The 1,135,049-nt window shown below is 40.2% G+C and overlaps 3 protein-coding genes, 1 long non-coding RNA gene, 1 other non-coding gene and 2 pseudogenes across 16 annotated transcripts; 3 read left to right on the top strand and 4 right to left on the bottom strand.

Annotated features, from left to right (window-relative positions):
• Positions 1-7,323: 7,323 nt before the first annotated feature.
• SELENOS (selenoprotein S) lies at positions 7,324-16,401 on the bottom strand. Of its 2 annotated transcripts, XM_086364904.1 has the most exons (7): positions 16,261-16,401; positions 15,489-15,623; positions 13,337-13,443; positions 9,944-10,033; positions 9,764-9,842; positions 8,878-8,984; positions 7,324-7,942 (listed from the first exon to the last, which is right to left on the bottom strand). In XM_086364904.1, exons 1-6 carry the CDS (start codon positions 16,334-16,336, stop codon positions 8,923-8,925), a joined length of 549 nt encoding a protein of 182 aa, XP_086221030.1. In that variant the 5' UTR covers positions 16,337-16,401; the 3' UTR covers positions 7,324-7,942; positions 8,878-8,922. The 2 variants fall into 2 exon arrangements, with proteins under 2 accessions (XP_086221030.1, XP_086221029.1); XM_086364903.1 differs by lacking the exon at positions 8,878-8,984.
• An 84-nt stretch (positions 16,402-16,485) lies between these two features.
• Positions 16,486-22,851, top strand: LOC147349830 (uncharacterized). Its single transcript, XR_015150169.1, has 2 exons — positions 16,486-20,635; positions 22,535-22,851. It is a non-coding gene; the product is annotated as an uncharacterized LOC147349830 (long non-coding RNA).
• Positions 22,852-27,204: 4,353 nt separating this feature from the next.
• On the top strand, positions 27,205-27,811 carry LOC147349831 (SKA complex subunit 2 pseudogene; annotated as a pseudogene). Its single transcript, XR_015150208.1, has one exon. The product of XR_015150208.1 is annotated as an SKA complex subunit 2 pseudogene (transcript).
• A 36,743-nt stretch (positions 27,812-64,554) lies between these two features.
• GABRG3 (gamma-aminobutyric acid type A receptor subunit gamma3) lies at positions 64,555-893,261 on the bottom strand. Of its 2 annotated transcripts, XM_086364905.1 has the most exons (10): positions 892,895-893,261; positions 884,430-884,578; positions 825,540-825,607; positions 344,215-344,435; positions 341,718-341,800; positions 222,497-222,634; positions 83,788-83,940; positions 76,066-76,262; positions 75,297-75,356; positions 64,555-67,306 (listed from the first exon to the last, which is right to left on the bottom strand). In XM_086364905.1, exons 1-10 carry the CDS (start codon positions 892,945-892,947, stop codon positions 67,025-67,027), a joined length of 1,404 nt encoding a protein of 467 aa, XP_086221031.1. In that variant the 5' UTR covers positions 892,948-893,261; the 3' UTR covers positions 64,555-67,024. The 2 variants fall into 2 exon arrangements, with proteins under 2 accessions (XP_086221031.1, XP_086221032.1); XM_086364906.1 differs by lacking the exons at positions 64,555-67,306; positions 75,297-75,356; positions 76,066-76,262; positions 83,788-83,940 and adding an exon at positions 189,774-190,491 and having other exon boundaries at positions 892,895-893,097.
• LOC147349833 (U6 spliceosomal RNA) lies at positions 448,671-448,777 on the bottom strand. The gene has a single exon (XR_015150798.1). It is a non-coding gene; the product is annotated as a U6 spliceosomal RNA (small nuclear RNA).
• LOC147349834 (small ribosomal subunit protein eS1 pseudogene) lies at positions 817,474-817,979 on the top strand (annotated as a pseudogene).
• A 38,819-nt stretch (positions 893,262-932,080) lies between the features above and the next one.
• Positions 932,081-1,024,444, bottom strand: GABRA5 (gamma-aminobutyric acid type A receptor subunit alpha5). 9 transcript variants are annotated; one of them, XM_086365399.1, is made up of 11 exons: positions 1,024,062-1,024,177; positions 1,022,397-1,022,455; positions 1,021,871-1,022,030; positions 1,008,543-1,008,664; positions 1,007,684-1,007,751; positions 1,007,371-1,007,591; positions 961,833-961,915; positions 943,550-943,693; positions 941,044-941,196; positions 938,249-938,460; positions 932,081-933,360 (listed from the first exon to the last, which is right to left on the bottom strand). In XM_086365399.1, exons 3-11 carry the CDS (start codon positions 1,021,954-1,021,956, stop codon positions 933,061-933,063), a joined length of 1,389 nt encoding a protein of 462 aa, XP_086221525.1. In that variant the 5' UTR covers positions 1,021,957-1,022,030; positions 1,022,397-1,022,455; positions 1,024,062-1,024,177; the 3' UTR covers positions 932,081-933,060. The 9 variants fall into 9 exon arrangements, with proteins under 9 accessions (XP_086221525.1, XP_086221522.1, XP_086221523.1 ...); XM_086365396.1 differs by lacking the exon at positions 1,024,062-1,024,177 and adding an exon at positions 1,023,796-1,024,059; XM_086365397.1 differs by lacking the exon at positions 1,024,062-1,024,177 and adding an exon at positions 1,023,523-1,023,670.
• Between the last annotated feature and the right edge of the window lie 110,605 nt (positions 1,024,445-1,135,049).

A 1,135,049-nucleotide genomic window follows, 5' to 3' on the forward strand; every position in this document is an offset into this window, starting at 1 on the left:
GGTGTCAATTTTAACTTCTTTTAATTTCTAATTATGTTGATTTGAGCCCTCTCCCTTTATTTTCTTTATGAGTCTTCCTAAATGTTTATCAGTTTTGTTTGTTTTCAAATAACCTGGTCTCACTTTCATTGATTTTTTCTATCTTTTTTTGGTCATTTCTATTTATTTCTGGTCTGATCTTTATGCTTTCTTCTTCTAACTTGGAGTTTTGTTTATTCATCTTTCTAGTTGCTTAAGTGTAAGATTAGGTTGTTTGTGATTTTTCTTGTTTCCAGAGTTAAGATTACATTGCTATAAACTTTCCTCTTAGAACTGCTTTTGCCACATCCCATAAGCTTGGATCATTATACTTTTATTTTCATTTGTCTCTAGGTACTTTTTATTTCCTCTTTCTTTGACTCATTGGTTGTTTAATCGTATTGTTTAGCCTTCACATGTTTGTGTGGTTTTTTTTTTCTTGTAGTTTAATCTTGTGGTTGGAAAAGTCGCTTGGTGGGATTTCAATTTTCTTAAATTTACTGACACTAGCTTTGTGCTCAGCATGTGGTCAATTCTGGAGACTGTTCTATGTGCATTTGAGAAGTATGTGCATTCTGCTGCTTTTGGACAGAATGCTTTATAAGTATCAATTAGTCTATCTAGTCTAACCTTGATAGAATTTCTTAGGCAGGTGGATAAGGAGTCCACAGGCCCAGTCATGTAGTCGTACATATCCTAGAATTTATGGCTGTTTCGAATTTACGGCCATTCACCCACATCAGAAATAGGAGCTAGGGAGCTGGTTAATTTGTAACATTGGAGTCATAGGAAAAAGTTACTGGATGTTGTCAGGTGACCGGCCTTTGTCACAAGATCTAAGGGAGACAAACTGACCTAATGAATCTTATGCCAAAACTATTTGTAGTATAACAGGTCAAAAGGTATATAGAACATCTTAAAAGCTGTATGTGGGTCTCTTCCTACCCTTCTGGTGTCTGGGCTAGAAGCTGTCCCTATACTTCCTGACTTTTACTAAAGCTTTACACTCCTGCAAAGACCTGAGCAACTGTTCCTTTGGTCCCAGAGAGAATTTTTTCCTTGGAAGACTACAGACCCATACCCAACACAGAATGTGGTAGAACAATGTGCCATTTAAGGCTTGCACTTCCTTATTGATTTTCTGTCTAGATGATCTGTCCATTGACGAAAAGTAGGATGTTTAAGTTCCCACTATTACTGTCTTACTGTTGATTTCTCCTTTTACGGCTTAGTATTTGCCTTATATTTTGGGGTGCTTTTATGTTGGGTGCATATATTGATTGATATATCATCTTCTTGGATTGATTTCTTGATCATTATATAGTGTCTTTGTTTATCTCTTGTAACATCTTCATTCTAGTATATTTTATCTGAGTATTGCTATTCCAGCTTTCTTGGGATTTCCATTTGCATGGAATGCCTTTTTCCTTCCCTCACTTTCAGTCTGTATCTGTCCCTAGATCTAAAGTGGGTCTCTTGTAGATAGCACATATGTGGGTCTTGTTTTTGCATCCATGCAGCCAGTCTATGTCTTTTGGTTGGAGCCTTTAATTCACTTACATTTAAGGTAATTTTCAGTGTGTGTTCCTACTGTCATTTTCTTATTTGGATTTGTTTTTATAGGTCTTTTTCCCTTCCTTTTTCACTCTGTTCTCTTGTGATTTGATGATTTAGTGTTGTGTTTGAAATCATTTTTCTCTATGTAACTTTCAGACTTTTGATTTGCAGTGACCATGAGGATTTGGTATAGCGGACTATATGTAAATAAGATTGTTTTAAGTTGCTGGTTGTTTAACTTCAAATGTTTTCCAATATCCTGTATTTGTGCTCTCCTCACACTGCTAGTTTTGATATCTGTATGAGATGATTTCCTGCCTTTATGTTTGCCTCGGTGTGATCACTGGTGAAGGCAAACATAAAGGCAGGAAATCATCTCATACAGATATCAGAACTAGCAGTGTGATGGGGAGAAGGCGACGGCACCCCACTCCAGTACTCTCGCCTGGAAAATCCCAGACGGAGGAGCCTGGTGGGCTGCAGTCCATGGGGTCACTAAGAGTTGGACATGACTGAGCAACTTCATTTTCACTTTTCACTTTCATGCTTTGGAGAAGGAAATGGCAACCCACTCCAGTGTTCTTGCCTGGAGAATCCTAGGGACGGAGGAGCCTGGTGGGCTGCCATCTATGGGGTTGCACAGAGTCGGACATGCCTGACGTGACTTAGCAGCAGCAGCAGCAGCAATGTGAGGGGAACCACGATGGTGTGATCACTCACCTAGAGCCAGACCACCTGGAATGTGAAGTCAAGTGGGCCTTAGGAAGCATCACCACGAACAAAGCTAATGGAGGTGATGAAATTCCAGCTGAACTATTTCAAATCCTAAAAGTTGATGCTGTTAAAGTGCTGCACTCAGTATGCCAGCAAATTTGGAAAACTCAGTAGTGGCCACAGGACTGGAAAAGCTCAGTTTTCATTCCAATCCCAAAGAAAGGCAATGCCAAAGAATGTTCAAATTACCACACAACTGTACTCATCTCACACACTAGCAAAGTAATGCTCAAAGTTCTCCAAGCAAGGTTTTAACAGTACATGAACCAAGAACTTCCAGATGGTCAGCTGGATTTAGAAAAGGCAGTGGAGATTCCTTAAAAAACTGGAAATAGAACTGCCTTATGATCCAGCAATCCCACTGCTGGGCATACATACTGAGGAAACCAGAATTGAAAGAGACACATGTACCCCAATGTTCATTGCAGCACTGTTTATAATAGCCAGGACATGGAAGCAACCTAGATGTCCATCAGCAGATGAATGGATAAGAAAGCTGTGGTACATATACACAATGGAGTATTACTCAGCCATTAAAAATAATACATTTGAATCAGTTCTGATGAGGTGGATGAAACTGGAGCCTATTATACAGAGTGAAGCAAGCCAGAAAGAAAAACACCAATACAGTATACTAACGCATATATATGGAATTTAGAAAGATGGTAACAATAACCCTGTATACGAGACAGCCAGAGACTGTTGACGAATACAATATTGTAAAGTTAAAATATAAAATAAAATTAAAAAAAAAAAAGGCAGAGGAACCAGAGATCAAATTGCCAACATCTGTTTGATCATAGAAAAAGCAAAAGAGTTCCAGAAAAACTTCTCTTCTATTGACTACGCTAAAGCCTTTGACTGTGTGGATCACACACACATCACACACATCAAATTTTCTGTGGAAAATTCTTAAAGAGATGGGAACACCAAACCACCTTAACTGCCTCCTGAGAAACCTGTATGCAGGTCAAGAGGCAACAGTTAGAACTGAACATGGAACTGATCCAAATTGGGAAAGGAATATGTCAAGGCTGTATATGGTCACCCTGCTTATTTAACTTATATGCAGAGTACATGATGTGAATTGCCGGGCTGGACGAAGCACAAGCTGGAATCAAGATTGAGGGGAGAAATATTAATAACCTCAGATATGCAGATGACACCACCCTTATGGCAGAAAGCAAAAAGGGACTAAAGAGCCTCTTGGTGAAAGTTAAAGAGGAGAGTTAAAAAACTGGCTTAATACTCAACATTCAGGAAACTAACATCATGGCATCCAGTCCCATCACTTCATGGCAAATAGATGGGGAAACAGTGACAAGACTTTTATTTTCTTGGACTCCAAAACCACTGCAGATGGTGACTGCAGCCCTGAAACTAAGACACCTATTCCTTGGAAGAAAAGCCATGACCAACCTAGACAGCGTATTAAAAAGCAGAGACATTACTTTGTCAACAAAGGTCCGCCTAGTCAAGGCTATCGTTTTTCTAGTAGTCATGTATGGATGTGAAAGCTGAACCATAAAGAAAGCTGAGCGCTTAAGAATTGATGCTTTTGAACTGTGGTGTTGCAATCTGTTTTGGACTGTTGAAGACTCTTGAGAGTCCCTTGAACTGCAAGGAAATCAAAGCAGTCAATCCTAAAGGAAATCAGTCCTGAATATCCATTGGAAGGACTGAGGCTGAAGCTGAATCTCCAATACTTTGGCCATGTGATGTGAAGAGCTGACTCACTAGAAAATATCCTGATGCTGGGAAAGATTGAAGGCAGGAGAAGGGGACGACAGAGGATGAAATGGTTGGATGCCATCACTGACTCAATGGACATGAGTTTGAGCAAGGTCCAAGAGTTGGTGATAGATAGGGAAGCCTGGCATGCTGCAGTCCATAGGGTCACAAGGAGTCAGACATAACTGAACTGAACTGAGCAGTGAGCCTTTCCACTTGTAAGTTTCTTATTCCTAGCTGTCCCCTGCCTCTGCTCCAAACCCTCCAAAACTAGCAGATTGGAGATCTTGGCCCAGCCTCTTATGCGGTCACTCCTTTTCCCCTAAGTTCTGGTGCACACTAGACTCTCGGTGCCCTCCAAGAGTAGAATTTCTGTTTCCCTCAGTCCTGTGGAATCCCTGAGACACAGCATGCTGACCTTCAAAGTCAGATTCTCTGGAAGCTCCTGCTTCCATTGCCAGATCCCCAGGCTGAGAATCCTGATGTGGGATTCAGACCTTTCACTCTAGTGGGAGAACTTCTATGGTACAACTGTTTTCCAGTTGTGGGTTACCCACCCTTTGGGTATGGGATTTATCGCAACTGCACCCCTCGTATCATTTTGTGGCTTGTCTTTGCATGTAGGTTATCTTTTTTGGTAGGTTCCAGCATTAATCATGGCTGTTCAGCAGTTAGTTGGTATTTTGTTTTTTTTTGTTAAGAAGGAATGAACTCTTGTCCTTCTACCCCACCATCCTTTGCTGTCTTCAGTCATTTATTTTTGTATTAACAACTGTGTGATGTTCATCTCCCTCCAACAGATAGAATGGCCCATGAGGGCAGGACATATTTCTGTGCTGTTTATCATATCTTCTTCAGTGCCAGACTGGTATGACTGAGACTTTAGTTTTCCAGAGCACATCATTTCCCAAGTTCTTCTGATACACAGTATTTGAATTGGGGTACGCTATGCTGACATTTTGTTTCAAGCTACAAACACCAATTTGCCTAATCACTCCATCAGACATTTGTGGTTTCTGCAAGGACTACTCACATTGATTACCTTTTTGCCTTTTGTAACTTCAATATCAGCATTTAGAGCTCAGAAAGTTGAGGAAAAGCAGCAGAAGATTGACAAGAAAGGTAGGAAAACACCAGACAAGTGCAGAGCCCCAGAATTTGAGAATAGTTTTTCAAGGAGTGTACAATTACTGCAAATGATGAAAGCCAAGAATGATCCATCAGATACATGTCACCTTGAAGAGCTTTAGTGAACCAAATATAACAGCAAATGGAGGAAGAGAAATTGGAAAGAGTATAGGAAATTATTCAATAAGACTAGAAGTGCTGGGCAGGGTTGGCACAGGAGAGAAGATGAGCTGTCTTGGGAGTAAAGACCCAGAGTGTGGTGTTTCAGAAGGCAAGAGAAGGGAAAACTGCAAGAAGGGCCAATTGCTGGCAGGTCAAATAAGATGAAACGAAAAACTCCACTGAAGTGTGAAACGGGATGATCCAGGAAGAGCATCTGCAGCATTAAGCAGAGGGTGGGCAGAAACAGATGATGAATGGAGACAACTCAAAGCTCGTTCCATAGCAAAGAGCACCAGCCGGAATCAGGGTTCTGTGAATGTGATGTGGCTTTGTGCTTATATTATGATAAAGACTTGACATATTTGAGAAGCAGCTAACAGAAACAGCACAGGGGAGAACAGGAAGATAGGTAAGAGTGGTCCTCGAGGAGGGTGTAGTTCCTCTTTCCAACAGAAGCAGTTGCCTTTGGCCAAGGCCACAACTCTAGGCACCAGAAAGTTTCAACTGAAGGTTTGTGTGTCTTTTGTCCACTTACTAACGTTACTCCATGATCAGGATGGACTGGGTTATGCATCATTTAAATACACGACTACTGCCATCAGTTCCAAGTTGCAGCCCCCCCACTGCAGCATGAGGCAGTGTTCTGCCTGGTTCAGCTATCTTCTGACCCATCCCTTCTTCCCCATGGGCCTCAGATTCTGCACCACTTCTTTCAAGAGGAGCACAGGACCCATCTCCTCTGGCAACTTCAGTCCACCCTTCTGAAATATTTACTGCTCTTGACTTGTAGCACACAACACTTGATAAGTACTCACTTTGCCACATGGTAGCTGTCTCATTAGATACATCAAGCTTGGTTTTCTATGACCCTGGCTGTACAGTCTTTGGCTATCAGGAACACAAGGACAAAACAGACTACAGTGATCAGGGTCTTGCACCAGTTGACCCTCTAAGCTACAGTTTCTAAAAACCAAGGTTAACTAGAAGTACCTACCTCACGGGACTGTAGTGAGGATTAACTATAAATGTATGTGCTCGGCACACAGCAAGTGCTCTTCAAACTCTATTACACAAGTTAGTTTCCTTCCCTCTTCTATTATCTCCCGATCAATTACTCACATGGCACCACCTCTCCACCACCAGTCATACTGCCAGATGCAAGGTGGGTATATACAACTCAGCGTTTCTTCCTATGTGTTTCTTCCTTTCTTCCTTAATTTATAGGGGAAAAAAGGAGGTTTGAGGGAAAAGTCACAGCTAATAGTATACTGAAACATGCCTTCTATTTCTAAAATGAACAGTTGATAGCTGCTTAACTAGGTATTTTCAACTACAGGAAAATAGTTTAAAGGAAGAACTCTTAAAAGTTCATTTATATCCTACAGGGAATCAATCTCTCTGGACATAAATTAACAGACCTAGATGAAATATTTTAACCCAGTCTAAAACTTTCCATTATTCTTTCTCATCATCTTGACATGAAGCAGGGATCAACAAATTACAGGTGGCAGGACAAATCTAGCCCGTAAGATAAATATTTTTAAATGTATTTAATAATTCTTTAAAAATTAAAAAAATATAGACTGTGCCGCCTGTCAAGCCTAAAATCTTTACTACCTGGCCCTTTATAACATACTTCACAGAGACTCTGCATAAGGACTTAAGAAATGAGTGTGAGACAGAGGACTCACAGGGCTTCCAAAAACCCCAATGACCCCTGAGGTACTTACAGGCAAGATGTTTCTTTGCCCTATTAATGCAGAAACTCAACTCCAAGTGTCCGGTTTTGTGGATAAACCCCCAGGAGCCCTCCAGCTCTGAAAACCACTGCAGCTGTCCCACTTTTCATGCTCACTGAGGTGAGCAATAATGAGAAGAGAAAGTAAATTTTATTAACGGGAGGTTATGAATGATAAAAAGCTGTATTATGTTAGACAAATTCAAGTGCATAAAGAAATTTCTTTAAATTTAATAAAGATACTGAAAATGTTCTTTTTTTTTTTTTAATATTTACAGTCTCTCTTTTTTTAAACAGTTCTGTACATATAAATTTACAGAACAACCCCATCAACTGTCTGCATCAGTAATCCTTGCTGGTGGGCTCACCATTTACAAGGAAGACATCATTCAACGCAAGCTGTCACAGAGACTGTCCTACCAGCCAGGACCTCTTAACTTGAAGGATCATTGCCAGGTCTCTTTTACCAAGATCACCAATCACCTGGAAGCCCTTAGCTACCAACTAACAAAGACCTGTGAAATCAATGAACAGTGACGGCTTCAGTGCAGCGTGACTAACTGCAATACTGCCTAGTGGCCATGTCCACACCCTATGCTGCCTTCAACCCTTGAAGTCATCAGTGTAGTTAAGAACAGAAAGAAAGCCCCTCCCCCTGGCTAATCACTGTGAAAAGCGTGCGTAAGACAATTGAGTTGAGGGTTAAGGATTCATCTTGCTAATGTCAAAAGTGACACTAACAAGATTCTTAGCCTCATCCACCAGATGAGGGTCCTCTGCGTCCAGGTCTCCAGGAACAGGTTCCACCACCTTCACCAGACAAAGGATTGTAACCTGTGATGAGATAAAGGAAGCAAAACAGTGTTGGAAACATTTCACATCAAACAGAGGACCGTAAGCCTGATATGCAAAGCACTGCAGAGATACAATCTCATAAACTCTCATAAACATTTTCAGAAAACTTTAAGCAACCACATGACCAAAAAAACTTTATAATGTGACTGCATTATATTGCATTGTATATACTAATCTGACTTTCTATAATGTGATTGCAGTCTGAACTGACTTGAATAAAACAAGCCATTCAGCTTCTGTTTTAACTATCAAAACATGAAAATCTCCACCAAATACACAAAAAATCTGCCCCCAAAGCCTCTCAAGATGGCTAAATTTAAGTATATAAAGGTTTCTAACTGTAGTCCTTAATAAGACGAGTACATTCAAGTAAGAACTGCTCAAGTTACAGAAAATAAATTATAAAAATCAAAACCGAATGGAACTTGTGGTTGCTTTCACCAGTAAGAACTGGGAAATCCACATGCCCCAGCCGCCACACTCATCCTTGCCCACTCATTAACTTCCTAAAGTTAATAGACATTTGGCGACCATTCTGCTCAGGCTCTAGAGTCAGCAAGACCTTAAATGAGGTGGTTTTGTTCCTTACTGTAGAATCTTTGGTCACCAACTCCCTGTGCCTCAGGTTCTTTAAGGCCTATAAAGACAGGCCATTCGAAGCCCCCAGCTCTGGATTGCTAGCAATGTTAGAGGCATGCACACAGCACACCATACATTCCATTTTCTACAATCGTCCCCTGAATACTACCACTTGTTGCTCTGCATAATGGCCTTAGAAGATTATTTCTTGCTGAAGCAAGAAAAAGATTTAAAAAAGCATTTTCTTTTCAGACATACCACTCCCCTATACAAGCCAGCTCTGAGTTCCTAACACAAAGGAAGAGATCAGAACCCAGCCTTTAAGGGCAACCCACCTTGTGTCCTGGCTTCAGAGAGCTCGCAGGCTTCACAGACTCCCCTCAGTCGTCTAAGAGGTTGGCCACACCTCTGCCTCTGTGGCACCTAGCCAGAGAAAACCCCTCTTCCCAGATAGAAAAAAGTATCTTCAGCCTAGAACTGGTTTCTTCCCAAATCATTCTAATGCTTTTGCCCTCCCCTCTCTCCAGATGGAGGAGGAACTCCTGGCACATCACAAAGGGTTATTTATTTTCAGTTGTGTGGGAGTCCCATCTTCCCAAAAGTATGTGAAAGTCCTCAAGGATGGGATGGTACACACTGCTATGGTACCACCTAGAGTGCTTGGGGGTACTGCACAAAGAAGGTCTCTTAATGAATATCTATCTGTTCATGCCTCCTTGAAGGAGTTATTTGTAAGAAACAAGGCAGCTCTGGCTGGAAAGGCCAAAACCCGTGTCCTAGGCCCCTTGACCCACTCATATGCAAAACAGGCAAACTACTCCTTGCCTCACTTAACTTACCCCTTACAGGACTGTGGGATCAAGTGAAAAACACTAAAATACAACTGCAACCATCCCAATTATTTCCCGAGAGCCTCGAGTGACCTCCTTTTTCACTGCTTATCAAATGCTAACTTTTGTGAGGCCAAGGAGGTCAGAGGCCTCCTGGAAAAAGGACATGCACCCACGTCCTTGCTGGAGGGTCAGCGGCAATAAAGGGTTCAGCAGGCTGGTCATTTCTAGCCGCTGAAGGCTGTTTTACATCTGTTTCTTTTATTTAATCTTCATAACCTATACTTAGGAATTAGTCTCAGTTTATAGGCAATGAATCAAGAAAAGAGAATCCTGTTTCAGGTAAATTTAGCCAATTATTGTTCAGAATGCTTTAATGTTTCATACTTACCTCCTCCTCGCAAAGGCTTTCTGTCAGATTTTCGTTTTGGGATGACTGATGAAGTAGAAGGCCCAGGACTGTCTTCTTCCTGCTTGAACATATACAGCCTTAAGAATCTAGTTAAGACATTCTACTCCAGGAATCTTCACCTACTTGAACATAAGTCCACTAGGTTGAAGGCTACATCACCTGAGGCTTTCTTGTATTTCCTTTATAACTTTTTCCTTCTTGCATGCTATCCCACATTTCAATCTTCTGTCTCCTTTTTTCTTCTTCAAGCTGAGGAAGAATCGCACATGATACAAAATGAATTCATAAGCTGTCATCCTTCTCAAAGAAAATATACTTTTGATAATCTGTAATTTAAATGTTCTTCAAAGTTTCACCTGCACTTTCTTCAGTTAATAAAGTAGCTGTCATCTAGTGGTGTGTGAGTTTAATTCAGATACAGAATCCTTTGCTTTTCCATACTATTAAGGAAAGCAAAAAGTGTCACAGAAGAAAGAATACAGATTCTTCTTTTAAACTAGACATTTCTGGTCATGTTGAAGAACACTGACTTGAAAAGGGTCGGTGTGGCTGGCAGGTGTGCTTTGCTGCTATTTGGTTGTGTCACCTGAGGAAAGTTACTTAACCCTTCAACTTGGAAGGCTGTGAGGAACCAATGAGAGCAAATTTGAGAATTCTCTGCAAGTAAGGTACTATGGGAGCATAAGAGAAAACTAATCTCAGTAGAAAACTATGTCCAACAATGAGCACCTGAGAAACCTTGAGCAGTGAACAGGAGGGAAATACAGCGCCCGAAGTCTTCACCTTTGCTTCCCACTCCTTGAACAACTGGGTACTGCAACTCACGAGTGCACAAAGGTCACTAACTCTCTCAGTTCCTGATGCAATCCAAACCCAAGCTTCAGTTCATTCTGGTTCCGATTAAACTGCGATGCCACAAAGATATGCAAGAGGATGCCTTAGAAAGCACATATCCAGAAATTTCTCAATGGTTCAGGGTCCATCACTGCTAAACCCAAATGCCTGTCCCTTCATGCCTTCACTGTCAGCAAGTACAGGAGGTTAAGGAAGAAACTGCTTCTTAATCTGAAAGCTGTTTTATGTTTATAGCCAACATGGAAAACACCAGAATGGTACATCAGTGACAAATTCTGAGACCACATACAAGAGAGCTGACTGAACTATGAGACAGGAAGACTGTTACTTTTCTTAAGTATACAGAACCACGTTGACTACACTAAAGTCTGTGACTGTGCAGATCACAAACTGGAAAATTCTTAAAGAGACGGGAATACCAGACCACCTTACCTGCGTCCTGTAAAGCCTGTATGCAGGTCAAGAAAGATAGAATCAGACATAAACAATGGTCTGGTCCAAAACTGGGACAGGAGTACATCAAGGAGATACGTCACCCCGCTTATTTAATTTCTATGCAAAGTACATCATGGGAAATGCTAGGCTGAATAAGCACAAGCTGGAATCAAGATTGCCAGGAGAAATATCAATAACCTCATATATGCAGATAACACCACCCTAATGGCAGAAAGCATCAAGAGCCTCTTGATGAAGGTGAAAGAGGACAGTGAAAAAGCTGGCTTAAAACTTAACACTGAAAAACGAAGATCATGGCATCCAGTCCCATCACTTCATGGCAAACAGATGGGAAAACAATGGAAACAGTAATAGACCGTATTTTCGTGGGCTCCGAAAACACTGTGGACAGTGACTGTATCCATGAAATGAAAAGATGCTTGCTCCCTGAAAGAAAAGCTTTGACCAACCTAGCCAGTGTATTTCAGAGCAGAGAGATTCCTTTGCCAACAAAGGTCCATAATCAAAGCTATGCTTTTTCCAGCAGTCATGTACGGATGTGAGTTGGACAATAAAATTGGCTGAGTAGCAAAGAATAGATGCTTTCAAACTGTGGTGCTGGAGAAGACTCTTCTGAGTCCTGTGGACAGCAAGGAGAACAAACCAGTCAATCCTAAAGGTAATCAGTCCTGAATATTCATTGGAAGGACTGATGCTGAAGCTGAAGCTCCAATACTTTGGCCACCTGATGCGAAGAACTGACTCACTGGAAAAGACTCTGATGCTGGGAAAGATTGAAGGTAGGAGGAAACGGACGACAGAGGATGAGATGGTTGGATGGCATCACTGACTCAACAGACATGAGTTTGAGCAAACTCCCAGAGATGGTGAAGGACAGGGAAGCCTGGCGTGCTGCAGTCCATGGGGCCGCAAAGAGCCAGACACACGACTGAGAGACTGAACAAACAATACAGAACCACAACTTTAAAACTCAACACAGCCTTCTATCCTTTCTCCAATTTTAGGAGGCTCACATTACAGTTTTTAAAAACAATCTTTTAAAAGCTTTTCCCCCCAGCTACATCAGCAAACTGGGTAAATGATCAGGCTGTTTTACTAACGCAAAAAAGTCAGACCCTCAAGTCATTAATTTTGACACGTAGCAGGAACTGAACTTACTCTTGGGCTCTAGAAACAAAACAATTAAATATTTCTTAAAAACTTTAAAACACTTGCTAAAGTTTTTTTTAGAAACAAACAAAAAATAAAACTGCTTAAATATAGCATCTATGTGTATTATGCTGCCATTTCTATGGAAAAATGATATAAGCATGCGTTTATATATGAATAAAATATTTCTGGAAAAATACCTAAAATACTTCGCTCTGTCCTTTCACTCTGGGCTCCAGCCACGATGTGGATACCAACCATGCACTAATGACCATGCAGAAAACAAAAGCCACCAGCGGTGGCAGAAAGGCATTCCTTTCTGGAAATACCAGAGACACAGGCAAGACCAGCAGGAAGACCAACTTCTCTGGTTTCCTTATAAGGGGATAAAGAGGGGCCCAGAAACATCTGTAATAAAACCAGAAAGCGGAGCCTACACTTAGTTGCTTCAGTTACACAGACTGGGGCCAACACAGTAAGTGTGACTTCACGCCTGTGAAGAGCAGCACAACCCACCTGGCTGCTCAGGTCACTTCAACAGTAGCCCCTGGTTCTTCCTCCCCATCACCTCCAGAACTGCCCATCACTCCCACAACCAAACCATGTGTTTAACAAAAGTCTTTCAGAACTCCATCTTCTGCTCTCCATCTCTACCCTAGGTGGAGTCCATTGCCACCCTCCCCTGGCTCTTCTTTAATCCACTGAAGAGTGGCCCCACCAAGTCAGGTCCTGTGAGATGCAAAGCTTGAAACCAACCATGAAGCAAGATGCTGAATGTGTGTTCTGTGTCTGGTGGTACGGCTCCTGCACATAGCACACGGTTTTATGGGCAAAATACTGCTATAAGGGAACCACTTAAAAGTAAAAACATAAATACAAGAGTATTTAAGAGTAATTATTTAAGAGCATTTCACCCCTGAACATTAAGAAATTACACAAGTAAAACATGCTGAGCAATACTTAGCTAAGTGGAAATGATTCAGCCTAAAACTGTTCCCTTTACCCACCATAATGTGAGTGCATGCACACACATACACACTTTTACCAACTAAACCTCAAATATCATGTACTCAAATTAAAACCAGTACATACCTGTCTTAATTTCTCTTTATGCTTTTCAACTTGTGCATTTAATTCTTCTTGCATTTTCAAACGAGCAGCTGCTAAAGCCTCCTGTCGTTTAACAACAATATCAGGTTCTGAAAAGGCAGAAAAAAATTGGAATAAAGCACTTTGTAAAATATAAAATGGAAACTCTTGAGATCTATATTAGAAGTGTACAGAAATCAAACAATACAAAAACCTTTTTTAACATGAGTAAGTCTATCCTTCTGCATGTATTTAATTACTGCCTAAAGGGGAAGGAGACTATCACATAGCCTCAGTTCAGAGTCCTTGTTAAAATACTTACAGCATCAGAAATCTCTGTTCACAACAGATTTCTGGGCTCTCTGAGCAATCCCAATTCAGAGAATCTGGCCTGGGCCCTATGATTCAAATATAAGTGGTGCGGCAGCCACAGCGAAATTTGATTTCACATCCAGGATACCTCCTAACTCCCAGCCTCTAGACTGACCAGAATTATAGAAATAACCAAGGGAAAGCAAGTTTTCTGATCATTAGCTATCACCTAATTAGTCTAGATATATACCAGAAAAAGGGAAAGGTATTTAGGTATTCTATTCTTGTTTCTACAGAAAAGAAAAATTCTGCCAACTAGCGTTAATAGAAATGACCGCCCCAGATATTTATTTTTATCTGGTTTATACAACAAAGCAAATTACCCAAAAACACAATCAAGTTTTCTGTTTTATGCAGACCACTGTGTTTAAGGAGCACTAAGGGGAACTACACAGTAGTGTGACTAATTTTCTAAACAAAGAAACAAACTACAACTACTATGTTCACACCAGCACCATCCAAAGGATATGGGATCACCATTACCTACAGACAGTAAAAAGCAATGGAAAAAAGGTCATTTAACTGAATGCACGTACAACAGAACACAAAATAGGTATGGCTGGGTGGGTGTGGGTTTGTGTGGTGGCAGAGACGAACAGAGCTTTACTTTTAAAAATGAAACTATAGTTCTACTTTATAGAAATGTGAATTGTAACAACATTTGAAATTGCTGTTTTATTCTTAGAAAAAAAGAAATTATGTGTGGATTTTTTAAACCTAATTTTCCTAACAAAATTGTACAACACAAAGTACACCTTTCACTGCACATTTACTTTGTGCAACGCTTCCTTAAAACAAACTCTTCTGAGACGCCCATCCCATTATATTATAAATCCACTCCTCAGCTGTCAGCAGATCACAGTGACAGCAACGGCTGTACCAGGTGACTGAAGCTGTTCTCTAACCTCACCCACGTCACATTATCCCACAACTTAAGCAAGATTTACAATTGTACTTTGTTTTTTGGGATATACAGCCAACAACCAAAAATACTGAGATGATGGAAGGACCACAGGGTTTCATGGGAGAGGAGAGTAAAGGAATTTTTTAGGTCCTTCTGCTAATGACTACTATTATGTTATGATGTTTGTTTCTTCCCCAGCTTCATAACTGTGGTGACTCGGATCACTGACGATTAGCATTTATTTAATTATACTACTATTATCAAAATACTGAACATTTCTTTTGACTATGTTCTCAGAAACTGTAACTTCTAACAAGTTAAAAGGCTGTTTTAGAGGGAATGAGTTTTTTAAACAGCCATGTGTAAATCTGCCATCAGGTCTGATGAGTAAGTTTTGAAAAGCAGAATGCAGTGGATGTGAGGAACTAAGGCTGAGTTTCCTGTCACTCACTAGGGTTCTAGAGATAACTGAGAGTTAGTAGGCACACCCATAAGTATGCAGAAGCTTTGACGTTTTCATTTTACTCTCTCCTGTAAATAAAGAATGATGCAAGCAGAGGGTGTTCTACACATCATTAAGCAGGTTTTTCACCCCATCAAAAACTCTGAAATTAAAAAAAAACACACTACTGCAATTCACCAAAATCAACTTCAGTTTACCTCCCACACGGATTAGACTGATACCTCTTACTCGTAACAATAGACTAACTTATAAATACTACAATAAGTACGGGTAAAGCCACGCCTTCAGTCCTCTTCCCTGGAAAATCCCATGGACAGAGGAGCTTGGCAGGCTACAGTCCATGGCCCCAAAGACTCGGACACAACTGAGTGTACACGCGCGCACATGCTCATACACACAAACACACACATACTAACCCAGAGCAGCGGCAGCTTGATCTAAGTGCCTCTGCCTCAAGGCCCTCAACCGGGTGGAAAGCTTCTGAAACACCACGTAGAGAAGGATGCAGCTGAAGACGATGTACCAGCCGTAAGTGGCCAGCAGGGAGCCCACTGAAAAAAATAAAAGTTTTCAAGAAACTAAAAATGACACTTCCACCGAGCTTTCCTAGCGGAAGACTTCCTAAGAAGGTAGTTAAAGCAGCGAGAAGTACAATCCAGGGATCCCTTAGAAGGTGCTTCTCAGCCCTCTGGGGAATCGGAGGGGCAACCCCGGGGCAGGCGGGGCACGTCAGCCGGGTTTTGAAGGATGACGGAGTGTGTCCGAATCAGGAAGGGAAGGGCTTTAACGATCCAGGCAACGTACGGAAAAGGGTAGCCGCGGGGGGCTGGCACAGGGCAGAGTTTGGGGGCGTGCGCAAGGGCGCGGTGGTGGGGGAAGCGCGGCTTGGCGGCAAACGTCAAGGACCCTGTGAGCCCAGTAAACCGCGACCCGGAAGGGCTTGAACCGCCTGTGTCGCGCGAGATAAAGGACTCGGGCAAACAAGGGCCGACAGCAAAGCCCAGGGAAGCCGGGCTCCGGGCGAGCCTCCGCGCGCGCCTTCGGCCCACCGCCCAGGCCTGCTGGTACCGGCCGCGTCTGGCCTCCGGCCGGCCCAGCCCACAGCGCCGTGGAGAACTACTCACTGAACATGGCGACGAGCCGGCGATGAGGACGCGGCCCCGCGGCCCGCGGCGCGCGCCCACTCACCCGTGACGTGAAGGAAACGCAGCCCCTCGGTCTCGAGGGTGGGCCGCGCGGACAGCTGATCCCCGTCCCGCTCCATGGCGACGCAGCCCCGGCCAGACCCGCGCCGCACACGCCCGCCGAGTCAGCGCCGGCCTTCGCCTTCCGGCAGGCCCCTAGTACACGTGGCGCCCGGGGCCGGGTTTCCGGCCTCCCGGCCAATCGGGTGGCTAACCGGCCCGGACGCCTGGAAACGCCTCGAGGGCGTGGCCGAGGCGGGCTGAGCCCTCCGGGGCGGCACCGGGAGCCCGAGGGGCGCCTTACACCCTGCGCCGCGTCGGATATTTACTCTCGTACTGATTGGACACCGAGGTCTCAAGACGTTACCTTGGGCAAATAGGATTTGCGTCCACTCCCGTGCTCGCTGGCACCTTAAGCAACTGGGACTTCGCAGATTGGCAACTCCCTGCTGTTGCGGGTTCCAGCGTACCCCTTCCGCTGCCTCTGTTACCTTTCAGAGTTGGGAAAGTCCCCGCTAACCCCCCGCCGTTCTCTCCTCCAGAATCAAAACCTCTTGGGAAAGAATTAGCGTTAACAATGGCTCCAACACGCCTTGAATCAATAATTACTAAGTATTATACGACATTACAATTACTTATAACAATGTTTTGTCTTTTCTCTGCCTGCGATGCCCTCCTCCACACCCTTCCACCCCTCTCTTGGAGCCCTACCTTAAGCACCCTCTATGGAATTTGACCTTGAGCGTATTTTGGAGGAGGATTTAAAGTGAAAATACTCCGCTGTGTCTCAAAAGAAGGGTTGAGGATTAGGAAGAGAATAATGAGCAGATAATGACTGATTCAGAGTGCTCTGCCACCTTGGTGAGCACAGACAAGAGCCTGGGGTATCCTTGGGGGATTCCACCGCTGGTTTCACTAGCAGTTTCTCAAAAGACTCACAGAACGACAATTTCAGGCTTGTGTCAGAAAACAGGAGAAGAGAAATGGGCTTCTGGAGAAAATTGGGAAATTGAGGACTCTGGATTTTATCAATTAAGACTGTGAAGACCCATTGATTTGCCTTTAGAAGTGTAGGGGAAGCCCACTGATTGAAACTGCCAACCCTGGCCAGGCACCATAGCAACAATTTTCATGAGTTGTTTTATGACCGGAGATCCTGGTAAAGAACATGGAACTAAGAAGTCATCACCAACGGGAAGAGTTTGGGAAACGTCAAAAGGAGACACCATGTGTACGACTACCTCCCAGAATCGTTGTCGCTGCCATCCATCTTGCTGAGCAATGAGAGTGCAACCAGGAAGGGCTCTGAATCAGAATGCTTGGCCAAAGACAACCTGGAAATGAATCCCATCTGCCTGTTCAGTTCAGTTCAGTCACTCAGTCATCTCCGACTCTTTGTGACCCCATGGATTGCAGCACGCCAGACCTCCCTGTCCATCACCAATTCCTGGAGTTTATTCAAACTCTTGTCCGTAGATTAGGTGAGGCCATCCAACCATCTCATCCTCTGTTGTCCTCTTCTGCTCCCACCTTCAATCTTTCCCAGCATCAGGGTCTTTTCAAACAACTAAGTTCTTCACATCATGTGGCCAAAGTATTGGAGAGTTAGCTTCAGCATCAGTCCTTCCAATGAATATTCAGGACTGATTTGCTTTAGGATGGTCTGGTTGGATCTCCTTGCTGTCCAAGGGACTCTCAAGAGTTTTCTTCAACACCACAGTTCAAAAGCCTTAATTCTTCAGTGCTCAGCTTTCTTTATAGTCCAACTCTCACATCCATACATGACTACTGGAAAAACCATAACTTTGGCTAGACAGACCTTTGTTGGCAAAGTAATGTCTCTGCTTTTTAATACGCTGTCTAGGTTGGTCATAACTTTTATTCCAAGGAGCAAGCATCTTTTAACTTCATGGCTGCAGTCACCATCTGCAGTGATTTTGGAGCCCCCCCAAAATAAAGTCACTGTTTCCACTGTTTCCCCATCTATTTGCTGTGAAGTGATGGAACCAGATGCCGTGATCTTAGTTTTCTGAATGTTGAGTTTTAAGACAACATGTTCACTCTCCTCTTTTATTTTCATAAAGAGGCTCTTTAGTTCTTTGTTGCTTTCTGCCATAAGTGTGGTATCATCTGCATATCTGAGGTTATTGATATTTCTCCTGGCGATCTTGATTCCAGCTTGTGTTTCATCCAGCCCGACATTTCACATGATGTACCCTACATATAAGTTAAATAAGCAGGGTAACAACATACAGCCTTTACATAGTCCTTTCCCGATTTGGAACCCTTCTGTTGTTCCATGTTCAGTTCTAACTGTTGCTTCTTGACCTGCATACTGATTTTTTAGGAGCCAGGTCAGGCAGTCTGGTATTCCCATCTCTTGAAGAATTTTCCATAGTTTGTTGTGATCTACACAGTCAAAGGCTTTGGCATAGTCATAAAGCAGAAGTAGATGTTTTTCTGGAACTCTCTTGCTTTTTCAATGATCCAAAGGATGTCAGCAATTTGATCTCTGGTTCCTCTGCCTTTTCTAAATCCAGCTTGAACATCTGGACGTTCATGGTTCATGTACTGTTGAAGTCTGGTTTGGAGAATTTTGAGCATTACTTTGCTAGTGTGTGAGATGAGTGCAATTGTGCAGTAGTTTGAGCATTCTTTGGCATTGCCTTTCTTTGGGGTTGAAATGGAAACTGATCTCTTCCAGTCTTGTGGCCACTGCTGAGTTTTCCAAATTTGCTGGCATATTGAGTACAACAGTTTCACAACATCATCTTTAGGATTTGAAATAGCTCAACTGGAATTCCATCACCTCCACTAGCTTTGTTCATAGTGATGCTTCCTTCCGAAGGTCCACTTGACTTTGCATTCCAGGATGTCTGGCTCTAGGTGAGCGATCACACCATCATGATTATCTGGGTCTTGAAGATCTTTTTTTGTATAGTTCTTCTTATATAATTCTTGCCACATCTTCTTAGTATCTTCTGCTTCTGTTAGATCCATAATCCACAATCCATAATGATATGTTCCCTTGGTAGCTCTAATTTTCTTGAAGAGATCTCTAGTATTTCCCATTCTATTGTTTTTCTCTATTTCTTTGCACTGATCACTGAGGAGGGCTTTCTTCTTTCTCCTTGCTATTCTTTGGAACTCTGCATTCCAGTGGGTATATCTTTCCTTTTCTCCTTTGCCTTTCACTTCTCTTATTTTCTCAGCTATTTATAAGGCCTCCTCAGACCACCATTTTGCCTTTTTTGCATTTCTTTTTCTTGGGGATGGTCTTGATCACTGCTTCCTCTACAATGTCACTAACCTCCATCCATAGTTCTTCTGACACTCTATCAGATCAAATCCATTGAATCTATTTGTCATTTCCTCTGTATTATTGCAAGGGGTATAATTTAGGTCATAGGTTCTCTTATTTGCTAGCCTTTAATGACACATTCACAGGATGGATTGAAGCATTCCCTACCAGGACATAGAGAGCTGCAGAAGTCTGTAAAGCTCTGCTAAAGGAAATAGTGCCTACCTTTGGGCTGCCTTGATCACTTCAGAGGGACAATGGGCCCTCATTTACAGCCATGATATCCCAGAACCTGGCCATATGCTTAGGAATGAAATATCACCTCCACACATCATGGCAGCCTCAAGCCTCAGGGAAGGTATGCTGTGCTTAGTCACTCAGTCATGTCCAACTCTTTGCGACCCCATGGACTGTAGTCCTTCAGGCTCCTCTGTCCATAGGGATTCTCCAGGCAAGAATACTGGAGTGGGTTGCCATGCCCTCCTCTCAGGGAAGGTGAAGAGAGCCAACCAGACTCTTAAAAGGGCTATGGCTGCATTATGTCAAGAAACACGTAATAAATGGACCCATATCCTACCAATAGCCCTCATGAGGGTACAGGCAGCCCCTAAATGGCCACTATTAAGCCCTTATGAAATGATATATAGACGTCCATTCTTAACTTCTGATTTTTTTTTTTTTTTAATGAGGACACCAATGAACTCCTAAAACATGCAATTGACCTGGGAAGGTTTCAACAAGAACTGTGATATGGATAAAGGTCTTCCTAGACCACAGGAGGACTTAAACAAACCCCAAGTAGAGCTGGGGGACCAAGTATTAGTAAAGACCTGGCAAGAGAAAGGGAGTCCAAGCCAGATGTCTGAGAATTGGACAGGGCCATATCAAGTTGTCCTAGTAACCTCAACTGCTGTAAAAGTGAAGGGTCTATCTGCCTGGGTCCACAATTCTAGAATAAAACCCTATGGCCTTACAGGAGGGAGAGATGGGGACTGGGACTCTAAAAGCAGAGGACAACTATTCCTGTGAACCTGTTGAAGACTGCTGTTCACGTGGAACACCATCAAATCTCCCTCAGGTAAGTCAATGCATCTTATGATGTTTCTCCTCTTTCTTATCATGCCTTCCTGCACAGCTATTAACTTCTCCCTTAATGATGCATATATGCTTGAAAACCACACTGCTTCTTGACTCAGTGTAACTGCCCCTTGCTGAATCTGCATTAGCAGCAGAAGTTGGGGATATGTCCAACCTATCCCAGGGTATCATTGGCCCACCATTCCAGCCCAGCTACATGCTGTCACCCAGTGTACCCCATCTGGTCATCGCATGGCCTTTTGGGTAAAAGGGGAGAAAAACTTCATGCCTTGGTATCAGCAACAGCTGTTTTTATTTACTCCCATGATAACATCTGCAATCCCACTCAGGCCCTTATTTTCTCTCTTGACTGACATTCCCCAAGTGACCTTCCCTGTCTGTCTTAAAAGTGACTCCCCAACAGGGGTGTCTGTGGGAAATCTGGACAACTCACAATGTGGGATAACCTTCAGTGTCAGAACTGATGGAGAAAACTGGGATCTAGGAATTGCTCTAGGGTATTATGATTTAGCCCAAAGCCTGGGGATTAGAAGTTCTGGCAGAACTGACATGCTATACCTATCCATGAGCATGAGGCTCTCCTCAGTTGCCATTAACCAGTCTCAAAAAGCCATGTTTTGTTCTGGACAACCAAAAACCACACCTGATCATTCTAATTTCTAAATCAGACAGGTAACTCTGACCCCTGTCATTCCCTTGTAGGGGTCCCCACAGCTGAAAACATAACCCTATGGTGGGAACCTAAACAAAATACTCTCTACCTTGAGGACAGATCCCAGGATGCCTCACAACACTTGAACCCCTTCCTAAATGCCCTCACTGCTGTGGTTTTGCAGCAAGTATTGTGATGGTCTCCTCCCAGCTGCTAAAGGACTGCCCTTGTTCTAGTTGTAAGGCAGATGGAAACCCTGTCCCTCTTTGGTAAGGTTGTTTTGTTGCCCAGCTTGAATCCAGTCATAGTGTCTACTTCATATGTGGGGATAAAGCTTGTTTATCCCTGCCACCTTTTTGGACAGGAGCTTGCCCTCTGGGGTGTGTTGTACATGCTGTACATAGATCTGGCCTGGAATAATACCTCCTTGCCTCCACCACTATTACCCACTAGAGGTTATGTCATGCAGTGGTACTTAGCCCCCTTTTTTGGCATTAGGGCTGACTTCTGGTTTGACAGGAGCTGCCACTGAGGGAACTGCTCTATATAAATTTCAGCAGCTTTCTACCAACACTGCTGTGTCCATAGAAAAAGCTACAAGGACCCTCCAACATCTACAATCCTGGTTAGGGTCCCTAGCCACAATGGTCCTACAAAATCTTTGGACTCTGGATTTACTGACTGCAGGGCAGAGTGGCACTTGTCTCTATCTAAAGGAAGAATGCTGTTTTTATTATAACCAGTCTGGGTGGGTCCAAGAAGATATCAAGGGGCTTTTGGAACAGGCCACAGAAATCTTGGATATAAACTCAACAGGTGTATGGAGTTCTCCTTCTTTCCCTTCTTGGCTCCTGCCATTTCTGGGTCCAGCGATAACTATCTTATTAGGACTCCTATTGAGCCCCTGTATACTCCAACTCCTTACAAAGTTTATCTCCCAACAGGTTCCAACAGTTCCAAACCAAACTGATGTTACTACAAGGGTTTCAGATACAGAACACCTCAACTTAGATCAGGTAGAGAGAGACTTCTGCTCTGCTAGGCAGGTCTATGCCCATGCACAGCAGGAAAAATTTACAGAAGAAAGAGACCTCTGCCCCAATTCCCAAGAAGTATCTTGAGTTTGAAGTCTCTCAGGGGGGAGTTGTTAGGGGAAGCACGCTGACTGAAACCGCCCATCCTGGCCAGGCACCATAGTAACCACTTGCATGGATTGTCTTTTGACAGGAGGTCCTGGTAAGGAACATGGAACTAATAAGCCACCACCAACTGGAGGAGTTGGGGAAAAGTCAAAAGGAGACACCACATGTCTGACCACTTCCCAGAATCTTTGTTGCTGGCATCCGTCTTGGCTGAGCAATGAATGCACCACCAGGAAGGACTCTTGAGTCAGAATGATTGGCCAAAGACAACCTGGAGATGGATCCCATCACCATAAACCCAAAACTGCAAGCCACGTGGCAGAGCAGTTCTCCTGGGTTCCCTTACCCTGCTGCTCTCCACCTGGGTGCCAATTCCAATAAAGTCTCTTCCTTCTATCAGCACATTTCTCCTCAGACAATTCTTTTCTGGTGAGACAACGGCCCACTTTTGGGGCCCTGGAGGGGGTCTCCCTTAATACAACAGAAGTAGGAATTTTATTCCCCCTGTCCTTGCTGTTTCTCCTCTTATTGAAGCAGGACATAGATGGTCTTCAGGCTTGACATTTACAACTGGCCCCCTGTTCATACTTTTGCCTTACCCAGAAGAATAACCATCATGGGAGAGTGGGGGGTCTGGATACTAAGTTCTTTTATAGAGCAGAGAAGGAGAGGAGTTGAGGAAGTAAAGACCTTATCTTGCAAATATCTCCTGAAATGGCCAACCTTAGGGAGGGAAAGTTTTAATCTCTCACAGGCAGAGAAAGCCACAATGAATGAAAACTAACCAAGTTGATAATATGGATCACAACCTTGTGTAACTCAATGAAACTGTGAGCTGGGCCATGTAGGACAGCCATGTAGACAGATGGGTCATGGTAGAGAGTTCTGACAAAACGTGGTCCACTGGAGAAGGGAATGGCAAACCACTTCAGCATTCTTGCTTTGAGAACCCCATGAACAGTATGAAATGACAAAAAGATATGACACTGAAAGATGAACTCCCCAGGTCAGTAGGTGCCCAATATGCTACTGGAGAAGAGTGGAGAAACAGCTCCAGAAGAAATGAAGAGGCTGAGCCAAAGTGGAAACAGTGCCCAGATGTGAAGGTGTCTGGTGGTGAAAGTAAAGTCCAATGCTGTAAAGAAAAATATTGCATAGGATCCTGGAATGTTAGGTCCATGAATCAAGGTAAATTGGAAGTGGTCAAACAGGAGATGGCAAAAGTGAAGATTGCCATTTTAGGAATCAGTGAACTAAAATGGACCAAAATAGGTGAATTTAATTGAGATAACCATTATATCTATTGCTGGGAGCAAGAATACCTTATAAGAAATGGGGTAGCCCTCATTGTCAACAAAAGAATCTGAGATGCAGTTATTTGGGTGCAATTTCAAAAACAACAGAATGATCTCATTTCATTTCCAAGGCAAATCAGTCAATGTCAAAGTAATCCAAGTCTATGCCTCAGTCATGAATGCCGAAGAAGCTGAAGTTGAATGGTTCTATGAAGACCTATAAGACTTTCTAGAACTAACACGCACACACACAAAAAAAGATGTCCTTTTCATCGTAGAGTACTGGAATGCAAAAGTAGGAAGTTAAGAGATAACTGGCGTACAGGCAAATTTGGCCTTGGAGTAAAAAATGAAGCAGGGCAAAGGCTAACAGAGTTTTGGCAAAAGAACGCACTGGTCATAGCAAACACCCTCTTCCAACAACACAAGAGATGACTCAACACAGAGACACCACCAGATGGTCATTATCTAAATCAGATTGATTTTATTCTTTACAGCCAAAGATGGAAAAGCTCTATACAGTTAGCAAAAACATGACCGGGAACTAGCTGTGGCACAGATCATGAACTCCTTAATGCAAAATTCAGACTTAGATTGAAGAAAGTAGGGGAACCACTAGACCATTCAGGTATGACCTAAATCAAATTCCTTACGATTATAAAGTGGAAGTGAGAAATAGATTCAAGGGATTAGATATGATAGACAGAGTGCCTGAAGAACTATGGACAGAGGTGAGTGACATTGTACAGGAGGTGGTGATCTAAACCATCTCCAAGAAAAAGAAATGCCAAAAGGCAAAATGGTTGTCTGAAGAGGCCTCACAAATAGCTGAGAAAAGAGAAGAAGCCAAAGGCAAAGGGGAAAAGGAAAGATATACCCATTGGAATGCAGGGTTCCAAAGAATAGCAAGGAGAGATAAAAAAGCCTTCCTAAGTGAACAATGCAAGGAAACAGAGGAAAATAATAAAATGGGAAAGACCAGAAATCTCTTCAAGAAAATCAGAGATACCAAGGGAACATTTCATGCAAAGATGGGCACAATAAAGGACAAAAACAGTATGGATCTAACAGAAACAGAAGATACTAAGAAGACGTGGCAAGAATACACAGAACTATACAAAAAAGATCTTAGCGATCCAAATAACTATGATGGTGTGATCACTCACCTAGAGCCAGACATTCTGCTATGCAAAGTCAAGTGGGCCTTAGGGACATCACTATGAACAAAGCTAGTGGAGGTGATGGAATTGCAGTGGAGCTATTTCAAATCCTAAAAGATGATGCTGTGAATGTGCTGCACTCAATATGCCAGCAAATTTGGAAGACTCAGCAGTGGCGACAGGACTGGAAAAGGTCAGTTTTCATTCCAGTCCCAAAGAAAGGCAATGCCAAAGAATGTTCAAACTACCACACAATTGCACCCATTTCACATGCTAGCAAGGTAATAACTCAAAATACTTCAAACTAGGCTTTAATAGTGTGTGAACTGAGAACTTCCAGATGTTCAAGCTGGATTTAGAAAAGGCAGAGGAACCAGAGATCAAATTGCCAACATCCGTTGGATCATAGAAAAAGCTAGAGAATTACAGAAAAACTTCTGCTTCACTGACTATGATAAAACCTTTGACTGTGTAGATCATAACAAACTGTGAAAAACTGAATACCAGACCACCTTACCTGCCTCCTGAGAAACCTGTATGCAGGTCAAGAAGAGACAGAACTGGACATGGAACAATGGACTGGTTCCAAACTGGGAAAAGAGACATCAAGGCTGTATATTATCACCCTGTTTATTTAATTTATATGAAGAGCACATCATGTGAAATGCCAGGCTGGATGAAGCACAAGCTGGAATCAAGATTTATGGAAGAAATATCAATTACCTCAGATATGCAGATGCCACCACCCTTATGGCAGAAAGTGAAAAGGGATTAAAGAGCCTCTTGATGAAAGTGAAAGAGTTGAGTGAAAAAACCAACTTAAAACTCAACATTCAAAAAAGCTAAGATCATGGCATCCAATCCCATCACTTCATGGCCAATAGATATAGGAACAATGGAAACAGTGACAGACTTTATTTTCTTGGGCTCCAAAATCACTGTGAATGGTAACTGCAGCTATGAAATTAAAAGACGCTTACTCCTTGGAAGAAAAGCTATGACAAATGTAGACAGTGTATTAAAAAGTAGAGACATCACTTTGCTGAAAAAAGTCCACATAGTCAAAGCTATGGTTTTTCCAGTAGTCGTGTATAGATGTGAGTCTTAAACCATAAAGAAGACTGGGTGCTGAAGAACTGATTCTTTCTAACTGCGGGGCTGGATAGACTCTTGAGAGTCCTTTGGACTGCAAGGAGATCAAACCAGTCAATCCTAAAGGAAATTAACCCTGAATATTCATTGGAAGGGCTGATGCCGAAGGTCCAATACTTTGACCACATGATGAAAAGAGCCGACTCATTGGAAAAGACCCTGATGGGTTGACACTGGTTTAGATGGTTGGATGCTCACTGACTCAATGGACATGAGTTTGAGCAAGCCTCAGGAGATTGAGAAGGACAGGGAAACTTGGCATGCTGCAGTCCATGGGTTCACAAAGAGTCATACATGACTGAGCAACTGAACAAAAACACGCAGGGGGCAGGGATCCCGGAGGCAGGCCATTGGGGATGGGTTGTTGATAACTTACTGTGAATGGTGCAGGTATCCATGGTCTCTGAAGGAGAAAATTTTACTCTGAGACCAAAAGACAAGATCTCAGTCGATCAGAGCTTTGTGTAACAAAGTTTTATTTAAAGTGACAGGACAGAGAAAGCTTCTGACATAGATATCAGAAGTGGGTAAAAGAGTACCCACCTCACTGTTTCATGCAGAGCATTATATACTTTTCAACAGCTGCTGAGGATAGATAAGAATACCTCGAGGTTGTAAGAGTTCCACTGGGCCCTTTCCCAAGGCTTATATCCTGAGATAGCTTCAGTACAAGATTGCTGCTGCTAAGTCACTTCAGTCGTTTCCGACTCTGTGTGACCCCATAGACAGCAGCCCACCAGGCTCCCCCCTCCCTGGGATTCTCCAGGCAAGAACACTGGAGTGGGTTGCCATTTCCTTCTCCAATGCATGAAAGTGAAAAGTGAAAGTGAAGTCACTCAGTCGTGTCTGACTCTTAGTAATCCCATGGACTGCAGCCTACCAGGCTCCTCCATCCGTGGGATTTTGCAGGCAAGAGTACTGGAGTGGGGTGCCATTGCCTTCTCCACAAGATTAACCAGAAGGAATCCTGAAGGAAGTGTTCCAGGCAACGCTTTTCTGCATAAGATACATTGTTTTAAGAAACAGATTCACAGGCGAGATTTGTTACAATTATAATCATTAACATAGAGTCTAAGAAAAGTATTTCCATGAGTAAGCTTTGTTCTGTGTATTCATTTGCTCCTAAAGAAAGGCCAGGTCTGAACTATTCAACATGGAGGCGGAGGTCGGTAAGCTGGAACTAATGTTCCAGAAAGCCGACTCTGATCTGGACTATATTCAGTACAGGCCGGAATATGAAATCAAGACTAATTATCCTGATTCAGCAGGCAAGAAAAATCCAGTTACACTTTTAAAGGAATTGTCAGCAATAAAGTCTCGATATCAAACTTTGCCTGTTCGCTTTAAACCAATTGCTGTGGAGCGGAAAGAGACTGAGAGCCGCATTTGTGCTACTTTCAGTAAGCCTATGACCTTGATACAAGAACTGCAGAAGGAAACAGACCTGGAGCTGTTACTGCTGACTGAAGAAGAGAAAACTGCGGCAGAGCAATTAAGAGCTCACATGTCAAACTTATGAGGAAGAAATGGACTTGCAAAAACGAACTCTAATGGGGAAGAAATCAATCCCAGAAATTTAGGAAGACGTCTTGTCAACATTGATGACTATTGGTCGGGAGATGAAAAGGAGATTTGGCTTGGGTGACTGGTTAGTGATGCCTTCCACAGGAGAGGGGGATACGAGAGAAGGGTAGATATTGTATTAATAAAATTTAGCCAAAGGGGCAGAATGGAAATAAAGAGATTTTAAAAATATATGGACACATGCTTAATAATTTCAGGCAAGGAAGTCCCAACACCATTTTGTGTCTGGTTTTGTATAACTGGGATAACATAGATGTCCTAACTGACCTATTGCAAAATAATATTATGTACTATCAGTCAGTCAGATGTGAATGAACATGCTTGGGAAATTAAAAGTTAGAATAATATTTGTACTATATTATACATATGTAAATAGGCTTCCTTGGTGGCTCAGATGGTAAAGTGTCTGCCTGCAATGCGGGAGACCCGGGTTTGATCCCTGGGTAGGGAAGATCCTCTGGAGAAGGAAATGGCAACCCACTCCAGTACTATTGCCTGGAAAATTCCATGGACGGAGGAGCCTGGTAGGCTGCAGTCCATGGGGTTGCTAAGAGTTGGACACGACTGAGCGACTTCACTTTCACTTTCATACATATGTAAATAATTTTATTGTTGAAAATTCTGATCGCACATGTGGTCACATTATTGGTGAGACTGCTAATATGTGACTTAACAGTCTCCCACAATACCTAACTTAGTAGAAAGCTGGCTTTTCTGTGACAGCTTCACTTTTATTTTTGTCCTATTCCTTCTGCCTGCCAATGTTGAGCATGAGCTCTGCTTTCTAATGCTGTTTCAGATTGTCCCTGTCATATTTCAGGGACCTGAAGTATACCTTTGTTCTCCTCTAGTCTGTATTACTGTACTTGTTCAGTTCATTCTGCTGTAAATCTCTATATATGAACCTTCAAGTTGTGAACGTTTGAAGACGTAAACGTGTGTTTTCCCCTCAAATCACATAAGTTAGCTCTGTTTGAGGAGGCACTGTTGGGTTTTGAGGCACAGGCCCCGAATGTTGGATGGTACATGAAGGTTGCAGCAGCCATTCAGAATGTAATCCAGTGCTACCATGGCATCTATGATGAGAAAAAAAGAGCTACCACTCAGACATTACTGGATTGTTCTTTCAAGAAGGTAGACAGAATTGAATCCAGCAAGGAGCCAGAACCTGTGCCATTGGCTGCAGGTATGGAATCACAGCTTGCCCTCTGTCTCCTGTTGCTGATGACCCTCCAGTTCTACCATCTCCCAACCCCCATCCCTCTGCAGTCAGTAACTCTTCTTGTTCACTCAATGCCAGCCCCTGTTGTTCTGTACTACTGTGCTTTTCAAGATACTGTACTTTCAGATTAAAAATGTTTTATTTCTTTGAAAAAAAAAAAGAAAGGCCAATTCCTGGGCAAGATACATTGTTGCACAAGGCTTAAGGAAAGCATGAGCGAGAATGTTCGCCTCCTCCTTAAAGGGCCTTGGACTGCCTGCCTAAGTGTTAATGTCTTCAGGTAGAGGGGCAGGGTTCCCTGAGACAGGTCATTATGTATGATTATAACAAAAGTGGGCTTCCCTGTGGCTCAGATAGTAAAGAATCTGCCTGCAATGCAGGAGACTGGAGAAGGAAATGGCAACCCACTCCAGTATTCTTGCCTAGAGAATCCTGTGGACAGAGGAGCCTGGGGGCTGCTGTCCATAGGGTCGCACAGAGTCGGACACAACTGAAACGACTTAGCATGCAAGCAGGCATGGGGTTTGATCACTGGGTCAGGAAGATCCCCTGGAGAAGGGAATGGCAACCCACTCCTGTATTTTTGCCTGAAGAATTACATGGACAGAGGAGGCTGGTGGGCTACAGTCCATGGGGTAGCAAAGAGTTGGACACAACTGAGCGACTAACACACTCACATAATAACAAAAGCAATAAAAAGCAAAGGTTATAGTCATATAGATTCATAATGGAGTCAAAATTGGCCCTTCCCTGCAACAACTACAGAGGCAGGGGATGCCAGACCATAATAAATCTTGCTATCCCTCACACATAAAATCCACCTCGACTAAGGGGTGCATCCCCACCCAGGGGATGGCCCTAAGATAAATTAACCAGTAGGAGTCAAAGTAAGATGACTGGCCAAGAAGAAGACAAAGACCCAAAAGACTGTCCTCTTACAAAGAGTTTAAAATTCCCAAACACACGACTCTAGCAACTGCTTGCCCATGCGTCTTTCCACACGTACTCTGCTTTTCTAATACTTTCTTTGCTCTATAGCTTCCGACTCCTTGTCTGAATTTTTTCTTACAAAGAAACAAAGTCCCTAGGCAAAGACTAGGGACTTAGATTCTACACACTGACCCCTGTGTTCTAGAAGTTAGGATTCCTGGTTTCCACCCAGGCAACCAGTCAGGGAACTAAGTTTGATTCCCAGTTTTGATTCCCAGTCAGGGAACTAAGTTCTCATTTTCAGCTGCTGCTTACTATAAGCTACTGCTGTGTGAATCCAAAGTTATTATCTGTAAAAGATGATGAACTCTTTGCTTTGAAATGAATTCTCACTTAGTCTGGCATCTTGCAGGAACTCAATGTGTTAAAATTGAATGACTTCTTGGGATTACAGATGCAATACTTGGCTTAACATATACTCGTATGTAAATACCAATGAACCACTCAGGATGACTAGCTCTAGCTGGTTTTTGGTTATACTCTGGACACTAGTTACACTGTACTGGGGGGTCACTGTTCATGGAAGCAGCTGGTTATGATTTCTCTTTCAGGGAATTAGTGTTCTGAACATTGATCTGGCACAACAGCTTCAGTCAATGTTTGGGAGTGCCCACTAAAAATTTATTCATAACCTGAAAGTTGAGAATTATGTTTTATTCAGTGGGAATTTTTAGAACATCAAGCCCATGAGGCAGCATCTCAAGTGTCCCTGAGAGAACTGCTCTGAGGAGATGAAGAAGAAGCTAGGATGCATAGGATATAGGAGTTGGTGACAAAGGGCAGGACAACAAACGATTCTGGTTAATTATACAAAACCAGATATCCCAAGTTAAGGAATTTAGTGCCTTTCTATATATGGGAAGGTGCAAGAGTCTGGGCTCACTGAAAGCCTTCCTCTGATAGGCATCTCATCTGTGTGGGGCCAATATTGCGTGTTTTCACATCCTGAGGAAACTCAGGGCTGACCTTAGGGAGTGGCTGCAGTCTGACGGCTGCTAGAAGGCAGGTATTCTTTGCTTCCTTCCTGAGTTCCCAGATGATTCACCAGCTCACTAGCACACCTTTGGTGGTGGCTGCTTGGCTGCAACCACTGATGACTGTGACACTGTTTACTGATATGGCAGGCAGTATTTATCAAGAGCAGTTTATTTTTATATATTAACTTAATGGTTAAGATTACTGGTGGCTCAGGTTAGCTAAGCGGACAGTCTTGGGCTTCCCTGGTTGCTCAGTGGTGAGGAATCCACCCGCCAATGCAGGAGACAAGGGTTTGATCCCTCATCCAGGAGGATCCCACATGCTTCAGAGCAGCTAAACCCATGCACCACAATTGAGCCTGTGCTCTGGAATCTGGGAGCTGCCACTGCAGAAGCCTGCTAGCCTGATAGCCTGTGCTCTAACTAGAGAGCAGACCCGGCTTGCCACAACTAGAGAAAAGCCCATGCAGCAGGAAAGATCCAACACAGCCAAAAATTAATAAATTAAATTAAAGGAAAACAGTCTTTATCAGACAGTTCCCTGCCTTAGTAAGAGGTGTCAGATAAAGATGTGGAAGCTTCAAGAATGTTTCAGTGAATATCATTTCTGAGTTCATGGTGTAGTTCAGGAATTAAGATACTTGGAGTAGGTATGGAGAAAGATCCCACATTGCAAAGATTTGCTGTTGCTGGCCTTCATAGTAAGTCAATGAGTCATCAATGAATTAAGACAACTTGCATATCATAAAAGTGTCAAAATGCTGCATCTGGTTAAACAGAAGAAAAGAGACTGCTTTATTAGTCTTGTTTACCCACCTTGCCCTGTAATGTTTGCAATCACGAAGATGGAATAAATTTGTAACATTTAGTTTCTATTATATAAACAAAAGTAGTGAACAATGCTTGTCACTCAAGACTTTGTGATATAGAATAGAAATGAGCACAAGAGTCAGGAAAATAATGTACAATTAAACATTTACAAGAACAAAGCGTCTCATATACTATTGTGAACTGCAGTGTATTTGTATGTATACATACATATGTATACATGTATAGTGATAAAGACTATATTCAACAGAAATTTAAGAAACTGATTTCAGAGCATGGGTGATTTGTTTTCAGTTCCTAATATGTTGCTATTCTTATGGTCTCACTGATAGAGGTTCCTCATTCTTCTTGGCTAGGCGTATATGTTACCTTTGTCCTGTTAATCAGTATATCATCTCACCTAGCTTGTCCAGAACCATAAAGTTATTTCAGCAAACATTGCGCTCAATATAACTGCTCAGGTGTTATTAACAAAAACAGAACAAAGGTAGTATCCAGGATTCCCATCCGGTCACTGACAATGGTAAAGTAAATGATTGGCCCTAATCCATCACTCCTTGCAACAATACCCTTGCCATAGTCTCAAGGTGGGAGGAATGTATTTCCCCATACTTTGACTTTGAACTTGGTCAGACTGCTTGTTTTGGTTAATGCCAAGTAGGCAAAAGTAATAACGTGTCAGTTTTGAGTGTAGGTCTTAAGAAGCCTCTGCTGCTGCTGCTAAGTTGCTTGACTTGGCATGTCATGTCCGACTCTGTGCGACACCAGAGAGACGGCAGACCACCAGGCTCCCCGGTCCCTGGGATTCTCCAGGCACGAGTACTGGGGTGGGTTACCATTTCCTTCTCCAATGCATGAAAGTGAAAAGTCAAAGTGAAGTCGCTCAGTCGTGTCCGACTCTTAGCGACCCCATGGATTGCAGCCTACCAGGCTCCTTCGTCCATGGGATTTTCCAGCCAAGAGTACTGGAGTGGGGTGCCATTGCCTTCTCCGAAAAAGCCTCTACTCTTTCCTTTTTGTGCCTTTGCCTGGTTGTCCAGGAAAATGGAGAAAAATATGTAAAGCTGAACCACAATAATTAATCCATAGATGTGAAGTGAAAAACAGAGCCAGCTATAAGAGAAAATGGTGACTGTTGCTTAAAATAAGTTTTGGAATGGTTTGTTATGCAGCATTTAAAAAAATTATTAAAGTATAATTGATTTATAATAATGTGTTAATTTCTACTGTACATCAAAATCGCTTTATATATAGATATATGATATATATAGGCATATATATAGGCTTCCCTGGTAACTCAGCTGGTAAAGAATCTGCCTGTAATGTGGGAGATCCCAGTTTTATTCCTGGAATGGGAAGATCCCCTGGAGAAGGGATAGGCTATCCACTCCAGTATTCTTGAGCTTCCCTGGTGGCTCAGATGGTAAAGAATCCACCTGCAATGTGGGACACCTGGGTTTGATCCCTGGGTTGGGAAGATGCCCTGGAGGAGTGTGTGGCAACCCATTCCAGTATTCTGGCCTGGAGAATCCCCATGGACAGAAAAGACCAGAGGACTACAGTCCATGGGGTTGCAAAGATTCAGACATGAATGAGCAACTAAAAACAACACAGCATGTATTATATATTATGTAATACATTATATTATATTATATATAATTATATATTTAAATATAATTATATTATATATAATTATATATATAATACAATATATTATATATAATATAATATATAACATATTATAGATTATATAATAAATATAATTATTATTTTATATAATTTATTTATATAATAAACAATATATTGTATTATAATATATATAATTTATAATATAATATATTATAATATATAATTTATATTATAATATATTACATTTAATATATAATATAATATTATAATATATAATATAACATATAATATAATATATAATATAATAATTATATATAATAATATATAATGTTCATTTGAAGGACTACTGCTGAAGCTGATATTCCAATACTTTGGCCACCTGATGCAAAGAACTGACTCATTGGAAAAGACCCTGATGCTGGGAAAGATTGAAGGTGGGAGGAGAAGGGGATGATAGAGGATGGGATGGTTGGATGGCATCACCAACTCAATGGACATGAGTTTGAGTAAAGTCTGCTGCTGCTGCTGCTAGTAAGTCGCTTTAGTTGTGCCTGACTCTGTGCAACCCCATAGACAGCAGCCCAACAGGCTCCCCCGTCCCTGGGATTCTCCAGTCAAGAACACTGGAGTGGGTTGCTATTTCCTTCTCCAATGCATGAAAGTGAAAAGTGAAAGGGAAGTCACTCAGTCGTGTCTGACTCTAGTGACCCCATGGACTGTAGCCTACCAGACTCCTCCGTCCATGGGATTTTCCAGGAAAAAGTACTGGAGTGGAGTGCCATTGCCTTCTCCTGAGTAAACTCTAGGAGTTGATGATGGACAGGGAAGCCTGGCATGCTTTAGTCCATGGGGTCACAAAGAGCCCGACACGACTGAGTGACTAAACTGAGCACTGACTGATATATATATATATATATATATATGTGTGTGTGTGTGTGTGTGTGTGTGTGTATATACACACACATTGTTCTTTTCCATATGATTTATTACAAGATATAGAGTATAGTTTCTTGTGTAGGACCTTGTTGTTTATCCATTCTCTGTATAATAGTTTGCACCTGCTAATTCCAAACTCCCAATACAACCCCTCTTCAACCCCTACCCCCTTGCTGACCACAAGGGGGTCTCTATATCTGTCAGTCTGCTTGTGTTTCATAGATAAGTTCATTTGTATCATATTTTAGATTGCACATCTAAGTGACGTCATATGGCATTTGTATTTCCCTTCATGACTTACTTCAACTAGTATGATAATGTCTAGATCCATCCATTTTGCTGAAAATAGCATTTTTCATTCTCCTTTATGGCTGAGTAGTAGTCCATTGTGTATACATACCACATATCCATTCATCTGTTGATAGACATTTAGGTTGTTTCCATGTCTTGGCTATTGTAAATAGTGCTACTATGAAGATTATTGTGGCAGTAGCTGATAAATTGTGAAATCTCAGCTTTTCACAAAAGTGTATGCAGCAAAACAGGACTAAAGGAGTTGGTAGCTAAGGAGATTGCAGAGATGGCAATCAAACAATAGTGTTTCTCAGACTTGAATAATACAAAGATCTCTGTTTAAATGACATTCTTGTAGACCCCCAAGTGTGGCCTTTAAAATATGTTAAATATGCACATAGGTAAAACTAGATATGAGTGCAATTGTCTGGTGTGGTTAGCACATGCTTTAGTTATATCCTTCTTGGGAAGTGGGGTGAGAATTGACCTTTTCCAGTCCTATGACCACTGCTGGGTCTTCAAGATTTGCTGACATATCAAAAACAATACCCTGATGGCATCATCCTTTAGAATGTTGAATAGCTCTATTGGGATTCCATTGCATCCACAAGCTTTATTAACAGCAATGTGACTGACTTTAGTAATCCAGTTCATTAAGATATTTTTTGTATAGTTCTTCAGTGTATTCTTTCTACCTCTTTTTGATCTCTTCAGCATCTACTAGGTCTCTACCATTTCTGTTCTTTATTGTGTCCATCTTTGGATGAAATGCTCCCTTGATATTTCCAATTTTCCTAAAGAGAAGTTATTTCCTGAAGAAGAAGAAAAAGAAGCCATAACAAACCTAGACAGTGTTTGGAAAGGCAGAGACATTACTCTGCTGACAAAGGTCCATACAGTCAAGGCTATGGTCTTCCCAGTGAGTCACATACAGTTGTGAGAGCTAGACTGTAAAGAAGGCAGAATGCTAAAGAATTGATGTGTTTGAACTGTGGTGCTGAAGAAGATTCCTGAAAGTTCCTTGGACAGCAAGAAGATCAAACCAGTCAATCTTAAGGGAAATTAACCCTGAATACTCATCTGAAGGACTGATGCTGAAGACGAAACTCCAGTATTTTGGTCATCTGCTGCAAACAGCCAACTCAACAGAAAATTCCCTGATGCTGGGAAAGATTTAGGGCAGAAGGAGAAGATTGAGGTTGTCAGAGGATGAGATGGTTGGATGGCATCACCCATGTAAAGGACTTGAACTTGGGCAAACTTCAGGAGATAGTGAGGGACAGGGAGGCCTGGAATGCTGCTTTCTACGGGGTCGCAAAGGGTCGGACATGACCAGGTGACTGAACAACAACAAAAATAGATATATATCTCTTAAATTCATATTCTTACACCCTCAGAACAAGGGCATTTACTGATTACATACAAATACATACATATTCAAATCAACATTTTAATATAGTTCCACAGAAGCTAAGTTCTTTTGAGTGTTGCATGACTGTGTCACTGGTATAAAAGTTTCTGCTATAACTTGATACAAGTTATCCTGAGTGAACCCCATGTTATGAAAAATTGCACACTGAAAATATTGGACTTCTGGGAAAAAAATGGCTTCAAGTAGCGCTAATTTTTCTGGTCCCAAGATACACAAATGGAGGTTGAGCTCTGAGCATAGAAGCCCTCACTTTCCTCTCATCAAATTTTTGCTAAATTTTCACTTGGGACAAGGGTACAAATAATGTTACAAGTTTCTTTTTTTACCCTTTTTTCTCACTAGCCCTTAAATTTTTAAGCCTGTGTCATTAAATTGTTTGATGCCAAAGCAATCCTATTCAGCCCACATTAACTCAGGAAATGACATTGAAGTCTCATGTTATTGTTAAGTGCTGCACAACAGCCAAACCCAGAACCCAAAGGAAGGTACTCTTTTGAGGTAAGGAACGTGATCAAAAAAAAGTTAACTGCAACCAACTTGTTATTTATGAGGCTATTGATCAGAGTTCCGGAGTTCCACTCAGTGAGGTGGCTCACAAAGGATGGGAGGAGGAAGCCTCTTGAAAATTGCAGAGAGAGTGTCTCTGGGTCCTAAATGTAGGAAAAAAAAAATGCCAGAATAATTTTCAATGTCCTATCAGAAGCAGAAACAACAAGTGAACTTGCATTACCAGGAAGGCTGTATGGAGGTAGAAAAGTCCTTACTAGCACATGTCATGAAAAATGTGGGAGCTAAATTCTAATCCAGCTCGGGAAGAATTAGATCCTAAGACGTCCCCACCCGTAGTCCTTCAGTTCTGACTTATGTTCATGTAGCAAAATCCTAATCTCAAAGGGAAACTTGGTGAGGGGATAGATAGAACCTGAATTGCAGACACCAAAGACGTTATCTTTTTCTGAAATTAACTGTAAAATTTATAATCCCATCTATTATATATTTGTTTTACTTCCTGGGTGCCTAAATATCCCAAGAATTCATTTTATAAAGCATCAAGGGCTAATAAGAACTAGGCGGAAGGCAAGGGTGTTTAGATTAAGAATACACGTACTGGGGAGACTTTAAAGATGGTGGAGTAAGACATGGAGATTACCTTCCTCCCCACACATACATCAAAAACACACCTGCATGTGGAACAACTCCTACAGAACACCTTCTGAACTCTGGCAGAAGAGCTCAGACTTCCAAAAAGGCAAGCTAATCTCCACAGAACTAAGCAGGGCAAAAGATAAAAGAAAAAAAAGGAGACAAAGGAATTGGGACAAGAAACTGCACCTTGGGGAGGGAGCTATGAAGGAGGAAAAGTTTCCACACACTTGGAAACCTCCTCATAGGCAGGGATGGGGGAAGTTTTGGAACCTCAGAGGGGAATACAGCAGCAGATAGTAAGACAAAACAGAATTCACCACAGAGATGTTTGCTGACCAGCACTTCCCAGCTGGAAACACTTGTTTGCATGCCTGCCACAGCGACAGGAAGAAGACTGGGTGCCAAGTCTCAGGTTTCCCAGGGAGATGACTGGGGTTGACTGCTGCGAAGATACTCTAATATGCCTAATCCTGTACATCTGAGGAGTTCAGGGGAAAGTCTCGGCCTGCCAGGGAAGCAAGAGATCATCGTCTTCTTGTCTGGGCAGGTATCAGATGCCAAAGGGTGGTCTACCAGCAGAGGTGGGGCCAAAACCAAAGCAGAGTGCCAGGGGCTGTGTGACCAAAGAAGAGGAAGGGAATTCATTCCCACAATGGCAGGTGCAGTGGATTAAATCCCCGCAACTAACTTGAAACTGGACTTTGGGGGCAATTGCGGACTTTGGAAGCAAGGACAAGCTGGAGTAAGGTCAGATCTGAGTAGGAGTAGACCCTACAGTGCCCACAGCAGGCCCAGAGATCTTTCTAGAAATGTTAGAGGGGTTTCTGGGTAGGCAGATCGACTTGGGCTCACTGTGTGGTGAGAACAACTGACACCATAGGATAATATTCCTCTTAAAGTAAAAAGTGTTAGTTGATCAGTCATGTCTGACTCTTTGTGACCCTGGACCCCACCAGGTTCGTCTGTCCATGGAATTTTCCAGGCAAGAATACTGGAATGGGTAGCCATTCCATTCTCCAGGGGATCTTCCCAACCCAGGGATGGAACCTGGGTCACCTGCATCTCTTGCATTGCAGAGGGATTCTTTACCATCTGGGTTACCAGGGAAGTCCATATTCTTCTTAATACCACTATATATATATATATATATATATATATATATATATATATATAATAGAACAAAATGAAAAAGCATATTTTTCTTTAATATAAAAATGTTTTCTTTCATTTTGTTCTATTGTTCCTTTTTATTAATCCTTAATTTTTATTTTTATTTACTTTTTCCTTTCTTAATTATTTTAATTTTAAATACATTCACTTCCCCCTATTTGTACAACATCCTTTCATTGTATTCTATTTTCCTCATGTCTTTGGTTTTGTATTTTTGCTACTCTAGACTTTAGAATCTGTTTTCATTTATGGGTTTGTTTCCTGGCTTGATTGCTCTCTTCTTTTTTGGTTCTTCTCATTATCCTTTCTTTTTTTTCTTTTTGTGAGTGTGAGTTTGTGAGTTTCTTTTTAGGTTCCCATCAGATTAAAATTGCTTTTACCATTAGTCAAGTTTTGGAAAATGCTATGGACAGAGGACAGAGAAGGCAATGGCACCCCACTCCAGTACTCTTGCCTGGAAAATCCCATGGACTGAGGAGCCTGGTAGGCTGCAGTCCATGGGGTCGCTAAGAGTCGGACACGACTGAGCGACTTCACTTTCACTTTCACTTTCATGCATTGGAGAAGGAAATGGCAACCCACTCCAGTATTCTTGCCTGGAGAATCCCCATGGACAGAGGAGACTGGCAAGCTACAGTCCATAGGGTCACAGAGACTCAGACATGACTGAAACGACTTAGCACACACACACAGAGGAAATAAAAAATGGACAATTAATAATGAACAATATAATTGAAATAAAAAATACAATGGTGGTGGTTTAGTTGCTAAGTTGTGTCCAACTCTTGCGATCCCATGGGTTGTAGTCTGCCAGGCTTTTCCGCCCATGGGATTTTCCAGGCAAGAATACTGGAGTGGGTTGCCATTTCCTCCTCCAGGGGATCTTCTTGACCCAGGGATTGAACCCTGGTCTCCTGAACTGCAGACAGATTCTTTACCAACTGAGCTACTAGAGAAAAAATACAATAGAGGTAATCAATAACAGAATAACTGAGGTGGAAGAATGGATAAATGAGCTGAAAGGTAGAATGGTGTAAATTACTGAAGCAGAGCAGAATAAAGAAAAAAGAATGAAAAGAAATGAGGACAGTCTCAGAGAACTCTGGGACAATAATAAGCACACCAACATTCATATTATAGGGGTCTCAGAAAAAAAAAAAAAGAGAGAAAAAGAAAGGGTATGAGAAAACACTTGAGGAGATTGTATTCAAAAAATTCCCTAACACGAGAAAGGAAATAGCCACCCAAGTCCAGGAAGCCCAGAGAGTCCATGTAGGATAAATCCAAAAACAGACACACAAAGACATATATTAATCAAACTAATGAAAATTAAACACAAAGAATAAACATTAAAAGCAAGAGAAAAAGAATAAGTATCATCCTCATAAGGGAATCATCATAAGGTTAACAACTGATCTTTCAGCAGAAACTCTGAAGACTAGAAGGGAGTGTCAGGATATATGTAAAGGGATAAAACAAGGAAAAAAAAAAAAACAAAAAAACCCTATAATCAAGCTTACTCTACCCAGTGAGAATCTCATTCAGACTGATGGAGAAATCAAAAACTTTACAGATAATCAAGAGTTAAGAGAATTCAGCACCACAAAACCAGCTCTACAACAAATGCTAAAGGAACTTCTCTAGATAAGAAGCATAAGAGAAAGAAAAGGCCTACCAAAACAAACCCAAATCAATAAAGTAAATGGTAATAGGATCATATATACCAAAATTACCTTTAAACATAAATAGTTTAAATGCTCTATCCAGAAGAAAAAGTATGCCTGAGTAGGTACAAAAAGATCCCTGTATATGCTGTCTATAAGACACTCACTTCAGACCTAGGAGCACATACAAACTGAAAATAATACATTTTTCCCCCAAGTACACATGGAACATTCTCCAGGATAGATCACATTGTGGGTCACAAATCAAGTCTTGGTAAATTTAAGAAAACTGAAATTGTATCAAACTTTTTGTCTCACTACAAAGCTATAACATTAGATATCAATTACAGGAAAAAAATCTGTAAAAGACAGAAACACGTGTAGGCTAAACAATACACATCTAAATAGCAAAGAGGACACTGAATAAATCAAAGAAGAAATTAAAAAAAATCTAGAAACAAATGACAATGAAAATATGACAACTCAAAACCTATGGGATGCAGTTAGAAGTAGTGTTAAGAGGAAAGTTTATAACAGTACAAGCTTACTTCAAGTAATGAGAAAAACATCAAATTAAAAATCAACCAACATTAAACCAATCAACGTTACAAATCTAACTAACATTACACTTAAAGCAACTAGAAAAACAACAAGAAAACCTAAACATCAGTAGAAGGAAAGAAATCATATAGATCAGGACAGAAATAAATGAAAAAGAAATGAGAGAAACAATAGCAAAGATCAATAAAACTAAAAATTGGTTCTTTGAGAAAATAAAATTGACATACCATTAACCTGGAGAAGGCAATGGCACCCCACTCGGGTACTCTTGCTTGGAAAATCCCATGGATGGAGGAGCTACTGGTAGGCTGCAGTCCATGGGGTCGCTAGGAGTTGGACGTGACTGAGCAACTTCACTTTCACTTTTCACTTTCATGCACTGGAGAAGGAAATGGCAATCCACTCCAGTGTTGTTGCCTGGAGAATCCCAGGGACGGGGGAGCCTAGTGGGCTGCTGTTTATGGGGTTGCACACAGAGTCGGACATGACTGAAGTGACTTAGCGGTAGCAGCAGTACCGTTACCCAGACTCATCAAAAGAAAGGAGAAGGGACAAATCAACAAAATTAGAAACAAAAAAGAAGGACAATGCAGAAATGCAAATTATCATAAGAGACTATTATGAGCAATTATATGACAATAAAATAGACAACCTGGGGAAAAAATGGATAAATCCTCTGTAAAGTACAACTTTATAAGATTGAAAGAAGAAGAAGTAGAAAATATGAACAAATTGTGAGAGTTGGACTATAAAGAAAGCTCAGGGCCGAAGAATTGATGTTTTTGAATTGTGGTGTTGAAGAAGACCCTTCAGAGTCCCTTGGACTGCAAGGAGATCCAGCCAGTCCATCTTAAAGGAGATCTGTTCTGGGTGTTCATTGGAAGAACTAATGTTGAAGCTGAAACTCCAATACTTTGGCTACTTTATGCAAAAAGCTGCTCATTTGAAAAGACCCTGATTCTGGAAAAGATTGAGGGCAGGAGGAGAAGAGGATGACAGAGGATGAGATGGTTGGATGGCATCAGCGACTCAATGGACATGACTTTGGGTAAACTCTGGGAGTTGGACAGGGAGATGGACAGGGAGGCCTGGCATGCTGCAGTTCATGGGGTTGCAAAGAGTAAGACATGACTGAGCGACTGAACTAAACTGAACTGAATCACAAATGCTGAAACTGACACTGTGATCAAAAATCTTCCAACAAACATAAGCCCAGGACCAGATGTCTTCACAGGAGATTATCAAAAGTTCAAGAAGAATTAGCACTATCCTGCTCAAACTATTCTTAAAATTTAGAGAGGGAGGAAAACACTCAAACTCTTTCTCTGATGCCTCCATCACCCTGATACCAAAACTAGACAAAGATATCACAAAAATAAAATTTTGAGTTAATGTCACTGATGAGTGTAGAGGCAAAATTCCTCAACAAAGTTCTAGAAAACAGAATCCAACAACACATTAAAAGAATTATATACATCATCAAGTGGGGTTTATCCCACTGATTTAAGGATTCTTCAATATATGCAAATCAATTTGATATATCATGTTAGCAAATTGAAAGAGAAAAACATGATCATCTCAATAGATGTAGATAAAACTTTTGACAAAATTCAAACCTCATTCATGATAAAAATTTTCCAGAAGATCGGCATAGACAGAAACTACCTCAACATAATAAAGGTCATATATGACAAACTAACAGCAAACATTATTCTCAATGTTGAAAAGCTGAAAGTATTTCCTGTAAGATCAGGAACAAGACAATAGTGCCCACTCTCATAACTATTATTCAACACAGTTCTGGAAATTCTAACTATGGGATTCAGAGAAGAAAAGGAAATAAAAGGAATTCAGATTGGAGAATAAATAAAATATTCATTGTTTGCAGATAACATAATACTATAGCTTCGGTTCAGTTCAGTTTGGACTGCAGCATGCCAGGCTTCCCTGTTCACCACCAGCTACAGGAGCTTGCTCAAGCTCATGTCCATCGAGTCAGTGATGCCATCCAACCATCTCATCCTCTGTCATCCCCTTCTCCTCCTGTCTTCAATCTTTCCCAGCTTCAGGGTCTTTTTCAATGAATCAGTTCTTTGCATCAGGTGGCCAAAGTATTGGGGCTTCAGCTTCAGCATCAGTCCTTCCAATGAACACTCAGGACTGATCTCCTTTAGGATTGCCTGGTTTGATCTCTTTGCAGTCCAAGGGACTCTCAAGAGTCTTCTGCAACACCACAGTTCAAAAGGATCAGTTCTTCAATGCTCAGTCTTATTTATGGTCCAACTCTCACATCCATACACGGCTACTGGAAAAACCATAGCCTTGACTAGACAGACCTTTGTCAACAAAGTAATGTCTCTACTTGTTAATATGCTGTCTAGGTTGGTCATAGCTTTTCTTCCAAGGAGTAAGCATCTTTTAATTTCATGGCTGCAGTCACCATCTGCAGTGATTTTGGAGCCCCCCAAAGTAAAACCTCTCACTGTTCCATTGTTTCCCCATCTATTTGCCATGAAGTGATGCGACTGGATGCCATGATGTTAGTTTTCTTAATGTTGAGTATTAAGCCAGCTTTTTCACTCTCCTCTTTCACTTTCTTCGAGAAGCTCTTTAGTTCCTCTTCCCTTTCTGCCATAAAGGTGGTGTCATCTGCATATATGAGGTTATCGGTATTTCTCCCAGAAATCTTGCTTCCTGGCATTTGGCAGGATGTACTCTGCATATAAGTTAAATAGGCAAGGTGACAATATACAGCTTTTTGAATTACGCCTTTCTCAATTTGGAATCAGTCAATTGTTCCAAGTCCAGTTCTAACTTGGCTTCTTTACCTGCATACAGATTCCCCAGGAGGAAGTTAGGTAAGGCAGTCTGGTATTCCCATCTCTTTAAGAATTTTCCACAGTTTGCTGTGATCCACACAGGTGAAGGATTTGGCATAGTTAATAAAGCAGAAGTAGATGTTCCTCTGGACCTCTCTTCCTTTTTCTGTGATTCATCGGATGTTGGAAATTTAATCTCTAGTTCCTCTTCCTTTTCTAAATCCAGCTTGAAGATCTGGAAGTTCTTGGTTCACATACTGTTGAAGCCTCACTTGGAGAATTTTGAGCATTACTTTGCTAGCATGTGAGATGAGTGCAATTGTGAGATAGTTTGAGCATTCCTTGCCATTGCCTTTCTTTGGGACTGGAATGAAAACTGACCTTTTCCAGTCTTGTGGCCATTGTTGAGTTTTCAAAATTTGCTGGCATATTGAGTGCAACACTTTCACAGCATCATCTTCTAGGATTTGAAATAGCTCCACTGGAATTCCATCACCTCCACTAGCTTTGTTTGTAATGATGCTTTCTAAGGCCCACTTGACTTCACATTCCAGGATGTCTGGTTCTAGGTGAGTGATCACACCATCATGGTTGTCTGGGTCATGAAGATCTTTTTTGTATAGATTTTTTGTGTATTCTTGCCACCTCTTCTTAATGTCTCTGCTTCCTTTAGGTCCATAGTATTTCTGTCCTTTTTTGTGCACCTCTTTGCATGAAATGTTCCCTTGGTATCTTTAATTTTCTTGAAGAGATCTCTAGTCTTCCCCATTCTATTGTTTTCTCCTATTTCTTTGCGTTGATCACTGAGGAAGTCTTTCTTATCTCTCCTTGCTCTTCATTGGAACTCTGCATTCAGATGGGTATATCTTTCCTTTTTTCATTTGTCTTTAGCTTTAGAAAACCCTACAACACCACCAAAGGCTATAAGAGCTAATCAATGAAAGTAGTAAAGTTATAGGATATAAAACACACACCAGTGACACACTGAATCATTCCATGAAGAAACTTGTGTAGGCAGTGTTCCTCGTGTAGTGAATATACATAATTAGTACCTGGTTAAGACTAAGAGTTCTCTTAGAAGGGTATTAGCAAAGAGTTGCTGGCAGTATGTTTCTTTCTCACTTGTCATAGAGTGATATTGCTGCAGTGAATAGAAAACATGCAAACAGGGTTTTTCAGGCAGCTTTGAAACTTCACATACCCAGCTTTCACAGGAAGAAAATACTGCTTTTGCCATCAGGCCCCAGTTTTTAAGGTGACAAACAGCACATGCTCTGCAGCTTTCAACCAGCTAAACACTTGCCTTATCCACACTGATCTTTAAGGAAGAATCTTGTATGTGCCGAGTGTTCTGCATCTGGTGAATGCATATCTGTTGTTACCTGTTAGGCTTAGCTGTTCTTTCAGAGAGCTTCTTAACACAGAGTTGCAAGAACTCAGTTTCTTTCTAAACTAAAAAATTACTTGTCTGAAAACATAGCTGAAGAGAATAGAACACAATAAACCAGAGTGCTTTTCAGACAGCTTTGAAGCCCCAATTGCATAACTTCAAGGGGGAAAAGCAGTTTCTGAGAAGCAAGAACACACACCTGAGAAACACTGATCCATTCCATGAATAAATTTGTGTGTACACAGTGTTCTGCATGTGGTGAATGCAAACCAGGGTTAGTACCCAGTAGGCCAAGGTGTTCTCTTACAGAGCTAATTGCGAGGAATTGTAAGAACCTCGTTTATTTCTAAAAACTCACTTGTCCAACAAGAGACTATGCCGCTGAATAGAACACAGGCAGCTCAAGTGTTTTTCTGCAGCTTTGAGCCTGCAACTACCTAGCTTTCACCAGGGTGAAATACCGGTATGCCAGTAGGCCCCAATTTCCTAGGTGACAAACAGCATCTTTTCTGCAGTTTTTGACTAGCAAAAATACATATGTGAGACACATTGAATACTTTCACGAAGAAACTTGTATACACAGAGTGTTTTGCATGTGGTGAATGCATACCAGAGTTAGTATCTTCTGGGCCTAGGTATTCTCTTAGAGAACTACCAGCAAGGAATTGCAAACACCCTTCTAAACACTCACTTGTTTAATGAGACACTGTTGTAGTGAATATAACACAAGCAACCAGAGTTGCTTTGATGCTGCAACTACATAGATTTCACAGAAGGAAATACTCCTTGTACCAGCAGGCTCCAGTTTAAAAGGTAAAAAACAGAATCTTTCCTTGCAGTTTCAAACCAGTGAAAGCAATCACCCAAGACACACTGAACCTTTCCATTAAAAATCTTGAGTGTGCAGAATGCTCTGTGTGTGATGAATACATAGGTTATTACCTTGGTACCTTGTTCTATATGAGGGCTCCAAGCAAGGAACTACAAACACCATGAAAGTGAAAGTGAAGTCGCTCAGTTATGTCCGACTCTTTGCGACCCCATGGATTGTAGCCTACCAGGCGCCTCTGTCCATGGAATTTTCCAGGCAAGAATACTGGAGTGGGTTGCCATTTCCTTCTCCAGGGGATCTTCCCAACCCAGGGATCAAACCCAGGTTTCCTTCATTGTAGGCAGATGCTTTACCATCTGAGCCACCAGAGAAGCCCGTATTTCTTCCTAAAAACTCACTTGCTGAAACAGAGACATTGCTGCAATGAATGAACACAAGCAACCAAAGTGTTTTTCAGGCAACTTAGAGGCCACAAATTTCTAGCTTTCACAATGGAAAAATACTGCTTTTGACAGTAGCTTTCAATTATGAAGTATTTGAAAGGATACACAGTATCCTTTCTGTGAATGCATACCTGGAAGCATTACTTGAATGCACACCTGATGCACCTAGTAAGGTCTAGGTGTTCTCTTAGACATCTACATGCAAAGAATCGCAAGCATCCAGTTTTTTTTTTTTTTTTCCCCTAAAAACTCACTTGTTCAATGAGAGACATCACTGCAGTGAATAAGACACAAACAGCCAGAGAGTATTTCAGGCAGCAAAGGGGCCACAGTTACCTATCTTTCACAGGGCAGCGTCTTTCCCTGACGTTTCCAAGTAAAAACAAACACCTGACACGCAGTGAATCCTTCCATGAAAAAACTCGTGTTCACTAACGGTTTTGCATACGGCAAATGCGTACTGAGCTAGTGCCTAATAAGGCATAGGTGTTTCTCTTAGAGAGTTACTAGCAAGGCATTGCAAATACCCTGTTTATTCTGAAAACTCACTTGTCCACAGACAGAAATTGCTGTAGTGAATAGAACAAAGGCAGCCAGTGTGTTTCTCAGGCAACTTAGAGGCCACAACTGTATACCAGAGGGGAAGATATTGCTTTTATCAATTGGCCCCAATTGCCAAGGAGACAAACAGCATCTTTCCTTGCAAATTCCAACAAGTAAAAACACAAACCTGAAGACACACTGAGACTTTCCATGAAGAAAACTGTACACACGGAGTATTCTGCATGAGATGTGTGCGTATCCGATATAGGACTGAGTTAGACCTAGGTGTTCTTTCAGAGGGCTACTAGCAAGGAGTTTCTACTTAAAAACTCACTTGTCCATGAAAAGTTATTGATGCAGTGAATTGAACACAAGCAACCAAAGTGTTTTTCAGACACTTTTAGAGAGTGCAGCTAATCTAGCTTTTTCAGAGGAAAAATATTTCTCAAAGTCCAATTTCCAAAGTGACAAACATGATCTCTCTGGTTCTTTATACCAGGAAAAACACACACCTGGAAAACACAGAACACATCCATGAAGAAAACGTGCAGAAAATGTTCCACATGCGGTGAATATATAACTGAGATAGTAGTTAGTTAGTGTTGGGCCTAAATGTTCTCTAGGAGAGCTAGTAGCAAAGAGCTGTGAGCACCCTGAGATGTTTCTAAAAACTCACTTGACCTACAATAGATATGCTGCAGTGAATAGAATAAAGCAATCAGAGTGTTTTTCAGGCATCTTAGAGGTTGCAACTAATTAGCATTCACATGGGAAAAATATTGCTTTTGACATAAGGATCATATTTCCAAACAGGTTCTCTCGTGGAAGGTTGCAGTGTGCTTCTAAGTATGTGTTATACAACTGCCTGCAAAGGGCAGGGAAACCTGCTAGGTGTGAGCCTGGAAAGTCCGTTCTTATCATGAATTGCAGTGTGTTCTCACTTGGCACGCTGATGGAGGGCAGCCTGAAAGCCGCCTGGAAAAAGCATTGAACTTCTTTTCTGCTAGTCATTGCTGCAACATCTTTGGTCAAACCATCTCGTTTTCTGAGAGAAACTGGCTGGTGGAACCTACTTGCCTAGGAGCTCAGCTCACAGCACAGTTCCACCTATTCAGGAAAAACCAACCATCATGGACTCAGTACCACCAGAGCACTCCCATGAAATAAGTTTTCTGGTACATTCCTGGTACATCTTCAGTGTGCTCTAGGGGTGTTCTTCAAATGCTTGGAAAGGGCAGGGGAAACTTGTAGGTGTGAACCTGGAAAGTTGTTGGTTTTTTTTTTTTTCGCTACTTGAACTGTGTGTGCACTCAGAACATGAAGGGATGGCAGCACAAAGCTGCCTGAAACACCATTAGATTTCTTTATGCTTTTTCTGCAACATATTTGGTCAAACAACTGCGTTTCCTGAGAGAGACTGGCTGGTGGTATCTACTTGCCTAGGAGCTCAGCATGCAGTACATAGTCACCTAGTCAGGGTAACCTAATCACAGGGTACTCAGTACTCCCAGAGCACTCTCCCCAAACTAGTTTTCCCATAAAAACGTGCAGTGTGCTCTGTGTGTGTTCTTCAACTTCTCGGAAAAGGCAGATAAAACAGCTTGAAGTGAAGCTGGAAATTTGATCCTTTTGGCAAATTGCAGTGTTTTTGCCGTATGAATGCAAAAGCATGACAGCCAGAAAGTTGCCTGGAAAAACAATTGGATTTCTTTCCTGCTAGTCATAGCCACAACCTCCTTGGTCAAACAGCTGCATTTTTTCTGAGAAAATTATGGCTATATACAAGAAACCGACAGCTCACATTATTCTCAATGGTGAAAATCTGAAAGCATTTCCTCTAAGAACAGGAACAAGACAAGGGTACCCACTCTTGCTTCTGTTATTCAACACAGTCTTGGAAGTTTTAGCTACAGAAATCAGAAAAGACAAAGATATAACAGGAATCCAGATTGGAAAGGAAGAAGTAAAGCTTTCACTATTTGCAGATGACGTGATACTGTATATGCAAAACCCTAATGATACTATCAGAAAATTATTAGACCTAAGCAGTGAATTTCATATATTTGCAGGATACAAAATAAATGCACAGAAGTAACTTATATTCCTATACACTAACAAGGAAACATCAAAAGAGAAATTTAGGAATCAATCCCACTTACCATTGAAACAAAAACAATAAAATACATAGGAATAAACCTACAGACACAAAAGAGCTGTATACAGAAAACTACAAGACAGTGATGAAATAAACCAAAGAAGACATAAACATATGGAGAGATATTCCACGCTCCTGGGTTTGAAGAATCAATATTGTGAAAATGGCTATACTACCAAATGCAATCTACAGACTCAACGTAATCCCTATCAAATTATCAAAGGCATTTTTTCACAGAACTAGAGCAATACATTTCAGAATTTGTATGGAAACACAAAAGATTCTGAATAGCCAAAACAATCTAGAAAAAGAAGACTGGAGCTAGAGTAGGAATCAACTTTCTTGTGTTCAGACTATACTACAGAAGTGGCACAAAATCAGAAATATAAACCAATGGAACAAATTATAAAGCCCAGAGATAAACCCACATACGTACAGTCAACTTATCTTTGACAAAGGAGGCAAGAATATACAATAGGGCAAAGATAGCATCTTCAGTAATGGTGATGAGAGAACTACAACTATGTGTAAAAGGATGAAATTAGGACACTTCCTAACACCATACACAAACATAAACTCAAAATGGATTAAAGACTGAAATATAAGACCAGAAACTATAAAACTCTTAGAGGAAAACATAGACAGAACACTTGATGACATAAATCAAAGCAAGATCCTCTTTGACCCATCTCCTTGAATAATGGAAATAAATACAAATATAAAGGAGTGGGACCTAATTAAACTTAAAAGCTTTTGCACAGCAGAAGAGACTATAACCAAGGTGAAAAGAAAGCTCTCAGAATGGGAGGACCCAAACCCATGTTCATCAAGTCGGTGATGCCATCCAGCCATCTCATCTTCTGTCATCCCCTTCTCCTCCTGCCCCCAATCCCTCCCAGCATCAGAGTCTTTTCCAATGAGTCAACTCTTCACATGAGGTGGCCAAAGTATTGGCATTTCAGCTTTAGCATCATTCCTTCCAAAGAACACCCAGGACTGATCTCCTTTAGAATGGACAGGTTGGATCTCCTTGCAGTCCGAGGGAGTCTCAGGAGTCTTCTCCAACACCACAGTTCAAAAGCATCAGTTCTTCAGTCCTCACCTTTCTTCACAGTCCAACTCTCACATCCATACATGACCACTGGAAAAACCATAGCCTTGACTAGACGGACCTTTGTTGGCAAAGTAATGTCTCTGCTTTTGAATATGCTATCTAGTTCGGTCATAACTTTTCTTCCAAGGAGTGTCTTTTAATTCATGGCTGCAGTCACCATCTGCAGTGATTTTGGAGCCCAAAAAAATAAAGTCTGACACTGTTTCCACTGTTTCCCCATCTATTTCCCATGAAGTGATGGGACCAGATGCCATGATCTTAGTTTTCTGAATGTTGAGCTTTAAGCCAACTTTTTCACTCTCCTCTTTCACTTTCATCAACAGGGTTTTTGGTTCCTCTTCACTTTCTGCCTTAAGGGTGGTGTTGACTGCATACCTGAAGTTATTGATAGTTCTACTGGCAATCTTGATTCCAGCTTGTGCTTCTTCCAGCCCAGTGTTTCTCATGATGTACTCTGCATAGAAGTTAAATAAGCAGGGTGACAACATACAGCCTTGATGTACTCCTTTTCCTATTTGGAACCAGTCTGTTGTTCCATGTCCAATTCTAACTGTTGCTTCCTGACCTGCATATAAGTTTCTCAAGAGGCAGGTCAGGTGGTCTGGTATTCCCATCTCTTTCAGAATTTTCCACAGTCAAAGGCTTTGGCATAGTCAATAAACAGAAATAGATGTTTTTCTGGCACCCTCTTGCTTTTCTGATGATCCAGAGGATGTTGGCAATTTGGTCTCTGGTTTCTCTGCCTTTTCTAAAACCTTAGGAAACCAAAATTGAAAAAAGACATGTGTACCCCATTGTTCATTGAAGCACTGTTTACAATAGCTAGGACATGGAAGCAACCTAGATCCATCGACAGATGAATGGATAAAGAAGTTGTGGTACATACATAAATCTAATACTGCCAAGTCACTTCAGTCGTGTCCGACTCTGTGCGACCCCATAGACGGCAGCCCACCTGGCTCCCCCGTCCCTGGGATTCTCCAGGCAACAACACTGGAGTCGGTTGCCATTTCCTTCTCCAATGCATGAAAGTGAAAAGTGAAAAGGAAGTCGCTCGATCGTGTCCAACTCTTAGCGACCCCATGAACTGCAGCCCACCAGGCTCCTCCATCCATGGGATTTTCCAGGCAAGAGTACTGGAGTGGGGTGCCATCGCCTTCTCCGAAAACTACTCATTCATAAAAAGGAATGCATTTGAGTCAGTTTTAATGAGGTGGATGAACCTAGAGCCTATTAGCCTCCAATTAAAATAAATAAATTTATTAAAAAAAGTGAACTAAACAAAGAAAAAAATATTAATGAACATATGAATAATGTAGAAAGCTGGTACTGATGAACCTATTTGAGGGCAACAATGGAGATACAGACACAGAGAACAGAATTTTGGATATGGGCAGGGGCAAAGGAGAGGGTGAGACAAATACAGAGAGTTGTATGGAAGCATATATGTTACCATATGTAAAATAGTTAGCCAATGGATATTTGCTGTATGATTCAGGAACTCAAATTGTGGCTTAACACCTAGAACGATGAGAAAAGGTGGGAGGTGGGAGTGAGGTTCAAGAGGGTAGGGACAGATGTATGCTGCTGCTGCTGCTAAGTCACTTCAGTTGTGTCTGACTCTGTGCGACCCCAGAGATGGCAGCCCACCAGGCTCCCCATCCCTGGGATTCTCCAGGCAAGAACACTGGAGTGGGTTGCCATTTCCTTCTCCAATGCATGAAAGTGAAAAGTGAAAGTGAAGTTGCTCAGTGGTGTCCAACTTCTAGAGACCCCACAGACTGCAGCCTACCAGGCTCCTCTGTCCATGGGATTTGCCAGGCAAGAGTACTGGAGTGGGTTGCCATTGACTTCTCCAGGACAGATGTATACCTATGGTTAATTCATGTTGATGTATGGCAGAAATGAAATCAATATTTTAAAGCAATTATCCTTCAATTAAAAATAAATAAACTTATTTAAAAAATCATTTAGGCAGGATAGATTAATATTATGACAGAAAGCACAGAGTTTACCAAGTTTAGAGATGAACCAAAACGTTTTACTGACCCTTCCTTACATATCCAATTATTATTCTGGGCTCCTAGAAGATGAGCAAGGTAAACAAGACTGCTTATTCCCTGATTTCCATATCCCCCTCTGATTTTAGACCCTAATGTCATTTTATGTCCCAAGGGAATTTTAAAAATTCTAGCCAGAATGAAATAGATCTAGAAATTCTGATTATTTTTCTTTCCTCTGGACACAGTCAGTCTGGTGAATAGCTTCTTTTCTCTGGGAAAGACTTTGAGGAAGAATCACAGTATAGACTGGTAGCCATAATGCAGGGATCCTTTCAATGAAATATGATTAACAAAGGTACTCTTACTCTAGTTTAAAAGAGTCCTTTATGCTTACATGTGCTACTACTCCCTGCTGCTGCTGCTACTGCTAAGTCACTTCAGTCATGTCTGACTCTGTGTGACCCCATAGACGGCAGCCCACCAGGCTCCCCCATCCCTGGGATTCTCCAGGCAAAAACACTGGAGTGGGTTGCCATGTCCTTCTCTAATGCATGAAAGTGAATAGTGAAAGGGAAGTCACTCGGTTGTGTCCAACTCTTATCGACCCCTGGACTGCAGCCCACCAGGCTCCTCTGTCCATGCAATTTTCCAGGCAAGAGTACTGGAGTGGGGTGCCATCGCTAGTCCTTCCCAAGTTATATATACCAAGCATAGCCTTCATAGATTTTGCATCTGTGTCATTGATACAGACCTCAGGATCAATTGTTCATTGTCTCAGATGCTGTGCATCAAATTGCTTTGATTTACCTACCATTACTAGGGCTTAGATATTCAGGCTGGTTTTAGAAAAGGCAGAGGAACCAGAGATCAAATTGCCAACATCCACTGGATCATAGAAAAAGCAAGAGAGTTCCAGAAAAACATCTATTTCTGCTTTATGGACTATGCCAAAGCCTTTGACTGTGTGGATCACAATATACTGTATAAAATTCTGAAAGAGATGGGAATACCAGACCACCTGACCTGCCTCTTGAGAAACCTGTATGCAGGTCAGGAAGCAGCAGTTAGAACTGGACATGGAACGACAGACTGGTTCCAAATAGGAAAAGGAGTACGTCAAGGCTGTATATTGTCACCCTGCTTATTTAACTTCTACGCAGAGTACATCATGAGAAACGCTGGGCTGGAAGAAGCACAAACTGGAATCAAGATTGCTGGGAGAACTATCAATAACCTCAGGTACGCAGATGACACCACCCTTAAGGCAGAAAGTGAAGAGGAACTAAAAAGCCTGTTGATGAAAGTGAAAGAGGAGAGTGAACAAGTTGGCTTAAAACTCAACACTCAGAAAACTAAGATCATGGTATCTGGTCCCATCACTTCATGAGAAATAGATAGGGAAACAGTGGAAACAGTGTCAGACATTTTTTTTGGGCTCCAAAATCACTGCAGATGGTGACTGCAGCCATGAAATTGAAAGACGCTTACTCCTTGGAAGGAAAGTTATGACAAACCTAGATAGCATATTCAAAAGCAGAGACAATACTTTGCCAACAAAAGTCCATCTAGTCAAGGTCATGGTTTTTCCAGTAGTCATGTATGGATGTGAGAGTTGGACTGTGAAGAAAGCTGAGGGCCGAAGAATTGATGCTTTTGAACTGTGGTGTTGGAGAAGACTCTTGAGAGTCCCTTGGACAGCAAGAAGATCCAATCAGTCCATCCTAAAGGAGACCAGTCCTAGGTGTTCATTGGAAGGACTGATGCTAAAGCTGAAACTGCAATACTTTGGCCACCTCATGCAAAGGGTTGACTCATTGGAAGGGACCCTGATACTGGGAAGGATTGGCAGCAGGAGGAAAAGGGGATGACAGAGGATGAGATGGCTGGATGGCCTCACTGACTCGATGGACATGGGTTTGGGTACATTCTGGGAGTTGGTGATGGACAGGGAGGCCTGGCGTGCTGCGATTCATGGGGTCTCAAGAAGTTGGATACAACTGAGCAACTGAATTGATACTGAACTGACTAGGGCTTATCATGGTCATTGAATCCACTGTCTCTGTAGGTTAAGTCAAGCCATCTGATCTTGCTACTCCAAGAGTTCACGGTGGCATCTTCAACCATCGTTTACTGTGAACATCCATGGATGCTGGAACTGTTTCCCTGGTGCCTTTCTAAGTATCTAGGTCAGGGAGTTATCCCTGAGTATTCCTACTTATGGCTAGATTATGAGTGGATTAATTGCACATGATGAATCTACTCCAAAATTTCCACCTCTTAAAAACTTGGGCTTTTTCCTTTATAGTATATGAGGAAAGTGCCAGCATTTCAATGTCTTTGGCTGAAGGCCACTGTGAATCCAGATTTCAAGTCATTTTACTGAAATAGTTTCACTGTAAGGCTTTAAAATGAATTGTTGGTACTGTTTAATCCCCTCATTTATAAAGACAGTCAGTCCAGTGTTATAACTGGTCCTTTCTGGTTCTAATGTCCTTAACATAACTCACAGGCAGGCTTCACAGACTCCTGCCAACTACAAATATTCAAGATGCTGCGGTCTCTCAAGCGTGTCTGCAACCTCCCTGGGTAATAGAACTTGAGGTTCTCCTGGGCTGTGCTTGGATGTCACTTTGTTTTGGGCCTGAGACAATGAGAAGAGCATCCTCTGAGACTCAACTGACCCAGGAGGAGCCACTGAACAGCTTTTAGAAAACAAAAGCTAGTCTGGTGTCGGGTAGGAGATTCAAACATGCCACTCCAAATCTCAGGGTCCTAAATCATGACAATGTGAAGGATTTCCTTTTGATAGCTTACAGTAAATGGTGTCAGATTCATAATCTTCAAAGGAGAAAATTTTGCTTCAGAACCAATGATGCTGCTTCAGTCACTCAGAGCTTCTTGAGGCCTAAGTTTTATTAAAGTGAGAAGGGACAGAGAAATCTTCTGACAGACATCAGAAGGGGGCAGAAAGAGTGCCCCTCTTGCTGGTCGCTAGTCATTTATACTTTTTCAATTGGTTACTAACAATAGATAAAAGAATGTCTCAAGGTTGTAAAGGTCTTTCCAGACTGGCTCCCTCAACATATATCTTAAGATAACAAGGTTAGCGGGGAGGAATGGGTTCCTGTTAAGGAGAGACATGTCCTCAAGCAAGATCCATTGTTGTTATATAATCATTAGCACAGAGCTTAATGAGAAACATACCCTTGAACAAGATGCATTGTTTTGTTGTGTAATCATTAGCTCTGGGCTTCAGGACAGTTAGTCTTAGGCAAAATAGATTGTTGCCGTGGCAACTCAGAGCTTAAGAAAAAACGTCTTATGTGGCTAAGGCAAAGCCATGTAGAAAAAAAATGTTTGTCTCTTCCTCCTCCTCCTTGAGGGTTCTGGACTCCTTATCAACCTACTTAAGAATTGACTCTCTCACTTTCCTTATAATTTCCACTCTGCAACCAGTACAGAGTCTGGTAATAAAATCTGTTCTTACTTTCAGTTCAGTTCAGTCGCTCAGTCCTGTCTGATTCTTTGCGACCCCATGAATTGCAGCACGCCAGGCCTCCCTGTCCATCACCAACTCCTGGAGTTCACTCAAACTCACGTCCATCAAGTTGGTGATACCATCCAGCCATCCCATCCTTTGTCATCCCCTTCTCCTCCTGCACCCAATCCCTCCCAGCATCAGAGTCTTTTCCAATGAGTCAACCCTTCGCATGAGGTTGTCAAAGTACTGGAGTTTCAGCTTTAGCATCATTCCTTCCAAAGAACACCCAGGGCTGATCTCCCTTAGAATGGACAGGTTGGATCTCCTTGCAGTCCGAGGGACTCTCAGGAGTCTTCTCCAACACCACAGTTCAAAAGCATCAATGCTTCGGCCCTCAGCTTTCTTCACAGTCCAACTCTCACATCCATACATGACCACTGGAAAAACCATGACCTTGACTAGATGAACCTTTGTTGGCAAAGTAATGTCTCTGCTTTTGAATATGCTATCTAGGTTGGTCATAACTTTCCTTCCAAGGAGCAAGAGTTTTTTTAATTTCATGGCTGCAGTCGCCATCTGCAGTGATTTTGGAGCCCCCAAAAATAAAGTCTGACACTGTTTCCACTGTTTCCCCATCTATTTTCCATGAAGTGATGGGACGAGATGCCATGATCTTAGTTTTCTGAATGTTGAGCTTTAAGCCAACTTTTTCACTCTCGTCTTTCACTTTCATCAAGAGGTTTTTTAGTTCCTCTTCACTTTCTGCCATAAGTCAAGTAATCAAGTGAGAGGACATTGTGTATATTACTTTTGAGCTGAGAACAACTGTGATTGATTTCTGTGGATCCCTACTAAACACTACTGACCTCATTGTACCATTTTAGCACATTCTTTAGATGCCCTTTTATTTTTCTTAAATTTTATTTAAAATTATTAGTATTTTAACATATATACTAATCTATTATCTTTCAAATTCTTTTCCCATTTAGGTTATTACAGAATATTGTGCAGAGTTCCTTGTGCTATACAGCAGGTTCTTGTTGGTTATCAATTTTAAATATAGTAGTGTGTCCATATCAAATACAAACTCCCACTCTTTCCCTTCACTCCACCCTTCTCCCTGCTAACCATAAGTTCATTCTCTATGAGTCTTTGCTTTATAAATAAGTTCACTTATATTTTTTTAGATTCCACATGTAAGTGATAACACATGATTATTTGTCTTTGTCTGGCTTACTTCACTTAGTTGGCTTACTACTTTTTGTTGATGTTATTTAGTTGCTAAATTGTGTCCGACTCTTTTGTGACCCCCTTGGATTGTAGTCTGCCAGGCTCCTCTGTCCATGGGATTTCTCAGGCAAGTGTACTGGAGTCGGTTGCCATCTCCATCTCCACAGGATCTTCCCAACTCAGGAACTGAATCCACTATCTTCTGCATTGTAGGCGAATTCTTTACCACTGAGCCACCAGGAAAGCCCATAATAATCTCTAGGTCCATCCATATTGCTGCAAATGGCATTAGTTTTTTCTTTTTAATGCTTGACTAATATTCTATTGCATATATGTACCACATCTTTATCCATTCACCTGTTGATGAACATTTAGGTTGCTGCCATCTCTTGGTTATTGCAAACCGTGCTGCAATGAACATTGGGGTGCATGTATCCTTTTGATGCATGTTTTTCTACAGATATTTGCCCAGGAGTGCGATTGCTGGATCATGTGAAACTATTTTATTTTCTCAAGGAACTTACATACTGTTCTCCATAGTGGTTGTACCAATTTACATTCCCCATGCCCTTTTGAAAAAAAATATTCCTTTCCAAAGAAAAACATGCTTAAATTAATTAAAAAGTAAATTTTGGCCTTAGTAAAAAAAAAGTTCTTAGAAATTCACTCCATAATGTCCAAGTTTTCAAGACACTAGCTGCAGAGTGTAACACTTAAGCACAGAAATTCTGAAGTACATAAAGTCATATTTCCAGCCCTTGAACTCTTTCCACATTTTCCCAGGTCTTTAACATTGGGAAAGCCTAAACTTTCTTATCAGTATAAAGGTGATAACAACAGTACCTCCTTCACGGAGTACTAGAAGGACTGAATGATTCATCGTGTGCAAAGTTCTTAGCACATAGTCCTGCATAAAAGACAGCTGTGATTGTAATCTATCTATGAAGAGGCCTGTAGAACTGGTCACAGACCAGGGACAACTTGATGATTCTGGTAAGAGGGAGAGATTAATGAAAATGAAATGTTCACCATCATTCAAACATAGATTGAAGTAATCCAGAAGTAATTTCTGGAAATACCAAACTATATACTTCTGACGCATCCAGCTGACATCTGAAAACCTTATGTCAGGTTCAGAAGCCTGTGCTAAGTCTTGGAGAAGAAGTGGAAGCTGGCAGAGGCAGAAGAAAATGTCTCATAGCTGGCCCCGCTCCATTCCGTCAGTGGAGCACCCATCTAGGAGCAGGCTGGGCTGTCTTACTGAAGTCATAATAGGTGAGCTAGGAGACCTGATGCTTGTTTTCAGTAAAATGTGTTCAGTTCAAGTTGACCAAAGTGGAGTGTAAAGTCTGTCTGTCCTCAATGGTGGCCATTGGTTTATGATCATGTTTACTAAGCTAGGCTTTTACTTTAGTTTGGGGCTGCAGCCCTTTCTCACAGAGTGGCTATTCAGACTTTAAGAGTAATCAGTTCTCCCTTTCACATTCATGGATAGTGGAGGGTCAGAAACTCAGAACCCTGCTCATAGTATTTAATCACACCTGAGCTGTAGGTGAGGCCCTGGAGACTGACACTTGCCTCCTTGCTTGGCCAGAGTGGGATTTCAAGCTCTCCATGGGCAGGGGTGGGTGTGTTGTTTGGGCTTGTAGGGGAGTCTCTGTTTCTGGGCTTCATCAAGAGTGGAGAAGGGCACATGCTTTGAACATAAGTCACTTGTAACCTCCCCCCTCTTTCTTAACATTTGCAGAATCTGCCTCTGGGTAGTGTTAGCAGAAGGGTGAGCCTCCGAGAGGGGCAGTTGATGTTACACTCCCGCCGGTGGGAAGGCCCCCACCATGTGGACCTGAAAGCCCATGCCTTTTCCCAGCCTCCTGTTTGGCCATTCAAAACAAGAAAGATACCTACTCTTGGCTCAAATATTTCTGACAACATGTGCATTTATTTGTATTAGAAGTACAAACATAGGAATCCAAATACAAATACAGAGGGCAGCCTAGCCCACCCCGAGCAGGGCACAGTGGGACCAGACTGGCGAAGCAAGGTGTAGTGCCTCCCATGTCTCAGTGCTGCCCGCGTTGCCAAGGCACATTGGACACAAGTGTGCCCACTTTTCTCTAGGAAATCACGAGCCGCACAGCTAACAGAGAGTCACATCCTTGACAGAGAGGAGGAGGATGGCAGGACCTCGGACCCAGAGCCAGAGCCTTCAGGCCCTCGTGGGATGACAGTAGAGCAGGGGCTGTTGGATGCCACTTGATGAAGGCAGGGACCCTGGTTTGGCCCTCAACCCACTTGCCTGGAAAGGGACCAGAGCACACATTTGTCCAGGGCAGGTCACCTCTCAGGACCAGCTCTCTACACTGAGCCTCTACACTGAGTGCTCAATGCAGATTCCAAGAAACCCTCACATTCTGCAATCCTTCTCCTCTCTCCCACTTGGAGGAGATGAATCCACAGGCAGGAAGGATTCCATCCATGCAGAGAGCAGATATGCAAATCTTCTCTGCCTTTCTGCCTGGAGCATCTCCTAGGGCACCTGACGGTTTTCCTTTATACACATGTTTCAAAAAGAGACGACTACATATTATGATTAACTCTTACATGTGGCACAGTTCACACTAAACCTGGTACTTTCTCACAATATACATGAAATCTGTGTCCTAAACAAGTGTTACAGAGGCTATTTGCCACCTATATCTTGAAGAACTACTTTTGGCTTATCAGTTAAAATAGACCACTATGCACAAATGACCAAGAAGTAACTTAAGTGTGCCCTAGTGAAAATGTGATGGTCTGCTTTCAGTAAAAGGCAGCCTCATTTGGACTTCAAAACAATTTCTGATCAGTTATTTAAGCTTGATTTTCTTTTTAAAGAAAAAATGTGGCCCCACGTTTTCAGGAAATAAAAAGATAGTTCTATCTGTTTCTTTCTTTTTTTTCCATAAAAAGAAAAAGCTTGAGAAGCTAATATGCTTTCATTAGGAAACTGTGCTCCTTTCTACTTGTTTCAACTATGTTTAGGGTGGTAGGTAGAGTAATACACACGCTAATAAGTTGTTCCAGTTTTACCACTGTACATAAGGATATAAACACACACGTCACTGCATGTAAACACAAGATGGCCCCTTACTCCTCATAAAACAATCCAGGCCTAATCCCTGAAAATTGTTGCTCTTTGTCAACTTTCCCCAGAGAATTCATTCATGAGGAATGAATCTCTCACTTAGTTCAGGAGCTGCTTATAAGGAAAAACATGTCATGTAGTTGCACAAACATATGCTTGTAAACATTGTTCACTAGCACAAAATTAATCATTTTGAAGGTCAAGAATGATCGAAAGTTTCCTTTTAAGTGTTTTCATAGAATTTGTCTAAACAGCTAATATAATAATAAATACCGTAAATTTCATGAATATGTTTTACTTGTGTCTATTTCTATCCAAAAGTAAAAATCTCAAGATATATTAGAAAGAGTCAAAGGTTAGACCCAAATTATATAATAAGAAGCATATTGATTGTCCGTTGGGGCTAACAGAAATCTGAAGTGTACATAGAAGCATTCATTTTAGGGAAAAATGATAGATAGTTCTTAGCCAATTTAAATGTTAACTTCTTGAAAAGGAATAAAAAACACCAAGCACCATAAAAACAACAAAAACCAAACCAAGACAAAATAAGAAACAAAAACACAAATCCACAAGCCACCAAAAAGCAATTAGGTGGAATATTCGCCTAAGGAATAATTTCAAATTCTGATTGAGGCAAGGTAGACAAACAGGACCTCTGGGACAAAGTACAGTTCTGGAAATGTTTCTAGGAAAGCAAATATTTGAACTGTGTATTTAATATTTAAACTGAAATAAAACTTTTTTATTTTCTCTTTTCAAGTTCTAATTTTGTTTTAGTTTGGAAAAGAAATTGAACTTTCATGTTGCATGAATAGTTAAGCTCTAGGATGCATACATGTATGCTCAGCAGTGTCCGACTCTTTGTGACCCATGGACTGTAGCCCACCAGGCTCCTCTGTCCATGGACTTCTCCAGGCAAGAATACTGGAGTGGGTTGACATTTCCTTCTCCAGGGGGATCTTCCTGATCCAGAGATCAAACCTATGTCTCTTGTGTCTCCTGCATTGACAGGCAGATTCTTTACAACTGTGAAACCCAGGAAGCCCCAAAGCACTAGTAAGCGTGTGTGTGTGTGTGTGTGTGTGTGTGTGTGTTCAGTCATGTCTGACTCTTTGTGACTCATGAACTGTAGCCCACCAGGTTCCTCTGTCCATGGAAATTTCCAGGCAAGAACACTGGAGTGGGTTGCCATTTCCTTCTCCAGAGGATCTTCCTGACCCCAAGGTCAAACTCATATCTCTTGCATCTCCTGCATTGGCTAGTGGGTTCCTTACCACAAGCACCACCTCAGAAGCCCAGCACTAGTGTGGAACCTGGAAAAGGATACATAGATGATGATGATAATGATGATGATGATGATGGTGGTGGTGGAGGTGGTGGTGGTGGTGATGGTTATGACAGTAGTGATGATGATGATGATAATGGCAATGCAGCATAATTTACTTCTAAAATCCTGTCATATTCAGCTGCCAACTTAAAAATTTGGTCAGCAAATTAAATAAGCTTTCTGTCAATATATATCATTTAATTTCATTGAAAGTCACTTCAGAATGAAGTTTTTTTTTTTTTTCTTTAAACTCGCTGTAGCTTCCAGGGTCACCCTGCCCTAACCAGTGTGTGAAATCGGTAAACGGGGCAAGTTAGCTGAGTGGTGGATGCATTGACTGGAACTGCCACAGCTAGTTAGGGTGATGAGGTGTTCTAATCTCAACAAAGTGACTGAAGTGCTTCTCTGTGTATTGAGTGGCTTTCACCTGTCAATTGACAAAGCTGACACCCTAAATCCTTCCTTTTGTAAACAGCCAATGAAAACAAAATCTGCTGTAGTAAACAAGAACCAAATTAAAGTGCTCATCATTTGTTCCTGAAAATCAGTCTGGCACTGAGTTCTGCTTTTTAATGGAAAATAAGAGCTTTAATACTTTTTGTGGAAAAGTGGTTATTGGGAAAAAGAAAGAATCTCAAAGAGCTGGAAAAGGAGAAAATATAACAGCCACCTTCTCAGTCTGGGGGATTTCATTATTGGCAATCAATCTTCACTGTACTTTCCAACCTGCACAGTTTAAACTGTTCAGCAGTTAGAGACCACCCTTCCCTGCAGAAACCACTATCATCCTCACATTGTAGAACAGTCCACTGGGCTGAGAAAATGTTGCGTTGGGCTTATAAATGCCAAAAAAAAAAAAAAACCCCAAAAAACAAAACAAACCCCAAGGTGGTAGAGGTAGGTGATGACCTGATTAATTCAAGAAAAACAACTTTACATTTCCCTCTCATTACCTGAATGGCACATTCAAATATGTTGCTTTATGTGTGAGTGTACATGGGCGTTGTGTGCATGTTCCTGTGTTATATCTACCTAATTGTTTTCTAGCTCATGTTTCTGTATAATACAATTTTAAAAACTGGCTTAGTTAACTCAAAACATTGAAGACTTGTTAGTAAATGTACTACTCTCTTAGGACTGATATGCTGCTGCTGCTAAGTCGCTTCTGTTGTGTCCGACTCTGTGTGACCCCATAGACAGCAGCCAACCAGGCTCCCCGTCCCTGGGATTCTCCAGGCAAGAACATTGGAGTGGGTTGCCATTTCCTTCTCCAATGCGTGAAAGTGAAGTCGTTCAGTTGTGTCCGACTCTAAGCAACCCCATGGATTGCAGCCTACCAGGCTCCTCCATCCATGGGATTTTCCAGGCACGAGTACTCGAGTGGGGTGCCATTGCCTTCTCCGTAGGACTGATATAAACCAGTCTAAACTTTGGTTTTTCTGTGAGCAGAGCAATGAGATTTAAGATGTTTCATTGACAACATTAAAAACGAAAGCATCATTTAACTAGACATTTTGAAAAGAAAGTAGGAAACATTCTCTTTTGATCTAAATAGAACTGCTGCTGAGTCGCTTCAGTCGTGTCCGACTCTGTGCGACCCCATAGACGGCAGCCCACCAGGCTCCTCCGTCCATGGGATTTTCCAGGAAGGAGTACTGGAGTGGGGTCCCATTGCCTTCTCTGTAAATAGAACTAGGCTAGGTTTATATCCTGGAATTGCTAAGTTTTAATCAGAAGAAATTGTAAAAGAAGGAGTGAGAATGTCTAATGGCTGCTCTTCAAAGATTACCAGATATTTTATTTTAAAAGCCAAAGTTTTATTTTCCATAGATATGACTGGCTAAGTTGTTTACCTATTATCTCAACTCTTATTTCTGTCTTTTACGGTGTTTTATCCCCATAATCATAGAAATCTGCTTTTACAGTAAAAGGTAAGTTAACAAAGAATTTGAGAAGGGGTCGTTTAGCCTGAACTTTTACTTTTGGTCTTTGGATATGATTATACACTGTGGCAGTACTGTTAAGTTGCGTGAATCTGAAGGTTTTCTACAGGCAAATTTGAGGGGAAAAATGTATAGATTACACACTACCTCAGTTTTGGGAAATTTGAAGAGGACTTCAACAGAAAATTTTGAGTTTCACATTACAGTGTGTTTACTATCTAATTCTTTCTTTCTTATTTACAGACATCTTTCTGAATATTTTTAAATGTGATGGTGTTCTGAAGTCTAATAGTAAATATTTCAGCGTGCATTTGCATCAGATTATCCTTATCTCGTCACTCACATTTTGTCTTTTTACAGAAATTGAGGATGAAATTTCATATGTATATAAATTTCAGAACACATCAGACAGTAGCAAGATCGTGGAGAGAATTAAAAATGTTTGTATTTTGAGAGCACTGGTTTGGTATAGCAAGTATAATGGCCTGGAGACTAGTTAGAGTCCTTAAAGTCTTCAAAGGAAACCACAGAAAGTTTTCAGTTATTGGCAGCCAAGATAAATGGATAAAAATGAGGTTTGTATTTGTTTTGAGTCGTAGCCCTTTTAATAAAGAATGCCCTGTTGTGGCAAGTATCCATGAATGCAAAATAGGGTTATCAATTACCATTCTTGTTTCCAGAGTGTGATATTTTGCAGAGGAACAAAAAAATCTGTCTATACCTTTTTACTACAGCAAGCTGTGACCAGGTAAAAAGACTTGGTGTGAAGGTTCTAAGTGAACACTCACATTCTATCTCAAGCGCAAATTGCACTGACTCTTAGATTGGCCCCGATTTCTCATATGTAGCCTGAAAATGCTTTGTCATAAAGGAAAGGCATTGCTTCAATTAAAGAGTCCACAAAAATTTAGTTTTTAATTGATTTGATAATATAATTAAGGATAAAACTGTTGGGCACATAAAGAAATCTTGTCTTCACCATTCATAAATGATAAGTAAAATCTGGCATGAGATATATATGATCACAGGACATGAAAAATCTACATGATATATGTAATTTAAGATTTATGTGTTATTTTAAGGCATATGCTGGGTAAATTAGGGACAGTATTGACTGGGTCCAGAGTAAGTTATAGCTATATTGTCCTTCTCAGTCATGTATGTGACAGTCTGTGTTCTGGCCTGTGGTATTCAGACTTTGCAGAAACTGAAACTTTCTAAGATCCGAAGATGCATTTTGCTCTAATTCCATTGGTGTTAAATTTCTTTTTTCTCTGTCCAGCCTAGATGCAGCTTAATAGAGACAGTCACAGTTGTAAGTATGAGGTATGGTGGTCAGAAATTAGAATTTTTTGTCAAAATGTGGAACAGTCATTTCCTTAATTTAGCATTTCTAAAAGTGAGGAGCACAGTAGCACTTTTGAAATGCAGGTCACTCAACTTCCCTACAGCTGCCATCTAGCCACCAAATATCACTCCCCATTCTACATGCAAAGCAATCTGGGTGGAGCTGTAAGGATGTAGTATCTGTGAACAGTCTTGCACAATGCTCACCATACATACCCTACTAACCAAGCATACTGGTGAAAGAGAGTCCTTCAGTTAAAGAGTGATACAGTCCCTTCACACTATCCCAGTGCTCATCCTCTTCCTTCTTCCATAAAGTAAACTCATACCTACTTAAAAGCATGCCCCTGAGCTCTGCACCTGTGTGAGGTACATACCAATTTCCTTTATTGAAGACTGAAATGGTTTATCTGGGGAGCTGGGATCAATAAGGAGAACTTAAATGGGCAAGCTGCAGAGAAGCAGGCATTGGTGTGTTCTCAGGGAACGCTTTTGTTCTTCTTAGTAAGATCCCGTAGTGGATAGATGTGCAGAAATCCAGTTTAGGCTCTGTGATCTGTTACACTCTCTTGAGGTGAATGTTCTGTTTCATGGAAAAGGAACCATAAACCAGTGTGTTTAGATCAGCAGAATGACTGATACTGGGAGGGAGAGATTGGTTGGATTCAGAAAACACAGATGATCCTATACTTAAAATTTCATAAGAGTTGCCAATGATGCTCAATTATTGAATGGCCTTGAAATAAGAGGCCTCAGTAAAAAATTTTTAAGGTAAAGTTGGACTTAATATATATGCGATAAAAATGTTTTTAAGTTATTTTTCTGCCAAGAATTTCACTGAAAAATTCAGCTCCTTCCAGAACTTTTTAAAAAAAGAAATAATGAATTGAAATTTTCATATTGCTATAAAGTTGAGAATTGTGTTTGTAGAAGAACCTTGGGATGCTCTCCCTGGGTGTTTAGTTCCTCTGGTGGGATGTGGTCAGGGCACCTCCAGAACCCCTCCCTGCTGTTGAGTGAGTGGGAGGTTGATGCCTGAGAGATAGGACGAGACTGCTAGTAGGTACAAGTCTCCAATAGCACAGAAATTTCTGTTGGGCTAATAGATTCAACCTGTTTCTCCACAAATACTTACTGTTTTTTGTGTTTTAAATTGGACTTTCAAAATAAAAACCAATTGGTTTGTGGCCTATGTAATAAGTATCAAATCAAAAGGCATGGAAGGAGTTGACAGGAAGTAACTCAATGTCTCACATTATATAGACTTTTCCTTGAAAATCGGGTGATAAAGATCAATATATTTGCATTCACTTGATGTTCATAAAAATTGACTCATCTAATTTCAACTCTTCTGGTCTCTTCCATTCCCGTGTCTTCTGTGTCTGGTCTGCATTCATTAAATTGTATGAATTAGCACTTTTATATACTTTTCCTGCATAATGTTTTACCTTTTTTTCTGAATAATAATAGTATGCACAATACATAATTAAAATAAAATTATATGGTTTCCAATAAAACAAATTCAATTTTCTATGTGATAAAGATGAGAAGCAGAGTTAGTACCAAAATTTTAATAATGGCAAAGCATCTGTTAAACTAATGGTAAGACTTTTTTCCCCCCTATCTATGGTGGACAGCTTCTGAAGAGTCTTGTGAAGTACATACTAGCATCCAGTTATAACAAAGAACTAATATCAATAAGCAAGTTTTCTTTGTGTTATAAAAATATCAAAAGAGTAATAATTTCAAGGTTTCTTTTCCTTTAGCATCTTGCTACCTATCCTTATTCGAAAATATAAAATAATTTTTTTCATCAAAATATATCATTGATGATAGCCATGACCCATTGTTTTGCATCTAAAATTGATTTGACTTAAAAGTTAATATTCACTAAGAAAAATTTGTAAAAATTCTATCTACATTTCTTTCACACTCTGGAAAACAATTTCAAAACCAAAGCTTGTGAATGCTATATACCTTTCTTTGCAAGGTAAAGATAATCATTGAACCTATAATAGAGTATACTCTGGGGTTGCCTCTTGGTCTAGTAAAACACAATTCTTAGGATAAAATGTTGAACTTATGATGTTCAGAGATAGTAAACCTCTTTGACTTCAGCAACATGAGAATTTTGAAAATCAGACTGTTTCCTCAACTGAACACTTGTGGATGAAACAGATATAACCTTTCCAAACTTAGGGTGAGGTTATTAGATAAAAGTACACCAACCAGTGAAGGTGGTGACAGAGCAAAGAGGCCACAGAGAGAGGAACTGGGTGGTAACTTACTGCAGTTCACACTTGAACTCAGGCTGCCGGTGGCTGACGTCAGCATGAGTGTCTCAGTCAACAGCGACTCTGTGCAGCTGGGCGCCAGTGCTGCCGAGGGCCCAAGTAAAAATACAGAAAGGGTGGAGTCTGAGAGAGCTTCTCAGATATTTGCTTGTACGTTTCACAGATTTCTTCACAAAAGAAAATTGGGAACTGCTTCCAGTATCCAAAACACATTTATAAATATCACCAAGCTACAGATTCAGCAAAGGATTAGCAAGAAGATCACTTTAACACTCAGTTAACTTGTGTGTGCACACGCATATATCTGTGGGTTTGAAATACGTAATAGAAATATCTGCCACATATTCCTACACTGCTCAAAAGTGATGTATTTCAGATAAACTGAGCAGTGTCTTTTCTTGCTACTCCAGTTAGTCACTACTGGTCTGGGGACGATGAAAGTTTAGAGGAGAGTCTAATGCTCTTCACTTATCACCTGGAAGAAGAGTTAGAGATAGAGGTATCCCACCCAATAAACCAAGTTGAAGAGCAGGAATGATGTAGGGAAAAAGACCCGTGAGTATGAGTCCAGTTCCAAGATGTCTATGTGAATATGTCCTTTTCTCCAAGATCCTGATTTGCATTCTTCATAGCAGCAGAAGAAACTCTGACAGTCTTTGCCATCCAAACACTCATAGACACAGGTATCTTCTAATTCCTGCCAGTACACGGAATTGTTTAGAGTAACTGTTACAGGTGGTGGTGGCCTCATGTCAAGGAGAGAATAGTTCTGCAGACAACAAGAACAACACAAAAATCATCATGAAATGCATCAAGGACAGCTCGAGATGAATCAAGCAATAAGCATAGATTATGCCTGTCCACAATAATACTGTGCCCCATGCCTGCTCCCCCATCCCTGCTGTGGAGAGTTCAATCTCTGCAAATCTAATGGAAAAACAAAACACTAGAGTTCAGTTTTCAAAACTTGTGTTTCTCAGATGACTGATAAGGGAGATTCAGCATTTTTTCAAATGTGTACTAGACATTTCAAGTCCCTGTTCTGCCTACTTCTTTGCTGATTTGGAGCATATATGCACACACATTATATACAATTCTTCAAATGTTAAACAATACTTATATAAACTTGTGGAGAAATAGATTTCTTTTCTTTCTAATTAGCAGACAGTAAAAAAGCTATGGTGTGTAGGAACGATAAGAGAGAATCTTCTTGTTCCACGTAGTTCAGGTTAAAAAATGAGCTTTCAGTGTGTGAACACCAGACATTGCTTGTCATCTCTTGACAGTCAAAACTTGTATACAATTGGAATGTTTTGTTTTCTACTTCACAAGCTCTCTTCCTGATGTGGATAAGTCAATATTTGGGCAGATAAGGGGAGGGGATGACTTACAGTCACTCATAAATGAGAGGAATCATTCTTAACCTTGAGTAATGGCTTCAAATAGACTTATCAATTCTTCAGGCAGTTGAAGAACTCTCCCATACAACTAAAACTGTGTACTAAATTGAAGTTTTTGGAGAGGATCAGTTCAGTTCAGTTCAGTCACTCATTCACTCAGTCAGGTCCAACTCTTGCAACCCCATGGACTACAGCACACCAGGCTTCCCTGTCCATTTATAGAGGACAAATTTCTAAGTTTGACTGAATAACATATGAAAACTAAAAACCATGGTTGTCTTTCTGTTCTAATTTTATTTATGCTGCAGGAACTGAGGATCTGAGGTGTCAAAGGGAACTGTATGTGTCAGTGGAGGCTGAAATCAAGGGAGAGGGATGCACACAAGTCCTTTGCTTAATGCTGGAAGAGAGGTCTTTCAGAATTCATCATGAATACTATATATATATTTATTATATATATTATTACATATATTTTATTAATACATATATTATATAATATATATAAAATAATATCATATATATTATGTATATATACATACACAATATTGTACATTGTATAGACAATATATAATATTGTAATATATTGATTAAAATAATTAATTACAATTATTAATATAATATACAATAAATTATATTGTATACTATACTGTCTACATAGTATATTATATAATATACAACAATTAATTGCAATTTATTAATTATAATATTGTAAAATTGTGATATTATAATTATTGCAATATTGTAATATTATTGTACTATTGTAATATATTATTGTATATATTATTGTAATATATAAAATATTGTATATGTATATAATATATATGATATAATTATGTATAATACATGATATATATCATTATATAATATACATATATATAATATAATATATTACATTAGCAAGAAGAGATAAGAAAGCCTTCTTCAGCAATCAATGCAAAGAAATAGAGGAAAACAACAGAATGGGAAAGACTAGAGATCTCTTCAAGAAAATCAGAGATAACAAAGGAACATTTCATGCAAAGATGGGCTTGATAAAGGACAGAAATGGTATGGACCTAACAGAAGCAGAAGATATTAAGAAGAGATGGCACGAATACACAGAAGAACTGTACAAAAAATATCTTCATGACCCAGATAATCACGATGGTGTGATCACTGACCTAGAGCCAGACATCCTGGAATGTGAGTCAAGTGGGCCTTAGAAAGCATCACTACAAACAAAGCTAGTGGAGGTGATAGAATTCCAGTTGAGCTATTCCAAATCCTGAAAGATGATGCTGTGAAAGTGCTGCACTCAATACGCCAGCAAATTTGGAAAGCTCAGCAGTGGCCACAGGACTGGAAAAGGTCAGTTTTCATTCCAATCCCAAAGAAAGGCAATGCCAAAGAATGCTCAAACTACGGCACAATTGCACTCATCTCACATGCTAGTAAAGTAATGCTCAAAATTCTCCAAGCCAGGCTTCAGCAATATGTGAACCGTGAACTTCCAGATGTTCAAGCTGGTTTTAGAAAAGGTAGAGAAACCAGAGATCAAATTGCCAACATCCGCTGGATCATGGAAAAAGCAAGAGAGTTTCAGAAAAGCATTTATTTTTGCTTTATTGACTTTGCCAAAGCCTTTGACTGTGTGGATCACAATAAACTGTGGAAAATTCTGAAAGAGATGGGAATACCAGACCACCTGATCTGCCTCTTGAGAAATTTGTATGCAGGTCAGGAAGCAACAGTTAGAACTGGACATGGAACAACAGACTGGTTCCAAATAGGAAAAGGAGTACATCAAGGCTGTATATTGTCACCCTGTTTATTTAACTTATATGCAGAATACATCATGAGAAATGCTGGACTGGAAGAAACACAAGCTGGAATCAAGATTGCCGGGAGAAATATCAATCACCTCAGATATGCAGATGACACCACCCTTAAGGCAGAAAGTGAAGAGGAACTAAAAAGCCTCTTGATGAAAGTGAAAGTGGAGAGTGAAAAAGTTGGCTTAGAGCTCAACATTCAGAAAACGAAGATCATGGCATCTGGTCTCATCACTTCATGGGAAATAGATGGGGAAACAGTGGAAACAGTGTCAGACTTTATTTTTCTGGGCTCCAAAATCACTGCAGATGGTGACTGCAGCCATGAAATTAAAAGATGTTTACTCCTTGGAAGGAAAGTTATGACCAACCTAGATAGCATATTCAAAAGCAGAGACATTACTTTGCCAACAAATGTTCGTCTTGTCAAGGCTATGGTTTTTCCTGTGGTCATGTATGGACGTGAGAGTTGGACTGTGAAGAAGGCTGAGTGCTGAAAAATTGATGCTTTTGACCTGTGGTGTTGGAGAAGACTCTTGAGAGTCCCTTGGACTGCAAGGAGATCCAACCAGTCCATTCTGAAGGAGATCAGCCCTGGGATTTCTTTGGAAGGAATGATGCTAAAGCTAAAACTCCAGTACTTTGGCCACCTCATGTGAAGAGTTGACTCATTGGAAAAGACTCTGATGCTGGGAGGGATTGGGGGCAGGAGGAGCAGGGGACCACAGAGGATAAGATGGCAGGATGGCATCAGTGACTCAATGGACGTGAGTCTGAGTGAACTCCGGGAGTTGTTTCTGGACAGGGAGGCCTGGCGTGCTGCAATTCATGGGGTCACAAAACTCGGACACGACTGAGTGACTGATCTGATCTGATCTGATCTGATAGTACTATAAATACAATATCAATAATAATAATAATATAATAACAATAATATAATATAATACCAATAAATAAATAAGAAACATATCATATAATAATAAATATATTATATATAATATACACATATAATAAATAAATGATAAATATATAATATAATAATTAATATATTATATGTATAATATATCATATTATATATAATTCTATATTCTATATTCTATTATATATCATAATATATACTATATGCATATAATTATATAAATTATATATTATATATAATAAATGTATGTTTATATATATCATATAAATATAAATATTATATATCAAATATGTAATATATTATCATTATATATTTTATATATTATATATATAATAAAATATAGTATTATATGATGTATATAATATACTATATATAATCTACAATATAACATACATACAATATTATATATAATATATTTAATATGTATATTATATATTAATATATTAGATATATTATATAATCATATTATATATGTTATATAATATATAATAATATATACTATATATACATATACAATATGTATATTGTATATATATACAATGTATATATTGCATACATATATACATGTATACATGTATAATAATATACAATATGTATATATTATGATATAAATGATATAATCTGTTTCATGTAATATATATAATATACATTATTATATAATCTGTATAGTTACATAATATATAATATACAATATTATTATATAATATATAACATGTATAATAATATATATATAAAATGTATATCAATTGTATTATATTATACCTTAATATATTATTTATATTATAATATATATTGTTTACACATATTAATTGATATCTATTATATATTATAATGGTGAAGGCAATGGCACCCCACTCCAGTACTCTCGCCTGGAGAATCCCATGGATGGAGGAGCCTGGTGGGCCGCAGTCCATGGGGTTGCTAAGAGTCGGACACCCTCAGTCGTGTCTGACTCTTAGCGATCCCACTTTCACTTTTCACTTTCATACATTGGAGAAGGAAATGGCAACCCACTCCAGTGTTCTTGCCTGGAGAATCCCGGGGACGGTGGAGCCTGGTGGGCTGCCGTCATATATATTATATATTTATATAAAACTAAAACCCATAATTACAAGGAAATATGGCACCTTTTTCCTTCTACTTCTGGATATTACATTGATTGGATATTTTTCTAGCTCTGTGGTAGAGGATTCAGTTTCACTACTGGTAGCCTTTGGGGCATGCTTTTAATTGGGAAATGTCTGTGTGAGGACTAACCTAAATCAAGATGCTCTGGGCCAATAGCCAGTCAGGGGGCCATGGTGCAGCTGCCTACTTTCTTCTACAATTCTAGGCAATCGGAAGAAATAAAAACCTTGGTGTTCCTCAGGTTCTAGTGTAGGTGCATGTTCTCCAGGTTAATGGTTCTTAAACCTGAGTGGGTGTAAATTTCACCTGGAAGTTTGCTGAGAAAAGCAAATTCCTGACTTTGCTCTGGTTCATTTGACGAATTTGGTTTTTTTTTTTTTTTTATAATTTCCAATTAGAAAAATCTGCTTTTATTAAATAACAATTGTACATGTGTTTTGACGGTGTTCAGTCAGATTTTCATCCTTTTATTTCTTCAACCTTTTTAACTGTGCAGTGTCACACAAAGATGCCCAGCCATTACAAGCAGGCAGGACCAACATGAGGAGCTGACTCAAAATGGGCATCAGAAATCTCTGCAGGGATGGAGACAGCTCACTAGAGATTAAAAGGATGCCCAACAAGGTAACATGCTAAAAAGCGTATGATTTCTGAGGACAAGAGAGAACTATATACCTCACTTCTTCATTTAGAGAACTAAAATCCATGATCACTGAAACAAATAATAAGAGATCTCTAGTTATATCTTTATAGCTCACTGTTGTAAAATGACATATTACAATATAGAAATAAAACTTATAATGTTAAGAACTGTAAATAGCCATATGTTAAATTGTTTAAGTACTTCTTTAAATTCAGTCCCCCCCCCATTTGTCAAGATAATTTCAACTATGCCCCAAATAGAGATTTTAATTAATGAATCTCCAGGGTCATCTTCAGCCCAGCTAGTCCCTGCCTGACTCACACCTGTTTTGCTTCTTTGTATAATGCAGTTCCTTGACTTCTTCAGAACCACTGCACTTCCTGGGCAGCAAGTACTACTGCATACTCAGAGTGGACTAGCCTTGTATTTTATGGGTTAGGTTAACTGAGGCACAGAACAGTTTGGACGACTTACCCCCAAAGCAACATATGACCCTCAGGGGGCCAGCTCCTGTCCCTGGTTAGTGAGAGGCTGTTCATCTCTGCTTTTCCTTTTTGAGGAGAGTGGCCCCTTAACTAACCTAACACTAGATATTTCAGAATAGAACTGAAGACATTATCATCCAACAGTTGAAAAACCCGTTTTTTTTTTTTTTTTTGTCTTCTGAACTCCTGTTGAAGACTCTCTGATTATGTCATGCTAGCTGGCCTGGCACCCCACTCCAGTACTCTTGCCTGGAAAATCTCATGGACGGAGGAGCCTGGTAGGCTGCAGTCCCTGGGGTCGCGCAGAGTCAGACACGACTGAGCGACTTCCCTTTCACTTTTCACTTTCATGCATTGGAGAAGGAAATGGCAACCCACTCCAGTGTTCTTGCCTGGAGAATCCCAGGGACGGGGGAGCCTGGTGGGCTGCCATCTATGGGGTCGCACAGAGTCGGACACGACTGAAGCGGCTCAGCAGCAGCAGCAGCATCAACTGGCCTGGAGCCCTTTCTGTGAATTGTTTTTGTATGTATTTCTTTAGGGTCATTACATTTTCCAGCTTAAAAATTTCTTCCAGTTTTGTGGCTATTTTTTTTCCTCTATGTTAAACATTCTTTATTACTTTTGACTGTATCATTTCTATACTGAAGATGTCAATATTTCTTCCTCCACTCTTAGCCCCCTGGTTGTGTGTGGTAATGTATTTTCTGGGCCTCAGACTATTTGTTCTGACTTGTCTCTGTTATTTAGCATCCTCTACTTCCACCCCTTCCCATTACCTTTCAGTCTGTTGCTATTTGGCAGCATTTGCTGGCAAAATCTATATCCACTGTGGCTTCCCGCAACTAGAAAAATGGCTTCACTTCTGTCAGAACTATAATGATACATACTTGCAGAGTATAGATAATTATACAATCTCCTGATGAAATTGACTGAAATGAACTGAACATAAGATGCTGATTAGCAGCTAGAAAACCACTTATCATGTACGGGTGGGCATAAAACATTCAGTGCAATTTGTGACTTCTTATGTACAAAGGGATAAAAATAATTAAAGTAAAAGTTGTCATATGGTAAAAGTGGTAGCTCACAATCAGTGATTTAAAGACATGTTTCTCAATTTTTCAATAGAGTCTTACATTAAGCTATATACTAAAAATTCAGGTAACACTAATAATTAAATACAACAATTTTTTAAATTGTGAAGATTCAGTCAATACTTATAGGACTTTACTTTTCCACATCTCAGTGTCCTTGTCAGTAGAGTGGGTTTTTGTGAAGATAGAATGAGTTGATAAATGAAAGTACTTAGAATATGTTGCCAAACAGAGTTAGCACTCAAAAGAAAGTCAGGGAGAGCTATGTCATTCTGAAGATAGGAAAGAACTTCCAAGCAGGACACAAGAGGCCGATACCACAAAAGGAAATGCTGATAGATTTGACAACAGGAGATTGAAGACACTGCATGTGGAAAAAAGCTCAAGAAATTGCAGTGACAGCATTATTAATGAAATCTGAAATAAAAACTACATACAAAACCAGACTAATATCCCTAATATATTCTATATGTGATTATATAAATTTTACATTGTATAAATGCAATAAATATAACTGGCAGATAGCATGCTACTTTAAAAAACTTAAAGGATAAAAATGTTATCAAAATTGTACAAAAACTTTTATAAAAATTAATGGACAGAAAAAGCAATTCACAGGAATATGTGAAAATCAAAAACAATTAAAAATATATTAAGCTTTATCAATAATCAAAGCAATGCCAATAGGAATAGTTTGTAGGAGTTGTTTGTATATTCAACTATTCAGCTAAATGCAGGGAGAGTGACCCATATTGAGCAGTGAGTGACTCACACTGCTAACAAAACTGGTGGAATGTGATTTGGAAAAAAACATGCAATTCTTTGACCCAGGCATTCTGCTTCTAGGAATTAATACTAAGAAAATAGTCACAAGTATGTATAAAACTGTAGTGATAAAAATATGTTCAAAAGTGAAAAGTTGTGGATTAGCCCAGTGTCCAGCCAAGATCATCTGTGCATGCATCAATCATGAACATATGATGCAATCATCAAAATGATCCTACAAATTAATATTTTGACCAAGAAGTGCATTCAGAACATAATTTTGAGTTACAGAAATATGTATGCTATACACTAATCCCTGAGTAGAAGTGATTTTTTTCCCTTCATTTTCCAAATTTTCTAAGTTGAACATTTCTTTGTAAATACATTTTTTTAAGGGAGTACATGCATTACTCTTTGGTCTTCAATAGATGCATTTGTAAACAACAATATTTTTCAATTGTAGTTTACACAACGTTCTCAGAAATATTTACACTTGCAATGCTATACGTACAGACGGTGCTTGTAGGCTTATCCTTTCATGAATCCATCTTGAGGAATCTGCATGTAGTAACTACAAGGAAAGCAGAAAAAGCCATTGAAAACTGCCATGGAATCTGTATTACAGAACACTCTGATAATGAATAATCTTTAAGATGTGATTACATCAGTCCATGCCACTGGTAGGTGAAGCTGAAGACTGCTTGACAGTCACATTCATATCTTCTGAATACCTATCTTGTTTTTAAAAAGCCTTATTAAATTAACTATTTATATCATGTATAAAATCCTTATGAATAAGAATCATTTACCTCAAAATATTCTTCTACTACCTTCTGAGAAAATCTTTTTTTTAAATTTTTTTTTGCATTTTTTTCTTTTTTAAAAAATTTATTTATTTTAATTAGAGGCTAATTACTTTACAATATTGTATTGGTTTTGCCATACATCAACATGAATCCACCACGGGTGTACACGTGTTCCCAATCCTGAACCCCCCTCCCACCTCCCTCCCCATACCATCCCTCTGGGTCATCCCAGTGCACCAGCCCCAAGCACCCTGTATCCTGCATCAAACCTGGACTGGCAATTCGTTTCTTATATGATATTATACATGTTTCAATGCCATTCTCCCAAATCATCCCCCACCTCCCTCTCCCACAGAGTCCAAAAGACTGTTCTATACATCTGTGTCTCTTTTGCTGTCTCGCATACAGGGTTATCATTACCATCTTTCTAAATTCCATATATATGCGGAGAAAATCCTTGCTACTGGAACTCACCGATGTTTTTTTCTTAGTGGTAGGTGGTTTTCTGCAACTTGAATAGTAGTTGAGGGTAGCATACTCCATCAGAGCAGCAAAGACAAATAAGAAGCACACAGTCACGAAAAGGTCCATGGCAGTCACATAGGACACCCGGGGCAAGGAGTTCCTGGCTATGGTGCTGAGTGTGGTCATGGTCAGCACCGTGGTGATGCCTGCACGGGAGACACACGGCAAGCTGTAAGAGACGCCAGACAGAATCCCTCCATTCCACACGCTGCTTTATTTTTATGTGAATCCTCCTTCTTGGCATTGCGTAAACGTAATAATACTTTTCATTGTAATGTACATATAATATTATAAGCAACATTTCCATAATACATTTTATTATAGTCTTCACAATATTAAAATATATGAATTAAGTTGATATCATCCCATTTATTCAGTAATTTTTGTATTGTTTGACATTTTTTTAAAATATATTTTTAATGAAAGTGAGATTTGCAGTCCCCTATACTTTGTCTGTTCCTCATCTCACACTTTTCTTCTGGCCAGGTAAACTAGTTCCTGTCTTACTTCTCCTTTTGTATACAATTTGTAAACTCACCTTTTTTTGAAGACTCAGCAGAAACACCACTTTTTCTGAGGCAAATCACTTTATAGTACTCCAGGCAGAGCTGATAATACACACATCTTCACTATTCCTATACATTCTACGTGCCTCATTTTTTGCATGGTCACAGAGAGTTGCTTATGTCTTTGTGGTCTGCCTCCCTGCATAGAATGTGTGATCTTTAAAAGCAAAACTATATCTTGCTCATCCTTTCTTGCCCAGTACATAGCACCATGTCTAGCATTCTAACTATTTCAGTAAATGCTTTTTATGAGTGCATTGATTCATTGGTTAATTAGTTAACTAATCACAGTATTAATCTGACTTTATTTCATATATGTTGGCCAACACTAAAGATTTAATCAAAGACTGTGGAGCAAATTTAAGAGATGTATATGTGATAGAAAGATCAGGTAGACATGACAGATGAATGCACATTAGTTCCTATCTTTACAGTAGTATCACAGCTCTTGTTTAGTGCCTCCCTGGTCTGTCAATCAGCAAGAAATTGTAGAATAAGTCAAATAGAACAGCATGCACAGCATGGTCAGGTGTACATGATATTGAACTAGAAGTCAAAGCCTTCAGCCTTGCTCTGGGCCTTCTCAACATTTGGTCAGATAAAGCCACTTACCCTCTTTGAATCAGTTTCTTTAATCAGTACAGTGAAAACAGAATGTCAGGCTGTCCTTATTGCAGGTGGGAAAGTTGTGATACATTTTGTAAAAATGCATTGTAAATTTGAAAAGTATACACTGATGGCAGGTAAATTTTTATGAAAAATATAGATTTTGTAATAAATGTTCAATTTAACATTTTCAAAATGTGGTGACCATGTTATGTCTAAAGAATTTGTAGGTAGGGCTTCCCTGGTGGCTCAGATGGTAAAGTGTCTGCCCGCAATGTGGGAGACCCGGGTTTGATCCCTGGGTTGGGAAGATCTCCTGGAGAAGGAAACGACAGCCCACTCCAGTATCCTTGCCTGGAAAATCCCATGAACAGAGGACGCTGGTAGTCTACAGTCCACGAGCTTGCAACAGTCAGACACAACTGAGCAACTTCACTTTGACTTTCATTTTCAAGAAATTTGCGTATTTTTACTAAATTTCTTCAAAAAATTTTAAAGTTGATTCTTCTTCTCTTTTCATTTCGGAGTACCAGTTGAAGTTGTGTTATACATCTCTATATAGCCCCACAGATCACTGAGGCTCTGTTCAGTTTAGTTCACTTCAGTTCAGTCGCTCAGACATGTCCGACTCTTTGTGACCCCATGAACTGCAACATGCCAGGCCTCCCTGTCCATCACCAACTCCCAGAGTTCACTCAAACCCATGTCCATCAAGTTGGTGATGCCATCCAACCATCTCATCCTCTGTCGTCCCCTTCTCCTCCTGTCCTCAATCTTTCCCAGCATCAGGGTCTTTTCAAATGAGTCAGCTCTTCACATCAGGTGGCCAAAGTACTGGAGTTTCAGCTTCAACATCAGTCCTTCCAATGAACACCCAGGACTGATCTCCTTTAGCATGGACTGATTGGATCTCCTTGCAGTCCAAGGGACTCTCTAGAGTCTTCTCCAACACCACAGTTCAAAAGCATCAATTCTTCGGAGCTCAGATTTCTTTATAGTCCAACTCTCACATCCATACATGACCACTGGAAAAACCATAGCCTTGACTAGATGGAACTTTGTTGACAATGTAATGTCTCTGTTTTTTAGTATGCTGTCTAGGTTGGTCATAACTTTGCTTCCAAGGAACTTTCAATCTGCTCTTAAGCTCATTTACTGATTATTTTCAATTTGACTATTATACATCTTATTCTAGAACTTCATTTTTAAGAAAGGTATTTGTTGATATTATCCATCTTGTCATTCACTAACATTGTATTTTCTTTTAAATCCTTGAACACCGTTATAATAGCTGCTTTAAAGCCCATATCTGCTGATTCAACATCAAAGTTGCATTTTAATGTTGACTTTTTTTCTTGATCATGGCTCACAATTATCTGCTTCTTAGAAAGCCTAGTAATTTTTTACTGTATATACAATATTGTAGATGATACATGATGGACTATGTAATTTTTTTAAAAGAATGTTGAATTCTTCCTTGTAATAAATAGTTGATTTACTGGTGGTTTTGCTTGATTTGTCATGGCATGATTTGTTTCATTTAGGGGAAGTCTAGAGAATTGCTTTATTAAGCAGAGCCCTTCAGGTGTCTCAATTAAATATGCTAGTGTTGAGATTTCTCCACTCTTCTGGTCAGCAAATCTATTACCTGCAAGAATGATATATTTTTAGTATCCCTGTCCTCTTAACACCATGATGGCTACTCTTCGATAGGACTTGCATAGTTTCAAGTTGTGCAGAAATATTACTCTGTTTTGAAGCTGATCTTTAAAGTTATACTCACTATGACCTCTGAGTTTGTCATTGTGAGGTCAGAACTTGAAGAATAGTTGCTAAATTTATGTTATGCCTTTGTCAGCTGATTTATCATGTATTTTATATAAGAATGCAAAACCAATACTGGGCAGAGGGGTCAGTTCAGTTCAGTTCACTCAGTAGTGTCCAACTCTTTACAGCCCCAAGGACGGCAGCACGCCAGGCTTCCCTGTCCATCACCAATTTCCAGAGCTTTTTCAAACTCATGCTCATTGAGTTGGTGATGCCATCCATCCATTTCATCCTCTGTCACCCCCTTCTCCTCCTGCCTTCAATCTTTCCCAGCATCAGGGTACTTTCCAATGAGTCACCTCTTTGCATCAGGTGGCCAAAGTAGGAGCTTCAGCTTCAGCATCAGTCCTTCCAATGAATATTCAGGACTGATTTACTTTAGGATTGACTGGTTTGATCTCCTTGCAGTCCAAGGGACTCTCAAGAGTGTTCTCCAACACCACAGTTCAAAAGCATAAATTTCTTGGAGCTCAACTTTCTTTTTGGTACAACTCTCACATCCATACATGACTTCTGGAAAAACCATAGCTTTGACTAGACGGACCTTTCTTGGTTAAGTAATGTCTCTGCTTTTTAATATGCTGTCTCAGTTGGTCATAGCTTTTCTTCCAAGGAACAAGTGTCTTTTAATTTCATGGCTGCAGTTACCATCTGTAGTGATTTTGGAGCCCAAGAAAAGAAAGTCTATCACTGTTTCCATTGTTTCCCCATCTATTTGCAATGAAGTGATGGAACCCAATGCCATGATCTTCTTTTTTTGAATGCTGCATTTATTTTTTTTTTAATTGAAATATAATTGATTCACAGTGTTCTTTAGTTTCAGGTATACACCAAAATGATTCAGTTACACATATTATTTTCAGATTCTTTCCCTTATAGGTTATTACAGAATACTGAGTAGAGTTCCCTGTGCTATACAGTAGGACTTTGTTGCTTTTCTGATTTATATATAGGAGTGTATCTATTAATCTAATATCCCTAATTTATCCCTCTCCCTCTTTCCTCTTTGGGAACCATAAGTTTGTTTTCTATGTCTTTGGGTCTGTCCGTTTTGTAAATAAGTTCATTTATATCATTTTTTAAGATTTCACATATGTGATATCATATGTATTTGTCTTTCTCTGACTTTGTTCACTTAGTATGATCATCTTTAGGTCTATCCATGTCGCTGCAAATGGCATTATTTCACTCCTTTTAATGTTGAGTAATATTTCATTGTATACATGTACCACATCTTCTTTATTCATGCTTTCATTTCTTGGCTATTGTAAATAGTATTGCAATGAATATTGGTTTCTTTTTTTTTTTTTAAGAATAAATTCTTAATATCATCAAATATCCAGTGATGTTTAAATTTCCAGTTGCCTTACACACCTCTTTTTTTTTTTTTTCCCTTGTTAATTTTCTGTTTAGTTGATCTATCCATAGGTGTGAGTGGGGTATTAAAGTCTCCCACTATTATTGTGTTATTGTTAATTTCTCCTTTCATACTTGTTAGCATTTGTCTTACATACTGCGGTGCTCCCATGTTGGGTGCATATATATTTATAATTGTTATATCTTCTTCTTGGATTGATCCTTTGATCATTATGTAGTGACCTTCTTTGTCTCTTTTCACAGCCTTTGTTTTAAAGTCTAATTTATCTGATACGAGTATTGTGACTCCTGCTTTCTTTTAGTCCCTATTTGCATGGAAAAGCTTTTTCCAGCCCTTCACTTTCAGTCTGTATGTGTCCCCTGTTTTGAGGTGGGTCTCTTGTAGACAACATATGTAGGGGTCTTGTTTTTGTATCCATTCAGCCAGTCTTTGTCTTTTGGTTGGGGCATTCAACCCATTTACGTTTAAGGTAATTACTGATAAGTATGATCCCGTTGCCATTTATTTTATTGAGTTTATACACCATTTTTGTGTTTCCTGTCTACAGAATATCCTTTAGTATTTGTTGGAGAGCTGGTGTGGTGGTGCAGAATTCTCTCAGCTTTTGCTTGTCTGAAAAGCTTTTGATTTCTCCTTCATACTTGAATGAGATCCTTGCTGGGTACGATAATCTGGGCTGTAGGTTATTTTCTTTCATCATTTTAAGGATGTCTTGCCATTCCCTCCTGGCTTGAAGAGTTTCTATTGAAAGATCAGCTGTTATCCTTATGGGAATTCCCTTGTGTGTTATTTGTTGTTTTTCCCTTGCTGCTTTTAATATTTGTTCTTTGTGTTTGATCTTTGTTAATTTGATTAATATGTGTCTTGGGGTGTTTCTCCTTGGGTTTATCCTGTTTGGGACTCTCTGGGTTTCTTGGACTTGGGTGATTATTTCCTTCCCCATTTTAGGGAAGTTTTCAACTATTATCTCCTCAAATATTTCTCATGGTCTTTCTTTTTGTCTTCTTCTTCTGGAACCCCTATGATTCGAATGTTGTAGCGTTTAATATTGTCCTGGAGGTCTCTGAGATTGTCCTCATTTCTTTTAATTCGTTTTTCTTTTATCCTCTCTGATTCATTTATTTCTACCATTCTATCTTCTAATTCACTAATCCTATCTTCTGCCTCTGTTATTCTACTATTTGTTGCCTCCAGAGTGTTTTTAATTTCATTTATTGCATTATTCATTATATATTGACTCTTTTTTATTTCTTCTAGGTCCTTGTTAAACCTTTCTTGCATCTTCTCAATCCTTGTCTCCAGGCTATTTATCTGTGATTCCATTTTAATTTCAAGATTTTGGATCAATTTCACCATCATTATTTGGAATTCTTTATCAGGTAGATTCCCTATCTCTTCCTCTTTTGTTTGGTTTGGTGGGCATTTATCCTGTTCCTTTATCTGCTGGGTATTCCTCTGTCTCTTCATCTTGTTTAAATTGCTGAGTTTGGGAGTCCTTTCTGTATTCTGGCAGTTTGTGGAGTTCTCTTTATTGTGGCGTTTCCTCGCTGTGTGTGGGTATGTAGAGGTGGCTTGTCAAGGTTTCCTGGTTAGGGAAGCTTGTGTCGGTGTTCTGGTGGGTGGAGCTGTATTTCTTCTCTTTGTTCAGTCGCGCTCCTTTCGAAGAGTTGGGTTGCTTTTCTGGGTGCCTGATGTCCTCTGCCGGCATTCAGAAGTTGTTTTGTGGAATTTACTCGACGTTTAAATGCTCTTTTGATGAATTTGTGGGGGAGAAAGTGTTTTCCCCGTCCTACTCCTCCGCCATCTTGGCGCCTCCCCCTGAATGCTGCATTTAAAGCCAGCTTTTTCACTCTTCTCTTTCACTTTCATCAAGAGGCTCTTTAGTTCTTCTTTGCTTTCTGCCATGCTACTGCTAAGTTGCTTCAGTCGTGTCTGACTCTGTGCGACCCCATAGATGGCAGCCCACTAGTCTCCCCTGTCCCTGGGATTCTCCAGGCAAGAACACTGGAGTGGGTTGCCATTTCCTTCTCCAATGCATGAACGTGAAAAGTGAAAGTGAAGTAGCTCAGTCGTATCCAACTCTTCACAACCCCATGGACTGCAGCCTACCAGGCTCCTCCGTCCATGGGATTTTCCATGCAAAAGTACTGGAGTGGGGTGCCATCGCCTTCTCTGACATAAGGGTGGTGTTGTCTGCATATCTGAGGCTATTGACGTTTCTCCTGGCAATCTTGATTCCAGCTTGTGCTTCATCCAACCTGGCATTTCACATGATGTACTCTGCATAGAAGTTAAATAAGCAGGGTGACAATATACAGCCTTAACATACTCTTTTCCCAATTTGCAATCAGTCCTTTGTTCCATGTCTGGTTCTAACTGTTTCTTCTTGACCTGCATACAGATTTCTCAGGAGGCAGGTAAGGTGGTCTGGTATTCTCATCTTTTCCACAGGACAGAGGATATTTCCACAGGACAGAGGATATTAAAGGCTAATTTACCTTGTTCAAAAAGTACTGTGCTGTTAAACAAACAAGAATTAAAAAACCAACAGAAGTGGTGCAATGTAATATACAAGATTTTGCAGGTTTTTTTTTTTTTTGTATTGAGGTAGCTTGATTTCCAAAAGAAATTGTGAGAGTGCTGGTGGAAAGAACTATATATCATACATTATTAGCAAATAAAAATATAGAAAGTTAGGCAAAATTCCCACCATAAAGAAAAACTGATATAAAACATGCACTACAATTCTAAAACCATTGAAATTTAATGTTTTATTAACAGAACTTTGGGTATCAGAGAAAAATTTATGAAAAGACTTTGAGCATTAATGTGTAAATTATAACTGAAAAGAATAATCATTTTCTTGTTTGCTGGTAAATTTGCTCTAGCCAAGCAGTACTTCTTTTATTGAAAGACTGTTTTACTGATTTGGTCACCAATCCTCAAAGATTCTATTTCCATACACTGTTCTATTTCCATTCACTGACATAATGAGACTTTTGAGTGTGGCAGGTTTCAGAACATGACTACATTTTTAATGACATCATCCGTAGAGCACAGTACAGAATGATGCAATTGATTTATTTTGAATACCTGACTTCAACTTAAGTGGTACACAGGGAATTCTATTGTCAGGAAGAAAAATCTAACTTGTCTACTTAAAAATAAATAAAATAATCAAGTAGCCCTCAAATTAGATCAGTTACATTTGAACTTTTTCATTGAAAGTATTTTTATGAATATAGTTCTATATTAAAATTACAAAAAATGGTAGGAGACTTTTTTGAAACTCACCTAATGCTGTTCTTGCTGGTGTAGCATCTTTTTTGATCCAGAATGATACCCAGGACAAAACCACAGTCAGTATACAAGGAATATATGTTTGAATAGTGAAGTATCCCATTCTTCTACTCAATTCAAAATATATAGTCATGACAACATAGTCACCTGTAATGAAGTATTGCCAAAATTAACCAACTTTCTTGTGTTAAAATAATTCAAGGAAATAATTTATAACTTATTTTGTTAAATGAATGACTTGATAAAAGTATTCAAGTACAGCATTTATCAACTTGGAGAAAGAGTCAGAATTCTGGGGCTCTGAAACTTAATTTTTATTATATCCATGGCTGCATGAAGTATTTTACTATAAAAGACACAAAAAAAAATACACATTACTTGATATGTGTGATAGATGTGCACATTTATTCTATGCCATTATTCTACACCATTTATTCAGGCCATTACTCAATGAGCTATTATCACTTCTGTCTAGCTGTATGTTACATGTTTAAAACCAAGAATAAGAAAAAACTCATCCCTCAAGTAACTCTATTCTCAGTTTGCTTTTTCAATAGTAACAGACTTATACATAAACTTTTATATCTAAACTTCAGTAACAAATTTATATTTCCATTTTTGTAGTATGAATTTAAGCTTATCAATCACTTACTATAATGTTTTGCATAATATTTTTATATTTATTTTATCCTTTCATGATTACTCAGAAAACAAACAGAATAAATCATTTTATGGACACTACTTCCTCTTTACTAAAGCAAAGCCACACATAAACGAGTTGGGATTAATAGAGATGTTACTGGAAATCTCATAAGATTCCATGAGGGACTGGGAGAGTGTGCATGCCTAATACGTTGTTTATTTTATTCCAAAGTCGCCTCTACCCATGTCTTTTCTAGGTGATCTTTTGCAGAACTGTGTCTCTCTCCTTCCTTCCATTTGACCTCCATCCTTCAACTTGCTGGATTCAACCTTCTGGCACCTGAAATTCACGATGACCAGAAATGAGCCTCTATCACACCAATACCTTCTCTTAGCTTAGGTCCTCCTTTCATTTATCCAAGGTGGGAATCTAGACAACCATTTCTGATTCATTTTCCCTTCTTCAACTTCTCTATTTCCTCTAATTCCTCTTCCTACCTGGCCCATGTACTATTTACCAAAGCCCCTGGCTTGTCTCATAACAACCTTCAGTACTCTGGATCATTCTGCGTCCTGTCACCAAAAGGATCTTTCCAGAACACAGCATCTTGTTTCTCCTGTACAACTGTCAAAACTTTATGATGGAGAGAATAAGATGGTGGAGCAGTAGGTGGACATGGAGTGCATCTCTCTCCATGGATACATCAGGAATACACCTTCAGACACAGAAGCATGTGCAGAACACCAGCTGAGAGTGGGCAGGAGCTCCTGACCAGTGGAAAAGAATATATAGAACCACATAAAACTCTGTAGAATGAAAGAAGTAGGGAAAAAAAGAGAAGCATTAGTAGCACTGGACCTGCCTCTGGCAGGCGGGGGAACTGAGCAGGGGTTTGACCTCCACACTGGGGCAACTGTTTGGGACAGAGGAGAGATAGTTGAGGCTGAGAGTGAAGCAGCTGATCTGTGACAGTCTAAACGGAATAATAATCACACAGAAAATCCTTGCCACAGCCATACATACCCCAGTCAGGGACATGGGTCCCTTAGAAGGCACAGCAGCTGGGGGCTGGAGTGCAGGGATTGTGGAGGAATCCAGGATGAGGTCTGTGGTTGATGGTGGGGAGATGGCCCTAGGGGACATGCGGGAGGAGATTGTGGTAGGAAATGCCTGTGGAGGAAAGCTAGGCAGCCTTGGAGGCAAGGTGATACTGCTGCGTGTAGGGATGGGGCCATCACTTTAGCCTCTCTCTCCCACAGGCCAGCACCAGCAGCTGAACAACAGAGAGGCTGGCCCTTCAAGCACCTGGCAGTGCTGAGCAACAGAGAAGGACCCAAGTCAGGGGAGCCCTCTAAAGGCCTGAATGGGTGGGGCAATGGAGGAGGTCTCACCGAAGATCACCAGCTACCAGAGGCTGGAAAAAGACTCTGATAGGGCCATAGCTCCTGTAGTTGAGGCAGTCTGTGTCCCTGCACACTTGGTGCCGCTGTGCCACCTTCATGCTCAGTCCTCACTGGGGCAGAGCTGCCACAGACTAGAAAAAGCCCTAATAAAACCATGTCTCCTGTGACAATAGACATTAGTGCTCCTGCATAGCCAGTGTTCCTGTGATCCAAGCAACTGCGCCACCTCCATGCACGATCCCTACTGGGAAAGAACTGCCAGAAGCTAGAAAGAGTCCTGTATCTATGCAAACGGGGTCACTTTGGTCACATCAAACTCTTTAAGACCCTGTGGACTGTGGTCTGCAGGCTTTTCTGCCTAGGAGATTCTCCTGGCAGGAATACTGGAGTGGGTTGCCATACCCTTCTAGAGCACGATACTTCCTGCTGCCAGCTCCCTTGAGTACCTGGTGCTGCCAGGGCCCCTGTGACCTAAGCAGCTGTACCACCTCCACAGCTGGCCCTCACTGGCGCAGAACCAAGTCCTCCAGGGCATCCTCATGAGCAAACCCGTCTGGATGACCCACATCCAGAGGTAGAGATAAAGCTACAGTTGAAACCCAGGGGCAGTGTGGCTAAGGAAGAATACCCAAAACCTTCCCACCCACTGTACAAACTAGATTAAATCCACACAATCAACTAGGAAGACTGTGTTTATGGAATATTTAAAAGGACAACGAGAGTTCTCACAAAAGAAAATGTACTAGTTCTGACACCTGTGGACATTGAAGGCAAGAACACACAGGAAGAGTACCAGATTAGAGTCTGAGCAGATCCCACAGCAGGTCCAGACACCAGCCCAGTGTTGAACGGCATCCTAGGGAGGTGAGGTGGACTGTGACTCCTGGTGAGGGAATGGATGCTGACAGCAGAGACTCAAGAGAACATTTCTTATCTTTTGACTTGTTCTGTAGTTGCTTCTGGATGTCCCCCCCATCCCCTTTCACTCTGTTGTTGTAGTTGATGGTTTTTACCAGCACTATTAAATCTATTTAAACTTTAGAGAATTTTTAAAATATAAATTTATTTATTTTAATTGGAGGTTAATTACTTTACAATATTGTATTGGTTTTGCCATACATCAACATGAATCCACCACAAGTATACACGTGTTCCCCATCCTGAACACCCCTCCCTCCTCCCTCCCCATACCATCCCTCTGGGTGGTCAATAGCCAGGACAAGGAAGAAACCCAGAGAATTTTTTAAAATTGCACTTTTTATTTCTATTATATACTGCCTCTGTATTGGCCTTTTGCAGTTCTGTGGGGTTTTCCTTTTTTTTTTTTTTTTTACTTCTTGTTATCTCTTTTTAAAAAATTTATTGTTATTTTTTCTACATTTATTCCTTTGTTTGTTTTTCCTACTGTTCTTTTCCCATTGTAGTTAATCTTTATTGTATATAAATCCTCTTTATCTACTTCTGCTTAACTTTGCATTTATATTCTTTGTTTCTTTTTCTCACCATATATGTCAGTTTATTTTGTTTTTGTTGTTTTATTCCCCAGTTGGCACCTTGCTTTAGTTCTGTTTTCCAGTTTGCACTTTAGTTAGTTTTAATCTTAATTGGTGGATATAATTTTTGATTTCCTTTGTTTGCAAGGTCAATCTATTATACTTTATCTTTTTTGGACTTTTGGTTTTGCTTCTGGGTGTACATATATGTGTGTATATTCCATTATTTTAGTTATTATTTACCTGATTTTGTAATTGCCATTTATCTGGGATGCACCTTTTGTTTCTCACTTTTGTGTGTTTGTTTTAATACCATTTAATGCCATAACAAACCACCTGTGAATCTCTGTTCCTGGCCAGAGCCCAGGCCCTGAGACTTTGGAGTGGGTGCACTGACTTCAAGTCCCTAGATTACCAGAGAACTCCTAACCCTAGGGAATATCAAATATTGAGAACACCAACAAAGGCAACCATTTGTGTGAAAGACCTGGCACCACCCAACTGCCAGTAGCACCCTGTGCAGGATGCCTCATTCAAACAAAAAATAAGACAAAAATACAAACCCAATCATCAGCAGACAGGATTACCACCTCACTCAGCCATGCCCATCAGAGGGGAAAAAACTCACCTCCTCCAACAGGAACACAAGCATAAGTCACAGCCTACTTGAAATTTACACAAACCACTGGACCAACCTAATGGGGGCAGAAACCAAAAGGAAGAAAGAATTCAACCTCAAAGCCTGGGAAAAGGAGGCCTCAAACACAATAAGTTAAAAATAAATAAATAAATAATGAAAAGTAGAGAAATAATGTGTAAATGAAAGAACAATCTAGAAACATATAAGTCCAAATAAACAAAGAGGAAATAGGCAGACTACCTGAAAAAGAATTCAGAATAATGATAGTAAAGATGAGCCAAAACTTCAAAAAATAAAATGGAGAAAATGCAAGTATCAATTAACAAAGACCTATTGAAATAAAAGAATAAACATACAGAGACAAACAGCACAATTACTGAAATTAAAAATACTCTTGAAGGAATCACTAGTAGAATACCTGAGGCAGAAGAATGGAAAAGTAAGCTGGATGATAGAATGGTGGAAATAACTCCTGAAGAGCAGAGTAAAGTAAAAAGAATGAAGACTATCAGTTAGTCTCAAAGAGGATAGTTTCAGAGACCTCTGGGACAATATTAAATGCATCAACAATCAAATTATAGGGGTCCCAGTAGAAGAAGAGAAAAAGAAAGGGTATGAGAAAATTTTTGAAGAGATTATAGTTGAAAATTTCCCCAAATTGGGAAAGGAAATAGTCAATCAAGTCCAAGGAGCATAAAGTATTCCATACAGGATAAACCCAAGGAGAAACACACCAAGACACATACTAATCAAAGCAACAAAGATTAAACACAAAGAAAGAATACTAAAAACAGCAAGAGAAAAACAACAAGTAACATACATAGGAAACCCCATACATTTAACAGCTAATCTGCTGGCAGAAACTCTTCAGGCCAGAAGGGAATGTCAGGATATATTTAAAGTACTGAATGGGAAAAAAATCTGTAACCAAGATTATTCTACCTGGTAAAAATCTCATTCAAAATTGATGGAGAAATCAAAAGCTTTACAGACAGGCAAAAGTTAAGAGAATTTAGTACCACAAAATCAGCTTTACAACAAATGTTAAAGGGACTTATATAGTCAGGAAATACAAGAGAAGAAAAAGATCTACAAAAATAAACCCCAAACAATTAAGAAAATGGCAATAGGAACATATATATCAATAATTACTTTAAATGTAAATGGATTAAATTCTCCATCCAAAAGAGACAAAATGGTTGAATGGATACAAAAACAAAACCCACATGTATACTGTCTATAAGAAACCCACTTCAGACCTAAAGACACATATAGACTGCAAATGAGAGGATGGAAAGATATATTCCACTCAAATGGAAATCAAAAGAATGCTGGAGTAGCAATCCTCATATCATAAAAAATAGATCTTAAAATAAAATAAAATATATTACAAGAGATAAGGAAGGATACTACATAATGATCAAGGGATCAATCCAAGAGGAAGACATAGGAATAGATGTTGTAAATATCTATGCACCCAACATAGGAGCACCTCAATACATAAGACAAACACTAACAGACAAAAAAGGAGAAATTGACAGTAACGCAATAATAGTAGGAGACTTTAACATCCCACTTACACCAATGGTCAGATTATCAAAAAGAAAATTAAAAAGGAAACACAATCTTAAATGACACATTAGAACAGATGGATCTTATTGATGTCTTCAGGGCATTCCATTCAAATGCAGAAGAATGCACTTTTTTTTCAAGTGCACATGGAACATTCTCCAGGACAGACCACATCTTGGGTCACAAATCAAACCTCAGTAAATTTAAGAAAATTGAAATCATATAAAGCATCTTTTATGACCACAAAACTAGATATCAATTACAAGCAAATAACTATAAAAAACACAGACTCATAGAGATAAACAATATGTTTCTAAATAATGAGCAGGTTACTGAAGAAATCAAAAGGGAAATAAAAAAAAGTCTTAGAAACAAATGACAATGAAAATAAAACAATTCAAAACCTATGGGATGTAGCAAAAGCTGTTCTAAGAGGGAAGTTTATAGCAATACAATCTTACCTAAAGAAACAAGAAAATCATTGAATAGAAAATCTAACTTTACACTAAAACAACTGGAAAAGAAGAAGAAGAACAACAAAAACCCCAAAATCAGTAGAAGGAAAGATATCATAAGGATCGGAACAGAAATAAATGAAAATGAAATGAACGAAACAATAGTAAAGATTAATAAAACTAAAAGCTGGTTCTTTGAGAAGATAAACAAAATTGACAAACCTTTAGCCAGACTCATCAAGAAAAAAGAGAGAGAAGAACCAAATCAAAAAAATTAGAAATGAAAAAGGAGAGGTTACAACAGATAGTGCAGAAATATAAAGGATTATAAAAAACTATTATAAGCAACTATATGGAAATAAAATGGACAACCTGAAAGAAATGGGCAGATTCCTAGAAAAGTTCAATTTTCTAAGACTGAACCAGGAAGAAAGAAATTATGAACAACTCAATTACAAGCAGTGAAATTGAAACTGTGATCAAAATTCTCCCCCAAAACAAAAGCCCAGGGCCAGATGGCTTCACAGGTGAATTCTCTCAAACATTTAGAGAAAACCTAATGCCTAGCCTTCTAAAACTCTTTCAAAAAATTGCAGAGGAAGGAACACTTCCAGACCCATTCTAAGAGGCCACGATCACCCTGATACCAAAACCAGGCAAAGACAACACAATAAATGGAAATTACAGGCCAATATCACTGATGAATATAGATGCAAAAATCCTCAACAAAATTCTAGCAAACAGAATTCAACAAACATTGAAAAGCTCGTACACCATGATCAAATTGGGTTTATTCCATAGATGCAAAGATTCTTCAATATATCCAAATCAGTGTGATACACCATATTAACAAATTGAAAGATTAAACCATATTGCAATCTCAATAGATGCAGAAAAAGCCTTTGACAAAATTCAGCACATACTTATGATTAAAATTTAAAAGAAAAAAAAAAGAGGGCCTAGAAGGAACCTACCTCAAAATAGTAAAGGCCATATATGATAAACCCACAGTTTATCCTGCTGGGGAACAAGACAAGGGTGTCCACTCTCACCACTATTATTCAATGTAGTTTTGGAAGTCCTAGCTACAGCAATCAGAGAAGAAAAAGAAATAAAAGGAATCCAGACCAGAAAAGAAGTAAAGTAGTCACTGTTTGCAGATGACATGATACTATACATAGAAAACCCTAAAGATACTATCAGAAGATTACTAGAACTCATCAGTGAATTTAGCAGTCACAGAATACAAACCAATACACAGAAATCATTTGCATTCCCATATACTAACAATGAAAAATCAGAAAGAGAAATTAAGGAATCAATCCCATTCACCATTGCAACTATAAGAATAAAATAGCTAGGGATAAACCTACATAAGGAGACAAAAGAATGGTATGTAAAAAATTATAAGACACTGATGAAAGAAATAGAAGATGACATAAACAGATGGAGAGATATTTCACGTTCCTATGCAAGAAGGATCAATATGTGAAAATGATTATAAAATGTGAAAATGACTATACTGCCAAATGCAATCTGCAGATTCAATGCAATTCCTATCAAATTACCAATGGTATTTTTCACAGAACTAGAACAAAAAATTTCTCAATTCATATAGAAACACAAAAGACCCTGAATAACCAAAGCAGTCTTGGGAAAGAAGAATGGAGCTTGAGGAATCAATCTTCCTGACTTCAGATTATACTACAAAACTACAGTCATCAAGACAGAATGGTCCTGGCACAAAAACAGAAATATAGACCAATGGAACAAGATAAAAATCCCAAAAATAAACCCATGCATCTATGGGTACCTTATTTTTCACAGAGGAATCAAGAATATACAATGGGGCAAAGATAGCCTCTTCAATATGTGGTGCTGGTAAAACTGGACAGCTACATGCAAAAGAATGAAATTAGAACAGTTCCTAACACCATATATGAAGATAAAGTCAGAATAGATTACAGACCTAAATGTAAGACCAAAAACTATAAAACTCTAGAGGAAAACATAGGTGGAACATTCTCTGAGATAAATCACAGCCAGGTCCTCTACGACCCACCTCCCAGAGAAATGGAAATAAAAATGAAAATAAACAAATGGAACCTAATTAAACTTAAAAGCTTTTGGACAATGAAGGAAACTATAAGCAAGATGAAGAGGCAGCCTTCAGAATGGGAGGAAATAATAGCAAATGAAACAACTGACAAAGAATTAATCTCTAAAATATAGAAGCAGCTCATGTAGCTCAATATTGGTAAAATAAACAACTCAATCAGTAAGTGGGCCAAAGAAACTAAACAGACACTTCTCCAAAGAAGACATACAGATGGCTAACAGACACATGAAAAGATGCTCAATATAGTTCATTATCAGAAAAATACAAACCAAATTACAATGAGATATCACCCCACACCAAACAGAATGACCAACATCAAAAAGTCTACAAACAATAAATGCTGGAGAGGGTGTGGGAAAAGCGAACCCTCTTGGAGTGTTGGTTAAAATGTAAAATGATACAGACACTATGGAGATTCCTTAAAAAACTAGGACTAAAACCACCATATGACCCAACAATCCTACTACTAGGCATATACCTGAGGAAATATAAATTGAAAAAGATACATGTCCCCCAATGTTCACTGCAGCACAATTTACAACAGCTAGAACATGGAAGCCACCTAGATGTCCATTGGCAGATGAATGGATAAAGAAGCTGTGGTACATATATACAATGAAATATTACTCAGCCACAAAAGGGATGCATTTGAGTCTACATTATAATGAGGTGGATGAATGGATAGCCTATTATACAGAGTGAAGTAAATCAGAAAGAGAAAGATAAATATCATGTATTAACACATATATTTGGAAACTAGAAAGATTGTACCAATGCATTTATCTGCAGGGCAGCAATGGAGAAACAGACGTAGAGAACAGACTTATGGACATGGGGCAGGGGGAGGAAGGAGAGGGTAAATGTATGGAGAGAGTAACATAGAAACTTACATTACCATAAGTAAAATAGATAGCCAATGGAAATTTGCTGTATGACTCAGGGAACTCAAAAAGGGGCTTTGTAACAACCTAGAGTGGTGGGATGGGAGGGGGTTGGGAGGGACGTTTAAGAAGGAGGGGACATATGTATACCTATGATTGATTTATGTTGATATTTGGTAGAAAACAACAAATTTCTGTTAAGCAATTATCCTTTGATTCAAAAAATAAATAAATAAAGAAAATTTTAAAAAAGGGAAAAATACTTTATTATGGTCTTTCTGGGGCCCAGGGTAAGCTACCCCAAAATATGCCTCAATGGCATAGTGATTACTTTGAATTAAAGTTACTTAAGAAATGACCAATGCAAGAGATATCTACTCTGACCCTCCTATTTGTCTACAGAAGTAGGAAAACAATCTCTCATGTGAAAGGTGTACTCCCCACGTCTAGAGGTAGGTCATCCTTATTGCCAGGAAGCCTGTATAAACAAACCTTTTCCCTTCTTTAATTGATTTCTCACTAATTAAGTACTCAAAACCCAAGTTCTTTATCCTATTAATTCCTCACAGATGTATTGTTCTTTTTGGTCTAAAAAGTATAAAAGCTACATTTTGGGCACTTCCCATTTTTATGAGACCTCCTTGTGTATGAATCAAATTTTGTTTCTTTTTCTCTTGTTAATCTGCATAATGTCAATTTTATCATTAATATTAGTCCAGCCATAATAACTCAAGACGGGTGGAGGGTGGGGGGAATTTCCCCCTCTCCAACAGTCTGCATCATTCTGAATGAAATGCCCCCTTGACCCTATATTCTTTGCACTTCCCCAGGTCCTCAGATGTGCCAAGATCCTTCCCCAGTGGTTGCTACATATCTTCTTTTCTGCGTAGGATGTGCTTCCTTTCACCTGCATCCAAATAGTTCACACTCAACTTTGAAGCTCAGCTTAGAAATCATTTAGTCCAGGAAGCACTCTCTAATTGTTTCTAACAACTGTGACTAATTTATTTCTATAATTCTAATAAAATATTAGACTCAAAACCAATAAACTAGTTGAGTTTTAGAATATATGCCTTGTTTATCAATGTTACTTGATAAGCAATCAGCTGGTACTTGTTTAAAAAAAAAGATCTTCATGGTTGCAGAGTCAGACACGATCAAGCGATTGAACACCACATGTGCAGTTTCTCAGATAAGGCCAGGTCCATCCCTAGTTATATTTGTCATTCGTTCTAGGACTGGTGACTGAAAAAGAAATGTTTCTTCTATGAAAAAAGTCCCAAAGTCCCATTTTTACTTAAAATATTCACAAGCAGACTATATGAAGCCCATGTAAAATTATGCCTTTCAACAAATTAGAATATTTTTTGCAAAATATGGTGTTCTGTTGTAGCAATACTCAGGATGGCCAATAGAAACATCAATTTGGAGATTATTTCCCAAGAAACATTAAACATTTTTAGCAAATTAGTATTTCAGTACAAAGGAAGGAGAATGATTACCCTGAAGCAATAAAAAACACAAACATATTTTTCTAAGTAATATGAAGGTCAAGTTATATCATTTCCTGGGGAAATATTATTATTTATGTGTGACATTTAAAGGTCTATTAATATTTACATAAAATTTCAATAAAAACTGAGCAGAAAATAGAAAAGCAAAACATAATAAAACACCCTACCAGTTATGAACACAATCTCAGTGGAATATTCCACATGTTGAATAATTTCTTCAACCACCATTGTAATTTCCTCAGTGAGGAAAACAGAGGGACAACTCCAGAGCAGATTCATTTTAACAAATTCATCTAACTTGCACCAACCTGAGGTGAACAGATTCCGCATAGCCTGTGTTCAGAATACCCCTTTGCCTAACTCATGAGTCTGCCTGAACGTCCCACTGTTAGATGTGAAAGTGAGAAGGGGGTGTCAGGGCCACATTCTGGGGCTTGGTTCTATAACTCAGTTGGCTCTTGGTGAGGTTCTGGGACACAACCTAAAAAGTGGTTCCAGAGAACCCCTGGTTCTCTGTTTCCAGCTTCCACGGGGAACAAACATCTGGAGAAGCAGTAGCAGGAGGAATTGTGGGTTCCAGCTTCACTGTCTCAGACAGGAAGACCAATACAAAGCCAATGTGCCAATCACCCCAAATTGGAAGGAAGAGGGCATAGGGCTCTCATTTTCAGAAATACCATGTTTCTGTACATAATTTATTTGTCTAGGCTTAAGTTAAAACATATCTTCATAGGAGGCAAACCATTTCCTTATTTCTGAAAACATGTGCCTATTAAGTTTCTCAGGTATTCCCAGGTAGCTCACTGGTAATGAATTCACCTGCCAATGTAAGAGACACAGGAGACATGGGTTCAATCCCTAGGTTGGGAAGATCCCCTGGAGGAGAAAATGGCAACCCACTCCAGTATTCTCACCTGGACAATCCCATGGGCAGAGGAGCATAGTGGGGTAAGTCCATAGGGTTTCAAAGAGTCGGACACGACTGAGTGATTGAACACCACACGTGCAGTTTCTCAGATAAGGCCAGGTGCATTCCTAGTTATATTTGTCATTAGTTCTAGGACTGGTGACTGAAAAAGAAATGTTTATTCTATGTGCTTCCCCTCTGCAAGTGTTCACATACCTGCACACATGCATGTTATGAACACACAGACACATACTCAGGGACCTGGCAAGCTCCAACTTGAGTATGAAGTCTCCTCTCCAAGTACATGCTTTTTTAGAGGTCTTAATTCCTTCTCTGAGGTGTTTTAGCTGTTTACTCTGATAATTGTGCAGCCTCCCTAATACAATTCATGAACTAAATTGCAGAGATTTTGTTTTATTGTGATTCAGTTCAGTTCAGTCGCTCATTCGGGTCTGACTCTTTGCGACCCCATGAATTGCAGCACACCAGGCCTCCCTGTCCATCACCAACTCCCGGAGTTCACTCAGGCTCATGTCCATCAAGTCGGTGATGCCATCCAGCCATCTCGTCCTCTGTCATCCCCTTTTCCTCTTGCCCCCAATCCCTCCCAGCATCAGAGTCTTTTCCAATGAGTCAACTCTTCAGACGAGGTGGCCAAAGTACTGGAGTTTCAGCTTTAGTTCTTTCTAAATCAGACACTTGAGTTTCCAATTAACTTTTATGACAGATAACAGGGTTCAGTGATTCTAGAATCCTTAAAGGTCATCAGAGTCTGCCATGAAATGCGCCTGATGCCCATTTCCCAGGGGAAGATAGAATGGAAAAAGTTGGAGAGGGAGTGAGAAATTTCTCTGATTTATCAAGATAGACAAGTCATCTTGGGTCAGTGGAACTGTAAGAAGAATTTACCTTTTGCTAATTGCTCATTTTTGTGACTTTTTTCCGAGCCAAGGTAAGGAAAAGTTATACTGAAGACTTTTTCGGAGAGCAGGTGAATTGTTACTTTTTAGGACAACAGCATAGAACAGCCTGTTGATATTACTTATACAATAAAAGTTTGTTAAGCTAGTACTGTGTTCCATGAGATATAAAGATTAGCAACATACAGAATGTTCCCTGAAGATTAAACACTAGCTATATCTTACATAATTTTCACTGTTCCCAGAGAATACTATTATAAATCATTATTTACTCAATGTCATGGATATCTTCATTTCTTTATTTCTCCTCAAGACACCAAAAACATACCTGGCAGACATACCCTAAAATGACTTCCAATTAGTCACACACTTGTATGACTCTCTCCTCTTGAGAACCTGGGTAGAACATGTGATTTGGTTTTAGCATGGATTTTGTAGATCTGTTAATTTCAGGTTTGATCCAAAGAAAGATTATTGTGGGTGGGCCTGACTTAATCAGAAGAAAATCCTTAAAAGAACTGAGTCTTTCATGATGAAAAATTCTTCTAGTCTTGAAGAAGTGAGCTGCCATCAGCTCTACAGTTACAAACAATGAATTCTTCCAACAGCCTAATGAGTTTAGAAGTAAATTTTTCCCCAGTCAAGATTGCAGATGAAAGTTAAGCTCAGGCTCAATCACAGCCTTATGAGAGCCTAGACAAAGGACTGAGATAAGCCACACCCATACTTCTTGCAGAAACTGTTGAATTATGTTGATTTTGTCTTAAGCCACAAAATTGCTGGTAATATGTTACAAAGAAATGGAAAAATAAAGGAGAATAACATCAGCACAGTGGCCAAACCAAAGGTCCCTTAAACATGTTGCTCCCTCCAGTTCAGTTCAGTTCAGTTCAGTCGCTCAGTCATGTCTGACTCTTTGCAACCCCATGGACTGCAGCATGCCAGGCCTCCCTGTCCATCACCAACTTCCAGAGTTTACCCAAACTCATGTCCACTGAGTCAGTGATGCCATCCAACCATCTCATCCTCTGTTGTCCCTTCTCCTCCTGCCCTCAATCTTTCCCAGCATCAGTGTCTTTTCAAATGAGTCAGCTCTTTTCATGAGGTGGCCAAAATATTGGAGTTTCAGCCTCAACATCAGTCCTTCCAGTGAACAACCAGGACTGATCTCCTCTAGAATGGACTGGTTGGATCTCCTTGCAGTCCAAGGGACTCTCAAGAGTCTTCTCCAACACCATAGTTCAAAAGTATCAATTCTTCAGTGCCCAGCTTTCTTCACAGTCCAACTCACACATCCATACACGACCACTGGAAAAACCATAGCCTTGACTAGACAGACCTTTTTGGGCAAAGTAATGTCTCTGCTTTTTAATACAGTGTCTAGGTTGGTCATAACTTTCCTTCCAAGGAGTAAGCATCTTTTAATTTCATGGCTGCAGTCACCATCTGCAGTGATTTTGGACCCCCTCAAAATAAAGTCAGCCACTGTTTCCACTGTTTCCCCATCTATTTCCCATGAAGTGATGGGACCAGATGCCACGATCTTCGTTTTCTGAATGTTGAGCTCTAAGCTGTAAGCTCAACTTTTTCACTCTTCTCTTTCACTTTCATCAAATGGCTCTTTAGTTCTTCTTCACTTTCTGCCATAAGGTTGGTGTCATCTGCATATCTGAGGTTATTGATCTTTCTCCCGGCAATCTTGATTCCAGCTTGTGCTTCATTTAGCCCAGAGTTTCTCATGATGTACCCTGCATAGAAGTTAAATAAGCAGGGTGACAATATATAGTCTTGGTGTACTCCTTTTCCTATTGGGAACCAGTCTATTGTTCCATGTCCAGTTCTAACTGTTGCTTCCTGACCTGCATAGATTTCTCAAGATGCAGGTCAGGTGGTCTGGTATTCCCATCTCTTGCATTTATCCATGGATAAAAGTGCCTTTGTGGGAGATGTGGGATTCAGCTAGGAGACTGTGAAAAAATGATGCTGTTGAAGAATAAAGAGAGACCCACTGAGAAAACAGATTTATACCCAGATGACTGACTCATTGCAGTCACAGCTACAGACCTAGAAACAACTCTGATTGTATTAGAATTCAGCTACAGTCCTGTTTGACTTTGGTTCTGTCAGCAACACCATATGCCTAGGAACCTATGAGGAGTCACACCCACTGTGTGTTGGCTATTAGGTATACAGAACCCAGCGGTGGGCCATGAAGTGGTCCATGAATCAGCTCCTGCCCTTCTTAGCTGTGGTCAGGGAGCTTCTGAAAACACTGATTTAAACAATCACCTACAGATGAGATAGACTTTGTGGGAATCCAGGAGTCTAGTGAAAAAGTTTCACTATTAGAGCAAATAAATCAAGATTAGACTTTACCCACATCACCTCTTCCCCCAAGGCAGTACAGCTCTGAGCCAAGAGATTTTCCTCACGTGTGATTTCTCCCACAGAAGGAACTGAAAGCACAAAAGTGAATGCCTGTTTTCCCTGGTGTGAGAGATGCTGCTAATGACACCCACTTTTCTCTTCCCTCACCCAGAGCACTGAATCCTGAGTGGCAACCTGAGGGGTGGTGAGCACTTAGAGCTTGTAATGGACCTTAACAAAGGACAAAGATTCTATCAAGTGCTCCAGGGATTCAATCAGAAGGTGTGCCCACAAGTTACTGAGGGCGCCTCACCTGTGGATTTCCCCAAATGGCCTATAGGCACTTCTAGGACTCTACATGTGATATCCCCCCTGCAACCTGCAGCTAGCTCCCTGTGTATGCTCCCAACAGTGGCAAGAGCAAGCTTTAGGAGATGGATAGTGGGTGCACTGCAGAAAGCTGGCTCACATCCAGGCCTGAGATAAACCACAAACATTCTTTTTTTCAAATTCATTTTTCAAACAATTTTAATCAGTATTTTCTGGCCTTCTCCTGTTTTTTATTTTTTAATTGAAGTATGTTTTATGCACAGTATTATATGTTACAGGTAACAATTTAATGGTTCACAATTTTTAAGGATTTTTTAAAGGTTATAAATATTCCATTTATAGATATTGGCTAAATACTCTGTATTGTACAATAAATATATCCGTATACCTAATAGTTTGTAACTCTTACCTCCTACTTTTAATTGCTCCTCCCAGCTTCCCTCTCCCTATTGGTAACCAGTAGTTTGTTCTCTGGATCTAGGAGTCTGCTTCTTTTCTGTTATATTCACTAGTTCATGTAGTTTTTAGATTCCACATATAAGTGATACAATATTTTTCCACATATAAGTGATACAGTATTTTTATTTCTCTGTCTGATTCATTTCAATTAGCATTATTCCCTCCAAGCCCATCCATGTTGCAGCTAGTGGCAAATTTTCATCCTTTTTAATTGCTGAGTAGTATACCATTCTGTGTATGTGCCTCTGTGTGTGTGTGTGTGTGTGTGTGTGTGTGTGTGTGTATAAAAGAGGTGAGGTATGGATACTTCTTTATCAGTGCATCTTTTGATGGACACCTAGGTTGCATACATATCTTGGCAACTGTAAATAATGCTGCTATGAACACTGGGATGCATGTATATTTCAAATTAGTGTGTTCAGGGTTTTTGGGGTGGAATTGACTGGGTCCTATGGTAGTTCCAGTTTTAAATTTTTTGAGAAAACTCCATACCATTTTCCACACTGGTTGTACCAATTTACATTCTCCAAAACAGCATACAGTGTTCCCTTTTCTTTACATCCTTGCCAACATTTGTTCTTTGTGTTCTTTTTGATAATGGCCTTTCTGACAGGTGTGAGGTGATATCTCTCACTGTGGTTTTGATTTACATTTCCCTGATGACTAGGGATGCTGAGCATGTTTTTTAGTTCAGTTCAGTTCAGTTGATCAGGCGTGTCTGACTCTTTGTGACCCCGTGGACTGCAGCATGCCAGGCCTCCCTGTCTATCACCAACTCCCAGAGTTTACCCAAACTCATGTCCATTGAGTTGCTGATGCCATCCAGTCACCTCATTCTCTGTCATCCCCTTCTCCTCCTGACTTCAATCTTTCCCAGTATCAGGGTCTTTTCAAGTGAGTCAGTTTTTGCATCAGGTAGCCAAAGTATTGGAGTTTCAGCTTAAAAATCATTCCTTCCAATGAATATTCAGGACTGATTTGCTTTAGGATGGACTGGTTGAATCTCCTTGCAGTCTCAAGAGTCTTTTCCAACACCATAATTCATCAGTGGAATATTACTCAGCCATTAAAAGTAAGGCATTTGAGTCAGTTCTGATGAGATGGATGAACCTAAAACCTATTATACAGAGTGAAGTGAGTCAGAAAGAGAAAAATAAATACCATATTCTGACACATATATACAGAATCTGGAAGAATGGTACTGAAGAACTTATTTACAGGGCAGCAATGGAGAAAACAGACATAGAGAATAGACTTATGGACATAGGGAGAGGGGAAGAGAGGGTGAGATGTATGGAAAGAGTAACATGGAACTTACATTACCATGTGTAAAACAGATAGCCAATGGGAATTTGCTGTATGGCTCAGGAAACTCAAACAGGGTCTCTGTATCAACCTAGAGGGGTGGGATGGGGAGGGAGATGGGAGGGAGGTTCAAAAGGGCGGGGATATTTGTATACCTATGGGTGATTCATGTGAGGTTTGGCAGAAAACAACAAAATTCTGTAAAGCAATTATCCTTCAATAAAAAAATAAATAATTGAAAAAAAAAGAAGAAGAAGAAGAAAAAACTGTGTGGAAACACAAAAGACCCTGAATAGCCAAAACAATCTTGAGAAAGAACAGACCTAATGGAATACATTTTCCTGACTTCAGGCTGTTATAAGCATCTAGAGTAATGAAAATTGCATGGTACTGTCACAAAAATAGACATATAGATCAAATGTTAAATTTTAAAATGAAGATTAAGAGATTTCTGTCTGTGTTTATATGGATGTGTGTATATCTAGGTATGTATGTGATAAACATCATATATTCTATCTCTAAATGGCATGAACAAAATTAATTTATAAATATGTTCTATTTAATTTGCCTAAAGAAATTAAGAACTTATATAAGTTCTCTAAAATATAAAAAACTAACCCAAATAAATATCAGGTTCATGAGATCTAGAAAAAATGCACTATTAAATTATTATTTGGGAAATTGGTTTTAGATGGAGGGGTAGAAGTATCTGTGTTCATCTCCTACTGTGAGAACAGAAAAAGAGCAACTAGCTATTGAAGAATCATTAACAGGAAGACACTAGAACCACCAAAACAGATACCCCATATCCAAAGGAGAAGCCACAACCAGATGGTAGGAGGGGTGCAATAATTATAAAATCAAATCCCATACTCTCCGAGTGGGTGACCACAAAAGTGGAGAACACTAATACCAAATAATTCCTCTCCTTGTTGTGAAGGTTCTTAGCCCCATGTCAGGTTTCCCAGCTTGGAAATCCAGCATAGGGACTGGGAATCCCCAGGGAATCTGACTTTGCAGGCCAGTGGGATTTGATTGCAGGACTTCAAAAGGACTGGGAGAAACAGAGACTCTATTCTTGGATGACACAAAAAAATCTTACTTGTACCAAGAACCAAAGGAAGGAGCAGTGACCCCACAGGAGACAGAACCAGACCTAACTGCTAGTGTTGGATGGTCTCCTGGGGAGGCATGGGTCATCAGTGGCCTGTCTCAGGGAAGGGGGCTTTGGCAGCAGCAGTCTTGAGAAGTACTTCTTGGCATAAGATCTCTTGAAGGTCACCACTAGCCCTACCATAGAGCCTGTAGACTCCAGGGCTGGGTCACCTCAGGCCAAACAGGTAATAGAGAGGGAACTCAGCCCCACCCATTAGTCCCATCCAATTTGACCCCAATTGGATCAAAATTTTACTGAGCATGAATATACCTACCAGAGTAAGACCCAGGATTTCCCACCACCAGTTACTCCCATCTTAGAAGGCAGATATAAAAAGCAAGATGAAATGCCATAGCTTCTAGAATGGAAGCCACATCACAGAAGTTTAATCAATAGGAAACAGAAAAGGGTTATGTCCAAGACAAAGGGACAATATAAACCTCTGAAAGACAACTAAATGAAGAGGAGATAGTCAACCTTCCAGAAAAAGAATATAGAATAATGATAGTGAAGATGATCCATGATATCAGGAAAAGAATGGAGAAGATGCAAGACAGGTTTACCAAAAACCTAGAAGAACCAAAGAACAAACAGAAAGAGATGAGCAATACACTAGAAAGAATGAATAGTAGAAAAACTGAGGCAGAAGAATGAATAAGGGACCTGGAAGACAACATGGTAGAAATCACTGCTGCAAGAGAAAATATAGAAAAAAAGAATGGAAAAAATGAAGTAAGAGACCTCTGAGACAACATTAAATGCACCAACATTCTCATTATAGGAGTCTCATAAGAAGAGAGAGTGAACTACCTGAGAAAACATTTGAAAGGATAGCAGGCTGAAAACTTCCCCAAAATGGGAAATAGTCAACCGTATTCAGGAAGTGCAGAGTCCCAGGCAGGAAAAACCCAAGGAAGAACATAGTGAGACATATAGTAATCAAACTGACAAAAATTGAAGAAAGAGATAAAATATTAAAAGCAACAAGGGAAAAAAAAGCAATAACATGCAAGGGAACTCCCGTAAGGTTATCAGCTGATTTCTCAAAGAAACTCAACAAGCCAGACGGGAATGGCACGATATATTTAAAGTGATGAAAGGGAAGAACCTACAACCCAGTAGGACTCTTGTTGAGATTTATGATGAAATCAAAAGCTTTACAAACAAGTAAAAGTTAAGAGAATTCAGCATCACCAAACCAGTTCTATAACATGTGCTAAAGGAACTTCTCTAGACAGGAAAGACAAGAAAAGGAAAAGACCTATACAAAATAACCCAAAACAATTAAGAAAACAGTAATATGATTATACATTTAAGGTATTGATAATTACCTTAAATGTAACTGGATTAAGTGCATCAACCAAAAGACATAGACTGGCTGGGCAGATGAAAACATGTATGTGCATGCATATCCACTTACCCCATCACTCTACTTAACCCCTCAAACTGTATGTAATTATTTTATATTGTTAGGTTAATCATATTTCCATTATGGCTTGCACTTGTAATTATCTTTTGATTTCATTCTGGCTATTGATTGTGAAAACTGATAAATAACTTTTACTATTGTGATTATGTAACTATTAATCACTTACAAATGTGAGAGTTTGACCATAAATAAAGAATGCTGAGCACTGAAGAGTTGATGCTTTCCAACTGTGGTGCTGGAGAAAACTCTTGAGATTCCCTTGGACAGCAAGGAGATCAAACCAGTCAATTCTGAAGGAAATCAACCCAGAATATTCATCAGAAGGACTGATGCTGAAGCTGAAACTCCAGTACTTGACAGTGAAAGTGACAGGTGCTCAGTCGTGTCTGACTCTGTGATCCCACGGATTATACAGTCCATGGAATTCTCCAGGCCAGAATACTGGAGTGGGTAGCCTTTCCCTTCTCCAGTCAGTCTTCCCAACCCAGGGATGGAACTGGAGTCTCCTGCATTGCAGGTGGATTCTTTACCAACTGAGCTATCAGGAAAGCCCTCCAATATTTTGTGGACCTGATAAGCCAACTCATTGGAAAAGACCCTGATTCTGGGAAAGATTGGAGGCAAGAGTAGAGGGGCACAACAGAAGTTGAGATGATTGGATGTCGCCACTAATTCAATGAACATGAGTTTGAGCAAACTATGGGACATAGTGAAGGACAGTGAAGCCTGGCATGCTGCTGTTCATGGGGTCTCAAAAAGACAGACACGACCTAGTGACTGAAGTAAACCGATCATGATTGGTCATCAGAAAATAATGAAATTTTATATCACTAAACCTACCATTTAATAGAAAAAAACTTGTAAGCACTTTTTAAAATCCAGAAGCACATTAGAATTATCTTGGAAAATTTTGAAATACCCAAATGCCCAGGTATTGTTTTTTCCTCCAAAGAATCTTTGACATTTTAATTTCTCATTTTGATACTGATTTCTCATTCAAATTCTTTCTTATCTGCAATCACCCTCTGTGTTTTTTCAGTCTTTTAACTTTATTGAAGATTTCAATAGCTTAGTCAGAGATGTCTCTTAGAAATTGTCACTTTGCACTTGAAAATACGTGGGTTATTTTCAAATATCATTTCATATTGATTTCTAACATAATTCCACAGTGATAAGAGATTAGACTCTGTATGATTTCAATACCTTTAGACCATGAAATTTTTGAGCATTGTTTTATGTCTCTGGATATGTTCCAATATCTCCAGATTTATAGTCTATGAAAACCTCAATAGAATTTGTATCCCACTGTTGTGTGAAAATTATCTGAATCTGAATCTTAACTAGGTCAAATTTTTTTGACCTTAACAAACAAACAAACAAACAAAATTATCTGAATCTGAATCTTAACTAGGTCAAAGTGTTTTTCAGGTCTACGATATCCTTCTAGTTTTCTGTTTATTCATTCTATTAAAATTTGAGAGAATGATATTGAAACTCCAAATAAAAAAATCTCTATTTATGTACTTAAAAATAATTATATTATATAGTGGAGCTATATGTAACTTTGTCCTGTATTTTCCAAGTCTACTGTAGGTGTGTTATCATACTCTCATAATTTAAAAAATAAAAAAAATATTTGATGTTAAAGTGAGTTGATGTTTGTTGGTTTAACTAGCATATATATATCTTTAGAGTCGTTTGCACTACATATAACACTTTTATTGTTCCTATTCAAATAAGATCTTATTATCTTTGTTATAAAATTTTCAGCAAGAAGTATTTGGTATGATGATATTTTGATAAGTAAATTAAATGCAAATGAGGTAAAGTTTTTAGGTGAATTATTTAAGAATATCATGATTTATGATATGTCAACTTAAAATTATCTGCTCCAAATTCTTTTGTAACTTGAAACTTTAGAGTTTTGCTAAAGTTAAATAGAAAAATGTATTGAATTTCTAGCTCATTTCCAAAAAGATAAAATTTTGAACCATTAATTACTGAACACAGGCTTCCTTGTGGAGAGAAACTAAAGATATTTGGAACTATTAATAAAATGTTTGATGTCACACTGATAAATTTTCTGTAAAAATGTACATATGTTTAGAAATTATAAATAGTATCTATATGTTTGCCTGATGCTGAAGTTCCAATAATTTGGCCACCCGATGTGAACAGCTGACTCACTGGAAAAGACCCTGATGCTGGGAAAGATTGAGGGCAAGAAGAGGAGGCAACAGAAGATGTGATAGTTAGACGGCATCACTGACTCAATGGAGTTGAATTTGAGCAAACTCCAGGAGATGGTAAAGAATAGGGAAGCTGGTGTGCTGCAGTTCATGAGGTCACAAAGAGTTGGACATGACTTAGCAACTGAACAGCAACAATAATGTGTTTGCCAATCTAAAAAATGCTAGTGTAAAAACAGTTCATAATTGCTTACTTTGTAACTTTCACAAGAAAGTAAGATTTTCAAAGATTAAGAAATCTACATTATGTAATTAAAACTGCTAAAAGTAATAAAAATAAAATAATAAGGAACACATCTTAGTATGCAGGGAAAAAAAGAGAGAGAGAGAGAGAGAGAGAGATCTAAGAATGGTAATGCATTTTGCTAAAAGAAAGTAATTTTGTCCTAAAGAGATACTAAGAAAAAGCGGGGGTGAGGGGGTGGGAAGGATGGGGCAAACATAAGGCAAAATCTGAAGTTAAAATAAGAAAGGCATAAAAGATTTATGAAAAAGCAACCTGAAAAAAGAATTTTATGCATGGTCAGAATTGGCTAAATTTAGAGTATATTTAATTAAGTAAATAAATTTTAGTAATAAAATTAATTAAGTAAATAGTTTAGTAATAAAATAAAAAATAAAATTTTAAAAAATAAAAATTTTAGTAATAAAATTAAGTAAATAAATTTTAGTAATAAAAATTTTAGTATTACTCTAAAACTAGAGTAATAAACTCTAGTTTAGCAAAACTAGAGTTTGGTCTTCTCTCACCCTTAAGAGAACAAAGTTTTCTTAGGATATTGATCTGTTTCTGATAGCAGATTTTGAAGTTCTTTACCTTTTAGGTAACCTGTTGTAAATTTGTGTATTTGCCTTTGAAATCTTTTACTATCACTTTGGTTAAGTGAAAAGTATTTTTTCACAATGACCTTGATCTTATTTGACCAGTGTCTAAAATTCTCAAACTGTCCCAAGTCAGACTCTAAACGAAGTTCTTTTGACTTCTAACTAACTTCAAGGTGCTTCAGAGGACTTCTGAAACATCTCAAAGGGACATTCAACTGATTAGGCTTATTTGGTATGTTAAATTACATGGGAAGCATTATCAAATGAGTGATGATAAGCATTCTCAGGCTATGTTGCATGGTAAATGTTATTATTATAAATGTTCTAAAAGTAATTTGAAGTCCCTAAAATCTGGATATATCCTGATATAATGTTATGATTCCAATTCTTGTATGTTGCAGAAATAATCAAATTTCTTTGTTAATTTCATTGTTATCAGATCTTTAACCATTCAATTTTAGGTTTTTATCATTTATAGCGTGATTATTTTGTTCTGCAGCATTTACAAAAATTAATATCTTCAAGAATTTCACAAAATGATTTTTTGACAAATATAGGTTCCTGCTACCTTTTAGATTACACCACTGAGCTTGATAAGAAATTACAGAACTCTAGCGGAAAACTTGTTGGTTTTATAAACTGCTAATTAAAGATAAATTTCAACAAGAATTAGTTACATAGGATTTAGTGAATTGATGAATATGACTCAACATATTCATACATTTTTTTTGTTCAAAATATTACTGGCTTTTTAGTCTTGTTTTCCACTTGTGAGAAAACCTTTCCCTTTAAGCCAGCTATCACATGCAGCAATTTGACGAAGCACAACTTTGTAAACAAAGAGAAAACATTTGTCTTTTCTGCTCTACCTCCAGAATTTGCAAAGTCTTAGTGAATATTCTTGTTTTTGTGGAAATATTATTATATAACATTAATACGAATTTGTTCTCCTCATAAAAAGGACAAAATTGGGAACATTGGTTATATTATCAAGGTTTTGACTGTAAACACATATATGAAAGAAACATCCGTAGACTCACATATGACTAGGTGAATTTAAAGAACCAAGGTGGACAATATACTGCCAAAAATCCCTTTGGAAAAATGCCCTGATTACTGCTTACAGGGTTTCCATCAGCCTTACTATGTGAGTAAGGAAAGCCATTTCCTGGCAGATGCAAGAACCTCACAATATTTTGAGGACCTCAAGAAAAGAAGGAGTCACCTAAATCTGAAGGTATTGCAGGGAAAATCTGATCATAAGTCCTTGGCACTGAGAGGTCTTGAGTGGTCTCTTAAATATTCTGAGATTCTTTATGAAAAGTTCCAGGTTTGCCAACTTAAAAGAAATTATCAATTGCTCTTCTTGTTGCTGCTGCTACTGCTAAGTCACTTCAGTCGTGTTCAACTCTGTGCGACCCCATAGATGGCAGCCCACCAGGCTCCCCCATTCCTGGGATTCTCCAGGCAAGAACACTGGAGTGGGTTGCCATTTCTTTCTCCAATGCATAAAAGTGAAAAGTGAAAGTGAAGTCGTTCAGTCATGTCTGACTCTTAGTGACCCCATGGACTGCAGCCTACCAGGCTCCTCCGTCCATGGAATTTTCCAGGCAAGAGTACTGGCGTGGGGTGCCATTGTCTTCTCTGGCTCTTCTTGTTACAGTTGTGTAAATAATCAAGCTAAGTTTATTGAAATCAGAGTTGAACGAGAACCAATTCTACACAATCATTACTAGAAAATAGAACAAAAGTAAACTTTCTCAAATCATTATATGAGATCAGATTTACCAATAACAAAAATCAGAAAACTAGGGAGAGAAGAGAAGTTCATTTATCTATTAACTCAGCTGCATAATTTTCTCTAGTAAAATATAGGCTAGACTTATATTTAGGATTTCCCTGGTGGCTCAGATGGTAAAGCGTCTGCCTACAGTGCAGGAGACCCGGGTTTGATCCTTGGGTTGGGAAGATCTCCTGGAGAAGGAAATGGCAGCCCTTTCCAGACCCCTGTTTGGAAAATTCCAATGGACAGAGTAGCCTGGTAGGCTACAGTCCATGGGGTCCCAAAGAGTCGGACATGACTGAGCAACTTCACTTTCAGTTCAGTTCAGTTCAGTCACTCAGTCATATCCGACTCTTTGTGACCCCATGAATTGCAGCATACCAGGCCTCCCTGTCCATCACCAACTCCCAGAATTCACTCAAACTCACGTCCATCGAGTAGGTGATGCCATCCAGCCATCTTATCCTCTGTCGTCCCTTTCGCCTCCTGCCCCCAATCCCTCCCAGCATCAGAGTCTTTTCCAATGAGTCAACTCTTCACATGAGGTGGCCAAAGTACTGGAGTTTCAGCTTTAGCATCATTCCTTCCAAAGAACACCCAGGACTGATCTCCTCTAGAATGGACAGGTTGGATCTCCTTGCAGTCCAAGGGACTCTCAAGAGTCTTCTCCAATACTACAGTTCAAAAGCATCAATTCTTTTGTGCTCAGCTTTCTTCACAGTCCAACTTTCACATCCATACATGACTACTGGAAAAACCATAGCTTTGACTAGATGGACCTTTGTTGGCAAAGTAATGTCTCTGCTTTTGAATACGCTATCTAGGTTGGTCATAACTTTCCTTCCAAGGAGTAAGCGTCTTTTAATTTCATGGCTGCAGTCACCATCTGCAGTGATTTTGGAGCCCAGAAAAATAAAGTCTGACACTGTTTCCACTGTTTCCCCATCTATTTCCCATGAAGTGATGGGCTTTAGACTTATATTTAACAAGAATTACTGACTCAGTGGAGAAGGCGATGGCACCCCACTGCAGTACTCTTGCCTGGAAAATCCCATGGACGGAGGAGCCTGGTAGGCTGCAGTCCATGGGGTCGCTGAGAGTCGGACAGGACTGAGCGACTTCACTTTCACTTTTCACTTTCATGCATTGGAGAAGGAAATTGCAACCCACTCCAGTGTTCTTACCTGGAGAATCCGGGGAGCCTTTTGGGAGGCTGTCTATGGGGTCACACAGAGTCAGACACGACTGAAGCGACTTAGCAGCAGCAGTGATTCGAGTTTGTGATTCATCATGCATTTTGTATGATGTCCTCTGCATTTAAGTTCAATTTATAGCCTTGTTGTATTCCTTTCCCAATTCTGAACCAGTCAGTTATTTCATGTCCGGTTCTAACTGTTGCATCTTGACCTGCATACAGATATCTCAGGAGACAGGTAAGGTGGTCTGGTACCCCTCATTTCTTTAAGAATTTTCCACAATTTGTTGTGATTCCCACAGTCAAAGGCTTTAGCATACTCAATGAAGCCAAAGTAGGTGTTTTTCTGGAACTCCTTTGCTTTCTCCATGATACAATGAATGTTGACAATTTGATCTTTGATTTCTCTGCCTTTTATAAACCCAGCTTGTACATCTGGAAGTTTTTTGTTCATGTACTGCTGAAGACCAGTTTGAAGGATTTTAAGCAAAACTTTGCTAGCAGTAGTCTGTTATAATTTCAAGATATATACTATAAAACATAAAGGGAACTGCTAAAACAAATCAAAACATTTTATCTAAAAACTTAGCAGTGAAGATAAAATGGAATCACAAAATATATTCAAGGAGCAGATAAAATAAGAAAAAAAAAGTGAACAAAAACATATTCGACAAACACAACAAAAGAGTAGGATGATAAATTTAAAAATAAACATGTCAACAATCACACTAAAGGTAAGTGGTTTAAATACACCAATTTGTCAGCTTGGATAAATAAGCAAGACCCAACTATAGGCTGCCTACAAGAAACACTAAATATAAAGAAAAATAGGTTAAAAGTAAAAGAAAAATGTATACTATGCTGGTACTGATCAAAGAAAGATCAAGTTATTATATAATATCAGACAAAGTAGATTTTAAAACAAAAACATATTACTAGAAATAAATAGGCTTATTTAATAAGAAATAACATGTCAGTTCCAAAAAGAAGCAGTCATATTAAATGTGTATGGGCCTAATAAAAGAGCTTTGAAATATAGAAGGTATAAACAAATAGATTTTTGCTAGAAGAAATGGCTGAATCTATAATTATGATCAGGGATTTCAGTACTACTCTCTCAATAAATGCTTGAACATGCAGACAGAAAATAAGTAGGTATAAAAGATCTGAACAGTACTACCAACCAGCGTGACCTGATTCACATTTATATAACACTCCTCTCTATGTCAATAGAATATACATACTTTCCAAATATACATAAGCCATTTGCCAAAATGGATTATATTATGAACACTGAGGTGAGTTTGGGGGCTTCCCTGGTAACTCAGCTGGTAAAGAATCCACCTGCAATGTAGGATACTCCAGTTCTACTCCTGGGTTGGGAAGATCTACTGGTGAAGGGATAGGCTATCCACTCCAGTATTCTTGGGCTTCCCTGGTGACTTAGATGGTAGAGACTCCATTTGAAATGTGGGAGATATTGGTTCGATCCCTGGGCTAGGAAGATCCCCTGGAGAAGGGAATAGCTGCCCACTCCATAAGGCCTGGAGAATTCCATGGACTGTATAGTCCATGGGGTTACAAAGGGTTGGACACAATAACTTTCACACACATACATAAGGTGAGTTTTAATAAATTTAAATGAGTTCAAGTCATAAAAAGTAAGTTCTATTCTCAAATGAAATTAAATTAAAAGTCAGTAACAGAGAGATTTTGGCCAAGATGGCAGAGTAGAGAGACACTGAATTCATCTTTCACAGACACATTGAATTTACAACTATTTACAGAGCAAATATTAGTGAGAAAGACCAGAACCTACCAGGAAAATCTCCTAACAACTAAAAATCTAAAGAAGTAACCACAATGAGACAGATAGGAAGGGTGGATATAGGTGTATACTTAAGATCTACATGCCATATGAGTGATCCTTGAACAGGAGAATATTATAATTGCAGAGGTTCTCCCCAAGAAATCAGGAGTTTGGACACATTAGGTTCCCAAGTCCAAGGTTTCCTCATTGAGGAAAAAAAAAGGCCTTGGGATGATTGGAGTTGATAGCCAACAGGTCTTATTTTGGGGAGACAAAGATAGTAGTGAGAAATAGAGTCTCCACTCTTAAAGGACACACAGAAAACCTCCCAAGGACCCAGGACAGAAGTATTTATTTGAAAGGCATCTGGGTCAGGCTCACTTGCTTATCTTGGAAAACCTCCTGGTAATGTGAGAGAATGCAATGGAGCTCACTCTGGGGACATAGACACTGATGACAGCCATTCTGGACCTTATTCTACCATACAGACACTAATGCTAGATCTTCCCTCTAGGTCATTAGCCTCAGTACCCAGCCTCACTCCTGCCCACCAGCCTGTCAGCAGTACTACTGGAATGCCTCAGGCCAATGAATACCTTGACAGGGACACAGGCCCACTCACCAGTAGGCTGGTGGCCTTAAGACCCCTTGAGCCCACATAGCCTAGGAACTTTCCCAACAAAACTGTTTTGGCACTAGAAACAGAAATTCCAGGGCCCTTCAGATAGACATTCTGCACCTACCATCATTTCCACCTATCATCAGCTTTTTCCAGCCATGGGACCCACTGGGTCCTGGCTCCACCAATAAGCAGTACCAGATCTGGGACTCCTTGGGCTCCTAGGCCAGCCACTCTGGGATATGGCCCCATGCACCAGCAGGCCAGAACCAGCTTTGGGATACCACAGAACCCATAGCCAGCCATGTCAAGGACTGGCCACATCCACAGGCAGGTGGACACTAGATCTGGGAATCCCAAACCACACACTCTATAATTTGCCTTTGATTATGAGTGAGCCAGCACTAACTCCAAGACTTCCCAGTTTTTGAAGCCAGCAGCCTCATGACATGGCCCTGACAGCTCTTGGACAGCTGTCTCTGAATAAGATAGGGCCTGGTAATCAAACCAAGCAGGGGTCAGCTAGGCCTACCAATCTACCCACAGTAGTCAGCACAATAAAACAAAAGGATGCACACAGCCAACATATATAATAACCCCTAGATCACATACTTCAGGTGTCCAGAGGGGACCTCTCCCATAAAAGGCCACTACTCAAAGGTCAGAAAATATGACTAACCTACCACATATAAGGAAATAAAAACAGCAAATTAGGAAAAAGTAAGTTACAAATAAATATGTTTCAAATGAAGGAATAAGATAAAAAACTAGAAGAATTAAGTGAAGTGGAGATGGGCAATTTACCCAGTAAAGAGAAAGAGTTCAAAGTAATAATCATAAACATTCTCAAATAAATTAAGAGAATATTGAATGAACAGAGTAAGAAGTTAGATGTTTTTAGAGTTAGAAAATATAAAGAATAACGAGAGATGAATATAATAATAAATGAAATAAAAACACCCTAGAAAGAATTAACAATAGGTTAGATGATGCTGAGGAACAAGTCAGGGAGCTGGAAGATAGAGTAGTATAAATAATGTAAGCTGAACAGAAAAAAAGAAAAAAAAATGAAAAGAAATGAGAATAGTTTAAGAGACTTCTGAGATGACATTGAGTACTAACATTCACGTCATAGGGGTCCCAGAAGGAGAAGAGAGAGAGATCATATTTGAAGACATAAGAGCTAAAAATTTCCACAACCTGGGTCAGGAAACAGACGTCTAGGACCAGTAGCATAGTGAGTTCCAAATAGGATCATCTCAAAGAGGACCAAGCCAAGACACATTGTAATTAAAATGGCAAAAGTGAATGATGGAGAAAATTAAAAGGAATAGAGGAAAAGCAACAAGTTATGTAAAAGGGAACTCCCATAAGGCTATTAGCTGACTTTTAAGCAAAATTGTTCACCAAAAAGAAGAAGCATGCTATATTTTAAGTGATGAAAGGAGAAAACTACAAAGCTACAAAAGAATTATGCTCCATCGAGTAAGGCTTTCATTCAAATTTGATGGAGAGATTGTAAGCATTGCAGAGAATAAAAAGCTAAGAATTCAGCACCACCAAAACAGCTTTATAAGAAATGTTACAGGGCATTCTATAAGCAAAAAACAAACAGTGAGAAATATGAAGGCAAATATAAAGTAGTTAAATCACCCATATATAAAGCTATTAGGAAGGTTAAGAGACAAGCATAGTAAAATCCTTTATACTCACAATTAATATGTAAAATATTATGATAAAAAAGTAACTGGGGGTAGAATAAAAATTCAATGTTGTTGGCGGATTCATTTTGATATATGGCAAAACTAATACAATATTGTGAAGTTTAAAAATAAAATAAAATTTAAAAAAATAAAAGGAAAAGGAACTGGAAATTAAAAAAAAAACACAATTCATTCAAAGTTAAAATATGAACATCCTAAAATAATCATGCTTATATACAGATTGCTGTATATAAGCCTCATAGTAATCATGAATCAGAAATCTATAACAGATTCACAGAGAAAAGAGAGAAAAAATTCAAACATAAAGCTAAAGACACTAAAGGAACCAGAGCAAAAGAAGAATAAAAGAGTGAAAAAATTACCCCCAAATCCCCAAACAATGGAAAAAATGGCAATAAATACACACCTACCAATAATTACTTAAAGTATAAACATTAAATACTCCAATCAAAAGACATAGAATAACTGAACAAATACAAATGCAAAACCTTTATATGTGCTGCCTACAAGAAAATCACTGCAGATCTATTAATAAAGAAACAAAGTAAAGGGATGGAAAAAACACTCCATGTAAATGCAAATTAAAGAAAGTTGGAGTAGCAACACTTTTATCACACAAAATATACACTAAAACAAAGACTGTCACAAGAGACAAAAAAGAGCATTGAGATCAACACAAGGGATCAATCCAAGAAGAAGATGTAACAATTTTAAGTATATATTCACCTAACGTGCTTAATCACTCAGTCATTTCCAACTTTTTGTGACTGATTGGACTGTAGCCTGTCAGGCTCCTGTGTCCATGGGATGTTTCAGGTAAGAATACTGGAGTGGGTTGCCATTTCTTCCTCATTGGCCAACCTAAATACATGATGCATATATTAACAGACATAAAGGAAGACATTAACAGTAACACATAAGAGTAGCAGAATAAATGAAAAAGAATGCAAAAAATTCAGGATAGTCTCAGAGACCTCTGGGACAATATTAAATGCACCAACTTTTGCATTTTCTGGGTCCCAGAAGAATAAAAGAAAAAATATGAGAAAAATTTTGAAGAGATTATAGCCAAAAATTTCCTTAATATGGGAAAGGAAATAGTTAAACAAGTGCAAAAAGCACAGAGAGTCCCATACATGTTAAACCAAGGAAAACACAGCAAGACATACAATCAGACTAACAAAGATTAAACACAAAGAAAGAATATTAAAAGCAACAAGTAACATATAGGAAAACCCATACAATTAACAGCTGATCTTTCAGCAGAAACTGCAGGCTAGAAGGGAATGGCAGGATATATTTAAAGTACTGAAAGAAAGAAAATCTACAGCCAAATAATCTACTTGGCAAGGATCTCATTCAAATTAGATGCAGAAATAAAAAGCTTTACAAACAAAAGTTAAGAGGATTTAGCACCACCAAACCACCTTTAAAACAAATGTCAAAGGGACTTCTATAGGCAGGAAATAAAAGAGGAGGAAAAGAACCACAAAAACAAACCTAAAGCAATTAGGAAAATGCAAATAGGAGGTGATCCTAAGATGGTGGAGGAATAGTACAGGGAGAACACTTTCTCCCCCACAAATTCATCAAAAGAACATTTGAACGCTGAGTAAATTCCACAAAACAACTTCTGAATGCTGGCAGAGGACATCAGGCACCCAGAAAAAAAGCCCATTGTCTTTGAAAGGAGGTAGGAAAAAATATAAAAGACAAAAAGAGAGACAAAAGAGGTAGGGACGGAGCTCCATCCCGGGAAGGGAGTCTTAAAAAAGAGAAGTTTCCAAACACCAGGAAACACTCTCACTGCTGAGTCTGTGGCGAGCCTTGGAAGCACAGAGGGCAACATAACCGGGAGGAAAAATAAGTAAATAATTAAAACCCACAGATTACGTGCCCAGCGGTAACTCCCCCAGCGGAGAAGCAGCGCAGATGCCTGCATTCTCCACTAGCAAGCGGGGGCTGGGCAGGGAGGTGCGGGCTGCATTGCTTAGTGTAAGGATGGGGCCTGAATGCCCCTAGGGCAATCTGAGGGAACTAACTTGGGCTAGCAAACCAGACTGTGGGATAGCTACCACATGAAAAGCCCTAACCTAAGACACCGCCAGACCTGCTCACAGAACAAAGGACTGAGCAGAGCTAGCCGGCTGCAGACCATCCCCCTCTGGTGACAGGCAGCCAGAGCCGGAAAGGGACAATCGCGGCCCCCGAGAGGCATTATCTACCAAACTGCAAGCAGACTTCATTGCTAACTAAGACTTCTTGGGATTCTGGATGGTCAACATTTGCCTGAGAAGGTGAGCCAGTTGTACACCCAGGAAACCGAGTGGCAGGGACGCGGGAGGCAATAAGTTGCAGGGATCGTGGTCACTTGCCAAACACCTGGTCATCTGAGCTGCTCGGACCTGGGAAGGGCACACAACGCAGGTCCAACCGAGTCTGCGCCTCTGAGGACTACCTGAGTACCTGAACCTGAGTGGCTTAGATCTAGGAAGTGCACACAACCCAGGGCCAGCCTCAGACAGTTCCCAGCAGAGCAACCTAGAGCCTAAGCAGTTTGTAGACAGGCAAAATGCACATGCTGTGAGTGGGGGCAAACCCAGTGTGGCCAAGTCACTGCGAGCACACACCAGTGTTATCTGTTGGCAGAGTCCCTCCCTCCCCACAGCACGACTGAACAAGTGAGCCTAAAAAAGTATCCGCCACCACCTCCTTGTGTCAGGGCAGAAATTAGACACTAGAGACAAGCAAACAGAAGAAGCTAAAACAGAGGGAACCTCCTTGGACATGACAGGTGCAACAGATTAAAACCCTGTAGTTAGTACCGAATACATAGGAAGTGGCCCATAGGTCTTGAGAAATATAAAGCAGATCAAGGAACTATCTGAAACTGAACTGACCCCACACTGGCCACAACCACACCAGAGAAAGTCCTAGATATATTTTTACTATCATTCTTTTTTTTTTAATTAAAAAAAATTTTAAGTCCTCTGTTGCTCCTTTAATTTTCATTTTTATAACCTACTATTAGTTTGCAAAAAAAGAGAGAGAGAAACTATTTTTTTAAAGCAAACTTCATATATATATATATATATATTATAATTTTTGTGACTTTTTTCCCTTTAATATTGTATTTTTGAAAATCCAACCTCTACTCTAGATTTTTAATCTTTGCTTTTGGTATTTGTTATCAATTTTGTACCTTTAAGAACCCAATCTTCAGTACCCATTTTTACTTGGGAGCGAGATTACTGGTTTGATTGCTCTCTCCCGCTTTGGACTCTCCTTTTTCTCCATCAGGTCACCTCTATCTCCTCCCTCCCCCTTCTCTTCTCTACCCAACTCTGTGAATCTCTTTGTGTGTTCTGGACGGTGGAGAACACTTAGGGAACTGATTACTGGTTGGATCTGTCTCTCTCCTTTTGATTCCCCCCTTTATCCTCCTGGCCACCTCTGTCTCCTTCCTTCCTCTTCTCTTCTCTGTGTAACTCCGTGAACATCTCGGAGTGGTCCAGATTGTGGAGTGCACACAAGGAAGTGATTACTGGCTAGCTTGCTCCTTCCTCTTTTGATTCTACCTCATCTCATCTGGGTCACCTCTTTCTCCCTCTTCCCTCTTCTCTTCTCCATGTAACTCTGTGAACCTCTCTGGGTGTCCCTCACTGTGGAGAAACTTTTCATCTTTAACCTAGATGTTTTATCAACAGTGCTATATAGATGGAGAAGTCTTGAGGCTACTGTAAAAATAAGAGTAAAAACCAGAAACAGGAGGCTTAAGTCCAAATCCTGAGAACACCAGAAAACTCCTGACTCCAAGGAACATTAATCGACAGGAGCTCATCAAACGCCTCCAAACCTACACTGAAACCAAGCACCACCCAAGGGCCAACAAGTTCCAGAGCAAGACATACCACACAAATTCTCCAGCAACACAGGAACCCAGCCCTGAGCTTCAATATACAGGCTGCCCAAAGTTACTCCAAATCCATAGACATCTCATAACTCATTACTGGACACTTCAGTGCACTCCAGAGAGAAGAAATCCAGCTGCACCCACCAGAACACCAACACAAGCTTCCCTAACCAGGAAACCTTGACAAGCCACCTGTGCAACTCCACCCACAGCGAGGAAACTCCACAATAAAGAGAACTCCACAAACTGCCAGAATACAGAAAGGCCACCACAAACACAGCAATATAAACAAGATGAAGAGACAGAGGAATGCCCAGGAGGTAAAGGAACAGGATAAATGCCCACCAAACCAAACAAAAGAGGAAGAGATAGGGAATCTACCTGATAAAGAATTCTGAAGAATGACAGTGAAAATGATCCAAAATCTTGAAAACAAAATGGAATCACAGATAAATAGCCTGGAGACAAGGATTGAGAAGATGCAAGAAAGGTTTAACAAGGACATATAATAAATAAAAAAGAGTCAATATATAATGAATAATGCAATAAATGAGATCAAAAACATTCTGGAGGGAACAAATAGTAGAATAATGGAGGCAGAAGATAGGATTAGTGAGGTAGAAGATAGAATGGTAGAAATAAATGAATCAGAGAGGAAAAAAGAAAAACGAATTAAAAGAAACGAGGACAGTCTCAGAGATCTCTGGGACAATGTTAAATGCCCCAACATTCAAATCATAGGGGTCCCAGTAGAAGAAGACAAAAAGAAAGACCATGAGAAAATGCTTGAGGAGATAATAGTTGAACTTAAATAACTTCCTTAAAATAGGGAAAGGAATAATCACCCAAGTCAGAAACCCAGAGAGTCCCAAACAGGATAAACCCAAGGCAAAACACCCCAAGACACATATTAATCAAATTAACAAAGATCAAACACAAAGAACAAATATTAAAAGCAGCAAGGGAAAAACAACAAATAACACACAAGGGGATTCCCATAAGGATGACAGCTGATCTTTCAATAGAAACTCTCCAAGCCAGGAGGGAATGGCAGGACATACTTAAAGTGATGAAAGAAAATAACCTACAGCCCAGATTACTGTACCCAGCAAGGATCTCATTCAAATATGAAGGAGAAATCAAAAGCTTTACAGACAAGCAAAAGCTGAGAGAATTCAGCACCACCAAACCAGCTCTCCAACAAATGCTAAAGGATCTTCTCTAGACGGGAAACACAAAAGGGGTGTATAAACTCGAACCCAAAACAATAAAGTAAATGGCAATGGGATCATACTTATCAATAATTACCTTAAAAGTAAATGGGCTGAATGCCCCAACCAAAAGATAAAGACTGGCTGAATGGATACATAAACAAGACCCCTATATATGTTGTCTACAAGAGACCCACCTCAAAACAAGGGACACATAGAGACTGAAAGTGAAGGGCTGAAAAAAGATATTCCACACAAATAGAGACCAAAAGAAAGCAGGAGTAGCAATACTCATATCAGAAAAAATAGACTTTAAAACAAAGGCTTTGAAAAGAGACAAAGAAGGACACTACATAATGATCAAAGGATCAATCCCAGAAGAAGATATAACAATTATAAATATATATGCACCCAACATAGGAGCACCACAAAGTGTAAGACAAATGCTAACAAATATGAAAGGGGAAATTAACAATAACACAATAATAATTAATAATATTATTAATTAATAATAATTAATAATAACACAATAATAACAATAACACAATGATAATAATAATAAAAATAGTGGGAGACTTTAATACCCCACTCACACCTCTGGATTGATCAGCTAAACAGAAAATTAACAAAGAAACACAAACTTTAAATGATACAATAGACCAGTTAGACCTAATTGATATCTATAGGATATTTCACCCCTAAACAATGAATTTCACCTTTTTCTCAAGTGCACACGGAACCTTCCCCAGGATAGATCACATCTTGGGACATAAATCTAGCTTAGGTAAATCCAAAAAAATTGAAATCATTCCAAGCATCTTTTCTGACTGCAATGCAGTAAGATTAGATCTCAATTATGGGAGAAGGCAATGGCACCCCACTCCAGTACTCTTGCCTGAAAAATCCCATGGATGGAGGAGCCTGGTAGGCTGTAGTCCATTGGGTCACTAAGAGTTGGACACGACTGAGCAACTTCACTTTCACTTTTCAATTTCATGCATTGGAGAAGGAAATGGCAACCCACTCCAGTGTTCTTGCCTGGAGAATCCCAGGGACGGGGGAGCCTGGTGGGCTTCCATCTATGGGGTCGCACAGAGTCAAACACGACTGAAGCGACTTAGCAGCAGCAGCAGCAACAGGAGAAAAGCTACTAAAAATTCCAACATATGGAGGCTGAAAAACACTCTGCTGAATAACCAACAAATCACAGAAGAAATAAAAAAAGAAATCAAAATATGCATAGAAATGAATGAAAATGAAAACAAAACAACCCCAAACCTGTGGAACACTGTAAAAGCAGTGGTAAGGGGAAGGTTCATAGCAATACAGGCATACCTCAAGGAACAAGAAAAAAGTTAAATAAATAAGTTAACTCTACACCTAAAGCAACTAGAAAAGGAAGAAATGAAGAACCCCAGGGTTAGTAGAAGGAAAGAAATCTTAAAAATTAGGGCAGAAATAAATGCAAAAGAAACAAAAGAGACCATAGCAAAAATCAACAAAGCCAAAAGCTGGTTCTTTGAGAGGATAAATAAAATTGACAAACCATTAGCCAGACTCATCAAGAAACAAAAGGAGAAAAATCAAATCAATAAAATTAGAAATGAAAATGGAGAGCTCACAAGAGACAACACAGAAATACAAAGGATCATAGGAGACTACTATCAGCAATTATATGCCAATAAAATGGACAACTTGGAAGAAATGGACAAATTCTTAGAAAAGTACAACTTTCCAAAAGTGAAGCAGGAAGAAATAGAAAATCTTAACAGACCCATCACAAGCAAGGAAATTGAAACAGTAATCTGAAATCTTCCAGCAAACAAAAGCCCAGGTCCAGATGGCTTCACAGCTGAATTCTACCAAAAATTTAGAGAAGAGCTAATACCTATCCTACTCAAACTCTTCCAGAAAACTGCAGAGGAAAGTAAACTTCCAAACTCATTCTATGAGGCCACCATCACCCTAATACCAAAACCTGACAAAGATGCCACAAAAAAAGAAAACTACAGGCCAATATCACTGATGAACATAGATGCAAAAATCCTTAACAAAATTCTAGGAGTCAGAATCCAACAACACATTAAAAAGATCATACATCATGACCAAGTGGGCTTTATCCCAGGGATGCAAGGATTCTTCAATATCCACAAATCAATCAATGTAATACACCACATTAACACATTGAAAAGTAAAAGCCATATGATTATCTCAATAGATGCAGAGAAAGCTTTTGACAAAATTCAACCTCCATTTATGATAAAAAAAACTCTCCAGAAAGCAGGAATAGAGGGAACATACCTCAACATAATAAAGGCTATATATGACAAACCCACAGCAAACATTATCCTCAATGGTGAAAAATTGAAAGCATTTCCCCTGAAGTCAGAACAAGACAAGGGCGCCCACTTTCACCACTACTATTCAACATAGTTTTGGAATTTTGGCCACAGCAATCAAAGCAGAAAAAGAAATAAAAGGAATCCAAATTGGAAAAGAAAAAGTAAAACTCTCACTGTTTGCAGATGACATGATCCTCTACACAGAAAATCCTAAAGACTCCACCAGAAAATTACTAGAGATAATCAATGAATATAGTAAAGTTGCAGGATATAAAATCAACACACAGAAATCCCTTGCATTCCTATACACTAATAATGAGAAAATAGAGAAATTAAGGGAACAATTCCATTCACCATTGCAACGAAAAGAATAAAATACTTAGAAATGTATCAACCTAAAGAAACTAAAGACCTATATATAGAAAACTATAAAACACTGGTGAAAGAAATCAAAGAGGACACTAATAGATGGAGAAATATACCGTGTTCATGGATCAGAAGAATCAATATATTGAAAATGAGTATACTACCCAAAGCAATCTATAGATTCAATGCTATCCCTATCAAATTACCAACGGTATGTTTCACAGAGCTAGAACAAATAATTTCACAATTTGTATGGAAATACAAAATACCTCGAATAGCCAAAGCAATCTTGAGAAAGAAGAATGGAACTGGAGGAATCAACCTGCCTGACTTCAGGCTCTAATACAAAGCCACAGTCATCAAGATAGTATGGTACTGGCACAAAGACAGAAATATAGATCAATGGAACAAAATAGAAAGCCCAGAGATAAATCCGCACACCTCAGTTCAGTCAGTTCAATCTCTCAGTCATGTCCGACTCTTTGTGACCCCATGAACTGCAGCACACCGGGCCTCCCTGTCCATCACCAGCTCCCGGAGTTCACCCAAACTCATGCCCATCAAGTCGGTGACACCATCCAGCCATCTCATCCTCTGTTGTCCCCATCTCCTCCTGCCCCCAATTCCTCCCAGCATCAGAGTTTTTTCCAAAGAGTTAACTCTTCTCATGAGATGGCCAAAGTACTGGAGTTTCAGCTTTAGCATCAGTCCTTCCAAAGAACACCCAGAACTGATCTCCTTTAGGATGGACTGGTTGGATCTCCTTGCAGTCCAAGGGACTCTCAAGAGTCTTCTCCAACACCACAGTTCAAAAGCATCAATTCTTCAGAGCTCAGCTTTCTTCACAGTCCAACTTTCACATCTATACATGACCACTGGAAAAACCATAGCCTTGACCAGCAGACCTTTGTTGGCAAAGTAATGTCTCTGCTTTTGAATATGCTATCTATGTTGGTCATAACTTTCCTTCCAAGGAGTAAGCGTCTTTTAATTTCATGACTGCAATCACCATCTGCAGTGATTTTGGAGCCCAGAAAAATAAAGTCTGACACTGTTTCCACTGTTTCCCCATCTATTTCCTGTGAAGTGATGGGACCAGATGCCATGATGTTAGTTTTTTGAATGTTGAGCTTTAAGCCAACTTTTTCACTCTCCACTTTCACTTTCATCAAGAAGCTTTTTAGTTCCTCTTCACTTTCTGCCTTAAGAGTGGTGTCATCTGCATATCTGAGGTTATTGATATTTCTCCCAGCAATCTTGATTCCAGTTTGTGCTTCTTCCAGTCCAGCGTTTCTCATGATGTACTCTGCATAGAAGTTAAATAAGCAGGGTGACAATATACAGCCTTGATGTACTCCTTTTCCTATTTGGAACCAGTCTGTTGTTCTATGTCCATTTCTAACTGTTGCTCCTGACCTGCATATAGGTTTCTCAAGAGGCAGGTCAGGGGGTCTGGTATTCCCATCTCTTTCAGAATTTTCCACAGTTTATTGTGATCCACACAGTCAAAGGCTTTGGCATATTCAATAAAGCAGAAATATATGTTTTTCTGAAATTCTCTTGCTTTTTCGATGATCCAGCAGATGTTAGCAAATTGATCTCTGGTTCCTCTGCTTTTCTAAAACTAGCTTGAACATCTGGAAGTTCATGCACCTATGGACGCCTTATCTTTGACAAAGGAAGCAAGAATATACAATGGAGAAGACAATCTCTTTAACAATTTGTGCTGGGAAAACTGGTCAACCACTTGTAAAAGAGTGAAACTAGAACACTTTCTAACACCATACACAAAAATAAACTCAAAATGGATTAAATATCTAAATGTAAGACCAGAAACTATAAAACTGCTAGAGGAGAACATACTCTCCAACATACATCACAGCAGGATCCTCTATGACCCACCTCCTAGAATATTGGAAATAAAAGCAAAAATAAACAAATGGGGCCTAATTAAAATTAAAAGCTTCTGCAGCCTTCAGAATGGGAGAAAATAATAGCAAATGAAGCAACTGACAAAGAATTAATCTCAAAAATATACAAGCAACTCCTGGAGCTCAATTCCAGAAAAATAAATGACCCAATCAAAAAATGGGCCAAAGAACTAAACAGACATTTCTCCAAAAAAGACATACAGATGGCTAACAAACACATGAAAAGATGCTCGACATCACTCACTATCAGAGGAATGCAAATCAAAACCACAATGAGGTACCATTTCATGCCAGTCAGAATGGGTGCTATCCAAAAGTTTACAAACAATAAATGCTGGAGAGGGTGTGGAGAAAAGGGAACCCTCTTACACTGTTGGTGGGAATGCAAACTAGTACAGCCACTATGGAGAATAGTGTGGAGATTCCTTCAAAAACTGCAAGTAGAACTGCCATATGACCCAGGAATCCCACTGCTGGGCATACACACCGAGGAAACCAGAATTGAAAGAGACACGTGTACCCCAATGTTCATCGCAGCACTGTTTATAATAGCCAAGATATGGAAGCCACCTAGATGTCCATCAGCAGATGAATGGATAAGAAAGCTATGGTACATATACACAATGGAGTATTACTCAGCCATTAAAAAGAATACATTTGAATCAGTTCTAATGAGGTGGATGAAACTGGAGCCTATTATACATAGTGAAGTAAGCCAGAAAGAAAAATACCAATACTGTATACTAACGCATATATATGGAATTTAGAAAGATGGCAACAATAACCCTGTATGCGAGACTGCAAAAGAGACACAGATGTATAGAACAGTGTTTTGGTCTCTGTGGGAGAGGGAGAGGGTGGGATGATTTGGGAGAATGGCATTGAAACATGTATAATATCATATGTGAAATGAATCGCCAGACCAGGCTCGATGCATGATACAGGATGCTCGGGGCCAGTGCACTGGGATGACCCAGAGGGATGGTACAGGGAGGGGGTTCAGGATGGGGAACACGTGTACACCCGTGGCAGATTCATGTTGATGTAAGGCAAAACCAATACAATATTGTAAAGTAATTAGCCTCCAATTAAAATAAATAATTTTATATTAAAAAATATAAAAAATGAAAAAAAAAAAGAAAATGCAAATAGGAACATACATATCGATAATTACTTTAAATGTAAATGGAGTAAACACTCCAAACAAAAGACATAGACTGGTTAAATGGAGACACACAAAAAAGACCCATATATTTTTCTGTCACAAGACACCCACTTCAGACCCAGAGACACAAACAGACTGAAAGTGAGAGGATGGGAAAAAATATTTCACACAAATGAAAATCAAAAGAACACAGGAATGACATTTCTTATATCAGACAAAACAGACCTTAAAATAAAGAATATTACAAGAGATAAAGATGGATACTACATAATGATCAAGAGAAAGCAATCTGAGAAGAAGATATAACGATTGTAAATATATATATGGACAATGTAGGAGCACCTCAATGCATAAGGCAAACACTAACAGACATAAAAGGGAAAATGAGCAGCAACACAATAATATTAGGGAACTTTAACAAAGAGGTGGTCTGTCCTGAAGAATGTTCCATGTGCCACCTGAGAAGAATATGAATTCTTCTGCATTTGAATGAAATGCCCAGAAGATGTGAATTAGATTCATCTAATATATCACTTAAGGTTTGCGTTTCTTTATTAATTTTCTGTTTTGATGATTTGTCCATCAGTACTAGTGAGTTGTTAAAGTTTATATTTTCATAATAACTTTAAATTGAGCAAAATATAGAAAAATTTTGAATCACTATGTTGTACACTTGAGTCTAATATAATATTTTAAATTGACTATACCTTAATAAAGGAGAAGGCAATGGCACCCCACTCCAGTACTCTTGCCTGGAAAATCCATGGATGGAGGAGCCTGGTGGGCTACAGTCCATGTGGTCGCTAGGAGTCAGACACGACTGAGCGACTTCACTTTCACTTTTCTCTTTCATGCATTGGAGAAGGAAATGGCAACCCACTCCAGTGTTCTTGCCTGGAGAATCCCAGGGACGGCGGAGCCTGGTGGGCTGCCGTCTCTGGGGTCGCACAGAGTTGGACATGACTGAAGCGACTTAGCAGCAGCAGCAGCAACATACCTTAATAAAAATGGATTGGATATTTCTGCTTCTGGGAAAATATAGTCAGTATATCTTTTCCAGTGTGCCCAATAAATACAACTAAAACTCCTGAAAATTATATATAAAACATAAACTTAAAATTTTGTAAAACATGAGAAGAAGATAGAGTAGGTGAAGACAAAGGATATCATGGAAAAACACAAAGGTGAGTGATCTGGGTTTTTTTCAATTTAAACTATTTTTATTTTATTTTATTTTTTATGCATTCAAGACTATATGACTTTATTTACTTATTTTATTTTTTTAAATTTATTTATTTTAATTGGATGTTAATTACTTTACAATATTGTATTGGCTTCGCCATACATCAACATGAATCCACCACAGGTATACATGTGTTCCCCATCCTGAACCCCCCTTTTTCCTCCCTCCCTGTACCATCCCTCTGGGTTGTCCCAGCGCACCAGCCCCAAGCATCCAGTATCATGCATCGAACCTGGACTGGTGATTCGTCTCACATATGATATTATACATGTTTCAATGCCATTCTCCCAAATCATCCCACCCTCACCCCCTCCCACAGAGTCCAAAAGACTGTCCCATACATCTGTAAACTATTTTTAATATGGGAATATAGGAGACAACTCTTGAGAATATCTTGGACAACAAGAGATCAAAGCAGTCAATGCTAATGGAAATCAATCCTGACATTCATTGGAAGGATTGATGATGAAGCTGAAGCTCTAATGCTTTGGCCACCTGATTCAAAGGGCTGACTCACTGGAAAAGACCCTGATGTGGGGAAAGATTGAAGGCAGGAAGAGAATGGGGGTGACAGAGGGTGAGATGGTTGGATAGCATCACCGACTGAATGGACATAAGTTTGAGAAAACTCCAGGAGACAGTGAAAGACAAGGAAGCCTGGTGTACTGGAGTCCATGGGGTCACAAAGAGTTGCACACGACTTAGCAATTGAACAACAACAGCAGCAGCCAATTGACAATATTATAATAGTTTCAGGTGGACTGTAAAAGGACTTAGCCATGCATATCCATGTATCCATTCTCATCCAAATTCCTCTTCCATCAAAGCTGCCACATAAAATTGATCAGAATTACCTGTGTTATAGAGTAGGGTCTTGTTGGTTGCCAAGTTTAAATATAGCAGACTGTTCATGTTGCTTCCCAAACTCCCTCGTTACCTCTTTCTCCCATTCTTCCCCACTGGCAACCTTATATGAGTTCATTCTCTATAAGTCTATGAGTCTCTAAGTAAGTCTATGAGTCTGTTTATGTTTCACTGTTGTTGTTGTTGTTCTCAGGAGACAGATAAGGTGGTCTGGTATTCCCAACTCTTTAAGAATTTCCCAGTTTGTTGTGATACACAGAGTCAAAGTATTTTAAGTAGTCAATGAAAGAGTAGATGTTTTTATGGAATCCCTTGCTTTTTCTATGATCCAGTGGATGTTTGGAACTTGATTTATTGTTTCTTTAGAAAACCCTCAGTCAGTCACTGTGGAAACCACTGGGGATCTAACCTTTCTTATACCAGCAGGCTTGAGTGGTTTCCTAGACTTCCAGGCCTTGACTCACTATATGGAGGCACCCCAACCCATCCACTGTGGGAGTTACAGAGAACATCAAGTAAGGAGTCAGAACTTTTACCCCTTCAGGGTAGTTGCAAGCTCCTCCACCCATGTGGTGCCAGTGGAGACCATGTGTAGAGCCTTGACTCCTATTCCTATCCTGATAAATGGGCACTACTCTTGCTCAATGCTTTCAGGAGTAACAAGGAGGCAATCCTCATTAGGTGCCAAAAGAGGCCAAGCAGAGAATCTGGGCTTATATTCTCACCTTGCAGTAATGAACTGATATCAACCTATAACCCTATTAAGTTAGGTGTCAGAAGAAGTTAGGTGTCAGCTAAAACAGAAATTTAAATAGGATTCTGTCCCATAACATCATACCATGTTCAGATTTAAACTGAAAATCATTTCCCAAAACAAGGGATATCTCAAACTGAAAAGTCAATCAATACATGATAACATCAAAATAGCAGACATATTAGATTTATTTATAAAGCAACCATTGTAAAATTGTTTAAATGAATAATTATGAACATATAGAAACAAGCAAAAAATGGAAATCCACACCAAAGAATGAACAGATATAAATAAGAACTAAATGCAAATTTTTATAACTAAGCCCAACAACTAAAATGAAAAGATCAGTGATTGAGCTTGACTTCAGAAGGGAGATGACAGATAAGTAATTAGTTAATTGGGTGATAAAGAAGAGGAATTTTTCAATCTGAACTAGTACTGAAAAATAAAAGTAAATAGAGCCTTAACAATTTGTGTGATTATAACAAAAGGTCTAGTTGAAACTAGATCTAGTGGGAAAAGAAGTTCTAGAGGTCTATAATTTTGTAGTTACTTAAAAGAGAAAAGAGAAAATTAAATATCTAACTAGCATCCATATAACCTAGTACTTGCACTCTTACTAATTACTCCAGAGAAATAGAGAAATGGAAATGTATGTTCACACAAAACTTGTACAGCTCTGCTTACAATAGCTTTATTTGTAATAGTCAAAGTCTTCAATATTTTATTTCCTTAAATGGATGAATAGTTAAAGTATTTACTTAGTAATAATACTATTGTATACTCAGAAAATTGGATGAATCAATAGAGAATTATACTGAATTTTAAAAAATCCAGAGTTTAATTTTGTATTATTTCACTTATATAGCATTCTTGGTAAAATAGAAATGGTAAAATAGAGAGCAGATTAATGGCTGCCAAAGAATTTGGAAGGAGTGAGAGTGGGAAGGAAATAGCATAGACAAAAAAGGGCAACGTGGAAATCTTGACTATAGTACCAAACTGTGATACACTTGTATTTTCAAAACATTACCATATCATTAAATTAGTGAAGAGTACTTAAGATCTCTATATTATTGCTTGCAATTGCATTTCAGTTAATCAGTTCAGTTTGGTTGCTTAGTTGTGCCTGACTCTTTGCGACCCCATGGACTGCAGCATGCCAGGCTTCCCTGTCCTTCACCAACTCCCAGAGTTTACTCAAACTCATGCCCATCAATTCGGTGATGCCATCCAACCATCTCATCCTCTGTCATCCCTTCTCCTCCTGCCTTCAATCTTTCCCAGCATCAGGGTTTTTCCATTGAGTTAGTTCTTCGTATCAGGTGGCCAAAATACTGGAGTTTCAGCTTCAGCATCAGTGCTTGCAATGAATATTCAGGATTGATTTCCTTTAGAATGGACTGGTAGCATCTCTTTTCAGTAAAAGGGACTCTCAAGAGTATTCTCCAACACCACATTTCAAAAGCATCAATTCTTCAGCACTCAGCTACCTTTTGAGTCCAACTCTCACATCCACACATGACTACTGTAAAAACCATAGCTTTGACTACAAGACCTTTGTTGGCAAATTAAAGTCCCTGCTTTTTAATATGCTGTCTATGTTAGTCATAGCTTTTCTTCCAAGCAGCAAGTGACTTTTAATTTCATGGCTGCAGTTACCATCTGCAGTGATTTTGCAGCCCCAAAATACAAAGTCTGTTACTGTTTTCATTATGATAGGACTGGATGCCATGATCTTCATTTTCTGAATGTTGAGTTTTAAGCCAGCTTTTTCACTCTCCACTTTCACTTTCATCAACAGGCTCTTTAGTTCTTCTTCACTTTCTGCCATAAGGGTGGTGTCATCTGCATATCTGAGGTTATTGATATTTCTCCCGGCAATCTTGATTCCAGCTTGTGCTTCATCCAGCCCGGTATTTCACAGGATGTACTCTGTATATAAGTCAAATAAGCAGGGTGACAATATACAGCCTTGACATACTCCTTTTCATTTTTGGAACCAGTCTGTTGTTCCATGTCCAGTTCTAACTGTTTCTTGACCTGCATACACATTTCTCAGGAGGCAGACCAGGTGGTCTGGTATTCCCACCTCTTTAAGAATTTCCCACAGTTTCTTGTGATCCACACAATCAAAGACTTTGGCATAGTCAATAAAACAGAAATAGATGCTTTTCTTGAACTCTCTTGCTTTTTTGATGATCCAGTGGATGTTGGCAATTTGATCACTCATTCGTCTGCCTTTTCTAAATCCAGCTTGAACATCTGGAAGTTCATGGTTCACTGTATAATTGTAAGGGATTTGATTTAGGTCATACCTGAATGGTCTAGTGGTTTTCCCTGCTTTCTTCAATTTAAGTCTGAATTTGGCAATAAGGAGTTCATGATCTGAGCCACAGTAAGTTCCCAGTCCTGTTTTGACTGTATAGAGTTTCTCCATCTTCAGCTTCAAAGAATATAATCAATCTGATTTTGGCATTGACCATCTGGTGATGTCCATGTGTAGAGTGTTCTCTTGTGTTGTTGGAAGAGGGTATTTGCTATGATCAGTGCATTCTCTTGTCAAAACTCTTTCAGGCTTTGTCCTGCTTCATTTTGTACTCCAAGGCCAAATTCATGTGTCACTCCAGGTATCTCTTGACTTCCTACTTTTGCATTCCAGTCCCCTACAATGAAAAAGACATCTTTTTCTGGGTGTTAGTTCTAGAAGATCTTGTAGGTCTTCATAGAACCGTTCAACTTCAGCTTCTTCAGCATTACTGGTTGGGGCATAGACTTGGATTACTGTAATATTAAATGGTTTCAAGATGATGGAGTAGAAGGACGTGGGCTCATCCTCTCCTGAAAGAACTCCCAAATTAAAACTCACTGCTGAAGAACGATTGACAGGAGAATGTTGGGTGCCAGTAAAAAAAATATACCCCACATCCAAGGGCAAAGGAGCGACCCCAGAAAGATGGCAGGAGGGGAAAAATTACATTTAGAATCAACCCCATACCCACCAGAGACGCTTAGAGGACTCAAACAAAATCTTTTGTGCACCAGAAGACCTCACAGAGACTGAGGAAGACCCATCTTTGAATGTTTGAGTGTGGAGGTATGGGTAATGAGTGGCCTGCCACAGGGGCAGGGGCTCTGGGTGCAGCAGACCTGGGTGTGGCATAAGCCCTCTTGGAGGAGGTTGCCTTTAACCCACCATAGAGCCACCAGAACTTAAACAGGACTGAGGAAACAGACTCTTGGAGGGCACAAACAGAACCTTGAGTGCACCAGGACGCAGGAGAAAGGAGCAGTGACCCCATAGGAGATGGACCCAGATTTGCTTGTGAGTGTCCAGGTCTCCGGCAGAGGCATGGGTCAGCGGTGACCTGCTGCAGGTTCAGGGGCACTGAGTGTGGCAGTTCACGTATAGAACCTTTTAAAGGAGATCACCATTTTCTTCATCATGTCCACCATAGTTTGGTCTTAGGTAAAACAACAGGGAGGGGACACAGCCCCACCCATCAACAGAAAATTGGATTAAAGATATACTGAGCATGGCCAAAGCTAGTGGAGGTGATGGCATTCTAGTTGAGCTATTTCAAATCCTGACAGATGATGCTGTGAAAGTGCTGCACTCAATATGCCAGCAAATTTGGAAAACTCAGCAGTGGACACAGGACTGGAAAAGGTCAGTTTGCATTCCAATCCGAAAGAAAGGCAATGCCAAAGAATGCTCTAACGACCGCACAATTGCACTCATCTCACATGCTAGTAAAGTAATGCTCAAAATTCCCCAAGCCAGGCTTCAGCAATTCGTGAACTGTGAACTTCCATATGTTCAAGCTGGTCTTAGAAAAGGCAGAGGAACCAGAGATCAAATTGCCAACATTCGCTGGATCATAGAAAAGCAAGAGAGTTCCAGAAAAACATCGATTTCTGCTTTATTGAATATGCCAAAGCCTTTGACTGTGTGGATCACAATAAACTGTGGAAAATTCTGAAAGAGATGGGAGTACTAGACCACCTGACCTGCCTCTTGAGAAACCTGTATGCAGGTCAGGAAGCAACAGTTAGAACTGGACATGGAACAACAGACTGGTTCCAAATAGGAAAAGGAGTACGTCAAGGCTGTATATTGTCACCCTGCTTATTTAACTTCTATGCAGAGTACATCATGAGAAACGCTGGGCTGGAAGAAGCACAGTCTGGAATCAAGATTGCTGGGAAAAGCATAAATCACCTGAGATATGCAGATGACACCACCCTTAAGGCAGAAAGTGAAGAGGAACTAAAAAGCCTCTTGATGAAAGTAAAAGAAGAGAGTGAAAAAGTTGGCTTAAAGCTCAACATTCAGAAAACGAAGATCATGGCATCTGGTCCCATCACTTCATGGGAAATAGATGGGGAAACAGTGTCAGACTTTATTTTTTTTTTTGGGGGGGGGGCTCCAAAATCACTGCAGATGGTGACTGCAGCCATGAAATTAAAAGACGCTTACTCCTTGGAAGGAAAGTTATGACCAAACTAGATAGCATATTGAAAAGCAGAGACATTACTTTGCCAACAAAGGTCCATCTAGTCAAGGCTATGGTTTTTCCAGTGGTCATGTATGGATGTGAGATTTGGACTGTGAAGAAAGCTGAGCACTGAAGAATTGATGCTTTTGAACTGTGGTGTTGGAGAAGCCTCTTGAGAGTCCCTTGGACTGCAAGGAGATCCAACCAGTCCATTCTGAAGGAGATCAGCCCTGGGATTTCTTTGGAAAGAATGATGCTAGGGCTGAAACTCCAATATTTTGGCCACCTCATGTGAAGGGTTGACTCATTGGAAAAGACCCTGATGCTGGGAGGGATTGGGGGCAGGAGGAGAAGGGGACGACAGAGGATGAGATGGCTGAATGGCATCACCAACTCGATGGACGTGAGTTTGGGTTACCTCTGGGAGTTGGTGATGGACAGGGAGGTCTGGTGTGCTGCAGTTCATGAGGTCACAGGGAGTCAGACACAACTGAGTGACTGAACTGACTGACTGTACTGAAAAGCACCTTAAAATCAAAGAATAAATAAAAATATAAATTAGTATTTTTCACTAAAAGAAAATATTATTGAGTGTAAAATTGAATGAAATTGAACTTAGTAAAAATTATCAATGATTCTGAGTTAGTTGTGACAAATTTGATTGGCTTAATTTACCTAAGCTATCCAATTTTTATTGAATAAAGTCATGTACTCTCCCTACTTTGAGCTTGGTCTTTATTTTAGAGTACTCTGTTTTTAGTAATTGTGTCATCAGTTCTGTATTGCCTTCCTAGTTGTTAGTTGTCTTGTGGATGTATGTGTGCTCAGTTGCTCAGTCATTTCCCACTCTTTGTGACCCTTCGGACTGTAGCCCACCAGGCTCCTCTGTCTATGAAAATTTCCAGGCAAGAACCTGTATCTCTTATGTCTCCTGCATCGGCAGGTGGATTCTTTACTACTGTGCCACCTGGGAAGCATAAAGCCAATGTCTCTGAATGTTTCAGTGTGGGTATACAAGACTCAGGCTTCGCTGGTAGCTCAGTTTGTAAAGAATCCACCTGAAATACAGGAGACCTCAGTTTGATTCCTGGGTCAGGATAATCCCCTGGAGAAGGGGTAGGCTACCCACTTCAGTATTCTTGGACTTCCCTTGTGGTTCAGATGGTACAGAATCCACATGCAATGCAGGAGACCAGGGTTCAATCCCTGGATCAGGAAGATCCCTTGGAGGAAAGCATGGCAACCCACTTCAGTATTCTTGCCTGGAGAATCCCATGGACAGAGGGGCCTGGTGGGCTATAGTCTATGAGGTTGCACATAGTCGGACATGACTCAAGAGACTAAGCAACAGCAGCATAAAAGATTCACAGGTAATAAAACAAGTGTCATCTTCTAAAAGTTGGCATTTTCTCAACTATCACTCTCTATTCTTTTACATGTTCTTGACTATATTGTAGTAAATCAAAGAAATAACTAAAATTAAAAGTCCTAGCTTATCCTCAGGTGTTCAAAGATGCCTTCACATTAGTAATCCAAACACAATTTGGGCACAGCTATAAATGCCTGAAGAACACAGATGAGGAATGTTAAGCTAGGATAGTCCATATTTTACTTTGCACAAAACCTGTTCAAATCTTGTGTCTTAAGGCTTTGGAATTTTTCACATCTGAAGGAATCTCTTTAAAATCAGTGTAAGAGATGAACTGTCGGTTAGGAAGCCTGCTTCAAATAGGAAACAGAAGAATGAGCCTCTTTGGGGGTAGAACACATTACATGTGCAGTGAAGGTTTAGAATGGCTTTGAGTTGACTGATTTTGAAACTCTAAAAAGCATCCTCAAGGAGTAGTCTCATAAATTGCAGGAGGCAAGATGGCAAAGTAGAAGGATGTGATATGACTCCTTTCATACACACCAAAATCACAACTGCTGAGCAACCACCAACAAAAAACATTGGAAGCTACCAAAAAAGATACCCAACACTCAAAGAAAGAAAAAGCCAGAAGCTACAGTGAGATGGTAGGAGGGATGTAACCCCAGTAAAATCAAATCTCATACATGCTGGGTGGGCAACCCACAAACTAGAGAGCAATTATACCATGGTATTTGTTCCACAGGAGTGAAAGTTATGAGTAACACATCAGGCTTCCCATCCTTGAGGCTTGGCAATGGGGAGAAGAGCCCCTATAGAGTGTGACTTTGAAGGGCAGTAAGTCTTGATCACAGGAATTCCACAGGTCTGACAGAAACAGAAACTCCACTCTTGGAGGGCACACAAGATCTCATGCCACCAGAACCCAGGGAAAAAAGCAGTGACCTCATAAGAGACTGAGCCAGACTTAAGTGCTAGTGTTGGAGGGTATACTGTAGAGGCAGGGGTTGTGTCTGTGGCTCATTGTGGAGATAGGGACATTGATAATAGCAGTTCTGGTGAGTGCTCATTGATGTGGACCCTCTAGGAGAGTGTGGGTTTTTTCACCAGGACCTGATTCCACCCCAACAGTGTATAGGCTCCAGTGCTGGTTCATTCCAAATCAAAAAACAAACAGGGTGGGAACACAGTCCCACCTATCAGCAGACACACTGCTTAAAATCCCCCGAATAAAGAGTGGACTGGTAAACACACCCCCTGACAAGGCCCTGCCCACCAGAGGGACAAACTCCAGCTCCACCCACTAGTGGGCAGCTACAATTTCCTCTAACCAGGAAACCCACACAAGCCACTTAGAGCCTCATCCACCAGAGGGTAGAGAAGACGCCTGCAGAAAGAAATCACAATCACAGAAATTTAGAGAAAATGAGAGAGCAAAATAATATGTCTCAGAGGAAGGAACAAAATAAAACTCTACAAGGACAACTAAGTGAAGTGGAGATAGGTAATCTACTTGAAAAAGAATTTGGAGTAATGATAGTAAAGATGATTTAAGATCTCAGGGAAAAATTAGAGGCACAGACTGAGATGATACAAGAAATGTTTAACAAAGCCCTAGAGAATTAAAGAACAAACAGAGGTAAATAATACAATAACTAAAAAAAAAATACATTGAAAGGGATCAATAGCAAAATAACTGAGGGAAAAGAATAGATAATTGATCTGGAAAACAGAATGGTGAAAATCAATGCCATCATATACATATATATATAGTAAAAATATAGTAGTCCCCACATCAAACCTTCAAGTTATGAACTTTCAAAAATATGAGCACGTGTTCCATCAATATCATGAATGAGTGAATTGTAGCTTTTCCTCTGTCTCCTATTGCTGACAATCCTTCAGCTTTACCATCTCCCACCTCCAGTCAATATCTCTTCTGCATGTTCACTCATTGCCACCCCTGTGTGCCAGCTAGTGTACTGTACTATTGTATTTTTCAAGGTACTGCACTGGAAGATAAAAAATGTTTTCTTTATTTTTTGTGTTCATTTGTTTTTAGTACTATCTGTGTGAAAAGTATTATAAACCTATTGCAGTGCAGTACTATATAGCCAACTGCGTTAGGTACCTAAGCTAACTTTGTTGGACTTAAAAATAAATTGCATGGACTTACAAGCTCACTTTCAGAAGGGAACTCATTCAGATGGAAGGGATTTACTGCAAAGAAAAATATAATGAAATAAAATGTGGACTGTCTAAGAGAACCCTGGGAAAACATTAAACCCACAAACATTTGTGTTCTAGGGGTTCCTGAAAGAGAAGACAGAGAGAAAGGTCTTGAGAAAATATTTAAAGAGATAACAGCTGAAAAATTCTCTAACGTGTGAAAGCAAATAGTCACTGAAACTAGGAAGTTCAGAGAATCCCAGGCAGGATAAACCCAAGTAAGAACACACAAAGACACATAGCAATAGAATAAATAAAAATTGAAGCTACAGAAACATTACTGAAAGCAATAAGGAAAAATGCCACATAACAGACAAGGGAATCCTCCGGAGGTTATTCGCTAATTTCTCAGCAGAAACTCCACAGTTCTGAAAGGAGTGGCATTATATATTCAAAGTGATGAAAAGAAGAAGAATCTACAACCAGGAATACTCTAACCTGCATGGTTCTCATTCAAATTTGACAGAGAAATCAAATTATTATAGACAAGCAAAAACTTAAAGAATCTAGCACCACCAGACTAACTTTGCAACAAATGCTAAAGGAATGTCAACAGAAGAGGGAAAAAAGGCCACAACTGAAAACAAGAAAGTTATGAATGGAAAGAGTCACTGGTAAAGGCAAACTTACAGTAAAAGTATGAAATAATCTACATATAAATATGATATCAAACTCAGCAATTCTGAGAAAAAGGAGGACACAAATGTAGGATCTTGGGAAAGCATTTGAAATATAAAAAACCATCCACTTAATCTTGTTTACATACAGACTGCTATATGAAGACCTCATGATAACCACAAACTGAAACTGTACAATAGATACACACATACAAAGAAGAAGGAATCCAAATATAACAGTAAAATTAGTTATCAAATCACAAAAGAAAAGAAAAGAGAAAGGGAAGAAAAACCACCAACAAAACAAATTCAGCACAATTAATAAAATGGCAAAAGAACACATATATTGATAATTACCCATACAAATGGATTAAATATTTCAACCAAAAAACATAGACTGGCTGCATGGATACAAAAGCAAGGCTCATATATTTGCTGTCTGCAAGAGATACACTTCAGATCTTTGGACACATAGACTGAAAACACATGGGAAAATGTGTCCCACACAAGTGAAAATCAAAAGAAAGCTTGAGTAGCAATACTCATATCAGACAAAATACACTTTAAATAAAGACTGTTACAAAAGAAAAGAGGCAGAATACTTAATGATCAGGGATCAATCCAAAAAGAGATAAAACAACTGCAAATATATATGTACCCAACATAAAGCACCTCAATTTACAAGGTAAATGCTGACATCCATTAAAGGAGAATTTGACAGTAACATAATAACAGTGGGAAAATATAAGATCCCACTTTATCTATGGAGAGATGAAAGAAAGATGTCATATCATTCAGTCAGAAAATCAGTAAGGAAATACAGACCTTAAAAGATGCATTAGACCAGATGAACTTAATATTTATAAAGCACTCCACCCAAAAGCAGAATACTCATTCCTCTCAAGTGCATATGGAACTTTCTCCAGGACTGATCATATGCTGGGCCACAAAGAAAGCCTCAAAATAAAAGAAATTTGAAATCATATCAAGCATCTTTCTGTAAACAACACTATCATGTTAGAAACTAACTACAAGGAAAAGAAATGTAAAAGGTACAAACACATGGAGGCTAAACAACATGCGACTAATGAAGCAATGAACCACCGAAAAAATCAAGGAGGAAATAAAAAATTACCTAGAGATAAATGAAAACAAAAATACAATTACCCAAAACTTATGGATGCAGCAAAAGCAGTTGTAAGAGGGAAAATTATACCAGTACAATCTTACCTCATTTCACCAGGAAAATCTGAAGTAAAAAGCCTAACATTACAACAAAACATCTAGAGAGAGACCAAAAAAAAAAAAAAAAAAAAGCAAAGCACTCACAGTTAGTGGAAGGAAGGAAATCATAATGAAAAGGGCAGAAAGCAATGAAATAGAGACAAAGCAAGCAATAGAAAAGATCAATAAAACTAAAAGCTAGTTCTTTGAAAAGATAAACAAAATTGATAAAGTTTTAGCCAGATTCATAAGAAAAAAAAAAAAGTGAGAGGTCTCAAATCAAAAATATTCAAAATGAAAAAGGAGAAGTTACAACAGACACCACAAAAATACAAAAAGATCATAAGAGACTACTACATCTAACCATATGTCAATAAAATGGACAACATAGAAGAAATGAACAAATTTTTAGAAGGGTACAATCTTCAAAGACTGAACCAGGAAGAAATAGAAACTAAGAGCAGACCAATCAAAAGTACTGAAATTGAAACTGTGATTAATATCTTCCAAGAAACAAAAGTTCAGGAGGAGATGATTTCACAGGCAAAGTCTATCAAATATTTAAAGAAGAGTTAACATCTATCCTTCTGAAATTATTCCAAAAATACTCAGAGAAAGGAGCATACCCAAATTCATTTTATGAGGTCAGCATCACTCTGTTACCAAAATTAAACAAAGAGACCTAAGGAAAAAAACCTGTGAAAATTACAGGCCAATATCACTGATGAACATAGACATAAAAATCCTCAACAAAATGCTAGCAAACCAGATCCAATAATACATTTAAAAGATTATATAACATGACCAAGTGTGATTTATCCCAAGGATGTAAGAATTTTTCAAAATCCACAAATCAGTCACTGTGATACACTGTATCAATGTTGAAAAATAAAAGCCTTATGATCATCTCAATAGATACAGAAAAAGGTTTTGACAAAATTCAGCACCCATTTATGATAAAAACTCTCCAGAAAGTGGGCATAGAGGGAACTTATGCCCTTGAGGAGCAAGACAAGGATGTCCACTCACACTACTTTTATTTAACATAGTTTGGGAAGTCCTAAACACAGCAAACAGAGAAGAAAAAGAAGTAAACCAAATCAAAATGAAAAAGAAGTTTTAAAATCATCACTGTTTGCAGATGACTTGATACTATACATAGAAAATTCTAAAAATGCTATCAGAAAAATACTAGAGCTCATCAATGAATTTAGTAAATTTGCTGGATAAAATATTAATACATAGAAGTCTGCTGCATCTCTTACACTAACAACAAATATTCAGAAAGAGAAGTCCAAGAAAAAATATCATTTACTATTATTTCAAAAAGAATAAAATACCTAGAAACAAACCTATCAAAGGAGACAAAAAACCTGTACTCTGAAAACTATAAGATGCTGAGGAAAGAAATCAAAGATGACAAAAGCAGATGGAAAGCTATACCATGCTTTTAAATTGGAAGCATCAATTATTGTCAAAATGACTATACTACACAGGCAATCTACAGATTCAGCACAATCTCTATCAAATTACCAATGGTGTTTCTCAGACAAGTAGAACGAAATATCCTAAAATTTGTATGGAGAAACAAAGATCTTGAATAGCCAGAGCAATCTTGAAAAAGAAAAATGGAGCTTGAGAGAGGAATATTGCTCCCTTACTTCAGACTATACTACAAAGCTAGAATCAATCAAAATATGGTGCTGAGACAAAAACAGAACTATAGGTCAATGGAACAGCATTGAACACCCAGAAATAATCCCATACTACCAGGTTTAATTAATCTATGACAAAGGAAGCAAGGCTATGCAATGCAGAAGACATTCTCTTCGATAAATGGTATTTGGAAAACTAAAGTTACATGTAAAAATCAAAACATTATTTAATACCATACATAAAAAGAAGCTCAAAAATGGATTATAAATGTAAATGTAAGACTGGAAAGTATGAAACTCTTAATGGAAAATATAGGCAGAATGCTCTTTGATGTAAATTGCAGCAAAATCACTTTCTATTTATTTCCTAGAGTAAAGAAAATAAGAACAAAAATAAACAAATGGTGCCTAATTATTTTCAAGAGCTTTGTATAACAAAGAAAACCATAAAAAAATAAGAAAAGGGCACACTGAATGGGAGAAAATATTTAAATTCACAAACTCACAGGGCTTAATATCCAAAAAGCAAATAACCTGATCAAAAAATTGGCAGAAGAATAAATCACCATTCTCTAGAAAAGATATATAGATGGCCAAGAAGTATATGAAAAAAAATGTTCAATATCATTTTTTGAGCAAATAAAAAAACTGCAAATAAATCACAATGGGATGTCACCCCACACCAGTCAAAATGGCCTTGTCAAAAAATCTGCTGGAGAGAGTGTACAGAAAAGGTAACCCTCCTACACTGTTGGTGGGAATGTAAATTGGTATAGCCTCAATGGATAAGAGAATTTAGATTGCTTAAAAAACTAAAATTACAGCTACCATATAATACTGCAATCCCAATCCTGGGCATATATCCAGAGAAAACATGGTTCAGAAGGATACATGCACCTCTGTGTTCCTTGAAGCACTGTTTATAATCACCAACCTAAACGTCCATCTACAGAGAAATGGATAAAGAAGATGTGGTACATATATGCAATGGAATATTACTAATAGTCATTAAACAGAATGAAATATTGTCTTTTGCAACAACATGGATGGACTTGGAGATTATACTAGTTGAAATATCTCAGACAGATAAAGAGAAATATCATATGATATTGTTTATATGCAGAATCTAAAAAAAAAAAAAATACAAATGAACTTATGTACAAAATAGAAACAGACCAAAGGGCTTAGAAAATGAGTTTGGGATTGACATGTAAACTCCATTTTATTTAAAATAGACAACCAGCAAGAACTTACTGTATAGCACAGGGAGTTCTGCACAATACTCTGTAATAACCTAAACTGGAAAATAATTTGAAAAAGGATAGATATATGCATATGTATAACTGAATCACTTTATTGTACACCTGAAACTAACACAACATTGTTAAACAACTGTACTCTAATATGAACTTTTTTTTTTTTTTTTTTAAACAGAGGAGTAGCCTCTCTGTTGCTAAATCTCTGCAAGGAAAATTTCAGGTAGGTTTCTGAGGCATGCTTTGACAGAGAGAATCTCTGCTCCCAGCACAATATTGTGATTAATGTCTGTTCTCTAGGAACAAACCTACTAATCTGCTTCTACCACCCATGTCAAATTTAGAAATGGAATAGGTTCTTTTTTGATCAGATAGTCTCCAGGCTAAATCTAAGGTCATATTTCACATTTTCATTCTCCCTTATTCTCCCAGTCGTTGTCTCATCCATTCTCCCTTATTATAAGATTAATATATTAATTTTTTACTAAAATTTTCTGATAATAACAGAGGATGCCTGAAAATTATGAAAAATAATGGACATTTAGTGATATTTTTAACAAAGATTATCATATTACATGTGGTACCATAGATTTTGCAGTCCACTTCCCTAACTTGCTTTTTCATAATGTTCATGGGGTTCTCAAGGCAAGAATACTGAAGTGGTTTGCCATTCTCTTCTCCAGTGAAAAGGCAAAAAGATATAACACTGAAAAATAAGCTCTGCAGGTCAGTAGATGTCCAATATATTACTGGGAAAGTGCATAGAAATAGCTACAGAAAGAATGAAGCAGCTGACCCAAAGTAGAAGTGATGCCCAGTTGTGAGTGTGTCTTGTGGTGAAGTCCGATGCTGTAAAGAACACTACTGCATAAGAACCTGGAACATGAGGTCCATGAATAAAGATAAACTACATGTGATCAAACAGGAGATGGCAAGAGTGAACATTAAAATTTTAGCAATCAGTGAACTAAAATGGACAGAAATGGGTGAATTTAATTTAGATTCTGTGGCAAGGATCCCTTAGAAGGAATGGAGCTCTCATTGTCAACAAAAGAGTTCAAAATGCAGTACTTAGTTGCAATCTCAAAATGACAGAATGATCTCAGTTCATTTCCAAGGCAAATCATTCAACATCACAGCAATCCAAGTCTATGCCCCAACCACTAACGCTGAAGAAAATGAAGTTGAATGATTCTGTGAAGACCTACAAGACCTCCTAGAACCAAAACAAAACAAAAGAAAAAAAAAAAAAAAAAACACTTTTTTTCATCATAGGGGCCTGGAATGCAAAAGTAGGAAGTCAAGAGATACCTGGAGAAAAAGGCAAGCTTGACCTTGAAATACAAAATGAAGCAGGGCAAAGGCTAACAGAGCTTTGCCAAGAGAACAAATTGGTCATAGAAAACACCCTCTTCCAACACAATAGATGACTCTACACATGGGCATCGCTAGATGGTTAATACTGAAATCTTATTATAGTCTTTGCAGCTGAAGGTGGATAAGCTCTATACAGTCAGCAAAAACAAGACCTTGAGCTGACTGTGGTTCAAATCATCAGCTCTTTATTGCAAAATTCAGACTCAAACTGAAGAAATTAGGGAAATTGGGCTACTATTGGGCTTTCGTGGTGGTCCGATGGTAAAGAATCCACCTGTAATGCAAAAGACCTGGGTTTGATCCCTGGGCTGGGAAGATCCCCTGGAGGAGGACATGGCAAGCCACTCCAGTATTCTTGCCTGGAGAATCCCCCATGGACAGAGGATTCTGGTGGGTGACAGTGCTTGGGGTCACAAAGAGTTGGACATGACTGAACGACTAAGCACAGTACAGTACAGGGGAAACCACTAGGTCATTTAGGTATGAGTCAAATCAAATCCCTTATGATTATACAGTGGAAGTGACAAATAGATTCAAAGAACTAGATCTGGTAGAGAGAGTGCCTGAAGAACGTGGGTGAAGGTTTGTGACATTGTACAGGAGGTCATGATCAAAACAATCTTCAAGGGGAAAAAATGCAAGAAGGTGGAGTGGTTGTCTGAGGATACCTTACAAATAACTGAGAAAAGAAGAGAAGCAAAAAGCAAAGGAGAAAGGGAAAGATATACCCCACTGAGTGCAGAGCTTCAGAGAAGAGCAAAGAGAGATAAGAAAGCCTTGTTAAGTGTACAGTGCAATGAAACAGAGGAAAACAATAGAATGAGAAAGACTAGAGATCTCTTTAAGAAAATTGGAGATACCAGTAGAACATTTCATGAAAGATGGACACAATAAAGGACAAAAATGGCAAGGACCTAACAGAAGCAGAAGAGATTAAGAGGTGGCAAGAATACACAGAAGAACTGTACAAAAAGGTCTTAGTGACCCAGATAACCACAATGGTGTGGTCACTCACCTAGAGCCAGACATCCTGGAGTGTGAAGTCAAGTGGGCCTTAGGAAGCATTGCTATGAACAAAGCTGGTGGAGGTGATGGAATTCCAGCTGAGCTATTTCACATTCAAAAGATGATACTGTTAAAGTGCTGTACTCAATATGCTAGTAAATTTGGAAAACTCAGCAGTGGCCACAGGATTGGAAATGGTCAGTTTTCATTTCAATCCCAAAGAAATGCAATAGCAAAGAATGTTCAAACTACCATTCAGTTTCAATAATTTCAAATGCTAGCAAGATTATGCTCAACATCCTTCAAGCTTGACTTCAGTAGTACACAAACTGAAATCAGTAGTCCAATTTGTGTACTACCGATTTAGAAATTTAGTGCATTTCTAAATCGATGCACTCGATTTAGAAAAGGCAGAGTAACCAGAGATCAAATTACCAACATCTGCTGGATCATAGAAAAAGCAAGAGAGTTCCAAGAAAACATCTTCTGCTTCATTGGCTATGCTAAATCCTTTGACTGTGTGTATCACAAAAAACTGTGGAATATTCTTGAAGAAGTGGAAATACCACACCACCTTACTTGTCTCATGAGAAACCTCTATGCAGGACAAGTTAAGCAATAGTTAGAACTGGGCATGGAACAATGGACTGGTTCAAAATTGGGAAAGGAGTATATCAAGACTGTACATTGTCACCCTGCTCATTTAAATTATATGCAGAGTATATCACATGAAATGCTGGGCTGGATGACTCATAAGCTGGAATCAAGACTCCCGGGAGAAATATCAACAACCTCAGATATGCATATTATACCACTCTAATGGCAGAAAGTGAAGAGGAACTAAAGAGCCTCTTGATGAGTGTGAAAGAGGAGAGTGAAAAAGTGAATGTTAAAACTCAACATTCAAGAAACGAAGATCATGGCATCCATTCCCATCACTTCATGGCAAATAGATGGGGGAAAAGTGGAAAGTGTCAGATTTCACTTTCTTGGCCTCCAAACTCGCTGAAGACAGTGACTGCAGTCACAAAATTTAAAAAATGCTTGCTCTTTGGAAGAAAAGCTGTGGAAAACCTAGATGTTGTATTAAAAAGCAGAGACATCACTTTGTTGACAAAATCTTTATAGTCAAAGCTATGGGCTTTCCAGTAGTCATGTATGGATCTGAGAGTTGGACCACAAAGAAGACTGAGGGCTGAATTAATGTTTCAGAAATGTGCTGCTGGAGAAGACCTTTGAGAGTCCCTTGGACAGCAAGGAGATCAAACCAGTCAATCCTAATGGAAATCAACCCTGAATATTCATTGGATGGACTGATACTTAAGATGAAGCTCCAATACTTCGTCCACCTGATGTGAAGAACTGACTTATTGGAAAAGCACTGATGTTGGGAAAGATTGAGGGCAAGAAGGAGAAGGGAATGACAGAGGATGAGATGACTGGATGGCATCACTGAATCAATGGCATGTGTTTGAGCAAACTCAGGGAGATAGTGAAGAACATGGAACCCTGGCATGCTGCAGTTCATGCGGTCACAAAGAGTCAAACATGACTTAGTGACTGAACAACAATAAAAACCCTAATTTGATATTAGAGTGAACATATATGAAATAAAAATAAGTGAGATCGTGGAGTAAGGTAGGTAGATTTTTAGGATTTCAAGTTGAAAGATGAGCCTTAACAGATAAGGCAGGTTTTAGGGAGTAGAAATTTTAAGAGCTCCTTTATTCAGTGCACATTATGTTATGTCTGTGCTGGCCCTGAACTTCTGTACATAGATCTATCCCTGTCCCTTCCCTGCCTTACTCTGTGCCTCATGGATGCTGACAGCCGTGGCTATATCACCAGCTCCTCGGTGACTGGATTAAATGTTGCTAATGGGAAAGGTATGTGGCAGAGCAGAGAATGGAAGAAACTAAGGTATTTTCCCCCTTCTTGTCTATTTTGGCCTGTTTCTCAGGGATGTAGAACCCACTAGCTTCTATAAGGCTGCTATGAATTGGACTTTCAAGAAACTACTCACAAACTCCCTTCTTAGTTCCACTAACCTGGGGGTATAGGGTCTTCCATCCTTACCCATCTCTGGGTTGTTTCACTATCCCAAATTTATCTTCTTTGTCCTTCAATCATTGTCTCACCAATTCCCTGAATTTATCTCCATCTTTTGTTTTTGTATTTACTACTTGATAAGTTCAAGTCAGCTGATATTTAAGGCATATTTCTCATACAGAAAGAAGTATGCTTGCTTCTCTAAGTTTATATCTTCTGTGAGTATTTGCACTGTGTTTTCCAGACACTGGACCCTCTTTCAGTAGTAGAGACATACTGTGTTCCATTCAACAGCCTGGCAGCTTAGAGTCACCTTCTTCTCATCAAATTTTGCCTGTTGAGTACCACATTGCCTGTTGAGTACCACCCTTTGCCTGTTGAGTACCACATTGTCCTTTAGTTCTCAGTTTCAAGTTTGCCTTCCTGATCAATGGGTCTAGGTCATGCTCTCCTGTTCCTGTCTGCTTACAGAGAATTGTGACCATTTGACCTCTATTCATCACAGTTGTGATTTCATACTTCTCTGTGACACTGCTGATTAATATCTATCTTTCCTACAAGACTATAAACTCCATGAGAGCTGGACTTGTGCTTCTGTCACTCACTATTTCATTCCCAATACTTAGCAAGAGACATTAGTCATAGCAGATGATTACTAGAGACACCAGCCAATAAAAGAATAAAATTCCAGTTGCTGTTTTAAACTAAAGCCAAATGGACTAGTATGTTAAGTAAAATATTGCAAAGGAAGGGATTTCAGTGAGCTCTCTCTTTGGGTCATATTTTAAGCACCTGCCAACTTTCTGATGAGCTTTATAGGCTCAAATACAATAGTTTTTATTCCCTGTGCTTATCAGAATGACTGATAAGCATATTTTCTCATCCATCATTAGAATTCCTATTTTGTACAGAAGCAATACAGTGCAGTATTTAAAAGCACAGCTATAGAAACTGTACTGTCTGGGTTTCAGCCCAGCTGGTTCATTTTTTTGTGTGCTCATCTTCCTCATCTGTGAAACAGATTGCCAACAATACTGGCAATGGCAATAGGATTAACTAAGTTAATAAATGTAAATCCCTCAGAACAAGGGCTACCAGAAGGAGGCTGTCAGCACATGTCAGCTGTGTTTTAAAGTATGGGGTTCGAGATGGCAGAGTAGAAAAATGTGTACTCATCTCCTCCCATGAGAGCACCAAAATTGCAACTAGCTGTTGAACAACCATTGATAGGAGGGCTTTGGAACCCACCAAAAAAAGATAACCTACGTCCAAATACAAGGAAAAAGCCACATGAGATGGTAGGAAGTGCAGTCAGGATAAAATCAAATCCTATTTCTGCTGGGTGGGTGACCCACAACCCATACAAGAATATCAAAGAAATTCTCCTACTATTGTGAAAGTTCTGAGTCCCATGTCTGGCTTCCCAGCCTAGGGATCTGGCATAGGGATTGGGAATTCCCAGGAAATCTGATTTTGAAGGCCAATGGGATTTGATTACAAGAATTCTGTAAGACTTTGGGAAACAGAGACTCCACTCTTGGAGGGCACAAACTAAATTTTGTGTGCACCAAGACCCAGGGGAAATAATCATTGACCCCATAGAAGACTGAATCAGATCTACCCACTAGTGTTGGAGGCTTTCCTGTGGTGACATGTGTCTGCAGAGGTTCGCCATAAGGGTAGGTGCACTAGTAGCAGAATTCTGGAATTGCCTTGGCATAAGCCCTCTTAGAAGTCACCATTAACCCTACCATAGAGCCGGTAGACCCCAGGGCTAAGTGGCATCAGGCCAAACAACTAAGAGGGAGGGAGTGTAACCCCACCCATCAGCAGACAATTGGATTAAAGTTTTACTGACCACAGCCCTGCTCACTAGAGGGAGACCCAGTTTTCCCCACTACCAGTCCCTCCCATCAGGAAAGTTACACAAGCATCTTAGCCTCCTTCATCAGAGGGGCTGACAGAAGAAGCAAGAAGATCCTGCAGTGACTAAACTGAAAACCATATCACAGAAAGTTAATCAGAAGGATAAAGCAGAGAGTTATGTCCCAGATGAAGGGATAAGATAAACATCAGAAAATCAACTAATTGAAGTGGAGATAGTCAACCTTCCAGAAAATAATTCAGAATAATGATAGTGAAGATGGTTCAGGATCAGGATCTCAGAAAAAGAATGGAGAAGATGCAAGAAATATTTACCAAAGACCTAGAAGAACTAAAGAACAGACAAACAAAGATGAATAAAACACTAGAAGGAATCAATAGCAGAATAACTGAGGCAGAAAAATGAGTAAGTGGTCTGGAAGACAGAATGGTGGAAATTATTGCTGCAAAACAGAATATAGAAAAAAAGAATGAAAAAAGTGAAGACAGCCTAAGAGACCTCTGAGACAACATTAAACACACCAACAGTTTCATTATATGGGCCCCAGAAGAAGAACAGAGAGAGAAAGGACCTGAGAAAATATTTGAAGAGATAATAGATGGAAACTTCCCTAAAGGGGAAAGGAAATACTCAACCATGTCCAGAAAGCACTGAGAGTCCCAGACAGGATAATCCCAAGGAGGAGCACAAGGAGACATACAGTAATCAAACCACAGAAAACTGAAGACAAAGATAAGATACTAAAAGTAACAAGGAGAAAAGGACAAATAACATGCAAGGTAACTCCCATAATGTTATAAGCTGACTTCTCAGAAGAAGCTCTACAAGCCAGAAGGAATAGCATAATATATTTAAAGTGATGAAAAGGGAAGAACCTGAAACCAAGAATACTATACCCAACAAGAACCTCATTCAGATTTGATGGTAAATCAAAAGATTTCAAGACAGGCAAACGTCAGGAGAATTCAACACCACCTAACCAGCTTTATAATAAATGCTAAAGGAACTTCCCTAGGAAGGAAACACAAGAGAAGGGAAAGACCTAAACAAAATAAACACAGAACAATTAAGAAAATGGTCCAGGATCACGCATATTAATAATTATCTTAAATGTAAATGGATTAAATGTGCCTGGAAGACACAGACTTGATGGACAGATGAAAACATGTGCATGTATGTACTTCCACATACCACATCACTCTACTTAACCCTCCAAACTTTATGTAAATATTTCATATTTACTTATTACATTTTCATAGTAGCATTTTTTATCATAGCTCCAAGTTGGAAACAACCCAAATACCTCTCAACTGATGAATTAAGAAAATACTGTATATTCATACTGTGAAATAGAAATCAATAACATAACCATAAAAATGAATGAAATACTGTGATTCATTCTGCCACAACATGGATGAACCTTGAAAACTTTGTGCTAAGCAAAAGAAGTCAGACACAAAAGACCACATTTTGTATGAGTCCATTTACGTGTAATGTCTGGAATAAGCGACTCATAGAGACAGAGGTAGGTTAGTGGGTTACAGAGAGCGGATGGAGGGGGGAATGTGTGTAGCTACTAATGGTTAGAGAACTTCTTTTGGGGGTGATGGAAATATTCTAGAATTTTACATGATAATGGTTACACAACTTTGTGAATATACAAAAAACTAAAAACAACCCACTAAATTGTATACATTAAAAGGGTGAATTTTAAAGAGTATGCATACTTATAACAATCACTTTACTGTACAACAGGAACTGATGATATTGTGAATCAGCTATAGTTCAACACAATTTTTTTAAAAATAAAAGGGTGAATTTTGTGGTAAAAACACTGGACTATATGATGAAATTTATTTTTTATCTAGTTTTTTTTTTTTTTTTTTTTTTTTTACAGAGAAGGCAATGGCACCCCACTCCAGTACTCTTGCCTGGAAAATCCCATGGACGGAGGAGCCTGGTAGGCTGCAGTCCATGCGGTCGCTAAGAGTCAGATACGACTGAGCGACTTCACCTTCACTTTTCACTTTCATGAATTGGAGAAGTAAATGGCAACCCACTCCAGTATTCTTGCTTGGAGAATCCCAGGGATGGGGGAGCCTGGTGGGCTGCTGTCTATGGGGTCACACAGAGTCAGACATGACTGAAGTGACTTAGCAGCAGTTTTTTTTTTTTTAATCAAAAAATGGTGTTTATTTTTTTATTTTTTAAAAATTATTATTATTATTTTTTACTTTACAATATTGTATTGGATTTGGCATACATCAACATGCATCTACCACAGGTGTACACGTGTTTATAATATTAATTAGTAGGCAAGTCATGTGAAAATGGAAAATGAAAATTGTAAAGCTTTCTTCTTTCAGATATGATGTATGCTTCCAAGGTGAAAGCATTATATTGGCCTTGCTGTTGCTAAGTTGCTTCAGTCGTGTCTGACTCTGTGTGACCCCACAGATGGCAGCCTACCAGGCTCCCAATCCCTGGGATTCTCCAGGCAAGAACACTGGAGTGGGTTGCCATTTCCTTCTCCAATGCGTGAAAGTGAAAAGTGAAATTGAAGTTGCTCAGTCGTGTCTGACTCTTGGTAACCCCATGGACTGCAGGCCACCAGACTCCTCCGTCCATGGGATTCTCCAGGGAAGAGTACTGGAGTGGGTTGGCCTTAGATTTCTCTAAAACAGCAGTCAATGCGAGAAGACAATAGAACTATGTCTACAAATTTCTGAAGGAAAGAAACGGTGACTCAGGCAAGATACAATTAAAGAATAAAGGCATTAGTAGACATTCTGAAACATGAAAAAAATCAGGGAATACAACATTCATTGATCTTTCATGGAAGAAATAACTTTAAAATAAAATCCACCCAATTAAGTATTGGCTCAAATTAAGAGCTCAAGGAGTAAGGGAATATTACCTGGAAGCCTGGAAACCATTGAAACCACTTTAACATAGAACAAATGCAAAACAACTTTGGAAAATACCATACAAGTATATACACTAAAATTTACAGAATCTAACAGTGTAAAAAAATCACAATGTATGTAATAAGTAGCCATGTATGATATCAAAGAGAGAATACATTCAAATAATACTGTCTCTGAGAAAGAGAAACAGTCTCTCACATCTGGGACCTGACCTAGCACTACTGGCCAAAGCTCTTTACTGCTGGGTATTGACTTGACACTAACAGATAAGGCAGGAGGAGAAGGGTACGACAGAGGATGAGATGGCTGGATGGCATCACCGACTCCATGGACGTGAGTCTCAGTGAACTCTGGGAGTTGGTGATGGACAGGGAGGCCTGGCGTGCTGCGATTCATGGGGTCGCGAAGAGTCGGACACGACTGAGCGACTGAACTGAACTGAACTGAACAGATAGGCATGTGGCAGCAACCAAAATCAGAGCCACACTCTACTCCCAAGATCTGTTCCTTGATCTCCCTGTACTAAGATGCCCCATGGTTCTCACAGTGTGTGTTCTCCCTCACTGCAACAAGTAATAATCCCAACTTGTTCAGCTGTTGGTGCATCTCTGACTATCTCCAGCTCGAGGATATGGCCACCAACTCATCTATAGTGTCAAGACTTTTAATTCTATCTAAAATTGGACCATATAGCAAATAATTATTCTAACTGTAAAGTCTATAAAGGTTTTCTTAACTTTAGGGGAACCTTTAGGAAGTAACATATTTGTTAATGAAAAAACATCTTTTTGAAGTTGTAATTTATGTGTTTCCTCTTTAATTTCCTTTATTCTATTAGAATCTAGGAACATAAATACACTTATTAACTTTGAAAATAGCATTGATAATATAAAATTGTTATAAAACACATGTACATTTCTATGTTTTCTCTACATCCTCACCAACACCTATTATTTATTGTCTTCTTGTTAATAGTCATTCTGATGGATGTGAGGTTTTGACTTGCATTTCCCTGATCATTAGTGATGATGAGGTGTATTTCCACGTACCTGTTGGGTATCTGTAAGTCTATTTTGGAAAAATGTCTATTCAGACCCTCTGCTCTTTTTTAAAAAAATCTTTTTGACAAAAAAATTCCAGCTTTATTGAAATATGATTGACATAGGACATAGTAAGTTGAAGGTGTACATGTGTTGATTGATATATGTGTACATTATAAAATGATTATCACTTTAGCTTGAACCAAAAGTATCATCATGCAACATAATTGCCATTTGTTTTTTCTTTTTAAGATCTACTGTTTCAGGTTTATAATATAGTGTTAACTATAATCACCACGCTGTACATAAGATCCCCAGCACTATTCATCTTACAAACATAAATCTGCATCCTTTGACCCAGACAAATTTTACGTCATTGAAATTAACCTTTTTTAATTGGAGGATAATGGCTTTATAATTCTGTGTTAATTTCTGCGGTACAACATGAATCAGCTATAAGTATACATATAACCTCTTTCTCTTAAGCCTCCCCCCACTCCCTCATCCCACCCTTCTAAGTCATCACAGAGCACCTAAATGAGCTCCCTGTTTTACACAGTAGCTTCACATGGTAGCGGATACATGTCAATACTCTCTCACTTCATCCAAATCTCTTCTCCTGCTGTGTCCACAAGTCTGTTCTCTATGTCTGTGCCTCTATTCCTGCCCTGCAAATAGGTTTGTCAGTACCATTTCTCTAGATTCCATATATATGTGTTAATTACATGGTATTTGTTTTACTCTTTCTGACTTACTTTGCTCTGTATTACAGATTCTAGGTTCATCCACCTCACTAGAACTTACTCAATTTCATTCCTTTCTATAACTAATAATCCATTCCACAACTTCTTTATCTATTCCCCTGAAGATGAGCATATAGCTTCTTTCAAGCAGCTTATGCAGCTCATTATCTGGAAAACAAACTACCCAATTATAAAATGGGCAGAAGACCTAAACAGACACTTCTCCAATGAAGACATACAGATGGCTAAGAAGCACAAAAAAAAGATGCTAAACATCACTCATTATTCAGTTCAGTTCAGTTCAGTCACTCAGTCCTGTCTGACACTTTGTGACCCCATGAACTGCAGCACGCCAGGCCTCCCTGTCCATCACCAACTCCCGGAGTTCACTCAGACTCACATCCATCGAGTCAGTGATGCCATCCAGCCATCTCATCCTCTGTCGTCCCCTTTTCCTCCTGCCCCCAATCCCTCCCAGCATTAGAGTCTTTTCCAATGAGTCAACTCTTCGCATGAGGTGGCCAAAGTACTGGAGTTTCAGCTTCAGATTCATTCCTTCCAAAGAAATCCCAGGGCTGATCTCCTTCAGAATGGACTGGTTGGGTCTCCTTGCAGTCCAAGGGACTCTCAAGAGGCTTCTCCAACACCACAGTTCAAAAGCATCAATTCTTCGGCACTCAGCCTTCTTCACAGTCCAACTCTCACATCCATACATGACCACTGGAAAAACCATAGCCTTGACTAGACAGACCTTTGTTGGCAAAGTAATGTCTCTGCTTTTCAATATTCTATCTAGGTTGGTCATAACTTTTCTTCCAAGGAGTAAGCGCCTTTTAATTTCATGGCTGCAGTCACCATCTGCAGTGATTTTGGAGCCCAAAAAGATAAAGTCTGACACTGCTTCCACTGTTTCTCCATCTGTTTCCCATGAAGTGATGGGACAGGATGCCATGATCTTCATTTTCTGAATGTTGAGCTTTAAGCCAACTTTTTCACTCTCCTCTTTCACTTTCATCAAGAGGCTCTTTAGTTCCTCTTCACTTTCTGCCATAAGGGTGGTGTCATCTGCATATCTTAGGTTATTGATATTTCTATTGGCAATCTTGATTCCAGCTTGTGTTTCTTCCAGCCCAGCGTTTCTCATGACATACTCTGCATATAAATTAAATAAGCAGGGTGATAATATACAGCCTTGACATACTCTTTTGCCTATTTGGAACCAGTCTGTTGTTCCATGTCCAGTTCTAACTCTTGCTTCCTGACCTGCATACACATTTCTCAAGAGGCAGGTCAGGTGGTTTGGTATTCCCATCTCTTTCAGAATTTTCCACAGTTTATTGTGATCCACACAGTCAAAGGCTTTAGCATAGTCAATAAAGCAGAAATAGATGTTTTTCTGGAACTCTCTTGCTTTTTCCATGATCCAGCAGATGTTGGCAATTTGATCTCTAGTTCCTCTGCCTTTTCTAAAACCAGCTTGAACATCAGGAAGTTCATGGTTCACATATTGCTGAAGCCTGGCTTGAAGAATTTTGAGCATTACTTTATTAGCATCACTCATTATTAGAGAAATGCAAATCAAAACTACAGCAAAGTATCATCTGACTCTGGTCAGGATGCAATCATTAAAAAATCTGCAAACAATAAATCCTGGAGAAGGTGTGGAGAAAAGGAAAGGGAACCCTGTTTCACTGTGGGTGAGGTTCCATATTTATAGTTTTATATTTAACTATTTAAACCATTTTGAGTTTATTTTTGTGAATAGTGTCAGAGAGTGGTCCAGTTAGAATCTTTTGTGTACAGCTGTCCAAATTTCCTAACATCATTTGTTGAAGATACTGTCTTTTCCCTAATGTATATTCTTGTGTCCTTTATCACGGATTAATTGTCATATAAGGCAGTTAACGTCTGGGCTCTCTTATCTGTTTCACTGCCAGAACTGTACTGTTTTGATGACTGTTGCTTTGTAGAATACTTTGAAATTGGGAGTTCAATACCTCCAGCTTTGTTCTTCTTCCTCAGGACTGTTTTGACTCTTTAGGGTCCTTGTGTTTCCATATAAATGTGAGAAGCATTTGTTTGAGTATGGGTGCTTTGATAGGGACTTCACTGAATCTGTAGATCACCTTGGGTGATACAGTGTTTCTAACAACATTAAATCTTTCACTCCATGAACACATTCTATTTTTCTATCTGCTCCATTTTGAATTTCTTTCATCAGAATTGTTACAGAGCAGGCCCCTATAAAACCTTCCAAGAATAAACTCTCAGCCATATCCTCCACTTGCCTTTTGTCTGTAGAAAAAACCACAAAACTTTGAATAAAGAATAAACTTAATCAGAAGAGTGAAAAAATGCAGAAAGAAAGGAAAACAGTCAAGCAAGACAAAATACTACTACTTTATCCATTAAACAAAGTCAAGGACTTTAATTCTTCCTTGAGGACTAGAGATAATATTCTGAGCCATGTCCTTTGAGATGGATTATAGATATGGAAACTACCACCAGGTGGAATAAATTAACTGTTTGCTGCCCAAAGTGCATAGACTCCAGACTGTTTGGAAACAAAAAGTTGATGATGCTGACTCCCCATTACCTCATCACAATTGACTATGCCAAAGCCTTTGACTATGTGGATCCCAATAAACTGTGGAAAATTCTGAAAGAGATGGGAATACCAGACCACCTGACCTCCCTCTTGAGAAACCTACATGCAGGTCAGGAAGCAACAGTTAGAACTGGACATCGAACAACAGACTGGTTCCAAATAGGAAAAGGAGTACGTCAAGGCTGTATATTGTCACCCTGCTTATTTAACTTCTATGCAGAGTACATCATGAGAAACGCTGGGCTGGAAGAAACACAAGCTGGAATCAAGATTGCCAATAGAAATATCAATAACCTAAGATATGCAGATGACACCACCCTTATGGCAGAAAGTGAAGAGGAACTAAAAAGCCTCTTGATGAAAGTGAAAGAAGAGAGTGAAAAAGTTGGCTTAAAGCTCAACATTCAGAAAACGAAGATCATGGCATCTGGTCCCATCACTTCATGGGAAATAGATGGAGAAACTGTGTCAGACTTTATTTTGGGGGGCTCCAAAATCACTGCAGATGGTGACTGCAGCCATGAAATTAAAAGGCACTTACTCCTTGGAAGAAAAGTTATGACCAACCTAGATAGAATATTGAAAAGCAGAGACATTACTTTGCCAACAAAGGTCTGTCTAGTCACAGCTATGGTTTTTCCAGTGGTCTTGTATGGATGTGAGAGTTGGACTGTGATGAAAGTTGAGCACTGAAGAATTGGTGCTTTTGAACTGTGGTGTTAAGAGAAGACTCTTGAGAGTCCCATGGACTGCAAGGAGATCCAACCAGTCCATTCTAAAGGTGATCAGTCCTGGGTGTTCATTGGAAGGAATGATGCTAAAGCTGAAACTCCAATACTTTGGCCACTTCATGCAAAGAGTTGACTCATTGGAAAAGACTCTGATGCTGGGAGGGATTGGGGGCAGGAGGAAAAGGGGATGACAGAGGATGAGATGGATAGATGGCATCACTGACTTGATGGACGTGAGTCTGAGTGAACTCCGGAGTTGGTGATGGACAGGGAGGCCTGGAGTGCTGTGATTCATGGGGTCGCAAAGAGTCGAACACAACTGAGTGACTGAACAGAACTGAACTGAATGCAAACAGAAGTATATCCATAAGCTAATCATGCCTACACTTTGAACCATTACTATAAAACTCCTCACTACATCCTCCAGGTTGGGAGCCACACTTTTGACAGCATTGGCTTGCTGAGGACCCCTTTGCCTGACAAAGCAATAAAGTTATTTGAGACTTCCCTGGTGGCTCAGACGGTAAAGCGTCTGTCTACAATGCGGGAGACCTGGGTTTGATCCCTAGGTTGGGAAGTTCCCTGGAGAAGTAAAAAGCAACCCACTCCAGTATTCTTGCCTAGAAAATCCCATAGACAGAGGAGCCTCGTGTCCATGGGGTCACAAAGAGTCAGACACGACTGAGTGACTTCACTTTCACTTTCACCCAAAATTCTGTTTTCAAGATTTAATCCAGTACCAGTGTATGGAGGCCAGGTTTCAGCATCAGTATCTTACATTTCTGAGTACAGTTCTCTTAAACTGTCCTGATCTCATTTTTTATTTTTTTCTATTTGGCTTCAGTAATTTCCACTACAGGCTTCCCTTGTGGTTCAGCTGGTAAAGAATCTGCCTGCAATGTGGGAGACCTGGCTTCAATCCCTGGGTTGGGAAGATCCCCTGGAGAAGGGAAAGGCTACCCGCTTCAGTATTCTGGCCTGGAGAATTCCACGGACTGTATAGTCCATGGGATAGCACGACTGAGCCACTACTATTCTGACTTTCAGCTCCCTGACCGGTTTCTCTGCACCATATAACCTACTGTTGATTCCTTGTTGTGTGTTTTTTAAGTTTCCAGTTACAGTGTTCTTCATCTCTGTTTGATTCTTTATAGTTTATTTTCGTTAAAAACTTAAAAATTCTCACTTTTTTAATTGAATATTCTCCCGATTACTTTGAGGATCTTTACAGTTATTACCTTGAACTCTTTATTGGGTCGATTGCCTAGCTTTAATTTACTTAATTATACTTCTGGTATTTTATCTTGGTCTGGTAGGTATGGTTGACCTCTTGTCTGTTTGGTTGCCAGGACCTGCCTTGTGCAGGGACTGCCAGTCACTGGTGAGTGGGGCTGGGTCCCAAGGCCACTAGTTGTGCAGCTCTGTGGGGTCCCAGGGTAAGTAGTGGCCCACTAAGGAGTAGAGCCATATATTGTGTATGCAGTGTGATCCCAGAGGTCCCAAATCAAATGTCAGTCTATTGCTGGGCAGGACTGGTTCATGAAACAGCTGGCTGTGGGTTCCAGTCTATACCAAAACTTGTTTCTGCATTGTGGTGAGTGGGGATGGCTCATGGGGCAGCTGACTAAGGAATCCAAGGTGTCTCAGAGCTGTTGTTAGCCTTCTGGTGGTCCTAGACTTTGTAAGTCTGGATCTTCAGAGCCCAGGGCTAGTGCTGGCCCACTAGTGGGCAGAGCTAGATCCTGAAAACTCTGGTTGCAAAGCACTTATGGTCCTACAGCTGGTGTTGGCACACTGCGGAGGGGGGCCAGCTTCTGACACAGCTGGCTGAGGGGCTCACGGTGTCACATTGCTGGTGGTGGCCTGCTGGTAAATGGACTGGATTCTCATGTGGCTGGCTGTGGTGGTCCTCTGTACTTTTGTCTACTTTTGAGGGTGTTTTCAATCAACAGCAAATCTATTACATGAAAAAGAATATATCTTATGTTAAAAAACTTAAAAAACACATTTAGCATGATATTAACATTTGATGGAGGAAGATTTATTCTTTTATATGTTTTTCCTGCTATTTTAAAGTTTTCAAAAATAGTAATATTTTAAAATATATGGAATATGCATAAATAATTTAGAATGAAAAGAAAAACTTTTCAGAGATGAAAGCAAAACCATTATTATGATTTTGTTAAATTTGATTCCACTTCACAATTACATCCCAACAAGCACATCAAAGGTCATATCAGATTTCATACAATTATTTCCCCAAACATTCTATTCTAAGCATTTTCCTTGTTAAAAATAACTAATTCTTTTGCAGTCTTCCTATTCATTACAAATTACCCCTCTTCTTTAAACCATTGAATGGTTTATGAATTGAAGGCACAGATTGATAATGGCACTTCAAATAGCAGATGCAATGCCAAAGGCCACCCTTTATATGGAAAAGTAAATGCACAGATGTATTTTCGCCAGTGGTTCTTTCACTTATACAAAGAAATGATATAAACATCAGTCTTAAATAAATAGCTGTTCCCTTTCAGTCAGACAAATGTCTTTATAAAACAAACAATATCAGTCTGTTCAATCCAGGTATTACTTTGAAGATTAATTCCCTAGAAAACATCCTGGCCTTCAGTATAATAAAAATGGAAAGAAGAAAAAGAAACTCTGTACCAGGAAGGGAGTGGGAGGGGCATCTTAGTACAGCAGTTCTGTCTACTCCAGTCTCACCTTCCCTCATCAAATGAGATCCAACTTGCACCATAAGATTAACCACCCAGTGATATTCTAGGAATCAGCAGCACTACATTCACACCCTCAAAGTCTTTTGAAGGGAGATTTAGAACAAAACCAAAGCATGGTTTTTACTCCTTTTATCTGTAGTTTTATTACAGAAGAAATAAAAAGCTTTTGAAATGTATACTATCATTTTACTTATGACAGTAAGGATCGGGAGCTATGGTGAATTCTTAGCCAAGTTTGTCTATTTGATTCCCCAAACTGAGGGCTTGCTAGTTTTGGGGCACAAGGGGGGCCTCCCCCAAATGTGCCTCAACTGTTTACTTTGAATTAAAATAAGAAATGGTCAACACGAAAGGACACTCTGATCCTCCTTTCTGTCTCTCTGAAAGCAGCAAACCAACCTCTGACATGAAAGTTGCCCGTCCTGCATTGGGGACAGAAAGACACCTTTACCACCAAAGATAGGAAATTCTAGCTGAAAATCCTAAATAAATTAACCTTGTTATTTCTTTCATTTACCCAAGCCCCAAACTCTGTTTAGATACCTTACCAATTAAACACTCAAAACCTGTTTCTTTGTCTGATAAATTACTCAAAAATTTATAATTTCTTTGTCTAAAAAATATAAAAGCTGCCTATTTCAGTTACTTCTTAAGTTCCATTTCTATGAGACCTCCATGAGCATGAATTAAAATTTGTGTTTTTTTTTTGGGGGGGGGTGTCAATTTTATTATTAGTTCAGCCACAAGAACTCAGGGGAGGTGGAAGGTGAAATTTCTCCCTCCCTGATACTAGCTTTTCTTTTTTTTTTTTTTAATTTCAGCATAATCAGTCCTGGCAAATGAGAAAGTCATGACGTTGTGATTCTAAAGTCCAAACCTCTAAAGCTATTTATTGATAAAGGCTTTTGTTACAAAGAATCAGTAAATTATTCCAACATGATTTGATAATGAAGTTTGATGAACAAAATTGTAATAGGGAGGAACAAGTCTTATTCTATACAATGTGTTTCTTTACTTAATCTTTGTATTCTACTGTCTTGGCTACAAATTAATTACTAAAGGGATGCTGCCCATAAGCTTAAAGTATGCATAATGGCCCATCACTGGGAACCCTGTTTGCCTTGCCTGAATGTTAAGGTAAAATACCTTTGTTGAGCTCACAGGAAACATCCTAATCTAGCCCACCTACTGCGAAAAAGAAGGAATTAACACATTCTCTCTGGGGTCTGGCTGAAAACAGGAAATATTTGCAACAATTTATGACCTCTTTATTTTACTTCTTCACCTTCCCCCTCTTTCTTTTATAAAGGAAACTAGAACGCAGACCCCCAGCAAGATTATCCTTTAACATCAGTCTGCCATCTTCTTGGTTTTCTGGCTTTTTAGCTAAAGTCACTCTTCCTTGCCCCAGTACCTCATTACCTGATTTATTGGTCTATCTTACAGTGTGCAGTACAAGCTTGGACTCAGTAACAAAATTGCACAAGTCATAAGAGATAGTTTAAAAAAAATCATAAAGAAGGAAATATGATAGCATTGGTATCTAGGGGTAATGGAGAAGAAAATTTTAAAGTATGTAAATTTCCAATACTGACATGCATCTGAAATAGAAAGTGTTAGTTGCTCAGTTGTGTCTGACTCTGCGACTCAGTGGACCACTGCCCTCCAGGCTCCTCTGTCCATGGAATTCTCCAGGCATAAATACTGGAGTGGGTAGCCAGTCCCATCTCCAGGGGATCTTCCAGACCCAGGGATAGAACCTGGGTCTCCAGTATTGTAGCTGGATTCTTTACCATCTGGGCCAGCAGGGAAGCCATGCTTTTGAAATAAGAAGACAGGAAATAAAACAGTAACTTCTGTTAGTTGCTCAGCTGTGTCTGACTCTTTGCAATCCCATGGACTGTAGCCTGCCAGGCTCATCTGCCCACATGGGATTCTCCAGGTAAGAATACTGAAGTGGGTTGCCATTCCCTTCTCCGGGGGATCTTCCCAACCCAGGGATCAATCCTACATCTTTTTTATCTCCTGCATTGGCAGGCGGCTTCTTTACTATCTGAGCCACCAGGGAAGCCTACAACTTCTAAGTGTCATTGTCATTATTACCTCAGGGTAAGCTTTTCTTCTGGAGAAGGCAATGGCAACCCAGTCTTGCCTGGAAAATCCCATGGACAGAGGAGCCTGGTAGGCTGCAGTCCATGGGGTTGCTAAGAGTTGGACACAACTGAGTGACTTTACTTTCACTTTTCACTTTCATGCATTGGAGAAGGAAATGGCAACCCACTCCAGTATTCGTGTCTGGAGAATCCCAGGGACGGGGGAGCCTGGTGGGCTGCTGTCTATGGAGTCACACAGAGTTGGACATGATTGAAGCGACTTAGCAGCAGCAGCAAGCTTATCCTCAGACTGTTTGTCTTATTAAATTATGTTTCCCTCCTTAGGAAGAGTAATCAGGTTGACTAAGTAATAATTTGTATGCATTTTAAGAAGATTGGTGCCGGGTCAACAAGGAATCAGTCACATGGGCTACAGTGAGAAGCTCGTGTCATTCAGAGCAGAGTAGTCCTGAGGTCACATGGATTTTCCAAGTAGATCATTTGGGCAAAGGAGTACAGCAAAGGGGGTACTGCCAAGAACACTCCTGCTGTAGTAACTGTATAATGTTTTGATTAAGTTGAATAAGTCTCCTCTTGTTTAAAAGCAAATCAAAAGAAGTGGAAGAACTCAACTTAAAGAGGCCTGACTCCGACCTCAGACCTCTTCAATGGCAACTAAGACAAGTATAAGGATGAGCCAAAGGCACTATGAAGAGATGACAGGGAAGGGGGATAGGTGAAGAGCTGGAAGTGGCACTGCAGCAAGCACTCTCATTCTCCTCTCTCAGTGAATCGTGGAGAGGACAGTGGAAGTGGAAGAAACATCCAAAGAACAAGGTTACTGTCTAGAGAACATTGGTATCTATAAGAAACTTCTTGCACTGAAGTGTCTTCTGTGGAAACCAGGAGAAATAGAACCAACAGAAAGTATATCATTGGATGAATGGAAATGTTGTCCAGGTTGTCTAACTGATGGCTTACTGGGCTAATAACATCTCATCACATTATAAAAGAAGATTGGCAGTGGCAGGCAACAATTTAGTTATTTAGAGAAATAGGCCTGAATTTCCCAGATTCTATCTTAAGCCAGAACATGGACGTTAAACCAAAATCTTCAAGTGAGTAGGATGCTTTATCTTCTGAATGGACTCTTTGTAACACCATGGACTGTAGCCTGCCAGGCTTCTCAGTTATGAAAGTCTCCAGGCAAGAATACTGGAGTGGGTTGCCACACACCCTTCTCCAGGGGACCTTCCCAATCCACATTGCAGGTGGATTCTTTACCATCTGAACCACCAGGAAAGCCCAAGAATACTGGAGTGGGTAGCCTATCTCTTCTCCAGGGGATCTTCCCAACCCAGGAATTGAACCAGGGTGTCCTGCATTGCAGGCGAATTCTTTACCAGCTGAGGTACCAGGGAAGCCCCCTCTTATTACTGTATCACCTTAATATTCTCTTGCTAGTATTCCTAATATAACAACTAAATGTCAGTAAAGTAAAATATAAATGTTTTTGACTTGTTTGCCAATCAAATTATTGGTTGTTTTCTTTTCCAAACATTGGTATAACTATCAAATGCTTTCTTTGAACCAATTAATTTGCTAGATCCCTGGGAAACAAATAGGTCAATCTATAGGGGAGCACACATAATATTAATGCTAGATAATAATTACTGGCTTCTTTCAAGATTATTTAATCCTCAGAAGATTCTTATCTGTGAGGTAGGCATTCATATTGTCCTCCCGTTTTATAGAAGAGAACACTGAGTCTCAGAAAAGTAAGATCACTGTCCAAGATAAAAACACAATTTGTAAGTTTAGGCTTGGAATTTAAACCTGGACAGAATGGCTGCAAAGTTCTGTTCTCAACTGTGGGTCATATTTCTTCTTTGATTATAATCAGCATACAATGCAGTGTGATAAATGCTACCCTGGGGCAAGGTCAGGGCATGATGGAAGTAAATGGCTGCCCTACTTAACCTAGTCTTTGAGAGAGTGAAATATGGTTCCTGGCTGAAAGATGGCAGTGCTTAAGAACTATGAAAGTTAACCAGGTTGGTGTGGAGAGAACAGGGAGGAGTGTGGTAGGAAGTAATTTTTAGGTTGCAGACAGAAACCAGTTTTCCAGGTGGCTTTGGCATAAGACTGGAAGAGTTGTTTGACTTTTATCCCCTGCAGGTCTCTCCTAGCACTTTCTATAGAGATGCACTCCATAGGAGATTGAGGCTATCCCAGGATGTCTTGCCAATGATTTTTACAAATAAGGATATTTTTAAGACTCAGGTTTGCCATCTGTATAATGGGAATAAGAGCATAACTATCATATTTTTAAAATGAATTTATTTTGATTGGAGGCTAATTACTTAACAGTATTGTGGTGTTTTGTTTTGTTTTTTGCCATACATTGACATGAATCAGCTGCAGCTGTACATGTGACCCCTGTCCCCAAACCCCTCTCACCTCCCTCCCCATCTCATCCCTCTGGGTTGTCCCAGTGCACCAGCTTTGAGTGCCCTGTTTCATACATCAAACTTGGACTGGTCATCTATTTCAAATATGGTAATATACATGCTTCAGTGCTGTTCTCTCAAATCAGCCCACCCTTGCCTTCTCCCACAGAATTCAAAAGTCTGTTTTTTATATCTGTGACTTTTTTGCTCTCTTGTATATAGGGTCATTGTTACTATCTTTCTAAATTCCATATATATGCGTTAATATACTGTATTGGTGTTTTTCTTTCTGACTTCACTCTGTATAATAGGCTCCAGTTTCATCCACCTCATTAGAACTGACTCAGATGCATTCTTTTTATAGCTGAGTAATATTCCATTGTGTATATGTACCACAAATTTCTTATCCATTTGTCTGCTGATGGACATCTAGGTTGCTTCCATGTCCTAGCTATTGTAAACAGTGCTGTGTTGAACATTGGGGTACACATATCTCTTTCAATTCTGGTTTCCTAGGTGTGTATTCATACCACTGGGATTGCTGGGTCATATGACAGTTATATTTGCAGTTTTTCAAGGAATCTCCACACTGTTCTCCATAGTGGCTGTACTAAGTTGCATTCCCCTCAACAGTGTAAGAGGGTTCCCTTCTGTCCACACCCTCTCCAGCCTTTATTTGTAGATGTTTTGATAGGAGTCATTCTGACTGGCGTGAGATGGTACCTCATTGTGGTTTCGACTTGCATTTCTCTAATAATGAGTGATGTTGAGCATCTTTTTATGTGTTTGTTAGCCATCTGTATGTCTTCTTTGGAGAAATGTCTGTTTAGTTCTTTGGCCCATTTTTTGATTGGGTCATTTATTTTTCTGGTATTGAGCTGCATGAGCTTCTTGTATATTTTTGAGATTAATTCTTTGTCTGTTGCTTCATTTGTTATTATTTTCTCTCATTCTGAAGGTTGTCTTTTCACCTTGCTTATAGTTTCCTTCATTGTGCAAAAGCTTTTAATTTTAATTAGGCCTCATTTGTTTATTTTTGCTTTTTTCCCCATTACTCTGGGAGATGGGTCATAGAGGATATTGCTGTGATTTATGTCCGACAGTGTTCTGCATATGTTTTCCTCTAGGAGTTTTATAGTTCCTGGTCTTACATTTAGATCTTTAATCCATTTTGAGTTTATTTTTATGTATGGTGTTAGAATATGTTCTAGTTTCATTCTTTTACACATAGTTGACCATTTTTCCCAACACCACTTGTTGAGGAGACTGTCTTTTTTCCATTGTATATTTTTGCCTCCTTTGTCAAAGATAAGGTGTCCATAGGAATGTGAATTTTATCTCTGAACTTTCTATTTTGTTCCATTGATCTGTATTTCTGTCTATGTGCCAGTACCGTCCTGTCTTGATGACTATAGTTTTGTAGTATAGTCCACAGTCAGGCAGATTGATTCCTCTAGTTCCATTGTTCTCTCTCAAGATTTCTTTGGCTATTTGAGGTTTTTTTTGTGCTTCCATACAAATTGTGAAATTATTTGTTCTAGTCCTGTGAAAAATACCATTGGTAGCTTGATAGGGATTGCACTGAATCTATAGATTGCTTTGGGTAGTATACTCACTTTCACTGTATTGAATCTTCCAATCCATGAACATGGTATATTTCTCCATCTGTTTGTGTCATCTTTGATTTCTTTCATCAGTATTTTATAGTTTTCTATATATAGGTCTTTTGTTTCTTTAGGTAAATTTATTCCTAAGTATTTTATTCTTTTTGTTGCAGTGGTGAATGGGATTGTTTCCTTTTCTTTCTGTTTTCTCATTGTTAGTGTATAGGAATGCAAGAGATTTCTGTGTATTAATTTTATATCCTGCAACTTTACTATATTCATTGATAAACTGTAGTGATTTTCTGGTGGTGTCTTTAGGGTTTTCAATGTAGAGGATCATGTCATCTGCAAACAATGAGAGTTTTACTTTTTGTTTTCCAATCTGGATTCCTTTTCTTTCTTTTCCTTCTCTGATTGCTGTGGCTAAAACATCCAAAACTTTGTTGAATAGTGGTGAGAGTGGGTACCCTTGTCTCATTCCTGACTTTAGAGGAAAATGCTTTCAATTTTTCGCCCTTGAGGATAATGTTTGCTGTGGGTTTGTCATATATGGCTTTTATTATGCTGAGGTATGTTCTTTCCATACCTGCTTTCTGGAGAGTTTTTGTCATAAATGGGTGCTGAATTTTGTCAAAGGCTCTCTCTGCATCTATTTACATAATCATATGGTTTTTATCTTTCAATTTGTTAATGTGGTATATCACATTGATTGATTTGTGAATATTGAAGAATCCTTGCATCTCTGGAGTAAAGCCCACTTGATCATGATGTACAATCTTTTTAATATGTTGTTGGATTCTGTTTGCTAGAATTTTGTTAAGGATTTTTGCATCTATGTTCATCAGTGATATTGGCCTGTAGTTTTCTTTGTGTGTGTGTGGCATCTTTGATTTTGGTATCAAGGTAATGGTGGCCTCATAGAATGAGTTTGGGAGTTTATCTTCCTCTGCAATTTTCTGGAAGAGTTTGAGTAGGATAGGTGTTAGCTCTTCTCTAAATTTTTGGTAGAATTCACCTGTGAAGCCATCTGGTCCTGGGCTTTTGTTTGTTTGAAGATTTTTTATTATAGTTTCAATTTCTGTGTTTGTGATGGGTCTGTTAAGATTTTATATTTCTTCCTGGTCCAGATTTGGAAAGTTATTCTTTTCTAAGAATTCATCTATTTCTTCCAAGTTATCTATTTTATTGGCATACAGTTGCTGATAGTAGTCTCTATGATCCTTTGTGTTTCTGTGTTGTCTGTTGTGATTTCTCCATTTTCATTTCTAATTTTGTTGACTTGATTCTTCTCCCTTTTTTTTCTTGATGAGTCTGGCTAGTGGTTTGTCTATTTTATTTATCTTCTCAAAGAACCAACTTTTAGTTTTGTTGCCTTTTGCTATAGTCTCCTTTGTTTCTTTTTCATGTATTTCTTCTCTGATTTTTAGGATTTCTTTCCCTCTACTAACTTTGAGATTCTTCATTTCTTCTTTTTCTAGTTGCTTTAGGTGCAGAGTTAGGTTATTTATTTGATGTTTCTCTTGTTTCTTGAGGTAGGCTTGTATTGCTATGAACCTTCCCCTTAGGACTGCTTTTACTGAGTCCAGTAGGTTTTGGGTTGTTGTGTTTTCATTTTCATTTGTTTCTATGTATATTTTTGTTTCCTTTTTGATTTTTTCCATGATCTGTTGGTTATTCAAAGTGTGTTATTTAGCTTCTATATGTTTGTATTTTTAATAGTTTTTTTTTTTTTTCCTGTAGTTGACAGCTAATCTTACTGCATTGTGATCAGAAAAGATGCTTGAAATGATTTCATTTTTTAAAAAATTTACCAAGGCTAGATTTATGGCCCAGGATGTGATCTATCCTGAAGAAGGTTCCGTGTGTACTTGAGAAAAAAGTGAAATTCATTGCTTTGGGGTGAAATGTCCTATAGATATCAATTAGGTCTAACTGGTCTATTGTATCATTTAGACTTGTGTTTCCTTGTTAATTATCTATTTGGTTTATATACATAGGTGTGAGTGTGGTATTAAAGTCTCCCACTATTATTGTGTTACTGTTAATTTCCCCTTTCATGCTTGTTAGCATTTGCCTTATGTATTGAGGTGCTCCTATGTTGGGTGCGTATGTATTTATAATTGTTGTTTCTTCTGCTTGGATTGATCCTTTGATCATTATGTAGTGTCTTTCTTTGTCTCTTTTCATGGTCTTTATTACAAAGTCTATTTTATCTGATGTGAGTATTTCTACTCCTGCTTTCTTTTGGTCTCCATTTGCATGAAATATCTTTTTCCAGTCCTTCACTTTCAGCCTGTATGTGTACCTTGGTTTGAGGTGGGTCTGTTGTAGACAGCATATATAGGGGTCTTGTTTTTGTATCCATTCAGCCTGTCTTTGTCTTTTGGTTGGGACATTCAACCCATTTACATTGAAGGTAATTATTGATAACTGTGATCCCATTGCCATTTACTTTGTTGTTTGGGGTTCGATTTAAAAAAAATCAATTTATTTAATTGGAGGCTAAATTACTTTACAATATTGTGGTGGTTTTTGCCATACGTTGACATGAATCAGCCATGGGTGTACATGTGTCCCTCATCCTGAACCCCCCTCCCACCTCCTTCCTCATCCCATCCCTCAGGATTGTCCAAGTGCACTGGCTTTGAGTACCCTATTTCATGCATTGAACTTGGACTGGTGATCTATTTCACATATGGTAATATACATGTTTCAATGCTATAAACCTTTTTTATGTTTCCTATCTAGAGTGGACCCTTTTGCATTTGTTGAAGAGTTGGTTTGGTGGTGCTGAATTCTCTCAGCTTTTGCTTGTCTATGAAGCTTTTGATTTCTCCTTCATATCTGAATGAGATCCTTGCTGGGTACAGTAATCTTGGTTGTGGGTTTTTCTCTGTCATTACTTTAAGTATGTCCTACCATTCCCTTCTGGCCTGAAGAGTTTCTATTGAAAGATCAGCTGTTATCCTTATGTGGATCCCTTTGTGTGTTAGTTACTGCTTTTCCTCAGCTGCTTTTAATATTTGCTGTTTGTGTTTGATCTTTGATAGTTTGATTAATATGTGCCATGGGGTGTTTTGCCTTGGATTTATCCTGTTTGGGACTCTCTGGATTTCTTGGACTTGGGTGGCTATTTCCTTCCCCATTTTAAGGAAGCTTTCAACTATTATCTCCTCAAGTATATTTTCATGCTCTTTCTTTTTGTCTTCTTCTGGGACACCTATGATTTGAATGTTGGGGCATTTAACATTGTCCCAGAGGTCTCTGAGGTTGTCCTCATTTCTTTTAATTCTTTTTTCTTTTTTCCTCTTTGCTTCATTTACTTCCACCATTCTTTCTTCCACCTCACTTATCCTCCCTTCTGCCTGTTATTCTACTGTTGGTTCCCTCCAGAGTGCTTTTGATCTCAGTTATTGCATTATTCATTATTGATTGATTCTTTTTTATTTCTTCTAGGTCTTTGTTAAACATTTTTTGCATCTTCTCAATCCTTCTCTCTAGTCTGTTTATCTGCAAGTCCATTTTGTTTTCAATTTTTGGATCATCGTTAGTATCATTATTCTGAATTCTTTTTCAGGAAGACCCCCTATCATCTTCTCTTTGGTTTGGTTTGGTGGATATTTATCATGTTCCTTTACCTGCTGAATATTTCCCTGCATTTTCATTTTGTTTACATTGCTGTGTTTGAGGTGCCCTTTCTGTAGGCTGGAAGTTTGTGTTTTTTCTTTATTGTGCAGCCTACTCCCTGTGGGTGGGATTGGACTAGTGGCTTGTCAAGGTTTCCCGGTTGGGGGTGATTATGCCTGTATTCTTGTGGTTGGAGCTGGATTTCTTCTCTCTGGTGTGTCCAGTAGTGAGTTTTGGGGTGTCTATGGGTTTGCCATGGCTTTTGGCAGCCTGTCATTTAGTGCTCAGAGTTGTGTTTCTGCTTTGCTGGAGAATTAGTGTGGTATGTCTTGCACTGGCATTTGTTGGCTCTTGGGTGGAGTTTGGTTTCAGTGTAGATATGGAGACTTTGGGGTGAGCTCTTGTCTACTAATGTTTCCTGGAGTCAGGAGTTCTCTGATGTTCTCAAATTTTGGAGTTAAGTCTCCTCCCTCTGACTTTTGGTCCTTCTCTTACATATCCTCAAGACTTCTCCATCCATACAGCACAGATGATAAAACATCTAGGTTAATGGTGAAACAATTCTCCACAGCAAGGGACACCCAGAGAGATTCACAGAGTTACATAGAAAAGAGAAGAGGGAGGAGGGAGATAGAGGTGACCAGGAGGAGAAGAGGGGGAGTCAAAAGGGGAGGGATCAGTCTAACCAGTAATCAATTCCCTAAGTACTCTCCATAGCCTGGAACACCCAGAGAGAGGAGGAGAAGAGGGGAGTCAAAAGGGGTGAGAGCAATCAAGCCAGTTATTACATCCCTAAGTGAAAAGGATACTGAAGATTAGATTCTTAAAGGTACAGAATTGATAACAAATGTCAAAAAGCAGAGATTAAAAATCTAGAATAGAGGTTAGACTATAAAAAATACAAAACAAAATCAATCACAAAAAAAAATATATATGAAATTTACTTTAAAAATAGGGTCTTCTTTGCAAGGTAATAGTAGGGTATAAAAATGAAAATTAAAGGAGTAATAACTTAAAAGTTAAAAAAATTAAAAAGTGATAACAGTAAAAAAAAATTATATATATATATATGCATTTCTCTGGAGCTGTTGTAGGCAGTGTGGGGTCAGTTCAGTTACAGATAGTTCCTTATTCCAGCTTGTACTTGTTCTCAAGGTCTATAGGCCTCCTCCAATGCTTAATCAATATTAACTGCAGGGTTTTAATCTGTTGCACCTGTCACTTTCAGAGCAGTTCCCTCTTGTTTATTTTGGCTTCCTCTTTTTGCAAGTCTAATTTCCTCCCTGACACGGGGAGAGGGGGACAAAGGTGGTTACTAATTTAGGCTCACTTGTTCAGTTGTGCTGTGTAGAGGGAGGGACACTGCAAACAAATAAAAGTTAACTAGCATTTGAAACATGGAAATATACTATAGCATTCCTTGCCAGAGCTCTAAATTTCAATAATAACATAATTATTTTTATAGAATATCACACTGCAAACAAATATCACTTTGGCACTGGAGAGTGCCCAAAGTGTATGGACCACACTGGGTTTTCCACAGCCCAAGGTGGCATGTGCTTCCTGGGTCCACACTGTTCAGGCTCCAGAGTGCTCTGCAAGGGCACTATCCCAAGTGGGCCCTGGGTTTCATGCACTTCCCAGGTCTAAGCCGCTCAGGTTCTTGGGTGCTCCATACAGGCACAGACCTGGCTGGGCGTGTGTTTTGTGCCCTTCCCAGGCCCGAGCAGCTCAGGCGACCAGGTGCTTGGCGAGCGCACTGTCCCAGGTGAGCTGTTCATCTTATTCATCTCCCTGGTCCCGGCTGCTCAGTTTCCCAGGTGTTCAACAAGAACACTGTCTTAGGTGTGCCATGTGTCTCTGGGGAGCTGATCTCAGGCTGCAACCCTACTGGCAGTGTCAATTGTCCAGGATCCCAGGAAGATGTGATTAGCAACTCGGAGCCTGCTCACAGTTTGGTGGAAGATGCCATCTCTGGGGCTGAGATTGCAGCAGCCTCTTGCCTTCCAGCTCTGGCTGTTGCATGCCTGCCTGTCTGCCTCCAGCAGGGAGGGGTTTATATGCAGCCTTTGGTATTCCTTTGGTATTCCTCAATCCTTTGTTCTGTGAGTGCACCAGGCTGCATGTTAGAGCCTTTCATGGGAAAGTTCTTTTTTTTTTTTTTTAAATTCCATTTCTCTCTTTGGAGATCCCAAGGTTTGGGTTATTATCTCATGTTAGCTCCCTCATATTGTTCTCAGGGCATTCAAGGCATTCAAGACCTTACCCTAAGGTCTGATGATGCAGCCTACACCTCCCTGCCCAGCCCCCACTCGCTGGTAGCGGTCGTGAGCTTCTGGGCTAATTCTCCATTGGCAGTTGAGGTTAGGCACATATTCTGTGTTTTGTTTTCCCCAGTTACGTTGCCCTCTGAGATTCCAAAACTCCCCACAGACCCGCCTGTGAACGGGGTTCCTAATGTGTGGAAACTTCTCCTCCTTCACGACTCCTTCCCCAGGACAGGTCTCCATACCTAAATCTTTTCTCTCTCTGTCTTTTGCATTTTGTTCTACCTCCTTTTGAAGAGAATGGGCTGCCTTTCTGGGTACCTGGTGTCCTTTGCCAGCATTCAGAAGTTGTTTTGTGGAAGTTGCTCAACATTCAAATGATTTTTGAGGAATTAGTGGGGGAGAAAGTGGCCTCCCCATCCCATTCCTCCGCCACCTTGGAACTGCACTTGAGCATAACTATTTTAAAAGGTAGATGATATTGTCAGAGAAGGCAATGGCACCCCACTCCAGTACTCTTGCCTGGAAAATCCCATGGACGGAGGAGCCTGGAAGGCTGCAGTCCATGTGGTCGCCAAGAGTCAGACACGACTGAGGGACTTCACTTTCACTTTTCACTTTCATGCATTGGAGAAGGAAATGGCAACCCACTCCAGTGTTCTTGCCTGGAGAATCCCAGGGACGGGGGAGCCTGGTGGGCTGCTGTCTATGGGGTTGAACAGAGTCGGACCCGACTGAAGCGACTTAGTAGCAGCAGATGATATTGTAAAGTAATTAAAATAAATAAATTAAAATACATAAATTTATATTAAAAAATAAATAAAATCACACACACACAAATAAAAGGTAGATGATATAGTAGCATCAAAGAAGCATATAAAACAATAAAAGTTAACTAGCATTTGAAACATGGAAATATACTATAGCATTCCTTGCCAGAGCTCTAAATTTCAATAACATAATTATTTTTAAAGAATATAATATAGTTTAAAATGATCATACTCTCTTATACCAGTGTACAAATTGAAGATTTTTCTTCTGATCAAATAATTAAAAGAAATATTGTAACTCCATAGTGGGAAAAAAAGGATATATAATATCATTCATGCAAGGGAATATACCAAAAAAATGAAACCTAACCTAACACTGGTTTAGATAAAGTAAAATGTTCTGAAAACTGAAAGTTAGCTACAAAAAGTAAATGGAAGAGCCACTAGTCTCACAGTGGGAGGGTCTAAAGTCAGCTGCAGCACATATTGTGTATGTTGCTGTGGTTCTTCTGATTGTGTCCACTGTTGGATAATAGAGGTAGTGGCACACAGCCTACCTTCCTCAAAGTGCAAGATGAGCAGCAAATGAAAAACTATACTTAACGTAGGATATTTAAAAATACCACTGTCACTGTATACTAAATACTAGAATTTGTTCAGGTCTCATGGAAAGACAGGTCTCATGAAAGACAGCAAAACTCTTTGCTTTGAAAGAGTTATTAATTAAATCCGATACATAAAAAAAGAAAGTCAGATGTGATTTGTATCATATGATTTCAATTTTCTTAGCAGATGAGCAGTTCATTCAACCAAGCAGTGGCTTTTCCCTATTTCCTCTCTGAATTAGAGGAGGATGACTCATAATCAGTTTGAAAGACTTTTCACTCAATCTTGTGGACAATGACACTGTCACTATTTTTAAAGTTCTGATTCTAAAAGTCAGATGGATTTATTACTCACATTTCACTTGGACAAATATGACAAAAAGTCAAGAAGAACTCACTTTAAGAGTCGCCAGTCAAGGTTTGATGCATGATACTGGATGCTTGGGGCTGGTGCACTGAGACGACCCAGAGGGATGGTACGGGGAGGGAGGAGGGAGGGGGGTTCAGGATGGGGAACACGTGTATACCTGTGGCGGATTCATGTTGATGTATGGCAAAACCAATACAATATTGTAAAGTAATTAACCTCCAATTAAAATAAATAAATTTATATTAAAAAAGTTTCTTCTTTTGGAGCAATTTTAAATATATACATTCCTTTTTGCATTCAAGATATAAATCTCAAAAATTTTACTCTGTAGAAGCACGTCTCATTGAATAAAATTCTAACAGCCAACTTAATGGGTCATTTATTAAATAAAAGCCAATGTGCAAATTTCACAGTTCTCCCTCACAAGGAGCATATAAAGGCAATAATAATAGATAATGTATATATGTATATATATACACACACATATATATATTTAATTGGCAATTATGTGCTTTACGTGTTCATTCACTTAAATTCACAACAGCCATATAAAGGAGAAGGTAATGTCCTTTATTGGTGGATTACAGAAGTTGATCAAGGACAGCTAGCAGGTGAGTGGTGCCAAAGCAGTAAGACCTAGACGGTGTGACTCTAGTGCTCTTAATCTCTACTCACTGTTCACCACGAGCACTAACAGAGAAAACACTTTTTAAAAATCGGTTGGAACATGAACAACTTATTAAACACAGACCATATATAAAACTTCATATACAGAATACTTTGCTTATAGTTTAGAGAATTACTTACAGAACTTGGCTAAACGTAAAGCTTAAATAAACTTTAAAAGTGTTAGATATTCACATCAAGCTGTGTGGCTTTTGCCATAGTCATGGAAAAACAGCTTTTTCCCATGATTACTTTGACTATAACAAATTTATTCTCTGAGAGGGGTTGTTTGGGTCTTTGTAATAAAATAGGTACTGGCTCAAAGTATAGTGGGTCTAAAGTGGGATATGCTGTGTCACTAACACACCTGTTTTCAAAGACTTACTATGAATAAAAAATGTAAAATATTTCATTAATAATTTTTATGTTCATTGGGTGTTGAAATACTACTTTTTATTTATGAGTGAATTCAGTATTTCATTAAAATTAATTTTACCTCTTTAAAAAATACAAATAAAATAAAAGAGGCACCAAGGAAAAGCTTCTAGTTAGGTTAATTATGGATCTAGGCTACCAATGATCTCTTCAGGTCAGGAGACTTTTGCTAGAACTGCCTATACTACAGAACCACTTCTAAGTATGCTCTAGGCATGCCCTAAGCTTGTCCTAAGTATGTCCTTTGCAGAGTGTATTTCATGTACTTGGCTCAGTTTCACAAAGCTTGCTATAGATGTCTTCATTCTTAGGATAAAAAAAATGCTGTGTGTCCTATCCAAGTAATTTTAGACAATTGGACCAAGGTTCAAATGGACTGCATGGGTAGCCTTGGTATGGCAAAGAAATAGACTAGCATGCAAATTTCTTAGAGGTTTTATACAAGAGACAGAAGAAACTTGTTATAGTGATCACAAAATCATCTCTCTTTCTCTCTTCTCAATTTTCTCCATTGTCTTTGGTTTCTATGATTTCTGGTGAGGAGTCAGATGTCTGTGTTAATTTTGTTCCTGTGAAAGTAATATGTGTGTGTGTGTGTGTGTGTGTGTGTATTTCTTAAGATGTTAAAAGACATACTTTCTGCCTTCAGTCTTTAGAAGTTCAAAGGTTTTCTTTGGAGTTCACAAGTATTCTTAAGTGTGTGATTTCATGTTTTCAGTTATCTAGGGTAATTTTAAGACATTATTTATTCAGATATTGCATCTAACCAATTCTCTATAATTCCAATTTCAATTTTTTTCTTTATCAATTACATTTATATTAGAAATGTATGCCATATTTCATATAATTTTTGCCCTCAACATATTTATTGTTTTGTCTCTAATTTTTCTTGTTTTGATTATTTTCTATCTAATCACTTTGTGGTTAGTCATATTTTTTCTTTAACCTACTTTTATATAACAAATTACTTTTATTAGATGCAACTTTTGTATATTTTTAATTGGAGGATAATTGCTTTACAATGTTATGCTTGTTTCTGCTATACAACACGAACCAGCTATAAGTATACATATATCCCCTGCCATTTGAGCTTCCTTCCCACCCTCATCCAACCCCTCTAGGTCATCAAAGAGCACCACGTTGAGCTCCCTCTGTTATACAGGAGCTTCCCATCAGCTATATATCTTACTTATAGTAGTGTATATATGCAACGGTACTCTCAATTCATCACAACCTCTCCTTTCCCTGCTGTGACCACACGTCCTTTTTCTATGTCTGTGTCTTTATTTCTGTTCTACAAAATAGGTTCATCGTACCATTTTTCTACATGGCATTTCTGGGTCATATGAGAGTTTTGTTTCTAGTTTCCAAAGGAATCGCCATACTGTTCTCCATACTGGTTGTATCAGTGTATATTCTCACCAACAGTAAAAGAGGGCTTCCTTTCCTCTACATCTTCTCCAGCATTTATTTTTTGTAGTTTCTGATGATAGCCATTCTGATCAGTGTGAGGTGGTGCTTCATTGTAGATTTGATTTGCATTTCTCTAATAATGAGTGATGTTGATCATCTTTTCCTGTATTTGTTGGCCATCCTATGTCTTTGGAGAAATGTTTGCTTAGGTCTTTCAACCATTTTTTGATTGAGTTGTTTGTTTTCCTAATATTGAGCTGCATGAGCTTTATGTATATTTTGGATATTATCCTTTGTCAGTTGCTTCATTTGCAATTATTAGCTCCCATACTGAGGGTTGTCTCTTCATGTTGTTTATGGTTTCCTTTGCTCTTCAAAAGGCTTTAGGATTAAATAAGTCCCATGTGTTTTACTTTTGTTTTTATTTCCATTAAGCTATGAGGTGGGTCAAAAAGACCTTGTTGTGATTTATGTTGAAGAGCGTTCTGCCAATGTTTTCCTCTAAGGGTTTTATATAGATGGCTCTTTGCCGCATGGACTATAGAGTCCATGGAATTCTCCAGGTCAGAATACTGGAGTGGGTAGCCTTTCCCTTCTCCAGGGGATCTTCCCAACCAAAGGATCGAACTCAGGTCTCCCATATTGCAGGCCTATTCTTTATCAACTGAGTCACAAGGTAAGCCCATAGATGGCCTTACATTTAGGTTTTTAATCTGTTTTGAATATTTCTGTGTATGGTGTTAGAAAGTGTTCTAATTCCATTCTTTTATATGCAGCAATCTACTTATTGAGGAGACTGTCTTTTCATCATATAATTTTCTGCCTGAGTAATCTGTCCATTGATTAAGTGAAATGTTAGTGTCCCCACTCTTATTGTGTTGCTGTCAGTTTCCCCTTCTGTGGCTGTTAGCATTTGTTTTATATATTGAGGTGCTCCTTTGTTGCTTGCATAATATTTACAATTGTTATGTCTTTTTCTTGGATTCATCTCTTGATCATTATATAGTGTCCATCCTTGTCTCTCTTAATATTCCTTATTTTAAATTCTATTTTATCTAATAAGAGTATTGCTACCTCGGTTTTCTTTTGATTTCAATTTGCATGGAATATGATCTTCTATCCCTTCACTTTCAGTTTCTATGTCTCCCTAGGTCTGAAGTGGGTCTATTAGAGACCACATTTAGCCAGTTTTGGTCTTTTGGTTGGAGCATAATATCCATTTACATTTAAGATGATTATAAATATGTATGTTCCTATTACCATTTTCTTAATTGTTTTTGGTTTGTTTTTGTAAGTCTTTTTATTCTCTTGTTTTACCTGCCTAGAGAATTTCCTTTAGGATTTGTTGTATAGCTGGTTTGGTGGTGCTGAATTCCCATAAATTCTCTTGAAATATCTTTAAAGCTCTTGATTTCTCTGTTGAATCTGAAAGGGATCCTTCCTTGGTAATCTTGGTTGTAGGTTTTTTCCTCTTTCATTACTTTGAATATTTACCATTCTTTTCTGGCATGCAGAGTTTCGGCTAAAAGATAAGCTGTCAGTCTTGTGCAGATCCTCTTGTATGTTATTTGTTGCTTTCCCCTTGCTTTTAATATTTTTTTCTCCGTGTTTAATATTTCTCTAGGGTTTCTCCTGTATGAGATTCTGTACTTCCTGAACTTGGTTATTTTCTTTCCCATGTTAGGAAACCTTTCAACTATAATCTCTTCGAATATTTTCTCAGACTCTCCTCATTTTCTTCTTCTGGGATCCTCCTAATTCAAATGTTGATGCATTTGATATTGCCCCAGAGGTCTCTGAGACTGTCCCCAATTCTTTTCATTCATTTTTCTTTATTCTATTCCTTAGCAGTTATTTCCACCATTCTGTCTTGTAGCTCACTTAACTATTCTTCTGCCCCAGTGTATTCTTCTATTGATTCTTCCTAGAGTAGTTTCAATTTCAGTTATTGTGTGAATCATCATTGTTTGCTTATTCTATAATTGTTCTAGACAATTATTAAATGTTTCTTGCCTTTTTCCCAATTTTATTTTCAAGATTTTGAATAATTTTTATTATCATTACTCTGAATTCATTTTCAGATATATTACCTACTTACTCTTTATTTATTTGGTCTTGTAGGTTTTTGTCTTGCTTTTTCATCCTAATGGGGGCTTCCCTGGTGGCTTAGATGGTAAAGAATCTGCCTGCAATGCTGGAGACACTTTTTCAATCCCTGGGTTGAGAAGTTCCCCTGCAGAAGGGAAAGGCAACTCACTCCAGTATTCTTGCCTGAAGAATTCCATGAACACAGGAGCCTGGAAGGCTATAGTCCATGGGATTGCAAAGAGTTGGATATGAATGAGCAACTAATACTTCGTGTCATCCTAATGATAATTTTCTTTTTATTTTGTCTAGCTTACTGTGTTTGAGGTCTCTCTTTTTCTCAGGTTGCAGAGTTGTTTATCTTGTTTCTGGTTTCTGCCCTCATTGAGTGAAGTTGGTCTAGTTTCTTGTGAAAGTTTCATGGTAGGAGGGATTGGTTCCTGGGTTCTGGTGGGTGGACCTGAATTTTTTCCCACTGATGGGTAGGGACATGTCAGAGGTGTAATGTGGGGTATCTATGGGCTTAGTATGACTTTATTAGGCTTGTTTGCTAATGGTAGGGTTTGTGTACCTGTCTTGCTTGTGGTTTGGCATAGGAGTCTGGCACTGTGTGCTCCAGGCAGTTGGGTGGAATCAAGACATTGATTTTGATGGTGTAATGGGAGCTGTCACCAATTAATATTCCCAGGGGCCAAGACTTACTGACTGTCCACTGTCTTGGACTTGTTCTCACCCTAGAGCCTCAGGCCTGATCTTTGGTCTGGGAACAAAGACAGCACAAATCATTCATCACAGCAATAAAGGGGAATTGTTTTAAAAAAAGGAAAACAAAACAACAACAAAAGAAAAAAGACTTAAAGAAGACAAATGATAAATGTAAAATCAAACAAAGAGAAACAAGAACAAAGGAATACACACACACACACAAGAAGTCAAAACAGAAGCAAAGAAAGCAAAGTACAAGACAGCAACTAACCAAGCAAAAGAAGTAAAAAAAAGAAATCCACAAATTAAAAACAAAAAAGAAGAATCAAACAGGAAAAACAAAACAAAACAAAAAAACTGGGGCAGAGTGCCAACTGAAAAATAAAGCAAAGAAAATTAAAACATGAAAATGGTAAGAAAAAAAAGAACAACAGAGAATCAAAGTTAAAACTATATTTAAAAGATCTATATACACTTTAGTCATAGTCAACAGAAGAATCCAAAATGCAGTTCTTGGGTGCAATCTCAAAAATGACAGAATGATCTCTGTTTGTTTCCAAGGCAAACCATTCAGTATCACAGTAATCCAAGTCTATACCCCAATCAGTAAAGGTGAAGAAGCTGAAGTTGAATGGTTCTATGAGGACCTACAAGACCTTCTAGAACTAACACCCAAAAAAGATGTCCTTTTCATCATAGGGGACTGGAATGCAAAAGTAGGAAGTCAAGAGATACCTGGAATAACAGAGAAGATTGGCCTTGGAATACAAAATGAAGCAGGGCAAAGGCTAACAGAGTTTTGCCAAGAGAATGCACTGGTAATAGCAAACACACTCTTCCAATGACACAAGAGAAGCCTCTACATCTGGACATTACCAGATGTTCAATACCAAAATCAGATTGATCACATTCTTTGCAGTCAAAGATGGAGAAGCTCTGACAGTTCAGTACAGTTCAGTTCAGTCACTCAGTTATGTCCAACTCTTTGTGACCCCGTGGACTGCAGCAAGCCAGGCCTCCCTGTCCATCACCAACTCCCGGAGTTTACACAAACTCATGTCCATTGACTCAGTGATGTCATCCAACCATCTCATCCTCGGTCGTCCCCTTCTCCTCCTGCCTTTAATCTTTCCCAGCATCAGGGTCCTTTCCAATAAGTCAGTCTTTGCATGACGTGGCCAAAGTACTGGAGTTTCAGCTTCAACATCAGTCCTTTCAAGGAACACTCCTTTACGATGGACTGGTTGGATCTCCTTTCAGTCAAAGGTACTCTCAAAAGTCTGACAGTGGGCAAAAACAAGAACAGAAGCTGACTGTGGCACAGATCATGAACTTCTCATGAACTCCTTGTTGCCAAATTCAGACTTAAATTGAAGAAAGTGGGGAAAACCACCAGAACATTCAGGTATGACCTAAATCAAATACCTTATGATTATACAGTGGAAGGGACAAATAGATTCAAGGGATTAGATGTGATAGACAAAGTGCCTGAAGAACTATGGACAGAGGTGAGTGACATTGTACAGGAGGCAGTGGTCAAGACCATCCCCAAGAAAAAGAAATGCAAAAGTGAAAAATGGTTGCCTGAGGAGGCCTTACAAACAGCTGAGAAAAGAAGAGGAGTGAAAGGCAAAGGAGAAAAGGAAAGATATACTCATTTGGATGCAGACTTTCAAAGACTAGCAAGGAGAGATAAGGAAGCCTTTCTCAGCGATGAATGCAAAGAAATAGAGGAAAACAATAGAATGGGAAAGACTTAGAGATCTCATAAAGAAGATTAGACACACCAAGGGAACATTTCATGCAAAGATGGGCACAATAAAGGACAGAAATGGTATGGAATTAACAGAAGCAAAAGATATTAAGAAGAGGTGGCAAAAATACACAGGAACTATACAGAAAAAAAAAAAAGAAAAAAAGATTTTCACGACCCAGATAACCACTCTGGTGTGATCACTCACCTAGAATGTGATCACATTTCAGTATCACTTATCCTGGAATGTGAAATCAAGTGGGCCTTAGGAAGCATTATGACAAACAAAGCTAGTGGTGGTGATGGAATTCCAGTGGAGCTATTTCAAATTCTAAACGATGATTCTATTAAAGTGCTGCACTCACTATGCCAGCAAATTTGGAAAACTCAGCAGTGTCCACAGGACTGTAAAAGGTCAGTTTTCATTCCAATCCCAAAGAAAGGCAATGGCAAGGAATGTTCAAACTACTGCACAATTGCACTCATCGCACATGCTAGCAAAGTAATGCTCAAAATTCTCCAAGCCAGGGTTCAAAAGTATGTGCTCTGTGAACTTCCAGATGTCCAAGCTGGATTTAGAAAAGATAGAGGAACCAAAGGTCAAATTGCCAACATCTGTTGGATCATTGAAAAAAACAAGAGAGTTCCAGAAAAACATCTATTTCTGTTTTATTGACTATGCCAAAGCCTTTGACTATATGGGTCACAACAAATTGAGGAAAATTCTTCAAGAGAAGAGAACACCAGACCACCTTACCTGCCTCCTTAGAAGTCTGTATGCAAGTCAAGAAGCAACAGTTAGAACTGGAAGAACAGACTGGTTCCAAATCGGGAAAGGAGTACATCAAGGTTGTGTATTGTCACCTGGCTTATTTAATCTATATGCAGAGTACATCCTGTGAAATGCTGGGCTAGATGAAGTGCAAGCTGGAGTCAAGATTGCCAGAAGAAATACCAATAACCTCAGATATGCAGATGACACCATCCTTATAGCAGAAAGCGAAGAAGAACTAAAGAGCCTCTTACTAAAAGTGAAAGGAGAGAGTGAAAAAGCTGGGTTAAAACTTAACATTCAGAAAAGTAAGACCATGGCATCTGGCCCCATCACTTCATGGCAAATAGATGGGGAAATAATAGAAATAGTGACAGACTTTATTTTGGGGGCTCCAGAATTACTGGAGATGGTGACTGCAGCCATGAAATTAAAAGACTTTTCCTCCTTGGAAGAAAAGCTATGACCAACCCAGAGAGCACATTAAAAAGCCAAGACATTACTTTGCCAACAATTGTCCTTCTAATCAAAGATATAGTTTTTCCATTAGTCAATTATGGATGTGGGAGTTGGATTATAAAGAAAGAATTGATGCTTTTGAACTGTGGTGGTGGTGGAGAAGACTTTTGAGAGCTCCTTGGACTGCAAGGAGATCAAACCAGTCAATTCTAAAGGAAATCAGTCCTGAATATTCATTGGAAGGACTGATGCTGAAGCTGAAACCCCAATACTTTGGCCACCTGATGCAAGGAACTGACTCATTGGAAAAGACTCTGATGCTGGGAAAGACTGAAGGCAGGAGAAGAAGGGGATGACAGAGAATGAGATGGTTGGATGGCATCACCGACTCTATGAACATGAAGTTGAGCAAGCTCCAGAAGTTGGTGATGAATAGGGATGCCTGACGTGCTGCAGTCCATGGGGTCACAAAGAGTCAGACATGACTGTGAGACTGAACTGAACTGATATATATTTTAAAAGCAAAGAAAAAAGTGAAAAAGGAATGAAAGAAAACCAGAAAAGCCCAGAACAACAGAAAACCCAATAAAAGCAGAAGTATATGAAAAATAGGACCTGTGACTAAAAGTATCCCAAAAGATTAAATAATAATAACAAAACAACAACCATAACAACAGAGAATAAAGAAATAAGAAAACCAAAAAAGAAAACAGAACCAAAAATATAGTGAGTCAAAGCATAAAAAAAAATAATAAATGTTTTCCCAGGGTCTCAGCTCTCAGTGTCCTTGTTCCCACCATGAGCCACAGTCTACCTGTGCCTGCTCAGAGGCCCTTCAATGCTGGGTGGGGGCTGGGTTCTGGACTGGTTGTAGGCTCTGTGAGGGCACCTGGTGCTGCTCCCTCATTTGCTTACCCTCAATGTCCATAGGTATCAGAAGTAGAGAGTTTTCTTTTGTGGGGACACTCATTGTATTTTTTGTTTGTTTGTTTTGGAACTTTGGGCAGTTTTTATTTTCTGTAAATCTATCTAGGTTACAAAGCACTAATAACAGGGAAAGTCAGTACAGAATCATAGCCAGGCTGCAACTGGTTAAAGTGTGCATTTGTGTATCTAGCAGTGTGTGCACATTAAAATTATAAAAAGCCAGTTACTTACATTTACAGTTATTATCTGTTTCACATGAAAACCAGTTGACCTCTGCATGTGGGCTACTCACAAGAGTCTGCTTCTGAGGCGGCCCTGGAGGACTTGGGTCTGCTCCAGTGGGGACAGGGTGTGGAGATGGCATAACTGCTTAAATCTGGGGAACACCCATGGGGCAAGGTGAGCAGGGAAGTCAATGGCCACGGGTGCAGGAGATATTACCCTACTGGGAGCCTTTTCTTGTCTCCAGTGTCAGGCACTCAATGTGCAGTGTTGACTAGTCCTTCCGATGGCAGCTGATGGCATGTGGGGAGAGGGAGGCTACAGGGTGGTTCCACTCCCTGCATGTGACTCAACAGTAGTGCCCTGGTTCCATGGCAGTCTAGTTTTCCTCCAAAGGCATTCCATCTTGCATATTTCCTCCCTCCTCTTCCTGCAGGCTGTCTTCCCACAGCTGGTAGCAGTGCTCTTTTTGGGATTGCTTTCCAATTCATAGGCTCCATCTCCCAGGACCATGCACAACAATGAGAATGCATCCCAGGCCAGGGTATGTTGGGCATGTACATGGATTGTGTGGTTCTCACTTCATCCAGACTCACAGATCAACTGCTTCATTCTCTTTTGACAGCCTCAAGTGCTTCCCTTCTTCACCCCAGGGTGCAAATCAGGTGCTGCTTTCTCTCCTCCTTCCACTTAGTTACATGTGGATCTATATAGTCCTTTCTGGTGATCAGGTCTCCTGGTAATGTTCAGCCAGTGTTCTGTGAGTATTGTTGCAAGTAGAGATGTATTTCTGATGCAGCCATGGAGCCACATCCACCTACTCCTCAACCTTCTTGGAACTCCCCTATCTTTTGTATTTGTAATTAAAATTCCTGAAGACGGTATGATGGTGGTGGTGGCGTAGTTGCTAAGTTGTGTCCAACTCTTGCGGCCCCATGGCCAGACTTCTCTGTTCTTGGGATTCTCCAGGCAAGAATATTGGAGTGGGTGACCATTTCCTTCTCCAGGGGATCTTCCCAATCCAGGAATTGAACCTGGGTCTCCTGCGTTGCAGCCATATTCTTTACTGACTGAGCTATGAGGGGAGACAGTATGAAGACTGAGGTACAAGGGAAGTTATGAGGGAAGACGGTATGGAGGTTCCTTAAACAATTAGCAATAAAACCAACATATGACCCAGCAATCCCACTCCTAGGCATATACCCTGAGGAAACCAAAATTTAAAAAGACACATGTATCCCATTGTTCATTGCAGCACTATTTACAATAGCTAGAACATGGAAGCAACCTAGATGTCCATCGACAGAGGAATGGATGAAATTGTGGTACATATACACAGTAGAATATTGCTCAGCCATTAAAATGAAGGCATTTGAGTCAGTCCTGGTCAGATGGATGAACCTAGAACCTATTACACAGACTGAAGTGAGTCAGAAAGAGAAAGATAAATATCATATTCTAACACATATATATGGAATCTAGAAGAATGGTACTGAAGAACTTATTTACAGGGCACCAACGGAGAAACAGACATAGAGAATAGACTTATGGACAAGGGGAAAGGGGAGGAGAGGGTGAGCTGTATGAAAAGAGTAACATGGAAATTTGCATTACCATATGTAAAATAGATAGCCAACAGGAATTTTCTATATGGCTCAGGAAACTCAAACAGGGTCTCTGTATCAACTTAAAAGGTGGGATGGGGAGAGAGATGGGAAGGAGTTTCAAAAAGGAGGGGATATATGTATACCTATGGCTGATTCATGTTGAGGTTTGACAGAAAAGAGCAAAATTCTGTAAAGCAATTATCCTTCCATAAAAAATAAATGAAAAACAAAGATAATAAATGTGAGGTGTTTTGAGCAAAAAAATTTTTTTGATATTAAAAAAAATCTATTGAAAAATTTTTTAAAGTTGTTTTCTGGTGACATTATCTATATTTTCATTTATTATTTTTTCTCTTCTCTTAAAAATATTAGTTATTTTCATACTAAAGTCTTTGATGGTTAACTCCAGTGTCTTAATGACCTGTAGAACTGTGTCAATACCCTATTATTTTTCCAATGGGTTTTGCTTATTTGACAATGGTGCACACTTTGTGATGAAAATACTATGTTTTTTAAAAATCATATTTCAAAGACAATTCACTCTTTTTCTTTTTGATCAACAAGTTTGGGGCTAATCACTTCAATATCATGGATTAGGGTAACTCAAGGAAAGCCCCTTGATGAAAGTGAAAGAGAGTGAAAAAGTTGGCTTAAAGCTCAACATTCAGGAAACTAAGATCATGGCATCTGGTTCCATCACTTCATGGGAAATAGATGGGGAAACAGTGGGAACAGTGTCAGACTTTATTTTTTGGGGCTCCAAAATCACTGCAGGTGGTGATTGAAGCCATGAATTTAAAAGAGGCTTACTCCTTGGACGGAAAGTTATGACCAACCTAGATAGCATATTCAAAAGTAGAGACATTACTCTGCCAACAAAGGTCCATCTAGTCAAGGCTGTGGTTTTTCCAGTAGTCATGTATGGATGTGAGAATTGGAGTGTGAAGAAAGCTGAGCACTGAAGAATTGATGCTTTTGAACTGTGGTGTTGGAGAAGACTCTTGACAGTCCCTTGGACTGCAAGGAGATCCAACCAATCTATTCTAAAGGAGATCAGTCCTGGGTGTTCTTTGGAAGGAATGATGCTAAAGCTGAAACTCCAAAACTTTGGCCACCTCATGCAAAGAGTTGACTCATTGGAAAAGACTCTGTTGCTGGGAGGGATTGGGGGCAGGAGGAGAAGGGGACGACAGAGGATGAGATGGCTGGATGGCATCACCGACTTGATGGGCATGAGTTTGGGTGAACTCCGGGAGTTGGTGATGGACAGGGAGGCCTGGCGTGCTGCAATTCATTGGATCACAAAGAGTCAGACACGACTGAGCAACTGAACTGAACTGGCAGTTTCAAGAAGTATTGGTAAGTTATGTAGACTATTCCTTGATTGTGAATTTCTGATGTTTTCTTATTTATTAGTCTGAGGATATTTGATTTTGGGAGGAAGACATCAGAGGTGCAATCCCATTTTCATCACATTATATCAAGAATATGTATCACCAACATTGTAGGACTGTTAATGTTTATCTCCATCTCCTGGTTGAAGATGTATCTGTCCTATGTCTGTTCTGTAAAATTACCTTCTGCCTTCCATTTTACTCTGTATTCATTGGAAAGAAGTCATTAAAAGTAGCCCACACTTGAGGAGTAGAAGAATAATGCCTGGGCATTAATATCTGCATAAATTACTTGGAATTCTTATGCACAGAAAATTTGTCCTTTCTCCTATTTATTTATTTAATCACATTTGTATAGTGGAGATGCATGCATATGTATTTTATGTGGGTTATAATAACATACTTTATTATAAAATAATTAGATTAAATAAATAAGATAAATTAAATAATAAAAATAAATTATCTTGCTCAAATTTTTCAACTTTGATAATTGCAATGTCTTTTAGTTGGCTCATATGTCCCTTTGACATACCACCATCGTTTTGTTTGTATGTGTGTGTTAGCATTTTCTTTCTTCCTTGCACTACAAGATGCTACAGGCTTATCTATATTTCTTGCCTCAGTCCTACAAATAGCTATTTATTCAATGATTTTTGGTTCTTTTTATTGGAGAATGGTATTGAAAACCAATATTTGAATCATTGATGCTGGGCTATCTGCTTTTAGGAATTCTCAGCTGACTGAGCAAGGAAATAGATGCATATATACTAACTTGTGCATATACACATATCTATAAATATTTGGTTTCTTTTAAATGAATAAAACTTATAAAAAACCCAGATCATATATCTTGCCACTGATATATTTTGAATAATTCCAAAATATACTTTTCTTGAATTCCCTGCAGGTTTATACTCAGTGAAGGTATTGATATACACATTTAAAATGGTCAGAATAATAGTCTAGTAGAGGTATTTCTTGTTATACTTTGTGGATTTGATAGGTAGATAGATAGACAGATGATAGAAAGATGAAAGATTTAAAATTTCCAATTTTCAATATGCAACATGGCTTTTGGCTATTACAAAGGAAAGGCCTTCTGTAATCATCTTTGGGGGAATAGTGGAGGAAGGCAGGAAGACTATACAAAGACTGTTCAAGAGCATCAGTAACCTAAACAATACATAACATTATTGAGACAGCCAGAAGTCATAACAGAAGATTATTTTTCACTGGATGTGATCCTACAGGAATGTGATTTTTATTCCATACATTAGATACAGTCTGGTCTGCCTCACCCAGCATGCCAAAATTTGGTATCATTAGAATTGTGGAATCCAGAATCCTTGGTGCCTCCCTGAGAGATTCTGATCCAAAAGGTTTGAGATGAGGTCCAGGAGTCTCAATTTCTTACTAGCTCCCAAGTGAAGTCGCTCAGTCATGTCTGACTTTTTGTGACCCCATGGACTGTAGCCTATCAGGTTCCTCTGTCCATGGGATTTTCCAGGCAAAAGTGCTGGAGTGGATTGCCATTTCCTTCTCCAGGGGATCTTCCTGACCAAGGAATCGAACCCGGGTCTCCTGCATTGTGGGCAGAAGCTTTGCCATCTGAGCCACCAAGGAAGCCACTAGCTCCCAAGTGATACCAAAGCTGCCAGTCAGCAGGCCACCCACATGCTCAGAAGCACTGGCCTGTGCCCTGTACTGTTCACAGTAAATGCAAGAGGTCCTCTTGGGAGAGGACTTTGATCTTGAATGCCACTAGAGAATCCAAGTATGAAGAGCGTATTCAGGATAAAGAGAAAGTCTTACTTCAAAATGCACCTGAAACACTAACCCTCATGGTGTGTGATATTTTCTAGGTTACTGTTATGGGTTGAAATGCATGGGGTCGAGGAGGCTCTACTGGGTCCCAGCTGAGGCTAGTATCTTCTCAGAGCTTTTGTTTGTCCCAGGCCCCAAACTTTGAGCCAGAGTTAGCAATGATAGCCAAATTCATGATCCTCTTGAATATATCTATCTGTTAAGGATGTATAAGGCCAACCAGATATCAAGATCTCACCCTCACCAACTGGTCCCACTGATTAATGTGAAGCAGGGTCTGCAGCACATATTCTGCCTGTGCCGGGTGTGTTTTTGCCGGTACGAAAGGTCACTTCCATCCACCAGGGCCTGAGGCTCCTCAGATACTTGAAATGAAACAAGAAGGGCTGCTTGATGAGGTCATGGAACACCTGGAAGAGTGTCCCTTCTTGCTGCCCCAGCTGAACAAGCATGGGAAACTGCTAGACTACCTTTGGCCTCCCAGGTAGTCAAGGTTCAGTTGCAATCATAAGGCCACTCTTGGTTTTTTAAAGTTTTATTTTATTTTTTAAAATATTGGAGTTTTAACACCCAGTACTACAGAGTGTCACCTTAATTGGAAATGCAGTCATTGCAGATGTAATCAGTGAAGTCAAACTAAGGTAGGGTGAGCCCTAATCCAATATGACTGGTGTCTTTATACAAAAGGTGAAATTTGGACACCGACACGGACACAGAAAGAATGCTATCTGTAAGCCAAGAAGAGAGGTCCAGGTCAGATATTTGCTTCAAGGTGTTCAACCTGGTGGCACTTGAATTTGGGCTCCCAGCCTATGTTCATCGCAGCACTGTTTATAATAGCCAGGACATGGAAGCAACCTAGATGTCCATCAGCAGATGAATGGATAAGAAAGCTGTGGTACATATACACAATGGAGTATTACTCAGCCATTAAAAAGAATACATTTGAATCAGTTCTAATGAGGTGGATGAAACTGGAGCCTATTATACAGAGTGAAGTAAGCCAGAAGGAAAAACACCAATACAGTATACTAACGCATATATATGGAATTTAGAAAGATGGTAACGATAACCCTGTATACGAGACAGCAAAAGAGACACTGACGTATAGAACAGTCTTATGGACTTTGTGGGAGTGGGAGAGGGTGGGAAGATTTGGGAGAATGGCATTGAAACATGTAAAATATCATGTATGAAACGAGATGCCAGTCCAGGTTCAATGCACGATACTGGATGCTTGGGGCTAGTGCACTGGGACGACCCAGAGGGATGGTATGGGGAGGGAGGAGGGAGGAGGGTTCAGGATGGGGAACACATGTATACCTGTGGTGGATTCATTTTGATATTTGGCAAAACTAATACAATTATGTAAAGTTTAAAAATAAAATAAAATTAATTAAAAAAAAAGAAAAAAATACATAAAGCAAGAGAAAAATTAAAAAAAAAAAAAAACTGAGAATAAATTTCTGTTGTTTAGCCATCTGGTTTGTGGGACTGTTTGGGCCGCCCCAGGAAACCCATGCAGTCACTCATGCTGTTGAACGGTATTTATGAATTTTAAATATATAGACATATTCATTATATTATGTAAAAGTCTGATATTGATATAAATAATACTTTTATATATTTCCCAGCAGAGAAAAGTAGAACCAGTTAAATAAAAGTGGTTTCCCAGGGTCACATCCAAAGGAGGTAAGGGTTCAGTTCAGTTCAGTCGCTCAGTCATGTCTGATTTTTGCGACCCCATGAATCGCAGCACACCAGGACTCCCTGTCCATCATCAACTCCCGGAGTTCACTCAAACTCACGTCCGTCGAGTCAGTGAGGCCATCCAGCCATCTCATCCTCTGTCGTCCTCTTTTCCTCCTGCCCCCAATCCCTCCCAGCATCAGAGTCTTTTCCAATGAGTCAACTCTTCGCATGAGGTGGCCAAAGTTTTGGAGTTTCAGCTTTAGCATCATTCCTTCCAAAGAACACCCAGGGCTGATCTCCTTTAGAATGGACTGGTTGGATCTCCTTGCAGTCCAAGGGACTGTCAAGAGTCTTCTCCAACACCACAATTCAAAAGCATCAATTCTTTGGCGCTCAACTTTCTTCACAGTCCAACTCTCACATCCATACATGACTACTGGAAAAACCATAGCCTTGACTAGACAGACCTTTGATGGCAAAGTAATGTCTCTGCTTTTGAATATGCTATCTAGTTTGGTCATAACTTTCCTTCCAAGGAGTAAGCCTCTTTTAATTTCATGGCTGCAGTCACCATCTGCAGTGATTTTGGAGCCCAGAAAAATAAAGTCTGACACTGTTTCCACTGCTTCCCCATCTATTTCCCATGAAGTGAGGGGACCAGACACCATGATCTTAGTTTTCTGAATGTTGAGCTTTAAGCCAACTTTTTCACTCTCCACTTTCACTTTCATCAAGAGGCCTTTTAGTTCCTCTTCACTTTCTGCCATAAGGGTGGTGTCATCTGCATATCTGAGGTTATTGATCTTTCTCCTGGCAATCTTGATTCCAGCTTGTGCTTCTTCCAGCCCAGCGTTTCTCATGATGTATTCTGCATATAAGTTAAAGAAGCAGGGTGACAGTATACAGCCTTGACGTACTCCTTTTCCTATTTGGAACCAGTCTGTTGTTAGATGTCCAGTTCTAACTGTTGCTTCCTGACCTGCATATAGGTTTCTCAAGAGGCAGGTCAGGTGGTCTGGTATTCCCATCTCTTTCAGAATTTCCTGATGAAAATTCTTACACAGACTCTGTGATGACGGTGTGAGGTGGAAATGAAGATAGTCCATCTCAAAGTACCTGGTGTTGGCATATATCTAGAGATTAGACACCTTGCCTCATGCTTCTCAAGTTTTTCAATGCTTTTCTATTTCACAAATAAGTTCCATAGTAGATTTATATTTGTTTAAAAACATGAAATAATAATATCTAACCTCTTTAAATAATAATATATACCCCCTTTTAAAAACTTGGAGTAATAATATCTCACAATGATTTGTGAGAGCCAGCAAGAAAGATAACACATCAATTGCTTTAATATCCTTGGGAAAAAAGGAGTACATATTATTGACATCATTAGATTGAGTTATGGAGAAGGCAATGGCAACCCACTCCAGTACTCTTGCCTGAAAAGTCCCATGGATGGAGAAGCCTGGTAGGCTGCAGTCTATGGGGTTGCAAAGAGTCAGACACGACTGAGTGACTTCACTTTCACTCTTTACTTTCATGCATTGGAGAAGGCAATGGCAACCTACTCCAGTGTTCTCGCCTGGAGAATCCTGCGGATGGAGGAGCCTGGTAGGCTGCCATCTATGGGGTCGCACAGAGTCGGACACGACTGAAGAGACTTAGCAGCAGCAGCAGATTGAGTTAGGAAATTGAAAACAAGGAATAACACTTGTTTATGTGTATACCTGTGGTGGATTCATGTTGATGTATGGCAAAACCAATACAATATTGTAATTAACCTCCAATTAAAATAAATGAATAAAAAGAAAAAAGCAAATAATTATATTAAAAAAAAAGAAAAGAAAGTTATTTAACAAGGATCTTCTTAAATGCCATCAGAATGCTGTGGATGACCTTTCACATTGTGAAATGCTATAAAGCACAGTTGTGTTTTATGAATACTTATCAAATAGTCTTAAATGTTGACACCTAATTCATGTTGGATATGACAAAAAAAAAACACATATAGAACAACATATAGACATGTGTGTAGGCATGTCATGACTTTGAGCTCTTTGTGGGCTCCAGTCCCACTCTACCCATCTCACTCTATCTTGAGTCCACAGCAATGGACTCAATTTCTATGTATTAGAAATAATCTCATTCATTCCTGATGCACCTTCCTGAAAGCCTTAATTGTCACCAGAGGCTAAGTTTTCTCTGCAAAATTGATTTTGGCTAAATGAATAAATGAATGGCTATAATAAAAATGCTTTGTTTACTTAAAAAGAATTATGAAGAAGCTTATCAACAAGGCAAAGTTGAACATTTGCCATGATGTTACTTTAGGATTTTAAGGGGATTATAGAACCTCTTTTTCAGATCCATTAGTTCTGGACATGAATCCTATTAACTTTGAGTTTCTACAGAAAGAAGACTATGATAACTTGGAATTCCCTAAGTGTGCTATCAGATCAGATCTCTGAAAACTGAAATGATATTTGTGAGGCCACTCTAAAGATTTTATATAGATGGAGGCTAAGAATGATATGAGGAAGCATATTGAATGATGTGTAACCCATTTGAATTATGTTGGTCTTAAAGAGTATAAAAGCCAAACATTTTTTTTATCAGTAGATTAACTCCTGTAAGAATAGGGACTTGTCTTGTTTTCATACGTAGAGATATTAAAACATAAAAAGTGATCACCAAATAAAGAAATCTCAAAAAGAGTTTATTTTTATGTTATTTATTTTGTAGAAACACATTCTACTAATAAAACCATTCCTTGATTAACATAATCCAGATTATGTCAATAATCAACAACCACCAGCTTGTGAGAATTGTTTTGTAGTTAATGCCCATCAATGGCTGGCAGTGAATGTAAAGACTATTAATTTGTAAGCATATAAATTGGACTTTTTAATGATCCAAAAGGATGTTTTCTTTACAAATGCAGTAATACAAAGACTGACGATGGTTGTAAAGCTTTTAAAAATTGTTGTTGTTGTTGTTCAGTCATAAGTCATGTCCAACTCTTCACAACCTGCTTATAGACTGCAGCATTCCAGGCTTCCTTGTCCTTCACCAAATCCTGGAGTTTGCTCAAATTCTTGTCCATTGTGTCAATGATGCCATCCCACCATTTTTCCTCTGTTGCCCCCTTCTCTTCCTGCCCTCAATCCTTCCCAGCATCAGGGTCTTTTCCAATGAGTCAGATCTTCATATCAGGTGGCCAAAGAATTGGAGCTACAGCTTCAGCATCAGTCCTTCCAATGAATATTCAGGGTGATTTTCTTCAGGATTGAGTGGTTTGCTTTCCTTGCATCCCAAGGGACTCTCAAGACTCTTCCAGCACCACAGTTCAAAAGCATCAATTCTTTGGTGCTCAGCCTTCTTTGTGGTCCAAGTCTCACATCCGTACACGACTACTGGAAAAGACATATTATACAGATTATACAGACCTTTGTTGGCAAAGTGATTTCTCTGCCTTTTAATATGTTGTTTAGGTTTGTCATGGCTTTTGTTACAAGTAACAAGAGTCTTTTAATTATTAATTTTTTATGGGCCATAATATTGGTAAAAATAAATAAACTAATTTGAAAAAAAATAATTTCCATAATAAAATGTATTGCTGCTGCTGCTGCTGCTGCTAAGTCGCTTCAGTTGTATCCAACTCTGTGCGACCCCATAGATGGCAGCCCACCAGGCTCCTCCGTCCATGGGATTTTCCAGGCAAGAGTACTGGAGTGGGTTGCCATTGCCTTTTCCAATAAAATGTATTACGAGAAATAAATTTGAAAAATTCTCTGTGGCAGAATGAAATTCTTTTCCTCTATTAGGATACATGTGGAATTTATGTATAAATATTTTACTTAAATCAAATATAGACTTAATTATTGACTAGTATGCTAATTTTGTAAGGCTATTTTTTTTTTTTTTGCATTTTATCCTCAGCTATGACTGAAATACTCAATATGCCTTCTAAATCCATAAAACAGTATTATCATTCATAAATGAAATGCTCAGAGTGATGTTTTATAGACTAATAATGCCATTGTTGATATTCCATGAAATAAATATTTTCTGGTAAAAGAAATTTGAGGAGTGCTGTTTTAAACACAGATTTATTCAACACAATTCTTTCTTGTGTTTAGGGACACTGGATATCTTCAGGAGTGTGCCATATGCATGTTTTCTATTGACTGCTGTGATTAGGAGACAGTTCTGCTAACACCAACTTTGGTACCTCATTAGGATACTGTGACCTGCAGAAGTAGAGAAATGCTAAGAATCCTGATCATTGTGATTTCTTCCATAGGGTGCCAGAATGGAGCCCTCCTCCTTTCTGTGCTTCTGCAGCAATTGTTGGGACACATTTATATTGATATCTCAGTAAATTCTAATTCCTTGTCTTCTGTGCTGTAGTCTGGAAGCTCTCTAGGGTCAAGAAGTGTCCAACACATTCTAACTTTTCCATGAAACATTTTTTGCAACTAAATGAATTAATAGATAATTGAATCTAAGAATCAGTTCAGTTCAGTTGCTTAGTCGTGTCTGACTCTTTGTGACCCCATGGACGGCAGCACGCCAGGTCTCCATCACCAACTCCCGGAGTTTACTGAAACTCATATCCTGCAAGATTCCATGAATCTCTCTGGAAATGCAGGTGCAGTCTATTACCTGTATTTCCTTAAGGCAAAAAATATTCACAGGGTTGAAACAATGAAGGGAGGGATCCAGATTCAGGCAGGCATTATTATAAAACCTGCTTTATCTAGGTCTGTTCTGACAGGTCTCACTCTCTGGGTATTCCTGGCTTTAAGGACCCTGTTAGCATGATTCTATGACATACTAATGATATCAACTTATTCAGCTCCATTTTGGAGATGGTTGATGAACCTACTAATTGTTGTTGTTCAGTCACTCAGTCATGTCCAGCTTTTTGCAACCTCATGGACTGCAGCATGCCAGGTTTCCCTGTCCTTCACCATCTCCTGGAGCTTGCTTGAACTCATGTCCATTGAGTCGGTGATGCCATCCAACACTCTCATCCTGTCATCCCCTTCTCCTCCTGCCTTCAATCTTTCCCAGCATCAGGGGCTTTTGTAATGAGTCAGCTCTTTGCATCAGGTGGCCAAAGTACTGGAGCTTCAGCTTCAGCATCAGTCTTTCCAATGATTCAGGATTGATTTCCTTTAGATTGACTGGTTTGATCTCTTTGCAGCCAAGGGACTCTCAAGAGTCTTCTCAAATACCACAGTTCAAAAACATCAATTCTTCGGTGCTTAGCCTTCTTTTTGGGCCAACTCTCACATTCATACATGACTAATGGAAAAACCACAGCTTTGACTATATGAATCTTTGTTGGCAAAGTAATGTCTCTGCTTTTTAACATGCCATCTAGGTTTTCCATAGCTTTTTTTCCAAGGAGCAAGCATCTTTTAATTTCATGACTGCAGTCACCATCTGCAGTGATTTTGGAGGCCAAAAGAATAAAGTCTGTCACTGTTTCCATTATCTCCCCATCTATTGGCCATGAAATGATGAGATAAGATGCCATGATCTTAGTTTTTTTAATGTTAAAATTTAAGCCACCCTTTTCACTGTCCTCTTTCACCTTCATCAGGAGGCTCTTTAATTTCTCTTCACTTTCTGCCATAAGGGTGGTGTGGTGTCATCTGCATACCTGAGGTTATTGATATTTGTCCTAGCAATCTTTATTCCAGCTTGTGCTTCACCCAGCCCAGCATTTCGCATGATGTATTCTGCATGTAAGTTAAAAGAGCAGGACAAGAACCTACTAGACTTGTAGTCATATTTACCATTTTGCAACCCCTTCATGAGTCAGAGCTTTGTTGTGATGAATGGGTTGCATAACTAAATGAAACCATGAGCCATGACATGCAAGATCACCTAAGAACGGGTCATAGTAAAGATTCCTGACAAAATATGGTCCACTGGAGGAGGTAATGGCAACCAACTCCGGTCTTCTTGTCTGGAGAACCCTATGTACAGTATGAAAAGGCAAAAATATATGACACTGGAAGATGAGCCTCCCAGGTTGGAAGGTGTCCAATATACTACTGGGGAAGAGTAGAGGGCTGCTGCTGCTAAGTTGCTTCAGTCGTGTCTGACTCTGTGTGACCCCATAGATGGTAGTCCACCAGGCTCCGCCATCCCTGGGATTCTCCAGGCAAGAACACTGGAGTGGGTTGCCATTTCCTTCTCCAATGCATGAAAGTGAAAGTGAAGTCTCTCAGTTGGGTCTGACTCTTCACGACTTCATGGACTGCAGCCTACAAGGCTTCTCCATCCATGGGATTTTCCAGGCAAGAGTACTGGAGTGGGTTGCCAGTGCCTTCTCCCGAGTAGAGGGCAATTACTATTAATAATAGCACCAAAAAGAATGAAGCGTATGGGCCAAAGTGAAAATGACATGCAATTTGGATATATCTGGTGGTGATATTAATGTCCAATGATGAAAGAACAGTATTGTATAGGAATCTGAAATGTTAGTTCCATGAATCAAAGTAAATTCGATGTGGTCAAGCAGAACATGACAGGATTGAACATCGACATCTTAGGAATCAGTGAACTTAAACGGATGGGCCTGGGTGAATTTAATTCAGATGACTGTTATACCTACCACAGCAGGCAAGAAAACCTTAGAAGAAATGGAGTAGCCCTCATAATCAATAAAAGAGCCTGAAATGCAATACTTGGGGGCAACCTCAAAAATGATAGCATGATCTTAATCATTTCCAAAGCAAACCATTCCATATCACAGTAATCCAAGTCTATGCCCAAAACACTGATGCAAAAGAAGCTGAGGTTGATCAGTTCTATGTAGACCTACAACACCTTATAGAAGTAACACCAAAAAAGATATCCTTTTCATCGTAGAGGATTGGAATGTGAAAGTAGGAAGTCAAAAGATACCTGGAATAACAGGCAAGTTTGGCCTTGGAATACAAAATGAAGCAGGGCAAAGGTGAACAGTTTGGGCAAGATAACACACTGGTCATAGCAAACATCCTTTTCAACAACCCAAGAAATGAATCTACACATGGGTATCTCCAGATGCTCAATATCAAAATCAGACTGATTATGTTCTTTGCAGCCAAAGATGGAGAAGCTCTATACAGTCAGTAACATCAAGATCTGGAGCTGACAGTGGCTTAGATCACTAGCTCCTTATTGTAAAATTCAGGCTTAAGTTGAAGAAACTATGGAAAACCATTATGCCATACAGGTATGACCTAAATCAAAACCCTTATAACTATACAGTGGAGATGATGAACAGACTCAAGATTAGATCTGGAAGACACAGTGCCTAAAGAACTATAAACTGAGGTTCATAACAATATAGAGGAGCCAGTGGTCAAAACTATTCCTAAGAAGAAGAAATGCAAGAAGGCAAAGTGGTCATCTGATGAGGCTTTACAAATAGCTGAGGGAAGAAGACAAGTGAAAGGCAAGGGAGAAAGGGAAAGATATAATCAATGGAATGCAGACTTCCAGAGAATAGTAAGGAGAAATAAAGCCTTCTCAAATAAACAATGCAAAGAAATAGAGGAAAACAGTAGAATGGGAAGACTAGAGACCTTTTCAAAGAAACTGGAGATATCAAGGGAACGTTTTACACAAGCTTGGGCATGATAAAGGACAGAAACAGTAGGGAACTAACTGAAGCAGAAGAGATTAAGAAGAGGTGGCAGAATACACAGATCTATGCAAGAAAGGTTTTAATGACTCAGATAACCATGACTGTGTAATCACTCACCCAGAGCTGGATATCCTGGAGTGTAAAGTCACATGGGCCTTAGGAAGCATTACAATGAACAAAACTAGTTGAGGTGATGGAATTCCAACTAAGCTATTTAAAATCCTAAAAGATGATGTTGTTAAGTGGGGCACTCATTGTGCTGGCCAATTTTGAAAACTCAGCAGTGGCCACAGGATTGGAAAATGTCAGTTTTCATTCCAATCTCAAAGAAGGGCAATGCCAAAGAATACTCAAACTACTGTACAATTGTGCTCATTACACATGCTAGCAAGATCATGCTCAAAATCCTTCAAGCTAGACTTCAGTAGTACATGAACCAAGAACTTTCAGAAGTACAAACTGGGTTTGGAAGAGACAGAAAAACCAGAGATCAAATTGCCAAAATCCATTGGGTCATGGAGAAAGCAAGGGAGTCCCCCTAAAAAACATCTACTTTGGCTTCACTGACTATGCTAAAGAGTAGGATTATGTTGATCCCAACAAACTGGAAAATTCTTAAAGAGATGGGAATAGCAGGCCACATTACCTGTCTACTGAGAAATCTATATGTGGGTCAAGAACCAGAAGTAGAACCTGACATGGAACAAGTGACTGATGCAAAATTGGGAAAGGAGTACAAAAGGGCTGTATATTGTCACTCTGCTTATCTACTTTATATGCAGAGTATGTCATGTGAAATGCCAGGCTGGATGAATCACAAGCTGGAATCAAGATTGCCAAGGAGAAATATCAAAAGCCTCAGATGTGCCACTTTAATGGCCAAAACTGAAGAGGAACTAAAGAGCTTCTTAATGATGGTAAAAGAAGAGAGTAGAAAAACTGGCTTAAAACTCAGCATTCAAAAAACTAAGATCATGGTATCCAGTCCTCTCACTTCATAGCAAATACAAGGGGAAAAAATGTGAGCAGTAGCATATTCTTTTCTTGGGCTCCAAAATAACTGGGAATAATACTGCAATGAAATTAAAAGATGCTTGTTCCTTGGAAGGAAAGTTATGACCAACCTAGACACCATATTAAAAAGCAGAGACATCACTTTGTAGACAAAGGTCCATATAGTCAAAGCTATGGTTTTCCCCACAGGGTTCCCTGGTGGCTCCAATTGTAAAGATTCTGCCTGCAATGCAGAAGACCTGGGTTTGATTCCTGGCTCAGGAAGATCCCCTGGAGAAGGGAATGGCAACCCACTCCAGTATTCTTGCCTGGATAACTCCATGGACAGAGAAGCCAGGCAGGCTACAGTCCATAGGGTCCCAAAGAGTTGGACATGACTGAGCAACTAACAGACATGTGATTTTTTCAGTAGTTACGTATGGATGTGATAGTAGGACCATAAAGAAGGATGAGTGCCAAAGAATTGATGGTTTCAAATTGTGGTGTTAGGGAAGACTCTTGAGGCTTCCTTGGGCTGCAAGGAGATCAGATAAGTCAATCCTAAAGGAAATCAACCCTGAATATTCATTAGAAGGTCTGTTTATGAAGCTGAAGCTCCAGTACTTTGGCCACTTGATGAGAAAAGCCAACTCACTGGAAAAGACTCTTACGCTGGGAAAGATTGAAAGGGAAGTGGCAGAGAAGGAGATGGATAGATAGCATCACCTACTCAATGGATATGAATTTTAGCACAGTCTGGGAGATAATGGTGGATAGAGGAGCCTGGTGTGCTGCAGTCCATGGGGTTGCAAAGAGTCAGACATGACTTAGAGATTGAAAGACAACAACCTAAATAAGAATTTTCCTCCAGAATCTGGTACAAATACCATGATTCTCTCCAACTTGTGCCCAATATTATTTTACTTATCTGCTCACATATTGTTCCAAAGGCCTTAGTTCTTTCCCTTTTTGCTTTTGAAATCTGTTTAACCCATATACCGTACCACTTACAAGACTTGTTCATTTGACTGACAGAAAGTCTTTTAAATATATTACTTTCTTTCTCTTCCCATTGCCTCTTTCTGATTCAAATCTCATGATTTCTTATATCATCCCTCCTAAATGATCTCCTTAACTCAAATACTTTTGTCTCCAGTTCATTTAGGAGTGTATCAGCAGGAGTCAAGCCCCATATATGTACTTCATATAAATCAGTTAATGACATGGACAATGTCCCCTACATGGAATAAGACCAAAACATAAATGCAATAAATACATACAGTTATATGGTAGATAAGATCAGCTTGTGAATGTTGAGAGTGCTAATAAAGTAGTCAGGATAGGAATCAATGAGACGATATTTCCTGAGACTAGATTTTTTAAAAAAGCATGATGCAGTTTGTCAGGCAGAAACCCCGAGGAAGGGTGTCTATTGCACAGATAGAAAATAGCTTGTCCAAAACCATACAGTGAGACCATGATTGGTAAGGTTGGAGCAGAGTCAGAGAGAAGGTGGTGGGTGACTTGTGGGGAACCATCATGGGCTAGATCATGTAGAGCTGGATAGTGCATTGTAAAGACTCTGGCATTTGCCCTAAGCAGAAGGCGGGGTTGGGGGGGGGGTGGTCATGGAAGGTTCTGAGCAGAGAAATGTCAACTTCAGTAATGAAGAATAATCTTTTGATGTACTGTAGGTGGTCAAAGCTCAGAGAAGCAATGGCACCCCAATCCAGTACTCTTGCCTGGAAAATCCCATGGACGGAGGAGCCTGGTAGGCTCCAGTCCATGGGGTCACTAAGAGTCAGACACGACTGAGTGACTTCACTTTCACTTTTCACTTTCATGGCATTGGAGAAGGAAATGGCAACCCAGTCCAGTATTCTTGCCTGGAGAATCCCAGGGACAGAGGAGCCTGGTGGGCTGCTGTCTATAGGGTCGCACAGAGTCGGACACGACTGAAGCAACTTAGCAGTAGCAGTAGCAGTAGCAGCAGGTGGTCAAACTAGAACCAAAGGGACAAATTAGGAGATTAATGTTATAATTGAGGTAAGAGTTTATGGTGACTCAGATCAGTAAAACTGGCAGAAAATCATCACATATAAAATACAGTCAAGGAGGCGGTCCTAAGATGGTGGAGGAATAGGACGGGGAGACCACTTTCTCCCCCAAAAATTCATCAAAAGAACATTTGAGTGCTGAGTAAATTCCACAAAACAACTTCTGAATGTCGGCAGAGGACATTAGGCACCCAGAAAAGCAGCCATTGTCTTCGAAAGGAGGTAGGAAAAAATATAAAAGACAAAAAAAGAGACAAAAGAGGTAGGGATGGAGCTCTGTCCCAGGAAGGGAGTCTTAAAAAGAGAGAAGTTTCCAAACACAGACTCACTACCGAGTCTGTGGCGAGCCTTGGAAGCACAGAGGACAACATAACAGGGAGGAAAAATAAATAAATAATTAAAACCCACAGATTACCAGCCCAATGGTAACTCCCCCAGCGGAGAAGCAGCGCAGACACCTGCACCTGCCACTAGCAAGCAGGGGCTGGGCGGGGAGGTGTAGGCTGCATTGCTTAGAGTAAGGATCGGGCCTGAATGCCCCGAGGGCAATCTGAGGGAACTAACTTGGGCTAGCAAACCAGACTGTGGGATAGCTACCACGCGAAAAGCCCTAACCTAAGACACTGCCAGGCCTGCGCACAGAACAAAGGACTGAACAGAACTAGCCGGCTGCAGAACATCCCCCTTCGGTGACAGGCAGCCAGAGCCGGAAGGGGGAAATCGCAGCCCCAGAGAGACATTATCTACCAAACTGCAAGCAGGCTTCTTTGCTAACTAAGACTTCTTGGGATTTTGGACGGTCAACATCCACCTGAGAAGGTGCACCGGTTGTACACCCAGAAAACCGAGTGGCAGGGACAGGGGAGGTGGTAAGTCGCAATGACCGCGCTTGCCAAACACCTCATCACCTGAGCTGCTCGGACCTGGGAAGGGCACAAAAAGCAGGCCCAACCGAGTCTGTGCCTCTGAGGACTACCCGAGTGCCTGAACCTGAGCAGCTTAGACCTGGGAGGTGCATGCAACCCAGGGCCGGCCTTGGATGGTTCCCGGTGGAGCAACCTACAACCTAGAGCCTGAGCAGTGTGGGCATGGAGGACACACGTGCTGTGAGCAGGGGTAGGCCCAGTGTGGTGGAGACACTGCGAGCACACACTGGTGTTATTTGTTTGCAGCATCCCTCCCTCCCCACAGTGTGACTGAACAAGTGAGCCTAAAAATGTGTCCTCCACCGCCCCCCTTGTGTCAGGGCGGAAATCAGACACTGAAGAAACCAGCGAACAGAATCTAAAACAGTGGGAACCACCTTGGAAGTGACAGGTGCAATAGAATAAAACCCTGTAGTTAGTACCGACTACATAGGAAGGGGCCTATAAATATTGAGAAATATAAGCCAAAATTGAACTGACCCCACACTGCCCACAACAACATCAGAGAAAGTCCTAGATATATTTTTACTATTTTTATGATTAAAAAAATTTTTTTTAAGTCCCCTGTTACTCCTTTAATTTTCATTTTTATAACCTACTATTACTTTGCAAAAAAAAAGACCCTATTTTTTTAAAGCAGACTTCATATATATATATATACACACACATATTTTATAATTTTTGTGACTTTTTTTTTCTTCTTTTCTTTAATATTGTATTTTTGAAAATCCAACCTTTACTCTAGATTTTTAATCTTTGTTTTTTGGTATTTGTTTTCAATTTTGTACCTTTAAGAACCCAATCTTCAGCACCCATTTTTACTTGGGAGCGAGATTACTGGCTTGATTGCTCTCTCCCCCTTTGGACTCTCCTTTTTCTCCACCAGGTCACCTCTGTCTCCTCCCTCCCCCTTCTCTTCTCTACCCAACTCCGTGAATCTCTTTGTGTGTTCCGGATGGTGGACAACACTTAGGGAACTGATTACTGGCTGGATCTGTCTCTCTCCTTTTGACTCCCCCCTTTTATCCTCCTGGCCACCTCTGCCTCCTTCCTCCATCTTCTCTTCTTTGTATAATTCTGTGAACATCTCTGAGCAGTCCAGACTATGGAGTGCACATAAGGAAGTGATTACTGGCTAGCTTGCTCTCTCCTCTTTTGATTCCACCTCATCTCATTTGAGTCACCTCTAACTCCCTCCTTCCTCTTCTCTACTCTATGTAACTCTGTGAACCTCTCTGGGTGTCCCTCACTGTGGAGAAACTTTTCATCTTTAACCTAGATGTTTTATCAACAGTGCTGTATAGAAGAAGTCTTGAGACTACTGTAAAAATAAGACAGAAAACCAGAAACAGGAGGCTTAAGTTCAAATCCTGAGAACACCAGAGAACTCCTGACTCCAGTGAACATTAATCGACAGGAGCTCGTCAAACGACTCCATACCTACACTGAAACCAAGCACCACCCAAGGGCCAACAAGTTCCAGAGCAAGACATACCACACAAATTCTCCAGCAACACAGGAACCCAGCCCTGAGCTTCAATATACAGGCTGCCCAAGGTTACTCCCAAACCACTGACATCTCATAACTCATTACTGGACACTTCATTGCACTCCAGAGAGAAGAAATCCAGCTGCACCCACCAGAACACCGACACAAGCTTCCCTAACCAAGAAACCTTGACAAGCCACCCATACAACCCCACCCACAGTGAGGAAACTCCACAATAAAGAGAACTCCACAAACTGCCAGAATATAGAAAGGCCACCCCAAACTCAGCAATATAAACAAGATAAAGAGACAGAGGAATACCCAGCAGGTAAAGGAACAGGATAAATGACCCCCAAACCAAACAAAAGAGGAAGAAATCAGGAATCTATCTGATAAAGAATTCTGAATAATGATAGTGAAAATGATCCAAAATCTTGAAATCAAAATGGAATCACAGATAAATAGCCTGGAGACAAGGATTGAGAAGATGCAAGAAAGGTTTAACAAGGACCTAGAAGAAGTAAAAAAGAGTCAATATATATTGAATAATGCAACAAATGAGATCAAAAACACTCTGGAGGCAACAAATAGAATAACAGAAGCAGAAGATAGGATTAGTGAAGTAGAAGATAAAATTGTAGAAATTAATGAATCAGAGAGGAAAAAAGAAAAATGAATTAAAAGAAATGAGGACACTCTCAGAGATCTCCAGGACAATATTAAATGCCACAACATTCAAATCATAGGAGTCCCAGAAAAAGAAGACAAAAAGAAAGACCATGAGAAAATACTTGAAGAGATAATAGTTGAAAACTTCCCTAAAATGGGGAAGGAAATAATCACCCAAGTCCAAGAAACCCAGAGAGTCCCAAACAGGATAAACCCAAGGCACATATTAATCAAATTAACAAAGATCAAACACAAAGAACAAATATTAAAAGCAGCAAGGGAAAAAACACAAATAACACACAAGCAGATTCCCATAAGGATAACAGCTGATCTTTCAACAGAAACTCTTCAGGCCAGGAGGGAATGGCAAGACATACTTAAAGTGATGAAAGAAAATAACCTACAGCCCAGATTACTGTACCCAGCAAAGATCTCATTCAAATATGAAGGAGACAGACCAGCAAAAGTTGAGCGAATTCAGCACCACCAAACCAGCTGTCCAACAAATGCTAAAGGATCTTCTCTAGACAGGAAACACAAAAATGGTGTAAAAACTCAAGCCCAACACAATAAAGTAAATGGCAACGGGATCATACTTATCAATAATTACCTTAAACGTAAATGGGCTGAATGCCCAACCAAAAGACAAAGACTAGCTGAATGGATACAAAAACAAGACCCCTACATATGTTGTCTACAAGAGACCCACCTCAAAACAGGGGACACATACAGACTGAAAGTGAAGGGCTGGAAAAAGATATTCCATGCAAATAGAGACCAAAAGAAAGTAGGGGTAGCAATACTCATATCAGATCAAATAGACTTTAAAACAAAGGCTTTGAAAAGAGACAAAGAAGGACACTACATAATGATCAAAGGATCAATCCAAAAAGAAGAGATAACAATTATAAATATATATACACCCAACATAGGAGCACGGCAATATGTAAGGCAAATGCTAACAAGTATGAAAGGGGACATTAACAATAACACAATAATAGTGGGAGACTTTAATACCCCACTCACACCTATGGATAGATCAACTAAACAGAAAATTAACAAGGAAACACAAACTTTAAATGATACAATAGACCAGTTAGACATAATTGATATCTATAGGACATTTCACCCCAAAACATTGAATTTCACCTTTTTCTCAAGCGCACACAGAACCTTCTCCAGGATAGATCACATCCTGGGCCATAAATCTAGCCTTGGTAAATTAAAAAAAAAACTGAAATCATTCCAAACATCTTTTCTGACCACAATGCAGTAAGATTAGATCTCAGTTACAGGAGAAAAACTGTAAAAAGTTTCAACATATGGAGGCTGAACCATACGCTGCTGAATAACCAACAAATCAAAGAAGAAATCAAAAGAGAAATCACAATATGCATAGAAACGAATTAAAATGAAAACACAACAACCCAAAACCTGTGGGACACAGTAAAAGCAGTGCTAAGGGGAAAGTTCATAGCAATATAGGCATACCTCAAGAAACAAGAAAAAAGTCAAATAAATAACCTAGCTCTAAACCTAAAGCAACTATAAAAGGAAGAAATGAAGAACCCCAGGGTTAGTAGAAGGAAAGAAATCTTAAAAATTAGGGCAGAAATAAATGCAAAAGAAACAAAAGAGACCATAGCAAAAATCAACAAAGCCAAAAGCTGGTTCTTTGAAAGGATGAATAAAATTGACAAACCATTAGCCAGACTTATCAAGAAACAAAGGGAGAAAAATCAAATCAATAAAATTAGAAATGAAATGGGGAAATCACAACAGAAAACACAGAAATACAAAGGATCATAAGAGACTACTATCAGCAATTATATGCCAATAAAATGGACAATGTAGAAGAAATGGACAAATTCTTAGTAAAGTATAACTTTCGAAAACTGAACCAGGAAGAAATAGAAAATCTTAACAGACCCATCACAAGCACAGAAATTGAAACTGTAATCAGAAATCTTCCAGCAAACAAAAGCCCAGGTCCAGATGGCTTCACAGCTGAATTCTACCAAAAATTTAGAGAAAAGCTAACACCTATCCTACTCAAAATCTTCCAGAAAACTGCAGAGGAAAGTCAACTTCCAAACTCATTCTATGAGGCCACCATCACCCTAATACCAAAACCTGACAAAGATGCCACAAAAAAAGAAAACTACAGGCCAATATCACTGATGAACATAGATGCAAAAATCCTTAACAAAATTCTAGCAATCAGAATCCAACAACACATTAAAAAGATCATACACCATGACCAAGTGGGCTTTATCCCAGGGATTCAAGGATTCTTCAGTCACAGGGATGCAAGGATTCTTGTGAATCAATCAATGTAATACACCAGATTAACAAATTGAAAAATAAAAGCCATATGATTATCTCAATAGAGGCAGAGAGAGCGTTTGACAAAATTCAACACCCATTTATGATAAAAACTCTCCAGAAAACAGGAATAGAAGGAACATACCTCAACATAATAAAAGCTATATATGACAAACCCACAGCAAACATTTTCATAAATGGTAAGAAATTGAAAGCATTTCCTCTAAAGTCAGGAACAAGACAAGGGTGCCCACTTTCACCACTACTATTCAACATAGTTTTGGAAGTTTTGGCCACAGCAATCAAAGCATAAAAAGAAATAAAAGGAATCCAAATAGAAAAGAAGAAGTAAAACTCTCATTGTTTGTAGATGACATGATCCTTTACATAGAAAACCCTAAAGACTCCACCAGAAAACTACTAGAACTAATAAATGAATATAGTAAAGTTGCAGGATATAAAATCAACACACAGAAATCCCTTGCATTCCTATACACTAATAATGAGAAAATAGAGAAATTAAGGAAACAATTCCATTCACCATTGCAATGGAAAGAATAAAATACTTAGGAATATATCAACCTAAATAAACTAAAGACCTATATATAGAAAACTATAAAACACTGGTGAAAGAAATCAAAAAGGACACTAATAGATGGAGAAATATACCGTGCTCATGGATCAGAAGAATCAGTATAGTGAAAATGAATATACTTCCCAAAGCAATCTATAGATTGAATGCAATCCCTATCAAGCTACCAATGGTATTTTTCACAGAGCTAGAACAAATAATTTCACAATTTGTATGGAAATACAAAATAACCTAGAATATCCAAAGCAATCTTGAGAAAGAAGAATGGAACTGGAGGAGTCAACCTGCCTGACTTCAGGCTCTACTACAAAGCCACAGTTATCAAGACAGTATGGTACTGGCACAAAGACAGAAATATAGATCAATGGAACAAAATACAAAGCCCAGAGATAAGTCCACGCACCTACGGACACCTTATCTTTGACAAAGGATTCAAGAATATACAATGGATTAAAGACAATCTCTTTAACAAGTGGTGCTGGGAAAACTGGTCAATCACTTGTAAAAGAATGAAACTAGAACACTTTCTAACACCATACACAAAAATAAACTCAAAATGGATTAAAGATCTAAATGTAAGACCAGAAACTATAAAACTCCTAGAGGAGAACATAGGCAAAACACTCTCCGACATAAATCACAGCAGGATCCTCTATGACCCACCTCCCAGAATATTGGAAATAAAAGCAAAAATAAACAAATGGGACCTAATTAAAATTAAAAGCTTCTGCACAACAAAGGAAACTATAGGCAAGGTGAAAATACAGCCTTCAGAATGGGCCAAAATAATAGCAAATGAAGTAACTGACAAACAGCTAATCTCAAAAATATGCAAGCACTCCTGCAGCTCAATTCCAGAAAAATATATGACCCAATCAAAAAATGGGCCAAAGAACTAAGTAGACACTTCTCCAAAGAAGACATACAGATGGCTAACAAACACATGAAAAGATGCTCAACATCACTCATTATCAGAGAAATGAAAAAAAAAAGAAAGAAAGAAAGAAAATCAAAACCACTATGAGATACTATTTCACGCCAGTTAGAATGGCTGCAATCCAAAAGTCTACAAGCAATAAATGTTGGAGAGGGTGTGGAGAAAAGGGAACCCTCCTACACTGTTGGTGGGAATGCAAACTAGTACAGCCATTATGGAGAACAGTGTGGAGATTCCTTAACAAACTGGAAGTAAAACTGCCTTATGACCCAGCAATCCCACTGCTGGGCATACACACTGAGGAAACCAGAACTGAAAGAGACACATGTGTCCCAATGTTCATTGCAGCACTGTTTATAATAGCCAGGACATGGAAGCAACCTAGATGTCCATCAGCAGATGAATGGATAAGAAAGCAGTGGTCCATATACACAATGGAGTATTACTCAGCCATTATAAAGGATACATTTGAATCAGTTCTAATGAGGTGGATGAAACTGGAGCTTATTATACATAGTGAAGTAAGCCAGAAAGAAAAACACCAATACAGTATACTAATGCATATATATGGAATTTAGAAAGATGGTAATGATAACACTATATGCGAGACAGCAAAAGAGACACAGATGTATCGAACAGTCTTCTGGACTCTGTGGGAGAGGGCCGAGGGTGGGATGATTTGGGAGAATGGCATTCAAACGTGTATAATATCATATAAGAAACGAATCGCCAGTCCGGGTTTGATGCAGGATACAGGAAGCTTAGGGCTGGTGCACTGGGATGACCCAGAGGGATGGTACATGGAAAGAGGTGGGAGAGGGGTTCAGGATGGGGAACACATGTACAGCCGTTGAGGATTCATGTTGATGTATGGCAAAACCAATACAATATTGCAAAGTAATTAGCCTCCAACTAAAATAAATAAATCTAAAATTTTAAAAAAATGTTAAGCAAAAAACATAAAATAAAATAAAAGAGAAAAAAATACAGTCAACAGCATTTTCTGATACATTAGTTATGAAATGTAAGAAAAAGAGGTGAGTTAATGATGACCTTGAGGGTTTTGGATTAACCACATCACTGATGGGGGAGCCACCATCTGACAGGGGAAGACTACATGGGAAATACTTAATGGTACTGATTTGGGACATGTAAAGAACAAGCAATTGGATCCACAAGGCTGGAATTTCTGAGATATTTGATCTAGGGCTGCATATGTAATTTTGTGTGTTAACACTGTGGAAGTATAGATGGGACTCAGGGGGAAGTGAGTATAGATAGAAAACAGAGACCTGGGGCACTTCTAAAGGACTATAATGTGGAGAAAGCAAGGGCACAACATAAAAATGCAAAGAGACAGCAGCAGGAGAATATTCAAGAGAGGAATCCTAGGAGACAAGAGAAGGGAAAAAAGAGAGAAAGATGAATAATGGTGAGAGAAGCATTTTAGAAGTCTCTGGCAGGTGCTGAGAACAGTGCTGGTTAAGAAGTTTAGAATGAAAGCCCACTGAGGTAGGCTTAAGTATAAGCCCTGGAGTCAGTGAGACTACACAATTCTTTAGAAGGATTTGCTTCAAAGGGCACAAATAGGACAGTAGCATGTGGAGGAAGCAGAATGGGAATAACATTGTGTTGGGCATCTGTTGCCCCTTCAAATCTTCCTTCTACTATTTCTACCAGCTTTATGCATAACATGCTGGGCTGCCTGGACCACACTGGATGTTTTTCAAGCTTCAGCTTCTGGTTGAGTTTGACAACTGTGGGGAAGGAACAGATACTGTGAGGAGAGAGAGGTTGTGGCATTTATTCTTAGCTTACCTGCCTCAGGGCTGCAGGTTGGATGGATATTCTGCCAAAGCAACAAATGCTGAAATCCTTTCATGAAAAATTCCAGTAACCACTCTCTCTTCTTCTTCCTTCAGTCATGAAGTGGTAACTGTTCCTCAGTATCACTAATTCAAGATTACAGCAATATGCCTATATATTCCTATTGCTGTTGTAACAAATAACCACTAGTGGTTTAAAGCAGCAAAAATTATTGGGTTTATAGTTCTTTAGAAGTCTGGCATGTAGTTTGCTTGGCTAAAATCAGTAGGATTGTGTTCCTTTCCAGAAGCTCTAGAATGCATCTTCTTGCTCTTTACATCTTCTAAATCCACCTACGTTACTTGGCTGGTGCCCCGGTTACACCAACTTCAAAGCAAGCAGCTTTGTAACTCTCTATGCTTTTCTTCGGGAGTTGTATCTCTGTCTGACTCTCTTCTGCCAACCTCGTCACACTGGGCCCTAATCTAGGATGCATCTCCATCTGAAAGTCAGCTGGGAAGAAACCTTAATTCCATCTGCAACCTTCATGCCGTTTACCATGTAACACATGTATTCACAGATTTGTGGGATTAAACATAGACCTTTTTGGAAGCTGTTAGTCTTCCTGCCATAATGTCTTATTGAAATATATGCTAAGATCTGCCAGCAGCAAATCGGAGAAGGCAATGGCACCCCACTCCAGTACTCTTGCCTGGAAAATCCCATGGGCAGAGGTGCCTGGTAGGCTGCAGTCCGTGGGGTCCCGAAGAGTCGGAAACGACTGAGCGACTTCACTTTCACTTTTCACTTTTATGCATTGGAGAAGGACATGGCAACCCACTCCAGTGTTCTTGCCTAGAGAATCCCAGGGATGGGGGAGCCGGGTAGGTTGCCATCTATAGGGTCGCACAGAGTCGGACATGATTGAAGCGACTTAGCAGCAGCAGCAGCAGCCAGCAGCAAATAGCTCCTTCCTTTTATTAAATTCTTCCTAGTTACCCACTTTGCATGTGTCCTTTGTTGCCTACTGGAGACCCAACTGGAATAAACTTTGTTTTTTTTTTTCTTTCACTTTTTGTGAAACAGCAGCTTGTTTTTTAAGTTTTAGAGATAATGACACTGTAGAGAGTAAAAATGTGGCAGAAGAGAGAGGGAGATATATTGGAGTAATCCCTTGTGTAGGGTAGAAGGAGCAAGACCTAGTGTACATATGGATAAGCAATGGGTGTTCATCTGCAATACCCTGCATGAACAGGTAAGCAAATATGTTGGATGTTATCTGATTGCTTTAACATTTTAGGGAGAATTAGTGGCAAGATCACCAGTGGAAAATCAGAAAGAAGGTAGAGATATCAGAGGTTGAAACTAAGAGCAAAATAGGAACTAGCCATCAAGGAGTGCAGGAGAATAAATAGACTAGAGTTTGCATTTTAATTGAAGTGGTATTACACCTAAGGGAGGAAAATTTTGCTTTTGGAGGGAGATGAAAAATCTTGGATACCATATGTAGCCCTCCAAAAGGCCATGGAACATAAAAAGCTATGTCAGAATATCTGTAGTATTAATATTCCAAGGGACATAATAATGAAAAAATGTTTAAAAATATACAATGAATAAAATATAATGAGTAAAGTTTGAAAAACTTTGGACTAGCAAAATACAATATGATTACCTTAAGGCTCACTTGAAATTCATGGCCAAGGACTTAAATTGAGATAGGTCATGGAAGTGGTATGTTTCTATTTATTTATTTTTTGCCCCATAATGCTGTTTGGGCCCAAGTGTAGAGTGGGCAGAGAGCAGGATTAACTAGGGTTGTGTTTCATGCAAGAGAAAGGGGAAAGAGAACTGAAGGACTGTGCAAAAGAGGGACCATAAGTGACTGATCAAGGACCTTCCAGCAGGAAATAAGACTTAGGACATTCTGAGCTATTGCAGACAGGCATGGGAGGAAGTGGTGCCTCTCTGGAGCCCACTCACTCTTATCTTCAAAACAGCTTCTGATTTGTTGAAGAAAAGTGAGTTTGATTTTTAATGTAAATTTACTTATTTACAATACACTTTTGGCTTATTTTCTAAAGGATACACAGTGAAAATATTTAACATGACATGAAGTTTCATATATAAACAGGAACAATATCTAAGAACAGATGGAGAACATTCTTCTATCATGCCAACACATTCTTGATTTCATGGGAAGACTCTGTTTGCCGTGAGTGGGTAAAAGAATTTTGGGGAGATACTAATTTTCTATTCATAAAAAAGTCCCAATTTCTTCTGTCTTCCAAGCAATTGAGTTCAATATAATTTCTATTTGTAATGTTCATATATAATTCCTAATTTACTCAATAAACTTTCATGTCTAGCATGTTTTTCTAGTGAGACTGAAAGCTCCTATCTGTCGTGAATGTTTTTCATACTTTTTTTTTTTAACCCATAATAGCACACAAAAAAATCAGACTACTACCTCAACTCTATGACTCTCTCCATTTGCACCTTCCTTGTGTTAGTATTGTCTTACAGCCAGCTTTCTCCCCATAACTAAGTTCTGTGTGTATTTGTAGCGCAGGCGGCTGCGACCAGCGCACTAAGCATGGCAGAGAGGAGCTACCCCACATCCGAGGTCAGGGGCAGAAGCCAGGAGGACTCCATGCCCGAAGGGCAGCGGCCAAGAGGAGTTACCCCACGTCCGAGGTCAGGGGCAGCAGCTGAGAGTGCCAGGCTGCAATGGTGCAGGAACTGCCAAGAAGAGCTACCCAAATCCGAGGTCAGGGATGGCAGCCGAGAGGAGCTACCCCACGTCCAAGGTCAGGGCCAGCGGCTGGGAGGTGCTACCCCATACCCGAGGCCAGGGGCAGCATCCGGGAGAAGCAACCCCACGCCTGAGGCCAGGGGCGGCAGCAGGGAGGACCAACCCCATGTCCAAGGAGCGGTGGCTGCGTGGGCACAGGAGGGCGTAGAGGAGCTATCCCACGTTGAAGGTTAGGAAGGGTGGCGGTGAGGAGATACCCCTCGTCCAAGGTAAGGAGGAGCGGCTGGCTTTGCTGGAGCAGCCGTGAAGAGATACCCCACGCCCAAGGTAAGAGAAACCCAAGTAGGATGGTAGGTGTTGCAAGAGGGCATCAGAGGGCAGACACACTGAAACCATACTCACAGGAAACTAGTCAATTTAATCACACTAGGACACAGCCTTGTCTAACTCAAGGAAACTAAGCCATGCCCCTGGGGCAACCCAAGACGGGCGGGTCATGGTGGAGAGGTCTGACAGAATGTGGTCCACTGGAGAAGGGAATGGCAAATCACTTAGTATTATTGCCTTGAGAACCCCATGAACGGTATGAAAAGGCAAATAATAGGATACTGAAAGAGGAACTCCCCAGGTCAGTAGGTGTCCAACATGCTACTGGAGATCAGTGGAGAAATAACTCCAGAAAGAATGAAGGGATGGAGCCGAAGCAAAAACAATACCCAGCTGTGGATGTGACTGGTGGTAGAAGCAAGGTCCAATGCTGTAAAGAGCAATATTGCATAGGAACTTGGAATGTCAGGTCCATGAATCAAGGCAAATTGGAAGTGGTCAAACAAGAGATGGCAAGAGTGAACGTCGACATTCTAGGAATCAGCAAACTAAAATGGACTGGAATGGGCGAATTTAACTCAGATTACCATTATATCTACTACTGCGGGCAGGAATCCCTCAGAAGAAATGGAGTAGCCATCATGGTCAACAAAAGAGTGTGAAATGCAGTACTTGGATGCAATCTCAAAAACGACAGAATGATCTCTGTTCATTTCCAAGGCAAACCATTTAATATCACAGTAATCCAAGCCTATGCCTTAACCAGTAACGCTGAAGAAGCTGAAGCTGAACGGTTCTATGAAGACCTACAAGACCTTTTAGAACTAACACCCCAAAAAGATGTCCTTTTCATCATAGGGGACTAGAATGCAAAAGTAGGAAATCAAGAAACACCTGGAGTAACAGGCAAATTTGGCCTTGGAATACAGAATGAAGCAGGGCAAAGACTAATAGAGTTTTACCAAGAAAATGCACTGGTCATAGCAAACACCCTCTTCCAACAACACAAGAGAAGACTCTACACATGGACATCACCAGATGGTCAACACTGAAATCAGATTGATTTTATACTTTGCAGCCAAAGATGGAGAAGCTCTATACACTCAACAAAAACAAGACCAGGAGCTGACTGTGGCTCAGATCATGAACTCCTTATTACCAAATTCAGACTTATATTGAAGAAAGTAGGGAAAACCACTAGACCATTCAGGTGTGACCTAAATTAAATCCCTTATGATTATACAGTGGAAGTGAGAAATAGATTTAAGGGCCTAGATCTGATAGATAGAGTGCCTGATGAACTATGGAATGTGGCTTGTGACATTGTACAGGAGACAGGGGTCAAGACCATCCCCATGGAAAAGAAATGCAAAAAAGCAAAATGGCTGTATGGGGAGGCCTTAAAAATAGCTGTGAAAAGAAGAGAAGCAAAAAGCAAAAGAAAAAGGAAAGATATAAGCATCTGAATACAGAGTTCCAAAGAATAGCAAGAAGAGATAAGAAAGCCTTCCTCAGCGATCAATGCAAAGAAATAGAGGAAAACAACAGAATGGGAAAGACAAGAGATCTCTTCAAGAAAATTAGAGATACCAAGAGAACATTTCATGCAAAGATGAGCTCGATAAAGGACAGAAATGGACCTAAAAGAAGATATTAAGAAGAGATGGCAAGAATACACAGAAGAACTGTACAAAAAAGATCTTCATGACCCAGATATTCACGATGGTGTTATCACTGACCTAGAGCCAGACATCCTGGAATGTGAAGTCAAGTGGGCCTTAGAAAGCATCCCTACAAACAAAGCTAGTGGAGGTCATGGAATCCCAGTTGAGCTATTTCAAATCCTGAAAGATGATGCTGTGAAAGTGCTGCACTCAATATGCCAGCAAATTTGGAAAACTCAACAGTGGCCACAGGACTGGGAAAGGTCAGTTTTCATTCCAATCCCAAAGAAAGGCAATGCCAAAGAATGCTGAAATTACCGCACAATTGCACTCATCTCACACACTAGTAAAGTAATGCTCAAAATTCTCCAAGCCAGGCTTCAGCAATACATGAACCCTGAACTTCCTGATGTTCAAGCTGATTTTAGAAAAGGCAGAGGAGCCAGAGATCAAATAGCCAACATCCACTGGATCATGGAAAAAGCAAAAGAGTTCCAGAAAAACATCTATTTCTGCTTTCTTGACTATGCCAAAGCCTTTGACTGTGTGGATCACAAGAAACTGTGGAAAATTCTGAAAGAGATGGGAGTACCAGACCATCTGACCTGCCTCTTGAGAAATCTGTATGCAGGTCAGGAAGCAACAGTGAGAACTGGACATGGAACAACAGACTGTTTCCAAATAAGAAAAGGAGTACGTCAAGGCTGTATATTGTCACCCTGCTTATTTAACTTATAAGAAGAGTACATCATGAGAAACACTGGAGTGGAGGAAACACCAGCTGGAATCAAGATTGCTGGGAGAAATATCAATCACCTCAGATATGCAGATGACACCACCCTTATAGCAGAAAGTGAAGAGGAACTAAAAAGCCTCTTGATGAAAGTGAAAGTGGAGAGTGAAAAAGTTGGCTTACAGCTCAACATTCAGAAAACGAAGATCATGGCATCTGGTCCCATCACTTCATGGCAAATAGATGGGCAAACAGTGGAAACAGTGTCAGACTTTATTTTTTGGGGCTCCAAAATCACTGCAGATGGTGACTGCAGCCATGAAATTAAAAGACGCTTACTCCTTGGAAGGAAAGTTATGACCAACCTGGATAGCATATTCAAAAGCAGAGACATTACTTTGCCAACAAAGGTCCGTCTAGTCAAGGCTATGGTTTTTCCTGTGGTCATGTATGGATGTGAGAGTTGGACTGTGAAGAAGGCTGAGCGCCGAAGAATTGATGCTTTTGACCTGTGGTGTTGGAGAAGACTCTTGAGAGTCCCTTGGTCTGCAAGGAGATCCAAGCAGTCCATTCTGAAGGAGATCAGCCCTGGGATTTCTTTGGAAGGAATGATGCTAAAGCTGAAACTCCAGTACTTTGGCCACCTTATGCGAAGAGTTGACTCATTGGAAAAGACTCTGATGCTGTGAGGGATTGGGGCCAGGAGGAGCAGGGACGACAGACGATGAGATGGCTGGATGGCATCACTGACTCGATGAGTCACATGAGTCTGAGTGAACTCCGGGAGTTGTTTCTGGACATGGAGGCCTGGCGTGGTGGGATTCATGGGGTCGCAAAGAGTCAGACATGACTGTGTGACTGAACTGAACTGAACTGATAGCCAGTTAACAAACAGTGCTGTGATAGTCTCAGGCGTATGGCACAGGTACTTAGCCATACATATACAGGTATCCATTCTCCCCCAAACTCCACTTCTATCCAGGTTCCCACCTAACATTTAGCAGAATTCTATGTGCTATACAGTAGGTTCTTGTTGATTATTTATTTTAAATATAGCAGTGATCTTATTGCATATTTTAAAACCAGTTGTGTTCAACCTACCTTCACATTTCCTTTTGTTTAATATCATTTTGCCCAGAATACCAGGAAAGAAAGAACAGCATTAATACTTGGCATTTAAATACTAGAACAATCATCCCATTTAGTTACCTTCCATTGGGCTGCCACAAAGATCTGCTGGTTTATTATAAACTCTCAGAATGTAATTATATTATTAATGTAAGTGACTCAAATTTGGGTAAATGCTTCCCCAAACATTCCCCATTATATGCTGTCTCCATGATTTATTTAATGATTATGACCTTTCATTCTTTTAACCTTATCAACATTTAATATTTAAACGCAGATGTCATTTTTCACCTTTACCACCATGACATCTGTGGAGAAGTTTTGCTTTTGTCTGTTGATTAGATAGTTTTTAAGACCTTTCTTCATGTGAAATGCAGTAAGCCTTCCAAAGCAACAGGTTCCACATACTTAGATTTAACCAACTGTGGACTGACAATATTTGAAACAATTTTTTTTCAGAAAGTTAGGAAAAACAAACTTGAATTTGACACGCATGAAAAGGACACTTGAATATTGAAAAACATGGGCACCAACACTCTACACAGCTGAACATCTACATATAAGTTGAAAATACACATATAAATGGAAAATTCACATATAATTTGAAAATCTGCATATAAATCGGTCACTCAGTCATGTCTGACTCTTTGTGACTCCATGAACTGCAGCACGCCATGCTTCACGGTCCATCAGCTACTCCTGGAGCTTGCTCAAACTCATGTCCAAAGAGTCCGTGATGTCATGCAACCATCTCATACTCTGTCATCCCCTTCTCCTCCTGCCTTGAATCCTGCCCAGCATCAGGGTCTTTTCCAATGAGTCAGTTCTTTGTATCAGGTAGCCAGAGTATTAGGGCTTCAGCATCAGTCCTTCCAATGAACATTCAGGACTGATTTCCCTCAGGATGGACTGGTTTGATCTCCTTGCAGTCCAAGGGACTCGCAAGAAAGAGTCCTCTCCAACATCACGGTTCAAAACCTTTAATTCTTTGGGTCTCAGCTTGCTTTATGGTCCAACTCTCACATGCATACAGGACTACTGGCAAAATTATAGCCTTGACTAGATGGACCTTTGTTGGCAAAGTAATGTCTTTGCTTTTTATATGCTGTCTAGGTTGGTCATTGCTTTTCTTTCAAGGAGCAAGTGTCTTTTGATTTCGTGGCTACAGTCACAGTCTGCAGTGATTTTGGAGCCCAAGAAAATAGTTTGTCACTGTTTCCATTGTTTCTGCATCTATTTGTCATGAAGTGATGGGAACAGATGCCATGATCTTCAGTTTTTGAATATTGAGTTTTAAGCCAGCTTTTTCACTTTCATCAAAAGACTCTTTAGTTCCTCTTTGCTTTTTGCCATAAGAGTGGTGTCATCTGCATATCTGAGGTTATTGATATTTCTCCCGGCAATCTTGATTCCAGCATGTGCTTCATCCAGCCCAGCATTTTGCATGATGTACTCTGCATAGAAGTTAAATAAGCAGTAAAACAATATGCAGCCTTGTTGTACTCCTTTCCCAATTTGGAACCAGTCCATTATTCCATGTCCAGTTCTAACTATTGCATCTTGACCTGCATACATATTTCTCAGGAGGCAAGTAAGGTGGTCTGGGATTTCCATCTATGAAGAATTTTCCACAGTTTGTTGCGATCCACACAGCCAAAGGCTTTAGTGTAGTCAATGAAACAGCAGTAGATGTTTTTCTGGAATTCTCTTGCTTTTTCTATGATCCAACAGATGTTGGCAATTTGATCTCTGGTTCCTCTGCCTTTTCTAAATCCAGCTTGAACATTTGGAAGTTCTCGGTTCACATACTGTTGAAGCCTAGTTTGGAGAATTTTGAGCATTACTTTGTTAGCATATGAGATGACTGCAATCGTGTGGTAGTTTGAGCATTCTTTGGCATTGACTTTCTTTGGGATTGGAATGAAAACGGACATTTTGCAGTTCTGTGGCCACTGCTGAGTTTTCCTAATTTGCTGGCATATTGAGTGCAGCACTTTAACAGCCTCATCTTTTAGGATTTGAAATAAGTCAGCTGGAATTCCATCACTTCCACTAGCTTTGGTCCTAGTGATGCTTCCTAAGATCCACTTGACCTCGCAACCAAGATGTCTGGCTCTAGGTGAGTGATCACACAATCATGGTTATCTGGGGCATTAACATCTTTTTTGTGTAGTTCTTCTGTTTATTCTTGCCACCTCTTATTAATATGCTCTGCTTCTGTTAGGTCCATACATTTTCTGTCTTTTACTGTGCCCCTCTTTGCATGAAATGTTCTCTTGGTGTCTCTAATTTTCTTGAAGAGATCTCTAGTCTTTCCCATTCTATTGTTTTCATCTATTTCTTTGCATTGATCACTGAGGAAGGCTTTCTTATCTTTCCATACTATTCTGCACATTCAGATGGATATATCTTTCCTTTTCTCCTTTGCCTTTTGCTTCTCTTCTTTTCTCAGATATTTGTAAGACCTCCTCAGTCAACGATTCTGCATTTTTGCCTTTTTTTTTTTCTTGGGGATGATCTTGATTATTGTCTTCTGTACAATGTCATGAACCTCAGTCCATAGTTCTTCAGGCACTCTATCACATCTAATCCCTTGAATCCATTTTTTGCTTCCACTGTTCAATCATAAGGAATTTGATTTAGGTCATACCTGAATGGTCTAGTGCTTTTCTCTACTTTCTTCAATTTAAGCCTGCATTTGGCAATGAGGAGTTCATTATCTGAGCCCCAGTCAGCTCCTGGTCTTGTTTTTGCTGACTGTATAGAGCTTCTCCAACTTTGGCTGCAAAGAATATAATCAATCTAATTTCAGTATTGACCATCTGGTGATGTCCATGTGTAGAGTCTTCTCTTGTGTTGTTGGAAGAGGGTGTTTTCTATGACCAGTGCATTCTCTTGGCAAAACTGTTAGCCTTTGCCTTGCTTAATTTTGTACTCCAAGGCCACACTTGTCTGTTACTCCAGGTATCTCTTTACTACCTTCCTATGCATTCCACTTTCTTATGATGAAAAGAACATCTTTTTATGGTGTTATTTCTAGAAGATCTTGTAGGTCATCATCGAATTGTTCAACTTCAGCTTCTTCGGCATTAGTGGTAGGGGCATAGACTTGGATTACTGTGATATTGAATGGTTTTCTTGGAAATAAACAGAGATCATTCATCGTTTTTGAGATTACACCCAAGTACTGCATTCTGGCCTGTTTTATTGACTATGAGGGCTACTCCATTTCTTCTAAGGGATTGACAGCCCACAGTTGGTCTTCTGAATTAAATTCTCCCATTCACATCCATTTTAGTTCACTGACTCCTAAAATATCAATGTTCACTCTTCCCCTCTTCTGTTTGACCACATCTAATTTACCCTGATTCACAGAGCAAACATTCCAGTTCTATGCAATAATGTTCTTTACAGCATCAGACTTTGCTTTTATCACCAATCATATCCATAACTGGGTGTTGTTTTTTCTTTGGCTGAGCCTCTTCATATTTCCTGAGCTAGTTCTCTGCTCTTCTCTAGTTGCATATTGGGCACCTACCAATCTGGAGAGTTCATCTTTCAGTGTCAAATCTTTTTGCCTTTTCATACGGTTCATGGGGTTCTCAAGGCAGGAATACTGAAGTATTCCTTCAAAAGTAAGTCCTTCAAAAAGACTTATACCAGCACCACCCTGCTGCTAGGGTTCTGCCAGGATTGTGTTCAGTGTCCCTGACCCCACAATAGGCCCTGCCTCTGCCAGAGACTCCTGGACACTCACAGGCAAGTCTGGCTTACTCTCTTGTGGTGTCACTGCTCCTTTCTCCCGGGTCCTGGTTGCACAAAATTTTGTTTGTGCCCTCCGAGAATCTGTTTCCTCACACCTGTGGAAATTCTGTAATCAAATCCCACAGGTCTTTGAAGTCAAGTTCCTGAGGGTTCTCCATCCCGTTCTCAGATCCCCAGGTTGGGGAATTTGTTGTGGGCCCTAGAACTTTCGCAGCAGTGTGAGAACTTCTTTGATATAATTGTTATCCAGCTTGTGGCTCTATACCCAGTGGCTGTATGGTGGGGCTAATGGTGACCTCCTCCATGAGGATTTATGTGACAGTGCCTCCCAGGTTTGTTGCAGCCAGAGTCCCTGTGCCTGAGACAGCCACTGCTGAGCCATGCCTCCACAGGATACACTCAAACACTCAAAGGCAGATCTGGTTCAATCTCTTGTGGAGTCTGTGGATCCTGGTGCCCACAAGGTTTTAATGTAAATGGTCCTCAATATGTGTAGTTCTCTAATTTTTTCATATCCAAGGTTCTGCATACAGGGATTCAGCCAACTGGGGTTGCATAGTACTGTAGTATTTACTACAGAAAAAAAATCAAAATTTCAGTGAACTTGTACAGTTTAAACTGAGTTGCTTAAGGGTCAATTGTATTTGAATAATATTTACATTGTATTCACAACTATTTACATAGCATTTACAATATATTAGGTATTATAAGTAATTTAGAGATGATTTAAAATATATAGAAGGATGTATGTTAAATGCAGGCATTAGGCCATTTTATGTAGTGGGGTTGAGCATCTGGTATATTGATACCTTTAGGGATGTGGGAATCAATCCCCATGGATACAAAGTAGCAACTTCAGTTATCTATTTTAGAATTCTATCAAAAAATTCAGACTGTTCTTAAAATTAATAGAGCTCTTCAATGAATTTAGTAGTTTCAGGTTACAAAATTAACACCCAGAAATCTGTTGCATTTCTATACACTAACAAAAGATCAGAAAGAGAAATTCAAGAAACAATTCCATTTATCATCTCATTAAAAAGAATAAAATACCTCAAAATAAACCTGTCCAGGAGACAAAGGGGGCTTTCCCAGTGGCTCAGCGGTAAAGAACTCTGTCTGCAACACAGGAGATCCAGGTGTGATCCCTGGGTCAGGAAGATCCCCTGGAGAAGGGAATGGCTACCCACTCCAGTAATTTTGCCTGGAGAATTTCATGGACCAGAGGAGCCTGGCAGGCTACAGTCCATGGGGTACAAAAGAGTTGAACACTACTGATTGGCTATCACACACACACAAGATGACAAAAGAACTGTACTCTGAAAACTATAAGAGCCTGATGAAAGAAATAGAAGAAGACATAAGCAAATGGTAAGATATATCATGTTCTTGGATCAGAAGAATCAATATTGTCAAAATGACTATACTACCCAAGGTGATCTACAGATTCATTGCAATCCCTATCTAATTTGCAATGGCATTTTTTCACAGAGCTAGAACAAAAAAATCTTAAAATTTGTATGGAGAAACAAAAGACCCTGAATAGCCAAAACAATCTTGAGAACCAGACATTGTGAAATTCCTAGAGGAAAACATAGGCAGAACATTCTCTGAAATAAATCTCAGCAATATATTTTTCAATCTATTATTCCCAGAATAATGGAAATAAAAACAAAAGTAAACAGTTGGGTCCTACTTAAACTCAAAGGGCTTCCCTTATGGCTCAGCTGGTAAAGAATTTGCCTGCAATGTGGGATAACTGAGTTCAATCCCTGGGTTGGGAAGATCCCCTGGAGAAGGCAAAGGCTACCCACTCCAGTATTCTGGCGTGGAGAATTCCATGGACTGTACAGTCCATGGGGTCACAAATAGTTGGACATGACTGACATGACTGAATGACTTCCTTTTTTTTTAAACTCAAAAGCTTTTGCACAGTGAAAAAACCAAACAAAAGGAAAAGACAACTCACAGAATGGCAGAAATTAATTGCAAATGGGGTGAGCAACAAGGAATTAATCTCTAAAATTTACAACAGCTCATGACACTTAACAGTATCAAAACAATCAACCCAATAAAAAATAGGGCAGAAGACTTAAATAGAAATTTCACCAAAGAAAGCATACAGATGGTCAAGAGGCACATGCAAAGATGTTCAACATCTCTAATTATTACAGAAATGCAAATAAAAACTACAATGAGATATCACCTCACACCAGTCAAAAATGGCTATCATCAAAAAACCCACAAGCAATAAATACTGGAGAGGGTGTGGAGAGAAGGGACCCCTCCTACACTGTTGATGAGAATGTAAATTGATACAGTCGATATGGAGAACAGATGGAAGTTCCATAAAAACAAACAAACAAACAAACTAAAAATAGAGCTATCATATGACCCTGCAATTCCACTCCTGGGCATATATCCAGAGAAGGACATGTTCCAAAAGGATGCATGCACCCCAATGCAGCACTATTTATAAGAGCCAAGACATGGAATTCTATTTTAGAATTCTTTTAGGTTACTTCTTTTAGGAAGTAACCTAAAAGCCTGTCAACAGAAGAATGGACAAATAAGATCTGGTACATATAGGCAATGAATATTAGCCATTAAAAAGAATGAAAGAATGTCATTTGCAGCAACATGGAAGGACCTAGAGACTGTCATATGGAGTGAAGTCAGACAGAGAAGGAGAAATATCATGCAACATCCCTTGTATGTGGAATCTAAAAAGAAATGATATAATGAACTTATACTTACAAAAGAGGAAAAGACTCACAGATATAGAGAATGAACTTATAGTTGCTGGGGGGAAAGATGGGGGAAAGGGATAGAGAGTTAGGAATGGGAATGTACACACTGTTATATTTAAAATGGATAACAAACAAGGGCCTACTGTATAGCACATGGACCTCTTCTCAGTGTTATGTGGCAGACTGTACAGGAGAGGAGTTTGGGGAAGAATGGATTCATGTATATTTATGAATGAGTCTCTTTGCTGCTCACCTCAAACTATTAGAACATTGTCAATTGGCTATACCCTAATACAAAATAACAAGTTAAAAAAACTCAGACTGTTCTTTAAGGATATTTACTCAGTTCAGTTCAGTTCAGTTTCTCAATCGTGTCCAACTCTTTGCGACCCCAGGAATCACAGAATGCCAGGCCTCCCTGTCCATCACCAACTACTGGAGTTTACTCCAAGTCATGTCCATCGAGTCAGTGATGCCATCCAGCCATCTCATCCTCTGTCGTCCCCTTCTCTTCCTGCTCCCAATACCTCCCAGCATCAGGGTCTTTTCCAATGAGTCAACTCTTCACATGAGGTGGCCAAAGTATTGGAGTTTCAGCTTTAGCATCAGTCTTTCCACTGAACATCCAGGACTGATCTCCTTTAGAACGGACTGGTTGGATCTCCTTGCAATCCAAGGGACTCTCAAGAGTCTTCTCCAGCACCACAGTTCAAAAGCATCAGTTCTTCAGCACTCAACTTTTTTCACAGTCCAACTCTTACATCCATAAGTGTTGTGAGAGGGCATCAGAGGGCAGACACACTGAAACCATAATCACAGAAAACTAGCCAATCTGATCACATGGACCACAGCCTTGTCTAACTCAATTAAACTAAGCCATGCCATGTGGGGCCACCCAAGACGGATGGGTCATGGTGGAGAGGTCTGACACAATGTCATCAATGGGAGAGGGAATGGCAAACCACTTCAGTATTCTTGCCTTGAGAACCCCATGAACAGTAGGAACAGGCAAAATGTTAGGATACTGAAAGAGGAACTCCCCAGGAAGTGCCCAATATGCTACTGGAGATCAGTGGAGAAATAACTCCAGAAAGAATGAAGGGATGGAGCCAAAGCAAAAACAATACCCAGTTGTGGATGTGCCTGGTGATAGAAGCAAGGTCCAATGCTGTAAAAAGCAATATTGCATAGGAACTTGGAATGTCAGGTCCATGAATCAAGGCAAATTGGAAGTGGTCAAACAGGAGATGGCAAGAGTGAATGTCAACATTCTAGGAATCAGCAAACTAAAATGGATGAATTTAACTCAGATGACCATTATATCTACTGGTGGGCAGAAATCCCTTAGAAGAAATGGAGTAGCCACCATGGTCAACAAAAGAGTGTGAAATGCAGTACTTGGATGCAATCTCAAAAACGACAGAATGATCTCTGTTCGTTTCCAAGGCAAACCATTCAATATCACAGTAATCCAAGCCTATGCTCCAACCAGTAATGCTGAAGAAGCTGAAGTTGAACGGTTCTATGAAGACCCACAAGACCTTTTAGAACTAACACCCAAAAAAGATGTCCTTTTCATCATAGGGGCCTGGAATGCAAAAGTAGGAAATCAAGAAACACCTGGAGTAACAGGCAAATTTGGCCTTGGAGTACAGAATGAAGCACGGCAAAGGCTAATAGAGTTTTGGCAAGAGAATGCACTGGTCATAGCAAACACCCTCTTCCAACAACACAAGAGAAGACTCTACACATGGACATCACCAGATGGTCAACACTGAAATCAGATTGATTATATACTTTGCAGCCAAAGATGGAGAAGCTCTATACAGTCAGGAAAAAGAAGACCAGGAGCTGACTGTGGCTCAGATCATGAGCTCCTTATTGCCAAATTCAGACTTAAATTGAAGAAAGTGGGGAAAACCACTAGACCATTTAGGTATGACCTAAATTAAATCCCTTATGATTATACAGTGGAAGCGAAAAATAGATTTAATGGACTAGCTCTGATAGACAGAGTGCCTGATGAACTGAAGATATTTACTACTAATTATTAAAATTCACATCTTAATCTAGTTATATGAAGCAAATTATTATGGTGTTTTAAAAGTCAATAAATTATTTATATTAGCAAATAACTAGATCAGAAGAAAAACTGACTTGAAACCAATCTACTCCCCAAATCCTGTTAGAAAAAAATGAATTGCAAAATAGTGAACCATAGATCCTTATTTGGGAATTACCAGAAAACAAATAATAAACATCCATAAAACAAAAAAATATATTTAAAGACATTAATAGGTGAAGCATCTCTTTCATCTAAATACATGTGTTATAATATGCATATAATGTTCACTTAAAATGAAATTGGTGGATAATTATTGGGCTCAATATTTTGAAAAAAGACACAAAGTTTGAAGGAAAGGAAGAAGCTAGAAACTGAAATTCAAAGGACATTTCACATCAGCTTTTTGTTTTGTATATTATCTATAATATCTCATGTTCATCATGTATGTGGAAAGCTGTAGAACTCTTACCATTAGTGAAATTGGTTTATATAAATCTGGTCAGTGATGAGAGGATTTATGGACATAATGCCAACATGGTCTCAATTTAAAAGTATAAGACAATTCTAATCACCCTTTCCCCATTGCAATTAAAACATTGAACATTTTTGACTTTTAGATCAGCTGTTTTGCCTCAAATATCACTTAGGAATCATGGCTGCCTGAGTATAATTAGCTAAAACACACACAGGAAGGAATTCTACATGAAAGGTATGCCTTAGGCATCAAGGGAAAAAGTCAGAGGTTTTTTTTTTTTTTTGAGAATTACACTTCTTTAAGTTATCTCTTACCTGCTGATGTTTGCACAATTTCCGTGGTGTTTCTGAGGCCCATGAAATCAAACTGATAAAGCCGCCAGGATTTCTGATCAGCTGCCTCAACTGAGTTTTTTCTCCATCTATAAATCATTTCTTCTTTGGGGTAGCCATCTAAAAATGCAAAACAAATATTAGTGCTTGAAGACATAGGATTGTAACACATCAAAGTCAAAATTATAATTCTGATCACTTAATAGGAGTTGACATTTTAGTCCATATTTAATCATTAACTTTTCCTCATATGCATAGAAACTCCAAAAATGAATGGGAAGTGGCTACTTAACCCAGAAGATTTTTGCTGCACATCTTCACGATCAACAAAATGTGAACAACCACATGCCATGTCTGTGTGAACATAGAATATATCTCTCAGTGTGGAAGGCTTGGTTGTAGTTGACATTCAAAGTATAGACCTTATCTAACTTCCTGGCTCACTCTCACCAGACCTTCAAAACTTTTCCAGAGCTGAGTCTGTCTAGATCTCAGGAAAGACAAATTTACTTTTTTATTATAAACTTTATTATATATATATATAGCTTTTATTATTTATTACATATTTACATTTATTATTATTATTGAAGCATAGTTGATGTACAATATTATGTAATTTGTTGTTGTTGTTCAGTGGCCAAGTTTTGTCCAACTGTTTGCGACCCCATGGACTGCAGCATGCCAAGCTTCCCTGTCCATCACCAACTCCCAGAGCTTGCTCAAACTCATGTCCATCAAGTCGGTGATGCCATTCAACCATCTCATCCTGTGTCAAACCTTTCTCCTCCTGCTTTCAATCTTTCCCAGCATCAGGGTCTTTTCCAAGGAATCAGTTCTTCACATCAGGTGGACAAATTACTGGAGTTTCAGCTTCAGCATCAGTCCTTCCAATGAATATTCAGGACTGATTTCCTTTAGGATGGACTGGTTGGATCTCCCTGCAGTCCAAGGGACTCCCAAGAATCTTTTCCAACACCACAGTTCAAAAGCATCAATTCTTCGGCACTCAGCTTTCTTTAGAGTCCAACTCTCACATCCATACATGACTACTGGAAAAACTATAGCTTTGACTAGATAGACCTTTGTTTGCCAGGTAATGTCTCTGCTTTTTAATATGCTGTCTCAGTTGGTCATAGCTTTCCTTCCAAGGAGCAAGCATCTTTTAATTTCGTGGCTGCAGTGACCTTGCTCTTGCTCCTCTTGCACCAAATGCATTCATTTTCTCACTGTTGAGAATAATGTTTGCTGTGGATTTGTTGTATACGGCCTTTATTATGTTGAGGTATGTTCCTTCTATGCCTACTTTATGGAGAGTCTTTATCATTAACCAGTGTTGAATTTTGTTAAAGCTTTTTCTGCATCTGTTGAGAAGATCATATGTTTTTTTGTCTTTCAACTTATTAATATGGTCTATCACATCGGTTGATTTACGTATACTGAAGAGTCCTTGCATCACTGGGATAACTCCCACTTGATCTTGATGTATGATCCTTTTAATGTGTTGTTGGATTCTGTTTGGTAGAATTTTGTTGAGGATGTTTGCATCTATGTTTATGGGTGATATTGGCCTGCATTTTCTTTATTGTGATATTTTTATCTGGTTTTTGTATTAGGGTAATGGTGGCCTCATAGAATGGGATTGAGAGTTTTCCATCTTCTGCAATTTTCTGGAAGGGTTTGAGCAGGATAGGTGTTAACTCATCTCTAACTTTTAGAAGAATTCACCTGTGACGTCAGCTATCACTGGGCTTTTGTTTGTCAGAAGATTTTTTATTACAGCTCTGACTTCTGTGCTTGTGATTAATTTGCTGAGTTCAGTTGCTCAGTCGTGCCTGACTCTTTGCAACCCCATGGACTGCAACATGCCAGGCTTCCCTGTCCATCAAACTCATGTCCATCGAGTTGGTGACGCCGTCTAAGCATTTCATCCTCTGTCATTCCCTTCTCCTCCTTCCTTCAATCTTCCCCAGCATCAGGGTCTTTTCCAATGAGTCAGTTATTTACATGAGGTTGCATAAGTATTGGAGCTCCAGCTTCAGCATCAGTCCTTCCAATGAATATTCAGAACTGATTTCCTTTAGGATTGACAAGTTTGATCTCCTTGCAGTCTAAGGAACACTGAAGAGTCTTCTCCAACACCACCACAGTTCAAAAGCATCAATTCTTCAGTGCTCAGCTTTCTTTATGGTCCAACTCTCACATCCATACATGACTACTGGAAAAACCATAGCTTTGACTAGATAGACTTGTCACAAAGTACTGTCTCTGCTTTTTATTATGCTGTCTAGGCTGGTCATAGCTTTTATTCCAAGGAGCATGCATCTTTTAATTTAGTGGCTACAGTCCCCATCTGCTGTGATTTTGGATCCCAAGAGAATAAAGTCTGTCACTGTTTCCATTGGTTCCCCATCTATTTGCCATGAAATGATGGGAACGGATGCCATGATCTTAGTTTTTTAAATGTTGAGTTTTAAGCCACCTTTTTCACTCTCCTTTTTCACTTTAATCAGGAGGCTCTTAAGTTTCTGTTCACTTTCTGCCATAAGGGTGGTGTCGCCTGCATATCTGAGGTTATTGATATTTCTCCCAGCAATTTTGATTCCAGCTTGTGCTTCATCCAGCCCGGCATTTCACATAATGTGCTCTGCATATAAGTTAAATAAGCAGGATAATAATATACAGCCTTCAGTCACTCAGTTGTGTCTGACTCTTTGCGACCCCATGGACTGCAAAAACAACAACAACAACAACAACAAAAACTTTTTTGTATAATTCTTCTGTTTATTCTTGGCACCTCTTCTTAATATATTCTGCTTCTGTTAGGTCCATAACATTTCTGTCCTTTTTTATGCCTGTCTTTGCATGAAATGTTCCCTTGGTATCTCTAATTTTCTTGAAGAGATCTCTAGTCTTTCCCATTCTATTGTTTTCCTCTATTTCTTTGTGTTGATCACTGAGGAAGGCTTCTTATCTCTCCTTGCTATTCTTTGGAACTCTGCATTCAAATAGGTATACCTTTCCTTTTCTCTTTTGCCTTTCACTCCTCTTCTTTTCTCAGCTATTTGTAAGGCCTCCTCAGGCAACCATTTTGCCCTTTTGCATTTTTTTCTTGGGGATAGTCTTAATCACTGCCTTATGTACAATGTCACAAATCTCTGTCCATAGCTCTTCAGGCACTATATCAGATCTAATCCCTGTAATCTATTTGTCACCTCCACTGTATAATCGTAAGGTATTTGACTTAGCTCATACCTGAGTGGTCTAGTGGTTTTCCCTACTTTCTTCAATATAAGTCTGAATTTGGCAATAAGGAGTTCGTGATCTGAGCCACAGTCAGCTCCTGTTCTTCTTTTTGCTGACTGTATAGAACTTCTCCATCTTTAGCTGCAAAGAATCTAATCAATCTGATTTTGGTATTGACCATCTGGTGATGCCATGTGTAGGGTCATCTTTTGTGTTGTTGGAAGAGGGTGTTTGCTATGACCAGAGTGTTCTCTTGGCAAAATACTGTTGGCCTTTGCCCTGCTTCATTTCGTACTCCAAGGCCAAACTTGACTGTTACTCCAGGTATCTCTTGACTTCCTACTTCTGCATTCCAGTCCCCTATGATGAAAAGGACATTTTTTTGGGGTGTTAGTTCTAGAAGGTCTTGTAAGTCTTCATGGAACCATTCAACTTCAGCTTCTTTGGCATTATTGTTTGATGCATAGACTTGGATAACTCTGATATTGAATGGTTTGCCTTGGAAATGAACAGAGATCATGCTGTCATTTTGGTCAATGCATCCAAGTACTGCATTTTGGACTCTTTTGTTGACTGTGAGGGTTATTCCATTTCTTCTAAGGGATTCTTGTCTACAGTAGTAGATATAATGGTCATCTGAATTAAATTTGCCTGTTCCAGTCCTTTAGTTCACTTATTCCTAAATAGTCAGTGTTCACTCTTGTCATCTCCTGTTTTACCACTTCCAATTTACCTTGATTCATGGACGTAACATTCCTGGTTTCTATGCAATATTGTTCTTTATAGCATTGGACTTTACTTCCATCACCAGTCACATCCACAGCTGGGCGCTGTTTTGGCTTTGACTCCATCTCTTCATTCTTTTTGGAGTTATTTATCCACTCTTCTCCAGTAACATATTGGGCACCTACCAACCTAGTGAGTTCATCTTTCATTTTCATACCTTTTTGCCTTTTCATACTGTTCACGGTGCTCTGAGAGCAAGAATGCTGAAGTGGTTTGCCATTCCCTTCTCCAGTGGACCATGTTTTGTCAAAACTCTCCACTTTGACCCATCCATCTTGGGTGGCCCTATGTGGCATGGCTCATAGTTTCTTTGAGTTAGACAAGGCTGTGGTCCATGTGATCAGTTTGATTAGTTTTCTGTGATTGTGGTTTTCATTCTGTCTGCCCTCTGATGGATAAGGATAAGAGACTTATGGAAGCTTCCTGATGGGAGAGAATTACTTTGGGGCAAACTAGGTCTTGTTTTGATGGGTGTGGCCATGATCAGTAAATCTTTAATCCAATTTTGTGTTCCCTCCCTTTTTTTGGCCTGAACCAAACTATGGTACGGATACTGAAGCTAATGGTAACCTCCTTCATAAGGACTTGTTCAGGCATCCTTGTATTCAGTGCCTCTGACCCTGTAGCAGGCCACTCTATCCCTGCCTCCACCAGAGACTCCTGGACACTCATCGACAAGTCTGACTCAGTCTCTGTGGAGATACTGTTCCTTTCTCCTGGCTCCCAGTGCACACAAGGTTTTGTTTGTGCCCTCCAAGAGTCTGTTTCACCAGTCCTGTGGAAGTTCTGTAATCAGGTCCCCCTGGCCTCCAAGATCAAAGGGGTTTTCAGTCCCTTTTGAGTACCATCTACAAAATTTAAGTTTCACATGCTCATGTAAAATATGAAAGTAATCTGCATCTTATGTTATAGCTGTAAAAAGAAATTTGGAAAATACTACAGTTGTTACTATGCTAAATTGCTTCACTTTCAACAGTTCAGAGAACAAAGTATGAACAAATGTACTCATTTTAAAAACTAATCACCCTAATGTGGGCCTGGAGAACAGAAAGAGACATGAATGAACTCACTGAGATGGGGAAAATACAGATTCTCTATCTTGTTTTTGGTGATGATTGCATGTAGGTTACAAATGTGAAAATGTTTGCATTTTAGAGCACCTAAATTATGATCTCAAAAGAAATTCAACTCTGTCTTTTTAGGTCATGGACAGGGAAACATGGCCACTAACTTACATCTTACCAGATATTTCTCAATATAGCTCTCATTTCATCTTTTATCATCTAGAATCAATGTCTTATACTAAACTGATGTTGACCAAAACACACACAAAAAAGCTCTAATTTTAACTACATTTAATAATTAAAAGGCTATTTTTGCTAAGTTATTTATAAATGTTATAGTTTAATATGAAATGAAATTTCTGTTTAAGAGTTTTACAAATCTTTCAGAAGAATATTTTATTGATTTCTTTTGGAATTTCAAGTCCAAAAGAAATATATAAAATATATAAACAGTCAGTTTGGAAAACAAGATATAATCTAAAAGACAATTCCAAGATACAGGCTTGGTTTGTGGAAAAATTAACTTTGTTACCTTACTCTACACTCTTTAGCATTGTGTGACTTTGACTACATATAGCTAGTATCTTCATCATGCCAGATTTCAAAATATTCAATGAACTTATATAAACTTTAGGAAAGAATTTGTAACATGAGCTTGTGAAATGTCAAACTAATTATAAAAAGAGCATATCCCCCAAATCCGAATAGGTATGTCTAGAACTTCACACTCTATATGCCTGCCACTATTGATACCTCTGAAATATTTATTTCTCTCTGCTCTAAAAGTTTGTTCAAGTAATTTTGTATTTGAGGCTTACTATCCCAGGAATGTTCATGGCCATATACATATATATATATATACATATACACACACACATATATATATATATATATGTATTTAAAGCTTTCCTAACAGCTTTTTAAAATATTTTCCAAAATCAGGGTTGAATACTGAATCAATTCTGTAAAATACTGCTGAAAATCCTCTTATGAAAATGCATACCAAGGAGTACAACATGGCTGTTTTTTGTCACCCTGTTTATTTAACTTATACACAGAGGGCATCTTGGGAAATGCCAGGCTGAATGAGTTACAAACTGGGATCAAGTTTGCCTGGGGAAATATCAACAACCTCAGATGCAGATGATACAATGGCAGAACATGAAGAGGAACAAAGAACCTCATGATGAGGGTAAAGGAGAAGAGTAAATAAGCCAGATTAAAACTTGATATTAAAAAAAACTAAGATTATGGCATCCAGTCCCATCACTTCAGCAAGTAGATGGGGAAAATGTGGAAACATTGACTGATTTCCTCTTCTTGGGTTCTAAAATCAATGTGGATGGTAACTGCAGCCTTGAAATTAGAAGATGATTGCTTCTTGGCAGGAAAGCTATGACAAACATAGACAGTGTGTTAAAAAGCAAATATATCACTTTGCCAACAAAGTTCCATATTGTCAAGGCTATGGTCTTTCCAGTAGTCATGTACAAATGTGAGAGCTGGACCATAAAGAAGGCAGAGTACCAAAGAATTGATGCCTTCAGACTGTGATGCTGGATAAGACTCTTGAGATTCCCTTGGACAGCAAGAAGATCAAACCAGACACTCTTAAAGGAAATCAACCTTGAATATTCATTGGAAGTACTGATGTCAAAGCTGAAACTCCAATAATTTGGCTACCTGATGCAAACACCCAACTCATTGCAAAAGACCTTTATGTTGGGAAAGATTGAAGGCAGAAGGAAAAAAGGGCAAAAGAGGATGAGATGATTGGATGGCATCACTGATTCAATGGGCATTAATTTGGGCAAACTCTGGGAGATGGTGTGGGACAGGGAAGCCTGACATGCTGAAACCCAGGGGTCACAAAGGGTCAGACACAAGTTGGTGACTGAACAACAACAAATATTTTCTATAAACATATTTAAATATTTACATTTAAATTAACCATACTCTTCTGAAGATGCATGCATTAACTTGAAAGAACAAAAGTAGTTGGAGTTTCAGAGGGCATGTGAATTTGGGAGGAAAATTTCAGTAATTTTCTTAGCCATTCAGTCCTCTTCCTATGCCTCTTCTTCCTGTTAATTACAACCACCACTACTTTCACTATCTTCTTCTTCTTTACCATAGTAATCATCATTATCACTATCACCACCACCATTAATATCATCATCATCACCACCACCATCATCATCATATTGCTTTCTGTAATGAGGCACCAGGCAATATTTCAAGACTTTCAATGTGCTAAGTCTCACAACAATCCTGGTGGCATAGGTATTGCTGTCTCCATCTTACAGATGAGAAAGTTGAAGCACAGAGATTCTGAGTCATGTACCTATGACAGAGCCAGAATAAAAACTTAGATTTTCTGACTTTAGGATCTCTATCTTCTCACTTATTGCACTACACTGTAGTTGCTATCATGGAGACCTATACATAGAGGTTCTTCTAAAATCCTTGGAAGGGCACCGTAACTGTTTTTGAGTAATACTGAATGACTAGAGAAAGCCTCCCATTCCCAATTGTTTCCTCTCTGTTGGCATTTTTTATATATTTGACATACTGAAATTGAAAATTTTATATTATTAATCCCATTAGTCATTTCATATTTATTTTGTATTTATGTTTAATCATTCCTTAAAGCATACCCAGATAAATACTTTCAAATTTTAAATCTAATTATTTTATAGTTTTATTATATATTTCAATTAATAGTCATTTTGAAATTATTTTGGTCAAGGGTTTTCTACTTGATTGTCACATTTCTATGCAATCAGTGTGTGTGTGTGCATGAGTGTGTGATGTTAATGTATACTACATGATGTCAACTTTTTTTTTTCCTCTTTCCTTTTCTTTTCATTGATTTTCTGTTGAGCTAGAATTAATGTAAAATAACTTATCTTCTTTCCACAGCTGTTCCATCTTCTCATCACTCTTACAAATTTTTTTTCCTTACAAATTTTAAAATATGTGTTTCACATAATTTTCAGGAGTTTTGTATTTAGTAGGAGAAATAAGGTAAAGATATCAACTATATCTTCCCAGAAACAAAAGTCTCCAATTCATAAGTGCTTTTAAAGTGTATTATCTCATTTGAAAATATTTGAAAATTTCCAGAGATATTTATGTTATTAAATGTTCCCTTCACTTATTTTTTATTGAGTTATAGTTGACTTACAATATTGTATTAATTTTAGGTGTACAACATTGTGACTCAAAATTTTTATAGATTATACTTAAAGTTATTTATAATAATGGGTATGTTCTCTGTGCAGTACAATATATCCTAGAACCTTATTTATTTTATATATAATAGTCTGTTTCTCTTAATCCCATATACCTATCTTGTCCCTCCTTCCCCCCTCCCCATTGGTAACTATTACTTAGTTCTGAATATCTATTAGTCTATATTTTTGTTGTTGTTTTATAAGTTCATTTACTTTATTTTTTAGATTCTACATGTAACTTATGTTTGTCTTACTCTGACATATTTCACTAAGCATAATACATATTGTTGCAACTTTCAAAATTTCATTCTTTTGTATGACTAAGATTCCATTGTGAGTGTGTATGTATACATGTGTGTGTGTGTGGGTGTGTGTATATATGTATATATATACATATATATATATATATATATATATAATTTTCCTTCTCCATTCATTTGTTCATGAAAACTTAGGTTACTTTCATATTTTGGCTACTGTGAATAAAGCTGTCACAAACATTAGGGTTCATGTGTATTTTTGAATTAGAGTTTTCATTATCTTTGAATATAGGCCCAGGAGTGGAAGTTCTGCATCATAGGAAACTATTTTTTAGTTTTTGAGTAAACTCCATAATCTTCTTTAAGTGGGTATACCAATTAATATTCTCACAAACAGTGTACAAGGGATCCCTTTTCTCCCCACACTAGCCAACATTTGATATGTGTCTTCTATTTAATGATAGTCATACTGATGTGTATGAGGTTTCTTACTGCAGTTTTGATTTGCACATCTCTGATGATTAACTATGTTGAATATCTTCTCATGAGACTTTTGCCATCTCTATGTAGCTTCTTTAGCATCTCTATATAGCATCTGTATAGCTTCTTTGGAAAAATGCCTATTCATGTCTATTGCCCTTTTTAAAAATCACAGTGTATGTTTTCTGACATTATATGAGCTATTTATATTTTTGGATATTAATCCCTTATCTCCCAAGTCATATCACTTAAAACTAAGTTCTCCCATTCAGTAGACTGTCTTTTCGTTTTGTTAATAGTTTCCTTTTCTGTGAAAATCTTTATAGTTTTATTAGTTCCAACTTGTTTATTTTTTGCTCTTGCTTTATTTGCCTTAGGGGATAGATTTAAAAAGTATTGCTGCATTTTTTGTCAAAAAGTATCTTGCCTGTATTTTCTCCTAGGAGTTTTAAGATCTCCCATCTTGCATTTGCATCTATATTCCAGTTTGAGTTTATTTTTGTATGTGGTAGGATAAAATATTGTAACTTCATTTTTCCCATGTAGCTTTCCTGGTCTCCCAGCACTATTTATTGAAGAGACTGTCTTTTCCAAAATATATTATTGCTTCTTTTGTTATTGATTAATTGATCATAAGTGCATGCGTGTATTTCTGGGCTCTCTATTCTGTTCCATTAATCTCTGTATCAGTTTTTGTGCCAATACCATGCTGGTTTGATTACTGCAGCTTCATAATATAGTCTGAAGTCAGGGTCCATGATACCTCCAGCTCAATTCTAATTTCTCAAGAATGCTTTGGCTATCCAAGATCTTTTGCATTTCCATACAATTTTCAAAATGATTTTTTCCAGTTCTGTGAAAAATGCCATTGGTATTTTGATAGGGATTGCATTTAATCTGTAGATTACCTTGGATAGTATGGTCATATCAAAATATTAATTCTTTTATTCATCAACCGAGTTAATTTTCCATATTTTTGTGTTACCTTCATTTTTTTTTTTACTAATGTCTCATAATTTTTGGAGTGTGTATGTGTGCTCAGTCACTTCAGTCATGTCCAACTTTTTGTGACCCTCTGGACTGCAGCCTTCCAGGCTCCTCTGTCCATGGGATTCTCCAGGTAAGAATACTGGAGTGGGTTGCCATTCCGTACTCCAGAGGATTTTCCCTATTCAGAGATCAAACCTATGTCTCCTGCATTGCAGACAGCTTCTTTATCCACTGAGCCACCTGGGAAGCCAAATTTTTGAAGTGAGGGTCATTTACTTCTTAAGTTAGGTCAATTCCTAAGTATTTTAATCTTTCTTATGCAATTGTCAATGGGATTTCTTTTCAAACTTCTCTTTCTTAGAGTTCATTGTTAATGTATAGAAATACAACAGATTTCTGTGTATTAATTTTTTATCCTGCAACTTTACCAAATTCAGTGATAGTAGTAGTTCTTTGGTGCTGTATTTAGTGTTTCTATGTATAGTATCATATCATTTGCAAACAGTGACAGTTTCTGCAAACAGTGATAGTTTTACTTCTTTCTTTTGCATTTTTGTGCCTTTTATTTCTTTTGCTTGTCTGATTGCTATGGCAAGAACTTCCAACAGCATATTGTATACAAGTGGTGAAAGTAAGACTCTTTATCTTCTTCCTGATCTTAGAGAAAATACTTTAAGCTTTTCACTGTTGAATATCATGTTTTAGCTGTGGGGCTATCATATATGGTTTTTATATGTTGAGGTAGATTTCCTCATACCTTTTAAACCATAAATTAATGTTGAATTTTGTCAAAAGTTTTTCAGTATTTATTGACATGATCACTTGTTAATGTGGTGTATCACATTAATTGATTTGTTGATAATGAACCATCATTGCATCCCTGGGATAAATGTCATTTGATCACAGTGTCAGACCAGATCAGTCGCTCAGTCGTGTCTGACTCTTTGCAACCCCATGAATCGCAGCACGCCAGGCCACCCTGTCCATCACCAACTCCCGAAGTTCACTCAGACTCACGTCCATCGAGTCAGTGATGCCATCCAGCCATCTCATCCTCTGTTGTCCCCTTCTCCTCTTGCCCCCAATCCCTCCCAGCATCAGAGTCTTTTCCAATGAGTCAACTCTTCGCATGAGGTGGCCAAAGTCCTGGAGTTTCAGCTTTAGCATCATTCCTTCCAAAGAAATCCCAGGGCTGATCTCCTTCAGAATGGACTGGTTGGATCTCCTTGCAGTCCAAGGGACTCTCAAGAGTCTTCTCCAACACCACAGTTCAAAAGCATCAATTCTTCGGCGCTCAGCCTTCTTCACAGTCCAACTCTCACATCCATACATGACCACAGGAAAAACCATAGCCTTGACTAGACAAATCTTTGTTGGCAAAGTAAGGTCTCTGCTTTTGTGTAGGGTCCTTTAAATGTATTGCTGGATTTAGTTTGCTATTATTTTATTGAGGATTTTCACATCTATGTTCATCAGTGATAATGACCTATAATCTTTTTTTTTTTTTTTGGTATTGTCTGCTTTTGATTTCAGGGTGATGCTGGCCTCCTACGTTAAGTTTGTGAGCTGTCCTTCCTCTGCAAATTTTTGTAAGTTTCAGAAGGATATGTGTAAACTCTTCTCTAAATATTTGGTAATATTGACCTGGAAATCCATGTGGTCCTGGATTTTTGTTTGTTGGGAGTTTTTAAATTACTGATTCAATCTCATTGACTGGTCTGTTCACACATTTTATTTCTTGTTGGTTCTTTCTTCAGAGATTGTAGATTGTTAAGAATTTGTTAATTTCTTCCAGGTTAGAGTATAGTTGTTTGGAATAGTCTCTTATGATCTTTGGTACTTCTGTGATGTTGGTTGTAACTTCTTTTTCATTTCCGATTTTATTGATCTTGGCCCTTTTTTCTCTTGATGAGTCTGGCTAAACGATTTTTTCCCTCAACCTTTTCAAAGAGCCAACACGTAGTTTCATTAATCTTTTCTATTTTTGTAGTTTCTATTTTTTAATTTTTATGATTTCATACTTTCACTGACTTTGGGTTTTGCTTCTTTTTCTAGTTCCTTTACATGTTAGCTTAGGTTGTTTATTTGAGATTTTTCTCCACCCCCTCCCCCACCCCAGGTAAGCTTGTATCACTATAAAATCCCCTCTTAGAATTGCTTTTGCTGCATCCCGTAAGTTTTTGGTAGCTGTGGGTTTTTTTTGTTTGCTTTGGTGTTTTTTTTTTTTTTTTTTAAATTTAATTTCATTTTTAAACTTTACATAATTGTGTTAGTTTTGCCAAATATATTCCATGATCCACTGGTTGCTTGGTACCATATTGTTCAGACTGTACATCTTCGTACATCTTTGTGTTTGTTTCAGGTTTTGTTTCTATAGTTGATTTCTAGTCTCATTCAGTTCAGTTCAGTTCAGTTGTTCAGTCATGTCCGACTTTTTGCAACCCCATGAATTGCAGCACGCCAGGCCTCCCTGTCCATCACCATCTCCCCGAGTTCACTCAAACTCACTTCCATTGAGTCGGTGATGCCATCCAGCCATCTCATCCTCTGTCATCCCCTTTCCTCCTGCCCCCAATCCCTCCCAGCATCAGAGTCTTTTCCAATGGGTCAACTCTTCACATGAGGTGGCCAAAGTACTGGAGTTTCAGCTTTAGCATCATTCCTTCCAAAGAAATCCCAGGGCTGATCTCCTTTAGAATGGACTGGTTGGATCTCCTTGGAGTCCAAGGGATTCTCAAGAGTTTTCTCCAACACCACAGTTCAAAAGCATCAATTCTTCGATGCTCAGCTTTCTTCACAGTCCAACTCTCACATCCATACATGACTACTGGAAAAACCATAGCCTTGACTAGACGGACATTTGTTGGCAAAGTAATGTCTCTGCTTTTGAATATGCTATCTAGGTTGTTCATAACTTTTCTTCCAATAAGTAAGCATCTTTTAATTTCATGGCTGCAGTCACCATCTGCAGTGATTTTGGAGCCCCCCAAAATAAAGCCTGACACTGTTTCCACTGTTTCCCCATCTATTTCCCATGAAGTGATGGGACCAGATGCCATGATCTTCATTTTCTGAATGTTGTGCTTTAAGCCAACTTTTTCACTCTCCTCCTTCACTTTCATCAAGAGGCTTTTTAGTTCCTCTTCACTTTCTGCCATAAGGGTGGTGTCATCTGCATATCTGAGGTTATTGATATTTCTCCTGGCAATCTTGATTCCAGCCTGTGCTTCTTCCAGCCCAGCGTTTCTCATGATGTACTCTGCATAGAAATTAAATAAGCTAGGTGACAGTATAAAGCCTTGACGTACTCCTTTTCCTATTTGGAACCAGTCTCCATAGCTCAGGATTAAGCAAGTTTCTAGATGGCATGAGGAACTCTGTAATGTTTTTTTCTTTACTCAAGACAGTTTAAAAATTATTGAAGCATGCAACTTATCATGAAAAAGTCACGCCAAAATAGTTTTTGTTTGTGTTTGTCTAATATGGAAAGGAGAAGGCAATGGCACCCCACTCCAGTACTCTTGCCTGGAAAATTCCATGGATGGAGGAGCCTGGTAGGCTGCAGTCCATGGGGTCGCTAAGAGTCGGACACGACTGAGCAACTTCACTTTCACTTTTCACTTTCATGCATTGGAGAAGGAAATGGCAGCCCACTCCAGTGATCTTGCCTGGAGAACCCCAGGGACAGGGGAGCCTGTTAGGCTGCCGTCTATGGGGTCACACAGAGTCAGACACGACTGAAGTGACTTAGCATAGCATAGCATAATATGGAAAAGTTGAAACTAAAAATAAGTCAAATTAAACAGTGCATTTGAGAAAATTGTGGGCAAATTATTAGCGATGGTAATTTTTTTTTAATTAAAAAAAATTTTTTAAGTTATGATAATATTATAATATATATATATTATATATATAATATATAATATTATAATACCTGAATTTATCCAATAGTATTAATAATATTCAAATACTCACACTTATTCAATACTATTATAATACCTAAATTTGCCCAAATGTTAGTTCAGTTAGTAAGTTCAAATATTCTTGGATATAGCTGCAATTTCAGAGGTATGGTCACTGGGTAATCATAATAATGGCACATGGTCTAATTCCACAGAATGGACCTACATTCAGTGATTTTTGACTTCCTGTGATTCAACCAGTCATAATTACATTTCTCTCACGCCCTGTAAGTCAGAAACAGCCAATTAGAAAAACTCTGGGGAAAAAAACTCAAAAATAACCATGAAATTGCAAAGGACTTTCCAGAGAGCAACATTCAAATTATCACCATGACTTTTCAAACTTTACTATGCTAACTGTAATTTGTTTTCTAATTTCTTTTTGGAGGATGACATCTTTCATTTGACAAATCTTTTTGAAGGGGTTTTACCGTCCTTTTGGAAAGCTCCCATGTTGTCACCTGTGTCACATGACATAATCTGTCCTTGCCTCACAGCTCATCACATGTGCTCACATTGATGTTCCAGGGACTCACAGCAGATACGAGGATGTGAGACTGGGTCAAAAGGAGAGCAGCCACTACTGTATGGTGGCTGGCTCTGGGAGAATGGCATTTTCTGAAAGAAAACAGTCCCCTTTCATATTTTTATATTGATACATTTCCAGTGGTCATCCCATATTACACCTAAAAATTCTTGAGACACAGAGTAAGGAACAAGAGCTTTTGAGATTCATGGATGTGTGCTGGGTGGAGGGGTATGATTGACCAGAAGGAAAAAAAAATCTTATAAGAGAAGCCATGATGGAGAGAGTATGGGGAGGATGTTGTGGACATTGGGACCAGAAGGGAGGGGCAGAAATATTGTAGAAATAGGAGAGTCAAAGAGAACTGAGGTCCTGGGGAGGCAACACTTGCTGCTCCCTCCTTTTGATTCACTCTCCCATGCCTGAGAGCCACATGAATCAAGAGATCCTCTAAAAGAATGTGTGCAGTCTAAATGCTCATCAATGCATCCTTTGCTGTAGTTTACATGTAACAATTTGCATCAATTTAGCTCACATAGAAATAATCTCTGAAAAAAACAAATACCCTATGATCACTCTTATATGTTGAACCTGAAAAACAATACAAAACAAAGCAAGGTCATAGATATAAAGAAACAATTGGTGGCTGCCATAGGCGGAGGGCAAAGTGTAGGACAAATGGGTGAAGGGGGTCAAAAGGCAAAAATAAAAAAAAATAACTTCCAATAGATAAGCTTGGATTATTTTTCTTTCGGTGATTTGGAGGCGGGGGGCGGGGCGGGGGGGGAGGCGGGGAGGGGCCGGTAAGAGGCATAGGAAGAGAGTGAGTCCTGTTCAGTGCACACTGACTCCCATGAGAGGCACATTACATTGCCACAGAATCTCTGATGTTGATTGCTTCTCAGCAAGATAATGAGATGGAGTTTGCATTTTCTCAAATCACGAGACAACTGTGGAACATTGCTCAAGAGAATAAGCATGTGAATGGGGATACAATCTTAGGGGAAAAGGACTGCATTCCCAACAACCAACGCTGTATTAAATTAAACTATTTCCATTTCAATCACGGAGAGAATTGGTTAGAAAAATGCATGTGACTGTCAAAAATACTATTATTAAATGGTCGTGCAGTGCTTTCCTACAAATTGTAGTAAACACAAACAGCATGAATGTCAATGTGATTCAGAAACATGAGGCATGATCAAATTATGAGCCATTTAGTTGCAGTTGAAGAATAAGAGAGACGTTTCTACTAAAAGTTGCCTTCCAGTGGACTGGTCACGATCTGCATTTGTTTGCCCTGAGAATGACACCTGGGTTGGGCAGACATTTTGGGTGCCTCAGGCCAGTGTCCAATATGTATCAGCAAAGAACTGTGATAAAATACCCATGCTCTTGGAATTCATTGGTTTTCCAATGTCCCATTGGCTTGATGGATGGTGGAAATGACTTTTTGAAAACGCAGGTGCAGTGCCAGGTAGGTGGCAATACTTTTCAGGATAAATGCAAGGTTCTCCAGGAGGTTGCATATAGTTTGAATCATCATCCAGTAGATGGTGGTATTTCTCTGATGGTAAGTTTACAGCTTCAGAAATCAAGAGATGGAGATGGGAATGGTACTATCATTATTATCCTTAGTGACCCACTAGTGAAATTTTTGCTTCTAGTTCTCATGACTTATATTCTGCAGGTCTAAAGATTTATCTTCCACAGGAGAGACCTATGATTCCATTGAACTGGAGGTTTAGATGGCCATCCAGCCACTTTGGTTTTCCATACTTCTGAATCATCAGGCAAGGAAGGAAATTACTGGCTGGAGTAATTGATTCTGACTGCTGAGGAGAAAGTGGATGACATCACTCCACAGTGGAGTTAAGGAAGTGTATGACTGGAATACAAGAGTATTCTGGATCCTCTAGGACATCTCAGTATTACCATGCTCTTTGGTGGAGGTTAATGAAAAACAGTCCAACACTAGCAGGGCTACTAATGGCTCAGTACTTTGTGAGAGAAGCTTTGGGTCACTCCACCAACTAAAGAATGATAACTATCTTAGATATTTGCTAAAGTCAAAGGGAATATGTAATAGAAGAAGGTCATTATATATATCAGCAATGAATACTATTACAATAAAGAAGGCTGTAATTGTCTTGAGTATTCTTCCTTATTTTCTTATATGTTTCTGTAGCAAATATTTTTCTCTTATTCTCTAAAAGATAACATAAGATATATTGACTTTATATCACAGTATTAAAGTATTAGTAACTTTACAGTATTTCAGTTGCTGTTCAGTTGCTCAGTCATGTACTACTCTTTGAGAGTGCATGGACTATAGTTTCCCAAGCTTCCCTGTCCTTTAGTATCTCCCAGAGTGTGCTCAAACTCATGTCCATTGATTGATGATGCCATCCAACCATCTTATCCTCCTGTCACCCCTTGTCCTCCTGCTCACAACCTAAGTTGTTCTTGCTCAGTTGTACCCAACTCTTTGAGACTGCATGGACTGCAGCACACCAGGATTTGCTGTCATTCACTATCTCCCAGAGTTTGCTCAAACTCATGTCCCTTGAGTCAATTATGCCATCCAACCATCTCATTCTCTGTTGCCCCCTTCTCCTCCTGCCCTCAATCTTTCCCAGTATCAAGAGCTTTACCAGTGAGTCACCTCTTTGCATCAGGTGGCCAAAGTATTGAAGCTTCAGCATCAGTCCTTCCAATGAATATTCAGGGTTGATTTCCTTTAGGATTGATTAGTTTGATCTCCTGGCAGCCCAAGGGACTCTCAGAGTCTTCTCTAGCACCACAATCTGAAAGCATCAATTCTTCAGGGCTCAGTCTTCTTTAGATTACAATTCCCACATCCATACATGATTACTGGAAAAATGATAGCTTTGACTATATGGACATTTGTTGGTAAACTGATGATAAACTGATGACTGCTTTTTAAAGTGAAAGCGAAAGTGAAGTCGCTCAGTCATGCCCGACTTTTAGTGACCTCATGGACTGCAGCCTACCGGGCTCCTCCATCCATGGGATTTTCCAGGCAAAAGTACTGGAGTGGGTTGCCATTGCTTTCTGCTTTTTAAAACACAGTCTATTTGTCATACCTTTCCTTACAACGAGTAAGCATCTTTTAATTTTGTGGCTGCAGTCATAGTCTGCAGTGAGTTTTTGAGCCCAAGAAAATAAAATCCCTCACTTCTTCCACTTTTTTCCCATCTATTGGCCACGAAGTGATGGGTCCTGTTGCCATGATCTTAGTTTTCTGTATGTTGAGTATTACATCAGCATTCTCACTCTCTTTCATCTTCATCAAGAGGCTCTTTAGTTTCTCTTCTCTTTCTGCCATTAGAATGGTATAATCTGCATGTTCACATTGTTGATATTTCTCCTGGCAATCTTGATTCCAGCTTGTCATTCATCCAACCTGACATTTCACTTGATGTACTCTGCATACACAATGTAAATGTATGTATATTGATATACTTTGACAACCTGATGTGAGGAACTGACTCACTGGAAAGACCTTGATGCTGGGAAAGATTGAAGGCAGGAGAAGAAGGGCATGACAGAGGATGAGATGGTTGGATGTTATCACTGACTCAATGCACATGAGTTTGAGAAAACTCCAGGAGTTAGTCAGTTCAGTTCAGTTGCTCAGTCATGTCTGACTCTTTGCGACCCCATGAATTGCAGCATGCCAGGCCTCCCTGTCCATCACCAACTCCTGGAGTTCACTCAAACTCATGTCCATCGAGGCGGTGATGCCATCCAGCCATCTCATCCTCTGTCATCCCCTTCTCCTCCTGCCCCCAATCCCTCCCAGCATCAGAGTCTTTTCCAATGAGGCAACTCTTTGCATGAGGTGGCCAAAGTACTGGAGTTTCAGCCTCAGCATCTGTCCTTCCAATGAACACCCAGGACTCATCTCCTTTAGAATGGACTGGTTGGATCTCCTTGCAGTCCAAGGGACTCTCAAGAGTCTTCTCCAACACCACAGTTCAAAGGCATCAATTTTTTGGTGCTCAGCCTTCTTCACAGTCCAGCTCTCACATCCATACATGACTACTGGAAAAACCATAGCCTTGACTAGACAGACATTTGTTGGCAAAGTAATGTCTCTGCTTTTGAATATGCTATCCAGGTTGGTCATAACTTTCCTTCCAAGGAGTAAGTGTCTTTTAATCTCGGGCTGCAGTCACCATCTGCAGTGATTTTGGAGCCCAGAAAAATAAAGCCTGACACTGTTTCCACTGTTTCCCCATCTATTTCCCATAAAGTGATGGGACTAGATGCCATGATCTTAGTTTTCTAAGTGTTGAGCTTTAAGCCAACTTTTTCACTCTCCACTTTCACTTTCATCAAGAGGCTTTTTAGTTCCTCTTCACTTTCTGCCATAAGGGTGGTGTCATCTGCATATCTGAGGTTATTGATATTTCTCCCGGCAATCTTGATTCCAGCGTGTGTTTCTTCCAGTCCAGCGTTTCACATGATGTACTCTGCATAGTAGTTAAATAAGCAGGGTGACAATATACAGCCTTGATGTATTCCTTTTCCATTTGGAACCAGTCTGATGTTCCATGTCCAGTTCTAACTGTTGCTTCTTGACCTGCATATAGGTTTCTCAAGAGGCAGGTCAGGTGGTTTGGTACTCCCATCTCTTGAAGAATTTTCCACAGTTTATTGTGATCCACACAGTCAAAGGCTTTGGCATAGTCAATAAAGCAGGAACAGATGTTTTTCTGGAACTCTGTTGCTTTTTCCATGATCCAGTGGATGTTGGCAATTTGATCTCTGGTTCCTCTGCCTTTTCAAAAATCAGCTTGAACATCTGGAGGTTCACAGTTTACATATTGCTGAAGCCTGGCTTGGAGAATTTTGAGCTTTACTTTACTAGCGTGTGAGATGATTGCAATTACGCAGTAGTTTGAGCATTCTTTGGCATTGCCTTTCTTTGGGATTGGAATGAAAACTGACTTTTACAGTCCTGTGGCCACTGCTGAGTTTTCCAAATTTGCTGGCATATTGAGTGCAACACTTTCACAGCATCATCTTTCAGGATTTTAGTAGTGATGGGCAAAGAAGCCTGGTGTGCTGCAGTCCATGGGGTCGCATACAGTTGGACACGACTGAGTGACTGAAGTGTACTGAAGTGAACTCTGCATATAAGTTAAATAAGCAGGTTGACTATATGCAACCTTGACATACTCCTTTCCCAGTTTTGAACCAGTCCATTGTTCCATGTCTGATTCTAACTGTTGCTTCTTCACCCACAGAGAGGTTTCTTAGGAGGCAGGTAAGGTGGTCTGGTATTCCCATCTCTTAAAGAATTTTCCACAGTTTGTTATGATCCAACGGCCAACAGCTTTAGCATAGTCAATGAAGCACAGGTAGATGTTTTTCTGAAATTCCCTTGCTTTTTCTAAGATCCAACTAATGTTGGAAATTTGAAATCTGATTCCTTTGCATTTCTGTAAATCCAGCTTGTACATCTGGAAATTTGAGTTCAATACTGCTAAGCCCAGCTTGAAGGATTTTGAGCATAAACTTGCTAGCATGTGAAATGAGTGCAACTGTGTGGTAGTTTGAACATTCTTTGACATTGCCTTTCTTTGGGATTGGAATGAAAACTGACCTTTTCCATTTCTGTGGTCACTGCTGTATTTTCCAAATTTCTTGACTATTGAGTACAGCACCTTAAAAGCATCATCTTTTAGGATTTGAAATAGCTTAACTGGAATTTCATCACCTCCATTAATTTTGTTTGTAGTAATGCTTCCAAAGGCCCACTTGATTTCACACTGCAGGATGTATGACTCTAAGTGAGGGACCACATCATCTTCGTTAAAGAAAGAAAGAAATTAGAAAGAAAGTGAAGTTGCTCAGTCGTGTCTGACTCTTTGTGACCCCATGGACTGTAGCCTACCAGGCTTCTCCATCCATGGGATTTTCTAGGCAAGAATACTGAAATTGGTTGCCATTTCCTTCTCCAGGGGGATCTTCCCAACCTAGGGATTGAACCCAGGTCTTGTGCACTGTAGGCAGATGCTTTACCATCTGAGCCACCAGGGAAGTCTCATCTTGGTTATCTGGGTCATTAAAACCTGTTTTTTTTCCAAATTCTTCTGTGTATTCTTGCCACATCTTCTTAATTTCATCTGCTTCTGTTAGTTCCTTGCTGTTTCTGTTCTTTATTGCACCTATCTTTGCATAAAATATTGCCTTGGTATCTACAGTTTTCTTGAAGAGATCTCTAGTCTTTCCCATTATATTGTTTTCCTCTGTTTTTCTGCATTGTCCACTTATCTCTCCTTGTTTTTCTCCAGAATTCTGCATTCACCTGAGTATATCATTCTCTTTCTTCTTTGCCTTTTGCTGGTTTTCTGAGGATCCTTATAAATAGCTGAGAAAAGAAGATAAGTGAACCCACTACTGGGCATATGACACACATACCACAATGTTCACGACAGCACTATTATCAATAGGTACAACATGGAAGCAACCTGTTCATAGATGCCCATTGACAGATGAATGGATAAAGAAGCTGTGGTACGTATAAACAATGGAATATTACTTAGCCATGAAAAGGAATGCTTTGAATCAGTTCTAATGAGGTGTGTGATCCTAGAGCTTGTTATGCAGAGTGAAGTAAGTTAAGTGAGAAAGAGACAAATGAATATAGTATATTTACATATATATACATATATGGCATATATGTGTGTGTATATATATAATATATATTTATTTATATATAACTATATATATATGTAAATATATATAAATGCTGTTGCTAAGTCACTTCAGTCGTGTCTGACTCTGTGCGACCCCATAGACTGCAGCACACCAGGCTCCCCCGTCCCTGGGATTCTCTAGGCAAGAACACTGGAGTGGGTTGCCATTTCCTTCTCCAATGCATGAAAGTGAAAAGTGAAAGTGAAGTCGCTCAGTCGTGTCCGACTCTTAGCGACCCCATGGACTGCAGCCCACCAAGCTCCTCTGTCCATGGGATTTTCCAGGCAAGAGTACTGGAGTGGGGTGCCATTGCCTTTTCCATATATATACATTTTGTTGCTAAGTCAGTTCAGTCATGTCTGACTCTGTGTGACCTCATAGATGGCAGCCCACCAGGCTCCCCCCATCCCTAGGATTCTCCAGGCAAGAACACTGGAGTAGGCTGCCATTTCCTTCTCCAATGCATGAAAGTGAAAAGTGAAAGGGAAGTCGCTCAGTCATGTCCAACTCTTCGCGACCCCATGGACTGCAGCCTACCAGCCTCCTCCGTCCATGGGATTTTCCAGGCAAGAGTACTGGAGTGGGGTGCCATTGCCTTATATATACATATACATATATATACATATGTATATTTATATATAGCTTCTCTGGTCGCTCAGATGATAAAGGATCTGTCTGAAATGTGGGAGATCCAGGCTCTATCCCTGGGTCAGGAAGAGTACATCATGCGAAATTCCAGGCTAGATGAACCTCAAGCTGGAATCAAGCCTGCCAGAAGAAATATTGTTAACCTCAGATATGCAGATGACACTACCCTAATGGCAGAAAGTGAAGAGGAACTAAAGAGCCTGTTGATGAAGGTGAAAGAGGGGCGTGAAAAAGAAGGCTTAAAACTCAACATTCAAAAAACTAAGATCATGGCATCCAGTCCCATCACTTCGTGGCAAATAGATAGGGAAACAATGGAAACAGTGACAAATTTTATTTTCTTAGCCTCCTAAATCACTCTGGATAGTGACTGCAGCCATGAAATAAAAGACACTTTCTCCTTGGAAGGAAAGAGTGGGATGAACCAAGACAGTAGCTGGGATATATATACACTGAGAAGTGTAAAATAGCCAGTGGGAAGTTGCTGTACAACACAGGGAGCCCAGCCTGGTACCCTGAGATGAAGTAGATGGGTGGGATGGGAGGAGGGGAGGAATGCTCAAGAGGGTGGTGGTATATGTATAACTATGTCTGATTGGTGTTTTGTATGGCAGAAACCAGCATAACATTGTAAAGCAATTTTCCTCCATATAAAAAATAAATTTAAAACAAAACTAAAGAAGTGTCATGCATATATACAGTAGAATATTACTCAGCCATAAAAAGGAATGAATGTGAATCAGTTGAACAGAGGTGGGTGAACCTAGAGCCTGTTACACAGACTGAAGTAAGTCAGAAATGCAAAACAAATATTGTATATTAACACACACACACATATAGAATCTATAAAAATGGTACTGATGAATCTATTTGTATGTAGCAATAGAGGCACAGGTGTAGAAAATGGACTTGTGAACACAGTGTAGTAAGGAGAGGATTGGACAAATTGAGAGAGTAGCTACAGTCCATAGGGTCACAACGAGTCAAACATGACTGAGCAACTAACATATATATACACTATCATGTGTAAAACAGATAGCTAGTGGGATTTTGCTGTATAACACAGGGAACTCAGCCCTGTGCTCTGTGATGACCTAGAGGATGAGATGGGGAAGGCAGGCTCAAGGAGGGCATATAGGTATAATTATAGATGAACCATGTTGTTGTTATTGCAAAAACTAGCACAACACTGTAAAGCAAATATCCTCCAATTAAAATTAAATTAAAAAGAGAAAGTGACATGGGAGAGGAAGTCAAAAAATACCTAGAGATACATGAAAATGAAACTATGGTGATTCAAACCTATGGGATGCAGCAAAGGCAGTTGTAAGATGGAAGTGTATAGCAATACAATCTTACCTCAGTAAACAAGAAAAATCCCAAATAAACAACTTAAACTTATACCTTAAGCAACCAGAGAAAGAAGAATAAATGAAACCCAAAGTTAGCAGAAATAAGGAATTCATAATGATCAAATCAGAAATAAATGAAATAGAGACAAAGCAAACAATAGAAGGCCACAAAACACATTGACTTTGCTTGGTATGAGGTTTCAGCCATCACCATGAATGGCATTTGGAAGAACTTTTTCCCATTCATGATTTTCATGGATCTGAGAAGGTAGAAGAGGAGTCCAAAGAGGTCATCAGCAACTTAGTGACTCAGCGAGAGGTTGGATCTGTCCATTAGATTATCCAGGCAAGAATACTGGAGTGGGTTGCTATTTCTTCCTCCAGGGGATTTTCCAGATCCAGGAATCCAACCCAAGTCTCCTGCATCTCCTGCACTGGTAGGCAGATTCTTTGCCACTGAGCCACCAGGGAAGCCTCCTACTAATACCATTACTTTTATGAATTAGGATTTCAACATATGAGTTTAATGGGACACAAATACCCAGACCATAGCACAGCTTTAGCAAGTATAATGTGAATTTTATAATAATACAACGGGATTGCAAATCCTTAATCCACATTAACTGGAATGGAAAACACTCTGGCAGTTCCTCAACAGGTTTAACAGACAGACTATATGACCCAACAATTTCAATCTTAGCTATATACAAAAGTGAAATGAAAACATGTCTATGAAAAGTTTTGTATATAAATTCTTATAGCAGCCTTATTTATGATAGGATAAAAACTGTGCTGGGAAATGTACATCAGCTGATAAATGGATTTTAAAAATGTGTTATATCTGTACAATGGAACATCATTTAGCAATGGAATGAAGTGCAGAAATGAAATACACATGGACAAATCCTGAAAACACACTAAGTAAAAGAAGCCAATCACAACAATACCATATATCAAGTAAATTCATTCATGTGAAATGTCCAGAAGAGGAAAATTTATAGAGATGTAAATAGTACTTGTTTTGTATTAATATTTTTTCAAGAGTTGAGGGGCTGGGGGTATTGGAGAGTAATTGCTGATAAACTGGGGTTTGGGGATGATGAAATTTTTCTAAAACTGATTGAGGTGATGGTTGCATAGTTCTGTGATGATGATAAGCATTACTGAATTACTCATATTAAAAGAGTGTGTCATATGGCACACCAATTATATCTAAATAAAACTATTATAAACAAATAAATTATAAGATACATGTGGGAAAATGTAATTGAAATGAAAAGATACAGCAGAAAACAGGAAAAGATCAATCCTAAATAATGAAACTATCAGCCACAAATTAAGGCTTAGCTTATCTTTAATACATTTAAGAAGGCAGATAATAAGAGTAACAGTTTTGGTAAAGTACTGGAAGTTATATACACAAAAAATGATAGGACTAAGAAACATAAATTCAAAATTAACAACTCAGTGGATAGGTTCAATGGACGATCGAATATGGTTGAATAATGCAATACTGAACTGGACCATAGCTCAGAAAAAGTTTCCAGAATTAACCACTGAGAACCAAGGGTGATAGGACTAAAAAGTAATAGGAGCAGCACTGAATCTAACATGCATGTATTTGGGATTCAAGAAAGAAAACACAAGGATGGGAAAGAAGCAATACTTGAAATAAGAAGGTTAAGAATTTTCTAACACTATAGAAATGTTTAAAACCATAGATTAAGGAAGTTATAAAAGTAATATTGATAGATAAATATGAAAGCCACATATAGATATATCATAACACAGCTGTTTAAAACAAACGACAAAGTCCCAAAATCAGTTAGAGAAAATGATTCTTGCAAAGCAGCAGCAACTAGATTGGCAATTGACTTCTTAACAGAAAAATGAAATCAAAATACAGTTGTATAAAATCTTCAAAGAGATGGGAGAAATTATCTTTAAACTTAGAACTCTATGCCAAGCAAAGTATCCTACAAAAAATGAAGTAGAGATACTTTCAGGCAAACAAAAACCAAGAAAATTTATCATCAGTGTATCTGAAAGTGAAAGAGAAGAGTGAAAAAGTTGGCTTAAAGCTCAACATTCAGAAAACGAAGATCATGGCATCTGGTCCCATCACTTCATGGCAAATAGATGGGAAACAGTGGAAACAGTGTCAGACTTTATCTTTTTGGACTCCAAAATCACTGCAGATGGTGACTGCAGCCATGAGATTAAAAGACACTTATTCCTTGGAAGGAAAGTTATGACCAACCTAGATAGCATATTGTAAAACAAAGATATCACTTTGCCAACAAAGGTCCATTTAGTCAAGGCTATGGTTTTTCCAGTGGTCATGTATGGATGCAAGAGTTGGACTGTGAAGAAAGCTGAGCGCCGAATAATTGATGCTTTTGAACTGTGGTGTTGGAGAAGACTCTTGAGAGTCCCTTGGACTGCAAGGAGATCCAACCAGTCCATTCTAAAGGAGATCAGCCCTGGGTGTTCATTGGAAGGAATGATGCTAAAGCTGAAACTCCAGTACTTTGGCCACCTCATGTGAAGAGTTGCCTCATTGCAAAAGACTCTGAATGTGGGAGGGATTGGGGGCAGGAGAAGGGGACGACAGGGGATGAGATGGCTGGATGGCATCACTGACTCGATGGACATGAGTTTGAGTGAACTCCGGGAGTCAGTGATGGACAGGGAGGCCTGGTGTGCTGCGATTCATGGGGTCGCAAAGAGTCGGACATGACTGAGCGACTGAACTGAACTGAGACTGAAACTATCTTAGAGGGACACATTAAAATGCAGTGAGAAATGAAATCAGGAAAAAGGGTAAATACGTTGGTAACACTGACATAATAATAATGCACTATGGTAATTGAAATGTATATAGAATTAAAGTGTGCAAACAAAATACCATATAAAGTGAAGAAGAATAAATGAGGTTAAAGTGTTCTGAAGTCATTTCTGTTATCTGGAAAAATTGAAAGCACACCAAGTGTTATCAGTTGTGTTTTCCTCTTTGTGGTAAGAACTCTAAGGATTACACTCAACAAATTATATATATATATATATATATATATATATATATATATGTGTGTGTGTGTGTGTGTGTGTGTGTGTGTGTTAAAAGTGTAATAAGAGAGTATGGGGGTTTCCCTCGTAGCTCAATCAGAGACCTGGGTTCGATTCCTGAGTCGGGAAGATCCTCTGGTGAAGGAAATGGCAGTGAAGAATGTTTCTATTTAGGCTTCAGTTCAGTTCAGTTCAGTCGCTCAGTCGTGTCCGACTCTTTGCGATCCCATGAATCGCCACACGCCAGGCCTCCCTGTCCATCACCAGCTCCCAGAGTTCACTCAGACTCAAGTCCATCGAGTCAGTGATGCCATCCAGCCATCTCATCCTCTGTTGGCCCCTTCTTCTCCTTCCCCCAATCCCTCCCAGCATCAGAGTCTTTTCCAATGAGTCAACTCTTTGCACGAGGTGGCCAAAGTACTGGAGTTTCAGCTTTAGCATCATTCCTTCCAAAGAAATCCCAGGGCTGATCTCCTTCAGAATGGACTGGTTGGATCTCCTTGCAGTCCAAAGGCCCATCTAGTCAAGGCTATGGTTCTTCCAGTGGTCATGCATGGATGTGAGAGTTGGGCTGTGAAGAAAGCTGAGCACCAAAGAATTGATGCTTTTGAACTGTGGTGTTGGAGAAGACTCTTGAGAGTCTCTTGGACTGCAAGGAAGTCCAACCAGTCCATTCTAAAGGAGATCAGTCCTGGGTGTTCTTTGGAAGGACTGATGCTGAGGCTGAAACTCCAGAACTTTGGCCACCTGATGCGAAGAGCTGACTCATTTGAAAAGACCCTGATGCTGGAAAAGATTGAGGGCAGGAGGAGAAAGGGATGACAGAGGATGAGATGGTTGGATGACATCACTGACTCAATGGACATGAATTTGGGCTAGCTCTGTGAGTTGGTGATGGAGAGGGAGGACTGGCCTGCTGCAGTCCATGGGGTCACAAAAAGTCACACATGACTGAGAGACTAACTGAACTGAGCTAAAGTTAAATTGCTTACTCTGTTTCATCCATTCCTTTCTATGAAAGACACAATAAAGACTTATACTATCCCAACATAGTTTTGGAAATCTTAGCCACGGAAATCAGAGAAGAAAAAGAAATAAAAGAAATCCAGCTTGGAAATGGAGAAGGCAATAGCAATCCACTCCAGTACTCTTGCCTGGAAAATCCAATGGACGGAGGAGCCTGGTAGGCTGCAGTCCATGGGGTCGCTAAGAGTCGGACACGACTGAGCAACTTCACTTTCACTTTTCACTTTCCTGCATTGGAGAGGGAAATGGCAACTCACTCCAGTGTTCTTGCCTGGAGAATCCCAGGGACGGGGGAACCTGGTGGGCTGCCATCTATGGGGTCGCACAGAATTGGACACGACTGAAGTGACTTAGCAGCAGCAGCAGCAGCTTGGAAAAGAAGTAAAACTCACACTTTTTGCAGGTGACATGATTGTCTACATCAGTTCAGTTCAGTCACTCAGTTGTGTCCGACTCTTTGCTACCCCATGAACTGCAGCACTCCAGGCCTCCCTGTCCATCACCAGCTCCTGGAGTTTACTCAAACTCATGTCCATCGAGTTGGTGATGCCATCCAGCCATCTTATCCTCTGTTGGCCCCTTCTCCTCCTCCTCCCAATCCCTCCCAGCATCAGGGTCTTTTCCAATGAGTCAACTCTTCGCATGAGGTGGCCAAAGTACTGGAGTTTCAGCTTTAGCATCAGTCCTTCCAGTGAACACCCAGGACTGATCTCCTTTAGAATGGACTGGTTGGATCTCCAACCAGTTGCAGTCCAAGGGACTCTCAAGAGTCTTCTCCAACACCACAGTTCAAAAGCATCAATTCTTCAGCACTCAGCTTTCTTCACAGTCCAACTCTCACATCCATACATGACTACTGGAAAAACCACAGCCTTGACTAGATGGACCTTTGTTGGCAAAGTATTGTCTGCTTTTCAATATGCTGTCTAGGTTGGTCATAACTTTCCTTCCAAGGAGTAAGCGTCTTTTAATTTCATGGCTGCAATCACCATCTGCAGTGATTTTGGAGCCCCAGAAAATAATGTCTGACACTGTTTCCACTCTTTCCCCATCTACTTGCCATGAAGTGATGGGACCACATGCCATGATTTTCAGAAACACTCACTGAAAGAAGTATACACATTGTTCTTACTAAATAAAGACTTGAAAACCTGTTTTAAGTATCCTCAAAGAATTAAAGGAAAAAATGAACAAAGAACTAAAAAATCATGGAAGTTGTTTATGAACAAAATGAGAATCTAGAGATAGAAATTGTAAAATAGAACCAAAGGAAATCTGGAGTTAAAAACTATAGTAACTATTTGAAAAATTCACTAGAGCAGATTCTATCAGGCAAAAATATCAGTAAATATGAAAACATGTCATTTGAAATGATGGAGTCTGAGGAGCAGGAAAAAAGTAAAGTAAAGTGGGCAGAGTATATAAGGAACCTATGGAAAACTATGAAATCAACCAATACAAGCATTTAGAGAATCTCAGAAGGATAAGGGAATAAAAGAAAAGATTAGAGAAGTTATTTGAAGAAACAATGGATGAAAACTTCTCAAATTTGAGCAAAGACATGGGTATACAAGTAGCAGACAAGCAATGAAGTAGGATAAATCATGGATACCCACATGGAGACACATAATCAAACTGTTGAAATCCAAATACAGAGGGAGAATCTTGAAAGTATCAAGGTTTACATCAATAAGGAACATTCTTTTGTCCACTTATTTTCCTGTGAAATGTGAAAAAATTTATTTCATTCTTGGATTCTATAAATGTTATGACTGCATATTATTGTAGAGTTCAGGTTTGCAGAAGGGCCCAAATAGATAGCCCTAGAGGAACACTGAAGACATTTATAGAGATCATCTACTCAAAGAAAATTTCTTCTAATTGTTTATTTTAAAAGTCTTATTTCCCTACAAACTCTATGGTCTCTTCCCTTTCCATTATTCTCCTCATCTCTCTGTATCTATCACTCTCTCTGTGACTTCAGTTTTTATTTTCTGATGCTAATTCTCTCTTTCATTAGTATTGCATTTTTCTCCATATTCTGTAAGTTTTTCAATTTCATTTATCAGATCACAGTGTTGTCTAATTACTAGTCTATCCGTTTGTTGTCTAATTACTAGCCTTTCCCTTCTCCAGGGGATCTTTCCAACACAGGGGTTGAACCAAGGTCTCCTGCATTGCAGGTGGATTCTTTACCAGCTGAGTCACAAGAAAAGCCCAAGAATATTGGAGTGGGTAGCCTATCTGCTCTCCAGCAGATCTTCTCAACCCAGGAACTGTACTGGGGTGTCCTGCATTGCAGGTGGATTCTTTACCAGCTGAGCTATCAGGGAAGCTCTAGTCTATCCATTTAATGAATCTTAATTCTTGAAAGTTTAGCATTCAAATATTTAACTCTACAGAGTTACTATATATATTATCTTCTACTTCTTTAGGGACATATCAGGTACTTGAGTCTCTCTGAGATTAATGATCTAATTATTAATTTTCTAAGGTTTTTCTATTTTGTGCCCCAACTCTGTTCTCATGGAGTGCATGATATCCAGTTGGTGTGCTTTCCAGACTTTGCTAAGACTCCACTGTTATTCAGCACACTTTACTGCAGATCCTTGTTTTCATAGTGTTCAACTGTGGTACCATGCTACTAGAAAACTACTAGAGCTCATTAATGAATTTGGCAAAGTTGCAGGATACAAAATCAATACATTGAAATCTTGCACTTCTATATGCTAACAATGAAAGATCAGAAAGGGAAATTTAAAGAAAAAAATCCATTTATGTAGCATCAAAAAGAATAAAATACCTAGGAATAAACCTACCTAAAGAGATAAAAGACATGCACTCTGAAAAATTTAAGACACTGATAAAATAAAATGAAGACAACACAAGCAGATGAAAAGTTACACCATGTTCTTGAGTTAGTAGAATGAATATTGTCAAAATGACTTACTACTCAAGGTAATCTACAAATTCAATGTAATCCTAGTGATACATGTATGTATATACCAGAATCACTTTGGTGTACACCTGAAAATCACACAACATTGATAGTTACCTATACTCCAGTATAAAATAAAAAAAATGAAAAAAGAAACACTTCCTGGATTTTCTGTGATATTAGAAACTTATTCTTTTATGTTTTTGTAATGCTGGTGGGATTATGGAATAGAAGAGAAGTAAATGCTATCCCAAGTCAGTCATTTTGAATTAAAAATATCATTATTTTATTCAAACTATTGCTATTTTCTCTAACCTCAGTCTGAATCTCCAAAAATGCAAGGAAAATCCCTTATTATTCATCATCCCTTGACTGTTCTGACTCAAGTTAAAAATATATATTTCTTATGATCAATTTATCTAAGAGAAATGAAATATAGACTTGACAGATTACACAAGAATGCTTCTTTTTTAAAAAAGTGAAAGTTGCTCAGTTGTGTCCAACTCTTTGCGACCCCATGGACTATATAGTCCATGGAATTCTCCAGGACAATATACTGGAGTGGGTAGCTTTTCCCATCTCCAGGGGATCTACTTTCTCTAACCTAGGTCTGAATCTCCAAAAATGCAAGGAAGAGCCCTTATTATTCAGCATTCCTTGACTGTTCTGACTCAAGTTAAAAACATATACTCCTTATGATCAATTTATCTAGGAGAAATGAAATATAGGCTTGAAAGATTACACAAGAATGTTTATAATAACCTTTTAATAACAATAAAAATAAAATGAGAAACAACCCAAATGCACATTAATGAGAAGGGAAAATAAAATTTGTTTTTTCATTGCAGTATTATTCATGCAACACAGTAATACTCATGAAAAAATTTCAGATAAGATGGAATAGGTATATTCAAGCATAGTCCTATTTCTAATCATAACTAAAAACCCTGGTAATAAGTATAAACCAACTCTCAAAAGACTAAAAGCTGAAGAAAGAGGTTAGAATGGCTAAGAAATTTAATACTTCAAGAGATGACTAGGTAGTGAGTTTCAGGTATTTTGAATTTATATTTCTTATATGTGCTGGCCTGGGAAATTGAGCAACCTGTAACTTGAAAATGCCAGTGACACAGATACACACATATGCACACATGTGTCTATGTTCACAAGTGCATGGGGACACACACACACAACATATGGTCCCTACTTGAAATAAAGAAGAGGATGGCCCCTTTGGGCTACACCATCCCTACTCCAGATGAACAGCATGAAAGAAACTGTGCTCTTAATCTTCCCCAATAGGTGCTGTAGGGATTGTGGGGTAAAGCACTGTAAAATTCATCAACTCTTCACCATCGTGAGCACAAGCAGTGTTCTTTCCACTCCTCACTTGAGTCTGTGGAGACTGAGAGATAAAGACCTGTCATTCATCCCCACCACGCATGAAGTAAATAACACAAAATGTTGGCTTTCCAACTCTTCCACCTAAAGAGAAGATAAAGTAAAAAATACATTACATCTATGTATTAAGTCCAAGACACACAACCAAAATGGTGCATAATGAAAACAACCAGAATTAACAGAGAAAGTTTTAAGAGTAAACTAGAATATGGAAAATGTCATTATAAATGTCCTTGGGTAGTACAAAGCAGGACAAGCTAGAATAGTGCTGAATACAATTTGAAAATAAAATTAACATTCAAATTACATCCCACAAATGTGAGCCAGAATGGGCATCTGGAAATGAACTGATTTATTTGTTTTTGCTGAAACAATAGATTTAAATAAGTACAGAAATCTCATAATTTCATACTCAAACTGTCTAGAATACAATCTGAAAATACTAATTATATCAAAAACAGTGAAATCACAATTCAAATGAGAAAAGACAATCAAAAGATATAAATACCAAGAAAACATATGTGGTGAACTTCTTTAACAAAGATTTTAAAGCAGGGATTTAAAATGCGTTTTAAACATATGGGAAAATAGGAAGTCTTGGTATATAGACAATATAAAAGAACTAAATGAAAATTGTAGAAATAAAAGCTGCAGTAATTAGAATAAAACATTTAATCAATGGGCTCAAGAATGAAATAGAGATGACAGAAGAAAAAAATAAGTGGATTTGAAGATAGAAGAATAAAAAATTTCAAATCTGAACAAAAAAAGAATAAAATCAATTGTAAAAATAAGAACAGATCCTCAGAGACCTGTGAGATATAAAAAGAGAGCTAATATTTATGTTATAGAAGTTCCAGAATGGGAGAAATAAAGTGTGGTGTGTAAAAAGTTTTGAAAACATAATGGATGAAAAATTCCCAATATTGGTGAAAATGTAAACTTCCAGACTAAAGAAACTAAGAAATCCTCCCCAAAATATACATCCCCCAAATCCATATGGCCTTCCCTGGTAGCTTAGACAGTAAAGAATCTGCCTGTGATGCAGGAGGCCCGGGCTCGATCCCCAGTTCAGGAAGATTCCCTGGAGAAGTGAACGGCTACCCACTCCAGTATTCTCACCTGGAGAAGTCCATGGAAAGAGGAGCCTGGCAGGCTACAGGCTATGTGGTCGCAAAGAGTCAGACATGACTGAGCGACTAACGAAATCCATATGCAAACACATCATGATTAAATTTCTGAGATTTTTAAAAAATAGAACAAAGACATTTAAAAAAACCTCAAGAGCAGTCAAAAAGACATGGAGCACTGCTACAGAGGAAAAACTATTCAGATGGCAACATATTTTTCATCAGAAATCACAGAGGTCAAAAGGAAATGGCACAAAATTTGCCACATGATTAAAGAAGACTGTCAACCCAGAATTCTATATCTACAAAATATATTGCTCAGGAATCAAAATTAGAAGGACATTCTTGGATGAAGGAAAACTAGGAAGACTTGTTGCTATCAGATACACCCTAAAAGAAGAGCTTATGGTTGCCTGGGGTAGGAGGGGAGGGATATTTAGGGACTTTGGGATGAACATATACACACTGCTACATTTAAAATGGATAACCAACAAGGATATACTATACAGCACATGGACTTCTGCTCACTGTTACATGGAAGCCTGCATGGGAGGGGAGTTTGGAGGAGAATCAGTCCATGCAGTCACTCAGTTGTGTCTGACTGTTTGCGACCCCATGGACTGCAGCACGCCAGGCCTCCCTGTCCATCGCCAATTTTCAGAGCTTGCTCAAACTCATGTCCATCAAGTTGGTAATGGCATCCAACCATCTCATCCTATGTATGCCCCCTTCTCCTCCTGCCCTCAATCTCTCCCAGCATCAGGGTCTTTTCCAATGAGTCAGTTCTTCACATCAGGTGGCCAAAGAATTGGAGCTTCGGCTTCAGCATCAGTTCTTCCAATGAATATTCAAGACTGATATCCTTTAGGATTGACTGGTCTGATTTTCTTGCAGTCCAAGAGATTCTCAAGAGTCTTCTCCAACACCACAGTTCAAAAGCATCAATTCTTCAGCACTCAGCTCCTTATGGTCCAACTCTCACATCCATACATGACCAGTGGAGGAGAATGGATATATGTATATGTATGGTTGAGTCCCTTTGCTGTTCACCTGAAACTCTCACATATTGTTAATTGGCTATACCCAAATGCAAAATAAAAAAGGTTTTAAAAAATAAATAAAATAAAAATGGGAAATTTCTTTTAAAAAAAGAATTGCTAAAGGAACTTATTTAAACAGAAGGAAATGACGACAGAAGGAAACATGGAACATCATGATTTATTATAACATACTATTTTTCTCTGAAGTTTTAAAAAATTTTTTGATGGTTGAATAAAAAATAACTCTTCTGATGTAGATCTCAAAGCTTAGAGTAGATATAAATGATGTAAAACAATTATATCATAAAAGGGAGAGGTGTAAATAAAGGAATTAAGAACTTGAACTTGTAAGGGTTCTACAATTCACGTAGCAAAATGTTGACATTAGTGAACTCTGATAAGTTAAATATGTAGACTATAATTCCCAGAACATTCACTAACGCTATATAATTCTGATCAGGATCCCAAGAAGATAAAAAGAGATATTTAAAAATCTTACACATACAGGGAATGAACTACATGAGATAAGACAATTTTGAAAAAGAATAATAAAGTTAGAGGAATGCATACTACCTAATTTAAAAATATAATGAATATTTATAGATATAATGATAAGTATAGTGTGGAATTAGCATAAAGATAAACACAGATCAATTAAACAAAATGGAAAGGGCAGAAACAGATTTAGACAAGTTTAGCCAACTAATTTTTGGCAAACATGCAAAAATAATTCAAAAGAGAATTGACAGTTATTTCAGCTCACCATGTTAAAACAGGCCAAATTGAACCTTACACCATATAGAATGCAAATATAAAATCAAATGAATCATAGATGAAAATGCAAAACACAAGTATAATAATTTTAGAAAATATCATCTGAAAACTTAACTGATCTAGGACTAATGGGAGAGATCTAAGATTTGACACAAAATCAAGATCCATTAAAGAAAAAGTTGGTAAATTGAATTTCATAAAACTAAAAATGTTCAGCTCAGTGAAAAACACTTAACAGAAGAACAATGTAAACCACATACTGTGAGGAAATATTTACAAATGACATATTTAAGAAATTAAACATCTATTAAAAATATGCAAAGACTTTTCAAAATTCAATACTAACACAAAAACAGAAAAATTAGAAAATGGGTAAACAGTTCACCAAAGAAGCTACACAGGTGGTGAAAAGCACTGAAAATATCTTCAACATTATTAGTCAATAGGCAAATTCAAGTTAAAGCAGAATGACTAAAAAATTTTAAATGCTGGTGCCCATTATGCTACTGGAGAACAGTAGGGAAATAAGAATGAAGAGATGGAGCCAAAGTGAAAACAATGCCCAGTTGTGGATGTGACTGGTGATGGAAGCAAAGTCCAGTGGAACTTGGAATGTTAGGTCCACGAATCAAGGTAAATTGGAAATTGTCAAACAGGCAATTGGCGAGAGTGAACATCGATATTTTAAGAATCAGTGGAGTAAAATGGACTGAGATGGGTGAATTTAATTCAAATGACCATTATATCTACTATTGTGGGTAAGAATCCTTTAGAAAAATGAAGAAGCCCTCATAGTCAACAAAAGAGTACAAAATACAGTAGATGGGTGCAATCTCAAAAATGATAGAATGATCTCTGTTCATTTCCAAGGCAAACTATTCAATATCACAGTGATCCAACCCTATGCGCCCACCACTAAGGCCTAAGAAGCTGAAGTTGAACGATTCTATGATGACCTACAAGACCTAGAAATAACACACAAAAAGTGTCCTTTTCATCATAGGGGGCATAGGAGATTGCTATGGAAGTAGAGGAAATTAAGAGATACCTGGAGTAACAGGCAAGTTTGGCCTTGGAGTACAAAATGAAGCAGGGCAAAGGCTAACTGAGTTTTGCCAAGAGAACATATTGGTCATAGCAAACAACCTCTTCCAACAACACATGAGAGGACTTTGCACATGGACATCACCAGATGGTCAATACCGAAATCAGAGTGGTTATATTCTTTGCAGCCAAAGATGGAGAAGCTCTATACAGTCAGCAAAAACAAGACTGGGAGCTGACTGTGGCTCAGATCATGAACTTCTTATTGACAAATTCAGGCTTAAACTGAAGAAAGTAGGGAAAACCACTAGACCATTCAGATATGACCTAAATAAAATCTCTTATGATTATACAGTGGAAGTGACAAATAGATTCCAGGGATTAGATCTGATAGAGTCGCTACAGAACTGTGGACAGAGGTTTCATGACTTTGTAAAGGCCAAGGTCAAGACGATTCCCACAAACACAAATGCGAAAAGGCAAAATGGTTATCTGAGGAGGACTTACAAATAACTGAGAAAAGAATACAAGCTAAAGGCAAAGGAGAAAAGGAAAGATAACATCCATCTGAATGCAGAGTTTCAAAGAATAGCAAGGAGAGATAAGAAAGGCTTCCTCAGTGATCAGTGCAAAGAAATAGAGGAAAACAATAGAATGGGAAAGACTAGAGATCTCTTCAAGAAAATTGGAGATACCAAGGTAAATTTTCATGCAAAAATGCGGCCCCCCCCCCGCCAAAAAAAAAAAAAAAAAAAAGACAGAAACGGTATGGACCTAACAGAAGCAGAAGATATTAAGAAGAGGTGGTAAAAATACACAGAAGAACTGTACAAAATGACCCAGATAACCATGAGGGTGTGATCATTCACCTAGAGCCAGATCCTGGAGGGTGAAGTCAGGTGGACCTTAGAAAGCATCACTATGAACAAAGCTAGTAGAGGTGATGGGATTCCAGCTAAGGTATGTCAAGTTCTAAAAGATGATGCTGTGAAAGTGCTGCACTCAGTATGCCAGCAAATTTGGAAAACTCAGCAGTGGCCAAAGGAATGGAAAAGTCAGCTTTCATTCCAATCCCAAAGAAAGGCAATGAAAGGATGTTCAAAATACCACACAATTGCACTCATCTCACACGCTATCAAAGTAATGTTCAAAATTCTCCAAGCCAGGCTTCAACAGTACATGAACTGTGACTTATCAGATGTCCACGCTGGAGTTAGAAAGGGCAGAGAAACCAGAGATCAAGTTGCTAACAAACATCAAAAAAGCAAGAGAGTCTCAGTAAAACATCTACTTATGCTTTATTGACTATGCCAAAGCCCTTGACTGTGTGGATCACAACAAAGTGTGGAAAATTCTTAAAGAGATGCGAGTACCAGGACACCTTACCTGCCTCCTGAGAAATCTGTATGCATGTCAAGAATCAACAGTTAGAACTGGACATGGAACAACTGACTGGTTCCAAATTGGGAAAACGAGTATATCAAGGGTGGATATTGACACCCTGCTTATTTAACTTATATTCAGTGTACATTATGTGAAGTGCCAGGCTGGATGAAGCACAAACTGGAATCAAGATTGATGGGAGAAATATCAATAACCTCAGATATGCAGATGACACCACCCTTATGGCAGAAAGCAAAGAAGAACTAAAGAGCCTTTTGATGAAAGTGAAAGAGGAGAGCGAACAAGTTGGCTTAAAACTCAACATTAGGAAAACTAAGATCATGGCATCCAGTTCCAGCACTTCATGGCAAATAGATAATGGAAACATTGCAAGACTATATTTTTGGGCTCCAAAATCACTGCAGATGATTACTGCAGCCATGAAATTGAAAGATGCTTACTCATTTGAAGAAAATCTATGACAAACCTAAGCAGCATATTAAAAAGCAGAGACATTACTTTGCCAACAAAGGTCCTTCTAGTCAAACTAGGTTTTTCCGGTAGTCAATTATGGATGTGAGTGTTGGACCAGAAAAAAAGCTAAGCACCAAAGAATTGATGAATTTGAAATGTGGTATTGGAGAAGACTCTTGAGAGTCCCTTAGACTGCAAGGAGATCAAACCAGTTAATCCTCAATGAAATCTGTCCTGAATACTCATTGGAAGGACTGATGCTGAATGAAGAATTGACTCATTGGATAAGACCCTAATGTTGGGAAAGGTTGATGGCAGGAGGGGAAGAGTACAGCAGAGAATGAGATGGCATCACTGACTTGATGGACACGAGTTTGACCAAGCTCTGGGTGTTGGTGATGGACAGGGTAGCCTGGTGTGCTGCAGTTCATGGGGTCACAAAGTATTAGACACGACTGAGTGACTGAACTTAATTGAAGATAGGGAAAAATGGAAATAGTGACAGAATTTATTTTCTTGGGCTCCAAAATCACTGTGGATGGTGACTGCAGCCATGATATTAGGATACTTGCTCCTTGAAAGAAAAGCCATACAAACCTTGACAGTGTATTAAAAAGCAGAGTTATTACTTTTCTGACAAAGGTTCATATAGTTAAAGCTATGGTTTTTTCAGTAGTCATGTACAGATGTGAGAGTTGGGCCAAAGAGAAGGCTGAGTGTCAATGAATTGATGCTTTAAACTGTGGTGTTGGATAAGACTCTTAGACTCCCTTGGACTTCAAGGAGAACAAACTAGTCAATCCTAAAGGAAATCAACACTGAATATTCATTGGAAGGACTGATGCTGAAACTCCAATACTTTGGCCACCTGATGTGAAGAGTCAACTCATTGGAAAAGACCCTTGTGCTGGGAAAGATTGAAGGTAGGAGGACAAAGGAACGACAGAGGATGAGATGGTTGGATGGCATCACTGACTCAATGGATGACATTGGTTTGAATGAAAAAGACAGTTCAACAAGTTTACATCTGCTATGGTTCTATTTACATAACATTTTTGGATTAGAAAAACAACTATGGAGAACACATTAGTGGTTGTGATTCATTAGATTTGAGTAGAATTCAGTTGCTGAACAACAAGTCGTGTTCAACTCTTTGTGACTCCGTGGACTGCAGTATGCCAGGCTTCCCTGTCCTTCACTGTCTTCCAGAGTTTGCTTAAACTCATGCCCACTGAGTCGGTGATGCCATCCAACCAACTCATCCTCTGTCATCCCCTCTTCTCCTGCCTTCAATCTTTCCCAGCATCAGAGTCTTTTCCAAGAAGTCAGTTCTTTGCATCAGGTAGCCAAAATATTGGAGCTTCAGCATCAGTCTTTCCAATGAATATTGAGAGTTGATTTCCTTTAGGATTGACTGCTTTGATCTTCTTGCTGTCCAATGGATTCTTAAGTGTCTTCTCCAGCACCACAGTTTGAAAGTATCCATTCTTCAGTTCTCAGCCTTCTTTATGGTCCATCTCTCACATCCATACATGACTACTGGTAAAACCATAGCTTTGACTATATGGACTTTTGTCAGAAAAGTAATGTCTCTGCTTTATAATATGTTGTCTAGGTTTGCCATAGTTTTTCTTCCAAGGAGAGAGCATCTTGTAATTTCATGGCTGCAGTTATTGTCCACATTGATTTTTGGAGCCCAAGAAAATAAAGTCTGTCACTGTTTCCATTTTTCCTCCATCTATTTGCCATGAAGTGATGGGACGAATTTTCTGATTTCTGAGTAATGATTTTCTTTTTTTGAATGTTGAGTTTCAAATCAGCTTTTTTCTCTCTTCTCTTTCACCTTCATCAATAAGTCTTTTAGTTTCTCTTCACTTTCTGCCATAAAAGCTTGCTGATATTTCTTGCGACAATCTTGATTCCAGCTTGTGACTCATCCAGTCTGGCATTTCACATAGTGTGTTCTGCATATAAGTTAAATAAGCAGGGTGACAATATACAGCCTTGATGTACTCCTTTCCCAATTTTTAACCAGTTAGTTCTTCCACGTCTGGTTCTAACTTTTGCTTCTTGTCCTGCATACATGATTCTCAGAAGGCAGGTAAGGTAGTCTGGTATTCCCACATCTTTAAGAATTTTCCACAGTTGTCATCCACACAGTCAAAAGCTTTAGTGTAGTCAATAAAGCAGAGGTAGATGTGTTTCTGGAATTCTTTTGCTTTTTCTATGATCCAGTGAATTTGGCAATTTGATCTCCGGTTCCTCTGGCTTTCCTAAATCCAGCTTGTATATATGGAAGTTCTCACTTCATGTACTGTTGAAGCCTAACTTGAAGGATTTTGATCATTACCTTGCTATCATGTGAAATGAACACAATTATATGGCAGTTTGAACATGCTTGGCCTTGCCCTTCATTATATATATATACATACATATATATATATACATATATATATATATATATATATATATATATATATATATATATATAAAACTTCTGCATCATGATTAGTAAAGGTTACATAAACTTAGCAACATGATAAATTTCCATAGATACATGCAGTACATATAAAACTGGTACTATCCAAATAAAACTCAAAGCTTAATTAATATTTTATATTTATGTTAATTTTCTTGCTCTGGTGATATTATATTAGGAGATATTGGGTAAAGAGTATACAAGTTTTTTCTGTACTATATCTGAAGTTTCATAAGGGAAAATTATTTAGAAAGTAGAAAGAACTTTAACTAGAAAAACCACTTATACAAGCAATAACATGGAAGAAATTTTAGCTGTTAAAAGTTACCAGATACAAACACACACATGCATATACACTTATATGTACATGTACACACAACTGCATACTCTATGATTCCGTTTTTCTGAAATCCAAGAAAAAAACAAAAGAAATCTGTGGTAGCAAAGTGTCTTTGTGAGGAGTTTTGTTAATTCTTCTCCAAAAAAGCAATGATGAAAGTGAGAATGTTCTCAAAAATTGTGATTTTAAGTAACTAAATGTTGGCTGAAGGACACAAAGAAATGAGAATAATTTATTTAATAAAAGCTATTGGGCTAGATATAAATAATGTCAATCTGTGTCATTTTAGCCAGGTACTGTTTCAGCCACCCCCAGATTCATGTATTGGATCCATGCCTGGAAGGATAGGGTGTTTCATGTATACTGGCAGTTTCATTGCACAGCCACACAGGGCTATTTTATTTGGTGCATAGCATGAAAGAATCTCATTAAGATACCAAAATCCCATGGCAAAATTGAGGGGCATTGGCAAAACAATAGAAATTTTAGTAGCAAATAAAAGGCTAACAATGATATTAGTTGTTAATATTAATTAGTGATATTAGTTGAGGAAAGTTACCGACCAACCAGAAATCAAACACATAGATCCATCCAAAGAAGGCCTTGTTAAGATTTCCCATATCCTGCATGCACTCAGAAGAGATTGTTGAGGCCCTCTGTGGCTCAGATGGTAAAAAATCTGCCTGCAATGCAGGAGACCCAGGTTCGATCCCTGGGTTATGAGGATCCCCTGGAGAAGAGAATGTCTACCCACTCCAGTATTCATGCACAGAGAATTCCATAGAGAAGCCTGGTGGGCTACAGTCCATGGGGTCCCAAAGAGTCAGACATGACTGAGCTACTATCACTTTCTGGACCCAAAAGCATCCGACTGAACATAGGTCAAACTTGTTAGGTTTCTCAGCTTTACAGCAAAGTGTGGAAACATAACTCACTCAAGGGTTTTAAACACAACCTCTGAGTAATCAATTGTCCTCACTTAGTTACTGATCCATTGAAAACATTTTGGAGTCAGACATAATTTTTTTTTTTTTAAAGAAAAACATCAGACACCTTTTCTGTGAGGCTAACAGATACTACAGAAATAGTCCAGGTAAATCAATAAACAAAAATCTGCAACAATAGGTATTGTTGTATGAGAATACAGATTTGCTCTAATATGTAAATGTCCAGTTTCAACAAAAATTATGAGACATTAGAAGAAACAGGAAACTATGACTCATAAGAAGGAAAGATCATCAATAGAAATTCTCATTGAGGGGGTACAGATGTTTAACCAGCAGACAAAGGCTACAAAGATGATATTATAAATCTGTTCAAAGAAGTAATGGAAAACTGTTTAAAGAATCAAAGTATAATAATAATTAACCAATTAGAGACAACAAATACATAATGAACTTTTAATATTTGAAATGACAATAAATGAAAAAAATTTTCTAGAGGGAATTCGTAGTGGATTTGAATTGACAGAGGAAAGAACTAGTGAACTTAAAGAAAGATCAAGAAACACTATTTACTCTAGAAACACTAGAAAAAAAAATAATGAAGAAAAATAAGATCCTAACAGACTTGTGGGACATCAATTAGCACTCCAACATACCTGTACTCATAGTGCCAGGAGAGAGGAGAGATAAAGGAATAGGAAATCTATTTGGAAAAATAATTGTGAAAACTTCCAAATTTTGATGCATACAATCTGCATGTCCAATAAGCTCAACAAACTCCAAGTAGAGTAAACACAAAGAGATCCATACCCACAAACATGATAGTAAAATTCTTAAAACTCAAAGACAACAGTAATTTTTAGTGACAGAAATCATAAGGCTATTGCTTTAGCATTGTGAGGAATTTGAATGTAAAATTGTTTTATTTTCTTTTATTTTCTAATTTTATTTTATTTTTAAACTTTACATATTTGTATTAGTTTTGCCAAATATCAAAATGAATCCACCACAGGTATACATGTGTTTTAAAATGCAAGCTTTATTATTCAGATTGATGATACTAACAGAAGAGGAATCAATTGACCTTGAAAAGACAGTTCCCAAGAAGAGGGGGTATGCCATACCACAGGGGGCCACACAGAAGCACCAGAGTTAATCAGAAAGCAGGGGAAAAGGGGGGATCTGTGAGCAAGAGTCTTTATTGTGTCTTCCATAGAAAGGAATGGATGAAACAGAGTAAGCAATTTAACTTTAGCTCAGTTCAGTTAGTCTCCCAGTCATGTGCGACTTTTTGTGACCCCATGGACTGCAGCAGGCCAGTCCTCCCTGTCCATCACCAACTCACAGAGCTAGCCCAAACTCATGTCCATTGAGTCGGTGATGCCATAGAACCATCTCATTCTCTGTTATCCTCTTCTCCTCCTGACCTTCATCTATCCCAGCATCAGGGTCTTTTCCAATCAGTCAGTTCTTCATTCAGCATCAGTCTTTCCAATGAAAATTCAAGACTGATTCCCTTTAGGATTGACTGGTTGGATCCCCTTGCAGTCCAAGGGACTCTCAAGAGTCTTCTCCAACACCACAGTTCAAAAGCATCAGTTCTTCGGTGCTCAGCTTTCTTTATATCCCAACTCTCACATCTACAATTGACTACTGGAAAAACCATAGCTTTGACTAGTCAGACCTTTCTTGGCAAAATAATGTCTCTGCTTTTTAATACATTGTCTAGGTTGGTCATAGATTTTCTTTCAAGGAGCAAGTGTCTTTTGATTTCATGGCTGCCCAAAAACGTAGTCTCTCACTGTTTCCAATGTTTCCCCATCTATTTGCCATGAAATGATGGGACTGGATGCCATGATCTTAGTTTTTGAATGTTGAGTTTTAAACCAACATTTTTACTCTCCTCTTTCACTTGTATCAAGAGGTTCTTTAGTTCTTCTTCGCTTTCTGCCATAAGGATGGTGTCATCTGCTTATCTGAGTTTATTGATATTTCTCCCACCAATCTTGATTCCAGCTTGTGCCTCATCCAGGCTGGCATATTGCATGATGTACCCTGCATTCAAGTTAAATAAACAGGGTGACAATACACAGCCTTGATGTACTCCTTTCCCAATTTGGAACCAACTTTTCTTCCAAGTCCAGTTCTTACTGTTGTTTCTTGACCTGCATATAGATTTCTCAGGAGGTAGGTAAGGTGTTCTGGTATTCCCATCTGGAAGAATTTTCCACAGTTTGTTGTGATCCATATACAGTCAAAGGCTTTGGCATAGTCAATAAAGCAAAAGTAGATGTTTTTCTGGAACTCTCTTGCTTTTTCTATTATCCATCAGATGTTGGCAATTTGATCTCTTCTTCCTCTACCTTCTCTAAATCCAGCTTCAATATCTGGAAGTTCTCAGTTCATGTACAATTGAAGCCTGACTTGGAGAATTTTGAGCATTACTTTGCTGGCATGTGAGATGAGTGCAATTGTGCAGTATTTTAAACATTCTTTGGCATTGTCTTTCTTTGGGATTGGGATGAAGGCTAACTTTTCCAGTCCTGTGGCCATTGCTGAGTTGTCCTAATTTGTTGGCATAGTGAGTGCATCACTTTAACAGCATGATCTTTTAGGATTTGAAACAGTTCAACTGAAATTCCATCACCTCCATAGCTTTTGTTCATAGTGATGCATCCTATGGCCCATTTGATTTACTTCTTCAGGTTCTATGCTTTTTAGAACTGGATGAATGGGACTACTTAGAAACATAAGGAGCACACACATGCACATAAACATATTCATACATGCATAGGGACACAAAGCAAAACACTTCTCCTAATACAAACACAATGGTTTGCTCTTTCTGCAGAAGGCATTCAGAGAAGGCCTACTTCATCCAATTCCTTTCTTTTCAGCCCATAATCCACTCTCCAATCTGTTCACAATTAACTTAGGTTTCTTTACACACCAACTCCAGAAAATAAAGGAGTCTGATTACATCTTTTCCAATGAGATAAACTCTTTTTTTCTAAAATAAGTTGAATTGCTGCCATAGCTTAAATGTTAGTACTCTGATCGTTTATAATGATTTAAATATATCAATAGTCAAGTCATTAGACAAATAAACTACAGGCTCAGAATGTGGGTCAGAAATAACTACACTTGAGCTTTAAATGGAGAAGGCAATGGCAACCCACTCCAGTACTCTTGCCTGGAAAATCCCATGGATGGAGGAGCCTAGTGGGCTGCCGTCTATGGGGTCTCACAGAGTCAGACATGACTGAAGTGACTTAGCAGCAGCAGCAGCAGCAGCAGAGCTTTAAACATGCACTCCATATTAGGTGACTTACCTAACTGCAAAACTGTGAAGTTTCCAAAGATTCACACCTGACTCATATACTTATAATAAAAGTGTTCTCATCTATCCCAAGTAAGGTTTACTTCATTAGCAAGAAGTTCTCTCACTGGGTCACTTTGTTATTGCTGAAGATGCAACTATAAATTAATTACCATTGGTCACTTCTAAAAGATATTAAAGTCCTCATTATCTAACAGAGGATCTAGGAAAACTAGTCAAATCCAACCACACTATCTTTGGGCCTTCTGTAGCCCAGAGGAGGAACTAAGGAGGATATCAGAAGTTTTGGGGAAGGCTGGGAAGCAACAGATCATCAGTTGTGTGAAATGAAGTAGAAGAATACCAGCTAATTTTCCTACCTCATAAGTTTTTCCTGAGGCTTATGCTGATATCATAGATATAACAGTCTTTTTTTTTTTAAGGAAAGATATCATGCATGGCATAAGAGTTTACCACTTAGCAACTATTTGGGGACAATTTACTCAATCATCTGTAAAGTTAAAGGGTACACTAAGTGGTTTCCAAAGCCCCTTTCCTAATTACTTACATCTGTCAAGAATGTTTAAATTAACTGATGTTGAAATTCTCCACATCTTGTTCTAGTAGAAACATCTTCAAAAGGTATTTTGAAATGAATACAGGCCAACTAAACTTTGTCTAAATGAGACATACAAAATGAGTACTAGATGTTATTTCAAAAATTCCGTTGGTTACAAACAGCCATGTGCACCTGAGGCACCATCAGTGATGTGTCACATGGACGGTGTCAGTCATTTGGCACTCACAGCTCCAGTCTGCATCCCACAGCACCTCCTACAAGTCTTCCTCCAACTGCCAGTGACAGGAACTTAGCCAGTGATGGATGGAGTTGAAGGATAAACTCCTAGCTTCCTTATTCCCAGTCAAGATAACCTTGAGGTGTGTTACACCCTAGGCACCACAGTGGCTCTACACACAACTTTGAATGGCTGCCTGACTTCTGTACCCCTGCCAATATTTCATGACATCTCCCTCCAAATCGTCTAATGTACCATTTGTTACAGGCTTTGCTGCTGAGCAAACCCACCTGAAAGAGAAGAGTGAAAAAGCTAGCTTGAAACTCAACATTTAAAAAATAACTAATATCATGGCATCCAGTACCATCATTTCATTGCAAATAGAAGTGGGAAAATTGGAAGCAGTGACAGATTGTATGGTACATATACACAATGGAGTATTACTCAGCCATTTAAAATAATACATTTGAATCAGTTCTAATGAGGTGGATGAAACTGGAGCCTATTATACAGAGTGAAGTAAGCCAGAAAGAAAAACACCAGTACAGTATACTAACGCATCTATATGGAATTTAGAAAGATAGTAACAATAACCCTGTATACGAGACAGCAAAAGAGACACTGATGTATAGAACAGTCTTTTGGACTCTGTGGGAGAGGGAGAGGGAGAGGGTGGGATGATTTGGGAGAATGGCATTGAAACATGTATAATATCATATATGAAATGAGTCACCAGTCCAGGTTCGATGCATGATACTGGATGCTTGGGGCTGGTGCACTGGGACAACCCAGAGGGATGGTATGGGGAGGAGGTGGGAGGAGGGTTCAGGATGGGGAACACATGTATACCTGTGGTGGATTCATTTTGATATATGGCAAAACCAATACAATATTGTAAAGTTAAAAAATAAAATAATATAAAATCACTATGGAATGCAGCCTTGACATAAAAAGACAATTGCTCCTTGAAAGGAAAGCTATGACAAACCTAGGCAGCATATTTTAAAAGCAGAGATATCACTTTGTGGACAAAGGTCCATATAGTCAAAACTATGGTTTTTCCAGTAGTCATGTACAGATGTGAGCGAAGTGAAAAAAGTGAAAATGTTAGTTTCTCAGTTGTGAAAATTCCAGGAGATAATGAAGGATAGGGGGGCCGGGCATGCTGCAGCCCATGGAATCACAAAGAGTTGGATACAACTTAGCAGCTGAGTAACAACAACAAACCCACCTTGAGACAATGGAAGTCCACAGACATACAACCAAGTTGTATGTGTAAAATATTTGTTTATAAATAAAAGAAGCAAACTTGAACATAAGCAAAATATAAGATGGATACTTAGATTTCAAAAGGAAATATATTAATAGAAAATTCTGGGAAACATCAGGTTGAACTCTTTTTGACAAAAATAATTTAAATGTTATTTATGAAATCCAAAGAATACAAGAAGCCTTGGTCATCCCATCTGAAATGAAAAAAGAAATAACAAAATAAAGAAACATGAAGAATATATTTTATAGTGACACATTAATTTGCATTTGCAGCTTGCCTCCTGCACATAATCATTGAAAATCATTTAACTTTAACTGTAAAGGGTATTCTTGTGTTGTGATTTGGATTATTAAGTAGCTGTCATCAACATCATTACCACAAGTATATGGTCTGATGAGAATATCTTTTCTCACAAAATATTCTCTATTAGCAGTTTTAGAAAGTGGAACTTGGTGCACTGGCCATAACAGCTAGTTAATATGGGGCAATCACAAACTATGCAGAAAAATGAAAGCACCTGCCTCACTTCAAAGCTCAACAGCAGAAACAACTGTGCTGCTACTGCTGCTGCTAAGTCGTTTCAGTCGTGTCCGACTCTGTGTGACCCCATAGACGGCAGCCCACCAGGTCCCCCGTCCCTGGGATTCTCCAGCCAAGAACACTGGAGTGGGTTGCCATTTCCTTCTCCAATGCATGCAAGTGAAAAGTGAAAGTGAAGTCCCTCAGTTGTGCCCAACTCTTAGCGACCCCATGGACTGCAGCCTACCAGGCTTCTCCGTCCATGGGATTTTCCAGGCAAGAATACTGGAGTGGGGTGCCATTGCTGGTTTGTTTTTTCTTTTTCATTACCTTAACTTCCTGATTGAGAAAGAACTTCAGGAGAGCAATGAGTGTCACAGCTGTGTTGTGCAGCACCACTGGCAAATTGTCAGTGTTGATAAAATTCATGGATTTGCACCCATTTTTTGGCTGCTAGAATAGCAACTAATATTTTTCCAGTAGCCACTGGTAACACTTCCACACACAAGAAACCAATGTTTGCTATATTAAATACAGCAGGAAAGTAATGTGCCAGAGTTGTTGCTTCATTTTGCCATTCTTATTTACCTTCCAAACAATTAAAATTCAATGAAAAAAAAATTCAATGTGGCTTTGTGTCATTGAAGTGCAGCTGATGAGGTAAAGATCATTCAACTGCTTTAAACAAGCAACTAACAAAGCAGGAGATACCTGGTCCTCCTCTGAGGTGGCCTTCTGGGATTTCAAGGGTGAAAAACCAGTCCATGTCATAATGCCTGAAGTGTGCTGGACCAAGCAACATGGGTGGTCCCAGACTTGGTGACTAAGATCTCAAGAGAAGTGGCAGAAACACTTTGCAAAGCAATCTGGAGATTATCCAAACATGTAGGATATTGGCCACTATAGATCATCTGATGTTGACTGCAAAAAGAAAGCAAGAAAAAGCTGCAAACTGCTTTCTCCAAGCTATTGTTTGAATAGCATAAGTGGCTAGCTGGCCATGTGGTTAGCAAATTTTTCCTGGAGATGTATACATTGCATTCTTCTCTTTACATTTCCCTATATTCAGCTATGCTATGCTAAGTCACTTCAGTCGTGTCCGACTCTGTGCGACCCCATGGACTGCAGCCTACCAGGCTCCTCCATCCATGGGATTTTCCAGGCAAGAGTACTGGAGTGGGGTGCCATTGCCTTCAGCTAAGTGCCCCCAGTGCAGTTCTTATGGCTCTCAAAGTAGAAAGATGATGCAAGATCACCCAGGCAAATACTTTAGTTAACAGAGGAGAAGACTGAGGACCTTGAATGATAAGTGACTATTTCACTGTTTAGTTCCACTTAAGCAATAAGTGGCCATTGACTTCCATTAAAGGCTTCTTTTAAAAGAATGGCTTTGCTTTTTTAAGAGCTGAAGTTTTTTAGCATTTCTTTTTTATTTAAAAAAATTTTTTTTTTTATTTTTTAGCTTTACAATATTGTATTGGTTTTGCCATATAGCAACATGAATCTGCCACAGGTATACATGTATTCCCCATCCTGAACCCTCCTCCCTCCTCCCTCCCCATACCATCCCTCTGGGTCATTCCAGTGCACCAGCCCCAAGCATCCAGTATCGTGCATTGAACCTGGACTGGTGACTCGATTCATATGATATTATACATGTTTCAATGCCATTCTCCCCAATCATCCCACCCTCTCCCTCTCCCACAGAGTCCAAAAGACTGTTCTATACATCAGTTTTAATTGGTTGGGATGTGCTGAAGTAGTATGCAATCAGCATATAATGGATATTATTAGGTTTCCAGCATGGGCCTCACATGCTTATCTTAAGAGTAAGAAGGCAGAAGGAACACCCCACCATTGGCCTCCATGTGACTCAAGAACAGGACTGGGGAGACTTTGTCAATACCCACATCTGAAAGGTTTTCTTTTACACCATTACTTCATAGCAGGAGGATCTGTGTTCAAGTACTGAAGATATTCCTAGAATCTCATGCAATTGAATAGCTGAATCATTTTGTGTTGAGGCAGCTGTATACTAGCAGTGTCTACATATTTGTTCCATCATCATTCCCAACAGATCTTAGAGGTCAGGCAATTTTCCCAGTTATGCTTCTAATGTCCATTAACTGAAAGGTCCTATAAATGACACCTCGCCTGGGGTATCTCTTTTTGTATTCTTTTCATAGGGACAGAGAAGAGGGACAAAGTAGATGGTTAAATAGGTAATCCCACTAGGGGATCATAGTTAAAGGGAAAAGTATGGGAAACTCCTGTAAGTTAGTGATCACTCAAGAAAGCAGGTTTGCTTACCCATGAAACCAAGCAGGCTAGCGTAGCAACAAAACCATGTAAATGGGCAAAATACAGTTGTGAGCCTATGACAATGCTATTGCAATAGGGTGTGGACCCAATATATGTTAGGAACAGAAGAGCAATGGCCCCTGAATGGCTCATTCAACTATTATGCAATCTCACAGTTAGGTGTTTGCAACAGAGCAGGGAAAAGAGATGAGATTCAATATGTAGAAGCATTTATCCTATTGTATCAAGAGTAAAAGGAGTCAGAGGACTACCACCTTTTGGTACAGTGTCTGACAGAAAACCCAACCGGCTGCCTAGACAAAAGAGCTTAAACAAAATTCAAGAGATAAAACAAAAACCAACTGAGTATCCATCAGAGTTTATAGAAAGGATTTATCAAGCTTATAGGCACAACACAGATTCAGACTTTGAGGTCCTGAGAATGTAAGGATGATAAATATGACCTCCATCAGGCAAAGTGCCCCAGAGATTAGACAATTATAGAAACCAAATGGTGTATTTGAAATGAATCCTTCTCAATTAGTAGATGCTCTTTTTAAAGTATTCAATAGCAGGGAACAATGACAGAAGCAAGGAAATGGGAAAGGGAAAGCAGTATTGAAACCAGAAAGGGGAACCAGAAAGCTCTTCTGGTAGCAGCATTGAAAGCAAGTAACCTAAAGGAGGGCTTCCCAGGTGGCTCAGTGGTAAAGAATCTGCCTGCCAGTGCAGGAGATGCAAGAGATGTGGGTTTGACCCCTGGGTTGGGAAGATCCCCTAGAGAAGGAAACAGCAACCCAGTCCACTATTCTTGCCTGGAAAATCCCATGGACAGAGAAGCCTGGTAGGCTACACAGTCCATGGGTTTGCAAAGAGTCGGACATGACTGAACAACTGACCATGCATACAATAAAAGTATAAGACAAGCCCCCAAACAAAAAAACAATGTGGAATGAGACCCATATCCTGCCCAGTGAGTTCAACAAGTTAATGATTCCTAGGACATGCTTCTGTATGCATGTCAAAAGTCAAGTCTTAGAAAATGTAAATAATTTATTATTTGACTCTTGCATACATATTTAAGATCATTTCAAGATGCCGGGCTCCTTCAACTTTGAATTTCATCAGTAGAGACCTTAGGTCACCAAATACTAAGTTTTCCCTTCATGCTGGCTTTGTCAGTGTCCCTCCTTCCTTCTATTCCCTTACTGCCTTTCCTCTGTTGCCTGGGAAAAATGCACAACCTAAAAGTTTAGAATAATGTTTTATTCAGTAGACAAACTGAGGACTTAAATCTGGGAGGCAGCTTCTCAGGTAGCCCTGAGGGACTGCTCCGAAGAGGTAAGGGAAAAGTCAAGATTACAGAGGAGTTTTGTGAAAAAACCCAAAAAACAGGTGCTCAGAGCAACCAAAGATTAATGTTAATTAAAGAGAAATTGGACATTCAGGTTAATGAGTTTAACATTTTTCTATGCATGGGAAGATGCAACAGTCTGGACTTACTGAAATAATTCCTTTGATACATAACTGTGGACTTAAAAAGTATTCACAAACTAAAAGTTGAGAGTTCTGTTTCACTCGGTGGGAATTTTTAGGGCTTCAAGCATGGGGTCGCTAAGCGTCGGACACGACTGAGCAACTTCACTTTCATTTTTCACTTTCATGCATTGGAGAAGGAAATGGCAACCCACTCCATTGTTCTTGCCTGGAGAATCCCAGGGATGGGGTAGCCTGGTAGGTTGCTGTCTTTGGAGTTGCACAGAGTCGGACATGACTGAAGTGACTTAGCAGCAGCAGCAGCAAGCCTGGGAGACAGCATCTCAAGCAACCCTGAGAGAAGTGCTCTGAGGAGGCGGGGGTGAGGAGAGGAGCCAGGTTAGATAGAGATTTTGCAACAAAGGGCAGGTAGTCTGACCATCAAAAGGTTATTTGTTAATTAAAGAAAACCAGATAACCCAAATTGAGGAATTTAGTGCTTTTCTAAGTGTGGAGAAGGAAATGGCAATCCACTCCAGTACTGTTGCCTGGAAAATCCCATGGACAGAGGAGCCTGGTAGGCTACAGTCCATGGGGTCGCAAAGAGTCGGACACGACTGAGTGACTTCATGTTCACGTTCGTTCTAAGTGTGGGAAGTTGCAAGAGTCTGGGCTCACTGAAATGGTTCCTTTGATATGCACCTCAGCTGTCTGGGTCCAGTATCCCATTTTCACACTCAGAGTTTCCTTTTTTCAGGGCTCACCTTAGGGAGTGGCTGCAGTCTAATGGCTGCTAGCTGGCAGTATTCTTTCTTCCTGAGTTCCCTCAGGGCTCACCAGCTCACACTGTGGTGACTGCAGTTGCTGATGATTGTGTCATCCTTGTTTGCTGATATGGCAAGAAATATTCCATTTCTCACATATTTTCCGCTTCTCACATTTCTTCTATCTTGTTTTTCTTCATCCTGAATCCCCTTAGGGTACATCGCTGGAGCTACTGACTTGATGGCTGCAACACCCTCTGTTTACTGAAGTGATAGGTGACACTTTTCATCCACATCTCCCATACCCTTCAAGTCTCCATTTACTCAGCGTCTGCTACTCAGTCTCCCAGACTCCTAAGCAGGTGTATACGTTCCTTCTCCAGAGCTTCTGTTCCTCATTTTAAGTAACTGAGGGGGTAAGTGCCAGCTTTAGAGGGTGCCTGAGTTTGACCCTCTGTGATGTGGGGTGAGTAATTCTACACTCCTGTGCTTTGGTATCCTATCAAACTGGAGGTGATGATAACAGAACGGATCCATATGTGCCGTGAGTGGTAAACGAGACAATGGTACAGCACGAGGGCACTGTCTGTTATCAACATGTAACTGTTTTCTGAGAGAGACAGTGGGTACTATGAGGTCACTCCCACGTCTCTTTTCTTATTCTTCATACGGCAACATTTTTGACCAGCTACCCTGGCATGTCGTGTGTGGTGTGTGTGTGTGTGTGGTGTGTGTGTGTGTGTGTGTGTCCAGGCACTTTGGCCCTTATACCCCCATCAGGTTTTCTAGTAGTAAGCCTCAGAAATGAGTTTGCAACCTACACCAAAGTGTTTGTACTGGTCTCCATTCCTTGAAAATCATGAGATAGTCATCGACTTTTGATCTTATTCCACAATAAGAGTTAAATGAAGAAAAGAAAGAGTACTTCTCTCTAAGACCTAAAGCTGAATGACCAATTCCATCTCTGGTCAGGGCCTCATGAGGTGGTAATGATCCCCACCTAGAAGTACCTGGATGCAAGGAAGGGAGGGGAGAAAGGACAGCACGCTCAGAAAATGGATACACAGAGACATCTAAGAGCAGGACCCACAGTTTTCCTGATCTCTTTCCATTTCTTCTATGAAAACTTTCCTTATTACAATGGATCTGATTCTCCTTTCCTACATCTGGAATCTGTTTACCACAGAAGACAAGGGCAACCCATGAAGGTTAGCCAGTGAGGACAGTGATTGAGGACCAGTAATTAGTTGACTAACATTTAAATAATAAACAAGTCACATACAGTTTAGAAAGGTTGTCACATATGTTGTGTATGAAATGATTTTGCTGTAATATTTACAAACACTCGCCCCATATTTGAAGCATTTTAAAGGTTTTTTTTGAAAGTACAGCTTCTTCCCAATTCTCTGTCTCTCTCTCCCTCTCTCTGTTTCTCTTTCTGCCTGTCTCTCCCTCCCTCCCTCCATTCTGTACACTCTCTCCTGACCAGCTTATTTCTCTCTCTCTTTATCTCTCTTTCTGCATCCTCTTCATACATGAGTGGCAGCTGCAGGTGTGGATTTGCAGAGATATGCCATGCATAGAAACAGCAAGGGTCAAATTAGTAAGGACAAGGAAACAAGGTTCTTTTCTGGCAGATTACAGGTTTTAGCAGCCATGCAGGTAATAGACAGATGCAGGAGAAGTCTTGTGATAAGGTGAAGAAAAGGTTATTGCTGCAGAGATAAGCCAAGAACTCGTGCCCTAGGAGCTGTGTGAAGATCAGGCTGTGCACAGATACACCTTTACCTTGAGAACAGGGCTGGGAGAAAGACCTGGAAAGACTGAGCCATTTTCCCAAGGCAGACAGTTAAAGCAGAATAAGATAGCTCTATAACACAGGTGGCATAAATTTACAAGACCTGTCCCTAGTACATGGAACTCAACGAGACTGAGGCCATATGAAGGATTTAGTCCTACAAAACACCCTGGAATTTTAGGGGATACATTTTTATCTTGCTCCCAAGATTTTTCTGCATATTATGCAGGAAAATGATATGGGGTTGGAAATCCGAAATCATAGACTCCTGGCACAGCTATAGCTCAGCTGACTGCATGAACCTATCATATAACCCTGTCTGTATCCACAGCCATTTCCTCTTCTACAGCCTATGGCTCTTCCTCCTCTGTTATTCCCCAATTTTAAAGGACTGCATACCCTTTATTTTAGCTGTAAAAATAATTTATATCTAATTGTAATGTTTCTACATTACAGAAATGGTATGGACCTAACAGAAGCAGAAGATATTAAGAAGAGGTGGCAAGAATACACAGAAGAACTATACAAAAAAGATCTTCATAACCCAGATAATCATGATGGTGTGCTCACTCACACTCACCTAAAGCCAGACATCCTGGAATGTGAAGTCAAGTGGGTCTTAGGAAGCATCAGTATGAACAAAGCTAGTGGAGGTGATAGAATTCCAGTTGAGCTATTTCAAATCCTGAAAGATGATGCTGTGAAAGTGCTTCACTCAATATGCCAGCAAATTTGGAAAACTCAGCAGTGGCCACAGGACTGGGAAAGGTCAGTTTTCATCCCAATCCCAAAGAAAGGCAATGCCAAAGAATGCTCAAACTATCGCACAATTGCATTCACCTCACACACTAGTAAAGTAAAGCTCAAAATTCTCCAAGCCAGGCTTCAGCAATATGTGAAACCATGAACTTCCAGATGTTCAGGCTGGTTTTAGAAAAGGCAGAGGAACTAGAGATCAAATTGCCAACATCTGCTGGATCATGGAAAAAGGAAGAGAGTTCCAAAAAACCATCTCTTTCTGCTTTATTGACTATGCCAAAGCCTTTGACTGTGTGGATCACAATAAACTGTGGAAAATTCTGAAAGAGATGGGAATACCAGACCACCCGACCTGCCTCTTGAGAAACCTATATGCGGGTCATGAAGCAACAGTTAGGACTGGACATGGAACAACAGACTGGTTCCAAATAGGAAAAGGTGTACGTCAAGGCTGCATATTGTCACCCTGCTTCTTTAACTTCTATGCAGAGTACATCATGAGAAATGCTGGGCTGTAGGAAGCACATCCTGGAATCAAGATTGCCGGGAGAAATATCAATAAACTTATATGCAGATGACACCACTCTTATGGCAGAAAGTGAAGAAGAACTAAAGAGCCTCTTGATGAAAGTGAAAGAGAAGAGTAAAAAAGTTGGCTTAAAGCTCAACATTCAGAAAACTAAGATCATGGCATCCGGTCCCATCACTTCATGGGAAATAGATGGGAAACAGTGTCTGACTTTATTTTTTGGAGCTCCAAAATCACTGCAGATGGTGACTGCAGCCACGAAATTAAAAGACGCTTACTCCTTGGAAGGAAAGTTATGACCAACCTAGACAGCATATTAAAAATCAGAGACATTACTTTGCCAACAAAGGTCCGTCTAGTCAAGACTATGGTTTTTCCAGTGGTCATGTATGGATGTGAGAGTTGGACTGTGAAGAAAGCTGAGCACTGAAGAATTGATGTTTTTGAATGTGGTGTTGGAGAAGACTCTTGAGAGTTCCTTGGACTGCAAGGAGATCCAACCAGTCCATCCTAAATGAGATCAGTCCTGGGTGTTCATTGGAAGAACTGAGGCTGAAGCTGAAACTCCAATACTTTGGCCACCTGATGCGAAGAGTTGACTCATTTGAAAAGATCCTGATGCTGGGAAGATTGAGGGCAAGAGGAGAAGGGGATGACAGAGGATGAGATGGTTGGATGGCATCACCAAGTCAATGGACATGGGTTTGGGTAAACTCCAGGAGTTGGTGTGGACAAGGAGGCCTGTGGTGTTGTGGTTCATGGGGTTGCAAAGAGTCGGACATGAATGAGCGACTGAACTGAACTGAAATATTCCTATGGTTGTCTTTGGGCTCTGATACCTAAACCTGAAAGGAGCTTTACGTCCTGCTTTCCCAGGACTGGCAGAGGGAAAGGAGGTCATTACATGCTCCTGTTTCCCTTTTCTCTTCCTGTTCTCTGACTCTACCAAAACTGCCTTCAAGAGGAGACTTCTTCCATCTAGGCCTACAAAACTCAAGTCTGGTTATTAGCAAATCAGTATACAAATGGAATATTTTCCTTTATTTTATGCTTTCTTTCATAGCAGAGTATACTTTGGCATGTGACCTGGCTCTGCACCTCCAACAGAATATGTGACTTGGACAAGTTGGGCAGTTTCTGAGCCTCTGAGTTTTTATTTTTAATAAGAGTAAGAATTCCATTCTCAAAACGTTTTGCAGACAGCCTTCATAGGAATAACAAATTACAGAGAGAAAAATAGCTATATAGCAAATAAATCTGGTGATCTGTCTTAACAAGTAATCAAAGTGAACCTCACTAGCTAGTGACAGGGGTACCATGTGCCCCCACATGAGGCACAGCTGACTGCGGTGCTCCTGCCCAAATGCATGACACAACTCTAACCACAAATAAACAGCACACAGATCCCAGTGGAGGGAGGTTCTGTAAAATTGCTGGTGTGCCCGTTACAGCAATGCCACTTTCTTAAGAAGGCTGAAGAACCAGCCCAGATTAAAGGAGACCAAAATGACAGAAAAGGAAAGCACGGCTTGTTGTTTTAGACTGGGTCTTGGACTAGGAGGAGGAAGGGTTAGTGTGTTTATGTATGTGTGTTCTTTAGCTGTAAATGTCATTCTGGACAACTGATGAAATTTAAGTAAGGCTTGTAGATTAGATAGTAGTAATGTATCAATACAATGCCCTTATTGTTATAAATTTACTCTGATTATATAAAAGTATATCTTGGTTTTTAGGAAATACATGTTAATTTATTTAGGAGTGAAAGGCAATATATCTGTAACTAGATCTCAAATGGATCAGCTAAACAAAACAAAACTGTGTGCTTGTAGAAAGAGAGAATAATTAAGTAAATGTGGTAAAACTTTAAAATTTGGGGAATGTGAGTGAAGGGTATATAAAAATTATTTTTCCTATCCTTGAAACTTTCCTGTAATCCTGAAATTATTTCAAAATAAAAAGGCAAAAATATGATAAAGCATATGAAAAATTTTAATTTGGCAGTGTAGCAATACTACATACTATATTTCATGCTACTTACATTACTATGTTGTGGTTACCTTCCAGTAGGTTGGTAAACAGTCTGGAAATGGGCTACATGGTCATGGTGTAGCCAAGTTATAAAGTTATAAAGAAGGTCTTTTTCTCTACAATCCATTCTAAGCAAATCATACTTCAAGGAATCTGGCAAAAACTAGTCCTGTGAATGGCTACACTCTCCTCCCCTCCATTGCTGTCTGCTGATGCTGCTGCTAAGTTGCTTCAGTCGTGTCCAACTCTGTGCAACCCCATAGAAGGCAGCCCACCAGGCTCCCCTGCCCCTGGGATCCTCCAGGCAAGAGTACTGGAGTGGATTGCCATTTCCTTCTCCAATGCATGAAAGTGAAAAGTGAAAGTGAAGTCACTCATTTGTGTCTGACTCCTAGCGACCCCATGGACTGCAGCCTACCAGGCTCTTCTGTCCATGGGATTTGCCAGGCAAGAGTACTGGAGTGGGGTGCCATTGCCATTGCTGTCTGGGAACTTCTAAAGAGACCATTCTTAGGGTCAGTATAGAACTGTGTACTCATCTACTCACAACAGGGATGCTTGTGTACCTTTCTCTTAGCTCAGCCTCTCCAGGCCTCTCCAGTGGTACTTGGACAGTATCTCCGTGGACAGCCACATCACGAGATGCCACACCTGTCAGTTCCTCCAAGCACACTTTTCCCTCATGACTGGAGCACTTTGTAGGGGTGTGAAAGTTGCCACCCTAAGATGTCTCCACCATTTGGATTATTTTAAACTGAATGCAATCAAGTCCTGAAACACTCAGGAAGAATCTAGGAGCTTCCTCCCTCTGATCTCTTAGAGATTAGAGTCCACTCTGTATCCCATTGTCTCTGCTGACACGGCAAACATTTATTTACCAAACATTTGGTTTTTAATCTGTATCTGAATTGTCTCCTTTCCCTTCAAAGTCGTGAACCTCTACCCAACATCCTCTTTTGTCTTTAGCTGAATTAAGGTGAAGATTTTAGCCATTTTGGGAGTTCCTCAGTTTTCCTGCATCTCATCCATGGATACAAGTTATTAAACTTTGTTCAATTTTCTCCTTATAATCTGTCATTTGAATTCTTAGATGAACCAGAAGAAGCTGGAAGGACAGAGCAACATTTCTTCCTCCCAGACAACCTCTTGTCCAGGCAACATCAATATGCAAACTTTGGCCTCCTCAGGACATACAGAAGTACAATTTGCCCTAGGAGATCATATAAATACCCAAAGGGGCATATCCACACAGTACCTGCATATAATTGAGCTGTCTGCCATACAAGTTGAATTAACTAGAGACAACACCACATGCCTTTAATTGGAGGCTGTCTATTTCATTTTTCTCTTGGAATGTAAAACCACAAAAAGCTTTTAATAATGAAAACTTGATGTAATAACAGAAACCCAGGTTTTTCAATGTTTCCTGAGGTTCCCCTGAGCATGGTTTTCATGCACAATATATGTCCACACCAAGGTGCCTGTGCTTATGCGGTGACCATTCTGTCACTACTCCTCTCTTTTTAGTACAGACATTAGTTACTTGCTCTTCTAAAGAAAGGTTGCTTTGGTCATTTAAATCCAACACATGTAACCCATCAGATCCCACAGCTGCATGCCCAAACAGAAAGGCTCCAGAGGACAGGCTGAACATCAGGCTGGCTCATGTGGTAAGTCTTCCTGAGAGGTGTTCTGTCATCATGGCAGCCTTACTGGCCCCCCTCTCCATTTTCTTTCATCTGAAACCTCACAGGTTGTTCAGCTCCTTCCATTTAAGTCTTGGTCAGAGATTCAGTAGCTTACATGCCTTAAAAGAACTAATGATAGCTCACATATTGTAACTGGTTTGGTTGTTGGCTTGGTCTATAAACGGCAAAGAGGGGTAGAGTAAATGTCCCTTCAATATGGGAAATCCATGGAGACAGCGAAAATATAATGCTTCATTTATCAGTTGGGGGGTTACGTCAGACAGAGAGGGAGGTTGCCGCTGACCATGTGCTTGTCCTCAAAAGATACAGTCCCTTCTGTGTGGCCAGGCTCTAACTGATGTATCCAGCAAAAAGAGGCATTCTGCTGCCGCAGGGAGAGGCAGGTGTATGCTGTCCTCACCATGGCACAGAGGCGGCTGCCCTCTAAAGAATGACAGACACTGACCAGGACCTCTGCCAGAACCAACTCAAGTCTTCAGACTGTTTAGAATCAAAGCCAAATCCCAGAGGGTGAGAAAATGGTGTAAAAATGACCTTACTTCTGATGTGCAGAGCGCTGCCCCTCTCTAGGCTTTCATGAAATGTCATTATGGCTCCCTTACCAAAGGCTTCCCTTTGGTCTCAATCCTCACTCCATCCTGTGCTCACAGTACTGTTACAGGAGCCCTCATTGACTAAAAAAGTACACATTAGCACCACCCCAAGTTTCCAACCCTTCTTCCTTACTCTCATGACCTACTTCAGGTTTGCAAACACAGCTTGCTTTTTTGTCCCTTTTTTTCTAGAGTAAGTGCCATAACCTACTTCTCTCCTAGCATGGATATCTCTGCTTTTATTCTAAAGCTTCTTCAAAGTACCATTCTCACTGTATCTTAAGTATCTGCAATCATTCGCAAAGATAGTCACTAGAGGCTTCTGAAACATCTAGAAGGACACTGCCTCTGTGGGGACCTTCTGTGAATAAAGTCACAATTCTGGTTGCCTTTGGCCATCTTTGTCTGACCCAGTTTCCTCCCCTGACTGGAACATCTGCTCCCTCAGAGCCAGTGTCCATAAGGAAAATGGTCCTTCCCAGGCCCCATACTAGGCACTGGTTTTTGGATCAGCTGATATAGACAAATAGTCATAGGCCTTAAGAGCAAAGGATGAGTAGGATCTCTGAGTGGCCATCGCTACCTCACAGACCTGCCTGAAATAAAGGAAACTATGCAGTGATACTCAGAATAAGAATCTAGGTCCCTTAGTTTAGAGAACATTATCCCAATTTAACTATATTTGTAGTCTTTTTTGTTAGACAGAACTAGCTTCCTTAATCCTTAAAGTCACTCCATGACTGGGGCAAAGGTCCTCCAGCCAATGACCTGAAAATTTGCCCCATCTCGCCCAGCCCTGTAGCTGTAGCACTCATCTCCAGGTCTTCACAGAGGTCCTACTTCCCTAACTCTCACGTCAGTTCACTTGTCACCCCTCAAAAAGGGCTCCCCTGACTACCAAGCCTTGCATACTCCCACAAGGCATTACCTAATTTTCTTCAGAGTATCTATCTTTTCCTGAAATTTTAATTTTTCTAAATCAGTTTTCTTCTTTCTTTGTCTCATTTCTGGCAGTCTGCCGCCCCTTCCTAGAAGGCTGTGATGGTGAGATCCAGTTCTGTATCAGCCACATTCACCTCAGTTCACCCCTTATTGAGAACCTTGATAGAAGCATCAGTTCAGTTCAATTCAGTTGCTCACTCGTGTCCGACTCTTTGTGACCCCATGGACTGCAGAATGCCAGGCTTCCCTGAGCTTGCTCAAACTCATGACTATCGAGTCAGTGATGTCATCCAGCCATCCCATCCTCTGTCATCCTCTTCTCCTCCTGAATTCAATCTTTCCCAGCATCAGGGTCTTTTCCAAGTAGTCAGTTCTTTGCATCAGGTGGTGAAAGTATTGGAGCTTCAGCTTCAGCATCGGTCCTTCCAATGATTACTCAGGACTGATTTCCTTGAGGATTGACTGGTTAGATCTCCTTGCAGTCCAAGGGACTCTCAAGAGTCTTCTCCAACTTCACAGTTCTAAAGCATCAATTCTTCAGCTCTTAGCCTTCTTTATGGTCCACCTCTCAAATCCATCCAGGGCTGCGTTTTGCATGATGTACTCTGCATATAAGTTAAATATGCAGGATGTCAGTATACAGCCTTGATATACTCCTTTTCCAATTTGGAACCAGTCCTGTTACATGTCCAGTTATAACTGTCGCTTCTTGACCTGGATACAGATTTCTCAGAAGGCAGGTGAAGTGGTCTGGTATTCCCATCTCTCGAAGAATATTCCACAGTTTTTTGTGATACACACAGTCAAAGGCTTTATTTCTGGGGGTTCCAAAACCACTGTAGATGGTGACTGCAGCCATGGAATTAAAAGATGCTTGCTCCTTGGAAGAAAAACTGTGACTAACCTAGACAGCATATTAAAAAGCAGAGACATTACTTTGCCATCAAAGGTCCATCTAGTCAAAGCTATGGACCATAAAGAGGGCTGAGCATGGAAGAATTGATGCTTTTGAACTGTGGTGTTGAAGAAGACTCTTGAGAGCCCCTTGGACAGCAAGGAGATCAAACCAGTCAATCCTAAAGGAAATCAGTCCTGAATATTCATTGGAAGGACTGATGCTGAAGCTGAAGCTCTAGTACTTTGGCCACCTGATATGAAGAACCGACTTACTGGAAAAGACCGTGATCCTGGGAAAGATAGAAGACTGGAGGAGAAGAGGACAACAGAGGATGAGATGGTTGGATGGCATCACCGACTCGATGCACATGAGTTTGAGCAAGCTCCAGGAGTCCATGGGATTGCAGAGTTGGACCCGACAGAGTAACTGAACTTGCATGAAATGTTCCCTTGGTATCTCTAGTTTTCTTGAAGAGATCTCTAGTCTTTCCTATTCTATTGTTTTCCTCTATTTCTTCACATTGATCACTGAGGAGGGCTTTCTTATCTCTCCTTGCTATTCTTTTGAACTCTGCATCTAGATGGGTGTATTTTTCCTTTTCTCCTTTGCCTTTTGCTTCTCTTTTTTTCTCAGCTATTTGTAAGGCCTCCCCAGACAACTATTTTGCCTTTTTGCATCTTACTGGGGATAGATGAATAGCTAGCACTTAACACTTGTGTGCTGAGTGAGTGTATCCAGGTCTTTCACATTCTCTTAGCACAGTAGACACACTGCTGCTCCATCCCAAAGCCCTTCAGAATGGATGCACAGGATGCCCAGCTGCTGAGAATGTCAGTTCATGGCTGCACCTTGCACTGAGAATCACCCGCAGTTGCAGAGAGTGGCTTGCCTTAGTTATGCCCCCTCCTTGGGGACCCCATAGCCAATGACCTCCATATCAGCCAGTACTGATATGGATATATAAAGATTTGGCTCTGTTGCTGCAACTTTGGACACTTCTTGCAGCCATGAAATTAAAAGACACTTACTCCTTGGAAGGAAAGTTATGACCAACCTAAATAGCATATTCAAAAGCAGAGACATTACTTTGCCAACAAAGGTTCTTCTAGTCAAGGCTATGGTTTTTCCTGTGGTCATGTATGGATGTGAGAGTTGGACTGTGAAGAAGGCTGAGCGCGGAAGAATTGATGCTTTTGAAAACTCTCAGAAGGTGTTGGAGAAGGCTTTTGAAGATTTCTCAGAAGGCAGGTAAAGTGGTCTGGTATTCCCATCTCTCGAAGAATATTCAACAGTTATTGGAGAAGACTCTTGAGAGTCCCTTGGACTGCAAGGAGATCCAAGCAGTCCATTCTGAAGGAGATCAGCCCTGGGATTTCTGTGGAAGAAATGATGCTAAAGCTGAAACTCCAGTACTTTGGCCACTTCATGGGAAGAGTTGACTCATTGGAAAAGACTCTGATGCTGGGAGGGATTGGGGACAGGAGGAGAAGGGGACGACAGAGGATGAGATGGCTGGATGGCATCACCGACTCGATGGACATGAGTCTGGGTGAACTCCGGGAGTTGGTGATGGACAGGGAGGCCTGGTGTGCCATGATTCATGGGGTTGCAAAGAGTCGGACACGAATGAGCGACTGAACTGAACTGAAGGGCTGTCCCAGCTCCAGAGCTCCCATTGGCAAACACAGTATGAGTCAGGTTTTCTCTTTACTAAGAGACCAAATTGCCAACATCCGCTGGATCATAGAAAAAGCAGGAGAGTTCCAGAAAAACATCTATTTCCGTTTTATTGACTATGCCAAAGCCTTTGACTGTGTGGATCACAATAAACTGAGGAAAATTCTGAAAAACATAGGAATACCAGAGCACCTGACCTGCCTCTTGAGAAATCTGTATACAGGTCAGGAAGCAACAGTTAGAACTGGATATGGAACAACAGACTGGTTTCAAATAGGAAAAGGAGTACGTCAAGGCTGTATATTGTCACCCTGCTTATTTAACTTCTATGCAGAGTACATCATGAGAAACGCTGGGCTGGAAGAAGCACACGCTGGAATCAAGATTGCCGGGAGAAATATCAATAACTTCAGACATGCAGATGACACCACCCTTGTGGCAGAAAGTGAAGAGGAACTAAAAAGCTTCTTGATGAAAGTGAAAGAGGAGAGTGAAAAAGTTGGCTTAAAGTTCAACATTCAGAAAATGAAGATCATGGCATCTAGTCCCATCACTTCATGGGAAATAGATGGGGAAAGAGTGTCAGACACTATTTTTTGGGCTCCAAAATCACTGCAGATGGTGACTTCAGCCATGAAATTAAGAGACAGTTACTCCTTGGAAGGAAAGTTATGACCAACCTAGATAGTATATTGAAAAGCAGAGACATTACTTTGCCAAAAAGGTTTGTCTAGTCAAGGCTATGGTTTTTCCCGTGGCCATATACGGATGTGAGAGTTGGACTGTGAAGAAAGCTGAGTGCCAAAGAATTGATGCTTTTGAACTGTGGTGTTGGAGAAGACTCTTGAGAGTCCCTTGGACTGCAAGGAGATCCAATCAGTCCATTCTGAAGGAGATCAGCCCTGGGATTTCTTTGGAAGGAATGATGCTAAAGCTGAAACTCCAGTACTTTGGCCACTTCATGGGAAGAGTTGACTCATTGGAAAAGACTCTGATGCTGGGAGGGATTAGGGACAGGAGGAGAAGGGGATGACAGAGGATAAGATGGCTGGATGGCGTCACTGACTCGATGGACGTGAGTCTGAGTGAACTCCGGGAGTTGGTGATGGACAGGGAGGCCTGGTGTGCTGCGATTCATGGGGTCGCAAGGAGTTGGAAATGACTGAACTACTGAACTGAACTGAATCCTTCCTCAATTCTTTAAGGGCTAACAGAGTCGGACAGAACTGAAGTGACTTAGCAACAGCAGCAGCAGCTGGGAGCACTCCTCATTTGCATTTTGCTTGGAACTCCCCAGCTCTGCCTATTTTCAGGGAACTTTATGTAACTCAACTCTGTCCCTTTAGCTATACACTCTTTTTGCTTCGATTTTTGATCCTGTTAAGTTCCCTTTATTATTTTTTTTTTATCCTAGTTTTAAGCTTTGGGTGATATCTTGTGCTTGGCTCAACCTGGAATCCTGGACAGGGCTTTGTGGTGGAAGGGACCAGACTTCCTCCACATTTTCACCCCTAAATATATAGAAATCTTATCAAAGTATATACCAGGAGAAATTCAATGCACTCCTGCTCATTTCATCTTGTAAGAAGAGAAGATCCCTTCATGCTAAATGGAAATGTGAAGGAGGTCTGAAATGTGGAAATGTAGTCTTCTCCCATTAGTGGACACAGCCTTTGATGGTGGCCAGAAAGGTTTAAATAAAAAACTGAGGAGAACAAAAATTTTAATGAATTATATACCAGTTTATAAGTCCTTAAAACTGGAGTTGTTGCCAGTGTTTCTATATCTGTAGCAATATACAATTTCACATTATTTTCATAAGCTGAAGTTTGTGCTTGCTTGCTAACTTGCTTCAGTCATGTCCAACTCTTTGTGACTCTATGGACTGTAGTCTGGCAGACTCCTCTGTCCAAAGTATTCTCCAGGGAAGAATGCTGGAGTGGGTTGCATGCCTTCCTCCAGGGTATCTTTCTAACCCAGGGATCAAACCAGTGTCTCCTGCATTGGCAGGTGGGTTCTTTACCACTAGCATCACCTGGGAAGCCCCCCAGAATAATTTATTGCTTTACTCTTATGTACTTTCTAGTCCCTGGAAACACAGGAGAGTATTATTTTTGGCAGTTTAACAACTTCTGACACATGATTATTTTGGAGAGATGCTTGTTTGAAACACCAATGCATGCCTGCTAAGTCATGTCCGACTCTTTGTGACTCTGTGGACTGTAGCCCACCAGGCTCCTCTGTCCATGGGTTTCTCCCTAAGCAAGAATACTGGAGGGGGTTGCCAATCCCTCTTCTGGGGATCTTTCTTATCCAGGGATAAAACCCACATCTCTTAAGGCTCCTGAATTTTTACCATTTTGTCTTTACCACTGGTACCACCTGGCCCCAAAATACCAATATCTGCTCTCAAGTCTTAAATACAATGGTTAGCCCAAGCTAATTGAAGCAGCAACAATGACCTGGAGCAGAACATGGATGTTGGAATCAATAAAAGGCATCTAGCTGAATGTCAAGGCATACAGAGCAATGCCCTGTTGGTAAAACTTCCATTTCCTATCGCATGGTGAAATCACACAAAAGGAAACGTGTTCACCATGTGTCTGCTTTTCATACTTTAAAACACCAGATATAAAATGCTACCTCAAGGAGCTCATAATGTACACTGAAAAATAAAACCACAAAAAATGTTAATGATTAAAATAGGCATTAACCAGTTTTTACTACTGTCTTTGCCAGAAACCAGTCCTTTGAAAACCTCTATTTTTACAGAGCTTCCCTGGCACCTTTTACAGAATTATAAGATTACAACATTTTAAAATATTCATTCTTGACTTCTTCCAGAGAATACCTTGACAAACTGATTCAAACTTAAACATAATCTTTGAAAGTGAAAGTTGCTCAGTCGTGTCTGACTCTTTGTGACCCCATGGCCTATACAGTCCATGAAATTCTCCAGGTCAGTGTTTAAATTAATGACTGAATGTCATGCAAACATGTTTGCATGTGCAAACATTCTCTCTTGATGGAATTCACTATCTAGATTTTACATTTTAACTAATTTTGTCATTGAAGTGAAACTAACTCTTGGGTGTTCCTGATAAAGAACAAGACAGAAGGTGATGGTAAAAGATGTTTTGCCACTTTTGCTCCTGCACTTCATAGTATTCCATATGTACATTTAATTGAGCCAATCTGAACTCCTGAAAGACAGTCAATAGCATCGAGGAGCATGCAATCTAACACTAAACACACGTGAGCAAAAAAGTAAATCATTTTTGTGTGATTACCAATTGTAGTCAGATCAGATCAGAGATCAGATCAGTCGCTCAGTCGTGTCCGACTCTTTGTGACCCCATGAATCGCAGCACGCCAGGCCTCCCTGTCCATCACCAACTCCCGGAGTTCACCCAGACTCAAGTCCATCGAGTCAGTGATGCCATCCAGCCATCTCATCCTCTGTCGTCCCCTTCTCCTCCTGCCCCAAATCCCTCCCGGCATCACAGTCTTTTCCAATGAGTCAACTCTTCCCATGAAGTGGCCAAAGTACTGGAGTTTCAGCTTTAGCATCATTCCTTCCAAAGAAATCCCAGGGCTGATCTTCAGAATGGACTGGTTGGATCTCCTTGCAGTCCAAGGGACTCTCAAGAGTCTTCTCCAACACCACAGTTCAAAAGCATCAATTCTTCAGCCCTCAGCCTTCTTCACAGTCCAGCTCTCACATCCATACATGACCACAGAAAAAACCATAGCCTTGACTAGACGAACCTTTGTGGCAAAGTAATGTCTCTGCTTTTGAATATGCTATCTAGGTTGGTCATAACTTTCCTTCCAAGGAGTAAGTGTCTTTTAGGCTGCAATCACCATCTGCAGTGATTTTGGAGCCCAGAAAAATAAAGTCTGACACTGTTTCCACTGTTTCCCCATCTATTTCCCATGAAGTGGTGGGACCAGATGCCATGATCTTTGTTTTCTGTATGTTGAGCTTTAAGCCAACTTTTTCACTCTTCACTTTCACTTTCATCAAGAGGCTTTTGAGTTTCTCTTCACTTTCTGCCATTAGGGTGGTGTCATCTGCATATCTGAGGTGATTGATATTTCTCCCGGCAATCTTGATTCCAGCTTGTGTTTTTTCCGGTCCAGCGTTTCTCATGATGTACTCTGCATATAAGTTAAATATACAGGGTGACAATATACAGCCTTGACGTACTCCTTTTCCTATTTGGAACCAGTCTGTTGTTCCATGTCCAGTTCTAACTGTTGCTTCCTGACCTGCATACAAATTTCTCAAGAGGCAGATCAGGTGTTCTGGTGTTTCCATCTCTTTCAGAATTTTCCACAGTTGATCGTGATCCACACAATCAAAGGCTTTGGCATGGTCAAGAAAGCAGAAATAGATGTTTTTCAGGAACTCTCTTGCTTTTTCCATGATCCAGCAGATGTTGGCAATTTGATCTCTGGTTCCTCTGCCTTTTCTAAAACCAGCTTGACATCAGGAAGTTCACGGTTCACATATTTCTGAAGCCTGGCTTGGAGAATTTTGAGCATTACTTTACTAGTGTGTGAGATGAGTGCAAAAGTGCGGTAATTTGAGCATTATTTGGCATTGCCTTTCTTTGGGATTGGAATGAAAACGGACCTTTTCCAGTCCTGTGGCCACTGCTGAGTTTTCCAAATTCGCTGGCATATTGACTGCAGCACTTTCACAGCATCATCTTTCAGGATTTGGAATAGCTCAACTAGAATTCCATTACCTCCACTAGCTTTGTTCATAGTGATGCTTCCTAAGACCCACTTGACTTCACATTCCAGGATGTCAGTGATCACACCATCGTGATTATCTGGGTCATGAAGATCTTTTTTGTACAGTTCTTCTGTGTATTCTTGCCATCTCTTCTTAATATCTTCTGCTTCTGTTAGGTCCATACCATTTCTGTTCTTTATCGAGCTCATCTTTGCACGAACTATTCCTTTGGTATCTCTGATTTTCTTGAAGAGATCCCTAGTCTTTCCCATTCTGTTGTTTTCCTCTATTTCTTTGCATTGATCACTGAGGAAGGCTTTCTTACCTCTTCTTGCTATTCTTTGGAACTCTGCATTCAGATGTTTATATCTTTCTTTTCTCCTTTGTTTTTTGCTTCTCTTCTTTTCACAGCTATTTGTAAGACCTCCCCAGACAGCCATTTTGCTTTTTTGCATTTCTTTTCTATGGGAATGGTCTTGATCCCTGTCCCCTGTACAATGTCACGAACCGCATTCCATAGTTCATCAGGCACTCTATCTATCAGATCTAGGCCCTTAAATCTATTTCTCACTTCCACTGTATAATCATAAGGGATTTGATTTAGGTCATACCTGAATGGTCTAGTGGTTTTCCCTACTTTCTTCAATTTCAGTCTGAATTTGGCAATAAGGAGTTCATGGTCTGAGCCACAGTCAGCTCCTGGTCTTGTTTTTGCTGCCTGTATAGAGCTTCTCCATCTTTGGCTGCAAAGAATATAATCAATCTGATTTCAGTGATGACCATCTGGTGATGTCCATGTGTAGAGTCTTGTCTTGTGTTGTTGGAAGAGGGTGTTTGTTGTGACCAGTGCATTTTCTTGGCAAAACTCTATTAGTCTTTGCCCTGCTTCATTCCGTATTCCAAGGCCAAATTTGCCTGTTGCTTCAGGTGTTTCTTGACTTCCTACTTTTGCATTCCAGTCCCCTATAATGAAAAGGACATCTTTTTTGTGTGTTAGTTCTAAAAGGTCTTGTAGGTCTTCATAGAACCGTTTAACTTCAGCTTCTTTAGCGTTACTGGTTGGGGCATAGACTTGGATTACTGTGATATTGAATGGTTTGCCTTGGAAACAAACAGAGATCATTCTGTCGTTTTTGAGATTGCATCCAAGTACTGCATTTCGGACTCTTTTGTTGACCATGATGGCTACTCCATTTCTTCTGAGGGAGTCCTGCCCGCAGTAGTAGATATAATGGTCATCTGAGTTAAATTCACCCATTCCAGTCCATTTTAGTTTGCTGATTCCTAGAACGTCGACGTTCACTCTTGCCATCTCTTTTTTGACCACTTCCAAATTGCCTTGATTTATGGACCTGACATTCCAGGTTCCTATGCAATATTTCTCTTTACAGTCGGACCTTGCTTCTATCACCAGTCACATCCACACCTGGGTATTGTTCTTGCTTTGGCTCCATCCCTTCATTCTTTCTGGAGTTATTTCTCCACTGATCTCCAGTAGCATATTGGGCATCTACTGACCTGGGGAGTTTTTCTTTCAGTATCCTATCATTTTGCTTTTTCATAGTGTTTATGGGGTTCTCAGGGCAAAAATACTGAAGTGGTTTGCCCTTCCCTTCTCCAGTGGATCACATTCTGTCAAATCTCTCCACTATGACCCTCCCGTGTTGGGTTGCCCCAGGGGCATGGCTTAGTTTCATTGAGTTAGACAAGGCTGTGGTCCTAGTGTGATTAGATTGACTAATTTTCTGTGAGTATGGTTTCAATGTGTTTGCCCTCTGATGCCCTCTTGCAACACCTACTGTCTTACTTGGGTTTCTCTTACCTTGGGCCTGGGGTATCTCTTCAAAGCTGTTCCAGCAAAGCACAGCCAGTAATCATCATTAAATAGGAAGACTCCAAAGCTAAGAAAATTATCTAAATGTGTGTGTGTGTATGTGTGTGTAAAATACACATGTGTATGTTAATTTTTTAACCTGACATTTTCTCAAAAGTAAATAAAACGGGGGTTGGAATATCCTCAAAGGGGCTACTGAACATCATCAGCTAAATAAACCCTAATATGTTGATGCAGGATTACAGTCATCTTGGAAATGTTGAAATAACAGATTGAATGTGAAATTTTATAATTTGAGTTAATTGACACATCATCTTCTGTTAGCTGATAGCTGCTCTGCTGCTAAGTCACTTCAGTCGTGTCCGACTCTGTGTGACCCCATAGACGGCAGCCCACCAGGCTCCCCTGTCCCTGGGATTCTCCAGGCAAGAACACTGGAGTGGGTTGCCATTTCCTTCTCCAATGCATGAAAGTGAAAAGTGAAAGTGAAGTAGCTCAGTCGTGCCCGACTGTTAGTGACCCTATGGACTGCAGTCCACCAGGCTCCTTCATCCATGGGATTTTCCAGGCAAGAGTACTGGAGTGGGGTGCCATTGCCTTCTCCGAGCTGATACCTAGTTTCAGAAATCTGACACAAAGCAAGCAACATCTATTTCTGCTTTATTGACTATGCCAAAGCCTTTGACTGTGTGGATCACAATAAACTGTGGGAAATTCTGAAAGAGATGGGAATACCAGACCACCTGACCTGCCTCTTGAGCAACCTATATGCAGGTCAGGAAGCAACAGTTAGAACTGGACATGGAAAAACAGACTGGTTCCAAATAGGAAAAGGAGTACGTCAAGGCTGTATATTGTCACCCTGCTTATTTAACTTATATGCAGAGTACATCATGAGAAATGCTGGGCTGGAGGAAGCACAAGCTGGAATCAAGATTGCCAGGAGAAATATCAATAACCTCAGATATGCAGATGACACCACCCTAACGGCAGAAAGTGTAGAGGAACTAAAAAGCCTCTTGATGAAAGTGAAAGAGGAGAGTGAAAAAGTTGGCTTAAAGCTCAACATTCAGAAAACCAAGATCATGGCACCTAGTCCCATCACTTCATGGGAAATAGATGGGGAAACAGTGGAAACAGTGTCAGACTTTATTTTTTTGGGCTCGAGTCACTGCAGAGGGTGAAATTAAAAGACGTGTATTCCTTGGAAGGAAAGTTATGACCAACCTAGATGGCATATTCAAAAGCAGAGACATTACATTGTCAACAAAGGTCCATCTAGTCAAGACTATGGTTTGTCCAGTGGTCATATATGGATGTGAGAGTTGGACTGTGAAGAAAGCTGAGGGCCCAAGAATTGATGCTTTTGAACTGTGGTGTTGGAGAACACTCTTGAGCATCCCTTGGACTGCAAGGAGATCCAACCAGTCCATTCTAAAGGAGATCAGTCCTGGGATTTCTTTGGAAAGAATGATGCTAAAGCTGAAACTCCAGTACTTTGGCCACCTCATGCGAAGAGTTGACTCATTGGAAAAGACTCTGATGCTGGGAAGGATTGGGGGCAGGAGGAGAAGGGAACGACAGAGGATGGGATAGATGGCTGGATGGCATCACCGAGTCAATGGATGTGATTTGAGTGAACTCCAGGAGTTGGTGATGGACAGGGAGGCCTGGTGTGCTGTGATCCATGGGGTCACAAAGAGTCAGACACAACTGAGCGACTGAACTGAACTGAAGTTACATTTATGTAAGAACAGACTAGCCCAGAATATCTGCCCTCACTTGCATCCATGCAGTCTGTTGGCCCTTCATGCTCATAAAAGGCTAGTCTCTCCCCTGGGAGAAGAGGTCCGCTTGTCTTCTCCTGCATGAGAGTTTGTGAGGGTAAAAGCAGACCACACATCTCAGTCTTCTGGTGGTTGCTAAATTCAATGTCTTAGATGTTGAGCTGGGAAGTAATGTTCTTCCCTCTGTCTTTTCCTCCAGAATAGAGAGATGTTTGGGGAGAGCACCTACCCAGTCCCCAGTTTCAGTGCATTAGCATCATCCTGAGAAGTTATTTCGGAAAACTAACACATTGCATTGGCCCTTTCCTGCCTATAGGGCACCACTTTGGTGAGCAGACGTCAGCACCTAAGACCCAGAAAGGGGCTGTCCCCAGAGGAGGTGAGGATCCCTGGGGAAGCTCTCTTCAAGTGCCCTGCTAGATGATGCTACAATTCCAGGCGTTCTGCTGAACCTGCTAGCCCAACATGTTACATAACATATTGCTTCAGAGCTCTGGAGCCCTAGTCAAGGAGAAGACCTTGCTCTCTGGCACGGTCTGGGAGAGGCCACAGTCACAACAGACCACAGGTATTGACTTGCTGTTTGCTTGGCACTGGTGCTACAGCATTTACAAAGCTAACTATTTCACCCTGGCCAGGTCCCACTGAGATGATAAATAACATCTTTTCCCCTCAGTTGAGTCACTCCTAGAACAAGTAGTACAAGCTCATGCTGCTAAGGAGAGGTGGAGCTTAGCTCTCAATACAGAAGCTGGACTCCAGGGTTGTCCAGCTGGCCACAAAGCATCCTCTGGAAGTATGGAGGGTACCCTTTCACAATGAGGGAGGGAGCATTCCACACACTCTTCTGGGAGCCAAAGACAAGTGGGCTCCTCATCCCAGGAGCAGCAGGAGTTGAAGCAAACTCTTTAACACTGAAGGCATCATCTCTACAGCAGGGGTATCTCCTTTTGGCAGAAAGGGTCTGTCCTTTGTGTGATAGCTGCAGAGGGAGCTGTGCATGGGCAAGAAAGATGCAGCAGCCCTCTGGCACACCCACAGGCAGAGCAGAGAAGTCCTCCTCCAGGACACACATCTGGCCTGGACAGATGGCCACAAGCTGTCTACTAGAATTACTCTCCACTGGCACTTCATGTTAATAAAATCTTTTGGTACATTCTCACTGAAGCAAGCACACATTCTGAGGAGGAATTTTCCCAAATAAATATTTTCCAACTGGAGTAGTTTAACATCAATGCAAAGGAATGCTAGGTCTTTTTGCCCCGGGGCTCTGACACAAGCCCAGATCATGTTCCATCAGAAACAGTTTCTGCAGATCCTCCCTTCTATTTCTTTTTGAAATTGCATCCCCCAGGCTGCCTGAGGCAAAGCAACAAGTTTAAATCTAGTCTGTATTCACCCCCATAGTCATCAGAAAGACGTGCCTGTACTGCCACAGCTATCTCAGTGCTGCCTCCTGTCACCTCCTCTCCAAGGTCAGGAGGGTTTGGTGAGCCCCCGAGTATCTGCTCCCCTTGGGTACCACTTCTGACACAGTGAACTGTAGTCAGGGCATGCCCAGGTCCCACTGCCTCAGGCAGAGTGGCAGGTTCCCCCACCCTCAGACCCTAGAACAGAGTGGCACCCAAAAACTGGTAAACTGAGGAACAAAGTAAATAAGCTACAACACCTTCATCTAAAAAGCAGAAGAAAAACACATATGAGAACTTTTGTATTAGAACTAAATCAGAGAGCCTGAAGGTTTTAGAAAGATATTCAGATAACCTTAGTATAGCCTTCCTGGTTTACATTAGCCTCTGCTTTGAATCTTACCAGAAAAAAAAAAAAAAAAAAAAAGCCTAGATGGCAGTTTAATATAAATATGGATAATAATATGAGAAATCATTTAATAAATGTTCAAAAAATGCAACATATCATTTTCCTATACAGAAAAGTTTACAAAACATTTAGTTGGGAATGCTTATATGTAGTATATCTAGCCATAAAGACAGCCTTTTATTTTATATTGTACTGTAATACTATGTTTTTAACCATGGGGATGGGATAGGCCACAAATGTTTGTTTCCTCAGCTTCAAAGGAAAATTTATAGTATTCTGGCTAATATATAGTTGCTTTGCTTACCCTAGCTTTTGTTTTGTAATTAATTTGATTTCTTATAAAATAAAGAACTAAATAAATAACTCTCTTCTCATTAAATCAAAATTTAACTACAGGCCTCTGTGGAAAATATTAAAAGCCTAATTAAAATTGAACATACTGCAAAAAAATGGCCAAGAGGGAGTTATAACAATGAAAAGGAAGACGTTTTGTTTACAATTTCACAACATTTTAGACACAGCAGCTCTGACTGTGAGGGCTGGCTCGCTGGGAGACTGGGCACGTACCTGCCCATGTGTCTGGGGCACCTGTGTGAACTGCTGTTCAGCCTGAGCTGTCCTGGAAGGGAGGGACCTTGTGTCCACCCCTCTACCCAGTGTACCTCTCTGCTGCTTCCTCTCCAAACATCTGTGTTCACAAAGAGCGTGCAGTGCCTCTTACCCACCAGAAGCTGTAACTGCAGCTCTTGGATCTAAGAAGGTTTGTGCCCTCCCAAGGAGTAGCTCCAGTGCAAGACCCTCTGACCAGGACCTCTGAGAAGTGGCCTTCTGCACAGCATAACTATAAACTCATAAGCTCCCAGACATTGCTGCAACCAGAGTCGCCTACATTTCTATGTACTTCAAGAGAAAAATAAAATATTTCAAAAAACCTTCTTAAAAAATTGCACATTTCATCCATAGCAGGCTCTTGACGAATGAGTTTGAATATAGAATAAATAATATTTATGCAGTACTTTTTATTTGCATTCTTTAAATGTTCACCCACCATCTTATTTATCACAAATCCTGTGCTCCAACACCTCTTCTCTAGATCTGTATGCCTCAGGATAGTTCAGGGTTCAGCTTCCCACTTGAGGGACATTGAGGGTCTATCTCCTCTTATCTCACCCTCAGGACTTATTGTTTGCTTTGCTACCATGATATCATATCAGCATTTGGATGATCTGCATAACTTTGTGAACCAATATTTTCCAAAGGACCAATGCATGATGTTCAAAATCAAGCATGGGTAAAGGGTATATTTCAAGTACAATACAGACCAATGAAGTAACAGGCAGCAGAGTATGAATAGTTCATTGATACCCTATCAGTTTACATTACGTCTAAATTCTAAGAAATTACTACTTGTTAAATTTTATGTGACATCAAAGGAGAATATCCATGATTATCTGAAAAGTCTAATAAAATATTTTGAACTACAGATCTGAACTACAGATCTGACTCTGGCTTGATTTTCTTCAACTATATTTACATACTACAAAATATTGAATGCAGAAGCAGATATTAAAATCATCTGCCTTTCATTAAGCCAGGCATTATAAAGGTCTGCAAAAATGTAAAGTGGTGTCACTAAATTCTCACAAAATCCTTGAGTTTTGAATAATTTTGTTGTTGTTCAGTCTGTAAGTCATGTCCAACTCTTTATAACCCCATGGACTGCAGCATGCCAGGCTCCCCTGTCTTTCACCATCTTCTGGAGCTTGCTCATATTCATGTCCATTGAGTCAAAATGATGCCATCCAACCATTTTATCCTCTGTTGCCCCCTTCTCCTTTTGCCCTCAATCTTTCCCAGCATCAGGGTCTCTTCAAATGAGTCAGCTCTTCACATCAGGTGGCCAATGTACTGGAGCTTCAGCTTCAGCATCAGTCATTCCAATGAATATTAAGGACTGATTTCCTTTAGGATTGACTGGTTGGATCTCCTTGTAGTCCAAGGGACTCTCAAGAGTCTTCTCCAGCACCACAGTTCAAAAGCATCAATTCTTCCACACTCAGCTTTCTTTAAGGTCCAACTCTCACATCCATACATGTCTACTGGAAAAACCATAGCTTTGACTATACAGGCCTTTGCTGACAAAGGAATGTCCCTGCTTTTTAGTACACTGTATAGGTTTGCAGCCATGAAATTAAAAGATGCTTACTCCTTGGAAGGAAAGTTATGACCAACCTAGATAGCATATTCAAAAGCAGAGACATTACTTTGCCAACAAAGGTCCGTCTAGTTAAGGCTATGGTTTTTCCTGTGGTCATGTATGGATGTGAGAGTTGGACTGTGAAGAAAGCTGAGCGCCGAAGAATTGATGCTTTTGAACTGTGGTGTTGGAGAAGACTCCTGAGAGTCCCTTGGACTGCAAGGAGATCCAACCAGTCCATCCTAAAGGAGATCAGCCCTGGGTGTTCTTTGGAAGGAATGATGCTGAAGCTGAAACTCCAATATTTTGATCACCTCATGCAAAGAGTTGACTCATTTGAAAAGACCCTGATGCTGGGAGGGATTGAGGGGCAGGAGGAGAAGGGGATAACAGAGGATGAGATGGCTGGATGGCATCACCAACTCGATGGACATGCGTTTGAGTGAACTCTGGGAGTTGGTGATGGACAGGGAGGCCTGGCATGCTACGATTCATGGGGTTGCAAAGAGTCAGACACGACTGAGTGACTGAACTGAACTGAGCTGATAGGTTTGTTATAGTTTTTCTTCCAAGGAGCAAGCGTCTTTTACTTTCATGGCAGCAGTCACTGTCTGCAGTGATTTTGGAGCCCAAGAAAATGAAGTCTCTTACTGTTTCCACTTTCCCCCCATCCGTTTGCCATTCAGTCTTGGAACCAAATACCATGATCTTCATTTTCTGAATGTTGAATGTTAAGCCAGCTTTTTAATGCACCTCTTTCAACTTCATCAAGATGCTCTTTAGTTCCTCTTTACTTTCTGCCATTAATGTGGTGTCATCTGCATCTGATGTTGTTGATGTTTCTCCCAGCAATCTTTATTCCAGCTTGTGACTCACCCAGCCCGGCATTTCACATTATGTATTCTGCATATAAGTTAAATAAGCAAAGTGACAATATACAGTCTTGACATATTATTTTCCCAATTTTGAGCCAGTCCATTGTTCCATGTTTGGTTCTAACTGCTGCTTTTTCTCCTGCATACAGGTTTCTCAGGTGACAGGTAAGGTGGTATGGTATCCCCATCCCTTTAATAATTTTCCACAGTTTGTTGTGATTCACATAGTCAAAGGCTTTAGCATCGTCAGTGAAGTGGAAGTAGATTTTTTTTGGAATCCTCTTGCTTTTCTGTGATCCAGTGAGTGCTGGCAATTTGACCCCTGGATCCTCTGCCTTTTCTAAGTCCAGCTTGTACCTCTAGAAGTACTAAGTTCATGTACCGCTGAAGCCTACAGAAATGGGACAACCAGGGTGCCAGATGTATTGTCAGGCTACCCGGAACAGCTGAAGGGCATGTTCCTACTAGTCAGGCCTGACAAAACGTGGTCCATTGGAGAAGGGGATGGAAAACCACTTTGGTATTCTTGCCTTGAGAATTCCATGAACGCAATGAAAAGAACTATCATATGACCCAGCAATCCCACTACTGGGCACATTCCCACAATTGAAAACATAACTGAAAGAGAAACATGTACCCCAATATTCATTGCAAAACTATTTATAGTAGTCAGGACAAGGAACCTAGATATTCATTAATAGATGAATGGATAAAGAAGATATGATACATATATGCAATGGAATATTTCTCAGCCATAAAAAGAAATGAAATTGAGTCAGTTGAAGTGATGCAGATTAACATAGAGCATGTTATACAGAATGAAGGTCAGAAAGAGAAAAATGAATATTGTATATTAAGACATATATATATATATATATACACATACATATATGAAATCTAGAAAAATGGTACTGATGAACCTATTTTCAGCGCATGATTAGAGGTGCAGACATGGAGAACAGGCTTGCTGACACAGTAGGGGAGACTGAATTGAGAGAGTAGCATTGGCATATCTACACTACCATGTGTGAAAGAGATACTTAGTGGGAAGCTGCTGTATAGCACAGGGAGATCAGCTTCAGTGCCCTGTGATGACACAGAGGAGTGGAATGGTAAAGTGGGAGGGAGGCTCAAGAAGGAAGGGATATTTTATACATATGCTTGATCCATGATGTTATACAGCACAAACTAACACAACTTTGTAAAGCAATTATATTCCAATAAAAAACATAAAGCTTAAAAAAAAATCAACTGTGCCCCATGTTCTTCTTTTATAGAATAGCAGAATTTATTTAACATATCTCAGATTATGGAATATTGGCATTGGTTAAACTCATATGTGAGAAAAGTGGAAATGGACATGGTTTTTTATAACAACGATCCTTTATTTCTTTAAGATAAAGTCCAACAATTACTATTTTTCAGTAAATGAACATTCCAGGGTTTCTGGTGTGTTCTGCGGCAATTTTTAAAACATCCTTGTTTGCAAGCTAAGTTTATACACAGATGTCCAAGAAAATGTAAATTTAGTTTGAGGACAAGAAGGATTGAGGGAGCAAGTTGTTCCTTTCAGATATCCTGCCTAATAGTTAGTCCTCAATAAATAGTGAAGATATGAATAACTAAACGATGAAGCACAGTGGGAGCAGATTTATTTCTGGAGTCTCTGACTGGAAGAATGAAAATCACAGATAGAGTTGTGGAGAGGTCAAGTTTGGTTGCACGCTGAGACTTCCCTCCTCCCCCTGCTCTTTCCTCACTCCCCACTCTCCAGTTAGGGGTGCCTTTTCAAATTCTCACAGAAATAAAAAGTGAAATATATCTTTTATTACGTAATTGCCAAATTCATTATGGTTAATACTGTTTATAAATCACTGGAGTTCTTAAAAAAACACAGCTGTATCAAACTATGAGTCACATGCCATAAAAATCACCCTTTAAGAACAAACAAGTCAGTGGTGGTTTTTAATATATTCAAAAATTGATTACCAATGCATTGGTTATCAATATCTAATTCCAGAACATTTTTTCACTCCAAGAAACCCTCTCTATGCCTTTTATAGCTATCACGACTCATTCTTTCCTAATCCCAGCCTGTGGCATCCACTAATATATTTTTGTCTCTATAAATTTGTCATATAAGTGAAATCATACAAATATTTGTCCTTTTGCTTCTAGTTTCTTTCATTTAGTAAAATGCTTCCAAGTTTTATCCATATTGTAGTGTACCTCCAATAGTCCATATCTTTTTATTGCTGAATAATATTCCACTGTGTAGATATACCACATCTGTTCTATATATATTTATCAGTTTGTGGACATTTGAGGGTTCCCCCCCCATTTTTGTATACTATGGGCAATGCTGCTATGAGTATTCATGTGAAAGTTTTTGCATGAATGTATATTTTAATTTCTCTTGGGTATGGAAATGATGAATCAACGTTGACTGAATGTTCAGCTATTTGAGGGACTGCCAAACTGTTTTGCAAAATAGATGCACCATTTTACCTTCCCACCAGCAATGTACAAGGGTTCTAAATTCTCCATATCATAGCCAACAATTGTTATGATTTTTTTTTGTGTGTGTGTGTGTGATATATCCATTCTGGTGGGAGCAAGATGGTATCTCATCATGGCTTTGATTTGCAGTTTCCTAGTACTCTTGCCTGGAAAATTCCATGGGCAGAGGAGCCTGGTAGGCTGCAGTCACGGGGTCGTGAAGAGTCGGACATGACTGAGCAACTTCATTTCACTTCAATGATATTAAGTATGATTTCCTGTACTGATTGTGTATTTGTATATCTTCTCTGGAGTAATGTCTATTATGATTCTTTGAGCATCTTTAATTGACAATTTTGTCTTTTTATTGTTCAGTTGTACATATGCAGGCTCCTATTCTCATGATCTCTTTCCTTTACACACAGGAGAACAGATTACAGAGTGAGGTTCACTAAGTAACTCCCAGCTGGTATCAGATTTTGAGACACAGGAGACTCCTATTTGTAGGAGACAAATATATTACAACTCACAATGAACACTAATGGAGACAGACCTTTCCCTATTGAATATGAAACCCTGAACACCCTGAGTTTTCCTGGCACAGTACAGTTTAGTTCTGTTTTTCTCTCATAATTATCAATAGTGCTCTTTCCCTCTCAAAACTTCTCATTAGAACAGATCACATAACATGCAAGAGCTACTTGCATCATCAAAAGCTCATTTAAAAAATTCAGTAATGAGAAATCAACCTTCCTGACTCTAAACTATACTATAAAGCTACAGTAATTAAGTTAGAATGGTACTGGCACAAAAACAGAAATATACATCGAGGGAACAAGACAGAAAGCCCAGAGATAAATCCACGTATCTATGGACACCTCATCTTTGATAAAGGAGGACCGAATATACTATGGAGAAAAGATAACCTCTTCAATAATTGGTGCTGGGATAACAGGAGAACTAATTATAAAAGAATGAAGTTAGAAGAGTTCCTAACAGGATACACAAAAATAAGCTCAAAAAGGATTTAAGACTTAAATGTAAGGTCAGAATCTATAAAACTCCTATAGGAAAACAGGCAGAATACACTTTTACATAAATCACAGCAAGATCGTCTTTGACTCATGTCCTACAGTAATGGAAATAAAAACAAAAGTAAACAATTGGGACCTAATTAAATGTAAAAATTTTTACACAACAAAGTAAACTATAAACAGGATGTAAAGAGAACCCTTTTAGAATGGGAGAAAATAATCTCAAGTGAAAGTGAAAAGTGATATTCACTAAGTTGTGTCTGATGTTTTTCGAGCCTATGGACTGTAGCCTGCTAAGCTCCTCTCCATGGAATTCTCCAGGCAAGAATACTGGAGTAGGTAGACATTCCCTTCTCCAGGGGATCTTCCCAATCTGGGGGTTGAACCCAGGTCTCCTGCACTGTAGGCAGATTCTTTACTGTCTGAGCCACCAGGGAAGCCCAATTGCAACTGAAATGTTATTCACTCAGTCATGTCCTACTCTATGTGACCCCGTGGACTGTAGCCCACCAGACTCCTCCACCCATGGGATTTTCCAGGCAAGAATATTGGAGGGGATTGCCATTTCCTTCTCCAACTGCAAGTAAAGCTAAAGTATGCAAGCAGCTCATATAGCTCAATATAAGAAAAACAAACAAAGAATGGGCAGAAGACCTAAATAGACATTTCTTCAAAGAAGACATAGAGATGGTCAATAAACATGAAAAGATGCTCAACATCACACATTGTTAGAGAAATGCAAATCAAAACTACCATAAGGTATCACCACACAGTGGTAAGATTGGCCATGATCAAAAAATCTACAAAGAATGTATACTGGAGAGGATATGGAGAAAAGTGAATCCTCTTACACTGTTAGGTTGGGGGAATGTAAATTGATACAGCCACTATAGAGAACAGTATGGAGATTCCTTAAAATCTAGGAATAAAACTACCATATGACCCAGCAATCCCAATACTGGGCATATACCCTGAGAAAACCATAATTGAAAAAGACACATATACTTTAATGTTCACTGAAGCACTATTTACAATAGCCAGGGCATGGAAGCAATCTAGATGTGCATCGACAGATAAATGGATAAAGAAGAAGTGGTACATATATACAATGGAATATTACTCAGCCATAAAAAAGGAATGAAGGTGAGTCAGTTGAACTGAGGTGGATGAACCTAGAGCCTGATATAAAGAATGAAGTAAGTCAGAAAGAGGAAAACAAATGCATATATTAATGCCTATATATGGAATCTAGAAAAATTGTACTGATGAACCTATTTGCAAGGCAGGAATGGAGACACAGATATAGAAAGCAGATGTGGCCACAGTGTGGGAAGGAGAGGGTGGGATGAATTGAGAGAGTAGCATTGAAACATATACATTACCATATGTAAAATAGATAGCTAGTGGAAAGTTGCTTTATAAAATGGAACTCAATCAGGTGCTCTGTGACAACCTACAGGATTAAGATGAGTGGGGATGGAGGTTCAAGAGGGAGGGGATAAATGTATACTATGGCTGATTACATTGTTGTATAGCAGAAACCAACACAGTATTGCAAAGAAATGATCATCCAATTAAAAGTGAATTTTATTGAAAGATCAGCTGTTATCCTTATGGGAATTCCCTTGTGTGTTATTTGTTGTTTTTCCCTTGCTGCTTTTAATATTTGTTCTTTGTGTTTGATCTTTGTTAATTTGATTAATAAGCTTCTGCACAACAAAGGCAACTATTAGCAAGGTGAAAAGACAGCCTTCAGAATGGGAGAAAAATAATAGCAAATGAAGCAACTGACAAACAACTAATCTCAAAAATATACAAGCAACTCCTACACCTCAATTCCAGAAAAATAAATGACCCAATCAAAAAATGGGCCAAAGAACTAAATAGACATTTCTCCAAAGAAGACATACAGATGGCTAACAAACACATGAAAAGATGCTCAACATCACTCACTATCAGAGAAATGCAGATCAAAACCACTATGAGGTACCATTTCATGCCAGTCAGAATGGCTGCAATCCAAAAGTCTACAAGCAATAAATGCTGGAGAGGGTGTGGAGAAAAGGGAACCCTCTTACACTGTTGGTGGGAATGCAAACTAGTACAGCCACTATGGAGAACAGTGTGGAGATTCCTTAAAAAACTGGAAATAGAACTGCCTTATGATCCAGCAATCCCACTGCTGGGCATACACACCGAGGAAACCAGAAGGGAAAGAGACACGTGTACCCCAATGTCCATCGCAGCACTGTTTATAACAGCCAGGACATGGAAGCAACCTAGATGTCCATCAGCAGATGAATGGATAAGAAAGCAGTGGTACATATACACAATGGAGTATTACTCAGCCATTAAAAAGAATATATTTGAATCAGTTCTAATGAGGTGGATGAAACTGGAGCCTATTATACAGAGTGAAGTAAGCCAGAAAGAAAAACACCAATACAGTATGCTAACACATATACATGGAATTTAGAAAGATGGTAACAATAACCCTGTATATGAGACAGCAAAAGAGACACTGATGTATAGATCAGTCTTATGGACTCTGTGGGAGAGGGAGAGGGTGGGGAGATTTGGGAGAATGGCATTGAAACATGTATAAGATCATGTATGAAATGAGTCGCTGGTCCAGGTTCGATGCACGATACTGGATGCTTGGGGCTGGTGCACTGGGACGACCCAGAAGGATGGTATGGGGAGGGAGGAGGGAGGAGGGTTCAGGATGGGGAACACATGTATACCTGTGGCGGATTCACTTCGATATTTGGCAAAACCAATACAATATTATAAAGTTTAAAAAAAAAAGGAAAAAAAGTGAATTTTAAAAATAAGCATATGAAAAAATATTTATATGTCATCACAGAAGTAGAAATCAAGACTATGAAACACACATCTAAAATGGCCAAAATCTGGAACACTGGCAACACCAAATGCTGTAAGGATGTGAAACAACAGGAACACTCATTCATTGTTGTTTAGAACGCAAAAGAGTACAACCACTTTCAAAGACAGTTTGACAGTTTATTGCAAAATTAAAATTTTTCTTACCATATGATCCAGCAACCAGGATCCTTGGTATTACTCAAAAGAGTTGAACACTTGGGTTCACCTAAATGCCTGTACACAGTTATTTATGACAACTTTATTTATAACCACCAGAATTTGGAAGCAATCAAGATGTCCTTCATTAGGGGACTGAATAAAGAAGCTATGGTATAGTTAGAAAATGGACTGATATTCAGTTCTAAAGAGCAATAAGCTATTGAGAGTGTAAATAGCCTTGGTAGGGAGGCCAGAGGGCCCCAAGTGGCAGGAAGAGATAAACTGCAAGTGGCAGACCTTTTTTTTTTCTTTTCTCTTCTCACCCTGTGTTGTCATGGTGACACCTTGTTCCCCCTGAACTTAACTATCTCAAACCTTGAGAAAATTAATGTGTTTTTCTTATGGAAATGTTTTTGTAAGCTATGTTAATGAACTATGTATTTGATGGGAAATCTTTCTTCAAGATTCATGTCAATTGTTTGACAGGATGACACCTTGCGCCAATGCTATCTCAAAATGCATGTTGTGAGTGAGGTGCCTGGTGCAACTCTCTCAGTTTGGAGGTGTTTCCTTTCTCTAATTAGCAGCTTGCTAATAGGTATATAACTCCTTGCAAAAAACTAGCAAGAGGGCACTTTCTGTCTCCTTCTGATGTCTATGTGAGAAGCTTTCACTATCTCATTTATACTTACTTTGCTACACAAAAAGCTCTGTGTGATTAAGCCTCGTCACTGGCCCTGGATTAAATGCTTCTCCTCTGGAGGCCACAAATCCTGGCATCATTCACAACTCATAGCAGCAACCTTTCATTTTAGGGGCTTGCCCAGGAGTCTTCAGGACAAGGTAAGGACACTCGGAGCTCTAGTTCTTTGTTTTCTTATTAAACATGTTTTCTGCTTTACTTTACTAACTCTACAGTGTGCCTGTGTGTGTGTGATTGATTAAAAATGTGAGACGCATAAAGGTGCGAAGCAATAGCTGCATCCTAATCTGCGGTTCCATGATGACCTCATATTATGGCAGAAACCCTTTCAGGGGATTATACTGGCCTGCTAAAGTTGAGAGGCACCAGATGTCTCCTCTGGGGGGAGCAGCCAGAGACGGATGAAGCATGTGGACCAAACTCTCCTTTCCCAGTCAAACTTTCCTGGTCTTGTTGACCATTTTGTAACTGCTTGGTAGTTGAAACCACTAACCTCATCTGTTGGATCACAGGTTTTCAAGGGATTTGTGATCCATGCTGTTACTATGTACTTTTACGTATACCCCAAGTTTGGAAGAGCCTAGCCTTGCTAGGCAGAGAAGGCAATGGCACACCACTCCAGTACTCTTGCCTGGAAAATTCCATGGACGGAGGAGCCTGGTAGGCTGCAGTCCATGGGGTTGTGAAGAGTCAGACACGACTGAACGACTTCACTTTCACTTTTCATTTTCATGCATTGGAGAACGAAATGACAACCCACTCCAGTGTTCTTGCCTGCAGAATCCTGGGGACGGTGGAGCCTGGTGGGCTGCCATCTCTGGGGTCACACAGAGTCAGACACGACTGAAACAACTTAGCAGCAGCAGCAGCAGCAGCAGCAGCAGTAGCAGTAGCAGCCTTGCTAGGAGCAGAAAGTTTCAAGAGCACGTTCAGGAGCGAGATCGGGTTCTAGCTCCAGGAATGTCTCTCAGGCTAGAGGTCGCTGCCTGCCTTTTGGCTGCCTGCCTCTGAGGGCAGCAACCTGAAAGTACATCTTTGTCATGGCTGTGCCTCGGATCTATGTGGATAGAAGCACTGCTGGTGACCATGAGGTTTGTAAGGACACAGATCAGGAATCCCAGGATCTAGTCAGACTGCAAGTGCAATGGGCTTCTTCCTCTGGTAATGCAAGCTCTTAGTGGACCAGAGGAGCTCTCCAGTGGCTTCTGTCTCAACTCCTTAGATGTTCTTTCTGTGAAATCTGTGGGAATAAACTGGAAGGATTGCCTCTAATAGCTTAAGGACAAAAATCACTTTTCCCTTGCTGGTCAGCCCTTCATCACCTTTTTTACTACCACATATACTGGTGCAGTGACACTCAGAAGGAACATCTTGGGTTTTATATTCATCCCTCTATGACTCACCACTTCTGCTGTTGTCAGGACTGTACTCAGGAATGTGCATAGACACGTGGAAGATGGATGGTTCTTCCCCTAGTGGTCTTAGCTTGGGAGGCATCCCAGAAGGCTACTCTATTGCACTCTGGGTAGCATCAGAGGAGAAGCAGAAATCAGACAAAGGTTTTAATGGTAAAGAGCCGAACATCAATCTGGGATGCCATCAGGTCTACCCCTGGTGCATCTCCACCCTGCCTTGGTGGTAGAACCTAGAGGGACGAGTAAGCTGCCTGCATCAGTAAGGGACAGACTAAGTCTGACCAGGAAGGGAAAGCTTTGGTGGAAAGTCTGTCTCCACCCCCATCTAGAGCAGGGAAGAATGCCTCCAGTAGAAAAGAGCACTGGACACTGCTTTTTTCTCTTACAGATGGAGGCTGGCAGTTCCAGAACCACCTCTTTAAAATGTATTTTGAGAAATTGGGATAAGTTCAATCCCCAGAGCTTAACTTTACTTAGAGATATAATATATCCTGGAACAGATGCTAACTCCTGACTCAAAAACTTGAGTTTGGGGAAAAGCTGTTGCCTATGGAGACAAAATGGCTTGGTGATGAATTAGCAAAAAATGGGAGGGTGAGATAGCCTCCTTCCCTACTGGGAATCAGACAGTTCCAACACCAGAGTCAGACTTGGACTATATCACGGCTTAAGGAAGATAGGATTATAACCACTTTGTCAGGACTCAAGCAGGTGCACGTTAAGACTTTTACTATGCCAAACTGGCAAACATGAAACAAGAATAGAAGGAAGCTCCTGGTAAATTCCTAGACAGACTACAGGAGGCCCTTCACAGATTCACTGAGATTGATCCCAAAAATGTGAAGGGAGGAATGAACTTAAACGATAGATTTCTCAATCAACTCCAAATATCCACCATAAGCTATTAAAACAGGCATATGGACCAAATTAGTCTTAGATAACCTGTTGCAGGCGCGGGCGGCTGTGACCGGTGCATTTAGCGTGGGCGGCTGCCCCACGTCCGAGGTCAGGGGCAGAAGCTGGGAGGACCCCATGCCCGAGAGGAGGCGGCCAAGAGAAGTTACTCCATGTCTGAGGTCAGGGGCAGCGGACGAGAATGCCAGGCTGCGATGGTGCAGGAACGGCCGAGAGGAGCTACCCCACGTCCGAGGCTAGGGGCAGTGGCCGGGAGGACCAACCCACCTCCAAGGAGCGGTGGCTGCGCGGGCGCAAGAGGGACTAGAGGAGCTATTCCATGTTCAAGGTCAGAAGGGGCGGCGGTGAGAAGATACCCCTCGTCCAAGATAAGGAGCAGCGGCGGCGCTTTGCTGGAGCAGCCGTGAAGAGATACCCCACGTCCAAGGTAAGAGAAACCCAAGTAGGATGGTAGGTGTTGCAAGAGGGCATCAGAGGGCAGACACACTGAAACCATACTCAGAGAAAACTAGTCAATCTAATCACACTAGGACCACAGCCTTGTTTAACTCAATGAAACTAAGCCATGCCTCTGGGGCCACCCAAGACGGGCAGGTCATGGTGGAAAGCTCTGACAGAATGTGGTCCACTGGAGAAGGGAATGGCAAACCACTTCAGTATTCTTGCCTTGAGAACCCCATGAACAGTATGAAAGGCAAAATGATACGATACTGAGAGGAACTCCCTAGGTCAGTAGGTGCCCAGTATGCTACTGGAGATCAGTGGAGAAATAACTCCAGAAAGAATGAGGGGATGGAGCCAAAGCAAAAACAATACCCAGTTGTGGATGTGCCTGGTGATAGAAGCAAGGTCTGATGCTGTAAAGAGAAATATTGCATAGGAACCTGGAATGTCAGGTCCATGAATCAAGGCAAATTGGAAGTGGTCAAACAAGAGATGGCAAGAATGAACATCGACATTCTAGGAATCAGCAAACTAAAATAGACTGAAATGGGTGAATTTAACTCAGATGACCATTATATCTACTACTGCGGGCAGGAATCCCTCAGAAGAAATGGAGTGGCCATCATGGTCAACAAGAGTCCAAAATGCAGTACTTGGATGCAATCTCAAAAATGGCAGAATGATCTCTGTTTGTTTCCAAGGCAAACCATTCAATATCACAGTAATTCAAGTCCATGCCCCAACCAGTAACGCTGAAAAACCTGAAGTTGAACGGTTCTATGAAGACCTACAAGACCTTTTAGAACTAACATCCCCAAAAGATGTCCTTTTCATTATAGGGGACTGGAATGCAAATGTAGGAAGTCAAGGAACACCTGGAGTAACAGGTGTGTAGAGAAGACTCTACACATGGACATCACCAGATGGTCAACACCGAAATCAGATTGATTATATTCTTTGCAGTCAAAGATGGAGAAGCTCTATACAGGCAGCAAAAACAAGACCAGGAGCTGACTGTGGCTCAGATCATGAACTCCTTATTGCCAAATTCAGACTTAAATTGAAGAAAGTAGGGAAAACCACTAGACCATTCAGGTATGACCTAAATCAAATCCCTTATGATTATACAGTGGAAGTGACAAATAGATTTAAGGGGCTAGATCTGATAGATAGAGTGCCTGATGAACTATAGAATGAGGTTCGTGACATTGTACAGGGGACAGGGATCAAGACCATCCCCAAGAAAAAGAAATGCAAAAAAGCAAAATGGCTGTCTGAGGAGGCCTTACAAATAGCTGCAAAGAGAAGAGAAGAGAAAAGCAAAGGAGAAAAGGAAAGATATAAGCATCTGAAGGCAGAGTTCCAAAGAATAGCAAGAAGAGGTAAGAAAGCCTTCCTCAGCGATCAATGCAAAGAAACAGAGGAAAACAACAGAATGGGAAAGACTAGAGATTCCTTCAAGAAAATTGGAGATACCAAGGGAACATTTCATGCAAAGATGAGCTCGATAAAGGACAGAAATGGTATGGACCTAACAGAAGCAGAAGATATTAAGAAGAGGTGGCAAGAATACACAGAAGAACTGTACAGAAAAGATCTTCACGACCCAGATAATCACGATGGTGTGATCACTGACCTAGAGCCAGACATCCTGGAATGTGAAGTCAAGTGGGCCTTAGAAAGCATCCCTAGGAACAAAGATAGTGGAGGTGATGGCATTCCAGTTGAGCTATTTCAAATCCTGAAAGATGGTGCTGTGAAAGTGCTGCACTCAATATGCCAGCCAATTTGGAAAACTCAGCAGTGGCCACAGGACTGGAAAAGGTCAGTTTTTATTCCAATCCCAAAGAAAGGCAATGCCAAAGAATGCTCAAACTACCGCACAATTGCACTCATCTCACACGCTATCTCACACGCTATCTCACACGCTAGTAAAGTAATGCTCAAAATTCTCCAAGCCAGGCTTCAGCAATACGTGAACCGTGAACTTTCAGATGTTCAAGCTGGTTTTAGAAAAGGCAGAGGAACCAGAGATCAAATTGCCTACATTCACTGGATCATGGAAAAAGCAAGAGAGTTCCAGAAAAACATCTATTTCTGCTTTATTGATTATGCCAAAGCCTTTGACTGTGTGGATCACAATAAACTGTGGAAAATTCTGAAAGAGATGGGAATACCAGACCACCTGACCTGCGTCTTGAGAAATCTGTATACAGGTCAGGAAGCAACAGTTAGAACTGGACATGGAACAACAGACTGGTTCCAAATAGGAAAAGGAGTACGTCAAGGTTGTATATTGTCACCCTGCTTATTTAACTTCTATGCAGAGTATATCATGAGAAACCCTGGGCTGGAAGAAGCACAAGCTGGAATCAATATTGCCGGGAGAAATATCAATAACCTCAGATATGCAGATGATACCACCCTTATGGCAGAAAGTGAAGAGGAACTCAAAAGCCTCTTGATGAAGGTGAAAGAGGAGAGTGAAAACGTTGGCTTAAAACTCAACATTCAGAAAATGAAGATCATTGCATCTGGTCCCATCACTTCATGGGAAATAGATGGGGAAACAGTGGAAACAGTGTCAGACTTTATTTTTAGGGCTCCAAAATCACTGCAGATGGTGACTGCAGCCATGAAATTAAAAGACGCTTAGTCCTTGGAAGAAAAGTTATGACCAACCTAGATAGCATATTGAAAAGCAGAGACATTGCTTTGCCAACAAAGGTCTGTCTAGTCAAGGCTATGGTTTTTCCTGTGGTCATGTATGGATGTGAGAGTTGGACTGTGAAGAAAGCTGAGCGCTGAAGAATTGATGCTTTTGAACTGTGGTGTTGGAGAAGACTCTTGAGAGTCCCTTGGACTGCAAGGAGATCCAACCAGTCCATTCTGAATGAGTTCAGCCCTGGGATTTCTTTGGAAGGAATGATGCTAAAGCTGAAACTCCAGTACTTTGGCCACCTCATGTGAAGAGTTGACTCATTGGAAAAGACTCTGAATGTGGGAGGGATTGGGGGCAGGAGGAGAAGGGGACGACAGAGGATGAGATGTCTGGATGGCATCACTGACTCAATGGACATGAGTCTGAGTGAACTCCAGGAGTTGGTGATGGACAGGGAGGCCTGGCGTGCTGTGATTCATGGGGTCACAAAGAGTCAGACACGACTGAGTGACTGAACTGAACTGAACCTGTTGAAACTTGCTCAGACAGTTTACTATGGCAGGGAGGAAAAAGAGAAGAGGCAGAAAAAGACCAGGAAAAACCAAAGTCCCAGCGATGGTTCTCAGATCTGCTTTGAAACAGTCTGGGGTAAAAGTGCCCAGAGGGACCCAGGTGAAAAGGGACAGACTTGCTGTTACTGTGGAAAGGGGGGACCCCTCAAGCAGAATTGCTGTCAGATATCTAAGCCACCCCCAGCTCCATGTCTGGTCTGAAAATGACCATGCTTGAGAAGAGACTGTCCTCAGAGGTGTAGGCTGCAGGGAAACCAACTCTCAAGATAATCGGGACTGAAGGTGCCTAGGAGTCCCCACACAAGCTCCCATCCTAATTACACCTGAGGAACCCTGAGTATTGATAACTGTGGGGACCAATCAGTTGATTTCCTTTTAGACACTGGTTACTTATTCTGTGCTTACTGAAGCCCCTGGCTGACTTTCTCCTCTATTCATTTCCATAACTGGACTGTCTAGATGAGCCAAATGTTATTATTTCAGTTGTCTTCTAAGCTGCAACTGAGACTCTGTGCTGTTTTCACAAGTTTCTCATCGTCCAGAGTCTCCCTCACCCTTTTGGGAAGGGATATACTAAGCGAGGTCCGTGTCTCTGTTTTCATGAATATGGAGCACTCTCTTTCTCTCCCATTAATTAAACAAAATGTAAATCCTACAATGTGGCCTGATGGAAAAACTGTGATTTGAGCACAGAATGCTATTTCTGTCACTGTCACGCTCAAAGACCCTCAGATATTTTCACATCAGAAGCAGTATCCACTGAAACCCAAGGTTAAGAAAGGGTTAAAATCCACCATTAGGAATTTAAAGGAGCAGGGGCTATCAATTCCCTGTAACAGTCCATGCAACACTTCTATTTTGGGCATTAAAAAAAAATGTTAAATGATAAATGTAGACTAGTTCAAGATTTATGAATAATAAATGAGACTGTGGTTCTTTACATCCCATGGTGCCTAATCCTTATACTCTATTGTCTGAAATTTCTGAACAAGTCAAGTAGTTTTCAGTCATTGATTTTCTTTCTTTTTTTTTTTTAAAGGATGAGGGCCATACACCCCAAGAGAATTATGCTTATACTAAACCAGCCCTTACCTATGACTTTAAGACAATTGAGAGGATTTTTGAGCATCCAAGCCTATTGCCACATTTGGATTCCAGATTATGGGGAGCTTGCCCAGCCTTTATATAAACTTGTAACTGAAACTCAACAGGCCAAAACCGACAAGCTGGTTTGGGCTCCAGAGACTTAAGAGGCTTTTAAGGCTCTTCAAACTGCTCTCCTGCAGGCTTCCACTTTGAGCTTGCCCACAGGATCAGAGTTTAGTTTGTTACTGAAAAAAAAAAAAAAAAAAAATCCTATGGCTATATTTCTTAAGGGTAATTGCTGGTATTGTTTTGCTAATGCCTAAAGCTCTTAAGTTCATTAATGGACAAAATATTACTGTACTGACTTCTCATAATGTCAGTGAAATCTTAAACTCTAAAGTTAATATTTGGATGACAGACCATCAGCTTCTTAAATATCAGACATTGTTGTTAGAAGGACCAATAGCTAAACTTAAAGTTTGTGGGAACTTAAATACTGCCATTTTCCTTCCTGAGAAGAAAAATGAAACACCCCATCATGATTGTTCCCAATTTCTAACCTTAACCTTAAATTATACAGCTCATAAAGACTTAATGGATACTCCATTAGAAAATTCTAACATGGAAATATTTATGTATGACAGTTCTTTTGTTTGGGATGGGAAGTGGAAAACGGGTTACCGGGTGGTGATGGCTGAACAGGTTTTAAAAGCAAAGTCATTCTCCCCAGGAATGAGTATTCAGCCAAGCTCTGCTGGCTCTGACCCAAGCTTCAGAGTTAAGCAAAGGGCAGTGAGTTAAATACCTAAACTGATTCTAAATAGGCTTGAGATTACATGCTCATGCTGCAATATGAAAAGAAAGTTTAAAACAGCAACAAGAGAAACTACTGAGCATTTCAAAGAGATTGAAAGACTTTTGATGGCTATGTATTGCCCTAAAAAAGTAGCTGTTATACATTACAAAGGGCACGGAAGGAACAGGAGTAAAGTAGCCTAGGGTTATCAGCTTGCTGACTGCCAACTGAGAAAATTGACACTTTAGGAACCCCCTTCACTACAGATGCCAATGGTCTGGACAGGTTCTGCTGAACAGGAAAAACCACAATATACTGAGGAAGAATTAAAAAGATATAGAAAAGAGCAAAGATTACTGACAAAGGATGGTTACAGTCTAAGGACAGACAATTAATAATTCCTGAAAATTCTCAGTGAAAAATTCTTAAAGGCTTGCACCAGATTTTCCTAAAGCCTTGGAATTAATTAACTATGTAACTCAACTTTCAGCTTTTCAGCAGACATTGCAGGAACTCCAGGAGGTGACTCCTGACCCAGCCTTTGAGTCAAGCAAGACGCTGTTTGACCCAGGAACTGAGGTCCTGATAAAGACATTGGGACCTTAGGGACAACCTCTCAAGCCCCTCTGGGGAGGCCCTTACCAGATTATTCTTCCTTCTGCAACAGCTGTCAAGGCATGAGCAATTGATTCATGGGTGCACCTTGACCCAAACTAAGTGATGTCATTTTATGTCTTTATTCTCTATGCTTTTACTTTTTAACTTTTGAGATAGGCCTGATAATCTATGAGGGCCTGCTTCTGCTGACTCCAAAATTCCCGAGTCTGCTGTTTGACTCTCAAGACAACATCTTCCTGTCCTGGGCTCATTCCTATGCCACATTCCACAATCAGTCTAATTAATGGGTCTGTGGAACACTCCCATCCTCATCAATGGAAGGCTTCCCATGGTGGGTGTTTCCACTTCAAGGAAAGGACTTCTCTAAGTCTGCAACTACCATCACAAACAAAAATCACATGCAATGCCTCGTCTTAATCTGATGACATTTAACCATCCTAAAATGGACGAATGCAACACTTTGTACCTTAACTATGGACACAATGTGACTTTTAACTTTGCTGATTGCTCTGGTTTTGCTGTTTGCTCCCTACATCTGTAACTGTAGCTGGATTTGTTTCTAGCCTTATGAAGGCTTTTTAGTTACAGATGGTTGTTCTGTTCAGTTCAGTTCAGTTCAGTCGATCAGTCCTGTCTGACTCTTTGTGACCCCATGAATTGCAGCATGCCAGGCAATGGCAACCCACTCCAGTACCCTTGTCTGGAAAATCCCATGGACGGAGGAGCTTGGTAGGCTGCAGTCCATGGGGTCGCTAAAAGTCAGACATGACTGAGTGACTTCATTTTCACTTTTCACGCATTGGAGAAGGAAATGGCAACGCACTCCAGTATTCTTGCTTGGAGAATCCCAAGGACAGAGGAGCCTGGTGGGCTGCCATCTATGGGGTCACACAGAGTTGGACACGAGTGAAGTGACTTGGCAACAGTAGCAGCAGCAGGCCTCACTGTCCATCACCAACTCCCAGAGTTCACTCAAACTCACATCCATCGAGTCAGTGATGCCATCCAGCCAGCTCATCCCTTCTCCTCCTGCCCCCAATCCCTCCCTCCCAGCATCAGAGTCTTTTCCAATGAGTCAACTCTTCGCATGAGGTGGCCAAAGTACTGGAGCTTCAGCTTTAGCATCATTCCCTCCAAAGAACACCCAGGGCTGATCTCCTTTAGAATGGACTGGTTGGATCTCCTTGCAGTCCAAGGGACTCTCAAGAGTCTTCTCCAACACCACAGTTCAAAGCTCCTACAAGTGCCACAGCCTCCTCCAACTATTACTTGGGGCATCTGAATCAGAGACCCTCAACATGAGAGTTAGGAAAATATGTTGAATCAACAATTTAGGGATGACACCGCTTACCAGCACAGAAGCAGTTATAGACTGAGAAAGCCATCCCTTTCCCTTGGCAACATAATTCTCCTGAATGAAAAGGGGGGAGAGAGTGTAAACAGCCTTGGTAGGGAGGTCAGAGGTCCACAAAGGGCAGGAGAAAATAAACTGCAGGTGGCAGACTTTATTTTAAATTTTCTCTTCTAATTCTGTGCTGTCATGGTGACATTTGGTTCCCACTGAACTTTACTTTCTCTCAAACCTTGAACTAACCAGTGCATTTTTCTTATGGAAATGTTTGCTTTCAGTTCAGTTGAGTCACTCAGTAGTGTGTGACTCTTTGCAAACATAAGGCTTCCCAGTCCATCATCATCTGCCAGAGCTTGCTCAAACTCATGTCCATCGAGTGGGTGATGCATCCAACCATCTCATCCTCCATCGTCCCCTCTCCTCCTGCCTTCAATCTTTCCCAGCATCAGGATCTTTTCCAATGAGTCAGGTCTTTGCATCAGGTGGCCAAAGTATTGGAGTTTCAGATTCAGCGTCAGTCCTTCCAATGAATATTCAAGACTGATTTCCTTGAGGATTGACTAGTTCGATCACCTTGCAGTCCAGGGAACTCTCAAGAGTCTTCTCCAACACCAGATCTCAAAAGTATCAGTTCTTTGGTGCTCACCTTTCTTCATGGTGAAACTCTCACATCCATATGCAACTACTGGAAAAACCATAACTTTGATTAGATGGACCTTTGTCAGCAAAGTAATGTCTCTGCTTTTTAATATGCTGTCTAGGTTGGTCATAGCTTTCCTTCCAAGGAGCAAGCGTCTTTTCATTTCATGGCTGCAGTCATCATCTGCAGTGACTTTGGAGCCCAAGAAAATAAAGTCTCACACTGTTTCCATTTTCTCTCCATCTATTTGTCATGAAGAGATGGGGCCAGATGCCATGATCTCAATTTTCTGAATGTTGCATTTTAAGCCAATTTTTTCACTCTCCTCTTTCAATTTCATCAAGATGCTCTTTAGTTCTTTGCTTTCTGCCATAAGGGTGGTATCATCTGCATATCTGAAGTTATTGATATTTCTTCTGGCAATCCTGATTCCAGCTTTGCTTCATCTAGCCTGGCATTTCACATGATGTAGTCTGCATAGAGGTTAAATAAGCAGGATGACATATACAGCCTTGACATACTCTTTTCCCAATTTGGAAGGAGTCTGTTGTTCCATGTCCAGTTGTAACTGTTGCTTCTTGACCTGCATACAGATTTCTCAGGAGGCAGGCAAGGTGGATTTGTATGCCCATCTCTTTAAGAATTTTCCACAGTTTGTTGTGATCCACACAATCAAAAGCTTTGGTATAGTCAATAAAGCAGAAGTAGATGTTTTACTGGAACTCTCTTGCTTTTGATGATACAACGGATGTGGGCAATTTGATCTCTGGTTCCTCTGCCCTTTCTTGAACATCTAGAAGTTCTTGCACAGCTTGAACATCTGGAAGTTCATGGCTCACGTACTGCTGAAGCTTCGCTTGGAGAATTTTGAGCATTACTTTGCTAGTGTGTAAGATGAGTGCAATTGTGCACTATTTTGAACATTCTTTGTCATTGCCTTTCTTTGGGATTGGAATGAAAACTGATATTCCATTTATTAATGTGTAAAATTATACATTAATTTTCCAGCCCTGTGGCCACTGCTGAGCTTTCCAAATTTGCTGGCATATTGAATGCAGCACTTTCACAGCATCATCTTTTAGGATTTGAAGTAGCTCAACTGGAATCCCATCACCTCCACTAACTTTGTTCATAGTGATGCCTCCTAAGGCCCACTTGACTTCATATTCCAGGATGTCCAGCTCTAGGTGAGTGACCACACCATCGTAGTTATCTGGGTCATGAAAATCTTTTTTGTATAGTTCTTCTGTGTATTCTTGCCACCTCTTCTTAATGTTTTCTGCTTCTGTTAGGTCCATAATATTTCTGTCCTTTATTGTGCCCATCTTTGCCTGAAATATTCCCTTGGTATCTCTAATTTTTTTGAAGAGATCTTAAGCTATGTTAATGAACGACGTATTTGATGAGAAATCTGTATTTCATCAAGATTCACATCAATTGTTTTATGACCCGGGATGACACCTTGTGCCAGTGCTATCTCAAAATGCGTGTTGTGGGTGAGGGGCCTGGTGCTCTTCTCCCAGTTTTGAGGTGTTTCCTTTCTCTAATTAGCAGCTTGCTAATAGCCATATAACCCCTTGGTAAAAACTAGCAAGGGGGCACTTTCTTTCCCCTTCCGATGTCTATGCAAGAAGCTTTCACTATCTCTTTTATACATTAATAAAACTTTGCTACACAAAAAGCTCTGAGTGATCAAGCCAAGTCACTGGCCCTGGATTGAATTCCTCTCTTCCCGAGGCCATGAATCTCAGCATCGTTCATGGCTTGTAGCAGCAACCTTTCCCTATTAAGCCATGAAAATACATAGAGGAAACTTATAATTTAAATTCCATTTGAGCTATTTCAAATCCTAAAAGATGATGTTATTAAACTGCTTCATTCAATATGCCAGCAAATTTGGAAAACTTAACAGTGGCCACAGAACTGGAAAAGGTCAGTTTTGATTCCAATCCCAAAGACGTGCACTGCCAAAAAATGTTCAAAGTGCCAGAAAATTGCACTTATTTCACATGCAAGCAAGGTAACGCTCAAAATCTTGCAAGCTAGGCTTCAAGAGTATGTGAACTGAGAAAGTTCAGATGTACAAAGTGGATTTAGAAAAGGCAGAAAAACCAGAGATCAAATTGCCAACATCCATTGGATCATAGAAAAAGCAAAGGAATTCCAGAAAAAACTTCTACTTCTGTTTCACTGACTATGCCAAAGCCTTTGACTGTGTGGATCACAACAAACTGTGGAAAATTATTAGAGATGGGCATACCAAACTACTTTACTTGCCTCCTGAGAAACCTGTATGCAGGTTAAGAAATAACAGTTAGAACTGGATATGGAACAATGGACTGGTTCAAAATTGGGAAAGGAGTACATCAAGGCTGTATATTGTCACCCTGCTTATTTAATTTATACGCAGAGAACATTATGCAGAATGCTCGGCTGGATGAAGTACAAGCTGGAATCAAGATTGCCAGAAGAAATATCAATAACCTCAGACATGCAGATGACACCACCCCTATGGCAGAAAGGGAAGAGGAACTAATGAGCCTCTTGACGAAGGTGAAAGAGGAGAGTGCAAAAGCTGACTTAAAGCTCAACATTCAAAAAATGAAGATCATGGCATCTGGTCCCATAACACCATGGCAAATACATGGGGATAAAATGGAAACATTGACCAAGTTTATTTTCTTGGGCTTCAGTACCACTGCCAACAGTGACTGCAGCCATGAAATTAAAAGACACTTGCTCCTTGGAAGAAAAGGCAGAGACGTCACTTTGCTGACAAACATCCACATAGTTGAAGCTGTGTTTTTTTCCAGCAGTCATGTACAGATGTAAGAATCGGACCATGAAAAAGGCTGAGTGCCAAGGAATTGATGCTTTCGAACTGTGGTGCTAGAGAAGACTATTGATGGTTCTTTGGACAGCAGGGAAATCAAACCTGTCAAGCCTGAAGGAAATCAACCCTGAATGTTCATTGGAAGGACCAGTGTTGCAGCTGAACTTCCAATGCTTTGTCCACCTGATGAGAAGAGCTGACTCATTGGAAAAGACCCTGATGCTGGGAAAGATTGAGGGCAAGAGGAGAATGGGGTGACAGAGGATGAGATGGTTGCATGGCATCACTGATTCAGTCAACATGAGTTTGAGCAAATAGTGAGGAACTGGGAAGCCTGGCATGCTGCAGTCCACGGGGTTGCAAATAACCAGACACAACTGAGCTACTGAACAACAACTTAATTGCATATTATTAAGTGAAGGAAATCAACCATAAAGACTAAATTCCATGTGATATCAACTCCATGACATTCTGGAAAAGATAAAACTATAGGCAGTAAAGAGATTAGTGGTTGCCAAGGGTGAGGAGGAATGAATAGGTGGGGGGCAGTGAAAATACTATGTATACAATAATGATGAATATATATTACACATTTGTTCAAACCCCAAAAAAGAAACAATACCAAGAATGTAAACTATGGACTTTGGGCCATTAGTAGCAGCAGTGTTAGTCCCTTGGTCATGTCTGACTCTTTGTGACCCCATGGACTTTAGCGTACCAGGGTCCTCTGTGCATGTTATTTTTGAGGCAAGAATACTAGAGTAGTTTGCCATTCCCTTCTCCAGGGGATCTTCCCAACCCAGGTCTCCTGTGTTGCAGGCAGGTTCTTTACCGTCTGAGCAACAGGGAAGTCATGGACTTTGGGCCATTATGATGCATCAATGCAGGTTTATCAAATATCCCACTCTTGTAGTGGTTGTTGGTAATGGGAGAGGCTATGCGTGCCAGGGGGATAATATGGAAAAATCTTTTCATTTTGCTGTGAACCTTAAACTGCTCTAAAAGTAGTCTTAAAATTTTAAATCATAAAAAGTCTTTAAAAACTCAGTAATACAGATTGTGCCTCACTCAAGCTGCACTCAAGACATGTAGCACTGAAAACAGCAGGTGCAGCCACTGACCTCTGGGAGTTCTGACCTTGTCAGTGAAAGTCTTCCATAAACCCACGTTACATATTGAGACTTTGGGAATAGAATCATGCTTAATACTTAGGTAATTCAGTATTTTATAGACTGTACTCCATTTAAAGTTGTTATGAAATAGTAGTTACATTTCCTTGTGCAACACCATAGAGTACAGCCTTGCTGATTACCTATTTCATGAACGGTAGATTGTCCCTCTTACTCTCTTTCCCAATATTGCCCCACCCCACTTCCCTCTCCCTACTGGTAACCACTAGTCTGTTCTCTGTAGCTGTGAGTCTGCTTCTGTTGTGTTCATTCTTTTTTTTTTTTTTTTTTTTAGATTCCACATATAAATAACATAGAGTATTTGTCTTTCTCTGACTTACTTCACTAAGCATAATACTCTCTAGATCCACGCACATTGTTGCAAACAGAATTATTTCATTCTTTTCAGTAGCTGAGTAATAATGGACTTGGGCTACCCAGGTAGAGGAAATGGCAATCCACTACAGTATTCTTGCTGGGAAAATCCCATATGCAGAGGAGCCTGGTAGGCTACAGTCCACAGCATTGCAAAGAGCCAGACATGACTGAGCAACTGAGTGCACATGCAAAATAACGGAATCATGCTTTAACTGCATGTGTCACCTATGTAATGAAATTCTGCAGTGAACCTTAACTAAATGCGAAATTTTTAAAGTAGATCCTATGGTGAGGCATGGTGGTGGTGGTTCAGTTGCTAAGTTGTGTCCAACTCTTGCAACCCCATCGACTGTAGCCTGCCAGTCTCCTCTGTCCATGAGATTATCTAGGCAAGAATATTGGAGTGGGTTGCCCTTTCCTTCTCCAGGGGCTTTTCCCGACCCAGGGCTCGAATCCAGGTCTCCTGCATTGCAGGCAGATTCTTTACCAACTGAGCTATGAGGGAAGTCCCTGGTGAGGCATAGTGCTACCATAATTCACATAATTCTCTCTGAATCACTTTATTAATCTTATCTACCCTGTCTGCAACTACCCTGCAAACTCCCTAAGACAGGATCGTGCTTTATAAATGTTTATATAAATCTATGTCTAGTATTTCTGTTTATTGATCACTAGAAAATTTCCAAAAAAAAGACAGCTGAAGGTTATTGAATTGATTTTGGACTTTACCCCCTATAATTCCTCCCATCTTTGAGTAGTGAGACAACTAGACCAAAAGTCAGAAGACATGATTTCTCATCTTGCCTGTGAAAGTGAAAGTGAAGTCATTTAGTCATGTCCAACTCTTTGCAACCCTATGAAATATAGCCTGCACCAGGCTCCTCCGTCCATGGGATTTTCCAGGCAAGAGTACCAGAGTGAGTTGCCATTTCCTTTTCTGGGGATCTTCCCAACCCAGGGATTGAACCCAGGTCTTCTGCCTTGAAGGCAGACGTTTTGCCCTCTGAGCCACCAGGGAGACTTGGATGTATGTATCATCTTGCATGTATGTATATCTTGCATGTATCATAGGCCAACTGCGTGCTTGACAGAAGCACGGGTAATGTTTCCGGGCCCTGGCTCTTCATGAATGGAATGAAAGTCACACATGAGATTATCTGTAAGACATCTGCAAGCTGGAAATTTTTAAATGTCTCTGATGTATATGGAGAGAAATCCTGAAGGCTAATCACTGGAAAGTGATTTGGAGAGAAGAAAAAGCCTGTGACAAGAATGGTTTCTCTGAATAGTTTATTGCGTGTACAAAGGAGAAAATTGTAACCCTCTGGTTTTGCTTAAGTTGCTGCTTAAGTTGTCAAAAATAAGTACTGAAGGGAAATGATTTTTATTACTGTCACTAAAGGAAAAAAATAGGGCAGTAAAGTAAGCAGTCAGATATGATCAAAAGAATAAACATGGTCTGCAAGTCTATAGGGAGCCCCAAAGCTATATTTCTAGAAGAAAGAATGTGGCTCAACCTTCCCATTAAAAAACTTGTTATTCTAAAGCACAAAGTTTTAAGGTATCTCTGTTCTCTCCTCTAATAACCTGATAAACTGTGGACTGTGGAAAACTCTTCACAAAGGTCAGAAAGCAGGCAAGGTTTTGTTATTACAATCAGATGGTTAAGAAACACCCTTAGAAGGGCTGCAAGGAGAGAAAAACAAACCCAGTGTTTGGTTGACATATTCCAAAGCCGGAAGATTTCAAAGGTTAACCTTGACAAGTCTGTAAGTTGCTAGTGGGAGTAGAAGCTAAGGACATCATCCTTTGTCATTCCTACTGTTCCCTTTGAGGTAAATACATTCTCTTTATAGGTTAAACTTAGTAGAAGTGTGTCTCATCTGAAGAAATGACCGCTGTCTTCTGAGGAAGTTACTGCAGACATGACTTCCCTTTGTTCTTCTGCCACTGGAAAAGTCACCCTGCAAGTTACGTTTAAGCCCAGCCAATGATAACAACCCAGGGGGCTAGAGCCTTAGAGGGGTGCTCCGCTAATGGCTCCAATCTCATTTAAAAGGCCACATACACATGTCTGTATAGTCCAGTCGCTAGATTATGTCCAATTCTTGTGCGACCCCATGGACTGTAGCCTGCTAGTCTCCTCTGTCCATGGGATTTCCCAGGAAAGAATACTGGAGTGGGTTGCCATTTCCTTCTTCAGGGGCTCTTCCAAACCCAGGGATTGAACTGGTGTCTCCTCCCTTATCACAGAGCTACCTGGTAAACCCCTGTGTGTACATATATGTGTATATATATAGTCTGGCTTTTAGCAACCTAAAGCATCAAGGTCCAGGCACACAAATGTTAAGTCACTTTTGATTTCTCCCCCTCCCTGCCTGCATACCCTGAGCCTCAGGCATCATCATCAATCCTGGCACATTCTGCCCTGCCCACCTCACAGCTCTATCTCATCTCTCTCTGCAACTCTCCTTATGTTCTGCTACATCAATCTTTCTCAGACACACTGGTGACCCTGTCATTTGTTTAATTCAAAAGCTCTAAACATTCAGAAAGCAGTTCAGCTCTCCCAGTCTGATGTTCCCTTCTAGGTATCTGTCTCATTTTTCAAGGCACATTGTTTACAAATTCCTGGGCCTTCCCATCCTTTTCTCTGTTCCCCAAACTGCTCCTAACACAACTCCTTGTTAAACCCTACTTTAATAACTAAAATGACAATCTTCCCTGATTTCCCATGACAGGAATAACCTCCCCACCCCCACAACCCAGAAGACATTTTACTTCCCTTCCCTGAATTATTATGAATTAGTATCAATGTATTATCTGCAATATAATAGAGAGAAGCAAAGCACAGTGGTTAAGAGCATGAGGTCTGGCACTTGTTTCAGAATTTTGAGTCATGTGACCTTGAGCAAGTTAACTTAAACAGCTTGATCTTCAGTGTCTTTATACCAAAAAAAAAAAAAAAAGAAGAGAACAATATATGTATCACACTACGTTTTCTTAAGGGTTTAATTAATTAATTAATATATGAATATAGCAGTCAAAGCAGCATTTCATACAGAGTAGGTGCTCAGTAAATGCTATAACTCCTGGTTATTTATACAATTATAAATATACCTTTAATTTATTTGTAATAAATAAATACATGTTTAATAAATTTAGAAATTAGTAAAAAAAAAAAAAGTACAGGTTTATATACCTCTAAATATATAGATATTTGGACTTCCTAGATGGTACTAGTGATAAAGAACCTGCCTGCCAATGCAGGAGATGTAAGAGACATGGGTTTGATCCCTGGGTTGGGATGATCCCCTGGAAGACGAAATGGTAACCCATTCCAGTATTCTTGCCTGGAGAATCCCATTGACAGAGAAGCCTGTCCTATGGCTACAGTCCATGAGGTCACAAAGAGTCAGACACGACTGAAGCGACTTAGCACATGTGCACATATAAGTATTTATACCTCTTGGTTAGATGCATGACTGTGTCAACCTCCTGGAAGACAAGGATCAAGCACACCGAGTGCTTCACGGCACCAGCATTGAGGTTCTCACTCGTTCCAGTAATAACGGCAGCATATGACATTTATTTAGCTCTGCAATCTTTCATTTCAAATTTCAAGAGTATCTACCTTTGAAAATTCCTAACTCTTAGCTATTGACTGGAACTGAAATGCCATATGAAGGGATTTCCAGGTCCAGCTCCAACATGAACAGAGCTTGGAAGGCATCACATCCATCTTTACCATAAGAAAAGGCTGGACTAACTGAAAGATACTGACTAGTCTTGGACCCATCAGAGAACTGAGGGCTGCAGAGCAATCAACACCCAGAAATCTGCAGAAACAAGGAAACATGGAGAGTCAATTTGGAGTCTATTCATGTGGAGGAGAAGTGACTGAAGTCCCAAACTCGCAGAAACACTTAGGTAATAAATTTGGTGTTTGCCGGAGGCTGTGTGAGTAATATGAGACCAAAAAACTTGGGGTTTAACAACCTCAGGGGGCCCTGAAATTTTTCATGGGTTTTACCTCCATGAGTCTTATAAGGTTCTTAATGTGAAGGTCCAAGAAAAATCCCTTTTCTTCCTCTGACAGGGGTAGACTTAACATTGTAAGATATACCCTAGCATTTGCCATAATGAAGACCTACTCTAGAAGGGAAAAGACTTTCCCAGGGCCTTATCCCATATAAAAGAAAGGCATCCTTGCACTCTGCTCCTCTCTAGTCTTCTTGTTCCACATTGGGGGTTAGAACAAAGTCAAAAAGGACTACAGATTCAAGGAAATAGATTGGGAACACAGAAGTTGGGCAAGGGAATAAGAGTTAGAGGGAAACCTATTCCACTGGAGAAATACTTGTGAAGGTCACAGCCCAGAAACACGGACCCATAAAAAGACTGAGGTATAATCATAAGATTACAGAAAGCCCCCTGTCTCCAACATTTCACTCCAAATTAACAAGACTCCAGTATAAGAACAGTGGATTACAGCCAAAAGAGCTACAAGACCTAGACCCTCTCCAAGGAGGCACACCCAGGAAGCCCAAATCAAGAAGAGAAACAAACACTAGGGCACTGAAGCAATTTTTAGCCTCTAGAACCTATAGTTGCAGCAAACATGATGCACAGCCTAACTCCAAGCCAGATTAACATAAAGTTTAACTCTAAAGCTGTATTTACAAGAACATATTAACCAATATGGGCTTCCCTGAGAGTTCAGTTGGTAAAGAATCTGCCTGCAATGCAGGAGGCCTTGGTTGAGTTCCTGGGGTGGGAAGACCCACTGGAGAAGGGATAGGCTACCCACTCCAATATTCTTGGGCTTCCCTTGTGGTTCAACTGGTAAGTAATCCGCCTGCCAAGCAGGAGATGTGTGTTCGATCCCTGGGTCAGGAAGATCCCCTGGAGAAGGAAATGACAACACACTCCAGTATGCTTGCCTATGAAATCCAATGGACAGAGGAGCCTGGCGGGCTATAGTCTATAGGGTTGCACAGAGTCAGGCGTGACTTAGTGCACTTGTGACACTACTACTACATTATCCAAGGTAACTAGTCTGGATTTCAACAACAAACAAGGATAAGGCATGTCAAAAGACAACAAACAAACAAACACAAAACCATCTGGAGAGGCAAAGACGTCACAAAAACCATACGCATAGATGCCACAGGTACTGGAATTATCAGACAAGCACTTTTAAATGACTACCATTAATATGTTCTTGGTTGTAATGGAAAAAATGCCACTGATTAACATCTGCATTCTTGGGCCAGCTTTGTCTGAAATTAGTTAGTTTTTTCCTTTGGTTAGTGTTACTATATCTTTCTTCTTGCCTTTGATAGTAACTTATAGAAGTCTTTATGTTTAAAGTGGGTTTCTCGTAGATGACATACGGGTCTTTTTAAAAATCCATGCTGACATGTAGAGGCGGTAATTTCCCAAGAAGATAAAGAAATCTTAGATGTGTATGTACCTAATAAGTCAACATCAAAATATATGAGGGAAGACTAAAATAACTGAAAAATAAATCCACTATTATGGTTAGGGGAAAAGGTGAAAGCAGTGACAGATTTCCTCTTCTTTGGCTCTAAAATCATTGCAGATGGTGACTGCAGCCATGAAATCAGAAGATGATTGCTTATTGGCAGAAAAGCCAAGAGAAATATAGACAGTGTGCTGAAAAGCAGAGACATTACTGTGCTGACAAAGGTCCATATAGTCAACCTACGATCTTTCCAGTGGTCACGTATGGTTGTGAGAGCTGGACTGTAAAGAAGGCAGAGTGCCAAAGAACAGATGCTGTCAAACTGTGGTGTTGGAGAAGACTCCTGAGAGTCCCTTGGACAGCAAGGAGATCCAAGCAGTTAATCTTAAGGGAAATCAACACTGAATACTAGTTAGAGGGACTGATGCTGCAGGTCCAGTATTTTGGTCATCTGATGCAAATAGCTGACTCATTTGACAAGTCCCTGATGCTGGCAAGACTGAGGGCAGAAAGAGAAGAGGGCATCAGAGGATATGAAGGCTGGATGGCATCACCAATGCAATGAATATGAACTTGGGAGAACTTCAGGAGATGGTGAGGGACAGGGAGACCTGCCATGCTGCAGTCCATGGGGTCACAAAGAGTCCAACATGACTGGGCGACTGAACAACAACACTGCAGTTGGGGACCTCAGCACCCATCTCTCAGTGTGTGTGCTCAGTTGCTCAGTTGTGTTGGACTCTTTGTGACTCCATGGACTGTCGCCCGCCAGATTCCTCTCTCCAAGGGATTTTCCTGGCAAGACTACTGGAGTGGGTTGCCATTTCCTCCCACAGGGTATCTTCCGGACCTAGGGATCAAACCTGCATCTCCTGATCTCCTGCAGGCTGATTTTTACCAGGGAACCACCTGGGAAGCACCCCCCACCATTTCTCAGTAAATACAGAAATTTACTTAGGTATTAAATGGCAAAAATAAGACTCAAAATCTAAAAATAACCCAATGTTTTATCAATTGGTAATTTCCCAATTAATCAATAAATCTATGATCAAAGAAAGCATCAATTTTGTCTTGAAATTTCTGAATAAATGTTTCTAAAATTTGATATAATGTTCAAAGTAATTCTATCATAAAATGATACAGTCTTTCAAAGGTCAACAGCATTTAATTCAGCTAAACTGAGAAATTGTTTCAAATACTCAATTCTGTCCAATATTAACTTTTCATTACAGGGCTCCTTTTATGAAATTTCTTCAGAAAAACTAGAAATGGAATGAGAGCTTTAAGAGACATACTAAATAGCAAAGCACATCTGTATTGACGTTTGAGGTCTGCATCAGACCTATAAGAATAAAAACAAATCATCACCTCCCATTGCTAAGGTATTAAGAATACTAAGGAAACCCCTCATCTAAACCAGGCCTGGAGTCCCCATCACCCCAAGCACACTGACACAAGGGTGTGCATTACATCAGAACAACCTAACAGAGTGACGCTTCTCACCCCCAGTGCCCTCAGAACAGATCATGCGTTCACAGGTGACAACCTAAGGCCCCAGCACACTAAGTGCAGAGGAAATATGCCACTTGATGTAAGCTCTGTGTCAAATAAAGAGTCCTGACAAGAGGTGGCTACCATTCACCACAACTGTTTTCCTAATTCATGTTCAAAGGATATGCATCATCCTCAAAGCCATCACCTCCGCATGACTGGCATGGCTCCAATAAAATGGATGAAAATACACAGTTATCTATTTTCTCCAGCTCTTAGTCATCCAAAGAGAGGAAATGTGTCTAAAAGTGAGAAATGCGAGTCCCCTGCAACATTTAAACATTACCAAGTCTGCTTTCATGATCCCACAAAGAATAACTGGATTGTTCCAGCTCTATTCCCAGGTAATGGAAACCAATTAAGAATGCGCCACAACTTTCCTTCTTCCTTCCTTTCTTTTTCCTCCCTTTCTCCCTTAATTTCTTTTTTTTTTCTTCTGGATAAAAAAGTTTGGAATTTATTTGTGAATGAACACAATAAATGAACAAGCTTTGAAGACTTTTAAGAAGAGTGATTCAGAATTCCTGTTTAGGTAGGTCATTTAGCTGAGTCAATGGAGAGTAGATTTTAAATCTGGGTAGGGATGGAAGTTTAAAGAATTACAATGAGAGAAGGAAAGGAATTAATACACAAATCCAAGATATGCTTAAAATAATATGCATTTGGCAGTTATATACATTATGAATATATCGCCTTTCAGGTTCCATTTCACTCTTTTTCACCTGGTCTCTGATAACAGAGCTGGATGCCTTTAGCACTTCACTTTTCAACTAGCACAACGTTAAGCATTGTCATAGGAAAGAAACAGAAAGGCTCAGACTTCTTCCTGGTTGGGTGTGCTTTTCTTCTGCCTTCCTGTTGTTTCCCAACAGAGTGGGGAACAATGCGAAGCTTCCTAAGAGCCCAGACCACAGCCCGGAAACAGGGGAATCAGGAGCGTTGTTCTATGTCCAGGGCTCACCTGGCTCAGGCAGAAGCCTCGGAATCAGGATCCAGGAGGCAGGCTCCCCTCTCCTACTTGGTTCATTTAGTGGAAAAGGCAAAAGGGGAGATGCTCCAAAATTTCTGCTAAGTCGCTTTAGTCGTGTCCGACTCTGTGTGACCCCATAGACGGCAGCCCACCAGGCTCCCCTGTCCCTGGGATTCTCTAGGCAAGAACACTGGAGTGGGTTGCCATTTCCTTCTCCAATGCATGAAAGTGAAAAGTGAAAGTGAAGTCGCTCAGTTGTGTCCGACTCCTGGCGACCCCATGGACTGCAGCCTACCAGGCTCCTCTATCCATGGGATTTTCCAGGCAAGAGTACTGGAGTGGGGTGCCACTGCCTTCTCCACCAAATTCCTAGTATACTTTATTAAGCTGGTTATGAACATGTCTGCAATGCTTTGATGAAGAATATGCCAGTTTCTTCCCTGAAAGATGCATGCCTTCCTTAGGAATCCCATGAGAATTTTCATTTTCACCTTCATTTGGCAGGAAGGAAGCAGTGGCTCTGTCATGTCTTGCATGCAGGCCCATGTTTTTTGATCACTGAGTGAGGAGGCAATGGTCAGAGTACAGATGGAAGTGATAGAAAAAGCAAATTTCTAGAAGGCCATACACGGGTTCTTTTGCCTTGACACTGGGACTCTTTAGCTAAAAACAAAAACAATAAAGGCTGGGATGGAGAGAAGAACCTGGATTTGGGGAAGCAAGAGCCAAATTCACACTATTGCTGTACCATGTACCAGTTATATGATCCCACACTGCATTCCTTCTCTATGACTCAGTTTTCTCATCTGTGAAGGGGGGATGGCGGTGGGAATGGAGGGCTGAATGTGCTGCCCTGCACTCTGGCAGGAAACATACACATAGATGAGAGATCATCACTATTCTCTGGCCACACCTGGTGCCAGCCAGAGAGAAAACCAGACGTGTGCTTGGGACTATTGTAACCATGCAGTGGCAAGACCCACATCTGCTGACAGAGATTTGCTACCTGGCGTTTACTCCACTTTCAAATTAATTATTTTGGGGAAAAGTAGCATTGCCTTTTAAAACTCTGAATATCAGCCAACTTTCTCAGACATCGTCAGTATCACCATAACTGCAATGGCATTTCCTTGATAATTTCTCAAGATAGAGTACAGTTACAGCTGGCACAGGTGTCAAAGATAAAGTGCATAAAAGTGTTGCTGTGTTGTTTTTTTTTCATGGTGAATGGTTTAGAGGGGAGGAGCAATGCCGCAACAAAGTACATCTCATACATTTCACACCTTGAGGCCTAAGTGTCTGATTCTGCTCCACCTGTCCTCTTGTAATAAGAACAAAAACAACAGTTGTAATAATAATCAAGAGTGCAGACTCAACAGCCATTCCGTTTTGTTGAGACGCAGCTGCCCTCGCTCTCCAGGGTGATGCAAGCAGAAGGCCTCCCCAGCCCACGCTGCATGACCTTGGCTGTGGAAGGCACGGAGGGAAACAGGGCTCCTCAGGGTCACTGTGTGGACACAATGGCCTGCGAGTGGCTTTCCAAGCAGGCAAGGGGCTAGTCCAGAGGCTCCCAGATGCTCAATAGGGTTCACACTTTGTCATGTTTCAAAAAGCTTTCTAAACTTTATTTCAGTGAATACATACATTATATAAAACAATAGAAACACACAAAGAAGCTAGAGATTTCACTATTTCTGCTGCTGCTGCTGCTAAGTCGCTTCAGTTGTGTCCGACTCATTTCTGCTCCCCCAAATAATGTTTACTATCAAGCCTTTGAATGGGGGAAACATTTTAAAGGCAAAGATTTTTTTTTTCATAAAATAGTGAAAGTAACTGTTAAATGTCTCCCCTGATCCCCACTCTATTACAGTGATTAAGTTTCCTCTGGAAAGTCACACATAAAAAACAAAACAAAGACCCTAATCTGAATGGTAAATGCTTGATAGAGTTGTTAACCTAGGTAACCACTCAGCTGCTTAGGTAATTGTTTAGGCATTTTGAAGCCTTTCTCTCCATTTCTCAATATTGTGCTACAGTCATCCTGCCCTTTTTTCCCTCCAAAACACATCCCAGAGCAGAAATGCTTATATCTCTGTCTCTATTCCTGTGAACTAATTTTCAAAACAGAAATACTGCACAAACATATGTAACAGAACTCTGAAAGATGTAGGGAAGGAGTCTTTTCTTCATAGCCAAGTAGTCTTTTCTTTGAAAGATTTTTTTTTGTACACTCTTCAGGGTTTGTTCATCTGCTCCATGAGTAAGACAGCACTTGTAGGATTGTGTTGGATGAATGGTGGAAAAGGTCTCTTACCGTAAACCAAGGAGGCAATGACCTTGTGATTAGATTCCCAGTTGTTGCTGATGAAATTTTGGTTTCATCTTCAATGACTTCAATTTTTGCAAGATGTGAGAAACATGAAGGTTTTCCAACCTTGTTATTTTCACAAAATTTGCCTTTAATGCATCAAGCATCCATTAGTTTCCCTGTCAAGTCTACTTGTGTTATGGCTTTGAACCTGGGCAGGATCAGCTGCACGCTGTTGCTCTGGTGCTCACATTGGCTGTCTCTGGTCTCCGTGCTCATGTGGACGTGACAGCACGCGATGGAGTGAAAGTGAATGGCTTGGCCGGCAGCACAATCAGCAGGCTGATGTTTTCCCCAAGTAGGACAGTACAGTGAGGTCCTATCTTAATCCTCAGAAGTGCTTGCTGCTCCCACTGGAACACAGGGAGCTGAACTAGCACTGGATGGATAGAATTTCCCATCAGTTGCCAAAAATGCACTCATCTCTGTGTTCTCAGGTGGAAACCCTGATTTCTCTAAACTCTTCAAAATCACTGCACTGACAAAAACCAATGTAGTGAGCATGCCATTTATAAGGTCTAGGGAAAGAAGAGTGGCCAGCTTCAGTTCAGTTCAGTCCCTCAGTTGTGTCCGACTCTTTGTGACCCCATGAATTGCAGCACGCCAGGCCTTCCTGTCCATCACCAACCCCCGGAATTCACTCAAACTCACGTCCATCGAGTCGGTGATGCCATCCAGCCGTCTCATCCTCTGTCGTCCCCTTCTCCTCCTGTCCCAAATCCCTCCCAGCATCAGAGTCTTTTCCAATGGGTCAACTCTTCGCGTGAGGTGGCCAAAGTACTGGAGTTTCTGCTTTAGCATCCTTGGCTTTATTTTAACACAGTTGCAGAGCCCACTGTCTGCAGGCTACCTTTATACAGAAATGTGTCCATAGTTGGGTAGATTCTTTCAAACTGATGAAATTGAGCCTAGCATGGCTAATGACTAATGAGGGTTTGGATATTTTCTCTCCCCTAGAAGCTTTCATGTGCAGATTATGTCCAACACAGCTGTGCATCCTTGGGGAACCTAACAGTAAGAGAGAAATGTGCAAACATCTCTCATACTTACTCCTGTCACCTAGCTTTCCTCAAGTCCACATCTTGGCTAAATAAACTAGGAATATATAAAGGGTATGCCTCTAATCCTTTCCATTGTTTTTCAGCTTGCTGCCATTCCCACTTTACAGATGGGGGAAGGAAGACCCAGTGGGATTTACAGAGGTGAAGAAAGTTCCCCAATGTTCTGTGGTGAAGCAAGCAGGCACCTGGGATTCCAGCCCAGGAAGCCTTGCTTCACAGCCTTGGTCCTTCCCTCTCAGGCTTCCCCTGCCCCCAGCAACACTCTCTGCAGTCACAAGGGTATCCACAGTGATGACAATCAGATGACTCCCTTCTGATCAAAGAGGGAACCCTGAGCAGGAGTGTCCCATCACATGCACATTCCATTATTTAACTGAATCTTCACAGAGACAGATGAGGTGCATATTAAGAGAAAGCTAAGTCTCGAAGAATTTAAGCAATCTGCAAATACCTAGGCAGTGAGACGTGCGGACATAGGGATGAGCTCTCACTCTTGTTTGACTCTGGCCCCCAGCACTTCCTTTGTGCTGGTTTTCAGGTGCTTGGTGTTCAGGAGGCGTGAATGTCATCTGTGCACCCTCCGGAGCACACTCTTCTCCAGGTGACCCAGCACCTACAAAACCATCGTCTGCCAAGAGGAGAGGTGGTGCCCCTATGTAAGAAGATCCGAGACACTGAAAGGTCACCTGCTCCAGCACCTCTGCAACCTTCCTGCCACTGCACCATCCTACCTCTCTCCATCTGCTGCTAAGAAAGGGACTCAAAACCTCCAGCAATTCACCCAGGTCATCTGGCTACAGACGGATGTCATCAAACAAAAAGCTTCTGCACAAAAAAGGAAAATGTAAGAGTCGGACACGACTGAGTGACTAAACCACCACCACAACCAAAAAGCAATGTACAGAATGAGAGAAAATGTTTGCAAATCATATATTTGACAAGGGGCTAATATCCAAACTACATAAAGAACTCATACAAGTCAATAGAAAACAACAAATAACCCGATTAAAATATGGTAAAGGACCTGAACAGGCACTTTTCTGAAAAAGACATACAGATTGCCAACAAGTACATGAAAAGGTGCTCCATCATCAGGAAAATCCAAGTCAGGAACACAATGAAATATCACCCCTCATTGTCACAATGGCTTCATCAAAATGACAAGAGATCACATGTGTTGGTGAGATTGTGGAGAAAAGGGAACCCAAGTATACTGTTGGTGGGAATGTAAATTGTTATAGCTGTTATAGAAAACAGTGTAGAGGAAAACGTAAAAAATCAGAACTGCCATGTGATCCAGCATTCCACATCTGGATATGAATCCAAAGGAAACAAAATCTCCATCTGCATCCAATGCTTACATCGGCATTATTCACAACAGCCAAGACAAGGAAATAAACTAAGTATCCATCCACAGATGATTGGATGGCAGTGACGTATATATATGTGTGTAAATTCACTATATGTAGTAGTAGTGTAATTGCTCAATTGTGACCAATTGTGATCCCATGTACTGTAGCCTATCAGGCTCCTCTGTTCATGGGATTCTCCAGGCAAGAATACTGGAGTGGTTTGCCAGCCCCTTCTCCAGGGGATCTTCTTGATCCAGAGATCCAACTCTGGCCCCCTGCATTGCAGGAAGATTCTTTACCATCTGAGCCACCAGGGAAGCCCTGGTGCCTTATAGACACCAACAAAACAGTTGCTTACAATCAGAGTGCTCTAGATTTAATAATTTGTAAGTTTCTCTAATTTTAAAAGGATCCATCATTTGGCCACCTATTAAGAACACAAAAAGACCTCTTATGGGTCTAATATAAACAAACATACGATACAAAACCTTAGTAAGATCAGATAGCATATTTACATCTCAAAGACACAGGCAAATCTGAGCTTCCCCCTAGAAGGCCTTGCTTAAGGTTCTACCAAGCCAGCTCTTAATTTTTAACTGCATATGCATTTATGAGCTCCCTCAAAATTTAGGGTGAGATTTAATTTCCCCAGTTAAGTAGGTACTTGCAAGTATGAGCTCCATTCCTTATGTCTTTCTACAACAGAGCCACCTCAGTGTCTTTAAACTGAGCCCCGGTTATTTCTCGGTAAAAACTGACTCTGCCACCACCCGTGTCTTCCATGGGTAGATATTTTCTCAGTATGTTTCAACGGAGCCCTGGATGTACTTAATCAACTCCCTCCACCTCCCAGTGTCTTTCAACCAGGTGAGAATTCTCTCAGTATCTTTCAACCAAGCCACACCCAATATCTAGACCCCGGTGTCTTCCCCCATCTGTCCCGAGTACCTTACCAAGAGGGGGCAGGCACCTGCTATGCCCCACCAAATAAAAACTCATATATACTATATGTATATGTACATGTATATGTATAGTGTTTGTTAGTTGCTCAGTTGTGTCCAACTCTTTGCAGCCCCACAGACTGTACCTGCCAAGCTCCTCTGTCCATGAGATTCTCCAGGCAAGAACACTGGAGTGGGTTGCCATTTCCTTCTCCAAATGTAGTGTACAGACATTATATATATATATATATATATATATATATATATATATATGGCTATTCTTTGGAACTCTGCATTCAAATGGGTATATCTTTCCTTTTCTCCTTTGCCTTTTGCTTATTTTCTTAGCTATCTGTAAGGCATCCTCAGAGAGCAGTTTTGCCTTTTGTGTTTCTCTTCCTTGCGGGTGGTCTTGCTCCCTCCCTCCTGCACAGTGTCAAGCACCAGTGTTCACTTAGCATACTGCCTTCACGATCCATTCGTGTTGTTGCAAATGGCAGTGTTTTCTTTTTGAGGCTGAGTAATATTTCACTCCAGTGTTCCTGCCTGGAGAATCTCATGGAACCTGGTGGGCTATAGTCCATAAGTTCTGCATGATGAAAGAGTCAGACACGACTGAAGAAACTGAGCACACAAGTAGTGAAATATTACTCAGCCTCAAAAAGAAACGCTGCCATTTGCAACAACACGAATGGATCTTGAAGGCACTATGCTAAGTGAACACTGGTGCGTGACATTGTGCAGGAGGGAAGGAGCAAGACCTCCCCCAAGGAAGAGAAACGCAAAAGGCAAAATGGCTGTCTGAGGACGCCTTGCAGATAGCTGAGAAAAGAAAAGAAGCAAAAGGCAAAGGAGAAAAGAAAAGAGATACCCATCTGAATGCAGAGTTCCAAAGAATAGCAAGGAGAGATAAGAAAGCCTTCCTCAGCAATCAATGCAAAGAAACAGAGGAAAACAATAGAAAGGGAAAGACTAGAGATCTCATAAATAAAATTAGAGATACCAAGGGAACATTTCAGGCAAAGATGGGCTCAATAAAGGACAGAAATGGCATAGAACTAACAGAGTAGAAAATATTAAGAGATAGCAAGAATACACAGAATAACTGCACAAAAAGGTCTGAATGACCCAGATAACCATGATGGTGTGATCACTGACCTAGCGCCAGACATCGTGGAGTACGAAGTAAAGTGGGCCTTAAGAAGCATCACTACGGACAAAGCTAGTAGAGGTGATGGGATTCCAACTGAGCTATTTCAAATCCTAAAAGAAGATGCTGTGAAAGTGCTGCACTCAGTAAATTTGGAAAACTCAGCAGTGGCCACAGGACTGGAAAAGTCAATCTTTATTCCAATCCCAAAAAAGGCTATGAAAGAATGTTCAAAATACGACATAACTGCACTCATCTCACACACCAGCAAAGTAATGCTCAAGATTCTCCGAGTCAGGCTTCAATAGTACATGAACCGAGAACTTCCAGATGTTCAGGTTGGATTTAGAAGAGGTAGAGAAACCACAGATCAAATTGCCAACATGCGTTGGATCATAGAAAAAGCAGGAGAGTTCCAGAAATATATCTACTTCTGCTTTATTGACTGTGCCAAAGCCTTTGACTGTGAGGATCATAACAAACTGTGTAAAATTCTTAAGGAGATGGGAATAACAGATTACCATATCTGCCTCTTGAAAAATCTGTATGCAGGTCAAGAAGCAATTGTTAAAATAGGTCATGGAAGACTGGACTGGTTCCGAACTGAGAAAGGAGTACATCAAGGCTATATTGTCACCCTGCTTATTTAACTTATATGCAGAGTACATCATGCAAAATGCTGGGCTTGATTCCTGGAAAGCTGGAATCAAGACTGCCAGGAGAAATATCAAAAACTTCAGATATGCAGATGACACCACTCTTATAGCAGAAGGTGAAGAGAAACGAAGGAATTTCTTGATGAAAGTGAAAGAGAAGACTGAAAAAGCTGGCTTAAAACTTGACATTCAAACAGCAAAGATCCAGCCCCATCACTTCATGGCAAATAGATGGGGGAAAAAATGGAAACAGTGAGAGATTTTATTTTCTTGGGCTCCAAAATCACTGCAGATGGTGACTTCAGCCACAAAATTAAAAGACGCTTCCTCCTTGGAAGAAAAGCTATGACCAACCTAGACAGCATATTAAAAAGCAGAGACATTACTTTGCCAACAAATGTCTGTCTAGTCAAAGCTATGGTTTTTCCAGTAGTCACATATGGATGTGAGAGTTGGACTATAAAAGAAAGCTGAGCACTGAAGACTTGATGCTTTTGAACTGCATTGCTGGAGAAGACTCTTGAGGGTCCCTTGGACTGCAAGGAGAAAGACTTATTTTTATGATTTCAAAATTTGAGACTACTTTTAGAGCAGTTTAAGTTCACAGCAAAATGAAAAGATTTTTACATATCATCCCCCTGGCATGCATAGCCTCCCCCATTATCAAGAGTGGATATTTGATAAACCTGCATTGATGCATCATAATGGCCCAAAGTCCATGACTTCTCTGTTGCTCAGACAGTAAAGAATCTGCCTGCAACACAGGACACCTGGGTTCGATCCCTAGGTTGAAAAAATCCTCTAGAGAAGGGAATGGCAAACTACTCTAGTATTCTTGATTCAAGAATAACATGGACAGAGGACCCTGGTAAGCTACAGTCAGGAATTCTTCCTCTGCCATGACCTGGCCCCTAAGCTCTTTCAACAACTTATTTCACTCAGAACCAGAAGAAAAGCAACCTGCCTTCAAGACTGGACAGCAGAGCCAGTGCAATCATCAGTAGCAGTGGTTTCTACCATAACAGTTCATGGGAGGAGACCTCAAAGCTCCATCCCTTCTGCTACAGGCATCACTGTCCGCATCGACAGCACCCTCCCACTCCCCAATGTGTGAGTGTCCTCAGCAGTGAGGTGGCTTGGTCAGGGAAGATCTGGGGAGGCCAGTGATCCAGAAACATGTAGGAAGATGACTTGGACAGCATGTGGGAAGATGACCTAGCCATCTGGTGAAAGGTGAGCATCTCAAGGAGTACAGGTCAGGCAAAGAGACAAGCTGGCAAAATGCCCCTCACCCTCCACACTGGTCTGCCTGGTGTGGTCCCTGATGGGGAACCTGCTTCCCAGGGCAATGCCTTGATTCTCACTCTCAGCTCCAGGCTACAGGACTCCCCCCTCTCTCAGACATACCAAAAAACACCCTTTGGCAACACCCAAAGCAGGTGAGCTCAAGTGAACACAAGAACATTTTGGGGACCTTGGAGTCCACGTATTTTATACGTGGGTGAGAACTTCCCTTCCTGTATTAGTAAGTGTTCTCCAGAGAAACAGAACCAATAAGGTAAGTATAGATGCAGAGATAGATAGAGATAAAGATATAAGAGATCATACATTATAGGAATTGGTTCATACAATATGGGAGCTGAGAAGTTCTACAGTCTGTCCTCTAAAAACTGAAGACTCAGGAAAGCTGGTGGTGTACTTCTGTCTGAGTTGAAAGGCCTCAGAATCAGGAGACTGAGGTTTTAAGTCCTGATCCAAGTCTGAGGCCTGGGAACCAGGAGCCACCGATATCTGAGAACTGAAGATGCACGTCCCAGCTCAAGCAAAGAGCAAATGCCACTGTCATTCACCTGTTTCTTCTACAGACAGACCTTGGAGATATTGGGGGTTCAGGTCCAGGTCATCACAATAAAGAAACACGGCAACAAAGCAAGTCACACAGAATTTCCCAGAGCGTATAAATTTTGTTTACTTTATGCAATTGTCTATTAAGTATGCAAAGTTGTTGTTGCTGTTGTTCAGTCACCAAGCTGTGTGCGACTCTGTGACTGCATGGACTGTAGCATGCCAGGCGTCCCTGAAAAACAACCACTCCAATATTCTTGCTGTGAGAACAACATGAACTGTATTTAAAAAGTATGCAATAGCATTACATATTAAAAAAAGAAAAGGTTAATGCCTTAATTAAAAAACAAGGCTGTTTAAGAAGGGATGTCATAGATTTAAATTTGTAAAACAAAATGCAGGATCTGTGAAGCACAATAACATGAAATGCAATAAGAGGAGGTATGCCTGCATTTGGTCCTCAGAGGACCGGATAACTCCATCTACCCCATCCACACTGGTGAGGGCTATCTTCTTTCCCCAGTCTACTGACTCAAACTCTGACTACTGTACTACTCTAATGACTCCTATAGGCACCGTCACAGACACACTCAGAAACACTGTTTTAGCAACTATCTGGGCATCTCTGAGACCAGCCAAGTGAACAATTGCTCTCTTCTTGGAAGACAGGCTTCCTTTTGGAAATTTTGTACCTGAGCACTTGCTTCACAATACACAGGACCACTGCTGCCATTTCACAGCATCTGCTATTTCTCTCTCATCCAAGAGATAAAGGACTTTCAAGGAGCTGTGTGGTTCCTTTCCTGCCAAGCAAAAGTCCTGTTTGCCAGGACATTCCACCTTGAAGAGGGCCCAACTCGGTTAATGCACTGGGACAGCAGGCAGGGAACGGACAACTTTGTCTCTGTTTAAGATGTACACCGGTTATGAAGATGGACCTTTGTCGACAAAGTGATGTCTCTGCTTTTTAATATGCTGTCTAGGTTTGTCATAGCTTTTCTTCCAAGGAGCAAGCCTCTTTTAATATCATGGCTATAATCATTGACCGCAGTGATTTTGGAGCCCAAGAAAATAAAATCTGTCACCATTTCCACTTTTTCCCCCCCATCCATTTGCCATGAAGTAATGGGACTGCATGTCATGATCTTCATTTATTAAAAGCTGAGTTTAAGACAGTGTTTTCACGCTCCTCTTTCAGTTTTATCAAGAGGCTGTTTAGTTCCTCTTCACTTTCTACCATTTAAGTTGTATCATCTTTGTATCTGAGGTTGCTGTTATTTCTCCTGGTAATCTTGATTTCAGCTTGAGCTTCATCATCTCTTTAGCATGATGTACTCTGCAAAGAAGTTAAATAAGCAGGGTGACAATATACAGCCTTGACGTACTCCTTTCCCAATTTGGAACCAGTCCATTGTTCCATGTCCAGTTCTAACTGTTGCTCCTTGACCAGCATACAGGTTTCTCAGGAGGCAGGTAAGGTGGTCCGGTATTCCCATCTCTTTAAGAATTTTCCACAGTTTGTTGTGATCCTCACAGTCAAAAGCTTTAACATTGTCAATAAAGCACAAGTAGATGTCTGGGTTTTTTATTTTTATTTTTTTTTATTCCCTTGCTTTTTCTATGATCCAGCAAATGTTGGCTATTTGATTTTTGGATCCTCTGCCTTTTTAAAATCCAGCTCGTACATCTGAAAGTTCTTAGTTCACATACTGTGGAAACCTAGCTTGAAGTATTTTATGCATTACCTTGCTAGCAGGTAAATTGAATACAATTGTATGGTAGTTTGAACATTCTTTGACATTACATTTCTTTTGGATTAGAAAGAAAACTGACATTTTCCAGTCCTGTGGCCACTGCTGAGGTTTCCAAATTTGCTGACATATTGAGTACAACACTTTATCATAATCACCTTTTAGTATTTGAAATAGCTCAGCTAGAATTCCATCACCTCCATTAGCTTTGTTAAGAAGCTTTGAAGAAGGCCTTCTTATCTCTCCTTGCTGGACCAAACAGTAGCCCTATTTTACATATTTCGAGAAATATCCATACCATTTTCCACAATGGCCGCACCAACTTAATTCACACCATCAGTGCAGAAAGTTTCCTTTTCTCCAGATCCTTTCCAGTACTTCTTGTGCTTTTGATAATAGCCATTTTGATAGGTGTGAAATGATATCTCATTGTGGTTTTGATTTGCATTTCCCCGCTTATTAGTGATGTTGAACATCTTTCCATATACCTATTGGCCATCTGTATGTCTTCTTCAGAAAAAATGTTTGTTTACCTTTTCTGCCCATTTTTAATAAAAATTTTCTTTGCTGTTGAGGTGAATGAGTTCTTTACATATTTTGGATATTACTCTCTTATGATTTACAAATATTTTATCCATTAAGTAGGCAGCCTTCCCATTCTGTTGATGGTTTTCTTTGCTGTACAGAAGTTTTATGGTGTCAAGTCTTATGTTCAATTTTTGATATAATTTTAGTTAATTATTGTGTATAGTGTAAGACAGTGGTTGAATTTAATTCTCTTGCATGTAGCTGACCTGTTTTCCCAACACCATTTATTGAAGGGATTGTCCTTTCTTCATTGCATATATTCTTGTCTCCCTTGTCATAAATTAATGACCACATACATGTGAGTTTATTTCTGGGCTCTCTGTTCTATTACACTGAGCTATCTGTCCGTTTTTATGCTAGTGTCACACATTTTGGTAACTATAGCTTTGTAGTATAGTTTTAAATTAGTGACTGGCATTTTCAGCTTTATTCTTCTTTCTCAAGATGGCTTTGGCCTCCTTGGTTACATCTATCCTTAGGCGAAATTTTGCTTTCTATCTTGTCTTTTTCTGAATTTAAAATGAACTGTACAATGTGTTTATCCATTATTTCACTTTGTCTTTTCACTAAAATGTCTAGCGAAGAAAGCCACAAAACCTTCTGCCTGAGAATTCATCACATTTGCATGTCATATCCCATATGCAATTTTAAAGATAGTCAATAAACTTAGCTGAATTCTTATGAGTCATACTTAAGTATTGTGGTCATTATGTTTTAAATGAGCCATCATAAATTCTGCAAGTTTATTTCCATACTGGCCTTTACTCTGAAACTTCATAATCAAATAAATTTGATATTTCCTTTTACTTGTATTGCTATACTTAGCATTAGACACAGTCTTTAAGAATTAGTAAATGAGTACTTGTTAGCTCTAGCATCAATCCTATGTAAAAACTGGACTAAATAAAACACTATGAAAAATTACATCCATCTATAGCATAATGAGACAAATATAAATATATTTAAGCAAAAACTCTATCTTTTTATTTTGAAGAGAAACCACCTGACTGAAGATGATATTAAACCTAAAATTATTGCAAAGAAATTCTGTATACATTCAAATAGTACACACAGTTTATTAGCAGAAGGGTCTTTGGTAAGTCAACAGTTCATCAATTTCTCAGTTCTTTACTATTAAGACAAAAGGTTTAAGTTGCTCAAGGATTTATCAAAGCTACATATTTTGCAACACGGGTTCTATGTAACAAAGTCTAGAGTGAATATCCTCAGGTGGTCCAGACCAAAACTGTTATCTGTTTTCTCTGGTAGTACAGTGATGCTATAATCAGTCATATGACTGTTTACTATAAATCAGCATAGGCTAGACAGTCATTTCCACAGCAGTCATACCCCAAGTCAGTACTCACAGCTGGAGAATATCAGCGGGCAGGAGTGCTCATCCATGGGGAAGTTGTGCAGCTGCAGCTGGCATTCTGCATTTATGGTGAGCCTGTGGGGGAGCCAAATGTCACTCTTGAGGTCAGCCAGGAGCAAACCAGCAAAGGCCTTAAGCAAGGTCAGGGCAGTCACATTACTACAACACAGGGGGCAGGGGGCTGGGGTGGCCACATGGAATCTAGTCTTGGCAAGGGCACTATCCATTCAGTACACCATTTGTTTTTGTTTTTTTTTTCCTTCAATTTATTTATTTATTTTTTAACTTTACAATATTGTATTGGTTTTGCCATATATCAACATGAATCTGCCACAGGTATACACGTGTTCCCCATCCTTAACCCTCCTCCCTCCTCGTGTGTCGTGTCACTTTGCTTTACTTTTAACTATCAGAATCAAAGGGAATGTCCATTAGTGAACTCCCTGTGTCTAGAAATACAAGCCAAGTAAGAGAGGAAACAAATTGAAACAATATGTGTCCTTGCTGTCACATATCTTTGTTTTTAATTTGCTTGACTGAATTAAATCCTTTCTCCATTTTGAAACTGATTTATTTGCCTAGTTAGGTATAATGCCAAGTTCATCCACTTGTAAGGAAGATTTCATATTTGGCCAGCCTCCCCACTTGAATAGGCAGGTGGTGACTGCACTAAATGTGTGTATGGCATCTTTTCAAAGCAGGCATTCCTGGGGTTTGAGTTTTTGTAAAGGATCCCAGGACTGGCCATGTCTCTATTATGATTTGCTGAAGCTCACATTCATTTCAGTCTCATTTATATTCTTTTAAGAATTGATGAGGAAATAGCTATTAAAAAATCCTGTTTTCCAAATGTAACATCAGTAGAATTTCCTGCAGCATTTTTGTTGTTGCTGTTCCCAGTCTGCCAACATTATAATTTCCCTGAAACTTTAAAATTCTTAACTGTTTTGCTTATTTTGATGCCAATATGTGCCTTTATCTATGTGACAAATACTTATTTAATATATGAGTTACAGATTTTTCCTTATGACCACAAATCACTTGCAGTTAAAAGCTTCTTATAATGGATATAGGGGGAGGAAGCTGTGTTCAGGGCTTGGCAGTGGTATTCACCAAGCAGGAGGACAGAGGGACATGGTCAGAGGTATTAGAGCAATCACCTTCCCCGGTAGCATGCTGAATTAAATGCCCTTTGGGATTTCATGAGGAAATATCACGTGGGCAGGTAGCTCCAAGAATCTGGTGCCCAGAAGGGACATTAGGGATTGGAAATAACTCGTGGGATGAATCCTCAGCATGGATATGGCTTTTAAAGCCTTAGGAATGGATGAGCTAAGTCAGCAGGAAAGTGGAAATTGGGTAAAATCCTAAGACAGGAGCAGCAGAATGAGGAGGTGCCGTGTTAGCAGCTGGACGGGAGGTGCAGGAAGCAGCCGAGGAGCAGCAAAGCCAGTGAGAAAGCGACCATCGGCACAAGGCAGTCAGGCCAGTGCTCCAGAAAGGCCTCAGGGACTGGGAGGGCAGCCTCCCTGATCCCAGGGCTGGATGAGCAGGAAGACTGGTGTAGCTGCCCACCATACATTCCGTGTATGTTGCAGTCATGCATTCAGTCAGACTCAGGTCACCCTACAGGAGAGACTCTTGAGAGATACAGACCCAGGTTCAAACTCAGGTAATATTAGTTCCCAATGGAGACTTTGGGCAGGCAAGTGAGCTCACGTTCTTTTAAATCCAGCCACTATTACCTTACTGGGTTTCTGTGAGGACAGCCTGGCCCCAGGAGGACTGATTACAAGGTGGCTGTCACTTCCATTAAGGATGCATTAGAGAACGCCCTCTGTGCTCTTTTGTTCCTTGTGGTCTCAAATTTGGCTATAATTAGATTTGTCAATTAGTACACCAAGACATCTTTATTTCTTAGTTGAATGGACCTGTGGGTTAAATATATTAAAGGTAATTTCCACAGCCCACTTCTAGCAGAAATGGATACTAATTAAGGAAGGAGTTTATATTTATTAAAGATTATTTGTATGATGTTAGTTTTGTACATGGAGAAGGCAAGGGCACCCCAGTCCAGTACTCTTGCCTGGAAAATCCCATGGATGGTGGACCCTGGTAGGCTGCAGTCCATGGGGTCACTAAGAGTCGGACACGACTGAGTGACTTCAGTCACTTTTCCCTTTCATGCATTGGAGAAGGAAATGGCGGCCCACTCCAGTTTTCTTGCCTAGAGAATCCCAGGTATGGGGAAGCCTGGTGGGTTTCCGTCTATGGGGTCGCAGAGTCGGACACGACTGAAGTGACTTAGCAGCAGCAGCAACAGCAGTTTTGCACATGTGGGATTAGGAAAAACTTCTTCAAGACCCAGTAGCATGCTGAACATGAGAAGTGATAGAACTCAGCAATGAAAATAGGGTCCCATTCCTACAGTGATCTAAAGTCCCCAGTGTCAGACTACTAGTGGGATTAAATATTCACTAGCATCTCACCTTAAAGTATAAAGGATTTTCCCATCATTCCAAATTCTGAGGAGTTGATTGGGGGTGGTGATCCAGTGAGCCTCTGCAGTTTTGGAATTTCGGAAGATCGTATCTGGAATCCATATTAACCCCACCATGTTGCTGTTCAGAGTAAGTATTTTCATTGTGCTGTTGAACCTAAGGCGACTGTCAGTCCAGGTCTGAGCAAAAAATATATCGATTTGATATTCCTGAAACAGAGCAAAAGGAGGGGAAAGACATTTCTGTTGGTGGATTTTCTGCAGGTTTTGCTTTCTTTCTCAGGAGTTTGGTTCTGCTCATGGTTTCATCTTCACCTGTTAGCACTTAACATCGTGCCTGGATCAACATGGCAGACACTTAACAAAGGTAACCAATATCATTAGTCAACTGTGAGATAACACATGACAATGCTCTGTAAATAGTAAATTGTAATAAATACATAAAGTGTAGTGAGAGGCCAAGAGTTAGTAGAAAATGATTCAGAACATAGACGCAGACCTTCCTATATTCCTAAGTCCAAGCTCTGGCAGGTAGAAAAATCTAGCATTTTCTCCGTTCAGTCGCTCAGCATTACCCAACTGTAGTCTATAAAATGAATAGAATAGTAGTGTCTATCTACTTCTTAAAGGAGTTATATGAAAAGAAATGATTAAATAAAAAGCTCTAGTGCCCGGCACAACACAAATTATCCAGAGAGTATTAGCTTATATACTAATAAAAATGATCATTTTCATCCAAAAGCTTTCTCAAATCACAGATCAACCCAAATCAAACAGAAAAGCAAAAAACAAGCAGCAGCAACAACAACAAAAAATAGGGCTGACAGCCACCCAAGTCAAATGCCGATTCCAACAGAGGGCTGAAGGGGCAAATTTTTTCTGTAACTGGAAGTAATCCCAATATGCACAGTACATTAGATACAGGATGGGGTTGATGTTACTGTGAGACCCAGAGAAATGTCTCAAGTCTGGACCACCTCTGGGGCTCTTCCCCCAGTCACAGTTTAAAGGATTATCTTTAGGTCCACAATAAAGAGGATCTATATGGTCAGTGATCTTAATATCTTTCATAGTTTTCTTCCATATTAGATATTATAAATGAATTGTTTTTACAGAGTTCAGTAATTCTCAACAAATCTCATATTTATACTTTTCATTGAGTTTCTGGTTAAAGAACCTTTCTGAGACGTAATTCAACAGACCAGTCTGACCTTTTATTAACTAATTCCCTCATTTATCATCTTTGTTGCACTATGTCAGGCCCTGCAAACCACTGAAGGCCCAGAACTGTGCCAACAGGAAAAGTCTCTGCCTCCATGAGGCTTATATTCCAATCAGGGAAGACAGGCCTTAGAAAATTAAGGTGGAAAATACAAGCCATAACTGCTATTGACTATGCTTGGTAAGTTAACACAAGAAACGAATTACCTCAGAGGATAAATGGCCAGTTTGGAAGCAGTTATGAAAGTATGAACAGGGACTGTTGCCCGCCATTCCAGTAAACAGAGGTTTTTGCCAAAATTTCCAGTTCTACAAGGAACAAGCCATCAGCCACTCCAGTGGCCCCCTCCACACACCCCCAGTGGTGTGCCCTGAGGGAAATTCAGGATGGGGAAAAACAAGGGGGAAGCATTTTGTGGTTTGGAAACTGGCCCTAGATATTTAAGATAAATGCCTAAGGGACAATTTCAACGAACCTTGATTCTTACATCTTCTCATACATAGAAAAGCATCAAAATCATTAACTTGCGGTACCTCTTTGTAATTATCAGTGATCTTTTGATGTTTGACTGCATTTTTTTCCCAGCAAAAACGCTATATCCTGGCTTCCTTCTTAACTCTTCAGAGCAGTTCCTTAGAGCCGAGAGGCTGCATCCTAGGCCTAAGTTCTCAGCTGTTGTTGCTGTTGTTTAGTCTCTAAATCATGTCTGACTCTTCTGTGATCCCATGGACTATAGCCCACCAGGCTTCCCTTCTCCAGGGAATCTTCTCAACCCAGGGGTCAAACTCAGCTACCTGCATTGTCAGGTAGATTCTTTACCACTGAGCCTAAGTCCTCAGTAAGATCCCCAAATAATACTTAAGTTGCAACTTTTAGGTTGTGTGTTTTTCTTTAGTTGACAAAAGAGAAAAGAAAGATAAAACAAATACTGATTCTTGTAGGAATGGAAGAAACAAATGCTTCTCATCCCTATCAGTGAATCATAGGATCAAGAAATGCTTAGAGTGTTAAAAGCCTATTGAAACTCAGCTTTGCAGAAATAATTCAGACCTATTGCTAAAAATCTCTAAATAGGTTGTCACTGTGCAAATTTGGCTCCAAGGACAAAAGACTAATACATGACTTTTCCACTGAAAGGTGATAGGGCCAAGGTATCTGTACTTAATTTAAGAGAAAGAGTAAAGTGAAAGTGAAAGCAAAGGGTTGGGTAGAGGCAATGGCATTTGAAACAAAGGCATAGCAGGGATCTTGGAATTGTTTTGACACAAGATCTATGCACACGTGAAATTGGTCTATCAAGTAAGAGACTGGCTAGGCTTTTTTTTTTTAATTGAAGGATAACTGCTTTACATTATTTTGTGGTTTTCAGTCATACAGCAACAAGAATCAGCCATGGGTACACCCATGTCCCCTCCCTCCCATCTGACTCCCCATCCCACCCTTCTATTGTCACAGAGCCCCTGTTTGAATTGCCTGAGTCATATACCAAATTCCCATTGGCTATCTATTTTACACATGGAATTGTAAGTTTCCATGTTACTCTCTCCATGCAGCTCACCCTCCCCCTCCTCCCATCCCCCCTGTGTCCACAGGTCTGTTCTGTATGTCTGTTTCCCCATTGCTGCCCTGAAAATAAATTCATCAGTGCCACCTTTTAGATTCGGAACCTCAAGTCAGGAAAAAAGTCTGTGACTATTTGAGACTTAGATTTACTGTTGCCTTTCTTTTTGTAATGATAAATTGTAGCCTGGAAAATCTGGATCCAAAAGGAGGCTTATTCTTCAATGCCAATATTTCCACAGCTGGAACAGTTAATGGAAAAAGGAAACTCCCAGACAATGGAGTCAAGATCCAATAAGAGTCTCTGGGAGCCCAACTCTGGGAGTAGAGTTAATCCAGACTTAACTCTAGAATATGAAAGATATTCTCCTTACAGGGAATAAGATTCCACTCAGGATCTGCCCACTGGGGTCTCAGAATTGCTATAAATCAGTGCTGATTGTGATCATCCTGGCTCTTCTCCATCTTTTAGCTATACTGTACACGTGGCTGTGGGTTAGATAGCTTTCTCTTCAGTTTAGAGGTCAGTGGATCGAGGAGAGCCATGTACATCTTGATGTGGTATATACAGGCAGCCCCAGTGTTGGGGATGGGACTGGGTGGATCTTTTGGGTTGCTTCATTTGAAGAAAGGAAGAGTGTGTCTGCCAATGCATGAAAGTGAAAAGTGAAAATGAAGTCTCTCAGTTGTCCCCGACTCTTAGCGACACCAAGGACTGCAGCCTACCAGGCTCCTCCGTCCATGGGATTTTCCAGGCAAGAGTACTGGAGTGGGGTGCCATTGCCTTCTCCGCCTAATGAGTGCGAGACAGACAAAACATCTGGCAGCTAGAGACAGATCATGGTGGTCACTGGTGCAATCCACCAGTACCACAGCACTCCTACTTGCAGGCATATGGTAGAGTCACACACTTCCCTTTCAGGCCCTGAGAGACTGTGTGAAGCAGAGCCCACCTGATTCACACCAGATACATATTGTAGGTGCAAAAGGTAGAAGGGAGAGTGGGATGCAGGGGTGGGGGCTGCAGTCCTCACTGAGAAGGTGACTTGGAACCAAGACCTCAGTGAGGTGCAGAGTGAGCTTGGCAGAGAGATGGCTCCCTTGCAGGGGCCCTGAACACAGAAAGCAGGAAGGTCAAAGACATTCCTAAGAAGCAGGAACAATGTAGTGTACAGAATCATCCCAGTGGGGCCAGGAAACAGACCCCTTACTTCCTTGATGGCAGAATTTTAGCCTAACAATGATGATTGCTGACTATGAAATAGCCTATATTTGCACAGAGAACATGAGAACACACTCAAAACTTTAAATAAAATTCAGGATGTGAGAATGGCCAGTATGGCACATATAGGTACCCATATTAATTAATTCCTTCTTCCCTTTAACACCAGTTTATTAGGTAAAGAAAAGAGGAGAGGATGAAGATGCTCTCACTAAAGAGACAAAGTTCACCAATGATGTGGACAGTTCAGTTCAGTTCAGTCACTCAGTCGTGTCCCACTTTTTGTGACCCCGTGGACTGCAGCATGCCAGGCTTCCCTGTTCATCACCAACTCCCAGAGCTTGCTCAAACTCATGTCCATCAAGTCAGTGATGCCATCCAACCATCTCATGCTCTGTGTTCCCCTTCTCCTCCTACCTTCAATCTTTCCCAGAATCAGAGTCTTTTCTAATGAGTCAGTTCTTTGCACTAGGAGTCTAAAGTATTGGAGCTTCAGCTTCAACATTAGTCCTTCCAATGAATATTCAGGACTGGTTTTCTGTAGCCAATAAAGGCCCTGAGTGTATTTTGGAAAGAATCTAAAACTATTCAGATACTTTTAATCCCAATATTATATCAGGGATATTGAAACAAAGAAAACTTCAACAATTTTACCAAAGTTTCCAAAGATTCCAAGTAAAAATTCCCAAGTGGGAATTGGGAGAGGGTGGGAAGATTTGGGAGAATGGCATTGAAATATGTAAAATATCATGTAAGAAACGAGTTGCCAGTCCAGGTTCGATGCACGATACTGGATGCTTGGGGCTAGTGCACTGGGACGACCCAGAGGGATGGTATGGGGAGGGAGGAGGAAGGAGGGTTCAGGATGGGGAACACATGTATACCTGTGGCGGATTCATTTTGATATTTGGCAAAACTAATACAATTATGTAAAGTTTAAAAATAAAATAAAATTAGAAAAAAAATACAATTATCCTCCAATAAAAAGTAAATTGATTTTTTTTTAAAAATGGAAAAACAAAAGTCTCCTGCTAACCAAATAGTCCTCCTCTTGAGGTCTTTTCTCTCCTTATCATCTCTGCTTTCCATCCCCATTTATGGCCCTTCACAATACATTTTAAAATGCAGATCTGAGATGGGTAAATAGCAAGATAGGCATGAGCCTTCTGTACCCACCAGTCACTGATTATTGAAATAGAGACAATAACGATTTTCTCCTAGAGGGTAAACCAAGGCCTGAGAGGTTAAGTAACTTTCATCAAGTCAAAATTTGCTTCCCATGATAAAAGGTAACTCTCCTACACTGTTGGTGGGAATGTAAATTGGTACAGCCATTAAAAGATGCTTGCTTCTTGGAAGAAAAGCTATGACAAACCTAGAAAGCGTATTAAAGAGCAGTGATATCACTTTGCTGACAGAGATACATATAGTCAAAGCTATGGTTTTTCTAGTAGTCATGCACAGATGTGAGAGTTGGACCATAAAGAAGGCTGACCACCAAATAATTGATGTTTTCAAACTGTGGCGCTGGAGAAAATCCTTGAGAGTCCCGTGGACAGCAAGGAGATCAAACCAGTCAATCCTAAAGGAAATCAACCCCGAATATTCTTTGGAAGGATTGTTGCTGAAGCTGAAGCTCCAATACTCTGGCCACCTGATGAAAACAGCTGACTCAAATGGAAAAGACCCTGCTGCTGGGAAAGATTGAGGACAGAAGGAGAAGGGGATGACAGAAGTTGAGATGGTTGGATGGTATCACCGACTCAATGGCCATGAGTTTGAGCACATTCTGGTGAAGGACAGGGACGCCTGGTGTTCTGCTGTCCACGGGGTCACTAAGAGTCAACACAACTGAGTGACTGAACAACAACAGCCACTATGGAGAACAGAATGGAGCTTGCTTTAAAAACTAAAAATAAAGCTACATATGACCAGCAATCCTCCTCCTGGGCCTATGTCTGAAGAAAACCATAATTTAAAAAGACACATTTATCTCAGTGTTCATTGTGGCACTATTTACAATAGTCAGGACATAGAAGCAACCTAAATGTCCATCGACAAATGGATAAAGAAGATATGGGACATATATGCAATAGAATATTAAGTGTGTTAGCTGCTCAGTCATGTCCAACTCTTTGCAGCCACATGGACTGTAGCCCATCAGGTTCCTCTGTCCATGGAATTATCCAGGTAAGAATACTGGAATGAGTTGCCATTCCCTTCTCCAGGAGATCCTCCTGATTCAGGGATCGAACCCCAGCCTCCCACATTGTAGGCAGATTATTTACCATCTGAGCCACCAGGGAAACCCCTCCCAAGTTCAGTCCCTGAGTCAGAAAGATTCCCTGGCAAAGGAAATGGCTACCCACTCCAGTATTCTTGCCTAAAGAATTCCACACAACTGAGCAACAATAGAATATTACTTAACCATCAAAAAGAATGAAGTAATGCCATTTGCAGCAAGATGGATGGACCTAGAGATTGTCATATTGAGGGAAGTAAGTCAGACAGAGAAGCAAAAATATCATAGGACATCTCTTATACATGGAATCTAAAAATAAATGATACAAATGAAATTACTTACAAAATAGAAATAGACTCACTTGATGTTTTGGTGAAAGTTTTAACTTTTGCTTCAGGTTCAAAGTGAAAGTCGCTCAGTCGTGTCCAACTCTTTGCAACCCCATGGACTATACAGAGCATGGAATTCTCCAGGTCAGAATACTGGAGTGGATAGCCTTTCCCTTCTCCAGGGGATCTTCCCAACCCAGGGATCAAACCCAGGTGTCCCACATTTCAGGCAGATTCTTTACCAGCTTGAGCCACAAGGGAAGTCCAAGAATACTGGAGTGGATAGCCTATCCCTTTTCCAGTGGATCTTCCTGACCCAGGAATTGAACCAGGGTTTCCTTCACTGCAGGTGGATTCTTTACTAACTGAGCTATCAGGGAAACCCCATCAGGTTCAAAAGATTTATTAACAAAAGAAATCACTTATTATACAGAAATATGCAAATTCAATATTTAATAAAGACTTATCAAACTTACTTTCAATATATAATTGTTAAAAGAGAAATATAAATACTAGAGGAGAGAAACAGCACATATGTCATTCAGTTGGACCAACTAACACCCAGACTCAGTGCTGGGAAGGCCCATGTAACAGTAGTCTGGAATCCCAATTGAGAAAGGGTCGGTCCAAGGCAGTGCATCCACTCCACCTATGAGACTTTGAATTGCAGTTTTGGGGGTTCCTGCTTATAATGCTAGGCTGCAAACTGATACCATCATCAGTTTGCAAGCAAATTGCAGCTCTGGTTTCACGTTCATCTTTCTACAATGCTGTTTGTTTTATCTTGTGAGTGATGAGTTTCTCCAGACCCCTTGGGATTGGCTGGACCCAAAGGGCTCAGGAAAATTCCGAGGTTCACTCTGAATCTCACCTATGGTGCTGCTCAGCTTACTGATGACAACTGGTGCACTTGCCAGCAGCCATGAAGTCAGGGCAGTGTCCAGGCAGATCTGAAGTGAGGTTAGAGCCCTGCTCTGCTTTCTTGTCTCTGAAGCCTGAACAAAACTATCTCCATTTAATTTCCTTTAACACTCACAGGCTTAGAGAACAGACTTATGGTTGCCAGGGCCAAGGATGGGGGGAAGGGATAGTGAGGGAGTTAAGGATGGACCTGTACACAATGCTATATTTAAAATGGATAACGAACAAAGGATCTACTGTAGAGGAAATGGAACTCTGCTCAATGTTATGTGGCAACCTGGATGGGAGAGGAGTTTGGAGAATAGAAACATGTATATGTATGACTGAGTCCCTTAGCTATTCACCTGAAACTATCACAACATTATTAATAGGTTATACTCCTATACAAAATTCAAAGTTTCTTTAAAAAAAAAAAAGACAAAAGGATACATGCACCCCAGTGTTCACTGCAGTATTATTTACAATAGCCAATACATGGAAAAACATCCATTGACAGATTAATGGATAAAGAAGACATGGTGTGTATATATATATATATATATATATATATATACACCATGTTATATATATATATAACATATATAAATATATTTTTATATATGCATATACATGTACGTGTGTGTGTGTGTGTATATATATATATATATATATATAAATATACAATGGACTATCATTCAGCCATAAAAAGAATGAAATAATCCCATTTGCAGCAACATGAATGAACTTGGACATTTTCATATTAAATGAAGTAAACCAGATAGAGAAAGACAAATATCATATGATATCACTTATATGTGGAATCTAAAAAATGATACAAATGAACTTACTTACAAAACAGAAATAGACTCACAGACATAGAAAACGAACTTATGGTTACAAAAGTGGTAGGGGGGGCATAAATTAGGAGGTTGGGATTAGCATATACAAACTAATATAAAACAGATAAACCATAAGGACCTACTGTATAGCATGGGGAACTATACTCAATATCTTGTAATAACCTATAATAGAAGAGAATGCAAAAAATGTATATATATGTATATATATATATGTATATCTGAATTACTTTGCTCTACACCTGAAACTAAGACAACACTGTAAATCAACTACATATCAATAAAACTTTTTTAAAACTCTGCTTCCCTGAATCTGAGTGTGAGCAGTTGGCCAAAGCTGCAGTCTAGTTGCCAGATGTGGGAACCACCACTGTGTGGTGAAGAAATAACCCCAGTGTGGGCGTCCACTCCACTTCTGCCCTGTTTGCAAACTGTGTGAAATTATTCACGTTCCTCAGCCTGTGATTCTTTATCTCTAAAATGGGAGAGTTCAGTTAGATTAAATATAAGAACCTTCCACCTTTAACATTTTGTATTTCTGAAAACATGGAGTTAACCTTTCATTGGTAAAAGCAAGTTTTCTGTAGGGTGCACCATTTCCCTATAAGAAAAGGGATCACACCATGATGCACTGGGGAGAGAGCTGAAAGCTTCGAGAGTGTTCTCTTTGTCTTCTGAAGCCTTGGCACAAACTCCAACTCAAGAGGGTGGGGTGTGGATGGTGTGTGTGGTGCCCGATGTGGATGTTTTATTATAAGCACTTTTAAGATAATGTTGGAGAAACATTCCCACCCACAAAGTAACATTATGTCTCTCATAAAGTTGCTTTGTAACTGCATTAAGGGAAAAAAGTCACTTTTACAAGGTCTATCTAAAACAACATTTTATATTGTTCATAAATAGCTATGAAATTGGCCTTCCCTGGTGGCTCAGTAGGTAAAGAATCCACCTGCAATGCAGGAGACCTGGGTTTGATCTCTGGGTTGGGAAGAACCCCTAGAGGAGGGCATGGCAAGACACTCCAGTATTCTTGCTAGAGAGTCCCCAAGGACAGATGAGCCTGGTGGGCTGCAATCCATGGGATCAAAGAGTTGGACACAACTGAGTGATGAAGCACACACAGTTATGAAATTAATGTGTCTGAAATACTAGTTAATGTAACAGCTGACAAATGTGCAACATCTCCAATTTAAACCTTCATGCTTGTGGAGAGCCTGTGCTGATAATTTATTTTAATAATCGGAGGGTGGCTTAATGATTCCTCCAAGGCCAGCAGCACTTGGAGCATATTAACAAAACAGAATAAAAGTTATAATTCTTCATGTTCTCTCTCTGTAGCTTCTAAAATACTAGAAAGTCATTTTATAATGGTTTTCTCCTTCCCTTTACCAAAGAAGAGGGCCACATTGAAAGATGATAGATTAATAAAGGACAGGGCTTGGAGATTGGAGGTTTCAGGAAACACACTCCCAGGCACAGGCACTCTCTTGCTTCTAGCATGTCAGGACCTCACCTGGAAAGTGTTGGACAAATCTTTAAATGTTGGAAATGTCAACTTAAGAATGCTGCTGCTGCTGCTAAGTTGCTTCAGTCGTGTCCAACTCCATGTAACCCCATAGATGGCAGCCCACCAGGCTCCCCGGTCCCTGGGATTCTCAAGGCAAGAACACTGGAGTGGGTTGCAATTTCCTTCTCCAATGAATGAAAGTGAAAAGTGAAAGTGAAGTCGCTCAGTCACGTCTGACTCTTAGCGACCCCGTGGACTACAGCCTACCAGGCTCCTCCATTGATGGGATTTTCCAGGCAAGAGTGCTGGAGTAGGGTGCCATTGCCTTCAACTTAAGAATATTCACAACCTAATAGTTGAGAATTATGCTTTATGGGAATTTTTAGGATTTCAAGCCTGGGAGACAGCATCTCAAGTAACCTTGAGAGAACTGTTCTAAGGAGATGAGGGGAGGAACCAGATTATATAGAAGTTTTGCAATAAAGGGCAGGTAGTCTGAACATCAAAAGACTTTTGTTAATGAAAGAAAACCAGATAATCCAAGTTAAAGAATTTAGCACTTTTCTATGTATGGGAAGAAACAAGTCAGGGCTTACTGAAATCATTCCTTTGATATCATCCTAGCTATCTGGGGCCAGTATCCTGTGTTTTCACATGCTGAGGGCTCACCATAGGGAGTGGCTGCAGTCGGATGGCTGCTAGATGGCAGGTATTCTTTCCTTCTTGAGTTCCCTCAGGGCTCACAAGCTCACTATCCATGATGGCTGCAATCGCTGGTGACTTTGACATCTTTATTTACTGATAAATATTGGCAGGAAATATTCCATTTCTCAGAAGTTACTGGTAGTTTTCTTTACAATATGGTAATCACAGGTGCATGCCAATTAGAGGTTGTTTAAATGCCTCAACTAAAAATGTATAATATATAGTGACAATTACAATGAAATCGTTTTTATTTCTTATCAGGTATGGGAGCATAACATATATTTTTGGTATTAGTTATTCAAATTTTCCTAGGAAACGAGGCTTTGCAGCTTGCCTCCATCTCTCCCCCAGAGACCTGCCCCAGCCCTGCCTCCAGCTGTGCAGCCTCCAGGGGCCACACCTGCCCTGCTCAAACTCCTGAGCCCCTTGAAAATTCTCCCCACCTACCCAAAGCTCCTCCAGTCTTTGGAAGCCACTGACAAACTCCACCATGTGAGCCCTACTCTGTGCTCAGCATGAGGTTAGGTTTATATAAAGACAGATGCAACATCCCTGCATGAAGAAGCTTGGGCCCAAAGCACATGGAGAGAGTGTGGTGCCCCACCTGGAACACAGGCAAGGTGAGGGCAGCCTCCAGGAAGCCAAAGAGGCCCACCTGGGTAGTGCAGGGAGTTCTTCATGGACCATGCCTCCCATCTGATCCTAGAACTACTGGACAGAAAGTAGACAGTTGATGGGTGTATCAGTCAGGGAGGGCTGTAACAGAGCTGAGAGGAGTGAGACTGCTTCAGGTATGGTGAGTTGTGAAAAGTATTTGCTACAAGGGTTCCCTGTAGGAGCATTCGAAAACCAGGTGACCTCAAGATACAACAGGGGAATATGCTGCCTTTCTAAGCAGGTCCAGGACTTGTCACCTGATACTAATGCAACCTAAGGCCCCCTTTAATGAAAGGATATAAAAATATAAATAAAATATTAAATAAAAATATACTTTCAATTACAAATTGGCACTTGCTTGTCAACTATAAATTGGTACTTGCCAAGAGTATTTGCCAGTGACTGAACAAAGCTGGTCATAGTTTTTCTTCCAAGGAGAAAGCATCTTTTAATTTCTGTGTGGTCTTTAGAGAGAGAGAGATTTTCAGAAACTGAGTTCATGATCCCAATCCTTGCATCTCTTCATATTTAGAAAATCACTAAATCCCTTCATGGTGTCGTCAGCTCCTTGTGCCTAGCAGAAAATCTTTTGTAAAGTAAGCACTTGATTGCACTGAACTCTTCCTTCACCAAAATCTTATATATTGACCTTCCCCCACTGCCTCTTTAGGGCAGTCTCTTGGAGCTGTCTGAGGTGCTGTCTCCTGGACTCCAGTCTTCATTTTGTCCCAAATAAAACTTAATTTACAACTCTCACATTGTGCATCTTTTTTTAGTCAACAGTACACTTAATGAATACAAGATTTTGCATTCATTATGTCAGCAAGTCTGGAAGACAGAGCAGTGGCCACACGGCTGGGAAGGGTCAATCCTTATCTCAACTCTCAAGAAGGGTAGTACCAAAGAATGTGCTAACTGTCGGATAATTGCACTCATTTCCTGTGCTGGTAAGGACATGCTTAAAATCTTGCATGCAAGGCTTCAACATTATGTGAACCAAGAACTTCCAGATATCCAAGTTGGGTTTAGAAAAGGAGGAGGAACTAGAGATCTAAGTGCAACATTCACTGGATTATAGAGTAAGCAAGGGAATTTCAGAAAAAAACCCCATCTATCTCTGTTTCACCAACTGTGCTAAAGCCTTTGACTCTATGGATCATAACAAACTGTGGGAAGTTCTTAGAGAGATGGGAATACCAGACCATCTTACCTGTCTCCCGAGAAACCTGTATGTGGGCCAAGAAGCAACAGTTCAAACCCGGTATGGAACAACTGATTTAAGATCAACTGGTTCAAGATTGAGAAAGGAGTATGTCAGGCTGACAGAAAGGTGGCAATAGGCTGTCTGTTTGTTTAATCTATATGCAGAGAAAATCATGAGAAATGCCAGGCTGGATGATCTACAAAGCAGAATCAAGACAGGCAGGAGAAACATCAATAATGATCCTCAGATATGAGGATGATGCCACCCTAATAGCAGAAAGCAAAGAGGAACTAAAGAGTCTCTTGATGAGAGTGAAGGAGGAGAGTGAAGGAGCTGGCTTAAGATTAAATATTAGAAAACCAAGATCATGGCATCCAGCCCCACTACTTCATGGCAAATAGAAAGGGGAAAGGTGGGAGTAGTGACAGATTTCCTCTCCTTCGGTTACAAAATCATTGCAGATGGTGACTGCAGCCATGAAATCAGAAGATGATTGCTTCTTGGCAGGAAAGAGATGACAAACATATACAGCATGTTGAAAAGCAGAGACATTACTCAGCTAACAAAGGTCCGAATAGTTAAGGCTATGGTCTTCCCAGTGGTAATGTATGGTTGTGAGAGCTGGACTGTGAAATAAGCAGAGCACTGAAGAATTGATGCCTTCAAACTGTGGTGTTGAAGAAGACTCCTGAAAGTCCGTTGGAGAGCAAGGAGATCGAATCAGTCAATCTTAAGGGAGATCAACCCTGAATATTCACTGGAGGGACTGATGCTGGAGATGAAGGTCCAGTATTTTGGTCATCTGATGTGAACAGACAGCTCATTGGAAAAGTCCCTGATGCTGGGGAAGATCGAAGGCAGAAGGAAAAGAGGGCATCAGAGGATGAGACAGCTGTATGGTATGAACTTGAACATGAATGGTTCAATGAACGAGAACTTGGGCAAGCTCTGGGAGATGATGAGAGACAGGGAGGCCTGGAGTGCTGCAGTCCATGGGGTCGCAAAGAGTCAGACACAACTGGGTGACTGCACAACAACAACACTTACTTTAAATGAGAAAAAACATAAATACTTAAGTTTCAAATGCCACAAAATTCAGGAAAAGCAGATTTTGTTTTTATTTGCTAACTGGCTTGCCTTCACCATACTCACACATCCTCTATGTTTTGCCTGCTTGCTCTCTGGTCACTATGACAATGTCTTATGATGCTAGTTATTTAGAGGGAGAGAATAAAAATGATTATTTCCTCTAGTATAGTGAAACAAAATATTTTATTATTAATAGTTTTTTTTTTTAAAGAAAAATTTACTTAACTCACAGTTCATTATCAGAAATATCTGCATGTTTGGGATACTATATTGGGGAAACCTCAAGTTTCTTTTATATAAAGTTTGGGGCTTCTACATGTGAACTTTGGATTCTAAGATTTTCCTCCAAGTCACTTACACTTCAGGGTAACTGGACCTTAAGAAACAATCATACTGGGATAGAGACTGGGAGTGGCTCATGCCATGAAGATCATCATATACCAAGGTTGCAGGGAACCCCATCCCATTAACCACAGCCTGAAAGCTTCCCCAGCCCCACCTCCTCTTAAGGTCTACAAGTACCTGCTCCCAACAAGAGGAACTTGTAATGGAGGAATCAGAGGAGAAAGAGATAGCAGTATTATCTTAAATGCTTTGCAGTTGGAAATTTCACATGCTGCTAGGACCTTCCCAGGGGCCTGGGAGGAGTTTCTGCAAGTGTGGAGCTCTGAGGCTTAAATTTTGCAAGCATCATGTAAATTGGGAAGAGCAAAGGATCAGGTGGTGTTCATGCATCTGGACCAGGATTTGCTTGTGGATGTCAGGTACACCCAATTCAGGATAAGCAAGGGTCTGGAGGAAACACAGCTGTTGCTGGGGATGATGCTAGCAGTCAAGAGAATAGAAGGAAAATCTCCCTCCCTTCTGTCCTTATCTCCCAAGTGCCTCAGACTGGTGAATTCCAGCAGGAGGCCAGATGACCAGGCCTGGAAAGGCAGGCTGTGGGGTCAGCCCGTATGATGGGGAGCAGTGCAGGGGAGGATGGGAAATAGATAGAGAATCATCAGGGGCACGGGAGGGTGGGAAGAGCACCCATCAGTAAGCTGGCTCCCCAGTTACACCCATGAACATTTTCCTCATTCCCTTGCTCGCCTTTTTAATACTCCCTTCCTTGAATGGATGTCCTTCCTCTGAATTTCAGCTACTCATTAACTGCTTTCATATCATTTGTCTTTCAGATTAAAGCATTCCATTGGATGTTATATTCTCCAATGATCACTGCTACCCAAAAGCATACAGTGGCTACTCAAAGTCTAAGAATTGAATTTAAACTCCTTTGCATGACACTCTGGAGAAGGAAATGGAAACCCACTCCAATGTTCTTGCCTGGAGAATCCTGTGGACAGAGGAGCCTGGTGGGCTGCTGTCCATGGGGTCGCACAGAGTTGGACACTACTGAAGCAACTTAGCATGTATGCATGCATGATACGCAGGACTTTTTGCTTTATAATCCAATTGACCATCTGCTTGCTTGTAAACACATCCCTTACCACCACAATCTGCTCCCCGATGTGACATGACACCCTGCACACACCCGCATCCTCCCTGTCCCATTGGTGCTGTCCCCAAGCCTAGAGGCCCTCATGTCATCTCCTCAGTCCTCTCATCTCCCAGTCCCCTGAGGTATGGCTCCTTAGCTTCAAATGTTTGACTGCAGCCAGTCCTTCTTCATAGTATCACTCATCACTTTCTTCTCCTGATGTGAATGCCTTGCATTTTTCTCTGGAATAGCTCACAACTGTTTTCAGGCTGAACCATGTAACACTGTCACATGGTCACACCATGTCACATGGTCCCTTGATCCCTGTCTATGGCACTAACACTTCCTTGCCCCACCTCGCCCCAGCATCATTTAAGAGCACTTTCTTGACCACTAGAGAGTCCCACCAATTAGCAGAGATCTGAGGCCTTAATTATAAAGCTACCTGTTAAACCATAACTACAGTTCTGTGGCCTGGGCTGCTAGCTTGTGCCACTCACTACATGGATGGCTTGCTGCTCACCTACCATATACTTTTAAGTATGAGGTGGGGACTTGTGTCTGGGGGCTCAACCTCCAAATGCCTGTGCCCTTTCAGTGTGTGCCCATGCAAGACAACCCACGGGGTCCCCAAATACAGAAAGGACCCACTCTCCCTCCCCTCTCCAGAGTGGTCACAAAGCACTGCTTGGTCAGTGTGCCCCAGGGCAGCTGCTGAGCATCTCCTCCAAGCAGACCAGGTCACACCTGTGGAGCACTGTACTGAGGTCATAAGAAAACATCACCAGAATTAGCCAGGCTCCATGGCAACTACTGTCATGAGCCATCTTGTTCCTAAACAACCAGCTGCTGTCTCCATATTAAGTAATATATGCACCATATAGAATCCTGATCAGTGACTAACACGACCCCTCTCCATAGGAATTTTCTTTGTCCTGAGACTATAATAAGTGGCCACAAGCCCATGAAAGGGGCTGGCTCTCCCTTAAGCCAGCCTGCTGTTCTAACAGTGTCTCCCATTCTAATAAACTCTATTCGCCTCTCATCCTGCCTCATGCCTGGAAATTATTTTCCAACCTGTGCACACACCAAGACAATGCCCTGCCCCTGAGACACCGCAGGCTTCCAGGACCCCGCTCCTTCTCTGCCCCAGCTGATGTGCCCACATCAGCCTGCAAATCTTCTCTTCCCACCTCCACAGCTTAGGAGGCCACAGAGAATATTTTTGCTTCAACCACACTGTTGAAGTCTAGGTCCTTTTGTGACTACTTTCTCATTCTAAGGGGAAAATCCATTGTCCTGTTTCCTTTTCAACTTGGTAGGAGCTCAACACAGAGGTGTGTGCAGAGGCGGCTGCAGAAAGCTCAAGGAGATGCTTATAAGCTGAGTTGCGTGTTCCCCTCAAATTCACATACTGAAGTCCTAATGCCTGGTGCCTCAGAATGTGACTAGTTGGAGACAGGACTTCTCAAAGATGATTAAATTAAAATAAGTCATATGGGTGGGCCCTAATCCAGTTCTGACTGGTGTCTTTTTGAGAAGAGAGACATACACAAAAGCAAGAACAAAAGCAAGATACGCATGGAGAAAGTGGCCATCTGCCAGCCAAGAAGAGAGGCCTCAGGAGAAACCAACCCTAGCAATACCTGTATCTTGGACTTCTAGCCCCCAGACAAGGAGAAATTATGTTTCTGTTCTTTAAGCCACTGGGTCCGTGTGGTACTTTCTTGTGATAGCCCTAGCAAACTAATATAGAGGCCAAATTAAGACTAAATAAACTCATTATGGGCTTCCCTCATAGCTCAGTTGGTAAAGAATCTGCCTGCAATGAAGGAGATCCCAGTTTGATTCCTGGGTCAGGAATATCTGCTGGAGAAGGGATAGTCTACCCACTGCAGCATTCTTGGGCTTCCCTTGTGGCTCAGCTGGTAAAGAATCTGCTTGCAATGTGGGAGACCTGGGTTCAATCCCTGGGTTGGGAAGATTCCCCTGGAGAAGGGAAAGGCTACTCACTCCAGTATTGTGGCCTGGAGAATTCCATGGACTGTATAGTCCATGGGGTTGCACACTTTGACGTAAAATGCCTCAGAGGAGTTGAACGTGTCCAAAGGAAAATACAAAGTTACCCAAAGATGTTCATAACATTTGTTCTTAAACACAGTTGCTGCCACTTTCAAGTTTTTCACTTATAAATACACCTATCCTTTGCATTCAAACTTTCTCTGTCTGAATACTCACTTTAACAGTTCACAAACGTTTTTATCCAAGTTTACTTCAAGTGGAAAATCTCACAGTAAGTTCCCTACATACAAATGAGTTCCATACTGAGAGCATTCATATGTCCATTTAAGTCCAACAAAGTTAGCCTAAGTACCCAACTAACAAAATTGGCTACACAGTACTGCACTGTAATAGATTCATAATACTTTTCACAAAAATAATGCATAAAAACCAAACACAAAAGATAAAGAAAACATTTTTAATCTTACAGTTCAGTACCTTGAATAGTACAGTAGTACAGCACAACAGCTGGCATACAGGGGCTGGGATCGAGTGAACAGATAAGAGTTACTGACTGCAGGAGGGAGAGGAAGGGGAGATGGTAGAGCTGAAGGATCATCAACAACAGGAGACAGAGGGCACCCTGTGATTTCATTCGCGCCTGACGCTGATGGCACTGGTTCTGGTTCCTTGCTGGATTCAATTCTATCTACCTTCTTGAAAAAATGGTCCAGCGATGTCTGGGTAGTATCTCTTTTGTCCTCATCATAGACGACAAGGCAGTACTGGGTTGCATTCTGAATGGCGGCCACAGCTTTCAGGTGCTGTCCTACATTCAGATCCTGTACCTCAAAACCAACAGTGCCTCCTCAAATAAGAAAACCCCTTTGCCATCCCCTGTGTTGTGACTCTCATCTTAGCAGTACCAGTTATATCACTGCTGCTTTTATGCTTGCTTCCAGACCTTCTGGGCTTGAAAGAAAGACACTGTACTACTGTACTCTATATAGTACTGTACAGCAAAGTACCCCAAAACATAACCACATATAAAGGATGCATACACATGATAATGTATGTCAGACACACAAACTAACTTACATATCTGGACATGCAAATGCACATTTGCACCTCTGAAGTTGGAAACTTGAAGGTTCATATGTAGGAGACTTACTGTATCTTGAATCTCTACGTGTGTGCATGCATGCTAAGTCGCTTCAGTCATGTCTAACTCTTTGCAACCCTATGGACTGTAGCCCACCAGGCTCCTCTGTTCATGGGATTCTCTAAGCAAGAATACTGGAGTAGGTTGCCATGCTGTCCTCCAGGGGATCTTCCTGGCCCAGGAATTGTACCTGCATCTCTTATGAGTCCTGCATTGGCAGGTGAATTCTTTACCACTAGTGCCACCTGGGAAGCCCTGAATCTCTATGTGCCCATCAGAAAAACTTTTAAGTGTAGGTGATTCTGGGTTAAAGTATGTGGTTATGGTGAGTTATTTGCAAAAACAGCATAAGAACTCCTTTTACTTTGGACATTTCTCAGGACATACTGGAATTAGAAGTGGAAGGAAAAACAAGTGCAGTGGCCTTTCTTTGCAACTCTAACTTTAGGAGCAAGTCTCATATGGAAGATGAGACCTGGGCCAGGATATCTCCTGGTTCCTGGCATTCCTAATCATGAAGTTGCTTCAGTTCAGTTCAGTTTGATAAATGGGGCCATTTATACTTAAGAAAGGCTTCTCTGGTGGCTCATATGATAAAGAATATGCCTGCAATGCAGGAGACCCAGGTTCAATCCCTGGGTTGGGAAGATGTAACCCACTCCACTATTCTGCGTGGAGAATTCCACAGACAGAGGAGCCTGGCAAGCTACAGTCCATGGGGTTGTAGACAGTCAGACACAACTGATTAATCATTTCCACTTTTCATCCTTAATAAATTATGTAGTTATCTTCAAATAGTCCTAATTTAAAGAACTTGAGAAATTATTACATGGGTATGTATACTGTGAAAAGGAGTATTTCCTGCCATATTAATAAACAAGGATGTCACAGCCATCAAAGATTCCAGTCAACCAAATGTGAATTTCTGAGTCCAGGAAGAACAGGTCTGCTTTACGGCAGCCATCAACCACTCCCACTTCCCAAGGTTAGTGTTGAGGAGCGGGAGGTGGGGAAGGCTAATGTGAAAAGCACAGGCAGCAGACACTGGAAGCTCCCCCCTGCCATGAGCACTGACCCCACTAGGCGCTACACCCCCATGAGCACTGACCCCACTAGGCGCTACACCCCCATGAGCACTGACCTCACTAGGCGCTACACCCCCATGAGCACTGACTTCACTAGGCACTCCCCCCATGAGCACTGACCCCACTAGGTGCTCCCCCCATGAGCACTGACCCCACTAGGTGCTCCCCCCATGAGCACTGACCCCACTAGGTGCTCCCCCCATGAGCACTGCCCCACTAGGCGCTACACCCCCATGAGCACTGACCTCACTAGGCACTCCCCCCATGAGCACTGACCCCACTAGGCGCTACACCCCCATGAGCACTGACCCCACTAGGTGCTCCCCCCATGAGCACTGACCCCACTAGGTGCTCCCCCCATGAGCACTGACCCCACTAGGTGCTCCCCCCATGAGCACTGACCTCACTAGGCCCTACACCTCCATGAGCACTAACCTCACTAGGCACTCCCCCCATGAGCACTGACCCCACTAGGTGCTCCCCCCATGAGCACTGCCCCACTAGGCGCTACACCCCCATGAGCACTGACCTCACTAGGCACTCCCCCCATGAGCACTGACGCCACTAGGTGCTCCCCCCATGAGCACTGACCCCACTAGGCGCTCCCTCCATGAGCACTGACCCCCCTAGGCGCTACACCCCCATGAGCACTGACCCCCCTAGGCGCTACACCCCCATGAGCACTGACCTCACTAGGCACTCCCCCCATGAGCACTGACCCCACTAGGTGCTCCCCCCATGAGCACTGACCCCACTAGGTGCTCCCACCATGAGCACTGACCCCACTAGGCGCTACACCCCCATGAGCACTAACCTCACTAGGCACTCCCCCCATGAGCACTGACCCCACTAGGTGCTCCCCCCATGAACACTGCCCCACTAGGCGCTACACCCCCATGAGCACTGACCCCACTAGGCACTCCCCCCATGAGCACTGACCCCACTAGGTGCTCCCCCCATGAGCACTGACCCCACTAGGTGCTCCCCCCATGAGCACTAATCCCACTAGGTGCTGTCCCCCATGAGCACTGACCCCACTAGGTGCTCCCCCCATGAGCACTAATCCCACTAGGTGCTGTCCCCCATGAGCACTGACCCCACTAGGTGCTGTCCCCCATGAGCACTGGCCCCACTAGGCGTTTCCCTCATGAGCACTAAATCCACTAGGTGCTCACCCACTATGAGCACTGAACCCATTAGGCGCTTACCCCCATGAGCACTGGTCCCACTAGGCGGTCTCCTCACATGAGCACTGATCCCACTAGGTGCTCCCCCCACCATGAGCACTGACCTCACTAAGTGCTCCCCCCATGAGCCCTGATCCCACTAGGTGCTCCCTTCATGAGTACTGACCCCACTAGGTGCTCCCCCCATGAGGACTGATCCCACTAGGCACATCCTGATGGGCACTGACCCCACTAGGCGCACCACCCCCATCCCATGAGCACTGACCCCACTATGTGCTCCCCCCACCATGAGCACTGACCCCACGAGGTGCTCCCCCCATGAGCACTGACCCCACTAGGTGCTCCCCCAATGAGCACTGACCCCACTATGTGCTCCCCTCATGAGCACTGGCCACACTAGGCACTCCCCTCATGAGCACTGGCCCCACTAGACACTCCCCTCATGAGCACTGAACTCACTAGGAGCCTGCCACCATAAGCAATGAACCCATTAGGCACTTTACCCCCATGAGCACTGGTCCCACTGGGCGGTCCCCTCCCATGAGCACTGATCCCACTAGGTGCTCCCCCCCCCACCATGAGTACTGACCCCACTAGGTGCTCTCCCCCCCCCATGAGCACTGACCCCACTAGGCACCCCTCCATGGAACTGACTCCACTAGGCACTCCCCCGATGAGCACTGACCACACTAGGTGCTCCCCCTATGAGCACTGACCCCACTAGGTGCTCCCCCATGAGCACTAACCCCACTAGGCGTTCCCCCCACTGTGAGCACTGACCCCACTAGGTGCTCAGCCTATGAGCACTGACCCCACTAGGCGCTCACCCCCCCATGAGCACTGACCCCACTAGGCGCTCCCCCACCATGAGCACTGGCCCCATTAGGAGCTCCCCTGATAAGCACTGACCCCAGACACCTGGAGTAACAGTCAAACTTGGCCTTGGAATACGGAATAAAGCAGGGAAAAGACTAATAGAGTTTTGCCAAGAAAATGCACTGGTCATAACAAACACCCTCTTCCAACAACACAAGACAAGACTCTACACATGGACATCACCAGATGGTCAACACTGAAATCAGATTGATTATATTCTTTGCAGCCAAAGATGGAGAAGCTCTATACAGTCAGCAAAAACAAGACCAGGAGCTGACTGTGGCTCAGACCATGAACTCCTTATTGCCAAATTCAGACTTAAATTGAAGAGAGTAGGGAAAACCACTAGACCATTCAGGTATGACCTAAATCAAATCCCTTATGATTATACAGTGGAAGTGACAAATAGATTTAAGGGACTAGATCTGATAGAGTGCCTGATGAACTATGGAATGAGGTTCGTGACATTGTACAGGAGACAGGGATCAAGACCATCACCATGGAAAAGAAATGCAAAAAAGCAAAATGGCTGTCTGAGGAGGCCTTACAAATAGCTGCGAAAAGAAGAGAAGCGAAAAGCAAAGGAGAAAAGGAAAGATATAGACATCTGAAGGCAGAGTTCCAAAGAATAGCAAGAAGAGATAAGAAAGCCTTCTTCAGCGATCAATGCAAAGAAATAGAGGAAAACAACAGAATGGGAAAGATTAGAGATCTCTTCAAGAAAATTAGAGATACCAAGGGAACATTTCATGCAAAGATGGGCTCGATAAAGGACAGAAATGGGATGGACCTAACAGAAGCAGAAGACATTAAGAAAAGATGGCACAAATACACAGAAGAACTGTACAAAAAAGATCTTCACGACCCAGATAATCACGATGGTGTGACCACCGACCTAGAGCCAGACATCCTGGAATGTGAAGTCAAGTGGGCCTTAGAAAGCATCACTACAAACAAAGCTAGTGGAGGTGATGGAATTCCAGTTGAGCTATTCCAAATCCTGAAAGAGGATGCTGTGAAAGTGCTGCACTCAATATGCCAGCCAATTTGGAAAACTCAGCAGTGGCCACAGGACTGGAAAAGGTCAGTTTTCATTTCAATCCCAAAGAAAGGCAATGCCAAAGAATGTTCAAACTACCCATTTCACATGCTAGTAAAGTAATGCTCAAAATTCTCCTAGCCAGGCTTCAGCAATATGTGAACCGTGAACTTCCCGATGTTCAAGCTGGTTTTAGAAAAGGCAGAGGAACCAGAGATCAAATCGCCAACATCTGCTGGATCATGGAAAAAGCAAGAGAGTCCCAGAAAAGCATCTATTTCTGCTTTATTGACTATGCCAAAGCCTTTGACTGTGTGGATCACAATAAACTGTGGAAAATTCTGAAAGAGATGGGAATATCAGACCACCTGACCTGCCTCTTGAGAAATCTGTATGCAGGTCAGGAAGCAAGAGTTAGAACTGGACATGGAACAACAGACTGGTTCCAAATAGGAAAAGGAGTACGTCAAGGCTGTATATTGATATTGTCACCCTGCTTATTTAACTTATATGCAGAGTACGTCATAAGAAATGCTGGGCTGGAAGAAGCACAGCTGGAATCAAGATTGCTGGGAGAAATATCAATAACCTCAGATATGCAGATGACACCACCCTTATGGCAGAAAGTGAAGAGGAACTCAAAAGCCTCTTAATGAAAGTGAAAATGGAGAGTGAAAAAGTTGGCTTAAAGCTCAACATTCAGAAAACGAAGATCATGGCATCCGGTCCCATCACTTCATGGGAAATAGATGGGGAAACAGTGGAAACAGTGTCAGACTTTATTTTTCTGGGCTCCAAAATCACTGCAGATGGTGAATGCTGCCATGAAATTAAAAGATGCTTACTCCTTGGAAGGAAAGTTATGACCAACCTAGATAGCATATTCAAAAGTAGAGACATTACTTTGCCAACAAACGTCTGCGGAGTCAAGGCTATGGTTTTTCCTGTGGTCATGTATGGATGTGAGAGTTGGATTGTGAAGAAGGCTGAGGGCTGAAGAATTGATGCTTTTGAACTGTGGTGTTGGAGAAGACTCTTGAGAGTCCCTTGGACTGCAAGGAGAGCCAACCAGTCCATTCTGAAGGAGATGAGTCCTGGGATTTCTTTGGAAGGAATGATGCTAAAGCTGAAACTCCAGTACTTTGGCCACCTCATGCGAAGAGTTGACTCATTGGAAAAGACTCTGATGCTGGGAGGGATTGGGGGCAGGAGGAGAAGGGGATGCCAGAGGATGAGATGTCTGGATGGCATCACTGACTCGATGGACGTGAGTCTGAGTGAACTCCGAGAGGTGGTGATGGGAAGGGAGGCCTGGCGTGCTGTGATTCATGGGGTCACAAAGAGTCGGACACGACTGAGCGACTGATCTGATCTGATCTGATCTGATAACTGAATAACTTTGCTGTATACCTGAAACTAACCCAACATTGTTGACCAACTATGCTTCAATTAAAAAAAAGAAAATTAAATGACTTTGTTAACATGAATTTCTTCTAGAACATCTGTCCATCACTTTCCTAGTATGTTTTCTTTTCAGATAGAATCTTTTTTTTGTGTTATTATATGTAATAAAATAAAAGTTTTAGGTAGTTCCAGGAAGTTAAATGTCAGTAGCAAATGATACTTCCCTTTTCTTCTCTCTAGTTTGTATACTGGACAACACTTATTCCCCAAAGATTCAGGAACATTTCTCTGGAAGTGTTTCTTCCAAGTGCTGTCTCATCTACACAGGGATAACTTCCCAGTGCAGAAAGTTGAGTCAGCATTCACTGATGCCAGGACAGACCTGATGTATGCAAGGGATCTGGAGGATGATGCCCAGCAAGCCCAGGGCGTGGGCTGGGCAGCATACCCTTCAGAAATAATCCATTCCCTAAGTTAAATTTTTAAATAGTTAGCGAGCTTCCACTGGGAGGCTTGGCATAGTATAACATCTTGAACAGGAGATAAGAAAAGAGGTCTGAGCTCTGGGTATGGCTCTGAGCACCTCAGCCCATGTGTGCCCAGTGTCTTTGCCAATAAATAAGGTGACCTCCAAGGTCCCTGCCACAGTGATGACAGATGTCATCACCACAATGCCTATGTCTAAAGAAAGTGGGTGACACTGGTTACAAACTTCTACATCTCTGTCCATTATCTAAATGATCATGATCAACATGCCCTCACTTTGCTGAAAGTTCACAACATATCAATATCCCATTTTACAGACAGGAACTAAAGGATCTGGGAGTCATCCACCCAATCAGTGATGGAGCTTTGTTGAAGCTCATGTTGTTTTTAAATGTCTTTTTCACAACTGTGCTCAGCAATAGTGAGGGGCTCCTCTTAGCTCCCCAGAACCTTAGTCAAGAGGCTGGAAGTGGGACATACACTTTTGGTGCCAGCCCCATTCCAGTAAGCTGTCTTCCAACAGGCAAAGCTAAATTTATGAGGAGAAGTATACATTCCACAGATCTGAAGTTCCTTCGGGCAAAGTAACATTGTGCTCTGCTGTGCTTAGTCGCTCAGTCCTGTCCAACACTTTGCAACACCATGGACTGTAGCCCACCAGGCTCCTCTGTCCACGGGATTCTCCAGGCAAGAATACTGGAGTGGGTTGCCAGGCCCTCCTCCAGGGGATCTTCCCAACCCAAGGATCGAAAGGAATCTCAGGCTGATTCTTTATCATCTCAGACACCAGGGAAGTCCAGAGTAACATTAAATGAACTGAATCACAATTTGACAAGGTATTCTGCAGCATTCCTCAGGCATCATCATGGTAAGGGACGAATGGGAATTTCTGACTTGAATGAGAAGCCTTTTTAGCTCCTGGGACCTCATTAGGGATTTAGAGAATCCACATAATGTTCGAGATAGCTGCCTAAGAAGGAAGTGGGACTTCATAGCATTTTCCCTCCCCTTTCCAGCAGAGTACATCTGTTACCCTAGGGGACCTTCAGCATTAAAAATGAATTAAAAGACGTAAATCTCCCCTTTGGGACATTTATTTACAAGAGGCCCCATAAAGCTAACAGTGGAGGCTGAAAAATGTAATGTAGCTTCCCTGTGCCCGAAGAAAAGTCTTGTAATTCTGTACTGAGTTACATTTAAAATTAAATATTTTAAAAGATGGGTGTCCAAGACATCTGCTTTGAGTTTTCTCTCAGAATAATAAATTACTTTCCCTTTAGGCACTGTTCTGAAGTACTTGTCACCATCCAAAAGGGAATCATGAGAATGTCAGAATGTAAAATGAGTTAGTAATACTTTGTAGCAGAAGCTGTATCAGGTGCTTACGTAAGCATAAGTTTTATTTTGTGTTACTTGGTTTTTACCCTTGAAGAACTGGCTTGGGCTCTTTAACCTATCAGAAACTTTAAGGATCAGGATTCTACATTTGACAGTGTTTTTGTTCTTAACATGGTGGGTGTTAGAAGTGGGTATCATTACATGGGTGTTACATGGTGGGTATTACAAGATATGTTAACAGTGATCACCTATATTGTTTGAGGAAAAGGCGTGCTGAGGTTCCATTTCCCTTCAGATTTATTGAAATACAATTGACGTATAACATTGTGTAATTTCAGGGTGTACAATGTGTTGATTTGTTATATCTATATATTGTAAATGATTACCACCATTGCATCAGCTGAAATCCTCATTGCTTCACATAATAACCAATTTATTTTGTAGTAAAAACATTTAGTTCCTATCTTGCCTCAGTCTCTAAATCAGGAAAAAGATGCCCTATCCAAATGAGTCTTTTCAATTAGGTTTTGTTTTGTTTTGAGCTCAAAAATGTTTGATCTTTCCATGAGAAAATGGTTTAAGTTTTGCCATATGATCAATGGTTAGTGACCATTCCTGATCCAAGTTCACAGTCAAATCACATTTAATCCTCAGAATGAAGAATTCCTTTTTAAATATTTTGCCAAGAGAATGCACTGATCAGAGTAAACACGCCCTTTCAACACAAGAGATGACTCTACAAATGCACATCACCAGAAGGTCAAAACCGAAATCAAATTGATTATATTCTCTGCAGCCAAAGATAGAGAGGCTCTATACAGTCAGTAAAAACAAGATCAGGAGCTGACTGTGGCTCAGATCATGAACTCCTTATTGCGAAATTCAGACTTAAATTGAAGAAAGTAGGGAAAACCACTAGACCATTCAGGTATGACCTATTCAAACCCCTTATACACTTATACATGTGTACAATGGAAGTGAAAAATAGATTACAATGATTAGATCTGATAGACAGAGTGCCTGAAGAACTATGGATGGAGGTTCATGACATTGTGCAGGAGGTGGTGACCAAAACCATCACCAAGAAAAAGAAGTGCAAAAAGGCCTAATGGTTGTCTGAGGAGACCTTACAAATAGCTGAGAAGAGAGGAGGAGCAAAAAGCAAAGGAGAAAAGGAAAGATACACCCATCTGAATGCAGGGTTCCAAAGAATAGCAAGGAGTGACAAGAAAGACTTCCTAAGTGATCAGTGCAAAGAAATAGAGGAAAACAATAGAATGGGAAAGACTAGAGATCTCTTCAAGAAAATTAGAGATACCAAGAGGACATTTCCTGCAAAGATGGGCTCAATAAAGGACAGAAATGGTAGGGACCTAACAGAAACAGAAGGTATTAAGAAGAGATGGCAAGAAGACACAGAAAAACTGTACAAAAAAGATCAACTCCTATAAAGAAATCTCTAGGTGACAGCAGCAGACCCCAGACCTCCAGGGGGACAGGGTAAGCTCCCTGAAATGAGGTAGGAGAGAGGATGGAGACATTAAAAAGTGAAAAGATGGAGAACTTGGGCAGGAACTTGTGTGCTGAGGAAGGGAGTGGGTCCTGAAACAGGAAGCGTTCCCAGGCACAGGGATGCTCCCCCAAAGATGGGCGCAAGGGGGAGCTGCAGAGTCTTGGAAAACGGGCAAAGCAGGGACTTAAGAGGGCGGTAAACAGAGAAAGTTGAACTTCTCAGCCTGTTAACAGCTCCTGGATTGTGGCCCCAACCAGACAGTAGGCTCAGGCATTGAGAGTATGCCTCGGGGAGGCATACAAACCTAGCCAGCGCACACAATCCCTTCAACACAGAGGGCGGGCACAGGTAGCTGAGTGAGGCACAACACACAAACCCCAGGAGCCCGCACAACCCTTGTGGTACAAAGGGCAGGCCCGGGGTGCCAAGACAAGGGAGGCATACAAACTTGGGCAGCACACACAACCCTCGCAGCACAGCTGAAAGAAGTGTGAAACACATAAGCTCCACAAGAAAGAGGGCAGGCGGTGAGAGGAAACAAGTGCACACAAACCTCACGACGCAGAGGGCGGGCAGAGGGAGCCCAGACAAGTCCACGCTAGACGCAGGACGCAGAGGCCAGGCCTGGGGAGCTGAAACAAGTGCACACAAGCCCCGAGAAGCAGAGGGCGGGCCCCAGAAGCCAAGACAAGCGCCACAAGCCCCGTGACACAGAGAGGAGCTCAGGGGCAGAGGGGACCCCACACAAGTCTCCACCACGCAGAGGGCAGGAAGAGATCCACACACGCCCCGACCCAGTAAGCTTCAGCCAGCGGCGCAGGGTGGAGAAGCAGGGGCCAGGATCCCAGGCACAAGTCGGGGGTTGGCAGCAGGGAAGACAGGAGGAGAGGGCCACTTTGAGGCGGCTGCGGAGATAGACGTGTTTAACACTGCCAAAGCCAGAAGGCATTCTGAACACATAGACACTCAAAAATTTACTACTGGACACTGCACTGCCCTTCAGAGAGACAAGATCCAGCTCCATCGACCAAAACACAGGCACGAGCTCCCCCAACCAGGAAACATCACAGGACACTAACCCAACCTCATGCATGGGGGCAGACCCCACAATCAAGAAGAAATATGACCTTGAGAACCATTTTTTCCCCCTTTTTTTCTTATAAATCACAATGTTTATTCCTCCTACATATTTCCACCTTCACATTAGCCCTTTTCAGTGCTGTGGAGTTTTCCTCTTGGACTTAACTGATTTAAAAAAAAATCATTTTGAGATTTTTTTCTTTTTTTCTTATAAATCACACCGTCTATTGCCCCTACATAGTTCTACATTCACATTAGCCTTTTGTGGTGCTGTGGAGTTTTCCTCTTTGTGTATCTTGTCATTAAAAAAAATCATTTTAAGATGTCTTTTTTCTTTTTTTCTCTTTTTCACCTTTTTTTAAAATGAGTTTTTAAATTTTATTGTTGATATATTCAACTGCTTTTCCTACAGTTCTTTACCAGCTGTAGCGATTCCTGAATATATAGAAATCTTTTCCACATACGTCTTTCATCTTTGCTTTTCTACTTTTTCTGTTCTCTCTCTCTTTTAACCTCTTTTCCACCCCCTCGTTTTCTCTTTCCCTTCCTTCTCTTCTGTTTTTTTAACCTCTCTTTTTCTCCCTTGTTAGATTCACTCTCTTTTTTCCCCAAGCAGGTTGAACTGCTGGGCTCTCTTTTCTGTATTCCCCAGTTGGCCCTCTGCTCATGCAGTTTTCCAGACTAAGCATGAGCTAGTTCTGCTTTTAATTGGCTGATATCACTTTTTATTTGCCTTGTTCACCAAGTCAATTTCCTGTACTCTTTTCTTTATAGCACTTTGGTTATAACTGTGTGTGTGGAAGTGTGTGTATATGTCTCTGTAATTACCTGCTTGATCTCCTCCCACTAGAACAGGTACAAGTCACCCCTAACAAGAAATCAACACAAATCACCCAACCAACATTTCCCTCTGAAGGCAAAAAACCAAAAGGAAGAAGGAATACAACCCTAAAGCCTGAGAAAAGGAGACTTCAAGTGGAGCAAGTTAGGGAAAAAGAATGATGAAAAGACAGAAATACAGCACAAATGAAAAAGCAAGGCAGAAACTCACAAGACCAAATAAATGAAGAGGAAATAAAGATTCTCTGAAAGAGAATTCAGACTAATGATGTTAAAGGTGCTTCAAAGTCTTGAAAATAGAATGGAAAAATGCAAGAAACATTGAACACAGTTAATACAATCACCAAGGACATAGAAGAAATAAAGAATAAGCAAACAGAGATGAATAAAACAATCACTGAAATTAAAAATACTCTAAAAGGAACCAGTAGCAGAATAACTGAGGCAGAGGAATGGATAAGAGAGTTGGAGAATAGAATGGTGGAAATAACTGCTGAAGAGCAGAAAAAAGGGAAAGGAATGAAAAAAATTGAGGATATCCTCAGAGACCTTTGGGACAATATGAAATGCACCAACATTCAAGTTATAGGGGTCCCAGAGGAAAAATAAAAAAAGGCACTGAGAAAATTTTTGAAGAGATTATAGTTGAAAACTCCCTCCAAATGGGAAAGGAAATAGTCAATCAAGAAGCACAGAGAGTCCATTACAGGATAAACCCAAGGAGAAACACATTAAGACACATATTAATCAAGCCAACAGAGATTAAGCACAAAGAAAGAATGTTAAAATAAGCAAGGGAAAAACAATAAGTAACATACAAGGGAAAGCCCATACCATTAACAGTGGATCTTTCAACAGAAACTCTGCAGGCCAGAAGGGATATATTTAAAGTACAGAAAGTGAAAAATCTGCAACCAATATCACTAGATCTCATTACAAGATTACTAGATCTCAACAAAGATCTCATTCAAAATTGATGGAGAAATCATGTCTTCACAGTCAAGTAGAAGTTGAGAGTTCAGTACCACCAAACCAGCCTTGTAACAAATAATAAAGGGACTTACATAGCCAGTAAACACAAGAGAAAGGAAAGAAATACAAAAACAAACCCAAAACAATCAAGAAAATGCCAATAGGAACATATATATTAATAATTACCTTAAATGCGAAGGGATTAAATGCACCAACCAAAAGATATAGAATGACTGAATGGATACAGAAACAAGACCCATATATATGCTGCCTACAGGAGACCCACTTTAGACCTAGATACACATACAGTCTGAAGGTAAAAGGATGGAAAATGATATTCCATGTGAATGGAAAACAAAAGAAAGCCAGAGTGGCAATATTTATTTTAGACAAAATAGGCTTATATGAAAGGATATTATAAGAAACAAAGAAGGACACTACATAATGATCAAGGGATCAATTTAAGAAGAAGACACAACAATTGTAAATATTTATGCATCCAACATAGAAGCATCTCAATATATAAGGCAAATACTAATAAGCATAAGAGAGGAAATACACAGCAAGATCATCAAAAAAGAGAATCAATAAGGAAACACAAACCTTAAATGAAACATCAGACCAAATGGACCTAATTGATATCTTCAGGACTTTCCACCCAAATGCAGAAGAATACACTTTCTTCTCAAGTGCACATGGAACATTCTCCAAGATAGATCACATCTTGGGCCACAAATCAAGCCTCAGGAAATTTAAGAAAATTGAAATTGTATCAAGTATCTTCTCTTACCACAATGCTATGAGACTAGATATCAACTACAGGGGGAAAAAATGCAAAAAACTGAAAACTCGTGGAGATTAATCAATACATTACTAAAAAACAAAGAGGTTGTTGAGGAAATAAGAAAGGAAATCAAAAGATTCCTGGAAACAAATGACAATAAAAACATGATGACCCAAAGCCTATGGGATTCAGCAAAAGAAGTTCTAAGAGGGAAGTTTTTTTTTAATTTAAATTTACTTATTTTAATTAGAGGCTAATTAGAAGTTTATAGCTATACAATCATACCTCAAGAAACAAGAAAAGAATTGAATAGACAATCTAAGTCTACATCTAAAACAGCATGAAAAAGAAGAACAAAAAACTCCAAAGTCAACAGAATGAAAGGAAGCATAAAAATCAGAGCAGAAATAATTGAAAAAGAAATGAAGGAAACAATAGCAAAGATGAATAAAACTGAAAGCTGGTTCTTTGAGAGAAAAACAAAATTGATAAACACTAGCTGGACTCATCAAGAAATAAAGGGAGAAAAATCAAATCAACAAAATTAGAAATGAACAAGGAAAGGTTACAAAAGACAACACAGAAATACAAAGGATCATAAGAGAATATTATTAGTAGCTATATGCTAATAAAATGGACAACCTAGAGGAAATGGACAGATTCTTAGGAAAGTTCAACCACCCAAGACTGAACCAGGAAGAAATAGAAATTATGAACAACCCAATTGCAAACACTGAAATCAAAAAAGTGATCTAAAATCTCCCAAAAAACAAAAGCCCAAAGCCAGATGGCTTCACAAGGGAATTCTTTGAAACATTTAGAGAATAGCTAATGTCTACTTTCCTGAAACTCTTCCAAAAAATTGCAAAGGGAGGAACACTTCCAAACTCATTCTTAGAGGCTACAATCACCCTGATACCAAAACCAAGCAAAGACAACACAAGCAAACTACAGGCCCATATCACTGATGAACATAGATGCAAAAATTCTCAACAGAATTCTAGCAAACAGAATTCAACAACATTAAAAAGCTCGTATACCATGATCAAGTTGGGTTTATTCCAAGGATGCAAGGATTCTTCAATATATGCAAATCAATCAGCGCAATACACCACATTAACACATTGAAAAATAAAAACCATATGATCATCTCAATAGATGCAGAAAAAGCCTTTGACAAAATTCAGCATCCATTTATGATAAAAACACTTCAGAAAATTGGCATAGAAGGAACCTGCCAAAACATAGTAAAGGCCATGTAAGAAAAGCCCACAGCGAACATTATTCTCAATGTTGAAAAATTAAAAGCATTCTCTCTATGATCAGGAACAAGACAAGGGTGTCCACTCTCATCACTATTATTCAACATAGTTTTGGAAGCCCTAGCTACAGCAATCAGAGAAGAAAAAGTAATAAAAGGAATATAGATTGGGAAAGAAGAAGCAAAACTTTCACTGTTTGCAGATGACATGATACTATACAAAGAAAATCCAAAAGAAACTATCAGAAAATTACTAGAGCTAATCAGTGAATTCAGCAAAGTCACAGGATACAAGGCCAATCACAGAAATCACTTGCATTCCTATATACAAAAAATTATGAAAAATCAGAAAGAAAAATTAAGGAATCAATCCCATTCATCATTGCAACAAAAAGAATAAAACAACTGAGAATAAACCTACCTAAGGAGAGAAAAGATCTGTATACAGAAGATTATAAGACGCTGATGAAAGAAACCAAGATGACATAAACAGATGGAGAGATAGTCCATGTTTCTGGATAGGAAGAATCAACATTGTGAAAATAACTATACTACCAGATGCAATCTACAGATTCAATGTGACACCTACCAAATTACCAGTGGCATTTTTCAAAAAACTAGAACAAAAAATTTCACTATTTATATGGAATCAGGGAAGACCTCAAATAGCTAAAGCAATCTTGAGAAAGAAGAATGGAGCCGAAGGAATCAATCTTCCTGATGTCAATCTATACTATAAAGCTACACTCATTAAGACAGAATGGTACTGGCACAAAAACAGAAATATAGACCAATGGAACAAGACAGAGAACCAAGAGATAAACCCATGCACCTATGGGTACCTTATTTTTGACAAAGTGAATTCGCTCAGTTGTATTGAACTCTTTGTGACTCCATGGACTGTAGCCTGCCAGGCTCTTCTGTCCGTGGGATTTTCCAGGCAAGAATAATGGAGTGGGTTGCCATTTCCTTCTCCAGGGGAACTTCCTGACCTAGGGATGGAAGCTGAGTCTCCTGAACTGCAGGCAGAATCATTACCATCTGAGCCACCAAGGAAGTCCTATTTTTTTTTTTTAATAAGGCAAGAATATACGATGGGGCAAAGATAGCCTCTTCAATAAATGGTTCTAGGAAAACTGGACATATGCATGTAAAAAAATGACATTATAATACTACAGAAAGATAAACTCAAAAAAGATTAATGACCTAAATGCAAGGCCATAAACTATAAAACTCTTAGAAGAAAGCAAGGTAGAACACTCAATGAGATAAATCAAAGCAAGGTATTCTATGACCCACATCTTAAAGTAATGGAAATAAAAACAGAAATAAACAAGTGTAATCTAGTTAAATTTACAAGCTTTTGCACAGCAAAAGATACTACAAACAAGGTGAAAAAAACCTCAACTTTCAGAATGGGAGAAAATTATAGCAAAGGAAACAATTGACAAATAATTAATTTCCAAAATATACAAGGAGGTCATACAACTCAATACCAGAAAAGCAAATAACCCAATCAAAAATTCTGAAAGGGACCTGAAGAAACATTTCTCCAAAGAAGACATACAGATGGGTAACAAGGACATGAAAAGATGCTCAACATCACTCATTATTAGAGAAATGCAAATCAAAACTACAATGAGATTACTACCTCACACCAATCAGAATGGCCATCATGAAAAACTCAACAAACAATAAATGCTGGAGAGGGTATAGGGAAATGGGAACACTCTTGCATTGCTGGTGGGAATGTAGAATGATAAAGCCACTATGGAAAATGGTATGGAAAATCCTTAAAAAGGTAGGGATAAAACCACATTATGATTCAGCAATCCCACTCCTAGGCATATACCCTGAGGAAATCAAAATTGAAAAAAAAAATGTACTCCAATGTTCATTGCAGCACTATTTACAATAGCTAGAACATGGACACAACCTAGATGTCCATTGACAGATGACTGGATAAAGAAGTTGTAGTATATATATACAATGGAATACTACTCAGCTATAAAAAGGAACACATTTGAATCACTTCTAATGAGGTGGACAAACCTAGAGAGTATTATACAGAGTGAAGTTAAGTCAGAAAGAGAAACATAAATATCATATAGAGACACATATATGTGGAATCTGAAAAGATGGCACTGATTGATTTACTTTCAGGGCAGCAATGGAGAAACAGACATAGAGAACAGACCTATGGACATGAGGAGAAGGGAGAAGGGATAAGGGGGATGTATGGAGAGAGTAACATGGACATTTACAATACCATATTTAAAATAGATATCCAATGGGAATTTGCTCTATGACACAGGGAACTCAAACAGGGGCTCTGTGACCGGCTGAGGGTGGGATGGGGAGGGAGATGGGAGGGAGGTTTGGAGGGAGGGGACATGGATGTACATATAGCTGATTCATATTGATGTATAATGCTGCTGCTAAGTTGCTTCAGTCATGTCCGACTCTGTGCGACCCCATAGACAGCAGCCAACCAGGCTCCCCCATCCCTGGGATTCTCCAGGCAAGAACACTGGAGTGGGTTGCCATTTCCTTCTCCAATGCATGAAAGTAAAAACTGAAAGTGAAGTCACTCAGTCGTGTTCGACTCTTAGTGACCCCATGGACTGCAGCCCACCAGGCTCCTCCGTCCATGGATTTTCCAGGCCAGAGTACTGGAGTGGGGTGCCATTGCCTTCTCCGTTTGATGTATAATAGAAAACTGCAAAATTCTGTACAGCAATTATCTTTCATTTAAAACTTTAAAAAAAGAGAAAAAGCTGGCTTAAAAGTCAACATTCAGAAAAATTTTATGGCATCCAGTCCCATTACTTCATGCAAATAGAAATGGAAACATGGAAACAGTGAGAAACTTTCAAAATCACTGCAGATGGTGACAGCAGCCATGAAATTAAAAGATGCTTGCTCCTTGGAAGAAAAGTTATGACAGCATATTAAAAAGCAGAGACATTACTTTACCGACAAAAGTCCACTAGTCAAAGCTATGGTTTTTCCAATAGTCATGTATAGATGTGAGAGTTGGACCATAAAGAAAGCTGAGCACCGAAGAATTGATGCTTTTTAACTGTGGTGTTGGAGAAGACTCTTGAATTCCTTGGACTGAAAGGAGATCAAACCAGTCAATCCTAAAGGAAATCAGTCCTGAATATTCATTGGAAGCACTGATCTTGCAGCTGAACCTCCAATACTTTGGTCACCTGATGGGAAGAACTGACTTATTGGAAAAGACCCTGATGCTTGGAAAGCCTTAAGGCAGGGGAATTGGATGACAGAGGATGAGACGTTTGGATGGCATGAATTTGAGAAAGCTCCAGGAGTTGGTGATGGACAGGGAAGCCTGGTGTTCTGCAGTCTATGGGGTCGCAAAGAGTCGGACATGACTGAGTGACTGAACTGAACAACTGACAAAAGACTAGTATTTACTGTTTGTAAAAACATTCTTCAAACTCAAGATTAAGAAAAAAATATTTTCAATGGGTAAAATATGTGAACTGACACTTCACCAAAGAGGATATAAAGAGAGCAAACAGATGCATTAAAAGATGTTCAATATCCTTAAGTTGATAAGATAATACCATAAACCTATTTAAACTATTCTAACTATAGAATGGTAAACTTTTTAAAAGGCTGACAACAGCAAGGAATGTGGAGCAATTCCACATTCCTTGTCAGCTGGGCGATCTGTAAATACTCCCTACCATTCTGTAGGTTGTTGTCATTGGTGTTGTTTTTTCATTTGTTCTTCCATGTTCCATATTTTGGGAACTGTGTTTAACAACTCACCCCAAACCTTAGACTTTTTAGGTTTTCTCCTGCAGTTTCTTTAAAAAGTTTTGTAGTTTTTTTTCACATGATGATCTATGACCCACTTAAAGTTATTTTATTTATGTTTAAGGTATTTATGCAAGGTTCATTTTTTCCTTATGAATATGTCATTGTTCCAACACCATTCTCCTTCCTCCATCAAATTTCTTTGGCACATTTGGAAAAAAAAATCATTTGGCCACATTTGTATAGTCTTCTATGGAGAAGGAAACAGCAACCCACTCCAGTATTCATGCCTGGAAAATCCCATGGACCAAGGAGCCTGGTGGGCTACAATCCATGGGGTCGCAAAGAGTCGGACATGACTGAGTGACTTCTGTGTGTGTGTATAGTCTCTATGTTCTTCTTTTGAACCATTTAGTTAGCCCTTTGCCACTGCCACAGTGCATAGATTACTCTAGTATTATAGTAAGCTTTAAAATGGTTCTTTATTTGCCATGGGATTTTTTGATCATAGTCTTCATATTTTAAATTTTATTTTGTGAGACTCCAAGTCTTAAATTCCATAGAAAAAGTTGATACTTTGATCAGACAATTTACCTGGTTTAAGCTGCAAGTTACAAGCTATAAGTTACAAGCTGTTTTCTGTGTTCTGTGGCTCCACTATCAGTTGTATGTGAGAGTTCTAAGTGTATCTATATGTTGGAACTCTCAGATATATACTACTATATATCTGTAGTTCTCTTCAGATATATTCCACATGTGTCTAGAACCTAGGTAATGGACTAGCAATTAGTCCACTCCTAAAAATCTTTGATATGCTAATTATGATTAGATCCATGCCTATGATCCTTCCATCCATGTCCAAGATGGAATATATAAACAATATTTTGAGATCATTTTCCTGACCATTTCCCTTTCTGCAATCTATCCTGTACTTTTTCCTTCTTTCTTTCCTTTTTTTAAACCATACAGTTTAATTTTTATTACATTTAACATTTCTTGCTAAAGTTTGAACAGCCTTTTGCACATCAAATCCCCGGTTTGCTTTTAATTTAGTCTTAGGTTTAGCAGAATCATAACCACATGATGTTAGACAATTCTGCACTTTTTCTGTAAATAGGATAGGGAGAGGAAAAAAGTGAGGTATCAATAGCCCCACCAAATAAAGAGGAAGTCTCCCTCTCTTTATCAGAGTTTTGAAACTTCTGGGTTCCAAAAGTTGCCATAATTATCACCTAAATGATATTTCTACCTAAGAATCAGGAGTTTTTTGCCAACACATCAAGCAAGATAAGAGAGTTTATTCTAGAATCTCACTTTCTGAAAAACAGAGCTGATTTCCAGATTTCAAGCAGTGTTAAATTCAAGCCAAGAGACTCTGGAGGAAAAACAAGGGAAAATTCCTTGACCATTTTGTGGTACTTCAAATTCTGATGTTCTTTCCCAATCCATTTACTATTTAATTTTATGTGTCTTCAAATATTTGTTCCAGCCATTCTGATCATGTATTATGCTTTTATGAGTTGGTAAAGAGTGAATCATCTTGATCTTATCGCACACAGGAACTTACAAGTTGTATCTTTATGAAATTTTAATTTTCTGTTTTTTTTTTTTTTTTTTTTGCTGGTATATAAAAATAGTTGATCTTGAAATATTGACCTCATGGCGAAGAGCCATGAATACATGACACAATTTTGGTTTCTAATTTAATTCTATTGTGGACACTATACATTGCATGATTTCAATCTTGTTAAGTTTATTAAGTCTTCTTTAATGACTAAGTATGCTGTCTTTCCTGGAGAATGTTCCATGTGCACATGAGAAAAATGTGCATTTTGCTCTTGTTAGATGAGTGCTGTAGAGAGGATTGTTAGGCTTAGCTGATTTATAGTGTTGCTCAAGACTTCTATTTCCCTGAAGGTTTCTATTTGTTCTATCATGACTGAAAGTGGAACTGAAGTCTCCAGATATGATTGTTGAACTGTATTCTTCTATCAGTTCTCTCAGCATTTGCTTAATATATTTAGGTGCTCTGTTGTTAGGTTCATATATGTTTATACCATCCTGATAGGTTGACTCATTCATCATTATGTAATACCCTTGTTTTCTCTAGCAACATTAGTTTTTCTTAAAGTCATTTTTACATTTGATACTAGCATAGTCACTACGAAGGAAAAGAAATGCAAAAAGCAAAGGAGAAAAGGAAAGATGTGTCCACCTGAATGCAGAGTTCCAAAGAATAGCAAGGAGAGGTAAGAAAGCCTTCCTAACTGATCAATGCAAAGAAATAGAGGAAAACAATAGAATGGGAAAGACTAGAGATCTCTTCAAGAAAATCAGAGATACCAAGGGGACAGTTCATGCAAAGATGGGCACAAAAAAGGACAGAAATGGTATGGACTTAACAGAAGTAGAAGATATTAAGAAGAGGTGGCAAGAATACACAGAAAAACTATACAAAAAAGATCTTAATGACCCAGATAGCCATGATGGTTTGATCACTCACTTGGAGCCAGACATCCTGGAGTGCAAGGTCAGGTGGGCCTTAGGAAGCATCCCAATGAACAAAGCTAGTGAAGGTAATGGGATTCCAGCTGAGCTATGTCAAATGCTAAAAGATGATGCTAATAAAGTGCTGCATTCAATATGACAGCAAATTTGGAAAGCTCAGCAGTGGCCACAGGACTGGAAAAGGTCGTTTTTCATTCCAATCCCAAAGAAAGGCAATGCTACCACACAGTTGCACTCATCTCACATGCTAGCAAAGTAATGATCAAAATTCCCCAACTGAGGCTTCAACAGTACATGAACTGAGAATTTCCAGAAGTTCAAGCTGGATTTGGAAAAGGCAGAGGAAGCAAAGATAAAATTGCCAATATTCGTTGGATCATAGAAAAAGCAAGAGAATTCCACAAAAACATCTACTTCTGCTTCATTGACTATGCTAAAGCCTTTGGCTGTGTGGATCACAACAAACTGTGGAAAATTCTTTAAAACGTGAGAATAGCAAACCACCTTACCTGCCTCCTGAGAAATCTATATGAAGGTCAAGAAGCAACAGTTAGAACTAGAAGTGGAAAAACAGACCTGTTCCAAGTTGGGAAAGGAGTACTTCATGGCTGTATATTGTCACCCTGCTTATTTAACTTCTATGCAGAATACATCATATGAAATACCGGGCTGGAAGAAGCACAAGCTGGAATCAAAATTGCTGGGAAAAATATCAATAACCTCAGATATGCAGATGACACCACCCTTATGGCAGAAAGGGAAGAGGAACTAAAGAGCCTCTGGATGAGAGTGAAAAAGCTGGCTTTAAACTCAAAATTCGAAAAACGAAGGCCATGGCATCTGGTCCCATCACTTCATGGCAAATAGACGGGGAAACAATTGAAAAAGTGACAGACTTTATTTCCTTGGGCTCCAAAAGTACTGTGGATGATGATTCCAGCCATGAAATTAAAAGACACTTGCTCCTTGGAAGAAAAGCTTTGACAAACTTAGACAGCATATTAAAAGCAGAGACCTTACTTTGCAGACAAAGATCTGTATAGTCAAATCTATGGTTTTTCCAATAGTCATGTATGGATGTAGATTTGGACCATAAAGCTGAGTGCCAAAGAATTGATGCTTTTGAACTGTGGTGTTGGAGAAGACTCTTGAGAGTCCCTTGGACTGCAAGATCCAACTAGTGAGTCCTAAAGGAAATCAGTCCTGAATATTCACTGGAAAGACTGATGCTGAAGCTGAAGATCCAATATTTTGGTCACCTGATTCAAAGATCTGACTCACTGGAAAAGACCCTGATGCTGGGAAAGGCTGAAGGCAGGAGGAGAAGGGGATGACAGAGGATGAAATGGTTGAATGGAATCACTGACTCAACGGACATGAGTTTGAACATGTTCTGGGAGATGGTGATAGAGAATTCTGGCATGCTGCAGTCCATGGGGTTGCAAAGAGTCAGACACTTTTGAGTGGCTGAACTGAACTGATAGTCTTTACAGCAATCTAGTGTCAGATATTTGCATGATATATCTTTTTCCATCCTTTTGGTTTCAAATCAATAAAGAATATCATAAAGTCTTATGTAGACAGCATATATTTTTCTTTTTATCCAATCTGACAATTTCTGCCTTTAATTGTTTAATCAATTCATGTTTAATGTTATTGGTATGTTTGGATTTACATCTATGATTTGCTTTTTGTTTTTGTATTGTTTATGTCTTTTTATTCTTTTTCTCTTTGTTTACTTCTTTTGTATTAAGCACACATTTTCTAATATAACATTTGAGTTCCAGTAATTATGGCTGCTTGGGCTTCCCAGAGGGGGCTGGTGGCAAAGAACCTGCCTGCAAATGCAGGAGACATAAGAGAGATGGGTTTGATCCCTGGGTCAGGAAGATCCTCTGGAGCAGGGCATAGCAACCCACTGCAGTATTCTTGTCTGGAGAATCCCGTGGACAACGGAGCCTGGCCGGCTACAGCCCATAGGGTAGCAAAGAGTTGGACATGACTAAAACGACTTAGCAAACACAAGCTTCCCTGGTACCTCAGCTGGTAAAGAATCTGCCCACAGTGCAGGAGATCTGGGTTTTATCACTGGGTTGGGAAAATCCCCAGGAGGAGGACATGCAACCCACTCTAATATTATTGCCCGAAGCGTCCCCATGGACAGAGGTGCCTGTTGGGTTACAGTCCATGGGGTCACAAAGAGTCAGACACGACTTAGAAACTAGGCACAGCACTTCACATATGCCTCGTTCCCCTGGGATTCAGTTGTTTTTGCTAGAATTGCTCACAGAACTCAGAGACACACTTACCTCTGCTAGTTTATAAAAGGATATGGACGAACAGCCAGATGATGACACACTTTAGGAGAACTGGGAAGGTCCTTCCCAGAAGGAATCCCCTTTTTCTTGTTACTTTAGCAGAGCTATATTGTTGCTAAACTTGAACAAGTCATGCCTGTGCTCTAATCATCTCCAGCCCAACCACACCTTTCAAATCTTTTGATCACACAATAGCTTGCCTAATTTGTTGGTTCTTTCCATCAATGAAAGAAGTAGAAATGAAGAATAAGTGATTAACAGATGACCAGATCTCTTTCCTAGCTTCCCCTTCAGTGTGTCAGTTGTGTCCGACTCTACAACCCTATGTACTATGCAGTGCATGGAATTCTCTAGGCCAGAATACTGGAGTGGGTAGTCTTTGCCTTCTCCAGGGGATCTTCCCAGCACAGGGATAAAACCCATGTCTCTGACATTGCAGGCAGATTCTTTGCCAGCTGAGCCACAAGAGAATCCCAAAAATACAGACAGGTAGCGTATCCCTTCTCCAGGGGATCTTCCTGACCCATGAATCGAACCAGGGTCTCCTGTATTGCAGGTGAATTCTTTACCAATAGAGCTATCAGGGAAGCCCCTACTACTCTCATGAACAAACTATGTGGACAAGATAGCATCTAAAGAATTATTAGAAGTTGGCAGGCCTCCAGTGGGGCATGGTGGTGACTCTGATCCCCATCTCAATGATTAACTAAGATTACTTCCCTTTTTCCCTTTAAAGTGATTCATGGCCGAACAGAATCTTTGGATATGATTTTGGGACACTGAGTCCACATCTCCATAGATTTCCAGCATTCTGATTAAAAGCAATTTTCTGTTGTACCAAGACCTGCCTCTTTTGGGGGTATTGATTTTCAAGTGGTAATTAACCAGATGTGATTTAAATAACAATGGGATCTAGGGAGAAAGGGAGCCCCTATTTTGTTGGCTGTACCTGTCTAGAATACAGGACCTGCATAAGAGCTTCCATAAAATGAAGCTAGAATTGGGGGCAGCATGGGGAGCAAGCAAAAGCCATAGACTCCTGCTGTAATTGAACAGGACCCTACGGGGTCTCCTGAGGATAGATCCAGCCTCCCGTGTCCTCTGACTGTCTATTATTTGTAGAAAATCTCCCAAGTCTCCCTCTAAGTCACAAAATCTTGGCTCAAGAATCAACAATTAAAAGAAAGTAAACAAAAGCAGCAGTTTAGGGCAGGAGACCTCGTAAGAATATAAGCTATAAATCAGCCATATAGCAGTCACAGAATCTTTAGTTCCTTCTTAAAGGACATAAATAACAGTGTCTGATGCATTTGTGGTTCAGTCACTACGTAGTGTTCAACTCTTCGCAATTGCATGGGCTGAAGCACGACAGGGTTCCCTGTCCTTCACTCTCTCCCAGTTGTTGTTCAGTCACTAAGTCATGTCCAACTCTGTGACCCCATGAACTGCAGCACATCAGGCTTCCCTATCCTTCACTACCTCCTGGAGTTTGCTCAAACTCATGTCCATTGAATCAGTGATGCCATTCAACCATCATCCTCTCTCTCTCTCTTCTCCTCTTGCCCTCAATCTCTCCCAGCATCAGGGTAATTTACAATGAGTTGGTTCTTCACATCAGGTGGCCAAAGTATTGGAGCTTCAGCTACAGCACCAGTGTACTTCCAATGAATATTTAGGTTTGATTTTCTTCAGGATTGAATTGTTTGACTTCTTGCTGTCCAAGGGAAGGGACTCTCAAGAGTCTTCTCCAGCATAACAGTCCAAAAGCATCAATTCTTTGGCATTCAGCTTTCTTTATGGTCCAACTCTTACATCCATGCATGACTACTGTAAAAATTGTAGCTTTAACTACAGCTTTTAACTATATGGACCTTTGTTTTGCAAAATGATGTCTCTACTTTTTAATATGCTCTTTAGATTTGTCATGTCTTTCTGTCCAAGGAGCAAACGTCTTTTAATGTAATGCCTGCAGTCATCATCCACCGTAATTTTGGAGCTCAAGAAAATAAAACCTGCCCCCGTTTCCAATTTTTTCCCCATCAATTTTCCATAAAGTGATGGGACCAGATGCCATGATCTTCATTTTTTTGAATATTGAGTTTTAAGCCAGCTTTTTCACTCTCCTGTTTCACCTTCATCAAAAGGCTCTTTAGTTCCTCTTCACTTTCTGCCATTAGAGTGTTATTATCTGTATATCTGAGGTTGTTGATATTTCTCCCAGAAATTTTGATTCCAGCTTGTAACTCATCCAGCCTCACAATTCACATGAAGTACTCTGCATATAAATTAAGGAAGCAGGGTGACAGTGTACAACCTTGTGGTACTCCATTCCCAATTTTGAACCAGTCCGTTGTTTCATGTCCAGTTCTGTTACTTCTTGACCAGCATACAGGTTTCTCAGGAGACGGGTAGGGTGCTCCTGTACTCCTACCTCTTCAAGAATTTTTCACAGTTTGTTGTGATCCACAGAGTTGATGGCTTTAGCATAATCAATGAAGCAGATTTTTTTTTTTTTTAATTCCCCTGCTTTCTCTATGATCCAACAAATGTTGGCAATTTGTTCTCTGGTTCATTTTACATCTGGAAGTTCTCAACTCAGTCCTGGGTTATTTTATAGATGCTAAAACCCCCACCAAATGGAAGATGTGAACTACTTGATGAAAATGAGTGTGTAGCCCTCAGGCCTATTGGAGCCTGATGACTGATAATATTAGCTCTGTGACATTACCCTGTGACCTCACCATCAACCAATTAGAGAATTGTGCACAAGTTGATCACATACCCCAATATGTCCCTCCTTCACCTTGCCTTTAAAAATGTTTCCCTGAAATCCACTGGGGAGTTCGGGTTTTTTGAGCATTACCTGCCCCAGAGTCCTTGTTTGCACTTGCAATAAATGCTGCACTTTCTTTCACAACAACCAAGTATCAGTCAATTGGCTTTACTGTGAGCCAGTGAGCAGAGCCAAGTCTGGTTGAGCAACATTGTGGTTCTTACTGAGACTTAGTAGATTTCTTGAATGCATGCACTCAGAATGAGCTGTAGAAACTTTAATGATTATGTGGTGTGTGTTTGTGTGTTAATTATTTTCTGCAGTTGTTTTGTCAGGAGAAGAACTGCTGAGCTTGTCATTTCATAAGACAGGTCTGCATCTCTAATTATCTGCAAATAAAGACAGTTGTATTTGCTCCTTACATTTTCCCCATTAAAGGAGTTGGATTCAGAGTGGGTCTATTTTTTTCCCACTTTTACTCTTTACCTGTGGGATTTGTAACCCAAAGTTTTCCCATTACACAAGACTTTCTCTTGGAGGGCACAAGACTCTGATTTTTGTCCCCAGGACAACAAGGCTGACTAGAATCAGTCTCTGTCAACAGCTTGTTCCAAAATGCAGATGTTCCTTAAAGTAACACAGTCATAACTGTCTGACTACTCACTGCCAAATTCCTTTATCACTTGAATCTTTGTTCCAAAAGTTTTTCCAGCCATGATGCTATATTTCTGACACTTTCAAACAGAATTTTCATATTTTGATCAGCTCTTATGGTAATTTCTAGTGGGTGAGTTGTTCTGTTCACCTTTATCCATCATTATTAGAAGCAGAAGTCCAGCCCTTGCTTTTGAAATGGTTACAGAAAATAGACTTGAGGTCCAACACAGTTCAAAACCTAATGGCTACTAATAAGCTGAAGTGAGAGAAGTAGAAGGATATAAGGCCTTCTTGTACCTATCCACCTCAACTTGGAGTATAATTAGCAAGGAAGATAATAAAATTAAATGTAGGTTAATTAGGTCCCATTTGTTTATTTTTGCTTTTATTTCCAATATTCTGGGAGGTGGGTCATAGAGGATCCTGCTGTGATGTATGTCACAGAGTGTTTTGCCTATGTTCTCCTCTAGGAGTTTTATAGTTTCTGGTCTTATGTTTAGATCTTTAATCCATTTTGAGTTTATTTTTGTGTATGGTGTTAGAAAGTGTTCTAGTTTCATTCTTTTAGAAGTGGTTGACCAGATTTCCCATCACCACTTGTTAAAGAGATTGTCTTTAATCCATTGTATATTCTTGCCTCCTTTGTCAAAGATAAGGTGTCCATATGTGCATGGATTTATCTCTGGGCTTTCTGTTTTGTTCCATTGATCTATATTTCTGTCTTTGTGCCAGTACCATATTGTCTTGATAACTGTGGCTTTGTAGTAGAGCCTGATGTCAGGTAGGTTGATTCTTCCAGTTCCATTCTTCTTTTTCAGGATCGCTTTGGCTATTCGAGGTTTTTTGTATTTCCATACAAATTGTGAAATTATTTGTTCTAGCTCTTTGAAGAATACTGTTGGTAGCTTGATAGGGATTGCATTGAATCTATAAATTGCTTTGGGTAGTAAACTCATTTTCACTATATTGATTCTTCCAATCCATGAACATGGTATATTTCTCCATCTATTAGTGTCCTCTTTGATTTCTTTCACCAGTGTTAGCAAGGTGAAAAGACAACCTTCAGAATGGGAGAAAATAATAGCAAATGAAGCAACTGACAAACAACTAATCTCAAAAATATACAAGCAACTCCTACAGCTCAACTCCAGAAAAATAAATGACCCAATCAAAAAATGGGCCAAAGAACTAAATAGACATTTCTCCAAAGAAGACATACAGATGGCTAACTAACACATGAAAAGATGCTCAACATCACTCATTATAAGAGAAATGCAAATCAAAACCACTGTGAGGTACCATTTCACACCAGTCAGAATGTCTGTGATCCAAAAGTCTACAAATAATAAATGCTGGAGAGGGTGTGGAGAAAAGGGAACCCTCTTACACTGTTGGTGGGAATGCAAACTAGTACAGCCACTATGGAGAACAGTGTGGAGATTCCTTAAAAAACTGGAAATAGAACTGCCTTATGATCCAGCAATCCCACTGCTGAGCATACACACTGAGGAAACCAGAAGGGAAAGAGACACGTGTACCCCAATGTTCATCGCAGCACTGTTTATAATAGCCAGGACATGGAAGCAACCTAGATGTCCATCAGCAGATGAATGGATAAGAAAGCAGTGGTCCATATACACGATGGAGTATTACTCAGCCATTAAAAAGAAAACATTTGAATCAGTTCTAATGAGGTGGATGAAACTGGAGCCTATTATACAGAGTGAAGTAAGCCAGAAGGAAAAACACCAATACAGTATACTAACGCATATATATGGAATTTAGAAAGATGGTAACAATAACCCTGTGTACGAGACAGCAAAAGAGACACTGATGTATAGAACAGTCTTATGGACTCTGTGGGAGAGGGAGAGGGTGGGAAGATATAGGAGAATGGCATTGAAACATGTAAAATATCATGTATAAAACGAGATGCCAGTCCAGGTTCGATGCATGATACTGGATGCTTGGGGCTAGTGCACTGGGATGACCCAGAGGGATGGTATGGGGAGGGAGGAGGGAGGAGGGTTCAGGATGGGGAACACATGTATAACTGTGGTGGATTCATTTCGATATTTGGCAAAACTGATACAATTATGTAAAGTTTAAAAATAAAATAAAATTTTAAAAAAATAGAAAAAAAATAAATAAAATAAAATTTTAAATTAAAAAAAAAAATTAAATGTAGAACACATGCTGTCCCACATTTTGGTGAAAATTGACCCAACAAGACTTTTCTGATAGATCTCTCTCTTCAGGGCCACATTGCTTTCAGACTGGTTCTAGAAAATCATCAAGTTTCTCCAAAAGTAGATTCTTTCACTCATAATTTTCTTAAAATTGGGTGAGCTGGTGTCTCCTGACTGACTATCCCTGTGTTCATCCTTTTAAGGACAGCGCCTAGCTAGGCCTTCATCTCTGAGCACCCACTCTGTCCTCACTGGCTACACTGTAAGTATCTCTTCTCCATTCTGAAACAACCACTGTTGAATATTTTCTTCTTAAAAAAGTACTAGGATGTTGGGGGACTAGAATAGTGGTTGACAAGTTGGGATTTATTAATGAGAGATTTTACAGAACCCAGAGTCAGAAGTGAAGGTAGGCACTGAAGACAATGTGAAGGTATTAGGAGAAGCAGCTGTCAGAATTAGCTGGAGGCATGTTAGAAACACAAAGCCCTATATCCAGAGTGTTCAATTCAGTAGGTCTTTGAGTGGGCCCTGAAAATTTTGCATTTCTAACAATTTCCAGTTGATGCTGATGTTCCTGGTCCAGAGGACAACCCCTTGAGAGTCTCTTCATTAGAGCAATTGAACAGAAAATTATATTGTTGACAATTGTTTAAAGTTGAGATATAGAAAAGACAATAAGATACAGGGGACAGAGCCGTGGATTCTGATCCTCATCTGCCATTATCTAGGTATGTGATAGTGCCAAGACAGTGCTCATCTTTCTTACTAGGATGCTTTTATCTAAGATACATCGATCAAAGAAAAAAAAAATATGCTACACCTGAAAGTAAAGAGTGTTTTATTCAGTGCGAAATTTTTAGAACCTGAAGCTCAGGAGGCAGCATCTCAGGTAGCCCTGAGAAACTGCTCCAAGGAGGCAGGGGAAGGAGTCAGGTTATATTGAAGTTTGTAAGACAGGGAGCATGCAGTCTGAAAATCAAAGATTATTGTTAGTTAAAGAAAATCAGATATCTCAAAGAATTTAGCACTCTTCTATGTACAGGAAGTTGCAAGTGTCTGGGCTCAGTGAAATCATTTCTTTCACATGCATCTCAGCTATCTGGGACGAGCATCCTGCTTCTTGATTTCTCACATCACCCTGCCCCCTGTTTCTCAGTGCTCACTGTGGGGGAGCAAGGGGCATATCACAGTTACTGCATTGCAGGCAATGTTCTCCCTTCAGTGGGGGCGGGGGGGGGGGGGGAAACTCCAGGCTCAGAAATTCATATTTGGAGGCCTGAAATCTCTGATGACTGTGACATTCTTCTTTACTGACACGGCAGGAGTTACTCCATTTCACAGATATTAGCTTGGCTAACTCTCTCAAATATTGCCTTTTCAATGAGGCCAACCTTGACACTTTATCTTGAATTGCAACTTTACCTCCACACCTGCATCTTGCTCATGTTTCTTTACTTTATAGCACTTGTCACACACACAATTTTCTTATTTATCATCTTTATATTGTCTGTTTTCCATTGAGAATGTAGTTCTACAGAAATAGGGATTCTTGTCTGTTTAAACCACTGGTGTACTTATGCAAAATAGTATCTGACATATAGTAAAGACTCAATAAATAAACACAAGAATGAATGCCTTTTAACATTTTATTTGCAAATTGGCCATGTATCACCCTAAAGCAACTTCCAGCACTCCAATCTTTCTCCTTTCCCTCCAGCATTTACTTACAGTGAGCACATTTTGGTTCTGCATCAGTTGTATTTTTCTCTTTTTTATCTTTGCTATGTAATGTTGCAAATCTTTTCAGATTCCCTTCATACATTCTAAATCTAATTCCATTTACATCACTTCTCTAATGTCTACTTATTCTATATCTTGCACCCATCCCACACACAGTCTTTAGTACAAATAGATCAAAGGAATTTTCTCTGAATTTTGCAACCAAAAATGGCAACATTAGTAGCAGTCAGTAATCCCTTTGCTTCACAAAGTGTCAGTCATCCAATTCACAGCATCATTCCTGAACTTTAATGATGTTTTCAATGAAAGCAGTTTTGATGTCTTGTGCTTTAAATCCTTAGTTCAGGATCAGAGTTTTCTATATTTCTACTCCCATAAAATTATTTATGACCAATATCAATATTATCAGGTAGAGAAAATGATAATTTATCCACATCAGTAAATCTCTGTTGCTATGGAAATAGCTCCACTTTCTTTTCCCTTTCTCCATTCTCTGAAAGCACTTCTGTTTCCTGCTGTTATAGAAATCCTGGTAACTATAGTAACAGTTGCAGAAAGTTGATTTTCACATTGTTGCTTCTCTCCAATCTCTGCACACCAGGACACAGTCCTTAATTCAGCTAATTGACATGGATTATTATCTAGGAAATAATTAGGGTCAGATAACCTGTTCTAATATCAGTATACAAATACTCCTCAAAGACTTCTGAGATGCCAGTTACCATGGGAAAACACCACTGCATCCATCTTTTTCTCACTCACACACATAAACAAGGAGGACAATGAAAAAGGAAGAATGTAGATTCTTCTAATGGAAGGCTGCCCCTCAGTGCATGGATCCATTTGTACATAGCAGAATGAATTGAGATCACAATTTCAACTCCAGGCATACAATTCACCTGGAAGGAATTCAATGATTTTGACAAAATTTGGGATATTCCAAAAGGACACAAAATCATTTTCTCTAGAATGTTTTCATTAACTAAAAATCTTTTTGGATGAATTCCATAATTCAAATGTTTATCTTGTAGTTAAATAAAAACTAAAATGAGCCCAATTGCTGCCATGTTGATTGATTTCACTAGGATTTGATTACATGGTAGAAATTAGAAGGTGAGGAAAAGACTATTTTCTGCCATATGAGTAAACAAGGATGTCACAAGTCATCATCCATTGTAGCCCTCCAGTGTGAGCCAGTGAACCCTAGTGAATTCAGGAAGGGGCAAATGTCTGCCATCGAGCAGCCATTAGACTACAGCCACTCCCTATGGTGGGCCGTTGGAACTCAGGATGTGAAAACAGGATACTGGCCCCAGAAAGCTGAGGTGCATATCAAAGGACCCCTTCACGGATCACTGCTTTGTTGTGGCAAAGGGGCTTGTGTAACTCAATGAAACTATGAGCCATGCTGTGTAGGGCCACCCAAGATGAATGTGTCATGGTGGAGAGTTCTGACTAAACTTGATCCACTGGAGGAGGGAATGGCAAACCACTCGAGTATACTAGCTTTGAGAACCTCATGAACTGTATTTAAAGGCAAAAAGATATGACACTGAAAGATGAGCTCTCCAGGTTGGAAGGTATCCCATATGCTACAGGGAAGGGCAGACAGCAACTACTAATAGCTCCAGAAAGAAAGCATCTGGGCCAAAGTGGAAATGACACTCAGATGTGGATGTGTCTGGAGATGAAAGTAAAATCCAATGCTATAAAGAACAGTATTACATAGGAACCTCGAATGTTAGGTCCATGAATCAAGGTATATTGGATGTGGTCCAGCAGGAGATGGCAGGAGTAAACATCAACATTTTAGGAATCAGTAAACTAAAATGAACGGGAATGAGTGAATTTAATTCAGATGACCATTATTTCTACTACTGTGGGCAAGAATCCCTTAGAAGAAATGGAGAAGTCCTCAAAATAAACAAGAGTCTGAAATGCAGTGCAACCTTAAAAATGACAGAATGATCTTGGTTCCCTTCCAAGGAAAACCACTCAATGTCACTGTAATCCAAGTCTATGCCCTAACCACCAATGCTGAAGAAGCTGACATTGATCAATTCTATGAAGACCTAGAAGACCTCATATAACTAACACCAAAAGAAAAGATGTTCTATTAATCATAAAGAACTGGAACGGAAAAGTAGGAAGTCAAGAGATACTTGCAGTAACAGACAAGTTAGGCTTTGGAGCACAAAATGAAGCAGGGCGAAGGCTAACAGAATTCTGCCAAGAGAATGCACTGGCAATAGCAAACACCTTTTTTCAACAACACAAGAAACGACTTTTACACATGGTCATCACAAAATGGTCAATATGGAAACCAGATTGATTACCTTCTTTGTTGCTGAAGATGGAAAAGGTGTATACAGTCAGCAAAAACAAGACACAGAGCTGACTGTGGCTCAGATCATCAGCTATTCATAACAAAATTCAGGCTTAAACTAAAGACATCAGGGAGAATCACTAGATCAGTCAGGTATGACTTAAATCAAATTCCCTATGAATATACAGTGGAGTTGATGAATAGATTCAAGGGATTAGATCTAGTGAACAGAGTGCCTGAAGAACTATGGACAGAGGTCCACAATGTATAGGAGACAATGAAGAAAACCATCCCAAAGGAAAAAAGATGCAAGAAGGCAAAGTGGTTGTCTGAGAAGGCATTACAAATAGCTGAGGAAGGAAGAGCAGTGAAAAGCAAGGGAGAAAGGGAAAGGTACACCCAACTAAATGCAGAGTTCCAGAGAAAAGTCAGGAGAGACAAGACCTTCTTCCATGAGCAATGCAAAGAAATAGAGGAAAACAACAGAAAGGGTAAGACTAGAATTCTCTTCAAGAAAATTGGAAATATCAAAGGACATTTCATCCAAAGATGGGCACAATAAAAGACAGAAATGATAAAGAAGAGATCAAGAAGAGATGGAAAGAATACACAGCAGAACTGTACAAAGAAGATCTTAATGACCTGGATAACCACAGTGGTGTAGTCTCTCACTCAGAGCCAGCTATTCTAGAGTGTAAAGTCGAAGGGGCCTTTGGAAGCATGGCTGCTGGTAAAGACAGTGGAGGTGATGGAATTCCAGGAGAGCTATTTAAAATCCAAAAAGAAAATACTATTAAAGTGCTGTACTTAATAAGTCAGCAAATTTGGAAAACACAGTAGCAGCTCCAGGACTGAAAAAGGTCAATCCTCATCCCAATTTCCAAGAAGGGCATACTAAAGAATGTTCAAACTACTGGACAATTGCACTCATCTCCCATGTTAGTAAGGTTATGCTCAAAATCCTCCAAGCTAGGCTATAGAATTATAAGAACCATGAACTTTCAGATGTTCAAGCTGGGTTTGGAAAAGGCAGAGGAACCAAATTGCCAACATTCACTGGATCATAAAGAAAAGAAGGGAATTCCAGAAGAAATATACCTCTGTTTCACTGACTATGCTAAAGCCTTTGACTATGTGTGTTAAGGGAGACACACTGACTGAAACTGCCCACCCTGGCCAGGCACCTTAGTAACATTTGCATGAGTTGTTTTGTGACAGGAGGTCCTGGTAAGGAACATGGAACTAATAAGCCTCCACTAACTGGAAGCGTTTAGGAAAGGTCAAAAGAAGACACTACATGTTCAACCACCTCCCAGAAGCCTTCTTGCTGGCATCTATCTTGGCTGAGCAATGCATGCACCGCAAGGAAGGACTCTGAGTCAGGATGACTGGCCAAAGACAACCCAGCTACTAATCCCATCACCATAAAACCTGAGACTGTGAGCCTCATGGCAGAGCAGTTCTCCTGGGTTTCCTTACCCTCCTGCTCTCCACCTGGGCACCTCTTCCCAATAAAATTTCATGCTTTGTCAGCACGTGTGTCTCTTTGGACAATTCATATCCGAGTGTTAGAAAAGAGTACACACTGCAGTGCTGAAACAGGTCTCCCTTCCTACAACATGTGGATAATAACAAACTGTGGAAAACTCTTAAAGAGATGGGACTACCAGACCATCTTACCTGTCTCTTGAGAAAGCTGTATGCAGGTCAAGAAGCAACAGTTAGAACCCTGTATAGAACAACTGACTGGTTCAGGACTGAGAAAGGGGTACAACAAGGCTGTTTATTGTCATCCTATTTATTTAACTTGTACTAGGGGCATATCAATCTGATTTCGGTATTGACCATCTGGTGATATCCATGTGTAGAGTCTTCTCTTGTGTTGTTGGAAGAGGGTGTTTGCTATGACCAGTGCGTTCTCTTAGCAAAATTCTGCTAGCCTTTGCCCTGCTTCATTTTGTACTCCAAGGCCAAACTTGCCAGTTACTCCAGGTATCCCTTCACTTCCTACTTTTGCATTCCAGTCCCCTATGAGGAAAAGGACATCTTTTGTGGGTGTTAGTTCCAGAAGGTCTTATAGATCTTCATGGAACTATTCAACTTAAGCTTCTTCAGCATTACTTGTTGGGGCATAGACTTGGATTATGATGGTATTGAATGGTTTGCCTTGGAAACGAACAGAGATCATTCTATCATTTTTGAAACTGCATTCAAGTACTGCATTTCAGATTCTTTCATTGACTATTATGGCTACTCCATTTCTTCTAAGGGATTCTTGCCCACAGTAGTAGATATAATGGTCATCTGAATTACATTCACCCATTACAGCCCATTTTAGTTCACTGACTCCTAAAATGTTGATATTCACTCTTGCCATCTGTTTTTTGACCACTTCCAGTTTACCTGGATTCATGGACCTAACATTCCAGGTTTCCATGCAATGTGCAGTATTGTTCTTTACAGCATTGGACTTTACTTTCATCGCCGGTCACATTCACAACTGGGCATTGTTTTCACTTTGGCTCCGTGTCTTCATTGTTTCTGGAGTTATTTCTCCAGTCTTCTCCAGTAGCATATTGGGCACCTACTGACCTGGGGAATTCATCTTTCAGTATCATATCTTTTGCTTTGCAGATAAAAGTCTGTCTAGTCAAAGCTATGTTTTTTCTAGTAGTCACGTATGGATGTGAGTGCTGGACTATAAAGAAAGCTGAGCACCAAAGAATTGATGCTTTTGAACTGTAGTGTTGGAGAAGACTCTTGAGAGTCCCTTGGACTGCAAGGAGTTCTAACCAGTCAATTCTAATGGAAATCAGTCCCAATATTCATTGGAAGAGCTGATGTTGAAGATGAAACTCCAATACTTTGGCCACCTGATGCATAGAACTGACTCATTAGAAAAGACCCTGTTGCTGGGAAAGATTGAAGGCAGGAGGAGAAGGGGACAACAGAAGATGAGATGTTCGGATGGCATAAATTTGAGCAAGCTCTGGGAGTTGGTGATGGATGGAATGCTGCAGTTCATGGGGTTGCAAAGATTCGGACACGACTAACTGAACTGAACAGAGCATATCATGCAAAGTGCGAGGCTATATGAGTTACAAGCTGGAGTCACGATTGCTGGGAGAAATATCAAGAACTTGAGATACACAGATGTGAAATGAAACTATCTCCTGCCATATTAATCAACAAGAAATGCCACAGCCATCACTGATTTCTCATCTCCAAGTATGAATGAGGGCTCCCAAAACTATGATCCAGAGGGTACTGCTACCCTCACAATGATTGCTGAGGAGCTGGGGGAATGTAAAAAGCAGGGTGAGCAAGGAAACAGGATTGGCCAAAGATAGCTGAAGTGCATATGAAAGGAATGAGTTCAGTAAGCCCAGAGGCTTGCATCTTCCCATACATAGAAGGCTGAATTCCTTAACTTGATACCTGATCTTTGACGTTCAGACTGCCTCTTCCCTTTGTTGCAAATTTATATAGCCTGACTTCCACCCTGCCTCCTTGGAAATGCTTTCTCAGAGCTACTGAGATACTGTTTCCTGGGCCCAGAGTCCTAAACATTCCCACCAAATAAAATAACTCTCTACTTTAAGGTTCTGACTATATTTTTTGTGTGTCAAAAGTTTTGGTGACCAACGCGAAGGGACACAGAGCAAATGTCTCCTCTGCTGAACTCTATGAGAAACCAGAGCCATGGTACCAGCCTAGGCCCCTTGTGCCATCTGCTTCCTCAGGAGTTCCAGACAGATTTGAGTAAGTCTCTCCTGGTCCTCAGATCTCCCACACTGATTGAGATCCTGAATTTTTATTTCATGGGGCATAGCAGGTACCTGCTCCCTCTCAGTAAGGTCCTGGGTGGGGGTGGGCAGTGAAAAGACACCGGGAAATACCCACCCAGGGTCTAGATACTGGGTAGGGCTCAGTTGGAAGATACCTAGAGAATTCCCACCCAGTTGAAAGACACTAGGAGAGGGAGGGAGCCAATTAAGGACACCCAGGGCTCAGTTGAAACATTCTGAGAAAATACCTATCAGTGGAAAGGCACAGGTGGGGGTAGGCTCCATTTTAAGACAGAAATACTCAGGGTTGCATTGAAAGACACCGAGGTGGCTCCATTGTACAAAGGCATAAGGAACGAGCTCATACTTGCAAGTATGTAGTTAACTGGAGAAATTAAATCTCATCCTAAATATTAAGGGGACTCTTTAATGCAGTTAAAAATTAAGAACTGGTTTGGTAAAATCTTAAGCAAGCCTTCTAGGTGGAAGCTCAGATTTCTTTGTGTCTTTGAGAGGTAAATGTCCTAGCTGATCTTCTATTGTTCTATTTTGTGTTTGTGTGTGTGTGTGTGTGTGTGTATTTTTGTTCTATTTTGTGTTTATAGTTGTTCTGTTGTGTGTTTATTTATATTAGGCCTATAAGAGGGCTTTTTGCTTTCTTAATTGATGGCCAAATGATGGATCCTTTTAAAATTAAAGAAACTAACAAATTATTAAATCTAGAGTGCTATCATTATAAATAACTGTTTTGTTGGTTCCTGTAAAACAAAGTCAAATTAACCTAACAACTATTTTGAAGGAGAAAAACCAGTTTAGGAAGCTTCAATGAGGACTTCTCAATGGGCGTTATAGATGCTAATAAGAGAAATTAATAATATTAACAAAAAACTTGGAAAAAAGCAAAAAAAAAAAAAAGGTCTAGCTATTATTTCATTGAGGTAAAAAATTTTTTCTACTAAAAAAGAAATTACCACAAATGAATTAAAAAAATTCTTTGGATGATTATTTAGAATGGGATAAACAAAATATACATTGATGTGATTAAAACAAGCTCTGATATTACTACACTACCAAAAGTTGGCTTTCCTGGTGGCTCAGGTTATAAGGAATCTGCCTCCCAATGCAGGACACTCAGGTTTGATCCTTGGGTTCTGAAAAATCCCCAAAGAAGGGAATGGCAATGGGTGTCAGATTTCTCGCTGGAGAATTCCAAGGCAAGAGCCTGGCAGTGAGCCTGGAAGGCTACAGTCTATGGGGTCAAAAAGAGTCAGACACGACTGAGTGATTAACACTTCCACTTTCACCTATTAATGAGCCAAGAAGGACCCTCTACTGGCCCCCCAAATTAAAAGATAAACAAGTCTATTCTATTTACCCAAGTTTTAAGCTATATATTTTCAGTTCAGTTCAGTTGCTCAGTTATGTCTGACTCTTTGTGACCCCATGGACTGCAGCACACCAGGCTTCCTTGTCCACCACCAACTCCCAGGGCTTGCTCAAACTCATGTCCATCAAGTCAGTGATGCCATCCAACCATCTTATCCTGTGCCCTCTTCTTCTCCTCTTGCCTTCAATCTTTCCTAGCATCAGGGTCTTTTCTAATCTTTCTTCCCATCAGGTGACCTGGAGCTTCAGCATCAGTCCTTTCAGTGAATATTCAGAACTGATTTCCTTTAGATTGACGGTCTAATCTCCTTGCAGCTCAAGGGACTCTCAAGAGTCTTCTCCAACACCACAGTTCCAAAGCATCAATTCTTTGGTGCTCAGCTTTCCTTATGGTCCAGCTCTCACATTCATATATGATTTCTGGAAAAACCATACTGTTGACTCTACAGACCTTTGTCAGCAAAGTGATGTCTCTGCTTTTTAGTATGTTATCTACGATTGCCATAGTTTTTCTTCCAAAGAAAAAGTATCTTTTAATTTCATGGCTGCAGTCACCATCCACAGTAGAGCCCCAGAAAATAAAACCTGCCACCATTTCCACTTTTTCCACATCAATTTGCCATGAAGTGATGGAACCAGATGCCAAGATCTTAGTTTTTGAATGCTGAGTTTTAAGCCAGCTTTCTCACGCTCCTCTTTCACCATCATCAAGAGGCCCTTTAGTTTCTCTTCACTTTCTGCCATTAGAGTGGCATCATCTGAATGTCCGAGTTTGTTGATATGTCTCCCAGCAATCTTGATTCCAGCTTGTGATTCATCCAGCCTGGCATTTTGCATGATGTACTCTGTATAAAATTAAATAATTAGGATGACAATAAATAGCTTTGATGTACTCCTTTCCAAATTTTGAACCGGTGTTGCTCCATGTCTGGTTCTAACTGCTGCTTCTTGACCTACATAAAGGTTTTTTCCTGAGGCAGGTAAGGTGGTCTAGTATTCTCATCTCTTTAAGTATTTTCCACAGTTTGTTGTGATCCACACAGTCAAAGGCTTTAGCGTAGTCAATGATGCAGAAGTTGATGTTTTTCTGGAATTCTCTTGCTTTTTCTATGTTCCAACATTTGTTGGCAATTTGACCTCTAGTTCCCCTGTCTTTTCTAAATCCAACTTGTGCATCCAGAAGTTCTGAGGTCACTTACTGTTGAAGCCTTCCTTGAAGGATTTTGAGCATTATTTTGCTACTGTGTGAAATGAGTGCAATTGTGTGGTAGTCTGAACATTCTTTGACACTGCCCTTCTTTGGGATTGCATGAAAAGTGACCTTTTCCAGTCCTGTGGCCACTGCTGTGTTTTCCAAATTTGTTGCCATATCGATTGATTGCTGCACTTTAACACCATCATCTTTTAAGATTTAAAATAGCTCAGCTGAAATTCCATCACTTTCACTAGCTTTGTTTATAGTGATACTTCCTTAGGACCACTTGACTTCACACTCAAGGATGTCTGGCTCTAGGTGAGTGATCACATTATCATGGTTATCTGGGTCATTAAGAGTCTTTTTTGTATAGTTTTGTATATTCCAGAGGTAGAATTAAAATACTTCCTGTTGCTTGCAGAAATAAGTTATTCGAATTCTCAAATTCAAGAGATCTACTCAGTAGCAGAGACATTACTTTGCCAACAAAGGTTCGTCTAGTCAAGGCTATGGTTTTTCCTGTGGTCATGTATGGATGTGAGAGTTGGACTGTGAAGAAGGCTGAGCGCTGAAGAATTGATGCTTTTGAACTGTGGTGTTGGAGAAGACTCTTGAGAGTCTCTTGGACTGCAAGGAGATCCAATTGGTCCATTCTGAAGGAGATCAGCCCTGGGATTTCTTTGGAAGGAATGATGCTAAAGCTGAAACTCCAGTACTTTGGCCACCTCATGCGAAGAGTTGACTCATTGGAAAAGACTCTGATGCTGGGAGGGATTGGGGGCAGGAGGAGAAGGGGACGACAGAGGATGAGATGGCTGGATGGCATCACTGACTCGATGGACGTGAGTCTCAGTGAACTCCGGGAGTTGGTGATGGACAGGGAGGCCTGGTGTGCTGCGATTCATGGGGTCGCAAAGAGTCGGACATGACTGAGCAACTGATCTGATCTGATCTGACTCAGTAAATAGTATAGACTGACTTACAGGAACCGTCTCTGTGTTCAGTTACTTGAACAAATCAAAAGCTGTTTATTGATAGATAATATGCAATCTAATCTATTAACCTTCATAAAAAATTTAGCTTCATGATTAAAAGTCAAACTATTTATCATAAAGTTCTTATAAATGCAATTTTAAAAGGTGATTCTGCTCATTCAATTTTTTCCCTCTATTTATCTTCTTTGGTGGTAGTATTTTTAAAAATTTTGCATAGGGGAGAAATAAAACTTGATTTTTATCCTTTTAATAACTTTTCCCAATATACTCTTTTAGAATTTAGTTCATTCTATTCCTTTGTATCAAATTATCTATCAAAGTTTCTTAGTCTACAGAATGGTAAAATTCATCACTTTATTAAAAATATTACTTTAAAGAGAAACAAAAGTAAAAGGAAATTAAGATTCTCCTTGTATTTTCCCTAGGAGGAATTTTTCAGGGTTAAGATGCCCTGCCCCATCTGTCCCTTCTAAGTCAGTTCCCCTCCTTGGGCACAGGCTCCACTTCTATAAAACTAAGGGCTGAACAAGTCAACTTCAAAGATTAATTTCAGACTTACCATTTTCATTCTCTAATTGATTATCCCAATATAATTATTTATGATGTGAGGCTAACTCACTTTATTACTTTCAGTAGTAATGATATATAAATACAGAATACAGCTGATGATCAATTTATCTTGATTTCCTGAAGGCAGAGCAAATTCATTAACTTTAACTCCATTAAATACTGAATGATTTTTTCTTGAAAGCATTGATGCAAAAACAAAAAATGCAATTACTAAATTGAAGAAAATATGCAATTTATTAAATTAAACTTTCATATCTAAAAGTGAAGCTTGAACTCCTGATTTATATTATAAGAGATCTGTTTGTTTACTTATTGGTCAAATTGATGCAACTTTTTTATCCATCCATAGTTTTACATCAAAGCTTTTAGATTTTTTTGAAAATATAACTACCAGAGATATCAGAGTCTCCAAGGAGAATGACTGTGTGTAAAATGAAAGAAAGAAAAAAAGCAATCTATGAATTACTTCATTTCCACACTCAGTCCATATTTCCTCAGGCCACACTAAGAAAAATCTCTCTTATGTTTCTGTCTTACTTGTCCAACTCCTGTAAGATTTCCAGCTCTCTGCAAGATGCCCTCCCTCTACCATCTCTTTCTTGGGTAAAGGAATCTTGCAGGTAAAAACAGCAGGTACTGTCAGTCATTCTGTGACACCAGCTTTCTCTTCTTCCTCTCTCTTCCCTTTGGTCAACACACTAACTACAGAGGCTTCCCTGAGTGCAGGACAGAGCCACTGCACCTTTCTGAAAGATGCAGAAATGGAGCTGCTTTATTCCAGCAAACCAGAGAGATTTACAGAGAATTATTCTTTAAAATGGATAAAATGAAACTTGAGAGAAAAAATAATTATCAGAAACAAAGAAAGATTTTATGCAATGATTTAAAAATGATCAACCCACCAAAAGACAGTGATTTTTACATGTAACGAACAAGAGAACTGCAAAATATACACAACTAAAAGGGCTAGAAAAATAAGTAGAGAAAGTTGAGGACTTCACCACCCCACTCTCAAAAACTCATAGATCTACAAGGCAGAAAAATGATGAAGATATAGAAAAACTGAACAATAACATCAGTGAACAAGATGTAACTGGCATTTATAGGACACTCCTCCCAACAACTTCAGAATACAATGTAGTTGAGTCCTGTTTCATGGAGCCATTGCTAATTTAGTTGCATATACATGCTTAGTTTTAGAATGACCATGAGGAACGATCCAATGGGAGGTAGCACAACAGCTCTCAGGCCAGTAGCTGCTTATCTATGGGAAAGATGAGAGATGGACATTGGAGTGAGGATCAGCCTCCAAAGGAAGGACTCTCTCTTACATAAATAAATACTTGATCCACAGATTAAAACACATCACATCATTTTTGTTCTTTTCCAAGGAAATTCTGTATTTCTTTACTTGGTGTGGGGTTTCATATTTATGAGTGGTCACTTAGGAAGATATTTCCTAAAAGCACTTGAGCTCTCTGGACTCCTTGAATTATTGAAGTTTGTTTTTTATTTTCTTCAAACACTGAAAATACAGACCACACCATTTCCATCTGAAGCCATTTCTACCAGATTCTTCTTATTATTGAGAATATTTAATTCATAAAAACAGTTACCTTCTCTTCTATCACTGTTTGCACCTCACACTTAGTAGACTTACCATTGTCTCTATCCCTACTTCAAGGCATATCCTCAAGGAGCATGTCTCTATAACAACCCTTGTCAGAAGACAATGAAGCTGTTTGGAGTTTTACAAATGAAAAGTAGTGAGACAAACTAGCCAGCAGCAGAGAAAGAAAACGGTCCAAACATCAGGAGCTTCAACAAGGCTGAAACATCACCAGTTTCATGCTTGAGAAGAATGACTATTTTATTTGATTTTCTATAATCTAAAGAAAGAATAATAGTACCCAACATATAAGAGATAGATATTGCATGCATATCAGGTTGATTCAATGGAAGATTTTAGGAAACGCTTGACAAGTAAATGAAACTTTAATGCAAAGGTCATTTTGTTTGCACTTTCCTTGACTTGATTTAGAACTTCTAATTTTGGATTAGATGGAACAGACTTAGAGATCTGATCTCCTTCTGTGTCTTTCCATGATGTGTGTGTGTGTGTGTGTGTGTGTGTACTCAGTCTTCTCAGACTTTTTGTGACCCCATGGACTACAGCCCATCAGGTTACTCTATATATGGAATTTTCCAGGCAAGAATGCTGGAGTAGGATGTCATTTCCTACTACAGGGGATCTTCCCCACCCCGGGAGCAAACCCACGTCTCTTGCATGGGTAGGTGGATTCTTTACCACTGCACCACCTGGGAAGCCATATATATATATATATATATATATATATATATATATATATATATACATACATGCTGCTACTGCTAAGTCGCTTCAGTCATGTCCAATTCTGCGTGACCCCATAGATGGCCTCCTACCAGGCTCCTCTGTCCCTGGGATTCTCCAGGCAAGAACACTGGAGTAGGTTGCCATTTCCTTCTCCAATGCATGAAAGTGAAAAGTGAAAGTGAAGTAGCTCAGTCATGCCCGACTCTTCACGACCCCATGGACTGCAGCCCACCAGGCTCCTCCGTCCATGGGATTTTCCAGGCAAGAGTACTGGAGTGGGTTGCCATTGCCTTCTCTGATATATATATATGGAAACCCCATAAATATATACATTTATATATATGTAGATTTGTAGGATGTGGCTTAAGCACCACTGAGAAGGACATTTATAGCACAAAATGTTTACAATAAAAAAGAGGAAAGGTCTTCATATAAGTATCTCAACAGATGCAGAAAAAAACCTTTCAAAGAATTCAGTACCCATTTATGATAATAACTCTTTAAAAAATGGGCATAGAAGGAACCTACCTCAGCATAGTAAAGGCCATATATGATAAACCCACAGCAAACGTTATTCTCAATGGTGAAAAACTGAAAGCATTCTTTCTAAGATCAGAAAAAGATAAGGGTGCCTACTCTCAACACTATCATTCAACATCATTTTGGAAGTCCTAGCGATGGCAATCAGAGAAGAAAAAAAATAAAAGGAATTCAGAGCAGAAAAGAAGTAAAGCTCTCACTGTTTGCAGATGACATGGTACTATACGTAGAAAACTCTAGGATAGTATCAGAAAATTACTAGAGCTAATCAGTGAATTTAGCAGAGTTGCAGGATACCAAATCAATACACAAAGATCACGCACATTCTTATAAACTAATAATGAAAAATCAGAAAGAGAAATTAAGGAATCAATCCCATTCACCATTGCAACAAAAAGAATAAAATATCTGGGAATAAACCTACCAATGTAGACAAAAGAACTGTATACAGAAAGTATAAGACACTGATGAAAGAAATCAAAGATGGCATAAACAGATGGAGAGATATTCCATGCTCCTAGGTTGGAAGAATCAATATTGTGAACATGACTATGCTACCAAATGCAATCTACAGATTAAATGCAATCCCTATCATATTACCAATGACATTTTTCACAGAACTAGAACAAATAAGTCACAATTCATATGGAAACACAAAAGACACAATTAGCCAAAGCAATCTTGAGAAAGAAGAATGGAGCTAGAGGAATCAGTCTTCTTGAATTCAGACCATATTACAAAGTTACAGTCATCAAGACAGTATGGTATTGGCACAAAACCAGAAATAAAGACCAATGGAACAAGATAGAAAGCCCAGAAATAAACTCCTGCACCTCTCAGTACCTTATTTTTTACAAGGAGACAAGACATAGAATGTGGCAAAGATAGCCTCTTCAATAAGTGGTGTTGGGAAAACTGGACAGCTACAGGTGAAAGAATGAAATTAGAACACTTCTTAATACCATACACAAAGATAAACTCAAAACGGGTTAAAGACATATATGTATGACCAGAAACTATAAATCTATTAGATGAAAACATAGGCAGAACACTTTATGACATCAATTACAGCAAAATCCTGCATGACCCACCTCCTATATTAATGGAAATAAAAACAAAAATAAACAAGTGGGACCTAATTAAACTTACAAACTTTTGCACAGCAAAGGAAACTATAAACAAGGTGAAAAGACAACCCTTGGAATGGGAGAAAATAATAGCAAATGAAACAAATGACAAAAGATTAATTTCCAAAATATACAAGCAGCTCATACAACTCAATACCAGAAAAACAAACAACCCAATTAAAAAAATAGGCAAAAGACCTAAACAGATATTTCTCCAAAGAAAACATACAGATGGATAACAAACACATGAAATGATGCTCAATATCACTTATTATTAGAGAAATGCAAATCAAAACTACAATGAGATACCACCTCACACCAGTCAGAATGGCCATCACCAATACAAACAATAAATCCTGGAGAGGGTGTGGAGAAAAGGGAATCCTCTTGCATTGTTGGTGGGAAGGAAATTTATACAGCTACTATGGAAGACAGTGTGGAGATTCCTTAAAAAATCTAGAAATAAAACCACTATATGATCCAGCCAACCCACTACTAGGCATATACCCTGAGGAAACCAAAATTGAGAAAGACACATGTACCCCAATGTTCACTGCAGTATTATTTACAATAGCTAGAACATGGAAACAACCTAGATGACCATTGACAAATGAATGGATAAAGAATCTGTGGTATATACACAATGGAATATTACTCAGCCATAAAAAGGAAAACATTTAAGTCAGTTCTAATGAGGTGGATGAACCTAGAGCCTATTATACAGAGTGAAGTAAGTCAGAAAGAGAAAACCAAATATTGTATATTAATACATATATATGGAATCTAGAAAAATAGTATGGATGAAATTATTTACAGGATAGCAATGGAAACACAGACATAAAGAACAGACTTAGAACTCTACACACATCAACAACTTAAATAAAATGGACCATTTCCTCAAAAAGCACAAAATATCAAAAATCAACTAACATTAAATAGATGATGTATATAGCCTTACAACTATTAAAGGAATTAAATTTATGGTTTAAAGATTTGTAAGGGAAAAATATCTCTATGTGGCTATGCAGTCTATGCGGCTGCAGTAGGAAATTTTACCAAATATTCAAAGAATTAAGATTAACTCTACCCAAACTCTTCCAGATGACAGAAGAGTGTAGAATTCTTTCCAAGTCATGTATTACCTAATACCAAAACCAGACAGCGCAAAAAGGAAAAAAAAAAACAAAACAATATCCTTCATGATCATAAATATAATCAGTTCAGTCGCTCAGTCTTGTCCGACTCTTTGCAATCCCATGAATCAGCACGCCAGGCCTCCCTGTCCATCACCAACTCCCGGAGTTCACCCAGACTCATGTCCATTGAGTCAGTGATGCCATCAAGCCATCTCATCCTCTGTCGTCCCCTTCTCCTCCTGCCCCCAATCCCTCCCAGCATCAGAGTCTTTTCCAATGAGTCAACAAAATACTAGCAAATCAAATTCAGCAATATATAAAATAATTACACACCACAACCATGAAAATTTTATTTCAGAAATGCAGTGTAAACTAAAAGGACATTGCAATTTATAATCACTAAAAATGAAGTACATAGGTACAAATCTAATAAAATCTACACAGCACTTATACATTTAAAACTGCAATACACTGGTTAAAGAAATCAAAGCTCCAAATAAAAGGAAGCCACACTGCATTCATGAATTAAAGTTTCAGTATTTTCAGATGCCAATTATCTTCACATTGATTTATAAGTTTAATATAATACTTATCAAAATCCTACAGGTATAGAAAAGTTTATTCTAAGTGTATATGCATGCATGCTAAGTAGCTTCAGTCATATCTGACTCTGTGCAACCCTATGGACTGCAGCCTACAAGGCTTTTCTGTCCATGGGATTCTCTAGGAAAGAATACTGGAGTGGGTTGCCATGCCTTCTTCTAGGGGATCTTCCCAAACTAGGGATCAAACCTCTTACATCTATCTGCATTGGCAGGCAGGTTACAAAGTGCCACCTGGGAAGCCCCTTCTAAATTTATATGGAAAGACAAATAAATAAGAACAGTTAAAGCATTTTTAAAATTAAAGAATAATTGAAGAAATTATTTTACCTGATTTAAAGACTTACTATACACCTACAGTACTCAAGACAAAGTGGTACTGGCAGAAGAACAGAAATACAGATCAAGGGAGAAGCATAGAGAAGCTACACAAAAACCCCCAAGGGTATGACCAATTGACTTTGTACAAAAATGCAAAGACAATTAATTTGAGAAAAGGTAACTTTTGAGTTCATGGTGCTAGAGCAAAGGATATCCATAGGGGGGAAAAAATGAGACTAAAGCAAAATCTCAGACTTTATACAAAAATTAATTAGAAACTGATCGTGAATTTAAAAGAAAATATAAAGCTACAAAACAGAAGAAAAACTAAGAATCTTCAAAACCTAAAGCAAGATAAGGAGTCTTATAGATGACACCAAAAGCACAATCAATAAAATTAAAAAAATAAATTGTACATTACCAAAATTTAAAACATTTTAGGAAACTAGAATGATGATTTATAGACTTAGAGAAAGAGAAAATATTTGTAAGCTATATATCTCACAAAAGATTCCTATCTGAATATATGAAGAAGTATCAAAACAAGAATACAGAACAATCTAACTAGAAAATGGGCAAAAGATACTAACAGACATTTTACTACAAAGGAGATATAGATGGCAAATAAGCACATGAAAAGACGTTCAACATCATTAACCACTAGGGAAAGGCAAATTAAAGCCATGATGAGATATCAATACCTTAATAAAATAGCTTTTTTTTTTTTTTTTAAAGTAACATCACAAAGGCTGCAGTGGAGGCAGAGAAAATAGATTTCTTTTACACTGATGATGGGAATGTAAAATGGTACAACTACTCTGGGAAATAGTTTGGTGGTTTTGTTTAAAAAGTTTTTTAAAAACTAAATATACCCTTACTATGTTATGTGCAAATAGCAACCCTGGCCTTTTCTCTGAGAGGAATGAAAATTTAGGCTCACAGTAAAATCTGCAAAAAAAAAAAAAAAAAAGATCATAGTAGCTTTCTTTCTTATGTCAAAAAACTGGAAATAATTCAAATATCCTTCAATGAGTGACTGATTTAACTAACTGTGATACATTCATACAATGAAATATTGGTCAGGAATAAAAAGAAACAAACTATTGATGAAGTTGGATCAGTCTCAAGAGAATTATGCTGAGTGAAAAAAGAAAAAGCAGCAAAGATTGCATGTTTACATTTTGTAGGATTCAATGCATAAAACTTTCTTGGAGAACAGATTAGTGGTTTCCAGAAGTTATAGATGGGTGGGGGATGTGTGTGCCTACCAAGAAAGAATGGAGGACATGTCCTCTGAGATTCTTCCCAGATGGGAACAGTCCTCTGTCTCTCCTATGGTGGCAATTACAGGCACCTACACATGTAACACAGAGAAAGCAATGGCACCCGCCTCCAGTACTTTTGCCTGGAAACTCCCATGGATGGAGTAGCCTGGTAGGCTGCAGTCCATGGGGTTACAAATAGTTGGACACAACTGAGTGACTTCACTTTCACTTTCATGCACTGGAAAAGGAAATGGCAACCCACTCCAGTGTTCTTGCCTGGAGAATCCTAGGGACAGGGGAGCCTGGTGGGCTGCCGTCTATGGGGTCGCACAGAGTTGGACACGACTGAAGCGACTTAGCAGCAGCAGCAGCATACGTGTAACAAAAGTGTATGGAGCCATAAAAAGGCACACAAATGAGTGAGTGTCAAAGCAGTGAAATCTGAATAAGGTCTGTAGATTGCACCAATGTCAGTGTTTTTTCTGTTGTCATACAGTTCTGTAAGATGTAAACTCTTGGGGAAACAAGGTAAAGGATACTTAGTTCTTTCTGTATGATTTTTGTGGTTTCTTCTTAATTTATCATAATCTCAAAATAAAATTGTTAAAAAAATTAAAATAATGGCTCCAGTGATTCTAAATTTCTTCTTTTTACTGTTAAACAGTAGTAAATTTAGATTTCAATTATACAGATTTATAGTAGTTAAGATGAAAATCCTTCATAATCTTTATTACTAGTGTTGTAAAGCAAAAATGAGGGGAAAAAGCAGAGAAAAGGGCTAAATGCAATAGACAAACCATATCAAGTTACCAATATATGATTATATGAGTTTCTATGTACTTAAACAATGAAAGTCAAGGAATATTTTTGTACTGATCCCTCTAATTATGCTATCAATCTCCTCTAGTTAGGCACCTGGACTGATTGTCAGAAACATTCAAGGAATTTATGATGACTAATTTTAATCTCTGTCTCAATCATTATATATTATGAACTAATATATACTCAGATATCCATACTCTGTAATATTGCATGGTGAATAGAAAAAAACTACAACAATGCAAAATGTGGATAAGTACAAGAAGGTTTTAAAACAACAGGTAGCCAGCCATTCATCATACTTTCCATAACCAACTCACAGTATCCTCTTCTGTAAGCATTTCCTTTACTATGTTCCTCAGAGAACTGCCTTTATGGACTTCACCACAAAAGAAAAAGAAAATAAAAGAAAATGCAGTGCATTTCTGCTTCCTTGCTGGTGTGAACCTGGACCCTCTATCTTCCCCAATAAGAGAAATCACCTCCTTCCCTGGGACAGATGGTGACCTAAGTCCTTGGCCTCAAGAGTTTTGCCTCACCCTAGCCTTCCTTTCTTGAGTGTCTTACTAGTTGCTAAAACCTAAACCCTCCCTTCTCTTTTATGTGAGCAAAGTGCAAACTTTTCTGAGATAGCCAGTCAATCAAACTTTTGTTTCTATTTTAGCTAGGGGGGAGATGGTATAGGAAATGTAAGTACAATCCCAGCAAAACATGTAATTCTAATAACATGGAATGACAGCTGCAGGGTGATGTATAAAATACGTGTTTCCTGATCTGAATTCAGAGCCTGCTTCATCTTTGCTTTGTCAAAGGGTTGTTGTTGTTGTTTTTTAATACTTTAACACATTTTGTAGAACAGGCAATTCCTGTTCTGAGATGCTATTATCAAAGTGGCCATGCAGGCCTGCATCAAGTCATTCTTGCACCCTTTAATCAACTCTGCATTATACTGCATAACAAAATTCCTAAAACAAAACTCATCATTTCCATACTCAGGTCTCCTGGTAATTAAGCCCAGGCTTATCTCTTAATAGTTTAAAATTATAATGTAGTTCATTGAAATTTGACCACGCATGAAGTCCCGTGCCAGGTGCTTAGCAACATCTCATTTAATTCATGCCATACCCACTCTGAAAGGCTGAATATACAGATGTACAATGATTAGACCACATATGACAATAGAATTTTTTATCACAACCTCTGAAGCCAATAACCCAGGGATCTAAACCATAACCTCTGCAACCATCAGCTAAGAATGGTCAGGACTTGATGGATGATTGAAAGCTTCCCTAAATTTCACTCCCACTTCAAACTCAGGGCCTACCAGAGAAGGTCAAATATGCACCCTTACCCAATCACATAAGATGCTCCAACTTTCATGTGTAAACAACCTCCAATCATAGTACACCTAGAGCCATCCTTTTCTTCTACTATAAAGCTTTCACATTCTTCTGCCTGCTTTTGAGTATCTGCCAAATATAAGTAATGCTGGCTGACTCCCTTGATATAGTAAGCTCTGAATAAATAGCCTCTGAGTGGTCCTGTTTGTTTCCACAAGTCCTAAAATCCAGCAAGATCATCTGCATGATTTGCAAATGTAGAGAGTGTCACCTAGGGTGAACACAAGTTTGATTATTAGTATGCCAGTTTAATGTCGCTATCACTCAGTCTCAGACCTCTTATTTCCTTTGTCATCTCTGTGCTCATATTTATCTGCTTTTATTATTAAAGGATACCTTGAGCTTCTTTATCAGCCCTGCAATCACAGAAATTAGTGGCTAAAATTGCACTTCTATTGACAACCTAATTTAAAATTTCAGGGTTTTTCTACTTGTCATAAGAAAAGTGATACTACTACTGGGACATACAATGAGGACAACTGATGTTTTGCCTGGTAGAGCCAGTTAGGAGGTACATTTTCTTTTATGTTTCAAGAGGCAGGGGAGGAATAATAAGCATTGAGAATTGTCAGATAACACTATCACAGTGGAAATAGACTTGGCTGTTCTAGCTAAGGCAGGTATCCCAACAGAGGGAATGGGCTTTCTTGATCATTGCTCATAAACACAATTTCCTCAATGCAATTCATAAAGGTCCTCTGATTTTATAGGACCAATTATAAAGCTTCATCTCTACACATTGCTTAAGATACTAAAAATATTAAAAATCTTATTATTTTAGGATCCTTAAAATAATACTAAGGTCCCTATAGTCAAAGATATGATTTTCCCAGTATTCATGTATGGATGTGAGAGTTGGGCCATAAATAAGGCTAAGGGCCAAAGAATTGACACTTTTGAACTGTGGTGTTGGAGAAGACTCTTGAGAGTCCCTTGGACAGCAAGGAGATCCAACCAGTCCATTCTAAAGGAGATCACCCCTGAATATTTATTGGAAGGACTGATGCTGAAGCTCTAGTTCTTTGGCCACCTGATGAGAAGAGCTGACTTGTTGGAAAAGACCCTGATGCTGGGAAAGATTGAGGGCAAGAGGAGAAGGGGACGACAGAGGATGAGATGGTTGGATGGTATCACTAACTCAATGCATATGAGTTTGAGCAAACTCCAGAAGACAGTGAAGGACAGAGAAACTTGGTGTGCTGCAGTCCATGGGGTCACAAAGAGTTGGACACAACGATGCGACTGAACAACAACTTGATCCTCTTTCTCTTGTTAAACATCAATTCATAATATTAGGCATTTCTATAATTTTTAACTTCATGCCCACCATAAATATTAAATAATTCAAGGACTTGTGGGAAAATACAATATTTTGATAAAAGGATGAGGCCTTGAAGACTAATTTATTCTTTAATGAAAATGCCTCCTGATAAATACCTGTGTTGTTTTAAGTAGGATGGCTTGTAAACAAAGTACTATGCATATCTAAGATTTGTGTTTTAGAAAGAAAAATGGTAAGAAGGAAGAAGAAAAATGAAGGTAGAAGGAAGAATGGTAAATAAGATGAGGATGGAAATAGTCCACTGGAAGAGTAGGTGAGCATTTAAGAGTTGGCACTGCATTTTTTGTGAAGCTAACCAGAATGACAAGTAGATGTACCACGTAAAGCAAATGAATTCTCACTTCAGAGGATTATTGTGTCCTTGATCTTATATACACTGGGGCCTCTGTCCTCCCAAAGAGTTTTTGTCTCTTTCAGCAAGCAGTGTTTCTCTGAAGCATCCACTGAAATAATTTCCATGAAATGTTAACAGAAGTTCCATGAAAATGGTGTGATAATAACTTTATGCTGCAATCCTGCTGAGATTCATAAGGAACTTTATCAAAGGCTCTGAGAATTCCTGAGATTACAAAGCAAATAAAAAGTTTAACCTTGTTTATTTTAGTGTTTGACAAATATTTCCACATGTAAACTCTTCTCATCAGCCACAAGTTTGATTCAGATCTTCTATACTTGACGCCAATCTGTGATGTGTGGAGCTATATGACACAGGACTAGAAGCAGTAAGTAGGCCCCCATTGAGTCTCTTTTTATATAAATTTATTTATTTTAATTGGAGGCTAATTACTTTACAATATTGTATTGGTTTTGCCATACATCAACATGAATCCGCCACAGGTGTACACGTGTTCCCCATCCTGAACCTCCCTCCCACCTCCCTCCCCATACCATCCCTCTGGGTCATCCCAGTGCACCAGCCCCAAGCATCCGGCATCGAACCTGGACTGGAGATTCATTTCATATATGATACTACACATGTTTCAATGCCATTCTCCCAAATCATCCTACCCTCTCCCTCTGCCACAGAGTCCAAAAGAGTGTTCTATACATCTGTGTCTCTTTTGCTGTCTTGCATACAGGGTTATCATTACCATCCTTCTAAATTCTTTATAGATGCGTTAGTATACTGTATTGGTGTTTTTCTTTCTGGCTTACTTCACCTCTTACACTGTTGGTGGGAATGCAAACTAGTATAGCCACTATGGAGAACAGTGTGGAGATTCCTTAAAAAACTGGAAATAGAACTGCCTTATGACCCAGCAGTCCCACTACTGGGCATACACACCGAGGAAACCATTGAGTCTAGATTTTGTTCATTTACAGCCTTTTGTAGTCCCTTTCTGCATTCTATCAGAGCTGGCCTGGGTGACCAACTGAATATGGCAGAAGTGCTGTATTTACTACAAATGGCTGTGGCTGCCATCTTGGATTGCTCTTTCTGGGGACTCTTGCCCTGGGGCTAGCTGGCTGCCATGTTGGGAAGAATGTCTGGGAGCCTATGAAGGGTCCATTCTGTGAGGAGCTGAGGCCTCATTCCAACAGTCACATGAGTGACCTTGGAAGATGATCTTCCTTCAGTGGGGCCTTCAGAAGACTGCTTGGCTGCAAACTCTGGAGAGAATAACCTTGAGCCAGAATAACCAAGCTCAGCCCCTCATGGACTCTTGATCCTCAGAAGTGGTGAGATATTAAATGTTGGGTTTTTTAAAGTTGCTAAGTTTGGAGGCAATTGGTTATGTAGCAATAGATAATTTGATAATTGAGAAACCTGGGAATATAACATTTTGGGTTTTACCATAGGGACACCCTCATTCATTCAATCAAACATATGAATTATACTAATATTATTTTGCCAACAAAGGTCCATTAGTCAAAGCTGTGGTTTTTCCAGTTGTCATGTATGGATGTTAGAGTTGGACCACAAAGAAACCTGAAATTATACATGTTTTAATGCCATAAAACCAATACAATATTGTAAAGTAAAAAAATAAAAATAAAAAAAAAAGAAAATCATATGAAATTAAAAAAAAAAAAAAAGAAAGAAACCTGAACATTGAAGAATTGATTCTCTTGGACTGTGCTGTCAGAGAAGACTCTTGAGAGTCCCTTGGACTACAAGGAGATCCAACCAGTCAATCCTAAAGGAAAGCAGTCTTGAATATTCATTAGAAGGACTGATGCTGAAGCTAGAACTCCAATACTTTGGCCACCTGATGTGAAGAACTGACTTATTAGAAAAGACCCTGATCCTGGGAAAGATTGAAGGCAGGAGGAGAAGGGGACGACAGAGGATGAGATGGTTGGATGGCATCACTGACTCAATGGATATGAGTTTGAGCAAGCTCTGGGAGTTGGTGATGGACACGGAAGCCTGGCATGCTGCAGTCTATGGGGTCACAAAGAGTCAGACACGACTGAGCAACTGAATTGAACTGAACTGAATATTATGAACTGGACACTGAGATACAAAACTGAATTAAACACGCAGTCCTTTCCTCTACCTTGAATATTCAACTGTCTATTATTTGTCCTTTAGACTCTCTCATGTCTACAGTCACTTTACTTGAAGCTGGTCCCCCACTGATACCACTTCCCAGTAACCTGTGCAACACAGTGTGGAAGCGGTACTGATTCTCACCAATGACTGTAAGCAGCTCATGCAACTTCTGTGTCTAGGACCATTAGCTCCTTCCTCTATGATCCCTTTTTTCATGCTACCACCTGAAATGTAAATAAATAGTGGCCTATCGCTAACTGTGTAAAACACTATCACCCATGGATGTGATGAATCAAAATATGGAAGGAACTTGGGTCCCTGAGTGATTACACAGGGCAGGGTCACCCCATTGACCTGATGGTTCAAGACAGGGATTACATGAAGGGGGAATAAAGATAAACTTCCATTTTTTTAAACTCTTGACTTTTATTTTTCTTTGTTATGGTAATATAGACTGGACCTTATTCATGCAATTTATAATAAAAGAATAGTGTATTAATTACATAGTTTACCTAAAATATTCACGTATGTGCTAAGCGGCTTCAGTTGTGTTCAACTCTTTGCAATCCTATGGACTATAGCCTGCCAGGTTCCTCTGACCTTAGTTACTCCAAAAAAAGAAAAGAACTATTGATCAAGTATCAACCAACAACTGAAATAATTCTATTTTGGGTTTAGGAGACACATTTCTCTTCCTCATACTGAGAGGGTAACAGGTAGGAAGGCCAGAGGTACCCCAGAAACAGGGAAATACACTGCAAGTGGCAACTTCTTTTTTTTACCTCTCTCAGTTCAGTTCAGTTTAGTCGCTCAGTGGTGTCTTACTCTTTGTGACCCATGGACTGCAGCACGCCAGGCCTCCCTGCCCATTACGAACTCCCGAATTTTACTCAAACTCATGTCCTTTGACTCGGTGATGCCATCCAACCATCTCATTCTTTGTCGTCCCCTTCTCCTCCTGCCTGCAATCTTTCCCAGCATCAGGGTCTTTTCAAATGAGTCAGTTATTTGCATCAGGTGGCCAAAGTATTGGAGTTTCAGCTCCAACATCAGTCCTTCCAATGAACACTCAGGACTGATATCGTTTAGGATAGATGGGATGGATCTCTTTGGAGTCCAAAATTCTCTCGAGAGTCTTCTGTAACTCCAGAGTTCAAAAGTATCAATTCTTCAATGCTCAGCTTTTTTACAGTCCAATCTCACATCCACACATGATTACTGGAAAAACCATAGCCCTGACTAGACAGATCTTTGTTGACAAAGTAATGTCTCTGCTTTTTAATATGCTGTCTATGTTGGTCATAGCTTTTCTTCCAAGGATTAAGCATCTTTTAATTTCATGGCTGCACCATCTGCAGTGATTTTGGAGCCCCCTCACAAAAAAAAGTCTGTCACTGTTTCCACTGTTTCCCCATCTATTTGCAATGAAGTAATGGGACCGGATGCCATGATCTTATTTTTCTGAATGTTGAACTTCAAGCCAACTTTTTCACTCTCTTCTTTCACTTTCATCAAGTGGCTCTTTAGTTCTTCTCTTTCTGCCATAAGAGTGGTGTCATCTGCATATCTGAGGTTATTGAAATTTCTCCCAACAATCTTGATTCCAGCTTGTGCTTCTTCCAGCCCAGCATTTCCCATGATGCTATTTCAAATCCTGAAAGATGATGCTGTGAAAGTGCTGCACTCAATATGTCAGCAAATTTGGAAAACTCAGTAGTGGCCACAGGACTGGAAAAGGTCAGTTTTCATTCCAATCCCAAAGAAAGGCAAGGCCAAAGAATGCTGAAACTACCGCACAATTGCACACATCTCACACACTAGTAAAGTAATGCTCAGAATTCTCCAAGCCAGGCCTCAGCAATACGTGAACCATGAACTTCCAGATGTTCAAGCTGGTTTTAGGAAAGGCAGAGGAACCAGAGATCAAATTGCCAACACCTGCTGGATCATTGAAAAAGCAAGAGAGTTCCGGAAAAACATCTATTTCTGCTTTATTGACTATGCCAAAGCCTTTGACTGTGTGGATCACAATAAACTGTGGAAAATTCTGAAAGAGATGGGAATACCAGACCACATGACCTGCCTCTTGAGAAACCTATGTGCAGGTCAGGAAGCAACAGTTAGAACATGGGACAACAGACTGGTTCCAAATAGGAAAAGGAGTACGTCAAGGCTGTATATTGTCACCCTACTTATTTAACTTCTATGCAGAGTACATCATGAGAAACACTGGGCTGGAAGAAACACAAGTTGGAATCAAGATTGCTGGGAGAAATATCAATAACTTCAGATATGCAGATGACACCACCCTTATGGCAGAAAGTGAAGAGGAACTAAAAAGCCTCTTGATGAAAGTGAAAGAGGACAAGAGGAGAGTAAAAAAGTTGGCTTAAAGCTCAACATTCAGAAAACTAAGATCATGGCATCTGGTCCCATCATTTCATGGCAGATAGATGGGGAAACAGGGGAAACAATGTCAGACTTTATTTTTTGGGGCTCCAAAATCACTGCAGATGCTGATTGCAGCTAAGAAATTAAAAGACAGTTACTCCTTGGAAGGAAAGTTATGACCAACCTAGACAGCATATTCAAAAGCAGCAATATTACTTTGCCAACAAAGGTCCGTCTAGTCAAGGCTATGGTTTTTCCTGTGGTCATGTATGGATGTGAGAGTTGGACTGTGAAGAAAGCTGAGCGCCGAAGAATCGATGCTTTTGAACTATGGTGTTGGAGAAGACTCTTGAGAGTCCTTTAGACTGCAAGGAGATCCAACCAGTTCATCCTAAAGGAGATCAGTCCTGGGTGTTCATTGGAGGGACTGATGCTGAAACTGAAACTCCAATATTTTGGCCACCTCATGCGAAGAGTTGACTCATTGGAAAAGACCCTGATGCTTGGAGGGATTGGGGGCAGGAGGAAAAGGGGACGACAGAGGATGAGATGGCTGGATGGCATCACTGACTCGATGGACATCAGTTTGAGTGAACTCCGGGAGTTGTGATGGACAGGGAGGTCTGCATGGGGTTGCAAAGAGTCGGACACGACTGAGCAACTGAACTGAACTGAACTCTGCATATAAGTTAAATAAGTAGGGTGACAATATATAGCCTTGACGTACTCTTTTCCCTATTTGGAACAAGTCTGTTGTTCGATGTCCAGTTCTAACTGTTGCTTCCTAACCTGCATACAGGTTTTTCAAGAGACAGGTCAGATGGTCTGGTATTCCCATCTCTTTCAGAATTTTCCATAGTTTGTGGTGATCCACACCGTCAAAGGTTTTGGCATAGTCAAAAAAGCAGAAGTAGATGTTTTTTTCTGGAATTCTCTTGCTTTTTTGATAATCCAACAAATGTTGGCAATTTGATATCCGGTTCTTCTGCCTTTTCTAAAACCAGCTTGAACATCTGGAAGTTAATGGTTTATGTATTGTTGAAGCATGTCTTGGAGAATTTTGAGCATTACTTTACTAGCGTGTGAGATGAGCGCAATTGTGGAGTACTTTGAGCATTCTTTGGCATTGCCTTTCTTTGGGATTGGAATGAAAACTGACCTTTTCCAGTCCTGTGGCCACTGCTGAGTTTTCCAAATTTGCTGACATATTGAGTGCAGCACTTTCACAGCATCATCTTTTAGGATTTGAAATAGCTCAACTGGAATTCCACCACCTCCACTAGTTTTCTTCTTAGTGATGCTTCCTAAGGCCTACTGGACTTCGTATTCTAGGATGTCTGGCTGTAGGTGCCTGATCATACCATCATGATTACCCTTCTCTACACAAAATTTAAAAAGACTTCTTTTAATTCTGTGTTGACAACACCTGGTTCTGCCTTCAGCTGCTGCTGCTGCTGCTGCTAAGTCACTTCAGTCATGTCCGACTCTGTGCGACCCCATAGATGGCAGCCCACCAGGCTCCTCTGTCCCTGGAATTCTCCAAGCAAGAACACTGGAGTGGGTTGCCACTTCCTTCTCCAATGCATGAAAGGAAAAGTGAAAGTGAAGTCACTCAGTCGTGTTTGACTCTTAGCGATCCCATGGACTGCAGCCCACCAGGCTCCTCCATCCATGGGATTTTCCAGGTGAGAGTACTGGAGTGGGTTGCCATTGCCTTCTCCACCTTGAGCTAACCAATGTGTTTTTCTTATGGAAATGTTTTTCTTAAGCTATGTTAATGAAACCATGTATTTGCTTTGGAATCTGCCTATCCTCAAAATGGTTCTACCTAAAACTATCTTTTCTTCTTTTCTCAAAACTTGGGCTGATAAAGGCTCAACAAACCCATTTTTATGGCCAGGGATGACACATCACATGCCATTCTACCTCAAAAATGCATATTGTGGGAGAGGGGCCTGGTGTAACTCCTTCAGCCTTGAGGTGTGTCTCTTATCTGATTAATAGCTTGCTAACAGACAAGAGATGGGAATACCAGACCACCTGACCTGTCTCTTGAGAAACCTATATGCAGGTCAGGAAGCAACAGTTAGAACTGGACATGGAACAACAGACTGGTTCCAAATAGGAAAAGGAGTACGTCAAGGCTGTATATTGTCACCCTGCTTATTTAACTTCTATGCAGAGTACATCATAAGAAACACTGAGCTGGAAGAAGCACAAGCTGGAATCGAGATTGCTGGGAGAAATATCAATAACCTCAGCTATGCAGATGACACCACCCTTATGGCAGAAAGTGAAGAGGAACTAAAAAGCCTCTTGATGTAAGTGAAAGGGCAGAGTAAAAAAGTTGGCTTAAAGCTCAAAATTCAGAAAACTAAGATCATTGTATCTGGTCCCGTCACTTCATGGGAAATAGATGGGGAAACAGTGGAAACAGTGTCAGACTTTATTTTTGGGGGCTCTAAAATCAGTGCAGATGGTGACTGCAGCCATGAAATTAAAAGACACTTACTCCTTGGAAGGAAAGTTATGACCAACCTAGATGGCATATTTAAAAGCAGAGATATTACTTTGCCAACAAAGGTCCGTCTAGTCAAGGCTATGGTTTTTCCAGTAGTCATGTATGGATGTGAGAGTTGGACTGTGAAGAAAGCTGAGCACCGAAGAATTGGTGCTTTTGAACTGTAGTGTTGGAGAAGATTCTTAAGAGTCCCATGGACTGCAAGGAGATCCAATCAGTCCATTTTAAAGGAGATCAGTCCTGGGATTTCTTTGGAAGGAATGATGCTAAAGCTGAAACTCCAGTACTTTGGCCACCTCATGAGAAGAGTTGACTCATTGGAAAAGTCTCTGATCTTGGGAGGGATTGGGGGCAGGAGGAAAAGGGGACGACAGAGGATGAGATGGCTGGATGGCATCACCGACTCGATGGACATGGATTTGGGTGAACTCTGGGAGTTGGTGATGGACAGGGAGGCCTGGTGTGCTGCAATTCATGGGGTTGCACAGAGTCAGACATGACTGAGTGACTGAACTGAACTGGCTGAACAGACATAAATCAACTTGCTGAAAACTAGCAAGGGGGCATCCTTTCTGCCCTCTTCTGATATCTATATCAGAAGCTTTCTCTATCTGTCTTATAATTTAATGAAATTCTGTTACACAAAATGCTCCAGTGGTCAAGCCTGGTCTCTGGGCCCAGATCAAAATATTCTCCTCTGGAGGTCATGAATCCTGTAGTAGCACATGGCTTGCAGCAGCAACTTTTCATTACTCTCCTTTGCTTGCTCTTTGTCTATATTTTATCATTGTAGGCCAAGTCTTAAGGGTCAGCAAAGACGACCTGATTCTATAAATGAAGTGTTATTGGGGCACAACCACACTCATCTAGTTACAAGCAGTCTGTGGCTGCTTTTGAAACTGCAACTGCGGAAATGAATGGTTGCAACACATCATCTGACTCACTGGCCCAAAATATTTACTCTCTGGTGCTTTACATGAAAAGCTTTTCAACCCTTGCTCTAGAGCAGCAGTCCTCAACCCCTGAGCCATATACTAGTACAGTACAGCTTGTTAGGAACCGAGCCTCACAGCAGGAGGTAAGCAGCAGGTGAGCAAAGCTTCATCTGTATTATAGCTTCTCCCCATCCCCATGGCTAACATCACCACCTGAGCTCCACCTCTTGACAGATCAGCTGTGGAATTAAGATTCTCACAGGAGCTCAAACCCTACTGAGAACTGTGCATGTAAGGGATCTAGGTTGTGAGCTCCTTATGAGAATCTAACGCCTGATGATCTGAGGTGGAGCTGAGGTGGTGATGCTAGGATGAAGAGTAGTTGTAAGCACAAATTATTAGCAGAGAGGTTTGGCTTCACAGAGACCATAATAAATGCTTGGAGACTCATATTAAAACCCCATCGGTGAGTGCCAAATGATAATTAAACTGGTGGCAGGTGATACAGTGGTAAGTGAGTTGATGAACTTCAATAGTACAGCTGCATCTGGCAGGCTTTAAGTCAGAATCCAACACTTATTTTAGTCTGTGCCTGGCCTTCCCACTATTTTATTTACCACTTCCATCTATGCCCATTTCCCACACTGGATACTTGTATTAGTCACAGTTTTGGAGTGCTCACAAGCTAACCCAAACCAAAATGAGTAAAAACTAAAGGTAACTGGAGTGCATCTTTGAAAAGGGGGAAAGACTCAATGATGAGATAACAGAAGGCTGACAACAAAAAAATGTATTTAAAAGGAAATATTAAGAGTCCTACTTAAATTATGGGTTTATTGCAACGGGTGATTCACATTCTCTAAGCCTGCTGTGTGTAATATGTGATGACTGGCTATCCAACTGAGCATGAAACCTTTGAAACTGCTTTGCCAGGCCAAGCACCCTGCATTAAACAATAAGCCTTTGGAGTTTTTCAAAAGAAAAAAACATGTGAACATGAAGAACAGAAGCAATTACTGAAGGCTACCACTTCATCAAATGTGTCTGCACTGAGGGCATATTCATTGGCTAACTGCATTGCTAAAGCTAAGAAGACCTTTACAATCGATGAAGAGTTGATCCTGCCTGCTGCTGAAGACATCTGTTGTGAACTTTTAGGAAAGGCTGAAGTTTAAAAAGTGGCACACATTCCTCTTTCATCTAGCACCATAACTAAATGAATTAATGAAAAAGCAGAAGATACTGAGGCACAGTTGTTAAAATTAATGAGTCGTCATGGTACACAAACCAGATTGACGAATTTACTGATGCTGACAACAAGGCAATAATGCTTATTCTTGTGCCATAAATGTTCAGGATGGTGTGCATGAGAATATGTTATGTGCACTTTTGTTGCCAACCAATACCACAGCTGCAGAACTACTCAAGTGTTTGAATGATTACATATGAGGAAAACTGGATGGGTCATTTGTGGTCAGTATATGCACAGAGTGGCTGCCATGACTGGATGGATTTCTGGTTTTACTACTCGGGTCAAAGAGGTGCTTCTGAACGTGAATCTACACACTGTGTCATCCATAGAGAAATCTTGGCTAACAGAAAAATGTCACCTTAACTTAACAGCGTTTTCAGGATGTGATTAAAGTCATCAACCACATAAGACTACATACCCTTAACTCATGTCTATTTGCACAACTCTCTGAGGAGATGGACACAGTATACACATTTTCTGTGAGATGTGAGATACAAAGAAGTGAGATGACTTTGAAAGGTCGATCACTGGTCAGAGTTTTGGAATTATGAGAGCTGCTCCAGAGATTTCTTTTAGAAAGAAAGTCACCACTGGCAGCATACTTCAGTGACACAGAATGGGCTGCACAACTTGCCTACTTATGTGACATATTCAACATGTTCAATAAGCTCAAACTGTCACCTCAGGGCAGAAAAACAACTGTGTTCAAGTCAGCAGAAAAAGTGACTGCATTCAAATCCAAACTGGAAGTAGAGAAGTAACAGATGAACATTGGGATTTTTGACATGTTTCAAACATTAGCAGAGATTTTGAAAGAGACTGAGCTAGCACCCTCTTTCTTCCTTCAGGTGCATGATCAACTAACTCAGCTTTCAAAGGAGTTTGATAATTCAGTTCAGTTCAGTTCCTCAGTTGTGTCCGACTCTTTGTGACCCCATGGACTGCAGCACACCAGGCCTTCCTGTCCATCACCAACTCCCGGGGTTACTCAAACTCATGTTCATTAAGTCAGTGATGCCATCCAACCATCTCATCTGTTGTCGTCCGCTTCTCCTCCCACCATCATGAAAAAATCCACGAACAATAAATCCTGCAGAACTTGTGGAGAAAAGGGAACTCTTGTACTGTTGGTGGGAATGTAAATTGGTACAGCCATTGTGGAGGTTCCTTGAAACACTGAAAATAAAACTATCATATGACCCAACAATCCTACAACTGGGCATATATCCTAAGGAAACAATAATTGAAAGAAATGCAAGTACCCCAATGTTTGTTGCAGCACTATTTACAGTGACTTGGACATGGAAGCAACCTAGATGTCCATCAACAGATAAATGGATAAAGAAGTTGTGGTACATATACACAGTGGAATATTACTCAGCCATAAAAAGAACATATTTGAGTCAATCCTAATGAGGTGGATGAACCTAGAGCCTGTTATACAAATGAAGTAAGTCAGAAAGAGAAAACAAATATCGGATTTAATGCATATATATGGAGCCTAGAAAGATGGTGCTAGTGAACCTATTTGCAGGGCAGCAATGGAGATGCAGACATAGAGAACAGTATTATGGACACAGTGGGGGAAGGAGAGGGTAAGACGAATTGAGAGAGTAACATGGAAACATACATTGCCAATGTAAAATAATAGCCAGTGGAAATTTGTTGTATGATGCAGGGAGCTCAAATCTGGTGCTCTGTGACAACCTAGAGGGTGAGATGGAGTCGAAAATGGTGTGGAGGTTCAAGAGGTGGGGGACATATGTAAACCTATGTCATATATCATGTTGATATATGACAGAGACCAACACAATATTGTAAAGCAATTATCCTCCAATCAAAAATAAATAAATTTAGAAGAACCAGATGACGGAGGAGTAGGTGGACATGGAGTACATCTCTCTCTACGGATACATCAGGAATATACCTTCAGACAAAGAAGATCTTGCAAAACACCAACTTAGTGTAGCAGTACCTGACTACTGGAAAAGAATATATAGAACCAAGCTTAACTCATTTGTGTGAAGGAAGGATGGAGAGAAAGAGGAGAGTGAAAAGGATTAGACCTGCACCTGGGAGGTGGGGGAACTGAAGCAGGGGTGAGATCCCCACATCAGGGCAATTGTTTAGGACAAAGGAGAAGTATTTGAGGCTGTTGGAGAGGGAAGCAGCTGATCTGTGACAGTCTGAATGGAATGAGAATCACACAGACCATCCTTGGGTAGCTGTACATACCCTGGACAGGGACACAAGTCCTCTAGAAAGTGCAGCAGCTGGGAACAATCCCAGGGTGAGGTGTTTTGTTAATTATGGGGAGATGGCCCAAGAGAACGTGAGGGAGGAGATTGTCATGAGAAATGCCTATGGAGGAAAACCAGGCAGCCAAGGAGGCAAGACAATGTTGCTGAGTCACAAACAGGGGGTGGAGCCATCACTGTAATCTCTCCCCACATGCCATCACTGGCAGCTGAAAAACATTGAAAGACCCCAGAAAGGCTGGTCTCTATTGTTTGGAGCAGTAGAGAAGGACACTCTCAGGGTGGCCATTTAAGTGCCTGACATGCTGAGCAATAGAGAAGAGCTCTTTGAGTGCTTTATCTGAATGGGCCAAGCAACAGAGAGGCACCAGCCAAAGAGGCCTTCTGATTGCAAGTTGCTAGAGGTTAGAAAATACTCGAATAGGGTCATAGCTCCTGTGGCTGAGGCAGTCGGTATCCCTGCACACTTGGTTTTGCCAGGGTCCCTGCGATCCAAGCAGCTGCATCACCTCCATGCTCAATTCTCATTGGGGCAGAGCTGCCAGAGGCTAGAAAAAATTTTAATATCATCATATCTCCTGTGACAGTAGCTGCTGTCACCCCTGTGTACCTGGCATTGCCAGGGTCCCCATGATCCAAGCAACCATGCCACCTCCACGCTTGATCCCCACTGTGATAGAGCTACCAGAGGCTAGAAAAAGCCCCAAGAGCACATGGTTTCATGCTTCCCTAGCCAACAGCTCCCCTAAGTACCTGGTGCTGCCAGGGTCTCTGCGATCCAAGCAGTTGCACCACCCTCATACCTAGTCCTCACTGGGGCAGATCCAAGTCCTCCAGAGCAGCCTCATGACCAAACCTCTGTGGGCGACTCACATGCAGAAGTGGAGATAAAAACACAACTGAAACCCAGGGGCCATGTGGCTAAAGAAGAGGACGCAAAACCTTCCCACCAGCTGTACAAACTACAGATTAAATTCATATGATCAACTAGGAAGACTCTGTGTTTATGGAATATATAAAAGGTCAATGAGAGTTCTCATAAAAGGAAGTGCACTAGCTCTGGCAGTTATAGACATTGGAGGAAAGAAAATGCAGGAGTAAGACCAGATTAGAGTCTGAGCTGCACCCACAGCAGGTCCAGAGATCAGCTCAGTGTTGGAGAATAGCCTACAGAGGTGAAATAGACTGTGACCCACAGCAAGGGAAAGGAACCTGACAGCTGAGAACCAAGAAAAATCTTTATAATTATTCTCTTTTGAGTTGTTCTGTAGTTGCTTATCGATTTTTTACTTTTCTTTTTTCCCCTCTGTTGCTGTAGTTGTTGATTTATTAGAACTATTAAATCTATAGGTTTTGAGAATTTTTTTATATCACACTTTTAATTTTTTAACTTCCTTGTTTCCCTGGTAGCTCAGCTGGTAAAGAATCCACCTGCAATGCAGAAGACCCTGGTTCAATTCCTGGATCAGGAACATCTGCTGGAGAAAGGATAGGCTACCCATTCCAGTGTTCTTGGGTTTTCCTGGTGGCTCAGCTGGTAAAGAATCTGCCTGTAATGTGGGAGACCTGGGTTTGATCTGGGTTGGGAAGATCCCCTGGAGAAGGGAATGGCTACCCACTCCAGTATTCTGGCCTGGAATCCCATGGACTGTATAGACCAAGGGGTCGCAAAGAGTCAGACATGACTTTCACTTTTCTTTAATTTCCTTTATATACTTCTGCGTCTACGTTGGCCTTATGTGGTTCTGTGGAGGGTTTTATTATTTTTTAAATTCATTATTTTCTTAATATTTATTCTTTTGTTTGCTTTTCTTGTAGTTATTTTTAATATACATACATCTTTTTATCTACTTCTATTTAACTTTGCTTTTTTATTCTTTCTTTCTTTCCTTCCTTTTTTTTTCCTCACCATGTTTGTTAGTCTGATTCATATTTGTTGCTTTATTCCCTAGTTGGCACTGTGCTTTGGTTTTATTTTCCAGTTTGCACTTTAGAAAAAGTTAGTTTTTTTTTCTTTTTTAAACTGGTTGATATCATTTCTGGTGGTCTATCTCTTGTACTTTCTGTTTTGGACTCTTTTCGTTTTGTTTATGTGTGTATATATTTGTGTATATTCCATTATTTTTGTTATTATTTGCCTGATTTTGTATTTGCCATTTGTCTGGGTTTGTCTTTTGTTTCTTGTTTTGTTTTTTGGTTTTGTATGTTTGTTTTAATTCCCTTTAATGCCATCACAAACCACTTGTGGAATCTCAGTTTCCCAGCCATAGATCAGGCCCTGAGCCTTTGGAGTGAGAACGCTGACTTCAAGACCCAAGGCTGCCAGAAAACTCCTAACCCCAGAGAGTATTAATTACTGAGAACTCTCACGGAGGCCTCCACCTGTATACAAGACTTGGCATCACCCAATTGTTGGCAGTACTCCGTGTAGGACACCTCACCCTAACAAAAAACAAAATAGAAGCACAAATCCAAGCAACAGAAGCAGGATTACCACCTCACACAGCCCTGCCCAACAGACGGGGGGAAATGGGGCCACCTCTTCCCACCAAAATGCAAGCACAAGTCACATCCAACACAAAGTCCACACAAACCACTGGACCAACCTCACCCATCAAAGGCAGAAACAAAAGGGAAGAAGAAATTTGACCTTGAAGGCTGGGAAAAGGATACCTCAAAAACAATAAGTTAAAAAGAAAAAAAGGAAAAGGCAGAGAAATATCGTGCAAATGAAGGAACAAGCCAAAAGCACCTAAGACCAAATAAACAAAAAGGAAACTGGCAAACTATTTGAAAAATAATTCAGAGTAATGATAGTTAAGATGATCCAAAACCTTGGAAATAGAATGGATAAAATGCAAGAATCAATTAACGCATTTAACAAGGACCTAGAAGAAATAAAGAATAAACAGAGACAAATAACACAATTACTGAAATAAAAAATACATTAGAAGGAATCAATGGCAGAATATCTGAGCACAAGAACTGATAAGTGAGCTGGAAGACAGAATGGTGCAAATAACTGTCAAAGAGCAGAATAAAGAAAAAGGAATAAGAAGAACTGAGGATAGTCTCAGAGACCTCTAGAACAAAATTAAATGCACCAATATTTGAATTATAGAGGTCCCAGAAGAAGAAGAGAAAAAGAAACGGTGTGTAAAATGTTTTGAAGAGATTACAGTAAAAAAGTTCCCCAACATAGGAAATTCCGGTATAGGATAAATCCGAAGAGGATCATGCTGAGATATATACTAATCAACTAACAAAGATTAAATACAAAGACTATTAAAAGCAGCAAAGGAAAAGCAGCAAGTAACATACAAAAGAAATCCCATTGATTAATAGCTGATCTTTCAGCAGAAATTCTGCAATCCAAAAGGGAATGGCAGGATATATTTACAGTACCGAAAGGGAAAAATTTACAAACAGATTACTCTACCCAGCAAAATTGATGGAGAAATAATAAGCTTTACACAGAAGCAAAATTTAAGAGCATTTAGTACCACCAAAGCAGCTTTACAACACATGTTAAAGATACTTAAATCGATAAAGAACACAAGAGAAGGAAAAGACCTCCAAAAACAAACTTCAAACTATTAAGAAAATTGCAATAGGAACATATATATAATAATTACTTTTAAAGGAAATGGATTAAATCCTCCACCCAAAAGACAGAATAGCTAAATGGATATAAAATAAGACCTATAAATATTCTGTCTACAAGAGACCCACTTTGGACCTAGAGATGCATACACAGTGAAAGTGGGGGATGGAAAAAGATATTCCACACAAATGGAAATCAAAAGAAAGCCAGAGTAGCAATTCTCATATCAAACAAAATAGGCCTTAAAATAAAGAATATTATAAGAGATAAGGAAGGATACTACATAATGATCAAGGGATCAATCCCAGAGGAAGACATAACAATTGCAAATATTTATGTACCCAACATAGAAGCACCTCACTACATTAGACAGACACTAACAGACATAAATGAGAAATTGACTGTAACACAATAATAGTAGGATAACTTATAACCCACTTACACCAATGGATAGTGGATCATCAAAACAGAAAATTAATAAGGAAACACAAGCCTTCAATGATATATTAGACCAGATGGAACTAATTGATATCTTTAGAACATTCCATCCAAATGGAGAAGAATACACTTTCTTCTCAAGTGCACATGGAATATTCTCCAGGATAGATCATACTTTGGGTCATAAATCAAACCTTAGTAAGTTTAAGAAAACTGAAATTGTGATCAACCATCTTTTCTGACCATAATGCTATGAGACTAGATACCGATTACAGGGGGGAAAATATGTTAAAAAAAAAAAAAAAAAACACGTGGAGAATAACAATGCATTTCTAAATAATGAACAGGTTATTGAAGAAATCAAAAGAAAAAAAAATTCCTAGAAACAAATGACAATGAAAACACAGCAACTCAAAATCTATGGGATGCAACAAAAGCATTTCTAAGGGAAGTTTATAGCAATACAATCCTACCTTAAGACACAAGAAAAATATCAAATAGGCAACCTAACTTTACACCTAAAACAACTGAAAAAAGAAGAACAAGAACTCCAAAGTTAGTCGGAAAGAAATCATAAAAATCAGAGCAGAAATAAATGAAAAAGAAATGAAGGAAACAGTAGTAAAAACTTAAAACTAAAAGCTGGTTCTCTGAGAAGACAAACAAAATTGACAAATCATTAGCTAGAGTGACCAAGAAAAAAACTGAGAAAAATCAAATCAACAAAATTAGAAATGAAAAAAGTAGAAGGCACAAGAGAAAAGCAACATATGCCAATAAATTGGGTAACTTAAAAGAATTGGATTGATTTCTTTGAAAGTTCGACCTTCGAAGACTGAACCAGGGTGAAATAGAAATTATGAACAAGCTGGATACAAGCATTGAAATCACTGACATAGAAACTGTGATCAAAACGCTTCCAACAAACAAAAGCCCAAACTCTTTCAAAAAATTGTAGAGCAAGGAACACTTCCAGACTCATTCTACAAGGCCACCATCACGCCGATACCAAAACCAGACAAAGACAGCACACAGGAAAAGAAAAGTACAGGCCCATATCACTGATGAACATAGATGTGAAATCTTCAACAAACTCCTAGCAAACAGAATTCAAGAATACATTAAAAAGATCACATACTGTCATCAGTTCAGTTCATTTCAGCTCAGTCACTCAGTGGTGTTCAACTCTTTGCGACCCCATGGACAGCAGCATGCCAGGTCTCCCTGTCCATCACTAACTCCCAGAGTTTATTCAAATTCATGTCCATTGACTCGGTGATGCCAGCCAACCATCTCATCTTCTGTCGTCCCCTTCTCCTCTCACCTTCAATCTTTCTCAGCATCAGGGTCTTTTCAAATGAGTCAGTTCTTTGTATCAGGTGGCCAAAGTACTGAGTTTCAGCTTCAACATCAGTCCTTCCAATGAACAAGTGACTGATCTCCTTCAGGAAGGACTGGTTGGACCTCCTTGCAGTCCAAGGGACTCTCAAGAGTTTTCTCTAACACCACAGTTTAAAAGCATCAATTCTTTGGCACTCAGCTTTCTTTATAGTCCAACTCTCACATCCATACATGACTACTAGAAAAATCATAGCCTTGACTAGATGGACCTTTGTTGGCAAACTAATGTCTTTTTAATATGCTGCCTAGGTCGGTCTTAACTTTTCTTCCAAGGGTTTATCACAGGGATGCAAGGATTCTTCAATATACTCAAATCAATTAATGTGCTTCACCATATTAAAAATTCAAAGCTAAGAGCATATGATAATCTCAACAGATAGTAGGAAAACCTTCAACAAAATTCAGCACACATTTATAATAATAACTCTTCAAAAATCGGTCATAAAGGGAACTTACCTCAACACAAGAAAGGCCACATATAAAAAACTCAGAGCGAACGTTATTCTCAATGGTCAAAAACTGAAAGCATTCCTCCTAAGATCAAGAACAAGAGAAGGGTACCAATTCTCATAACTATTGCCCAACATAGTTCTGGAAGTCCTAGCTATGGCAATCAGAGAAGAAAAAGAAAGAAAATGAATCCAGATTGGAAAAGAAGTAAAACTCTCACTGTTTGCATATGATGTGACACTATATAGAAAACTCTAAAGATACTATCAGAAAATTACTAGAGATAATCAGTGAATTTAGCAAAGTCACTGGATACAAAAACAACACACAGAAATCATTTGCATTCTTATACACTAACAGTGAAAAATCAGAAAGACAAATTAAGAAACCAACCTATTTACCATAGCTATAAAATGAAAAAGATATCTACTACTAGAAAAGGCAGAGGAACCAGAGACCAAATTGCCAACATCTGCTGGATCATCAAAAAAGCAAGAGAGTTCCAGAAAAACATCTATTTCTGCTTTATTGACTATGCCAAAGCCTTTGACTGTGTGGATCACAATAAACTGTGGAAAATTCTGAAAGATATGGGAATACAAGACCACCTGACCTGCCTCTTGAGAAATTTGTATGCAGATCAGGAAGCAACAGTTAGAACTGGACATGGGACAACAGACTGGTTCCAAATAGGAAAAGGAGTATGTTAAGGCTGTATATTGTCACCCTGCTTATTTAACTTCTATGCAGAGTACATCATGAGAAATTTTGGGCTGGAAGAAACACAAGCTGGAATCAAGATTGCTGGGAGAAATATCAATAACCTCAAATATGCAGATGACACCACCCTTATGGCAGAAAGTGAAGGAGAACTAAAAAGCCTCTTGATGAAGGTGAAAGAGGAGAGTGAAAATGTTGGCTTAAAACTCAACATTCAGAAAACGAAGATCATGGCATCTGGTCCCATCACTTCATGGGAAATAGATGGGGAAACAGTGGAAACAGTGTCAGACTTTGTTTTTTGGGGCTCCAAAATCAGTGCAGATGGTGACTGCAGCCATGAAATTAAAAGACATTTACTCCAAGCTAGATAGCATATTGAAAAGCAGAGACATTTCTTTGCCAACAAAGGTCCATCTAGTCAAGGCTATGGTTTTTCCAGTGGTCATGTATGGATGTGAGAGTTGGACTGTGAAGAAAGCTGAACGCTGGAGAATTTATGCTTTTGAACTGTGGTGTTAGAGAAGACTCTTGAGAGTCCCTTGGACTGCAAGGAGATCCGACCAGTCCATTCTGAAGGAGATCAGTCCTGGGATTTCTTTGGAAGGAATGATGTTAAAGCTGAAACTCCAGTACTTTGGGCACCTCATGCGTAGAGTTGACTCATTGCAAAAGGCTCTGATGCTGGGAGGGATTGGGGGCAGGAGGAGAAGGGGACGACAGAGGATGAGATGGCTGGATGGCATCACTGACTCGATGGACATGAGTCTGAGTGAACTCCAGGAGTTGGTGATGGACAGGGAGGCCTGGTGTGCTGCGATTCATGGGGTCGCAAAGAGTTGGACACGACTGAGTGACTGAACTGAACTGAAACCTACCTAAAAATTCTTTGTATTGCTACAAACAAACTAGTGGAGGTGATGGAATGCCATCTGAGCTATTTCAAAACCTAAAAGATGATGCTATTAAAGCACTGTTCTCAATATGCCAGCGGATTTGGAAAACTAAGTAGTGACCACAGGACTGGAAAACATCAGTTTTCACTCCAATCCCAAAGAAAGGCAATGCCAAAGAATGTTCAAATATTCACACAATTACAATTATTTCAAATGCTGGCAAGGTAATGGTCAAAATCCTTCAAACTAGGCTTCAGCAGTACCTGAAATGAGAACTTCCAGATGTACAATCTGGATTTAGAAAAGGTTGAGAAACCAGAAATCAAATTGTCATCATTTGCTGAAACAAAGAAAAAGCAAAAGAATTCCAAAACAACATCTATTTTTGCTTCCTTGACTATGCTAAAGCTATTGACTCCGTGGATCACAACAAACTGTGGAATATTCTTGAAGAGATGGGAAAACCAGACCACCTTACCTGCCTCCTGAGAAACCTGTGTACAGGTCAAGAAGCAACAGCTAGAGCCGGACATGGAACAATGGATTGGCTCAAAATTGGGAAAGGAGTATGTCAAGGCTTCATATAGTCACCCTGGCTTATTTAAGTTTTATACAGAGTACATCATACAAAATGCTGGGCTGGATGACTCACAAGCTGGAATCAAGATTGCCAGGAAAAATATCAACAACCTCAGATATGCAGATGATATCATTTTAGTGGCAGAAAGTGAAGAGGAACTAAAGAATCTCTTGATGAAGGTAAAACAGGGGAATGTAAAATGTGACTTAAAACTCAGTGTTCAAAAAACGAAGATCATGGCAACTGGTCCCAACACTTCATAGCAAACAGATGGGGTAAAAGTGAAAACCGTGTCAGATTTCATTTCCTCGAGCTCCAAAATCAATGTGGATGGTGACTATAGCCATGAAATTAAAAGACACATGCTCCTTGGAAGAAAAGCTATGATAAAACTAAACAGTGTATTACAAAATAGAAACATCAGTTTGTTGATAAAGGTCTGTATAGTCAGTTCAGTTCAGTCGCTCAGTCATGTCCGACTCTTAGGCAGCATGCCAGGCCTCCCTGTCCATCACTAACTCCCAGAGCTTACCCAAACTTATGTTCACTGAGTTGGTGATACCACCCAACCATCTCATCTTCTGAGGTCCCCTTCTCCTTCCACCATCAATCTTTCCCAGCATTAGGGTCTTTTCAAATGAGTCAGTTCTTTGCATCAGGTGGCCAAAGTATTGGAGTTTCAGCTTCAACATCAGTCCTTCCAATGAACACTCAGGACTGATTTCCTTTAAGATGGACTTGCTGGATCTCCTTGCAGTCCAAGGGACTCTCAAGAGTCTTCTCCAACACCACAGTTCAAAAGCATCAATTCTTTGGTGCTCAACTTCCTGTATAGTCTAACTCTCATATCCATACATGACTACTGGAAAAACCATAGCATTGACTAGATGGACCTTCGTTGGCAAAGTAATGTCTTTGCTTTTGAATATGCTGTCTAGGTTGGTCATAACTTTCCTTCCAAGGAGCAAGCGTCTTTTAATTTCATGGCTACAATCACCATCTGCAGTGATTTTGGAGCCCCCAAAAATAAAGTCAGCCACTGTTTCCCCATCTATTTGCCATGAAGTGATGGCGTAATCTTAATTTTCTGAATGTTGAGCTTTAAGCTAACTTTTTCACTCTCCTCTTTCAATTTCATCAAGAGGCTCTTTAGTTCTTCTTCGCTTTTTGCCATAACAGTGGTGTCATCTGTATATCTGAGGTTATTGATATTTCTCCTGTGAATCTTGATTCCAGCTTGTGCTTCTTCCAGCCCAGCGTTTCTCATGATGTACTCTGCATATAAGTTAAATAAGGAAGGTGACAATATACAGCCTTGATGCACTCCTTTTCCTTTTTTGGAACCAGTCTGTTGTTTCATGTCCAGTTCTAACTGTTGCTTCCTGACCTGCATACAGATGTCTCAGGAGTCAAAGCTATGTAAAGTCAAAGCTATGGTTTTTCCAGGAGTCAAGTAGGGATGTGAGAGTTGGAGTATAAAGAAGGTTGAGCACTGAAGAATTGATAGTTTTGAAATGTGGTGCTGGGGAAGACTCTTGAAAGTCCCCAGGAAATCAAACCAGTCAATCCTAAAGGAAATCAACCCTGAATATTCATTGGAAGGACTAGTGCTCTAGCTGAAACTCCAATACTTTGGCTATCTGATGTGAAGAGCCAACTCATTGGGAAAGACCCTGATTCTGGGAGAGATTGAGGACAAGAGAAGGGAGCGACAGAGGTTGAAGTGGTTGGATAGCATCACTGACTCAATGGACATGAGTTTGAGCAAACGCAGGGAGATAGTGAAGGACAGAGAAACCTGATGTATTTGGGTTCATGGGGTTGCAAAGAGTTGAGCACATGTTAGTGACTAAACAACAACAACAAGGAGACAAAAGAGCTGTATCCAGAAAACTATAAGACACTGGTGAAAGAAAGCAAGGATGACATAAAGAAATGGAGAGATATTCCACGTTCCTGGGTTGGAAGACTCAATATTGTCAAAATGATTATACTACAAAATGCAATTTACAGATTCAATGCTATCCTTATCTAATTACCAGTGGCACTTTTCACACAGAAATATGACCAAAATATCACAATTCATATGGAAGCACAAAAGACCTGAATAACCAAAGCCATCTTGAGAGAAACCTACCCGCCAAGGGGTAACTTATTTTTACAAAGGAATAACATACTATGGGCCAAAGATATCCTCTTCAATTAATGCTGCTTGGAAACTGGACAACTACATGTAAAAAAATAAAATTGGAATACTTCCTAACACCATACACAAAATTAAACACAAAATGGGTTAAAGACTTAAACTAGTTCTGGTAAGACCAGAAACTATAAAACTCTTTGAGGAAAACACAGGCATAACACTCTATGACATAAATCACAGCAAGATCCTCCATGATCCACCTCCAATGGAAATAACAAGAACAAACAAGTGGGACCTAATTAAACCGAAAGCTTTTGCACATCAAAGGAAAGTATAAACATGGTGAAAAGACAGCCCTCAGAATGGGAAAAAATAATAGCAAATGAAACAACTGACAAAGGATTAATTTCCAAAACATACAAGCAGTTCATACAACTCATTACCCATAAAACAAACAGTCCAATCAAAAAATAGGCAAAAGACCTAAACAGACATTTATCAAAAGACATACAGATGGCTAATAAACACATGAAAAGATGCTCAACATAGCTCATTACTAGACAAATGAAAATCAAAACCACACGAGATATCATCTTACACCAGTCAGAATGGCTATCATCAAGAAATCTACAAATAAATACTCCACACGGTGTGGAGAAAAGGGAACCCTCTTCCACTGTTGGATGGAATATAAATTGATACAGCAGTATTTACAATAGCTAGGACTGAGCTTCTTTTGTAGCTCAATTGGTAAAAAGAATCTGCCTGCAATGCAGGCGACCTGGGTTCAATTCCTGGGTTGAGAAGATCCCCTGGAGAAGGAAATGGCAGTATTCTTGCCTGAAGAATCCCATGGACAGAGGAGCTGGCAGACTACAGTCCATGGGGTCACAAAAGCCAGACACGACTTAGTGACTAAACCACCACCAGGACATGGAAGCATCCTAGATGTCCATCATCAGATGAATGGGTAAAGAAGTTGTGGTACATGTATGCAATGGAACACTACTCAGCCATAATAGGAGCCCATAATAGCCAAAAAGGAGCCCATTTGAGTCAGTTCTAATGAGGTGGATGAACCTTGAGCCTATTTTGCAGAGTGAAGTAAGTCAGAAAAAGAAAAACAAATATCGTATGTTAATGCATATGCATGGGATCTATAATGATCATACTGATGAATCTATTTGCAGGGTAGCGTGTGCTTCCTACATGGAACTACTGATAAAGAACCTGCCTGCCAATGCAGGAGATGTAAAAGATGTGGGTTTGATCCTTGGGTTAGAAAGATCAAGAGATGCCAGTTCAAGCCCTGGGTTGGGAAGATCCTCTGCAGGAGGGCATGGTAACCCCCTCCAGTATTCTTGCCTGGATAATCCCACAGACAGAGGAGCTTGGTAGGCTACATCCATAGGGTTGCAAAGAGCCAGACGCAACTGAAGTGACTTAGCACACAATGGATACACAGACTTCAAGAATAGATATGGACAGGGGTTTGGTGAGGGGAGGAAAGAGAGGGTGGGATATGTGGAGAGGGTAACAAGGACTCATACACATTACCATATGTAAAACTGATAGTCAGTGGGAATTTCCTCTGTAACAACTTAAGAGGAATGAGACTGGGAGGGAGATAGGAGGGAGGTTTAAAGGGAAGGCACATAAGTATACTTATGGCTGATTCATGTTGATGTTTGGCAGAAACCAGCACAATATTGCAGAGCAATTATCTTTCAATTAAAAATAATTTTAATTATATAAAAATAAAATAAATGTACAACTAGGAAAAATACTTGCAATCAAATGTTACAGACAAATAATTAAATATCCTTTTGAATAAAGATCTCATTCAGCTTATATTAAAATGTAAAAATATAATTCACAGAAGGAAAAAAATTAATTTTTAAAATGTTTGAGACAACTTCAAATCTCTATATGTTCTTAATTATAGTCAAGGAGAAATATCCTGATGTTGCCACAAAAGCACTCAAGCGCCTGCTTCCATTATCAAGATCCTATCTTTTTGAAGCAGGTTTGTTTGCAGTAATAGCAACCAAAACAAGATATTGGAGGAGACTTGGACATAAGCTACATGTTTCAGGTGTCACTGTCTCCCATCACGCCCAGATGGGACTGTCTAGTTGTAGGAAAACAAGCTCAGGGTTCCCAATAATTCTGCATAATGGTGTGTTGTATAATCATTTCACTATATATCACAATGTAATAATAGAAATAAAGTGAACAATAAGTGTAATGTGCTTGAATCATCCCAAAACCAATATCCCAGCCCTCTTCTGTGGAAAAATTATTTTTCATGAAACTGGTCCCTGGTGCCAAAAAGATTGGAAACTGCTGCTATAGAAGACATGTTTCAATTGAATACTCTGTCAAACACTTTACTACTGCCTCATTATTAAAAACCACAGTTTCTAAAAATTCACTTGCCCTGATTCTAATTCAGATCCCCAAGAATTGAATTTCTGCTGTTATTTTACAGAAGAAAAAGGGAAAAAGAAAATATACAGCTTTTTTTTTAAAATGAGTACAACTGATTTACAATGTTATGTTATTTTCAGGTGTACCCTAAAGTGAAAGTGAAAATATATATGTATATACATATATCCATCCCTTTTGAGATTCTTCTCCATATATATTATTATGAATATTGAGTAGAGTTCCTTGTGCTACACAGTAGGTCCTTACTAGTTATCTATTATATTTATATATATAACTATTTCTGTTTATAACTAGGTTAATTTGTACTCTTTTTTTTTTTTTTTAGATTTGAATATAAGCAATATCTTGGGCTTTCCAGGCAGCTCAGTGGTAAAAAAAATCTGCCTGCCAATGAGGGAGATGTGGGCTTGATCCCTGCATCAGGAAGATCCCCTGGAGAAGGAAATGGAAATGCACTCCAGTATTCTTCCCTGGGAAATCCCATGGACAGAGAGAAGCCTGGCAAGCTACAGTCCATAGGGTAGCAAAAGTGTCAGACACAACTTAGTGACTAAACAACAACATAAGAAATATCATATGATGTTTTTCTTTCAATATCTGACTTACTTCACTCAGTATGAAACTTCTACGTTCATCTGTGTTGCTGAAAACAGCATTATTTAGTTCTTTTTAATGGCTGAGTAATACTCCATTGAGTATATGTACCGCATTGTCTTTGTCCATTCATTTGTCAATGGGCATTTAGATTGCTTCCATATTCTGGTTATTGTATATAGTACTGGGGTACATATGTCCTTTTGACTTATGGTTTTCTCTAGATATATGCCCAGAAGTGGGATTGCTGGATTATATGATAATTCTATTTGTAGGTTTTTAAGGAACCTCCATACTGTTCTCCACAGTGGCTGTACCAATTTATACTCCTACCAACAGTGTAGGTAAATGATGGCCATTCTGCTTGATGTAAAGTGATATTACATTATAATTTCCATTTCTCTAAAAATTAGTGATGTTGAGCATCTTTTCATGTCTATTTTGGCTATCTAATGCCTTTTTTGGAGAGATATTTATTTATATTTTCAGCCCATTTTATGATTGGGTTGTTTTCTGATATTGGGTTGCATTAGCTATTTGCATATTTTGGACCCTTTGTCAGTTGCTCTGTTTGCAAATATTTTCTCCCATTCTGTGAGTTTTCTTTTTGTTTTGTTTATAGTTTCCTTTGCTGTACAAAAGCATTTAAATTTAATTAGGTCTTATTAGTTTATTTTTGTTTTTATTTCCACTACTCTAGGAAATGAACCAGAAAACCTGTACTCAGAAAACTATAAAATACTGATGAAAGATATCAAAGATGATATAAACAGATGGTGAGATATACCATCCTCTTAGATTAGAAAAATTAATATTGTCAAAATAACTACACTACCCAAAGCAATCTACAGATTCAATACAAACCCTATCAAATTACCAAAGGCATTTTTCACAAAATTAGAACAACAAATTTTATAAACTGTGTGGGAACAGGAAAGACCCCAAACAAATCTTTGGCAAGATTGCTATGGCAATCTTGAGAAAGAAAAACAACGGAGTTGGAGGAATCAGCCTTCCTGACTTCAAAGTATACTACAAAGCTACAGTAGTCAAAGCACTATGGCACAACCACAAAAAGAGAAATGTAAATCTATGGAACAGGATAGGAAGTCCAGAGACAAACTCATACAACTATGGTCAACTAATCTATGACCAAAGATGCAAGAATACACAACGGGGAAAAGACAGTTCCATCAATTAGTGGTCTGGGAAAACCGGAAAGCTACATGTAAGTGAATGAAATTAGGACACCCTGTAACACTATAAAACGATATAAACTCAAAATTGATTAAAGACCTAAATGTAAGCCTGGATATTATAAAACTCTTAATGGAAAACATAGGCGGAACATTCTCTGACATAAACGGCAGCAATACCTTAATTGTACTCCCTTTTGGGTATGCACCCTTCCTCCTGAAGTATGCCCCCTTGTGTGCTCAGTTACAGACACAGAGGTGGCTGAATGTTGTGCCATGGCCCACACCTGCTCTAGCAGGTCTTCCCCATCCTTGGGTGTGTGATTCCGCCCTGATTCAAACAAAAGATTCTTTTGAAGAGTTCAGAGCAGGCCAATCATAGATGAGTCTTTTTGCCTAGGTTTTTGAAAACATGCAGAGAGAATCCTTATGTAAATTGAAATATACCTGTGAAGGTTTATAGAAACTTCAAACCCAGTTACTATGATGAAAAGGTAGGCTTTACTGACAAATTTTTCATGCACACATTTCCTCAAGATGTCCCTGAAGCCTGTACATATATGTCCTCTCTCTTTCCTCTTGATCCCCTAAGATGCAGGAACTGGTTTCACTCTGGTGGATTCCCTAGCCCCCTACACAGTCCCACTTCAACACACAGTTTCTAGCAGATGAATACAGAGTGTGTGTGATTTTCTTACCATGATTGCGACTGATACATAACACAACAGCCACATTCCTCCTACCTCCTCCCAACCATCCTGGAGGTGGCCACTCTGATGGAAAGGCCTGGACATCCTTTACCTCCAGCTCCAGTGCCTGGAACATGGCATGACCCAGGCCAACAGCAAGTGGCTGGGAGCCTGGGTAATGGAAGAGAGAGGCACACACATGCAGGCATTTCTGCTGCAGGAGACAAGCATATCTCCAAAGCTTGCACAATTGGCCTGGAGATGTAAGGACATAAAGCTCAGATGTAAGAGATGTAAGGACAATAAGCCCAGGGGGAAGGGCAAGCAAGAAAGCTCTAGCTGTGTGGAGGAGCCTTTTCTGCCTTCTCATCTGGCCCTGATATCTGGAAGACTTAGAGCACTAAAGGAGGGCAAAGCTAAATTCCTGAAGGTTCAGTGCTTCGCATATCTGCTCAGGCTCAATCTCAGTATTCACAGCATGTAGAATTATAATAAAATAATAACAAATAATGATTCTCATCACCCAGGACCCTGAATTCACCCCTTTAAGTTCCCCTGCCAATTCTTTCTGGAACAGCTCTTGGCTTCCATCACTGTCAAAGATTAGCTGAGTTAAACCATTATCCTCACATGTTTTGGTATTGGATTGTGAATTTAAGATATACCATTTATAAATGATATTTTTCCTTTAAATATACTTGGCTATGATTTCTGTATTGAACAAGTAGGCCTGCATAACCAGGTGCCAACAAACTCTGCCAAACAAAACTGGGGTGGCCAAACTATACTCCTGCACCTGTGTTTTGTGCCTTAAAGGCAGAAGAGAAAATTCAACTGCTAGACATTTGCATACCTTCTCTTCGTGGGCTTTCCCTCTTGTAAGTGAGACATTTCTAGGCCTAAAGTGCAAACACAGATCATTCATTTATTAATAGAGAAAAATTTGATTCATTTTTCTTCCTTTTAATTTCTACCTTCCTCAGATTATTTATTTATTTATTTGGCCATGACACATGGCTATCAGGATCTTTCAGGACCAGGGATTAAACCCAGGCCCACAGCAGTGAAAGCACTGAATCCTAACCATTGGACCAAGAATTCTCTGGTCCATTTTTCTAAGAGTGGTTTTTGGTTTTTCAATTTTCATTCTGTTTTATATTGCTTTGTGTGTGTGCCAAGTTGCTTCATTCATATCCAATTCTTTGTGACCTTAAGGACTATAGCCCACCAGGCTCCTCTGTGCATAGGCTCCTTCAGGCAAGAATACTGGAGTGGGTTGCCATGCCCTCCTCCAGGGGATCTTCTCGACCCAGGTATTGAACCTGCATCTCTTATGTCTCCTGCATTGGCAGATGGGTTCTTTACCACTAGACCACCTGTGGAGAAGGAAATGGTAACCCACTCCAGTATTCTTGCCTGGAGAATCCCATGGACAGAGGAGCCTGGCAGGCTACAGTCTTTGGGGTCTCAAGAGTCAGACACAACTTAGTGACTAAACAACCACCACCACCAGCACCAGCACCACCTGGGAAGCCCTTATATTGCTCTATATCATTTCTATTTTGGATCCTACTTGGAATATTCATCATTCTTTTCTATTTATAGCATCCTTTCAGGTAATTTCTTTTGAGTTTCTATGAATTTTGTTAGTAAGAATTTCCTACTGTAAAAGACTGTAATTATTAGATGCTTCAAAACAATTTTCCACTGCATTTAGGATTATAGCTAACAGAAGCAGAAGATATTAAGAAGAGGTGGCAAGAAGACACAGGAGAACTATACAAAAAAGAGCTTCATGACCCAGATAATCACGATGGTGTGATCACTTACCTGTACATCCTGGAATGTGAAGTCAAGTGGGCCTTAGAAAGCATTAAAACGAACAAAGCTAGTGGACGTGATGGAATTCCAGTTGAGCTGTTTCAAATCCTGAAAGATGACGCTGTGAAAGTGCTGCAGTCAATAGGCCAGCAAATTTGGAAAACTCAGCAATGGCCACAGGACTGGAAAAGGTCAGTTTTCATTCCAATCCCAAAGAAAGGCAATGCCAAAGAATGTTCAAACTACCACACAATTGCACTCATCTCACATGCTAGTAAAGTAATGCTCAGAATTCTGCAAGCCAGGCTTCAGCAATACGTGAACAGTGAACTTCCAGATGTTCAAACTGGTTTTAGAAAAGGCAGAGGAACCAGAGATCAAATTGCCAACATCTGCTGGATCATCAAAAAAGCAAGAGAGTTCCAGAAAAACATCTATTTCTGCTTTATTGACTATGCCAAAGCCTTTGACTGTGTGGATCACAATAAACTGTGGAAAATTCTTCAAGAGATGGGAATACCAGACCACCTGACCTGCCTCTTGAGAAACCTATATGCAGGTCAGGAAGCAACAGTTAGAACTGGACATGGGACAACAGACTGGTTCCAAATAGGAAAAGGAGTACGTCAAGGCTGTATATTGTCACCCTGCTTATTTAACTTATACGCAGAGTACATCATGAGAAACACTGGGCTGGAAGAAGCACAAGCTGGAATCAAGATTGCTGGGAGAAATATCAATAACCTCAGATATGCAGATGACACCACCTTTATGGCAGAAAGTGAAGAGGAACTAAAGACCCTATTGATGAAAGTGAAAGAGGAGAGTGAAAAAGTTGGCTTAAAGCTCAATATTCAGAAAACTAAGATCATGGCATCTGGTCCCATCACTTCATGGGAAATAGATGGGAAACAGTGGCTGACTATTTTTCTGGGCTCCAAAATCACTGCAGATGGTGATTGCAGCTATGAAATTAAAAGATGCTTGCTCCTTGAAAGGAAAGTTATTACCAACCTGGACAGCATATTGAGAAGCAGAGACATTACTTTGCCAACAAAGTCTGTCTAGTCAAGGCTATGGTTTTTCCAGTGGTCATGTGTGGATGTGAGAGTTGGACTATAAAGTAAGCTGAGGGCCAAAGAATTGATGCTTTTGAACTGTGGTGTTGGAGAAGACTCTTGAGAGTCCCTTGGACTCCAAGGAGATCCAACCAGTCCATCCTAAAGGAGATAAGTCCTGGGTATTCATTGGAGTGACTGATGTTGAAGCTGAAACTCCAATACTTCGGCCACCTGATGCGGAGAGCTGACTCATTGGAAAAGACCCTGATGTTGGGAAAGATTGAGGGCAGGAGGAGAAGGGGACGACAGATGATGAGATGGTTGGATGCACCACCGACACAATAGACATGGGTTTGGGTAAGCTCTGAGAGTTCATGATGGAGCGGGAGGCCTGGTGTCGCAAAGAGTCGGACATGACTGAGCGACTGAACTGAACTGAATATTCCATTGTGTGTGTGTGTGTGTGTGTATATATATATATATATATATATATATATATATATATATACACCACAACTTCTTGATACATTCATCTGTCAGTGGACATCTAGGTTGCTTCCATGTTCTAACTATTGTAAATAGTGTTGCAATGAACATTGGAGTACATATGACTTTTTCAATTTTGGTTTCCTCCGGGTATGTGCCTAGGAGTTGGATTGCTGGGCCATATGGTGGTTTTATTCCTGGTCTTTTAAGGATTCCCCTTATCATCTTCCATAGTGCCTGTATCAATTTATATTCCCACCAACAGTGCAAGAATATTCCCTTTTCTCCACACCTTCCCCAGCATTTATTATTTGTACACTTTTTGATGATGGCCACTCTGACTGGTGTGAGGTGATATCTCACTGTAGTTTTGATTTGCATTTCTCTAATAATCAGCGACATGAGCATCTTTTCATGTGTTTGTTAGCCTTCTGTATGTCTTCTTTGGAGAAATGGCTGTTTAGGTCTTTTCCCCACTTTTTTATTGGGTTGTTTGTTTTCTCTGATATTGAGTTGTATATTGGAACTGATTGTATATTTTGGAAATTAATCCTTTGTCAGTTGTTTCATTTGCTGTTATATTCTCCCATTCCAAGGGTTGTCTTTCCACCTTGTTTATATAGTTTCCTTAGCTGCGCAAAAGCTTTTACATTTCATCAGGTCCCACTTGTTTAATTTTGTTTTTATTTATATTACTCTAGGAGGTGGTTCATAGAGGATCTTGATTTGATTTATATCAACAAGTTTTCTGTTGATATAGAACAACAATGTCTATTGTTTTCCTCTAAGAGATTTATAGTTTATGGTCTTACATTTATGTCTTTAATCCATTTTGAGTTTATCACTGTGTATGGTGTTATGAAGTGTTCTAATTTCATTCTTTTACATGTAGATGTCCAGTTTTCCCAGCATCACTTATTGAAGAGGTTGTCTTTACTCTATTGTATATTCTTGCCTCCTTTGTAAAAAATAAGGTACCCACAGGTGCATGGGTTTATTTCTGGGCTTTCTATCTTATTCCATTGGTCTATAGTTCTGTTTTTGTGCCAGTACCATACTGTCTTGATGACTGTAGCTTTTTATTATAATCTGAAGTCAGGAAGGTTGATTCCCCCAGCTCCATTCTTCTTTCTCAAGACTGCTTTGGCTATTCAGGGCCTTTTGTGTTTCCACATGAACTGTGAAATTTTTTGTTCTAGTTCTGTAAAAAATGACATTGGTAATTTGATAGGAACTGCATTGAATCTGTAGAATGTTTATAATTTTTTGCAGTGTTGTATGGTATTGATTCCTTAATTTCCCTTTCTTATTTCATTGTTAGTATAAAGGAATGCAAGTGATTTCTGTGTATTGATTTTGTATCATGCGAATTTGCTAAATTCACTGATTAGCTCTAGTAATTTTTGATAATATCTTTAGGGTTTTTTATATATATTATCATGTCATCTGCAAACAGTGAGAGATTTACTTCTTCTATTCCTATCTTGACTCCTTTTATTTCTTTTTGTCTCTGATTGCTGTAGCTAGGACTTCCAAAACTATGTTGAATAATAGTGGTAACAGTAGACACCCTTGTCTTGTTCCTGATCTTAGAGGGAATGTTTTCAGTTTTTCACCACTGAGAATAATGTTTGATGTGTGCTTATCATATATGGTCTTTACTATGTTGAGATAGTTTCCTTCTATGCCAATTTTTTGAAGAGTTATTATCATAAATGGGTGCTGAATTTTGTCAAAGGCTTTTTCTGCATCTATTGAGATGATCATACATTTTTATCTTTCAATTTGTTAATATGGTGCTTTGCATTGATTGATTTATGTATATTGAACAGTTGGAAAAGATCCTGACATTGGGAAAGATTGAAGGTGGGAGGAGAAGGGGATTACAAAGGATGAGATGGTTGGATGGCATCACCGACTCAATGGACATGAGTTTGAGTAAGCTCTGGGAGTTGGTGATGGACAGGGAAGCCTGACGTGCTGTAGTCCATGGGGTCACAAAGAGCTGGACATGACAGAATGATTGAACTGAACTGAAGAATCCTTTCATTCCTGGAATAACCCCAACTTGATCATGGTGTATGAGCTTTTTAATGCGTTGTTGAATTCTGTTAGCTAAAAGTTTGTTGAGTGTTTTGCATCTATGTTCATCAGTGATATTGGCCTGTACTTTTCTATTTTTGTGTTGTCTTTGCCTGGTTTTGGTATCAGAGTGACAGTGGCCTTGTAGAATGAGTTTGGAAGTGTTTCTTCCTCTGAAATCTTTGAAATAGTTTTAGAAGGATAGGTATTAGATCCTCTAAATGTTTGATAGAATTCACCTGTGAAGCCATCTGGTCCTGGACTTTTGTTTTTTTGATCAAAGTTTTGATTTCAGTGCTTATAACTGGGTGGCTCATAATTTATGTTTCATCCGGGTCCAGTCTTAGAAGACTGAATTATAAGAATCTGTCTTTTTCTTCCAGGTTATCCATTTTATTGCCTTTTTCTTTTTTCATAAAAGTCTTATAATACTTTGTTTTTCTGCCTTGCCTCTTGCAACCTCTTTCTTTTTCATTTCTAATTTTGTTGATTTGATTCTTCTCTCTTTTCTCCTGATGAGTCTGGATAAAGTGGAAGTGAAGTCGCTCAGTCATGTTCGACTCTTAACGACTCCATGGACTACAGCCCACCAGGCCCTCCGTCCATGGGATTTTCCAGGCAAGAGTACTGGAGTGGGGTGCCATTGCCTTCTCTGTTAACAGCAGCTAGGCATATTATATTTACCTGGAGCTGGTATACTTGAAGACAGCCTTAGTGCCCTCAGACACGGCATGCTTGGCCAGCTCCCCAGGTAGCAGCAAGTGCACAGTGGTCTGGATCTCCCTGGATGTGATAGTTAAGCGCTTGTTGTAATGTGCCAGGTGCGATACCTCGCCAGCGATGTGCTCAAAAATGCCGTTGACGAAGGAGTTCATGATTCCCATGGCCTTGGACGAGATGCCAGTGTCCGGATTAACTTGCTTCAGCACCTTGTACACGTACACGGAGTAGCTCTCCTTGCGGCTGCGCTTGCGCTTCTTGCCGTCCTTCTTCTGGGCCTTGGTCACAGCTTTTTTAGAGCCCTTTTTAGGGGCAGGAGCAGACTTAGCTGGTTCAGGCATGTCTATAATGACAACATATGTCAGTTTTATTATCTTCTCAAAGAACCAGCTTTTAGTTTTATTAATCTTTACTATTGTTTCTTTCATTTATTTTTCACTTATTTCTGCTCTGATCATGATTTCTTTCCTTGTACTGACTTTGGGGGGTTTTTTGTTCTTCTTTTTCCAGTTGTTTTAGGTATAAAGTTATATTGTCTTTTTGATGTTTTTCTTGTTTGTTGAGGTAGGGTTTTATTGCTATAAACTTACTCTTAGAACTGCTTTTGCTGCATCCATAGGTATTGAGTTGTCGTGTTTTCATTGTCATTCGTTTCTAGGATTTTTTTGATTTCCTGTTTGATTTCTTTAGTAACCTGTTCATTATTTAGAAATGTATTGTTTAATCCCTATGTGTTTGTGACTTTTTACAGTGTTTTTCTTGTAAGTGATATCTAGCCTCATAGCATTGTTGTTGGAAATGTTGCTTGATATGATTTCAATTTTCTTGAATTTACTGAGGTTTGATTTGTGACCCAAGATGTGGTCTCTCCTGGAGAATGTTCCATGTGCACTTGAGAAGTTGTATTCTGCATTTGGATGGAATGTCCTGAAGATATCAATGAGGTCTGCTCATCTAATGTATCATTTAAGACATGTTTCCTTATTAATTTTCTGTTTTGATTATCTGCCCATTGCTGTGTTAAATCTACTACTGTTATTGTTCATTGTCAATTTCTCCTTTTATGTCTGTTAGTGTTTGTCTTATGTATTGAGGTGCTCCTGTGTTGGATGCACAGATATTTACAATGTTATGTCTTCCTCTTGGATTGATCCCTTGATCATCATGTGGTGTCCTTTCTTATGTCTTGTAATCTTCTTTATTTTAAGGTCTATTTTGTCTGATATGAGGATTGCTACTCCAGCTTTCTTTTGCTTCCCATTTGCATGGAATATATTTTTCATCCTCTCACTTTCAATATTTAGGGCTGAAGTGGTTTTCTTGTAGACAGCATATATATGGGTATTGTTTTAGTATCCATTCAGCCAGTCTATGTCTTTTGGTTGGAGCATTTAATTAATTTATATGTAAAGTAATTATTGGTACATATGTTCCTATTGCCATTTTCTTAATTGTTTGGGGTTTGATTTTGTAGATCTTTTTCTTCTCTTGTATTTCCTGACTATATAAGTCCTTTTAACATTTATTGTAAAGCTGGTTTGCTGGTAATGAATTGTCTTAATGTTTGCTTGTTTGAAAAGCTTTTTATTTCTCAATCAATTTTGAATGAGATGCTTGCCAGATTTGGAGTAGTCTTGGTTGTAGATTTTTCCCTTTCAGTACTTTAAATATATCCTGCCATTCCCTTCTGGCTTGCAGAGTTTCTTCTGCAAGATTAGCTGTTAGACATATGGGGCTTGCTTTGTATGTTACTTCTTGCTTTTCCCTTGCTGCTTTTAATTGTCTTTGTGTTTAATCTTTGTCTGATTAGTATGTGCCTTGGCGAGTTTCTCCTTGAGTTTATCCTGTATGGGACTCTTTGTGCCTTTTGGACTTAAATGACTATTTCCCTTGCCATGTTGGAGAGCTTTTCAACTATAATTTCTTCAAAAATTTTCTCATGCCCTTTCTTTTTCTCTTCTTCTTCTGGGACCACTATAATTCAAATATTGGTGAGTTTAATATTGTCCCAGAGGTCTCTTAGACTATCCTCAGTTCTTTTCATTCTTTTTACTTTATTCTGCTCTTCAGCAGTTATTTCCACGATTTTATCTTCCAGCTCATTGATCCATTACAAATATGGAATGCTCCACAAATTTGCATGTCATCCCTGCCGAGGGGCCATGCTAATCTTCTCTGTATCATTCCAATTTTAGTATATGTGCTGCTGAAGCAAGCCCTATTTATGTATTCTTAATAAAACTACAGGCTTCCCTGGTGGCTCAGTGGTAAAGAATCTGCTTGCCACATCAGGAGACAGAGGTTTGATGCCTGGGTTGGGAATGTCCCCTGGATATGGAAATGGCAACCCACTCCAGTATTGTTGCCTGGGAAATCCTATGGACAGAGGAGCCTGGCAGGCTACAGTTAATGGGGTTGCAAAAGAGTCAGACATGACTTAGTGACTAGACAATAATAATGTAAATATAGTCGGATTTTATTTTAGTAGTTGACAAACTACTTCTAAAATATGGGACTGCAAAGCACCCATAGTAGCCAATAAAATTTTGAAAGAGAATAATACCAAAGGTGCAGAACTACAGATCCAATTTCAAGGTTTAGTTCAGAGATGCAGTAAATCCAGACAGTGTGATAAAGACAAATAAGTGGTTAGGATTGAGTCCAGATATGGATTGACGCACATAGGGATAACTGATTTTTGACAAATGTAAGAAGACAACACAGAATGATCCTTTCAACAAATAGTGTGTAAAGATTATCTATCCATATGAAAAAAATAAATTCTGATGCATATTTTACACTCATACAATTATTACCTCAAAATGGGTTGCTGATCTAAATATAAACCTTAAACCTTAAAAACTTTTAGAAGAAAACATAGGAGAAAATCTTAGATTTGCTGATAAATTTTACATAAAACTACAAAAGCATGATCCATGGAAAAAAATTGATAAACTGGATTTCATCAAAATTGAAAATGTCTGTTCTTCAAAAGACACAGTTAAGAAAATGAATGACAAGTGCAGACTAGGAAAAAGCACTTGCAATGAACGTATTTGATAAAGGGCATGTACCCAAAACAAAAGTACTCACTTTTGCTCTCTGAAATCTTTTCTCCTAATATTGGCCAGAATGGCTCTTTAAAATGCATGTCCATTCACATAACGCCCCTGTAGAGCGTCCAACACTTCCCCAGACTCCTGAAGGCCTTGGTCATCCCCAGCAAGTTTCTCCTGCTGTTTCTCAGGCATGAGAGCTTTAAGTTTTCTGGCCTTCCTCAGTTCCTCCAGAGGCAACCGTGTCTATGTTTCTCTACACCCACTGGGTCCTCCCTCTGATGTTACCTCCAAATAGGATACTTCCTCATCTCTGTGCCCCTTCCTTGCCAAACAGTGCCTTGCTCACCTCTCAGGTGTCAGCTCAAACATCATGCCCCTCAAGATTCCCTTCTTGACCCTCCAAGAGATGCGGTCATGGATTCCCCCAGAATTCTGTGCTTCTCTTTCCCAGTATGTATTACCACCGTGGCTTTTAAAAAATAGTGGTCAGCTTAATGTTTGTCTACTCAACATGAGGACAATGCCCATTGTCTCAGTAAGAGGCACGGCCCGACAAATAAAAGTATTTACAAATATTTGTTTGAACAATCACAACTGAACGCAGTTGACTTGGCAGAATGAATTCTAGGCACAGGCTTTTTGGTTGATAAGTTTAAAACAAAAATGATTCCCACAGATAGATGGAAAGAAAATGAAAGTTTTAAATATTTTGGTTTCCATCTGTGCATCAAATATTCCCATCTGCTCCTAGAAGCAGCTATTAATAGGATTCATTTGCTCGTTTGAAAAAGTGACAGGTTCAAATCTCTTAATTTGGGGAACTATACAAATATCAGTCACAAGCATCATTTCTGTTACAGAATGAATGGTTACAGGAATCAGGATCTGGTGACTTAAGCAAAACAGTGTCACACATTTCAGGTGGATTTTCTTGGGACTCAGTACAGTTTACAGATGACTGACCACTGGGGTTGAGATTGACGTATCACTAAACTGTTAAAAAAGAAATTGTGGCTATGATACTGCATTTCACTGTTGAATTTAAGTTATTTCTAATTTCTCCCCTATAAATCCTAGTAGTAAGTAGATACTCTTTCAGGGAATTTTACATTCTCTATAATCTGGATGCAATCCTGGCATTCTGTGCTATCTGTGATAGCCCCTGGGTTTGATGCAAGTGGGCTCTGATGACTCTATTTCTAAAGAGGAATTCATTTACCAGTTATCTTTGGCTGTGATGGAAATGAGAGCCCAGGTGATTCAAAACTAATGGCTCTCACTTGTGCCAAACTGATACAATAATCAGTGGAGGAAACGTGTGTTTCTTTTGTGTAGAAAATAGCACTAGGCATAATGAAGGGAGAAAAAGCCTATAGTTCAGTGGACTCTATTTTCTCAAAATTATTTGCTAATTAAAAGAAAAGCTTAAATGACTTCTTGATAAGTCATTTAACTGTCTTTTGGTTCTAAATATGCATCCCTAGAAAGTTCTCACGGAGAAGGCAACGGCACCTCACTCCAGTACTCTTGCCTGGAAAATCCCATGGACGGAGGAGCCTGGTAGGCTGCAGTCCATGAGGTCGCTAAGAGTCGGACACCACTGAGCGACTTCCCTTTCACTTTTCACTTCATGCATTGGAGAAGGAAATGGCAACCCACTCCAGTGTTCTTGCCTGGAGAATCCCAGGGACGGCGGAACCTGGTGGGCTGCTGTCTATGGGGTCGCACAGAGTCAGACACGACTGAAGCGACTTAGCAGCAGCAGCGGCAGAAAGTTCTCAAATTGCTGAAGGCAGTGCTTAAATCAGGTAAGGATATTTGTCTCACCACAAATAATTAAGAATGAAAAATATGTTAGTAAAACTTACAAACATAAAAAGAAAAAAGGAAAAAAAAAAACCTTACAAACATCCTCAAAATTCCAGTGGTTATTCAGTGCGGAAGACAGGGCAGAGGGAGGAAGGGATTAAGATGTCACATCTTTGGTAAGGTAAAACTGGATCCCAAAAAGAAATCATTCATTTAATAGGATATATGGAGATGTAGAAAAGAACCACTATGACTCATTATAGATCAAAATATCTCTTTGCATCCCTACTTTGAAAATAGTATTCTTACAAGAAAGCATTATGGGGCTAGTGCACTGGGACGACCCAGAGGGATGGTATGGGGAGGGAGGAGGGAGGAGGGTTCAGGATGGGGAACACATGTATACCTGTGGTGGATTCATTTTGATATTTGGCAAAACTAATACAATTATGTAAAGCTTAAAAATAAAATAAAATTAAAAAAAAAAAAAAAGAAAAGAAAGCATTATGGAGATGACTCTGGTTTAAGGTGCCCAGCATGACTGGAAAGTAAAGTCCACTAACTACCTCCAGCTTTGATCACAAAAGGAAAAACAGATGATAACTAATGAAAGGAAATACAAAAGTGTCCCTTTAAACTGTGAGATGTTCTGTTCTCTCACAATGCATACAGTGTATTTTCCCTCCCTCAAAGACACTCAGGTCTCTTGCTCCTGACCAAATAAGATGCACAAATATGGATCATTGTCTTCTATTCTAATATAATATGTTCAGAAAGAAAAGAATTTGAGAGAGAATGGCTAGTCTTGAAAATGAGCTCTGATTTGTCATATAGTCAGAATAGAAAGGCAAGTTGGACTCTGCTCAGAGATCTGTTGGAAACAAAGGAGAAAGTGACAATAAAGAGCACATACATTTTATAAAGAGCTGTTGGGTAGTAGAGGTGGGATGTAGTGATTTACAGGGAAAAATAAGGAAATAAATAATATTATTGGCCTCAATTCTTAATACATAAAATTGAAGAATGAAAAAAGTGAACTCATAGAACGGAGGCTTTTTTAAAAGATAGAAATGTGGAAATTCAATAGCATGACTTGAAGTGAAATAAGTTTTTCAATAATTTTGCAAGTTAGAAAGTTACTCCCTGAGGATAGAAATATGCACCAGGGAAGGTTTATATAAAGGGGAAAGGAAGGAAGAGGTAGGTTCTATTTATAATTCTCTGTCAAGTACAATGTCAGTGTGATAAACACCACATATGTATAATTACATGCATTTGATATACTTATGTAATTAAACACATATATGAGAAAAGATAGACTAGTACCAGGAGGGTATGTGATGCAGAGTAACATCTCCTCGCCCATCTTACCAACCCAAATCCCTCTATCCTGAGCAGAGGCAAATGGTGGGGAAATCAGTTCTTTCCACTGATTCTCACTCTAATGTTTAATGTCAGTTCTCTAGATAATGCTTTGCCACTGGAACACATATTAATTTTCCAATTTTAGACTCCAGTATATGAAAATCAACTCTCTCAATATGGCTCTAAGACTGGTTCCCATATTGGTTACCTTTGCAACTTTAAATCGTCTGCTCCCAACTGCTTCCTTCTTCTGGAGATAAATCTTGATTCACAGTGTCACACAGTAAGCTGACTTTTTGTCCCATTTCTCAGTTTCTAATTTCATCTACAAACAAAGTTTCCATGTCTAAAGTTTCTAGAAGTTGAAAATTTTATTTTATTTATTTTTTTTTAGTTGTAATCTCACCTTTTAATGCAGGACTGTTTTTTATTTTATTTTAAATTTAAATTTATTTATTTTAATTGGAGGCTATTTACTTTACAATATTGTATTGGTTCTGCCACACATAAACATGAATCCGCCACTGGCGTACACGTGTTCCCCATCCTGAATCCCCTCCCACCTCCCTCCCCATACCATCCCTCCAGCTCATCCCAGTGCACCAGCCGCAAGCATCCTGTACCCTGCATAGAACCTGGACTGGTGATTCGTTTCATATATGATATTATACATGTTTCAATGCCATTCTCCCAAATCATTCCACCCTCTCCCTCTCACACAGAGTCCAAAAGAGTGTTCTATACATCTGTGTCTCTTTTGCTGTCTCACATATAGGGTTATTGTTATCATCTTTCTAAATTCCATATATATGCATTAGTATACTGTATTGGAGAAGGAAATGGCAACCCACTCCAGTGTTCTTGCCTGGAGAATCCCAGGGACAGGGGAGCCTGGTGGGCTGCCGTCTATGGGGTCACACAGAGTCAGACACGACTGAAGTGACTTAGCACTGTATTGGTGTTTTTCTTTCTGGCTTACTTCACTCTGTATAATGGACTCCAGTATCATCCACCTCATTAGAACTGATTCAAATGTATTCTTTGTAATGGCTATGTAATACTCCATTGTGTATATGTACCACAGCTTTCTTATCCATTCATCTGCTGATGGACATCTAGGTTGCTTCCATGTCCTGGCTATTATAAACAGTGCTGCGATGAACATTGGGGTATACATGTCTCTCAATTCTGGTTTCCTCGGTGTGTATGCCCAGCAGTGGGATTGCTGGGTCATATGGCAGTTCTATTTGCAGTTTTTCAAGGAATCTCCACACTGTTCTCCATAGTGGCTATACTAGTTTGCATTCCCACCAACAGTGTAAGAGGGTTCCCTTTTCTCCACACCCCCTCCAGCATTATTGCTTGTGGACTTTTGGATCGCAGCCATTCTGACTGGCGTGAAATGGTACCTCATTGTGGTTTTGATGTGCATTTCTCTGATGATGAGTGATGTTGAGCATCTTTTCATGTGTTTGTTAGCCATCTGTATGTCTTCTTTGGAGAAATGTCTGTTTAGTTCTTTGGCCCATTTTTTGATTGGGTCGTTTATTTTTCTGAAATTGAGCTGCAGGAGTTGCTTGTATATTTTTGAGATTAGTTGTTTGTCAGTTACTTCATTTGCTATTATTTTCTCCTATTCTGAAGGCTGTCTTTTCACCTTGCTTATAGTTTCCTTTGTTGTGCAGAAGCTTTTAATTTTAATTAGGTCCTGTTTGTTTATTTTTGCTTTTATTTCCAATATTCTGGGAGGTGGGTCATAGAGGATCCTGCTGTGATTTATGTCAGAGAGTGTTTTGCCTATGTTCTCTTCTAAGAATTTTATAGTTTCTGGTCTTATGTTTAGATCTTTAATCCATTTTGAGTTTATTTTTGTGTATGGTGTTAGAAAGTGTTCTAGTTTCATTCTTTTATAAGTGGTTGACCAGTTTTCCCAGCACCACTTGTTAAAGAGATTATCTTTTTCCATTGTATATTCTTGCTTCCTTTGTCAAAGATAAGGTGTCCATAGGTGCATGGATTTATCTCTGGGCTTTCTATTTTGTTCCATTGTTACCACAGAGATAGGTAGAGCAGCACTGTGCCATTTTATTTATGCACGTCTTACTTTTTTCCTTATGATTGTCTTTCTCTTGGGCTTCTCTAGTGGTTCAGTGGTCAAGAATCTGCCTGATAATGCAGGAGATATAGGAGCTCTGGGTTTGACCCCTGGGTCAGGAAGATCTCCTGGAGGAGGAAGTGGTAACCCACTCCAATATTCTTTCCTGGTGAATCCCAGGGACAGAGGAGCTGCCTACAGTCCACAGGATTGCAAAGAGTCAGGCAGGACTGAGCAGTTGCTCAGAAAGTATGCAGGTGTCTTTCTTTTATTCGTGTGTTATTGGCCCATGTTATGTCATCCAATGCATACCTGCTTTTTCCCAATGCTCTTCCTCCTGACCCTCGACCAATTCAGTCCATTTCAGCTAGTGTAATCTACAGAGCATTGCCCTGGAACTCTCTTCATCTATCTCCTACATTGGGTTCCCTGTCTCTTGGATCTAGTATCTTTCTTCACATTTGGTTTATTTACCTTTTTTCTTGAAGGAGGCAAACTGTCTTAGCCCTTGATATATATTAATGTCTTTATTTTACTATCACACATGTTATGGACTAATATTTCTCCAAAATTCCTCCAATGTGACTGTTTGAAGATAGGGCCTTTAAAGAGGTATAATTAAGGTTAAATGAGGTCAGAGTAGGATCCTGATCCAGTAAGACTCTGGCCTTGTAAGAAGAGGGAGAGATGTCAAGGAGGTATGCTCAGAGAAAAGTCTGCATAGGACACAGTGAGAACACAGTCGTTTGCACATCAAGGAGAGAGGCTTTATGAGGAACCAACCATGCCAACATTTTGAACTCAGACTCCCAGCCTCCAGAACTGTGAGAAGATAAATTTCTGTGGTTTGAGCCATGCAATCTGTGCTATTTGGTTATGGAAGCCCTAGCTGACTAACACAGCATATCACATATATTTGAGTGCTGGGTATGGGAATTAAGACACAAAATTATTTTCCCCAAGAAGTTTGAACACATCCTCTCAAAGCTCCTTTGTGTTTCAGCATCCAGTGTCACTGATGAGATTCTGAAACCATCATAATTTTCTTTCTATTCACAGCTGACCTCTATTCCTGGTATTCCAAAATTTTACAGATTGGTATTGAAGAGAAAAATCTCTTATTTTTCTAGTCATGGTACTTGGCATTTGATTTCCTTTCCAAAATAAATACTTATTTTCCACTGAGGAATTTTTTTTTCTTTTTTTTTTAAATTTTTTAATTTCAGATACACACATGCTTATTAATTTCATAGTTTCCTTAACTCCACTCACTCTGTGATCTCTTCCTAAAACTTCTATTAGGCTGGATTCTGGATTTTTTTTTTTTTTAAAGAAATACTCTTTCTTTTCTTTACACTCATATTTACTATCCTTTCATGTTCTACTTTTTTAATTTTTATTTTTAATTGGAGGATAGTTGTTTTACAGTTTTGTCTTGGTTTTTGTCTTACAACACTCTGAATCAGCTGTAAGTATGCATATATCTCCTCCCTCTTGAGCCTCCTTGCCCAACTCCCCCATCTCATCCCTCTTTGTCATCACAGAGCGCTAGGCTGAGCTTCCTTTGTTTTATGCAACTTCCTACTAGTTACCTGTTTTACACATGTTAATGTATATATTTCAATGCCACTTTCTCAATTCATCCCAGCCTCTTCTTCCCTCGCTGTGTTCACAAGTCTATTCTCTTCATCTGTGTCTCTGTGCCTGCCCTACAAATACGTTCACCAGCACCATTTTTCTAGATTCCATATATATGTGTTAATATGCAATTGCAGCTCAATATCAGAAGGACAAATAACTCAATCAAAAAATGGGCAGAAGACCTAAACAAACACTTCTCCAAAGAAGACATACAGATGGACCATGAACACTTGAAAAGTCGCTCAACATTGCTCACTATTATAGAAATGTAAATCAAAACCACAATGAGGTATCACCTCATACCAGTCAGAATGGCCATTACCAAAAAATCTACAAACTTTTAATGCTGGAAAGGATGTGGAGAAAGGGGAACCTTCTTGCTCACTGTTGATGAGAATGTAAATTGACACAGCCACTATGTAGAACAATATGGAGGTTCCTTAAAAAACTAGGAATAAAGCTACAATATGACCCAGCAACCTCACTACTGGGCATATACCCTAAGAAAACCACAAAATACACATGTACCCCAATGTTCACTGCAGCACTATTTATGATAGCTAGGACATGGAAGAAACTTAGATGTTCATCAACAGGTGAATGGATAAAGAAGCTGGAATATACACAAATTTCAGTCAGTTGAACTGAGGTGGATGAACCTAGAGCCTGTTATACAGAATGAAGTAAGTCATAAAGAGAAAAACAAAGAAGCTTTATTTTAAAAAGAAATTTCTTGTGCTTTCTCTCATTTTTTAACCAAATTTTATATTTTCTTAATATAAAGAACCTTTATAATTATTCCCCAGTTCTTAACCCATCATAAGATCCTGTTTTGTTGTATTTTTTTTTAACAGTTGCCATGTTTAAAATCTCACTCCAGCCATGCTAATCAGAGTGTTTTGTTTGAAGTTATCTGTTTCCTAAATTTTCTCCTCTGGACTATTAGCTAATCTTTTTTTTTTTTTTTAATCAAGATGTTTCATGTTTACATCTCAGGTTTCCTTTTACTTTGTGATGATCATGGTTATCCATTTATATTAGGTCTTAGATATAGAAAAGCTGCTGCTTAAGTAGGTGCAAGGCTACAGACAGGGAGGGTGAACTCAGGAATATCTCAGGGACCCACTCCCCTCAACTACCTGCCTGTTCAACTCTCCTGAAGAACAACTTTCGGGTATTTTCTGGGGGCACACTTGACTTGCAGTGTGATCCTCAGGACAGGGAAAGTCATCCTCTATCTGTGAGGCTATTGTTTCCCAGCCCACATCTCTAGACTTGGGCCTCTTTATGTGCTGAAGGACCCAGTGATCTCTGAGTGGCCTCCCGAACTCTGGTTCCCCACTCTCCATGAGACGTCCCTCATCACTCACAATGATGATCCGCCTCCTCTGGTCCTCACTGCAGTTGCTGAATGCTGTTCACTTTCTCATTACCATGGAAACGGGGGCAGGGAATGAATGTGCACTTCCCAACCTGTCCCAGGGAAAGAGATTGCTGATGAGTTGCCCCAGAAGGCAAAGAGGAGTGTCTGAACTTGTCACTTTGAGGAGTTGGAGGCTTGGGGAGAGTGTACTACACTGTCTTAGATAGAACTTAGGAGAGTAAAGAGAGGAGTCTTTGTGGTGTCAGTTCACTTCAGTTCAGTCGCTCAGTCGTGTCTGACTCTTTGCGACCCCATGAATCGCAGCAAGCCAGGCCTCCCTGTCCATCACCAACTCCCAGAGTCCATCCAAACCCATGTCCATTGTGTTGGTGATGCCATCCAACCATCTCATCCTCTGTCGTCCCCTTCTCCTCCTATCCTCAGTCTTTTCCAGCATCGGGGTCTTTTCAAATGAATAAGATCTTCGCATCAGGTGGCCAAAGTATTGGAGTTTCAGCTTCAACATCAGTCCTTCCAGTGAACACTCAGGACTAATCTTTAGGATGGACTGGTTGGATCTCCTTGCAGTCCAAGGGACTCTTAAGAATCTTCTCCAACACCACAGTTCAAAAGCATCAATTCTTCAGTGCTCAGCTTTCTTTACAGTCCAACTCTCACATACGTACATGACTACTGGAAAAAACATAGCTTTGACTAGACGGACCTTTGTTGGCAAAGTAATGTCTATGCTTTTTAATATGCTGTCTAGGTTGGTCATAGCTTTCCTTCCAAGGAGTAAGCGTCTTTTAATTTCATGGCTGCAATCACCATCCACAGTGATTTTGGAGCCCAGAAAAACAAAGTCAGCCACTGTTTCCACTGTTTCCCCATCTATTTGCCATGAAGTGATGGCACCAGATGCCATGATCTTAGTTTTCTGAATGTTGAGCTTTAAGCCAACTTTTTCACTCTCTTCTTTCACTTTCATCAAGAGGCGTTTTAGTTCCTCTTCACTTTCTGCCATAAGGGTGGTGTCATCTGCATATCTGAGGTTATTGATATCTCTCCTGGCAATCTTGATTCCAGCTTGTGCTTCCTCCAGCCCAGCGTTTCTCATGATGCTCTCTGCATAGAAGTTAAATAAGCAGGATGACAATATACAGCCTTGACATACTCCTTTTCCTATTTGGAACCATTCTGTTGTTCCATGTCCAGTTCTAACTGTTGCTTCCTGACCTGCATATAGGTTTCTCAAGAGGCAGGTCAGGTGGTCTGGTATTCCCATCTCTTTCAGAATTTTCCACAGTTTATTGTGATCCACACAGTCAAAGGCTTTGGCATAGTCAATAAAGCAGAAATAGATGTTTTTCTGAAACTCTTTTGCTTTTTCGATGATGCAGTGGATGTTGGCAATTTGATCTCTGGTTCCTCTGCCTTTTCTAAAACCAGCTTGAACATCTTAGGAATCTATAAACTAAAATGGGTGGGAATGGGCAAGTTTAATTCAGATGACTATTATATCTACTATTGTAGGCAAAAACCCTCTAGAAGAAATGGAATAGCCCTCATAGTTAATAAGAGTCTAAAATGCAGTACTTGGGTGCAATCTCAAAAATGACAGAATGATCTCAGTTTGTTTCCAAGGCAAACCACTCAACATCACAGTAATCCAAGTCTATGCCCCAACTACTGATACTGAAGAAGCTGAAGTTGACTCATTCTATGAAGACTTAGAAGACCTTATAGAAATAGCATCAAAAAAGATGCCCTTTTCATCACAGGGGATTGGAATGCAAAAGTAGAAAGTCAAGAGATACCTGGAGTAACAGGCAGGTTTGGGCTTGGAGTAAAAAATGAAGCAGGGCAAAGGCTAACAGTTTTATCAAGAGAACACATTGGTCATAGCAAACAGTATTTTCCAACAATGCAAGAGACGATTCTACACATGCACATCACCAAATGGTCAATACCAAAATCAGATTGATTATATTCTTTGCAGAGGAAGATGTAGAAGCTGTGTATAGTCAGCAAAAAAAGACCTGAATCTGACCGTGGCTTAGATTATGAGCTCCTTATTGTAAAACTCAGGCTTAAATTGAAGAAAGTAGGGAAACCAATAGGCCATTCAGGTATGACCTAAATCAAATCTCTTATGATTATACAATGTAGGTAATTAATAGATTTAAGGGATTGGGTCTCGTAGACAGAATGCCTGAAGAACAATGGACAGAGGTTTGTAATACTATATAGGAGGTGGTGACTAAAACCATCTCAAAGCAAAAGAAGTGCAAGAATCAAAGTAGTCATCTGAGGAGGCTTTACAAATAGCTGAGGAAAGAAGACAAGTGAAAGGCAAGGGAGAAAGGAAAACATATACCCAACTGAATGCAGAGTTCTAGAGAATAGCAAGGAGAGAAAAGAAGGCCTTCTTCAATGAACAATGCAAAGAAATAGAGGAAAACAACAGAAAGGGAAAGACTAGAGATCTCTTCAAGAAAACTGGAGATTTTGAGGAGTATTTCATGCGAGGATGGGTATGATGAAAGACAGAGTATGGACCTAACAGAAGCAGAAGAGATTAAGAAGAGGTGGCAAGAATACACAGAAGAAGTATAAAGGTCATAATCATCTGGATAACCACATGATGTGATCACTCAGCTAGAGTCAGACATAGTGGATTGTGAAGTCAAGCGGCACTTACGAAGCATTGCTGTGAACAAAGGTGTTTGGTGGTGGTGATGGAATTCCAGCTGAGTTATTTCAAATGAGAAAGCTGATTCTTAGGTAGATTGATAAGGAGTTTGGGGTCCTCAAGAAGGAAGGGGTCCAGGGCCCTTGAAGAGGAGAAAGGGGTCTGGGGTTCTCAAGGAGGAGAAAAGGACGTTTTTGTTTTTTTTTTTTCTACATTGCTTTGTCTTCCTCACACAAGACAATTTTTCTTAAACTCTGAATTGTTATGACAATGGTTTTTAAGACTAACTTTCTTTAATCCCAGAGATAATGATTACACAACTAAATAACTCATCTTGCTCAAGGGTATGTTTTTCCTTAAACTCTGAACTAATGATTATATAACAACAATGTATCTTATCCAAGGACTTGTTTCTCCTTCTTAACAAGAACCTTCTGACTAATTCTCTTATATTAAAACAAATGTTGTGGGAGTGGGTCTGGTAAAAGTATATAAGGCCTTGATGAGACTAGTGAGTGGGGCACTCTCTTCCCCCTTCTGATGTCTGTGTCAGATTTTTCTGTCATTTTTCACTGTAATAAAACTTCTGCACACAAAAGCTCTGAGCGATCAAACCTGGTCCCTGACCCTGAAGCTAAATCTTTTTCTTTGGAGATCACAAACCCAACATTGTTCACCACAGGCTATCAAATAAAGATGATGCTATTAAAATGATGCAATCAATATATCAGCAAATTTGGAAAACTCAGCAGTGGCCATAAGACTGGAAAAGGTCAGTTTTCATTCCAATCCAAAGAATGTTCAAACTATTGTACAATTATGTTCATTTCACATGCTAGTAGGGTTCTGATCAAAATCCTTCAACTAGGCTTCAGTAGTACATGAACTGAGAACTTCCAGATGGAGAAGCTGGGTTTAGAAAGGGCAGTGGAACCAGAGATCAAGTTGCCAACATTTGTTGGATCATAGAAAAAAAAAGAGATTTCCAGAAAAACATCTACTTGTGCTTCATTGTCTATACTAAGCCTTTGGTGTGTGGATCACAACAAAGTGTGGAAAATTCTTAAAGAGATGGGGGTACCAGATCACCTTACCTGTCTTCTGAGAAACTTATATGTAGGTCAAGAAGCAGCAGGTAGAACTGAACGTGGAACAACAGGCTGCTTCAGAATTGGGAAAGGAGTTTGACAAGGGTGTATATTGTCATCCTGCTCATTTAAATTAAATGCAGAGTTCATCATGTGAAATGTCAGGATGGATGAATCACAAGCTGTAATCAAGATTGCCAGGAGAAATATCAACAACTTCAGATAAGCAGATGATACCACTCTAATGGTAGAAAGTGAAAAGAAACTAAAGAGTTCTTGATGATGGTGAATGATGAGAGTGAAAAAGCTGGTTTAAAACTCAATGTTTAAAAAACTAAGATCGTGGCATCTGGTCCCATAGACTTCCTGGCTAACAGAAGGGGGAAAAGTGAAAGCAGTGACAGATTTTATTTTCTTGGTCTCCAAAATAACTTTGGATGGTAATTGCAGTCATGAAATTAAAAGACATTTGCTCCTTGGAAGGGAAGTTATGACTAATCTAGCCAGTATACTGAAAAAGCAAAGACATCACTTTGCCGACAAAGGTCTATATAGTCAAAGCTATGGTTTTTCCAGTAGTCATGTATGGATGTGAGAGTTGGACCATAAGAAAGGCTGAGTGCTGAAAATTGATGCTTTTGAATTATGATGCTAGAGAAGACTCTTGAGATTCTCTTGGACTGAAACAAGATCAAGCCAATCAGTCTTAACAGAAATCAACCCTGATTATTCATTGGAAGGAATGATGCTGTAGCTGTAGCTCCAACACTTTGGCCACCTGATGTGAGGAGCTGATTCTTTGGAAAAGACCCTGATGCTGGGAAAGATTGAAGGCAAAAGGAGAATGGGGGAGGCAGAGGATGAGACACTTAGATAGTATTACTGACTCAATGAACATTAATCTGAACAGACTCTGGGAGGCTGTAAAGGACAGGGGAGCCTGATACAGGCCAGGGGGTCGCAAAGAGTAGGATACAATTAGTGACTGAACGACAACAACATTTACACATAAAGCCCAATATGCATCGCTTAAGTTACCCCAGCATTTGGAAAACTCTAAGACAATTCAACTTTTTCCTTGTGTTTCGTCATAGATAATCTCTGTCCTGAGAAATTGGCTGCTCTAGGTCCATGCTTCCACTGAGCCAAGGACAAAAGGGCATTTGAAAACCTGCTATGGAGCACACAGTAGGACTCTTGTTATTTAAACAGTTAACAATAATTTGTTTCAAAATATGATTATCATTTTCCCTTTTGAACTGTAAGATCGTTTTACTTTATTTACTGAATTTAAAAAGCCCTCAGTGTTTTGGGTCAAATTGTCTATAGATAAAGAGAAAGATGAACTGATATGCTAGTGTTTCACATACTATTCTAAATGTTCATCAGCAGTAAAAAAAAAAAACAAAAAAAACCCCTTGAAAACAACACAATCTGGCCAATTGAAATATGATTTTGTATAAAGAGCCAGTCTAAAAGAAAACTGGCTCATTGTATTCATTTCTTATTGCTGCTGTGGCAGATTATGCCAAATTTGGCTGAAAAGAAGACAAATTTTTATCTGAAGGTCAGAGGTCTGCAGGTCTTCTTTCCTTCTGGAGGATCCAGCAGAGAATCTGTTCCCAGCCTTTCCAGGATTCTAAAAGGAAACTTCATTCCTTGGCCTGTGGACTGCATCTCTCCCACCTGTTTCCATCCTCACATCTTATCCAACCTTCCTGCCTCCATCTTATACGAATAAGCCTGTGATTACCTGGGGTCCACCTGGATAATCTAATATACCTTGCACCTCAAGGTCCCTCATGTATTACAGCTGCATAGTCCTTTCTTCCATGTAACATAATATATTCATAAGTCATAGGCTTTAGGATATGGACATCTTTGGTGGAAGGAAGGGGCCCATTACTCTGCCTTCCACATTCACTAACAACCTATAAAATATAACCAAATACTTATTATTTTCTGGGGAATTTTGGCATCTTCAGAGCCAATTTAGAAGAAAGGATGCTAGGGAGACCTGAACCTCTTCAACTTGAAAACTCCAGACCTGAATCTCAGCCTGGCTCTGCCCCTTAGGAGGGAGCCCCTTAGGTGACTGCTGGCTCAGGCACCATCCCACTCTCAAGGTCTCTTGATAAGCCACCTACAATTTCATGCCTCTGAGCTTCATACCAGCTTTGGAGTTGAAACCTCCCAGTTCACCAACTGTTTTTACATTTTTATGTTAACTCTTATTAACTACTGTTTTATTATCTGGTCATGTTGCTATTTCTGGATTTTGACAATTGAAACAAAGTTGGATGATTCTGAACTGATCGTTATCCATGGTCTGACTTCCTCAAAGCATCACACTGCAAAGGTTCCCCGGGCTATTGTCTCTCTACTGGAGGAAGTAACCTGAGAGGTGTCAACTACAAACTGGCACTTGCCCATTGGCACTTGCCATCTACCTCTAGAAGATTTAAATCATGTGCTGACTCTCTGTATATGCTGACTCTCGACACTCCCTGAAAGAAGTTCAGGGTAGAGAGCAGAAATGAGGCACCCTGTGCTCCGGGAAAAACTGGCAGAACAGTCTTAAGATAGTTGGATATTTTTAGGAACCGATTTTATGAGCTCAGTTCTTGTATCTCCTCATACCTAGAAAAGCCCTGAAATCTTTCATGGTGACATTTGTTCCTTGTGACTAGAAGAAACTTTCTGCAAAGAAAATATGTGTTTGATTGCTTTGTACTCCCCCTTCATCAAAATCACGTATATGCTGACCTTCCCTGTTACTTCTTTGGAGCAGTTTCTCAGAGCTATCTGACATACTGTTTCCCAGGCTATCGTCCTCATTTTGCCCCAGAAAAAACTCTCATGTTGTACATAGGTTTTTAAGTTAAGAAGGACAAGAGACATGTGTTCCCATGCAGACTGCCAGCTGAAGCTGGTGTCTGGAGCTCTTGGCTCTTGATTTCACAGAACATTTCCAAGGAGGAACCCCAGTCCCTAAGGTATGAGGTATAAGCCTCTGCTCCTGCCTGTGCAGAGGATCAGTCATGGGGCAAGATACACCTGTGCAGATCAGCATCATTCAAAAAGCCAAGCAGGACATGGGAGCTATGGATTTTTGCTGCTGGGAGCCACTGCAGCCTGCCCAGAGCTGGTCCCTGTTCAGGCTGGGCCTGGGCAAGCAGTCAAAGATAGAGAAGCAGGTTGTGGGAGGGGTGATGGTTTGGAGGCCTGGAGTGGCCCTCGGTGGTGTTTGGCCAGGTGGGACCAGAGCAGGGCTGACTCTGAGGATAGGGATGTGACCACAGAAAAGATCTTCAAATTTAAACCAGACAGTGAAATTTCCTTGATTAAAATAACACAGAAACCTAGAATAACATTCAAGAACCCTCCTATGTGATTGCTTCATCTTAGAGGGTGGCTCCACTGTGCTCTGATGCCCTGCCTCTTTGAGGGTCCCTCGTGCCCTGAACTCCTTCCTGCTCTGGGCCCCTGGCCCTTCTCTGCCCTCCAGCTCTGTGTGCAACCTCTCTCACATGTAGTCTCTGCCTGAAGGCAGCCTCTCAGAGAGACCCTTCCCAATATAACCCCGTCTCACTCACTCACACCCCCTCACCCTGGTCTTCTGTTTCCCAGTCTTTATCCCCACCTGACTCACAATTTCCATCGGTTCTGGTTAGTGTGCTGAGCATCCAGGGAATTGCATGGTCCCCTGTGTGCTCTGGGGCAGGGTCTCTGCAGTTATTAGAAGAACTGAAAAACTGCAGAAAATCAAATTCTGCAGGGAAACCTTAAGATTCTTCAAAGCAAGGTGATTATGGTCAGGAATCTGGAAAATTAATTTCAAGCATTAGGTTAAATCAATTCTCTCATTAGAGAGGGGAAAATAAGGTACATTAGAGAGTGACACAGCCTTTATGAATGACCCTGTTTAAAGCAGGAGATTTAAAATTTCACTAGCCAGTCATTTTCTCCTCTCCCCAAAGAAAAACTGAGTTATTTAGAGAAGCTAAAAGTAAAAGAACCAAAACTCAGCTCAAGGTAGAATGGGAATTATCCTTCCCATTCGATTATATTGCACAGGGCAGATTAAGTCCTGAGTACAGCAAGATCAGTGAGTTGCTGCCTTCCTTGCCAGAGATAAGCTTGTGGACTCACTGTCCTGCTGTGTCCCCTGAGGCTCTGAGCAGGGACACCAGGGCCCTTCATGGTCTTCCTAGAAGAAACTTATACCAGATAGAACTTCCTATCTTTAAAATTGTATTTTTCTAACAGCAAAAGGAATCAGTGCACACAGAGGCAGGAAACCCTTGGGAAAACACATGACCAGGTTAATACAGAGCAGGTGTCAGAGACAAAAAATTTCAGATTAAAAATTTAAACTGCTAGACAGAATGTTGTGCTATTATTTATAACAAAATTCTCTGAACAGGGACACTTCAGATTCTGAGATTTTTATTTGCATGGTAATATGGTTGGATTACTTCGGAAAACTCTTCTGGATGTAATATTCTATCTGCCTTGCCTGGTGTCAGGTTTACAGGGGTCGGTGGGGAGGTGTCCTCTCTCAGGGAGTCGAATTCTCCCAAAGATCCTGCCCCACACTTTCCTGCCAGTGTCTTTAATTTCCACTGCTGTTACCGAGTCCAAGCTCACTCTGCTTGCTGCAAGACTGGTCAATGAACATGAGATGAGGTGTTGGGATCAGGAAGGGACCTTATTTGGGAGCCAGCTGACCATGAAGACGGAAGGCTAGAGCCTCAAAATAACCATCTTGTCAGGGCCTGGTTGTCAAGTTCTTTTATGGGTCAGAGATGGGGTGGGGAGGAAGGGGAGGAAACAAAGTAAAAAGACTATTCAGTCCTTGCAAATGTCCCCTAGAACGGCAGGTCTCAGGCAGGGGAATGTGTTAGTGTAACTTCCTTACAGTCCTTCACAGGTGGGCAGCTCAAGTTATCTCCCTGGGGCAGGCCATTATGTATGTTTATAATAACAAAAAAGGGTTAGTCACAGGGGCAGATCCAGTGTAAATTTAAAACTAACCCTTCCCAGCTACACTACTGCATAAAGTCTCAGGTTGAAGAAGGTCTAATAGGCTTGCCTAAGAAGCATATGGCCCCAGTTTCCCCTGGCAAAGGGAGGGATGGAGGCAGCTTAGTTCTGGCTGACTAGGGGCAATCACATCTGTGTTAAGCATTCAGTGCCTATAAACAAGTCTCCTCTCCTGGGGTTCACACACAGGATAGGATGACTCCATTGGGAGCCAGGAAAGTAGTCTCGTATTGACACAGAGTGCCTGCCCAGCCCGAGGTCTGGGGCTGGTGAGGACCCAGGGGAGCCAGGCCTGGGCTGAGGAATGTAGTTCTGAGGGGTCCAAGAGCCACCTTCTCAGAACAATGCAAAACCCAAGGCAAGGGGGAGAGAAAGGCAGAGGAAGGTGAGGAGGAGGTCTGTCCCCATAGCCACTCTCTGACTTCTCACCAGCCCTCTCCCATCCACTGGCTGAGCAAACAGCCATATCATCCACATCAGATGATTAGTGATGGAGGCACTAGGAATGTGGGGGTGGCCTGCGGTGAGGGTGGAGGGGTGGGAGGTGGGGAGGGACATGGCAAGGATCGCTTTGGCAATCACACATTTCCTCAGTGCACATCTTTTTCAAGGAGGCTCATCCATACTGGGTTTGCAGGAGTCATTTCAACTTGCCGAGCTCTGGTGGGTACAGGGGCCCTAAGTTCTCAGGGCCTACACTCACTAGCCTTTCATGGGAAGCCACGGTTGTTGGCCACACAGACCCAGACTCCAGGCGGTAGGATATCGATGGCAAGGTTAGGGGTAGTGGGACATGGCAAAGGGAAGCCTGCAGCCAATTTTGCCCCCACCAGCTTTGCCTTTTATCTGGACTCCTTGCTGGAGAATCACCTCTATTTGTGAACTAAAGAAAGGGAATCTTCAGTTACCTTCTAAGAATCAATCAGAACTTCACACAAATGCTCAAGTTATGAAAAAAAAAAACACATTTAATAATCCTAAACAATATTTAATTTTGAAAAATTTACATTAAATACTTCATATTTCATACTTTACTACATTGATTTTAAAAACTAATTTATGCCTAGGTTTTAAATCAAAATGTTACTACCTTTTTGTCATTTGGATACTTTGATAAACACTGTATTGTGAAAATACTTTTTATTTTTAAATACTGTTCAGTGAAAAATAAATATGCTTTCTCATCCACCAGACAAGGTTGGAACTCCTTCTCCTTGGGAATCTTGTCACTTCCCTAAAATGCACTTCTGCTTATACTACAAAACTTCCCCAATGCTTCCTACCCCACTTATATCCTTACTATCCCCATTCTCCCCAGTGATGAGGCTCCCAAAATGGGGGTACAGCATGGACAAAGTAGAAGAGTAGAACCCAACTGAACTGTCAAGTATGGATGGATCAAGAAAGACCTTTGCCAACAGGTAGAGAAAGAGGGTGCTGAGAGAGAGTAGGAGGGATGGAAGTTAAGGGGTGAGTTGGAAATTAAGAGATACCAAGGGAATATTTCATGCAAAGATGAGCACAATAAAGGACAGAAATGATATGGACCTAACAGAAGCAGACGATATTAAGAAGAGGTGGCAAAAATACACAGCAGAACTATATAAAAAAAAAAAAATCTTCATTACCTAGAGAACCACAATGGTGTGATCACTGACCTAAAACCAGACATCCTGGAGTGCAAAGTCAAGTGGGCCTTAGGAAGCATCACTAAGAACAAAGCTAGTGGAGGTGATGGAATTCCAGTAGAGCTATTTCAAATCCTAAAAGATGAACTCAAAAATCTGCACTCAAAAGACAAAGTGCTGCACTCAAAATGCCAACAAATTTGGAAATCTCAGCAGTGGCCACAGGACTGGAAAAGGTCAGTATTCATTCCAATCCCAAAGAAAGGCAATGCAAAAGAATGTTCAAACTACTGCACAATTGCTCTCATTTCACACATTAGCAAAGTAATGCTCAAAATTCTCCAAGCTAAGCTTCAGCAGCTTCAGCAGTACTGAGAACTTCAACAGAACTGAGAACTTCCAGATGTTCAAGCTGGATTTAAAAAGGCAGAGGAACCAGAGATCAAATTTCAAACATATGCTGGATCATAGAAAAAGCAAGAGAGTTCCAGAAAAACATCTACTTCTAGTTTATTTATTTAAGGTTGACTTAAATAAATAAGCTTCTACACTAAAGCTTTTGACTGTGTAGATCACAACAAATTGTGGAAAATTCTTAAAGATGAAAATACCAGACCACCTTACCTGCCTCCTGAGAAATCTGCATGCAGGTCAAGAAGCAACAATTAGAACCAGACATGGAATAACAGACTGGTTCCAAATTGGGAAAGGAGTATGACAAGGCTGTATATTGTCACCTTCCTTATTTAACTTATATGCAGAGTACATCATGTGGAATGCTGGGCTGAATGAAGCACAAGCTGGAATCAAGATTGCTGGGAAAAATATCAGAAACCTCAGATATGCAGATGACACCACTTTTATGGCAGAAAGTGAAGAGGAACTAACGAGCCTCTTGATGAAACTAAAAGAGGAGAGTGAAAAAACTGGCTTAAAACTCCACATTCAAAAAACTAAGATCATGGCATCCAGTCCCATCACTTCATGGCAAATAGATGGGGAAACAGTAGAAACAGTGTCAGACTTTATTTTTTTGGACTCCAAAATCATTGCAGATGGTGATTGCAGCTGTGAAATTAAAAGATACTTGCTCCTTGGAAGAAAAGTTATGATCAACCTAGACAGCAGATTAAAAAACAGAAACATTACTTTGCCAACAAAGGTCTGTCTAGTCAAGGCTATGATTTTTCCAGTAGTCACATATGGATGTGTACGCTGGACCATAAAGAAAGCTGAGTGCCAAAGAACCGATGCTTTTAAATTGTGGTGTTGGAGAAGACTCTTGAGAGTCACTCGGACTCCAAGGAGATCAAACCAGTCAATCTTAAAGGAAATCAGTCCTGAATATTCATTGGAAGGACCGATGCTGAAGCTGAAGCTCTAATACTTTGGCTATGTGATGTGAAGAACCGACTCTTTGGAAAAGACCCTGATGCTGGAAAATTTTGAAAACAGGAGGAGAAAGGGACGACAGAGGATGAGATGGTTGGATGGCATCAACAACTCAATGGACATGAGTTTGAGTAAACTCTGGGAGATGGTGATGGTCAGGGAGGTCTGGTGTGATGCAGTTCATGGGGTTGCAAAGAATTGGACACGACTAAGCAACTAAACTGATCTGAACTAGAATTTTAGAACTCCAAAAAGAGCTTGGTGACACCCTTCTAATCCCAGGAAGGAGGAAATGACTTAGATGCATTCATACTTAATAATTCAACCTCATATCTCAGACTATCTCTGAGGTAGGAGACAGATGGGCTTCAGGTTGGACATTTACAATCAGCCAGTCTTCTCTTTGCATTTCCTGTGATAAGAGATAGGTGGGCTCCAGTTGAGGAATGGACAATGAGCTCCCCATTTGCTCTCAGAAATAGAAGTAATAATAGAAACAGGGTAAATAGCCAGTCTTTGTCTCTTGTTAACACCTCAAGGGAATAACTGAGAGAGGCAAACACAAAGAGACGCAAAGTCCCTTCTAAGTAAAGGACAAGGGAGACACGACACACGCACAGAAAGGCTCCTTGGTGTCAAAAGTCAGGACAACTCCAGCCCATAATGAGTCTGGCTCCTCCCAGAAGCCTTCACTTTGAGATCCATTTTGGGTGAGGGGTGCGTATGCACCCCAGCGGAGGGTCCCAGGGTAGTTCAGGTGTGGAAAAAGAAACTAGATAACTAGCCTGAAGGAAGACAAAGACCTGGGAGAACTGCCTTACAAATGCCTTAACCGCTTCTTTCCTGGGCTCCTCCTCACTAGGGAGGATGAGCACAGCCTTTCTCTCCAGGCGTGCTTCTCTGCCTTGCTTCTGTCTCAACTAAACAGTTTCTCTCTGTGCTCTCCCCTTGTTCTGCTGTGTCTCTAATAAGAAACTTTGTACCTGCATTTATAGTTTCTACCTCTGACAAGTGCATTTTTCACTGGGGGCAAAGATCCAGGGAAATTAGCTTCTAGCCTCTAGCCCTTGCTGATTTGGTGGCTAGGATTTCTGGTTTTCATCTGGGCTACCCAGGTTCAAGTCTTGGGCAGGGGATTAAGATCTCTCTTCATGCCACTGCTCACTGCTGCCTAACTGAGATCACTACAATAGTATAGGGCAGGAAAAAGTGTTACAACTTATATTTATTCAGAATAACATTTTAAAAAATAAGTGACCAATGAAAGGAGACAAAAATGTAAACAGATGCACAAAATTTTTTACTTTCCAAATATTCCAGTTTTTCCAAGTTTCCCTTATTCTCTTGGCTTGGAGTAGGGTAGAGGGTGGGGGGTGGCACTGGCTCTGAAGGAGCACCTCTCTTCTTTTAATTTGTCCTAGGGAACCCTCATTGTTTCTCACCTCAGCAATCAGAAATACAAACTGCTCAGAGCAGAATTTTGTAATGCAAAACACAGAAACACTTTATGAATCAGCACTTGAAAATAGCTATAGGAGAGAGTTTATCTTTCCAATAACTAGCCTATTGGTAAAAGAATATGTGAGGGAAAAATAGGAAAGGCTTGTTGACTGCTTCAGAACTCTTCCCCTGCAGAAGTGAACTACATTGTGAGGCTGTGGTCTCTGGTTTGTGAATTGTGCCTGAAGACTCATTTCTCCTCAGGCCTTCTGAAGGCAAGACAAGAAAATCAGAAATGACAGCCAGAGAAGGCCTGGAGTCCCAGGCCCTGGCCCTGGGGTCTGCTGAGACGCACAGTGCCAGCTGCAACCTTGTGGGTGCCCTGCACTATTCTTCACTCTGAGTAGCCTGACATTTGTACTCTTCCCACCTATAAACTTACTATTGGACTAGAAAATATGATGAAATGCATAGCTCTTGTCATGGACACTGTCTAAAGTAGAACTTTCTGCAATGCTAGAAGCGTTCCTATAAAACAGTGTGACAATTCAGCACTTAAATGTGGCCAGTGCCACTGAGGAAGCAAAGTTTAACTTTATTTACTTTTCACTAATCTAAATGTCAACAGCTTCTTGGGACCACTGGCAAAGGTACTGGGCAGCAGGGGTCTGCAGGTAGTCAGAGCTTCTGCTGCAAGGCAGGGAGGAGACCTCAGTTGATATACAACCCAGACTGTAGACTATTATCTGTCCATCTTCAGTTGCGATGGTTCACTGTTTCATTGACATGATCCTTGATGGTAGAAACATAGGTCTCTGAGCAGATGTCGTTCCAGGGGTAAAATAGAAAGATGCTGTTCCATGAGGTAAGGTGGGGGAATGTGGCTGGATGCCTGATAGACGCTCTGTGGCCAGTGACCCAGACATCCCTCTTCTTAAGCTCAGAGTAGCCAATCAGGTCAGCCCAGCAGAGGTGATGCAGATGTGGTAGGGTTAGAAGGGAAGGTTTGACAGTGTAGAAGAAACAGAGGAGGATGCAGAGAGGACATAAAGGGAGGAAACTAAATACGTACTTCAGCTGTCGTCCACTCCCACCTGGCAGCGAGCATCAGCACTGCCTTGGACTCAAGATCAGATCTGAGGCTCCCAGCCCACCTTGTCCTTCAACACTCAATTGGCTCAGCTTCTACACATTATAAAAATGTCATAATGTAATGCATAAAATAGAATTACGCATAAACTTCTTTCTGGATGGCTTACTAAGTGAAGCCTCCTTTTCTTTTTTGCCACTCTTCCCTCATGGTGTCTGGTAAAATGTTTTGCAGCTCGGTTTGAAAGAGTTGGAATGAATGATCATGTAATATCCTTTAAAGTCACATTATTTAATCAATGCATGCTTCCCTGATACCCCAGTGGTAAAGAATCCGCCTGCAATGCAGGAGACCCCAGTTCGATTCCTGGGTCGGAAAGATTCACTGGAGAAGGGATAGGCTACCCACTCCAGTATTCTTTGGCTTCCCTTGTGGCTCAGTTGGTAAAGAATCCGCCTGCAATGTGGGAGACCTGGGTCCGAACTCTGGGTTGGGATGATATCCTGAAGAAGGGAAAGGCTACCCACTCCAGTATTCTGGCCTGGAGAATCCCATGAAATGTATAGTCCATGGGGTTGCAAAGAGTCAGACACAAATAAGCAACTTTCACTTCACCACTCATCTAACTTTGTGGTTGAACTCACAGTGCCACGTGGTTGAAGATGTTGGGGCCACAACAGTCTCTATTTAATTCTACGAGGGACACAGCAAGGAAGGTTGTAGGGTAACCTGCATCAAATCAAGCTGGACAATGCATCACAGGGGTGAACAGGGAAGGCCTCCCTGATGAGGGGACACTTCAGCAGAGCCACAGAAAGGAAGGAAGGATTCAGAGATGGTCAACAGGCCCTGAGGCTGAGGTGGGACAGGTCAGGCACCTATGTCATATGCGCAACACAAAGGATATTAACAAAGTGCCCTTCGGAGGCTGTGAGCACCTTTCAGCAGACACCTGGCAGAAAGCTTACCAACCTGCAGGCATTCAAGTGTGTGCTGCTCCTGGAGGGCCTGACACCCTGAGATGTGGGGCTGAGCACCTCCCAGTTCAACTCTAGATGACAATCAAAGCAAAAGTCTTCCCTGTGCTCTGTGTTTGGTACTGAAACTGGACTTACCTTAAGATTTCACGGAAGTGTCAAGCATCTTTTAAGAGATTTCAAGCATCTCACCTGAGCTTCTCCCCAAATGTGTCTACCTGGAGACATTGGTGGTCATGATCAGTTTCATAACCCATCTCACATCCATCACATGTCCCAAGTATTCTTCCTTCTGTGTTCTTTCTAGTTATTTCAACTCTCAAATTCCATCCTATGTTGCCACTCCTTGAAGGCAAGCCCCACCTGTCCCTCAACTGATATACCACCCAGGCTGTAGACTATCTGTCCATCTTCAAAATTGCGATGGTTCACTGTTTCACTGACATAATCCTTGATGGTAGAAACACAGGGCTCCTCAGGTTCCAACAGTCCTTCCTTTTTACTAGAACTACAGAAGCCATTCTCCCTTGTATCTCCCTTCATTCTTAAAACTCTTTCAATTTTATGTTTCATAATATTCTGTGCTGAGTTGCTCAGTCATGTCTGCCTCTTTGTAGCCACATGGAATGTAGCCTGCCAGACTCCTCTGTCCATGGTATTTTCCAGACAAGAATACTGGAATGGGTTGCCATTTCCTTTTCCAGGTGTCATGACTGGGATCATCAAAACACTTTACTGATCACGAATCTGAATATGGATGACCTTGAACCCTTCTTAGTGCCAACATTGCCAATGGACCCACCTGCCACACTTGTATGTGACAGTACAGCTCAGACACAGACACTGAGGTAGGATTAATTGTGTACTATTGCAGATGCTGGGTAATACTCCTGTTTTCTTTGTTGGATTGTGTGCTCTTTTCTGGAATTATACTTCAGTTATTTGCCTTGTCCTTTGATATAAGTTGTTGTTCAGTGACTCTTTGCAACACCAGGAACTGCAGCACGCTAGGCTTCCCTGTCCTTCACTATCTCCCGGAGTTTGCTCAAACTCTTGTCCATTGAGTTAGTGATGCCATCCAACCATCTCATCCTCTGTCATCCCCTTCTCCTGCCCTCAATCTTCCCCAGCATCAGGATCTTTCCCAATGAGTCAGCTACTCACATCAGTTGGCCAAAGTATTGGAGCTTCAGCTTCAGCATTAGTCCTTCCAATGAATATTAATTAAGGGTTGATTTCCTTTAGGATTGACTTGTCTGATCTCCTTGCTGTCCAAGGGACTCTCAAGAGTCTCTTTAACATTACAGTTCGAAAGCATCAATTATTCATTCTCAGCATTCTTTATGGTCCAGTTCTCATACCTGTACATGACTACTGGAAAAACCATAGCTTTGACTATATGGACCTTTGTAGGCAAAGTGATGTCTCTGCTTTTTAATATACTCTCTCTGTTTGTCATAGCTTTTCTTCCAAGGAGCAAGCATCTTTTAATTTTGTGGCTGTGGTCACTGTCTGGATTGATTTCAGAGCCCAAGAATATGAACTCTGACACTGTGTCCACATTTTCCCCATCTATTTGCCATGAGGAGATGGGAACAGATTCCTCAATCTTTGATATCAGTAGGATGAGTAATAACCCATTCACTTCACAGTGTGGACTTACCTCTGACTCTGTAGTAAGATAATACTAGGTAGGAAGAGCAGGCTGCTGGCCCATTTTCCCAGAGATCACAGCAGACCAACTGGTGATTCAACAGAGAAGGACAGCAGGAGCCCACCAAGGCAGCCATGGGACCCATTCCTGGGTGGACAGAATGTTTTAAAAGCAGTGAGACTAACAGAGAATTTGGAGCATGGGCTTCACCTGCTGCTTGATGTGGCAAGACTGGATGGACAGGACACCTGTCTGAAGGCCTTCAAAAATGATGACCAACAGTCAGAGAACAGGGAGGCAGAAACATGTTTTTCACATACATGAAGTTAATGGATTCCTTTAACACAAAAGCATACAAAGGACACTGGAATAACTCTTGTCTATGTTCTGTGTGTGTTTCAGGCTTTGTTTAGTAATTATCTGCTCCCGTGTAACCACGTAACAGTTTTCAGTGGGGGGTATGTTCTTTTCTCTTAATTTTTTCTTTAATGTCAGGGATGGGGTACTATGTTTAAACTTTAGCATAGGAATCAAAGTCAGAGGTTTTCAGTATCAGAAGGCATCAGTATCAGATCAGAAGGCATCCTTACAGAGGATGGTAAGGTTCTGATGGTAAGTCCACATCAGGTGAAAATCATCTTCATGAAGGTTCTGAGTGAAAAGTGAAATCAACAGTAGTAGCCTGTGTGTTCAAGGAAGTAAGTCTGCAGAGGGAATGTGTCGGCTGAAGGAAGTGACAGGAACAGTAGGACTGAGAATTCGAGGAAAGGGCTCATGAGGAGATTAGTAAACATGAGATCATTTAAAAGACAGGATTATGTATGTGTATACATTTATTTGCATAGAAGCATACATACAAAAAATATAACCAAACAAAAGAAACATCTGTAAATTGCAATGCTGCTTAACATCATCTTATATTTAGGTCACACTATTTCTGAGAGATACAAAAATCTCTCTCAAATCAGGTCACAGTGTGTTTGAGAGATACAAAAATATCTCTCAAAATATCTCTTAATCTCTTACTAATATTGGTGAAGAGAATGACAGGAGGAGGAGGGGATGACAGAGGATGAGATGGTTGGATGGCATCCCTGACTCAATGGATATGAGTTTGAGCAAGTTCTGGGAGTTGGTGATGGACAGGGAGGCCTGGCATGCTACAGTCCATGGGGTTGCAAAGAGTCAGACATGACTGAGTGGCTGAACTGACTGAATATTGAGTAAAATACAAAAACATTTTATTCAATATTAATAAAACCAAAAGAAATGTTCTTTCATGGCAGGTCTTTGCAAATTGCTGCTAAAATATCAGACCATGAAAACCACAACATTTATCTAATTAGGTCTGTCATTATTTTAATTCAAGGCAACTAAAGATGCTAGATTCAGCATCCTACTGCCAGCATCCTACTGCTTTGAGACTTGGGCCTTAATTAGAGAATTTGTCCAAATTTAATATTACTAGAGTCAATTTAAAAATAAAAAATTCAGAGGGGAGGTCCTAAAATGGCAGAGGAATAGGAATGGGAGAGTACTTTCTCTCCCAAAAATTCATCAAAAGATCATTTGAACGCAGAGAAACTTCCACAAAACAACTTCTGAATGCTGGCAGAGGACACCAGGCACCCAGCAAGCCAGCCCGTTCTCTTTGAAAGGAGCTATGAAAAAATATAAAAGGCAAAAAGAGAGACAAAAGAGTTAGGGACAGAGACCCACCCCAGGGAGGGAGTCATGAAGGAGGAGAAGTTTCCAAACACCAGGAAACACTCTCACTGGCAGGCCTGAGGGGAGTTTTGGAATCTCAGAGGACAACATAACCGGGGGTGGGGGGGTGGGTGGGAAACACCATAGAATATGTGCCTAACTGCAACTCCCAGCAGAGAAGTAGCCCAGATGCTCACGTCTGCCAATGGGGACTGCACAAAGAGGTGCAGTTGCATGTTTAGGGTAAGGACTGGGCCTGAATGCCCTAAGGACAATCTGAGGGAGCTAATGTGAGACAGCAACCCAAACTGTTGGATAGCCAGAGAGAAAGAAAAAAAAAAATAGAGACAGAACTTTGCAGCAAAAAGCTCTAACCTAAGGCACTGCTGGGCCTGCTCACAGAACAAAGAATTGAGCGAATATGAGAGGAGAGTTAGCCTGTAGCGGACCGGTCCACCCCCGACCAGAGGCAGAGAGGCAGGTTGGCGGCAGCCAGAGCCAGAAGGCGAGGGGCAAGCACAGTCCCAGAGATGGCATCCCCTACCAAACTGTGAGCAGGCTCCCAGTCGTTAACCAAGTCTTCCTGGGATCCTGGACAGTTGACATCTGCCAGGAGGGTTGCAGCCAGCGATCAGCTCCCCAGAGGAGACACACGGCACACCTGACACGGCACTCCCACTGTGCACTCAGGAAAACAAGCAGCTGGGACGGGGAGGAGATAAGACGCACCCACCCACCCCCCCCCCCCACCACCACCACCACCACCTGGGGAGAGTGCACTCACCAAGCACCTGGTAGCCTGAGCTGCTTGGACCTGGAAGTGCACAAAACGCAGGCCCAACTGAGTCTGTGCCTTTGTGGAGTACCCGAAAACCTGAACCTGAGTGGCTTAGACTTGGGAGGTGCATGCAACCCAGAGCCCGCTTTGTACAGTTCCCCTGCAGAGCAACCTGGAGCCTGAGCAGTGTAGACTGGGAAAGCACACACGCCCTGAGCGGGGGCAAACCCAGTTTGGCCTGGACACTGCGAGCACTCCCCACACATGCCAGTGATATTTGTTTGCAGTGTTCCTCCCTCCCCACAGCACAACTGAACAAATGAGCCTAAGTAAGTGACCACCTTCATCCCCTTGCATCAAGGCAGAAATTAGACACTAAACAGACTTGCAAACAGAGGAAGTCAAAATAAACAAAGAAGAGGGAACCACTTTGGAAGTGACAGGTGCAACCGATTAAAGCCCTGTAGTTAACACTGACTAAGCATTGGAAGGGGCCTGTATGACCTTGAGAAGAAGTATAAGCTGGAACAGGAACTATCTGAAATTGAACTGACCCTACACTGCCCTCAACAGCTCCAGAGAAATTCCTAGATATATTTTACTACTATCATTTTTAAATTTTTAAGTTCTTTATTACTTCTTTAATTTTCATTTTTATAACCTATTACCTTGCCAAAAAATACCCTATTTTTAAAGCAAATTTCATATATATATATATATAATAATTTTTGTGATTTTGTTTTGTTTCTCTAATATTGTATTTTTGAGAGTCTAACCTCTACTTTAGATTTTTAATCTTTGCATTTTGGTATTTGTTATCAAGTTTGCACCTTTAAAAATCTAATCTTCAGTATCCATTTTTACTTATGGGTGTGATTACTGGCTTGATTACTCTCTCCCCTTTTGACTCTCCTTTTTCTCCCCCAGGTCACCTCTATCTCCTCCCTCCCCCTTCTCTTCTCTACCCAACTCTGTAAATCTCTGTGGGTGTTCCAGGCTGCGGAGAACACTTAGATAACTGATCACTGGCTAGATTGGTCTCTCCCCTTTTGACTCCCGCTTTTCTCCTCCTGGTCAGCTCTACCTCCCTTCTCCTTCTTCTCTTCTCTATATAACTCCGTGAACCTAAGTGTTCCAGACTGTGGAGAGCACATAGGGAATTGATTACTGGCTAGATTGCTAGCTCCCCTTTTGATTCCCCCTCTTTTCCTCCTAGTCACCTCTACCTCCCTCCTCCCTCTTCTTTCCTCCTTATAACTCTGTGAACCTCTCTGGGTGTCCCTCACTCTGCAGAATCTTTTTACCATTAACCTAGATGTTTGTCATTGGTGCTGTATGGATGGAGAAGTCTGGAGGCTACTGTAAGAATAAGACTGAATGCCAGAGGCAGGAGGCTTAAATCCAAAACTTGAGGACACCAGAAAATTCCTGACTCCAGGGAACATTAATCGACAAAAGCTCATCCAAAAGCCTCCATACCTACACTGAAACCAGGCTCCATCAAAGAGCAACAAGTTTCAGAGCAAGACATACCAAGCTAATTCTCCAACAATGCAGGAACATAACCCTGAGCATTAAAATATAGGCAGCCAAAAGTCACACAAAACCCACAGACCTCAAAACTCACTACTGGACACTTCATTGCACTCCAGAGAGAAAAGTTCCAGCTCCACCAACCAGAACACAGATGCACGCTTCCCTAATCAGGAAATCTTGATAAGCCACTCGTCCGACCACACCAACAAGGAGGAACCTCCAAAATAAAGAGGAAACACAAACTTCCAGCATACAAAAAGGCCACCCCAAACACAGCAATCTAAACAAAATGAAAAGGCAGAGAAACATTCAGCAGGTAAAGGAACATGATATATGCTCCCCAAACCAAACAAAAGAGGAGATAGGGAGTCTACCTGAAAAAGAATTCAGAATAATGATAGTAAAGATGATCCAAAATTTTGAAAATAAAATGGAGTCACAGATAAATAGACTGGAGACAAGGATTGAAAAGATGCAAGAAATGTTTATTAAGGACCTAGAAGAAATAAAAAAGAGTCAATCAATAATGAATAATGCAATAACTGTGATCAAAAGCACTCTGGAGGGAGCCAACAGTAGAATAATTGAGGCAGAAGATAGGATAAGCGAGGTAGAAGATAGAATGGTGGAAATAAATGAAGCAGAGAGGAAAAAAGAAAAAGTAATTAAAAGAAATGAGGACAACCTCAGAGACCTCTGGGACAATGTTAAACGTCCCAACATTCGAATCATAGGAGTCCCAGAAGAAAAGAAAAAGAAAGGTCATGAGAAAATACTTGAGGAGATAATAGTTGAAAGCTTCCCTAATGGGGAAGGAAATAGCCACCGAAGTCCATGAAATCCAGAGAGTCCAAGACAGGATAAACCCAAAGTGAAACACCCCAAGACACATATTAGTCAAATTAATGAAGATCAAACACAAAGAGCAAATGTTAAAAGCAGCAAGGGAAAAGCAACAAATAACACACAAGGGGATTCCCATCAGGGTAACAGCTGATTTTTCAATAGAAACTCTTCAGGCCAGAAGGGAATGGCAGGAGATACTTAAAGTGATGAAAAAGAAAAACCTACAACCGAGATTACTGCACCCAGCAAGGATCTCACTGAAATATGAAGGAGAAATCAAAAGCTTTACAGACAAGCAAAACCTCAGAGAATTTAGCACCACCAAACCAGCTCTTCATCAAATGCTGAAGAATCTTATCTAGACAGGAAACACAGAAAAGGTTTATAAACTCAAATCCAAAACAACAAAGTAAATGGCAATGGGATCATACTCATCAACAATTACTTTAAATGTAAATGGGTTGAATGTCCCAACCAAAAGACAAAGACTGGCTGAATGGATACAAAAACAAGACCCCTATATATGCTGTCTACAAGAGACCAACCTCAAAAATAAGGGACACATACAGACTGAAAGTGAAGGGCTGGAAAAGATATTTCACACAAATGGAAAACAAAACAAAGCAGAAGTAGCAATATGCATATCAGATAAAATAGACTTTGAAATAAAGGCCAAGAAAAGAGACACAGAAAGACACTACATAAGGAGCAAAGGATCAATCCAAGAAGAAGATGTAACAATTATAAATATATATGCACCCAACATAGGAGCAGTGCAATATGTAAGACAAATGCTAACAAGTTTGTAAAGGGAAATTAATGGTAACACAGAAATGGGAGAGTTTAATATCCCATTCACACCTATGGATAGATCAACTAAACAGAAAATTAGCAAGGAAACACAAACTTTAAATGATACAATGGACCAGTCAGACCTAATTGATATCTATAGGACATTTCACTCCAAAACAATGAGTTTCAGCTTTTTCTAAGGTGCACACAGAACCTTCTCCAGGACAGATCACATCCTGGGCCATAAATCTAGCCTTGGTAAATTCAAAAAAATCAAAATCATTTCAAGTATCTTTTCTGATCACAATGCAGTAAGATTAGATGTCAACTACAGGAAAAAAAATACAAACATGGAGCCTAAATAACATGATTCTGAATAACCAGCAAATCACAAAAAATCAAAAAAGAAATCAAAATATGCATAGAAATGAATGAAAATGAAAACACAACAACCCAAAACCTATGGGGTTCAGTAAAAGCCTCCTAAAGGGAAGGTTCATAGCAATACAAGCTTACCACAAGAAACAAGAGAAAAATCAAATAAATAACCTAACTCTACACCTAAAGTATCTAGAAAAAGAAGAAAGGAAGAGTCTCAGAGTTAGCAGAAGGAAAGAAATGATAAAAATTAGGACAGAAATAAATGCAAAAGAAACAAAGGACACTATAGCAAAAATCAACAAAACTAAAAGCTGGTTCTTGAGAAGATAAATAAAATACACAAACCATTAGTCAAACTCATCAAGAAAAAAAGGGAGAAGAATCAAATCAACAAAATTAGATATGAAAATGGAGAAATCACAACAGACAACACAGAAATGCAAAGGATCATAAAACACTACTATCAGCAACTATATGCCAATAAAATGAACAACTTGGAAGAAATAGACAAATTCTTAGAAAAATATAACCTTCTAAAACTGAATGAGGAAGAAATAGAAATCTTAACAGATCCATCACAAGCATGGATATCAAAACTGTAATAAAAAATCTTCCAACAAACAAAAGCTCAAGACCAGATGGCTTCACAGGTGAATTTTACCAAAATTTAGAGAAGAGCTAACACCTACCGTACTCAAACTCTTCCAGAAAATTGCAGAGGAAGGAAAACTTCCAAACTCATTCTATGAAGCCACCATCGCCCTAATACCAAAACCAGACAAAAATGCCACCAAAAAAAAAAAAAAAAGAGAACTATAGGTCAATATCACTGATGAACACAGATGCAAAAATCCTTAACAAAATTCTAGCAAACGGAATCCAACAACATATTAAAAAGAACATACATCATGACCAAGTGGGCTTTATCCCAGGGATGCAAGGATTCTTCAGTATTCACAAATCAATCAATGTGATACATCACATTAACAAATTTAAAGATAAAAACCATATGATTATCTCAATAGATGCAGAGAAAGCCTGTGACATAATTAAACATCCATTTATGATAAAAACCCTCCAGGAAACAGGAATAAAAGGAACATATCTCAACACAATAAAAGCAACATATGATAAACCCACAGTAAACATCCTCAATGGTGAAAATTTGAAAGCATTTCCCCTAAAGTGAGGAACAAGACAAGGGTACCCACTCTCACCACTACTATTCAATATAGTTTTGGAAGTTTTGGCCACAGCAATCAGAGAAGAAAAAAAATAAATAAATAAAATGAATCCAGATTGGAAAAGAAGTAAAACTCTCACTGTTTGCAGATGACATGATCCTCTACATAGAAAACCCTAAAGACACCACCAGAAAATTACTAGAGCTAATCAATGAATATAGTAAAGTTGCAGTATATAAAACTAAAACACAGAAATCCCTTGCATTCCTATGTACTAACAATGAGAAAATAGAAAGAGAAATTAAGGAAACAATTCCATTCACCATTGCAAAGAAAAGAAAAAAGTACTCAAGAATAAATCTACCTAAAGAATCAAAAGACCTATATATAGAAAACTATGAAACACTGATGAAAGTAATCAAAGATGACAGAAATAGATGGAGAAATATACCATGTTCATGGATTGGAAGAATCAATATAGTGAAAATGAGTATACAACCCAAAGCAATCTATAGATTCAATGCAATCCCTATCAAGCTATCACCAGTATTTTTCTAAGAACTAGAACAAATAATTTCACAGTTTGTATGGAAATACAAAAAACCTCAAATAGCCAAAGCAATCTTGAGAAAGAAGAATAGAACCGGAGGAATCAACCTGCCTGACTTCAGGTTAAACTACAAAGATACAGTCATCAAGACAGTATGGTATTGGCACAAAGACAGAAACATAGATCAATGGAACAATTTAGAAAGCCCAGAGATAAATCCACACACCTACACCTTATCTTGACAAAGGAGGCAAGAATATACAATGGATTAAAGAAAATCTCTTTAACAAGTGGTGCTGGGAAATCTGGCCAGCACCAGAATGAAACTAGAACTCTTTCTAACATCATACCCAAAAATAAACTCAAAATGGATTAAAGATCTAAATGTAAGACCAGAAACTATAAAACTCCTAGAGGAAAACATAGGCAAAACACTCTCTGATATAAATCACAGCAGGATCCTCTATGACCCACCTCCCAGAGTAATGGAAATAAAAGCAAAAATAAACAAATTGGACCTAATTAAACTTAAAGCTTTTGTACAATGAAGGAAATTATAAGCAAGGTGAAAAGACAGCCTTCAGAATGGGAGAAAATAATAGCAAACAAAGCAACTGACAAAGAACTAATCTCAAAAATATACAAGCAGCTCATGAAGCTCAATTCTAGAAAAATAAATGACCCAATCAAAAAAATGGGCCAAAGAAATAAACAGACATTTCTCCAAAGAAGACACACATATGCCTAACAAACACATGAAAAGATGCTCAATATCACTCATTATCAGAGAAATGCAAATAAAAATCACAATGAGGTACCATTTCATGGTGATCAGAATGGCTGCTATCCAAAAGTTTACAAGCAATAAATTCTAGAGAGGGTGTGGAGAAAAGGGAATCCTCTTACACTGTTGGTGGGAATGCAAACTAGTACAGCCACTATGGAGAACAGTGTGGAGATTCCTTAAAAAACTGGAAATAGAACTGCCATATGACCCAGCAATCCCACTGCTGGGCATACACACTGAGAAAACCAGAAGTGAAAGAGACACATGTACCCCAGTGTTCATTGCATCACTGTTTACTATAGCTAGGGTATGGAAGTAACCTAGATGTTCATTGGCAGAGGAATGGATAAGAAAGCTGTGGTACATATACACAATGGAGTATTACTCAGCTATTAAAAATAACACATTTGAATCAGTTCTAATGAGGTAGATGAAAGTGGAGCCTTTTATACAGAGTGAAGTTAAGTCAGAAAGAAAAACACCAATACATATATTAATGCATATATATGGAATTTAGAAAGGTGGTAACAATGACCCTATATGCGAGACAGCCAAAGAGACATAAAGAAGAGACTTTTGGACTCTGTGGAAGAAGGCAAGGTTGGGATGTTTGAGAGAATAGCATTGAAACATGTATATTATTATATTCGAAATAGATTGCCAGTCCAGGTTCAATGCATGAGACAGGGTGCTCAGGGCCAGTTCACTGGGATGACCCTGAGGGATGGATGGGGAGGGAGGTGGGAGGGGTTTCAGAATGAGGGAGACATGTACACCCATGGCTGATTCATATCAATGTATGGCAAAAAGCCGCTACAATATTGTAAAGTAATTAGCCTCCAATTAGAATAAATAAATTAATTTTTAAAAATAAATAAAAATTAAAAGTTCAGAAAGTCTTACTAGGTAGTTTCCTTAAAAGAAAACGTTTATAGATAATGTTTCATTATGTTAATGGCTTCTTGGCTTCCCCGATGGGGAAGGAAGCTACCTACCAGTGAAGGAGACATGGGTTCAATCCATGACTGGGGAAGATGTCACATGCTGCAGAGCAACTGAGCCCCTGCACCACAACTATTGAGCCTGTGCTTTAGAGCCCAGGAACCGGAATTGCAACTATTGAAATCATATGCCACAACTACTGAAGCCTATGTGCCCTAGTGCCCCTGCTCCAGTCAACAGAAATCACTGCAGTAAGAGGCCTGTACAGCACAACTAGAGAATAGCCTCCATTCACTGCAATTAGAGAAAATCCTGCGCAGCAATGAAGATGCAGCACAACCCCAAATAAAAATATATAAATAGGCTTCAGGTTCAAGATGGCAGAGTAAAAGGACGTGTGCTCATCTCCTCCTGCAAAAGCACCAAAAGCACATCCAGCAATTGCACAACCATCACAAGAGAATACTGGAACCCACCAAAAAATATACCGCACATCCAAATATAAAGAGGAAGCTGCAGCGAGATGGTAGGAGGGGCACAATCACGAAAAAATAAAATCCCATACACTCTAGGTCCATGACCCACAAACTGGAGAACCATACCTAAGAATTTCTCCAACTGTTGTGAAGGTCCTGACACCACACCAGGCTTTCCAGCATGGGGATCCAATAAAGAGACTAGGAATCCCCAGGGAATCTGACCTCGAAGACCAGCAGGATTTTACTGTAGGATTTCCACAGGCCTGGGGGAAACAGAGACTCCAGTCTTGGAGAGCACAAACACCAAGACCCAGAGGAAAGAAGTAGTGACCCCACAGGAGTCTGAACCAAAACCACCTGATAGTGTTGAGGGACTCCTTTGGAGGTGTGAATTGGCAGGGGCTCACCACAGGGACAGGGGGACTAGCAGCAGTAGGCCATGAATGTTGCCCTTGGTGTAAGCCCTCTTGGAGTTCTCCATTAACGCTACCATAGAACCCACAGACCCCAGGGATGGGTCACCTCAGAACAAACAACTACGAGGGAGGGACCACGACCCCACCCACCAGCAGATAATTGGATTAAAACTTTACTGAGCAACATCCTGACCATCAGATTAAGACCCAGTTTTTTCCACTGCCAGCCCTTCCCATCAGGAAGATTACACAAGTCTTTTAGCCTCCTCCTTCAGAAGGCAGACAGAAGAAGAAAGAAGAATCACAATCCCACAGTGGCTAGAACCAAAACCACATCACAGAAAGTTAATCAGGATGAAAAAGAAGAAAGTCATGTCCCAGATGGAGCGACATGATAAAATTCCAGCAAAACAACTAAACGAAGTGGAGACAGGTTAACCCTCCAGAAAAAGAATTCAGAATAATGGAAGTGAAGATGATCCAGGATCTTAGGAAAACAATGGAGAAGATGCAAGAAATGTTTACCAAAGACCTAGAAGAACTAAACAACAAACAAACAGAGACAAAAAGACACTAAAAGGAATCAATAACATCAGTTCAGTTCACTCAGTCGTGTCGACTCTTTGCGACTCCATGAATCGCAGCACGCCAAGCCTCCCTGTTCACCACCAACTTCTGGAGTTTACCCACTCATGTCCATCAAGTCGGTGATGCCATCCAGCCATCTCATCCTCTGCCTTCCCCTTCTCCTCCTGCCCCCAATCCCTCCCAGTATCAGGGTCTTTTCCAATGAGTCAATCTTTGCATGAGATGGCTAAAGTATTGGAGTTTCAGCCTCAGCATCAGTCCTTCAAATGAACACCCAGGACTGGTCTCCTTTAGGATGGACTGGTTGGATCTCCTTGCAGTCCAAGGGACTCTCAAGAGTCTTCTCCAACACCATAGTTCAAAAGCATCAATTCTTCGGTGCTCAGTTTTCTTCACAGTCCAACTCTCACATCCATACATGACCACTGGAAAAACCATAGCCTTGACTAGACGGACCTTTGTTGGCAAAGTAATGTCTCTGCTTTTCAATATGCTATCTAGGTTAGTTATAACTTTTCTTCCAAGGGGTAAGCATCTTTTAATTTCATGGCTGCAGTCACCATCTGCAGTGATTTTGGAGCCCAGAAAAATAAAGTCTGACACTGTTTCCACTGTTTCCCCCATCTATTTCCCACGAAGTGATGGGACCAGATGCCATGATCTTTGTTTTCTGAATGTTGAGCTTTAAGCCAACTGTTTCACTCTCCACTTTCACTTTCATCAAGAGGCTTTTTAGTTCCTCTTCACTTTCTGCCATAAGGGTTGTGTCATCTGCATATCTGAGGTTATTGGTATTTCTCTTGGAAATCTTGATTCCAGCTTGTGTTTCTTCCAGCCCAGCGTTTCTCATGATGTACTCTGCATAGAAGTTAAATAAGCAGGGTGACAATATACAGTCTTGATGTACTCCTTTTCCTATTTGGAACCAGTCTGTTGTTCCATGTCCAGTTCTAACTGTTGCTTCCTGACCTGCATATATAGGTTTCTCAAGAGGCAGGTCAGGTGGTCTGGTATTCCCATCTCTTTCATAATTTTCCACAGTTTATTGTTAGATAAATGACCTGGAGGACAGAATGGTGGAAATCACTGACACAGAACATAGAAAAAAGGATGGAAAAAAAAAATGAAGACAGACTAAGAGACCTCTGGGACAACATTAAATGCACTAACATTCACATTATTGTGGTCCCAGAAGGAGAACAAAGAGAGAAAGAACCCAAGAAAATATTTGAAGAGATAAGAGCTGACAACTTCTCCAAAATGGGAAAGGAAATAGTCAACCAAGTACAGGAAGCACAGAGTGTTCCAGGCAGGATAAACCCAAGGAGAAACACATCAAGACACATAGTAATCAAATTGACAAAAATTCAAGACAAAGATAAAACATTAGAAGCAACAAGGGGAAAATGACAGATAAAATAAAAGGGAACTACCATCAGGTTATCAGCTGATTTCTCAAAGAAACTCTAGAAGCTGGACAGGAATGGCATGATATATTTAAAGTGATGAAAGGGAAGAACCTACAATCAAGAATACTCTATCTAGCAAGACTCTCATTCAGATTTGATGAAGAAATCAAAAGCTTTCCAGACAAGCAAAAGTTGAGAGAATTTAGCACCACCAAACCATCTTTACAACAAATGCTAAAGAAACTTCCCTAGGCAGGAAACACAATAGAAGGCAAAGACCTACAGAAAATAAACCATGAACAATTAAGAAAATGGTAATAGGATCATACATATCGATAATTACCTTAATGTAAATGGGTTAAATGCGCCAACCAAAAGACATAAACTGGCTGGGCAGATGAAAACTTCTGTAAGTATGCAATTCCACTTACCACATCACTCTGCTTTGACCCCCCAAATTGTATGCAATTATTTTATATTGTTAGATTAATCATGGCTTGCAATGGTAATTATCTTTTAGTTTTTGTGTGGCTATTGATTGTAAAAACTGATAAATATCTTTTACTATTGTAATTATGTAACTATTACTCACTTAGTACCATTGTATCATGACTGGCCAAAAGAAAAATAATAAAATTCTCTTATCACCAAAACTATAATTTAATAGAAAATTCTATAATCAATTTCTAAAACCCAGATGCATATCAGAATTATCTTGAAAAATACAAATGCCAAGGTATTGCTTTTTTTTCTCTAAGGCTCCAGATATGTTTCCAATGAGCTGCCATGTTTTAAAACACCTGGGCTATATGACGATCCTTTGCTTTTACCTAGTTTGCTTCACTTTTCTATTTCATTTTCAGTGCTCCCATTTCAGTTAGTTGGTTTTCCAATTTCTCCATCTCTTCGTTTTCCTTCCTTCTTTTTAATGTTCTTTCTTAAGCCTTTATCAAGCATAGTAGAAAAGCTTTTCTATATATATATATAAATAGTATGTATTATATATATATATATATATATATATATATATATATTAGAAAACGTATGGATTTTTGCCTAACTAAAACATTTATGGCATTTTGATTCCACTTGCTTGATCTAGTATGGATAGAATGCTAGACTTCTAATTTAAAAAAATTAGATATGCAACAAGCAACAAAAGTGTACAATATAGCACAGGGAATGTCTTATCATAATCTATAATGGAAAGTAATTTTGAAAATATGTATGTGTATCTATATAACTGAAACACCTTGCTGTGTACCTGAAACATTTTAAGTCAACTATAATTCAATAAAATATATACATTTATAAAAAATATTTAGTGCTAATGGAGCATCCTGTCTACAACCTTCTTTCAATAGTGCAAAATATATTTTGATTGGGATTACATTGAACCTGCAAATGAATATGAAGTAAAAAAAAATAAATTCCTGGCATTCCTACACACTACAAGTGGAAAATCAGGAGAAATTAAGGAAACAATCCCATTCACCACTGCAACAAAAGAATAAGATAGCTAGGACTAAATCTACAATGGAGACTAGTGTCTCCAGACACTAGTGTCCTCTACACAGACAAGTATAAGACACTGAAGAATGAAATCAAAGATGACACAAACAGATATTACAATGTTCCTGGACTGGAAGAATTAATATTGTGAAAATGACTATACCATCAAAAGCAATCTACAGATTCAGTGCAATCCCCATCAAATTACCAATGGCATTTTTCATATAACTAGAACAAAAATTTTTTAATTTGTGTGGAATTACAAAAGACTGTGTATAGCCAAAACAATCCTGAGTCAGGAAAAATGGAGCTGAAGGAATCAAGCTCCCTGATTTCAGACTATACTACAACACTACAGTTATCAAGACAGTATGATACTAGCACAAAAACTGAAATACAGATCAATGGCACAAGACAGAATGCCCAGAAATAAAGCCACACACCCATGGTCACCTTATCTTTAACAAAGGGAGCAGGAATATACAATGCATAAAAGATAGCCTCTTCAATAGGTGGTGCTGGGAAAACTAGACAGTCACATGTTAAAGAGTGAAATTAAAATACTTCCTAACAATGCACACAAAAATAAACTCAAAATGGATTAAAAATGAAGTATAAAATTCTTAGAAGAAAACATTGGCAGAACACTATTTAACATAAATAGCATCAAGACCCTTTTGGATCCACCTGCTAGAGTAATGAAAATAAAAACAAAAATTAACAAATGAGACCTAATTAAACTTAAAAGTTTTGCACAATAAAGCAAAACATAAGACAAAATGCAACCTTCAGAACTGAAGGAAATATTTGCAAAGGAAGGAACTGACAAAGGGTTAATCTCGAAAATATACAAGCAGCTCGTGCAGCTCAATAAAAAAAAAAAAAAAAAGAGCACTCAAAAAATGAGGGGAAAACCTAAACAACCAATTCTCCAAGGAAGACATACAGATGGCCAAAGAACACATGAAAAAATGCTCACAATGCTCATTATAAAAAAAAAAAAAACAAGTAAAAACCACAGTGAGGTATCAATCACATCACACTGGTCAGAATAGCCTCATCAAAAAAAATCTACAAACAATAAGTTCTGGAGGGCACATGGAGAAAAGAGAACTCTTTGACACTCTTAGCGGGAATGCAAATTGATACAACCACTATGAAGAACAGCATTAAGACTCCTTAAGTAAGTAAGTGAGTGCTCAGTAGTGTTCAACTCTTTGTGATCCCACAGACTGTAGCCTATCAGGCTTCTCTGTCCATGGAATTTTCCAAGCAAGAATCTGGAGTGGCTTGCCATTTCCTCCTTCAGGGGATCTTCCCAATCGAGGGACTGAACTCATGTCTCCTGCATTGCAGGCAGATTCTTACTGCTGAGCCACCAATTAACTAGAAATAAAAGCACCATCAGATGAGATCAGATAAGTCGCTCAGCCATGTCTGACTCCTTGCGACCCCATGAATCACAGAACGCCAGGCCTCCCTGTCCATCACCAACTCCCAGAGTTCACTCAGACTCACGTCCATTGGGTCCATGATGCCATCCAGCCATCTCATCCTTTGTTGTCCCCTTCTCCTCCTGCCCCCACCCCTCCCAGCATTAGAGTCTTTTCCAATGAGTCAACTCTTCGCATGAAATGGCCGAAGTACTGGAGTTTCAGCTTTAGCATCATTTCTTCCAAAGAACACCCAGGGCTGATCTCCTTTAGAATGGACTGGTTGGATCTCCTTGCAGTCCAAGGGACTCTCAAGAGTCTTCTCCAACACCACAGTTCAAAAGCATCAATTCTTCGGCACTCAGCTTTCTTCACAGTCCAACTCTCGCATCCATACATGACCACTGGAAAAAACATAGCCTTGACCAGATGCACCGTATGACCTAGCAATCCCATTACTAGGCATATGCCCTGAGAAAACCATAGTTCAAAATGGCACATGGACCACCACATGAAAAGATGCTCAACATCACTCATTATCAGAGAAATGCAAATCAAAACCACTATGAGGTACCATTTCACACCAGTCAGAATGGCTGCCATCCAAAAGTCTACAAGCAATAAATGCTGGAGAGGGTGTGGAGAAAAGGGAACCCTCTTACACTGTTGGTGGGAATGCAAACTAGTACAGCCACTATGGAGAACAGTGTGGAGATTCCTTAAAAAACTGGAAATAGAACTGCCTTATGATCCAGCAATCCCACTACTGAGCATACACACCGAGGAAACCAGAAGGGAAAGAGACATGTGTACCCCAGTGTTCATTGCAGCACTGTTTATAATAGCCAGGACATGGAAGCAACCTAGATGTCCATCAGCAGATGAATGGATAAGAAAGCTGTGGTACATATACACAATGGAGTATTACTCAGCCATTAAAAAGAATACATTTGAATCAGTTCTAATGAGATGGATGAAACTGGAACCTATTATACAGAGTGAAGTAAGCCAGAAAGAAAAACACCAATACAGTATACTAATGCATATATATGGAATTTAGAAAGATGGTAACAATAACCCTGTGTACGAGACAGCAAAAGAAACACTGTTGTATAGAACAGTCTTATGGACTCTGTGGGAGTGGGAGAGGGTGGGAAGATTTGGGAGAATGACATTGAAACATGTATAATATCATGTATGAAACGAGTCGCCAGTCCAGGTTCGATGCACGATACTGGATGCTTGGGGCTGGTGCACTGGGACGACCCAGAGGGATGGTATGGGGAGGGAGGAGGGAGGAGGGTTCAGGATGGGGAACACATGTATACCTGTGGCAGATTCATTTCAATATTTGGCAAAACCAATACAATATTGTAAAGTTTAAAAATCAAATTAAATTAAAAAAAAAAGACAAAAAAAAAAAATGGCACATGGACCCCCCCCCCCATGTTCACTGCAGCACTATCTACAATATCCAGGACATGAAAAGAACCTAAATGTCTAAGCATCCAATTACTACTATCTTATAATGTTAAGAAATCTTAATAGTAGGTGTGAATGCTTGGGGTAATGAAAATTCTTATATGAGAGCAGGTTATGAATGACTAAAGACTACCATATAGTTTTGAAGATATTTGAGAAAGTTGTTTTAAACAACTTATAGGAAATAATGAATGTATTTATCAGCTGGGGAGATTGTTCAACCTAGGCACATTTTTCATTGATAAGACACATGATTTCTGAACAATCTTACAAACTTTCAATATGCATTTATTCATTACACATGTGTTGCAAGTTTAAATGAATACTTTAAATTAGCATATAAAATTCAAGCACATACTTTTATTTTAAATTATATAAATGTTTAGATATACAAGTCTAGAAAATGAGAAAGCAATCATAAACTTTAATTTTATTTCCAACAGCTTTTGCTGCTTTTGAAATAATCAATATTTAACAAACATTGTTGTAAAATTCTGAAGTTTCATTTTTGTTTGACTATTGGGATTCTAACAATCATGACAGATTTGGAAGCATTTGAAGTAATTCTAACCCCTCTGTGAAAGTCACTCAGTTGTGTCCGACTCTGCGACCCTATGAACTGAAGCCTGCCAGGTTCCTCTGTCCATGGGATGTTCCAGACAAGAATACTGGAATGGGTAGCCTTCTCCAGGGGATCTTCCGAACCCAGGGATCGAACCCAGTTCTCCCACATTGCAGGCAGCATACCCTCTAGGTTAGTATTAACAGTACAGCAGTGATGCTGCCTGTTCTTTCAAGTGAATTAAATCCATATTTGTTGATTACCTCTTAATGCTAGAGGATTTTACTTGTCCTTATGGGAAGCAAAATAATTTAAAAAAATTCTCATCCAGATCTCCATAATGTCACGATGTCTTTCGTGTCTTCCCGTGTTGTCACCCAGTGTACACGAGATTGATGAGATATGCTCCTGCCTGAACCCTCAGGCAGCACTGAGGGGGAAGGAGGGGGTTGGGGGATGGCAAACAGGCAGAAGCTTCACTCTCCCTGCCAGTGGGTGTCCTGAAAACCAACGCCACAGAACACTGTCTCTCTCAGACTTCACTAATTCAAACACATTAAAGAAATGTAAGTTCGGCTACTGCTTCTTCATGAAGCATACATTCTGAGATTCCTGCAGTCTCGTTCATCACAAAACTAATAAGGAATCAAAAAAAGAAAAAAAAGAAGTGGTAAACCCACCACAACTGGGCTGTGGAGTCCCAGGGTGATTCTACCATATTATGTCCAGTGCAGAACAAATGCTTCATCTCCTAAGTGTGGAACTGATACAGCATCTGAGTTAACACTTCTCCCCCTCCCCCTCCCTCCAGATGTAATTACAAGGTCCCAGTGTTCACAGTCTATGCACAACAGGTGGAAATAAAATTAAACACACACAGACTCACATAATTCACCTAGACCTCACAGAGACCCTTTAAATTTGCTGCAGTATCTTCACTTTACAGATGAAGAATCTACTTAGTTGGTTGAAAATTTACTTGAATGGACCAGGGCATCTTTCCATTCAGGCTGCTATATCAAAATATGAGAGGCTGGGTGGCTTGCAAACAACTGACACTTATTTTTCCAGTTCTGGAGGCTGGAGATCTGAGATCAGATGCCAGGCTGGTCAGGTTCTGGTGAGAACCCTCTTTCTGGCTTGTAGACTTCCCTTTCTCATTCACCAGGATCTTCATAAAGCACACTACAATGACACTGTTCAGGTGATCAAATCATCATGATTCAGCCCAGGGAAAGGGTGGTATTCATCTGAAAGCTGCTTCTTGACACTCAGCCCTGTGATTAGGAATTTGCCAGCACTGGTCCTGCTATTGCAGAAACCAGTAATTGAGAAACCAAGCACCACACTTGGAAAGTTAGAGAACTCAGGTTTATTATGCCAGTGGGCCCAGAGAAGTTACCACTCCAATTCAGAGCCCCCAACAAAGGGGTTACAGAGTTTTTATAGACAGACTATAGTGGGCAATACTAGCTGTAATATGTTTGTTTAAACTAAGGGGTTTCATGAGCGTGGGAACAGCAGTCAGGACAGGAAGCGGGGTGCCTGACCTTTACACGGACAGGCATGATTAAGCACGATTCCAGGGGCTGGGCAATTGCAAAGAGCAGGACAAGGGTGAGTGAGATAAGCTCCAGTTCCTAGTATTGGAAGTCCCCACTTTCCGAGACTACGTGACCTATGTGATCCAGACTTTGCAAGGAGCAAGCTGAGTTACAGAGGCAGAATGAGCATGAGGTTATATAAAATGTTAATTTTTCCTCTTCACTGCCACTATATACTTCCCATTAGTTCCATAGATTCAATTTCATCTGAGTGTATCATTAACTTTCATGAATTATGTTAGTTTCTAATAGAAAAATCATTTAATTCAGCAATCATCTTAATACGCATTTTTCAAGTACCTTTGGTATGCTTAGAAGCTAGTTGTGCTAAAATCTGTTAGACAAACAACACAAATATTTGATCAAATGTCAGCTCCCACTGGGTTTATAATTTTAATAGGAAGACATGATAGGAAAAATCAGTAAGCATGAAACAGCAAGACTCTGAGGAGCCCTCTCAGGGACAAATCCTTTCCTTGCCCCCTGTTTCTTGTTTGTAGGAAATAGGCTCATTCAGCCTCCTTGACCTTCCCAGAGTTCCAAAGGGAAGGTTCAAATAGTTGCTAATGAGGGAAGGGAGAGGATGCAAAAATAAAGGAGGAGCAGTCAAGAAACAGTAATTGAGCTATGGGGCAGGGTCCTGGTTCTTCCTTAAGAGAACTTTTGAATTCTTTTGTAAGAACTGAAGCCCCCATCCAGGTGAAGGATGGTAACTTTAGGCTGAGCAAGATTCCTGGAGTACCACTGTTACCTCACCACCAACCAATTGGAAGAAAGTCACTTACCTGACAGCATTCACCTCAAATTATGCCTATAAACATGTTTTTTCCCCAAAAGCCATGAGAGAGTTTTGGATCTTTGAACATTAGCCACCCACTCTGCTCGCTTGGCCCTGCAATAAATCTTTCTCTACTCAAAACATCACCATTTCAGTTTGTTTGGCCTCCCTGCATGTTGGGCATGTGCACTGGCATTTGGTAACCAGAACAGGTACTCTTTGCAAAGAGGAGCTTCTTTCATTCTCCTTTGGTAACAATGACCTGTAAGGGAAGAGGAGTAGGATTGATCAGTGCGCAGTGCACCCCTGATTGGGACAAAACAGGGTGGGCATTAAGCGGCAGTCTCTGAGGGTCCCAGCAGACTCCAGAAGCAGTGAGTTACAGAATCAGTGACTTTTTTTTTTTCTTTGCTCGGAAATTCTGAAATAATCATTTGATTTAAAACTATCTATCTTCTGTTATAAATATTATGATTACATAATGAAGTAGGGGGAAAGGATTCTATACATTTCCTTATGGATATCTGAATTAGAAAACTTCAAAGACCTGGCTGATTTTCTCCAACAAAAATATATGGGTACAGTCACCAGGACTCAATGATTTTATAAAAACGTTTAGTTTACATTTAATATGGTGTGACTCTGATCACTTCACAGGGAGACCATTCCAAATGCAGAGCATGTAGAAATAACATAACAGTGATAAACACTGGAGGGTTGACTGGACACTAAAGTAGAATGGTACCTGGTTGTAAAAGAATTCAGTTTTTTGAATTGTTTTAGTAAAAAAAACCAAAATAACATAAAATTTCAAGCTATAAATTCCAACAACCCAAAACATTAAATCCTTGCATTTTTTTTTTCTTTTCACCTGTCACACCACCGATTGAAGCAAAACAACACAACAAGCTGCCGCTTCACCCAAAAGTGGTGTTTAAATCCTTGCATTTTTAAGATTGAACTGTAGCCAAGGAAAGGAGCTGGTGCCAGGTGGATTTCAAACCCATTATAATACAAACATTCAGCCCCTGAACGCAGCCTCCTGTTAAATACCTTCTCTTCACAATGGCCTTTCACATCCTCTGCCTCTTATCAACAATTTGCCTGTAATAGGAGTAATTTGCCAACAGCCAGAGCCCTAATTCCTGTCCTCTGAGTTCTCCTTTGAAAAAAGGTACAGCCCCAGGCATTCTGAAAGAGCCCAGGTAGAGAGGGCACAGTAACTTATTTTTAAATAATCCTAGTCTTTTTCTCGGGGAAGGCAATGGCACCCCACTCCAGTACTTTTGCCTAGAAAATCCCATGGACGGAGGAGCCTGGTAGGCTGCAGTCCATGGGGTCGCTAGAGTCGGACACGACTGAGCGACTTCACTTTCACTTTTCACTTTCATGCATTGGAGAAGGAAATGGCAACCCACTCCAGCGTTCTTGCCTGGAGAATCCCAGGGACGGGAAGCCTGGTTGGCTGCCGTCTATGGGGTCGCACAGAGTCGGACACGACTAAAGCGACGAAGCAGCAGCAGCAGCAGCAGTCTTTTTCTAAACAGTTGAAGAGGTGCCTGCACTCTTAGCAAGCATGAGAATGTTCCTATGAAAAAGCGTGTGTTCGGAAGAATGGAGAAGACATGTTCAGAATACGAGTGTATTACCAAATGCAAGTTCATGTGCCCAAGGCACAGTGAGGCTAAACAACCCTCAGTGTTGGAGTTTGGAGCAGAGAAAGGTTTATTGTAGGACCAGGCAGGGAGGATAGATGGCCTGTGCTCAATGACTCCAAACTCTCTGATGGCTTTGAGGGAAAAGTTTTTACAGCAAAATCTGGGATGAGGGCTGCAGGGTATGCACTTTTCTTCTGATTGGTTGGTGGTAAGGTAACAGGGCAGTGCTCCAGCAAACTCATGCTCCGCCTGAAGTTACCACCTTCACCTGGGTGAGGGCCTTAGTCCCTTCTGAAGAACTCAGAGATACAGTTATGTATGTTTCTTAAGGGGGAACCCTATCTCAAGGCTGCACTATTGTTTCTTGACTGCTCCTCCCTTATTTCCAGATCCCTTCCTTTCCCTGATGAGAAGCTGTTTGAATCTGCACTTAGGAACTGCGGGAAGTTCAAGGAAGATGAATGAAGCCTATTTCTTACAACAAGAAATAGGGGACATGGAAAATATTTATACCTGGAGGGTCCCATAGGGTCCTGCTCAGTTTCCAGTGCTCCCTACTGGTCTTAATGAACATCCTGAAATACACATAAAATGGGATCACCTTTCAAATGTTTCATCTTGGGGAGCATTTGGTCAACTGCAGCAATTTTGAAAGTCACATACACAGTAACTGGGAAAGTGAAAGTGAAATTGAAGTCACTCAGTCCTGTCTGACTCTGAGATCCCATGGACTGTAGCCTACCAGCTTCTTCCGTCCATGGGATTTTCCAGGCAAGAATACTGGAGTGGGTTGCCATTTCCTTCTCCAAGAGATCTTCCCAACCCAGGGATTGAACCCAGGTCTCCCACATTGTAGGCATACACTTTACAATCTGAGCCACCAGTAACTGGGAAGAAGGAAACAAATGTAAGAGGTGTTGGGGGGAGACAAAGAGGGCTGGGAACGAGATTATCCCTCCCTTACATGAAAAAGTTTACTTTAAACATTAGTTTCTCAGCAATGGATAGCAGATTTTTTTTTTCCCAGCAAAAATCTTAAACAGCATTCATCAGGCCTCTGTCTGAATACCTCTACCCTTTTTAAAAAAACAAAAGTGCAATAGAATTTTAAAACAAAATAGAGCTAAAAATAAGTAAATCACTAACAAGCATCCTCTTCTTCCCTTGCATTCAGTCACTTACTACTCTGCAGTGTGGTACAGGAATCACCAGCCCACACATGTTTGCGTGTGTGTATGCACAGTTGGTCAGTCATGTCAGACTCTTTGCGACCCCATGGACTGCAGCCCACCAGGCTCCTCTGTCCAGGGGATTCTCCAGGGAAGAATACTGGAGTGGGTTGCCATGCCCTCCTCCAGGGCTTCTTCCTGACCCAAGGATCAAACATGCATTTCTTACGTCTCCTGCATTGGCAGGAGAGTTCTTTACCACTGGTTCTTTACCAATAGTGCCACCTGAGAAGCCCTAGGGAAACCTGTAATACGATCCTTCAAAATGTTTATAGACTCTTTGGTGGAAACATCACAAACCTATGACACCTTAGGTTAGTACAAGCGACAAAGAGTCCCTCCTCAACCAACTTTAGCCAGGCTTTTCTTGTAACCGAGGAGAATTAATTTTGATCCCATATCAGATCTGTTTCTGTGACTGTTAAATCCTGTTTTTTGCTTCTTTTGTTATTATAGCATACATAATGGTCTGCCTCAGGGAACCCTGCTCCCCTCTGTCTAATCCTTAAACTAAAGTGCCTTTGTTTAGCTCACAGGGAGATAACTTGACCCTGTACAGCTGTGAAGGACTGTGGCATTCTTGAGTTCTTTGTGTGGGAAATGGCATTGTCTGCTGCTTGCCAGCCTGGCTCAGAAATCCACATGTGGGGACACAGGAATCAAGATATTCCATTTCACACCAACTGTGAAATGACTGTGAGGAAGTGAAACTAGCACATCTGCCTGCCTGAGGCTTGCCATTCTAGGAGATATTTGCAAGAATTAAATGGTCTTTTTGTTTCCTCAACTCCCCTAATCTCTGATCACTAAAAGAACCTGACATCTGGTCCCAACAAGATGGTTATTTTGAGATGTTAGTCTGTCATCTTTTTGGTCAGTCAGCTCTCTGAATAAGGTCATATTCTTTGTCTCAACACCTCATCTACTGGATTTATCAGCCTATCATTCAGTGAGCAGAGTGAGCTTGGACTCTTGGTAATACTCTGAATCTCAGTCTCCACTAGCAAGAATTCTAAGTCAGTTATTCAATAAGTGACCCCACTTCTGCACCCTACCTATCTTAATATCTGTTCAAGATCCTCATCCCCATGTCTGATGTAGACCTCCTGACTTGCCATCAGCAAGGATACCTCCACGCTTGATACCCAACCAATGTCTCTTAGTAAGTTTCCAAACACTGACCTGTTACTCTCCCCACTATCTATAAATTCACGTTGCTCCCTGTTGTACTGGAATTTAAGTCCAGTCTCTCTCCCCTATTTGCAACAGTGTTTGGTGCTGAAAACTCGGCCTCTGTGCACTGCTGTTGAATCAAATCTCAGAGAAAGAGTTTTGGATGAAAAATAAAAGAATAGCTCTGTTGCTTTGCCAGACAAAGGGAGATACAGCAGGTCTGTCAAAAGTATGCGTCCCAGGACTTGGTGAGAAGCTTTCAAGGGTGGGGTTGATGGTCAGGATCATGGCGTATGCAAGGCCTGCACTTCTTTCATCTAGTCTCAGGTAATCTGATGAGTTTCTGTGGTTCCTTTAATATGGCCTCAGATAGTTTCTTTTCTCTGGTTCCTTTAATCTGAAATAAAAAATGCTAACATCCTCCATTTGTTCGAGACTTTAGTTCTGTAAAGAGCTTAAAGATATTGCTGTGTGTATTCCTTGAGGGATAAATCTCGACATTTGAAAAACTAGGATTACAGCATCTGGTCCCATCACTTCATGGTGAATAGATGAAGAAACAATGTAAACAGTGACAAACTTTATTTTCTTGGGCTCCAAAATCACTGCAGATGGTGACTGCAGCCATGAAATTAAGACACTTGCTCCTTGGAAGAAAAGCTATGACAACCCTAGAGGGTATATTAAAAAGCAGAGACACTACTTTGCCAACAATGGTCCATCTAGTTAAAGCTGTGGTTTTCCCAGTAGTCATGTATGAATGTGAGAGTTGGACCATAAAGAAGGCTGAGCACTGAAGAATTGATGCTTTTGAACTGTAGTGTTGGAGAAGACTCTTGAGAGTCCCTTGGATTGAAAGGAGATCAAACCAGTCCATCCTAAAGGAAATCAATCTTGAATATTTATTGGAAGGACTGATGCTGAAGCTCCAATACTTTGGCCACTTGATGTGAAGAATTGACTCATTTCATTAGAAAAGACCCTGATGCTGGAAAAGATTGAGGACAGAAGGAGAAGGGGATGACAAAGGATGAGATGGTTGGATGGCATTACTGACTCAACGGACATGAGTTTGAGCAAGCTCCAGGAGATGGTGAAGGACAGAGAAGCCTAGCATGCTGCAGTCCATGGGGTCACAGAGTTGGACAGGACTGAACAATGCTCCCTTGAGGCAAAATTAGGACCCTGCCCCAAGACTGCACTCTTATTTCTTGGCTGATCCTGTCTTGTCTCTGCACATCCTCCTATCTCTCAGCAGCAACTGTTTGAATCTGCCCTTTAGAAATCAGGGAAGGTCATGAAAATTGGAGTCTATTTCCTATGAGATAAATGGGGGTCATGGAAAGGCTTTCATGCCCAGCAACCCCACAAGGTCCTGCTCGGTTTCATCATGAATAAAATTTGAATAAAGTTTCTGTTGTTATTACTGAAAAGACTTCAATTAGTACCTGATTGCTAACCAAACTCAGATTTAGCTGCTCACATTCAAAAGCTAATACTCCAGAGACAAGTGCTGACAGAAATGGGGTAGTTGCTGTATTCAGAAGGATGGCAACCTGAGGAGATGGTTAACTCATGTCCAAAAACCAGCTCCAAAAGTCTGCTCAACCATGAATCTAAAATCCTACCTTTGATGTATTTCTAAGATCATATATGCAAATATCTATACATAGGTCTGTTTCTCTTCCTTTGATTTCCCTGTGTATTTCCACACCAATTTTATATACCATAATTACTAAAGCTTGATAACAAGTCTTGATAAATGTCAGGCCAAGGGCACACAGTGATTTTTATTTTCTTCATCAGTTTTGACTATTTTTGGTCTTTAGCAGAATAATTCCACAAAATTGTTACAGTAAATCCATGTAAGATTTAGAGTCGGTGTCTACTTGACATGGATACAACTGATGTTAATGCAAAACTACTTTATTTCTATATGCATGTAAGAAATGGCAAAGGAAATTATATATAAGATATCATTTAAAAGTGTATCAAAAATATATTAGCTACCTTTGAGCAAATCTAAAGAAGACACAACAGACACTAACATAGAGAATTATATAATGCAGTCCTGCTGCACTTTCAAATGGTATCTTATATATATAATTCCCTTTGCCATTTCTTACATGCATAGAAATAAATTAGTTTCTTATTAACATCATTTGTACCCATGAAGCTTGAGCTTCATGCTTCCATCTATATCATATTAGAACATTAGAAGAAAGTAATCATAAGATGATAGCAATTGATAGGAAAAATTCATAACAAAAGTTCTTAACAAAGAATATAAGGAATCTTTTTAAACACAAGTAATTGAAAAAAACTGTAGCAGAAATCATAATGAATGATGAAATAATGAAAGCTTTCTTTTTGAAGAGAGAAAAGATAGCAATGTCTACTAACAATAATACTAAGAATTGTAAGATACTAAGAATTGTACCAGATGCCAGATCAAGAAAGAAAACTATGAAATATTAGGATTGGAATGGAAAACACAAATCATTTTTAGATAATGAAATTTTACATATTAAAAAGTAAAAATAACCCACAGATTAGTTTGTATATTATATACAAGTGCAACCAATCTATGAATTTTCTTTCATTACAGTTGTAAAGCTTATGTTAAATATAATTCAGAGTTTATAAAAATAGCTTCATTAGAGTTACACTAATAATTGTAGAGAAAAACTTCATTAGTTGAATTAAGAACTGATATAAAATGTTTTCTAACTCTTAAGCATAAATATTATCTCTCTGTTGAATGGACAGTGGAATATGCTTTCCAAAAGGATGTCAAACATCTACTGTGTAGTAAAACACCTCGAAATTTAGGCTTACAGGAACAACTAGGTACTAGTTTTATTGATTCCATGGGTTGAAAGAGAATAGGCCCTGTTGCTCTTTTTTGTGAGCTCACTTTCATGAGCTGGGCTGCAGGCTGAGGGAGCTAGACAATTTCCTCTGTGCAGTCTTAAGTCTCAAGAAGTTTAGATGAGCGTATTAGCATGGTGGCCGTGTTCCACACACAGCAGATATCAAGGATCTGCCCATGTCAGATTTGCTTAGGATCCAGTGACCAAAGTTGAAACCCAGCAGGATCTTACTGATACCAAAGCCCTTCCATAACCCCCACTTCTTTTTTGTAGGAAAAAGGTTTCAGCTTCCTAGACCTTCCTGGAGTTACAAAGGGTAGATTCAAACAGTCACTAATTAGAGGAGTGAGGGAATGCAGAGAGGAAGGAAAGGAAGTCAGGAAACAACAGTTCATCATCTGGCAGTGTCTGGGTTACTCCTCAAGGGGTATACATATCAAGCCGATACAAATCTTTCAATTACTCTATAGGAACTAGGGACCCCACCAGGCAGAAGACGGTAACTTCAGGCTGAATCAAGCACATAGACTCCTGACTCGTTGGAACCAGAAGGCTGACATTGCTGTTACCTCCCCCACAACCAGCCAGAGGAAAGCCACATACCATGCGCACACATATGCTAAGTTGCTTCAGTTGTGTCTGACTCTTTGCTACACCGTGGACGGTAACCTGCCAGGCTCTTCTGGCCATGGGATTCTCCAGGCAAGAATACTGGAATGGGTTGCCATGCCCTTCTCCAGGGGATCTTCCCTACCCAGGGATTGAAACCAAGTCTCTTGTATCTCCTGCATTGGCAGGAGGGTTCTTTACCACTACTGCCACCTGGAAACCATACCCTGCACACCTCTCCACAAATTTTGACTATAAAAATTGCTCTCAGAAAACAACTGGAGAGAGTTAAGGGTTTTTTAAGCGTTAGCTGCCCTGGTTTCCTTGTCTGGTGTCTTTCATTAAAATGTTACACTGTCTTCACCATGATTCGGTGTCAGTAGATGGCTAAACTGTGCATGTGAGGGGACTTAAGTTTGGTTCCATACAAAGTGACCACACAATCAAGTCCAGCATCAATGCAGAAGGGGTTGTACAACTATGGACTCTGAAGAGCTATGGATGAAACAACCACAGCGAGTGCATACAGAGTGCTCTGAGGACACTCTGAGGACAGAGTGGATATTTCAAGCTGTCTCCTAGTAGAAACCAACAGCAGAGTTCAGACAACCCCTGTAAGGAAATCAGAGGCTCTTCCACTGGTAAAAAGACATTCCAGATTCACAACAGATCGGCAGAGGCTCACTGAGTGATTTGGGTCTAGGATCCTCCTGTTTCAGAGCTTTTCTTTCACCACTGTTTGACTTGCAACCTAGAGTGTCAACTTTGTAGAGGGCTGAAACTTTAAAGGTGATATGAGAAGTGCTAGGCCAACATAAAGCATAGTTGATAGAAAAGAAAAGCTAAGAAAAATATGCAGTAATTACAAATAGTTACAAGACTTGTATTTATAGGGTTTTCACAGAGAAGAATGTGCCACTGCAGCTTAAATAAGACTGTCTTGGTTTCAACTCCTCACTAGCAGGCAAGAGACATGTGACCATGCTGGAGATTACAGAATGGGCCAGCAATGACTGTGGAATGAGCCCTTCTGAAATCTAAGCAGTGGGCATTGACCTGTGTGGCATGAGCAGCAATCTCTCATTCCCACTGGGCACCTCCTTACAGCCTGAAGAATCACACCAGTATGTCTGCATGGTATGTACTTCATAAAATCTTAGAGTGGAATCTGTCCTAAAGTGGAAGCAAATTTAATAAATTGCATGCCTGACACAACCTGGATCTCACCCTGGATCAAGGAAATGTCTTTATAGTTCAGAGGAAGTTGAAAGTGATTCACAACAAATCAGAGTGAAAGACTCAAGGAAAAATGTCATATAATAATGCAAAGAAGCACCATGGTAGTATGTGACTAGCATTGTATTTTCCACATAATCCCAGGAGGAGCTCTTACCTCATTAGAAATACAACACCATTAGATTATGTAAGAAGAGGGAATTGCCTGTAGAAATTGTTTCAAGGGATCATGTATCCGAACATCAAGTACTATCCCTATGTAAGAACCAAAGGGCTTGTGTTTGACTTTTTGTCTTAATCTGAATTAACATAGAAATGATAAATATTCTGATAAATGTTCAAAAGCATTCTGTCTGATGCTTTTGCCATACAGAATTCATTTACTACATCTGCATAAGAAAGACAAAATTGTTTTTATATTTTTTTCTAAGTCTTCCAGTCTAGGAAGAAAAAATGCCCACCCACACTTCAGCTTTACACATGCCAGTTTAATGAAATGTCTAAATTGAATTTATGACTTTTAAGGATAAATACACAATCTCAGAAATACACCAACTTATGTGGAGTAAATAGAGTTACTGAGAGATAACCTGAGAATCAGCCCCAAGCATTTAAGGGGACCCACAGAACTGATGGGCAGTGAGGTGTGGGCTTTCTCTCAAAGACAAACCCCATCAGCTATGCTGGGGCTGGTACACATAACTAGACCTGCTTCTGGAATCTCAATCTTGCAAAGATTTGGGGGACATTTATTTCTTTCAACAAATGTAGAAGCAGTTTAAGTTAGATTTTAAAATTTTGATATATTTCTAAGATAAAACAAAAATCTTGGCACTTCCTGATTGGATTATGCCCAAAGGCTGGATTTATGGCTTGTCTCAAAAAGGGGTTGAGATTCCAGTGGCTGGAGCTCAGGTCACCTCCCTCAGGGTCCTGGAAGCAGGCATTAATGATACAAGCATTCTTTGGAATGGGTCATTTACCTAGTGGTTACATTACTCACAAGGGAGCTCCACTGTATACATGGGTCTGAATTTTTATTCATCATTGACATAAGCTGAAAAGTCTCAAGTAAAGACTTCACATTGACCAAGTGGAAAATTCTCTGAAAGTGACACACCAACTTAGTAACTAGAAGCTGATTACTCCACAGCATATCCTCCCAGCATCACTGACTCAGAGAATAATGGTTCTGGACCCAAGGGCACAACCTTGCCTTCCTCAGGTTAATACTCCAGGAAGAGGAGGATACAGGCACACCAACAAGGCATGCGTGTTACTAATCAAGTAGAAGCTAGGCTTTAAAGGCACTAACACATCTACTTCTCATAGCAACCTTGGGTAGAAGGCATTTCCATTTGAGGAATAAGGAAACTGAGCCCCAGAGAAGCTAAGACATCTGCAGAGGTCACACAGTAAGGCTATGGCAGGTCTCAGACGGTGGCCCTGGGCCAAATCCTTGTTGTGCTACAGTGTGAGGCTGGGCTCAGAGAGAAAGTGGCATGGGTTTCTGTGAGGCCTAGGAAGACTGTTTTTGTTGGAATATAATTATAAGCTTTCTCAGTACAGTATTCCATCAACCAAATATCACAGGACTAGACACAATAGAACAGAATGGAATTAGGAATAGCTGATTCTAAATAAACTTTAGTTTCTTTTTTGGCATACTTATAAATTTTTATTCCTTATTTTTCATCTTGTCAGACTAGTGGGGAAAAAAGGAAAGATACTAGGATATTCCTCCAGACCACAGAAGGGGTTTCTCTGAATTACAAGTTCTTGGCTCATAATATATAAAGAAGGGGAAAATGATACTGTAAATTTAAAAAAAAATATTGAAGTACAATTGATGTACAATATTATATGCTATTATAATTTTTAAAGATTACATTCCACTTATAGTTATTATAAAATATTTGCTATATTCCTCATGTTGTACAATATAGATATTGTAAATTGAAAAAATTTTACTCATTTAACTGGGTATACAAAATGACACTTTATATAGAATGTGTATTTTCGCATTTTGTCTAACAGCTTCATGATTTTATGAAACATAAAAGTCTGAATGGGGGCAACGTTTAAGCCCACCGTCTTTCAGCATCCTGAGTCACGCTCTGTAGTGACTGTGAATGTATCTGGTGAATTCTGCAGAAACATGTTCATGGCGTGGGTGCACTGATGGATGTGTACCTCTGTGCACTAAATGATCATTCTTCCCAAAGTCATATGTTGAAACTCTAATTCCCAATTCAATGATATGTGAAGGTGGGGCCTTTGAGATATTACATGAGGTCATGAGGGTGATGTCTTCAAGATAAGAGTAGTGCCATTATATAAAGAGAAAGAGATATGAGATGTCTCTCCACTATGTGAGCGCAGTGAGAAGGTGGCCATCTAACCAGGAAAAGGGCCCTTACTAGAACCTGACTATGCTGGCACCCTGATTTCATACACCATACTTCCAGCCTACAGAACTGCGAGACATAAATGTTGGTTGTGAAAGCCTATGATATCCTGTTACAGCAACCCAAGCTGACTGACATATACACCCTATTCCACTTCTCCATGCTTGCTCTCAAGGTTCAGCTAAATAAAACAAGGATTCTTTTTAATGGAAGCCTGTCTCACAGGTGTGTGGGTATAAAGCAAAAAGTAAATGCACCCCCTTAGCCAGAAGCCCCCAGTCTTCACCACAGCCAGAGAGAAAGGCTCTCACACTTCCGGGCAAGCCACCACACCTCACTGCTCCTCCTCAGCTCAGGTCCCACTGCCCCCACTCCAGGGGTGAGAGGAGCTGCTGCAGGGCTAGGCATCACTCACATGAACAGATGCTCACAGAGGGCTGTCTGCTTCCTGCTGTGTTTTCTCTTCAGTCCTGCTGACCGACACAGCACTCTCCTCCACGGCCAGTGCCTCAGAAGGGAGAAAACAGACTTCTCATCAACTCACTACTTCTAGGGTGTAGGGAGAGAGAGTGAGCTTAACCACCATAGACCTAACTAGTCCAGTTTTTTCAGGAAGGAATAATTAATATATTGCATCATTTTGCACTGAAAATGTTTCTTTGTAAAGAATAATTCAGACTCATAATGTGTGTAAAATACATTCATTGAATGAAAGAGAATGGCCTTTCCCTTTCATCTATACCTCCTTGCCTCCTGCCTCCAAGTCAAGGTTGAATGGTCATAAGCAGAATTTTCAGATATTCTCTATAGTCTTAGCACTTAGAACGTGATCTTACAAAACAGCTGGCACAATTCATACCAAAGGCAGAGTCACCACTGGTGTTCTCTGGGTCTCATCCTTGGTCCACTGCATTGCCCAGTTGTCCTTTTATTCCCCAACCACAGTCCAGAAGGACTGTGATCCTGCCAGGTAAGCGGCCATGTGTACAAGAACATTTCAGCTTTTGAATAAGGCAGAAAGGAGCCTCCAGGTAGATCCAGATGAAACGACAGCTGTTCGGACCACACTCCACTGCATTTCAGGCCAGAGGCATGAAATGAATGGATTATTCAAGTCCTGTTGAATTTTTAACATAAGTCAGATTTATTCTCTATTATTTTAAAGAATCATTTTAAGTTTGAAGAAGCTGCCCTTAATTCATATTTCATATGGCTAAACACCATTTCCAAGCTTAAAGTTAGAATTATGACATACATGGTTTCCTGCAACAAAATTGGCTTTTAACTTCATTTAACACAGCAACAATTATTATCATAAACCGTGCTTCCATTTTCCCTGAGACAAATGAATCTAAAATTGTTTCACTTTTTATAATTCATTTTCACTTTAAATTTATTTTTACCTCAGTTTTTTTTTTTACCTCAGTTTTAAGAGATCCACTATAATATATTGTGTAGTCAGCTTTATTATTTATCAGCACAAAAATTAAATTTTTGTACAGAGAAATTATTGTGAACCTCAGGTAAACAAGAGTGGTATTAAAGTTTTCCCATCTAATATTTAGATCAACTAATGAAGTAGAAAGAATCTTTGCAAAGATTAAAAAATTTTAACATGTTTTGCACAGTTTAGATAATTGGATTATTAGATAATTTTGCACAGTTTAGATAATTAGATAATTGGATTATTATTTCCTTCATATAACTGTGGGAGAGTCAATACAATTTAGATATTCTCTGCCTATCAAGGAAAACATGAAAGTGTTACCATATCAAGCAAATGAATTATTTTAAAAGAAAATGACAGTAAGTTTGAAACTCTTATTTTCATGTCAGCATCCAGGATATTAAGGAGGGTTCTATTCTAGGATGGCAACCTTGACCAGCCCCTGCCTTTTTTGGCCAAAAGATTTAAATTACCAAAATTGAGTTTTCAAGCTCCCATTCATGAAATATAGCAATAGCATTTAGAAATTCACAGTTGATTTCATTAAAGTTGAACATCTCCATGCCCACCTCTTCTGCCTCTAAAGTCATGTTCCCTTTCCCATTTCATAATACCTTCAGCAGGTGAACTTCATAAAGTGTTCTTAAAGGAAAATATAGTCAGCCCTCCATATCCACAGGTTTCCACATACACAGATTCAACCAACCGACAGCAAATATTAGAAAAAAAAATCCAGAAAGCTTTAAAGAGCAAAACTCAAATTTGCCCCATGCTGGCAACAATTCACATAATATGTACATTGTATTTATAACTATTTACAGGGAATTACATTATATTGCACTAGGCATACTAGATAATCCAGAGACTATTTAAAGTAAATGGCAGGATATGTGTAGGTTAGGTGCAAATTCTACATGTGCAATTCTATATGTGTAGGTTAGGTGCAAATTCTATAAAAATCATTTTATATAAAAGACTTGTGCATCCTCAGATGTGAGGATCCACAGGAGGGGAGGGTTCTGGAACTCATCTCCCATGGACTGAGGGACAACTGTATACTGCTCATTTAGCCTCCAAAGTTATCAAGAAAGGGTATGGCCTCATGGCTCCATATGATTTTAAGTCTTTTTTTTTGGAGTCTAGTTATTTTATTATTATTACTATTAGTTTAACTATAATTATACTGTTCTCTTGAGCATATAGTAGTGAACATACATGATTTTTTTTTTTCCCCACACAGGACTTAAAAATTTAGATGCTTTGAAAAAATACTTAAAATATAAAGGTACTTTAAAGTTCTTGGCTTATTTATAGAAATACATGTAGTGCTGTTGTGCACATAATGTGGAAACACTGCTATGAGACTTGGATACTTGATATTTCATGCAGAATATTTAGGTACCTTAAAGGCTTCTGTATTTTCTTGAATTCTGTTTAATATTAAGAAGAAAGCACATAAATACACACTCACACTGATATTTTAACATTTAAATTTGGTCCAATCACTGAAAATACAGTTTTAAAACTATATTCACTATGTAAAGGACTAAAATAATGACCTAGAATTGACCTCTAATGCCTCCTTCACAGCACTTTGCCATTGTTAGAGACAAATACAACAGCATGGTGGGTTCAGGCCTGCAATTTGTAAAATTCATTTTTATGATACACACAAAATACAGTACTAAGTCATTTAATAGCTTAATACCAAAAGTAAAATTAAATAAGACCACAACACAAGTCTTTCTGATTTTCAAATGGCAATTTCCAAAAAGGGATGGGATGATTATTTTCTTCACTATTAAAGAATGAAAGGGGACTTCCAAGATGCCAGAGGAGTAAGATGTGGAGATCATTCTCTACCCCACAAATGCAACCAAATTACATCTGAATGTGGAACAACTAATACAGAACACCTACTGAACACTAGCAGGAGACCTCAGACTTCCAAAAAGGCAAGATAATTGTCACGTAACAGAGTAAGGCAAATGAAATAAGAAAAAAGAGACAAAGGAATCGGGATGGGACCTGCACCTCTGGAAGAGAGACATGGAGGAAAACTTTTTGCACACTCAAAAATCATCTCATGGACAAGCACAGGGGGAAGTTATGGAAACCCAGAGAGAGCAAAGCAACAGGTGCATGGATGCAAAGCCCCGAGAGAATTCAGAACAGAGATCAGTGATGACCAGCACTTAGCCTGAGACGCTTGTCTGCATGCCTTCCATGGCACTGGGGGCTGAGTGCTGAGGCTCAGGCTTCAGAGGTCAGACCCAGAGAGAGAACTTGGGTTGACTGCCATGAAGATAGTCTGAGGAGTCTAGTACTGCACAGCTGAGGGAGTCCAGGGAAGAGCCTGGACTTGCCAGAGAGGCAAGAGATCCTTTTTGCAGGACCCACTAACTCCATGAGATCGCAGACAGCAGGACGCCACCTTCATGAGTGCCATCATAGGTGGGAAGAGCTGCAGCTGCAGTCAACAACCCCAGAGGTGCTCATGCTGGCTACAGCCTCTGCCTGTTTGAGTGCCAAAGGTGGGGCAGGTCGTGGCTGCAGTCTCTGAACCCAGAAGTAGGCGCAGTGGCTTTTGGAGCCACTGGCCAAGCTGTGAGCAGGAACAAGTCACTGCCCACACCTTCCTGGGAGCCTGTGCAACCTGGCACTGCCAAGTGACCCACGACCTGGGGCCAAGTCCCCCAGGAGAGCACAAGACCATCTCAGGTGGCACCGATTTCCCACAGGCCTATGCCACTGCAGGAACTCTCTGCACATAGGAATTGTGTCTGCCATATCCTTCCCTCTCCCTAACCTGACTAAGCAAGGAAGCCATACTCAGGCTCTGCTTTAGACCCCTCTTGTCTAGGTTAAGAACAGACTCTGGAGGGCAGCCTACAAACAAACGTGGGGCCAAAACCAGAACTGAGCACCAAAAGCTGTGTCACCAAAGAAGAGGAAGGAGATTTGAGTAGTAGATTAAATCCCTGTAGTTGGCGAGAGGCTGGGGGCCTTGGGGGTCATTTTGGACTTTGGAAGCAAGTAAAAGCTGGAGTAAGGCCAAATCTGAGTCTGACCAGACCCCACAGTGTCCATAGCAGATCTAGAGACCTTCCCAGAAATATGGAGGACTTCCTGAGTAGGCAGATTGGCTGGAGCTCACTGTATAGTGAGGACACTGACAACTAAGGTCATAGAAAAATATTCTTCTTGTTACCACTTTCTCTCTGTTTTTCTTTTTCATTTTGCTTTATTTATGTTCTTTTAAAATTACTCCTTTAATTGTTTTTTTACTTTAAAAAAATATTTTTAAAATAAATTTATCCTATTTTATTGTTTTACTATTTCTACAGTACTTTTTTTTTTTTAAACCATGATTTCAGTTTGTATATTTGCTTGTCTAGTTTTTAGTTTGTTTTCATTTATGGGTTTCTTTATTGGTATCATTGCTCCCTTTTTTTGGACTCCTCTTTTTATTCGTTCTTCTCTTTCCTTTTTGTGAGTGTGAGTATGTGAGTTTCTTTGTGTGTTCCTAACTGTTTAATGTTGCTTTTACCATTTGTCTTGGGTACAAGACATTTTGTCTATTTACATTTTGTCTATCCATTCTGTTTTTGTTTGTATGTTGTTTGATTTTTTTTTTTTTTTTTCTATCACTTTCTTTCTTTTTCTCTCCTGTGCTGTGTGGCTTGTGGAGTCTTGGTGCTAGAGTAAGGGGTTGGGACTGAACTCCCAAGATGGGAGACCTGAATTAAGGACATTGGATCACTAGACAATTCCCAATACTGAATATTAATCTGAAGATGTCTGCCTAAGGCCTCCATTTCAACCTTAAGACCTGGTCACAGCCAAAGGCCAGCAAACTACACTGCCAGACGCTTCACTCCAAACAGTTAGCAAAAGAGGAAAACAGATCTACCCATTAGAAGACAGTCTACTTGAAGCCATAGGAAGCTCACAGATGCCCCAAAACACACCACTGGGTGAGATACTGCCCTTCAGAGAGATAAGATTCAGCAACACCCACTACAACACCTGCATCAGTCCCTCCCACCAGGAAACCTTCACAAGGAACTGGCCCAAACTTACACAAGCACAGACTGCACAAGAAAGAGGAAAAGAAACATTGCAGCCTGTAGAAAGGAGACTGCAAACATAGTAAATTAAACAAAATGATAAGACAGAGAAACACGGAGCAGATGAAGGAGCATGGTAAAAACTCACAAGACCAAACAAATTAAAAAAATATAGGCACTCTACCTGAAGGAGAATTCAGAGGAATGACAGTAAAGATGATCCAAAATCTTAGAAATAAAATAAGAGCCACAGATAAATAGAATGGAGGCACGGGTTGAGAACATTAAAAAAAAAAGTTTAACAGAGACCTAAAAGAAACAACCTCTTCATGGATCACAGCCTTGTCATGGTGAAGGGGCCTGTGTAACTCAATGAAGCTCTGAGCCATGCCATACAGGGCCACCCAAAATGGACGGGTCATAGTGGAGAGTTCTGACAAAACGTGGTCCACTGGAGGAGAGAATGGCAAACCACTCCGGTATTCTTGCTGTGAGAACCCCATGAACAGCACGCAAAGGCAAAAATTTATGACACCGGAAGAAGAGCTCCGCAGATTGGAAGGTGTCCAATAAGGAAAGAACAGACAGCAATTAATTACTAAGAGCACCAGAAAGAATGAAGCAACAGGGCCAAAGTGAAAATAACACTCAGTTGTGAATGTGTCCTACAATGAAAGTAAATTCTGATGATGTAAAGAACAATGTTGCATAGCAACTTGGAATGTTAGGTCCATGAATCAAGGTAAATTGGACATGGTCAAGTGGGAGATGGCAAAATTGAATGAAATCAGTAAACATTTTAGTTTTCATGAACATTCCATTTTAGGACAGGAATTCAGATGACCATTATATCTACAATTGTGGGCAAGAATCCCTAAGAAAAAAAAGAGTAGCCCTCATAGTCAACAAAAGAGTTTGAAATGCAGTACTTGGGTGCAGTCTCAAAAATGACAGAATGATCTCAGTTCATTTCCAAGGCAAGCTATTCAACATCAGAGTAATTCAGGTCTATGCACCAAGCACTTACGATGAAGAAGCTGAAGTTGACCAGTTCTATGAAGACCTACAAGACTTTCAAGAACTAACACCAAAAAAGATACCTAAGAAATCACTGAACTGAAATGAATAGGAACGGGTGATTTTCATCAAAGGGGATTGGAATGCAAAAGTAGGAAGTCAGGAGATACCTGGAGTAACAGACAAGTTTGGCCTTGCAGTACAAAATGAAGCAGGGCAAAGTCTAACATTTTGCCAAGAGAATGCACTGGTCATAGCAAACACCCACTTCCAAGAACACAAGAGATGAATCTACTCATGGATGTCACTAGATGCTCAGTACCAAAATCAGACTGATTATATTCTTTGCAGCTGAAAATGGAGAATCTGAACATAGCAAAATTAAGACCTGGAGCTAACTGTGGCTCAGATTATCAGCTACATATTGTAAAATTCAGCTTTAAATTGAACAAAGTAGGGAAATCCTCTAGGACATTCAGGTATGACTTAAATCAAATCCCATGTGATTATACAATGGAGGTGATAAATAGATTCAAGGGATCAGATTTGGTAGACAGAGTGCCTGAAGAACTCTGTCTTCAGGCACTGGATGGAGGTTCGTAATTGTTCAGTAGGCAGTGACAAAAACCATATCAAAGAAAAAGAAATGCTAGAAGGCAAAATGAGTGTCTGAGGAGGCTTTACAAACAGCTGAGAGAAGAAGAGGAGGAAAGGCAAGGAAGAAGGGAAAGATATGCCCAACTGAATGAAGAGTTAGAGAATAGGAAGGTGAGATAAGTAGCCCTTTTTAATAGGAACAATGCAAAGAAATAGAGGAAAACAACATAATGGGAAAACTAGAAATCTCCTCAAGAAAACTGGAGATATCAAAGGACAGAAATGGACATAATAGAAAGAAAAGAGATTAAGAAGAGGTGGCAAGAATGCACAGAAGAACTATACAAAAAAAAAAAAAAACCTTAATGACCTGGATAACCACAATGATGTGATCACTCACTGAGAGCCAGACATCCTTGAGTGTGAAGTCAAGGGGGCCTTTGGAAGCATCACTATGAACAAAGCTAGTGGAGGTAAGGGAATTCCAGCTGAGCTATTTCAAATCCTAAAAGACGATGCTGTAAAGGTGCTGCACTCAATATACCAGCAAATTTGGAAACCGCAGCAGTGGCTCCAGGACTGGAAAATGTCAGTTTTCAATCCAAATCCAAAGAAGGACAATGCCAAGGATGTTCAAACTACCGTTCCATTGTTCTCATTTCACATGCTACAAGATTTTGCTCAAAGTCCTTCAAGCTAGGCTTCAGCAGTATGTGAGCTGAGGTATTCCAATGCATAATCTAGGTTTAGAAAAGACAGAAGAACCAGAGATCAAATTGGCAACATTTGTTGGATCATAGAGAAAGCAAAAGAATTCCAAAAAAAATATCCACTTCTGCTTCATTGCCTATGCTAAAGCCTTCGACTGTGTAGATCACAACAAACTGTGGAATATGATTAAAGAGATGGGAATACCAGACCACCTTACCTCTCTCCTGAGAAACTTGTATGTAGGTCAGAAGCAACAATTAGAACCAATCATGGAACAATGGACTGGTTCAAAATAGGGAAAAGAGTATGACAAGGCTGTATATTGTCACCCTACTTATTTAACTCATATGCAGAGTCCATCATGCGTTATACAGAGCTGGATGAATCACAAGTTGGGATCAAGATTGCCAGGAGAAATATCAACAACCTTAGATATGCAGATGATACAACTCTAATGGTAGGAGGTGAAGAGTAACTAAAGAGCCTCATGAGGAAGGTGAAAGAGAGTGAAAACTCTCTGGCTTAAAACTCATCATTCAAAAACTAAGACCATGGCATCCAGCACCACCATTTCAAGGCAAATAGATGGGGGAAAAATTGGAAACAGTGACAGATTTCATTTTCTTTGGCTCCAAACCCACTGTGGATGGTTACCGAAGGCTGAAATCAAAAGACACTTGCTCCTTGGAAGGAAAGCTATGACAAACTTAAACAGCATACTCAAAAGCAGAGATAAATTTGCTAACGAAGGTCCACATAGTCAAAGTTATGGTTTTACCAGTATTCATGTACAGATACAAGAGTTGGACCATAAAGAATGCTAAGCACCAAAGAATTGGTGCTTTCAAATTTGGGTACTGGAAGATACTCTTGAGAGTCTGTTGGAGTGCAAAGAGATCGAAACAATCAAATCTTAAATGAAATAAACTCTGAACACTCATGTGAAGAACTTTTTCTGAAGCTGAAGCTCCAATACTTTGGCCATCTGATGCAAAGAGCTGACTCACTGGAAAAGACCCTGATGCTTGGAAAGCCTGAAGGCAAAAGAAGAAGAGGGTGGCAGAAGAGGCGATGATTAGATAGAGTCACTGACTCAATGGACATGAATTTGAGCAACCTCTGGGAGATAGTGAAAGACAGGGAAGCCTGGAGTATTTCAGTCAATGGGGTCACAAAAATTCAGATGTGACTCAGTGACTGAACAACAGAAGAAACAAAGAACAGATGATTAGTAACGGACAACACAATAAGTGAAATAAAAAACACACTAGAGGGAACCGATAGCAGAATAACTGGGGCAGAAGAATGGTAAATGACCTGGAAGATAGAATGGTGGACATAAGTAAAGCAGAGTAGAATAAAGAAAAAAGAATGAAAAGAAAAAAATGACAGTCTCAGAGACTTGTGGAACACCAATTACCATTCTAATATCTGAATTATAGGTTTCCCAGAAGAAGAAGAGGAAAGGAACGTGTTTGAGAAAACATTGGAGGAGAATCATTGAAAACTTCCCTAATATCAGAAAGGAAATAGTCATCCAAATCCAGGAAGCCCAGAGGGTCCCATATATGATAAACCCAAAGAGAAACATGCCAAGACACATTAATCAAACTAATAAAAATTAAACACAAAGAACAAATATTAAAAGCAGCAAGAGAAGAGTAACAAGTAACATAAGTAAATTCCCTTAAGGTTAACACCTGATGTTTCAGCAGAAACTTTGCAGGCCAGAAAGGAGTGACAGGATATACGTACAGCAATAAAAGGGGGGGGGGGGAGGGGAGGAAAACACCTATAATCAGTATTTCTCTACATAGCAAGGATATCGTTCGTATTAGACAGAGAAATCAAAAACTCCATAGATAAGCAAAAGTTAAGTGAGTTCAGCATCACCAAACTAGGTTTACAACAAATTCTAAAGGGAATTTTCTATATAAGAAAAACAAGTGAAAGAAAAGGGATACAAAAAAATCCCAAAGCAATAAACTGTAACAGGACCATACATATCAGTAATTACCTTCAATGTAAATGGATTAAATGCTCCAACCAAAAGATACAGACTGGCTGAATGGTTACAAACACAAGACCCTTATATGTGCTTTCTACGAGAGACCTACTTCAGACCTAGAGACACATACAGACTGAAAGTAAGATGCTGGAAAAGATATTCCATGCAAATAGAGTCAAAAGAAAGTGGGAGTAGCAATACTCATATCAGATAAAGTAGACTTTAAAATAAAGACCATTACAAGAAATAAGGAAAGATACCATATAATGATCAAGGGATCTATCCAAGAAAAAGATGTAATGATTATAAATATATATTCACCAAAAAAAAAAAAAAAAAAAGAAGCACTTCAATATATAAGGCAAATGCTGCTGCTGCTGCTGCTAAGTCGCTTCAGTGGTGTCCGACTCTGTGCGACCCCATAGACGGTGGCCCACCAGGCTCCCTCATCCCTGGGATTATGCTAACAACTATAAAAGGGGAAATCAAATATAACACAATAACATTCAGGGACTTTAACACCCCACTGACACCAATGGACAGATCATCCAGATAGAAAATTAATAAGGACACGCATGCATCTCTAAATGACACATGTGACCAGATGAACTTAGTTGATATCTACAGTAAATTCATTCAAAAACATTAGAAAACATTTTTTTTTTCATGTGCACATGGAACGATTTCCAAGATAGACCATATTTCACATGACAAATCAAACCTTGGTAAATTTAAGAAATTGAAATATTATCAAGCATTTTTTCTGACCACAATACGGTAGATTGGAAATCACTTACAGGAAAAGAACTTGTAAAAAACACAAACACATGGAGGCTAAATAATACATCTCTGAATAACCAAGAGGTCACTGAAGAAATCAAAGAGAAAATAAAAAAGTAACTAGAAACAAATGACAATTAAAACATGAGAACTCAAAGCCTATGGGATGCAGCAAAGGCATTGCTAAGAGGAGCGTTTACAGCAATACAAATCTACCTCAATGAGAAAACCAGGAAGTAAAATCATCATATACATAAAGCAACTAGGAAAAGATGAAGAAAAAAAATCCAAAGTTAGTAGAAGCAAAGAAATCACAAAAATCAGAGCCGAAATAAATGAAAAAGAAATGAAGGAGACAATAGCAAAGATCAACAAAACTACAAGTTGGTTCTTTGAGAAGGTAAACAAAATTACAAACCATTAACTACACTCATCAAGAAAAAAAGGGGAAAGACTCAAATCAATATAATTGGAAATGGAAAAGAAGTTATAACATACGATGCAGAAATACAAAGGATCATGAGACACTATAACAAGCAGTGTTTGTCACTCAGTCGTGTTTGACTCTTTATGACTGTAGTCCAGCAGGCATCTCTGTCCATAGAATTCTCCAGGCAAGAATACTAGAGAGCAGCCATTCTCTTCTCTAAGGGATCATCCTGATGCAGGGATTGATCCTGGGTCTCCTGCATTACAGACAGATTTGTTAGCATCTGGGCCACAGAAGGATTCTAGTACAAGCAAGTATATGCCCCTCAAAATGGACAAACTGGAAGAAATGGATAAATTCTTAGAAAAGTAAAACCTTCCAATACTGAATCAGGAAGAAACAGAAAATATGAACAGACCAAATTACAAGCACTGAAATTGAAGCTACGATAAAAAAATTTTTTTTTCAATAACCAAAAGCCCATGGCCAGATTGCTTCAAAGGCACATTCTATCAAATATTTGGACAAGAGTTAACACTTATTCTGCTCAAATTCTTCCAGAAATTGCAGAGGGATGAAACCTCTCAAACTCGTTCTATGAGGCCACCATCACCCTGATACCAAAACCAGACAAAGATATCACACACAAAAGTTACAGGCAGTATCTCTGAGGAATATAGACACAAAAAATCCTCAACAAAATTCTAGAAAACAAAATCCAACAACACATTAAAAGAATCATACACCATGATCAACAGGGATTTATCCCAGGGATCCAAGGATTCTTCAATATATACAAATCAATCAATGTGATACACCCCATTAACAAACTGAAAGATGAAAACCATACAATCATCTCAACAGATGCAGAGAATGCTTTAAACAAAATTCAACACCCATTACAATAAAAATTCTCCAGTTAATCAGCATTGAAATAATCTATCTCACTATAATAAATGCCATATAGGAGAAACCCATAGCAAACATTATTCTCAATTGTGAAAAAGTGAAAGCATTTCCTCTAAGATCAAGAACCAGATAAGTGTGTCAACTCTCATCACTAATATTCAATAGAGCTTTAGAAGTCCCAGCCATGTCAATCCGAGAAGAAAAAGAAATAAAAGGAATTCAGATTGGAAAAGAAGAAGGAAAACTCTCCCTGTTTGCAGATGACATGATACAAAAATAGAAAATCCTAAAAATTCCATCATAAAATAACTAGAACTAATCAATAAATTTAATAAAGTAGCAGGATACAAAATCAATATAAAGAAATACCTTGCATTCCTAAACACTAACAATGAAAAATCAGAAAGAGAAATAAAAGAATCCCATTCAAAACAGAAAGAGTAAAATAGCTAGGAATAAAAGCCTGCCTAAAAGGACAAACGGTTGTATGCAGAAAACTGTTAAGTCACTGATGAAAGAAATAAAAAATGACACAAACAGATGGAGAGATACACCATGTTCATGGGTTAGAAAAACCAATATTGTGAAAATGACTAATCTACTCAAAGCAGTCTACAGATACAATGCAATCCCTATTAAATTACCAATGACATGTTTCACAGAACTAGAACAAAGAATTTTATAATTTGTATGGAAACACAAAAGACACCAAATAGCCAAAGCAAAGTTGAGAAAGAAAAACAGAGCTGCAGAAATCAATCCTCCTGACTTCAGTTCAGTTCAGTTCAGTTCAGTCATTCAGTCGTGTCTGACTCTTTGCGATCCCATGCACTGGACAGAGGAGCCTGGTAGGCTGCAGTCCATGGAGTCGCGAAGAGTCGGACACGACTGAGCGACTTCACTTTCACACATTGGAGAAGGAAATGGCAACCCCTCCAGTGTTCTTGCCTGGAGAATCCCAGGGATGGGGGAGCCTGGTGGGCTGCCATCTATGGGGTCACACAGAGTTGGACAGGACCAAAGTGACTTAGCAGCAGCAGCAGCAGCACTGGAGCATGCCAGGCTTCTCTGTCCATCACCAACTCCCGAAGTTTGCTCAAACTCATGTCCATTGAGTTGGTGATGCCGCCCAACCATCTCATTCTCTGTTGTACTCTTCTCCTCCTGCCTTCAATCCTTCCCAGCATCAGGGAAGTTTCCAAATCACTTCTTTGCATCAAGTGGCCAAAGTATTGGAGCTTCAGAATTAGTCCTTCCAATGAATATTCAGTACTGATTTCTTCTAGGATTGACTGGTTGGATCTCCTTGCAGTCCAAGGGACTCTCAAGAGTTTTCTACAACACCACAGTTCAAAAGCATCAGTTTTTCAGTGCTAAGCTTTCTTTATAGTCCAACTCTCACATCCATACACGACTACTGGAAAAACCATAGTTTTGACTAGATGGACTTTTGGTGGCAAAGTGATGTCTCTGCTTTTTAATACGCTGTCTAGCTTTGTCATAGCTTTTCTTCCAAGGAGCAAGAGTCCTTTAATTTCATGGCTGCAGTCACTATCTGCAGTGATTTTGGAATCGTAAAATAAAGTCTCTCACTGTTTTCATTGTCTCCCCATCTATTTGCCATGATCTTAGTTTTTTGAATGTTGAATTTAAGCCAACTTTTTCACTCTCCTCTTTCACTTTCATCAGGAGGTTCTTTAGTTCTTCTTTGCTTTCTGTCATAAGGGTGGTATCATCTGCCTATCTGAGGTTATTGATATTTGTCCTGGTAATTCAAGCTGTCCTTGATTCCAGCTTGTGCTTCATCCAGCCCTGCATTTTGCATGATATACTCTGCATATAATTTAAATAAGCAAGGTAACAATAGATAACCTTCACATATTCCTTTCCCGATTTGGAACCAGTCTGTTGTTCCATGTCCAGTTCTAACTGTTGCTACTTGACCTGCATACAGAATTCTCAGGAGGCAGGTAAGGTGGTCTGGTATTCCCATCTCTCTAAGAATTTTCCACAGTTTGTGGTGAACCACACAGTCAAAGGCTTTGGCATAGTCAATGAAGGAGAAGTAGATGTTTTTCTGGAACTCTCCTGCTTTTTCAATGATCCAATAGATTTTGGCAATTTGATCTCTGGTTCCTCTGCCTTTTCTAAATCCAGCTTGAACATCTGGAAGTTCACAGTTCATGTCCTGTTGAAGGTTGGCTTGGAGAATTTTGAGCATTACTTTGCTAGGGTGTGAGATGAATTCAATTGTGCGGTAGTTTGAACATTCTTTGGCATTGCCTTTCTTTGGGATTGGAATGAAAACACCTTTTCCAGTCCTGTGGCCACTGCTGACACATTGAGTGTAGCACTTTCACAGCATCATCTTTTAGGATTTGAAATAGCTCAATTGGAATTCCATCACCTCCACTAGCTTTGTTTGTAGTGATGCTTCCTAAGGCCCACTTGACTTCACATTCCAGGATGTCTGGCTGTAGGTGAGTGATCACACCATCATGGTTATCTGGGTCATGAAGATCTTTTTGTACAGGTCTTCTGTGTATTTTTGCCACCTCTTCTTAATATCTTCTACTTTCGTTAGGTCCATACCATTTCTGTCCTTTATTGTGCCCATCTTTGCATGAAATGTTCACTAATTGGTTGAAGAGATCTCTAGTCTTTCCCATTCTATTGTTTTCCTCTATTTCTTTGCATTGATCACTGAGGAAGGCTTTCTTATCTGTCTGTGCTATTCTTTGGAACTCTGCATTCAAATGGGTTTATCTTTCCTTTTCTCCTTTGCCTTTCACTTCTCTTCTTTTCTTAGCTATTTGAAAGGCCTCAGACAACCAGATTTCAAAATACACTGCAAAGCTTCAATTATCAAGAGAGTCTGGTATTTGCATAAAAATTGAAATATAGATCAATGGAATAAGACAGAAAGCCAAGAGATAAACTCACGTGCTTATGGACACCTTATATGCAATGGAGAAAAGGCAAGAATATACAATGGAGAAAAGACTGCCTCTTCCATAAGTGTGCTGGGAAAACTGGAGAGCTACATTTAAAAGGAATGAAATTAGAACACTTTCTAACACCTTACATAAAATAAACTCAAAATTGATTAAAGAATTAAATATGAGGTGAGACATTATAAAGCTCATAGAGGAAAATATAGGCAATACACTCTTCAAAATAAATTGCAGCAAGATCCTGAACCTCCTACAGTAACAGAAGTAAAAACGATAATAAATATATGGTTCCTAATTAAACTTAAAAGCTTTTGCACAGCAATGAAAAGATAGATGAAGAGATATCCCTCAGAATGGGAGAAAATAATTGCAAATGAAGCAATTGAAAAAGGCTTAATCTCCAAAATATATAAGCAGCTCATACAGCTCAGAAAATGAACAACCCATTCAAAAAATGGACAGCAAACCTAAACAGACATTTCTCCAAAGAAGACTCCCAGATGGCCAACAAACACATGAAAAGATGCTCAACATTGCTCATTATTAGAGAAAAGCAAATCAAAACAATGAGGTATTACCTCACAACAATCAGAATGGTCATCATTAAAAAATCTACAAACAATGAATGCTGGAGAGGATGTGGAGAAATGGGAACCCTCCTGCACTGTTGATGGGAATGTAAACTGATGCAGCTATAGTGGAAAACAGCATGGAGATTCCTTAACAAACTAGGAATAAAACTACCATTTTACCCAGCAATCCCACTACTGGACATTACCCTGGGAAAACCACAATTCAAAAAGACACATGTGCCCCAGTGTTCACTGCATCAATATTTATAATAGCCAGGACTTGGAAGTAACCTAGATGTCCATTGACAGATGAATGGCTAAAGAAGATCTGGTACACATATACAACGGAATATTACTCAGTCATATAAGGAACACATTTGCGTCAGTTGTAGTGAGGTGGATGAACCTAGAGCCTGCTATACACAGTGAAGTAAGTCAGAAAGAGAAAAACAAGTATCGTACATTAATGCATATATATGGAATCTAGAAATACTGATGAACCTATTTGCAGGGAAGGAATGGAGACACAGACATATAGAATGGACTTATGGACAGAGCAGGGAAAGGAGAGGGTGGGTAGAACTGAGAAAGTAGCATTGATATATATACACTATTATGTGTAAAATAGATAGCTAGTGGGAAGCTGCCATAGAACACCAGGAGCTCAGCTTGGTGCTCTGTGATGACCTAGAGGGTGGGGTGTTGGGGAGGGGAGGGAGGCTTAAAAGGGAGGAGAAATATGTGTGTGTGTGTGTGTAATTATGACTGATTTGTGCTGTTGTATGGCAGAAACCAACACAACATTGAAAATCAATTTTCCTCTATATAAATAAATGATTGAAAGAAAATCTGTATGTACTAGGAGTAATAAGATAAATATTAAATTAAAGGAGAGACAAAGCTCGTCAAGAGGCAGAGAGAGAACTAACGCTAGGTTTGCATTCCTAGATCGATTCAAGGTATTAAAGATGTCCAGATTAAATTAGTTAATAAATACATATAAGTAAAAATGTAAAAAAAAAAAAAATAATGAAATGAGGAAGAGGACATCTATTCATACACACCCGTACATACACACACAAAATGTCACTAGCAACAAACAAAAACAAAACCAAGAAAAACAATAGTAAATAGCTTCAAGAAAACATAGGCAAACTATATAAACACCAGAAATTATAAGAGCCTATGCTTCATTTTTCATGTGGAACAAGAATTTCTAGGGGAAAAAATGTACAATTAAAAACAGTTCATAATGAGAGGATTAACATCCAGAACAAACTAAGGATATTGACTATGGATAGCCATCCATTTCAGGGTTGTGCACGTACATTCTTTTCAGATGTAGAATGACATTCTAACAGGTAGAGGACAATAAATACATATGGAAATAACTATATAGTATAAAACCTAGTTCATTTGAGCTGTACTTCTTGTTCAATGATTATCATCATAATGCATCTCATATTTATTCTACAGAATTGATGTATAGTAAGTTCAGAATTCTGTATTACAATGTATTTTAATTGGTGCTAAAATGTTTTATTTATTTGTAAAAAGATAGTAAATATTGCAGTTAGTTAATCTGTTTGAGCATTTAAAACTATAAAAGTATGTATCAAAAGTATTTATTAATTAAATACTTTTACAGAATTAAATAAAATAAATTATATTAAATGATTAATTAAATACTTAAATACACCAATACAATATTGTAAAGTAAAAAATTTTTTTTAATTTTAAAAAATAATAAAAAATAAAACTTATGATCACTTCTAAAACAAAGTATTTATTCTTAATCATACTTTTATACATAAAAGACGGCTTCACAGCTGAATTCTACCAAAAATTTAGAGAACAGCTAACACCTATCCTGCTCAAACTCTTCCAGAAAATTGCAGAGGAAGGTAAACTTCCAAACTCATTCTATGAGGCCACCATCACCCTTATACCAAAACGTGACAAAGATCCCACAAAAAAAGAAAACTAAAGGCCAATATCACTGATGAACATAGACGCAAAAATCCTTAACAAAATTCTAGCAATCAGAATCCAACAACACATTAAAAAGATCATACACCATGACCAAGTGGGCTTTATCCCAGGGATGCAAGGATTCTTCAATATCTGCAAATCAATCAATGTAATACACCACATTAACAAATTGAAAAATAAAAACCATATGATTATCTCAATAGATGCAGAGAAAGCCTTTGACAAAATTCAACATCCATTTATGATAAGAACTCTCCAGAAAGCAGGAATAGAAGGAACATACCTCAACATAATAAAAGCTATATATGACAAACCCACAGCAAACATTATCCTCAATGGTGAAAAATTGAAAGCATTTCCTCTAAAGTCAGGAACAAGACAAGGGTGCCCACTTTCACCATTACTATTCAACATAGTTTTGGAAGTTTTGGCCACAGCAATCAAAGCAGAAAAAGAAATAAAAGGAATCCAAATTGGAAAAGAAGAAGTAAAACTCTCACTATTTGCAGATGGCATGATCCTCTACATAGAAAACCCTAAAGACTCCACCAGAAAATTACTAGAACTAATCAATGATTATAGTAAAGTTCCAAGATATAAAATCAACACACAGAAATCCCTTGCATTCCTATACACTAATAATGAGAAAACTGAAAGAGAAATTAAGGAAAAAATTCCATTCACCATCGCAATGGAAAGAATAAAATACGTAGGAATATATCTACCTAAAGAAACTAAAGACCTATATATAGAAAACTATAAAACACTGGTGAAAGAAATCAAAGAGGACACTAATAGATGGAGAAATATACCATGTTCATGGATTGGAAGAATCAACATAGTAAAAATGAGTATACTACCCAAAGCAATTTATAGATTCAATGCAATCCCTATCAAGCTACCAATGGTATTCTTCACAGAGCTAGAACAAATAATTTCACAATTTGCACAGAAATACAAAAAACCTCGAATAGCCAAAGCTATCTTGAGAAAGAAGAATGGAACTGGAGGAATCAACCTACCTGACTTCAGGCTCTATTACAAAGCCACAGTTATCAAGACAGTATGGTACTGGCACAAAGACAGAAATATTGATCAATGGAACAAAATAGAAAGCCCAGAGATAAATCCACACACCTATGGACACCTTATCTTTGACAAAGGAGGCAAGAATATACAATGGATTAAAGACAATCTCTTTAACAAGTGGTGCTGGGAAAACTGGTCAACCACTTGTAAAAGAATGAAACTAGAACACTTTCTAATACATACACAAAAATAAACTCAAAATGGATTAAAGATCTCAATGTAAGACCAGAAACTATAATACTCCTAGAGGAGAACATAGGCAAAACACTCTCTGACATACATCACAGCAGGATCCTCTATGACCCACCTCCCAGAATATTGGAAATAAAAGCAAAAATAAACAAATGGGACCTAATTAAACTTAAAAGCTTCTGCACAACAAAGGAAACTATTAGCAAGGTGAAAAGGCAGCCTTCAGAATGGGAGAAAATAATAGCAAATGAAGCAACTGACAAACAACTAATCTCAAAAATATACAAGCAACTCCTACAGCTCAACTCCAAAAAAATAAATGACCCAATCAAAAAATGGGCCAAAGAACTAAATAGACATATCTCCAAAGAAGACATACAGATGGCTAACAAACACATGAAAAGATGCTCAACATCACTCATTATCAGAGAAATGCACATCAAAACCACTATGAGGTACCATTTCACACAAGTCAGAATGGCTGCGATCCAAAAGTCTACAAGCAATAAATGCTGGAGAGGGTGTGGAGAAAAGGGAACTCTCTTACACTGTTGGTGGGAATGCAAACTAGTATAGCCACTATGGAGAACAGTGTGGAGATTCCTTAAAAAACTGGAAATAGAACTGCCTTATGATCCAGCAATCCCACTGCTGGGCATAAACACTGAGGAAACCAGAAGGGAAAGAGACACGTGTACCCCAATGTTCATCGCAGCACTGTTTATAATAGCCAGGACATGGAAGCAACCTAGATGCCCATCAGCAGATGAATGGATAAGAAAGCTGTAGTACATATACACAATGGAGTATTACTCAGCCATTAAAAATAATACATTTGAATCAGTTCTAATGAGATGGAAGAAACTGGAACCTATTATACAGAGTGAAGTAAGTCAGAAAGAAAAACACCAATACAGTATACTAACGCATATATATGGAATTTAGAAAAATGGTAACAATAACCCTGTGTATGAGACAGCAAAAGAGACACTGATGTATAGCTCAGTCTTATGGACTCTGTGGGAGAGGGAGAGGGTGAGGAGATGTGGGAGAATGGCATTGAAACATGTATAATATCATGTATGAAACAAGTCGCCAGTCCAGGTTCAATGCACGATACTGGATGCTTGGGGCTGATGCACTGGGACGACCCAGAGGGAGGGTATGGGGTGGGAGGAGGGAGGAGGATTCAGGATGGGGAACACAGATATACCTGTGGCGGATTCATTTCGATGTTTGGCAAAACTAATACAATATTGTAAAGTTTAAAAATAAAATTTAATGCCATTCTCCCAAATCTTCCCACCCTCTCCCTCCCACAGAGGGAGAGGGTGGGAAGATTTGGAGGGAGAGGGTGGGAAGATTTGGGAGAATGGCATTAAATTTGGCATTGAAACATGTAAAATATCATGTATGAAACGAGATGCCAGTCCAGGTTCAATGCACGATACTGGATGCTTGGGGCTGGTGCACTGGGACGACCCAGAGGGATGGTATGGGGAGGGAGGAGGGAGGAGGGTTCAGGATGGGGAACACATGTATACCTTGGTGGATTCATTTTGATATTTGGCAAAACTAATACAATTATGTAAAGTTTAAAAAAAATAAAATTAATTAAAAAAATAAATAAAAAAATTAAATTAAATTAAAAAAAAGTTACATATGGCATATCAAAATCACAAAGAAAAATATATCTGGTAGACTGGAATTATAAAACAATTGCCTCAACATCTAGATTACTTTCAAGCACAGATACTCTAAAAGTCTTCTTTAATAAATACTTGATAAAATTTCCTTACTTCATTGTTGAAAGTAGTAGTTAATTTTTCTCCCTTTGTAAAAGACATTTCCATGGTTGCTTTGATCTATTCAGTAACTGTGAAGTTACCATATTTTCTTATTTTTGTTAATAAACTTGATACCTTATTGTTAATTCAATAAGCTTTTAATTCAGTTAATACTTAGAGACCCTTAGAATTTTTGCCAAATGGGTCTTTGGATGTGTTTGCAACTTACCTGGAACATCCTTTTTTTTTTTTTTTTTTAATTGATCTCTCTTCTTTTTTTAATTTTTTAATATAAATTTATTTATTTTAACTGGAGGCTAATTACTTTACAATATTGTATTGGTTTTGCCATACATCAACATGAATCTTTTATCTTTTCCTTCTTTCCTTCCTTTCTTCCCTTTGCTTTCTTTTATTTTACTTTGTTTTTTGTAATTGACATCTTTTAAAATAAGGATAAGAATTTCCTTGGGGAGGCACAGGCCTTGACTTTCCTTTCTTTTCTGACACTGAGGGGCTGTGTACCCATCCCTTGGCCTCCCTTGGGACCCGTTTTCCCAGGTGATAAAGCAAGAGTGTAAGGGAAGATGCTGACTACGAGTAAATGGCCAAGGTGCCCAGGACAAATTGGGTGAGCATGCTCCTGTCCTCATCTCCCCAACAGTAGAGGGAACATGATTGCAGGTCAAAAGAGAAATTGCAGACTTGGTGCTCCTTGCACTTGAAAGGTTTCCCTGGTAGAGTACATTAGCTAAAAATGGAAGCAAACTCCCCTGCACAACACTCCTATGCAGGGAAATTCACCAACTGGAGCTCTGAGTGCCAGATGGCAGCCTGTTAGCCTGCCATGTAGGGTGGCACATGCTGGGGCAAGAGTTGGACACTCACCAAGCCTCTCCTTATGCACAAGTCCTGCCAGCGCTCTTGCATCAGCATGGGTGGCACTGCCAGTCAGGCCGGCCATGAACTTGGTGAGCTCCCACCTCCTGCCCCAAGCAGCAAGGTCTGGCAGTGGCTGCAACCAAGCACAAGGCTCATGTTGTCCTCCCTTGGCGTGCTTAGTCCCTGAGAGTGCATCCACCTCAGCCCATGGCATCACCGAACCTGTTCCTCAAATCCCTGAGGGCTGGAGTGGGCAGCTCACACCCACAGCTCACTTCCTGACACACACCTCCAGCTACGTCCTGAGGGCTCACGTCTCCAAGCCCTGGGGCAGAGTCCTGTTCTCTGGCCCCCTGTCTTCCCCCTCCATCAGCTCAGGCCACTGCAGCTGACTCTTTCAGCCCCGCTCTGCTAGGGCTTTCACCCCTGGTGCCGGGTTTTCCAGGACTCACACCCAGCAGCACATTCCCAGGACTGAATGCATCCACACTTCCATCTCTGTGCCTGTGCCTGTCTGCTGGCCTCTTCTAAAGAAAATAAATTCTCAGAAGTGCTCATAAGCACCAAACGGAGCACTAAATCAGCTAACAGCCTTAGGCATAGGCTCTGCCTCTGCCCTTTCCTCCAGGCTCCGCTCTGTCTCCTAGAAGCTCCAGCGCTCTTGCTCCAGACCTCTTCTGCACTCACAGCACTCCACAGGTATCCTGTGACTCCCAAAAACCTCTCCCAGCCACATTCTGAGGGAGGGCTTCTTTAACACCTTGAGCAGTAAAGCAAGCCAGGTAAAGTGCAATGGCAATTCCAGGTGCATTTTACCAGACAGGCTGTAAAATCCATCACGCTGTTTCTGAAGTGTTATTGTTGGAACTTGGCAGTCCTCCACAAAGTGGTGTTAGTCGGAAGATTGAAGGTTACCATATTTTAATCTTCATCCCTCTGGACAGGACACAAATGGTTGCAAAAATGGAGAGAATCTTCACAGTGCACAAGTCCAGCATTTGATTTAGATTATTCTTCCTCAGGTAGGAATGAAAACCAAATTTTACAACGTATCTAAGTAAAATCTTAGAATGAAGCATTGGGTGGTGGGTAAAGGCGGGACTCCTACATGCCCAAATTCTCCTGGCAGGGGCTATGATTCTACAACCTGTAGGGCAGTGTCCCAGAAGCCAGGGCCCCCATGCTGTAAGACATAGACACTGACACAGGAAAGACAGGAGGGGATTTCAGACATATCTATTGTTTCTAATTCAAAATATTTTTATATTAGCCTGTAAGCTTAGACATGATTAAAACAGTGGAAGTAAGATGAAAGAAATAAGAGTAAAACATTTGATTCTGAGTATGTGCTGGTGAGCATACCCTGGAGGATGAAAGAAAAAGTGTTATTGATCTTTCTTTCAAGAAAGGAGTGGGGTGAGGGCTCCCAGGGGTGGGAGAATGGCTGCCCTGGTCCCCACACAGGGAGTTAATGCTGTGGCTGGATGGCCATTTCCAATTCTGAAAGACACTGCCCTGCAGGTTATAGAATCACAGAGCCTACAGGAGAATTTTTTTTCCTTTATAAAGGAAATGTATCATCGTATTGAATAATGCTTCCTCCAGAGATGGCTATGAAAAGCTGTACTTTCTGAATGGAAAAGGAGCTGCATTAAGCTCATGAATAGCACTGCTAAAGTAATATATGGAATCTACTAAAATCACTCCTAAATCCACAGCATGAGCAAATGTTACACTTGTAGGGATTTAGGAATAATCTCATCTGTTACTTCTTAGCCTTTTCTTTCTCCCATCTTAAATACCTTGGAAATGGAATACGTTCTGATCACAACAGAGAGTAAAGTAGTTGTTGTCAGGGGCTGGGGGTTGGCAGAAATGGAAGATGGTCAACGGGTACATGATGAATAAGTTCTAGGGATCTAACGTAGGGCATGGTGACTATACTTAGGAATATTGTATTATAGAGTTGAATATCGCTAAAAGAACGGATCTTAATCGTTCTCACCACAAAAAAGAAATGGTAAATATGTGATGAGATGAAGGTGTTGGCTAATGCTTTGGTTGTAATCATTTTGTAACATAGCTCAAATCAACATTTTGTACACCCTAAAATTACACAGTTATATCATTTTTATCTATAAAGCTGTGAAAAAATACATTCTCATCATAAACATCTTTGTGGAGATTCTTTGTGAGGTCATGGAAAGGCACTGCAGTAACTATTGATGTCTAGTCCAGTCCCATTAAGGTGAGGAAACTGAGGCACACAGGGAGGTAGGTCCTTGCTGGGTTACCCTAGGCTTTAAGAGAAACTACTTGGACCCCACGTCCAAGGACTAGCGGCTGTGCGAGGGCTGAGAGGAGCTACTCCACGTTCAAGGTCAGGAAGGGAGACCTCATCAAAGGTAAGGAGCAGCAGCTGCACTTTGCTGGAGCAGCCGTGAAGAGATACTCCACGTCTAAGGTAAGAGAAACCCAAGTAAGAGGGTACGTGTTGTGAGAGGGCATCAAAGGCCAGACACACTAAAACCATAATGAGAGAAAACTAGCCAATCTGATCACACAGACCACAGCCTTGTCTAACTCAGTGAAAGTAAGCCATGCCATGTGGGGCCACCCAAGATGGATGTGTCATGGTGGAGAGGTCTGACAGAATGTGGTCCACTGGAGAAGGGAATGGCAAACCACTTCAGTATTATTGCTTGAAAAGACCATGGACAGTATGAAAAGGCAAAATGATAGGATACTGAAAGAGGAACTCCCCAGGTAGGTAGGTGCCCAATATGCTACAGGAGATCAGTGGAGAAATAACTCCAGAAATAATGAAGGGAAGAAGCCAAAGCAAAAACAATACCCAGTTGTGGATGTGACTGGTGATAGAAGCAAGGTCCAATGCTGTAAAGAGCAATAATGCATATGAACATGGAATGTTAGGTCCATGAATCAAGGCAAATTGGAAGTGGTCAAACAGGAGATGGCAAGAGTGAATGTCAACATTCTAGGAATCAGGGAACTAAAATGGACTGGAATGGGTGAATTTAACTCAGATGACCATTATATCTACTACTGTGGGCAAGAATCCCTTAGAAGAAATGGAGTACCCATCATGGTCAACAAAAGAGTCCGAATGCAGTACTTGGATGCAATCTCAAAAAGGACAGAATGATCTCTGTTCGTTTCCAAGACAAACCATTCAATATCACGGTAATCCAAGTCCATGCCCCAACCAGTAATGCTGAAGAAGCTGAAGTTTATCAGTCCTATGAAGACCTACAATACCTTTTAGAACTAACACTAAAAAAAGATGTCCTTTTCATTATAGGGGATTGGAATGCAAATGTAGGAAGTCAAGAAATACTTTGAGTAACAGGCAAAATTGGCCTTGGAATATGGAATGAAGCAGGGCAAAGGCTAATAGAGTTTTGTCAAGAGAACACACTGGTCATAGCAAACACTCTCTTCCAACAATACAAGAGAAGACTCTACACATGAACATCACCAGATGGTCAACACCGAAATCAGATTGATTATATTCTTTGCAGCCAAAGATGGAGAAGCTCTGTACAGTCAGCAAAAACAAGACCGGGAGCTGACAGTGGCCCAGATCACGAACTCCTTATTGCCAAATTCAGACTTAAATTGAAGAAAGTAGGGAAAACTACTAGACAATTCAGGTATAACCTCAATCAAATCCCTTATGATTATACAGTGGAAGTGGGAAATAGCTTTAAGGGACTAGATCTGATAGAGTGCCTGATGAACTATGGACAGAGGTTCGTGACACTGTACAGGAAACAGGGATCAAGACATTCCCTATGGAAAAGAAATGTAAAAAAGCAAAATGACTGTATGAGGAGGCCTTACAAATAGCTGTGAAAAGAAGAGAAGCAAAAAGCAAAGGACAAATGAAAGATATTCCCATTTGAATGCAGAGTTCCAAAGAACAGCAAGGAGAGAAAAGAAAGCCTTCCTCAGGATTCAATGCAAAGAAATAGAGGAAAACAAGAGAATGGGAAAGACTAGAGATCTCTTAAAGAAAATCAGAGATACCAAGGGAACATTTCATGCAAAGATGGGCTTGACAAAGGACAGAAATGGTATGGACCTAACAGAACCAGAAGATATTAAGAACAGATGGCAAGAATACACAGAGTAACTGTACAAAAAGATCTTCAAGACCCAGATAATCATGATAGTGTGATCACTCACCTAGAGCCAGACATCCTAGGATGTGAAGTCAAGTGGGCTTTAGAAAGCACCACTACAAACAAAGCTAGTGGAGGTGATGGAATTCCAGTTGAGCTATTTCAAATCCTGAAAGATGATGCTGTGAAAGTGCTGCACTCAATATGCAAGCAAATTTGGAAACCTCAGTAATGGCTGCAGGACTGGAAAAGGTCAGATTGCATTCCAATCCCAAAGAAAGACAATGCCAAAGAATGCTCAAACTATCGCACAACTGCACTCATCTCACACGCTAGTAAAGTAATGCTCAAAATTCTCCAAGCAAGGCTTCAGCAATACGTGAACCATGAACTTCCAGATGTTCAAGCTGGTTTTAGAAAAGGCAGAGGAACCAGAGATCAAATTGCCAACATCCGCTGGATCATGGAAAAAGCAAAAGAGTTCCAGAAAAACATCTATTTCTGTTTTATTGACTATGCCAAAGCCTTTGACTGTGTGGATGACAATAAGCTGTGGAAAATTCTGAAAGAGATGGGAATACGAGACCATCTGACTTACCTCTTGAGAAACCTATATGCAGGTCAGGAAGCAACAGTTAGAACTGGACATGGAACATCAGACTGGTTCCAAATAGGAAAAGGAGTACATCAAGGCTGTATATTGTTATCCTGCTTATTTAACTTATATGCAGAGGGCATCATGAGAAACGCTGGGCTGGAAGAAACACAAGCTGGAATCAAGATTGCTTGGAGAAATATCAATAACCTCAGATATGCAGATGACACCACCCTTATGGCAGAAAGTGAAGAGGAACTAAAGACCCTATTGATGAAAGTGAAAGAGGAGAGTGCAAAAGTTGGCTTAAAGCTCAACATTCAGAAAACTAAGATCATGGCATCTGGTCCCATCACTTCATGGGAAATAGATGGGGAAACAGGGGAAACAGTGTCAGACTTTATATTTGGGGCTCCAAAATCACTGCAGATGGTGATTGCAGCCATGAAATTAAAAGACGCTTACTCCTTGGAAGGAAAGTTATGACCAACCTAGATAGCACATTGAAAAGCAGAGATATTAGTTTGCCAACAAAGGTACGTCTAGTCAAGGCTATGGTTTTACCAGTGATCATGTATGGATGTGAGAGTTGGACTGTGAAGAAAGCTGAGCGCCGAAGAATTGATGCTTTTGAACTGTGGTGTTGGAGAAGACTCTTGAGAGTCCCTTGGACTGCAAGGAGATCCAACCAGTCCATCCTAAATACCAGTCTTGTGTGTTCATTGGAAGGACTGATGCTGAGGCTGAAACTCCAATACTTTGGCCACATCATGCAAAGAGTTTACTCTTGAAAAAATCCTGATGCTGGAAGGGATTTGGGGCAGGAGGAGAAGGGGATGACAGAGGATGAGATGGCTGGATGGCATCACTGACTTGATGGACATCAGTTTGGGTGAACTCCGGGAGTTGGTGATGGACAGAGAGGCCTGGTGTGCTACGATTCATAGGGTTGCAAAGAGTTGGACATGACTGAGCGACTGAACTGAAATGAACTGAACTGGATGCTGCCTCGTGGGCGAGCTCTGTCAGTATGGGCCAGAAAAATGTCAGGCCCCGATGATTACCCACTTCCCAGGGAGGGTGAGGGTGGGTAAAACTATGCCTTATTGAGGTTCTTGAAAAACTACTTCTGAGACTTCCATGATGCACCAGAGGTTAAGACCTCACCTTCCAGTGCACGGGGTGTGGGTTTGTGATTAGGATTCTGTCTTCCAATGCAGGAGGTGTGGGTTTGATCCCTGGTCGGGGAGCTAAGCTCCCACCTGCCTTGTAGCCAAAAAACCAAAATATAAAACAGAAATAATATTGTGACAAGTTCAATAAAGACTTTAAAAATGATTCTCATCAAAAAGAAACAAAAACTACTTCCTAAGCAGTTGGTTAAGTGGGTTAACACAGCTCAATATTTCAAGGTTTCTAAGAAAATGATTCTGTACATAGAGGCACTAAAATCCCAGTTTGAATTTAACAGCTTTGCTGAAACTTTATTTTTTTCTGTGTTTTAGTTTTCTCAGTGATAGCAAAGTAGGGATGCAAACACGGGACACTACTGAGTCCCTTTCCTCCACAAGATGCACTTAACTATTCACTATGCTTTCCTGGTGGCTCAGACAGTAAAGAATCTGCCTGCAATGCAGGAGACCTGGGTTTGATCCTGGGGTTGGGAAGATCCCCTGGAGAACAGTACTGGTAACCCACTCCAGCATTCTTGCCTGGAGAATTCCAAGGACAGAGGAGCGTGGAGGGCTACAGTCCATGGGGTTGCAGAGTCAGACACAACTCGGAAACTAACACTAATTCTACGGGAGATGGGGGATCAGCAGTGGGAGCGCAGGGAATATTCTGAGCTCTGACTCTGTGAACTCCACGCTTGATGCCCAACCCCAACAGAGAGGAACGTAATAAAGATGAAGCAGGTTAAATTTTTAAGAAATATCCAATCTTAAACCCTGGTAGGTTCTGGAAATTTATCTAAAGGAAACGTCTGTAAACATAGAAGACATTGTATATAGGAGCGTATTGTCACAGGAAAAGGAGGGCAACCATCATGTCCTCCCATGAAGAAGTAGGTGGCAGATGTGGGTGCAGTCATTACCTGGACGTGACTGAGCGTCATCCAGTGGAGCAGGACTCCTGACGGCAGCATCTGGAGGTGGGCAAACATGCGATATCCTTTACATCTATCTCAGTTCAGTCACTCACTTGTGTCCGACTCTTTGCAACCCAATGGATTGCAGCATGCCAGGCTTCCCTGTCCATCTACCTAGCTACCTCTTAATATGGTAGTATTAAGTACTATAATGGCAGTAATATGGTAACATAATAACTCTCTCTATATATATATATAGTCACACACACATATAAAGATACAACATCCATTTCAATCTATCTATCTAGTATTTTGAACATTAAAAAAAAAAAAAAAACTACCAAAATGCTGAAGGTGGATATTTAAAATTTTTTCTTTTTATTTCAATGTTTTGAAATGCATTTCTATTACTTTAGTAAGAAGAAAATCATTTAATTATAAGCTGGTCTCAAATTTCAGCACACTAAAAATACATGTTTTAGTTATTTATAAAATAATTCTGAGAGGGTGGTCCTAAGATGGTGGAGGAATAGGACGGGGAGACCATTTTCTCCCCCAAAAATTCATCAAAAGAACACTTAAATGCAGAGTGAATTTCACAAAACAACTTCTGAATGCCGGCAGAGGACATCAGGCACCCAGAAAAGCAGCCCATTGTCTTCAAAAGGAGGTAGGAAAAAATATAAAAGACAAAAAAAAAAAAAAAAAGAGACAAAAGAGGTAGGGACGGAGCTCCATCCGGAAAGGGAGTCTTAAAAAGAAAGATGTTTCCAAATACCAGGAAACACTCTCACTGCCGAGTCTGTGGTGAGCCTTGAAACCACAGAAGGCAACATAACAGTGAGGAAAAATACATAAATAAATAAAACCCACAGATTACGAGCCCAATGGTAACTCCCCGAGGGAAAAGCAGTGCAGACACCTGCACCCGCCACTAGCAAGCAAGGGCTGAGCAAGGAGGCGCAGGCTGCATTGATTACAGTAAGGACTGGGCCTTACTGGCCCCGAGGGCAATCTGAGGGAACTAACTTGGGTTAGCAATCCAGACTGTGCGATAGCTACCATGTGCAAAGCCTTAACCTAAGACACCGCCAGGCCCACGCACAAAACAAAGGACTGAACAGAACTAGCCGGCTGCAGACCATCCCCCTCCAATGACTGACAGCCAGAGCCAGAAGGGGGCAATCACAGCCCCAGAGAGACATTATCTACCAAACTGCAAGCAGGCTTCTCTGCTAACTAAGACTTTTTGGGGTTCTGGAGAGTCAACATCCGCCTGACAAGGTGCACCGGTTGTACACCCAGAAAACCGAGTGGCAGGGATGGGAGAGGTGATAAGGCACAGCGACCACACTCACCAAACACCTCATCACCTGAGCTGCTCAGACTTGGGAAGGGCACAAAACACAGGCCCAACTGAGTCTGCGGCTCTGAGGACTACCTGAGTGCCTGAACCCGAGCGGCTTAGACCTAGGAGGTGCATGCAGCCCAGGGCTGGCCTCGGACGGTTCCCGGTGGAGCAACCTATAGCCTGAGCAGTGTGGGGAGGAAGGGCACACATGCTATAAGCAGGGGCAGGCCCAGTGTGGCTGAGACAATGCGAGCACACACCAATATTATCTGTTTGCAGCATCCCTCCGTCCCCACAGTGCAACTGAACAAGCGAGCCTAAAAGAAAGTGTCTAGCACCACCCGCTTTGCGTCAGGGCGGAAATCAGACACTGAAGAGACCGGCAAACAGAAGAAGCTAAAACACAGTGAACCGCCTTGGAAGTGACAGGTGCAATAGATTAAAACCCTGTCCTTAGTACCAACTACATAGGAAGGGGCCTATAGATCTTGAGAAATATAAGCTGGACCAAGGAACTATCTGAAAATGAACTGAGCCCACACTGCCCACAACACCACCAGAAAAAGTCCTAGATATATTTTTACTATTTTTATGATCATTCTTTTTTTTTAAGTTCTCTATTATTCCTTTTAATTTTCACTTTTATAACCTACTATTATTTTGCAAACAAAAAAAAAGACTCTTTTTTAAAGCCAACTTCATATATATATATATATATTTTTTAATAATTTTCATGACTTTTTTTCTTTAATATTGTATTTTTGAAATTCCAACCTCTACTCTAGATTTTTAATCTTCACATTTTTTGTATTTGTTATCATTTTTTTACCTTTAAGAACCCAATCTTCAGTACCCATTTTTACTTGGGAGCGAGATTACTGGCTTGACTGCTCTCTCCCCCTTTGGACTCTCCTTTTTCTCCACAAGGTCGCCTCTGTCTCCTCCCTCCCCCTTCTCTTCTCTACCCAACTCTGTGAATCTCTGTGTGTTCCAGATGGTGGAGAACACTTAGGGAACTGATTACTGGCTGGATCTCTCTTTCTCCTTTTGATTCCCCCTTTTATCCTCATGGCCACCTCTGTCTCCTTCCTCCCTCTTCTCTTCTCTGTATAACTCCATGAACATCTCTGATCAGTCCAGTTGTGGATTGCACATAAGGAAGTGATTACTGGCTAGCTTGCTCTCTTCTCTTTCGATTCAACCTCATCTCATTTGGGTCACCTCTAACTCCCTCCTCCCTCTTCTCTTCTCCATGTAACTCTGTGAACCTCTCTGGGTGTCCCTCACTGTGGAGAAACACTTCACCTTTAACCTAGATGTTTTATCAGTGGTGCTGTATAGAAGGAGAAGTCTTGAGACTACTGTAAAAATAAGACTGAAAACCAGAAGCAGGAGGCTTAAGTCCAAATCCTGAGGACACCAGAGAACTCCTGACTCCAGGGAACATTAATCGACAGGAGTTCATCAAACACCTCCATACCTACACTGAAACCAAGCACCACCCAAAGGCCAACAAGTTCCAGAGCAAAACATACCATGCAAATTCTCCAGCAACACAGGAACACAGCCCTAAGCTTCAATATACAGGCTGCCCAAAGTTACTCCAAAACCACTGACATCTCATTACTGGACACTTCATTGCACTCCAGAGAGAAGAAATCCAGCTCCACCCACCAGAACACCAACACAAGCTTCCCTAACCAGGAAACCTTGACAAGCCACCTGTACAACCCCACCCACAGTGAGGAAACTCCATAATAAAGAGAACTCCACAAACTGCCAGAATACAGAAAGGCCACCCCAAACTCAGCAATATAAACAAGATGAAGAGACAGAGGAATACCCAGCAGGTAAAGGAACAGGATAAATGCCCACAAAACCAAACAAAAGAGGAAGAGATAGGGAATCTACCTGATAAAGAATTCCAAATAATGATAGTGAAAATGATCCAAAATCTTGAAATCAAAAAGGAATGACAGATAAATAGCCTGGAGACAAGGATTGAGAAGATGTAAGAAAGGTTAACAAGGACCTAGAAGAAATAAAAGAGTCAATATATAATGAATAATGCAATAAATGAGATTAAAAACACTCTGGAGGCAACAAATAATAGAATAATGGAGGCAGAAGATAGGATTAGTGAAGTAGAAGATAGAATGGTAGAAAGAAATGAATCAGAGAGGAAAAAAGAAAAACGAATTAAAAGAAATGAGGACAATCTCAGAGACCTCCAGGAGAATATTAAATGCTCCAACATTCAAATCATAGGAGTCCTAGAAGAAGAAGAAAAAAGGAAAGACCATGAGAAAATACGTGAGGAGATAATAGTTGAAAACTTCCCTAAAATGGGGAAGGAAATAATCACCCAAGGCCAAGAAACCCAGAGAGTCCTAAACAGGATAAACCCAAGGTGAAACTCCCCAAGACACATATTAATCAAATTAACAAAGATCAAACACAAAGAACAAATATTAAAAGCAGCAAGGGAAAAACAACAAATAACACACAAGGGGATTCCCATAAGGATAACAGCTGATCTTTCAATAGAAACTCTTCAGGCCAGGAGGGAATGGCAAGACATACTTAAAGTGATGAAAGAAAATAACCTACAGCCCAGATTACTGTACCCAACAAGGATCTCATTCAAATATGAAGAAGAAATCAAAAGCTTTACAGACAAGCAAAAGCCGAGAGAATTCAGCACCGCCAAACCAGCTCTCCAACAAATGCTAAAGGATCTTCTCTAGACAGGAAACACAAAAAGGGTGTATAAACTAGAACCCAAAACAATAAAGTAAATGGCAATGGGATCATACTTATCAATAATTACCTTAAACGTAAATGGGTTGAATGCCCCAACCAAAAGACAAAGACTGGATGAATGGATACAAAAACAAGACCCCTATATAGGTTGTTTACAAGAGACCCAACTCAAAACAGGGGACACATACAGACTGAAAGTGAAAAGTTGGAAAAAGATATTCCATGAAAATAGAGACCAAAAGAAAACAGGAGTAGCAATACTCATATCAGATAAAATAGACTTTAAAACAAAGGCTGTGAAAAGAGACAAAGAAGGACACTGCATAATGATCAAAGGATCAATCCAAGAAGAAGATATAACAATTATAAATATATATGCACCCAACATAGGAGCACCACAATATGTAAGACTAATGCTAACAAATACAAAAGGGGAAATTAACAATAACACAATAATAGTGGGAGACTTTAATACCCTACTCATACTTATGGATAGATCAACTAAACAGGAAATTAACAAGGAAACACAAACTTTAAACGATACAATAGATCAGTTAGACCTAACTGATGTCTATAGGACATTTCACCCCAAAGCAATGAATTTCACCTTTTTCTCAAGTGCACACGGAACCTTCTCCAAGATAGATCACATGCTGGGCCATAAATCTAGCCTTGGTAAATTCAAAAAAATTGAAATCATTCCAAGCATCTTTTTTGACCACAATGCAGTAAGATTAGATCTCAATTACAGGAGAAAAACTATTAAAAATCCCAACATACGGACGCTGAACAACACGCTGCTGGATAACCAACAAGTCACAGAACAAATCAAAAAAGAAATCAAAATATGTATAGAAATGAATGAAAATGAAAACACAACAACCCAAAACCTGTGCGACACTGTAAAAGCAGTGCTAAGGGGAAAGTTCATAGCAATACAGGCATACCTCAAGAAACAAGAAAAAGACAAATAAATAACCTAACTCTACACCTAAAGCAACTAGAAAAGGAAGAAATAAAGAACCCCATGGTTAGTAGAAGGAAAGAAATCTTAAAAATTAGGGCAGAAATAAATGAAAGAGAAACAAAGGAGACCATAGCAAAAATCAACAAAGTGAACAGCTGGTTCTTTGAGAGGATAAATAAAATTGACAAACCATTAGCCAGACTCATCAAGAAACAAAGGGAGAAAAATCAAATCAATAAAATTAGAAATGAAAATGGAGAGATCACAACAGACAACACAGAAATACAAAGGATCAAAAGAGACTACTATCAGCACCTATATGCCAATAAAATGGACAACATGGAAGAAATGGACAAATTCTTAGAAAAGTACAACTTTCCAAAACTGGACCAGGAAGAAATAGGAAATCTTAACAGACCCATCACAAGCATGGAAATTGAAACTGCAATCAGAAATCTTCCAGCAAACAAAAGCTCAGGTCCAGATGGCTTCACAGCTGAATTCTACCAAAAACTTAGAGAAGAGCTAACATCTATCCTACTCAAACTCCTCCAGAAAATTGCAGAGGAAGGCAAACTTCCAAACTCATTCTATGAGGCCACCAACACCCTAATACCAAAACCTGACAAAGATCCCACAAAAAAAGAAAACTAACAGCCAATATCACTGATGAACATAGATGCAAAAATCCTTAACAAAATTCTAGCAATCAGAATCCAACAACACATTAAAAAGATCATACACCATGACCAAGTGGGCTTTATCCCAGGGATGCAAGGATTCTTCAATATCTGCAAATCAATCAATGTAATACACCACATTAACAAACTGAAAAATAAAACCCATATGATTATCTCAATAGATGCAGAGAAAGCCTTTGACAAAATTCAACATCCATTTATGATAAGAACTCTCCAGAAAGCAGGAATAGAAGGAACATACCTCAACATAATAAAAGCTATATATGACAAACCCACAGCAAACATTATCCTCAATGGTGAAAAATTGAAAGCATTTCCTCTAAAGTCAGGAACAAGACAAGGGTGCCCACTTTCACCACTACTTTTCAATATAGTTTTCAAAGTTTTGGCCACAGCAATCACAGCAGAAAAAGAATTAAAAGGAATTCAAATTGGAAAAGAAGAATAAAACTCTCACTGTTTGCAGATGACATGATCCTCTACAAATAAAATCCTAAAGACTACACCAGAAAATTACTAGAGCTAATCAATGAATATAGTAAAGTTGCAGGATATAAAATCAACACACAGAAAGCCCTTGCATTCTTATACAATAATAATGAGAAAACTGAAAGAGAAATTAAGGAAAAAATTCCATTCACCATTGCAATGGAAAGAATAAAATACTTAGGAATATATCTACATAAAGAAACTAAAGACCTATATATAGAAAACTATAAAACACTGGTGAAAGAAATCAAAGAGAACACTAATAAATGGAGAAATATACCGTGTTCATGGATCAGAAGAATCAATATAATGAAAATGAGTATACTACCCAAAGCAATCTATAGATTCAATCAATACCTATCAAGCTACCAATGGTATTTTTCAAAGAGCTAGAACAAATAATTTCACAATTTGTATAGAAATACAAAAAACCTCGAATAGCCAAAGCTATCTTGAGAAAGAAGAATGGAACTGGAGGAATCAACCTGCCTGACTTCAGGCTCTGCTACAAAGCCACAGTCATCAAGACAGTATGGTACTGGCACAAAGACAGAAATATTGATCAATGGAACAAAATAGAAAGCCCAGAGATAAATCCACACACCTATGGACACCTTATCTTTGACAAAGGAGGCAAGAATGGATTAAAGACAATCTCTTTAACAAGTGGTGCTGGGAAAACTGGTCAACTACTTGTAAAAGAATGAAACTATAACACTTTCTAACACCATACCCAAAAATAAACTCAAAATTGATTAAAGATCTAAACGTAAGACCAGAAACTATAACACTCCTAGAGGAGAACATAGGCAAAACCCTCTCTGACATAAATCACAGGAGGATCCTCTATGACCCACCTCCCAGAATATTGGAAATAAAAGCAAAAATAAACAAACAGGACCTAATTAAAATTAAAACCTTTTGCACAACAAAGGAAACTATAAGCAAGGTGAAAAGACAGCCTTCAGAATGGGAGAAAATAATAGCAAATGAAGCAACTGACAAACAACTAATCTCCAAAATATACAAGCAACTCCTGCAGCTCAATTCCAGAAAAATAAACGACCCAATCAAAAAATGGGCCAAAGAACTAAATAGACATTTCTCCAAAGAAGACATACAGATGGCTAATACACACATGAAAAGATGCTCAACATCACTCATTATCAGAGAAATGCAAATCAAAGCCACAATGAGGTACCATTTCACGCCAGTCAGAATGGCTGCAATCCAAAAGTCTACAAGTAATAAATGCTGGAGAGGGTGTGGAGAAAAGGGAACCCTCTTACACTGTTGGTAGGAATGCAAACTAGTACTGCCACTATGGAGAACAGTGTGGAGATTCCTTAAAAAACTGGAAATAGAACCGCCTTATGACCCACCAATCCCACTGCTGGGCATACACACCGAGGAAACCAGAATTGAAAGAGACATGTGTACTCCAATGTTCATTGCAGCACTGTTTAGAATAGCCAGGACATGGAAGCAACCTAGATGCCCATCAGCAGATGGATGGATAAGAACGCTGTGGTACATATACACAATGGAGTATCACTCAGCCATTAAAAAGAGTACATTTGAATCAGTTCTAATGAGGTGGATGAAACTGGAGCCTATTAGGGTTAGAAATAAGCCAAAAAGAAAAACACCAATATGTTATATTAATGCATATATATGGAATTTAGAAAGATGGTAACGATAACCCTGTATGTGAGACAGCAAAAGAGACACAGATGTACGGAACAGTCTTTTGGACTCTGGGAGAGGGAGAGGATGGGATGATTTGGGAGAATGGCATTGAAACATGTATAATATCATATATGAAACGAGTCGCCAGTCCAGGTTTGATGCATGATACTGGATGCTTGGGGCTGGTGCACTGGGACGACCCAGAGGGATGGTACGGGGAGGGCAGTGGGAGGGGGTTCAGGATGAGGAACACGTGTATACCCGTGGCAGATTCATGTCGATGTATGGCAAAACCAATACAATATTGTAAAGTAATTAGCCTCCAACTAAAATAAATAAATTTATATTTAAAAAAATTTTAGAGAAGTAAAAATAATAATAATAATAACAATTCCTTCAGGGCACCTCACATCAATGTTGGATTGAAAAGAAATGCTATAAAGATACAAATGGATGTTCCATCTTTAAATTATTCACAGTCCCCCTTTTGTGCTTTTATATAGAATAAATCACAAATTTTAATTGTTTCAAATCTACCCCTCAAGGAAGTAAGTAAAAACCAACCAGAAGAGGTAAACAAATGGAGGAAAGTGCAACAATCTCTTCAGGTTGGCAGGACTGCTTTTAACTCTGATCCAGGCTCTGGGTGCCCAAGGGCAGCAGGGAGTCTAAAGAGAGACTGAAAGAGAGGCCCCTGCTCCGAGTGCTTGGTTGTAATATTCCAGGACGGCCTAGCCACTGTCAAGGTTCTGAAGAGATCATGGAGTGCATCTAACTGAATACCAGAATTCACTGCAAACAGCTCTTACCTTAAGGCCTTAAACACATTCGGGGCTGGGGAGCTCCTGCCTTGTGGGGTAGGGTTCTGTCATCTGACACCTTTAATTCTTAGACCTCTGGTTACACTGAGTAACTCTTGTGTTCCTGCCATGTGCACTCACATTGTATTCAAGTACTTTAGGACCCCAAATTCCACGCCCTCCACTAAATTACCTTAGGAAATTAGGACTTTGCTTTTCAGATCTTAGGCTTGGACACTGCAGCAAGAAACTCAAGGGAAGAAGTAGGTTGGACAGGAAGCACATCAGTAACAACCACAGCAGAGACTTCTTTGGCATAAATTTTCTCTCAGGCGCTCTCCCATGCATTTTTCAGGAGATCCCCTAATATCTCTGAGGTAGGCTCTTCTATGGCCCCCATTTCACTTGTGGAGGCACCCTGCCTTGAAGGGACATAGCCAGAAAACTAGGGAGCCCAGACCCAAGCCTTCCATCCCTGGCTGGCCCTCTCCTGCTGTAACTCTCAGTATCAAAGGAATCTGATTCCAACTGGAGGGCAGTACTCAAAAAGTACGGTGCTTTCTGCTGAAGAATGTGCTGGAGCCCTAAGATTCGCTGAGGTTCCCCAGGAAGAGAATGAGAAGGGAGAAGAGTTGAGGCCAAAACTATAGGGAAATCTTTATTTGGAATGCAGAAAGATTACCTTAGAAAGAGTTTTTTTTAAAAAACGATTATGAGCCAGCTCAAGAAAAACAAAGTACCTGCTGTCCTCAAGCTAAATGTATTTCAATCATGTAACTTAACTGGGCAATCATAAAAAATACCTAGTACTTTACTAAAAAGAAAAAAATAAGAGATAAAACAGCATCTACATCATCTTTATTTGCCATCTGGACAGGGAAGGTCAGTTTCCTGACCCCAAATTTTGATTAGCTGAGAAACAGAGGGAAGCAACATTTTATGAAGCTAGAACAAGTTACATTTACCCAGACAACACACACAGAAGAAATTAAGGGCCATTTAGACATTCTTGAAAACATCTTCTTGGTTGTAATAAGGCAAAAAATTACAGAATCACCTGGAAATGTAATTTAAGTCAAACTTGTGATGTTATCCTGCAGGGGCCCCTGTAACCTGTGTACACACAAGAGATTCTCTAGGTTCCACAGAGCCTTCTAAAATGGCACCCCCAAAACCATGTCACTTACATAAGACTATTTTTATGAGTACTTAAAAAATTAGCATCTACTCAGTCACTCTGCCTTAATCTTGGTTTTGTTTGTTTCTGCTTGTTTTGATTTTATAATGCCTCAACTCTTGTAGTCATTGACTTTTAATTTAAGGATGTAAAGTGCTATAATGTAAAGTAATATTATGTCAGGATTTATACCAGTGGTCTTCAGACTCTTCTTCATATAAATAGGAGGAGAAGGAGGCTTCTTTGTACAGCTTGCATTGGGAGCAGAGCAAACATCCAAAAGCAGAGGTCAGTAAAAGAAGGAGAAAAATCACATAGCTGTATCCATCAGCAGACAAAACTCCCTTAAATGTCTTATACGATTTTAACCATCTGTTTAATAAAAGGTTTCATCTATGTATTGTTGTCATTCAGTCACTCACTCATGTCCAAATCTTTGCGATCCCATGGCCTGAAGCACACCAGGCCTCCCTGTCCTTCACCATCTCCCTGACCTTGCTCAAACTCATGTCCATTGAGTCAGTGATGCCATCCAAATATCTCATCCTCTGTCATGCCCTTCTCTTCCCACCTTCAATCTTTTCCAGTATCAGAGTCTTTTCCAATGAGTCAGCTCTTCATATCAGGTGGCCAAAATATTAGAGTTTCTGCTTCAGCATCAGTCCTTCCAATGAATATTCAGGACTGATTTCCTTTAGGATAGACTGGTTGGATTTCCTTACAGTCCAAGGGACTCTCAAGGGTCTTCCCCAACACCACAGTTCAAAACCATCAATTCTTTAGTGTTCAGGCTTCTTTATGGTGCAACTGTGATATCCATATATGACCACTGGAAAGCCATAGCTTTGACTAGGTGGATCTTTGTTGGTAAAATAATATATCTGCTTTTTAATATGTGGTCTAGTTTGTCATAGCTTTTCTTCCAAGGAGCAAGTGTCTTTTAATTTTATGGCTGCAGTCACCATCTGCAGTGATTTGGGAGCCCAAGAAAATAAAGCCTGTCACTGTTTCCATTGTTTCCCATCTATTTACCATTAAGTGATTGGACTGGATGCCTTGACCTTCATTTTTTGAATGTTGAGTTTAAGCTAACTTTTTCACTCTCCTCTTTCACCTTCAATAAAGGGCTCTTTAGTTCCTCTTCACTTTCTGCCATTAAAATGGTATCATCTACATATCTGAGGTTATTGATACTTCTCCTGGCAATCTTGATTCCAGCTTGTGCTTCATCCAGCCCAACGTTTCACATGATGTGCTCTGCACGTAAGTTAAAATAAGCAGGGTGACAATATGGAATCTTGATGTACTCCTTTCCTAATTTTAAAACAGCCTGTTGTTCCATGTCTTGTTCCTAACTGTTGCTTCTTGACCTGCATAGAAATCTCTCTCCTGAGTGATTTCTCAGGAGGCAGGTAAGGTGGTCTGGTAAGGTGGTCATATACTTATCATGCACTAATTCCCTTTAATTATTCCACGTTACCCAGAGCAGTTCTCTTCACTGAATGTAACTTAGGACATGTACCTCACTGTTTGCTGAGTGAGAGGAAAAAGAAAAGAAAAAGTAAATAGGTCCACATTCAACCAACTGAAAGGTTAAATAATATTTTGTGTATAAATTATTGTCAGCTTTAAAGACTGAAATGAATTCCTGATCTATGATTGTTGATCATAGATTAATGAAAAGAAGAAAGTAGTAAAACTACCTTTTACTGTTAATGCTAGTGAGCATGTAATTGGGAAATTTGTTGGAAAGACTTATATAAGTAATGGTAAAAACAGACTTTGACCCAGTGTTTATAATTCTGAAAATCTGTTTGAAGTAAATTATATTAATTAAAGAGCAGGTTTTACTTCAAAGAAAAGAGGAAGCAGGAATCAAGTTTCGCTGAGGCTGTGCCCTTCAGCTTTCTAGCTCCTGGAGCCAAGCACAGCAGTGTGCAGTCAGCACGACCCTGGGGGATGCAGTCTGCAGGTGGGTGCTTTTGGCTGCTATGCACACAGCTGCAGGACAGAGGCCAGCAGGATGGAGAGTGGAGTGGTGAGGGTCCACATTCAAGCTCCCAGGCAACAGGACCCATAGACAAGAGCACATCCATCACTCGGGTCTATCTTGCAGTCTCCTGTCACCTGCTGTGGGTGGGGGCAGAACCATGGAAGTTGCTGTCAGCTTTACAATTTAGGACAGCACTTCTCTCAGATCCTATGTGCCTAATACTGGGGAAGGGGTTTCACCCAAATTGGACTCTTTCCTACAACTGGGGGCAATACTATAAGAGCTGGAGGAGAACCAGCCATTGTCCCAAACTGAAACCCATGCTCACTACAAGGCCAGGAGTGACGCACAGACAAAACTGGTGTCTGTGCCCATATGTAGAGTAATACCATCTACAGGAAACACGGAAAGCTATGGCATATGGTCCCCTCGGGCCCTCACTGTCCCTGTGCTTAGTTGCTCACTCATTTGCGACTCTTCATGACCCCATGCACTGTAGCCCGCCAGGCTCCTCCGTCCAGGGGGATTCTCCAGCAAGAATACAGGAGTGGGTTGTCATGCCCTCCTCCAGGAGATCTTCCCAACCCAGGGATCAAACCCAGGTATCCTGCATGGCAAGCATATTCTTTACCATCTGAGCCACCAGAGCAGCTTAAAATTTAGGAAAGAAAAAGTGATTAAAAACCAATGAAGGGGAAGCTACAGTAAGGATTCCAGAATCTCAAGGGAGGGAGTTAGCACTTGATCTGTAGTCAAAAGAAGCTCCAGATCAGAGCAGGCCATGGGTAAACTGAGAGAGTGGTCAGGGTCCTCTGTAGGGTTTGTATTCATTACTCATCACTCCAAGAATCAGAATAACCATAGCTGCCTTTCTCTGTGTGAAGTGGATGCACATGGAATCTTTATCTTACTCTGCAGGTAGAGAAATAGAGACTCACTGAAGGTGACCTGGCCAAGGTCAGCTTCCTGTTAGCATCAATCCCAGTGGTTCAGAACCAGTAATGTCTGACTTCTGAGTCCTGTTTTAAACCCTGCTTTCTTCTGTGGAACACACAGGCTATAAGATTGATACTTTTGAAATCTTGCATTGGAGAAGACCTGAGAGTCCTTTGGACTGCAAGACGATCCAACCCTTCAATCCTAAAGGAAATCAGTTCTGAATATCCATTGGAAGGACTGACGCTGAAGGTGAAGCTCCAGTACTTTGGCCACCTGATGCAAAGAACGGACTCATTGGAAAATACCCTGATGCTGGGAAAGATTGAAGGTAGGAGGACAGAAGGGGACAACAGAGGATGAGATGGTTGGATGGCATCACCAACTTGATGGACATGAGTTTGAGTAAACTCCAGGATTTGGTGATGGACAAGGAAGCCTGACGTGCTGCAGTCTATGGGGTCACAAAGAGTCGGATACGACTGAGTGACTGAACTGAACTGATGAGATTTGCATTGAAGGTAAGATTGACATGAAATTCATACTCAGCACTTGGTCTTAGAGTTGAAAGAGGAGACATTCAAGCAGGGCTGGCATGCTTGACCAAGTCAGATAGGCAGGGGCTGGGTGGGGATGTGGAGGAGTCTGAAATGCAGGGAGTGGAGCCCTGAATGAAGCATTCATCACTGCTGAGTGAGGGAGGCAGGCATGCCAACCCAAAGTATGCCACTTTGGCTATGGAGTATTTTGAATTAATAGATGAAGAAATAGACTTTGTCAGAGCTTCTCCCATCTGACTAAGAGCAGAAACTTTTGAAGAATGAGCACTGTAAATCCCCTCTCCAGGAAGAAGAGGGAACGCCAGCACCAAAATGGGTACAAACATCACTAAATAACCCTTATCTTCCATTAGTGTCCCATATACTTACCTGCTCAAAATTTATTACCCCTAGAAGTTCAAAACCCTTTTTCTTTGTCTTGTTATTTCTCCACAAATTACTGTCTCTAGGTCTGACTACTCTTTGGGGTTTTCATTTTGTTTCTATGAGGCTGGCCATCTCATATAAAATATTTTTATCTTGTTAATCAGGTCTTCTATCAGTTCAATTTGCAAGGCTACAGTAACACTGAACCTAAGAAGAGCTGCTGCTTCAGGAAGAGGAAGTGGGGCTACAACCCTGCACACCTGATTCCAGGAAGACAGAGAACCCCTCTGCCTACCCTGCCACACGCCCATCTCAAGAGAAGTAGCCATGAGCAATGGCAAGGCTACCTCAGAACACCAGGAGACCTGCCCCGACTCCTGTACTCCTTCCACCCAGTCCTGGGGCTGGGTGTCTGTGGGTCCACACTCCCTCTCAGCACCCACTTTGGCAAGAGGCTCTGCCTCCTGGAAGACATGCCTGGCCTCCCAGAGGAGCCCCTAGACTGCCCTGAAAGGAGAGACTGGCCAAGCCCTCTTTCTGGTGTTATGTGTCTATCTCGAGAGCAGAACGCTTGGCCCATCTCTATGTCCCTCTGAGGAGCATGACACACTGAATGGCAAATGAAAGTGAGATGTGACCTTTTATAAAACACTCCCCTGCACAAGCTCCAGGTGCTACAGGCAGGGGTAAGATGCAGCCTTTTAACAGCCAATGTAGGTCCTGGAGACTCCTGATAGTAGGGACAGAGTCTTACATTTCTGGAGCCTGGGGTATAAAGGCCATTCTAAAGGTCCTAGGATGGGTCTGGGAGGTCTTCAGGGCAGTGGCATTGCTCAGCTCTGTGGTTGTCTCTCAGACCGACACCCATGAATGATGAGGAGCTCAGAGACATGGAGCTCTGGTCATGACATAGAGCTGTGGCAGCTGGGCACTCACTTCGTCAACTGACAGCATTACTATAGCCACAGCAGATACTCAAACATCTCTCAATTTAAAAGAATTGATCAAACACAATGGCCAGTTTAAAGCTGGGGTGATCACCCCTGCAGAAATAGTCAGCATGAGCCCCACTCGGGGTCCTGCTGAGCACTGGTGCTTAACAACTCAGGCCCAGGAGCAGGTTTGGACAATTATGTGGTGGAGTCTCCTTGGAAACACGATGGAGGTCAGAGTAGGTGATCTGGAGTCACGAAGAAGCTTCTGCCCCCAAGATGGTACCGAGTGCAGTTGCCATGTGGCTCTGACTGCTTCAAGGAGACACCCTGTGACCCCAGGTGGCAGGACTGAGCTGGTGTCCTCTCTCTAATTTTCACTATCTCCAAAGGTTTCTGCTTGTTGCAGACCTTTCTGTCTTCCCTTTCAAGTCTAGGTAAACTTAATCTTTGTAAATCTAATTGTCACCGATTCCAGAGCTCATCTGCCACCCACCCACTATCCACTGCTGTGCAGGGTCTGAGTCCAAGAATGGTCTGCAGTGCCCTGGAGGCAGCCTCTGCCCCCACTAGTTCTTACAGACACCAAACAGCCAGGCTCTGCCTGTCTTATTCCTAACATGCTGAATGAGAGAACGCTATGTGAGGACATCTGTAAAGCAGAGATCTGCAGGTAATTTCCTCAGTGCAGTGCAGGCTTATCCTCACTGAGTCCTCAGGGCATCAAGCTGCGTGTAACATGACCAAAGACACGTTTCCATCTCTTCTGAGGTCAGGAAGGTCAGTGCAGGAAAACACACTTAAAAATCATTTTTAATTTGCACCCATAATCCTAGGTAACCAAGTGCAGTGCCCAGAAAAAAAAAAAGAAAAAAAAAAAAAAAAAAAACTAGAAAAGTGAGACTGTGACCCAGAAGAAACATCCCTAGGACCAGAAAAGCTATATGACACATGGCTTCACAGAGGGTCACTGCCTGCAGTCATCCGTCATGGACCAATCATTATACATCCACAAAACTGACCCAAGTGACTCAGAACATGAGTGTCTTTGCCTGTGATTCACGCCTGAAATTTGATACCAATTCTCTCACAAAAGTTTTGCATTTATGTTTAATAACAGAGGATCACCTAAGAAGAGGCAAACTGAGCTTTTACCAGCTAATAAAAATAAGGGTTCTAAGATCCTTGCCAAGTATGGGAGGATATTAGAAGAATCTATTAAGATTGGACTTAGGACCTGATCAAAGCTTACAGAATGCTGAACTGCAGGGAAGCACAGGAAATGTTAGATGGCAAGAATGAGGTGTAGCCAGGAGGGACACATGCCTCCTTCTAATCATGGCCCTTAGGATGCAAGGTGCATGAGAAGGACTTAGGTTTAGAAGGCCAAGCAGGAGGGGAAGAAAGAGTAAGGAAGGCAGACAGAGGCACATCCATGATCCTTCTGCCCAGGCTGTGTGCAGCCCTCCCCACAGAGCTTTCTGGAATCCAACACTGGGTGGGGCATATCTCACATTCCCAACATGCTGAGTTGCATCAGGCCTTATCTAGGGTGACTTTTCACGAACAGCAAAGTCAGAGAGAGGACTCAGAAAGGAGCTAGAGAGAGAAAAAGAGGCTGGGGAGCTCAGAGGCCACCCTGAACCTACAGGGTCCCAAGCCAGCTGCCAAGCAGCTATGCTGACCCCTCTTCCTCCTTCTAGATTCCCAAACTCTCCCTGCAAGGAGTTGCCTTAAAATTCTGGCTACTTCTTTTTAAAGGAATATTGGTATCAACTACATATAACATAGCCTAAGTGTTAGCAAGGAGAAGTCTGGCAGAATATCTAGGACAGAAAAATGAAACAAGTGAGAAGAAATTCAAAACCTAAATCCGAGATCTTCCTCCCACCAATGTGCATGTATTTTCAGACATTAATGACATAATGAATATAGCTACAGTTAAATACAATTCATTCTACTATCTGAACACAGCATTTGGACATTTGCTTTGTTGTCATACAAGGTAGCAGGCAGAACGGGTACTTAGTCCCCCCTGAAGCTCTCTAATTGCCTACTCCTGCTTCCTCAGAAGGAAGGCAGGGGCATGCATGCCAGTGACCAGGGTTTTCAAAAGCTATTTGATGAAATAAGGCAAGTGTTTTCTGGGTGGGAATGTTTCAGTTGAAGTCAATGTTAAATCTGCTTGGGAAATTTTGGAATAAATGAAGCTCATTTAAAGGCAGAAGAGCCTGAGTTTCATCTTCTAATTAATTTACCTATAAAGTAGACAATATTCCTTTTTTAATTAATATTTTTGAGCAGTTTAAGGTTCACAGAAAAACTGACAGGAAGGCACAGAGGTTCCCACACACCCCTTGCCCCATGTATGCACAGCCTCCCCCACTACCAGCTGTGGTTTTTGTTAGGTCGCTAAGTCCTACCCTGCGACCCCGAGGACTGCAGCATGCCAGGTTCCCCTGTCCTCCACTCTCTGCTAGAATTTGCTCAAATTCATGTCCACTGAGCTGGTAGTGCTCAGTGAGCATCATCTGTTTAACCATCTCATCCTCTGCTGCCCCCTTTTCCTCCTGCCCTCAATTCTTTCCAAGCATCAGGGTGTTCCCAATGAGTTGGCTTTTCACATCAAGTAGTCAAAGTACTGTAGCTTAAGCTTCAGCATCAGTCCTTCCAATGAATATTCAGGACTGATTTCCTTTAGGATTGGTTGGTTTGATCTCCGTGCAGTCCAATGGGTCCTCAAGAGTCTTCTCCAGCACAACAATTCGAAAACATCAATTCTTTGGTGCTCAGCCTTCCTTGTGGTCCAACTCTCACATTTGTACGTGACTTGAAAAACCCATACCATTGACTATACAGACCTTTGTAGGCAAAGTGATGTCTCTAGTTTTTAATACTCTGTCTAGGTTTGTCATAGCTTTCCTTCCAAAGAGCAAACGTCTTTTAATTTCACTACCAATACCTCCCACCAAAGTGGTGTAGGGCTTCCCTGGTGGCTCAAATGATAAAGAATCTGCATGCAATTCAGGAGATCCAGGTTCAGTTCCTGGATTGGAAGATCCCCTGGAGAAGGAAATGGCAACCCCTTCCAATATTATTGCCTGGAAAATCCCATGGACAGAGGAGCTTGGCGGGCTACAGTCCACGGGGTCACAAAAAGTCACACATGACTGAGCAAATGGCACACAAAATGGTGCACTTGTTACAGCTGATGAACCTACAGAGGTTGATGAACCTCAACGGGCATCACCATCATCATCCAAAGTCTGCAGTTTACATGAGGATTTACTCTTGGTTTTGTATAGTCTATGTTGTTGTTGCTGTTCAGTCACTATCCTGTCCTCTCTCAACTGTTGCCCACTGGTCTTCTGTTGTGCCCTGGCTGCTACAGGAGTGTGAGGTTCTACTTCTCAGAATGGATTTGGCCTAATAAGAGGCACCTTTCATCCCACTGTGGTCAGTGACAACCATCTCTAGTTATGTCTGCGGTGTCACTTAGGAAGGTCCTTTCTTTTTACTGTACCATGCCATTTTAAAGCTCCTAATACACCTTATTATTGCATGTTGTGTGTGTGTGTGCTCAGCCCTGAATGACTCTTTGCAATCCCATGGACTATAGCCCACCAGCCTCCACAGTCCATGGGATTTCCCAGGCAAGAATACTGGGGTGGGTTGCCATTTCCCTGGCAGGTGGATTCTTCACCAAAGAGCCACCAGGAAAGCCCTGTATAGTCTATGGGTTTGAACAAATAAATGATATGTATTCACCATTATATATTACACAGAATAGTTTCAGTATTCTAAAAATCCTCTGCCTGTTCATTTCTCCCTGCATGCATGCTATGTTGCTTTAGTGTCTGACTCTGTGATCATATATACTGTACCCTGTCAAGCTCCTCTGTTCATGGGATTCTCCAGGCAAAAACGCTGGAGTGGGTTATCACTTGCTTCTCCAGGGGATCTTCCTGACCTTAGGACTGAACCCACGTCTCCTACATCTCCTGCAATGGTAGGCAGGTTCTTTATCACCAGTACCACATGGGAAGCCCTTATTACCCTCTATGCTCCCCTAAACTCTGGCAACTACTGATCCTTCTGTTGTCTCCATAGTTTTGCCTTTCCCAGAATATTTAGTTGGAATCAGAAGCAGATAGCCTTTTCTGATTGACTCATTTAACTTGGTAATATGCATTTTTATGGTAATATGTCTTTCTATGGTTTGTCTTTTCTTTTTAGTGCAAAGTAGTATTTGATTGTCTAGATAATCCACAGTTTATTTATCCATTCACCTACTGAAGGGCATCTTGATTGCTTATGCTACTGATGCTAAGTCGCTTCAGTCGTGTCCAACTCTGTGCGATCCCATAGACGGCAGCCCACCAGGCTCCCCCGTCCCTGGGATTCTCCAGGCAAGAACACTGGAGTGGGCAAGAACACTGGAATGGGTTGCCATTTCCTTCTCCAATGCATGAAAGTGAAAAGTGAAAGTGAAGCTGCTCAGTCATGTCCGACTCTTAGCGACCCCATGGACTGCAGCCCACCAGGCTCCTCCGTCCATGGGATTTTCCAGGCAAGATTACTGGAGTGGGGTGCTGTTGCCTTCTCCATTGATTGCTTATAAGTTTTGGCAATTATGAATAGAAGTGCTATGAATATCTGTGTGAAGGTTATTATGTGGACATAAGTGTTCAGATCCTTTGGATAAATGCCAAGGAGCACAACTGCTGAATCATATGGTAAGAGTATGTTTTGTTCAGTAAGAAACTGCCCAGGTGTCTTGCCAAGTGGCTGTATCATTTTGCATTCTCACAACAGTGAATAAGAGTTCCCATTTCTCCACATCATCACCAGCATTTGGTATTGTCAGTGCTCTAAATTTTGGATGTTTTAATAAGTGTGTAGTAAGTAGTACCTCATTGTTTTAGTTTGCATTTCCATGATCTCACATGATGTGGAGCATCTACATATGCTTACTCACCATCTTCTTTGATGAGGTATTTTTTAAAGGTCTTTGACCTATTTTTAGCCAAGCTGTTTTCCTTACTGATGAATTTTAAGAGTTTTTCATATATTGTATTTTGGAAAAAGTCCTTTATCATATGTGTCTTTTACAAACATTTTCTTCCAGTTTGTTTCTAATCTTCTCTTGAAATCTTTCCTAGAGAACAAGTTTTTAATTTTAATGAAGACTTTGTTGTTCTGTTGTGCTCAGACATGTCTGATTCTTTGCCACAGCATGTACTGTAGACCAGGATTCCCAAGGCTCAGTGGTAAAGAATCCACCTGCAATGCAGGAGACGAAGGAAAACTGGGTTCAATCCCTGGGTCTGGAAGATCCCCTGGAGGAGGGCATGACAACCCACTCCAGTATTCTTGCCTGGAGAATCCCATGGACAGAGGAGTGTGACAGACCACAGTCCATAGGTCACAAAGAGTTGGACACAAAGGAAGGAAATTAGCATGCATGCACACAAATACTGAACAGGATGAAAAGGCAAAAATATATGAAACTGAAAGATGAACTACCCAGGTCAGTAGATGTCCAGTATGCTACCTGGAGAATAGTGGAGAAATAACTCCACAAAGAATGAAGAGACAGAGCCAAATCGAAAACAATACACAGTTGTGGATGTGACTAGTGATGGAAATAAAGTCCCATGCTGTGAAGAACAATATTGCATAGGAATCTGGAATGTTAGGTTCATGAATCAAGGTAAACTGGAAGTGGCCAAAAAAAAGATGGAAAGAGTGAACATCAACATTTTAGGAATCAGTGAACTAAAATGGTCATGATGGGTGAATTTAATTCAGATGGCCCTTATATCTATTACTGTGGGCAAGAATTCCTTAGAAGAAATGGAGTAGCCCTCATACTTAACAAAAGAGTCCAAAATACAGTACTTGGGTGCAGTCTCAAAAATGACAGGATTATTTCTGTTCGTTCCAAGGCAAACCATCAATATCACAGTAATCCAAGTCTATACCCCAAACACTAATGCTGAAGAAGGTGAAGTTGAATGGTTCTATGATACCTATAAGACCTTCTAGAAATAACACCAAAAAAGATGTCCTTTTCATCATAGGGGACTGGAATGCAAAAGTAGGAAGTCAAGAGATACCTGGAGTAACAGGCAAGTTTGACCTTTGAATACAAAATGAAGCAGGGCAAAGGCTAACAGAATTTTGCCAAGAAAACATACTGGTCATAGATCACACCGTCTTCCAACAACACAAGTGACGACTCTACACATGGACATCACCAGATGGTCAATACCGAAATCAGATCGATTATATTCTTTGCAGTCAAAGATGGAGAAGCTCTATACAGTCAGCAAAAACAAGACCAGGGGCTGACTGTGGCTCAGATCATGAACTCCTTGTTGCAAAGTGAAAGTGAATGTCGCTCAGTTGTGTCTGACTCTTTGTGACCCCATGGACCATACAGTCCATGGAATTCTCCAGACCAGACTACTTGAGTGGGTAGCCTTTCCCTTCTCCAGGGGAATTTTCCTGACCCAGGGATCAAACCCAGGTCTCCAGCATTGCAGGTGGATTCTTTATCAGCTGAGCCACAAGAGAAGCCCCCTTATTGCAAAACTCAGACTTAAATTGAAGAAAGTAGGGAAAATCACTAGACCATTAGGGTAAGACCTAAATCAAATCCCTTACAATTATACAGTAGAAGTGACAAATAGATTCAAGGGATTATTTCTGATAGAGTGCCTGAAGAACTATGGATTGTAGGTTTATGACATTGTACAGGAGGCAGTGATCAAAATCATCCCCAAGAAAAAGAAATGCAAAAAGGCAAAATGGTTGTCTGAGGAGGCTTTACAAATAGCTAAGAAAAGAAGAGAAGCAAAAGGCAAAGGGGAAAAGGAAAGATATACCCATTTGAATGCACAGTTCCAAACAAAAGCAAGGAGAGACAAGAAAGCCCTCCTCAGTGATCAATGCAAATAGAGAAAAACAACAGAATGGGAAAGACTAGAGCTATCTTCAAGAAAATTCAAGATACCAAGGGAATATTTCATGCAAAAATGGGCACAATAAAGGACAGAAGTGGTATGGACCTACCAGAAGCAGAAGAGATTAAGAAGAGATGGCAATAATACATAGAAGAACTATACAAAAAAGATCTTAATACCCCAGATAACCATGATGGTTTGATCACTCACCTACAGCCAGACATCCTAGAGTGCAAAGTCAAGTGGGCCTTATGAAGCATCACTATGAACAAAACTAGTGGAGGTGATGGAATTCCAGCTGAGTTATTCCAAATCCTAAAAGATGATACTGTCAAAGTGCTGTACTCAATATGCCAGAAAATTGGGAAAACTCAGCAGTGGCCACAGGACTGGAAAAAGTCAGTTTTCATTCCAATCTCAAAGAAAGGCAATGCCAAAGAATGTTCAAACACCTGCACAATCACACTTATCTCTCATGCTAGCAAAGTAATGCTCAAAATTATCTAAGCTAGGCTTCATTAGTACGTAAATGGAAAACTTCCACATGTACAAGCCGGATTCAGAAAAGGCAGAGATACCAGAGATCAAATTGCTGATAAAATTGGATCACAGAAAAAGTCAGAGAGTTCCAGAAAAGTATCTAATTCTTCTTTATTGATTATGCTGAAGCCTTTGACTGTGTTGATCACAACAAACTGCAGAAAATTCTTAAAGAGATGGGAATACCAGACCACCTTACTTGCCTCCTGAGAAATCTGTATGCAGGTCAAGAAGCAACAGTTAGAACTGGACATGAAACAATGGAATGGTTCCAAATTGGGAAAGAAGTATGTCAAGGCTGCATATTGTCACCCTGTTTATTTAACTTATATGCAGTATACACCATGCAAAATGCTGAACAGGATGAATCACAAGCTGAAATCAAGTTTGATGGGAGAAATATCAATAATAATCAATGAAGATGACATCACCCTTATGGCAGAAAGTGAAGAGGAATTAAAGAGCCTCTTGATGAAGATGAAAGAGGAGAGTGAAAAAAATTGGCTTAAAACTCAACATTCAAAAAACTAAGATCATGGCATCTGGTTCTATTGCTTCATGGCAAATAGATGGGGAAACAATGGAAACAGAGACTTTATTTTCTTGGGCTGCAAAATCACTGCAGATGGTAACTGCATCCATGAAATTAAAAGATGCTTGCTCTTGGAAGAAAAGCTATGACAAAGCTAGATAGCATATTAAAAAGCAGAGACATTATTTGCCAACAAATATCCATTTAATCAAAGCTATGGTTTTTCCAGTAGTCATGTATGGATGTAAGAGTTGCAATATGAAGGAAGCTGAGTGCAAAAGAACGGATGCTTTTGAACTGTGGTTTTGGAGAAGACTCTTGAGAGTCCCTTGGACTGCAAGGAGATGAAACCAGTCCATCCTAAAGGAAATCAGTCCTGAATATTCATTTGAAGGACTGATGCTGGAGCTGAAGCTCGGATACTTTGGCCACCTGATGCCCAAGAACTGACTCATTAAAAAAGACCCTGATGCTGGGAAAGATGGAAGGCATGAGGACAAGGGATGATAGAGAATGAGATGGTTGGATGGCATCATTGACTCAATGGCCATGAGTTTGAGCAAGCTCTGGGAGTTGGTGATGGACAAGGGGTCCCAAAGAGTCAGACACAAATGAGCAACTGAACACTTCTGAACTTTCAGACTTAACTGAACATGACTACACTATAAAATGATACATTTTAAAAACTGGATTCTAGTTTCAGAGAATATAAACTCTCTGGAGTGTGTTTGTTTTAAGACAGGACATCTCCATGTTTCACATTTTGTTTGTTTTCTTTGCAATATTTCTTACGTCAAAAGTCTTGTTTATCACACAATAAATAACTTTCCATTTATGGTTGAAGTGACTCATTTTTACATTAATTTTTCGTAGGTTCTTTAAAAAATGTCATATCACTGCTCCCGTGATCTAGTGACCAGGTGGCAAGGAACAGGGATGTAGAAGCAGACTCTCTCCTGGAAAGCCTTGGGTCTCTCAGGCACACTGAGCCTCAATCTTATCCTTTGCAAGAACAGTCTCCTAATAGCTCCTCCCTTGAAGGATCTGCGAGGGTCTCACATGAAGTCCATGTGGACCTCGACTAACATAGTTCTCATCATTATATCTAGCATAGATGAAAGGTCCACCCATGAAAATGTCCAAGTAGCTGGGTGTAAGCTGAAACTTCTGTGAACCTAAATTCCTCAAGTTCTGATTTACTTTAAGATTTGCTTTCTGAGTTTCAAGCTGCTGGAAGCTGAGAAACACCAATAAGAAATGGAGAGAATTGCAACGGACATTCTGCTGACAGCATCCAAATGTTATGAGAGTGTCAGAGCACGGGAGAGACAAGATGAAATGAAAGAAAACAGTCACAAGCTGTCAGAGAGCACTGGCCTCTGGAACCGGGGCCTGTGGCCAGTGCCACAGCCACTGGAGGGCTTTCTTGGCACCGAGGGTCACCACTGAGCCCCAGCAAGCCCTCGAGCCAAGGACCACAGAGCAGTTTATAGCCAATTAACTGTCTTTGAGAAGGCAGAATTGCAAAATATGTTTTAGAAAGAGTGCTACCAAAAGGTGTAATTAAACCTGTCAATGTGGCTTGGGGATAATGTCTATTTGCATGTGCTGACTGGTTCCTTGTGACTCTGGACACAGGGAGTGTTCCCTGGGTTCCTGTGGAAGGCTCCCGCTCACAAAGAGAAGAAGGAAGGCAGGCAAGATGCTGCTGTCCCCATAAGCCCTGCCTGCACACAGCGGCCGGTCAGCAGGGGAGCCACCAGGACACCACAGCTGGGCCTGCTCAGCTCACATGCAGGCCTGTGTGACTGAAAGCCCGTGTCCCAGTATCCTTCATGGGCTCACACCCTTCAGCGTCTTTTCCCTCTGGGTCAGAAAGTAATAAAAACATATTCCCTGGGACTCAAAGATGGCCTGTGGTATTTCTCTAACCTTTATTTTATTTCTACCTTCTGATAAGAAGATGGTCATTAAGGAGACATCTTGATCAGGGGTTTCCTAGGGATCTGGAGAGACTAGGGTGAGACAGTGAGGAATATGTTCCCAGGAACATAGCCTCCGCCTGCTCAGATGAAGACCCTCCTCCAGCAAGGCTCTCAGGCCAGGGCTGTCCCCACTTTGCTCCCCTCTGTGTCCTTAGAAGCGTCTGTAGGATCTGCTGGGTTCTGGAGACAGAAGTGCTTCTCCTCCTACTCTGCTAGCAATTAACTTCTAAAATGGCAATATTTGAATGTTCAAGCCACAGTTTGCTGCCACCGTATTCCCTAGTGTTCTCAAGCACTAAGTGTTTGGAATATTCTCCATCACACTTAGACATCACCAGGGGAATCAAGAGTGTCGGCTCATAGCTGGCAGTTCTCTACAGCAGGTTAGAGGTTGAGTGTAGGGTGTGCATGTATGTTCAAATGTTTGTGTGTGCACAGATGGAGCAGAGGAAGGATGCAGACGTGTCAAGAAGACCACAGCTCAGAGGCCCTGGCTGGGAAGGGTAGGAGAGGGACAGAGGGACACACCACTGTACGATGGGACCCAGAAAGTTGAACATCTCCATTGGGGGAGAAACTGAACATGAATACTCTTCTTCCTACATTCACTTTTTAAATAGTTTTCATGAATGAGAGACCATCTATGTGGTCTGCAATGGGGAGAGGCAAATTCAGCGAGAATTACAGGTGTTTTTGGCAGTTGAGGAGAGAGGAAGGGATCCTGTCCTCAACTCTGTCCCCTTCCTGGGCTCATAGTCTGGCTCCACTGGTCTTCAGCAAGGGGCCTTCTGTGCAGAGCTGGCCTGTCCTCAGCCACACAGGCATGATGCTTGAGCCAGAGAGGAACCTAGCTTCAGACAGAGCCCATGAACACGTGCTAGGCCTTCTTCCCATCCTACCCTCAGTGGTAAAGAATCGACCTGGCAACGCAGGAGATATGGTTCAATCTCCTGGGTTGGGAAGATCCTCTGGAGGAGGAAATGGCAACCCACTCCGGTATTCTTGCTTGGCAACCCACTCCAGTATTCTATTCTCCAGTATTCTCTCCCATGGACAGAGGAGCCTGGCAGGGTATGGTCCATGGGGTCACAAAGAGTCGGATTCGACTTAGTGACATGCAAATGTTAGCTCTGACACATGACTCCAGGCCCTAAGGATTCTAGGCTGGTCTTATGGGCCAAAACTGTGGAGACCACAACAGATTTGTGGACCAAATCTGTTCCCAGTATTTACAAAAACTGTGACCCAACAGGGTGTTTGGAAACATCCTAGGGCATGCGGCCACCTGCTTATGGCTCAGAATGGCTGTTCTTTCCTTGGCCTAGATTCCTCTCTCCCTTCTTCCTTCTCCCTGGTATCTTCCTCTCTCTCCTCCGTATTCCCTCCTCCCTCTCTCCCCACCCTCCTTCCACACAAAAACACACACGCTCCAGGGTGGGTTAGATGCCGTTCTGGTCTTGAAGTATGGCTGAAACCAACACAATATTGTAAAGCAATTACCCACCAATTAAAAATATTTTTAATGGAGAAAGATACCATAAAATATTAATTTTAAGAAAATGGAGGAATAGCTATATTAATATATCATGAAGCAGACTTCAGAGAAAAGAAAATTACTAATGACACAAAGAGACATTACATAATGATAGACAGATCATCTCTTCAAGAAAATATAACAGCAATATGCTACGAACATCAAAGTGCATAAAGCAAAAACTGATAGATATACAAAATTCACAACTATCATTGGAGATTCAAAACCCCATTCAAACCATTGATAGAACTATTAGACAGAAGATAATCGAGGACACAGAAGAATTGAACAAATCAGTCTACAAACAGAACCTGTAAAATAATTCACACACGTAGAAAAACTCCAACCTAAAACAGAAGAGTAAACATTTTTAACCCAATACTTTTGAAGAATTTACCAAGATAGACCATATCCTAGGCCATACAATAAACTTGAAGAAATTTAAAGTAATTGGAAACATCCAGAATTTGTTCTCTGATAAAAAGGAAATAAAAATAGAAATAAAAAAGGAGAGGACAACAAGAAAATCACAACATATTTTACATAATTTATAGGTGAAGCTTATATATCAAAGAAAAAAATTTTAAATGCATAAAACTGAATTAAAGTGAAAATGCAATATATCAAAATATGTGGAATGAAGTTAAAGCAGTGCTGCAAGGGAAATTTATAGCACTGAATGGTTTACATTAGAAAAAAGAACAAAATTCAGTAATCTAAATTATTAACTTAAAAAAGGCAAAATACTGGATGCTTGGGGCTAGTGCACTGGGATGACCCAGAGGGATGGTATGGGGAGGGAGGAGGGAGGAGGGTTCAGGATGGGGAACACATGTATACCTGTGGCGGATTCATTTTGATATTTGGCAAAATTAATACAATTATGTAAAGTTTAAAAATAAAATAAAAATTTAAAAAAAAGGCAAAATAAACACAAAGCCAGCTAAAGAAATGAAATAATAAAGATAAGAGCAGAAATTAATGGAGTTGAAAATAGGAAAACAATAGATAAAAACAAAGATACAAAAAAACAATTTTCAAGTCAATAAAAGTGATAAACCTCTAACTAGAAGGACAAAGTAGAGAAAAGGCACAAATCACCAATATCAGGAGTGAGACAGAGGATATTCCTACAGACCTTCCAGCCCTTAACAAGAAATGGTGGATACTATGAACAACAATACACTCAAATTTGATAATTAGGAAAAGATGGGTCAATTTCTCAAAATCTATAACCTGTCAAAATTCAACTTAGATCAAATAGACAACCTGAACTGTATTTTACCTTTTAATAAATTATATTTATAATTTAAAAGCTCCCCCCAAATAAATCTTCAGACCCAGATGGTATCACTGGAGAATTTTACCCACATTTCAAATATAATTAACCCCAATTTTATATGATTCCTTCCATTATTTGTGTTTGGAGTATAAGCTTCCTGAAAGCAATGATCATATTTATATTTTTCAGTCACTCAGTTCAGTCAGTCATGTCTGACTCTTTGCTTCCCATGAACTGCAGCATGCCAGGCCTCCCTGTCCATCACCAACTCCCAGAGTCCACCCAAATCCATTTCTATTGAGTTGGTGATGCCATCCAATCATCTCATCCTCTGTCATCCCCTTCTGCTCCCACCTTCAATCCTTCCCAGCTCACGGTCTTTTCAAATGAGTCAGTTCTTTGCATCAGGTGGCCAAAGTATTGGAGTTTCAGCTTCAACATCAGTCCTTCCAATGAACACCCAGGACTGATCTCCTTTATGATGGACTGGATGGATCTCCTTGCAGTCCAAGGGACTCTCAAGTGTCTTCTCCAACACCACAGTTCAAAAGCATCATTTCTTCAGCACTCAGCTTTCTTCACAGTCCAACTCTCACATCCATACATGACTACTGGAAAAACCATAGCCTTGACTAGATGGACCTTTGTTGGCAAAGTAATGTCTCTGCTTTTTAATATCCTGTCTAGGCTGGTCATAACTTTCCTTCCAAGGAGTAAGTGCCTTTTAATTTCATGGCTGCAATCACCATCTGCTGTGATTTTGGAGCCCCCCAAAAATAAAGTCTGCCATTGTTTCCACTGTTTTCCCATCTATTTGCCATGAAGTGATGGGACTGGAGGCCATTATCTTAGTTTTCTGAATGTTGAGCTTTAAGCCAACTTTTTGACCCTCCTCTTTCACTTTCATCAAGAGGCTCTTTAGTTCTTTTTCACTTTCTTCCATAAGGGTGGTGTCATTAGCATATCTGAAGTGATTTATATTTCTCCTGGCAGTCTTGATTCCAGCTTGTGCTTCATCCAGCCCAGCTTTTCTCATGATGTACTCTGCATATAAGTTAAATAAGTAGGGTGACAATATACAGCCTTGACATACTCCTTTTCCTATTTGGAACCAGTCTGTTGTTCCATGTCCCATTCTAACTGTTGTTTCCTGACCTGCATACAGGTTTCTCAAGAGGCAGGTCAGGTGGTCCATCTCTTTCAGAATTTCCCACAGTTTATTGTCATCCACACAGTCAAAAGCTTTGGCATACTCAATGAAGCAGAAATAGATCCTTTTTGGAACTCTCTTCCTTTTTCGATGATCCAGCAGATGTTGGCAATTTGATCTCTGGTCCCTCTGCCTTTTCTAAAACCAGCTTGAACATCTGGAAATTCATGGTTCATGTATTGCTGAAGCCTGTCTTGGAGAATTTTGAGCATTACTTTACTAGCATGTGAGATGAGTGCAATTGTGCGGTAGTTTGAGCATTCTTTGGCATTGCCTTTCTTTGGGAGTGGAATGAAATCTGGCCTTTTCCAGTCCTGTGGCCACTGCTGAGTTTTCCAAATTTTCTGGCTTATTGAGTGCAGCACTTTCACAGATCATTTTTTAGGATTTGAAATAGCTCAACTGGAATTCCATCACCTCCATTGGCTTTGTTCGTAGTGATGCTTCCTAAGGTCCACTTGACTTTGCATTCCAGGATGTCTGGCTCTAGGTGAGTGATCACACCATCACGATTGTCTGGGTCATGAACATTTATATTTTTAGTAATAAGCAAAACACCTGGGATAGAGTAAGTGATTAGCAAATAGCGAGGTGAATGAATAACCATGCAGAGGAAAATCCCCCAGAGAATACTGTAGAGTAATAGGTGTGGTTATTGTTGTTGTTTTGTCATTAAGTCATGTATGACTCTTTGTGACCCCATGGATTGTAGCCTGCCAGGCTCCTCTGTCCATGGAATTTCTCAGGCAAGAATATTGAAGTGGGTTGCCATTTCCTTCTCCAGAGATAAAACACAGATCTTCTGCATTGGCAGGCAGATTTTTTACTACTGAGCCACCTGGGAAGCCCAATGGGCATATACGTGTTAATATAAAATACATATATTAAAGTCATCTGATTGATATAAATTCAAATTATTGCCTGTGTTTGCCCCTAGGGACAGGAGCAGGACTATGTGGTGAATGGTTGGATAATTCCTTTTTACACAATATATTTCTCTAATCTATACAGTTATTTTTCATTCGGAGCATATGTTCATGCATTGCTCTTGGAAACCAAAGATTTTTTTAAGTAAACCAAGGAAGAAAATAATGCATGTTTTAGTGTTTAAATAAAATGTATTAGCGCGGGTGGCTGCGACCGGGGCATTTAGCGCCGGCGGCTGTGACTGGCGCATTTAGCATGGCCGAAAGGAGCCACCCCACGTCCAAGGTCAGGGGCAGCAGGCGAGAGGAGCTACCATGAGTCCGAGGTTAGGAGTGGCAGCCTGGAGGACCTACCCCATGCCCAAGGCCAGGGGCTGCGGCCGGGGGGAGTAACCCCACCTCCAAGGAGTGGTGGCTGCGCGAGCACAGGAGGGCCTAGAGGAGCTATTCCATATTCAAGGTCAGAAGGGGAGGCGGTGAGGAAATACCTCTCATCCAAGGTAAGGAGCAGCAGCTGCCCTTTGCTGGAGCAGCCATGAAGAGATACCCCACGTCCAGGGTAAGAGAAACCCAACTAAGACAGTAGATGTTGCAAGAGGGCATCAGAGGGCAGAAACACTGAAACCATACTCACAGAAAACTAGTCAATCTAATTACACTAGGACCACAGCCTTGTCTAACTCAATGAAACTAAGCCATGCCTGTGGGGCCACCCAACATGGGTGGGTCATGGTGGAGAGGTCTGACAGAATGTGGTCCACTGGAGAAGGGAATGGCAAACCACTTCAGTATTCTTGCCTTGGGAACCCCATGAACAGTATGAAAAGGCAAAATGATAGGATACTGAAAGAGGAACTCCCCAGGTCAGTAGGTGCCCAATATGCTACTGGAGATCAGTGGAGAAATAACTCCAGAAAGAATGAAGGGATGGACCCAAAGCAAAAACAATACCCAGGTGTGGATGTGACTGGTGATAGAAGCAAGGTCCAATGCTGTAAAGAGCAATATTGCATAGGAACCTGGAATGTCAGGTCCATGAATCAAGGCAAATTGGAAGTGGTCAAACAAGAGATGGCAAGAGTGAATGTTGACATTCTAGGAATCAGAGAACTGAAATGGACTGGAATGGGTGAATTTAACTCAGATGACCATTATACCTACTACTGCAGGCAGGAATCCCTCAGAAGAAATGGAGTAGCCATCATGGTCAACAGAAGAGTCAGAAATGCAGTACTTGGATGCCATCTCAAAAACGACCGAGAGATCTCTGTTCGTTTCCAAGGCAAACCATTCAATATCACAGTAATCCAAGTCTATGCCTCAACCAGTAACGCTGAAGAAGCTGAAGTTGAATGGTTCTATGAAGATCTACAAGACCTTTTAGAACTAACACCCAAAAAAGATGTCCTTTTCAGTATAGGGGACTGGAATGCAAAAGTAGGAAGTCAAGAAACACCTGGAGTAACAGGCAAAATTGGCCTTGGAATACGGAATGAAGCAGGGCAAAGACTAGTAGAGTTTTGCCAAGAAAATGCACTGTCATTGCAAACACCCTCTTCCAACTACACAAGAGAAGACTCTATACATGGACATCACCAGATGGGCAACACCGAAATCAGATTGATTATATTCTTTGCAGCCAAAGATGGAGAAGCTCTGTACAAGTCAACAAAAACAAGACCAGCAGCTGACTGTGGCTCAGATCATGAACTCCTTATTGCCAAATTCAGACTTAAATTGAAGAAAGTAGGGAAAACCACTAGACCACTCAGGTATGACCTAAATCAAATCCCTTATGATTACACAGTGGAAGTGAGAAATCGATTTAAGGGACTAGATCTGATAGATAGAGTGCCTGATGAACTATGGACTGAGGTTCGTGACATTGTACAGGAGACAGGGATCAAGACTATCCCCATGGAAAAGAAATGCAAAAAAGCAAAATGGATGTCTGGGGAGGCCTTACAAATAGCTGTGAAAAGAAGAGAAGCGAAAAGCAAAGGAGAAAAGGAAAGATATAAGCATCTGAATGCAGAGTTCCAAAGAATAGCAAGAAGAGATAAGAAAGCCTTCTTTAGCAATCAATGCAAAGAAATAGAGGAAAACAACAGAATGGGAAAGACTAGAGATCTTGTCAAGAAAATTAGAGCTACCAAGGGAACATTTCATGCAAAGATGGGCTCGTTAAAGGATAGAAATGGTACAGACCTAACAGAAGCAGAAGATATTAAGAAGAGGTGGCAAGAATACACAGAACAGTACAAAAAATATCTTCATGACCCAGATAATCACGATGATGTGACCCCTCACCTACAGTCAGATATCCTAGAATGTGAAGTCAAGTGGGCCTTAGAAAGCATCACTACGAACAAAGCTAGTGGAGATGATGGAATACCAGTTGAGCTATTTCAAATCCTGAAAGATGATGCTGTGAAAATGCTGCAGTCAATATGCCAGCAAATTTGGAAAACTCAGCAGTGGCCACAGGCCTGGAAAAGGTCAGTTTTCATTCCACTCCCAAAGAAAGGCAATGCCAAAGAATGCTCAAACTACCACACAATTGCACTCAATCTCACACACTAGTAAAGTAATGCTCAAAATTCTCCAAGCCAGGCTTCAGTAATATGTGAACCATGAACTTCCAGATGTTCAAGCTAGTTTTAGAAAAGGCAGAGGGACCAGAGATCAAATTGCCAACATCCGCTGGATCATCGAAAAAGCAAGAGAGTTCCAGAAAAACATCTATTTTTGCTTTATTGACTATGCCAAAGTCTTTGACTCTGTGGATCACAATAAACTGCGGAAAATTCTGAAAGAGATGGGAATACCAGACCACCTGACCTGCCTCTTGAGTAATTTGTATGCAGGTCTGGAAGCAACAGTTAGAACTGGACATGGAATAACAGACTGGTTTCAAATAGGAAAAGGAATACATCAAGGCTGTATATTGTCACCCTGCTTATTTAACTTATACGCAGAGCACATCATGAGAAACGTTGGACTGGAAGAAGCACAAGACGGAATCAAGATTGCTGGGAGAAATATCAATAACCTCAGATATGCAGATGACACCACCCTTATGGCAGAAAGTGAAGAGGAACTCAAAAGCCTCTTGATGAAAGTGAAAGAGGAGAGTGCAAAAGTTGGCTTAAAGCTCAACATTCAGAAAATGAAGATCATGGCATCTGGTCCCATCACTTCATGGCAAATAGATGGGGAAACAGTGGAAACAGTGTCAGACTTTATTTTGGGGGGCTCCAAAATCACTGTAGATGGTGACTGCAGCCATGAAATTAAAAGATGCTTACTCCTTGCAAGAAAAGTTATGACCAACCTAGATAGCATATTCAAAAGCAGAGACATTACTTTGCCAACAAAGGTCCGTCTAGTCAAGGCTATGGTTTTTCCAGTGGTCATGTATGGATGTGAGATTTGGACTGTGAAGAAAGCTGAGCGCCAAAGAATTGATGCTTTTGAACTGTGGTGTTGGAGAAGACTCTTGAGAGTCCCTTGGACTGCAAGGAGATCCAACCAGTCCATTCTGAAGGAGATCAGCCCTGCGATTTCTTTGGAAGGAATGATGCTACAGCGGAAACTCCAGTACTTTGGCCACCTCATGCAAAGAGTTGACTCCCTGGAAAAGACTCTGATGCTGGGAGGGTTTGGAGGCAGAAGGAGAAGGGTATGACAGAGGATGAGATGGCTGGATGGCATCGCTTACTCGATGGATGTGAGTCTGAGTGAACTCCAGGAATTGGTGATGGACAGGGAGGCCTGGTGTGCTGCGATTCATGGGGTCATCAAGAGTCGGACACTACAGAGCAACTGGCTTAACTGATGTGAAGCAGTTTTTTAAGAAGGAAAGGGAATACTTTTTGCACTTTTGGAGGGAAGGTACATTGACACAGTCACTGTAGAAAACAATATGTTGACTCCTTAAAAAAATTAAAATATTATCCAACAGCCACATTCCTGGCTATTCAAAGAAATAAAATCATTGTCTAAAAGAGTTATCTGCAGCCCAATATCAATTATATCATTAGCATTATTCACAATAGTCAAGACACGGAGTTAACCTGTGTCCATTAATGAATGAATGGATAAAGAAAATGTGGTGTATATAGAGAATGGAATATTGTTTAGCTATAAAAAAGGAAGCCCTGCCATTTGCAACAACATATATGAACTCTTAAGGGCTCTATGCTAAGTGAGATTAAGTCAGACAGATGTACTGTATGATCGCACTTATATGCAGACTCTAAAATCATAAATTCAGAGAATAGCTTGGTGTTGCCAGAGGTGGGGGCTGTGGAAGTGGGAAAATGGGTGAAGGTGGCCAAAAGGGAAAAATTTCCAGCTATACAATCAATAAGATCTGAGTGTGTAATATATAGCATGATTTGATAGTAACAATTAACAATATTGATTGTAAAAACAGTAGGTCTTAAAAGTTGTCATAAGGAAAATCATTGTAACCATATGAGGTGATAGACATTCATTAATCTTACTGCACTAATTATTTTGAAAAAAAAAATATATCAAGTCACCATGCTGTACACCAAAAACTAATACAATTTATACGTCAACTATATCTAGATTAAGTTGGGGAAAAAGCCATACTTTGACAGTTTTTCAAGGCCCAGAGCCATTTCAATCACTTCTTCACCTCCTTCAAAATAGCACTTCTGGTAATTAAATGTGCAGCGTGCTGGATAACATCAGGGAGTTGGGATCCAAAGTACTGGCTTTGTACCCAGCTCTCCTCTCGCCTTTGTGGTGCATCCTGGGCACCTGCTTCATCACTGGGTTCTCATCACCACCATCTCACAGCAGGAGCTAAAAGAGTGGTGCAAAGTCAAACCCAATGTTTTGGTTTTTGTTTTTTTTTCTCCTTCTAGTCTTTCTATTGTCCCAGGGGAGACTAAGATAGGTTATTTATACCTTAGCATTCAGACTTATGGCCACATGATCAGATACATATTAGAAAATGAAGCATGTTTGCCATACACTTAAAACTCCAGCTGATCATTTCATGGCTCATCTTTAAAAAAAAACAAAACTGAAAGAAAAGAGACAAACATTTGTCATCTGTAAAATAATATTTCCCAAAGTGGAAATCAAGGATTTAAAAAAATCCACCACCTAAGCCTCTTCTGAGATGAACTGGTCATTCCTCATTGAAAACTAAAAATAAATCATAAAATCACAAGTTTTATTTTTTTGCTGTTTTTCTTCTATTTAGCTTAACACCACCGTAAGACGGCATCCTTGGTTATGAGGGCATGTCTTTTTAGGATTCCTGTAAGCATCAGCTGCCCATCAGCTGCCTGAACCAGCAGTGGCTCATTTCTGTCAAGTGGGCATCCTGTTAATGAGGCTGGTAAGCATGCACACTGCCGGGTCTCTCAGCAGGGCCGCTCTGATTCCCAGCAGCTTCAGATTCACATGAACAGCTGGATGTTCAATGTGACCACTAGACTTTAGTACAAATGTGTCTGGCTGGTAGCTGTGTGGGAAGCTCTTTATTCCAACCTCTCAGCTAAATGCCGTCCTCAAGTCATCTCTTTCAACTCTCAGTGAGTAGGAACTGCTACCTCCATTGTGGAGTGGAAGCCCAGTGGTTTCCAGGCACCAGGCCCTGTGATTCTTATGTGAATCCAGATACAGAACACAGTCTTTCTGAATCCTGAGTCTAAAATCTAAGTGAAGTCGCTCAGTCGTGTCTGACTCTTTGCGATCCCATGGACTATAGCCCACCAGGTTCCTCCGTCCATGGCATTTTCCAGGCAAGAATACTGGAGCGGGCTGCCATTTCCTTCTCCAGGAGACCTTCCCAACACAGGGATTGAACCCGGGTTGCCCGCATTGTAGGAAGACGCTTTACCGTCTGAGCTACCAGGGAAGTCTCCATTGTGGAGCGGAAGCCCAGGGGTCTCCAGGCATCAGGTCCTGCAATTCTTATGTGGTGAATCCAGATACAGAATACAGTCTTTCTGATTCCTGAGTACATCCTCTTAAATATCATTTATGAAAAACGATATTGCTGCCCAGTAAAATGCATACAATGAGGCTTCCCAGGTGGCTCAGTGGTAAAGAATATGCCTTCCAAGCAGGAGAAGCAGGTTCAATCCCTGGGGTTGGGAAGACCCCTAAGGAAGGAAATGGCAACCCACTCTAGTATTCATGCCTGGGAAATCTCTTGGAAGGAGAAGCAGGGCAGGTTACAGTTGTGGAGTCACAAGAGAGTCTGACACAACTTAGCAACTAAACAGCAACAGCAAAGCACATACAATTTGTAGATTTGACTACTCAAAGTCTTGAGTATTGGAGAAAAACTTCAATCCATGACATTGTATAATCCATAACTTTGAATAAAGATACATTTGATTAAGGCTATTAAGACTAGTTCATGGGAGTGAATTGCTTAGGTTCCAGCCACCCCTGCTTTACAGGCTCTAGTGTGCAATCCAGCATAGAGCCTACAGTCCAAAAACCAGCAAGATAATCTCTAGAAAATACATGTAGTGGGGGACCATCCCCAGAGCTGACGTTCAAGGTGCCGCAGAATCTGCACTTCTACTGGGTTTTCCATGTTATTCTAATATTCTAATAAATATTTCTAATGTTTATTCTGCATTCAGTTTTGTTGCTTTCTACTTCCTACTAACTTTCAATAGGCGTCCCATATATTTTTTCAGTTACATTCAACTTCATGTCACAGGAAAAATGCTATGCTACAATGGCATTTGTTAGATTGGGGAACTCGCTATGTTTTCTCATGCGCAGAACTAGATAGATAAAATTGCTAACTAAGTATCTAGTATAGTCTGGTAGAAAAAAAAAAAGTCAAGTAATATCTTAACTAGAATCTGAATATGACCAGAGAGTGCCACTTTTGAGTGCTGCAGTCTTTGGTTTACTGCTGCTTACCTAGGGCTTTCCTGGTGGCTCAGATGATACAGGATTTGCCTGCAATGCAGGAGATGCAGTGTTCGATCCCTGGGTCAGGAAGATCCCCTGGAGAAGGGAACGGCAACCCACTCCAGTATTCTTGCCTGGAGAATCTTAAGGACAGAAAAGCCTGGCGAGCTACAGTCCATGGGATCACAAGAGTTAGACATGACTCAGCAACTAACACTTTAACTTTCACTTAACACTTCAAGGAGTGTTTACAGAAGTATGATGCTCAATATGCATATGAAAGTGAATGAATAATCACTTACTATTGGTGTATCATGTAACAGAAAAAGGGAAAATTGCATCCTCAAAGATGTGGTGGGGATGCACATGTGTGGTCAGATGGTATACACATGATAGTCATCAGCATAGAAGAGACAGAACTAGAAATTCATTCAGACAGAAATCATGGACTCTGTTTCTGGCCCTAACCTCAGCCTGATCCTTTCAGTGGATGCTCTGAGTGGTCACACATTTGTAACACAGTTTGCCTCATTTGTTGCATCCCCAGGTATTTGCATTACAATATGCTTGTCACACAAATCTGGCCTAAGATGGGAGTCTAGATAAGACTTGTAGTAGTAACCAAGGACGTGAATGGTAAAGAGGCCTGTCTTCTGTTTTTCCCTTCCTGATGGATAAAATCTAAAATGAAGAACTCTGGGGGTAGTGAGAGAGTTTTCTTAGGTAGGTTGATAAGGAGTCCCAGGCTCTTGAGGAGGAAAAAGGGCTAAACCTTTTTCTCTACACTCCTTCATCTTAGTCGCATAAGACATTTTTTTCTTAAACTCTGAGTTCTTATGACAACAATCTTTATTTTATTATTATTATTTTTTTTTTTTTACTTTAAAATATTGTATTGGTTTTGCCATACATCAACATGCATTAAGACTAACTTTCTTTAAGACTTAAATTTCTTTAATCCCAGAGCTAATGACTGCACAACAAAACAACTCATCTTGCTCAACGGTATGTGTTTCCTTAAACTCTGTACTAATGATTATATAACAACAATGTATCTTGCTCAAGGACATATTTCTCATTCTTAACAAGAACCTTCTGACTAATCCTTTTCTGGTAAGACTTTTCTATTGTTAGTTCTAATCCTTTTATCTTAAGATGCATGTTATGGGAGTGGGTCTGGTAAGACCTTTCTATTTTTAGTAACCAACTGAAAAAGTATATAAGGCCTTGATAACTAACAAGTCGGGCACTCTCTGCCCACTTCTGATGTCTGTGTCAGACGCTTTCTCTGTCCCTTTTACACTGTAATAAAACTCTTCTGCACAAAAGCTCTGAGCGATCAAGCCTAGTCTCTGGTCCTGAAGCTAAATTTTCTTCTTTGGAGATCAGGAATCTGACACCATTCACCATAAGCTGTCAGTAGGACAGGTGTGCTGACTTGAGATTCCCTAATGATAACACCCTGTAAATGCCCACGTGGTATGGGCAGCTCTTAGTGGCCCTTCCCCCGAGACCCTGAACAGAGGCTGCTCTTAATAAAACATCCTCCTGCCAGGCGCCTGCTCACAATTCTCCACCATGAAATGTTGAGAGATAGGTAGATTTGATGGTGGTGAGATATTTATTTAATTTTAGCCCTTCAGTTCCTTAGATGCTTACTGAAATGCTCCATGTCATGAAGGTTGAAACTGGGGCTCTTGTAAGTAGAGACAGTACAGTCTATAATAGCAACTGACGTGAGAGAGGAATTTCCAACACTGCTATGGACTGAATTAGGTCCCTCCAAATTTGTATGTTGAGGCCCTAGCTCCCAATGTGATTACATTTGGAGATTAGGCCTTTATAGAAGTAATTAAGGCTAAATGAAGTCATAGAAGACCCTGAGAAGATTAGTGTCTTTATATGATTAGTGTTCACTATGTACACAGAGGAGGTCCCACCTGCAAGCCAGGAAGCAGATTCTTACCAGATACCAGATCAATCTCAGACTTGTGGCATCCAAAACTGAGAAATAAATTTCTGTTTTTAAGTCAACCAGTCTACATATTCTGTTAAAACAGACTAAAATAAACCCTAAAATACTAAGCCAAAACAATTTTGCGTATTAGGTTGGTTAGTCCAAATCTTGAGTCCTAAGTAGGTATAAGATAGACAATTTTAAGTGGCCATGATGAGGGCATATTCTAACAGTGACAAAATGTGAATGGTAAGAGCACTCACCAGTTGATTTGGGCCCAGAAAGGACCAAGGAGAAAACATAAGAACAATAAAAGAAAACAGTGCTGGTGGTCATGGTGTATTTCCATTATCCCTGGAACTGACCCTGGCTACACACACACACACACACACACACTGTATAGATTTTAGAAAAGGGATCCAGGTCAGAGTACTGTTAACCGTGTAAGTGATTCATGGGTGCAGCCCTGCAGGAAGCAGAGAGTAAAAGAGGAATGGAACCTGGCTCAGGGCAGTGGGGTGACCGTGAACCATGGAAGGTAAATGAAGGCTATGCAGACAAGGAGTGTCTACTGAACCATCAGGGAGGCACTGAGCCATTTGTGGATGGAAACACCACCAAAATTGACTGAAAATAAATGATCTGGAAGAATTTTACAGTTGCTATCTTGTTGAGGGTCATTTTTTTTGTCCTTTCACTCAAGCCATTTGCCCATCTATTCAGAGTTGCTGTTGAAAGATATGTGTGTGGTGTGTGTTAGTAGCTCAGTTATGTCCAACTCTTTGTGACCTCAAGGACTCATCAGGCTCCTCTGTCCATGGAGTTCTCCAGGCAAGAACACTGGAGTGTGTTGCCATTCCCTTCTCCAGTGGATCTTCCTGACCCAGGGAGTGAACCTGGGTATCCTGAGTTGCAGGCAGATTATTTACTATCTAAGCCAGCAGGGAATCTATTCAATATTCTCAACCAGTAGTTCTCAAGCCTTTACATACTTAGACAGTGCTAATAAGGTACTTCTGAAACAGCATTTCTCTGTTTCTCTGCCCGATTTCTCTCTCCTGCCCCAAGTACTAACCAACACCTCTGTGAGCATTGCAATGAGGAAAACAAGTGCCTGATCCCAGCATTTCCTGGGAAAGCTGAAGACCCTTGACTGTTCATCAGGAAGTCTGCAATCCATGCAGATGATAGCATGCAAGATACACCATGAGACAGAACTGCTCAGACTCCTCGGAGCTGACTTCAGTCACATCAAAGAGGGAATGAACTTACTGTGAACCAATACAGTTTTGCAACAGGGAGGAAAGAGCCACAGTCTGAAGGCATACAAAGCTGAAGAGGTGATTCTCCCCTTTCTCACCTCGGATAACTGTTTCCCTTTCCAAACACTCAGTTCTTCTTCTGGCCTCCATTTACTGTAGGTTTTGAAATTAATATCATGAGAAAATAAGTAACAGATGACAAGAAATCAGGAATCAAACTAAAGTTCTAAAAACTCAAGGTTCCCTGACAGGCAATAGAATCCTAGGATGTTCTTTTCCTTTGTATTCTAGGAATGTATGAATTCTAAACATTCTGAAACTGGAAACTGCCCACTTATGTAGTTCCTGCTTAAAGTTTTCATACTATAGCACAGGGAAACATGATAAATATCATACAGTTAGACTAAGCATAAAGCTATCAGAATCTTATCCACCTAAATCAAAGGAAATTGTTATACAAAGAATTTATAGACTGAAAACAAGCAATTACCACCATTATCAACAAAAGTAGAAAATGCACAAAGGATCTTATTTTGGATGTAGCTAATGCACTATTATCTTGGAGATAAAATGAATGCAAAGTGACACTGTGTACTGCATTGTATGGGACACGGGACAGTGCATGCAGCTTTGCTTTGCAACACATCCTTGGAGGGAAGGCTGACAATACTGTATCACTAGATTGCTAAACTGGACATGTTTTAAAATGTAAATCACTGTACTTCAATGATGCTATTATTTTCATTTAAAAATAAAGTCATATTTCTGATTCTGACATTGATCTGAATTCCTGAAAAGGAATTTTCACAATTTCTGACTTTCAGGCTTGTGTGACTTTGGGGTTTTTTTTTTTTTTTTTTAAACCACAAGCCAGTATTGAATGAATCAGTAATATTCATCAATACTTGAAGCATCTATGAAAAGCTGGTTTGTCTAAGATAGTATCCTGGGCATCCCTGCAAAGTTTCTAAGAAATTGAAATGCACGTTGGAGTAGTTCAGGGCATTCCCCTGCTATTAACTACAGACGTGAGACATCCAGGTAGGTGTGACACACACGAGCCAAACCACTAACTCTTTCCCCATTAATCAGAGAGTCATGACTTGGGCACTGTCACTGATGCTCTTCACTACCTCTTTATAATCAGGCATTGAGTTCAGCATCGCATCTCTGGCATTTTCCAAGCTCTCCTTCCAGTAGCAAAGGACACAATGGGAACTTGACACAACCAGTCTGGAAATTTCCAACTCTTTTAGCACTCCACCATGCAAGTTTCTGGATTTGAACCCTCTTCTGGGAAGCATGCCTGACTTTTAAGAGCAGAGTCAACCTCTGCTGCTGCTGCTGCTAAGTTGCTTCAGTCATGTCCGACTCTGTGCGACCCCAGAGATGGCAGCCCACCAGGCTCCCCCAGCCCTGGGATTCTCCAGGCAAGAACACTGGAGTGGGTTGCCATTTCCTTCTCCAATGCATTAAAGTGAAAAGTGAAAGGGAAGTCGCTCAGTTGTGTCCGACTCTTCGCAACTCCATGGACTGCAGCCTACTAGGCTCCTCCATCCATGGGATTTTCTAGGCACAAGTACTGGAGTGGGGTGTCATCGCCTTCTCTGAGTCAAACTCTAGTGTTAAAATAACTAGTTAAGGAGACCATTAGTCCAAAGTTTCTCTAAAATCCTGGTAACTGCCTGCATAAGCAAACCAAAACCTAAACCAAAGTCAGTTCCTATAAATGCAATGGTATCCCAGAAAATGAAATTTAAGAACAACCCATCATAAATAGCCACCTAGGCTTTCCCGAGTAAGAAAACTGCTTAATCTATAATCAATCAAATAAATATCTTGCTTTGCTTTCCCATCTGCTCAAAAAAGGGCTTTCCCAGTGGCTCAGTGGTAAAGAATCCACCTGCAGTGCAGGAGACATAAGAGACATGGGTTCAATCCCTGGGTCAGAAAGATCCCCTGAAGGAGGGCATGGTAACCCACTTCAGTATTCTTACCTGGAGAATCCCATGGGCAGAGGAGCTTGGTGGGCTACAGTCCATAGGGTTGCAAAGAGTTGGGCACGACTGAAGTGACTTGGCACTCACACTGTTCAAAAAAGGGCTTCCTCAGTGACTCAGTGGTAAAAAACAATCCACCCACAATGCAGGAGATGCAGGATTTGCAGGTTTGATCCCCAGGTCCAAAAGATCTCTTGAAGGAGAGCATGGCAACTCACTCCAGTATTTTTTGCCAGGAAAAGCCCATGAACTATGGAGGGCTATGGTCCATGGGGTCTCAAAGAGTCAGATACAACTGAAGCAAATGAGCACACACGTACACACTCTGCTCTATAAAAGCCGTACGCCCAGCTCCTGTTGGTAGAGTGCTCCTAACCATTTTTAGCTTGGTACTACCCAACTCTAATTGATGTAGCTCAAATAAACTCTTAAAAGTTTTAATGTTTCAGTTTATCTTTTAACACTGCTGCTGCTGCTAAGTCGCTTCAGTTGTGTCTGACTCTGTGCGACCCCATAGACGGCAGCCCACCAGGCTCCCCATCTCCGGGATTCTCCAGGCAAGAACACTGGAGTGGGTTGCCATTTCCTTCTCCAATGCATGAAAGTGAAAAGTGAAAGTGAAGCCGCTCAGTTGTGTCCGACTCTTAGCAACCCCATGGACTGCAGCCTACCAAGCTCCTCCCATGGGATTTTCCAGGCAAGAGTACTGCTTAAAGTAAGAACTGAACTACTCTTAGTACAGAGATTACTTGCCCTCTACTTAACAGCTCCTCAAACTCCACAACTGCTGAACTAGACACATCTTGTTAGAATGATTTAGTACCCTCTTTCCTCTTTGACAGCAGGAAGGTAAGTGTAGGTCCTTTGGCATAACTAGCATAACCAAGAATAACACCAAGCTATTCTATAAACATTGGTTCATAAACAAGTGATTAAAGAATGAGTATCATTACCTTTTCTAAGCCCACAGTAGTTTTTTGGTGCTAGTAAGCATTTTAGCCCCTGTAATGCGTTCAATACCTGTGTTCCCTGGAAGCACAGGTTTAGAAAGAGATAGAATTTAACTGTCAGATTATAGGAATAAAAGGGCTGGGCAGTAATATATACTTGGGAAATGCTTACTGTTAGCTCTCTAAGAAATGTATGCACATCAGCATGCTGAAGGCTGTGTTGATCTCTTAAATTTAAAAAAGGAAAATGTTTAATTTTAATTAGCAGTCAAATTGGAGCTACAGAAAGTATTTTTTACTTGTTACTTTTTTGGCATACCTTTTTATGTAAGCCAGAAGAAATTTCCCAATACCAGCTTTTGCTCCATGCCCTTTTAATATAAGGTTGCTAAGAGCTGAGTCTCTTAAGCCTTTTATGCTGCAAGGCTTCCCCCAGGCCACTCTGCTGAGGGGGTTGCAGCAAACCAGACTGCAGAGACACAGAGAGACAAAAGCCCACCATCCCCAGAGGAAGGCCCACTGGAAGGCCAGTGAACATGCGGCTGGTCCTTGGTCCTAATGGTTTCTTTAAATACTATGTACTTCCTAGTTCTGAATGATGGACATTTCTAGGAACTGTGACAAACCGATAGCAATGTCCATCCCTAAGTGCCAGATGGTGGTGGTGGTGGTTTAGTCACTAAGTTGTGTCCAACTCTTGCGATCTGTAGCCTGCCAGGCTTCTCTGTCCATGGGACTTTCCAGGTGAGAATACTGGAGTGAGTTGCCATTTCCTTTTCTAGGGGATCTTCCTGACCCAGGAATAGAACCTGGGTCTCCTGCAATGCAGGCAGATTCTTTACCAAATGAGTTATGAGGAAAGCCAGATAGCATTTTCGAAATACCATTCTCTATTGAGTGGGGGCAGAGCCCCACAAAAATGAATTCCATAACTTGGGAAAGAAGCATACAAAGAGATTCTGGGACGTCATGTGACACCTGAGGAGGGTCATGTCAAAAGTCACAGAAACCAATCTGAAGGGGTTTCCATTCACCAAAGACAGGAAAATGTGAGAATCAAAAAAGTAACTACTATAAAAGATACATGCACCCCAGTGTTCACAGCAGCACTATTTAGAATTTCAGGACATGGAAGCAACCTAAATGTCCATCAACAGATAAAAGGATAAAGACTATGTGGCACACATATACAATGGAATACTACTCAGACATAAAAAAGAATGAAATAATGCTATTTGCAGCAACCATAGATGGATGTAGAGATTATCATACTAAATGAAGTCAGACAGAGAAAGACAAATATAGGATATTACTCATATGTAGAACCTAAAAAAAAATGATACAAATGAACCTTTTAACAAATAGACTGACAGACATAGAAAACAAGCATGATTACCAAAGGGTATATGGAAGGGATAAGTTTGGAGTTTGGGATTAACCACAAACACTACTCTACATAAAATAGGCAAGCAACAAGAACCTACTGTGTAGTATAGGGAACTATTCTTGATATCTTACAATAACCTATAATGTAAAAGAATCTGAAAAATATATGTATATATGTATGTATAACTGAATCCCTTTACTGTATACCTGAAACACTTAACTGTATTCCTGAAATACTGTATACCTGAAAATATAGTAAACCAACTATATTTAAAATAAAAATATATTGAATATATAAGGATGTATGGGCTTATAACAACATTTAATAAAGCATGTGAGTGAGGGAGCGGAGGGAAAGGGAAGAGATGGGAGGGGAGGGGTGGAAGGGGGAGAAGAGGAGAGATAACAGCCACTGGTCAGCACTGGGATGCCCACAGCACCTTCACTCTGCCAACTGGCAATTAAAGGGACGGATTTAAGCACTGATTCTCCCTCTCCCGTGTGTAATGTACCTGGGCAACCAAATAGCTCTTAATTGATGAGGGACAGTGGTTTTGTACCGAAGGATTCTATTAAAGTGGAAGAAACTGTGCCTAATGTGATACAACATATGAAATGCAGGAACTGTGGGCAGAGAATAAATAGCTCCAGAAGAAAGAAGGCAGCCAGTCTCTTCAACACATCAATGAATAGAAAAGCACGCACATGGATGTTCTGCTGGAGAAGAAAGGACACCATCAGACATGTGGACAGACCAAATGTAGGTGTGGATAGCCTGAAGCTGCTTTAACAAGGCAGCCACACAAATATGACTGGGTATGGTTTGCGCATTATACGACGCCAGGGAAGCACTGGGGATTTTGTTGGTAATATAATAATAATATTGTTCAGTTTTAAAAGTCCATATCTTTTAGCAAAGAATTCTCAAGTATGTAGCGGGAAATGATGAGAGGTCTGAGTTTGAATTTAAATATTTCACCATCAAACATAACAAAAATTTGGGGAAATCTTGATAATTATTGATTCAGATGATGAGCATACAGGGTAAACTATTCTCTATAGTTTGGTATGTGTTTAAACATATCACAAAAAAATTTCCCTACATATATTGTGAGGGAAAAGGCACCTAAATAAACATATTTATAATTAACTACTATTACCTTCTTTTTTTTTTAATTTATTTTTAAACTTTACATAATTGTATTAGTTTTGCCAAATATCAAAATGAATCCGCCACAGGTACACATGTGTTCCCCATCCTGAACCCTCCTCCCTCCTCCCTCCCCATTCCATCCCTCTGGGTCGTCCCAGTGCACTAGCCCCAAGCATCCAGTATCGTGCATCGAACCTGGACTGGTGACTCGTTTCATACATGGTATTTTACAGTTTCAATGCCATTCTCCCAAATCTCCCCACCCTCTCCCTCTCCCACAGAGTCCATAAGACTGTTCTATACATCAGTGTCTCTTTTGCTGTCTCGTACACAGGGTTATTGTTACCATCTTTCTAAATTAACTACTATTAAAAGGTAAAGTATCTGAAGCAGGAAATTCTATTCAGAATCTTCCCTCTAGGTTCCTCCCCACCTCTCCCCATCCCCCTTAGCCCAGCCCCTCCCCATTCTCCCTCCTTCTCACTCATAAAACCACACCAACCTGTGTCCAGATGGCTTGGAACTGCCAACTGAAGGAACAGACTAACGGGCATGTGTGTGGGTTATCTTCCCAGCACTGCCAGAGCATCCAGCTCCCTGCTGAACTGCTAATGGGACCTTAACTGCAAACTCCATTTCCCTACATCAATAAAGAGGCCCACATCCAGAACATTTTCAAATGAAGTAGGTAGTTACAATGCAACAAGAAGAAAGCCCTGACATTTCAACTTTATAGTCAGCAAATGATTATAGGCTTTCAGAATGAAGCATTATATGCTTCTGTCACAAGAGATGAGGCCAACTGTTCAAAGGGGTGTTGCTCTGCTAGTCCCAGAGTGTGGCTTAAAAGCAGAAAGAGCAATTCCTAGGTGCATTCACAGATGGATGAGTGAGATTCAGGTCACTTTAATGACAATGGACTACAAATTGTTGTTAGCATCCTGACGGAACCATTATCTGCATGGTACATGCAGGGCATCTGGATGCTTTGCTTAGCTCTCAGACTCACTAGCTAATCCTGAGGCCACAGTTTTTCCAGGTGCAGAGACTTGGACTGTTAAGGCTGTATGGGCAATGGAGACCCTTCTCTGAGGTCAGAATACCATGGGAATCCAAGGACCCCTCAAGGGGGAGGAAGGTCCCAGCCCGTAATGATTTGGATTAATTTAAACTGGGTGATGGGGCTTGCAGTCATACTTAACTTGGCAAAAAAGATTCAAGGAACATTTCTGGCTCATGGAAGTCTGAGGCTGCAGTTGCACATGTGCTGCATGCATTCACTAGATGAGGCGATCCTGCAAGAGGTCAATACTCAGGTCTGACTTTCCTTCTGAACCTCAGGGATGGAGAAGGACAGAGGCAATCCTGGGTAAGTGGTAAAAAGAGTGTCAGAGAGGAGTTCAACATGCTGAAGTGCAGGATAGTAACTTGGAAATAAATAATCTAAGTCTTAGAAACCCACGATGCCAAGCTACAGAATTCAAAGGAGAAAAGCAGAGTGAGGGTGAGGCCAGTGGAGAACCCAGCCCTAATGATACCCAGGGACACTCTACAGTCTGGGGAGCCACCATGCTGAGGACTAAAGAGTCTCCCATGACTTCCCAGGCACAACTCCATGGATTCCAGGGAAGCTTCATTACTCAGAGCCAACAATTCCTCCCACACACCTGGCCATGCTGCTCTATCCCTGTCACCCTATAATTTTTGTTCTGCTTACATGGTTCTCCTTTGGGCACCTTGGAAGCTAAGATCACCCTTATTTGCATCTCTTCACTGCACCTAGAACAACAATGTTCAATGCAAGCATGAGTTTTGGTTGACCTAGAACCTCTGTAACACACCACAGAACGTGCCCAAGCACTAGACAGAAAGACAAAACTTCTTTTCTAGGTGGCTAGGGAGAGAATAATTTTATTTCTGTTTATTATGATTTTCCTAATTGTCAGTATAATATGTCTCTCTCTCTTCATATACTAAACACACACAACACATACAATTTGGGATGAAGAGCAAAAGGCATGGCAAGAACCTTTGGGCACTCCCACTATGGGTAATGATTTGAGGAGAACATCTGTGTGCACCAATGTTCCTTTCTTTCTAGCTTTTATGTTGGAAGCCCAAGGAAAAGAATAATAATTTTATTTAAGATTGAAAGACACAGTTAAGTGAAGGGGTTTCATGATTTAAGATTTGTTGCAGATTCTCAAAGCTCTAATTTACTTCTTAATTTTTGAGCATGGATTCTAACAGATTGTGTTCTGTATTTTTAGGAGAAATGCTTGATGATTTGGCTGTAACATCAAACTCATCCAGCCAGATGCAAGCAACATAACCCATGATCGGCACTCCGAGATACTGGCCCTCTGTCCGCCCGCTTCCTGCTCACCTAGCACCAGATCAGCTCCAGCATTTTTGCCGCTGCCTAATGAACAGTCTGAGTCATCTACAGAGCAAGAGCTAAAAGCACAATCTAAAAGGGACAGCCTTGAAAGTAGTAATTATATATTTTCAATTTAAAATTGCTTGAGTTGAGAGATTCAAAATCTATTTGGGGAATGAATAATGATACACTGATAACTGGCACATCAACCTTCCGCTTTTAAACACTCATTTGGGAAAACTAGCAACAAAATGCCAATGAAATAAAAAATGAAATCTTATTTCTTGCACACGCCTTATTTGCTGCATTCTTCACATGATTACAGTGTCATGATTTCAAAATTATTAAGAACACTAATAAAGTGATTGAAAAAATGACATATCGGGCTACTAATGCAGTATTTAGTACATTTATATATAAGGCAATTTTATTGATATGTTTTTGTTTGCTTTCTATCTTGCATTTTTTTTTCTATTTGTCACAATATTCTTTGTTCTTTGTATTTTTCTTTTCTGTATTCTTTTTGATAAACTAAAATGTGTTTTAGTATTCTACTATAGTTCCTTTACTAAGTGATACTTTGTGTTACATTTAATGGTGGCTCTATAGTTTATAATATGCATATTTTATCAATGTCTACTATAATATTATATTATTTACCTGTCATATGATACTTACAGCTGTCTACATTCAACTCCTCTCTCCCCTCCTTTGTGCTACTACTGTCTAATGTTCTTTCCACATACAAACTTGCCCATATATTGTATTATGTTTTGCTTTAAATGGTTAATCGTCTTTTGAAGAAATTAAGAAATGAGAAAGTCTTTTAAATTTGCTTATCTATTTCCACTTATCTGAGATCTTCAATCCTTCAATAGACCCAAGTTTCCATTTGGTGTAATTGTCCTTCAGCCTGAAGAAACACTTTTTTTTTTTAAATATTTTATTTTATTTTTTAACTTTACAATATTGTATTGGTTTTGCCATATATCAACATGAATCTGCCACAATGTATCAGGTAGCCCAGCACTCTTCTGCTGGTGACGGATTCTCTCTCTCATTAACAATTTTTTTCAATACACATTTTAAAGGATATTTCCCTTGGAAATATAAATTTTTACTATATCTTTCTCTTTTTCTTCCTCTCCTTTGGAGATGTTAATCCATTGTTATTTTTTTTAATTATTAATGGAAGGATAATTGCTTTACAGTATTGCACTGGCTTCTACCAAACATCAACATGAATCAGCCATAGGTTTACCCCTGTCTCCTCCCACCTGAACATCCCTACCACCTCTCTCCCCATCCCACCCCTCTGCGTTGTTACTGAGTCATGGTTTGAGTTCCCTGAGTAAAACAGCAAATCCCCATTGGCTATCTATTTTACAGATGGTAATGTAAGTTTCCATGTTACTCTCTCCATACATCTCTCCTTCTCCTTCGTCCCCCTGCCCCCATGGCGATAGTTCTGTTCTCTATGCCAGTGTCTCCATTGCTGCTCTGCAAATAGGCTCATCAGTACCATCTTTCTAGATTATATATATATATATATATATATATATATATACACACACACATATATATGCATTAGTATATGATAATTGCTTTTTCTCTTTTTGACTTTCTTCACTCTGTATAAAGACTCTAGGTTCATCCACCATATTACAACAGACTCAAATGTGTTCCTTTGTATGGCTGAGTAATATTCCATTGTATATGTGTACCATTGCTTCTTTACCCATTCATCTGTTGATGAACATCTAGGTCACTTCCATGTCTTAGCTATTGTAAATACAGCTGCAATAAACAGTCGGTTACATGTGTCTTTATCAATTTTGGTTTCCTCAGGGTATATGCCTAGTAGTGGGATTTCTGGGTCATATGGCGGTTTTATTACTAGTTTTTAAAGGAATCTCAATACTGTTCTCCATAGTGGCTGTGTCGATATGCATTCCCAGCCACAGTGTAAGAGGGTTCCATTTTTTCCACACTCTGTCCAGCATTTATTGGTTGCAGATTTTTTTGATGATGGCCATTCTAACCAGTGTGTGGTGATATCTCATTGTAGTTTTGATTTGCCTTTCTGTAATAATGAATGATGTTGAGCATCTTTTCATGTGTTTTTAGACATCTGTATGTTTTCTTGGAGAAATGTCTGTTTAGATCTTTTTTCCATTTTTTGATTGGGTTGTGTGTTTTTCTGGTATTGACTTCTATGCTGCTGCTAAGTCACTTCAGTCATGTCCGATTCTGTGCAACCCCATAGATGGCAGCCCACCGGGCTCCTCTGTCCCTGGGATTCTCTAGGCAAGAATACTGGAGTTGCCATTTCCTTCTCCAATGCATGCATGCATGCTAAGTTGCTTCAGTCGTGTCCAATTCTGTGTGACACCATGGACAACAGCCCACCAGGCTCCTCTGCCCACGGAATTCTCCAGGCAAAACTGGGTTGCCATTTCTTCTCCAATTGACTTCTATGAGCTGCTTGTATATTTTTGAAATTAATCTTTTGTCATTTGTTTCAGTTGCTATTATGTTTTCCCATTCTGAGGGCTATCTTTTCACCTTGTTATAGATTCCCTTGCTGTGCAAAAGCTTTTAAGTTTGATTAGGGTATTTCCTGGGAGCTCAGATGGTAAAGAATCTCCCTGCAATGTGGGAAAGTAGGGTTTGATCGCTGAGTTGAGAAGATCCCCTGGAAAAGGGAAAGGCAACCCACTCTGGTATTCTTACCTGGAAGCCTAAGTTTAATTAGGTCCTACTTGTTTATTTTTGTTTTTGTTTACATTACTGTAGGAGATGGGTCACAGAGGATCCTGCTATGATTTATGACATAGAGTGTTCTGCCTATGTTTTCCTCTAGGAGTTTTATAGTTTCTTGTCTTTAATCCATTTTGAGTTTATTTTTGTGTATGGTGTTAGGAAATATTCTAATTTCATTCTTTTCACCATAGCTGTCCAGTTTTCCCAACATCACTTATTGAAGAGGCTTTACCTTTCCCCATTGTATATTCTTGCTCCTCTGTCAAAAATAAGTTATCCATAGGTGTCTAAGATTATCTCTGGGCTTTCTGTCTTGTTCCATTGGTCTATATTTCTGTTTTTGTGCTAGTACCATACTGTTTTGATGACTATAGCATTGTACTATAGTCTGAAGCCTGGAAGTTTGATTCCACCAGCTCAATTCTTCCTTCTCAAGATTGCTTTGGCTATCCGGGGTCTTCTGTGTTTCCCTATGAATTGTGAGATTGTTTTACTCTAGTTTTCTGAAAAATGCTATGGTAATTTGATAAGTATTGTATTGAATGTGTAGATTACATTTGGTAGTATAGTCATTTTCACAATATTGATTCTTTCCAACCCAGGAACAAGGGATATCTCTCCATCTGTTTATGTTGTCTTTGATTTCTTTCAACACTGTCTTATACTTTTCTGTATACAGCTCTTTTGTCTCCTTAGGTAGGTTTATTCCTAGGTATTTTATTCTTTTTGTTGCAGTGGTAAATGGGATTGATTCCTGCATCTCTCTTTCTGATATTTCACTGTTAGTGTATAGGAATATAAGTAATTTCTGTATTGATTTTGTGTCCTACCACTTTGTTAAATTCACAGAGTACCTGTGGCAATTTTCTGATGGTATATTTAGGGTTTTCTTTTTTAAATTAATTAATTTATTTTAATCAGAGGATAATCAGATCAGATCAGATCAGATCAGTCACTCAGTCATGTCTGACTCTTTGCGACCCCATGAATTGCAGCACGCCAGGCCTCCCTGTCCATCACCAACTCCCGGAGTTCACTCAGACTCACGTCCATCGAGTCAGTGATGCCATCCAGCCATCTCATCCTCTGTCATCCCCTTCTCCTCCTGCCCCCAATCCCTCCCAGCATCAGAGTCTTTTCCAATAAGTCAGCTCTTCGCATGAGGTGGCCAAAGTACCGGAGTTTCAGCTTTAGCATCATTCCTTCCAAAGAAATCCCAGGGCGGATCTCCTTGCAGTCCAAGGGACTCTCAAGAGTCTTCTCCAACACCACAGTTCAAAAGCATCAATTCTTCGGCACTCAGCCTTCTTCACAGTCTAACTCTCACATCCATATATGACCACAGGAAAAACCATAGCCTTGACTAGACGAACCTTTGTTGGCAAAGTAATGTCTCTGCTTTTGAATATGCTATCTAGGTTGGTTATAACTTTCCTTCCAAGGAGTAAGCGTCTTTTAATTTCATGGCTTCACAACTTTACACTATTGTGATGGTTTTTGCCATACATTGACATCAATAAGCCATAGGCACACATTTGGCCCCTTCCTGAACTCCACTCCCTCCTCACCCCATCTCTCTGGGTTGACTCAGAGAGAGGGCTTTGAGTGTCATGCTTCATGCATTGAACTTGCACTGGTCATCTATTTTACATACAGTAATATACAAGTTTCAATGCTTCTCTCAAATCATCCCACCTTCGCTTTCTCCTACAAAGTCCAAAGGTCTGTTCTTTATATCTGTGTTTCTTTTGCTGCTTGGAATACAGGATCATCATTGCCATCTTTCTAAATTCCATATATATGCTTTAATATACAGCATTTGTGTTTCTATTTCTGACTTACTTCAATCTGTGTAATAGGCTCCAGTTTTACCCACCTCAGTAAACTGACTCAAATGTGTTACTTTTTATAGCTGAGTAACATTCCATTGTCAGAGAAGGCAATGGCAACCCACTCCAGCACTCTTGCCTGGAAAATCCCATGGACGGAAGGGCCTGGTGGGCTGCAATCCATGGGGTCGCTAGGCGTTGGACACGACTGAGCGACTTCACTTTATTTTTTCACTTTCATGCATTGGAGAAGGAAATGGCAACCCACTCCAGTGTTCTTTCCTGGAGAATCCCAGGGATGGGGGAACCTGGTGGGCTGCCGTCTATGGGGTCGCACAGAGTTGGACACGACTGAAGTGACTTAGCAGCAGCAGCAGCAGCAACATTCCATTGTATATATATACTACAACTTCCATTGTGTGTGTGTGTGTGTGTGTATGTATATATGTGTGTGTATATATATATATGTATGTATATATATGTGTGTATATGTATGTATGTATGTGTGTGTGTGTGTGCAGTATATTCATCTGCCAATGGACATCTCGGTTGTTCCCATGTCCTAGCTATTGCAAACGTGCTGCAGTGAACACTGTGGTACATGCGTCTCCTTAAATTCTGGTATCCTCAGTGTGTGTGCCCAGCAGTGGGATTGCTGGGTCATATAGCAGTTCTATTTCCAGTTTTTTTAAGGAATCTCCACACTGTTTTCCATAGTGGTGATACCAGTTTGCATTCCCCAAAACAGTGTAAGAGTGTTCCCTTTTTACACACCCCCTGCAGCATTTACTGTTTATAGACTTTTTGATGATGACCATTCTGACTGACATGAGATGATACCTCATTGTGGTTTAGATTTGCATTTCTATAATAATGAGTGATGTTGAGCATCTTTTCAGATGTTTATTAGCCATCTGCATGTCTCCTTTGGAGCAACGTCTGTTTAGGTGTTTTGCCCACTTTTTGATGGGGTTATTTTTCTGGTGTTAAGCTGCATGAGCTCCTTGTATATGTTGGAGATTAATTCTTTGTCATTTGTTTTGTTTGCTATTTTCTCCCATTTTGAAGGCTGCCTGTTCACCTAGCTTATAGTTTCTTTTGTTGTGCAAAAGCTTTTAAGTTTAATTTGGTCCCGTTTGTTTATTTTTGTTTTTATTTCCAATACTCTGGGAGGTGGGTCATAGAGGATCCTGCTGTGATTTATGTCAAAGAGTGTTCTGCCTATGTTTTTCTGTAAGAGTTTTATACTTCCTGGTCTTTCATTTAGATCTTTAATCCATTTTGAGTTTATTTTTGTGTATGGTGTTAGAAAGTTTCATTCTGTTATACATGGTTGACCAGTTTTCCCAGTACCACTTGTTAAAGAGATTGTCTTCTCTCCATTGTATATTTTTGCCTTCTTTTTCAAAGATAAGGGGTCTGTAAGTGCACAGATTTATCTCTGGGCTTTCTATTTGGTTTCACTGAACTATATTTCTGCCTCTGTGCCATTACCATACTGTCCTGATGACTGTAGCTTTACAGTACAGTCTGAAGTCAGGAAGGTTGATTCCTCCAGTTCCATTTTTGTTTCTCAAGATTGTTTTATCTATTTGAGTTTTTTTCTGTGTGTGTGTGTGTGTTTCCATACAAACTGTGAAATTATTTGTTCTAGTTCTGTGAAAAATACTGCTGATAGCTTGATAGGGATTGCCTTGAATCTATGGATTGCTTTGGGTAGTATACTCATTTTCACTATATTGATTCTTTCTATCCATGAACACGGTATATTTTTCCATCTATTTGTGTCATCTTTGATTTATTTCATTAGGGTTTTATAGTTTTCTATATATAGTTTTTTTTTTTCTTTAGGTATATTTATTACTACTTATTCTTTTCTTTGCAATGGTGAATGAGATTCTTTCCTTAATTTCTCCTTCTGTGTTTTCATTGCTAGTGTATAGGCATGCAAAGAATTTCTGTGTATTGATTTTATATCCTGCAAGTTTACTATATTCATTGATTAGTGCTAGTAGTTTTCTGGTGGTATCTTTAGGGTTTTCTATGCAGAAGATCATGTCCTCCACAAATAGTGAGAATTTTACTTTTTCTTTTCCAATCTGGATTCCTTTTATTTCTTTTTCTTCTCTTATTGCTGTGGACTTATTGCTAGGACTTCCAAAACTATGTGGAATAGTAGTGGTGAGAGTGGGCAGCCTTGTCGTGTTCTGGACTTTAGAGGAAATGCTTTCCATTTTTTGGCATTGAGGATAATGTCTGCTGTGGGTTTGTCATATATGCTTTTTATTATGCTGAGGTATGTTCCTTCTATGCCTGATTGCTGGAGAGTTTTTATCATACAAGTGTGTTTAATTCTGTCAAAGGCTTTCTCTGCATCTATTGAGATAATCATATGGTTTTTATATTTCAGTTTGTTAATATGGTGTATCACATTGATTTTCAAATACTGAAGAATCCTTGCATCCCTGGAATAAAGCCCATTTGGTCAGGATGTATAATATTATTAATACGTTTTTTTATTCTGTTTGCTAGAATTTTATTGAGGAATTTTGCATCGATGTTCATCAGTGATATTGGCCTGTAGTTTTATTTATTTTTTTTTCTGGCATCTTTGTCTAGTTTGGTATCAGGGTGATGGTGGCCTCATAGAATCATTTTGGGAGTTTGCCTTTCTCTGCAATTTTCTGGAAGAGTTTGTGTTAGCTCTCCTCTAAATTTTTGGTACAATTCACGTGTGAATTCATCTGCTCCCAGGCTTTTGTTTCTTGGAAAAATTTTTATTACAGTTCTAATTTCTGTGCTTGAGATTGGTCTGTTCATATTTTCTATTTTTCCTGGTTCAGTTTTGGAAGGTTATACTTTTCTAAGAATTTGTCCATTTCTTCCAAGTTGTACATTTTATTGGCACATAGTCGCTCATAGTAATCTCTTAGAATCTTTATGTTTCTCTGTTGTCTACTGTGATTTCTCCATTTTCACTTTTAACAGTTTTTCTATATCGTTTATCTTCTCAAAGAACCAGCTTCTAGTGTTGTTGATTTTTGCTAGTCTCCTTTGTCTCCTTTTCATTTATTTCTGCTCTGATTTTTATGACTTTTTTCCTTCTACTAACTTTGTTTTTTTTTTTTTTTCTTTTCTTTTCTTCTTTTCCTGTTTGCTTTAGGTGTAAAGCTAGGTTGTTTATTTAGTTTCTCTAGTTTCTTGAGGTAGGCTTGTATTTCCCTCTTAGCACTGCTTTTACTGAATTCCATGGGTTTGAGGTTGTCATGTTTCCATTATCACATGTTTCTATGCCTTTTTTTAATTTCTTTCATGATTTTCTGGGTGTTCAGAGCATGCTGTTTAGCCTCCATATGTTTGTTATTTTTTATAGTTTTTTTTTCCTGTAGTTGATATCTAATCTTGCCACATTCTGATCAGAAAAGATACTTGAAATGATTACAACTTTTTTGAATTTACCACGGCTAGATTAGTGGCCCATGATGTGATCTATCCTGGAGAATGTTCCATGTGCATTTGAAGAAAAGGTGAAATGCTTTTGGGTGAAATGCCCTATAGATATCTATTTCATACTTTGTATCATTTAAAACTTGTGTTTCCTTGTTAATTTTCTGTTTGGTTAATCTATTCACTGGCATTAGTAGGGTATTAAAATTCCCCGCTATTATTGTGTTAGTTAATTTTCCCTTTCATAATTGTTAGCATTTAGCTTATACATTGAGTTGCTTCTATGTTGGGTGCATATATACTAACAATTGTTATATCTTCTTCTTGGATTGATCCCTTGATCATTATGTAGTGTCCTTCTTTGTCTCTTATCACGGTCTTTATTTCAAAATCTATTTTATCTGATATGAGTATTGCTACTTTCACATTCTTTTGGTCTCCATTTGCATGAAATGATTTTTCAGCCCCTCACTTTCAGTCTGTATGTGTCTCTAGGTTTGAGGTGGGTCTCTTGTAGACAGCATATATATAGGTTTTGTTTTACTATCCATTTGGCCAGTCTTTGTCTTTTGGTTGGAGCATTTAACTCATTTACATTTAATGTAATTACTGATAAGTATGGATCTGTTACCATTTACTTGTTGTTTGGGGTTTGTTTTTATAAACCTTTTCTGTTTTTCTTGTCTAGAGAAGATCCTTCAGCATTTGTTGGAGAGCTGAATTCTCTTAGCTTTTGCTTGTCTGTAAAGCTTTTGATTTCTCCTTCATATCTGAATGAGATCCTTACTGGGTAGAGTAATCTTGGTTGGAGGTTTTTCTCTTTCATCACTTTAAGTCTGTCCTGCCATTTCTTTCTAGCCTAAAGAGTTTCTATTAAAAGATCAGCTGTAATCCTTATGAGGATCCCCTTGTATGCTATTTGTTGCTTTTCCCTTGCTACTTTTTATATTTTTTGTGTGTTTAATTTTTGTTCAGTTCAGTTCAGTTGCTCAGTCGTGTCTGACTCTTTGTGACCCCAAGAATTGCAGCACGCCAGGCCTCCCTATCCATCACTAACTCCCAGAGTTCACTCAGACTCATGTCCATCGAGTCAGTGATGCCATCCAGCCATCTCATCCTCTGTCGTCCCCTTCTCCTCCTGCCCCCAATCCCTCCCAGCATCAGAGTCTTTTCCAATGAATCAACTCTTCACATGAGGTGGCCAAAGTACTGGAGTTTCAGCTTTAGCATCATTCCTTCCAAAGAAATCCCAGGGCTGATCTCTTTCAGAATGGACTGGTTGGATCTCCTTGCAGTCCAAGGGACTCTCAAGAGTCTTCTCCAACACCTCAGTTCAAAAACATCAATTCTTTGGCGCTCAGCCTTCTTCACAGTCCAACTCTCACATCCATACATGACCACTGGAAAAACCATAGCCTTGACTAGACGGACCTTAGTTGGCAAAGTAATGTCTCTGTTTTTGAATATGCTATCTAGGTTGGTCATAACTTTTATTCCAAGGAGTAAGGGTCTTTTAATTAATTTATTAATATGTCTCTTGTGTGTTTCACCTTGGGTTTATCCTGTTTGGGACCCTTTGGGCTTCTTGGACTTGGATGGCTATTTCCTTCTCCATTTGAGGGAAGTTTTCTACTATTATCTCCTCAAATATTTTCTCATGCACTATCTTTTCTGTCTTCTTCTGGGACAGAAGATTTGAATGCTGGGGCATTTAACATTGTCCCAGAGGTCTCTGAGGTTATCCTCATTTCTTCTGCCTTTTTCCTCTCTGCTTCATTTATTTCCACCATTCTATCTTCCACTTCATTTATCCTTTCTTCTGCCTCAATTATTCTACTATTTGTTCCTTTCAGAGTATTTTTAATCTCAGTTATTACATTATTCATTATTGATTAACTTTTTTTATTTCTTCTAGGTCCTTGTTAAACACTTCTTCTATCTTCTCAATCCGTGTCTCTAGTCTATTTATCTGTATCTCCATTTTGTTATCAAGATATTGAATCATCTTTACTATTATTATTCTCAATACTTTTTCAGGTAGACTCCCTGTTTACTCCTCTTTGTTTGGTTTGCTGTTTTTTTTTTTTTTTTTTTCCAAATCATGTTCCTTAACCTGCTGGATATTTCTGTGCCTTTTCATTTTGTTGAGTTGCTGTGTTTTGGGTGCCATTTCTTCAGGATGGAAGGTTATGGTTCCTCATAATTGTGGAGTCTTCTCCCTGTGGGTGGGAATGGACCAGTGGCTTGGTTGGGTAAACTTTTTGTCTGTGTTCTGGTGGGTGGAGCTGGATCTCTTCTCTCTGGAGTGGAATTAAGTGTACAGTAGTGAGTTTTGGGGTGTCTGTGGATTTGGTATGGCTTTAGGCAGCCCACATTTTAATGTTCATGGTTGTGTTTCTGTTTTGCTGGAGAAGTGTTTGCTGTTTAGTGTGGTGTGTCTTGCACCAGAACTTGTTGGTTCTTGGGTGGACCTTGGCTTCTTTGTAGGTATGGACTGCTGGGTGGGAACTTGTCTATTAATGTTACCTGAGCTCAGGAGTTCTCTGATGTTATAAAGTACTGGAGTTGAGCCTCCTGCCCCTTGATTTCAGTCCCCCTCTTACAGTAGCCTCAAGACTTCTCCATCCATATAGCACAGAAGATAAAACCCCTAGGTTAATGGTGAAATAACTCTCCACAGCCAGGAACACCCAGAGAAATTCACAGAGTTATATAGAGAAGAGAAGAGGGAGGAATGAGATAGAGGTGACCAGGAGGAGAAAAGGGAGAGTCAAAAGGGGAGAGAGCAATCAAGTGAAAGTGAAAGTCACTTAGTCGTGTCCGACTCTTTGTTACCTCATGGACTATACAGTCCATGGAATTATCTAGGCCAGAATTCTGGTGTGTGTTGCCTCTCACTTCTCCAGAGGATCTTCTCAATCCAGGGACTGAACCCAGGTCTCCTGCACTGCAAGCAGATTCTTTAATAGCTGAGCCACAAGGGAAGCCCAAGAATACTGGAGTAGATAGCCTATCCCTTCTTCAGTGGATCTTCCTGACCCAGGAATTGAACTGGGGTCTCCTGAATGGTAGGTGGATTCTTTACCAACTGAGCTAACAGGGAATCAAGAGCAATCAAGCCAGTAGTCAAATCCCTAAGTGAAAATGGATACTGAAAATTGGATTTTAAAGGTAAAAAATTGATAACAAATATTAAAAAGCAAAGATTATAAACCTAGAATAGTTTTCTCAAAAATACAATCTAAAAAGTACAAAACAAAATCAATTACAAAAATTAAATATATATATATAGGGAATTTGTTTTAGAAACATAGAGTTTTTTTCTTTTAAGAAAAGTAATAGGCTATAAAAATAAAAGTTAAAGGAGTAATAAAGAATGGATTTTATTTAATTAAAAAGTAGTAATAGTAAGAATATATATATAGGAATTTCTCTGGAGATGTTGTGGGCAGTGTGGGTCAGTTCAGTGTCAGATCATCCCTTATTCTGGCTTCTACTTCTTCTCAAGGTCTATATTGCCCCTCCAATGCAGTCTCAGCATTAACTGCAGCTTTTCAATCTGTTGCACATTTCACTTCTGGGGTGGTTCCCCTTCTTTGTTTATTTTGGATCCCTCTGTTCGCAAGTCTCTTCAGGGTCTAATTTCTAACCTGAGATGAGAGGGTGAAGGTGGGCGCTTATTCATGCTCACTTGTTCAGTTGTGCTGTGGCAAGGGAGAGACACTGCTAAGACATACCGCTGGCATGTGGGGGGAGTGCTCCCAGTAAAGGGACCACACTGGGTTTGCCACAGCCTAAGGCAGCGTGTACTCCCTGGTCCACACTGCTCAGGCTCCAGGGTGCTCTGCAAGGGCACCGTCTCAAGTGGGCCCTGCATTTCGTGCACTTCCCTGGTATAAGCTTCTCAGGCTCTTGGGTACTCCATAAGGGCCCAGACCCAGATTGGCTGTGCGGTTTTGCACTTCCTGTGTCCAAGTTACTCAGGCAACAGGGTGTTTGACTAGTGCGCTGTCCCAGGTGGACCATGAGTCTTATGTACTTCCCTGGTCCCGGGTGCTCAATTTCCCCGGTGCGCTGCAGGGGAACAGTCCCAGGTGTGTCTCCTCTGGGGAACTGATCTCAGGCTGTGACACTCCTGTCTGATGTGAACCATCCAGGGTCCCAGGATGATGTGATTGGCAACCTGCAGCCTGCTCACAGTTCAGTGGGTGATGCGGTGTCTAGGGTGAGATTGCAGTGGCCTCTGGCCTTCTGCCTTTAGGTGCTGAACATCTGCCTCTCTGCCTCTGGGGAGGGAAGACCCTAAATGGCAGCTGGCTTGCTCTCCTTTTGTATTTGCTATGGCACACTCCTTTGTGCTGTGAGCCATGCCAGGGTCACCATGCAGTGTTAGAGCCTTCTGACAGGAAAGGTCCTTTTATTCTTTTTTTTTTTTTGGTCTCTCTGGTGATTCCATTATTCAGATTGCTACTTTCTAGGTCACATTAGCCCCTTCAGATTGTCCTCAGGGCATTCAAGCCTGGTTCTTACCCTAAGAACCTACATACGATACAGCCTGCACCTCCTTTCCCAGCCCCAACTCACTGCTGCTGGAAGTGAGTGTCTGAGCCATTTCTCTGCTGCTAATTACTGTTAGGCGCATATTCTGTTTTTTGTTTTTGTTTTTTTCTTTTTTTTCTGGTTACGTTCCCCTCTGAGATTCCAAAGTTCCCCAATGACCCACCTATAATAGGGTTTCCTAGTATGTGGAAACTTCTTCTCCTTCATGACTCTTTCCCCGGGATTTCCCCAGGATGTCTCCATTACTAAATCCTTTGTCTCTGTTTTTGTCTTTTGTATTTTGTCCTACCTCCTTTTGAAGGGATTAGGTTGGCTTCTGGGTGTCTGGTGTCCTTTGCCAGCATTCAAATGTCATTTTGTGGAAGTTGCTCCACATTCAAATGACCTTTTAATGAATTTGTAGGGGAGAAAGTGGTTCCCTTTCATATTCCTCAGCCATTTTAGGACTGCCTCATTTTAGGGATTTCTATGTCTAATATCACTGACTCGATGGACGTGAGTCTCAGTGAACTCCGGGAGTTGGTGTTGGACAGGGAGGCCTGGCATGCTGCAATTCATGGGGTCACAAAGAGTCAGACACGACTGAGTGACTGATCTGATCTGATCTGATGTCTAATATCATATCATCTGCAAACAGTGAGAGTTTTACTTCTTGTTTTACAATCTAGATTCCTTTTGCTTCTTTTTCTTCTCTGATTGCCATAGCTAGCACTTCCAAAAATATGTTGAATAATAGTGGTTAGCGTGGACAACCTTGTCTTGTTCCTGATCTTAGAGGGAATGCTTTCAGTTTTTCATCAAGAATAATGTTTTCTGTGTGTTTATCATATACGGCCTTTATTATATTGAGCTAGGTTCCTTCTATGCCCATTTTCTGAAGAGGTTTTTTTTTTTTTTACATATATAATAAATGGGTGTTGTATTTTGTTGAAAGCTTTTTCTGCATCTATTGAGGTTATCAAATGGTTTTTATCTTTTAATTTGTTAATATGGTGTATCACATTGATTGATTTGCATATTCTGAAGAATCCTTGCATCCCTGGAATAAACCCAACTTGATCATGGTGCTTGATCTTTTTAATGTGCTGTTGAATTCTGTTTGCTAGAATTTTGTTGAGGATTTTTGCATCTATGTTCATCAGTGATACTGACCTGTAATTTTCTTTTTTGTGTGGTGTCTTAGTCTGGTTTTGATATCAGGGTGATGGTGGCCTCATAGGAGTTGTAAGTGTTCCTTCCTCAGCAATTTTTTGGAAGAATTTTAGAAGGATAAGGATTAGATCTTCTCTAAATGTTTGATATAATTCCACTGTGAAGTCATCTGGCCCTGGGCTTTTGTTTCTTGGGAGTTTTTTTTTTTTTTTTTCCACATCTTCAATTTCAGTGCTTGTAATTGGATTGTTCATGATTTCTATTTCATCTTGGTTCAGTCTTGGTAGATTGAGCTTTTCTAAGAATCTGTTCATTTCTTCCAGGTTTTCCATTTTATTGGCATATAGTTGTTTGTAATACTCTCTTATGATCCTCTACATTTTTGCATTGTCTGTTATAACCTCTCCTTTTTCATTTCTAATTTTGTTGATTTGATTCTTCTCTTTTTTTCATTGTTATTTTTAGTTTGCATTATTTCATATGCAAAGTTAGCATATTTTAATCAACCATCTGTGTAATGTGCTGCTTCTCCCTACGTTTGCTTAATTTTTTTTTCTTTTTTGTTGCAGCAATTTAATTATAATTTTCCTGGGTATGAATTTTCTGCCTAGGATTGGTTAAGTTTCTTTGTCCTAAAGACTTTTATTTCTCAGGTGAACTTGGAAAACATTCAGCCATTATTTATCTAACTATCTTCTCCCAATTCTTCTCTCCTTCTGGGGCTGCTATTATACATACTTGAGACCACTTGATGACTTTACATTTTCTCAGAGATCACTCAGGATCTGATCATTCTTTCAGCACTTTTCCTTCAGTATTTCAGCTTAAATGTTTTCTATCGAAGATACAGTCTTCAAGTTCACTGATCTTTTCTTCTGCAATATATCCAATATTAAATTTCTTGTTAAGGCCACATATTATTTTTTTAAATTTTAGACAGTTTTTATTTATTTTTTTTAGGTCTAGAATTTTCATTTGATTTTATTCATAGTTTTCATGCTCTACTGAGATTTCCCTTGTCTTCTTTCATTATCTTCCCATTTCCCTTCAAATCTTTGAGAATATTTATAATAGCTCTCTAATGCCCTTGTCTATTATTTCCACCATTAGTATCACTTCTGAGTCTTTTCTGTGAAGATTGAATTTTCTCTTGACTATTACCATATTTTCTTATTTCTTTGCATATCTAATAATTTTTAACTGTATTATGACACTGGATGCAAGCTATTAGTGTCTAGATTTTGTTGTCTTCTTTCAAGTACATTGAATTTTGTTCCAGTAATTAGTTAATTCAGCTTGTTCCTTTTGAAGCTTCTTTTTAATGTTTTTGAGTAGGTATAGAATTTCTTACTTTTGGGTCAGACTAGCTCTATTTCTAAAGCATTAGCTTCATTTAGTTTCAAATAAATGCTTAATGTCTGTCTTTGGAAGATCTGAATTCTAATGTCTTTAAATTCTGTAAAATTTCCAAACTACCATTCAACTTGAAGCTTCCCAATAATTGTTCCCTGCCAGATTTGGTGAACACTTCCTCATAGTTTATTATTTTGGTCAGATTTCTGAAGCTGTTCTTTCTGAACCACAGTTCCATCTTCTCTGATTTTCTTCCTGCATTTCCAGCCACATCAGCGTCACAGAACTCTCATCCCCGTCTCCTCAGCTGAATGAGGCTAAAACATTCTGCCTGGGCTCCATCTCCTTGCCCCAAGATTGGAGAGCACTTCTAAGCAGAAGGGCTTCCCTGGTGGCTCAGATGGTAAAGCATCTGCCTAAAATGCGGGAGACCTGGGTTCAATTCCTGGGTCAGGAAGATCTCCTGGAGAAGGAAATGGCAACCCAACACAGTATTCTAGCCTGGAAAATCCCATGAATGGGGGAACCTGGTAGGCCACAGTCCATGGGGTTGCAAAGAGTCGGACATGACTGAGCAACTTCACTTTCTTTCTTTCTTTCTAAGTAGAAAGTTAGGTGACAATGAGGCTCACCTCTTGAGTTTCCCTGCTCTCCAAGAAGATGGTTCTGTGCTTCCTCCTGCCCAACATCTAAAAACAATCATTTCATGTATTTCATCCAATTACATAGTTATTTAATGGTGAGAAGGTCAGCATGACACTTAACTTCTGCATTGCCAAAACAGGAAATCAGCACAGATCTTTCAAAACTACAAGTTGTGGGATTAATGTGGTTTAGGAAGTCCTACCAAGGCACAGAACCAGAACTATGACTGCCTCCTTTTCTGAGAAAGAAGACAGTAAAGGTAGCAAAAAGGCCCTGATAGTTGTAAGAAAGTCTGAGACTTAATTGAGTTGTGTGTATGGTGGTTTGGGTTTGAGGAAGACAAACCAATTTAGTGACGGAAGGGTAAAATGAGTTCAGCTGTTTTTTTCTGTCTCATCTCTGACTGAGACACTGTGTTGACCACACCTGAGGCAACCTGGACATTGGCCTCAGTCACCAGAACTGAGAAAAACAGATGGGGACTAACTAACAAGGCATTTCCCCCACTCCAAACCAAAATAAAACAAGATGGGCAAATGAATTACAATCCTATGGTCTCTGCCCAAAGGAGGAAAAGATAAGGTCTGAATTGTTTTCCTTTTGAGGAACAACTGGTAGCTTTCTGAAGCCCCAATCTACCTTTGTTCACACTTTGGGGCTGTCATATAATGGGACTTGGCCTTCCACACAGACATCCTTTGGCAAACTCATGCATACACATAAAGGACTATTACCTAATAGGCCAAAAAGAAAAAGATGACAGATTCAATAAGAAACAGACATATAAATTAATTTAAAATTTTATATTTTAAAGGAAAGAAAACATTATAACACTCAGGGAAAGCCCAGAAGCTGCCATAGTCTCTCCAGACCATGTTTATAGTGTTAATGCATGTAGAATGCAGCCCTTTCTGGGAAAAACAAAACAAAACAAAACATATTTCTAAAGATTTTGGAGCTGCTGGGGGTTAGGGATAGACCAAGGAGAGCTGATGAAGTGAGTATACTCCTGGGTAAAGTGAGCATACTGGGGCCCAGCCTCAGGCCACCCTGGAGGTCTTCCACTGGAAGAGGAAACATGTGACTACATCTTTACTGACTCTGTCAATGCATTGTCCACCCAATTTCCCTTGGAAAATGGAAGGGCTCGCTGGCTATCTTTGTCCATGTTCCTCACAGGTGCCCAATGAATGAACCCAAACTGCAATATGCAGTCCTGCTATTTTTCTGATCTCTCATTCTTCCGTCCTCACTTTGCAGACAGTGATGAGAAGCATGGTGTTTTTGGCAGGGGTGGTTTTGTGAAGGGGTTGATTCTTGGGACTCTGAGAGACCATCATTGAATTTTCCTATTCAGTGCTGATCAGTTCAGTTCAGTTCAGTCTATCAGTCATGTCCAACTCTTTGTGACCACATGGACTGAAGCACACCCGGCTTCACTGTACATCAACAACTCCTGGAGTTTGCTCATGTCCAGTGAGTCAGTGATGCTATCCAAACATCTCATTCTCTGTCATCCCCTTCTCCTTCTGCATTCAATCTTTCCCAGTAGCAGGGTCTTTTCTGATGAGTCAGTTTTTCACATCAGGTGGGCAAAGTACTGGAGATTCAGCTTCAGCATCAGTCCTTCCAACAAATATTCAAGATTGATTTCCTATAGGATCGACTGGTTTGATCTCCTTGCAGTCCAAGAGCCTCTCAAGAGTTTTCTCCAACACCACAGTTCAAAAGCATCAATTTTTCAGTGCTCAGCTTTCTTTATGTTACAACTCTCACATCTATACATGACTACTGGAAAAACCATAGCTTTGACTATACAGACCTTTGCCAGTAAGGTAATGTCTCTGCTTTTTAATATGCAGTCTAGGTTTGTCATAACTTTTCTTTTAAAGAGCAAGCATCTTTTAATTTCATGGCTGTAGTCACCTTCTGTAGTGATTTTGGAGCTCAAGAAAATAAAACCTCTCAGTGTTTCGATTGTTTCCGCATCTATTTGCCATGAAGTAATGGGACCGGATGCCATGATCTTTATTTTTTAAATGTTGAGTTTTAAGTCAGCGTTTTCACTCTCCTCTTTCACTTTTATCAAGAGACTCTTTAGCTCCTTTTTGCTTTCTGCCATAAGGGTGGTGTCATCTGTATATCTGAGGTTATTGATAATTCTTCAGACAATCCTGATTTCAGCTTGTGATTCATCCAGCCTGGCATTTCACATGATGTATTCTGCATATAAGTTAAATAGGCAGGGTGACAATATACAGCCTTGACATACTCCTTTCCCGATTTGGAACCAGTTCATTGTTCCATGTCCAGTTCTAACTGCTGCTTCTTGACCTGTACACAGGTTTCTCGGGAGGCAGGTAAGGTGGTTTGCTGCTGCTGCTAAGTCACTTCAGTCGTGCCTGACTCTTAGCGACCCCATGGACTGCAGCTTACCAGGCTCCTCCATCCATGGGATTTTCCGGGCAACAGTACTGGAGTGGGGTGCCACTGCCTTCTCCATGGTGGTCTGGTATTCCCATATCTTTAAGAATTTTCCACAGTTTGTTGTGATCCACATAGTAAAAGGCTTTGGCATAGTCAATAAAGCAGATATTTTTCTGGAACTGTCTTGTTTTTTCAATGATTCAGCAGATGTTGGCAATTTGATCTCTGGTTTCTCTGCCTTTTCTAAACCAGCTTGAACATCTGGAAGTTCACGGTTCATGTATTGCTGAAGCCTGGCTTGGAGAATTTTGAGCATTGTTTTGCTAGCATGTAAGATGAGTGCAATTGTGCAGTAGTTTGAACATTCATTGGCATTGCCTTTCTTTGGGACTGGAATGAAAACTAACCTTTTCCAGTCCTGCGGCCACTGCCAAGTTTTCCAAATTTGCTGGCATATTGAGTGCAGCATTTTCACAGCATCATCTTTTAAAGTTTAGAATAGCTTAGCTGTAATTCCATCACCTTCACTAGCTTTGTTTGTGTGATGCTTCCTAAAGCCCACTTGACTTTGCATTCCAGGATGTTTGGCTCTAGGTGAGTGACCACACCACTGTGGTTATCTGGGTCATGAATATCTTCTTTGTATAGTTATTCTGTGTATTACTGCCGTTTCTGTCCTTTATTGTACCAATCTTTGCATAAAATATTCCCTTGGTATCTTTAATTTTCTTGAGGAGATCTCTAGTCTTGCCCATTCTATTGTTTTCCTCTATTTCTTTGCATTGTTCACTTAGGAAGGCTTTCTTCTCTCTCCTTGCTGTTCTTTGGAATTCTGAATTCAGATGGCTATATCCTTCCTTATCGCCTTTGCCTCTCACTTGTCTTCTTTACTCAGCTATTTGTAAGGTCTCTTCAGATATCATTTTGCATTTCTTTTTCTTGAGTATGGTTTTGATCACCACCTCCTGTACAATGTTACGAAACTCCACCTATAGTTCTTCAGGCACTCTGTCTATCAGAGCCTTTGTCCTGCTTAATTTTGCATTCCATGGCCAAAATGCCTGTTACTCCAGGCACTTGATTTCCTACATTTCCATTTCTGTCCCCTATGGTGAAAAGGACATCTTTTTTAGGTGTTAGTCCCAGAAGGTCTTTTAAGTCATCATAGAACTGCAAAACTTCAGCTTCTTCAGCATTAGTGGTTGGGCATAGACTTGGATTTCTGCGATACTGAATGGTTTGCCTTGGAAGCAAACAGAGATCATTCTGTCATTTTTGAGACTGTACCCAAGTACTGCATTTCAGGCTCTTCTATTGACTATGAGGGCTACTCCATTTCTTTTTTTTTTTTTTAATTTTATTTTATTTTTAAACTTTACAATATTGTATTAGTTTTGCCAAATATCGAAATGAATCCACCACAGGTATATCTGTGTTCCCCATCCTGAACCCTCCTCCCTCCTCCCTCCCCATACCATCCCTCTGGGTCATCCCAGTGCACCAGCCCCAAGCATCCAGTACCGTGCATCGAACCTGGACTGGTGACTCGTTTCATACATGATATTATACATATTTCAATGCCATTCTCCCAAATCTCCCCACCCTCTCCCTCTCCCACAGAGTCCATAAGACTGTTCTATACATCAGTGTCTCTTTTGCTGTCTCGTACACAGGGTTATTAATACCATCTTTCTAAATTTCATATATATGCATTAGTATACTGTATTGGTGTTTTTCTTTCTGGCTTACTTCACTCTGTATAATAGGCTCCAGTTTCATCCACCTCATTAGAACTGATTCAAATGTATTCTTTTTAATGGCTGAGTAATACTCCATTGTGTATATGTACCATAGCTTTCTTATCCATTCATCTGCTGATGGGCATCTATATTGGAAATAAAAGCAAGAATAAACAAATGGGACCTAATTAACCTTAAAAGCTTCTGCACAACAAAGGAAACTATTAGCAAGGTGAAAAGGCAGCCTTCAGAATGGGAGAAAATAATAGCAAATGAAGCAACTGACAAACAACTAATCTTAAAAATATACAAGCAACTCCTACAGCTCAACTCCAGAAAAATAAATGACCCAATCAAAAAATGGGCCAAAGAACTAAATAGACATTTCTCCAAAGAAGACATACAGATGGCTAACAAACACATGAAGATGCTCAACATCACTCATTATCAGAGAAATGCAGATCAAAACCACTATGAGGTACCATTTCACGCCAGTCAGAATGGCTGCGATCCAAAAGTCTACAAGCAATAAATGCTGGAGAGGGTGTGGAGAAAAGGGAACCCTCTTACACTGTTGGTGGGAATTCAAACTAGTACAGCCACTATGGAGACCAGTGTGGAGATCCCTTAAATACTCCATTTCTTCTAAGGGATTACTTGCCCACAGTAGTAGACGTACTGGTCATCTGAATTTAATTCTCCCATTCTGGTTTATTTTAGTTCACTGATTCTTAAATTGTCGTGTTCACTCTTGCCATCTCCTGTTTGACCACTGCTAATTTACCTGGATTCATGGCCCTCACGTTCTAGAATCCTATGCAATATTGTTCTTTACAGCACTAAACTGTACTTCCATCACCAGTCACATGCACAACTAGGCATTGTTTTCGCTTTGGCTCTTTCTCTTCATTCTTCCTGGACTTGTTGCTCCATTCTTCTCAGTAGCATATTGGGCACCTACCAACTGGGGAGTTCATCTTTCAGTGTCATATCTTTTTGTATTTTCATTCTCATGGGGTTCTCAAGGCAAGAAGTGGCAAAGCAAGAAGTGGTTTGCCATTCCCTTCTCCAGTGAACCACATTTTGTCAGAACTCTGCACCATGACTCATCCTTCTTGGGTGGCCCTACATGGCATGGCTCACAGTTTCATTGAATTAGACAAGGCTGGGATCCATGTGATAAGTTTGATTAGTTTTCTGTGATTGTGGTTTTCATTCTGTCTGCCCTCTGACGGATAAAGTTAAGAGGCTTGTGGAAGCTTCCTGATGGGGGAATCTGGATCTTGTTCTGATGGGCGGGGCCATGATCAGTAAATCTTTAATCAAAATTTTTGTTGATGGGTGGGGATATGTTCCCTCCCTGTTTTTTGGCCTGAGACCAAACTATGGTAGGGGTAAAGGTGGTAATGGTGATCTCCTTCAAAAGGACTTATGCCAGCCCTGTTATTTTCAGTGCCCCTGACCTCACAGCAGAACACTGTCAACTCATGCTTCCACCGGAGATTCCTGGACACTCACAGACAAGTTTGGCCCAGTCTCTTGTGGGATCACTGCTCCTTTCTCCTGGGTCCTGGTGCACACAATGTCCTGGTGTTCACAATGTCCTGGGGCACTCCAAGAGTCCATTTCCCCAGTTCTGTGGAAATTCTGTAATCAAATCCTATTGGGCTCAAAAGTCAAATTCCCTAGAGGTTCTCAGTCCCTTTGCCAGATCCCTAGGTTGGGAAATCTGTTGGGAAATAAGTTCGAGAACTTCACTGGTATAATTGTTCTCCAGTTTGTGGGTCGTCTGCTCGGTGGCTCTGTGGTAGGGCTGATGGTGACCTTCTCCAAGAGGACTTACACCACACACCGAGCCTCCCAGGTTTGCTGCAGCCAGAGCCCTTGTACCCATGGCAGGCCACTGCTGACCCATGCTTCTGCAGGAGACACTCAAACACTCAAAGGCGGTTTGGTTCAGTCTCTGTGGTGTATCTGGTTTCTGGTGCACACAAGATTCTGTTTGAGCCCTCTGAGCATTGCTGGTGGATATGGGGTTTGATTCTAAATGTGATTGTGCCCCTCCTACCATCTTGTTGGGACTTCTCCTTTTCCCTTAGATGTGGGGTGTCCTTTTTTGGTAGGATCCAACATTCTCCTGCTGATGGTTGTTCAGCAGTGAGTTGCAAGTTTGGAGTTCTCACAGGAGAAAATGAGTGCACATTGTTCTACTATGCCATCTTAAATAACCATATAGTGTTGACCAAGCCCCACTCAGAAATGGAATTTGAACTGCTGTCAGAAGAACACCAGTTGTTCTCCATATTGTTCTCCATATTGAACACCATATTGTTCTCCAACATATGGTAGGGTGAATGGTTGCATTCTCCCCACCACACACATATACAAACACCTCACACGTTTCTCAGGTTGGATTTGTGGCAACCTTGCCAAATCCACCTGCATCACTATGAATTTGACACTGACTATGATACTGGTTGCAGCCAGGACATTGCCTAAATCCTCACCTGGGCCTCTACATCCTAGAAAAGCAAATGCTGTATCAGGGTCCAAAGACAAGTTCGACTTCAAATGACAGCTGCGGGACATCTCCAAGGATCTGAGGTGTGGTGCACATTCTTTCCCTGCACTAGGATTTCACTAGCTATTGCCAGCCTGTATATGGTCTGTACAGAATAAAGCATCCCTGAAAATACTGTAGTGCATCATATGGTTGGAGAAGGGAATGGCAACCCACTCCAGTGTTCTTGCCTGGAGAATCCCAGGGATGGGGGAGCCTGGTGGGCTGCCATCTATGGGGTCACACAGAGTCGGATACGACTGAAGCAACTTAGCAGCAGCAGCAGCACCATATGGTAAGACTTATATCTCCACAACATTTTTAGATTATTTTTTACATGCTATTAATTGAGATGACATATTCAACTAGTAAGTCCTTTTGTACATTAAAAATATTTTTTTTCACAATTTAAAAAAGGAGTATTACCTAACAGGCTAAAAAAATAACATTAGATGGCAGATTCTATAAAAAACACATGAGAATTAATTAATTTAAAATTTTATATTGGCCTGATAAACACTAAAAATTAATGAACTATATTAGTAATATCTGATATAAAACATTAAAATAAGATATTAATCAGGATAACTAACTGAATAGATATAGCTGAGGATCAACTTAAAATTCAAAGACTAGATTGAGTAAATGCCAGTGGATAAGAAAACACAAAGTCATGTGAAAGATAAATGGAAAGTTAAGACCTATTCAAGACACAGGCTGAAGTGCCATCATCCAGATAACAGAAGTCCTAAAAAGAGACAACATGAAAGCAGGTTGTGAGAAATAGGTAAAGAAAGAGGGAAGTTAAAGAATTTTAAAAATTCAAGAAAAACCTTCAACTGAAATGACCTATGGAGAATCAAAGATATTTCAGGTGTTTGCCCCCAGTTCCCAAAATAAGGCTTCTGAATCCCTTGTAAATAGAGGTGGGTAAGAAAAACTTTTGTAACAATACTTAGTCTTTGACCCCAGTTCTCAGCACAAAGCTGTGAAGCCCTTGAAAATCCCTAAGAAGTAAAAGCACTAGGAATCTTTTGTACTAATATTTGGTCTTTAATCCTGGTTCCTACACAGAGCTCCTAAATCCCTTGGAACTCCCTGGGTAATAGGAGAGTCTTTGCTCTAATGAGTTGACTGAATGGGCACCTGGAGGGTGACTGGAAGATCAAGCCATTATCAAAGCTTAGAACTTTCAGCTCCACCTCTCATTCTCTAGAGAAGGGAGAGGGTCTGGCAACAGAGTTACTAACCACCCTTATATGATGAGGACTCTATAAAAATCCCAATAATATGGGATTCAGGAAGTTTCCAGGTTGGTGAACACATCCACATACCAGCGTGTGATATATCCCAACTCCACAGGGACAGAAGCTCCTGTACATGGGACCTTCCCAGATTTCTGATAAAGTGTCTCTTCATCTGGCTGTTTATCCATATCCTTTTATAGACTAGAAGAGGTAAGTGTGTCCCTGAGTTCTGTGAGCTATTCTAGCAAAAATGACTGAATCCCAAGGGGATGATGTCATGTGTGCTATGCTGTGCTTAGTTGCTCAGTCATGTCTGACTCTTTGTGACCCCTTAGACTGTAGCCTGCTAGGCTCATCTTTCCATGGGGTTCTCCAGGCAAGAATACTGGAGTGGGTTGCATGCCCTCCTCCAGGGGATCTTCCCAACCCAGTGATAAAACCCAGGTATCCTGCATTGCAGGAGGATTCTTTGCCAAACCACGAGGGAAGCCCAAGAATACTGGAGTGGGTAGCCTATCCCTTCTCAAGGGGATCTTCCTGACTCAGAATTGAACGGGGGTCTGTTGCAACTGCAGGTGGATTCTTTACCAGCTGAGATACCAGGGAAGCAAAAATAACTGAATCCCAAGGGGAAGGAGTCATTGGAACCTCTAACTGTAGCCAAATCAAACAGAAGTTCTGGTAACCTAGGGACCTGTGTACACACAGTTGCTTCAGTTGTGTCTGACTCTTTGCGACCCCATAGACTGTAGCCCAACAGACTCCTCTGTTCATGGGATTCTCCAGGCAAGAATACTGGAATGGGTTGCCGTACCCTCTTCCAGGGGATGTTCCTGAACCTTGGATTGAACTCACATCTCTTAGATTTTCTGCACTGGCAGGAGGGTTCTTTACCACTAGTGCCCACTAGTGGGAAGCCCAACCTGGGGATCTACTACTTGCAACTGGCACTGAAGTTGGAGGAGGGGCAGTCTTGTGGGACTGAGCCCTTAACCTGTGGGATCTGACACTATCTCCAGGTAACACCGTCAGAACTGAGTTAAACTGTAAGACACCCAGCTAGGGATGAGGGATTGCTTGATACGCAAATAACCTCCCAACAACTTATTGTGAGAGTAAAGGAGAAACACAAAAGGAACACTGAATTTTCTGAAACAGAAAAATGCCAGAGCACATACAAAGGAAATGAATCAAAATGACATTACATTGGCTACAAAAAGATATTTGGGTAGTATTTTCAATATTTTTTTTTAATTGGAGGCTAATTACTTTACAATATTGTAGTGGTTTTTGCCATACATTGACATGAATCAGCCATGGGTGTACATGTGTTCTCCATTCTGAAGCCCCTTCCAACCTCCCTCCCCATCCCATCCCTCAAAGTAACAGCGTTTGGGCTTCCCTGGTGGCTCCGTGACAAAGAATCTGCCTGCTAATGCAGAAGACATGGGTTCAGTCTCTAGGTCAGGAAGATTCCTTGGAGAAGGAAATGGCAAGCCACTCCAGTATTCTTCCTGGGAAGATGTGCCATAGGAAGACCCACATTGATAACTGTGTTTAGGTAAAGTACCTACTTAGATAAGTACTTAGAAAAGGTGGAAAGACAATCAAGGAGTTTCCATGTAAGATGCATGACCAAAAAAGCCTCAATAGTTCGTTGTGTTAAAAAGAGAAATATATCTATAATACACCATAAGTAAACATGGGTAACATCTACATGATAGGAATGGGAGATCAAAGGATGCAAAAATTTGAAAAATTTTGCCTTATTTTAGTCTTTAAAGTCCATTTAATTAGTGAAATTAACACAGTCTCTCTAGCTTTCTCTAGTTAGGACTTGTCTTGCTATATTTTATTCATCCTTATGTTTTCAGTTTTTTGCATTCCCTAATGCTTTTTTCATGTGTCAGTGTTAAACAGCAAATATTTGTATCTGGTTTTTCAAAACTGTTTTCTTCTACTTGGAGAATTTTATGTATTTCTATTTTAAACATTTTTATGCTTGGAACTATTTCTCCCATCTTATTCTATTAATTGGTCCTTCATCATCTGTACTTCTTTTTAGTCATCTCTTATCTTCCCTTTTGTAATTGATGGATCTATCAGTTCTGTAGAAAACAAGGATTTAGAATATTCTCACAGTTGTCAATGAACCCCTCATCTATGAATGAGGCTTTGTTCTAGGTAACAGAGATAGAAGTGTAAAATAAACAGAGCATCTGTTCTCAAGACAGTGCAGGGGAGAAAATCAGTTTCCACATTTCTAGGACAAAAGATGCCTCCAGCTAACTGGTAATTATATGTCTCTTTTTTGAAACAAAAATAAAAAATAATTGATACACTGATGGAAGGAAAGAAACAAAAGATGCCAGATAGTATAAAAATATATAAAAGCAATTATTGAACTCAGATTTTTAGGCAGTATTTCACAAAAGTATATGAAGCAACATAGCATAGTTTTTTTAAATGCCCATTAAAAATTCCTATGTTGATTGATGCGAGTTCCTTCTGAATTCCTACTGCTGCCACTGTAATAGTCTCCCCAGCCGGAGAGGAGCCAGAGGCGGGCTGAGTCTATGGCACCCACGCCTCAGACAGAGATCCCAGTAAAGGGTGCATCAACCACCTCCTCTGCATGGCCATTAGTGGTCTCACTTAGCCAGAGAGGAGCCCCCCCCTCCCTCTGTTGTATATAAAAGGAGCCAAAACTTGGACTGAGATAACATGTTTTTTTTTTTTTAAGATCCTAGCTTACCATCTTTTCAGTCAGGTAGCTTTTTAATGAAAATTGTTATTCCTTGTTCCAACAATTCATCTCCCAATTTACTGACCTGTCATGCATCAAGTAGAATGAGCTTAGGCTTGGTAACATATCATGCCTGTAACTGAGGATGAAGACTGACTTCCCAAGTAGCAAGGGAACCACTGAAGAGCCTGGTCCATTTCTCTTCCAAAGATAATGACTCACAGCTTACTCATGAACAGGAAGCAATGATATAACATGTTGGTGTTCCCCCGTAAGTCTCAAGAAAAGCTTGTGAGTCTGGGTTCCTGTATTGGCTTTCGACTTCTGGTTCCCATGAAGCCACTTCATTGCCTCTTTTTCAGTTTCAGGATCATATGTGAGGAACCCCAGAATAACATCTGTGAAACTACCCTGAAAACATACATTTTTATACCCCTTTAATTTATGGACAGAAAGACATTCTGAGAAGGGAAACAAAGTCCTCTATCCTTCTACCCAGCACTATGTCTATTCCTGTCATCAAGGAAGGCTGGCCCCCTTCTGAAGGGATGATATAAAGAGAAATGCTTGAATGTTTTCACTATTTCAAAAAGCAAAACAGGCATTTCTAAGATACATGATCACATTTAAAGCAATCCTATTAGAAAGTTGGTTTTAAAAAATGAGATTTTTCCACAGAAGCTATTTGGATGGCAAATAAGCATGTAAAACAGATGTTCAGCATCACAGATCACTGAAAGTCACTCAGTCGTGTCCAACTCTTTGCAACCCCATGGACTATACAGTCCATGGAATCCTCCAGGCCAGAAGGGGTAGTGCTTCCCTTCTCCAGGTGATCTTCCCAACCCAGGGATTGAACCCAGGTCTCCTGAATTGCAGGCAGATTCTTTACCAGCTGAGCAATCATGGGTTAAAAAAAAAAAAGAGAGATTTTCCACAGAAGATATTTGGATAGCAAATGAGCATGTAAAAAAGATGTTCAGCATCACAGATCATTAGGGAAATGCAAATTTAGACCAAAATTACACACCAATCAGATGGCTAAAGTAAAAATAGTGATAAATTCTGTGAGGTTGTGGAGAAACTGCATCTGTCATAGATTGCTGTGAGAGTCTACAAAGATACAGCTACTCTGGAAAGCAGTTTTGGCACTTTCTCATAAAACTAAACATGCACTCGCATACGACTCTGCAATTAAACTCCTAGAAACGAAAATTTATGACCACAAAAATTCTCTACACTAATTGCTATGAACTCAAGCCATATATTGAACTCCTAATCTCCAATGTGACCATATTTAGAGATAGGTCTTTCAAGAGTGTAATTAAGGTTATATGAGGTCACTAGGATGGGGCCCTAATCCTTTAGGACTGGTGTTACCATAAGGAGAGGAAGAGATACAGGAACATGCTTGCTTCTCTCTCTCTCTTTCCCTACACCTGTCCCCAAGTGCACAGTCTCTAAAGGCCACGTGAGGTCATAGTGAGAAGACAAAAAGGTGCTATCTGCAAGTCAGAAAGAGATTTCACTGGAAACCAACCCCAGAGCATCTTGAACTGGAACTCCCCAACTCCTAAACCATGAGAAAATAAATGTCACCCAATCTGTGGCCTTTTGTTGTGGAAATCTTAGTAGGCTAATACTCTAACATTCATAGTTGCTTAATTTGTAATAGCCCCAAACTAGACACAAGTAAAACTTCTCTCAGTAAGTGAGTGGTTAACCAAGCTACACAGAATATTACTCAGAAGAAAAAAGCAATGAACTATTGATTTACACCACAAATTGATGGCTCTTAAGGACAATGGGTAAAGTGAATAAAACTCATAAGATCATATACTATATGGCTCCATTCATATAACATTTTTGCAAAGAATAAAAGTATAAAGACTGAAAACTGATTCATAGTTGCTAGGGGTTAGGGATGTTGGGAGTGACTATAAAAGAACAGCAGGAGAGGGATCTCTGTGGTGATGGGATAATTCTGTATCTTAACTGAAGGGTGGTTATAGAAATGTACACATGAGATAAGATGGCCTTGAAGAAAACCATGCAAACTTTTATATACTGTCCAAAAGTCTTTTCCAGTTTGATACATAAGGGGAATGACTGGGGGAAACTGGGGAAGGGGTACATGGGACTTCTCTATACCACATTTGTATCTTCCTATCATCATTTCAAAATAAATCTGTTTATTTTTTCAAATAATTATTCATTAGAATATATTTTCATAGTTATTTCAAAATTAAGTTTTAAAGATTCATAAGAAACCCCAAAAGTGTTGCTGCCCTGATGGCTTTTAAGTCATCATAGTTTTAAAAATAGTGAAAAATCAGCAGTCTGTCTTATAACATACTACGTTCCTTCTAATATAAACTGTGCTTTACAGAACTCCCACAGGACCCAGGGAGCCCTGGTCCAGCTTCAAGATCTTCTGCTCCCTCAGCCACACTTTACTATTCCCTGGCTGGAGGAGGTTTAGACTCAGTCATGCAAACTTTTATATACTGTCCAAAAGTCAAACCCAGGAGCCAGGGAGCCCTGGTCCAGCCTCAAGATCTTCTGCTCCCTCAGCCACACTTTAGTATTCCTGGCTGGAGGAGGTTTAGACTCAGCCATCACTGGGTTGAAGCTGTGCTCTGCTGACTCTCAGTCTTGTACTTTCTGAGTAATAATTTCCCTAATTCTGCGTTTCTTCATCTATAAAACAAGTGGTTTTCCCATGTTTCTTCTTATGTTTGAAGTGAATGTCAGAACTGAAGACAATAAATGCAGCATTTATGATAATCTCTGACTTCTAGTGGGACTCACAAGAAGTAGCTATGTCTACATAGTAGGTATTCAGCAAGTATCAATGTATATAGTTACTTAAAATCTTATATATAATTACATAAAGACACCTGTTTAACCAGAAACATTGTTTTCAGGGTAAAAAAATCATTATCTATTCTCTCAAAAATGAAAATTACTAATCAAAAGGAAAAAGAAAATTCAAGTGTCACAGAGATGTAAAGAAAAAAGGATTGTGAATTCACTTGTTTTTTTTTTTAAACGTATGAAAATCTTCCTCAACACATTATTCAAATAATATTCAAATATATGTATTAATATTAAAAGCAAGGGGAGAGGATTTTTTTATCCATTTATAAAAATAAGTAGATAAAGAAGAGTTAAAGATGTACTCAGAAATAAAAAGAGTTTCTGAGAGAAAAATATGAATGGGAGTGAAGATACCAGTTGAAGAAAGGAAAGGGGATAGGAAGGGTGAAGTATAAAGATTTAGTTTAATAATAAGGATAAAGAAGAATTATTCAGCTCTTAAGAAAATTCTAAGAACTTGAAAAAATATCCTTGTCACACTGCTCAGGACAAAAGTGTTAGAAATATTGCTCTCTGAAATGCCCCATGAGCTCTCTAACCATTTCTCATGACTCTTTACCTGTGTTCTAAATGGTGGCAAAAGATCTACCTTGTAGGAGAGTCATCACAAGGGAAAAAATGTGCTCTAATGTCTAATAGGAAACTTAAAGATCATGGCATCTGGTCCCATCACTTCATGGCAAATAGATGGGGAAACAATAAAAACAGTGACAGACTTTATCTTCTTGGGCTCCAAAATCACTGCAGATGGTGACTATAGCCATGAAATCAAAAGACACTTGCTCCTTGGAAGAAAAGCTATGACGAACCCAGACAGCATACTAAAGAGCAGGGACATTACTTTGCCAACAAAGTTCCATCTAGTCAAAGCTATGGTTTTTCCAGTAGTCATGTATGGATGTGAGAGTTGGACCCTAAGGAAAGCTGAGCTCTGAAGAATTGATGCTTTTGAACTGTGGTGTTGGAGAAGATTCTTGAGGATTCCTTGGACTGCAAGGAGATCAAACCAGTCAATCCTAAAGGAAATAAGTCCTGAATATTCATTGGAAGGACTGATAGATGCTTCAAGCTCCAATACTCTGGCCACATGATGTGAAAAACTGACTCACTGGGAAAGACTCTGATGATGGGAAAGATTGAAGGCAGGAAGAGAAGGGAATGACAGAGGATGAGATGGTTGGATGGCATCACCAACTTGATGGATGGGAGTTTGAGCAAGCTCCAGGAGTTGGTAACAGACAGGGAAGCCTGGCATACTGTAGTCCATGGGGTCGCAAAGAGTCAGACATGACTGAGCGACTGAACTGAACTGAACTCTAATCATGCAGTAATTGGATCCTAATTATCATATTTCTGAAGTTGAAAAGAAGCATATATTATTAGCAAAATCATTTTTATTTTTTATAGTGTAATATACCTAACCAAAAGTGCAAGCAATTTTGCCAATAATAAATGCTTGTCTTTGCTTGTGTTCCACTCCAGAAATATGATTCTTTTTCTATTGAAGTAGAGAGTAAGGAAGTGAGACTCTGTCATACATAGCTTCTGTACTTGGAAAAGAATCTCATTCATTATATGTACATTATACACTTGCATAAGAGGAGGATAGAAAATGGTAGGATGGAATTACTTGTCAAGTGTGGACTTCCTTAATGGACAAACTACTTAAACCTATAATAGAAAAGAAAACACTCCATACCATTTAATTTCATCTGTAGCCCACAGTTCCAAATGTACATAGCCCTATCCTTGAATAAAAATATGTCTCTGGTCACTTACAGTGAAAACAGGAAAACAAAACCATCTTCTACTAAAACCCAAAGTTGTCTCGATGTGAAAAGAGTGAACTGAGGAAAAAAAAAAAAATGCATTTCAAAGACTTCCACTGCTGGGAAGATGCAAGCGACATACTTATCCATATTTCTTTAGAAACTCCTGCATATTATCTATAAAACATACATAAGAAGACTGTGAAAAGTGGAGAGAAGAAGGCAGACCCCCAGGGCATCAGGACCCAAGGAAAGACTCAGTGTTGAATTCACTGGGGTGATGTAGCCAGACACAGAGGTGAAGAAGCCAGCAACTCAAAAACTTTATATATACCACAAAACTCTATTCTTTTTAGCTAAAGGACCAAAAAATGGGAAGCTAGCATACTTTTTTTTTTTTTTTTTTACCAATAATTGCTCTATTTCAGTCAGACACAAGAGATAAACTGTGGACTTAGCCTGACCCACGTTAACAAAGATAAGTAGGGTGCCTTAACATCCAATTTTGCCAGGCTATCATAATATGACCCAGCCCTCAACACCTTGATTAAGGTGATGTCAGGGAAGGCTGAGTAGAGAGACAGGACTTCCATTTCCATCACACGGTAATGAACTTCTCACGATGGAATGATTGGAGATGACACAGCAAGTAGGCACTTCTATGCCTTCAACTGGAAATTCAGAACGTCCCATCAGTAATTAGAAAGCTCAGCCTTCAGGTATGAAGGAATGTGAAATAAAAAACCAAGACTTCTACCACTTCAAAAAAATGAGGTGACACCTCAACCCTTCCTCTGTTGGAGTGGTGTCACAGAAAGCCAGCTAAAATGAAAAGTTTAATTACACAGTTTCATAATACAGTACCTAGAAATCCAGGTTTCAGTTAAAAAACACTCACCATACCAAAACCACGAAGATCTCAAACTGAAAGAAAAAAGACAATCAATAGATGCCAAAACTCAGAAGACAGTTGTTAGAATTATCTGACAAAGATTTTGTCAGGTGAAAGCAGTCATCATAAAAATGCTTCATTGAGCAATTATCTGTATACCTGTGACAAATGCAAAAATAAAAACATAAATAAATGGAGAGACTCAGTAGAAGATATATAGAAGACAAATGAATGGCTTAGAACCTAAGTGAAAGTGGAAGCTACTCAGTCGTGTCCGACTCTTTGTGACCCTATGGACTATACAGTCCATGGAATTTTCCAGGCCAGAATATCGGAGTGGGTAGCCATTTCCTTCTCCAGGGGGTCTTTCTACCCCAGGGATCAAATTCAGGTCTCCCACCTTGCAGGCAAATTCTTTACCAGCTGAGTCACCAGGGAAACCTGAAATATCTAAAATTGAAAAGAAAACTCTTTGATTGGGTTCAACAACAGAAAGGAGAGGACAGAGGGAAGAATCATCAAAGAGAATGGAGAGCAATGGACATCACACAATCTGAAAAGACAGAGAGGAGACAGACCAGAAAAATGATCAGATTTTCATCGACCTCTGAGACTATAATAAAAAACGCATGTTCATGTCATTGGAGTCTGAGAAGCAGAGTGGTGGTGAAAAATTACTTTAAAATATTGGCTGATAATCTCTTAAGTTGCCAAAAGACATAAACCTACAGAATAAGCTAAGCAAACCAAAAGCAGAACAAGTGAAAAACATAAACTACAGCCAAAAAAGGAAAAAAAATGTATATGACGCATCATAGTAAAATTTCTGACAAAATATATTTTATACTTTAAAAACAGTGAAAATGAAATGAAAACCTTATCAATGGGAAAAAAAGAATTTGAGCGACAGTGAATCTCTCATCATAAATCAAGGTGGTTACATGCAAGTGGTACAAATTTTTCAAATACTGAATAAAAGGAATTGTATAATCCTGCATTCAGCAAAAGTAATCTTTAGGAATAAAGAGGGAATAAAGACTTCAAATGAAGAAAATCTAAGAACATCTGTCACTGGCAGACCTATCCTAAAGGGACATCTCTAAACAGGAAGAAAACCACTGAAAAGGAAATCTTAGAACATCAGAAAGGAAGCACACATTTGGTAAAAATATGAAAAATATAATTGATTTTCCATTTCCTCTTTAGCTTTCTATGTTTGATAGTGGACGCAGAAATTATGCTTCTGTTTTATGTAGTCCCAAATGATGCTCTTGGAATATTAAAACAATTTTATTATAAACTAGGGATATAAATAAGGTACAGTTATCAATATTCCACTTAAACTGGTAAAATTATGATACAAGTAAATTGTGATAGCTTATACATATATAATGTAAGATTGGGAGAAGGCAATGGCAAGCCACTCCAATACTATTGCCTGGAAAATCCCATGGATGGAGGAGCCTGGTAGGCTGCAGTCCATGGGGTTGCACAGAGTCGGACACCACTGAGCGACTTCACTTTCACTTTTCCTTTCATGCACTGGGGAAGGAAACGGCAACCCACTCCAGGGACAAGGGAGCCTGGTGGGCTGCCATCTATGGGGTAGCACAGAGTCAGACACGACTGAAGCGACTTAGCAGCAGCAGTAGCAGCAATGTAAGATTTAGAGCAACCACTTAATACATAAAAAAATCAATACACATGAACCCTATAGGTAAACAAGAATAGAATTCTACAAAAGATCAAGTAACCTGAAAAAATGCAGAAAATGGAAAACAAAAATCAAGATCAAATAGAAAACAAAACACAAAGTGCAGACTTAAATCTTATCATGTTGAAAATGACATGAAAAGCAAATGGTCTAATAACATCATTCAAAGATAAATACTGGCAGAGTGGATTAAAAAACATGAACCAACTAGGTTTCACTTAAAATATTTCAACAACATAGGTACATTTTAAAAAGGACAGAAAAGGTGTGTGTGTGCATATGTGTGTGTGTGTGTGTGTGTGTGTGTGTGTGTAGTGCAGAGAAAATAAAAAGTAGAAATGGTTACAATTAACCATTGTAGCAGCAGACTTAGAGCAGACTTCAGTGTAAATTAGGACATAATGGTGAAAGTTTAAATCCACCAAGAAGACATAACAATTGAAAATATGAATGTACCAAACAACAGAGCTATAAAATACATGAAGTAAAACTGACAGAACTGAAAGCAAAAATAAATTCACTGTTACATTTAATGACTTCAACACCCCTCTCTCAACAAGTGATGAAACCACTAGGCAGAACATCAGCAAGGATACAGACTAACTCACCAGTGTTATCAGCCAACATGATCTGATCATCATTATGGAATAAACTACTCAACATAAAAAGAATATACATTCTTTCAAGTACCCACAGAATATATACCAAGAGAGACCATATGTTTTTGATAAAACAAAACTTGTTTTTGGGAGGAAAAAAAACTAGAAATCATATAGAGTATTTTCTATTAAACTAGATATTAATAACAGAATGAACTTCAAACACTTAGAAACTAAACAATTCACAGCTAAATAGTCCAGGGGACAAAATAGTCTGAGTGAAATTTTTAAAAAGGACACATTTATACAAACAAAAATAAAACATCAGAATCTGTGAGATGAAGTTAAAATAGGTCTGAGAGGAAATTTATAGTATTAAATGCATAGAGAAGAACAATAAAATCAAGTGTCTACAATTCCAAATTAAAAATCTAGAAAGAGAAGAAAAATAAGCACAAAGTAAGCAAAAGGAAGAAAACAAGAGCAGAAATCAATTAAATTTTAAAAAATGAATTGAAATTAAAAACTCTGAAAAGATAAGGAAAATGACAAAAGTGAAAGTTAGTTGCTCAGTCATGTCTCACTCTGTGAGTCCATGGACTGTAGCCCACCAGGAATTTCTGTCCATGGAATTCTCCAGGCAAGAATACTGGCATTGGCAGCCATTCCTTTGTCCAGGGGATCTTCCTCACCCAGGGACTGATGAGTCTCCCACATTGCAGGCAGGTGTTTTACTGTCTGAGGGAAAGGGACAACTTTGATTTTAAAAAATACAGATTACAAAAATGGGGATTTTCATTATAGATCCTGCATACACAAAAACATAACAAGACAATACTATGAACAACTCTTCATATAAGTACTTGACAAATTACATAAATGTTTGAAAAGTACTTTACAAATGTTAGATAAGTACTTGATAAATTAAATTGTTCTTGATAAATTAGATATGTTGTTCAGAAACAAAATACACTTTACTACAACTAATACAAAATGAAACAGATCAACTGAACATCTCTGTAATTATTAAGAACATTGGATTTTTAATTTCAAATTTTCCCAAAAAGAAAACTGAAGGGTCAGGTAGTTTCACTGGAAATTCTGCCAAATATTTTAAACTAATCAACATCATTTATAGAGAACGACTTCAAGGAAATAGAAAAGGAAGGAATACTTCTAAATGCATTTTATGGGGAGGGCGGTCCTAAGATGGCAGAGGAATAGGACGGGGAGACCACTTTCTCCCCCACAAATTCATCAAAAGAACATTTAAACGCTGAGTAAATTCCACAAAACAACTTCTGAATGCCAGCAGAGGACATCAGGCACCGAGAAAAGCAGCCTATTGTCTTCGAAAGGAGGGAGGAAAAATATAAAAGACAAAAAAAAGAGACAAAAGAGGTAGGGACAGAGCTCTGTCCCAGGAAGGGAGTCTTAAAAAGAGAGAAGTTTCCAAACACCAGGGAACACTCTCACTGCTGAGTCTGTGGTGAGCCTTGGAAGCACAGAGGACAACACAATAGGGAGGAAAAATAAGTAAATAATTAAAACCCACAGATTACAAGCCCAACGGTAACTCCCCCCAGGGGAGAAGCAGCACAAACGCCTGCATCCGCCACTAGCAAGCAGGGGCTGGGCAGGGAGGCACGGGCTGCATTGCTTAGAGTAAGGATCCGGCCTGAATGCCCCAAGGGTAATCAGAGAGAACTAATTTGGGCTAGCAAACCAGACTGTGGAAGAGCTATCACGGGAAAAGCCCTAAGACACCGCCAGGCCCGCGCACAGAACAAAGGGCTAACAGAACTAGCCGGCTGCAGACCATCCCCCCTCCAGTGACTGGCAGCCAGAGCCAGAAGGGGGCAATCGCAGCCCCAGAGAGACATTATCTACCGAACTGCAAGCAGGCTTCTTTGCTAACTAAGACTTCTTGGGGTTCTGGACAGTAATCATCCTCCTGAGAAGGTGCGCTGGTTGTACACCCAGAAAACTGAGAGGCAGGGACGGGAGAGGTGATAAAAAGGGCCACACTCGCCAAACACCTCATCACCCAAGCTGCTCAGAGCTGGGAAGGGCACAAAACGCAGGCCCAACGGAGTCTGCGCCTCTGAGGACTACCTGAGTGCCTGAATCTGAGAGGCTTAGACCTGGGAGGTGCATGCAGACCAGGGCCAGCCTCAGACGGTTCCCAGCGGAGCAACCTAGAGCCTGAGCTGTGTGGGCAGGGAGGGTGCACCGGCCGTGAGCGGGGGCAGGCCCAGTGTGGCTGAGGCACTGCGAGCACACACCAGTGTTATTTGTTTGCAGCGTCCCTCCCTCCCCACAGCGCGACTGAACAAGTGAGCCCCCCCCCAAAAAAAAAGTGTCTGCCACTGCACCCCTTTTGTCAGGGTGGAAATCAGATACTGAAGAGGCCAGCAAACAGAAGAAGCTAAAACCGAGGGAACCGTGTTGGAAGTGACAGGTGCAATAGATAAAAACTAACTATAGCTGATACTGTAGTTAGTATCTACATAGGAAGGGGCCTATAGATCTTGAGAAATATAAGCTGGACCAACGAACTATCTGAAAATGAACTTACCCCACACTGCCCACAACACCACCAGAGAAAGTCCTAGATATATTTTTACCATCATTCTTTTTTTTTAACTTTTTAAAAAATTTTAAGTCCTCTATTACTCCTTTAATTTTTGATTTTTATAACCTATTATTACTTTAAAAAAAGACTATTTTTTAAAGCAAACATCATATATATATTTTTTTTTAATTTTTGTGACTTTGTCTTTTTCTTCTTCTTTTCTTTAATATTGTATTTTTGAAAATTCAATCTCTACTCTAGAATTTTAATCTTTGCTTTTTGGTATTTGTTATCAATTTTGTCCCTTTAAGAACCCAATCTTCAGTACCCATTTTTACTTGGGAGCGAGATTACTGTCTTGACTGCTCTCTCCCTCTTTGGACTCTCCTTTTTCTCCACCAGGTCGCCTCTGTCTCCTCCCTCCCCCTTCTCTTCTCTACCCAACTCTGAATATCTGTGTGTTCCAGAAAGTGGAGAACACTTAGGGAACTGATTACTGGCTGGATCTCTCTCTCTCTCCTTTTCATTCCCCTCTTTTATCCTCCTGGTCACCTCTGTCACCTTCCTCCCTCTTCTCTTCTCTGTATAACTCCATGAATATCTCTGAGTGGTCCAGACTGTGGAGCGCACATAAGGAAGAGATTGCTGGCTAGCTTGCTCTCTCTTATGATGCCACCTCATCTCATTCGGGTCACCTCTAAATCCCTCCTCCCTCTTTTCTTCTCCATGTAACTCTGTGGACCTCTCTGGGTATCCCTTACTGTGGAGAAACTTTTCATCTTTAACCTAGATGTTTTATCAATGGTGCTATATAGAAGGAGAAGTCTTGAAACTACTGTAAAAATAAGACTGAAAACCAGAAGCAGGGGGCTTAAGTCCAAATCCCGAGAACACCAGAGAACTTCTGACTTCAGGGACCATTAATCCATAGGAGCTCATCAAACGCCTCCATACTTACACTGAAACCAAGCACCACCCAAGGGCCAACAAGTTCCAGAGCAAGACATACCACACAAATTCTCCAGCAACACAGGAACACAGCCCTGAGCTTCAATATACAGGCTGCCCAAAGTTACTCCAAAACCACTGACATCTCATAACTCGTTATTAGACACTTCATTGCACTCCAGAGAGAAGAAATCCAGCTCCACCCACCAGAACACCAACACAAGCTTCCCTAACCAAGAAAACTTGACAAGACACCTATACAGCCCCACCCACAGCGAGGAAACTCCATAATAAAGAGAACTCCACAAACTATCAGAATACAGAAAGGCCACCCCAAACTCAGCAATATAAACAAGATGAAGAGACAGAGGAATACCCAGCAGGTAAGGGAACAGGATAAATGCCCACCAAACCAAACAAAAGAGGAAGATATAGGGAATCTACCTGATAAAGAATTCTGAATAATGATAGTGAAAATGATCCAAAATCTTGAAATCAAAATGAAATCACAGATAAATAGCCTGGAGACAAAACTGAGAACATGCAAGAAAGGTTTAACAAGGACCTAGAAGAAATAAAAAAGTCAATATATAATGAATAATGCAATAAATGAGATCAAAAACACTCTGGAGGCAACAAATAATAGAATAATGGAGGCAGAAGATAGGATTAGTGAAGTAGAAGATAGAATGGTAGAAAGAAATGAATCAGAGAGGAAAAAAGAAAAATGAATTAAAAGAAATGAGGACAATCTCAGAGACCTCCAGGACAATATTAAACGCTCCAACATTCGAATCATAGGAGTCCCAGAAGAAGAAGACAAAAAGAAAGACCATGAGAAAATACTTGAGGAGATAATAGTTGAAAATATCCCTAAAATGGGGAGGGAAATAATCACCCAAGTCCAAGAAGCCCAGAGAGTCCCAAACAGGATAAACCCAAGGCGAAACACCCCAAGACACATATTGATCAAATTAACAAAGATCAAACACAAAAAACAAATATTAAAAGCAGCAAGGGAAAAACAACAAATAATACACAAGGGGATTCTCATAAGGATAACAGCTGATCTTTCAATAGAAACTCTTCAAGCCAGGAGGGAATGGCAAGACATACTTAAAGTGATGAAAGAAAATAACCTACAGCCCAGATTACTGTACCCAGAGAGGATCTCATTCAAATATGAAGGAGAAATCAAAAGCTTAACAGACAAGCAAAAGCTGAGAGAATTCAGCACCACCAAACCAGCTCTCCAACAAATGCTAAAGGATATTCTCTAGACAGGAGACAAAAAAATGGTGTATAAACTCAAACCCAAAACAATAAAGTAAATGGCAATGGGATCATACTTATCAATAATTACCCTAAATGTAAATGGGTTGAATGCCCAACCAAAAGACAAAGACTGGATGAATGGATACAAAAACAAGACCCCTACATATGTTGTCTACAAGAGACCCACCTCAAAACAGGGGACACATACAGACTGAAAGTGAAGGGCTGGAAAAAGATTTTAGGGACCAAAAGAAAGCAGGAGTAGCAATACTCATATCAGATAAAATAGACTTTAAAACAAAGGCTGTGAAAAGAGACAAAGACAGTCACTACATAATGATCAAAGGATCAATCCAAGAAGAAGATATAACAATTATAAATATATATGCACCCAACATGGGAGCACTGCAATATGTAAGACAAATGCTAACAACTATGAAAGGAGAAATTAACAATAATACAATAATAGTGGGAGACTTTAATACCCCACTCACACCTATGGATAGATCAACTAAACAGAAAATTAACAAGGAAACACAAACTTTAAATGATACAATAGACCAGTTAGATCTAATTGATATCTATACCAACCTAGATAGCATATTCAAAAGCAGAGACATTACTTTGCCAACAAAGGTGCGTCTAGTCAAGGCTATGGTTTTTCCTGTGGTCATGTATGGATGTGAGAGTTGGACTGTCAAGAAGGCTGAGTGCCGAAGAATTGATGCTTTTGAACTGTGGTGTTGGAGAAGACTCTTGAGAGTCCCTTGGACTGCAAGGAGATCCAACCAGTCCATTCTGAAGGAGATCAGCCCTGGGATTTCTTTGGAAGGAATGATGCTAAAGCTGAAACTCCAGTACTTTGGCCACCTCATGCAAAGAGTTGACTCATTGGAAAAGACTCTGATGCTGGGAGGGATTGGGGGCAGGAGGAGAAGGGGACGACAGAGGATGAGATGGCTGGATGGCATCACTGACTCGATGGACGTGAGTCTGGGTGAACTCCAGGTGTTGGTGATGGACAGGGAGACCTGGAGTGCTGCAGTTCATGGGGTCGCAAAGAGATGGACACGACTGAGCGACTGATCTGATCTGATCTGATCTGATAGGACATTTCATCCCAAAACAATGAATTTTGCCTTTTTCTCAAGTGCACACGGAATCTTCTCCAGGATAGATCACATCCTGGGCCATAAATCTAGCCTCAGTAAATTCAAAAAATTGAAATCATTCCAAGCATCTTTTCTGACCACAATGCAGTAAGATTAGACTGAATTATAGGAGAAAAACTATTAAAAATTCCAACATATGGAGGCTGAACAACACGCTGCTGAATAACCAACAAATCACAGAAGAAATCAAAAATGAAATCAAAATTTGCATAGAAACGAATGAAAATGAAAACACAACAACCCAAAACCTGTGGGACACTTTAAAAGCAGTCCTAAGGGGAAAGTTCATAGCAATACAGGCATACCTCAAGAAACAAGAAAAAAGTCAAATAAATAACCTAACTCTACACCTAAAGCAACTAGAAAAGGAAGAAATGAAGAACCCCAGGGTTGTTAGAAGGAAAGAAATCTTAAAAATTAGGGCAGAAATAAATGCAAAAGAAACAAAAGAGACCATAGCAAAAATCAACAAAGCCAAAAGATGGTTCTTTGAAAGGATAAATAAAATTGACAAACGATTAGCCAGACTCATCAAGAAACAAAGGGAGAAAAATCAAATCAATAAAATCAGAAATGAAAATGGAGAGATCACAACAGACAACACAGAAATACAAAGGATCATAAGAGACTACTATCAGCAATTATATGCCAATAACTACCACAAACAAGGTAATAAATGCATTCATCACCTCCAAAATAGTTCTTGTGCCTTTTTGCCTGTTTTTGGTGGCGTGAGAACACTTAATGAGATTCACCCTCAAGTGTTTAAGTGCACAACATAGTATCATTAATTATAGGTTCCATGTTGTACAGTAGATCTCTAAAATTTATTCATCTTATATAATTATAAGTTTATACTCACTGAACAACATTTTCCTATTTCCCCTCCCATACCCTGAAATTCTGAAGATACTAAATTTAAAAAAAAATCCATTTCAGAATGTTAAGTCATCCAATCTACAAACATGCATTGTCTTTCCATCTGCTTTAGGTTTTTAATGTCTTTCAACAATGATTTATAGTATAGAGTATACTAGTCATTTATTTTGCTAAGTTTATTCCTAATATTATGTTCTTTTTGATACTACTGCAAATGGAATATTCTTTAATTTTCAGATCATTCATTGCAAATATCTAAGATTCAGTTGTTCCTCTATATTGATTTTAATAGATGGTAAAATTTCAGAGCACCAGGAATAAACGAAATTTCCCAAAGCATCCAGAAAGAAGAAAAACATTACAAAGCATAATTAATCAGAATGATATTAAAAATTTTAATAAGCAAAATTCAAGAAATGGAATAATGCCTTCATAATCCTGAGGAAAATGATTTTCAATCCCACAGTGGAGTTTAATCAAGGATGAAGAAGGTCTGGGATCTTGGATAAAGGGGTCCAATGCCAGAGGGAGGTGGAGTTCTTCAAGGAAAATTCTTATATGACAGATGTCCATCAGGATTATAGCTTTCTTGCTGCTGCTGCTGTCGCTTCAGTCATGTCCAACTCTGTGCAATCCCACAGACAGCAGCCCACCAGGCTCTGCCATCCCTGGGATTCTCCAGGCAAGAACACTGGAGTGGGTTGCCATTTCCTTCTCCAATGCAAGAAAGGGAAAAGTGAAAGTGAAGTCGTTCAGTCGTGTCCGACTCTTAGCAACCCCATGGACTGCAGCCTACGAGGCTTCTCTTAGGTCTACATAAAATGCTGTAATCCAGATGGACATTTATTATATAAATCATCAGACAGAACTGACTGCATAGAAAATTCTTATGAGAGGTGTATTACAAACTGTTGAGAGTACAGGAACTTTTAGTGATACACTCTAAAAATTAAACTGAACCTGCAGCAGAAAAGTCAATTTTGACTTTAAGGAAAAACAAAGAGTTAGATGAGAAATGACACTAGCCTAGCAATGAAGAGAATTTACATGGTTAAAAGAATGAAAACTCTCTCATATGTGTTTACCCAATTGAGATGCATTTACACAGTTAGGGTCAAGGTTCTGGACAGGGGCTGTAAGGTACTCACAATACTCAGCAACGACTATACAAAGTCAATCATTTGTGTCTAAAATTAAATCAAAGAAGTACAATACCCAGATTACTGATAAAGAGAGATAAGTATCAGAAAATTACAGCTTAAAAAGGTGAAAGTTGTTACCTCTGGTCTGGAAATAGGATTGAGAAGACAGACATGATTTTTGTCATGTTTAAATTATTCACAAATAATATAAGGATAGGAAAAACAAGTTAAATTAACACAAAATGAAATTTAGGAAAGTACACACATTTTCAAAGTGCTATTGCACTGTTTCCATTTATGGGGACATAAGCTACTATGTTCAAGGCCAAACTTGTCTGTTACTCCAGGTATCTCTTAACTTCTTACTTTCACATTCCAGTCCTCTGTGATAAAAAAAATAACATCCTTTTTTTAGTGTTACTTCTAAAATGTCTTGTAGGTCCTCACAGATCCGTTCAACTTCATCTTCTTCAGCATTAGTGGTTGGGGCACAGACTTGGATGATGTGTCCTAGCCTTGTGGATGTGTCTGGTGGAAAAAAAGTGTGGTGCTATAAACAACAATATTGAATAGGAACGTCGAGTATTAGGTCCATGAATCTAGGTAAATTGGAAGTAGTCAAACAGCAGATGGCAAGAGTGAACATTGACATTTTAGGAATCAGTGAACTAATAGAACAGAATGGGTGAATTTAATTCAGATGACCATTATATATTCCATTGTGGGCAAGAATCCTTTAGAAGAAATGGTGTAGCCCTTAGAGTCAACCAAAGAGTCCAAAATGCAGTACTTGGGTAGAATCTCAAAAATGACAGAATGATCTCTATTCATTTCCATCACAAACCATTCAATATCAGAGTAATCCACTAATGGTGAAGAACATGAAGTTGAACGGATCTATGAGGACCTCAGTTCAGTTCAGCCGCTCAGTCAGACTGCCTCTGTCCGACTCTATGCGACCCCATGAATCGCAGCACTCCAGACCTCCCTGTCCATCACCAAATCCCAGAGTTCACCCAGACTCACGTCCATCGAGTCAGTGATGCCATCCAGCCATCTCATCCTCTGTCGTCCCCTTCTCCTCCTGCCCTCAATCCCTCCCAGCATCAGAGTCTTTTCCAATGAGTCAACTCTTTGCATGAGGTGGCCAAAGTACTGGAGTTTCAGCTTTAGCATCATTCCTTCCAAAGAAATCCCAGGGCTGATCTCCTTCAGAATGGACTGGCTGGATCTCCTTGCAGTCCAAGGGACTCTCAAGAGTCTTCTCCAATACCACTGTTCAAAAGCATCAATTCTTCTGTGCTCAGCCTTCTTGACAGTCCAACTCTCACATCCATACATGACCACAGGAAAAACCATAGCCTTGACTAGACGCACCTTTGTTGGCAAAGTAATGTCTCTGCTTTAGAATATGCTATCTAGGTTGGTCATAACTTTCCTTCCAAGGAGTAAGCGTCTTTTAATTTCATGGCTGCAGTCACGATCTGCAGTGATTTTGGAGCCCAAAAAAGTAAAGTCTGACACTGTTTCCACTGTTTCCCCATCTATTTCCCACGAAGTGATGGGACCAGATGCCATGATCTTCATTTTCTGAATGTTGAGATTTAAGCCTACTTTTTCACTCTCCACTTTCACTTTCATCAAGAGGCTTTTGAGGTCCTCTTCACTTTCTGCCATTAGGGTGTCATCTGCATATCTGAGGTTATTGATATTTCTCCCGGCAATCTTGATTCCAGCTTGTGCTTCTTCCAGTCCAGCGTTTCTCATGATGTACTCTGCATATAAGTTAAATAAGCAGGGTGACAATATACAGCCTTAACGTACTCCTTTTCCTATTTGGAACCAGTCTGATGTTCCATGTCCAGTTCTAACTGTTGCTTCCTGATCTGCATACAAATTTCTCAAGAGGCAGATCAGGTGGTCTGGTATTCCCATCTCTTTCAGAATTTTCCACGGTTGATTGTGATCCACACAGTCAAAGGCTTTGGCATAGTCAATAAAGCAGAAATAGATGTTTTTCTGGAGCTCTCTTGCTTTTTCCATGATCCAGCGGATATTGGCAATTTGATCTCTGGTTCCTCTGCCTTTTCTAAAACCAGCTTGAACATCAGGAAGTTCATGGTTCACATATTGCTGAAGCCTGGCTTGGAGAATTTTGAGCATTACTTTACTAGCATGTGAGATGAGTGCAATTGTGTCGTAGTTTGAGCATTCTTTGGTATTGCCTTTCTTTGAGATTGGAATGAAAAGTGACGTTTTCCAGTTCTGTGGCCACTGCTGAGTTTTCCAAATTTGCTGGCATATTGAGTGCAGCACTTTCACAGCATCATCTTTTAGGATTTGAAAGAGCTCAACTGGAATTCCATCACCTCCACTAGCTTTGTTCGTATTGATGCTTTCTAAGGCCCACTTGACTTCAAATTCCAGGATGTCTGGCTCTAGGTCAGTGATCACACCATCATGATTATCTGAGTCATGAAGATCTTTTTTGTACAGTTCTTCTGTGTATTCTTGCCATCTCTTCCTAATATCTTCTGCTTCTGTTAGGTCCATACCATTTCTGTCCTTTATTGTACCCATTTTTGCATGAAATGTTCCCTTGGTATCTCTAATTTTCTTTAAGAGATCTCTAGTCTTCCCCATTCTGTTGTTTTCCTCTATTTCTTTGCATTGATTGCTGAGGAAGGCTTTCTTATCTCTTCTTGCTATTCTTTGGAACTCTGCATTCAGATGCTTATATCTTTCCTTTGCTCCTTTGCTTTTCGCTTCTTTTCTTTTCACAGCTATTTGTAAGGCCTCCCTAGACAGCCATTTTGCTTTTTTGCATTTATTTTCCATGGGGATGGTCTTGATCCCTGTCTCCTGTACAATGTCACGAACCTCAGTCCATAGTTCATCAGGCACTCTATCAGATCTAGTCCCTTAAATCTATTTCTCACTTCCACTGTATAATCATAAGGGATTTGATTTAGGTCATACGTGAATGCTCTAGTGGTTTTCCCTACTTTCTCCAATTTAAGTCTGAAATTGGCAATAAGGAGTTTATGGTCTGAGCCACAGTCAGCTCCTGGTCTTGTTTTTGCTGACTGTATAGAGCTTCTCCATCTTTGGCTGCAAAGAATATAATCAATCTGATTTCGATGTGACCATCTGGTGATGTCCATGTGTAGAGTTTTCTCTTGTGTTGTTGGAAGAGGGTGTTTTTTATGATTATTTCATTTTCTTGGCAAAACTCTATTAGTCTTTGCCCTGCTTCATTCCGTATTCCAAGGACAAATTTGCCTGTTACTCCAGGTGTTTCTTGACTTCCTACTTTTGCATTCCAGTCCCCTATAATGAAAAGGATATCTGTTTTGGGTGTTAGTTCTAAAAGGTCTTGTAGGTCTTCATAGAACTGTTACAGCTTCTTCAGTGTTACTGGTTGGGGCATAGACTTGGATTACTGTGATATTGACTGGTTTGCCTTGGAAATGAACAGAGATCCTTTTGTCGTTTTTGAGATTGCACCCAAGTACTGCATTTTGGACTCTTTTGTTGACCATGATGGCTACTCCATTTCTTCTGAGGGATTCCTGCCCACAGTAGTAGATATAATGGTCATCTGAGTTAAATTCACCAATTCCAGTCCATTTTAGTTCGCTGATTCCTAGAATGTCGACATATGAGGACCTACAAGACCTTTTAGAGCTAATACCAAAAAAGATGTTCTTTTCATCACAGAGGACTGTAATGCAAAAGTAAGAAGTCAAGAGATACCTGGAGTAACAGACAAGTTTGGCCTTGGAGTACAAAATGAAGCAGAGCAAAGGTTAACTGAGTTTTGCCAGGAGAATGCACTGGTCATAGCAAACAACCTCTTTCAACAACACAAGAGACAACTCTACACATGGACATCACAAAACGCTCAATACCAAATTCAGATTGATTATATTCTTTGCCTCTTGATGACAGTGAAAGAGGAGAATGAAAAAGTTGGCTTAAAACTCAACATTCAGAAAACTAAGATCATGGCATCTGGTCTCATCACTTCATGGCAAATAGATGGGGAAACAGTGGAAACAGTGACAGACTTTATTTTGGGGGATTCCAAAATCACTGCAGATAGTGATTGCAGCCATGAAATTAAAAGATGCTTACTCCTTGGAAGGAAAGTTACGACCAACCTAGCCAGCACATTAAAAAGCAGAGACATTACTTTGCCAACAAAGGTCCATCTAGTCAAGGCTATGATTTTTCCAGTAGTCATGTATGGATGTGAGTTGGACTATAAAGAAAGCTGAGCACCGAAGAATTGATGCTTTTGAACTCTGGTGTTGGAGAAGATTCTCGAGAGTCCCTTGGACTTCAAGGAGATCCAACTGGTCCATCCTAAAGGATATCAGTCCTAAGTGTTCATTGGAAGGACTGATGTTGAAGCTGAAACTCCAATACTTTGGCCACCTGATGTGAAGAGCTGACTCATTTGAAAAGACCCTGATGCTGGGAAAGATTGAGGGCAGGAGAAGAAGGGGACAACAGAGGATGAGATGGTTGGATGGCACCACCGACTCAATGGACATGAGTCTGTGTAAACTCCGGGAGTTGGTAATGGACAGGGAGGCCTGGTGTGTTGCAGTTCATGGGTTGCAAAAGTTGGACGTGACTGAGCGACTGAACTGATATTCTTTGCAGCCAAAAATGGAGAAGCTCTATACAGTCAGCAAAAACAAGACAAGGAGTTAACTGTGGCTCAGCTCATGAACTCCTTATTGCAAAATTCAGACTTAAATTGAAGAAAGTAGGAAAAACTACTAGACCATTCAGGTATGACCTAAAACAAACCCCTTACAATATACAGTGGAAGTGACAAATAGATTCAAGAGATTAGATATAACAGAGTGCCTGAAGAACTATGGACAGAAGTTCATGACATTGTATGAATGAGGAGGCTATCCCCAAGAAAAAGAAATGCAAAAAGGCAAAACGGTTGTCTGAGGAGAACTTACATACAGCTGAAAAAATACGAGAAGGTAAAGGCAAATGAGAAAAGATATATTCATCTGAATGCAAAGTTCCAAAGGAGAGCAGAGAGAGACAGAAAGCTATCCCAAGAGAACAATGCAAAGAAATAGAGGAAAACAATAGAATGGGAAAGACTAGAGATGTCTACAAGAAAATTAGAGATACCAAAGGAACATTTCATGCAAAGATGGGCTCAATAAAGGACAGAAATGGTATGGACCTAACAGAAGCAGAAGATATTAAGAAGAGGTGGCAACAATACACAGAACTATACAAAAAAAGATCTTCATGACCCAGATAACCACGATGGTATGATTCTTCACCTAGAGCCAGACATCCTGGAATGTGAAGTGAAGTGGTCCTCAGGAAGCACCACTACAAACAAAGTTAGTGGAGGTGATGGAATTCCAGCTGACCTATTTCAAATCCTAAATGACGATGCTCATAGAGTGCTTCACTCAATAGGCCAGCAAATTTGGAAAACTCAGCAGTGGCCACAGGACTGGAACAGGTCAATTTTTATTTCAATCACAAAGAAAGGCAGTGCTAAAGAATGTTAAAATTACCACGTCATTCCACTCATTTCACATGCTAGCAATGTAATGTTCCAAATTCTCCAATCTAGGCTTCAACAGTGCATGAACCAAGAACTTCCAGATGTTCAAACTGGATTTAGAAAAGGCCAAGGAAACAGAGAGCAAATTGCCAACATTCGTTGGATCATAGAAAAAGCTAGAGAATTCCAGAAAATTATATACTTCTGCTTCATTGACCCTACTAAAGCCTTTGACTATATAGATCTAAAGAAACTCTGGAAAATTCTTAAAGATATGGGAATACCAGACCTCCTCACCTGCCTCCTGAGAAACCTGTATGCAGGTCAAGAAGCAACAGTTAGAACTGGACATGGAACAACATACTGGTTCAAAATTGGAAACGACTATATCGAGCTATATATTGTTACCCTTCTTATTTAACTTACATGCAGAGCACATCATGAGAACTGCCAGGCTGGATGAAGCATAAGCTGGAATCAAGTTCACTGGGAGAAACATCAATAACCTCAGATATTCAGGTGACACCACCCTTATGGCAGAAACCAAAGAGGAACTAAAGAAGATCTTGATGAAGGTGAAAGAGGAAACTGAAAAAGCTGGCCTAAATCTCAACACTCAAAAAACGACGATCATGGCATAGGGTCCCATCATTTCATTGGAAATTGATGGGAGAAAATGGAAACAGCAACAGACTTTATTTTCTTGGACTCCAAAAACACTGTAGATGGTGACTGCAGTCATGAAGTTAAGATGATTGCTCCTTGGAAGTAAAGCTATGACCAACCTAGACTGCATATTAGAAAGCAGAGACATTACTTTGCCAGCAAAGGTCCGTCTAGTCAAGGCTATGGTTTTTCCAGTGGTCATGCGTTGATATGAGAGTTGGACCATAAAGAAAGCTCAGCACTGAAGAATTGATGCTTTTGCACCATGGTGTTGGAGAAGACTCTTGAGAGTCCCTTGGACTGCAAGGAGATCCAGCCAGTCCATTCTGAAGGAGATCAGCCCTGGGATTTCTTTGGAAGGAATGATGCTAAAGCTGAAACTCCAGTACTCTGGCCACCTCATGTGAAGAGTTGACTCATTGGAAAAGATTCTGATGCTGGGAGGGATTGGGGGCAGGAGGACAAAGGGACGACAGAGGATGAGATGGCTGGATGGCATCACTGACTCGATGGACGTGAGTCTGAGTGAACTCTGGGAGTTGGTGATGGACAGGGAGGCCTGGCATGCTGCGATTCATGGGGTCACAAAGAGTCGGACACGACTGAGCGACTGAACTGAACTGAATACCAATGGAAACGAAAGACCTTCATACACAAAACTATAAGACACTGATGAAAGAAATTAAAGATGACAAACAGATGGAGAGATACATTATGTTCTTCAATGGAAGCATCACTACTGTGAAAAAGACTATACTTCCCAAAGCAATCTACAGATTCAGTGCACTCTCTATCAAATTACCAATGGAATTTTTCACAGAAGTAGAGCAAAACATTTCAAAATTTGCATAGAAACTCAAAAGATGCCAAATAGTCAAAAAATCTTGAGAAAGAAAAATGGAGCTGGAGGAATCAAACTTCCTGGTTTCAGACTATACTACAAAGCTACAGTCAACAAAATAGTACAGAGTTGGTGCAAAAAAAAAAGATAGATCAATAGAAAAATAAAGTCCTGAGATAAACCCACACATGTATGGGCACCTTATTTTTAACAAAGAAGGCAAGGATATGCAATGGAGAAAAGACAGACTTTTCAGTAAATGCTGGGGAAACTGAACAGCTACATGCAAAAGAATGAAATTAGAATACTTCCTAATACCACACACACACACACACACCAGATTAAAGACCAGAATATAATGCCTGAAACTATAAAATTCAGAGGAAAGCACAGGCAAACCACTTTTTGACATAAATCACAGCAAAATCCTCTTTGACCTACCTCCTAGAATAATGGAAAAGAAAACAAAAATTAATATGTGGGACATTATTAAATTTTCCTTTGTTTCATATAAACAAGATGAAAAGACAACCCTCAGAATTAAAAAAAAATAATTGCAACTAAAACAAAGGATTAGTCCAACAAAGGATTAATCTCCAAAATATACAAGTGGTTCATGCAGCTCAGTAGCAGAAAAACAAATAACCCAGTCAAAAGGTGGTCAGAAGACCTAAAAAGACATTTCTCCAAAGAAGACATGCAGATGATCAACAAACAGATAAAAAGATGTACAACATCTTGAACATGTACCTTTGAAAATTTTTTTCCAATCTGTCTCCCAGTCACTAGACCAGTAGGACTTTATCTTCCTTCTAAGTTGCTACCTATCAAAACCAAATGCTATATCACTGCCTAACACAGATCAAGGTGCTGTCAGCCCCAGAGATAGCTTCCCTGCTACCCACTGAGCCCCAAAATCAGTGCTGCATATTTTAGGTTTTTGGTTATTATGTCATCCATTCCTGGTACTAATTTCTGATTCCATCATGATGGGCTATACTACACTATCACAAAAGACAACCCCACATTTTCAGTGGCCCGGAGCAACAAATGTTTATTCTCTTGCTTTGCAGTGTCCATAGCAGGTTGGTGGGCATAGCGCTGTGTCATCTTCATGCTGGATTTGCTTCATTAAGGGTCTGACTCACACATAGGGAGGGGCGAGACAGCTCAGAAGGGTCTTGTACTTGCCTTTCAATGCTCGGGTCTGGGACTGACATGCATTGCTTCTGCCGAAAATTCATGACCTTACCCACTACCAAGTCCCTTGAAAGAAAGTGAAGTCATTCAGTCGTGTCCAACTCTTTGTGACCCTGTGGACTGTAGCCTACCAGGCTCTTCTGTCCATGGGATTTTCCAGGCAAGAATACTGGAGTGGGTTGCCATTTCCTTCTCCAGGGGATCTTCCCAACGCAGGGATCAAACCTGGGTCTCCTGCATTGCAGGCAGACACTTTACCCTCTGAGCCATCAGGGAAGTCCCTTAGACTCCCCAATTTTCTCATCTGTAAACTGTAACAATATGTACCTCTAGGATATCTATGCGGAGAAGGCAATGGCACCCCACTCCAGTACTCGTGCCTGGAAAATCCCATGGGTGGAGGAGCCTGGTAGGCTGCAGTCCATGTGGTCACCAAGAGTTGGACATGACTGAGCGACTTCACTTTCACTTTTCACCTTCATGCATTGGAGAAGGAAATGGCAACCCACTCCAGTGTTCTTGCCTGGAGAATCCCAGGGATGGGGGAGCCTGGTGGGCTGCCATCTATGGGGTCGCACAGAGTTGGACACGACTGAAGCGACTTAGCAGCAGCAGCAGCAGCAGGATATCTATGAGGCTTCAATAGGATAATGTGTGTAAATAGTGGGTAAAACGAAAACCCTGTCCTACCCTGTCCTCTCTCAACTTGCTGCCCACTGGTCTTCTGTTGTGCCCCTGGCTGCTATAGCAGTGTGAAGTCTTGCTTCTCCCAGCAGATTTTGCCTAAGAAGAGGCACCTTTCTTTCCACTGTCATCAGTGACAACCATCTATAATCACATCTGCTGTGTCACTTAGGATGGTTCTTTTTACTGTACCATGCATTTTAAAGCACCTAATATACCTTATCATTGTGTGTTGTGTGTGTGTGTGTGCTCAGTCTTGTCTGTCTGTTGTAACCCATGAACTAGCCCACAAGGTGCCTCTGTCCATGGGATTTCCCAGGCAAGAATACTGGAGTGAGTTGCCATTTCCTACTCCAGAGGATCTTCCTGATCCAGGGATAAAACCCACGTCTCTTACATTGGCATGTGGGTTCTTTACCACTGAGCCACCTGGAAAGCCCCTACATCTTATTGTTATTTGTCTTGAATTCCATTAAGGGGCATTCAACACAACACTATATCTGATGTTGCTTTTGTTGTTGATGACAATCTGAAGTAGGCTCTGGGATACTGGCACACAATCCACAAAACCTAACCCTGTGGAGAATGCAGGTTGGATGTTTGGCACCATGCTTTACTTTGAGAACCCATCTCCCTCTCTGGAACACAGAACTCCAGCTAGCAAAGCTATTTCTTTACATACGTTTGAATTATGTTTCATTACACAACAGTGGTTGCTGAATCTATCCATCAGTGAAAGATTTCAGCTTTTTTTTTCCCCTCAAAAAAGAAAAAAAAAAAAAAAGTCCTTTGGCATATGGTCACACTGAAACTCTTTGGGATAAAAAAAAGTAGTATAATTAAATGAAAATGTTTTGGAAATTGTTGTCATTAAAAGCCAATGTCTGATGAACATTTGAGGAACAACAAGCCCACAATGACTAAAAAGCAAGCATTTAGAATCATATTGGGAGGAACTGAGTTTTCTAGAAAGCAGTAGCTATAATTAAAACAAAAATGTAATTATGAGGCATCAAAGACCTATTTTTGAAAGAGAAGGAATTTTATCAACATTTCTGAAACAGAAAAAGCAAAAGCAGGGTAAGCTTTCAATGTGTACCTTTTTCCCCAACAGAACCAGAACAGCTCTTCCAGGATTCTGCAAGTGTGGAGAGAAGCTGGAGCTTCTTTAAGGCAAGGCACTGGCATGTGTGCTGGGTGGAGTTTACTCAGAGACTCACAGCTGCTCCCACCAGAGAGTTATCTGTATCTCTTTCTACTCTTCTCCTCCCCTTTGAGAGCCGTTATCCAAAATGAGGTGTTTATTCACACACTGAAGTGTGGAAATGTGATACACACATGGCCACATTTCTGGGGATGATTTCCCTTTAATGAGAGACAAAACCAACAAAGCCCATGGATATTAATCAAGGGTGACAGGACTTCAGTGATGACCACAGTCAAGGCTATGGCATGCGCATTTCTCCATCCACTCCCCCATCACACCATAGAGCAAGACCATCTGTCTGGTCTATACAGAAACATGATGGAGACAGAATAGCTTAGCTGTGTTCAGCCCAGTCCACTGGGCTTTTGGTTTGGTTCAGTCCAATCTACCCTCAAAGCCCCATTTCCTTACCTGTTAGGTGGATAAAAACTCATAGGGCTGCCATGAGAACAGGAGATAAAGTGCCAGTAAACTAGACACAAATGGGATAAGTGTGTGTCTACATACTTTTTTTTTTTTTTTTACCACAGTTGTTTCAACAATCCCATTCTACTAGTTGTGTTTAGTGGGTAAACTTTAGTTTTACAACATCCAAAACTGTATATAACTATCTCAGTCACAGAAGGCGATGGCACCCCACTCCAGTACTCTTGCCTGGAAAATCCCATGGATGGAGGGGCCTGGTAGGCTGTAGTCCATGGGGTCGCTAAGAGTCGGACATGACTGAGTGACTTCCCTTTCACTTTTCACTTTCATGCTCAGTAGAAATTATAATAGGCTTGGCAAATTATTCCCAAATCCTAAAAAGATACAAACACAGGCCATTCCACCATGATTTTATGAGAGTCAAACTGCTCCAAAGGTTGGCCTCCTCTCTCCTGACCTCTAAATAACTCACACAATACAAATTTTAATTCAATCTGGATTTTAATTCACCCACTAAAATGTAAGCTTCCCAGGCAGGTCTATGTCCACAGAAAAGTGGGTGTTTGGCAAATGTATGTGGATAGATGGACAGGCAGATTAAACAAGTGGATGAATGGATGGATCATACCCCTTCAATGATCACAGTCACTTCAAGTGACCTCGCTGTACTCTTCTGTGTACATTCAGTCTTTGGGGTCCTGTTCAAACTGTAAGTTATCTATTTTGTAGATATATTTCTCGTCAACAAGACACTAAGTTGTTTGAGAGCAGAGGTTGAATATAAGTTATCTCTATTTCTCCGACTGCACATGGATGGTGCTTAATAAATATCTGTTGCCTCACTGTAGACAATGGCAAAGAAAATGTGCCAAGATGTTCAATCAGACAAAAGATAGTTGACATCTAAAAGGATGAAAACTATCTTTTTCATGAACACATTAGCACATCTACTTTATTCATTAGCATATTACAACTCTCAATAAACGTTTTACTCACATATAAAGAAAAAAGATTCCGTAGATCCCTTATTAGGCAAATCAATATGTGGGGTTAACATGGTTCTTAGAAGTTTGGAAAGTAGAGAGAAAGGAACTCCAAGTCATGGCTGTGAGCCAGGCCCATTTGTGCCCAACATCTTATTAGAAGTGGGCTAGACTGACATTTGGGACCACACTGATGTTACTGAAACAACTCCCCAGCTTTCCTGAAATGGTAAACATAGTCTTCCAAATACCAAAATGAGTGGCAGGGAGGGGGTATGAATTAAACTACTTAGGTGTAGAAGGTATACTGCTTTACTGAGCTTCAAGTATAATCATCAGCTTATTATCTACTTTGTTTAATGGTGGATATCTTGCTAAACAGTCACCTCCTAGCACTCAGGCCTAATGGACTGAGGTAGGACTGGGGAACCAGGCCAGCAGTATGTGCAGTGGTACCTTCTCCAAAGCACAGGCTGTCTGTACCTGCAGACGGTAGCAAAAAGTTACTCTGAAATGATGCTGCTTTGGCTTTCTCTTCAATTTGTTTTCCTTTATGCTGTTTTACCAGATTCAGTGCAGGGCCACACACATAAGTAAATTCCTCTGCTGCTAATGCTAAGTCACTTCAGTCGTGTCCGACTCTGTGCGACCCCATAGACAGCAGCCCACCAGGCTCCCATCCCTGGGATTCTACAGGCAAGAACACTGGGAATGGGTTGCCATTTCCTTCTCCAATGCATGAAAGTAAAAAGTCAAAGTGAAGTCGCTCAGTCGTATCCGACTCTTAGCGACCCCATGGACTGCAGCCTACCAGGCTCCTCCATCCATGGGATTTTCCAGGCAAGAGTACTGGCGTGGGGTGCCATTGCCTTCTCCAGTAAATTCCTCTACATGCTGAATAATAATTCCTTAATAATGCAGATATTGGGTTTGAATCCACTTCTAGCTGTGGGAATTTGAACAAGTTACATCACCTTTCTGTGCCTCTGTTTCTTTATACAAGAAAAAAGAAAACAATAACAATATATCTTATTTCACAATGTGGTTCTAAAACTCAAGTGGAGTACTGTATATGAAACACTTAGTACAGTGTCTGGCTCATAAACGTTTGTATCTATATCATCCCTCATAGCTCAGCTGGTAAAGAATCCGCCTGCAATGCAGGAGACCCCGGTTTGATTACTGGGTCAGAAAGATCCACTGGAGAAGGGATAGGCTACCCAATCCAGTATTCTTGGGTTTACCTTGTGGCCCAGCTGGTAAAGAATACACCTGCAATATATGGGGATCTTCCCAATCCAGGGATCAAACCCAGGTCTCCTGCATTGCAGGCGGATTCTTTACCAACTGAGCTGCAAGGGAAGCCCTTGTGTTTTGTTTTGTTTTTGTTTTTTCCACAAAACTAGAACAAATAACCTCAAAATTTGTATGGAGACACAAAAGACCCCAAATAGCCACAGCAGTCTTGAGAAAGAAAAGGAGAGCTGGAAGAATCAGGCTGCCTGACTTCAAACTATACTACAAAGTTATACTCATCAAAATGTATGGTACTGGCACAAACATAGAAATATAGATCAATGCAACAGCACAGAAAACACTGAAATAACACCATGCACTTATGAGCAATTAATGTATGACAAAGGAGCCAAGACAATACAGTGTCTGACAGACAGTCTCTTCAACAAAAGGTGCTGGGAAAACTGGACAGCTACATGTAGAAAAATGAAGTTAGCTCATATTTTTACAGCATACACAAAAATAAGCCCAAAATGGATTAAAGACCAAAATGTGAGACTGGACACTATAAAACTTCTAGAGGAAAACATAAGCAAGACACTCTCTGACATAAATCACAGCAACATCTTTTTTGATGCATTTCCCAGAATACTGGAAATAAAAACAAAAATATACAAACGAGACTGACTGAAACACAGAAGATTTTGCACAGAAAAGGAAACAATAAACAAAACAAAAAGACAACCTACAGACTGGGAAAAATATTTGCAAATAATGTGACTGATAGGGATTACTTCCCAAAATATACAAATAACTCACAATGCTTAACAGCATCAAAACAAACTACCCACTCAAAAAAAATGGGCAAAAGACCTAAATAAACATCTCTGCAAAGAAGACATACAGATGGCCAACAGGCACATGAAAAGATGTTCAATATCACTAATTATTAGAGACATGCTAACCAAAACTACAAGGAGATACCCCCTACATCAGCCAGAATGGCCATCAACAAAAAGTCCACAAACAGTAAATGCTGGAGAGGGTTTAGAGAGAAGAGAATCCTCCTACATTTTTGGTGGAATTGTAAATTAGTACAGCCACTATGTAGAACAGTATGGAGGTTCCTTAAAAAACTAAAAAAGAGCTACATCTGACTGTGCAATCCCATTACTGGGCATATTTCTGGAGAAAAACATGATCTGAAAGTATCCAAGCACCCCAACATTCAGTGCAGCACTGTTTAAACCTGCATTGACAGAGGAATGGATAAAGCAGATGCGGTGCATATATATAATGGAATATCACTCAGCTATTAAAAAGAATGAAATAATGCCATTTGCAGCAATGTGGGTGGGCCTATAGAGCGTCATGCTGAGTGAAGTTACACAGTGAAGGAGAAATGTCATATGAAATGCCTTAAATGTGGAATCTCAAAATAAATGACACAATGTTATGTGGCAGCCTTGCTTGGAGAGGGGTTTGCGGGAGAATGGATACATGTATACGTATGGCTGAGTCCCCCGTTGCTGTTCACCTGAAACTGTCAGGACTTTGTCAATTGGCTACATCCCAATACAAAATAAAAAGCTCAGAATAAAAATGCCAGTGGAGGTCAGCTAGGTTAGATGTAAGAAAAAGAACTATATCTGCATGATGATGAAGGGTAACATGCAATACAGAGAAGTGGGGACAGGGATAAGAGAAGGAGCAATCGACCTGTTGAAAGGGAGCAGCTACTCCTCAGTTCATAGCAAACTTGCCATGTAAAAACATACCTAGTGTATTAGGCTTTTTGAAATCTGGAAACACCTGTTTTTTAACATATAATTTCCTAACATTTAAATAGTAGCAATGGATTTAACTGTTTAAACATCATGTATCACAAACAGACTTGAAGGTGGTCCTCCACGATCCCCAACCCCTGGTGTTCACATTTTTGTTTAATCTCCTTTTTCTGCGTGAGCAGAAACTACATCTTGCTTATATCCATGAAAACGTGGAGAGGTAACAGGACATCATTCCAACGATTCTGTGACATTGTATAAGGGTCTAGAGACCCTTGTTGTGGACAGATGAAGTGAGCAGACAAGCAGGGAGAGCCTATATGCCAGGGATCTCAGGCTTTCCCAAGGGTGGACTCCAGGAGCTTAGGGTGGCCTCTATAAACAACCTGAGTAATCGTGGAAGCAAATTCTTACCCAGCTGAGCCTCCAGATGAGAACACCTTCAGAGGACACTTAGATTTCAGACTTCTTAGACCCTAAGCAAAGGACCCAGTTAAGCCATATCTAGACTCATGACCCACAAAGATTACAAAATAATAAATGTGTGCATTTTAAGTCACTAGTTTGTACTCATTTGTTACATAACAGTATGTAACTAATAAATTCACAATGCAAAAGAACAAATCACATCTAAAGGACATAATTCCCCATGATCAGTTAACAGCATCTGCTATATTCCATTAAACCTGGCATCAATATTTGCCAGGATTATGACTATCTAGGCTGAGAGTTCAAAGCCCTAAGTATCAACATACTACATGCAAGCTGAGTTTTTCCTACTTAATTTTCCTCAATAGTCAATCGAGAGGATGACTGAGACATAACCCTGAATTTTGCTATCACACAGACTTTTATCATTTTTACTGATCCATTGTGGCCTAAGTAATAACACAATTAGCTTCAGAGTTAGATTCTTTAGGGACTGAGTGACTCACCAAACAACATTTAGAGCAGAACTAGATACACAATAATCATATATTAAATGAACACACAAATGGAATTTAAATGTCAAGTGCTACCCTGGCATGCCTCACCCTGGCATGCCTCAGGGGCTAGTGCTGTGCTTCTACAACATCAGGATTAGTAACTAAGAACAACACAGAAGGTCTGGATAGCAAATTCACAAGTGATATTGTTCTTTGAACAGAAAGTAAGTGAGTTGAAAAACAGAACAATATAGACTCAAAAGGTCAGAATGATGTACCAACTCTAATGATCTATAAATTTAAAACTCTCAATTTAGGGTGAAAAGCATAAACTCAAAATACATAAAATGTGGTATATATGGTAGCAGAAATGCAAAGGCTGAATTCTTGGGCTTCATGCACATTTATTATGAATTGAAAAAAATACCATATTAGTTAATCCCACTATTGTTACTGCATTTATTGTATAATAAACATACACATGAGTCAGGCTACTCGTATTTCCTTCCATCTCAATTTCAGGCCTTGGAGATCCTGTTTCATTTTGACAAGTATCATCAACTGAGCCCATTTAAAGGAGTCAAACCATCACAGCAGCATGGCACATGATACATGATTGATACTCAATAAATGTCTTCTGAATTACAACATTATGAATTGAGTGACAATAATCTTTAAACTAAAGCCTTGAGAAAATCTGAAAAAAAATGAAGCATTCAAACTAGTAGGAAACTACATTGCGGGGTTACAGTTTGTGATCACGGCATGCTTGTGACAGGCTGCAGGACATGCTGCCCCAAAATATGGCACCTTGGCATATTGAATAGCTCAGGCTGAAAGAGTTTCAGAAATGGCATGTGTAGAAAAGTCTTTCTGATCTTTCCTTGAAGCAAGTCATAAACCCTCCCATGAGAGAGGCCCTTGCAGAATCTAAAGGAACAGGCCTTGCTAAGTTTCTACGGTTCACTACCATTAGCTTATGTCCTTTCTGCTATCACATGTTTCTATGTTTCCTCTCTTCAACAAACCTAGCACAAAACCACTCAGCTTTAACTATTTCATCAGGTCTTTATTTCCTTATGAAACTCCATATCACATAAATCTTATATTAAATAAACTTGTATGCTGTTCTCCTGTTAAACTGTCTTTGTCAGTTTATTTTTCAGACTAGAGGGGGACCCTATGAGAGTCAAGGAAAACTTTGTCATTCCCAACACTAGTTTAGTACACAGACACAGGAACTAGATGATTTAGGTTCAAATTCAACTCCTACACCTGCTTCAATGCCATCTATCCCATTTAAACTTAAGTTTTCTTATTTGTAAAATGAAGATTGGAATACCAGCACCCATTTCAAGAGGGTTTTCAAGAAGAGAAAGCATACTAGCACATTGCCGAAGTCTTGAAAAAAGTATGGCACATAGTAAGCAGCACTTAGTATGCACTGTTGTTGTTGTTTAGTCATTCAGTCACTCATGTCCGACTCTTTGCAACCTCATGGACTATAGTCCACCACTCCTCGATCCATGGGATTTTCCAGGCAGGAATACTGGAGTGGGTTTTCATTCCCTTCTCCAGGGGATCTTCTCGACCAAGGGATCAAAGCTGGGTCTCCTGCACTGCAGGCAGATTCTTTACTGTCTGAGCCACCAGGGAAGCCCTAGTATGCATTAGTGATTAACATTATTATCATTAACATTATTCTTCTATTGGCAAAAAGGTTAGTTAGAAGTAGGCCTACCCTAAGTCATTCCAGAGTTCCAGAGGTCAGAAATATTATCAGTGCATAGAAGCTACAGGAAAGGAGACTGGTTCTCCATAAAGAACTTAAGAGTTATCTGAGCAGCCCCAAATTAGAAATGAAATTTTAGATGTAAAGAAGAACCCATCCATGGAAATTTTCAAATAATCCTCTATGATTTTTTTAGAGACAGCTCATGTTAAAGTATCTTTAATTTCTTTCAGTCATTCAATTCAAGTGATCCCTTTGATCCAAATACACTCCAAAATGTAACAGGAGGACCACTTTTACATGTTTGGAAAAATGCAAGTGTATAGCTTTATTAAGAACAGGAAGAAAACATCTCTCTGTTAATATTTGCATCTGAGAAATCTCTAGAGTATTATTTGATTCAGAAAAGATTCCAAACTGAAATCCACACCTCATCTCAGGGGGATGACAGAGAAATTAACATAGGTTAGACTTCCAGGGAGAGTAAAGTTTTAAGGGAAATACTTCAGTGAAGTGAGACTTAAAGGGAATTTAAACAAACATTGGGCTCTAATGCCAAAATGTTTTGGCTTAAATTCTGTCTCCATACATTACTACTTTTGTGACCTTGAGTTAGTGTTTAATTTCCTTCTGCCTTGATTTGTCTTATCTAAAAGTAAGAGAGCAATATTACCTATCTCATTGAGTTGTGAGACTTAAATAAATTAGTATGTGTAAAATATTTAGAATAGCTTTACACACAAATGGTAGCTATACTTCTCCTCCATTTTTCTTAGTAGTAGCAGAAATAGTAGTAGTAGAAATGGCAGTATTCATATTATTTTTTTAGAATCCTTCTTTATTCCTTCCCTGGTGAAGCCCTAATATGCATTAGTGATTAGTGTTATTATCATTAACATTATTCTTCTATTAGCAAAAGAATAGAAAGGTTCCTCAGCCCAGTTTCCATCCAGACTCAAACTGAGCCCCTTCAAACACCCCACTGGACCTTGTGGTTAGGCCAATAGCCCTTTCATCTACCCCCTCCACAAAGAACAGATTGTCTTGTTTGGGTGTCCTTGAAGGAGGCTGAGTTTGGGTGTCCAAAGAATGGCCCTAGGTGTGCCCTCTACCTCCACGCCCTCCATCGTTAAACGGTGGAGAGAACCTGGAAGGAAGGGCAACTTGTTTGGTCTGATTTTATTCATTTCTTCTGCCTTCTATTACTTTCCCTGGGATGGTCTCTGTCTCCTTCCCCAGGCAGTTTGTACTTCTGAAGGGCAGGTACTTCCTTGTATAATGCAAGCAAACAGTAAATATTTCAAGGTGTTCTTTGTTTGTCTTGTTTTTAAGGAACTTAAGATAGAGTTGCAGGAGTATTATATATTCTAGGCACATATATGGTGAAATATTATCAACAGGCAAACTGCAAAGGCTGATAAAGTTAATTCACAAAACCCATATCAGAATTCACAAAATGGAAGATGGCAGAGAAATAGGACGGGAAGACCACTATGTCTCCAATAAATACATTAAAAGATCATCTGCATGTGGAGCAACTCCCATGGAATAACTTTTGAACGTTAGCAGAGGACCCCAGATACCCAGAAAAGCAAACCAATCTCTTAGGCATGAGGTAGGACAAAAGACAAAATTAAAAGGGGGACAAAGGATTTGAGAATGGAGACCTGTCCTGGGGAGAATGCCTGAGGAGGAGAAGTTTCCACACAATAGGATACTCTCTCACAGGTGGGGTCAGTTGGGAACTTAGGAACCTCAGAGGGCAGCATAACTGAAAAATTTCATCATAGAAATCAGGCCGAATGGCAATTACCAGCCAAGAAGCAGCTCACATGCTCGCGTCCCACCCACAGTGAATGGGGGCTGGGTGCAGAACACGTGCGCATCGTTGGTCCTTAGGGAAAGGATAGGTTTGAATGCCGTGAGGACACTGAGGGGATTAATGTGACAGAACACAGAAAGAACCAGGAAAACCCCAACCATGGGAACACCAGGGAAAGAAAGAAAAACAAAGGAACTTTCCTGTGGGAAGGCTCTACTGCTGCACTGTGACCCCTGGCACGCTCACAGAACAAAGGATCCTGCCCTAGAGAATACCAGACAAGGGTGAGTCAGCTGCCATTTGCAGCCCTACTTGGAGGCAGAGCACAGGTGCATGGCAGCCAGAGGTGGAAGGCAAGGGGCCACTGCAAACTCGGCCCCAGAGACTGCATTTCCCACCAGCTATGAGTGGGCTGCCAGTCACTAACCACACCTTCCTGGGATCCTGGACAGTTCATATCTGCCAGGAGTGTCACACCAGAGACCAGTTCCCATAAGGAGATGCACGGCCCACCTGGAACTGTGCTCTCACAGCACACCAAGGAACCTCAGATGCTTGGATCTGGGAGGTGCATGTTGCCTTGGGCTGTGGCAACCCCATGTGATCCATCCATTGCAAGTGCTCCCACACATGCCAGTGGTGCTTGTTTGCAGTGTCCCTCCCTGTCCACAGCACAACTGAGCAAGTGGGCCCGAATAAGTGGTCACTTTCACCCCCTCGTGCAGGTCAGAGATCAGACACTGAAGAGAGACTTGCAAGCAGAGGAGGCCAACCTAGGCAAACAAAAGAAAAGAGAACTGCCTCAAAAGGGCAGGTACAGCAGATTAAAATCCTCCAGTTAGAGACTGTGCATTTGAGGGGCAACTATAGACTTTGAGAACAAATACAAGCTGGAACAAGGGAATATCTTACACAGAATTGACTCCACACTTCCCACAATGCCAAAGATGTTTCTGGATATACCAGAGGACCTTCTGAGTAGGCATCGCAACTGAAGCAGGAAAATAGAGGAATCACACAGTTTTTTCCTTTATTATTATTGTTAATATTTTTTAGTTTTACTATTTTAAAATTTCTTTTAATCTTTATTCCTTTTTTTTTTTCTTTCTTTCCTCTCTTCTTTTTCTTTTTTCCTTCATGGTGCCTTAACATGGTTCTTTATTACCCCTTTACCTTTTATTTTTTATACCACATTTTACCTTTCAAAAAAAAACTTATTTTTTAAATAAACTCCAGATTAAAAAAAAAATACTTTGTTTCTTTTTATACTCTACTTTTGAGAGTCTTACTTTTATTCAGGTTTTTAAATTTTTTGTTTTCTAATCTTTTGTAATTAATTTTGTATCATTAAGAGTCTAATTTTTAGCATCCATTTTCACTTAGGGATTTGACTATTGACTTGATTGATCTCTCCAGTTTTGACTCTCCATTTTCTCCTCCTGGTCACCTCTTTCTCCTTCCACCCTCTTCTCTTTTCTATATGACTCTGTGAATCCTCTTGAGTGTTCCTGGCTGTGGAGAGTTGTTTACCATTAACCTAAGGGTTTTGTCTTCTGTGTTGTGTGGGTGGAGAAGTCTTGTTACTACTGTAAGACACTGGGACTGAAACCCAGAGGCAGGAGGCTCAACTCCAGAATTTTGGACCATCAGACAATTCTCAACACCAGGAAACATTAATAGATGACAGCCCACCCAAAAGCCTCTGTACCTACACTGAGACCAAGATTGACCCAAGAGTCGTCATGCCCAGTGCAAGACACCCCACACTAATCCTCCAGGAAAATAGGAACACAACCCTGTACATTAATAAACAAGCTGTCCAAAGCCATTTCAAATCCATAGACACCGCAAAAGTCACTACTGGACACTGCATTGCCCTTCAGAGATATGAGATCAAGCTCCATCCACCAGAACACAGACACAGTTCTCCCAACCAAGAAAGATTAACAAAAAACTGGTCCAACCTCACCTGCAAGGAGCAGACTCCACAACTAAGAGGAAATACAACTCTTCAGCCTGTAGAAAGGAGACCCCAAACACAGCAAACTAAACAAAATGAAAAGACAGAGAAATATCCAGCATGTGAAGGAACATGATAAAAACCCACCAGATGAAACGAAAGAACAGGCGATAGGGAATCTATCTGAAAAAGAATTCAGAACAATGATTGCAAAGATGATCCAAAATCTTGAAAACAAAATGGAGATATAGATATATCGACTGGAGACATGGATTGAGAAGACACAAGAAACGTTGAACAAGAGACTAGAAGAAATAAAGAACAGTCAGTCACCAATGAGCAACGGAATAACTGTGATTAAAAATACTCTGGAGAGAACTAACAGTAGAGTAACTGAGGCAGAAGAACAGATAAGTGAGCTGCAAGATAAAACGGTGGAAATAAATGATGCAGAGTGGAAAAAAGAAAAAAGAATAAAAATAAATGAAGACAACCTCAGAGACTTCTGGGATGATGTTAAGCACCCGAGTATCTGAATGTTAACTGTCTCAGAAGAAGACAAAAGGAAAGAGCCTGAAAAAATATTTGAGGAGGTAACAGCCAAAAACTTCCCTAAAATGGGGAAGGAAATAGCCATCCAAGTCCAAAAAGCCCAGAGGGTCCAATACAGGATAAACTCAAGGAAAAACACAAGACACATATTAATAAAACTAACAAAAATTAAACACACACACACAAAAAACAAATATTAAAAGCAGCAAGGGAAAAGCAACAAAAAACATACAAGGGGATCCCCATAAGGATAAAAGCTGATCTTTCAACAGAAACTCTGCAGGCCAGGGAGGAATGGCAGGATATAAATAAAGTGATGAAAAGGAAAAACCTACAACCAAGATTACTCTACCCAGCAAGGATCTTGTTAAGATTCAAAGGAGAAATCAAAAGCTATACAGACAAACAAAAGCTAAGAGAATTCAGCACCAACAAGATACCTCTTCAACAAATGCTAAAGATTTTGTCTAGACAGGAAACAGAAAAAGATTATAAAAGTGAGCCCAAAACAATAAAGTAAGTGGTAATGGGGTCATATTTATCAAAAATTACCTTAAATATAAATGAGTTAAATACTCCAATCAGATAACAAAAACAAGATCCCCCATGTGCTGTCTACAAAGGACCCACCTCAAACCTAGGGATATATACAGACTGAAAGTGAGGTGCTTGAAAAATATATTTCATGCAAATGGAGACCAAAAGAAAGTGGGAGTAGCAATACTTATATAATATAAAATAGACTTTAAAATAAAGAGCATTAAAAGAGACAAGTAGAACACTAAATAATGATCAAGGGGTAAAATCAAGAAGAAGATATAACAGTTATAAACATATATGCACCCACATAGGAGCAACTCAATACATAAGGCAAATGCTAAACTATTAAAGGGGAAATTGACAGTAACACAATAGTGGGGAACTTTAATACCCACTCACACCAATGGAGAGATCATCCAGACAGAACATTAATAAGGAAACACCAGCCTTAAAGGATACACTGGAACAGCTGGAACTAAATGATATCACAAGGACATTTCACACAAAAACAATGGATTTCACCTTCTTAAGTGAACATGGAACATTCTCCATAATAGATCACATCCTGGGTCACAAATAAAGCCTTGGTAAATTTTAAAAAATGGAAATCATTTCAAGCATATTTTCTGATCACAGTGCTGTAAGATTAGATATCAACCACAGGGGAAAAAGCCACAAAAAAAAAAAAAAAAAAAAAAAACACAAACAATGGAGGCTAACCAGCATGCTTCTGAATAACCAACAGATCACTGAAAAAACAAAAAAGGAAATCAAAATATACATAGAAACAAATGATAATGAAAGCATGACAACCCAAAACCTATGGGATTCAGTCAAAGTAGTGCTAAGAGGGAAGTTCACAGCAATACAAAACTATCTTAAGAAACAAGAAAAATATCAGATAAATAATCTAACCTTTCACCTAAAACTTCTAGAAAAAGAAGAACCAAAACCCCCAAAGTTAATAGAAGAAAAGAAATCATAAAAGTCAGAGCAGAAATAAATGAAAAAGAAATGAATGGGGACTGTTGTAATGATCAATAAAACTAAAGGCTGGGACTTTGATAAGATAAACAAAATAGACAAACCATTAGCCAGACTCATCAAGAAAAAAAGGGAGAAGACTCAAATCAGTAAAATTAGAAACAAAAATGGAGAAATTACAGCAGACAACATAGAAGGACAAGAGATCATAAGAGAATACTATGAACAACTATATACCAATACAATGGACAACTTGGAAGAAATGTATAAATTCTTAGAAAAGTATGATCTTTCAAAGCCGAACCAGGAAGAAATAGAAAATATAAACAGACTAATCACAAGTTTGGAAATCAAAATTGTAATAAAAAATTGTCCAAAAAAAAAAAAAAAAAAGCCCAGAACCAGATGACATCACAGATGAATTTTACCAAAAACTTAGAGAAGAGCTAACAACAACTCTACTCAAACTCTTCTAGAAATTTCCAGAGGAAGGAAAACTCCCAAACTCATTCTATGAGGCCACCATTGATTGCCCTGACACCAAAACTAGACAAGGATGCCACAAAAAACAATATAAAAACAAACAAAAACTACAGGCCAATATCACTGATGAACATATGCAAAAACCCTCAACAAAATTCTACCAAATGGAATCCAACAACATATTAAAAAGATCATATATAATTATCAAATGGGGCATTGTTCCAGGGATACAAGGATTCTACAATATTCACTAATCAATCAATGTGATACACCACATTAACAAATTAAAAGATGAAAACATATCATTATTCTAATAGATGAACAGGAAGTCTTTAATAAAATTCAGCATCCATTTATGATAAAAACTCTCCAGAAAGTAGGCATAAAAGTAACATACCTCCACCTAACAAAAGCCATATACCACAAACCCAAAGCAAACATTATTTTCAATGGCAAAGATTGAAAGTATTGCCTCTAAAATCAGGAACAATACAAGGGTGCTCACTTTCACCACTGCTATTCAACATAATTCTGGAAGTCCTAGCCACAGTAATTAGAGATGAAAAGTAAATAAAGGGAATCCAGTTTGGCAAAGAAAAAGTAAAACTCTCACTGCAGATTATATGATCCTCTACACAGAAAACCTTAAAGACACCACCAGAAATTTACTAGAGCTAACCAATGAATATAGTAAAGTCACAGGGTTAATACACAGAAATCCCTTACATTCCTATATGCTAACAATGAAAAATCAGAAAAAGAAATTAAGGAAATAATCCCATTCACCTTTGCAATGAAAAGAATAAAATATTTGGAATAAATTCGCCTAAACATACAAAAGACTTGTATACAGAAAACAATAAAACACTGATGAAAGAAATCAAAGATGACACAAATAGATGGAGAAATATACCATGTTCATAGATCAGAAGAATCAATATAGTGAAAATGAGTATACTACCCAAAGCAATCTATGGACTCAAAGCAATTGCTATCAAGCTACCAAGGGTATTTTTCACAGAACTAGAACAAATGATTTCACAATTTGTATGAAAACACAAAAATCCTCAAATAGCTAAAGCAATCTTGAGAAAGAAGAATGGAACTGAAAGAATCAAGCTGCCTGACTTCAGACTATAGTGCAAAGCTACAGTCATCAAGACAGTATGGTGCTGGCACTAAGACAGAAATATAGATCAATGGAACAAAATAGAAAGCCCAGAGATAAACCCAAGCACCTACAGACAACTTACATTTGACAAAGGAGGCAAAAATATACAATGCAGAAAAGTGAAGTCGCTCAGTCATGTCTGACTGTTTGTGACCCCTCGGACTGTAGCCCGCCAGGCTCGTCCATCCATGGGATTCTCCAGGCAAGAATACTGGACTGGGTTACCATTTCCTTCTCTGGGGGATCTTCCCAACCCAGGGATCGAACCCAGGATTCCCGCATTGTAGGCAGATGCTTTAACCTCTGAGCCACAATGTAGAAAAGACAATCTCTTTAACAAGTGGTGCTGAGAAAATTGGTCAACCACCTGTAAAAGAATAAAACTAGAACACTTTCTAACACCACACACAAAAACAAACTCAAAATGGATTAAAGATATAAATATAAAACCAGAAACTATAAAACTCCTAGAGAAAAATATAGGCAGAACACTCTCTGATATAAATCACAGCAAGATTCTCTATGACCCACCTCCCAGAGTAATGGAAATAAGAGCAAAAATAATCAAATGGGATCTAATTAAACTTAAAAGCTTTTGCACAATGAAGGAAACTATAAGAAAGGTGAAAAGACAGCACTCAGAATGGGAGAAAATAATAGCAAAATGAAGCAACTGACAAAGAATTAATCTCAAAAATATATAAGCAGCTCATGCAGCTCAATAACAGATAAATAAACGACCCAATCAAAAAATGGACCAAAGAACTAAACAGACATTTCTCCAAAGAAGACATACAGATGGCTAACAAACACATGAAAAGATGCTCAATGTCACTCATTATTAGAGAAATGCAAACCAAAACCACAATGAGGTATCATCTCATGCCAGTCAGAATGGCTGCTGTCAAAAAGTCTACAAATAGTAAATGCTGGAGAGGGTGAGGAGAAAAGGGAACCCTCTTACACTGGTGGTAGGAATACAAACTAGTACAGCCACTATGGAGAACAGTGTGGAGATTCCTTTAAAAACTGCAAATAGAACTGCCATATGACCCAGCAATCCCACTGCTGAGCATACACACCGAGGAAACCAAAATTGAAAGAGACACATGTATCCCAATGTTCACTGCAGCACTGTTTATAATAGCCAGGACATGGAAGCAACCTAGATGTCCATCAGCAGATTAATGGATAAGAAAGCTGTGATACATATAAACAATGGAATATTAGTTAGCTACTAAAAAGAATGCACTTCAGTCAGTTCTAATGAGGTGGATGAAACTGGAGAATATTATAACAGAGTGAAGTAAGTCAGAAAGAAAAACACAAATACATTATATATATGGATTTAGAAAGATGGTAATGATAAACCTATATTTGACACAGTAGAAGAGACACAGATATAAAGAACAGACTTTCAGACTCTGTGCAAGAAGGTGAGGGTGGAATGATTTGAGAGAATAGCACTGAAGCATGCATATTACCATGTCTGAAACAGATGACCAGTCCAAGTTCAATGCATGAAACAAGGCACTTAAAGCCAGTGCACTGGGATAACTCAGAGGGATGGGATGGGAAGGGAGGTGGGAGGGGAGTTCAGGATGGGGGAACACATGTACATCTGTGTCTAATTCATGTCAATGTATGGCGAAAATAACCACAATATTATAAAGCAATTAGCCTCCAATTAACATAAATAAATTAATATTTAAAAAAAAAGACTTACTGAGCATGATTCACCATTCAGAACAAGATCAAGTTTCCCCCACAGTCAGTCTCTCCCATCAGAAAGCTTCCATAAGCAGCTTAACCTTATTCATCAGATGGCAGACAGAATGAAAACCACAGTCACAGAAAACTAACCAAACTGATCACATGGATCACAGCCTTGTCTAACTCCATGAAACTATGAGCCATGCCACGTAGGGCCGCCCAAGATGGATGGGTCATGGTGGAGAGTACTGACAAAATGTGATCCACTGGAGAAAGTAATAGCAAATCACTTCAGCATTCTTGCCTTGAGAACTCCATGAACAGTATGAAAAGGCACAAAGATAGGACACTGAAAGATGAACTCACCAGGTTGGTAGGTGCCCAATATGCTACTGGAGATCAGTGGAGAAATAACTCCAAAAAGAACGGAGAGATGGAGCCAAAGCAAAAACAATGCCCAGTTGTGGATGGGATTGGTGATAGAAGTCAAGTCTGATGTTGTAAAGAGCAATACTGCATAGGAACCTAGAATGTTAGGTCCATGAATCAAGGTAAATTGGAAGTGGTCAAACAGGACATGGTAAGAGTGAATATCGACATTTTAGGAATCAGTGAACCCTGTGTACGAGACAGCAAAAGAGACACAGATGTATAGAACAGTCTTTTGGACTCTGTGGGAGAGGGAGAGGGTGGGATGATTTGGGAGAATGGCATTGAAACATGTATAATATTATATATGAAACGAATCGCTAGTCCAGGTTCGATGCAGGATACAGGATGTTTGGGACTGGTGCACTGGGATGACCCAGAGGGAAGGTACGGGGAGGGAAGTGGGGGGTGGTTCAGGATGGGGAACACTTGTACACCCGTGGTGGATTCATGTTGATGTATGGCAAAACCAACACAATATTGTAAAGTAATTAACCTCCAATTAAAATAAATAAATTTATATTTAAAAAAAAGAACAAAGAAACAGTGATGAGCAACACAATAACTGAAATGGAAATACAAAAGAATGGATCAACAGCAGAATAAGTAAGGCAGAAGAACAAACGAGAGAGCTGGAATATCGAATGGTGGAAATAACTGCCATGGAACAGAAAACAACCAAACAAAAGGACAGAAAGAAAGCGAGGACAGTCTCAGAGACCTCTAGGACAACATTCAATCCACCAACATTTGAATGAGAGGTGTCCCAGGATAAGAGAAAGAGAAAGGGTCTGAAAAAGTATTCAAAAAGATTACAGTCAAAAACTTTCCTAAAATGGGAAAGAAAAGTCAACAAAGTCCAGGAAGTGCAGAGACTCCCATATAGGATAAACAAAGGAGAAATGCTGAGACACATACAAATCAAACTAAAACAAAAACATAATAATTCAACACAAGCAAAAGAACATAAAAGGCAGCAACAGAAAAACATCAAGTAATATACAAGAGAATCCAATTAAGGTTATCTGCTGAATTTTCAGCAGAAACTCGGCAGGCCAGAAGTCAGTGGCAAATATATTTAAAGCAATGAAAAGGAAAACTCTATAACCAAGAATAATATACACAAAAAGGCTCTTGTTGAGATTTGATGGAGAAAACTAAAGCTTTACAGAAAAACAAAAGCAAAAGGAGTTCAACACCACAAAACCAACTTTACAACCAAAACTAAAGGAACTTCTCTAGGCAGGAAACACAACTGGAAAAAAAAATTTAAAAGACCTAAAAAACAAACTCAAAACAATTAAGAAAATGGCAACAGAAACATATAAATCAACAATTACCTTAAATGTAAATGGATTTAATGGTCCAACAAAAAGACACAAACTAGGCAAATGGACCCAAAAACAAGACTCATACATATGCTGTCTTCAAGAGGCTCTATTCAGACCTAAGGACACACACAGACTCAAAGTGAGGGGATGAAAAAAGACATTCCAAGCAAATAAAAATCAAAAAGCTAGAGTAGAAATACTCATATCACCCCAAATAGACTTTAAAATAAACTCTTACAACACACAAGGAAAGACACTATATAAAATCCAAAACAAAGAAATAACAATTGTAAATATACATGCACACAAAATAGGAGCACCTCAATATATAATGCTATAGACTTAACAGGGAAAACTGACAGTAATGTAATAATAGTGGGGGGACTTTAACATGCCACCTCCACCAATGGATAGATCATCCAGACAGAAGATTAACAATGAAATACAACTCTTAAGGGACACATTACACTCAGTTCAGTTCAGTTGCTCAGTTGTGTCTGACTCTTTGCAACCCCATGAATCACAGCACACCAGGCCTCCCTGTCCATCACCAACTCCCAGAGTTCACTCAGACTCACGTCCATCGAGTCAGTGATGCCATCCAGCCATCTCATCCTCTGTCGTCCCCTTCTCCTCCTGCCCCCAATCCCTCCCAGCATCACAGTCTTTTCCAATGAGTCAACTCTTCGCATGAGGTGGCCAAAGTACTGGAGTTTCAGCTTCAGCATCATTCCCTCCAAAGAAATCCCAGGGCTGATCTCCTTCAGAATGGACTGGTTGGATCTCCTTGCAGTCCAAGGGACTCTCAAGAGTCTTCTCCAACACCACAGTTCAAAAGCATCAATTATTCGGCACTCAGCCTTCTTCACAGTCAAACTCTCACATCCATACATGACCACAGGAAAAACCATAGCCTTGACTAGACAGACCTTTGTTGGCAAAGTAATGTCTCTGCTTTTGAATATGCTATCTATGTTGGTCATAACTTTCCTTCCAAGGAGTTAAGCGTCTTCTAATTTCATGGCTGCAGTCACCATCTGCAGTGATTTTGGAGCCCAAAAAAATAAAGTCTGACACTCTTTCCACTGTTTCCCCATCTATTTCCCATGAAGTGATGGGACTGGATGCCACGATCTAGATATAATTAATATTTATGGGATATTCCACTTGACAGTAGCAGAATACACTATATTCTCAATTGTACATGGAACATTCTCCACGATAGATCACATCTTGGGTCAGAAATCAACTCTTGATAAATTTAAGAAAACTGAAGTGGTATCAAACATATTTTCCAATCACACTATAAGATTAGATATCAATTACAGAAAAAAATACTGTAAAAAACACAAGCTTGTAAAGGCTAAACAATAGGTTACTAAATAGTCAATGGATCACTGAAGAAATCAAAGATCAAAAAACCTAGAAACAAATGACAATGAAAATACAAGACTCAAAAACCTGTGGGACACAGCAAAAGCTACTTGTAAGAAACTTAAAGAAATTTATATATGCAACACAATCTCACCTCAGAAAATAAAAACATCTCAAATTAATCTAATCTTACACCTAACCAACTACAGAAAGAACCAAAACCCAAAATTCATAGAAGGCAAGGAATCATAAAGGGAAGAGCAGAAATAAATGAAACAGAGACAAAAAAATAGCAAAGATCAATGAAACTAAAAGATGAATCTTTGAGACAATTAAGAAATGATAACCTTTTAGTCAGACTCATCAATAAAAATACAGAGGTTATCCAAATTCATAAAATTAGAAATGAAAAAAGAAAAGTTACAGCTGACTCTACAGAAATACAAAAGATCACAAACAACTAAATTCTAATAAAACAGGCAACCTAGAACAAATGGACATATTCTTAGAAAGATACAACCTAACAAGATTGAACCAGGAAGAACTAGAGAATATAAACAGACGAATCACAAGTACTTAAATTGAAATTGAGATTTCAAACCTTCCAACAAACAGAAGTCCAGGACAAGATGGATTCACAATGAAATTCTATCAAATTAAGAGAAGAAATAACTTAAGAGAAGAAATAACACCTACCCTTCTGAAACTGTTCTAGAAAATTGCAGAGTAAGGAACACTCCCAAGTTCATTGCACAAATCTACCATCACACTGATACCAAAACCAGAAAAAAAAAATCACAAAAAAAGAAAACTGCTGGCCAATATCATTGATGAATATAGATGTAAAATTCCTCAATAAGATGTTAGCAAACTGAATCCAACACCATATTAAAATCACCATCTTACATCATGATCATCATACATCATATCAAGGGGAGTAATCCCAGGGATGCAAGGAGTTTTCAATATGGCAGAGAAGAAAAAGAAATAAATGGAATTCAAATAAAAAAAGAGGATGTAAATGTCAGTGAATTTTATTAATTTCTAGGGTACAATATTAAGTCACAGGAAGCTCTTGCATTCCTATATACAAACAATGAAAGATAAGAAAAAAGTTTAAGGAAATCATCCTATGTATCATTACAATGAAAATAATAAAATACCTAGGAATAAACTGAACAAAGGAGGCAAGACTTGTACTCAGAAAACTGTAAGAAACTGATGAAGGATATATTATAAAAGAAGACACAAACAGATGCAGAGATATACCATGTTCTTTAGATTGGAAGATGAAAATATTGTGAAAATGTCTATACCGCCCAAAGCAATCTACAGATTCAGTACAATCCCTATCAAATCAGTGATGACATTTTTCACAGAATTAGAACTGACATGGAATTAAACTCTAAAATATACAAACAATTAATGAAGGTCAATATCAATAAACAAACAACTCAATCAAAAAATGGGCAGAAGTTCTAAATATACAATTATTCAAAGAAAATGGTTAAAATCAGATACAAATGAGCTCAGCATCACTTATTACTGCTGCTGCTGCTAAGTCGCTTCAGTCGAGTCCGACTCTGTGCGACCCCATAGATGGCAGCCCACCAGGCTCCCCATCCCTGGGATTCTCCAGGCAAGAACACTGGAGTGGGTTGCCATGTCCTTCTCCAATGCATGAAAGTGAAAAGTGAAAGTGAAGTAGCTCAGTCGTGTCCGACTCTTAGCGACCTCATGGACTGTAGCCTACCAGGCTCCTCCGTCCATGGGATTTTCCAGGCAAGAGTACTTATTACTAGAGAAATACAAATAAAAACTATAATAAAGTATCACTTCACAAGGGTCAGAGTGGTCATCACCAAAAAAATCTACAAGTGATAAATGCTGGAGGGATGTAGAGAAAAGGGAACACTATTACCCTGTTGGTGGGAATGCAAACTGATACAGCCACTATGGAGAACAGTATGGAGGTTTCTTAAAAAATTGAAAATAGACCTATCATATGATCCTACTCCTTGGCATATGTCCAAAGAAAACCATAATTTGAAAAAATATATGCATCCCAGTGTTTACTGCAGGACTATTTACAATTGCCAAAACACGGAAGCAACCTAAACTCCCATCAGCAGTGGAATGTTTAAAGAACATGTAGTACATATATACAATGGAATATTACTAAGCCATATAAATAATGAAATTGGGTCATTTGCAATGATGTGGATGGATCTAGTGTCTGTCATACAGAATGAAGTAAATCAGAAAGAAAAAAACAAATAACCTATATTAATGCATATATATGGGATATAGAAAAATGTTACTGATGGAGAAGGCAATGACACCCCACTCTAGTACTCTTGCTTGGTAAATCCCATGGACAGAGGAGCCTGGTAGGCTGCAGTCCATGGGGTTGCGAAGAGTCAGATATGACTGAGCAACTTCCCTTTCACTTTTCACTTTCATGCATTGGAGAAGGAAATGGCAACCCACTCCAGTGTTCTCGCCTGGAGAATCCCAGGGACGGCGGAACCTGGTGGGCTGCCATCTATGGGGTCGCACAGAGTCGGACATGACTGAAGTGACTTAGCAGCAGCAATAGAGATGAAGACATAGAGAATGGATTTGTGGACACAGCAGGGGAAGAGGGAGGATGAATTGATAGAGCAGCATTGATATATATAAGACACCATGTGTAAAATAAATAGCTAGTGGGAAGCTGCTGTGTAACACAGAGAGGTCAGGTTGGTGCTGGTGGTGACCTAGAGGGGTGGCACATTGAGGGGTGGAAGGGAGGCTGAACATGTAGGGGGTATATGTACACTTACAGCTGATTCATGTTTTGTAAAGAAACTAACTCAACACTGTGAAGCAATTATCCTCCAATAAAAACAAAACAAAACCAAGAAACAGTCTGTTTCTTCCCACAGAGTTTTAAAACACCTTTTGTATAATAAGTTGTATATATTCTAATCTTGTTTATGGTTGAAATTAAAAAGCATCATCATAAGAAAGATGTGTTATATATATATATTTTTTTTCCAATGGAATATTACTCAGCCATTAAAAATAAAAAATAATGCCATTTGCAGCAACACGGGTGGACCTAGACATTCTCAAACTGAGTGAATTAAGCTAGCCAAATAAAGACAAATATCACATGACATCACTTATATGTGGAATCTTAAGAAAAAGGTTATAAATGAACTTATTTCCAAAATAGAAATAGAGTTACAGATGTAGAAAATAAACTTACAATTTACCAGAGAGTAAGGGGGAGTGAGGGATAAATTGGAAGATTGGAATTGACACATGCACACAACCATATAATATACAGATAACTAATAAGATCTAATCAATAGCACAGGGAACTCTACTTACTACTCCTTAATTGCCTACATGGGAAAAAAATCTAAAATCTGGAAAAGTATATATATATATATATACACACATATATATATACACACACACATATATATATATATATATACACACACAGTATATTTGAAACTAACACACTTTAAATCAATTATACCACAATTAAAATTTGAAAAAAAAAAAGTAGGGTAGCTTTTGAGGTTAAAAAATAGAATCCATCCATATATTGCTTACAAGCAACACACTTTAGAACTAAAGATACAAAGAGTGAGAGGACAGAAAAAGGTATCTTATGCAAGTGAAAACAGAAAGAAATCTGGGGTAGTAATACTCATATTAGACAAAGCAGACTTTAATATGAAGGCTACTACAAGAGAAAGAAAGGCATTATCACTATATCAATAAATGGATGAATACAGAAAGGATATAACATTCATTTATATATATACCTAATATAGGAATATCTAAATACTGTCGTGTTGGAGAAAACTCTTGAGAGTCCCTTGAACTGCAAGGAGATCCAACCAGTCCATTCTAAAGGAGATCAGCCCCTGGGTGTTCTTTGGAAGGAATGATGCTAAAGCTGAAACTCAGTACTTTGGCCACCTCATGCAAAGAGTTGACTCATTGGAAAAGACTCTGATGCTGGGAGGGATTGGGGGCAGGAGGAGAAGGGGATGACAGAGGATGAGACTGCTGGATGGCATCACTGACTCGATGGATGTGAGTTTGAGTGAACTCTGGGAGTTGGCGATGGATAGGGAGGCCTGGTGTGCTGCAATTCATGGGGTCGTAAAGAGTCGGACACAACTGAGCAACTGACCTGAACTGAACTGAAATACTATAAAACAAACATTAACAGACATATAAGGAAAAATACAAAATACAATAGTAAGGGATTTTAACATCCCAGTTAAATCAATGGATAAAATATCCGGACAGAAAATAAGGCAACAGTCATCTTAAATGACACATTAGACAAGACAGACTAAACAGATAACAGAGGATATTCAATCTAAAATCAGCAGATTATACATTCCTTTCAAATTCACATGGAATGTTCTACAGGTGGATCATATGTTATGGGACACAAAGTAAGTCCTAACATTTTTAAGAGGATAGAAATTATATCAAGCATTTACTTCTGACCACAATGGTATGAAACTAGGAATTGACTACTGGAAGAAAACAGCAATAAAACACAAACGTGTGGAGACAAAATAATAAGCTACTAAAAGGAAAAAAATAAAACAGTTCTTCAAGAAAGAAATCAGAGAATATGTCAAATCATAGAAAAATGGAAACACAACTTTCCAAAATGTATAGCATTGAGCATAAGCAGTTCTAAAGGGAAAGTTATAATGATGCTATCATACTTCAAAGACAAAAGAACAATCTCAAATAAATAGCTAGCCTATCATTTAAAGGAACTACAAAAAGAAAGAGCAACAAAGCCCAAAGAAAACAGAAGGAAAGAAATACTAAAGCTCAAATAAGAAATAAATAAAATAAAGACCAAAAAAATAAAATAGATTAGTGAAACCAATAGCTGAATTTTCAAAAATAAAAACAAAACTTACAAACCTTTAGCCAGGCTTACCAAAAAATTTTAAAAAAATAGAGAAAACCAAAACAAACAAAATAAGAAATGAAAGAGAAAAAATTACAACCGATATCATAGATAAATGAAAAATCATAACAGTATACCAAGAGGAGTTATATGTCAAAAATTTGAAGAACCCAGAAGCCCTGGAAAAATTTCTAGAAACACAAACTCTTACAAAACTGAATCAGGAAGAAATAAATTATCAAAACAGAACAGAACAATCATTTCCACTGAAATTAAATAAGTAATAAAAAAAACTGTCAGCAAAAAACAGTCCAGGACCAGATGACTTTATGGGAGAATTCTACAAAACAGACAAAGAAGAGATAATACCAATCCTTGTCAAACTATTCCAAAAACTTGAGGAGGATGGAGCATTCCAAATTCATTCTACCAGGGTACCATCACCCAAGACATACAGATGGCTAACAAACACATGAAAAGATGCTCAACATCACTCATTATCAGGGAAATGCAAATCAAAACCATTATGAGGTACCATTTCACACCAGTCAGAATGGCTGCGATCCAAAAGTCTACAAATAATAAATGCTGGAGAGGGTGTGGAGAAAAGGGAACCCTTTTACACTGTTGGTGGGAATGCAAACTAGTACAGCCACTATGGAGAACTGTGTGGAGATTCCTTAAAAAACTGGAAATAGAACTGCCTTATGATCCAGCAACCCCACTGCTGGGCATACACACTGAGGAAACCAGAAGGGAAAGAGACACGTGTACCCCAATGTTCATCGCAGCACTGTTTATAATAGCCAAGACATGGAAGCAACCTAGATGTCCATCAGCAGATGAATGGATAAGAAAGCTGTGGTACATATACACAATGGAGTATTACTCAGCCATTAAAAAGAATACATTTGAATCAGTTCTAATGAGGTGGATGAAACTGGAGCCTATTATACAGAGTGAAGTAAGCCAGAAGGAAAAACATAAATACAGTATACTAACGCATATATATGGAATTTAGAAAGATGGTAACAATAACCCGGTGTACGAGACAGCAAAAGAGACACTGATGTATAGAACAGTCTTATGGACTCTGTGGGAGAGGGAGAGGGTGGGAAGATTTGGGAGAATGGCAATGAAACATGTAAAATATCATGTAGGAAACGAGTTGCCAGTCCAGGTTCGATGCATGATGCTGGATGCTTGGGGCTGGTGCACTGGGATGGCCCAGAGGGATGGTATGGGGAGGGAGGAGGGAGGAGGGTTCGGGATGGGGAACACATGTATACCTGTGGCGGATTCATTTTGATATTTGGCAAAACTAATACAATTATGTAAAGTTTAAAAATAAAATAAAATTAGAGAAAAAAAAAAAAAAAAAGAAAAAGCAAGAGAATTCCAGAAAAAAAAAAAAAAAAAAACCAAACAGACAAAGACACTATAAAAAAATTAATTGAATCACTGTTCAATAAGGTGCAAAAATCCAAGAAAATATTAACACCAGCAAACCAAATTCAACAATACATAAAAAGATCAAATACCATGATCAAGTGGGAGTTATTTTAGGGATGCAAAGATGGTTCAATATCCACAAATTACATAATGTAATACAGCATATTTAAAAAAGGAAGGATAAAAATCATGATATATTGACAGATGCAGAAAAAGTACTTGACAAAATTCAGCATCCATTTGTGAAAAAATATTCATTAAAGTTGGTACGGGGAGACATATATCAACATAATAAGGCCATATATGCCAAAACCACAGCTAACATCACAGTCAATGGTGAAAAACTAATAGAATTTCCTCTAAAATCAGGAACAAAGAAAAAAAGAATATTGACTACTTCCACGTTTATTCCATATTGCACTGGAGGTCTGAGACAAGGAAAAGAAATAAACATCCAAACTAGAAGGGAAAAAGTAAGACTATCACTATTTGCAGATGACATGATACTACATATAGAAAAGCCTAAAGTCACCAGCAAAACACTTTAGAACTATTAAATAAATAATTAAAGTTGTAGCATACAAGATTGGTATACACACACACACACACAGAGAAATCTATTGCATTTCTTTTTTTTTTTAATTTTATTTTATTTTTAAACTTTACAATATTGTATTAGTTTTGCCAAATATAGAAATGAACTATCAGGAAGAGAATGCAAGAAAAAAGTCCCAATCAAAATTGCACCAAAAAGAATAAAATATCTAGTAAAAAATTAACCTTTGAGATGAAAATATAAGAAAACTATATGACACTGATGAAGGAAATTAAAGCTGATACAAAAAAATGGAAAAAATACCATATTCATGCATTGTAAGAATTAATATTGTTCTTACATACTAACCAAAGCAATCTACAGATTGAATGCAGTCCCTATCAAAATACCTATATTTCTCACAGAATTAAAGAAAATAATTCTTAAGATTTATAGTGAAGCAGAAATGGTCCCAAATAGTCAAAGTAACATTAAGAGAAAAGAATAAAGTTGGAGGTGTCACTCTCTGAAATATCAGACTGCACTACAAAGTTGCAGTGATCAAAAAAGTATGGTACTGGTAAAAAAAAAAAAAGACACACAGATCAATAAATTTGAAAAATGAAATAGAGATCTCAGAAACAAATGCATAACTTATGGTCAATTACCCCACAACAAAGGAGGCAAGAATATACAAAAGTGAAAGATACTCTTTTCAATAAGTGTTGCTAGAAAAACAGAACAACTACTTATAAAAGAATGAAACATTGTAGCAGAGATCTGAGACACTGTAATCAAACAAGAAAAGAAACAAACATCATTCAAACTAGAAGGGGAAAAATAAGACTGTCACTATTTGTAGATAACATGATTGTTGTTGTTCAGTAGCTCAGTCTTGTCCAACTTTTTGCAACCCCATGGACTGCAGCATATGAGACTTCCCTGTCCTTCACAATCCCCCAGAACCTGCTCAAATGCATGTCCATTGAAACGGTGATGTCATCCAACCATCTCATTATCTGATATCTCCTTCTCCTCCTGCCCTCAATCTTTCCCACCATCAGGGTCACCAGTGAGTCACCTCTTTGAATCAGGTTGCCAAAGGATTGGAGCTTCAGCTTAAGCATCAGTCCTTCTAATGAATATTCAGGATTGATTTCTTTAACTTCATCATCAAGAGGCTCTTTAGATCTTCTTCGCTTTCTGCTATAAGGGTGGTGTAATCTGCATATTTAAGGTTATTGATATTTCTCCTGGCAATCTTGATTCCAGCTTGTGCTTCATCCAGTCCAGCATTTCTCACGATGTACTCTGTGCATAAGTTAAATAAGCAGGGTGACAATATACAGCTTTGACATACTCCTTTTCCTATCTGGAACCAGTCTGTTGTTCCATGTCCAGTTCTAACTGTTGCTTCTTGACCTGCATACAGATTTCTCAAGAGGCAGGTCAGGTGGTCTGGTATTCCCATCTCTTTCAGAATTTTCCACAGCTTGTTGTGATCCACACAGTCAAAGGCTTTGGCATAGTCAATAAGGCAGAAATAGATGGTTTTTCTGGAACTCTCTTGCTTTTTCAATGATCCAGCAGATGTTGGCAATTTGATCTCTGGTTCCTCTGCCTTCTCTAAAACCAGCTTGAACATCTGGAAGTTCACGGTTCACGTATTGCTGAAGCCTGGCTTGGAGAATTTTGAGCATTACCTTACTAGCATGTGAGATGAGTGCAATTGTGTGGTAGTCTGAGCATTCTTTGGCATTGTCTTTCTTTGGGATTGGAATGAAAACTGACCTTTTCCAGTTCTGTGGCCACTGCTGAGTTTTCCAAATTTGCTGGCATATTGAGTGCAGCACTTTCACAGCATCATCTTTTAGGATTTAAAAGAGCTCAACTGGAATTCCATGACCTCCACTAGCTTTGCTCATAGTGATGCTTCCTAAGGCCCACTTGACTTCATATTCCAGGATGTCTGGCTCTAGGTGAGTGATCACACCATCATGATTATCTGGGTTATGAAGACATACAGTTCTGTGTATTCTTGCCACTTCCTAATATCTTCTGCTTCTGTTAGGTCCATACCATTTCTGTCCTTTATTGAGTCCACCTTTGCATGAAATGTTCCCTTGGTATCTTTAATCTTCTTGAAGAGATCTCTAGTCTTTGGTGTAACCACAATGAAAAACAGTACAGAGTTTCCTTAAAAACTAAAAATAGATGTATCATATGATCCAGCATTTCTACTCCTAGAGTATATTGGAAGAAAATGAAACACTTAACTGGAAAAAATGCATATACTCAAAGGTTTATAGTAGTATTATTTACATTATCATATATGAAAGTAACTTAAGGGCCCATGAATAGATTAATAGGTAAAAATGTCTGCAAATGAATCAGTATGATATACCACATTAACGAATTAAAGAATAAAAGTCATGCAATCATCTCAATAAATGGGAAAAAAAAAGCTTTGATGAAATTCAAAATCCATTTATGATAAAAAAAAATCTTCAGAAAGTGGGCATAGAGAGATAATGTACCTCAAGATAGTAAAGGTCATATATGATGACACATAGCTAACATCACATTCAAAGGTGAAATGCTTAAAGCATTTCTTCTAAGATCAGGAACAAGACAAGGATGCCAACTATCACCACCTTTATTCAACATAGTTTTGCAAGTCCTACTCACGGAAATCAGAGAATAAAAATAAATAAAAGAAATCCAAATTGCAATGGAAGAAGAAGTGTCACTGTTTATAAATGACATGATGCCATAACATAGAAAACCCTCAAGACACTACCAAAAACTACTAGAGTGCTCCAATAAATTCAGCAAATTCCTGGATACAAACTTAATACAGAAACTTGTTTTCTTTCTCTACACTAACAACAAAACATCAGAAATAGAAATTAAGGGAACAATCTCATTCACCATGACATCAGAAAGAATAAAATACCTAGGAATAAACCTATCAGAGGAGACAAAAATAATCTGTACTGTGAAAACTTTAAGATGCTAATGCAAGAAACTGAAGATGACACAGACAGATGGAAATATATATCATATTGTTAGAATAGAAGAGTCAGTACATTGTTAAAGAGATCATACTACCCCCCCCCCCCCCCCCCCCCGCCGCAAGGCAGTCCCTATTAAATTATCAGTGGCATTTTTCAGAACTGGGACAGAAATTTTTTTAATTAGTATAGAAATAGAAAAGACTCTGAATAGCCAAAAAATAATCTTGAGAAAAAATTATAGAGCTGGTTGAATCATGCTCTCTGACTTCAGACTATATTACAAAGCTACAGTATCAAGAATGTGATACTGGCACAAAAACAGACACAGACCTATGGAATAGGACAGAGAGCCCAGAAAAAAACCCACACACTCATGATAATTTAATCTACAAAAAAGGAGACAAAAGTAAACAAGGGAGAAAGGACAATCTCTTCAATAAATAGCACTAGGAAAACTGGACAACTACATGTAAAAGAAAGAAAGTAGAATGTATCCTCACAACATTTACAAAAATAAACTCAAAATGGATTAAATATGTAAATTTAAGACTAGATACCATAAAATTCCTAGAGGAAAACATAGGCAGAACAGTCTGACAAAAAATCACAGCAATATATTTTTGGATCTGTATCCTAGAGAAATAAAACTAAAATGAATAGAACCTAAGTAAACTCAAAAGCTTTTGCACAGCAAAATAACAGATAAAACCACCTAAGGGATTGGAGAAAATATCTGCAAATGATGCAACTGACAAGGATGTAATTTCCAAAATAGACAAATAGCTCATACAGCTTAATATTTTAAAAAAACAAACAAATCAACAACCCAATCCTGCAGTCCCACTTTTGCACATATATCTTGAGAAAACTCAAATTCTAAAAGATACATGTAGCACAATGTTCACACAGCACTACTTACAATAGCCAAGACATGAAAACAAAGTATGTGTTCACTGAGACATAAAGATGTGGTATATATGTGTATACACAATGGAATATTCCTCAGCCATAAAAGAATGAAATAATGCAATTTGCAGCAACATGGATGGAGCTACAGAGTATTACACTAAGCCAAGTAAGTCAGACAAAGACAAATACCATATGATATCACTTATTTGTGAAATCTAAAGAAATGATACAAATGAACTTATTTATAAAACAGAAGCCAACTCACAGACATAGAAAACAAACTAAACAGTTATCAAAGGGAAAATAGGGTCATGAATAAATTAGAAATTTATGTTTAACAAACACACATCACTGTACATAAAAGAGATAAACAATAGAGACCTACTGAATAGCACAGTCAACTATATTCAATGTTTTGCAATAACCTATAAATGCAAAAGACTCTGAAAAAGAAAAAATATATATATAACAATCATTTTTCTATATACTTGAAACTGACACAATACTGTAAATTAACTGTACTTCAATCAAAAAGATGTGGTACATGGTGCATGTGTGTGTATATATATATGTTTATGTATATATATATAATGCAAAATTACTCAGCCATACAAAAGAATGAAATTTTGCCATAATATGGATGGACTTGGAGGGTATTACGTTTAGCAAAAAAAGTCAGACAGAGAAAGACAAATACCATATGGTATCACTCATACGTGAAATATAAGATATAAGAAAAAAAAATGAATATATAACAACAAAATCAGAGTCACAGATACAAAGAACAAACTAGTGATTACTAGTGGGGAGACAGAAGGGAGGAATGGTAAAACAGGGATAGGGGATAAAGAGATACAAACTACCATGTAGGAAATAAATAAGCTAAAAGTATACGATGAAGAGAGAGGATATAGCCATTACTTTATAACAACTTTAAATGGAGTACAATCTATAAAGTATGAATCACTAGGTTGCACACCCAAAACTAATACAATATTGTAAATCAGCTAAACTTCAACTTGAAAATAATTAATTAATATAAAACACAGAAATCAAAACAAAAAATTTTCCCTTCATCAATTCGTATGGTTCATTTGCAGTTGTTGGTACCTTATGTTCCTCTCCAAGTGCATTTGACAACAAGACTTTTGCTGAAACTGTCAAGAAAGACAATTTAATCTCCTGAAATAGCAGGTGGTTGAGCCCATGGAGACTTGGTCCTGTCGGGGGCCACGTTTGGTCCAAGAAGAGAGAGCCTGCCTGAGAAAGAAGCTCAGACAGAGGACAGGGAGATTCTTTAAAGCATAATCTGAACACTGACACTTAGTCATACCTGAAGCAAGGGATATCCTTGGACTTTTCAGTTACTTAAGCCAAAAAGTTCCTCTAGGTTAGTTTGAGTATCTAGAAAAGAGTTCTGTAGAATACAAAGGTTAGCTCTGGATGGTGGTATTTTAGGAGATATTCCTGCTTTCATACTTTTCTGTCTTGTTTGAAGCTTTCACAATAAATGATACTACAATACAACAAAACAGCAGTACTGGGAATATCACCCTATAAAAGAATTAATTCTGCAATCTTTGGATCTCTTAAAGAAAAAATTCTAAAGTCATCTTGGTTATACTAATATTCCAGACAAGAGAAACTGATCCATGTGGAAAGCTCATAAGAAAGGAAGTCTCTCCCCTCGACCACCGAGAATTTCCAAAACTTGCCATTCGCCATTCGGAAAGTCTTCCTTAGCTTTAAGTCTGAATGCTCTTGGCTGACATCTTACTCTCCCCTTGGTCCAGAGGCACAGGTGCTCATCTGGCCACATTTCCACTGGGACCCTTTCCCTTCTTGTGTTTGGCCCTTAAAAAACAAGCTATCACATGAGACATCCAAAAGAAGGGGTCAGGCCTTTATACTGAGTGTAGAAGGAAGCAAGAAGAAGGCAAGCTGCTTTTAGACTTTAAAATAACAACTTCCCTGCTTGAGCCTTCCTGAATGGGGAAGTCTTTTCCTGTCAGCTGGAGCTGCCTGAGGGAACTTCATTCCCATCTAAGTGGTGTCATGGTTCCAGGTTATAAACAGACTATTCTTACCACTGATCCTAGACCAATGTCTGATTTCTGGACACTCCCACCTTCTGTGACTGTGCTGGTAAGGCCCTATGATTCCCAATGTCTGTCTAAATATTTCTAAGGTACCTGAGACTGTCATCTCAAAGCACGCAAAACACCAAGTACATTTCCACATGCAGAGTGACTCTACTTTTTGAATCATCAAAAAAGATTAAGTGTTTAGTATAGTTTTTCTATTTAATATTGAATCAGCAGCTATCCTCACATTTCTATGAATCACATCTTCAGATATTTTTGAAACCTCTGCAAGAAGCATCCGCAGCAATGTGTAGATGGTGCAGGTCACCAAAGTATTGGAGCTTCAGCTTCAAGAGCAATCCTTCCAATGAATAGTCAGGGTTGATTTCCCTGGTTAACTAGGGTTAACTGGTTTGATCTCCTTGCTCTCTCTCCAAAAGTCTCTCAAGCATCTTCTCCAGTACAATTTAAAAGCATTAGTTATTCAGTGCTGAACCTTCTTTATGGTCCAACTCTCACACCCATACTTGACTACTGGAAAAAACATAGGTTTGACTATATGCACCTTTGTTGGCAAAGTGATGTCTCTGCTTTTTAATATGCTGCCTAGATTTGGTAGTTTTCCCCCCAAGGAGCAAGCGTCTTTTAAATTTTTGGCTACAGTCACCATCTGTAGAGATTTTGGAGCCCCCAAAATAAAATCTGTCACTGTTTCCACTTTTTCCTCATCTGTTTGCCATGAGGAAATGGGACCAGATGCCATGATCTTCACTTTTTGAATATTGAGTTTTAAGCCAGATTTTTCATTCTCCTCTCTCATCCTCGTCAAGAGATGTCAGGGGATGTTCAACTTTAAGGGATCCAGTGTGTTGCATTTTCTTCCTTTGTGTGCCGTTTCTCAAGGACTCTCTGTTCCTTATCAGTTCCTGGAATACAGGAATGAGCAGAGCTGCACGCAGTTCTCAGGACTGAGATCGTGGGGGAAAGAGCACCTGCTTGAATTCCCTTCAGTGACTCCCTTCAGTGATTCCCTTCAGCGACCTTGTACTTAAGAGACTATCCGTTTTGTTAAAGCTGTGATTCTGCCATTTCAAGGTAATTCTAGAGCCACTCCCCGCCCCCCCCCGCCACCTCATATTTAACAACAGGCAGAACACTTGTTACATGAATATGAATTAGATGATGAAACTTTACAAAAGGCTCAATTAGAACAACATAAAATATTTCAAAATTTTCCCACCAGCCCTGCCCCAAGTGCTCCTCCTCCTCCTCTTGCAACAGGCCAAAACCGAAAGTCCCCTCAATTCAAGAACAAGATGACCCTGAAGATGATTCTTCTGAGGCTCTTTTTGACACTAAGACTGACAATACTTTTCTTGATGACAATGATATGCCTTTGGCACACACTCATATTTATGAGAAAATACTATCCACCCCTTTCTCTGGCAACCATATTCTCCTAAAAGCAGGAGAAAATGAAAGAGTTAAAGCTTAGGCAGATAATTCAGTGCCCTATAAAGAGGAAGCAAACATTCTCACTCATGCTTTCCTTAAGCCTTGTGCAACACTGTATCTTGCCAGAAAACTGACCTTTTCTTTAGGTCCAGAACTAATGATTACACAGCACAATGTCTTACTCATGGAAATGCTTTTCTTCGGCTCTATGTTAATAATTATAATTATAAAAAATCTTGCCTGGGAACCTGTATCTCAAGACTTGTACCCCTGATAACACAGCAAGAGTATATCTTGCCCAGAGATGTTGTCTGGAACTTGTTCTCCCTGGCTAATCTTGTGCCAAAGTTATCTCAGGATGAATGTCTTGGGAAAGGGCCTAATGGAACTCTTACAACATTGAGGTATTCTTTTTATCTATGCTTAGCAGCTAGTTGAGAAATATATAAGGTCCCACTTAAACTAGTGAGGCAGATACTCTTTCTACCCCCTTCTGATGTCTATGTCAGAAGCTTTCTCTGTTCTGTCACTTTAAATAAAATTTTGCACACAAAACTCTGAATGACTGAGACCTATCTTTGGTCCCAGAGTTAACTCTCCTTCAGAGACCACGAACCTGGCAGATGATAGCTTCACTCGGTAAGCTATCATCTTGGGGGCTCATCCAGCAATTGAAAGAAGTTGCCCTTGAAGACTGGGATAGAATTGCTCCTCAAGGGGAGCCTAAAGGCAGCTATACAAAGATATTCTAAGCGCCTAATGAAGCCTGTGTGGATCACAATAAATTGTGGGAAATTTTGAAAGAGATGGGAATACCAGACCACCTGACCTGCCTCTTGAGAAATGTGTATGCAGGTCAGGAAGCAACAGTTAGAGCTGGACATGGAACAACAGACTGGTTCCAAATAGGAAAAGGAGTACGTCAAGGCTGTATATTGTCACCCTGTTTATTTAACTTATATGCAGAGTACATCATGAGAAATGCTGGACTGGAAGAAACACAAACTGGAATCAAGATTGCCGGGAGAAATATCAATAACCTCAGATATGCAGATGACACCACCCTTATGGCAGAAAGTGAAGAGGAACTCAAAAGCCTCTTGATGAAAGTGAAAGTGGAGAGTGAAAAAGTTGGCTTAAAGCTTAACATTCAGAAAATGAAGATCATGGCATCCGTTTCCATCACTTCATGGCAAATAGATGGGGAAATAGTGGAAACAGTGTCAAACTTTATTTTTCTGGGCTCCAAAATCACTGCAGATGGTGACTGCAGCCATGAAATTAAAAGATGCTTACTCCTTGGAAGAAAAGTTATGACTAACCTAGATAGCATATTCAAAAGCAGAGACATTACTTTGCCAACAAGGGTCCGTCTAGTCAAGGCTATGGTTTTTCCTGTGGTCATGTATGGATGTGAGAGTTGGACTGTGAAGAAGGCTGAGCGCTGAAGAATTGATGCTTTTGAACTGTGGTGTTGGAGAAGACTCTTGAGAGTCCCTTGGACTGCAAGGAGAGCCAACCAGTCCATTCTGAAGGAGATCATCCCTGGGATTTCTTTGGACGGAATGATGCTAAAGCTGAAACTTCAATACTTTGGCCACCTCATGTGAAGAGTTGACTCACTGGAAAAGATTCTGATGCTGGGAGGGATTGAGGGCAGGAGGAGAAGAGGACGACAGAGGATGAGATGGCTGGATGGCATCACTGACTCAACGGACGTGAGTCTGAGTGAACTCTGGGAGTTGGTGTTGGACAGGGAGGCCTGGCATGCTGCGATTCATGGGGTCGCAAAGAGTCGGACACGACTGAGCGACTGATCTGATCTGATCTGATCTGAATGAAGCCTATGCTGATTTTTTGGCTAGATTGGAAGTTGCTATTTCCTATAGTGTTATCTGAGAAGAGGCCATAATGCAACTAGGAAAACTACTTACTTATGAAAATGCAAATCAGGAATATCAAGGAGCTATCACTCCAATTCATGAGACTGGGACTGTTATTGATTATTTGAAGGCTTATCACAATTTAGGATCAGAAACTCAGAAAATGCAAATATTAGCTAAAACAATGGCGGCTGCTTTTAAAATGGAAATGAAGGATATTTTACATGTGGGGACAAGACCCATTTACAAAGGGATTTCCGTAAAAGGCACACAGAAAAAGTTAAAACTGTTAAAAAAAACCTCCAGGAATATGCCTTCGTGCATAAAAGGATACATTGGGCCAGGGAATGTGGATCTAATGATATCAATATCAATATGATATTGAAGGGAAGCCTATTTCAGGAAACTGCAAGCTGGGGACTCCCCGGGTCCCCATCAACAAAACCCAGGGACAAACTCCATCTTTTCCCTCAAACCCTCAACATCCAGCAGTGCTGCCGTCGATATACCAGCCCTAAGTGATTTTCTTTTCCCTCAAGCCTAGAATACCTACTGGACTTTTTGGACCCCTACCTCCACAAACCTTCAGCCTTTTACTTGGCCAATTCAACTTGACTTCTAAGGGAATTACTGTTCACCCTGGAATAATTGATTCAGATTATAAGAGAAATTCAAATTATGATGTCATCTCAGATACTATGGCAAGTCAAAAAAGGGGACAAAATTGCCCTATTACTTCTTTTACCTTACATTTCTATTAACTCCTCTAATGACATACAGACAGATGGATTTAGCAATACACATCAAAAACAATCCTTATGGACATCGATAATATCTGAATATGCATGACCAAATATATATATCAAAATTAATGGCAAAAGATTTTCTGGTCTCCTTGATACTGGATCTGATATTACTATTATTTCCAAACGTTTATGGCCCAAATCTTGGACTATACAGAGAATTTCTTGCCAAATTACAGGAATTTCTCAAACCAAAATATAATAAATCTATCAAAATATTCAAATTTATCCTTATGAGGGACCAGAAGGCCAGCCTACAACATTACAACCTTATGTGATAGATGCACTCCTTAATCTAATAGGAAGAGATTTATTTATGCAATGGCAAACTCAAATATATATTCCACATGTTTCCTAGGGGCCAGTGCTCATTTGACAAACAATGCAATTATTAAAGTAATTTGAAAGAATGATGAGTCTATTTGGACAAAGCAGTGGCCCCTTACAAAAGAGAAATTGGAGGCTACTAAGGAACTCATAACAACACAATTGGAATTAAAACATATTGAGGAATCTTATTCTCCTGGGAACTCTCCCATTTTTGTTACAAGAAAGAAATCTAACAAGTGGCATCTCTTAACAGACCTTAAAAAAGTTAATGCATCTATGAAACCTATAAATGCATTGCAACTAGGAATTCCATCACCTACCACTATTCCTCAAAACTGACATATTATTATTATAGTTTTACAAGATTGCTTTTTTACTATATCTTTACACTCCCTAAACTGAGAGAGATTTGCTTTCTCTCTTCCTTATCCTAATCACACCTGGCCTCATAAACAGTACCAATGGACTGTACTACCTCAACGAATGATGAATTCTCCCACCAAGTGCCAATACTATGTAACCAAAGCCCTTAAACCTGTAAGAATAAATACAATTTCCTAACTTTCTTTTCATTCGTTATATGGATGATATTTTGTTTTCTGCTCCATCTGTTTTAGAAACTCAACAAATGTTTGACATAGCTCAACAATACTTAAAAGACTCTGGATTAATCATTGCCCCTAAAAAGATTCAAACCTCTACACCTTACCATTACTCAGGATTTGTTGTTAATAGACAACGTATTACTCCTCAACTAACACAGATTCATACCAATAAATTTTCAGCCTTGAATGATTTTCAAAAACTTTTAGGTGATATAAACTGGATTAGACCCTCTTTCGGCATTGCAAATTATCAACTGACTAATCCATTTAACACTTTAAAAAGAGATCCTGATTTAAATAGCCCTCGTTCGCTTTCACAAGAGGCACGAGAGGAACTCTGTTTAATACAAAATAAATTGCAAAAACAGTTTCTTACTCGTATTAGACTTGATTTACCTCTAGAGTTATTTATACTCCCCTCTCTCCATTCCCCCACAGGACTTCTTGCCCAACAAGAACATCCAATAGAATGGATCTATACCCATTTTAGAAGGACAAGGTCACTTATGCCCTATCTTGATTTGATCGCTCTAATAATTATCAATGGGAGAAATAAAACTGAGATTCTAATTGGCTGTGATCCTCATAAAATTGTAATACCTATTAATAAATCTCAATTCCAGAATGCACTACAAACTTCTACCGATTTCCAAAGAGCCTTTCTGGAATATTTTAAAGAAATTTCATTTCATTATCCTTCCAACAAACTCTGGAATCTCTTTAAAAATACTGAATTTATTATCTCTCACATTATCAGCTCACAACCTATACCTCAAGCTGATATTTTCTATATAGATAGGACTAAAACCTCCAAAGCCTCATTCTGGTCTCTCAAAGAATATAAAATCTTTTATACTAAATTTCATTCTACTCAACAAAACGAATTGTATACTCTTATTCAAATTATTCACCTACATCCTTACTCCATTAATATAATTTCTGACTCCTTATATTCAGTTTTTATATTAAGAAATATAGAAACTTCCACTATAAACTCCAATCAACCTATTATTCAACAACAACTTTTTCTCGAACTACAGTCTCTTATTAGGAACCACACTTCCCCCATTTATAAGACCCATATACAAACACATCACACGCTGAAACTACAAATAAAAAAATTTTTTAAAGGGGCAATACACAGGAACACTTCTATCTTCCTATCCAGAGCAGACTTTACTAGATTCCAATTAATATTCTTTAATCCTATAACTATTGCTAATACAGCTTTATTTGTTTTAAATTTTTTAAACTTAACACAAGGAGATATTTTGACAAAAGCAGAAAAACATCTCCAGGCATTGAAGGATACTTCCCTTCCTCTGCCCATTTGGTATCAAGACGGCTTGACTAAACAACGGAAATCTGGAAAATTAATATTACAGAGAAAGAGGTATGCTTGTATTTCTCCAGATGGATCCAACGAAATCAGCTGGCTCCCTCTTCAGAAGATCTGCCCCAAGGGAGTCACCAGCATTCAAGACAGAGAAGAAACAGTGAAATCCCCAAGAGGAGGAGATTCCAGTACAAGCCATGGTGGCTTTAAAAATTTCCAAGAAAAGCTGCACTCAACGTCACCAAACTTATGATCTCCCTACTTGGGGACAGATGAAAACCCTTACTAATCAAGCTGAAAATCTGGTTTTTCAACAGGGAATGCCTCAGAATCCTGTAAATATTTTGTCACTATGCTTGCTTTGCTTGCTTTTGCTTCCCCCTGCTCAGGCTGACTTGATTAATCACACTTATTGGGCTTATATACCTAACCCTCCTTTATTGCAGGTTGTAAAATGTACAGATATAGGACCAATCATATCCACTAATAACTCAGTACATATGCCTCCTCCTTGGAACTTGGAGGGGCCCTTTCATCCTGAGGAAGAAGGAAGACTAATATTTCTCTAGGGTATGAAGTCCTTCCTCTATGCACGGGTCCAACAGAATTATGCATTAACCTTAGCCGACAAACATGGGCTTTCGTTCTACCTCCAAAGAAGAACTTTCGGACATTGCTTAGAAAGTTTACTGCCCTTTCTTTCTATAAGAACCATGTCAACACTACTGAAACTCTAGGAAAAGGACAAAAATAATTATGCAAAGGGTTTATATATAAGAACTTTAAATATACTCCTGTTCATTGGGACAGATGTCAAGCTAAATCAGGGAAATTAATGTTTGTGGCCAATTACACCACTGTTGATTGGGGACCCCATGGTATGTGGTTATCTAACTACACAGATGATATTAACAGCACTGTATGTGATTATGCTTCTCAAGTAGCATAGGTTACTAATACTATGATGGAACATTACCATGACAAAGGACTTCTTGGCTGGCTTGACGGTGGAATGGCAACCCCTCGCCCTCAAATCATCCTCAATAAACAGATTAGGCCTGAACAATGGGACATCTGGAAACTTGCTGCGAGCACCGAAGAACTTGGAACTTGAACTGGATATTTTATGGGGACCAGTTGTAGTCAGTAACTATTCCTTTAGTTATAATCATTCATATTTCATACAAGCTTGTGTTCCCCTTCCTTTTTTTATAGCTATAGGGAACTTGCAGTTTAATAAGACTTTACATTCTGTGACTTGTATAGATTACAAATTGTACACTTGTCTTAATTTCTCTGTTTCTTTGAAAAACGAATCCCTTTTGATTCTTCGATCTCGACATAATCTGTGGTTGCCAGTAGATCTCCAATGACCCTGGGAGGAGGGTCCCATAGCAGGAGTTGCCCCCCAGCTACTTACTAAATTACTTTGGCAATCTAAACGATTCACTGGATGGTTAATTCTTGGCATTTGGGGATTAATAGCCATTTGCACTACTGCCACTGTTGCAGACATTGCTTTACAAACCTCAGTTCTAACACACAACTTTATTCAAAATTGGACCAAAGATGCTCATACTATGTGGACCACTCAGGCTCAGATAAATGAGGAAGTTCAAGATGAAATACAGGAAATAAAAACAGCCATCCAATGGGTCAGAGATCAATTAGTAGATTTACAAAAACAAGTTATACTAAAATGTGACTGGAATTCTACTCAATTTTGTATTACCCCTGTTCAGTTCAACTATAGTGCCTACAACTGGGAACAAATCAAATTTCATTTGCAAGACTTACATGATAATGCTTCCTTAATTGTACAATTATTACAAAAGGAAATCTGAAACTTTCTCTAAGAGTCTACCCTCTTCCAACAATCTGGAAACCTTAGCTGAACAGCTAGCTGATGAATTTATCTGGGCCAGACCCTCAAGGATGGTTTCAAAGTATTACACACGGTATTGGATCTGGAGCTATAATGCTAATAATTATCCTGATGATTATATTTGTAGTATACTGATGCCTTTCACCTAAAATTGTTCAAACTAAACAAACTCATTTGGTCAGGGCCTTTTTCACAAAAGTATCTACAGTCACCCCCAATTATGAAAAAATAAAAAGGGGGAATTGTCAGGGGACGTTCAACTTTAAGGGATTTAGTGTGTTGCATTTTCTTCCTTTGTGTGCCATTTTTCAAGGACTCTCTGTTCCTTATCAGTTCCTGGAATACAGGAATGAGTAGAGCTGCATGCAGTTCTCAGGACTGAGATCATGGGAAAGAGCACCTGCTTGGATTCCCTTCAGTGACTCCCTTCAGTGATTCTCTTCAGTGATCTTGTACTTAATAGACTATCCATTTTGTTGCAACTGGTGGAATTTCATTATTTTTAATGGCTGAGTAATCATTTTACTGAAGATATATAAGCATGCATTTATGCTAATAAAATACCTTGTTCAACTAGAGACTTGGGTCCCCTGCAATTCTTTTGTCTCTGGCAAATTCTTTGGAGTGTGGAGGCCTACTGAGCTCTCTTTCTCGCCCGGGTTTTCAAGACCTCCTTGAAATGACGCCCTGTGCCTTCGTGAGCGGTACAAGTCTTGTGTATGGGCTTTATTGGCTTTCCACGTAACCTGAGGGATATTGCTCTTTCTCTCTTTCTTTCTTTTCGTCGACTCCAGTCCCCAGGTCCCAGTCTGTAAAAGACCGCAACAAAGAGGCTCTTTAGTTCCTCTTCACTTTCTGCCATTAGAGTGGTATCATCTGCATATCTGAGGTTGTTGATATTTCTCCTGACAATCTTGATTCCAGCTTGTGAGTCATCCAGCCCAGCATTTCGCATGATGTACTCTACATATAAGTTAAATAAACAGGGTAATAATATACAGTCTTGACGTACTCCTTTCCCAATCTGGAACCACTCCATTGTTCCATGTCTGGTTCTAACTGTTGTTAACAGTTAGAAACCTGCATACAGGTTTCTCAGAAGACAGTTAAGGTGGTGTGGTATTCCCATCTCTTTAAGAATTTCCCATAGTTTGTTGTGATCCACACAGTCAAAGGCTTTAGCATAGCCAATGAAGCAGAAGTAGATGGTAGACGTTTTTCTGGAACTCTCTAGCTTTTCTTGTGATCCAACAGATGTTGGCAATTTGATCTCTGATTCCTCTGCCATGGGCTTCCCTAGTGACTCAGATGGTAAATAATCCATCTGCAGGGCAGGAGAGCTGGGTTGATCCCTGGGAAGAATCACATGCTGATTCAATGGAGCCTGAGTGAAGACCAGCATGACAATGAGAAAGCCCCATGTGCCTGCAATAAGTGACACCCCAAGCTTCCTTGGATTTTCTCTCAGGAATCCACCCCCACCTCAGATTCTATGATATTGTGATTTATAATAAGAAAGCATATTTGGATTTCATCCCCTTTTCTGGTGCAGATCTCCTAAAACTGTGGGAACATTTGTTGGAGAGCAACTAAGTAGTCTTTTGTTACGTGAATGAGCTGACTTTCGACCACATGGAAGCATGGGGCCTGGTTGCAAGGAGAAATACCCATGTGACTAGAGGGTTAGAACATTCAGTGCCATATTCCCTGTCCTCAGATCTCCTCAGAAATGAGAAGAGCTGGAGGGTGAATCAAAGACTAATGGTCAGTAATTTGATCAATCATGGCTAAGTAAAGTAACTTCCAGAGAAACCCCAAAGGCTGTCTGGAGAGCTTCCAGGTGGAGATGCTGGACAAGTGGCACGCCTGGAGAAGACAATCTAATGACTGGAGAAATATTTCCAAATGATATGACCAAGAAGGGGTTAACTTCCAAAATACACAAACGGCTCACAAAATTTAATAACAAAAAACAAACAACCCAATCAAGAAAAGGGCAGAAGCCCTAATTAGACATTTCTGAAAGGAAGACATATAGATGGCCAACAAAGACATGAAAAGATGCTCAACATTGCTAACTGTTAAAGAAATGCAAATCAAAATCACACGCCGGTCAGAATAGCCATAGTTTAAAAATCTACAAATACAAAAATGCTGGAATGATGTGGAGAAAAGGAACTCTCCTACTCTACTCTGTTGGCGGGAATGCAAATTGGTGCAGCCATTATGGAAAACAGTATGAAAGTTACTCAAAAATCTAAAAATAGTGTTGCCATATGATCCAGCAATCCCACTCCTGGGAATTTATCTGGACAAAACTCTAATTCAAAAAGATACATGCATCCCAATGTTCATAGCAGTACTATTTACAATAGCCAAAACATGGAAGAAACCTAAATGTCTATCAACAGTTGAATGAATAAAGAAGATGTGGTACATATATACAGGGGAATATTTGTTGTTGTTCTTGTCGTTCAGTTGCCAACCCCATGGACTATAGCACATCAGGTTCCCCTGTCCTCCACTGTCTCCCAGAGTTTGCTCAGATTCATGTCCATTGAGTCAGTGATGCTATCTGATCATCTCACCCTCTGCTGCCCCAGGCTCCATTAGCCTTCAGTCTTTCCTAGCATCAGGAACTTTTCCAGTGAGTTGGCTCTTTGCATCAGGTGGCCAAAATATTGGAGCTTCAGCTTCTGCAGCAATTCTTCCCATGAGTATTCAGGGTTGATTTCCTGTAGAATTGACTGACTTGATTACTTTGCAGTCTAAGGGACTCTCAAAAGCATCAGTTTATTTGGCGCTCAGCCTTCTTTATGGTCCAACTCTCACAATTCTATATGACTCCTGGAAAGATCATTGCTATGACTATACAAACCTTTGTCAGCAAAGGGATGTCTCTGCTTTTTAATACACTGTCTAGGTTTTTCATAGCTTTCCTTCCAAGGAGCAATTGTCTTTTCGTGGCTGCAGTCACCATCCACAGTGACTTTCAAGCTGAAGAAAATAAAATCTACCACTGCTTCCACATTTTCCCCTTCTATTTGCTATGAAGTGATGGGACCAGTTGCCATGATCTTAGTAATTTGAATGTTGAGTTTTAAGCCAGCTTTTCATTTTCCTTTCTCACCTAAAGAAGAAGCTCCTTCCTTTCTCAACTAAAGAAGTAGCTCTTTAGTTCCTCTCTCTCATATTTTAGGGGCTTCCCGTATCTCAGCTGGTAAAGAATCCACCTGCAACACAGGAGACACCAGTTCTATCCCTGGGTTGGGAAGATCCTCTGGAGAAGGGATAGGCTACCCACTCTAGTGTTCTTGGTCTTCCCTGTTGGCTCAGACAGTAAAGAATCTGTCTGCAATGCAGGAGACCTGGGTTCAATCCCTGGGAAGATCCCCTGGAGAAGGGAACGGCTAACCACCCCAGCATTCTGGCCTGGAGAATTCCATGGACAGAGAAGCTTGGCAGTGTATAGTCCATGGGGATGGAAAGAGTCAGACACGACTGAATGACTTACACTTTCTTACACATACTTTGATATATTTTCATTTTTACTCTGTATATTATTTATTTGAAAGTTCTCAAATATTTTGGTGTATGGATTATTTAGAAATGTGTCATTTCCATTTGCTTAGAGATTTTCTTGTATTTTCTGCTACTGATTTCTAGTTCACCTTAGGATCACACCACAAACTCTGTATGACTTAAATTCTCTTAAATTTGTTGAGGTTTGCTTTGTGATTGAGTAAATCATCCCTCTTGGTAAATGTTCTATGAACACTTGAATAAAATGTGTATTCTGCTGTTGGTAGAGTGTTCAATACATGTAAACCAGATCCTGTTGCTTGATTTTGCTGATCAAAATTATTATATACTTCCCAAGTATAATTTTGAATTCATATATTTCAGCTTTGTTTGTTTTTGCTTCATGTATTTTGAGGTTCTATTGGTTTATACACACATTTCAGATCATTATATCTTTCTGGTGGATTGACCCTTTTAACATTATGTAAAGGCCCTCTTTATCTCTGGTACTAAATTCTTTGTACTAAATTCTATTTCATCAGATATTAACATATCTTTCCTGCTTTTTAAATTTTAATTTACTATTTTTATAGCATACAGTTTCCATTCTTCTACTTTCAACCTACCTATATTGTTGAATTTGAAATGAACTTCTTTTAAACAGCTCATAGTTGAGCCTTCTGCTTCAGGATGGTGGAATATAAGGACATACACTTATCTCCTCCTGCGAGAGCATGAAAATTGCAAGTAGCTGTTGAACAACCATAGCACTGGAACCCACCAAAAAAAGATACTCCATGTCCAAAAACAAAGAAGAAGCGGCGACAAGACTGTAGGAGGGGCACAGACATGATAAAATCAAATCCCAAACCCACAAGGTAGGTGACCCACAAACTGGAGAACAATAATACCAAAGAAATCCTTCCTGAGTTGTGAAGGTTCTGAGCCTCATGTCGGGCTCCCCAGCCTGGCAATCTGGGAAAGGGACTGGGAATTCCTAAGGAATCTGACTTTGTAAACCAATGGGAGTTTATTATAGGACTTCCACAGGACTGGGGGAAACAGAGACTCCACTCTTGGACGGTGGGGGCAGGACACACACAAACTCTGGCTTGCACCAGGACCCAGGGAGAAGAGCAGTGACTCCACAGGAGACTGGATCAGACCTACCTGCTAGTGTTGGAGGATCTCCTGTGGAGGTGTGGGTAGGCAGTGGCTCACCACAGGGAAAGCAACACTGGCTGGAGCACTTCTGGAAGGTGCCCCCTGGAAAAATTCCTCTTGGAGGTTACAATTAACCCTACCATAGGGCCCATAGACTTCAGGGCTGGGTCCCCTCAGATGAAACAACAAACAGGGAGGGAGCACAACCCTTCCCATCAGGAGATAACTGGATTAAAGTTTTACTGAGCCCAGCCCAGCCCACCAGGCAAGACCCTGCTTTTCCACCTACCAGGCCCTCCCATCAGGAGGCTTACACAAGCCTCTTAGCCTCATTTACCAGAGTCAGCCAGAAGTAGCAAGAGAGCTGCAATCACCACAGCAGCCAGAATGAAAACCACATTACAGAATGATCATCAGAATGAAAAAGCAGGGGGTTATGTCCAGATGAAGGGATAAGACAAAATCCCAGAAAAACAACTAAATGAAGTGGAGATAGGCAATGTTCCAGGAAAAGAATTCAGAATAATGACAGTGAACATGATTCAGGATCTGGGAGAGAAATATTTACCAAAGACCTAGAAGAAGTAAAGAACAAACAGGTGAACTACACACTAGAAGGAATCAATAGCAGAATAACTGAAGCAGAAGAATGGACAAGTCACCTGGAAGACAGAGTGGTGGAAATCTCTACTGCAGAACAGAATATAGAAAAAACAATGAACAAAAAAATGAAGACCACCTAAGAGACCTTTGAGACAATATTAAATGCATTAACATTCACATTATAAGTATCCCAGAAGGAGAAGAGAGACAGAAAGGATCTGAGAAAATATCTGAAGAAATAATAGCTGAAAACTTCCCTAACATGGGGAAGAAAACAGTCAACAAAGTCCAAGAAGTACAGAGAGTTCCAGGCCGGATAAACCCAAGGAGGAACACACCAGGACACACAGTAAACAAAATGATGAAAACTAAAGACAAAGATAAAATATTAAAAGCATCAAGGGTAAAACTACAAATAATATATATGGGAACTCCCATCAGGTTACCAGCTTATTTCTCAACAGAAATTCTACAAGCCAGAAGGGAACGCACAATATATTTAAAGTGATGAAAGGGAAGAACCTACAGTCGAGAATACTCTACCCAGCAAGACTCGCATTCAGAGTTGATGGAGAAATCAAAAGCTTTCCATACAAGCGAAGTTAAGAGAATTCAGCACCACAAAACCATCTTTACAACAAACAGTAAAGGAACTTCTCTAGGCAGGAAACACAAACCCAAAGCAATTAAGTCTTATGGACTCTGTGGGAGAGGGAGAGGGTGGGGAGATTTGAGAGAATGGCATTGAAACATGTATAATATCATGTATGAAATGAGTCGTCAGTCCAGGTTCGATGCACGATACTGGATGCTTGGGGCTGGTGCACTGGGACGACCCAGAGGGAGGGTATGGGGAGGGAGGAGGGAGGAGGGTTCAAGATGGGGAACACAGGTATACCTGTGGTGGATTCATTTCGATATTTGGCAAAACTAACACAATATTGTAAAGTTTAAAAAAAAAAAGAAAAAAAGAAAATGGTAATAGGACCACACTTGCATGTGTGCTCAATCCCTTCAGAATCCCCAAAAGAATCGTGTCTGATTCTTTGTGACCCTATGGATTGTATCCCACCAGGTTCCTCTATCCATTGGCTTCTCCAGGCAAGAATACTGGAGTGGGTTGACAAGCCCTCCTCCAAGGGATCTTCCCAACCCAGAAATCAAACTCTGGTCTGCTGCACCAGATCACTCTACTTAACCCACTAAATTATATCCAATTATTTTATATTGTTAGGTTAATCATGTTTCTAGTATGGCTTACAATTGTAATTATCTTTTATTTATTTTTTTTGTCTGGCTATTGATTGTGAATACTGAGAAACATCTTTTACTATTGTGGTTACATAACTATTATTAGCTTAATACTACTGCATCATGATTCATCAACAGAAAATAACAGAATTATATATCACTAACTCTACCATTTAATAGAAAAACTTGTAATCACTTTTTAAAATCCAGATGTGTATCAGATTTATCTTTGAATTTTTGAAAACTATAAATGCCCAGGTATTGGTCTTTTCCTCCAAAACTCTAGATGTGTTTCTAATGAGCAGCCATGTTTAAAAACAACTGGATTATATGATGATGTTTTACCTTTTTCTAGCTTTACTTTTCCTGTTTCATATTCAGTGCTGCCATTTCATGTAGTTTATGTGTTCTAATTTCTTCAGCTCTTACTTTGTTATTGTTGCTCTTCTTTCTCAAGACTTTATCAAGCATAGTAGAAAAGCTTTTGTACACATATATATAAGTAATGTATTTTATATACATATATATATATTTTAGAAAATCTATGAACGTTTGCCTAGCTAAAAAATCTATGACATTTTGATTCCACTTGTTTGACTTACTATAAATAGAATGCTAGATTTCTAATTTATACTCACTTAAAACTTTGATATATTTCCATGTATTTTGGCATCCAGTATTACTGCTAAAAATCTAGAAAATTTATTATTTACGTGATTTTAAAAAAATTGAATGAAGCTTAAAACTTCTAACTCTGAGAATATAAAGAAACGGTATGCTGTTAAAAAAAAGAAAAAAAAAGGAAATTAACATGTGATACAGTATTATTAACCAAAGTACCGATTTTGTTCAAACTTGACAAAATTATATGCTGCTGCTGCTGCTGCTAAGTCGCTTCAGTCGTGTCCGACTCTGTGTGACCCCACAGACAGCAGCCCACCAGGCCCTGCCGTCCCTGGGATTCTCCAGGCAAGAATACTGGAGTGGCTTTGCCATTTCCTCCTCCAATGCATGAAAGTGAAAAGTGAAAGTGAAGTCACTCAGTCATGTCTGACTCTTAGCGACCCCATGGACTGCAGCCTACCAGGCTCCTCCATCCATGGGATTTTCCAAGCAAGAGTACTGGAGTGGGTTGTCATTGCCTTCTCCGAAATTATATGCTACTATCCATATTTTGTTTCATATCTTATTCAAGATTCCACATTGTATTTAGTTGAATTGAGCAGCTTCAGCCTCATGAAACAAATTCTGATAAATTCTCTTTTCATTTTTATTGTTACAAATATTTTCTAATTTTCCTTCCTATGTCTACTTCAGTTCAGTTGCTCAATCATGTCTGACTTGTTGCAACCTCATGGATTGCAGCATGCCAGGCTTCCCTTATCCATCACCAACTCCAAGAACTTGCTCAGACTCATGTCCATCGAGTTGGTGATGCCACCCAACCACCTCATCCTCTGTTCTCCCATTTTCCTCCTGCCTTCAATCTTTCCCAGCATCAGGGTCTTTTAAAATGAGTCAACTCTTCACATCAGATGGCCAAACTACTGGAGCTTCAGCTTCAGCATTAGTCCTTCCAATGAATATTCAGAACTAATTTCCTTTAGGATTGACTGGTTTGAGCTCCTTACAGTCCAAAGGATTCTCAAGACTCTTCTCCAACACCACAGTTCAAAAGCATCAATTCTTCACCACTCAGTTTTCTTTATAGTCCAACATTCACATCCATACACTACTACTGGGAAAACCATAGATTTGACTAGATGGACCTTTATCAGCAAAGTGATGTCTCTGCTTTTTAATATGCTGTCTAGGTTGGTCATAGCCTTTCTTCCAAGAAGCATCTTTTAATTTCTTGGTTGCAGTCGCCATCTGCAGTGATTTTGTAGCCCCCCAAAATAAGGTCTCTCACTGTTTCCATTGTTTCCCCATCTATTTGTCATGAAGTGACAGGACTGTTGCCATGATCTTAGTTTTATGAATGTTGAGTTTTAAGCCAGATTTTTCATTCTCCTCGCTCACTTTCATCAAGAAGCTCTTTAGTTCTTGTTCACTTTCTGCCATAAGGGTGGTGTCATCTGTGTTTCTGAGGTTATTCATATTTATCCCAGCAATTTTGATTTCAGCCCAGCATTTCTCATGTTTCTCATTAACTCTGCATAGAAGTTAATTAAGCAGGGTGACCATATATAATCTTGACATACTCCTTTCCCAATTTGCAGCCAGTCCATTTTTCCATGTCTGATTCTAACTATTCCTTCTTGACCTGCATACAGATTTCTTAGGGGGCACATAGGTGATCTGGTATTCCACCTCTTGAAAAATTTTCCAGTTTGTTGTGATCCACACAGTCAAAGGCTTTGGCATAGCCAATAAAGCACAAGTAGACGCTTCTCTGGAAGTCTCACTTATTTGATAATCCAGCAGATGTTGGCAATTTGATCTCTGGTTCTTCTGCCTTTTCTAAATCCAGCATGAACATCTGCAAGTTCATAGTTCACATACTGTTGAAGCCTGGCTTGGAGAATTTTGAGCATTACTTTGCTAGCATGTGAGATGAGTGCAATTGTGTGGTACTTTGAACATTCTTTGTCATTGCCTTTCTTTGGGATTGGAATGAAAACTGAGCTTTTCCAGTCCTGTACCCACTGCTGAGTTTTCCAAATTTGCTGGCATATAGAGTGCAGCACTTTAACAGCATCATCTTTTAGGTTTTGAAATACCTCGCTGAAATTCCATCACCTCCACTAGCTTTGTTTGTAGTGATGCTTGCTAAGGCCCACTTGACTTTGCATTCCAGGATGTCTGGTTCTAGGTCAGTGATCACACCATCGTGATTATCTGGGTCATGAAGATCTCTTTTGTATAGTTCTTCTGTGTATTGTTGCCACCTCTTCTTAATATCTTCTGCCTCTGTTAGGTCCATACCATTTCTGTCCTTTATTGTGCCCATCTTTACATGAAATGTTCCCTTGGTATCTCTGATTTTCTTGAAGAAATCTCTAGTCTTTCCCATTGTATTGTCTTCCTCTATTTCTTTGGATTGATCATTGGGGAAGTTTTTCTTATCTCTCCTTGATATTCTTTGGAACGCTGCACTCAGATGGGTATATCTTTCCTTTTCTTAAGTCACTCAGTCGTGTCCAATTTTTTTGACCCCATAAACTATACAGTCCATGGAATTCTCCAGGCTAGAATACTGGAATGTGTATCCTTTCCCTTCTCCAGGGGATCTTCGCAACCCAGGGATGGAACCAAGGTCTCCCGCATTGCTGGTATTCTTTAACAGCTGAGTCACAAGGGAAGCCCCTTCTCAGATATACCCATTATTTAAAAGTAGACATTTAATTTACAAATACATCAGGTTTTTGAAGTATCTTTGATATTAACTTCCCATCTTTATATTAATTTCCCACTTAAATGCTTTCTTCTCTGCAATCACTCTCTGTTTTTTCAGTCTTCTAACTTTATTGAGGCATTCATTGGCTAAGTCAAAAATCTCTGTTGGTAAATGTTACAATGCACTTGAAAATATGTGGGTTATTTTCAAGTATCTTTTGATACTGATTTTTAACATAATTCCACAATGATAAGAGAATATATTCTGTATGATTTCAATACCTTTACACCACAAAATTTTTGCACCTTTTTTATGTCCCTGGATATGTTTTATGTTCCAGTGTCTCCCAGTTTATAGTCTATGAGAATTTGAATAGAATCTGTATCCTACTGTTGTGTGAAAATTGTATAAAGCTTAATTATGTTGAATTGGTTCATAATGCTTTTCAAGTCTACTATAGCCTTCTAGTTTTTTGTACATTCATTCAATTAATTTTTGAGAGTTAGATATTGAAACTCCCAACTAAAAATCTTAATTAATCTAGTTAAAAATAATTGTAATACATAGTGAAACTATATGTGACCTTGTTCTGTATTTTCCAAGTCTCCAAAAAGAGAAAAAAAAATAAAAATAAACAGCATATGGTTGAATTATTTACATTTATTTTTAAATTCTTAATCTACTCTGCCTGCTACTGCTGCTAAGTCACTTCAGTCGTGTCCAACTCTGTGCAACCCCAGAGACGGCAGCCCACCAGGCTCCCCCATCCCTGTGATTCTCCAGGCAAGAATACTGGAGTGGGATGCCATTTCCTTCTCTAATGCATGAAAGTAAAAAGTGAAAGGGAAGTCACTCAGTTGTGTCCGACTCTTAGTGACCCCATGGACTGCAGCCTACCAGGCTCCTCCATCCATGGGATTTTCCAAGCAATACTGGAGTGGGTTTGCCTATCTCTGTCTTCTTAAAAAAATATTCATTTATTTGGGTGTGCTTGGTCTTACTTAGTTGCAACATGTGGAATCTTTCTAGTTGCATCATGGGAACTCCTAGTTGCAGCATGTGGGAAATAGTTCTCTGATCAGGATCAAACCCCGGCCCCCTGCATTGCAAGCATAGAGTCTTGGCCACTGGACCAACAGGAAGTCCCTATCTTTTAATTGGTGTATTTTGGCCATTTACATTTTAATATCATTATTGATGTGTGTTGGAGAAGACTCTTGAGAGTCCCTTGGACAGAAAGGAGATCAAACCAGTCAATCCTAAAGGAAATCCATGCTGAATACTCATTGGAAGGACTGATGCTGAAGCTGAGCTCCAATACTTTGTCCACCTGATGTGAAGAGCCAACTCATTGTAAAAGACCCTGATGCTGGGAAAGATTGAAGGCAGGAGTAGAAGGGGTCAACAGATGATGAGATGGTTGGATGGCATCACTGACTCAATGGACACGAGTTTGAGCAAACCTGGGAGATGGTGAAGGGCAGGGAAGCCTGTTGTGCTGTAGTCCATGGGGTCACAAAGAGCTGGACATGACTTAGGAACTGAACAACAACAACAATTGATATATTAGAGCATAAGTCTGTCACTTAATATTAAATATCACTATTTGTTCTCTCTGGCTCCCTTAATTGTACTTTTCAAATCTAAAAAATTTATAGTTACACATAGATAGCACTGGCAAGAAATTATGCAATTTGTTATAATGACTTTCTTGTGGTTTCATTTACTTGTATTTCAGTGTATTGCATTTTTCATATACTGTTCAAACAAGGAGATGGAGGACAACTAGGTTTTCGTTCCAGAGAAGGGAATGGTATCCCACTCCAGTACTCCTGCCTGGAAAATCCCATGGACGGAGGAGCCTGGTAGGCTGCAGTCCATGGGGTCGCTAAGAGTCAGACACAACAGAGCGACTTCACTTTCACTTTTCACTTTCATGCATTGGAGAAGGAAATGGCAACCCACTCCAGTGTTCTTGCCTGGAGAATCCCAGGGACAGAGGATCCTGGTGGGCTGCCATCTCTGGGGTTGCACAGAGTCGGACATGACTGAAGTGACTTATCAGCAGCAGCAGGCTTTTATTCCTACCCAGACAGAGTAACCCAGTTATGAGAAAAAAGCTATGTTGAAATGCCTATTTAATGCAGTTTACCATCTCACAGGAAACATAAGTAATGTCTGTATAACAAATGCAAAATACAGCACCAGCCGTTTTTAAAACAGCACCACCTAGACCTTTATGCCAAAGGTCTAGGCAGCCTTCAATGTTTCCTCAGTGGGTAAATAAGTGACAGAAAAGACTTAATGCAATCTATAAACAAAACTACAAACCAGCTGGCAAACATTAAAGTACTCTCAAAATTCACAGCTCCCTGAATGAGCAGCACCCACATTCATTCTCAAAAGCCAGGACATCTTGGCTTTTAGCGGGCCATGCCTGTGACCCTACAAAAGCCTCTGGAAAGCAGGAGCGCTCTGCCAGGATGAATTAGTCTATCCTCGCTTACACATTTGATGCAGTCAAATGCCATGGGCAAAAAGTTAGAAAAGATATCATAGAAAATTACTGAAATCTTTGTTTTGAAATAGAAAATATAGCTGAACCTTCTACAAATAAGAGCTAAGAATAGTTATTTTTCATGTGACTTCACATTTCATTAGAAGTAGGTTTTTTCCTTTCCCAAACACAATAAAGCAAGGGATGTTCATTTTCTGTGACTATTGTATGCATGTATATTGCAGTGAAACTGTTTCAACTTGGTAATTTACACATACTGAGCTCCACAGTTCCACAAGGTTCTGGCTGAGGTTGCCTTTTGTTCCTTAAAACCAGTGCTTAATTTTTTCCTCACTAATCATTAAAGAAAGTTCTGACCATGAAAAGCAGCTATGTCAAAGGATCATTTAAAAGGCATGTATTCTGTATCTGAGCACTCTTAAAAGCCGAGAGAAACCTGTGGGCATATGTATCCTAAGCTATTGATGTTTTGTCACCTCAAGCAAGTGGGAAGAAAACAGAGAACAGAAAGGGGAGTTAACTGCTTTTAATACACTGTTGTGTTGTTACTTGTAAGAGCTAACGAATAAAGACTTAAAGGGAAAGTAATTCCTTTATACCCTTCTCCTCTCAGGAGCTGCCTGACCATCCTTTGGTGGAAACACTGGTCCTGTTGCTTCTGATTCCCTCTCCCGCAGGGCATCCCTGTCTCATCCCAACAGGCCCTGCTCTGAGCCCCCAGGGGGCAGCGGCTCCCATGTATGCCTGAATGGGGACCTTTGACACCAGAGGAGTTAACTTTAAGCATTAGACACGACTGAGCGACTGAACTGAACTGAACTGAACATGGCTTCACCAACACTTGAAGCAAGGGGGTCCATTCCAAGGAAGAGACAAGGACTCCAGGAAGCCTGGAACCTCCCAAGGCTAGTTGTGAGGTGTCACTGAGGGTATTACCATGTGATGAAGACAGGGCACACACAACTGTTAAATTTTCCACACTCATTTAAGGTGAGAAAGATTATAAATATGACTATGCTGCTGCTGTTGCTAAGTCACTTCAGTCATGTCCGACTCTGGGTGACCCGACAGACAGCAGCCCACCAGGCTCCTCCGTCCCTGGGATTCTCCAGGCAAGAACACTGGAATGGGTTGCTATTTTCTTCTCCATTGCATGAAAGTGAAAAGTGAAAGGGAAGTCAATCAGTCGTGTCCAACTCTTCATGACTCCATGGACTGCAGCCTACAAGGCTCCTCTGTCCGTGGGATTCTCCAGGCAAGAGTACTGGAGTGGGGTGCCATCGCCTTCTCGAATGAATATGACTATAAAATAATATATATGCATATATTGGTTTCTGTCCCTGGTTCCTGGAACAGAACGTCTAAAACCTTGCAATTTCCTAAGTGATAAGAGCATTAACATCTTTTGTTCTAATATTTGACCTTTGACCCAACTTCAGACACAGAGCTCCTAAATCCCTTGGAATTTCCTAGGTGATAAAAAAGGTTTTTGTAATATTAAGACAACTCTTGGTAGGCACCTGAGAGATTCAGGATGGGGTCTGGCCACCAGAAAGGTGAGGTCAAGATTAGAATATTACAGTTTTCAGGCACAGCTCCCACCCCACACTCCAGGAAGGGGAGAAGGGTGGGACTGAAGTTAATCATTGATTAGGCTTATATGATGAAGCCCCCATAAAAATCCCACTAGCTTCCAAGTTAAGAAACATATCCCTGTGCCAAAAGGGTGATACACCCCCACTCCATGGGAATAGAAGTTCCTATGGTTGGGACCCTCCCAAACCTTATGCTATGTATCTCTTCATCTGGCTGTTCATCTGTATCCTCTATGGTGGCCTTTATTATATTGATATAAGAAGCTAGTAAACATAAGTATATCTCTGAGTTCTGTGAGTCAGCCTAGCAAATCATCCAACCCAAGGAAGGGTACCTTGATTTATAGCTGATTGGTCAGAAGTATAGATGACAACCTCAGACTGGTGATTAGCATCTGAGGTAGAGATTTTCTTATGGGACTGAGTCCTTCAATGTGGAATCTGAAGCTCTCTCCAGGTAGACAGAGTCAGAATTGAGTTAAACTGCAGGACACTGAGCTGGTGTCACAGAATTGTTTAGTGTGGGAAAAGTCCCACATCTGCTGCCAGAAATGGTGTGAGTACGGGAGAGTAAAAGAGAAACAGAGGAGTGTTTTTCTTGTACAATGACTATTACTCATTTCATAATTCACCAATCTAAATGCTTGGCACAATCAGTATTTTTAACTTTTTAAAGAAAAACACTGTAAAGATATTAGCTAGAAATTATGCTGCATTATTTCTATCAATGGCAGTTTTGTTTTTCCCAGGATTTTCAACATTTGACACATGGTTAATTTTTAATAAGGGTAGTACCCTTGGGCTGTGGAAGAAAAAATACAAACACACTCAGATCACATATTTATGTTGAGAAATCAGATACTGGCAAACACACATACTAAATTTAAATACTAAAATTATTCCCTGTTGACACTTTTACTGGGAGAATTGAGCTCATTAGTTAGTGTGGGGGAAATTCTGTGATTTAATTCATAGCATCATATCCTCTGTCCATGGGATTTCCCAGGCAAGAATACTCGAGTGGGTTGCCATTTCCTTCTCCAGAGGATCTTCCTAACCTAGGGATCAAACCCTCGAGTCTACTGCATTGCAGGCAGACTTCTTACTGTCTGAGCCACCAGGGAAGCCCAAATATTTTCTAAATTGATGCAAATATTTTTTAATAATAAAGTCTCCCACCATGTGAAATCCCCATCTCCTAGAAAACCTATTATTATTATTATTAAGCCAGGCCATTTATCTGATAGCCCACCAGGGAAAGAACTATGCCTTTAAATCATTTTTAGGGCCAAATTTGTGTTTCTAACTCCTCTGATTAGTTATTCCAAAATCCTCAAATAATCAGATCACTAGGAATAAAGAAGCAAGTCATAACAAAAAAACAAAAACTTTCATTTCCAAAACTGTGTGGACAATGGCAGTTTCCAGGATCTTACATTTTTAAGATGAAAATGACTTAACTGGCTTCAAAAGCATCTAATAATGATAGCAGCCAACGTATTTAACTGCACACGTGGCCCTTGCTAAGCCAAGCCCAAGAGGCAGACCTAGTTTTGAAGAGCTCTGACAGAAGGAGGCCTTGTTCACACTCGAGTGGCCTGCTAGCAGCAAGGCTGTGTGGGTTCTCGAAACACAAATTACACACGCAGTGGTGCCTGCCGTGAAGAGCCTCAGACCAGAAGTCTTCATTGAATACAATAATGTCCAAATCTTTCTTAACACATCCAGATACATGCAAAAAACATGCATTTTAACTTTCATTTTGAGATCATTAAGGTTCACATTCAGTATTAAGAAATGATGCAAACACTACCCATGCCCTTCACCTAGTTTTCCCCAATGACAACATCTTGCAAAACCATATAACAAATTAACAAACAGGATCCATCAACTTTATTCAGATTGTACCAGTTTGCCTGCACAGTCTGAATAAAGTTGATGAATAGTGTATTGTGTTTGTGGATAATGTATATGTGTGTGAACTTAGTTCTATGCTATTTTATCACATGTAGACTCATATCACCTCCATCGCAGTGAAGACAGAGCTACTCCATTACAAGGATCTCTCATGCAACTCTTCCTTATCCATAATTATCTTTCTTTTGCCTCCCCACTTATCCCCCAACATCTGGCAGCCACTAAATCAGTCTCTGTTGCTATAATCTCATCATCTCAATATTACATAAAGGCAATCATATAGTATATAATCTTCTGAGTAGGTTTCTTTATTCAGCTTGATTCCCTTGAGAACCATTCAAATTGTTCTGTATGTCAATAGTTAATTCCTTTTCAAAGTTGAGGAGTATTCCATGGTAGAATGTATCACAGGTTGTTTAACCATTCTTGTCAACTGAAAAAGATTTGGCTCTTTCCAGAGTTGGAATTATACATAAACCTGTTATGAACAGGTTTGTACATGCTCTTACGTAGACATAAGCTTTCATTTCTTAGTGACAAATGCCCAAGGATGAAATGGACTAGATAATAAACACATGCAAAGCTTTGTAAGAAAATGCCAAACTACTTTCAACAGTAACTGTTCTATCTTACATTCTTACCAGACATATATAAGTATTCTGAATTCTCCACATTCTAGCTCCAAATGTCAGCATTTGGCATTATCACTATTTTTTTGTTTTAGTCATTCTGATAGGTCTGCACTCATATCTTTCTGTGGTTTTAATTTGTATTTTTCTAATGGCCAACAATGTTAAACAACTTTTATTTGTCATTCGTTTGTCTTCTTTTGGTGAAATGTCACTTCATGCTTTTTGCCCATATTGTAACTGGATGGTTTAGTGGTTCAGTTTTTTACATTTAAGTTGGAGACTCCTTTTTAAGTTCTAGACCTTAGTGTATTGTTGGGTATGTGGTTTGGAAATATTTTCTCTCAATTTGTAAACTGTAATTTCATCCTCTTTAAAAGGTCTTTGGCAGGGTCTTAATTGTAATGAGATCAGCTTACCATTTTGTAGTTGTTGATCTTTATGAATCTTGGTCAAGCCTAAAATTTATTTTTACTAGACTTAGATCCTGAGAACTTCTCCATTTTAAAAATAAAGAGCTGCTTGTTTGTTTGCCTGTGTCAAAAATCAGCTAAGCATAACTGTGTGGGTCTATTTCTGGATTCTCCATTCTGTTTCATGGAATTATCTGTTTATTCCTTGGCCAGATTACACTTTATTATTAGTGTTGCTATATTAAAAGCCCTAAAATCAGGAAGGCTAATTCCCCTAACTTTATTCTCCTTTTTCAAAATTGTTCCAGCTATTTTAGATCTTATAAAACTCCATATAAATTTTAAATAAGTTTGTCTTATATCCAACAAAACCTTGTGCTATTTTGATAGGAATTACATTAAATATACTACATAGGAGAAAACTGACATCTTTATTTTGTTGAGTCTTCCAATGTAGGAACGAAATACTTCTGTATTTATTTAGGGCTTCTCTAATTTCTTTTACCAGCATCGTATAATTTTTAGCATAGAGAATTCATACATATTTTGTTAGATATATACCTAAGAATTTCATTTTTTGAGCAATCACAAATGCTATTATGTTTTTAATTCTATATATTCTTTATTATTGTATATAAATATAACTAAATTTATGTGATGATCTTTTATCCTGAGACCTTGCTAAATTCATTAATTCTAAGTGTCTTTTACAGATTCCTTATAATTTTTACAAGACGATCAGGTTACCTGTAAATTGACAGGCTTTTATTTTATTCTTTCCAATAAAGAATTTTATTTTTCCAATAAAGCCTTTTTTTGTTTTGGGTATATTGCAGTGGCTTGAACCACCATGTTGAACAAGAGCTGTGAAAGCATACACCCTTGCCTTGTTTCTGATTCTCAGTCTTTCACCATTAAGTCTAAGGTTAGCTGCAGGTTTTCTTTGTTTGAATATTTTAAATGCTTCCTATATCAATCTAAAGAAGCTTCTTCTTATCCCTAGTTTGCTGAGAGCTTTTAATCATACATAGGTATTGGTTTTATCAAATACATTTCATACATCAAACAATATGATCACATGATTTTTTTCTTTAGTTTATTGCTTTAGTGGATTGCATTGGTTGATTTTGAAATCAAGTTGAACCAGCCTTACATATCTGGTATAAATCTGACTTGGTCATAGTGTATAGTTCCTTTATCCTTTCTGGATTCTATTTGCTAATATTTGTTGAAGTTCTTTGCATTTAAGTTCATGAAAGAATCTAAACTACAGTTTAGTACACTGCCTTTATCAGGTTTTGCTATCAGATAACATTAGCTTCATAAAAACACCAGAAGGGTGTTCCCTGTTTTTCTATTTTCTGGAAGAGACTGTGTGAAATTTCTATTAATACAGTAAGTCCTCTACACAAAATCTATCTTTCAAGGTGCAAACTTTCAAAGATGCTAACATTTGCTCCATTGTCAAATCATGTAAATTAGTTCATGTGACTGGCTTAGAGTGCTACATGTGTGAATCCTCGATAAGTGGTTGTGCTTTTATTTCTGTTAGTGTACAATACAGTATAAAGCAGAGTTCAATCACTCGGTTGTGTCTGACTCTTTATGACCACATGGACTGCAGCAAAATAGGCTTCTCTGTCCTTCACTATCTCCCAGAGCCTGGTCAAACTTATGTCCACTGAGTCAGTGATGCCATCAATTATCTCACCCTCTGTTGCCCTCTTCTACTCCCGCCTTCAATCTTTCCCAGCATCAGAATCTTTTCCAATGAGTTGGCTCTTTGTATCAGGAAGCTAAAGTATTGGAGCTGGAGCTTCAGCTTTCAGCATCAGTCTTTTTCAATGAATATTCAGAGTAGCTTCCCTTTAGGATTGACTGGTTTGATCTCCTTGCTGTCCAAGGGAATCTCAAGAATCCTCTCCAGCAAAACAGTTCAAAACCATCAATTCTTCAGCAAAAAAAGCCTTATTTACGGTCCAAATCTCACATCCAGACATGACTACTGGAAAAATCATAGCTTTGACTACATGGACCTCTATCAGCAAAGTGATATTTCTGTTTTTTATATGCTATTGAAATTTTTCATAGCTTTTCTCCCACAGAGCAAGAATCTTTTAATTTCATGGCTGCAGTCACCATCCACTATGATTTGGAGTTCAAGAAAATAAAGTCTGTCAGTTTCCATTTTCCCCCATCTATTTGCCATGAAGTGATGGGACCAGGAGCCATGATTTTTCTTTTCTGAATATTGAGTGTTGTTTTTTTTTAATTTAATTTTATTTTCTAACTTTACAATATTGTATTGGTTTTGCCATATATCAACATGATCTGCCACAGGTATACACATGTTCCCCATCCTGAACCCTCCTCCCTTTTCCCTCCCCGTACCATCCCTCTGAGTCATCCCAGTGCACCAGCCCCAAGCATCCATACGAGAGAGCAAAAGAGACACTGATGTATAGAACAGTCTTTTGGACTCTGTGGGAGAGGGAGAGGGTGGGATGATTTGGGAGAATGGCGTTGAAACATGTATAATATCATATATGAATATTGAGTTTTAAGCCAGTTTCTTCACTCTCCTCTTTCACTTTCATCAAGAGGCTCTTTAGTTCCTGTTTGCTTTCTGCCAAATGGTTGGTGTAATCTGCATATCTGAGGTTATTGATATTTCTCCCAGCAATCTTGATTCCAGCTTGTGCTTCCTCAAGCCCAGCATTTCTCATGATGTACTCTGAATATAAGTTAAATAAGCAGAATGACAATATACAGCCTTAACAGGCTCCTTTCCCGATTTGGAACCAGTCCATTTTTCCACGTCTGGTTCTAACTGCTGCTTTTTGAACTGCATACAGGTTTCTCAGAAGACAGGTTAGATGGTCTGGTATTCCCATCCCTTTAAGAATTTTTACAGTTTGGTTTGATCCACATAGTCAAGGCATAGTCAATTAAGCAAAAGTAGATGTTTTAAAATTCACCTGCCATGTTCTATGATCCAACAAATGTTGGCAATTTGATGTCTGGTTCCTCTGCCTTTGCTAAATCCAGCTTGACCATCTGGAAGTTCTTGGTTCAGGTATTATTGAAGCCTAGCTTCGAGGATTTTGAGCATTACCTTGCTAGACTTTGAAATGAGTGCAATTGTGTAGCAATATCAACATTCCTTGGCATTGCCCTTCTGTGGGGCTGGGATGAAAACTGACCTTTTCCATTTTCCATTCCTGTGGCCTCTGTTGAGGTTTCCTAATTTGCTGGCATAATGAGTGCAGTACTTTCACAACATCATCTTTTAGGACTTGAAACAGCTCAGCTGGAATTCCATCACCTCCACTAGTTTTGTTTGTAGTAATGCTTCCTAAGGGCCACTTGACTTCATGCTCCAGGACGTCTGGCTCTAGGTAAGTGATCACACAATCGTGGTTGTCTGGGTCATTAAGATCTTTTTTGTATAGTTCTTCTGTGTATTATTGGCACCTCTTCTTAATCTCTTCAGCTTCTCTTAGATCCATACTGTTTCTGTCCTTTATTGTGCCCATGTTTGCCTGAAATATCCCTTGGTATCTCTAATTTTCTTGAGATCTATAGTCTTTCCCATTCAATTTTTTCCTCTGTTTATACTATAACATGCACAGGCAACTGTAATGTGCTAAATTTTGTCCCACCTAAAATTCATATATTGGAGTCGTAACCTCAGAATATGACTATGGTTAGAGATACAGTCTTTAAAAAGGTAATTAAGTAATAAAAAGAGGTCATTAGAGTTTGCCCTAATCCATACTAGTGTCCGTATAAGAAGGTGGGTGGGACACACACATGCACAGAAGGAAGGCCGCATGAAGACACAGAGAAAAGAAAGCCATCCACAAGCCATGGAGAGAGACCTCAGGAGAAATCAAGCCTGCATATACCTTGACCTTGGTCTTCTAGCCTCCAGAACTGAAAGAAAAGAAAGCTCTTGTTTAAGCCACCCAACCTGTGGTACTTTGTTATGGTAGTCCTAGCACACTGATGCAGTGCCATGCCATAGTCTCCTGGTACTGACATGGTATCACTTTGTCAGAGGTAGAGAGAACTCTTCTCTTTAGGTCCTTTTACCTTCCCCACCTTTTTTAAACCAATAATTTCTATGTATTTGTTTACAGCTGTGATAGGTCTCCATTGCTGCACAGACTTTTCTCTAGATGTGGTGAGCTGGGGACACTCTCTGGTTGCAGTGCACAGACTTCTCACTATGCTGGCCTCTCTTCTTGCAGAGCATAGGCTCTAGGGCACGTGCGCTTCCGAGAAGCAGATGGCTGCAGCAGTTGCAGCTCCCAAACTCTAGAGCACAGACTCGATAGCTGTGGCACATGGGCTTAGCTGCTCTGTGGCATGTAGGACCTTCCCAGATTAGGGATCAAACCCATGTCTCTTGCATTGGCAGGCAGATTCTTCACCACTGAGCCACCACTTTTAAAACATGATTCTCTAAGTATCCCCTCTCTATACTACATTCTTATTTATCTTGATGTTGGCATCGATTTATTTTCTCATTCCTATTTGATTTTACTGTTTCATTGTATGAGGAATGAGTGTTGGTTCTATCTGTGGCAGCTAGGAAATCATCTTATGGCACTGGGGCTAACTCACTGCTATATTATTCCTTGTTCTAAAGGCCCTAGGCAGTTTGCCTTCTTCTTACCATCTTGCGTATTTCTATGCTGGATTGCTGTGTTATGTCCAGCGACTTTTAGTCCTCAAAGGAAGGACGCGAGAACAATGATGTTGCTCCCCTTTGATGAGAACTTCATCATTTTTAAACATTCTGTCTGATGCCATGAGTGTATCTATTTTTTGATCATTTCTTTTTATCATTTTCCATATGGAAATTTGCCCTATCTGAATTTTATAAGATTTTCTGATTTACTTTAATGAGTAGAGACTCTGCTTGTCTGTTGGACTTGGGAGATTTCTAGCTCTAAATCTTGGAAACAGACATGAGAAAGACGTACATTATTTAAATAATAATCTTAATGAAAACTATATCAGATTTCTTATTTAAAATCTAACAAAGTACTTTCTCTCCCTAATGTACAAGTCAGGCTGCTTTAAAAAAAAATAAAAGCAGAGTATTTTCTAAGTTAGGCCCCATGACATTAACATTCATTAATTCTAAGGGCTCAAATCTTCTCTTCATGTATTCTCAGGAGATAATTACAAAAATTCAACATACTAAAATTGTGACAATTCCAAATAATTGAGTCCTGATACTATCTCTGTGTTACCCATGAATTCAATGTTATTGTTACCTTTAATTCCACTACATCTCCTTGTAACATCTCTGATAGAAAAGAAAAATGGAGTAAGATGAAAAGAACTATTAGCTAATAACAATAATAGGTTTGGAGTATAATCATGATGTCCTTATCCTAGATATTCTGATTCTCTAGGGCAGAGTTTTGGCAAACAGAGGGGGAAACAGTGGAAACAGTGTCAGACTTTATTTTGGGGGGCTCCAAAATCATTGCAGATGGTGATTGCAGCCATGAAATTAAAAGACGTTTACTCCTTGGAAGGAAAGTTATGACCAACCTAAACAGCATATTAAAAAGCAGAGACATTACTTTGCCAACAAAGGTCTGTCTGGTCAAGGCTATGGTTTTTCCAGTAGTCATGTATGGATGCGAGAGTTGGACTGTGAAGAAAGCTGAATGCTGAAGAATTGATGCTTTTGAACTGTGGTGTTGGAGAAGACTCTTGAGAGTACCATGGACTGCAAGGAGATCCAACCAGTCCATTCTAAAGAGATCAGTCCTGGGTGTTCTTTGGAAGGACTGATGCTAAAGCTGAAACTCCAGTACTTTGGCCACCTCATGTGAAGAGTTGACTCATTGGAAAAGACTCTGATGCTGGGAGGGATTGAGGGCAGGAGGAGAAGGGGATGACAGAGGATGAGATGGCTGGATGGCATCACCGACTCAATTGACGTGGGTTTGGGTGAACTCCGGGAGTTGGTGATGGACAGGGAGGTCTGGCGTGCTGCAATTCATGGGGTCACAAAGAGTTGAACATAACTGAGTGACTGAACTGAACTGAACTGAGGGCTGATGCTGCTGCTAAGTCACTTCAGTTGTGTCTGACTCTGTGCGACCCCATAGACGGCAGCCCATCAGGCTCCACCGTCCCTGGGATTCTCCAGGCAAGAACACTGGAGTGGGTTGCCATTTCCTTCTCCAATGCATGAAAGGGAAAAGTGAAAGTGAAGTTGGTCAGTCGTATCCAACTCTTAGCGATCCCATGGACTGCAGCCTACCAGGCTCCTCCATCCATGGGACTTTCCAGGCAAGAGTACTGGAGTGGGGTGCCATTGCCTTCTCCAGAACTGAGGGTAGAGTTTCTCAAATTTTTTTTACACTATTGACTTTTGGGTGAGATAATTCTTTATTGAGGTGGGGGACATTCCTGTTCACTGTAGGGTATTTAAGGTCTGCCTGGCCTCTACCCACCAAATGCAAAAAGCACAGTCTGCACCAACAAAACCATCCTAAAACATTGACACTGTTGCTTGTGTGTATATGTTGGAGTAGGGGTTGAAAAATTACCCTGGTTGATTATAACTGTTTTAGGGTGAACAGATAATTTAGAACAGTATGAAAACTCAAAAAGATAGGACACTGAAAGATGAACTACTCAGGTTGGTAAGCTGTCCAATATGCTACTGGAGATCAGTGGAGAAATAACTCCAGAAAGAATGAAGAGACAAAGCCAAAGAAAAAACAAACCCAGTTGCGGATGTGACTGGTGATGGAAAGAACAATATTGCATGGAATGTTAGGTCCATGAATCAAGGCAAATTGGAAGTGGTCAAATAGGAGATGGTAAGCGTGAACATCAACATTTTAGGAATCAGTGGACTGTAATGGGTGAATTTAATTCAGATGATCATTATATAATTCACATACTTGTGGGCAAGAATCCCTTAGAAGAAATAGAGTTGCCATCATAGTCAACAAAAGAGTCCAAAATACAGTACTTGGATGCAATCCCAAAAATGATCTTTGTTCATTTCCAAGGCAAACCATTCAGTACCACAGTAATCCAAGTCTATGCCTGGACCAGTAATGCTGAAGAAGTTGAATGGTTCTATGAAGACCTACAAGACCTTCTAGAACTAACACCCCCAAAAGATGTCCTTTTCATTATAGGGGACTGGAATGCAAAAGTAGGAAGTCAAGAAATACTTAAGAGTAACAGGCATTTGGCCTTGGAGTACAGAAGGAAGCAGGGCAAAGGTTAACAGAGTTCTGTCAAGAGAACGCACTGGTCATAACAAATACCCTCTTCCAAAAACACAAGAGAAGACTCTACACATGGACATCACCAGATGGTCAATACCAAAATCAGATTGATTATATTCTTTGTAGCCAAAGATGGAGAAGCTCTATATAGTCAGCAAAAACAAGACTGGGAGCTGACTGTGACACAGATCATGAACTCCTTATTGCCAAATTCAGACTTAAATCCAAGAAAGTAGGGAAAACCACTAGACCCTTCAGGTATGACCTAAATCAAATCTCTTACGATTATACAATAGAAGTGACAAATAGATTCAAGGAAATAGATCTGACAGACAGAGTGCCTGATGAACTATGGACAGAAGTTCATGACATTGTACAGGAGGCAGTGATCAAGACCATCCCCCAAAAAAAGAAATTCAAAAGGGCAAAATGATTGTCTGAGGAGGCCTTACAAATAACTGAGAAAAGAGAAGTGAAAGGCAAAGGAGAAAAGGAAAGATATACCCATCTGAACGCAGAGTTCCAAAGAATAGCAAGGAGAGATAAGAAAGCCTTCCTCAGTGATCAATGCAAAGAAAGAGAGGAAAACAACAGACTGGGAAAGACTAGAGATCTCTTCAAAAAATTAGAGATACCGGGGGAACATTTCATGCAAAGATGGTCACAATAAAGGACAGAAATGGTATGGACCTAACAGAAGCAGAAGATATTAAGAAGAGATGGCAAGAATACACAGAAGAACTGTACAAAAAAGATCTTCATGAGCAGTGGCTACAGGGCTGAAAAAGATGAGTTTTTGTTGCAGTCCCAAAGAAAGGCAATGCCAAAGAATGCTCAAACTACTGCACAATTGCACTCATCTCACATGCTAGCAAAGTAATGCTCAAAATTCTCCAAGCCAAGCTTCAACAGTATGTGAACTATGAACCTCCAGATGTTTCTGCTGGATTTAGAAAAGGCAGAGGAACCAGAAATCAAATTGCCAACATCCACTGGATCATCGAAAAAGTGTGAGAGTTCCAGAAAACCATCTATTTGTGCTTTATTGACTATACCAAAGCCTTTGACTGTGTGGATCACAACAAACTGTGGAAAATCCTGAAAGAGATGTGAATACCAGACCACCTGTTCTGACTCCTGGGAAATCTTTATTCAGGTCAAGAAGTAATAGTTAGAACTGGACATGGAACAACAGATTGGTTCCAAATTGTGAAAGGAGTACGTCAAGCCTGTATATTGTCACCATGCTTATTTAACTTATATGCAGAGTACATAATGAGAAATGCTGGAATGGATGAAGCACAAGCTGGAATTAAGTTTACCAGTAGAAATATCAATAACCTCATATATGCAGATGATACCACCCTAATGGCAGAAAGTGAAAAACTAAAGAGGCTCTTGATGAAAGTGAAAGAGGAGAGTCAATAAGTTGGCTTAAAGCTTAACATTCAGAAAACTAAGATCATGGCATCTGGTCCCATAACTTCATGGCAAATAGATTGGGAAACAATGGAAACAGTGAGAGACTTTTTTGTTTTGGGGCTCCAAAATCATTGTAGATGGTGATTGCAGCCATGAAATTAAAAGACACTTGGTCCTTGGAAGAAAAGTTATGACCAACCTAGACAGCATATTAAAAAGCAGAGACATTACTTTGCCAACAAAGATCTGTCTAGTCAAAGCTTTGGTTTTTCTAGTGGTCATGTATGGATGTGAGAGTTGGACCATAAAGAAAGCTGAGCACTAAAGAATTTATGTTTTTTAACTGTGGTGTTGGAGAAGACTCTTGAGGGTCCCTTGGACTGCAAGGAAATCCAACCCGTCCATCCTAAAAGAGATCAGTCCTGGGTGTTCATTGGAAGGACTGATCATGAAGCTGAAACTCCAATACTTTAGCCACCTGAGGTGAAGAACTGAGTTATTGGAAAGGACCCTGATGCTGAGAAAGATTGAAGGCAGTTGGAGAAGGAGATGACAGAGGATGAGATGGTTGGATGGCATCACTGTCTCAATGGACATGAGTTTGAGTAAGCTCCAGGAGTTGGTGATGGACAGGGAGGCCTGGCGTGCTGCAGTTCAAGGGGTCGCAAAGAGTTGGACACGACTGAGTGACTAAACTGAACTGATAGTTTAGAGAATATCGTAATTAAATCTGAAGCACTAAAAGAAGAAAAATTTGAGACGGGTAGATGGAAAGAGGGGAGGAGGGAGGGAATGAGGGGGAAAGGAAAGGAAGAAAAGATAAAACTAACTGGAAAAAAAAATCTCCATGCCTTCGGAAAAACTGTGAAAGAGACAAGCTGTATCTACAGGAGAGATGCTCTTTCTTCCCAACTATTTCCACTTATGTCCTTATGCCCCAGGTATATATGTCCCAAAGCCTCATATAGCCAAGATTCACACTAGCACATACCCCTTGCTTCAAATCACTTTGTGTCATCATTCCAGGCTTTTCCAGTGAAGCTTCCCCAATTATTCACGTTTCATATATGCACATTTTAGTCACTCATCACACTAGATATTCCCTAAGGGCAAGACTTTCTCTGACCAACCTGTTTCCTCAACAGCGCCAAGTCCAGGGCCTCTATACAGTCGTTCTCAATAAGTATTTGTTAAATTGAATGACAGACCGGATGAAAAAAACACAAGTAAACTAGAACCCTGCTTTGCATGACAGCATCTATTGTGAATCTGTGGAAGAACAACTTGTCAAGATTTAGGACAAGCTGACTGTCAATATTTTGCTGAGAGCAATACCTAGTGAATTAGAGCATTTCTGAATGTAATAATCTGCAGCCTTCCAGGCTGACCATATGGTGTTTGTTTATCAGATGTGATAATCCAGGTCAAGCGCAACTACTGGAAACTTAAGAGCTGTTAAGAGCACATAAAAGGGGAAGGCAGGCCCCCTGGGAAATTTTGCCGTCAGGAGGAATTCGGACTCAGAGTCGGGAAGACACTTATAGGGCGCCTCTCCAAAGACTAGAATGGTGTGAAGAGGGAAACCAGAGGGCAGAGAGATCCAGGGGGCTGAATGCCCCTTTCGCTTCAGACGGTGGAAATACACAAGGGTTTGGGTTCTGTCGTCGTGGTAGGCCCTAGAGGCTCCTCTTCGAAGACGCTAAATTGCCAAACACTTGTTCCACAGAGCAAAGCATCCCAAGGGAAACATAAAATCAATGAAAGATGGGGGCAGGTGACATTTGTCTCCCCTCTCCAGCTTTGGCATCATTCTCTGCTGGCAAGAGATTAGTATAAACTTGTTTGTGAGAAGTCTGGGGAAGTTTTGTGAACTGTAATGGGAAGCACCTCCATGTGATCACGGAAGGAAGGGATTCCACTGTCAGATATCACCACACTCCAGCACATCACCAAATATCTAAAGGAAGACAGAGGTCTAGACAAAGAAGATCATTTCCAATGAGGAAGCTTATATCCCTCACATCTGTGGTAGGAAAGAGGCAGGAGAGAAGCTGAGACAGAGCCTGCGGATGTGGTTATGGGCTGAGTCTTCATACCAAGAACCCTCCCTTGCCATTATGGAAGGTGTGTGCATGGTGTCTGCATATCTGTCCTACGAAATTCAATAAAATCCATGCCCATCAGTCAAGACAACTGTGTTGATGCCTTCATTCCATAGAGTTGTGACAACCAGCTACAAAGACGTATGAGCCAGACACTCTTGAAATGATGATGAAAAGACAGGCTAAGTCTGGTCAAGTGGTGAATTTGTTAACTGACATTTTTATTTTACTTTTTAATTTATAGTGGGAGACATCAATGTGACTTTTATTACTTGTGTGCAGAGACCTCTGCCTCTCAGTTGAGACTGAGTTAAGTTCCTATATAGAGATAAAAAATTTGACCTATGACTATAAGAAACCATGATGCAGGGCTTCCTTGGTAGCCCAGTGGCTGAGAAATCTGCCTCACAATGCAAGGGACACTGGTTCGATCCCTGGTCCAGGAGGCCCCCAGGGGCTATGAGGCAAATAGGCCTGTGTGCCACAACTACTGAGCCAGTGCTCTGAGGCCCACAAGCCACAACTATGGGCCTACGTGCAGCAACTATGGAAGCCTGCATGCCCTAGAGCCCATGCTCGACAAGAGAAGCCACTGCAATGAAAAGCCCGCATACTGCAACTAGCATGGGCCTGGCTCTTCACAACTAGAGAAAGTCTGCGCACAGAAACAAAGACCCAGCACAGTCCTAAATAAATAGATAAAATAGTTTTTAAAAGGTGTCATGCTCTGGAGAAAGCTTTGAAGTAGCAATATGAGCTAAGCTAAACTAAAGTGTTTAAAAAAAAAGAAACCATGGTGTAGATGTTAATGACACAGGTATTTACGATGTGTTCATGTAAAAAGCAGTTTGTAAAATGCTATTTTCATCATAAACTGTCCATGTATAAGTGAGTATATATGTTGTCACCATGTATATATTTGGAAAATTATATTCTAAAATGTAAATGGTGATATTTAGAATTTTTCCTTCTCTGTGCTTGTCTATATTTTTGAATCTCAACAGTAAATATCTAATACTTTTGTGATCAGAGAAAAATCTTCGTGGTAGGTTTTTTCAAATTATCTTTGGTGTGTACAATAATCACAGGGAATAGAAATGTTCTTAGGCCCTACTGCATCAAGATAAGACACCTGCCATTTCCCGCAAATTGCAGAACTATTGTCATCTACCTATGTGCTCTGGGTACCTAGAATCTGGGCACTCTCTTCCCATGGCCAGAGGCTTTCCTTAGAACCCAGAAAGGGCAATCACATATGACTGCAATCTAATATCTATTTTCTTTGGTTCAGACTGGGGGACACTGCCTTATGGACGAAGCACGTTACAAACATCAGGGCAGACAACTTTTCATTAAGGTAATGTGGTGATAACGAAAAGCTCTGGAGTCTGACAGCTCTTATTTGGAATCCTCAGTCCCCTGCATGCTTTGAGCAATGTTCTTAGTTTCTCTGAGACCTGGTTTCCAAAACAATAGCAAGGAAATAGCAGTAAACAATGCAGCCCCTGAATAATTGATGATTCAGCTGAAATGGGAAAGGCCAGTGCCTAATGCTTGGCTCAGAGCCCCCTGGTAGGGCAAATGAAAACAGCCCGCTTAACAAAGACCTGAGGACTCTACTCGGTGAATATCTGCCGCCATCACCAATGCTAACTGTGTATGTCTGCTAAGTGCCAGGTACTTTGCTGTGTGATTTGCACGCATGAAATCCGCTGTACCTGTCAGAACATTTTGGGGGGATTGCATTATTATGTTCACTTTGTAAATGAGGCACTTTTTAAATGAGCAAGATCACACACTCGCTCATGACTCCATGGAGTTAGCCTTGAAATCAGGTAATATGACCCAATTTGAGCCACTATGTTCTGTCATCTCCTCACATAAAGCAAGAGATTAACAAGTTCATTAACATGCTGAGGGGCCCTCCACATTCAAAAGGTATAGTAGTGTCAATACCATCTCGAGTTCCTTGTTAGGGCCCTTCCTACTCTGACATTTCCTCTATATTATGGAAAACTGGGTTTTGAGATTGAGTGCTCAGGCACTGTTGCCAAAATTCTCCAGCATAGTATTTTTTAATTAAAAAGATTGAAAATTGCAAAGAAATTTCTTCTCACAAAAACATCCTGGGTATCAGCATACGTAGTCTTTCTGTACATCCAATAGAAGAGTCCACAGTAGAGCTAAAGAGAAGGCACCCAGGGTGGAACATGTGCACACTGGAAAGCAGACTCCCTAAACTCACCAGGGAGCTGCATCGCCCAACACATGCCACGCATGGCAATTATGAAGATCCCAGTTCACACTCAAGCTACTTAATGTACCATCTGAGGTGCTTTATACTTTTTCTCACCAACAACGTCTATCACTTGCTATTCCCATTGTACTGGTGGGGAAACTGAGGTGCAACATATTTGGGTGTTCTGCCCAAAGACACACAGTAACGGCAAAGCCACGGTGTAACCCAATCCACTTGGCCAGCCCTCCCAGGCTATCACTGCTCTCCCACCTCTGGCTCAGCAGCCTGGCTACACTTGACTTGGGTTTGTCCCTCTTTGCTTGCAGTCCCTTCCTCTCCTGCCTCAGCCTCAGCACCAGAGCTTTGTCTTCAGGCACTGATGCACTGCATCAGCCATCCCTCCTGAGGATGTGCCCTCATTCACACTGACCACTACAGGTGTAGAGGAACGGATAGCAGCAGCATTTCCAGGACTGGAAAAAGATACAAGGAAACATACTAGGAAAGGAGGAACTTTCTCAGTTGCCTTTAAATTGTACTACACAGGAATCTGAAATTCCAGTTACCAGAGAGGCCTCATGGAGAAGAACTTCTAGATACAGACACAAACAATTGTATGGTACAGCAGAGGGTACATTCTGGAGAGGAGGGTTCTGTTAGATGAGAAACTTTTGTGAATTCTTTCCCGAATCTGTAAAATGAGGACACTGAATAGATCATATCAAAGGTCCCTTTCTGTTCTGAAAATTCTGTAATTCAACTTGCAGGCAAGGGAAACAAATATTTAGTAAGCACATCTCTCTTTGATGGCAAGCCTATCTGTTGTTTTTGCCAGTATTAAATCTTCAGAGACTGAGTATAACCAGCCCACGTGGACTGGGGTTCCCTATTCTGAGCCTCTAGAACGCCGGTTTCTGGTGAGACAAGAAAAACCATTGAGAGTGTCATGGGTCCTTACATAGTGGCTATTGGTTAGTAGCAGCTGACAAAAGCAGGCATGTTGAGGCAGAATGACATCTCAGAAAACAGAAGGGAAAAGCAGAAAACTGTACCTGCATGCTCCAGGATCTTGTGAAAATAAGGTAACAAGGAAATCAAGTAAGAAGGATTTCTGTGCCACACCTGCAAATATACTGAAAACTTCCACACATAAAACATTCTTAATAAGGTTTAAATATGAACAACAGAGTTCCCTAAAGTAAAGGGTCCCCATTTCTGTCATAGAAGAAGGGAAAAGCTGGTAAACCAAGTCGTGAAGATTACAATGACTGGTTTAATAGCTGGTATAATGTGACCCAGACAGAAGCCATGGGTTAATGAATGTAATAGAGGGCTTTACATAAGACAGAAAAATGATGAGGATGCTTAAAATTTCAGATTAAAAAAGTTAATGTTTGAGGACAATGTGATTATGTATTAAAAAGTATTTGACAGTATTAGCATCATAAAAAATACCAGAATACAGACCATTGGAGCATCCTTTCCTAGAAAAACTTGGCAAAGATTACCAGAATCAACCTTATCAAAATTCTCAAAGGTAGTGAAAGATTTGCAAGAACCAAGTGAGCCAAGAGAAAGTCCACAGAAACAGTCCTGGACAGTTCCGTGGTGTTTTAATTCATCAAGGTCAACCCTCCCACCCAAAGCAGCATTAGTCTTGAAGATACTAGCCAATGTTCCCTTATGAATACTTGGTGCTAGGGAGAGCAGAGCAGACCTAATTCCCAGAAAATTGTGTTTGTTGGTTTTGACCTGTCAGGGGCTAATACAAGGGATCTATTCACAAAGAAAGTAGAAAATCTGAATAAACTCATAACAACTGAAGAGACTGAATCAACAGGCAAAACCTTCCAGCAAAGAAAAGCCCAGGAGCAGATGGTTTCACTGATAAATTCCACCAAATATTTAAAGAATTAAAATCACTCTTTATCAAACTTTTCCAAAAATAAAAGAGGAGGGAATATTTCCTAACTCCTACAAGGTCATCATTATAAAGTCAGCTAAAGACATCACAGGAAAAGAAAACCATAGCACAATATCACATATATAAGCAAAAGTTCTTAACGAAATACTAGTACACTGATTGCAGCAGTATATTAAAGGGATTATATCTCATGACCAAGTGGGATTTATCTCAGGAATGCAATGAAAGTTTAACATATAAAACTTAAGATAATACACCAGATTAAGGAAATAAAGAAAATAATCTACACGAGCAACTCAACTGATCCAGCAAAAGCCAACTGCCAAAATGCAGTAGCTTTTCATAATAAAACCACTCAATAAACTAGAAGCAGAAGAGGCTATCCTCAAAGTTATAAAAGGCATAATTGAAAACCCCACATCTAACATCAGACTTAATGACAAAATGCTAAAAGCTTTCTTCCTAAGATCATGAAACCATTAAGATAAAGGAAGCCCTATTTTGCCACTTCAATCAACATTGTACTGGAAGTTATAGCTAGAGCAATGAGGCAACAAAGTAAGCAAAATACATCCAAATAAGAAAGAAATAAGTCAAAATATCTCTATTTACAGTAACCTGATTTTGCATGTAGAAGATTCTAAATACACACACACACACACACACAGTGTTAGAGTGAATAAACAATTTCAAAATCAGTGTTGCAGGATATAAGACCAACTCATGAAAAATTAGTGTATTTCTCTACACTAGTAATAAATAACCTGAACAGGGAATTAAAAAGAGAATTCCACTTGATAGCATAAAAATAAAATACTCAGGAATAAATTTCATCAAGTAGATGGAAGTCTTGTGTACTGAAAACTATAAAACACTGCTGAAATGAAGAAGACACAAGAATTGAAAAGGCATCTATAGGCATGTATAGGGTGTATACATACAGGATGTACAGGGTGTATCCTATATGCACATATAACACTTAATATTGATAAGATGGCAATATTATCCAGAACAATCTACAGGTTCAATGCAGTCTTTACCAAAATCCCAAGAGCTTTTTTGCAAAAATACAAAATGCGGCCTGGAAATATATATGGAATTTCAAGGGACCCCAAACAGCCAAAACAATCTTGTAAAAGAAGAACAAATTTGGAGGTCTGAAACTTCCTGATTTGAAAACTTACTAAAAAGTACAGCAATTGAAACAGTGTACCACTGGCATAAGGACAGACATACAGATCAACAGAACAGAACTGGGAGTCCAGAAACAAATCCACACGGTGTGCGTGCTCAGTCGTGTCCAACTCTTTGCAAACCCATGGACTGCAACCCACCAGGCTCCTCTGTCCATGGGATTTTCCAGGCAAGAATACAGGAGTGGGTTGCCATTTCCTTCTCTAAAACCCGTATATCTATGGTCAATTTGTTTTAAACAAGTGTTGCAAGACCATTCAATGGGGAAAGAACAGTCTTCAACAAATTGTGCTGGGACAACTGAATACACATGGGAAAGAAAGAAATTTTACCCTTATCTTACACCACATGCAAAACATAACTCAAAATGAACCAGATCTTAAATGTAAGGTCCATAACTATCAAACTTTTAGAAGAAAATATAGAGGTATATTTTCACAACCTCTGATTCACCAATAGTTTCTTAAATAATATTGAAAGCACAAGCAACAAAAGAAAAATACGTAAATCTGGCTTTATCAAAATGAAAAACTTGTGCATCAAAGAACATTTAACAAGAGAGATAAAAGACAAGACAAAGGTAAGAGAAAATATTTTCAAATCATGATTTTGATAAAGTTCTAGTGTCCAGAATATATATATTAAAAAGCTCTTAAATGCAACATTAAAAAGACAACCTAATTTTAAAAATTATCACAGGATTTGATAGATATTTCTCCAAAGAAGATATATAAATAGCCAGAAAGCACATGAAAAGATACTCAATATCATTACTCATTAAGAAAATACAAATACATCCTAGAAGAAATGGGGGAAGGAACAGAGGGTATATATGAAGAAATAATGGTTCAAAATTTCCAAATCTGATGAAAATCATGAGTCTACATTTCCAAGAAACTCAGTGAATTCAGGTAAGATGAACTCAAAGACACCCACATTGAGAAACATAGACAAACTTTCAAGACACCAGAAAAAGGGAGAATATTGAAAGCAGCAAGATTTGCATTTCTTTAATAATTAGTGATATTGAACATCTTTTCATGTGTTTGCTGGCCATGTGTATGACTGAACATCTTCATAAAATCTACAAACAATACATGCTGGAGAGGGTGTGGAGAAAAGGGAACCCTCTCATACTGTTCATGGGAATGTAAATTGATACAGACACTATGGAGAACAGTATGGAGGTTCCTTAAAAAACTATACATAGAACTACCACGTGACCCAGCAATCCCACTACTGAGGAAATACCCAGAGAAAATCATAGTTCCCAGTGTTCACTGCAGCAATATTTACCATAGCCAGGACATGGAAACAATCCTAAATGTCCATCAAGAGAGGAATGGAAAAATAAGATGTGGTACATATATAAAATGGAATATTTTGTTGTTGGTGTTCAGTTGCTAAGTCATGTCCGACTCTGCAACTCCATGGACTGCACCATAACAGGCTTCCCCATCCTTCACTGTCTAATGGAGCTTTCTCAGATTCATGTCCATTGAGTTGGTGATGTCATCTAACCGTCTCATCCTCAGCTGCCTCCTTCTCCTTTTGCCTTCAGTCTTTCATAGAGCAGGGTCTCTTCCAGTGAGTCGGCTCTTCGTGTCAGATGGCCAAAGTACTGGAGCTTCAGCTTCAGCAATAGACTTTCCACTGAATATTCAGGGTTGATTTACTTTAGAACTGACTGGTTTGATCTCTTTCCAGTCCAAGGGACTCTCAAGAGTCTTCTCCAACACCACAATTCGAAAGAATCAATCCTTCAGCGTTCAGCTTTCTTTAGGGTCCAACTCTCACATCCATACATGACTATTGGAGTCATGTATTGGAGCTTTGAGAATATTGACCTTTGTCAGCAAAGTGATGTCTCTGCTTTTTAATACACTATCTAGGTTTGTCATAGATTTCCTTCCAAAGAGCTAGCATCTTTTAATTTCATGGCTGCAGTCACCATCCACAGATTTTGGAGCCTAAGAAAATACAGTTTATAACTGCTTCCACATTTTCCCCTTCTATTTGTGATGAAGTGATGGGCCAGATGCATGATTTTCATTTTTTTAATGCTGAGCCCTCATCAAGAGGCTCCTTAGTTCCTCTTCACTTTTTCCATTAGAGTGGTAGCATCTACATATCTGAGGCTGTTGATATTTCTCCCAGTAACCTTGATTCCAGCTTCCAATTCATCTAGCCCAAAATTTCGCATGATATACTCTGCATGTAAGTTAAATAAGCAGGGTGACAATATACAGTATTGACACACTCCTTTCCCAATTTTGAATTGGTCAGTTGTTTCATGTCCAGTTTTAACTGTTGCTTGTTAATGAGCATACAGGTTTCTGAGGAGACAGGTAAGGGGTTCTGATACTTCCATCTCTTTAAGAGTTTTTCGCAGTTTTTTGTGATGCACACAGTCCAAAGGCTTTAGTATAGACAGAGAAGCAGAAGTAGATGTTTTTTCTGGAACTCCTTTGCTTTATCCATGATCAAAGGAATGTTGGCAATTTGATCTCTGGTTCCTCTGCCTTTTCTAAACCCAGCTTGTACATCTGGGAGTTCTCGGTTCATGTATTAGTGGGTCTATAATGAAGAATTTTGAGCATAACTTGGCTAGCATTTTAAATGAGTGCAATTATATAGTATTTTGATCATTCTTTGGGATTGGAATGAAAGCTGACTTTTTCCAGTCCTGTGGCCACTGTTGAGATTTCCAAATTTGCTGCAATATTGACTGCAACACTTTAACAGCATCATCTTTTAGAATTTTAAACAGCTCAGCTGGAATTCCATCACTTCCACTAGCTTTGTTTGTAGTAATGCTTTGTAAAGTCTACTTGACTTCACACTCCAGGGTGTCTGGCTCTATGTAAGTGATCACAACATCATGGTTATCTGGTTCATTAAGACCTTTTTTATAGAGTTCTACTGTGTGTTCTTGCCACCTCTTTAATTTCTTCTGCTTATGTTAGGTCCTTATCATTTTTGTCCTTTATTGTGCCTATCCTTTCATGAAATGTTCCCTTGTTTTCTTCAACTTTCTTGAAGGGACATCTAGTGTTTCCAATTCTATTATTTTCCTCTATTTCTCTGCATTGTTCACTTAAGAAGGCTTTCTTATCTTTCTTTCCCTGTTGATCTCTGGAGCTCTGCCTTCAGTTGAGTATATCTTTCCCTTTCTTCCTTCCCTTTCCCTTATCATCTTTCCTCAGTTACTTGTAAAGCCTCCTCAGACAACTACTTTGCCTTCTTGAATTTCTTTTTCTTTGGGATGGCTTTGGTCACTGCCTCCCATACAATGTCACAAACCTCCATCCATAGTTCTTCAGGCGCTCTGCCTAACAGATCTAATATCCTGAATCTGTTCATCACCTCCACTGTGTAACCATAAGCTGTTTGATTGATGTCATATCTTCATGGCCTAATGGTCTTCCTTACTTTGTTAAATTTAAGACTGAATTTTATAATAAGGAGCTCATGATCTGAAACCACAGTCAGTTCCAGGTTTTTACTTTGCTGACTGTATAGAACTTCTCCATCTTTGGCTACAAAGAACAAGACTAAAGAACATAGTCAATTTGATTTTTAATATGGGATATTACTCAGTCATAAAAGGAACAAAATTGGATCATTTGTAGAGACATAGATGGACCTAGAAACTGTCATAGAGAGTGAAGCAAGTTAGAAAGAAAAAAACAATTATTGTATATTAATATATATGTGGAATCTGAAAAAAAAAAATGGTGGAGGTGATCTTACCTACAGAGCAGAAATAGAGACACAGACATAGAGAACAAACGTATGGAAACCAAGGGGGATAGAGGGAGTGGTGGGATGAATTGGGAGACTGGGGTAAACATATATAAACTATTGACATTATGTATAAAAAAGATAACTAATAAGACTCTACTGTATAGCACAGGGAATTCTACTCAATGCTCCGTGGTGACCTACATGAGAAGGAACTACAGAACAGATTAGAGAAATGTATACAGAGCTGATTCATTTTGCTGTTAAGTAGAAATTAACACAACACTGTAAAACAACTATACACTAGTAAAAAATAATTTTAAAAAAAAGCAAGACAAAAGTGATATCATCACACATAAAGCATCCTCAATGAGATTACCACATTTCTTAACAGAAACTTTGGAGGCCAGAGGTAATGTGTTAATACAGTCAAAGTGCTAGAAGAAAATAACTGTTAAGAAAGAATTCTGTATCTGGTAAACCTGTCTCTCGAAAGTGATCAAGAATGCACTTAAAACTAATACAGTAGTAGTATGTCAATTATATATCAATAAACTGAGGAAAACACATGAGGAGAAAATTAAAACTTTCCCAAATAAACAAGTTGAGGGAGTTTGCTACCTTTAGACCTGGCTATAGGAAATGCTCACAGGAGTCCCGAAAGGTAAAATGAAAAGACAGTACACAGTAACTTGAAGTTGTATAAATACAAATCTCAACAAAGGCAAATAAATGGGCAATTGTTATATAAAGAATAAAAAGTTGTGAATAAAGTGTAAAGGAGTAAATTTTTGCATTCTACTGACAATAAGCAGATATAAATTCAAATTAGAGTATTATAACTTTAGGATGTTACCTGTAATCATCAAGATAACTAAAAACAAAATAGCTATAGAATATACACAAAAAGAGATGAGAAAGTAATTTAAACATTTCCGTAGGAAAAAAATAAACTAAAAACACAAATAAAAACAGTAATGAAGAAAATGAGGGTCAAAGAGCTACAGGAAACAGTAGCAAAGTGACAGAAGTAAATTCCTCCTTATCAGTAGTTACTTTAAACTCAACAAGAGACAGAGATTGCCAAAATGAGTAAACACCTGACTCAACTATACGCTATCTCTAAGAGATGCACTTGTACAAAGACAGAAGTAGATTGAAAGTGAAAAGATGGAAAAAGTATTATATACAAAACATAAACAAAAGAGAGTAGGGGTGGTTATACTAACATCAGACCAAACATTAAGTAAAAAAAGATTATAAGAGGCAAGGAAGGACATTATACATTAATAAAAATTTTAATAAAGAAACGTGATATAACCATTTATGCACCTAATAACAGACCATGAAAATACATGAAACAAAAACTAATAGAACTAAAGAGAGAAGTAGAGTTTTAGAATAATAGTTGGGCACTTCAAATCCACTCACAATAATGGATAGAATAATTAGAGAGAAGGTAAGAAAGAAAGCAGAATAGAGGACTTAAAAAACACATTAACCCACCTTCATCTGACAGACATACACAGAACCCTCTACATGATGACACCAGTAGCGTACACATTCTTCTCAAGGACACACAAGACATTTGCAAGGATAAACTTGATGTTAGATCATAACCAAGTATCAGTAGATTTAAAAAAGATAACTTATCATACATAATAGCATCTCCAGGCACAGCGGAATGAAATTTCAAATCAATAACAGAAAAAAATGAAAAAAAAATTCACAAAATTGTAAAAATTAAATAACACACTTTAAAACAACCAGTGGAAAAGGGGACAGTCCCCAGATGGCAGAGGAACAGGATGGGGAGACCACTTTCTCCCTCCCAAATATACATCAAAATATCATCTGCGTGAGGAGCAACTTCCACAGAACAAATGCTGAATGCTGGCAGAGGACCCCAGATGTCCAGAAAGGCAAACCAATCTCCTAGGAATGAGACAGGGCAAAGAATAAAGACAAAAAGGGAGACATAGGATTTGGGGATGGGGACCTGTCCTGTGAAGGGAGTCATGAAGGAGGAGAAGTTTCCACACAATAGGAACTCCTCTCACAAGCAGGGTCAGTGTGAAGCTTAGGAAGCTCAGAGGGAAGCACAACCAAGAAAATTCACCACAGAGATCGTGCCGAATGGCAGTTACCAGCAGGAAGTGGCTCTCATGCTGGGGTCTGCCTGCAGTGAGTGGGAGCTGGGTATGCTGGCTCGGGCTGTGTCATGGGTCCTCAGGGAAAGGACCGGGGTTGAAGGCCGGAACATTCTGAGGTGGCTATGCCACACAGCACAGACAGAATGGGGAAAACCATGGAATCACCAGAGAAACAATGGAACATTCCTGCAGGAAGGTTCTAACGCCGCACTCTGAGCCCAGGCACACTCACAGAACAAAGAATCACGACCAGCAAATATCAAAGAGGGTCAAGCTGGCTGCCACCTGTGGTCTCAGAGGCAGAGAAGCAGGCATGCAACAGCCAGAGATGGAAGGCAAGGGGCCACTGCAGTGCCAGCCCCAGCGACAGCATCCGCCCCCAAACTCTGAGTGGATGGCCCACAGTCTCACCCACGTCTTCCTGGGATCATGGACAGCCCAGCTCTGCCAGGAGAGTCACAGCCTGAGCCCAGCTACCCTGGGGAGATGCATGCCCACCTGGGACTCTGCCTTCACAGCTCACCAGGAGCCCAAGCAGCTTGGCCCTGCAACCATGTGTGGTCCAGCCACTGAGGGCACCCCACACGTGCCAGCGGCACTTGCAATGTCCCTCTCTCTCCACAACACAGTTGAGCAAGTGAGCCCAAATGAGAGGCCACTCTCGCCCCTCTCATGTCAGGGCAGAGATCAGACACTGAAGAAAAACTTGGAAGCAGAGGCGGGCCAGGTGAGCAGAGCGATGAAGGGGGAGCTTCTCTGGAAGTGGCAGGTGCAACAGAATAAAATCCTTTCATTAAACTGAGATTGTGCACTTTAGGAGCAACTGTAGACTTTGAGAAGAAGTGCAAGCCAGAGCTAGGGACTATCTGTAACTGAACTGATTCCACACTGCACACAACAGGTCCAGACACCTTCCTAGATATATTGGAGGACCTTCTGAGTAGGCAACTCGACTGAAGCAGGAAAACGGAGGAATCACATGAACATTCATCACATTATGACCATATAAATATATATATATATATATATATATATATATATATATATATATATATATACACACACATACACACTTCCTGCCTCCTATAAAAGTTTTCTTTATCATTTTTTTAATTTTTATTTTATTACTTTTTAATTTAAATTTTTTTAATTTTTTTCTTTTTTTCTATCTTCCCTTCTTTTTTTCTTTATTCGTTCATACTATACTAGCATACTTCATTACTCCTTTAATTTTTCATCTTGCTGCCTACTCTTACCTTTCTAAAAAACCTTTTTTTAAAAATAAATTTCATATTTTTGTTTCTGTTTTTTTTTATATTGTACTTTTGAGAGTCTAATTTTTATTCCAGGTTTTTGCTTTTTGATCTTTTGTTGTTAATTTTACATCTTTGAAACTCTGATTTTTAGTATCTATTTTACTTAGGGATGTGATTATTTAATTGATTGCTCTCTTCTCTCTTGATTCTCCTTTTTCCCCTCCTGTCATCTCTTTCTCCTTCTTCCTTATTCTCTTCTCTATATAACTCTGTGAATCTTTTTGGGTGTTTATAGCTGTGGAGAGTTGTTTCACAATTAACCTAGGGGTTTTGCCTTCTGTACTGTGTGAGCAGAGAAGTCTTGATGCTACTGTAAGAGGTCAGGACTGAAATCTAGAGGCAGGTGGCTCAAATCCAGATTTTGGACCATCAGAAAATTCTTGACCCCAGGGAACATTAATAGATGAGAGCCTACCCCAAAGCCTCCTTACCTACACTGAGACCAAGCTCCATCCAAGAGCCAGCAAGCAATGCAAGACACTCCACATCAATTCTTTAGCAAAACAGGCAACCCTGCACATTAGTAAAGAAGCTGCCCAAAGTCATAGCAGCTGCCCAAAGTCATACCAAACCCACAGACACCAAAACTCACTAATGGACACTGCTCTGCCCTCCAGAGAGATAATAGTGGAAATAAATGACTCAGAACCGGAATAAAGAAAAAAAGAATAAAAAGAAATGATGACAGCCTAAGAGACAGAGACTTCTGGGGCAATGTTAAGTAGCCAACATTTGAATCAGAGGCATCCCAGAGGAAGAAGACAAAAGGAAATAACATGAGAAAATATCTGACGAGATAGTAGTTAAAATTTTCCTAAGATGGGAAGGAAATAGCCACCCAAGTCTAAGAACCCCAGACAGTCCCATACAGAATAAACCCAAGAAGAAACACACCAAGACACATATTAATCAAACTAATAAAAATTAAACACAAAGAACAAATATGGAAAGCAGCGAGGGAAAAGCAACAAATAACAAACAAGAGGATTCACCATAAAGACAACAGCTGATCTTTCAACACTAACTCTGAAGGCCAGAGGGAATGGCAGATATAAAGTGGTAGAAGGGGAAAGCCTATAACCAAGATTACTCTAACCACCAAACACCTATCCTGCTCAAACTCTTTCAAAAACACTGCAGATGAAGGCTAACTCCCAAACTCATTACAAGGCCACCATCAACTTGGTACCAAAAACAATGATGCCGCAAAAAAGAAAATTATAGGCCAATGTCACTGATGAACATGGATGCAAAATCTTCAACAAAATTCTAGCAAACAGAATCCAACAACATATTAAAAAGATCATACATTATTATCAAGTGGGCTTTTGCACCAGGATGCAAGAATTCCTCAGTACACGTAAATCAATCAATGAGATACACAATATTAACAAACTGAAAGATAAAAACCATATGATTATTTCAACAGATGCAGAGAAAGCATTTGACAAAATTTAACACCCATTTATGATTAAAAACTCCCCAGAAACTGGGCATAGAAGGAACATACCTCAACATAATAAAAGTCATATATGACAGACCCAGAGTAAACATCATCATCAATGGCAAAAAAAATGAATGCATTTCCTCTAATATCAGAAATAGACAAGGGTGCTCACTCTGCTGCTGCTGCTGCTGCTAAGTCACTTCAGTTGTGTCCGATTCTGTGTGACCCTGTAGATGGCAGCCCACCAGGCTCTCCCATCTCTGGGATTCCCCAGGCAAGAACACTGGAGTGGGTTGCCATTTCCTTCTCCAATGCATGAAACGTGCTCACTCTAACTGCTACTATTCAACATAGTTTTGGAAGTCCTAGCCATAGTAATCAGAGAAGAAAAAGAAATAAAAGGAAGCCAGATCAGAAAAGAAGAAATAAATCTCTCACTGTTTGCAGATGACATGATTCTCTACATAGAAAACCCTAAAGATGCCACCAGAAAATTACTAGAGCTAATAAATACAGTAAAGTTGTGATATAAAATTAATACACAGAAATTCCTTGAATTACTGTAAACTAACAATGAATAAACAGAAAGAAATGAAGGAAACAATTGCATTCTCCATGGCAACAAAAAGAATAAAACATTTAGGAATAAATTTAGCTAAAGCAATAAAAGATCTGTACACAGAAAACTATAAAACACTAATGAAAGAAATCAAATGACACAGATACATGGAGTGATCTATCATATTCTTGGATTGGAAGAATCAATATTGTGAAAATAACTATACTACCCTAAGCAATCTATATATTCAACACAATCCCTATCAAACTGCCAAAGGTATTTTTCACAGAACTAGAACAAATAATTTCACAATTTGTATAGAAACACAAAAGACCCCAAATAGCCAAAGTAATCTTGAGAAAGAAGAATGGAACTGGAGGAATTAATCTTCCTGACTTCAGACTATACTACAAAGCTATAGTCATCAAGACAGTATGGTACTGGCACAAAAACAGAAATATAGATCAACGGAACAAAACAGAAAGGCCAGAGATAAATCCATGAACTGCTGGATGCATTTTCTTTGACAAAGGAGGCAAGAAATGTACAATGGAGAAAAAGTCTCCTCAACAAGTTTTGTTGGGGAAACGTCAACTATGCATAAAAGAATGAAACCAGAACACTTTCTAACACCATATCCAAGAATAAACTCAAAATGGATTAAATACCTAAATGTAAGAGCAGAAAATATAAAACATGAGCCTTGTAGCACTCCCCTCCCCCCCAAAAAAGTGAGCAGAACAATTAACAGAACAATTTTTTAAAAAAATCAGAACACTAACAGATATATCAGAAGAAATAAAGATGTAGATGAAACAACTGAGAGGTAAAACAGAAACACAATGGTGATTTCAAAAAAGCCAGAGAAGACTTTGGGATGTGGCTCAGGTGGAGCGGGGTTTAGGCAGGGTTTAGGCCTATGCTCAGGACACAGGCATCCAGAAAAGGCCCTGGAGGGTTGGGGGCCTGGGGCTTAGGGTCAGCCTGTGCTGAGGGGCCCCAGAGTTTCTCTGGCCTCCTTGGAGAATGTAGGATCAGGTCCAGGCCTGAGTGGGTGGAGGACACACTAGCTGAGCTCCTCCCCTCCCCTATCCTCTGATCCCCCAAAGTTCCCTTCCCGTTGGCCTCTACTTTTTCTCTGAAAAAAACTATCAGGTTGGTGGAAATGTAACTGTGGTTTGGACCCTGAATTTTAAATCATTATAACTAGGCTGTAACACTGTATTAATTAAAATAGGAACCATTACAATCAACACATTTTTGCCAATGAAAAATAAGTTTGTTTATTCCTATAGTGTATCAATAGTACTTTAGTATCAATAGTATCAATCTGTGCTTGGAGATTTGATGAACTCTTAGAAAGCATTTTCTGCCTCCTGCTGGTTGTGGAAATGTTTTCCCTGCAAAAAGATTTTGAGATGCTTGAAGGAAGGGGTAGTCCACTGGCGAGAGGTCGGGTGAATATGGCAGATGAGACTAAACTTTGGAGCTCAATTCATTCAACTTTTGAAGTGTTGGCTAGATGATGTGTGGTTGGGCACTGTCATGGAGAAAAATTGGGCCCATTCAGTTGACCAATGCCGGCTGCAGGCATTGCACTTTTTAGTGCATCTCATCGACTTGCTGAGCACACTTCTTATACAATGCTCTTGCTGGGATTCAGAAACCTGTAGTGGATCAGACTGGCAGCAGACCACCAAACAGTGACCATGACTTTTTTCTGGTGCAAGTTTGGCTTTGGGAAGTGCTTTGGAGCTTCTTTTCAGTCCAACAACTGATCAAGTCACTGCTGGCTGTCATATAAAATCCACTTTTTTGTCAGGTTTCACAATTTGATTGAGAAATGGTTTGGTGTTGTGCAGAATAAGAGAAGATAGCACTTCAAAACAATGATTTTTAAAGGTTTTATTGAGCTTTGGCATCTTTACAATTTGCTTCAAATCGAAATGACTGTAGAACGGTTGACAATGAGTTCTTGGGCAGCATCTTGTGTAGTTCTAAGAGGATCAGCTTTGATGATGGCTCTCAACTGTTGTTGTCAACTTCTAATGGCCGGCCACTATGCTCCTCATCATCAAGGCTCTCTTCTCCTTTGCAAAACTTCTTGAACCACCCTCAGCTGCACATTTGTTAGTAGTTCCTGGAGCAAATATGTTACTGACATTGCAAGTTGTCTCCCTGCTTTACAACCAATTTTGAACTTGAATAAAAAAAAATAGCTTGTATTTGCTCTTTGTCTAACATCATTTCTATAGCCTAAAATAAATATAAATTAAACAGCAAGTAATAATTCATTAGAAAAAAAAACATAAAGTGAGAAATGTTCATTAAAATGATGTATAACATAACTGCATTTTACAATGTAAAAAGACAAATAGATACAAGGGATTAGATCTGATAGACACAGTGCCTGAAGAACTATGGATGGATGTTCATAACACTGTACAGATGCTGCTGCTAAGTCGCTTCAGTCATGTCCGACTCTGTGCAATCCCATAGATGGCAGCCCAACAGGCTCCCCCGTCGCTGGGATTCTCCAGGCAAGAATACTGGAGTGGGTTGCCATTTCCTTCTCCAATGCATGAAAGTGAAAAGTGAAAGTGAAGTCGCTCAGTCGTGTCTGACTCTTAGTGACCCCATGGACTGCAGCCTACCAGGCTCCTCCATCCATGGGATTTTCCAGGCAAGAGTACTGGAGTGGGGTGCCATTGCCTTCTCTGACTGTACAGATGGTGGTGATCAAAACCATTCCCAAGAAAAGGAAATGCAAAAAGGCAAAATGGTTGTTTGAGGAGGTCTCACAAATAGCTAAGAAAAGAAGAGAAGCAAAAGGCAAAGAGGAAAAGGAAAGATATACCCATCTGAAGGCAATGTCCCAAAGTACAGCAAGGAGAGATAAAAAAAAGCCTTCTTAACTGAACAGTGGAAAAGAAATAGAGGAAAACAATAGAATAGGAAATACTAGAGATCTCTTCAAGAAAATTAGAGATACTAAGGGAACATTTCATGCAAAGATGGGCACAATAAAGGACAGAAACAGTGTGCATCTAACAGAAGCAGAAGATACTAAGAAGAGTTGGTAAGAGTACACAGAGCTACACAAAAAAAGTTCTTAATGATCCGGATGACCACTCTGGTGTGGTCACTCACCTAGAGCCAGAAAACCTGGGGTGTGAAGTCAAGTGGACCTTAGGAAGCATTACTATGAACAAAGCTAGTGGAGATGATGGAATTTCAGCTGAGCTATTTCAAATCCTAAAAGACAATGCTGTGAAAGTGCTGCACTCAATATGCCAGTGAATTAGGAAAACTCAGCAGTGACCACAGGACTGGAAAAGGTTGGTTTTCATTCCAATCCCAAAGAAAGGCAATGAGAAAGAATGTTCAAAACTACTGCACAATTGCACTCATTTTACATGCTAGCAAGGTAATGCTCAAAATCATCCTAGCTAGGCTTCAACAGTACATGAACCAAGAATTTCCATATATACAAGCTGAATTTAGAAAAGCCAGAGGAACCAGAGATCAGATTGCCAACATCCGTGGATCACAGAAAAAGGAAGAGAATTCCAGAAAATCACCTACTTCTGCTTCATTGACTACACTAAATCCTTTGACTGTGTGGATCACAACAAACTGAAAATTTCTTAAAGAGATGGGAATACCAGACCACCTTACCTGCCTCCTGAGAAACCTGTATGCAGGTCAAGAAGAAACTATTAGAACTGGACATGGAACAATGGACTGGTTCAAAATTTGGAAAGGAGTACATCAAGACTGTATATTGTCACCCTGCTTATTTAACTTATATGCAGAGTACATCATGAGAAACGCTGGGCTGGATGAAGCACAAGCTGGAATCAAGATTGCCAGGAGAAATATCGCTAAAACCCTTATGGCAGAAAGCAAAGAGGAACTAAAGAGACTCTTTTTTTTCTTTTTTTAAATTTTATTTTATTTTTAAACTTTACAATATTGTATTGGTTTTGCCAAATATTAAAATGAATCCGCCACAGGTATACATGTGTTCCCCATCCTGAACCCTCCTCCCTCCTCCCTCCCCATACCATCCCTCTGGGTCGTCCCAGTGCACCAGCTCCAAGCATCCAGTATCGTGCATCAAACCTGGACTGGTGACTCGTTTCACATATGATATTATATGTATTTCAATGCCATTCTCCCATATCATCCCACCCTCTCCCTGTCCCACAGCGTCCAAAAGACTGTTCTATACATCAGTGTCTCTTTTGCTGTCTCGTATACAGGGTTATTGTTACCATCTTTCTAAATTCCATATAGAGGCTCTTGATGAAGGTGAAAGAGGAATGAAAAAGTCAGCTTAAAATTTATCATTCAAAAAACGAAGATCATGGCATCTGGCCCCATAACTTCATGGCAAATAAATGGGAAAACAGTGGAAACAGTGACAGACTTTATTTTCTTGGGCTCCAAAATCATGTGGACAGTGACGGCAGCCATGAAATTAGTAGATGCTTGTTCCTTGGAAGAAAAGCTATGGCAAAACTAGACAGTGTATTAAAAAGCAGAGATATCACTTTGTTGACAAAGCTCCATCTAGTCAAAGCTTTTGTTTTTTTCAGTAGTCACATATGGACATGAGAGTTGGACCACAAAGAAAGGTGAGCACTGAAGAACTGATGCTTTCGAACCATGGTGCTGGAGAAGACTCTTGAGAGTCCCCTGAACAGTAAGGAAATCAAACAGTCAATCTTAAAGGAAATCAACCTTGAATATTCATTGAAAGGACTGATACTGAAGCTGAAGCTCTAATACTTTGGGCACCTGATGTGAAGAGTTGACTTACTGGAAAAGACCCTGATGCTGAGAAAGACTGAGGGCAGGAGAGGAAGGGGGCAATAAAGGATGAGATGGTTGGATGGCATCATTGACTCAATGGACATGAGTTAGAGCAAATTCAGGGAGATAGCAAAGACAGGGAAGCCTGGTGTGCTGCAGTCCATGGGGTCACATAGAGTTGGACATGACTAAGCAATTGAAAAACAACAGATATACTGGCAAATTATTTTTGACGTGGGTTTTAAGATGATAAATGGAGAAAGGACAGTAAATTAGCTTGTGTCCTGCCCCCACCCCCACCTCACAAGCCCTCCAGTCTGTTCATTGGCCTTCACTGCCCCGGACCCCACTTGGACATAATTTTCCCCCCTCTGAAGTAGAATTCAGGGCCTCTCTCCACTGAGTCCTCTTTAACCACATGCCCCGCTCTCTATCTCCATGCTGCATCGCAGGATACAAGTGTCTGCTCCTCTCCTGTCCTGCACACTGCACCCCACATGGCTAGGGGAAAATCCCCTCCTTCAGCAGACCCCCACCACCCACCTGCCCACGGAACATCTTTTCTCCTAGACAGGGCACACTGTGTCTTCTCTCAGGTCTTTGCCTGGGCCCTGGAGGCCCCAGGATGAGGGTGGATCCTCTAACCATGTGTGTCCTGCTCCCTTTCCCTTTCCCCCACTTGCATGAGTCTCCTTGCTGCTATAGAACTTTCCAGAGTTCTTCTGCCTCTGAAAACTGTTCCCCACTGGAATGCCATTTTTTTCAGAGTCACACAGCTGCCCCTCAGCCACTACAGGTCTCTCCACTCACACACACACATACATACACACACCTCATAGACACAGACACACACATACGCTCACAAGCACACACAAGCACACTTGTACCAACACAATCACATACAGAGACACAGCAGGCCCTCCTTATTCCCCTTCCCTGCTTTACTTTTCTGCATAGAATTTATCACTATTTGTCAGATTCAGTTCAGTTCAGCCACTCAGTCGTGTCCAGCTCTTCGCGACCCCATGAATCGCAGCATGCCAGGCCTCCCTGTCCATCACCAACTCCCGAGGTTCACTCAGACTCATGTCCATCGAGTCAGTGATGCCATCCAGCCATCTCATCCTCTGTCGTCCCCTTCTCCTCCTGCCCCCAATCCCTCCAAGCATCAGAGTCTTTTCCAATGAGTCAATTCTTCGCATGAGGTGGCCAAAGTACTGGAGTTTCAGCTTCAGCATCATTCCTTCCAAAGAACATCCAGGACTGATCTCCTTTAGAATGGACTGGTTGGATCTCCTTGCAGTCCAAGGGACTCCCAAGAGTCTTCTCCAACACCACAGTTCAAAAGCATCAATTCTTCGGTGCTCAGCTTTCTTCACAATCCAACTCTCACATCCATATATGACCACTGGAAAAACCATAGTCTTGACTAGATGGACCTTTGTTGGCAAAGTAATGCCTCTGCTTTTCAATATGCTATCTAGGTTGGTCATAACTTTTCTTCCGTAAACGACTTTTAATTTCATGGCTGTAGTCACCATCTGCAGTGATCTTGGAGCCCCAAAAAATAAAGTCTGACACTGTTTCCACTGTTTCCCCATCTATTTCCCATGAAGTGATGGGACCACATGCCATGATCTTCGTTTTCTGAATGTTGAGCTTTAAGCCAATTTTTTCACTCCACTTTCACTTTCATCAAGAGGCTTTTTAGTTCCTCTTCACTTTATGCCATTTTCTTTGTAACTGCCTCATCCCACACCTTGGAATGTAAGATCCCAGAGCACAACGAGATTGTTTATTCACTGCTATGTTCCGAGCACCCCTGGGAGGTGTTTAGTACAACTAGGTCTCCAGTAAATATTTACTGAGTAAGTAAACATGATAGAGCTAAGAATAAAAGAATTCTGGCCCAGGTCAGGAAGTGCTGAGGCTAGGATGTGACCAGGTATCCTTGACCTCAGTCTGCAGAGTCCAACTCTCACCATAGCAAGGTCTCATGCCTGATGTCCATTCTGCTCCACTGAACTGCAGCTTCACCTGGGGTCAAGTGTAAATGTGTTTGGCTCCAGCTGTGTCACTCGGGGTGAGAGGTGTCTGAGGTCACCTAAGCTGCGTCTGCCACAAATAGCCTGGAGGTGCCATGGGAGCAGCTGGAGGGCCCAGTGCTCCTGTTGGGCCACGCACCCACAGCAATGGCTCAGTCACCTGCTAGCTTCCTTGGGCCTGTGGACTCTGTCTGGGAATGGAGGCTCTGGCTTCCTGAAGGGGTGGAAGATCCCGAGGCCCTCCATCTGTCCTGGATACCTGGGTCTGGACAGAAATCTGCAGGGATGGTGTGGAAACAAGTATGTCAGTCAAACAGCCCTAAGAACCTAGCACAGACCTGGGGGCTGCCAGAGTCCCAACACAGCAACAAGAAGCCTGTGCAAAGGCTGCATGCTAAATATGTCAAAAATAAGTCAGCAAATCCCAATAAACCTCAGTATTTTTTTCATGCTTTACTTAGGAAGTAGAGATTTAAATAAACTGTCCATTGAGAAGGTATTTGTCTGCCCACAAACTTGGGCAGATATATGAAAAAGCTGTTAATATAACAGTATAATGTTTGTTAAATCACTTTTCAAGTTAAAATGTACTACATTTTCAATACCTTTACATTGTATAGGACTTTCCAATATGAAACATGCTTTTACACAGGTTATTCCTGTGATTTCAGTAAATCCGGGTGAGACTGACAGGGTCATCATTACTGCCCACGTTCTCAGAGGAAGAAGCAGGGCCTCGAGCTCAGTTCGCTCATGATGCCTGTCCAGGCCTCAGTCTAGTGCCGACTTCTGACCAGCCCTGTGGAGCTCTGCCCTGCCCCACTCCCAACAGGAGCCCACTGCACTTTGGAGGGGGGGTCCTCCCACCACAGGGGACACGGTCTCTCCACTCCCCCAACAGGAAGCATTTCATAAAGTGTGGCCTAGAGTGGCGACCAGCATCGACAGGTCCACAAACATTCGTTTATCTGACTCCCCACCTCCATGATCTTTATGGAAAAAAAGGGAACTGTCAAAATTCCAAAACTTTCAGTAACTGCATTGCATCCTTAAAATTTTGTTAAGAAGGTATACTCATGTCAAGTGTTCTGATCACAGTAAAAGAAAATTTTAAAAGAGTTAGAGGATGAAAAAACTGAGAGAACAATCAGCTGTTAGTTTGAATGATGCTATTTTGGACTGCAAGGAGATCAAACCAGTCAATCCTAAAGGAAATTGACCCTGAATATTCATTGGAAGTACTGATGCTAAAGCTGAAGCTCCAGTACTCTGGCCACCTGATGTGAAGAGTCAACACACTGGGAAAGACCCTGATGCTGGGAAAGATTGAGGGCAGGAGGAGAAGGGGTGGCGGAGGATGAGATGGTTAGATATCATCACTGACTCAATGAATATGAATTTGAGCAAACTCCAGGGGATAGTGGAGGACAGAGGAGTCTGGCAAGCTACAGTCCACGGGATCGCAAAGAATTGGGCACAGTTTAGTGACTGAACAACAACAACATTAACCATTTAGAGTTAGTTTTAAGCTCTTCCATAAAATGTTTATTGTTGGTGACTCTACAGTGCATGAGTCACTATCTTCCATCTCAAAAGCATCATATATTCAAAGAGTATAATTTTTAACTTTAGATTTATAAGAGGAGAGTAAGTTGTAAAGTTTACACATGATAGGAAGGCCTTTCACTGTTAATATGCCAGGCACAAAAATAAACCAAAGAATTTCTATTATATATTCAAATTAATATTTTAAAATTAACTGAGGCTTGCTGCCACTCCCACTAATATATACACATAAATGCTCCCTTACTCCATCTCTCCCTATCGTACATAATTTTTAAAAACTGTCACTAATCATTACATTAGCAGATTTTAAGTTAAATGCATAGTATCCAGTGCTTGCAAGTGGGGAAAAAAAAAACAACCTTGTATTGATGGTAGTAATTTTGGACAAGATTTTAAGCTTTTTTTCAAGTGAACTTTGGCAATAACTATGCAAATTAAGGGCTTCCCAGATGGCACTAGTAGTAAGCAACCCACATGCCAATGCAGGAAATGCAGGTTCAATCCCTGAGTTGATTGAAGATCCCCTGGAGGAGGGCATGACAACCCACTCCAGTATTCTTGCCTAGAGAATCTCATGGACAGAGGAGCCTGGTAGGTTACAGTCTATAGGATCACAAAGAATCGGACATGACTAAAGCGACTTAGCACACACACACACACACACACACACACACACAAATTAAACCTAGAGAATAGACCTAGAGAAAAGCAACTTCTTTTCAACTAATTTGTTTAGGGAAAAACTAGAGACACCATCAAGAGCATACTAGTTAAAAAATAGGCCATGGAGCCACAATGAGGAATATTTTTCACCAAATAGAATGGAGCACATCTATTAACTTTATGTAAAAGATGATCTATTATTCTTACAACCAAATGAGGTTTAAAAATCATTTGGTGCAAAAAAATTACAGAAAACAAAATTACCGCCAAGAGATGTGGCATCCCACTCACCTCCAACTTCTCCTTCAGGATTCTCAGAATCATGTGATACTGACCATCAAATCAGCCTGGAAATAAAGTATTTACTTGCCTTCTCATGCAGCGTGTCCTGGTCTCATTCAATCCCACACCTATGAAGTATGCAATAACTTTGAAGTAGTTGTCAACATGCAGCACATCTGTGAATTGCTCAGAGAGCCCCTTTGCTGTGAAAGAGACCCAAGTGCTGCCTAGTCAGACAGACAATTAGAAAACACCAACATCAAAACAAGAATCATATTCTATGGTAACCCTGTTTGCTCAGGAAGCAAAGAAATGAGTTCTTCAGAGTAAGGCCCTCTCCTTGAAATGGCTCAGGCTTTGTGACTTCACCAGTGATGGACAGAGCTGCTTATTTAGTTTAGTTGTAACTAGTTTAGTGTCTGTTCCATAAAACCAAAGCTTTTTTGCCCATGTGTATACAATTTGTTAACTAATTATTTGATTTCCATGATCTAAAACAGACACAACGAACTGACTGGCTGATAAGCTATTATCAGTATACCTTAAACTTCTCAGAAGTTTCCCTGACTCTGGCACCCCCAGGCCCAGGCTAATCTAAAGGGCTTTCATGTTTACTGTTGTACTAGGGCCCTGTCTTCTAAGTGTCTCCTGACTTTTCTCACTACAAAAACTCCTTGGGTTAAAGATGGAGATAGTCTCTATTATACTCCAATGTCGTATGGCAGTGCCAGGGCAGAACAGACATAGATTCCCATTCTGAAAGGATGTGGAAAGCATCTGACAATGCATTGGAGACATGGACATTCAGGGTTATTCCCTGTATTTTGTGTTACCTAGAGACAGCGAATGAGAAACATGCATGGAAAACTAAGAAAAAAATAGAAGTTGCAAGAAAAGGTCTAAGAGAGACACAAAAGACTGCATGAATCCAGAGACATTGAGGGTAACGCAGACAGGCTTAAGGACAAGGCAGCATTTGGATTTGCACAAAAGAATGAACATTTTCGGGGAGACTGGTGTACTTGGATGGGTTTTGAGGGGAGCATCAACAGAGTGGCTGAGGCAAGACAGGGTGGGCCAGATAAAACATGGTCCTGCTGGGATCCAGGGTCCTCATGCAGTTAGGGACAGAAGCTTAATTAATCTCTCCACTGCCCTCCTAGCTCAGAAACCAAGTCAGCCTTGACTCAGAAATCCCACATCCTCTTTGCCTGTGGACAGTCTAATATACAAATCATTAAGTAGATTCGTGATGGTGTACAGAAAAAGGTCAGCAGTTTACTTTCACACCATGTTTTTAAAAGCAAGGCTTGTTGTATAAATACAATGTAGAAACTCTAGAAAACAAACATTTTCAGAGCTTTAAAGCACCTTTGTTCCACATCCACAGTGAAATGACACTGCACACAGAGCCTGAAACTTGTGACGCCACTTGGAGAGCATGCATAGCTAGACTCCGATATGTGTTTGGGGGAGACTTCCCTGGTGGCTCAGACGGTAAAGCGTCTGCTGATAATGCGGAAGACCCAGGTTCAATCCCTGGGTCGGGAAGATCCTCTGGAGAAGGAAATGGCAACCCACTCCAGTACTCTTGCCTGGAAAATCCCCTGGACGGAGGAGCGTGGTAGGCTACATACAGTCCATGTGGTCGCAGAGTCGGACACGACTGAGTGACATCACTCACCCTTGCTGAGGCCATGCTTGTTTGCTTTTGCATTTAACTGAAAGAATTTGGAAGTAACAAAACTTTCTTTTAAAAATAATCAATAGGTCTTTTTTTCAGTAATCAAATTTTGCCATCAGTTCAGATGACTAAAATTTTTATCTAGCCTCTGTTGTGAATAAAAGTAAAAAAAAAAAAAATGATCTTGGCCTTTGTTGATGGGAGTTAGCTTGCTTGCCTACAAGTGCTATTTTAGTAATGAAAACTGTCTTTTATTTTTCCCTGCCTCATTTACGTTATGCTAAGCCAGCTTGTAATTTCCCATTAAAAACATGAAAGATTACTCAGCCGTAAAAAGGAACAATTTTGAGTCAGTTCTAATGAGGTGAATGAACCTAAAACCTATTATATAGAGTGAAGTGAGTCAGAAAGAGAAAGATAAATACCATATTCTAACAGTTATATATGGAATCTAGAAAAATGGTACTGAAGAATTTATTTACAGGGCAACAATGGAGAAACAGAGAGACAATAGACTTATGGACATGGGGAGAGGGGAGGAGAGGGTGAGATGTATGGAGACAGTAACATGGAAACTTACATTACCATATGTAAAACAGACAGCCAATGGGAATTTGCTGCATGTCTCAGGAAACTCAAACAGCGGCTCTGTACCAACCTAGAGGGGTGGGATGGGGAGGGAGATGGGAGGGAAGTTCAAAAGGAGGGGACATATGTATACCTATGGCTGAATCATGTTGAGGTTTGACAGAAAACAGAATTCTGTAATTATCCTTCAATAAAAAAATAAATTAATTTTAAAAGCCATGAAAGATATACCTTATATAATTAAATTCATTTGACCACTTCCTTATAAAATATCAAAATAAAAACTAAGTTACACTATCAGGTCACATTAGATCAGTCGCTCAGTCGTGTCCGACTCTTTGCGACCCCATGAACCGCAGCACGCCAGGCCTCCCTGTCCATCACCAACTCCCGGAGTTCAAGAGACTCATGTCCATCGAGTCAGCAATGCCATCCAGCCATCTCATCCTCTGTCATCCCCTTCTCCTCCTGCCCCCAATCCCTGCCAGCATCAGAGTCTTTTCCAATGAGTCAACTCTTCACATGAGGTGGCCAAAGTACTGGAGTTTCAGCTTTAGCATCATTCCTTCCAAAGAAATCCCAGGGCTGATCTCCTTCAGAATGGACTGCTTGGATCTCCTTGCAGTCCAAGGGACTCTCAAGAGTCTTCTCCAACACCTCAGTTCAAAAGCATCAATTCTTTGGCACTCAGCCTTCTTCACAGTCCAACTCTCACATCCATACATGACCACAGGAAAAACCATAGCCTTGACTAGACGAACCTTTGTTGGCAAAGTAATGTCTCTGCTTTTGAATATGCTATCTAGGTTGGTCATAACTTTCCTTCCAAGGAGTAAGCATCTTTTAATTTCATGGCTGCAGTCACCATCTGCAGTGATTTTGGAGCCCAGAAAAATAAAGTCTGACACTGTTTCCACTGTTTCCCCATCTATTTCCCATGAAGTGGTGGGACCAGATGCCATGATCTTTGTTTTCTGAATGTTGAGCTTTAAGCCAACTTTTTCACTCTCCACTTTCACTTTCATCAAGAGGCTTTTGAGTTCCTCTTCACTTTCTGCCATAAGGGTGGTGTCATCTGCACATCTGAGGTTATTGATATTTCTCCCGGCAATCTTGATTCCAGTTTGTGTTTCTTCCAGTCCAGCATTTCTCATGATGTACTCTGCATATAAGTTAAATAAGCAGGGTGACAATATACAGCCTTGATGTACTCCTTTTCCATTTGGAACCAGTCTGTTGTTTCATGTCCAGTTCTAACTGTTGCTTCCTGACCTGCATACAAATTTCTCAAGAGGCAGATCAGGTGGTCTGGTATTCCCATCTCTTTCAGAATTTTCCACAGTTTATTGTGATCCACACAGTCAAAGGCTTTGGCATAGTCAAGAAAGCAGAAATAGATGTTTCTCTGGAACTCTCTTGCTTTTTCAATGATCCAGCGGATGTTGGCAATTTGATCTCTGGTTCCTCTGCCTTTTCTAAAAGGAAGTTCACGGTTGACATATTGCTGAAGCCTGGCTTGGAGAAATTTGAGCATTACTTTACTAGCATGTGAGATGAGTGCAATTGTGCGGTAGTTTGAGCATTCTTTGGCATTGCCTTTCTTTGGGACTGAAATGAAAATGGACCTTTTCCAGTCCTGTGGCCACTGCTGAGTTTTCCAAATTTGCTGGCATATTGAGTGCAGCACTTTCACAACATCGTCTTTCAGGATTTGGAATAGATACATGCAAAGGCTTTCTAAAACACAGAAAAGGGTTTCTGGGGAAAACCTTCAGCGCTGAGAACCCTGCAGGATGCGCAGAGGTCAGGGCACTGGCTGGGACTCCAGCTGATGAGGCAGGGCATGCTGCAAGCCGGTGCTGCTCGGGCGGGCTCTCCCTAGCTCACCATAGTCCAGACACCAAAGTGTCTTCATTCACCAAGCCAGGGGTCTACAGCAGCCTTACTACAGAGAACTTTAAAAGGCATCTCACAGTTTCTGAGAGTCATCTCTCATCCTTCTGTTTGCAAGCTAAATAAGCTTTCTTGATCCTTTCCACACAAGTCACATGTTCTGCCAACCATCTAATGATGCCATGGGTTTCCTGCAATCTTAAATTCTCTGTGACATCCTTCCTCAGTCACAGGAATGAGAAGCAGGCCCAGCCCTTGCGTTAGTGGTTCTGAATCAGGTTACACCAAACGCAGTGTACCTAATCATCTGGATTCCTCCACAAACATTTCTGATCTGAAACCCTATCAACAGTTTTCTGTTCTAATATTTTGAAAATTCAATTAAGAGTCTGATGAATGTCATATAAGCTCATGTATTTCACCAAATAAATAAAAGATTATACATTGAAGGTGTCTGAGTTCATTCTTCCCTATGCCTACATCTTCATTTCCTTTGTCTAAACCAGAATAGTGGCTTAGACCTCCTCAGACAACTGTGCAGCCTGCCAGATCAGAAGCCAAATGTCCCATAACTTCCTTTTCAGAAGTCTTCTCATGCCTGATACCACCCACCATAGAAAGGGAGCAGAGTGCTTCTGTCATTCTGGCAAAGAACATGGCAGCAAGTATAAAGATCATATCCAGATTCAGCCATACAGAGAATCTTCATAATGAGAGGAAAAACAACGCTTCTCATGATGACAGCTAGGTATTTTATCTGTAATTTGGTATGACTCTTTGCCTTGCCTCAGAACTAAAAATTCACCAGAATGTGTTCAGATAAAGGCTATAACTTATGCAAATTCTGGGTTCCAAAGAGAACTCTCACTGAGGATTAAAACTCAATTCAAGCAAAAGGGCCCAGTAAATAGCCACTGGAGGAATCTCCCATACCAGCCAATACAGCTCCCAAAGCCTTTTCTTTAATATTAAAAATCTATTTAATACTCATGTGGTCAAGCCATGAACATTCAAAGTACGTCTCTCCCAGTGAGTGGGGTCAGCCGTTAAGCAGATGGGCTCAGTTACAGGCTATTAGACACTGACTGTGAGAAGATGAGCTGCTCGTAGCTTAACAGGATGGGAGGGCCTCAGTTCTGCCCAGCCACTCCACGTTCACAGTCTGTTCTTTCCGTCCCTGCTCACAGACCCAAGGAACACTGCACACAATGTATTCCAACCCCTGTCTGGGGACTAGCCCCCTCTGGTCCACACATACAAGGCATGTCTGTGGAGGTGAAGAACGCTAGTAAGTACATTTCTTGATTACTGATTATACTTTTATCTTTAATTTAGAATCAGTAAATGAGTGAATATTTAATTCATTTTATGTGCATTATTTTTAGAAAAGGGAAGTAGTTAAAAACAACAACAACAACAACTGCACCAGAGTGTGTGTTACAATTCAGATCAAGTCCAAAATTTCCCAACCCAAACACCCTGATTAAATAGGAAAAGCCCTCAACCTAACATCAGAATAAGTAGCCCCTGGTTCTGTCACTATGACAGAACTCTTGAACTCCTGAACTCACTCTTCAGGACCTCAGTTTTCTAATTTGCAAACTAAATGTTTGCCAAGTGAAAGTGAAAGTGAAGTCACTCAGTCGTGTCCGACTCTTTGCAACCCCATGGACTGTAGCCTATCAGGCTCCTCCGTCCCTGGGATTTTCCAGGCAAGAGTGCTGGAGTGGATTGCCATTTCCTTCTCCAGGGGATCTCCCAAACCCAGGAATCGAACCCCAGTCTCCTGCATTGCAGGCAGACGCTTTATTGTCTGAGCCATCGGGGAATGTTTGTCAAGGTTAGTGCCTATAAGTGTTAGCTTTCACCATAGACGACACTTAGTGGCTTAAAACAACAACCGTTAATTATTTCTCATGAGTCTGTACGTCAGCTGGGTGGTCCTGGTTAGCTGGGTCAAGCTTGGCTCGTTTTGGCTGAGCTCACTGGTGGTGCCATGAGGAGATGTCTCACCTGGGACAGCATCAGCTGGAATGGCCCATCCCTACTCCATGCAACCTGGCATCCCTGGCCAGCACACCTGGTTTCCCTGGTGGATGGGAAGGGTCTCAAGCAAATAAATGAGAACAACAAGGCCTCCTGCCTCCCAGGCTTGGAAATGAGAGGTAACTTCTATCTCTTTCTATTGTTCAAAGTGAGTCTAAGCCTGATACAAAGGATAGAGAAAGAGACTCCTCTGAATGGCAGAGATTAAAATCTCACACTGCAGATGCAGAGGGATGTGGACACAGAGAGGGGCGTAACTAGAACCACTGCCTGTAAGCAAGCATTCAAGATGCCCACTGAACTTTAAAACACTATCATGTATCACTCGTTCCCCAGTGGGTTTCCTAGAGATTATCTTCACTAAAAGCCAGCCCCTAAAATATCAACTTCTGCATGCAAAAGTGAACTGGGAATTATCTGGTGAAAACACGATTCTGCTAGGAATATAACCAAAAGAAGTAAGTCTGAGAAAGTGAGAGTCTTTTTTAATTTAATTCTCCACCAACCTATCATTTGCCATTAAAGTTCCAGATGATGCTCTGTCTGGGGCTGGCATGAACCAGTTCTCAGAGCTGTTCAGGGATTGTGTTGGAGGCTATATGTTCAATTTACCTTACTTTCAAGCAAGGTTATGGAAGTGTTTGTTATTTTTAAAATAATGTTTATGCCTGGGACCGGTCCCACAGGCTAAGAAAACAAGTTCACTGACAAACTCCCACAAGGCCTCTTTCATGAGACTGCTGTACTACCATTCTGTCCCCTTTTATTCCAGCCACTCCACAGACTGTTAGCCCTTGCCAAGATTTAAATTCAGCTTCCAGCGAAATCTTACCCATTCACAATACAGGTACCCTATTTTCTGAATTTATTTCTAGCTTTTGTACTTAAATCATCATGAAGACCTGTTTCTCCAAACACCTCCCCTGCTCCCATTCAATTTTAAATAGAACTTAATTTTTTAAAGTATCACTGTAATTCCCAATAGTTCTTCATCTTGTAAAAGAACAGAGTTTTCTATGTGCCTGATTTAGTACTCTCCTGTTGCCTCTCTACCCTTTGCCTTTGCATTTTCTTTCAGCAATTGCCAGTTCTTTGGGACTATTAACAACTGTCTTCACTGTTCAACACACAATTCTCAAAGGTGCTATGGTTATATTCATGCTTGATCTTGCCAATGGCCCAAAATCAAGATTCTGGTTGGCCCATGCTCTTTCTGAGAACCCTAGAGGAGAATCTATCCATGACTTTCAAGCTTCTGGTGTTGCCAACAACCTCTGGTGTTCCTTAGCTTATACACTCATCACTCCAACCTCTGCCTCCATCACCGCTGAGCCCTCTGCCTTTATGCCTCTATGCACCTGTCTCTCCTCTTGCTATGACAGTCATATTGAAATATGACCCACTCTACTACACCATTAATTCAGTTCAGTTGCTCAGTCATGTCTGACTCTTTGTAATCCCATGGACTACAGCATATTAGGCTTCCCTGTCTATCAACAACTCCCAGAGCTTGCTCAAACTCATGTCCATCCAGTCAGTGATGCTATCCAATCATGTCATCCTCTGTCATCCCCTTCTCCTCCTGCCTTCAATCTTTCCCAGCATCAGGGTCTTTTCCAATGAGTCAGCTCTTCACATCAGGTGGCTAAAGACTGAAGCTTCAGCTTCAGCATCAGCCCTTCCAATGAATATTCAGGAATGATTTCCTTTAGGGTTGACAGGTTGGCTCTCCTTGCAGTCCAAGGGACTCTCAAGAGTCTTCTCCAACACCACAGTTCAAAAGCATCAATTCTTTGGTGCTCAGCTTTCTTTGTGGTCCAATTCTCACATCCATACATGACTACTGGAAACACCATAACTTTGACTAGATGGACCTTTGTTGGCAAAGTAATGTCTCTGCTTTTCAATATGCTGTCTAGGTTCGTCATAACTTTTCTTCCAAGGAGCAAGTGTCTTTTAATTTCATGGCTGCAGTCACCATCTGCAATGATTCTGGAGCCCAAGAAAAAATACAGTCTGTCACAGTTTCCATTATTTCCCCATCTATTTGCCACTAAGTGATGGGACTATATGCCATGATCTTAGCTTTTTGAACGTTGAGTTTTAAGCCAGATTTTTCACTCTCCTCTTTCACTTTCATCAAGAGGCCTTTTTGTTCCTCTTTGCTTTCTGCCATAAGGATGGTATCTTTAGCATATCGACTATACTATGACCATATCTTAACTAGCTACAACAATCCTATTTCAAAATAAGATCACATTCTGAGGTTCTAGGAAGGATATGCATTTTGCGGAGACACTATCCAACAATAAAGGCCTGTTTATTAGATCAGCTGTTATTTATTGAACCAATAATAAGGTCATCATGCAAAAGACATTTCATCCTGACAAAAGCAGCCTCAGGGAGAGACTATGACTATCCCTGGACTATCTCTGTATTAAGAAGGAGCCCTGTAGCTTTTGAGGGCCTGGGATGACTCAAAGAAGACATGTCTTTCCTAGAGAGATTACTTTCTTCCAAACAGATGCGACTCCTTTGAAATTTAACATACTACCTCACATTTCACCTGATTATTCTCAGCTCCAAATGAGGAGAACCTGGACAATGACCCAGTGATGCTGGTGCTAAGTTATGTCCTCTAGAAGGAGTATTCTTCCTTCTGTCACTTCAGTATTCCATACATGGCATGTGTTCCAGTTTCACTATGGTAGTTTTATTTTACTTCTACAGATTTCATAATGTGTTATAATCAGAGCTTATTTTTCCTTTTCTAAATATGGTGTTTTTCCCACGGCACAGACAAGAGCTAAGACCTTGGTTTTCCAAACTTAGAAATACTGTGAGAAGAACTGAGTAAATGGTCAAAATATCAAGTGATAAGATGAAACAAGGTGTATTAGTTGGAGTTCTTCAAAGAAAGAAAACCAATAGGACATATAGAGAGAGATTTGTTTAAAGGAATTGGCTCATGGAATAATGAGCAAGTCGCAAGATCTGGAAAATGAATGGGCAAGGTGCAGACCCAGGAGGGCTGGTGGGCAGCTCCAGTCCATGTCTCAGGGGCTAAAGTAAAGAGAATCAATGATGGCATTCTTATTTGAAGGCTGCAGACTCAAGGCATCAAGATTTTGTGTTTCAGTTTGAATAAAAAAGAAAAAACTCGATGTTCCAGTTTGAAGGTGACCAGGTATGACAAAGTCTCTCTGACCCAGAGAAGGTCAGCCTTTTTGCTTGACTCAGGCCTTCAAATGATTGGATGAAGGTCACCCACATTAGGAAAGACAGTCTACTTTTACTTTGTCCACTCATTTAAATGTTAATCTCATCCAAAAACACCCTCACAGACACATCTAGAATAAAGTTTTACCCAATGTCTGTGCACCCTCTGGCTCCCTCAAGTTGATATATAAAATTAACCATCACCCAAGCTCAGTCAATAAAGGATCTGCCTGTAGTGCAGGAGACCCAGGTTCAATCCCTGGGTTGGTAAGATCCCCTGGAGGATAAAATGGCAACCCACTCCAGTATTCTCATCTGGAAAATTGTATGGACAGAGGAGCCTTGGAGGGCTACAGTCCATGAGGTTGCAAAAGTCGGACATGACTTAGCGACTAAACCACCACCAAGGAAAACCCACCTTCTATGTGCTCAGCATCTCTGAGAGCCTGGATAAATAGTAACAAGGACTATTGTGTTACTATAAATAGTAACAAGGACTAAGCCCTTGATGTGACCCGACTGGAAACCCCTGCTTTGTGAGCCAGGGTACAACACAAGTGTGTGCTGGGCTCTGGTGATGATCAAAGTTGCACTGCAGAGAAGATACAACCTTAGAACTTGCCCTCCCTCCGACTCACAGGCCTCAGTCCTAAACGCTGTGTAGGACTAGAGAGAAACAAACACAGAAAACCTTTGGTTTTCAGAGCTACCTTCAGCTGAGTAAAAGAAAAGATTAGCTGATCACAACAGAGCCTGAAAAATCACCGGCCATCTCAGGGAGACATTTCTTTCATCTTTACCCAGTATCCTAAAAACACTCAGGAAGCTGACAAGGCAATGGGGAGGAGGGCTCACAGAGATGGCAAGGACGATGCTCATGGTCCTCGGGGTGCCTCTGCCCACGAGGGTCAGCCCAGGAGACAACCCATTAAGTCAAGAGGGGCATATGCAAATGAGTCCCTATTTGTCTTGGTATTTCTAAAATTAGTGCGCCCCAGAATAGAACAGAATAGAGGAGAAATGAGAGAATGAGCGAGCAGCTGCCCTGGAAAATGCAGCGGGGCTTGAAGCAGCCTAATGAGCTGGCATGTGGCTGTATGAGCCCTCGGGGACATGTGGGTCTTTTCGTCCTAATTCCCGTTAGAAACAGCACAATGCTCACACGACTGGAACCGTACGGCTGATAAAACATACACCGCAAACACAGCAGCAACACAGCGACTGCCCCGGGGAGGCGGGGAGCGCAGAGCACACTCAAGAAACCACATCCCTCTGGCGAGGCTGCTTTGCCAACATCCAGCCACCATCTGGCTAAGACTGCCCAGTGCCCAGCCTCACGGGATGGTCTGTTCTGGAAAGTGGCAGAGGAAGACAAGTACTGCAAGTATAAAACCTGGTGGAATTTCAGCATCCAAACTCAAAGGTCTATGTCAGGGCTACCCAGAGGGAGGCCTGTGGAGGGCAGACCATCTGAACACTCCCAAGTCAATCCTGTCATTTATCAAGGGAAGCTTCCTGGGCTGACTTAACAGAATATCACAAATTTGGTGGCTTAAATCAACAGAATTTTTTCCTCTCACAGTTCTAGAGATCAGAAGTCTGAAATTCGGACTTTGGCAGGGACTCTCTCTCCCCAGAGGCTCTAGGAAAGACCTTCTTTGCTTCTTCCAGCTTTGGGTAGCTGTCTCATTCCGTGGCTTGTGGCACTACACTCTAGTCTCTGCTTTCTTTTTCCGTCTGTTTGTCTCAAACCTCCCTGCTTCCCTCTCATAAGGACACTTCTCACTGGATTTAAAAGATCTCCAGAAAATCCAGGATGACGTCATCTCAGGATTGATAAATTAATCCCATTCACAAGTCCTTTTACAAATAAGGCATTGTTCACAAAACCCAGGGATTGAACATGGATATCTCTTATTGAGATGTTCTTCATTCTTTCACAGAAGTGCAAGGTGAGATCATCTATAAGACATATCTGATGCTCACACTTTGAACCAATAAATACAAGTGCTGTGGTCCCAGCATCCTTGTGAAACCAAGACAGAAAGAAACGAGTGCAGGGCCTGCAAGAAGGGCATCTGAGGTCTAAGACTAGCAAGCTAAGGACTGGGAAGCAGCACCTGAAAATAAAACACCCACAGAATTCAATGCTGAAACTCCAAGTTTCATTGCATTCTTGAAGGGACTGTAGATGGCAGACAATACAGACATGTATCTGGCTGGCAATCACCTGCATCCGGACCTTCATATTATGGTTTCTCTAGACTGGAATCTTTTGCAACTCTCAATGTCTGACAGACAAGGGACTTTTTTTCAGCACAAACATCACCTCCATCAGGAAGCCAACCTGGCTTTATCATAGAAAATTAAGCTCAACAAAATGATTTGTAAATTCCTTGGACAGCAAAGATCACATTTTCCTGTGATGTGACTTTAAAAAATTAGTCTAACTATATAACTTTGAACATTGCTTGCAGTTCATCTTGCATGTTTTAAATGGTTTGACTTTCATCTTCAGTGAATTATTCAGAGGGTAGAGGGATTTCTTGTACAAACACCATGTAAAAACTCTTCACTGGCTGCCCAAAGCAGTCATCTTCTGGGAGCTGCCTTCATTTATACACTTGGTTGAGGATGAATTATATAACTCACTTTTTCTCAAGATCCGCACTGAGCTCCCACTCTGTAGTGGGCACGATGCTCGGGGCTGGGCTGCCAAAGCAAGCACAATTCAGTTTATTTCCTCAGGGATCCATGATGCAACTCAGTCAAGGCAGAACCTATCGACTTCAAAGTTGAATATGCCTTAAAATTAACATAAATTTATCCCCCTAAATACTTCTAAGATATTTTGCTCAGTAAAAGAAGGCAGTCTTTCTGGTAAATAATTTTTCACATAACCTCAAGTGCTATTAGTAGCAAGTGTTATTACTCTAAACAAATGAGAAGAAATGATAATCAAAATAGCCAATATAAGTTTTAAAAATTATTTTATTAATAAAAATTATGCTTGATTTAATTTGAAGCTGATCATTTAAGATTCACACACTGATACAGCAAAAACATCTTTTCCGAATGTCAACATTGAGCATAATCTGTTAGGTATGACTATGATGATTACTGAAAAATACCTAAAGGGTGTAAATAGTATCTCAGCCTTTTGAACCCAACGGTTACTCCTGGAACTGCAGGATGAAGCCTCAGTGTGACATTCATTTCCTTTACAAACTATCCCCAGCCTGTCTTTCGAGCTCCACCTTCTAGTCTCTTCCACTTTCTACCTGTCCCTTGCATTTCCCTGCCCAGCCACCCCACAAACACACACACACACACACACTGTGCTTCACTAAATACTAAATTTGATCTCTTGCTGTACCATGTAGTATCAGGCTACTAACTGATCTAAACTTCAATAGATGCCTTGAACTTTGTTGTATACAGTAAGTGCCACATTCAGAAGATCCTCAATAAAGGCTATATGACAGCCTGAATTTTTCTCACCTCCTAGTTCCCAAGCCCTTGTATAATCCATTTTCCCAGAGCATAGGCATGATCAGTGACTTGCTTCTAACAAAGAACATACAGAAAAGTGACCAGATGTTACTCCTGTAATGTCTTCATCTTGCTGGGACTCTTTCCTTGGCCGGCTCTGAGGGAGCAAACAGCTACACAGGATGGGTCCTTCCTTACAGCAAAGGTTGATGGCAGTCTCTGGCCACAGTAACAAACTGAGGCCCTCAGTTTAACTGCATATGAACAATAACCACAAGATATTGGGAGCTGAGCCTTCCTCAGTCAAGCCACAAGATGAGAACACAATGCTGGCTGACACCTTGATCTCAGCCCTGCAGACAGCCCAGCTAAGTCATGCTTTGAAGACCAGAGGGACTTAACTTCAGAAGAGCCAGAGGGCTGTGGGAAATAAAGACTCACTCTTAAAGGGTGCACACAAAGTCCCACCTGCTCTAGGACCTCGGGTAGGGCAGTGATTTGAAAGGAGCCTGGGTCAGACCCACCTGCTCATCCTGGAGAAACTCCTTGAGAGGGAGGTGGCAACTGGAGCTTATCCTGGGGGCACAGACACTGGTGGCAGCTATTTTGGGAGCTCTCTCTACCACATTGACACTGGTGTTTGCAAGCACCGTTTTGGAACCTTCCCTCTGGTTCATTAGTCCCAGTAGCCAGAACCGCCCGCCAGCCTGTGAGCACAAGTACTGGGATGCCTCAGCCAAGAAATCAGCATGGCAGAGACACAGCCCTATCTATCAGCAGGCCTGCTGCCCTAAGACCCCCTGAGCCCATGAGCTCCCTCAGAACCTGGTCCTGCACACCAGGCCTTCAGCACAAGCCCCAGGACTAGTCTTACACAACAGGAAGCCAGAACCAGCCTTGGGACCTCCTGGGCAACAGCCCCACCCAACAGCGGGCCAACACGAGCCCCAAGACTCCACAGGCCTCCCAGTCAACCACACTGGGATTCAGTAGCACCCAGGAGCAGACTAGAGATGTTCTCTAAATAAAGAAATAAGGAAAAAAAAAAAAAAAAAACAGCAGAAAAACCAAGTGAAGTGGAGATAGGCAATCTATCCAAGAATGTAATGGCTATAAACATGATCAAAGAACTTGGGAGAAGAATGGATGAAGAGGGTGAAGCGTCAGAAATTTTTAACAAAGAGTTAGAAAATATAAAGAATAACTAAACAGAGATGAAAAATACAGTAACTAAAATGAGAAATATACTAGAATAAATCAATAATAGATTAAATAATACAGAGGAATGGATCAGTGAGCTGTAAGAGAAGTGGAAATCACTCAAGCAGAACCTAAAGAGGAAAAAGGACTACAAATAAAGGAGGACAATATAGGAAGCCCCGAGGACAACATCAAGTGTTATCATTCACATTATAGGGGTCCCAGAAGATGAAGAGAGGGCGGCAAAGGGGCATAAAACATTTGAAGATACAACTGCTGAAATCTTTCTTCCGCTGGTAAAGAAAACAGCCATCTAGGTTTTCTGAAATGTCACAGACACTGACAGTTGCAAACAGGATCAACCCAAAGAGGACGACATCAAGACATACAGTGAATTAAAATGACAGATAAAGAGAGAATATTAAAAGCAGAAAGGGAAATTACATACAAGGGAATTCCCATAAGGGGATAAACTGATTTTTCAGCAGAAATGCTGACCAGAAGGGAGTAGAATGCTATATTTAAAGTGATGAAAGGGAAATACCTACACCCAAGAATACTCTACCTGGCAAAGTTTTCATTCAGATTTGATGGAGAAATCAAAAGAATTTTACAGACAAACAAAAGCTTAAAGTGTTCAGCACCACCTAACCAGCTTTACAAGAAAAGACTTCTCTATGTAAAAAAGAAGAGCTAATCAATGAATACAGTAAAGTTGCAGGATATAAAATCAACACACAGAAATCCCTTGCATTCTTATACACTAATAATGAGAAAATAGAAAGAGAAATTAAGGAAACAATTCCATTCACCATTGCAACGAAAAGAATAAAATACTTAGGAATATATCTACATAAAGAAACTAAAGACCTATATATAGAAAACTATAAAATACTGGTGAAAGAAATCAAAGAGGACACTAACAGATGAGAAATATACCATGTTCATGGATTGGAATAATCAATATAGTGAAAATGAGTATACTACCCAAAGCAATCTATAGATTCAATGCAATCCCTATCAAGCTACCAATGATATTTTTCACAGAGCTAGAACAAATAATTTCACAATTTGTATGGAAATACAAAAAACCTCAAATAACCAAAGCAATCTTGAGAAAGAAGAATGGAACTGGAGGAATCAACCTACCTGACTTCAGGCTCTACTACAAAGCCACAGTCATCAAGACAGTATGGTACTGGCACAAAAACAGAAATATAGATCAACTGAACAAAATAGAAAGCCCGGAGATAAACCCATGCACCTATGGACACTTTATCTTTGACAAAGGAGGCAAGAATATACAATGGATTAAAGACAATCTCTTTAACAAGTGGTGCTGGGAAAACTGGCCAACCACGTGTAAAAGAATGAAACTAGAACACTTTCTAACACCATACACAAAAATAAACTCAAAATGGATTAAAGATCTAAACGTAAGACCAGAAACTATAAAACTCCTAGAGGAGAACATAGGCAAAACACTCTTCGACATAAATCACAGCAGGATCCTCTATGACCCACCTCCCAGAATACTGGAAATAAAAGCAAAAATAAACAAATAGTACCTAATTAAAATTAAAAGCTTCTGCACAACAAAGGAAACTTTAAGCAAGGTGAAAAGACAGCCTTCAGAATGGGAGAAAATAATAGCAAATGAAGCAACTGACAAAGAACTAATCTCAAAAATATACAAGCAACTCCTGCAGGTCAATTCCAGAAAAATAAACAACCCCATCAAAAAATGGGCCAAAGAACTAAACAGACATTTCTCCAAAGAAGACATACAGATGGCTAACAAACACATGAAAAGATGCTCAACATCACTCATTATCAGAGAAATGCAAATCAAAACCACAGTGAGGTACGATTTCACACCAGATGCTCAACATCACTCATTATCAGAGAAATGAAAGTCAAAACCACAATGAGGTACAATTTCACACCAGTCAGAATGGCTGCAATCCAAAAGTCTACAAGCAATAAACGCTGGAGAGGATGTGGAGAAAAGGGGACCCTCTTACACTGTTGGTGGGAATGCAAACTAGTACAGCCACTATGGAGAACAGTATGGAGATTCCTTTAAAAACTGGAAATAGAACTGCCTTATGACCCAGCAATCCCACTGCTGGGCATACACACTGAGGAAACCAGAATTGAAAGAGACACATGTACCCCAATGTTCATCACAGCACTGTTTATAATAGCTAGGACATGGAAGCAACCTAGATGTCCATCAGCAGATGAATGGATAAGAAAGCTGTGGTACATATACACAATGGAGTATTGCTAAGTTGCTTCAGTCGTGTCTGACTCTGTGCAACCCCAGAGACGGCAGCACACCAGGCTACCCTGACCCTGGGATTCTCCAGGCAAGAACACTGGAGTGGGAGTATTACTCAGCCATTAAAAAGAATACATTTGAATCAGTTCTAATGAGGTGGATGAAACTGGAGCCTATTATACAGAGTGAAGTAAGCCAGAAAGAAAAACACCAATACAGTATACTAACGCATATATATGGAATTTAGAAAGATGGTAATGATAACCCTGTATGCGAGAAAGCAAAAGAGACACAGATGTATGGGACAGTCTTTTGAACTCTGTGGGAGAGGGAGAGGGTGGGATGATTTGGGGGAATGGCATGGGAACATGTATAATATCATATAAGAAATGAATCACTAGTCCAGGTTCAATACAGGATCCTTGGGGCTGGTGAACTGGGATGATCCAGAGGGATGATACGGGGAGGGAGGTGGGAGAGGGGTTCAGGATGGGGAACACGTGTATGCCCATGGCGGATTCATGTTGATGTGTGGCAGAACCAATACAATACTGCAAAGTAATTAGCCTCCAATTAAAATAAATAAATTTAAATTTAAAAAAAGGCCATAACAAGAAATATGAAAACTACAAAAGTAAGAATCTCATTGCTAAAAGCAAATAAACAGTAAAGGTAGTAAATCTGCAATGTATAAAGCTAGTAGGAAGGTTAAAAGAGGAAAGCAGCAAAATCATCTCTGTCCACAATAAACAGTTAAGGGAAACATAAAAGATACAAAACATGATAACAAAACAGTAAACATAGGAAGGGAGTAAAAATGTACGTTTGTTAAAATGCATTGGAATCTACGACCAGCAACTTAAAATAATCACATATACACAGATTGCTATGTATAGTGTGGGGAATATAGTCAACAACTATGTAATATCTTTGTATGGTGATATATAGCTAGACATCATGATGAGCATTATTAAATGCACAGAAATATCAAATGACTATGTTGTGTAACAGAAACTAACATAGTACTGCAGGTCAATTATACTCCAAAGAAACAAAGAAGCAAACAAACAAACTCATAGAAAAAAAAAAAAAATCAGATTAGCAGTTACCAGATGCTGGGTGTGGAGGGGGGATCTGGATGAAGGTGCTCAAAAGATACAAACTTCCAGTTATGTGATAAATTAAGTACTAGTGATATAATAAGTAACATAACAAATAAAATTAGCACTGCTGTATGTTTGTATATGAAACTTTCTAAGAGAGTTCTCAACACAACGAAAAAGTTTTTCCTGTTTATTTTGGATCTCATTGAGGTGATGGACGTTCACTAACCCTATTGTGATAATCATTCATGACATATTAAGTCAAATCATTATGCTGTACACTTTAAACTTAAGAAGTACCGTATTTCAATTTGCTGTTGTTATTGTTTAGTTGCTGAATCATGTCAAACTCTTTGAGACCCCATAGACTGTACTCCACCAGGATCCTCTGTCTATGGGATTTTCCAGGTAAGAACACTGGAGTGAGTTGCCATTTCCTTCTCCAGGGGATCTTCCCAATCCAGGGATCAAACCCTCGTCTTCCACATCACCTGCATTGCAGGCAGATTCTTTTCTGCTGAGCCACCAGGAAAGTATGTCAATTATATCTCAATAAAATTAGAAGGAAAAAAAAACAATGAATAAATAAAATCTTTTCACTTCTTTTTCCTTTTAAAAATAATAATAATAATTCTCAAACATGGGGACTCAGGACTTCATAGATGATCAGGTGACACTGTTGTCTTTAAAACAAGCTTAACAACCAAGGTTTGTTTCATATAATAAGTGTAGCCACCATGTAGCGGGAGCACATACTGCACTCAAGGAAGGCACCTGCTGATACCCACCTGACATGAGGCCTCGGTGGACCACAGACAAGGTGGAACCTCCAGAAGGCAGAACAGATGCCACGGCTTCCTCCTCTGTCAGTGCAGAGATGCTTCCTCTGCCAGGTGGGACCTCTTGAGGCTAGGTTCTGTGGGTTGTGTGCACCCTTTCTTCTCTTCTCCTGAAGCAGGTTTCTATGCAATGGTTCTGGCTCTGCTTCTCCACCACGTATGAATGTCTCTGTGCACAGACACTGCAGGGCTCATAAATCTCTGGATCCAAGGAGTCACCTCAGACTAGACAAATTGGCCAAACACTTTGCATGTTAAGCTAGATGCAGTCTTTGACAGGAATATAGTTGCTTGCTTAGGACAGCAGTGATGTCCTTGTTCTACATTTCAAAAATTATCTGGTGATGAGAGGTGTGGATTGCTGCAGAAATAGTTAACCATCCACCAGAAGTCCGCATTTTCCACTCCACAGAGTAAAAATGTCCCTGGGATTGATGAGCACTCTATTTTGACTGCCTTGTAGAATCCTAAAATAAGATGAATCCCTGGCTGGCTATGAATGAGTTTTCTAGAATAAGAAGGGTGCTTTAAGATAAGGTGGTAAGATGCTGAGACAACTTAATCTATTTCATAGTATTAGAAAACGGACTGGGGACAGGAGTTCCATTTATAAAATTTAAAGCAAATAATGTCTTTTCTTACAGATAAGGTTCTTCAGATCATAAGAACGCTTTCAAGGAAAGTATCTAGCCTTCAGGGACATAGACAAGAAGAGACTGACATCACAAACAGCAACACTGGGAATGAGGTGCTGTAACAGAAGGCTCTTGTTTCTAAGGGTAGGATGAGAAAAGCAAGGTAGTATTAACTGAGATCCAGCTTTGCACATGGCTTAGCTATTGTCCTGATTTATTAGCTGTGACCCTGATTTCTTGTCTGTGCCCTGAGGCTGGCCAACAGGCAGAGAAAACTGTGACTTTTTATTTACATGAATTGGTACAGCCTGAGAGGAAGTGTCAAGATCATTTTTCTGTATTCCCAAAACTGTGAAGGAGAAAAGTAATTGCTATTCATCAGAAAACTTATTCTAGAGCTCCTGAAAAGACTGTTCATGGTCTAAGATTGACATTAAGCCAGTTACACCTTAAAACCAAAATTCAGAGTAACTATCCATATCTGACTGTAGACATAATTTTGGCATTTCCAGGAAACAGGTCTTCAGCATATTTAGAGTGGGTACTGCCTGACTGCTAAGAGGAAGAACCCACTCCTGCCACGCTATCCCCAGAAGGGAGAGATTCCAGTGCCATGTAATACGTTTGTCTTGGCATTCCCACAGTTTGCACATTGCCCAGTAAATGGAGAGAGATTGTTTTTCTGGACATGGGGCTAAAAATCAGAGATTTATCAAGCTACAGCACCAAATCATGACTGATAAACAGGCTTCCCTAACTAACAACACTCAAGTTTGCAGAGTCATCAGTGCATGAAGCAGTAAGAACAGAAAGCAGCGACTGGGTTGTGTATTACTAACTGTATAATCAGCACTGTCCCTCCTTGTTCCTTGCTTCTGCACAAATCCATCTGAGAAGACGGAACTAAAGAGAAAAGAGGGCAGGGAAGCTGCAGGCAGTGAAAGCATAGATGTGTTCCTTCCTTGGCCTCTATGCGCAATGCAGCACCACCAAATGCCACAGGCTATTGGCAGCTCTGACCCTAAGGGTCAAAACGATAAAACCAAAGTCGTTGCTACTAATCTGGAGTAGGGATTATGACAGAAACACACAAGCAGCCTCCCACTTTGGATTACCTGTGCTGTAAATGCTTGCCTAGGATGCAAGAGAGCTCGGATTTTGAAAAACAATGCCGACACTGAATCAAGATCAGACATCTTTCAAATTAGTTAGGTGGAGAAAAATTAGAATGCAATATGCAAGGGGATTCTCCAATACTTCAGGACTTCCTGAGGTGGGAAAGGGCCTTGCATAATTCATTTGCATTTGCAAAGTAAAGCGGTTTCAGCCAGACAGTGGGAGATTGAACAACTATCTGAACACAAACAAACATTAATTGGGTAGTTCTCTTTTTCTAGACTCAGCATAAAATATAACCACTTATCTCTGAGACATTTGCTTCATGCTCTTAATACAAAATTTTCTATTTATTAATACTTAAATAAATATATGCTACCAGTTCAGTCCATTCCTGGCTTCCCAGGGTGAGTTTAGGGCCAGATGGTTTAGGGCCAACCAGGAACAGGTTTCAGCTTCTTCCTTTATACCAATTATCATGAGCCTTAAAACTTCATCAAATCTTAATCTCTAAGACAAGAAAGAACAAGGATGTGAACTGACCACACATTTTTCAGACTGTTGGTAAGGACAATTCCATTGCCAAACATGCAGGACATTTTGTGGATGCAAAACTTATATTTTTAAGACTTTTCTTTTAAAATCGATTTTACTCACTAAGAAGGATGCGGTCTAATGGAACAGAAAAGGAAATGATGGCATAGTAACAGGTGTTATGGGGCCAAAGTCACTCTCGATGATGAAAAATAGATATTGACTACTCGACAGATGGCCATAACTACTCGATACTGCCCCAGAATATCCCTGTGCCACATCAAAGGCAATGATGAATTACCAACAGGAAGCAATACCCTAAATTGATTTTTTGCCTCTTTTTATATTGGCACTAAAGACACAAAGCAAGATTTAAAAAGCACTCAGGATGTCGGAAACTTGTTTTGCAGAGAAGGTGGCACAAGTGTAAACAGGATGCCCCCTCCTCAAATGGGCATGATTTCCGCCCAGGGGTCTGCATTTCCAACCTCTGATTCCTGGCCTTCTTGCTTCCTCAACATACTTGGAAAACTATTCCTCTTCTAACCTGTTCCTCTTTTTCTGGAAACAGCAGCTTGAAACATCTTTGAGTAATAGAGTAATCACCATGCTCAGAGACCATTGAGGATGTTTGAAAACAGGCTTCTGTCTAGCAGACAGAAGAGCATTGCAAGAAAGCACAGACCCACAGAATGCAAGCTCTGTGTGCTCATTTCTGCAGTGAGTGTGAGCTGTACAGGCAGTCCATTTTTGCACATGTGTAACACACCTTCTTCCAACAACACAAGAGAAGACTCTACACATGGACATCACCAGATGGTCAACACCAAAATCAGATTGATTATATCCTTTGCAGCCAAAGATGGAGAAGCTCTATACAGTCAGCAAAAAAAAAAAAGACAGGGAGCTGACTGTGGCTCAGATCATGAACTCCTTATTGCCAAATTCACACTCAAATTGAAGAAAGTAGGGAAAACACTAGACCATTCAGGTATGACCTGAATCAAACCCCTTATGATTATAGAGTGGAAGTGAGAAACAGATTTAAGGGACTAGATCTGATAGATAAGAGTGCCTGATGAACTATGGACAGAGGTTCATGACATTGTACAGGAGACAGGGATCAAGACCATCCTCATGGAAAAAAATGCAAAAAAGCAAAATGGCTGTCTGGGGAGGCCTTACAAATAGCTGTGAAAAAGAAGAGAAGCAAAAAGCAAAGGAGAAAAGGAAAGATATAAGCATATGAATGCAGAGTTCCAAAGAAGAGCAAGGAGAGATAAGAAAGCCTTCCTCAGCAATCAATGCAAAGAAATAGAGGAAAACAACAGAATGAGAAAGACTAGAGATCTCTTCAAGAAAATTAGAGATACCAACGGAATATTTCATGCAAAGATGGGCTCGATAAAGGACAGAAATGGTATGGACCTAACAGAAGTAGAAGATATTAAGATGAGGTGGCAGGAATACACAGAAGAACTGTACAAAAAAGATCTTCATGACCCAGATAATCACGATGGTGTGACCACTCATCTAGAGCCAGATATCCTGGAAGGTGAAGTCAAGTGGGCCTTAGAAAGCATCACTATGAACAAAGCTAATGGAGGTGATGGAATTCCACTGGAGCTATTTCAAATACTGAAAGATGATGCTGTTAAAGTGCTGCGCTCAATATGCTAGCAAATTTGGAAAACTCAGTAGTGGCCACAGGACTGAAAAAGGTCAGTTTTCATCCCAATCCCAAAGAAAGAAATGCCAAAGAATGCTCAAACTACCACACAATTGCACTCATCTCACACACTAGTAATGTTCAAAATTCTCCAAGCCAGGCTTCAGCAATACGTGAACCATGAACTTCCTGATGTTCAAGCTGGTTTGGGAAAAGGCAGAGGAACCAGAGATCAAATTGCCAACATCTGCTGGATCATAGAAAAAGGAAGAGAGTTGCAGAAAAACATCTATTTCTGCTTTATTGACTATGCCAAAGCCTTTGACTGTGTGGACCACAATAAACTATGGAAAATTCTGAAAGAGATGGGAATACCAGACCACCTGACCTGCCTCTTGAGAAACCTATATGCAGGTCAGTAAGCAACAGTTAGAACTGGACATGGAACAACAAACTGGTTCCAAATAGGGAAAGGAGTATGTCAAGGCTGTATATTGTCACCCTGCTTATTTAACTTATATGCAGAGTACATCATGAGAAACGCTGGACTGGATGAAGCACAAGCTGGAGTCAAGATTGCCAGGAGGAATATCAATAACATCAGATATGCAGATGACACCAGCCTTATGGCAGAAAGTGAAGAGGAACTAAAAAGCCGCTTAATGAAAGTGAAAGAGGAGAGTGAAAAAGTTGGCTTAGAGCTCAACATTCAGAAAACTAAGATCATGGTATCTGGTCCCATCACTTCATGGCAAATAGATGGGGAAATAGTGGAAAGAGTGTCAGACTTTATTTTTGGGGGTTCCAAAATTACTGCAGATGGTGATTGCAGCCATGAAATCAAAAGACGCTTACTTCTTAGAAGGAAAGTTATGACCAACCTAGATAGCATATTGAAAAGCAGAGACATTACTTTGCCAACAAAGGTCTGTCTAGTCAAGGCTCTGGTTTTTCCAGTGGTCATGTATGGATGTGAGAGTTGGACTGTGAAGAAAGCTGAGCACTGAAGAATTGATGCTTTTGAACTGTGGTGTTGGAGAAGACTCTTGAGAGTCCCTTGGACTGCAAGGAGATCCAACCAGTCCATTCTGAAAGAGATCAGCCCTGGGTTTTCTTTGGAAGGAATGATGCTAAAGCTGAAACTCCAGTACTTTAGCCACCTCATGCGAAGAGCTGACTCATTGGAAAAGACTCTGATGCTGGGAGGGATTGGGGGCAGGAGGAGAAGGGGATGACAGAGGATGAGATGGCTGGATGGCATCACCGACTCTATGGACGTGAGTCTGAGTGAACTCCGGCAGTTGGTGATGGACAGGGAGGCCTGATGTGCTGCAATCCATGGGGTCGCAAAGAGTCGGACATGACTGAGCAACTGAACTAAACTGAACTGAGCACTGGTATATGTAATCTACAATATTATTAGGTGAGTATTACTTCTAATAACATTTATTTCTTCCAATTATAAGTGTGATGCATTCTGATTGTGCAACATTTTGAATGAAGCCTTGGTAAAGCAGGCTGAAGGAAATTTAAATCACCCATAATCCTGGGATAACTACAGTGAACCTTCTACTGTACACCATGTCAGTCTTTCCCTCACTATTTACATATAATATACTCAGACACACATATATGCACAGAGAGAAGTGAAAGGGAAGACATGGATGTGTACACAGTCTGTGTATTCTCTGAGTACACATCTTTGATACACAGAAGAACTATAGAATACCTGGTATTAAGAACTTTTTGAGGTAACTCGTTCAATTTGATGGATGCAGCAATTGAGACAGGTGCTTGGGAGAGGATTTTCATAATGACCCAGCTACCCGTGGAGGGAAGCAGTCTGCCTCTGAGTGCAATGATCTCTCCACTGGGCCCTGAAAGTTAAGGAGAAGTGTCTCCTTGCAACTTGACACTCAGTTCAGTTTAGTTCAGTCACTCAGTTTTGTCCGACTCTTTGTGACCCCATGAATCGCAGCACGCCAGGCCTCCCTGTCCATCACCAACTCCCAGAGTTCACTGAGACTCACGTCCATCGAGTCAGTGATGCCATCCAGCCATCTCATCCTCTGTCGTCCCCTTCTCCTCCTGCCCCCAATCCCTCCCAGCATCAGAGTCTATTCCAATGAGTCAACTCTTCGCATGAGGTGGCCAAAGTACTGGAGTTTCAGCTTTAGCATCATTCCTTCCAAATAAATCCCAGGGCTGATCTCCTTCAGAATGGACTGGTTGGATCTCCTTGCAGTCCAAGGGACTCTCTAGACCTTGGGAATATCACAAACACAAATCCGTAAGTATGATACACTGCTAAAAAGCCTGGAGCTGCTTAGGGGCTCCATGAGCAGACCCAAGGCTCAAAGGAACACTGTATCCATTCAGCTGTTTCTGTGACAGCAAAGATACAGGACTGAAAGTAATTTGATCCAGGCCTCCTCTTAGACAACACTTTCCCTTGAGATTGGGAATCCCATTTGCCAGGGGGAAAACAACCTATTTTTGAAAGTGGGGAGTTTCTGCAAGATGCCTGAATTGTGTCCTTGCTTTAAGAGTAGGATATTGTAATAGGGAAAAACCTTTTGTAATCCATTACAAGTTAATCACTAAAGGGACGGTTCCCATAAGCTTAAACTATACATAATGGCCCATCTCTGGGAACCCTCCCTTCTAGGTAAAGAGCATTAAACTAAAAAAAAAAAAGAAATACCTTTGTTCAGCTCAAGGGAAACATCCTGACAGGCCCACCGTGAGAGACTGCAGAGAGGAAGAAATTAACACCTGCCCTCCTGAGGCTGAAGGAAACCAGGAAGTGTTTGATTTTACTTCCTCCCCTTTAACTCAGGCAATTTAGTTCTTTGGGATATAAGCCTACCATCTTCTCAGTTGGCTGACTTTCTGAATAAAGTCATTATTCCTTGCCCCAACAACTCGTCTCTTGGTTATTGTCCTGCCTTGCAGCAAGCAGTATGAATTTAGACTCCGTAACAAATTTGGGGAAGCTAGCCAGGAGCCTTGCTGCTTGTGGTCAGCCTGCCCCAGTTGGGGAATTCTCAGGTAAGGTCTTAGCAGCTACCAGGACCACTTTTACTGAGGATCTGCCCTCCAAAATTCCCTGATGCAGCAGTGGCTGTCCCAGCGCTTGGCAGCTGGAACAAGGAATCATCATTTAGGAGACAATGGGCTCCATACAGTAGGGTAAGTCACTCTGGTGTGTACAGCCAGGAACTCTATTTCCTCTTCATTTACTGCTTTTTCTATGGAAAAAAGCCAATTTGTTTTGTTTTTGAGTGGGGTAGCCCATTGGAGAGAGGAAAGAGTTGCTGGACTTCTACCCATTCTGTTGCCCTGTTTGTTTCTTTGGAAGCTGGCACGTGTTTGTGTTTCGTCTTGAAAGGGGCAGAATGCTCCAACTATCACCTGAAGAAAGGCCTCTGAGGCACATTTTGGATAAGGGACCTGATTATAGCTCTGAACTCACAGGTGAGAGGAAGAGGATACCTTACCATAACAATATGTGGCCACAGTGCCTGTGAAGATCCCCACAGGGGTTCAGGAAGGGTTATCTTGGGACCCTGTGCACCATGTGCTGCTGTTCTTGCTGTGTTAATTATACCATTCATGGTCTCCTGTGCTGTTGGTATATTTAAAACCCCAAGACCAAACCTGAGGGTTTATTTAGAATTTTCTATTTGTTCTTTGGCTTTTTTGTTTCATTTCATGTGGTATTATTTCGCCATTCACAGCCAAATCAGTTCTCTGATACTTCAAACTTTTACTGACATCAGATGGAAGAAGGTAATAGGGAAAAAAAAAAAAAAAAACCAGTCTGTTCTTGCCCAAAAGTGGGACAGTCCAAGGAACAACAGAAAGGTTTTACTTCATTCCTAAAATCACCAAAACATACAAGCAGAAATAGAAGTGTCTTTTCCATAAATACAAGTATAAGGATTTAGCTATGCAGACAGATGACCTTGATTCATCCCATTACCCAAAGCCCAATTTGAATCCAATGTCTTTTATAACTCATGGGTTTTACATTGTTGTACCTAATTCACAGCTAACTTTTGCAATGGGAACTATGAGTTCCCTGTGTTTGTTCGTATGTGTGTTACAGATGCGTGGCACAGCCAAAATTAATTTGTAAAAGAGCTCTATATAATTGCCTTAAAGAAAATTGCTTTTATAAATACATAAATTTAAAGGAAACTGGCCAGAATGAGTTTCAGGTCCACATGATCTGGGAAATACTCAATATTGAATTAATATCCATTGCTAAAGATAGCTTAAGCATGTCAGGTTGATATAGATTTCTTTAGAGTCATCAACATTAAGTATAATGCTTCCATTGTATCTAGGTTGACTAGAAACCACATAATACGCTATTCCTGTTACAAAGTTTGTCCACAGGAAAATAACAATGTGACAAAGTTTTTAAGTAAGTAAAATAAAGATGAATGAAGCAAAGAGTTTTGGGGTAAACTCTATGTGGATAATACTTTGGGAATGATTATCTAGAACAGCCTCTCCAGATTTTCAAAACTTGAAGCTAAACTAAGTTCTAAAATAAGATTTAAATTAATTAAGAAAATAAATCTTAAAGATATAGTGATATAAAACCTGAATTTGGTTCTCTAAGAGGACAAAGTTTTCTTAAAATATTGAACTGCTTTTGGTAAGATTATGAGTTTGTTTAAGTGATCTGTAGGGACTTCCCTGATGGCTCAGAGGGTAAAGCATCTGTCTGCAATGGAGGAGACCTGGGTTCAATCCCTGGGTCAGGAATATCCCTTGGTGAAAGAAATGGCAACCCACTCCAGTACTATTGCCTGGAAAATCCCATGGACAGAGGAGCCTGGTAGGCTATAGTCCATGGGGTCATAAAGAATCAGACACAACTGAGCGACTTCACTCTCTCACTTACTCATTGAGATCTTTTATTATCCCTGGTTAAAATTTTTTGATATTTTTGACAAACTTATCTAGTTCTAAATGAGGTTCATTTGACCTCTGGCTAACTTTGAGGCTTTCCAGAGGGCCCCTACAATACCTGAAATTATTCGTTTTCTCTCCATCTCAGGAATATTAAACTTTGAGTTTGTTCAGTGTGTTGAATTGCATGGGAGGTATCATCAAATCAGTGATAAAACTTTTTTAGACTGTATCATATGGGTAAACATTATTAATATATGTATTATATATTATTAATATACATATTCTAGAAATTGTATGGGATTCCTAGAATTCTGGTATATTCTGGTAAATGATCAGTCATAATTTACAGTGAAGTGAAAGTTGCTCAGTCGTGTCAGACTCTTTGCAACCCCATGGATAGTCCGTGGAATTCTTCAGACCTGAATACCAGAGTGGGTAGCCTTTCCCTTCTCCAGAGGATCTTCCCAACTCAGGGATCGAACCCAGGTCTCCCGCATTGCAGGTGAACCACAAGGGAAGCCCAAGAATACTGGAGTGGGCAGCCTATCCCTTCTCCAGCAGATCTTCCTGACCCAGGAATCGAATCAGGGTCTCCTGCATTGCAGGCAGATTCTTTACCGGCTGAGCCACAAGGGAAGTCCATTGTCACAGCAGTAGTCAAATTTCTGTTGACATGCACTGTAATTCCACTTGGTTGATGCCAAAACAAAAAGACATTCTTTTAATAGTTGGGCTTCCATGGTGGCAAGGCCTTGAAAAGGAAAACCAAGCAAAAGTGGTTGAACAAAATTCAAGAAATTTAGCAAAACAAATGAAGACCTCTCTGAATTTTTGGAAAGAATTTTATGAGACCTACAGACATCATACTAATGCAAGTCCTGAGGCCCCTAAAAATATTAGGATGGTAGATTTGATCTTTGTGGGCAAAATGCCTCAGACATCAGGAGAAAGTTGCAAAAATCAGATGGTACATTTGGAATGAACCCTTCTCAACTGGTAGATGTTACTGTTAAAGTATTCAACAGAGGATAGCAATAGAAGAAAGAAGATGCGAGACAAAACATCACCTTTTTTGGCAGCGGCATTGGATTCCCAAAAGGCAAGTAACTTGAAGTAAGGCTCTAGTGGGGAAGGAACAAGGCACCTACTATAAGGAGGAGGGACACTGGAAAACAGATCCCCTAGACTAAAGCAGAACAATGAAGGAACCTCATGTATGGCAGAGAGAGAGGAACACTCTGAATGAAGAGGCCAGGGGGCTCCCTTGGATTTGAGGGACCTAGTTCCCCACCGAAGCCTCAGGTAAAACTGACATTGGGGAATGGGCTGATTACTTCATCCTGAAGTTATTCACCAGAAAACTTTGAATCAGAGTCCAAAGGACTGAAATATAGGCTTTACTGAAATGCCCAAACCGCAAAAATTGCAGTTAACCTGCTAGTGTTTGTATGGACACATTTTCAGGACAGATGGAAGCACGAACCACATGGATGTAAAATCTCTGAAGTGGTTCCACTTAGGGAAATTATCCAGCTTTGGACTGAGGTGTTAACACAACATTCATCCTACAGACCACAATCAACAGGAAGACGAATCATATATTAAAAGCTGAGAAAATGAATCATATGTTAAAAAGAAATGTCACTAAAATGTCAAGAATCATTTAACTTGGGATAAGACCTTGCCAACTGCCCACTACAGATCAGAAGCAGGCTTACATTAAGCCCCTTTAAAATATTGTATTCTGGGTATCTGCCCAGGTACTTGTTCTTGTTCAGTTGCTCTACTGTGTTCAAGTCTTTGTGACCCATGGACTGTAGCATACTTGGCTTCCCTACCCTTCACTTTCTCCTGGAGTTTGTTCAAATTCATGTCCATTGAATTGATGATGTCATCCAACCATCTCATCCTCTGTCATCTCCTTCTCCTCCTGCCTTCAATCTTTCCCAGCATCAGGGTCTTTTCCAATAAGTTGGCTCTTTGCATCAAGTGGCCAAAGTATTGGGGCTTCAGCATCAGTCCTTCCAATGAATATTCAGGGTTAATTTCCTTTAGGACTGACTGGTGTGATCTTCTGTAGTCCAGAGGACTCTCAGGAGTCTTCTTGAGCACCACAGTTCAATTCTTTGGTGCTCAGCCTACTTTATAGTCCAACTCAGACATCCATACATGACTACTGGAAAGACCATATCTTTGATTACATGGACCTTTGTTGGCAAAGCAATGTCTCTGCTTTTTAATATGCTGTCTAAGTTTGTCATAGCTTTTCTTCCAAGGAGCAAGTGTCCTTTAATTTCACAGCTGCAGTCACCACCTGCAGTGATTTTGGAGCCCAAGAAAATAAAGGCTGTCACTGTTTCCTCTTTTACCCATATAGAAGAATCAATGCTAAAAGACCTAGAGGTTGCCAGTTATATTAAAACTTTTGGGCACTATACTATTTATAAGTTTGCCACAACTCAAGTAGATAATAATTTCATTACAGCTGGAGAAGTGGTAACCAAATTGGTTCACTTCAGTTCAGTCACTCAGTCATGTCCGACTATTTGTGACTCCATGGACTGCAGCATGACAGGCCCCCATGTCCATCACCAACTCCCAGAGTTTATTCAAATTCATGTCCATTGAGTCAGTGATGCCAACCAACCATCTCGTCCTCTGTCGTCCCCTTCTCCTCTCGCCTTAAATCTTTCTGAGCATCAGGGTCTTTTCAAATGAGTCAGTTCTTCACATCAGGTGGCCAAAGATTGGAGCTTCAGCTTCAACATCAGTCCTTCCGATGAATATTCAGGACTGATCTCCTTTAGGATGGATGTTTGTATCTCCTTGCAGTCCAAGGGACTCTCAAGAGTCTTCTCCAACACCACAGTTCAAAAACCTCAATTCTTCAGTGCTCAGCCTTCTTTATGGTCCAATTCTCACATCCATACATGACTACTGGAAAAACGATAGCTTTGACTAGATGGACCGTGGTTGGCAAAGTAATGTCTCTGCTTTTTAGTATACTGATAGGTTGCTCATAGCTTGTCTTCCAAGGAGCAAGGGTCTTTTAATTTCATGGCTGCAGTCACCATCTGCAGTGATTTTGGAGCCCCAAAATCTAAAGTCTCTCATTGTTTCCATTATTTCCCCATCTATTCGCCATGAAGTGATGGGACCAGATGCCATGATCTTAGTTTTCTAAATGTCGAGTTTTAAGCCAACGTTTTGACTCTCCTCTTTCACTTTCATCAAGAGGCTCTTTAGTTCTTCTTCGCTTTCTGCCATAAGGTGGTGTCATCTGCATATCTGAGGTTATTGATATTTCTCCTGGCAGTCTTGATTCCAATTTGTGCTTCATCCAACCCAGCATTTTGTATGATGTACTCTGCACAGAAGTTAAATAAGCAGGGTGACAATATACAGCCTTGACGTACTCCTTTTCCTATTTGGAACCAATCTGTTGTTCCATGTCCAGGTTTAACTGTTGCTTATTGACCTGCATACAGATTTCTCAAGAGGCAGGTAATGTGGTCTGGTATTCCCACCTCTTGAAGAATTTTCCACAGTTTGTTGTAATCCACACAGTCAAAAGCTTTTGCATAATCAATAAAGCAGAAGTAGATGTTTTTCTGGAACTGTCTTGCTTTTTCTATGATCCAACAGATGGTGGCAATTTGATCTCTGGTTTCTCTGCCTTTTCTAAATCCAGCTTGAACATCTGGAAATTCATGGTTCACATACTGTTGATGCCTGGCTTTGAGGATTCTGAGCATTAGTTTGCTAGTGTGTGAGATGTGTTCAATTGTGAGATAGTTTGAACATTCTTTGGTATTGCCTTTCTTTGGGATTGGAATGAAAACTGACCTTTTCCAGTCCTGTGGCCACTGCTGAGTTTTCCAAGTTTGCTGGTATACTGAGTGCAGCACTTTAACAGCATCATCTTTTAGGATTTGAAATAGCTCCACTGGAATTCCATCACCTCCACTAGCTTTGTTCCTAGTGATGCTTCCTAAGGCCCACTTGACTTCACATTCCAGGTTGTCTAGTTCTAGGTGAGTGATCATACCATCCCGGTTATCTGGGTCATGAAGAGCTTTTTCGTATAGTTCTTCTATGTATTCTTACCACCTCTTCTTAATATCTTCTGCTTCTGTTAGGTCCATATCATTTCTGTCCTTTATTGAGACCATCTTTGCCTGAAATATTCCCTTGATATTTCTAATTTTCTTGAAGAGATCTCTAGTCTTTCCCTTTCTATTTTTTTGCTCAATTTCTTTGCATTGATCACTGAGGAAGGCTTTCTTATCTCTCCTTGCAATTCTTTGGAACTCTGGATTCAAATGGGTATATCTTACCTTTTCTCCTTTGCCTTTAGCTTCTCTTTTTTTCTCCTCTATATAAGGCCTCCTCAAACAAACATTATTTGCCTTTTTGCATTTCTTTTTCTTTCTTGATCACTGCTTCTGGTACAATGTCACGAACCTCCATCCATAGTTCTTTAATTTTGTCCAAATAAATAGTGCAGGAATTTAGTATACCTTTGGGGAACTGGAACCAAAACTCTAAGTTCAACTATGAATTAAATAAAATGCTAAGCGGTCCCATTGGGTTCAAACAGTCATGAAATATAAAGGATTAACTAAAGGTCCTAAGGAATATCCGTTACCCTCATTCAACAGAATGGCCTTCCTTTCTTTCCCCACAAGATGGTGGAATGGATGTTGATAGTGGAGAATTGTAGGGAAGAACATTTTGTAATCTATTATAAGCTAATCACTTAAAGGATATTGCCTATAGGCTTATATTTCACATGATGGCCCATCTCTAGGAACTCTGTTTCCCAGGTAATAAGCCTTAAGCTAAAACACCGTTCAGCTCACAGAAGACATCCTGACCAGGTCCACCTGTGGAATGGCTACAGGAAGGAAGAAATTAACACCTCCTCCAGAGGCCGATGGGAACCAGGAAGTGTCTCACTTTATTCCCTCCCCTTTTAGTGTAAGAGGAGCCTGAATTGTAACTCTGGTAAGATGGTCCTATGGGGCATGAGCCCACCATCTTCTCAGTTTGCTGGTTTTCCAAATAAAGTTATTCCTTGCCTCAACAACTTATCTCTTGATTACTGGCCTGTCATACTGTGAGCAATACAAGTTTGGACTCAGTAATAACATGGCAGTCAGACCCCCAAGTGCTGGACACTTCAGAAGATTCAGAAAGTCTGGAAGAGTGAGAGATTAGGGGCCCTGATTAGATTTGAACTGAGGTGTTGGAGAAGACTCTTGAGAGTCTCTTGGACTGCAAGGAGATCCAATAGTCCATCCTAAAGGAGATCAGTCCTGGGTGTTCACTGGAAGGACTGACGTTGAAGCTGAAACTCCAATACTTTGGCCACCTGATGCGAAGAGTTGACTCATTTGAAAAGACCCTGATGCTGGGAAAGATTGAAGGTGGGAGGAGAAGGGGACAACAGAGGATGAGATGGTTGGATGGCATCACTGACTCAATGGACATGGGTTTGGGTGGACTCCAGGAGTTGGTGATGGACAGGGAGGCCTGGTGTGCTGTGGTCCATGGGTGGGGTCTCAAAAATTCGGACACAACTGAGCGAGTGAACTGAACTGATTACATTAAAGTCTTCACTACACCTCTGAGGAAATGTTTTTCACTTTCCTTTTTGAAAGGGTTAAAATCAGCCTGTTCAGAGTCTTGCCATTTTGCAGTTCCACTGCATGTTTATCACACAATGCCCTATCCTATCTGTGACCAGTAAAGCTTCTGTTGATGCATCAGATGAGGAAATATGGCATTGTGCCAATTATCAATGTATTGCCTCTCAGCTCTGAATTTCTCCATTGCCTGATCCATGAAAGTGGAGCTGGGCCCTATAAATGATTCCTTGGCCAACTGACAGTAAGTTTTGTCATCGGGGATGCTGGAGAGACACTGTGGAGGTTCTGCTTCTGGGCTCCAGAATGCTCCCTGAGCTAGCTGCTATAGCACCGCCACATCTCCAGGGCCCAGCTGCTTTGGTGCACGGGCCCTTCGAGCTCCAGGCTCCAGAGGAACAGCCCCCCACCCCTGTGCCCGGCTCCTGCAGCACCTAGCTCCACAGTGTACAGTATTCAGTGGCACCCAGTGGCCAGCAGCTTCACAGCACCCTTCCTGGGTGGTTTTGTACTAGAATGACTCCTTGGTTAAATGGATTTCCCCAGCAGCTTGGAAGGTGGGTTTCTGGCAAGTTCCACTGGTACAGGACCACAGTGACGCCTTTGTTGTCCAGCGAGCCATGGGCACAGCCGCTTTGACAATGTCTGCATCTCAGCCCAGGGTCTCTTCCTGGGGTAGCTATCCTCCTTTTACATGCTATGACTTTATTTATCAGTGTTCTCTGTACTTCATACTAGCCCATCCCCTTTACATCAACTCTGTTATAGTTGCAATTCTTTGTACTATACTGTTAGGAAAATTACATGGAAGTTGTCCTGTTCAGGCTTCAGAGACAAGAAAGCAGAGCAGGCCTCTGACCTCGCTTCTGACCTGCCTGACCAGGCACACCTGAAAATGTGCCCACCGTGAGTGCAAAACAAGGAGCGCTGCAGATGAGAGAGGACGTGGGTCTGGGATTGTTGAGCCCCTACAAGGGAACTGGCCAGCCGCCCTGGGGCTTAACAACTTTTCAAGATTTGTAAGACAAAACAAATAACAATGTTCAAAAAAAAAAAAAAAAAAGATTAACATAAAACCAGAGCTGCAATTTTTTTGCAGCCTGGGATTATAAGCAGGAACCCCCAAAGTGCAATTTTGAAGTCTCAACAGTGGAGCAGAGGCGCTGCCTGGGACCTTTTCCCAAATGGGACTCCAGACTGCTGTTTGCTGTCTGAGTCTGAGATGCTGCTTGGATGCCAGTCAAAACCCAATCTTATGATGCATGTACTGTTACTATCCTTTACTATTCTATTTCTCTTTACTTTAATGATTGCCTACTGCAAGTATGATAAATATTCCCTATTAAATATTAAAATCATTTATTTGTATATAATGAGTGGTTTCTTTTGTTAAGAAATCCTTTGAATCTGAAACAAAAGTTAAAGCTTCCAGCACATACACTTTCCCCCTCAAACTACCCTGTAGTTTCTTTCTCCTGAGCTGACCTGACAGACACAGGCACCAAGCCATCAAAGTTCTGTGGCTGCAGACAGTATATACTAACTCAGCTGAGAACGTAGAGGGTTCAGTGCAGGAGGTGCAGCAGTTCACAGGATGGAGGGAAGGCATGGAGGCCAGGCTTCAGAAGGAGACAGACCTTGGCAGATGGAGGGTTCTAGGTGCCAGAGCTGATGGGAAGGGCCTGACAGGGTCAGCCTCCCTAAAGCTGAACCTGGAAGGTGCTACGGGCCAGTAACATGTGCAGGAAGTGCCCAGGAGTAGGGGAGGCAGGGAAGCAAGGGAGGGCAGGAGGGAAAGCTGAGCAGGGTCTTAGCTGGAGGCAGACTGACCCCCGTGGGGGCACTCTGGAGCACAAACACAATGACAGAATTATTCCTCTAGGCAAAAGGGCCAGGCTTTTGCACTAGCTGTCACTGGCAAGCCCTCCTCCAGGCAGAGTGGCTCCATTCAGCCAAGGGATGTTCTCCGGAAAGTTGCTAAGCCAGCAACACAATAGCAGCATCTTCCAAGACATCATAAGAGAAGTAAGGAAAGAAACAGGAGCCTCAAATAGACACAGGGAATCACCCTCTGAATGGGGGCAGACGTCACCACAATCTTGCCACAGCAGCTTTAAGATGAAACACGGGAGTGAGACGGCAGGAAAATGCAAACAGCTGAAGCACTTCCAAGCCTTGTTTGCTGTTTTCATCTGAATGAATCCTCCCAATTCCATCTGATTCCAAAACATGTCCTGTCTCACTAAGCTGCAGACCCCCTGGCTTGGGAGGACTGGAGCAGAGCAAACCATATGCCTCCTTGATTGGGAAAGAAGTGCAGAAGAGAGGAAGGCCATGGGGCTTGTAAAACGTTCAATGTGTTTGGGAAATTTTTAAATCTAGCAATATTCATGTATATGTCAATTGTTTCATTTTCCTTGGAAGACGCTAGTAGTCATATAGTTCCTATATTCCCCAAAGTCATACTCACATGGAAGAGGTCTGTGTGTTTCTTCATTGCTTGTTTCTGATTCCCTTTGTCTCACTTGCCCTTGACATGCTGTTTCCCAACATTTCAGCATGTACTCCGAGTTTAGCTATGCCAGTATTTTAAATAAATGTTACCAGTTTCTTCACTTGAAGTGCAGAATTAACAGGATAAAACCAGAGTAGAATTAACAAGATAAAATCAGAAAAGGGACTATCTTCAAAGCACACACACGAGAATGGTGCTGTCTCCCAAGATGAAGGGAAATGGGAGTCCAGAAACACTGACCCGGGTGCAGCCTCCTGAGTCATGAGCTGGCCCTCCTTCTCCCTGCCCCTGCAGCTGCGCCTCCATCTGTAACACCTACTATACCTGCTCCGAGGTTAAAGGGTCTTTTTTTTCCCAACAAGGATTTGTTTCACTGTGTTTTCCACACAGATAGAAGTAAGGCTTTTTTTTGACAGGGGAAAAAAAGTCTTTACAAAAACAATCTATAATTAAATCAGTAACAAAATTTAAATAAGTCAAGTACTCTGCATTTGAAATTCAATTTTACAGACGTTCAAGATTAGTGAATTCTGGTAGGAAAAACAGACTAGCAGGAAGGGAAAAGATTTCCTTTCAACTAATAAGAAGTCATAAACTCTTTTCTTTAGATTGTTTTGGGAAAACGCATGGCATAAGAAGGGTCATTGAAGGAAGACTTAAGAGTTTCAAGTTGAGTGATCTTCAGACTGAAAACTATTTTAAGATTTTCCAAGAAATTGAAGCTTTCCATGTAAGTGTGGACAGCACTAGTCCTTCCCGAAAGTCCTTCAAGTGGCCTGAGTCCAGTTTTAAATACGTCCATTCTGGTGGCACCTCTCCTTTTTCTACCTGGAATATTTGAATCATAGCTGAAAACACACATAGCTGAAATCAGCATTTCATTAAAAGCAGTCCCAACTGTTCCAAAAGTTTAGTGAGATGCTTTTTCTTGCCTAAAGTTTGAGCCCATGGTCTTCCAGACCACTTAGCATCAATATTTAAGCACTACTGTATGTCCAAAAACCAGAGACACAGAATAAAAGGGCACTATGATTTCAGGAATATTTAGAAAAGGATGGAATAAATGAAACAGATTAAATATTTGATGTTCAAAAGATACATGGTTAGTATTAAGCAAGATTCCTGTGAACATATGTATATTACAGCAAGAACTGCCAGCTCTATCAGAGGTTAGGGAAATCTAAAATACAATTTTCTAAAGGATTTTTCTAGAAAACTAATCTTTAGTTATTGCAAACAGCTGTTATCACTTTAGTTCTTTTATTTCTGCTATTGTGGAGCAACATCATAGAAATGTGATCATGCAAAATTATTTTCTTGGAAAGTATTAATACGTAGCAAGGAAAAGCCACCTTCCCAAAGAGAATGCTTTCCCCTTTAAAAATCTAAATCCAAGTTGACTTGCCTAAATTGACCAGGATTTCATTTCTGTGAAAGGAGAAGTCCAAACGATACTGTGGCTGTCTAGTTAAAGTCCCCACAGAGGATTCCAGTGGAGATAAAAGCTTCAAATACACTCAGGTTCCTTTTCTACTGTTTCTCAAAAAAAAAAAAAAAAAAAAAAAAACACATAAACTGCTGAGATCTATCACACTGTATTTTGGCCCCAGCAATTGCCTGATCATTACTCAGCAGACAGCTAAGTCCTGTTTTGTCCTCTTCTCTTCTCTCATTACTTCCCTAGAAAAGATCTTCTACTACACATCAAAGCAACAAAGAGCACCAAAAGGTGATTTGATTCTCAAATCCACATTAAACTGCTGATCCAAACCCATGGGACATCACAAATAAGAGAACAGAGATCCACCTGTTCCACAGAGTATCTCTCAGGGGATCTACAGGAAGGAGGGAAGTTGGCCCCGTGTTTTCACCACTAATAAACACCACTGACCTACCAGAGGAAAACTTGTACATTCCTGACACTCTGCCTCCAATATCTTCCTACTGCCATGAAACACCCTGATATCATTTCAAACTCTCAGAAGTACAGATGTATGTCTAAAAGCACGTTTTCAATGAGTTCAATTCCCAGCATATTAACGTCCTGTCATTGCTGTGACAGAAACATCAACGACATCTAAATATGAAACTTGTTTTAAGTTCTCATTTTGCCATGGTTCCAACTCTGCCTTTGCTTTGCAACAGTTTAGGCAGGCGTGGGCAAGTCAGTAATTACAGTACAGTATAGACTACACCCCTTGAGTTTGTCCCACATGAGGGAGAAAAGTAAGGCCCCACCTGCTGTTTACATTATGCAGTGCAAAATACAACTACTCATGAGACCAAACTCATGGTAATATATCAGTTCCTTTTATAGGTAAGTCATCAGCAATATTAGAGTTTAAAGAGATTATAGCTATACTTGAGAATCCACTTAAATGTACAAATAAGAGAGTAATTGTTAAATTTCTCTTTTACTGTTTATTGTTTCTTTAAAAGGTCCTTTTTGAGTTCAAAAAACATGAATTAAACATTAGTAAATATTAACAATATATTTGGTCCTTAAGGGGCCTACCAATAAGTATAAAATACCTAATTAAACTATGTATCCAGTCAAAAATATGTATTCCTAGTCTCAAGTTAACGGAGAAGGCAATGGCACCCCACTCCAGTACTCTTGCCTGGAAAATCCCATGGGCGGAGGAGCCTGGTAGGCTGCAGTCCATTGGGTCACAAAGAGTCAGGCACGACTGAGAGACTTCACTTTCACTTTTCACTTTCATGCATTGGAAAAGGAAATGGCAACCCACTCCAGTGTTCTTGCCTGGAGAATCCCAGGGACGGGAGAGCCTGGTGGGCTGCCATCTATGGGGTCCCACAGAGTCGGACATGACTGAAGCGACTTAGCAGCAGCAGCAGTCTCAAGCTAAAGACTGAAATATTCCCAGTATTTTAAAAACAGCCAGGTTCAATGACATGCACCACCCCCGCACCCCCATGAAGACAAGTGCACAGACGTTCAGAGACAGTAGGTGTGTGCTCGGGGGCAGGGAAACCCCAGCATTTGGGGGCAGGGGCAGGGCAGATGAGCACAGCGACTGACTTAAATGTCTGAAAAGCAGCCATGAGTGATGGGTCAGACTTGTTCTGTAAGACTCCAGAAAGCAAATACAGTTAGAGGACAGAAGTAAAAGAGGCGTTATCATAGCTGCATGAGAGGAACTTTTCCATAATTAGGATTGTTCAAAAATCTAAGTGTCTTCCAGTGAAAATGCAAAAGCAGGCAGTAGGTGGATCTTCTGACATTTTGTGCCCAGGGAGAATTGATTCCCTGCTCTCACCAAGTTCCAGTTATCTTCTTAAAATGGGCTTGCTGTTGGGAACCAAGTTACTTGAGGTTATCAGCTAAACTGAGGTCAGAGCTGGAGTTTTAGTTTGAAGGAGAAACAGCTCTCTTTTCCTTTTTTTTTTTTTTTTTTCCATTTTTTGGTGTGAGGTAAAGGCAGACAAATAGAAGACAGGGAGTCTGGCTCCATAAATCAATCAAATCTGGCTCCATAAATCAAAATCCTAGCATTTTCTTTGGAACTGACATTAAATCTTTAGCTGCATCCGACTGGCACATAAGGACATAACTAATAAGCACATCGTTTAAACTTGGGAGAGATGAGATTATATCTAAAGAGTTTCTGTTGTTAAAATTAAACTTCAGATTTTATCATTTAACTGGAAAACATAACATAAAAAACTTTCAGCTGCATAATGACTCTTTAGCATCCACCCAGCACAGTATAGGGTATGAGATCAAAGTGTGTGATGTTGCCACACAGGGGCTTCCTTGAGGGACCAATGAAATTAGGGAGTTTACTGCACCAGAAATATAAGAGCATACGTTTGGTGAAAGCTCCCATCATCATTAAAAGTACAAAATAACATCTCCATAATGTAGCCTTTCATTTCCTGCCAGCATGGACACACTTGTCTGTAAGTTATTTACCTTTAATGGAAAAAAAAAAAAAAACTAAACCCACCAGAACAACAGCAAGTTACCTCATTGCTAATAATATTCCTACTTTGCATCATGACCTTCCCCTCTATTAAACTCAAAATGCTTTATCTATGGCTTCAATCATTTGAACTGTATTGAGGCATTGCTGCTGAGTATAAACTACAGAATATTTAACAGCATTTAGTGCCTTCCACGGGCTTCCCAAGTGGCTCAGTGGTTAAGAATCTGACTACCAATGTAGGAGATGCAGGTTCGATTCCTGCGTCAGGAAGATCCCCGGAGAAGAAAATAGCAATGTACTCCAGTATTCTTGTCTGGGAAATCCCATGAGCACTGAAGCCTGGCAGGCTACAGTCCGTGAGGTCACAAAGAGCTGGACATGACTCAGCAACTAAAGAGCAGCAGCAGCATCTTCTTTAGAAATGAAAGTCCTACTAGGACTACATAGGTGAAACAAATGAAACTAGAGTCAGAGCTTCAAGTCTGTAAAGAGAGAAATATAAGGATCAGACCTAAGATCGCAATCCTTTTACAGAGAGGAGGAAACTTTGGAGCTTCAAACACACAAAGTAGTCAACGAGCTTGGCAGAGTGGAGCTTGCAAAGGGACATGTGAACAGAGTAAGACGTACCCTCCGGGCTCTGCAGTCACATGCTGGGAACGATGGGGCACTCACTGTCAGCCCTCCTCCCCGAATGCCCCAGGGGCAGAGGAGCCTACCAACACAAAATGTTCATTTCAGAATCCCTAGTAAGAAATGTCTATATTCTCCAAATCATTGAATTACTTGAGTTTCTTCTTACAGCAGTTTGGTGTTCCCTAACCAACAAATGGAGGTCTGAAATTATTTTAACAGTGTCTATGGCTTAAAGCTCAACATTCAGAAAATGAAGATCATGGCATCCGGTCCCACCACTTCATGGGAAATAGATGGGGAAACAGTGGAAACAGTGTCAGACTTTATTTTTCTGGGCTCCAAAATCACTACAGATGGTGACTGCAGCCGTGAAAATAAAAGATGCTTACTCCTTGGAAGGAAAGTTATGACCAACCTAGATAGCGTATTGAAAAGCAGAGACATTACTTTGCCAACAAAGGTCCATCTAGTCAAGGCTATGGTTTTTCCAGTGGTCATGTATGGATGTGAGAGTTGGAATGTGAAGAAGGCTGAGTGCCGAAGAATTGATGCTTTTGAACTGTGGTGTTGGAGAAGACTCTTGAGAGTCCCTTGGACTGCAAGGAGATCCAACCAGTCCATTCTGAAGGAGATCAGCCCTGGAATTTCTTTGGAAGGAATGATGCTAAAGCTGAAACTCCAGTACTTTGGCCACCTCATGCGAAGAGTTGACTCATTGGAAAAGACTCTGATGCTGGGAGGGATTGGGGGCAGGAGGAGAAGGGGACGACAGAGGATGAGATGGCTGGATGGCATCACTGACTCGATGGACATGAATCTCAGTGAACTCCGGGAGTTGGTGACGGACAGGGAGGCCTGGCGTGCTGTAATTCATAGGGTTGCAAAGAGTCGGACACGACTGAGCGACTGATCTGATCTGATGGGATCCAAAATTCATTTGTGTGTAGACTTCACCAGTGCTTTTATTGGTGACAATGACTGCATTTAGCCTAAGAGCTTAAAAAAAAAAAAAATTAATGGTATCTATGTGATGTGATGTAATGGAAGTGGTAGCAAATATGACAATCATTTTGCAATTTATAAATGTATCAGACCAACCCACCAAAAACCTTAAATTGAACACTATTTTGTCAGTTATATCTCAATAAAGCTGGAAAAACAAAGAAAATACATACTTTCTTGCAATACAACAGCAGTTAACAGCAATTATATTTTATGGCATAGTTTCAGACTTAGTACTTATCAATTCTGAACAACTCAAGGAATTTACTGAAATCTAATGGGCTAAATAGTTTTGAGCACCACAAGGATACAAGGATGCATTCAGACAGTCATCTGTACAGTTACTCTGATTATTTATGAAATGCTAGCTCTTAGTTTCCATTATGGCAATTTTATTTTTAAGTACTTTGACAAATAGCAACAGATCAAAAACAATAACCTAGAAACTAGATGTGTAGCCACAAAGTTTAAGATACATATGTTACTTTCCAAATTCAAATATACTGCGACCTTTGGATAAGCATCGCATAAAACGTACTGTTTAGTAAGTTTCTCAAAACTTACTCAAATTGAAAAATCAAATGATTCAGACCTTGCTGACAGTTAACATTGATAAACCTTTAGCCAGACTCATCAAGAAAAAAAAAGGAGAGGACTCAAATCAATAAAATTAGAAATGAAAAAGGAAATGTTACAACTGACTCCACAGAAATACAAAGGATCATAAGAGACTACTATGAGCAACTGGATGCCAATAAAATAGACAACTGGGAAGAAATGGACAAATTTTTAGAAAGTTACAGTCTCCCAAGATTGAACCAGGAAGAAATAGAAAATATGAACAGACCAATCACAAGCACTGAAATTTAAATTATAATTTAAAAACTCCCAACAAACTTTTGGCTGATGGCTTCACATGTTAATTCTATCAAACATTTACAAAACAGTTAACATGTATCCTTCTGAAACTCTTTCCAAAAGTTGCAGAGAAAGGAAAACTTTCAAACTCATTCTATGAGGCCACAAGCACCCTGATACCAAAACCAGACAATGATACTAGAAAAAAAGAAAATTACAGGCCAATATCATTGACAAACATAGATGCAAAAATCCTCAACAAAATCATATTAAAAAGATCATACACCATGATCAAGTGGGATTTATCCCAGGGATGGAAGGATTCTCCAATATCCACAAATCAATAAATGTGATACATCGGATCAACAAAGTGAAGAATAAAACCACATGATCATCTCAATAGATTTAAAAATAGCTTTTGAAAATTCAGCATCCATTTATGATAAAAACTCCCTAGAAAGTGGGCAGAGAGGGAACTTACCTCAACAAAATAAAGACTATATAGGACAAACCTACAACTAACATCATACACTATGGTGAAAAGCTGAAAGCACTTCCTCTAAGATCAGAAACAAGAGAAGGATGTCCACACTCACCACTTTTATTCAACATGGTTTTGGAAGTCCTAGTTACAGCAATCGGTGAAGCAAAAGAAGTAAAGGAAATTCAAATGGGAAATGAAGTTAAACTGTCACTGTTTGCAGATGACATCATACTATGCATAGAAAATCCCAGATGCTACCAGAAAGCTATTAGAATTCATCAATAAATTTGGTAAAGTTGTAGGTTACAAAATTAACACACAGAAATCTGTTGCATTTCTATAAGGTAACAACAAAAGATTAGAAAGAGAAATTCAAGAAATAATTCCATTTACCATCACATAAAAAAGAATTAAGTGTCTAATGATAACCCTACCTAAAGAGACAAAAACCAGTATCCCCAAACTATAAGATGCTGATGAAAGAAACTGAAGGAGACACAAACTGATGGAAAGGATATGCCATGTTCATGGACTGGAAGAATCAACGTTGTTGAAATGACTATACTGCCCAAGGCAATCTAAAGATTCAATGCAATCTGCATCAAATTACCCATGGCATTTTTCACAGAACTAGAAGGAAAAAAGTCCCAGAATTTGTATGGAGACACAGAAGACCCCAAATAGCTAAAGTAATCTTGAGAAAGAAAAACAGAGCTGAAGGAATCAGGCTTCCTGACTTTGGGCTATACTACAAACTACAGTCATCAAAACAGTATGGTACTGGCACAAAAATAGAAATATAGATCAAGGAAAGAAGATAGAAAACCCAGAAATAAGTCCATGCACCTATGGTCAATTAATCTATGACAAAGGAGCCAAGACTACACAATACTGGAAAGACAGTCTTTCACCAAATGGTACTGGGAAAGCTGGATAACTACATGTAAAAAAGTGAAATTAGCTCATTCTTTAACACCATACACAAAAACAAGTTCAAAATGGATTAAAGACCTATATATGAGACTAGACACTATAAAACGTCCAGAGGAAAACATAGGCAGAACACTCTCTGACATAAATCATAGCATATTTTTTCACTCTGTCTCCCAGAATAATGGAAACAAAAATAAACAAATGGGACCTCCTTAAACTCCAAAGCTTTTGCAAAGCAAAGGAAACAATAAATAAAATGAAAAGGCAACCCACAAACTGAGAGAAAATATTTGCAAATTATGTGACTGACAAGGGATTAGTCTCCACAATTTACAAACAGCTCATGATGCTTAACAGCATCAAAACAAGCAACCCACTCAACAAATGGGAGAAGACCTAGACATTTCTCCAAAGAAGACATTCAGGTGGCCAAGAGGCACATGAAAAGATGTTCAACATCACCAATTATTAGAGAAATGCAAATCAAAACTGCAATGAGATACGACCTCACACCAGCCAGAATGGCTATCACCAAAACATCCACAAACAATGCCAGAGAAGGTGTGGAGAGAAGAGCAGTCTCCTACACTGTTGGTAGGAATGTAAATTGATACAGCCACTATGGAGAATAGTATGGAAGTTCCTTAGAAAACTAAAAATAGAGCTACCATATGACTGTGCAATCCCACTCCTGAGCATATACCTAAAGAAAAACATGATCTGAAAGAATATATGCACTCCAATGTTCACTGCAGCACTGTTTACAATAGCCATCACGTAGAAGCAACCTAAATGTCCATGGACAGAGGAATGGATAAAGAAAATGTCTCACATACATACAGTGGAATATTACCCAACCATTAAAAAGAATGAAATAATGCTATTTGTAGCACCACGGATGAGCCTAAAGATTGTGATCCTGAGTGAAGTCAGTCAGACAGAGAAGAACAAATATCATATGACACCCTTATATGCAGAATCTAAAAGAAATGATACAGATGAACTTAGAAAGAGGCTCAGAGAGTTAGAGTTGGTTGGCAGTGGTGGGTTGCCACTGTATGGTTGCCAGTGGTAGGGGGGATAGTAAGGGCATTTGGAATGGCTATGTATATACTGCTATATTTAAAATGAATAACCAGAAAGGTCTACTGAATTTCCCCGAGAACTCTGCTCAGTGTTATGGGAGTAGGGTCTAGGGGAAAATGGATACATGTATATGTATGGCTGAGCCAATTTGCTGTTCACCTGAAACTATCATATTGTTAATCGGCTGCTGCTGCTGCTCAGTCACTTCAGTTGTGTCTGACTCTGTGCGACCCCATAGACGGCAGCCCACCAGGCCCCCCTGTCCCTGGGATTCTCCAGGCAAGAACACTGGAGTGGGTTGCCATTTCCTTCTCCAGTGCATGAAAGTGAAAAGTGAAAGTGAAGTCGCTCAGTCATGTCCGACCCTCAGCGACCCCATGGACTGCAGCCCTCCAGGCTCCTCCGTCCATGGGATTTTCCAGGCAATAGTACTGGAGTGGGGTGCCATTGCCTAGACCCCAATAAAAAATGTTTTTTAAAAATCTTAAAATTAAAAGCATAAAAAATTGTTACCCTTTTCTGCCACTTATTAATTACACCAAACTGAAGACAACTATCTTGAGGGAGCTATATAAACTCTTATCACCATCTGCTCCATTCTCAGATGCATAGTAAACCTGAAACCCTGGACTTCTGGGGGAAATCAACAGTTCTCTCATTTTAGTCTGGCATATTTAAGATCTGTGTGGTCTGATGTCTTATCATTGTGAGTCACCATGGGAATTCAATAAGGTAAGACTTTATATTCAAAGCCTGTCTTTGCAGATAGAGCAGATTAGCATACTTCAGTAAAAGTCCATAGCCTCTTCATGCAACCATTTGTAAAATTCTGCATGTAAATCTTCCAAAGGTTCACCATGACATGAATGAACAAGCATCTTCCCAGCTGAACCCACACACTCTCATGTCGTGCAACAAGTCTGGTTGCACAGCGCAGGGCAAAGGCCCTCCTGGTACTGCAATGGAAGCTGGAGGTAATAATCTTCTATCTGGACATATATGGAAACTCTCTGGATGGACACAGTCACTTCTTTTTTATTTACTTGTCCCCCAGGCTTCATTTAGGCAAGTTAAGTTTGGTCTGTTTTTAGAGTAAATGGAAAACATTTTAAACTATGTTGTCTTACACCTTACCAATCAGGATGGTAATTTTCCAAAGAATAAATACATGGGATAATCCCTTTAAAACATCACATTTTACACATGGCACTCATCCAGGGCATGCAGTGGGAGCCCTAAGTGATTAAGACTTTCCCTGTGACCAGCACCCTCTACCGCCCAATCTGTCCAGGCAGCATAGAAGCATCCTCCAGGACTGTGCAGCGCCACCGATGAGAAAGGCACAGACAAAGCTCAATGGCCCCACAAGACACATCCTCTGGAATCCTTTGGTTTTGATAAATTTCAGACACTCTAGTTATTTGTCATTTGCCATTTTCTCCTAAAAACCAAAAGCATAAATGACCATAGACGTTAAATCCAAGTTGCTTAATTAGATTCAAAAAACATTCTCTACTGGAACTACAAAAGCAAAAATGGTTTAATCCCATAAAAACTGTGTGTCTGATGACTTGTCCTGACCCAGCTTGTGCAAAGAAACCAATTAGAAAAAGTCTTTATTGAAGTTCTCAGTTACTTTGGGGTACGGAAAGCTGAAGGGCATCTCGCAGAACAGCTCACATCTATGTGCTCTCATGGAAGGAGGAGGAAGTGCCCCTGGGATTATCAGAAGCCCAAAATCTGGAGGCCAGAAAACTGGGCTCAAGTACTTAATGTTTCAAAGCACGGCCAGGATTATGGTCTCCTGGCCACCATCTGAACAATGGATACGGAAGAACTGTGTACTCTAGACTCTGTCTTTGGATCCTCAATCCTTTGAAACAAGAAAGAGTACTGCTGCTGCTGCTAAGTCACTTCAGTCGTGTCCGACTCTGTACGACCCCATAGACAGCAGCCTACCAGGCTCCCCCGTCCCTGGGATTCTCCAGGCAAGAACACTGGAGTGGGTTGCCATTTCCTTCTCCATTGCATGAAAGTGAAAAGTGAAAGTGAAGTCACTCAGTCGTGTCCGACTCTTAGCGATCCCATGGACTGCAGCCCACCAGGCTCCTCCATCCCTGGGATTTTCCAGGCGAGAGTACTAGAGTGGGGTGCCATTGCCTTCTCCGAAGAAAGAGTACAGAGTCTAGTAAAAGGGAGAAATAAACAGTGAGTTTATGATGTGCTTCTTTGATGAAGGTTCCAGCATTTGTATACCGGCTAATTTGCAGCTTTTTCCTCATCAAAGTCTTGAGTCTTGAGAAGAATAGGTGCAGGAATGGAGAGGAATGTGCTAGACTCCTTGAAAACTGAGTTTCATTTATTATAGAATAAATATGACAAATATAATTAAAAACACCTCATTCGCCATCTGACACATGTACTGGTTTTGTCTACAGTGGATGCCACTGTGGTGGGGACTCAGGGTTCCCGTCCAGTTGTGTGAGATGGACTCAGTAAACACGACATGATAGGCTTCTAGACAGGCCTTCTCAAAACTGCGCTCCACAAACCCCAGGTTTATTCTCTCACCGACACCGGACGATCCTCTGGCCTCTTCCCACAGCCTTTCCAGCACTGTCAGAAGGTCTCTGCCAATTCCCAGAGTGAATTTTTGGTGTTAAATTTTGTTTCAGGACCTAAAACAATGCCATACCCAGAGAAGAAGCTCATGGATATTTATTAAATGAGTGACTTTCTTTGATTACTGATTCAAAAATTGTTTTGTATCATTATTTTCTTTTTTTAATTATTTTTTCTTCTTCTTTTTTTTTTTGGCCATGACACACAGCATATCGGAACTTAGTTCTCTGACTAGGGAACAAACCCATGACTCCTGCAGTGGAAGCATGGAGTCTTAACCACTGGACCACCAGGTAAGTCCCTGTATCATTATTTTATATTTGTGATTCTTCATTTTAAATGTTTTTTTTTCCTCTTTTTTAAAAATTTATTTATTTTAATTGGAGGTTAATTATTTTACAATATTGTATTGGTTTTGCAAACGAATAATTTTTTTTTTTAATTTTTGTGTTGTGCATTTTACAAAAATATTTTTTCCAGTACTTCTGGGATAATGGCGGATTTTTTTCTTATTCATTTTTGAGAACAGTTTTGTCTTTACTCTCAAACCTTTAGGAATCTCTATCATGTTCTAATGTTTCGTCTCTTTTCAGTCTCCTAAATATAAAATCGTATCATTAGCAAACAATTTTAGAACAAAGAGCTCCAAGTTATGCCACATCGTACCCATGGGACTCTTAGTTGATCTTAACAATCAAAAAACTTAGCAAACAATTTTAGAACAAAGAGCTCCAAGTTATGCCACATCGTACCCATGGGACTCTTAGTTGATCTTAACATTCAAAAAACTGTTAAATGGCCATCTTGTTTTATTGCACTTTGCTTTCCTGTGCTTTGCATACTGAAGGTTTGTGGCAACCCTGCATTGAGCAGGTATTATTTTTCCAACAGAATTTGCTCTCTTTGCATCTCTGTGTCACATTTTGGCAACTTTCACGATACTTCATACTTTTTCATCACCCTCACATTTGTTAAAGTGATCTGTGATCAGTGGTCTTTTATGTTGTCACTGCAACTCACTGAAGTCTCAATGACGATGAGTATTTTATAGCAATAAATTATTTCTTAAGTAAGGTAAACATATTGTTTTTCCAGATACAGTGCAACTGTGCACATCACAGACTGCAGTATAATGTAAAAATAACTATCCACACACAGAAACAAAAATGTGACTTGTTTTATTGTGATATCTGTTTTATTTTGGTGGTCTGGAATCAAACATTCAGTACCTCTGTGGTGTGCCTGTAAAGACAGAAAACTAGGGTGGTTCTAGAACGAGTGTTGGCAAACTTTTTTCTATAGAGAGCTGGGGAGAAAATATTTCAGGCTTTATGGAATAGAAACTCACATATTATTGTTTTGTTTCTTTAGATTTGCTGTTGCTGCTGTTTATTTTACAATGTTTTTTAAATGTACAGATTTTTCTTAGCTGACAGGCAATTTAAAAAAATTAGTCTCGGCCCCATCTGGCCCATAGGCTGTAAATTACTGAACTTTGATTAGTTTCATTCCCAGGTGTTGGTTTGAAAACCAGTGGAACTAACAGGAAGGCTATAAAAACCTAGACTCCACTCCTGAGGAGTGCACAGATGGTTTCTTACTCTCAAAACAAAGCAGAGGAAGTAGACTGAAACTGTCTGGGACTCTCTCCAGTTTCCTGTGACCACCCCCAGTACACCCTGGCCCAGGCTGTGCACCCGGCTCCACACTAGGATAGAGGCTGCCACTGCCAAGGGAGGTGAACAGCTGGAGGGAAAAGAGTGGGATGGGGCCCAGCACTGCATCTGAATGGGGTGAGGGCAGCTATCACTCGCATTTATAGAGACCTAAAGAAAGCTGAGCGCCAAAGAATTGATGCTTGTGAACTGTGGTGTTGAAGACTCCTGAGAGTCCCTTGAACTGCAAGGAGACCCAGCCAGTCAATCCTAAAGGAAATCAGTCTTGAATATTCATTGGAAGGACTGACGCTGAATCTGAAACTCCAATTCTTTGGCCACCCGATGCCGAGAACTGACTCGAAGGAAAAGACCCTGATGCTGAGAAAGACTGAAGGTGGGAGGAGAAGGGGACAACAGAGTAAGAGATGGTTGGATGGCATCACTGACTCAATGGACATAAGTTTGAGTGAACTCTAGGAGTTGGCAATGGACAGGGAGGCCTGGCATGCTGTGGTTCATGGGGTTGCAAAGAGTCGGACACAACTGAGCAACTAAACTGAGCTTTGACTGGTGCCAGGACCAGCCAGTGTGCACTCTGGCCCACACCTGATACACAGTCCAGACTCTCTTACTCCCAGTGCTATTCTACTCTGGGTATATGTACCATTGCTGGGAGAGGATGGAGCACACACAGGAATGGAGTAAGCTCAGACCCAACACTCAGTGCTTCTGCTCCAGCATCGTGGGGCTTGAACCACCCCTCAGGGGGCAGTGACAGCCATTGAGCAAATGAAAAGCTCAGCTCACATACGGCTCTGGCCCCTCCATCTCCAGCCCCAAGTAGAGCAGTCTCACCAAGATGATAGCCGCTAGCACACTCAGGGAAAGTATCACCCCATGCTCCTGTCAGATCCAGCTCTCCCACAAAAGCCACTGGACACATGCAAACTGCACAGGGCTATTCCCACACAAGGACACTCCCTCAAGACCAAAGTGGGTGACCATTTCACCCAATTTCATAGAGAAAGCTAATCAAAATAAGACAGAGGAATTAGTTACAAATGAAAAAACAAGGGGGAAAGAAACCTGAAAAAACAACTAATGAAACAGAGATAATTTATGACATAAGGAGTTCAGTCAGTCAGTCAGTTCAGTCACTCAGTCGTGTCCGACTCTTTGTGATCCTGTGGACTGCAGCACGCCAGGCCTCCCTATCCATCACCAACCCCCAGAGTTTACTCAAACTCATGTCCATTGAGTCAGTGATGCCATCCAACCATCTCATCTTCTGTCGTCCCCTTCTCCTCCCACCTTCAATCTTTCCCAGCATCAGGGTCTTTTCCAATGAGTCAGTTCTTGGCATCAAGTGGCCAAAGTACTGGAGCTTCAGCTTCAGCGTCAGTTCTTCCAATGAATATTCAGGATTTATTTCCTTTAGGATTGACTGGTTTGATCTCCTTGCAGTCCAAGGGACTCTCAAGAGTCTTCCCCAACACCACAGTCCAAAAGTATCAATTCTTCAGCACTCAGCTTTCTTTATAGTCCAACTCTCACATCCATATAAGACCACTATAAAAACCATAGCTTTGACTAGATGGACCTTTTTCAGCAAAGTAACATCTCTGCTTTTTAATATGCTGTCTATGTTTGTCATAGTTTTTCTTCCAAGGAGCAAGCAGGGTTCTTCCATGAGAACCCCATGAACAGTATGAAAACACAAAAAGGAGTTCAAGGCATTAGCAATAAGAACACCAACTGAACTTGAGAAAGGAATGGATGAACACAGTGAGAAGTTTAACAAGGAACTAAAAAATATAAAAAGTCTAGTCAGAATAAAATATATATATATATATATATATATATATATATATATAATAACTGAAATGAACAACACATTGGAAGGAATTAATAGCAGTCAAATAGAAGAACACATAAGTGATCTGGAAGATAGAATAATGGAAATCACACAATGAGAACAACAAAAAGGAAAACAAAATTTTAACAATGAGAACAGTTTAAGGGATTTTTTGGACAATACAAAGTGTACTAACATTTGCATTACAGAGGTTCCAGAAGGAGAAGACAAAGAGAAAACAGCTGAAAATGTATTTGATAAACTTATGGCTGAAAACTTCCCAAACCTAAAGAAGGAAACAGATATTCAGACCATGATACACACAGGATTCCAAACAAAAATGAACTAAATAAGACACATGCCAAGCTATACCATAATTAAAACAGCAAAAATTAAAGAAACAGAGATAACCATAAAAGCAAAGAGAGAAAAGCAAAGAGTCACATACAAGGAAACTCTCCCATAAGTCTATCAGCTGATATTTGTGCAAAAACTTTGCAGATCTGAAGAAAGTGGCATGGTTTACGTAAAGCTGTGAAAGCAGAAAACCTACAACCGAGAATACACAGCAAGACTGTCATTTAGAATTGAAGGACGGATAAAGAACTTCTCAGGTAAGCAAACCAAAAGAGTTCATCAATGCTAAATGGACACTAAAAGAAATGATAAACAGTCCTCTAATAGAGTATAGAAAGGAAAAATCTGCTAGTAAAAGCAAATATAGAGTAAAGGCTTAGGATCAATCAGTCAAATAAGCTACTACAAAAATTAAAAGATAACAACTGTAAAATCAATTTTAGCTATGACAAATGATGAAGGGATAAACATAAGGATATAAAATATGACTCCAGAAACACGAAATGTGAGGGAGGAGAATAAAAATGTAGATCTTTCAGAATGTGACTTAACTATATGTACAAGTATTCGTAGATATGAAGTGAGGAACTGACAATATGACCACCGTAGGGGACTTTGATACATGAACTTAAATCAACAGACAGATTCTCCAGACAGAAACTCAGTAAGAAAACAGTGATTTTAAATGATACAACTGAACAGCTGGAATTACATAACTACAGGACACCGTACCCAAATAAAAGAGCATCCTATTCAAGTGCACATGGAATGCCCTCCATGGAAATCACGTTAGGCCACAAAAAAGTCTCAAAAGATAAAGGAGGATAAAAATTATATTGCATTTTCCCCCGTGCACATGGAATGCCCTCCATGGAGATCACGTTAGGCCACAAAAAAGTCTCAAAAGATAAAGGAGGATAAAAATTATATTGCATTCCCCCCCCCCAAAAAAATGATATGAAACTAGAAATCAATCACAAAAATAGAAATTAAAAAAAAAAAAACAGAGGATACAAATTCAGGATACAAAATCAATACACAGAAATCACTTGCGTCCCTATATACTAACAATGAAAAGTCAGAAAAAGAAATTAAGGAATCAGTCCCATTTGCCATTGCAACAAAAGAATAAAATATCTAGGAATAAACCTACCAAAGGAGACAAAATAACTGTATACAGAAAATTATAAGAAATCAAAGATGACATAAACAGATAGACAGATATTCCATGTTCCTGGGTTGGAAGAATCAATATTGTGAAAATTACCAAACTATCAAATGCAATCTACAAATTCAATGCAATCCCTATCAAATACCAATGGCACTTTTTACAGAACTAGAACCAAAAATTTCACATTTCATATGAAAACAGAAAAGACTCTGAATAATCAAAGCAACCGTAAGAAAGAAGAATGGAGCAGGAGGAATCAACGTTATCTGACTTCAGACTATCCTACAAAGTTACAGTCATCAAGACAGTGTGGTACTGGCACAAAAATTGAAATATAGATCAATGGAGCAGTATAGCAAGCCCTGAGATAAATCCTCACACTTATGGGGACCTTATTTTTGACAAAGAAGGCAAGAATATAAAAAGGGGCAAAGATAGCCTCTTCAGTAAGTGGTGCTGGGAAAACTGGACAGTTATGTATAAAAGAATGAAATTAGAACACTTCCTAACACCGTACACAAAGATTAAACTCAAAATGGATAAAGGCCTAGATGTAAAACCTATCAAACTCTTAGAGGAAAACATAGGCAGAACACTCAATGACATAAATCAAAGCAAGATCCTCTATGACCCCTCCAGTAGAGTAATGGAAATAAAAACAAAAATAAACAAGTGGGACCTAATTAATCTTAAAAGCTTTGTACAGCAAAAGAAACTATAAACAAGGTGAAAAGACAACCCTCAGATGGGAGAAAATAATAGAAAATGAAACAACAAAGGATTAACTTCCAAAATATACAAGCAGCTCATACAACTTAATACTAGAAAAACAAACATCTCTAACAAAAAGTGGGAAAAAGACCTAAACAGACATTTCTCCAAAGAAGATATACACATGGCTAACAAACACATGAAAAGATGCTCAACATCGCTCATTATTAGAGAAATGCAAATCTAAACTACAATGAGATATCACCTCACATCAGTCAGAATGGCCATCATCAAAAAGCCTACAAACAATCAATGCTGGAGTGGGTGTGGAGAAAAGGGAATCCTCTTGCATCGTTGGTGGGAATGAAATTTAAACAGCCACTATGGAAGACAGTATGGAGATTCCTTAAAAAAAACTAAAAATAAAACCACTATATGATCCAGCCAACCCACTACTAGGCATATACCCTGAAGAAACCAAAACTGAAAAAGACACATGTACCCCAGTGTTCACTGCAGCATTATTTACAGTACCTCAGACATGGAAATAACCTAGATGTCTATCAACAGATGAATGGATAAAGAGGCTGTGGTACATATATAGAATGGAATATTACTCAGCCATAAAAAGGAACACATTTGAGTCCGTTCAAATGAGGTGGATGAGCCTAGAACCTAAGTCAGAAAAAGAAAGATAAAAATCATATACTAATGCATATATATGGAATCTAGAAAGATAGTGCTGACAAAATTATCTGCAGGGAGGCAATGGAGACACAGACATAGAGTCCAGACTTATGGCCACGAGGTGGGGGAAGAAGGGGAGGGAGAGAGGTATGGAGAGAGTAACACGGAAGCTTATATTACCATATGTAAAATGGATAGCCAATGGGAATTTGCTGTATGACCCAGGGAACACAAACAAGGGCTCTGTAACAACCTAGAAGGGTAAATGGGAGGAAGGTGGGAGGGAAGTTCAAGAGGGAGGGGACACATGTATATCTATGGCTAATTAATGTTGATATTTGGCAGAAACCAACAAAATTCTGTAAAGCAATTATCCTTCAATTAAATATTAACAAATTTAAAAAAAACATGGAAACTAAACAACACAGTACTAAAAAAAATGTGTCATTTAAGATATCAAAAATGAATTCATAAAATAGCTCAAGACAAATGAAAATAAAAACACAACTTTCTAAATCCTTTGGATGCAGCAGAAGCCGTTCTAAGAGGGAAGATTATATCGATACATGATTAGTTTAAGAAACAAGCAAACAAAAATCTCAAATAACCAATCTAACCTATCACTTAAATAAAATATAAAAAGAACAAACTGACTTTAAGAACAAAGCTTAAAGTCAGTAGGAGAAAATCATATATATCATAGACAAAAATAAAATTGACCAAAAAGAAAAACCAGAAAAGATCAATGAAGCTAAGACCTGGCTTTTGGAAAAATAAACAAACGAAACTGATAAGCTTGTAACCAGGCTTACCTACAAAAAAAGGAAGAGGACCCAAATAAAATAAGAAATGAAAGAGGAGCAAAAACAATTGATACAACAGAAATACAAAATCATAAGACAATGAACAACAAACTGGACAACTTAGAAGAAATGGATAAATTTCCAGAAATATATAATCCATTTTCCAAACCCGGATTAGGAAGAAATAGATAACCTGAAAAGACTAATCAGCATCACTGAAATTGAATTAGTAACCAAAAAAATCCTAGTAAATCAAAGTCCATGAACAGACAACTTCACAGAGGTATTCTAAGAAATACATAAATAAGAGTTAATACTTATCCTTCTCAAACTATTCCGAAAAACTGAAGAGGAAGAAACATTCCCAGATTCATTTTACAACTGCCATTACCCTGATAGCAAAACTAGATTAATATACCATAAAAAAAGAAAATAACAGGCAAAAAACTATGATGAATATATATTCAAAAACTGTCACCAAAATATTAGCAAAATGAATCCAGCAATATATCAAAAAGATCATACATCAAGTGGGACTTATACAAGGGATGCAAATCAATCAATGGAATATATGACATTGACAAAAGGAATGATAAAAACCACATCTTCATCTCAATATATGCAGAAAAAGCATTTGTCAAAATTGAACAATGATTATGATTTAAAAAATCTCTCATCAAAACTGGTGCTAGGTTGCTTTAGTCACATCTGACTATTTGTGACCCTATGGACTACAGTCAGGCTCCTCTGTCCACGTGATTCTCCAGGCAAAAATACTGAAGTGGGTTGCCATTTTCTCCTCCAGTGGATCTTACGGACCCAGGGATCAAACCTGCATCTCTTCTGTCTCCTGCATTGGCAGGCAGGTTCTTTACCACTAGTGCCACCTGGGAAGTCCAAAAACCGGTAGGCCCATCAAAACTGGTAAGAAGGAACAAATCCCTACATGATAAAGGCCATTTCTAAAAACTGATAGCTAACATATTCAACACATAAAAGTTGAAAACATATCCTCTAAAATCATGGAAAAGAGTTGCCCACCCTGTACACATCTATTTAATAGAGTACTAGAAGTCTATTCACAACAATATGACAAGAAAAAGAAACACAGGTCATTCATGTTGGAAAGGAATAAGTAACACTCACTATTGGCAAATAACATAACATTATATAGAGAGATGGAGAAGGCAATGGCACCCCACTCCCGTATTCTTGCCTGGAAAATCCCATGGGCAGAGGAGCCTGGTGGGCTACAATCCGTGGGGTTGTGAAGAGTCAGACACAACTGAGTGATTTCACTTTGACTTTTCACTTTCATGCATTGGAGAAGGAAATGGTAACCTACTCCAGTGTTCTTGCCTGGAGAATCCCAGGGACGGGGGAGCCTGGTGGGCTGCCGTCTATGGGGTCGCACAGAGTCGGACATGACTGAAGTGACTTTGCAGCATATAGAGAGAAGAGTAAAGTCCCACCAAAAAAAAAAGGCAGAAATGAATAAATGAATTTAATAAATTTATTAATTTAATAAATACATTTATTTAATAAATAAATGAATTTAGTAAAGTTGCAGGATAAAAGATTAATATACAGAAATTGGTGGCATTTCTATATACAAACAATGAACTATCAAAAAGAGAAAGCAAGGAACACAATCCCATTTGAAATTGCATTCAAAAGAATAATGCATCAGGAATAAACAGCCAAGGTAGTGAAAGACCTATGTTCTAAAAACTATAAAACACTGATGAAGGAAACTGAAGATGACACAAAGAAATAGAAAGATACCCTGCATTCATGGATTAGAAGAATTAATGTTAATACTGCCCAGAGTGATTCAGACTTAAATTGATCCGTATCAAAATGCCAATGACATTCTTCACAGAACTAGAATAAACAAACCTAAAATTTATATCAAATTACATGACCCTGAATAGCCAAAGGAACCTTGAGAAAACAGAACAGAGCTAAAGGTATTACATTCTCAGACTTCAAACTACACTGCAAAGCTACAGAAATCAAAACAGTATGCTATTGTCACAAAATCAGACACCAAGATCAATGGGCTCTCCCCAGAAATAAGCCCAGGCACTCATGGTCAATTAATTTACAACAAAGGGACAAGACTATACAATGGAGAAAAAACAATCTCTTCAATAAGTGGCACTTGGAAACCTGGACAGCTAGACGTAAAATAATAAAATTAAAACATCTCACAATATCTACAAAATAAACTTTAAGTGTATTAATGACCTACATGTAAGAATAGAAACCATAAAACTTCAAGAAGAAAACACAGAACACTTTTTGACAAAAATCTTGGAAATATCTTTCTGGATCTATTTCCTAAGGCAAAAGAAATAAAAGCAAAAATAAAAAAATAGGGTCTAATTAAACAAAAGTTTTGCACAGCAAAGGAAACCTCTCATAAAATGAAAAGACAGTTCTATTACTATGGAGTTGGAGAAAATATTTGTAAATGATATGACATATAAGGAGTTAGTATCCAGAATATATAAATAGTTCATATACCTCAACATCAACAAATATTGAGCCCAATCAAAAAATGGGCAGAAGACCTAAAAATACATTTTTTCCAAAGAGGACATCCAGATGGCAAACAGACACATGAAAAGATGCTTAACATGGCTAATTATCAAAACTACAATGAGATACTTGTCAGAAATGCTATGCTATGCTAAGTCGCTTCAGTCGTGTCCAACTCTGTGTGACCCCATAGACGGCAGCCCACCAGGCTCCCCCATCCCTGGGATTCTCCAGGCAAGAACACTGGAGTGGGTTTCCATTTCCTTCTCCAATGCATGAAAGTGAAAAGTCAAAGTGAAGGCACTCAGTCGTGTCCGACTCTTAGCGACCCCATGGACTGCAGCCTACCAGGCTCCTCCGTCCATGGGATTTTCCAGGCAGGAGTACTGGAGTGGGGTGCCATTGCCTTCTCTGACTTGTCAGAAAGGCTATCATCAAAAAGACTATAAAAGACAAATATTGGTGAGGATTTGGAGAAAGGGACACTCATACACTTTTGATGGAAATGTAACCTTGTGCAGCCACTATTGAAAACAATATGGAGGCTCTTCAAAAAACTAAAGGGACAATCTCGTATCATATGATCCAGCAATTCCACTCCTGGATATATATATATATATATATATATATATATATATCATATATATTCAGATTATATATATATATAATCTGAAGCAAGCAAAGCACTGATTTCAGAGGATACATGCACCCCAACGTTCACGGTAGCATTGGTTACAATAGCCAAAATAGTGAAGCAACATAAGTGTCCATTAACAATTGAATGGATAAAGAACATGTGGTGTGTATGCATACACAGTGGAATACTACTCAGCCATAAAACAGAATGAAATACTGCCATTTGCAACAACATAGATGAACTTAGAGGGTATTCTACTTTGCGAAATGAGTCAGACAAAGAAAGATACTGTATGTTTCCACTTATATGTGGAATATAAAAAATAAAACAAATAAACATATATAACAAAACAGAAACAGACTCCCAGATACAGAGAACAAATCAGTGGTTATCAGCAGGGAGATGGAGGGGTAGGAACAAAATAGGGGTAGGAGATGAAGGTGTACAAGCTGCCAGGTGTAGTAACATAAGATACAAAAGAATCTAACTAGATGACTCTTCACACCATGCTGCTTGCTGCTGTTGCTGCTGCTGCTGCTCAGTTACTTCAGTCTTGTCTAACTCTGTGCATTCCTTTGGACTGCAACCCCCCAAGCTCCCCTGTCCGTGGGATTCTCTAGGCAAAAGTACTGGAGTGGGTTGCCATGCCCTCCTCCAGAGGATATTCTGGACCCAGGGATGAAACTTGCGTCTCCTGCATTGCAGGCAGCTTCTTTACTGCTGAGCCACCAGGGAAGCCCCATTCACACCATGTAACAAACTAAAAACAGATTAAAGACTTAAATTTAGCCCCAGAACCCATAAAACTCCTGGAAGAAAACATAGGCAGTATACACTTTTACATTGGTCTCAGCAATATTTTTTTGGTTATGTTTCCCCAGGCAAGGGAAACAACAGCAAAAATAAACAAAATGGGACTAAATCAAGGTAAAAATCTTCTGCATGGTGAAAAAAAAATATCAGCAAAACAAAACAGGTCACTTACTGAATGAGAAAAGACACTTACAATGTCTCTGAGGGGTTGATACCCAAAATATATGAAGAACTCACAGAACTCAACATCATAAAACATACTATCTGATTAAAAAAACAGGCAGAGATCCTGAATAAACGTTTCAAAAGACATACAGATGGCCAACAGACACATGAAAAGATGCTCAACATCCTTAATCATGAGGGAAATGTAAATCAAAACCCCTATGAAAGTGTCTTGAAATGTGTTACAGTTTGTATGAGTGATGCTCTAATTTGTGGGATTATGGCCTGTATAAACACACCACGTGAAAACAATGCACAGTTGGAAGGCTCAGATTCACCAGAAGCCAGGCTGCCTATGTAATTTGTTGGGTCCTGCATAAGAACAGAAGTGCAGGATGCCTGACCAAAACAATTAAGAATGTCCGCACAAATACAATGGATAATTAAGACATTACCATAAACTACTATACACCAATAAGATGGAAGAAGAAACCTAGAAGAAACAGATGAACTTCTAGAAATGTACAACCTCCCAAGACTGAATCAGGAAGAAATAGAAAACAGGAACAGACTAATTGTCAGTAATGAAACTGACCAGTTTGCAGTTGAATATGGAGAAGCTCTATACACTGAGCAAAAATGAGACCGGGAGCTGACTGCGGCTCAGATCATGAATTTCTTATTGCAAAATTCAGACTTAAATTGAAGAAAGTAGAGAAAACCACTAGACTATTCAGGTATGACCTAAAACAAATTCCTTACAGTGGAAATTCCAAACAGTGGAAATGACAGATAGATTCAAGGGATTAGATCTGATAGAGGGCCAAACAACTATGGACAGAGGTTTGTAACACTGTACAGAAGGGTGTGATCAAATCCATCCTCAAGAAAAGGAAATGTAAAAAGGCAAAGCAATTGTCTGAGGATGCCTTACATATAGCTGTGAAAAGAAGAGAAGTAAAAGGCAAAGGAGAAGTAAGATATACCCATCTGAATAAAGAGTTTCAAAGAGCAAGGAAACATAAGAAAGCTTTCTAAGCGAACAATGCAAAGAAATAGAGGGAAATAATAGAATAGGAAAGACTAGAGATCTCTTCAATAAAAAATAGATAGCAAGGGAACATTTCATGCAAAGATTGGCACAATAAAGGACACAAATATTATGGACCTAATAGAACCAGAAGGTATTTTTAAAAGCTGGGAGAAATACAGAGAACTATGCAAAAAAGGTCTTAATAACCTAGACAACTATGATTGTGTGATCACTCACCTAGAGCCAGATATCCTGGAGTGTGAAGTCAAGCAGGCCTTAGGGAGCATTTCTACAAACAAAGCTACTGGAGGTGATGGAATTCTAGCTGAGCTATTTCAAAACTTGAAAGATTGTGATCTTAAAGTCCTACACTCAACATGCCAGCAAATCTGGAAAACTCAGCAGTGGCCACAGGACTGGAAAAGGTCGGTTTTCATTCCAATCCCTAAGAAGAAAATGCCAAAGAATGTTCAAACTACAGCACAATAACAGTCATTTCACATGCTAGCAAGGTCGTGCTTAAAATCCTTCAAGCTATGCTTCAACAGTATGTGAATTGAGAACTTCCAAATGTACAAGCCAGATTTAGAAAAGACAGAGGAACCAGAGATCAAATTGCCAACATCTGTTGAATCACAGAAAAAGCAAGAAAATTACAGAAGAACATCTACTTCTCCTTCATTGACTATGCTAAAGCCTTTGACTGTGTGGATCACAACAAGCTATGGAAAATTCATGAAGACCACCTTACCTGCCTCCTAAGAAACCTGTATGAAGGTCAAGAAGCAACAGTTAGAACCTGATATGGAAACATGGGCTGGTTCCAAATTGGGAAAGGAGTACATCAAGGCTGTATATTGTCACCCTGCTTATTTAACGTATGTGCAGAGTACATTATGTGAAATGCTGGGCTGGATGAAGCACAAACTGGAATCAAAATTGCCAGGAGAAAAATCAATAATCTCTGATATGCAGATGACACCGTCTTAATGGCAGAAAGTGAAGAGGAACTAAAAAGTCTTTTCCTGAAGGTGAAAGAGGATGTTGAAAAAGATGGTTTAAAACTCAACACTCAAAAAACTAAGATCATGGCATCCGATCTCATCACTCCATGGCAAATAAATGGGGAAACAATGGAAACAGTGACAGACTTTATTTTCTTGGGCTTCAAAATCACTGTGGATGGTGACTGCAGCCATGGAATTAAGACACTTGCTTGTTCCTCGGAAGAAAAGCTATGACAAACCTGAACAATATATTAAACAGCAGAGACATCACTTTGCTGACAAAGGTCTGTATAGTCATAGCTATGGTTTTTACAGTACTCATGTATAGATATGAGAGTTGGACCATAAAGAAGGCTGAGCACTGAAGAATTGATACTTTTGAACTGTGGTGTTGGAGAAGACTCTTGAGAGTCCCTTGGGCAGCAAGGAGATCCAACCAGTCAATCCTAAATGAAATCAACCCTGAATCTTCAATGGGAGGACTGATACTAAAACTGAACCTCCAATACTTTAGCCACCTGATGCGAAGATTCAACTCACTGGAAAAAACCTCAGTGCTGGGAAAGATTGAAGGCAGGAAGAGAAGGGGATGACAGAGGATGAGATGGTTAAATGACATCATCGATTCAATGGATGTGACTTGGAACAAACTCCAGGGGATACTGAAGGACAAGGAAGCCTGGTGTGCTGCAGTCCATGGGGTTGGCAAAGAGTTGGACACGACTGAGCAACTGAACAACAATGAGCAACACCATGATCCAGTGGACTCTATCCCAGTATTGCAAGGAAGCAACAGTTAGACCTGGACATAGAACAACAGACTGGTTCCAAACAGGAAAAGGAGTATGTCAAGGCTGTATATTGTCACCCTGCTTATTTAACTTATATGCAGAGTACATCATGAGAAATGCTGGGCTGGAAGAAGCACAAGCTGGAATCAAGATTGCCAGGAGAAATATCAATAACCTCAGATATGCAGATGATACCACTCTTATGGCAGAAAGTGAAGAGGAACTAAAAAGCCTCTTGGTGAAAGTCAAAGAGATGCTCGGGGCTGGTGCACTGGGATGACCCAGAGGGATAGAATGGGGAGGGAGGTGGGAGGAGGGTTCAGGATGGGGAACACATGTACACCCATGGTGGATTCATGTTGATGTATGGCAAAACCAATACAATATTGTAAAACAATTAGCCTCCAATTAAAATAAATAAATTTATATATTTTTTAAAAAGTTGGCTTAAAGCTCAACATTCAGAAAACTAAGATCATGGCATCTGGTCCCATCACTTCATGGCAAATATATGGGGAAACAGTGGAAACAGTGTCAAACTTTATTTTGGGGGGCTCCAAAATCAGTTCTGATGGTGACTGCAGCCATGAAATTAAAAGACGCTTACTCCTTGGAAGGAAAGTTATGACCAACCTAGATAGCATATTCAAAAGCAGAGACATTACTTTGCCAACAAAGGTTCGTCTAGTCAAGGCTATGGTTTTTCCTGTGGTCACGTATGGATGTGAGAGTTGGACTGTGAAGAAGACTGAGTGCCGAAGAATTGATGCTTTTGAACTGTGGTGTTCGAGAAGACTCTTGAGAGCCCCTTGGACAGCAAGGAGATTCAACCAGTCCATTCTAAAGGAGATCAGTCCTGGGTGTTCATTGGAAGGATTGATGCTGAAGCTGAAACTCCAATACTTTGGCCACCTCATGCGAAGAGCTGACTCACTGGAAAAGACCTTGATGCTGGGAGGGATTGGGGGCAGGAGAAAAAGGGGACGACAGAGGATGAGATGGCTGGATGGCATCACCGATACAATGGACATGAGTTTGAGTGAACTCCGGGAGTTGGTGATGGACAGCGAGGCCTGGCGTGCTATGATTCATGGGGTTGCAAAGAGTCGGACACGACTGAGTGACTGAACTGAACTGAACTGATTGCAAGGATGATTCAATATCTGGAAATCAATCAACGTGATAAACTAAATTAACAAACTGAAGAAAAATCATATAGTTATCTCAATAAATGTAGGAAAAGTATTTGACAGAATTCAACATCCATTCATGATAAAAAACTCTCATCAAAGTTGGTTGGGAGGGAATACATATCTCAATATAATAAAGGTTATATATGACAATCCCACAGCTCACATCATACTCAACAGTGAAAGTGTTTCCTCTAAGATCAGGAACAAAGAAAGGATGTCCACTCTCACCACTTTTACTCAACATAGCGTTCGAAGTCCTAGCCACAGCAATTAGAGAAGAAAAAAAGGAATCCAAATAGGAAAGAAAGAATTAAAACTGTCCCTGTTTATGGATGACACTATGTATAGAAAGTTCCTAAACACATTACCAAAATACTACTAGAACTCATCAATGAATTCAATAAAGTTGCAATACACAAGTTAATATACAAAAATCTGTCAAATTTCTATACACAAAGCTATAGTCATCAAGAGTATGGTACTAGCACACAGACAGATGCATAGATCACAGGAACAGAAGAAATGCCCAGAAATAGTGAGCACTTACACGCACTTATAGCCACTGCAGCGCTATTTACAACAGGCAACATCTGGAAGCAACAAAAGTGTTCATCAACAGATGAATGCGTAAAGAAGATATGTACACAGACATATAGGCATTACTCAGGCATTACTTCTTGCCATTTGTGACAAGGATGTACATGGAGGGTATTTGGTCAAGTGAGATAAGTCGACCAAGAGAAAGACAAATACCATGTAATTTCACTCATATATAGAATCTAAAAAATAAATGAACAAACGTAACAAAATGGAAACAGACTCAGAGATACAGAGAATAAATCAGTGGTTATCAGAGGGTCATGAAACAGGGAAATAGTGTGATAGGGAAGAGAGACTGAGAGGTACAGACTTCCAGTTACAAAGTAAACGAGTCACGGGGGTGAAATGCACAGCATGTGGAATACAGTTATTTATACTGCAGTGTCTTTGTATGCTTACAGATGCTAACGAGACACATCATGTTGATCACTTTGCAATGTGCAGAAATATCAAATCACCATGTTGTGCACTTGGAACCAATGTAGTGTTGTAGGTTGATTATACTTCAATTAAAAATAAAATATTGGATGGATCAAAAAGTTCATTCAGTTAGTGAATACATTGTTCAATAAAGTTCTTGGTGAAAATGAAAACTGTGTTTTTGCTATTAAAACTGAACAAATTTTTGGCTCACCCAATATGCAGACACTGGAAGGAAATGCGAAAAAAAAAAAAAAATCAAGCCACAGACTCCAATAGAAACAGTAGAAATGAGTAAAGGCAGTTAAAAGGTGCAACTTCTAGATATAAGATAAATGTCCTGGGGATGTAATGCATAGATTGATGGCTATAGTTAGTACTAGTGTATTGCAAATTTGAAAGTCGCTAAGAGAGAAGGTCTTGAAAGCTTTAATCATAAAAATTTTAACTCTGTATGAAGATGAATGTTAACTAGATGCAACTGGGGTGAGCATTGCAAAATATATAGAAACATCAACTCACGTTGTTTGTCTGAAACTGATATTATATCAATTGTATGTCAATAAAAAATCACATCTTAACATCCTTTGAAGGATACAGTAAAAGAAAACTGTTTAAAATACACATTCTTAAACATTTATAAATATTTCTTCATCATGTTCTTCTGGAGTATAGAATCATAAAATGTGACTTTTTGAGCTCATTAATTACCAATTTAACACATTGGTCATACAAACACCCTCTTCAACAACACAAGAGATGACTACACATGGACGTCACCAGATGCTCAATATGGAAATCAGACTGAGTATATTCTTTGTGGTCAAAGATGGAGAAGCTCTATAAGCAAAAACAAAACCTGGAGCTCAGATCATCAGTTCCTTATTGCAATATTCAGGCTTAAGTTGAACAAAGCACGGAAAACCACTAGGTCATCCAGGTACAACCTAAATTAAATTGCTTATGAATATACAGTGGAGGTGACGAATAGATTCTAGGGATAAGCTGGTTCACATGGTGCCTGAAGAACTACGGATGGAGGTTTGTAACTGTACAGGAGGTGGTGACCAAAACCATCCCTAAAAGAAATTCAGGCAGGCAAAGCGATTGTCTGAGGAGACCTTACAAATAGCTGAGAAGAGAAGCGAAAGGCAAAGGAGAAAAGGAAAGATATAACCAACTGCATGCAGAGTTTCAGAGAACAGCAAGAAGAGTTAAGAAAGTCTTCTTAAGTGAACAATGCAAAGAAATAGAAGAAAACAATAGAATGGGAAAGACTAGAGATCTTTTCAAGAAAACTGGAGATATCAAGGAAATCAACCCTGAATCTTCATTGGGAGGACTGATGCTAAAGCTGAAGCTCCAATACTTTGGCCACCTGATGTGAAGAGCAACTCACTGGAAAAGACTCTGATTCTGGGAGGGATTGAGGGTAGGAGGAGAAGGGGGCAACAGATAGTGAGATGGTTGGATGTCATCATTGACTCAATGGACATGAGTTTGACCAAACTCCAGGAGATAGTTAAGGACAGGGAATGCCTGGCATGCTGCAGTACATGGGGTCGCAAAGAGTCGGACACGACTTTGCGACTAAACAACAAAAACAAAGACTCCCGAGATTCACCAAAGGCTGTGTACATGCTGCTAGCCTTTCTGAAACAACTTAAGAATGAAAAAACAAAACATCACTACCAGAGCTTTAAACCCATGGGGTGGGGTCTTGGGATTACAGAGCCCCACATGGCTGCCTGGACACCTGCCTTTGCGGCCACCCTGCTGAAGTTGGCTGGGAATTTCCTCATCAGTCTCTGACCTCAGAGCTTCTCCCTTTCTCTGGTGTCTGCGTGTAGACTTCCTCCACCAGGTCATGTGTCCTGAGGAGCCCAGGCAGTGATATAGAGTGGGTAGAGGCAGCCCAGGCGCTCCTGTAGGAAGGTCAGGGACTGTCTGCACCCTAAACATCTCAAGCGTCTTAGAGTATGAGAGAGAGAGATGGCAGTCAGGGAAGTCCTCAATAACAGGCCATTTCAGCAAACATCTTCAGAAGATTATGACAGAAGCATTGTGCAATCCAGGCAAAGGACAGGAGCCAGTCTTGAGGTGCCTGGCTGTGGCAGAACAGAGGCGCTGGTGGGAGGATGTTACACTCAGTGAAGACAGGCATTGTGGGGGGGGGGGGGCAGAAGCAGCACTCTGGGCTGATCCTAAGCCTGGCTGCCTGGCTGGAGGACTCTGAGCCCAGAGGAACCACAAGTGGTTGAGCACACAAGTCATATCATGGTGACAGTATTCAACCTCTCACACATCTCCAAGGAAAGCTTTCAAAGGTGACTTGCAAGCAGTTGTTTAAGAGGAAGGCATCTTTGTTTTTAAAGGAGAATTATGATGCCAGTTCTCAGAGAACTGACTGAGGCTTTGATTTTACGTTGATAGCATAAATGGCAGTCCCAGGACACTGAAACCTGCATTTTTTCTCAACCATCTAAAATCCAGGTGTTACTCCACTGTGATAGGGCGCAGGGGCAAACAGAAGCAGGGCCCCGGGCACCCTGCCTGCTACGCCCCGCAGAGGGGCTACACTCTTCACTGTCTTGTGCACATTCCCGGGGCCTAGTTGCCAAGGGCCAGATCAACTCTCTGTGGCCTTTCTAAACACACCTCTGTCTAGTGACTGCTTACAATATCAGCTATAGGCTTGGCACGTGGAATTTATATGGGTTTCCCTGGAGATTTTGACATTTACCTGGTCTGTGTCCAAAAGCTCTGGATCAGAGGGTGGGCTGGCCCAGAAACAGTGCTGATGGCCTTCCATAGGAACAGAGAGGAAACTGAGCCTCCAGGCCTTCAGCAGAGCAATGAGCACATGAGACGGGGGAATGGGCCCTTCTGTCCCGTGACTCGCATGCCCCTTGCCAGAGCCTCCTCCCAGGCTGGAGGAAGACCCTTGTTCCCAGATGCAGCCCTCTGTCCATCCCCTCCCCAATGCACAAAGGCCCTTCCAGGGTGTCAACTTGCCCCCTCTCAGTTCGTAAATAAGCTATTCTCAATTCCTTTGCTTGAACCTCTGTTCATCTGATTCTCCTTTTTTCTGTAATTCAGTTGTTTCACAAATTAAATTCTTATTTGGGTTCAAAACATTTAGCAAAATGACTTTGATTAAAACCTAATGAAAAGTGTAAGTGTCAGTAACTCAGTCATGTCTGACTCTTTGCGACCCCATGGACTGTGGCCCTCCACTATCTGCTGTTCATGGAATTCTCCAAGCAAGAATACTGCAGTGTGCTGCCATTCCCTTCTCCAGAGGATCTTCCCAACCCAGGTATCTAACCCAGGTCTCCTGCAATGCAGGCAGATTCTTTACCATCTGAGCCACTAGGGAAGCCTGCTGCTGCTGCTGCTGCTGCTAAGTCACTTCAGTCGTATCCGACTCTGTGTGATCCCATAGATGGCAGCCCACCAGGCTTCCCCATCCCTGAGATTCTCCAGGCAAGAACACTGGAGTGGGGTGCCATTGCCTTCTCTGCCAGGGAAGCCTAAAGAAAGATAAAATCCTAAAACCTAGGAGACCCAAATAAAGATAAAGTATACAAACATCACCTCCTAGATTAAGTTCATCCATCTTGCCTCCATTTTTAGCCCCCAAACAAATTCACTCTGCCTCTCCTTGACCACCAAATTTGCTAGCAGCTTGATAGCAAATATAATATTATTTCCAATTTGTTAAACTAATACAATTATGTAAAGTTTAAAAATAAAATAAAATTAATTAAAAAAAAAATAAAACAGAGTCTGACCATGATTCTCAGAAGCTAAGAATAAGGATGCCTGCAAAACAAAAAATTTTAAGAGTCCATTGCCAAATATTGAGCTTCTTTGGTGGTTCAGATGGTAAAGAATCTGCCTGCAACAGAGTAGACCCAGGTTTGACCCCTGGGTCGGGAAGATCCACTGGAGAAGGGAATGACTACCCACTCCAGTATCCTTGCCAGGAAAAGTCCACAGACAGAGGAGCCTGGAGGGCTACAGTCCCCAAGGTCACAAGAGTCGGACACAACTGAGTGACTAACACTTTCACTTTCATTGCCAAGTGCATTTCAAGTACTGAAAATTCCCTTTTCCTTATTCAGTAAATGGAACATCTATACAAATGGAACTAACCTTATCTTTTAGATGAACTTTTTCACATGCAACAGATATATGAGAACTGAGAATCATGAACACATTTTGAAACACATACCAGCCCCTGTGAAGACTAGTACAAGAGTTAATGATAAGGAAATGTGCTTGGACTGGAATCCGGTAACAATTCAGATCACACCTGGCAGAATCACTCAACTCCCAGTTCCTGAGAGACAGATAAAGGCCTAACACACATTCCTAAATTGTTTTTACAGGAAGAAGACCCCCACCAGATGAAAACTGCTGACTGCAAGCACAGAGATCCCAGACTGGTAGAAACCACCAGGTTGATGATGATTAAAACTTCACCCTGATGCCAGCCATTCAACAACTGAGCACAAGCTGATCACACACTCCACAACTCCCTTCACTCACATTGCCTTTAAAACCCCTTATCTGAAAGCCGCAGGGGTGTTTGGGTCTTGGGAGCCCTACACTAAACTCTGTGCTTCGCTTCACCACAAACCTGGTCTCAGTAGACTGGCTTTACTGTGCACAGGTGAGCAGACTCAAATATGGCTCAGTAACAGCATCTGGTTTGTATAGTTAATCATGACAGTCTTTTTAGGGCTCCCTCTAGGCCAGGCAATGGGTGTGACAGTCATGCCTAAGTCTTACAGAGTCAGAGGTACTGGGTCCCACAGTTCTCCAGTGATTCTCTTATAAAAGTAATGACCCATGAGAGGTATGGATCCCTCACCCAACTCAGGATAATGTTGGGCTTTTTACTCCTCAGTAATGCCAGTGATGTAAGAACCACAAGACTGGAAGGTAGCACTGAGGACAAGACAACTTGACAGAGTGTTCCTTCAGAACACAACCACCTAACGATGCCCAACTTGTTGGATTTTAAAGGAACATATGGTGGTTTATCTCTGGAAAGGAAGCAAGCATGAAGAGCTGTGCAACAACTAGCTGAGTAAGCAACTGACACCATATGTCCCACTGCAGACATATCTGATGTCATCTCTCACCACCACAGAGTATCAAAGGGAAGAGACACTAACAGGACATTTAAATAAATAACAATATATGTAAAACAAGAAAGACAAGACCTATTGATGTAGCCACGATAACAGTTGCATTTGGCTATGGTTTTGCCCCAAGATGTCAAATTATTCTAAGTGTTTGTGAGTTGCAGATGTGCCAGATTATATTCTAAATCCAAAATGAGAAAAGCTGTAAGACAAAACTGTATTGAGTGTTCTCTTCCACTCTTTAATATTTTAAAAGCACGTGCCTGCTTTGAGACCTCCGAAACACATGCCTCCCATATGCAAGAGCAATGAAACACGAACATGAGGTAACTGTGAAACTGGAGTTCAAAGAACTTCCTATCACGAATTTAAAGAGCAAAAGAAGTACAAAGGACCAGTTCCTCCTGTAACACAGAGCTGCAAATCAAAGACCAAAAGGGAACCAGGGCATGCATAAGGATATAGGAGCATGGTTTGCGGCAATCCAAAACACAGTGATTTTCATGCTGCTGGAGAACACAGGAATGAACCAGAGAGCCACGGTGGAAGAAGAAATGATTTTAAGATGCGTGTAAGAGCCTGGATGCTCCTTCTCATTACTCTGATCTTGGAACTTGCTGCAGTTCTCAAGTCAAGTTGACATCTGCCACCTGCTCTGACACAGCACACATAATTAGCACCACCATTTGCAGAAGGAGAGGCTAAAACTCTGCTCCAAAGTCAGCCAGGATTTCTCTGTGCAACTGGAATTAATTGGCCGGTTGGTGGGAATTTGGTTTTGCTACAAAGTGAAGAGGACCCCACCTGTAGAGCACAAGGTGCTTCAGGCCACATCTAATTGCACTTAGTTCTCTGTAAAGACACTGAGAATACTGACTTCATACTGTTCTGTAAGGACTATATGAGATAATATGGGTAAATTCTTTGGTAAGTCCTGGGAACTCAGCAGAAGCTAATTCCTCTTTCTTTCTCCTTCACTGAACACACATATACTTTTGCTAGAGCAAAGCAGTACAGTTGCTAATGTTCCTTGATACCCAGCAATTCTGGTAGATTTGTGGTTTTATGCTGTAGCTAAAATCTGCTTAAATTGATTGCTGTCAAATCATGTATCATTTCATTCATTCTAGATAGTTTATCCTGCAGGAGACAGTAGGTACATCCAGAAAGAAGAAACAGAAGAGCCTGTGTGCTAATCAATAAGGATGGAGAATAAGGCACTGATCTTCTAAGCACTGACCTAAAGTTTATTTTCTGGCCGGAGCTGGTGGGATATTTGCCCTCTTTGCATATATGGGATGTGCTACGCAGTAGCGCTCAGCACAAGGTCTTTGCACCTATTTTTCCCTCCTATTCAGGATGCCCAATGCCACCCATCAGTCTTCTGCCACCTGCTGCTGGGTTAGACTCAACTCACCCCCTTAGCTTCACAAGTCCCCCAAGAAATCCTCCGATGATCTCTGATCCAGGCCAAGCTCCGTCATGACATCACTCCAAAGCTGTTCATTCCATTTCTTCAAACAATCTATCTCAACTTGTGTAGTAATATATTTTGGTGTTTATGTGAATTAATAACAATTTGATCTTCCAAGATAATCACTTTGATCTCAGAAATCACATCTACTTTGGCATAAAAATGCATGTGGTTGTCAACATCTAAAATGGTTCCCAAATATCTCCCCTACCCAACACGCCAGCCCATGAGGAGATGCTCTTTCTGTGGGTTGGAACCAGCGATGTGCTCCTGATGAGGAGAACACAGAAGTGACAGGCCACTCCTTCTAGATTAGACTATAAAAACTTGCCCATGAGGCCTCCCCTCCTCTCCCTTCTCTTCCCTCTCCTCTGGCTGGCTGGCTGTCTCTAGTCTCTCTCTAATACAACCAGCTGCCCTCTGGAGAGGTCTGTGTAGCAGGATCTAGGAAGCACCAGACAAAGGCCATCAAAGAACTGAGATACCCAGCCCAACAGCCAGCAAGGAACTGAGTCCTGCAGATGCCACCTGAGGATCCTGGAAGCGGACTCTGCCCCAGTGAAGCTGTGAGATGACCGCAGCCCCAGCCTCATCTGCAGCCTGCAAGAGGCACTAGAACAGGGGTGCCAGGTCCGTCACACCCACATAACCAGGTGAACTGTGAATAAGAAATGCCTCACTGTGCACTTGTAAGCAGAATCTAAAAAATGATAAAAACGAACTTATTTACAAAACAGAAATAGACTCACAGACATAGAAAGCAATCTTATGCTTACTAAAGGGGAAATGAGTAGGAGGAATGGTTAATTAGGAGTCTGGGATTAACAGATACACACTACTGTGTATAAAATAAACAACAAGGATTTACTGGATAGTACAGGGAACTATTCAATATTTTGTAATAACCTATAATGGAAAAGAATCTGGAAAAGACTATCCATAAATATATAAACAAACATATATACAATATATGTATAGGCATAACTGAATCACGGTGCTGTATACCTGAAACTAACACTACATTGTAAATTGACTATACATCCATTTTTAATGGTTAAAAATAAAGTGAAATTTGTTTAAAAAGAAAATTAGGCGACTTCCCTGGTGTACCATATATTTTTAAAAATCTGTCACTTTAAGCCCTTGAGTGCTGGGATAACAAATAACTTCACTGCATACTGTGAACCAAAGGGAGAAACACATATTTACATCCAAGCAACAGGAAAAAAGATAGGGTGTTTTTCTGAGTTGCAGAAAAAGAAATTCACCAAATTGAGTTCAGTCAACAATTCTTCCTGGGTTTGTTACAGAAAGATTTACTGAAGAGCCAGTAGATGTGAGGGTTGGGCTGGAAAGACAGAAAGTCCACCGTTAGGGGTGGGCTCGCATGCAGAAGCTAGAGCACGAGACAGTCACTGAGCACATGCTATGGCTCAGGCACAAATCAGGACCCCACCCTGGATGGCTGTGAGTGAGACCAACACACAGATGCACAGAGAGAAAATCAACAACGCCGTATGTTAAGTGTCTAACACAGCAGGAGACAGCCTCTGCCGAGTCTGGAGTGAGAGCAGGAAACTTCCCAGGGTAGGATCTGGGATTAACAGATACACACTGCTATGTATAAAATAGTAGAAATAGTAAGTTACATGGACAAAAGGAACTGAGCATTCCCTTCAGAGTCAATGGCATGACCCAAGGGACAAAGTCCCAAATACCTTGTGGACAGCTTGATGTCCATGGCAAGAAGCCTGGATTTGAGCCCCGAAGCTGTAAGAAATATTGAGGGGATGTGAACAGGTGACCAGGAGGAGGGACCAGGAGCCACCAGGCCAAGGAACCTCCCAAAGCACCATGCCAGTGATACGTGATGATGCACTGGGCCTAGAGGAAGGGGAGAGAAGGGCAGGGACAATGACAAGGAAGGGGAGCTGCCACAATCACACAGCCACATGAAGGGGGCAAGGAATCACCCTCAAAAGATGTTCAAAACCTATTCTTTCAAAACTATTCCAAAAAATGAAAGGAAGGAGTACTTCTAAATTCATTCCACGAGGCCACCATCATCCTGATACCAAACCAGACAAAGACACCACAAAGAAAATTACAGGCCAATATCTGAGAGGGAAATAGACACAAAATTCTAGCAGACTGAATCCAATAACACATTAAAAGCATCATACACCATAATCAAGTGGGATTTATTCCAGGAATGTAAAGACTTTTCAATATTCCCAAATCAATCAATATGATACATCAACAAACTGAAGAATAAGGTTGTTATTCCTGTAATCATCTAAACAGATGAAGAAAACACTTATGACAAAATTTAACATCCATTTATGAAAAAAAAAAAAAAAACTAGAGAAAACAGGCATAGAGGGAACATTAAAAAGGCCATATACAACAAACTCACAGCTAACACCATACTCAATGTTGAAAAGCTGAAAGCATTCCCTTTAAGGTCAGGAACAAGTCAAGGATGCCCAATCTCACCACTCTTATTCAGCATAGTTTTGAAGTTCCAGCCACAGAAAGCAAAGAAGAAAAACAAAAGGAATCCAAGTTGGGACAGAAGAAGTAAAACCATCACTGTTTGCAAATAACATGATACTACAAAAATCCAAAAGATACCACCAGAAAACTACTAGAGCTCATCAATGAATTTGGGAAAGTCTTAGGATACAAAATTCACACACAAAAATCTGTTGCATTTCTATACACTAACAATGAAATTTCAGAAAGAGAAATTAAGCAAACAGTCCTATTTACCATCACATAACAGAATAAAATACCTAGTAATAAACCTACCTAAGGAGGCAAAAGACCTTTACTCCAAAAGCTGTAAATTTCTGATAAAAGAAATAGAAGACAACAGAAACAGATGGAAAGATATACCATGTTCTTGGATTGGAAGAATCAATATTAGTAAAGTGACCATACTACCCAAGGTAACCTACAGATTCAATGTAGTTTCTATCAAATTACGAAGGCATTTTTCATAGAACTGAAACAAAAAAAATTAATTTGTATGGAAATATAAAAAGATCCTGAATCTTGAGAAAAGGAATGGAGCTGGAGAAATCACACTCCCTGACTTTAGACAATACTGTAGAGCTACAGTAATCAAAACAGTATGGTACTGGGACAAAGATAGTCTTACAGATCAACAGGACAGGATACAAAGCCCAGCACCTGTGGTTAATTAATCTACAACAAAAGCAGCAAGAATATAAAATGGGAAGAGAAAAAAACAGTCTCTTGAGAAACTGGGCACGCAAAAGGTGTAAATATGTAAAACAATGAAGTTAGAACATTCTCTAAGACCATATATAAATATTAACTCAAAGTGGATTAAAAACCTAAATGTAAGACCATATATCATAAAACTCTTAGAGGAATATATAGACAGGATAGTCTCACATAAACTGCAAAAATAGTTTTTGGATCATTTCCTAGAGTAACAGAAACAAAAGCAAAAATAAGCAAATGAGACCTAAGTAAGCTTGAAAGCTTTTACACACACACACACACACAAAGAAACCATAAAGAAAAATACAACCCATGAACTGGGAGAAAATATTTACAAACAATGCAATTAATCTCCAAAATAAACAAACAACTCAAGAACTGGGCAGAAGACCTAGGAAATATTTCTCCAAAGAAAATGTGTGTGTGTGTGTGTGTGTGTGTGTACAACTCTTTGCAACCCCACTCATGGCCTATAGCCCATCAGGCTCCTCTGTCCATGGGATTTCCCAGGCAAGAATACTGGAGTAATTGCAGTTTCCTTCTCCAGGGGATCTTCCCAACCCAGGGATCAAATCCATGGCTCCATTATCTCCTGCATTGGCAGGTGGATTCTTGGCTACTATGCTACCTTATAGATGGCCAAAAGCAAGTGAAAAGATGTTCAACATCACTAATTATCAGAGAAATGCAAATCAAACCTACAAAGAGGTATCACTTACACCTAAATGAACTAGAAAAAGAAAAACAAAGAAACCCCAAAGTTAGTAAAAGGAAAGAAATCACAAAGATCAAAGTGGAAATAAGTGAAATAGAGATTTAAAAACAATAGTAAAGATCAATGAAATTAAGAGCTGATTTTTAAAAGATAAACAAAACTGATAAGCCTTTAGCTAGACTCATAAAGAAAAAAATGAGGATCCAAATCAACAAAATTAGGAATAAAAAAGGAAAAGTTATGACTTACACCATAGAAATACAAAGGATCACAAAAAATTACTACAATTACATACCAATAAAATGGTCAACTTAGTAAAAAATGGGTAAATTTCCAGGAATGCACAATCTCCCAAGACTAAATCAGGAAGACAAAGAAAATATGAACATCACTAATTATCAGAGACATGCAAATCAAAACTACAATGAGGTATCACCTCACACCACTCAGAATGCTAATCGTCAAAAAGTCTACAAATAATAAATGCTGAAGAGGGTGTGGAGGAAAGGGAACCCTCCTACACTGTTGGTGGGAATGTAAATTGGTACAGTCACTATGGAAAACAGCATGGAGGAATCTTAAAAACTAAAAATACAGCTACCATATGATCCAGCAATCCCACTCCTGGGCATATATCTGAAAAAGAGAAAAACTAATTTGAAAAGATAAATGCACCAGTACTATTTACAATAGCCAAGCATGGAATAAACTTCAACAGAGGAATGGATAAAAAAGATATATATATCTTCTTTAAGTCATAAAAAGAATGAAATAATGTCATTTGCAGCAACATGCCTGAACCTATAGATTATCACACTAAGTTAAGTCAGACAGAGAAAGAAAAATATATGACATCACTTATATGTATAATCTAAAAAAAAAAAACACACATACACAAATGAATTTATTTTCAAAACAGAAATAAACTCAGATGGAAACATTTTTTTCCAGCAGAAGATAGGCTGACTCACTTTACCCAGCTGAGGAAATCAGTGAAGGATGAGATCTTCCATTAACAGATGAGAGTGTGGATACAGAGGGGACCCAGAAGAGCTGTCTTTTGCATCAAGTGAGGCCACCAGGATGTTGTGTCCCCATAAACAGATCTGGTCTTTGGGACCCGCACTCATTGAGGTCACCGACGCTGCTCTACCTCAGTTTCCTCTAAAGAAATCAAACACCACCAATTTAGACCCACAACGGGAGACCTGCCTCAAGGGCCATCCTTCCTGCACGGATATGAAGACCTACGGGAAGAGCTCCTGTACCAGGTCAGGATGCAGGACAGTCTGCCCGGGGGACTGTGGAGGGCAAGTCCTGAGACAAGCAGCATTGCTCCTGCTGCCATGTCCTTCTGCAGGTGCAGAGCTCAAACTCCACTACTCCACTATGCTAGAGTCACCGGGCCAGCACACCTTGACACAAGACAGACTGAGAAAGTAAAAGACACAGATCTAAGATGATTCTGACTATCTGCAGGGTTGTTTTGATTGGATGATTCATCAGTGAATATGCTGCTAAATTTATGGTAACCAAGAAGGGGAAGTTGGATGGCCAAAATAGAATGTTCAGTTAGGAATTAGTTGACTGAGGAATAGTAACTAGATAGCCTACACAAGATCTAGAAAGACATCAGAAATCATGTCTGAAGCTTAGGGTAAAAAAAAAAAAACAACAACAACAGAAGAGACTCCAATTATGAAATTTTCAAAAAAGGAACATGATGTATCGTGCTTATAAACATCTAAAGTTCTCTCTTCAGTGGTGTTTAGCCTGTCCAACCCTGCTGAGAGCAAGGGAGAGGGAGAGATTTTCAGCAAATAGTCTACAAATGCTGCCTGAATGCTGCATACTGGAAGAGCTTTCACACACCAGGGCACCTTACAGAAAGGCCAGCTCCTCACAGAGAAGGGGGTTTTGACTGGTCAGTTTCAACAGAACAGAGTGCCTCAAAGAAGGCTGAACAATTTGAGAAGAAAAGACAACTGAATTCACAGCATCACATTTTTTTATCTCATGTAAAGTCCTTTCAGATGCCTAAAACTTAATTGCTTCTTTTTTTAATTTAAATGTCTTTCTTGAAATATCTAACATAACTCTGAAGCCAAAAAAATAAAGGAAAACAGTATTTTACGGCTTTCTTCCATAACTCCAGCTCATTTTTATTTCTTTGCATAGCTCAAGGACAAGCATATTTTTAGACTTCAATATTATGGAAGAGAAGGATGGGCAGATTAGAGAGTCTAGAAACAAAAGAGGAGTGATTGCAAATCTTGCAAATCATTGGCAAAAGTAATTTTTCATTGGAAATTAAATTTTAAAGTTTCTTCAGTTTTATAAAATCAAATTTCCCTGCTGTGTCCTAAAATCATAGGACATTTGGTCTGAAAGAGACCAGAGAGGCCTCAGTGTACAGGTTTCTTCTGCCCTAGAACATCCATGTGCCCAGCACCTCGGTGTCCATGGGGCAGCTCCATAACCTGGGAGCAGGTGGCTCTGCTCTGTAATCTGGGAGCAGGTGGCTCTGCACTATGGGAAAGGTAAAACTTGCCTGCCTGCAAGGCCCAGCCATTTGTTTTATTCCAGTTCTGTCCCCTTACAGAATTTCACATGCTCTTCAGGGGACAAAGCAGCAGGCAGCGTGCTTTGTGCGGACTCGAGCATGTCTCAGGATCCTCCCAGCCTGGATGTGGAGCAGCCTGAGGAATGTGCTCAGCAGACCGCTGCAGAGCAGCGGGACTCTAAACCCACCAGGACACACACCCACCCCTGCTCAGCTGTCGTGAACAACGGGACAACACAGGCACAGGGACGTGAATGGGGCAGCTGAGCCATCAAGGCCAGGGCGAGGGCGTGACACAAGCAAAGCAGAACCAAGCTGAACAAAGTGAGGATGCAGAGAGGCAGGGAGGGAAATGTCCAGTGAGGACGGACATCCCGGGGGTGTAAGACAAGAAGCAGAATCTCGTGGGTAAGTGGCCGAGTAAGAAGTGCAAGGGAACTCCAAGAGAGGACTTCAGGGCTGGCCTGAGCCTTAGCAGCAGCTGCACCGGACCACCACCCGTTGTCAGCGGTGGCCCGAGAGATGTGTGAAGGTCAGCACTCCTTCAAGCCCGCGAGGTCTGATAATTACTTTAAAACAGGTGTTAGGAACATGATTTCACTTTTGAATTGCTGTGAAATGGAAAGTGAAACTCGCTCAGTCATGTCCAACTTTTTCTGACCCCATGGACTATACAGTCCATGGAAGTCTCCAGGCCAGAACACTGGGGTAGCCTTTCCCTTCTCCAGGGGATCCTCCCAACCCAGGGATCGAACCCAGGTCTCCTGCATTGCAGGCGGATTCTTCACCAGCTGAGCCACAAGGGAAGCCCAAGAATACTGGAGTGGGTAGTCTATCCCTTCTCAGGGGATCTTCCCAACCCAGGAATCAGACTGGGGTCTCCTGCATTGCAGGTGGATTCTTTACCAGCTGAGCTACCAGGGAAGCCCAACTGCTGTATCTTTTCCAAAAGCCCAAACCACGCCAGTAGTATGAACTGACTAAACAGCATCTGGACAGAACTACAGATTAATTCATTTCTTTTCATCCTCTTCCACATTACGCATGCTGTTGATTCACCCCTTCTAACTTGTTCAGTGAGGCAAGGCACATGCATATCTACCTGGTTAAAAAGAGCTAGCACAGACTGGAGTAGTCTGGATAGAGGAGTAGGGGGACCCTGGGCTCATGTCCCTCCCACAAGCACACCAAACTACAACTATTTACTATTTACAGAACTATTTACAGAACAACTGTCTGTGAGAATGACCTGAAGACTAGCAGAAAAGATTTTCCAAAAGTAAAGATGTAAAGAAGGAACCACAATAGGACAGCTAGGAAAGGCAGAGACATGGCACAGTCAAGACCCACACCCTGGGTGGGCAACCACACAGGGAAATAATTACATGGCAGAGTTTTCTCCAGTGAGCCAGGGGCCCAAGACCCACATTAAGCTCCCCAGCCCAAGGATCCTGTACCAGGAAGACAAACCTCTAGAATGTTTGGCTTTGAAAACCCACAGGGCTTAATTTCAGAAGGGCTGTGGGACATAAAGACTCACTCTTACAGCACACATGCAAAGTCTCACATGCTCCAGGACCCAGGGCAGAGGCAGTGATTTCCAAGGAGCCTGGGTCAGACCCACCTGCTGATCTTGGAGAATCTCCTGGAGAGGCAGGAGGCAGCTGGAGCTCACCCTGAGCACAGACGTGGGCACAGCCACTTGGGGGCGCTGTTTCTACCATGAGGACACTGCTGCTGCTGCTGCTGCTGCTGCTTAAGTAGCTTCAGTCCTGTTCGACTCTGTGCGACCCCACAGACGGCAGCCCACCAAGGCTCCCCCGTCCCTGGGATCCTCCAGGCAAGAATACTGGAGTGGGTTGCTGGTGCTGGCAAATACCACTTTGGAGTCCTCTCTCTTATTAGTACTGGGGGCTCATCCTCCCAACAGCAGGTTGGCACCAGTCCTGAGACCTCCCAAGTCAAGCAGTCAGCAGTACAGGGACCAAGTGCCACCCACCAGGGGACTGACGGGATCTGAATCTGTCCAGCAGCGGATCCTCAGGACCCAGCCCCAACCCCCAGCAGGCCGACACCCACCCCTGGGGCCCAAGGCCCCACAGCCAGCCATGCCGACACCCAGGCCATCAGTGGCTGTTAGACTCCACAGAGGGCAGGGCCTAGCAGCCAACAAGGTAGGCAGCCAGGGCACAGCCACAGCCACAGCGGTCAGCCCTGCCACAGAGGAGGGTCCGCACAGCCCCAGAGGGCATCCCTAGGTAACACAGCGCTGGAGACCAGAGGAGAGTGTGTTGCTGGGCCCCGTAGGACATCTCCTCCATGAGGCCACGAGTACCAGATTGGTAAATGTAACCAACATGCCTAATGCACACAGAGACTCAGGCAAAATGAGGCAACAAAGGAGTATGTTCAAAACAAAGGAACAAGATGAAACCCCAGGACTAACTGAAGTAGAGATAAGCAATTCACCTGACAAAGACTTCAAGGTAATAATCATAAAGATCATCAATGAATTCAGGAGAAGAATGGATAAACAGAGTGAGACATTTTAACAAAGTGTTAGAAAAATAGAAAAAGAAACAGAGTGGAAGAATACAGTAATTGAAATAAAATACACCAGAAGAAATCGAGAGTACCTTGGATGATACAGAGGAACAGATCGGCTAGCTAGAAGACAGAGGAGCAGAAATCACTAATGCTGAACAAAGAAAAACAAATTTATAAACTGAAGACAATTTAAGAAACCTCTGGGACAACATCAACTGCACTAACATTACATTATAGAGGACCAAGAAGGAGAAGAGAGAGAAAGAGGAAGAGAACATATTTGAAGACAAAATAGCTGAAAACTCCCCTAATCTGGGAAAGGAAAGTCACCCAAGTCCAGGAAGTGCAGAATCTCATACAGGATTAACCCAAAGAGGAACACACCAAGACACACAGCAATTAAAATGGAAAAAATTAAGGAGAATAAATTAAAAGCAGCAAGGGAGAAGCAACAGAGAACTCCCATAAGACTATGGCTGACTTTCAGCAGAAATTCTACAGGCCAGAAGATAGTACCACAGTATGTGTAAAGTGATGAAAGGGGAAAAAACCTACAACCAAAAATACTTTATGTGGTAAAACTATCATTCATATCTGAAGGACAGGTAAAGAATTTTACAGACAAGCAACAGTTAACAGAGTGCAGCACCACCAAACCAACTTTATAAGAAAAGTTAAAAAGAATTCTCTAAGTGGAAAAGAAGAGGAAACACCAGAAATATTAAACTTATGAAGGAAAAATCTATTGGTAAAGACAAATACACAGTAAAGGTAGTAAATCAACCACTTATATAGCTACTAGGAAGGATAAGAAACAATCATAGTAAAATCATATATATCTATAATAAGTAGGTAGGGTTACACAAAACAAAAAAATATAAAAATATGATGTCAAAAACACTAAACGTATGAGTAAAAACGCAGGGCTCTTAGAATGCAATTGAATGTAAGAGATCATCAGGTTGAAATGAGAATGTATATATATAATCGTCATATATGAACTTCAGGCTAACCACAAACCAAAAATTTATAATAGATACTTACACATACAAAAGAAAAGGGAATCTAAACATAACACTAAAGATAGCTATCAAATCACAGGGAAAAGATCAAAAGAAAAAGAAATAATCAAAAAAGAAATACAAAACAACTTGAAAAAAGTTCACAAAACGGCAATAAGCAAATATCTATTAAAAATCAGTTGAAATGTTAATGGACTAACTGTTCCAAATAAAATCATAGACAGGTTGAATTGATGAAAAATACAAGACCCATATATATGCTGCCAATAAGAGACTCACTTCAGAAGTAAAGACTCACATAGGCTGACAATGAAAAGATAGAAAAAAGTATTCCATGCAAACGGAAATGAAAATAAAGCTGGGCTGGCTATATCAGACCACATAGACTTTAAACCAGACGTATCAGACCAAATAGACCTTAAAATAGAGACCATCACAAGACACAAGGAAAGTCATTACATAATAAAAAAAAAGGACTAACTGATCCAACAAGATATAAAAACTGTGTATACACACACACACACACACACACACACCCCCCCAATATAGGAACACCTAAATACAAAAAGCAAATCTTAACAGACACAAAGGAAGAAATTCACAGTAACACAGTAGCAGGGGAATTTAACATTCCACTAATCAGTCCTGGGTGTTCTTTGGAAGGACTGATGCTAAAGCTGAAACTCCAGTACTTTGGCCACCTCATGCGAAGAGTTGACTCATTGGAAAAGACCCTGATGCTGGGAGGGATTGGGGGGCAGGAGGAAAAAGGGACGACAGGGGATGAGATGGCTGGATGGCATCACCAACACGATGGACGTGAGTCTGAGTGAAGTCCGGGAGTTGGTGATGGACTGGGAGGCCTGGCATGCTGCAGTTCATGGGGTAGCAAAGAGTCAGACACAATTGAGTGACTGAACTGTACTGAACTGAACATTAATGGGCAAATCACCCAGAGAAAAAAAACAATAAGGAAACATTGGCCTTAAACTATACAGATAGATTTAATAGCTATAAATAGAGCATTTCATCCAAAATATAAAAATACACATTCTTTTCAAGCATACATGGAACATTCTACAGGATAGATCACATACCAGCCCACGAAACATGGACCTATATGATATTATGATAAATGCAATAAGTCAAAGAGAGAAAGACAAGTATGATTTCACTTATATGTGGAGTTCAAAAAGTGAAAGAAACGAACAAACATAACAAAACAAATGACCCAGAGGGAAGGTACGGGGAGGGAAGAGGGAGGAGGGTTCAGGATGGGGAACACGTGTATACCTGTGGTGGACTCATGTTGATATATGGCAAAACCAATACAATATTGTAAAGTTAAAAAATAAAAGAAAAAAAAACAGAGTTATAGATGGAAATCAAACAGGTTGTTACTGGAGAGCAGGGGGCTTGGGGATGAGGGAAATAGGCGAGGGAGATTAAGAGGCACAAATTTCCAGTTACGAGATAAGTGAACCACAGTGATGAAACATAGAGAGTAGGGAATACATCCAGTACTAATTTAATATTTACGTATGATGACAGTAACTAGACTTATCGTGGTGATTATTTGGTACTGTATAGAAATATCAACTCACTAGGGTGCATAGTAGAAACTAACATAGTATTGTAGGTCAAATACACTTCAGAAATAAACTCAGAAAAGAGATCAGATCTCTGGTTACCAGAGATGAGGTGGGCGGGGAAGAGGGAACTGGATCAAAATTGCACACCTCCTGTTATAAGCTAAGTAAATATTTGGAATGTAATGTACAACAGGATTAATATAACTAACATTGCTGTGAGTTGTGTATGACAGTTGTTGAGACTACATGCTAAGAGTTCTCATCACAGGAAACTTTTTTTCCTTTAATTGTATATGTATGAGAACATGGATGTGTATGAAATATACTGTGATCATCATTCCATGGTGTACATTAAGTCAAATCATTATGTTCTACACCTCACACTTATACACGGCTGTATGTCAATTATGTCTCAACAAAACTGAAAGGAAAAATAGGCACAGAGGTGAGAAAGTACCCTATGACGATGGGCCTTTCAAATGTGAATCAAATAATAAAGGTGCGCATGTCCAGGCAACACAGGCATGCACTGTCTGTGCCCAGCGCTGTTCAGACACCAGGGTGTGCTAGAGACCAAGGTGTTAAAGGTCCTGCCCCCAAGACCTCCACCTCCACTGCTTCCCATCAGTCCCGTTAAGCTGCTTCTCAGATTGCCCCGTTCCCTCCTCTTTGGTCCTCAGCACCCCAGGCCTTGACTGGAAGCCTGCTGTGGGTCATACATCTGTGCTAGGTCAGGTGATGAGAGAACACTGATCTGTGCCCTCCGACTTACAATTCTCAGAGGTACAGAGTTGGAAACAAGCGGTTATCATTCATGAGGAGGTGCCCCGGTCACAGCGGTTATGGGGGTGCCATAATATGTGACACTCCTCTTTTTAAGAACTTGTTTCATTGACGTACATTTGATTTACAGCATGTTGTTAATTTCTGCTCCACAGCAAAGTGATTCATATACACATGTATATATTCTTTTTCATATTCTTTCTCCATTGAATAGTTTCCTGTGCTACACACTAGAACCATGTTGTTCCATTCTACATACAATAGCTTGCAACTGCTAATCCCAAACTCCCAATCTAATGTCCCCCTTCCCCATTAACAACCACAAGTCTTTTCTTCATGAGTCTGTTTCTGTAGATAAGTTCATCTGTGTCATATCCTAGATGCCACATGTTAAGTGGTGTCATATGGTATTTTTGTCTTTCTGGCTTCACTTCACTTAGTATGATAATCCTTAGGTCCATCCATGTTGTTGCAAATGGCCTGTTTCATTTTTTATGACTGAGTAGTATTACGTTGTATATATACACATCTTCTTTAACTATTCATCTCTTGATGAACATTTACTTCCATGTCTTGACTACTGGAAACAGTGCTGCTATGAACACAGGGGTGCGTGTATCTTTTCAAATTAGAGTCCTGTCTGGATATATACCCAAGAGTGAGGATGCTGGATCATATGGTAACTCCAGTTTTAGTTTTTTAAGTAACTTCCATACTGCTCTCCACAGTGGCTATAACCAATTTACACTCCTACCAACAGTGAAGGAGGGTTCCCTTTTCTCCACACCCTCTCTAGCATTTGTTATTTTTAGACGTTTTAATGACGGCCATTCTGACTGGTGTAAGGTCATTGCAGTTTTGATTTAAATGTCTCTAATAATTAACAATGATTAGCATCTTTTCAGGAGAAAACAATGGCAACCCACTCCAGTACTTTTGCCTGGAAAATCCCATGGACAGAGAGGCCTGGTAGGCTTCAGTCCATGGGGTCGCAAAGAGTCAGACTTGCCTGAGCAACTTCACTTTCACTTTTCACTTTCATGCATTGGAGAAGGAAATGGCAACCCACTCCAGTGTTCTTGCCTGGAGAATCCCGGGGACAGGGGAGCCTGGTGGGCTGCCATCTATGGGGTCACACAGAGTCGGACACGACTGAAGTGATTTAGCAGCAGCAGCAGCATCTTTTCACACATGTGGGGCTCATCTTGACTTTGGGACTCACAATCCCTAGTCATGACATGGGGTACAGTGGTCAGAAGGACCTGACCCAGCGGGTATCTCCCTGGAAGGGAGCACTCCTTTCTCTTCTGCATTAGGTCTTCCCAGCCCTGGGTCCTGTTCACTGTTCCTCCTCAACAGCCCTCACAACCACTGAGGAAGCCTCACCGACTGGGAACTGAAAACAGCTGTCAGCCTGGTTACGGACCCAGCGTGGCCCTTCCAGAACAAGTCAACAGTGCAGGAAATTCAAGAAGTGGCATTCACAGCCCCAGATCAGCCTCGGATTCAAGCTCTGCTTCCACTCATTCTCTTTGTGTGGATGTGTTTCACGTTCTCACTTCCAAGCAGAACAGGAATCCCTCAGTTGCCAGGCTGTTCTGAGACTAGGGCAACAGTATGAAACAGAACCTAACCAGCAGAGCAGCCGGACAAAGAGGGAGTGTCCCCCTAACCTGCATGCAGAGCCTGCTCGGCCACTGAGTCCCAGGAAAGGGCGAGGGCCCTGGGTGAGTTACATCCAGCATCAGGTCAGCGCCACGTGAAAAGTGACCCAAAAATGGCTTGAACTGCAAAATAAGGGGACAGGCCCTGTGTTTGGTTGCTAGGGCTATCATAATAAAGCACCTAAAACTCAGTGGTTCGAACAACAGAAATTATTATCTTAGAACCTGGAAGCTGACGTCCAACATCAAGATGTCAGCAGAGTTCGCTCCATCTGAGCCATAAGGGAGAATCTAATCCTGGCCTCTCTCCCAGCTGCTGCTGGTTTGTTGCCCATCTTTGGTATTCCTTGGCTCATAGAACTCTGCCTTCATCTCCACATGGTGTTCTCATGCGCATGTCTGTCTCCAAACTTCCCCTTTTCATAAAGACACCAGTCATATCAGTTTAGGGCCACCATCTCCAGTATGACCTCATCTTAATTAATTAAACTTAATTTAATTAATTAAATTGACTCTATTTCCAAATAAGTTCACATTCTAATGTATGGGGGGAAAGACTTCAACATATGACTCTGAGTTGGCAGGGCTGAGGAGCCCTCCCTTTCAGAAAACAGTTTTTACATTAAACTTAAAGATGGTGCTCTTTTCAGTGGTTCATGATATAGCCCATACTATGGGGAATGAGGAATATCAATTGAGAAATAACCAGCAGAATGAAAAAAGTTCAAGAGGAAAAGAAAAATAAGCTACCCACACATCTGACGGAGTTGGTGTGCAAGATCGCAATTGACAAAGAACAGAAATTTTGAAGTTACGAGAGCTGTTGCAGTGTGCTTGAATTGCTGAAAAGTTCACATTCACTCACAAAGGGGCATGACTGCTCCATGCAACAAGGCATTTTAAGACATTCTGTATAAAGTAGTGAAAAGTTCCAAGACACGGGAGGATAAACAAAAGAGGAAAAACAGTCTGTTTAAAATGCACTAGTTTTACACTGACAAGCCCATTAGCATGGGCTTCTCAAGCGGCCCGTGGTCAAGAATCCACCTGCCAATGCAGGAGATACAAGACAGCCAGGTTTGATCCCTGTGTCAGGAAGATTCCCTGGATTAGAAAACAGCAACCCACTTCAGTATTCTTGCCTGGAAAATTTCCTGGACAGAGGAGCCTGGTGGGCTTCAGTCCATGGGGTTCCAAAGATTCATACATGACTGAGCACACACACACACTCTCTCGCGTGCACATGCCTATTAGCATAGCTCCCACTGATTTCCTTTAAAGTATGGGTGTCTGTTCTATCATCTTTCCAGATGCAGTCTTTGAGACAGGACGTAAGGGTCCTACACCTTAAGCTCTATTAGCCATAAACTTGGCTGAAGATATCAATAGCCTCCGTAAGTTTATTGTCAGGATTAAACTCTTGCAGCAATGGAAGCACTGAAAAACTGTTAACTAATACAATTAGAGCAAGGCAGGTGTTAACTAATACAATTAGAGCAAGACCTATTCATTAATGAAAATGTAACCTAAGATGTGGGAAGCGTATGGGTATGCAGGATGTGCACATTAACACTCAAGGATGCACAGTGGGTACATATGTAGACAGGCAGAAGGGAAGATGATTTTTATTCATTCATTCATTTGACAGACACTCATAAGGGCCTTTCAACTGAGTCCCAGGGGGCCAAAAAGAGCTGTAGGTGTTGGCCTTCAAGGGCTCACAGTAAAATGGGAACCTGCTACAGACGGGTTCACTAGATCTCTGGTTTAAAAAGCCTTTACTAGTTTTTAAAGCCTTTAAATACCACCTTCTTTCTCATTCTTGGGAATTTTTTTTAAGTTTCAGAAATCTTTTCCACTTATACTGTGTGGCTCTTTCAACATATTCTATTGGTTTATTTAATAATGTGTATATTTTAAGATACACACTATTATTTCTACTGCTGTTACACTGGAAAAGGGCTTTACATCTAGTGATGAACCAAATCTCAAAATCACACACTTTATAAATATATATAAACATGGGGTTAGCCAAAAAGTTTGCTTGGTTTTCCCATAAGATGGATCTATAGTGCTTAGCTGTCTTTAACTTCATTTGAAACAATTTTGTTAGACTATCATGACAGCTGTCATATCAGCATGCACTTAAAAAAACTTATCAAAATTAGTGAATTTTTGTGTAGCCATTTTAATACTGAACAGGGAAGAAAAAAGAAACATTTTGGTATATTATGCTTTATTATTTCAAGAAAGGGAAAAATGCAACTGAAATGCAAAAAATAGATTTGTGCAGCATACAGAAAAGGTGCTGTTGACTGACTGAATGGGTCAGAAGTGGTTTGCAAAGTTTCGTGCTGGAGATTTCTTGTTGGACAATGCTCCACAGCCTGGTAGACCCGTTTAAGTTGACAGTGATCAAATCTAGATATTAATTGAGAACAATCAACATTATACCATGCAGCAGATAGCTGACACAACTCAGAATATCCAAATCAACTGTTGAAAATCATTTGTACGTGTTTGAGTCTGTTAATTGCTTTGATGTTTGGGTTCTACATATGTTAAGTGAAAAAAATCTTCTTGATTGTATTTCTACATGCAACTCTGTACTTAAGTGTAAGAAAAATGTTCTGCTTTTAAAACAAATTGGGACAGGCAATGAAAAGAGGATACTGTACAATAATGTGGAATGGAAGAGATTGGGGGCAAGTGAAATGAACTACCACCAACTACACCGAAGGCCAGTCGTCATCCAAAGAAGGAATACGGTAAGACTGGAAGAGAGTCCTCTATTATGAGCTCCTTCTGGAAAATCAAATGCTTCATTCCAACAAGTACTGCACCCAATCAGACCAACTCTAAGCAGTACTTGATGAAAAACGTCCAGAATTAGTCAACAGAAAACACAGACGTTCATAGGAATAACGCAAGACTGCATGTTTCTCTGCTGACCTGACAACAACTGTTACAGCTTGGCTGGGAAGTTCTGAGTCACTCACCATATTTACCAGACATCACATCTTAGACTTCCATTTATTTCGGTCTTTACAAATTATCTTAATGAAAAAAATTTCAATCCTCTGGAAGACTGTAAAAGGTACATGGAACAGTTGTTTGCTCAAAAAGATTAAAAGTTTTGGGAAGATGGAATCATGAAGTTGCCTGAAAATGGCAGAAGGTAGTGGAACAAAATGGTGGACATGTTGTTCAATGAAGTTCTTGATGAAAATGAAAATTTCCTCTGGGCTTAACTCATGGCTCCAAATTATTTCCTTTTCAACTATTAGAAATCAAACCTTATTCCATCTAAAGAAAATTTTAAATCAAAGGTGTGTGGCTATGATGGGAAAGCTTGTCCTAGACCAATACTCTCACAAAGCAAAAACAGAAAAGCTGGATAAAATACACATTTAGAAACTGATTTGAAGAGGTCCAACACCAAGACGGCAGGGGCAGCAGGGCCAGGACTTAGCCCCTCTCCCTAGAACTTGCCTCCTATGGGCAGCAGGAGCCAGTGGAGTGGCAGCGAGGAGTGCGGGACCTGGCAGAGCTGGAGCAGAAGCCAAGTCTGGGGCAGCCAAGCAGCCCAGCCAGGAGGGGCAAGCCTTCAGAGAGGGGGGATGGCAAAGAAATGGGCCCAAAGGCCGGGGGTTTCCCTCAACACGCTCACAGACTAAGCTGCACGGTAAGAGATGGCTTAAAAAGAAGAGCAGAATTTCCAGCCATTTTATGCTGTCAGAAATATAAAAATTAGAATTTTGGAGCACTTTGAAGCTGCCTTGGGAAGCAACCCAAGCCGTCAGTTGGGACTCCTGCAGAGCTATCCCTAAGACTGGGGGCAGGGTAGACTGGAACCAGAGCCCAGCTGAGCCTCAGCTGGACAGCAAAATAGCCCCCCCAACAGTAGTGACCTCCAGACACAGAGGGAACGCTGACTGAAGTCTCTACAACTTTTGTACATAATCAAGGAGAAACAAAAACATGGGGCCAAGCAACCAAAGAGACAACAGAAATGGCACCTTAGAAGGCCAGATACTGCAGCCATCAGCTGTGAATTTAATGATTAGTCTGTCCCAAAAAAGGACTGTAAGATGGAGAAATCCATCAGAGACCACACATCTACGAGAAACTGTCAAACTAAAATTTTAGAAACGAAAAATACTTTGGTGGTCAATTTTATGTGTCAACCTGACTGTATCATGGGATACCCAGATTTTTAGCTAAACATTATTCTTAGGTGAATCCGTGAAAGTGTTTTCAGATGAAATATTAGCATTTGAGTTGGTGGACTCAGTAAAACATGTTGCCTTTCCCTTCAGGGATTATAATATGATGTGATATGATTATATATGTGTGCGTATATATATATATATATATATATATATATACGTATATATCCTATTGATTTTATTTCTCTGGAACCCTGACTAATATAACTACATAACTACTCAGTATCTCAGCAATAATATAAAAAAATACTGCTAAAAGCATTAAAAGAGGATGAATCTTAAATTCACTGAGTGAAAGGAACCAGTTTCAAAGGAACCAATATCACTAATTATGTGATTCCATTTACATAGAATTCTCAAAAACAAGACTGAAGTGTGAGAAAACAAATCAGTGGTTGCCAAGTATTTAGGTGAGGGTCAGTTGCGACTGTTAACAGAAAGTGTGAGGGAGCTTTTGGGACAGAGACTTACAACAATCTCTGTCTTGACTGTTGTAGGTACATAAATTTATACAGATTTTAAAAGTCATGAAACTATATACTGAAAAAGTTAAATCACTCTATATTAATTTATAAAATAAAATTTCAAGAAATAAAAAACTCAATAGATGGCTTGAACAGATAAGGGACACATGAGGAGTGACTTACAATGGTGCAAGGTAGATTGATCTCTTCTGGTTCTTCTGGTTCCTTTTGATGTCTGTCCAAATTAGAACCAGAGATCAAATTGCCAACATCTGTTGGGTCATCGAAAAAGCAAGTGAGTTCCAGAAAAACATCTACTCCTGCTTTATTGACTACACGAAAGCCTTTGACTGTGTGGATCACAATAAACTGTGGAAAATTCTTAAAGAGATGGGAATACCAGACCACCTTACCTGCCTCCTGAGAAATCTGTATGCAGGTCAAGAAGCAACAGTTAGAACTGGATATGGAACAACAGACTGGTTCCAAATTGGGAAAGGAGTATGTCAAGGCTGTATATTGTCACCTAGCTTATTTAACTTATATGCAGAGTACATCATGGGAAGTGCCAGGCTGGATGAACCACAAGCTGGAATTAAGATTGCTGGGAGAAATACCAATAACTTCAGATATGCAGATGACACTACCTTTATGGCAGGAAGCAAAGAAGAACTAAATAGCCTCTTGATGAAAGTGAAAGAGGAGAGTGAAAAAGCTGGCTTAAAACACAACATTCAAAAAACTAAGATCATGGCATCTGGTCCCATCACTTCATGGCAAATAGATGGGGAAACAATGGAAACAGAGACCTTATTTTGGGAGGCTCCAAAATCACTGCAGATGATGACAGAAGCCATAAAATTAAAAGACACTTGCTCCTTGGAAGAAAAGCTATGAGCAACCTAGACAACATATTAAAAAGCAGAGACATTACTTTGCCAACAAACGTCCATCAAGTCAAAGCTATGGTTTTTCCAGTATTTGTGTATGGATATGGGAGTTGGACTACAAAGACAGCTGAGCACCAAAGAACTGATGCTTTTGAACTGTGGTGTTGGAAAAGACTCTTGAGAGTCCCTTGGACAGCAAGGAGATCCAACCAGTCCATCCTAAAGGAAATCTGTCCTGAATATTCATTGGAAGGACTGATGCTGAAGCTGAAACTCCAATAGCTTGGACACCTGATGTGAAGAACTGACTCATTTGAAAAGACTTTGATGCTGGGAAAAACTGAAGGCACCAGGAAAAGGGGACGACAGAGGATGAGATGGTTGTTTGGCATCACTGACTCAATTAACATGAGTTTGAGTAAGCTCCAGGAGTTGGTGAAGGACAGGGAAGGCTGCCGTGCTGCAGTCCATGGGGTTACAAAGAGTTGGACGTGACTGAGTGACTCAAGTGAACTGAAGGTAGATTGAAATATGTCCACTGATTGAAACATGGAGATCAAAGGGATGGAAATAAAACCATAAGCATAAGGGACAAATGGGACTTGGGAGAAATCCTTAATGGTCACAGGACTGGAGCCCTAGAACATGAAAAGAGAGAAATAGAAGGTTACTGAAGCAATATTTAAAGAAATGGAGGGTAGTGATGAACAGAGGATATTCAGGGCAGTGAAAATACTCTATACAATACAGTTATGGTGAGTACATTATACATGTCATCATACATTTGTGAAAATCCAAAGAAGGAACACCACCAAAGTGAACCCTCATGTAAACTATGAGCTTCACATAATAATAATGTGTCAATATCCATTCATCACTCACAACAAAATGCACCACAGTAATGGCAAGATAATAATATGAGGAACATGTGTGTTTGTGTATGTGCATGTAGAAGTATATGAGAACTCTCTGTGATTCCCACTCGGTTTTTTGTAAATTTAAAATTTACCCCTTTTGGCTCTCTGAGCGGCACCATGGCGGTCAGCAAGAACAAGTGCCTTACGAAAGGAGGCAAAAAGGGAGCCAAGAAGAAAGTGGTTGACCCATTTTCTAAAAAAGATCAGTATGATGTGAGAGCACCAGCTATGTTCAATATAAGGAATAGTGGGAAAACATTGGTCACGAGAACTCAAGGAACCAAAATCACATCTGATGGCCTCAAAGGTCGTGTTTTTGAAATGAGTCTTGCTGATCTGCAAAATGATGAAGTAGCATTTAGAAAATTCAAGCTAATTACTGAGGATGTTCAGGGCAAAAACTGCCTGACTAATTTTCATGGTATGGATCTGCTGCTGCTAAGTCACTTCAGTCGTGTCCGACTCTGTGTGACCCCACAGACAGCAGCCCACCAGGCTCCCCCGTCCCTGGGATTCTCCAGGCAAGAACACTGGAGTGGGTTGCCATTTCCTTCTCCAATGAGTGAAAGTGAAAGGTGAAAGTGAAGTCGCTCAGTCATGTCCGTCCCTCAGTGACCCCATGGACTGCAGCCTTCCAGGCTCCTCCATCCATGGCGTTTTCCAGGCAAGAGCACTGGAGTGGGGTGCCATTGCCTTCTCTGGGTATGGATCTTACCCATGACAAAATGTGCTCCATGGTCAAAAGTTGGCAGACCATGACTGAAGCTCACATTGATGTCAAGACTACCAATGGTTACTTGCTTCGTCTGTTCAGTGTGGGTTTTACTAAAAAGCGCAACAATCAGATTCAGAAGACTTCTTACGCCCAGCACCAGCAGGTGCACCAGATCCGCAAGAAGATGATGGAAATCATGACCTGAGAGGTGCAGACAAATGACTTTAAAGAGGTGGTCAATAAATTGATTCCAGATAGCATTGGAAAAGACATAGAAAAGGCTTGCCAATCTATTTATCCGCTCCATGATGTCTTTGTTAGAAAAGTAAAAATGCTGAAGAAGCCCAAATTTGAATTGGGAAAACTCATGGAGCTACACGGTGAAGGTAGTAGTTCTGGAACAGCTACCGGGGATGAGACAGGTGCTAAAGTTGAACGAGCTGATGGATACGAGCCACCAGTCCAAGAATCGGTTTAAAATGCAGACTCTTAATGGTGACAAATAAAAGATCTTAATTGTGGTATTTTTTTCCCTGATCATTCTTTTTAAATAACCTGACAGCTTTTTTAAGATGTTCTGATTTGTGGTGAAATTTTCTTACCTTTTGTGTGTATTTTATTTAGTTACTAAGTAGCCAAGAAAGGCTAAGATCTATTTTAAGCAGGAATGGTCTGAAAGTATTATAGATGGTGAATAAAAGGAAACCCTTTCTTTACATGGTTGAAGTTTTGAACGCAAAAGTCACTCAGTCGTATCTGACTCTTTGGCAAGAATACTGGAATAGGTTGCCATAGCCTTTAGGGATAATCCCAACCCAGGGACTGAGCCCAGGTCTCCTGCACTGGAGACAGAGTCTTTTCCATCTGAGCCACCACGGAAGCCAAGGTGGTTCTCAAATCTCTGAAAGGCTTATTAAAACATTGCAGGGCCTTGCTCCCAGAATTTCTGATGTAGATCTAGGATGAAGTCTGCAAGTCTGCAGTTTGCAAATTTTCAGGTGACTCTGGTGACAAGGAACCATACTTTGTGAACCACTGTCCTAAATCCCACAGTGGAAAGAAAAGAGCATATTGCCATTTAGGTTTTTGTGGGTTTGTCTTTTAAAAATATAAATGCTATGTATGAAACGAGATGCCAGTCCAGGTTCAATGCACGATGCTGGATGCTTGGGGCTGGTGCACTGGGACGACCCAGAGGGATGGTATGGGGAGGGAGGAGGGAGGAGGGTTCAGGATGGGGAACACATGAGAAATAAAGGAATAAAAAATTAAAAAATAAAAAAAATAAAAATTAAAAAATTAAAAAAAATAAAAAATAAAAAAAAGAATGAATGGGAGAAAAAACTATGGAATATTATACAGCTATTAAAAAGTATGAGTTAGATCTAGATACATGAACTTGGAAGTATGTCCACATGTTATTAAGTGAAAAAAGTCAGTTGAGGTATAATAAAAAAAAAAAAAAGAAAATGAAGATCATGGCATTTGGTCCCACCACTTCATGGGAAATAGATGGGGAAACAGTGGAAACAGTGTAAAAAAAATAAATAAATAAAAATAAAAATATAAATGCTGTCTTCTGTTCTCTAGAGGTAAATCCCCCCCCTGAAAACCTTAATGGTCAAGCTGAAGTTGGCTAGACAAGTAGAGAAACAGGTTATTGGTCTCCTATTAAGTGGGCATTCGTCTGCCATCCAGTGTTTCCTAGTCACTCACCCATTCTGTTCTGTACCTTCTCCGCTCAAATCTCTAATTTTTCATTCTCAGTTCAGCTGATGGTCTTGCTTCTTGAGAGTAAGAACCTCAGAATTTCCTGTTATTTCCACCCTGCCTCATGCTGGGAAAGACTGAGGGCAAAAGGAGAAAGGGGGTGGCAGCAGATGAGATAGATACTGTCACTGACTCAATGGACATGAATCCACAAACTCTGGAAGATAGTGAAGGACAGAGATGCTTGGTGTGCTGCAGTCCGTGGGGGCGCAGAGTCAGACATAGAAGCATCAGATTCTACCCTCTGTTCTTGGCTCCATCAGTTCTCACCTTTTTCATTATTCCTCTGCCAGTCTCAGCATATAAGTAAGTCCTCTGCCTTTCCAGATACACCCCTATTCAAGCTTATAGCAAAGCTCGAAAGAGTTAGCCATATTTCTTGCACGTAATTTTACTTTTGCTTGAATCTATCGCAGTTGGGCTTTTTTCTCTTTCACACTTTTTTTTACACTCCACTGTTAAGGAAGCTGTTGCTGTTAGAATTAACAGATGTCATTGCTAAGCCAGTGGTTCATCCTTAGCTTTCATTTTACTTCTGTAACAGTGATAATTGACAGTTGCTTTTCTCCTGTGTTTCTTAACTGTATTCTGGAATTGGACCTCAAAGTCTTCCTCCCAGGTTGCTAGCTACTATTTACTAGTTTGTTTCAGGCCTCAGTGTTGAAGAGCCCTAGGCCTTTTATGTTTACCAATATTCTTTCTAAAAATAGTCTTACTCGATTTCTTGGTTTTAAATAAACTGTCTCAGAATTAAAAAAAAAACAAATTCAGTTCAGTTCTGTTCAGTCACTCAGCCATGTCCGACTCTTTGCGACCCCATGAACCACAGCACACCAGGCCTCCCTATCCATCACCAACTCCTGGAGTCCACCCAAACCCATGTCCATCCAGTCAGTGATGCCATCCAGCCATCTCATTTAAAATTATGCCACATGAAATAAGTCAGAGTAAGACAAATACTCTATGATCATACTTATATGTAGAATCTTTTAAACCAGAAATCATAAAAACAGAGCAGATCCATTGTTTCCAGGGATGGCAGGGGGTACTTATGGGTAAATGTTGGTTGAAGTGTATAAATTTCCAGAATTAAGATAAGTGAGTCCCAGGGATAGAATATATAGCACAGTGACTACAGTTAACAATATGGTTATTATATACTTAATAGTTTCTAAATGAGTAGATCTTAAAATTTTTATCACCCACACCAAAAAAATGATCACGTGCGGCAATGAAAGTATGAACTAATGTTACTGTTTCAATTATTCTACAATACATATACACACACAATCACCTTAAACTTATGTAATATTATACATAAACTATATCTCAGTGAGCTGGGAAGAATTTTAAACTGCTCTAAAAACAAAGTCTATTAGTATTTTTAATAAAAGGAAAACCATCCCAGCATCAGACTCACCCTTGAGCCCTTTCCATCTCAAGTTTCAAGCCCGAGCTGTAGCTCTATAGGTGTCATTGCTGCATGTTCTGATGACCACAGACAGAGTGGGCTGGAGTCAGAAACACTGCTCCAGGGTCTCCATCCGGTCAGCTCCAGCTCCTCCTCACAAATAAGTGTGAAAGGCAGTATCTTCTCTACCGTGACCTCACAGAAGATCACACAAGACAGGCTGATAGCACGGAGGAGGCATCAAAACAGCAGTTTTCTTTGTTCCATTCCAGTAAGGTCTCTTATGGTAAATATTCTCAAAAATAAACTCTCAAGCTCCCTTATATGCAGCTTCCATACAAGGAAACAATTGAAACAAATTTTGAAATGATTTATTTGAAACAAATCATGGATAATTCTATGAGGAACTGTGCACATTTAGATATGCTAAAATTGCCACAAAGACAAAGACAGAGGATGTGATTGAAGCTTACAGAAAAATAGAAAAAGGTTCTCTTCAACCCATCTGAATCGCTTCTAATCTCTGTAACTAGAAAAAGCATAAACAACTTCAGGAGAGACAAGACAATGGAAAACACTCTGTTAAGGAAGTGACTGAATGCAACTTCATTTTATTTAGCAGGGAGGAGAATGTCTGAGACTGGAACTTCAGTATGAATAATATCAATAAAAGAAGCAGAAAAGCAGGAAGGAAAAGAAGAAGAAGAGGAAGAAATCGTTTTCTCTCTTTCCTTGAGTGTTAAATGAATAGTTAGAGGAAGTCATAAATTTATCAGGCTTTAGCTATGGCCAAAACTGTAATAAAAATGTCCATCGTTAAATCCTGTACACATCTCTAAATTGTGTCATTCTCCCACAATGTGTTTTTTAATTTGTTTTGGTCTCTCTCATATTCTTTTTTCTATTATTATTGCTGACTCAATCCCCAATTCCCACTTCAACAGTCAGTTCACTACTTTTAAATTGCTTTTCTTTTTCATGAGGTCCACATTAAAGCACTTTACAATACTTTACAATACTTTTTACAATACTTTTGAAACTGTATCATTTGCTTTCATAGATACAGTGGGTAAATGTGATGTACGTGGCAATGTGAGAAGAAGCCCTCTGTCATTCTGACTTCTAAGCATAGAGCTAGGAAAACAAAGGCTGGAAGTACTCAACCTTCAGGAAGCAGATGCAGAGAGAATGTTTAGGGCAGTGGAATTACTCTGCATGATACTGTGATGGTTGAAACATGTTGTTACAGATTGGTCCAAACTCACAGATGTACAACATCAGGAGGGACTCCTAATGTAAACCATGGGCTCTGGGTGATGATGACGTATCAATGTGGGTTTACTGATTGTAACAAATGTTTTCACAGTTGGGGAGGCCATGCATGAATGGAGGCAGGGAGAATATAGGGAATCTCTGCACCTTCCTCTCAACTTTGATGTGAACCTAAAAATGTCTTTTCACAACTAAAAATCTAAATTTAAAAAAAGGAAGCCCTTGCCTCCCGAGGCCTCTGAAACCTCCCTCAGGGGTTTTGCACATTCCCTCCTTCAGGAAAGTGAATCTGTCTTTGCTCTGACCCCCTGGGCATCAGGATGGCTTGTTCATGAATCTGGATTTGAGCTAATCTCTCGTGAAGTCAGACCTGCACTTACTCAAACGGGAGTGTCCACACGCTCCCCAGTGCAGGGTCTGTCCAGGGCAGAGCTGAGGGAAGGCTGAAGCTCTCAGCACGCACGGCCTCCGAGTCTCAGTCCCCACAGTTTCCTAGCCCACGCACCCCATGGCTTCAAACATCAAGTCAGTTGGTCCCCAGTCACGTCACGTATCTGCCATCCTGCTTTTTCCTGCCAACTTCCCACCTGTCCCACCTTGTCCGAGCCCCGCCTAGTAGCTTCACCTCAGGCAGAAAAGCCCTCATCAGAGAAATCTAACCCACCTGCAGTGAGCCTTCCAAGGGGGTGCTGGCCGTTAGCAGAGCCCTGTCACTTATTTTTAGCCTCCTCTGCAGCCTATGATTTTCACAAAGAAAAGTCTATCAATTCCAGCAGCAAAGACTGATTCCGGGCACAAAGTAGATCTCAAGGTGGCAGGAGTTCATGAAAATCCCTAGATATGCAAATACAAGCAACTGTTCCTAAAACAGTTTTACAACTATGTATCTTTGGAGGCATTCTGTTTTAGCGTTACACATAAAGCAGTGTCTGAATAAAGCATTACGGAACTAATACAAGTAAATACAATTCCGGAACAGGAAACCCTGAGAGACTGACTACTGAATCAGGGAAAGGCACAGTTTGCAGTCACAGTTTACCTTTCACGATCTGTGTAGGGTGAATCTTCTTTTATTCATTTCCCCTCTTTGTTAGTGGTCCATCTCCACTGTGTGGATGACATAGGGGATTTTTTTTGAGTGACCCATAAATAGAATTTCAGCCCCACATGGAACCTTTCTATCATCAGAGAAAAGATGAGCACTTTTAATACCGGGCAATGAAAAGAAACAATTTTGCTATGAATTTTGGAAGGATTATTTCCATCCACAGAACTCTGCAATGAAAGGAAGGCTTCTTAAGCTGGCATTATGCAATCCCCCTTCAGCATCATGCATCCCCTGAATCCAGGAGCCACTGTGCAGCAGGGAAGCACAGGACGAGCCCAGCATTAGGTCACTGGCCTGCAGAGCAAGGGCCTGCTCCTAGAATCTGCACACTCTGGTCAGGGAGGCCCGCTCTGGCCCACGGTGCCTGTGAGGGGACCCTGACACTAGTGAATTCCAACATTCCAGCACCTTCCTAAGAGCCAAGCACTCTGTACAGGAAAGGACTTCTACACTATAAACAGTTACTTCTGGAGCCTTTTTGCTTATAAGTATGTGAAAATATACTAAAATTTTATTCAGGGAAATCACACATGTACTTGACCCCATATTTTCTTTTTCTTGTTTATTTACCCCCAGGAAGACAGAAGTATAAGCTGAGTATTCTCAGATTCTTTCCTGAGAAACACTGAAAGGCAGGTCTTTTGGTCCTTGAAAAAATGAACTAAAATTTAAAAACTGTCATTTATATTCATCCCTAGTTTTAATGAGGTCAGACATAGCCAATGACTGCACAACTGCACATAACATCACCTGGAAATTTACACACAGTAAACAACGCGTGGACAAGATGCGGGTGGACAATACGGTTCTGGTACAAAAATGGAAACATTTCAATGGAATAGGATAGAAAACCCTAAAATAATACCATGCACTAATGGTCCATTAACCTATGACAAAGGAGGCAAGACTACACAATGGTGCAAAGACAGTCTCTTCAACAAATGGTGCTGGGGAAACTGGAAAGCCACATGTAAAAAAGTGAAAATAGATCATTCTTTAACTCCATACACAAAAATAAGCTCCGATGGATTAAAGACCTAAATGTGAGACTAGACTCCATACAACTGCTAGAGGAGAACACAGGCAGAACGCTCTGTGACATAAACCACAGCAACATACGTTTTTTGATCCATCTCCCAGAATAATGGAAATACAAACAAAAATTTTAAATGGGACCTACTTAAACTCAAAAGATTTGCACAGCAAAGGAAACAATAAACAAAACCAAAAGACAACCCACAAATTGGGAGAAAATATTTGTGAATGATGTTACTAATAAAGGATCAGTCTCCAAAATTTACAAACAGCTCATGACACTTACAGCATCAAAACAAACAACCCACTCAAAAAATGGGCAGAAGATCTAAACAGACATTTCTCCAAAGAAGACATACAGATGGCCAAGAGGTACATGAAAAGATGTTCAACATCACTAGTTATTAGAGAAATACAAATCAAAACCACAATGAGGTGTGACCTCACACCAGCCAGAACGGCCATCATCAAAAAATCCACAAACAGTAAATCTGGAGAGGGTGTGGAGAGAAGAGACTCCTCCTCCTGTGGATGGGAATGTAAACTGGTACAGCCACTATGGAGAACAGTATCGACGTTCCTTAAAAAACTAAACATAGAGCTATCATAAGACCCTGCAGTTCCATTCCTGGGCATATATCCAGAGAAAAACATGGGATGAGATACTTTTTAATCACTACTGATGTCACAATCTCTATTCCTTGAGTTTTACCACTTTCAGTGTTTAAACTTTCAATAAATGCTACATATTTAAGAAGTCAATTGTGAACTTAAACTTGCATGATAGATCTCAAACAGAAATCCACAATAAGAGCGTAAGCAAGAACTGATACAAAGACCGTCAGATCAGAAAAGAAGCTTCTTACCATGTTTATCGATGACACAGGACCAATGCTGTTAACATAGATGTCAACATCAATTACAGTGGGTTTTACTGTGGAGAAAACACACGTATGTTAGTTAATACTCTGTGCCAGAAAGCGCGCCTCAACTTCCTCTGAGTCACACACTGACAGCTCAACAGCATACGGAAAAGTGGTGGATTTTTCTTTGGGATCTGCATGGCAGTTACAATTTTTAAATGATGAAGGATTCTTACAGTTAGTAAATTTAATTGTGAAAAAACAGGATATTTATACACTGCAAGTTGCCAGTGACAGATGACTATGATACTCTAAAAGTCTTTGTTTAGCTGATTATACGACAGAGAAAACATAAAAAGGTTAAATATAAGACATCACATAAGAAATGTCAAAGTTATGCTACGAAATCAAACCTAAGTAATGAGTAATATTGGAGAAGGAAATGGGAACCGACTCCAGTATTCTTGCCTGGAGAATTCCATGGACAGAGAAGCCCGGTGGGCTATAGTCCATGGAGTCACCAAGAGTCAGACACGACTGAGCAACTAATACACACCCACACAATGAGTAATATCAGGGACAATTCAAGTTATTTATCCATTACTTTGGTGGAACTCAAAGCAAAGATCTGGAGAATACATATACCAAAAGAGATTAAGAAATGTTCATTGTTATCATTATTACGTAAAGACACATACGCATATCACAGATTTCAAATTCTGCAACTCAGAAAAGAATAACACTTCAGTAAATCAAGGAATTACCATTCCAACTATGAGGTAGTAAAATTCATACAACAAAAAACTGTAATATCTAACTGTGCATCAGAGGTAAAATTAGCTCATTTAACCTTAAAGAAAATCAGTTCCCCTCTCCTTGGCAGAAATGGAACTTGAAAGACCAGTAATGAGATTCCCGAAACAAACTCCAAGTCAGGGGTCTGTGCCACCAGAAAGGAGGTGGCTTCCTTTCCCCAGCACTAAGCAACTGATTGGTATGGGGAGAAGAACACCAATTTCAGAGTATTTCTGCTCTGCTGCTGCTGCTGCTGCTAAGTCGCTTCAGTCGTGTCTGACTCTGTGCCACCCCATAGACGGCAGCCCGCCAGGCTCCCCCATCCCTGGAATTCTCCAGGCAAGAACACTGGAGTGGGTTGCCATTTCCTTCTCCAATGCATGAAAGTGAAAAGTGAAAGTGAAGTCGTTCAGTCGTGTCTGACTCTTCATGACCCCATGGACTGCAGCCTACCAGGCTCCTCCGTCCATGGGATTTTCCAGGCAAGAGTACTGAAGTGGGTTGCCATTGCTTTCTCCATTTCTGGCCTGGAGGAACACAAATAAGACTCCTGAACCTCTGCATATAAGCAAGGTATTTCTACGGAAACAAGAGTGTTTGTATCAGCAATTATTACAATAAGCTTCCTCCAGTTTTGCTAAATAAGTAATCATTGATGAGTGGCACCTGTCAGCTCAAGTCTGTTGTTCAATTACATACCCAGCAGTCTGCAGCCTGAGCCATGTTATTCAGACCTTCATGAAAATAAAAATAATGATAATGAACTGGAGTCAACTATTCTGTCAGCACAACCAAGTCATGTTAGCTTCAGAGCTGTTGGCATTTTGGAAAACACCCCAATATGATTCTATGAACTATGCACATAGTGTTTAAATTTTGTTAAAGGACTATTCAGCATTTTAAACTGAGCTTTGCTAACTACTTTGAACAGCAAGTAGCATCTTTCTTCAACTTAATTGGATTCAGCAAATATTCTGTCTCCAAATGCTGCATAACCTTATTAATGTTATACAAAGGTTGTGTTAAGTCAGTCAGTTGAGGACCTACTTTTTGCAAGAGATTTTTTCTGGTTGTTTCAGGTATTTACCAGACTTTAGGTTTCCAGAGCTTTTAATCTTATTAAATAAAAAGGATCTACAGATGTAAAGCCTTAACAACTTGAAGCGGGAAGTATCAAATAAGTATTAAGTGCAATAGTATAATAAAGGTTTTAAGAGAAGAGTTTGGAAAACACACACACACACACAAAACCTGGGAGAAAAGCTGTTTTAAGCAACTTCTCCTTTAAGCAGTGTCATGCTAAAGTAAAAAGAATCTAGGAATGTGGCCCTGACAGTGGTACTCAGGAAACAGGGCGGCCACAGGAGGCTCAAGATTTACAACTCAAGGACTAGAGATTAAGCCATAATAAATGATTTTCAACAGCATGTCAAGACCATTCAGTGGGGAAAAAGTATTTACAACAAATGGTGTTATGTAAACTGGATACCCACAAGCAAAAAAATGAAGTCGAACCCTTACACAATATAGAAAAATCAACTCAAAATGGATCAGAAACCAAAAGGATGGTTTGAAACTACAAAATTCTTTGAAGAAAACACAGGAGAAAAGCTTAATGACACTGAATTTGGTAATGATTTCTTATATATGACACCAAAAGCACAGGCAATAAAAGAAAAAGATAAACTGGACTACATCAAGATTAAAAAGTTCAGTTTATATTTTTTTGCATCAAAGGACACAATTAACATAGTGGATTGCTGTTGTTGTTGTTGTTTGGTTGCTAAGTCATGTCTGACTCTTCTGTGGTCCATGGATTGTAGTCTGCCAAGCTCCTTTATTCATGACATTTCCCAGACAAGAATATTAGAGTGGTTTGCCATTTCCCTCTCCAGGAGACCTTCCCGACCCAGGGATCAAAACTGCATTTCCTGCATTGGCAGGCAGATTCTTTACCACTGAGTCACATAGGAAGCCCAACACAGTGGACAGGCAACCTGTATAATGGGAAAAAACATCTGGAAATCATGTATGTTGTAAGTTTGATATCCAAAAAATAAAAAAGACTCCCAAAACTCAACAACAAATAAGCAAAAGAACCTGACTTAAAAATGGGTAAAGGACTTAAGGCAAAAGAGACAAACAATGACCAATAGGCACATGAAAATATACTTAACATTATTAGTCACTGGGGAAAGGCAAATCAAAACAGCTTCGTATCCATTATGATGACTGCTATTTAAATTTTTAAAAAACATAAATTAGCCAATCACAGACACACTGTGCTTCCACTTATATGAGGCAACTACAGTAGTCAAACTCACAGAGGTAGGAGGGAGAATGGGGGCTGCCAAGAGCTGGAAGGCAGAGACAATGCAAAGTCAGTGCTTAAAGGCTACAGTTTCAGCTACACAAAATGAAGAGCTCTAGAGATGGATGGTGGTCATAGTTGCACAATAATCTGAATGTACTAAATACCACTGAGCTGCACACTTGAAAGTGGTTAAAATCGCAAATTTATGTGCATTTTACCAGAAATTTTTTAAAAACATTAAGCTCTGGGTAGTTGGGAGAAGGATGAAGGGTTACACAGATGCAAGAAAGTCAGGAATGAGGGGAGAAGGGATGGCAATTTTCTGAGTGAAAAGGAACAGATTCTATTGAAGAAGAGCATAAAATAGGACTGATGGAGTTGAGTCCTCTGCATTTAGTTCAAAAATGAATTTGCTTTCAAGTTTTCATTTCATTTCTATCTTGGAAATCTATTTGGAAATTCTGTCATGCAATTCTATTTGGAAATCACTATTTCCTAAAAACTCAGAATTTGTATATTTGAGAAGAATCATTCTCATAACCTGTGCAACATAAATGAACACTGCAGAGCTGCCTAGGGTAAGTTTTGCTAAGAGTCAACCACATTTGTTTCCTCGAAAGACTGACGGCACCCAAAGAGGAATTACAGGGACTATACTTTCTACTTGCCTCTGCCACAATACCAATGCAGATTTTTGTTTGGTTGCTGTTCTTTGCCCAATCCTGAACATTCTCATGGAGAAGGAAATGGCAACCCACTCCAGTGTTCTTGCCTGGAGAATCCCAGGGACGGGGCAGCCTGGTGGGCTGCCGTCTATGGGGTCGCACAGAGTCAGACGTGACTGAAGCGACTTAGCAGCAGCAGTGGCTTATGCTTCCCACTCTGGGACACTAAACTACAGTCAAGTCTAATTCCACCGCTGGTGCTCCTACTGGTTTTGCAGGTTTTGGCAGTTTCTGGGGCACAGCCACCATCTTTGAATGCAAGGAGTTAGAGTGTCCTGTCGACAATGTTATCTTGTCTGTCTGGGATGCCCAGTCTTTTCTCTGGACTCCCTCAGCTGTATCATACTAGCCCCGTTAAAGGATCCTCAAAGCAACCAATACTGGTCTTCTCCCTGGGGTCTGACACCTGAGCGTGAGCCTTGGCACCCTGCCCCTAACTTCTGCCATGGGTTCAAGCATCTGAGCTGCTTCTCAGCTAGGAAATGCTGTTCAGCAATGAGGTCTGTGATGAATTCTCTCCATTTTGCCTTCGGGGCAATCACTGTTGTGCTCCCCTCTGAGGTTCCAAAGCTCCCTCTTGTCCTCACCTTTGAGGGGCTTTCCCAGTGTATGGAAACTTTTCCTCCTTCTCCACAACTCCCTCCCCAGGGCACAGGTTCTCATCCTGAAAGACTCTGTCTCTTCTTTTCCCCTCTTTTCCCCTTTTTTATAAAAATGTATTTTATTTTATTTGAAGGATAACTGCTTTACAATATTGTGTTGGTTTCTGCCATACATCAACATGAATCAGCCATAGGTATATATATGTTCCCTCCCTTGTGAACCTCCCTCCCACCTTCCACCCATCCCACATCTCTAGGTCATTACAGAGCCCCAGTTTGAGTTACTTGAGGCATACAGCAAGTCCCCACTGGCTATCTATTTACATATGGCAGTGTATATGTTTCCATGCTACTCTCCCCATTAGTCCCATCCTCTCCTTCCTCCCTCTGCCTTGTGTCCATAAGTCTGTTCTCTACGTCTATATCTTCACTGCTGCCCTGAAAATAGGTTCATCAGTATCATCTTTCTAGACTCCATATATATGCATTAATATACAATATTTGTCTTTCTCTTGCTGACTTACTTCACTCTGTATAATAGGATCTAGGTTCATCTACCTCATTAGAACTGACTCAAATGTGTTCCTTTTTATGGCTGAGTAATATTCCATTGTATATATGTACCACAGCTTCTTTATCCATTCATCTGTCAATGACCAATCTAGGTTGCTTCCATGTCCTATCTACTGTAAATAGTGCTTCAATGAACATTGGGATACATGTGTCTTTTTCAACTTTGGCTTCCTCAAGGTATATGCCTAGTAGTGGGATTGCTGGGTAATATGATAACTTTGTTCCTAGTTTGTTTGTTTGTTTGTTTGTTTTAAGGAATCTCCATTAACACACCACTTACGCCAATGGACAGATCATCAAAATCGAAAATTAATAGGGAAACATAAGCCTTAAATGGCATATCAAACCAGATGGACCTAATAGAACATTCCATTCAAATGCCAAAGAATACACTTTCTTCTCAAGTGCACATGGGACATTCTCCAGGATAGACCACATCTTGTGTCACAAATCAAACCTCAGTAAATTTAAGAAAATTGAAATCATACAAAGCATTTTTTCTGACCACACTATGAGACTAGATGTCAATAACAGGAAAACAAGCTGTAAAAAACACAAACACATGAAGATTAAAAAATACTTTTATAGATAACAAACAGGTTAATGAAGAAATAGAAAAGGAAAGAAAATTCCTAGAAACAAATGACAATGAATACCTGACGACCCAAAACCTATGGGAAACAGCAAAAGCAGTTCTAAGAGGGAAGTTTATAGCAATACAATCCTACCTCAAGAAACAAGAAAAACATCAAATAGACAACCTAACTTTACACGTAAAACAACTGCAAAAAGAATAACAAAAAACTCCAAAGTTAGCAGAAGGAAAGAAATCATGAAGATCAAAGCAGAAATAAATTAAGGAAACAGTAGTAAAGATGAATAAAGCTAAAAGTTGGTTCACTGAGATGATAAACAAAATTGACAAACAACCAGTCTCATCAAGAAAAAAAGGGAGAAGACTCAAATCAACAAAATTAGAAATGCAAAAAAGAGAGGAACAGACAACGGAGATATACAAAAGATCATAAGAGACTACCACAGGCAACGATATGCCAATAAAATGGACAACCTGGAAGAAATGGAGAGGTTCTTAGAAAAATTAAAACTTCCAAAACTGAACCAGGAAGAAATGGAAATTATAAACAAGCCAATTACAAGCACTGAAATCAAAACAATTTGTAATTAAAAAAAAAAAAATCTCCCCTAAAACAAAAGCCCAGGGCCAGATGGCTTCACAGGTGTAATCTGTCAAATATTTAGAGAAGAGCTAATGCCTATCCTTCTGAAACTCTTTCAGAATATTGTCTCTTTTTTATCTTTATCTTTTGCCCTACCTCATTCTAAGGAGATTGGCTTGCTTTTGTGGAAGTCTGGGATCTTCTGCCAGTGTTCTGAACATGTCCTGTAGGAGTTGCTCCATATGCAGATGAATTTTTGATGTATCTGTGGGGAGGAGGGTGACTTATTCCTCCAGGTCTTGAAGTTATTTCATTGGTTCAATTTTAAACAGAATTATTTTTTAATTTCTCTTTCTATGTTTCATTGTTAGTATAAAGAAATGCAACAGATTTCTGTATATTAATCTTATATCCTGCCACCTAGCTGAATTCATTTATCAGTTTAATAGTTTTTATGCAAACCTTAATGTTATCTATACCTAGTATCATGTACTCTATATATAGAAAATCATGATTTTAAGTTATCATATTTACTTGGAATTTACATGTTAAATGTTCACATGAAATTAAATACTGCAACAAGAAGACTAATTCTTTAAGGTCTCTTGGAAACTGACAGTCATTACTGGCTGACTCAAGTGGTCAGATGGGCAAAAGGCTGATAAGAGACCATCTAAGACAAGACATTGCTGAAAATAGGCATCTGTTATATCAGAACTTACATTAGTTCACTGAAAGTGGAAAAGCTGAAAGTGACATTGGGAGAACACACCGTTCATATTCACTTAGAAATAAGCAAGAAATAGACAATGACAGACACAATTTAGGCAGAATATAGAGCTGGTCAGTGTTGACAGGGACAGAACTGTGATGTGCAGTGACTGTAGCTGTCCACAGAAGGCAATCCTAATGAGCTACTCCAGACTGGCAACAGTAGGGGTGAGGAATGGAGACCCCAAAGAACGCTGAGCAGTTGTGCTACGTGGGCAATAGGCAGGGGAGAACACTGCCTGGCCATCAGCCTGAAAAGTGGCTCTGTTCTAACCAGTTCCATAATCTTGAAAAGCTTCTTAAGATCTCTGTGCCTTACTCCCCCCGTATCAAAGAGGAGCCGATGGCAGAACCCAATTTATGAAGGGGGCTCAGAGTGAGTGGTTGGACTATTGTCAAGTAAATAGTAGTTACTCAGTTAATTTTTTGCTTTGGCTTCTGGGGGGGAGGTCTCTAAAATTATACACAAAAGAAAGCCAACATCTTGCATTTGTCATTCTTTCAAATAATATTTATGCCTAAATGTCATTCTGGTCTCTTAAAGTTTTACTTTTCATAAATTTAAATATACAGATAGAAAACTTTACATTGCAACAAATCAATAGAAAAAAGAGATATAAATAATACCAACTCTCATGCCCACGAAGGTTAAATAGAAGTGCTCTTCAAATACTGGGAATATCTCTTCCAGTCTTCCTCTGCTTTTGAAGAAAGGGAGTGGGGCTCATCTGCTGCTGGTCCCTCCACCTTACTGCCCACTTCCTTTACTTGAACTGAGAGTCTCCCAGGGCAAGGTGATGCATGAAGCAGATTGACTCCCCCACTCCATCGTCAACTTCCCTGTAAGTACTTCCTCCCATCCTTCTGCTGACGCCCACAGACGAAAGTTTGTTAATACATATTAAATGGCACTATAGTAAGAATTTTTCATTTAATTACTATATAACACTATTTTTATTTCCATTTAAGGACAGGAAGCTAAAACATGATTAAGGAAGTGACTTACAGAGGATTCTGCAGCCTCACAGACACAAACTCCCAGAGTTTCACTCTCAACCTCCCAGAGACTTAACTTTGGTAATAAAGCTTAAAGGGATTCTGGGGAACAATGACTTCAGTGCAAGCTTACCACCACCACCACTACTATCACAAATAATCTTTCCAGGCTCTTTGAAAAGTCCAAATACTCTGTCTCCGAGGCTTATATTAACTTAATCTATATGATCTCAATGGAGATGTGTTTTCAAATGCTCTTCTCCAGCTTGGAGAATATTAGGTTATAAGGATGGGTGGATGAAAGGATTTGGGTAAGAGGTTCATAGAATGTGCAAGCTTGTTAATACTACATTTTTGCCAAGACCCTAGGTTCATGCAAAAGCATCTGACATAGCTTAGTGCAAGAGAATTTAGACGATGAGTCACTATTATAGGTCCCATTTCAGCTCCCTTAGGGTTCCTACCTGGTCAGTTCTGACTTGATTACAGTGTTTAGAACTAATCCCACCTCCACTAATCCCAGAACTATGGATTCAACTCTAAATTCTCACTTCTCTTCAATCATCCTTTAGATGTGTGATCTCAAGAGGGCCAAGCAGAGCTTACAAAGATCAAGAAAAAAACTGCCATCACCTCAGACCTTTGTCAGACCTGATAGTAATATGGAAAAAGGTAAACAGTGAGATTCCACATTTGCATACACTCAAATAAAACGTTTTACTAAAGCAGGCAATTTGAGAATTCACATTCTCAGAAGAAAGAAAAGAGCACTGGGGTTAAAGTTCAGAACCATAAAGTTCAGAACCACCAGTTCCAATGGGTAAGTGCTTCAAAGCTCATATCTACATTTCCAACTATTAAAAGAGTTTGGTAATAAGAATATAAGAGAATTGAAAAAGTACCTTAAAAATTCTTATAATGTCACAAATTTGACTCTGAAGCAGTCATATGACTTTATGAAAGTAATTTAAGTTTTCTGGAACTCATTTTCCCCACTGCAAACTGAGTGTTTGAAGTAAGTTTTCCTTCCAGCCATGGACTGTAACAGGAAAGATAACACTATGGACTCCCTTCATAATGGCACTTTCTCCTTTCTACTACCTGACTGGCAATATCAGACTGCATTTATCAACGGGGTTTTCAGTCTGTAGCACACATGAAAAGCTAGCTGCACCACACCTTTAAACAGTGAAAAGACTGAGGATGACATGGGAGCATCATACTTGGCTGCTGCTGCTGCTGCTGCTAAGTTGCTTCAGTCGTGTCTGACTCTGTGCTACCCCATAGACGGCAGCCCCACAGGCTCCCACGTCTCTGGGATTCTCCAGGCAAGAACACTAGAGTGGGTTGCCATTTCCTTCTCCAAACATGAAAGTGAAAAGTGAAAGTGAAGTCGCTTAGTCACGTCCGACTCTTCTCGACCCCATGGACTGCAGCCTACCAGGCTCCTCCGTCCATGGGATTCTCCAGGCAACAGCACTGGAGTGGGGTGCCATTGCCTTCTCCGGTCATACTTGGCAGATCTCATTGTATGTCAAATTCCTAACACTGACACCAGCACGATGGCAGAATAGAAGCCCTGATCCTTGTCTACACAGAGAAGTTAACTTAACAGTACCTGGACCAACTGCCTTTGCAAGGAATCTAAAAGCCATTAAAAGACTGCAGCACCCCAGGTAGACTTGACGTCAACCACAAGGGGGCCCAGGAGAAAAATTCAGGTCATGCTCTCACGGAGGCCCTGCTCCCTGATACTGACAGAAACACTGGGTGAAAACGCCCAGGTCTCAACTTCTCCCTGAGGAAGGGAAGAGAGAAGTGTAACCAACACACATCCAGTGTTCTGACTCCTGGGAGGACCACCTGGACTGGTTTCTGTCTTGCCTGAACTTAAGCCCTGACAGGATAGGGACACAAGGTTGAGGACTACTGAGAACAAAAGCCATTCATAGGTGTGGCCGCTCAGTAGAGTCTGCAGTAAGGCAGACAGACACTAGGGGCAACTCCAGGGTCAAATCAGCAAACCTCTTCAACTGCATCACACACAGAAGCCCAGCGAGTCTGACAGGGAATCGGGATACACACAGAAGCCCAGAGAGCTTGATACCCTGAATCTGTAGACTATATTAGGTAGCACAATCATTTTCACAATATTGATTCTTCCCAACCAGGAGCATGGAATATCTCCATTTTTTATGTGGTTTTTTCATTTCTTTCATCAGTGTCTTATAGTTTTTTTGTATACAGCTCCTTTGTCTCCTTCAGTTCAGTTCAGTTCAGTCGCTCAGTCATGTCCAACTCTTTGCGACCCCATGAATTGCAGCACACCAGGGCTCCCTGTCCATCACCAACTCCTGGAGTTCACCCAAACTCTCCTTAGGTAGGTTTATTCCGAGGTATTTTAGTCTTTTTGTTGCAATGGTAAATGAGGTTTATTCCTTAATTTCTCTTTTTTTCCATTGTTAGTACCTAGGAATACAAGTGATTTCTGTGTATTGATTTTGTATCCTGCAACTTTACTAAATTCACCAATTAGCTCTAATAATTTTCTGAAAGTATCTTTAGGGTTTAGCCCTATGTACAGTATAAAAATATACTGTATATACAAAAATATTGTAGATACAGTATACAAGTATACTCATCTACAATTAGACTTTTGCTTCTTCCATTCCAATCTGGATTACTTTTACTTACTTTTCTTCTCTGACTGCCATAGCTAGGACTTTCAACACAGGAAAAGATGCTCAACATCACTCATTATCAGAGAAATGCAAATCAAAACCACTATGAGGTGCCATTTCACACCAATCAGAATGGCTGCAATCCAAAAGTCTACAAATAATAAATGCTGGAGAGGGTGTGGAGAAAAGGGAACCCTCTTACACTGTTGGTGGGAATGCAAACTAGTATAGCCACTATGGAGAACAGTGTGGAGATTCCTTAAAAAACTGGAAATAGATCTGCCTTATGATCCAGCAATCCCACTGCTGGGCATACACACTGAGGAAACCAGAAGGGAAAGAGACACATGTACCCCAATGTTCATCACAGCACTGTTTATAATAGCCAGGACATGGAAGCAACCTAGATGTCCATCAGCAGATGAATGGATAAGAAAGCTATGGTACATGTACACAATGGAGTATTACTCAGCCATTAAAAAGAATACATTTGAATCAGTTCTAATGAGGTGGATGAAACTGGAGCCTATTATACAGAGTGGAGTAAGCCAGAAGGAAAAACACCAATACAGTATACTAACGCATATATATGGAATTTAGAAAGATGGTAACAATAACCTTGTGTACGAGACAGCAAAAGAGACACTGATGTATAGAACAGTCTTATGGACTCTGTGGGAGAGGGAGAGGGTGGGAAGATTTGGGAGAATGGCATTGAAACATGTAAAATATCATGTATGAAACGAGATGCCAGTCCAGGTTCAATGCACGATACTGGATGCTTGCGGCTAGAGCACTGGGACGACCCAGAGGGATGGTATGGGGAGGGAGGAGGGAGGTGGGTTCAGGATGGGGAACACATGTATACCTGTGGCAGATTCATTTTGATATTTGGCAAAACTAATACAATTATGTAAAGTTTAAAAATAAAATAAAATTTAAAAAAAAAAAAAAAACTATGTTGAATAATAGTGGTGAGCGTAGGCACTCTTGTCTTGTTCCTGATCTTAGAGGGAATGATTTCAGGTTCTCAGAACTGACAATAATGTTTGCTGTTGGCTTGCTCTATATGGTATCTGTTATGTTAAGGTAGGTTCCTTCTATGCCCATTGTTTGAAGAGTTTTTATCATAAACTGGTGCTGAATCTTGTCAAAAGCTTTTTATGCATCTATTGAGATTATCATGTTCTTTATCTTTCATTTTGTTAACATGGTGTAGCACATTGATTGATTTGCACATATTGAAGAATACTTGCATCCCTGGGACAAAACCACCTTGATCATGGTGTATGATCTTTTTAATGTGTTGTTGAATACTGTTTGCTAAAATTTTGTTGAGGATTTTTGAATCTTTGCTCATCAATGATATTGACCTATAATTTTCTTTTTTTGTGATGCTTTTGGTTTTAGTATCAGGGTGATAGTAGCCTCATAGAATGAGTTTGGAAGTGTTCCTTTCTCTGCAATTTTCTGGAAGAGTTTCAGCCTTGGAAGGTTGAACTTTTCTAACAATCTGTCCATTTCCAATGGCATTCTTAAGACAACTAAAATAATAAATTTCACAATTTGTATGGAAACACAAGAGACCCAAAATAGCCGAAGCAATCATGAGAAAGAAGAATGGAGTTGGAGGAATCAACTTACCTGGTTTCAGAGTATATTACAGAACTACATACAGTCATCAAGAAAGTTTGGGACTGGCACAAAAACAGTAATATAGACCAATGGTACAAGACAGAAAGCCCAGAGATAAACCCATGTACCTATAATGACTTTATTTTTGACAAAGGAGGCAAGAAAATACAATGGGAAAAAGACAGTCTCTTCAATAATTGCTGCTGGGAGAACTGGACAACTATGTGTAAAAGAATGAAATTAGAACACTTCCTAACACCATACACAAAGATAAACTCAAAACTGATAAAACATCTAAACATAAGACCAGAATCTATAAAACTCTTAGAAGAAAACATAGGCAGAACACTGTATGACATACATCACAGCAAGATCCTCCATGACCCACCTCCTAGAATAATGGAAATAAAAACAAAAATAAACAAGTGGGACCTAATTAAGCTTAAAAGTTTTTGCACAGCAAAGGAAACTATAAAAAAAGGTGAAAAGACAACCCTCAGAATGGGAGAAAATAATAGCAAAATAAACAACTGACAAAGGATGATCTCCAAAATATACAAGCAGCTCATACAATTCAATACCAGAAAAACAAACAACCCAATCAAAAAGTGGCCAAAGACCTAAACAGACATATCTTATGACTCACGAGAAGTGAAGTTGCTCGGTCATGTGCAACTCCTTGCGATTCCATGGATTGTAAGTCTACCAGACTCCTCTGTCCATGGAATCGTCCCAGAAAGAGTATTGGAGTGGGTTGCTACTTCCTTCTCCAGGGGATCTTCCCAACCTGGGGATGAAACCCAGGTCTCCCACATTGCAGGCAGAAGCTTTACCTTCTAAGCCACCAGGGAAACCCAAAGAAGATATATAAATTGCTAAGAAACACATGAAAAGATGTTCAACATCGCTCATTATTAGAGAAATGCAAATCAAAACCACAATGAGACGTCACCTCACACTAGTCAGAATGGATATCATGAAAAAAAATCCACAAATAACAAGTGCTGGAGAGGATGGGGAGAAAAGAAGAGAACCCTCTTGCACTTCTGGTGGGAATGTAAACTGATACAACACTATGGAAGACAATATATACAGACTCCTTAAAAACTAGAAATAAAGCCACCATCAGTTCAGTTCAGTTCAGTCGCTCAGTTGTGTCTGACGCTTTGTGACCCCATGAATCACAGCACGCCAGGCCTCCCTGTCCATCACAAACTCCCAGAGTTCACTCAGACTCATGTCCATCGAGTCAGTGATATCATCCAGCCATCTCATCCTCTGTCGTCCCCTTCTCCTCCTGCCCTCAATCCCTCCCAGCATCAGAGTCTTTTCCAAAGAGTCAACTCTTCGCATGAGGTGGCCAAAGTACTGGAGTTTCAGCTTTAGCATCAGTCCTTCCAAAGAACACCCAGGACTGATCTCCTTTAGAATGGACTGGTTGGATCTCCTTGCAGTCCAAGAGACTCTCAAGAGTCTTCTCCAACACCACAGTTCAAAAACATCAAGTCTTCAGCACTCAGCTTTCTTCACAGTCCAGCTCTTACATCCATACATGACCACAGGAAACACCATAGCCTTGACTAGACGGACCTTTGTTGGCAAAGTAACGTCTCTGCTTTTGAATATGCTGTCTAGGTTGGACATAACTTTCCTTCCAAGGAGTAAGCGTCTTTTAATTTCATGGCTGCAGTCACCATCTGCAGTGATTTTGGAGCCCCAAATATAAAGTCTGACACTGTTTCCCATTTCCCCATCTATTTCCCATGAAGTGATGGGACCAGATGCCATGATCTTAGTTTTCTGAATGTTGAGCTTTAAGCCAACTTTTTCACTCTCCTCTTTCACTTTCATCAAGAGGCTTTTTCGTTCCTCTTCACTTTCTGCCATAAGGGTGGTGTCATCTGCGTATCTGAGGTTATTGATATTTCTCCCCGCAAACTTGATTCCAGCTTGTGCTTCCTCCAGCCCAGCGTTTCTCATGATGTGCCAAGGAGCAGGAGCTCCACCCATAGCAAAGGTCATGAGGAAGGAGGCTCGGCATACGCAAAGATGGGATCGAGCCTCAGGAGTCCCCCTGGAAATTCTCGAGCATCTACCCCCAAAATCAGAGTCTGCCTACTTTCTGCTTTGTGCTCTCACCTACCCTCTGACTTTATGGCGGCGGGGGGCTGTCCCCCACTACGTCTCTCTGAAAAAAGAGTTAACTTACAGCTCCGGTTAATAAAGTTCCTGGGTGTGATAATGTTTCAACTTACAAACTCCTTTGGAAGTCCTCTAGCCTGCCTGAATAGGTTTTTCCAGCCACATGTGATTGCTCAGAGCCTCCCAACTGTGAGAGGCATGAGATGTTCTAAACTGTCTAAATACATATTCCTTTGAGCAGTTAAAAGATTGATTAGAAATTGTATTGGTGAAGGGTTTTTCACTTGTTGGGCCAATGTTTGCTGCTAAGTTTCCATATCCCTTACCTGCTGTGTCCCTGGCAGTGTATTGACTAATATAATTGGTGAAAGTAGTAGCTTTAATGTTTGTAACCTGGGACCCTTGAGTTAATTCTTTTTCTTGTTATAGCCCACCACACCTTTGCGCTATAGGAATGCAACTTTATCTAATGCTTTTGGAGGGTGGCGCTTGACTAATCACCTTTAGAGAAAAATACGTTTTCTGAAGAAAGGGTCTTAAAATGTTAACAGGCCTCTGGGCCAGAAGATGATGCAAATCACCTAAACTTTTGCATATGATGTTTGCAGGAAGAAAGCCTGGCTTGCTGCATGACTCTACCCCTTCCCCCATTATCCTCTATGCATAACTTAAGGTATAAAAACTACTTGGAAAATAAAGTGCGGGCCTTGTTCACCGAAACTTGGTCTCCCCATGTCGTTCTTTCTCTCACCTTCTGGCTGAATTATTCAGCCTCTTTTCTCCACTGAATTTCCTCACTGAGCTATCCTTATTTCAGCCTCTTTTCTCCACTGAATTTCCTCACTGAGCTATCCTTATTTAACCACTCTTTATATCTTTAATTAACGTTTAATTAAGCAATTTTTCCTGATCCTCGCTGATGCCGTCCCTGCTTCGAATTCCCTGGATCCACCGGGGCTGGACCCCGGCAATGATGTACTCTGCATAGAAGTTAAATAAGCAGGGTGACAATATACAGCCTTGATGTACTCCTTTTCCTATTTGGAACCAGTCTGTTGTTCCATGTCCAGTTCTAACTGTTGCTTCCTGACCTGCATACAGGTTTCTCAAGAGGCAGGTCAGGTGGTCTGGTATTCTCATCTATTGAAGAATTTTCCACAGTTTATTGTGATCCACACAGTCAAAGGCTTTGGCATAGTCAATAAAGCAGAAATAGATGTTTTTCTAGAACTCTCTTGCTTTTTTGATGATCCAGCAGATGTTAGCAATTTGATCTATGGTTCCTCTGCCTTTTCTAAAACCAGCTTGAACATCTGGAAGTTCATGGTTCATGTATTGCTGAAGCCTAGTTTGGAGAATCTTGAGCATTACTTTACCAGCATGTGAGATGAGTGCAATTGTGTGGTAGTTTGAGCATTCTTTGGCATTCCCTTTCTTTGGGATTGCAATGAAAACTGACCATTTCCAGTCCTGTGGCCAATGCTGAGTTTTCCAAATTTGCTGACATATAGAGTACAGCACTTTCACAGCATCACCTTTTAGGATTTGAAATAGCTCAACTGGAATTCCATCACCTCCACTAGCTTTGTTCATAGTGATGCTTCCTAAGGCCCACTTGACTTCACTTTCCAGGATGTCTGGCTCTAGATGAGTGATCACACCATCGTGATTAACTGGGTCATGAAGATCTTTTTTGTACAGTTCTTCTATGTATTCTTGCCACCTCTTCTTAATATCTTCTGCTTCTGTTAGGTCCATACCATTTCTGTCCTTTATCAAGCCCATCTTTGCATGAAATGTTCCCTTGGTATCTCTAATTTTCTTGAAGAGATCTCTAGTCTTTCCCATTCTGTTGTTTTCCTCCATTCATTATTAGAGAAATGCAAATCAAAACTAGAGTGAGATACTACCTCACACCAGTCCAAATGGCCATCATCAAAAAGTCTACAAATAATAAATTCTGGAGAGGGTATGGAGTAAAGGGAACCTTCTTGCATTGCTGGTGGGAATGTAAAGTGATACAGCCACTATGGAAAAAGTTATGGAGAATTCTTAAAAAGCTAGGAATAAAACTACCATATGACCCCCACTAGGCATGTACTGTGAGGACACCAAAATTGAAAAAGACACATGTACCCCAAAGTTCATTGCAGCATTATTTACACTAGCTAGTACATGGAAGCATCCTAGATGTCCACTGACAGATGAATGGATAAAGAAGCTGTGGTACATACATACAATGGAACATTACTCAGCCATTAAAAAGAATGAAATAATGCCATTTAAAGCTACATGGATGGATCAAGAGACTTTCAAACTGAGTGAACTATGACAGACAGAGGGAGAAGGCATGAATGTGTATGGTTGAACCCCTTCACTATGCACCTGAAAATGTCACAACATTGTTAATCGGCTGTACTTCAATTATAAAAAAAAAAAAAAAGAGAGAGATGATTCTTTAAAAATCTCAACAAAATTGGTAAACCCTCCTAGTTGTACTTGGAGAAAAATATAGAAGACTCAAAAATATTGTAAATGAAACAGGGACATTAAAACTGATATCAAAAACAACAAAATTCTGTAAAGCAATTATCCTTCATTTAAAAAGTAAATAAATCTTAAAAAACTGATATCACAAAATCAAAAAGTATTATAAGAGACTAATATGAACAATTATACACCAACAACTGGATAATCTAGAAACTGGATAAATTCATAATAACATTCAACCTACTAAGACTGAAGCATGATGAAATAAAAAGTCAGGACAATTAACTACTAAGGAGACTGAATTAGTAATAAAAACCTAACACAGAAGAGCCCAGGATCAGACAGCTTCACTGATGACTTCTAGAAAAAGAAGAATTAACAACAAATCTCTCCTAACTCTTCCAAAATTCAAAGAGGAAGAACACTTCTAAACTCATTCTATAAGGTCAGCATCACGATTCTCGTACTAACACTAGACAAAAACATGACAAGCAAAGTACAGACCCAATATCTCTGATGAAAAATCCTCAACAAAATGCGAGTAAACAGAATTCAACAGCAAATTAAAAGTATTATACATCATGACCAAGTAGGATTTACTCTTGAAAAAGCAAGATGGTTCTATATATTAAAAACAATTAATATAATACATGACAGTAACAGAATTAAGAAAAAGCCATGATTATCTCAATTGATTCAAAAAAGAAACATGATAGAATTTCAATTTCATTAGGAAAAACATTCAACAAACCAGCAACAGAGGGAAACTACCTCATTATATTAAAGTCCATAAAAGAAGACCTCACAGCTAACCTGAAAAGAAGTAAAAAGCATCTATATTGCAAATTATCAGTTTACAGGAAAATGCATTACTTACAGAAACATTATGTTATAAACTGAAAATTCTAAAGATTACACACACACACACACACAGAGTGTTACATCACTAGTTTAAAATTTGTCAAACTTTTGGGATGTAGAATCAATAAAAATTTGCTGTGTCTCCATATATTAACAATGAACAATTTGTAAAAGAAATTAAATAAAAAGTTTCATTTATGAGAACACAGAAAAAATAAGATACTTATTGAATTATTCAGCTAAGGGGGGCAAAGGACTTGCAGGGTGAAAATACTACAAACTATTGCTGACTAAAATTAAAGAAGACACCAATAAATGAAAAGACATCTTGGGCTGATGGAGGGAATGACCTAATATTTTTAAGATGCCATTACTACCCAAAGTGTTCTAAGATTCAATGTAATCTCTATCAAAATACCAATGACATTTTTGGCAGAAACAGAAAAACCCCTCCTGAAGTTTATATGGCATCTTAAGGAACTCTGAGGAGTAAAGATATTTTCTTAAAAAAAAAAAAAAAAAAGAGGTAGTTGTCTCACACTTCTCAACTTGAAACAACTACAAAGCAACAATAACCAAGACAGCATGGTACCAGCATAAAGATGGATATTAAACCAATGGAACAGAATAAAGAACTCAGAAATAAGCCCTGGTGTACATGGCTAGATAATTTCTGACAATAGTGTCAAGACTACCATCAATATCATTCCAATGGGAAAGGACAGTCTCTTTAACAAATAATTTGAGGAAAAATAGATATCTACATGCAAAAGAATGAAGTTAGACTCTTACCTAACCTCATTTAGAGAAATTAACTCAAAATGCATTGAAGATCTTAATGAAAGGCAAAACTTTAAGATACCTAGACTTAAAACCATGTGGGAAAAGATTCATGACACTGGATTTGGCAATAATTCCTTAGATGGGATAGCAACAAAGATAGATAAATGGGATTACATTAAACTTAAAAAAAATCACAATAATCAAGTTACCTAAACATCCATCAACTTATTGCATTAGATCTTTATTTATGCACCAAGACTGAATAAAGTGTGGTATACACATACAATGGAGTATTTCTCAGTCTTAGAAAAGAAGGAAATTTTGTCATATGCTACAGCATGGATGAACCTTGATGACATTAGGTTAAATGAAATGAGCCAGTCACACAACTCAAAACCTATGGGATCCAGTAAAGCAGTGCTAAGAGGGAAGTTTACAGCAATGCAAGCCTACCTCTAGAAACAAGAGAAACATCAAATAACCTAACATTACACCCAACTAGAAAAACAAGAACAACAACAAAAAAAAAATCCCAAGTTAGGAGAAAGAAAGAAATCACAAACCTCAGAGCAGAAAAAGATGAAAAAGAAATGAAGGAAATAATAGCGAAGATCAATAAAACTAAAAGCTGGTTCTTTGACATGATATACAAAATTGACAAGCCATTAGCCAGACTCATCAAGAAAAAAAGAATATTCAAATCAATAAAATTAGAAATGAAAAAGAAGTTACAACAGACAACGCAGATATACAAAGGATCATAAGAGACTACTATGAGCAACTGTATGGAAAAAAAAAAGGATAACCTGGAAGAAACGGACAAATTCTTAGAAAGGTACAATCTTCCAACACTGAACCAGGATGAAGTAGAAAATAAGAACAGAACAATGACAAGCACTAAAAATTGAAACTGTGATTAAAAAATAAAAATCTTCTAATAAACAAAAGTCCATGGTCAGATGGCTTCAGGTGCAAATTCTATCAAAAGTTCAGAAAAGAGCTAACAGCTATCCCGCTCAAACTGTTTAAAAAAACTGCAGAGGAGGGAATACTCCCAAACTCATTTTATGAGGCCATCATCACCCTGATATCAAAAAGAGACAAAGATACCACAAACAAAAAGAAAATTACAATATCACTGATGAATATGGATGCAAAAATCTTCAACAAAGTTCTATCAAACAGAATCCAACACATTAAAAGAATCATATACCATGATCAAGTGAGTTATATCCCAGGGATGCAAAGATTGTTCAATATATGCAAACTAATCAATGTGCTACAATATATTAACAAATTGAAAGACAAAAACCATATGATCATCTCAATAGATGCAGAGAAAGCTTTCAACAAAATTAAATGCCTATTTATGATAAAACCTCTCCAGAAAATTGGCACAGAAGCAACCAACTTCAACATAATAAGGGCCATATACAACAAGCCCATAGCAAACATTATTCTCAATGGTGAAGAACTGAAAGCATTTCCTCTAAGATCAGGAACCAGACAAGGGTGCCTTGTTCCTTTACTGCAAACAGTAAAACTCTCACTGTTTGCAGATGACATGATACTACACATAGAAAACCCTAAAAGAAGCTACCAACAACTACTAGAGCTAATTAATCAGTGTAGTAAAGTTGTAGGATATAATTTAATGCACAGAAATCTCTTGTATTCCTATACAATGACAATGAAAAAATCAGAAAGAAATGAAAGAAACAACCCCATTCACCACTGCAACAAAAAGAACAAAATATCTAGGAATAAGCCTACCTAAGGAGACAAAAGATCTATTTGCAGAAAACTATAAGACACTGATGAGAGAATCTCAGATGGCTCAAACAGACGGGGAGATATACCATGTTCTTGGATTGGAAAAATCAATATTGTTGAAATGACTATACTATCCAAAACAATCTAAAGATTCAATGCAATCGTTATCAAATTACCAATGGCATTTTTCACAGAACTAGAACAAAAAATTTCAGTTTGTATGAAACACAAAAGACCCTGAATACCAAAAGCATTACTGAGAAAGAAAAAAAAAATGGAACTTGAGGAATCAACCTCCCTAAATTCAAATTTTACTATGAAGCTACAGTCATCAAGAAAGTATGGGACTGGCACACAAACAGAAATATAGACTAATAGAACAAGACGGAAAACCCAGAGATAAACCCCCACACCTATGAGCACCTTATCTTTGAGAAAGGAGGCAAGAATATACAATAGAGAAAAGACCACGAGCCTCTCCAATAAGTGGTGCTGGGAGAACTGGTCAGCTACCTGTACATGGACGAAACTGGAACACTTCCTAATACCATACACCGAAATAAACTCAAAATGGATTAAAGCCTTATATGTAAGGCCAGAAACTATAAAACTCTTGAAGGAAAACAAAGAAGTATATTCTTTGACATAAATTGCAGCAAGATAATCTCTGACCCACCTCTTAAATTAATGGAAATGAAAACAAAAATAAACAAATGGGACCTAATAAAACTTAAAAGGTTTTGTACAGCAAAGGAAACTATAAACAAGATGAAAAGACAAGCCTCAGAACAGGAGAAAATAGCTGCAAGTGAAGCAACTGACAAAGGGTTAATCTTGAAAATATATAAGCAGCTCATGCAGCTAAATATCAGAAAAACTAAGAACTCACTTATAAAAACGGACAGAAGATTTAAAAAGACATTCTCCAAAGAAGATACACAGATGGCTAATAAACACATTAAAAGATGCTCAACATTGCTCATTATTAGAGAAATGCAAATCAAAGCTACAATGATATGTCTCTTCACACCAGTCAGAATGGCCATTGTTAAAATCTACAAACAATAAATGCTGGAGAAGATGTGGCAAAAACGGAACCTCCTGCACCGTTGGTGGGAATAAAAACTGACAGAGCCATTATGGAAGACAGTATGGAGATTCCTTAAAAAATTAGGAATAAATCTACCACATGACCCAGCAATCCCACTACTGGGCATATACCTTGAGAAAACCAAACTCTAAAAAAGACACATGTACCCCAGTGTTCATTGTAGCAATATTTACAACAGCCAGGAACAGGTGGCACAGTAAAGAATCTGCCTGCCAATGTAGGAGACGCAAGAGACACGCGTTCAATCCCTGGGTTGGGAAGATCCCCTAGGGTAGGAAATGGCAACCCACTCCAGTATTTTTACCTGAAAAATTCCATGGACAGAGGATCAAAGAGTCAGACACGACTGAGCGCGCACGCGCGCGCACACATACACACACAGAGGACATGGAAGTGTGTAGATGTCCATCTACAGATGAATGGATAAAGAAGCTATGGTACACTCATACAAACGAACGTTAACTCAGCCATAAAAGAAACGAATTTCAGTCAGCTGTAGTGAGGTAGATGAACCTAGAGCCTCTTACAGAAACTGAAATAAGTCAGAAGGAGAAAAAAAAGTATCATATAGTAATGCATATACATGGAATTTAGAAAAATGGTACTGATAAACCTAGTAGAGAACAGACTTGTGGGCACAGCAGCTGAAGGTGAGGGTGGGCCGAATTGAGAAAGCAATATTGCCATATACACACTATCCTGTGTAAAACAGTGGGAGCCCTGTCTGATGCTCTGTAATAAACTAGAGTGGTGGAATGGGGAGAGGAGATGGAGGCTCAGGAGGGAGGTACATATACATACATACATATATATGTATATACGTATATATGCATATATGTGTGTGTGTGTATATATATCTGATTCATGTTGTTGTATGGCAGAAACCAGCACAAAATTGTAAAGCAAGTAAAAAAAAAATTTTTTTTTTAATGCTCTTCCCAGAAAGTCACTGGGAAGTTCAGGTCTTTTGAGCATCAGCTGCCCATTCTCCTTGCCTGACTCCATATTGAGTACCTGCAATAAACACTGTACTTTCCATCACCATAAAATATTAATAAATAAAATAACCCAGTCACAAAAAGACAAATACTGTATGATTCCTCTTTAATATTGTCTAAAGTTGTCAAAAGCCAGTTGTGAAATTTTATGATTCTATTGCAGTTGGCTAAGCCTAAATAGAAACATTTTTTCCCTGAATTATTTTGAATTTATTTCACTTTCCTTTGTAAAAATAAATCTACTTTTACAATTCAATTTTCCAGTACTACAATTAAAGGTTTTTTAATATTTACCTATTCCTGCCTTCCTACTTATCACTCTTTATTCATTCAAAAAGTAATCAAAAGAAGATTATCAAGCGGTATAGGATTCTAGAAGTTGAGGAGTCCATAATCAACATATAAAGCTCCTCCCATCATAGAGCTTAAATCTCCGTGGGTTAAACAGATAAGAAATAAGTAAACTGATGCCTAAAGCAGATGTTTTGATAATGGTCAGTACTGTGAACAGAATGAAGCATGCACTGAGGAAGAGTGACTGTGGTGCAGGGACAGAAGCCCACCTTAGTTACACTGGCTCCTCCCCCAGATTCACTACACCCTACACACGGCCACGCAGCCTTGGCTGGAACTGGTTTCGGATAAGCATACAGCCCAATTACATCCAATGAGTTATAAACATTTAGAGTTCCAGAAAGAGAGACTGGGAAGATATTTTAGTCAAGAAATTTTCAAAACTGATGAAAAACTTCACAGCATAGATTTAAGTAATTCATCAAAACTCAGGAATCTTAAATATAAAGAAAACTATTACCTAAACAATTAAAGAAAGCCATTAAAGAAAAAAAAAAAAACCTTAAGAGCAGCCAATGAAAGGTAAATTATATACAGAAGGAAAATTATGGCTCTTACATCTTAAGAAATAATGGAGGATAGAAAACAATGGTATATGATTTTTAAAGCATTAAAAGAAAAAAAATGTTAACCTATAATTCTATACACAAAAAATGTTCTTCAAAAATAAAGGGGAAGTAAAGTATCAGATGTGTATAGGCATGTACTTACTTACTGGCACCTAAGAGTTCTTTCATCTAACTGTATTATTCAATAAAACTCAAATATGGTGGTAGGAATACCACCTTCTAATTTTCACAACCAACTTGGTATTTCACAGGACAAAACTGAGAAGAAAAGTAACCAGATTCCAAAGACCAACCCACTCAATTTCAACACTGATGGATTGTGGCTTATGGACTGCTATCAATACCCAAGCTGTATAACTGGGATTCTTTATGTGCCTAGGAGAGGCCACATCAACCCAGTGTGTGTCTGGGGAGCTTCTGTAGATGTCCAAAGCAGCTGCAGTAGAAACTGAGGACAAAGCCAGGGGCAGAGTCCAACAGAGTCTTGCTCAGAGACTTGCTCAGAGGATGTTTCAAATTGCCAACATCCGTTGGATCATAGAAAAGCAAGAGAATTTCAGAAAAACATCTACTTCTGTATATTGACTATGCCAAAGCCTTTGACTGTGTAGATCACAATAAACTGTGGAAACTTCTTAAAGACATAAGATTACAACACCACCATACTGGCCTCCTGAGAAATCTGTATGCAGGTCAAGAAGCAACAGCTAGAATTGGACACGGAACAATGGACTGGTTCCAAACTGGGAAAGGATTACATTAAGACTGTATATCGTCACCCTGCTTATTAAACTTATATGCAGAGTACATCATGCAAACGCCAGGCTGGAAGAAGCACAAGCTGAAGTCAAGGTTGCCGGGAGAAATACCAATAACCTCAGATATGCAGATGACACCACTCTTACGGCAGTAAGTGAAGAGGAACTGAAGAGCCTCTCGATGAAAGTGAAAGAGGAGAGTGAAAAAGCTGGCTTAAAACTCAGCATTCAAAAAACGAAGATCACGGCATCCGGTCCCAATCACTTCATGGCAAATAAATGGTGAAACAATGGAAACAGTGACAGACATTTATTTTCTTGGACTCTAAAATCACTGCAGGTGGTGACTGCAGCCATGAAATTAAAAGACACTTGCTCCTTAGAAGGAAAGCTATGACAAACCTAGACAGCATATTAAAAAGCAGAGACAGTACTTTACCGACAATGGTGCATCTAGTCAAAGGTATGGTTTTCCAGTAGTCATGTATGGATGTGAGAATTGGACCATAAAGAAAGTTGAGTGCCAAAGAATTGATGCTTTTGAACTGTGGTGTTGGAGAAGACTCTTGAGAGTCCCTTGAACTGCAAGATCAAACCAACAATCCTACAGGAAATCAGTCCTGAATATTCATTGGAAGATGCTGAAGCTGAAGCTCCAGAACACTGGCCACCTGATGTGAAGAACTGACTCATTAGAAAAGACGCTAATGTTGGGAAAGATTGAAGGCAGGAAGAGAAGGGAATGACAGAGCATGAGATGGTTGGATGGCATCACAGATTGGATGGACATGACTGTGAACAAGCTCTGGGAGTTGGTGATGGACAGGGAAGGCTGGCATGTTGCAGTCCATGGGGTCGCAAAGAGTCAGACACAACTGAGTAACTGAACCAAACAGAACTGAAATATGTCTTCAGCCAGACAAAACCTGGGATAATTTATTCACTGGAGATCTGCACTATAAAAAAATTAGAAGAAATTCCTCATAAAATTAAATAAATTTTAACATCAGAAAGAAGGAATGAGGAACACCAGAACAAAACTGGTAAAGTCATTACCAGACGATTTAGTTCAATCCAAACCTACTATGGTCTGACTATGACAAAATGTTATATCAGGGGGAGCATAAGGAGAAGTTAGATGAATTGCCTTTGAAACTCTTACAATGAAGTAAAGAAAATAAGATATATAGGTCTGAGTAGAGAACAAAGTTGAAAGTGATATATTTATTAAAATTACATGTGTATTGTAGAGTTTATACCACGGTCTGCAGAGAAAGCTCAATGTACAGCATGATCTTTTGAAGTGAGGCTACAGTAACAGAAACAAGTAACCTAGGCAGTCAAACAGCAGGAACAGCTGTAGAGAAATCACTAAATACAGAGTGGGGCCATTAACATGATCCTTATCCTTAACTGGGATTTAGCACACATGAAAGAAAGAAGGGCAAATATGTTAGAAGAAAGGCTTACTATAAAAATTATTATAAATGTTTCTCTGAATAAGAAGTTTAACTTTCACGTTTAAGAATTTTTAACAAAGGAAACAAGGAAAGGCTCTGCATCACTATGGATTTTATCTAGATGGTTCTGGCTATAATGGAAATACTATAAGGATCAGATATGTAATTACCAGGCCAGTTGGAACTGATTTTAAAAGCTGTCCATGTGAACTTAGAGTCTGACAGCGGAGCCATGAACCTCAAATATCTAGAAGTAAACTGCAAATATATATCTAAGTGGTGGTCAAGGTCAAAGTAATAGATTTGGGAAAAGAAATGTTAATACATAGGGATGATGGCTGAAGCCACAAATATCAATGTTACTATCAAATTAAAGATAATTTAAAAGAGAAAGAGAAGGAAATGAAAGAAGTTACAGAGAATTCAACATATACTTGAGGACTTCAAGTCTCTTCATTCAACAAGAGTACTACACAGAAGATCTATAGGGTAACAGAAGACTTGAATAACACTATAAAATCACAAGATGTCGCAGACTTCTCGGAGAAGGCAATGGCACCCCACTCCAGTACTCCTGCCTGGAAAATCCCATGGACGGAGGAGCCTGGTAGGCTGCAGTCCATGGGGTCGCTGAGGGACGGACACGACTGAGTGACTTCACTTTCACTTTTCACTTTCATGCATTGGAGAAGGAAATGGCAACCCACTCCAGTGTTCTTGCCTAGAGAATCCCAGGGACAGGGGAGCCTGGTGGGCTGCCGTCTATGGGGTCACACAGAGTCAGACATGACTGAAGTGACTTAGCAGCAGCAGCAGCAGCAGACTTTTATAAAACAGTAGCAGAATACATATTTTTAAGGGCATAAAGAACATTCTAAATGATAATGTATGAGCTAGACCATAAAACAAACCTTGACAAATGTAGAAGAAATGAAGTTATTCAAAGTATGCTCTCTCCAATCATAATGGAAATATATCAGAAATAACAAAAAAATCTTGATAAATATACACTACTAAATAAACAACGGTAATTCCAATCCTGTATGTACATTTGTGAGAAATCAAAATATTTGTCCACACAAAATACACAAATATTCATATCAACATTATTCAGACTAGCCAAAAGTGAAAATAAACAAAATGCTTTACTAAACTTTATTATTATAAATTAATGAAGGGATAAACAAAATATAGCATAGCCATACAATAGAATATTACTCAGCAATACAAAATTAAATACTGATATATTGTATCACAACTAGATCTTAGCATAAGTTTTTTATCACGCTAAGTAAGAGAAGTCAGAAACAAAAGTCCATGTATTTTATGAGTTTCATCCAAGTTCCAGAAAGGACAAATCCAAACAGATATAATCCATACAGATATACAGGCTGATGGTGGCCCAGGCTCAAGGACAGGAGGTGGGAACAATGGGGAGTGACTGCTAATAGGTACTTGTTTCCTTTTAGGGGTGATTACAATGTTCTAAAAAAATCATGGCTACATATCTCTGTGAATATCTAAAAACCAGTAAATTATATATACACTTTAATTGGATGGATTTTGTGCTGTAAGGATTATATACAGTAAGAACAAAGACTAAAACACTTTCAGACAATACTGAAAGAAATCATTACCAACATATTCATATTGACAGAATAGCTAAAGAAAGTCCTTTAAGTAGAAGGAAAATGATAAAAGACAAAAATACTTATTTACACACAAAAAGGGAAAGCACTTAAAATAAGAACGATATGAGTGTGTAATTAATATATAATTGAATCTATTTATTGGAGAAGGAAATGGCAACCTATGCCAGGATTCTTGCTTGGAGAATTCCATGGACAGAGGAGCCTGGCAAGCTACAGTCCATGGGGTCTCAGAGTCAGACACAACTGAGCAACTATCACTCACTCACTTAATCTATTTAAGAGATAAATGTCTGTTTATGGAAAAATAACAACAATATATTGTAGCATTCATAACATATGTTTAAGTGAAATAATGACCACAACTCCATAAAGTCTATTAGAAAAGAAACAGAAATATGTAACTGTAATATTTTTATACTATGTGTGAAATAGTTTAATATTACTTGAAGGTAGACTATGACTAAGTTAAAGATGTATACTACAAATCTTTAATACAACCACTAAAAAAGTAAAATAAAAGTTTATAGCTAATAATAAAGCAAATAAAATGGAAACATAGAAAGAGGGGAAAAGCAACAAGGGACAGGATCTACAGCAAATCAATAAAAATATGACAGACAAATCTAACCACACCAATAATCACATTAAATGCAAATTGTCTAAAGACTCCAATTAAAATGCAAATATTTGAAGAGATTGGTTCAAGATGGCAAAATAGAAGGACACGTGTTCACCTTTTATTGTGAAGAGCGCTGAAATCACAACTAATTGCTGAACAACAGGAAGACTCTGGAATGCACCAAAAATGAATCCCCACATCCAGAGAATAAGAAGAAGCCATGATGAGACAGTAAAAGGGGCACAATCATAATAAAATCAAATCCTGTAACTGCCAGGTGGACAAACCACAAAAATGGAGAACAATTATACGACAGTTCTCCCACTGGAGCAAAGGTTCTGAGACCCATGTCAGGCCTCCCATCCTGAGGATCCAGCAATGGGAGCAGGAATCCCCGGAGAATCTGACTTTGAAAGCCAGTGGATTCGATCACAGGACTTTCACAGAACTAAGGAAAACAAAGACTCCATTCTTGGAGGGCACACACAAAGTCCTGTGCTCGCCAGCAGTAGTGATCCCACAGTAGACTGAACCACACCTGTCTGCTAGACCACTGAAGGGTGTCCTGCAGGGGATGGGGGCTGCTGTGGTTCACCCAGAGGACAAGGGTTAAGGCAGAAACAGTTCTGGGAAACATTAATTGGTGTGAGCCCTCTCAGAGGCCTCTATTAACCCCACCATACAGCCTGTATGCTTCAGTGCAGGCTCACTTCAGGGAAAACAATGAACAAGGAGGGAACACAGCCCTAATGATCAGCAGAAAAGTGGATTAAACTTTTACTAAACACAGCCCTAGTCACCAGAGTAAGGTCCAGTTCCACCCACCACAAGTCCCTCCCATCAGAAAGCGTGCACAATCCTCTTAGCCTCATGCACCAGAGGCAGAGAGAAGAATCAAGAACTACAATCTTGCAGTCTACAGAATGAAAAGCATAATCACAGAAAGTTAGACAAAATGAATAGGCAGAGGATTATGTTCCAGATAAAGGAATAAGATAAAATCCAAGAAAAACAACTAAATGAAGTGGATACTGGCAACCTTCCAAAAAATAATTCAGAATAATGATAGAGAAGATAATCCAGGATTTTGGATGGGGGTGGGAAATGGAAGTAAAGATTGAGAAGATGCAAGAAATGTTTAAAAAAGACCTTCAAAAAACTAAGATCACGCATGGCATCTGGTCCCATCACTTCATGGCAAATAGATGGGGAAACAATAGAAACAATGACAGACTTTATTTTCTTGAGCTCCAAAATCATTGAGATGGTGACTGCAGCCATGAAATTAAAAGACACTTGCTCCTTGGAAGAAAAGCTATGACCAACTTAGACAGCATATTGAAAAGCAGAGACATTAGTGACAAAGGTCCGTCTAGTCAAAGCTCTGGTTTTTCCAGTAGTCACGTATGGACATGAGAGTTGGACCATAAAGAAAACTGAGCACTGAAGAATTGATGCTTTTGAATTGTGGTGTTGGAGAAGACTCTCGAGAGTCCCTTGAACTGCAAGGAGATCCAACCAGTCCATCCTAAAGGAAATCAGCCCTGAATATTCATTGGAAGGACTGGTGTTGAAGCTGAAACTCCAATATTTTGGCCACTTGAAGTGAAGAACTGACTTATTAGAAAAGACCCTGATGCTGTGAAAGATTGAAGGCATGAGGAGAAGGAGACAAGAGAGGATGAGATGGTTGGATGGCATCACCAACTCGATGAACATGAGTTTGAGTAAACTCCAGGAGTTGGCAATGGACAGGGAAGCCTGGCATGCTGCAGTCCATGGGGTCGCAAAGAGTGAGACATGATTGAGCGACTGAACTGAACTGAGAAGAACTAAAGAACAAACAAACAGAAATGAACAATAAAATAACTGAAATGAAAAATACAAAAGAATAAATCAATGGCAGAATAACTAAGCCAGAAGAACAAATAAGTGACCTAGAAGACAGAATGGAAGAAATCACTATCACGGAACAGAATACAGAAAAAAAGAGAAATGTAAACATCCTAAGAGACCTCTGGGACAACACTAAATGCATCAAAATTCACAATATCAGGGTGCCAGAAAAAGAAGAGAGAACCTGAGAAAATAATTTTAGAAATAATAACTGAAAACTTCCCTAACACGGGAAACAGTCAACCAAATTCAAGAAGCACAGAGTGTTTCAGGTAGGATAAACCCAAGGAGGAACATGCCTAGACACATAGTTATCAACTAAACAAAAATTTAAAAATATTAAAAGCAACAAGGAGAAAATGACAAATAACATACAAGGGAACTGCCATAAGGTTATGAGCAAATCTCTCAGCAGAAAATTCACAAAGAAAGTGAAATCGAAAGTCGCTCAGTCGTGTCCGACTCTTTGCCACCCATGGACTGTCAGTTCAGTTCAGTTGCTCAGTCATGTCCGACTCTTTGCAACCCCATGGACTGCAGCACACCAGGCCTCCCTGTCCATTACCGACTCCCGGGGTTTACTCAAACTCATGTCCATTGAGTCGGTGATGCCATCCAACCATTTCATCCTCTGACATTCCCTTCTCCTCCCACCTTCAATCTTTCCCAGCATCAGGGTCTTTTCTAGTAAGTCAGTTCTTTGCATCAGATGACCAAAATATTAAAGTTTTAGTTTCAACATTAGTCCTTCCAATGAACATTCAGGACTGATTTCCTTTAGGATGGACTGGTTGGATCTCCTTGCAGAGATCCATGGAATTCTGTATTCCATGGAATTTTCCAGACCAGAATATTGGAGTGGGTAGCCTTTGCCTTCTCCAGGGGATCTTCCCAACCACAGGATCAAACCCAGGTCTCCCGCATTGCAGGTGGATTACCAGCTGAGCCGCATTCACAAAGGAGTGGCACAATATATTTAAAGTGATGAAAGGTTCAGTTCAGTTCAGTCGCTCAGTCATAAGGACATACAACCAAAAATATTCTACCCAGCAAGGCTCTCATTCAGATTTTACAGAGAAAACCTTATGGGCAAGCAAAGACTAAGAGAATTCAGCAACACCAGACCAGCTTTGCAACAAATGCTAAAGAACTCCTCCAGGCTGGAAAGAGACTAGTAACTTAAAAAATATCTTTAACATATATAGACTACTATATCAAAACCTCATGGAATAGCAAACCCCAAAACTACAATACATACACACACAAAAGAAAAGGGAAGCCAAAGACACACTAAAGATGGTCATCAAAACACAAGAGAGGAGAACAAAAGAGTAAGGGGAATAAAAGACATACAAAAACAAACCCAAGTCAATTTTTTTAAATAGCAAAGGGAATACACATACTGGGATATATTGATAAATACCTTAAATGTAAATGGATTAAACAGGCCAACCAAAAGACAAGACTGGTTGAGTGGATACAAAAGAAGATGCATATACATGCTGTCTACAAGAAATCCATCTCAGACTTAATGGACATGAACAGACTTAAATTGAAGGGATGGAAGAAGGTATTCCACACAAATGGGAATAAAAGGAAAGCCGAAGTAGAAATACTCATCAGGAAAAAATTAGACTTTAAAACAGACTGTTATGAGAGACAAAGAAGAACACTACATAATGATCAAGGGATCAATCCAAGAAGATATAACAACTGTAATTACATATGCAACTAACACAGAAGCACCTCAATATATAAACAGATATTAAAAGCCATAAAGGAAGAAAGTAAGGAGGAATCAGCTTGTGTTACTTCACAATAACAGTGAGGGACTTTAATGCCCCAATTCATCAATGGACAGATCATCTAGAGAAAAAAAATCAATAAGGAAACAGGCTTTAAATGACCCATTAAACCAGATGGACTTGACATTATAGAACATTCCAACCAAAAGCAGCAACATACACATTCTTCTAAAGTGCACACAGAACATTCTTCAGAATTGTCAACATGCTGGGCGTCAGAATGAGCCTTGGTAAATTTAAGAAAGCTGAAATCATATCAAGCCCATTTTCTAATCACAGTGCTATAAGATTAGGAATAAACTACAAGAAAAAAAAAAACTATATGAAAACAAACCCATGAAGGCTAAATAATAAACTATAATTCATTTCAATCCTTATCAAATTATCAATGGCATTTTTCACAGAACTAGAGCAAAAACAGTTAAATTTTTTATGGAGACACCAAAGACCTCAAATAGCCAGAGTAATCTTGAGAAAGAAACATGGGGCTGGAGGAATCAGGTTCTATGAATCCAGACTATACTACAAAGCTACAATTGTCAAAATAATATGACCCTGGCACAAACACAGAAATACAGATTAAAGGAACAGGTTAGAAAGCACAGAAATAAATCCACATACCTGTGGTCAATTATGGGCTTCCCTGGTGGCTCAGTGGTAAAGAACCCTCCTGCCAGTGCAGGAGCTATGAATTCAATCCCTATGTTCAGAAGATCCCCAGCGGAGGAAAGGTCAACACACTCCAGTGTTCTTCCCTAGGAAATCTCATGGACAGAGGAGCCTGGCAGGCTACAGTCCATGGGGTTGCAAATGAGTCAGACATGACCTACCGACTGAACAACAACAAGATGGTCAATCTATAACAAAGAAGGTATGACTACATTGTGGTGGAAAGACACTCTCTGCAACAAATGGTGCTGGGAAAACTGGACAGCTACATGTGAAAAATAATAAAATTAGATCATTCTTTAACATCATACAAAAATAAGCTCAAAATGAATTAAAGAACTACATGTGAGACTGGACGGTATCAAACTCCTAGAGGAAAACATAGGCAGAACACTCTGACATAAACCGTAGCTATATCTTTCTCAATTCATATACTAGAATAATGAAAATAAAAACAAAAATACACAAATGGTACCTAATAAAATTCAAAAGTTTTTGTACAGCAAAGGAAAACATAAAGAAAATGAAAAGACAACTCACACACTGGGAGAAAATATGTGCAAATGATGTGACTGACAAGGAATTGGTCTCCAAAATTTACAAACAGTTCATGAAGTTAAATATCACTAAAACAAACAATCCAACTTAAAAAAAATGGGCAGAAGACCTAGACATTTCTTCAAAGAAGACATGTAGGTGGCCAAAAGGCACATGAATATATGTTTAACATAACTAATTATGAGAAAAGTGCAAACCAAAACTACAGTGAGATATAACCAGCCAAAATGACTCTCATAAAAAAATCCAAAAACAATAAATGCTAGAGAGGTTGTGGAGAGAAGGAAACCTTCACACACTGTTGGTGGGAATGTAAATTGGTACAGCCATGGTGGATAACACTATGGAAGTTCTTTAAAAAATTAAAAAGAGGGCTACCATTTGACCCTGCAATCCCACTCCTGAGCATGTATACAGAGAAAAACACGGTCTGAAAGAATACATGCACCCCAGTGTTCACTGTAACACTGCTTACAATAGCCAAAACATGGAAGCAAGGTAAATATGCATTGACAGAGGAATGGATAAAGAAGATATTGTGCATATATATAATGGAATACTACTCAGCCATAAAAGAATGAAATAATGCCATTTGCAGCAACATGCATGGACCTAGAGATTGTCATACTGAGTGAAGTCAGAGAAAGAAAAATATCCTATGATATTCCTTATACGGGGAATCTAAAAAGAAATAGGGCTTCCCTCATAGCTCAGTTGGTAAAGAATCCACCAGCAATGCAGGAGACCCTGGTTCAATTCCTGGGTCAGGAAGATCCACTGGAGAAGGGATAAGCTACCCACTCCAGTATTCTTGGGATTCCCTGGTGGCTCAGCTGGTAAAGAATCCACCTGCAATGCAGGAAACCTCAGGTTCAATCCCTGAGTTGGGAAGATCCCCTGGAGAAGGGAAAGGCTTCTCCAGAATACCACTCCAGTGGGTGTCCTGGAGAATTCCATGGACTATAAAGACCATGGGGTCACAAAGAGTTGGACACAACTGAGCGACTTTCACTTTCAAAAAGAAATAATACAAATGAACTTATCTACAAAGCAGAAACAGACATAAAGAATGAACTTATGGTTACCAGAGGGGAAGAGATAGATAGGGAGTTTGCGATTGACATGTATACATTACTATATTTAAATGGATTATCAACAAGGGCCTACTGTATAGCACAGGCAACTGTGCTCACTGTTATGTGACACTGGATGTCAGGGGAGTTTGGGGGAGAATGGATATATTTAAATGTTGGCTGAGTTGCTCTGAAACTATCACAGCATTGTTAATCAGCCCTAATCAACTATCAGTTTGGTTCAGCTCAGTAGCTCAGGCATGTCCGACTCTTTGTGACACCATCAATCGCAGCATGCCAGGCCTCCCTGTCCATCACCAACTCCCGGAATTTACCCAAAACCATGTCCATTGAGTCGGTGATGCCATCCAGCCATCTCATCCTCTGTCATCCCCTTCTCCTCCTGCCCCCAATCCCTCCCAGCATCAGGGTCTTTTCCAATGAGTCAACTCTTCGCATGAGGTGGCCAAAGTATTGGAATTTCAGCTTCAGCATCAGTCCTTCCAATGAACACCCAGGACTGATCTCCTTTAGAATGGGCTGGTTGGATCTTCTTGCAGTCCAAGGGACTCTCAAGAGTCTTCTCCAACACCACAGTTCAAAAGCATCAATTCTTTGGCACTCAGCTTTCTTCACAGTCCAACTCTCACATCCATACATGACCACTGGAAAAACCATAGCCTTGACTAGACGGACATTTGTTGGCAAAGTAATGTCTCTGCTTTTCAATATGCTATCTAGCTTGGTCATAACTTTCCTTTCAAGGAGTAAGCGTCTTTTAATTTCATGGCTGCAATCACCATCTGCAGTGATTTTAGAACCCAAAAAAATAAAGTCTGACACTGTTTCCACTGTTTCCCCATCTATTTCCCATGAAGTGATGGGACCAGATGCCATGATCTTAGTTTTCTGAATGCTGAGCTTTAAGTCAACCTTTTCACTCTCCTCTTTCACCTTCATCAAGAGGCTTTTTAGTTTCTCTTCACTTTCTGCTATACTCCAATGTAAAATTAGAAGTTTAATAAAAAGGAAATATTCTTAGATTGGATTAAAAAAGCAAGACCCACCTACAGGGTGCCTACAAGAAGCACACTTTTAACCCAATGATAAATACAGGTTAAAAGTAAAATGACAGAAAGACATAACCCATGCTAACACTACTCAAAAGAAAGCTAAATGTCTACTTTAATATCAAAGTAGATTTCACAGCAAATAATTATTGCCAAGTATAAAGGTATTCATCTACTAAACTGTATAGTAATTAGACCCCAATTAAAATAAATAAATTTTAAAAAATTTTTAAAAAGATAAATTGGTAAGTTTATCAAGAAGACATAAATATCCTAAATGCTCTTACCCCTAATAACAGTATTTCAAAATGAATGATTCAGACACTTTCAGAACTAAAAAAGAAAATCAACAGATCCATGGTTACTGCCAGAGACTTTGATCATCTACTCTCAGTATTTGATAAAAATAGTTTAAAAAAATCAGCAAGCAGGATTTTTCAAAAGTCTCAACCAACTTCATTCACTTAACTGAATTAAAGAACCCTCCATCTGACAATAGCATAATATACATTCTTTCCAAGTGTACATCAATATAGATCATACTCTGAGCTATAAAACAAGTCTCAAATATAAATGAATTCAAGTTATACAAAGTATGTTCAGTGACCCCAGTGATAATAAATTATAAATCAATATATTAAAGGTATCTGGAATAATCTAAAGTGTTTGAAAAATGAATACTACACGTCTAAATGAATACCACATATGGATCAAAGGAAAAATGCTGTTGTTGCTGTTCAGTCACTCAGTCATGTCCAGCTCTTTGCAACTCCATGGACTGCAGCATGCCAGGCTTCCCTTTCCTTCACCATTTTCCAAAGGAAAAATCAAAATGGGAATTAATAGGTATTTTTTTTTTACTGAATGTAAATGAAATAAAAATATTGAAATCCCTGAGATGCTGCTATAGCAATAATTAGGAGGAAATTTATAGCACTAAACACTAAAATTGGAAAGAGGATATTAAAGTAATGATGTCAACTTCTGTTTTAAGAAACTAAAGATAGAGCAAATCAGGAGTTACATCAGCATCGTGGTATATGTAATGAGATGTCCTCTTTGTCTCTCTTCTTAAATCTACAACCAATAACTCACAATTCAATAAAGGTACCTCTGCAAACACACCAGGCCACACCAGTGCAATGGGGGTGCCCATAAACCTGACAACACCAGACATGGCAGAGGCAAATTAGACCCAGCTCCTCCCATCCTCCATCTCCCACCCAAACAAGCCTGTGACTTAGGAGACCCCTTGCAGGTTCAAAGTAAAGGCATGTAAAATGATATTCCAAGTAAATTGCAGCCAAAAGCAAGCAGGGTCAGTTCAGTTCAGTTCAGTCGCTCAGTTGTGTCCGACTCTTTGCGACCCCATGAATCGCAGCACGCCAGGCCTCCCTGTCCATCACCAACTCCTGGAGTTCACTCAAACTCACGTCCATCGAGTCAGTGATGCCATCCAGCCATCTCATCCTCTGTCATCCCCTTCTCCTCCTGCCCTCAATCCCTCCCAGCATCAGAGTCTTTTCCAATCAGTCACCTCTTCGCATGAGATGGCCAAAGTACTGGAGTTTCAGCTTTAGCATTATTCCTTCCAAAGAACACCCAGGGCTTATCTCCTTTAGAATGGGCTGGTTGGATCTCCTTGCAGTCCAAGGGACTCTCAAGAGTCTTCTCCAACACCACAGTTCAAAAGCGTCAATTCTTTGGTGCTCAGCTTTCTTCACAGTCCAACTCTCGCATCCATACATAACCACTGGAAAAAGCATAGCCTTGACAAAACAGACCTTTGCTGGCAAGCAGGGTAGCCATACTCAAATCAGACAAAATAGACTTTAAGTCAAAAAAAGCTAACAAGAGACAAAGATGTACAGTATATAATTATAAAGAGGACAATTCATCAAGAAGGCATAATAGCTATTAATATAAATGCAACTAACATAAGAACACCAAAATATATAAAGCACTTATTAACAGACACAAAGGGGAAAGTTGACTGCAACGCAACTTTAACACCCCACTAATGGGTAGATCATCCAGACAGAAAATCAACAAGGAAGCGGTGGCCTGACATGGAACATTAGGCCAGATGAAATTTGACAGATTTGTACAAAACATTCCATCCAAAAGCAAAAGAAAAAAAAAAGGAGAAAAAAAAACAAAAACAAAAGCAAAAGAATGCACGTTCTTCTCAAGTTCACATGGAACTTCCTCAAAAATAGATATGTTAAGACATCAAACAAGTCTCAATAAATTTAAGGAGAATAAAATCATTTCAAACATCTTTCTAATCACAATGGTATAAAACTAGAAATCAACTATAAGAAGAAAGCCGGAAAAGTCACAAATATGTGGAGAATGAACAACCTGCTACTGAACAACTCCTGGATCAAAGAAGAAATCAAAGGAGAAATTTAAAATACTTGAAGGCAAGTGAAAATGGAGAATTAAACATATTTACAGGATGCAACAAAAGAGTATTACGAGTCAGGTTTATAGCAGTACAGACCTATCTCAAGTAACAAGAAAAACGTCAAATAAACAATCTACCCTTTCACCTAAAGGAGCTAGAAAAATAAGAATGAATGGAAGCCCAGACTGAGCAGAAGGAAGAAAATAATAAAGATCAGAGCAGAAATAAATGAAACACAATCTAAAAAGACAACAGACAAGATCTATGAAACTAAGAGCTGATTCTTTGAAATGGTAAACAAAACTGACAAATCTTTAACTAGACTTAGTAACAAAAAAGAGGCAAGGCTCTAATAAAACCAGAAATGAAAGAAGAGAAACAATAGATATCACAGAAATACAGAAAAATATAAAAGAATATAATGAACAGCTACATGCCAATAAATTAAACAACCTAGGAGAAATGGACAAATTATTAGAATTACACAACCTTCTAAGACTGAATCATAAAGAAATAGAAAATCTGAATAGTCTGATCACTAGCAAAGAGACTGAAACAGTTATCAAAAACCTCCTCCATCAATTCTGGTTTCCTCGATGTGTATACCCAGCAGTGGGATTGCTGGGTCATATGGCAGTTCTATTTCCAGTTTTTTAAGGAATCTCCACACTGTTCTCCGTAGTGGCTGTACTAGTTTGCATTCCCACCAACAGTGTAAGAGAGTTCCCTTTTCTCCACACCCTCTCCAGCATTTATTGCTTGTAGACTTTTGGATCGCAGCCATTCTGACTGGCGTGAAATGGTACCTCATTGTGGTTTTGACTTGCATTTCCCTGATAATGAGTGATGTTGAGCATCTTTTCATGTGTTGGTTAGCCATCTGTTATGTCTTCTTTGGAGAAATGTCTGTTTAGTTCTTCCATCCATTTTTTGATTGGGTCATTTATTTTTCTGGAATTGAGCTGCAGGAGTTGCTTGTATATTTTGAGATTAGTTCTTTGTCAGTTGCTTCGTTTGCTATTATTTTCTCCCATTCTGAAAGCTGTCTTTTCACCTTGTTTATAGTTTCCTTTGTTGTGCAGAAGCTTTTAATTTTAATTAGGTCCCATTTGTTTATTTTTGCTTTTATTTCCAATATTCTGGGAGGTGGGTCATAGAGGATCCTGCTGTGATTTATGTCGGAGAGTGTTTTGCCTATGTTCTCCTCTAGGAGTTTTATAGTTGCTGGTCTTATGTTTAGATCTAATAGCCAGGACATGGAAGCAACCTAGATGTCTATCAGCAGACAAATGGATAAGAAAGCTGTGGTACATATACACAATGGAGTATTACTCAGCCATTAAAAAGAATACATTTGAATCAGTTCTAATGAGGTGGATGAAACTGGAGCCTATTATACAGAGTGAAGTAAGCCAGAAAGAAAAACACCAATACAGTATACCAATGCATATATATGGAATTTAGAAAGAAAAACACCAATACAGTATACTAATGCGTATATATGGAATTTAGAAAGATGGTAACGATAACCCTGTATGTGAGACAGCAAAAGAGACACAGACGTATAGAACAGTCTTTTGGACTCTGTGGGAGAGGGAGAGGGTGGGATGATTTGGGAGAATGGCATTGAAACATGTATAATATAAGAAACGGATCACCAGTCCAGGTGTCGATGCAGGATACTGGATGCTTGGGGCTGGTGCACCGGGATGACCCAGAGGGATGGTATGGGGAGGGAGGTGGGAAGGGGGTTCAGGATGGGGAACACCTGTACACCCATGGTGGATTCATGTTGATGTATGGCAAAACCAATACAATATTGCTAATTAGTTAGCCTCCAATTAAAATAAATTTAAATTAAAAAAGAAAAAAGAAAAATAAATAAAAGAAAAAAAAAAAAAAAACCTCCTCCAAAAACAAAAGTCCAGGACCATAAGATCCACAGGTGAATTCTAAAAAACATTCAAGGAAGATTTGATATCTATTGTTCTCAAATTCTTCCCCAAAATTGAAGAACAGGGAATACATGCTAACTAATTTTACAAAGCCAATATTACCCTGATACCAAAAGCAGACACAGACAACAACTAAAAAAGGAAATTACAAGCCAGTATCTCTGATGAACACAGATGCAAAAATCCTCAGTAGAATATTAACAGAGAGAATACAACAATGCAGTAAAATGATCATACACTATGATAAGGTGAAATTTACTTCAGGAATGCAAAGATGGTTCAACATCCATTTATCAGTGTGATACACCACATACAAAAAAATGAAGAATAAAAACATGATGATCATCTCAGTAGATGCAGGAAAAGTGTCTGGCAAAATTCAACATCCATTTATGATAAAAATCCTCAATAAAATGGATATAAAATGAATGAGCTTCAACATAGTAAAAGCCATACAATGACAAACCACAGCTAACACCACACTCAATGGTGAAAAACTGAGAGCTATCCCTTTAAAATCAGAAAAAGGACAAGGATGTCCACTCTTGCCGCTCTTACTCAACGTAATGTAGTAAGTCAGAGAGCTTAGACAAGAAAAAGAAAAAAAGGCATCCAAATTCTAAAGGAATAGTAAAACTCACTATTTGTAGATGACATGATTTTATATATAGGAAATCTCAAAGACTCCATCAAAAAACTGAGATAATAAAGTTGCAGGGCACAAGATCAACATATAAAAATCTGTCTTATTTCTATATGCTAACAATGAGAAGGAGAAATTAAGAAAACAATGTACAATCATGACAGAATAAAATACAAAGAAATTTAACAAAGAAAGTGAAAGACCTACACACTGAAAAGTTTAATGAAATTGAAACATGACAAATAAGCGAAGAGATATTTCATGCCCATAGATTCAAAGAATTAACATAACTGAAATGTCTATATACCTAAAGTAATCTGCAGACCTAATGCAAGCCCTATCAAAATATCAATCGCATTTTTCACAAAGTTAGAATAAATAATTATAAAATTGCATGGAAATACAAGAAATTCTGAGTAACCAAAGAAATTCTGAGAAAAAAGAATATAGCTGGAGCTATCACACTCCTTGTTTTCCAACTATACTACAAGTTATCATAGTCTAAACAGCATGGTATTGGCAGGAAAACAGATAAACAATCTACAGAACAGAACTGAGAGCCCAGAAATAACCCAGGCGTATATGGATAACTAATTTACAACAAAGTAGCAAACAACATACAATGGAAAAAGATAATCTCTTCAATAAATAGTGTTGGGAAAACTAGAGAGCTACATACAAAAAAAAGAAAAAAAATGGACTGAGACCGCTATCTCACACCATACACAGAGATCAACTCAAAATGAATTAAAGACTTGAAAGGAAGACCTGAAATAATAAAACTAGAAGAAAGCATAGGCGGTATGCTCTTTGACATCATTCTCAGTAAAATCTCTCAAGATATGTCTCCTCAGGCAAGGGAAACAAAAGCAAAAATAAACAAATGGAATTACATCAAACTAAAAAGGCACAGCACAGGGAATAATCAACAAAACAAAAAGACAAGTGAATAGGAAGATATTTCCAAAGCATATATCTAAGAAGGTGTTAATATCTAAAATATATAAAGAACTCATACAATTCAAAACCAACAAAAACAACTTGATTAAAATATGAGCAGAGGAACTGAATAAACATTTTTCCAAAGAAGATATTCAGGTGGCCAACATGATTTTCAACATCACGAATTAATGGGGAAATACAAAGCAAAACCACAAGAAGATATCACCTCATGCTGGTTAGATGGTTAAACTGACCATTATCATTAAGCAAGAAATAACAAATGTTCGCAAGGATATGGAGAAAAGTGTTGGTGGGGATGTAAACTGCTGTAGCCACTATGGAAAACAGTATGGAAATTCCTCAAAAAACTAAGATATCCCATTCTTAAGTATATATCCAAAGAATACAAAAAGCACTCATTGAAAAATGTATGCACTATGTTCACTGCAGCATTATTTATAGTAGCCAAGATATGGAAACAAGTGCTTATCAACAGATAGGTGGATAAAGAAGATATAGCATGTGCATACAGATGGATACATACATATATACATATACACAATGGAATACTACTCAGCCTTAAAAAAAGATGAAATCTCGGAATTCTCTGGCAGCCCAGTGGTTAGGACAATGTGCTGTCACTGCTGCAGACTCAAGTTCAATCCCTGGTCAGAGAACTAAAATCCCACAAGCTGCAGGGCATAGCCAAAATAACAGATGAAATCTTTCCATGTGTGACAACACAGATGGGCCTTGAGGGTATTCTGCCTAGTGAAATAAGTCAGACAGAAAGACAAGTGTTGTATGATTTCACTCATAATTGTAATCTTTAAAACAAATGCCAGAAATAAATTCACACCTACAGTCAATCTTCAACAAAGAAGGCTGCTGCTGTTGCTGCTGCTAAGTCGCTTCAGTCGTGTCCGACTCTGTGCGATCCCATAGACGGCAGCCCACCAGGCTCCCCTGTCCCTGGGATTCTCCAGGCAAGAACACTGGAGTAGGTTGCCATTGCCTTCTCCAACAAAAAAGGCAAGAATGTACAATGGAGAAAAGACAGTCTCTTCAGTAAGTGGTGTGGGGAAAGCTTGAAAGCTACATATAAATCAGTGAAGTTAGAACACTTCATACATATGCAAAAATAAACTCAAAATGGCTTAAAAGTTATGACCAACCTAGATAGCATATTCAAAAGCAGAGACATTACTTTGCCAACCAAGGTTCGTCTAGTCAAGGCTATGGTTTTTCCTGTGGTCATGTATGGATGTGAGAGTTGGACTGTGAAGAGGGCTGAGAGTTGAATAATTGATGCTTTTGAACTGTGGTGTTGGAGAAGACTCTTGAGAGTCCCTTGGACTGCAAGGAGATCCAACGAGTCCATTCTGATGGAGATGAAGCCCTGGGATTTCTTTGGAAGGAATGATGCTAAAGCTGAAATTCCAGTACTTTGGCCACCTCATGCAAAGAGTTGACTCATTGGAAAAGACTCTGATGCTGGGAGGGATTGGGGGCAGGAGGAGAAGGGGACGACAGAGGATGAGATGGCTGGATGGCATCACTGACTCGATGGACATGAGTCTGAGTGAACTCCGGGAGTTGGTGATGGACAGGGAGGCCTGGCGTGCTGCGATCCATGGGGTCACAAGAGTCGGACATGACTGAGTGACTGATCTGATCTGATCTGATCTGATGATATCATTAAACTTGTAGAAGAGAACATGCACAGAACATTCTCTGATATATGTCGCAGCAATGCTTTCTTAGGTCAGCTTCTTAAGGCAATGAAATAAAAGCAAAAATAAATAAATGAGACCTAATAAAACTTTTAATCTTTTGCACAGCAAAGGAAACTATAAAAAAAAATGATAGGGCAACCAGAATGGGAAAAAATATTTGCAAACACTGTGACCAACAAAGGATTAATTTCTAATATATACAAACAGTTCATACAATCAGTAACATAAAAAAAAAAAAAACAATGAAAAAATGGGCAGAACACCTTAATAGATATTTCTCCAAAGAAGATACAAAGATGACCAACAGGCCCATGAAAAGATGCTCAACATGGCTAATTATTAGAGAAATGCAAATCAAAATCACAATGAGGTATCCCCTTATATCTATCAGAATGGCCATCAACATAAAGTCTACAAATAATAAATTCTGGAGAGTGTGGATAAAAGGGAATCCTCTTACACTACTGGTTAGAATGTAAATTGGTGCAGCCACTATGAAAAACAATATGGAGATACCTCAAAAAACCAAAAAATAGAGTTGCAATAAAATCCAGCAATCCTAACTCTGGTCATATATATGAAGAAAACTCTTAATTCAAAAAGATGCATGCACCCTAGTGCTCACAGCAGCACTATTTACAAACAGCCAAGGCACTGAAACAACCTAAATGTCCACTGCCAGATGAATGGACACATATGTGGCACAGATATACAAAAGAATGTTCCTCAGCCACAAAAATCATGCAATGACGCCATCTGCAACAACACAGACGGACCTGGAGATTATCTGAAACAAGTCAGACAGAAAGACAAATACCACAGGATACCACATACATGTGCAGTCTAAAATACGATACGAAAGTGCTTATTCACAAAAGATAAACAGACTCACAGACACAGAAAACAAACTTACTGTCACCAAAGGCAAAAGGGGGTGGAAGAGGAGTAAATCTGGAGTTTGAGATTAGCAGATAAATAGTACTGTATGTAAAATAAACAACAAGGTCCTATATTCAATGTCCAGTAATAAACCATAATAAAAAAGAAAAATAAATAAATTATCAGAAAAAACAACACAAACACACACACGTGGATACTGAAAACAGAGCAGTGGTTACCAGAGTCAAAGGCAAGCAGAGAGTGAGACAGGCAAAGGGGATCAACGTGAAAACTGTGACTATTGCATCTGAATCTGCCCTCAAATGTGAGTTAGTAGGTGAATGACCTCATCAGCATCGCTCAATAATACTTTATAAGAGTGTCTGTGAGATCTCTTGGATCGGGATATTAGTTACAGAATGAGGCAATGCTGACACTCAACAGAAGTCTCAGTGTAAGACAGGCTGTCACGACAGGGCAGCTCACAGACCAAGCTGAAACCGCAGTCGTGACAGCGTGTGGGTTTGGGGACACAAGGCACCGGTTACTTTCTGTTCTCTCTACAGGCCAGGACTTACAGGCTATAACTCTTACAACAGGACTCGGATGTCATTTTAATTATTCCATTTAGAGATGGAAACCTCTATCATTGAGGTCAGGGAGTCTGCTGGTAACTGTTAGAAGAACCCACTGAATTCAGATTTTTTCTCACTCAAACACTCTCTAATCTACATGAAGCTAATCTGCTCAACTCCTGCAGTAGTAATGAATAAATGTAAGAAATAAATAATTTGTTAGTCTATAAGCTGAACTGCATATTCAAATCAAGTGCAATCACTAGATTATTCCTAGGGACATGTGACCTGAGTTATTTAGCAAATTACACAGGAGAAAAAATGAAACACTTATACATTGAAACCTCATTCTATGTTCTCTATAAGAAAAAAAAAAAAAAAACAGCTTAGTAAAAAGCATTGTTACCAAACTGCATGCATACGGTCTTGTCTTACACAGAATGAAGTCTTAGGTAAGCGTGCCATGGGGGTGAGGTATGTGTGTGAAGGCGGGGAACACACAGGGAAGGGTCGCCTGCCAGCGTGCGTTGGGGTGAGGTAATGGCCCTTCACTCAGCATCCTCCTGATACCTAAACATTCTCTCCAGGAGATGACAGGTATAATTTCTCCAGAAACCTTGTTCTCCACCTCCTTTATGCATTTGAATTAACTCTGTGAGCGAGAGTTGGCTAAGGCTACAGTAATAGCTCTTGCTTCAAGCACAGCAATTAAGAGTGCCTGCTTCCTCTCCTCCCACATCTGTGCTGAGAGGGGAGTGAATACACTTGAATTATTTTCTGGATACACAGTAATTGCTCGGAAATGACAACTCACCCGTCTGTAGAGTATGCTGTGCTTTTTTAGGTGAGGAATACCCAGGCTAACCTAAATGTTCAGTTGAGACAGTCATCTGCTGTGCCACAAGAAAGGAAAAAGATAGTTTGGCTTGAGTTAGAGCAGTCGTCCAAAAATCAGTGCCCTGGTGAGGCAGTCAGACAGTGACCTACCAGTGTGCTGTGCTTTAGGGACCTCAAAGTATTCCCCACCCTACCTCCAACTCCCTCTGCCTTTGACATACAAGCACCTGCCCATCAACATCGTACTTCATTCCTCTGAATTTCTTAAAATATAAAACCCATCAGGATGAGGGACAATTCTACAGAACCAATGTAAATCATAACTCCTAAATATTTAACTTTTGTATGGCCCTTCACACATTTCCTTCACACATTTGACTATGTCAAAGCCTTTGACTGTGTGGATCACAATAAACTGTGGAAAATTCTGAAAGACATGAGAATACCAGACCACCTGACGAGCCTCTTGAGAAATCTGTATGCAGGTCAGGAAGCAACAGTTAGAACTGGACATGGAAAAACAGACTGGTTCCAAATAGGAAAAGGAGTATGTCAAGGCTATATATTGTCACCCTGCTTATTTAACTTATATGCAGAGTACATCATGAGAAATGCTGGGCTGGAAGAAGCACAAGCTGGAATCAAGATTGCCGGGAGAAATATCAATAACCTCAGATATGCAGATGACACCACCTTATGGCAGAAAGTGAAGAAGAACTAAAAAGCCTCTTGATGAAAGTGAAAGAGGAGAGTGAAAGAGTTGGCTTAAAGCTCAACATTCAGAAAACCAAGATTATGGCATCTGGTCCCATCACTCCATGGCAAGTAGATGGGGAAACAGTAGAAACAGTGTCAGACTTTATTTTTCTGGGTTCCAAAATCACTGCAGATGGTGACTGCAGCCATGAAATTAAAAGACGCTTACTCCTTGGAAGGAAAGTTATGACCAACCTAGACAGCATATTAAAAAGCAGAGACGTTATTTTGCCAACAAAGTTCCGTCTAGTCAAGGCTATGGTTTTTCCAGTGGTCATGTATGGATGTGAGAGTTGGACTATAAAGAAAGCTAACTGCACAAGAATTGATGCTTTTTAACTGTAGTAGTGCTGGAGAAGACTCTTGAGGGTCCCTTGGACTGCAAGGAGAGCCAACCAGTCCATCTTAAAGGAAATCAGTCCTGAATATTCATTGGAAGGGCTGATGTTGAAGCTGAAACTCCAATACTTTGGCCATCTGATGTGAAGAGCTGACTCATTTGAAAAGACCCTGATGCTGGGAAAGATCAGTGGCAGGAGGAGAAGGGGATGACGCAGGATGAGATGGTTGGATGGCATCACCAACTCAATGGACATGGGCTTGGGTGGACTCCGGGAGTTGGTGATGGACAGGGAGGCCTGGCGTGCTGCAGTTCATGGGGTCGCAGAGTCAGACATGACTGAGCGACTGAACCAAACTCACACATTTCAAAATTCTCTGAAATTCAGTGATCAATCTCAAAGCCTTGGCAGGGCTTGGCAGGAGTTGTCGCATTTACACAACCCAGGAACCAGGGGAGGAAGAGATGGGAACTTCCTCTCGCTTTTCATGGGCTGAGCCAGGCCTGTCTCAGAGATATTCAATTCATATTTCTATGGTAACACAGTTATGCTCATAATTTTTCACTGAAAGATGATTAAAGAAAACCATGATAAGGCTTGCTTTAAAAATTATACTTTAAAGTCCAGTTATGATTTATTTTGTTTTTTAACACAGATATTCTGCAACAGAACCAACTGCTATCCCATGGGGGATCACATTCCCATCATTTAGTAATTTCCCTTCTTCCTACATTACTGAGAACATGACCCCAGCAAGGGCAGCAGCTCCTCATACAGGGCTCCACGCAGTCTGCCTGGGTCACGGCAGTGCCTGAGTCGGTGCCAGGCTGCCACAGCCACTCCACAAGCCCGAAGGAAAGAAAGGCCAGTGGCGTCTGCTCTCTGGCTTTGACCCCAGTGGGGCCCACAGGCACCCTCAACCAGGAGCAGTTGGGGGGGCCTGTCTTCCCCCACTGAGGCACGTCCTCACCCATGCCATCAGCTTCTTCTCATACAAGATGCTCCTCGATCCACATTTAGAAGAAGTTCTCATTAAACTCAGAAAATAAGCTTTAGGAAAGCAAGGAAAAGACATCCAGATGTGCAAACACCTGAAGAAGAGGGACAAAAATAAATCCCTCTGGCTATGGACACAGCCAAGAGGAGAATTCTCAAATGTTCTGCCTGAATGAAATAAGCCTGTGGGTCATCTCTATGCATTGTGCATGTCTTCATCGTGTTCATTCACCTTCCAAAGGCAATTCTATTTTTCCCATTTTGCACAGACTGACAGATTATGGACAGGGAGGCAATTTGTATTCTACACGTGGAGAAATTAACTAACAACACTGCCTCAGTCAGGCTTCCTGCCCCACTCTCTCACGGCCTCATACCTTACGTCTTGTAAACAATGACACTGCTGACCTTGGTCGCACTGGCCTGTGTGCCCACTTGGCCATGGGCCACTTTTGTCCACCTTAGTATTTAAGAAGTCTTTGGAGACTCCTGGCTGCTGCTGCCCAGAGAGAATGAACATGTCTGCAGTTCCCACAGCTCCTTGAGTCTTCTTCCAGCTTCCTCGGTCACACCTTATCCACCCTGGGTTCAGTGACCAGTGTGAGCAGCAAGACACTATAATAATCTATTTTCAGGAGAGTGCCTCAAATTTCTTGAAACCCTGAAGGGGAAAAATTTTACTGAGGTTGTTAAACCTTCTTTTTCACAATTGTCTTATTAAAAGGTTTATCCTCCTCCAGCCTTATTGAGGCCACCTGACAAGATTTGTTGCTGAGATAAATGACACCCTGCATAGCCCTGAACTAGCAAAGGACACAGCTGAAGTATTACTTAGAGTGATGGATAGTTAAAGATGTGGAGCTAAAACAGATACATCCACAATTTAGAGAAGTGAGGAAAGACAATAGTTGGGAAAATAGTATTTTTAAAACACAAGGATCACAATTTGTATTACGAAAACTACTGTATTTGTATTATGAAAACTAATTACAGTAACATGTGGACATGTTACTTCTATGTAACATAAATGAGCCTCTGTGATTCTATTTGCTGTTGAGCCATTTTTTTCCTGATGTTATATCTTTGTTGATGCAGTTGGACTACGTATGCTGGGAGATGGCAACATAAACCAACGCATCTAAAGTTAGGAATTAGGAACTGTGTCCTAGGGGACAGTTCTCAGCTGCAGACTTGTGAAAAGCACACAAAAATGTTACAGAAAGTATTTCACGGTTATACCACATTACGCCATCCTCAGGACAGTCCTTCAAAATTTAATAATCCCATTGAAAAGATGAAAAATTGATGCTAGAAGAAATCAAAGGAGAAGTACTTGGTCCAGCCTGGCAGGAAGGTGAGGGGGTGTAGGCCATAGATGAAAACATGAAGGCTGGAAGGGAGGCAGGAATGTGCCCCACACAGGAAACAGGAGGTGGGTAAGGGAATCACAGGCTGGAGAGAGAATGCAGATGAAGAAGATGGGAGGCTAGGTGTCCATGGGAGGTGTGACCCATCAAAGTGGTGGCAAGGGCCAGAGAGAGGCTTACCTCGCTCTGTCATCTGAAGGTGCTTAGACTTTATCCTACAAACAAGTGGCATTTTCAAGGAGCTTAAGCCAGGGAGAGCCTTAATAGGCCTGCTTTACTCCAAAGTGGCAACAACATTACCAATCCTAGATGCGACCTGAGAACCCCTTCTTCTCCCCCTCCCACTCAGAAGAACCTCAGTGAAGGCAGTGTCAGGGCAGCTCCCCACCTGTCCACAGGCCAGGGCTACGTGCAGAGTGGATGCCCAGAAAATGTGGGCTGGCTGGCTGAGGGAGGCAGGAGTGATAAGGAAGAGGAGCAAATAAACTGGTAATTACAACAAACAACTGATAAATCCATGCACAACACTGCACGGATTAAACTGACTGAACCTTGATAAGGAGACACAATGGCTACAACAAACAAAATATTCTGCATGTGAATTAAAATAGTGTGAAGAGAAATTCATATATTTGCAGTACATTATCCCTTAAAGCCCTTCTAAACCATGAATTAAAATGGTGTCTAATTCGGTATCTTTTGAATACTAAAGAGTTACAGGGGAATTGTGTTCCTGGGCAGTTACTGAGTCTCAGCGAGTTGCTGGATTCTGCCATTCAGATGTTATTTAGCATCTACGTGAGACAGGAAGAGGAGTCCTAAGGAACCCAGAGATTCTCAGGTCACTCTGCTGCCCCAGGGCCATGACGGTGTGCATGGTGAACTTTCAAGTCAGGAAACCAAAGAAGAGCATCTGCTATATAGTTTTTATATGTAGTTGTTTTTTAAATCTTTTTCACGCAAAAACCACACAGCTCTTCCCATATATGAAGATGACTTCCAAGGACCAAATGACATGAGGCTTTAGAAGAGCTGCCTTCTAAAAAAGAAATATCCATTCTTTTCATTATGCTGTTTCATTTGGAAAATTCATGATTCTTTATGTAATAAAGGAAAAATGAAATCTTTTAATTGTGATTTCTGCTTGCTTGCTGCACATGACAAAGTCTTAGTATATTCCCTTCAAAGTGTTGTCATATGAGTGTGTAATGGGGAATCCAATTTTGAATGGGCTTGCCTTGCAATTTCTATAAATACAGCAGTGATCTAACTACAGTCAGAGAGATCTGGGTTGGATGCCAAACTCACCCACTTTCTATCCGTGTCCAACTTTCCCTCTCAGATGATGAACGCGGTACTGAATAACACCATGTATGGAAGGCCCTTTGCTGAGTTCTAACACAAGATAAGCAAAGGACTATTGGACTAAACTTACCCAGAAGGGCAAAGGGTGAGTCTTATCTATCCTTGTGCTAAGGTCAAGCACAGTTTGAAAATTAATGAGGAAATTAGTAACATTTTCTCAGTCTTCCCTTTCCATATAAATGCATAATTGCTGCACACTTTCCATACTGGGTAGGCCTTTTATGTAATTATGATGGGAAAATTGTGGTCACAATTGAATTTATGAACCCATGCAATAGTAATTTGATGTATTGCTCACTAAATAAATACCTTAAAACAAGAAGGAAGTTTAAGAGTATTTTGTTCCCCTGCTTCATCATACGGAAGAGGCAACTGAGATACAGGAAGGTAGTAAGACAGCTCCAAGACTGCATAGGACATGCATCTCCAAGACCCCTGCACATTACAACATACGGATTTTGAAATTCTACGCTTACTGGGTGGGACTGGTGTAATTCTATGTCCTGATACAGATAAACTGGAGAGTAAGCCTCAAATCTGGAAAAACACAGGGACAGCAGCTAGGGTAGTATGAGGGCTGGCAAGCTGCAGGGCTCTAAATAAAACTGAGCTCCAAGGAGAAGAGGGAAACAGGCCATAGTCCAGAATGCACTCTACGAAAAATGTGTCCGCAACAACCTCAGCGTTCTGACCATCACCATCAACAGGCATGCATCTCTCTCCTGGCCAAGAACACTATTCTTGTCTTGGTCTTTTTTAATCTATCAACTGTTAAAAAAAAAAATATGATAGAAAAACTAGACAGAAAATTGGCAAAGATATAAAACTCAACAAAACCATTAAACAACAAGATTCAATTCCTCCAGTAACAGAAGAACACAAATTCTTTACAAGCACCCATGGAACAGTCACAAAAAAACATATCCCAGGTCATAAATTAAATAGCAACAAATTATAAAAATTTTTTAACTTAAAAAGAGTATGTTCTGTAACCACAATGGAATTAAGCTAGAAATTAGTAATAGATAACAGAAAAACTTCTAGACACTTGGAAATAAAAAATATACTTCTAAATAGTACATGAATTAAAGGGGAAAAAATCTCAGGGGTAGTCAAAAATACATTGAACTAAATGAAAATGAAAACACAAACATCAAAACCCGTGAGATACAGCTAAAATAGGACAGAGCAGGCAGCTTAGAGCACTAAATGCTTACATTAGAAGTCTCAAGTTGAGACTCTAAATGCTACCTCAAAGAAGAAGAGCAAAATAAATCCAAGCAAGAAGAAGAAAGTAAATAATAAAGATTCAAAGCAAAATGTAATAAAAATGAAAATAGAAAAATAATGAAACAAAAGTTGGTTCTTCAAAAAGGTCAGTGGAACCAACCTCCAGCAAGATGACAAAGAAAACAATGACAACACAAATTACCAGTATCAGGAATGAAGCAAGGAATATTATTGTTGGCCCCACTGATATTAAAAGGATTATAAAGGATTAGCAAATAGAATACAGCAACATATAAAAAGAGTTTTTAAAAATATTTATTCTTAAACATGATAACTAGGTGGGGTTTATCCTAGGGATGCAAGGCTGGTTCAATATCTGAAAACCAACCAACGTAATTCACCACACAGCAGGAGCCCTACATATAAACCTTCAAATTGCGAACTTTCAAAAATGCAAGTGTGTATTCCATCAACATTAGGCATATGTGAAGTTGCAGCTTTCCCTCAGTCTTCTGTTGCTAACGATCTTTCAGTTCTACAGTCTCCCCGCTTCTCATACTCCTCCAGGCAGTAATGTTTTCTTGCCTGTTCACTCGATGTCACGCCCTGTATGCCACCTGTTGTACTGAACTACTGTGCTTCTCAAGGTACTGTACTGTACTGTACGATTAAAATTGTTTTATTTGTGTGTGTGTTTGTTTTTTATGTATTATTTGTGTGAAAAGTATTATAAATCTATTGCAGTACAGTACTATATAGCCAATTGTGTTAGTTGGGAACCTAGGCTAATACTGCTGTACTTATGAACAAACTGGGCTTATGAACACACGCTCAGAATGAAACTTGTTCATAGGTAGGGGACTTGCTGCCTTAAAAAAAAAAAAAAAGCACACTGTGTATCAATTAATGCAGAAAACGCATTTGGCAAAGTTGAACACCCATTCCTGATTTTAAAAAAATTATTTCAGAAAATTAGAGAGAGATGGAACTTTCCCAACTTAGTGAAGAATATACATAAAATATATCCAGCTAACATCACACTTAATTGTGAAGACTGAATACTTTTCCTCTACTAACTGGAACAAAGCAAGATGTCCACGTACATTACCACTATACCTGTAGCATTGGAAGTGCTAGCCAGTGAAAAAAGGCAAGAAGAACAGTAATAAGAGGCATACAGATTGGAAAGCAAGAAATAGGTCTCATTTGCAGATGATATGATGATGTACACAGAAATTCTCAAGGAATCTATCAAAAAAAAATTTCCTAAAATTAGTAAGTGAGTTTGGCAAGTCAGAGGACACAACATTAACTTATATAAGATAACCATATTTCTGTATACTAGCAATGAACACAGGGAAAAATAAATTTTAAAATATAGCACTATTTACAAGCACTCCAACACTGTGAAACACTTAGGTGAAAATCTAACAAAATATTTTTAGAACTTGTATACTAAAATCTGCAAAACACTGAATGTAAGAAAATAAACAAGATCTAAATAAACAGAAAGATATACCATGTTTATGGATTAAAATACTCAACACAATAAAGATGTCAATTCTTCCCAAACTGATATAAAGGCTTAACATGAGATATTTTTTTGCACTTACAGATAAGATAGCTCAAAAATTAATATAGAAAATATGTACTAAAATAATTTTTAAAAATAAAGTGACTGAATTAATTCCACCCAATTCCAAGACTTATTATCCATAGCTGCAATAATCAAGACTGCAGATTGACACAATAGACAGACAGATAAACGGAAGAAATTAGAGAAACCAGAAACAGCCCGCAGAAGTTGAGCCAACTGACTTCTGATAAATGTGCAACATAAGTCAAAGAGGAAGGATAGTTTTTTTCAACAAGTGATAATAAAGTAACTAGAGATTCATAAGTGAAATTGAATTCGCTCAGTCGTGTCTGACTCTTTGCAACCCCATGGACTGTAGCCTACCAAGCTCCTCTGTCCATGGGATTTTCCAGGCAATAGTACTTGAGTGGATTGCCATTTCCTTCTCCAGGGGATCTTCCTGACCCAGGGACTGAACCCAGGTTTCCCGAATTGTAGACAGACGCTTTACCGTCTGAGCCATCAGGGAAGATTCATAAGCAAAAAGAAAAGAAACAAACGTAGCTCTATATAACAATTAATTCAAAGCTGAAAATGAATTAAATGTAAAACATATATTAAAACTTTTAGAAGAAAAGAGGAAAAAAATCTTTAGGAGCTAGGGATTTATGAAGAGCTATTAGACATTACTCGAAAAGTATACATTCCCACTGTTGGCGGGAATGTAAACTGATGTAGCTACTATGGAGAACAGTATGGAAATTCCTTTAAAAACTAGGATTAAAACTACCATACGACCCCAAAACCCCACTACTTGGCATGTACCCTGAGGAAACCATAACTAAAAAGACATACATATCCCCATGTTCATTGCAGCACTGTTTGTGACAGCCTAGAAGGACAGCAGAGAAGGCAATGGCAACCCACTCCAGTACTCCTGCCTGGAAAATCCCATGGACAGAGGGACAGGCTGCTGTCCATGCCTATCATGGACAGTATGGTAGGCTGCTGTCTATAGGGTCGTGTAGAGTTGGACACGACTGAGCGACTTCACTTTCATTTTTCACTGTTCATGCACTGGAGAAGGAAATGGCAACCCAGTCCAGTGTTCTTGCCTGGAGAATCCCAGGGACGGGGGAGCCTGGTGGGCTGCTGTCTCCGGGGTCGCACAGAGTCGGACACGACTGAAGCACCTTAGCAGCAGCAGCAGCAGCAGCAGAGGGACAGCATAGGGTGGGAAGTGGGAGCAGGCTTCAGATGGGAAGGCACATATGTACACCTATGGCTGATTCATGCTGATGTATGGCAGAGACCAACGCAATATTGTAAAGCAATTATCCTCCAATTAAAAGTAAACCAAAAAAATACTTGCCGCACACACAAAAAGTATATTCCATAAAAAGAAAATAAGTAAATTGGACTTCCTCAATATTAAAAACTTTTCTTCTTTGCAAGACCCTACTAAAAGGATGGGGGGAAAAAAGCCATACAAAGAGGGAAAAATATCTGAACACTTCATCTGGCAAAGGAATCATATCCAGACTATAGGAAGAACACTTAACAAGGCAGGAGAAAAAAATAAATAAAGCAAAATACTCCAATTTTTAAGGCAGCAACTAATATGAGGAGACATTGTGATGAAGAAGATATACTATTGGCAAATAAGTGCATAAAGAGAATTCAATACCACTAACAATCAGGAAAATGTAAATCAAGACAACAAGGCAATATCAAACTATTGGACATACACATAGTAGAGCAGCTGAAACAAAAACCTGTGACAGTACCACCTGCTGCTGAAGTTACAGAGAAACTAGATCTCTCACACCTTGATGGTGGGCTCGAAAATGGTATATAAACTTTAGAAAAGAGTTTGACAGCTTCTTTAAAAAATAAACCAATATTTATCATAGGACCTGGCAATCATATTCCTGGGCATTTATCCCAGAGAATAAAACCTTACATCCACATAGATACCAGGAATAGAAGCAACATACTTCAATGTAATAAAAGCTATATATGATAAACCCACAGCAAACATTATCCTCAGTGGTGAAAAACTGAAAGCATTTCCCCTAAACTCAGGAACAAGACAAGGGTGCCCACTCTCACCACTACTATTCAACAGTTTTGGAAGTTTTGGCAACAGCAATCAGAGCATAAAAAGAAATAAAAGGAATCCGGATTGGAAAAGAAGAAATAAAACTCTATTTGCAGATGACTAGATCCTCTACATAGAAATCCTAAACATTCCACCAGAAAATTACTAGAGCTAATCAACGAATATAGTAAAGTTGCAGTATATAAACTTAATACACAGAAATCCCTTGCATTCCTATACACTAACAATGAGAAAACAGAAAGACAAATTAAGGAAACAATTCCATTCACCACTGCAATGAAAAGAATAAAATACTTAGGAATATATCTACCTAAAGAAACAAAAGACCTATATATAGAAAACTATAAAACACTGATGAAAGAAATCAAAGAGGATACAAATAGATGGAGAAATATACCATGTTCATGGATTGGAAAAATCAATATAGTGAAAATGAGTATACTACCCAAAGCAATCTATAGATTCAATGCAATTCCTATCAAACTACCAAATGTATTTTTCACATAACTAGAACAAATAATTTCACAATTTGTATGTAAATACAAAAAACCTCAAATAGGCAAAGCAATCTTGAGAAAAAAGAATGGAATTGGAGGAATCAACCTTCCTGACTTCAGGCTCTACTACAAAGCAACAGTCATCAAGACAGTATGGTACAGGCACAAAGACAGATACATAGATCAATGGAACAAAATAGAAACCGCAGAGATAATTCCACACACCTATGGACACCTTATCTTTGACAAGGAGGCAAGAATATACAATGGAGAAAAGACAATCTCTTTAACAAGTGGTGCTGGGAAAATTGGTCAACCACTTGTAAAAGAATGAAACTAAAACACTTTCTAACACCATCAGTTCAGTTCAGTTCAGTCGCTCAGTCATGTCCAACTCTTTGCGACCCCATGAATCGCAGCATGCCAGGCCTCCCTGTCCATTACCAACTCCCGAAGTTCACTCAGACTCACGTCCATCGAGTCAGTAATGTCATCCAGCCATCTCATCCTCTGTCGTCCCCTTCTCCTCCTGCCCCCAATCCCTCCCAGCATCAGAGTCTTTTCCAATGAGTCAACTCTTCGCATGAGGTGGCCAAAGTACTGGAGTTTCAGCTTTAGCATCATTCCTTCCAAAGAAATTCCAGGGCTGATCTCCTTCAGAATGGACTGGTTGGATCTCCTTGCAGTTCAAGGGACTTGCAGTCCAAGAGTCTTCTCCAACACCACAGTTCAAAAGCATCAATTCTTCAGCACTCAGCTTTCTTCACAGTCCAACTCTCACGTCCATACATGACCACTGGAAAAACCATCGCCTTGACTAGACGGACCTTTGTTGGCAAAGTAATGTCTCTGCTTTTGAATATGCTATCTAGGTTGGTAATAACTTTCCTTCCAAGGAGTAAGCGTCTTTTAATTTCATGGCTGCAGTCACCATCTGCAGTGATTTTGGAGCCCAAAAAAATAAAGTCAGACACTGTTTTCACTCTTTCCCCATAAAGTGATGGGACCGGATGCCATGATCTTAGTTTTCTGAATGTTGAGCTTTAAGCCAACTTTTTCACTCTCCTCTTTCACTTTCATCAAGAAGCTCTTTAGTTCTTCTTCACTTTCTGCCATAAGAGTGGTATTATCTGCATATCTGTGGTTACTGATATTTCTCCCAGCAATCTTGATTCCAGCTTGTGCTTCCTCCAGCCCAGTATTTCTCATGATGTACTCTGCATATGAGTTAAATAAGCAGGGTGACAATATACAGCCTTGACATATTCCTTTTCCTATTTGGAACCAGTCTCTTGTTCCATGTCCAGTTCTAACTGTTGCTTCCTGATCTGCATACAAATTTCTCAAGAGGCAAGTCTGGTGGTCTGGTATTCCCGTCTCTTTAAGAATTTTCCACAGTTTATTGTGATTCACACAGTCAAAGGCTTTGGTATAGTCAATAAAGCAGAAATAGAAACTCAAAATGGATTAAAGATCTAAACATAAGACCAGAAACTATAAAACTCCTAGAGGAAAACATAGGCAAATCACTCTCCAACATAAATCACAGCAGGATGTGTGACCCACCTCCCAGAGTAATGGAAATAAAAGCAAACATAAACAAATGGTATGTAATTAAACTTAAAAGCTTTTGCACAACAAAGGAAATTATAAGCAAGGTGAAAAGACAGCCTTCAGAATGGGAGAAAATAATAGCAAACGAAGCAACTGACAAAGAACTAATCTCAAAATATACAAGCAACTCCTACAGCTCAATTCCAGAAAAATAAACAACCCCATCAAAAAATGGACCGAAGAACTAAACAGACATTTCTCCAAAGAAGACATACAGATGGCTAATACACACATGAAAAGATGCTCAACATCACTCATTATCATAGAAATGCAAATCAAAACCACAATGAGGTACCATTTCACGCCAGTCAGAATGGCTGCTATCCAAAAGTCTACAAGCAATAAATGTTGGAGAGGGTATGCAGAAAAGGGAACCCTCTTACACTGTTGGTGGGAATGCAAACTAGTACAGCCACTATGGAGAACAGTGTGGAGATTCCTTCAAAAACTGGAAATAGAACTGCCATATGACCCAGTAATCCCACTGCTGGGCATACACACCGAGGAAACCAGAACTGAAAGAGATACATGTACCCCAAGGTTCATCGCAGCACTGTTTATAATAGCCAGGACATGGAAGCAACCTAGATGTCCATCAGCAGATGATTGGATAAGAAAGCTGTGGTACATATACACAATGGAATATTACTCAGCCATTGAAAAGAATGCGTTTGAATCAGTTCTAATGAGGTGGATGAAACTGGAGCCTATTATACACAGTAAAGTAAGCCAGAAAGGAAAATATCAATACAGTATATTAAAGCATATATATGGAATTTAGAAAGATGGTAATGATAACCCTATATGAGAGACAGCAAAAGAGGCACAGATGTATAGAACAGTCTTTTGGACTCTGTGGGAGAAGGCAAGGGTGGGATGATTTGAGAGAATAGCATTGAAACATGCATATTATCATATGTGAAATAGATCGCCAGTCCAGGTTCAATGAATGAGACAGGGTGCTCAGGGCTGGTGCACTGGGATGACCCTGAGGAATGGGATGGAGAGAGAGGTGGGAGGGGGGTTCAAGATGGGGAACACATGTACACCCATGGCTGATTAGTGTCAATGTATGGCAAAACCACTACAATACTGTAAAGTAATTAGCCTCCAAATAAAATAAATAAAAAATAAACAATAAAGCTTCTGAAGCATAAGAAAATATTTTCATGTTATTAGTGCAGATAATATTTTAAAGAAATGATCATTATGTTCAACTATATTAAAATTCATAGAGTTTATATTTCAAAATATACCTTGGAAGTGAAAAAGTAATACATAGATTGGAGGAAAAAGAACTGTGTGCTTACTAATGCACTGCTACTACTGCTGCTAAGTCGCTTCAGTCATGTCCGACTCTGTGACCCCATAGACGGCAGCCCACCAGGCTCCCCCATCCCTGGGATTCTCCAGGCAAGAACACTGGAGTGGGTTGCCATTTCCTTCTCCAATGCATGAAAGTAAAAAGTGAAAGTGAAGTCTCTCAGTCGTGTCCAACTCCTAACAACCCCATGGACTGCAGCCTAACAGGCTCCTCTGTCCATGTGGTTTTCCAGGCAAGAGTACTCACAGTCATTTTATTTGTAATAGACAAAAACTGGGAATAACTAATATGTTCCTCAATAAACATTAAAAAACTATGATCCATCCATAGCATGGAAGATTACTTAGCAATAAGTAAAACAAACTATTGATACATGCAACAACTTGAATGGATCCCAAAATCACTTTGCTGAGCAAAGAAAAGCCAATCTCAAAAAGTCATGTACTAAATGACTGCACATAGGCTCCATTCTCAAAATGACAAAATCATAGAAATAAAGACTAAATTAGTGGTTGACAGGTTAGAAATTTTGGAGGAGTGAACAGATGAGACTCTAAAGCAAGAGCAGGAAGGGAAACTTCATGGTAATGAAACCGTTCTGTATCTCAATTATAGTATCATTACACAGATCCGCATGTGACAATGTGGAGCCATGTACACACACTCTCCCAACGTCAACTCTTAGTTCAATACCCATGAATTGCGTGACTCTGCACTACCTTTGCAACTTCCTGCAAATTCATAATTATTTAAAATAAAACCTTTAAAAATATATCACACTATGTTTCCTACTAAAATAGCAAACATCATCACTCACTTCCAATATCTGGCCTCAGCTTCTTATCATATTCTCTTAGCAACTTGTTCAGAATAAGAGTCACATCTGTGTCTTGGGATTTCGGAGCCAAGACCCACTTCTGGTTTGATGATGAATCTTCATATTCATCTTCTTCCACCTTCCTGGTCCTGTAATTACAGCACAAAGTGTGACATGTAAGTTGTAGCAATGATTCCAGGAAACGTCTTAAGCTTTGGCCCACCCAAGCACCACTGAAATAGGTAGAAAATCCCCAGTACACTCAGTCCATTCAAAAAATTACCTCTAAAATCTTAAAAGCAAAACAAAACACACAAAAAAAGAATCCAATAAGAAGAATGCCAGTGCTATTAACGTAACATGATCCTTTCATTAAATGTCATAAAAAAAGTCCAAGTCCATGTTAAACCATAGACATCATAATAAGTAATCCAATACATGAAGGCCAACAAGCAGAGAGTCAGCCTTCCTAATATCAACCTTGAGATCTTCTGAAGGTCAAGGCAAAAACAACTTGCAGCTTCCACTTCTCATTTCCAAGACCTCATTTTAGCTTAAGGTGAACAGCTTCTGCAGAATGCACTCATTGAAAATAGTTGAGTCTGACTCTGTGCTTCTCATGGAACACCTTTGGTCTAGGCAGACATAGGGACATAAGGAGATGATATCCTTGGCCAGCACCCATGTGGCATGCCAAGGAAGAGATATTGGTTGGTAAATACTCTCTGGTGATTTCACATACCTCCTACCACACAAACTGATTCACCTCGTACAGAGTAGGCTTGTTATTGTTCAGTCACTCAGTTGTGTCCGACTCTTCACGACCCTGTGGACTGCAGCCCACCAAGCTTCTCTGTCCTTCACCATCTCCCAAAGCTTACTCAAACTCATGTCCATTGAGTCAGTGATGCCATCCAACCATCTCATCCTCTGTCATCCCCTTCTCCTCCTGCCTTCAATCTTTCCCAGCATCAAGGTCTTTTCTAACGAGTCAGCTCTTCACATCAGGTGGCCAAAGTATTGGAGCTTCAACTTCAGCATCATATTCAGGATTGATTTCCTTTAGGATGGACTGGTTGGATCTCCTTGCAGTCTAAGGGAATCTCAAGAGTCTTCTCTAACACCACAGTTCAAAAGCATCGGTTCATTGGCACTCAGTCTTCTTTATGGCCCAACTCTCACATCTATACATGACTACTGGAAAATAGCTTTGACTATATGGACCTTTGTTGGCAAAGTAATGTCTCTGCTTTTTAATATGCTGTCTAGGTTTGTCACAGCTTTTCTTCCAAGGAGAAAGTCTCTTTCAACTTCATGGCTGTAGTCATCACCTGCAGTGACTTTGGAGCCCAGGAAAATAAGGTCTCTCACTGTTTCCATTGTCTCCTCATCTATTTGCCATAGAGTGATGCCATGTCTTCATCTTTTTGAATGTTGAGTTTTAAGCCAGCTTTTTCACTCTCCTCTTTAGCCTTCATCAAGAGGCTCTTTAGCTCCTCTTCTCTTTTTGCCATAAGGTCGGTGTCATCTGCATCTCTGAGGCTATTGATATTTCTCCTGGCAATCTTGATTCCAGCTTATGCTTCATCCAGCCCAGCGTTTCTCATGATGTACTCTGCATATAAGTTAAATAAGTAGGTTGACAACATACAGCCTTGACGTATTCCTTTCTCAATTTTCAACCAGTCCAGTGTTCCATGTCCTTTTCTTACTGTTGCTTCTTGACCTACATACAGGTTTCTCAGGAGGCAAGTAAGGTGGTCTGGTATTACAAAAATTAAAATCTTTCTAACATGTCTTTAGCATCTGGCCCTTTAATAGATGAATCCAAATGAATGCTGAGCATCAGAATCTGTCCCAAGAAGGGCTGAGCCTGACAGCCACCTCTCCCGGGTGTACTTGAATGGAAAGGCCTCAAAATGGCAAGGTAGTTTCTTTAGTGAGTGAGGCCATCTCAGCAGCTCAGCAATTTGGGCCTGAAAAGAGCACAGTTTCCTCTTCAAAGTAGCACTTCCAGGAGGCCTGCCATTTACCAATGCAAAAAAGCCTGTCACACACACACACAAAAAAAAAACAAGCAAACTTCTTCCCTCATGGCTTGTCAGTGTGTGCACCATAATGACATATCTTCCTTCACAAAAGATAACAAAATAGAAAACAGAACATTGCACTGAGGTTTATTTGTCCTGATTAAGTATAAGCTGATTTCTGTTTAGCTTTTCAGATGGGACCTAAAAAGGCAACAACCTCACAAGGCAGTTGGCTTCTGGGACATATATTTTTATGTTAATTTTTGTCATTGTTCACTCGCTCAGTCGTGTCCAACTATCTGTGACCCCATGGACTGCACCATACCAGGCTTCCCTGTCCTTCACTGTCTCCTGGAGTTTGTTCAAACTCATGTCCATTGAGTTGATGATTCCATCCAACCACCTCATCCACTGTTGCCCCCTTCTCCTCCTGCCCACTATCTTTCCCAATATTGGGGTCTTTTCCAAAGAATCAGCTCTTCGCATCAGATGGCCAAAGTCTCCAATGAACATTCGGGGTTGATTTCCTTTAGGATTGACTGGTTTGAGCTCCTTGGGAGCTCAAACTCTCAACAGTTTGAGCTCTCAAGAGTTTGGGACTCTCAAGAGTCTTATCCACCACAATTCAAAAGTATCAATTCTTCAGCTCTCAGCCTTCTTTATAATTCAGCTCTCCAATCCATACATGACTACTGGAGAAACCATATTTTTGACTATACGAACCTTTGTCAGCAAAGTGACATCTCTGCTTTTTAATATGCTGTCTAGGTTGTTCATAGCTCTTATTCCAAGAAGCAAGCATCTTTTAATTTCAAGGCTGCAGTCACTGTCTTCAGTGATTTTGGAGCCCAAGAAAATAAAATCTGTCACTGTCTCCTTTTTCTCCCCATCTATTTGCCATGAAGTGATGGGACTGGATGCCATGATCCTCGTTTTTTGCACGTTGATTTTTAAGCCAGCTTTTACATTCTCTGCTTTCACCTTCATCAAAAGGCTCTTTAGTTCCTTTTCACTTTCTGCCATTTGGGTGGTATCATCTACATATCTGAATTTATTGATATTTCTCCCAGCAATCTTGATACCAGCTTGAGATTCATCCAGCTTGGCATTTCACATGATGAACTCTGCATATTGGAGAAGGAAATGGCAACCCATTCCAGTATTCTTGCCTGGAGAATTCTATGGACAGAGGAGCCTGATGGGCTGCAGTCCATGGGGTCACAAAGAGTCGGACACAACTGAGCAACACACACACACACACACACACACACACACACATACACACACTCTGCATATAAGTTAAATAAGCAGGGTGACAATGTACAGCCTTGAATGTACTCCTTTCCCAGTTTTGACCAGTCCGTTTTTCCATATCTGGTTCTGACTGTTGCTTCTTGACCTGCATACAGGTTTCTCACGGGACAAGTAAGATGGTATGGTATTCCCATCACTTTAAGAATTTTCCATAGTTTGTTGTGATCCACAGTCAGAAGGCTTTAGCATAGTCAATGAAGCAGATGTTTTTCTGGAATTCTCTTGCTTTTTTATGATCCAACAGATGTTCACCATTTGATCTCTGCTTCCTCTGCCTTTTCTAAATTTAGCTTGTGTATCTGTTCTCAGTTCTTGTACTGTTGAAGCCTAGCTTGAAGGATTTTGAACATTACCTTGCTAGCATGTGAAATGAGTACAATTGTGCAGTAGTTTGAACATTATTTGGTATTGCCCTTCTTTGGGATTGGAATGAAAACTGACCTTTTCCAGTCCTGTGGCCACTGTTAGGTTTTCCAAATTTGTTGGCATATTGAATGCAGCACTTTAACAGCATCACCTTTTAGGATTTGAAATAGTTTAGCTGGAATTCCTTCACCTCCACTAGCTTTGTTCATAGTAATGTTTCCTAAGGCCGTCTTGACTTTATGTTCTAGGATGTCTGGATGTAAATTTTCAGTATAGTCTAAATTATCTGTAGGTTTCCCTGGTAGCTTAGTGGTAAAGAACCTTCCTTCTAATGCAGAAGAGACAGGTTGGATCCCTGGGTTGAGAAGATCCACTGGAGATGGAAATGGCAACTCATTCCAGTATTCTTGCCTGGGGTATCCCATGCACAGAACAGCCTGGTGGGCTACAGTCCATGGGGTTGCAAAAGAGTTGGACACAACTTAGCAACTAAACAACAACATAATATAATATTATAATATAACTATAATATATAACATCTTTAAAATCTTATGTATATGTCATATGGTATGTACGAGTCTTTTAATGAGTGTTAACTAGCTTTAACATAGATCAGAGCAGTATCAGCCTAGTTCTGTATGAATATATACACATACATGACGTTTTGATAATAGTATATGGCATATATCTTGAAGACTGAATTCATTTAACTTTTCCCTTGGCTAAGATCCCCTGGAGAAGGAAATGACAATCCACTCCAGTACTCTTGCCTGGAAAAATCCCACAGAGGAACCTGGTAGGTTAAAGTTCATGTGGTCACAAAGAGTTGGACACAACTCAGTGACTAAATGATAACAACAATATTAAACTATAATTCTATTTCTTGACAGAAAGCTTAGAATATATACATCATCCATAGGAACTATAAATTGCCATGGATTTTTTGCACTGAATATTCACCATCAATAGGAACTTAAAAAAATTGGGACTGATATTCAAGAAGTGATATGTTTCATTTAATTACTGGTAAGACTTTTTACTTTTATAAATAACATTATCAAATCTAAAATGTTACAGAAGAATATTTAATTTATCAAGAATATTAATTGTATCATCTTTAAAAGAAGTGGGTTGAAGAAGGACATGGATTGCTGGGAGCCAACCACTGCCCACAGGCCTGGCAGCTCAGTCCACAGCAAAGGCACTCGGGACACTGTGGGCAGAGGGACAGCTCACCTGGGCAGGATCACGTGTAGCACCCTCAGGACTCCTTCCAAGTTGCCCACAGTGCAGCCCTCTGCCCCTCTGGGGTCTCTCTGTCTCTCCCCTCCTGCCCTCCCCCAGAGACAGCTTACTAGTACAGACCAGACCATGCTTTCCATGCTATGCATCTTCTCTTGCCCCAACACTCATATGTGCACAGAAGCACACTAACTCTTCATCAGTTCTCTGTATGCACAGCATTGGTTTCTGAAAAATACTTTGAGCTACTTCAATAACAGGTATTATAATGTGACTAATTCTCCCTCTAGCGGTGAAGTGGTGATGGGTGTTTTCCTGAAATTGCGTAAGCTTCCTGGTTCACGGTAGGTGAAGGGGGAGACAAAGAAAAGAACAACAGCCAACATCTTCTTCAGCACCTTCCCTTCAGAAGGTGAAATGGGGCACCTGCAGTTCTGTGGCTGGGTTGGGGGGAGAGCAAGCAGGCACAGGCTGAGATGCTCTGGGCCAACACTGGGCTCCTCCCAACCCTGGAGCCTCATCAGTTTGTGCAGGACTTCAGAAAAGGAAATCAAAGCTTCTCAGCACTAGGGCCAGACCACCAGCCCTACAGAAAAGCTTCCCTTTGTAGAGAACCCAATCTCATCTCAAGGACTCACCAGAATATGAATAAAACAAAAATGTTCTGTTGTTCTAAATTCCAAGTTGGCTATATTCACGAGTGTTCTGTTATCAGGATTGTTGGATCCTAAATGCCATCATTAGCTTTTTCTTAAAAACAAATCGGCAACAAACTTACAGTTCAGCCCTCAGATGGCATTTTCATGTCTTACACCTTCTCTTCAACTGCAAGGGCAGAGACAAAGCTGGATGTATCCGTAAAGATAAAAAGGAGCTCCTAAACTTCAGACGGCACTTAGGCATTCACTTAAGGTGTCACTAAGCTCCAGGTGTGACTGAGTGTTTTTAATGTAGGATAAGCTCTTCCAAGGGTGTCAGAATGGGGTGCTTTGCTCTCCACAGAGCTGCTAACCTATCACCACACAGCACAACTGTCAGAACTTTCTCTGGGGCTTTTAAACACCAGGAAGGCAGGCCAGAGCACAAATGACAACTCTCAGAATTAATAACAGTTTTGAAAAGTGAGGGCTCCCCTGGTGGCTCAGATGGCAAAGAATCTGCCTGCAATGCGGGAGACACAGGTTCGATCCGTGGGTCAGAGAGATCCCCTGGAGAAGGGAATGGCAACCCACTTCAGTATTCTTGCCTAGAGAATTCCATAGAGAAGAGGAGCCTGGTGGTCTTAGTCCAAGGGGTCACAAAGAGTCAGACAGGACTGAGTGACTAACATTTGAAAGGTGATGCTCGTCACTGGATTACTTCACATGTCTGTAACCCATTCAAAGAGCAAAGATAAAAGAAGAGGCATATAGCAATAACATTAGTTTAAAACTTGGATTATTTTCAATGGATATGCAACTTCTATTATCAACCCAGACAAAGAATATATTAAAGTTGTTACATCTGCCTTTGCAAAATGGAAGAATGAAGAATACCCAGAGACTGTATGTGTCTTTAGGAACCCCTAGACACCTGAGTGCTTCAGACACCCAGGTATCTTCCTACTAAGCACATAAAGTAATGAGAACAATAAGCAGATTTCCTTCTAACATATTAAGTATCTATAGATCTTAACAGTTGATTTTCTAACCTGCAACTGCAGGTCACTTCATCCAGTCAGTAGCAGTAGGAAATTCAATTAGACATAATCTCAGATTGAGATATGACCTGGGACATCTACATTACGCCTGGTGTTGTTTGTTTCTAAACAGAGATACATCCAAGCAGGGTGAGCCTCGGAGAGCACACTTCCATTTCCTTCCCAGCTCGTTCCTTAGACAGGAAGCAACTTCAGTTGAAGGACCAAGGAGTGTGCTGCCTGGCTGAGAGAGTTTCCAGTGAGTCTGCCTTCCCCAGCACATACAATTCACCTTTCTTACTCTCAACTCTTTGCAAAGAGCAGCAGTTTGTGGCAGGAAGGAACAGGACTCTCTTCCTCACAGTATAACCCTTCCAAATTCACATCTTGTAGGATTTGTTAATGTGCCTTCCTAGGTCCTCAGGGGGCTTCCCTCAGTGGCTCAGTGGTGACGAACCCGCCTGCTGATGAAAGAGATGCAGGTTCAGTCCTTGGTTCTGGGAGATCCCGTGGAGAAGGAAATGACAACCCACTCTAATATATCTGCCTAGGAAACCCCATGCACAGACAGAGCCTAGTGGGCTACAGTCCATGGCGTCACAAAAGTCAGGCCCGACTTAACAAGTTCCTCAGTACTTCACGGATTTGAATGAACATGCAAGACTTCCCAGCACTGCACGCTGACACCTGCAGAGCTTATGACCCACAGGAAGGCTCTCAAGCTCCCCGACCTAGGAAACGAAGAGGGTATCAAAAGTGTTTGGGGAGTTGAGGTGCTTGGAGATTCTTGGGGTCATGAGGGGAGAAGAAGGAAGGCAGCTGCTCTAATTTTTAAAGCACGGGGCAATCTCTAGGCTCTTGACCAGAGATCAAATCCGAGACAGAATTAAAGGAACCAAACCCAGAATCTCCATTTATATTTACAGCAACAGGGTTTAACCCTTCTGGTCCCACTGTCCTTCCATCCTCATGAGTCATCTTCATCTCTTTCTGAATTACTTTTAAGCTCCCATCAGCCGGTTGGTGTGCTGGGAGGAAGGGTAAGGGTGTCTATGGTAAGGTAATTTCCCACAGGTATTAGGTAGAAACCTCATTATCAACTTCAGTATGCTTGCTTCATACGGGGAGGTTTGTGCATGCTGCTGCATGTGAAAATGGCTCATACGGAAGGGGTGCTTATGTGTACCGTGCGTGTGTTCACAGAACCTGGGAGGGGAATCCTTTCCGAGAAGCAGAGCTCCTGGCTGCCCACCATGCCCCCATCCTCCTCCGTCTGCCTCCAACCCTGCTACTCCTCATAAAGACAGGTTTAAACCGGGTCGCTCGGAAACCTGACTCCGGGGTCCCGGGAGATTTCAAGGAGGGAAACGATACAGAACGTTGATGTGTGTGTGTGGAACATACAGAATGTTGGTGTGTATCTGTGTGTGTGTATTCGCGCGCCCGGGGGCGCGCGCGGAACCCTGAAACACTTGGGGGAGGGGGAGGAGCGAGATAAAGAGGTAGACACCGGCTTCCCCCAGTGATGCTGGGCTTCGAAATCCCTTAAACCCACCAGACCTTACAAGGTTCAGGAGAAGAGCCCATTAGTCTCGGAGTCCCCGCGCTTCAGGCTGCAGAGAAGGCTGCGGTCGCCTAGCCCGGAGAGGCAGACGGCCGTGGCCGAGGGAGACGGGACAGGTAAAGCGCCTGCGACTCCCCGTCTCCTGCCCGCTCGGCCCCGGCGGGAGACGCCGCAGCCCAGACGACGATGGCCGGGGGCGCCGGGCACTGGGGACCGACGGAGAGCGCGCCGCCGCCCGCCCGCCAGGCTCCGCACCCCGGGCGCCACTCACCGCGCGTGCAAGCCGGAGAGCAGGCAGAGGAGCAGCAGCAGCTTCGGGGCCATGCTGCCGCGGAATGGGGCGCGGGGTCGGCGGCCCCAGGCCGAGCGAGGCTCCCTGTGGGGCGCGGGCCTCCGCTCCGCGGCTTCTCCTGGCCCTCGCTGCCTCCGACGGCGCCGGGCCTCTGCGGCGGGACAAGTGCGGACTCGGGCAGCGGCCGCGCCCCCGACGGCCGGCGGGTCTGCGCGCGCCTCCGCGGGGCCCACGCGGGACGCCGGCCCCGCCCGCGCCCCGGCGCCGGGTCTGCGCAGCGGGCTGGCGGGCGCGGGCGGTTCGCGGCCCGGATACCCGCGGCCCCGCGCCGCCCACCGCGCCCGAAGCTAGAACCGCGCCGCGCGCGGATGCCGGGCGGTGGGCTCTACGCCGGCCGCGCGGCCGCCGCGCCCGGGGGTGGGGCGGGGAGGCGGCCGCTCCTCGAGCGGGCAGCGCCTCCGAGGCGGCCTGGGAGGGGAGGAGTTCCCCCAATTACACGCTCGACAATTCGCGAGGCCAAGAGAGGTTTCAATGGACCCGGAGCGTGAGGCCGGGAAGGGGGCGGGGAGGCTCTGGGATCCCGCCGGGAGCCTAAGAGAGGGTCCTAGAATCGGCACCCCTTGGGTTTAGAAAGATCCCTGCGTCTAGAAAGACCCCTTGGTTTAGAAGTCCCGAAAGGATGCGCTCTTTCAGGCACTTCAACACCGCATTGTGGTTCTCTGCGCTCCCAGACCTCCCAGAACGTCCCCACCTAGGCGCCCTGGCGAAGGCGCGAGATGGTCGGCTGAGCAACCCGTCGTGTTAAATCGACTGAACCCCTTCAGCGCACTGCTGAGATTGTGCATGGAAAAGTGGCTTGCTGGGCAGTACTTTGAAAAAAGCAACCCCCGAGTGTACCTTTCACACACAGAGCAACTAATACATACCAATGAGCAGCAGTAGTGAAAGAGAATGTTGAAGGTTGGAGACCAAGACCTCCTTCATTAGTAATAACCATTCAGAATGTAAATCCTTCACCATATTACAAATCAGCATACCTTAGACTACATTCACTAAGAAGTTGGCTTTTATATTGGAGAAAAAAATAGGTCTTAGAAAGTATTTTTTTTTAATTCTGAACTACTGTTCATAGAATTATAAGGATATCATGTTTCTTTAATATATTGTCAAACAGCTGTGTTCATAGGATATATGCAAGGGTAAGTAGGAAATCGGAAAAGGCAAATGGCACCCCACTCCAGTACTCTTGCCTGGAAAATCCCATGGACGGGGGAGCCTGGTGGGCTGCCATCTATGGGGTCGCACAGAGTCGGACACGACTGAAGCGACTTAGCAGCAGCAGCAGCAAGTAGGAAATTGCCTGGTTTTTTCCTCTTTATTTCTGAGTTCACCAACATGAACGTGGTTACAGAGTAAAGTTGTTGATAATGAGGATATATAGATATATAATAGATACATAGGGGCTTCCTGGGTGGTAATAGTGGTAAAGAACCCACCTACCAGTGCAGGAGACATAAGAGATGTAGGTTCAATTCCTGGGTCAAGAAGATCCCCTGGAAGAGGGCATGGCAACCCACTCCAGGATTCTTGCCTGGAGAATCTGGACAGAGGAGCCTAGTGGGCTACAGTCAATGGGGTCGCAAAGAGCTGGACATGACTGAAGCAACTTAGCACACACACATAGATAAATAGACAGACAGATGTAGGTATATATAGGGAGTTTCTCAAGTAGACCTAGTGGTAAAGAACCCACCTGCCAGTGAAGGAGATGCAAGAGACCATTCACTCCCTGGGCAGAGAAGATCCCCTGGAGGAGGGCATGACAACCCACCCCAGTATTCTTGCCTGGAGAAGCCTATGGACAGAGAGAATCCCATGGAGCCTGGCGGGCTATGGTCCATAGGGTCGCAGAGAGTCAGACATGACTGAAGCAACTTACATAAAGTGTGTATACAGATACACTTTAACAGTCAAGCCCTTGGCCTTCTTTGCATTGTCATCTTCCTATCTCTGTCTGTCTCTGTGCCTTGAGCTTGCTCCAGTTCATCATTTCCCAGGGTCCTTATGACATTCCCCACTGCCTTCCACATCTTTCTCACTCAGGTCATGACACGAAGAAGACTCCCAATCTTCCTACATTCTGCCAGTTTCAACAGCTTCAACACTTCTTCCAGCTTCAAGGGAATATCAACATTTATCATACTCTAATATTTCTGGAGAAGGCAATGGCAACCCACTCCAGTACTCTTGCCTGGAAAATCCCATGGGCAGAGAAGCCTGGTAGGCTGCAGTCCATGGGGTCGCTACAAGTCCGACACAACTGAGTGACTTCACTTTCACTTTTCACTTTTATACATTGGAGAAGGAAATGGCAACCCACTCCAGTGTTCTTGCCTGAAGAATCCCAGGGACGGGGGAGCCTGGTGGGCTGCTCTCTATGGGGTCGCACAGAGTCAGACATAACTGAAGTGACTTAGCAGCAGCAGCAGCAGCAGCAGCTCTAATATTTCATTTTCTCTATCCAACAATGAAGTTGAGTGTTTCAGAAATCAGTTAGATGATGATCTATTTGTTAATTGCTTTTGAAATATGTTGTCTCCAAATACTTATGTGTGCTGTGAGAAAACAGCATGTAGAAAGAAACAATTCATCTATGCCTCAGTTTTAAACACAGTAATAGGAACTTGAGTAAAATAACTATTAGACATTGATAAATGAACTAATTTTAATTCTCACAACACTATACCCATTTCAAAGATGGATGAAACACACAGAGAAATTGTTATTCCACAGCTAGGAAGTTGAGGACTTGGAGTTAACACCCCAGCAGCAGATGCCAACATCTCTTAATCACTATGTCATACTGCTTCTCAGATGAATAGGAGCTCAGTAAACATTTGTTGCTTGGTTCTTCGACCAATATTTCAGACTCCTTGCTGTATTCTGTATTATTTGAACATGACTACAGATGCTTTCAAGTTGTTTGTAATAGAAACAGACGGATACTTGAATATATTTGCAAAATTTCAGTATAATGGCAAGTGTCCAGGGAAGTTTTTACAATACAAACAGTGGAAAAGAAAATGTGATGCGTTTTTTACATCTCTTTATTGTTTATTCTTTTCCTTTCTTGCATATTTTCAATCTGTTATCATGATCTCTTCCGGCTCTTGACTCCATTTATTAGACTTAACCGGTCAGCTTGACAGGCTTGAATATTTTACCATAGAAAGTACCCCCTTCCATGGTGCTGTCTGAAAAAAGATTTTTTTTTTTTTTTTTAAAGCTAAGTGAGTTAAGGAAAGGCAAATTCAAAGCAAGCTTCCTGGGCAGAAGTGTGAAAGCAAAATTCAAGGTCAAGAATCTACACTCTTCAAAGGAAAATCGTTCTGGCTTTGATTTTCCTGCTTTGCCCAGCTTAATCAGCATGGGGACAGGGGATCGTGTGGTGGGGCAGGCGGGAAAGGGAGGGGCAGATAGTGAGAGAAGGAGAAAGGTGTGGGGGTGGGGGTTGCCGCGGGAGAGGGGGGCGTCGAAGATGCTTTACGGAGCATGTGCAGTGCTCACTCTCCGGTTTTTTGTAGGGATTTTATTGCCTCAGCCCTCTCTGTCCTCAGTTCTAAAGAAGCTGACAATTCGGTTCCACTTGGGCGAGCAGCATTTGCATTCCATTCCCCTAGTTAGTAGGAAAGGGGAAATAAAAAGTAACCTGAGAGGTAAGGGTTGGAGCCCATGCACTTCTGAGAGTATGGAACACTCTCCGGTGATGCGTGCTGTCTGTTTCAAGTGTTGGCATCTGATCCAGATTCAAGGCTTCCGGGGAAGACCTGGGGTGGCCGCTGCGTCTGGCTGGAGACTGGAAGGAAGAGCCCTAGATGGTGGCGAAACTGGATTACCTGTACTTGAGACCATCTTGTAGCTTCTCCAACAAATACTTCAGAATCCCTTGCCTAGCCTGACTCCACCTCCTACAGGTGCAAAGAAGGTGGCCAGCTATGGAGGATAATTGAACTGCTGCATCAGCTGGTCTTATTTTTTACTGCTTCTGGGTTTTCTCTTTGAATAAAATCTCTCACACTCTCAAAAGTATACTTCTGAATTGCATTATGATGTTTCATGTTTTTTTTTTTAAGTTCTTGCTCAGCTTTTAAATAATTTTGTTAATTTATTTTTAGTTGAAGGACAATTGCTTTACAGTATTGTGTTGGTTTCTGCCAAACATTGGCCTGAATCAGCCATAGGAATACCTAAGTCCCCTACCTCCCACCTCCCTCCCCACCCTACCCCTGTAGGTTGTTTTTATTGAAGAGGGCAACCAGATGAGACAGTTGGGTAGCATCACTGACTCAAAGGACATGAATTTGAGCAAATTTTGGGAGATAGTGAAGGACAGGGAAGACTGGCATGCTGCAGTCCATGAGGTCTCAATGAGTCAGACATGACTGAGTGAATGAAAAACAGCAACAATACACACAAACAAAATGCACTCACCTTAAATGTATGGGTCAATGTATTTTTACACATGTATATACCATATGTATAAGAATAGCATGTGTTTATAGCCCAGAGTAAGATAAAAAACATTTTCCCAAAGCCCTCTCCTGAGTGCTAAGCTAGCTTTGCTGCCAACACTAACTCTGGTAATCACTATTTCATGTTCCATCGCAATGGACTGGTTTTGCCTGCTCTTGAATCTCACATGGAATTGTGTAGTGTGTCCTATATTACCTCTGGCTCTCTCGTCCAACATAATGTGTTCTGGATGTATCCACAATGTCCCAGGTAGCAAGCATCCATTACTTCTTGTTCTGCATGTGGTATTTCACTGTGGTATTCAGTATGGCACACAATATTTAGCTGACATGAACATACTCGTGCATGTCTTTTGGTTTGGCATATGTGCTGATTTCTCTTGGCTATCTGACCTAAATGGACTTTTTAGATCACAGGGAGGGCTTTTTTGTTTAGTGATAATAAACATTACTAGAGATTTCAAAAGTAGCAGTATCCATTACCACCCATTGTCTGTGTATGAGCTCCATCAGTTCAGTTCAGTTGCTCAGTCATGTCCGACTCTTTGCGACCCCATGAACTGCAGCACCCCAGGCCTCCCCTTCCATCACCAACTCCCAGAGGTTACTCAAACTCATGTCCATTGAGTTGGTGATGCCATTCAACCATCTCATCATCTATTGTCCCCTTCTCCACCCGCCTTCAATCCTTCCCAGCATTAAGGTCTTTTCAAATTAGTCCGCTCTTCGCATCAGGGGGCCAAACTATTAGAGTTTCAGCTTCAGCATCAGTCTTTCCAATGAACACTCAGGACTGATCTCCTTTAGGATGGACTGGTTGGATCTCCTTGCAGTCCAAGGGACTCTCAAGAGTCTTCTCCAACACCACAGTTCAAAAGCATCATTGAGCTTCGTATATAACTGTAAAATGTGACCTCCTCATCCTGAGGTGGGAGATAGATGTGCGCCTGAGCTGGGCACCTGGTGTTTGTTTGAGTGGAATAAAACCAAGCCTTTGTTCTCACCCAAGCACTTCAAGGACAAAGCTAGTGGCAAAAGTTGAGTTCTGCTAAAGAAATAAGATGCCCACTCCTGAGGTCCAGGAAGACTTCCCTGTCTGCACATGTGCAGGAAGGCTTCTTCGGGGTCAAAAGGGGAGAGGGCCCACCCTATTATAAGTGTGTACGTGTACCCACAGGCCTCTACATTGAAATCCATCTTAGAAAAAAGTTGTGCAAGCATCTTGCGGAGGGTCCTAGGACTAGTGAGATGTGAAGAAAAAAACAAGATAATCGGCCGAAGGTAAACAGGACCCAGAAGGACCGTCCAATGTAAGTGATTTAAATCAACTATTTAGTGCCTTCCTCACTGAGGACACCCACACTCCTCTCTGGTTATGTTCCTCCCCATTCAGGATGCCTGCATTCCTCACTGGGTGTGTATTTCTGCCTTGCTTGTGTCTTAAATAAATAGTCTCTCTGTGTACTCTCCCATACATTGTCCTGTGCCTCTAATCATAAACTTTGTACCTGTTTTTATAGTTTTTACCTCCTTGAGACATTCTTGCTTTCAAATGGAGGAAAGAGCCAGGGAAATTTGCTTCTGCCCTCTCAGCCCTGGTAGTCTCGTGGCTAGAATACCTGGTTTTCATCCAGGCTACCCAGGTTCAATTCCTGGGCAGGAAACTAAGGCCTCCCTTCAGAAATGCTCACTGCCGTCTCTCTGAGATCAGTTTTGTTTGGTTATAGCCATTCTGATATTTCATTCTGGCTTTAATTTCATTGAGCTCCTTTCAAAGTCGTGAAAGTTGCTCAGTCGTGTCCGACTCTTTGCGACCCCAGAGACTATACAGTCCATGGAATTCTCCAGGCCAGGATACTGGAGTGGATAGCCTTTCCCTTCTCCAGGGGATCTTCCCAACCCAGGGATTGAACCCAGGTCTCCCGCATTGCAGGCGGATTCTTTACCAGCTGAGCCATGAGGGAAGCCCAAGAACACTGGAATGTGTAGCCTATTCCTTCTACAGTGGATCTTCCTGACCCAGGAATCAAACCAGGGTCTCCTGAATTGCAGGTGGATTCTATAATATCTCCTTTTAGAAAGTATCATTCAAGTCTCTTTCCCATTTTTAAGCTAGGCTGTTTGTCTACTTTTTGTTTGTAGAAGATTCTGGCATTTTTGATATGAGTCTTTCAATGTGTGTGACGAATATCTTCTGTCAGTTGATAGTTTGCCTTTATTCTCTGCAAATAGTCTTTTAATAACCTTATTGCTTTGCATGCTAGTTAGCAAATCATTGCCTATCCAGAGGTTATAAAAATAGTCTACTGTATTTTCTTCTAGAAGCTTTAGAAGAAAGCTCCTTTTAGGTCTAAGCTTCATTTTGAATCAATTTGAATATATGGTTTAATTTATGAGTCAATATTTTATTTACTTCCATACTGATAACCAATTGATTTAACGTGACTTATTTAAAATGCTATCTTTTTACCACTCAGTTTGTATAAATCATGTGACCATATATGAATGCATTTTTATTAGCTGTTCTCTTGATCTATTTGTCTATACTTGCATCACTACCACTTTTTTATTAGTATAACTTTAAAAATTGTTCTTAATATCTACTTTTTAGTACTCTGAATTTATCCTTTTGGCTCTTCTTCATTCTGCATTTCTGAATGTCAGCTTGTAAAGTTTCCCCAAATCTTAAAAGACTACTTAATATGAAATATTCACAAGTTTAAAAAGAAATGTGTAAGAATCATATGAAAATTTTCATATATTATACAGTCCACAGTCTAATTTTGTTAATTGTTCCAGTTATATCTTCAATATCATTTTCCCCCCACTGGTCCAAATTCCTATACAGGATAACACAATTATTGCCAGTTATCATGCCTTTTAGTCTGCTTTTAATCTAGGGCAATTGCTTGGCCTTTCATAGCATCATGACAGTTTCCATAGTGACAAGTGATTTTATAGAATGCATCTCAGTTTGAGTCTGTCTGCTGTTTCCTCATGATCAGATTCAGGTTATGTATTTTGGGCAGAGATACGATGTAAGTAATGTTGCTTTTCTCAGAGCACCATAACACGGGCAAGTAATGCTGGTTTGTCCTACTGCGGGTCATGTTAATCCCTTGGTTAAATTAGTATCTGCCAGCCTTCTCCCCTGTGAAGCTGCTTTTTCCTTCTTATATTGCTAAATATTCTTTGGAGGGGATTCTTTAAGAATATTTAAGCATTTTAGTTTTAGCTTTCATTGATGATTCTTGTCTGCTAGCTGTAAAATGGAGAACTGCTAACTCAATTGTTTCTTCTGCATTTATGAATTGGTGTTTTATGGTGAGGAAGCACTACCCTGCTTCCTCTACTACTGTTTTTGATATGAACTCATGACTTGTCTTACTCAATGCATTTTAATCTCTCACTGTTCTTATTTATTGTTATACTCAAGGTATCCAAGGTTTAAAGAGCAGGGGCCTCTTTAACCTGACGCCTGGCTCCTTTGAGCTTGTCTCCAATGTATTTGTTTTATTTATTTTTTAGTTGAAGATAATTGCTTTCCAGAATTTTGTTGGTTTCTGCCAAACATCAGCATGAATCAGTCATAGGTATACATATGTCCCCTCCCCCTTGAAACTCCCTCCCATCTCCCTTCCTATCCCACCACCCTAGGTTGTTACAGACCTCCTGTTTGAGTTCCCTGAGTCATATAGAAAATTCCTATTGGCTACCTATTTTACACATGGTAATGTAAGTTCCATGTTACTCTCTCCATACAGCTCACCAACTCCCTTCTCCACCCACCCCTGTCCCTGCCACGTCCATGACTGCATTGCTACCCTACAGAACTGGAGCCTATTATACAGAGTGAAGTAAGCCAGAAGGAAAAACACCAATACAGTATAATAACGCATATATATGGAATTTAGAAAGATGGTAACAATAACCCTGTGTATGAGACAGCAAAAGAGACACTGATGTATAGAACAGTCTTATGGACTCTATGGGAGAGGGAGAGGGTGGGAAGATTTGGGAGAATGGCATTGAAACATGTAAAATATCATGTATGAAACGAGATGCCAGTCCAGGTTCGATGCACGATACTGGATGCTTGGGGCTGGTGTACTGGGACGACCCAGAGGGATGGTATGGGGAGGGAGGAGGGAGGAGGGTTCAGGATGGGGAACACATGTATACCTGTGGCGGATTCATTTTGATATTTGGCAAAACTAATACAATTATGTAAAGTTTAAAAATAAAATAAAATTTTAAAAAAATTCATCAGTATCATCCTCCTAGATTCCATATACATATTAGTATACAATATTTATCTTTCTCTTTCTGACTTACTTCACTCTCGGCACATCCACCTCGTTGGAACTGACTCAAATGTGTTCCTTTGTATGGCTGAGTAATATTCCATTATATATATGTACCACAGCTTCTTTATCCATTCATCTGTCAATGGACTCTACGTTGGTTGCTTCCATGTTCTAACTATTGTAAATAGTGCTCCAATGGGATACAGTGTCTTTTTCAACTTTGGTTTCCTCAAGGGATATGCCTACTAGAGGGTCATATGGTGGATTTATTCCTAGTTTGTTAAAGAACTCTCCGTACTGTTCTCCATGAGGCTGCATCAATTTACATTCCCACCAATAGTGCAAGAGGGTTCCCTTTCCCACAGCCTCTCCAGCATTTATCGTTTGTAGACTTTTTGAAGATGGCCATTCCGACTGGTGTGAGGTGATGTTTCATCACAGTTTTGATTGGCATTTCTTTAATAATGAGTGACATCGAGCATCTTTTCATGTGCTTATTAGTCATCTGTATGTCTTCTTTGAAGAAATGTCTGTTTAGGACTTTTTCCCCAGTTTTTGACTGTGTTGATTGTTTTTCTGCTGTTGAGTTGTATGAGCTGCTTGTATATTTTAGAAATTAATCCATTGTCAGTTGTTTCATTTGTTTTTATTTGCTCCCATTCTGAGGGTTGTCTTTTCACCTTTTTATAGTATCTTTGCTGTGCAAAAGCTTTTAAGTTTAATTAGGTCTCATTTGTTTATTTTTGTTTTTATTTCCATTATTCTAGAACATGGGTCATAGAGGATCTTGCTTTGATTTATGTCATCGAGTGTTCTGCCTATGTTTTCCTCTAAGAGTTTTATAGTTTCTGATCTTATGTTTAGGTCTGTAATCCATTTTAAGTTTATCATTTTGTATAGTGTTATTAGTTCAGTCGCTCAGTTGTGTCCAACTCTTTGCAACCCCATGGACTACATGCAACACACCAGCCTTCCAGGTCCATCATCAACTCCCACAGCCTTCTTAAACTCATATCTGCTGCATCAGTGATGCCATCCAAACATCTCATCCTCTGTCGTTCCCTTCTCCTCCTGCCTTCAATCTTTCCCAGCATCAGGGTCTTTTCTAATAAGTCAGTTCTTTCGCATCAGGTGGCCAAAGTTTTGGAGTTTCAGCTTCAGCATCAGTCCTTCCAATGAATATTAAGGACTGATTTCCTATAGGATGGACTGGTTAGATATTCTTGCAGTCCAAGGGACCCTCAAGAGTCTTCTCCAACACCACAGTTCAAAGGCATTAATTCTTCAGGGCTCAGCTTTCTTTGTAGTTCAACTCTCACATCCATACATGATTACTGGTAAAACCATAGCTTTAACTCAGTTCAGTTCAGTTCAGTCGCTCAGTCGTGTCCGACTCTACGACCCCATGGATCACAGCATGCCAGGCCTCCCTGTCCATCACCAACTCCTGGAGTTCGCTCAGACTCACGTTCATCGAGTCAGTGATGCCATCCAGCCATCTCATCCTCTGTCGTCCCCTTCTCCTCCTGCCCCCAATTTCTCCCAGCATCAGAGTTTTTCCAATGAGTCAACTCTTCGCATGAGGTGGCCAAAGTACTGGAGTTTCAGCTTTAGCATCATTCCTTCCAAAGAAATCCCAGGGCTGATCTCCTTCAGAATGGACTGGTTGGATCTCCTTGCAGTCCAAGGGACTCTCAAGAGTCTTCTCCAACACCAGAGTTCAAAAGCATCAATTCTTCAGTGCTCACCCTTCTTCACAGTCCAATTCTCACATCCATACATGACCACTGGAAAAATCATAGCCTTGACTAGCCGGACCTTTGTTGGCAAAGTAATGTCTCTGCTTTTGAATATGCTATCTAGGTTGGTCATAACTTTCCTTCCAAGGAGTAAGCATCTTTTAATTTCATGGCTGCAATCATCATCTTCAGTGATCCTGGAGCCCAGAAAAATAAAGTCAGCCACTGTTTCCACTGTTTTCCCATCTATTTGCCATGAAGTGATGGGACCGGATGCCATGATCTTAGTTTTCTGAATGTTGAGTTTAAAGCCAACTTTTTCACTCTCCTCTTTCACTTTCATCAAGAGGCTCTTTAGTTCTTCCTCACTTTCTGACATAAGGGTGGTGTTATCTGCATATCTGAGGTTATTGATATTTCTCCCGGCAATCTTGATTCCAGCTTGTGTTTCTTCCAGTCCAGCGTTTCTCATGATGTACTCTGCATAGAAGTTAAATAAGCAGGGTGACAATATACAGCCTTGACATATTCCGTTTACTATTTGGAACCAGTCTGTTGTTCCATGTCCAGTTCTAACTGTTGCTTCCTGACCTGCATACAGGTTTCTCAAGAGGCAGGCCAGGTGGTCTGGTATTCCCATCTCTTTCAGAATTTTCCACAGTTTATTGTGATCCACGCAGTCAAAGGCTTTGGCATAGTCAATAAAGCAGAAATAGATGTTTTTCTGGAACTCTCTTGCTTTTTCCATGATCCAGCGGATGTTGGCAATTTGATCTCTGGTTCCTCTGCATTTTCTAAAACCAGCTTGAATATCAGGAAGTTCACGATTCACATATTGCTAGACGGACCTTTGTCTAGGTAAAGTAATGTCTCCTTTTAAAATGCTTTCTAGGTTGGTCATAGCCTTTCTTCCAAGGAGCCAGTGTCTTTTATAAAAACTGATCTTTTCCAGTCCTGTGGCCACTGCTGCATTTTCCAACTTTGCTGGCATGTTGAGTGCAGCACTTTCACAGCATCATCTTTTAGGATTTGAAATAGCTCAACTGGAATTCCCATCACCTCCACTAGCTTTGTTTGTAGTGATGCTTCCTAAGGCCCACTTGACTTTGCATCCCAGGATGTCTGGCTCTGGGTGAGTGATCACACCATCGTGTTTATCTGGGTTGTGAAGATCTTTTTTGTACAGTTCTTCTGTGTATTATGGCCACCTCTTCTTAATATCTTGTGCTTCTGTTAGGTCCATACCATTTCTGTCCTTTATTGTGCCCATCTTTGCATGAAATGTTCCTTTGGTATCTCTGATTTTCTTGAAGAGATCTCTAGTCTTTCCCATTCTTTTGTTTTCCTCTATTTCTTTTCATTGTTCACTGAAGAAGGCTTTCTTATTTCTCCTTGCTATTCTTTAGAACTCTGCATTCAAATGGGTACATCTTTCCTTTCCTCTTTGCCTTTAGCTTCTCTTCTTTTCTCAGCTATTTGTAAGGCCTTGTCAGACAGCCATTTTGCCTTTTTGCATTTCTTTTTCTTGGGGATGGTGTATGGTGTTAGGAGGTGTTTTAATTTCATTCTTTCATATGTGACTCTTCAGTTTTCCCAGCACCTCTTATTGATGAGTCTGTCTTTTCTCCATTGTATGTTCTTGCCTTGTCAAAGATAAGTTCCTCATAGGTGTGTGGGTTTATCTCTGGGCTTACTCACTTATTCCATTGGTCTATGTTTCAGTTTCTGTACCAGTACCATACTATCTTGATGACTGCAACTTTGTAGTATAGTCTGAAGTCAGGACGGTTGATTCCTCTAGCTCCATTCCTCCTTCTCAAGATTGCTCTGGCTATTCAGGACCTTTTGTGTTTCCATATGAATTGTGAAAATTTTTGTTCTAGTTCTGTGAAAAATGCCATTGGTAATTTGATAGGGATCACATTGAATCTGTAGATTGCATTTGGTAGAATAATCATTTTATTAATATTGATTTTTCCTACCCAGGAACATGAATATGTCTCCATCTGTTTATGTTGTCTTTGATTTCTCTCATCAGTGTCTTATAATTTTCTGTATATGGTTCTTTTGTCTCCTTCAGTTCAAGTCGGTCACTCAGTCATGTCTGATTTTTTGTGACCCCATGGACTGCAGCATGCCAGGCCTCCCTGTCCATCAGCAACTCCCAGTGCTTTCTCAAACTCAGGTCCACAGAGTCGGTGTTGCCATCCAACCATCTCATCCTCTGTCACCCTCTTCTCCTCCTGCCTTCAGTCTTTCCCAGCATCGGGATCTTTTCCAATGAGTCAGTTCTTCACATTACATGGCCAAACTATTGGAGCTTCAGCTTCAGCATCAATCCTTCCAATGAATATTCAGGACTGATTTCCTTTAGGATGGACTGGCTGGATCTCCTTGCTGTCCAGGGGACTCTCAAGAGTCTTCTCCAACACCATAGTTCAAAAGCAGCAATTCTTCAGCCCTTAGCTTCCTTTATAGTCCAACTCTCACATCCATACATGACTACTGGAAAAATCATAGCTTTGACTAGACGGACCTTTGTCGGCAAAGTAATGTCTCTGCTTTTTAATATGCTGTCTAGGTTGGTCATAGTCTTTCTACCAGGGAGCAAGCGTCAATTTCACGGCTGCAGTCACCATCTGCAGTGATTTTGGAGCCCAAGAAAACAAAGTCTGTCACTGTTTCCATTGTTTCCCCATCTATTTGTATTGAACTGATGGGACCAGATGCCATGATGTTAGTTTTTTGAATGTTGAGTTTTAAGCCAGCTTTTTCACTCTTCTCTTTTGCCTTCATCAAGAGGCTCTTTAGTTCCTCTTCTCTTTCTGCCATAAGGGTGGTGTCATCTGCATATCTGAGGTTATTGATATTTCTCCCAGCAATCTTGATTCCAGCTTGTGCTTCATCCAGCCCAGCATTTCGCATGATGTATTTTGCATATAAGTTAAATAAGCAGGGTGACAATATACAGCCTTGACATACTCCTTTCCCATTATGGAACCAGTCTCTTGTTCCCTGTCCTTTTCTAACTGTTGCTTCTTGACCTGCTCTCAGGAGGTAGGTAAGGTGGTGTGGTATTCCCATCTCTTGAAGAATTTGTTTCCTTAGGTAGGTTTATTCCTAGATATTTTATACTTTTTTTTTTTTTTTACAATTGTGAATGGATTGATTCCTTAATTTCTGTTTCTGATTTTTCATTGTTAGTATATAGGAATGCAAGTGATTTCTATTCATTGATTTTGTATCCTGAAATTTTGCTAAATTCACTGATTAGCTCCAGTAATTTTCTGATGGTATCTATTTCTGAGCACATCCTTACTTTCTTGTACAAGAGGTTTTTCCAGGCTGACTTATAATTTCCTTTTCTCAGCCCTTAAGTCATACTTTCTCCCTGGTTTCTTTTAATTAAAAACAACACTTATTATTTTTAATTAAAAACAATACTTATAAAATTGTAAGCAAAAGAAGAAGAGGGTGCCAGTGGATAAGATGGTTAGATAGCATCATTGACTCAATGGACATGAACTTGAGCAAACTCCAGGAGATAGTGGAGGACAGGGAAGGTGGAATGCTGCAGTACTTGAGATCACAAAAAGAGTCGGACAAGACTTAGCAACTAAACAACAGCAACAACAATATTTAGAAAACAAGATTTAATTGTTTTAAAACATCATTTTTTTGAACTTAGATGTGAGAAATACCTCAACATAGTTCTAATTTTCATTTTTCTTGTTATGAGTAGTATTGAGCATTTTAAAATATTTGTGGCTAATTTCTGTTTTAGGAAATTATCTTTTCATGCCCTTTGCACTTTTTTCTGTAAGATTTCTTCATATCTTGTCCTCAAATTTTGAGATTTTCTGATTTTCTGCAGTATATATTGCAAGTAATTTCTTCCCATTTGTCATTTTTCATTTGATTTGTTTGTATTTTTCTCATCCTACAAATTTAAAATGTTCTCCTGTAGTCAGATTTATCAGTATTTTATTGCATCTCTATTTAAATACATAAATAAATAATAGTTGGAAACCTTCCCCATACACTCAAGTTATAAAAACATTCACTCATGATTTATTCTGATCACTTACATATCTCTAATCCATTTGGAGCACATTCAGATGTATTATGTGAGGCATGTTGTATTTTGACATTTTCCAGCTTGTTATCCAGATCTCCACACACTACTCATTCAAAAGTTTAACTTTGTGCTCAGTTGCTCAGTCATGCCCAACTCTTTGCAACCCGATGGACTCTAGCCTCCCTGGCTCCTTTGTCCATGGGATTTCCTGGGCAAGAATACTGGAGTCGGTTGCCATTTCCTCCTCCAGGGGATCTTCCTGACCCAGGGATTGACCTCAATTCTCCTGCATATCCTGCAGTGGCAGGTGGATTCTTTACCACTGAGCCACCTGGGAAGTCAAAATTTCAACTTCACCCTACTATTTTTAAATACTTTATCATATACTAAATGTCTACATATATTATAGAAATTAGTTATTATTCATGCATATAAATGTTTATTTTATATTACTTTTATAGCCTACTTGCTTCTGAATTCTCCTGAGGTCTGAGTTAATTGATCATTGATTCTCTAGTGTTCTCCAGTTTTTAATCACAGTATCTACAAATAGATATCACAGTATCTACAAATGACAAATTCAATGTCATCCAATTTTATGCTTTCAGTATTTCATTTTTGTCTAATTCCAGGAGCTAATAATTTAAGTATGATGATAAAGAATAGAGAAAGTAGTGGAGGAAATTTCTTATTTCAAATCACAGTGAAAAATTCTCTACGGTCTCTTAATGAGACAGAGAGAGAGACAAACAGATAGAAGAGGAAAGAAGACACGCCCATAAATAATTATTATTGAGTGTTTTTTTTAACAAATCAGAAATTAGTATTGAAATTTGTCATATATGTAGCATCAGTGGGGTTAATCAAATGATGTTTCCCATAGATGATTAATAACAGAATTAAATTATTAAATTTCCTAATATTGAATTCTTCCACAATTGAAAATAAACTGAGACTTTTTTTCATTTTCCATGTTCTTAAACAATTTATTTAAGATGAAGTTCTAAGGTCTCCAAAAGGTTAGTGAAATTCCCCTATGAAGACATCTGGGCCCTTTGTGTGTACCTGTGTGTGTGTGTGTGTATGTGTGAAGTTTCTTTTAATAAAGTTCTCTTTTTTTCTTCTATGGCAATTTGACCTCCTTAACTTTGTATCTATAATAGAGTCAATTTTAGTAAACTTAAGAAACTGTCCATTTCATCTATGTTTCAATATTACTGAACAAAGGTGTGCTAAGTAGTCTTTTATGACTGCTGCTTGCTTTTCTTGGTTTTATGTAATTTGTTTCTTATTTTGTGTGTGTTACCCCCTTTTTTCTTCAGTGGCTTATAAACTTCATTTTGTTAATCCCCAGACTTTTGATTCATTGTTTCCACTGTTTTTATATGTGCTATACAATTAAATTTAGCTTTCTATCTTTATTTTACTTACCTTGCATTTTCTTTTGGTTTGTTTCATTTTTCTACTTCTAGATTTGTGAGTGGGAATTTAATTATTTTTTAATTTCCATTTGTATTGATATAAATGTTTAAGAAAATGAATTTTCTTTTGATGTGCCTTAAATGCACACCATAAATTTTTATGTGTAATTTTACATATTACTTTTGAGTTTTAGAAATTTTGACAATTTTTGCATCTCCCTTCAACCTTGTGTTATTTAATAGAAAAATTTTTAAGTTTCCTGTTAGAAGAGAATTTTTAAATTTTATTTTTATTTTCTAGTTTTATCATCAGAGATTTATCATCAGATATTTATCTTTATTTATGAAATATCTACTTTATAAATATACTGATATTTCTTAATATTACTAAATAAACTAATATGAGATTAATTTTGTGACTGGTCCTTGTGAATTTGAAAAGGAAGTCTAGTCTTAATTATGAGATGTAATGTCAAAATAATCATAAGGCCGTTTAATTTTTTTGTATCTTTACTTACTTTTTCTTCTCTTGCCTTATTTATCCTAATATTAAAATCTTTAACATATATGTATGTATATTAGTATATATACATATATACAATATATATATGTATGTATATATATTGGTCTCCTTTCATCTTCTGTTATTTCTACTTTGTATAGGTGATAGCCATACTTTTTGGTGTATTTCTAGTTGTTCTGTTATATCTTTGCTTTTAAATATGTTTTGCTGTGTTAAATCTCTTTATAACTGAATGTTACCATGCCTGATGTTAGGATTTCAAGCTCTGTTTTCTTCTAGTTTTCATTTGCCAGGTATATATTTGCCGATAGCCTTTTTGGATCACTGGGTTCTGTGTGTGTGTTTTTCTGTATTGCAGAGTTGAGTTCTGCTTTATGAACCTATTTAAAAATATTTTCCTTTTGATAGAAGAGGTAAGTTCTTCACTTTTATGATAAGACTTTATTTGGTACCAGGTCTCATCTTTCTCTATATATCTTCTTTGCTGTTTTGGATTTCATTTGGGAACACAACAAGTTTTGCAGTTTTGTTCTGGTGTTTGCAATCCTTTTTCTTGTCTAACCTTTCAGCAGTTTGTCTGTTTTGAATGCCCTATGCTGACTTTTACCTGCTGTCTCTACAGCAGTCAATGGACTGGCTTCATTTCCCCCTTTCTCCACTTCTTCCCTGTTTTCCCCTTTCCCTTCATTTTCTCCTTCCTCCGCTTACCAGCACAATTCTTTGTGCTCTGTCACAGCATTCAAGATTGTGCCCTATACTTCTGTCCTCGTTCCGGCCTTTTCATTTTGGATCCACAATTAAACATTAAAGTTTCCCTGAGGCTTGCCAGGATTAAGTTACAAACGCTTTACTCCATCAAAAATAAGTATTATATAACATATGATTTGGCAACCCACTTCAGTACTTTTGCTTGGAGAATCCCATGGACAGAGGAGCCTGGTAGGCTATAGTCCATGGGGTCGCTAAGAGTCAGACATGACTGAGCGACTTCACTTTCACTTTCATGCATTGGAGAAGGAAATGGCAACCCACTGCAGTGTTCTTGCCTGGAGAATCCCAGAGACGGGGAGCCTGGTGGGCTGCCGTCTATGGGGTCACACAGAGTCGGACATGACTGATGCGACTTAGCAGCAGTAGCAGCAACATATGATTTTATATTACATGTATAACATAACACACAAGAATATGTTAACTCTAATCAGGCAGCTGCTTTCTGATATATCCAGGAATTCATGTTTATCTTTTATTTTATTCATACACACTGCTTAGTCGCTTCAGTCGTGTCTGACTCTGTGCGACCCCATGGACTGTAACCTACCAGGCTTCTCCATCCATGGGATTCTCCAGGGAAGAACACTGGAGTGGGGTGCCATTTCCTTCTCCAATTCATGCACACTAGGTGATTTTTAATTGCTTTGTGTGTTCAGTGTGAGTTTGGATTTATCAGCATGTTTGCAACATTTTTGCTCACATTTCTTTCTTTTGTATCAAAGCTTCTTTCTAGGATCTCCTTCCACCGTCTAGAATTCCTTTTAATGAGGATCGTTTGGCATCCTCAGATTTTTATTAACCTAAAAATGTCACCACTGTGTTTTCCTTCTTAAAATATAGTTATCCCAGGTATAGAATTCAATTTGAAAGTTATTTTCTCTTAGTTGTCATTGTTCTCTGGTCTCTCATATGATATGGAGAAGGTATCAATTTAACTTTATTTTGGTCTTTCTTCCCTCTGCATTTTTTTGAAAGTCACTGTAACTTTTAATTAAACTTTAAAAAAAATTAAAGAATTGTAGAGTCAACACAAACTTGTAAAAATGATACAGAAAAATCCCACACAACTTTTACTAAATTTCCTCCAAAAGTAACAACTTAAAAAACTGTGGTACAATATCATAAGCAAGATATTGGCATTGATATATCAAGACAACGGACAGTTCCATCACTGCTAAGGTCTGTCATGTTGCCCTTTTACAGCCAAACCCACACACTCCCATCTCCCCGGTATATCCACTCTTTAGTCTTGTGTCATAATTTACACCTCAGAAACCTTGATCACCTTTCCCTTCCGGAAGAGAGGGGTGACTCAAATGCCATGGCCTGCTCTTGCTACATTACACTCTGCCTCTCAGCCACAGCTGTGGCCTCCTGGCGATTCCCTGCAAACTGAAGGGTGAAGGAAAATGACCCTAGCCTGGTTTCCAGGTGATTCTGCACACCATGTAGGCAGCACCTGAAAGCAGAGAGCAGAAGCACTATAACCACTCTCTGGGACACCCCTGAAGCACAAGGAGAAGGGGGATCCTTTGACTCAACGGAACTACAAGCAATATGTCTCGTCCGTTTTGCCTAGAAGGAAAGAAGTCTAGAGGTATGAGTCTATTCTTTGTCATGGGCTTTGGCCAGTGGTGTGGCTGGATGGTCAAAGTTTTGGAGAGAACACAGTTGGAATGGTGGTGAAAGGGCGGCCTGAGGAAGGAATATGTGGGGAGGCCTTTCTGTGTGCACAGAAGGAAGATGTGTCCTTTATGAATGCTCCCCAACAAATGACTTCAGCAGAGATGAGGTTTAATAGTTAACTAGACAGTTTGGCCCATGCTTGGGATGCTAGTCAGCCTCTTTATCCACCCTGTCATAGCCCAGTGGGCCTCATGAGCAAAGTGGCCGTGGTAGCAGGGACTGAGTTTTTGCCTAGGCCTAGCAATGCGGACTTCCCTCAGTATGGCTGGCCTGGCTGTGGCCCCTGCTGAGGGCCCAGCCTGCCAGCATCAGAGGGCAACACCGAGGCCCCAGAATGGCACAGTTCCTCATGGTGAGCAGCCAGCTACCTGGTGGCCAGACGGTTAAACTGGAGTGGTTCCATCACAAAAGGGGTGCAACTTCACTCTTAATGGAAGAGATGCTTACTCTGGATATGCAGTTACTCTTCTGCCAAAACCACTTTCTATGGACTTAGAGAATTCCTTTTCCACCCCAGTGTTATTCCATGCACCACACACCATTGCTCTGATCAAGGAACTCATTTCATGACAAATAAAGTGTGACAATGGGCCCAACTCATGGACTTCACTGGTCTTACTATGTTTTCCCTTATCCTCCAGCAGCCTTCTTGATAGAACAGAGAAATAGTGTTCTCAGCTGAATATCCATGTTTCTCCCAAGTATACATTGGCATGCCAAGGTCCCCCTGTGATGGTATTGGGAAACCAGGCCTTTGTGCCGTGAGTGTGACACATGAGTGTGAAACGAGTCATGAGTGTGGAGCCCTCACCATGGGGTTAGTGCCCTTAGGAAGAGACTCCTAAGAGCTTGCTTTCTCTGTCTCTGCTCTCTCCCGTGTGAGGATACAACAGGAAGACCACCATTTGAAGACTGGAAATCGGGCCCTTGTCAGATACGGGGTCTACCTTGACCTTGGACCTGCCATCCTCCAGAATTTTGTGAAAGGAATGTTTGTTGTTTCAACCACCCACTCTATGGTAATTAGTTACAGCAGCCTTCAAAAACTCACCTATGACACCAGCCAAGTGGCAATACCTAGAAAAAATTCGGTTCCTATCTCCTGATTTTATACTCTGCTGATCTAGAAGTCTCAGTTCCAAAGAGGCGAGTGCTTCCACCTGGGGGCATGACAAGGATTCCGCTGAAAACAGAATAAGACTGGCCATCCATTTGGAGCTCAGGCCTCTGGATCTACAGGCGAAACGAGAGATCGACTCTGCTGGCTTGGTGATTAACCCTGACAACCACAGGGGAATTGGAGTGCTGCTCCACAACAGAGGTTAGGAAGAGTATGTCTGGAATGTAGGAGATCTCTTAAGGAGGCTTTTAGTATTTTCATGTTCTGTGATGAAGAACGTCAACAATTCAGCAGAAACTCACCGAAATGCATCTGGGTCAGCCTGTCAGGTAAACCACCATCACCAACGGAAATGTTTGCTGAGGGTAAAGTGAATATGAAATGATTAGTGGAAGGTGGCATTTGTAAATACTAGTTATAATGATGTGACCAGTTTAAAAAATTAGTCTAACAGGTATGAGTATTTCTTATTTTGGTATAAATATGCTTTTATGTGGAGAAAGCAATGGCACCCCACTCCAGTACTCTTGCCTGGAAAATTCCATGGACAGAGGAGCCTGATGGGCTGCAGTCCATGGGGTCGCTAAGAGTCAGACATGACAGAGTGACTTCACTTTCACTTTTCACTTTCATGCACTGGAGAAGGAAATGGCAATCCACTCCAGTATTCTTTCCTGGTGAATCCCAGGGATGGGGGAGCCTCAAGGGCTACCATCAGTGGGGTCCCACAGAGTCGGACAAGATGAAGCGACTTAGCAACAGCAGCAGCATGCTTTTGTGTAAATAAAAATATTGTTGTTTTCTTCCTTCTATTCAGTTGAGTTGGTTCAGTCACTCAGTCTTGTCCGACTCTTTGCGGCCCCATGAATTGCAGCACGCCAGGCCTCCCTGTCCATCACAAACTCCCGGAGTTCACTCAGACTCACATCCATCGACGTGGTGATGCCATCCAGCCATCTCATCCTCGGCCGTCCCCTTCTTCTCCTGCCCCCAATCCCTCCCAGCATCAGAGTCTTTTTCAATCAGTCAACTCTTTGCATGAGGTGGCCAAAGACATGGACTTTCAGCTTCAGCATCATTCCCTTCAAAGAAATCCCAGGGCTGATCTCCTTCAGAATGGACTGGTTGGATCTCCTTGCAGTCCAAGGGACTCTCAAGAGTCTTCTCCAACACCACAGTTCAAAAGCATCAATTCTTCAGTGCTCAGCCTTCTTCACAGTCCAACTCTCACATCCATACATGACGACTGGAAAAACCAGAGCCTTGACTAGATGGACCTTTGTTGGCAAAGTAATGTCTCTGCTTTTGAATATGCTATCTAGGTTGGTCATAACTTTCCTTCCAAGGAGTAAGCGTCTTTTAATTTCATGGCTGCAATCACCATCTGCAGTGATTTTGGAGCCCCCAAAAATAAAGTCTGACACTGTTTCCCCATCTATTTGCCATGAAGTGATGGGACCAGATGCCATGATCTTCATTTTCTGAATGTTGAGCTTTAAGCCAACTTTTTCACTCTCTTCTTTCACTTTCATCAAGAGGCTTTTGAGTTCCTCTTCACTTTCTGCCATAAGGGTGGTGTCATCTGCATATCTGAGGTTATTGATATTTCTCCCGGCAATCTTGATTCCAGCTTGTGTTTCTTCCAGTCCAGCGTTTCTCATGATGTACTCTGCATATAAGTTAAATAAGCAGGGTGACAATATACAACCTTGACGTACTCCTTTTCCTATTTGGAACCAGTCTGTTGTTCCATGTCCAGTTCTAACTGTTGCTTCCTGACCTGCATACAGATTTCTCAAGAGGCAGGCCAGATGGTCTGGTATTCCCATCTCTTTCAGAATTTTCCACAGTTTATTGGGATCCACATAGTCAGAGGCTTTGGCATAGTCAATAAAGCAGAAATAGATGTTTTTCTGGAACTCTCTTGCTTTTTCCATGATCCAGCAGATGTTGGCAATTTGATCTCTGTTCCTCTGCCTTTTCTAAAACCAGCTTGAACATCAGGAAGTTCACGGTTCATGTATTGCTGAAGCCTGGCTTGGAGAATTTTGAGCATTACTTTACTAGCATGTGAGATGAGTGCAATTGTGAGGTAGTTTGAGCATTCTTTGGCATTGCCTTTCTTTGGGATTGGAATGAAAACTGACCTTTTCCAGTCTTGTGGCCACTGCTGAGTTTTCCAAATTTGCTGACGTATTGACTGCAGCACTTTCACAGCATCATCTTTCAGGATTTGAAATAGCTCAACTGGAATTCTATCACCTCCACTAGCTTTGTTCGTAGTGATGCTTTCTAAGGCCCACTGGACTTCACATTCCAGGATGTCTGGCTCTAGATGAGTGATCACACCATCATGATTATCTGGGTCGTGAAGATCTTTTTTGTACAGTTCTTCTGTGTATTCCTGCCACTCTGCTTAATATCTTCTGCTTCTGTTAGGTCCATACCATTTCTGTCCTTTATCGAGCCCATCTTTGCATGAACTGTTCCCTTGGTATCTGTAATTTTCTTGAAGAGATCTCTAGTCTTTCCCATTCTGTTGTTTTCCTCTATTTCTTTGCATTGATCCCTGAGGAAGGCTTTCTTATCTCTCCTTGCTATTCTTTGGAACTCTGCATTCTGATGCTTATATCTTTCCTTTTCTCCTTTGCTTTTCCCTTCTCTTCTTTTCACAGCTATTTGTAAGGCCTCCACAGACAGCCATTTTGCTTTTTTGCATTTCTTTTCCATGGGGATGGTCTTGATCCCTGTCTCCTGTACAATGTCACGAACCTCATTCCATAGTTCATCAGGCACTCTATCAGATCTAGTCCCTTAAATCTATTTCTCACTTCCACTGTATAATCATAAGGGATTTGATTTAGGTTATACGTGAATGGTCTAGTGGTTTTCCCTACTTTCTTCAATTTAAGTCTGAATTTGGAAATAAGGAGTTCATGGTCTGAGCCACAGTCAGCTCCTGGTCTTCTTTTTGTTGACTGTATAGAGCTTCTCCATCTTTGGCTGCAAAGAATATAATCAATCTGATTTCGGTGTTGACCATCTGGTGATGTCCATGTGTAGAGTCTTCTCTTGTGTTGTTGGAAGAGGGTGTTTGTTATGACCAGTGCATTTTCTTAGCAAAACTCTATTAGTCTTTGCCCTGCTTCATTCCATATTCCAAGACCAAATTTGCCCGTTACTCCAGGTGTTTCTTGACTTCCTACTTTTGCATTCCAGTCCCCTATAATGAAAAGGACATCTTTTTTAGGTGTTAGTTCTAAAAGGTCTTGTAGGTCTTCATAGAACCATTCAACTTCAGCTTCTTCAGTGTTACTGGTTGGGGCATAGACTTGGATTACTGTGATATTGAATGGTTTGCCTTGGAAACGAACAGAGATCATTCTGTCATTTTTGAGATGGCATCCAAGTACTGCATTTCGGACTCTTTTGTTAACCATGATGGCTACTCCATTTCTTCTGAGGGATTCCTGCCCGCAGTAGTAGATATAATGGTCATCTGAGTTAAATTCACCCATTCCATCCATTTTAGTTCACTGATTCCTAGAATGTCGACATTCACTCTTGCCATCTCTTGTTTGGCCACTTCCAATTTGCCTTGATTCATGGACCTGACATTCCAGGTTCCTATGCAATATTGCTCTTTACAGCATCAGACCTTACTGCTATCACCAGTCATATCCACAGCTGGGTATTCTTTTTGCTTTGGGTCCATCCCTTCATTCTTTCTGGAGTTATTTCTCCACTGATCTCCAGTAGCATAGTGGGCACCTACAGACCTGGGGAGTTCCTCTTTCAGTATCCTATCATTTTGCCTTTTCATACTGTTCATGGGGTTCTCAAGGCAAGAATACTGAAGTGGTTTGCCATTCCCTTCTCCAGTGGACCACATTCTGTCAGACCTCTCCACCATGCCCGCCCGTCTTGGGTTGCCCCACGGGCATGACTTAGTTTCACTGAGTTAGACAAGGCTGTTAATAATAGTTAATTTTATGTCTCATTATTTAGGTTATAAGATACCAAAGGATAAGTGAACAGTACTCAAAGACTTCATGTTCTCTTCTGGAGAAAGTGTTAGCATGTTTTGGGTTGTAGGTATGTTACATACATGTGTGCTCACTCGTGTCTGTCTCTTGGTGACCCCATGGACTGTAGCCCACCAGGCTCCACTGTTCATGGGATTCTCTAGGCAAGAATACCCGAGTGGATTGTCATTTCCTCCTCCAGGGGATCTTCCTGATGCAGGGATTAAACCTGTGTCTCTTGCATTGCAGGTGGATTCTTTACTCCTCTGCCACCTGGGAAGCCTCTGTAGGTAGGTTAGTTGTATCATACACATCTCTTTAAACCATATTTATTTAATCTCCAAATAAAGACAGTAACAACGTTACTAAAATGTAGGTATGTTAGTTGCATCATTTTAGGCAGATATACAGCTTTGTTACTGTCTTTATTTGGAGATTAAATACGGTATAAGAGATGTACATGGGTGCCAAATTGATGAGGGGAAGACTGTAAGCAGCATTGTGATTTGTCAGCTAGGTTAGGCTACTGCCCCCAATTATTTAATCAGACAGGCATAAATCTAGGTGCTGTTGTAAAGGAATTTGTAGGCATAATTAAAATCCCTAATCAGTTGATTCAAGTTAAGGACATTTTCCTCAGTGGGCCTTGATATAATCAGGTGTAAAGCCCTGAAAAATGGGTTGAAACTTTCTGGAGAGAGACAGAAACTGAGAAAGAGAAAAGATTCCCACCTGTGGGCAACATCCTCGCCCAATGTCCCTGGAGTCCCAGCCTGCTCCTGACGGTCCCTTCCTAATGGCCCGCTCTGCAGACTTTGAACTTGCCTAGCCAGGTCCCGCAGTGTGTGAGCAATACCGATGTATGTCAGTCACACACATCTATATATTTATAAATCTATATCTGTACCTCTTATAGGTTTTCTTCTCTGGTTTATTGCTGAAGAATATAAAATCATGTCAAAGGGGTCACAAAAATATTCAAACTACTTCCTCTAACAGCCAGTGCTCAGGAGTTCAGAAGAGTGGTTTCCAATGACCAGAATCTGCCTTACCTTTGCCTCTTTGATGCCCAGATACTTTGCTAAGAAAACCCCTCCATACAATCAGGATCTATTGACTCACTCCTGTAAGCAAAAACAACAGGTGGGGAAAGTGGGAAATATTTCTTTTCCCTTATCTTATTTACCATGTGAAAATTTTAGGATGTTGAAGATTTGGTATAGTTTCTAGTAAAGCATGGAACTTCCAGGAAGAAATTAAGATTAGAAATTAACCATTTTAAATGTGAGGTATTCTCAAGGCCAAGACATGGTCAGTAGCTGTATGCAACAAAAGAAAATAGCCAAGCTTTTCTTAAAGAGTTCCCATAGCCCACATTCTCACCTTTTGTCATGTGGAGTCAAGAAAAAAAAAAATTCTGATTCAAACTATGCTTTTTAAATGGCTTAAAATAGCAATGGGACATAGTGGAATTTAAAATTAACTCATTTGAAAGTAAGGTGCACGTTTTCTGAAATACCCCAGTTCAAACTCGTCTAAAAAAGGTGCTGCAGACAAAGTCTGTAGGGTTAGCATTAGCAGAGGGATTGGGAACTGTAGGAACTCAATGGTGGATTCCCAGCTCAAGGCAGAATGAACACAAGTCTGAATTTGCTTAAGTCAGTTTTGATTTATGCCTGTGTTCATGGTGTAATTATCAGTCTTGAGTCCTCTTATAAGTGTCCTAGTTTGAACAATGAATTCCTAATTTACTCCCGTCATGTTTTGAGAACGTACTTGATATGATTTTAATCTTTTAAAGTGTATTTAGATTTCTTCCATGGCTCAGAACGCGCCCTATCCTGGAGAACAGCACTGGTGCACCTGTAAAGAAGGTGTGTGTATTCTGCTGTTGCTGGGTAGAATGTTCTGTTAATAGCAGGGAAGTCAGATTGGCCAGTGGTGCTCTTCCTGTCTTCTGGCTCCTTGCTGAATTTCTGTCCGGTTGCCCTATCAGTTATTGAGAGTGGAGGAGCATTAATGTTTTCAACTATTATTGTTGAAATGTCTATTTCTCCTTTCAGTTCGGTCATTTTTTGTTTCATATATTTTAGGACTCTGTCCTTAGGTGTGGATCTGCTTTGAATTTTTAGATGTTCCTGATGAACTAACTGATGGTTTTATTGCTATAAAATGTCCTTTTTGTCTCTAGTAATACTTTTATATTTAAGTTGTGTTTTTTTTAATACCGGTATAATCATTCCAGCAGTCTTTTGGTTTCTGTATGCATGCATGGTGTATCTTTTTCATCTTTATGCTTTCAACCTATTTGTGCCTTTGAATCTGAAATCCGTCTCTTATTGACAGCCTACAGGGGGATCATTTTGAAAAATTTAGTCTGACTATCTCTACCTTTTGATTGGACTACCAAATGCATTTTTAACATAATCATTGATATGATTGAATTACATCTCCTGTTTTGCTTTTTGTTTCCTCATATCTTCTTTGTTCCTGTGTTATTCTTTTTCCGCTAGATATTTTCTAGGGCACCACTTAAATTTCTTTGTTGGATTCTTTACTCTTTTTTGATTTTACTTGTTTTCTTAGAGCATGGGGATTAAACATGCATCTTACCTAAAAACAACATAGTTCAGATTATTATTAATTTAGTTTGAAAAGTATACATAAATTTTGTTCCAATATAGGGCTCTGTCCTTCCCCCATCGTGATATTATTACCTTACAACTTTTTGCTTATAAACTCAACAATACAGTTTTATAATGATTGTTTCAAATAACTACCTTTTAAAATGAGCTGAGAACTATTTAAAAATATATTCATATTTTCTATTATATTTTCTTACATAATTACTTTTACGGGTTTTCTTTCTTTGTATGGATTCAAGTACCATCTAACATTTATTTTCCACCTGAAATATTTCCTTTGATATTTCTTGTTGAATAGGTCTATTGAAGATTAATTGCTCCATTTTTATTTACCCAGGAATGTCTTTACTTCAGTTGCCTTTTGGAAGGATAATTTTGCTTGATATAGAAGTTTTTTTAATATTTATTTAGTTTTGACTGTGTCGGACCTTAGTTGTGGTGCGAGGGCTCTTCCTTGGCATTCAGACTCCAGAGCAGGTGGGCTCTGTAGTTGCTGCACGCAGGCAGTTGTGGTAGGCTCTCGAGTTGTGGTGTGCGGGCTCAGTAGCTGCAGTGAATGGGCTTAGTTGCTCTACGGCATGTGGGATCTTTGTTCCCATCAGGGGTGGAACCTGTGTCCCCTGCATGGTTCTTACTCACTGGACCACCAGGGAAGTCCCTAGAAACTTTGACTATTATTCTTCAGTATTTTTCTTCTTTACCTCTTTTATCCTGCTGCTGCTGCTGCTGCTGCTGCTGTCACTTCAGTCGTGTCCGACTCTTTGCGACCCCAGGGGCTGCAGCCCACCAGGCTCCTCCGTCCATGGGAGTTTCCAGACAAGAGTACTGGAGTGGGGTGCCAGTGCCTTCTCCTTTCTCCTTCTAGGACTCATTAATCTTTCACACACATTGATCTATTTGATGGTGTTTTACACGTATCTTGCAAATCCCCAGGTGCACAGTGGTAAAGAATCTGCCTGCCAACGCAGGAGACGCGAGAGATGTGGGTTTGATCCCTGCGTCCAGAAGATCCCCTGGAGAAGGAAATGGCAACCCTCTCCAGTATTCTTGCCTGGGGAATCCCATGGACAGAGGAGCCTGGTGGGCTACGGTCCATGGGGTTCCAAAAGAGTTGTACACGACTTAGTGGCTAAACAACAACACTGAATATTTCAGTTACTGTACTTTTAAACTACAGAGTTTCTAGTTGGTTCTTTTTAAAAGTTATTTCTCTTTATTGCTGTTATCTATTTTGTGAGGCATTGCTGTCCTACTTTTCTTTAGGTTTTTTATTTTATTTTTTAATTTTTAATTTTTTTTAAAATTTGAACACCAGAAACATTTTGTGTTGAGGTATAGCCAATTAACAATGTTGTGATAGTTTCAGGTTAACAGTGAAGGGACTCAACCATACCTATTCATGTATCCATTCTTCCCCAGACCCCGCTCCCATCCAGGCTGGCACATAACATTGAGCAGAGTTCCATGTGCTAAACAATAGTTTTTGTTGGTTATCCATTTTAAGTGTAACAGTGCATACATGACCTTGGTGTCCTTTAGTTCTTTGAACATATATATAAAAGCTGATTTAAAGGCTGCCTACTATGCTGAACATCTGAGTATCCCAAGGCTAGTTTCTTTGGATCGTTTTCTTTCCTATACATAGGCTATACTTCCCTGCTTCTCACAGTATTTGTTGAAAACTGGGCATACTAACATATTTTAGTAACTTTGAAATCCAGTCACCCCTCCCTTCTGCTCTGCTGGTTGTTGTTGTATTTTTTTATTATTGAAAACTAGAATTTTTTTTTTTTTTTTGCTATTGTTTAGTAATTTCCCTTGACCAGTGTTTGTATTTCCTGTAGTATGAACTTCAATTTTGTTTAATTTTTAGTTTTGGCGTTGTAGGTGTCTTCCCTGGATCAGCATAGCTCTCTGTGCTCTTTCTTTACTGTTCATGCAGCCCTGAACATGCACACAGATTTCCAGATCTAGCAATGTGTAAGAGGTTTTCATAGTCCACTATGGACATGTGAATCCCTACACTATCTTTTTAAATTTTTGGCTGGACTCTTTTTAGCCCCAGCTTACATCACAGCCCTAGGAACCTGCGCAATTTACCTTCCCTAACTGCTACTGATTTTTATTGTTGTCAACACCACCCTGGGAATGAAGCTTTTCTGTGGAGCTGCAAGTCAGGTCAAAATTGGCTGCTGGTCTCTACAGGACCACACAAGCAACTGGCAGGAAGAGAGGAGTATCCCCGAGTTAAAGTGTCATAGACTCCACTGCTCTCATTGAGGGTCAGTAGTTTTCTTCAATAAACACTTTTAATTTGTTGTGTGCCTTTAGCTAAATATCCAGAGTTCTGAAATGGTTGCTTTAACAATCTTGCCAGGGTTGTCACTGCGTTTTGAGGAGAGATGATTTACTGAGGTGCTTGCTTCACCTCTGCATAGTAAATTATATGGTCATTTACCTAAAGCATCTTCCTGCTACTCAGGCCAAGCCAATTGTTGCTGTTTGGGCGGGGGTGGGGGGTGGGGTGGGGGTGGGAGTGGGGGCGGTGTTCCCAGCGTTGTTATGTGGAATATGAATAGGTTATGGACGGAGGAGCCTGGTAGGCTATAGTCCATGGGGTCACTAAGAGTCGGACAGGACTGAGCGACTTCACTTTCACTTTTCACTTTCATGCATTGGAGAAGGAAATGGCAACCCACTCCAGTATTCTTGCTTGGAAAATCCCAGGGACAGAGGAGCCTGTTGGGCTGCCGTCTATGGGGTCGCGCAGAGTCGGACACGACTGATGTGACTTAGCAGCAGCAGCAGCAGCAGCAGCAAAAATCTCAAAAGTTTTATTTTATAAACTCTTACAGACATATTTTCCTTGGGTGGAATACAACAACCCCTACCCAAAGAGATTTCATCACATCCAGTCCACCTACTTTCCGGTATTCTTTCCCTTCATCAATTTACTGTCACTGAGCACCTGTCACTGGCCTGGAATAGTGTTCCCTGCTAGGGAGACAACACAAAGAATACAGAATAAATTAGACTTAAATTACTATATTGAGTCAATTAAACTAATTTCAAATTTTCCTTTTTAAAAAATTTTATTTTATTTTCAATTGGAGGATAACTGCTTTACAATATTGTGATGGTTTCTGCCATACATCAACATGAATCAGCCATAAGGTGTACATGTGTCCCCTCCCTCCTGAACCTCCTTCCCACCTTCTTTCCCATCCCATCCCCTCTAGGTTGTCACAGAGAACAGATTTTCCTTTTAAGGCTGTTCACTGGAAAATGTAGTATCTGATATTTGGCTTTTTGTTGTTGTGCAGAAGCTTAGTCGTGTCCAATTCTGTGACCCCATGGACTGCAGCATGCCAGTCTTCCCTGTCCTTCACCATCTCCCAGAGCTTGCTCAGACTCATGTCCATTGAGTCAGTGATGCCATCCCACCATCTCTTTCTCCTTCACTTGTCTTTCAACTTGACTTCAGAAAAATTAAGGAAAACCGTTTCTTCAGACTCAATGGCAACCCACTCCAGTACTCTTGCCTGGAAAATTCCATGGACGGAGGAGCCTGGTAGGCTTCAGTCCATGGAGTCACGAAGAGTCAGACATGACTGACCGACTTCATTTTTACTTTTCACTTTCATGCACTGGAGAAGGAAATGGCAACCCACTCCAGTGTTCTTGCCTGGAGAATCCCAGGGACGGCAGAGCCTGGTGGCCTGCCATCTATGGGGTCGCACAGAGTCAAACACGACTGAAGTGACTTAGCAGCAGCAGCAAGCAGTAAATATTTTTCAATCATGAGTTTTCATAAAGAACCCACGCTCATTTTAAAACAAGCTACAGAGCCATTTAGATTGGAGTTGAGATATCTATTGAAAATGGTATCAACAAACAGATAATCATGTAAATCTTTGATGAAATGAACCTTTTTGCACACTTCAAAAGCATTACCTTACATCACTGCAAACCTGGCAAGTAATTGCAATGATCAGAGTAATTCATATTCAAATATTCACCATGTTTGTTTATAGTGTTGATAGTCCCAGATGTGCTAGTATTGTAGAAGAGACATTAAGAATAATTTTTTAGTATTTAAAATACTGTTTTCACTGACAGAACTATAGCATTTCCAATTTAAAAAAAAAATAAAGTTCTTTTGTGATTTGAAGCTAGTTCTTACAGTGGAGCTGTATTGCTTGGAGACTCTGTGTCATCATAGTTCTGCTTTCCCCTTGAGCAGACACCACCCCCGACTCCAGTCACCTTAATTATTTGCACGGGTGCTCGGCAAGGAGCAATCACATCCAGACACTGGGTTCTAGTCAGTCAGTGCTTCTCTCTCTTTGCTCCCTGCAGCCTTGCTCGTTCCTCTCTCTCTCTCTCTCTCTCTCTCTCTCTCTCTCTGTCAGGTGAGGAGAGTGCTACCATGACAGGTCTATTCTATCAAGAGGAGTTTCTAAGATAACAGAAGCACAGAAATCTTATATAAGAAGGAACAGACTTAAAGGTCACATTTTCAGTATAAAAAAATATTCTCCAGAGTATTCGTAATAGATAATCAGATAATCATTCAAACAGTGCTTAAAGCAAGATTTTCCAATTTAGATTACATTTTTGTTCTAAATCACCTTCCACCTGGAAGCAATTGCATGGTGTTGTGAAGTCAAATTTAGAAAATATGAGAATTGAAATATATTTTCTCCTAATATTTGATAAGATTTGAGCCAATGGATTATCCTCTTTGAGCTTCAATATTCTAACTGACTTGATGGACATGAGTTTGAGCAAGCTTCAGGAGTTGGTGATGGACAGGGAAGCCTGGAGTGCTGCAGTTCACGGGCTCACAAAGAGTCAGACATGACTGAGAGACTGAACTGAACTGATCCTTATTTGTAAAATAGAGATTTCTCATTTACCTTACCTATTTCCCCTAACTTATCCCAAAGGAGACACAGAGCCTTATTCCTAAAGCATCAACATAACAAATATATTAGGAGATTTACATAATCCTTGCCAATATTCCCCTCATCCTTCATCCAGGGTAAGGAGCAGTGGCTGTGCTTTTCTGGACCAGCCATGAAGAGATACCCCACGTCCAAGGTAAGAGAAACCCAAGTAGGTGTTGCAAGAGGGCATCAGAGAGCAAACACACTGAAACCATAATCACAGAAAACTAGTCGATCTAATCACATTAGGACCACAGCCTTGTCTAACTCAATGAAACTAAGCCATGCCCGTGGGGCCACCCAAGACAGGTGAGCATGGTGGAGAGGTCTGACACAATGTGGTCCACTGGAGAAGGGAATGGAAAACCACTTCAGTATTCTTGCCTTGAGAACCCCATGAACAGTATGAAAAGGCAAAATGATAGGATACTGAAAGAGGAACTCCCAAGGTCAGTAGGTGCCCAATATGCCACTGGAGATCAGTGGAGAAATAACTCCAGAAAGAATGAAGGGATGGAGCCAAAGCAAAAAGAATACCCAGCTGTGGATGTGACTGGTGATAGAAGCAAGGTCCGATGCTGTAAAGAGCAATACTGATAGGAACCTGAAATGTCAGGTCCATGAATCAAGGCAAATTGGAAGTGGTCAAACAAGAGATGGCAAGAGTGAACATCAACATTCTAGGAATCAGCGAACTAAAATGGACTGGAATGGGTGAATTTAACTCAGATGACCATTATATCTACTACTGCGGGCAGGAATCCCTCAAAAGAAATGGAGTAGACATCATGGTCAACAAAACAGTTCGAAAGGCAGTACTTGAATGCAATCTCAAAAATGACAGAATGATCTCTGTTCGTTTCCAAGGCAAACCATTCAATATCACAGTAATCCAAGTCAATGCCCCAACCAGTAACGCTGAAAAAGCTGAAGTTGAATGGTTCTATGAAGACCCACAAGACTTTTTAGAACTAACACCCCCAAAAGATGTCCTTTTCATTATAGGGGACTGGAATGCAAAAGTAGGAAGTCAAGAAACACCTGAAGTAACAGGCAAATTTGGCCTTGGAATACGGAATGAAGTAGGGCAAAGACTAATACAGTTTTGCCAAGAGAATGCACTGGTCATAGCAAATACCCTCTTCCAACAACACAAGAGAAGACTCTACACATGGACATCACCAGATGGTCAACACCGAAATCAGATTGATTATATTCTTTGCAGCCAAAGATGGAGAAGCTCTATACAGTCAACAAAAACAAGACCAGGAGCTGACTGTGGCTCAGATCATGAACTCCTTGTTGCCAAATTCAGACTGAAATTGAAGAAAGTAGGGAAAAACACTAGACCATTCAGGTATGACCTAAATCAAATCCCTTATGATTATACAGTGGAAGTGAGAAATAGATTTAAGGACCTAGATCTGATAGATAGAGTGCCTGATCAACTATGGAATGAGGTTCGTGACATTGTACAAGAGACAGGGATCAAGACCATCCCCATGGAAAAGAAATGCAAAAAAGCAAAATGGCTGTCTGTGGAGGCCTTACAAATAGCTGTGAAAAGAAGAGAAGAGAAAAGCAAAGGAGAAAAGGAAAGATATAAGCATCTGAATGAAAGGTTCCAAAGAATAGCAAGGAGAGATAAGAAAGCCTTCTTCAGGGATCAATGCAAAGAAATAGAGGAAAACAACAGAATGGGAAAGACTAGAGATCTCTTCAAGAAAATTAGAGATACCAAGGGAACATTTCATGCAAAGATACGGCTAGATAAAGGACAGAAATGGTATGGACCTAACAGAAGCAGAAGATATTAAACAGAGGTGGCAGGAATACACAGGAAAACTGTACAAAAAAGATCTTCACGACCAAAATAATCACGACGGTGTGATCACTGACCTAGAGCCAGACATCCTGGAATGTGAAGTCAAGTGGGCCTTAGAAAGCATCACTACAAACAAAGCTAGTGGAGGTGATGGAATTCCAGTTGAGCTATTTCAAATCCTGAAAGATGATGCTGTGAAAGCACTGCACTCAATATGCCAGCAAATTTGGAAAACTCAGCAGTGGACACAAGACTGGAAAATGTCAGTTTTCATTCCAAACCCAAAGAAAGACAATGCCAAAGAATGCTCAAACTACCTCACAATTGCACTCATCTCACACACTAGTAAAATAATGCTCAAAATTCTCCAAGCCAGGCTTCAGCAACATGTGAACAGTGCACTTCCAGATGTTCAAGCTGGTTTTAGAAAAGGCAGAGGAACCAGAGATCAAATTGCCAACATCTGCTGGATCATGGAAAAAGCAAGAGAGTTCCAGAAAAACATCTATTTCTGCTTTATTGACTATGCCAAAGCCTTTGACTGTGTGGATCACAATAAACTGTGGAAAATTCTGAAAGAGATGGGAATACCAGACCACCTGACCTGCCTCTTGAGAAACCTGTATACAGGTCAGGAAGCAACAGTTAGAACTGGACATGGAGCAACGATCTGGCTCCAAATAGGAAAAGTAGTATGTCAAGGCTGTATATTGTCACCTTGCTTATTTAATTTCTATGCATAGTACATCATGAGAAACGCTGGACTGGAAGAAGCACAAGCTGGAATCAAGATTGCCGGGAGAAATATCAATAACCTCAGATATGTAGATGACACCACCCTTATGGCAGAAACTGAAGAGCAACTAAAAAGCCTCTTGATGAAAGTGAAAGAGGAGAGTGAAAAAGTTGGCTTAAAGCTCAACATTCAGAAGACAAAGATCATGGCATCTGGTCCCATCACTTCATGAAAAATAGATGGGGAAACAGTGGAAACAGTGTCAGATTCTTTTTGGGGGCTCCAAAATCACTGCAGATGGTGACTGCAGCCTTGAAATTAAAAGATGCTTACTTCTTGGAAGGAAAGTTATGACCAACCTAGATAGCATATTCAAAAGCAGAGACATTACTCTGCCAACAAAGGTCCTTCTAGTCAAGGCTATGGTTTTTCCAGGGGTCATGTATGGATGTGAGAGTTGGACTGTGAAGAAAGCTGAGCGCCAAAGAATTGATGCTTTTGAACTGTGGTGTTGGAGAAGATTGTTGAAATTCCCTTGGACTGCAAGGAGATCCAACCAGTCCATTCTGAAGGAGATCAGCCCTGGGATTTCTTTGGAAGGAATGATGCTAAAGCTGAAACTCCAGTACTTTGGCCACCTCATGCGAAGAGTTGACTCTTTGGAAAAGACTCTGATGCTGGGAGGGATTGGGGGCAGGAGGAGAAGGGGACAACAGAGGATGAGATGGCTGGATGGCATCACTGACTGGATGGATGTGAGTCTGAGTGAACTCCGGGAGTTGGTGATGGACAGGGAGGCCTGGCGTGTCGCGATTCATGGGGTTGCAAAGATTCGGACACGACTGAGTGACTGAACGGAACTGCCAATATTCAATGCAAAGTGTTGCTGTACCATTTTAATTTAGATAGTTTCTCTAGAAATGTCTGAACCAAATTGTTGTACATAAGCATTTAGGTCAACTTTCACCACAGCCTGCCCTAAATAGACCCATCTCTTGCTGAGAAAGAGAGAAGTAATACTGCTGCTGCTGCTGCTAGGTTGCTTCAGTCATGTCCGACTCTGTGCGACCCCATGGAGGGCAGCCCACCAGGCTCCCCCATACCGGGGATTCTCCAGGCAAGAACACTGGAATGCGTTGCCACTTCTTCAGTGCATGAAAGTGAAAAGTGAAAGTAAAGTCACTCAGTTGTGTCTCTTAGCAACCCCATGGACTGCAGCCTACCAGGCTCCTCTGTCCACGGGGTTTTCCAGGCAAGAGTACAGGAGTGGGTTCCCATTGCCTTCTCCAGAAGTAATACTGATTGCTGACTTATTAGAATATTCTTTGTATTTATGGTGATGTCAAAAGAGATATGTTAAATACTCTGGTTCTAAAAGTAGGGCAGTGTAATTTATAATCATTTTCAAAATTTTTATCTCCTACCTTATTATCATTTTCCCAAGGTGATTCGTCATTGTATCCTCATTAAAAATAACAAACACTGAAATATCTATAATACAAAATTAACAGAAAACTAATGTGATCTTTTCCACTAAATTTTGCTCACATTTAAGGCTGAGCAGCATATAAATGCAGCAGTATCCTCAAATTGGAATTCCCCTAGCAGGGTTCTGATGGTTTCCTGTAACAAAGGCTAGAATTTGTCAAGAAAATTAATGCAACCTAATATGGAAGATAACATTTCCCGTTAGGATTGAGATGTTTAAAGTGAGTTCTTGTGTGTAGCCTTTTAGATCCAACCTATACTATATTTTTCTCCAAAGTACAATGCAAAGCTAAAATGTGAAGACTACATAAACAAATATAAATAAACAGTAAATAAAAACAAAGTTGCATAGTCAGCATCAGATTTGCCTTTGGTTTTTGCTGATTTTGTGCTGTGGTACAATGGAAAATGAAAATGAAAGTGAAAGTCTCTCAGTCGTGTCTGATTCTTTGTGACCCCATGGACTATACAGTCCATGGAATTCTCTAGGCCAGAATACAGGAGTGGGTAGCCTTTCCCTTCTCCAGGAGATCTTCCCAACCCAGAGATCGAACCCAGGTCTCCTGCACTGCACGCAGATTCTTTATTAGCTGAGCTCCAAGGGAAGCCCAAGGATACTGCAGTGGGTAGACTATCCTTTTTCAAGCAGATCTTCCCGACCCAGGAGTCAAACCAGGGTCTCCTGCATTGCAGGTGGATTCTTTAGCAACTGAGCTATCAGGGTATAATGGAAAGCACACATAATTCTACAAATATACCACCATTTGCAAAACAGAAATGCTTCTTGTGTGAAGTTTTAAGAGCATCCTTTTTGTTGACCTTTACTTTTCTATTATGATATCCTGAAACAAGGCAGAGAAAGAAGGGGCAATGGAACCTCTATATATTTAATGAACCAGGGATGCCATAAATGGGCACCAGTCTTTTTGAAGAATGTAGTAGTTCTGTGCATCTCTCACACTACTGTGATAAAATATAATCAGTTCAGTTCAGTCTCTCAGTCATGTCTGACTCTTTGCAACCCCATGGACTGCAGCATGCCAGGCCTCCATGTCCATCACCAACACCCAGAGCTTGCTCAAACTCATGTCCATTGAGTTGGTGATGCCATTCAACCATCTCATCCTCTGTCGTCCCCTTCTCTTCCTGCCTTGAATCTTTCCCAGCATCAGGGGTCTTTTCCAATGAGTCAGTTCTTCGCATCAGGTGGCCAAAGCTGGAGTTTCAGCTTTAGCATCAGTCCTTCCAATGAATGTTCAGGACTGATCTCCTTTAGGATGGACTGGTTTGATCTCCTTGTAGTCCAAGTGACTCTCAAGAGTCTTCTCCAACACCACAGTTCAAAAGCATCAATTCTTCAATGCTCAGCTTTCCTTATGGTCCAACTTTCACATCCATAAATCCATAGAGGAAAATATAATACTTGATCTTGAATCCTGTGGAAAGATTTCTCAGAATAGTACTTGGGAGTTTTCAGTGAGTGGATGCTATAGGCATTTATATAGTTATTCAAGATAAAGGACTTCTGAATATGTGCTTATATGTGTGTCCATGGCCATGACCATATCTGTGTCCATCAAACATGCTGAGGTGTATGAGTTTTTAAGAACTAAGTTCCATGAAGTAGTCAGTTTAGGCGGGTATAACTTTGATACGTGAACTGTGAACTTCCAGATGTTCAAGCTGGTTTTAGAAAAGGCAGAGGAACCAGAGATCAAATTGCCAACATCTGCTGGATCATCAAAAAAGCAAGAGAGTTCCAGAAAAACATCTATTTCTGCTTTATGGACTATGCCAAAGCCTTTGACTGTGTGGATCACAATAAACTGTGGGAAATTCTGAAAGAGATGGGAATACCAGACCACCTGACCCGCCTCTTGAGAAACCTGTATGCAGGTCAGGAAGCAACAGTTAGAACTGGACATGGAACAACAGACTTGCTCCAAATAGGAAAAGGAATATGTCAAGGCTGTATATTGTCACCCTGTGTATTTAACTTATATGCAGAGTACATCATGAGAAACGCTGGGCTGGAAGAATCACAAGCTGGAATCAAGATTGCCAGGAGAAATACCAATAACCTCAGATATGCAGATGACACCACCCTTATGGCAGAAAGTGAAGAGGAACTAAAGAGCCTCTTGACGAAAGTGAAAGAGGAGAGTGAAAAAGTTGACTTAAAGCTCAACATTCAGAAAACTAAGATCATGGCATCCGATCCCATCACTTCATGGCAAATTGATGGGGAAACAGTGGAAACAGTGTCAGACTATTTTGGGGGGCTCCAAAATCACTGCATATGGTGATTGCATCCATGAAATTAAAAGACACTTACTCCTTGGAAGGAAAGTGATGACCAACCTAGACAGCATAGCAGAGACCTTACTTTGTCAACAAAGGTTCATCTAGTCAAGGCTAGGGTTTTTCCAGTAGTCATGTATGGATATGAGAGTTGGACTAGAAAGAAAGCTGAGTGCTGAAGAACTGATGCTTTTGAACTGTGGTGTTGGAGAAGAGTCTTGAGAGTCCCTTGGACTGCAAGGAGATCCAACCAATCCATCCTAAAGGAGATCAGTCCTGGATGTTCATTGAAAGGACTGATGTTGAAGCTGCAAGTCCAATACTTTGGCCACCTGATATGAAGAACTGACTCATTTGAAAAGACCCTGATGCTGGGAAAGATTGAGGGCAGGAGGAGAAGGGGACAACAGAGGATGAGATGGTTGGATGGCATCACTGATTCAATGGACATGAGTTTGGGTAAACTCTGGGAGTTTGTGATTGACAAGGACACCTGGCATGCTGCAGTCCATGGGGTCACAAAGAGTTGACAAGACTGAGTCACTGAACTGAACTTTGATACCATTTGCTAATGGTCATAAAATCCCTTTTGAGAGGAAAAAGAAACTGTTTCTTTCACACATGTTATCACTCTAACAGTAAGTAGATGGTCTACATGCAGTTCTTTGTATCACTCTTCACAAACAGCAAAAGGAAAGGTGTGGAGGACTGAGCAGTAACCTTACCTTCAGGGAGGACTCTATTGAGCAGAGACCAGTGGAGCACTGTATCATGGAGATGTATGTGACAGAAAGAACTTCTGGTTCCACCTATTCACCTCACTGTGGTTGAAGTCAGCTTTCTCTTTACATGCTACCCAGAAGAATCAGACTAGAGCAGAGATGAACAGCTAAGTAAGAGGCTTTCTTCCCGAGCACTTTCATGATGGGTTTCCTTTATATCATCTTTAGAAAATGAGTCAGTACACCCACCAAAATTTGAAATATTTTCAGAAAATGACATATTTTCCACAAGATCAGTTTCGTTTTTATTTTTTAATGAACATTTAAGGTTCATATACAAAAGCTAACAGAGCAATAAGTCAATCATGAAATAACATACAGGGAAATAAAATGGAAAATAACTCATTTACAATTTCTCACCACTGAAGCACTATACTCTGGCTGCAGTGAATTGTGGTCAGTGTTCCAGACAGTGTATGCTCAGGTCAGATGCCAAGACTGTCATAACACTACTTTTTAAGATCTTTTCTTTCTTGGTCATTGTTCAGTTAGTCAGTGGGGGGTGGGTGGTCAGAGGGAGAGAAGTATGTTTCACTCCCACTCCACCAAAAAAAAAATTTTTAAGCAGTTAAATTTTTCCTTGGGGAAATATTTTATCTGTTAATCTAACATACTATCTGCTTCTATTATTAAATGTCTGCATAAATATTTATTTTATTTCTTAACATAAGATCATGCAGTAGTTTTAATTTCAGAGCAATTAAATTCTTTAATTTCAAAGAATTATCAAAGGCAATTAGTTTGTACATAAATGCCCACAGTTGAATTTTTCAATGCAAAATGTGCTCTTTGTGATATCTGTTTCTTGTGAGAGTTGGTCAAGTAATAATCATGGAGCATTTCCTAAAATATTTATTTGCTGGGAAAATTTGTATGAAATGACATCTGAAGTATAAAAAACATTGTTAGGTAACACTTGGAACAGTTAAAAATATACTTGTTTGTAAACTCTCAGTGTAAGGTGCTGAGCATCTGAGTGTCAGTGCCATTTCTCCCGTTTTTCTAGAAAGTGGCTTGATTTATTTATCAATGTGTCATCTCTGAAACATCTGACATTATATATAGAAACATCAAGGCAATATTACTTGTACATATAATTAAACATGCAAAAATTTCCTGAAAGATAGTGCCCAGATAAGGGAGGCCCCCCGAGTTCAACCTCTCCTTGGTGCCCGTCACTGACGTATGGCTCTCTTGGAGTTTGGGAGCATGAAAGCTCATTTTGGAGAGGTAGCCCCTTTAATCACTGGCTCCCTATTCAAATACGTTGCCCAGTAGACTAGGTTGAAAGTGCCAAACAGAAGTGGGAATATAATTCGGGACATTTTGTCAATCTTGCTGATGCTGTTGTAAGTCTTTTTGTTTTCAGAAGCCTTGTCTTCAGGTTTTACTGAGGCTGAAGAGGCATTTGTGGTCCCTGCAGGGGTCTGCTCCTTTGGGATGTTCGGGGGGTGGGTCATCTTCCCAGTAGTATAAGCATTTGTTGACTTATTTATTGTAAGCTCACGCTCCTTTTTCTGCAAAATACAAGAAGAATGTAAGGGCATGATGTTTGCAAGCAACTATCAGTTCTCAAAACAGACAGAGACAGAGAGGGGGATCAGCTTATCCCTGGCAGAGGACAGCCTTCCACAGACTTCTAGGCTTAGAACCCCACGTGGCCAGTCTTGGATGTGAAATTCTAGAACAGGTAGAATAGTTTACGGTAGAAACGTTAGGAAATGGTTCCCTTTGGAGCAGTGAGGACAGGAATGGACTGGGAAGGGGGACAGTGACCTTCTGGAGTGTGACGACGTGCTCTGTCGTCATAGGGATTTGGGTTATATAGCTGAGCATGTTCGTCAAACCTTCTCAAGATACAGGTGAGCATGTTCGTCAAACCTTCTCAAGGGTACACTTAGAGTTTGTGCACGTCATACTATGTAAATTTTTGCTTCAAAAGAATCAAACAATAAACAAATATTGAACTCTAATTAGTGATATGCTTGCTGAATTATTTAGTGGGAAATGCATTATTTACTTTGAATCCATCAAGAATTAAGAAGCATTGACAGACTGAGGATGGCTGGATGGATGAATGGATAGATAGATGTTCAGTTCAGTTCAGTCGCTCAGTTGTGTCTGACTCTTTGCGACCCCATGAATCGCGACACGGCAGGCCTCCCTGTCCATCACCAACTCCCGAAGTTCACTCAGACTCATGTCCATCGAGTCAGTGATGCCATCCAGCCATCTCATCCTCTGTCATCCCCTTTTCCTCCTGCCTCCAATCCCTCCCAGCATCAGAGTCTTTTCCAATGAATCAACTCTTCGCATGAGGTGGCCAAAGTACTGGAGTTTCAGCTTTAGCATCATTCCTTCCAAAGAAATCCCAGGGCTGATCTCCTTTAGAATGGATTGGCTGGATCTCCTTGCAGTCCAAGGGACTCTCAAGAGTCTTCTCCAACACCACAGTTCAAAAGCATCAATTCTTCGGCACTCAGCTTTCTTCACAGTCCAACTCTCACATCCATACATGACCACAGGAAAAACCATAGCCTTGACTAGACGGACCTTTGTTGGCAAAGTAATGTCTCTGCTTTTGAATATGCTATCTAGGTTGGTCATAACTTTCCTTCCAAGGAGTAAGCGTCTTTTGACTTCATGGCTGCAGTCACCATCTGCAGTGATTTTGGAGCCCCCAAAAATAAAGTCTGACACTGTTTGCACTGTTTCTCCATCTATTTCCCATGAAGTGATGGGACCAGATGCCATGATCTTTGTCTTCTGAATGTTGAGCTTTAAGCCAACTTTTTCACTCTCCACTTTCACTTTCATCAAGAGGCTTTTTAGTTGCTCTTCACTTTCTGCCATAAGGGTGGTGTCATCTGCATATCTGAGGTTATTGATATTTCTCCTGGCAATCTTGATTCCAGCTTGTGCTTCTTCCAGTCCAGCGTTTCTCATGATGTACTCTGCATAGAAGGTAAACAAGCAGGGTGACAATATACAGCCTTGACGTACTCCTTTTCCTATTTGGAACCAGTCTGTTGTTCCATATCCAGTTCTAACTGTTGCTTCCTGACCTGCATACAAATTTCTCAAGAGGCAGGTCAGGTGGTCTGGTATTCCCATCTCTAGGTAACATAAATGACAGATAGGTAGCGATGACACAAGCATAGTAAAATGTTAATGGAAGAGGTTTTCATTGTGTAATTCTTGAACATTTCCACATGCTTGCAAATTCGCATGATAGAATGTTGGGGAAAATTCTGTTCTTTTACCAAGTTAACATAGTCTCATTGAATTAAATTTAGAAAAACACACGAATACATTAAAGATAATATATCACCATCTTGGTGATCAAGACAGAACATCATCAGCACTCCAGAAGGTCACCATGCCCCTTCCAAGCCCATTTGCATCCTCACCCCAGCAAAAGGAACCACTATTCTGAGTTTTTATGCCATAAACTATTTTGCCGGTTCTAGAATTTCACATCCAAGACAGTATTACTCACAATAGCAAAGACTGGTAACAACAAGTATCCATCAATAGATGAATAGTTAAACAAAATGCACATATATGTGTGTGTATATATATATATATATATGCATATACACACAGCTGAAGTGACTGATCATGAATATACATTTATACATACACACACACACACACACACACACACATATATATATATATATGAATGCTGTTTGGTCGCTAAGTTGTGTCCCACTCTTCTGCAGCCCCATGGACTGCAGCCCACCAGGCTCCCCTGTCCATGGGATTTCCCAGGCAGGAATACTGGAGTGGGTTGCCATTTCCTCCTCCAGGGCATCTTCCCAACTCAGGGATCGATCCTGTGTCTCCTACATTGCAGGTGGATTCTCTACTGCTGAGCCACCAGGGAAGCCTTATACTATATACACACACACATATACCACACACACACAATGAAATACTATTCAGCCATAAATCCTACAGGGATGGACCTTGAAAGCACTGTTTTAAGTGAAATAAATCAGACAAATACCGTATGACTTCACTTATATGTAGGATCCAAATAAACAAAAAGCTGAACTCATAGATACAGCGAGCAGATTGGTGGTCAGCAGAGGTCAGGGTGGGGTGGGGAGCAAAGTGGATGAAGGTGGTCAAAAGGTACAAACTTCCAGCTTTAAAATAAATAAGATGAGGAAATGTAGTGCACAGCCTGGTGACTATAGTTTTAAAAAAGAAAAGCAAATACATTAACTATTAAAAATATGTGAAAGGTAAAAAGCAGAGAGGAAGGGCATGGAGAGGGAGCAGGAAGCAGTGGTGGAAAGCGAGGTTGAGCATGTGCACAGACCCAGGGAGCATGAGAACTCAGGCCCGCGGCGAGGATGACCATGAGCCTCAGAGCAGAGCAAGGCCTGTGAGCAGCTGTGCAGCAGGGCTCTCTGCAGACCCAGTGGCTCCATGCGCACCTGTGCGGGGTTGCCACCAGCCTGACAGACTAGCTCTGTCAGTGTCTCATGCAGCCTTCACATCCTGGGGTAAGCAGGGCAGAGCACACACTGGAGGACAGCAGGGTGGTCTCAGGCGCAGGTGTCCTGCTCTGGGCAGGCGGGGCACAAGCCTTAGGACCGCCACAGTGGTTGGAGACGGGCCCCTGGTGCTCTGTCAGGGAAGACTTGCTGCCCAGCGCAGGGCGCAGAGGCCAGCAGACTGCTCCCTTCACAGTCAACCTGAACCTTTTTTCTGTACCCTTATGCAGGTGTTCACCCCTAAAAATTGCCTGGCAGCCCCAACTCTGAAGACCCCAACAGGTAATGATGCCAAACAGTTTGGTGTTCAAGTTTTCTCTGCTTGTAAGTAAAAGCCAGTTCATGCAAAAAGAGTAATGATACACTTCCTCATTCATGCTCACCACCACGACTAAAGTAGGGCTTGCTGGCTGGGATGCCTGCAGATACCCTGATGCCTTCACTGGCCGAGGGCATGGGACCCCCTGCTCCACAACCTCTGGGGGCAACACACAGTCTTCCAGGAGATCAGTGCTAGTCTGGACTGAGACAAGCTACTTTACCTCCAAGCCCTCCTCTCCGTTCTGGTCTGTGTTCAGACCTGTGATGAGTGGGAAGGACAGGGAGGCCACGTGCGGGAGAATGAGGTGGCTGACGATGATGATAGCCCACTACTTCAGGGCCGCTCCGCCTTCCTCCTAGGCTCACAGACACAAGCCTGATGGCCTCAGTTCCTGCTGCACCTCCCAGCTGGCTGTCCCACTCAAGGGGGCCACCTCCAGTCTACCATCACCAGGCCCATAGCAAACATTTACTTCCCTGCAACATGGTGCTGGGAAGCTCCTCTCCCCAGACTTCATATTTTTTGGGGTACGAACACCCCCATGGCTCTGCCTACTGGGACCCTTCAGTCAAGAGCCCCCAGTCCGACAGTCCCCTGCTTCTGCAGTGTTCTCCCAGCTCTCTGCCAACCACCGGCTCTGCTCAGCTGGCTCCTGCCCCCGTCACCTCCCACAGAAACACCCGTCTGGGAGCGTCATGCCTGTCAAGACCCTCACCTCCCCCGGCACCTCTCCCCACCCCTCCTGCCCTCAGGGGCCTGATACGGGCCCACTAGGCTTTCCTCCATCTTCATACAGGTGAGCTGGGCCTAGAAGCAGGTCTTTCTTGTATGACTGAAACCTCGGCGTGGGAGTGGATTCATGGTGCTTGAAAGTAGGAAAAATCCGATGGGCCAGGTCAAGTCAGAACTTTGGACTTTTCGTAAGAAAAGAACAGCTGTGTTGAATGAAAACTTCCATGTATGTTATTTTCTTTTCCCCAAGGACCTCGTTCAAGTTGGAATGTTGCACAACCTTTTTCTTCAAATATTTTTTAGATTCAGGCACCAATCTCTTTCTATATACTCAGCACTTAATTGCTCTGCACAGAAAAATGCTTCCCAAGATAACTCTTGCCTTGTTTAAGCAAGCCGGATCATCCCATGAGTAGAATTAGGTGTGTTTGCTGTTGTGTTGCTTTCAATAATTCAAACGCTCCCTTTATGACCTTCAGCCACCTTGCAGAAGACACTGCATGGTGAAGTGGCAAAAGAATGAGCAGAACCATTGACTGTACAATTCAAAACTGGGTAAGTAGTCCCTGAACAGACAGAAGGTACTTCATCAAAAGTAATAGGCCTGAGGATAAACAAGCCGAAACCATGAACATGAAATCAGATCTTTCCCTTGAATGAAGCTAGTGATTGAAAATAAAGTTAAAACAGGACCTGTTATAAGACTTTGTAAGGTCTGTGAATATAAGGGAAGGAATCATTTTTCAGGGGAAGGGATGTAGGGAAGAGAAACACTTGGGCTTTTAGTTGGACATAAAGTCAGGCCCGTTTTCTTTGGAGTAAGGAGGAAAATGAAGTCAGTACCTTGATCTTGGCTGCTTCCAAGGCTTTTTTCCCATCCCAGGCCCAGCCTCTCTTTGTGAAATAGTTGACTGTAGCAAACTCGATCAGCGCAGAGAACACAAAAGCGTAACACACAGCTATGAACCAGTCCATGGCTGTTGCATAAGCCACTTTGGGCAGAGAGTTCCGGGCGCTGATGCTGAGGGTCGTCATGGTCAGCACTGTGGTCACCCCTGGTCAACGATAAGGGGAGGACAATGGAACAAGAGTCAGCTCTAGCACCGGACCTCAGGATAACACCTCTGCATGAGACAAAGACAGAAAGAAACTGTCTCTCAGCCCAGGTCTCTCTCTACGATTCTCATAGCACAACACGTTCCTTTAAACACTGCTTAGTTTCCTTATCTTGTCAGTTGTCTCCGCTAGAATATGGATCGAGGCGGGCAGGGATTGGGTCTGATTTGTACACACACCCTGTGTCCCTGTTGTCCTGACCTGAGCCCTGCAGAGAGCGGATGCCCAACACAGATAAGTTAGAAGACTGGGGCATCTTTGTGTTCCTCAGAAAAGTCGAGCTGAGACGGGCAGGGATGTTCCCACGGCTCTGGGGAAGCACTTCACAAAGACTCATGGTGCCCCTGACAAACTGTGGGCTCCAGAAAACTCATAAAGCAGACTTGTTTTCACATGGACTAACGGAGCCTGCAGACTCCAAGGACCCGAGTGCAACAGAAGTACCACATTTGAATCTAGGTCTTGGCACTCCCTCTAAGAAAGAACTGGGTCACCTTGAGGCTGCTGTGTAAGATGCCTGTAGCCATCTGCCTTGTCTTTTAGGGAAATCTGCAGTGAGCATACAGCAAGTCTAGATCCTCAGAGGGAGCTGTTGAACCTTTACTGGGCGTCTGCTAGGGGCCAGCCCCTGATGTAAGCTACATTCTGGATGGGTGTCAATATTCACATTTGGCAGGTGAGGAGCTTAAAGATTTAAAAATAGTACTGCACTCAAATTCACCAGCTGGCAAATGAGAGCCAATACTAGACCCAGGTCTGCTGAACACTTACAGCCCATGTAGTTTCCACAAGCTCTGTCCTTCCTCTTAGCATAATTTTGCTTGCATAAGGGTGCATGTCTATGCACGGGGTGTGAGTGCAATGCAGCTGTTCCAGTGGAACTGTGTCCCACCCTCCCCAAATTCAGAGGTTGAAGTCTTAATCTCTGGAACTCAGTATTACTTTCCAGATCTTACTTAGAAACATGGTGTTTACAGAAGTAATGAAGTTACAATGAGGTTATTAGGGTAGGCCTTAATCCAACATCACTGGTATCTCTCTCTCTCTCTCTCTCACACACACACACACACACAGGGAAAACCCCATGTGAAGCCCAGAATTATGCTGCCACACGCCAAGAAACTACCAGAAACTAGGAGAGAGGCCAGACGCAGAGCCTTCCTTCAGAGAAAACCAACTCTGCTGATTTGGGACTTGGAGCTTCCAGAACAGTTAACTTCAGGCAGTTAACTTCTACTGCTTAAGCCCTCAGTGGGAGGAACTGTACTAAGGCAGCCCCAGCAAACAGCATCAAAAGACTGTAATGTTGCTGGTCGTCATAGCAGCTTAGTGTTCATTCAGTGTCATCCTTCAGAGATATTTACATACCCTCATCGAACATGGCACTATGCATGGAACTGATGCTAAAGAAATCAGTGGTCACCTTTGATTTTTCTTAGAAATCCAGTTCATCATTGTGCTAGAGAGCAGTGCTCTGTGTATGACCTTAAACAGGCTTCTTCTGTCTCCTTGAGTCTTTTAACATCCTAACACTAGTTGAAAATCTCTACGAGGAAGCAGACTGGAATACAAGGCATCCTCCAAACTAAATTTTTTTTCCTTGTCCACCTACTAATGTTCTCCTAAACAGCTGGGGGAACACTGTCTAGCCACAAGCCAACCCCCACACCTTCCTGATGCTAAATCAGAGGAGGCAGACGAAGCATGCGGTTGGAGGCAGAGAGGTGGTTGCACAGAAGCAGTCCTGGGCCCTTCCTGGAAATCTCCAGGATCTCCGGCTTCTTCCACCTACAGGAGTTTTGGCAGGAAATGCAAGGCACCTTTCCTTCTTTGGAACAAAAAGTACAGTAGGAAGAGCTGAGGTGGGAACAGTACTTGACAGTTTAGAAAGATGTGAATATCCATTACAACTGACCCATAAAATTACTTTTAATGTTGAATTTGATGAAATGAGCTCCCAAGTAAGAGTAAAACATTGGATCATGTCTGCTGTGTCAAGGTACTAGCTAGCTAGATCTGGCTAAACTTGATTTATGTCTCAGGGATGTCAGATAATATTCTAGATTCTTATCATACATATGTGTACATATACACACATATCATACATGCATATATCTCATATATGTGTTTATTTATACATTTGTTATTCTTGCTCAGTCGCTCAGTTGTTTCCGAATTTCTGTGGTCCCATGGACTTTAGCCTGCCAGGCTCTTTTGTAAAAATACTGTAGCAAAATCTCATGTAAGACAGATTGCTGGAAATTTTAAAAACACTGTCCTGCCCTGCCCCTCCCCCCCAAAAAAGAAAAAAAAAAATAACAGGCTACCGGTGAAAGGCTTTTCAGGAGGGAAACGATGATCAAATTGCTCTGAACCCTGGTTCAGAAAGCAGCCCTAAATCTAGTCTTTAAGACTGAATTTGTTTTCAAGGTCACAGAATAGACAGGCAGCTCTAGGCTGTTGTTTTCTGCGATGTTAGACTAGGCAGAACACAGTCTGCAGGCTGGGTTAGGCACACTCACCAAACACTGTCCTGGCAGGAACTGATTCTCGGTTCAGCCAAAAGGACACTTGTGACAAGATCACGGTCATGATGCAGGGGAGGTAGGTCTGGATGACAAAGTAGCCAATCTTCCTCTTCAGATGGAAATGAGCTGTCATGATTGTGTATTCACCTGCAAATAAGCAAATCAGTGCAGTCAGCCACCTAAAGGAATCCCTGTGCTTCCTGCCCCGGTCACCGTCTCCTCGGGAGCTCCCTTCTCCCCACCTTCCCTCTGCACAAGCGTTCAATTGTGTTCTTTGGGTGAAGGAGAGGCTGGTTGTTTTGTTAAGTCTCCTGACCCCCGGCCTCTGAAGAGCCTCTGCAGGGGGATGCTTTTCTGGGGAAAATCAGATTTGTGTGTTTTCCTAATCCCTGGTTACAATCTGTGCCACTCTCCACCTGCCCCCCTCAGTGCTACTGCCCTCAGGATTTCAGGATTTAGCCTCTCTACATATAACTCAGGACATCACAGAGCCCTGTCGCGGGTGGAGAGTTTTTCCTCACTTCCCAGCCAGAGAGGGCTGGCAGGGGCGGTGGGCTTCCAGGCCCCCACAGGCTCAGTGCCCCGCCTCGGCTGGGGGGTGAGAAGCAGCAGACCCAGGAGGCGGCGGGTCCTGACTGCACCAAGCCCCCGCGCCTTCCAGGGACAGCGAGGGCATCTCTTTGGCGATGCCCCAGTGCCTTCTCTGGATCTGCCTGGTGGTGTGGGAGGCGGGCGCCGACCTTCCCCTCATTGCGGAGAATGACGCTGCACTGACGGTGAACTGGTAAGGAGCCAAGGTGGCTACATGGGCAGTGGGATGAGACGGGCTCCTTTGCTGCAAGAGTCTGCCTCTCCCTGGGGAGACGGGAAGGATGCTTCCAGACGTGAAGGCACAGCTGAGTTGATCTGAGGACAAGAGTCCTTTGACTGATTGGAAGAATCAGACGGTGTGGTCAGCGAGTCTGGCAGAACCATGGATGTGGGTGGAGGGTCGGGGGGCCTCTGCTGAAGTGGACCCCAGATGGGCCATCTGTTTGAGGGTGGTCAGACTGCAGCATGGGCTCAGTGTTGAGGCGTTTGAGACTGGTTAAAGCGTGGATGCTTGCTGTTGGAATCAAAGCCCAGCGCTCAGTAAGGTCAGCTGCGGATGTGTCCCTAGGTGCCTTTCCTCACAGCATGAATTAAGATCATGTGTGGCAAAACCTGCTCCCTACAGAAGAGGAGACCACAATTCCTGCAGGGCCGAGAGCCACCACGCCCTCCCCACAGCCCCAGGCAGGCAAGAGGAGGGACTGGGCTCCGTCCCATAGAAGGAGACAGGGACACAGAGAAGGGGGGAAGGTATGCTAGTAGCAAAGACATCTTTGCCATGATCTGATTTTGCCAGGAGGGTAAACACCATTCTGTTTCTTTGCATTCGGATTTGAAGTTACTCTCCTACTTATAAATTCTTTTGCTGTTATGGTTCTTTTCATTCTGTTTTATTTTTGAGTCGAGGATAGCAATATAAGATAACATTCAAAAAAGGTCATTTTTTAAAATGCAAATAGGGGCAGAATCCCATTTAAAAATGTCTACAGAATGACATGAAACAGGGTTTATTAGTGTTGCACTCCTTAACCCCAAGTATCTGCCATGCCACCTTCCCACTTGTTCCTATAAAACCAGGCCTGCTTCCTCTTCGTTTCCCTTGAACGCAGCAACAGTATGTTGCAGCAGCCTCTTCCCAGGCCTGCCAGGCCCTTTCTGAGGACACCAACCCTCTCCAGCGGATGGGCACTGAGTGGAAGGCTGCAATGTGCATCCCTTGCTTCCGGCCAGCTCCCAGGGGTGGTGATGCTGACAGAGTGATGCTGACCGGGGGACCATCTGGGGCTTAGAACTCATGCTGCGAGCAGGACTCACTCCATCCTTGTCCCACATTTCTCCTGCCATTTGGTGCCCTGGAGGACCCTGCCCTGCTCACAGCCAAGCTAGTGATCGTGACCATTGGGGTTGGGGTCTGTGGACACCCCCTGTCGCTGTAGGCCAGGGGGTTCCTTCGAAGACCCTGCCCACTTGGCATTGGGTGACGCCAGGACTGTGCTGCCCTGAGGGCTCAAGCCAGCCCTGTGCCTGAGGGAGTTAACTGCACCCTCGAAGGCCGTGGTGATTTCTACGCGGCTCGCTGTGCTTTCCAAAATTCAACCCCAGGGGAATCCCTGAAATGGTCAAACAGGGAAACAGCAGAGCAGGTAAATGGGAGAATGTGTAGGCAGCTCTCTGCCTTGGCTGCAGAGGCTGCTGCTGGCATCTTGGTGCTTGGCAGGACTGTTACATAAGCAGGGCCCGCAAACGCACCTCGGATTAACGTCCCTCATGACCCTTAATCCCGGGATGCCACAGCTGCGCCTCCGTGAGCGGCCGGAGGAGGGGCTGGACGTGGCGGTTCCTTGCGGCTCAGGAGAGCCGGGGCTCCCCCAGGCGTGCGCCCGTGCGGGGTGCGGGAGAGGAGGGCTACCTGTGCTGGTGCTGATGTTCTCCGTGCCCACGGTCTGCCCCATGAGGTGGTACTGGTTCAGCCTGGAGCCATCTTCTGCCACCACCACTGACTTGGCAGTGCCGTTGGTCCAGACATAGACGACTTCGGAATTAGGATATGCGTCTGCACGGCGGGGGACAGAAGGCAGTGTAAGCCTGGGAACGTTTGCAGCCTGGTACAACCACACATGTTTATGAGAGTAGTGAGAGAGATGACTGAAGAATCAAATGACCTACAGAAAGCACGGGCAGTCAGACCAGGGCAGACAGCTCCACCGTCGAAGCCCTTATCATTTCCACAGGGCGGAGCCCTCAGAAGTCAGGCCCAGTGCTTCCCATGGACTGTCTTCTCTTCAGGGTGCACCGTCACATGGGCCGAGACCACAGGGCCTGGGGCTCTCCCAGCTCCACGCTCTGGGGCAAGTCTCCTGTTCTGTGCTCAGTGCTTCTATCTGAGAACAGGATTGTGACAATGTCTGCCGTCCACTATTACAATGGACATGACGAGAGCTCCATCAGGGTGTCAACGGTTCATTAACAGTAAAAGTAAACACGATGAGTCACGCAAGAAGCAATGAGTAAGTTCACTGTGCACACACCAAAAAGACAGTTTGCAAACTGAGAGCTCTCAAACCAAAGCATGGGTTGAGGCTCACGGGTACACCGTTATAAAGCAGCTTGTATAGCAGGAAAGAGTTGATGGTTTATTATTCAAAGTGGTTACAATATTAGAATTTTCTTAAATGATATGGAATTGGTCAGTAGTTGCCTCATATCAACCCCGGGAAACAGTTTAAGTTTTACTTCTAATTCTTAGAGGCAAATGACCCAGGTCAAGTTAGCCTTAGAAAATAAGCTAAATTAAGCTTCATTTGTAGGACGAAACTGGCTGTCTGCTCAGTGAGTTTTCATGTCTGGTCTCCATTTGTTTGTGATTCTAACTTGCAGCAGCGTCTGACTACATCAGCTCCTATAAAGGTTTCACTTTGCAGAAGGCACTTGTCTGGTTGACTGCACTGTCCTGGCAGGCAGGTGATGCAGGCAGCAGGAACTTTAACCCTGGCGTCATATCTGTGACTGTTACCTTACACGGCAAAAGGCACCGTGCAAATGGAATGAAAGCTATGGGCCTTAAAGTCAGGAGATTTCCTAGATGATCCCAGCGGACCCAATATAACCACTTTAGTCCTTCAAAACAGAGAACTTTCTCAAGCTGAGGCCAGTCATAGAGACCCAGTTTAGAGAGATGTGAAGCAGAAAGAAAGGACTCAACTTCTATTGCTGGTTTTAGAGGTGTAGGAAGGGGCCATGACCCAGGGTATGGAGTTAGCCCTTTTATGGGCAAGAATGACTCCTGGTGACAGCCAGCAAGAAACAGACTTCAACCTGCAGATCAGGGAACTGAATCCTGCCTGCAGCCTGAGGGGCTGGATGTGGACTTGCCCCCAGAGCTTCCAGAAGGGAAGGCAGCCCTGCTGACACCACGATTCTGGCCATGGGAAACCCAGAGCTGGGATACCAGGCACATTCACTGTATGAACTGTAGAACTAGAAGACGATACAAGTGTTGTTCTATTTTTTAATGTTTTAACTATTGAGATACAATGGACACATATCATTGTATAAGTTTAAGGTGTACAATGTCATGATTTTATATACGTATATATTATAAAATGATGACTACAATAAGGCTACTTAATAAATATGTTGTTTCAATTAAATTGCTAAGTTTGTGATAACATGTCACGGCAGCAGAACACTAGAACAGGTGGATGGAAAATAAACAGAAGACTGTATCCCAGAGGAGGGAGACAAATATACATGAACATGTTATGTGTGAGGTGGCAGTGAGTGCTACAGGGAGACACACGCTCTGCCGAGGGGAGAGGTGCAGTGGGGGAGTCTGGGGAGGTGAGATCGAGGGGCGTCAGCACACGTACGTCATGGGAAGCAGTGGCTGGGGTGTGTGTCGGTGAAGGGGAGGGGCCCGCAGGGTGAGGCCTGAGAGGTGAGGAGGCAGCAGAGGCACTGGCGCAGCGGCCGCTGCACTGGGGGGACGGTGAGCACGCTTCCGGGGGTCTGGGTGACAGGCTTGAGGAGAGCGGCTCCCGGGGAGCGGATGGCATGAAGGAACCCGCCCGCTGGAGCGCTCCTCGTGTCTCTCAAGGCCCCCGACGGTGAACCCACACACCTACAGCATCTGCACGGCTGCCACACCCAGACCCCAGCGCCTTCTGCACAAGCCTGTGTGCTGGGTTCCCCGCCTGGCATCAACCCCCAGCGCAAAGAGCTGCATGCCCTCACAGGGAGGCCTCAGCAGGCGTCTCAGGAGACAGGCGGGCTGGTAGGGAAGGCGTCCCTGGGCGGGGCGGCAGGTTCCGGGACTCCACCAGGCAGGGCCCGGTGCACGGCTCATGGGCCTGGTGCAGCCACTGCTGCGCAGACGGGCAGGAGTGTTGTGTGGCCACAGGCCTCCACAGAGGTGCCAGAAGAAGAGTCACGCCAGTGATGAGTACTCCTTCCTACCAAGTGTGGAAGTTTCTCTGCTAGTGCACATCACTACCCTTATTCTTCATTTACGTGCGAAAGAGCATTCCTAATATTTGAAAAATAATAAAACAAACAAGTATAGAGCAAACACTGAGTTAATACAGAGGAAACTTCCAGGCCCTCTGTGAACTCACTTTCCCCCCACAGGTTCTATTTCAAACTTAACAATAATCACATAATCACTGCATTGTTTGCTCTGTAGTTTTACAGACATCACTAAACACAGGTTGTTTTTTTTTTTTTTTCTGTTTTCTTCATAAAATCTGATTGTGTTTTTTACCCGTTTGAATCATGTATTCTTTACATATTCTGATATACATAATTTTTTTGTTCCATGTGTTGTAAACATCTTCAAGTTGTGCCTATATAACTTTGCTCACTTAAAAAAAAATTTATAAATGGTAGCTTAAGTGAGTTAAAGTTATCAACCTTTTAATCTCTGCATCTTATTTCAGAGGCCCTCCTGATCAAAGCTAGAATGCTCCATCTTTAACCATTAGGGCCTTGATACAAGGAGCTGACTTCTGTACATACTTTCCTATATAAGTATCCAATTGCACCCTCTCCATGAGATTTTCTGTGCTGCCACAGGAATCATTAAGCTGTTCTTCCCACCCACATCCTTTCAGGGCCTATTCTGACAAGTAAGGTCTCCTGCGGGCACAGGCTCTCTGTGTGGAACTGTCTGTTCTGCTTCCTTTTTCTATTGCGATTTCAAGCCCCTCGCCTTAACCACACAGAGTGCAGAACTCTAGACACCAGCAGCTGGAAGAGCAAGGTGTCCCCTTTTCATCTTCACCCACACACATGTTAGAATCAGGCTTTCCCCAAAATACTCTGATGAGATTTATGTTGGACCTGAACCGGATCTACAGATTTTAGATTGGGGTGACATCACATCTTAGGTATAGAATCCTTTTACCAGGGACATGATGTGTATGTAGGTCTCTGGAGTGCAAGTGACTGATAATAAGTTTTTTTTAATTGTAGTGTTAAGTGCCTGGGATCAGGCTTTCAATTGCTGATTGCCAAGGCACCTGTTTAAAAAGGCATTCACCTCCCATGAGCATATTCCCAGATACTCCACTAGATAAAGGACCAACCCACCCATGCAGTTCCCCTTCAAGAAAACCCAAGGTGACCTAGATAACTGACCGCCTGATGACCCCAATTCTCCCTAGTTAGAACACCTAATTCCCGTTCTTATGTTTTGAATTTGCCAATAAAAACTTAACTGGTGAAACCCTAAGCACCCCACCCTGGACCCCAATAAAGGCAGAGCCCCACATCTATGGTCTTCCTCTTTGCCTCACCATGACTGTGCTGCGTGGCCCTGGGTGTGCTATGTGTCCGCTGAGATCTCTGAGTGATAACCTGGTTTTTTCAAAGTTCCCTTTTCCTGGCAGTTCCTGCCAAGTGTGTCATGCAGTCATAACAGGAACCAGGAAGGCCTGTCCAGCGTCAGCACTGGCTCCCGTCAGAGAATGTCTGAGTGGGCTGCCATGGCTCGTACGGGCCCAGATGGGCACCCCAAGCATTCCTAGCCACAGTGTGTGTCTGACGGCTGATGATGACCTGAGGGCAACACAGAACAGTGCTCTAGGTGCACACATCTCTCGGTGAGGTCGTATCACTTTCCTCTTTCACTGGGTGTTCTCCCCTCAGACGTGTGTTAGTCAACACGGTTCCAAAACCCAGTGTGTCCTGTCTCTGAGCAAAGCCGCAGCTCCCAGAGTTGGGAACCCTACTTCTCAGGAGGCTCCTCGGTGAGGGGGTCGTTAGAACCCTGAGAATCAGTGACACGATTCCAGTGCCATCTGTGTATCAGTAAGATATCAAACAGAATGATGTAAACAGAGCAGACGTGCTCACCAGTTAATGGGATACCACACATGCTGCACTTGAATTACATGGCAAGTGGAGGCTGAGTGTTCTTGTCATGTGGTTTTAAATTAGCATGACCTTCCAAGTCTCAGGTAATGCGGAAGCGTGTTTGCACATGGGCTTCACTGGAGCCCTCCAGCACAAGTGTGTTCTGCTGTAAGTTCCCTTCTCTGTTACGGGAGATGTGGCTGGGGTGGTGTTGGGGGCTGACGGTGCACTCCGCCCTGGCAAGCTGCTTTCCAAGTGTCTGGTCACAGACAGTCAGGCTTGTGCTGGCAGCTCCCTGAATTTCCCACAAACAAGGTGAGATTTCCCTGTTTCTATCATTCACACAGCACAGCACCCTGAAGACTGCAGGGCCGTGGCGCTGAGACATGGACTGGAGCAGAGTGGCCATGCCGGGTTCTGGCCAGGGCTGAGTGTGGAGTGGGTGGTGGACGGTGATGAGGCTCCCTGCTGTCCCCAGACTGGCGCAGGCAGCTAGCATCCTGCGGTCTTGTGCCCCGTCCTTCCCCAGCCACTGTGCCCCAGGGCAGGCCAGGCTGCTGCTCTGTGAGGCTGGCTCCACTCTGGCCATGTTCACAGGGAGGAGGGCTGCTCATGTCCCACCAGCACCCCTCATTCCGCTCCCAATCCACACACCACAGGTTGTGAGTCTGTCCCCTGGCCCAAAGAAGTATGCAGGCCCCCATGACCCCTGGAAGATGTGAGCCAGCTGGGAACTGTGAATCCCAAAGCTCAGAAAGGAGCACAAACCTTGGGGCAATAGGTCTGTGACCTGGGCGGTTCTGAGAGCCAAGAATGACTGGGTGCAGAGACATGCATCAGAGCAGAGAGCACAGAAAACAATGCACCATCCCTCCTCCCCCAACTGCGGAGCTACCTACTCAATGCCAGTGTCCTCAAGGAAGATGGGAAGAGGGCAAAGAGCAGGGGGCACAGGGAAGAGGGGGGCCTTTGGGAAGAATGAGGCTTTCAGGAGGGGGAGGGTGCCCGCCTGGGTGGCCTGGAGAGAAGCTGACCACGATGCAGGCATGCATGTGGGAGCTGTGGGATGGTGGGGGTGCAGACGTGGTGGAGTACAGACTGGATCGCTGGGCACATGGTCCTGACTTTCCTCGTGGGACTGGGTGTGGCTGGGCACACGGTTCTGAATCTCCCCGTGGGACTGTGTGTGGCTGGGCACATGGTTCTGACTCTCCCCGTGGGACTGGGTGTGGCTGGGTACACGGTCCTGACTCTCTGAGGGACTGGGTGTGGCTGGGCACAGGGTCCTGACTCTCTGTGGGACTGGGTGTGGCTGGGCACAGGGTCCTGACTCTCTGTGGGACTGGGTGTGGCTGGGCACACGGTCCTGACTGCCTTGGGACGGGGTGTGGCTGGGAATGCAGTTGTGACTCTCTGCGGGACTGGGTGTGGCTGGGCATGTGGTCTTGAGTCTCTGTGGGACTGGGTGTGGCTGGGCACAGGGTCCTGACTCTCCATGGGACTGGGAGTGGCTGGGCATGCGGTCCTGAGTCTCTCTGGGACTGGGTGTGGCTGGGCACACAGTCCTGACTCTCTCCATGGGACTGGGTATGCCTGGGCATGAGGTCCTGAATTTCTGTGTGACTGGGTATGGCTGGGAATGCTGTATGGCTGGGCAGGAGGTCCTGAGTCTCTGTGGGACTGGGTGTGGCTGGGCACACAGTCCTGACTTTCTCTGTGTGACTGGGTGTGGCTGGGAATGCTGTCCTGACTCTCTCTGTGGAACTGGGTGTGGCTGGGCACGTGGTCCTGACTCTCCGTGGGACTGGGTGTGGCTGGGCACGTGGTCCTGACTCCCTCTGTGGGACTGGGTGTGGCTGGGCACGTGGTCCTGACTCTCCGTGGGACTGGGTGTGGCTGGGCACGTGGTCCTGACTCCCTCTGTGGGACTGGGTGTGGCTGGGCACACAGTCCTGACTTTCTCTGTGTGACTGGGTGTGGCTGGGAACGCTGTCCTGACTCTCTCTGTGGAACTGGGTGTGGCTGGGCACTCGGTCCTGACTCTCCGTGGGACTGGGTGTGGCTGGGCACACAGTCCTGACTTTCTCTGTGTGACTGGGTGTGGCTGGGAACGCTGTCCTGACTCTCTCTGTGGAACTGGGTGTGGCTGGGCACTCGGTCCTGACTCTCCGTGGGACTGGGTGTGGCTGGGCACACAGTCCTGACTCTCTCTGTGTGACTGGGTGTGGCTGGGAACGCTGTCCTGACTCTCTCTGTGGAACTGGGTGTGGCTGGGCACTCGGTCCTGACTCTCCGTGGGACTGGGTGTGGCTGGGCACACAGTCCTGACTCTCTGTGGGACTGGGTGTGCCTGGCACGTGGTCCTGACTCTCTCTGTGGGACTGGGTGTGGCTGGGCATGCAGTCCTGACTCTCTCTGTGGGACTGGGTGTGGCTGGGCATGCAGTCCTGACTCCCTCTGTGGGACTGGGTGTGGCTGGGCACGTGGTCCTGACTCTCCGTGGGACTGGGTGTGGCTGGGCACACAGTCCTGACTTTCTCTGTGTGACTGGGTGTGGCTGGGAACGCTGTCCTGACTCTCTCTGTGGAACTGGGTGTGGCTGGGCACGCAGTCCTGACTCTCTGTGGGACTGGGTGTGCCTGGCATGTGGTCCTGACTCTCTCTGTGGGACTGGGTGTGGCTGGGCATGCAGTCCTGACTCTCTGTGGGACTGGGTGTGGCTGGGCATGCAGTCCTGACTCTCTGTGGGACTGGGTGTGGCTGGGCACGCAGTCCTGACTCTCTGTGGGGCTGGGTGTGGCTGGGCATGTGGTCCTGACTCTATGTGGGACTGGGTGTGCCTGGCATGTGGTCCTGACTCTCTCTGTGGGACTGGGTGTGGCTGGGCATGAGGTCCTGACTCCTCTGTGGGACTGGGTGTGGCTGGGCACGGGGTCCTGACCCTCCGTGGGACTGGCTGTGGCTGGGCACACAGTCCTGACTCTCCATGGGCCTGGGTGTGGCTGTCCTTGAGTTCTGGGGCCAAGTGGCATGCAGACCAGGAAAGCCTGTCTGTGCTTCAAGGATCAGAGGCTGAGGAGAGGCTGCCTCTGTTACCTGCAGGCTCACTAGCCTCCACGCCTCTTTCTCCACTGCTGATGGGGATGGGGTCGGGTGGATTATGGACCACCGTAATCCAACATTAAGGACCCCAGAAAATCAGAATTGTAACCAGATAAAAGTTACTTGAAATCACAGAGTAATGTATGAATGTCAACTACAATGCACACTAATCATTCATATCGTCTTGTTTTTCAAATTGCTAGTATTAAATGGCCTGTTGATATCAATGACATTTAGCAGCCCTAAATTCTGCTCTTTGTGTCAGATGCGTGGCAAACAATCTCTTAGCTGGGACAACAGTAAACGAGGCCATCAAGTTTGCCATACCACCGTCATCTGTCATGATTTAGAGCTCCAGAAACATAATGCTTGCCTTCCTCCAACTATACATCAGCAGAGCTAGGCAAGAAGGTTTGAAACATTTTCACCCACAGCCAACTTGGCAATTCATCACTGCTTTCCGAGCAGCTCTGTCCCCAGGCTGACACCTCCTATGTGTCCTCTTCTGGCTCCGCAAATCCTGAATAAACAGCCACAACGGCACATCAACCGCTCATTTACAAGGCCTTTTAGAAGCCGAGAGCTTTTGTCTAACGATGAGAGAAACATTTTGCCATGATCCCGACCTTCACTGTTCTACTCTAAGCTCTGCTCTCTCATCTGCAGATTGAGCGGAACAGCCTGGAGGTGCTCAGAGCAACATGAACTCATGGCAACCAAGTATTCACCATGTGCCTGATACACAATAGATCCTCAGTAAACAGCGACTGAGGAACAGAGCCATAGGTTGGACAGAAGTTTTGTTTGGTGTCAAATCCAGTCTCATGAGAAGATCTTTGTACATGAATTCACTTTCTAATTGTCAAAAGCAAACCGAGTGTGTGGGAACCACTGCTTAGTCTTACGTGCCAGGCTATGAGGCAGTGAGGAAGCCCCTTCTACTCTGTGCATTCACTGCCTATGTTAGAAGAAATACAGGTTAGGAGGTGATCAGAATTTTGATGATTGGCAAACTCTATAGGATTTTAGTTCTCTGATGCCCGTGTCCCCAGTCTTCCTCCTTCTTCTAAAACTGAGGTAGGAATCGGCAGAGTACCTGTCCCAGGTCACCTCACCAACCATCACCTGTGTGACCCACCTGCCTTCAACTGCCCCATCAGTCTCCTGAACTGAAAACCAAGTCAATACCCGACACATCAATTCCATAATCTAAATTAGAAACTTTGTAAAATATAAATGTCTGTGGATACATGATCTCTAATGACCTATGAGACACTCCGCATCCCTGCTTTCAATCAAGCAGGTACCAATGAGATCAGTGGGGCTTTGCCAGGCCTCTTTCCCTGTCCAGAATCAGCTGAGAAGTGAGGGCAGCTCTCTGCAGATGGAGATGAACAGATAACATTGCTGCTCTGTTACCCAGAAAGCCATAGTGGAAGACTGAGATTTGCTAGTCAGATGGCCCATCACCACCCCACAGTTGGGTCCCTGTAAAATTACATGGGCTCACTGACTGCCCGCTGGTCTGAGGGAGAGTTGAGAGACCGTGCTCTGTGTCTATAGACTTAAGTGGAACCAAATCAGGGAAGAAGACAAAGGACTGTCACCCTCCAAGTAGAAGGGCTGCTTCCTTTGTGAAGAAGAACGAGAAGCAAGTCAAAGGCCAGAAATATGAGGATCGAACCCGTCCACATACTCTTCTGTCCCCTTCATAAACCAATTAGCTTTTTACACATTCATACCAGTAGCTCCTTCCAATCACTTTCCAATTTCTCATAGAAAATAGCATTTTGCAAGTCATCTGGTCTTAAATCACGATGCCATCTTTGACTTATACATGGGCCCAGAGCCCATCTCAGAATCCACTTGTCATACCGGCCACCACCCTGCTCTCAGCTCTCATCACCTCCACTGCTTCGTGACATTCCAAGTACTTGTTTTCACTTCCAAAACAGTGACTTCAGCACATCCTCCCCTTAGTCCACATCACTGCTCTATTTATACATTTTGGAATTTAAGGCCCTTCCCACTGGGAGCAGAGAATAAGATGTTAGATAGCATCACTGACTCAATGAACACGAATTTCAGCTAACTCTGGGAGACAGTGGAGGACAAAGAAGGCTGGTGTGCTGTAGTCCATGGGGACTGACTTAGTGACTAAACAACAATAAAAACATATAACAACAACAGCAGCAGCACGAGGTCACAAAGAGACATGACTGAGCGACTGAACAACAATAACAACATCTGAACGGTGACACTGCCGTGTCTCTTCCCCAAAGGGGGATGTCCGGTGCCTCCACAAACTGACCACCTGCCGATTGTGCTTTATCCTTTATCCGTTATGCCTTCTTCCATCCAAATCCTCCAGGCTCAGTTCAAAATATGACCCCCATGAGCTTCCCCAAACAGCCCTCAGTTTCACAAGGGTTTTCACCGAATTATTTAATCTGCCCAGCATTTGCTCCTGGAACCCTGGCCATGCCTGTTTCCCACTGTACCTCGCAGGGTGCTGAGAGCAGAGCACCCCTGACACAGCCGCCAGACGATAATCAAGGTCAACCAACGCACAACACAGACAGAGCTCCAACGTGTCTCCAAGACCTCACGCCAGGCTCTCTGAAACCTGCACTCCAGACTCCCACAGACCAGCAGAGTCACTCCATACTGACGTGGCCAAGGCAGCAGCAGAGCTGTAATCTCACATGTCTGAACACTCTAACAGCTCAACCTCATGATACTTATGATGGCCTGAAATTCTGTCTACTGGAGATCCACCAAAATAGGGTTCACGTCTAATTTAGGGTATATTCTCATCAATTCAGATGTTTTCTCATGAAACTTGGTCTACCACTTAAGGCATAACTTCACAAATAAAATGAACAACAAAAAAAGGACTATTTCCTTCTCTAAATAGTCTTGATTTGTTTAAGCACTTGCTTCCAAATTTAAGCCATGCCATTAGACCCTGATGCTGGGAAAGATTGAAGGCAGGAGGAGAAGGGGATGACAGAGGATGAGATGGTTGGATGGCATCACTGACTCAATGGACATTAGTTTGGGTAAACTCCGGGAGTTGGTGATGGACAGGGAGGCCTGGCGTGCTGCAGTCCATGGGGTCGCAAAGAGTCGGACACGACTGAGAGACTGAACTGAACTGAATTATCTTTAAGGAATTTCCTTACAGACTGGGAAATATAGGTCTAGAAGCCAGGGCTGATTTCAATAACTGAATTCTTGAGAGTAGATATAACAATAAGAGAAATGTATGTTAATTCAGTTCTGCATTAGAGAAGCCAGAGTATGTGGCTCATCAGAATAAAGATGACTATCTGCATTGCTTTGTCTCCTAATAGCAGAGAGTTGTTGGACTGGGTAATTTGAAAATCATTATATTATCACATTTAGCCTCTGCAGCCCTGGATGCCAAGGGTAGAAGTGAGCTATTTGACCAAGCAGCTATTTTTAGTAAATCCAAAAGATAAAACACCAGTAAGAAAAACACTTCATTGAATAGTATTTCTCCTCCTAAAACTATTTAGTCCTGAGTTGAAACCATAGGAGCTGAGGAAAAGTGAAGTCTATGAGGTTTTCTAGCTTTTGGTTAATTGTATGCAAACATGACATACGAGGAAAATCTTCTAAGCTGCCTTGCATATCATAGTAATGATAGTAACAGCAAACATAAATAAGAGATTGCATCAATTTCAAACCAATCTTACAATATCAGGCAGATATAAATAAATTTGGTATGAGAGTTCTGTATCTCTACTGAGTTCAAGAAATGTTTATATTGGTTTTGTCTCTGTGAAGTTCAAGAAATGCATACATTTGTGTATTCACAAATTTATATATATATATATATATATACACACACATATATAAATTGATGTTGTTTGGTTGAATGTAGAAATGAAGAGGTCCTATTAGATAAATTTTTTAGCTTTGAATTATATAACCGTAGTTGGGGAGTCACTGAATACGAGATGATATAAAGACCATTTAAAAGCTCACATACTTTATTTCACCAAAAATTGCTTTGTGCTGCCTGCCCTGCACACCACTGCCATTAAATCTGAACATCACATTGACTTGAATTTATTTAGATAATGATGAAAAATAACAATCTTTGACTTTTAGCGTTCTACCTTTGATCAAATGAAGAGCGTAATTTTCAGGTGCAAAGAGTGGCATAATTTTAAGTGCCATAATGACTCAGTGTTTCCTAAATGAGGTGCCCCAGGGACCTTTTGAATGGTTTGTCCCAACTACTGATGTGCACAGCCACTGACGGCAGTAGGAGTTTAAATAAATTCTAGTGAGAGTCCCTCTCTATGACACTACTTTCCCCAAGTAAATGTATGTGTTATCTCTACATGGCATTTGAAGATCATAATTTGAAAAAAAATGATTTATTCCCATCCAACTTAATTTTGGTTCATCACACATACTTCTGATCCCCCAAATCCCTTTGGAATTAAAGAAGGAAATTAATTTTAAGGAAACCCTCAGAATTAAAGGAAGTTCCCTGCCAGTAATGGCAGAGTGGCTATTAGTAGGTAATAACTATTAACTCTGGACACCACATGAAAAATAACTCCTTGAAGGCAACGGAGAGTGAACAAGGGCAGGAGGGACCCAGAGAGGAGCTGGCACTTGGATGCAGGGAATGGCTTCTCTTTAAAAAAGAAAAAGATAGAAAATAATCACTTGACTCCAGTCAAATACCACAGAAAAGATGCTGCTCTGCCCCAGCCCAGGCCCACAAAGAGAGTGGGGAGCTAGGCTTTCCCCTCAGCAGCTATGAGGACAGGTCCAGCCTGAGGGCAGGGCCTTATGTCGGCAGCACTGACACCCACTCTCTGCAGGGGTGAGAGGGCGAGGGGAGCCTGGACCCCCAGCGACGAGCAGAAGCAGTCCTCCTGACACTTGCTGGGGCTGCGTCAAAGGAGGCCCAGTGGAAGCTGAGACTCCTACCACCCCAAGGCCAGGCTACCCACACAGTGTCAGGGGACACTGGTACGGAGCTCGAGGTCCTGTATCTACCCAGCAGCAGCCAGAACCCAGGGCCCCCTCTGTCAACGGAAGCTGGGGGGAAGCCTCAGTTCAGTTCAGTTCAGTCACTCAGTCGTGTCTGACTCCTCAAGACCCCATGAACCGCAGCACGCCAGGCCTCCCTGTCCGTTACCAACTCCTGGAGTCTACTCAGACTCATGTCCATCGAGTCAGTGATGCCATCCAACCATCTCATCCTCTGTCGTCCCCTTCTCCTCCTGCCTTCAATCTTTACCAGCATCAGAGGGGAAGCCTACCTGGCAGTAAGAAGGCTGTGGTACACCTTTCCCTGCAGAGCAGTGATTTTAAGTCTAGCTAAAACAGAAGGTTTCAATAAATCTAGAGTGTCATAATATAACACACGAAATGTCCAGGTTCCAATAAAAACACATGTGTCCTAATCATAACCAGGAAGATCAAACTGGGTTTTTTGAAAAATCAATAGATGTCAAGGAAGATATGACAGAGATGTTAGAATTACCTGACAAAGAGTTTTTTAAGCAGCCACCGTAAAACGCCACAATGATCAATTACAAACATGCTTGAAACAAATTAAAAAAAAACAGAAAGTCTCAGCAAAGAAATAAAAGAGACAAACAAAACTCAAACATAAGTTTTAGTATTTGTGTTGGTCTGCTTGGGCTACCATAACAAAGTACTATAGACTGGTCGACTTAAATCAAAATTTATTTTCTCACAGTTCTGGAGGCTGGCAAGTCCAAGATGGAGGTGTTAGCAGATTCTGGTGAGGACTCTTGTCCTGATTTACAGAGGGCTGCCTTCTCCCTGTGTACTCACATGGCCTCTCCTTGTTGCATGCATGTGGAGACAGAGAGATCTCTCTTCCTTTGCTTATACAGGCACTAATCCCATCAGATGAGGGTTGTACCTTTACGACCTCCATTAAATTTAGTTACAAAGGCTCTATGCTCAAATGCAGTAACACTGAGGATTAGGGTTTCAAAATATGAATTTGGGAGGCATAATTCAGTTCATAACATTCTACCACTGGCCCCCACAAAATCCATGTCCTTCTCACATGCAAAATCTATTCATTCCATCCTAGTAAGTCCCAAAGTCTTAACTCTTTCCAGGCATCAACTCTAATGTCTGAAGTCCAGTCTCATCTAAACATCATCTAAATCAGATATTGGTTAGATTCAATTCATCCTGAGGCAAAATTTGTCTCCAGCTGTGAACTTGTGAAACCAGTTATTTTGTTCTAAAATATAATGGTGGGATGGGTATAGGATAGACATTCCCCTTTCAAAACGAAAAGAAGGGCTGATAAGTCTCAAGCAAGTCCAAAACCTAGCAAGGCAAGTTCCACTAGATCTTAAAGCTCGAACATAATCCTCTCTGGTTCAGTGTTCGGGGAGCAGCCTCACACCCACTGCCTTGCAGGGAGTAGCACTCAGGACTCTGCTGATGGCAGAAGAGAGGCCGTCTCACTCCCTGGCCCATGCACGCTGCACCTGGGCCAGGACTGGCAGCTCTGAACCACTTTGGGGCTCATTCTTCCTGCTTCTGTTGAGATGGCTTATAACACCATGGTAACCTTTTTTTTTTTGGGTGTTCCATCATGAACAAACTTCCTCATTTTTGCAATATAAGAATTTCCCAAATCTTTAAGTTCTGGAATTTATTTTCATTTTTTTTTTTGTTTTGGCTTAACAATTCCTTCTTTAATTCATCTGTTGCCTCTCAAGAGGAACCAAACAACTCCTCCAGCACTTTAGAAATTTCCTCAACTAAGTACCCAATTTCATTACTCACAAGGTTTACTTTCTACAAAACACTAGAATACAAATTAGTCAAGTGCTTTGCCGATTCATAACAAGAAGCATCTTTCCACCATTTTCCAAAAACCTGTTTCACATTTCTTTCTGAGACCGCACCAGAAAACCTTTAACATCCAAGTTTCAAGCAGCATTCTATTCATGATTATTTGGGTATTCTCTAAGAAGATGAAAATTTTCTCTCTAGTGCTTTTTTTTTTTTTCTTTTGGAGCCCTAACCAGTATCTTCAATATCCTCATTTCAGCCAACAACAGTCCCTTCATAGCAACCTCAGCTTTTTTAAACATTCACTACAAAACTCTCCAGCCTCTATCCCTTACCCAGTTCTAAAGCCACATTCACATTTTCAGGCCTTTGCCAGAGTAACACCTACTTCTCATAACCAAAATCTGAATTAGTCAGGGTTCTCCAGAGAAACAGAAACAATAGGATATGTGTGTGTATATCATCTCTATATATACACACACATATATATAACTTATTATAAGATATACACAGTTATGTATATGATTTATTATAAGGTGTTGCCTTATGAAGTAATAGTAGCCTGAAGTCCCAAGATCTGCAGTCAGTAAGCTGAAGACCCAGGAGAGCTTATGGTGCAGTTCCAGTTTGAGAACTGTTAGGCTGGAGACCCAAGAAGAGCTGTTTCAGTTTGCATCCAAAGGCAGGAAAAGACCAACATTCCTGCTCAGGGCAGTTAGGTAGGAGGGGTTTCTTACCCATGGGAAAGTCAGCCCTTCTGTTCTATTTCAGGTCTTCAACTGATTGAACAAGGTCCACCTACATTAGGGAAGGCAATCTGCTTTATTCAGTCAACCAATCTAAATGTTAATCTTATTAAAATATATCCTCACATGCAAACCCAGAATAATGTTTAACAAGTTTCTAGGCATCCTGTGGCCCAGTCAAGGTGACACATAAAATTAAAGAAAATAATAACTAATAACCATAATAAGAAGCTCACTAAATGGGTTCATCAGCAAGATGGAGGGAACAAAAGAAAGTATCAGTAAAATTAAATATACAACAATAAAAATTAAGTTTATCTGAAAAATAGAGTATTGGTTTGCACCTATTAGGCCTAAGAGGCCTGTACTCAACCATCCTCTAGACTGGAGAAACAGTCAGTGACAGAGGTGTCAATGGTTTAAAGGATGAGGGAGCTTACACGTCTGAAGCAAGGTCCTAGCTGGGTGGCCGGCAGGACATGGTAGCCACCTTTGCTCAGGGGGTAGGGGAGATTGCCAATTACAGGGGGAAATGGTACCAAGTTGGCTCATCAGTTACCAGGGAGACCACCAGAGGGGCCCAGTCCTCACCAACCCTTTGATAAGAGGAGAAGAGAGGAGAGTTCTGACCTAAAGCTAGAAGAGTTGTTAGCTGGGGCCTGGGACAAGTATCTAAGTCAGTCATGTGAGTAGGGTGTAGGTGTATATCCACTGGTCAGGCAGAGGATATACAGACAGCAAGAGAAAAGCCATCTTGAGGAGCCTGACCACACACAGATGCAACCGAAAAAAACACAAAGAGCCTCAGAACTTGTGGGAATACAACAAAAGATTTAATATTTACGTCATTGAAATCAGGAAAGAAGAAGAGAAAGAGGATGGGGCAGAAAAAGTATTCAAAGTAATAACTGCTCAAACTTCCTAAATTTGACCAAAAACCTACAGATTCAAAAAGTAGAGCAAATCTCAAATCAGATAAACCCAAAGAAATCCACACTAATACACATCATAGTCAAACTTCTCTAAAGACAAAAAAAAAGAAGCCTGAAAGCAACAAAGAGAAAAGATATCTCACCTATGAGGAGAGATATGATTTGAATTACAGCAGATTTCTCATCAGAAACCATGGAGGCAAGAATAAAGTAGCACATTTTTCAAATGCCACAGAACTGTCAGAACAGAATCTTATATTCATTAAAAATGTTCTTCAGGTATGAAGAGAGAAATCAAGGTATTTTCAGATGAAGAAAAACTAAGAGAATTTATTGCCAGAAGTCTATCCTAAAGGAATGGTTAAAGGAAGTTTGCTAAGCAGTTATAAAGGAGCCTGTAGCCCTCCAGGCTCCTCTGTCCATGGGGATTCTCCAGGCAAAAATACTGGAGTAGGGTTGCTATGCCCGCCTGCAGGGGATCTTCCCAACCCAGGGATACAACTCAGGTCTCCCGCATCACAGGCAGATTCTTAACCATCTGAGCCGCCAGGGAAGCCCAGTTTTAATATAACATTTATTTCAAAATGTTTTATTTTATTTTTATGATAAAATAATTTTTAGTTATAAAAGAAGAAATCTTGGGACACTGGGAGTACAATAAAAGAACACCATAAGCAAAAATAGAGAAAAAAAAAATATCCTTTTTCTCTTGAGATTTCAAAATTAAGTTTGATGGTTCAAATAAACACCACAATACTCTCTGACGTGATTCTAGGTGAATACAGACAAAATGTTTAAGACAACTATATTTTCACTATTTTAGGATAAAGGAACATAGCTTTCAATGAACTGGTAAAATAAGAACAACAGTAAACTGTAATAAGTCATGTATATATAAAGTAATATCTACAGCAATAACTTAAAAGATGTACAAGAAGATACAAACAAAACAGTATAAATTAAAAAAAAAAAAAACGGAATCATAATAAATGTTCTGCTAACCCACATGGAGTCAGGAAAAGGAAAATAAAGAAACAGAAAACAGAGAGCAGAAAGCCAAAAAATCAAATAAAGTGGCAGACAAGCCTTCCAAAAAGTGTAAATTATGAGAATACACCAATTAAAAGATAGAGACTGGCAAAGCGAATTTAAAAATATGACCCAAACATACACCAACTACAAGAAATTCATTTTAACATGATGATTAAGCAAATGGAAATAACTCACTCCTACACATATATCATTCAAATATAATCAAAAGAAAGTAGGAGTGGCCATATAGATTTCAGGTAAAGTAGACTTTAAAACAAAGAAAATTACCACAGAGAGGAATATTATGCAATCAAAAAGGGTTGATTCACCCAGAAGAGACTATAATCCTGAATGTGTGTGCACCAAAGAACAAGTGAGAAATACATGGAACAAAAAAGTACTGAACTGAAAGTAGGAATAGTTAATTGCACAATTAGTTGGAGCCTTCAACACCTCTTGCTCAACAACTGATGTAGACAGAAAATCAGCAAACAATATAGAATTCACAACAGCATAGTCAACAGGATCTAATTACTACTTGTAGAGCATTCCACCAAGTAACTGCAAAATATACATGATTTTCAAGTGTTCAAAGAACAAATACCAAGATGAATCCTCTGGGTCATGAAATAAACTCCCATAAATGTAAGAAAGGTGAAATCATATAGAAGGCGTCCTCTGATTATAATGGAATTAAACTAGAAATCAATAACAGAACGATAACAGGAAAATCCCAAACTGTTTAAAAATTAAATAACCACATCTAAATAATCAAATGTTCATATAGAACATCTGAGAAAAAGTGACTCAACATAGCAATGACTACCATGAAATAAGGAGTTCCGAGGTGGGTAATGGAAATTGGGTCATTAAGGGCTCCTGGAGGAGGTGACCTGGAATCTGAGAAGTGAAAACAAGAAAGAACCGCCTGGTGCACGTCTAGGGGTAAGGAGCTGTTTCCCCAGGAGCATATCCTAGAGGGCAAAAGCCCTCACTTGCTTTCTCTCAGTTACAGGCAGGGAAATCATTCTGAAAGGACAAGTGTGTGTGCCCCACTGCCTCTCCAGCTTTCCCAAGCACACTGAAGCGCATCTTGAGTTTATTTACATATAGTATCTAAATGCTTCTGAATAAATGTGGAAATAACCCCAAAGTATATCCATGGTTCTTACTTGTGAGAATAACTTACAGCTGCCAAATTTCAGAGGGCAGGCATGGGCATCCATTGGGAAGTCTTCAAGTTGCATTGGGCACTCTGCAGAGATGGTCAAGCTGAAAAACAAGAGATGGGGACCTTTCAATGACTCGTCAACTCTATTTATTGGACACCATGTTCCAGAAAGGCATATTAAGTACTCCACTCATTATTTTAATTAAAGTCTTTTATGAAATTGTCTAAACTGTTGCATCAAATTACATAGGATTACATTGTAGGTGAATATCATTTAGAAATAAGGTTTAAATCAAATCTACTCAGGAGTTACGTGGCTTGATGTGTCTGTACATACATTACCACTTGTAAAGCAATTTGAGATGCCTTTAAAAATAATTTATTCTTTTATTCTCGCATCACTTACCAAGAGTAATCTAAAAAACTTCCCTTGACCAGGCCTAAAATATATTTTTGCAGAAATAATTTATAAGCTCAAAAATATAAATGTGGAATAAATGCACAGTCCATATTTTGACCCCTGAATATTCATTGGAAGGACTGATGCTGGGAAAGATTGAGTGCATGAGGAGAAGGGGGTGGCAGAGGATGAGATGGTTGGATGGCATCATCGACTCAATGGACATGAGTTTGAGCAAACTTGAGGAAATAGTGACAGACAGAGAAGTCTAGCATGCTGCAGTCATGGGGTTGCAAAGAGTCGGACCCACTGAGTGACTGAACAACAGCAACAAGCTTTAACCAAAAGCTGGCTATAATTATCAGGTGTGGGGCTGCTACCATGAAACTTCAGAGTAAGTGAAATAGCAACTTTCCTACTGTTTTTAATCCAAGTCTGGTCTTCCAGATAATAATCCCATCCACTACCACCGTCACTAATGACTAAAACAGCACTGGGCATAAGAGCTGCTGGTCTTTGCCAGGCACTGTGTTAAGAGCTTCACCTATATTAACACATCTATAGAATAGCATGATTTATTGCTATTATCATCCCAGTTTCAAGGTAAGAAAGTCAGACACAGATATTAAGGGATCCGGACATGAATTCACAGATCCTAACAACAAGTCCTCCCACAGGCTCTGTGACCTGAGGCTGGCTGTATTTGCAGAGTTGTCCCTGTGGTGCTTTTATTTTTTTTACAGAGCTACTAATTAGGTAGTAAATCTAAATTTCTTTAGGAGTTAATCTTCTGTTTCTCGATGTTTAATTCTATTATTTAAAATGAAAAATAATTACCTAAAATGAAACCAAATTGCACCATTTTCAATTTTAAAATGGATGTTACAATTCTATTTTGTTATACTAAGTCTGGATCTTGCCTATGTGCCTGGGATGAGAGTCAAAATATACAATCATTTTTGTCTTTACTGCTTCCTTCTTTCAAGATAGATTAACCTTTTGCTCTTTAATTGGGCACATAATTCACACTTGACAATTCCAGATGGAGTGGTCAATGCATGTATTCTCTGAATGGAGCTAAAACATGTGTCAGTGGAAGGAAGGTGTGTGTCCATCACAGAGAGGAAATTTTCTGGTGGTCTGGGGGGACCACTCTCCCCCAAATGGGGTCAGTTCTAAGGGATGTGAGTGCAGGTGGGTGAGAATATACCATAAAAGTTTCACATTCAGGCAGGGAGATGATATTTAAAATTATATGCCACCTATGTTCATAGAAGAATATGGAAAATGCAGAAGAATTATAAGTAAAAAAGTTACAAATACATATCATTTCACTTATAATTTCACCTCATGCATGTTGTCCAGATTTTTTCACAGGTACATATGTTCTCATTTCATTCTTCTTGGTTTATAAAATTCAGTCTTTTGGTTACCCAACATTAGAGTAGAGGTATTCCCCAAATCATTAAAATCTCTACAGAATCATGACTTTGAAAGGTGCAATATTTAACTGTAGCATGCAGATGTGTAAGTATGTGTAGGATATAGATATATCTGTATATGTGTGGACATCTTCAAGCATAAACTATATAAAATGGATTATTATTAGAGACCATGAAATAAGTAAGGTAAAGGAATATTTATTTAGTAGAACTAAGAAAACAGGACTTAAAAACCACAGCCTGTGAGGAGGACATTCAGCCAACATAAAAGAAAACAGTGTTACTCTATTCAGTTGTTAGTAAACTTAAGCCATTTGTTAAAAGAGATAGTGGGACAGAAAAACTTAAGTGAGTCAAATATGTTCTGGAGAATAAAATCACAATGACCCAGTAAATCTAGAATTTTCTTGAGAAACAAATTTATAGTAGGGAAATAGAAGGCATATACAAAGCTACAGTGCCACGTACAACGCAGTAACTGTGAAAATAAGCACATGAAGAAACGGTCGTATGGAAGCACAGAGAATGCTGATGACCAGGAAAGTCTGTCTCACACGCAGCCTCCGTTCCAACAGCTGATGGCCCTGTTGTAAGGAACATGCTGGGCTCAGCCCGTGGGAATGCGGCAGGGCAGTGAGTGGGGTGCTTCAGGTGCAACCGACTGGCATAGCCCTGCTGCAGGGCTCGCAGACCCCAACCAGCAGACACAGCGCTGCAGACGTCACGTTGCCCCCACCCAGCTCAACAACTACTGGCTGCACTCCCACCACAGAGTAACATAGAGAGGGTCCTTCTGTGGCAGAATCTCCTCTCGAGACACTAGCATGGCTGGAGCTCACACAACTGGGCTTCTGTCCCTTGGAAAACACCCCTCGGCCCACTGGGTCTGGAGGCTGCCCTGGAGCCACATGTGTTGGCCGGGTTCTTGACAATGTGGTGAGTCATGGTTAACTCCTCTGCCCCTTGCTTGGAGCTGGTTCTCTGCTTCAGTGTCCATGGCCATGGTGGGCACCTGCATTCCTGCTGTTTATCAGAGAAGACCCCCGCAGGGAGACTTGGCCTCCCACCTTTATCACTCTGCCCACTCCTGACTTTTTGTCCATTTCTTCACATACTCCTTTTTCTTGGCTAACAGCGTGTGTCTATAAGAGAGGTGAGGAGCCATCCCTTCTGTAACTGTGGTTTTGGCATCTCATGTCTTGCTTTATTCTGGCTGTTTGGCCCTGAGATCTAGGCCAAGACTGCTGCACTGACATTTTACAATGGCAAGGAATGTATACCAAGGAGTCTGCTTTTGGCATACAGCAGGAGAAAAGTGTGGGTAGAGACAGGTAGGAAGAATTTAAGTGGATCTAAAAATAAAACTCTTTTGAAGAAAAAACATAAAACATAGTAAAACATAAAAAGAAGTAAAAACATAAAAAAGATTCTACAATTACCATCTCGATAAGTGTTATCATTAGAGCCTCTGAGATTGTTTCCCCAATTTAATAGATTTCCTTAGAATTAGAATTCCAAACATCAAAAAAATATACTTCATTTATGGTAGCATCTCTCCTCTAAGGAATCAATGTAGATAAATTTCCCAATAGCAAATGTTTCAACCTTAGTAAGAGAACATTAAAAATTTTGATCTCTTTGAACATTTTTTAAAAAGGCTTTTATAGTATTCAAACAACGTCTCTAGATAAGAGAGACCCTTCCATTCATGGGATCCTTAAAATGTAGTGTCCCTTAATGTATAATCAACCTCCTTCACACAAAATTGAGATCAAAGCACTCCATAGAATATGGACTGTCATAGCAAAGGAGCTAGCCAGGGCATCTCATAGAAACACTTTTCTTAAAAGGTTAATGAATGTCTTTATGGAAAAACTTCAGTGAATTATTGGTAGATCCAAGGATATGGTTTTCTTCCCCAAAGGTTATATTTCTGTTTTACTTCCAATTTCTAAAGACATTCAAGCAGTAACTTATTGGAATGTAAGATCCATTTTTAATATCTTAATTTTAGGGCCGGGAAAAGGGCATTTTGTGACTTAAGCTGTTTGCTTCAACTTGGATGTAAACTCCCTAGAGAGCTCTTTGCTTGCACAGGGGCAGCCCACAGTGCAGCATGCTTTAAGATGTTAAAATAGCCAAATTCTAGAGTAGCTTTGCCATTAAAGAATTGTGAGACCTTTGTAAACTGCCTAACCTCTCTGATCCAGCTTATCCAAATGGAAAAGAAAATAGTAACAGCTGCTTTATCCTCTGGGAAAAAAAAAACAAAAGTTAATAGGTGTGAATAGAGATTTCTATTTCTACCCAATATGCTCTTCAGAGCCAAGCCTTCTTCATTTACATGAAAATACTGCGTGGATACAATAGGTGTTGTGGCAGACAGAATAATGGTCCTGCAAAGATGTCCATGTCCTAATCCCCCAAACCTCATGACTTGTAAATATGTTACCTTAAATAGCAGAAGGGCTTTGAGGATGTGATTAAGTGAAGGCCTCTGGGAGATGGGAGATTATCTTGGATTATCCAGATGGGCCCAGCAGAATCGTACAGGCAGGAGTGTCAGTCAGAAGCCATGCAGTGGGAGATTGGTTCAAGCCAGCAGAGGAGAAGGGTGCGTGCTCACCTCCTCCCGTGAGAGCACTGAAATCACCACTAACCACTAAACACTCGTCGACAAGGGGTGCTGGAACCCACCGAAAGAGATACCCCACGCCCAAAGACAAAGCCGCAACAAGAGAGTAGGAGGTGCGCAACCATAACAAAATCCAATTCCATAACCGCCGGGTGGGCGGCCCACAGACTGGAGGACAATTACACCACAGAGGTTCTCCCACTGTTGTGAAGGTACTGAGCCCCAGGTCCGACTCCCAGCCTGGGGATCTGGCAAAAGGATTAGAAATCCCCAGGGAATCTGACGTTAAAGGCCAGCAGGATCTGAGTGCAGATTTCCACAGGGCTGGGGAAACAGATTCCATTCTTGGAGGACAGACACAAAATCTTGTGCACCAGGACGCAGGGGATAGGAGCAGTGACCCCACAGGAGATGGAACCAAACCTGGCTGCTGGTGCTGGAGCATCCCTTGCAGAGGCATGGTTGGCAGAGCCCCCTTAGGGGACAAGGGCGCTGGCAGCAGCGGTTCCAGATGTACCTGTAGGCATGAGCCCTCACGGAGCTTGTCACCATTGTCCCTACAATAAAGCCTGCTGAGTCCAGGGCTGGGTTGCCTTAGATCAATTCAAACCCATCAGTAAACAACTAAATTAAAATTGTACTAAGCAAAGTCCTGCCCCCCAGATAGAACCAGTGCTATCCATGGTCAGTCTGTCCCATCAGGAGCTTCATTCACCAGAGGGCAGAAAGCAGAATCAAGGCCAAATTACTAGAACCTTCAGAATGAAAACCACAATCACAGAAAGTTAATCAAAATGACAAGGCAGAGGATTATGTCCCAGATGAAGGAACAAGAGAACACTTCAACTAAATGAACTCAATGAAGCGGAGGTAGGAAACCTTCCAGAAAAAGAATTCAGAATAAGAATAGTGCAAATAATCCAGGATCTCAGAAAAAGAATGGAGGCAATAGAGGCAAAGATTGAAAAGATGCAAGAAATGTTTATGAAAGCCCTAGAAGAACTAAAGAATAAACAGAGATGAAAAATACAATATAATACCTGAAATGAAAAATGCACAAGAAAGAATCAATAGTAGAATAACTGAGGCAGGAGAATGGCTAGGTGACCGGGAAGACAGAATGGTGGAAATCACTGCCACAGAAGAGAATGAACAAAAAAGAATGACAAGAAATGAAGACAGCCTAACAGGTCTCTGGAACAATATTAAACAAACCAACATTTGCATTCTAGGGGGTCCCAGAAGGAGAAGAGAAAAAGGACCTGATAAAATATTTGCTCACATGCTAGTAAAGTAATGCTCAAAATTCTCCAAGCCAGACTTCAGCAACACATGAACTGTGAACTTCCTGATGTTCAAGCTGGTTTTAGAAAAGGCAGAGGAACCAGAGATCAAATTGCCAACATCCGCTGGATCATGGAAAAAGCAAGAGAGTTCCAGAAAAACATCTATTTCTGCTTTATTGACTATGCCAAAGCTTTTGACTGTGTGGATCACAATAAACTGTGGAAAATTCTTCAAGAGATGGGAATACCAGAACACCTGACCTGACTCTTGAGAAATCTGTATGCAGGTCAGGAAGCAACAGTTAGAACTGGACATGGAACAACAGACTGGTTCCAAATAGGAAAATGAGTACGTAAAGGCTGTGTATTGTCACCCTGTTTATTTAACTTATATGCAGAGTACATCATGAGAAACGCTGGACTGGAAGAAGCACAAGCTGGAATCAAGATTGCCGGGAGAAATATCAATAACCTCAGATATGCAGATGACACCACGCTTATGGTAGAAAGTGAAAAAGAACTTAAAAGCCTCTTGATGAAAGTGAAAGTGGAGAGTGAAAAAGTTGGTTTAAAGCTCAACATTCAGAAAACGAAGATCATGGCATCCAGTTCCATCACTTCATGGGAAATAGATGGGGAAACAGTGGAAATAGTGTCAGACTTTATTTTTCTGGGCTCCAAAATCACTGCAGATGGTGACTGCAGCCATGAAATTAAAAGACGCTTACTCCTTGGAAGGAAAGTTATGACCAACCTAGATAGCATATTCAAAAGCAGAGACATTACTTTGCCAACAAAGGTCCGGCTAGTCAAGGCTATGGTTTTTCCTGTGGTCATGTATGGATGTGAGAGTTGGACTGTGAAGAAGGCTGAGCGCCAAAGAATTGATGCTTTTGAACTGTGGTGTTGGAGAAGACTCTTGAGAGTCCCTTGGACTGCAAGGAGATCCAACCAGTCCATTCTGAAGGAGATCAGCCTGGGATTTCTTTGGAAGGAATGATGCTAAAGCTGAAACTCCAGTACTTTGGCCACCTCATGCGAAGAGTTGACTCATTGGAAAAGACTCTGATGCTGGGAGGGATTGGGGGTAGGAGGAGAAGGTGATGACAGAGGATGAGATGGCTGGGTGGCATCACTGACTCGATGGACGTGAGACTGAGTGAACTCCAGGAGTTGGTGATGGACAGGGAGGCCTGGAGTGCTGCGATTCATGGGGTCGCAAAGAGTCGGACACGACAGAACGACTGAACTGAACTGAAAATATTTGATGAGATAATAGCTGAAACTTTGTTTAACACGGAAAAGGAAACAGCCAGCCAGGTCTAGGAAGTGCAGAATCCCAGGCAGGATAAACCCAGGGGGGACACGCTGAGACACATAGTAAGCAAACTGGCAAAAATTAAAGACAAAGATAAAAATAGAAAAAACAACTGCAGAGGAAGGAATATTCCCAAACTTATTCTATGAGGCCACCATCACCCATACCAAAAACAAAGATACCTAAAAAATTATAGGCCAATATCACTGATGAACATAGATGCAAAAATCATCAATAAAATAGTAGCAATCCAAATCTAGCAATACATTAAAAGAACATAAAGGGAACATACCTCAACACATAAAGGCCATACAAACCTACAGCTAACATCACATTCACTGGTGCAAAGCTGAAAGCATTTCCTCTAAGATTAGGAACAAGACAAGGAAATCCACTCTTGCCACTTTTATTCAACATAGTTTTGGAAGTCCTAGCTACGGGAATCAGAGAAGAAAAAGAAGTAAAGGGAATCCAAATTGGAAAAGAAGTTAAACTGTCATTGTTTGCAGATGACAGGCTTCCCAGGTGGCGCCAGTGGTAAAGAACCCACCTGACAATGCAGAAAACATGAGACATGGGTTCAATCCCTGCGTTGGGAGGAGGAAATGGCAACCCACCCCAGTATTCTTGCCTAGAGAATCCTATGTACTGAGGACCCCGGCAGGCTACAGTCCATGGGGTCTCAAAGAGTCAGACATGACAGGAGCAACATAGCACACATGATACTATACACAGAAAATCCTAAAGATGCTCTGAGAAAATGACCAGAACTCATCAATGAATATGGTGAACTGCAAGTTACAAAATTAACACAGAGAAATCTGCTGCATTTCTATACACTAACAAGAAAAGACCAGAAGGAGAAATTCAAGAAACAGTTACATTTACCATCACATAGGAAAGAATAAAATAGTAGGAATAAACCTATCTAAGGAGACTAAAGACCTGTACTCTGAAAACTACAAGAAACTGAAGAAGACTCAAACAGATGGAAAGATACACTGTGTACTTGGAATGGAAGAATCAATATTGTCAAAATGACTATACTAGCCTAAGCAATCTACATATTCAATGCAATCCTTATCAAACTACCAATGGCAATTTTTTCACAGAATTAGGAAAAAAAAAAACTGTGTGGAGAGACAATAGACCCTGAGTATCCAAAGCAATCTTGAAAAAGAAAAACAGAAGTGGCAGAATCAGAATGGCTCTCTGACTTCAGATTATACCACAAAGATATAGTTATCCAAACAGTATACTACTGGAACAGAAATAGAAATATAGATCAAGGGAATAGGGTAGAAAGCCCAGAAATAAAGCCATGCATCTAAGGTCAATTAAGCTCTGAAAAGGAGGCAAGACTACACAATGTTGGAATGACTGTCTCTTCATCAAATGGTGCTGTGAAAACTGGACAGCTGTATGTAAAAAACAAAATCATATCCTTCTCTAACACCACACACAAAAGTAAGCTCAAAATGTTTAAAGACCGAAAAGACCTAAATGTGAAACCAGACGCTCTAAAACTCCTAGAGGAAAACATAGGAAGAATACTCTGACATAAATCACAGCAATATCTTTTCAAATGTCTCCCATAATAACAGAAATTAAAACAAACATAAATGGGACCTCAAAAACCTCAAAAGCTTTTGCACAACAAAGAAAACAACAACCAAAACAAAAAGACAACCACAGACCGGGTAAAAAGATCTGCAGATAATTTGACTGACGAGGGATTAGTCTCCAAAATCTACAAACAGCTCATGAAGCAAGCCAATCAAAAAATGGTCAGAAGATCTAAAAAGATCTTTCTCCAAAGAAGACATACAGATGGCCAAGAGGCACATGAAAAAGTGTTCAACATCACTAATAATTAGAGAAATGCAAATCAAAACTACAATGAGATAGCAACTCACACCAGTCAAAAGGGCTATCATCAAAAAATCCACGGCCAATAAATGCTGGAGAAGGGAACCCTCCTACACTGTCAGTGGGAATGGAGCTGGTACAGACACTATGGAGAACAATACGGAAGTTCTTTAAAAAACTAAAAATAGAGCTATCATATGACCCTGAAATCTCACTCTTGGGCATATACCCAGAGGAGAAAAACTGGTCTGAAAGGATACATGCACCACAATATTTATTGCAGCACTGTTTACAATAGCCAAGACATGAAAGGAACCTAAATGTCCATCAACAGAGGAATGGATAAAGAAGATGTGGTACATATATACAGTGTAATATTACTTAATATTACTCAGCCATCAAAAAAGAATGAAATAATGCCATTTGCAGCAACATGGATGGACGCAGAGATTGCATACTCGGTGAAATAAGACAACGCAGAAACATCATATGACATCGCTTTTACGTGGAACCTAAAAAGGCATGATGGAAATTAACTTATTTATAAAACAGACTCACAGATTTAGAGAACGAACTTATGGTTGCCAGGGGGAAAAGGTTGGGGGGAAGGGAAAGTTGGGGAGTTTGGATGTGCAGGTACACTCTGCTGCACTTAAAATGGATAATCAACAAGGATCTCCTTACCGTACAGCAGAGTACTTACTGTACTCTGTTCAATGTTATGTGGCATCCTGGATGGGAGCAGAATTTGGGGGAGAACGGACACATTTATATGGATGGCTGAATCCCTTTGGTGTCCATTTGAAACTGTAACAACATTGTTAATCCGTTACACTCCAATACAAAATAAAAAGTTTGTTTTTTTTTTTTTTTTTTTAAAGAAGGTAGCAGAAGGGAAAGTCAGAGCGATTCAAAACATAAGACAACGTCATCATTGCTGGTTCAAAGATAAAGGGAAACATGATGAGGAATGTAAGTGACCTGAAGGAGCTGAGAGAGGAATCCAGCTGACAGCAAGAATACATCCTCAACACTGCGACCACAAGAAACTGAATTCTGCCAACAACCTTACACTGCTGATCCTGTTCGTGATGCCCACTGTCTTGCTGTTTACACTGTTTGCTGAAGGCAGGTAGACAAGGCGCCATCTAAGAGGCTGGAAGGAAACTCGAGGAGCCACAGGAACGGCGTGTTGCAGCAGTAATGCCGCTGTTTTCTAGGTGGAGCTCACATGTGCCAATAGCACAGAGTAGCTCGTGAGCAAGCGAGTACCTCGTGACGTGCATGCGTGGTGCTATAAATGATCTCAGCTGTTACCTAGTCATCATTTACAAAACGTGGGGTGAGAGAGCAGAACACGCCATCCTGGCCAATTTGCTCTCTCCCCACAAACCCAAGTGAGCTGGGAACAGATTCTCCCCCACAGTCTCTGGCTAACAGGCCAGATCATCAAACATCTTGATTTCAGCTCTGGGAGACCCAAAACAGAGGAACTAGATTTCTGACCTACAGAACCACGAGATAGTAAATTTGTGCTGTTTTAGGCCACTAAGCATGTGGTCAGGAGAAGGCAATGGCACCCCACTCCAGTACTCTTGCCTGGAAAATCCCATGGATGGAGGAGCCTGGTAGGCTGCAGTCCATGGGGTCGCTAGGAGTCGGACACGACTGAGCGACTTCCCTTTCACTTTTCACTTTTATGCTTTGGAGAAGGAAATGGCAACCCACTCCAGTGTTCTTGCCTGGAGAATCCCAGGGACAGGGGAGCCTGGTGGGCTGCCATCTATGGGGTCACATAGAGTCGGACAGAACTGACTTAGCAGCAGCAGCAGCAGCAAGCATGTGGTCATTTGTTATTATATTACAGCGAAAGAAAAGTATTGCACCAGATAATCAATCCAGACTTTCCTTCTACTCCAAGACCCATCAGAATCCAGGCCTACTTGACTAAGCCCAGCTAGATTCCCTCTGCTCACAAACACTGGCTTTTGATATCTGCCAGGTCAGGCTCAGCTCTGTACACAGAGGTTTTATTTTTTGAAGTAGAAAAAAAACAAAAAAAACAAAAACCAGTAGATGATGACAGCATAGTATGAACTCAGAGAGCATGTGGTGTGTGCACATCTGTGCTGTCCAGATCCCCCTCAAGGAAGGCCTTCTTCTGCCCTGCTGCAGGGGTACAGTCAGCGGACAGCCCCTGCTGTCAGCTCTTGGAGGATCCACTTGAGCTGCAGGGAGCCAACTTCCTCAAGGCCATATTCTTCCCAAGGAAGTTTGTGTCTGTGACTAGGCAGGGGAGTGGACAGAGAGAGGCTCGGCCATTTGGGCTCAACGTGGGCCACTCTGAATGTTCATGAGGCTGGCTGACTCCCTGTCAGGCTGATGTTGCAGTTTGACTTCTTGTGCCCAAACCTGCTCCTTGCTTTCTTCATAGGTTAATTCCTAATAAACAACTTGAACTTGCTCCCCTCCAAAAGAAGTGATGTGATGACAAAAGCAGAATTTAACGGGACTGCCGTCATGAACCCTAGGGATGCAGGTGGTTTCTTGAAGCTGGAAGAGGCAAGGAAAGGCTTCTCCCCTAGAGAATCCAGAAAGAATACAGTCCTGCTGCCTGCAACTTGATTTCAGCCTAAGACCTTTTTTAGCCTCTTTTTGGACTTTTGATCCAAAGAACTGTAAGATAAATTGTGTTTTAGCCAATAAATTTGTGATAATTTGTTACAACATCAATAGGAAAATAATACAAAATCTGCTACCTAGAAGTGGGATGCTACTGTAACATACCTAAAAAATGTGGAAACGATTTGGAACTGGACAATAGGAAGTGGCTGTAAGAATTCTGAGATTAACGCAGAAAACACTTGGACTACACTGGACAGACTAGTACTTGAAATGTGAATGTTGATGGTTCTGTAATGAGAATTTGTAGTGAGAAGCAAGGTAGTTAAAACCTATATTAATAAACACACTGTTCCTAGCAATATGAACATTCAGTTCAGTCGCTCGGTCATGTCCGACTCTTTGCGACCCCATGAATCGCAGCACGCCAGGCCTCCCTGTCCATCACCAACTCCTGGAGTTCACTCAGACTCACGTCCATCGAGTCTGTGATGCCACCCAGCCATCTCATCCTCTGTCATCCCCTTGTCCTCCTGCCCCCAATCCCTCCCAGCATCAGAGTCTTTTCCAATGAGTCAACTCTTCGCATGAGGTGGCCAAAGTACTGGAGTTTCAGCTTTAGTATCATTCCTTCCAAAGAAATCCCAGGGATGATCTCCTTCAGAATGGACTGGTTGGATCTCCTTGCAGTCCAAGGGACTCTCAAGAGTCTTCTCCAACACCACAGTTCAAAAGCATCAATTCTTCGGTGCTCAGCTTTCTTCACAGTCCAACTCTCACATCCATACATGAACATTAAAGGCCCTAATAATGAGGGCTCAGAAGGAAATTAGGAAATTGGAAATTGGAGGACAGAAGACTCTCGCTATACAGCGACAGAGGCTCATGTGGAAAGCAGAACTTATAAAAGATGATAGTAAGCTAAACAATGCCCCTTAAAGATATCAGGTCCTAATTCTGGGAAGTTGAAACATTACCTTTGCAGATGTGATTAAGTTAAAGGTCTTGAGATGGGGAGACTGACAAGATGGGCACTAAATGCATCATAAAGACACTTATAAGGGAAAGGCAAAGGAGACTGCAGAGACAAAAAAAAATGGGATGGGATGAAAGCACGGCTATTTGAAGATGCTGTGCTGCTGGCTTTGAAGATGCAGGAAGGTGTCCTGATCCAAGGAATGCAGGTATGCAGTTCTGGAGACTGGAAAAGGCAAGTAAACAGACTCTGGCCTAGAGCATCCGGAGCCCTGCCAAAGCCTTGATTTTGCCCCAGTGACACAGATTTCAGACTCATGGTCTCCAGAAATCTAACAGAATAAATGTGTGTTGTTTTAAGTCCTCAAGTGTGTGGTAAAATTTTTATAGTAGCTACAGGAAACTGATACAATAATGAAATTAGACCCTTAGATGAGGAGAGTGCGAGCAAAGTGTTGTGGCCTCTTCCTATTGCTTACAGCAAAATGTGAGACGAAATAGATTAAGGTAAGAACTGCCAATGAAAAAGGGACCAGGACTTGATTTAGGAAAATTCTCAGTTTATCCAGGTTACAAAAGACATTATAATTAGGCGATTCATTGTGAGGAAAACAAATGCTTAAGAGGAAGCCAAGGGTGTGGTTGGACAACCTTCTGCTACTGCTTCAGACTCTTTGAGGAAATGAGTTGTGTGATTCATGGATTGTCTCAGCCATGTTAACAAAAGCCAGGAATAAGGAATGAATTATTCATGAAAGATATATGGAGGAGGTCTAGTGGTATAAATTCTTGAGACATATGCAGGAGACCCACATGATTCTTAAAAATTTTACCAGCAGAAACACTGTCAGCTTAGACTGAAAAGGACGGACAGAAGCCAAAATGAAAGAAGGCTGTCTGAACCCCAACATTCTACATGCAGGAAATAGGTAGGGAAAAACCACTCAACTGGAAACATGTGCTATCCTTAATGAAAAAGAAAGGATGACTCCAAGGATAGAACTTTAGTCACAGGTGATTAGTCCCAGGCCTTGAAATCGACTGCTGTTTGCCTACCTGGATTTAGAAATTTGGGTGGAACACTGCTTCCTTTTGTCCTATTAGATTCTTTGCTTTCAAATGGCAATATCTTTAACTGTTATCCTATGCTTGTCCCACCACTGTATTCTGTGGGTAATAACTTGTGGGCTGAAGCTGAAGCTCCAATACTTTGTCCACCTGATGCAGTAGAGCCAATTCATTGGAAAAGACCCTGATGCTGGGAAAGGTTGAAGGCAGGAGAAGGGGGTGACAGAGGATGAGATGGTTAGAAATTAGATAGCATCACCGACTCAGTGGACACGACTCTGAGCAAACTCTGGGAGACAATGAAGGACAGGGGAGCCTGGTGTGCTGCAGTCCATGGGGTCACAAAGAATCAGACATGACTTAGCAACTGAGGACAATGAACAACAAATTTGTTTCTTGAGCTCCACAAATTCACAGATAAAAAGAACTGTGCCTCAGGGAAGATCATATAGCTGATTTAGATGATTCGGGCCTGGAACTTTGGAGCTGATAAAATTTAGTTGAGATTATGGACTTTAATTTGCTTCTGTAATAATTTAAGACTTGGGGATACTGGAATGAGATTAATATTTTTTTCATGTGTGACAGACATGAATTCGGGGGCAGACCATAAACTGCGGTAGGCAAAACAATGATTTTGCCAAAGATGTTCATGTCCTAATCCTTCCTCTTCCTACTTATGAACACAAAACCTACCATGGCAAAAGGGACTTTTCAGATGACATTAAATTAAGGATTTGGGGATGGGGAGATTACCCTGATTATCTGGGTGGGCCCAATGTAGGCACAAAGGCTACTTATAAGGAGACAGGAGTGTCTGAGTTGGAGGGGGAGATGTGATGTGGAAGGAGTGATGAAGGACATGAATAAAGGGATGCAGGCAGCCTCCAGAAGTTGGGGAAGGTAAGGAAATAACTTTCCACTAGAGAATCTGGAAAGGAGACAAACCTCCCAATGTAAGACATGTTTCAGACTTCTGGTCTCCAGAACAGTGAGATAATTAATTTGTACAGTTTTAAGCCACTAAGTTTGTGGTAATTTGTTACAACAACAACAGGAAACTAACAGATTAGTTTCAATAAAATAAAATAATAATAATATTACTAATTCAATAACCAGTTGTCAAATGATCTTCACAAAGTTGAAAAAGAAATTTGATTTCGTCAACTTATAAATAGTTTACAAAGTGTTCAATTCAGTTCAGTTCAGTTCAGTCACTCAGTCCGACTCTTTGTGACCCCATGGACTGCAACACACCAGGCTTCCCTGTCCATCACCAACTCCCAGAGCTTGCTCAAACTCATGTCCATCAAGTTGGTGATGCCATCCGACCATCTCATCCTCTGTTGAACCCTTCTCCTCCTACCATCAATCTTACCCAGCATTAGGGTCTTTTCCAAGAAGTCAGTTCTTCGCATCACATGGTCAAAGTATCAGAGCTTCAGCTTCAGCATCGGTCATTCCAATGAGCATTCAAGACTGATTTCCTTTAGGACTGGCTGGTTTGATCTCCTTGCATCCAAGAGACTCTGAAGAGTCTTCTTCAGCACCACAATTCAAAAGCATCAACTGTTCGTCAGTCATCTTTCTTTATGGCCCAATTCTCACATCCATACATGACTATTGGAAAAGCCTTTGACTAGATGGACCTTTGTTAGCAAAGTAATGTCTCTGTTTTTCAATATGCTATCTAGGTTGGCCATAGATTTTCTTCCAAGAAGCAAGCATCTTTTAATTTCAGGGCTGCAGTCATCATCTTCAGTGATTTTGGAACAGAAGAAAAAAAAGTCTCTCACTGTTTCCCCTTCTATTTGTCCTAAGTGATGAGATTGGATGCCATGATCTTAGTTTTCTGAATGTTGAGCTTTAAGCCAGCCTTTTCACTTTCTTCTTTCACTTTCATCAAGAGGCTTTTCAGTTCCTCTTCGCTTTCTGCCATAAGGGTGGTATCATCTGCATATCTGAGGTTATTGATATTTCTCCTGGCAATCTTGATTTCAGTTTATGCTTCATCCAGCCCAGAATTTCACATGATATACTCTGCATATAGGTTAAGCAAGCAGAGTGACAACATACAGCCTTGACATGCTCCTTTCCCAGTTTGGAACCAGTCCATTCTCCATGTCAGGTTCTAACTGTTGTTTCTTGACTTGCATACAGATTTCTCTGGAGTCAAGTACGGTAGTCTAGTATTCCCATCCTTTAAGCATTTTCCACAGTTTGTTGTGATCCACAACAGTCAAAGGCTTTAGTGTAGTCAAAGAAGCAGAAGGAGATGTTTTTCTGGAATTCTCTTGCTTTTTTATGATCCAACAGATTTTGGCAATTTGATCTCTGGTTCCTCTGCCTTTTCTAAATTCGGCTTGAACATCCACAAGTTCTCGGTTCATGTTCTTTTGAAGCCTAGCTTGGAGAATTTTGAGCATTACTTTGCTAGGGTGTTGAGATGAGTGTAATTGTGTGGTAGTTTGAACATTCTTTAGGTTTGGAATGAAAACTGACCTTTTCTAGTCCTGTGGCCACTGCTGAGTTTTCCAAATTTGCTGGCATGTTGAGTGTAGCACTTTCACAGCATCATCTTTTAGGATTTGAAATACCTCAGGTGGAATTCCATCACTTCCAATAGCTTTGTTCATAGCGATACTTCCCAAGGCCCACTTGACTTCACACTCCAGGATATCTGGCTCTAGGTGAGTGATCACTCCATTGTGGTTATCTGGGTTGTGAATATCTTTTTTGTATAGTTCTTCTGTATATTCTTGCCACCGCTACTTAATATCTTCTGCTTCTGTTAGGTCCATACCATTTCTGTCCTTTATTGAGCCCATCTTTGCATGAAATGTCCCCTTGGCACAAAGTGTTCACTACCATGAAAATCACAGCCTGGGTAATGAAATGGACTGGAGCCTCATGCAAAGTACCCTGGCCTGATCAGCGACTAACATCCAGGCTGCACCTCCTCCCTTTTTACCCCTACCCTCCTCCTCCTCCTTGGCAGCCACAAGTCTGGTCTCTATATCACTAAGTGTATTTTGTTTCTTAAATATAATTTGTGTCATATTTTAGATTCCACACATAAGTGATATCGTATGTATTTGTCTTTCTCTGTCTGACTTATTTCACTCGGTATGACAATCTCTAGGTCCATCCATGTTCCTGCAAATAATATTATTTAATTCTTTTTTACAGCTGAGTAATATGCCTCCACTGGTCACTCAGTGGAAGCATCACCTTCCTATCATGATACTGCAGTGACTCTCAGGCAATATATGGAATTTACTTGAGGACTCTTGAAATTCATTACTCACACAGTACTTACTGATTGGTGTTATGGGGAAGAGGCGAGGCTTAATTTGGCTGTGATACGTTTCCAAGTGAGCTTTCGGAAGGGACATACATGTGTGTGTTAAGTCGCTTCATTTCTGTCCGACTCTGCGACCCCATGGACTTTAGCCCACCAGGTTCCTTGGTCCATAAGATAGTCCAGGCAAAAATACTGGAGTGGGGTTGCCATACCCTCCTCCAGGGGATTTCCCCAACCTAGGGATCAAACTCCCATCTCTGTATTAGCAGGAAGATTCTTTACCACTAGTGTCAACTGAGAAGCCCCTTGGAAGGAACACAGAAGTGCTTAGTGTACACAACTTTCTATTGACTGTGGCTGCACCCATCTGAAGCACTGCTGGGTTTGGAGGTGGCAGAGGTCTGGCACTGCCAGCTGGCTTTACTGCATGCAGCACCATCATTGTTCCGTGGCCCCCTGTGCTGCTCTGGTTATTTCTGCCTGGGTGGGGCTATGCAGGGCCCCTTCAACACTCCGGAGACTCTTCCTTGCTCTGCACCTGCGTCTCATCCTCAGACAGAAAGCTGCAGATTCATATCTGCATGAGGAACACATTTTGCGCTGGGTAGAGACAGGGAGGTCTCTGAAAGAAGCCTACCACTGAGGATTATATGCTTCTTTTCCTTATATTTGATTTACCTCTAGATTGGCAAATAACAGAGGTTTACTCAGGTATTACAAACAGTCGGTCTTTTTATTAGTATAATATGTGCTTATTTACATGTCCACACATTATGTATTTATTAAGTCACTGGTGCTAGGTACAGATAGCCCTACTCCTTCAGAAACTTCCCCATGAGCCCTGCTTAAAGTCAAAATCTTATTTTTTGGAGGTTTCTCCCTTATACTCCTATGCTTAGAAGAACTGCAAGCTTCTTCAGTAAATAAAAGAATACATGGATGCATTTCTCTTCCTGTGAACAATCACTGTTCTGCGTGTTGTGATAAACAGTGAAATACCATGTTCACGATCTGTCACTTAGGCATTGCTGGTTTTCCCAGAAACTAAATATGAGTCATAATAATGTTTTGAGGAAAACACACTCTAATGCTCATATATATAAAACATATATATAGATATATATAAAACTGAAGCTCAGTTCTATAAAAACAGAACTTCTAAAATCTAAACACTGACAAATTGGGAGCAATGTATGTTTGAACCCAAAGGTCACTGCCAGGTGCAGTCGCCCCTACTCTGTCCTTCTACTAACTAACCTGTGCACACTGGTCCCTTCGGCAACTGTTGTAGACCTACTGAAATTGTGTTTGATCCAAATCAGAAGTGCAAGCCTAGTTTTATTCAGGGTCTGGCCATGACGCCTGTCCTGGTAAGTTGCCCTCCTGAGGGATCTTCGCCTTAGCACTTACCCTGGCCTGACCAAATCTAAAGAAGGGGTTTGGTCTGTGATAAAGATGAGAAGAGACACCAAGTTTAGCAGGTACAGTCCAGGAAGGGGTGGGGAGCAGTCAGTGAACAAAGGGTGCAATGGCTTGTTTAAAGGCAATAGAATTCAAATTCAGTGAAGGACAGCCTTGTAGAAAGAAAAACCCAGGCATTATCTGAAAGTTCCAATAATACTATACTAAAATGACCTGTGTTTTTGTTTCTACAACTGTAAAGTTCCATGCTTCAAAACACCTGTTATTGAAATAACATAATGAAACTCTTCCTTTTAGCAATGAAATCAAATTCCACAACTTACTTCCAGTTTGAGTTACACATTTCATGTCATCCTAAAGCTAACTGATTTATTTTGTACTCTTCAATGTAATAGGAATGTACAAGGGACCAACCATCAGAATTATTCTGCTAAAAATCCTCTCTGAACTTGCACTGTTCATTAGGACTATCATTCCCCTTCAGCTGTTGGAAAGATGCCAGAAATTCTTCTGTCTTTTGGGAAAACTAGTAGATGAGTAACAATTTTACAGTCATATTTCTTAGCAAAAAGGGATATAAGCTTCATTGATCTATTTTGATTAACATAGCTATTTCTTTTTTAATGCTTGTGTTTCTCAGGAAAACACTATGATTGATGTGAGAATGGAAAATTTTGGTTAATTTTTTATGTGTATCCACACACCCAGCAACAAACCATCTTAATAAATCAAATGTAGGAAAATAAACAAGCCTGGGCAATAAAAATAATGCTTCAAAAAAGAAACAGCACAGATATGCAAAGACATTCCTTTCTCAAAGTGAAATTCAAGTTCATCTCTAATCATAAGGCATAATGCAATCAACAGTGTCATGGGGGAGAGAGTAGATAGTAAAATGGAACAGACCCAGCTCCAAAGCTCAGCTCAGTCTCCATGTGCCCACATTTCCCTATAAAGAGGATTGTATTGATATAAAGCTTATCTTATAGTGTTAAGTCCCAACGTACCAAATACCAATACAGATGTGTTGTACAAAGCCTGACACACAGTAAATGCTTTGAAAATTCTAGAGGAGAAGTAAAGGTAACATCAGTAGAAGTGAGGGACTAGGGAACAACACAGTGAATAAGCTGCAAAAATGGTCAGCATCAACTTTTTATGCAACTCTGGCATCTATAAAATAAAAAGTAGCCAGAGAATATTTTGTAAAGAAAAAAAAAAAGCCTGAAAACCAGTAAGCAAGTTCTGTAGCACTGTAATTTACCCTGGTACCAGCACCCCCTCTCCAGCTCTGCAGTGGTCTTGAAAATAGGAACTCATATTCCTGGTGCAGGTTGCTGGTAACAGGAATGATATGGACCTTATTCTCACAGAATGTTGGTTGTTTGTTTTGATCTGTCTTGTGGGTTCTGAAAGACTGGCTCAAAGGCTTGCCTTTGTTTCAACTGACTCAGAGATGTCTTCCTAGGGTATTTGGGTTGAAAACATCTGCAGGTAAAGGTATTCGGCATGGTCACAGGGGCAATGGATATAGATGGGGCAAGCAAGAAACAGACTCAAAGCCTAGGAAGGAGAAGCTGAGGAAGGAGATACTTGAGGCAAGAGGGGGTGAAAAGTGCCCACATATTCCAGAGATTCTAGAAGGCCATGTGCATACACAGGACTGAATACATGCTCAGAAGAGACCCGAGAAGACCCTGAGTTCTCATCTCCAGCTGACCCTCAGGTTCTGAACACGCAGGAAGTGAAAACTATGGCAAAGAGGTAGACTGCTTGGCCAAGCTTTAAAAAGCACTCTGACATACACATGAGGCGATTCACAAAGACAGAGTTTTTCTGTTTTTTCACTCCAGGTTATTAAGGAATCTTTATCAAACTACTTGCTAGCCATTAGTCTAATAAGTTACCACACATGACAAAGAACACAGACTTTAAAAAGTTGTTGAGAAAACTCACTAAACAATACCACAGAAAGCAAAACAGGACACTCCATTGATGGAGCAGGATCTGATTTCCTGAGTTACTATATTAAGATAATCAAAACATCCAATTTCAACAAAAAATTAAGAGGCATAAAAACAGACCCCACAAAAATAGATATCCCATTCACAAGGGAAAGAAAAAATGAACAGATGTAGTCCCTGAGGAAGCAAAGACACTGAATTTACCAAAAATCCCTTTAAATCAATTGCCTTAAATGTCAAGGAGCTAAAGAAAACAATGGACAGAGAAATTAAGCAAACCTAGAGAACAACAGCTCAACAAAGAGAAAATATCAATAAAGAGAGAGAAGGTATAATAAGAATCAAACAAATTCTTCAGGTCAAAAAATATCAATAATTGAAAGGAAAAATTCATAAGAGGGTTTCAATAGCAGATATGAGATGGAAGAATCGGCAAACTCGAAGATAAATCAAGTAAAATTATCCAGTTCAAGAAAAGAAAGACAAAGACGGAATGAAAATGAATAAAGCCCAAGAGACCTCTGGGAAACCATCAAAAATATCAAAATAGGGACTTCCCTGCTGGTCCGGAGGCTAGGTCTCTGTTCTCTCAGTGCAGGAGGTCTGGGTGCAATCCCTGGTCTGAGGACTAAATCCCACACACTGCAGCTAGGAGTTCCCATGCTGCAGCTAAGATCCTTCACACCACAACAAAGATCAAAGATCCCACTCACACGACCAAGACCTGGCACAGTCAAACAAATAAACTGATGACATTTTTAAAAAGAATACCAAAGTGCACACAATAAGAGTCCCAGAACAAGTGCAAAATGAGGAAGGGGCAGAAAGAATACCTGAAGAAATAATAGCCAAAAATGTCTTCATTTAATCAGAAATATCAACATCAAAGTTAAAAAAACTCCAAGTAGGATAAACTTAAAGCGATCCACACTAAGACACCTTATCATCTAACTGCTGAAAGCCAAAGATGAAGAGAGAGTTTTGAAAGCAGCAAGGTCGAAGTAACTCATCTTGCTCCGGATATCCTAACTAAGGTTAACAATTGATTTCCATCAGAAACCATGGAAGTCAGAGGCAGTGAAGGGACATGTTCAAAGTGCTGTAAGAAACTAAGTCTCCTTCAAAACTGAAGGAGATATTAAGATATCACAGATAAGCGAAAGGTGAGGGCATTCACTGTTGATAGATCTGTTCTATTATAAACACTAAAGGTAGTCCTTTAAGTGAAAACAAAAGAGCACTAGGAGTAACTGAGTCACGTGAAAACACGAGGAACGTCAGTGCTGATACAGGCACAGGTAAACAAAACATAAAAGCCAGTACTAGTTGTATTTTTGGTTCATAACCTCTCTATGATGATTTTAAAGACAATGCATAAAATGGTAATTACAAATCCACGTTACTGGGTACTCTCTATTTAAAGATGCAATTTGTGACAGGAACAGCATAAGAGGAGGGTAGAACTGTAGGATCAAACTTTTATATACTATTGAAACTAAGTCAGTGTGAATTTGAACTAGATTGTCATAAATGTAGAGGCTGATGTAAGTCCCCAGAGTCACCTTTAAGAAAATGACTAAAAAATATACAGTAAGAGAAGTGAGATAGAACTGAAATAGTGTGTTATAAAAAAATAACTAAATACCAAGAAAGCAATAATGAAAGAGCTGAGGAACTAAACAAAAATTAAGGCACAAAGAAAGCAAATAAACTTAGCCACTTCTTTAAAGACCCTATCCCCGAATACAGTCACACGCTGAGTTACTGAGGATTAGGACTTCAACATACGAATTTGGAAGGACACAGTTCAGCCTGTGACAACATCCCTTACTACATTATTTTGAGTCCTTCCTTGTCAGTAATTATATGAAATCTAAATGGAAACAAACACTTCAATTAAAAGGAAGAGATGAGTAGAATCGATAAAGAAATAGAACTAACTATATACTGTCTCAAAGGGATTCTCTTTAGTTCCAAAAACGTTAACAGTAATTGAAAGTGAATGGATGGGAAAAAACAAACATAGCCAAAAGACAGCTCAAGGTAAAAATTTTTACAAGAGATGAAGAGGGACCCTATATAATGACAAAAACCTCAATCAGTTAAGAATATATAGAAATTATAAACAAAAATGAATCTCAAAAATATATGGGGCACAAACTGACAAAATTCAGGAAAAATAGACAGTTTCACAATAATACTTGGAGATCTCAATGTTCCACTTTCAGTAACGTTAGAAAACCAGAGAGATTGATGACAGTTAAACTATACTATAACCCTAGTAGACCTACCAGGCTTATACAGAGAACTTCATCCAACAATAGCCCTCTTTTCAAAGGCACACACAACACTGTCCCAGATAGACCACACAAACAGCCACAAAACAAGTCTCAAAAATTTCAAACTACTGAAATCATACAGAGCATTTCCCAATGGAATGGAATGGAATGGGGAATGGAATGGAATGAAACTAGGAATCAGTAAGTGAAGAAAAATGGAAAATTTCTCAAATATGTGAAAATTAAATAATACAATCCTACATAACAAATGGATCAAAGAATAAATAAGAGAAATGAGATAAAACTTTGAGATGAATGGAAAGAAAACCACAGCATTTGAAAACTTACGGGATGCATTAAAAAGAGTGCTCAGAGTGAAACTCAGAGCTGCAAATAGTCTGCATTTAAAAAAAAGAAAGATTTCAAATCAATAACCTGATTTTACATATTAAAGAACCAGAAAAAGAAGACCTAACTAGACCCAAAGCTAACTGAAGAAACGAAATAATAAAAACTGGCTAAGTGAAATAGAAAATACAAAAATCTCAGCTTTTCTCACAGAGAAGCCAAAGGGTGCACTGTGCAGTGAGTGAGGCCCACAGTGCCAGTCTTCCCCACCACAGATGCTGTAGTTTTCCATGCCTGAATCTCTTCTTCCAGAATTCTAAATGCTGTGAATAATGGACATTAGACCAGGATTTATGATGTTATTTAACACATTTTAACAACCCCGAATCTTTCAAATAATGACCACATCCTTCTTTGGGGAGCTGACAGAAAGGGTGATGTTGGAGCACGCGGGTAAGTAGACGAGACACTTGCTAAACTAGCAGATGCTCGACAGCTGAGCACCATCTGAGTGGTGGCTGCAGCCTCCTTAAAGCGAGGATTGGGTTATTAGATTTTCTGTTGGCCTCACTGAACAGTGGGGATTTCTTTGTCCAGATTTAGAGACTCAGGGATTTTCTTCCTAGATTGTTCATGGAAAGAGAGTCTGGAGACCCTTCCTCCTGGGGGCTTTGTTTTTTGCTAAGGACACAAAGAAGAATCTAAGGCCTTTACCTGATGCAAGAAAGCTTATTAACAGAAACGAAAGAAAGAGCAGGCCACAGAGTCCAACACAACTGAGTGAGTGAGCACACACAGAGAAAGAACAGGGAGAACACCTTAAGAGTGAACTGCGCCAGGCCAAGGGAGGCAAATGGCCCTGCAGAGCTGGGGTGCAGAGCTTTTAATGCAGGGTTATTTGCATAGTCCACGGGGGTCACTGATTGACAGCTGCATGTTATACAACAGGATGCTCTCCCATACATGCACTTCCAATAACTCAGTCTGTTATAATTAGATGTATTTATTCATGGCATATTTATGAGCAGTTAATAAGTCCAACGGCTGCCAAAGGTTACTTTAGTCAGGACAGTGTGAGGCCTGCACATGTGCTAGAGTAGGGAAAGTCCTGCCAGTTGGCCACAGGGGTTATTCCGGCCCCCTGACTATCTCTGGAGTACTGCTTTGGGGGTGGGGTTGGTAAATTACTTGGAGGGATTAGGTGGCAATGGATGGTTAGCTGAAGGGGCCGCCTCTCCTCGCTCTCTGCTAACTTTCTGCCTATCAGAACTGCCCATCAGTATCATTCCTCTCAATTTCCATGACTGTGCTTTGGCCATCACTCTCTTCTTTTCACTTCACATTTCAGAATGCTCTACTGTCTACTCTGGCAACTCATTGTGTGACAGTCTAGCATTTCCAGTAAGTGGCCAGACAAATATTTTGTGGAGTTTCTGTGAATCAGTAAGAGTTTCAGGTTTTTCTATCATTTAAATGTCTGAGCTCAAGCCTACCAGTCCCCAAATGTCATCAACTTAGGGAAAGTGCATTACTTTTAGAAAACAGTATGATAAAATGTGCCCAGAAAGTCCCTTTCTGGATTAGTTTTTATCCGCAGCACATGGCGAATAGCCTATAAGTAACGCTGACTGGTCTTCAGGATGCAAGTTTGTAGAGCAGAGAATGAGAAACGTGTAGCACAGAAGCTGAGCATAAAATAGGAAAAGTAACAAGAGGTTCTGCCTGCCATTAGCGGACTTATCATAAAAGACATATGCATTCTGAAACTCTAGATTTTACCAGTGAGTAACTTGTACTTCTCCAGGTTTGTAAGGAATTGAGAGTGTGGTGAGGAAGCCGTGCATAGTGAGTTGGGATGGTTTGTACGGTGCTGTAGCTTTTCATTGATGTCTGGGTGTGTTTGCTAAGAGAGCCAAAGCAAAGTGTCACAGATTCAAGGGCAAAAACCACAGTAATAAATTTTCTCACAGATCTGGAGGCTGGAAGTGTGAGACCGAAGCCGGGCTGGTGTCTACTGAGGTCTCTTTCCTCACCTCACAGATGCCTTCTTCTCCCGTGTCCTCACAGCCTCTGTGCCTATCTGTGTGCCCGTCTCTTCTTATAAAGACACCAGTCACAGTGGGCCAGGATCCATTCCAAAGACCTCTGTTTAACTTAATTACCTCTTTAAAGGACCTATCTCCAAACCCAGCCACATTCTGAAGAATTGGGGCTTAGGGCTTTAACACATAAACTTGGCAGGAAGGACACAATTTGTCCCACAACAATAACGAAATCACTTGCTTCTTACCTGCAACACCCTCCCCCACCTTTCTGACTTAACAAAAATTATGGCATACAGACTAAAACAATAAGGAAATCTACCTGAACTTGTGAATTTGTATTGTTGAAAAGTGACTTTACAAAGGGGGTGAAGATTTGGCATTTGTGAGACATTATGTTTCATTTCATATGCCTTTTATGAGATCTTCTGAACAGTTATTTTATGGCTGCTTTGCAGAGACACCAAGAAATTTTTGGTTCATTTGGGGCCAAAATTAATGCACATACCCAGAAACACCTCAGAGTTTATATGCAATCTATTTCAAATAGCCTTTCTACTCTTGTATGACTCAAGAGAAGGAGACCCCAGAAGTGCTGGGTTCTGAGCAAATTCAAGATCGAGGAATGGCCAAGGGTGGGAAGGATGTAAATGGATAACTCTGGAGGAAAAACATATAATGAAAGGGAGGTAGTTGGGGGCCCCTCCATCCCTTCATAGGAAAGCCTGAGCAGGGTCTGCTTGGTTTTCTTAGACACCCTGACCAGCCTGGCTGACAACTAAATGAGTTTCTCCTCTGCCCAGTAAAAAAAAAAGCTTTTGAAATGCTGTGAAAAAACTTTTTTCACTTGTGTTTACAAAAACCCTAGAACACGGGTACTATTCTCATACCCATTTACAAATGAAGTTACAAAATCTCTCCCATGTCACACAGTTAGTGGCACAGTTAGGATTCCAACCCAAGTGGAATAGTTCCAGAGTCTGCACACAAGTTGGCGTCAAGTCAGGAATTTGCAAGTTAGTTAACAAGCTCTGTATCCCTAACAAGAGACACTCAGTGCTTCAAATTGTCTTGGGTTCTGTATTCAGAAGGACTCCCTGAGAGCCAGGAGCCAACCAAGTGCCAAGGCAGCATTCCAGTGGAGGTGAAGGGCCCACGTGACCGAGCAGGCAGGGCAGGACAGGAGGAATAGGCAGCCCCTGGTAGCCAGGGCTGAAAAAAACCCAACAAAACACTAGGGAAGCAGTTGTTATTTGGGAAGAATTCTGGGCCACATTTCAGACCTTGACAGATGAGCCTGAGGTCATCTGTCATATAGGACATCGACAGATGTCCTATAGGTCATCATTGTGTGGTCAACGCGGGACCACACAAGATGAAATCAAGGCCTGTGTTTTACAGAACATCAGCAAATAGACAGGCTGGGCCATGGAAACAGAAGAATTTTCAGAGAGGAAACCTGGGAATAAGACGAAGTACCCAAGGGCCTGATGCTCTGCTGGCCAGGCTGTCCCTGGGTCTGTTTCAGCTCTACAGAAAAGGGGGGAATATACACCTAACATCTCTAAAGGAGAGCACACGTACCTCCAATGGCTAAAATAACAGGTATTAGCATCTTCTTAATGTGGGGTCTGTCTAGTCAAGGCTATGGTTTTTCCTGTGGTCATGTATGGATGTGAGTTGGACTGTGAAGAAAGCTGAGCACTGAAGAATTGATGCTTTTGAACTGTGGTGCTGGAGAAGACTCTTGAGAGTCCCTTGGGCTGCACGGAGATCCAACCAGTCCATTCTGAAGGAGATCAGCCCTGGGATTTCTTTGGAAGGAATGATGCTAAAGCTGAAACTCCAGTACTTTAGCCACCTGATGCGAAGAGTTGACTCACTGGAAAAAACTCTGATGCTGGGAGGGACTGGGGGCAGGAGGAGAAGGGGACGACAGAGGATGAGATGGCTGGATGGCATCACTGACTCGATGGACATGACTCTGAGTGAACTCCAGGAGTTGGTGATGGACAGGGAGGCCTGGTGTGCTGCGATCCATGGGGTCGCAAAGAGTCGGACACAACTGAGTGACTGAACTGAACTAAACTGAATGTGGGAGGAAAGGAAGAGTCTGATGAGCACAGGGCCCAGGGAAGCACAGGTTTATACAGAGAAGGACAGTGAATGCCTGCAGAGGGGGATCATGCAGCAGCGTCCAGAGGCCAAGGGATTAAGCTGAAGGCCAGTGAGGGGAAGTGGGTCTCACCCGGTTCATCCTCAACAATCAGGGACCGGCTTTTATAAACATGTGACAGAGGGCAACAGCTTAGAGCCGCGCACTCGGCATGCTGCTGATCTGCTGCAGAGAGCAGCGGTCCCTACTCCAAGGCATCTGAGAAAGGAGAAGGCTGGCCAGTCAAGGGCTCAGGAGAGATTCTGCTTCTTGCCATAGAATTCCCAGGGGCCCAAAGTAGAAGGAACTAGCCTTGTATACAGAGAATCATTCCTTGCCCGCCTTTTATTTTTCTGAGATATCATCACACATTTTTAATACTGTTTCACTTGGACGCCTAGCTCCATATTTTTGCACGTTTTTGTCCCTATGTCTAGAGCACGCTTGCAAATCTCCCCCTCAACCCACACAGCCATGTCCCCCCCACAACTCAGCTCAGTCTTCCATCACTCCCTCTGTTAACCCTGCCTCCTGCCCACCAGCCCAAGGCAGGTCCCCACGGACCTGTTCCCAAATACGCCTGCCTCCATCTCCATGACATCCAGGGTACCGATGTTATTTATGCGCCATCTAAACTGGAGCTGGCCTGTCAGTCAGTCTGTCTCCCGCCCTCCACCCTGTGAGCTCTTCACTGAACCATCTTTTTCTCCCCTCTTGCTCCATCCCTTCATCAACTGAGAGAAAAAGGGGAGAAAAGGATGGTTCAGCGAAGAGCTCACGGGGTGAAGGGCAGGAGACAGACTGGCGGACAGGTCAGCTCCAGTGATCACCGCTTACTTATTTAAATTAACACACAGGGAGATGAGCGAAACCGACCTTCATCTCACCTCCCCCTCCTGTTTAATAGTTTAATAATACACTTTCAGCTGGAAGACTAAGGCTCATCCCCTCACCGCCTCCCACACACCCACACAAGCTCACACGCTGCTCTGACTCTGGCACTGACAGCCTCTGTAGCGTCCTTCCGCAAGCTCAGTCTCACACCAGGAAAACAGAGAGTAGGGGAGGAGGAGGAGAATGACCTCCAGATGCCTGTACAACTGTCCATTTTCCAGCCGGGGGATGAGTACAGCTTGTGCGCTTGGTGGGGAAGGATCACTCTGCGTGCAGGGGTGGGGAGGCCAGCAGAACCCCACCGGGACAGCTCTGTCATCTGCCGTCCCTTCAGACCCACTGCTCAGGGCATGGCCTCTGCTGATCAGCACCCCGGGAAAGGGTTTAACAACCTGTTGAAAGTCAAACCAAAATGTCGAGCAATCGCATCTTCGTGTGCAGCCTCAGAGCCACACGGTCTGAGTGTAATGAAAATGGAATTCAGCCTTCCTCTGACCCTTGCAGGAAACCCTGGTGCCCTTCAGATGTCTTCATGCATGCATTCCTTCACACTATGACCTTGAAACAGCGCTGCTTTGCAAGACAAATCTGGGGGTCATTGCTGACACTTGTCATGCACGTATCTCTCCGTTTCAATTCCACCAGCAAGTCCTGTCAAGTTCTCCTCTAAAATGACTGTTTCACCTCATTTCTTTGGTTTTGTCTCCCAAAGATCTGTTCTCATCTCCTGCCCGATGTGGCAAACCCCCTAAGAGCACTGTGTGATTCCACTCGGAAGTCTGATTCCTCTAAACCCTGTTCTTTTTGCAAGACAGCAGATACCTAAGCTTAAACCTCTGCACTTCACTCCCTGCTTCAGTCTTTCCTCCACTCCTTAAAACGCTGGTTCAGGACACCAAGCCAGTGCCACCTTGTCCTTCTGGCTGCAATTGCAAAGTGACTTAGAGAAGCCTTTCCTGGGCCCACCCCCAATCTAAGGGGTCTTTCCTGTTATTCTCTCCCATGTTCTTTTTCTTCTCTGTTTTAATACTAACAGAAAATAACATTTTCTAGGTTTATAATTAAAGGTGTGAGCTTCCAGGGTGGCTCAGTGTTCAAGAATCCACTTGCAATGCAGGAGACACAGGAGACATGGGTTAGGTCCCTGGGTCTGGGAAGATGCCCTGGAGGAGGGCATGGCCATCCACTCCAGCATTCTTGCCTGGAGAATCCCATGGACAGAGCAGCCTGGCGGGCTACAGTCTATGGGGTCGCAAAGAGTCAGAAACAACTAAGCGCACACACATTACTGACCTTATTAGTACTGTCTGAAGCACTGTAGGGAAGAAATTGGATTCAGTTGAAAAAAACAGGTTCAATAATAAAAACCAGATCTGCAATGCTTATTATTTTTTGTTGGATGCCTTTAAAAATATTTAGAATCTATTTGATTTCTCGTATGTTTAAATGCTTTTTTAAACGTCAGTTTATTAAAAGAGGAGTGACATCATCATGTTGAAGGCCCAGGCCCTTTCCCTCCACAAAGACCAAGGGCTGAATTGCCCTTCATGAGCAAAAACAGCCCTGAGAGATCTGGAGCCCACGCTCCACTTCTTAGGATACAAAGATTTGGGTGAGCGATCAGGTTCCACAGCTGTTCTCAACACTTTGCAAAGGTCCTATTTCACTTGCATGCAATGAAGACTGGCCAAACTGATGTATGACATGGCTACAAACAGGAAGAAAAGCAGGGGCTACTAGGAGCAGCCACATAGCGGAATGACCGGGTCTCACACTGGCCTGCTCTGTAGACAAAACTGGCAGTCACCAGAGAGGAAAGCGAAGGCAGTGCGGCCACTGTCGAAACCCTGCAGACCTCTCCAGCTTTCACCCCAGAGGCATCTCACTGACACCAGCCACCTGAGTCTTTCCCCAGTCCCTCTCCTGTGTCCCTGCCAGAGCCTGGGCACCACACCAGCAGCCAGCCCAGGCCTCTGCATCTGCATGAGTTCCTGCCGAGACATCACCACTGATGCCCACCACCATGTACGCACTGAGGCCAGCCCACCCAGCAGTCCTGTGAACACTGTCAGCCCCCACTACAGGGAGGCCACAGGGGAGCACACCAGAGCCAGGGCCCCACCACACCCGGTGGGCCCGCACTGGGCCCTGTCTTCTGCCCCTGACCTATGCCGCTGCACTCCCCTGCCGCTGGCCCCTTCTTTCCCGCCGTGTGCCACCACGCCCCCAGCCTGGCCGTCATGCCACACCCATGGCATGATCCAGCAATCACTAGTGCACACGGACATTCAGGGTCCCCGTGGTTGGCCTTGCCCCTCCATCATTACATACGTGTCTGCAGCTGGCCCCTGCAGCTGAGTGTGTGCATACCACCAGCTCTGGCAACCACCACAATTGTCAAGTCCTTTTCCAACAACAATTACTTGATGTAAATGTAAACGACTGAATTTTCCAATCAAAAGGTACAAAACACATGGATGGACAGAGAAACACGACCCAGTCATACGTGGCCTGTAAGAGACTCATATTAACTTTAAGGACACAAACTGGCTCAATGTGAAGGCACAGAAAAAGATACTCCATGAAAATGGAAACTGAAAGGAAGCAGAGATAACTGTACTTATACCAGAAAAAACAGACTTTAAACCAAAACTGTAAGAAGAAACAAACAAGGTCTTTATATAACAATAACAGCTCAATGCATCAACATATGCTCCCAATATCAGAATACCTAAATATACTGACCAAATACTAATAGACCTGAAGGGAGAAATAGACAGTACAATAATAGTAAGGAACTTCAATACCCCACTTGGAACAACACCATTGCTTCAACTTTCACTATCCAGACAGGAAATGAATAAGGAAAGCTGGACTAGAAATATACTTTAGACCAATGGACCTGACAGCCACATACAGAACGTAGCACCCAAGAGCAGCAGGACACACACTCTCCATGATGCACATGGAACAGTCTCCAGGACAGGACACCAAGTCTTAGCACACTTGAGAAGACTGAAATCACGCCAAGTGTCTTTCTTCTCATGATGGTATGAAACTGGAGATCAACAACAGGAAGAAAACTGGGAAACTCATGAGTATATAGAAATTAAATAACACTCTCTTCAATGACCAAGAGGTCAAAGAAGAAATCAAAAGGAGGGTCAAAAATATCTTGAAGCAAATGAAAATGGAAATATAACACACAAAATCCTACAGGCTTTCTAACAGGTTTCATCGGTCTATATTTCTGTTTTTGTGCCAGTACCATACAGTCTGGATGACTATAACTTTGCAGTACAGTCTGAAGGCAGGAAAGTTGACACATCCACCTCCATTCTTCTTTTGCAAAACTGCTTTGGATGTTAGGGGTCTTTTGTGTTTACACACAAGTTGTGAAATCATTTGTTCTAGTCCCATGAAAAATACCCTTAGTAGTTTGACAGGTATTGCATGGAATTTATACATTGCTTTAGGTAGTAGAGTCATTTTCACAATATTTATTTTTTTTTTCAACTCAAGAACATGGTGTATCTCTCCATCTGTGTGTGTTGTCTTTGATTTCTTTCACCAGTGTTTTATAGTTTTGTTTTGTTTTTTGCATACAGGTCTTTTGTCTCTTTAAATAGGTTTTAAAGTGAAAGTGTTAGTTGCTCAGTTGTGTCTGATTCTTTGTGACCCCCATGGACTAAGTATGCCAGGTTCCTCTATCCATGGGATTCTCCAAGCAAGAATACTGGAGTGGGTAGCCATTCCCTTCTCCAGGGGATCTTCTCAAGCCAGGGATCAAACCCAGGTCTCCTGCATCTCATGCAGATTCTTTACCAACTGCTCCTACGTACTTGAATCTTTTTGTTGGAATAGTGAATGGGATTGTTTCTAGAACTTCTCTTCCTAATTTTTTAGTGTTAGTGTATAAGAATGCAATGGATTTCTGTGTATTACTATTAAATCCTGAGACTTTACTATATGGAAAAGCTCAGAGATAAACCCATGCACCTATAGGCAAATGATATTTAACAAAGGAGGCAAGACTATACAATGGAGAAAAGACAGTCTCTTCAATAAGTGGTGCTGGGGAAAATGGATAGCTACATGTGAAAGAATGAAATTAGAACACTTTCTAATACCATATATAAAAAATAAACTCAAATATATAAGACCAGAAACTATAAAACTCTTAGAGGAAAATATAGTCAAAACACCCTTTGAAATAAAGCACAAATGATTTCTGACCCACCTTCTAGAATAATAGAAATAAAACAAAAAATAAATAAATGGGACCTAATTAAACATAGGGAGAAGGCAATGGCACCCCACTCCAGTACTGGTGCCCAGAAAATCCCATGGATGGAGGAGCCTGGTAGGCTGAAGTCCATGGAGTCGCTAAGAGTCAGACACGACTGAGTGACTTCACTTTCACTTTCCACTTTCATACATTGGAGAAGAAAATGGCAACCCACTCCAGTGTTCTTGCCTGGAGAATCCCATGGATGGAGAAGCCTGGTAGGCTGCAGTCCATGGGGTCACACAGTCGGACACGACTGAAGCGACTTGGCAGGCAGCAATTAAACATAAAAGCTTTAAATTATAAACAGGGTGAAAAAGACAACCCTTCGAATGGGAGAAAATAATAGCAAATGAAAAACTGACAAAGGATTAATCTCCAAAATATGCATGCAGGAAATGCAACTCAACACCAGGAAAAAAAAAAAAAAAGTGGGCAGAAGACCTAAACAGACATTTCTACAAAGAAGACATACAAATCACTAATAAACACATGAAAAGATGTTCAACATTGTTAATTATTAGAGAAATGCAAATCAAAAGTACAATGAGGTATTGTACCCCACACTGGGCAGAATGGCCGTTATCAAAAAATCCTCAAATAATAAATGCTGGAGAGGGTTTGGAGAAAAGGGAACTCTCATACTACTGGTGGTAATGTAAACTGATACAGCCACTGTAGAGAACAGTAAGGAGATTTCTTAAAAAACTAGGAATAAAACTACCAGACGACCCAGAAATCTCATGAATGAGCATATGCCTTGAGGAAACCATAACTGAAGAAGACACATATACCCCAACGTTCATCACAGCACTATTTAAAATAGCTAGGACATGGAAGCAACCTAGATATCCACTGACATATGAATGGATAAAGAAGATGTGATACCTGTATATAATGGATTATTACTGAGCTATAAAAAGGAACACATTTGAGTCAGTTCTAATGAAGCAGATAAACCTAGATCCTATTATACAGAGTGAAGTAAGCCAGAAAGAAAAACATATCATACATTAATGCATATATATATATGGAATCTATATATAATCTATGCATATATATATGGAGTCTATATATAATCTATGCATATATATATATATATAAATATGGAATCTATAAAGATGGCACTGATGAATCTATCTGTAGAGCAGCAGAGGAGACACAGGCATAGAGCATAGACTTGTGGACACAGCAGGGGAAGCAGAGGGCAGGACCGACTGAGAGTAGCACTGAGACACACACATTACCATAGGGAAAACAGACGGTCCACAAGCTTTGCTATATGACACAGGAGCTCAAGCTGCTGCTCTGTGATGACCGAGAGTGGTGGGGCGGGGCAGGAGGCGGAAGGGAGGTGCAAGAGGAAAGGCACATATGTATATCTAACACTGATTCATGCTGATGTATGGCAGAGACCAACACAATTTTGTAAAGCTGTTATCCTCCAATTAAAAATAAATTAAAAAAAAAAATCCTATGGGGTGCTGCAAAAGCAGTGCTAGGAGGAAAGCGTGCAAATGCCTCAACTAGAAAAAAGAAATATCTCAAATAAATACCCTAACTCTATACCTCAAGGAACTAGATAAAAAACAAAGTAAGCCCAAAGTTTGCAGAAGAATGAAATAATAAAGATCAGAGCAGAAATATTAAAAAGACAGACCAGGAAATAACAAGGATTAACAGAACTAATGGGTTTTATGTTTAAATGGGGGGAAAATTGACAAACCTTTAGCTAGCCTAAGAATAAAATAGAAAAGACTCAAATAAAACCAGAGATGAAAGAGAAAATTTTATAACTAATATCACAAAATACAAAGAATCAAAAAACTACTATAAACAAGTATGTGCCAAAAACTGAATAACTTAGAAGAGCTGTATAAATTCTCAGAAACATACAACCTTCCTAGACTATTATAGGAAAAATAAAAAGTATAAACAGATGAAAAATTAGCAAGAAAATTTAATCATTATGGAAAATCTTCCAACAAAGAAAAGTGTTAAGACCAGATGGTTTCACTGATGGATGCTACCAAACAGTGAAAGAACAATGAAAACAATCTTTCTCAAACTCTTCCAAAAAACTGAAGAGGAAAGAACACTCCCAAATTCATTTCACAAGGTCAGCATCACCTTGATACCAAAGCCAGACAAGGATACTATTACGAAAACTACAGACAATGTCCTGGATTAATCTAGATGCAAAAATTCATAACAAAATATTAGCAAACCAAATTCAACAGCATATTAAAAGGAGCATACGTTATAATCAAGTGGGATTTACTCCAGAGATGCAAGGAATTATTAAATATGATACATAACATAAACACTTTAACCACTTGATGCAAAGAGCCAACTCACTGGAAAAGACCATGATTCTGGGAAAGATTGAGGGCAGGAGGACAAGAGGGTGACAGAGGATGAGATAGTTGGATGGCACCACTGGTTCAATGGACATGAGTTTGAGAAATCTCTGGGAGATAGTGAGGGACAGGGAAGACTGGTGTGCTGAAATCCACAGGGTTGCAAAGAGTTGGACATGACTGAGTGACTGAACAACAACAATCATGTAAATAGAATAAAAGATAAGGATCTTGCAATTAACTCAATAGAAGTATTCACTGAAGATGAATTTATACTTTCATGATAAAAATAAGATACTATCACGATAAAAACATTTAAGAACTTCAGTATACAGTATGTTTCAATGTAATAAAGGGAATATATGACAAGACTGGGGCTTGGCAGGTGGCGCTAATGGTAAAGAACCTGCTTGCCAGTGCTTGAGACGTAAGAGGCCTGGGTTTGATCCCTGAGTCAGAAAGATCCCCTGGAAGAGGGCATGGCAGCCCACTCCAGTATCCTTGCCTGGAGAATCCCATAGACAGAGAACCATAGGACTGCAAAGAATCAGACACAACTGAAGTGACTTAGCACACGTATGTGACAAGACCACTGCTAGCCTCACACTCAACAGAGAAAGACTAAAAGTCTTTTCCTCTAATATTAGGGATAAGACAAGAATACTCTCTCTCACCACTCTAATTTGACATAGTTACTGCACATCCTATACAGAACAATCTGGCAAGAAAAAGAAATAAAAGGCGCCACATTGGAAAGAATGAAAATTGTGTTTATGTGCAGATGATATGATCTTATATACAGAGACCTAAAAACTCCATCAAAAACTTATTGGAACTAATCAATGAATTCAGTAAAGTTGCAAAACACAAAAATCACAAGTAAAAATCAGCTATAATTCTATATATTAATGACAAAATATCTGAAAAATAAAAACATCTCATTTTGAATAGCACAAAAAACAATAAAATACTTAGGAATAAATTTAACCAAGAAGGTGAAAGTTCTTTTCACTGAAAAGAACATGATTTTGAAGAAAGAAATTTAAAAAGACACAAACAAATGGAAAATTTTCACATTCATGAATCAGAAAAATCAATATTGTTAAAATGTCCATATTACCTGATTGTCTATATATTCAATGTAATCCTTTTCAAAATTTGAAAAAGTCATTTTTCACAGAGATACAACAATCCTAAAATTTGTATAAAACCACAAAAGACACTGAATAGTTAGAGCAACCCTGAGAAAGATGAAGAAAGCTGGAAGCATCATGGTTCCAGATTTCAATTATACTACAAAGCTATAGTAATCAAAGCAGTATGGCATTGCCTTAAAAACAGAAACATGGACCAACGGAACAGAACTGAGAGTCCAGAAATAAACCTTCTAACATACAGTCGATTAATGTTTCACATGGGAGCTAAGAATACTCACTGGCAAAAGAATAATCTCTTCAATACCTAGTGTTGGGAAAACTGGATAAACACATGCATAAGAATGAAATCAGAGCCATATCTCACACTAGTCATAAAAATTAACTCAAAACAGATCAATGACTTGGACACAAAACCTGAAAAGAAAAAACTGCTAGGAAAAAACATAGGGGAAAAGCTCCTTGACATTGGCCTTGGCAACCCTTTTTTGGATATAACAACAAAAGCAAACAAAGAAACAGACAAACAAACTAAAATGCTTCTGCACATCCAAAGAAATAATCATCAAAGTGAAAGCACAGCCTATAAAATGGGAGAAAATATTTGCAAAGCATATATCTGATAAGGGTTTACTTTCCAAAAAACATAAAGAACTCATACAACTCAATAGCAAAAAAAAAAAAAAAAAAAAATCCAACTTTTAAAATGGGCAGAGGAACTGAAAAGACATTCTCCCAAAGAAGACAAACAGATGGCCAACAGGTACATGAAAAGATGCTCAACAACTAGTTGCCATGGAAACACAAATCAAAACAACGAGATGCCACCTTACATCTGTCAAAATGGCTATCATGAAAAAGATAAGAGATAAAAAGTTTGGAGAGGGTGTGGAAAAAAGGGAGTCCTCCTATCCTGATAGTGGGTATGTAAGTTGGTGTAGCCACTACAGAAAAAGAAGAATATAAGTTCCTCAGAAAACTAAAAATTGAACTACCATATGATCCAGCAATCTAACTTTGGGGAATAATTCCAATGAAAACTAACTACAAGAGATACTTGCACTACCTGCAATCCTTATTGCAGGATTTTTCACAAATCCTGTTATAAAAAAAAAAGAGAAGTTATAAAAACAATCTAAGTATTCATCTCTGGATGACTGAATAAAAAGAATGTGATATATACTCATATTTACACATCCAAGAGAATATTATTCAGTCATGAGAAAGACAATTCTTCTATTTGCAACAACTTGGATGAACCTTCAAGGCATTATGTCAGACAGAAAAAGGCAAATATTGTATGAGTTTAAAACTCCAAACTTCCAGAAATGAGAGTAGACTGGTGGTGATCAGGGCTGGAGGGTGGGTGAATTGGGGAGATATGGGTAAAAATGTACAAACTTCTAATTAAGAATGAATCAGTTCTAGGTATCTAGAGTGGAAGGATGGTGATTATAGTTGTAATACTGCATGACGTATTTGAAAGTTGCTAAGAGAGTAGACCTAAAATGTTCTCACCACAAAAAAAAGATATGGTAATTATGTGATACAACAGGTGTTACTAACATGGTGGTGGTCATCGTGTTGCAACACATAAGGCATCAAGTCAACACACTGTATGGCTTGACCTTACACAGCATTATATGTCAATTATTCTGTTAAAACTAGAAAAAATATATATTTGTCTATATAAAAATACAGTTATAAAAATATTGTACCATAAATGCTTTAACTTTTTCAAAGCTATTCTAAAATTTTACTTAAGTCCGAGGATTCTCGGCATCCTCTGTCATCCCTTCTTTGTATGTGTTATAGCAGAAAGTTGGCTAATGCTGGCCACAGTGCTGTGTGCAACTATCAGGGCCAATGGAAAAATACGACCCCTGGGAAACATTTCAGCTCTGTTGGACTAGGCTGGGTTTCCACCTGAACTTTCTGTGATGATATGAATGGCCTATATTTGTGCTGTCTGATACTGAAGCCCTACTTCACACTAGCTACTGACCACTTAAAATATGGCCAGTATGATGTAGAAGCTGAATTTTCCATTTTATTTAACCTTAAAATTAACAACAAGATGCAGTGGCTACTATATGAGAAAGTACAATTACAGGAAAAACAAAACCCAAAACTCATGATCCCACACCCCTTGGGAAATATTTTCAGCAGTGAGGACTCGGTGTCTTCATTCTTCTCCATAAACATCAGACACAGAAACCCTCAGGGCATTATCCACATAACTAAAAGACCTCTCTGATTTATGTGATACGCAAGGTACTTGTCTGACATTTATGAAGTGAAAAGTGGCAGTGTTAGTCACTCGGTTGTGTCTGACTCTGTGACCCCATGGACTGTAGCCCGCCAGGCTCCTCTGTCCATGGGATTCTCCAGGTAAGAATACCAGAGTGGGTTGCCATTTCCTTCTCCAGGGGATGTTCTCGACCCAGGGATCCAACCCTGGTCTCCTGCATTGCAGGCGAATTCTTCGCCATCTGACAGATTATGCGTGAGATGAGATTATGCACAGGTTACGTCTGAGATGAGACCACCAATTACAGCGTCCTAGAAGGACCCTTCATGTTTCCCCAGGTGAGGAGACAGAAGCACTTCTTCAGGAGCCCTTCAGCTCTAGAGTCAGCACCCTGGTGTCCCAGTGGCATGGCAGGAGGTACAGGCCAGCTGTGTGCCAGCGAGGGAGTGGTGCTAGGACAGGCTTCCTGGCTGTGAGAAACCTCAGGCCAGTCGCAGACTCACCACCTGCATCTCACAGCAACACTGCTCAGAGATGCAGCACTTTACTCTCCCTGAATGAGCTTCAGGGCGACCAGAGCTTCCCTCTTGTGTCTCACATAAGGCACTCCTGAGCCCATTCCCCCTAAATGCAAGTGCATAGGGCGCCACCTGGTGGAGACTTTTCATGCAGGTCGGCGGAACAGCATGCATACCCTACTGCTGCGTGCTTCTCAGACACGGTGTTAAAGTAGGTATAGGTGGGTGAGTTGGGCATTTGAACTCTATTGATGGGCTAATTCCTGTGTGTTCATTTTCATCTGCTTCATTTGCCTCATCTATGAACAGGGATAATGATGGTACCAAGCTGTTAGGGTGATTTGAGGATTAGATGAATTTATATTTCTAAAGTATTTGGCACATAAAAAAGGCTACATACTTTTTTTGAAAAGCTATTAGCAGCCCAGGTCAAGAGGTGTTCTCCACTCAACATTACTTAGGGCCTGGGCCCTACCTTTGTGAGGCTGGTAATGGGGTCTAGGACCAAGTCACCAGCCAGCAGCTGCCTGGGACTTGCAGCCCACCGCCTCCCACCCACTGCCTTCAAAGAGAGGCCATAAAGATTCCTCAAGACTGTGGGAGCTGTGGCCTGAACTTAAGGTCCCTGCCTGGACAGGGAAGCCCGAGACTCCAGCCCATAAGAGCACAGTGGAAGGAGCCTAGAAGGGAGTGCCTGACAGCCTTTGTTGGTTCAGAACCTAAGAAGACAAAAACGTGCTGGAGTTGTCCATCTGCAAAGGATGACGTAATCCAATCTAATGGTCTAAAAATTGACACTAACTGCAGTGAATTGACCCAGGATAATCACGTTCCAGTCACGTTTTCAAACCAAGTAGCCAAGAAACCTGTAGTAAGACGGCCTCATGTAGCCCCAAAGTACAATTTGTTAGCCACACATAAACTTGAATCCGTATAAAACTGGCAGACACCCAAGCACTGAGCATGTCTGTGGAAATTTTCTAGGTCTCCCTTCCAAATCTGTCAAACTAAGGCCTGAGCCGTGATGTAGGCGAGATTAAGGAAGGTGTTTTGTTCACCATGGCTTGTGTGTGTGTGTCAGTCACTCAGTCGTGTCTGACTCTTTGTGACCCCATGGACTGCAGCCCACCAGGCTCCTCTGTCTATGGGATTCTCCAGGCAAGAATACTGAGTGGGTTGCCATTTCCTTCTCCAGTCATTATGGTTTACTCTTCACAAACATAAACTCCTCTTGAGGGCCAGGAGCCAGGCCTCTAGAGTCCACGGACTGTAAGAAATCACAGAGAATCATGCATGATTAAGATATAGGCCCTTCCCCAAAGATGCTCCGAAGTTCAACAGGGATGTCAGATGCAGGTGGTAAACACTTCAGGCAAGATTACTCAGGGGCTGTGAGCGGGGGACTCTGAGATAAGCCGGGGCCAGTGAGCTGGAGAGCAGGCGGCTGTGGGGGGTCATCTGGGGAAGTCTGGGGCCCAGTGCTAGGGGAAAACAAGGGAAGTTGAAGGTGCACACTGACAGGAAGGCGGGGGCGGGAGTGGAGCTGTGCAGCCAGGTGCCCAGGCCCTCACTCGGGAGGAAAGGTCATCTTTGCTCAATTCAGTTCACAAGCTGCTCTGTGGGATGCATTTCCCAAAGGGAAAGAAGAAGGCTGGTGTGAGTATAAGTCTCAGACTCACTGGGACACATGCACTTTTCTGTCGCTGATCGCATCCCATGGAGCACCAAGGGGTGCTGCTTTGTTTTCAGTTCCACAGGGAAAATGTCAGCAAGGAAGTAACAGGGACCACCCCTCCTGCCCTGTTGGAGGGAGTGAGTAACGTGGAAACATGTACTGAAAGGCTTATCTTTTGACCAATACCTGGAATTTATGCAATGGATAGAATTATGTGCTTGCAGCAAGGAGATCCAACCAGTCCACCCTAAAGGAGATCAGTCCTGGGTGTTCATTGGAAGGACTGATGTTGAAGCTGGAACTCCAATACTTTGGCCACCTGATGCGAAGAGCTCACTCATTGGAAAAGACCCTGGTGCTGGGAAAGACTGAGGGCAGGAGGAGAAGGAGACGACAGAGGATGAGATGGTTGGATGGCATCACCGACTCCACGGACATGGGTTTGGGTGGACTCCGGGAGCTGGTGATGGACATGGAGGCCTGGTGTGCTGCGGTTCATGGAGTTGCAAAGAGTCGGACATGACTGAGCGACTGAACTGAACTGATTACAGTGTTTATCATAAAGTAAAAAAAATTAAAATGACATGCATTTCTTTAGAGACTATATAATGACACGATACCGACCTGATGGATGTAATGGATCACAAACTTGAGAACAATGTTTAATGAGGGGAAAAGGTGCTCAATATACTTTATCATAAAGCTATTTACAAAACAATTTTCAAAGAATGAGACCACTCAAAATCTATAGGAGAGTATGTGTGGAGACATGCAGATATACACACGTGTATGCAGGTGTGCTCACACATGTGGACACGTATATGCGATACAGACCAAACCGTTAACATTGATTTTCTTTGGTCTCGGTGTCATAAGTGTATTCCATATTTGGTGATTTGCCTTGTTTTACAAATATTTAAATAATACATTGATTCTAATCATTAAAATAAATGTTAGCTTAAAAATTTCAAGATCTGGCCAATATATCTACTGGTGTCATGAAGGACACTGGTTTACATGTAGGGATGTAGACACTCTTAAACACATACCAGTGCTTAGTTACAAACTTCTAGTTATATATGTATGATCTCCTTCAAATATATTACCCACAAATCAAACATATGTAACGTGTATATAATCTCATTCAAGTAAGTTCAGTTCAGTTCAGTTCGGTCGCTCAGTCGTGTCCGACTCTTTGCGACCCCATGAATCACAGCACGCCAGGCCTCCCTGTCCATCACCAACTCCAGGAGTTCACTCAGACTCACGTCCATCGAGTCAGTGATGCCATCCAGCCATCTCATCCTCTGTCGTCCCCTTCTCCTCCTGCCCCCAATCCCTCCCAGCAACAGGGTCTTTTCCAGTGAGTCAACTCTTCACATGAGGTGGCCAAAGTACTGGAGTTTCAGCTTTACCATCATACTAAATGGTCGCTGCCAATCACTATGCAAAAATGTGACTGCGTTGCCTCCCAGTGGCCATTCAAGGAACAGCTGTACATATGATGATGTTCTCAAACTGACATTCTCAGAGCCTGCAGGTACACTGTACTGAAAGAAAGAAATAAACAATAACAAACAATGGTTCTAAGAGATTAAAGTAAAACGGCCAAGTGTTCATGACCACTAAATGATCAAGTCAAGATCTGAACTTAAGTGAGGCTAACTCCAAAATCCATGCTCCTTTCTCTTTCTATAGCTCCAATCCAAAGCAGTGATGTCTACTAATAATGAAAATCCAAACAGGGTGTAAACAATCATAAAAATATGCCTTTCTCAAAATAAAAATAGCACAGGGAAATACATAGTGTGCCAGAGTGGCTGCAGAGTGATTCTGGTCTTCTCAGGGCTCTTTTCCTAGTGCAGGGCATTCTGTGACCACGAAGGCAGTCACCGGCACTCTCAGACACCTGCCCATGGGCGTGGACGCAGTGATCCTAGGTCCAGCAGCAGCCAGGTTCTCTGACACCATGTGATACTACCAGAGCCCGCTTCCTTGTCAGTGCTTTCTTGCTTGTTGCAGTTTCCTACACCACAGACTAGAGAGACTGGCTTTTCCGTCAGGGACCCAAAGACCAGGAAACTAAGCCCTGTGTGGTCCTCACAAGTCTGCACCTTCAGAAGGCACGCAGGAAACAGAGATGAGAGCTGGTCACTATCTCCCCGCTTACCTGTTATAAAGAAAATGTGTCATGAGGTTTGGCACATGCCCTCCTGTGGTCATGTCCGAGCTTGCAGGGGAGTGAAATAACTCTCTTCTACTCAATGGTGACCTAAAGTTCCACCCAGGGAAAAACCCCAGGCAATTAGTGAGGCCGGCCAGAAGGGCAGTGATTCAGTCCTTGGGTGGACAGAAGTCGTGCTCTGGATTCTGTGCCTCTTCAACCCAGGGAAACTGCTAAGCTGAGGGTCCCCTTGACGATGCCGGGCCACTGGCCTGGCGTCCACAGTACACCTCTGGGTATGGCTCTGTAAAACTTATATCTTTTATTTGCTACAAGGTCATCCTGAAGGAAACTGCAGAGCGTCTTAAGGGTCCTCTCTTTGATGGTCTAACAGGAAATGTCTATGGCTCTCTTTGGACTTACCTTTTTATCATTAGATCCTATAAACAGATTATGCATAGGTGGTAGAAAGTTCTCCGGAACTGAAATTGTAGATCAGCTCTAGGCAAGCACCAAAGGCTTTTTAGAAGACATTTTGGGAGCAAATGACATCAATAGCTTATGTTCCCTTAGCTTCTTTGGAATCACCTAAGGAATTTCATCCATCTGAATTGTGTGTGTCTTTTAATACCTAATATTACCTTAAATGATTTCTGGAGCATGGTGGGGATGTTATATAAATGAATCCCTCCCATGTACAATAATCACTATAGAGTTACTTTTCAGAAGTTGGTAACAGTACTTCTCAAATATTTCTCAATATGTATCTCAGGTTAAAAGTGTAGGATGTGAACCCTAATTTCTTCTTCATGTTCATGTTTCATCTTTTTTATTAGATCCAAAGTCTGAATAAAAATTTTTAAATACAATTTTAGTTGAAAAAATGTGCAGAATTTTTATATTTTTCCCAGTGTTTGGTATCATAAGTAACACGAGAGTAGAAACCTTTGTGCATAAAGCTTAGTCCTTACTCCTAGTTATTTCCTGAAGATGGACATTACATAGAAATTACTGGGTCAAAGTATATCACTGCTTTTATAAGACTTGGTGGGAGTGACCAAAGTGCTAGACAGAAAGGCTGTACTTCTAAAGGCCCAGTGACGGGGTGAGGCCTGGATGGGGCTCTGTGCCCTGTCCAGTTAATTATGATTGCCATCTCACCATCTCTGCTAAATCTGTAGACTAAAATGCTATCAAATTATAGCTATAGATCCATCATACTAGAATTCCTAATGCTTTCAAGTGTAGATAGTTCTACTTTCCATATGTTGTATAAGACTGAAAAAGAAAACTGGTTATCAACTTTGCAACTCATTAGCAGCAGGCTTCCTCTGCATAAATAAGGATAAATCACTGCTAAGTTGCTCTGGTTCTCACCACTTCCTTCTGGGCATGACACTTTCCTAAAGGTAAGAAGGCCATTACGTGTCTAATAATGCTGGATCCCTCCGATTTCCAAATGCGGTGGGTTAAACAAGGAAATTGCTCATACCAGAACCCAAATTCCTGCTGCCACCACCCCCTTCATAGCTGTGACCTTGGGCTGATTACCAAACATTTCTAGCCTCTGCCTATTTGTTGGTTGGTGGAAATGCTGTCCCCTGGCTGGGAGGTCTGAAGCACTGTGTGTATTGGGGACATTTTTGGTATACAGACACTTGGTAAAAGGACCCTCTGCTGCCTCCTCCCCTTCTGGACAAGAGGCTTCTCTCACACCCTGTCCATGCAACTGTGCCCAAGACGAAGGCATCCCATCGTCTTAGGTGATGGACCGAACTGACCCCTGCAGGACGGGAGCCAAGTGTGAATCAAGGATAAGAATCTATGCAGACTGGGGTATGTCTAACCTAGGGACAGAACACAGATGCACGGCAGGCCCACTCAGGGCCCCCTCTGGGGGGAACCCCAGCACCGGCCAGAATGCGGGACTCGTCTCCACACTACTCCCTGCTCATAGGCTGAGCACAGTGCTCTGTCTCACTGCCCAGCCTTCCTTCCCACAGCACGACGACCGAGGACTGAACATCAGCCCTCGAGATATTCCCTCGCCTTCCTTCCCACGGCACGACAACCGAGGACTAAACGTCAGCCCTCGAGATATTCCCCAGCCTTCCATCCCACAGTATGACGACCGAGGACTGAACATCAGTCCTCGAGATATTCCTCAGCTTTCCACATGCTTTCTGCATGGGGAAGGCATTGATGTGATGCTCACAACTCCTATCTCCATCTTCGGGTGAAACACCTTCCAGATCAATGTAGGGAAAAAGGAAGAGTAAAGACTGGAACAAAACACCAAGGTGTGTGTGCAGATCACTGATCAGAATTCTTATTGGGCTGGTATAAGAAAAATCATGGTCAGTTGTCAACCAGGTTTGGGACACAATAGGCCAAAGAGTTCCTCAGAATTACGTTAGGACATGCAGTCTTTGAAGATGACTGTATTCACATTATTTTCCACTACAATTATCCTGTTAAATATAAAGTTTATTGTGAATAATTATAACTAAGAAAATATCTATAACAGCTACCTAAATGAATGTACCTTTTTAAAAACTTGGCTTTTGTGCTTTTTTCTTTACTTTTCTCTTTTTCATTAATTTAAAAATATCTTCTAAAGTCTACTTAGACCCACCATGGAAGCTGAAAAGCTATAAAGGAGTCTTTCTCACTGGTCAATGTATTGATTTACTCAGATGCAATGAATAATTCAGAATTTTCAAAAAAATGACTAATGATCATTTTAAATGACAAATGCTAAAATTTAACCTCAGTGCTGGAAATGTTATCAAATCACACAACAAATAGACTTTTAAAACTTCAAAATACTGCACAATCTTAATAAAAAAAAGGGGTCTCCTTACTTTTAAAATAAAATCTCTGTTAAAGTTTCCCTAACTTACATTACCACGCATCTAAAGATGCCCTTGATCTTGAATCAAATAAGCAAGTATAGATAAATACTATGAACTCATAGTAGCCCAAAGAAATAATCTACATGGACATCAGTATGGGCAAGTCAGAAAGTAAAAAGCACCCATCTCTCTCTCTCTCTCTCTCTCTCACACACACGCCCTCAGACTAGCCAGCTTCGGCACGGCAGCGCCCGCCGGCGGCACTCACCGCATGGTGTACAGCAGCGTGCCGTCGTCCTCCAGACGCAGCAGCTTGTTGGGCGTGGTCATGTTGTGGGCGATGGACTTCTTCCCATTGTGGAAGAACGTGTCTGGAGTCCAGATTTTGCTGGCGAGGAGATTGTTGAGCGGAAGGCGCTGCATGGGCCCTTTAAACCGAAGCCTTTCGTCTTTCCAGCTTTGTCGGAAAAATACGTCGATGGTATATTCCTAGTACAAAGGGAGGCAAGGCTCGTTAGGGCAGCCCTGGGCCGGTGTGTCACGGCTTACAGTGGTCCCGGCGGGGCCGCAAGCGCACTCACCATCTCCGTGTCGGACACGGGGCCGAAGCTGGTGACGTAGATGTCTGTTCTCACCTGAGTGATACGCTCTGAAACACAGACACAGGTTCCTCGCCAGGGCCTCAGCTCACAGTTCAGAGGGACATAACTCAGGGCACAGTAAAATGGGGTCAGGGAGCCTACGTGGACTGTTCTTGTCAAAGAGGTAGAGAGGGTCAACCCATGGTTTCAGCAAATGCCCCTGATAAAAAATGCCAATAATGAAGAAGAACTAAACATTTTCCTCTGGGAATGGATTTGCTAGGGGGTCCCTCCTCACTCAATGGAGCAGGTTCAAATATACACGCCCCGCACACACCTGAAACGCACGGGATTCCCAGCACAAAGTCAAGCCAGCTGTACCCTGAAAGCATATTTTACTATTCATTTAGTTTCATCAGCTTTTTAGGGTCAAAGTAAAAACTAATTACAGCTCTAGTAAAAAATTAAACCTGTAATATGCAATGTGTAAAGAAGACTTGCACTAAATAGTGGATTTCTGAAAAGGACTTGCAGAGACAGGAGGGTAAGAGGTTGATGATAAAGTATTTCCTAACATAGGGTAACTTCAGCTTCAGTATCACCTAAGAAGTGGTTTCTCCTCAAGTGGACCAGAATGGATGTTACCATTATCTGGGGAGAACAGGAGTTTTCACTTCCCCTGGCCTCTTGCATCTGGAAAATGACAACATGCAGCAGCCTTGGCAACACCACCAAGTCAAACTCCTAGCAGGGAAGCCCTTTGAGGAGTTGTTTGAATCACAGCAAACGTAAGCTTGAGACTGGGTTTAAGCAGAAATGTGCCTTGGGCCCAAGGGCCTCAGCCAGGGCCCACACCCACCTCCGAGCCCGGGCCTCAGTCTGTTGTCGTAACCGTCCAGCAGCCCATCCAGGATCCTGGTGAATATCGTGATGTTGTCATCGGTCTCAGCTTTTACAGAGCTGGTTGGCATTTGTGAAAAGCTTTATTAACAGAGAAACAAAAGAAAGAGTTCAGACTTTCTTGTTTCTTACAATTTTTTCTCAAAATAGAGAAACAGGGAATGATATGTTGACTTGTCTTGGAGGCAGGACATCTAAGAATGATCTCCTGTACTATCCAGGCTGTTTTGCTTACATGATCCTTATTCTTGAAATTTAAACAGACTTAATTCTTAAATAGCCCAGTCTGAGAATGCTGGCTCTGGGCTGGTCACCCATCAAAGCAAACTCCATCCCTCCCAGACTCTGGAGAACTATTTGTGTTGATAGAGTAGCCATTTTTAAGACATATTAGTCACTGCACAGGGACTGGCAGAGCCTCACCCACTTGTGGGGCATTTCAGCAGTTTGGTTCAAATACAGAGAAACTGAGCCTTCATTTTGTTAGTTACTTCACTGCAACGGGCTCTGCGGTACCAGGGGACATTAGAGCTTCTATCTAATTTGAAAGTAAGATTGGTGTGCCCACATTTTCCTGCATTCTTGACTGGGAGCACTCGTGCTGTGAGCATTATGCCAGGACAGATCGCTGGTGAGGGATGGCGGTGGACTTCCGCACCGTCAGCTCTGCTGGCACGCTCCTCTCAGTCAGAGCACAGGCCGGCCCAGCAGGAGTTGTGAAGCCCAGGCTGAAAACCTCGACTTTACGTGATGTGGCCCCAGAGCAGAGACTCAGGGAGCACAGTGTTCTGTGACCAACGTGTCAACCTACAATAAAATGCTGAGAAGAGCAGGTGGGACCTTGCAGGAGGTTCACAGGAAGAACGGTCTAATTTGTACAATTCAGCAACAAACTTACTCAGGCCTCAAAAGTCTATGTCAAAAAAAAGTGTATGCCAGCGGAGCAGGTGGAAATGAGAATCGGCCCTGAGCAGATACGGGAAAAGCTAAAGAAGTTATCAGCAGGGAAAGAAAGCCACAGTCCAGAAGATGATTGACACATGGGTTCCACCTCAAATGTCCATCCATTGCTACCTGTTCAGATGTGCAAATAGCAAAATGCATGTTATTACCAAGAACTTGACCTGCATCTGGCTCGGCTTCAAAGGGAACTCATCCTGCTGAGAGCCGGCTGTGGCTCCATGAAGTCAGCACCCGTGGTACTTGGGATGAGAACACGGGGCTCCTGGGGCCCCTCTGAAGTGTCACGGTGGGCCCCACTCTGCTCAGAGTAGCTGGAGTGAAAGCTGAACCTCGCCATCAGCAGGCGGTTCTCGGGGCAGCACAGATGTGTGCCTGCCCCACCCGCTTCTCGAAAATCGGTCATTTCCACCGACGGCAGCTAACAGATCAATCCTCTAATGGCCTAAAGTGTCTCCTTTTTGAATGAACGACTATAATGTTCTTTGGATCTAATTTTCTCATCACCATTAAAATGCATATAGTTGAAGCTCAAACAACCTAAAATTCAGTCCCGTTAAAGACTGAATTATGTACCTTTGGAGTCCACAGACACATTTTTTTTTTTCTTCTTTACTCTGTGACTTAGTATTTTAAAATACTGAATTCCCTTTTCTCTGACATCCATTTTAGTTTCACACAGGAAGACAAAGCACTCAGCCTTGGAAACCTAATGTCAGGATGAAGGGCCTTAATACTGTCCTCCAAATTTATGAAAGAAAGTCTGTGCATGGGCCCAGCTGAGCAACAACAGAGCAACTATTGCTCAAACTAAGTCTGGCCTCAATGTCCACTTCACGTGAAGCTCTCAATGATAACCACTTTGGTTACTCAATTCTAGGTTTTGTCCAAGTGTCCAATTTTTGGAAGGTCCCGGTTGGCTCTTTAACAGAAGAGAGATGAGAGCATGCAAACTGGCAAAGAAAAGCTATCACCTGTATGTGAAACCTAAAAAAGCCAACTCGTAGAGACAGAGAGTAACCAGGGGCTGGGGTGATGGAATTTGGGAGCTGTTAAGGTTACAAACCTGCAACTAGAACAAAAATAATTTGGGGGAATCTAATGCACAACGAAGTAATTCTAGTTAATAATACTATGTTATAAACTCCAAAGTTAATAAGAGGCTAGATCTTGTTTCCATCACAAAAAGGAAATGACTTAATAATTACATGACATGACAGAGGTGTCAGCTAATGCTAAGGTGGTAATCACATTGCAGTATATAAATGTATCAAGTCAACATGGTACATACCTCAAATTTACACAAAGTTACATATCAATTCTATCAACAAAAAATATAAAAGTCACAATCAAAAAAAAGAAAAGAAAAAGCATACCTTAATGTTTCAAGTACATTTTAAAAACTATTACATTATCTGTTGTGAAAATACTCTTAAACTATAATTGCTCTGAATAGCCTTGACTGTCAGGAGATAGAGATCATGGAGATGTCCACAGACCACTTAGTCCTATCATGTCTCCAGAAGCGCTGCCTCCTAGACACCCTTGCAGGAATTTCAGCATTTGTCCTCTTTTGCTACAACTGTTTCTTACATTTATCTGTGGACTTAAAAAAAAAAATAGATGCCCTGCTGCGGATTTGCCATGATTTCTTCTCTGTATTTACTGAAGGTAGGCCCTAGGACGTCGCAAACAGTTTCTTTAGAAGTCCTTAAAAATGCCTGTCACGGCAGGCAGGAGTAGAGGGTCCTCTCATGAACAACTGGAAAGTCCTCTTCAGGAAACTATTCCTTTGTAACTGGTGGTTACAAAACGCACTCTCTTCACAGCTATGGAGAGGAAGGCCTTCCCATATGACCGAAAGCAAACAGTGTGCCAGCACACAGGAGACTCTCAGCGTGGCCTGGTGAACTTTCTCACGCACATCAAGTTGTATAATTTTTACAGACTGCTTCTAACATACAGAGTGACTTCAGCTTGCTTTGTTCCATTTGGGCTAGGAAAACAAAACGACACACAATATGGGGCTGTGCCTTCAGTGAGCAGTTCCATGCAGTGAGCAAATCCACAAGGCCTCCAGGTGGAAACACAAGACCCCCCCAGCCCTCCGGGGTACAGGGAGCAGGCTTCAGCTTGCATCTTTACGGTTCTGAGTAAAACCAAAGAGCTCTGCCGGCCCTCAGGGCAGCTGTGAGTGCATGGCCACTTCTAAGACAAGCTGAAAGCTCTGTTCTTGCAGGAAGCAGATTCTGTGAACTAAGACTAGAGCCATTATTTTTGAGAACAATTTTATATAAAGTAGAAATCCTTGAAAAATTTGGTAATTTTCCCTTCAGTATCAGGATTAATAAACTAGGTTGTCTGAAAATTTGAACCATTTTCTTAAAGTTAGTGCATGTTTTCTACAAATAATGCCCGTGAAACAGCTGCAACATTTTCATATTACTGATGTTCCAGAAAAGGGACAATAAAGGAAATATACATCCAACCACTCATGTTAAAACATCCTCATGTTTTACATCTTCTATACAAAAGGCACAAGGACTCGATCCCTAAGCTTGAACGCTGAGCCCCATGTTCCAGGCGGAGGAGGGAAGGTGATGGCTGGGACTTGGGCAGGGACCAAATGGGACCCGACGCTCAGGTGGTGGAAGGACTTCCTCACGCTCCGTGATTGGCCCCCGCCAGGCCTAAAGGTCTGGGTCTTTCAGGGACTTCTGATGAGGTGGAGTAGGGAACAGGCAGCCGTAAAATGTGGTCCACTAAAGGCTTTATTTCACACAGAGTTTTCAGAACAAAAAATATGCATGACTTTAGAAAGGCTCAACTCTAGTAATTGTGCAAATTTCCCACCTGTCCCTGTGGTCTTACTTCTGGTGTCTTCAGGGCATTTGAATCTGTGACTTTTGCATTAGCTTCTTCCGGATTTCTAGACCCTAGAGACTCGGCCTTAGGAGGAATGGGCACTGGTATTTTTTAAGGTCCCCAAGTGATCTTCATGTGAAGTCAGAGGGGAGAGGGACTGTCTTAAGACTAGAGAGCTAAGTCGGAAACAGGCTGCTCTGTGAACCAGCTGCCAGAGTGACTCCAAATGACCCCAGAGAGCACCTCTCTCATCACATCTTCACAGAGGTTCACTATCCCAGCAGCTCAGCTCAGCAAAGGCGTTGTGGGTGTTGACTGTGTGCCTGGCATTGTGGCGGGAACTGTGACAATGATAAAGGTGGCATCCCTAACCTTGGGATCTAAAAGAATGGGCCATGCTCCCAGAGGATTCCTGAAGAACATGATTGCTTCAGGAGTCTCATATGCAGGGCATCCTAGGACCCGAAAGTAGAGGGATCAAGCTTTGTATGAGGTCAGAAGAAAGGAAAGCAGACCTGAGCCTTCAAGCATGAAGATCAGGTCTCAAGCCAAAGGAAGCAGTCTGTGAGTAGCAGCACTAGGAAAAAAAATTGGTAGATTGGGATTGATATATATACACATTATTATATATAAAACAGATAACTAATAAGGACCTACTGCATAGCAAGGGAAATTCTATTCAATATTCTGTGATGACCTATATGAGAGAAGAATCTATAAAAGACTAGATATATGTATAACTGATTCACTTTGCTGTACAGCAGAAACACAACATTGTAAATCAACTATACTCAAATAAAAATTAAAAAAAAAAAAAGAAAAATATTGACATTTGCAGTGGGCATGTAAGAACCCTAGTGAGAAGAGCCCTGTGGGGGGTCAAATCACGGCATATTCATGTGACAAGCTCCACCTCCAGGATCTGGCCTGAAGGTGGTGGGAAAGCAAAGCACCTCAACAGGGGCATTGTCTTTCCTTGTGGCCCCAGGCACCTTGGGGATGATGGGCTTATCGGAGGCAAGACTGGAGGTGGAGAGGGCCAGTGTTCAGGCCAAGCAGGGCTGCAGAGGTGGGATGGACAAGCCATCAGCAGGGTTTCTGACGAGGAGGAATGGGAGCAAGGAATGACGGGAGGAATGGGGAGGGAGCAATCTGAAAGCAGCAAGACAAGGATCCCAAGAAAGCTTTCTCCAAAACCAGGTATCAAGGTGGGTGAAACCTGCAGTAGAATCCATGCATTACTCTGAAAGGGGAGAGTTGTATTAGGCGTCAAACCTAAGAGTCTTTTTGTTTCTGAGGAAACTTTACTCCAACGTAACTTTTCTATCAGTATGAATGCCTCTGCTGGTAATAATAACACTATGCAGTGGAGTCCATCTTTAAATGCGTTTCACTTTACCAAGTGATGCTTGATGATGCCTCCTTATTTCAGTATTTTAAATGGTTCACGTTGAACAGTTACGTCATCATTTCTGGGGAAGAAAAATCTTTTGAGTCTCGTACCACAAATGGTGCTATTGATGGCAATATGTGATGCATTTCTGGTGATCTCTGCTTATGCTGACAGTCATTTTCGATTTCCATAAAATGGTATAGATAATTGCATCTGCAGACCAGCTTTAATGTGAACTTACTTTGGGACTTGAACAGAATTGCTTTTAAGCAACAGCTTATCTGTCTTCTTGAACTGCATTTCTTTCTGCATTCTTTCTCCAGTATATTGTTACTTCTGAGAAAAGTATCTTCAGTTTATTCACTCATTACTTTAAGCTCATGAAATAAGTACCTCTAAATGGCAGTTTTGTGATGTTTTCCTCAAATTTCCATTACACACCACTTTAGTTAACTATATTAAAATAGGTAAAAATTTTAAAATACCATGGTGGATATAACCAGACATGAAAATAAAACTTGAGTTTCCAATTAAATTGTTTCCTCTTATGATGGAAAATATGGACTGATTGGCACGTGTGCTTTATGTGAATAAAGTTGTGTCCATAAAGCTTTATGCCAGAACTCTTAGGTGGCTTCCACGTCAAAAGTGCCCCTGGTCCTGCCCATCACCTCTCCAGACAGAGCTCAAGTCCACCCCACCCTTGCACACCACTCTTCAGGTAGATGCTCCACTCTTGTCCCCAAGACTGCAGCCTGGTTCAGAATCCTACAACCTGCAAGGTAGGACCCAGGTGCCTGCCTTACAGGCCACACCCCCGTCATCTGACCCCAGACTTCCGGAGACTCATCCCCTTCCTTTCCCCCAGCCACGCTGGATGCACCACAAATGTGGTTATAAAGCACATGAATCATCCCGGTGCTTATTACACGTGGGTCTCCCTCCCTCCCTAACCATTCCCATCAGTAATTACATCAGGTCTTTGAAAAGTCTCTCATTCACCCTATATTCCCTTTCAGGTATTGCTCCATCCTCAGCCTCTCGTCTGAAGAGGCCCTCTCACTGAAGATCTGTCTGCTCAAAGGTCTCTGCTGTCACTCTGCCCTGCTCTTGCCCCCACCTCACCCAGGATCCCAGTGAAATCCTCTGGGGCTGCTCCTCCCAGTGCCAAACCCGCTGGTCCAGTCTCAGCCCTCAGCTGAGCCCGTCCCCTTCTTACAGCACAGGACACAGTCTCTTCTTATCTTCCCCTGCCTCTTCTCCTTAAACCTGGCATTTCCCAGGGCTGTCTAGAGACACTCCTTCAGTCTAAACTCAATCTCTAATTGATCTCATTCAATCTAATGGCTTTAAATATCTCTCTCAAGTTCATGTCTCCAGTCCCAAACTCTCTCTCTCTCTGAGTCCAGACCTGTATGCCCAATGGCCTACCTGGCCGCTTGGATATCTAACAAAGCTCGCACAGGTCCAGAACTGTGCTGATAATTCTCAGCGGCCTCCTCCCCTGCTGTCTCTTCCAGCTCAACAACAGCCTATTGAACCCATCACCTTTTCAGGTGTTCATTCAAGTCCACGGCAGCCCATCAACAGATCCTGCTGGCCAAAACGCCCATCCCCTGGGGCACTACCTTTGCCTCCTTACTGCCTTTTCCTGGCACCTCCTTTACTAAGCCTCCCCACCCAGATTCTGAGTTTACTCTCCACTTACAGCCAGAGTCAGCCTTACTGACTGCAGGTCTCAGTGGGATCAGATTTCACTCTTCAACAGCCAACTGCTTGTCCCAATGCTACCCCGCATGGTCTACAGACGATCTGACTATCCCCCACCCATGCTGCCTCTCTGGCCCTGCCTCCCACCAACCTTCCCCATCCTCAAGCTGGCTTCTTCAGTCACCCTGCCTCTGCTGCTCCTCTCAACTGTCCAATCATCACCACCAAGACAGGCTCATTCTTCAGACATCTGCTTGAGTACATCTCCCAGCACACTCACTACCTCCTACTCTGAATTACTTCACAGCAATCCTTGTGACCCAACTGATAAGTACATGTTTACTTACTGCACCAGAAGGAGCCCTCCTGGAAGGCAGGCTTTGCTCTGCCCATCACAGGATCTCAGCACCTAGGACAGTGCCTGGCATGTAGGAAGGACTCAACAGACCCTGATGCAGCTGCAGGGTACCATCCTGCAGAATGCCCAAACCCCGATCCAGAACCTATAACTGTGAATGTGCGTCCTTACACAGAAGGGAGACTCTGCCAATGGGACTAAGCTTGTGGACTTTGCTGTGCCCAGCCCATGAGTCTAGCAAACCTTGGCGCTTCTTGGTCACAACACCCAGAAGGATAGTGCTAGCCTGGACTTAGCACTCCCTCCTTACCTGGCCATGTTTCAGCATTTAGCATACGTGCATTTATCCTTCACATCAACTCTGTGGCATAGGATCTGTTATTACTTTAACTTGGAGATTAGGAAGCTTGAGTTGCAGGCAGGCTTAGTAACTGCTGCCACAACAAACAACTTCACTTTCCTGTCAAAATGATACCTACATCCCTGAAGTAGGAACTAGATTGATTATAGAGTGATGGCCCAATTTCTTCCTGTGGTTAAAAGTGAAAATGAACTGCTCCTGGGTTTCATTTATTTTTAGGTTTGCCTTTTGATCTTGAGATAAATTGTTAAATAAATACAAATAAAACAGAATTTTCAATGAACTGCTAAAGTCTGTTTCGTTGTCTATCTTAATTTTCCTATAAGATGGTCCCCTCTCTATTACATCATATTTCATAGTATATATTTTGTATTTGATTTTATTCAGGCTATGAAATACTATCTTTAGAGCAGTGCTATTTGAGTTCTAGGTTAGAAGATTTCAATGTACAGATTTCCCCCCCTTCTATCCCTTTCCGTTGCAGCTTAAATATGCAGACATTCTGGAGAAGCTCCTGCATTGATGGTGCGAGCTCAGGCCCTGGAGATGGACCCTGACTTTCCTACTTTTCAATGATGAAACTTAGACATGTTTCTCTGTATTCTATCACCTTAACTCTCTTCACCTACAGAGAGAGGACTCTGTGAAAATTAAACAGTACATTTCTTTTGAAAATGCATTCTGGAAATGAAGAAGTACTCATGTAAGCACTTATAAGTATTGTTGCTGCCACTAGAATTCTACTTTTGATTCTAATATTTTCCTTTGAAATTTCACACCAATTAAAATACGCATGTTATGCAATTGTATCTTTGTTTTAAAAATCCAAAAACCTACATTCTCCTTCTCCCCTTGAACCAAGCCAGTTACTCCTCTTGGATCTGATGGCCAGAGAAAGGCTGGCTGGGTGGACTCTGGCTGGCTATCCGTCTAAGCTTTGCTTAGCAGTTTTAAGTTTTGAAGCAGGTAATTTGGAAGTATTTTGTTTTGGTGCCTTAAAAAAATGTTGGCATTACTCTGTAGTAGGGTCTTAGTCGGGCTTTCCTGGAATGCAGAAGACCCCAGTTCAATTCTGGGTCAAGAAGATCCACTGGAGAAGGGATAGACTACCCTTTCCAGTATTCTTGGGCTTCTCTGGTGGCTCAGATGGTAAAGAATCCACGTGCAATGCAGGACCCTTGGGTTTGACCGCTGGGTCGAAGGGAAGATCCCCTGGAGGAGGAAATGGCAACCCATCCCAATATTCTTGCTTAGAAAATCCCTATGGACAGAGGAGCCTGGTGGGTTACAGTCCATGCAGTCACAAAGAGTTGGACACAACGGAGTGACTAAGCACAGCACAGCACAGGGTCTTAGTCACCTGAAATGTTTACTATATGCAAGGTCTCTGGCTATCCCTGCAGCCTCCACATAAGTGCCTCCTCACCTGTGAGTGTCCTATCTGCTTCACAGCACTTCTCTGTGGTTTTATAATTGTCATGATGACCATCAGTCCTGGTCTTCTGAATCTGTGGTAACAAGCAGGAAGAACTTTCCATATGGGAATTTCCCTCTTGCCATTTAAAAAGACATCATGAGTACGTGAATGACTCAGAGAGAGTGCACTTTCTGCTCTAGTTAAGAGAACTGTCCTTGAGAACGTGTATGAACAGGCCCTCTTCATGAAACCAACAGTCCCGGTTAGCATGCTTGTGTAGACAGATAAAAAAGAACCTGATATGTTCCTTTTCTTAAGCTACTTCTACAAGAACCTGCCTATAATTGCCAATTACAGAGTACTGTTTTCCAAAGTCTATTTGAATTATAGCTCCCATGTGATAAAATTCTAATGCATTTTTTACTTTCCAATAGATAAACCTCTAAACAGTGTTTAACATTATTAAATGAATGGAATTAGATTTTACCATATTACGGAGTTGATAATCCTCAAATTTATCTTGCAATTATCACTGATCTAATCAAGTCTGAAAAGTATGATTTTTCAGATGATGATAAAGTAACTTCAGATTAAATTATGTTTTGACCCTACATTGATGCAAACATTGTTTCTGTGCTGGCATCTTTATACCACGTATGTGTGATTACTGGTTAAAATAACTATAATGCCTCAAATTATGCCATGCCTCTGAATGTGACATCACACAAGGCCGACAGTCAGATATGTCTCTGCTCAGTTATACACTTGACTCATGCTCTGTTATATAACTTAAAACTAACAGAAGAATTACAAAGGCTACTGAAAATGAGCTACTGGTGGCTCTGATCAAATTTAGAAAATAAAAGGGAGAAGACATGAGACTCATATTTTCAAAGCAATTTCGCTGTATCTTATATAATCACCAAATACATTTTACTTATCACATATAAATTTCCTGATTCCAGATCCACATGTTTTTCGCAAACAGTGTATGATTTTGTATTGCACAGAAGCACAGCGTCCTGCCTCTTTCCTCTGCTCTCTGACTGAGAGCAGTTTCCTATCCCTCTTTACCCTTCACCAGTTGTCTGATTTTCTTTATGCATTTACAGGTATCCACATCTCTTCTGTCCCACAATGTGCAAATTACGGCCTTTCATGCTTCCCTGTTCACCTTTCTTTAGAACAAAATCACATAAACTCTTTCTTTGGAAGAAGATAACAGAGCTTACCAAGCTCTTTTTTTCTGTAATCTCAGAACGGAAAATTCTCTCTACCCTGATGCAGAGAATTCCTTTCAAAATTATGCCCCCTTCCTCTATAGGTCAGTCTGACTAAGACCTTCCCTGCAAACCATGTGAAGTCAAGACGAGAACCCCAGGACTACCCGGCAGTAAACCCACCAGTAGCCTCTTTTTCTCTTGTCTCCCTGACTGTAAGCCAGGGCTAACGATGCTCAGCTCATAAGTGTCTTCTAAAACAGACATGGTAACAATAGGCACTTCATATTGCAATACATATTATTTTGTCAAGATTTTAAATCAAATAAGTGTTCTGAAACTCCCTTTGCAATTTGACAAAATTATTCTTAAGCTCATTTACAGTAATAACCAAGTGAGAGGAGCCTTGTATGAAAAGGCAATCGATAGGCCCTTGTGCCCCTAGACGTCAAGATGCCTTCTGCTGAAAACCATACCCTACTTGACTTCCCACTTTGCTACAGATCTTGGTCCCCAGAAGCAACTGGACGCATAAAACCAAGAGCTAAAAGCACTCAGGGAGGCTGACGTAAAAGTCCACTTACAGAAACATCTTCTAATAGAAATGAACTCAAATACTTAAAGCCATTGTAGGACAGATATGTTCACACATATGTAGGAAAACAACACAATCAGAAACAATGCAAACAGCCCTAATTAGGGATGTAGCCCATGACAAAGCATTTATGCACTGCAATACACTTGTCCATTTTACGTCATACATTTTAAGACTTTGTGATAACAAAGTATTGGTGTGAAGAAAGCACAAAAATTACAGAACTGAAAACACAGTATGATCCCAACTGTATAGAGCTAGGCATAGAAGCAAGAGGAAGAAACACACCAGAATGGGAAGGATGATTGTATCTGTGTGGTGGAATTAAGGATATCTTCCTTTTTCACATCCTATTCTGTGTCTCATTAATTTCTGCAGTTAGTAGGTATCATTTTAGGATGGACTATTAAACTTGTATCTGACAGGTTCAAAACTTCTCCAACAACTAACTGTAAAGGAGATTAAGGGGCATTCTACTACTTGTTCTGTATTAGCTTCTAGAAACTAAGAATTATCTCTCTATTTTGAAGATGACATCAGAAAGTCATCAAATTGAGTAAGAAATCAAGTACAGCTGCTTCTAATGGCCAAACTCCATATGCACATTTTTTCATACTTCAGACTTTTATCCACCAGGTACGCATAATACCTTCTTGACTATAGAATATGCAGATTCACAGAAATATATTTGACTAAAATCTTAGGAAAAAAATACATGTTTCCAATCCTAGCATATTTCTTACATCTGAAATATTGATAAATGTATGCAATATATCAGTAAGCAAACTACCTACCTAATGTATTAACTTGGAAATTTAAAATATTGTGTTTGATTTCACTTCTAAACACACTTCTCATGCAGGAGGGATGTATGCAGGATGTATGTGGGAACACTATGGTTAAATCCTAGAAGATTTAGCAGCAGGGAGAGCCCTTGGAAGGGAAGACATTCACTGAACAGATAAGGAAACCAAAGGCACAAATAGGGAAGTACCCATTCAAGACGAGCAGCAAGGTAAGAATAACAACCAACACTGTGTCCCAAGGGAACGCCCTGACTGGCTAGGAGGCTGTCCCACAGGCATGGGTAGCACGTACACTCTGTCCCCTTCACGGTGCTGAGGGCCAGACAAGTCTCTGATGGAGCTGGAACGCAGCCCCATGCCGTCATGTACCAGCCACACACCTGGGGGTGGTCACAGACCTCTCTCTCTCTGCTTTCTCGTCTGTACAGACTTGGGAAGTCAGAAGTACAGAAAATGACCTGAGAACAAAGAGAGAGGGTCATGGACTTTGGAGAGGCCTCCTTCCTGCCAACTCGTGGGGATGTATTGCAGAACCACTATGCCCCGCAGGTGCCTCCATGATTCACACAAGGGCAACCTTCACCACTGATTTTCACATAAGGGGTGTTTGGCAACTTTTGTCCTAAAATTTAACTTCTTAATTACACTCCACCAACTTTAAGTTGGGGTCTCCCTGCTGGCTCAGGGGTAAAGAGCCTGCCAAGACAGGAGACACAGGTTCAGTCCCTGGGTGGGGAAGATCCCCTGGAGAAGGAAATTGCAACCTACTCCAGTATTCTTGCCCAGAGGAGCCTCACCAGCTATCGTCCAAGGGGTTGCAAAGAGTCGGATATGACTTATCGACTAAACACACCACCAACTTCAAGTTACAATCCTTGTGATTAGCCAGAGCAATTTTGGGAAGAAGAGGACAGAGTCAGCACCTCATAAGAAGTTTGTCAGGAACTTGGGTTATCACTAGTTTGATGAAAAACTATTAGAATCAGTACACTGATACTAAAGGCCAAGATGAAAGAACTTAAAGGCACTGGTAACACCAAATGCCCTGGAGTCCTGCAGATCATCAGACACATGCAGTTTCTGGTATCTGCGTTTGCATTCCGATGGCCACAGTTCAAGGCCTTTGGCTCAAGTCAGGACCACTGCGAGTCCTTGTCAGTGCCACCTACAGTAGGCTTGGCTTTAAAGGCAAATTCCTTTACAGAATGGAACTAAGGACAACAATCCTTAGTTTGTCTGGAACTAAGGACGACAAAGAATGTTGCCCACTGCTTTGTCCAACAAGCAATAAATGTCCTTCATGCAGGTCAACTTTTCAATCCTGCTTTAACCTGAGTGGGAGGAAACACAGCTTACTCTGAAACCATCTCCGGCTTCCACTTCTGAAAACATAATCTGCCTCTTTTTTCTGACTGACTTCAGAGACCTTACACTTGGAGCAGCCTTGCTCGGAATTAAGCATGGGGTAAGGCAAGGACTCTTATAAGTCTGTGGGACTGCAAAGGTGGCCAATGAGGGTTTGCTGATACACTGCTCAACAAAGTTTCTAAAAGGTACTTGTGCCCTGAAAATTGTAAAATCAAAGCATAGATGATAACTTACCCAAAGTGACTGGCTAAGTTCATGGAAATACAAAAGAGAAGGAGGTTTTTGATCATGATAAAGCTAGAAAACATTCCATTGTCCATTCCCAGTAAGAAAAACAGCTGAAGCAGATGAATTTGGAAGAATTGCTATTCCTTTCTCCACCTTGATCTTGAAGCTGAAAGGGGAAAAAACATAAACATGAATGTTGCCATGAAACAGTTCCTAGAATCAAATCACACTGCTAACATACACAATGCATAAAGGAGCCTGGCTGTTCTTGTCCATCACGGTTCCATATCAGAATTATCTGTGTTCACTGGCCAGTAAGTTGGGGTGTAAAAAGAAATTACAGTAGGCTTGATTTTCACCTTTACTCAGGGTGCAGAATCAGTCTCCTAATTTATCTTTCCCATGTTGCAAATTCTTTGTTTTACTTTTTCCATGTGATCAAATGACCCTCTAGTCCTATTATTAGAATCAATGCCTGAAGTTATCTAACTGTATTTTACATCTGTCAAATCCACAAGTGCAATAATTTTACCTTTCTGAAATATTTGCCACGCGTCAAAGCCAGCAAGCTACTCCTTGTTCTGCAAGGTGCTATGAGAAAGTATGTGGAAAGAGGGGGAAAAAGGCACATTTAAACAAGTCTTCTGCAAGATCACGACAATATAAGAACTGCTTATAAAAGAAGGCTGCCACTTTCTCAGCAGTCTGTCCCCATGACTAAAGAACTTAGTAATCACTGCATTTTGGAAAGTCTCTCGGCTCTGGATTATATGGTGGGCCCTAATTAATGCATTTGAAATCCAAGCAGGCACAATCCCTGGGCTCTGCAACTAACCCTAGAGAAGGGATATATTTCTCAATATGCGCATAACGCAAATGGATAGACATCATAAAGGAGCACCGCGTGTTCAAAAGCAACATTTTCCCGAGGAGACCCCAGGCCAACTCCGGAAGAGAGAAACACACAACAGGTACTTCCACCTCCGAAACCAAGGCCCTCGAGTCGAGAAAGGCAGGGCGGGGATTGCCTGGGTGCGTCCAGGGGCTGCTCTCCAAACCCGGGCCGGAGTCCCGGCGGCGAGCACGCGGCGCTGCATGCGGGAAACCCGGGCGGCACCTCCTGCCGCCCTCAGCCTGGTGACAGTCTGGACAGGCTTTGGGGGAGTCGGGACCCCCAAAGACAGGCTGTCTCCCACGGTCCCGGGACCGCCGCGGGGGCTCGCGGGCGCGGGGGTGGCACTGCAGAGCTGCAGCCTCCGCGCCCGGGCGCCCGCGGCCGGGTAGAGTCGGCCGCCCGCCCGGTCCGCAGCGGCGCGCCCAGCGCCAACCGTTTGCCCACCCTCCCTGGCTCGCTTCTGGCCCCGGCAGACCTGCCCTGCTGCCGCCCCGGGTCCGAGCGGAGCGTCCTGCCGCGCGGCGCTTTCCTCCTCGGCCCGGAGCGCGCGGTGCAGCGTCGGCTCCGTGTCTCCCGGCCTCGAGCCGCCAGCGCGACCCGCTCGCGCCCCCGCCCCCAGTCTCGAGCCCGAGCCCGCGCCCACCCTGCAGGAAGCGCCCAGCCCGCCGCGCCTCGGAGCCCGGCGGCTGGCGGGGCCCCCGGGGGGCGTTCTCGGCCCTCGGCTCCGGTGACCGCGGCGGGAGCCTCGTGCCCCAGTTCCTACCGGCAGGTCCGTGGGTCTTGCGCCCCGGCGCCCCGTCCGGCGGCGCCGCGCTGCTCTGGACGCCCCTGCCCTCTCATGCGGGCTGCGCCTCCGCAGTCGCCGGGGGAAAGTTTGCGCTCCTGGCCGCCCGCGGGGCCCCGCCTGCCTCCACCGCCCTCCCTGAGCCAGGCACCCTCGAGGAGAGGCATGCGGGCCGAGCCGGGTCCTCTTGCCCTCCCGCCGCCGTCCGCAGCTTCTGACCCCACGGCCCCGGTCCCGCGCGCCCGGGCTTACCCCGCGCGCCGGCCCGGGAAGGCGAGCCGTCGGCGAGGGCGCATCCTCCTCCCCCGTCTGCTCTCCCCGGCTGGCAAGCGCGGAGGCCGGTGCGGCGTCACCGCCCCATGCCGCCAGCGCGAACTTCCCCGGTGCTCCCGGGCCGAGCGCCTCGGGCACCCCCTGCGCTCCCGCCGCCGCCCTGAGGCTCAGCTCCGCGCCCGAGGCCGCGCGCCGCCCCGCTGCAGAGCCCCCGGCGCCCCCGGCGCGCCGGCGCGCGCTCTCACCTCGCCCGAGCGCTACATGTCGGCTCCGGCTCTGAGAAACGCTCCTCTGCGGAGGCGCTCCGGTAGAGGCCGCCAGACTCTCACCAAACGCGCCCTGGCCCTGGGCCGGCTGCGAGGAAGTGGGGGCGTTCGGGGTCCCCGGCTTGGCCAGTTCTGGGACAGGCCACGTTTCTGATGAAGTTTCTTGGTAGCCTGCCGGAGTGTATCGGTGCCTCGTGTCCCTCTTTTTAGGGCTGAGATGGAAAGGGGGTGTCCAGGCAAGGCGCCGAAGGCCGGGGTGCCGAGAGCTTTCCTGTCTCAGGACCAGCCCTGAGCGCCTTTCTGGCCGGGCCTAAGTCCTGCCTCAGTCCTCCACGCAGGCCCCTGTGTCTGCAGCTCCTACTCTCTATAGGAAGAAACTGGCCTCTGAGGCTACTTTTTAAAGAATTGTAATTCATTGCTATGGGAAGTAAAGTCAGTAAAATGGATTAATTAGAATTAAACGCTTACCTAATTGCTCTGTGCATTTGGGGAGGCTGGGAAGTTCCCTTTCTTGACAAGAAGCCTTCTTGTCAGTGACAAGAGGACTTAGGGTCTGCAGACTTGTGAGTGGGTATCGGACTTGAATTCTGCTGTAGGGCGTTACCTCCCGCACCCACGAACACGTGAAATTTCATTATTGAGGTCATGTTCGTCTCTGCCTCAGCGTGCCTACTCTGAGTGCTGAGGCTGGCTGGCACAAATGACGCTCGGGCAGGATAGGGAAGCAAAGCAAGCACAGTTGTGGTTTTAAGATGGCAGCGTCTGATTTTCTCCGGACCGGATGCTTCTTGGCTATGAGAACACCCAGGGGGAGATGTTCAATATTTAAATAAACCGAGCAAGAACCTGATGGGCAGTGTATTACCATTTCTATGTCTTTTGTCATACTCTGACAAAAGACAAAGAAACACTTTGAGAGTCAAGAGTCAAAGGACTCTGACTGAATTGTTTACAGTCACTCTTAACAGAATAATTGTGAGAAGGGCGAATTTCTAACTCTCCAGAAAAGATCTTTAATCATTCAATGTGTGAAGTCACACTATCCTTAGTTATGTTTAATACAACGCAGTCCAAATCTAAGCTAACTGCTGGCACTTTTGCACATGCCAAAAATTCTAAGATTTTCTAAAAATAGCAGCTTCTAGATATATTTCAGAAATAGGACATAAAAATACATAAATGTTCCAAATATAAGGAAGTGTTATTCTGAGTATACACTTAGTCATAGTATTAAATAGCTCTGATTCCAGTGATTCTGCATGAAATATAAATTAGATAAGATGCTTATTTGAAAGGCTTTTCTGATTCTAAAATGAATAAATTGAAGACAGATATTTCTTCATTTTCTAATTACTCAAAAATCGTATCACTAAGATAAAGCTCACTGACAATCAAAATCATTAAATTAAAAGCAATAAAAATCAATATAATTGTAACCTACTAAGTGTTAGAATTCTAGGTTTAGAGATACCAGTGATAATTACTATTTTCCCAATATTAAACAACATAAGGCAAATCAAAGAGTTCAAATAACTAGTGAATTTAAAGCCTTAGAGATTACCAAAGGAAATCACTTAGTAATTTTTGCAAAGAAATGTGGATAAACCAGAGATTATTTTGTATTAGTGAGAGTTACAAATACTGATTTTTAACAATAATACTTTCCTAGATTCAATCAACTGTAAGAGAATTTATGTTCTTTTCATGAATTATTTTTAAAATTTGCATGTTTTCCCTATCAGTCTAAAGTCAATGCATATTATTGAACACATGGAAATTATGTGTACTGAGAGCTAATCTTTAAATTTTATTTAACCACGTGGCTTAAATACTTAATTTCTCCATGTGATGAAATGATAACCCCGTCTCTTCTCTTAATATTTATGAACATATAAAGAGCCTTAGGTTGGACCTGAAAGGATAGTAAAATAATAAGGCATACCTTATGGAAATTCACATGTTAGAAGAATATATATTAGCATTTCATAATATTTGTTTTAATATGAAATTCAGTGTTTGCCCTGGGAAATGATGGTATATCCACTTAATTCCCATGTGTTCTATTAGCATTTTCCCTTGTGTTGAATGACAGAAAGCAAAGTAGTCACGGTTCTGGAAAGCAGTAGAGGGCACCACAGTTCCACGTAACCTTGGGTTGGCTCAGTTTCCATAAGAGCTTCCAAGTGAGAGACTAAAATAGCTGAACCTGGGGAAGCTGGGCGATGGGTAGACACCCTCTATCACACCCAGCACAGAGGCAGCACAGCGAGGCTGTTTGTGGCAGTAGGTGGAGTAGAGATGGCTAAACAAAAAAAAAAAACAAAAACAGTATTGCCATGAGGAAGCAGAGCTTGGTAAGAAGTTGAATGGAGAGTCTTCTCAGCTGAGAGCTGAGAGTCAGTTCACTGAATTGTGTGTTATTTCATATTTAGGAAAATTCAAGTGCAGAGTAAAGATAGCAAGAGATGAGATGAGTCGGGCACTGGAAGACAAAAACTGTGGAGCCAAGGAATCAACTTCTTGCAGGGAAGGAGTCATTGAATAGTTTCCTTGGTCAGGGAAGTACATGTTCCAGAACAGATTCCCCATAGCAGCTGTATACAGAAAAAGTGTTGGGAAGAGACAAGTTTAGGCTAAAAGCATGAATGAACATTGCAGGTCTAGTCTATGGTGGGGGGAAATTTAACCAATGTTTTGAGTTTTTTCATTCATGGAATCATAACCACATTGATTCACATGTACTCCAAGTGGATTTATTAGTGCTTTGCCCAAGCAAGAGGGTCTTGATTGTTAAGGAAACAGAAATGTCAGTTCTGACTAGAAGAAGAAACAAAATTCCTAGGAAAAGATGGCAGTTGATTTGGATTTTGAAAAAGAAATTGGACAGAAAATATCAGAAAAAGGTAAAAGCAAGAGCAGGAACAAAAGTAGGAAGGTATGGGGCACATTAAGTAATAAATGTTCCATTCACAGAAATCACACTCTCTATTTTTAGTCCATCATTGATTCCTTTTATTGTTCACTTTATTTAAATTAGAGTTATCATATTAGTTATCTGAAGGCTATATGTAGACTACAGATGCGTTTAATTAGTCAGCGCTATTTTAAAATAAAGACAACTTAAAAACCAGAAGATTTCACATGAATCAATGAATAATAGATGAATTATTCTATTCATAGATTAATTGCATCTAGATGAATAGATGAATTATATCTATTCAATGCATAAATAGATAGATTTTTGGCTTTTCTTAAAAGAAAAACAGTTAAGATCAAATTTAGCAGTAGTGGACATACATTACCACCTTCTGAGCCAGCTGTCACCCACTTATACTAGGCACGGGATCCTCAGAGCAACATGGTCTCTTCTGTTTTTACACCTAGGCTGGCTCCTTCACTTACATTAAATGGCAAATAGAAGCACATGAGTCTTTGTTTTGGATTCCATTTTCTCTTCTTTATTGGCTTGTTAGTTACATCTATTTATTTTGTTTTTATTAGTTTCTCTAAGGTTGAAAACAGAAAACTCTAAATTAATATGCATGCATGCTAAGTCACTTCAGTCATGTCAGGCTCTACAACCCTACAGACTATAGCCTGTCCAAGTTCCTCTGTCCATGGTATTCTCCAGGCTCGAATACTAGAGTGGGTTGCCATACCCTCCTCCAGGGGATCATCCCGATCCACAGATCAAACCCATGTCTCTTATGTCTCCTGCATTGGCAGGCATGTTCTCTACCACTAACACCATCTATACCTACCTGTAAGTGACAGTACACCATTGCATGTGTAGTATATGAATCTTACAACTTTATACTTGTATATTGTTTGTTGTCCTATTTTCTGTTGTTGTCACACTTTACTTCTACATAATCAGTCAGCGTTTACTTTAACAGTCAGAAACCTACTTTTTAAATTATGATAAAATGCACATAATATAAAATTTACATTTCGGTTCAGTCGCTCAGTCATGTCTGACTTTGCAACCCCGTGGCAGCACACCAGGCCTCCCTGTCCATCACCAACTGCCGGAACTTGCTCAGACTCATGGTGATCAAGTCAAGGATGCTATTCAAACATCTCATCCTCTTGTCCCCTTCTCCATCTGCCTTCAATCTTTCCCAGCATCAGGGTCTTTTCCAATGAGTCAGTTCTTCGCATCAGGTGGACAAAGTATTGGAGCTTCAGCATCAGTCCTTCCAGTGAACACCCAGGACTGATTTCCTTTAGGATGGACTGGTTGGATCTCCTTGCAGTCCAAGGGACTCTCAAGAGTCTTCTCCAACACCACAGTTCAAAAGCATCAATTCTTCAGTGCTCAGCTTTCTTTATAGTCCAACTCTCACATCCATACATGACTCCTGGAAAAACCAGAGCTTTGACTGTACAGACCTTAGTCAGCAAAGTGATGTCTCTGCTTTTTAATATGCAGTTTAAGTTTGTCATAGCTTTTCTTTCAAGGAACAAGTGTCTTTTAAGTTCATGGCTGCAGTCACCATCTGCAGTGATTTTGAAGCCCAAGAAAATAATATCTCTCACTGTTTCCATTGTTTCCTCATCTATTTGCCATGAGGTGATGGGACCAGATGCCATGATCTTAGTTTTTTGAATGTTGAGCTTTAAACCAGCTTCTTTACTCTATTCTTTCACTTTCATCAAGAAGCTCTGCAGTTCCTCTTCGCTTTCTTCCATAAAGGTGGTGTCATCTGCATATTTGAGGTTAATGATATTTCTCATGGCAATCTTGATTCCACCTTGTGCTTCATCCAACCCAGCATTTTGCATGATATATTTTGCATATAAGATAAATAAGCAGGGTGAAAATATACAGCCTTGATTGTAATCCTTTCCCAATTTGGAACCAGTTCATTTTTCCATGTCTGCTTCTAACTGTTTCTTCTTGAACTGCATATAAGTTTCTCAGGATGCAGGTAAGGTGGTCTGGTATTCCCATACCTTCAAGAAGTTTCCAGTTTGTTGTGATCCACACAGTCAAAGGCTTTGACATAGTCAGTAAAACAGAAGTAGATGTTTTCCTAGAACTCTATTGCTTTTTCCATGATCCAGCAGATGTTGACCATTTGATCTCTGGCTCCTCTGCCTTTTCTAAATCCAGCTTGAACATCTGGAAGGTCTCAGTTCATGTACTGTTGAAGCTCATTTGGAGAATTTTGAGCATTAATTTCCTAGTATGTGAGATGAGTGCAACTGTGCCATAGTTTGAACATTATTTGGCACTACCTTTCTTTGGGATTGGAATGAAAACTGACGTTTTCCAGTTCTGTGGCCACTTCTGAGTTTTCCAAATGTGCTGTCATATTGAGTGCAGCACTTTCACAGCATCATCTTTTAGGACTTGAAACAGCTCAGCTGGAATTCTATCACCTCCACTAGCTTTGTTTGTACTGATGCTTTCTAAAGCCCACCTGACTTCACATGCCAGGATGTGTGGCTCTAGGTGAGTGATCACACCATTGTGATTATCTGGGTCTGATGACCCAGATAAAAAAAAAAAAAGATCTTTTTTGTATAGTTCTTCTGAGTATTCTTGCCTGGAGAATCCCATAGACAGAGGAGCCTGGTAGGCTACAGTTCATGGGGTCCCAAAGAGTCGGACACGACTGAGCAACTTCACTTTCACTTTCTGAGTATTCTTGCCACCCCTTCTTAGTATCTTCTGCTTCTGTTAGGTTCATATCATTTCTGTCCTTTATTTTACCCATCTCTGCATGAAATGTTCCCTTGATATCTCTAATTTTCTTGAAGATATCTCTAAATTTTCCCATTCTGTTGTTTTCCTCTATTTCTTTGCATTGATCACTGAGGATGGTTTTCTTATCTCTCCTTGCTATTCTTTGGAACTCTGCATTCAAATGGGTATATCTTTCCTTTTCTCCTTGCCTTTCACTTCTCTTCTTATCTTAGCTATTTGTGAGACCTCTTCAGACAACCATTTTGCCTTTTTGCATTACTTTTTCTCGGGGATGGTCTTGATCCCTGCCTCCTGTACAATGTCACGAAGCTCCATCCATAATTCTCCAGGCACTCTGTCAGATCTATCCCATGAATCAGTTTGTCTCTTCCACTGTGTAATCGTAAGGGATTTTGATTTAGGTCATACCTGAATGGTCTAGTGGTTTTCCCTACTTTCTTCAGTTTAAGTCTGGATTTTGTAGTAAGGATTTCATAATCTGAGCCACAGTCACCTCCCAGTCTTGTTTTTGCTGACTTCTCCATCTTTGGCTGCAAAGAATGTAATCAGTCTGATTTCAGTGCTGACCATCTGGTGATGTCCATGTGTAGAGTCATCTCTAGTGTTGTTGGAAGAGGATGTGCTCTATGACCAGTGTGTTCTCTTGGCAAAACTCTGTAATCCTTGCCCTGCTTCATTCTGTACTCCAAGGCCAAACTTGCCTGTTACTTCAGGTATCGCTCAACTTCTACTTTTGCATTCCAGTCCCCTATGATGATAGGGCATCTTTTTTGCATGTTAGTTCTAGAAGGTCTTGTAGGTCATCATAGAACCATTCAACTTCAGCTTCTTCAGCATTAATGGTTAGATCATAGACTTGGATTACTGTGATGTTGAACGGTTTGCCTTGGGAATGAATAGAGATCATTATGTCATGTTTGAGATTCCATCCAAGTACTGCATTTCAGACTCTCTTGTTGACTATGATGGCTACTCCATTTCTTCTAAGGGATTCTTGCCCACAGTAGTAGATATAGTGGTCATCTGAATTAAATTCACCCATTCCAGTCCATTCTAGTTCGCTGATTCCTAAAATATTGACGTTCACTCTTGCCATCTCCTGTTCGAACACTTACAATTTACCTTGATTCATGGACCTAACATTCCAGGTTCCTATGCAATATTGCTCTTTACAGCATCAGACTTTACTTCCGTCACCAATCACATCCCCACCTGGGTGTTGTTTTTGCTTTGGCTCCATGTCTTCATTCTTTCTGGAGTTATTTTTCCAGTCTTCTTCAGTAGCATATGGGGCACCTACCAACCTGGGGAGTTCATCTTTCAGTGTGATATCTTTTTGCTTTTTCATCCCGTCCATGGGGTTCTCAAGTCAAGAATACTGAAGTGGTTTGCCATTCCCTTCTCCAGTGGAGCACATTTTGTCTCCCCATAATAATCAACAATGTTTGTTTCTGTTTTCATTTTGTTTTTATTTAATAGGCACCTGTGAGGAGAGAGCAAATTAGTTAAGACGGTGTGTTTAGGCTCCCTCACACCATGTTTTGTAAATATTGACTATGTAACAGCTGAGATCATTTATAGCATGGAGCATGCACTTCACGAGGTACTCGCTTGGTCACAGATTGTACGCATGACCTCCAGGTGAGCTCCACCTAGAAAGCTGTGGCATATTACTGCTGTATCGAGGTTGTGACCATTGTGTCCACCATGAGATGAGAGAATACAGTGTGTCTGCTGCTGCATCTGCTGGGTCAACCAGTAGAGCATAAACGTGTCTGCAGTTCCTAGGGCTCCTCAAGTCTTCTTTCAGCCTCTTAGATCACACCTTGTCTCCCTGGGTTCAATGAACAGTGTGGACAGTGAGATACAGAGAGACAGCACCCTAATAGGTTTGCAGAGTGTTACCTTATTATTGCTTTGCTTTGCCTTTCCTTAATAGTGATTTTGAGTATATATATGTGCTTGTTCCATATTTGTATATCTTCTTTCAAATGTCTTCTCAAGAGCTTTGCCCTTTTTGAAATGGGTTGTTTGACTTTTTGGTGTTGGATTATATACTGGTATTAATCCCTTGCTGCTGCTGCTGCTAAGTCGCTTCAGTCGTGTCCGACTCTGTGTGACCCCACAGATGGCAGCCCATGAGGCTCCTCCATCCCTGGGATTCTCCGGGCAAGAACACTGGAGTGGGTTGCCATTTCCTTCTCCAATGCATGAAAGTGAAAAATGAAAGGGAAGTCGCTCAGTTGTGTCCGACTCTTAGCGACCTCATGGACTGCAGCCTACCAGACTCCTCCATCCATGGGATTTTCCAGGCAAGAGTACTGGAGCGGGGTGCCATTGTCTTCTCCCATTAATCCCTTAGCAGATATATAATTTGAAAATATTTTTTTACTCTGTTGATACTGTCCTTTGATGTACAAAATTTTCATTGTGATGAAGTTCAGTTTGCCTGTTTTTTTCTTTTATTGCCTGTGCTTTTGATGTTCAAGTAATCATTGCCAAATTCAAAGTCATGAACTTTTACCTTATGTTTTCTTCTGATAGTTTTATAGTTTTAACTCTATGTTTACATCTTTGACCCATGCTGAGTTCATTTTTGTATATGTTGTTAGGTTGTAATTCAACTTCATTGTTTTGCATATGAATGTTCAATTTTCGTAGCACCATTTTTTAAAAAAAAATCCTATTCTTTATCTCAGAGAATGGTCTTGGCATCCTTTGGTAAGTCATGTGACCATATATGCAAGGGTTTTTCTCTAGGTTCTTTACCCTGCCTTTAATCTAGTACTTTGCTATTTTGATTATGGTAGCCTTGTAATAAGTTTACAAATCAGTAGGTGTGAGTCCTCAAATTTCATTTTTCTTTGTTTTTCTTTTTGAAGATTTTTTAGCTATTCATATTTCCTTGAGATTCATCTGAAACTGAGAAAATGTTTCTCTAATTCTGCAAAAAAATGTCATCAAGATTTTGATAGGAACAGCTTTAAATCTGTAGATTCTTTTGGATAGAATGGACATCCTAGAAATATTGAGTATTCCAATCACTGAAAGTGGAATGTATCCCACTTCTTTAAGTCTTTAATTTCTTTCAGTAATATTATGTCGTTTGCTTGTACGTGTGTGCGTGTTCTCAGTTGTACAGTCGTGTCCAACTCTTTGAGACCCTATGAACTAACCTGCCAGGCTCTTCAGACCATGAAATTTTCCAGGCAAGAATACTGAAGTTGGTTGCCATTTCCTACTCCAGGGGATCTTCTTGACCAGGAGATTGAACCCACATCTCTTGCATCTCCTGCATTGGCAGGTGGATTCTTTACCACTGCACATGCTGGAGATTTATTATTGCTAAAAATAAATGCTAAAAATAAAAAGCAATGCTAAGAAGGAAACTAACAGCTGTAAATACCTACTTTAAAAAACAATAAATATCTTAAATCAATAGACTAACTTACAGTTTAAGCAACTTAAGAAGAAGAACAAATTATACACAAAGCTAACAGAGGAAGAAAATAATAAAGATTAGAGCAGACACAAATGAAATTGAGGGGAGAAAAACAACAGAGAGAAGCAGCACAATCAAGAGTTGGTTCTTTGAAAAGATCAAATTTGACAGACTTTTAGGTAGTTAGAAAAAAGAGAGAGAAGACTTAAATTACTAAACTCAGGGATGAAATAGAGACTTTGCTACTGGTTCTCTGGAAATAAAAATGATTGGAAGAGGACACTGTAGGCTACTTTAGGTCAACAAATTGGCATAACTTAAATGAAATAAACAAATTCCTAGAAACAAAATGCTACCAGGACTGACTCATAAGGAAATAGAAAATCTGAATAGATTTTTGACTAGCAAGGAGGTTCAATCAGTAATAAAAAACTTCTCAAGAGTCTGTCAGAATGAAGTAAGTCAGAAAGAGAAAAACAAATATCATGTATAGATTCATGTATCTGGAATCTAGAGAAATGGTGCAGATGAACCTATTTGCAGGGCAGCAGTAGATGCAGATGCAGAGAATGGATGTGTAGACACACTGGGGGTGGGGGGGATTGGCAGACTGGGACTGACATGTATTCACTAACATGGGTATGACGGATGGCAAGTAGGAACCTGCTATATAACACAGGGAGCCAAACTTGGTGCTTTGTGGTGACCTACATGGGTGGATGGTGGGGATGGGAGGGAGACCCAAGAGGGAGGGCTTTATGTATACAAATAGTTGATTCACCTTGCTGTACAGCAGAAGCTAACACAGCATCATAAAGCAACTATACCTCAATAAATAAAAGAAAAAAAAGAATAGAAAAGCTCAGGATTACATGGCTACATTGGTGAATTCCTAACATACACTTAAATAAAAATTAACAGCAATCATTTTCAAAATGTTCAAAAAAACTGAAGAGGAGGAAACACCTCCTAACTCCTTTTTTAAGGCTAGCTTCAGCTTTATCTTTATACCAAAGCCATATAAAATTTTCTAAAGGAAAATAAACTACAGACCAATATACCTTATGAAGACTCATGAAAATATCCTCAGCAACATGCTAACAAGCCAAATTTAGCTGCATATCAAAATGTTTATACATGAGCCATGTGTAAATGACCCATAACCATGTGGGATTTGCTCCTAGAAGGCACCCTAACCCTATATGTGAAAATCGAGTAAAGCAGTACGCCAAATTACCAGATTGAATAAAACAAAAACAGAGAACCCTATTGATCATCTCAATAGACGTAAAAATGCTTTTGAAAAAATTCAACAACTTTTCCTGATAAAAACACTCAAACAAGAAATAGAAAGAAACTGTCTCAAAATAATAAATTACCATATATTAAATACCCACAGTTAATATCATACTCAGTGATAAGGGACTAGAACATTTTTTCTAAGTTTAGAACAAGATATCTCTGTGCCACCTCTATTCAACATAGCACTGGAAGTTATAGTCAGAGAAATCAAGAAAGAAAAATAAACAGAAAAGGAAAAAGGAAATTGGAAAGGAAAAAGCAAAGTTATCTCTGTTCACAGACAATACGGTCTTGTACATCACTGTTGGGTATTCAGTATGTTGATGTTAGATCTAGTTGACATATTGTGTCATTTAAGTCCTCTATTTCTTTACTTATCTTTTGTCCAGTTGTTTTGCCTCTTATTGAGTAGGTTCTGAAATCTCTGGTTACTATTGAAGAGCTATATCTTTCTTCCCATGGTGCTGTCATTTTTTTTTCCCATGTATTTTGAGGATCTGTTATGAGGTCCATAAATGCTGATAATTATTGTATTTAACTTTTCTTTTTAATTTATTCAAATTTTTAAGTTGGAGGTAATTATAATGTTGTGCTAGTTTCTGCTGTACAACAACATGAATTGGCTATAAGTATACATATATCCTCTCCCTCTTAAGCTTTGCTCCCACCCTCCAGTTCTACTCCTCTAGGTCATCACAGAGCATCCAGCTGAGCTCCTGTGTTATACAGTGTCTTCTCAATAGTTATCTGTTTTATACATGGTACTATACATATATAAATTCTACTTTCTCAATTCACCCCACACTGTTCTTCCCCTGCTGTGTCCAAAAGTTAATTCTCTTCATCTCTTTTCCTGGCAAATAGACTCATCAGTAACATTTTTCTAGATTCCATTATATGTGCATTAATATATGATATTTATTTTTCTTTTCTTTCTGACATACTTCACTCATGACAAACCGCATAACAAGTTCTAGTTTCATCCACCTCAGTTGAACTGACTCATTTATCCCTTTTTATGAAATGAATTCCACTGTGTATATATACCGCAACTTCTTTATCCATTCATCTGCCAATGGCCATCTAGGTTGCTTCCATGTCCTGGCTATTGTAAATAGTGCTGCAATGAATATTGGGATGCATGTGTAGTTTTGAATTATGGCTTTATTGGGGTATATGCCCAGAAGTGGGACTCCTGGGTCACATGGTAGCTTTACCCCTAGTTTCTTAATAAATCTCCATACTGTTCTCCATAGTGACTGTCTCAACTTACATCCCCACCAACACTGCAAGAGGGTTCCCTTTTCTCCACATCCTCTCCAGCACGTTTTGTTTGTATACTTTTTAATGGTGGCCATTCTGACTGGTATGAGGTGACCCCTCATTGGAGTTTTGATTTGCATTTATCTAATATGAGCAGTTGTAGCATCTTTTCATGTATTTGTTGGCCATTTATGTGTCTTCTTTGGAGAAATGTATATTTAGGTCTTCTGAAGGCAATGGCACCCCACTCCAGTACTCTTGCCTGGAAAATCCCATGGACGGAGAAGCCTGGTGGGCTGCAGTCCGTGGGGTCGCTAAGAGTCGGACACGACTGAGCGACTTCACTTTTCACTTTCATGCATTGAAGAAGGAAATGGCAACCCACTCCAGTGTTCTTGCCTGGAGAGTCCCAGGGACGGGGGAGCCTGGTGGGCTGCCATCTATGGGGTCGCACAGAGTCGGACACGACTGAAGTGACTTAGCGGCCATTGTTTGATTGGGTTGTTTTTTGTGTTTTAATATTGAGCTGCATAATCTCCTTGTATATTTTGGAGATTAATACTTTGTCACTTCCTTTGTTCGCAAATAGTTTCTCCCATTCTGAAGGTTGTCTTTTCATCCTGCTTATAGTTTCCTTTGCTGTGCGAAAGCTTTTAAGTTTAATTAGGTCCCTTTTGTTTATTGTTGTTTTTATTTCCACTGCTCTAGGAGAGGAGTCAAAGAGGATATTGCTGCAATTTATGTCAGGGAGTGTGCTGCCTATGTTTTCCTGTAAGAGTTTTATGGTTTCTGGCCTTATATTTAGGTATTTAATCCATCATTAGTTTATTTCCATGTATGGTGTCATGAGTGAAGGAGGATATTCTAAATATTCTAATTTTATTCTTTTACATGTAGTTCTCCAGTTTTCTCAGCACCACTTATTGAAGAGTCTATGTTTTCTCCATTGTATATTCTTGCCTCTTTTGTCAAAGATAAGGTGCCCATATGGTGTGTGGGTTGATATCCGGGCTTTCTATCTTGTTCCATTGATCTAGGTTTCTATCTTTGTGCCAATTACCATAATGCTTTGATTACTGTAGCTTTGTAGTATAGTGTGAAATAAGAAAGGCTGATTCCTCCAGCTCCATTTTTCTTTCTCAAGATTGCTTTGCCTACTCAGAGTCTTTTGTGTTTTCATACAGAATTGTGAACGTTTTTGTTCTAGTTCTGTGAAAAATGCCATTGCTAATTTGATAGGGATTGCATTGAATCTGTAGATCTCCTTGGATAGTGTAGTCATTTTCATAATATTAATTCTTCCAATTCAGGAATATGATGTAGTTCTTCATCTGTTTGTCTCACCTTTAATTTCTTTGGTCAGCTGTATAGATTTTTTTTGTATACAGGTCTTTTGTCTTCTTAAGTAGGTTTATTCCTAGATAATTTATTCTTCTTGTTGCAATGAGGAATGAGATTGTTTCCTTAATTTCTCTTTCTGATTTTTTGCTATTAGTATACAGGAATGCAAGGGATTTCTGTATATTGATTTTGTGTCCTGTGGCTTTACTAAATTCATTGATTACCTTTAGTAATTTTCTGAGAGTATCTTTATGATGTTCTATATATAGTATCACGTTATCACAAATGGTGAGAGTTTTACTTCTTCTTTTCTGATCTAGATTCCTTTCTTTTTATTCTGATTTCCATGGCTAGGACTTCCAAAACTATGTAGAATAACTGGTGAGAGTGGGCACCCTTGTCTTGTTCCTGGTCTTAGAGGAAATGCTTTCAGTTTTTCACCATTGAGAATAATGTTTGCTGTAGGTTTGTTGTAAATAGCCTACATTATGTTCCTTCTATGCCCATTTTCTGGAATCTTTTTCTAAATCATAAATGGGTGTTGAATTTTGTCAAAAGTTTATTTTAATCTATTGAGATGGGAAATAGATGGGGAAACAGTGGAAACAGTGTCAGACTTTATTTTTCTGGGCTCCAAAATCACCGCAGATGGTGACTGCAGCCATGAAATTAAAAGACGCTTACTCCTTGGAAGGAAAGTTATAATGAACCTAGACAGCGTATTCAAAAGCAGAGACATTATTTGGCCAAAAAAGGTCCGTCTAGTTGAGGCTATGGTTTTTCCTGTGGTCATGTATGGATGTGAGATGTGAGAGTTGGACTGTGAAGAAGGCTGAGCACCGAAGAATTGATGCTTTTGAACTGTGGTGTTGGAGAAGACTCTTGAGAGTCCCTTGGACTGCAAGGAGATCCAGCCAGTCCATCCTAAAGGAGATCAGCCCTGGGATTTCTTTGGAAGGACTGATGCTAAAGCTGAAACTCCAGTACTTTGGCCACCTCATGCGAAGAGTTGACTCATTGGAAAAGACTCTGATGCTGGGAGGGATTGGGGGCAGGAGGAGAAGGGGACGACAGAGGATGAGATGGCTGGATGGCATCACTGACTCAATGGACGTGAGTCTGAGTGAACTCCGGGAGTTGGTGATGGACAGGGAGGCCTGGCGTGCTGCAATTCATGGGGTTGCAAAGAGTTGGACACGACTGAGCAACTGAACTGAACTGAACTGACTGAGATTATTTTATAGTTTATTATTGTTATTGTCATTTAAATTTTTTAAATTGTTTATTTATTTTTGGCTGCACTGGGTCTTCATTGCTGTGCACAGGCTTTCTCTAGCTGTGATGAGCTGGGGCTATTCTCTAGTTGTAGTACACAGACTTCTCATTGCGCTGGCCTCTCTTCTTCCAGAGCACGGGCTCTAGGGCACATGGACTCCAGTAGTTTGGGCATGTTGGCTCAGTAATTGTGGATCATAGGATTACTTGCTCCTTGGCATATGGAATCTTCCCAGATTAGGGATCAAACTTGCTCCCCTGCACTGGCAAGCAGATTCTTAACCACTGTACCACCAGGGAAATCTTATCATATGCTTTTTAATTTTCAATTTGTTAATATGGTGTATCACATGGATTGGTTTGTATATATTGAAGAATACTTGCATCCTGGGATAAATCCCACTTGGTCATTGTGTATGATCCTTTTAATTTGTCATTGCTTCTGTTTGCTAGCATTTTGTTGAGAATTTTTGCATCTATGTTCAACAGTGATATCAGCCTATAATTTTCTTTTTTGTGATATCTTTGTCTGGTTTTAGTATCAGATGATAGTGGCCTTGCAGAATAAATTTTGGAGTGCTCTTCCCTTGCAATTTTATGGAAGAGTTTGAGAAGGATAGGTGTTAGCTTTTCTCTAAACATTTGATAGACTTCACCTGTGAAGCCATCTGGCCTGAGGCTTTTGTTGCTTGGAAGACTTTTTATCACAGTTTTTATTTTGATGCTTTTGATTGGTTTGTTCATATTTTTTTTGTTTCTTCCTGGTTCAGTCTTGGAAGGTTGATCTTTTCTAAGAATTTATCCATTTCTTCCAGGTTGTCTATTTTATTGGCATAGACTTGCTCACAGTAGTGCTTTATGGTCCTTAGTATTTATGTGATGTCAATTATAACTTCTTTTTCATTGGGTTTTTTTTTTTTTTTGCCACTTCATTTTTTAATTGAAGGATAATTGCTTTACAGGATTTTGTGGTTTTCTGTCAAACATCAACAAGAATCAGCCATAAGTACACCCATTTCCTCCCCATCCCAAACCTCCCTCCCATCTCTCCCCCAATCCTACCCTTCTAGACTGTCACAGAGCCCATGTTTGAGTTCCCTGATTCAAATAGCAAATTCTCATTGGCTATCTATTTTACATAAGGTGTTGTAAATTTCCATGTTACTCTCTCCATACATCTCACCCTTTCCTTCCTTTCCTCCCCCCATTTCCATAGGTCTGTTCTCTGTCTGTTTCTCCATTTCTGCCCTGCAAATAAATTCATCAGTATCATCTTTACAGATTCAATATATATGCATCAGTAGAAGATATATATATTTCTCTTTCTAATTTACCTCACTCTGTATAATAGGCTCTTGGTATGTCCACCTCATATGACTCATTTGCCTTCCTTTTTATGGCTGAGTAATATTCCATTGTGTATATGTACTACAGCTTCTTCATCCACTCATCTGTCGATGGACATCTAGGAGGCTTCCATGTTCTAGCTATTGTGAAGAGTGCTGAAATGAACTGTGGGATATGTGTGTCTATTCAGTTTTTGTTTCCCCAATGTATATGCTGAGGAGTGGGATTGCTGAGTCATATGGTGATTTTATTCCTAGGTTTCAAGGAATCTCCATACCATATTCCATAGTGGCTGTATCAATTTATATTCCCAATAGCAATGCATGAGGGTTCCCTTTTCTCCACACACTCCCCAGCATTTACTGTTTTTAGACTTTTTGATGGTGGCTCTTCTAACTGGTGTGAGATGGAATATCATTGTAGTTTTGATTTGCATCTATCTAATAATATTGAGCATATTTTCATGTGTTTATTAGACATCTGTATGTCTTCTTTGGAGAAATGTCTGTTTAGGTCTTTTTCCTACTTTTTGATTGGGTTGTTTATTTTTCTGATATTGAGTTGTATGAGCTACTTGTATATTTTGTAAATTAATTCTTTGTCAGTGGTTTCATTTGCTATTATTTTCTCCCATTCTGAGGGTTTTCAACTTGTTTGTAGTTTCCTTTGCTATGCAAAAGCTTTTAAGTTTAATTAGGTCTCACTTCTTTATTTTTGTTTTTATTTCCATTACTCTAGGAGGTGGATCATAGAAGATCTTTCTTTGATTTATTTCATCGAGTGTTCTGCCTATTATTTCCTCTAACAGTTTTATAGTTTCTGGTCTTACATTTAGGTCTTTAATACATTTTGAATTTGTATTTATGTATGGCATTAGGAAATACTCTAATGTCCTCCTTTTGCATGTAACTGTCTAGTTTTCCCAGCATCTCTTATTGAAGAGGCTATCTTTGCCCCACTGTATATTCTTGCCTCCTTAGTCACAACTAAGGTACCCATAGAGAGTGTGGACTCTCTGTCTTGTTCTATTGGTCTGTATTTCTGTGCCTTTTTTTTTTTTTTGCCAGTACTGTACTGTCTTGATGACTGTAGCTTTATAGTATAGTCTGAACTCAGGAAAGTTGATTCCTCCAGCTCTATTCTTATTTCTCAACATGGCTTGGCTATTCGGAGACTTCTGTGTATCCATATGAATTGTGAATTTTTTTTGTTTTAGTTCTTTGAAAAATGAATATTGATTCATCCTACACAGGAACATGGGATATCCTTCCATCTGTTTATGTCATTTTTGATTTCCTTCATTACTGTCTTATAATTTTCTGTGTACAGTTCTTTCATCTCCTTAGGTAAGTTTATTCCTAGATATTTAATTCCTTTTGTTATAATGGTGAATGGGATTGATTCCTTAATTTCTCTTTCTGATTTTTCATTGTTAGTATATGGAAATGCAAGTGATTTCTGTGTTTTGATTTTGTATCTGGCAACTTTGCTAGATTCACTGATTAGCTCTAGTAATTTTCTGATACTATCTTTAGGGTTTTCTATGTACAGTATCATGTCATCTGCAAACAGTGAGAGCTTTACTTCTTTTCTGATCTGGATTCCTTTTATTTCTTTTTCTTCTCTGATTGATTGCTGTAGCTAGGATTTCCAGAACTATGTGAATAATACTGGTGAAAGTGGACACCTGTATCTTGTTCTTGATCTTAGGGAGGATGCTTTCAGTTTTTCACCACTGAGAATAATGTTTTCTGTAGACTTATCATATATGGCCTTTATTATGTTGAGGTAGGTTCCTTTTATGCCCATTTGTTGAAGAGTTTTAGTCATAAATGAGTGCTGAATTTTTTCAAAGGCTTTTTGTGAACCTATTGAGATGATCATATGGTTTTTATCTTTCAATTTGTTAATATGGTGTACCACATAGATTGATTTCCATATATTGAATCCTTGCATCCCTGGGATAAACCCAACTTGATCATGGTGTATGAGCTTTTTGATGTGTTGCTGAATTCTGTCTGCTAAAATTGTGTTGAGGATTTTTGTATCTGTGTTCATCAGTGATATTACCTGTAGTTTTCTTTTTTGTGTGTTGTCTTTGTCTGGTTTTGGTATCAGGGTGATGGTGGCCTCATAGAATGAGTTTGGAAGTACTCCTTCCTCTGCAATTTTTTTGAAAGAGTTTTAGAAGGATAGGCATGAGCTCTTCTCTAAATGTTTGATAGAATTCTCCCGTGAAGCCATCTGGTCCTGGGGTTTTGTTTTTTGGGAGATTTTTGATCACAGCTTCAATTTCAGTGCTTGTAATTGGGTTGTTCACAATTTCCATTTATTCCTGGTTCAGTCTTGGAAGATTGAACTTTTCTAAGAATCTGTCCATTTCTTCCTTGTTATCTATTTTATGGCCATTATAGTTGTTCATAATAGTCTCTTATAATCCTTTGTATTTCTGCACTGTCTGTTGTAACTTCTCCTTTTTCATTTCTAATTTTGTTGATTTGATTCTTCTCTCTTTTTATCTTAATGAGTCTGGCTGAGGGTTTGTCAGTTTTGTTTATCTTCTCAAAGAACCAGCTTTTAGTTTCATTAATCTTTACTATTGTTTCTTTCCTTTCTTTTTCATTTATTTCTGCTTGGATCTTTATGATTTTTTTCCTTCTACTAATTTTGGGGGTTTTTTGTTCTTCTTTTTCAGTTGCCTTAGGTATAAAGTTAGGTAATCTATTCAATGTTTTTCTTGTTTCTTGAGGTAGGATTTTTTTTTTTTTCTTTTTCAATTTTATTTTATTTTTTAACTTTACAATATTGTATTGATTTTGCCATATATAGAAATGAATCCGCCACAGGTATACATGTGTTCCCCATCCTGAACCCTCCTCTGTCCTCCCTTTCCATACCATCCCTCTGGGTCGTCCCATTGCACCAGCCCCAAGCATCCAGTATAGTGCATCGAACCTGGACTGGCAACTCGTTTCATATATGATATTATCCATATTTCAATGCCATTCTCCCAAATCATCCCACCCTCTCCCTCTCCCACAGACTTGAGGTGAGGTAGGATTTTATTGCAGTAAACTTCCCTCTTAGAACCACTTTTGCTGTATCCCATAGGTTTTGAGTTATCATGCTCGCATTGTCATTTGTTTCTAGAAATTTTTTGATTTCCCTTTTTATTTCTTCAGTAACCTGTTGGTTAGTTAGAAATGTGTTTAATCTCCATGTATTTGTGTTTCTTACAGTTTTTTTCTTGTAACTGATATCTTGTCTCATAGCATTGTGGTCAGAGAAGATGCTTGATATGATTTCAATCTTCTTAAATTTCCTGAGGTTTGATTTGTGACCCAAGATGTGACCTATCCTGGAGAATGTTCCATGTGCACTTGAAAAGAACGTGTATTCTTCTGCATTTGGATGGAATGTCCTGAAGATACCAATGAGATCCATCTCATCTAATGTATCATTTAAGATCTGTGTTTCCTTATTAATTTTCTATTTTGATGATCTGTTCATTGGTGTGAATGTGATGTTAAAGTCTCCTACTATTATTGTGTTACTGTCAGTGTTACTGTCTGTTAGTGTTTGTCTTACGTATTGAGGTGCATCAGTTCTGCATTGTCCTATGTTGGGTACATAGATATTTACAATTGCTTTGTCTTCCTTTTGGAGTGATCCCTTGATCATTATGAAGTGTCCTTTATCTCTTGTAATCTTCTTTATTTAAAGGTCTATTTTGTCTGATGTGAGGATTGCTATTCCAGCTTTCTTTTTGTTTCCATTTGCATGGAACATATTTTTCCATTCTGTCACTTTCAGTCTGTATGTGTCTTGAGGCCTGAAGTAGGCTTCTTGTAGACAGCATATATAAGGGTCTTGTTTTTGTATCCATTTAGCCAGTCTGTGTCTTTTGGTTGGAGCATTTAATCCAACATTAATCCAGCATTTTTTAAAAAGCAATTATTGATGTATAGTTCCCTATTGCCATTTTCTTAATTATCTGGGGTTGATTTTGTAGATCCCTTTTTTCTTCACTTGTATTTCTTGACTATATAAGTCCCTTTAACATTTGTCATAAAGCTCGTTTGGTGGCGCTAAATTCTCTTAACTTTTGCTTGTCTCTAAAGCTTTTGATTTCTCCATCAATTTTGACTGAGATCCTTGCAGATTAGAGTAGTCTTGGTTGTAGTTGTTTTTATTTATTTATTTATTTATTTTTGTCTTTCAGTACTTTAAATATATCCTACTATTCCTTTCTGGCATGCATAGTTTCTGCTGAAAGATCAACTGTTAATTCTATGAGTTTTCCGTTGTATGTTTCATCTTGGTTTTCCCTTACTACTTTTAACATTCTTTCTTCGTGTTTAATTTCTGTTAGCTTGATTAGTATGTGTCTCGATGTGTTTCTCTGTGGATTTGTCCTATACTGGATGCTCTGTGCTTCTTCAACTTGACTGATTATTTCCTTTCCCATGCTGGGGGAATTTGCAACTGTGATCTCTTCAAAAATGTTCTCAGTGCCTTTATTTTTCTCTTCTTCCTCTGGGACCCCTATAACTCGAATGTTGGCATGTGTAATATTGTTCTAGAGGTCTCTGAAGCTACCCTCGATTCTTTTTATTCTTTCTTCTCTATTCTACTGTTTAGCAGTTATTGCCACCACTCTGTCTCCCAGCTACTTACCCATCCTCTTGTTTCAGCTAATCTACTACTCGTTCTTTCTAGAGTATTTTTCATTTCAGTGGTTGTGTTCTTCATCCCTGTTTGTTTATTGTTTATTTCTTCTGTGTTCTTGTTAATTGTATTGATTGCTTCTTGCACTTTCTCCATTCCATTTTCGAGGGTTTGGAGCATCTTAACTATCATCACTCTGAATGCTTTTTCAGGTAGTTTGCCCATTTCCTCTTTGTTTATTTGATTTTGTGTGTTTTTAGTTTGTTCCTTCATTTGCACAATATTTCTCTGACTTTTAATTTTTTTACTGCTGTTTTTTAATTAATTAATTTTTTTATTGAAGGATAATTACTTTACAGAATTTTGCAACAAATTGAAAGATAAAAACCATATGATCATCTCAATAGATGCAGAAAAAGCCTGTGACAAAAATTCAGCACCTATTTAAAATTTTTTTTAACTTACTGTGTTTGAGGTTTCCTTTCTCAGGTTTTGAGGTAGAATTCCTTCTTCCTTTTGGTCTCTACCCTTGGTGGCTAAGGTTGTTCCAGTGGTTTATGTAGGCTTCTGTTGGGTGTGACTTGTGCTTGTGCACTGATGGGAAGAGGTAAGTTTTTTTTTCCTCTGACGGAAAGGGATGTATGAGGCAGTAATCCTGTTTGCTGATGATTGGAATTGTGTTTTTGTCTTGTTTGTTATTTGGATGAGGCATCCTGCATTTGGTACTGCTGGCAGTTGGATGATGCTAGGTCTTATATACAATTGAAGGCCTTTGTGGAAGTTCGTACTAATTAATACTCCCTGGGGTTAGGAGTTTTCTGGCAGTCTGGAGTCATGTTGTCAGTGCTCCCACTCTAAAGGCTCAGGGCTTGATCTATCACCAGGGAACTGAGATTCCACAGGTGGTTTGTTATGACATTAAAGGAAAGAAAAGCAGACACTCTAAAACAAAAAACAAAAGGCAAATCCCAGATAAATGGCAAATACAAAATCAGGCAGATACTAACAAAGATAATGGCATATATACACATACATGCACACACATAAACAAAACCAATACAGTCCAAAAAAAAAAGAAAGAAAGTAGAAGAGATTGACCTGGAGAGCAAAGGATAGCAAAATTATATCAACCAGTAAAAGGAAAACTAACTAAAGCATAACCTGGAAAACAAAACCAAAGAATACAGGCTAATGAACATGGTGAGAAAGGAAGGAATAGAAAAGCAAAGTTAAATAGAGGTAGATAAAGAATATTTATATATATTAAAGAGTAATTGCAAGAGGAAAAGAATAAAAAAGCTTAACAAAGAATATTTGTATAAAAATAATATTTTTTTAATTAAAAAAAAAGGATAAACCCCACAAAACTGCAAAAGTCCAAAGCAGAGGCAGAAGTATTTAAAGGAAATAAAAAGTGCGATTTAAAACATTCACAAAAGCATAAATAGATGTATTAGTACTAATAAAATCAACAACTCTAGCAACAAAGGGGGGAAAATGAAAAAAGAAATTTTAGAAGCAATATTGAACAAGTTAAACTATAAGAATAATAAATGTTTTCCTTGGATCTCAGCTGTCAGCATCCTCACTGTGAGTCACAGGCCACCTCGCCTTCCTAGGATGCCCTCTAATACTGAGCTCATCTCTGGACCTGCTGCGGGGGCAGCTCAGACTCTAATCGTGTCCTACTCCTGCATGTTCTTGACTCCAATGTCCACATTTGCCTGTGCTAGTGCATTTTCTTCTGTGAAAACTCTCATTGTCCTTTTACATATTCCATAGATACAAAGTCTGCCTAGTTGATGGTATGGATTTAATTTGCAGCTTGTACAGCTGGTGGGAAGGTTTTGGGTTCTCTTCCTTAGCCACACCACCCTTGGGTTTTGATTGTGGTTTTATCTCCTCCTCAGGCTGTGAGTTGTCCACAGGGGCTTGCTCCTGAGGCTGCCCTGGAGGACTCGAGTCTGCCCCATGGAAGACCTGCTCTGGAGGTCAGCTGCTCTGCAGCTACTTAGGTCAGAGGGGCCCTGGCAGCACCAGGTACTCAGGGGAGCCAGTGGCAGGGACAGCAGGAAATATGGTGCTCTTATGGTTTTTTCTAGCCTCTGGCTTCTCTGCCCCAGTGTAGATCATGCATGGAGTTGGCATGGGAGCTTGGATCACGGGGACCCTGTTAATGCTGGATATGCAGGGGTGCTGGCAGCTGTTGTTACAGGAAGTATGGTACTATTAGGGTTTTTCTAGCTTCTGACAACTCTAACCCAGTACGGACTGAGTGTGGAGGTGGCACAGCTGCTTGGATTGTGTGAACACTGGCGCACCAAACGTGCAGGGACTCCAGCTGCCTCGGCCACAGGAGCCATGGACCTGTTTGAGTCTTTCTAGCCTCTGGCAGCTGGCAATCAGAGGGTCTCTTTGGCTGGTCCTTCTCTGTTGCTTGGCCTGTTCAGGCACTTACAGGGACCCCTAGCTGGGGTCCTTCTCTTTTGTTCAGCACATCAAACACTTAAAGGTCCACCCTGGCTGGAGTTCTTCTCTATTGCTTGGCCCTTCAGGTGCTTAAAGGACCTCCCTCTCTGGGGTCTTTTGGCTGCCAGGTGCTGACGTGTGGGGAGAGAGAGACTAGAGTGCTGGCCCCCCCAACAGTAAGTGACTCAACAGAATCGCCCTGCCTCCATTCTGCCTGCCTTTCCTTCACAAGCTTTCCCCACTGCTGTCGCCTCCCTCAGGTCCCCTAGGGCCGTCTCCCCACAGTCAACAGCAGAGCCTCTACAATCTGTATGCTCCAGCTCCCAGCCAATGAGCTTTCTAGGGGAGTCGTGTCCCTGTCCGGCTGTGTCTACGATCATCTGTGTGATTCCATTCAGACTGTCACAGATAAGTTGCTTCACTCTCCAACAGCCTCAAACGCTTCATCTCTGTCCCAAACAGATGCCTCAATCTGACCCCTGCTTCAGTCCCCGACCCACCAGGTGCAGTTCCAGTCCTACTCACTCTCCTCTTTTCTGCCCTCCTTCATTTCTCCTACTGAATTTTGTGTGGTTCTATATTTTCTCTTCCAGTGGTCAGGTACTCCTGCCTGCTCACAACTGATGTTCTACAAGATCTTCTGTGTCTGGAGGTGTATCCCTGATGTATCCATGGAGAGAGATGTGCTCCGTGGCCACCACTCCTCCACCATCGTACAATACATATAACAACAGAATTTTCATTTGGTTTTTGTATCAAGATCATACTGGCCTCATGAAATGATTTGGGAGATTTCTCCTTTTTTGTAAAAATAAAATACTTTTTGCAAGGATTTGCACATGTTTAGAAACAGACGTTCCTTCAAAGTTTGATAGAGTTTATGTGTAAAACTGTCTTGTCCTATGCAGTTGTTGTTTTTCTTTTTCCTGAAAAATTGGAAAGTGGCACTGATTTGGCTATAGGGTTTATACATGGCACTTATCAAATTTTCTGTTTCTTCTTAAATCAACTTACTGATTTATAGTCCACGGTATTTTTCCATTTCATATAAATTTTTTTTTCATATAAAATTTCAAACTTATCTAGCATACATTTATTCCTGGTATCTCCTTATTTGTAGTAATGTCCTTTCACTCCTAATATTGCTGCATTTGTTCCTTCTCTGAGTTTTTCCCCTCTTTTTTTGTAAAAATCATTTAGATATTAAATTTATTAAACTTCTCAAAGAACCAGCTTTTGGCTTTGTTGATACCGTTTTCTCTTTCATCCTTTTCTGGTCTGACAGTTCCCCCACCCTCCAGGTGCAGATCCAGTCATACTCACTCTCCTCTTTTTTTGTCCTCCTTTGTCCTTTTGTCCTACTGAATTTTGTGTCCTTCTATATTTTCTTTGCCAGTGGTCAGGTACTCCTGCCCGCTCTCAGATGATGTTATAATTTGTTACTTTTGTTATCAAATTGTTTGCAGTTTTCCAAACTGTAAAGTTATATTTCTCCACTCCTTTCCAACTATACTCATAGGAAAAAGTCACTATGTTTAGCCCACATGTAAGTAACAGAGAACTATAGTCCACATCCTTAAGGGCAGACTAGCTACATAAATTATTTGAAATTCTGAATAAGAGGATTCTCTTGCTTCCTCCTTTATTTATTCAATCAATTACTTTTTATATCACTGTGTACTCAAGTACATTTATATATATATATATATATATTTTATAAATTCAGTACTACTTTATTTGATCAAATTGTTCCACCTTTGGATACTGGGAGCTCTTTCAGTTGGCTTCTGTATCCTGTTAACAATTCCCCATCAGTGTGGTGTGTATTTTTTCTATTGACTACATATTTGCTTTCTGGAAATACAAGATGTTCTGGGTTCATCTTGTACAGTTTCTGAACTATTGTTAACATTAGCCATTTCTCCCAGAAGACCTTGTTCTTTTTACTGGAAAATGGCATTAGAAACCAAGATCAAGGTATTAAATGTGGTCATTGCTATGTGATGTCAAGCTTCTAGGACATCTAAGCTGAATAGTCAAGGAAATATATATATTTATACTAACCTGTGTATATGCAGGTATGTATAGTCCTGTTCTTCCAAGGAACAAGTGTCTTTTGATTTTGTGGCTGCAGTCACCATTGGCAGTGATTTTTGGAGCCCAAGAAAATAAAGTCTATCACGGTTTCCATTGTTTCCCCATCTATTTGCCATGAAGTGATGGGACCTGATGCCATTACAGTCTCCCACTGTAATGGATTGAATATTCATATCATATTCATATCAGCCCCCTCCTTCATATGCTGAAGCTCTAATCCTTAATGTGGCTGTATTTGAAAATGGTACCTCTAAGGAAGTATTTAAAGTTATATGAAGTCATAAGACGGAGAAGGCAGTGGCACCTCACTCCAGTACTCTTGGCTGGAAAATCCCATGGATGGAGGAGCCTCGTAGGCTGCAGTCCATGGGGTCGCTAAGAGTCAGACACGACTGAGCGATTTCACTTTCACTTTTCACTTTCATGCATTGGAGAAGGAAATGGCAACCCACTCCAGTGTTCTTGCCTGGAGAATCCCAGGGATGGTGGAGCCTGATGGGCTCCTCTCTATGGGGTCGCACAGAGTCGGACATGACTGAAGCGACTTAGCAGCAGCAGCAGCAGAAGTCATAAGGATGGGGCTGTGATCTGATAGGATCAATATCCTGACAAAAAGAGAAACTGGAGAGCTCACTTGCTCTTCCTGTTCATATGTACACACTGGGGAAAGACCTTCTGAGGTCATAGCAAGAAGGCAGCTACCCTCACCAGAAACCAAATCAGGGAGAATCTTCATCTTATACTTCTAGCTTCTGGAATGGTAAGAGAACAATTTTTTTTTTTTAAGGCAATCTCATCTATGATACATTGTTACAACAACTTAAGCTTACTTACTAATAGATCAACTTTAAACCATTGCCACATGGTAGCTTCCTCCAGCTTGCTTATCTGTAAACTTATACTCTAACAGTGAGAACATACTGGAGTGCAAAGTCAAGTGGGCCTTAGAAAGCATCACTATGAACAAAGCTACTGGAAATGAGGGAATTCCAGCTGAGCTACTTCAAGTCCTAAAATATGAGGCTGTGAAAGTGCTGCACTCAATATGCCAGAAAATTTGGAAAACTCAGCAGTGGCCACAGGACTGGAAAGGTCAGTTTTCATTCCAGTCCCAAAGAAAGGCAATGCCAAAGAATGTTCAAACTATTGCACAGTTGTTCAAACTATTGCACATGCTAGCAAAGTAATGCTGAAAATTCTCCAAGCTAAGCTTCAACAGTATGTGAACCGAGAACTTCCAGATGCTCAAGCTGGATTTAGAAAAGGCAGAGGAAGCAGGGATCAAATTTCCAACATCCGTTGAATCATCGAAAAAGCAAGAGAGGTCCAGAGAAACATCGACTTCTGCTTCATTGACTACACTAAAGTATTTGTGTGGATCAAAACACACTGTAGAAAATTCTTAAAGGGATGGGAATATCAGGGAATGCAGGTCAAGAAGCAACAGTTAGAACCAGACATGGAAAAATGGACTGGTTCCAAATTGGGAGAGGAGTATGTCAAGGCTGTATTGTCACCCTGCTTATTTAACTTCTATGCAGAGTAAATCATGTGAAATGTAGGGCTGGATGAAGCACAAGCTGGAAGCAAGATTGCTGGGAGAAATATCAATAACCATAGATATGCAATGACACCACCCTTATGGCATAAAGCAAAGAGAAACTAAAGAGCCCCTTGATGAATGTGAAAGAAGAGTGTGAAAAATCTGGCTTGAAACTCACCATTCAGAAAACTAAGATAATGGCATCAGGTCCCATCACTTCATGGCAAATAGATGGGAAACAATGGAAACAGTGATAGACTTTATTTTCTTGGGCTCCAAAAATCACTGCAGATGATGACTGCAGCCACAAAATAGACACTTTTTCCTTGGAAGAACAGCTATGACAAATTTGACAGCATATTAAAAAGCAGAGACATTACTTTGCTGACAAGGTCCATCTAGTCAAAACTATGGTTTTCCAGTAGTCACGTATGGATGTGAGAGTTGGACCATAAAGAAGGCTGAGTGCTGAAGAATTGCTGCTTTTGAACTGTGGTGTTGGAGAAGACTCTTGAGAGTTCTTTGGACTGCAAGGAGATCCAACCAGTCCATCCTAAAGGAAATCAGTCCTGAATATTCATTGGAAGGACTGATGCTGAAGCTGAAGCTCGAATACTTTGGTCACCTGGTGTGTAGGACTGACTCTTTAGATATCCCCTGATGCTGGGAAATATTGAAGGCAGGAGGAGAAGCGATGACAGAATGAGATGGTTGGATGGCATCACTCACTTGATGGATTTGAGTTTGAGCAAGCTCCAGGAGTTGGTGATGGACAGGGAAACCTGGCATGCTGCAGTCCACGCAAGGACTGCAGGAGTTGGACACGACTGAATGACTGAACTCAACTGAACTGAACCAGATAGTGAGGAACCTGACTCCTGCAATTTTCTATTCACTTGATCAGTTGTTCAATCCAGTATAAATATGTAGCAACATCAAAATTATTAAGCTAGGTCCCTGTGGTATAATACATAATCGACTAGTTACAGTACTTATGTGCAGCTTCTTTTGCCTTTAGTATTACATATTCTACTTATTTTTCAAGTACCTTAAGTTAGCATCTTCCCTCCTTTCCATTTGTATGGTTGTTTCAAATCACACTACACTTAGAATTTTGGTGTCACATTCCGTACTCCATCTTGGGTCCCCTCAACTTCCTAAATGATTCTTAAAATATTTGCATGTATTAAAGTTACTTTCTTATACTATAAAGTTCTATGAAAGGTAATACATCCTTTGTGAAAGTGACAGGGTTAGTCACTCAGCCGTGTTGCTGGTGTGTTTAGTCGGTAAGTCGTATCCGACTCTTTGCAAACGCCTGTCATGCTTCTCTGTCCAAGGAATTCTCTAGGCAAGAATACTGGAGGGGGTTGCCATGCCCTCCTTCAGGGCATCTTCCTGACCCAAGTATTGAACCCAGATCTCCCACATTGCAGGCAGATTCTTAACATCTGAGCTACCCAGGAAGTCCCTAAAGTTCTATAGGTTTGGACAAATACATAATGTCATGTATCCACCACTACAGTGTCATAGAGAATAAGTTGATTGCCTAAAGAATCCCCTTATTTTGTCTCTCCAAACCTCCTCAATCTAAACAATTACCAACCATTGATCGTTCAACCATCTCTGTAGTTTGCCTTTTTCAGAATGTCCTATAACTGCAATAACTGAGTAGTTATTTCATGTAGTCTTTTCATACTGGCTTTTAAATTTATCATCATGGGTAAATATTAAATATTTTTTAGGGTGTGATGATTTATTTCTTTTCTCCTTCTTTTAGTATTGGAGGAGAGTTCCTATTATTCCACATTATTGCCATTAATCTTGATCTTGTCAGTTTTTAGGATTTTAGAAGGTGTATTTGTTTCTCAACTCTTTTTTTTTTTTTACTTGTAAAAATTATTTATGCTTTATTTTAGCCATTCTAGGGCCTCCTTAGTTTTTTTTGTTTTTTTGTTTTTTTTTTAATTTCAGATATACACATGCTCCCCATCCTGAACCCTCCTCCCTCCCAAAGACAGATTATATTGAGCATCTTTTTATATACTCTACTATCTGAATATCTTATTGAGTGAGATATCTTTTCAGTTCTTTAACCTACTTCTTTAATTGGGTTGTTTTCTTATTTTTGAGTTTTTAACAGTTCTTTGCATAACTGCAATACAAATTCCTTTCAAGATAGACATTTTGCAAATATTTTCTTCCAGCCTGTGCTTTGTCTTTTAATCTCTTAGAAGTGTCTTTAATCTAATACTGCTACTGCTACTGCTAAGTCGCTTCAGTCATGTCTGACTCTGTGCGACCCCATAGATGGCAGCCCACCAGGTTCCCCTGTCCCTGGGATTCTCAAGGCAAGAATACTGGAGTGGGTTGCCATTTCCTTCTCCAATGCATGAAGGTGAAAAGTGAAAATGAAGTCACTCAGTCCTGTCCGACTCTGAGCGACCCCATGGACTGCAGCCTACTGGGCTCCTCCATCCATGGGATTTTCCAGGCAAGAGTACTGGAGTGGGGTGCCATCGCCTTCTCCACTTTAATTTAATAGATGTCTTTAATTTTAATCAAGTCTAACATCATTTTTTTCTTTCATGGATCTTGCTCTTAATTTTATATCTAAAACCTCACTTCCAAACCCAAAGTCATGGAGGTTTTTTCCTGTTGCCTTCTAGAAACTATAGTCTTAAAATTTACATTTAGCACTATGAATCATTTTATGCAATTTTTTGGAAAAAATGGTAAAGTGTGTGTCTAGATTTTTTTTTCATGTCACTGTCCAATTGTTCAGCACCATTAGTTGAAAAATCACACTTTTTCCATCGAATTGATTTTGCTCTTAAAAAGTCTACTGACTGCTTTGTGTGAGTCTGTTTCTGGGCCCCTGTATCTGTTACAGTCATCTGTTTCTCTTGTCTTGCCATGCCATGCTGTGTTAATTTCTGTGACTTTACAGTAACTATTGAAATTGGATAATGCCAGTCCTCCGACTTTGTTCTTCTATAGTGTTGTGTTGGCTATTTTTGGACTTTTGTCATTTTATATAAGTTTTAGAATCAGTTTGTCAATGTCTACAAAGTATAGTATCTACAAAATATCTTTGTGGGGGGTTTTAATTGGGATTACATTAAATCTATACATCAAATTGGGAAAAATTGATGTTTTAACAATATTGAGAGCTTCAGTAATCAGAATATCACTCCATTTGTAGACATTTTGATTTCTTCTAATACAGTTTCATAATTTTCTGCTTTTGATGAATCAATCTGGAAAGTCTTCATAACAAGGAAAAAAACTTCTGTGAGTGTGTGGTGACAGAACTTAACTACACTTATTTTGGTGATCATTTCACAGTATATACAACTATCAAATTATTGTGTTGTACATCTGAAACCAACATAGTGTTGTATGTTAATTGTACTTCAATAAAAGAAAAAATAAAATTAAGGGATGTTTAAAAATTCATCACTATCTTGATTGTAAATCAGAAGTTTACACAAAACTTGCTTTGTTTTATGAGCTCCAACTGTTTAATACTGTGAAAAGTTGGTGAAAATTTATGTTTTAGTGATGAAAAAGATAAGTATGATAATCTTATAGCTCAACAGAAAGTTTATAGAAGCTGAATCATGACCACTCTCTAAATACAAATCTGAAGGTCCATATGAAAAAGCTACCCTTTTATAAATTGAAAGAGAGAAATGTGGACTAGAGCTACATTTTAGGGTCACAGTCAATTGTTTTGGGAAACTGAGGCTCAGGCTACAAATTTATCAACATTTCTGGAAGACAGTAAACTAAAGCTATGATAAAACTAGACAATGTATTGAAAAGCAGAGACATTGTTTTGCTGACAAAGGTCTGTATAGTCAAAACTATGGTTTTTCCAGTAATCATATATGAATGTGAGAGAGCATAAAGGTTAAGCACGAAAGAATGGATGCTTTCAGACTGTGGTGCTGGAGAAGACTTTTTAGAGTCCCTTAGGACTGTAAGATCAAACTAGTCAATCCTAAAGGAAATCAATCCTGAACATTTATTGGGGGACTGATGCTGAAACTCAAATACTTTGGCCCCCTGATGTGAAGAGCTGACTCATTAGAAAAGACCCTCATGCTGGGAAAGCTTGAAAGCAAAAGGAGAAGGGAGTGACAGGGGATGAGATGGTTCAATAGCATCAATGGCTCAATGAACATGAGTTTGAGTAAATTCTGGGAGATAGTGGAGGACAGAGGAGCCTAGTGTGCTACAGTATATGAGGTCGCAAAGAGTCAGACGCAAGGCAGCAACTGAAAAACAACAAAAGTAATTTAGCTTAGATTTTGGTATGTTAGGATACAACTCAAAGACACTAAAGACAAATGTCATATCTACTGCTAAAAGAAATACACATACAAAAACAAGGATATAGAAAATTTGAAATTAAAGACTATAAAATGCTAAACTCTAAATATCAACCATAGGAAATCAGTGTAGTTATTTTAAAATCAGATAAAATTAAACTTTAAGGCAAAAATGTTGCTAGTGATTAAGATAGGTATCTTATAAATCACTAAGGAGATATAACAATTTTAATTTGATTAGCATATTAAAAATCACTTTTTATTTGTCATTTCTCCCTTTTTATTTGTCACCAAACCATTTGTAGAGCTAGAAAATGGTATCTATCCATTATTATTAGGAGATAGCCAGAGTTTTATCTAGAAATCTTTGATACTTTTCTGTGGTTATCTCTAAAATCACTGTCAACAGTAAACATAACCCTGGAAATATCCCGTCAATATTTTTGTTTACCCCTACATGTGAAAAAGCATTTCATTCCTTTATGATGCCTAACATATCAACCCCTACAGAGTTCACAAAAAGCCATTCTCTCCAGAATATAGATTGCTATTATGGGAGAAAAACCCTGAATTCTGATTAAGGGCTGTGTGACCCCATTTTGAGGCCTATGTCTTGTGCAAAAGGTCACACTGATTTAAGGGCTTTTTGAAGCTATTGATTATGAGTGTAATTTATATTCTTTTGTTTACTTGGTGAAACTTTTTGTTGTTCTTTGTATATAATAAAATATGTGTGTATATATTTTTCTCTACTGACATCTTAACCCTTTATTGAAGGTCCCTGATATTTTTTTGATCTAGCAGCCAAATTTCTGGAAGTTGGGATGTTTCAGCATGAAGAACCAGAGCACTTAGAATATATGCAAAGAATAAATTTGTGCCCACGTCAAGTTAAGTGTAGAAATTCAGAGTTTGATTTTGATAACTAAGTAAAACCAAGCCCTGTTGGAGAATTAGGAAACATGCTACTTCAAGGAACTCAATTTGCCTTGCAGAGTATTAATTATCTTAATAAAAATGATCATATAATTTCTCTGCAAAATCAGATGTCAATACAAGCTATGAATAATATCTAATAAAAATAAGTTACCCTTGGTAAATCCATGATTAATAAATTTGATCTCTATATTAAAAAAATAATAATAATAAAATAAAAATCAGACTCAAATATATGTAAATTGTCAAAACTAAAGAGTGAAGCAGAAAAAAAGTCATCAACCATTGTGAGAAATTTTCACCCAGTTTTCTCAGCAACTGGAAAAGAGCATCAGGAAAGAATCAGTAATTGTATAGAAGATCCAATAACTCAAATTTTAAAGCTGGTTAAATTACACAAACACACAAATATTCAACATCTCTTCATAGAAAGCCATAAAACATTATTAAGTGATATTGATAAATACCAACTTAAATGAAGGCCAACTTAAATCATGGCCATGGATTGAGTGTTTGTTCTCCATCAATAAAATCAAACGGAATTTTAGCATCCCCACAAAAAATTCAGGAGATTTTCTAAAAGTGAAATTTGATATGGTGGTTCTAAAATGTGTATGTAAATGCAGAAATATGCAATTACATATGAATAAATGACACTTGTCAGGGTCAAAATTAGCCAAAATAATTTTTAAGGAGCACTGACTTTGCTGGATACTAAGATTTATGTTGAACCTGTAGTAATTTTACAAAACTCTAATGAAATGTTAATTTTCCACAGGTGGTTTATGCTATCATTGACAGGTCTTTTCGGATTTGCTATAATATTTGTGATTATTTATTTATATATTTATTTTTAATAATTGAAATATTATACTAGTTTCAAGTGTATGACAGTAATTTGATATTTGTATATATGATGAAATGATGAATCACAATAAGTTGAATTAATATCTATCACCACACATAGTTACATAATTTTAATTGCTATTGAGTTATATGAATTCTGTATGTTTTTTGGGTATTAATCATTTTTCAGATGTATGATTTGCACATATTTTTTCCATTCAGTAGCTGGGTTTTCATTTTGTTGATTGTTGTTTTTGGTTTGCTTGTTTGTTTGGTATGCAGAAGATTTTTAGTTTAATGTATTCCCACTTTATTTTTGCATTTGATATCAAACACAAAAATCATTACCAAGGTCGATGTCAAGAAATTTATTGCCTAAGTTTTCTTGTAGGAATTTTATAATTTCAAGACTCACACTCAAGTATTTAATCAATTTTTAGTTAATTTTTGTGTTTCATTCTTTTTTATGAGATTGTTGAGTTAAAGAGATTGGTTTTTGCTGTTGTATATTGGCTGCATCTTATTTCTAGGCTTTCTATTCTGTTCCATTAATACATGTGTCTGTTTTTAATGCCAATATCATACTTTAAAAAATTACAATGCTTTTGTAAATATAGTGTGAAATCAGGGCATGTGATACCTCCACCTTTGTTTCTCAAGATTGTTTTGGTTATTCGAGGTCTTTTGTGATTCCACACAACTATTATGATTATTTGTTCTAGTTCTCTGAAAAGTGCCACAAGTATTTTGATAGAGATTGTATTGAGTTTGTGGATTACTTTGGACAGTATGGAAATTTTGTCATTAATTCTTCCAATTCATAAGCATAGAGTATCTTTTGATTTAGTTGTGTCTGTGGTTACTTTTATTAACATACTATAGCTTTCAGCATATAAAGGCCTTTCACCTCTTTGGCTTTGGAGTGCCCCATGAAGCAGGGCAAAGGCTAACACAGTTCTGCCAAGACGACACATTGGTCATAGCAAACACCCTTTTCCAACAACACAAGAGACAACTCTACACATGAACATCACCAGATGGTCAGTACTGAAATACGATTTACTGTAGTCTTTCAGCTGAAGAAGGAGAAGCTCATACAGTCAGCAAAAACAATTCCTGACTTAGTATCAGATCATGAGTTCTTTATTGCAAGATTCAGGCTTAAATTGGATAAAGTAGGAAAAACCACTAGACCATTCAGGTATGACCTAAAACAAATCCCTTATGATTATATAGTGGAAGTAACAAATAGATTTAAGAGATTAGATCTGGTAGACAGAGGGCCTGAAGAAAACTATGGACAGAGGTTCATAACATTGTACAGGAAGTGGTAACCAAAACTATTGCCCTCCAAAAATTTAAGAAGGTAAAATGGTTGTCTGAGGAGGCTTACAAATAGCTGAAAAAAGGAGATAAGTGAAAGGCAAAGGAAAAAGGGACAGATATACCCAGCTGAATGCAGAGTTTCAGAGAATAGCAAGGAGACAAGAAAACCTCCTTAAATGAACAGTGCAAAGAAAAAGAGGAAGATAATAGAATCGGAAAGACTAGAGATGCTTCAAGAAAATTGGAGATACCAAGGGAATATTTCATGCAAAGATGGGCACAAAAAAGCACAGAATGGCAAGGACTTAATAGATGCAGAAGAGATTAAGAAGAGGTGTCAATACTACACTGAAGAACTTTACAAAAAAGATCTTAATGACCCAGATAACCATGATGGTTGGTCACTCTCCTAGAGCCAGATATTCTGGAGTATGAAGTCAAGTGGGCCTTAGGAAGCATTACTATGAACAAAGCTAGTGGAGGTGATGGAATTCCAGTGAAGCTATTTCAAATCCTAAAAGATGATGCCATTAAACTGATGCATTGAATATGCCAGCAACTTTCTGAAACTCAGCAGTGGCCACAGGACTGGAAAAGGTCAGTTTTTATTCCCAGAGAAAGGCAATGCCAACGAGTGTTCAAGCTATTGTACATTTGCACTCATTTCACATGCTAGTAAGGTAATACTCAAAGTAGTTTGAGCTAGTGTGAGCAGTACGTGAACAGAGAACTTCCAGATGTTCAAGCAGGATTTAGAAAAGGCAGAGGAACCAGAGATCAAATTACCAACATTCGTTGGATCATAGAAAAAGCAAGAGAATTCCAGAAATATATCTACTTCTGCTTCATTGACTATGCTAAAGCCTTTGACTGTATAGATCACAATAAACTGTGGACAATTCTTAAAGGGATGGGAATACTAGACCACTTTACCTGTCCCCTGAGAAACTGGTATGCAGATCAAGAAACAATAGAACTGGATATGGAACAGTGGACTGGTTCACAGCTGTGAAAGGAGCACATGAAGACTGTATACTGTCACTCTAATTATTTAACTCCTATGCAGAGTAATAAAAATTTCACCATTTGAAATGCCAGGCTAGATGAATCCCAAGCTGGAATCAAGATTGTTGGGAGATACAAAAACCTCGATATGCAGGTGATGCCACTCTAATGGCAGAAAGTGAAGAGCAACTAAAGAGCCTCTTGATGAGGGTGAAAGTGGAAAGTGAAAATGCTGGCTTAAAACTCACCATTCAAAAACCTAAGATCTTGGTATATGTTGCCGTCACTTAATGGCAAATAGAAGGAGAAAATGTGGAAACAATGGCAGACTTTATTTTCATGGCCTCCAAAATCACTGTGGATGGTAATGACAGCCATGAAATTAAAAGACATTCACCCCTTGGAAGAAAAGCTATGACAAACCCAGACAGTGTATTAAAAAGTAGAGACATCACTTTGCTAACAAAGGTGCATATAGTCAAAGCTATGGTTTTTCAAGTAGTCATGTATAAATATGAGAGTTGAACCATAAAGAAGGCTGAGTACTGAAGAACTGATACTTTCGTATTGTGGTGCTGGAGAAGACTCTTGAGAGTTGCTAGGACAGCAAGGAAATCAAACCAGTCAACCCTGAAAGAAATCAACTCTGAATATTCATTGAAAGAACTGCTGCTAAAGCTGAAGTGCCAATACTTTGGCCACTTAATATGATGAGATAACTCATTGGAAAAGACTCTGATGCTGGGAAAGATTAAGGTATGAGGAGAAGGGGGATACAGAGGATGAGCTGTTTGAATGATGTTACCGACTCAATGGACATGAATTTGAGCACACTCTGCGAGGTAGTGAAGCCTGGTGTGCTGCATTCCTTGGGGTCACAAAGAGTTGGATGTGACTTAGTAACTGAACAACAAAAACACATGGTTGTAAATAGGATTGTTTTTTACATTTTTTTGATAAGTTTGCTATTAGTGTATAGAAATGGTACAGATAGTTTTATATTGATTTTGTATCCTGGAACTTTATTGAATTCATCTATTAGTTCAGTACATTTATGGAGTCTTTAAGATTTTTAATATGTGGTATCATGTCATCTGCAAATAGTGACAGCTTTACTTCTTTCCAGTTTCAACGTGTTTCATTTATTTTTCTGGCCTAATTGCTCTGTCTAGATCTACCAATTCTACACTGAATAAAAGTGGGAAGAGTGGGCATCCTTGTCTTGCTCCTGATCTTAGAGGAAAAGCTTTCATCTTTTCACCATTGAGTATCATTACCTGTGAGTTTGTCATATATGGCTTTCATTATGTTAAGGTACATTCCTTCTATATCCATTTTGTTGAGAGTTTTTATAATAGTTGAATGTTAAAATTTTTCAAATACTTTTCCTGCATCCATTGAGGTGATAATTATTTTATCCTTCTTGTTGTTAATGTGGAGTATCACATTGATTGATTTGCGGATGTTGACCTACTTTTGAGACTCTTGAATAAATCTCCCTTGATCACTGTGTATGAGCCTTTCAATGTATTGTTTAATTTGGTTTGCTAATATTGTGTTTAGCATTTCTGCATATGTGTTCATCATGTATGCTGCTGCTACTGCTGCTAAGTCGCTTCAGTCATGTCCGACTCTGTGCAACCCCATAGATGGCTGCTCTGTAATTTTCCTTTCTTGAGGTTTCCTTGTCTGGTTTTGCCATCAGCGTAAAGCTGTCATCCTAAAATAAATTGGAAGTGTTTCCACCTTTTTGTGTGTGTGTCATTTGAAAGAGTATAGAGGACTAGTATCAGTTCTTCCTTAAATGATTGCTACAAATCACTAGTGAAGCCATTTGGTCCTGGACTTTTTCTTGTGGGAAGTTTTGAAATTACTCATTCAATATCTTTCCAGGTAATTCAGATTTTCTGTTTCTATATGATTAACTCGTGGTAGGGTATATATTTCTAGGAATTTATTAGTTTCTTCTAGGTTGTATGATTTGTTGATATACAATTTTTTATACTAGTCTCTTGAAAAGTGAAAGTGTTAGCCGCTCATTCTTGTCTGACTCTTTGTAGCCCCATGGACTGTAGCACACCAGGCTCCTCTGCCAAGGACTTCTCAAAGCAAGAATACTGGCATGGATAGCCATTCCCTTCAACAGGGAATCTTATTGACCCAGGGGTCAAATCTAGGTCTCTTGCAGTGCAAGCAGATTCTTTTCTGTTTGAGCCACCAGGGAAACCCACCCTTTATATTTCTGTGATATCAGTCGTAATATCTCCTCCTTCATGTATGACTTTATCTGAGTCCTCTTTTTATTCTTGGTAATTCTAGCAAAACCCTAGTCAATTTTCTTTACCTTTTTAAAGAATCAGCTCTTAGTTTCATCAATCTTTTCTGCAGTCAATTTAGCCTTTATTTCATTTACTTTCGTTCTGATGTTGTTAATTCCTTTTTTCTACTAACATTGGATTGTGTTTGTTCATTTTCTAGTTCTTGACATGTAAAGTTATGTTGTTCATCTGAGGTTTTTCTAGTGTCTTGTGGTAGGTATTTATTTCATGAAATTTCCTCTTAGAACTGCTTTTGCTGCATATTTTTATATATTGTATCTTCATTTGTCTCAAGATATTTCTTGATTTCTCCTTTGATTTCTTCATAAACTTATTGGTATTTCATTAGCATGTTGCTTAGTTTATATTATTTGTAAAATTTCCAGCTTTCTTGTCTTAATTGTTTTGCAGTTTCATACCAATATGGTATATATATATATATCAGAAAATACACTTGATAAGATTTTAATGTTTTTAAATTTTTAAGTCTTTTTTAGTGTCATAACAAGTATCTATCCTGGAGAATGTTCCATGTGATCTTGACAAGAATGTTTATTTTCTTACCTTTGAATGAAATGTTCTGTAAATATTGTTAAGTTCATCTGGTCTAGCATTTTATTTAAGGTGAATCTTTCATTATTGGTTTTTCTGTCTGGATGTTGTATCAATTGTAAGTGGGATATTAAAATTCCCTACTATTTTTGAATTACTGTCTATTTCTCCTTCTAGATCTGTTAATATTTACTTTATATACTTAAGTGCACCTATTTTGGGTGCACAAATATTTACATATGTTATATCATCAAATGGATTGGCATTTGCATTATTATGCAATGTCCTTCTTTGTCTCTTATTACAGTCTTTGTTTTAAAGACTATTGTCTTATGTGAGTAGAGTTTTCTTTTGGTTTCCATTTGCATTTAATATCTTATCTTTTCCATCACTATATAAACTGTGTATGTCTTTATATCTGAAGTGAGTCTCTTCTAGGCAGCATATTGATAGATCTTTAAAAAAAAAATCCATTCAACTACCATATCCCCTTTGATTGGAGAATTTGGTTCATCTACTTTTAAAGTAATTATTGAGAGGTATATACTTATGGCCATTTTGTTAATTGTTTTCTAGCTGTTCTATAGTTCCCTGTACCTTTATTCTCTTGCTCTATTTCTTTGCACTTTTATGACTTTCTGTAGTGGTACACAAATTCTTTTCTTATTATTTATAATGTGTCTATTATAGGTTCTTGCTTGAAGGTTCCCAAGAGGCTTACATGTAACAACTTACATTTATACCAATCTATTTTGAGTTGATAACAATTTAAATTTGAATGTATTCTAAAGCCCTAAATTTTTACTCTCCCCTTCCCAATGTTTTAGCTTTGTTTTGTTTTTTTAATACCAAAAATGTTTTTCATTGGGGTATGTTGTGATAGTTTCAGGTGAACAGTAAGGACTCAGTCATACATGTATCCACTTTTCCCAAGCCCCCTCCCATCCAGGCTGCCACATAACATTGAGCTGTGTTCCATGAGCTGTACAATAGATTTTGTTCATTATCCATTTTAAATATAGCAGTATGGACATGACCTTCTCAAAGTCCTTAACTATCCTTTCCCCCCAGAAACCATGAGTTCATTTTCTAAGTCTATGAGTCTCTTTCTGTTTTGTAAGTAAGTTAATTTGTATCACTTCCTTTTGAATTCCACATATAAGGGATGTCATATGATATTTCTCTTTCTCTGTCTTACTTACTACACTCAGTATGACACTCTCTAGGTCCATCCACGTGGCTGCAAATGGCCTTATTTCATTCCTTTTAATGGTTGAGTGATATATATATCATGTTTTCTTTATCCATTCCTCTGTCAATGGATATTTAACTTGTTTCCATGTCTTTGTTATTGTAAATAGTGCTGCAATGAACATTGGGATGTATGTATCTTTTCAGGCCACATTTTTCTCTGGATATATGCTCAGGAATGGGATTGCAATTTCATATGGTAGCTCTATTTTTAGTTTTTTTAAGGAACCTCCATATTATTCTCCCTAGTGGCTGTACTAATTTACATTCCCACCAACAGTGAAGGAGGGTTCTTTTCTCTCCACAGCCTCTCCAGTATTTGTTGTTTGTGGATTTTTTTAGGATAGCCATTCTGACCAGTGTGAGATGATATCTCACTGTAGTTCTGATTTACATTTTTCTAATAACTAGTGATTTTGAACATCTTTCATGTGCCTATTGGCCATCTGTATGTCCGCTTTAGAGAAATGTCTATTTAGGTCTTCTGCACATCCGGTGCTATTGTATCATAAGCTGTTTGTAAATTTTGGAGACTAAGCCCTTATCAGTCATATGATTTGCAAGTATTTTCTCACAATATGTGGGTTGTCTTTTCATTTTATTTGTTGTGTCCTTTGCTGTGCAAAAGCTTTTGAGTTTAAGCAGGTCCCATTTGTTTATTTTTGCTTTTATTTTCATTATTCTGGGAGATAGATTAAAAAAGATGTTGCCTTGATTTATAGCAGAGAGTGTTCTGCCTATGTTTTCCTCTAAGAGTTTTACAGTGTCTAGTCTAGCATTTAGGTCTTTAGCCTATTTTGAGCTGATTTTTGTGTATGGAGTTAAGGAATGATCCAATGTCATTTTTTACATGTGGCTGTCCAGTTCTCCCAGCACCATTTGTTGAAGAGACTGTCTTTCCAACCTTATGTATTCTTGCCTCCTTTGTCATAGATTGACTACAGGTGCATGGGTTTATTTCTGGGTTTTCTACCTGTTACATTGATATTTATATTTGTTATGCCAGTGCCATACTGTTTTGATGACTGTAGCTTTGTAGCATAGTCTTAAGCTAGGGAGCCTGAGTCCTCCATTTCTCTTTTTCAAGGTTCTTTGGTTATTTGGGATTTTCATGTCTCCATACACATTTTTGAGGGTTTTTTTCTTTTCTTTTCTTTTCTAGCTCTGTGAAAAAATGCCATCGGTAGTTTAATAAAGACAGGAAAGGCAATGACAACTCACTCCAATACTCTTGCCTGGAAAAGCCCATGGATGGAGGAGCCTGGTAGGCTGTAGTCCATGGGGTTGTGAAGAGTTGGACACAACTGAGCAACTTCAGTTTCAGTTTTCACTTTCATGCATTGAAGAAGGAAATGGCAACCCACTCCAGTGTTCTTGCCTGGAGAATCCCAGGGATGGAGGAGCCTGGTGGGCTGCTGCCCAACTCACACAGAGTTGGACATGACTGAAGTGACTTAGCAGCAGCACTGGCAGTTTGATAAAGATTGCATTGATTCTGTAGATTGCTTGGGTAGCATAGTCATTTTGACAATATTGATTCTGCCAGTCCATGAACATGGTATATCTTTCCATCTGTTTCTCTCTTCTTCAATTTTTTTCATCAGCATCTTACAGTTTTCAAAGTACAGGTCTTTTGTCTCCTTAGGTTTATTCTTAGGTATTTTATTACTTTTGATGCAAAGGTAAACAGAATTTTACCTTGAATTTCTCTTTCTCATCTTTTGTTGTTCAGTTCAGTTCAGATGCTCAGTTGTCTCTGACTCTTTGCAACCCCATGGACCGCAGCACAACAGGTCTCCCGGTCCATCACCAACTCCTGGAGTCCACCCAAACCCATGTCCATTGAGTCAGTGATGCCATCCAACCAATTCATCCTCTGTTGTCCCCTTCTCCTCCTGCCCTCAATCTTTCCCAGCATCAGGGTCTTTTCAAATGAGTCGGCTCTTCAAATCAGGTGGCCAAAGTATTGGAGTTTCAGCTTCAGCATCAGTCCTTCCAATGAACACCCAGGACTGATCTCCTTTAGGATGGACTGGTTGGATCTCTTTGCAGTCCAAGGGACTCTCAAGAGTCTTCTCCAACACCACAGTTCAAAAGCATCAATTCTTCTGTGCTCAGATTTCATTGTAGTCCAATTCTCACGTCCATACATGACCACTGGAAAAACCATAGCCTTGACTAGACGGACCTTTGTTGGCAAAGTAATGTCTCTGGTTTTTAATATGCTATCTAGGTTGGTCATAACTTTCCTTCCAAGGTGTAAGTGTCTTTTAATTTCACGGCTGCAATCACCATCCTCAGTGATTTTTGTGCCCAGAAAAATAGCCAGCCACTGTTTCCCCATCTATTTGCCATGAAGTGATAGGACCAGATGCCATGATCTTAGTTTTCTGAATGTTGACCTTTAAGCCAACTTTTTCACTTTCATCAAGAGGCTCTTTATTTCTTCTTCACCTTCTACCATAAGGGTGGTGTCATCTAGATATCAGAGGTTATTGATATTTCTCCCGGCAATCTTGATTCCAGCCTGTGCTTCCTCTAGTCCAGCGTTTCTCATGATGTACTGTGCATAGAAGTTAAATAGCAGGGTGACAATATACAGCCTTGATGTACTCCTTTTCCTATTTGGAACCAGTCTGTTGTTCCATGTCCAGTTCTAACTGTTGCTTCCTGACCTGCATACAGATTTCTCAAGAGGCAGATCAGGTGGTCTGGTATTTCCATCTCTTTCAGAATTTTCCACAGTTCATTGTGATCCACACAGTCAAAGGCTTTGGCATAGTCAATAAAGCAGAAATAGATGTTTTTCTGGAACTCTCTTGCTTTTTTGATGATCCAGCAGATGTTGGCAATTTGATCTCTGGTTCCTCTGCCTTTTCTAAAACCAGCTTGTACCAGTGACATTTATATATTTTCTTGTTACTAATTAGTGCCCTTTTTTTCAGCTTAAAAAAATTCCCTTTAACGTTTCTTGTTAGGCAAGTTTAGTGATTATGATCCTTTTTAGCTTTTATTTGTCTGGAAAATTCTATTGTTCAGTGATTAACTTGTGTCCAATTCTTTATGACCCCATGGACTGAAGCATACTAGGCTTCCCTGTCCTTCCCTGACCTTCCTTCACTGGAAAATTCTACCTCTCCTTCAATTCTGAATGATTACTTTGCTGGGTAGAATATTTTTGGTTAAAATATTTTTCATTCACTTTGAATATATCATACTACTCCTTTCTCTTCTGCAAAGTTTCAGCTGAAATGTCTATTAATTTTCTTATAGTAGTTTTCTTATATAGCAAGTTATTTTTATTTTGCTCCCTTTAAGATTCTTTCTTTGTCTTTAACTTGTGATTGTTTAATTTTACTGTGTTTTGGTGTGGGTCTTTTGGCACATCTTATTTGGAACACTCTAGGCTTCCTGGATCTGAATTTTTATTTTTATCTTCAGGCTACAGAAGTTTTTAGCCATTATAGCTTCACATAAATTTTTTGCCAATCTGGCTCTCTTCTCTTTCTGGAACTTATTTAATGCATATGTCAGTCTGCTTGTTGCTGTCCCGTAAGTCTCTTAAGCTATCCTTAAGTTTATTTTTTCACCTTTCCTGCTCTGATTGGGTGAGTTCTTCTGCACTGTGTTTGACTACATCGTCTCTTTCTTTGCTTCATCTATTCCACTGTTGCTCTACTTTACTGTATTTTTCAATTCAGTTATTTTATTCTTCAGTTCTGTGGCTTCTATTTGGAACTTTAAAAATATTTCCTACCTTCTTGTTGAAGTTTTCACTATGTTCACTTATTCTTCTCCCAAATTTGGTGAGCATTTTTATTATTGTTAATTTGAAATTAAAAAAAAAACTTACTTTTAATTGGAAAATAGATGCTTTATAATTTTGTGTTGGCTTCTGCTTCACAGCAATGTGAATCAGCAATTAGTGTACCTATATCCCCTCTCTCTTGAATTTTCTTCTCACTCCCCATACTTTGAACTCTTTATCAAGCTAATTACTTACCTCCATTTCATTAAGTTTGTTTTTTTCCTGAGCTTTTATCTTGTTAGTATTTTTGGAACATAGTCCTCTGTTTCTTTATTTAACCTGAATTTCTGTGTTGGTATCTATGCACTAGATGAAATAACCATTTATCCCCATTTTCAAAGAGTGGACTTTGTGTCAGAGATGAACCTTACTAATCAGCCCTGACTTAGTGCTTGGTTTTGGTTCTCAAAACTTTGTGTCTGTTCAAACAGTCTATTTTATTTTTAATAACATTTTAGCTTTTAACTATTAATACTTGTCCCAGTCATTGAGAGAATGTCATGACCAATCAGTGTTCCAAAGGGGCAGATATTTCAGTACCTAGATCCAGGCGCATTAGAATCTAGACCCTCAGGCAGCAACTTTTAAAGAATAAAAATATATACAAGTCCTGTAAAATTTCAAAGGGCTTTCCACATGGCACTAGTGCTAAGGAACCCACTTACCAATGCAGGAGATGCAAGTTCAATCCCTGCTTTGGGAAGATTCCTTGGAGAATGAAATGGCAACCTACTCCACTATTCTTGCATGGAAAACCCCATGGACAGGGAAGCCTGGCATGCTACAGTCCATAGGGTTGTAGAGTCAGACACAACTGAATTGACTTAGCGCACGTACACATGAGACTGCAAATGTAAGTCCTACTGGCCACCAGAGCCAGGCAATTTGGAGGTGTCTCCTGGACAGTGGTCACAAAATTGGAGCTCCAGATGAGCGCATAGGCTTGTTTCTAGGAGATACTAGTGAGCTGTAGTGGGACAGATGCTATGCTAAGTTGCTTCAGTTGTGGCCAACTCTGTGCGACCCCATAGATGGCAGCCCACCAGGCTCCCCTGTCCCTGGGATTCTCCAGGCAAGAACACTAGAGTGGGTTGCCATTTCCTTCTCCAATGCATGGAAGTGAAAAGTGAAAGTGAAGTCGCTCAGTCGTCTCCGACTCTTAGCGACCCCATGGACTGCAGCCTATCAGGCTCCTCCGTCCATGGGATTTTCCAGGCAAGAGTACTGGAGTGGGGTGCCATTGCCTTCTCCGGTAGTGGGACAGAAGGAGAGTGTAAAGACAGTGTCCCTTGGCCTAGATTCTCTAAGAGCACCCCTGAAACTTCTAGATGTATGTCAAGTCTGATGTGTTCTCTTAAGGCCCAAACTCCAGGACTAGGTCTCTTGCACAGAAAGCTATGCATGTTTCTCAGTCTGCTGTATATGCAGTGCCCTACACAGTGGTAACCTAGAAAGAACTGTCTCCAATGGTTACAGTATCATGAGACCCTGCATGCAAGACACTGTGTCCACTACAGCCAGGTGCTCAAAGCATATCCCCTAGGCCACAGCCATAAAACCATAACAAAGAAAACAGGGTATTAGATGTGTATAGGAACTCCGCTCTAAGAGATACTGGTGCTCTGGACCAAGAAAGGGAGAGCAAAAAGATAGTGCCCATCCTCCAAGGTCTTAGAAAAGGTTTACATTCAGCCCTTAGATGTGTGATTAATTAGAAACCTGCTTCTCGGCCTGCAGCTATGATGATAAACTTCACTCACAGAAAGATTCTCTGATTCTGTTGCCTCTTGCTGTGCCCTGGGGGTGGTAGCTGTTTATGATCTCTCTCCATTAGTTGAAGTCCTGTGGGACCCACAAAGATAAACCCTGTTAGTCAACAGAGCCAGGTAATGTAGAAGTGTTCCCTGGCAGCAACTGTAAAAATCGGGGCATCAGACTAGGATATAAGGCCCTTTCTGGAGGATACCAGTGAGTTAGAATAGGTCAGAATGTCTATGCAGAGACTGTGACCACTAACCTCTGTTCCCTGAAAGCATTTCTATACATTCTGTAAGTGTGTCAAACCAGAAATCTGCCCCTAAGATCAAAGTTCTGAGACAAGCAGATATTGCTTGAGAAAGAAATACTTCTTTCTGAGGAAGTCTATAGTTACTGTTTTACTCTGTTATTTGTGTAATACCCTGAGAGTGGTAATATGCCATGATTTGTCTCTCTAACTTTAACAGTCCCAGGTAACTCAGGAACATAAGCCAGCGTGTCCCATAGAGTCAGGTAGGTAATCAAGGGTAAATCCCTGGGTGACATGTAAAAAGTGGGTCACCAGACATAAAAACTGGGGCACCAGTCAATTTGATCCAAGATGGTGGAGTAGAAAGACACCGAGTTCACCTCCTCTTATGGGCACAATGAAATAACAGCTATTTACAGAAGAACTATTAATAAGACCAGAAAATCTTTTACAACTAAAGATATAAAGAAGGAATCAAAATGAGACAAGTGAGGGGGTGCAATCATGGCATAGTCAAGAACCACATGCCTGAGTGGACAACCTACAAATGGGAGGATAATCATAATTGCAGATTCTCTCCAAGGTGTGAGAGGTTTGAGCCCCACATTGAAATCCCCAGCCCAGGGGTCTTATACCAGGAAGATGAAATGAGACCTCAGAACATTTGACTCTAAAGGTCAGTAGGGTTAATTTCAGGAGATCCAGAGAGCTGCAGGAAATAGAGACTCCACTTAAAAGGGCATACACAAAATCTCACATACTCTAGGACACAGGGTGCAAGCAGTAATTTGAAGGATTCCTGAGTCAGAACCACCTGTTAACTTTGGAGTGAACTGAAACAGACCACAATGGGTGAATTTAATTCAGATGACCATTATAGCTATTACTGTGGGAAAGAATCCCTTAGGAGAAATGGAGTAGCCATCATAGTCAACTGCTGCTGCTGCTGCTGCTAAGTCGCTTCAGTCGTGTCTGACTCTGTGTGACCCCATAGACGGCAGCCTACCAGGCTCCATCGTCCCTGGGATTCTCCAGGCAAGGACACTGGAGTGGGTTGCCATTTCCTTTTCCAATCATAGTCAACAGAGGAGTCCAAAATGCAGTACTTGGATGCAACCTCAAAAACGACAGAATAATCTCTATTCACTTCCTAGGCAAACTATTCAATATTACAGTAATCCAAATCTGTGCCCCAACCACTAATGCTGAAGAAGCTGAAGTTGAATGGTTCTAGGAAGACCTACAAGACCTTCTAGAACTTAACACCAAAAAAAGATGTCCTTTTCATCATAGAGGACTGGACTGCAAAAGTAGGAAGTCAGGAAATACATGGAGTCAACAGGCAAGTTTGGCCTTGGAGTACAAAATGAAGGGAAAAGTCTAACAGAGCTTTGCCAAGAGTGCTCACTGATCATAGCAAACACCCTCTTCCGAGATGACTCTACACATGGACATCACCACATGGTCAATACTGAACTCAGATTGATGATATTCTTTGCAGCAGAGATAGAGAAGCTCTATACAGTCAGCAAAAACAAAACCAGGAGCTGACTATAGCTCAGATCATGAATTCTTTATTTCAAAATTCAGACATAAATTAAAGGAAGTAGGGAAAACCACTAGGAAATTCGTGTCTGACCTAAACATTTATGATTTTACAGTGGAAGTGACAAATAGATTCAAGGGATTAGATCTGATAGACAGAGTCCCTGAAGAACTATAGACAGAAGTTCATAACATTGTACCAGAGGCAGTGATCAAGACCATCTCTCCCAAAAAAGAAATGCAAAAATGTTGTCTGAAGAGGCCTTACAAATAGCTGAGAAGAGAAGAGAAGCTAAAGGCAAGGGAGAAAAGGAAAAATATATCCATCTGAATGCAGAGTTCCAAAGAATAGCAAGGAGAGATAAGAATGCATTCCTCAGTGATCAGTGCAAAGAAATCGACGGAAAAAATAGAATGGGAAATACTAGAGATCTCTCCAAGAATATTAGAAATACCAAGGGAGCATTTCTTGGAAAGATGGACACAAAAAAAGACAGAAATGTAGTGGACATAACAGAAGCACAAAATATTAAGAAAAGGTGGCTTCTTTTTGTATAGAAGAACTGTACAAAAATGATCCTAATGACCCAGATAGCCACAATGGTGTGACCACTTACCTAGAGCCAGACATCCTGGAGTGCAAAGTCAAATGGGCCTTAGGAAGCATCACTGAGAACAGAGCTAGTAGAGGTGATGGAATTCCAGCTGAGCTGTTTCAAGTCTTAAGATGATGTTGTTAAATTGCTGCACTCAGTATGCCAAAAAATTTGGAAAACTCAGCAGTAGCCACAAGGCTAAAAAAGGTGAGTTTTCTTTCCAGTCTCAAAGACAATGCGAAAGAATGTTCAGACTACCACACAATTGTACTCGTCTTCCATGGTAGCAAAGTAATGCTTAAAATGCTGCAACCTAGTCTTCAACAGTAAGTGAACCGAGAATTTCCGGATGTTTAGGGTGGATTTAGGAAAGGTAGAGAACTAGAGATCAAATTGTCAATATCCACTGGATCACAGAAAAATCAAGAAAAATCCAGAAAATCATCTATTTCTGCTTTATTGACTATGCTACAGCCTTTCACTATGTGCATCACAACAAACTGAGCAAAATTCAAGAGATGGGAATATCAGAACACCTTACTTGCCTCCTGAGAAAACTGAATGCAGATTAAGAAGCAACAGTTAGAACAGGACATGAAACAATGGACTGGTTCTAAATTGGGAAAGGAGTACATGAAGGTTGTATATTGTCAACCTGCTTATTTAACTTGTATGCAGAGTACATCATGCAAAATGCCAGGCTGGATAAAGCACAAGCTGGAATCAAGATTGCCGAGAGAAATATCAATAACCTCAGATATGCAGATAACCCTTGTGGCAGAAAACAAAGAAGAACTCAAGAGCCTCTTGATAAAGTGAAAGAGGAGAGTGAAAAACCTGGCTTAAAACTCAACATTCAAAACTCTAAGGTTGTGGCATCTGGTCCCAATCACTTCATGGCAAATAGATGGAGAAACAATGGAAACAGTGACACATTTATTTCCTTGGGCTCAAAAATCACTGCAGATGGTGACTGCAGCCATGAAATTAAAAGACACTTGCTCCTTAGGAGAAAAGCTATCACCAACCTAGACAGCATATTAAAAAACAGAGACTTTTTTTTTGCCAACAAAGGTCCATCTAGTCAAAGCTATGGTTTTTCCAATAGTCATGTATGGATGTCAGAGTTGGAACATAAAGAAGGCTGAGCACCAAAAGACTGATGTTTTTGAACTTTAGTGTTGGAGAATACTCTTGAGAGACTGCATGGAGATCAAATCAGTCAATCATAAAGGAAATTTGACACTGAATATTCTGAAGCTGAAGCTGAAGCTCCAATACTTCTGCCACTTTTGCAAAGAACTGAATCATTGGAAAAGACCCTGATGCTGGGAAAGATTGAAGGCCGAGGAGAAGGAAATGACAGAGGATCAAATGGTTGGATAGCATCACTGGCTCAGTGGACAAGAGTTTGAGCAAGCTTTTGGAGATGGTGAAGTACAGGGAAGCCTGGCATGGTTCAGTCTATGGGGTCACAAAGAGTTGGACATGACTGAGTGACTGAACAGCAGCAGGAGAGGCAGGAATGACTGAAGCTGAAGCTCCAGCATTTTGGTTATCTGTTGGAAACAGACCACTCATTGGAAAATCCATGATCTGAGAGAGATCAAGGGCAGAAGTAGAAGAGGGCATCAGAGTATGAGATAGCAATTAAATGAACTTGAGGAAACTCCAGGAGATAACAGTATTTCCAGGGAGACCTGGTGTGCTGCAGTCCATAAGGTCACAGAGTTGGGCATGACTGGGCGACTGAACAACAAGAGAGGCATGAAGAAACTATAGCTCACTCTGGGGACATGTACGCAGGTGGCAGCTATTTTGGGGAACTTGTTCTACTGTGTTGACACTGGTGTGGGTAAGTGCCACTTTGGAAGCCTTGCTCTTGTTTCACCCTTCCCTGGCCTGGCCCATCTGCTTGAAGAGTCACCACTATTGCTACACTTCGAGTCCAGCAACTATCTTGGTGAGGATACAGTCCTACTCACCAAGTACAGATTGCCTTAACATCCCCTAAGCCTCTAATGGTTCCTGTACATGTCCCTACCCACCAGAAAGAACAGGACAGTGTCCCAGATACTGGTGTGCAGGCCCCAGACCTGGGACCCCCCACGTCTGTAATACCAGAGACCGTGGGACTCAGCTTCCCATACCAGTGTGCAAGAACTAGCCACAGAAGAACTAAGTGAAGCGGACATATGCAATCTGCCCAATTCAAGGTTATGACTGTAATGATGATCAAAGACCTTAGGGAAAAATGGATGAACAGAGTGAGAAGTTAGAAAATATTATCAAAGAGAAAATATAAAGAGTAATGAAACAACTGAAGAATACAATAACTGAAGTGAAAAATGCTTTAGAAGGAATCAACAGTATATTAAATGATACAAAATGGATCAGCAATCTGGAAGAACAAGTAGTGCAAATCACTTACTGCTACTGCTGCTGCTAAGTTGCTTCAGTCGTGTCTGACTCTGTGCGACCCCATAGGTGGCAGCCCACCAGGCTCCCCTGTCCCTGGGATTCTCCAGGCAAGAACATTGGAGTGGGTTGCCGTTTCCTTCTCCAATGCACGAAAGTGAAAAGTTAAAGTGAAGTCAGTCAGTCGTGTCTGACTCTTTGCGACCCCTTGTGAAAGATTGTTGTTGAATCACACAAAGACGCTGGGATTCTTGGCCCCTGGAGAAGAATTCAATCCAGGGCCAGAGACGAGGCTTGATCGCTCAGAGCTTTTGTGTAATAAAGTTTTATTAAAGTATAAAGGAGATAGAGAAAGCTTCTGACATTGGCATCAGAAGGGGGCAGAAAGAGTGCCCCCCTGGCTAGTCTTCAGCTGGTTGTTATATAGTCACTAGCAGTCTGTTAATAAAAGAAAGGAATGTGCTAAAACTTAGAATGGCACCAGGCTCCTCACCCATAAGATGCATTTTGGGATAATCTTGGCACCAAATGGTTCATCCTGGGCCATAAAACGATTAACTTGAAGAAGGGCAGATCACCATACAAATAGTTTCGTTTACATAGATTAGGGGAACAATATCTGAGTATAACATACTGGTTTGTCAAGTAGGTTCTGAGCCAAAGAGGCCGAACCGACTTGAAGAGAGTTTGGGGTAAATGCATAGTACATTAGCATAGCTTAAGACAAACATTTCCATGAGAGAAATGCATTGGTTATCTCTAGGTTTGAGAATAGTTAACTTCAGGTGAAACCAGGTGTCATTATGGCAGCACAGTATTTTAAGAGAAACCTCCTTTTAACTTTATATAGAGAAGGAAAAAATATCGCTAGTTTGTTTCCTCCTGTTGCTTAAGAGAGATCAAAATGTCTGACACTTGCAGGCTATTTCCTCCCTTTGGAGACCTCTGGCCTTCCCGCCTGTTACCCTCTCACATGGACTGCAGCCTACCAGGCTCCTCCATCCATGGGATTTTCCAGGCAAGAGTACTGGAGTCGGTTGTCATTTCCCTCTCCGGCAAAACACTTAAACTGAACAGAATAAAGCAAAAAAAGAAAGAAAGAAAGAAATGGGGACAGTTTAGAGGCTTGTGAGAAAACATCGAGTGTACTAATATTCACAGTATAGGGATTCCAGAAGGAGAAGAGAGAGCAAAAAACAAGAGAACATATATGTAGACACAGCAGTTGAAAGCTTCCCTAACACTGGAAAAGAAATTGATAACCAATACAGGAAATATAGAGTTCCAGACGGTATCAACCCAAAGAGGAACACACAAGGACAAATTGTAATTCAAATGGAAAAAGATAAAGAGAGATTATTAAAAGTAGCAAGAGAAAAGCAACAAGTTATCTACAAGGGAATTCCCATAAGGCCATCAGCTCTGGCTTTTCAGTAGAAACACTGTAGACCAGAAGCAGCATGACATATTTTAAATGATTAAAAGGGAGAACCTACACCAAGAATATGCTACCTGGGAAATCTTTCATTCAGATTGATGGAAAGATCAACAGTTATATAAACAAGTAAAAGGTAAAAGAATTAAACACCATCAATCCATCTTTACAAGAAATGTTAAAGGGACTTCTCTAAGCAAAAAAAGTCACAACTAGAAACATAAAAGTTACAAAGGTGAACAGTTCATTGGTAAAAGGAAACATACAGTAAAGTTAATAAATCAGGTGATAAGAAGGTTAAAGACAGAAGTTGTAAAATCAATTATATCTGCCTAAATACAAAAAAAAGGAGAAGGCAATGGCAACCCACTCCAGTACTCTTGCCTGGAAAATCCCATGGATGGAGGATCCTGGTAGGCTGCCGTCTATGGGGTCACACAGAGTCAGACACGACTGAACATCTTCACTTTCACTTTCATGCATTGGAGAAGGAAATGGCAACCCACTCCAGTGTTCCTGCCTGGAGGATCCCAGGGACGGGGGAGCCTGGTGGGCTGCCGTCTATGGGGTTGCAGAGTCGGACACGACTGAAGTGACTTAGCAGCAGCAGCAGCAGCAAATACAAAAAATCAAAGGTGCAAGATAAGTGAAAACAGTAGTTGTTTGTGACTGGGAAGTTAAAAAGTGGGGTTGTTAAAATACATTTGAAATTAAGTGATTGGCAACTTTAAATTGCCAGTATAAATAAATACACACACACACATATATATATATATGACAAACCCACAACCCCAAACCCATAATACTTAAACAAGAAAAAACAGAAAGGAATCCAAACACAACACTAAAGATAACCACCAAATTACAAGAGAAGAGAATAATTCAAATAATACAAGAATAAAAATAAAAAACTAAGAAAAAACCCAACTTCCAAACAATTAGCAAAATGGTAATTAGTACATACTTATCAAAAATTACTTTAAATGTAAATGGATTAAATAGTCCAATCAAAGGGCATAAGGTGACTGAATGGATTAAAAAAAAAAAAAGAACTTTGTATCAGCTGCCTACAAGAAATTCACTTCAGATCTAAAGATACAGATTGAAAGTGAGGAGATGGAAAAGGATACTTCATACAAATGGAAATCAAAAGAAAGGTAGAGTAACAATACTTCTGTCAGACAAAAGAAATCTTAAAGACTATAATAGGAGAGAAGTAGGATGTTACATAATGATCAAAGGATCAAATCAAGAAGAAGAAGATATAACAATTGTTATTATTGTTGTTGCTGTTCAGTTGCTAAGACACATCTGACTCTTTGCGACCCCATGAACTGCACCCAACATAGGTGCACCTAAATACATACAGCAAATATTAACAGTATTAAGGGAAAATGGACAGTAACACAATTATACTAGGGGACATTTACACACCACTAGTGCTAGTACTTAAGAACCTGCCTGTCATTGCAGGAGACATAAGAGATGCAGGTTCAGTCCCTGAGTCAGGAAGATACCTTGGAGGAGAGCATGGCAATCCCTCCAGTATTCTTGCCTGGAGAATCCCGTGATCAGAGGAAACTGATGGGCCACAGTCCATAGGGTTGCAAAGAGTCAGAAATTACTGAAGCAATTTAGCATGCATATCAAGGAATACATCATCCAGACATAAAATTGGTAAGAAAACATTGGCTTTGAAAGACACATCAGAGCCAGTAGACTTAACAGATGCAGAGAACATTCTATCCCCAAGAGAAGATTACACATTCTTTCAAGTGCATATGAAACATTCTCCAGGATAGGTCACATACTAGGCCACATAACAATCCTTGGTAAATTTTTAAAAATTAAAATCATGTCAAGCATCTTTTCTGATCACAATAATGTGAAACTAGAAACCACAAGAAAATACTGCAAAAAATCACAAATACATGAGGGCTGAAAAATATGCTACTAAACAACCAATAGATCAAATAAGAAATTTTAAAATACCTGGAGAAAAATAAAAAGATGACAATCCAACAATTATGGACACAGCAAAAGCAGTTCTAAGAGGGAAAGTTATAGTGATACAAGCCTATCTCAGGAACAAAAAAAACCTCAAACAACCTAGCCTAACACCTAAAGGAATTAGAAAAAGCCAACCAAACCCACATTTGGTAGAAGGAAATAAGTCATAAAGATCAGAGCAGAAATATATGACATAAAGACTTAAAAAAATAAAAAGACCAATGAAACTAAGACAGGATACTTTCAATAAATAAATAAAACTGATTAATCCTTAGACATACTAAACTAAAAAAAGAGAGATGACTCAAATCAGTTCATTCAGAAATAAGAAAGGACAACAGCAAAGAAATAAAAGAATCATAAGGGATTACCACAAACAACTCTACACCATTAAATTGACAACTGAAAGGAAATTGGCAAATACTTGATTAAAGACTGAATCAGGAAGTACGAACAGACCAATCAATTCAATCACTGGTTGTGAAATTGAATCAGTAACTAAAAAAAAAAAAATAATAAAAAAAAAAGAATCAGTAACTAAAACTCCTAGCAAATGTAAATCCAGGACCAGATGGCTTAACAGCTGAATTCTGCCAAACATTTAGATAAGAATTAACACCTATCCTTCTCAAATTATTCCAAAAAATTGCAGATGAAGGACCATTTCCTAACACATTCTATCAAGCCAGTATCACCCTGATTTCAAAACCAGAAAACAAGATCACAAAAAAGAGAATTACACGCCTCTATCACTAATGAACATAGATGCAAAATCCTCAACAAATTATTAGCAATTCAAATCCAGCAATATATTAAAAGGATTACACACCTTGATGAAATGGGGTTTATCCTTGACATGTAAGGCATTTTCAGTATTTGAAAATCAATATTATAACTCATCACACTAACAAAGAATAAAAATAATATGACCACCTCAATGCTGCTGCTGCTGCTGCTGCTAAGTCACGTCAGTCGTGTCTGACTCTGTGCGACCCCACAGACAGCAGCCCACCTGGCTCCTCTGTCCCTGGGATTTTGCAAGCAAGAATACTAGAATGGGTTGCCATTTCCTTCTCCAATGCATACATGCATGCTAAGTCACTTCAGTCGTGTCCGACTCTGTGCGACCCCACAGACAGCAGCCCACTAAGCTCCTCTCTCCATGGGATTCTCTAGGCAAGAATACTGGAGTGGGTTGCCACTTCCTTCTCCGACCACCTCAATAGATGCAGAAAAAGTTTTGATAAGATTCAATACCCATTTATGTGTTTATCATTTTTGATTAATTTATTTATTTTAATTGGAGAATTATTACTTTACAATATTGTGGTGATTTTTGCCATACGTCAACATGAATCAGGCACGGGTGCACATGTGTCCCCCACATCTTGAACCCCCCTCCTACTTCCCTCCCCACCCTATCTCTCTAGGTTGTCCCAGAGCACTGGCTTAGAGTGTTCTGCTTCATGATTCAAACATGCACTGCTCATCTAGTTTTATATGTTTCAATGCTATTGGTAATATACACGATTCAACACTACTCTTTCATGTCATCCCACCCTTACCTTCTCCCACATAATTTAAAAGTCTCTTCTTTACATCTGAGTCTCTTTGCTCCCTTGCATATAGGATTGTCGTTACCATCTTTCTAAATTCCATATATATGCATTAATATATTGCATTAGTGTTTATCTTTCTAACTTACTTTACTCTGTATAATAGGCTCCAGTTTCATCCACCTCACTGGAACTGACTCAAATGTATTCTTTTTTTTTTTTTAAATATATATACCTGAGTAATATTCCATTGTGTATATATACCACAACTTCCTTATCCATTACTCTGCCTATGGACATCTAGATTGCTTCCATGTCCTAGCTATTGTAAGCAATGCCACAATGAACATTGGGGTACATGTGTCGCTTTCAATTCTGATTTTCTTGGTGTGTATGCCCAGGAGAGGGATTGCTGGGTTGTATGGTAGTTCTATTTTGAGTTTTTAAAGAAGTCTCCACATAGTTCTCCGTAGTGGCTGTGCCAGTTTGCATTGCCACCCATAGTGTAAGAGGGGTTCTCCATACCCTCTCCAGCATTTTGTTTGCAGAATTTTTGATGGTGGCCATTCTGACGAGCAGGAAATGATATCTCATTGTAGCTTTGATTTCCGTTTCTCTAATAATAGTTGATATCAAGCATCTTTTCATGTATATTAGCCATGTGTATATCTTCTTTGGAGAAATGTCTGTTCAGTTCTTTGGCCCACTTTTTGATTGGGTTGTCATTTTTCTGGTATTGAGCTGGATGAGCTGCTTGTATATTTGGAGGTTAATTCTTTGTCAGTTGTTTCATTTGCTATTATCTCCTCCCAATCTGAAGGCTGCCTTTTCAACTTGCTTACACATTCCTTCATTGTGAAAAAGCTTTTAAGTTTAATTAGGTCTCATTTGTTTATTTTTCTTTTTATTTCCATTATTCTGGGAGATGTGTCATAGAGGATCTTGCTGCAATTTATGTTAGAGAGTGTTCTATATATGTTTTCATCTTGGAGTTTTATAGTTTCTGGTCTTAAATTTAGATCTTTAATCAATTTTGAGTTTATTTTTGTGTATGGTGTTAGAAAGTGTTCTAGTTTCATTCTTTTACAGGTGGTTGACCAGTTTTCTCAGCACCACTTGTTAAAAGAGATTGTCTTTTCTCCATTGTATATTTTTGCCTCTTTTGTCAAAGATAAGGTGTTCATAGGTGCTTTATGCCCAGGGCTGTAGCTTTGTAGTATAGTCTGAAGTCAGGCAGGTTGATTCCTCCAGTTCCAATTCTTCTTTCTCAAGATTACTTTGGCTCTTTGAGGTTTTTTGTTTCTATACTAATTGTGAATTTTTTGTTCCAGTTCTGTGAAAAATACCATTGGTAGCTTGATAGGCATTGCCTTGAATCTATAGATTGCCTTGGGTAGTATACTCATTTTCACTATATTAATTCTTCCAATCCATGAAGATGGTAAATTTCTCCATCTATTTGGGTCATCCTTAATTTCTTTCATCAGTGTTTCATAGTTTTCTTTTTTTTTTTTTTATCAACCTGAATCAGCCATAGGTGTACCTTATGTCCCCTCTCTCTTGAACCTCCCTCCTATCTCCCTCCCCATCCCACCCTTCTAGGAGCCACTGTTTGAGTTCTGAGTTCACACCTTCTTGATATGTGCGTGGTATCAGTGTTCAGTTATGTGATTGTTTTTGAATATTTTTTTTTTTATACATGACATTTCACATGTTTCAATGCCATTCTCCCAAATCTTCCCACCCTCTCCCTCTCCCACAGAGTCCATAAGCCTATTCTATACATCAGTGCCTCTTTTGCTATCTCGTATACAGGGTTATCGTTACCATCTTTCTAAATTCCATATATATGCGTTAGTATACTGTATTGGTGTTTTTCCTTCTGGCTTACTTCACTCTGTATAATAGGCTCCAGTTTCATTCACCTCATTAGAACTGATTCAAATGTTTTCTTTTTAATGGCTGAGTAATACTCCATTGTGTATATGTACCACAGCTTTCTTATCCATTCATCTGCTGATGGACATCTAGGTTGCTTCCATGTCCTGGCTATTATAAACAGTGCTGCGATGAACATTGGGGTACATGTGTCTCTTTCCTTTCTGGTTTCCTCAGTGTGTATGCCCAGCAGTGGGATTGCTGGATCATAAGGCAGTTCTATTTCCAGTTTTTTAAGGAATCTCCACACTGTTCTCCATAGTGGCTGTACTAGTTTGCATTCCCACCAACAGTGTAAGAGGGTTCCCTTTTCTCCACACCCTCTCCAGCATTTATTATTTGTAGACTTTTGGATCGCAGCCATTCTGACTGGTGTGAAATGGTATCTCATAGTGGTTTTGATTTACATTTCTCTGATAATGAGTGATGTTGAGCATCTTTTCATGTGTTTGTTAGCCATCTGTATGTCTTCTTTGGAGAAATGTCTATTTAGATCTTTGGCCCATTTTTTGATTGGGTCATTTATTTTTCTGGAGTTGAGCTGCAGGAGTTGCTTGTATATTTTTGAGATTAGTTGTTTCTCGGTTGCTTCATTTGCTATTATTTTCTCCCATTCTGAAGGCTGTCTTTTCACCTTGCTAATAGTTTCTTTTGTTGTGCCGAAGCTTTTAAGTTTAATTAGGTCCCATTTGTTTATTTTTGCTTTTATTTCCAATATTCTGGGAGGTGGGTCATAGAGGATCCTGCTGTGATGTATGTCAGAGAGTGTTTTGCCTATGTTCTCCTCTAGGAGTTTTATAGTTTCTGGTCTTACGTTGAGATCTTTAATCCATTTTGAGTTTATTTTTGTATATGGTGTTAGAAAGTGTTCTAGTTTCATTCTTTTACAAGTGGTTGACCAGATTTCCCAGCACCACTTGTTAAAGAGATTGTCTTTAATCCATTGTATATTCTTGCCTCCTTTGTCAAAGATAAGGTGTCCATATGTGCGTGGATTTATCTCTGGGCTTTCTATTTTGTTCCATTGATCTATATTTCTGTCTTTGTGCCAGTACCATACTGTCTTGATAACTGTGGCTTTGTAGTAGAGCCTGAAGTCAGGTAGGTTGATTTCTCCAGTTCCATTCTTCTTTCTCAAGATCGCTTTCGCTATTCGAGGTTTTTTGTATTTCCATACAAATTGTGAAATTATTTGTTCTAGCTCTGTGAAGAATACTGTTGGTAGCTTGATAGGGATTGCATTGAATCTATAAATTGCTTTGGGTAGTATACTCATTTTCACTATATTGATTCTTCCGATCCATGAACATGGTATATTTCTCCATCTATTAGTGTCCTCTTTGATTTCTTTCACCAGTGTTTTATAGTTTTCTATATATAGGTCTTTAGTTTCTTTAGGTAGATATATTCCTAAGTATTTTATTCTTTCCGTTGCAATGGTGAATGGAATTGTTTCCTTAATTTCTCTTTCTGTTTTCTCATTATTAGTGTATAGGAATGCAAGGGATTTCCGTGTGTTGATTTTATATCCTGCAACTTTACTATAATCATTGATTAGTTCTAGTAATTTTCTGGTGGAGTCTTTAGGGTTTTCTATGTAGAGGATCATGTCATCTGCAAATAGTGAGAGTTTTACTTCTTCTTTTCCAATTTGGATTCCTTTTATTTCTTTTTCTGCTCTGATTGCTGTGGCCAAAACTTCCAAAACTATGTTGAATAGTAATGGTGAAAGTGGGCACCCTTGTCTTGTTCCTGACTTTAGAGGAAATGCTTTCAATTTTTCACCATTGAGGATAATGTTTGCTGTGGGTTTGTCATATATAGTTTTTATTATGTTGAGGTATGTTCCTTCTATTCCTGCTTTCTGGAGAGTTTTTATCATAAATGGGTGTTGAATTTTGTCAAAGGCTTTCTCTGCATCTATTGAGATAATCATATGGTTTTTGTTTTTCAATTTGTTAATGTGGTGTATTACATTGATTGATTTGCGGATATTGAAGAATCCTTGCATCCCTGGGATAAAGCCCACTTGGTCATGGTGTATGATCTTTTTAATGTGTTGTTGGATTCTGATTGCTAGAATTTTGTTTAGGATTTTTGCATCTATATTCATCAGTGATATTGGCCTGTAGTTTTCTTTTTTTGTGGGATCTTTGTCAGGTTTTGGTATTAGGGTGTTGGTGGCCTCATAGAATGAGTTTGGAAGTTTACCTTCCTCTGCAATTTTCTGGAAGAGTTTGAGCAGGATAAGTGTTAGCTCTTCTCTAAACTTTTGGTAGAATTCAGCTGTGAAGCCGTCTGGACCTGGGCTTTTGTTTGCTGGAAGATTTTTGATTACAGTTTCAATTTCCGTGCTTGTGATAGGTCTGTTAAGGTTTTCTATTTCTTCCTGGTCGAGTTTTGGAAAGTTGTACTTTTCTAAGAATTTGTCCATTTCTTCCTCGTTGTCCATTTTATTGGCATATAATTGTTGATAATAGTCTCTTATGATCCTTTGTATTTCTGTGTTGTCTGTTGTGATCTCTCCATTTTCGTTTCTAATTTTATTAATTTGAGTTTTCTCTCTTTGTTTCTTGATGAGTCTGGCTAATGGTTTGTCAATTTTATTTATCCTTTCAAAGAACCAGCTTTTGGTTTTGTTGATTTTTGCTATGGTCTCTTTTGTTTCTTTTGCATTTATTTCTGCTCTAATTTTTAAGATTTCTTTCCTTCTACTAACCCTGGGGTTCTTCATTTCTTCCTTTTCTAGTTGCTTTAGGTGTAGAGTTAGGTTATTTATTTGACTTTTTTCTTGTTTCTTGAGGTGTGCCTGTATTGCTATGAACTTTCCCCTTAGGACTGCTTTTACTGTGTCCCACAGGTTTTGGGTTGTTGTGTTTTCATTTTCATTTGTTTCTATGCAAATTTTGATTTCTTTTTTGATTTCTTCTGTGATTTGTTGGTTATTCAGCAGGGTGTTGTTCATCCTCCATATGTTGGAATTTTTAATAGTTTTTCTCCTGTAATTGAGATCTAATCTTACTGCATTGTGGTCAGAAAAGATGCTTGGAATGATTTCTATTTTTTTGAATTTACCAAGGCTAGCTTTATGGCCCAGGATGTGATCTATCCTGGAGAAGGTTCCATGTGCACTTGAGAAAAAGGTGAAATTCATTGTTTTGGGATGAAATATCCTATAGATATCAATTAGGTCTAACCGGTCTATTGTATCGTTTAAAGTTTGTGTTTCCTTGTTAATTTTCTGTTTAGTTGATCTATCCATAGGTGTGAGTGGGGTATTAAAGTCTCCCACTATTATTGTGCTATTGTTAATGTGTCCTTTCATACTTGTTAGCATTTGTCTTACATACTGCGGTGCTCCCGTGTTGGGTGCATATATATTTATAATTGTTATATCTTCTTCTTGGATTGGTCCTTTGATCATTATGTAGTGACCTTCTTTGTCTCTTTTCACAGCCTTTGTTTTAAAGTCTATTTTATCTGATATGAGTATTGCTACTCCTGCTTTCTTTTGGTCCCTATTTGCATGGAAAATCTCTTTCCAGCCCTTCACTTTCAGTCTGTATGTGTCCCCTGTTTTGAGATGGGTCTCCTGTAGACAACGTATGTAGGGGTCTTGTTTTTGTATCCATTCAGCCAGTCTTTGTCTTTTGGTTGGGGCATTCAACCCATTTACGTTTAAGGTAATTACTGATAAGTATGATCCCGTTGCCATTTACTTTATTGTTTTGGGTTCGAATTTATACACCATTTTTGTGTTTCCTGTCTAGAGAATATCCTTTAGTATTTGTTGGAGAGCTGGTTTGGTGGTGCAGAATTCTCTCAGCTTTTGCTTGTCTGAGAAGCTTTTGATTTCTCCTTCATACTTGAATGAAATCCTTGCTGGGTACAATAATCTGGGCTGTAGGTTATTTTCTTTCATCATTTTAAGTATGTCTTGCCATTCCCTCCTGGCTTGAAGAGTTTCTATTGAAAGATCAGCTGTTATCCTTATGGGAATTCCCTTGTGTGTTATTTGTTGTTTTTCCCTTTCTGCTTTTAATATTTGTTCTTTGTGTTTGATCTTTGTTACTTTGATTAATATGTGTCTTGGGGTGTTTCGCCTTGGGTTTATCCTGTTTGGGATTCTCTGGGTTTCTTGGACTTGGGTGATTATTTCCTTCCCCAGTTTAGGGAAGTTTTCAACTATTATCTCCTCAAGTATTTTCTCATGGTCTTTCTTTTTGTCTTCTTCTTCTGGAACCCCTATGATTCGAATGTTGTAGCGTTTAATATTGTCCTGGAGGTCTCTGAGATTGTCCTCATTTCTTTTAATTCGTTTTTCTTTTATTCTCTCTGATTCATTTATTTCTACCATTCTATCTTCTAATTCACTAATGCTATCTTCTGCCTCTGTTATTCTACTATTTGTTGCCTCCAGAGTGTTTTTAATTTCATTTATTGCATTATTCATTATATATTGACTCTTTTTTATTTCTTCTAGGTCCTTGTTAAACCTTTCTTGCATCTTCTCAATCCTTGTCTCTAAGCTATTTATCTGTGATTCCATTTTAATTTCAAGATTTTGAATCAATTTCACTATCATTATTTGGAATTCTTTATCAGGTAGATTCCCTATCTCTTCCTCTTTTGTTTGGTTTGGTGGGCATTTATCCTGTTCCTTTATCTGCTGGCTATTCCTCTGTCTCTTCATCTTGCTTAAATTGCTGAGTTTGGGGTGTCCTTTCTGTATTCTGGCAGTTTGTGGAGTTCTCTTTATTGTGGCTTTTCCTCGCTGTGTGTGGGTTTGTACAGGTGGCTTGTCAAGGTTTCCTGGTTAGGGAAGCTTGTGTCGGTGTTCTGATGGGTGGAGCTGTATTTCTTCTCTTTGTTCAGTCGCACTATGGGGAGGGAGGGAGGGATGCTGCAAACAAATAACACTGGCGTGCGCTCGCAGTGCCTCAGCCACACTGGGTCTGCCCCCGCTCACGGTGCGTGTAGCCTCCCTGCCCACACTGCTCGGGCTCTAGGTTGTTCCGCCGGGAACAATCCGAGGCTGGCCCTGGGTTGCATGTACCTCCCAGGTCCAAGCCACTCTGGTTCAGGCATTCGGGTAGTCCTCAGAGGCGCAGACTCAGTTGGGCCTGAGTTTTGTGCTCTTCCCAGGTCCGAGCAGCTCAAGTGATGAGGTGTTTGGTGAGCGCCAATGCTGCGACTTATCGCCTCCCCGCCACTCGGTTATCTGGGTGTAAAACCGGCGCACCTTCTCAGGCAGATGTTAACCGTCCAGACCCCCAAAAAGTTTTAGTTAGCAAAGAAGCCTGCTTACAGTTTTATAGATAATGTCTCTCTGGGGCTGCGATTGCCCCCTTCCGGCTCTGGCTGCCTGTCACCGGAGGGGGAAGGTCTGCAGCCGGCTATCTCTGTTCAATTCTTTGTTCCGTGCGCGTGCCTGGCGGTCTTAGGTTAGGGCTGGCTTTTCGCGTGGTAGATATCCCACAGTCTGGTTTGCTAGCCCAAATTATTTCGCTCAGATAGTGCTCAGGGTATTCAGGCCAGATTCTTACTCTAAGCGATGTAGCCCGCGCTGCGCCTCCCTGCCCAGCCCCCGCTTGCTAATGGCGCGTGCAGGCGTCTGCGCTGCTTCTCCGCTGGGGGAGTTACCGTAGGACTCGCAATCTTCGAGTTTTAATTGTTTATTTATTTTTTCTTCCTGTTATGTTGCCCTCTGTGCTTCCAAAGCTCGGCACAGATTCGGCAGTGAGAAGGTTTCCTGGTGTTTGGAAACTTCTCTCTTTTTAAGACTCCCTTCCCGGGATGGAACTCCGTCCCTCCCTCTTTTGTCTCTTTTTTTGTCTTTTATATTTTTTCCTACCTCCTTTCGAAGAGTTGGATTGCTTTTCTGGGTGCCTGATGTCCTCTGCCGGCATTCAGAAGTTGTTTTGTGGAATTTACTCGACATTTAAATGCTCTTTTGATGAATTTGTGGGGGAGAAAGTGTTCTCCCCGTCCTACTCCTCCGCCATCTTGGCTCCTCCCCCATAGTTTTCTTTATATGGGTCTTTTCTTTATATATGTCTTTTGTTTCTTTAGGTAAATTTATTTCTAAGTATTTTTTTCTTTTCTTTGCAATGGTGAATGGGATTGTTTCCTTAATTTCTCTTTCTGTTTTTTTCATGGTTAGTCTATAGAAATGCAAGAGATTTCTGTGTATTAATTTTATATCCTGCAACTTTACTATATTCATTGATTAGCTGTAGTAATTTTCTGGTGGTGTCTTCAGGGTTTTCTATGAAGAGAATCATTTCATCTGCAAACAGTGAGAGTTTTACTTCTTCGTTTCCAATTTGGATTCCTTTTATTTCTTTTTCTGCTCTGATTGCTCTGGCCAAAACTTCCAAAACTATGTTGAATAGTAGTGGTAAAAGTGGGCACCCTTGTCTTGTTTCTGATTTTAGAGGAAATGCTTTCATTTTTTTTTCCATTGAAGATAATATTTGCTATGAGTTTGTCATATATGGCTTTTGTTATGTTGAGTATGTTCCTTCTATTCCTGCTTTCTGGAGAGTTTTTAATCATAAATGGGTGTTGAATTTTGTCAAAGACTTTCTCTGCATCTGTTGAGATAATCATATGGTTTTTATCTTTCAATTTGTTAATATGGTGTAATTTGTGAATAATGAAGAATCCTTGAATCCAATGAATAAAGTCCGCCTGGTTATAATGTATGATCTTTTTAATATGTTGTTGGATTCTTTTTGCTAGAATTTTGTTCAGGATTTTTCATTTATGTTCATCAGTGTTATTGGACTATAGTTTTCTTTCTTTGTGACATCTTTTTTTGGTTTTGGTATTAGGGTGATGGTGGCCTCATAGAATGAGTTTGGGAATTTACCTTCCTCGGCAATTTTCTGAAAGAAGTTGAGTGGGATGGATGTTAGCTCTTTTCTAAATTTTTGGTAGAACTCACTTGTGAAGCCATCTGGTCCTGGGCTTTTGTTTTTTGAAAGATTTTTTTTTATTACAGCTTTGATTTCTGTGCTTGTGATTGGTCTGTTCAGTTTTTCTATTTCTTTCTGCTTCAGTTTTGGTATGTTATACTTTTCTAAGAATTTGTCCATTTCTTCCAAGTTGTCCATTTAATTGGCATATAGTTGCTGATAGTAGTCTCTTGTGACCCTTTGTATTTCTGTTTTGTCTGTTATGATTTCTGCATTTTCATTTCTAATTTTATTGATTGATTCTTCTTCCTTTTCTTTTTAATGAGTATGGCTAAAGATTTGTCTATTCTATTTATCTTCTCAAAGAACCAACTTTTAGCTTGTTGATATTTACTATAGTCCCCTCTGTTTCTTCTTCTATTTTTTTTGCTCTGATTTCATGATAACCTTCCTGCTACTAACTTTGGGTTTTTGGGTTTTTTTTCCTAGTTGATTTAGGTGTAAATTTAGATTGTTTTTTGATGTTTCTCTTGCTTCTTAAATTAGGTTTGTATTGCTTATAATCTCCCTCTTAGCACTGTTTTTGCTGAATCCCATAGGTTTTGGGTTGTTGTGTCTCCATTTTCATTTGTTTCTATGCATATTTTGAGTTCCTTTCTGATTTCATCTTGGATCTGTTTGTTATTCAGAAGAGTGTGGTTTAACCTCCATATGTTTGTGTTTTTTATAGTTGTTGTTGTTGTTGTTGTTTTTCCTGTTCAGTTCAGTTGCTCAGTCATGTCCAACTCTTTGTGACCCCAGGGACTGTAGCATGCCCAGCTTCCCTATCCATCAACAACACCCAGAGCTTACTCAAACTTGTGTCCATTGAGTCGGTGATGCCAGCTCCATCTCATCCTCTGTCATCCCCTTCTCCTCCAACCTTCAATCATTCCCAGCATCAGGATCTTTTCCAGTCAGTCATTTCTTAGTGTCGGTGGCCAGATTATTGGAGTTTCAGTTTCAGCATCAGTCCTTCCAATGAATATTCAGGACTGATTTCCTTGAGGATTGACTAGTTGGATCTCCTTGTATTCCAAGGGACTCTCAAGAGTCTTCTCCAACAACATGGTTCAAATCCATCAGTTCTTAAGTGCTCAGCTTTCCTTATAGTCCAAGTCTCACATCCATACATGACTACTGGAAAAAACATAGCTTTGAACAGACAGAAGATTGTTGGCAAAATAATGTCTCTGCTTTTTTTTTTTTTTCCTGGTCACTTCAGTTCAGTTCAGTAGCTCAGTTGTGTCCGCCTCTTGGCAACCCCATGAATCGCAGCACGCCAGGCCTCCCTGTCCATCACCAACTCCCAGAGTTTACTAAAACTCATGTCCATTGAGTCGATGATGCCATCCAGCCATCTCATCCTCTGTCATCTCCTTCTCCTTCTGCCCCCAATCCCTCCAAGCATCAGCATCTTTTCCAATGAATCAACTCTTCACATGAGGTGGCCAAAGTATTGGAGTTTCAGCTTTAGCATAAGTCCTTCCAATGAACACCCAGGACTGATCTCCTGTAGGATGGACTAGTTGGATCTCCTTGTAGTCCAAGGGACTCTCAAGAGTCTTCTCCAACACCACAGTTCAAAAGCATCAATTTTCTGGTGCTCAGATTTTTCCACAGTCCAACTCTCACATCCATACATGACCACTGGTAAAACAATAGCCTTGACTAGACAGACCTTTGTTGGCAAAGTAATGTCTCTGCTTTTTAATATGCTGTCTAGGTTGGTCATAACTTTCCTTCCAAAGAGTAAGTGTCTTTTAATTTCATGGCTGAAATCACCATCTGCAGTGATTTTGGAGCCCAGAAAAATAAAGTCTGACACTGTTTCCACTGTTTCCCCGTCTATTTCCCATGAAGTGATGGGACCAGACGCCATGATCTTAGTTTTTTAAATGTTGAGATTTAAGCCAACTTTTTCACTCTCCTCTTTCACTTTCATCAAGAGGCTTTTTAGTTCCTCTTCACTTTCTGCCATAAGGGTGGTGTCATCTGCATATCTGAGGTTATTGATATTTCTCCCGGCAATCTTGATTCCAGCTTGTGTTTCTTCCAGTCCAGCGTTTCTCCTGATATACTCTGCATATAAGTTAAATAAACAGGGTGACAATATTTAGCCTTGATGTACTCCTTTCCCTATTTGGAACCAGTCTGTTGTTCCATGTCCAGTTCTAACTCTTCTTTCCTGACCTGCATATAGGTTTCTCAAGAGGCAGGTCAGGTGGTCTGGTATTCCCATCTCTTTCAGAATTTTCCACAGTTTATTGTGATCCACAACAGTCAAAGGCTTTGGCATAGTCAATAAAACAGAAATAGATGTTTTTCTGGAACTCTTTTGCTTTTTCGATGATCCAGTGGATGTTGGCAATTTAATCTCTGGTTCCTCTGCATTTTATAAAATCAGCTTGCACATCAGGAAGTTCACAGTTCACGTTTAGCTGAAGCCTGGCTTGGAGAATTTTGAGCATTACTTAACTAGCATGTGAGATGAGTGCAATTGTGCGGTAGTTTGAGCATTCTTTGGCATTGACTTTCTTTGGGATTGGAGTGAAAACGGATCTTTTCCAGTCCTGTGGCCACTGCTGAGTTTTCCAAATTTGCTGGCATATTGAGTGCAGCACTTTCACAGCATCATCTTTCAGGATTTGAAATAGCTCAACTGGAATGCCATTACCTCCACTAGCTTTGTTCGTAGTGATGCTCTCTAAGGCCCACTTGACTTCACATTCCAGGATGTCTGGCTCTAGGTGAGTGATCACACCATCATGATTATCTTGGTTATGAAGATCTTTTTTGTACAGTTCTTCTGTGTATTCTTGCCACTTCTTCTTTATATCTTCTGCTTCTGTTAGGTCCCTACCGTTTCTGTCCATTATTATGCCCATTGTTGCATGAAATGTTCTCTTGGTATCTCTAATTTTCTTGAAGAGATCTCTAGCTTTTCCCATTCTGTTCTTTTCCTCTATTTCTTTGCATTGATCGCTGAGGAAGGCTTTCTTTTATCTCCTTCCTATTCTTTGGATCTCTGCATACAGATGGGTGTGTCTTCCCTTTCCTCCTTTTCCTTTAGCTTCTCTGCTTTTCTTAGCTATTTGTAAGACCTTGTCAAACAAACATTTTGCCTTTTTGCATTTCTTTTCTTGGGGATGGTCTTGATCACTGTCTCCTGTACAATGTCATGAACCTCCATCCATATTCAGGCACTTTGTTTATCATATAATGCCTTAAATCTATTTGTCATTTCCACTGTATAATCGTGAGGGATTTGATTTAGTTCATACCTGAATGATCTAATGGTTTCCCTACTTTCTTCAATTTAAGTATGAATTTTGCAATAAAAAGTTTATGGTCTGATCCACAGTCAGCTCCCAGTCTCGTTTTTTCTGACTGTATAGAGCTTCTCCATATTTGGCTGCAAAGAATATAATCAGTATGATTTTAGTTTTGACCATTTGCTTATGTCCATGCATAGAGCCTTCTCTTGTGTTGTTGGAAAAGGGTGTTTGCTATGACCAGTGCATTCTCTTGGCAAAACTCTGTTAGCCTTTGCCCTGCTTCATTTTGTGCTCCAAGGCCAAATTTGCCTGTTACTCTAGGTATCTCTTGAATTTCTACTTTTGCATTCCAGTCATCTATGATGAAAAGGACATCTTTTTTGGGGTGTTAGTTCTACAAGGTCTTGTAGGTCTTCATTTAACTCTTCAGCTTCTTCAGCATTAATAGTTGGTGCATAGCCTTGGATTACTGTGATATTGAATTGTTTGCTTTGGAAATGAACAGAAATAATTCTGTCATTTTTGAGATTGTACCCAAGTACTATATTTTGGACTCTTTTGTTAACTATGAGGGTACTCCATTTCTTCTAAGGGATTCTTTCCCACAGTAGTAGATATTATGGTCATTTGAATTAAATTCGCCCATTCTATTCCATTTTAGTTGACAGATTCCTAAAATGTTGATGTTCATTCTTGCCATCTCCTGTTTGACCACTTCCAATTTACCTTGATTCCTGGACCTAACATTCTAGGTTCCTATGAAATATTGTTTTTTCCATCACCAGTCACATCCATAGCTGGGCACTGTTTTCACTTTGGCTCCGTCTTTTCATTCTTTTTTGAGTTATTTCTTCACTCTTCACCAGTAACATATTGGGCACATACTTACCTGGGGAGTTCATTTTTAGTGTCATATCTTTTTGCCTATTTATACTGTTCATGGGGTTCTCAAGGCAAAATACTGAAGTGGTTTGCCATTCCCTTCTCCTGTGGACCACGTTTTGTCAGAACTCTCTGCCATGACCTGTCTTGGGTGGCCCTGTATGTCATGGCTTATAGTTTCACTGAGTTAGACAAGGCTGTGTTCCATGTGATCAGTTTGGTTAGTTTTCTGTGATTGTGGTTTTCAATCTGTCTGCCCTCTGATGGATAAGGATAAGAGACTTATGGTAGTTTCCTGATGGAAGAGACTGTATGTGGGGAAGACTGGGTTTTGTTCTGATGGGTGAAGCCATGCTCAGTAAATCTTTAATTCAATTTTCTGTTGATGGGCAGGGCTAGGTTCCCTCCCTGTTGTTTGACCTGAGACAAAACTTTGGTGGAGGTAATGAAGACAAGGGCGACCTCCTTCAAATGGTCCCATACACACACAGCCACAGTCAGTGCTCCTGATCCTGCAGCAGGCCACCACTGACTCACAGCTTCACCAGAAACTCCTGGACACTCACAGTTAATTCTGGGTCATTCTATTGTGGGGTCACTGCTCTTTTCTCCTGGGTCCTGGTATATACAAGGTTTTTTTTGTGCCCTCCAAAAGTTTGTTCTCCCAGTCCTGTGTAAGTTCTATAATCAAATCCCCCTTGCCTCCAAAGTCAAATTCCCTAGTGGTTCTCAGTCCTTTTGCCAGATCCTTTGTTGGAAAATCTGCTCTGGGTCCTAGAACTTTCTTAACAGTGTAAGAATTTATTTGGTATAATTGTTTTTTCAGTTTGTGGGTCGTCTGCTCAATGGATCTATGATGGGGTTAGTGGCGACCTTCTCCATGAGGGCTTATGCCACATGCTGTGTGACCCAGGTCTGTTGCACCCAGAGTCCCTGCCCCTGCAGCAGGCCACTGCTGACCCATACCTCTGCAGGAGACACTTAAGCACTCAAAGGCAGGTCTGGCTCAAACTCTGTGGGGTCTATGGGTCCTGGTGCACACAAGGTTTTGTTTGAGTCCTCTGAATGTCTCTGGTAGGTATGGAGTTTGATTCTAAATGCAATTTTGCCCCTCCTACCATCTTTATGGGGCTTCTCCTTTACCCTAAGACAAGGGGGTATCCTTTTTTGGTGAGATCAAACATTCTCTTGTTGGTGGTTATTCAGCAGTGAGTTGTAATTTTGAAGTTTTCTCAGGAGAAGATGAGCATACTTTCTTCTACTCTGCCATCTTGTGTGTAAGGAAGAAAAAAAGAGAGTCAACAGGGGACAGAGCAGTCAAGCCAGTAATCAAATCTCTAAGTGCTCACCAGAGCCAGGCACACCCAGAGAGATTCACAGAGATATACAGAGAAAAGAAGAGGGAGGAAGAACATAGAGGTGACCTGGAGGAGAAGAGGGAGAATCAAGAAGAGAGAGAGAGTGATGAAGCAGGTAATCAAATCCATAAGTGAAAATAGATAGTGAAGATTAGATTCTTAAAGGTACAATATTGATAACCAATATCAAAAAGCAAAGATTAAAATCCTAGAGTAGAAGTTAGACTCTCAAAAATACAGTTAAAAAAATACAAAACAAAATCAATCACAACAATTTAAAAAATATATATGGAATCTGTTTTATAAAATAGGGTATTTTTTTAGAAAGGTAATAGTAGTCTATAAAAATGAAAATTAATGGGGTAATAAAAAACTTATGGAAGTGAGAAATAGATTTAAGGGACTAGATCTGATAGAGTACCTGATGAACTAAGGATGGAGGTTCATGACACTGTACAGGAGACAGGGATCAAGACCATACCCATGGAAAAGAAATGCAAAAAATCAAAATGGCTGTCTGAGGAGGCCTTACAAATAGCTGTGAAAGGAAGAGAAGCGAAAAGCAAAGGAGAAAAGGAAAGATATAACCATCTGAATGCAGAGTTCCAAAGAATAGCAAGGAGAGATAAGAAAGCCTTTGTCAGGGATCAGTGCAAAGAAATAGAGGAAAACAATAGAATGGGAAAGACTAGAGATCTCTTCAAGAAAATTAGAGATACCAAGAGAACATTTCATGCAAAGATGGGCTCGGTAAAGGACAGATATGGGAGAAACCTAACAGAAGCAGAAGATATTAAGAAGAGGTGGCAAGAATACACAGAAGAACTGTAAAAAAAGATCTTCACAACCAAGATAATCATGATGGTGTGATCACTCACCTAGAGCCAGACATCCTGGAATGTGAAGTCAAGTGGTCCTTAGAAAGCATCACTACGAACAAAGCTAGTGGAGGTGATGGCATTCCAGTTGAGCTATTTCAAATCCTGAAAGATGATGCTGTGAAAGTGCTGCACTCAATATGCCAGCAAATTTGGAAAACTCAGCAGTGGGCACAGGACTGGAAAAGGTCCATTTTCATTCCAATCCCAAGGAAAGGCAATGCCAAAGAATGCTCAAACTACTGCACAATTGCACTCATCTCACACGCTAGTAAAGTAATGCTCAAAATTCTCCAAACCAGGCTTCAGCAATATGTGAACCATGAACTTCCAGATGTTCAAGCTGGTTTTAGCAAAGGCAGAGGAACCAGAGATCAAATTGCCAACATTTGCTGGATCATCAAAAAAGCAAGAGAGTTCCAGAAAAACATCTATTTCTGCTTTATTGACTAGGCCAAAGTCTTTGACTGTTGTGAATCACAATAAACTGTGGAAAATTCTGAAAGAGATGGGAATACCAGACCACGTGACCTGCCTCTTGAGAAACCTATATGCAGGTCAGGAAAGAAGAGTTAGAACTGAACATGGAACAACAGACTGGTTCCAAATAGGGAAAGGAGTACATCAAGGCTGTATATGGTCAACCTGCTTATTTAACTTATATGCAGAATATATCATGAGAAATGCTGGGCTATAAGCAGCACAAGCTGGAATCAAGATTGCTGGGAGAAATATCAATAACTTCAGATATGCAGATGACACCACCCTTATGGCAGAAAGTGAAGAGGAACTAAAAAGTCTCTTTATGAAATTGAAAGAGCTGGCTTAAATCTCAACATTCAGAAAACTAAGATCATGGCATCTGGTCCCATCACTTCATGGGAAATAGATGGGGAAACAGTGTCAGACTTAATTTTTTGTGGCTCAAAAATCACTGCAGATTGTGATTGCAGCCATGAAATTAAAAGATGCTTCCTCCTTGAAAGGAAAGTTATAACCAACCTAGATAGCATATTTAAAAGCAGAGATGTTACTTTGCCAACAAAAGTCCATGTAGTCAAGGCCATGGTTTTTCTAGTAGTCATGTATGGATGTGACACTTGGACTGATGTGAAGAAAGCTGAGCGCCAAAGAATTGATGCTTTTGAACTGTGGTGTTGGAGAAGACTCTTGAGAGTCCCTTGGACTGCAAGGAGATCCAACCAGTCCATCCTAAAGGAGATCAGTCCTGGGTGTTCATTGGAAGGACTGATGCTAAAGCTGAAACTCCAATACTTTGGCCACCTCATGCAAAGACTTGACTCATTGGAAAAGACCCTGATGCTAGGAAGGATTGCTGGCAGGAGGAGAAAGGGACAACAGAGGATGAGATGGCTGGATGACATCACCGACTCCATGCACATGAATTTGGGTGATCTCCGAGAGTTGGTGATGGATAGGGAGGCCTGGCTTGCTGCGATTCATGGGATCACAGAGTCGGACACAACTGAGTGACTGAACTGAACTGAAAGAACTGGAATTTTTTAAGTTATTAAATTTTTAAAATAACTTAAAATTAAAAAGTGATAATAGTAAAAATATACCTAGGAATTTCTCTGGAGCTGTTGTGGGCAGTGTGGGATCAGTCCCTTGTTTCGGCTTTTATTTTTCTCAAGGTCTATTGTTGCTCCTAAAATGCACAGTCGCAGCATTAACTGCAGGTTTTTAATCTGTTGCACTTGTCACTTCTGGTGTGGTTCCCCCTTCTTTTTTATTTTGGATTCCTCTGTTTGTAATCTCTTCAGTGTCTAATTTCTGCCCTGCCACAAGTGGGCAATGGTGGCCACTTATATAGGCTCACTTGTTCAGTTGTGTTGTGTAGAGGGAGAGACACTACAAAAAAATACTACTGGCATGTGTGGGGAGCTCACAGTGGATGGCACTGCGTTTGCCACAGGCTGTCTGGAGAGGCCTTACAAATAGCTGTGAAAAGAAGAGAAGCGAAAAGTAAAGGAGAAAAGGAAAGATATAACCATCTGAATGCAGAGTTCCAAAGAATAGCAAGAAGAGATATGAAAGCCTTCTTCAGTGATCAATGCAAAGAAATAGAGGAAAACAATAGAATGGGAAAGACTAGAGATCTCTTCAAGAAAATTAGAGATACCAAGAGAACATTTCATGCAAAGATGGGCTCTATAAAGGAAAGAAATGGTATGCACCTAACAGAAGCAGAAGATATTAAGAAGAGATGGCAAGAATACACAGAAGAACTGTACAAAAAAGATCTTCATAACCCAGATAATCACAATGGTGTGATCACTGACCTAGAGCCAGACATCCTGGAATGTGAAGTCCAGTGGTCCTTAGAAAGCATCACTATGAACAAAGCTAGTGGAGGTGATGGAATTTCAGTTGAGCTATTTCAAATCCTGAAAGATGATGCTGTGAAAGTGCTGCACTCAATATGCCAGCAAATTTGGAAAACTCAGCAGTGGCCATAGGACTGGAAAAGGTCCGTCTTCATTCCAATCCCAAAGAAAGGCAATGCCAAAGAATGCTCAAACTACTGCACAATTGCACTCATCTCACACGCTAGTAAAGTAATGCTCAAAATTCTCCAAGCCAGGCTTCAGCAATATGTGAACCGTGAACTTTCTGACGTTCAAGCTGGTTTAAGAAAAGGCAGCGAAACCAGAGATCAAATTGCCAACATCCGCTGGATCATCGAAAAAGCAAGAGTGTTCCAGAAAATCATCTATTTCTGCTTTATTGACTATGTCAAAGCCTTTGACTGTGTGGATCACAAGAAATTGTGGAAAATTCTGAAAGAGATGGGAATACCAGACCACCTGACCTGCCTCTTGAGAAATCTGTATGCAGGTCAGGAAGCAACAGTTAGAACTGGACATGGAACAACAGACTGGTTCCAAATAGGAAAAGGAGTACATCAAGGCTGTATATTGTCACCCTGTTTATTTAACTTATATGCAGAGTACATCATGAGAAATGCTGGCCTGGAAGCAGCACAAGCTGGAATCAAGATTGCCGGGAGAAATATCAATAACCTCAGATATGCAGATGACACCACCCTTATGGCAGAAAGTGAAGAGAAACTGAAAATCCTCTTGATGAAAGTGAAAGTTGAGAGTGAAAGAGTTGGCTTAGAGCTCAACATTCAGAAAACTAAGATCATGGCATCTGGTCCCATCACTTCATGGGAAATAGATGGGGAAACAGTGGAAACAGTGTCAGACTTCATTTTTCTGGGCTCCAAAATCACTGCAGATGGTGATTGCAGCCATGAAATTAAAAGATGCTTACTCCTTGGAAGGAAAGTTATGACCAACCTAGATAGCATGTTCAAAAGCAGAGACATTACTTTGCCAACAAAGTTTTGTCTAGTCAAGGCCATGGTTTTTCCAGTGGTCATGTATGGATGTGAGAGTTGGACTGTGAAGAAGGCTGAGCACCAAAGAATTGATGCTTTTGAACTGTGGTGTTGGAGAAGACTCTTGAGAGCTCCTTGGACTGCAAGGAGATCCAACCAGTCCATTCTGAAGGAGATCAGCCCTGGGATTTCTTTGGAAGGAATGATGCTAAAGCTGAAACTCCAATACTTTGGCCACCTCATGTGAAGAGTTGACTCATTGGAAAGAACTCTGATGCTGTGAGGGATTGGGGGCAGGAGGAGAAAGGGACGACAGAGGATGAGATGGCTGGATGGCATCACTGACTCGATGGACATGAGTCTGGGTGAACTCCGGGAGTTGGTGATGGACAGGGAGGACTGGAGTGCTGCGATTCATGGGGTCGCAAAGAGTCGGACACAACTGAGCGACTCAACTGAACTGAATGTGGTATGTGCTTCCTGGGTTCACACTGCTCAAGTTCCAGGGTACTCTGCAAGGACACTGTCCCAAGTGGACCCTGCATTTCGTGCACTTCCTAGGTCTAAGCTTCCAAAGTTCCTCGATGCTCTGCAAGGCACAGACCCAGATGATATGGCCTGTGTGTTTTATACCCTTCCCATGCCAGCCATTCAGGTGACCAGGTGGTTAGCAAATGCACTGTCCCAGGTGGGCCTTACATCTTATACACATCCCTTGTCCCGGCCTCTTGGTTTCCCGGGTGTGCCCCAAGGGCACAATTCCAGGTCTTCTGTGTGTCTCCTCTGGGGAACTGATCTCAGGCTATGACACTCCTGGCATATGTGAACTATCAGGATCCCAGGAAGATGTGGTTACCAACCAGCAGCCTGCTCACAGTTTGGTGGAAGATGCGGTCTCTGGTTTGAGACTGCTGCAACCCCTTGCTTTCTGGCTCTGGCTGTTGCACACCTGCCTCTCTGCCTCTGGGGAGGGCGGACCCTAAATGGCAGCTGGCTTGCTGTCCTTTGTATTTGATAGGGCACAATACTTTGTTCTGAGAGCATGTCAGGGGTCACCATGAGGCTTTAGAGCCTTTCCCAGGACAGGTCCTTTTTTTTTTTGTCTCACTAGTGATCCCATTGTTTGGGTTGCTGTGTCACCTTAGCCCCCTCAGATTGTCCTAAGGGCATTCAAGCCTGGTCCTCACGCTAAGAATCAATGATGCAGCCCATGCCTCCCTGTCCAGTTCCCACTCGCTGCTGGCAGACTTGATTGTCTGTGCTGTTTCTCCACTGGTAGTTGTGCTTAGGCGCATATCCTGTTGTTGTTGTTGTTGTTGTTGTTGTTGCTTCCCAGTTATGTTGCCCTCTGAGATTCCAAAGCTCCCCACTGACACACCTATTTCCTATTGTGTGGAAATTTCTCCTTCTTCACAACTCCCTCCCCAGAATGGATCTCCATCCCTAAATACTTTTTCTCTGTTTTCATCTTTTATATTTTGTCCTACCTCCTTTCAAAGAGATTGGGCTGCCTTTCTGGGTGCCTGATGTCCTCCACCAGCATTGAGAAGTTGTTTTGTGGAAGTTGCTCAACATTCAAATGATCTTTTGATGAATCTGTGGGGTAGATAATGGTCTCCCCATCCTATTCCTCTTACGTATTGAGACAGCTTTATTTATTTTTTTGAAATTATTTATTTTTTTATTAAAGTATAGTTGACTTGCAATATTGTATTAATTTCTGATGTACAGCAAAGTGATTCAGTTATACATATATATGTATATTCTGTTTTATAGTATTTTCTATTATGGTTTATCACAGGATATTGAATATCATGTACTATAAGTAGGACACTATTTATCTACTCTATATATAATAGTTTGCATCAGCTAACTCAAGTTCCCAATCCATCCCTTCCCCACTTCCTATCCCCCTGGAAACCACAAGTCTGTTCTCTATGTCTATAGGCCTATTTCTGTTTCATAGTTAGGTTCATTTGTATCATAATTTAGATTCCAGGGATGTGATATCATACGGTTTTTGTCTTCCTATTAATCCATCCATGTTGCTGCAAATGGCATTATTTCATATACATATACATATAGCATCTTCTTTATCTGTCAATGGATAGGTCATTGCTGTGTCTTGGCAACTGTGAATGGTGCTGCTAGGAAAATAGGGGTGCTTGTATCTTTTTGAATTATAGTTTTGTCTGGATATACACCCAGGAATGGGATGGCTGAATCATATGGCAACTCTATTTTTAGTTTTCTGAGGAAACTCCATATTGTTTTCCACAGTAGGTGCACCAACTTACATTCCTAACATAGTGTAGGAAGATGCCCTTCTTACCACACCGTCTGCGGTATTTGTTATTTGTAGACTTTTAAATGATGGTCATTTTGACCAGTGTGAGGTGATACCTCATTGTAGTTTTGATTTGCATTTCTCTAATAATTAACAATGTTGAGCATCTTTTCACGTGCCTCTTGGGCATCTGTATTCAAATCTATTTATGATAGAAACTCTCAACAAAATGAGTATAGAAGGAACATACCCGAACAAAATAAGGCCATACAATGTAAGCCCACAGCTAGCATGATACTCAACAGTGAAAAATTGAAAGCATTTCTTCTAGAATCAGGAACAAGACAGGGATCCTCACTCTCACCACTTTTATTCAACAGAGTATTGGAAATCCTAGGCACAGCAATCGTATAAGAAAAATGAATAAAAGGAATCCAGATTGGAAAGGAAGAAGGAAAACTCACTATTTGTACATGGCATGATCTAGGCATAGAACAATGAACTGGGTAAAGTTGCAGGATATAAAATTAATGCAGACTATATTACAAAGCTACTATCAAGACAATATGGTACTGGCATAGAAATGGAAATATAGATCAATGGAACAAGATGGAACTCCCAGAGATAAGCCCACATCTAAAGTCACCTAATCTATGACAAAGGAGGCAAGAATATACAATTGAGAAAAGACTGCCTCTTTAGCAAATGGTGCTGAGAAAACTGGACAACCACAAGTAAAGAATGAAATTAGAGCACTCCCTAACACCATATACAAAAATAAACTCAAAATGGATTAAAAACCTGAATGTAAAATCAGACACTATAAAACTCTTAGAGAAAACATAGGCAGAACAATTTTTGACATAAATGTAGCAATATCTTTTTTGACCCACCACCAAGATTTTTGGAAATAAAAACAAAAATAAACAAATGGAGCCTATATAAACTTAAAATCTTTTGCATAGCAAAGGAAACCATACACAAGATGAAAAGACAACCTCCATAATGGGAGATAATAATTCCAAATGAAGCAACTGACAAAGGATTAATCTCCAAAAGGTACAAGCAGCTCATGGAACTCAATATCAAACAAAACAAAACAAAACAAACACCCAGTCAAAAAATGAAGACTTAGAATGATGTTTCTCCAAAGAAGGCATACAGATGGCCAAGAAAAAAAAAAAAGAAAGGAAGAAAAGATGCTCAACACTGCTCATTACTAGAGAAATGCATATCAAAATTACAATGAGGTATCACTTCATAATGGTCAGAATGGTCATCATCAAAATATCTACAAACAATAAATGCTGAAAGGGTGTGGAAAAAGGGGACCCCCTCATGTGCTACTGGTTGGAGTACAAATTGATAAAGCCACTACAGAAAACAGTATGGGGGTTTCTTAAAAAACTAAAAGTAGACCTACCATATGACTCAGTAATCCCATTACTGGGCATATATCAGAGAAAATCATAAATTCAGAAAGATACATGCACTCCAGTATTCAGAGCAATACTATTAATAATAGCCAGGACATGGTAGCAACCTAAATGCCCATCGATGGAAGAATGGGTAAAGATGTGGTACATATATACAATGGAGTATTGCTCAGTCATAAAAAAAGAACAAATTTGAGTCAGTTCTAGTGAGGTGGATGACTTAGAGCCTGTTATCACAGAATGAAGTAAGTCAGAAAGAGAAAAATATCGTATGTTAAACATATATATAGAATCTAGAAAAAATGGTACTCATGAACCTATTTCTAGGGAAGGAATAGGGATGAAGATATAAAAAATGGACTTTTGGACCCAGTGAAGGAAGGAGAGAGTGGGAAGAATGGAGAAAATAGCATCAATATATACACACTATTTTGTTAAAATAGATGGCTTGTGAGAAGTTGCTGAATAACATAGGGTTAGGGCTGAAGCGACTTAGCAGCAACAGCAGCAGCAGGGCCCAGCCTGGCGCTCTGTGATGACCTAGAGCGGTGGGGTGGGGGAGGGGAGGGAGGCTTGAGAGGAAGGGGATATATGTATAATTATAGCTGATTTGTGTTGTTGTAAGGCAGAAACCAACATTGTAAAGCAATTTTTCTCCAGTTAAAAAATAAATTGGTCCTCCCACATGGCACTAGTAGTAAAGAACCCACCTGTCAATGCAGATAAATGTAAGAGACGTGGGTTCTGTCTCTGGATTGAGAAGCTCCCCTAGAGGAGGACACAGCAATCCAATCCAGTATTCTTGCCTGAATAATCCCATGGACAGAGGAGCCGGGTGGACTATGGTCTATAGTGTCACAAAGAGACAAGACTAAAGCAATTTAGCACACACACATGCACAAAAAGTAAATCAAAAAAATATTATACATGGCCCACAAACAAAGGACAAAATAATGCCATTTGCAGAGACATGGGGGACCTAGAGACTGTTCTATTGAGTGAAGTAAGTCAGAAAGAGAAAAACAAATATAGTATATTAATGCATATATGTGGAATCTAGAAAAATGGTATAGATGATTTCATTTGCAAAGCAGAAATAGACATAAAGGTAGAAAACAATTATATGGATACCAAAGAGGAAAGGTGGGGGATGGAAGGAATTGGAAAATTGGAACTGGCACGTATATACTATTGATACTACTTTTAAGATAGATAACTAATGAGAACATACTGCATAGCACAGGAAACACTACTTAATGCACTGTGGTCACCCGAATGGGTAGAAAGTCCAAAGGAAAGAGGATATATGTATGTGTGTGGCTGTGTAGTGTGATGATATATGTATATTCATTTTGCTGTAGAGTAGAAACTAACACAACATTGTCAAGCAACTATACTCCAATAAAAATGTATTTAAAAATATTCAGTGTTCATAGCAGCATTATTTACAATAGCCAAGATATAGAAGCAAGCTAAATACCCATCAGCAGATGAATGGATGTGAATTATATGTACAAGTGTATACTGTGTGCATGAGTGCTAAGTTGCTTCAGTCGTGTCTGACTCTGTGCAACCCTGTGGACTATAGCCCACCAGGCTCCTCTGTCCATAGGATTCTCCAGACAAGAATATGGAGTGGATTGCCATGCCCTCTTCACAATAGAATATTACTCAGACATGAAAAAGAGTGGGATTTTGCCATTGACAACAACATGGATGGATTTAGAGGATATTATGCTTAGTGACATAAATCAGACAAAGAAAGTCAAATACTGCATGTTCTCTCTTATATGTAGAATGTGAAAAATAAAAGAATGAGTGTAACAAAGAGAAACAGATTTAGAGAATGAACTAATGATTATCAGTGGGGGAGGAAAGTGGGGGCCTGGTAAGGGGATCAAGAGGTACAAACCACTATGTATAAAATAGATAAGCTACAGAAATTTATCTGGTAGAGCTGAGGGGATATAGAGAATATTTTATGATAACTTTTAATGGGATAATACTTTAGAAAAATTTTGATCCACTATGCTGTATACCTGAAAGTAAAATAATATTATAAATCAACTATACCTCAATTATCACACGGGACTGGATGTGTAGAGAAGCTCTCTTCTGAGACATACAGGTGCCTGGAGCACTGCAGAGGGAAAGTGCAGATGGCTCTCAGTCCCTAAAGTAAGGCAGAGGAGGAGTGCAACGATGGTAGTATCTACTGAATAAAGGAAACAATAGAAATTTAAAAAAGGAAGGGGAATAAAATGAAAAAGAAAAGGGTTCCAACTGACTGTAGCCGAGGGAGAGCAGGAAAATGACACATGTCAGCTTTTGACACTGGGGACGGTCCTAGCAGGTCCCTGCAATTCAGAACAATGTTTTAAAATTAGGAAATGAGTCGCTTTTGCATAAAATCTCAGAGCTTTTCAAGAGCTCAATTTACCACAGCTTGCAGATTTCTTGGGCTTGAGCCCTGTTAGTCTTCACATACAGGTGTTTTAGGGGCTTGTATCTCAGATGTCTGACTCAAGAGTTGGGGTACAAGCCCTTCTCTCCTCAGGAAGAAGTGTCAGGGTTGCGGTTCCCTCCTGATTATGGGTTCTGTTGCTGTGGATGGGGGTTATGGTTAGACTGTGTCTCAGCCTTTCCCACTTACTTTAATGTGGTGAGTTCCCTCTCATTTGTCTGATGTGAAGAGGTAGCTCTGACAGTTTTAGTTTTTGTTTTGTTTTGTTTTTTTTCAGAAGAAGTTGTTCTGTATATAGCTGTAGGATCTGTGCGTCCATGGGAGAAGATGAGCTCAGGATATTCTCACATCACCATCTCGAACCAGACCCTCAGTGGTAGTATAAATAGTAGAGTATCAACACAAGGACAGAAACACATGAGAACAGAGATATACAATCACTTGTATGACAAAGGGGTGCCACAGTGTAGTGAAGAAAGAATGGTCTTTCAAGAAGCTTTGCAAAGGAGATGGGAGCCTTGAAGATGAAGAGTGTAGTGGCTGACCATCAGAAGTTGACAATGCCTTATTGAGAGCCATCACTGAAGCTGATTCTCTTAAACAACTGCACGGGAAGTTTCCAAAGAACTCAACATTGACCATTCTACATACTCAACACTAACCATTCAAATTTGGCATTTGAAGCAAATTGAAAAGATGAAGAAGCTTGATAAGTGAGTGCCTCATGAGCTGGCCACAAAATAAAAAATATCATTGTTCTGAAGCGTCATTTTCTCTTATTCTATGCAAAAACAACAAACCATTTCTCTATCAGACTGTGAGGTGCAATAAAAAGTGGATTTTATACATCAATCAGTGATAACCAGATAACCAGATAACCAGATAACCAGATTATAACCAATCAGTGGTTGGACTGAGAAAAAGCTCCAAGACACTTCCTAAAACAAAACTTGCACCCCTCCCAAAAAAACGGTCATGGTCACTGTTTGCTGGTCTCCTGCTGGTCTGGTCCACTACCGCTTTCTGAATTCTGGCAAGACCATTACATCTGAGAAGTATGCTCACCAAGCCAAGGAGATGCACGAAAACCGCACCACCTGCAGCCGGCACTGAGAAACAGAGTGGGCCCAGTTCTTCTCCACGACTCCCAACCACATGCTGAACAACCTCTTCTAAAGTTGAACAAATTCGGTTATGAAGTTTTGCCTCATCCACCATATTCACCTGACCTCTTGCCAACAAACTATCACTTCTTCAAGCATCTCGACAACTTGTTGCAGGGAATGTGCTTCCACAGCCTGCAGAATGTAGAAAATGCTTTCTAAGAGTTCCTCGAATCTTGAAGCACAGATTTTTATGCTATAGGAATAAACATATTTTTATTGGAAAAAATGCGTTGATTGTAATGGTTCCTATTTTGATTAATAAAGATGTGTTTGAGCCTAGTTATAATGATTTAAAATTCAGGGTCCAAAACCACAATTCCCTTTGCACCAACCTAATATAATGTGCAAATAAAGATAAAACACTTTGGGAGAAAGCAGACTGTGACCAATATTCCCATAGTCTACTCCGGCCCTGGGTCAAAGCAGTGGCCTGAGATCAGGAAGCAACTCTTTCCTTGGCTCTGCCTCTGTTCATAAGCACCAGTGCCCATACCTGGGGGCACTTTCACTGGTCCTCACCAAGGAAAGCTTCTGCTATTTTACACTTCTCCTTCCTGGCTTCCCCAGTGCCCTCCAATGATACCATCTTGTGTCACTACCAGTGCTGATTGCTGTACAGAACAACCTGCCCTATTTTCAGTTCAAATTCTATTAAAACATGGATCTGCAAGGTTTATGCTTTTTTTGACATGCTTTGCATGTTTACATTCAATGTACTTAGCCTTGTGACTATAGAGATCAAATCCAAGGGTACTCCTTGAGACCATGATGACTGTGATTGGCGTCCTCTCTCTCCTTGAAATTTTGTTGCTGAGACCTCAGCTCTCTTTGCATTGCAATGACATACTTCATGGAATCCCTGTTCTCCAGATTAAATAAGTTTTCAACAGACGCTTCCTGGCCAAGGCTTTAACTATGCCCAGATTTGTAGCCTAGAGAAATCAAGAATTAGATTTCATTTAATACTTCTTTGTATAAATATTCCTGTGATATTATGAGAAATAAGGCAATTACTAGTTACAGATTTACAGAAAAATAAAACACCAAGTAAATATTTTTGAGTCAAAAATTGAAAAAGTGAACATAAATAAACAGAATTCTGTGGTCCAGTTAGTCTTCAGACAAAGGAAAAACTTGTCATTCTTTTATGCATAATGAGAAGTGAATTGAAAACAAAAACCAAGAATTCCCTGATGGGCCTGTGGTGAGGACTCCATGCTTTCACTGCTGAGGGCCTGGATGCAATCCCTTGTAGGGGAACTAAGATCCTGAAACAGCAACAAAAGAAAAGAAAAGAAAAATTGAACTAAATATGCAGCAAGAAAATTCATTCTGTATAAAACCTACAGGGTAAAAATGGTCCTTTGTGCTCTTCTAAGCATTATACTTTTTTGAAAATTTAATTGTTATTGAATTATTATTGAATAATGTCCAAGTTGAAATAGTACACACGTTGAAGTGTCTTGGTATGACCTCAGCTGGCATGATCAGTATGATTCATTTTTCAGCCAAGAGTTTTTACATTTCTAAGACCATCTACCTCCTCAGATCCTTTGTTTTGGAGGGTAAAGGAGGAGAAGCAGCAACAAAGTCATGCTGGAAGAGGCAGTGGAGGACTGGCAGACTTTCTTCACCTTATTTCATTAGAAAATGCTTCTGTGACAAAGCCCTGTCTTGATGTTGCTCAGCTAAGACTCACATTGCCCCATCTACAGCAGAGTTCAGATCTTTGCTTCCTGAGAATAGTTCTGTACCTTATTTTTAATTTAATTCCATTCTGGAAGTAAATCATTTTAGTCTCATTTATAGCCTTATTTTTCTGTTGAAAATTGTGTTCAAAAGTTTTTCACACTAGTCCTACCCCATCAAAATGAAAAATTCTGCAAAGATTTCCAAAAGCAAACAATTTTACAATTCCAAGACATTTTTCTCAGTTAAGGAGACAAACATTTAGATTTGGAAATCATTTTATCAATAAGCAATATGGGAGTAACAAATCATTATCTCAGTTACCAAGAAGATAATGTACTTGGAAGGCTCTGAGAAGTAAGTTTCTAAGAAGGAATTGAACAACTGGCACCTACCATTAATAATGCTATGTTCATTACTAAAAAACAATGGGCCTTATTCACACACACTCACACACATGCATGCATAAGTAAGAGGCTTTGTGCACAACAAAATTACCTAATTATAGCTCAGACAATCACAACCATAGGACAAAATAGTGTGAAATAAGGTGCCAATAATACAGTAGTAACAGCAAAACTAAAGGAGATAAACAAAAGAAGGATTGAGGTTGATACAGTGTCCAGCTAGACTGCATGAGAGCATTTTAGGTTGCTTTAGTTAACAATGCTGTAGAAACTATGAAGAGTCTAAGAAAGGCATAGCTATGGCCCCAGTGACTGAAACTCCAGGGCCGTAACAAGAAGGAAGAGTGTTTTTGCCTGCGGGTAACATGCTGTTACTAATCACATGGGACACACAAGCATTATGTTTGTCCATTGAACTAGATATTTATTTAAAGAAATTGCATTTAATACTTGATTACACCACAATTTTTAAAGACATCATCATCACTGAAAATTCAGGAAAAGGAATATAATAAAATCATCAAGTATTTTATTTAAAGTATTAAAGGATTTTGAATAATTTTGAAGCAAATATTGGTAATGGAATCCTTTCCATAGCCTAAAGTAAATGTCATTTAAATATTTAAGTATTAAATATTGCCCCTCAGAACTTTAGTAAAGGTCAAGATTTTGTTTTTCACTCCGATTTTTCAGTTGAAAAATTACCTCACTGAAGAACCCTCTATGATGTGTTAATATATTTGAATAAACAGGTTTAAGGCGTTGAAAGCCCCAATGGAGTAAGAAAGACTGAAAAGTGACTTGGCAAGCAGACGGGCATATGTTCTTCAAGCAGCTTGCAGACAATTTGCCTGGATGGACAAATAGGACTTTGTCCTCCAAATATTGAACATATGAGCTCTGACCATTGATAGCTGAAATGGCAACCCACTCCAGTATTCTTGCCTGGAGAGTCCCATGGACAGAGGAGCCTGGCAGGCTGAAGTCCATGGAGTCTCAAAGAATCTGACACAACTGAGCAAATAACACTTTCACTTTTCTGATCACAGAGCTGCAGATAAAGAGGTAGAGGCCAGTGTTTTGGCACTGTCCCCCATCCCGCACTGCTGCAAGCCCCTCCTCCCTTGGATGAAGTGATTCCCATGGAACTGAAGAGACCAGTGACCTTTTTGCATCTTGGAATTTGTCTTTATTTTTTTTTTCCTTCTGGGAACCAGGCACTGAAGAGTAGGACGTTCAAAATAACCACATATACTGAAAAAATTATAAAGCAACTGCACATGACTAAGGAGAGGCACAGACTAAGAAAAATCTGAGAAGGTGTTATATTTACACTTCAGGCTGAAATATGGCACAGGGATATCAAAAACAATACAAAATAAAAACAAAAAAATCAAACCCTGGGTGAGCGGGAGGGTCTTTTTTTGCAGAAGTTGTTATTCGGTCACTCAGTCGGGTCTGACTTTTTGTAATCCCATGGACTGCAGCACACCAGGCTTCCCTGTTCTTTACCATCTCCCAAAGCTTGCTCAAACTCATGCCCATTGCATTGGTGATGCCATCCAACCATCTCATTCTCTGTCATCCCCTTCTCCTCCAGCCTTCAATCTTTCCCAGCATCAGGGTCTTTTCCAGTGAGTTGGCTTTTCCCATCAGGTGGCCAAAGTATTGGAACTTCAGCTTCAGTATTAGTCCTACCAGTGAATATTCAGGACTGATTTCCTAGGAAATCATTTGACTGGCTTGATCTCTTTGTAGTCCAAGGGACTCTCAAAAGTCTTCTGCAATACCACAGTCCAAAAGCATAAGTTCTTTGGTGCTCAGCCTTTTTTATGGCCCAACTGTCACATACATGACTACTGGAAAAACCACAGCTTTGACTATATGGACCTTTGTGGGCAAAGTAATGTCTCTGCTTTTTAACATGCTATCTAGGTTGGTCATAGATTTTCTTCAAAGGAGCAAGCGTCTTTTTACTTCATGGCTGCAGTCACCATCTGCAGTGATTTTGGAGCCCCAAAAAATAAAGTCAGCCACTGTTTCCACTGTTTCCCCATTTATTTGCCATGGGGCCAGATGCTATGATCTTCATTTTTGAATGTTGAGCTTTAAGACATCTTTTTTACTCTCCTCTTTAACATTCATCAAGAGGCTCTTTAGTTCCTCTTTGCATTCTGCCATAAGGGTTGTGCCATCTGCAGATATGAGGTCATTGATATTTCTCCTGGCAATCTTGATTCCAGCTTGTGCTTCATCCGGTCCACCATTTCTCATGAAGTACTCTGCATGTAAGTTAAATAAGCAGGCTGACAATATATAGCCTTGACTTACTCCTTTCCCAATTTGGAGCCAGTCTGTTGTTCCATTTTGGGTTCTAACTGTTACTTCTTGACCTGCATACAGATTTCTCAGGAGGGAGATAAGGTAGTCTCTTATTCCCATCTCTTTAAGAATTTTCCACAGTTTGTTGTGATCCACTCAGTCAAAGGCTTTAGGGTGGTCAATGAAGCAGAAGTAGATATTTTTCTGGAACTCTCTTTCTTTTTCAATATTCGAATGGATATTGACAATTTGAACTCTGGGTCCTCGCCCTTTTCTAAATCCATCTTGAATATCTGGTTCTTTGTTCATATACTATTGAAGCCTGGTTTGGAGAATTTTGAGCATTACTTTCTAGTATGTGAGATGATTGTAATTATGTGGTAGTTTGAACATTCTTTGGCGTTGCTTTCTTTAGGATTGGAATGAAAACTGACCTTTTCCAGTCCTGTGGCCAATGCTGAATTTTCCAAGTTTTCTGGCATATTGAGTGCAGCACATTAACAGCACCATCTTTGAGGATTTGAAATAGCTCAACTGGAATTTCATCACCTCCACTAGCTTTGTTTGTAGTGATGCTTCCTAAGACCCACTTGACTTCACATTCCAGGATATCTGGCTACAGGTGAGTGATCACACCATCGTAGTTATCTGGGTCATTAAGAGCTACACAATGGAATATTGAAACTGAATTCCACCTCTGAACTCCATTTCAGTTCAGTTCAGTTGCTTAGTCGTGTCCGACTCTTTGCAACCCCATGGACTGCAACACACCAGGCCTCCTTGTCCATCACCAACTTCTGGAGTTTTCTCAAACTCATGTCCAATGAGTCAGTGATGCCATCCAACCATCTCATCCTCTGTCGTTCCCTTTTACTCCTTTTTTCAACCTTTCCCAACATCAGGGTCTTTTCTAATGAGTCAGTTCTTCGCATCAGATGGCCAAAGTATTGGAGTTTCAGCTTCACCCTCAGTCCTTCCAATGAACATTCAGGACTGATTTCCTTTAGGACTGACTGGTTGGATCTCCTTGCAGTCCAAGGGACTCTCAAGAGTCTTCTCCAACACCATAGTTCAAAAGCACCAATTATTCAACCCTCAACTTTCTTTATAGTCCAATTCTTACATCCATACATGACTACTGGAAAAACCATACCTTTGACTAGAAAGACCTTTGTTGGCAAAGTAATGTCTTTGCTTTTTTATAAGCTGTCTAGGTTGGTCATAACTTTCCTTCCAAGGAGCAAGCATCTTTTAATTTCATGGCTGCAGTCACCATCTGCTGTGATTTTGGAGCCCAAAAATATAAACTCTGTCACTGTTTCTACTGTTTCCCCATCTATTTGCCATGAAGTGATGGAACCAGATGCCATGATGTTAGTTTTCTGAATGTTGAGGTTTAAGACAACTTTTTTACTCTCCTCTTTCACTTTCATCAAGAGGCTCTTTAGTTTTCCTTCGCTTTCTGCCATACATGTCATTTGCATATCTGAGGTTATTGATATTTCTCCCAGCAATCTTGCTTCCAGCTTGTGCTTCATCCAGTCCAGTTTTTCTCATGATGTACTCTGCATATAAGTTAAATAAGCAGGGTGACAGTATACAGCCTTCACATACTCCTTTCTGGATTTGGAACCGCTCAGTTGTTCCATGTCCAGTTTTAACTGTTGCTTCTTGACTTGCATGCAGATTTCTCAAGAGGCAGGTCAGGTGGTCTGGTATTCCCATCTCTTTCAGAATTTTTCACAGTCTGTTGTGATCCACACAGTCAAAGGCTTTGTCATAGTCATAAAGCAGAATTAGATATTTTTCTGGAACTCTCTTGCTTTTTTGACTATATAATGGATGTTGGCAATTTGATCTCTGGTTCCTCTGCCTTTTCTAAATCCAGCTTGAACATCTGGAAGTTCACAGTTCACATACTGTTGAAGCCTGGCTTGGAGAATTTTGAGCATTACTTTGCTAGCATGTGAGATGAGTGCAATTGTGAGGTAGTTTGATCATTCTTTGGCATTGCCTTTCTTTGGGTCTGGAATGAAAATTGACTTTGCCAGGCCTGTGGCCACTGCTGAGTTTTCCAAATTTGCTGGCATATTGAGTGCAGCATTTTCACAGCATCATCTTTTAGGATTTGAAATAGCTTATATGGAATTCCATCACTTCCCCTAGCTTTGTTTGTAGTTGTGCTTCCTAAGGCCCACTTGACTTCACATTTTGGGATATCTGGCTCTAGGTGAGTTATTACACCATCTTGATTACCTGGGTCATAAATATCTTTTTTCTCTAGTTCTGTGTATTTTTGCCACCTTTTCTTAATGGCTTCTGCTTCTGTTAGTTCCATACCATTTCTGTACTTTATCGTGCCCATTGTTGCATGAAAAGTTCCCTTGGTATCTCTAATTTTCTTGAAGAGATCTCTAGTCTTTCCCATTCTATTGTTTTCCTCTATTACGTTGCATTGATCACTGAGAAAGGGTTTCTTATCTCTTTGCTATTCTTTGGAACTTCTCATTCAAATCGATATATCTTTCCTTTTCTCCTTTGCCTTTCGCTTCTCTTCTTTTCATAACTGTTTGTAAGGCCTCCTCAGACAACCATTTTGCCTTTTTGCATTTGTTTCTCTTGGGAATGGTCTTGATCACTGCCTCCTGTACAATGTCATGAACCTCTGTCCATAGTTCTTCAGGCACTGTGTCTATTAGATCTAATCCCTTTAATCCATTTGTTACTTCCACTGTATAGTCATAAAAGATTTGATTTATACCTGGATGGTCTAGTGGTTTTCCCTACCTTCTTCAATTTAAGCCTGAATTTGGCAATATGGGGTTCATGATCTGAACCAGAGTCAGCTCCTGGGCTTGTTTTTGCTGACTGTATAGAGCTTCTCCATCTTTGGCTGCAAAGACTATAATCAATCTGATTTCAGTGTCGACCATCTGGTGATGTCCATGTGTAGAGTCTTCTCTTGTGTTGTTGGAAGAAGGTGTTTGTTATGACCAGTGCGTTCTCTTGGCAAAACTTGTTAGACTTTGCCCTGCTTCATTCTGTACTCTACAGCCAAATTTGACCATTACTCCAGGTATTTCTTGACTTCCTACTTTTGCATTCCAGTCCCCTATAATGAAAAGGACATCTTTTTTAGGTGTTAGTTCTAAAAGGTCTTGTAGGTCATCATAGAACCATTCAACTTCAGCTTTTTCAGCATTACTGGTCCAGCCTTGGATTAGGCTTGGATTAGACTTGGATTACTGTGATATTGAATGGTTTGCCTTAGAAACGAACAGAGCTCATTCTGTTGTTTTTGAGATTGCACCCAAGTACTGCATTTCGGACTCTTTTGTTGACTATTATGGCTACTCCATTTCTTCTAAGGGATTCTTGCCCACAGTAGTAGATGTAATGGTCATCTGAGTTAAATTCACCCATTGCAGTCCATTTTAGTTCGCTGATTCCTAAAATGTCAGTGTTCACTCTTGCCATCTCCTGTTTGACCACTTCCAACTTTCCTTGATTCACGGACCTAACATTTCAGGTTCCTATGTAATATTGCTCTTTACAGCATCAGAGTTTACTTCCATCACGTCACATCCACAACTGGGTGTTGCTTTTGCTTTGGCTCCGTCTTTTCATTCTTTCTGGAGTTAGTTCTCCACTGATCTCCAGTAGTACATTGGGCACCTACTGAACTGAGGAGTTCATCTTTCAGTGTCCTATCTTTTTGCCTTTTCATAGTTTATGGGGTTCTCAAGGCAAGAATACTGAAGTGGTTTGTCATTCCCTTCTCCAATGGACTATGCTTTGTCTGTACCCCAACATTGAACTAAATCTTGAAGACAGTGTTTTGGGTTAAGTAGAAAATAACAGCTTTCGGAGGAGGCGATGGCACCCCACTCCAGTACTCTTGCCTGGAAAATCCCATGGATGGAGGAGCCTGGTAGGCTACAGTCCATGGGGTCGCTAAGAGTCGGACACGACTGAGCGACTTCACTTTCCCTTTTCACTTTCATGCATTGGAGAAGGAAATGGCAACCCACTCCAGTGTTCTTGCCTGGAGAATCCAGAGACGGGGGGGGGGGGGGGTGTTGTGGGGGGTGGGGGGGGCGGTGGCGGTGTCTGGTGGGCTGCCATCTACGGGGTCGCACAGAGTCGGATACGACTGAAGCAACTTAGCAGCAGCAGAAAATAACAGCTTTATTGCTTTGCTGACAGAGAAAGCCACAGCTGGCTGAGGGGAAGAGTTGTGAAGAGTCTCATTGTCTAGGGCAGGATTCCTGATAATGATCATGGTTCTTGCATGGCCCACATTCATTCAATCCAGAGATCATCTGGTGTCAGGTGGTAATCTGAAATCTGTGACCTTCTCAGGAATGAGGAGTGCTTCATCAAGAAGGTAACATCTTCCACTTACTGGAGGTTTTAGTTCAACAAGAGTTCAAAGACATTATAATGTATATCCCTTGAGGGGGAACCAAGACTCTGCCCCCAAAGCTGTACAATTGTTTCTTGACTTCTCCTCTTTTGTTTCCGCATCCCCTTCCTTTCCTGATTAGCAGCTGTTTGAATCTGCTCTTTGGAACTCAAAGAAGTGGAAACAAAAAGGCTTTTGTGCTCAGGAGCCCCACTGGGTCCTACTTGGTTTCAATATTTCTCATCCTTAAAAATAGTGAAATCATCCCATTTGCAACACTGTGGATGAATCTAGCAAGTATTTTGCTAAATGAAATATGTCAGACAAAGACCAATATGGAACAGTCCCCTTTATATGTGGAATATGAATAACAAAACAAATCAAACCAACCAAAACCAGATTCATAGATATAGAGAACAAAAGGGTGTTTGCTAGAAGGAAGTGGGGTGGGGGATGGGTGAAATACATTAAAAATCAAAATTAAAAAAAATGTTTTGTGCATCAAAGTATACTCCCAAGACAATGAAAATGCAACTCATTGAATGGGAGAAAATATCTGCATATCAAATAAATGGTTAGAATCTAGCATCCAGAATATATAAAGAACAACTAAGATTCAACAGTAAAAAGATGAATAACCTAGTTTTTTAAATGGGCTTAGGATTTGAATAGGCATTTCTTCAAAGAATTTATACAAATGCCAACAAACACAGAAAGCCTCTCAACATAATAATGTTGAGAGTCTTTAGGGAAATACAGCCCAGCAACAGATATATATTTTGTATATCTTAGAGTACCACTTCCATATATTTATGCTAGTGGAAAGAAAACTTATATTCACACAAAATCCTGTACAAGAATGTTTATAGCAGCTTTATTCTTGCTTGCCTAGGATGAAAATGACCCAGATATCCTTCAGCAGATGAATGGATAAACAATCTGTAGTACATCCAAAAAATGTAACATTACTCTGTTAGAAACAGCAATTTTTTTTTTAACATATACTGAGTCTTTTAAAAAAGTATTTATTTTATTTTTGGCAGTGATGGATATCCATTGCTGCATGGACTTTGGTTGTATATCGCGGGGGTATCCTCTAGTTGTCGGGTGCTGGCTTCTCCTTGCAGCGGTTTCTCTTGTTGTGGAGCACGGGCTCTCGGGCATGTAGGTTTCAGGAGTTGTGGCTCCTGGGCTCTAGAGCACAGGCGTAGTAGTTGTGGAACACAGGCTTAGTTCTTCTGTGGCATTTGGGATCAAACTTGTATCTCCTGCATTGGCAGGTGGATTCTTTATCACTGAGCCATCAGAGAAACCCCTGAGCAGTGATGCTATATTTTGTACAATGTGGATGAATCCATAATGAATTTTGCTAAGTGAAAGAAACCAACTCTAAAAGAACATATTTTGCTTCTTTCAATTTAAATGACAGTTTGGAAGAGGCAGTGCTATGGCATCAGAAAACAGATCTGTGGTTGCCTGAGGTTGGAGGTGTGGAAGGGGTTGACAATAACAAATTTTTGGGGCAATTTAATTGTTTTATATGATACTTTGTTGGTGGATATTATGCATTTATTAAAAACCATAGAACTGTACACCATAAAGAATGAATTTTATTCCAAAATGTTAAAAATCAACCAGGATTTTGATGAAAGCATGGATTGAATGTAGACCATAACAAATGAATCTACCTCCATTATAAATAAATGGCATATTTACACTTAAAGAGGCAGGAAGGAAAGGAGCGTGTTCCTTCACTGGCTGCACTGATTGACTCAGGTGTGAGGCCTCTCTGACTGGATGAGACTTTCCTAAGTCTCCTTCAGGATGGAAAGATGTACATATGTGAAGCCTGGGGTGCTTCATTCACTTTTCCCCAGGAGGATAGTTAGCCTGAGAAGAGATACATTTGAATGGGGATGGACTTGAGGGTGCCACACTCCCTGTTTCAGGGTCCTTATCAAATGTGTCTTCCACTTACACTACTTACGCTCTCTTTAGGTAAATAATTATTTAGTTCTCCTTTTTCCTTCAATCATATTTTGCTAATAGTAGTCCAAAATCATCTTATCAGAAATACTTTCCATATGCCATTCTGAGGAATTTACTTAAGCATGTGCTTCTGTAGAACTGGTGAGTAAAACAAGAAAAAAAAGAAAAGAAGCTTGAGGGCTTCCCTGGTGGTTCAGACAGTAAAGTGTCTGCCTGCAATGCAGGAGACCCATGTTCGATCCCTGGGTTCAGAAGATCCCTTGGAGAAGGAAATGGTAACCCACTCCAGTACTCTTGCCTGGAAAACCCCATGGACAGAGGAGCCTGGTAGGCTACAGTCCATGGGGCTACAAAGAGTTGGACATGACTGAGTGACTTCACTTTCACTTTGAGGTTCAGAGAAGTGTGTAGCCCAAGAATGCATGACAGCGAGTCCTGTGGTCATAGCTTTGTAGCAGGCATGGAAAGCAGCCAGTCTAGGAGCAAGAGGGAACTATCCAGGCAAAGTAGAATGTCTTGGATTAGATATACCTTGGGGTTTCAGAATGGTTATGGATTAGATATACCTTAGGGTTTCAGAATGGTTAAAACATATAAAGACAGGATTATATTTATTAAGAGACAAACATTTTAGGGAATATACCTAAAAACTTCATGGGTTTGCATTGGCAAAGACCCTCACCTAATCCAGCCCCAAGCAAGGGGATATGCTTTCTAAACAAGTCTACCTCCTTTGAATTTATGGGCACTTGAAGACCCTGAAACACCTAGCTTCACCCTTCAAGTGGAAGAAGCACTGTTTTGTCATCAGTCAACACGTGGCTGCAGTCCATGAGAAAACACTGTCACCCTGGGCCCAAGGTCTCATCCTTCAGTGACAGGACCCTACACCCCCAGATCTCAGGCTGCTCCAGGACCCAGGAGAAAGAGAAAGGAGCTTACTCACAACAAGTGTGTTCACATTCTGAACTGGAAGTTATGAGGTGATTGAGGGGGTTACAGGGATGCTATGGATTGTCTACGTTGGGCAGATTGGGTCTTGGGATAGAAAATTAATTTGAATTAAATAGATAAAACTACAGGTTTGTACACCGGGATTTTCTGTGACTGTAAGATTCATATGGACTACATCTGTAATAGATGCCAACTAAGTTTCTAACAAGAAAAGCAAAAAGGATCATTAAAAGAGGGGCTTGGAGGGTGCACATGAGGTAGAACTGGAAACCAGGGGTGACCGCCTTTCACAGATGAAGATGGAGAGCAACACATGCTTTTGAAAAATGTGTGGTGAGAAGCACTACATGCACTCCATCAGTCACAGAAATTTCCTTGGCCATAAGCTGTAACTTTGATTTTACAACACATATTTCCATAGCAAAATTAATTTTGTAGCTTCCTCTGTGGCGTGAGGATTACTTGCTGTGCTAGACTTTTGTCAAATGACAGTCTCCACTCATATTGGAATTGATGGCATTAGGGGCTTTGTTTTGCAGAGAAATTCAATTTGCGAGCCATTTACTCCAGAGATATTTTTATCTTAGCTAAAGAAAGAAAAGTTTCTTACTCCTGAGAATATTAAGAAAGTTTCAGGGTCAGGAAAAAATGTCAAATGAGGCAGGACAGAACTGTACTATTGAAGAGAATTCTGGATCATCCTCTGAGGCTCTTTCTTTCCCTAATCATTATTGTTTGACATTGCTAAGGGCCTTCCCAGGTGACACAGTGGTAAAGAACCTGCCTGCCAATGTAGGAGATGAAAGAGATTCGGGTTCCATCCCTGAGTCAGAAGATCCCCTGGAGGAGGAAAGAGCAACCCACTCCAGTGTTCTCGCTTGGAGACCCCCACAGATTGCTAAGGACTCCACCAGCACTGAGAAGAATAAACAGCAGCATGACTAACATACTTGCTTTAGACTACATTTATTTTTATATAATTGTTGTATAACTGATATCCTCCTAATTGTTTGAATTTTGTTTAAAAGAGGAGAGTTTTCAAAATTTTTGAAAGACATTTTCTAGTAATAGATTTGTTTTTTTCAGTTTATAATTTATAGTTGTGTGTGTGTGTTAGTTGCACAGATGTGTCCAACTCTTTGCGACTCTATGGACTGTAGCTCTCCAGGCTCCTCCATCCATGGGATTTTTCAAGCAAGAATACTGGAATGGTTGCCATTTCCTTCTCCAGGGAATCTGCTCAACTCAGGGATTGAACCCAGGTCTCACACATTGCAGGCAAACTCTTTACTACCTGAGCCACTTCCTTATTATTAAATCAGATCAGATCAGTCACTCAGTTGTGTCCGACTCTTTGCGACCCCATGAATCGCAGCATGCCAGGCCTCCCTGTCCATCACCAACTCCTGGAGTTCACTGAGACTCATGTCCATCGAGTCAGTGATGCCATCCAGCCATCTCATCCTCTGTCATCCCCTTCTCCTCTTGCCCCCAATCCCTCCCAGCATCAGAGTCTTTTCCAATGAGTCAACTCTTTGCATGAGGTGGCCAAAGTACTGGAGTTTCAGCTTTAGCATCATTCCTTCCAAAGAAATCCCAGGGCTGATCTTTTGGATGGACTGGTTGGATCTCCTTGCAGTCCAAGGGACTCTCAAGAGTTTTCTCCAACACCACAGTTCAAAAGCATCAATTCTTTGGCGTTCAGCCTTCTTCACAGTCCAACTCTCACATCCATACATGACCACAGGAAAAACCATAGCCTTGACTAGCTGGACCTTTGTTGGCAAAGTAATGTCTCTGCTTTTGAACATGCTATCTAGGTTGGTCATAACTTTCCTTCCAAGGAGTAAGCGTCTTTTAATTTCATGGCTGCAGTCACCACCTGCAGTGATTTTGGAGCCCCCCAAAATAAAGTCTGACAATGTTTCCACTGTTTCCCCATCTATTTCCCATGAAGTGATGGGACTGGATGCCATAATCTTTGTTTTCTGAATTTTGAGCTTTAAGCCAACTTCTTCACTCTCCTCTTTCACTTTCATCAAGAGGCTTTTTAGTTCTTCTTCACTTTCTGCCATAAAGGTGGTGTCATCTGCATATCTGAGGTTATTGATATTTCTCCCAGCAATCTTGACTCCAGCTTGTGTTTCTTCCAGTTCAGCGTTTCTTGAATAACCTTTAATGACAAAAGAAAATTCTCACATGACAGTAAGGGACACCATAATACAAAATCTTACATGTGTTGGCTTTTGTAAATAGACCAAAACTTAAATAATAAATAATCCTGAGTGCTGCAATAGTGAAAAATTTTTTAGTTCTCTGTAGCTTCCAAAAGCATATACTATTTAATAATAATTTCCAATAATAGTTTTGTTTAATAAATAGTTATTTAATAATAAATAATTTTATTTAATAAAACTATTATTTAATAATTTAATAATAATTTCCAATAGTTATTTAATATAATTAAATAACTAATAATAAATAGTATATGCTTTTGGAAGCTACAGAGAACTAAAAAATTAGTTCACTATTGCAGCACTCAGGATTATTTATTATTTAAGTTTTGGTCCATTTACAAAAGCCAACACATGTAAGATTTTGTATTATGGGTCCCTCACTATCATGTGAGAATTTTCTTTTGTCATTAAAGGTTATTCAAGTAGGTGCTTACTATTCTTTCTTTGTAGGGCTGTTACCGTATTTTATTTAACAATTCTTTATTGTTAGATACTTAGACTATTTGCGGTATTTTGCTCGTTAAAGTATTTAGATCAATACACTTGGTAAGCTAGCCTTTATTGTAACCAGAAGTCAGCTGAGGCTCTTTCCTAAGGACAGATTCCCATATCTGTAATTACTGATTCAGAGTGCATGAAATTTCTTGAGAGTCAAGTACACACATGAAAATTACTAACATTTAACACTGAAATGCATTAGAAGACTCATTTTACACAATGCTTGACAATATTAATTAATTTTCTTTTTCACATTGGTTCCAAAATATCTCATTATTTTAATTTACATTTGCATCAAAATGTACTTATAAAATTCTTTGTCATATTCAGTTTTTAAAACTTTTGGATACATTTATTACTCATTTAGTTTGTAATTTCTATTTTTTTTCCTCAAAAGATTTGTTTCCACTTCAAAACTCAAGTAATAATTAACAATTTTTCTTCTAAAATGTTTATAGCTTAACTTTTTAAAATAAACTTTTGGTTTGAGATAAATTTGCACTCACATGTGGCCGTAAGAATGCAGAGAAATCTCATGTACCCTTTACCCACTTGCCATCATAGGTAATATGTTGAAAAAGTATATTAAAGTATCCCAAACAGGATGGTGATACTTGACATGGTCAAGACACAACATTTGCTTCACCACAAGGTCCCTCACGTTTCCCACTTGAACTCGTGTGTCCCATGGCCACTATCCCACTCCACCTCTCCTTAAACTCTGGAAAGCACCAATCCATTCTATCATCTTATCATTTCAACAATGTTATATAAATGGAGTAATCCAGTATGTGTTCTTTTAGGATGAGCTTTCTTCATCCAGTATATTACTCCAGAGTTTCATCAGACAGAGTGTATCAATAGTTTTGTTCTTTTCCATGGCTGAGCAGTGCTCCATGACATAGATTAACAAAATTATTTGAAGTTATTTGAAAAGATTCAAATTATTTGAATCATTTATTGAAGGGCACCTGTACCATTCCATAGAGGCTCCCATGAACAAAGCTGTTTCCCTGATAGCAAGGTCTTCCCTGATAGCTCGGTTGGTAAAGAACCCGCCTACAATCCAGGAGACCCCGGTTTGATCCCTGGGTTGGGAAGATCCCCTAGAGAAGGGAAAGGCTACCCACTCCAGTAATCTGGCCTAGAGAATTCCATGGACTGTGTAGTCCATGGGGTCACAAAGACTCAGACACGACTGAGCGACTTTCATTTTCATCAGGACCATTCCATATAGGCTCCCATGAACAAAGCTGCTACATACTATTGTGCACAGACCCTTGTGAGAACATAAATTTTGATTTCTGTGAAATAAAATCCAGGAATGCAATTGGTATGTTGGGGCTTCCCAGGTGGCTCAGGGGTAAAGAATCTGCCTGCCAAAGCAGGAGACACAGGAGATTCGGGTTCAGTCCTTGGATTGGTGTGATCAGTGTTCTTGCTTGGAAGATCCCATGGATAGAGGAGCTGGCGAGCTATAGTCCATGGGGTCGCAGAGTTAGACATGACTAAGCACAGCACGTAGTACTTGTATGCTTAGATTTTCTCATAACTGTTTCCTAGAGTGACCACATTTTGGTCAGAAATTGGTAAGTGATCAAGTTTCTCTGCATCCATGCCAGTGTTTGATATTATTAGATTTTTAAACTTCTACTTCATAAGAGCCTCCATGGCCCCTGCTGTGGAAGCGTTAATTGAGTCTTAACCACTGGACTGCCAGGGAAGTTCCACCTGTTTTTTTTTTTTTTTTTTTTAATTTTATAGTTTCTAATTGTTGTTCACCATCATCATAATATGGTTTTAATTTGCATTTCTCTGATGGTTAACTTTGTTGCACACCTCTTCCTATAGCTCTATAGCCTATCTGTCTGTATACTCTATTTGCTGAAGTGACTATCTTTTGCTCAGTTTTAATTGAGTTGTTTGATTCCTTAATTTTGCGAGTGAAGAATTTTGTGAGGAGTTAAAAATTTTAAGTGTTCTCTATATATTCTGGATTTAAGTCCTTTCTGTCTGTGTCACTGACAAATATTTTTTGCAAATATGTAATTGTCACTTCATTTTTTAAAGCATTCTATTTCTTAAAATAATGCTCACATTTTTATTAAGTACAATTTGTCATTCTGTAATGTACTGTGCTTTCGGTGCCATGTCTAGAAAGTCTCTGCCTAGTCTCAGGTAATTAAGATTATTTCCTATATTTTTTCTTAAACTTCTAAAATGGACAAGTTTATATATATGAGAATCTAGGTATATGAAACATTTTGAGATAGTTTTTGTTTTTTTTGGTTAGGTATGAAGTTAAGATTGAAGTTTAATTGGTTTATTATAATCCTAAAAATGCACTGAAACATCTCATATTTAATCTAAAATATTTCTCACTTAATTCTTGGAAATTTGTTCTCATTTTATCAAATAACTTATTTCTTGATCTAATTTTTTTCTCTACTTCTGATACCTTCTCTTATCCAGAGGTTGGCACCTGTATCTATGTATTCCATTTATCTTTGCTATTCTTTTACACTATTATCTCCTTATCTTTAAGCACTGCCTTCGAAAGTCCTCCAGTACTATCTTCTAGCTCACTAACTTTTTTCTTCAGCCATAAACATTTTATTCATTCCTTTAAACATATTCTTTCTTAAAACAGTTATATGTTTCAAAATTAACATTTTACCAAATTCTTTTTTTATCTTGTTCCTTTTCCATGATACTAGTGTTCTCTTGCCTCTTTGAGATTTTCATTTTTCTAAAGTTATTTTTTTTTACTGTGAAATTTTCCATCTTTTTCAATAATCTCACTTCATGTGGAAATGCTGTCCGACTTTTCCTCCTTAATCCTGTACTGCTGAGCTAAGTAAGAGACACTGGGAAAGGCTTGTCCTTCCACATCACTGACATGTACTTTTTACTATCGAGTATTGTATTGTTCTACTGCCTTACATTATGGTTTTATCTCCGTTGTTTACTTAATTTATTTTTATTTTCAGTGACACTTTCAGCATGTGGATTACAGTGCTTTTTCCATAGCAATCAATATATAATTATTATTTTATATTGCTTTCTGTTGCTACTGCTGCTGCTAAGTCACTTCAGTCATGTCCGACTCTGTGCGACCCCATAGATGGCAGCCCACCAGGTTCCTCTGTCCCTGGGATTCTCCAGGCAAGAATACTGGAGTGGGTTGCCATTTCCTTCCTCAATGTGTGAAAGTGAAAAGTGAAATCATTCAGTCGTGTCTGACTCATCGCGACCCCATGGACTGCAGCCTACCAGGCTCCTCTGTCCATGGGATCTTCCAGGCAAGAGTACTGGAGTGGGATGCCATTGCCTTCTCCTATATTGTTTTCATTTTCCTACAAATTTCATGGTAAACTTCCACCATGACTCAGATTTCAATGAAAATTCATTTCCTCAAAGAAGCTTTTCTTGCCATCCTTTGTAATATGGCTTCTCTCAAGTCATTTTCTGTTGTATTAATATCATTTTGTTCTGTTTTTATCACTGCACAAACCACTATTAGAATTTATTTTTTACTGTTTGTTTTCTGTCTCTAATAAAATTTAAGCAGTGGTTTGATAACTATTTAAGTTTATCTAATGTAATGTGTATTGTTTTTAAAATGTGTTCATATTTCTTTAAGTGTTATTTCTTGAAATTTACCAAAAAGGTAGTGGAGGTATTTCATCATCAAATAGATAAATTGAAGAGCAGACTTAATGAAGGAATTTCAGATCTTAGCAATAAGTTTGAAGCTTATATTTTATCCTTTTTTTAGGAATGCAGTCAAAGAACACAGAAAACTTTACACCATTTATGAAACCAGGTGAGTCCATGATATCTTTGATTTATCTATTAAATGCTTCTACATTTCACCAATGATGTAAGGATTAATAATCACTGCAATTTATGCTATGATTTATCTTGCTCTATGTATTTTGTGTTTGAAACCCAAAATTATTATAAAGTATGCACTAAAACTAAATAACAACAACAATAATAATGAAATAATGTCACTGTAATTCACCTTATGTAATTGTGCTATAATTTTAAATAAAATTTTCTTTGAATTCTAATAAGGTTTCTAGCCTTCTAGGGATTTTGGCACTAAGCAGCAACCAAGTTTAGAATAGAGTGTTTAAACACTGGGAGGAACTTCAGACATCATCATTTTGCATATTTTGAAAGGTGGCCCCAATAGATTAGAGTTGCCTAAGATCACACAGTGATTCAGAAGCACAGTTAGGAAAATAAAACATATTGCTTACTTTCATCATCATGCTTTTAGATTGCTCCACATTGCCTGGGGAAAATAATCCCTAACATTTTAATGAAAATAAAAGCGTGCTCGTCAGGCTGATACTCTCTTGGAAAGAAATGGGCTCTAACAACAGAATTTTCCAGCAAATCTTTTGACGACAGATAATGAATGGTACCTAATAAGAAAGCCTTCCTCAGTGATCAATGCAGAGATAGAGGAAAACAATAGAATGGGAAAGACTAGAGATCTCATCAAGAAAATTGGACATACCAAGGGAGTATTTCATGCAAAGATGGGCACAATAAAGGACAGTAACAGTATGGACCTAACAAGCAGAAGATACTAAGAAGAGGGAGCAAGAATACACAGAAGAACTAAACAAAAATGATCTTAATGACCCAGATAACTGCAATTCTGTGATCACTCACCTAGAGCCAGACATCCTGTAGTCCAAAGTCAAGTGGGCCTTAGGAAGCATCACTACAAACAAAGCCAGTGGAGGTTATGGAATTACAGCTGAGCTATTTCAAACCCTAAAAGATGGTGCTGTTAAAGTGCTGCACTCAATATGCCAGCAAATTTGGAAAACTCAGCAGTGGCCACAGGGCTGGAAAAGGTCAGTTTAATTCCAATCCCAAAGAAAGGCAATGTCAAAGAATGTTCAAAGTGCCACACAAATGTACTCATCTCACATGCTACCAAAGTAATGCTCAAAATTCTTCAAGCAAGGCTTCAATAGTATGTGAACCAAGAACTTCCATATGTTCAAGCTAGATTTAAAAAAGGCCGAGGAACCAGAGATCAAATTGCAAACATCTGTTGGACCATCAAAAAAAACAAAAGAATTCCAGAAAAAACATCTACTTCTGCTTTATTGACTACACCAAAGCCTTTGACTGTGTCAATCACAACAAACTGTGGAAAATTCTTCAAGAGATGGTAATACCAGACCAACTGACTTGCCTCCTGAGAAATCTGTATTCAGATCAAGAAGCTCAGAACTGGACATGGAAGAACAGACCAGTTCCAAACTGGGACAGGAGTTCATCAAGGCTGTATACTGTCACCCTGCTTATTTAACTTAAATGCGAGTACATCACACAAAATGCCTAGCTGGATGAAGCACAAGTTGGAATCAAGACTGCTGGGAGAAATATCAATAAGTTCAAATATGGAGATCACAACACCTTTAAGGCAGAAAGCAAAGAGGAACTAAAGAGCCTCTTAATGAAGGTGAAAGAGGACAGTGAAAAAGCTGACTTAAAGCTCAACATTCAAAAAACAAAGATCATGGCATCTGGTCCTATCACTTCATGGCAAATAGATGAAGAAACAATGGAAACAGGGAGAGACTTTATTTTCTTGGGTTCCAAAATCACTGCAGATGGTAACTGCAGCCACAAAATCAAAAGACATTTGTTCTTTGGAAGAACAGCTATGACAAATTAGACAACATATTAAAAAGCAGAGACATTACTTTGCTGACAAAGGTTCATCTACTCAAAGCTATGTTTTTTCCAGTAGTCATGTATGGATGTGAGAGTTGGACCATAAGACAGCTGAGCACTGATGAATTGATGCTTTTGGACTGTGGTGTAGGGGAAGACTCTTGAGAGTCCCTTGGACTGACAGGAGATCCAAACAGTCCATCCTAAAGGAAATCAATCCTGAATATTCACTGGAAGGACTGATGCTGAAGCTGAACTCCAATACTTTGGCCACCTGATGTGAAGAACTGACTCATTAGCAAAGACCCTGATGCTGGGAAAGATTGAAGGCAGGAGGAGAAGGGGACAACAGAGGATGAGATGGTTGGATTGTATCACTGTCTCAGTGGATATGAGTTTGAGCAAACTCTGGGAATTAATAATGGACAGGGAAGCTTGGGGTGCTGCAGTCCATGGAGTCGCAAAGAGTTGGACATGACTGAGCCATTGAAATGAACTGAACTGAACTGAATCATCTGATGAATTCTTGTTTATTTTAAAAAATTCAGCTATAACATAACTTCACAGTTAAAACTTCTTTTTTTTTATCAACCACCTCCAACTTCCAAACTCAGTCAGCAATCCAGGCAGTGTTCTTCCTCTGGGCCTACTGTTTGTTAATGGGTAAAGCTTTTCTGGGCTTTCCAGGCAGCACTAGTGGTAAAGAACCTGCCTGGCAATGAAGGACACATAAGACATGTGGATTTGATCCCTGAGTTGGGAAGATCCCCTGGAGGAGGGCATGGCCACCCACTTCAGTATTCTTGCCTGGAGAATCCCATGGACAGAGGAGTCTGGCAGGCTACAGTCCACAGGGTCGCAAAAATTAGGACAAGACTGAAGCGACTTAGCACACACACAAAACTTTTCTGACTATGAGACTAATTAATTCTTCCTTCCTTCCTTCCTTCCTTCCTTCCTTCTTTTCTTCCTGCAGGTGTCCTTGGCCTGCAGTGGCTTAAAGCAGAGTTTCTGTTCCTAGCCAGAGACTGAGGTTGGGCTGCAGAAGTTGAGAGTACTGAATCCTGGCTACTAAACTAGTGGCCAGTGACAAGGCCCTGGTCTTTTGGCTTTGCAGAAAAGAATTCCCACAAAGATGGAAAAGTATTGAAACAAGTAAAGTGTTCATTAGAAGGAAAAAGAGTATGTGTGGATAGACACACAGGCAAACTCTGAGATTTGTGCCCACGTAGTGGTTTAAATTGCCTACATGGGGCATTTCTTCCAGGTTTCCTTTGGCCAATCATTTTGATTTTCCTGGTTCTGAGTCTGTATTTGGTTTATATTAGGGTCCTCCTGTAGGTGCATGTGTATCTTTTAGCCAAGATGGATCCCAGTGAAGAATCCTATGGTTTACTAGACATCACTCCCCTTTTGACCTCCAAGGAAATTTTTAGCTGAGAAAGTCTCTTTGAGACTGATAAATATATGGTCTCCTATCTTTTTATCTGGGCAGGGCTCAGCCTCTCCTATCTTGGAGTATCAGGCCACAGGGAGTGAACTCGCTTCTTGGTCTGGGGTCCATCTTTCTCCTGCCTCACCTTCATATACCTGTATTCTAAGTACTGTAATTTTAACTACAATAGTTGTTCAATAATTTTGGTGTGTGTGTGTGTGTGTTAGTCGCTCAGTTGTGTCTGACTCTTTGCAACCCCTCATACTGTAGCCCACCAGGCTTCTCTGTCCATGGAATTCTCTAGGCAAGAATACTGGAGTGGATTGCCATTCCCTTCTCCAGCAGATCTTCCTGACCCAGAGATCAAACCCTGGTCTCCTGCACTGCAGGCAGATTCTTTACCATTTGAGCTACAGTTGGTAGATGTAATAATTTAGTATTAAACATCATTTCAGTTTATTATTTATCACATATATATAATTTTATTTACTCATTCAAATGTTTTCTTAGGACAAAATTTTAAAAGCAGAATTGCACGAGCAAAGAGTAGGTACATTTAAAACTTTAATTTTTTGTATAAGTCTGTACTGCTGCTGCTGTTGCTAAGTCGCTTCAGTCGTGTCCGACTCTGTGCGACCCCAGAGACGGCAGCTCACCAGGTTCCCCCGTCCCTGGGATTCTCCAGGCGAGAACACTGGAGTGGGTTGCCATTTCTTTCTCCAGATAAGTCTGTACAGAAGTTTGATAAATTGTAAGTATAGAGCATAAGTAAACACATTCACAAGTAAAGTGATCAGATTGGGAAACAGAACATCAGAGTCATTAAGCTGTACACTTGAAGCTAACATATCTGTATTCTTCCTCTTTATAGTATGGGTTACTTGCCGTGCCAATATGATGGCTTCATTTTTAGGCAGTTAATTTGCTGGCAGGAGGGTACCAAAGTGACTAGGCAACAACCACAGCTTTATGTTTAATGAAGTTTTTACTATGTCCACTTGTGGAAGTGTCTCTGGAAATCAGGACATGTAGTTGCACAGTGCTGATCCATCTTTATAATAAACTATTAACAAAAGTCTATAGCTTATAGTTTACTGTTGGTGCTCTAAAGTCTATGGGTTTTAAAAACCTATCATGACATGTATCCATCATTACAGTTTCATACAGAGGAGTTTCAATGCCCTAAAAATCCCTTTTCCACCTGTTTATTCCTCCCTACCATCTGGATCCTTTTGTAAGAGTATGTTTAGATTTATAAGAAACCATCACACTGTCTTCCAAAGTAGCTGTACTGTTTTTCATTTCAACCTGCAAAGAATGAGAATTCCTGTTGCTCCACATTCTTTCTAGCATTTGTTGTGTTCAGTGCTTTAGATGAAGGCATTCTAATAGTTACACAGTAGTGCCTCATTGTTTTAATTAATTTCATACATTCTCTGATGACACATGATTTTGAATATCTTTCTATATACTTATTGTCATCTGCACAACCTCTATAATTAAACATCTTTTTGGATCTCTTGCTTAATTTTTAATTGGGTTGTTTGTTTCCTTATTGTTTAGGTTTAAGTGTTCTTTGTATAGCTAGATAACAGTACTCTGTCAAATATGTGTTTTGCCAATTTGTGGATAATCTTTTCATTTTCTTAACAGTGTTTTTTGATTTTGTTTTATTTTTGTAAGGGCAAAAGTTTTTAATTAATCAAGTCTAACATCAATTTTTTCTTTCATGAGTATGATTTTTGTATTGTGTTTAATATCTAAATATGTCAAGACTAATCTCAAAGTTACCTAGGTTCCCTCCTATGCTGTCTTCTAGAAGTTTTAAGACTTTACATTTCACATTTAACTCTATGATCCATTGCAAGCTTATAAAATCTTTGTATTTTTTGGCATATAGATACTGAATTGTTTCAGTGTCATTTGTTGAAAAGGGCATCCTTTTTTCACTGAATTGCCTTTGCTCTTTTCTCCCAGAGAATTGATTATATTTGTGTATTTCTGCATTATATATTCTGTTCCATAGATCTGTATGTCTATTCTTCTGTCATATCCACATGGTCTTCATTACTGTAGACTTACAGTTACACTTGAAGTCAGCTCACATTTATCCTCTCATTTTGTTATTCAATATTGTGTTGGCTATGCTGGGATTTTTGCCCTATGTACAAGCTTTAAAATCAGTTATTCAATATCTACAAAATGATTTTCTGAGATTACGATTGTGGGTGAATTGAATCCATAGATCAAGATGGGAAGAACTGACATCTTGACAATATTGAGTTTTCCTATTCACGCACATAGACTTTTTTTTTAATTTAAACTTTTGATTTCCTGCATTAGGATTGTAGTTTTATAGTTTTCCTCATACAGATCTTGTATATATTTTGTTAGGTTTATGTTTAAGTATCTCAATTTTTATGCTAATAACCTAACAGTCTTTTACATGTGCTAAATTTTGGTTATCATATAAATTAGAATAGGCTTTCTTTCATTAGTGTCTAACAGGAATTATTTCTCATAGCCAAGACAATTATTGTTATCATCAATTTAAACCTTACATACACTTAACCCCACAAATTATAATAGTATAAGAATAAGTATAGTAGTATAAGTACTAGTAATATTACTTTACTAATAGTATAATTGGTGATCAAGACCATCCTCAAAAAAGAAATGCAAAAAGGCAGTATGCTTGACTGAGGAGTCCTTACAAATAGCTGAGAAAAGAAGTGAAGCTAAAGGCAAAGGAGAAAAGGAAAGATATACACATCTGAAAGCAGAATTCCAAAGAATAGCAAGGAGAGATAGGGAAGCCTTCCTCAGCGATCAATGCAAAGAAAGAGGAAAACAATAGAATGAGAAATTTGGAAAACTTCCCAAATTTTGAGTAGTCTCTGGCAGTTGGTGATGGACAGGGAAGTCTGGCATGTTGCAGCCCTGGGGTCACAGGGAGTCCGACACGACTGAGCGACTGAACTGATGTCTTTTGCTCTCTTCTTTGCCTTTCCCATACTTGTGCTTTGTTCTGTTTATTTCCAAGTTAACATCTTCCAGGTAATGATTCCTCTCTTCCATTGTATCTCCTCTGTTGTTATATTTTCCATTTCTGGAAATTCCATTTAATTCTCTTACATTGATTTCAATTATCTGAAGTGTTAATACTTCCCTGTCTTGTCATCTATTTCTTAAGCATCTAGTAACTCCAATATCTGGATCACTATGCTTATGTTTTTATTGTTTGTTTTCTGATGGTTCTAGATCTTGATATGCCTTTTAAATTTCATTAAATGCCAGATGTATTTTAAAATGCAAAAGCTCTGCATCAGCACTGTTCAATAGAAGTTTCTGTGAATAAAAAAATGTTCTTAAATAAAAAAAAATAAAGTAGGATAAAAAGCCAAAAAAAAAAAAAAAAGTTCTATATGTGTGCTGTGCAGATCGCTGCTATCCAGATGCAGTTTTTGAGCACTTGAACTAATGTGACTGATGAAGTAATATTTCATTTAATTTTAATAAATGTAAATAGCCACATGTGGCTTGTGACCAACATAATGAACAGCAAAGTTCTAGATTAAGTTCCTTGCCTGGCATTGTGTATTCAAAGTTGCAAAGTTCTCTATTTTGATATTTCTTCCTCTAGAAAGGGTATTCTTCAGCTCCTTGTGAGTAGCTAGAGTAGAAGGAGATCACTCTACTGAAATCAGGCATAAGGTGTGTTTCACTAAGTTGTTGCTGTTTCTGGTTCACCCTTCCTTTTAGTTTGCAGTTCTCAGGGGTCCAAAATGAAAGTCTATGTGTATTTTTTTTTTTAATGTGTTTTACCTCAACCTCTCCATTCTGGCTGGCTCTGAGCTCCAATTTTTATCTTTTCAGACCAAAGAGAGTGCTGGTAGCTCTACTTAGCTTTCTAACCAGCTATTATCTACTTGCACTTAGCTCCTCTGCCTCTTGCTTCTCCTGTGCAGCTGAGGAATTGGTGAATGCCTTAGGACAATAACAGGTCAAACTACTGGAATCACTTTTCTGTGTTTATCTTTTTTTCCGGGGACCTCTCATGTCTTGATACTTTGGTAGCTCTGAACCTTAATTTTTAACCTCATTAGTCTTGTGAGATGTCTGAAATCTCTTTTCAGCTTCTCTGCCTCATAGCAGCTGCTTTCTGTTCAACTTCACAGCCTCAGCCCCCACGTAGCTTATGAATCATTAATTGGGCTGCCTTAGAAGCAGACCCTGGATAAGTGTTAATGTAAAAATGATTTATTTGGGAAGTCCAGGACACTGGTAGTGCCATGGGGAAGTGATATAGAGAAGGGAAAGCATAAAAGTCATTAAGCCAGTTACCATAGTGGACACCTGAGGCTGAGTACTTCAGGGAAAGCCTCAAAAATGGTGCAAAACACGTATCTCAGATATACTGTACCCAGCAGCTGAGAGAGCTGGAATGTTTTTCTACCAACTCCCAAGGGCTGCTTGTCTGCAACACGTCCTCCCCACAGTATATAGCTTGACACCATTTGGGGCAATATTCTGAGCTTCCAGAAAAAACAAGTCATCAGACTTGGAAACACAAACACTGGCAATTGGACGTCTGCTGTAGGAAACCAAATGGTGATGAATGGAGCAACAAACATACTGTAGAAAGTCACGCTCACTTCAGTGAATTTCTTTTCTTGCCAGGATATTGGTCCCTCAGAATTCTGGCTACCTTAATAGCTTTTTAATACCCTCATATTTTTTTTTTATCTATTTTTCCTGATTGTTCTAAGTAGGGGGATTGGTCTCCCAAAAGCTAGTCAGTCATTGCCTAGCCAAAAGTCTAGGCTATTATGTTCTGGACACACTAAAAAGTATGTTACTGAATGATTTATGTGTCTGGTCACTAAAATATCTTTTTATTGATTTGGAAGGTGGATAACTGTTATTCAGTTTGTACCCTTGCAATAGCACTCTTTTAGTCCTGTATCTTCAGTTTTCCTGATACCCGGCTTTCTTCTTGTCCATATTAATGGTGTTATGGGAAGTCAACAAGATGCTCCAACACAGGGAGGGAATTAGAGGGCTTCTTTGACATTAAAAAAAAAAAAAAAAAAAAACCTCACCTGCTTTAATGCATTTTATCAAGAACAATGTATATGCGGGCTATACTGAATTATTTTTACTTTTGTATGTTTGATCAGAAATGGGTAGTGACAAGTCCATCTTTAATCCACAGTCCTTGCATTTGCTGCTTGTCTGCCTTTATGCTAGCCCTTAACTATCCACAGAAACTCTGTTTTGAGTCCCTGATTGGCATCCTATTGCTGGGCACGCACTGTGCTGGCAGCATTGTGTCAGATGCTGAGCAGCCTTCTTGGGGAACAGGGTAGTGGCTGAGTGGCAAGGGTTAGTGACAAGTGAAGATGTACATTGACACTTGTCACTCACTGGCAGAACTCAGCTATGACGAGGAAATGCTTCATGGAGCGTGAGAGCTGACACCAAAAGCAGTACCAGAAAGAGAAAGTAAATTCTCAGCAAGTCAGAGACCAGGATCCTTCAACAACAGGGCACCACTGGGGCCTGAAATCAAGCCTGGGAATACTGGATTCTGCAAACGTAAACAACACGGATGAGGGAGAAACCTTCCTCTTAGCATTTTCCATTTTGTTTTCAAAGTAATTCTATCAATGAATTGTGTGGAAAGATGATATTAAAGAAGCTTACTCTCTTTAATCTTTCATGTGTAATCACTTATGTAAAATAACACGCAAATATAGAGCAAAACCATTTTAACTGGAAATAACATATATTCAGTGTATCACTCAAATAAGGAAATGAGTTACCACTGGATCCATGTTTGTTAAAAATTGTTTGACTTTTTTTCAAAAAAAACCCTCAAATAAACTGGTACAAACTGAATAACAGTTATCCACCTTCCAAATCAATAAAAAGATATTTTAGTGACCACACTCATAAATCATTCAGTAAAATACTTTTTAGTGTGTCCAGAACATAATAGCCTAGACTTTCACTCTCAGCTATGACTGACTAGCTTTTGGGACACCAATCCCCCTACTTAGAACAATTAGGAAAAATAGATTAAAATAGAAAAAAAAAAACACAAAAACATGAGAGGGTATTTAAAAGCTATTAAAGTAGCCAGAATTCGAGGGACCAATATCCTGGCAAGAAAACAGATTCACTGAGGTGAGCATGACTTTCTACAGCATGTTTGTTGCTCCATTCATCAGCCATTTGGTTTCCTACAGCGGACGTCCAATTGCCGGCGTTTGTGTTTGGCACCCACTGGTCCCTCTGCCTGTTGTCACTTTTACTCAAGACAGAGAGACCAGTGGCTGCCAAATTCCATAGGATGTGATCTTTAAACTAGCTTCTCCTAGGACAGAAGCCAATTTCAGAGGAACTGAACTAAGACCTGTAAGCAGAATACTGAACGAGCAGCTCTGAACTGAGATGGAATATTTAGAGGATTAGTATAGTTTTCAGTGAGCAAATCCAAATAAATTCTGAACTAGTACCGAATTTCCTTACATGCAATGCAATCTATCCTTGCCTCTGCAGAAGTATCTGCATGCGTTGTAGAACACCTATCAACATAAAGGTGAATTTTCTATCTGCTACAACACAATTCAATCTAATTTTACTTAGAGCACAAATGAGGTATAATATGACTTCAGAACATGTTGTTCAGATTGAATGAGTCAAAATCTGACATAGACTTTTGTAGTTAATGTTATTCTGGAAAAAAAATAAAGTGATGAATGTTGTTGTTCAGTTGCTAAGCCACATCCGATTCTTTGCAACCACATGGACTGCAGCACGCCAGACTTCCCTATCCTGCACTATCTCCCAGAGTTTGCTCAAACTCAAGTCCTCTTTATTTCCAGCATCAGGGTCTTTTCCGATGGGTCTGCTGTTTTCATCAGGTGGCCAGTATATTTGAGGTTCAGCTTCAGCATCAGTCTTTCCAGTGAATATTCAGGGTTGATTTCCTTTAGGACTGACTGGTTTGATCTTGCTGTTCAAGGGACTATCAAGACTCTTATTTAGCATCACAATTCAGAGACATCAGTTCTTCAGTATTTACCCTTCTTTATGGTCCACCTCTCACATCTATACATGATTACTGGAAAAATCATAGTTTTGAGTATATGGACCTTTGTAGACAGAGTGATGTCTCCACTTTTTAATATGCTGTCTAGATTTGTCATAGTTTTCCTTCCATGGAGCAAGCATCTTTTAATTCCATGGCTGCAGTGATTTTTGGAGGCCAAGAAAATAAAATCTGTCACTGTTTCCACTTTTTCCCCTTCAATTTGCTATGAAGTGATGGGATTGAATGCCATGATTTAAATTTCTTTTATGTTGTGTTTAAGCCAACTTTTTCACTCTCCTCTTTCACCTGCATCAAGAAGCTCTTTAGTTCTTAACTTTTTACCTTTAGAGTGGTATCACCTGCATATCTAAGGTTGTTGATATTTCCCCTGGTAATCTTCACTCCAGCTTGTGGTTCATACAACCTGACATTTTGCATGATGTACTCTGAATATAAAGTTAAACAAGTAGGGTGACAATATACAGCCTTATCATACTCCTTTCCCAGTTTTGAACCAGTCCATTTTTCCATGTCTGGTACTAACTGTTGTTTTTTGACCTGCATACAGATTTCTCAGGAGACAGGTAAGGTGGTCTGGTATTCCTATCTCTTTAAGAATTTTCCAGTTTTTGTAATCCATACAGAGGTATTAGTATAGGCAGTGAAGCAGAAGTAGACATTTTTCTCAACTCACTTGCTTTCTCTATGATCCAACAAATGTTGTCAATTTGATCTCTGGTTCCTCTGCCTTTTCTAAACCCAGCTTGCACATCTGGGAGTTTTCAGTTCGTGTACTGCTGAAGCTTAGGTTGAAGGATTTTAAGCATAACCTTACTATCATGAGAAATGAGTGCAATTATATGGCAGTTTGAATATTCTTTAGTATTGCCCTTCTTTGGGATTGGAATGAAAACTGACCATCTCCAGTCCTGTGGCCCCTGCTGTTTTCCAAATTTGTTTACATGTTGAATGCAGTACTTTAGCAGTATCATCATTTAGAATTTTAAATAGTTGAGCTGGTGGTAGTTATAAATACTACCTTAGACTTCCAAAGGAAGTTTGTTTTTAAGCTCCTACTATATAGTTCTCATAAAAGAGTGCGTCAAAGCTATATATTATCACCCTTCTTATTTAACTTATATGCAGAGTACATCATGAGAAGTGCCAGGCTGGATGAAGCACAAATTGGAATCAATATTGCCAGGAGAAATATCAATAACCTCAGATATGCAGATCACCCTTATGGAAGAAAGTGAAGAAGAACTAAAGAGCCTCTTGATGAAAATGAGAGAGGAGAGTGAAAAAGCTGGCCTAAAGCTCAACATTCAGAAAACGAAGCTCATGGCATCTGGTCCCATCACTTCATGGAAAATAGATGGGGAAACAATGGAAACAGTGACAGACTTTATTTTGGGGGGTTCCAAAATCACTGCAGATGATGACTGCAGCCATGAAATGAAAAGACACTTGCTCTTTGGAAGAAAAGCTCTGATAAACCTACACAGCATATTAAAAAGCAGAGACATTACTTTGCTGACAAAGGTCCATCTAGTCAAAGCTATGGTTTTTCCAGTAGTAATGTATGGACGTGAGAGCTCGACTATAAAGATAGCTGAGCGCCGAAGAATTGATGCCTTTGAACTGTGATGTTGGAGAAGACTCTTGAGAGTCTCTTGGACTGCCAGGAGTTCAAATCCATCAATCCTAAAGGAAATCAGTCCTGAATATTCATTGAATGGACTGATGTTGAAGCTGAAGCTCCAATACTTTGGCCTTCTGATGTGAAGAACTGACTCATTGGAA

Source organism: Bos grunniens, chromosome 21, assembly GCF_055505025.1.
Source record: "Bos grunniens cultivar Pamir isolate PY7600 chromosome 21, Bosgru_T2T1.0, whole genome shotgun sequence".
Taxonomy (NCBI): domain Eukaryota; kingdom Metazoa; phylum Chordata; class Mammalia; order Artiodactyla; family Bovidae; genus Bos; species Bos grunniens.

Excerpts from the sequence above, each read along its gene's own strand:
- GABRA5 (XM_086365400.1), bottom strand. The coding sequence starts at position 1,021,956 with ATGGACAATGGAATGTTTTCTAGCTTTATCATGATCAAAAACCTCCTT. Across the intron at positions 943,694-961,832 it reads CCCTCTGAAATTTGGCAGCT|ACGCATATCCTAATTCCGAA; the intron begins GTAAGTTATTCT and ends CCCGCCGTGCAG. Across the intron at positions 933,361-938,248 it reads TGGAAGCAGCCAAGATCAAG|AAAAAGGAGCGTGAGCTTAC; the intron begins GTACTGACTTCA and ends TGTATTTTGCAG.
- GABRG3 (XM_086364905.1), bottom strand. The coding sequence starts at position 892,947 with ATGGCCCCGAAGCTGCTGCTGCTCCTCTGCCTGCTCTCCGGCTTGCAC. Across the intron at positions 825,608-884,429 it reads GCTGAGGCCAGATATTGGAA|TAAAACCCACTGTAATTGAT; the intron begins GTGAGTGATGAT and ends TTTTCTCCACAG. Across the intron at positions 76,263-83,787 it reads ACCAGCAAGAACAGCATTAG|GCATCACCACGGTGCTGACC; the intron begins GTGAGTTTCAAA and ends TCTCCCGTGCAG.
- SELENOS (XM_086364904.1), bottom strand. The coding sequence starts at position 16,336 with ATGGAGCGGGACGGGGATCAGCTGTCCGCGCGGCCCACCCTCGAGACC. Across the intron at positions 15,624-16,260 it reads GCGTTTCCTTCACGTCACGG|TGGGCTCCCTGCTGGCCACT; the intron begins GTGAGTGGGCGC and ends TATTTTTTTCAG. Across the intron at positions 13,444-15,488 it reads TCAAGCTGCCGCTGCTCTGG|AACCTGATATTGTTGTTAAA; the intron begins GTTAGTATGTGT and ends CTGCCTTTTCAG.